The 985,711-nt window shown below is 37.6% G+C and overlaps 1 protein-coding gene across 1 annotated transcript; it reads left to right on the forward strand.

Annotated features, from left to right (window-relative positions):
- The first annotated feature begins 5,279 nt into the window (after positions 1 to 5,279).
- LOC150088463 (serine/threonine-protein kinase Genghis Khan-like) lies at positions 5,280 to 910,961 on the forward strand. The gene is made up of 45 exons (XM_090370169.1): positions 5,280 to 5,564; positions 151,717 to 151,808; positions 161,572 to 161,655; positions 174,707 to 174,802; positions 208,030 to 208,272; positions 220,708 to 220,764; positions 234,222 to 234,365; positions 241,455 to 241,623; positions 250,880 to 250,962; positions 266,041 to 266,120; positions 285,073 to 285,200; positions 290,884 to 291,021; positions 307,039 to 307,196; positions 343,321 to 343,427; positions 371,960 to 372,095; positions 396,989 to 397,158; positions 409,516 to 409,657; positions 415,406 to 415,449; positions 453,613 to 453,718; positions 461,979 to 462,103; positions 476,806 to 476,911; positions 481,893 to 482,041; positions 495,089 to 495,186; positions 497,807 to 497,849; positions 507,312 to 507,462; positions 519,686 to 519,754; positions 550,517 to 550,622; positions 593,974 to 594,045; positions 596,591 to 596,655; positions 610,039 to 610,178; positions 652,882 to 652,963; positions 666,871 to 667,014; positions 667,142 to 667,214; positions 673,368 to 673,430; positions 706,775 to 706,855; positions 743,944 to 744,107; positions 753,404 to 753,569; positions 777,779 to 777,886; positions 786,527 to 786,607; positions 805,107 to 805,204; positions 832,906 to 833,117; positions 835,826 to 835,937; positions 861,654 to 861,795; positions 901,711 to 901,874; positions 910,800 to 910,961. The coding sequence occupies exons 1-45, from the start codon at positions 5,378 to 5,380 to the stop codon at positions 910,959 to 910,961; spliced, it is 5,340 nt and encodes a 1,779-aa protein (XP_090226295.1). The 5' UTR covers positions 5,280 to 5,377.
- Positions 910,962 to 985,711: the final 74,750 nt, after the last annotated feature.

Consider the following 985,711-nt stretch of genomic DNA (forward strand, 5'->3'; position numbering starts at 1 on the left):
TATGGGGAAACCAACATGAATCCATGCACCCGTCATGTCTGACGACTACTATGCAAGGTGGTGGGGGCAGTATTATGGTGTGAGGAATGTTTTCTTGGCACACGTTGGGTCCATTGATACTCATAGATTCGCATCTGAATATTATATCGTTGCTGACCAAGTGCATCCGTTCATGTTGGCAGTTTATTCTTAGTCAGATGGTTACTTCCAGCAGGATAATGCGCCGGTGCACAAAGCTCGAATTGCTATGGAATAGTTCCAGGAACATGAGAATGACTTTTCTTTGCTGCAGTGGCCCGCTCAGTCAGGATCTCAATCCGGGACTGAGTGTAACCTTAAGTCTTGTGATTAAGTTTAAGGTTACACTTAAACTTAATCATAAGACGTTAACATGAAAGTTTGCAAACTCCAAGCTTTTATGCTTTTGTTTACGTGGCTTAAAACAAGACACAATCCTAGAGGTTATGGAAGTCCCATTGTTGAAACCTTCTCTGGTTCATAGGATGATCCCACCATCGCCCGTACTTGCACTTCTAAGTTTTCTGATGCAAAACACCTAACATGTATGCATCGGAGTTATTTATAACCATAAACTGCACAGCTATATCATCCTGCATGATTGCGGGATGATACTGCATCATGCATCCTGACATAGCTGCACAGCTGTGTCATTATACAAACATCATTTTTTTGAAGTATGAAAGAAGAGAATGTTGTGTTTCCATGTTGTTGTTATTTGGGTTTTAGGAGCATTAGCAACTAAGGCCATATTGCTCCGGGATATGCGGTGGTTATTCCCTGACCTTTCTCTCTCATATAGACCTTTCTATAGATACTTCCACGGGCACTGTTCTTCTGAATTGGCTTCTATAATTCCTGCTCTCTCTTTCAAAGCAATCCGAACACGTGCCGCAATCAGTCAACATTTTTTACTGTCCAAGTTCAAACTCACAGAACCAACTTTTTTTCTTCCTCATTTATTCATTCTATTTCCGTTTTCTGGAACAACCTTCCTTCTTGTGTATTTCCTGAAAATTTCAATCAACAGAAGTTCAAGTCTAATGTCAACAAGTATCTTCTTTCAACTTTTCAGCTTTCAACCCATGCACAGTACTAAATACTATAGTTTCTAAAAGAAAAAAAAAAAAAAAAAAAAACAGTACCTGTACATAACAATGGTCTCCTTGAGAATCAAGAAAAAATTAGTATGGAAAAACATATTTATTTAACACGATATACTGTAAGATAGTAAACAAATTATAAGGAATTTAATTTGATTTTACTTTATTGTTTATTATTAGTTATATTTTGTAGTTTACAATAATATACCTATATAAATCTAAGCAGACGCCATGATAGAATTTTTAGTGCGAACCCCCCTGGAACACCGTTTGGGAACCCCTGTTCTAGACCTTTAAATCGAGAACACTACCAATAAACTTGTGACCTGCAGAATCGGCCTTTAGGAAGTGCGGGACCCTATTTAGTGTCGTTTTGTGGGGTCTTCCTAGTATGGATGTGTTTTTTTTTAATTATTATTATTATTGAAAACATATGTGTAGTTTGTGTCATATTTTTTATGCAGTGTTCACGAAGAAGAAATTATTTTTAAATAGACAGTTACCGGTACTCTTAAACACACATACGTCTGTACTAGACATGGTTATCGTCTTCTTGCAAAAATGAGAGTTTAGTTTATAAATGTAGAGATTCTATTTATCCTTAAAGCGTAATCTTTCTTGATTTTCTCTCTGCAAATTCCTTTATTATTTTGTTAAATAATAAAGGAATTTGTGTCTGAATTTGGCCTCTACACATTCAATGGTACGCATAGAACAACTAGAACAACTAGAACTAGAACGTAGGATTATTTCGCAAAAGGTCCTCAAACTCAATGCCAAATAACAGTCTTAAAATAATAATAATAATAATAATAATAATAATAATAATAATAATAATAAAACGGGGCCTGATTAGGTTCAGTTGACTGAATCGGCCCAAGGCCAGTTCTGTACTTAACATAAACATTTTTATTTATTATATTAAAAATGTTTAACATCTGCAGTCTCGTTGGCACCTTTTCCACGCCTAACACAAAGTTTAGTATTATAACGTTGCTTCATTGTGATTCATTTGTAAAAGTTTTACAAATGTAATTACAATGGGAAATGCATTCGAAAGAGGTGTATCAATGCTTCGAAAGAGGTGTATCAATGTGTGAGCATCTAGTTGCATTTTTTATGAATGTTAAAAAATCGTCATAGCACATTGGTTACAATTTTCGTCTTCATACACTGAGTGATAGAGGCTGAGTTCGAATCCCATCCAGTGATGTAATGAATTTTTATGTTGTTGTTGTAGGGTTTTAACTTTAATGCTATATTGCGCGGTATATTGCATGTGTTGTGAAGTCGGTTTGCTGGAAGAAAAAACCCGATTTTCCGCGAGAAAACCCGCGCTATCTACGCCTCAAGAGGACTAACTCAGCCACAATTTTGAAAAATACCCATAACCATTCCTTGTATCATTGACGAGATTCGAACTCAGGTCTTTTCCACCCGGTGTAAGGAGGACGGTGATTATACCAACTGTGCTACACATTAGGCGAATTTTTGTGATTTTTTTTTTTTTGCTTTTTCTAACAACGTAGATGTTTGTTTGTTATTTGGTTTTAAGGAGCATTAGCAACTAAGGCCATATTGCTCCGGGGATATGCGGTGGTCATTCCTTGACCTTTCGGCATCCTCCGTATTTGGTGGTCACGGGCTCGAACCCCGGTCTAATCAAGAAGCGTGTGCTACGCACTGGCGCTCCTGCCAATCTGGCTACGGAGGCGCCCACAACATAGATGAGTTAGTCGGTCCCAGGCGAGGGCTGTATAGTTTCTCCCGGAAACGCCTTAAACCGATCGAATTTACTAATACTAACTCCAAAGCCTTAGTTGCTTTTGCTTTGGTGCATAAAACGCGCCTAATCTAATTACTTTTCAGACTCACCGTGTGTATGTATACGAACGATAATATCAAAGCGTGTAATAGTTGTCTTGTAGATCTCCTGCCCCGCGTTTACAATGAATACCTTTCCAAACGAATCATTTATCATATTAAAAATTTTTAACATTACCTCATGGACGCTGTCAGGCAAAAAAAAAAATAATAAAATAAAATAATGAAAGTAACTATTTTCGTTTGAATCTGGACGATGGACCTTGAAGAAGTGTGTCAGAAAGAGAAAGAGAGAGTTCCTCCCTTCACCCTTTTTTTTTTTTTTTATTAATTTTTGTATTTTCTGGTTTCAGTCCGACCACATTGTTCAGGCTGGATTACTCTTTTCCTTTTCAATTGTGAGTGTCCTTCTTGGTTAAAAAAAAAATATATATATATTATTATTATTTGAAAATGATAGCATACAGCATCAGCACAGATATTTATTTAAAAGCAGAGATGTGATTTAGAGTATTATGCAGCCACGTTAGTCACAGCGTAGGTGAGGGGGTGGGGAGGCGAAAAGCGCTTTTATAATTATAATATTATGGCGTAATTTTTGATAATTCGTGGGTTTTGAATTATATGTAATAATATAGTTTTAAATATATTCAAAAATGTAACAGCTGTATTTCTCCTACTTCCAATTCTAAGTGCTCTACTAAGTTCCGGAAATAACATGAGCTGCTTCAGCAGCTCATCATTATTATTATTATTATTATTAGCCATATGGTGCAAGGAAGCCTGAGGCTTATGCTGCACCAGCCAAAAAAAAAAAAAAAAAAAAAATTTAGTACCCTGAGAGAATCACCAAAAGAGAGAAGAATGATGATATCCAGCTCAGGACCCTGGGTGTGCCAAGCCCATACTCACCAGATGTGAGCCCGTGGGGTTATTTGTTATTTCCGGAATTAATTGTTTCTTTGCATTTTCAGTGCATCTATTATATGGATATATGTATTAAAAGTGGTAAATAAAATATTTAATATAAGATTCTTATATTGAATAAAATATTTAATATAAGAATCAGAATATTTAATTTGGTATTTTGGTGGGCGGATGTGGTGTGGTGTGGTGATTTCACCTATGCTGTTACCAACAGCTCAGAAAATCAAGGGAGATCGACCTTTTGGAGAGGGGAAATAAACGCCACAGGAAAATTATTATAGTTATAGATAATGCAGAAGCATAACATGCAAGACATGTATTTGGAATAACCATGTGGAATAATCGGCTCAGGTATCTCTTTCCCTCCGTCCCTCCCCCAACCGGGTGTACTATTTTATTGCTAGTAAAGAAATTTCATTCATTACCCAGTTATGAATGACATTTACTTGCCTTTATTTATTTCTGCCTATTCAATTATCAGCATAGGCTTTTAACTGAAGAAATCATGTTGTTCGTAATCATTCTTGTATAGCAAAATTTTAAATTAAGAAAAAGTAACTATTTCATATAAAATATCTTTTGCGTTTCAATAAAGCTATACATTGAAAACTGTATTTAGTAACCGTAGGGCATCTGCTTGCTTGCGGCACCAAGCGACAGTAACGTAAACAAACACCCCACAATGCGGTGGTGTCCGCCATGATTGGTGGAGGGACGTGTGACCTCCTGTGACTGAACTAATTATAGTGCATTGGAGCTTGGACAACGGATCTTCTCTGCTGCTATGGGTTGTACAGCTGCAGCAAATGGAATATTGTTTCTTTCCAGTAGTTTTCGGAATGTCCTAATCTAAATGGAGAAGTTAGTTAAATATGTTAGTTCTCGAAATCGCTAAGCCTTGCTTTTAACATTCCTCTTCCGAGTCTCGTGCAGACGTAACGTTACAACGACACAAGCCTTTCCGATCGTTACTTTTTACTGTTACCGGTAGCTGAATGCATCCGTTTTCGAGGCGATTTTGTATTCTCAGCTGCTAACGTAACGAACGTATGTGCATTACAGTAGTAATTCCGAAAATTTCTGAATGGTGAAGTTTTATATAAAGGAAATGAATTAATTTTTAATGGAAGTTCCTGATTTTGTAGTCTTTCGATTCTTTAGCATTCTTTTTTTAGTAGCAGAAGTTTGGCGTCGCGGTGGTTAGCGCTGTCATACCGGCTCGCAGTAGGCGAAATATTTCAGGTGACAGTCAAGTGCACGCTCGTGTGAGACGCTGCGTGAGGAAATACAAGAAAATGAGTTTGTGGGATCCAAAACTCTTGAATTTCTCATTCTTAAATCATTCCAGCTAAAATTTGCTCACAGTAATTTTTACGATGGAACTCTTAAAGATTTATATTGGGGGTAGGCCTAACGAGGCCTAGTGTTACAATCAAGGTTGTCGTCCATTTAATTATATAGTCTTTGTTGTTTAACTGGTGTATTTTGTTGTGGAAAGAAGGGCCATGTCGAGTTTGTCACCAGAGGAGCGTGTTCGAGAGCTAGAGCAAATGTTCTTAGGTGGGCCCATTGTTACAAATGGGAAAAGCTTTAGCATTGATGCTCTATTGGATGTGTTATTGGTGCTTTATGATGAATGCTGCAACTCTACATTGAGAAGAGAGAAAACCGTTATAAACTTCATAGAGTATGGTAAGCGTTATACTATTTTTCTATATAATAGTGTATTTATATAAAAATGAATTTATAGGAAAACCCGCATTGGATGAAGCTTTTTGTGTGCACGCGCGCCCAATGCTCACTGTAATTATAAAGTTTCCTTATTTAATTGAATTGCAGAAATTTTTAAGCGCCTACGCTGTATATTTTTAATTTTATAATATTTAGGATTAATATTTGTTTTATATACAAGATTTGTCAAAAATATGTGGCCATTGAAGAATTCACAAATTAATTCATTAGCATAAATCATCATTTGTTTTTAAATAAATAATTAAAAACCAAAGAAAATCAGTGCCGTATTAATATTACTGAGGTATGGATCCAAATTGAGATAGAGTAAACAACGCATTGCAGTGCTTGAAAATGAAGAGACTATAGGTGGTACATGGTGATGGTTTCAAGCGCCAAATTTTAACTAATACCAGTATGTATGGATTATTAAACACTAACGTATGAAATGCTCTGTATTTTTAATCATTTAGAGATATCAAGTTAATATATTTAAATGATAAAATTTAGATATTAGCAAAGTAATTCCCATTTTAAGTTTTACCTAACCCTAGCAGCGGCGGATCCAGTAGAGAGCGATCTTATCTACCCCCCCCCTCCCAAAGGGTCCGTAAATTGGGACAAATACTGTTTTATCATATTTCAATTATCCTCTCTCAAATACAGTATATCAGCATCATTATATTACTTCCCCTCTTAGAAAAACAGTCTGGATACCTTGTCAACAAGCCATTCTCGCAGGTAATTACTGTGACTCATATAGTGAGGGTAGAAAATTCCAAATTAGTAATTCTGTCTTACAAGGATAGAAGGAATGGCTGATCAGATAGTTTAGCTATGTAATGGTACATTTCTTTGACTCCAGATAATCTCAAGTTTTGTTATTAAATTATAAATTACATTGGTAATGGATATGCAGAGATGTCTGGCTTTTTATAATAGTATAATAATTCATAATAATATTAATACTTAATAAAGCAACTAATTCATAATAATATTAATATTTAATAAAGCAACTAATTCATAATATTAAAATTTAATAAAGCAACTAACTGCTAATGGTTGTAGGATAAAGGAGAAAATATTTCAGGTGCAATATAATTCAGTACCTATTCTCAGAAGTGTGTGTGAGGGGAAAAAGGATCCTCATTTGTAATTTGAAAAACAAGAGTCTGCTTAGCCTGCTTTATTTTCAGTTTTGTTATGAAGATCATTGATATTTTTAACATGTTATGAAGCCACTAGGCAAAAATGATTTTAGTTTCCTACTTGTCCAGTTTTGCCCTAAATACACTAAAATATAAGATTGGAGAGTTAAAATGGATATTTTGGTAAAGAAGTGTTCTGTAATTATGCTGATTAAATCAAGAGAAACTTTAAGAACACCAATATATGTTTAAATTTTAATAGAATATTCCATATACTTAACAGTAATTTAACCTTGGTTGCAACATTTCACCTTTTATCACACTAATTGTTGGATGTAGTAATCCTGTATATTGTACAAACGTATATGCACTACTTCCTGAAGGTGATAATGTTTTTGTGTGTGTTCTTTAATAAATTTTCTGTTTATATGCATGGATGGAATAAATAATATAATCTGTTTATATGCATGGATGGAAGAAGAAAACCTGGAAGACAAAGGCGGAGATGGATAGATGAAATTCATGAGTTTTTGAGTAGTAAATGGATGGCCAGTGCTCAAAACAGAAGGAACTGGAAAGTTGCTGGAGAGGCCTTCATCCTGCAGTGGATTGAAAATGGCTGATGATGATGCATGGATGGAGGAGTTAATTGTCAGATTTCTCATATGGGATGTTTAAATTGTAAGGCAATTCTTGCTCTGTGTTTTCTGATATATGCAGGCTACTGTTTATATTAATTAAACTGTATAACATAAGCTTTAATTCAATAATTTGCATGTGGCAGTTATACAATATATAAAGACTGCTTCCCTGCACAACACATTTGTAATGTATGTGTAATGCAGGGAAGCATCATTCAATGTGATGGAGAATTTTTTTGTGACTATATGTGTGAATTGCATTATTAATGAACACCGGCTATAATAGCAATTCATTATTATATTTTACTGGTAAGAACCTTTTGTCTACTACACAGTATTATTTCATTTATATACAGATTGAAGGTACCATGTTTTAGTATTCCATCAAGAAAAGAAAAGTTGAATTTATTATTAAAGAAAAGTTGAATTTATTCAGCAAAATTCATCATAAATATTAATAAATGAATCCTTTCCTTTATTTAATACCATGAACTGTGGTGTACTAGTGTATCAAATGGCTTATATATGCCTTTAATTGAATTTTATCAGAGAGTATTTCTACTTAGTGCATTGAGTCTCTTGCAGTTGTTTCTATTCTATAATCAATCAGTCAAGTTATGATTTCATTTATTATGCTGTACTCTTGTTTAAATTCAGTTTTTGTAACTTATTTAAGGCATTGAAACCTTCCCCCCCCCCACCATCTTTCCAAATGTATGTATATTGGATTATTAGTAACAATATATAATACAGTATTCACAATTTTCTAGTTTTCACATTTTTGCAATTTTTCACTGGAATAAAGTATACTAAATTTTCCTGTTTTGGAAATTTTTTTTTTTTTTCTGTTTTTATTAAAAGAGATATTTGATTCTTTGTTATTTAAATGAATGTTTAATTTTATTTTCCTCCAAACCTATATGAAGTGTGCAGAGTTAATTATGTTGAGCTTGAAAAAAAATTGTTTGTATTTTCATGAATAATAATCATGGGATTGTAGTTACCTAAAACTTGAGGATCCAGTGCTGTATAATTCAAGTATTTAATAGACAGCACGATCACCTTTGACAAAAAGCAACTCTCTCAATGAGCCATCATACTGTTTGTTTATAAGGCCTTCTGGTAAAAAAATCTCTTCTACAGATGCATAGAGAGTATTTCTACTTAGTGCATTGAGAGTTCTGGGTGGCAGTTAGCATGCCTCATTTCATCTAATTAAAGCAACCCAGAAATGCTCAATTCTCAGTTGAATTTTGGTCTGTAGGTCAGGTTAGCTGGCAACAGGAGATATGTTTGTTTTTTTTTTTTTTTTTTTTGAAAAAATAATTATGTTGCAAAACAGATTTTATAAGACATCATAAGACAAAATTTGAAAATTACAGAACAGAGCTTGCAGGTTCAATAGTAATTACATATAATTATGCAGCCCTTTAATATACCCTCATCAATATTGTGTATTAGGAATTTGCAACAAATAGTTCCTGTTTGTTGTTTCAACTTTTAATTCTACTCACCACAAAATTCACATTGATTATTGGTATGAATGATTAATATAATGTGCAATTATTCCACATCTGTAAACCACCATTTTTAACTTGGAAAAGCACCTGAAGAAGTAACCAAGATGTGAATTTCTCTCTGTCTCATCATATTACCCACATTGCAGACGATAGATATAGCATCACAGGATACTAAGAGAATAGCAAGAACAGATATTAATGTGGCACATAATTTCTGTCAGCGTATTTTTCTCTTTTAATGGTGAAATATTCTGGCAAGACAAGAACAGGGTATTTTAGTGAATTTTATTTAGTTTATAATGATTAGTAATAAAAGTGGCAGTTCATTTATTTGTTTGGGAAAATGTCACATGTGTTCCCTACTGAATGGAAAGGCTGGAGGTAATAAGTTTTTTTAGTGGGAAATTCCATTTTGACCTTAAGAAACAGGCAAATAACTTTAGAATGCAAAACTTATAGGTATAGCTGCACTGAAATTTCTCACAGTGCTAAGATTTTAGTTGTTTTGTTGCATAGAAAATGAACAAAGCTGCTAGAATTCCAGGATTTTCTTTCCATAGTGTTTACCTTTGATAAACTTGTTCCGATTGGCATTGATCAGTTGAACAAGTGGAAATGTCTGAAAGACACCAAGAGCAGCAAATCAGGATAGCTATCAGTGCAGTGTATGGAGCCGGGGAGAAGAAATTCCTCCAATTACATATATTTGATACTCTAATTATGCTGAGATTTAACTATCATTTTTGACCAGTCATATTTTGCTATGCATTGAGTCATTTTCATCTGTTCATATTAGCAGCCTATTAAACTAGGAAGTTAGCTAAGGTAGTAATAATGTACTGCTTGTGTGGAGATTATGCTTGATCCCATCATTATATAAAAAATAAACACGCTAATAAAAAAGTGTGATAAAATCATTAGCATTAGTTGAGGCATATGATGTAAGAAAGCAAGCTTATACAGCATCAGTCAAAAAAAAAAAAAAAACCCTTCCCATTTTGCCCATCTGGTCACTCCAAATGTTTGTCTAGTTCAGCCTTAAATTTATTTAAGCTATCAACTTCCACAACAATAAATGGAAGTCTGTTCCAGCAATCAACTACCTGCTGGCTAAAGCCAAACTTCAGCACATTTATTCTACAACTGTCTTTCCTTAATTCGAACCTATGCCCCCTCAGGAACTTAATCTGAGCCTGCTCAAACTATTCAAGGCCTTATACACCTCGATCAGATCTTCATCTGAGCCTGCTAAAACCATTCAAGGCCTTATACTCTTCGATCTGATCACCTCACAGGTGCCTAGTCTCCAAATGCTGCAACTTGCAGAACTTAAGCCTTTCTTTGTTGCCCAATCTTGTTGCCCTTCTCTGTACTCATTCTAGCAACTCTACATACTTCCTAAAATGAGGCCTCCAGACCTATATACAGTACTCAAGGTATGGTCTGACCATTGCCTTATACAAAGGGATAATCACCTCCTTGTCTCTGCTAGCAAAATTCCTATATATCACTGACAAAACTTCATGTCCTGCTCTGGCAGCCCATCTGCACTGCTCAGAAAACTTCATATCCGACTGCACAATTATCCCCAGGTCTTTTTCATTCTCCACCTCCCTGAATGTAGTACCACACATTTGGTATGTTTCTCTTGGGTTATTGCTACCCATATGGAGTACTTTGCATTTGTCAATATTAAACTTCAGTTGCCACTTCTCAGCCCATCTACATAACATTTCTAGATCCTATTGTAGTAGCATACTGTCTTTATTGTCATTAACAATCCTGCCAACCTTTGTATCATCTGCAAACTTGGACATTAAGCCTGATATACCTTCCTTGATATCAATGAAAAATACATAAACAACAATGGGCCCAGCACCGAACCCCTGGGGGACTCCCCTAATAACATTAGTCCACATAGAGCAGTGTCCATTTATTATCGCTCTCTGCCATCTCCCACTCAACTATCCCTTTATCCATTTGCAGTAACTTGCCCTTAATGCCATACTGCTCCAGTTTGTACAGCAGTCTTCTATATTCAACATTATCAAAAGCTTTCCCGAAATCCAAGTATATCATATCAAAATTATTTTTTGCCTCCAGTTCCTTTGTGACCACATCATAGTATCCAATACAATTGGTCAGACCAGAGTTACCCTTAACAAACCCATGCTGTGTCTGAGCTATTACTACTGTCTTGTCTAGGTGATCCTGTATCACCTCTTTAAGCAGTGAATCCATTATTTTCCCCACAACAGAAGTTAAACTAACAGGTCTATAATTGTTTGTGTCACCCTTTGAACCCCCTTTGTGAATTGGGGGATACATTTGCACATCTCCAGTCCATGGGGACCTCCCCTGACTCTAAAGATGCTCTCATAATTATGGCCAATGGTTTGCTTACTTCCCTTGCTGCTTTCTTTCATTATAACTGGATAGATTCCATCTGTTCCAAATGCCTTTTTTATATTTAAATTCAACAATTTCTCCTCCACTTTGCTCTCAGTTATTATAAAATTCTTATCTCCCTGTTAGAGTTTGATAAACTTCTGGCATTTCCCTCCGTGAATAACTCCCCATATGTGAATGTAGATGCAAAATACTTGAGCAGGATCATCAATAGTTGAACCATCTATGTTAAGTGGACCAATCTGATTTATCCCCTTTTAGAGTTTACATGAGTAAAGAACTCTTTGCTATTTTTCTTTTGTGTCCTTTGCTAAGGATTTCTCATAATCTGCCTTCACCTGCCTAACCTCCTTTGTGACTTGATTACAGACTAGTTTATATCTCAAAGGTCGTGGGTTCGATTCCCGCCTCGGGCTTGGATCAAAGTACTGCAAAAACCTTGGGAGGTGCAATATGGCCACAGAAGCCGATGCGCCAACAACTACCAAATCAAAAAAAAAAAAAAAAAAATAGTTTATATCTGCTGTAAGCTTCTGTGTCGCCTGATAATTTATATGCATCCCATGCATTTTCCTTTTCTGCCACCAGTATCATTAATTCATCCGACATCCATTTAGGCTTGAACCTTGAACAGTATTTCTTAGTTGGTATGAAAAGCTTAGTAGCCTTCAAGTCCCTGAAGTCTTCCCATTTAGAATTCACCATTGGTAACATCATCAGTTAATCCCACTGTATAGAATTTAAAAACTTTCTGAGACCACTGTAGTCACCTTTACAAAAACTCTTCCCTTTACCCTTGATGGTAGTTACATCTTTAAGTAAATCCCACATTAGTACACTGTGATCACTGTCACCTAGTGGTTCCTTTATCTGCAAATTCTTAATGCATGAAGCATGAATAATCACTGCTGATAATCAGATCAAGTGTATTACTCTCTTTGGTTTACCCCTCGAACATGTTGCTGCAGAAAACAATCGTCCAATAAATCCACAAATCTTTCTAGCTTGCGAGTGACCAACCCACAAGTTCCAGTCAATATCTGGAAAGTCAAAATCCTCCATTACAAGATATTCTGATTTACTGGCCCATTGTATATTTCTCTGCACAACTGTTCATTGTCCTCATCAGGGTCATTAGGCCTATAACATACTCCTGCTCTCATTTTCCCTTTCCCAGTGTTTGTCACACCAAACAGAATCAACATTGCACTGTCCACCCGTGTCTTACTGTTTTAATAATAATTAGAAAGAGCTAATGTATGTATTTAGTAGCAGTAATACTGGCAAATGATACAAAAAATCAAACTTATATAGCATAACAAAAAAAAAAAAAAAAAAAACCCCCACACACTTCACCAATCCATACCCTCCAAGAATTTGTCTAGTTCTTCCTAGAATTCATTCAAACCATCCACTTCAACAATAACAGATGAAAGCCTGTTACAACAGTCGCCTGTTGGCTGAAGACAAACCTCTTCACATCTATATTGAAACTACCCTTCCTCAATTTAAATTTATGCCTCCTTATGTATGCAGTCTCAGCAAGAGGAAGAATGTCATTCAAAGCCTTAATACCTCAATCAGATCTCTCTGCAAGTGCCTAGTCTCCAGATGCTGGAGAAATGTAATTTGGAGAAATGGAGCCTTTCTGGGTAAGAGTACTCTTCACCAATCTGGTTGCACTCCTGTTCCAGCAGATCTACTTCCTTCCTAAAGTGAGGCCTCAAAACTTGTATACAGTACTCAAAATGTGGCCTAACCATGGCATTGTAACAGCGGTTCATCACATTCAAATCCATGCTGGCAAAGTTGCTGCATATCATTGAGAAAACACCATAATTTCATATCTGACTGCACGATTACCCCTAAATCTTGTTCATTTTCCACTAGCCTGATGCTAGTACCACACAGTTGATAAGTCACTCTGGTATTACTGCTAGCCATGTGCATTATCTTTCATTTGTCAGTGCTAAATTTCAGTTACCATTTCTCAGCTCATTGACCTAAATTTTCAAGATCTTGTTGCAGTAGCATACTGTCATTGCTGTAGTTAGGCCCCTGCCAACCTTTGATACAAAGGTTGGCAGGATGGTTAACGACAGTAATGACATATATATCAGGCACATGCCTTTGTAAACTTAGACATTAAGCTTGATATACCTTCATCAGTATCATTAATAAATATTGAAAATAACAATGTGCCCAGCACCAAATCCTAGGGGCCTCCATGAATAACATTAGTCCATGAAGAGCAGTGCCCATATTGATAATCACTCTGTCTTCTTCCGTTTAACTATCCCTTTATCCATAGCAGTAACTTACCCTTAATGCCACTTTTCTCTAGTTAATACAGCAGTCTTTTATATGCTACAGTATCAAAAGCCTCCTTGAAATCCAAGTATATGATATTAAAAATTTTTTGCATTCAGTTCCTTGGTCACTGCATCATAGTAACCTATCAGATTGCTTAGACAAGACAAATCCATGCTGTGATTGAAGTATAATTGCATTCGTGTCCAGTGGTCCTGCATTACTTCTTTAACCAGTGACTCCATTATTTTCCCTGGGACAGATGTTAAGCTAACAGGTCTATAATTACTCATGTCACCTTTTGATCCCCATTTATGAATTGGGGATACATTTGCAAATCTCCAGTCCATAGGGACCTCCCCTGAATCCAAGGATGCTATAATTATGGTTTAGGGTTTGCTTCTCCTTTGCTGCCTCCCTTAATATAATTGTACAGATTTAATCCACCCTAGGTACCTTTTTTTTTATGTTTGGCTTCAACAATTTCTCTTCCACTTTCCTTTTAGTTATCACAAAGTAATTTAGCTCCGTGTTAGAGTTTAATAAGCTTCTGGGCTCCCCTTCCCTTAAAGGATTCCTCATATGTGAATGTAGATGGAAAATACTTATTTGTCAGTCACCTGAGGAGGGTCATCAGCATTTAACCATTTATAAACAGTTAATCTACTGTTAATATAAGCATAGAAGTCTTTGCTGCTTTTCTTTGCATTCTTTTCCAGAGACTTCTCATAATCTGGATTAGCTTGCCTAATCTCCTTTTTGACTTGATTAAAGACTAATTTATATATACCATAGGCTTTTGTATCACTTGATAATTTATATGCATCCTGTGCACTCTTTTCCTCTGCCGCATCTCAACAGTTTAACTGACACACATTTAGGTCTAAGCTTGAACAGTATTACTTCATTGGTATAAAAAAAAAGCAAGTAGCTTCTACATTTACTTCCCTGGATGTTTCCCATTTAGAATTTGCTGTTGGTAACATCATCAGTTGGTTCCACTGCATAGAATTTAAAAACTGTGGTCACTCTTATGAAAGCAAAAGCCTTTCCCTTTACCATTGACAATACATTTTGTCTTTAATCAAATTCACCAGGTTGAACAGAAAAGAAACTAGAGACCAACAGAAAACAAAACACAAAGACAAGGAGCCACAAGACTGGGAAAGTAGGCTACAGCAGAAGATAGAAGAGCTATGAGTGGATAGGCCAGCTGACCCAGAACAGACATAAGAAGCTGATCAGAAAAGTGAAGACTGTCCTCAAGAAAGACAATATCCACAGTAAACATGAGATCTGTAATCAGAGGATCAAAGGATACCTTGACATCTTCAAGCAGAAACTCCTGGAACTGAGCAAGAGACTTTTCTGATACAGGGAGAATGCCCAGAGGAAACCAGACAACTGGATATATAATGAAAACCAGACAGCTTTCTACAGAAAAATCAGACAGGAGAAGGAAGGCAATGGAGGCCTTGACCAGAAGGTGTTCAAGGAGTTCTGGGACATTCTCTAAAGCAGAGAAGTTAGCCTTAATGGCTGTTCCCCCTGGATAGCATTAGCATTAGTAGAGGCATATGATGCAAGAAAGCAAGCTTATATATAGCATCGGCCAAAAAAAAAAAAAAAAAACCCCTTCCCATTTCACCCATTGATTCACTCCAAATGTTTGTCTCGTTCTGCCTTGAATTTATTTAGCTGTCAACTTCTACAACGGCAGATGGAAGTTTGTTCCAGCAATCAACCACCCACTGGCTTAAGGCAAATTTCCGCACATCTATTCTACAACTGTCTTTCCTCAGTTTGGATTTATGTCCCCTCAGGTGCCCAATCTCGGCAAGAGGAAGAATCCCATCAACGTTGAGCTTGCTCAAACCATTCAAGCCCTTATACACCTCAATCAGATAGACCTAGATGAGAGAAATCCAAGGATATACAAGAGATGACAGAATAGGAAATTCAAGGATAAGAAATACAACAGTCAATCAAGAAGTCTCACAACTTTCGAACACCAGAGGTGGATAACATCCACAACTACTGGTACAAGAGGTTCATGTGCCTGTGCATGCAGGCACATAACAGAGTAGTTCATCCATATAAGGCAACCTGACAATCCCACATTCTCTGACTCAAGGAATCACTTATCTGAAGGCTAATTACAAAGACACCACAACCCTGGTGAAGTACAGACCGAGTATCTGTCTCCCAATAATCTATAAGATCCTGACAAGCTGCATGATAAAGATGATACAGGCCACTTGGAGAGCCAAGGACATCATGGCTGAGAAGCAGAAGGGAGGTAAGCAGATTTTTAAAGAATGCAAGGATCAGTTGATTACTGACAGAGCCGTTATGGAGCAAGCCTACAAGAAGCACTGCAACTTGTACATGGACTGCATCGACCACCGTAAGACCTCCAACTCTGTGCCCCATAGCTGGCTGATAGAGGCACTGAAGATCTACAAAGTCAACCCAGCACTGATGCGTGTCCTAGAAGAAACCATGGTGAAAATGAGGACCACCATCAAGGTTGAGAACATCACAACCACACCAATTGCCATCAGAAGAGGAATCTTCCAGGAAGATGCCTGATCCTACTGTGATTCTGTATAGCACTCAATTCATTGTATGTCATGCTTAACAACAGCAAGTGTGGATATGCCCTAAAAGGGAGGAAGAACCCATACACCCTCTCTCATCTGATATACATGGATGACATCAAACTCTGTGTGACAACTAAGAATCAAAACTCCAACAGCTGCTCTGGAGCACTGAAGAGTTCAACACCGACACCAGGATGCGGTTTTGTCTAGAATATGCAAGATCCATGAATTGAACCACTGAAATCCATTCAGTTGAAGCTACTAGCTGAAGAACGGTGAAGAGATTTGAAGCCATGACAGAGGCAGAAACCTACAAATATATGGTGATGATGGCCATTATTCTTGGAACACAATGAGAATAATGGCCGATGGACTGGGAAATACCATCAGAGACTGAGGAGTCTGCTAAAATCAAATGAAATTTTATTTTATCAGACTAAAATTGAATGTCAGGAACATGGTCAGAGCAATAAATACTGAGGCATGCACAGTACTAACATACACCTATGGGATCATATATTGGACCAGTGCCAAGCTGGAGGAGATTATGAGATTGACCAGGATAACAATGACCAAGAGCCAGCAACACCACCAAAGTTGATCATCAAGAGACTGACCACAGCCTTGAAAGAAGAAGAGAGGAGTTTGACAGTCCTCATTGAACAACAGAAGTTAGAAGGTGATTAAGAACCTGAGGGATTATTTCCAGGGATAACATAGTGGCAATCTACCAAGCCATAAGGGAGATAGACAAATAGCATGCACCACTGAACTTGAACAATGAGATACCCATGGACACACACAGAAGAAACAAATGCAGAAAGATGGGCAAAGAAGGCATTTCACGGACAACACTACAATGACTTCCATCAAGACTACATAGAAAAGATGGCTTCCAACACATGCCAAAAGAATGGAAGGCTCTTCCCCAAGACCAAAGGATTCATGCTCACAATTCAAGATCAGGTAATCAATACTAGGAACTACATGAAATACATTACCAAGGATCTTGGAGTGACATAGGTCAAGTCAAATGATGCCACTTTGCACCAGAAACCATCCTTCACATCTCAGGGTGATCATCCAGACTACACTCATAGACATGCCCAGGTTGCTGGGATAATATATCCGAAGCTAGCATTATTACCAGTTGATCAAAGAAACTGTACCATATTACAAGTACAATCTCCAGACCGTAATATAGACCTAAACTATACTGGGACCATGATACTAAACTGGGACCATACTGGTCCTCTACTGGTCCTAAGCTCCTAAACTATACTGTGACCATGCCATAACCTTCCTCAACAAGAAGGAAATCGCTAACTACTTACCTGACTCATAGTGGTTCCTAAAACCAGCAACCTGCAGAAAACATGCGAGGAAAAGATCAGGAAGTACACAGACCTAAGGCAGGAAGTTAAAGAAATGTGGCAAATTGAACACATAATAACCATCCCACTCACCATGTCAACCACCAGAATGGTGCCAAAGAGCCTCTAGGAACCTGGCAGCAATTGGCCTCACAGAGAACAGTTACATGGAACTCCAGAAAGCCACGATCCTGAACACCTGTAGGATGATCAGGGAGTTCCTTGACCAATAGTAATAATAATAACTGGACACAACCAACCACCCCATGCACTTTGTACCAGTACCCATCATGGGGTATAAAAAATTCCATATTGAGAAAAAGTCATATTAATAATAATAACAAGGAGACCTCAATGATGGGACCCTACTCATTCAGACAGTAGAAACAAAGAAAGATCACAAAGAATGCACTCTGTGGCAGAGATTACAATGATATTTCCATCATGATTACAGAGATAATAAGGTTCAAATGTATGGTTCACCAGTGAGATGCTCTTCCTTTAGACTGAAGCATTCATGCTTGCCATTCAAAACCAGATAATCAATACAGGAAACTACAGAAAATACATCACCCAAGTCTTCTGAGTGACAGATGACCTATGTCATTGATGCAACCTTGCTCCAGAAACAATCTAGCACATCATCATTGGATGCAGGGTTATCACCCAGATGGAGTACACTCACAGATTGCTAGTGAACAAATACCAGTTTATTAAAGAAATTGTACCATATTACAAGTATGAACCTCAGGCTGTACTAGAGACACCACCTTCAAGCTTTACTGGAACTGCAGCATAGGAACGGATACATGACCTATACATAATGAGCGGATACATACATAATGAGCCTATACAGCAGGCCGGATATAACTCTCATGACAAGAAGGAAAAGACAAACTACCCAATTGACACAGTGGTGCCCAACACCAGCAACCTATGAGGAAAAGATCTGGAAGTACAAAGACCTTAGGTGGGAAGTCCAAGAGATGTGGCATATGGAACAAGTAACAACCATCTTGATTACTGTGTCAACCATCAACATGGTGCTAAAGAGCCTACCTAAGAACCTAGCAGCAGCAGACCTCCCAGATAAAACCTATAAGGAACTTCATAAAACTATGATCCTGAACACCTATACGATGGTTAAAGGTTCCTCTAATAATAATAAGTATTATTATTCTCCTACCTGGGTCCGGTGTCATGGACATGGGTTTGAATTCCACCACAGAAACAAAAAAAATATGTAATAATTATGGAAGTCAAAAAAAAATCACAAAAATTTCTTCATTGGACCTACCTCCTGCCAGGGTCGAAGTGACAGATGAGGCAGAGAGTGGGGCCATCTGGTTTCACTCTGATAACTACTACCCACTATTGGATGTCAAAGCTAAACAGGTCTACTTCCATAGCTGGATGATGGTGAGAAGTAGAAATATTGAATATAGTGCATAGAGTGTGGTGCAGGATAAGTTTTTCGTGTTTAGGCCTTAGGGGCTGATTTAAATTCCATCCAGCCCAACCAACTGGAAGTGCTTCCTGTGCAACTGTGCTAGTGACCACCCAGGAGGGAAGAAGCCAATGCATGAAGTGAAATATTGAAATGAATATGTTCATTGTGCGAGCATACTATGAAATAACAAAGCTAGAGACAGACGGGAAAATGTAGAGAATGAAGCTATACACCAAGTGGTTGTAATGATTCCTGACTGTTCAGGTCACTGAACAGCGAATTGCAGACCAGAGATGGACCAATATCAAGAAGAAGCTGATAGCTACTACAATTTTGGAAAAAATTAAGCAGAAAGTGAACTACCAATTACAAAGAACAACGAATATGGACACAACAGAACCAGAACTGCAGGAGGAACAGCAAGTACAAGAACTATAAACCAGAGCAGTTGAAGTGGAAATAGATGAGATTGCAATATCCAGAATATAAGAAGAGTGGAAGAAAGCCCTAGAAGAATTTGAGGAAATGGACCCTACAAAGACCCACACCATACCAATGCAGACATCCAACAGAATCCTGTGGCAAGTCACAGACAACCTCAATAAATGAATAATACCAGATTATCTCAACAACAACAAAGCAACACTAGACACTATTTGCCCAGCCATTTACTGTGCCACGGTAGCAGCCACCAGGATAAACAGAGGGAAACCAGAGACCAACATAGCACATAATGCAAAGACAACAGACCGCCAGCATGGGAAAGGAGGCTGCAGAACAAGATAGAAGACGTAAGAGTGAAGATGGGCCAACTGACCCAGTAGTAATATAGTAACAGAAGTAAGAAGCTGATCAGAAAAGTGAAGGGCATCCTCAAGGAAGACAACATCCACAGCAAACATTAGACCTATAATCAGAGAATTGAAGAATACCTTGACACCCTCAAGCAGAAACTTCTGGCACTTGGCAAGAGACTTCGCTGTTACAGGGAGAGTGCCCAGAGAGAAACAGATGATGGGATATTTGATGTAAACCAGAGCCAACTACAGGAAAATCTGAAAGAGAAGAGAAAGGCAATGGACCCCCAACCAGAAAGTACTCAAGTTCTGGGGGGAACCTGTGGAGCAGCGAAGTTAGCCATAATGGCCATGTCTCCTGGATAGATCTAGAAAGGAAGAAAAACCATGAATGTACAAGAGATGATAGATTGGGAGATTTGGGAGGAAGATGTACAATAGTTGATCAGTAAGTTTCACAACTGGCGAACACCAGGAATAGATAACATCCACAACTACTGGTGCAAGAAGTTCAGCTGCACACAGTAGAGCAGTTCACTCAGATAACACACCCTGACACAGTTCCAGAATCTCTGACTCAAGGAATCACCTACCTGAAGGCAAAGACACCACAAACCCAGCAGTGTACAGACCAATCACCTGTCTCCCAACAGTGTAAAAGTTCTGACCAAATACATAACTAAGAAGATATCAGACCACTTGGAGAGCCAGAACAACATGGGCAAGCAGCAGAGGGGATGTAAGCAGACGATGCAAGGAGCAATTGACCTTTGATGCTGCAGTTATGGAATAAGCCTACAAGATGCACCATAACCCTTACTCAGTCTACATCAACTACCAATGTCTTAGACTCCATCCCCCATAGTTTGCTGATAGAGACACTGAAGATTTGCAAAGACAATCCAACACTGACACACTTCCTAGAAGCAACCATGTCATAATGGAAGACCACTATCAAGGTTAAGAACATCATTATTTGTTTTTTTTTTTAGGAGCATTAGCAACTAAGGCCATATTGCTCCGGAAATATGCGGTGGTCGTTCCCTGACCTTTCCACATCCTCCGTATTTGGTGGTGACTGGCTCGAATCCCGGTCTAATCAAGAAGCATGTGCCTACGCACTGCTGCTCCTTCCCACCTGGCTATGGAGGTGCCCGTTAAGAACGTCACTTCCAGACCCATCAGAAGAGGAATCTTCCAGGGTGATATTAATCTGATAATGAATCGCCTCACCATTATTCTGATAATAAATCACCATCTGGCTAGAGGAAAATTTCTGCACATCTATTTCTCAATCATCTGTTTTAAATTTAAATTTATGGTTCCTTGTGCTCCTTTCTCACCTGAGAAAGAGTAAAGATGCTATGAGCATTTAGTTTACTCAACATTGTTAAAGTCTTAAGTACCTCAACTAGGTCTCCATGCTGATGTATGGTTCTAAATAATGTATATTTCCAAATATTGTAATTTGCAGAACTCAAATTAGTTAGTTTTTCTATATATGAATATTCTGTATCTCCAATTACTGCTCACCTTTGCATGCGTGTACACACACACACACACACACACACACACACACACACACACACACACACACACACACACACACACACACACACACACACACACACACACACACACACACACACACACACACACAATGAATTTTGAATTATTTTGTTGTACTGAAATTTCATTCTAATGAATACTGCTGAAAATTATTTCAAAAGAATTATTTGTGTAACAAATTCAGCCTCATCGCTAATCTGGTTGCCCTTTTTTTGAACCCTCTCTATAAGGTTAATTTTTAAGGATTCGTTATACTCAGTAGTCATTCCCTTGGACTGGAGAAGCACCACGTATTGGCAGTTCATAAAGGTAATTCAAAGACTGAAGTGGAAAAATACAGACCAGTCTCTGACTTCAGTGGTTGGGAAAATTGTGGAAGCAGTGATTAAGAATGCAGTACAGGGTCATCTAGATGAGGATAGTTTATCTCAAGGGATCATACTCATAGGATGGTTTTAGAAGGGGCAAAATCTTGTTTAACTTACCTCATAAACTGTTATGACAAGTATCACTCGTGAATTTGATGCAGGCAGAGATGTGGCAATACTTGTGGTTGTCGGTGTTCAGAAAAAAATACCCCAACAAAAAAAAAAAATGGTTGAGGATTTTTGGTGAATCAGATGCAATCCTGCAAGGGTGAAAAGACCTTTGACATAATTAGTGTAGCATTACTGGCAACAAGCTGGTTCATTTTATTAGTGGGTTTTAGAGAATATATATCTTTAAAATCACTTTTACACTTTTTTGAAATAGTTATGGTTAATATCATAAAATTTCAATAAGCAGTCCCTACAATACTTGCCAGTGATAATGATGGCAGCACCACAAAAAAACAAAAAATATGTATGTAAAATAAGATTTGAGCAAGGCTATGGTGGAAAACTAATATGAGAGCTGTTCAATAAAGAATGATCATAATTTTTCATGATCTGTCTTACTGCTTGCTATTTCTAACTGAGCTGCAGAAATTTAAATTTTTGAAGATGGACATGATTCAATAACAAAAATCGGCACGCCTGGAACTCCAACCACTGCTGTCGCCATACAAATCATAAACACTGCTTCTGTAATCATGAGAGAATATTATTGTATAACAGTAAGGCAACTGGCAAAGCTGTTGAGAATATAAATAGGAAGCATACACTATTCTCCATGACCATTTGCATATGACACGTGTTTGTGCATGCTGGGTTCCAAGACTACTCACACATGAGTAACAGTGAGTTTGCTTGGCCGTTCGTCAGGAGCTACAACAGATGGTTATGGAAGATGGTGAGGTTCTGCACAAGGTGATAATGGCAGATGAGACATGCTTTCAAAATTTAAATCCAGAAAGTAAGCAACAAAGCTCTGTTTGGAAGTCTTCATCATTGCCAACACCAAAAAAGCAAAAGTTGTAGCCTCTGCAGGAGGGGTGGTTGTCATCGTCTTTTGACATTCAAGAAATGGTTTACTATTTCTTGAATGTCAGAAAAATGTTGCGCCACTTTTCATGACTGTTGTGGGACCTTACTATAGAACTGTACTGCACATTTTGCGGGATCGCATTCGTTGCACATAACCACAACTGCATGCAAATGGATGGATGCTGCATCATGACAGTGTGAGACCTTACATTGCTCATACTATCTTGGAGTAGGCAGCCAGCATTAATGCCAGTTATGGTCCTCATCCATCCTACAGCCCTGACCTTGGATCCTGCTATTTACGAAGTTAAAGAAGGAGCTGTGAGGAAAACGTTTCCAGTTGTCAGAAGAAATTTATTATTATTATTATTAAAAAAAAATTTTCTCCTTTTATGGGATTTTTTCTGTGCTGTGAGTACTGGTACGAAGTGCATGATGAGGTGTTTGGTTGTGTCTAGCTACTATTGTTACTGTTGCCAAGGAACTCTCTTACTAACCTACAGATGTTCAGGATCACGGCTTTCTGGAATTCTGTGTAATTGTTTTCTGTGAGATCAATTGCTGCTAGGCTCTTTGGCACCATTCTGGTGGTTGACATGGTTAGTGGGATGGTTATTATGTGTTCCATTTGCCACATTTCTTTAACTTTCTGCCTTAGGTCTGTGTACTTCCTGACCTTTTCTTTGCATGATTTCTGGGGGTTGCTGGTGTTGAGCACTTCTATGTCAATTAGGTAGGTAGCCATTTCCTTCTTGTCAGTGTGGGTTATGTCTGGTCTGTTGTGCGGGATCGTCTTGTCCATTATTTTGGCACGGTATCAGTATAGTCTGTGGGTAGAGGCCTCTGTTATGGCCTGCGGCTGATGCTTATAATACAGTAAACTTTCTTTGATCAGCTGTTATTTTTGTGCTAGCTTCTGATGTATTATCCTGGCTGTGTCTGTGCATGTACTCCATCTGGGTGATTACACTGCATTCTGTGATGATGTGCTGGATTGTTTCTGGGGCCAAGTGGCATCTGTTACACCAGGGTCCTTTGCAATGTATTTCCTGTAGTTCTTGCTATTGATTGTTTGTTTGTTTGTTATTTGGTTTTTAGGAGCATTAGCAACTAAGGCCATATTGCTTCGGGGATATGTGGTGGTCATTCCCTGACCTTTCCGCATCCTCTGTATTTGGTGGGCACGTGCTCGAACGCCGGTCTAATCAAGAAGCGTGTGCTACACACTGCTGCTCCTACCCACCTGGCTACGGAGGTGCCCTTGGTATTGATTGAATGGCGAGTGTGAATCCTTTGGTCTCAGGGAAGAGCCTTCCGTTCATTAGCCAAGCTTTGAAAATGTTTGCCCTGGAATGTCTTCTTTACCCATCTTGCTAGCTTTGGTTCTTCTGCCTTCGTTAGTGTGGGGTCCCCTTGTTGAGGTTGAGTGTTGTGTGCTGTTTGTCTATCTTTCTTATGGCTTGGTAGGTTGGTGCTGTAATTTCCTATTGCCTTCTCTACTTCATTGTGGAGGCGCCTCCATAGCCAGGTGGGCAGGAGCGGCAGTGCGTAGCACACGCTTCTTGATTAGACCAGGGTTCGAGCCCGTGACCACCAAATACGGAGGATGCGGAAAGGTCAGGGAATGACCACCGCATATCCCCTGAGCAATATGGCCTTAGTTGCTAATGCTCCTAAAAACCAAATAACAACAACAACTTCATTGTGGTTAGTCAGTCCCCATTCCTCTTCTATGTGGGCTATGATTAGTCTATATGGTAGATTTTGGGTGGCAAATCCTTGTTGAATCATATTCTCCTTCAGCTAGACAAAGAAGTAAGCTTATAAAGCATCAGCCAAAAAAAAAAAAAAAATATTCCCACATCACTTGTCCACCCCTTCCAATAATTTGTTCAGTTCTTCCTTTTATTTATTCAAACTGTCCACCTCCACAACACCAGATGAAAGTTTATTCCAACAGTCAGCCATTCACTGGCTGAAGGCAGACCTCCTCACATTTATCCTGCAACCATCCTTCCTCAGTTTGAATTTATGCACCCTCATTGTGTAGTCTGAGCAGGGGGAAGAATACCATCATCATTGCTTGCTCAATCCATGCAAAGCCTTAAAAACCTCATTCAGATCACTTTGCAGGTACCTAGTCTCAAGATGCTGCAATTTGCAGAATTGAAGCCTATCTTGGTAACACCATTCTTTCATTCCCTTCATAAATGGGTGCAGAGAATGGGTGCCATTCTCTGCACCCATTCCAGCAGATCTACATCCTTCCTAAAATGATTCCCCAATGTCTTTATGCAGTATTCAAGGTGTAGCCTAACCATAGTCTTATACAGTGGGATAATCACTTCCTTGTCCCTTGTAGCAAAATTCCTGTATATCACAGATAAAACTCCATGAACTATCCTGGCACCTTGTCTGCATTGCTTAAAGAACTTTATATCTGACTGCACAATTACCCCAGGTCCTTTTCATTTTCCACTACCCTGAGTGTAGTACCACATAGATGGTATGCTAATCTGGAATTACTGCTACCCACATGCAGTACCTTACATTTATCAGTGTTAAACATCAGCAGCCATTCTCAGCTCATTGGCCTAATTTGTTTAGATCTTGTTGCAGCATTCTGCCAACCTTAGTATCATCTGCAAAGTTAGACATTAAGCTTGACATACCTTCATCAGTATCATTAATAAATACAGAAAACAACAGTGGGCCTAACACTTAACCCTGGGGAGACTTCACTAATAACATTAGTCCACGATGAGCAATGTCCATTAATAACCACTCTGTGTTCTTCCACTCAACCATCCCTTTATCCAGTGTCTCCATAGCCAGGTGGTCAGGAGCAGCAGTGCGTAGCACACGGTCTTGATTAGATCGGAGTTTGAGCCCATGACCACCAATTACGGAGGATGCGGAAAGGTCAGGGAATGACCACCACATATCCTCGGAGCAATATGGCCTTAGTTGCTAATGCTCCTAAAACACCAAACAACAACAACATCCCTTTATCCTGAGCAGTAACTTGACTTTAATGCCAAGCTGCTCCAATTTGTACAGCAGTATTTTATACAAGAGTATCAGAAGCTTTCTTGAAATCCAATAATATGATATCAAAATTATTTTTTTGCATCCCGTTCCTTTGTTACTGCATTATAATATCCGATCAGATTGTCAGACAAGATCAATCCCTAACAGATTCATGCTGTGACTGCCATATAATTGCTTTGTAATGACATTGGAGGCAATTCTCAAATGCTTATCATAAAATGGCTTCCACCATGTTTTTGAAGCATGGCAGAAATATTACAGTAAGCACATTTCATCAAATGGGGACATGGGGACTACTTTGAAAAGGACCATCAAAATATGGATGATTAATAAAAGTATGTCGGGGAAAAAAAAATAATGATCATTCTTTATTGAACAGCTCTCATGCACATTAGGAACTTGGAGGACATCTTTAATTAATGTGTGAAGTGTTTTTAATCATTGTTAATGAAGTGGCAAGAGCTATCTAACCTGTAGGAGACTCCTCCACTCATCATTTCCTAAAAAAGGAAAGAGCATGATGTACAAGTTCTGTTTAGGTAATATTTCTTACTTAGTATTGCTAATTATAAAAAGTGTGACTTGCATCTGCATTGGGCAGGAGAATAACAACATAAAGTACTCACATAAACATAATATTCGGGGCAAAAAGTTAAATTTTATAGATACCAGAGGCTGTTCTATAATAGGGCCTACTGCTGAACTCTGAGGGACTTTTAGTATTTTACACATTTTCTTCTCTTGTCCTAATTTTTATTTTATTCTCTGCAACTATTGTTTATTGAATGAATGAAAGCTGCTGTGGGATGCGTGAAATCTGTTAAACTTAGAGACAATACTGTTATTCACAGTTCTGCTTAAGTTGCTAATATCTCTTTATATTGTATAGCATCACTTAAACAGGTGAATTCACTATACATTTAAAAATCTAAGACACCACCACCAGGATGTCCAATCGTATTGTACTGTAAAAGACAAAATCAGCACAGTTTTATAGGTTAAAGGTACATGTAATGGTTGCTGTTTGAAGGAAAGTTTTAGTTACATACATTGCTTGGCTCTTCTCTTTAACAAAATACATTCACAGTTCAAAATATGTCTGCTGAAAAGACCACCTGCCAGTTTATGAGAAGCCAGAAGCCTTGAAACAGCTGTTGTGGCAGTTTCAAAGTGTCACATTGCCTTCAGTGATTGAATATTGTTTCCCATGATCAAAAATCAAATGCTTTCAAGCATAAATTGTTTCATTTCATTTTTATTTATTTTTTAAATTTTTAGATTATTTTCTAGATTTTGAAGTATAGAACCTCTAATAATGAAAGCATTATCCTGTGCTTAGGTGGGTGAAACTATCCTGTGATAGTTTGACCTACCTAAGCGTAGCATTTTATTAAATTAAATTTTATGGTCATCTGCATTTTTGCTAAGATGTTTATAAAATGCAGCACATTAATTTTTAAAGGATTATATAGTATAATATAAATATATATATCTATCTGTTTGGCAGTTAGAAGGTATAGAATAAATATGAGGAACCCAGAAACAGGGCGCCTCCGTAGCCAGGTGGGCAGGAGCAGCAGTGCATAGCACACGCTTCTTGATTAGACCGGGGTTCGAGCCCGTGACCACCAAATACGGAGAATGCGGAAAGGTCAGGTAATGACCACCGCATATCCCCGGAGCAATATGGCTTTAGTTGCTAATGCTCCTAAAAACCAAAATAACAATAACAAAACAAACAAACCCAGAAACAGAATTCTTTCATTAGGTTCATTATTTTTGCCTTATTTTTCTCAATTCACATTAATTTTTATTCTTTTTAATAATGTGGTTAGTCATAGCATGTGGAATTGAACAGTTGTTGAGCTTGTGTTGGCTGATCAGAATTCATAACTTTGAACAGTATTTTGTATATCAAACGAAACCATATTGGCATTTTTTTAGGCACGTTTGCATATATTATTATTAGCCATATGGTACAAGGAAGCCTGAGGCTTATGCTGCACTAGCCAAAAGAAAATTTCTGAGTTACCCTGAGAGAGAAAGAAAAGCAGAAGGGAATCACCAAGAAAGAGAAGAATGATGATATCCAGTTCAGGAGTGTGCCAAGCCCATACTCAACAGATGTGAGCCCCTGGGGTTAAACACACACACACACACACTGAAAGGACAGAATTCATGGGATATCTGGTTCCTGGGCAACAAGACACTGTCACTCCTCTCGCTAGTGGACGAACCCACTACTTGGCAGGTATGTAGGCACACTGCATCACTGCATTCATGTAGATGGTAATTCGATGTCAGTATGGATAAACGTCTTGCGTTAACTGACTTTGAAAGAGGGTTGATAGTGGATGCTCAACACATGGTTCACTCTGTCGCGGTGGTAGTATAGAAATTGCACTATTCCCATTCTACAGTATCAAGAGTATATCGGGAATACACCATTTCTCGAATAACATCTCATCGTGGACAGCGCTGTGGGTGGAGAAATGTGGTGGATGAATGTGGCCATCTACATCTGTTTCAGCCAACTGGAGAGTGACAGTGGTACAAATCACCACCAACTTCAACGAGGGTGGTGCCAGAAATATCTCCACCACGCAGGCGGTTATTAGCTGCAATAGGTTATGGCAGCCGCCAACCCATCAGAGTCCCATTGCTAACACCACAGCACAAGACTGTACGCCCCAACTGCAAAACGGCGAAAGAACATCACCACTGGACCTTGAATGATTGGAGACTGGTCTCTTGTTCCGATGAGTCCCATTTCCAGTTATTTCGATCAGACGGGAGGGTGCTTATATGCTGTAAACTGCACGAAGCTATGCACACATTATGTCAACAAGGAACTGTTCAGGCAGGTGGATGGTCGGTAATGGTCTGGGGCATGTTCAACTGGCACATGTTTGGACCTCTGGTACGTCTAGACGCATCTCTGAACAGTCTAGGTTATGCATCCATCCTTGCAGACCAACTGCATTCCTTCATAGTCATCGTACATCCACAGGGCAATGGACTCTTCCAGCAAGACAGTGCGCCTCCCCACAGAGCTGTGGTAACTAGAACATAGTTCGGAGAGCATTCTGCAGATTTTACCACCATGGAATGGCCTCCCTGTTCACCAGACACGAACCCTGTGGAGCATCTTTGGGATGCTGTGGAAAGGTCCGTTCGAACTTTGGATCCTCCACCCAGGAATGCAATGGAATTATGGACAGAGGTACAGCAAGCATGGATAGAAATACTTGTGAAACGCATTCGTGAACTAGTAGACTCAGTGCATTGCTGTGTGACTGCCCTTATCTGGACGAAAGGTGGGCCTACCCGTTACTAGGTAGGTATCCCATGATTTCTGTCTACTAAGTGTGTGTGTATTATCTTCACCATGTCTGTCTGTCCATAACAGAGGAACTTCCAGTGGATGTATTTCCATGATCTTTTATATTTAGGCTTTTTAAAATTCTTTGGCGAGCAGTTCCAAATTTCATTAAAATTAGACCAAAAGAAATCCAGCAATTATTTTATTTTATCTATACAAATTGTATGGATAAAAGAAGTTCATAAATTGAATACAGTATTATTGGCTTTAGACAGTTCATGCATGTTTCACGTTTTATTATGTAAGACTCGGTGTGGTGTCACTTGTGAAGATATATATGTGGAGGGGGAAGGAGAGAGAGAGTATTTTGAAGAGGAGCAATCAATATTATATAGTTGAAATTAAACCATTTTCTAAATTAAACCAAGTTTAGAGAATGTAAAAGTATAGAGTTTTATATTAAGAGTTCTATAAAGTTATAATCATAGTAATTAATTGATAACGAGATAACTATATTTATTTCTATTAATCATAGAAAAATAATAAAAAAAAAATCAATTAGTGTATGAAAAAAAATCAAATGCACCTGAAATGTACTGCACTGCATGTATTAACTGAGAAAAGCAAATTTCTAACTTATTTTCAACAAGATGGATTGCTTGTTGATGAAAGTTAATTCTTTGTTAATTGTGTGGCACTTATTTTTAGTAGCCGTAGTTTTAGCTAGTTTGTACTTCAAAAGCATTCTGCTCCCCCAAGAATAATCTGTAATTATTTCCAAAGTAAGTTGTGTCCACATTTTCTCTATTTAAAAAAATTAGTCTCTGTCAGATAGCATTAAAATGGTCCTCAAGGCATGTGCATATACTTATTTCATGTGATCACTTGGTTTTGGCTGACTGGATAAAAATTTCCTAACACTCAGTGTGAAAAAACTGGGAAGGGGTTAAGGCTAGGCAGTAAGTAACTCATCATCAGTTGCAGTAATGTCTCCTTGCTTATTGGAGACTTGAGGTGGCCAAAATTATGTTTCGACTTCAGCTTAACATTCTGGTTTCCCAATCCTGAAGCATGAGTAATAGCTTTCCAGTTTCATGATGGGCATTATGGCAAGGTTTAGCATTCTTTCATTTCAAAGATAAAACTTACATTGAATCTATAATAGTTTATGAAGCTTCCAGATCAGTTATCAAACAACCTTACTACATTTACTGTACTATGTTATGATTAGAGGGAGTTTGAGTAGTGGTATGTGGTAAGCACAGAATCAAGTAATTAAGCAAATCTTTGTCATTTGGACAACATACCAAAAAAATTTTATTACATCATGCCCCATGTTCTTTTCAGCTTTTACGTTAATAAACACAAGTAGTCAAACTGAAGTAACAAGCTTTTCTTTGGTTGTGGGGGGGGGACTGGAAATAGATCCAGTTGTAAAATCATTGATTATTGGTTTATGATCTTCTAAACTTCATCTATTCTTTGTAATAGAAATATAGTGTTGGTTTCTCCAACTGTTGGCTGGCTAATCTGAAATTTCCTTTTTTTTATTTATATATTTTTTTGCTTTCTGTAAGGTTAATTTGTTATCTTTGTCCAATCTCCTACGTCTACAGTTTACTCTCACCTTCTTGATTTCATTTGTTGTTTGGATTGTGCTAAACAAGTAGTCAGGGTTGTTGAGGTATTTGCTATTAATAATGATTTAACACAAATTGTTTATTTTCCCAGCAGAACAACAGATAATCCTAATCAGTGCTAACACCTTTGCTCTTTTCTTCATCAGCAGTATGCAATTGTGTGTGTTCTAAAAATAAATCAGATCTGCTGGCATCTTACTTTTCTTTGTAACTCCATTTATGTTGTCGGTAAATCTCAAACAGTTAATAATTAAAAGCACATTGTAATTGATTTAAGATATTGAAATACTGCTATTCCAGTATATTTAAAACAGTTTTTGTGATGTTTTCAGGATGTACTGAATTTTTTTTTTTTCTGACCTACAAAAGGTTACAAAGCAAAGAAATCAAAGAAACTATCAAAGTTCTGTGCTTTTGTTTGCTCAATTAATTGACCGCAAAACTTATTTTCGGTTATACCGATAGCATACACCACCCCCTGTCTTTCTATTTCATATATCTTACATTGCTTAAACAACAAAAATAACTGGATTTCTTTCTGAATTAACTGTAATTAATTAATTAATTTTACTTAATTATTTTCTGTTATTAAATCTGCTCATTGAAAATCTTCCAATATCTCTGATGGTGCACCCAAAATATTTCTAAATATTCTTTACTTTGCTGAAAAGGTAGTGATCAGATGAATCAGACACCTCACTATGCATATTTCCTCTATTCCCATCATACAGATGTTAAATTTTTGCCACTTGCATTGTCTACTTATATTTTTATGGGCATCTCTGATTTTATCATTGCTCTCTAAATCAGTGGTAATTGATCTCTGTCTATTCATGGTTTGATTCCAATTCATTAAACTAACTTATATTAAAAAAATAATAATAATAAATATAGTTATTGTTTAGTCTGTGGTAGCGAAGCTCCTAAAGAGAGTCACTGTTACAAATTAACAGAAAATATTCAGATAGGAGTATTCAAAAAGTCATCTGCCTTAGTAAAAAAAAAGAAACAACATAGCTTGTTTTTTAAAAATGTTTTTTACCAATATACATCCCTTTGCATTCAATATGTCCTCCATGTTGAGGGGAAAGAGGAAATACATGAAAAAAAGAAGTCTTTGTTCTAGTCTCTGAAAAAGCCATTTACAGTTTCCTTGAGCTTATTATTGCTTGAAACTCAATGCCCTCACATATTTCTTCAGATTTTTGAAAAGGAAATCACTGGTGGGCCAGATCTAGACTGTAGCACAGATAATTTAACTTCTGGAATATACAGACTCTTAGAGAAGTAATTTCTTTATGGGATTTGTGTAAAAGGAGTATTGTCATGAAAAAGGAGGACACCTCATGTCAATTTCCTTCTCTTTTCTTTTCCTTTATGGCTTAAATTTTTGATAACAGCATGGGCATCTCCAGTGATTGTTTTCTTTTGTGGCATATAAGTTATCAGAAGAATTCCTTCCATATCCCAAAAAAATGATGGCCATAATCTTCCTGGCAGAGGGAAGGTTGAGTCCTGATCTGTGGTGTTTTGTTTGCATTGACTCCTGTTGTGTTTCTGGATACCAATGATGAATCCACATTTGATCATGAGTTACATTCTTGAAATAAACTTTGTGGATCTGTATCATGCATGTGTCAGTTTGCCTCATAAATTTGAGCCCTTCACTGTTTCTGAAGAGGTGAGCATTCTTGGCAGCCAACTAGAACTGACCCACATGCCAGGTGTTTATGGAAGATGTGTATCATCTCCTCAGAAATAGCCCATTCTCTGGCAGTCTTAGACACTTTAATCTATGTATCTTTCATAAACAGTTTTCAGTTTTTGGTACATTTCTGGAACTGCCATTCCCGTTGGTCATCTTGAGTGTGCGTGGGTCAAAAATTTGATGATTGCCCAATGCTTTTAATTTTGTGACAATCCATTTTCCTTTGGATTGGCAACTTGAGATTTTTCCTGTTCTTTCACACTTCATTGTATTGTTATATTGAACCTGTGCAGATAAGATGCAGATATTTATGAGAGTATGGTGAAACTAAATATTTTTTTTTTTATATGTAAAGCATATTTATATTCAAGGTAGATAGCTTATGGAACAGCCCTTGTACAAATTAAAATAAATTATAACCCATTGGAGGAGGGGATAGAAATCTATCCCCTCTAGTATTTCTAGTATTTCCAACACCTACTTCCAGAAATTAACAACAAAAAAAGTCTGAAGTTTATACAAATTAAAATAATATATGATCCCTTAGTTTTTTACTGGGATTAAAGCATATTTTAATTTGCACTTGGGCATTTCTCTAATGGTATAATAAAACCCCAAGGAAGAGGCACTACCACAGATTGAATAACAGCTCTAATAATCAATTTTTGACCCCGAGAAGAGTATATACAGGGTGTCTCAAAAATATTGGTACAAACGTTTAGGGGAGGTAGGTAACATCTAAAGGAATGTGAATCGCATAGGAATCCATAACCGGAAACGTCACCTTAAGTCGGTACTCGGCACTGTTCATTAGTTCTCAAGAGGGAAAATTTCTGGTTTACTCATTCAAGCAGTAGTCGCCGCACGAAGAGCATGCATCGGTATACAAACTGTGAGCTCCCAGACATACACCTAGTGTATGGATTAGCAGAGGGTAATGGACGAGCCACTCAATGAATTTATGGAGAACGCTTCCCAGACAGACATGTACCAGAACACCGTTTGTTTGTGCGTGTGCATCAAAATTTGTGCGATAAGGGTCATTTAGAGGTAATAGGAGTAGTGCAGACAGACCATGTTCGACACGAACTCCTGCTATGGAAGAAAGTGTGTTGAATGTCGTCCAGAATAATCCTACTACCAGCACACGTGCTGTTGCCTCTGCCTTAGGAGTGTCTTGTTGCAGTGCGCAGCGTGTCTGGCACGATGATTCCTTACACCCCCTTTCATCTCCAAAGGGTTCAGTTACTGCTCCCCCAAGATCATTCTGCACATGTGGCTTTTGTGCAGTGGTTTCTCTAAGAAAGTGTTCAAGACTTGAATTTTCCAGCCTATGTTTTGATCACGGATGAGGCTTATTTCACTCGGGAAGGCTCGTGTGGGCTCACGACAACCCACGCGGTGTGCGCCCCCATGCGGCGCAACATTGCTTTGCAATGAATGTGTGGGCAGGTATAGTTGGTGACTGCTTATTCGGCCCATACCTGTTACCATCCAGAATGATCTCCACTAAATATCTCTACCTGATGTCACTCTACAGCCCTCCCTCAAGTAACATCAATGAAGCACTAAACTTTTTGGAATTTGCCCTGAATTTTATTGGCTCCAAACAACTCCTGGTTGCATCTGACTTGAACGCAAAATCCCCCTTCTGGCACAGTGCAGTTGCCAATGGCCGTGGCCAGCTTCTTGAGGACTTCATCCTCAGCCAAAATCTTATTATCCATAACCAGCCTAGCCAGTTCACTACTTACTCTAGCTCCACCGGTGAATCTAATATTGATTTAACCCTGTCTACAAAAGACCTACGTCAGTCAGTTAGTTGCTGGAAGGTAACTCCGGATCTGACTGTTAGCGACCATAGAGCCATACTGTTCCATCTTGACTTGGTTCCACCGAGAAACAACAACAGAACAAGGCCAACTGACTTCATTAGATTCTCTTCGAGAAACGTCAATTGGGAAGCATATGACAGCTCCATAGAACTGGACTTTCCAAATCCAGACCCATCACAGATGGACTCGCTAAATGCACAGGACTTGACCACCTTTATCCAGCACTCCATACTCAGAGCCTCATACAGGTCCTCAAGGAAGAAGGTGTTCCGCCCAGCAATCTGCCCATGGTGGACCCGGGAACTTACCATCCTTCGTAAGGCAGTCCACTCTGCGCGCAGGAACTACCAGCGACACCGTGATTGGCCAGCTCCTGATGTCGAACGCCTTCATAGGGATTATATCGCCAAAAAGAATGAGTATACCAAGGCAATTGCAGCCAGAAAGAGAGAAACTTGGGCAAATTTCGTAAAAGAAACCAACCGTACAAATCCATGGGGCCTGGCATATAAGATTTTGAGAGAGAAAACCTTCTCCCCAGAAATATTCAACACTGTTTCAGTAGACGCTCAGGAAACTAAGTGTTGGCAAGATTCTGCCAACCTTATTCTAGACAAACTGTTTCCACCTGATGACATCTCTGAGGATCATCCAGAACACTCAGCAATTAGAGCTGCCAACAGCAATTACATAGCAAAAGAGCAAGCCAACCCATTCACACTAGAAGAACTGGGAGCAGTCCTTAAAAACATTAATGCCAAAAAGTGTCCAGGCCTTGACCTAATAGAATACATCTTCATCAACCGCTTTCACACACTGCGGCCGCACCATCTACTCCTTCTCTTCAATAAATGCTTGGAAGAAGGATGCTTCCCAAAAGAATGGAAATTTGCCCTCATTCGCCTCATCAAGAAGCCTCACAAACCACCAACAGACCCCCGCAGCTTCCGGCCTATTGCCCTGCTGGCTAACCTTGGTAAGGTCCTTGAGCGACTCATGGCTCTCAGGGTTGTCTCCATGCTACAAATGCACGATTTGGTCTCACCATGCCAGTATGGCTTCACCCGTGGAAGGTCGTGTGAAGAAGCTCTGTTCGATTTGGTTTTACATATTGAAAGTTCTGAAGAAAAATTCGAATTGGCCATCTTCATAGACTTCGAGGGAGCCTTCGATACCGTCTGGTGGGATAGTGCCTTGGCACGCCTTCGAACTGCCGCTTGCCCCCAGCAATTATACAGCCTCTTCCAGAACTATTTTTCCGACCGAGCAGTTATTCTCAAGTCAAAATTCCAGCAAGTCACAAGATCAGTAAATCGAGGTTGTCCCCAAGGGTCAGTCCTGGGACCCCTCATTTGGAACATAGTCCTCCAAGACTGGCTCTCCCGCACCTTCAGGAATACAAAAATTGTGGCCTTTGCCGATGATCTCACAGTTGTGGTGTCAGGGCATTCACGGAAGGCCATTGAAGAAAATGCAAACCAGGTCCTCGACGATCTCTCAACTTGGGGCCGCACTTAATAAGTTGCATATCAACCCAACAAAAACTAAAATGATGCTATTCAAGAATAGACTGGATCTCAGGCGCCCACCGCAGGTAAAGATATGTAATGCTCAACTGCCAATCGTCACCGAAACCAAAGTACTTGGAGTGATTATTGACCACAAACTCAGCTTTCTTCCACATCTTGTTAATTTAAGAAACAAAGTTAAGAGATTCTCAGGAACCATCATACGCATCTCTAAGAATGATTGGGGACTCTCCAAAAGGTCCCTGCGGTTGTATTACAACGCAGTATTTTTACCAATTGTGACCTATGCAGCTGGAGCCTGGTTCCATCGGGTAACTCTTGTAAAGATGCGAGACAAGCTTGGAACCATCCAGAGGTCAATGTTAATGGCAATCTGCCGAGTGTGTAGAACGGTCTCCACTCCTGCCATTCAGGTCATTGCGGGAGCACTTCCGCTCGATCTACATGTCACCTTCCGAGGGCTGTGCTTCCGCATTACGAAAAATATCCCAACAAGGATCCTTGACATTGAGGTTAATCTGGATGCTGACCCCAAGGCTGAGATGACACGTTGCTACAACGAGCTCTTCAACATTTGGCAAACTCGATGGCATAATTCAACAAAGGGCATTGTCACAAAAAGATTCCTACCTGATGTAACCTACACTGCTACTAAATCTGTACAGTCTTGGTTCACCCCTTCACTAGAAACATCATACCTAATTACCGGACACGGATCCATGAATGAAAAATTACACCATCTGGGTCTCCACCCAACAGATCTCTGCCATTGTGGAGCCAAAGAGAACTGGTGGCATGTACTATTCGAGTGCATTGCGTATGCTGATCTGAGACACAACCTTGTCAGCTGTACACAGATCTCTGGCGAGTATCTAGAGCTCTTCCTACAGAACCCTAACAACCTCCCTGCACTGCAAACCTACTCAGCTGAAGTCTTTAGGCGCAGAAGAAGGATTAACAGACCACCAGTGGCAAACATCGATGACCCAGCAGTGGACTGAAACCGACCATGTATTTCCCCCCTCCCCCCAGCCTGCTGCATGGGCTGTGGAGCTTGTTTCTGCGGCCTGTGTTCAGGAAGGAAAACATCTCTCTCTCTCTCTCTTTCTCTTCCCCCCCCCCCTTTTTTTTTTTTTTTTTTTTTTTTTTTTTAATAAATATATATGTATATATGTTTTTTTTTTTTCTCGCATTCTACAATCAATCCATGGCTGTTTTTTTTTTTTTTTTTTAATTTATTTTATTTTTTAATTATTATTATTATTATTTTATTTATTTAATTTATTTTATTTCTTTTATTCTTACTATTTTTTATTTATTTATTATTTATTTTTTTTTTCTCTCTTCGCGTTCTAAATCAGTCACATGGTTGTTTTTTTTTTTTTTTTTTTTTTTTTTTTGCGTTCTTCAGGGTTGCTGTCACTTTTTTTTTTTTTTTTTTTTGCGTTTTACAGTGATATTATTATTTTATTATTATTATTATTATTATTTTTTTTTTTTTTTTTTTCTTTTGCACCACGGGAAAATCTAAATAAATATATATGTTTTTTTTTTTTTTTTTTTCTCTCCTCTGGAGTGGGCCCCTAGAGGAATCTGGCCCACCTTTTGGCAACATCAGGTGGATCAGAGTCTCATATTGAGACAGTACGTGATTAGCTGAGACTGGCCCACCTTCCCGTGGTGTGGACGAGTACCCAGAATCATCTGTCCAGGTGACTGATGCTTCTGGGTAGCCAAGTGGCCAGAACAGAACAACAGAACACACACATAATACACACAAACCGACGTCACACACATATCTGGCCCATTTGTAGTGATACTGTTCTTCACAGAGATACGAGGCGGAGTTGAACTAACGTTCTAGGAGCCGCCCATTACAAAAACACATGTCCACATGTCCACATGTCCACTAAATATCGGATCTTTCTTGAACAAGTTCTGCTGGGGTTACTTGACGATGTTCCAGCAAATGTGAGACGCAACATTTGGTTTCAACATGACGGGGCGCCTGCCCATTATGGAAGGTGTGTTCGTGACCATTTGAAGAGGCATTTTGGGCGTCGATGGATTGGCCGTGGTGGACCCGTTGCCTGGCACCCACGCTCACCTGATTTATTGATTTTTTTCTTGTAGGGGGCCCTCAAATCTATCGTGTATGAATCGCCTGTGGAGATGGAAATGGATCTCGTGGCGAGACTCATCTGTGCTGCTGCTACTGTCAAAGAAACTCCAGGTGTGTTTGACCATGTATGCCAATCCATGCTGCGTCGGTGTCACGCATGCATCGCATCTCATGGTGGAACCTTCGAGCATCTGTTGTAACATCATGAAATGCATCCATCTCATACTCCATTGTTAATGTTATGTCAATAAATGTTTGCCACTAATTACTGTCGCGTGTCATTTCTGCTTCTACTACTTTCCCGTGATGTTTCCGTTTATAGGTTCCTATGCGATTCACATTCTTTTATATGTTGCCTACCTCCCCTAAACCTTTGTACCAATATTTTTGAGACACCCTGTTTTTTTAAACGTTAACACTTTCATTTTATTATGACATTTGAAATATAGTAACTGGCCTTCATTCGTTCACTTTGTTTGAAACAGTCCTCCTCCACGTATATTTTCTGAAAATTGCAACTTACAGAATTTAAAACCTAACGTTGAGTTTTTTTCTGTGTCACCCTCAACTTGTTTGTAGTACTAGAGTAATACTAACAAAGGGTAGCGTTGGCTGAGCAGTTATGGTCACATAGATCAGAGGAGTTTAGATCTCATTTGATAAGACTATTATCATTAACCTTATTTTGTGTTCATCGGATTCTGTTTTCTGTATAAAAATAACTTTTAAGTTATTTTTTACATTATCTTCCACACATTTAGTGGTTAGGTTATAATGTAAAATAAATGGGTTCACAATGTTTTTCTGTAAAAGTATTTAAATAAAAAAATTTTTTAAACTAAATGAATTTTTAAGTGTAAATAAAGCTTCATTTCATAGTTCAGTGACTGCATTTGGTTTTAAAAAAACAGATTTTTTAATGATAACAGTTTCATGCCTTTACATGCTATTCTTTTTGAACCTTTTTTGAGAGAACAGTGCATGAAAACTGTTTATATCAAATATTGTTGTCCACATTTGTTTATGGGTTGGGTAATAATGTAGAACGAACAATTATTACATTTTCTGTATAAATAATGTAGTGCATAGTTATTTTTAAATAATTGGGGGGGGGGGTGAAATTGGTATCAGATAAATTTAGCCATTCCCTAAAAGACATCTTTTTCATGCAAATATGTTATAAAATGTTTTTTTTAATCTTCTTTCATATGTTTGCATAGTTAAACTAGTTTTAAGAAATTATATATTTATTGATAACACAAAAAAATATATATTGCCTTGTAACGAGAGGTTTTTTTTTTTTAATCCTTAAGTTATAATAACATCTCTCTGGGTTTGATAATTTGAATATTAATTATATAATATCGGTGTAGATACATCATGGTTAACCCATAAATTTGAACTACTTATGTAGTGTAAAAGGCATCGTTTTAATAGTATCTTATATTGTGGGTGCCTTCACAACAAGATAGCTGGTATTGCACTACTTCAAATAAATAATGCTTCTTTAGTAGAGAAGACTACTGTTATTTATTTTCAGAGGATACCACCACCCAGACAATCATTTCAAAGCTAGTGGGCTTCATCATCAGTGGGCATGAAGGTACCCTGGTAGTGCAACATGCCATCACAGTTGCGAAGTTATATCCACAATATGAGAGATGCCAAAGTGTTTTGGTAATAATGTATTTGAAAACGAAATGCACAAGGCATAATCCTTATGGGTTTTGGTAATTAACTATATAATATCGGTGTAGATATACCATAGTTAAACCATAAATTTGAACTACGTATGTAGTGTAAAAGGCATCATTTTAATAGTATCTCATATTGTGGGTGCCTTCCCAATTAATGTATTCGATTTGTCAAACCTCTATACCTTATCTTTTCTAAACATGCTTCACCAGTGAGGTGTACTTTATAGGTTGGGAATCAGTAGAAGGGATGTTACACATGGGTGACATGCTTGTTTCTCCAACTTTGTTTTTAAACTTTCTGAATTGTATTAACAATTATATTACTTGGGTTAATCTTTTTTATATACAAATAATAAACAGTTGAATAATTAGGCATTTGTATGTTATTTATCTCCAAAGAAAGACCAAGACCTATTTTCAAAAAACCTATTATGTTGTAAATTGTTCTTTTATTTTGATTTCTGATATATTCAGTGAAATAGAAATCATAATAGAGATATACACGCAGTGATCACTCCATGCATAATGGACTGTCACATAGCTTGCAGTATAAATTGCCAAACAGTTTCCTAAGCTACAGTGTGAATTTGCATCTGTTTATGCAAGCCAGAGTGATAAAGTAGCAGTTATGAGATGTAGTAAAGATATTACAAATTTTAAAAAAAGATGTGATTGTGGGAACTCTTGTGCTTCCATATTGAAAACAGTATGTCTTTTCGGTTGCTCGTGGCCCACTGTGGTTAAGGTGACCTCAGCATCTTGACCAGCTAGGTCTGTGTGATGGAATGGTTTGCAAGGTTTCTATTCTTTATATTGTTTGGATTACTGTTTTAAATCTTCTCATTCCAATTGTTTGCCCAAATTGTGTCAGTGAAATTATTCTTGTAGGAATGAAATCTTTTATTCCACCAAAAAATATCTCATCCTTTTTCTAAACCTTGGCTTTCCAATAAATATGCTAAGGTTGTTCAAGGTAAGAATGTTGCATATTTTAATTGGCTTGCATCCATCTCTCTGGGTTCATTTTCTGCTTACATAAAAGTTAGCAACAATTGTGAACCATTATTAATAACTCCAAACTTGATTTTGAACAGGCTAAGAGTAGAAAACTTGCTTCCTGTCCAAATGGTAGTTGAATATTCTAGAATCTTGCCAAAGCTGTTGGCTGCAACTTTTGTACATCTGTACTCCCACCTCTATTAAAACCTGATGGTTCTGTTACATCCTGAGCTAAAGATAAAGCTGATTTACTAGCATTCTATTTTTCTTCTAAATCCTGGTTTGACAATCTTAGTAAATCACCTCCAATGTCTGACGGAAGGCCACAATGCCTCTTGTGGTCTTCTGTCAGACAGAAGATTGTTAAACGAATCCTGAACAATCTTGATGCTAAGGAAGCTCCAGGTCTTGAAGCTTTCTTGGGAACAAGTGAGAAATGCTTGATAGCATTTCTCCACTTGTTTCGAAACCTTGTATTTCTAAGCTTGCTCCTGTTCTATGTTTCCTTTTTACACTTTCTTATTCCCATAGTGCAGTAGTTCCCAACCTTTTTTGTTTTGGGAACCCCTTTCAACTCATTTTATATCGTGCACACCTAGGTGAATTAATATTCTCTAAAGTAGTTTTAGATATGTATTATTAAGTGCTTAAAAACTAGTTTCTTTCATTAAAATTGCTTCTGTTTCATTGCTAAAATTTAGAACATTAATATCTAAAAATAAAATAATGATTACCAATACATAACAACGGGTCATTTTTTAAGAATTAAAAATTAATATATTATGGAAAAAAAATATTTATTTTGCAAATTTATAGTATTACATAATCTATATATATAATGAAAAGTTACAATAATTGTGAAGAATGCATAACATAATATTATTAATTAAAAACCAATTAAATAATAAACTTAATGACACTTCTGGGCTTGTTTAGTTGAACAAAGTGTAGCAATATTTGGTTCAGCAGAAGTAAACAAAATCTGATTCTGCATCAAGTAAACAAAGTCTTAAATCTGATTCTGCATCAAGTTGGATGTGGTATTTAAATTTTAAGGAGGTATAAGTTGAAAATATTCTCTTATTATTATTATGATTAGCCATATGGTGCAAGGAAGCCTGAGGCTTATGCTGTACCGTCCAAAAAAAAATTTCTGAGTTATCGAGAGAGAGAGAGAGAGAGAGAGAGAGAGAGAGAGAGATCGCCAAGAAAGAGAAGAATGATGATATCTAGCTCAGGACCCTGGGTGTGCCAAGCCCATACTCACCAGGTGTGAACTCCTGGGGTTAAGCTCTTGCACAATGTATGTAGTGGAAAATAGCAAGAGGATTTTACAAGCTTTGTCTCTAAGTGATGAATATTCATTTTTTAATCCAAGCCAAAAATTGAAAAGATTATTATTCTTGAAAAACTTTTGCAGTCCAAAATTGTTTGAAATATCAAGGTTTTCTTTTTTGTCCATAGTTAAGTTATCAACAGATGACAAGTGCTCATTGAATTGATTACGAATCCAATTTAATTTATTAGGAAAATGTTCATTAAAAGTCACTTCTGAAAATTTGAGATGATTATTGATGTCTTTCTTGACAATTTGGTCCAAAGTTAGTTCATTTTCTGTCAAATAATAATATAATGTGCTAAAGCACTTGGTACTCGATTCAATTATATTGTTCCAAAATTTGAATTTCTTTATCATATTTTCAACCTAGTCTTCAAAATTGAAAATGGTTGTATTTGAACCATTATTTGTAATGATAGATTAAGTTTTTGTTTATTTTTGAAAAGATATCTGCTAAATATGCTAATCTTTGTAGAGATGTTATCTCTTGTATGCTCACTAAATTATGAGAGCATCCTTGGACTCGGGAGTTCCCCACGGACCAGAGATGTGCAAACATATCCCCAAATCACAAAGGGGGTATCAAAGGGTGACACGAGTTATTACAGACCTGTTAGTTTAACTTCGGTTCTGCAGAAAATAACGGAGTCACTGGTTAAAGAAGCATTGCAGGATCATCTAGACAAGACTGCAGTAATAATTCAGACACAGCATGGATTTAAGCACAAGTCATCTCTGAGCAATTTGATTGGATACTATGATATTATCATAAAGGAACTGGATGCAAAAAATAATTCTGATATCATATACTTGGATTTCAGGAAAGCTTTTGATACTATTACACATGGAAGTCTACTGTACAAATTGGAGCAGTATGGCATTAAGAGCAAGTTGCTACAATGTATAAAAGGGTGGTTGAGTGGGAGAAGACAGAGAATGGCAATCAATGGACATTGCTCTTTGTGAACTAAAGTTATTAGTGGAGTTCCCCAGGGGTCGGTGTTAAGCCCATTTTTTAAAAAAAAATTATCAATGATATTGATGGTCTATCAGGCTTCATGGTCAAGTTTTGCAGATGATACAAAAGTTGGTAGGGTTGTTAATGACAGTATGCTACTACAACAGGATCTAGAAAAGTTGGACAGATGGGCTGAAAAGTGGCAACTGAAGTTCAGCATTGACAAATGCAAAGTACTGCATATGAGTAGCAGTAACCCCAGAGAAACATACCATGTAGTACTACACTCAGGGTGGTAGAAATTGAAGATGACCTTGGGGGTTACTGTGCAGTCAGATATGAAGTTTTCTGAGCAGTGCAGACAGGCTGCCAGAGCAAATCATGAGATCTTGTCAATTATATATAGGAATTTTGATAGTAGGGAAAAGTTGATTATCCCTTTGTATAAGGCAATAGTCAAGCCACCACACCTTGAGTGCTGTGTATAGGTCTGGAGATCTCATTTTAGGAAGGATGTAGAGTTGTTAGAACAAGTACGGAGAAGGGCAACAAGATTGGTGAGGGGAACAAAGGGGGTCTCCTTACCAAGAAAGGCTTAAGTTCTCCAAATTGCAGCATTTGGAGACTAGGCACTTGCAAGGTGATCTGATTGAGATATATAAGGCCTTGAATGGTTTGAGTAGGCTCTATGCTCATGAGATTCTCTTGCTTGCTTAGATTACGAACCTGAGGGGTCATAAATTCAAATTGAAGAAAGACAGTTGTAGAATAGGTGTGTAGAAATTTGCCTTTAGGTAGTTGATTACTGGAACAGCCCTCCATCTGTTGTGGAAGTTGATAGTGTAAATAAATTCAAGGAAGAACAGGACAAACTTTTAGAGTGAATGGATGGGTGAAATGGGATTTTTTTTTTTTTTTTACTGATGCTGTATAAACTATGAACTTGCTTTCTTGCATCATATGCCTCTACTGGTTAAAGAAACATTATAAACAGAATAATCTAGACAAGACTGCAGTAATAATTCAGACACAGCATGGGTTTGTCAAGGGGGAAGCTAATGCTAAAGTAAAAAGGATGATCAGTGAAGCAAACTACTGCCTCAATTCAAATAAACTAGTAATTACGTTGCCATTGGAAAGCTGCCTAACATCTGTGTGTGTTTAAAGTGTAACATGTTCGCTTCTCATTCTTTAAATAAAGTAAATTTTTATTATTGACATGGTCTTGGCGCATTATAGCCTTAGTAGCTAATGCGCCAATAAAACCAAAACAAACAAACAAACTTTAAATAAAGTACTATTTTGACAGCATCATCTACCACACTTTTCAGTTGTAGTTGCATTCGTTTCGATGTCAAAGCTTGATTATATATTCTGCAGTGCCCATAATTTACAAGGGGTGGTAATTTAATTAGTGGACTGGTGCAAGATTTTGTTTACTATGCGAACTTTCAATAAATGTCATTAGAGGTGCTCTCCCCTATTGCTAATGAACAGACTCTGTGCGCGCATACCACTACTTGTTGAGCTATTGTTGCACGAAGAGTTTTTTTTATTATTTATTTATTTTTTAATCGCGTGTCACTGATTTTTTTGAAACAAGTATGTCCGACATGGTATGTGTATGTCACGTCGGACATACATATTGAACAGCAATATGTGATTCATTATTCTGTCAGAGGTGAATGAAGCGTATAGTAACGAGTGCCTTGGTAGGACGGCCATATTCCAGTGTGACCGAACTTTCCGGTGTGAAGTGGTTTCTCAACCAGGATGATGCTAGGCCCCATATGGCTAATATATATATGCAGGCAGTCATCAATGCCATAGGTGCCGAGGTTCTGCCACATCCCCTTTATTTACCAGACTTAGCCCTGTGTGATTTCTTCCTGTTTCCACATCTGAAGAAAGCTCACAGAGCCACAATGGAAGCGCTTCTCAGTCTTTCAAAAAATGACTTGCAAGAAGCATTTAATGCATGGTGAAATGTGTAAAGTTCAACAGTGAGCATTTCGAGAAGGAGAAATCCACAAAAGATTCAGATGATGACAATTAAGACCTTGTCAGTCCACCTCCATAGCCGAGTGGTCAGTAGCGGGAGTGTAGTAGCACACGTTCTTTGATTAGATTGGGGTTCAAGCCCTTGACTGCTGAATATGGTCAATCTGCCAACCCACAATGGACCAGCTTGGCAGATTATGGTCCATTTCCCTCAGCAAGAATTGTTGAGGAGCCTTCCAACCTGCAGTGGATTGATAATGGCTGCAGTTTACCTTTTTATCAGTCTGCAAATTAAATGATCACCCCTTGTATTTGTATTAACGTTTTTTATGCGAGTAACTAAGCCTACAAAATTTCCTGTTATCTATTTTGCTCTGTCTGTGCGAATCCCTCAACAAAACAACCAATTATTTGTTTTTCTTCAAAATACAAATTTGATTTTAATTAGATTAAAAATATCTTCACTTAACATATTTTCCTACACTTAACTATCCATCATTCAGATATCTTACAAATACAATTAAATTGCTAGATTAGAAATGTCAGTGATTTCATCTAACTGCAATGCATAAATTGCACTTTTTCGAATTCTTTCTACAATAACTGATTCAACATTAATCAGACATGTCACGTATTTTGCAAGACAGTGTTATTAGAAAAGGGTATGGAGCATGCTGGGAATGGTGGGAGGTGTTTTACCAAGACCATTAATACATGAGTTGGAAGGAAAATGGGGTGCTAGCAGGTCAGCTTTATCCTTAGCTAAAGTGACAATAGAACCATCTGGTTTTAACAGAGGTGGGAGCAGAGATGGGCAAAAGCTGTGGCCAATAGTTTTTAGCAAGAGACCGGAATGCTCGGCTCCATTAGTGCAAGAAGCAAATTTTCTACTCTTAACCTATTCGAAATCCAGTTTGGACTGATTAATAACTGCTTTACAATTGTTGCGAGCTCTGGTGTAGGCAGAATTGGAAACAAGCCAATTACAATATGCAACATTCTTCTCTTGATAGCTTTAGCACATTTATTGGGAAACCAAGATTTAGATATAGGACGAGATTTTAATGTGGAATAAAGAATTCCATTCCTACAAGAATAATTTCACTGACATGATCTGAGCAAACACTGACATCAGAAGTTTTGAAACAGTAATCCGACCAAGGAAAAGAAGAAAAGAAATCTTGCAGATCATTCCATTTTGCATTCTTGTAATGCCAAACAACTCGAGGTTGGGAATAGCCATGAGTTAAAGGCTCCATTGGAGAAGAGACAGTCACCAAGTTGTGATCTGAGGTGCCTAAAGGACCACTCACTTCGACCCTGTACTTAGAAGGGTTGTTTTTGAGAAAAAGATCAAGCCTGTTGGCTGCATGGTTAGGATTGTTCGGTATTCTGGTAGGTAAATGAACAATCTGTGCGAGGTCATTAGTAATTGCAAAAGCCTCAGCATCTCGAGCAGCTGGGTCTGTGTGACTAGAAAATGGAAGCCAGCTGGAGCTGTGAACGTTAAAATCACCAAGGAAAATTACCTCACTGTTAGGAAAGTTGGACTGGAGAAAGTCAAGTTGGAAAGAGAGGAAGTCAGAGTTCCAAGTGATTAGTGGAATTAGGAGAACAGTAGAGACAACAGATAAATTTGACAGAATCAGGTAGAGAGATTTTAAGCCAGAGAAGATTGAAAAGAGGAGATTCCAAACTACCAAGTCTCTGACAGGGAATATCGGAACGGACATATGCACAATTACCACCTTTGAGGCGAAAGGAATCATACAGCGAATAATTTGGGTAACTGAGATGAGCAGTGGTTGAATCAACCGATAACTGAGATTCTGTCAGAAAAAGTACATGGGATTTGGCAGACTGTAAGTAGAAATGATGTCCATTTCCTGAAATTAGAACTGAGACCACGTATATTTGTTAAATGAACTAGGAAGTGTTTGGGAGGTTTAGATCTTTTCGCAGATAAGTTTGCTGTATTAGTTTGACTATTCATGGTATATTCAATAGTAAGAAAAGGTGGGGGGGGAGACATGCTGTATGAAGTAATGAAATTTTTGGATATGGCATACACACAGTAAGAATATACCCAGATCCTTGACATAACGTGACCTTGACAATGCCCCCCAGCACACACACTATTCGGGCATACTATCAGTCACTATCTGGCAGAGAGGAGGCAGTAAGATTATACACTAGCCCAGAAGCTTCCTAGTTACTAATCGGTTCGGTATACTAACTAGCGGCTGGCCTGCGAACGCTGTTTTAGAGCTGTACCCTCGAAATGTAAGGAAGTTTGGATCTCGCCGTGGTATTCATCATAACCTCAAAAGACATCAATCATACTGCATGAAAGATGGAAGAGGTGGGGGAGGATTGACTGGAACTTAGCTCTGGAGACTAAACATGGGTTCCACCACTTCAAGCCTCCTATAATCAAAGTGGTGGTATTGTACCATTTGATAGAGTCATCTACCACTTAGTATTGCCTGGTAACACAGAGGGGCAGTATTCCTCTATGTGGTTTGGGTGCCACACCTTGACCGCTGCTTACTTTGGTTCACACCTGGGTGGTTACCCACAGTGTGCTTGCATTAATTGCATGAAGGCCAGAAATGCGAACAGTGTGTAACGAGTTAAGTCTCTCCTAATCTGTTCATTATACAACAATTTTCTTTCAATAGAAACTATTTTAAATGTAATTTCTAAGGGGAATTCAAAAAATTTGCTATAAAGAAGTTCATTACACAGAGGTCTGCCAGAGTAATTTAAAATTCTAAAAATGGTTATAAAGTGTTATATAGAAAATATTAACAATAGACAATGAAAAATGCAAATTTAGTTAAATAACTTTAAGCTTATTTGAATAGTAGTTAAACATGTGAGAAAAATTTACTGAATATTAGAAATTTTGAAATGTACTACATCTAAATGTCACACGTTACTCTTAATAAACATGCGGGTATGCTGTACCATTCCAAAAAAAAAAAAAAAAAAAAAGCACTGAGTATATCCAACACTATGAGTTAAAAAGGGATCATCCAAGATAGCAAAAGTCTCTATAACAACAATTTAAAAAATCCAAAGAAACACTTACAGAGCAGACTGTTGTTATGGCATGGCCAAATTAATAGTCAATAAGTACATAATCACTAAATAAATTCATAAATTAACAAAATTATATATTTTTTCTTATCTCCTTCCACTTCATTGCCCTTTGATTGTATATTAACAGTTGATTTGGTATCTTGCCTATAAATGTTATGCAGTGAACATTTATATGCGCACTTAAAGCAACATTAATTGCCTTATGCAACACAGAAGTGTTAACTATACATGATAAGCAATCTTAGCCAAAATCATTTCTGCTAATGAAGTGGCAATAGTAGTAGTAAATAATTCTCTTCCACCCTATGTTAAATTAATACATGTTCCAGAGATAAATAACAAGTTTTATAAGGGAACAGATGGATTAGTCAAAGGCTTGCCAATGGCCAGCAAGTTGACCTAGCAATATACTTCAAGTATTATGCAAGCAACAACAACAGTGACATTAAAATTCATATGAAACTTTATTTCTCATTGATTGTTCAACTTTACAGATAAACAAGAATCATATATTTATAAAAAAATATGTTAAAAAAAATTCTACTGTCATTACAGTTTAAAGCATTTTAATGTCAGAAAGTTTCATAGTTACATATAATTGCCCTGTAATTAATTGTATTAACTCGTTGATGCCTTAAATCTCCTTTTTATATGCCATACTCCTAAGTAGGCCTCCGTAGCTGAATGGTCAGGAGCAGGAGTGCAGTAGCACATGCTCTTTGAGTAGACTGGGATTCAAGCTCCTGACTGCTAAATATGGTCGATCTGCTAACCCACAATGGACCAGAGTGGCAGATTATGGTCCATTTCCCTCAACATGAATTGTTGAGGAGGCTTCCATCCTGCAGTGGGTTGATAATGGCTGCAGTTTACCTTTTTTTAAACTCCTAATAGACTCTTACTATATAAAACAAAAATATTCAGTATTTTTGTGCATTAAGGAATAATTTAAAAAATTAAAAAAAAAAAGAAATGAAGTTAATATTGTGTGTGAATCAGTGAATCAGTAGGGAATATAACAAAACCTAACGTCGTAATTCAAAAGTTTGTATTATAAAAATGTTTTTTCTACACTCATAAAATGACACATTTGATCCATCTTGTTACACAGGTAAGTGAAACATAAATGAACACAAAAAATTAAATTAAATTATAAAGTAGCTGCTGTTTTAAATTTTTTTATTTAATCAAAAAATAAACTTGAATAAACTTTTAATTAAATACAAATAAAAATTAAATAAATTTAGAATTAACACTAAGAATTTTAGTTTTATTTGATCCAAATCTATCCCTTTTCACTACCACTATTCCCATATATGACAAAATAATGTATAACAACAAAAAAAGTAGCATTTGACAGGTTTTTTTTTTCTTTTTTTTCTTTTTTTTTTTTTTTTTTCAAAATCAGTCCTGTTTCTCACTGTATCTTCTTTATTATTTGATTAGATTTATAAAATGCTATTCTGTCCAAAAATTGGGTCGTCAGTCATGCTACACTGTTATCTTTCTGTGACTCTCCAATAAACCATTTGATAATTAAAATTTCCACCAATATGTGAGGACCAGTGAATAAAAAAGCAACAAAAGGGCTCACATCTGGTGAGTATGGGCTTGGCACACCCAGGGTCCTGAGCTGAATATCATCATTCTTGTCTTTCCTGGTGATTCCTTTCTTCTCTCTTTCTCACAGGGTAACTCGGAAATTTTTTTTTTTTTTTTTTTTTTTTGGCTGGTGCAGCATAAGCCTCAGGCTTCCTTGCACCATACGGCTAATAATAACTTAACTGAATTGTCTCCAAATATACACTTGACAACTGCTTTTGCACATGGCAAATTCAATTCTTCTGCAATAGTATGAGCCTTTTCAACCCTTGCAATTTTGCAACTTAGTAAATATGAAGCTTCAATCGCTTTTTTGCTTTCTTGATAATTGATAGAAATATATTGAATCAATATTATGTTTTTAATTCTTGCTATTTCTTAAAAAAAAAAAAATCAATAGGCTTATCAACATGGTTTTCGTGTTTTGATTGTAAATGTCAGAGACAAAAAAGTTTTAATTTGCTATTTGTGAGCACTTCACAAGTGACACATTGTGGGCATGGATACTCATCATCTCTAAAAAATGAAAAAACAAATTTAATATAATCTTCATTATATTTCCTCCTTTTAATGTTCATCCTTATACCGATATCTTGAACAGTTTTATGCACTATTTGAGAATTTTGATCAGTTGAATGTATTTTACTAATTTCTTGGTCACCTTCAGTTGAATTTGCAGGAAGATGTTGATTCTCATTAACATGTTTTTTCACATTGTTTATCCTTATGTTTCCAGTCTTCAACCAATGACCCATTATGCCAGAGGTTCCCAAACTTTCTCAGTCCATGGGGCCCTTAGTGCCCCAGTAATTTTTTCACGGCACCCCAGGCCAAAAGAAATACCTAACACAGTGGTTTTTGACCTTTTAATATATATACCTATATAATATTTTTTTTATATATAGAGGTACTAAATAAAGATCAATTATAGATCACCACAAAATTAAAAAGATTCCGTACAATGGATACTGTACACCTTTTTATAATGAAATAAATATACCAATTAAAAAAAATAATAATAACTTTAAGTAACTTAAACCCAAATTACACAGTACCCTTAGAATGTTGTTGCGGCACGCCGGTCGAAAACCACTGCATTATGCCATTATAATTTTTTAAAATATTTATATTATATAAAAGTTACTTCAATAAAACTCTTACTTATATTTATTTATTTTATATTTTACTGAACTTACTGACTTACGTCCGATTTCTTACTAAACATTTTACTATTGCATATGTTATTTAAAAAAGCGAGGGAAACCCGTATTATCGATAAAGTATTTTGCAGGGTTATGTAAGTACAGTTTCTGCACACAGTGCCATCTGTATTTGACTTTCCGTAAATTTTGAGATACGTTCGATTCAAAATTCGCCATCGACATGCATTACGTTATTATCTTTAATAGTACAGACTAATTGGTTATCAGGATTCATGCGGTGAATATATTTTTAACTATTTTTTTAAATAAAAAATGTTTTTATAAGACATAGAATTTTTAGCGGAAACCCATCGATCAACATCGCGAATCCCTGGGGATTCGCGATGTTTATCCTTCCTTCTGTTTTGGATATTTGCTCATGTCCAGCCAGTTCCTAAAAAGGTTCCTAAAATCTGTGAATCGCCAACTCATAAACTGCCTTGAAGCCTTCTATCTGATCAGTGATCGCCAGTATGGATTCCGTCAGTGTCGGTCCACTGGTGATATATTGGTACTTCGATTCAGTACTACTTGAGGATTTAGCATTATGGGAATTCCAGTGCAAGTTGATGCAGAGATATATTTTCTGTTGTGTTAAGGCCAGATTTTGGTCATCTTTCGATCTTGTTTTTCGTGGACTTCCTTCACCTTTCTTGTGGTTACGTTTTCCTTGTTGCTAGAATTGTTTTTTTAAGTAGATATGTGCGTAAAGCATAGGACACGAATTAGAAAAGAATTAATTTCCAATTCGTAGTCCTATGCTTTATGCACATATCTACTTAAGTATTTACTTATGAACACCATTATTAAGCATCTCTCATATTGTGGAAATATACTTCGCAACTGGGTTGTCATGATTGTAACACCAGGGTACCTACCTGCCCACCAATGAAAGGTCAGCAAGCCTTGAACCGGTGCCGTCTGGGTTGTGATATCCGCCGAGAATAAGTAATAATAGTCTTCTCTATTAGAGAAGCCTTATTTATTCTGGGTAGTCCAATATCATGGTAACGCGTTGTGAAAGTAGTCGCACCATGAGATACAATTAAATCGATGCCATTCCAACTACTTTCGAGTTCACTACGAACAAAACATTGTGTATCTACGCTGAACGTTCGTTAGAATTGTTTTTATAGCACTGAGATGACACTGGATTCACTGAAGAAACTGGCGATCTGTATGCGTTGTTGGCTCGTCTCCAGCAGCTTTAAACTTGGTGCAGTATGAGTATGGCCTGAGATGCTGATGCACTGTAAAACCACCATACCAGCAGCCACCATTGGCTTCCATCATTGATTCTCTAAACGAATGGTATATGCTTCCATGTGTTACAACTCTATACAGTATATATAAAAAAACTATCACATATGTCCTTTTGCCTAGCAGGGGAAAAAAAAAAGTTTATTGCCTTTTCTGCAAATTTTATGTACAGTTCCTGAAATAACACAAAAATTTATACATGGCATACGTTTCTCCAGTTTTTTTATGCATTTTGTTTTCTCCCAAACATTGGAAAAAAGTAACTTCCTTAAATTTTGCATGAGTTCAGTTTTGTTAGTTACCTTTAGTAGGTGTGGCCCCATTTAGATACTCGCTGACTTTATATAACACTCGGCTTTCCTAGAAACGTTGCTAAAAATAATAAAATATTTTTCACTAAATATTTTCATATAGTTCTGTCACTTTATTCTGAATTTCTTCATTTGATTCGAAATCAGACTCTTTGACGTTTTGTGGACATAGAAAAAGCCATCACGTGTACAGATCGGTGAGCAGGGGTTTTGGTACATCATTCTATTATGAGATGAAGATTCTTATCTTCATCTCATAATAGAATGATAAAATAAAAAGTTAAGTTTTGACAAATAAGCTTGCTATGATATTAGAATGGTACATCCTTACCAAGGGGGGGGGGAGAGAATTGCCGTACCAGAATAGCTGTGTTAAATAGGGTTGAACATAGAGTTTGGGGGAACTGCCTACAAGAATTAAAGTTTTGTCCATCCGTTGCCTTGACCGTGACGGGGCTTCTTTGGATTTTGAGCGGATATGGTTACCCTGGTTGTTTCCACGATGGAAATTCACTTTATTCGATCAAAGATTCGGTCTTTTTTTGATGATTGTACTGAACGGTATGGCAGTATGGAATATATTTGATAAGTAACGGCATATTTTGTACAATCGGAAACCTTTTTTTTTTATCATACCATGTACTTGATGGAGCTAGCTGACCCAATACGAAAACGGTACTTTAAACAAGATTAAGAGATTTTCCGAAATGAAGCAACAATAATCGATAACACTGGTCAACACGTAAAATGTTACGGCAATGAAAATACCCAATCTTGAGTAATTTCATGTTGCTGGACACGAAAATCACATTAAAATTTGTCGATTGGCTCTTGTTTTCGAATTACGGTCGAATTCTCATATTAGCGAGTTACTCTACATTATCAATTACATCTCTCGGCAAAACGCATGGCAACACCGCAGTTTCATTCACCACGCTCTTATCACATGATCGTCAACTGTCGCCACGCTCTGCATCACGTGATAAGTTGTTTCAAATGCGTCTTCAATTCTGTTGCAGTAATCCTTGAATACAGCTAGGTATTGGGCGAATTGTTCTCAGTTAACGGTGGTTCTCTGTTAGATTCCTACTTTTTGCTCAGTATTTGTGTCGTGTAAGATTATATGCCCCGTAATTGTGTGAATAGTCCGGGTGACTTCTGTTACGTAAGTGGAGAAGTCAAGTTAGCGTAAAGAAATTCGAACCATGAAAAGGGTCTTCTTCTTGTACTTTGGGGGTAAAGTAGGCGACCAGGACAACAACCGGACTCTACACATATGCTGCAGTACATGTTCATCAAAACTCAATGTGTGGGTGAATCGAAAGGGACGTTTTATGCCTCTCGCAGTTCCCCATGATATGGACGGAGCCAACAAACCATGTCACAGACTGTTACTTCTGTATGGCGCCTCTTATTAGAAGAGGGATGCCAGTGAAGAAAAAGTGGACAGTTATATATCCAAATATACCATCTGCAATCCATCCCGTGCCTCACGGTGAAGTCAGTGGCGTAACTATGCTAATGCAGCCAGTGCCGTGCTTTTGGTCCCACGACCGAAAGGAGGCCCACTGCTCTCCTGCCAGAAATAGAAAAAAATTTAATTAAGTAAAAATTTAAGTTTTTTAGATATGTTTATGACAGAATTTACTATGTCTACGTAGAATATATATATATATATATATATATATATATATTTTTTTTTTTTTTTTTCGCATAAAGCATGTTTATTGTTAGCTAGATGCACAGCACAAGCAAAACTGCAGTGAAGAGAGGTGAATAGTATTAACATAGGTGCTGCTTCCAGGGCAATTTTTAAGGACTTGTTTTTAAGGATTTTTTATTTTTACCAAAACAAATATTTTCAGGGGGCCCACACTACACTTTGCATTGGGGCTCACTTTTTCTAGTTATGACACTGGGTAAGGTACTACCTATTCCTGAACCACCTGACCATTGTTCTGTACACTGATGAACATCAACTTGATATAACTGTTTGATATAGCTGGTTAGTCTAACTTCAGTAGTAGGGAAAATCATGGAAATGATCAAGGGTTGAATTCAGGATCACTTAGATAGAAACGGAATTCTGAATGATACTCAGCATGGTTTTGTAAAGGGAAAATCATGTTTGACTAATCTGGTTAGCTATTTTGACAGTGTTATTCAAGAGCTGAACTTAGGGAATAATTTCGACGTTATTATTTGAATTTCAGCAAAGCATTTGATTCAGTCCCTCATGAGCGGTTACTTTATAAGCTGGAACAAGTTGGAATCACAGAGAAAATCCTTAGATGGATAGCAGGGTGGCTTCAGGGCAGGAGGCAGAGGGTTGTGATAAATGGTTATTCCCCAGATTGGATTGATGTAAGAAGTGGGGTTCCCCAAGGATTAGTATTAGGACCATTGTTTTTGATTCTCATAAATGACATCGATGAAGGGATAGAGGGTATGATGTCTAAATTTGCAGATGATGTAAAGATTGGTAGAGTAGTTAATGATTGCCGCCAAGCAGAGCTTCTTCAGAATGACCTAGATAGACTTCAGAGATGGTAAGAACAATGGCAGCTATGCTTTAATCCAGCAAAGTGTAAGGTACTGCACCTGGGGAACAGTAACCCCAGAATAACTTATACACTTGGCAGAGTTAAACTAAAGCTGGTAGTGGAGGAAAGGGGATTGGGTATTACGATACAGTCAGATATGAAGTTCTCGGAGCATTGCAAACTGGTTGCAAGGAGGGCTCATGGAGTTTTATCGATGATTTATTGAACAATCGCTAGTAGAGATAAGGACGTCATAATCCCATTATATAGGCTGTTGTCAGACCACACTTTGAATACTGTCTTCAACTATAGAGACCGTACCTAAAGAAAGCCATTGTTCTTCTCGAAAGGATCCAAAGACGGGTAACTCGCCTGGTGAGATCGGCAAAAGGACATCCATATGAGGAAATACTTCGAATATATGGGTTGCAGAGCTTGACACCTTAGGTGTTTAAGGCTCTGAGAGGCATAAGCAAAATGAATAAGGATGAAATTTTTCACAGTTATATATGATTCTAGAACTAAGGGCTAATTTCAAGTTATAGACTGGATTGCAGGAAGTTTTATTTTAGCCAGCGAGTTTTAAATTACTGGAATAAGTTACCTACATGGGTGGTAGAGGCTGACAGTCTAGGGAAATTCAAAGGTCAGCTGGACCTAAGGGAGGAGGGGAAATTCATAAGTTGTCCATTTCCTTACCTTCCTTCGTGGATTAGGCGATCCGCCTGTTCCGATCTCGAAGAGGTCTAACCATCTTTTCTTTGGTCTTCCTCTGTCTCTTTTTCTTTTTGCTCTATATGTATAAGCTAATTTAGGGAATCTATTATCTTCCATTCTTTCTACATGTTCTTTCCATCTTTGTCTATATTCTATAATTTTTCCATTAATTCAGTAAATCTTTAATTCCTTTCTAATATTTACGTTTGGTATTTTATCTAATTTTGTACATCCTTTAACATATCTTAAAAATTTCATTTCTGCAGCTTGTATTCTATTAATGTCTCTTTGTTTCGGTATCCATGTTTCAGAACCATAAAGAAGTGTTGGTATTGCCATTAATTTGTAAAATTTCAATTGTGTTTCTTTCCTTGTTTTCTTAGCCAGAGTTCTTTTTATTGTTCCACATATATTTTGAAATTTCATAAATTTCTGGTTCATATCCTCTTCGACATCATATGTTTTATCACATCCTAGATATTTAAAATGTTTTACTTGTTCTAATATTTTATTGTCTATAACTATTTTTGTTCTCACCGTATTTTTCCCTTTAAAAGCCATTGTTCTAGTTTTCATCGTTGGTATTTTAACTTTATATTCTTCTGTTATTTGGTTTAATTTAAATACTGTACTGCTCTTTGTAAATTATCTTCACTATCTTGAATAATTACTTGATCATCTGCAAATAACAGTGTATTAATCCTATTCTTTGTATTTAAATATATACCTGTATTAATTTCTTCTGTCCATTTCCTTTTTCTCTTATTAATTTTTATTATTTTTTAATTTTCTTATTATTTGTTTTTATTCTTATTTTATTTTATGTATTTTTTGTTATTTTATTTTATTTATTTTTTCATTTTATTTTTATTTTTGTTGGTGAAGCCATAGGCTTCCTTGCACCATGTGACCATGACTAATAAGCACATCACAAATATTGCTTCCTTTGCATCTAAAAATAAAAATAAGTACATCACAAATAACGAAATAGTACAGCAGCCGTCTACATCAAGGGATCCACCATTTTGTCCAAACATTTATCCTCCTGAACCAGTGGAACTTCTAGATCATGCTGTGAAAGTGAATATTTCCTTAGATGGATAGCAGGGTGGCTTCAGGGCAGGAGGCAGAGGGTTGTGATAAATGGTTATTCCCCAGATTGGATTGATGTAAGAAGTGGGGTTCCCCAAGGATTAGTATTAGGACCATTGTTTTTGATTCTCATAAATAACATCGATGAAGGGATAGAGGGTATGATGTCTAAATTTGCAGATGATTTGCAGACGAAATAAAGACTATGATAAATTCTATCAAAATGGAAAGTGAACTCACTGTTTGTAAGGATGTTGATTGTCTAATGGCAACAATGAACATGAGGCGAGTTACCGAAGAATGGAGACTATTATAGACAATTCTAAGGTTATCCTTAAGGCTGTGTTATTACACAATAGAAATATGCTGCCTTCAATACCTCTTGCGTATGCCTTCCACAAAAAAAAAAAAACAAAAAAACATGCAAACATGGAGAACATCCTCCTAGGTGTACACTATTAGAAGTACGGGTAGCAGATATGTGGTGATTTCAAGGTAATCGCAATTTTTATTAGGACTACAAAAGGGTTACACTAAGTATTGTTGCTTTCTCTGCGAGTGGGATAGTCGTGCCAAGAATATGTACTACGAGAAGAGGAGTTGGCCTCAACGAAAATCATTAACATCTGGAATGAAGAACGTAGCATTTGAACCTCTGGTAGATCCAAATAAAATTTTGCTTCCACCACTCCACATTAAACTGGGGCTCATGAAAAATTTCTTGAAGCCTTTGGAAGTGGATGCCCCTACATTCACATACTTGTAAGAGAAATTCCCAAGACAGTACAGAGAAGATTAAGGCAGCCGTTTTCATTGGTTCACAAATAAGGCAACTTTTCAAAGGCGAACTGTTTTTTTTTTTTTTTTTTTTTTTATGTGAACCCCAAACACGAGAGGTATTAGAACCTATAGTACTTAGTACCGTGCTTGGGTTAAAATGTGTCCTTAGTAATAGTGAGAGATCAGCGTGGAAAACCTTTCAAAATGTTTCGACTTGTTTTCTGGAAAATGTTAAAGCCGGCAGCTACAGGCAGCCTGTAGAAGATCTCATTATTTTTTACAAAAAACTGAGGTGCAACATGTCATTGAAGATGCATTTCTTGCACTCACAGTTGAATTTCTTCTCGCAAAACTGTGGTGCCATCAGCGACGAACTTGGTGAGCGCTTCCATCAAGACATCGCAGCGATGAAACAAAGATACAAAAGCAAATGGAGTGCTGCCATGTTAGCCGATTATTGTTGGATGGTGAAAAGGGATTCTCCTGAAGGCGAAAAGGTCTCGTGTTTGATACACGTATGTTCATGGCTACATCTTACTGCCATTTAAATAAAAAAAATACCTTGTATTAATATAAAAAACTACTTTTTTCGAAAAAAAGAGCCAATCTGCCATTTTAAGCATTATTTCCGTTAACATTATTTCCGTGTTTATCACCCCAAAATTTGTAAAGCAAACATGCTTTCATGCCAGTAATAAGATATGACCCAACATTTGTTGTTCAGTGTAATCAAATAAAGCTTTCATAATACAAACCAAATCATGAAAGTTTTTCTCTATTCTACAATACCACTATGTTCTACAGTCGCGGTGGTTCTAGGTACGGATTAAATGGATTCTGAAGCAATCCACAAGTGAAGCCTCCTCGGTTGGTACGGTCTTTACTATTACCGTCCTTCCACACTAAATGCGAATTTTCATCATGTGGGTAGATGCCAAAGTTCGAATACACTCGACGGGAGGAACTTATCTGGTTTTTTAACAACCTGGCCAAATTAATCTGTCTCACGTGTGAGGGTTGCATGGTTTTATTTTTATGTGGCTTTTCAAGCAGTGGGCAAATTAGTTCGCCTTCGCGTTTAGCCCTCAGCAGCTCGATTTTTTTTCATCACGCAAAGACAAACTGGTTCAGACAAATTAATGCAGTTTTACGTGGTGTGTATGCTGATGCATTGTGGCCTTAGTTTCCTCTGAATCACGCATCCACAGTTTTTGCAAACAGCATTACAAATGACGTGTGCTGGCGTCAAGCAGTTCATTATCTTCCAGCGAGCAGTGACATAGTTCGCTCATTAGGACTGACTACTTGTACGAAGAGATTGTTTTACGAAATTTCCACGGAAATAGTGCTGTCTGCGAACAGTGGATGCATCTTAAAAAACAACTCGTTTTATTTTATTTTATTTAGAGACACCGAGAACTGGAATCAGACTGAGACGCCTAGCTCGAGCGGTTTAACAAACCGACTGTGATGCAAGTCGTTAAAATGATTGATTTATAGAAAAAAGTATTTGCTTACTAGGAGTGATATATTATCATCTGTCTACATTTACAGTTCAACTGAAAATGAAAAACCAAATAGATCGGTTGGAAAGCGTTTATGCAGAATTCACTGAAGGACATAGCGCATGCTGCCGTATGTAAATTTTTAAGAGACATCCACATTTTTAAAGCATTTGAATGCATTTCTTTCTTATTTTTTATGGGCAGGTTGGATGGCCCATCGCATTCGAAATAGCTTGGGATTTGTCTCCGTGCAGAGAATTGCTTATAACTTTGTGCTTTAAAGAAAAGTGAAATAAAAAATAGAAAAATCTAAGAAAGAGTAGGCGAACAAAATTGAACGAAACAAACCATTTTAGGACTTCTAGATTGTAAATTAGCTAATGTGTTTTGGTTTTTTAAAAATTGTAACTCAGGACTTTCTCGCACTGCGAGTTGGTGGCGTGCAGGATATGTATGCACTACCTAGTAAATGTAATGGGCATAGTATTCAGAGTAGAACGAATTTTTGTTCACTGCGTGTATTGCGCTAGTTTTAAATAAATGCCATCGCCAGTTAAGCTGTTTATTATTATTATTATTATTCCTGATTTTCATCCCAAGATGGGTACTGGTAACAAGTGCACTGGATGATTGTTATGCCCGGCTGTTATTGTTATTGGTCAAGGAACTCTGACTGTTCTACAGGTATTGAGGATTGCACCGTTTTGAGGTTCTTTGTAGGTGTTGTTTTTGTTTGGTTTTTAGGAGCATTAACAACTAAGGCCATATTGCTCCGGGGATATGCGGTGGTCATTCCCTGACCTTTCCGCATCCTCCGTATTTGGTGGTCACGGGCTTGAAACCCTGTCTAATCAAGAAGCGTGTGCTACGCACTGCTGCTCCTGCCCACCTGGCTACGGAGGCGCCCTTGTAGGTGTTCTGGGAGGCCTATTGCTGCTAGGTTCCTGTTTAGATTCTTTGGCAATATGCCGGTGGTTGACATGGTGCTCGGGATGGGCGTTGCTTGTTCCACATGCTACGTCTCTTGATCCCTCTTAAGCTTGTGTACTTCCTGATATTTTTTTATTTTTCGTAGGTTTTCAGTGGGTTGCTAGGGTTGGGCACACCGTTATGTCGATCAGGTAGGTCGCCATTTCCTTTTTGTTATGTCGATCAGGTAGGTAGCCATTTCCATGTCCGGTCTTGCTTTAGATCGTGTGGTTCGCGATTATGGCACGATGACAGTAGATTTTGGGATCTCTAGTACGGCTTGCGGTTGATACCTGTAATATGGTACACTTTCTTTGATCAAATGCAGCGAACTGAAAGTCCACAGTTGAAAAAAAAAAAAAAATTTACTTCTTTCTTTTCTTATTTTTTATTTATATATCTATTTATTTTAATTTTTTTTATTCGTCGCGGTCTGCCTGCCTGGAGTTAGTTAATCCGGTGCAGCTGGTTTTTTTTTTCCTCAAACGCATCAAATAATTTTTTTTATTAGTTATTTATTATTATTATCATTTTTGGCTTAATTTGCCATTTAGATATGGCCTTATTGAAATTTATTGTCTACTTATTTTTATTGATTACTCTTTTTTTTTTAATCTATCTATTGTATTATTTATTTATTTTTTTTTTCTTTCTTTTATTTTATTATTTTTCTTTTTCCTTTTATTATTTATTATTATTATTTTTTATTTTATTTATATATATACTGTATATATATATTTTTTTTCTTCTTTATTTTTTCTTCATAACCGGCACCACGGGTGACTTTCTTTTTTCTCTTCTTTTCACCCCTCTGGAATGGGCCCCCAGAGGATCCTGGCCAACCTTCTGGCAACACTGGGTGGATCAGCGTCCCAGGTGACTGATGCTTCTGGGTAGCCAAGCGGCCAGACACAACAAGGAAGCCTGAGGCTTATGCTGCACCAGCCAAAAAGAAATTCCCGAGTTACCCTGAGAGAGAGAGAGAGAGAGAGAGAGAGAGAGAGAGAGAGAGAGAGAGAGAGAGAAGGGAATCACCAAGAAAGAGAAGAATGATGATATCCAGCTCATGACCCTGGGTGTGCCAAGCCCATACTCACCATTAGTGAGTCCCTGGGGTAAAGTGATACTGTTCTTCACAGAGATACGAGGCGGAGTTGAACAGACGTTCTAGGTGCCGCCCATTACATATACACATGTCCACATGATCAAATGGCATTTCTTCGCTAACTTTTGATTTATTATCCTGGTTGATCGTGTTTATGATCTTCGAGCAGGGGCGGCTCGTTGGTAGGCACTACGGAACTGCAGCACCCCCAGCTTTTTAAATCTAAATATACAGTCAGCGGAGTTATATGAAAGAAAATGCAACGCAGTGAATATTTTTATTAACAGGTCCCACATATAGTATACTCATCCTCTATTTCCAAATATCATTTCAATAATAAACGAATAAAAACCCGAAATCGTTTTCAACTTTGAAGTTTAACCGTAGATGGAACTGTGCTCTACACAGTTCCACATTTTTTCCTCAGTAGTTGAGTCAATGCCTAGTTGGCAGGTTGCCAATACGCATTTTTTAGAGGTGATTAAACGAGTCAAAGGAACTGCGGTGCGACCAGTGCTGATTTGCACCAAACTTGGATGTAATTTATTTTCAAAAAATAAAAACCGAACAATGGATTTTATTTTTAAATAAAATTTCGATTTTACCCAAGGTTGTTAATGGAAGTATCCAGTTACTGTTTTGTAGTATTTTTAATTTGCTTATTATTACACCTATGTCTGCATGTCTTATAACCAAGACAATTTAAAGTAACTTTAAGAAGCAGCACCCCCATAGATCAGAGTTGCAAGCCGCCACTGTCTTTGAGTGCACAGTACTCCATGTAGGTGATCATCCTGTAGTGATGTGTTGAATCGTTTCTGAGGCCAGGTGGCATAGTTGTAATGTGTCATCTGTCAAATCTTGGTCCTTGACGATGTATTAACTGTGGTTCCAGGTGTTGATTACTTGCTTTTGGTTGGTGAGCATGAGTCCTTCAGTTTCAGATACGAGCGTCCCGCTCGTGAGCCATGCGTTGGAAGCCTTCTTTTTCTATGTGGTCTTGATGTGGGTGATTTTAGTATCTGCCATGGAGTGCCTTCTTTGCCCATCTATTTTGTTTCTTCTGTCTGGACGGGAGGGTTCTCTGCACTTAAGTTGAGTGGGATGTGCTGCTGGTATATTTTCCCCTTATGTGTTTTCTGGAAGTAATCCGTCAGGCTTACAATCTGTTTCTTCTGTTGTTCAATGAGGTCTGTTAAACCCTCACTCCTTTTTTTTTTTTTCAGGAAGTCTATGGTCAGTCTCTCCAGGGCCAACTTTGGGTGGTGTTGATGGCTCACGGTCATCGGTGTTCTTTTCTTATGATCTCTCCAGCTTAGTGTTAGTCTATTCTATGATCCTGAGTATGCACTGGGACTGCTTAGGTGTTTATGGCTTTAACTCCGTTCCTTTCCATTTAGCTTTGCTTTTTCAGTAGGCATCTGATAACCTAGTAGTATTTTATGGTCTAGTGAAGGTCTGTTAGCAGAAAGACAACCCTTAAAACCATCATACAAGAATGGAAAGATTTTTAATTTATTAAGAGAAGCCCAATTACAAAGATCCTTTAAAACATTGTTGGCATTAATTTCAGCAGTGCTCTTGAATTGCTGTCGACGGAGATGGACGTGAATGTTCTTGGGAATGACACTGGATAGCACCACTGCCCAAGCCGTCACTTTGACCTTTGGTCAGATGAAGCGACTTTAGCGATTTTTATCATTACCATTTTTATTTTTTTTCTTACGCTAGCTTACCAGCTTGATGGACACTACGCTTCTACCAAGTGGGGCTTAAGCCCGAGGTTCATCAGGCTGGCTGTCCAGTACACTGGTCCATTGTTCCCCTTTTATTATTATTTCCCCTGATGTTTTTTTTTTCCCTCCATCCCATGATGGGTACAAGTACCAAGTATGCGGGGTGGTTGTTATGTCTGGCTATTATTGTTATTGGTCGAGGACTGCTAACTATCCTACAGTTGTTCCAGATTGTGACTTTTTTTGAGTTGCTTGTAGGTATTCTTTGGGAGGCGTGTTGCTGTTAGGTTCTTGTGTAGGCCTTTGGTATTAAGCCGGTGGTTAACACGATGATCGGATGGTCTTTACTTGTTCCATATGCCGCATCTCTTATTATTATTACAACAACAGTATTTTATTTGATTACGGAAAAATGTAAATACTTATATTATTATCTTATATTATTATAACAATTGGTTGTTTTCAGATTTCAAGAACTTCAGAATTAAACAAAAATTCCAAATTATATTAAAAAGAATAATAATTTAATTATTATTAATAATAATGATGCATGGAAGACATATCTAAAACCACATAATTTTAAAAGATCACAAATAAAATAATACAAAACAAAGTTAAATTGAAGTTCAAGTACAAAATACATGTATTTGAAAGTGCATGATCAAATAAAGCCGCATATTGAAATATTAAAAAAAACATTTATTTATTATTTATAATTTTTATTTTAAATTAGTTTTTCGAAACGTAAAGTTTTCATAATTAATAAATATTGATTTATCGCGGATCATCTCGCGCACCACTAGGGGCTTACGCACCCAACTTTGGAGACCACTGCTTTAGGTGATAGGATAATCCGCTATAAACAACTTTTACATGCAGTTGGAAGGGTTACCCGTGTTGACCCGCAGGGCACGAGTTGAAGTGGTTCTGGGTGCTCGTGTGATGATCAGTAGAACAATCTCTGCAGAATCTATATGATATGCAGTGAGCCTGCATGAGAATATATGAAAGAAAGTAATAATTGCAAGATTTCTGTTGATCTGATTTTAATGAAATTTGGGAAGGCTCGACAGATCGTTCTGAAAGAGACAAATATTAAATTTTATGAAAATCCATCCACTAGGATAAGAATTATCGGACAGACGGACTAGCATAGTGAAGAAAATAGGCGTTTTACGCATATATGCTTACGCACATGAATAGCAATTTGATGAGTTGTTTCGTTATTCATTCTTTCACTCTCCTTGGGTTTTCTCATTATTTAACTCTTTATTTATCGCAATTCTTTTAAACCTTAACAGAAAGTGCATGGCTAAAGAAAAGTCATGTGCTCATGTAATTTTAATTGTGTAGTACTGTAGTATGTATACACACACACACACACATATATATATATATATATATATATATATATATATATATATATATATATATAGAGAGAGAGAGAGAGAGAGAGAGAGAGAGACAGAGAGACCTTATAATTAACAAGACTATATTTGTAGTCCTAAAATGTAACAGGTTAGGTGTATGTATTAAGCAGCTATGAGGAATTAGTATATTATGTTTGTAATTGTATGTATTTTCGGTTTGCTATACAAAAACGATGCACCTGAAGGCTGGAACAAACTACTATACCTCCAAGTTCGCCACGGCGGAGCTCGACGACTCGTTTGGTATGACTGTTAAAGATTTCATGAGGACCATTCAAGCACCACACCTTGTAAACAACAACATTTTTATTTTATTATGGAAAAACTCGCACCTGGTTCTGCCTAGTCTGGCGGATACAGGTGTAAATGGTTGCAATTTGATGCTATTACCTCTCTAAGATCATTCCCGGATATGACCGGGTTTTAACCTGTCTGATGACGTCCAACAGATTCTCATAGCTTTAAGTATTATTCAGGGTTTTAATTATAGAGCTGGGTGTGATACTGTTTAGGTTAGGTATATTCGAACAGTGGAATGCACGTTTTCTTGAGCAGATTTATGCAGAGGCACTAGCTGGTGGTTCCCATTAAAGAAGCGAGAAGCCCAGGAAATAGATTGGCAGATCCCCTTGTAGTAGGCCCACCTGTGTTCTCTGCTTCTCGGATCCCTGACAGCATAAAATCTTCCCTGTGCGCGTTGCTAGATCTAACCCGTTCACTGCCACAGTAATATGCACTCTCCACTTTTGTTTGCGTTGGCTCATCGACTACAATGAAACAGTTATGGTGTGCGTTATGTAGTAGTGTACATGGAACTATGAATGCTGTGACCTACATTTATGTTTTGGTCAGCCTGAAATTGTACTGCAATATGGCCAAGTCGCTAGTCCTCTTACAGACCAAACGATAACTGTCCATGCTACAAAGCAAGAATTTTGAACGCATGGCTTGAAGTTGATAACAATGGAACATTGCATGCAGTGTTCCATCACAGGGTCAGGACTTCAATATCTTTGGGATGAATTGAAACGCAGAACCCACTCAAGGCCATTTCAAATCTCTTTGTCAGTGGTGCAGTTCACGAATGCATTAAAAATCGAATGGTGGAGCACATAGAGTAAATAAATAAATTTTCTGTTTATACTCCAGGACGACCAAACGGTCAGAGGAGTTTACAAGATACTCAGAATACAAGAAACAGCGCCGTATTCAGTAGTCACGGGCTTGAACCCCGGTCACTCAAGGCACGTGTACTTATGCACCCGCGCGCCTGACCACTAGGCTAAATAACCGAATAACCGAACTTTCTGCCAGAAATTAGTAAAAATAATTCCACAAAGCATTGAATCATTACGCTCAGAAGTTGGCCGACATTCTATTAATTTTTTTTTGATACGTTCTGTTCATAATTATAAAAGTTGCCATAAACTTTTCGTAGGATAGTGTACAATGCAGAATTACTCGTTGCATCTCGATTCTATCTACTTCTTTTGCTACTTCGAAAACTGATGGAAAGGTCTCATTCAGTCGATGTGAAATGTATAGTTAAATGAACTCCAAGTCGGGTAGAGTGAGTGGCACAGGAGTTGCACTAGCTAGTTAACAGTGGACATAAATGACTTACTGTTAGGAAAGGCGCAAAATCTTGAGGCCAGAGGAAAATACGAGAGTAGGGTATAGGACAGGGGTAAGAGCCCCTATTGCATTGCCATCCTGCTGCTCTCTTTTCGATAGAATAGACCACGACTACCTTTTCTCTATAATTAAAGATACGAACATAGGATCTCAGTTGTTTACAGTCCTGAGAAATCTATATACACGTAGTAGCACACGACTTTTGATAAATGGAGAAATTTCGAAAAACATTAAAATTGATAGGGGAGTAAAACAAGGATGTCCGCTTATCCTTTGTTATTTACGTTAGCACTCGAACCACTACTGGGAAGAATAGACAGAACTGAGGCCATTCAGGGGATACCATTGCCAAAGCCGGCAGAGCAGTGTAAATGTATAGTGTATGCGAATGATGTTACCGCCACTCTCACTACGAGTTATGCGGTGGAGGAATTTATGTCACTCGTTACTTCTTTTGGTAAAAAGTCGGGGTTAAACATAAACGAAGATAAAACCAGGATCAAATTGTTAGGGGAATGGGTACATCGGCCTTTACCACAACGAGAAGTGGAGTCGAATAAATCGATTCAAATATTGGGAGTTCCGTTTAGAGAGAGTCCCATGCTGCCTGTAGGAGGGCTCACCACTAAAATACGGGAATGTTTAAAAGAGTGGGAAGTGGGACAATTTTATTTTGAGAACAAATCCATTATTATTAGAACCGTAATTCTTCCTATAATCTTATACACGGTGTTTATAACAGGAATCACAACTAGGACAATGAGACGATTTTACGTTCCAACATTTCAGTTTCTGTGAGGAGGAAAACGGCAAGAGATAGCGCAGAAATTTTTATTTTTACCGTGGGAAGATGTGGGAATAAGTATTCCAAAAATTAATTTGAGGTGTAGCTGTAAGAGACTGCTGGACGTGGCTAATATGGTGCAATCTAACCATTTAGTAGCGGTACTGATAAAATATTTTATGGGATTTAATACAGCCTTAATTAAAGGCGGCAATTATCTAGGGCCAAAAGCAGAGACAATTCCTATATATTACAAAAAAATTCGGGATATGTGCACGCAGTTAAGGGAGAAAGATATAGATCCTTTTAAGGGTGGTTTAAAACGACTCTACTGAGCACTGTTTAACACAGAAAATCCAGAAAAGCCAAATTTAGGAAACCATAATGGGCAGTTGTTTTTTAAAAATCTAAAAATTGGCGGAAACTACCCATCGCGTATTGATTTTTCGTGGAGGTTGGTTACGGAAACATACCAGTGAACGATATCACGTATAGATTTAGTCAGGTAGGCAACAGATTATGCGAATTTTGTACCGAAATTGAAACAGTGTACCATTTATTTTATTACTGTCGATTCACGCAGGAAGTTTGGAAGAGAATTTGTAGATTTTTGAGGATAAGACAGTTCACACTGGAGGAGGTAATTTACTTGCAATTCGATTATCCCTTGGGCAAGAAAAAAATGTTCACGATATTTTTAATTACAGAGGCAAAATATATGTGTTAGCTTCGAAAACGGAAAAGGTTTGGGACTTGAAACAAACAATGTCTGTTTCCATGCAAAGGTTTTTACAGTTGGAAAAATGGCGTTTAGGGTCTGATGTTTCTGAAAAGGTGGGGCGAGCCACCTCTTCTGTGCAGTTTGGTTGGAGATGAGGTTCATCTTAAGTACTGGTTTTAGTTATTTGGAGGAAAAAAAAAAAGCACCTGGGTTTTTTTTTCGTTTATTACAAAATTCAGTTTTCTTGATAAAAATCTAGATCTCTTAGACTCTCATCAAAACAGTTCCATGATATAGGCTTAAATTTTATAACTCATTTGTTTGGTTTAATAAATCTGGTACAATGGGTTATTTTTCACATTAAATTCACAAATAGCTTTGAAATGATCGTCTGAATTAAGATTTTTCATGATTTAGGTTTGGATTTTATAATTCATTTGTTTGGTTTAATAGATCTGGTCCAATGGGTTTTTTTTCACATTAAATTCACACTAGCTTCGAAACGCGATCGTCTGGGTGGTGGTATCCTCTGAAAATAAATAACAGTAGTCTTCTCTACTACAGAAACGTTATTTATTTGAAGTAGTGCAATACCAGCTATCTCGTTCTGAAGGCACCCACAATATGAGTTATTATTAAAACGATGCCTTTTTGCACTACATACGTAGTTCAAATTTATGGGTTAACTCTACTACATAATATCGGTGTATCTACACCGATATTATGTAGTACTTTAATGATATAGTTTTGATTTTTAATGATATAATTTTAATTATACAGTATAGTACTTTACACCGATATTATATAGTAGAGATATTTATACGATAATTATTTGAACGTTAAATGCAGCGCCGGACCGAGGTATTTTCTCGCCCCGGACAGAAAGATTTTGTCGTGCCCTTTACTAAGGATATATATATTTTTTGCTTCATTGTTCTGTTAATGGTGCCCCGGACAAGAGTCCTGGTAGCCCTTACCGTAATCCGGCACTGGTTAAATGTGGTTTTACAATAGCACAGAAACGGTGTGCATGAGTGGATTAGTGGGGGTTTGATGAATACAATACATCAGACTACGGTCACAGCTGCTCAGAAAAATTTCTTAAAAATAAGTTTTTCGAAAAATCAATTTATAGTGTTAATGTTTTGAAAGAAAAAATTTAAAGAAAATGAGAAGCATATCAAAAATCTTATTGTCGATAATCACCCATTGGAATTTTACAGCTATCAACTCCATTTTGTAAACAAAGAATTTTTGAATTATCATTATTAATTCTTGACATTAAAATTATTTGTGTTAACTTGTTTTTTTTTTTTTTTGCTATGATTCTCATTGTGTAATCAAGGTTGTCCGTTGTGACATATTGTGACTATATCAGATTTCTTAAAGAAAATCAGATATAGGCCTTATAAAATCTCTTTCTATACATTAAAATAATTTCCCTCCTAATGATATTTTTTCAGCCGATGGGAGAAGAGAGATGCGGGTTACGTGTAATACGTAATAAATACGTAACAGAATTAGAGAATAAGTTTTACTGTGGTAAAACAATCTTCTGTTTAAGCGTATTCACGCGCTGTGTTTACCTAACATGACCACGCGGTACCATTCTTGATTTCCATATGTAACTTATTTATTAAAATAAACTAAATGCAACGAGGCATAATATTTTAAGCGTTTAAGATTCTATATCTATATATCGTTGTAGATACACAGTAGATAACTCTTAAAGAAAAACTACGATCGTGGTTCAGGCACCCACGATGAAAAGCCAACTAGCTTTGAGACGGTGCCGTCTGGGTGATGGTGCCCACCAAGAATAAGTGATAAGTCTTCTCTATTGGTGAAGCGTTACTTATTCGAGGTAATGCAATACAAGATAACTCGTTGTGAAGGATGAGCATAATATGAGATTCAGATGAAATGATGTCTTTCACACTACGATTGTAGTTTTTATTTAAGAGTTGTCTATGGTGTATCTACACCGATATTATATAGATATAGTAAGGAATTTATGTATTCATAGCTGAGGAAGAGACACACACAGAGTCGAAAGCTTCTGTAAGTATTTTATTTTATTTTTTATCAAGAGAAGCGAGCGCAGCCCCCTTAGTAAACATTAAAAAATTTTCAAATTAGGAATTGGAATTGAGAATAGAAACCGTAATAGTTTAGATAATGACTTCTTTATATGAAAGTTGGAGTGTGAGTGATTACAAGCATATTGCGTTTTTGCTATGCAATAAAAGTACTCTGTAAAAGAGGAAGTTTGAGAATATAATTGGTCTGTTTTAGTTTCTGTGGTAATTGCGTTTTTTTTTTTTTTTCTTTTTCATCTCAACCCATGTACAAGTTTAATCAGTTGTTTCTAAAAATCTGCGCAATCGGACCATTTGGAGAAAATAATTTGATATCTGAAAAGAAAAAATCTGTTGAAACGGCAATGCTAATACCCCGTAGGTTTGCAACAGCACTTGACCCTTTCTACTTTCAGCCCAATCATTATACACGGTGGTTGAAAGTTTGTTGTATGGGGTACTACTTAGTATAGTGAAATGTCAGCTGAAATTTGATTTCGTTTGTTTTAAACTTTCATTTGTTTGTCTATTTAGTTTAATTAATAATTTCTTGGATGGAGTAACATTTTGGTATCCATACATGGTAAAAGTGTTTTAATCTAATAAATCATTTTCTGGACTGTTCATTGTAGCCAGATACATTCATATACAAGTATATCGTTCAGATACGCATATCATTATTCTAACAGAACCGTCTCGAATGACTAGATGAAATCACGCACCATGAGACCAGTCAAATCATAATGCAGAGGGTAGCAGAAAGAGAGGTCTAATTCTTTTCACGGCTCTCAAAGTTGCGAAATTATTATTATACAGCAGTATTTCTTAGTTGGTGATGCGAAACAAGTTCTAGTCCGAGAAACTGAGAGTGAAATACATGTAAATAAATAAAGGTATTTCTAGTTTACAAAATTTTGCGTAACAGAGTAGTAGTTAAGGTACAAAGTTGCTCACGCAGTTTGTTCAAATCCTCGTGATATCATAAAAGTATAGTAAATGTTCTCGTGCACTCTATTTTTGTAAACTCTCTGACACGTGTCCATCCCGTAGTGTCAACAGAAAAAAATATTTTTATAGGTAATGTATTATGATAAAAAAAGAATTAACTAATCGCATCTCTGATTATGTTGTTTTCTACCTAATGAAGAAATTTTGATCATACCAGATTCGGTTCACATTTATTTGAATTACAGCAGACTTTCAGAATAACGGCACCTTCGGGAATTCAAGGTGCCATTATTTCGATTTTTCCGTTATCTAGAAAGTTTTAATTTTAATATATTTAATTCAGAAATAATGAGGCTAAATAAGAAATAGAGATTAAGAATACAATTTTATTAACTGCACATAAAAAAACGTAAACATGTTGACGATCCAATGTTATATTCTGCCATTAATACACTCCTGCTTACGCCCCGTTCTATTTTCTTTATTATATCAAGTTTAGTCTGCTCGGTACAGTAGTATCGTCACCCTCCTCTCTGCACTGGGTGGAAAAGGTCCGGGTTCGAATCCCGTCGATGACGCAAGGAACTTTTATGGGCTTTTTTCACTCCATGGCTCAATTAGTCTGTCTCAGGCGTAGATAGAAAGGTTATTCCCCAGAAACTGGGGTTTTCATCCAGAAAAACAGGCAAATCGACCAGAGAACGCATTTCAGCTGTTCTTCTGAATTGGATTCTATAATTCCCGCTCTCTCTTCCAAAGCAGTCCGAACATGTACCGCAACCAGTCAACATCCTTTTACTGTCCAACTTCAAACTCACAGAACAGACTTTTCTTCTTCCTCATTTATTCCTTTAACTTCTGTTTGCTGGAATAACCTTCCTTCATACTTATTTCCTGAAAATTAGTCTACAGAAGTTCACGTGTAATGTCAACAAATATCTTCTTTCATCTTAACCTTCAACCCATGCAAGCTACTAAGTACTACAGGTTCTAATACCTTTCGTGTTTGGAGTTTTCATTAAAAAAATAATAAAACACATGAGGGGACATAAATTCAAATTGAGGTAGGATGCTTGCAGGATAGATGTGTGGAAATTTGCCTTCAGCCAGCTATAGTTGATCGTTGGAACAAACTTTTTATTAGTTTGAAGTTGGAACCAACTTTGAACTTGCCGAATAAACTTTTTTTCTTCCTCATTTATTTATTCAACTTCCGTTTTCTGGAACAACCTTCTTTCATACGTATTTCCTGAAAATTACAATCTACAGAAATTAATGCCAACAGCCGACCGGGCTAGCCGGGTGGGTAAAGTGCCTGCCTAGCAACCCAAAGGTCGCGGGTTCGATTCCCGCCTCGGGCTTGGATCAAAGTACTGCAAAAACCTTGGGAGGTGCATTATGGCCACAGAAGCCTATGCGCCAACAACTACCAAAAAAAAAAATAAATAAATAATGTCAACAATTATCTTCTTTCATCTTCTCAACCTTCAGCCCATGCACAGTGCTGAGTACCAGGTTTTAATACCCCTCGTGTTTGGGGTTTTCATAAAAAGATAATAAATTTTTTTAAAAAATTCACTTGACCGTTTTCCGTCGTTGCTTTATTTGGTTATCTATTTCATGAATTAAATATTTATTACTTTTAGAAGAGTGAAATGACATGGAATTTTAAATGAAGTGGGTTTTATAATCGAAAATATAATGGAAATTTATTGATTAATATGGTCTCTGATTTAGTAATTTGTATTTCATTTCATCTCACGGAAAGAAGTAGTGCTTATCGTATAGGTGTGCACATGTCACAGTTATCGTCCAACTATTTGAAAGTGTCTCCATCCAGCAAACTAATTCTTAGAACGACATGCTGTAATGCGAACATTTGGTAGGCCGTAGCAAGAGACGGGTCCGTTTTGAGATGCAGCTCAATAGATAATGACAGCGCAGGCAGTTTATCGCTTGTGCATAACGAAAGGAATGGGGAATATTAATGAGAAACGACTACGCAATTTGTATTGATTAAAGCCACGTGCTTGTTAGAAGACTTGGCTGCGGTCCTTTTTTCCTTTCTCTTTAACTTTCCTTTTCTTTTATATCTCTAAAATATTTGCCCTATTCATTTAGTAGCAACATATTAGTGTATTTATAGCATGCTTATCAGTACATTTATTACTTAAATTATTTTTCTGTTTGTTTTTATCTCTATGGCATAAGCGTGGGCATATGGAAAAGTTCTTGAGTGACAATTAGTTTCTTGAAGACACGAGTAATTTATTTACTTATTTGATATCTTGACTCCGGCTACTGTTATTCATTCGTGGTGTGTGTTTAATGTACTATTTTGGTTGCCAGCAACCATACAATGGCGATAATGGAAACCTAATTTTACTAACACTTCTTGGAGGGTATTGCCTTTTCAGTATCGCGTGCTGTTAGGAACTTCGGAGGATGTTTTGAAGACATAGTTAATCGTAGCCGGCAAACTCTTTCGACTTTCTGTCTAACTCATTTCACTTAGTTTTGCAGTCATTTTTCTTTTCCTTATCCGTTTATTGCTTTTGCTCCAGATTTTTCAATGATAGACCGCTTTTAAAATGCGTAGCGAATCGATTTCTTGTCGTCTTCTTTTCGCTCACACTTAGCATGACTCTCTCGGAATGTTGTGTTTTTTTCCGCTTCTTTTCCTTTCTTCTATTTTTTGCGTTGACCTCTTTAAGTGCACTTTTATAACTGGCGCCGCACTTATCTTTGTAGCATGTGACGGTTCTGTAGCAAGTATTTATTATGAATTCTGCATTGTCGTAGCCAACCCTCACCCCTTTTTTTGTTGTTGTTCAACGTGATTGATTGTATTGATACCTACCTGTTCCATGCAAAATCACTATAATAATCCACTGTTAGAAAAGACATCTTTGTTTACATTTTTGGCCGCATTTGCATCTGTTTACAGATGCAGACTTGGAATGGTAGTGCAAAGCTTTTCATGACCATATGACAAAGGGTTTACAAATAGATATATTATACGTACTTTTCCGAAGTAACAAAGATATATACCTATCTCACAGATTCTTTGGATGATGCTAGAGACAAATTACTCACTTGGTTTGCTGCAAACCTAAATTCCCGCCTGCTAATGATAGTAACGGGTGATCGATTTTAACATGCCGGACCCCAAAGACAAACTTTGGAGAACATGTAGTAGTTTCGGCTTAAATGAGGAATAAGTAGGTAAACAGGCCCTTGACCTCCTGTTGCACAATCTAGAAGACCTAAAAGCGCCTGATGGTCACCCCCACATTTAAATTTGACTCGGAATCACAAACCTTTCATCATTAGTTTTACGTGGAACGCTCTAGGAAGAGTTGTGACCTCCAGCATCCTTTCTGAAGGGGTGAGGAAGAGCGCTTACTCCTTAAAATTCCTGAAACAGGACATAATTCTACAGAATTGCACCACTTAATTGGAACAACGCCTGCAACTTGCTAGCTAACGAAACTGCCGGAGGACCTTTTGATATATAAGAAAGCCCGTACCCTCTTCCTCAGGACAAAAAGGATTGCCTACCATCAATGGATCTCAAACATCGGCTAAAGAGAATTGCAGCACGCCTTCCTGGAAAAACTACCATGGACCAGGTTGTTGTTGTTGTTATTTGGTTTTTAGGAGCATTAGCAACTAAGTCCATATTGCTTCGCGGATATGCGGTGGTCATTCCCTGACCTTTCCGCATCCTCCGTATTTGGTGGTCATGGGCTCGAACCCCGGTCTAATCAAGAAGCGTGTGCTACGCACTGCTGCTCCTGCCCACCTGGCTACGGAGGCGCCTATGGACCAGGAGATGCTTGGGGAATGGATAAAAAATGCCTTCGAACTTCCCTACCGTACCATCACAACGCCGGTGAGGGGAGATTTTGCGCCCCGCGAGGTCTTTCTTTGCAATATTACGTTGAGTAAAAAAGAACTCATAATTGTTATCAAGAAGCTACCAATCAAAACTACTGTAGGTTCAGATGGCTTTCCCTTTGTTCATTGTCAAAATATGCTTTTACATCATTGAACCTCAGTGAAAGCTTTCAACAACATTCTTAGGAATGGCGAGGTGCTTGATGGATGGGATGCATGCTCTGTCTCCCCTGTCCCGAAAAAGCGCAGCCTAAGGATCCCAAAGACTACAGACCCATTTTTGTTGGGCACTCTCTCCTAAAATTTTTCGAAAAGGCCATCCTTCCGAGACTAGTGGATCGCTGCTTTCCTCATAGGTCATCTTACCTACGTACTGTTATTCAGAACTGCTCGACAACCACCGACCTCCTGGAAACCCTGTTCAGAATCCAGGTCATCAGCTGTAAATCCCAACTCAATGAAATTTACTTTGATGTGAAGGCTGCCTATGATAATATTAACATCTCAGAGCTTCTGCACATATCCCAAACCTACATTGGAATATCTTATGGGATATAGTGTTACTTGTCGAGCAGCACCGGGGTCTCCCTCAACTTCGCATAGTGTAACTCTGTGACGCAGTAAAAACTCTGTAAAGGCCAGAAATAGTGACGCTTTAGTGTAGGGGGAGAGAAGGTAAAGGTGGTTCAGATATTTAGGATTTATTTTACAAACAGACATAGAATTTTTGAAAAGTAAATAGAGGGAAAGGAAGGCAAATGGCGTCATATATTATCAGACCTATGCAACCAGGTAAAAGGATGTGATTATTCCTCTGTCTGGGACCGTGATGCGACCACACTTATATTGAAGTCTATAAGTTTCATCTAATAAAACAAAAAAAAAAAAAAAAAAAGCCATAGAATTTCTAGTTAGAATTGAGGGCGATCAGATTGGTAAGGGACACCAAGTACTACCCATGTGAGGCACAACTTAGATGGTGTGGTCTACAAAGCTTAGCAACTTTGTAGGGGAATCTGATTGAGTTGTATAAGGCCCTGAAGCAAATCGATAAAATGAATGAGGAGGTATCTCCTCACTTGTGGACGATATAAGAAGTAGAGGACACATATATAGAAGCTTAGGAAGTAAAATGGGTTATCCTCTGCGTTGAAGATAAATTGTAATAAATTACTTTCCAAGGGTAGCTGAGTTTGGAAATATTGAAAGGCAGAAATGAATGGGAATTCTTATTGGGAAGAATACAAGCGATTTGAGAATTTATTTTGTTTGTTTTCTAGCTGGTGCAGAATCAATTCTCTTCATTATATGCGTTAATAAAAGTATTAGAACAAAACTCGATGGCGTCTAATAGCATGAAAAACGTCTGAGCCGTGTGAGATTGCATGTCTAAGAGGTTTCTTCTTACCGAAGTTGACTATGATTCAATTACTGGATGCTGACCTGACCACTTCGTCTGTGATAAGGGGTACAGGCGATTCTAAGAATATGAAGGCCCACCTTTACCCCTAGTGGCAATATCGATTCGTGGTGGAGCACTTTCGACCAGTTTTCTGTAGCAATCTGCATTCGTATTCCCTCAACGCAGATTTTAACGCTGCTTGTGTAAGCGATGGAGTATTATTATAATGGGATGGAACATAGCGGGCGTGTTTCCATAGAACTTCTAGAGTGTGAGTATCACGAAATTGTACACGATGCCAGTGTCTGACTTAGCATCCGTGGTTTTTATGACTATAATCAACGGTTAGAGTCGACCATGGATAACTTACACATGATCAGGATGATAATTTTGTTGAGCAAGTTTCTCAGTTATATTCTTGATGATTTCTGCAACAAACGTGGTCTCCTTCCGCCTTCACCGAGGACGACGCTACATCTATGCTCTAGTCATGGAAGATTGCACATGTCTGAGTGGTTACATCCTACCCGAATGCTGACTGTGGGTTCGAGCCCGTCATCACCAAATACGGAGGATACGGAAAGGTCAGGGAATGAACCGCATATTCCCGGAGCAATATGGCCTTAGTTGCTAATGCTCCTAAAAACCAAAACAACAACAACAACAGCTGACTGTGGTGCAATTACTGGGTGCCGACCTAAACGACTTCGATGATATTGCGATGATGAATACATAAAAATGCAATGGTTTTGTAATGTAAATTGTGGTAATTCATCAATATGGATATTTAATACATAAAATCATATTAATACAATGTCTGTTTCGTATGAATATGAATGTCAGTCTGTTGTAATATGTCAAAGTGGTCGTAAGGGCTTCTCCCTTACAATTACTTTGTCTGGATATCTGTGAATCATGAAATTGGCAAGCTAGATATACGATGGACTGATTCTCAGAGGTATTTATTTGGAATAATGCATAAATTACAGTGATGTAATGTATGCAGGTGTTATCAACTAATGATATAACAAAATTAAAAACCATAATACCAAATATAAGATGTTCTAACTGTAACTTTCACACAACACAAAAGCCACAATTAAACAAAACACCAATGAAATAAAAACACCAAAGTTAAAGAAACAAGATGACTCCGGGAAACCCAGCAGCAGGTTTCCCGGAGTAATGATAAGGCATAACCGGTGTCTGAAATTATGTAAGAACCCCTCTTCCGGAGTTTACGTACGTTGTTTTTCTGTATATTTATTTCATTATTTTGATTATGCAATTTTATTTTTATTTTTTATGCTTGTGTGCAGCAATTTTTATATGTTGTCGCTAATTGAGGCTACCGTGGTATAACAGTGCCATCAAGTTTATAATGAATAGCAGAACATCTTGATGTAATTCGATTAAAAACGATATTAGTCGTTTAGGTTGACTTGTGGATAAACGTAATTGTTTTTAAAGAGCATAAACCCAAGTTCTGTTACTGTAACCGATGGGAGACAGAGCTAGCTTAAAGGGGTAAGCCAATGTAGCATTGGCTCGGGGTTCTAAAATTTTAAGGTCTCAATGCAGTCATTGAAAGACAGGTTTCAGTTGATCGTAAAACATAATGATCAATTTCAATTTGGATTTAGAAATTGTATATATAAATGGTGATCGGAAATGTCATCTCCATCATCGATTTATACGAAGAATTAAAATATTTGCGAAGCCACTTCGAAGGCAGTAGTCTCACTGAAAATTTCAATTCATGTTCTCAAACAATTTGGTGACATCATTACATATATTTTCATGATGCCGAGAATTCTTGTAACGTTACTATTGTCAGTGGCCGATGCTGAAGGAAATTGTTTTCAAAAATTGAAGTTAATCAGAACTACCTCCGTTCCACGACGACCCAAGATCGACTGTGGGTAGGTTGATAACCTTATCAGGTGAACATGCCATCGCCAATTATTTAGACCTAGATGAAATGATCCAGAGATTTCCAGCTGTTAAGGCCCGAAAAGTTAATCTTTGAAGTAAAAAAATTAATGAATATGTAATAATGCTACATGTTTATTAAATTTAAATTAATAAATTATATTTTTATATTAAGATGTGCTACCTGCAAGGAACAAAATAATAAATGAACTGAATGAAATAAGCAATAAAATTATCAAAAAAATTATACTGTATTTTATTTTTGAACTGAAAAATATTGTTCAGCTTATGAATTAGATGGGGTGGTTGATGTGACAGTAATTCCCCCGTTCAGACTGATGATAGGACCTAAAGAATTATTATTAGCCATATGGTGCAAGGAAGCCTGAGGCTTATGCTGCACCAGCCAAAAAAAAATTTCTGAATTACCCTGTGTGAGTGAGAGAGAGAGAGAGAGAGAGAGAGAGAGAGAGAGAGAGAGAGAGAGAGAGAGAGAGAGACCTGGGTGTGCCAAGCCCGTACTCACCAGATATGAGCCCCTGGGGTTAATACCAAGATATTGCTGCCATCCTTGATCATTCTCAATGTTTGACTGTTGGCACAAGACAGTCAGGATGATGAGCTTCCTCTGACATTCACCAAACGTAAACTCTCCCTGATATTGGAAAAGTGTGAATTCGTCTGAAAATATGATACGTTTCCAATCAAGTGTCCAGTTTAGGTGCTCCTACACCATTGCATCATCTTTCTAGCATTACCGTCGTAACGAGTGGCTTGGCAATTTGGCTCTGCCGCAAATTTCAGCTTTATGAAGTTCTTGTCGAACTGTTTTGATAGTAACTGGATTGCCGAGACTCACATTAAGTTCAATTCTTTTTGGTAGTAGTTTTATGTCTGGCTACAATCCTATTTAGTGTACGGTGGTCTCGTTCATTCCGCTTCGATTTCCTGCCACAATTCATCCTGTCAGATTTTGTTTTTCCTTACTACGTGAATACAGATAGCACTTTCGATGCAGTTGCCCCGGATACATTAAGCAAATCAGCAGTTTTAGTTACCAATACCTCTGTTCAGCTTGCAACAGCAATCCGATCTCTGAAATTTAGACAGATCGGTCATTTTATTCATGCACCTATTTATAATTTATATCACCTCTAAATGAACATCAATTTCTATTATCCTTCCTTCACAGTACTACTGCAAGGACAAAAAAAAAAAAAAAAAAAACCATCACTGCACATGTTCATAAATACGTCATCATACACCCATTACAAATACTACTACTTTCATATTAGGTGTGTTTCCATTATTTCGTCCACCCTCTGTGTATGTGTATATATATGGTGTTTCAGTTAAAAGGAACAGGGAGCTCTTTCGATTATTTTTAGGTTTATATTGTTTGTCGTTTGATGTTTTATCATATTTTGGCTAAAATATTTTGAATTTATGTTAAAATTGGAATGAAGATCTCCGTCAAAATTTTACGGTTTTTAAATTTTAAATTTTTCCTCATCAGTGTACTTCTGAAACTAACGTGAGCCGATTTTATAATAATTTTTTTTTTTTTTTTTTTTTTTTGATTTGGTAGTTGGTGGCGCATCGGCTTCTGTGGCCATATTGCACCTCCGAAGGTTTTTGCAGTACTTTGATCCAAGCCCGAGGCGGGAATCGAACCCGCGACCTTTCGGTTGCCGGGCAGGTACTTTACCCACTCGGCTAGCCCGGTCGGCTTTATAATAATAAAAATATGGTTGTAAGGGATGTTTGCTCTTCATTATGTTGCATCGGCTGTACGATTGCAGTTGTTTGTGCCGCGTCAACACAACTGCTGTGTTATTATTATTCTTATTTAATCTTTTTCCCCTTTTGATAAAATCAATTTACAATCGTTTAAGAAGTACACCGATGCCGTTTTTTTTTTTTTTTTTTTTTTCCCGGACCAAACCGAAATGAGCTTTCCCATTGAGAGAAAAAAAAAAAAAAAAAAAAAAAAAAACAGTTAAGGCAAAATTAAAATTTATAAATTGGTGAACTGAACAGTAATACTTAGTCTGATTTCACCATTAAATTCGAAATTTTCAGCATAAATATGACAAAAAAAGTTGGGACGACAAAAAGACCTCAGTGCCTTTTTATTAAAACAAGTATGACCAGTTTTGCCCTGCCTTTCACATTCTCTTCTCATTTGATCTGCCTCCTCGAAGGGACAAATTCTAAAAATAATTTTGGAACTCCATTTTCGACTTACTTTTGAAATAAAAAATATTTCAGTTCTTTGCTATTCATTACAACACCGATACATTTTTCTCTTGATCTAAGTATTCACGTTGCGGTGTTGTGTCCAACAAGCATAACCATTGCAATTTCAGTATGTGACTGACATTCGCTGCATTTTGATTTTGATGTCTGCTTTTTTTGTTGCTTTCCTTTTAATCCTTTTGGAGACCCCGATTAGATTATAACATTTTGATGGAAAAAATAAAAAAAAAACTCTATATGAGAAATACTTTATAGGGAACTTGCTTTACCATGTATTTATTCCTGTATGTTTCGCCAATTTATTTAATCGCATTTAAGTAAAGAACTCATCAGTGTAAGTAGTTCACACTTTTAAGCGTTTCTTGTTTTTCTCTTTACGGGTGATCTTGTATTCCCAATGAGAGATAAGGTAAACTATGCACGTTTCTCCTACAGTAGTGACATTACTAGCCAAGAACGTTGCCGTTAACTCTCTCTCTCTCTCTCTCTCTCTCATAGTTCATGAGGTTTTCTTTCTGACATCCCTGGACAACCTCTATGAATCACACATATCGTTTTAACCCCACAGTCGCAGTCCCCACGAGACGTCCCCCAACTATTCTGGCACTCTTCATAGTAATGCTGTAGTCGTTTAGTGTGTATGCGCACGCTCTTGAGTGAATGAGAGGAGGGTTTATGCATAACATCCGGCTGTAGGTTATTTATTGGATTAATTATTATGATGGAATGAGTCATCTGCTGGGAGGAAATGACCTCTTGTGAAGAGAATATCTGGTGTATTGCATAATTCGTCCTTGTGGAGTACGTTACAATTCCATTTGTTTGTTTTTCTAAGAACAGCTAATTTTTTTTTTTTTTTTTTTTGGTCTTGATAACTGTAAAATGTATTCCAATGGTTTTTAATATTTTTATCCACTCGTGAACTTAATTTTACTTTTCTCTTTCACCATGTCATAAAGTTTCTTAAACACAGGTCGTTCCATTACTTACTTTTCTCTTTTATCATTCTTTTTTAATTCTGTGGCTCTGACATGAAATGCAAACATTGCGTGACCCGTGGTAATCTCACAACGAATTCGAAATAATAGCTGAAACCTTTCCCTCATGTGTGCTTGTGCATTAGATATTTATTTTGTTTTTGAAAAATTTGGATATTAACAGTGTGCAGTGCTTTTTTATGAGGTTAAATTTAAAAACTTGCTGTTGTGAATGGAAGTACTGTATTCAATATCGCAGAGACTTCTCGTATTAAGTGCGCATTAGAGGAAAACGAATGCCAAATATATACTGATATCTGAATCTTTCATATTTCTCGTCAGTAATCAATAGAATCTCATAGCACAAAGTAGATTCTAGCTGTTTAATTTCCTCTCTCATTCCCCCCATAATTCTCAGATGCTTTCAAGTTTTCATGTTAATTTGTTTTTTTAAATGTATAAAAAATAAATATTGGCATTAATGGACCCCAAGCTTGTGCTCATAACCGTAAGTGAATTATGTTTGCTAGTTGTGTGTGCACGGGCCGAATAAAAATTGTAGAATGTTGTGCGGGCTGAAAAACCGGCTATCTGCAGCCTCTATTGAAGAGAACTTTAGAAATTGCTCGAGTGGTCGACCCCAGCGAGTGACAGATGACTATGTACAGTTGTGAATTTAAAGCAAATAAACTGATTTTAATAATAATAATAATAATGTGGCACGATTAGCCCAGTGGTTACGACGACAGATCAGCAATACAAGGACCTGAGTTCGAATCCCGACGTCGGAAAAAAAAAAAAAAAAAAACACTCTAGGAAAAAAATCGCCAAAATCGCTTCATCGGGACTGCTTCCCACAAGGTCGATGTGATGGCTAAACTGCTCTAGTGGCTAAGGCAGAGAGTAGTCATCTGGTGTCGTTCCCAATAACTACCCCCACAACTGGATGCCAAAGCTAAACAGGTTCACCTCCATAACTGGATGAAGATGAGAAGTGGAAATATTGAACATACTTCATCGAGTGTGGCGCAGGATAAAGTCACTCGCGATCTCCTTAGGCAAAGAGATTGTCTCAAAAAGTTGCAGATACTCCCAAGGTATATCTCCAACAGTGGAGAAAGTGGCGCTCTAACCCATATGGCTACCACAAGGGAAGGGCAAGACCATCCAGCCTGACCAACTGGAAGTGCTTCCTGCTAATCAGTAAAGTGAAGACCATCCTTAAGAAAGAAAACATCCACAGCAAACACAAGGCCTATAATCAGAGAATCGAAGAATACCTTGACACCCTCAAGCAGACCCTTCTTGCACTCAGTAAGAGATTTTGCTGATACAGGGACGAGCAAAGGATGCAAGGAGCAATTGGCCATTTACGCTGCAGTTAAGGAGCAAGCCTACAAGAAGCACCGCGACTAGTACACGGCCTACGTCAACTACCGCAAGGCCTTCGACTAAGTGCACCATAGCTAGCTGATAGAGCTACACTAAAGAGCTACAAAGTCAGTCCGACACTGACACACTTACTAGAAGTAGCCATGACGAAATGGAGAACCACCATCAAGATCGAGAACATCGCGACTAGACTAATCCCACCAGAAGAGATCTTCCACGGAGATGCCTTGAACCCACTATGGTTCTGTGCAGCACTGAACTCAATGTCCACCCTGATCAATAACAACAAGTACTGATATACACTAAATAAAGAAGAAGAGTTCAGTACTGACAGGATGCAATTTAGTCTAGACAAATATAAGAACCATAGATTGCATCGAGGACACCCAGTCAGCCAAAACTACAGCTGAAGGCCGGTGAAGAGATTGAAGCTATGACAGAGGGAGAGACCTAAAAATATCTCGGGATGATGCAGGCTCACCAGTTATAACAGTACACAAGGAGATGAGGGGCCCGCCTGACAGAGAAATACCATCAGAGAACAAGAAGCCTGATAAAATCAAAGCTGAATAACGAGAACATCGTTACAGCCATAACCTTTGGGATTACTTCCGGGAAAAAACAGCACTAATCTACCAAACCAAACATAAGAAAGACAAACGGCACTCAGCCTTAACAAGGAGATCCTACTCACACAGACAGAAGAAACAAAAAGATGGGCGAAGAAGGCACTCCATTTCAGACTACAATAATCTCCATCAAGACTAAGTATTAAGAATAGCAAATGCGATCAAGATTACTTAGATGAGATGGCTTCCAATGCATGGCTCGCGAAAGGGAAGCCCTTCCCCGAGACCCAAGGATTCATGCTCGCTATACAAGAACAGGTAATCAACACCAGGAACTACATGGACATGTGTTTATGTAAAGGGCGGCTCCTCTAATCAATTCTACTCCGCCTCGTATCTCTGTGAAGAACAGTACCTCTGTAAAAGAGCCAGCTATGTGAGTAGCGTGTGTGTCTGTTCTGTTGTTATGTTCTGGCGGCCTGGCTACCCAGAAGCATCAGTCACCTGGAGAGATGATTCTGTGTATTTGTCCACACCACCGGAAGGTGGGGACAGTTCCAGTAGATGGAACACCTATGGTTCCAGAGTATGAGACAAAAAAAAAAAAAAAAAAGCCACCTCTCTGGAGTCCACTCCAGAAAGAAAGGGAGAAAGCCGGGGGGAGGGGAGGAGAAGAGTAGACCTTTGAATTGTGCAGCCGTTAAAAGAGCAGCAGCATTAAAACACGTCAATGCTTCCAGCCAGATGAATTTTATCAACCATATACCACTGAAATCATACTTTTCTTTAGTTCAAACTGTAGGGCTACGTTTGTACTGGCTGATTAAAGCAAACTTAGGTTTACCTGTAACAATTCACATAAGCACTACCATGTAATGGCCTACTTTATTTTAAATCTTTTAGGGCCTCTGACTGCAGGGAAAACTCCATGTCCTTTCAGAATACAGAGTACAGTGAAGACAAATTTACTCCCGACACACGTTAATATAAAAGAACATTTTAATATAATAATAGTTAGGTCTTAATCATACATATCACCTTATAAGACAAAATTCTTATTAGTTAACACATACATATAAAGTACAGTCTCACTGAGTAACCTGAACATTTCTACCTATATACTTTGCAAGAGGGGTATTCAGGTATTCAGAGTTATTAAATTTTACTTGTACACACCAAATACAATTCAAACTACATATCCCATCTCCTGGAAAAATACCCACAATCTCAATATTAAATACCTCTCTCTAAAGAGTTAATATTTTATCCTTTAAAATAGTCTTATGAAACACATATTACTTCTCAGGAGCACTGAATGCCTTCAGGGAGTTCCAGTTGATATTAATCTTTCTCGTCCAAATTTAGAGCAGGGAACATTATAAAGGAAAATTGGTAACTTACTTTCCTGATCAACTTGCTAAAAATTAATCTGTTAAATTAATCTGTCCTGGATATCTAAGGGTCCACCGCTCGCCTCTGATATTACAGAATTCTATTTTCAGCAACCTTCGACTTTATTTCCCAACTAGCGGTTTTCCCTTCCTCACATTTTACACCATTACTCCACAAAAACTTCCACACGTACAACCCTATATACAACTCCTTCTCTACATACCACTCTACACAACGAAAAAGGCAAAAGACACATCAAATTCACGCCCTTCTCCTTATATATCTCTATACCGTTTCCTTCCCCCCTTATTTTTCTCTAATCCTTTTTCGAGGAAAACGGTCTTCACTTACTCTTTGTCAAAGTTCTCTTTCTTTTTTGAGAATTTCTCCTTGCCTTTACGCACCTTAAATGATTAATTACCCGTTTCTATTTTATTCAAATTGTTGGCGTATTTAATTAAATGATTGCTGAATACAGCAAAACTATACTTAGGAATAGAATCCAATATTTTATAAGGTAAGTATAATCGGAATCCCCCCCCCCCTTTTTTTTTAGTAAGCTCGAGCTTACAATCCCTCCTCCTTTGCTGTAGAAAATTCCTTCTACGGGATTTTCTAGGATGTCCCTACTACTCTTCACCTTTCCAATCTTAGGAATTTTATTATCCTGTTCTAATTTCGGACACAGAAATCTCTATTCAATCTAAAATAGTCAGTCTGCCGGACCGCTCTTCGTCTACCCTGGGTTTCGGTTTTTCCGTCCCTTTTGTCCCTCTGGTGTGTTCCTCTACCTGTGTTTCCTCCTGGGTTTCTCCTCTTAACTATAAAATCCCTAAAGTATCCTTCTTCCCTGAAAAGATAGCTCTTCAATCTGTCCTCAAGTTCTACCCTAGTTTCTCCGCTTCGCCCAAGTTCCCTTACTTTAAACGTAACGTCCGATAGCCTTTCCATTATTCTATACGGGCCCCTAGCACCACGTTTCCAACGCCCCTTTTTCTGATTGTTTTCCTTTATCAGTACCCAGTCCCCTACTGAAAATCCCTTTTGTCTTCGTCCCATGTTTAATCTCTCCTCTGTTTTTGGCTACTTGCTTTGCTGTGTACACCTTTACAAACTTTTTGCTCTCTCTCTAACCTAACTTTCTTCTTTCCCCTCTTTTCCGATCCCCCTTCTTGTACTAGTAATCCATGAACGCCCATCCGGTGACCTTTCTTTCTTCCCCCGTCGCCTTTCCCCCTTTTCATTTCCTAATTCCGTCTCCCTGGATATCCCTGCTGGCCCATCCTGCGAGAATTTCCCCCCTCAGCACTTACTATGAGTGAGGGTCCTTCTCAGTTACTAATGGGGTTGCCACCTCCTCTTTTCTATCGGGTCTTTCCTTGCCTCCCTCTACATATTGCTTTGGGTCGGTCTGGTCTCTGCTTACTAGTGGTAGGGTATCCCTTGGTCTGTATTGAGGGCCCCTGTCCCCATGGCTCGTCTATTTCTTCTCCTTTCTGCCTCATAGAATTAGAACAGCCAGCTCCGACCAAGGGAGGTGAGTTCAAGGGGGAGAGAAGGGAAAACAATATGGCAGCCACCCTCTCTTCTCCACTTTTACCTTTGTTGCCAGTGAGGTGCTGCCATATTGTTTTCCCTTCTCTCCCCCTTGAACTCACCTTCCTTGGTCGGAGCTGGCTGTTCTAATTCTATAAATTTCCTAATTATCATATCTAATTTTTGTTCTAACTTGTATACTCCGGTTCCCACTTCCTCGTATTGATCCTCACTTTCCTGTGGTTCCTTTCGTCTCCCGTTGCTCACATTAATAGTGTTTGTTTCCCATCTGGTTTCATTTTTTACATGATATCTCCAAATTCTCCCTTTCTTCGGCATACAAAAAGGCCTAGTTCAGGGTTTCTGGTTTACTGTGCAAGACTACTTTCCTAAGCTTAACATTTAGCCTCTTAACAAATTGCCTCGTCAATAATTTTTCAAATACCCCTTGTTCAATTGCATCGAGGTAGGTCAAGGTGTGTTTGTTTTAATTTCGGTCTCCAGGGTTTCCCCTATATGCCGCTGTAGCATCTGAAAAGGCAAAGTCCAGGCCGGCAAGTGTATATATGTAGGCGTGTAAGTATGTGTCTTGTTATGTTGAGTGACGGCACCTAGCGACTTCGCAGCCAGGGGACACCTGGTCCCCTACCCCCTGACTCTCAACTTTGGCTACGTGGAGGCGCATCAGGTTCCACTTTCTAGCTGAGACTCTTACTGGGGCTATCAGGCAAGCCTGGGAGCCCCAAGGTATTCAAAGAAAGGAAAAGGGATATAGGAGTAGTGTGGAAAATGGAGAGAAAGGAAAGTGGATAGAAAGCAAGGGGACGAGAGAAATGGGCATCACCGGAAAAGAAGCAAAGTAGGAAGAAAAGAGTAACGTTATTAGTGGAAAAGACAATCAATTTTTAAACTAAGAAAATTAATCTTCTAGATTAATCTTGTAGAACAATAACTGTCTACCAGGCAGCAGTACCAAGCAAATTAAAATGTCACAGCTGCAACAATCAGATACTAAGACATAATTTTCAATTGACTTGGTTAAAACTATTAACATTTAAAACTCTTGCTATTATGATTAAAACTCTTAATATTAACACAAGACCATGCAGTGAAGAAAAGACAAGAAGGTTAAGGTACTAGCAAATGGGGATTTCCCCAGCCAGTAAGAAAGCAGTTTACACAATTGAAAACATCCAATTATTATACTGAACACCCAGCAACAACTACGTTAAACCAAAAATCACTGTCTTGTAATAATCGAATAACCTCTTTATCCCCATCACAACAGGTCAACTCTATTGAAATTTGATCTCAACCTAAGATATAAATTCGTCAACAAACAGCTCAATATCTAAATCTAACAAAATTTCACAGTGATTTAAATTTCAGTTTAGCAAGTCAGAAATCCTGATCTCACATCAAGAAAACAGTAAGGTAGATAATAGACTATACCCAAAATATTACAACCAATCTGAGATTTCAGCATTATGAAGATGCAAGACAAAATTTTCTTTCCAAGATCTGTCATCATCCCGTGTGGGAAGTCAGTTCAGCAGTTATGTCCAGAGCCACCCAAAACACAAGAACAACCATTTATAAAAGGCAAACTGCCTGAGCATACAAGGTACTCATTTTAAAAATTTCATAAGTTCAATATATTTTTTATCACCAATCTTTAATTGACTCGATCCAGTCTTGTCTATAATTAAGCCGAATTCAAAATTGCTGCAAACCTCAGCAATGATAGCTTTATCATTCATTTTTAATTAAGACAGTCTCATTTTTTTTTATACACAATTTTCCCCAAGTCTTTTGAGGAATCAAAATACCAAGCACAAGCTCTGTGCTCAGTACAAACATAATGGAGACCATCATGCTGTTCTCAAGGGACACAGTGTTTTTGCTAAGGATCAGTTCCAGTCAGTCTTTTCCTTCGTCTAAAGACCTTACCTGCGAATTCCACCAAATCAAGGTAATTTTCTTTACTGTCAAGAAATCTGTCAGTCATTCAATATTTTTAAGTCCCTGCTATAATCTAAGTAACAGTTACATTCAAAAATTAAATGCTACACTGTTTCAGGCTCTCCGCAGTTACACAGTGGAGAAGCAGCAAGGCCAAAAGTATGCAATTTAAAATTCAGACTTCCATGGCCTGAAATCAAGAACGTTAAATTTAAGCCAGAATTAAACCAAGGCATATTTGACTTATTTAATTCTATCACCCCATGTCGTGGTCAATAACAGCAAGTAGTCCCTTCTGCCTATAATACTGTAAGCAGTTAAATATAACCATATCAAGCCCATTCCAAAGATTAGGAAACCTAAATCTCCGAAAGATCTGCGACCAATTTCCATCAGTTGCTCTTTATTTAAAATATCTTTGGAAAAGCAATTCAGCCAGCAATTGCTGAGCACTGCTTTATTCACAGGCCCGAGTACCTTCATACCGTTCTGTACAAGAGATCAACAACTACAAATCTAAATAACTTCTTCAGAATCAAACAGGCCATCAATAACAAATCCGAGATTGACATCATCTTCCTGGACATTAAATCGGCATACAGCAATATACCAACCAGCTCTCTTTACTATTCTGAAGAACTACTTCGGTCTGGCAGATACCTTGCTACAAATCTTGAAGTCCATCCTACTTTTCAGACATCTGTCTGTTACTGTCAACGATTTCCAGGTAACTTTCGACGTCACAAGAGGCATTCCGCAAGGGAGTGTGATTTCAACAATTCCTTTCGCAGCAGTTTTGGAACCTTTCCTAGCATGTAATTCTAACTTTGTCTCTTATGCCGATGATCTCAAGTTCTACGTGAGTTCAAACCATCCTGATCAGATCCTGGATATTAACCAACAGGCCTCTACACAGATAATGAAACTGGAAAACTATCTAGCCATAATTGGGTTGCATGCCTCTGAACCCTCCCATATCTGCTCAACTACCGATAACCAAAAAAAAGAGTTAAAATGATGTTCAAATCTTCGTCGGCGGGGAAAGGGTGCAAAGGGTAACTTCCCATACAGACCTAGGCCTCACCTGGGATGTTGGACTCTCTTTCCAGCCTCACTTTTTCAGGATGAGACAGAAGACGTACGCGACACTTTGGGCAGTGCGTCATGAGCTCGTTGGTGTGCATCAGCCAGCGCTGCTTTGTCGGTACATTCTGAGGTGCATTACCCCTATCTCTCTCTACGCATCTGAAATTTGGTAATCTGCTCCTGCCTCCCACCTAAAAAAGTACATCAGTCTGGGATATTGGTTGCTCAGATGGATGAACAGTGTGGTGGGTCACCCTTTTATTATCTCTAGATCCATCCTCCAAGTTAATCTAGGGACTACTCCCTGGAGACTTATCATTACGACAAGAAATGTACTCATGCTAGCTCGGCTTATCACAGGCCGAATAGATGCTTCATCTATATCCCCGTTAATCTCTGGGCCAAAGAAGACAAGAGGTGAACGCCGCGACTCCTGCCACCCTCTGCGGTTTACACTTACAAACATTGATTCCCTTAGAGGCAGGTTTCCGGCCAACTGCCTTCAAATCTTCAATAAACTGGGCATCAACCCTGATAAGTTCTGTGACGATTACCTACATCTGAACTTTTTGCCTGCTGCATATTTTTTTTTTTATTTTTATTTTTATTTTTTTAAATTCTGATGTCTATTGCTATAAACTTTGTTTTATTTGAAGCGTATGTAAGTTCAATTATGTAAATATCTCGGGTCGAGGACGCATGTGCTCTTGTACATTGTACATGTGGTTCCTCGCACCTCAGTATATAAATCTCTCACCCTCCTGGTACACTACCGTTCTGGAGTGACCCACAGTTTCTTGTGGTTAATAAACGGATAATAATAATATTTAAAACTGATGGGCAGTTTGCCTGTTAGTACGTGGGGTACTGATGTCGAAATGTTCAGTACGACATGCCTTTGATGCCGCTAATAAAAAGAACCGTTGAGCTTGCACAAAATACTTTTTTACAAGGCATTTACAAATACTAATGTCCCCATGCATTTGCTGCATAGCAAACTATAGGTAAAATATGCTTTCATAATACATTTTTAATGTAGAAGGCTTAGTGCCCCAGGCACATCTTGTAATTCTAATTAATTTTCGAGTCAGTGTTTTTATTTTCTGGAGTATATATTTTGCATGGGCTACGAACTGAAACCGATCATCGACCATTATATCATTTATATGTACGGACAATTTTAATAGGTTGGTCGTTTAATCTTATGTTTGGTGGTTTCTGCAAATTTAGGTTACCTTTAAAGAGCATTTGTTTGGTTTTCATCACAGAAATCTCCAGTTTGCGGATTACACCAAGTATTTAAGTCAAGCAACACATCATTTCCACGTTCTTCCAATTCAAGTCTGGAGTTATCATATATGAGAACAACAAGGTCGTCTGCATATGCAAGTTTAAAAATACGCTCTAACCAGCCACCCATCAAGTACCACATTCCAGCAAACAGGGCCGAGAACGGACTCTGAGGGCAGCTGCGAGTAACCGGTCTTGACACAGAGCAATGTCCAGATGAGACTACAAGGCATCTGTCCTGAAAGTAGTCAGCGATAATTCTGTAAATGGGGACAGAGGCCCTGGCCTCCCAGAACCTCGCCAGGACACTCTGCCACCATAAGGTGTCAAAGGCTCCTTTGAAGTCCACGAAGAGGCCAAGGACGGCCGCTTCGTGGTAGTAGAGACCAAATCCATAGTTTGTTTAATTTCATCTATTGTAGATTTTCCTTTAGTGAAACCGAATTGATTAGGTACGTGTAAATTTTTTGTATTGTAATAATTTAGAAATCTTGCAACAATAAGTCTTTCCATTACCTTTCCAGGTACAGGAAGAAGGGCAATAGGACGGTATGACGATGCCTAGTTTACGGATTTGTTTGGATTTTTTAATAATATTTTCAAATTCGCTTGCTTCCACGATTTGGGAAAAGAACCTTCTTTAAGACAGGTTAAGTAGATATTCAATCAGTTTTGGACAAACTTTCTAAATTATTTTCAAGACAAACTTCCATCAAATCTAAACCCGAGCATTTTTCCTCCTTCATAGAGCAAATGGCCTCATCAATCTCCTCACACTTGAAATTTTATTCAAATGAAGGTCCTTCGTATTTTAAAGGGTCTGTTTGGAATTTTCTGGAGATTGAACATCCTGATGTATTATTTTGTCCAGAATAGCATTCATGGTCTCCGACCATGTAAGCTTTTCAGTATTATTTGACTTTAATATGGATGAGAAGATCTCTGCCGGATGTATCTTTTCAACAACCAGTTTGTAAGGGAGACCCCGTGGGTCTTCATCAAGAGTTGTTTTTCTTAAGCTTTTAGCAAAAGAAAATGATTCTTTTGCTAAACGCTTTTCTTTATAAATAAGATTAAAATTTGTTCTTCTAGTCTCCTTATAAATTTCCTGAAAGCGCTCGATCTCCTCATTTGGTCTGTTATTACGTTTTGCGCGTTGGTGATCTCGCCTGGAATTCATTAGGTTGCTTTGCAAAGCAGAAAGATCCTGAGTTCACCAGGGGACAGAATTCTTTCGTCGCTTTTTCTTTTGGAGAGTTCCATCATAAACCTCAGTAATAAGTTTCATTACCTCTCGCAACTGCAAGTTTAAATCCAGTTCTCCCAAACGGTCAACATTTTCATCAGTGAAAATTTCTCTTAACTTGGAATCAAAGCGCTCCCATTCTGCACTTTGTGTTTTGTAACAAGGAAAATCACAATTACAACTAAGATTTGTGGGGTCTGAAGACGATAGAATGTTGAATGCAATAACATTGTGGTCACTACCGGTTCAGGAGGTACGAACCCTCCAGTCCCTGACACAGTGACCAAATGTTCTGTTAGTCAATGTGACATCAATAAAGGATTGTCCAGAGGCAGAGACAAATGTTGGTAGGTGTCCTGGGAAATTCCAAATAGTTAAGTTCTTTGATTGAATAATTTCCTCTAATTGCTCGCCTTTATAGTCCGAAATGGGGCTGTTCCATAGTGTTGACAATGCATTTGCATCCGTGAGAATTAACACTTTCTGCCCAGCTGGCGCCTCCGTAGCCAGGTGGGAAGGAGCAGCAGTGCGTAGCATACGCTTCTTGATTAAACTGGGGTTGAGCCCGTCACCACCAAATACGGAGGATGTGGAAAAGTCAGAGAATGACCACCGCATATCCCGGAGCAATATGGCTTTAGTTGCTAATGTTCCTAAAAACCAAATAACCAATCTGCCCAGCTAATTTGTTTAAGGCCGTTGTTTCTAAATAGTTCAAGAATGGTTCTATGGATTGACCAGGTTGGCTACATTGCATATAAAGTTTCATGCAGTAAATTTCCCCCAAAAATGTCCTCCAAACATGCACACGCGGAGTGCTCCGTGCACAAGCCATTAATCCTAGTAACCGTGATGTTTGGATCCGCTATGACCGGGGCCGCCCAAACCGTAACCACAGCATTACCTCGAATCCGCGTGGTTTGGGTGACAGACTACGATTTTGCAATCATTGGGTAGACCTTTGACTACACCTTTGTAGGCATATAATTCTTGTAGACCAAGAATGCCAATATTTTGCTCTAATTTTAGAAAGATTTTAGAAAGATAATTTTAGAAAGATCGTGTAAGACAAGATGCAGATCTTGGACAATTTAGTTGAATTATTATTTTAATCGTTCCTCTAATATATTATTATTTATTTTGTTTGTTCTATGTATAATTGGTCCGAACTTTTGTTTGATCCTGGGCACGTAAATACTCCGAACATTTCAAGTCACGGTATGAATGGTCTGACTTTTTCTTCCTAATCTTGCAACTGGGGTAAACAATTGGCGATTCTTTATTTTGACATTCTTCAAGTTGATGCCCTTACTGTTCACAAGTGCCCACATGTACTGTCAGTTTTACGGCAGTTCCGGGCAGAGTGCCCATAACCTAAACATTTGAAACAGCGGGAGGCAATAATCAAATCCTTAAGACTGTGCACTGAAAAACCCAAATACAGGCGACTATCAGAGCTTAATAAAATTTTTCTAATATTAGCAGAAACCTCGAAAACCCAGTGTGAATTATTCTTATTTTTCGATTTAATCTTATCTTAACTAGTTTTTTAAAATCATTCTCATTTACGTCAGACTCTTAAGATTTTTCTCATATAGTCTTCTAAAAATTCTCGGTCTGAAACTTCTTTATTTATGTCGTAAGCTTTAAGGGTTGGGCTTAATTTTCTTGGTGTCCCAATATTAAGGTTGTGTTCTTTAAATTTAGCGCAAACTTTGAGCTTTTCTAAATCATTACTGGATGCTGTTTCTATAACTATGCCTTTTTCACGTTACTTTCCATACGGATTTAATTTTTACCTGCCTCAATTCTGTTTTAAAGTTTTTAGATACTGCTTGTTTGATCTCCTCACTCGTTTTAAGATCACACTCATCATCAGCACGTATAATAACAACATATTTTGTTTGCATTCCCGAAGGAACGTCACCCTGATCTAACTTTCTGCTTACGTTTGAAGCAGCCACGCCAGCATAGCTAGCTGCATTTGAAGACGTGGGCACGGCAGGGGGGTTCTAATTTTGCTTTCAATTTTTAATTTTCCATTATGAGATCAATTAATATTCTCTCCATGGTATTCCATGTTTTACTCACTTCTATTACCAATGTTGGAGTAACCTTAGAACCAGTTTTAAGCGTAGATTATTCTTAAGTGCTAGAACAAAATCTAAATTTCCAGTGTTTCTTAACTGCTCTAGTTCTCCATCAGACTGTACGTTATCAGCAGCGGCCCCACACTGGGACTGCTGTATAGATGGAAATTCTTTGTCCGTGATTTTAACAAACTGTACAAACGGCTCCTGATCTCCTTTCAGACTAGCCTCTGCAAGCTCTGGTTAACAGTCAGATCACCTGGCATTCCATCAGAGGACGAAGAGCTTTCGTCAGACATATTTGTAAATTTGATAAAGTTTATAGGTACAGAGAAGGACAACAAGATTAGTGAATGGAACAAAGGGTTGCTCTTACGAAGAAATGCTTAAGTTTTGCAAATTACTGTGTCTGGAGACTAGGCACCGGCGAGGTGATCTGATAGAGGTGTATAAAGCCTTGAATTGTTTGAGCATGCTCAATGCTGATGGGATTCTTCCTCTTGCTCAGAATAATCACCTGGGAGGTCATAAATTCAAATTGAGGAAAGACAGATGTAGGATAGATGTGCGGAAATTTGCCTTTAGCCAGCGGGTAGTTGGTTGGTGACAGACTTCCATCCCTTGTTGTGGAAGTTGATAGCCTAAATAAATTTAAGGCTCAGCTGGACAGGTATTTCGAACGAACGGAGGGGTGAAGTGGAAGTTTTTTTTTGGCTGATGCTGCATAAGCTTGCTTTCTTGCATCATATGCTAATGCTAATAGCAGAATTAGATAAGTAATAATTCTTAAAAATTAACTTAGACAGTTGAGGTGGGTGTTCATTTTTCCCTCTTTTATTCTATGTAGAAATTCCGTCACTGATTTACCCCTTGCCTGAGTATACCCGTAGTTTGCTTACTACCGTGAAAAATGATTCTTTTTTTTGAAAATAGCATTGGCATTATTGTATTAAACTCCCCCAGTGAATTTACTCTTTCATACAAGGTTTCTTGCTGATACCTATTTAACGTGGTGTCCTCCAATTTGAATTCTGCAAATATCACTATCTCGTCTTCATTTATACCGTTTATCCTCTTTATCTGCACTAATTTATATAAAAACTGTAAATACTGTAAAATTAATGTAAAATTAAAAATGTAAAAAGTAGAACTGTAAACATGTCATTACACTTCCTCACCATTACGCAGTATTAACTATATTTACAAGCTACATCATACACATCTACATCATATTTACAATAAAAATATATAATATACATGAATGGCACTTCTCTGTCAAACGAATTTTTCGTGGCACAGGAGAGTTTGGCAGGTGGTGTGGAGGGCGCCCAAACTTCTTCTTATTCGATTCTGGGATTGGAGCGAGCTTCAAACACTTCTTTCCTGTAGGTTTTATTGCTGAAAAACCTATGCAAGTCAGGGTCGAGGTGCTGTGCTTCCGGTAGCATTTGGTTTGGAAGGAAGCGGTCTGAGATATGAAGCCTCCGATTCCTCCAGCAGAGCATCGGAGTTGACCGAAGTTCTGGCTTGGGTATTTGCCAGTAACACGAATCCCAAATGGACTGTGTTGAGATCTGACCCGTGATCATTTTAACTGTAGCTTTCAGTCGTTGTATTTCAATAATATCAGACAGTCGCTGCATTCCCCCAGTGAAGTAGCAAGGCTGTAGTTCTGTCCTGTGGTGGGAAACAAGCTTTCCAGTTAGCCCATTTAAGGAGCCAGAACTCTGCAGCGAGGATTGGTTTCTTCGTTTTTATTTTATTTATTTATTTATTAAATCAGTTTATTTCCCAAGAAACCTTGGGTCACCCTGGGACGGCTCTGTGCCAGAAGGGTGTGAATATTTACACACTAAGGTGCGAGGAACACAATGTACAATAAACAAGAGTACATGCGTGCTCGACCCGAGATATTTACAGGATTAAATATACAATAATATACAAGATATACAGTAATAAAAAAAAAAAAAAAAAAAAAAAAAACAGTCTGTCATATCCAGGAGCAGGTGATTATTATAATTTCATAATCTGGTAGCAGTTCTTCAGGATTTCCTTCCTGTAGGGCTTGTCTTCACAGAACCTATCAGGGTGGATCCTAAATTTATTGAAGATCCGAAGACAATTCGCTGGAAACATGTTCCTCAGGGAATCAATGTTTGACAGCATAAGACGTAGAGGGACACAGGAGTCGGGGTGCTCCCCCCTTGCTCTCCTCGGGCCAGAGATTAATGTGGATACCGATGGAGCATCAATTCGCCTCGTTAGAAGCCGTGCGAGCGTGAAGACATTTTTTGTCATGATGATATGTCTCCAGGGAGTGGTGCCTAGATTTGCTTGTAGGATAGATCTGGAGATAGTTAGGGGGTGGCCTACCACCCTGTTCATCCATCTAAGCAACCAGTACTCTAAACTGAGATACTTCTGAAGGTATGAGGCAGGGGCGGATGACCAAATTTCTGAAGCATAGAGAGGAATCGGCGAAATACACCTCAGGATGTGCCGAACAAGCAGCGCTGGCTGATGCACACCAACGAGTTCTTGACGCACTGCCCAAAGAGCACCGTACGTCTTCTGCCTCATTCTGGCAAAGTGAGGCTGAAAAGTGAGTCCAACATCCCAGGTGAGGCCAAGATCAGTATGAGAGGTCACCTTTTGCACCGGTTCCCCACTAACAAAGATTTGGATATCATTTTTGACTTTCTTCTTGGTTATCGTCAGTTGCGCTGATTTGGAAGGGCTCAGATGCAGCCCAATTGTGGCAAGATAACTTTCCAAGCTTAATATCTGCCTAGAAGCTTGTTCGTTGATATGTTGAATCTGATGACTATGATCTGAGCTCACGTAGAACTTCAGATCGTCGGCATAAGAGACAAAGTTCGGATTCTGAGCAAGGAAAGGTTCCAAAACTGCTGCAAACAGGATAGCTGACAGTACACTTCCTTGTGGAATGCCTCTTGAGACGTCAATAGTTACTTGAAAGTCATTGTGGGTCACAGACAGATGTCTAGGAAGTAAAATAGACTTCAGAATTTGAAGTAAAGTATCTGCCAGGCCGAAGTAGTGTTTCAGAATGGTAAAAAGAGCTGGGAGATGTATTCTGTCATAAGCCGATTTTATGTCGAGGAATATGATATCAATCTGTGATTTGTTGTTGAGGGTGCGCTGAATTCTGAAGAGGGTATCAAGAAGATTGGTAGTTGTCGATCTCCTTTGTAGAACGGTATGCAGGTACTCGGGCCTGTGTGCAAAGCAATGCTGGGCAATTGTTGGCTGAATTACTTTTTCAAAAATTTTGAGTAAAGAACAACTGATGGATATTGGTCGCAGATCTTTAGGAGATTTGGGTTTCTTGATCTTTGGAATGGGCTTAACATGGTAGGTTTTCCAAATTGAAGGAACTATTCCAGATTGCAGAATTTGTCGGAAAAGGTGAAGGAGAAGGTCGATTATATATGGGCTGCAAATTTTGATAATAAAGAGTGGGAAACCGTCTGGACCTACAGTGGCTTTGTTGGGTAGCTTATTGATGACATCGATTAGGGTCTCTCTAGTTATTTCTATTTCAGACAGGTGTGCCCTAGGTAACCAGTCCTCCTGAGAGAGAGAGGAATCAGAGTCAGGAAAATCCGCCTGCAGTATGTTGAACTGTGCCCATTCCTCGACAAGCTTTTTGTCAATGGCTAGATGATGATGATGTGAAAGGATCCTTCTACCACTCTTCAACCTATTGAGAACCGCTTCGTTAAGGACCTGCCTTTTCTTTTTCAAGAAGCAAGCTCTTTCTTTCTTAAAGATGGAACGGTCTGAGGGAAGTTGAGTTTTCTGCCATTTCCGGTAGGCCTTCTGCTTCTTGATGAAAGCCATCTTAGTTTCCTTATTGAAACCCCGATTCGACCTGTTAACAATCCTGGTGATTCTGGCTGCACCATGTAGTGCAATTAGCTTCAGTTGTTCCGACAAGAGCATAACGGCATCCTCCAACGGCTCAGAATAGAGACGCTCCCAGTCAAACCCAATCAAGCGTTGGAGAATGATCTCTGGCTTCAGATATTTGGTAGAGAAGGCTATCCTAGGCAATTCAGCAGAGTACTCGTCAGGTAACCCAAGGGAGTTGCTCGGTAAGGATAGTTTACATGCAATTGGCGAGTGATCAGATTGGAATCGAAAGTTGCTAGGTAGGAGTTTGATATCTTGCAAGTTGTGGAAGATTAGGTCCAGCGCTTGACACGCTCTAGTTGGTTGCGTCACTAACCGTGTAAGGCTAAAGGCACGAAGAGTGACCTCAAGGCCCTCAAGTGCATTCCCATGCCTGGGCAGTGGCAAGTTAAAATCGCCTGCTACAACAGTTGGAATTTTAGGCACTAAGTTGGTTGCTAACCACGTGAGCAGCTCAGCTCTAGAGTTTTCATTGTGGTCTGGAGGAAGGTAAACCAGGCAGCATTGGATTTGAAGAAGAGGACTCCTCAGCGTCAGGGAGACTGCCTCAAAGTTGTTAGACTGGCTCACTCGTGTCCGTATTGGCTGGAATCGATCGTTGAACAGGATTTCAACACCTCCGCCTCGCCCGTTAATCCTGTGATTCCCAATGTGTTTGTAAGGGGTGTTAAAATGGGTAAGATCAAGCTGTCTATCCGCCGTTAACCATGTTTCTGTAAGGCAGATGACATCAAACTCATTAAGCAATAGGAGGGTCTGAAGACAATGAAGCTTGTTTTTTAGGCTGCGTACATTCTGCATAAACCAAAGAATTTCTCGTTCGTGTGAACCTGGTAGCAAGTCATCCTTTTGTAGCTATGGTTGTTTATCTCGCCTGGATCCGCTGTAAGCGATCGATCTACTCCTCTCTTGGAACGGCTTTATAAGGGTGCCTACCGGCCAGCAGCTAGAATCCAAGACGATATGCTTTGCATTCGCAGGGCAGGAGATGATAAAGGAAGAATAGGTCGGGTGTCTAGTTTTGATAGCTTTTGCATCTAAGTTGATCCCATGTTCTTGGGCAAAGAGTGCCCTGATATTTTCCGCTTTTGTTGCTGGTCCCAGTCTGGAAACAAAAATTCTCTCTCGGGTCTGGACAGCAGAAATATTATATATTTCCTCAAGTCTCCGCGACAGCGGGACCGAGGTAGGTTCAGTAGGAACCGACATATTAGGCTCCTCGCATGGAATTCTGTTACCTTGTGTTTTCACAGTCAAAACACTTTGAGCGCAAGCCATTTGTGGGTTATGCCTGGGAAATTGCGCATGATGGTTAAATTGATCAGAGAGACAGAAAGCATCTGCTTGCGCATAAATCCGCTCCTCCCTGTTTAGGCGTGGGGTTTTTTTCATCTCCATCCTGTTGTAACAGTGATGAGCCTGGCCACCAGGTTTCTCCTGACGTCTTTTGCAAGGTTGGTGCAGATTAGATTCACCAGGAATCACACACTTGTCCTGGATAAAAGGTCTGTCAGCCTCGAAGGTCGGATCGCGCTGATGGAGAGCGGTGTAAGGGGGATGAGTACCCATAGGGTTCAACATCACGGCCGGGGCTACGATCTGTTCAGTTGTTCTGTCTGCAAAAAGAGGCGAACTTTGCAGATTTTGGAGATCTCTTGTTCTTTGCTGGACGCGCTCAGTTTGAGTTGGAGGTCTTGGAAGTGCATCATCTGCATCCTGTGAATGTTCCTGAGGTTCCAGATGGTCCATCACTGTCGTCTGACTAGAGGGAAAACAGCATTCACTTATAAAGATTTTGAGATCCCTGAGTTGTTCATTCATTACGAGCACTTGGTCGAGAATTTCCGTATTTTGGGTTCTGAGTTTTCTATTTTCGTCATTAAGAAAGGCAAGAGAGTCGATTATTGGGGACAGAATCTCCCCGAAAGTGTTCTTAAATCTTTCAGGGAGGGCATTGAGTATGGACGTGTTGTCCCTTAGAGCGCTTTTAATTGACAAACTATCGAAGGGGCTATTAACTTGCAAGTCCTTTGCGGAGGCGGCAGGAGCGGTATCAAACTCACTATCCGAAGAAGCAACGTCTTTCCCAAAGCATAGGTTTGAATCTCCAAGTGTTCTCAACGCAGACGACACAATACTACCATCAATCGAACTGTGCACATCAAGAAGGCCAGGGGGGTTGGATGGGGTTTCTTCTGCAAGAGTGATAGTGGATATCTCTTCCTTCGAAGTGTCCGCGCTTTTTGGTTTACTTGCGCAAAGGTGGCAGGTCCATTTTCTTCTCCGTTGTTTGTTCAGCCTTTTAGCTTTAGGTGGTTGGCAATCACGACAGAAGATTCTTCGTTGTAGTAGCTGTTAATGCCCACACTTCAGCAGCATAGAGGAGTGGAGAATAGTTACTGTTCTGATGAATTTCTTAATTATATGAGGCTCCTTAACGTAAATTAGTTGTTGTTTAGCTGCCTCTCGGAGAGAGGCTGCTCTGGACGTGAGCTTGTCTACATGAGGGCAAAACCGTAGTTTTGGGCCAAATACTATTCCTAAATCCGCATGTGTAGGAGTGGCAGATATTATAATTCCATCGAGTGTTGGGGTTATTATTGTAGGGGTTGGTCTAAGAGAGAACACCATTAGTTTTGTTTTTTGTGGGTTGATCGAGAGTCCATACTGTTTGAGGTAAGAGGCGACATTGATGAGACTATTATTAATGCTTTCTGTAGCTTCAAGGTAATTGTTGGAAGTAATAGGCGTTAGAACTTTTATATCATCTGCATAGGTGATGATTCTCTCATTGTTACGGACAAAAGGCGCAATGATAGCTGTAAATAATAATCCCGATAGGACTCCTCCTTGCGGAACACCAGCAGAGATCGCCTTCTTGTGCGATTGTCCATAGGCATCGATTTTTTTTTTTTTTTTTTTTGGGTAGTTGTTGGCGCATAGGCTTCTGTGGCCAAAATGCACCTCCCAAGGTTTTTGCAGTACTTTGATCCAAGCCCGAGGCGGGAATCGAACCCGCGACCTTTGGGTTGCCAGGCAGTCACTTTACCCACCCGGCTAGCCCGGTCGGCGCATCGATTTGTAGTACCCTATCATAGAGGAGTGATACTATGAACCAGAGGATATTACCTTGGATTAGATAGTGTTCTTCTATTAAGCGGAGGAGCGCCGACATGTTGATGGCGTCAAAGGCAGCTTCAATACCCAGGTACGTAATTGCGAGTTCCTCTTGCTGTTCAAAGGCAGACAATATATTACATATGATTGCAAGGAGGTTCGTCACTGTGGATCGGTTTCGGATGTCGTAGTGGATCTGTGGCGGCTTATCTCCAAGAATCTGATTCATTAAGGTGGGCAGCATAGTTTTTTACAGGATTTTCAGGAGCGTTGAGGAGTTAGATATCGGCCGAAAGTGCCTGGGTAGAGTGGGGTTTCTAACTTTTGTATGTGGTCTGACAAGGTAGCTATTCCAGGCTTTAGGAAAAATTCTTGCGGTTACAATTCCGTTGAAGATGGACTTGAGCGATTGGAGGATGAACGGACTGAGGCATTTTGTCGGCCCCGCTGTTGCTGGAAGGGAGTTTATCGCTGCTGTGTAGAGATGGTGATGGAATGCAAGATGTCTTGTTGTAATTCATTGTCGGGACATAGAGAGTTTAGTTGACCTGCGCGCGTATTGAATCTGGTAATATCTAGCCATTGAGCTGGGTCCAGCTGACTAGGAAAGCTATGGGATCTGAAGCGGTATGAGATTTTTCCTTTTTGAAGTTGGGCGCCCAGGTGTGCTGTTATTGCGCTTGATTTCTCCCTGTTAAATTGCGCTCGTGCTCTTGAATAAGATATCCGGTTGGAAGTCTGTTGAGTTCTTATCCTTATCTTCTTAGATGCGGAATATTGTGTAATGGTGTTTACCCAGTTTGTCAATAATGTTGCAGCAAGCGAGACGTCACACGTTTCAAGGACATGCCAAGGTGTAAGGGTGGCGGCTTGCAGGCATTTTTGGATGTTAAGGAGCTTGGGGCTGACGATGACGGCGGTTTGAACGTTTTTTCGGGCAGGTGGTCCCCGAGTAAGAATAATAATACTTCTTGCCCTGGAGCTATACTGCCGAGAATTTTCACGTATTGGTATCCTGGCATTGTCATATATTTGACAATCATATAGTACGTGCTGCCAGCCTTTCCGGGCCTCGCAAAAACAAAGGTCCGTGTTACTTAGTCCTAATACTCTACATATAATTTCCCATTCGACCCCCGTGACTTGTTAACAAAAATGATGACTGTAAAGTGAGTGTAAACAATTTGAGAACTTTTTTTTTATCATTAAGGAAAGTTATATTCGGGATAAACAAGTTGGTCACTCTTCCTGTGGGTATAGTATCCCATCCTATCTGCCATAAATTGATTACTTCATTCAAACAAATTTTCGCCTCTGTAGTCAGAGCGAATATTGATCTCATTACCAAAAGTTTCTGTACGAATTTCCGTCTTAATTGGCTAACATAGACCACTGTACAGCAAATATAGATCCAATGTATGTATGTATGTATTTAACTGTCGAAGGGTGGCACCCGGACATACATCCATCTCCACCAATTTATCATATAATGTCATATTCTCATAATGGCCTGTTAGTGTAAGTGTGTGTACACGTGTGTGTAATGTGTTATAAGTCAAACAGGCTACTCTGCCACCAGGTGATAGTCCATTGGGCAATTACCACCTGGTGCCCATCCCTGGCACGAGGAGCTATGCCTGGATCTATTAACTCTGGCTGTGCATATTGCACCTAAATCCCGCACCCACCAGTAAGGGTGCAAGACTGGTGGGTGCCAGCAGTCCCGCTCCTGGGGTGCCCACACCCAAGAGCCAGCAAAGAAAAAAAAAAAAAAAAATGCACCAACTAGGAGAATACATCTTACTAGTGAGTGCAACAATCCCGCCTCATGGTCATTCCACAAGGCCAGCCAAAAAAAAAAAAAATTTCTCCCCGCCTCCAAGACAGAATGCCTATCCATCCAGAGGAGGGAAAAAAAAACAAAAAAAAAAACAGGTCTTTAGTCAGTATTAGTAACAACATGTATACTCCTCCTTTTATTAAATGTCAACCTGCAAACCGTTGAAATTCTACAAAATTCCTTTCATTAGACAGCCAAATTAATTCAGAACCCCTAATAAAATTAGGTACTAAATTAAATAAGTCTAATCTAAATTCATCATACAAATTGCATTCATATAAGATATGATCCCATGTTTTCAACCTTCCACAAACACAGTAAGGATCTTCCACTAAACTAAACTGATGCAACTTACTTTTTAAGGAACCATGCCCCGTAATCAAATATGAGCATTCCATACTTGGATAAAACCAGCGATGCAATTTGTTATTAAAATTAAATTCAACACTAGGTATAAATAAATAAGTTACTCTACCAGTACTACTGGAATCCCAACGGTCCTGCCATAATTTAATTAATTTCACCAAAATTTCTTTCTTCTGTTTGCTGACTGCAGAAGAAACTCCATTAGTAATCCCCAGAAATGTAATTTGTATTCCTTTTCTTATAAAATAACAAAAAGCTCTATACGCGACTGTTAAATCCAAAGGCAATACCCCGCAATCACCTGTAGAGCATTATTCGAAACAGTCTTACAAACACGCAAAATAGTTAACAACATTATTCTTTGTATTGATAATAGTTTTTGTTTAAATTTTACATTGACAGTACGAACATACCAAATTGATGCAGCAAACGACACAATCGGAATAAAAATAGCTTTATAATATAGATATAAAATGCGTTTACCTAATCCCCAATCTTTTCTGGTAACCCTAACTATAGAAGCAGTGTAATTTTTTATTTTCCTACTTAAATAATTCAAATGTTGGGAAAATAATAACTTGTCATCCAAGATAACCCCTAAATCTTTTACCTGGGAAACAAGAGGAATTTGTTTACTGTTTACTAATAATCGAGGTGGTCTGTTGTAGTCTAATTTTCCTTTTAATAACATCATGACAGTTTTAGAAGATGAAATTTTTAGTTTATTTAATGTAGCCCAATCAGTCAAATCCTGAACAATAACCTCCATTCCACTTTCTAATACTGCTCTAGATCTTCCTGTCATGCACAAAACCAAATCATCAGCATAAGCCACCTTATAACAATTAGGGACTGTTCTACTTAACCACTGGTTTAAGACCAGATTCCATAAAATAGGACCCAACACAGATCCTTGTGTACAACCGCGATCAATAATTCTGTTAAAAGTTAAATGTTGGGATCTTATAATAATCTGTCTATCCATTAAATAACTTTTAATAATTTGGTATAACAAATTGGGACAATTTAATTCTCTTAATGAAAAAAGCACACTTTGATACCATACAGTATCAAATGCTCCTTCAAAATCTATAAATAATGCTAACACATATTTCTCACCAGAATTTACACTAAAATTAATCAAATCGCGTAGGGCATCCTCTGTTGAACTATTTCTCTTAAAACCATATTGATATTTAAAATGAAGATTTTGTTCGTTGAACAATTTCTCTAGCCTTAACAACAACAATCTTTCCAATATTTTACCCAAATTTGCTAACAAAGAAATGGGTCTATAACCCCCAGGATCAGTCAACAATTTGCCAGGTTTTTGTAATTTTAACAGAGCAATTTTCCAAAATCCTGGAAAAACTCCTTTCAATAAACACTTATTATACATATTAACCATTATTTCTGGACACAAGTCAACAAACTTTTTAACACAATTATTTTCAATCAAGTCTAAACCTGGTGTTTTATTATCCCCAACCTTAGAACATACAAATTTCACTTCATCAATATTAAATAATTCCATCTCAGATGATCCAGTGTATTGTTCATTCCCCTGTCTAATTTGCTGCTGCTGTACACTATCTTCCCCACAATTGTCATTCAAAAATAAAGTGCTAGTAATAGTAGCAATTGTAGAATACCAATCAGTAGACTCAGTATCATTTGAATACACAGTATTAATTAAATTATTAACATTCAACTTGTTTCTAGTTAACTTAAACAACAATCCCCATGGCTCACTATTTCCAGTAGTACAAACCAATTCTTTCCATGCATTAAATTTGTGTTCAGAGATTGCCTTATGGTATTCTCTCCTCTTAATTTTATACATTTCTTTATACCTTAATGCTTCATTATTACTTCTACTCCTAACCCTCTGAAAAAGCTTCCTCATTCTAAACACTTCCCTCCTTAATACTGATAGCTCCAAAGACCACCAAGGTACTTTATAACCTCTCTGTTTTCTTCTCTTAGCAGCCAAATTTAAAGCATTAAAAATAGAGGATTGAACAAAAAATGCATATTCAGAAGCAGTTAATGAATTTAAATTGTCCCTAGTATAAATTGAAAAACTATCCAACACAGCACCTTTAAATTTATCCCACTTAATATTTTTATAATTAAATCTCAAAGTATCATCTGTTGACATATCTGTATTGCTAATATCAGATAAATTTATAATTATTACAATAGCTCTGTGATCACTGTTAGTCATATTTGTAACAACATCCCAAGAACTGACTCTTCTATTTAATTGATTATTTACTAAGGTGATATCAATATTAGAAACACCATGAATGTTATCAAAAGTATATGGTTTAAAAGGTTCATTCAAAACACTTAAATTATGACATAAAATGAATTCCTCTAATTGAACACCTCTATAATCAACCATATCACTATACCACAAATGTGATTTTGCATTAACATCCATTGCTAAAATAAGATTACTAGAAGCTACAAAATTCATTACATTTTCTAAGTATTGCACTGAAATATCAATATTAAATGAAGGTGGACAGTATAGAGATACTAAATAAAATGATATCACATTAGTTGAAACATGAATACAAGTAGCATGTTCAGAGCAAAGACTAGATAAATTTTCTGTTTATACTCCGGCACGACAACCAAGTCAGTAGAGTTTACAATAAATCGTCAATACAAATATTTATCGTATTTAGTAGTCACGGGCTTGAACCCCGGTCCACTCAAGGAAAGCGTGCTATGCACTCTCGCTCCTGACCACTGGGCTACGTCAACAGTGATATCAAAACTCTTATTTAAAATAATTAAATGCACATGGCATAATACTTTAAGAGTTTAGTATCTATATAATATCGGTGTTTAGATACACCATAGACACTCTTAAAAAAACTACAAAGTAGTTGTTGTGGGCATCATTGGCTCTTTCTCATATTGTGCTCTGCCTTCACGACGAGTTGCCGTGATACTGCACTACCTCAAATAAGTAACGCTTCACTAATAGAGAAGACTATTGTTACTTATTCTCAGGGAGTACCACTATTTTACCACCACCCAGACATGTTTCAAGGCTATTTGTATATGTGTGGGATAATAGCTGTACTATCCACTTGTCCCTATTAGACTTAGAAAGCAAAAAAGGTAGAGGGAAAGTAATAGTAGGTGTGGAAGAGGAAAAAGAAACATGTAGAAGAATGAAAGGGACTAACTCCTTTAACTCACACCACTCAAAAACTCCTCGAATAGGTAACGCTTCCCCAGTAGAGAAGACTGTTGTTACCCATTCTCGGAAACTCCGTGAACACCAGGCTCCCCAGACATGTTTCAAGGCTATTGGCCTATCATCAGTGGGTGGGCAGGTACCCTAGTATTGCAGACATGACGACCCAGTTGTGAAGTTAATCGCACAATATGAGAGATGCCAAAAGGTGTATAAGATAATATTTAAAATAATTAAATGCACATGGCATAATACTTTAAGAGTTTAGTATCTATATAATATCGGTGTTTAGATACACCATAGACACTCTTAAAAAAAAAAAAAAAAAAAAACTAGGGTACCTGCCCACCCACTGATGATAGGCCAATAGCCTTGAAACATGGCTGGGTGGTGGTACTCACTGAGAATAAGTAACAATAGTCTTCTCTATTAGTGAAGCGTTACTTATTTGAGGTAGTGCAGTATCATGGCAACTCGTCGTGAAGGCAAAGCACAATATGAGAAAGAGCAAATGATGCCCACAACAACAACTACTTTGTAGTTTTTTTAAGAGTGTCTATGGTGTATCTAAACACCGATATTATATAGATACTAAACTCTTAAAGTATTATGCCATGTGCATTTAATTATTTTAAATATTATCTTATACACCTTTTGGCATCTCTCATATTGTGCGATTAACTTCACAACTGGGTCGTCATGTCTGCAATACTAGGGTACCTGCCCACCCACTGATGATAGGCCAATAGCCTTGAAACATGTCTGGGTGGTGGTACCCACTGAGAATAAGTAATAATAGTCTTCTCTATTAGTGAAGCGTTACTTATTTGAGGTAGTGCAGTATCATGGCAACTCGTCGTGAAGGCAGAGCACAATATGAGAAAGAGCAAATGATGCCCACAACAACTACTTTGTAGTTTTTTTTAAGTGTCTATGGTGTATCTAAACACCGATATTATATAAAACTCTTATTAAAAACTACAATAGCAGTTTTAGGTTTAACTACAGTAGTGTGTATAGATCCAATGGTATCGTTCCGGCCAACACTTGCAGCGCTGCAGTGGATACCGTTCTGCATACTCTTAGAATACCAAGAACTACAGGAAATTCATCGCCAAGCATCCCAGAGTGACAGATGACATGTCGACAATGCCACTTGGCCCCAGAAACAATTCAGCACACCACCGCGGGATGTAGGGTGATCGATCACCCAGATGGAGTGTACTGTGACCGTATTATAAATATGAGCCCCAGGCCGTATTAGACACCTCTACTCACAAATTATACTGGGACCGTTCTATAATAACGGAAAAGACGATTCTGCACAACAGACCAGATATAACCTTCATCGACAAGAAGGAAAAGGCTACCTACTGACCGATATTGCTGTATCCAACACTTGCAACTTCAGAAAAGCTGTGAAGCAAAGATGAGGAAGTCAAAGAAATGTGGCATATGGAACAAGTAATGACTATCGCGTCAACCACCGGCATGGTGCCAAAGAGTCCATAAGAATCTAACAGCGATAGGACTTGCAGAGAACATTTTCATGGAACTCCAAAAAACCACGACCCTGAACACTCGTAGGATAGTAAGAGTTCCTCGACCAACAGTAATAACACTAAAAATAGTAACTGGCCACAACCAGCCATCCCGTGCACTTGGTAGTAGTACCCGTCACGGGGCAGAAAAAATCCCAGGAAGATGCCCATAAAGGAGAAAAAGTTAATAATAATGTCTTTTCCTAAACCTTCCGGAATTACTATATTTTGAAACAGTAATAATAATAAATTAAAAATTGTAATACATGCATACAAATTAAATAAAAAACTAACGGAACATTCTCAGAACCCGTGGGATGCTTTTGCGAAACAGTGTTCCAATGAACGAAAGGTTCATCGGAACACTGAAAACTTGTTCTGAATCTTGGATATTGTTAATATTACTAAAAAAAGTCCTAGTTCCGTAATTTTTTTTTGTGTTGTCTGTCTTCTCCTTTTCTTTCAAAACAAAACAAAAACATGACGAAAATTGTTAAATATCTCTCTCTCTCTCATTAAATATGTAAATTCCAAGGAACCTTAGGAATCTCTAGGTTCTGCTGACATTTGTTTGAAAACTTATGCAATAGGCTGGCGAGTAACATTATGGTGTAGAAGGCCTGCTGAGATTTGTAACTAGCTGAATACTTTGATGGTTTACTGACCGGAAAAGTCTAGTTTATTGTTCTTATTTTAGTAACAAAGATTATGAATCATCGTTGAGATCTTGTGATAACATACGAGGAGTTAAGCCAAGGATGCTGTTATTGTGAAAAGTGTGCCCTTTATCCATACTTCCGCTTTCATTAGATACACACTGGTACTGATCAGACAAATGCATTTTATTTTGTGCTTCCTCCGTTATACAGAAGGGTGATAGTGAATGAACTTTAGTTTTTGCGACTTGCATTCAGTCCCCTAAACAAATTGTTAGCCTAAAAGGAGTCAGGCATGGCAGCACCGACTAATGATAGTGATAGAAAAATAAAACTCCAATATTATTTCTCAGTATTGATTTTGGATAATTTTAGAATATATGCAATTAATCTTTACATAATTTTGAACTCTTTAATGAAAAATATAATTGCAGAAAGTACACAATCGCCAGCGCGGTTTTATAAATGTACTGCACTAGCGGTTGTGCGTTGGAGATAAGGCAGAAAGTCATTTATTATTATTTTTTTAATCAAAATAAAATACCTTGTAAATTTTTGGGGCTGTAACATATCTGTTATTTAGATCAGTGTAGACTAGTGGTTTTTAACATTTTTTTAATACCGGCACCCCTAAGTCATTTATTTTATTTTGCGGCACCCCTACTCAATTATCTGTTAGATCCGATTCTCTCTCTCTCTCTCTCTCTCTCTCTCTCTCTCTCTCTCTCTCTCTCTCTCTCTCTCTCTCTCTGTGTGTGTGTGTGTGTGTGTGTGTGTGTGTGTGTGTGTGTGTGTGTATACAGAAAAAATGTGTTATGTAATAATTATTACAATAATATATTCATAAAAATTACATTTCATAATACAAATTATATATATACAGTATATAATAATTTTATTCTTTATATAGAGGTACTAAGTAAACATCAATTATAGATTACCACAAAATTTAAAAAGATACTGTACACTTTTTTATAATGAAATAAACATATAAATTTAAAAAAATAATAAGTTTAAGTAACTTAAACCCAAATTACGTGGCACCCATTGAATTTATTTATTTAATCAGGTAAAGAAAAGTTACAATTACCCCTTGACAGCAATCAAATGCTAGGAGGGTAACAGAATTATAAAAGTGAATATAATATCAATATTGGGTAAAATAAAATATACAGAGTCCAGTCAATAATTAATTACAGAAGTTAAGACAGATTAGGTCCGACATTACTTTAAATACGTTCAGCGTCTGTCCAAGAAGAGTGCAGGGATGCCGGAAAGATGCTGCAGGCTCTCAGGAACAGAAGGAGCGCAGATGCCAGGAAGATGCTGCAGGCTCTCAGGTACAGGAGAAGGAGCGCATATCATCCTCCAACACAGTAGCCACGTAAAGCGATGGTGATATGAAAGATCTAAAATTGCAGGACTGTGTAGGTATCAGCTAAAACTTTTGATCTGTAGGCTTTGTCGACGCAAATCGTCTCAGGGTTGATATTTAGGTCGTTGAGTATGTTGTTGCGGCACCCTGGTTGAAAACCACTGGTGTAGACTGTGGCGTCTGACGCTGATTACTAGAAGAGTTAAGAAGCAGAATTCCATCTGATTGTTGCCTCGAACCTTTCAAATATGGCTTACCAAATTCATCGTAATGTAGGATATCGCATACGAATTAAAATCGAAAAGGTTTTTCTCTACAGTATAATAAAAATTATTTACTGTCATTTAATAAAATTGAATACTGAACTGAATACAGTATTCAGCGGAATATTGTGTTCCTGTCCGGAGATAGTAAGTAAAAAAAAGACAGAGCTTCTGGAGAGGGGTTCAGAGAAGAGCAACCAGACTGGTGACGAGTGCAAAGCTGTGCACATATGAAGAACGACTTTGAAGGTGTGGACTGCAAAGTTTGACAAACAGACATCTAAGGGGAGCTCTAATTAAGGTGTATAAGGCAGCGAAGGAAGGACTGTTCTCCTTCGTGGCTGAGACACGAACCAGGGGACCATGGGCGTAGCTACCGTATAGCAAAATTAGGCAAAGCCTAGGGGCCCTACTTATTATTATTAGCTACATGGTGCAAGGAAATCTGAGGCTTATGCTGCACTAGCCAAAAAAAAAAAAAAAAAAATCCAGAGTTACCCTGAGAGAGAGAGAAGGGAATCACCAAGAAAGAGAAGAATGGTGATATCAGATGTGAGCCCTTCACCAGGATCCATAAACGGATACAAATAGGGGCCGCCCCTACTACTCTAGGGCCTGTAGACAGAATCAACATGTAATGAAAATATTTTTCTCACTGAGCACCTCAACAATGTTATACATCTAGAATAAGGAAGGAATTCTTCTTATATCTTATCGCCAAAACATAAATCCAGGCTGCAGCAGTCTATTTTGTTTTTACAAATGCAACTTTGTATAGTGATCAGACATCCGTTCGATTACTGTATGTGTATGCGTCATATCGTATGGTGTTCGGGATTCCCCACATTGACAGGAGGACGGAGGGGATAGGCTACACCGTATACGAACATTTAGCCATATACGGTGGTCAAAAGTTGATAGTTAATTAATTTCTGTTCAAGTCATTATCAAAACAGCAATTGACATACAATAATGTATTTGTTTATTTTTGCTGTTTGTATTTAAAATATAAAGTTTAAAATTAAATTAATAAAAATTTTAGTTAAAAATGGATGAAAAGAAAAAGGGAAAGAGTGGAGCCCAAAATAGAACAATGGAGAAAGCAAAAGAAAAAGCAGTAAATAAATTACCTAAATTAGACCATTTCTTTACAAAACAGTAATGAATTATGTCCAGAAGAAGGTAAAGAAAAGACCAGTATTGAATCGGAAAATGCGGAAAAGAATGCTGCTGGTGTAAATATATCTGCGGATCATTTAAATCAAACAGAGTCATCAAACGAAAACAATTCAACAATAATAGATATGCTTTCATCGAAAATTAGTGTTGAACGCACTGCACCATTTATTCCCTCAAGTGATCTTGGAGAATACGTGGACATCAACATTTCCGATGAAACAAAAAGAAACATTATGAGTTTGTTACCTCAGAGACCTAAAGGACCATTTCCAATGGATCCTGGACAACAAAATAGAAGTTTTAGTGACACGTACTACTTCAGTGTATGGTCCAGTTCCTCGTTTGTGGCTGTGCTACTCCGGACTACGAGATTGGAAAAATCTATCTTTTCGGATAAAAACTCAGTGTTTCTCAACATCATATCGAGGCATGTGCTGCTATACATGAAATGTGTCAAAGAACGCAACAATTGATAAAGATCTTGAACAAGTAAGATGCAGATTCTCATTTTGGAAAATGGTACTAGAACGGTTATTTCGGATAACGCTTATGTTGGCTGAAAATTGTTTAGCATTTCTCGGTCATCTGGAAGGATTTTCGTAAGATTACAACGGCAATTTTTTATCCCAAGTCCGTTTACTTTCCTACTATGATGACGTAACGAAACAAATTATTAGTAAGCCATCTGGTTCAGTGACTTATTTAACTTATTCCCTCAAGATCTTGGAGAATACGTGGACATCAACATTTCCGATGAAACAAAAAGAAACATTGAGTTTGTTACCTCAGAGACCTAAAGGACCATTTCCAAAATGAGTTAATAGAATGTTTAGGTACCAATTTAACAAAAGAAAAGTATTACACTCAAAATTAATTCAGCACCATTCTGTTCACTAATTTTGGATACTACTCAAGATCTCACAAAAAAAGATCATTTAAGTGTTATTGTACGACATGTTCACATAATTCGCGACGAAAATGAAAAATCCAAAGATTTTGACATTTGTGAAACATTTTTAGGATTTTATGACATGAATGATCTTCGACAGAAATGATGATGGATAATGCAGTGGCGCTTCGACTTACGATGACATCGATATCCGCAGGAACCGATATACCTTCCATACGATCTCTTATTTTAAGGACTGATGATATTTGCAGGTACCGATGGCCGTCCGACATAGTTGGAAAGATACATGGGCGTGGCGTACGGAACATCATTCGTACAATTCTTCTCAACCGATTAGTCTTTATTATCGTTCAACAACGTTATTGTTCAACGCGCGGAACATCACTCGTATGATTGTTTCAGATTTATGACGATCTGAAACTTAAAGCTCCATCAACCAGTGGCAGTGCTGTGCGCTTTGAAGACTTTAAAGCCAGAACAGGTTGGTTCGAGCGGTTCAAAAAAAGGGCGAATATCAAAAGTGTTGAGAGGCATGGGGAGGCATCCAGTGCTGATTTTAAAAAAAAAAAAAAAAAAAAAAAAGCATCTGAGACCTTTTAAAATTGAATTTGTTGAAATTTCTATAAAATTGAAATTGAGTTTGTTAATCAGGAGGGTTATCTTCACCAGCAGGTTTTTAACACTGACGAGACTGGCCTCTTCTGGAAGCGAATGCCCAGGAGAGAACGTACATCACTAAGGATGAGGCTAGTTTACCTGGGCAATAAGCCTATGAAACATAGGCTCACTGTCTTGCTTTGTTGGGTGCCAATGCCTCTTGATTTTTTAAACTGAAGCCTTTGCTTGTGTATCACTAACACCCCCCAGAGTATTTAAACAACAAAAGGTCGACAAAGGCAGGCTGGAAATATTTTGGTGCGGTAATAAGGCATGAGTTACAGAATATCTTCAATGAATGGGAGCTTGAAGTATTCTGTCCTTCAGTGAAGAGTTACCTTGAGAAAAATAAGCCTTCCTGTGAAGGCACTGCTCCTGCTGGACAATGTGCCAGGCCATGATCCCCAAACTTGTTCAATCTCTTGAGGCACAATTTGACTTTGTTCAAGTCAAATTTTTGCCACCCAACACCACTCCTCTTCTTCAACCAATGGATCAGTAAGTGATTGCAAACTTCAAGAAAATCTACACCACGAAAATGTTCGCAAGTTGCTTTTCAACTTCTGGTGAAAATGCTGTCATTCTCAAAGATTTTTGGAGATCGAAGTTCAACCTGGTGGACTGTGTAAGGCTGATTGTAAGTCAGAATGATGTTTCCACATGGTGCTTAAATTCAGCTTGGAAAAACATCCGGCCTTTAATTATTCATAACGCTGACGGATTTGAAGATGATGGACCAGCCTTGACAAATGATATTATCACTCTTGGTAAATCAATGGGTCTGGAGGTTGGCGAAGAGGATGTGGAGGACCTTATTATTATTATTAGTCATATGGTGCAAGGAAGCCTAAGGCTTAAGCTGCACCAGCCAAAAAAAATTTAAGTTACCCTGAGAGAGAGAGAGAGAGAGAGAGAGAGAGAGAGAGAGAGAGAGAGAGAGAGAGAGAGAGAGAGAGAGAGAGAGAGAGGAAAAAAGAAAGAAAGAAAGAAAAGTAGAAGGAAATCACCAAGAAAGAGAAGAATGATGATATCCAGCTCAGGACCCTGGGTGTGCCAAATGTAAGCCCCTGTATTGACGTCATGGGCGTGAGCTAACAATAGAGAAGCTACAAGAGTTGGAGAAAATTACGGAATGACACTGGAGAGGAAGAGGAAGAAAAAGACACCCAAAAAGTGTCTCCTGAAGAGTTGAAGACTGTCATTTCTTGTTGGGAGCGTTTAAGAGAAGTGGTAAAAACACACCCGACATTGAAAATACTGAACTCATGATGGGCAAAATGGAAGACGAAGTAATTTCTTACTTCAGAAAGCTACAAAAAAGTTGTTAAAAATAGTCCACTTTGGACAGCTTCTTTGCCAGTAGCGACAAAAGACTGGAAGACACCTGATGCTTGATTGTCCCACCACCAATACGCCACTATTGATTTCATGAGCTCTGCACTTCAAGTCTAAGGTAAATGCTAATTTATTGTTTGTTTTTATTTTAAGATGTTTTATAACTATTTATTAAATAATCTTTATAAAACTAATTTTTAATGTAAAAATGAAGTATAACCTATAAGAAATACCTATTTTATATGTTGTTGGGGAATGAAATGCAGGGAAGCAATGTATTATTGGTTTCAACTTACAATATTTTCAACATACGATGGGTTTTGTGGAACGAATTACCATCGGATGTTGGGGCCCCACTGTATAATGAAAATATTACACAAACTAAATATTCCCATTTAAAAATGTTATGAGTCAGGGATATGATGGGGCTAATGCCACGAGTGGAGTTTATAATGGTGTGCGGTCACGCATTAAAGGATTCAATCAAATGCAGAATACATTCATTGTGCAAGTCACAATTTAAATTTAGTTATAAATTGTAATAACACTTCATCATTTTTCAGCATTCTTCAAATTTTGTATTTTTTTTTTTTTTGGAAATAGTACAAAAAGATGGAATCTTCTTTCTAAATTTACTGGGAAATCTGAGGTGACTCCGTAGCCAGGTGGGAAGGAGCAGCAGTGCATAGCACACGTTTCTTGATTAGACCGGGGATCGAGCCCGTCACCACCAAATGCGGAGGATGCGGAAAGGTCAGGGAATGACCACCGCATATCCCGGAGCAATATGGCCTTAGTTGCTAATGCTCCTAAAAACCAAATAACAAACAAACAAACAAACTGGGAAATCTGAAGTTACATTAAAAGAACTCAACCTTACTCGCTGGTCTGCTATATTAGTCTATAACAGCTGTGAAAGTTCGTTTTGCGTTTGTTATAAAATCTTTGACAGAAATGAATCTTAAATCAACTCAAAAAGCAGACCGAGACGAAGCGCGTAGAATAATGAAGCAAATGATGACATTTGATTTTATTTTCATTTGTATATTTTTGAATAACGTGATGTGCGAAATTAATATGCTTCTAAAACTCTACAGAAGCATGATATAGACCTCGATGAATGTACGATGAATTAGCTTGATTTTTTGTTTTATAATAGAGATTAGTTTGTTTTTTTTAAATCAGTGGTTTTTACTGTTTTAGACAAAATTATAATTCAAATTAAAAATCGTTTCAAAAGTATGAAGGAAAAAATTATTTTTGCAATACTAGAACCGAAAAAAAAATAATAATTAATATGTCAAATGCTGATATATTAAGTGAGTGTGAAAATCTCATAAAATAGTATTCATCTGTACTCTCTCCCCAACTGCCGATTCAATATTGTAATTTAATCACACTTATTAAACAAGAATTATCAGCAGACATGATAGACATGTCTGCTGATAGGTGATTCCATTCTTCTTCTGACTTTCTCTCTCTCTCTCTCTCTCCCTCCCTCCCTCCCTCCCTCTTCCCCCTCCCTCCGGGTAACTCAGAATTTTTTTGGCTGGTGCAGCGTAAGCCTCAGGCTTCCTTGCACCATATGGCTAATAATAATAATAATAATAATAATCCTAGTGGCTGCACCAGCCACTAGGATTAATGGAAAAAAAACGAGAGACCAGCAGAAAAACCGAAAACAGAAGGAAACTCCAGCTTGGGAAAGAAGACTTCAGCAGAATATAGAAGAATTAAGAGTCAAGATAGGTCAGTTGACCCAGTACCAACAGGGTAATAGAAGTAAGCAATTGATTGGAAAGATGAAGAGCATCCTCAAGAGAGACAGCATCCACAGCAAACATGAGACCAGAAATCAGAGAATAGGAGAATACTTGGACTGAAGCAGAACCTCCGCGCACTTAGCAAGAGACTAAGCCAATACAAAGAGAGCTCCCAGAGGAAAATAAACAACCGAATCTTCGATGAGGACCAAAGAGTCTTCTACATGAAACTGGGAGAAGATGAGAAAGCAGGAAACGGACCACCCGAAAAGAAGATGATCGAGGAGTTCTGGGGAAATATCTGGAGCAGTGAATTAACACATAACAACCGAGCCCCCTGGATAGAAGCAGAACGGAAGGAAACGGACATACAAGAGAGAGAGAGAGAGAGAGAGAGAGAGAGAGAGAGAGATTCGAAAAGAAGTAAAACAGTCGATCAGGAACACCCACAACTGGCAACATCCACAACTACTGGTACAAGAAGCTCACTTGCACACAAGCACCTAGCAGAGCAGTTCACTCGAATGATAAGGCACCCAGAGACAATCCCAAAGTTTCTCACTGAAGGAATCACATATCTGAAGCCTAAAGACGAAGATACAAGAAACCCGGCGAAATATAGGCCAATCACCTGCCTCCCAACGATGTACAAGATCCTGACCAGCTGCATAACCAAGAAGATATCAGACCACTTAGAGAGAGCCAGAACATAATGGCTGAACAGCAGAAGGGATGCAAACGGAGGAGCAAAGGATGCAAGGAGCAATTAACCATAGATGCCGCAGTTATGGAGCAAGCCTACAAGAAGGACTGCACCCTATACACGGCCTACATCGATTACCGCAAGGCCTTCGACTCCATATCTCATAGTTGGCTAATAGAGACCCCGCAGATCTACAGATCAATCTGATAGTGACAAGATCAATCCGATAGTGACAAACTTCCTATGAGCAACAAAGGCGGAATGGAGTACTACCATTAAGGTCGCGAACATCACAACCAGACCAATTCCCTATTAGAAGAGGAATCTTTCAGGGAGATGCTCTGAGCGCACTGTGGTTCTCTCTAGCATTCAACCCGCTATCCACCATGCTTAATGGCAGCAAGTATGGATATAACCTCAAAGAAGGAAGAAAGAATCTGTACACTCTCACTCACTGATGTACATGGATGACATCAAGCTCTATGTGGCAACCAAAAAGCAACTCCGGCAACTACTCCGGATCACCGAAAAATTCAGCAAGGACATCAGGATGGAATTTGGTCTAGAAAAATGCAAGACCCACACACTGCACTAGTAAAAATTAGTTGGGCGAAACTACCAGCTGCTGACTGGTAAAGAGATCGAAGCTATGATAGAAGGAGAGACCTACAAATACCTAGGGATGATACAGGCTTAGCAGTTAGAGCACAAGGAAATTAAGAAGTGCGTAACCGAAAAATATTGTCAGATTCAGAAGCTTGCTGAAAGCAAAATAGAATGGAGTTCAATTTTATTAAATAATAACTAGTAACAGAAAAGAGCAATAGTTAATAACTAGTAACAGAAAAATCTTAGCAAAATAATAACGTAACAAAAAACAGCAATAGTTAACCTGAAGGATTACTTCGAGAACAACACAGCACCACTCCGCCAGGCCATAAGGAAGATAGATAAGTGGTGATACCCCACAACCTAAAAGAGGAGTGTCCCCTCCCGCCCAGACTGCACAAGAAACAAAGCTAGAAATATGGGCAAGGAAGACACTCCATGGCAGACACTACAATGACCTCCATCAAGATCAGATCGATAACATTGCTTCCAGTGCATGGCTCACAAGCAGGACGCTTTTTCCCGAGACTGAAGGATTCATGCTTGCAATCACCCAAACTGTGTACACTCATAGACACGACCAGGTAGCCAGGATAATACATTAGAAGCTAGCGAGGAAATAAAAGTTGACCAAAGAAAGTGTACCATACTACAAGTACGAACCCCAGGCAGTACTATAGACCCAACCCACAAGCTGTACTGGGACCGCACCATAACGGATAAGACCATCCCGCAGAACAGACCGGACATAACCCTTGTGGGCAAGATGGAAAAGGCTACCTACCTGATTGACACAGCAGTGCCCAACACTAGCACTGTCTAGAAAACCTATAAGGAAAAAAATTAGGAAGTACACGAACCTGAGACATGAGGTCAAGCAGATGTGGCATGTGCCAGAAATAACGACCGGTATGGTGCCAAAGACTGTACATAGCAGCAATAGATCTCCAGAGAACACCTACAAAGAACTCCAGAAAGTTCCAATCCTGAACACCTGTAGGATAGACAAAGAGTTCCTCAACCAACAGTAACACCAAACGTTACAATTACCCTGTGGACTTGGTACCAGTACCCGTCACGGAGTGGAATCCCCCAATCAGGGAGGAATAATATAAGAGCAGCAATAATAATCTTGTTGCCCTTCTCTGTACTCGTTCCATCAGCTCTACATCCTTCCTAAAATGAGGCCTCCAGACTTGTTTGTTTTTTGGTTTTTAGAAGCATTAGCAACTAAGGCCATATTGCACCAGACTTGTATACAGTATTCAAGGTGTGCCGTGACCATTATGTCTTATACAAGGGGATAATCACCTCTTTATCCCTGTTACAAAAATTCCTGTATATCATTGACAAGACACCATGAGTACTCTTGCAGACTGCAGTGCTCAGAAAACTTCATATCTAACTGCCCAATTACTCCCAGGTCCTTTTCGTTCTCTACCAAATTGAGTGTAGTACTACACAGTTGATATGTTAGTCGACCGGGCTAGCCAGGTGGGCAAAGTGCCTGCCTGGCAAACAAAGATCGCGGGTTCGAATCCCGCCTCGGGCTTGGATCAGTGTAAAATGAAAAAAGTTTGGGAGGTGCTCCAACAACTAACAAAAAAGAAAAAAAAAAGTTGATGTTACTTTGGGATTACTGATACTCATATGCAGTATTTTACGTTTGTCAATGTTAAACTTCAGTTGCCACTTCTCAGCCCATCTGCTCAACTTTTATAAATCCTGTTGCAGCAGCGTACGGTCATTAGTGTCATTAACAACCCTGCCGACCTTCGTATCGCCTGCAAACTTAAACAATAAGCCTGATATACCATCATCAATATCATTAATGAATACAGAAAACAACAATGGACCCAACACTGAACCCTTCGGGACTCCACTAATCACATTAGTCCACAAAGAGCAGTGTCCATTCCACTCTCTTGCTTCTCCGACTCAACCATTCCTTTATCCATAGCAGCATTTTGCCTTTAATGCCACACTGCTCCAATTTGTACAGTAGTCTTCCATGTGCAACATAATATCAAAATTATTTTTGCATCTAGTTCCTTTGTGACCACATCACAGTATCCAGTCAAATTGGTCAGACAACACTTCCCTTGAACAAAACCATGCCGTGTCCGAACTATAGCCGACGTGTTGTTTAGATGACGCTGCAGTGCTTTTTAACCAGCGCTTCCAGCAATTTCTCCAGAAGAGAAGTTAAAGTAATAGGTCTGTTAATTACTTGTCACCTTTTGATCCTGCTTTGTGAATTGGGGTCACATTTTCACATCTCCAGTCCATGGGTACCTCCCCTGAGTCCAAGGAAGCTCTCATTATTATGGCTAAGGGTTTCTGCTTACTTCCTTTGCTGCTTCTTTTAATATAACTGGATGAATCCCATCCACCCTAGGTGCCTTTTATATGTTTATCTTGAACAATTTCTCCTCTACTTTGCTATCAGTTATTAATAAATCATTTACCTTACTACCATAGTTTAATACATCTCTGGTATTTCCCTCCCTGGATAACTCCTCATGTGTAAATGTAAAATACTCATTCAGTTTATTAGCTACCTGAGCAGGATCATTAACAGTTGAACCATCTATATCAAGTAAACCTATCTAATTCACCCCTTTCCTTCTAGAGTTTACAAAAGTAAAGAACTCTTTGCTGTTTTTCTTTGCATCCTTTGTCAAAAATTTCTCGTAATCTGGCTTTGATTGTCTAACCTCCTTTGTAACTTTATTACAGACCAGCTTATATCTTCCATATGCTTTTGTGTTACCTGTTAATTTATATGTATCCCATGCATTTTGCTTCTCTGCCACAGTCTCAATAGTTCATCTGACTTCCATTTAGACTTGAACGATATTTCTTGGTTGGTATGAAAAGCCTAATAGCTTCTAAAATTAATTTTTATTTGAATGCTTCTCATTTTGAATTTGCTGTTGGTAACATCATCAGTTGGTCCCACTATATAGTCTTTAAAAACTGTCTCAGACCTCCGTAGTCACCTTTACGAAAGCGAAAACTTATCCCTTTACCCCTGATGGTAGTTACCTCCCGCATCAACACACTGTGATCACTGCCACCTAGTGGCTCCTTTATTTGCAGATTCTTAATACATAAAGAATCACTACCGATAATCAAATCCAGAGTATTACTCCCTCTGGTTGCCTTCCTAACTGTAGAAAATAATCATTCAAGAAATCCACAAAAACCTTGCTAGTGTGCGAATGACCAATCCACATGTTCCAGTCAATATCTGGGAAATTAAAATCCCCTATTATAAGGCAATCTGATTTACTGGCACACTATTTCTCTGTACAGCTGTTCTCATTATACTCATCAGAGTCATTGTACGCATTGTATTCCCCAAATTCCAATTCTGCACTGCTTATGTCTGTGTGATACCATGCCTTTGATGTTTTGATCAGCACATCAAATTTATTTACTGCCCTCCTAGCATTGGTGTCCACGCAAGTATACATAAAATATACATCTTAGCTCTCCTAACACAGCCCATACATTTACCTGTTCCGCAATGACTCCCAGCAGTCTCTGAAATCCCCTGGCACCTTGTTTTCCACGCTGCTGCTCATTCCAACAGAAAAAGTGCAAGAATCAGTTTCACCTCTGCCAGCGGCTGTTATTGTTGTTATTTGGTTTTTAGGAGCATTAGCAACTAAGGCCATATTGCTCCGGGAATATGCGGTGGTCATTCCCTGACCTTTCCGCATCCTCCGTATTTGGTTGTGACGGGCTGGAACCCCTGTCTAATCAAGAAGCGTGTGCTAGGCACTGCTGCTCCTTCCCACCTGGCTAGGGAGGCCCCTTTCTGCCAGCGGCTGCCGTTAATCTATTAGTCCGTGTGTCTCCCCAAGCTAATATAGTTTTCCGACCCACCTAACAATGTCTCGATAGCATCAGCAAATATTCTTGCACCCTTTCTATTTAAGTGTATCCCGTCTCTCCTGTTAACAAGCACAGACCATGCTGGGAAAAAATTCTACCCATTGAGCCTTGCACAATCTCTCCAGGGCCGAATCGATTGACAAGCTCTCATCATATACTCCCTCCTATCGTCTGGGCAGAATTGCAGACATCTTGAAAACAACCCTAACTGGCATTAATCATCTAAATGAAGTAATTCCGCCATTCTCCTCTTAATATCATTGGTGCCAACGTGTACAACAATATCACCTGTTGTGCCCTTAAAAGATATAAAGTCTCAGTAAAGTTCATCTACGGACAACGGGTCTTCATACATTGGAATAAGTTGCCTCCTGACGTGGTGGAGGCAGTGAGTGTAAGTACACTTGGATGTTACCTTGTGGAAATGAACAGTATGGATATTCTGTTTTTTTTATTTTTTTTTTAAGAGAATATTCATACAGGACTATTTTTTGGCTGATGCATTTTAAAATATGGCTGATGCATTCCCGTTATTCGCCTTCCCAATACTAAAATAAGCGCACACAGTTTAATTTTTTAAGGTATTTTATTTTAAGGTAACCTAAAAATGATAAACGACTTCAGTAATAATACCCTGTTGGTATTGTTATTAATACTTTAGTATTATGCCACTTCTTGTACTCTCACAGTTTTGCAATAAAGAATTGTTAAAAAATCGTGTTTGTGCATTCAAAATCAACTTGTTTAACATCAATTTACGATAGTTCGCTGTGCGGACTATCGTAAACCTATGATAAATAGTAGTGGTAAAAAATAAATATATGTATATGTTCGGTTAGATGGTTTAGAGGAACAGAACAGCCAAAGGAGCCAGTGGTTTATCTCATTAACCCCAAAAAGTTTGGGGTTAACGGGATAAACCACTTTAAACCCAGACGGGATTTAAACTTGTTGCCCTAAGCTATTGACCTAAGATGGAGCGAGATCCCTTGTAATGCGAGGCCCTAAGCTGTAGCTTGTTTAGCTTATATGTAAATCCGGCCGTGGATAAACCACTGGCTTCCTTGCATATTGATATTTATTACTTAAAGCAGTCTCAGCCAACCTGTGGCAACCGCGCTGTCAGTTACACATAATTTAGCAGTACTCTTATATACTCCCTCACCTGTTTGCCCAAGTACAGGGAGGGAAAAAACCTGCCATGACCAAAAAAGATTGATATGAACAAATTGAAAAATAATCAAATTACATAAAAAATAAAATATACATATAATTAAATTTCAGACAAAGTCCAAACTTCCAATGAAGTTTGGACTTTGTTTGAAACATCTGTTCACAGTCTGTTGGAAAGCCAGGAGCTGCCGAGAAGAGAAATGCCAGCACAAGGAGTTGGAGTTGCAGTGGATATAGCAAACTCAAGCCTCCACGATTTCACAGAATTCTAGGTAATTCGGCATACACCATACCGCATTACAAATCCAAGGCTTCCAGATGCAGAAGAGTCTTTCGCCTAAGAAATATTGCAGTTGCAAAGGTGACGTAGTCCTGGCTACGAGACAATTCCTGTTTATAAACTAGAATTTTCTCGCAGCCTTCTGAATCATAAGATTGAGATTACTAACCCCAGATACCAATTCAATTCGTAGAACGCTGTACTCCTCACAGTTGTACATAATGTTCCCATGATTCTCTTTCGCCACAATGACAACTAGATCTTTCATTAATTCCTAAATCATGCAATTCTGCATTAATCCAACCATGACCAATTAATAAGAACATGGCTTGTAAGTTTGGGGCAAACTATTTGAATTTTATCGAGGCTGCATTTCTTAAATCTGGGAAAACATTTTTGTGTAATCTGCCCTTTATCACAAACACTCCAACGCTCTTGCCAGACTTTTACCAAAGCATCCCAGATTCTTGTCCTTTCCTTCCTGGGATCTTCCAAAGAGTCCACTTGAATTGAGCCTTCAAGAGACAGTTGTAACAGAACATCGCAAGGAAGCCATCTTGTTCCGTCTTCCTGTTATCGCCAGATAGCGGTCTGTTTGGGTGATGTAGTACTCTGGCGACCTTGACTAGCTCTTTTTGTAATTGGCCCTGTCTCCATAGTGCCGAGACGGCACTGCGAGAAACATTAAACTAATATGCCACCTCTGCCTGCGACTGCCCGGCTTCAAGTCGTCCAACGGCCTGCCATCTCAAAGAATCATCTAAACGGCGGTGACTTGCCATCCTGAATACTGGAGCTACCCCACTGAGCAAGTAAAAAAAACTGGAATGAAGTGATGTGATCGCAACCCGTGTTTTTATAATTAAGAATAATTTGCATAATCTGCGGCTTTCTCTAAGGTGTTAGATCGATTTCTATTGGATACTCGGAGTTTGCATGCCTATTAAATGAAATATTGATGTTTTTCCATGTTTTTCCACAAAATGTTTTTCCATGAATATTTTATACGGATGCCTATTAAATGAAATATTTATGTTTTTCCACAAAATATTTTTCCATGAATATTTTATATGAACAATATTCGTATAAAATATTCATGGAAAAACATTTTGTTCTGTTAATTTTGCCGAGTGGTGTACATACAGTATACCTTTTGAAGATTCTAGGCCAGTCCATGTCTTAATGATTTTTTTGAAAAGAACTGTTTCTTAAATTTAGTTTTTTAAGAACAATATTTGGAAATATTTAAATGCCACAAATTTAAACATATACACCAACCGTTTATAACTGATTTAATAATAAATTAAAATAAAATAAAGTGATACAAAAGACTGTAAAATAATATTTGCAAAAAATATGATTATTTACAAAAAACTAATTTACAACAAAAATAAAATAAGTAAATAAGTTAAAATATAAATTTAAAATCGATAAAAACACTATTAAAGCTTTCGGAGGTGTCTACCTCCTTCCTCAGCAATAATGAATATTTAAGCGACACATCCTTAAGTACCAGGTTCGCGGCACATGTGGATGACCAGGCGCATACTCGGTAATCCTTTCACTTGTACCAGAACCGGAAGTGGTCTGGGGACGTGGAAAACTAAAACGTTTATCTCTGGCAAAAACCACCGCCTCAAAATGGGGGTGAAGCCTAATCCCCTGTCTCTGTTCATGCTATTGTTGCCAGAGGATCCAATCCACACACTTAACAGCCACTTGCGGTCCCAGAATCTATGCGCCCGGTCAAGGATGACAGCGTTGTCGGGGAAGATCTGGTGTTGTTTTTCCAGATCTAGTGTAGAATCTTTAATTGCGGCAATGATAGACATACAATTAGTTCCGTCACGGCATGGTGGTGCTAGGGGTTTACAAAACATATTTACAAAAGTTACATGAGAAAAACATAAGTTACATCAGATTATTAACAAAGCACAGTTTTACATTTTCAGTTCGACGAGGATACCCTTCCTGTATTTTTTATTATTGACCACTTCTTGGAGGTCCCCGTCGATGGCTTGCAGTGAGGGCAACATTTGCTTTGGCAGGAATCTGTCGGTTAGTACTAGCCGGTTACGGTTTGCTAGCAGCTGTGCTGAAGACCGGAGATAAGGGGGAGGAATGCGCCAAGAGCAGTGATCCCAGAAGTTCGGCTCTGTAATTTTACCGGTGGCCATCTTGATGGTGAACAGCAGCCTTCTTTCTCCGATGTAGGACCGGAGCCTGCGTAGTTGAAGAGCTTCTGCTAACTGCGTTGATCTGAGAGCTGAGGGAAGGTGGAGTTTGCTGTTGAGCCCATTTTAGAAGCCAAAATTCAGCAGAGAATATTCTTTTAATGTTGGATTCGGCGGCCGAGGCCCATATCTCTGAAGCATACAGTATTGTCGGGTAAAGGATTGATACGATGTATCTTTCGTGCTCGGCAATGGCGGATTTATTGAGCTCTGCGGTCCGTATTGCTCTTGAATGTTCCCCCAGACGGTCCTTGAGACGCCGTCCTGTCTCCCCCACGTAACATTCCCCACAATCCGGGCATGTGATCTCATATACGACCCCACTACTAGAATCCCTAGTAATGGGGTCTTTGACCTGTGACACTACTGTGTGCAACCTCCGGCCCGGGAGCTGCACACAGCGTGTCTGAAAGTCGCGAAGCATCCTCGCAATGCGATCCGACAGGCCCGGATAGTAGGGAACATACACTGTGGTAAGCGGTACAGGCGGAACTACCCGATTGGGCTCTTCCTCTCTATTGTATTTATCAATGACCCTCTGGGGGTAACCGCACCTCATAAGATCCGTCATTATTTGCCTAATTTCCTTCTCCCCATCCTCAGAGGTGCTGCAATGTGTCCTCACCCTACCCAAAAGTGCTCTGGCCACACTATTTTTATGTTGGGCAGTTTGTGCCGTCCTATAATGTGTGTACTGGCCCCTACACATTGGTTTCCTATAAACCTTAGTTCTAAGTCTGGGGCCTTCCCTATATACCATAATGTCCAGAAATGGGAGAGTGCCATCTATTTCTACCTCCGAGGTGAATTTTATAAAGGGGGAAAAACCATTGAAAAACGAGACATCTTCCTCTCTCCCCTTCTTTACAATAGTAAACGTGTCACCAACATATCGTTTCCACTTACGCATAGGGAACTCCAATCTCGCAAAAACCCTATTCTCTAGTTCCTCCATAGCCAAATTTGCAACAATGGCGCTGATTGGAGAACCCATGGCTGTGCCGTGAACCTGTTTATACATCACTCTTTGGAAAACCAAGGTTGTACTGGAAAGACATAATTCAAAAGCACAACATATATCTTCTGTTTAGGTGGGATCTAGCACTTATTATCCATCTGTAAAGCCAACTTCACACATTCTACCCCATGTGCTATGGGGATACACGTGAATAATGATATGACATCTAATGACATCATCATCTCGTCCTCTCCAATATCTTGACTCCTTACAAAGTTCACAAATTCCACACTATCTCCAATAACCAACGCGGACCGACCCACAACCGGAGAAATCAGCTGCGCCAGATATTTAGATAGAGCATACTTAGGGCTACCAGTGAAGGAAACTATGGGTCGTAATGGAACATTCTCCTTGTGCGTCTTAGGTAACCCATAAAATCTGGGCAGCCCTGTTGCATGCATGGACCAATACTTGTCCTTTGGAATCTTTTCTATTTTTAGCCAGAAACGTAGCATCTTATTTACATGCTGCTCTAAGCTAGCCAAAGGGTTTCTATGGATAATCTTATAAGTACCACTATCACCTAATAAGTCTAACACTTTCTTGTGGTAATCTTCCTTGTTTAATACCACCGTTGATCTGCCTTTGTCTGCTGGTAGGATTATAATATCAGGGGAGTTAGGTTTCACCCCCTTTTTGAGGCGGTGGTTTTTTCCAGAGATAAACGTTTTAGTTTTCCACGTCCCCAGACCACTTCCGGTTCTGGTACAAGTGAAAGGATTACCGAGTATGCGCCTGGTCATCCACGTGTGCCGTGAACCTGGTACTTAAGGATGTGTCGCTTAAATATTCATTATTGCTGAGGAAGGAGGTAGACACCTCCGAAAGCTTTAATAGTGTTTTTATCGATTTTAAATTTATATTTTAACTTATTTTATTTTATTTTATTTTTTTTGTAAATTAGTTTTTTGTAAATAATCATATTTTTTGCAAATATTATTTTACAGTCTTTTGTATCATTTTATTTTATTTTATTATTAAATCAGTTATAAACGGTTGGTGTATATGTTTAAATTTGTGGTATGAATAATCCCAACCTTAGAGGCCTTGTTGCAGATATAATATTTAAATGACATTAGGTGAAACTTTTCGGTTGCACTCTTCCCGCTCTCGTTCCGTTCCATGTCTGAACTGAGATAAATTATTGTTGACTGATTTTTCTTGGTTTTATTCAGTTTTATGAACGTGAACGTTATTATTATTATTAGCCATATGGTGCAAGGAAGCCTGAGGCTTATGCTGCACCAGCCAAAAAAAAAAACATTTCTGAACCACCCCGAGAGAGAGAGAGAGAGAGAGAGAGAGAGAGAGAGAGAGAGAGAAGGAAATCACCAAGAAAGAGAAGAATGATGATATTCAGCTCAGGACCCTGGGTGTGCCAAGCCCATACTCACCAGATGTGAGCCCCTGGGATTAGGTTTACTTATATCCTGTAGGTGTTTAGAGAGGCCTTACGCCTGCCACATATAACTTATAAACATTCATGTGCAGAGGGTTGTTTTTTTTTTTTTTTTTTTTAATTCGATATGGAACTCCATCGTTTACGATTGCCTGGAGATAGGATTTTTCAATACACAAACATCGCAATTTGCATATGAATGTTTAACGATTTAATGTATGAATGTTAGGGCTTTGTAACCCTACAAGATGTTCAAATTAATTTAATTTTCATTATTCAACCTGGTATATAGCGTTTCCTTTAATTAATTTAATATAAGAGCATTAAATTGAATCTAATTATTATTATTAGCCTTATGGTGCAAGGAAGCTTGAGGCTTATGCTGCACCAGCAAAAAAAAAAAATAATAATAAATAAATAAATAAATAAAAAAAAAATTAAAAAAATATAATAAAAAATTCCCGAGTTACTCTGACAGAGAGAGAGAGAGAGAGAGAGAGAGAGAGAGAGAGAGAGAGAGAGAAAGAATGATGATATCCACCTCAGGACCCTGAGTGTGCCAAGCGCATACTCACCAGATGTGAGCCTCTGGGATTGAATTCTTAAAGTAGGGAGAAAAACTGATGAGAAAGCCAAGTGACGTTGAGCTGCCTGTTGCGCGCGCGCTCACACACACACACACACACACACACACACACACACACACACACACACACACACACACACACAGTGTCTCAAAAATATTGGTACAAACGTTTAGGGGAGGTAGGTAACATCTAAAGGAATGTGAATCGCATAGGAACCCATAACCGGAAACGTCACGGGAAAGTAGTAGCAGAGGCACAAGAAGCAGAAATGACACAAGACAGTAATTAGTGGCAAACATTTATTTGACCTAATATTAACAATGCAGTACGAGATGGATGCATTTCATGATGTTACAACAGATGCTCGAAGGTTCCACCATGAGACACAATGCATGGATTGGCAGACACGGTGGAACACACCTGGAGTTTCTTTGACAGTAGCAGCAGCGCAGACGAGTCTCGCCTCGAGATTCATTTCCGTCTCCACAGGCGTTTCATACACGATAGATTTGAGGGTCCCCCACAGAAAGAAATCTAGGTTCGATAAATCGGGTGAGCGTGGGGGGGGCCAATCCATCGACGCCCAAAACGCCTGTTCAAATGGTCACGAACACACATTCCATAATGGGCAGGCGCTCCGTCATGTTGAAACCAAATGTTGCATCTCACATTTGCTGGAACATCGTCAAGTAACCCTGGTAGAACTTGTTCAAGAAAGATCCGATATTTAGCGGAGTTTATGCGGGAAGGTAACAGGTATGGGCCGACTAAGCAGTCACTGACCATACCTGCCCACACATTTATTGCGAAGCGATGTTGTGCCGCATGGGGGGAGAACACCGTGTGGGCCCTCTGCTAATCCATACACTAGGTGCATGTCTGCCAGCTCACAGTTCGTATATCGATGCATGCTCTTCGTGCGGCGACTATTGCTTGAATGAGTAAACCAGAAATTTTCCCTCTCCCGAACTGATGAACAGCGCCGTGTACCGACTTACGGTGACGTTTCCGGTTATGGGTTCCTATGCGATTCATATTCCTTTAGACGTTACCTCCCTCTCCTAAACGTTTGTACCAATATTTTTGAGACACCCTGTATATATCGTGTAGAAAGTGTGAAGATATATATATACAGGGTGATTCACTACCAGTGCGACAAACTTGCAGGAGGTATAGGGGGCACAAAGACGAATCGGAATCACATAGCATTGCAGGGTCCGAAATGCCTTCGTCATGATGTAGAGGACGTTGAACGGGAGGTCGCGTGAACAGTGATCCTGCTGGAAGTCAGCATTTGCGAACCGTTTCTGTTGAAGAAACCAAGTAGCAAAAGTCCTCCGGAGTGGATAATCCTCAGGCTCCAATGATTGGACGCGTTGCAGATGGTATGAACTCATTTGGTTTGTTGACAGCATCCTCCATATATATACATATATATGGAGGATATTCTACAATGACAATATATATATATATATATATATATATTGTCATTGTAGAATATATTGTAATATTTATTACGAAATTCGCCATAAAAGAATATCTAATAGGTATCAGAAGTAGCATTGAATTATTCATATCTTTCATGAGTGTACGCTAAATTTTTATTCAGTTTTTCCCCATCCGTACTCATTTAATTTTCCATTCTGTGCTTTATTTCTTTCTTTCTTTTTCTTTTTTTTTTTTTTTACAAACCCGAAAATGCAATCGCGAATGAATAATGCAATCCTGGAACATCCCTATTTTTATCTCTACTCTCTGTGGTTTTATCTCAAAGAACTACAATGTATTAGCGAAGGTGCCTTAATGGCTGAGTCCTTGACTGTCCTCATCCTTTACGCACGTTGCGATTAGCCATCCCTTAGAAGAATGAGATCGGGTCATCGCATCCGTTCAAGTGTCAGCATCTTGCCGCCGCTGAAGTACTGTAGATGTAACGAGTGACTGGAAACAACTCCTGGGTTGGGGAGGGGGATTATATTGGGGAATTTTTCATGAAGCTTTGTTTCCTTTTAATGTGTATTTCATTCGTTGAAATACACATTAAAAAAAGTTGTTGTTATTGATTGAATATGCATTTTTTATCATGTATAAAAAATCAATTATAAATGCGAACTGATTATGCAAAGTGCGTGTACTGGATTTTTGCGAGTTGAGGCAATTGTGAGGAGATTTACAATATCAGATTTATAGCGACGCCATTTTATGTATTTTATTTTACGGCCATGGTCCAGAGGTTAGTGCGCGCAACCACACGGATGGAGTTTGCGAGTGACGCTCCTACTCTGGCACGAAAAATGCACCGTCTATTGTGACCTGTGGTGCGGCAAGCGTGTTGTCCCATTTTTTCCATTAGGCTCTGTGCCTGGACACGCAAAAAATAATTCAGGGATATCCCAACAGTAAATTTTTACAAACTTAGATTTCTAAGGTAAATTCTTTCTGTTAGGAAAATCATTAATAACTTCAGCGTTTAGCGCTGGAATAAGTGTTGTGCAAATAATACCAAATTTATAGAAATGCATAGAATTGCTTGAAAAAAAAAAAAAAAAAATATATATATATATATATATACACATCATGTGTGTGTGTGTGTGTATATATATATATATATATATATATAAGGTATGTTCGTGTCAGACGGCACCTGGGATTTCTCCCATCTCCGCCACTATATTAAAATATAGTGGGCCTCCCAATGAAGAATACTTAAGGACTATGAACCCAAAATGAAGAGTAATTAGGGCCTAAATACCAAAAGATATCTCTGGCTGCCATTAATAATTAATTCTGTATGTTTTCAGTCACAATAAATATATCTAAACTCGTCTGGCCTTGACTGTATTGTTCAGTAGCTTGAAGAAATTATTCGGAATTACAAACTGGTGTAAGCTATATCTGAAGTGAATGATATAAAATGGCAAGGATTTTATTTAAATTAATATGAGAATAACAAAATAATACCGTTTTTTGTTTTAAGAAATTTAATTTCACTTTTCTTACTAAGTGAATCAGTAACATAGTTGTAATTTCCAATATGGTGTCGGAAATACATCCACCACTTCCAAATGGAGAGGGATAGGATACATTTTATTAAAATAAATTAATATAAGTTTAGGAATACAGTAAACCCTTTACAATCCAGCACCTTTGGGGTTTGAAAGGTGCTGGATTTTAAAATTTTGAGATTTTAGAGAGGCATACATAGTGGTCAGCAGTTTTAGAAGAGCACATTTCAATAAATATTAAGTAGAAATAACAAACTTAATTACATCTGTAAACATTTATAATAACAATGTTGCCTTTTCATCTGTTTTTTTTGGCCAGCAGGATTTAAACTGTATGGATAATGCAGTGTTCTTAATTCTCACAGCTAGGCAGACTTACCTTTGTCATGAGTTGCAGATAACTTTTACTATATTACAACTCTTTGAAAATTAATTTTGTATACTGCATGGCAATGCACGTCGAACAACTTCATTACAACTGTTCTGTCTGCATGTCACTGGAAAACACTTACTATCAGATGAAGGACCAGTCCTGAAATGGGCATCATAGAAATCTGTATTTGGAAACGAATGGCTGTTAACTTTTAATCGAGGTTATCTGTTTGAAAGTAGTGCAATACTAGGGCAACTCATTGTGAAGGAAAGTTTGTTGTGCTGTGAGAATTAAGATCATTGCATTACGTGTGCAGTTTAAAGCCTGCTGTCTGCAAAAACATAAAAAGGAGAAGATAGTGTTATAAACATTCTATAAAAAAATAAATGTTTCTCTTTTTTGCATGGATTCTTAAATACAAATGTGACCATTGATATACGTTCCAGATTGATTTCTTAATATTTCCGGATTGTAAAATGTTGATTATTTTGTAAAATGTGCCAGATTTTAGAATTCCGAATTGTAGAGTGTCGAATTTTATGTAGAGTTTGGATACTTATATATTAGTGTATGGTTGCATTGGAAGTATCTCTGGCATGCAAGGTTTGAGAAAAACTTTCATCCTTGGTAAAACGGGATCATAATAACAGTCTCTCTCTCTCTCTCTACATATAATGGATTATTGATTGGAATTTCTATCTTGTGAGCATATGTTGTGCACATATAGCACTTTTACATTTGATGCCTCTTGGGAAGAAGCTTATAAACACTGTTCCCAGAGCAGTACTTGTTTAAACTACAATATAGAGTCCTGTCCTATGCAATTAGATCTGTACCTACAGTAACTCGAAAAAAAAAGAAAGAAAGAAATGTGGTATGAAGAAAATTTGTATTAAAATTTCTACATGTGAGTACTAAATAAAATTTTATTTTAATTAATTTTATTTATATTATAAATAATAAAAATTCTAAATAATTTTATTATTTATTTTTATTAAAATTGAAATAAATCGTTGAATATTTTAATATTTTATTGTATTGCATATGTCAGTGATCTCCAAAGTTGGGTTCGTGCACCCCTAGTGGTGCGCAAGATAATCTGCAATAAATCAATATTTATTAATTGTGAAAACTTTAGTTTTTGAAATGTAATTGAAAATAAAAATTATAAATAAATGTTTTTTACTACTTCAATATGCGCCTTTATTTGATTACAATATATACAGCAATAATGAAAAATATTCAAGCACATTTTCCCACTAAAAAGTTCTGTTGATTTGATTTATACCACTTTGTACTATAATTTCAATTTCGTTTTGCTTTGTATTTTTTTCATCGAATTAGATTGTGAACTTTTAAAATTATATACGATTCTAGATATAATGCAAATTATTTATAAATAAAACAAATAGTATTACATTACATTTACTATAATTGTTACATTAATGATTTCAATTTAATTTTGTTTTGTATTTTTTTATTTGTGATCTTTTAAAATTATATGTGATTTTAGATATAATGCCTTCCATGTAAATGATTTATAAATAAAAAATATATATATTAAACTTATATATTTAATTTTTTATTGGGGGTGTAATAAAATAAGGGTACCCGACCAAAAAAGTTTGCAGGCTTTTACAATGATGATTTGCATGGTAAAAGCCTGAAATTCGGACTTTTTCCAAAACATTTTGGTAAATCCTAGGATTTACCATTCTGTAAGAGCCTGAAATATCAGCACTTTTCCTGTGCTGCTTTTATTTCCAACTTTTAACACTATGATATGGTAAATCCTTATATTTGAAAGTTCCTTTTGCAAAAGGATAATGAAAGTGATTTGTATAAACCAACAAAATATGTAAAGTTATTTTATTTTTTAGGAAGGACCATTTTCTTCACAAATTCTAGTGTAGAAACATTTGATTAAAAACTTTATTCATATTATTTGGAATATAGTGAATTTGTTATTCAGGCAACTTTGTGAGATAGCAGATATGCCCCTGTGCTTTTGTTTAAAAATCGGAAAAGTGGGTGAAGCAGAAAATTATCGTTTCCCATGTCGCATTTCATTAGTTATCTCTTTCCCAATTTTTAAACAGTTAAGTGGTTTACTTTTGGATAGTGCTTTTAAATATTTGATTTATTTAGATATTGTTGGATTATTTTGTTATAGGTTTTCCTGTAACTGTTTGATTTTAATATTATTATAGATATAATTTTTTAAAGTTACTTTCATTAATATTTATTTAATTTTATAATGGTAGTTACGAGATCTGCCTTAAACACGTCACAGGGTATCGTGACTCACACGGAAATAGCCGATGACGATTTACGGGTGAGTAATGATTTAATCCGTTGTGGAACCTGTGGAATGTTTTCCAAGGTCGACCTGGTGACTAATCCTACCTCACCTGGAGATTATTTTCTTTGTGATCGATGTAAGGAGTGCACCGATCTTAAATTACAATTCAGTGCACTGATGGAACAATTTGAGTCCCTGAAAAAACGAGTGCTTGCCCTCGAAAATAATGCATCTGGGAGCTCGTCAGGGACTCAAAACTCCAGCAATCTACCAAGTGATGCACACCCAATTCGAGCCTCAAAACAGAAAAACTAAGTGCAAACTACTCTGGTTAAAAAGGACATTGTTTTATTAGGAGACTCCATTGTCAGGGAAACGGGGAATATTTTTTGTAATAAGGATAGGTGCAACAGAACCAGGGTATGTCTGCCCGGAGCAACTATTGATGATGTCACCAACAGATTGTCAGATTTTAAAGGGGGTAAAGAAAATATTATTATTCATGTGGGGACAAATGATATTAAACGTACATGATCTGACGATTTGTTGGAAAAATACAGGACCATGCTGAGGAAATGTCGCGAGCTAGGCCATAATGTATATGTGTCTGCAATTCTGCCCAGACACGATAGGAGGGATTATATGTTAAGAGCCTTGTGGATTAACTCAAGACTTGAAGGAATCTGCAAGGCTTTAGGGGGTAAATTTCTATCAGCATGGCCCACACTTGTAGGTAGAAGGAATTTGTTTTGAAGAGACGGGATACACTTAAACAAAGGTGGTGCAAAAGTTTTTGCCAGTATTATTGAGGATACCTTAAAGGTTCAGGGAAACTGCTAGTTACGGGGGGGGGGATGTTGGTAATACTGACACGCGTTTATCTGATAATATTGGTCAAAGTAACTCTTGCACATACCTTAAGAGTTCTTATCTGTTACCCCAACTGGACGTATTATCTAGGTGTTCTGGGGGCAGAAACGTTTCACGTGAGCGGGTAGCTAATATCAGGGAAGAGAGCCTAATAAACTTCGAGGGTTGTGTTAGTGTTGTTAAATATACAAGAACAGTAAATCTTAATTGTTTATACAGTAACGTTAGAAGTGTCGTCAATAAAATGAGCGAATTCGAACTGCTGGTTAAAACAAGTAACGCGGACATAATAAGGCTTACAGAGACGTGGTGCCACCCGGAAATTGGGGATGATGAGTTTCAGTACGGCTTGTATAATGTATTTAGGAAGGATAGGTTAGATAGAAGGGGTGGTGGTGTAATGCTTCTTATCAGAAGCAGCCCGAGTGCGACGATAGCTTTCCCGGATTCAGACATTTCACATGCTAGTATAGAGTCTGTATGGTGTGAGATAGTTGGAAACAAAGGTATAATGCGAGTAGGAGTAATCTACAGACCAGGTGATTGTGAAGATTATGACAAAAGCCTCTACATGCAAATGGAATGGCCAAGTAAGCGTCAATGCCTTATTATGGGTGATTTCAATTTGCCTCTAATTGATTGGAGTAAATGGGAAGGAAACTCGACATTGGGAACAAAATTTTTAAATCAACTAGATGACTGTTATTTGTATCAACATGTCAGAGAAAGTACTAGAGAAAAGAATATCCTAGACCTCATCATCACACATGAATCAGTTGACATAACAGGGCTGACGGTAGAGGAACCAGTAGCAGGAAGTGATCACGGAGTTCTTCCGTGGATGATGACGAGAGAGGTAGCAGAAGTAAAAGGCAAAGGAATGGGTTTTAATTTCAGAAAAGGAAATTACGATGCCTTAAGGTACTACATGGCCTCTATTAACTGGGTAGATATCGTGCAGAGAATGAATACAATTGAACTGTGGTACGCTTTTAAAACATTAATCACAGATGCCTTGAATGCGTATATACCATTAAAAAAATACTCCACGAGAAGGGTTCCAAGTTGGATGAATAGTGAAGTTGCCACATTACTTGAGCAGAAAAAGGTGGCATGGAAAGGATACAGAGCAATAAAAAGTACTGAAGCCTATAACAGCTACAAGGTGATGTGTAATAGAGCCACAGAAAAGGTTCGACAGGCAAAGGCAGTTTATGAGAAATCACTAGCAAACAGAGCAAAGAGGGGGGGATAAAGAATTCTTCACATATATAAATGCCAAGAAGAGCAGGACAAACCAGATCGGACCTTTACGTAAGGGAAAGGGGATAGTAATAAATATGCCGTTGCAGATGAACTCAACAGTTATTTTGCATCGATATTTACAAATGAAAAGCCTTTTGTGGCAATGGGAAATTGTGGGAGCGAAGTTAAAAAATATGTAATTAATGATATTGAAATTTCGCAAGATTATTTAATGAAAAAACTTTCGATCCTACAGACCAGTAAGGCTCCTGGAGTTGATGGAATATACCCTATAATCTTAAGAGAGGCGGCTAGTGAGTGCATTGAACCATTGAGGCTAATTATGCGAACATCACTAGACTCTGGGGAGATTCCCTTGGATTGGAAAAGTGCAAATGTATCTCCCATACATAAGGGTGTCTCTAAAAGTGAAGTTGGAAATTATCGACCTGTCAATCTGACTTCAGTAGTAGGGAAAATCATGGAGGCAATGATCAAGGGTGGAATTCAGGATCATTTGGATCGAACTGAAATTCTCAAGGATACTCAGCATGGTTTTGTAAAGGGAAAATCATGTTTAACAAATCTGGTTTGCTATTTTGAAAGGGTCACTCACGAGCTGGATTTAGGGAATAATTTCGACATTGTTTATTTAGATTTCAGCAAAGCTTTTGACTCAGTCCGACATGAGCGGTTGCTTTATAAGCTGGAACAGGTTGGAATCACTGGGAAAATCCTTAGATGGATAGAAGGATGGCTTCAGGGCAGGAGGCAGAGGGTTGTGATAAATGGCTATTCCTCAGATTGGGTTGATGTAAGAAGTGGGGTTCCCCAAGGATCAGTATTAGGACCACTGTTGTTTTTAATTTTCATAAACGACATTGATGAAGGGATAGAGGGCGTGATGTCTAAATTTGCAGATGATGTTAAAATTGGTAGAGTAGTTAATGATCACTGCCAAGCTGAGCTTCTTCAGAGAGACCTAGATAGACTTCAGAAATGGTCAGAAAAATGGCAGCTGTGCTTTAATCCAACAAAGTATAAGGTATTACACCTGGGAAATAGTAATCCCAAAAAAACTTATTCACTTGGTGGAGTTCAACTAAACCCAGTACTGGAGGAAAGGGATTTGGGTGTTATGATACGGTCAGACATGAAATTCTCTGAGCATTGTAAACAGGTTGCAAGGAAGGCCCATGGTGTCCTATCGATGATCTATCGAACTTTTGCAAATAGAGATAGGGACGTGATAATGCCATTATATAAGGCTTTTGTTAGACCGCACTTGGAATACTGTGTTCAAATATGGAGACAGCACCTAAAGAAAGACATCGAGCTTCTTGAAAGGGTGCAAAGAAGGGTAACTCGCCTGGTGAGATCGACAAAAGGGCTTCCTTATGAAGAAAGACTTTGAATATGTGGGTTGCAGAGTTCGGAAACTAGACACCTTAGAGGCGATTTGATTGAGGTGTTTAAGGCTCTGAGAGGTATCAGTAAAATGAATGAGGATAAAATTTTCAAGATTATAAATGATGCTAGAACTAGGGGACATAAATTCAAGTTACGGGGGGAAATGTTTAGATTGGACTGCAGGAAGTTTTATTTTAGCCAGCGAGTTATAAATTAGTGGAATAAGTTGCCTTCATGGGTGGTAGAGGCCGACAGTTTGGGGAAATTCAAAGGTCATCTGGATAGTACTTTCGGGTAAGGGAAGCGCATAGGATGATAGGTTTAATTTCCTTTTTTTTTTTTTTTAATTAATTATTATTATTTAGTTATTTATTTCATTTTATTTATTTATTTTTTTTTTTTGTTTTGTTCGGATTTTTTTTTTTTTTTTTTTGGCTGGTGCAGCATAAGCCATAGGCTTTCTTGCACCATGCGGCCGTTACTAATACTAGATAAGGGATAGCATATCTGCTTATCCTTGCAAGTTGTCTGTGGAACACATTCACTATATTCTGATATATATAGTGAATATTCCCCCCATGCTCATGTTTAAAATTTGAGATGATTGAACAGTGAGAAGTGTGGGAATTTTTAAATAAGAGTGTGGAGGAGTATATCAGTTATCTCCACAGGGTGATCTGGGTAACATATTCACTATATTCTGAATATAATAAATATTTGCTGGAACAGGTGCAGAGAAGGACAGCCAGATTGGTGAAGGGAACAAAAGGGTGCTCTTAAGCTAGAATGGCTTCAGTTCTGCAAATTGCAGCTTTCTGGAGACTAGGCACTTGTGGGGCCCTGGCAGTTATACTGGAGAGGCAAAAAAGGTAACTGAACAATTGCATGAACAGTTTATAATATGGCTGATTTGGTGATCATATATTCCATTTTTGGCAAGAGTGATAGTGGAGAAAAGGAGAGGGGCATCAACAGTTCCACTGTTGGTTAATTAATGGCACTTTACATCTAAAGCAGCATCATGGACTAAAGAGGGATTGAGGTGTCTCACTCATTTTGGGTTACTGTTGACCAAAATGACCCCCAGCAGAATGGAAGGGTTAACTAGTTGCAGTGCTTTTTTTGTAAAAAAATAGGCCAGTACTCATTCTTTTCTCTCAGGAAAAATTGAAAATTAAAAGGATATGAAAAGTACTCTAAGAATTTTTTTTCCTGATATTGTTACTTTAGTAGTAATGTTTTTAGAATAAGAACAACAAATTAAGTATATTAACACAGTTTATTGAGCATAAATTTATTATTCAAGTATATAAAAAAATAAGTAAAATGTGAGTAAAATAAGTAAAAAATAATAACATAAGTAAAAATAATTTCATAATACAGTTTTTGTAGAATATTCCAAATTTTTATTAAGTTCTCATCTGACGCCCTATGCCAGGGGATGGCAACCTTTTTTGAGTGAAGAGCCATTTTTGATCTAATTAAAAAAAGAAAAAGAAAAAAAAAGAGAATCCGAAGAGCCGCACCTCAGCTCAAGCTGGGAGAGGAGGAGGAGGAGGAGAAGGCGAGAGTTTTTTAAGAAATGGAATAGAGTGGGAAGGTGTTAATTAAAAAAATATGTATTTTGAAATATTATTTATTAATACTGAAAAAAACGTTGCAAACATCCAGTTAGGTACAAATTAATGTGACTTTTGCTGATGAACTTCTTGAACGAGTCTCTCAACATCATGCGAGTATGTCGTAATTAAACATGCTGAACTTTAAACATGCTTGCCTTGTTTGAACGACGGTTTCTTGATTTATTTTTAATATAGTTCATGTTCCAAAATATTTGCTCGCAGAAATATGTCAAACCAAAAACTGAGAAGTCCAAACGCAAATATTTTCAAATTTATATATGGGTCCGGTAAGCTACTCCACACATCGAACACAATTTGGTCTGCATGTTAAACTAATCTATCGCCGTCCATTTGTGTAGAATTGCAAGGGCAGCCTCTTGCCCAAATCCTTCAAATTTCAGTTTTAAGGCATTTTAGTCTTGCACTCCACATGTCTTTAATTTTTAAGTCCTCTTAACTCCATTTCAGATTGTGCTTCATGTGAGCTGTAAAGTTAAAGAACCGCAGTTGCATGTTAAAAGAGCTGTACGCGGCTTGCGAGCCGCAGGTTGCCGACCCCTGTCCTATGCCCGATTTCTTTTCTTCCTCTTTGTGTGTGTCGGTTGATGAATGACGTTTCCGAAGCAGCCACGAATCGACATACTTTGCTGCCTCAAAGCAGATCAGTGGTAGGCTTACAATTTTAAGAAACAGTAGTGAAGAAACTATTTTTCTCATCAACGAAGCGCTGGTGGGGCTGGCGATCAGATTAATTTGTGAAAATCCTTGTTCACATTCACTTGATGAAATTGGTATCATAATCAGAGCATTTATCAATTCTTCCAAAACCTTCTTATCAATTAGGTATCCACGAATTGCAACTCTTTCATTTAACTGTAATCTAATTGACAATTTTCTAACTTCATTTTCACCAAATGTCAACAATTCGTGTTAAGGTTAATACCTTCGTTGGCCTCGTTTTGCGTCTCTCGTCATTGGTATTGTCACTAGTTCTTAAATTTGAATTTTTTTCTTTTCTTTTTTTTTTTTTTTTGAAAATGTCCAAAATGACGGTAATTCGGATATTCAGGTACTGTGACCATGTAAACAGAGATAGAGAAAATTTACGGAAAAATGTGGATAACACGCTTCCGCGAAACAACAGATGGTTATTTGTCTGGGTAAAAGAATATCACTTTTCTAATTCTCGAATGAGGAGCTTACAGTTGATTCACAAAGGTGTCCAGCCTATGGCCCGCGAGGAAAGTGAACTAAAACAGCATTTTAAATTTTGTTAATTATCAAAATTTAAATCAAAAGTTAATTATCAAAAAAATTCTCATTAAATGTTTTGTTCAGTAAATGTAATTGTGTATTGTACTTAATAAAATTTCCGAATATTTTCAGTTTTACTTTTACATGCAACAAGATATGGAAAATGTAACACACTAAAGAAATCTAACTTTGAATTTTTTTTTAATACGGCACCTGTACGGGAAAAGTTTGGACACCGCTGCATTAGAAGGTGGATCAGAGTCCATTGGGAAAACATCTTGATCTGCTCACTCTTGACTAGTATGACTCCTCCATATGTGGGACAGGTTTTACCAGGTACCACTAAGTTGTAGAATGCTTCAGCTCAGCGCCTCCATAGCCAGGTGGGCAGGAGCAGCAGTGCGCAGCACATGCCTCTTGATTAGACTGGGGTTCAAGCCCATGACCACCAAATACGGAGGATGCGGAAAGGTCAGGGAATGACCATCGCATATCCCGGGAGCAATATATAGTTAGTTGCTAATGCTCCTAAAAACCGAATAACAACAATGCTTCAGCTCTCTTAATTCACGCAGCAGCACTAATTGCCTGAAGGCCAGAAATGCAAACAGTGTGTACCAAGTTAATTCTCTCCTAATCCGTTCGCTATATAAAATGTTCTTCACTCAAAAGGAAACTATTTTAAATGCAGCTTCCAAGGGGAATTCAAAATAATTCGCTATAAAAGGACTTCGTTAAACAGAGGTCTGACTGTGTAATTTAGAATTATAAAAATGGTTATACAGTTTTATATAGAAAATATCTTAACAATAGACAGTAAAAAATGCAAATTTAGTTAAGTAATTTTAAGCTTATTTGAATAGTAGGTAAACATGTGAAAAATATTTATGGAATATTACAAATTTCGAAGTGCACTGCATCCAAATGTCAAACGTCACTGTTAGTAGAGGTGCCGATATGCCATACCGTTGTGTACCGTCCCAAAAAAGCACTCACTAGTTGTATTCAGGGGTATCAAGCATCAGCTCTATTCAAGATTAATGTTCAAACTTAGTATTATAGCCATATATGAGATATGTCACAAAATTAATGAGACTAATTTTATAAAATGTGACATGGCAGGACTGTGCATGTATACTGCACATTAACATGTACAGGCACTCCCTGGCTTATGTAATACTTGATTTATTATTGTTATTATTATTATTAATATCCATATGATGCAAGGAAGCTTGAGGCTTATGCTGCACCAGGAAAAAAAAAAGTTCCTGAGTAACCCTGAGAGAGAGAGAGAGAGTGAGTGAGTGTGTGTCAAAAGTAGAAGGGAATCACCAAGAAAGAGAAGAATAATGATATCCAGCTCAGGACCCTGGGTGTGCCAAGCCCATACTCACCAGATGTGAGCCCCCAGGGTTAGATTTACGGAAATTCGACTTTACATAAGTTTTTGCCAGCACATGATATGTATTTTGAAACATGAAATGTAAGAATAAATGGAGGCATTGTGAAAATATCGTAATGTGAACCCAATAACACATTGTTTTTTTTTGGTAATTCATTTCTAGACCTTGGAAGTTGAAATTTTTGCTATATAACTAAGCTATTTATCTCTTTAAAAGATCATTTTTATAATAGAAATTGCACTACACTTTCATCGTTATCATATGTTCCGTTATAAGAATCAATTTTGTGAACACCTTCGTGATATTTTTCTAAAACACATTTCTGGAGGTCACTACCATAAAACAATAAAAACAATTTGCACTTTCCAGTTTATTGGGCTTTTCTGTTATCACAATCTATTATAAACTGGTAGTAAACTCAATCTTATTGCATTTATAATAATACTGATAATTCTGTGGGTTTTTACGTTACGGTATTATGGTGAAATGAGTTCCCTTCACTGAAATCTTCAATTATATAAAAAGCATAAATAAATTTTCAGAATCTTCTCTTCATTCCTATTTCCTTATTACAATGGTGAAGGGGACCAACAGAAAGTGCAAGTGCTGGCAGTGCTAGGAAATGAAACAAAATTGATTTAGAAATGAAGATGATTAAGAAGTACGAAACAGGACAAAGTTTGTCATCTATTGCACGGAATTAGGTCTCACTGCTTCAATAGTGAATACTATTTTAAGGGACAGTGTGCTTATAAAAGAACATGTTAAAGGACCAATGTATTTAAGATCAACAGTGATCACCATACAGCATTCAGGTGCTATATTGAAGATGATAAAGCTATTAATAATATGGTTAGAAAATCAGATTCAGAAGCAAGTGCCCCTGTGTCCAATTGCCATTCAAGCAAAAGCAAGAAGTATTTATGAAGATATTAAGGATAAGCATGGCAAACTCCAAGCCAAGTTCATGGCAAGCAATGGGTTGTTTAACAAGTTCAAGCATCGCAATGGTTTCCAAAACATTAAAATATGCGGTGAAGTGCCAATTCTGGAATTGCAGAGGAATTTTGTGATGTGTTGGAAAAAAACCCCTTCTAAATCTCCACAGCCCTCAACTTCTGCAGTGGCATGCTTATCAGCTGGAGAGTTAATTCTGGCAATGATGCTCAAAAGGTAAAACTTTCTGAAGTTGTGCCCATCTCCCCTCTCTTTTTGTAATTTTTGTAATTTTGTACACTTTTGTAATTTTTCCTGCACATGAGATAAAAAAAAAAAAATTGAATAAATAATTCTATTTACATGTTTGTCGAACATCACTTTTTTGCTTCAATCAAATTCAGTGCGCATAGTTTGGAGTGCTGCATAAGCATTTAGGGAAATTCCAACTAACGTAAAATTCGACTTATGTAGAGTTCTGTGGAACGCAACCCCTACGCAAGTTGGGGAGTGGCTGTATGTAGGTTGACCCACCTCTACACAATGAGTGTAGTTATGCCTCATTGCATCCAGTATGTGTGTCGAGCCATCGTGAAGTAAGCAACCATGTGTTTGTTCACTGTATCATGAAAAATAGAGCAGAAGAATATCAAGCAATGTTAAATGTTGGAGATCAAATTTTATCCCAAGCCCAAGTTTTCCAATGGCACAAGGCCTTTTTGGAAGGCTGTAAAGCTGTTGAAGATGAAACACGCACAGGGAGCCCTTTTTTTTTTTTTTTATGTAAACCCCAAACACGAGAGGTATTAGACCTATAGTACTTAGTACCGTGCTTGGGTTGGAGGTTGAGAAGAAGAAAGAAGATATTTGTTGACATTGGACTTGAACTTCTGTAGACTGTAATTTTCAGGAAATACGTATGAAGGAAAGTTGTTCCAGAAAACAGCAGTTGAATGAATAAACGAGAAAGATGAAAAGTTGGTTCTGTGAGTTTACAGTAAATGGATGTTGGCTGGTGGCGACACGTGTTCGGACTGTTTTGAAAGAGACAGCGGGAATTATAGACGCCAATTCAGAAGAACAGTGCCCATGGAAATATCTGTAGAAGAGGCATGCAGCAGAAACAGAACGTCTATGAGACAGTGAGTGGAGAGACTCTGTTAGAGATGAATCATTAATTAACCTAACTACCCTCTTCTGAACAGAATCAAGAAGCCTGAGGGAGGTTTTGGGGGCACCACCCCAGATGTGGAACAATATTCCATGGTAGGGCGGATTTGCGATTTGTACAGAGTGAACAGCTGTTTGGAAGAAGAGTGATGCCGAGAGTGAAAGAGAAAACCAAGTTTTTTAGATGCAGAGGAAGCAATATTTGTAATGTGCTTGTACCAAGAGAGGTTAGAAGTCAGAGTAATCCCCAAAAGAGATATATCATTTTGCCTAGAAATCAGAGTGTCACCAAAGATAAGCGTAGGAGCAGAAGGATCCTTTTTGCAAGATATAAAACAAGACTGAGTTTTAGAAGGATTGAAATCAACTAAGTTGTCTTTGCCCCACTGGAGAATTACCTGGAGATCGGCATTTAAGGAATTGGTAGCAGATTTTCGAGAAGTTGAAGCTGATTGAGCTGGGCAAGGTTTCTCAAAATGGAAAGTGGAATGCAATGTGCTATCATCGGCAAAACTATGGATAGGATTTCCAGTCAATGGAAGAAGGTCATTAATATACAAGAGGAAAAGAGTGGGGGAAAGAACTGAACCTTGGGTGACACTGGCATTAGTGGAGAAATTAGAAGACAGAGAGCCATCTACCATCACCCTCAGTAAGCGATCAGAGAGAAAACTGGATAACCAATTACAAAAATCAGTTGGCAAACCATAAGATGGAAGCTTGTTAAAAGACCTTTATGCCAAACATGATCAAAAATCTTTCAGATGTCAAGAGCAACTGCTTGTGTTTCACTGAACTTTTCCATTTAATTAGTCCATAAATGGGTAACATAAGCCAGAATATCACCAGTGGATCGACACTGACGGAATCCATACTGGCGATCGTTCATCAGACGGAAGGTTTCTAGGTAGTTTAAGAGTTGGCGGTTAATTGATTTCTCCATTACTTTAGAAAGAGTAGAAGTAATTGCAATGGGATGATAATTGGATGGGAGGGATTTGTCACCCTTTTTAGGAACTGGCTGGATATGAGCAAATTTCCAAGTAGAAGGAAAAACACCTTTGGAATAAGAAAGTGAAAAAAGGTGGCAAAGACCAGGAGTAAGTTCAGGAGCACAGGTTTTGAGAACAAGTGGAGAAATACCATCGGGACCTGGAGCTTTCTTAGCATTAAGATTCGTCAAAATCCTTCTGACATCCTTTTGACAGAAGACCACAGGAGGCATTGAATGGAGTGTGTTGGGAATGGTGGGAGGTGTTTTACCAAGATCATTAATACATGAGTTGGAAGAAAAATGGGATGCTACCAAGTCAGCTTTATCCTTGGCTGAAGTGACAACAGAACCGTCTGGTTTGGACAGAGGTGGGAGCAGAGATGGGCAAAAGTTGCGGCCAATAGCTTTGGCAAGAGACCAGAATGCTTGGCTACCATTAGGGCAAGAAGCTAGTTTTCTACTCTTAGCCTGTTCAAACTCTAGTTTGGACTGGTTAATAACTGCTTTGCAATTGTTGTGAGCTTTGGTGTAGGGGGAAAATGAAACTGAAGAATTAGAAATAAGCCAAATACGATATGCAACATTCTTTTCTTGAACAGCCTTAGCACATTTATTGGAAAACCAAGGTTTAGATAAAGGATGAGATTTTAAAGTGGAGTGTGGGATAAAGGATTCCATTCCTGCAAGAATAATTTCACTGACACGATCTGAGCAAATGCTGACATTAGAAGTTTTGAAACAGTAATCCGACCAAGGAAAATAAGAAAAGAAATCTCGCAGGTCATCCCATTTTGCATTCTTGTAATGCTGAACAACATGAGGTTGGAAATAGCAATGAGATAAAGGCTCCATTGGAAAAGTGAGAATCACCAAGATGTGATCTGAGGCGCCTAAAGGACCTCTCACTTCAACTGTGTACTTAGAAGGGTTGTTTGTGAGAAAAAGATCAAGTGTGTTGGCTGTATGGTTAGGATTGTCTGGTATTGTTGTAGGTAAATGAATAATCTGTGCAAGGTCATTAGTAATTGCAAAAGCCTCAGCATCTCAATCAGCTGGGACACTGTGACTAGAAATTGGGAGCCATCTGGAGTTGTGAACATTAAAATCACCAAGGAAAATTACCTCACTGTTAGGAAAGTTGGACTGGAGAAAGTCAAGTTGCAAAGAGAGGAAGTCAAAGAGCTCCAAGTGATTAGTGGAGTTGGGAGAACGGTTGAGACAACAGATGAATTTGACACAATGAGGTAGAGAGATTTTAAGCCAGAGAAGATCGAAAAGAGGAGATTCCAAATTACCAAGTCTCTGACAGGGAATGGAATGGACATATGCACAAGTATCACCTTTGAGGCGAAAGGAATCATTCAGCGAATAATTTGGGCAACTGAGATGAGCAGTAGTTGAATCAACTGATAACTGAGCTTCTGTCAGGAAAAGTACATGGGGTTTGGCAGACTGCAAGTGGAAATGGATATCGTTGAGATTAGAATTCAGACCTCACATATTTGTGAAATGAATTAGGAAGTGTTTGGGAGGTTTAGATCTTTTCGCAGATAAGCTTACTCTATTAGTTTGACAATTCATGGTGTATTCGATAGTAAGAAAAAGTGGTTGGGACATGGTGTATGAAGTAATGAAATTTTTGGATATGGCGTACATGTGGTAAGAATATACCCAGATCCTTGACATAACGTGGCCTCGACAATGCTCCCCGCATACACACTACTCGGACTCCCTCCAGTCACCAGCTGGCAGATTAGAGGTAGCAAGATTATACACTAGCTGATCCGGAAGCCTCCTAGGGAGCTACCAATAGGTTCGGTCCGGTGTACTAACTAGCGGCCAGCCTGCGAACACTGTTTTAGAGCTGTACCCTTGAAATGTAAGGAAGATTGGATCTTGCCACGATGTTCATCATAACCTCAAAAGTCATCAATCATACTGCATGATGGAAGAGATGGGGAAGGGTTGACCGGAACTTAGCTCTGGTGACTAAACATGGGTTCCACCTCTTCAAGCCTCCAATAAGCAAAGTGGTGGTATTGCACCGGTTGATGAGAGTCATCTACCACCTCGTACTGCCTGGTAACACGGAGGGGCGGCATTCCTCCATGTGGTGTGGGCGCCACACCTCGACCCCTGCTTACGTTGGTTCACACCTGCGTGTTCACCCACCATGGAGGTTATACCCAGGTTTACTAACAGTCTCACCATCGTGAAGGTGCAAGCAGAGAATTTGGCTGTCACAGACCATCCGGACTTCGCCAAAATTGGGTCCACTTGAACTGAGTGTCACCTGAATATCAGTTCCATCAGCGTTTTAGACTCTCAGGTAGCAAGTACAGCTTGTCTGGCATATCTGGCCCTGTCTGAGAAACAACAGAGGAGAATGTGGAGAGGGTAAGAGCTTCGATTGTGTCTGACCAATGGTATATACCTACTCAGGTGAATGCTATGCAAGATTAATAGCAGGTGAGCTGAGCATGAGTCACTGAGCTATCCATGACATTTTAGGAGAGCATTTGGGCATGCAAAAAATTTGTCCGAAAATGGTGCCAAAAAATCTCGCTGAAGAACAGAAGCAAAATTGGAAGAATGTGTGGCTTGACTTTCTTGATTGTGATGTCGAAACAAACTGAGTCGGAGTTCCTTCAGTGAGTGTTAACCGTTGATGAAACATGGATTTTTGAGTATGACCAAGACACAAAAAGACAGAGTGAAGAATAGTATGCTGCAAATTCTCCATGCCTGAAGAAAGCGGAAATGAGCAAATCCAGAGTCAAATTTATGTTCATTTTTTTTTTTTTTTGATGGAATGGTGCACAAAGGTGTTCGTGCCTCAAGGTAAAACTGTTAACCACACTTTCTACCAAGAAGTCTTTGAATGGCTATAGAAAAGAGTTCTGTGTGTGTTCAACCTGAAAAGGCCAAAACCTGGATTTTGCATTACAACAATGTACCCTGCCATCGTGTGATGTTTGTTATGGAGTTTTTGATCTTCAAAAACATTCCAGTGATCCTGCAACTATTGTATTTCTGAAATCTGTTTTCCATGTAAATTTTATCTTTTTCCGAAAATCAAGAATTGCCTGAAAGGATATCATTTTGGGACAATTGGCAATATTCAGAGCACTATAACTGATGCACTTAGGGACCTCACAGAAGAGAAGTTCCAGCAGTGTTTTCAGGAATGTAAGGAGCACTGGTGGCAATGTGTAGCTTCCTTGGGAAGCTACTTTGAAGGAGAGTACCTTAATTTGTAGAAAATTTTACAGTAAACTTTTTTATGTAGTGAGTCTCATTAATTTTGAAACAGACATATGTTATAATGTAGGAAGAGGGATATTTAGATATTTTATGTGTTCACTGGTTGATGTGCTCATATTGCTTTCTTTTCAGTATACATTAAGGCTCATTTCATCATATACTTTAGCAGTGTGCTTTAGTTCAAAGATTATTATGGTTGATAAAGACAAGATAGCCTTGTTAAAAGCTCCTGGGGTTTTGTATATATTATGATGGTGATTGTATGGACAGATGATTAGCAGGGAAGGCCAATGAATATTGGAATAAATACTAATAATGAATTTACTGTAGCAATTTGATATATTCTGTGTTAATATTATTATTTTTACCTTGATGGTTGGTATGATTTTTAGAATTGTTAGGCTAAAAATAATAAATTCATTAAATTATTCTACATACAGAAATTGTGGGGGGGGGGTTGGTGGGAGCATGATGTTGTTTGTGATGCTGAATGGAAAGTTACATTTAGCAACATCCTGCTGAATTCCCTATCTTAGGTTTTCACGATACAGTGAGAATGCATTCTGTTTATCAGAACTTTGGCTGCGGCTGGTTTCCACTCTGTGGGACTGAATGAGTTTTAGTCAGTGCACTGCTTGAGTACACCTTTTTCCTGTTAACGAGACTGTTCAACGATGGGATTTACTATTGTTCTTTTTTTCTATCATATATGGGTTGACTTGGTTGGTATGCTGAACAGTGTAGTTAGTTGTATCTCCAAAGAGAATCGTGGAAGTTGATATCCACAGAGTATTTCCAATCCCCTGATCAGATAGGAAGATGTCATGATCATGCATTTAGTGTGCTCCATTACCTAGCAATAGTGGCATTACCTATTACCTAGCAATAGTGGCACTGAATGGGTGGGGCCCTTGATTGTGTTGGCTATATCCACACTTTGTCATGCTTCAGGTGAATTGACCTCTGCAGTCAAACAAGCATTTCCTTGTGCCTCTCCTTATTGACACCTTATTGTGCATTTCCTTATTCTCAGGAATAAAGTTGGGCACGATGCTCTGCCATTTGCAAAAAGACTCCAAATAGCAACTTCCCTTCGAAGCAGTCCTGCCAGAACTAATTGGCTCTCAGTGACATTGGAAATTCTAATTGGAAAATCTACCTTTTATTATATACTAACATCATCAACTGCAGAGGCTCACATCTAGTGAGTATGGGCTTGGAAAACCCAGGGTCCTGAGCTGGATATCATCATTCTTCTCTTTCTTGGCGATTCCTTTTTACTTTTCTCTCTGTCTCTCTCAGGGTAACTCGGGAATTTTTTTTTGCTGGTGTAACATAAGCCTCAGGCTTCCTTGTACCATATGGCTAATAATGATGATAATCATAGGATAGATGATTGTCTTCGAAAGATTATCACAGGTCACATGTGATGATATTTCAGAGAAGATCCAGATGATTATTTAATGCATGAATGAGCTTGTCCTTGATCCTCATGTCATCATCACCCTTATCAGTATTCTTGGTACAATGTGTTGACAGATGCAATGCATATTCATATCCTTACCAGCGATGATGTGCAATTGTCAGTTGAAATTTCAAATTTCTTTCTGTTGTCTCTGCCATTTGATGATAATCAGAAAACAATCTTGTGTTTGTTTTAGATAGTACTTTTGAAATGTTTGAAGCCATCCTCTGATAATTTAAGATTATCTGTGGACCTACTCTTTCACTCAAACACTTTGTATTAGGACATTTTTGATTACTATACACTATCTGAAATGGGTCCACATCAATTCATTGCAAAATAATTTGTTGTATGATAGTTCAATACAGGACAATTTGTTTACGACAGTTCAATGCAGGACAATTTGTTTAGGACAGGTCAGTGCATGACAGATCACAGTATGCAACAATTCAGTGCACGACAGTTCAGTGTATGATAGTTTAGTGTACAAGACAATTTGATGAATGGCATTTTGCTGTACATGACAGTTTGGTGAAAGACAATTGGTGACTAGAACAATTTGGTGTATGCAGTAATTCAGAGATTGGAAATTTAAAAAAAAATCAATGAAGTGAAAGGTTTAGGAAACAAGAGAAATTTTGACAACTTAGAAAGGAAGAGTGTAGAAATTAAAATAGAAAATAATATTTTTTTATCCATTTATTTTGTATAAACGGATCCACACTGATCCTTCTTATAGGCAGTTTGGAAAGTTAGATGCGCCTATTTCAGCATGACTCTGTCCTTTCTAAGACCTTTAATCCAGGTAAGATTATTTATTAATTTATTTTTTTACCGTACCTACTCAATTGAATGCTGTGTTTTTTGAGGAACATGAATTGGTTGAGGGTTGGGAAGCTATAAGAAAATTATGGGTGCAGAAACCAGGTTAAAAGAACAGAAAGGAATATATTACCACTGTGAAAACTGTTAAAGCCATGTGCTGTTTTAGTAACATGGCCTGGTTGAGGGTTGTGAAGCTAGAAGAAACTCATTAACACCGAAACCACAGGAAAGGAAAGTTAATGAAGGTAGTTTCCTTTCTCTTTTATGGAGAACTCTGAAGCTTGCTCTGTTCTAGAAACATGGATTTATGAGGGTTGGAAGGTGAAAGAAATTTATTGACTGACACAGAAAAAAATGTTACCAGGCTGCTAATTTTTTTTAATTTAATTATTATTTTATTTTTATTATTTTTTTGAGGCAGAAGAAACTTATTAATGGAGAAACTACAGGAGTAAAGCAAAATTATTGAAATCACTTTTTTTTGGGTGGGGAATTTTCCAGCTTACGCTATTCATGCAGCATGATTTGGTTGAGAGAGTTGGGAAGATGAAAGAAATTAATTGACTGACACAGAAATAACGAAGAGTGAGTAAAATGAAACTTGACAATTTTTACCTTTTTTTTTCTTTTAAAGCTGTTGTAGCTACTGTTGCTTTGTTACCATGGACTGACTGAGGGTTGGAAAACCAGAAAAAAATTATGAGCAAAGAAAAGAAATGAAGATGACCACTATGAAAGTTCTTGAAGTCATATGCTAGTTTAGTAACGTGGTTTGGTTGAGGGTTGGGAAGCCAGAAGAAAGCACAGGTTGCAAACCGAACATCAGAAGATGCACATTAACCAGCCGGCATCCATTAATGATTTCTACTTTTGGTCTTTGGAACAACTGTCCCCATATGTATTTCCTAAAAAAATGCAATTTCCAGAAGTGAAAGTAAAGTGCGAACAAGGTTCTCTTGTATTATAATCTTTAACCTGTCCATGGCACTTTTTTTAAAAAGTGCCATGGAAACAAAATAGAATGCGCATTTAAAAACAAATGCGAATAGTATGCTCCATCAAAAATATAAAATACCAAGAATGGCATTGGGATCACAAATTCACCATTTGTGGCATGGCATGTTAAAAGTTTTTTGGATTTTCTGTCTTGCAATCAAAAAATCAACACTGAATTTTCCCAAAGAATTAACTGAATTGTTGTAGCCACCAGTTGTCTTTCACCAAATTACCAAAGTACACCAAACTGTCACATACAGGAAAATGTTGTTGACCAAATTGTTACACATCAAATTTCAAATACAGAGAAACGTCATTCACCAAATTATCACATACGGAATTGTCATGTGCTGAATTGTCACATACAATGAATTTCCATGCACTGAATTGTCTTGCAATGAATTGACATGATTCCATCTCAAAGGTTTCTGCCAGCAGTTTTCTCATTTACTGGCAAAATTTGAAATCGCCATTCAAAAATCTTTAGTGCATTAGCTTTCTTTGGGACCTATCGTGCCTACTAATCTAATAGCAACTAAACAATTCTGTTAAATGTGTGTGTAAGGACCCGCATGACAAGACATTCATGAGCATTGAAAATATAGAGTGATATGGTTGTAAATGGTGTTTCAAAAAATTCTGACAAAAGCAAATACTGCTACACTGTGGCATGTATTTGCTTTTGTCATAGAATTTTTTGAAGCTACTTTCTGCAACTACATCACTCTATATTTTCCATGTGGACTTGGGCATATTTTGTAAATTTTGTTTGTTTTGTTTATTCTGTAAATAAAGCTATATTTTCATTATAGTTTTAGTTACAGTTAAACAATAAATTTGGAAAATATAATACTTCTGATTACTTAAGGATTCTTCCTTATACTTCATGAAAACATTTTATCTTAAATCCTTTTATTCTAATTTGTTTTTAGTTGCACCTGTTGCTCAGAAAGTAAGGAGTCTTCGCCTAACAAAAGATGATTTTGATATTCTTAAAGTTATTGGACGAGGAGCTTTCGGAGAGGTGAGTAACTTCGTTGCAAGTGTATTCGGTGTAAAATTTAAACTGTGTATAACAGCATATAACATACAGTTAATAAAAGCTGACAAATTTCAGGAATGAGGGAATATATACTGATTTCCTAACTTGACTGTGATAAAGTTGTTATTGGTTGTTCTTATGTTTGGCACCTGGAAATTAGTATAATATATCCGTTTCATTTAACACAAGAAAATTTTGAAAATTTAGTTTGGATTTTGTATTTATTATTTGATACCTCTCCTTAGTGATAAAATAGGAACATAAAAACACACACACACACACACACACACACACACACACACACACACACACACACACACACACACACACACACACACACACACACACACACTCTCTCTCTCTCTCTCTCTCTCTCTCTCTCTCTCTCTCTCTCTCTCTCTCTCTCTCTGGAAGTTACATGAAGACTATGTGCAAATTAGGATTCTGTTGTTTGGCTTCATCTGAAAACAGCAGTTGTTGTCTTTTTCTTTTGTTGAAGAACTGCAAACAAAGGCTCAATTATTATTACTAGCCACATGGTGCAAGGAAGCCTGAGGCTTATGCTGCACCAGCCAAAAAAATTCTGAGTTAGAGAGAGAGAGAGAGAGAGAGAGAGAGAGAGAGAGAGAGAGAGAGAGAGAGAGAGAAGAATGATGATATCCATCTCAGGACCCTGGATGTGCCAAACCCATACTCACCAAATCTGAGCCCCTAGGGTTGAACCATTCCTTGGTAGAAACTTTGTTGAGTGTCTTAAGGTTTCTGTCAACTTTCTAATGCATAAATACGTATACTAGTCTTGCGGAATATGTTCATAGTGGGCCTACTTTCCCAGAATATCCATTAATTGTTATTAGTGGAGTTTCTGGGAAAATAAGCATTGAAATGAATTGTAAAGCTCTTTGAGAGTTGCCTTCTGGATGATGTGGATAAGGTTCTATAAGAGGCTGAGTTGCTGATATAGGTTCTGTTATTTCTTTTGGTTGCTCACTGGTGATTTCCATGTTTATTACATTCTGCTCTTTTGTGGAAACCACGTCCAGGTATTAAGCAAAATCATTGAAGGTTATTTCTTTAGTTTGTATAAACTTGTGGTTGTCGGCATCTCTGTAGAGGTTATTGATGGGCAACGTAGTAATATTGGGCAGCTGTAGAGCACACAATTCTAGTCTTCTGCTCTGCAGCTGCAGCTTTGGATGGTAGGGATTCCAAAGAGCTTGCAGTTTGATTGAAGGAACCATGCTCCCTTTCAAGTTGTATATAAATTTGAGTACAACCATCGCTTTCCTGCAGTATTATCAACAAATTCTAAGTCAGGTACGAACCTTTTGGTTACCTTGCCTTTTTTAAAGATGTCTCACTGCATTTTTGAATTTAGTTAACTCCTGCCTTACTCTCGTCTTTTCATTTTTTTATGTCCATATCTGTGTTGAATTGGTCTTTGTAATGACTTGTGCAATGATTACACACCTTCTGTGCAATCATTTTGTGAGTCACAATGATTGCACAGATTTATTTTGTAATACAGTTGCGCATAAAAGACTACTGTTATGAACTGGAGCAATGTCGCATTAAGGGCAAGTTAATACTATGGATAAAGGGATGGTTGAGTGGGAGAAAACAGAGTGGTTATCAATAGGCAATGCTCTTTATGGACTATTTTTATTATTGGAGTCCCTCGGAGGTCAGTGCTAGACCCATTGTGGTTTTCAATATTTATTAAAGATATTTATGAAGGTATATCAGGCTTAATGTTTGAGTTGATACAAAGGTTGGCAGGATGGTTAATGACAACAATCAAGGCAAGCTACTGCAACTAGATCTATAAAAATTAGGCCAATGGACTGTAAAATGGCATTTGAAGTTTAACATTGAGAAATGCAAGTACTGCATGTGGGTAGCAGTAATACCAGATTAACATACTGACGGAGTGGTACTACACTAAGTGTGGTGGAAAATTAAAAAGACCTGGAGATGGTAATTATTGTGCAATGAAATACGAAGTTTTCTGAGCAGTGCAGACAGGCAGCCAGGACAGCTCATCAGGTTTTGTCAATGATGTATAGGAACTTGGCTAGCAGGTATAAGGAGGTGATTATCCTTTTGTACAAGGCCATGGTTAGGCCTCATCTTGATTACTATATACAGACCTGGAGGCCTCATTTTAGGAAGGATGTAGATCTGCTGAATGGGTGCAGAGAAGGGCAATGAAATTGGTGAAGGGAACAAAAGGGTGCTCTTACCAAAAAAGGCTTCAGTTCTGCAAATTGCAGCATCTGAGTGAGGTGTGGATTGATTAAGCTTAATGTTATACAAGTTTCTAGCAACGACCGACTAACTGGTTAAAATAAATTTATTAAAATAAATAATATATACATAAAATACTAAAACAGTGATAAATTATAAAATAAAATAAAAGCATTAAAATACACAGAAGCTTTCGAGACGAAGTGCCTATTCATCAGCTAGTCAGTGAATGGTGTACTCCAGCATATATTGTTGGTTACAATAGCAAAAGTCAGCTGAGCATGATCATGTATCACGGGTCTGGGGTCAGTAGAACAGAATTATGTACACGCGATGATCACCAGCGCTCATCACACTGCATTACAGTACATTCCATAATAGGGTGCAAGAGCATTCCCCTTGGCGATTCATAGTACTATTATTGGTAGCTATCTGCAGTGCCTCATTGGTAGCTACTGTATTTCCCCATGTATAAGACGCACCTTAATTTTGGGGCCCGAAATTTGAAAAAAAATTGTATTACATAAAGTTATTGAACTCAAGTTTTATTCATCATAAAATTCATACAACTCCTCATCACTGTCAAAACTCCCATCCATTAGCTTGTCCTCATCTGTGTCTGATGACGAGTCACTGTCTTCATATATTGCCTCGTCCTCAGTTCCATCTATGGCATTTGAAATGCCACACTTCTTAAATGACTTGACAAAGATCTCAATTTGATATTATCCCAGGATCTTTTCACCCAGGTACAAATTTCTCCTGTAGTTGGTTTCTTCACTCTTCCTGCTGGTGTCAAATTGTCCCCAGAAGACTTCATCCATTGGTTCCATTCATCTCTCATAGCAGCTTTGAAGGGTTTGTTAATGCTGACATCAAGTGGTTGGAGCTGGGATGTCAAGCCTCCAATGACGGCAAGTTTTGTTTTTTGCTCTGCAGCAATCTTCTTTGTATTTTTTGCTATGTGTGCCCGAACTAATCAAGCACCAATAGGGCAGGTTTGCGTAAGAGCCCACCTGGTCTCCTGCTCCAAACTTTCTCAAACCAAATCTTCATCCAATCCTGATCCATCCAACCCTTGTCATGAACGTCCTCTAGGAATGTCTTCTTTTGGCATTGTTTTGCGTTTGAAAATCAGCATAGGAGGCAGCTTGGTTCCGTTGGCATGACAAGCTAGAACAACTGTATAATGGCTCATTTCACGTCCACTTATCTTCACAGTTACAGTTTTCATCCCCTTCTTATCAACAGTTCTGTTACTTGGGACATCAAATTGAAGGGGGACTTCGTCCATATTTGCAATCTGTCCCAACTCAAATGATGTGTCTTCCGACATTGAATGACAAAACGATGAAATTCAAGGACCTTCTGCTTATAGCTTTCGGGCATCTTAGTCCATTCCGTTTCATGAACCTGAAGCACCAATTGTGTCTTCCTTTGAAATCAGTAACTTCTTTTTCATCAGCAATTCTTCTTGCCTCTTGCTGAACCTCTTTGTGGACACAGGAATTCCAATTGCCCTTTGCTCCTCAATCCATATCTTCAATTCCCTCTCTAAATCAGGCCATTTTGCTGACTTGCCTCTAATGGCCTTCTTCTGTCGTGGCGTTTTCAATAGGGTTTCTTCTTCCTGTTGCCAGTCTCGGATTGTTTTCTCAGTTGGAGGAGGACCAAACTTACGTTCAGCAGCACAATTTCCATTCACTTTTGCAAACTGGATTACTTTTAACTTGAATTCAGCACTGTACGAAAATCTTTTCTGAGCCATTTCTGGGCAGAATGTGGCAAAATGTAACCTAATATACTGGTAACAAGTGCGAAACAATGAGCGCAAAAAAGGGGGAAATGCAAGTAAAAAAATCTACAACCACTGTATAAGACGCACCCAGTTTTTAGACCCCAAATTTTTCGAAAAAAGGTGCATCTTATACATGGGGAAATACGGTATGTGCAGACTGCGACACAATCAAAATTTTGAATGCTCCGCAGTCACTGAGCATTATTGGGTTGAGCAGCACAATCTTGATCCCCGATGGGATATTGAAATCATCGACTTTTCAATTGATTACCGCCATTGCTCATGGCATGAGACACTGCACACAGCTACCAATAATAGTACTATGAATTGCATGAGGGAAGTGCTCTTGCACCCTATTATGGAATGTTTGTATTGCAGTGCAATGAGCACTGGCGGTCATCATGTGTATGTAATTCTGTTCTACCGACACCAGATTCGTGATACATGATCATGCTCAGCTGACTTGTTGTTGTGACCAACAATATATACTGGAGTACACCATTCACTGACTAGCTGATGAAGAGGCACTTCGTCTCGAAAGCTTCTGTGTATTTTAACACTTTTATCATATTGTATTTTAACGCTTTTATTTTATTTTATAATTTTTTAAAATGTTTTGATCATACTTTATATTTTTATTGTGTTGCAACATAGCTTTCAGACCCTTATATGAACTGTCTATTAAAAAAATGACACTCTTCTGGAGTACAACTGATATCACATTTAAATTCTTCATATAAACCAAACCAATCAAATCAAAACAATAGACTTGGATTCGCAACAGTGTAGAAACTTGAAAATGTGTGCCCCTTGTATGTGGAAGACCCAGTAGAGTCCACTCTTTTAAGCAAGATATCAGGAATTCTGCATTGGATTTGGTTAGACCAAAGCCCCTCACTAAATCATCCAATTCGTGCTAATTAAGGAAATAGGGTGGTTGAACAGGCTTCTGAGATGTAATCCCAGTTATCCTGTTCACCAGATTCACCATCCAATTCTGAAGACAGAAATTCAGAATTGAATCCACCTCACCACACCTTATCTAGAAAAGTGGGGGGGGGGGATCAGGAATTGGCAGATCCTAATTGTGGAGCGCTGGAGTAATAGAGGATGGTATGGCAGGATGCACTACATTCTTTTAATCATCAGAATTTTGAACTTTGATATATCCACCCTACAAAAGTAGCAATTGTTATGATGGTTTGTGAGCTTTCTGTATCTATGCTGAGGTATAGAAAAAGGCATGCACTTATGATTACAACAAAACCATTCTTCTAATGTTGAAAAAACTATTCTTCTAATCATGATCATACATAGGCTTTTCCAAAAGAGTTATTTATGCATTGTTATGCAAAACCTGTTTTGGACCTATATAATATCCATAAGCACAGCAAAACGATTCTGATATATATATATATATATATATATATCATAATATTTGGTTTGCATTTATGTAATGCATAGAAATATCACAAAAACACAAAACCTTTAATTACCACCAAAATTTAACTCTAGAGAAAAACTGATGACTGTTGATTTAGCCCACAAAATGCATATAAGAAACAGTTAAACATAAACTTTTCTTTTATTATATAGTGTAATGACAGTTTTTTGTTAAAGATCACCATTTGTGTCCTGACTTGGATGCTGTGCTGGAATTTAAAAATATTAACAACTATAGTATTAATATTTATGAACAATAATACAGTAAACCGCACTAATTTTGATTCTTTAAATTTGATTGTCTTCTTTTTTTTTATAATGCTGAACTGAGATTTTTCCCAAATGAGAATTTTGTAGTACATTTCTGTGTTTTTTTTCAGAAAAGTTTCACAATCATTTCTAAAAGAGCAAAACTTGCACTGAAAAAGAAAACTAAATGTAGATGAAAACATTAAGGCATTGTTGTTGTTAGATAACACATCTGCACTTCCCTCCGAGGAACTTTTATGAAACTGTAGTGGACGTATAAAATTCCTTTTCTTGCCTCTCAACCAATGGACTAGGGTCCTATATACCCAGCTGTAAATGTTTGTTTATTGATAGAAATAGTTTAAGAATGTTTATTTATTTATTTTTTTAAGATTCTAACAGTAGGGTACAAGAGGAGAAAAGACAGTGGCCAATGTTAAAATATTTATAGCATGAAAAAAGTACTATTTTATTACTGGATTGCATGTTGGAATGAAGGAAACAGAGTACAGCAGTAAGTGCATGGAAAAAGCTGTTAAATGATAACTATGTTTCATTGATTAAGATACAATGAGAGATGAAGAGTGCTAAAATGTGTTGCACAAGAGTAGCAACAGTAGAAAAAGAATATTAATTTGAGAGATTCAGAAACAGGGCTAGAAGAGGATGAATTTGGTGAAGGAAGAAGAAATAGCAACAGCAATTCAAGAGGAAAATCTGAAAGTGAAGAAAAAGAAGAAGAAATGGTTAAGTAATACAAAGGCAGAAACTGCTCTCATTAATTTTGTTAATTTTCTTATGAGAAATTTGAAAATATTTTATGCTATGAAAGGAATAAAGAATGTTATGAGATACCAATAATACCACTTTAACTAAACAGAAAAATTTTGATTCTTGAAAAATATCTGTGTGTGGGAGTGTGTGTGTGTGGGGGGGGGGATTATAGACAAATTTATAAATTTGCCTGTATAATTAAAATTTCATTAAAATCATTACATTTAATTATTTACAGAATTTAAATTAAATTCTGTAATTAATTAAGTTAGTTGTTAATGTTAAACACAATAATTACAATTTATTATATAAAAGAAAACTTATTATTCATGCTCTGTTTGATTTTAACTTGTCTTTAATTTTTTTTTGAATATAAACATTTTCATAATTTTTTTCTTACCATTGTTCATCATGTTTATATCCTAATACCAGATAAATTAACTTAAGTTGTTTGATTTGCAAATAACTTTGCTTGTTTTTGTGAACTACAACTTGAAAATATTTATATTTTTATATTCCATAATTAAGGCTTTTCATGATTTAGATGATCCTTTTTCCTCTATTAGTCCAAATTTCTGAATAAAAAATTATTCATCATAAGCAAATATTTAACTGTGCTCATTGATGCTGATATAGTGGCACCCTGATTAATTACAAATACACTGAGATGTGCTTGTAAGTGGCAGGCTTAACATTTAAAAACATGTTTTCAGAAAGTGTAAAGTGCTAAATTCAAATAAACTCTTTTCGCCCAGAACACAGTGAAGCACGGTTGTTAAATTTGCTAATTTTCTTTGTGTTTGTGTGTATTCGTTTTTAGGAAAATAGTGTTCATAGCATTCTGAGCTTAATATGTCATAATGATATAGTTGTTTGCTTTGGTTCTTTTACACTCAGGTAGACATTTTCAAAGTATATTTCAGTTTGTAACAGTGAAACATTGAGAGTTTGTTGCAACCCACACATTTTCATTTTAATTAGCATAATGTTCAGAATCATGAGCAGTGTGGGTTTTCTATATGTATACGCTGGCATCCCAGAATCCTTGATCATGCTGCTGTCTTAAGGGAATCTGTTTAATGGTCATTTAAAAATTTTGCTTGGTTGAGTATTGGATTTTGAGATGGATGAACAGAAAGTATAGATTCTTCCATTCTCTATTCAGATACACATAAGTTCAGTACATCCCCTTTATAAATAAAATGGACATTATAGCTGTGAAACCTTTTGCCAAATTTACATTGGGTATTATAAGTTATTTCAACATCTTGAAGTTAATAGCTTGGTAAATCTTTGTTCCCTCAACAAAAAGAAATCCAGAAAATGATTTCAACCTATGATGGAATAGAAAGCTTGCTTAGATTGATCTTTCTTAACTGTGCAGACATGCCTTGATTAAATTGGTTGGCATTAAACAACTTCGAGTGGATGGGTATAGTATTAGTAGTCACAATGATGCAAGATAGCAAGTTTATACAGAATCAGCTAAACAAAAAAAAAATTAAACTTCCAATATCACCTGTCCATCTCCTCTAATAGTTTTAGTTATTCCTTGAATTTGTTCAAACTACCCACTTCTGCAACACCAGATGGAAGTTTGTTTGCTGCACATTGATCCTACAATCATTTTTCCTCAATTTTAATTTATGCCCTCTTGAGCCTAGTCTGAGCAAAAAAGGATTCCATCAATATTGAGCTTACTCAATCTATTTAAAGCTTTAAACACCTCAATCAGATCTCCTTGCAGGTGCCTAGTCTCCAGGTGCCACAGTTTGCAGAACTGAACACATCCACATCCTTCTTAAAACGAAGCTTCCATACCTATATTCAGTACTCAAGATGTGGCCTAACCATTGCCTTACAATGGGATAATCACTCCTTTATTCCTGCATATCATCAGTAAAATTCCTGTATATCATCAGTAAAATCCCCATGAGCTGTCTTTTTCATTTTTTGCTACACTGAGTGTGGTACCACACAGTTTGTACCTTACTTTGAGATTAACAGTTTGTACCTTACTTTGAGATTACTGCGACCCACATACCGTACTTTCTATATGGGTCACAGTAATCCTTGCATTTATTAATGCTAAATTTCAGTTGCCACTTTTGCTGCCCATCTGCCTAATTTTTCTAGATCTTGTTGCATTAGCATACCCTAATTACTGTCATTAACTATCCTCCAACTTTTCTGTCATCTACAAACTTAGATGTCAAATCTGATATACCATCTGCAATATTATTAATAAATATAGAAAACAGCAACGGACCCAGCAGTGAACTCTGTGCAGCTAATACTAATAACCTTAGTCCACGAAGTAACAATCTACTAATAACATTAGTCCACGAAAAGCAGTGCCCATTACTAAGTGCTTTCTGTCTTCTTCCACTTGACCATTCCTTTATCAATAGTATCACCTTTCCCTAATGCCACACTGCTCCAATTTGTATAGTAGTCTTTTATGCGCAACTGTGTAAAAACTTTTCTAAAATCCAATTATACGATGTTTGTTGCCTCTGGTTCTTCTGTTACTGTATCATGACATGATATCCAATCAGATTAGCCAGACAAGATTTCCTTTTAATAAATTCATGCTGTGACTGCAGTATAACTGGATTTCTGTCTAGATGGTCCTAAATTACTTCTTTAATCAGTGACTCCATTATTTTCCCTGGGATGGGAAAACTATCCTGGGTAATCAGATCTGAACCAGCCATAGACCAAAAGTGAGGATTCCAAATAAAGCATGACAAGAAATATTAGGGTAGATATTCGCACAATTTCCACCTTTAAAACAGAAAAAAAATTACAGATGCGTAATTATGGAATATATGAGGCGAGCGGTGGTTGTGGAATCTTGTAATTGATCGTTACTTCGGAAAAGTAATTATAAACACTTAATGGAATATCACTCACTTACCATATATTTCTTTATTCCTTTAGATTTATTTTCAAATTCATAAGATTTCATTGGATTCCACCTGGTTGATACCATATTCCAAACAAATTAAGCATACTGTTTTGTGGATCTCATTCTGTTTTTGTTGTGTGTTTCCACATTATGGTGACTGTGGTATTGATTTTTATGCTCTTGATTATTTGATACAAAGAAGTTCAAGTTGTATTAACATGTGAAATAAGTTTCTCCAGTTGTTACATATTTGAACACTGACTTCAGTAAGCTCTACTTTAAGAAATGCAAATAGGTGTATCTGGTTCTACTTTCTTTTACAGGTGGCAGTAGTAAAACAGAAAAATACAGGAAAGGTATATGCAATGAAGATCCTGAACAAGTGGGAGATGTTGAAGAGAGCAGAGGCATGTATTTTATGTTAATATTATGTGCTATTTTGAACAAGTGGAATGATTTTGTTGTAATAAAAAACTGAGTAATAAATCCTGTATACTCTTTTCCTCTGAGGTTTTTACTATAAAATCCAGTAGCATTCATAGACCTAGAGAAGGGGCATTGGATTTCACTATAATATTAAAAAGTCCATTATATCTACTTTTCTTATATCTGGGCTGTAATGGCATAACAGAAATCTTTCTAGCTGATTGGTTTTACAACTGTCTTGCAGTGTACTTAGACCATTTTTTTCTCTACTTCTCTCTCTCTCTCTCTCTCTCTCTCTCTCTCTCTCTCTCTCTCTCTCTCTCTCATCATCTATTCAAAAATGATGGAAACCATCTACCATTTTTGAATTGATGATGACATTTCTCCTAACTTTTTTCGTCAGTTGAATTGGAATGTCTTTATAATAGAACTGGTTTATCATTTGTCCACTCTGCAATGACCCAGGTTCATGATGAAGAGTACACTGAATGTTCAAAAAAAAAAGCAAAAAAAAAAAAAAGCATCATTATTTTAAAATGTGATTGAACCTTTCATGATTTTTTTTTTTTTTTTTTTTGATAATGTGAGTTTAACTTCTATTGGGACAGCTGGAATTTTGTTTTGGGGTCCTAGCCATATACTATATCCCAGCCATTGTTCCTTCTCACAGTGGCAGAGCAGGCAGTGTGGTACTTTTGCTACTGAGTCTATTTCTGTCTTTTCATCTCTTTACACAGTTCTTAGTGGTAAACCTTTTGAATATCATTCAACAGTCTTGGAAAAAAAATTTTGCAAACACTGGACAGATGCCAAGTCAGAAACCTTGGCATTGTTCGGGGGAAAAAAAAAAGTTATGATAATGTAACGAATAAAGTATATCATATCAAATTTGTCAATTTTTGTAGTTAGTTATGTATGTATTAATATATAAAACATTTGAAAAACATAAAAACAAACAAAATAGTTTGTTAATTCTTTCATGATTTAAAAGAACTTCTATCATTAAAATGCTTGGCTGTTTTGACATTGATGTAGTAGGCTGTATTCATTGTCTTGCCCCTTTCTCTGTTTCCACCTTGTTGTAAGAATGGCTTCTGGTATCTTCTGTTTGTTAGCACAAACTCATTTAGATTTTTCCTTTTATTAGTTTCTGAGTAACTTTCTCTTGAACTCACTGAAGAATAACCTGGTTGGATAAGGTTGCACTCATCTGTGGTTTCTTATCAGTATCCACCTACTCAATGCATTTCAGCTCAATCATCTTCATTATTCATCCAACTTGGAATCCTTCTCATGGAGTATTTTTTTAATGGTATATACACATTCAAGGCTTCTGTGATTAATGTTTTAAAGGTATGCCATAATTCAGTTGTATTCGCTCTCTGTGAGATATCTACCCAGTCAATAGAGGACATGTAGTACCTTAAGCCATCATAATTTCCTTTCCTGAAATTATAACACATTCCTTTGCCTTTAACTACTGCTATCTCTCTTCACCATCCAGCGTAAAACTCCATGATAGAACTCCATACTAATGATATTAAGAGTAGGAGACTGGCGGAATTACTTAACAAGTACAGGTCACTGTTGAAAAAAAGCCGTGAATTAGGGTTCAATTTGAAAGTGTCTGCAATTCTGCCCAGACACGATAGGAGGGAGCATATGATGAGAGCCCTGTCGATCAATTCAGCCCTGGAAAGATTCTGCAAGGCTCAAGGAGCACAATTTTTCTCAGCCTGGTCTGTGCTTGTTGACAGGAGAGACTGCTTCTACAGGGATGGGATACACTTAAATAGAAAGGGTGCAAGAATGTTTGCTGATGCTATCGAGGCAATGTTAGGTGGGTTGGAAAACTGCTAGATTGGGGGGATACAAGGACTAATAGATTAACAGTAGCCACTGGCAGAGGTGAAAGTGATTCTTGCACTGCTTCTATTGGAATGAGCAGCAGCTTGGAAAATAAGATGCAGGATATTTCAGAGACTGTTGGGAGTCATTGGGGTACAAGTAAACACATGGGTTGTGTTAGGGTAGCTAAGAAAAAGAACAGGTGCATGTATACTTGCGTGTACACCAATGCTAGGAGTTTAGTAATGAATTTGAGGTATTGCTCAAAGCATCAAAGGCGGATATTGTTGGGATATCAGAGACATGGTGTCACACAGATATAAGTAATGCAGAACTGGAATTTGGGGAGTACAACGTCTACAGAAAGGATAGACAGGATAGGAAGGGAGAGGGGTTATGCTATTAGTTAAGAAACACATAAAATCCAAGGAAGTGAAGCCAGTCGACATCGCTGGACAGTTCAGTGTCGAGTCAGTTTGGTGTGACATAAGCATTGGGAGATCAAAATTGAGAGTAGGAGTGTGCTATAGGCCTAATGACTCTGATGAGTATAATAAGAAACTGTATAGAGTGGGCCAGTAAATCAGAGAGTCTTATAATGGGGGATTTTAATTTCCCAGATATTGACTGGAATTTGTGGGTAGGTCACTCACACACTAGCAAGGCTTTTTTGGATTTATTGGATGATTGTTTTCTAAATCAGCATGTTCGGGAGGCAACTAGAGGGAGCAATACTCTTGATTTGATTATCAGTAGTGATTCTTCATGCATTAAGAACCTGCAGATACAGGAACCACTAGGCGGCAGTGATCACAGTTTGCTGAAGTGGGATTTACTCAAGGAGGTAACTACCATCAGGGGTAAAGGGAAGGGTTATTGCTTTCATAACGGCGACTACGATGGTCTGAGACAGTATTTAAATTCTATACAGTGGGACCAACTGATGATGATGTTACCAACAGCAAACTCAAAATGGGAAGCATTCAAAGAACTTATCTTGGAAGCTACTAAGCTTTACATACCAACTAAGAAATATTGTTCAAGGTTCAGGCCTAAATGGATGTCAGATGAACTAATGAGACATATGGCAGAGAAGAAAAATGCATGGGATACATATAAATTAACATGTGACACAGAAGCCTATGATAGATATAAGTTGATCTGTAACCAAGTTACAAAGGAGGTTAGGCAGGCGAAGGCAGATTACGAGAAATCCTTGGCAAGGGATGCAAAGAAAAACAGCAAGGAGTTCTTTACTTATGTAAACTCTAGAAGGAAGGGGATGAATCAGATTGGTCCACTTGATATCGATGGTTCAACTGTTCATGATCCTGCTCAGGTAGCTAACAAACTAAATCAATATTTTGCATCTACATTCACACATGAGGAGGTATTCAGGAAGGGGAATGCCATAGATGAAGTAAACACTGGCAATGAGCTAGATGATCTTGTAATAATTGAGAGTAAAGTGGAGGAGAAATTGATGAAGATAAACACAAGAAAGGCACCTGGGGTGGATGGGATCTATCCAGTTATATTAAAGGAGGCAGCAAAGGAAGTAAGCAATCCGTTAGCCATAATTATGAGAGCTTCCTTGTGACACAGAAGCCTATGATAGATATAAGTTGATCTGTAACCAAGTTACAAAGGAGGTTAGGCAGGCGAAGGCAGATTACGAGAAATCCTTGGCAAGGGATGCAAAGAAAAACAGCAAGGAGTTCTTTACTTATGTAAACTCTAGAAGGAAGGGGATGAATCAGATTGGTCCACTTGATATCGATGGTTCAACTGTTCATGATCCTGCTCAGGTAGCTAACAAACTAAATCAATATTTTGCATCTACATTCACACATGAGGAGGTATTCAGGAAGGGGAATGCCATAGATGAAGTAAACACTGGCAATGAGCTAGATGATCTTGTAATAATTGAGAGTAAAGTGGAGGAGAAATTGATGAAGATAAACACAAGAAAGGCACCTGGGGTGGATGGGATCTATCCAGTTATATTAAAGGAGGCAGCAAAGGAAGTAAGCAATCCGTTAGCCATAATTATGAGAGCTTCCTTGGACTCAGGGGAGGTACCCACAGACTGGAGATGTGCAAATGTAACCCCAATTCACAAAGGAGGATCAAAGGCTGACACAAGTAATTATAGACCTGTGAGTTTAACTTCTGTTCCAGGAAAATTAATGGAAGCAGTGGTTAAAGAAGCACTGCAGGATCATCTTGACAAGAATTCAGTTATAGCTCAGACACAGCATGGTTTTGTTAAGGGAAGGTCTTGCTTGACCAATTTGATTGGATACTATATTGTAGTCACAAAAGAATTGGATGCAGGGAATAACTTTGATATTATATATTTGGATCTTAGAAAGGCTTTTGATACTGTTGCACATGGAAGACTGCTGCACAAATTGGAGCAGTGTGGCATTGGTGTCACATTGTTGCTATGGATAAAGGGATGGTTGAGTGGCAGAATACACAGAGTGGTAATTAATGGACACTGCTCACTGTGGACTAATGTTATTAGTGGAATCCCTCAGGGTTCAGTGTTGGGTCCATGGTTATTTTCTGTATTTATAAATAATATTGATGATGGTATATCAAGCTTAATGTCCAAGTTTGCAGACGATACAAAGGTTGGCAGGGTTGTTAAGGATGCTACTGATGCTATGCTGATGCAACAGGATCTGGAAAGGTTGAGCAGATGGGCTGAGAGGTGGCAAATGAAGTTTAACATTGACAAATGTAAAGTACTACATATGGGAAACAGCAACCCCAGAGCAACGTATCAACTCTGTGGTACTACACTGACAGTGGTAGAGAATGAAAAGGACCTGGGGGTAATTATGCAGGTAGATATGAAGTTTTCTGAGCAGTGCAGACGGGCTGCAAGAGTAGCTCATGGTGTCTTATCAATGATATACAGGAATTTTTCTAGCAGGGATAGGGAGGTGATTATTCCCTTGTATAAGGCAATGGTCAGGCCACACCTTGAGTACTGTATACAGGTCTGGAGGCCTCATTTCAAGAAGGATGTAGAACTGCTGGAATGAGTACAGAGAATGGCAACAAGGTTAGTGAACGGAATGAAGGGTTGCTCTTACGAAGAAAGGCTTAAGTTTTGCAAATTACAGTGTCTGGAGACTAGGCACCAGCAAGGTGATCTAATAGAGGTGTATAAAGCCTTGAATGGTTTGAGCATGCTCAATGCTGATGGGATACTGCCTCTTGCTCAGAATAATCACCTGAGAGGGCATAAATTCAAATTGAGGAAAGACAGATGTAGGATAGATGTGTGGAAATTTGCCTTTAGCCAGCAGGTGGTTGGTTGTTGGAACAGACTTCCATCCCTTGTTGTGGAAGTTGATAGCCTAAATTAGTTTAAGGCTCAGCTGGACAGGTATTTCGAACGAATGGAGGGGTGAAGTGGAAGGGTTTTTTTTTTTTTTTTTGGCTGATGCTGCATAAGCTTGCATTCTTGCATCATATGCCTCTACGAATGCTAATGCTAATGATCACTTCCTGCTACTGGTTCCTGTACTTGTTTGTTTGTTATTTGGTTTTTAGGAGTATTAGCAACTAAGGCCATATTGCTCCGGGATATGCGGTGGTCATTCCCTGACCTTTCCGCATATTTGGTGGTGACGGGCTCGAACCCTGGTCTAATCAAGAAGCGTGTGCTACGCACTGCTGCTCCTTCCCACCTGTACTGTCAGCACTATTATATCATCCGGTTCATGGGTAATGATCAGGTGTAGAATATTCTTTTCCCTAGTAATTTCCGTGACATGTTAATACAAATAACAATCATCTAGTTGATTAAAAAAATTTTTTGTCTCGCCTGTAGAGTTTCCTTCCCGTTTGCTCCAATCAATTAGAGGTAAATTAAAATCACCAGCATAATAAGACATTGGCGAAGGTAAAGAAAGCATGCACAAGAAGCACGCAAAAGTTTCAATGAAATTTACTGGTAAAAGTATTTTGCCATAATGACATTTGTATTGTTGCTCGCTCGGTAAACAGAGTGAGCAACAATACAGGTGTGTGTTATATCACTCAGGAGTAGAAATTGAATCCCATGGGAGTTTGAAACCCTCCTGAAGTGGAGGGGGTAACCTGACTCTTTTTTTCTTTAGAATCACTGGTGGACTAGTGGATAAATTGTTTATTAAGAAAAAAAAAAAGGCAAAGGAAGCCCACACGAAAAGCATGGCAATTTTCAAAAAAGTTTACTGGTGAAACTACATTACAAATATTTTTTTCAACGCCAGAACTTCCAATATGACTCTGTTTGTGATTCAATTAGTTAATTTGATTAGTGATTCTAAAGAAAAAAGGTCAGGTTACGCCCCTCCACTTTGGGAGGGTTTCAAGCTCCCATGGGATTCAACTTCTACTTCAGACCGATAACACCCACCGTCTGTTTACCGAGCGAGCAACAATACAAATGCCGTTACAGCAAAGCACTTTTACTGGTAAATTTAATCGAACTTTTGCATGCTTCTCATGCAGGTTTTCTTTACCTTACCTAAGATATTCACACTTACTTACCCATTCCATTTGCATGTAGAGGTTCTCATCATAAACTTCACAATCACTTGGCCTTTAAATTACTCCCACTCTTATTATACCTTTGCTCCCAACTATCTCACACCATACAGATTCTATACAAGCATGCAAAACGTCTGAATCCGGGAAAGCTTTTGTCATTCTCAGGATGCTTTTGATAAGAAGCATGACCCCATCACCCCTTCTATCTGTCCTATTCTTCCTAAATACATTGCATATTCCATACTGAAACTCATCATACCCCATTTCCAAAAATGTGGTGGTGGCACCACATTTCCATAAGCCCTATTATGGCAGCGTTACTTATCCTAACCAGCAGTTTGAATTCACTCATCTTATTAATGACACCTGACATTACTGTATAAACATTTAAGACAGTTTTCTTTTATAGTTAACTACCCTGAGGCCTCCGCAGTCAGGAGCGGGAGTGCAGTAGCACACACATTCTTTGAGAAGACTGGGGTTCGAGCTCCGACTGCTAAATATGGCCAGTCTGCCAACCCGCATTGGACGAGCGTGACAGATTATGATCCATTTCCCTCAACATGAATTGAGTAGGCTTCCATCCTGCAGTGGATTGATAATGGCTGCAGTTTATCTTTTTTTTTTTTTTTTTTTTTACCCTGACACACCCGTTGAAGTTATTTAAGCTTGCCACCCATATGCAGTATTGCAGTAGTTTGCATTTGTCAATGTTAAACTTCAGTTGCCACTTCTCAGCCTGTATGCCTGAATTTTCTAGATCCTGTTGCAGTAGCATACTGTCATTATTATCATTAACAACCCTACCACCTTTGTATCATCTGCAAACTTGGACATTAAATCTGTGCCTTCATCAGTATCATTGATAAATATAAAAAACAACAATGGGCCCAACACCAAACCCTGGAGGAATCCACCAATAACATTAGTCCATGAAGGGCAGTGACTATTGATCACCACCCCTGCCTTTTCCCACTCAACCATCCCTTTTTCCATAGCAGCAACTTGACCTTAATGCTACATTGCCCCAATTTGTACAGCAGTCTTCCTGTGCAATGGTATCAAAAGCTTTCGTGAAATCTAAGTATATGATATCAAAATTATTTTTTGTATCCACTTCTTTTTTGTATCCACTTCACATTGTGGTATCCAATCAAATTGGTCAGACAAGATTTTCCCTTAACAAACCCATGCTGTGTTTGGAGTATAACTGTGTTGTCTAGATGACTCTGCATTACTTCTTTTACCAGTGATCCTTTATTTTCCCTGGAACAGAAGTTAAACTAACAGGTCTGTAATTATGCATGTCACCCATTGATCCTTCCCCTTGTGAATTGGGGATACATTTGCGCATCTCCAGTCAGCATGGACTTCCTCTGAATCCAAGGACGCTCTCATAATTATGGCCGAGGGTTTGCTTACTTCCTTTGCTGCCTTACTTAATATAACTGGATAGATCACAGGCACCTTTCGTATGTTTAGCTTCAACTATTTCTCTTCCACTTTCCTCTCAGTTGTTAAAAAACCATTTAGCTCTCTGTTAGAATTTATCAAACTCTAACAGAGAATTCCTCTTGTGTGAATGTTGATGCAAAATACTCATTCAGTTTGTCAGCAACCCAAGCAGGATCATTAACAGTCAAACCATTGATATCATGTGGATCAATTTGATTCATCCCTTTCCTTCTAGCATTTACATAAGTAAAGAAGTCTGCTGTTTTTCTTTGCGTCCTTTGCCGAAGATTTCTTATAATATGCCTTCACTTGCCTAACCTTCTTTGTGACTTAATTAGAGACTAGCTTATATCTACCATAGGCTTCTGTGTTGCCTGATAATTTATATGCATTGCATGCATTTTTCTTCTCTGCCACAAGTCTCATTAGTTCAGTGTTTCTCAACCTTTTTGTTGCCTGGTCACACTTTTAAAGATGCTAAAATTTTGCTCAAAACTACACAAATGGGAAGTTATTTCTGTTGAGTATGTTTAATATTACACTTATTATTTGTTTCTAATGCTTTTAATATCTCTCTTTTGAACATATGTGAATTACATGAATTTAAAAGAAATTTTTTGAATGTACATGCAATTTAAAAGAAAATTATAACATTTTAATCAGTGACATGGTTCGATTTGATGGGAGGCAGACAATTTTTTTTAATATGAGGATTTATTGTGGATTGGCTTAATCTCAGCTTAACTTCTACTGACTTTAGTTTCTCTTTCTCTTTTTTTTTTTTTTTTTTTGTTTAATCTCTTTTAAAGCAGAAAACTTGTTTCACACAAGTAGGAAGTGGAAAACGGGAATAAAATTCTAATCATGGAAGGTGCTCGAATTGGCCCGGTGTTAAAAAACAAATTTTTTTTGTTTGAATTAATTTTTATTATAAAACTTGAATTTATTATTATTATTTTTTAATTTGCATTTTCCGCAGTACACTTGAAGTATACTTGCTGCGTACTATTGTTCCATGGCACACAGGTTGGGTGGGTGCATAAGTACATGTGCATTAGCTCATCTGACATCCATTTAGGCCTATACCTTGAACAGTATTTCTTAGTTGGTATGAAAAGCCTAGTAGCTTCCAAGATGCTGTATAAGCTTGCTTTCTTGCATTGTATGCCTATGCTAATGATTAATTCCTTGAATGCTTTCCATTTAGAATTTGCTGTTAGTAACATTATCAGTTAGTTCCACTGTATAGAATTTAAAAACTCTCTGAGACCATTGTAGTCGACTTTTCGAAAGAAAAAACCTTTCTGTTTATCCCTGATGGCAGTTACAACTTTAAGTAAATTCCAGATCAATACACTGTGATCATTGCCACCTAGTGGTAATTTTATCTGCGGATTCTTAACGCATGAATAATCACTGCTGATAATCAGATCAAGAGTATTTCTCCCTCTAACATGCTGCTGTAGAAAACAGTCCAATAAATCCTCAAAAGTCTTGCTAGTCTGAGAGACCTGCCCACAAGTTCTGGTCAATATCTGGAAATTTATAATCCCCTATTGCAAGACATTCTGATATACTGGCCTACTCTATTTCTCTGTACAGTTGTTTCTTGGGCTCATCAGAGTCAGGTCTATACAGCATCACTAGGCCTGACATAAACACCAGGAAAGCAAAAATGATAGTAGGAGTGTGTCACACCAAACTGACTCAACATTGCACTGTCCACCCATGTCAACTGGTTGCACTGTCTTAGATTTTATGTGTTTCTTAACTAAGATCATAACCCCCTCCACTGTCTGTCCTATCTGTATACATTGTACTGCCCATATTTTAATTCTGCATCCCTTATATCCAAGTGATACCACATCTCTGATATCCCAACAATGTCTGCATTTGATGTCTCGGCCAGCACTTCAAATTCATCAAATTTATTTACTGTGCTCCTAGCATTGGTATACATGCACCTGTTCTTACTTGTAGTTATCTCAACACAGCTCATGTATATACTTGTTTGCTGATGACTCAGAGCCATCCTTGAAATCTCCAACACCTTGCTTTTAAGGCTGCTGCTCATTCCAGTGGTAGCATTTCAAGATTCACTTTCACCTCTGCTTGCAGCTATTGCTATTTTATTAGTCTGTGTTTATCCCCCCCAAACTATCTGTATTACTGAAGGGCATGCTTTCACCAATCAGACCACCACAGATAAAGATCCATGGCGCAAGCCCAAATGAAATACCTTGGAGTAGTCATCGACAAAAATCTAACTTTTCTACCTCATCTTGTCAACCTATGCAAGAGGATCACAAACTACACTGCTCTAGTGGCCAGGGTAACCCGGTGGGATTGGGGCCTCAAAAAGCTCAACCTGGCGCTCTTCTATAAGGCAGTTTTAAGGAATTTGCCAAGCTTGTTACTAGCCACCATAGCCGAGTGGTCAGGCTTGTGGGTACATAAGTACATGTGCCTTGAGTGACTGCTAAATACGGTGCTGTTTGTTGTATTTTTTCCATCTTGTGAACTACTCTGACCATTTGGTCATCCCAGAGTATAAACAAAAAATTTATTTTTTAAAATATTATATAATTTGTTTAGTAACCAGTTCGGTAACTTTCTTAAAATAATAAAATTTGAATTTTAAAAAAAAATTATTTTTTTGAGGAAAGTGATCACTTTTATATATCATAAAAAGCTGTTCAACACGTAAAATGTTACGAAAACTAAAATACCCAATTTTGATTAATTTTGTGCTGCTGAACAAGAAAATCACATTAAAATTTCTCAATTGGCTCTTGTGTTTGAATCACAGTTGGGGTCTCATATTAGCGAGTTACTCTACATCATCAACTACAGCTCTTGGCAAAATGCATGGCAACACTGCAGTTTCAGTACCACCACACTCTTATCACATGATCAACAACTGTCACTTCGCTTTGCATCATGTGATAAATTGTCATCTCAAATACGTCTTCAACTCTGTTGCAGTAATCCTCAAATACAGCTATGTACTGCTGGGTGATTTATTGTCAGTTAATGGTTGTTCTCAGTGAGTTCTCAGATACAAATACAGTATAAAAAGTAGAATCTACCAGAGGTAGATCCTACTTTTTATACAATATTTGTCTCGTGTAAGATTAATATGCCCCATAATTGTTTGAATAGTCAGGATGACTTCTGTTACATATGTGGAGTCACGTTAGCTTCAAGAAAGCATCCCTTAACTCGAGCCATAAAAAAGGCCTACTTCTTGTACTTTGAGTGTAAAGTAGGTGACCAGGACAATAACTGGGCTCCACACATATGCTGCACTACCTGTTCATGTGTGGGTGAATTGAAAGTCAATTTTTATGCCTTTCGCAGTGCCCATGATATGGAGGGAGCCAACAAATCACGTGACAGACTGCTACTTCTGTTTGGGCCTCTTTTTAGAAAAGGGATGACAATGAAGAAAAAGTGGACAGTGATATAACCAAATGTACCATCTGCAATTCATCCTGTGTCTCATGGTGAAGTACTACTTATTCCTGACTCATACCACAATTTTTGTGTACATTCTGATGACGAAGAAGACACTGATGAACATCAACTTGATATACACGAAGAAGTACAGCAGCTGTCTACGTCAAGAGATCCACCATTTTGTCCAAACCTTTATCTTACTGAACCACATAAAATCACAGAAAGTGAGCTTAAATACCTCATCAGGGATCTCAAACTGCTGAAGAATAAGGCAGAGCTTTAGGATACAACAGTGGAATCTTCTAGATCATTTTGTAAAAGTGACAACATTTCATACTCGAAATAAAGACTGTGATAAATTCTATGAAATGGAAGTGAACTCACTGTTTGTAAGGATGTTGATGGTCTAATGGCAGCAATGAACATGAAGCACATTCTCGAAGAATGGCGACTATTTATAGACGCTTCTAAGGTTAGCCTTAATGCTGTGTTATTACACAGTAGAAATATACTGTCTTCAGTACCTCTTGTGTATGCCATCCACAAAAAATTAACATATGCAAACATGGAGAACATCCTCTTAGGTGTACACTAACAGAAGTATGAGTGGCAGATATGCGGTGATTTAAAAGTAATCACCATTTTATTAGGGCTATGAAAGGGTTACACAAAGTATTATTGCTTTCTCTGCGAGTGGGATACCCATGCCAAAGGTATGCACTACAAGAACAGGAGTTGGCCTCAAGGAAAATCATTAACACTCGGAATGAAGAACGTAGCATTTGAACCTCTGGTAGATCCAAACAAAGTTTTGCTTCCACCACTCCACATCAAACTGGGGTTCATGAAAGATTTCTCGAAGGCTTTGGAAGTGGATGCCCCTTGCATTCACATACTTGCAAGAGAAATTCCCAAGACTTAGTACAGAGAAGATTATGGTATGCATTTTCATTGATTCACAAATAAGACAACTGTACAAAGATGAACAGTTGGAATATGTCCTTAGTGATAGCGAGAAATCAGCGTGGAAATCCTTTTGAAATATTTTGACTGATTTTCTAGGAAATGTTAAAGCTGGCAGCTACAGGCAGCCTGTGGAAGATCTTATTACTTCTTACAAAAAACTGAGGTGCAACATGTCATTGAAGATGCATTTCTTGCACTCGCACCTGGATTTCTTCCTGCCAAACTGTGGTGCCATAAGCAATGAACATGGTGAGCGCTTTCATCAAGACATCGCAGCGATGGAACAAAGATACAAAAGCAAATGGAGTGCTGCCATGTTAGCTAATTATTGTTGGCTGGTGAAAAGGGATGCTCCTGAAGCTGAATACAAGCGAAAGGGGAAAGGTCCCATGTTTGGTACTGGTATGTTCATAGCTACATCTTACTGCTCTATAAATAAAAAAATATCTTGTGTAAATATAAAAAACTATTTTTTTCGAAAAAAAAGAGCCAATCTGCCATTTTAAGCACTATTTCTGTTATTACACCCAAATTTTTACACCCAAAAATCTATAAAGTAAACTTACTTTCATGCCTGTAACAAGATATGACCCAAAATTTGTTCAGTATAATTTATTGGTGTAACCCTTTTTTTTTTGCATCTGTTGATATATCAGTGATAGTGAAAAGATGGACTTGTATATAGCAGATGTTACTGTGTTCTTTATCCAATTAAGTACTAATTACAAACTTCCATTTTTTTTTTTAAAGACTGCTTGTTTTCAAGAAGAACGAGAAGTTTTGGTTTATGGGGACAGGAGGTGGATCACCAACCTTCATTATTCCTTTCAGGATGAAATTAACTTGGTATGTAATCATCACTTACTGAGTAAACACGACTGAAAGTTTTTAACTTTTATGTTTATAAATCTGTTTGTTATGTTTTGTTGTTTATTTATTGATTGTGACAAATAAAAACTTAACCAGAAGGAACTAGATTGCTGTAAAGTTGTGTAGTGAATGGCATCAGCAAAGAAGACTTCAGTGAGAATTTATGAAAAATGGATTCATAGAACCTCATAAATCTGACATCCTTATGGATCGTAGCACGTGCCAGATATTTGAAAATTGTGATTTTATAAAAGTTATGCACAGTTTGAGTATTCAGGGATAATTTATATTATGTATGTGTTCTTTACTCAGCAAACTCAAGTGAACTAATAGTATAATTTAATGCAGTCACATGATCAGAGATAAAATTTTAATTTTATGGTTGTGAATTTGGGGAGAGTTTTCTATTGTATAATAAAATAAAATATATCCTTTTTAATTAACTAAATAATCCAAAAATATTTCTGGAAATCATATTTGAATATTTTTAACTAGTTGATACAGTTTCTGTGATTTCTATAGTATTCACAGAGCAATAGCCAGCAGCATTAAGCTAAACTGTGACCTAGTATTGCCAGTTTTGCCCAGTGGGTAGTATGCGACCTTTATTATCATTATTTATTGTTATTATTAGCCATATTGGTACAAGGAAGCCAGAGAGAGAGAGAGAGAGAGAACAATCAGAAGTAGGAGGAAATCACCAATAAAGAGAAGAATGATGATATCCAGCTCAGGACCCTGGGTCTGTTGAAATGGGTGCAGAGAAGAGCAACAGCGGAGAAAAGGGTATTTTTACCAGGAAAGGCTTTAGTTTTGCAAATTGCAGCAACTGGAGACTAGGCACCTGCGAAGAGATCTAATTGAGGTGTTTATGGCTGCGAATGAATTGAGTAAGCTCAATGTTTATGGAATCCGTCCTCTTGCTCAGCTACACACATGAGGGGGCCATCAATTCAAATTTAGGAAGGATGGTTGCAGGTTGTATGTTTGGAAATTTGCCTTCAGCCAGCAGATGGTTGCAAGTTGGATGTTTGGAAATTTACCTTTAGCCAGAGGATGGTTGATCATTGGAACTCCCATCTGGTGTTGTGGAGGTGGATAGTTTGAATAAATTCAAGGAAGACCTAGATAAACTGTTAGAGGGAATGGGCAGGTGAAATGGGAAGTATTGGCTTAATTTATTTAATTTTTTTGGCTGATGCTGTATAAACTTGCTTTCTAGCTAGCATCATTTGCCAGTACTACTACTAACAATAATAATAAATAGTTTTGCATGAGTTAAGCATTTGAATCACCTTGAAAACTAAATGCATACTAAGTGGTACTGTACTGTGAAGGTATTTAATGTTCCAAAATGAATGATTTTTACACAAATATGTAGCAACAAATTAAGTATGGTCTGGAAATGTAAAACAGAAATAAATTGGTGTTCAGAAATTATTAATGCAATAGAATGATGTTGCATAGATCTGGCATCTGCAGTGTTTTTTCTTCTGGCCTGTGTATTTCACACCTACTCTTGTACGGTCAGCCACCATGAGAGAAATGAGATTTTACTGTATAAATATCAGATATCAGACTTAAAGTCTATAAGCCATCCTGAGAAATCTTGCAAGAGTTATATTGATTAGTAGTATTTATTACCTAAAACTCATTTAATGTAATCCAATGATATGGCAGCCTAAAAGCAGCCTGAGTACGAAAAGACCTTTTGCCAAGTTTGAAGTTATTCTGAGAGCATAGGATCTGTGTGGTGTGAGTTAGTTGGAAGCAAACATATAATGAGAGTGGGAGTAATCTGCAGACCTGAAGAATATGATGAGAGACTTTACATGCAAATGGAATGGGTAGGAAAGTATGAATGTCTTATTATGGGTGACTTCAATCTGCCCAAGCTTAATTGGAATAAGTGGGAAGGAAACTAACTTTGGGGAAAACTTTTGTAAATAAACTAGATGATTATTATTTGTACCAGCATGCCAGAGATAATACTAGAGATGAGAATATTCTTGACTTCATCATTACTCATGAATTAGATGATATCACAGGGCTTAAAATACAAGAATCATTGGCAGGTAGTGTCACACAATCATCAGTTGGAAGATGAAGAAAGATGTTGCAGCAGTTAAAGGTGAAAGCATGGGATTTAGTTTCAGAACAGGGATCTTTGACAGTTTAAGACTATATATGGCATTTATTAATTGGGCAGATTACGGAGTGAGGATGAATACACTTGAATTGTGGAATACATTTAAAGCAAAAATCATAGAAGCCATGAACCCATACATACCATTAAGAATATATTGCAGGACGAGGATGCTGAAATGGATAAATGCAGAGCTGGCCAGTCAAATAGAGCAGAAAAGACAGCATAACACTTACAGAGCAATGAAAAGTACTGAAGCCTACAGCTACAAGTTGATTTGTAATAGTACCACATATAAATTTAGAGGTCAAGGCTGCATATGAGAAAGCACTGGCTAAGAAAGAAGAGAATGGAGACAAGGAATTTTTCATGTTTGTGACAAAGAAGGATAAAGTGAATCAGATTGGACCCATGTGCACTGGGTGTGGGAAAGTCATAGATAACCAGCTGATGTTGTCTATGACTTTCCCTGGATGAATTGAACCAGGTACTTGGCATCTGCCTTTACTGATGAAAGACCTTTCATGCTGAGAAGAGGCTATGCAAGTGAGGCTGAGTCATATGAAATTAGTGATTTTGAAATTACAGATGACTGTTTATTAGAAAAACTTTTGAGCATAAAGATAAGTAAGGCTCCTGGAGTTGATGGTATACACCTGGTAATTTTGAGGGAGGCCACCTGGGAGCATATTGAACTGTTGACGTTAATTATGAGGGTATCTTTGGATTGGAGAAGTGCCAATGTATAACTAATGCATAAAGGCGATTCTAAGAGTGAAGTTGATTACTACAGACTGGTTAGTCTTTAGGGAAAATCTTAGAAGCAGTGATTAAGAGTGCAATCCTGGGGCATTTAGATAGCTATGGTATTCTGAATAACACACAACATGGTTTTGTTAAGGAAAAATCATGTTTAAGTAACTTAGTAAGCTGCTTTGACACAGTTGTTCCAGTTACTCATAAGCTGGATGTAGGGAACAATTTCAACATAGTTTATCTGGATTCTAGCAAGGCATTTGACTCCGTCCCTCATGAGAGGATAGGGTATAAGCTAGAACATGTTGCGATTACTGGAAAAATTCTAATTTGGATTGCTGGGCAGAAAAAAAGAGGGTTATGATTAAAGGATATTCTTCAGATTAGTGTAAAGCCAGAAGTGGGGTCCCTCAAGAATCAGTTCTTGGACACTGTTGTTCCTCATTTTCATAATTGATATCGATGAAGGGATAGAAGGTGATGACGTAACGATTGGTAGAGTAGTTAATGATCAGTACCAAGCTGCACTCAGGATGACTTGAACAGGTTGCAAGGGACGGTCAGAAAAGTGGCAGCTATATTTTAATGCAGCAAAATGCAGGGTCTTAGGGAATAGTAACCCCAAGATAAATTATATGCTTGGTAAAGTTGAATTAAAAACAGTAGAAGAAGAAAGGGCAGATATGAAGTTTTCTGAGCAGTGTAAACAGGCAGCCAGGAAAGTCAATGGTGTCCTATCAATGATTTATTGAACCTTATTCTGTAGAGATATGGAGGTCATGTTTGGAAATTCCCACTGTATGAGGCAATTGTAAGACTACACTTGGGATACTGTGTTCAAGTATGGAGACCTAATCCAAAAAAAAAAAAAAAAAAAAAAGACATCATGCTTCTTGAAAAGTTTCAAAGATGAGCAACTTGCATTGTGAGATCGGCAAAATGACAACTGTACAAGGAAAGACTTCGATTATATGGGCTACAGAGCTTGGCAACCAGGCACCTTAGAGGTGAATCTGATTGAAGTTTGTAAGGCTCTGAGAGGGGTTAGTAAAATGAATTAAGGCAGAATTTTCACTGTTATAGAGAATTCCAGAACTTGAGGCATAAATTAAAATTACAGGGAAGAGGTTTAGATTAGATTGTAGGAAGTTTTCTTTTAGGCAGCATGTCATTGATTGCTGGAACAGGTTGCCCTCACAGGTAGTGGCTGACAGTTTGAATAAATTCAAAGGTCAACTGAATAGTTACCTATGTGAGGAGGGAAGCAAATAATTTGCATTTTTTTCTCTGCTTGTTTTTTGGCCTATTACTATATGGCTATATAATCACAGGCCATATATTGATGCCCTTTGTCTGATATACATACATATATCCTCAGTTGCATACAGTTTTATGTCTTCAGTACACTATAATGCTATCCTTTAAACAGTTACTTCAATCGTACACTCCTCTGATTCCTGCAGTTGTCCTGGAGTATAAACAGAAAATGTATTTATATCAGATTAAAACTAGTGTTTCATATTTGAAAGAAAAATTAAAACAAAGGTCTTTGGTTTTGTTTTGCAGTGTCAAGTATTGGTGTAATGGTTGCATGTTCTTGGTTTTCCTAGTTTTAGTCTACCAGTAACTTGTAAAAGTGATTTTTACCAAGTGGTTGAGATGAGTGAAAAGAGAAAACAAAATGAGGATGCTCCTGGAACTGGTGGGATGAAAAAGAAAAGACAAAATTACTTTTGAAGAGAAAATTAAAATAATAAGAGCAAAAAGCAGTGAAAGTATAACATCTGTTGGCTATGAATTAGAGTTATCTCCCTCAACAATAAGTATGATAGTGAAGGATAAAGAGTGAATTATGAAACATGTGAAAATGAGTTTGAGTAGTCAGCGAATTACTTCCATTTTTGTGTGTCTTGGTGTAATGGAAGAAAAAGACTTCCAAAAATATGGATTGATGAAAAATGCATGCATAAAGAATCAATTATTTGCAAATATTTGGGAACATACGTCACAAGTTACATGAGTTTATGTGGAAATTAACGTTTAGTTAGTTTACATTTTGTTAATGGACATTTTTCCAAGAACACGTTGTGTGTATTAACTGAGCACTAGGTATGTTAGTATTGGTAAAATGATGCAAGGCATTGTAAAAGAAAACAAACCTCTTTATGCACTTCATTTGCTCGTATCATATTTAGTTGAAGAATTTGTAGCTGTTTGAAACTACATTATATTGTTTAACACAGAATAAACTAAAAGATAAGAGGCTGATGGAATCTACTCAGTTATATTAAAAGAAACAGCAAAAAAAGGGAGCAAACCCTTTGTAACAATTATGAGAGCATCCTTTGATTCCTATAGATTGGAGGTATACAAATGAGGGGGAAAGAACGATGTGAGCAATTATAGACCTGTAAGCCTGCTTTCTGTTCCAGAAAAAATAATGCAGTCAGTGGTTAAAGAATTATTGCAGGATCACCTTAACAAGAATGGAATTATATGGAAATAACAGCATAGGTTTGCTAAGGTTGGACTAATCTAATTAGCTACTGTGATGTAGTAACAAAGGACTTGGATCCAAATAATAATTTTGATATCATATATTTAGATTTCTGTGAAGTTTTTGACACTGTTCAACATGAAAGACTGCTGTGAAAATTGGTGTAGTGTTGCATTAGGTGCAAGTTACTGCTATGGATAAAGGGATGCCTGAGTGGTAGAAAACAGAGGTTGATTATAAATGAATGCTGCTCTTTTTGGGGAAATGTTATTAATGGAGTCCATCAGGTTCACTCCTGGGCTAATTACTGTTTACAGTATTTATTGATGATATTGGATGATGGCATATCAAGCTTTATTGTCTAATTTTGCAGATGATAGAGAGGTTGGCAAGGTGGTTAATGACAGGAATCAAGGCACACCACTGCAGCAAGACCCAGATAAATTTGGCACATGGGCTGAGAAGTAGCAGTCAAGGTTTAAAATTGGTAAATGCAAGGCACTGCATATTGACAGCAGTAGTCCCAGAATAACATGCCAATGTTAGGTGGGATGACATTTGAGATAGTGGAGAATGAGACGCCTAGGGGTAATTGTATCTGGCATGAAATTCTCTGAGTGCAGACAGGCTGCCAGCACAGCTCATGGATGTTTTTTCAGTAATTACACTTTTTGATAATTGAGAGCTATTAAGTGCTCGATAATTCCTATATTATAAATCAACAGGGATTACCTTTATTTTAGATATAGGAAGCTTCTTTTCCAACTCTCCTAGTCCAACTCGCTAATAATTCTTGAGGATGGCGATATCTATTTTGTAAACCAGGTGGGACATCTTCTCCCCTGTCAGAACCGTAGTGTTCAGACCGTGCGGTCTCAACAATGAGCGCTCAGGACTGCTGTCTTCAAACGCCATACTTCTGGCAGCAAGGAAACCATTACTTGGATTGGCATAAAATTAGATTTTTGAGGTCTGAACTGTTTAATAAATATGGACCGATTATTTCTTTTGGTCCTATAGCTGGACTTTAGAGTTAAATTTAGGGGTCTAATAAAATTGGATATGGGGGGGGGAGGATTATTCTCTACATTTTTAAGTCAGACTAGAACTTTTCAGGCGTCATGTTCACAGGAATAGAGCAACTCACAATTAATCCGAAACTTTTGTCTTATGTTGTAGTGTTTGTTCTTCTCGTATGCGTATAAGTGACCAATTGCCAGACAATAGGAATGGCCTACGGATATTGATTAAAGTTTCATGTAGTTTCATCTCTAAGGTTTCTGCAATAAGTAGTTTGTGATAGTTGTGTTGAATATTTATAATTTTTGTTTCATTAAAGCTGAATGAATGTCGTTCATTTATTGCGTGGAACGAAAGTTCCGATGCATTTGAACGACCCGCCCGCACAGAAGTTTTGCTCAAAGCTGTGCCACTCCCATGGTAGATCCTACATAAACAGCGTCGCAATTTTTGCATGGGATGCTGTATACGAGGTCATGCTGTGATTGGAATGTGGCATTTGAAGGTCGATTTCTGAAGAATGTGTATACTTTGTTCATGGGTTTTGCTACGATTTTCATGTCGGTTCCCTTGCATATTTGATTAAGTTTATTGTACCAGTACTCGACATATGGAATGGTGATGAAATGTATTTTGGTCTTGTCAGATTTTTGTGCAATGTTTGTTGCGAGGTTGTTGTTATTTATTTTATCACGGGCTGTTGTTTTGACTTTGTTTATATAGGTTAGCGGGTAACCCCTATTTGAGAATCTGATAGTTAATTCATTTATTTCAGTGGTTAGAGAAATTTGGGTGGAAGAATATTTAAAGGCTTTAAGAAATTGGTTCAGCATGACCAATTGTTTGTATGGTTGGGGATGATAACTGTGGAAATGCAAAAGCATCCCCTTATTAGTGGGTTTTCTATATATGCTGAAATTTAGTTTTTGTCCTAATCTGTGTATAGTAAAATTAAGGAAGTTTGGGAATTATTGGTAAAATTGGTATGGTAAAATTAAGGAAGTTTGGGGATTAAGGAAGTTTGTTGACCAGTGTTATACAAGAAATTTAAGGATTATTGTTGGAAGGTGAAAAGGGAACATCCCTTTTCACTTTCCAACAATAATCAGTTAATATGGTGGCACTCCATTTTCTTTTGTATCTTTATTCTCTCACTGCGATGTCTTGATGGAAGCGCTCACCATGTTCGCCGCTGATGGCACCACAGTTTGGCTGGAAGAAATCCAGGTGTGGGTGCAAGAAATGTATCTTCAATGACATGTTGCATCCCAGTTTTTCAAAAGAAGTAATGAGATTCTTCCACAAGCTGCCTGTAATTGCCAGCTTTAACTTTTCCTAGAAAACCAGCCAAAACATTTCTTAAGGCTTTCCACATTGATTTCTTGCTATCACTAAGGACACATTCACCCACTAGCTATCCATATTCAAGCATTACTGCAACAGAGTTGAAGATGCATTTCAGAATACCTAGCCATATTCTAGGATTACTGCAACAGAGTTGAAGACTTATTTGAGAAGGCAAGGACTTATCACCTGATGCACAGTGAGGTGACAGTTGCCGATCACGCGATAAGAGCTTGGTGGTACTGAAACTGCAGTGTTGACATGCATTTTGCCAAGAGCCATAGTTGGTAATGTAGAGTAACTCTCTAACATGAGACCCGCCTACTATAATTTGAAAACAAGAGCCAATTGACAAATATTAATGTGATTTTTGTGTTCAGCAGCATAAAATTAGCGAAGATTGAGTATTTTCATTTTTGTAACATTTTACGTGTTGACCAGTGTTATACAGGAACTTTGTCATGGACAATGTTGTTGTTGTTGTTTGGAGCATTAGCAACTAAGGCCATATTGCTCTGGGGATATGCGGTGGTCATTCCCTGACCTTTCCGCTTCCTCCGTATTTGGTGGTCACGGGCTTGAACCCCGGTCTAATCAAGAAGCGTATGCTATGCAATGCTGCACCTGGCTACGAAGGTGCCTGTCATGGACAAAGAGGTGATTATTCCATTGTATAAGGCAATGTTTAAGGCAATGATAATTCCATTGTTTATCACATATTGAGTACTGCGTACAAGTCTGGAAGCCTCATTTTAAGAACAATGTGGGTCTCTTGGAATGGGTGCAGAAAAGAGCAACCAGATTAGTCAAGAAAACAATGGGATATGCTTACCATAAGACTTTTGTTCTGCAAATTGCAGTACTTGGAAACCAATTCACTTGCGAGGAGAACAGATTGAAGCATTTAAGGCTTTAAGTGGGTTGAGTAAACTTGATGATCATATGTAACTCTTTCTTAGATAAAATGCACAAGGGTTCATAAACTGAAATTGAAAAAGGATGGCTGCAGGATAGATTTGTGAAAATTTACTTTCGGATAGGAGGTAATGGATTGTTGGAACAAACTACTATCTGTCAGAACAAACTAGTATGTAAGTGGTTAGTTTTGAATAAATAAATTTAAGGAAGAATTAGACATATTAGATGAATTGTCAGGTGGGGTAGATGGTCTTAGTTTTTTTTTTCCAGTTGATGCTGTTTAAGTTTGCTTCCTAGCATTATTTGCTAATACTAACAATGCTGCTATTAGTACTACTAATAATAATGATTTTTTTTTGCTAGTACAAATGATGGATAGGAAATGCAAAAGAACCAACAATTAAGTTGAGACCAGTGGTAGGGCATGACTTTATCAAAAATGTTAGCCATGTCTTGAGGGTGGGAGGAGAAAGGCAGGGGTAAAATTTAAAAGCAAAGATTATGTAATTAGAATAATGAGAAACTTTGATATGCTGAAATGCATGTGAAATGCAAGCAGATGTTCAACTGAAGTGTGTTATCATTTAGCAGGTGAACAATGATTTTTTTGGAGGGTTCATCATCTTAGGAGCTGGTTTTTCATGCCTTCAGTTTATTTTGTTATTTCACTTTAATTTGAATAGTGATGAGTTCTTTGAACTTATCAGAATAAGACTACTTTTGTCAGATCTCTAAAGATGCAATTGTTCAATATTTATATGTGGAAAAAAGTTTTTTTTTTTTTAAATTGTCTTATATTTGATTCTCATATGAAGTAGGTGCAGTATCAGCCGATTCACAGAAATGAAAAAAAAAAAAAAAAAAAAACACTTTGTGCTGAGATTTGTATTTCATTATTTCACCAAGCACAGAATTACCTTTATTCTTTTAGTTGTGGATGAAATCACTTACAAACTATCTTTGTTTTCAGCTTGGAAATTGCATAGGATCTCTGAACTGCAAGGGGAAGATGCTGTAACACTTCCCATTGCATTCTGTATAACATACCCCTGATTAGATAAACGGCATGTGGATGAGTGGTTTATTTTGAAAACCTGAATTGTTACATACAACAACATTACCAATTGCAGTTTCTGCATGGCAAAAATATACGGCATGCCCATAAATAGCAAGCACAGCATGAAATAGCCAAACATGTCATCTGAAAAAATGCCCACTTTACATAAAACTTGACGATACCAGATCCCCACAAAATTGTGGGATAAAGAAAGCAATTAAATAGTGAGAATTTTTGAGTTGCAGATTCTGCTGGACTGTCCACTTCAATGCACTGCATTTAATAAGCAAGAAGAGGCGAATGGCTTAGTTTGCGATTTAAATTTATCTAAAGAGCAAGCAGAACCCCTTTGGTTCTAGGTTAAAACAGTAGAAGTCACTTGAAGTAGGAACTAAAATTACAGTATATATATATTGAAAACATCACTATGTGTTTTCAGTATATTTTGATATAGAAGACAGTGTGCATTTCTGTAAAGATATTAGTGATTTTCTAAATGAAGTGGACATTCAACACAATCCTAATAAATGGCATATATTTATTGATGCCTCAAAGTTAATTTAAAACCAGTTTTGCTGCACAGTGGAAATGCATTCCCATTGGCTCCTATGCTTTTGGATTGAAAGATACATATGACATTATGTTCAAGATCCTGTACTATGATACTTAGTACTATGATTTTGCCTAGAATGGCTGTGGTAATATTGAGGTAATTGGATTACTTGTTATACTACAGGGAGTTTTCACAAAATACTCTTGCTTACTATGTTTGTGGGACAGTTGTGCAGAGAAAAACAAAATATTGTGCAGCATTATAAAATGAGGGAGGAATTTTTACCAGGGAGAAGTAATGTAAAACATGTTCCACTGGTTGAACCAAAAATGTTCTTCTTCTGCCATTGTATTATAAAGATTGGATTAATGAAGAATTTTTTAAGACTTTGGATAAAGAAGGCAGTGGATTGTGATACCTAACAGAAGTGTTTTTTAATTTAACAGATGCAAATCTGAAAGAAGTTATTTTCATATGGCCTCCAACAACTACTCAAAAATGATGTATTTGAAACAAAGCTTCATTAATCCAAGCTTTATATACAATGGCAGAGGAAAAACTTTTTTGGTTCAGCCAGTGGAAGATGTTTTACATTACTTACAATAACTCAAAAATGATGCATTTGAAACAAAGCTAGAGGATACTAAACTAGCTGCTTGGTAATTGTTTAAATCAGTTGTGCACAGATTTCCTGAAAGAAAAGAAGATAATTATGAATCTCTGGTGTCACCTTTTTTGCAATGTTACAAAGATAAATCCCAGGGGCTCACATCTGGTGAGTATGGGCTTGGCAAACCCAGGGTCCTGAGCTGGATATCATCATTCTTCTCTTTCTTGTTGATTCCTTTCTGCTTCTCTCTCTCTCTCTCTCTCTCTCAGGGTAACTCAGGAATTTTTTTTTTACCTGGTGCAGCATAAGCCTCAGGCTTACTTGCACCACATGGCTAATAATAATAATATCAGCTTCCAAATGTGTTTTGGATCTGTGTAAGCGATGAGTAAGTGGAATGCTTTCATCAAGTCATATCCACAATGGAATAGTGGCCCCAAGGTCACACTGGGATAATACTGGTTTCTTAAGAGGGAAAGCAAAATGAACTATAAGCAACTCTCTGCGTAGTAAACATTTCTAAGAGAATAGAATGTATGTTGTATATTAGATGTTTGATTGAAGTATTTTAAAAGGAATAAGGCTTATATCTTAAAATAGCATATTTGTAAAATAATAAGAGAAGTTTACCTCAATATAGTACATAGAACACTTCCATATGATACTTTCCAGAAATTAAAACAAAAAAATCGAAAATCTTGCATAACAGTAACAAATAACTAAAAATCAATTGAACACAATTAAAAATCAATTTAACGCAATTAAAAATTAAGAAAATTAATTAAAAGAATTTAACAAAAAAATTGCAAAACGATTTTCTTTCCTGAACCTGACAACGCTTTTCGACCATATGTCGTGATCAAAAACGTATGGCTGAAAGGCATTGTCAGCTTCAAGAAGGAAAATCGTTTTGCAATTTTTTCATTAAATTCTTTTAATTAATTTTCTTAATTTTTAATTGCATTAAATTGATTTTTAATTGTGTTCAGTTGATTTTTAATTATTTATTACTGTAATGTAAGATTTTTGATTTTTTCGTTTTAATTTCTAGAGAGTATCATACGGAAATGTTCTACGTATTATATTGAGGTAAACTTCTCTTGATATTTTACAAATATCTTGATATTTTACAAATATCAATATCAAGGTAGAACGTATTGAGCATTACAGCCCCGGTTCATACTATCTAAGATAGCATATGTAATATTGTATGATATTTGAAATTTGTCGTTCATTAAGTTGCTAAAATTTCAGTATATTTTTGAGTGGAGATGGACAGGGACATAATTTTGGTATTTTTGGAATCAGCGTATCAGTTTCCTTCAGAACTAATTTCTTCTGGAACCTTTGTTCTGGAGGTATATTTTTTTTTTTTTTTTTTTTTTTTGTTTGTTGTCCAGTGTAATTAATATTGATTTTTATTTCAGAACATTTGATTTCTGTAATTATTGTTCTACTCCAAACAATAAGTTACAGATGTTTTTGTAGAGGAATATCATCTTTGACCTGTCTGGGCTTTGCCATCTAGTTAAAGTGGTAAGTACTTTATGCTGTTGCAAAAATTTTCATACTGGACTATTTATCTTGTAGATCTGATGGATATTACACATGCTGTTTTGGACACCATGTCTCTGAAGAGAAGCATTCAAACATATTTATTAGTGCTTTCAGCCTGAACTGACAAATGTTTGATCAGGTTGAAATCAGCTGTTTCTACATTTCAGGGAAGCACTATAAAGAAGCACTATTTGGTATATTTTTGGTATATTTGGTATATTTAGTATATTTTTGGTATATTTGGTATATTTTCATCAAGTCATATCCACAATGGAATAGTGGCCCCAAGGTCACACTGGGATAATACTGGTTTCTTAAGAGGGAAAGCAAAATGAACTATAAGCAACTCTCTGTGTAGTAAACATTTCTAAGAGAATAGAATGTATGTTGTATATTAGATGTTTAATTGAAGTATTTTAAAAGGAATAAGGCTTATATCTTAAAATAGCATATTTGTAAAATAATATGCTAAAAGTTACTTTGCAGATGTATTAAATTTTGTTTCTGTTGATTCCATCTCCATAAAAGTATAAATTTTGTTTGTATAGAGTGGAAATGTAGATTTTATTCAAACCAGGAAGAACTTCAATAATTGGAGCATTGAATGAGAAGCGCTACTCATGAGGATTTTGCTAGTGATAAACAGTAATTTTTTCCAGTAGGGATAAGAAGGTAATTATTCCACTGTATAAGGCAATGGTTAAGCCACCTCTTGAGTACTGAATACAGGTCTGGAAGCCTCATTTTAGACAGGATGTGTGGCTGTTAAAATGGGTGTAGGAAGGAGCAACAAGAAGTGAAGGGAACAAAAGGGTACTCTTACCAAGAAAGACTTCAGTTCTGCAACTTTCAGCATCTAGAAACTAAGCATCTGTGAGGAAATCCCATTGAGGTGTTTAAGACTTTGAATGGATTGAGTAAGCTAAATGTTTATTGCATCCTTACTGTTGCTCAGATAACATAACATAAGAGCAAGAGTAAGGATCCATGAAACCCCCACAACAACAACATAAGATAAGATGGCATAAATTTAACTCGAGGAAGGATGTCTGCATAATAAATGTTGAAATATTGCCTTTAGTTGAGTGCTGAAACAAACTTCCATCTGGTATTATGGAAGTGGGTAGTTTGAATAAATTTAAGGAAGAATTAGACAAATTAATAGAGGGGATTGGAAGTGATATGGGAAATGTTTTTTGTTTTTTTTTCCTAAACCTTAGCATATGCTGAATAAGCTTGCTTCCTTTTTTCAATTGCCACTACTAATACATGAAGCAACATGTTAAGCCACGATCCTAAAGAATTAGAGGAAAATCTTAATCAGTTATGCACAGTTAGAAAGGATTTTGGACTAAAGATGAATATGGCTAAAACAAAAGTAATGATGAACAAGTATGCCACAGAAAGGGACATAATGATTGAATGAGCAGTAATTAAAAAGGTGGAATCATATACTATCTGGAACAAGTTATTAGCTGTAATAATGATAAATGGCTGGAAGTCAAGAGTAGGATAAATTTTGGATGGATAGCATTCAGGAAATATAGTCATACTGAGGAGCAATATCCCAGTTTGTCTGAAATGTAAAATAATGAACCAATGTATATTCCCCACCGTGACTTATGGAAGTGAAACTTGGACACTTACCAAAAGAATGGAAGAGAAGCTGAGAACTACACAGCGAAGAATGGAACGAATTATATTGGTTGGGAACGAGAGTAGCCTTGTTCAGGCGAAGTTTTTATGGCTGAGGAACATAGAGAAGGTTTTTCTGTTTTATTAACTTAAATTGGCTTGAATTGGCATATTAACTTATTTTCTAGAGTAGCTCTATATTCCTAGTTATGATACTTAGTTTAAATTTTAATGTAGATAGAGATTTTGTAGGTAGATTTTGTAGATTTTGCAGAGCCGGCGAACTGGAAGTTTTTTAGCTATAGTTAGCCGCTTTATTGACCAATTGGTATATTAAATTATTTTCTGTAAGTAGCTTATAGACCTAGGCAAGATCCTTGATTATTCTGAATTGAGACAGCGAGATTTTGGAAGTTAATTAATATTTAAGTGTCAGTAGATTTACCATTCATAACTTGCCGCCATTGTTATATGATACGTTATATCCCGAACTAGATAGCATTAGCTTAGTATAGTATAGTATATAATATTATCAATTAATCAGTAAATTTATTAATCTTGTTGAACTTCATTGTCAATTAAATTGTACTTTTAATTAAATACATATAACGACTTAGATTTTACGAACGTAACATAATTAATTAATACATAACTTGATACGGAACTTATATAAAGAAACTCGAAGATAATACTTTACACTTAAAAAATACATATAGATATATAGTGTTACAACTGTGTTGGGATACAAGTTTAGGGTTATAATTTTGTACTGAAATTGAAATTGAATCGGAATCATGACTCAGACCAGCAAAGCAAAAGGCTCAAGCTAAATGCTGTGGCTCAGGGGAGAACTGAGGGGGGGGGGGGCAGTTGCCCTCTGAATCACATCCTCTTAAAATGCACCGCTTGCTTGCTGTTTGTGGAGCAATCAGGTATGGGACATGATATTGCCAAGGGGGGGGATATCTGTGTGTGCGTGCAATGTAAGGAGTGTGTGGAAATGAGGCGACAACTCAGGGTTGTTATGGGCCTATATGAGAGCTTGAAGGACATGGTGGATGCTCCTCGAAGGATCTAAATTGAGGGGGCCCATCAAGCTCTCAACTGCCCACATCAACGTCAGAGCTTGCACTTGATCATCACGTAACACAGCTGCAACCCGCAAGGCAGAATGCACTGGTCCCACAGGAACTAGTAGTTGTTGGTGACTCTATTGTCAGGGAAACGGTGAACATGCTGTGTAAAAAGGATAGGTGGAACAGGACCAGGGTATGTCTGCCAGGGCCAAATGTTGATGACGTTGTAGACCAGATATCTTTTAAGGGCACAAAGGGTGATATTGTTGTACACGTTGGGACTAATGATATTAAGAGTAGGAGACCAGCAGAATTACTTAAAAAGTACAGGTCACCGTTGAAAAAAGCCATGAATTAGGGTTGAATTTGAAAGAGTCTGCAATTCTGCCCAGACACGATAGGAGGGAGTATATGATGAGAGCCTTGTCGATAAATTCGGCCCTGGAAAGATTGTGCAAGGCTCAAGGGGTACAATTTTTTTCAGCCTGGTCTGTACTTGTTAACAGGAGAGACTTCTTCTTCAGGGATGGAATACACTTAAATAGAAGGGGTGAAAAAATATTTGCTGGGGGGGGATACAAGGACTAATAGATTAATGGTAGCTACTGGCAGAGGTGAAAGTGATTCTTGCACTGCTTCTATTGGAATGAGCAGCAGCCTGGAAAACAAGATGCAGGGAATTTCAGAGACTGCTGGGAGTCATTGCGGTACAAGTAAACACATGGGTTGTGTTAGAGTAGCTAAGAATAGGAACAGGTGCATGTATACTTGCATATACACCAATGCTAAGAGTTTGGTAAATAAATTTGATGAATTTGAGGTATTGCTCAGAATATCAAACGCAGATATTGTTGGTTTATAAGAGACGTGGTGTCACACAGATATAAGGAATGCAGAACTGGAATTTGTGGAGTACAATGTGTACAGGAAGGATAGACAAGATAGAAAGGGAGGAGGGATTATACTATTAGTTAAGAAACACATAAAATCCAAGGAAGTGAAGCCAGTCGACATCGCTGGACAGTGCAGTGTCGAGTCAGTTTGGTGTGACATAAGCATTGGGAGATCAAAATTGAGAGTAGGAGTGTGGTATAGGCATAATGACTCTGATGAGTATAATAAGGAACTGTACAGGGAAATAGAGTTGGTCAGTAAATCAGAGAGTCATATAATGGAGGATTATAATTTTCCAGATATTGACTGAAATTTGTGGTTTGGTCACTCACACACTAGCAAGGCTTTTCTAGATTTATTGGATGATTGTTTTCTACATCAGCATGTTTGGGAGGCAACTAGAGGGAGTAATACTCTTGATCTGATTATCAGTAGTGATTTTTCATGCATTAAGAATCTGCAGAGAAAGGAAGCACTAGGTGGCAGTGATCACAGTGTGTTGAAGTGGGATTTACTCAAGGAGGTAACTACCATCAAGGGTAAAGGGAAGGATTTTTACTTTTGTAAAGGTGACGACGTTGGTCTGAGACAGTATTTAAATTCTATATGGTGGGAAATTTTTTATTTTTATTTTGTTACACAGAGCATTAATAAAACTACAATAAATAAATTAGCTTTCGGCTGGGTGGCAGCCTTCATCGGATTAAAATACTTGAATGGCAGTTGGAATAGAGATGCACTGCCAGGATGGTGCGTGAGGCACGTGGTTAATTGTTTGTTGATGTTTGTGGCTGTGACGTATGGTGGTGACGTGGCCAGCGTTTGTCTATGGATAGAATTACTGACTCTGTGATGGGGTTAACTTGACAACCACTGTTCCTGTTCAAAGCGGTGTCCGAGCATTTTATATTTAGCGATTCCAACCAGGTACGCCTCAGGTAATGGTGGGACCTGTCCACAACCACGACATCGCGGTGTGGGTCGATGTCGTGGTGGGTTGTCCAGACATGCTCGGCGATAGCTGAGTGTTCTACATCTGCCAAACGGATCGCCCTTTTATGTTCTGAGAGACGTTTCTCGAGTCGACGTCCCACCATTATCTATAAGGTGGGACCATGATGTTACCAACAGCAAATTCAAAATGGGAAGCATTGAAAGAATTTATCTTGGAAGCTAGTAGGCTTTACATACCAACTAAGAAATATTGTTCAAGGTTTAGGCCTAAATGGATGTCAGATGAATTAATGAGAAATGTGGCAGAGAAGAAAAATGCATGGGATACATATAAATTAATGAGTGATATGGAAGCCTATGATAGATATAAGCTGGTCTGTAACCAAGTCACAAAGGAGATTAGGCAAGCAAAGGCAGATTATGAGAAATCCTTGGCAAAGGATGCAAAGAAAAACAACATAGAGTTTGTTACCTATGTAAACTCTAGAAGGAAAGGGATGAATCAGATTGGTTTACTGGGTATTGATGGTTCAACTGTTGATGATCCTGCTCAGGTGGTTAACAAACTAAATGAGTATTTTGCATCTACATTCACTCATGAGGAGTTATTCAGGGCGGGAAATGCCAGTGGTGAGTTAAACTCTGGCAGTGAGCTGGATAATTTTGTAATAACTGAGAGGAAAGTGGAGGAAAATTGTTGAAGATAAACATAAAAAAGGCACCCAGGGTGGACGAGATCTATCCAGTTATATTAAAGGAGGCAGCAAAGGAAGTAAGCAGACCCTTAGCCATAATTATGAGAGCTTCTTTGAAATCAGGGGAGGTACACATGGACTGGAGATGTGCAAATGTGACCCCAATTTACAAAGGAGGTTCAAAGGGCAACACAAGTAATTATAGACCTGTTAGTTTAACTTTTGTTCCAGGAAAATTAATGGAGGGACTGGTTAAAGAAGCACTGCAGGATCATCTAGACAAGACTTCAGTTATAGCTCGGACACAGCATAGTTTTGTTAAGGGAAAGTCTTGTCTGACCAATTTGATTGGATACTATGATGTGGTCAGAAAGGAACTGGATGCAGGGAATAACTTTGATATCATATATTTGGATCTTAGAAAAGCTTTTGATACTGTTGCACATGGAAGACTGCTGCACAAATTGGAGTAGTGTGGTATTGGAGGAAAATTGCTGCTATGGATAAAGGGATGGTTGAGTGGGAGAAGACAGAGAGTGGTAATCAATGTACACTGCTCATCGTGGACTAATGTTATTAGTGGAGTCCCTCAGGGTTCAGTATTGGGTCCATTGTTGTTTTCTGTATTTATAAATGATATTGATGATGGTATGTCAAGCTTAATGTCCAAGTTTGCAGACGATACGGAGGTTGGAAGAGTTGTTAATAACACTAATGAGAGTACACTGCTGCAACAAGATCTAGAATAGTTGAGCAGATGGGCTGAGAGGTGGCAAATAAAGTTTAACATTGACAAATGTAAAGTACTACATATGGGAAGCAGCAACCCCAGAGTGACGTATCAACTCTTTGGTACTACACTGACAGTGATAGAGAACGAAAAGGATCTGAGGGTAATTGTACAAGCAGATATGAAGTTTTCTGATCAGTGCAGACAGTCTGCAAGAGTAGCTCATAGTGTCTTGTCAATGATATACAGGAATTTTTCTAGCATAGATAAGGTGGTGATTATCCCCTTATATAAGGCAATGGTCAGGCCGCACCTTGAGTACTGTGTACAGGTCTGGAGGCCTCATTGTAAGAAGGATGTAGAGCTGTTGGAATGGGTACAGAGAAGGGCAACAAGATTAGTGAATGGAACAAAGGGCTGCTTTTACGAAGAAAGGCTTAAATTTTGCAAATTACCGTGTTTGGAAACTGGGCACGTGCGAGGTGATCTGATTGAGGTTAATAAAGTCTTGAATGGTTTGAGCATGCTCAATGCTCATGGAATTCTTCCTCTTGCTCAGAATAATCATTTGAGAGGGCATAAATTCAGATTGAGGAAAGACAGATATAGGATAGATGTGCGAAAGTTTGCCTTTAGCCAGCTGGTGTGTTGGTTGGTGGAACAGACTTCCATCCTTTGTTGTGGAAGTTGATAGCCTAAATAAATTTAAGGCTTAGCGGGACAGGTACTTGGAACGAACGGAGGGTTGAAATGGGAGTGTTTTTTTTGTTTTTTTTGTTTTTTTTTTGGCTGATGCTGCATAAGCTTTCTTTCTTGCATCATATGCCTCTACTAATGCTAATATTGAGAATCAGACTGTTAGATAAGAAGAGAAACACATGGATTAGGCAGCAAACTCAAATAAAGGACATTCTTATCAAAACTAAAGAACTAAAATGGTTTTTGGCAGGATACATAACTCGAAAACATGATGACAAATGGACTAAGAAAATAACAGAATGGTACCTAAGAGGAGCTAGAAGAAAACCTGGAAGACAACAGCGGAGATGGATAGATGAAATTCATGAATTTGTGTGTAGTAAATGGATGGTCTTTGCACAAACCAGAAGGAACTGGAAAGTTGCTGGAGAGGCCTTCATTCTGCAGTGGATTGAAAATGGCTGATGATGAATAAATGAAGCATTATCTCTCTGGAGGAGACTCACTTCATTTGAGTAGAATAGGCATCATTAAGGAAATAACCATCAATAATTGAGTAATAATTGAGTTTCATATCTACTGTGAAGTGACAAAAATGGTCTCCAGGCCATTGCCTGGGATTGTATTATTGCCATTGATTTTTTTTTCAGCGTGCAGCATTTCAGCTAGTAGAATTGGATATACAAGGTCTGATCAAAAAATTTCAGAACTGACTTTGTCTTTAAATTGTGGAATCATAGCAAGTTATGACTTCTCATAATGTGTTCTGTAATTCATATAGATACAGAATGCATGAATCACCCATTTATCTGCTGTCAGTCTGAACCAGTATGTATTAAATAGAAGATGTTTTATGTGTTTGTTGCATTTTAAAATGAGTGATTTTATAAAGTAGCAAATTTGATCAAATTTTGTTTAAAATTATGAAAAAGTTCTGCAGAAATCCACCTATGAGATGCAAAAACAGCTTTCAGAGACGGTGCTATAGGTCATATGAAGAATTCTCTGGTGATGAAGTTCAAGGAAGGCCACTTATCACCCAAAGATGATCATCACTCTGCCCCCCCCCATCAAAGTAACATTGGCATTTCTTATGGGAAATGTCATTAAATTTTACCACAAGATTTGGGAATGTGACATGTTTCAGCCAAGTTTGTGCCTCTTATTCTCACTAATGATTACACAGAATGGTGAATTCTTGCATGTCAGGATCTTTGTCCACACATTTCTGCTAAACCACACTTTGTTCATTTGCCCTTACTGGTGATGAATCATGGGTGTATGGCTCTGACCAAAAAAAAGAAAAGAAAAAAAAAAAAAGAGAATTTTTATGAAATGTGAATATCAAATTTTTTTTTGATTTGCAGGGTATTGTACAGTATGAGCTTTTTTCTCCATGTACACATAGTGAACCAGGAATGCTACAAAACAGTTCAGTAAATGCACAATGCTCTTTGGAGAAAATACTTGGAAAAATGTGTTTTAGAGAATTGACACTTTGCATCATCACAACAGCTCTGCACACTTGGTTCTTTCCATTCAAGAATTTCTTGTGAAGTACTTCATCACGTTCTGCTATCCTGATTAAGTCTGTGATTTTTTTTTAAATTCCTAAGCCTAAAGTCCCATTGGAAGATTTCCAGTGACTGAAGAAGTTATTCAGAACGTGACAGGAACTATTAGCAGTTCTAAAAGAAACCTATCTTAAGTGCCACCAGAAATTCCAGAAGCATTGGAATCATCACATACAGTGTCAAGGAGACTATTTTGATGGAGATCTATCTGTCTAGCTAGTAGGCTCCCCAGTTTCTTAAATATTAGTTCTGTCATTAAAGTTTTTAATTACATCTTTTTATACCATGGCTCCCATCCCATGAGGTTAATTTTTTTCCAAATTCCCAACCCACACACAAATTTTTAATATAGTTATCTCCTGATTTATGAAAACCATATAATCCTCAGAAGTAGTTTGTAAATTGGAAACAATTTTTCTATACATATACGGGAAGGATGTATGCCAATTTTTTTTTTTTTTCCCCACATCCTATTACATTATACCTGATAGATTATTAATTTAATATCTATATTACACTTTTATATGCCGACCGGGCTAGCTGGGTGGGTCAAGTGCCTGCCTGGCAACCCAAAGGTCGCGGGTTTGATTCCCGCCTCGGGCTTGGATCAAAGTACTGCAAAAACCTTGGGAGGTGCATTATGGCCACAGAAGCCTATGTGCCAACAACTACCAAAAAAAAAAAACCACACTTTTATATTCTATGTACAATACACTGTAATATTAAAAAGAGTAAGAGATTACCTCAATCTTTTGCGTAGAATGCTTCCACTCAATTCTCTCCAAATGTAACGAATAAAATAATTTAATGAATTCTTTCACTCATAGAGATATGACCGATTTGACGCACAATGAAATCGAAAGCCGAGTGCCCCCATCTCACCCCAAGACACATCAAACTAACTCAGCAAGATCATGAGTGTCAGAATAAATAATTAAAATTGGGAAATCACTTACGAGAATAAATAATTAAAATCACAATTAAAAATTAAAATAACGACTAAAAATTTGGATGAACACACAAATTAAACAAAATTCACAGCTTTTCCCTTTTTTAAACAGACTGCTTTTCACTGATCACCGCGTTGATGATTAGTGAAAATCACAGGATGGAAATAACGCGAAGTGTGTGAGTGTGTGTATTAGGATCTTAAACGGAGAGATTATTTGTATTGACACATGCGTAAAAAAGACCAGAAATCCGAAATTAGTTAAGGACATCGCACATTGATAGAATTTTTGTGTAGTTTCATTTCAAGAGTTTCAGCCAATAATAATTTTATGTAATTATGTTGTATGCCTAAACTTTTTGCTTCATTGAATAGGAATATGTGACCTTCATTGATGGCATGAAAGGCCAATTCCGACGTGGTTGTGCGTGATGTGCGGACCAAAGCGGAATATTGTTTGTTGCGTAAATCTAGAGTATACCGAGTCAACCCTTCATACGATGAATCGCACTGATTACAAGAAATCTTGTATACAAGATCATTTACCTATACCGAGCAAGAAGGAAGAACTGTGTGTGTTTTTTTTTTTTAATATATTATGAGACATAGGACTGGCTATAATTTTGAATTCTGTATTTTTAGAAATAAAGTGCTTTTTATTAATAGGTATTGTATTTTCTGTCTTATTTTTAGCTTGTAATTTGATTTGATTTATAATGGAGAGTGGATAGCCTCTGTTTAAAAACCTGTTGGTTAGTTTATCAATTTCTAAGTGTAAGTTAGGTTCAGAAGTAGAATATTTGTAAGTTAAAGAACTGGTTAAATATTATGGATCTCTTATAAGTAAATGGATGATAACTTCTATAATGCAGGTATATCTCCGTATTAGTGGGTTTTCGGTAAATGCTAAATTGTATTTTTTTCATGTCTTGTGTAAGAGTGAAATTTAAGAAATTTAGAGCTTTGTTTCTGTATGTTCTTCCTCCGATGTAAAATGTAATCTCGTATGAATGTTATTAAATACCTGTAGAATGTCCTGAGTGGTGTTATAATCCTTTATAACAAGTACATTGTCAATATATCTCCCATAGTAAGTAATGCAGGGGGAGAAGTGGTGTTAAATGTATGTGCTCGATATTACCAACAAAGATTTCTGTTATTAGGCTGCTCAGGTTCGAACCCATAGGTAATCCAAAAATCTGTTTGTATATAGTGTCTTTAAAAGCAAAATAATTTGCTTCAAGTAGGAGCTTGATTAATTGGAAAATTTATTTTTTGGGTAATTTAGTGTGATTTATCATGATGGTATCGTTGTTTAGCAATTCCCAAACTACATTGAGAGCTTAGTCTACATTTTAGTTTACAAGGAAGTGACATCTAATGAATATCATTTATCATTATAGCCAAGCTTGAAATCTTTAATACTATTAAATAGTGTCATAGTTTTTTATACCGAATTTTATCATCTGTCTAAACAGTTTTATGATGTTATATAAGTGTGCAGCTGAGTGTGAAAATGCCGAATTTTTGTATAACACAATTGGCTATGGGAAAACCAGGTTTGTGAAGTTTAACCTGTCCAAAAGTACAGGAATATTATAAGTCCTAGAAATAAAATCACTCTTATTGTATGCAGTTAGGGTTTTGTTATATTGGTTTACTAAATTCATAAATATAGATGGGTCTGTCTCCCTGTAGGTGGAATTGTCTGATATAATAGAGTCCAGTTTCCTAATATAGTCCAATTTATTCAGAATAACCAATAGCAAATAGTATTCGCCTACTTGGCTTAATTTTTGACTGTAAGTTAAACTATCAAAAACACATTGAACATCTCCGGACAGCTTGCCAAAAAAAAATGAACATACTCAGAGCCTTATCAGCAACAACCTGGGGAGCAGATCGCTACACCTTGCTTCACTTATATAGATCCATAATTAGATCTCGTCTGGACTATGGCGCACCTGTCTTTGATTCTGCTAGGGAAAGTGTCTTATCTCGTCTCAACCCTATTCAACATTCAGCTCTAAGAATAGCTCTAGGTGCGTTCAGAACATCTCCAGTGCAAAGTCTCTATGTAGAAGCCTATGAAGCTCCTCTAAACATCAGCAGAAAGATGTTACTATTGAACTACGCAACCAAGATCCAAAGTCAGTCGACCCATCCTAATTGGTCAATATTTAATGATCCGCCACTCACGATGTTTTACAGAAACAAACCACAAGCAACGAGGCCTGCAGGTATTAGGTTAATGGAACTAGCAGAAAACTGGAATATACAACTCAATAAAGTCCACCAAGAACCTACAGATCACGTTCCTCCATGGTCTGTCATCATGCCGTGTTGTGACTATTATTTCCACCAATGGGGGAAACACTCTTTAACAGGTATTAACATCCAGCAGCTCCACACTGCACATTTACAAAGTTATCCCGACTTTGCGAAAATATGTACTGACGGCTCAAAGTCTGAGAATGGATCAGGTGCAGCAGTGGTATTCCATGACACTATCACTTCCGACAGAATGCAGCAGTTACACCACTGAATTATATGCCATAAAACTTGCTCTGGAAAACATTTCCCATCTCTCAATCAAAAAGATTATAATCTACACAGACTCACAAAGTGCCCTATTAGCAGTGCAAAAGATTTCCCCATCTACTCATCCGCTACTATAGCTAATCAGATCAGAATTGATTCGTCTCCGAGATCATCGGCAAAATGTTGTCTTCTGCCTGATCCCAGGCCATACTGGAATACCGGGAAATGAAATTGCAGATGATGCTGCCAAGCATCCATCCAGCACACTCCCAATGAATTTTCTGGTCCCGTTCAGGGATTACAAAGTACATATACGAAATATATGTAAGGAACGATGGAAACTACAGTGGCAAATGCACATTCACAACAAACTCCTTGAAATTAAACCTATACCACAATTATGGGCTTCCAATTTTCGCACAAACAGATAAGAAGAGGTTGTCCTGGCCAGAGCCCGAATAGGCCACACCCATTTGACCCATCTATTCCTGTTATCAGGTAATGACCCTCTACAGTGTTCACATTGCCACAAGCCACTCACAATAAAACACATACTCCTGGAATGCATCTTGTATAACAACTCCCGTCTAATTTCATTCACTTCTCTCTCAAACTTACAGGAATTGTCACTTAGCCATATCATAGGCGAAAATTCAAACCTTACAGAATTCTTTTTCTTTCTGAAATGAATCGGTTTATATAACCGTTTCTAACTGCTAATAAAATTAATACTAACTACTATGATAGGTGCAATATGGACTAAGTAGCCTTTGCACCAGAAAAATCCAAGCACAACAACAACAATATTCAGAATAACTACCGTGTCCTCTTTATCTGCTCTTTGGATGGCAATATCTTTGTTTCCTCTAAGATTATGCAATGCTATAACCTCATTCTTATTCAGGCCGGGTAACCACAGATTTTTGGAATTATTAACTACCTGATTGACTTGCTGGACCAATAAGTCTTTTTGCGGTATGTTGTGAAGACCAAACTCAAAATCTATCACAAATTGTTTCTTACGGAGTTTACTAGGGGGTAAATTAAAATTCAGTCCCTTTGAAAGGAATGAGATCTGATACTCTGATAATGCATATGAAGACAGCTTAGTAACTTATTTATATGTTGCCTCATTATACATATAATGTGATGGAGAAGAATGTATGTAAGCTGATTTTGTGTTCTGTGCAGCCCCATTCTCTTTATGTGTAGCTTGTTGTTTGTTTGTTATTTGGTTTTTAGGAGCATTAGCAACTAAGGCCATATTGCTCCGGGATATGTGGTGGTCATTCCCTGACCTTTCCGCATCCTCTGTATTTGGTGGAGACGGGCTCGAACCCCAGTCTAATCAAGAAGCTTGTGCTACGCACTGCTGCTCCTTCCCACCTGGCTACGGAGGTGCCTTATGTGTAGCGATAGTAGAAGTTCCCATGTGTGTTTGAGTGTCTGCTTGTGTAAACTTGTCCGGGTTGTTAGTAGGTATATTGCATTTGTACAAGGGGGGGGGGGTTGAGCCCGATTTGAAACTGTTAATAATGCATTTAATTTATTCGAGTGCCTATTTTTTATGTCAGTGGCTAATGTGTCCTGCCTCAAATCTTTGAAGGATTTCAAAACAGTCCAGTAGTCTGAATGTAAATATATTTTTATTTTGTCACGAAGAGTAGTAACCCTAGAATAATAACTTCTCTTCATTGTGAAATGAGAATTTAAGGTGAGTTTAATAATATGGCGTGAAATGGCAAAACAGGACATTCTACAGGTATTTAACAACATTCATACAAGGCTATATTTTACATTGGTGGAAGAACATATAGAAACAAAAGCTCTAAATTTCTTAAATTTCACTCTTACACGAGACATGCAAAAAATACAATTTAGCATTTACCGAAAACCCACGAATATGGGGATGTACTTGTATTGGTACCTTATAGAAGTTATCATCTATTTACTTATAACAGGTCTATAATATTTAACCAGTTCTTTAACGCTTACAAATATTCTACTTCTGAACCTACCTTACACTTAGAAATTGATACACTAACCACCAGGTTTTTAAATAGAGGCTATCCACTTTCCATTATAAATCAAATCAAATTACAAGCTAAAAATAAGACAGAAAATACGATACCTATTAATAAAAAGCACTTTAATTCTATACTATACTTTGAACAATGGTACAAGCAACTCAATAAACTCTTTAAAAATACAGAATTCAATTATAGCCAGGCCTGTGCAGAAGCTCCATAATATATTAAAAATCACACAATTCTTCCTTCCTGCTCCATACAGATAAATGACTTTGTATAGAAGATTTCTTGTAGTAAGTGTGATTCATCATATGAAAGGTTGACTCGGTATACACTAGATTTACACATCAAGTAACATGCTGCTTCGGTCCACACACCATGCACAACCGCTTGGGAATTGGGCTTTCGTGCCATCAGTGAAGGTCACGTATTCCTATTCAATGAAATGAAAATTTAAGCATACAACATAATTACATAAAATTATTGATCACTGAAACTCGTGAAATGAAACTACATGAAAATTCTATCAATGTGCGATGTCCTTACCTAATTTTGGATTTCTGGTCTTTTTTACGCATGTGTCAATACAAATAATCTCTCCGTTTAAGGGCCTCACAGACACACACACACTGCAATATTTCCATCCTGTGAACATGGCGTTCAATCAGAAAGCATTGTCTGCTTAAGGAAGGGAAAAGCTGTGGATTTTGTTTAATTTGCGTGTTCATCCAAATTTTTAATCGTGATTTTTATTTTTAATTGTGATTTTAATTATTTATTCTCGTAAGTGGTTTTCAGATTTTAATTATTTATTCTGACACAATGTCTTTTCACACTCATGATCTTGCTGAGTTGGTTTGATGTGTCTCGGGGTCGGATGGGTGCTCTCGGCTTTCGATTCCATTGTGCATCGAATTGGTCATATCTCTATGAGTGAAAGAATTCATTAAATTATTTTATTTTATTTTATTCGCAACATTTGGAGAGCATTGACTGGAAGCAACTCTAAGCAAAAGATTGAGGTAATCTCTTACTCTTTTAAATATATTGTAATAACATAGAAGTTATTGAGCCTTTAAGCTTTGTGTTTTTACTAACTGTAATATTAAAAAGAAAGTGCATTTCACTGTTATATTGTGCTATGACAGATAAGGTAGTACAAGTAATGATAACATTTTATTCTGAAATCTGTCAGTGGCCTAGTCCAGGCTTTTAGGATTTAAGAGTTTTTTTTTCAGAGAAGTTTCAGATAATAAATACTATCTGTATTTATTTATTTTCTGAAAGTTCTCAGTTGTAATAATAATATACTATACTGCATGATATGTACCAATAAAAGCATTTTAACATTGTATGACTTACACTGTCCAGTTAAACCATTATGACCACTTACCTAATAGTGGGTATGTCCCTCTCTTGCTGCCAGTACCACTACCACATGGCAAGGCAGGGACTCAACTTGCCCCTGATTGTTGGTATAGTGTGGAGGTATGGTGTACCACGATCACCAGGATATGGAAGATCACAGATCTATGGATCCCGTAGATATGTGATATTCGATAGTGGAGGATTTGGTTGTTGGATATCCATGTAATCCAACAACCAAATGGCAAACTTTGGCAAACTCTTGAACAATACCTGCAATGTGGCAGAATGCAGTTATCGTGCTGGAATACACCTGTGCCATCTAGGATGACTGTCACCACAAAGGGGTGTTCCTGATCAGCCATAATGGATAGTTAGTTTTTAGCATTCAGAGTGCAATCTAGAGTTATGAGGACTCCAAGAGATTTTGAGGAAAACATTCCCCATGTGGTATGGACTTTATGATATGAAAAAGTGCCTGCTCAGAGAAGTTCATAGTACGAACTTCTCTGAGCAGGATAAACAGGCAGCCAGGAAAGCCCATGGTATCCTATTGATCATTTGTTGAACAATATCTAGTAGAGATAGGGAGGTCATAATCTTACTGTATAAGGGAATTGTAAGACCACATTTGGAATACTGTGTTCAAGTATGGAGACCTCATCTGAAAAAAGACATTGAGCTTCTTGAAGGGACCCAAAGATAGGCAACTTGCTTGGTGAGATTGGCAAAAGGACAGCCATACAAGGAAAGACTTCAGTTATGTGGGCTACAGAGCTTGGCAACCAGGCACCTTAGAGAGGGATCTGTCTGAGGTTTCTAAGGCTCTGAAAGGGGTTAGTAAAATGAATGAAGATGAATTTTCACTGTTATAAAGAATTCCAGAACCAAGGGCCATAACTTCAGTTTACAGGGAAAGAGGTGTAGACTAGATTTTATGAAGTTTTCTTTTAGCTAGCAAGTTGTTGATTACTGGAACAAGTTGTTGCTGCAGGTAGTTGATGCTGACAGTTTGAAGAAATTCAAAGGTTAGCTGGACAGTTACCGTGTGAGGAGGAAAGTGCAAATTTATATTTTCTTATCTACTTGTTACTTTTTTTTTTTTTTCACTGGTGCAGCAAAAGCCTGTGGTTTATTACTATGTACGGCAGATACTAAAGATATTAATACCAAAACACTGCCACCACTGCCTTCCTGTTTACTACCTAAAAAAAGGACAGTCTAAGACAATGCTTGGAATTGTGACTTTAAAATGGAGAAGAAAAGGTTTTGGAAGGAATATACTGTTGTCTGGCAAAAAAGATGGGATGAGAGCGAATTTGGGCTTGTAACAAGAAAGTATATTGCGCAAGTGGAATTCTCAACAACCCCTGGAGTTATTTCATGGTTTAGACCTTCTATGACAACTTCTTATCTACTAACAGGGCATGGGTTCCTCCCTGCTAAGTTATTTGAGCGTGGCCTGGAGCCTGATCCGGCGGTCTTTTGGTCTTCACAAATCACCAAAAGACAAAAGGTTTATGTTGCTATTTAATTTTTAGGAGCATTAGCAACTAAGTCCATATTGCTCCGGGGATATGCGGTGGTCATTCCCTGACCTTTCCACATCCTCCGTATTTGGTGGTCACGGGCTGGAACCCCAGTCTAATCAAGAAGCGTGTGCTACGCACTGCCGCTCCTGTCCACCTGGCTACGGAGGCACCAAAAAAAAAAGGTTTATGTATAAACAGAAGATTTAAGTTAATTGTTATTGTGTTGACATATATGGGTTGTCATTGTGTTGATTTATGTTAATTAATGTTGCATTGATTTTGGCCAATTGTTATTGACAAGATTTATGTCAATTGTTATTGTAAAGATTGGTTTCTGTGCACAAGGTTTATGAGAATCATTTAGTAGCTATCTCATTGTGCTTGTCAACAGGTTTGAAAGTTCCAGCGGACAGAGTAGACAGTGTTGTTAATTGTCCATTGTATATTATATATTGTTTTCTTGGTTCTCAGGAATTCAGAGACTGAGCATATTTAAAAAAAGTATTGTATATATCTGTTTAATATAATAATTACCGGGTATCAGTGAGGATAATTTGTGGAAGTTCTCCACTAGTAATTCATTTGTCGACACCCACTGGTATTGCGCTACCTCTGGTGGGTGCGGGACTTGTGCATTCGGCACAAATACATAACGTAAACTCGGGCCTAGAGAAAGGCACTGGGCAGTAGCTGTTTTATATTGGTGGTGGTAAAATACATCGCACATATTTTTAGGTTAGATTTGTTGAGTTTCTACGCCAAAACAGATGAACTAGGTGGAGATGGGCTTTTGCGTAGGAGCCACCTTTGACTCTGGGATACACGTATGCAGTGCACCAGGAGGTCAAATATAATATAATGTCTTATATATGTGTAACGAAATGTTAATGTATATAAAATTGTATATATATCTTTTTGTAAGTATTGTATATATATTTATGTAATAATTGTGTGCACAAATAAATGGGAAAAAAAAATGGAAATGTTTATGTTGGACCAGGACATCAGAGAGATTCCTTTTTGCAGTCTGTCACTGTACCCTTTTCTATCTACCATCCACATGGCATAGCAGGAAATGTGATTCATTGGAAAGGCAGTTTTTATTATTATTATTATTTTTTGTTGTCAGTGATGCCATTTAGATGCAAACTGTATGCATTGATGATGGTTGGCTGTAAGCATAACTACCTTGACCAAGTGCCTACTCCAGTGACCCATGTGGAGAAGGGTTCGTTGGATCATGGTCTTGGAAACACTGCTGGTTTTAAATTGGTAAAGTCCATGGTCAGCTCTTCCACCATTTTCTGTCTATTGGTTCACATAAGGCAGGATAGCCTACATTCACTATTACTATTCATAAGGAATGGGTGCCTGCTGTTGGTCCGGCATTTACTGCTCTGTCCACTTAACTGTCACTCTTGGAACACCTCAACTACAGCACTCTGCAAACAGCCCATAAGATTTGCCATTATCTGACACTCATCCCTTTTTTGAAGTACATTAGATCAGGCATGTCAAACTCGTTTTGCACCATGGGCCATATAAGCTATTTTGCATTAGGCTGAGGGCCACATACCTTCAATACTCAAAAAATAAACAAAATTCAATTTTTAGAATTACTGTATTTAGTATATAGATAACCTGTTTTGTATCCTAAGTTAGTTTTTAAATTAAAAATACTTTACAATATTTAATAAAAAAATAAACAATAAAACCACAGTTTATTATTATATCATTTTTTAGATGACACTTGGGATCGTTTTCCACAAAGCAGACCATCAAAATTTGGTTGAATGTCTTGAGCTGATGTAATCTTTAAAATTGATGATAGATGGTGATCGGTTAATCTTGACCTTTCTAGAGTTTTGTTTTCTCTCATCAAAGAAAACAGTTGCTCGCATAAGTCTGTGCTCCCGAACATAGCGAAAGATAACATTTTTGGAAATCGATCTGTGGGTAAACAAGTGCAAAATTCTGGAATTCCAACTTCCGTATATTTTTACTTTAGCAAAGAGTCACTTGGATTAAAATTAATTCCATTTGTAAGCTGTCATCAACAATTTCAATATCAATAAACATATGCGAAGTAAAAAGACAAAACTGTAATTCACAGTTTTTGAAATCATAAAATCTTCTATCAAATTCCATTTCTAATGACTTAATTTGGTGTGTATATTCTGTAAATTTTAAGTCAGGTGATTTTAACAACAGAGATTGGCAACTTTTAAAATGAGATAAGTTTTCTTTTTCTATTTGTTTGCGCCAAAGTTATAATTTTTCTTTGAAAACATTAATATTATCAAATAACATTGTAACAATGTGATGTTTTCCTTGAAGTTTAAGATTAAGTTGGTTAAGATGACTTGTAATGTCAAATGAGAAGGCCAGATCCTTTATCCATTGTACAACTTTTAATTCAGTACATTCACAATTCTTTGTTTCCAAGAACATTACAATTACATCCAGCAGCTCGAAGAATCGTTTTATTATGAATTAATCGTTTTATTATCGTTTTATAAAGTCTTTATGACTCGAAATCCATCGAACTTCTGTATAATATGGTAGATCAGCGTGTTCACTTTCTGCGTCTTCCAGAAATGAAAAAAATTGTCAATAATTAAATCCACGTGCTCGAATAAAATTTATAATTTTGGAGACTTTTTTTTAGCACATGTCCGATATTTAAAACCTTGGAACATAACATTTGCTGGCAAATAATGTAATGAAAATGTTCAAAATTATTATTACCATGTTGTTTGCATGTTTCTTTTAGTTTTGTACAAAACTAAAAGAAACATGCTTCGCTTGCTTTCAAGTTCACAACACACCCACGAATAAAAATGGCCAGTTGAGCAAAGTCTCGAATGTCTGTGCTTTCATCAATTGCAATAGAATAAGCTTCAAATGTGGATATCATTGAATTGAGCTGATTTCTTAAATTCTCAGCTATTTCATCGATCCTATTAACTACTGTGTTTCTACTTAAGCTCACACTTTTGAAGCTTTTTACTTTCTCTGGACACAACACTTCCATTACTTTAATTAAACACTCACTTATAAAATCTCCTTCTGTAAAAGATTTTGATTTGCTTGCAATTAAATATGATAACAAGTAATTAGCTTTTACAGCTGCTGTATTTTCCTCAGGTTTGGTAAACACGTTTTGCTGTTATATAAGAATTGATTTCGATTCTAACAACTTACTTTCATGATGTTTCTCAACGTATTTATCATAGATTTCTTTATGATGTGTATCATAATGTCTCCTGATATTGTATTCTTTGCAGACTGAAATAGCTTTACTACATATTAAGCATACTATTTTGCTCTTTTTCTGCATGCAGTAATAGTCTAGCTCCCATTTCTCTTGGAAGTTATGGCGTTCTTCTTCGATTGTTCTTTTCTTACTGATACTGTTATTAGGGGTTGACATAATGTTTCTTATTATGTGTCTTTTTAATTTAATACAAAAAAAAAAAAAAACACACAAAATTAACTGCACACAGTTAAAAATATAATTCACGAATATACAACTGAGCAAACACTTTGCAGGCTGTAGTATTCAAAGCTGCAGGTGGAGGCTTAAAAATGAAACATTGTCATATCTTTTCTCTCTTTTTTGAGCACTGCATTGAAAATTGCTTAAATGTAAAATTTGAAATAAATTATGTGAAAATAAAAATAAATTTCATTAGTATTTTTTTCCATTTCTTTTAATTAAAAAAAAAAAGATTTTCAAGAAATCTCGGCGGGCTGCAGCCTTTTTGTTGGAGGGCTGCATGAGGCCCGCGGGCAGCGGGTTTGACATGCCTGCATTAGATCATGTCCCTTGCCCGTGTTTATCAAGTACGTTGTAAGGACCGCATGCCACGAACCTGCAGTATCACATTTGCAAGTTCTTACTGCAACATGTGTGCCACCAAGCAGGGAGGAATGGTTGATTGCTAAAAAACAGGGGTGGCCATGCTTTGACTGGACAGTGTGTATATATATCAGTTATTAAACTCTAATTGTAAGTTACTCCTTCTATTAGTAAATTTATGATTTCATGGGGTTTTTTTTTCTTTTCAGTACCTTGTGATGGATTACTACTGTGGAGGTGATCTGTTAACACTCCTAAGTAAATTTGAAGATAGACTTCCGGAAGACATGGCTAAATTTTATATTAGTGAGATGGTTTTAGCAATTGACTCTATCCACAGGTTACATTATGTTCACCGTGATATCAAACCTGATAATGTACTTTTAGATGCCAATGGTCACATAAGACTTGCTGATTTTGGCTCGTGTTTGAGGCTCTTGGAAGATGGAATGGTAAATTATATTTTACCACCTCTTGGAAAATGTGATCATTATCAAAAGAAATAATTATGTAATTTCTTTTGCTGTTTTTTAAAAGAATATTTTCTTTTATTTATTTATTTTTTCAATATTTAATAGTATATGTGTACTATTAATATAAAGAGCCAATTATCAGCATATAAGGAAACTTTTAAATACAACTAATCGAGAATCTGTTCTTACCTGATTGAATAGAAATGATTCACTTATTACTGGCAGTTAAGGTGACTTTATTGCTAAACAGATGACTTGTTTTTAAATGTGTTTATTAGTTTCAGAGTATTTAAGGACTGTGAAAATTTTAGAGGCTAATGCACGCCCAGCTTAGTGTTTGGCATTAAGTTAGTATATAGCCAAATTGCTTGAAGGTACAAGGTCATCTAAAAAGGTGTCCATGATTTCCCTTTTAATTATCTTCGGAAATATTCAATTTATTGCTGTGATTATAGCAGCAAACAGTGTGGTAACTCACTAAGTTTTATTTGACACCTCAACAATGACCTTGATTACGCCATGAGTGTGTGCAGAATGATTCCTATGTGCACCAATGGTCAGTGTCAGTAAGATGGCCACTGTGCAATAGAAAGCACAGTGTGTGTTGTGGTACGCTGAATTTAAATCTGTCATAACAGTGCAATGTCAATACCGATGTCGGTGCAGAAATAGGTTTATTTCTGGACCTCTATTATGCGAAAAAGCATTACAATTGAATCAAAATTTTAAAGAGTGTTTTCTGAAAGTGACAGAGGAAGGTTTTCCAAGGATGACGTTTACAATGCAGATGAAACTGGTCTTAATTGGAAGTCACGCCCTCATAAATCACTTGCATCATGACGTAAAATGGCTGCTCCTTGTTTCAATGCTAACCAACAGCATGTTACAGTTATGGTGTGTGTGTAAATGGAAGTGGACAGCATGTTTTACCATTGTTGGTGATTGGGAAATCCAAGATTCTTTAAAGGTGTGAAGTGTAAACGATATGAAGGACAAAAAAAATACTTGGACGAATTCCAATGTTTTTTTGGATTGGTTTATCCAAGATTTTATTTCAAGTGTGAAGAGGCATCAAGAAAATGAGGGTAATGTTGGTAAAGTTTTGCTTATTATCGGTAACGCACCATCCCACCCTTCTCTTGAAAAAATGAATTCAATTGACGAGAACTTCATTCAATTGACGAGAACTTCATTCAATTGACGAGAACTTCAAGTGTTTACCACCAAATGTTACAACCCTGCTGCAGCCAGTGGATCAAAGTGTTATAGAAAATCTAAAAAAGATGTACAAAAAACAAGTCTTGCATCACTTGCTGCTACCAGAGGGAGATGAAGAGAGCATGGTTGAGTTTTCAAAGAAGCTCAACATTATGGATTGTTGCTACATGTTAGCAGATGCCTGGAACATGTTGTCGGAGAGAAATCTGAAAAAGGCATAGCATAAACTTTGGGGTGCTGCCAAAGAAGAAAAATGGTTGCATTAGTCCAGGATGAAGAACGTGCTGACTTTAACCAAGGTGAGTCTGGTGATGAAGAAGAAGAGGGAGTGGTCCCGCTCAACCTGAGGCCTTCACTGGCTAGAAACTGCAATGGCATGGTGTGAGCAACTATCTGAATGCAGTTCTATGGAGATATTGGTATTAAAGAGGATAAGAGACCTCGCCACAAAAAAAAGACGGCTTGCATGGTTCAAATAAAAATTCAAGATTGCATATTTTAAAAAATAAACCTTCCCAAGATTCATTATACTCTTATTTGTGTGCAATTATTGTGTTTGTTTATTTCTGGTTATGTAAAAAAAAAAAAAAAAAAAAGGTGTGATTTATAGTTGAAACCACATAAAACAATTACGTAAGTTCAAAATAAATGTAATGCATAATATACATTGTTTCTTCAAAACGGTTTGGTTATTATTTACAAACCATTTCCTAAATCAGTTATTTTTTATAATACTTCATATTTCGAAATACGATAGCAATAACCTTGCGTACAATAATTTAATTGTAGGCCTAATTACACTTTGTTTTGTATAAACTGGGTTTTCTCATATATGTTTGATTATCTGAACTATTTGATTAACCGAACCAATCTTGGTCCCAATTAGTTCGGATAATTGACATTCTACTGCATTACGTTAGGGTCGCTCGGTAAGTTATTACATATACCCATGTGTATTGTGTCTGCAAATTGCTTGTTTTCTCTAGTCGATTTGCCTGTTTTGCTATATACGCCTGAGACTGACTAGCTGAACCACTGTGTGAAAAAAGCCCATAAAAGTTCCTCGTGTCAGTGATGGGATATGAACCCAGGCCTTTACCACTCGGTGTGGGGAGGATGATGACGATACCACTGTGCTACATGCATAAACTGAAGGTGGTGCATGTGGGAATAAATGGTTTGTTCAACAAATTTTCAAATACATGCGATATCTTAAGTCACATTTGACTGATTTATGTGTACAGCCAAGCCAACATTTCCTGATCGGTTGGAGAAAATACTGAGCAGACTGTGAGCACATTCGTGCAGAGTGAAAAAGAAAAAGGCGCGAAATTTCATTATTGGCAATGTATGCAATTATATCAGGCTATATTCACAGAGAAGCTGTGAGAAGATTGCAATTTTTATTTAAAGATAATGACGAAAATTAAAGGGGTCTAATTCTGTTTTGCAAGAGTTATTTTAATTTTGTTCTTGTTTTAATAAATTATTTGAATTAATATTTAATTTTTTTTGTAGAATTTATTGTTTGAATGTTTCAATAAATTAATGAAAATATTAAAAATTGCTTATTACTTTGATATCCAAAGTCGTGCACTTGCACCATGCTCCTGGTGCCCATGACCCCAAGTAAGGGGTAGGGAGGAAATTAGATTTGGCAAATTAGCCTAAACATAAAGAAATAGCATAAAGTTATCCCTTAATAGGAGTTTCTACTCAGTACATTAAATAATTTGTAGATATTTATGGAACTACTACAGTTATGAAAAATTATTTTTAAATTTCATAGAGAGTTTATAGTATTACTGACCAACCAGAAAAAAATTGGAAAAAAAAAAAAAATCAAATTCTTGCTTCACTATAGCACCTCAAAATGTTGGTGTTAAACTTATTGGCTGTTGTTGTTATTTGGTTTTAGGAGCATTAGCAACTAAGGCCATATTGCTCCGGGAATATGCGGTAGTCATTCCCTGACCTTTCTGCATCCTCCATATTTGGTGGTGATGGGCTCGAACCCCGGTCTAATCAAGAAGCGTGTGCTATGCACTGCTGCTCTTTCCCACCTGTCTACGGAGGCGCCTAAACTTATTGGTCCAGCTGCATGAGTTTACAAGTTGTGAAAAGAGACTGTGTTGCTTTGTTTTTAAAAAATAACTACTAAAAATATGAAAATGGTATTTTGTTTTCAGAGTCCATATATTAAGTTATGAATAATAGATAAAAAAAACTACATAATTTAAAATGGGGGGGTTTCAGGGTGAACCCTGTGTTTTTACTTTTCAAGGCACGAATTCTAAAGAATTAATTTAAAGCTTAACTACATTTTGCAGTGATAAATTGAATATTCATAACTCAGTGATGTAGCCAAGTGGTCAATTATGAGAGTGCAGCCATATGTGTTTGAATTGGCTTTAATTTGAGCCTGCATGGTTGCTAAATATGTTAATCAAAAGTTGATGTCACGTTGTAGAGCTGATATCATCTTTTAAGGGCACAAAAGGTGATATCATTGTACATGTTAGAACTAATGACATTAACTATAGGAGATCTGCAGATTTCTTTAACAAGTGCAGGTCAAAGTTGAAAAAAAAAGTGAGTTAGGGTTAAACTTGAATGTGTCTGCAATTCTGCCCAGACACAATAGGGGGGGGGGGTGCATGGTGAGAGCCTTGTCAATCAATTCAGCCATGGAGAGATTGTGCAAGGCTCATAGGGTGGAATGAATTTTTTGCAGCATAGTCTGTGCTTGTTAACAGGAGAGACAGGGATGGAATACACATAAATAGAAGGGGTGCAAGAATATTTACTGATGCTATTGAGACAGCATTAGGTGAATTAGAAAACTGCTAGCTTGGGGGATTCACAGACTAAAAGAATAACAGTAGTTGCAGGTAGAGGTGAAAGTGATTCTTGCACTGCTTCTATTAGAATGAGTAGTGGCCGGGAGGGAGGGTGCCTGGGGATTTTATGGACTGGCAAGAGTAATCATGGAATAAATAAATACATGGACTGTGTTAGATTAACTAAGAGTAAGAGCAGGTGCATGTATATTACTTGGGGCGCCTCCATAGCCAGTTGGGAAGGAGCAGCAGTGCGTAGCACACGCTTCTTGATTATACTGAGGTTCGAGCCCGTCATCACCAAATATGGAGGATGTGGAAAGGTCAGGGAATGACCACCGCATATCCCAGAGCAATATGGCCTTAGTTGCTAATGCTCCTAAGAACCAAATAACAAACAACCAAACAAACAAACATGTATACTTGCACGTACACCAGTGCTAGGAGTATGGTAAATAAATTTGATGAATTTCAAGTGCTGGTCAAGACATCAAGGGTGGATAGTATTGGGATATCAGAGACGTGGTGTCACACCTGCTCTTCTGCTCCTATGCTTACAAGGATTGCAGAATTGGAATTTGGGTAGTACAATGTGTACAGAAAGGATAGAAGGGGAGGAATGTTATGCTGATAGTAAAGAAGCACATAAAATCTAAGGAAGTGCATCCAGTTGACATGGGTGTACAGTGCTGTGTTGAGTCAGTTTGGTGTGACATAAGCACTGGGAAAGCAAAAATGAGGGTAGGAGTTTGTTCTCAGCATAATGACTCTGGTGAGTACAGTGAACAATTATACAGAGAAATAGAATGGGCCAGTAAATCAAAATGTCTTGTAAAGGGAATTTTAATTTTCCAGATATTGACTGGAACTTGTGGATTGGTCACTCGCACACTAGCAAGGCCTTTGTGGACTTCTTGGATGATTGTTTTCTACAGCAGCATGTTCGAGAGGCAACCAGATGGAGTGATACTCTTGATCTGATTATCAGCAGTGATTATTTATATACATTAAGAATTTACAGATAAAGGAACTACTAGGTGGCAGTGATCACAGCGTATTGATGTGGGATTTACTTAAATATTTAACTACCATCAGCGATAAAGGGAATGGTTTTTGCTTTCATAAAGTTAACTACAGTGGACTCAGAGATTTTTTAAATTCTATACGGTTGGACCATTTGATGATGTTACCAACAGCCAATTCCAAATGGAAATCATTCAAGGAATTAATCTTGGAAACTACTAAGCTTTTCATGCCAATTAAGAAATACTGTTCTAATTTTAGGCCCAAATGGATGTCAGATGAATTAATGAGACTTATGGCAGAGATGTGGCAGGTGGATTCGTCAGTGTCGATCCACCGGTGATATTCTGGCTTATGTTACCCATTTATGGACAAATTCAATGGAGAAGTTCGGTGAAACACAAGCAGTTGCTCTTGACATCTCAAAGGCTTTTGATCGTGTTTTGCATAAAGCTCTTCTAAACAAGCTTCCATCTTATGGTTTGCCAACTGTTTTTTGTAATTGGTTATCCAGTTTTCTCTCTGATTGCTCACTGACGGTGATGGTAGATGGCTCTCTGTCCTCTAACTTCTCCACTAATGTTGGTGTCCACCAAGGTTCATTTCTTTGCCCCACTCTTTTCCTTTTGTATATTAATGACCTTCTTCCATTGACTGGAAATCCTATTTGTAGTTTTGCTGATGATAGCACATTGCATTCCACTTTCCATTTTGAGAAACCTTTCTTTTGTATACTTTCTTTCATCTTCTCAACCTCCAACCCAAGCACGGTACTAAGAACTACTATGGGTTTTAATACCTGCCGTGTTTGGGGTTTTCATAAAAAAAAAAAAAAAAAAATGCATGGCATGCATATAAATTATCTGGCTACAAAGAAGCCTACATTAGATATAAGCTAGTCTGTAATCAAGTCACAAAGGAGGTTAGGAAAGCGAAGGCAGATTATGAAAATCTTTGGCAAAGAAAAACAGCAAAGACTTCTTTACTCGTATAAACTCTAAAAGGTTTTTACTATCAATGGTTTGTCTGTAGAAGATGCTGCTGAGATAGCTGCCAAACTGAATGAGTATTTTACCTCTACATTCACGTATGAAGTGCAAAATGGAGGATAAATTGTTTGAATTAAACTTAAAAAAGGCATGTTGGGGTGCATGGGATCTATCCACTTGTATTAAAGAAGGCAGCAAAGGAAGTAAGCAAACCCTTAGGCCATAATTATCAGAGCATCATTGGACTCAGGGGAAGTCCCCACAGATTGGAGATGTGCAAATGTATTCCCACACAGAGAGGAATTGAAAGGTGACACGAGTAATTACAAATCTATTAGTTTAAATTCTCTTCTGGGAAAAGTATTGGCGTCACTGGTTAAAAAAGCATTGCAGGATCATCTAGACAAGAATGCAGTAATAATTCAGACACAGCATGGTTTTGTTAAGGGGAAGTCTTGTCTGACCAATTTGGATACTATGACGTGATCACAAAGGAAGCGGATGAAAAAAATAATTTTTATATCATGTACTTGGATTTCAGTAAAGCTTTTGATACTGTGGCACACGGAAGACTACTGTACAAATTGGAGTAGTATGCCAGTAAGGACAAGTTGCTACAATGGATAAATGGACGGTTCAGGGGTAGAAGATAGAGAGTGGTAATCAGTGGACACTGCTCTTCGTTGACTAATGTTATTAGTGATGTGCCCCAGGGTTTGGTGTTGGGCCTGTTGTTGTTTTGTATATTTATCAGTGATATTGATGTAGGTATATCAACATAATGTCAAAGTTTGCAGATGATACAAAGGTTGGCAGGATTGTTAATGACAGTATGGCAAGCCCTCGCTTTACGCTTATTTGCTATAATGCTGTTCTTATATTATAATCTGAATCTGATTATAACGCTGTCACAAATTGCTATAATGCTGTTTTACCAGCGTACAGATTGCATTTTTGGCATATTTAATGAAAATGTTTCATCTGATGGAGTTGATAGCTTGAAAATGAATAGCAAAACAGCATTAAAACATTTCCCACGCCAACTTGAGAAATTTTTCAGCGCTCAGCGAAATTTTCTCGCATGCTAATTTAATTGCAGTACAGTGACTTGTTATGTAGTTCCGAGATCAACATTTTTAAAAAAAAATGATCGTATATAGCTTGCAATATTTGTGTTATATGCATTTATCCAAAGTCTAGTCATCACTCAGTACAGTATTAGACATCATGCGTAACGGAGAATTTACTTGAACATTGAATCATGATTTTAATGGAACCAAAGCAGTTACATTTTCGAAGAGTTAATAATGCTGGGTAAGAATGAAAAAGTAACAACGTCTGGATGCAGTACAAAGACTACAAATGTAAGAAAAAGGCTGAATTTGAAAATTAAATTAGACGTTTCGAAGCGAATCGATTCCGGTCAACGACAAGCAGATGTGTGCCATAATTTAGGACCGGCAAGTTTTAACTCTAAGAACAATTATAAAAAGTAAAGAATTAATTTTAGCAGCGGAAAGACAGCTGTTCCACTGCAAGCAACTAGGGCGGGCTAGGCTAGGCTGGCTATTAGGATTGAAATGGAGAGACTTTAACTAATTTTATTGAAGATAATATCCAATGCAGAATTCAGTTAAGTTAAATTCTATTTAAAAAAAAAAAAAAAAAAAGAAAAAGAGAGAGAGAGATTAGCCTATATGATGATCTGAAGAAAACTCACCTAATAAAAAAAAAAAAAATGTGGAACCATTTAAAACTAGTAAGGGCTGGTTGAATAGATTTAAAATCCAGGGAGAAGCCGCAAGTGCAGATCAAGGAGCCAAAACGTTCAAAAAAGAACTTGTTAAAATTATTGAAGAGGGGTATTAAGTGTTATATACTTCTCAACAAATTTTTAACATAGATGAAGCAGGACTTTTTTGGAAATGAATGCCTAAAAGAAGTTTCATATTGAAAGAAGAAAAAAACAAGCCAGGTGTCAAAGCTTGATTGTTGGGTGGTAACACTGCGGGTGATTTAAAATTAAAACCCCTTTTAGTTTACCTGGAAGAGGGCCAAAGTACAACCAAAATCGACACATTTTTGATGATTAAATTAAATCAATTTAGATCAGTTAAATTCATGATTTTAATTGGAATTTTAAGTTTAATTTTGATAAGTAAGTAGTTACCACATAATTATACACATATGTAATGCAAAATAGTTTATATGTACAAATATTTGAATATTAAATATTTTTACCAATATTTGTGCATCTTTTCACTGCCGTTTATTATTGATTAGGAAATATCCTCTGGCACCAACCGCAACTCAGAAATACATATGTTACCTTATGGGATGCTGCGCTCACTTAGTGCGTATTCATTTAGCGCTCTGTTTTTCTGGAACGAATTATCAGCATTAAGCGGGGGTCACCTGTATGCTACTGTAACAGGATCTAGAGAAGTTGGGCAGCTGGGGTGAGAAGTTTCAACTGAAGTTTAACATTGACAAATGCAAATTACTGCATATGGTAGCAGTAACCCCAGAGAAATGTACCAACTGTGTATTGTTACACTCAGTTTAGTGGAGAATGAAAGAGATCTGGAGGTAATTGTGCAGTCAGATAAGTAGTTTTCTGAGCAGTGCAACTGGGTGCCAGAGCAGGTCATGTGGTCTTGTCAGTGATATACAGGAATTTTGCAAGCAGGGATAAGGAGATGATTATCCCCTTGTATAAGGCAATGGTCAGGCCACACCTTGAGTACTGCATACAGGTCTGGAAGCCTCATTTCAGGAAGGATGTAGAGTTCCTTCAGAGAAGGGCAACAAGACTGGTGTGGGGAACAAAGGGGTGCTCGTACAAAGAAAGGCTAAAGTTCTGCAAATTCCTGGGTCTGGGCACCTTCAAGGTGATCTTTGATTGCTGGGTAGTTGATTGCTGGAATAGACTTCCATCTGTCATTGTGAAAGTTGATAACTTTCACAATGACAGATGGAAGTTTGTCCATTTCTTCCTTAATAAATTTAAGGAAGAAGTGGACAAACCTTTGGAGTGAATTGATGGGTTAAATGGGTAGGTTTTTTTTTTTTTTGGCTGATGCTATATAAGCTTGCTTTTTTTGCACCATATTTTGTTGCATCAGCTTGTTTTTTAATGCCTGTGTGTGAATGTTTATCTTCACTGTTGGTATGCAAAACTTGAAATAAAGAAAAATCAACATACCTGTGCACTGGAATGTATTTTACAAAATATATTGCACTAGGACAGCTGATATGATGCTAACACTATGTATCTGTTCTTATATTGTGGAAAACATTATAGAAACAATGTTTTGCCTATAAATATTTGGATGTTCTTCACCTGTATATTGGGGTTTCTTTTACAATACTTATTGAAAATATAATATTACCAGTGGAGTAATGGCTGGACAGTGCAGTGTCAAGTCAGTTTAGTGTGAAATAAGCACTGGGAAAGCAAAATTGAGAGTAGGAGTGAGTTATAGGCCTAATGATTCTGATGAGTATTATAAACAACTGTACAGAGAAATAGAGTGGGACAGTAAATTAGTGTCTCTTATAATGGGAGATTTTTAATTTCCCAGATATTGACTGGAATTTGTGGGTTGGTAATTCACACACTACTTTTGTGGATTTATTGAATGATTGATTTCTACAGAAGCATATTCGGGAGGCAGCTAGAGGCAGTAATTCTCTTGATCTGATTATCACTAGTGATTCTTAATGCATTACGAATCTGCAGATAGAGGAACCACTAGGTGGCAAGGCGCCTCCGTAGCCAGGTGGGAAGGAGCAGCAGTGCGTAGCACACGCTTCTTGATTAGACCGGGGTTCGAGCCCGTCACCACCAAATACGGAGGATGCGGAAAGGTCAGGGAATGACCACCGCATATCCCGGAGCAATATGGCCTTAGTTGCTAATGCTCCTAAAAACCACATAACATAACATAACATAACTAGGTGGCAGTGATCACAATGTGCTGAAGTGTGATTTAATCAAACAGGTAACTACCATTGGGGAAAAGGGGAAGGGTTTTTGCTTTCGTAAAGGTGATTTCTGGTGGTGTGAGACAGTTTTTAAATTCTATACAGTGGGACCAACTGATGATATTACCAACAAAAAATTCAAACTGGGAAGCATTCAAAGTGCAGTGAAATTTTTAGCTGGAAGAAATGAAGTCTGTAACACATAATTGAAAATTTTGTATTGTGTTCAGAAAAACTTGACTGAGCAGGCTTCATCCACACTTGACAAAAATCAGTATGTTAGACCAGTATAGAACTTGGCATACTGCAAAAAACAGTGTGGAGAGTGTTGCACAAGCAATTGCATTTAAAACCATACAAGTTGCATTATGGTTGATGATAATTCTGTGTGGGCATATTTACTAAGATGGATGAAGTGGCGCCTCCGTAGCCAGGTGGGAAGGAGCAGCAGTGCGTAGCACACGCTTCTTGATTAGACCGGGGTTCGAGCCCGTCACCACCAAATACGGAAAGGTCAGGGAATGACCACCGCTATCCCGGAGCAATATGGCCTTAGTTGCTAATGCTCCTAAAAAAAAAAAAAACAAATAACAAAAAAAACCAAATGGATGAAGTGAAGGGCTGTTTAAATGTTTGTGCTTAGTGATGAAGTGTGCATGTTCCATATTACAGGCAAGATGGTACACAACATGAGAGTCTGCTGAAGCGAAAAACACATCTAAGATATTCCTAAAGTTAATGTATTTTGGACTGTAAGTTGCAAAAAGGTATATTGTCTGTTATTCTGTCTGAATGACAGACAAAGGTATATTGTCTATTATTCAGAAAGAACAGTCACTGATGATATAGGGATATACCAGAGAATTATCCGATTCTGTAAATTGCTCAGGATGATTGCAGCAACAGTGTGCTCTCCTTTTGAGAGCTCACTCACCAGACCTCACACCATTGCACTTCTTTTTGTGGATGTTATGTTAAGGACAGATGTACAGGTTTTCTTAGCAAACCGATGTGAATGACTTTAAGAGAAGGATCACTATAGTCTTGACATCGTTACACCAGCCATGTTACTACGTTTCTGGCAAGTGGTTGATTACCATTGGAATATGTGCTGCATTACTGCTGGAAATCATATTGAAATGTAATTTCTTCTTCATAAATAAAAAAAGTTCTAAGCCTTGGTTCATTCATAACTTTTTTTGTTTTCATAGCTAGCTCTATACCAAATGTATAGAGCTAGCCATGTGGCTTTTTTGACTTACACTCTATATTAGTATAACATAAATCATAACATCAAAGCATAAATAAATAGTAATATAATATAATATTACTATTTATTTATGTTTTAATGGGTGTTGATCACATATCAATGTTAATCATGCCTATCAACATATGAGACTCCTAACACATTGCTGTCTTTTATTGAAAATAATCACCAAGTCAGTCATGTAATACTTAATTGTATCACATCATATCTATGTGATGTCCTGCTGTTTGTATATTTTACTGCTCTTTGCACATTCTGCCTAAAAATCTGAGGCTATTCCCTGAATTTATGCAATAATGTTATATAGCTCTTATAACATGAGTCTTTTGCCTTAAATTTACTTTAATTTTTAAAATTCTGTACTACCGATCATATTACATATATTTCTTCTCTGAATTTTTAGGTTGTTGACTGTGCTTACATTACCATTGATAGGTGCCAGAAAGTGCCAAAACTGCACTGGGAGAACAAGTGGGTCTTGAGATAAACTGAAAACTGGGTTTGGCTTCTTCTGTTTAAAAAGCTGCAATTTTTCATCCGATATCCTTCTCTCTTCTCTGTCTGAAAATGTTTGCTGATTTCTATTCTCTATCGGTCCCCCCCCCTCCCCAAATTAAAGTTGTAGTATGGTAATGACATGCATTTCAAATAAATAGTATTGTGCTTCTTTTGGAGCACTGTTTTTATTTAGTATGAATGACTAAATATCAAGGTAAATCATGATAAAGGGCCTCTAGAATATAAGATTGATGCATTTCATAACAAACTCAGTTTTCTGTAACCTGTATGATAATATATAATTCCTGTAGCATAAGGCTTTTTTGCTCAATTTACATGAGTTTATTTTATTTTTTTTGCTATGTATTACATGTGGCGTACTGCTGCTAGTCTGCACTTTCTCTCTCTCGCTCTCTCTCTCTCATTCATGAAATTGATAGCAATGCAGTCTTCCTGTGTTTTTTTATTTATTCTTTTTATCATATTGTGTTTCATAGGATTTGATTGCTTTAGGTTTTTTAGAAATTATTATGACTATATATAATTTAATCAATGTTTAAATTTATTTACATTACGTCTCTGTATTTGCCAGGTGCAGTCAAATGTGGCAGTTGGAACACCAGATTATATTTCACCAGAAATTTTAAGGGTGGGTAGTATTTGTTCTTTATTAACAATTTTTTTTTTTTTTTGCAACACCCGACCTTCGTATTTTGTTTTAATTATATAACTTTTAGGCATAATATGACAAATTTGGATGTGAACTTGTAACTTTGTTTTTATATATTTTCTGTATAAGTAGCTTCATGTTATACACTCTGACCAAAGGAATTCAAACATTTGTTGACCAGTACAGTATACTATGCCAGAGCTCCACATGCATACGTGTCAGCTTGGACATACCAGTATAAATTTTGTTCGTGTATCTGTGCAGAAGGCATAATCCATTAAAAGCTAGTATTCTTCATAGACCAGAATCTACAGCCTTACAGTTTAGGATGGTGGTCGGATCCCTCATCAGTAACCTTTCTGTGCACTCAGGTCTGGATGGTCTCACAAACTCAGACTGTATTTGACAAGCTATAAAAAGGATGGTTTGTGCCTCATGTATGTCATCTGTGGCAAACATCATGAAACACCAGGCCACAGGAACATCTGTAAGTACATCATCCATTTGTAGGGAGCTGTATATCCCTAGGTTTAATGGAATGCCAACCATGCGTATATCCAACATCATGATTACCGGTGCAAAAGAACATTTGGAAGTGGAGGTTGATCTTGATTTAGGTCATCAACATTTATGCCCCTTTCATGTGTAGTCTGAGCAAGAGGAAGAATACCATCAGCATTGGGCTTTCTCAATCCATTCAAAGCCTTAAACATCTCAATCAGACCATCAGACCACCTCACAGGTGCCTAGTCTCCAGACACTGAGAACTGAACCTATTCTTGGTAAGACCATTCTTTTGTTCACTCCACCAATCTTGTAACCTTTCTCTCCATCCATTCCAGCAAATCTGTATCTTCCTTAAAATGGGGCTTCCAGACCTGTATACAGTACTCAAGATGTTGCCTTCTCTGCCTTGTACAATGGAATAATCACCTCCTTATCCCTGCTAGCAAAATTATCATATATAATTGACAAAACCTATGAGATATCTTGGTAGCCTGTCTGCATTACTAAAGGAACTTCATATCTGACTGCACAATTAGTCCCAAGCCTTTTTCATTTTCCATTACTCTCAGTGTAGTATCACACTGTTGGTCGGTAGTTAATCTGGGATTACTGCTACCCATATGCAGTATCTTGAATTTTGTCAACGTTAAATTTCACTTGCCATTTCAGCACATCTGCTTATTGTTTCTAGATCTTATTGCAGTAGAATACCTTGATTACTGTCATTAACGAAGATGTCACCCTTTGTATAATTTGCAAATTTGGACATTGAGGTTGATTCATCAATGTCATTAATATATCTAGAAAACAACAATAGTCCCAGCACTGAATCTCGGGTAGACTCTACTAATAACATTAGTCCATGAAGATCAGTGTTGTCTTTTAATAACCACTTTCTGTGTTCTCCCATTCGACCTTCCCTTTATCTAAAGCAGTAACTGGTCCTTATTGCTACACTGCTCCAATTTATATAGCAGTCTTTTATGTGTGGTGGTATATAAAGCTTTCCTGAAATCAAAATTATTTTCTGCATCCATTTCCTTTGTTACTACATCATAGTATCTGGTTAGATTGGTCAGACAAGATTGCCCCTTAACAAATCCATGCTAGGACTGCAGTATAATTGCATTGCTATCTAGATGGCCCTGCATTACTTATTTAACCAGTGACTCCATTATTTTCTCTGTAACAGAAATTAAGCTAATAGATCTGTAATTACTCATATCACATTTTGATCATCCTTTGCGAATTGGAGATACATTCACATTGTCACATTGAACATTGTCTATAGGGATATTATGAGATCATCTTTAGATTCAGGGGAATCTAAAGATGATCTCATAATTATGGCTAAGGATTTGCATACTTCCTTAATACAATTGGGTAGATTGAGTCTTATTAGATCATCTCTCATTCATTTAGGGCTAAGCCTTGAACAGTATTTCTTACTTGGTATAAAAAGCCTAGTAGCTTTTATGATTAATTCCTTGAATGCTTCCCATTTAGAATTTGCTGATGGTAATACCATCAGTATAAGCTGGCAAGAAGAATATCCTACATATTCTCAAGTATGCAACTGGTGGAAAGAAGAAAAATAAATGTGGTTACATAAGGCAGCTGAACATATCATACCATTAGCATTAGCAAAGGCACATGATGCAAGAAAGCAAGCTTATGCAGCATCAGCCAAAAAGAACAAAAAACAAAAAAAAAAAACTTCTTCACCCCTCCGTTTTTTCGAAATACCTGTCCAGCTGAGCCTTAAATTTATTTAGGCTATCAACTTCCACAAAAAGGGATGGAAGTCTGTTCCACCAATCAACTACCCGCTGGCTAAAGGCAAATTTCCGCACATCTGTCCTACATATGTCTTTCCTCAATTTGAATTTATGCCCTCTCAGGTGATTATTCTGAGCAAGAGGAAGAATTCCATCAGCATTGAGCATGCTCAAACCATTCAAGGCTTTATACACCTCTATCAGATCACCTCGCCAGTGCCTAGTCTCCAGACACTGTAATTTGCAAAACTTAAGCCTTTCTTTGTAAGAGCAACCCTTTGTTCCATTCACTAATCTTGTTGCCCTTCTCTATACTCTTTCCAGCAGCTCTACATCCTTCTTGAAATGAGGCCTCCAGACCTGTATACAGTACTCAAGGTGTGGCCTGACCATTGCCTTATACAAGAGAATAATCACCTCCTTATCCCTGCTAGAAAAATTCCTGTATATCATTGACAAGACACCATGAGCTACTCTTGCAACCCATCTGCACTGCTCAGAGAACTTCATATCTGCCTGCACAATAACCCCCAGGTCGTTTTCATTCTCTACCACTGTCAGTGTAGTACCACAGAGTTGATACGTTGCTCTGGGGTTGCTGTTTCCCATATGTAGTACTTTACATTTGTCAATTTTAAACTTCATTTGCCACCTCTCAGCTGATCTGCTCAACTTTTCTAGATCCTGTTGCAGCAGTGTACTCTCAATAGTGTTATTAACAACCCTTCCAACCTTTGTATCGTCTGCAAACTTGGCCATTAAGCCTGATATACCATCTTCAATATCATTTATAAATACAGAAAACAACAATGGACCCAACACTGAACCCTGAGGGACTCCACTAATAACATTAGTTCACGATGAGCAGTGTCCATTGATTGCTGCTCTCTGTCTTCTCCCCCTCAACCACCCCTTTATCCATAGCAGCAATTTGCCTCCAATGCCACACTGCTCCAATTTGTGCAGCAGTCTTCCATGTGCAACAGTATCAAAATCCTTTCTAAGATCCAAATATATAATATCAAAGTTATTCCCTGCATCCAGTTCTTTTGTGACTACATGATAGTATCCAATCAAATTGGTCAGGCAAGACTTCCCCTTAAAAAAACTATGCTGTGTCCGAGCTATAACAAGTCTTGTCTAGATGATCCTGCAGTGCTTCTTTAACCAGTGCCTCCATTAATTTTTCTGGAACAGAAGTTAAACGCACAGGTGTATCATTACTTGTGTCAGCCTTTGATCCACCTTTGTGAATTGGGGTCACATTTGTACATCTCCAGTTTATGGGTACCTCCCCTGAGTCCAAGGAAGCTCTCATAATTATGGCTAATGGTTTGCTTACTTCCTTTGCTGCCTCCTTTAATATAACTGGATAGATCCCATCCACCCCGGGTGCCTTTCTTGTGTTTATCTTCAACAGTTTCTCCTCCACTTTACTCCCAGTTATTTCAAGATTCTGTAGCTTACTGCTAGAGTTGAATACACCTCTGGCATTCCCCTTGCTGAATAACTCCTCATGTGTGAATGTCGATGCAAAATATTCATTTAGTTTGTTAGCTACCTGAGCAGGATCATCAACAGTTGACCCATCAATATCAAGTGGACCAATCTGATTCATCCCCTTCCTTCTAGAGTTTACATAAGTAAAGAACTCTTTGCTGTTTTTCTTTGCATCCCTTGCCAAGGATTTCTCGTAATCTGCCTTCGCCTGCCTAACCTCCTTTGTAACTTTGTTGCATATCAACTTGTATCTATCATAGGCTTCTGTGTCATGTGTTAATTTGTAAGTATCCCATGCATTTTTCTTTTCTGCCATATGCCTCATTAGTTCATCTGACATCCATTTTGGCATAAACCTTGAACAATATTTCTTAGTTGGTATGTAAAGCCTAGTAGCTTCCAACATAAGTTCTTTGAATGCTTCATATTTTGAGTTTGCTGTTGGTAACATCATCAGTTGGTCCCACTGTATAGAATTTAAATACTGCCTCAGACCATCCTAGTCGCCTTTATGAAAGCAATAACCCTTCCCTTAACCCCTGATGGTAGTTACTTCTTTGAGTAAATCCCACTTCAGCACACTGTGATCACTGCCACCTAGTGGTTCCTCTATCTGCAGATTCTTAATGCATGAAGAATCACTACTGATAATCAAATCAAGAGTATTACTCCCTCTAGTTGCATCCCGAACATGCTGATGTAGAAAACGATCATCCAATAAATCCACAAAAGCCTTGCTTTTGTGGATTTACCAACCCACAAATTCCAGTCAATATCTGCGAAATTAAAATCCCCCATTATAAGACTCTCTGATTTACTGGCCCACTCTATTTCCCTGTACAGTTTCTTATTATACTCATCAGAGTCATTAGGCCTATAGCACACTCCTACTCTCAATTTTGATCTCCCAGTGCTTATGTCACTCCAAACTGACTCGACACTGCACTGTCCAGCGATGTCGACTGGCTTCACTTCCTTGGATTTTATGTATTTCTTAACTAATAGCATAACCCCTCCTCCCTCCCTTCCTATCCTGTCTATCCTTTCTGTAGACGTTGTACTCCCCAAATTCCAGTTCTGCATTCCTTATATCTGTGTGACACCACGTCTCTGATATCCCAACAATATCCGCCTTTGATGCTTTGTGCAATACCTCAAATTCATCAAATTTATTTACCAAACTTTTAGCATTAGCATTAGTAGAGGCATTTGATGCAAGAAAGCAAGCTTATGCAGCATCAGCCAAAATAAATAAATAAATAAATAAAAAATAACCACTTCCACTTCACCTCTCTGTTCGTTCGAAATACCCGTCCACCTGAGCCCTAAACCCATTCAGGCTATCAACCCCCACGACAAGAGATGGAAGTCTGCTCCACCAACCACCCGCTGGCCAAAGGCAAACTTCCCCACATCCATCCTACATCTGTCTTTCCTCAATTTGAATTTATGCCCTCTCAGGTCTGAGAGGAAGAGGAAGAATCTTGCTCTTATTCTGAGCAAGAGGAAGAATCCCATCAGCATTGAGCATGCTGATGGCTTTATTCAAGGCTTTATACGAAAGCAATAACCCTTCCCTTTACCCCTAATGGTAGTTACCTCTTTGAGTAAATCCCACTTCAGCACACTGTGATCACTGCCACCTAGTGGTTCATTTACCTGCAGATTCTTAATGCATGAAGAATCACTAGTGATAATCAAATCAAGAGTATTGCTCCCTCTAGTTGCCTCCCGAACATGCTGATTTAGAAAACAGTCATCTAATAAATCCACAAAAGCCTTGCTAGTGTGTGAGTGACCAGCCCCCAAATTCCAGTCAATATTATACTCATCAGAGTCATTAGGCCTATAGCACACTCCTACTCTCAATTTTGATCTCCCAATGCTTATGTCACACCAAACTGACTCGACACTGAACTGTCCAGCAATGTCGACTGGGTTAACTTCCTTGGATTTTATGTATTTCTTAACTAATAGCATAACCCCTCCTCCCTTCCTATCCTGTCTATCCCTTCTGTAGACATTGTACTCCCCAAATTCCAGTTCTGCATTACTTATATCTGTATGACACAACGTCTCTGAAATCCTCACAATATCTGCCTTTGATGTTTTGAGCAATACCTCAAATTCATCAAATTTATTTACTAAACTTCTAACAGTGGTGTACACGCAAGTATACATGCACCTGTTCTTTTTCTTAGCTACCCTAACACAACCCATGTGTTTACTTGTACTCCAATGACTCCCAGCAGTCTCTGAAATATCCTGCATCTTATTTTCCAGGCTGCGGCTCATTCCAATAGAAGCGACGCAAGAATCACTTTCACCTCTGCCAGTGGCTACTGTTAATCTATTAGTCCTTGTATCCCCCAATCTAGCAGTTTTCCGACCCACCTAACACTGCCTCGATAGCATCAGCAAACATTCTTGCACCCTTTCTATTTAAGTGTATTCCATCCCTGTAGAAGCAGTCTCTCCTGTTTACAAGTACTGACCAGGCTGAAAAAAATTTTACCCCTTGAGCCTTGCACAATCTTTCCAGGGCCGAATTAGCGTTGGTGTACACGCAAGTATACATGCACCTGTTCTTTTTCTTAGCTACTCTAACACAACCCATGTGTTTACTTGTACCGCAATGATTCCCAGAAGTCTCTGAAATATCCTGCATCTTGTTTTCCAGGCTTCTGCTCATTTCAATAGAAGTAGTGCAAGAATCACTTTCACCTCTGCCAGTGGCTATTGTTAATCTATTAGTCCTTGTATCCTTCCCCAAAGCTAGCAGTTTTCTGACCCACCTAACACTGCCTCGATAGCATCTGCAAATATTATTGCACCCTTTCTATTTAAGTGTATCCCATCCCTGTAGAAGCAGTCCCTTCTGTTAACAAGTACAGACCAGGCTGGAAAAAATATATATGTATTTCGGTATCGAATATTATCTCCGAGTTACATTATATGACTTTCTTATCCCCTGTCAACTTATATGTATTAATTTATGAAGTTGCATTTGTAATAACTATGTCGCTATATTTATTTAGTTAAAAAATTACAATTCAGTTGACAATGAAATTTAATAAGATTAATAAATTTTACTGATTAATTGATACTACTATACTCGCTATCTATTTTTCCATTAAACCTTATGCTATCTAGTTTTCCATTAAACCTTACACTAGCACGCTTTGTATCTTATAACAAAGGCGGCAAGTTACGAACGGTTAATCTACGGACACGAGGTATTATTTACTTTCCAAATCACGCTATCTAAATTCAAAATAAACCACGGAGCTTGATTAGGTCTATAAGCTACTTATAGAAAATAATTTAATCTAACAATTAAGTCAATAAAGCGGCTAAGTATAATTAAAAACGTTTCATTCGCAGGAGCTGCAAAACCTGTCCACACGTGGATTTGATACCCTTACCGATACTAAGTAATAATCTACAAAATCTGTATCTAAATTCAATTTAAACTAAAGTATTGTTACTAGGAATATAAAGCAACTCTAAAAAATAAATTAATATGCCAATTTAAGTTAATAAAAAAGCAAAAACTTCTCTATTTGCTGGAGCCGTAAAAACTTTGCCTGTTCACATGTACTCTCACACCCACTCATTATGTGAGAAAAACAGCAAAATCAGTAAATAGCACTAAGTCAACATATGCTTAAAAGTTTGCAGGAAACAGGTGGAAATGACTGTTATACCAAAGGAATCCTTCATTTCCATTGCCTGCTATTTACTGATATTTCTCAAAATCTTGCACAGAAAAATCAGTCAGCTGCTACTCCAATATGAGTATCTCCTAATCCTTCGCCACTACCAAAATATAGTGGTGAAGAAACACCACAGAAAACCGAACTGCCAAAGGTAGTGTAAGGAACAATAGACGTTGAAATTAAAGAGGTACATGAAGACTCACTCTTCTAACTTTTTTTTTTTTGGAGGAAGAAATGGATACAGATCAGTGACCATACTTCCTGAAAAAGAAATTGTCATACATCAAGGCCTTCCTGAAAAAGCATGAACCAGTTTAATTTGCATGCGGGAGACATAATTAAAAATAAATGAAACTCTTCCTTGCATAACATTACTATCATCTGTAAAGATACAAGTGGGAGTGGTCCTGTCCAAGGAGAGTTGCTATCTTTGTGGGCAACTAGTTTTCATTTCAGCTTTTGGGTTTTCACTAACTGTGTGCTATTTGCCACCTGGGACATACCTTGATGATTTCCATATGTAGTTGGCTTCCCCTGTAGGGATTTCAATGGACATAACTTTCTATTTGGTAGTGCTGACATTAACCCAGCAGTAGTGGTGGCTAACCTGACAGGTGACCCTCAGAAATAATGTTCTCGCATTAACCATTAATGAACGATTAAAAATCTGAAATATTTCTCATCATCATCATCCTTTCAAGGATTTAGGCCAGATGGCCTGTTCCGGTCTCAGTCCATCTTTTCTTTGGATGTCCTGGATCTCTTTTTCCAATTTGCTGATATTTCATAAGCTTCTTTGAAATATTTCTACATTCCTAAATATAATGAATCTTTTACTGCAATACTTTCTGAAGTGTGTTTTTTATGAATTTTGTACAGAAATTGTGTGAGAGAACCTGTCAGCTTACACACTGCCATCCTAGCAACTATTTGTCATTTTGCTTTAAGGGTAGCATGATACCGAATAAGAGATGACACTATGTTTGTTTAAAGTTTCCAATTACTTTCTTTTTTTTAATCCCACTAGTTCAATAAACGTCTACATCCTCGGTTCCAAAACTGTGCACAGCAGCTAACTCACAGGAGTGCGCACTGCAGGATATTTTAAATTTTCAAGGGAAAAAATTAGTAATTGTGGTTATTTAAAAATGAAATAAAAATATTATTTTACCTTTCAATTTATATGTATTATTTTTTAAAACAGTTTTAAGTTGTTATTACATAAATACTTAAGTTGTTTGGACCTAACTGCTTAATAAACAGAACTGTTAGGTATTTCTTTTGGCCTAAGGGTGCTGTGAAAAAATTACTGAGACATTGAGGGTGCCATGAACCGAGAAAGTTCAGGCACCTCTGATCTACATTCTTCTTGTTGCAGACATTTTTGAAAGGCTTATATTGTTTTTAAAGAATAAAAATGATAATACAAAACCTTATATTCTCTCCAGATGGCAACTACACTGTGGAAAGCAAGATATGTAGTTTCAAATTCGTGTGCTCTGAAGCATGCCAAACTTAAAATAAATTTTTTGAGTAAATCTGGAATCAGAAGTAACTAATAGTATTAAATATATATAATGTTTTTTAAATTTGTTAATAATATTTATGTGCATTATAAGCAGAAATATATGTGCATGTGCTTTTTTGAAATTTTGTGCACTTAGCATTCTTTCAAACTGGAAAATGGAAGAACAAAAGAGATTGATGTTTCTATTTTATGTGAAATGTTTTTTTTTTTTTTTTTTTTTTCAAGTTCCATTAATTAATATATATATATATTTTTGAAAATAAAAGGTGTAAAACACAACATATTTAAAAATTTTTAATTTTTTTCTTAAAGCACACACAATAGGTACTGCAATCCATTAAGAAAATATGAAATATTGGCACTGTTTAAGTAGAATTAAAAAAAAAAAAAAATAATAATAAAAAAAAAGTTGGGAACCTGTCAATAACCCACCACTGTTTATTGCTACATTTTGGGCACCACCACTGGGTTAAATGGAAGGGGACATGTCAGAGTATATGCTCACTGACAGTGCTCTCTCTCCCTTCTAAATGTGGGAACTAAACAGCTTCTGTATGCCTTCCCATATGTTTTCTGCTCCCCTTTGCCTTCCCTTCACTTACTTGGGGAGTTGGAGGAGAACTCCCATGATGGTAATTACTTCTATGTGATAACTTCCTTAGTGGATATCTTTCTTCTAGTTATCATGGTGGAAGATTAATTATGGCTCACTGGAATGCCATCCAACATTTGGCAGAGTTTGACATCATTCCAGTCAGGCTGGAGCTTGTCAATGATGCAGTGACATACATACGTCACAGAAAATGCAATATTGCCCATTCAGCTGTAATTCAATTCAGAAAACATCTACCCTGCTTCCTCTATTTCTTTCCACCATTTCCAAAAACCACAGTGGAATATATGCATTGCTATCATCCTTATTTTCTTAGAATTAATTCTTGATGAACTTAAAAGAAATTGAACATCTGAATGTCTGGGTGTATCACGACACCCACTGATATTTGGCTAAGATTGTGATCAGTGATTGAAATATGATCCCTTTTTGGAGTCCACAAATATTGGTGTTCCTTGAAAAGATGGTGCTTGTTTGTAGGCTCTTTGTTTCTTTTTTTTTTTTTCCTTTTTTTTTTTATGGTAATTTTGTGTTATGATTTTAGTAGCACTTTTTCTTTCATGGTATGTCTCTCTCTTTGGGCAAGGAGCTGTGCATTCACTTCTCTGAGGGTGAATGTTACCTTGGTCCTTCTTCTTTCTATTCTTATTTTTACGTATATTTTTATTTAATTAATTTATTTTGTTTTGATATGGGGAAGTTAGGTTCATATGAGCAGAATCTCACTTTGCCTTACCTATAATCCTATTAACAGCATTAATTAATTTGTTGTATTTATTTTGTGGTTCAAGTTTTTCCAAAGTTTTATTTAATAATGATATAACCATGTTTTCATTCCCCATAATAAATTGTTGCTCCTGTCTTGCAACTAGCATACAAAAAATTCCTCGCCTAAGATTTATTGACAAGGTTTATATCGTATAATCCTCCTCTCTCATATATAGGCAAAATTCATGATACTTTGCCTTATGTCTCAATTCTTGATATTTTCTTAACATTATAAAATCACCTATAGCCAGGTCTTTAGTTTTTCTGTTACCAGTGTCTGTCACTACTTTCAGTATGAATTTATCATTACTTTCAACACAAATAACAATATATAATCCTGTATCTTGCGAGACCTGTAATAACTTGTACTCTTGCCTTTATATAGCACATTACTACATTCTTTAACAAGGGAGTCCTCCACTGTAACAGTCTTCTATGTTTCTATATCAGTAGGTCTGTGCTGATTCTTCTTCATTGCAGCACTATTTCCTCACAGAATTGGTGTTCAACATTATCTTCAACTCCTGACTTTTATGTTTCTGCTAACTAATTTCTCTTAAAATCATCAACTCCTTTCCTTAAGTGCTCAGTCCTCTTTAAGAACCAGTTTTTTTATTTTTTATTTAACCAGTTCATAACTATGTGAAATACTACTGCAACCTATCAACTTATCTTTGATTTCAGGGCTTGTAGCAAATTTACTCTTGCACTAGTCCTTACCATACTTAGTAGTTTTAGATAAAAAAAAAAAAAAAAAGCTATGAAACTGTTATAACACTATTTATAATGGTATTACTAGTAATAAATTATACAACTTACAGTATTACTTGCAAAAATTATAATATGATTATAAATATATTATACACACATATATTATATTGAAATTGTCCTACCTAAAGAGAATGCACAGATTTACCTGAAAATTTGCAAAATAATTGCCATGTCAACCTGATTGCTTAGTTAAAATGTGTATAAAAGTTAGCAGTAGACAAACTGGTAAGTGAATGACAGTCTAAGAGTGTGCAGTATCTTTGACACATATAAGGCATATCTACATTCTGATAGATCTTGAAAGGGATCAGATCATTAGGTTGTCAGAAGCCGGATGGTCAATACAGCAACTGTTGGCAACAGTGGGTGCAAGAAGATACTCAGATGTAGTTTCTAGGGATCTGTCGGCATCAGAAGAATGCCAAAATGGGGGTATTTATGGATCTACTGACTATGGAATGGAGTGTAGAAAGGGCAGAAGCACTGGTCATAAAATGATTTCAACATAATGTCTTCCTTCAATGTATCACTGATGATGACAGAGGTGAACAGCTATTGTAATTGATGTTTCTCCCATACCACGATTCCTATTGTTGGCCAAGTGTTCCTCTCCCTAATGTAAGCCAGATTATTTCTGTCTCCAGCTTGTTTCCAGACATATAGATATCACTGAATTCTAAACAGAATGTGATTTATCACAAATGATTATCTGATACCATTTTTGTCCCTAAGCAGCCCTCTTCCTATACCATTGTTGATGATGATGTATTGGTTAGGCCTGGATACTGAGAATGCAGCTTACAATTTACAGTCATCTGCTAATCATGATCCCTGACACAAATGCAGGCAGGGATGGTATTACAATCTTGTAAATCAGACAGATTGTAACAGATATTTTTCCTGTCACTAGTCAGGGAATCTGTCAATCGTGACATGCTAATCATTTATGCCCATATGCGTTATAGTTGTGCATGCAGATTTTTGGGTAAATCCATCCTTTCTTTCAAGGTAGAGCAGTTTCAGTGTCAAGCAGCATAAACTTAAAGAAAATAAAAATTGAAAATAATAATTTATTGTGTGTTTATAATGAGTTTATTATTTTTAATTCTGTGTAGTGGAAGTAGTAGTTAACTTTCTGCTTTTATAAATGACATCCATGGCATTCAGACTGGATTCATGTCAAAATTCTCACTGTCAGTGATAGAATATAATTTAACCAAACTTTTTGAATAAAAAATAAATGTATCTAGTTGGCAGAATAGTAAAATCTGTATCCTTAATGCAAATTCCAGAAAGTAATAAATTTAAAATCACTAAAATTGATTCAAAAACAAGCCAAAAAAATGGGAACTGGTATGCAAATATTTGCTATATGTGATGCCTTTTTTACTATTTGATGGAAATAAGAAGGAATGTCCTTGATTTTGAAATAAGAAAATGGAATGTGCTAGATACTGTGAGAAGTGTTATTGTATTATGGAGCTCAGTTATATCTGTTAGTATTTGAACCATCTTGCAAAAGTTGCTGTAACGTCGAGATTATGGTCAACAAAGATGTGAAGGGCTAGAATGGTTTTGGCTGGATGATCCTGTAATTTCATTGAGTTTGTGAATGTGTACAACTTCAGCTTCTGTTGATGGTAATATGGAAGAAATTGCAGACACCTCTGAGGCAGAGTGAATAGGCCTAAACATAAAAAGAAAGTCTGTCCTCCAAATGATCTATCTGCAGAGAAACCTTTTCATTATAATTTCTTTTAAGAGTTTGTAATTAGCTCCTGACAGAGGTGACAGTATTCTAAGCTGTTAGAAACCCTGTCACAAAGAGAATGATTAATTCATATTTTAACAGAAAATGAGACTACAATAAATTGCTAAATTTTGACAGTTCCAGTTAATGTATTTCATGTTCAAGTTTAGTGTTTGGGATTTTAAATTTTTTGTAAAACTAGCATCAATGTTTGTAATTAAAACCACTTTTTTCTCCTTCCCATTTCAGTACCAATATTAGTTGTTAGCTGTATATATTACTGCTGTTTTTAGCACACTACAGCAGGAGATAGTTGAATAATTGAATTATTTAATTCAGGGTATATTTTATGAGCTGATCTCCTTATCTTTAAATTAACAAGGTTTGCAGTATATGATAATTACTTTTCTTTTAAATAACTATTATTGCTTTTGAGGTTAGTACATGTCCTCTTGAGCACATGATTATCTTTTATGTGAAGGCTCATCAATACTCCCTGCAGGCAATGGAAGATGGCCAGGGAAGATATGGCCCAGAATGTGATTGGTGGTCTTTAGGAGTGTGCATGTATGAAATGTTATATGGAGAAACTCCCTTCTATGCCGAGTCACTGGTGGAGACATATGGAAAGATAATGAACCATAAGGTAGAATTTCAGGTTTTCTGTTTTGTCTTTGAATTAGTATGTTGTTAAGATGAACTTCATTATGTCCTTGCTAAATATTAGAAACTTTCCCTCATTACTGATTCCATTTAAATGGAAAGTATCAGCATAAATGTTTTGCCATTCTTTTTGTTCAGCTGCTTACTTAATATAAGTTCTTAAAGATATAATGCAAGCATAGGGTAACTTTGGCAACAATATCATGAATAACAGTATTTTTTTTTTTTACTCAAGCAATGCAACTGTCATTTCTAATGTGATCAAATAATTTAAACAATTCTGTGCCTAGACAACACACCATTCAAGGATATCTCAAATTCTCTCTCTGAGGGTGGAAATCTAGGCAATGGAAGATGCTACATTTTGCTATCATGATCCTTCAATCATTTGCGGGCATATCCAATGCACGGCTAGTGATTTGTTATCGAGGAAAATGTGACATATAGCACGGTGCACAGTCTTTCACGGGGTGCCTCTGTAGCCAGGTGGGTAGGAGCGGCAGTGCGTAGCACACACTTCTTGATTAGACCGGGGTTCAAGCCCATGACCACCAAATATGGAGGATGTGGAAAGGTCAGGGAATGACCACCGCATATCCCCGAAGCAATATGGCCTTAGTTACCAATGCTCCTAAAATCCAAATAACAACAACAGTGTTTCACAGTGCTGTAGTATTCTCTGGCATTTCATCTACATAAAATTAGTGTTCTAACTTACGGTATTGGTAACTACTCACACTTTTCCAAATACAACCACATTGTAATTTATCCTTCACAGGTTTTATTGGTGATGTGAAATCTGTTAGGTTATGGAATACTGAAGTAAAGGTCATAGCTTGAATCAGTGGAATACTAAACATCAAATCATAGTAGCTTTCTCTGCATATTTAGCTAATTGTGGGATATATCTTTGCTGGTTGAAATGGTAAAAAGTTAGAGTTGCAACACATAGACCATTTGTTTTTATGCCTACAGCATTCACAGTGCTTTGTGATCCTGTTGCAGATGCTCATTTTTTGTCAGAATTTCCCAACCGACTTGCTTTTGTTTATTAGTATATCAATCATTATTTACCTTTAAGATTATAGTTTATGAACTGCAAAATCATTGCACCAGGTGTCCATTACTAGTTTTCTCTCTGTGCAATTGTCGTTGCACATTAATCAGTTGTTGTACATCCTTCTCTTAATGGTGGAGAATGAACCATTGCAGCATGGCAAACGATTTTCAGAGCCACTTCAGGCAGTACTCAGTGTATGCTGATATGCACAGAATGTTTTTAAATTGATAATTTTAATGATCATGCTAAAATGATGATTTGTTGGGGTTTGACGAGGAATGATTGTTGATGCTGGAAGGGTAGCTTATCCCTCTTCCCACTCCCCTCTTCTCAAAACAGCATCTGGTAGACTGTTCCAGAGCTGTTACTCTGTAGGTATATATGAATTAACAAACCGAGGTGAAGACAACCAACCATCACAAAATCAGTACAATTTTGTGATAGCTGGTTGTGTCAATTTTTTTCACATTGTACCACTAGTATCTATGCAAAGGATACCTGATTCATCATATCACCACACATTTTTACCTGCCATGGAAAAAGTCCAGTTGTTATGTTTCTTCACACTGAAAATCATAGTTATCAATGATGTAGGCTAACTGAGGGGTAAAACTTGGACATCATCTGTTATACCCCAACTAGTGGTGAAGGGTATGTTATACTGCCACTTACCTTGTAAAACATACTGGGTAGTCCAGGTCCATTTCCTGTGGCAGTATAACATACCCTCCACTAGCTCCATCAGCTGTTACACTCCACTAATTTAGGTGTAATAGTTGATGGAACTAGTTTGGGGTGTCCAAGTTTTACCCTTCATCTATCCCTACATCACTGTGATAACTGTGATTTTCATTAAAGGATAATCCAACAAGCTTAATGAGAGAAGAAGATTTTTGCTTAGTTAGATAAAAAATGAAAATTAAAAATTAGATGAAACTAGCACTGAACATGATTTTCAACCTTCAGGAATTATGGAATAAATCATGAGTCACCAGTTTCAAACCAAATCAAAATGTGCATGTGTAATGGAAGCATCCTGATTTTCCCTCTGACAAAGAAATTTTAAGCTGTGCCACCAGTGCAAAGGATAATGGCAATTTTTTTTTGATTGCCATGGCATTCTTGTGTATTTTCACAAGCTTGGAAATACCATAAATGTTAAATAGTATTGCACGTCTGAAATAACTTAGGAACCCACTTCACAGAAAAATTACCTAGGCAATTTGAAACATTTAGTACTTCCATTGCATGATAATGTATGGCCACATACAATGCTTATAATACAAGAGAGATTATTTAATAATTTGCAGTTGGGACTTCTTGATCACCCTCTCTACAGACCTAACTTAGCAATTAGTGATTCCCCTTTTTTTTTGGAAAAGGGAACAGCTTGATGGCAAATGTTTTTCAGAGTGCTGAGATTGAAAATGGTGTACATTACTGGTTACATCAGCAACTAATCTTTTTACATAGTCAGTTTATAGAATTTTATAAAGCTCTGGGAAAAATTTATAAATGTTTTTAGTGATAAACATTTATGTATAAATGTTTTTTAGCCCCTTCTGTCTTTTGATGTTGACAAGACTTTGAAATTGCCATTCTTAATATGCTTAAGGCTCTGGCCACTCAGCTTGCAGCCGTTCTGCCAGTACCATCCACGTCTTCAATTCTTTCAGATAACTAACCCCAGGGGCTCACATCTGGTGAGTATGGGCTTGGCACACCCAGGGTCCTCAGCTGGATATCATCATTCTTCTCTTTCTTGGTGATTCCCTTCTACCTCTCTCTCTCTCTCTCTCTCTCTCTCTCTCTCTCTCTCTCTCTATCTCTCTCTCTCTCTCTCTCAGGGTAACTCGGGAAAATTTTTTTTTTTTTTTGGTTGGTGCAGCATAAGCCTCAGGCTTCCTTGCCATGTAGCTAATACTACTAATAATAATAACTGTGGTGCATTCTATATAATTGAAGCTAACTCTTTCAGGAGTGAGTTTGCTGGAGTGGTAGTTTTCTACTAGCAGCCGATTCTGTGGAGTTATTTCATGGAATTTTAAAAATTTGCAAAAATGAAAACTTGGCGCATTTTGCTTTTAAATATTAATTTGTTTTTATTTTGATGTGGTTGCCCAAAATATGACAATGAAATCCTTGTAAAAAATCAAATCAGAATTTATAAAAAATTATATGTAATAGAATCATTAAAAAATCGTTACTTCCTTTTTTGGCAATAATGTCTTCTACATCTGTTTAGTATTAGCATTGGCAAATAATGAATGAAAGCATGCTTATACAGCATCAGCCAAAAAAAGAAAAAAAAAAGACACCTCCCATGTCTCCATTTCATTCACCCCAATAGTTTGTCTAGTTCTTGAATTTATTTAAGCTGTCAACTTTCACAACAGCAGATGGAAGTTTGTTCCCGCAATCAACCATTAACTGGCTAAAGGCAAGCTTCTTCCTATCTGTTCTGCAACCATCCTTCCTCAGTTTGAATTTATGATCTCTCTTACATGTTGTCTGAGCAATAGGAAGAATCCTAGCAGCATTTAGCTTGCACAATCCATTCAAAGACTTAAACACCTGAATCAGAACACCTCACAGGTGCCTAGTTTCCAGATGCTGCAATTTGTAGAACTGAAGCCTCCCCTGGTAAGAGCACACCTTCGTTATTCTCACCAATCTCGTTGCCTTCTCTGTACTTGCTCCAGCAGGTTCACATTCTTCCTGAAATGAGGCCTCCAGATCTGTGGACAGTAGTCAAGATGTGGCTTCTGACCATTGCCTTATACAATGGGATAATCAACTCCTTATCCCTGCTAGCAAAATTCCTGCATATCATTGACAAAACTCCACGAACTGTCCTAGCAGCCTGTCTGTGCTGCTCAGAGAACGTCATATCTGGCTGCACAATCACTCCCAGGTCTTTTTCATTTTCTACTACCCTAAATTTAGTACCACACGGTACGTTTCTCTGGGGTTACTTTTACCCATATGCAGTACTTCATTTGTCAATATTAATCTTCAGTTGCCACTTCTGAACCAATCTGCCTAACTTTTCTGGATCCTGTTGCAGTAGCATACTGTCATTAACCACCCTGCAAACCTTTGTAGCATCTGCAAACTTGGACATTAATCCTGATATCATGATAAATATAGAAAAGCACAATGGGCCCAGCATCTTGGGGGACTCCACTAATAGCATTAGTCTACAAAGAGTAGTGTCCCTTGGTTACCACTCTCTGTCTTCTCCCACACAGTCATCCCTTTATGGCACTTCCATAGCCAGGTGGGCAGGAGCACAGTGCATAGCACACACTTCTTGATTAGACCGGGATTCCAGCCTGTGACCACCAAATACGGAGGATGTGGAAAGGTCAGGGAACGACCACCGCATATCCCCGGAGCAATATGGCCTTGGTTGTTAATGCTCCTAAAAACCAAATAATAAACAAACAAACATCCCTTTATCCATAGCAACAACTTTCCCTTAATGCCACACTGCTCCAATTTGTACAGCAGTCTTTTATGTGCAACAGTATCAAAAGCTTTCCTGAAATCCAACTATATGATGTCAAAATTATTTTTTTCATCCAGTTCCTTGTGACCACATTGTAGTATCCAATCAAATTGGTCAAACAAGATTTTTCCTTAACAAATCCATACTGTGTCTGAAATATAATTGTTGCCTTGTCTAGATGATTCCGCATTACTTCTTTTACCAGTGACTTCATTATTTTCCCTAGAACAGAAATTACATTAACAGGACAGTAATTACTCATGTCACCCTTTGATCCCTCTTTGTGAATTGGGGATACATTTGCACATCTACAGTCCACGGGAACCTTTCCTGAATCCAAGGATGCTCTCATAATTATGGTTAAGGGTTTGCTTACTTCCTTTGCTGCCTTCCTCAATATAATTGGATAAATCCCATCCACTCCATATTAACTTCAAATTGTTGAAGTTAAATTTATGTTTAACTTCAACAATTTCTCTTCCACTTTCCTCTCAGTTATTACAAAATCATTTAGCTCACTGCTAGAGTTTAATACGCCTCTGGCATTTCCCTCCCTGAATAACTCCTCTTGTGTAAATGTAGATGCAAAATACTCATTCAATTTTGCTATTCTGCTACCTTGAGCAGAATAATCAACAGTTGAACCATCGATATCACGTGAACTAATCTGATTCATCCCCTTCCTTCCTTCTATAGTTTACATAAGTATAGAATTTTTGCTGTTTATCTCTTTGCATCCTTCTCCAAAGATTTCTCGTAATCTGCTTTTGCTTGCATGACCTTCTTTTGTCTTGATTACATTCTAGTTTATATCTACTATAGGCCTCTTGTGTCCTCCAATAATTTATATGCATCTCATGCACTTTTCTTCTCCTCCACGAGTTTCATCAGTTCATCTAACATCCATTTAGGCCTATACATTTCAGACTATTTCTTAGTTGATATGAAAATCATAGATTCTGATCACCCAAGTCACCTGGTTGCACTGCCTTAGATTTGATGTGGTTTTTAACTAAGAGCATAACCTCTCCAGGCATCTCTGTAACCAGGTGGGCAAGAGCAGCAATGCGTAGCACACGCTTCTTGATTAGACCGGGGTTCAAGCCTGTGACTACCAAATATGGAGGGCACCTCTGTAGCCAGGTGGGCAGGAGCAGCAGTGCGTAGCATACGCTTCTTGATTAGACCGGGGTTCGAGGCCGTGCCCACCAAATACGGAGGATGCGGAAAGGTCAGGGAATGACCACCACATATCCCCGGAGCAATATGGCCTTAGTTGCTAATGCTCCTAAAAACCAAACAAACAAACAAATAAACAATTACCTCTCCAGTCCTGTCTCTCCTTTCTGTAGACATTGTTCTCCCCATATTCAAATTCTGCATCCCTTATGTTTGAGCAGCACAGTGTCTCTGATATCCCCACAGTGTCTGCATTTGATAACTTGACAAGAACTTCAATTTCATCAAATTTATTTACATTTAATCAGATTAATTTTAGTCCTGAATGTCTATTATGACCGAATGGTTTGGAAGATTTCAAAAATTACTTTTGTTTCCCTTGTGTAGATTTGTAAAATATTGGAACAGTAAATAAAAAATTAATTTATAATTTTTATTTATTTTGCTCTTAGCATTAGTATTAGCCATGCATTGCAAGGAAGCCACAGGTTTTGTTGCACCAGCCAAAAAGAAATAGAAAAGAGAGAGAGAGAGAGAGAGAGAGAGAGAGAGTAGATAAGAAAATAGACAGATTATGTACTTCCCTCCTTATATAGTTAATTATCCAGTTGACTTTTGAATTTCTTCAAGTTATTGGCCTCAAAAACCTGCAATGGCAGCTTGTTTCAATAATCAAAACTCTCTGACTAAAAGAACTTTTTACAATCTAGTCTAAATTTCTTCCCCTGTAGTTTGAATTTATGGCAATATTTCTAGAATTCTTTATAATGCTGAAAATTTTTCCTTCATTTATTTTGTGAACGACTTTTGTGAATATTTGCTTTTTCAGTGTGTCAGAAATGCAGAGGAACTTGTATATGTAAATATGCATGTATTCATTTTGAAAGTAGTGATTTAAGGAAAGGAAGAAAATCCTTAAACTTCAGGAAAGGTGCTTATCTTGTGTCTATTTGTTATAAACAAATAAACACAAGATAAATAAAGCTTGACCTTTATTTTATTGAATAGGATGTTGCAACATAATTAAATATTTGAGATTGTAGCTGATATTGAAAACATATGGTTACTAATTACTTAACAAAAAAAAAAAAAAAACACTTTGTGATTAAATTTTCATATTGTGTTTGTTTGTATGTGCATGCATGCATGTGAGAGAGAGATTGGATGATGCATTCATTACTTGTAATCTAACATATAAATAATATATTTAAAAGATTTTTTTTTCTCTATCTAAGCACATGCACATGTTTAAAATAAATAGCATAATGTTTTGAAAATAATGATGAATATTTCCTCTCTCTTTCTTAATTTCTTGACTGCAGAATTGTTTTGATTTTCCTGATGACCAAAGCTTTATTGTATCAGAAGAAGCAAAAGATTTAATGAGAAGATTAATTTGTAGTCCTGAATGTCGATTAGGACAGAATGGTTTGGAAGATTTTAAAAATCACCTTTGGTTCTCTGGTGTAGATTGGGAAAATATTCGGGATAGTAAGTGAAAATTTAATATATTATTTTATTCATTTTGTTTTTAGTATTAGTATTAGTCATGCAGTGCAAGGAAGCCACGGGCTTTTCTTGCCCCAAAAAAAGAAAAAGGTAAAAAAGTAGATAAGAAAATAGACAAATTATGCACTTCCTTCCCTCCCCATGTAGGTAACTATCCAGTTGACCTTTGAATTTCTTCAAACCATTGGCCTGAACAGCCGCAGAGGCAACTTGTACCAATAATCAACAACTCGGTGACTTAAAGAAAATGTTTTACAGTCTGATCTAAATATCATCCCCTGTAATTTTTATTTATGACTCCTAGTTCTGAATTCTTTATAACAATGAAAATTTCTTCATTCATTTTGCTAACCCCCTCTCAGACCCTTAAAAACTTCTGTGGTGGCTGGTTGCCAAGCTCTGTAGCCCACATAATCAAAGTTTTTCCTCATGTGGTTATCCTTTTGCCAATCTCACCATGTGAGTTGCCTGTCTTTGGACCCTTTCAAGAAGTTCAGTGTCTTTTTTCAGATGTGGTCTCCGGACACAGTATTCCAAATGAGGTCTTACAATTGCCTTATACGGTGGGTTTATGACCTCCCTATCTCTACAGACTATTTGTATGATATTCTGTCCATATCTTAATTCTTGCCATGATATTCCTTATGATATTCTGCCCATATCTTAATTCTTGACATGATATTCTGCCCATGTCATAATTCCCAGATCCCTTTCTTCCTCTGTTTTTAATTTAACCATTACATTATTTTGGGGTTGCTATTTTCCAAGTGTAAGAGTTTGCATTTTGCTGCATTAAAACATCGCTACCACTTTTCTGACCAAACTTGAAACCTGTTCAAGTTATCTTGAAGGCTTGTTGCTTTGTACTGATCATTAATGACTCTCTCTCCACCTTTACATCATCTGCACATTTTAAACACATGATATATATGCATTCATGTCTTTATCCATTTTTGATGTTTTTTTATGAAACAACAGTGGTCTAAGAATTGATTCTTGGGGGTCTCCACTTCTGATGTTATGCTATTCTGAAGATTTTTCATTAATGACAACTATTTGCCTTCTGCCCTGCAGCCATTCTGCAATCCCTCTTAGTACCTTGTCAGTAATTCCAACATAATCCAGCTTATACATAAGGCATTTGACTCTGTACCTCATGAGGGACTGAGTCAAATGCCTTGCTAAAATTCAAATAAACTATGTCAAAATCATTCCCTATATCCAGCTCATGGTTATAGTGTAAAAATAGCCTACAAGTTTAGTTAAACATGATTTTCCTTTAAAAAAACCATGTGTTGTGTCCTTCAGAATGCTATCATGGATTTCATGCTTTACCATTGCTCCCAAGATTTCTCCTACCACTGAAGTCCAACTAACTGGTCTGTAGTTACCAGTTTCTTTCTTAGAACCTTTATGTACTGGTGATATTGTAGGAATTCTCCAATCCAAAGGAGAGATTCCTTTGGATTGGAGAATCAAGGGAATCATCTAATGATGCCCTTATAATTACCCTCAGTGGTTCAAAAGTTCTGGCTGCCACCCTCAAAATTACTGGGTATAAACCATCAATGCCAGGAGCCTTGCCTTTAGGCTCAAAAGGTTTTCTAATAAATAATCTTATGAAATTTTAGTATTGTTAATTTCATGCTTTCTGGCTTCACTTGTACAGCTTCTCCCCACAATAAGGAGTCTTTTTTCAGTAAAGATTAATGCGACATATTTGTTCAGTTCATCTACAACATCAACTGGGTTATCAAAAACTTTCGAACAACCATACACTTGGGTCCAGTCCTATTGTTTTCTTCATCATTTTCTCATGCATGAAAAACTCCTTGTCCCCATTCTTTGTTCTCTTAGCCAGTGCTTCCTGACCAGTCTTGGCTGCCCTAACCTTTTCTGTGGTAGTATTTGCAGATCAGCTTATAACTGTTGAAGTTTTAGTATACTTTGTATACTTGTTACTTTTTCTTGCTATCTTTTTCTGTCCATTAGACTGGCTAGCTCCTGTTTCATCTATCTTGGTATCCTCCTTTTGCATATATTTTTTGTATAGTACCCATGCATTCATGTTTTCTGTGATTATTGCTTTAAAGGTATTCCATAATTCTAATATATTCTAATATGTAGATGCCATAACATCTTAAACTGGTTATAGTTCCCTTTTCTGAAGCCAAAACCCATGCATTGACCTTCAACTATGCAACATCTTTCTTTATATTCCAACTAATGACTACATGATCACTATCTGCCAAAGCACAAAATATGATGAGGTCTAGAATATTATTACCACTAGTATTTTCTATAAAATTCTGATGCAAATAATAATCATCTAGTTTATTTAAAAATTTTGTTCAAAATTACATTGTGGGGAACACAATTTCCCTCCCATTCCAGTCAGTTTGGGGCAAATTGAAATCACTCATAATAAGAATTCTTGCTTGCTCACCCATTCCATCTGCCCATAGAGACTTTCATAATATCATCACATGATGAGGAATATTAGCATTAGCATTAGTAGAGGCATATGATGCAAGAAAGCAAGCTTGCATCATATGCCTCTATCTTGCCTCAAGCTTGTTCAGCATCAGCCAAAAAAAAAAAAAAAAAAAACAACACACACCACTCCCATTTCACCCCTCCGTTCTAAGTATTAATATAATGTATCCTCTAATTGCTGGGATATCCAAAAGCAGAGCTCGAGGTCCAGCAGCCAACGCAGTTGCTCACTTAGCACCACCCGGGAGACACGTGTAGGGCAATTTAAGGTTATTCCTACGGACGTGTAGCAACGTTTGTCTCTTTGGGGCTATGCTGACACTAATGCAGATGGCCTTGGTGTGATGGCCTGGTCTGAAGTCGAGGATGTTTTCTTAATGTATGATGCAAAAGAGAAAGGTTCCTTTCACTCAGGCAGATGGAACAAAGATACCAACCCAGACCTCTGTTTTGTCTCAAGAGATGAGTGCGGAAGACCTTTGCAGTGTAGCAGGAAAGTTTTGAATAATTTTCCTCGTAGTCAGCATAGACCAATTCTTGTAAAAACTTGCACCGAAGTTCCAATAGTAAGATCAAAGCCTGTACCTCGCTGGAACTTTGGAAAAGCTCACTGGGAAGCCTTCACTAATGAAGTGGATCACAATATTCAATGGATCCCATCAAAAACCGACAATTATAAGCAATTTGTTGGTTTAATATGCTCCATAGCAAAGAAACATATTCCCAGAGGATATAGGAAAGAATACATTCCTGGCTGGAACAGAAGATGTGATGAGCTATATGAAGAATACCAACTTAGCAATAGAACAGAAATTGCTGATGAACTATTGCAATGCTTAGACTCTGCTAGGAAAGAAAAATGGAACATAATGAGAGCAGGTATGAATTTCCAACACTCAAGCAGAAAAGCTTGGACACTTCTGAGGAAACTCGGAAGTAGTACTCCCAAATATATTAATAAGAGCTCAGAAGTATCCCCAGAAAAAGTAGCCAAGAGAATTGTCAACGTTTCCAAGAGACCAACCGATACTAACAAAGTTGAAATCAAAAAACTTAAGAAGGAATTAAGAACTAGACTGTCCTTGGCTGAACCAACCTCCCAATTCTCAGGAGAATTCACAATTGCAGAGATTTCAACAGCTCTGAAGGAAATAAAACCAGGCAAAGCAGCTGGAGTGGACGGAATATATCCAGAGTTCCTGAAACATTGTGGTCCAAGAGCTCTGAATTGGCTAGTTAAATTTTTTAATGACATCTTGCAGAATGGTAGGTTCCCGTCTTTGTTTAAGAGAACTAAAATAGTTGCCATCCTAAAGCCTGGGAAAAGTGGATCTTGCCCTGAAGATTATCGCCCAATTGCACTTTTAAATATATGTTATAAATTAATTGAAAGAATGGTTTACAATAGAATTTCATCCACAACCTTCCAACACATACCAATTGAACAAGCCGGATTCCGACCAGGCCGAAGCTGCTGCGATCAGGTACTGGCACTTACCAGCCATATCGAGAATGGATTCCAAGATAAGAAGAAGACCATTGCAGTCTTTGTGGACTTGACATCAGCTTATGACACAGTATGGTGACAAGGAATGATTCTAAAATTTTTGAAGATTATTCCTTGTAAGCCCCTCGCGATCCTACTTAACAATATGTTATGTAACAGAGTGTTTGAAGTACACTTAAACGGCAGAGTGAGCAAGCCCTATATATTAAATGATGGTTTACCACAAGGATCAGTTTTAGCCCCATTATTATTTAATATTTATACTGCAGATCTTCCAACAACTGCTTCTAGGAAATTCATGTACGCAGATGACATAGCCCTGACTGCCCAGTCTACTGACTTCAATGCAGCCGAAATTGTACTTACAAAGGATCTTCATAACCTGAATAAATATTTTCACACATGGCGACTTAAACCTAATTTAAATAAAACTGAAGTTAGCTGTTTTCATCTGGATAATCATAGGGCTAACTATATGCCACAAGTGGAATATAAAGGTCAACGACTGAAACACAACCCTTTCCCAAAATATCTGGGAATTATAATGGACCGAACACTGACGTATAAACAACACCTTTGTAATATTGCAGCAAAGATAAAAACTAGGAATAACATCTTGCATAAACTCAGTGGAACGGGCTGGGGAGCAAACGCAACGGTGCTACGAACATCAGCCCTTGCCCTAGTCTACTCAGTTGCAGAATATTGTTGCCCCATATGGCTTAATAGTGCACACTCTGTAAAAGTTGATATCCAACTGAATGACACAATGAGGACAATATCAGGCACCATTAAATCGACACCTTTAAAATGGCTACCAGTGTTATCTAACATCTATCCCCCTCATATAAGAAGAGAAATAGCCTTGCTGAAAGAATGGCAGAAATGTCAAAGAAATCCTCACTTGCCCATACATCAGGATTGCAACCCCCAGAAGCCGGAGAGATTGAAGTCTAGGAACCCCTCATGGAAGCTAGGCGAGAAACTTATCAAGTCACATTTTAATGCTGACCAGACCTGGCGCGAAGACTGGACTACTTCAAATCCCGACCACCTGGGCTTAGTCAGTGATCCATGCAGAGCTGTTCCAGGTTTCAACTTACCAAGAAAGGAATGGACATCCCTGAACAGAATCCGAACAAATCACGGAAGATGCAAGTTTTGGCTGCATAAGTGGGGAAAAACTGAAAACCCATTCTGCGACTGTGACAACGTGCCCCAGACCATCCAGCATGTCATCTCGGAGTGCCCAAAGAGGAGATTTGAAGGCTCCATCCAAGATCTACATAGTGTTACTGATGATGCTATTAAGTGGCTGAATAAACTGGACATTACATTTTAATTCATCAAATGTTACTTATAATTTTTTTTTCTGTAAATATTGTTTTTAGGCTTATTGTAATTTATTTATTTATTTTTTGACATTGTTACAAATGTATCCTCATTTTTTGCCATACGAAATAATAATAAACCCCTCCGTTCGCACGAAATACCTGTCCAGTTGAGCCTTAAATTTGTTTAGGCTATCAACGTCAACAACAAGTGATGGAAGTCGGTTCCACCAACCAACCACCCGCTGGCCAAAGGCAAATTTCCTCACATCTATCCGACATCCGTCCTTCCTTAATTTGAATTTATGCACTCTGAGCTGATTATTCTGTTTCCCATATGTAGTACTTTACATTTGTCAATGTTAAAATTCATTTGCCACCTCTCAGCCCATCTGTTCAACCTTTCCAGATCCTGTTGCAGCAGCATAACGTCAGTGGTGTCCTTAACAACCCTGCCAACCTTTGTACCATCTGCAAACTTGGACATTAAACTTGATATCCCATCATCAATATCATTCATAAACACCGAAAACAACAACGGACCCAACACTGAACCCTGAGGAACTCCACTAATAACATTAGTCCACGTTGAGCAGTGTCCATTGATTACCACTCTCTGTCTTCTGCCACTCAACCATCCCCTTATCCATAGCAGCAATTTGCCTCCAATGCCACACTGCTCCAATTTGTGCAGCAGTCTTCCTTGTGCAACAGTATCAAAAGCCTTTCTAAGATCCAAATATATAATATCAAAGTTATTCCCTGCATCCAGTTCTTTTGTGAATACATCATAGTATCCAATCAAATTGGTCAGGCAAGACCTGCCCTTAACAAAACCATGCTGCGTCTGAGCTATAACTGAATTCTTGTCTAGATGATCCTGCAGTGCTTCTTTAACCAGTGACTCCATTAATTTACTTGGAACAGAAGTTAAACTAACAGGTCTATAATTACTTGTGTCAGCCTTTGATCCTCCTTTGTGAATTGGGGTTACATTTGCACATCTCCAGTCTATGGGTACCTCCCCTGAGTCCAAAGAAGCTCTCATAATTATGGCTAGGGGTTTGCTTACTTCCTTTGCTGCCGTTAATATAATTGGATAGATTCCATCCACCCCAGGTGCCTTTTTTATGTTTATCCTCAACAATTTCTCCTCCACTTTACTCTCAGTTATTTCAAATAACTGAGAGGAAACTCCTTTGTGACTTGGTTACAGACCAACTTATATCTATCATAGGCTTCCATGTCACCCGTTAAAATCATCCAGCTCACTGCCAATGTTTACTTTACCTACATCATTCTCCTTCCTGAATAACTCCTCATGCATGAATGTAGATGCAAAATACTCGTTTAGATTGTTAGCCACCTGAGCAGGATCCTCAACTGTTGAACCATCAATATCCAGTGGACCAATCTGATTCATCCCTTTCCTTCTTGAGTTTAAATAGGTAAAGAACTCTTTTCTGTTTTTCCTTGCATCCTTTGCCAAGGATTTTTCGTAGTCTGCCTTTGCCTGCCTAATCTCCTTTGTGACTTGGTTACAGACCAACTTATATCTATCATAAGCTTCCATGTCACCCATTAATTTGTATGTATCCCATGCATTTTTCTTCTCTGCCACATGTCTCAATAGTTCATCTGACAACCATTTAGGCCTAAACCTTGAACAATATTTCTTAGTTGGTATGTAAAGCCTGGTAGCCTCCAAGATTAGTTCCTTGAATGCTTCCCATTTTGAGTTTGCTGTTGGTAACATCATCAGTTGGTCCCACTGTATAGAATTTAAATACTGTCTCACTGTATAGAATTTAAATATGATGAGAGTCTGTAGATTACTCTCACTCTCATTATACCTTTGCTTCTGACTAACTCACACCACACAGATTCTATGTTGGGAGGCATAACTTCTTACTCAGCAAAAGCTCTTTTCACATTCAGGCTGCTTTTGATAAGAAGTGTGATTCCACCACCCATTCCATCTTTTCTATCTTTCCTAAATACCTTGTAGGTTCCATTGTTTAACTGCATTTGGGCTATATGATATCTGTGCATAATACCACAGAAGATAAAATGAGAAAGTTGGCAGCTGCTAAACCAATAAGACTAGACCTCAAATGGTAAGGATTTATGAATATATGATTTTGGAATTGTGGATTTCTTGTGTTGAACAGCTGCTTTAGAAGTTTTCCATTTAGAGGTTTATTGGATTATTTCATTTCAGTTTCTTTTTTGTTTTGTAATATTGATTAATGTTGATAATGATTAATCTTGGAAATAAAGACTTTTGAGACATATATTAAGCAACTTTTTTCTTATTTTTAGCTTTACATTACACTGCTGCATTTGTTCCATGCAGTTTTGAAATGTCTTGTGTGCACATACATGCACATACACACACAAGGTGTTTCCTAACATGTGGGCTGTATTTTCAGGATCAATTCAAGATCTGAAAACAATCCATGGTACCTCTTTTCAATTGTGGATATGCCTTGATAAAAGCATTCCTCTCTCACCACTTAGATCTTCCAAATTTTCAGAGAAAAAATGGGATGGTAATGATGAAAATGAATTTTCAAAGACATTTGGGAGCTCATGTCTTTATAACATTGCAGTAAAGTTGGCACTAGAGATTCATAATTATCTTCTTCCAAGAAATCCATGCACAACTTCTTTGAACAATTGCCAAGCAACTAGTTCAGTATCCTGTAGCTTTGTTTCAAATAATCAGTTTTTGGGCAGTTGTCAGAGGCCAAATGAAAATTACTTCTTTCAGATTTGTATCTGTTAAATTAGGAAACACTTCTGTTAGGTATCAAAATCCACTGCTTTCTTTATCAAAAGCCTTAAGAAACTTCATTAATCCAAGCTTTATATGTAAAGGTACAAGAAGAACGTTTTTTTTTGGCTCAACCAGTGGAACATATTTTATATTACTTCTCCCTGGTAAAAAAATTCCTGCCTCTTTTTCCACTATTGCACAATATAATGTTTTTCTGTTGCATGACTGTCCCATAGACAGAGTTTTTGTGAAACCTCCTTGTAATCCAATTACTTTAAGATCATCACAGACATTCCAGGCAAACTCTTGGTAATTTACTGCACTCAGAACCTGGGAAATACTTTTATTTATTTATTTCAAGCCAACAGCACAAAGTATAGTAACTGGTGGAATGTATTACCATTGTGCCGCAAAACTATTTTTAAACTTACTTTTTAGGCATCAGTAGATATACATCATTCATTAGGATTGTGTTCAATGTCCAGTTCATTCAGAAGATCGCTAATATTTTTAAACAGAAATGCATACCATCTTCCATAACAAAATATTTTAAAAATTACTTTGCAATGTTTTTGATATATTGTAATTTACATTGCTGCTTAAAGAATATTTTAGCATATTTAAAAACTTCATAATGCTATATGCTTAATGTGCTTATTAATATTGGCTTACATCCTTGAATTATTCTGCCAAAAAAAGTATCAGCAAAAAAAAAAAAAAAAAAAACACTCCCTCTTCATTTGCTCATCCCTTCTAATATTTTGTCCACTCCTTTAAATTTATTCAAACTACTCACTTCAATAATCAATTACAGCACTATCTGATTGAAGACAAATTTCTGCATAAATCTATGCAACCATCCTTTTTTAGTTTAAATTTATATTCCTTTGTGTGTGTCATCTTAGAAATATGGTTCTAGTTGATCCTCTCATTTTGAGTATAACAGATTTTGTCACAACAGCATCTGTGAACATTGAACAAGAGTCCAGACACTCTGCTCCTCTACATTCCACTCTTTGCGATATCATCTATCTGAGCATTTGTTTCTAGATGTTGCGTGACTAAAAACCAGTTAGAAATTTTATTAAAATTTTGATAAGGATTTGTAACTTTCTTTAATTTTAGGTGAGGCACCATATGTACCTGAGGTGAGCAGTCCAAGTGATACCTCAAATTTTGATGTTGATGAAACTGATTTAAAAGGGTCGGTAAGTGATATAAAATTTTTATACTCCCACGTATGCACATAATAAAATTACTCAACATCAGTGTTCATTATTTGCCTTGTTTTAATACACAAATGCTAGGGTCTCAAAGATGTTTTGAAACTAGCTGATTTCTCGTCAGGTGGTGGGTTGTGATTCATTTAGTGGATGGATGCCATTGTGAATAATGTATTTTGTCTAACTGAAGAGCCAGATGATGCACAAAGTAAAACTTCCATTTAAACACATATAGTGTATAATATTTATTGGATTTCAACAACTGCATTAAAATATAACTCCACAGCTGTGGGCAAATGTGTCCCACGTCTGTAGGTTAAAAGTACATTGTTATGCATTCAAATAGAAAGTTTACTTCTGCAAATTGTTTGGCTGTTCACTTAGGACAAAATACATTATTCATAGTTCAGCATAGCTTTGCCAATAGAGGAGACCACTTGTCACCTGATGAAAAGTCAGTAAACTTTGAAACAGTTGTCCTAACGATGTCTCAGATTTTTATATGCGCAGCAGATTTGCTTTTATGGTGGTGCTATATTTATTATTTTAAAAGATTAGCATTAGCATTAGTAAAGGCATATGATGCAAGAACGCAAGCTAATACAGCATCAGCCAAAAAAAAAATACCCCCTTTTCATTTCACCCATGCACTCGCTCCAAATGTTTTGTCTAGTTCTGCCTTGAATCTATTTAAGCTATCAACATCTAGAATGACAAATGGAAGTTTGTTCCAGCAATCAACCACCTGCTGGCTAAAGGCAAACTTCCACACATCCATCCTACAACTGTCTTTCTTCAATTTGAATTTATGCCCTCTCAGGAGATTATTCTGAGCAAGAGGAAGATTCCTATCAGCATTGAGCATGCTTAAACCATTCAAGGCTTTATTCACCTCAGTCAGGTCACCTCTCAGGTGCCTAGTTTCCAGACACTGTAATTTTAAAAACTTAAGCCTTTCTTCATAAGAGCACACCCCTTCGTTCCATTCACTAATCTTGTTGCCCATCTCTGTACTCTTTCCAGCAGCTCTACATCCTTCTTAAAATGAGGCCTCCAGACCTGTATATAGTACTCAAGGTGTGGCCTGACCATTGCTTTATACAAGGGGATAATCACCTCCTTATCCGTGCTAGAAAAATTCCTGTATATGATTGACAAGACACCATGAGCTGCTCTTGCAGCATCTGCACTGCACTGAAAACTTCATATCTGACTGCACAATGAATGAAAAAGACCAGTGTCCCCAGGTCCTTTTCATTCATTACCACTGTTAGTGTAGTACCACACAGTTGATACATTACTTTGGGGTTACGGCTTCCCATATGCAGTACAGTCAGTCCTTGTATAGTGCGATAGTTGTTCCTAGAAATCCTCGTGCAACGCAAAGTCGTGCAATATAAATAACAGGCCCTATGGGAAAAATAGGGTTAGGTGCCGACCACCCAAGATTGAACACACATTTGTAACCAAAACATTACCAAACACAATAAATAATTGTAATAAAATACGTAAGTATTTTATTATGACTATTACATAATAAAATATTGCTAATGCTTTTGCTTCTATTGTAAGCAAACTTGTTTTTTTGTTTGATTTTCTATCCAAACAGATGACAGCCGTTCCATCTCTTTCAATTTTTTGTGTCTTGATCTAATGGATTTCAATTACACTTTGAGTTGTTCCTACTATGAAAGTTGTTTTTATTTTCTCTGCATGCTTTTTAATTCTTGGCATTGCCTCATTCAGGCCAGTAGCACGTGCAATATCACATGGTCTTAATTTTGCTCAAAGTGTTTCAAATTTTCATATTTTTTCTCTATCAACAGAGGCGGACTGGCCATAAGCCTTACTGGGGAAACCCCGGTGGACCGGAGGCCGGTGTGATTTTGGCCATAAACGCTAGTATGAGGCTGCTACAAATTTTCCCGGGTAAGAATTTTTGACCCAGTCCACCTCTGTTTTTCGATATTGCTTTTCTTTTTCTCTCTGAATCTGTAGTGTCTTCACCAGGACGCTTCCTTTTCACACCTTTTAAATATTTTACTCATTTTTAGGGAATAAAGCACAATTACCAAATGAGGACGCACTCTTGATACACATAAAAAAAGCTGCACGTGTGTAGCAACTGAATAAACAACACTGTAAAGGCAGAGATGCACTTAACTCCTCGCTAGCTCACATTTTACTAAAGCACATTTCTGGGGGTTACTACCATAAAACAATAAAAACTATTTCCAGCTGCGTTTCTGCTAGTAGAATCTGTTATAAACTGGTAGTAAACTCCTAATTGCATTTGTGATAATACCGATAGCTGGAATTGTGTGAGTTTTTACGTTATTATGGGGAAAAGCATTTCCCCTTCACTGATATAAAAAACATAAATACATTTTCAGAATCTTCTTTCATTGCTATCATATTGCGTTCAGTTGGGGTGATTCCGCATTCGACTGCCATTTCTTGTAAACACAAAGGTGATTCATGCATAAGCGAATTCAGTTCGTGTTATATGCGATATCGTTCCCCTATTTATAAATCGTTTTTGATTGAATTTGTGTAGTGTAAACACGTGTTATATGAGGAGACTGACTGTACTTTACATTTGTCAATGTTAAACTTCAGTTGCCACCTCTTAGCCCAACAACCAACTTTTCTAGATCCTGTTGCAGTAGCATACTGTCTTTGGTGTCATTAACAATCCTGCCAACCTTGGTATTGTCTGCAAACTTACACATTAAGTCTGATATACCTTCATCAATATCATTAATAAATACAGAAAACAATAATGGATCCAACTCTGAACCCTGGGGGACTCCATTAATAACATTATTCCACGAAGAGCAGTGTCCATTACCACTAATTACCACTGTAAGCAGTACTTACCACTGCTTACCACTCTGTCTTCTCCGACTCAACCATCCCATTATCCATAGCAGCAATTTGCCTCCAATGCCACACTGCTCCAATTTGTGCAGTAGTCTTCCATGTTCAACAGTATCAAAAGCCTTTCTAAGATCCAAATATATGATATCAAGATTATTCTTTATATCCAGTTCCTTTGTGACCACATCATAGTATTGAATCAAGATTGGTCAGACGGGACTTTCCCTTAACAAACATGTGCAGTGTCCGAGCTATAACTGAAGTCTTGTCTAGATGATCGTGCAGTGCTTCTTTAACCAGTGCCTCCATTACTTTCCCTGGAACAGAAGTTAAACTAATTGGTCTGTAATTACTTGTGCCCTTTGATCCTCCTTTATGAATTGGTGTCACATATGCATTCTCATAATTATGGCTAAGGGTTTGCTTACTTCCTTTGCTGCCTCCTTTAATATAACTGGATAGATTCACCCATAATCTGGATGAGTGGTAAATCAGAATGTCTTATAATTTGGGTATTTTAACTTCCCAGATATTGACTGGAACTTGTGGGCTGGGCACTCACACACTAGTCAGATTTTTGTGGATTTATTGGATGATTGTTTTCTGCAGCAGCATGTTCAAGAGGCAACCAGAGAGAGTAATACTCTTGATCTGGTTATCAGCAGTGATCATTCATGTATTAAGAATTTGGAGATAAAGGAACCACTAGGTGCAAGTGATCACAGTGTACTGATGTGGGATTTACTTAAAGATATAATTACCATCAGGGGGAATGGAAAGGGTTTTTGCTTCCGTAAAGGTGAGTACAGTGGTCTCAGAAAGTTTTTAAATTCTATACAGTGGGATAAACTGACCATGTTACCAACAGTGAATTCTAAGTGGGAAGTATTCAAGGAATTAATCGTGGATGCTACTAAAAGTTTCATACCTATTAAGAAATATTGTTCAAGGTTTAGGCCTCATTGGTTATCAAATGAACTAATGAGACTCGTAACAGAGAAGAAAAATGCATGGGATGCATATAAATTATCAAGCGACTCAGAAACCTATGGCAGATATAAGCTAGTCTGTAATCAGGTCACAAAGGAGGTTAGGCAGGCGAAGGCAGATTACGAGAAATCCTTGGCAAAAGATGCTAAGAAAAACAGCAAGGATTTCTTTACTTATATAAACTCTAAAATGAAGGGGATGAATCTGATTGGTCTACTTGACATCGATGGTTCGACTGTTGATGATCCTGCTCAGATAGCAAACAAACTGATTGAGTATTTTGCATCTACATTCACACATGAGGAATTATTAAGACTTGAAATGGCAGAAGGTTATTAAATTGTAGCAGGGTGCTTAATGATTTTGTAATAACAGAGAGCAAAGTGGACGAGAAATTGTTGAAGTTAAACCTAAGAAAAGCACCTGGGGTGTATGGGATCTATCCAGTTATATTAAAGGAGGCGGCAAAGCAACTAAGCAAACCCTTAGCCATAATTATGAGAGCATCCTTGGACTCAGGGGAGGTTTCCACCGGCTGGAGATGTGCAAATGTATCCACAATTCACAAAGGGGGATCGAAGGGTGACACGAGTAATTATAGACCAGTTAATTTAACTTCTGTTCCGGGTAAAATAATGGAGTCACCGTTTAAAGATGCATTGCAGGATCATCTAGACAAGACTGCAGCAATAATTCAGACACAGCATGGGTTTGTTAAGGGAAAGTCTTGTCTGACAAATTTGATAGGATATTATGACATGGTTACAAAGGAACTGGATGCAAAAAATAATTTTGATATCATATATTTGGATTTCAGGAAAGCTTTTGACACTGTTGCGCATGAAAGACTATTGTACAAATTGGAGCAGAATGGTATTAAGGGTAAGTTGCTACAATGGATAAAAGGATGGTTAAGTGGGAGAAGACAGAGGGTGGTAATCAATGAGTGCTGCTCTTTGTGGACTAATGTTATTAGTGGAGTCCCAGAGGGTTCAGTGTTGGGTTCACTGTTGTTTTGTATATTTATCAATGATATTGATGAAGGGATATCAGGCTTAATGTCGAAGTTTGCAGATGATATAAAGGTTGGCAGGGTTGTTAATGACAGTAATGGCAGTGTGCTTACTGCAACAGGATCGAGATAATTTGGGCATATGGGCTAAGAAGTGGCAACTGAAGATTAACCTTGACAAATGCAAAGTACTGCATATGGTTAGAAGTAACCCCAGAGAAATGTACCAACTATGTGGTACTACACTTGAGGTGGTAGAAAATGAAAAAGACCTGGGAGTAATTGTGCAGGCAGATATGAAGTTTTCTGAGCAATGCAGAGAGGCTGCTAGGGCAGGTCATGGGGTTTTGTCAATGATATATAGGAATTTTGCTAGCAGGGAAAAGGAGGTGATTATCCCTCTGTATAAGGCAATGGTCAGGCCACGTCTTGAGTACTGCGTACAGGTCTGGAGGCCTCATTTTAGGAAGGATGTAGATTTACTCGAGCGTGTACAGAGAAGGGCAACAAGATTGGTGAGGGGAATGAAGGGATCCTCTTAGCAAGAGAGGCTTAAGTTCTGCAAATTGCAGTGGCTGGAGACTAGGCACCTGCGCGGTGATCTGATTGAGGTGTTGTATAAGACCTTGAATGGGTTGAGCACGCTGAATTCTGATGGGATCGTTCCACTTGTTCAGATTACGAACCTAAGGGGGCATAACGTCAAATTAAGAAAAGACAGATGTAGAATAGATGTGCGGAAATGTGCCTTTAGCCAGTGGGTGGTTAATTGCTGGAACAAACTTCCATCTGTCGTTGTGGAAGTTGATAGGTTGAATAAATTTAAGGAAGAACTGGACAGGCATTTGGAGGGAATTGGTGTGATTTTTTTTTTTTTTTTTTGGCTGATGCTGCATAAACTCATACACATGCTTTCTTGACTCATATGCCGCTACTACTACTACTACCCCAGGTATCTTTCTTTTGTTTATCTTCAACAATTTCTTCTCCACTTTCCTCTCAGTTTTTACAAAATCATCTAGCTCACTTCCAAAGTTTAATACACCTGGCATTCCCCTCCCTGAATAACTCCTCATGTGTGAATGTAGATGCAAAATACTCATTTGGTTTGTTTGCTACCTGAGCAGGATCATCAACAGTTTAATCATCAATATAATATCAAGTGGACCAATCTGATTCATTCCCTTCCTTCTAGAGTTTACAGAAGTAAAGAATTCTTTGCTGTTTTTCTTTGCATCCTTTACGAAAGATTTCTCGTAATCTGCCTTTTCCTGCCTAATCTCCTTTGTGACTTGGTTTCAGACCACCTTATATCAATTATAGGCTACCATATCACCTGTTAATTTATATGTATCCCATGCATTTTCCTTCTCTGCCACATGTCTCATTAGTTCATCTGATATCCCATTAGGCCTAAACCTTGAAGTATATTTCTTTGTTGGTATGAAAAGCCTAGTAGCTTACAACATTAATTTTTTGACTGTATGCCATTTTGAATTTTTGTTGGTAATATCATCAGTTGGTCCTGCTGTATAGAATTTAAAAACTGTCTCAGACCAGAAGTCACCTTTACGAAAGCAAAAACCCTTCAACTTTTCCCTGCTGGTAGTTACCTGTTTGATTAAATCCCACTTCAGCACACTGTGATCACTGCCATCTAGTGGTTTCTTTATCTGTAGATTCTTGCATGATGAATCACTCTGATTTGTTATTTGGTTTTTTTTTTTTAGGAGCATTAGCAACTATGGCCATATTGCTCCGGGGATATGCGGTAATCATTCCCTGATCTTTCGACATCCTCCGTATTCGGTGGTCATGGACTTTTACCCCAGTCTAAACAAGAAGCATGTGCTAAGCACTGCCGCTCCTGCTCACTACTGATAACCAGATCAAGAGTATTACTTCCTCTAGTTGCCTCCCAAACATGCTGCTATAGAAAACAATTATCAATAAATCCATAAAAGCCTTGCTAGTGTGTGAGTGACCAACCCACAAATTCCAGTCAATATCTGAGAAATTAAAACTCCCCATTATAAGGCAATCTGATTTACTGGCCCACTCTGTTTTCTGTACAGTTGTTTATTATACTCATCAGAGTCGTTAGGCCTATAACACACTCCTCCTCTCAATTTTGCTTTCCCCGTTCTTATGTCATACAAAACTGACTCGACATTGCTCTGTCCACCCATGTTGACTGGCTGTATTTCTTTGTATTTTATGTGTTTCTTATTAATAGCATATCCCCACCTCCCTTCCTTTCCTGTCTATTGTTTCTGTACACATTGTACTCCACAAATCCCATTTCTGCATTCCTTATATCTGTGTGACACCATGTCTCTGATATCCCAACAATATCTTATCATTGATGTATTGACCAACACCTGACCAATTTGAGGTATTGCTCAAAACATCAAAGGCAGATATTGTTGGGATATCAGAGACATGGTGTCACACAGATATAAGAATGCAGAACTGGAATTTGGAGAATACAATGTATACAGGAAGGATAGGAAGGGAGGAGGGTTTATGCTATTAGTTAAGAAACACATAAAATCCAAGGAAGTGAAGCCAGTCGACATCTCTGGACAGTGCAGTGTCGAGTCAGTTTGGAGTGACATAAGCATTGGGAGATCAAAATTAGAGTAGGAGTGTGTTATAGGCCTAATGAATCTGATGAGTATAATAAGAAACTGTATAGGGAAATAGAGTGGGCCAGTAAATCAGAGAGTCTTATAATGGAGGATTTTAATTTCCCAGATATTGACTGGAATTTGTGGATTGGTCACTCACACACTAGCAAGGCTCTTGTGGATTTATTGGATGATTGTTTTCTACATCAGCATGTTTGGGAGGCAACTAGAGGAAGTAATACCCTTGATTTGATTTTCAGTAGTGATTCTTCTTGCATTAAGAATCTGCAAATAAAGGAACCACTAGGTGGCAGTGATCACAGTGTGCTGAAGTTGGATTTATTCAAAGAGGTAACTGCCATCAGGGGGAGAGGGAAGGGTTTTTACTTTCGTAATGGCAACTACGGTGGTCTGAGACAGTATATAAATGCTATACAGTGGGACCAACTGATGATGTTACCAGCAGCAAATTCAAAATGGGATGCATTCAAAATATTTATCTTGGAAGCTACTAAGCTTTACATACCAACTAAGAAATATTTTCAAGGTTTCAGCCTAAATGGATGTCAGATAAACTAATGAGACATATGGCAGAGAAGAAAAATGCATGGGATGCATATAAATTAATGGGTGACATGGAAGCCTATGATAAGCTGGTCTGTAACCAAGTCACAAAGCAGATTATGAGAAATCTTTGGCAAAGGATGCAAAGATAAACAACAAAGAGTTCTTTACTTATGGAAACTCTAGAATGAAAGGGATGAATCAGATTGGTCCACCAGATATTGATTGGTTCAACTGTTGATGATCCTGCTCAGGTAGTAACAAACTAAATGAGTATTTTGCATCTTCATTCACCCATGAGGAGTTATTCTGGTTGGGGAATGCTGGAGGTGATTTAAACTTTGCAGTGAGCTAGATGATTTTGTAATAACTGAGAGGACAGTGGAGGAGAAATTGTTGAAGATAAACGTAAAAAAAAAGGCACCCAGGGTGGATGGGATCTATCCAGTTATATTAAGAGGCAGCAAAGGAAGTAAGCAAACTCTTAGCCATAATTATGAGAGCTTCTTTGGACTTGGGAGGTATCCATGTACTGGAGATGTGGAAATGTAACCACAATTCACAAAGGAGGTTCAAAGGGCGACTCAAGTGATTATAGAACTGTTAGTTTAACTTCAGTTCGAGGAAAATTAATGGAGGCCCTGGTTAAAGAAGCACTGCAAGAACATCTAGAGCATGGTTTTGTTAAGGGAAAGTCTTGCCTGAACAATTTGATTGGGTGCTATGATGTGGTCACAAAGGATCTGGATGAAGGGAATAATTTTGATATCATATATTTGGATCTTAGAAAGGTTTTTGTTGCATGGAAGACAGCTGAACAAATTGGAGCAGTTTGACATTGGACGCAAATTGCTACTATGGATAAAGGGATGGTTGAGTGGGAGAAGACAGAGAGTGGTAATTAATTGACACTGCTCATCGTGGACTAATGTTATTAGTGAAGTCCCTCGGGGTTCTGTGTTGGGTCCATTGTTTTCTGTATTTATAAATGATATAGATGATGGTATATCAAGCTTAATATCCAAGTTTGCGGACAATATGAAGGTTGGCAGGGTTGTTAAGGACACTAATCACAGTATGTTGCTGCAACAGGATCTAGAAAAGTTGAGCAGATGGGCTCTCAAGGTGGCAAATGAAGTTTATCATTGACAAATGTAAAGTACTACATATGGGCAGCAGTAACCCCTGAGTGTCGTATCAATTCTGTGGTACTACAGTGGTAGAGAACGAAAAGGACCTGTGGGTAATTGTGCAGGTAGATATGAAGTTTTCTGAGCAGTGCAGACAGTCTGCAAGAGTAGCTCATAGTGTCTTGTCAATGATATACAGGAAATTTTCTAGCAGGGATAAGGAGGTGATTATTCCTTTGTATAAGGCAATAGTCAGGCTACACCTTGAGTACTGTATACAGGTCTGGAGGCCTCATTTTAAGAAGGATGTAGAGCTGCTTTAACAAGTACTGAGAAGGGCAACAAGATTAGTGAATGTAACAAAGGGTTGCTCTTTAAGAAGAAAGGATTAAGTTTCGCAAATTACAGTGTCTGGAGACTAGGCACCTGCGAAGTGATCTGATTGAGGTGTATAAAGACATGAATGGTTTGAGCATGCTCAATGCTGATGGGATTCTTCCTCTTGCTCAGAATAATCACCTGAGAGGGTATAAATTCAAATTGAGGAAAGACAGATGTTGGATAGATGTGCGGAACTTTGCCTTTAGCCAGCGGGTAGTTGATTGGTGGAACAGACTTCCATCCTTTGTTGTAGAAGTTGATAGCCTAAATAAATTTAAGGCTGAGCTGGACAGGTATTTGGAATGAACGTAGGGGTGAAATGGGAGTGGTATTTTTTTTTGGCTAATGCTGCATAAGCTTGCTTTCTTCCATCATATTCCTCTACTAATGCTAATGCTAACCTCGAATTCATCAAATTTATTTACCAAGCTCCTAGCATTGGTGTACACGCATGTATAGAATCACCTGTTTCTATTCTTTGCTGCCCTAACACAGCCCATGTATTTACTTGTTCCGCAATGACTCCCAGCAGTCTCTGAAATCCCATGTACCTTGTTTTCCTAGTCTGCTGCTCATTCCAGTAGAAACAGTGCAAGAATCATTTTCACCTCTGCCAGCAGCTATTGTTAATCTATTAGTCTGTGTATCCCCCCCCCACGCTAGCAGTTTTCTTACCCACGTAACACTGCCTTGATAGCATCAATAAATATTCTTGCACCTTTTCTATTTAAGTGTATCTCATCTCTGTAGAAGCAGTCTCTCCTGTTAACAAGCTCAGACCAAGCTGAGAAAAATTCTACCCCTTGAGCCTTGCACAGTCTCTATAGGGCCGAATTGATCGACAAGGCTCTCATCATATACTCCCTCCTATCGTATCTGGGCAGAATTGCAGACACTTTCAAATTGAACCCTAACTCATGGCTTTTTTTCAACATTGACCTGTACTTGTTGAGTAATTCTGCCGGTCTCCTACTCTTAAGATGTTTTAATTTGTCTCTAAGTTGAACATAAGTCTAAATCTTAGTGGTTAAATACTCAACTTTCTTATTTTAGTGGAAATAAAGATCTTTCTGTGATCGATATTGTAATTAGTATAATATATGATTTTTATGGATTTGAACTTCTCTGTATTATTGTACACATACGTTTTTCTGCTTTTGTGCTACACTGTAGCCAGTTCACGCCTGCTAACTCTTCCACTTGAGCTGGGAGTTTTCACTGGATAGGTCTTCCAGTTTTCAATTAGTTTAATTTTTTTCTGTCATTTGGTCAACTTTGTGTTATTTTTTCATTCCAACACATCACACAGGTGTTCAATTGAATTGAGGTCTGGTGACTGCAGAGAGAGGCCAGTGCAGTAGTCTGAATTCACTCTTATAATCCTAGAACCAGTTCTGCACAATTCTGGCCTTGTTACGTGGTGCATTATACTGTCGGAACAATCCATTTTCATAGGATTGCACTGTAGCAATGGCCCTTGACGTGGGTATCTGTACGTCGTACGGGTGACCTACCAGTGATGCTGGCCTTTCAGATTAGCATCACTGGGATCTAATGCCGAAGCCTTGGTTCCAAGGTTACATCAATGGAATCTGGCATATGCAGCTGTGTCCTGCAACCTGTGGAAACTTGGAATTAGGGATCCTGGTGGGAGAAGGGCCCAGCCCTAATACATCACTTTGGCCCCTTACTTCGACAAGCTGGGAGGTCCCAGACCGGCCCAACTGGGATCAATCAGCAAGTGGTTCTTATTGCTAGGGTCAACTGCATTCCAATAAGTCTCCCTTCCTTTGGTCCTGGAACAGGGTAAAGGCTTATTGGAAACGTGGGTATGATGCTCCTAAGTGAACTTGGCATCCCATTTGTGTATGTAGTACCTGCTATTTCCCAAATGGGCATCCCTTCATAGGGCTTCATGGTGGGTGAGGTACTTAGGGCATCTGAAATTTTTATCTTACTTTTGAGTAATTTAAATCACTCTTTTTCTTCTGGGTCCCCAACAAGGCCCTTACCTAACCGACCAGAAGACACCAATAATTCTAATTAAAAAAGACCCAGAATTGAGAATAGACAACCATCAGTGACGTCCGCTTTTTCTCATTCTCCATTCCACTGGAGAGCAAGCACTCGAGAGAATGTCACCCTTCTTTATTCAGGAAGAGTTGGGAAGATCTTCAAAATCCATCAAAAGGCTGCATTCTGGAGACATTTTAGTTGAGGCTGCAAGCCAAAAATATGCACGGCAACTTCTGAAAGCCACTTCGATAGGGGGAATACCCATCATCATTGCCCTTCTCAGTCTATCTAGGATGCTCGGCTGCCAAATGTCGAATGCCCCAGCAAAATCGACTGAGATGGCAAGGAAATTTTTTTGTTACAGCCCACAGCCGCCCTAAAAAGGCCACTCAAGGCGTCAGTGGTAGAAGTTCCTTGCTTGAATTCGTATTGTGTTGGCATGATTAGTCCAGCTGTTTCGTATAGTGGTGAGTTATTCTTTTACATATCAGCCTTTCGAATAGCTTACTTGCCACTGGGAGCAGGCCATAAGAGTCCAGCTGTTCTGGAGGCGGGTGGGGTCCAGCAGGGAGGAAGAGTCCTGCTGTTTGGGAGCTGCGTCAGCCTGTGTTTGTCACTTCTTCCTGTTCCTTTTGCTCTGAGGAGTTATTCCTGGTTTCTCTATCACTTTTTTGGGACTACCAGTTTGTTTTTTCTTTGTCATGGGAGTTACCTTAGGGTCGTCCATATCTTCAGTCTGGTCAGCAGTCCGTGTGGCTCTGGTTTCAGTTTGTAAGATTTCTGTCTCTTGTTCTTCTGTTGAGTCCATGATTTCCAGATTATCGGGTTTAATTTATGCTGTTCTTGTAGAGGTTGGATATGCCACTGTTTGACATACACCACAAGTCCATGGGTCGTAGTTCTAGAGCAATGCTTCTGCAAGATTTCTCCTGAGTCTCTGGGACAATCCTTCTGGGGCAATCCTTCTGCAAGATTTCTCTCAAGTGAAGGAGTTGTCCTAGAGACTCGGGACTAATTTCTCCTTGGTTTTCTTGGGGGCACTAAGAACAACATAGACTGTCCAGGGAAAAAGTTGGTCCTTAGCCATGCTAGGTCTGTGGTCAGAGGAGGGTGGAAAATGAAACACTGATATTTCTCTATAAATGCAATACTTTTTGTCACAAGTTGTTGGGGCACTATCTGAGCCCTGAGAAAAACACAAGGGGCACTGACATCACAGAAGTCAATAGAATGCTTTAATGTAAAATATTATAACTATTATATTAGTACTCAGGTTGCACCAGAAATTTGCTGACTCTCTTCAATATTGCAGCTACAGCCAATCAAAACAGGGCCTTATGGTCACTTCACCTAGCAACAACAACAAGGCCTTTCTTTTCAGCACCCAAAGAGGAAGCTTCCATGTGACAATTAAAATCTCAAATTGTCAATCAGCCATAAATTGTTCTAGCAGTGTTCTAGGCAAGGTTTAAACTAATGTTCTAGGCAAGGTTTAAACTAGTAGGAATAATTACAAGCAACATAAGTCAATCTCAAAAATTTCAATGTAAACCAGTGGCTGAACCTACATGGCATTGTGATAGTGCAAACCACTAGATCAAATGTCGTGATACAGGGATTTGAAAGCTTCCATATCTATTGAACTCCTTAGAAGTTCAGCATAAAATAAGTGTCTGTAGACTCACCGTCACCTGCAGAGCTTGAGGAACATAAAATATATCCAATTTGAACAGTTTGAATTGCTAAAAATCCCAAAACTTCACATAGCATTAAATTCATGCAGCCTTCCAATACTTGGGCAGCGCCACCTCTCAACCTTTATGGTAGTGACCACTTGCCTGAAATATCCACTCTTTTCAATGGAAGATCGTGCCACCCATCAAGGATACCACGGTGGAAGATGGATCACGCTGACTGGAATGCCCTCAAAGACCTGGCATCGTATGGCCACATACATGTGACGCTATTACGGCATACATATGAAAGTTATTTGTGATTAGTTTATTGCACGCGCGATGAGCGCTACAATAAAACTAATTGCAATAAAATAAACACTCAAATGTCGCAATAAGTTTGTCAGTATTGTTAGAGATTTTGTGAAAACAAGTTCATTAGTTCACTATATTATCCATCATATTGTGTTGTGTTTTTCTGCAAGTTTGTACAAGAGTGTTGTGGAAAAAAAAAAAAAAAAAAAAAGCTAAATGGGAATGGCTAAAAGAAAATTACTAAAATAAGAGGAACTGAGAGAAATTGCTGGAATTTACAATTAAGCAGAGTTAAACTTCTCACAGACACATCGCTGTCGAGTTTTTTCAGAAGTTCAACTTCATATGTTATGGACAATGTACGGTGTTTGCACTTTACAGCACGAGAGGCACTTCCTTTATGCATTGGAACCATGGCTGGGGCTAAATGTGAGCAAGTTATAATAATAAATTCAGAAAAACAAGTGGGAATAGCTTGCCAGTGTTTACTAATTTGTGCCAACAGCTGATGCTGCAACCGATGCCACCAAAACAGTAGCAGCAGGTCGGTGCACTGACACAGGAAATTTGAAATTATGTTTGCAGAAATTATGTTCGGATTACCGGTGGCCGGATTAGTGATGATCGACCTGTAGTAGGAACTGTGATTCATCAGACCAGGCAATGTTTTTCCAATCATCCATTGTTCAGTGTCAGTGTTTCTGAGCTCACTATAACCTTACTTTCTTGTTTTTGTTGACAGGAGTGGAACCTGCTTCAGTTGTTGGCTGTAATACTCCATCCATGACAAGGTACAGTTTTCAGAATGCAAATAATATATTTATTATTTTCATTCTGAAATGATGTTCTTTGGAATGCCACTGCTGTACTGGGTTGTTAAGTGTGACTAACTGTAGCTTTTCTGTTACCCTGTACAAGTGTTGTCAGCTTCTGTCTTTCCAATGCATCAACAAGCTGTTTCCAGCTACAGGATTGAGTTTTTTCCTGGATGTTATTTGGTCCTTGGAACAATCTTGATACACCCTGGATAAAGTTGTGTGTGAATTCCCCAGCAGGGTTGCTGTTTCTTAAATACTCTTATTGGTGTGTGTTGCACTGATTACTATGTCACATTCTAAGTCATTTTAAATCTTTTGTCTTGTCTATTCTCACTCTGAGTTGTTCACAAACAGTATCCTTATGTATCTGTCCACCTGTTCTGTTTTGCCTGGTGTGAATGTATGATGCTGTTGCCCAAAGGAGCACACCATTTCATGAAAGGATGGGTGTACCTAATGAAGTGGCCACTTAGTATAGGTTCCAGGCAGGCAAGACATAACACCTTTTTATTATTATTATGAATTTTAAATAACTTGAAAAGCAATCTGTGCTAATGATAAATATAGTAACAAATTTTAGTAAATAATAGTATGTATAATCATTAAATAGATAAATATTTAGTTTGATTTGAAATATTTTATTTGTTTGTTTAGGATTCAATCGCACCAAGTGCAAATTCTGTATTTTCTGGTCTTCATTTGCCTTTTGTGGGTTTTACATTTACATCAGGGAGGTAAGGTTATTAATTTTCTTTCTGTGTGTGTGTGTGTGTGTGTGTGTGTGTGTGTGTGTGTGTGTGTGTGTGTGTGTGTGTGTGAGAGAGAGAGAGAGAGAGAGAGAGAGAGAGAGAGAGAGAGAGAGAGAGAGAGAGAGAGAGGTGGGGGGAGATTTCATAAGTTTCCTATATGATAGTTCCAGTGTGCATATATAGTTTATGCAAGTGAACCCTTGTTAATTGTGTCACTGGCATCATCTGGCTGTTATTTTTAAGTGATATTTGAAAAGCATATTTGTTTAGTCATCAGATGTAAATCAATGAAAAAGTGTGAGAGTCCCATATAGATTTCAAACAGTGATTAAATTGTATGTGTTGTTAGTAAAAACTTTATGTGGTTCTGGAATACAATGTAGCATTTCCTGTATGGCAATTATAGAAGTGAGAATCTCATGAGCAAGTGCATTTGTATCCTTAGCACACACACTGGGGAGGGAAATGAAAGACTGTGCAAAATGGATTTTACATGTGCTGTAATCATGTATGGATTTCATCTGTGATCTGCATGTAATGTGATCCATTTACAACACCAGGAGGGAGAACACTTCTTGATAGTATTTTGACTATGGGCAAAGCATAGGTGCATTCATTTGACTTGGAGGAACTTATGGGAGCCTTTCATCTCACTAGAAGAAGATTGCATGTTACAGACAAGGTGCTCTGAAAGTGATGTGCATCATGGTTTACACTCATCAGGGGCTTTTTGACCATGTTATGTTGCTATCATTAATGAAAAATATTGGGCAAGATTATTACGTGATGGGTTGTTGTCTGTATTGCATCAAGATCAACCCAAACTGGTGAAAATTTCTGTGCTGTATACATTCAAGAAAATGCAGCACCTTGTCACCATCAGGACATTCAAAAATTGCTGTAGGGTTGGAAAGCTCTCTCTCTCTCTCTCTCTCTCTCTCTCTCTCTCTCTCTCTCTCTCTCTCTCTCTCTCTCTCTCTCACATTTCCTGAACCTGTCACCATATGATGATTACTTTTGTTTGCTTAGGTGATGAATCTGTCTCAGAGATTGCAAACATCAAACTGGGTTTGAATTTGCAAACAAATTCAAATTCAAAAGAAGCATCAAATGGCTTGTCAGAAAATCTCCGAGTCATCTGAACATGTCTGATCACATCACTGGAATTGATTAGCTGCCTCACCAAAGATAAGTGTGTTGACTTGTGGTGATTCCATTGAACAAGAGATTGTTGTGGCATATCATTTTTTATTGATTACTTGTTTCAGTAGCATACTGATCACATACAGAAAACTTCTGAAATGACCCATGTGTATCTGTAATATTAATAGTAATCTAAATGCAGATTTTTAAAATCATCAGTTTAATTTTTTATGACATAAAATTTTGTTATATAGTGTCAGACAGATTTGCATATTGGATGCCAGTAATAATTTACAGTTGCCACATGTGGCATTAGCTTTAGTACGGCCGACCGGGCTAGTCAGGTAGGTAAAGTGCCTGCCTGGCAACCCAAAAGTCGCGGGTTCGATTCCCGCCTCGGGCTTGGATCACAGTAAAATGCAAAAACTTTGGGAGGTGCAATATGCCCACAGAAGCTGATGCGCCAACAACTAACAAAAGAAAAAAAAAAAAAAAAATCATTAGTACAGGCACATGATGCAAGAAAGCAAGCTTGTATAGCATCAGCCAAAAAAAAAAAAAAAATCCCATCCTTCCCATTTCACTGATCCATTCATTCAAAATGTTTGTTTAGCTCTGCCTTGAATTTATTTAAGCTATCAACTTCCACAACAACAGATAGAAGTTTGTTCCAGCAAGCAACTACCTGCTGGCTAAAGACAAACTTCCACATAGCTATTCTACAACTGTCTTTCTTCAGTTTGAATCTATGGCCCCTCAGGTTTTTAATCTGAGCAAGAGGAAGAATCCCATGTCTGCTCAATCTATTCAAGGCTATATACACCTCAATCAGATCACTTCGCAGGTGCCTAGTCTTCAGACGCTGCAATTTTCAGAACCTAAGCCTTTCTTCACAAGAGCACCCATGCGTTCCCTTCACCAATCTTGTTGCCCTTCTCTGTACTTGGTCTAGCACCTCTACCTCCTTCCTGATATGAGGCTTCCAGACTTTTAGTATTAGCATTAGCAAAGGCACATGATGCAAGAAAGCAAGCTTATATAGTATTAACCAAAAAAAACCCTTATTTCACCCATCCACTCGCTCCAAATGTTTGTCAAGTTCTGCCTTGAATCTATTTAAGCTATCAACTTCTACAACGACAGATGGAAGTTTGTTCGACCAATCAACCACCCGCTGGCTAAAGGCAAACTTCCGCACATCTATCCTACAACTGTCTTTTCTCAATTTGAATTTATGCCCTCTCCTGTATGCAGTACTGAAGGTGTGGCCTGACCATTGCCTTATACAAGGGGATAATCATCTCCTTATCCCTGCTTGCAAAATTCCTGTATACCATTGACAAGACTCCATGACCTACTCTGGCAGCCTGCCTGCACTGCTCAGAAAATTTCATATTTGACTGTACAATTACCCTCAGGTTTCTTTCATTCTCCACTACCCTGAGTGTAACACCACCCAGTTGGTACATTTCTCTGGGGTTACTCCTACCCACATGCAGTACTTTACATTTGTCAATGTTAAACTTTAGTTGACACTTCTCAGCCTATCTACCCAACTTTTCCAGATCCTATTGCAGCAGCATACTGCCATTACTGTTATTAACAACCCTGCCAACCTTTGTATCATCTGCAAACTTTGATATTAAGCCTGATATAACTTCATCAATATCATTGATAAATATACAAAACAACAGTGGGCCCAACACCAAACCCTATGGGACTCCACTAATAACATTAGTCCATGAAGAGCAGTATCCATTGATTACCACCCTCTGTCTTCTCCCACTCAACCATCCTTTTATCCATTATAGCAACTTACCCTTAATACCATTCTGCTCCAATTTGTACAGTAGTCTTCCATTTGCAACAGTATCAAAAGCTTTCCTGAAATCCAAGTATATGATATCAAAATTATTTTTTGCATACAGTTCCTTTGTGACCACATCATACTATCCAATCAAATTGGTCAGACAAGACTTCCTCTTGACAAACCCATGCTGTGTTTGAATTATTACTGCTTTCTTGTCTAGATGAACCTGCAATGCTTCTTTAACCAGTGACTCCATTATTTTTCCTGGAATAGAAGTCAAACTAGCAGATCTGTAATTACTCGTGTCACCCTTTGATCCCGCTTTGTGAATTGGAGATATATTTGCACATCTCCAGTCTGTGGGGACTTCCCCCGAGTCCAAGCATGCTCTCATAATTATGGCTAAGGGTTTGCTTACTTTCTTTGCCAACTTGTTTAATATAACTGGATAGATCCCATCTACCCCAGGTGATTTTCTTATGTTTAACGTCAACAATTTCTCCTCCACTTTGCTCTCAATTATTACAAAATCATTTAACTCCCTGTTAGAGTTTGATAAACATCTGGCCCTGTCCTTCTTGAATAACTGCTTATGTGTGAATGTAGGTGCAAAATACTCATGTAGTTTGGCAGCTATCTGGGAATGATCATCTACAGTCAAACCATCAATATCAAGTGCACCAATCTGATTCTTTCCCTCCCTTTTAGAGTTTATATAAGTAAAGAAGTCTTTGCTGTTTTTCTTAACATCCTTTGCGAAAGATTTCTCGTAATCTGCCTTTGCTTGCCTAATCTCCTTTGTAACTTGATTACAGGCTAGCTTATATCTGCCATAGGCTTCTGTGCTAATTTATATGCATCCCATGCATTTTCTTCTCTGCCACGAGTCTCATTAGTTCATCTGACGTCCATTTAGGCTTAAACTTTGAACAGTATTTCTTAATCGCTATGAAATCCTAGTAGCTTCCATGATTAATTCCTTGAATGCTTCCCACTTAGAAATTGCTGTTGGTTGCATCATCAGTTGGTCCCACTGTACAGAATTTAAGAACTGTGTGAGACCACTGTGGTCACCTTTACTGAAGCAAAAACCATTCCCTTTACCCCGATGGTAATTATATCTTTAAGTTAATCTTACATCAGTACACTGTGATCACTGCCACCTAGTGGTTCCTTTATCTGCAAATTCTTAATGCACGAATAATCACTGTTGATAACCAGATCAAGAGTATTACCCTCTCTGGTTGCCTCTCAAACATGCTGCTGGAGAAAACAATCATCCAATCAATTCACAAAAGTCTTGCTAGTGTGCAAGTGACCAACTCACAAGTTCCAGTCAATATCTGGGAAGTTAAAATCCCCGATTATAACACAATCTGATTTACTGGCCCATTCTATTTCTCTGTACAATTTTTCGTTGTTCTCATTAGAGTCATTAGGCCTATAACAAACTCCAACCCTCATTTTTGCTTTTCCAGTGCTTATGTTACACCAAACTGACTCAACATTGCACTGTCCATCTATGTCAACTGGATGCACTTCGTTAGATTTTATGTGTTCCTTAACTAACAGCATAACCCTCCCCCCCTTCCTATCCTGTCTATCCTTTCTGTACACATTCTTCCTGTCCTGGCTATCCTTTTTTTCCCCAAATTCTAATTCTGCATCCCTTATATCTGAGTGACACCAAGTCTCTGATATCCCAACAATATCTGCCTTGGATGTCTTAACCAGCACTTAAAATTCATCAAATTTATTTACTATACTCCTAGCATTAGTGTACATGCAAGTAAACATGCACCTGTACTTACTCTTAGTTACTCTAACACAGCCCATGTATTTACTTGTTTCACGACTCCTAGCAGTTCCTGAAATCTCCAGCAATCTGCTTTCCAGGCTGCTGCTCATTCCAATAAAAGTGGAAGCCTGCAGCTGTTAATCTGTTATTCTGTGAATCCCCCCAAGTTAGCAGTTTGTTGATCCCCCTAACATTGCCTCGATAGCATCAGCAAATATTCTTGCATCCTTTCTATTTAAGTGCATCCAATCCATGTAGAAGCAGTCTCTCATGTTAACAAGCAGAGACCACGCTGAGAAAATTTCTACTTCATGAGCTCTGCACAATCTCCAGGGCTGAATTGATTGAAAAGGTTCATCATATACTCCATCCTATTGTGTGTGGGCAGGATTGCAGACACTTTCAAATTTAACCCAAACTCGTGACATTTTTTCAACGTTTACCTGTATTTGCTAAGTAAAACCGTAGATCTCCTACATTTAATGTCATTAGTGCCAATGTGTACAACAATATCACCTCCTTTTTGTGCCCTTAAAAGATGATATCTGCTGTACAACATCATCAACTTTTGCCCCTGGCAGATTAGGATTTTGGACTAAAGATGAATATGGCTAAAACAAAAGTAATGATGAAAACGTATGCCACAGAAAGGGAAATAATGATTGAAGCAGCAGTAATTGAAAAGGTGGAGTCATATACTTATCTGGGACAAGTTATTAGCTGTAATAATGATAAATGGCTGGAAGTCAAGATAAGAATAAATTTTGGATGGATAGCATTCAGGAAATATAGTCACATACTGAAGAGCAATATCCCAATTTGTCTGAAACTTAAAATAATGAACCAATGTATACTTCCCACCGTGACTTATGGAAGTGAAACTTGGGCACTCACCAAAAGAATGGAAGAGAAACTGAGAACTACACAGTGAAGATTGGAACGAATTATATTGGGAATCAGACTGTTAGATAAGAAGAGAAATACATGGATTAGGCAGCAAACTCAAGTAAAGGACATTCTTATCAAAACTAAAGAACTAAAATGGTTTTGGGCAGGATACATAGCTCATTATGACAGATGGACTAAGAAAATAACGGAATGGTACCCAAGAGGAGCTAGAAGAAAGTCTGGAAGACAAAGGTGGAGATGGATAGATGAAATTCATGAGTTTGTGGGTAAATGGATGGCCAATGCTCAAAACAGAAGGAACTGGAAAGTTGCTGGGGAGGCCTTCATCCTGCAGTGGATTGAAAATGGCTGATGATGATGATGTTACCTTTACTGATTTTAAATGCTTAAGATATATTTTTAAAAAATTTAAATTAGTTTTATAGTAGGTTTTAATTTTGCATTTGCTGCAATTTGAACATTGTTATTTTGGACAGTGTTATTTGTTATGTCCTTTGTGTTATTCTACCCTGTATCCGTGCAGCTAAAACTTAATCTACCTTCAAAGAAAAGTTTATTCTTTAAATTTTTTATTGAAAATATGAGAAATGTCTGTTAATTTTCAAGTAACCTGGAAAACTGGATTTAAATATGAAATATCAGCATAACACTTAGTAAAGCTGAATTTTATGATCTTCAATATAACAAAATAGTTTCATGTAACTTTTTTCTGTTTTTGTTTTTACTTAATTGCAGCACTTGTGTAGAGTTTTACTAAACAAAGTAATGAAAAGTATATAAAATGTATAGAAAAAAATTTTTTTTTTTTTTTGTTTACAAAAACTGGTTCACTCTTTTCCCCAGTGTGAGACTTTCCATGTTATTAATATATCTAAGAGAATTACATATCTGTCTGCATAATTCCCCCCCCACCTTTTCATTTTCCATTTTCATTTTCATGTTTTTATTTTCCACTACCCTGAGTGTAATACCACACATTTGGCACATTAATCTGGGATTAATATTATCCATGTGCAGTGCTTTGCATTTGTCAATGTTAAGCTTCAATTGGCATTTTTTGGCTTATCTGAAAAATTTTTCTAGATCCTGTTGAAGTAGCATACCCTGATTACTGCCATTAAATACCCTGCCTACCTTTGTATCATCTGAAAACTTAGATTTTAAGCCTTATATACCTGCATCAGTATCATTAATGAATATAGAAAACAACACTGGACCCAGCAATAAACCTAAATGAACTCAATTAATGACATTAATCCACAAAGAGCAGTGTACATTGGTAACTACTCTCTGTCATCTCCCACTCAACCGCCTCTTTATCCATTGCAGTATCTTGCCCTTAATGCCATACTGTTCCAATTTGTACAGCAGTCTTTTATGTTTAACAGTATGAAAAGCTTTTCTGAAATCCAAGTATATGATATCAAAATTATTTTTTGCATCCATTTCCTCTGTTACTGCATCATAGTATCAATCAAATTGGTCAGGCAAAATCGCCCATTAACAAATTATTGATATGCCTGCAGTATAACTGCATTCCTTTCTGTCTAGATGGTCTTGCATTATTTCTTTAATCAGTGTCTCCATTTCTTTCCCTGGAACAGAAGTTAAGCTAACAGGTCTATAATAACTTATGTTATCCTTTGATTCTTCTTTGTGAATTGAGGATACATTTGAACATTTCCAGTCCACAGAGACTTTCTCTGAATCCAGAGATACTCTCATAATTATGGATATGTAAGGGTTTGCTTACTTCCTTTGTTGTTTCCCATAATATAATTGAATAGATCCTATCCAGGTTCTTTTTATGTTTAGCTTCAACTTCTCTTCCACTTTCCTATCAGTTATCACAAAATCATTTACCTCCCTGTTAAAATTTGATTAACTTCTGTCATCTTCTTTTCTAAAGACTGATGTGTGAATGTTGAAACAAAATAGCTATTCAGTTTTTCAGCAACCTGGGCAGGATCGACAACTGTTAAACCATTGATATCAAGTGATCCAATGTGATTCATCCTGTTTCTTCTGGCCTTTACATAAGTAAAGAAATATCCCTCCTGTTTTTATTTGAATCTTTTGTGAAAGACTTCTCATAATATGTCTTATCTTGTGTGACTTCCTCTGTGACTTGATTGCAGACTTGTTTATATGTACTTACTGAGAGCTTTTGTACCACCTCGTAATATATATATATATGCATCTCATCAATTTTTCTTCTCTCTCATGAGTCTTATTAGGTCATCTTACATCTACAGTATTTAGGTCTAAGCCTTGAACAGTATTTCTTAGTTGATATTAAAAGTCTGGTAGCTTCTTTGAATGCTTCTCATTTAGACTTTACCATTCAATAACTTCCCAGATATTGATTGGAACTTGTGGGTTGGTCACTTGCATAGTAGTAAGGCTTTTGTGGATTTATTGGATGATTGTTTTCTACAGCAGCATGTTTGAGAGACAACCAGAGAGAGCAATACTCTTGATCTGATTATCAGCAGTGATTCTTCATGCATTAAGAATCTGCAGATAAAGGAACCACTAGGAGGTAGTAATCACAGTGTGCTGATGTGGGATTTACTTAAAGATGTAACTACCATCAGAGGTAAGGGGAAGGTTTTTTGCTTTTGTAAAGGTGACTACAGTGGTCTAAGACAGTTTTTAAATTCTATACAATGGGATCAACTGATGATTTTACAAACAGAAAATTCAAGGAAGTAATCTTGGAAGTTACTAGGCTTGTCATATCAACAAAAAATACAGTTCAAGGTTCAGGCCTAAATGGATGTCAGATGAACTAATGAGACTCATGGCAGAGAATAAAAATACGTGGGACACGTAAATTTTCAAGAGACACAGATGCCTGTGGTAGATATAAGATGGTCTGTAATCAAGTCACAAAGGCGGTTAGGTAAGCAAAGATAGATTATGAGAAGTCTTTAGCAAAGTATACAAAGAAAAACAGTAAACACATCTTTATTTATCTAAACTCTGGAAGAAAAGAAGGGGATGAATTAGAGTGGTCCACTTAATATCGATGGTTTGATTGTTGATGATTCTGCTCAGGTAGCTGGCAAACCGAATGTGTATTTTGCATCTACATTCGCACATGAGGAATTCTGTAGGGAAGTGGAGACCAGAAGCTTATCAAACTCTAACAGGGAGTTAAATGATTGTGTAATAACTGAGAGCAAAGTGGAGGAGAAATTGTTGAAGTTAAACATAAGAAAAGCACCTGGGGTGGATGGAATCTATCCAGTTATATTAAAGGAGGCAACAAAGAAAGTATGCAAACCTGTAGCCATAGTTGTGTCAGCATCATTGGACTCAGGGGAAGTCCCCATGGACTGGAGATGTACAAATGTATCCCCAATTCACAAAGTTGGACCTAAGGGTGACACAAGTAATTACAGACCTGTTATTTTGAATTCTGTGTCATGGAAAATGATGCAGTCACTTGTTAAAGAAGCAATGTAGGATCATCTAGACAAGACTGCAGTTATAGTTCAGACACTGCATGGATTTAGCATTAGCATTAGTAGAGGCATTTGATGCAAAAAAGCAAGCTTATGCAGCATCAGCCAAAAAATAAATAAATAAATAAAATAAATAAATAAAAAATAACCACTTCCACTTCACCCCTCTGTTCGTTCAAAATACCAGTCCAGCTGAGCCTTAAACTAATTTAGGCTATCAACTTCCACGACAAGGGATGGAAGTCTGTTTCGCCAACCAACCACCCGTTCGCTGGCTAAAGGAAAATTTCCTCATGTCTATCCTACACCCATCTTTCCTCAATTTGAATTTATGCCCTCTCAGGTGATTATTCTGAGCAAGAGGAAGAATCCCATCAGCATGCTCCCATCAGCATTGAGCATGCTCAAACCATTCAAGGCTTTATACACCTCTATCAGATCACCTCGCTGGTGCCTAGTCTCCAGACACTGTAATTTGCAAAACTTAAGCCTTTCTTCCTAAGAGCACCCCTTTGTTCCATTCACTAATCTTGTTGCCCTTCTCTGTACTTGCTCCAGCATCTCTACATCCTTCTTGAAATGAGGCCTCCAGACCTGTATACAGTACTCTAGGTGTGGCCTGACCATTGCCTTATACAAGGGAATAATCACCTCCTTATCCCTGCTAGAAAAATTCCTATATAACATCGACAATACACCATGAGCTACTTTTGCACCCATCTGCACTGCTCAGAAAACTTCATATCTGCCTGCACAACCACCCCCAGGTCCCTTTCATTCTCTGCCACTGTCAGTGTAGTACCACAGAGTTGATATGTTGCCCTGGGGTTGCTATTTCCCATATGTAGTACTTTACATTTGTCAATATTAAACTTCATTTGCCACCTCTCAGCCCATCTGCTCAACCTTTCCAGATCCTGTTGCAGTAGCATAGTGTCAGTAGTGTCCCTGCCAACCTTCGTATCGTCTGCAAACTTGGACATTAAGCTTGATATACCATCATCAGTATCATTTATAAATACAGAAAACAATAATGGACCGAATACTGAACCCTGAGGGACTCCACTAATAACATTAGTCCACGATGAGCAGTGTCCATTGATTACCACCCCCTTTATCCATTAGTAGCAATTTGCCTCCAATGCCACACTGCTCCAATTTGTGCAGCAGTCTTCCATGTGCAACAGTATCAAAGATCCAAGTATATAATATCAAAGTTATTTCCTGCATCCAGTTCTTTTGTGACTGCATCATCGTATCCAATCAAATTGGTCAGGCAAGACTTCCTCTTAACAAAACCATGCTGCGTCTGAGCTATAACTGAAGCCTTGTCTAGATGATCCTGCAGTGCTTCTTTAACCAGTGCCTCCATTAATTTTCCGAGATCAGAAGTTAAACTAACAGGTCTATAATTACTTCTGTTGCCCTTTGATCATCCTTTGTGAATTGGGGTCACATTTGGACATCTCCAGTCCATGGGTACTTCCCCTGAGTCTAAGGAAGCTCTCATAATTATGGCTAAGGGTTTGCTTACTTCCTTTGCTGCCTCCTTTAATATAACTGGATAGATCCCATCCATCCCAGGTGCCTTTCTTGTATTTATCTTCAACAATTTCTCCTCCACTTTACTCTCAGTTATTACAAGATTCTCTAGCTTACTGCCAGAGTTGAATACACCTCTGGCATTCCCCTCGCTGAATAACTCCTCATGTGTGAATGTCGATGCAAAATATTCATTTAGTTTAATTTGTTAGCTACCTGAGCAGGATCATCAACAGTTGACCCATCGATATCAAGTGGAACAATCTGATTCATCCCCTTCCTTCTAGAGTTTTCATAAGTAAAGAACTCTTTGCTGTTTTTCTTTGCCTCCCTTGCCAAAGATTTCTCATAATCTGCCTTCGCCTGCCTAACCTCCTTTGTAACTTGGTTACAGATCAACTTGTATCTGTCATAGCCTTCTGTGTTACGTGTTAATTTGTATGTATCCCATGCATTTTTCTTCTCTGCCATATGTCTCATTAGTTCATCTGACATCCACTTAGGCCTAAACCTTGAACAATATTTCTTAGTTGGTATGTAAAGCCTAGTAGCTTCCAAGATAAGTTCTTTGAATGCTTCCCATTTTGAATTTGCTGTTGGTAACATCATCAGTTGGTCCCACTGTATAGTTGGTCCCTCAGTCCATCGTAGTTGCCTTTACGAAAGCAATAACCCTTCCCTTTACCCCTAATGCTAGTTACCTCTTTGAGTAAATCCCACTTCAGCACACTGTGATCACTGCCACCTAGTGGTTCATTTACCTGCAGATTCTTAATGCATGAAGAATCACTACTGATAATCAAATCAAGAATATTACTCCCTCTATTTGCCTCCCGAACATGCTGATATAGAAAACAATCATCCAATAAATCCACAAAAGCCTTGCTAGTGTGTGAGTGACCAGGGCCCAAATTCCAGTCAATGTCTGGGAAATTAAAATACCCCATTATAAGACTCTCTGATTTACTGGCCCACTCTATTTCCCTGTACAATTTCTTATTATACTCATCAGAGTCATTAGGCCTATAGCACACTCCTACTCTCAATTTTGATCTCCCAATGCTTATGTCACACCAAACTGACTCGACACTACACTGTCCAGCAATGTCGACTGGCTTCACTTCCTTGGATTTTATGTATTTCTTAACTAATAGCATAACCCCTCCTCCTTTCCTATCCTGTCTATCCCTTCTGTAGACATTGTACTCCCCAAATTCCAGTTCTGCATTACTTATATCTGTATGACACAACATCTCTGAAATCCCCACAATATCTGCCTTTGATATTTTGAGCAATACCTCAAATTCATCAAATTTATTTACTAAACTCCTAGCATTGGTGTACAAGCAAGTATACATGCACCTGTTCTTTTTCTTAGCTACCCTAACACAACCCATGTGTTTACTTGTACCCCAATGATTCCCAGCAGTCTCTGAAATATCCTGCATCTTATTTTCCAGGCTGCGGCTCATTCCAATAGAAGCAGTGCAAGAATCACTTTCCCCTCTGCCAGTGGCTACTGTTAATCTATTAGTCCTTGTATTCCCCCAATATAGCAGTTTTCCGACCCACCTAACACTGCCTCGATAGCATCAGCAAACATTCTTGCACTCTTTCTATTTAAGTGTATTCCATCCCTGTAGAAGCAGTCTCTCCTGTTAACAAGTACAGACCAGGCTGAAAAAAATTCTTCCCCTTGAGCCTTGGCAAATCTTTCCAGGGCCGAATTGATCGACAGGGCTCCAATCATATACTCCCTCCTATCGTGTCTGGGTAGAATTGCAGACACTTTCAAATTCAACCCTAATTCACTGCTTTTTTTCAACAGGGGAAGTCTTGTCTGACAAATTTGGTTGGATACTATGATGTGTTCACAAAGGAACATGATGAAAAATAATTTTGATATCATATGCAGTAAACTTTCAGAATAACAGCACCTTCTGGGATTCAAGATGCTGTTTTTTTCGATTTTTCCCTTATCTAGAAAGTTTTGTTTTTAATATATTTAATGCAGAAATAATGAGGCTAAATAAATGAGATGTAAAAGTTTAGTTAAAGAATCTACTTTCAACTCCTTTGTATCGTCTGTATGATATTGAGATTGACAAAGCATTTTTCGATGAAGACTTATGGAACTTATATGGAACACTATAATGCTCCTACACATGATGAAATGAGTGAAGCTATACCTATTGAGGAAAGTTTAGTTGCTCAGCAACAAACCTTTCTTGTGGAGCGATGAGAAATATTTACGAATAGATCCTGGTGAATGAAATGTTCCACAAAGTTTACTTTTTGATGAACATGTCGAAGAATTGTCCTTTCCTAGCATTTACCTTGGTCAATATTGAGAGTTTAAAGATATTTCAAAAGTTACACCATCTACAATGGCATCGAGTGAACTTTGTAAATCAGATCGGCGTGGATCTTATTATCTTTATATGGCCATGAAAATAATGAGACTAAGAACTTGAGATTCATTAACAGTTGCTTTTAAATACATCGGAAAAAACACTAAGCTCACCAAAGAACAAATCCAATCTCGAGAATACATCAATAACCACATTGAAAACAGTTTAGCATTTTTGAAATTGATTCCTAATTCAACTGAATACTGGACACAACGTAAAAGAGATCTGTTTGCGATGATCAGACAATTGGCTAAATCTACGTTCTTCTTAACTTTGAGTTCAAACGAAATCAGTTGGCCTAAACTGCTAAATACTTTATACAAATTAAAACATGATGGTTTGGATATCTCTGACGAGCAAGCAGAAGGTCTTCATTTATGGAAAAGGCGACGTTAGTTAATGAAGATATCATAACGTGTGCTATTCATTTTAATAAACTTGTGAATTGTATTTTAACTTTACTTCAGTCTAAGCATTTCAGTCCATTTTGAAAATATTACATGAACTATTTTAAATGGATTGAATTTCAACATTGTGGCAGTCCTCATGCTCACATTCTTTTGTGGTTTAATAATATTCCTAAAGAACCTATTTTTATTTTATTTTATTTTTTTTTTTTTAGTTGGCGCATCGGCTTCTGTGGCCATAATGCACCTCCCAAGGTTTTTGCAGTACTTTGATCCAAGCCCGAGGCGGGAATCGAACCCACGACCTTTGGGTTGCCAGGCAGGCACTTTACCCACCTGGCTAGCCCGGTCGGCTAAAGAACCTATGAGAAACAGTATGAATGCAATGATAGCTGTGATAAATCAGCTTGTGTCTGTTTCTATTGCAAAAGGCTCTGGAATTCCAAACTCATAAACATACTTTTACTTATTACAAGAGGATCCAAGCCACTGATGAACATGTTTGTTGTTCTGAAGCTCCATTTATGCCATCGCTATCTACAATGATTTTAATTCCTATGCCAAAAGCAGACACTCAACGATTCAAATATAATGCTGAATACAATAAATTGTAGAATAATCTAGAGGACAACGAATATACAGTAATGCCCCTATATCCGTGGGGGATATGTTCCAAGACCGACCATGGATAGCTGAAACCGCGGATATAAGTGAACACCTGCTGACCCCATATATAATGTGCTTTTCTTGTACATACATACGTGTAATAAAGTTTAATTCATAAATTAAACACACAGTAAGACATTACCAACATTAAATACGGTAATAATAAAGTACAGCAGACTCTCGATTTACTGGGAAGTGGATTAACCAGGACACTTCAAGACTTCAATTTAAAAAAAAAAAAAAATCAACCAGAAATCATAAAATTCAAGTAATAACTAGAATAGGTATAAACAGATATTTTGCAAGTTGTAAATAAGCAACAAGAACCGGCGTTATAAGACGTCATTGGGAGATTAGTGTACCTATTATCTTGCAACTCCCGCTGTCTTCACACATACTGCTCAAAAAAAACAAAAAGAGACCAAATGTTTAGTTTGATTTAGCATGTTGCATCGATTGTTGTGTTCCGTCGCACTGCCAAAGAACAAATTTTATTTCGTTATTTATGTCAGGGATATCGGATTTTTTTTTTTTTTTAATATAGTAACTATTTTTATTTATTTTTTATTTTTTATAAATCGCAAAAATGATGGGCAAACGCAAGATTTTGCTTTCAAATTAAAAAAAAAACTTGAAATTATCCAAAAGTTTGAAAACAGTGCATCTGTTAAATCTCAAAAGAACCATTATAATGTTGGTGGCTAAACCATATGCAATGTTGTAAGAAAATAAAGGGAAGCTATTTGATTTTAAATTGACATCGTAAAATATAAAGGGAAGCATTGTATTGGACACGCGAGTAATATGTGTTAAGTTTTTTTTCCGTGGGTAACTGAATCAGTGGATACGGAGGGCACAACTGTACTAACATCAATCATTTCTTTAAAGAAAATCGCATTAATTTGAAATCATATTATATTGATTTCGAGCTGGTATTACTTGGCCAGAAGTCTGGCTGAAATGAGAACCTCATCAAAAATGGCATAACCCTTTTAATCCTTTTGCCTTTAGCATTTTAATGTCTATTATGAACATTCAGTTCATCACGGAAGAATATCCTTGTGCTGCTTATGTCATTGAACATGTGAACAAGACCAATCAAGGGATTAGCAATTTAGATGTAAAATTATTGAAATTATGAATGAGTATTCTGAGTTTTACATTGTTAAAATTACAAGAAAATCAAGAGGCTGCTTGGTATTTTCTTTGTCAGCTGATGTCTGAGAGTTCAGTTGTTGTAACTTTTATATCTACTTTTATTACAATTCGACAGCGTAATAGAAAATCAAATGAAGAAATGGAATGAGAAAAAGTGGGTGACTATTCTACCGACATTTGAAAAGAGAATTGGTTTGATAAGTACGAGAAAAGACCTTTAGCACTAGAAAATGTTACTTTAGCTGACTTCGTTGCCAATTGTATATGCACCTTGGGATGTCGATACCGGCTTTGTCAATATCCAAGAATACTTTTATATCGAAATTATGATATGGCCAGTGACTTGAATGAATATAAATGAGAGACATGGTTACTCTTCATGTACCTTTTTGAAGGGAAGAAAAGGAAATACTTTCTGAAATGAAATTCCTTGCTTTGTATGATGAACACAAACAAGATATTTTAGGATGTCATAAAAATTATGAATCTGATTTAGATATTCACAAAACTATAGAGATCTGTTGTGAAATATGCTATACTGACATAGAAGCTGATGCAGCCATCGTCCGTGGTATACAAAACCTAGCAATGTTGATTCATGAAGACTCTGATTCATTTAAAGATTTCTGTGAACATCCAGACACTGAAATGAATTATGATCTTCGACTAGCAGCTCTAAATCAGCTTGGTGCAATAGCAAAGAAACGAGAAAATTTAATGCCAAACGATCAGTTTTGGAATTTAATGCAAAAAGCTAATTTAAAACAGGAAGGAATTTTATTTCATGTCATTTATAATTTACTTCAACCTAATCATTAACCTATCCAAATATTCCTTACTGGCCCTGCTGACTGTGGTAAGATGTTTGTAATTCGATTATTGATGGTAGTTTATAATAATTTTACTAGCATCGATAATTTCTGTAATGCTTATGTAACTTGTGCTTCTATTGGAAAAGCTGCTGTAGCTATTAATGGTACTACTGTGCATGCCGCATTGAAAATTTCAATATCAAAGAATTTACCTCTGTCTCAAGTTGCTCAACGATATCGTACTCTTTTCAAATATGTATGTGTTTTAGTTATCGACAAAGTTATTATGATTGGAGCTGAACTTTTATCTCAGATAGATGCACATTTGTGACAAATTACAGGCTGTGTAGATCATAATTTTGGTGGATTAGACATTTTTTTGATTGGTGATTTGCAACAATTATGAGCAATGGCTATTTATAAACAAATTAAGCAACACATCAAAGCTGTTATATGTTGTTATTCGGTTTTTAGGAGCATTAGCAACTAAGGCCGTATTGCTCCAGGGATATGCGGTGGTCATTCCCTGACCTTTCCGCATCCTCCGTATTTGGTGGTCAGAGGCTCGAACCCCGGTCTAATCGAGAAGCTTGTGCTACGCACTGCCGCTCCTTCCCACCTGGCTACGGAGGCGCCGACATGCCACTCACACACATCAAAGCCCCCTCTCTTTGGTGTGGATTACAATATTATGAACTCGACCAAGTGATGAGACAGTTGAATTCAGAATTCTCAAGAGTGTTGACTAAAATCAGAAACGGTGTTCAGTTAACCGACAATGAACAGAAACTTATCGAATTGAGATTTGTGAGCAAAGAAGAAGTGAAAAATTTGTGTTCTGATGGTGTTCGTTTATATTCAAAATATAAATCTGTAAATGATTATAACAATTCTGTGTTAAATTTGTCTTTGGATACTGTTATGTCGATTGCCCAAGACATATTTTTTGGGTGCAGAACATGAGGCTCATGTGTGACAAAAACTTCATAATGGCAGTATGACTCCAGTGGATTACTGTATGAACTTCCTTTACTTATTGGCAAACCATACTTGATAACCACTAATATTGATGTGTCCGATGGTCTAGTTAACAGAGATTTAGCAAAATTAGCATGTACTGAATATGATGAATAGACTAATTCTATTAAACGTCTTTGGTTGAAATTTCCAGGATCACCTGTTGTGGGTCGATTTGCTATAACGAAGGTTCATCTGTTTGCTATGGCTTGAGAAATCAATTTAGAAGCCATACCAATTGCAAAAGGAAGTGTGAGTGTTTCGTTGAATAACAACAGAATGATCTTGGCTAAACAAAATCATTTTCCACTAATACAAGCTTGTGCTATTACCATCCATAAATCTCAGGGAGATACTTTCTATTCCGTAGTTTATGAATACAAGAAATGTCACAAACAACAACAACTAGTTTATGTTGCATTATATTGAGTTACCAATATCAGAGGTCTTTACGTTATTGCTGCAAATGGAGAAATTTTATCACGGACTGAGAAACGCTACATCAATTCTTGTACTTCAAGCTGAAATGACCAGATCATGGAATCCTATACTTGCCATGCAACACACTTTACACAAGTTCATCAGTAAACAAAAAGATCTTTCCATTCTTATGTTAAATTGAAAAAGTTTATATGCTCACAGTGACAATCTCACTTTTTCAGTAACCCAACAATCCAATTTACTTCTACTTTCTGTAATGTGGCTAAATAACGACGAAGAAATAATCATATCTGACTTCGATTGTGTTGTTCAATTCAAATGAGAAGATCAGCGAGTTGGCGGTGTAGCAGTTTATCAAAAGAGAGAAAATCGTACGCATGTTATTATTGTTACTCCTCGTATGGAAGTGATTTATTGACAAACTGTTGGAATGTTAGTGAGTGTTCGCACTGTTGGAGACATTTGTGCAGCCAAATGCCTTCTTCCTAATGGTCAAATGATATTGTTGGTAGTCATTTAAATTTCACTTAACCAAAAGATCAAACACATCATTGAATTCATCCATTTTGTTTTACTTTCTTACATGATTGAAGGAACTGCACTGCTACAACAATTTTCTAACAAACAATACAACCGAATACCAATTAGACTTAGTGAAGATTTCAACATTAATTTTGCAGATACTCAGTCCAAACCTTTGACTGATTTCTTAGAAAATAAATTTGGACTAATGTTAAATACTTCTAGATCTGTATCAACTACTAATCATGGAACTATAATTGAGGCTGTTTCAAAGACATCTAGACTCTTTACAATATCAAGTGTTCATTTCCTATTTTAGCTATCACAAACCCATTGTAAGTTATTTAATTATTGAACATGTATTGATGAAATTGTCGAAAAAAATAAATGATTTAAAATGTTAAACATGTTCGGATTCTTTTCACTCCTAAAACCCTTTAACCTTTTCCAAGCCAAGGATGTTTTCACATAAAATAAAACATGCATACAGGGTACATGCACGCATTTTTTTTTTTTTTTTTTTAATCGATGCTGTATGAATGTTCTTCCTTGTATTATTTAGCCACCATTAATATTAATTCTGTTACTAATAATTAGCTGTTGGATTTGTAATATCCAATAGAGATTTAAAATAAATAAGAAGCAAAAGTTTAAATACACTTTTGAGATTGATAATTTTGTATGTATGATATACAAAGGATAGAATATTGTTCTTTAAATAAATTTGTAATGAGTTCTTAAAATATGGCACCTTTTTGTTAAATAACATTTGCTCTTTTAGCAAAAATATATCTCTGAATTTTTATTATTATTTTTTTCTCTCATCTATAGCAAGTTGTCAGGATTCGGTGGACCTTTTGGTTTCAGTGTAGAATATATAGGTGATAATCATATTGTTTGTGAACACAGGATTCAAAAATTAGATCATGATAAGATAGAATTACAACGGAAAATAAGAGGTATGAATGTGTATTTTCTGTCTTAAGCCTTTTCTGTTATTGTTGTAATTATTGTTTAATGCTGGAAGCTTTACATTAATGTGAAAATAATATTTTAGTGAGATGTGATATCTGAATTGTTTATCTGTATTGATTACGAACAACCCACATGTACTATGTATGTTTTAATTTACAATAATTTCATAGTTTTTTCAATTTTTTTAACAATAAAAAATATTTTTATTTTATTTTGTAAATAAAATAAAAGTAATGTAAATCTCTTTTAGAATGAAGAAAAAGCAAATTGTACTGAACCCACATGTACTATGTATGTTTTAATTTGTTTTACAATAATTTCATAGTTTTTAAAATTTTTTTTAACAATAAAAAACATTTTTTTTTTATTTTGTAAATAAAATAAAAGCAATGTAAATCTCTTTTAGAATGAAGAAAAAGCAAATTGTACTGAAACCACATGCACATGAAGGGGCATTTTCAAATTGAGGAAGAATAGTTGCATTATAGATGTTTGCAGTGCTGTAGTCATAAAATTAGCAGAAGGTATACTCTATGAGTGTTATTAATGGAATTCCAGAGGGTATAGGTGTATACCCTCTGGAATTCCATTTATCTTGAAGAACGATAGTAGTCTGTGCGGACGTAGCTTATTGCCGCTCCTGGAACAGAGAGGTTTTTTCTGATTTAATTTCTGTTTTATTAGCTTAAATTGGCATATTAACTTATTTTCTAGAGTAGCTCTATATTCCTAGTTACGATATTTAGTTTAAAGTTTAACTTAGATAGAGATTTTGCAGGTATTACTTAGTATCAGTAAGGGTATCAAATCCACGTGTTACAAGTTGCAGTTCCGTTGAACGAGAGGTTTTTTTTTTTAACCATATTTAGCCGATTTATTAACCAATTGTTATATGAAATTATTTTCTGTAAGTAGCCAGTCAGGATCCTTAGTTTATTCTGAATTGAGACAGCGAGATTTGGAAGTTAATCGATACTTAAGTGTCCGTAGATTTACCATTCGTAAATTGCCGCCATTGTTACGCAATACAAAATATCTCGAACTAGATAGCATAAGATTAGTATAGTTTAGTACATAATATAATATTGCCAATTAATCAGTAAATCTATTAATCTTGTTGAACTTCATTGTCAATTCAATTGTACTTTTAACTATATACATATAACGACGTTGATTACGTAACATAAATAATTAGCAAAAATAAATAATTAATACTTAACTTGATACGGAAGTTATATAAAGGGATTTTGTAGATAACACTCGATACTGAAACATAAATATAGCAACTGTGTTGGGATACAAGTTTAGGGTTTTAATTTTGTACTGAAATTGAAATTTTATTGAAATTAAATCGAAATCATGACTCAGACCAGAGCAGCAAAGCAAAAGGCTCAAGCTAATGGAAGTGCTGTGGCTCAGGGGAGAACTGAGGGGGGCAGTTGCCCTCTGAATCACAGCTTTTAAAATGCACTATTTTCTCGATGTTTGTGGAGCAGTCAGGTACGGGACATGATACTGCCATGGGGGAACTCTTTGTATGTGCGCGATGCAAGGAGTGTAAGGAAGTCAGGCGACAACTCAGCGTTGTTATGAGCCTATATGAGAGCTTGAAAGACAGGGGGGGATGCCTTCGAAGGATTAAAAGTGAGGGCCCATCAAGCTCTCAGCTGTGCACACCAATGCCAGAGCTTGTACTTGGGCATCATGCAACACAACAGCAACCCCCAAGGCAGAATGCGCTGGTCCCAAAGGAACTAGTAGTTGTTGGTGACACTATTGTCAGGGAAACGGGAAACATGCTTTGTAAAAAGGATAGGTGGAACAGGACCAGGTTATGTCTGCCAGGGGCAAAGGTTCATGATGTTGTAGAGCGGATATCATCTTTTAAGGGCACAAAAGGTGATATAGTTGTACATGTTGGCACTAATGATATAAAGAGTAGGAGACCAGCGGAATTACTTAACAAGTACAGGTCACTGTTGAAAAAAAGCTGTGAATTAGGGTTGAAATTGAAAGTGTCTGCAATTCTGCTCAGACACCATAGGAGGGAGTATATGATGAGAGCCCTGTCGATCAATTCGGCCCTGGAAAGATTGTGCAAGGCTCAATGGGTAGAATTTTCATCAGCCTGGTCTGTACTTGTTAACAGGAGAGACTGCTTCTACAAGGATGGGATACACTTAAATAGAAAGGGTGCAAGAATGTTTGCTGATGCTATCGAGGCAGCGTTAGGTGGGTTGGAAAACTGCTAGATTGGGGGATACAAGGACTAATAGATTAACAGTAGCCACTGGCAGAAGTGAAAGTGATTCTTGCACTGCTTCTATTGGAATGAGCAGCAGCCTGGAAAATAAGATGCAGGATATTTCAGAGACTGCTGGGAGTCATTGGGGTACAAGTAAACACATGGGTTGTGTTAGGGTAGCTAAGAAAAAGAACAGGTGCATGTATACTTGCATGTACACCAATGCTGGGAGTTTGGTAAATAAATTCGATGAATTTGAGGTATTGCTCAAAGCATCAAAGGCGGATATTGTTGGGATATCAGAGACGTGGTGCCACCCAGATATATGTAATGCAGAACTGGAATTTGGGGAGTACAATGTCTACAGAAAGGATAGACAGGATAGGAAGGGAGGAGGGATTATGCTATTAGTTAAGAAACACATAAAATCCAAGGAAGTGGAGCCAGTCGACATCGCTGGACAGTGCAATATCGAGTCAGTTTGGTGTGACCTAAGCATAGGGAGATCAAAATTGAGAGTAGGAGTGTGCTATAGGCCTAATGACTCTGATGAGTATAATAAGAAACTGTACAGGGAAATAGAGTGGACCAGTAAATCAGAGAGTCTTATAATGGGGGATTTTAATTTCCCAGATATTGACTGGAATTTGTGGGTTGGTAACTCACACACTAGCAAGGCTTTTGTGGATTTATTGGATGATTGTTTTCTAAATCAGCATGTTCGGGAGGCAACTAAAGGGAGTAATACTCTTGATTTGATTATCAGTAGTGATTCTTCATGCATTAAGAATCTCCAGATACAGGAACCACTAGGTGGCAGTGATTACAATGTGCCGAAGTGGGATTTACTCAAGGAAGTAACTACCATCAGGGGTAAAGGGAAAGGTTATTGCTTTCGTAACGCGACTACGATGGTCTGAGACAGTATTTAAATTTTATACAGTGGGACCAACTGATGATGTTACCAACAGCAAACTCAAAATGGGAAGCATTCAAAGAACTAATCTTGTAAGCTACTAGGCTTTACATACCAACTAAGAAATATTGTTCAAGGTTCAGGCCTAAATGGATGTCAGATGAACTAATGAGACATATGGCAGAGAAGAAAAATGCATGGGATACATATAAATTAACATGTGACACAGAAGCCTATGATAGATATAATTTGATCTGTAACCAAGTTACAAAGGAGTCCCTCAGGGTTCAGTGTTGGGTCCATTGTTGTTTTCTGTATTTATAAATAATATTGATGATGGTATATCAAGCTTAATGTCCAAGTTTGCAGACGATACAAAGGTTGTCAGGGTTGTTAAGGACACTACTGACGCTATGCTGCTGCAACAGGATCTGGAAAGGTTGAGCAGATGGGCAGAGAGGTGGCAAATGAAGTTTAACATTGACAAATGTAAAGTACTACATATGGGGAACAGCAACCCGAGAGCAACGTGTCAACTCTGTGGTACTACACTGACAGTGGTAGAGAATGAAAAGGACCTGGGGGTAATTGTGCAGGCAGATATGAAGTTCTCTGACAGTGCAGATGCGCTGCAAGAGTAGCTCATGGTGTCTTATCAATGATACAGGAATTTTTTTAGCAGGGATACAGAGGTGATTATTCTCTTGTTTAAGGCAATGGTCAGATCCCACCTTGAGTACTGTATACAGGTCTGGAGGCCTAATTTAAAGAAGGATGTAGAGCTGATGGAACGAGTACAGAGAAGGGCAACAAGGTTAGTGAACGGAACGAAGGGTTGCTCTTACGAAGAAAGGCTTAAGTTTTGCAAATTACAGTGGTTGGAAACTGGGCACCGGCGAGGTGATCTGATAGAGGTGTATAAAGCCTTGAATGGTTTGAGCATGCTCAATGCTGATGGGATTCTTCCTCTCGCTCAGAATAATCACCTGCGAGGGCATAAATTCAAATTGAGGAAAGACAGATGTAGGATAGACGTGTGGAAATTTGCCTTTAGCCAGCGGGTTGTTGGTTGGTGGAACAGAACTGATTAGACTGGGGTTCGAGCCAGTGACCACCAAATACGGAGGATGCGGAAAGGTCAGGGAATGACCACCGCATTCCTCGGAGCAATATGGCCTTAGTTGCTAATGCTCCTAAAAAAAAAAAAAAAAAAACCCCAAATATTTACTTATATATATATATATATATATACACAACATATATATTAAAAATAATAAAACCAAATACGGAGGATGCGGAAAGGTCAGGGAATGACCACCGCATATCCCCGGAGCAATATGGCCTTAGTTGCTAATGCTCCTAAAAACCAAATAACAAACAAACAAAAATAATAAAACTATATGTTTTGCCTAAGAATGAAATTCTAATAAATTTATTTTTTAATTTCAGTAAATATTTAATAATATTTTGGTTTTTCAAGTCTTTCAAAAATCAGAAGGTATATGCTATTCACCTAAAAAAAATTAAGAGGGTATACGGCGTGTACTATCCACTACAGCCTGGATTTTCAGAAGTTTGCCTTCAGCCATTGGTTGGTTGATTGCTGGAACAAGCTTCCATCTGTTGTTGTTGTAGAAATGTTGCAGAAGGCAGTGCCCATTGATGTCAGTCAAACAGTTAATAAGTTCAACAGGTTAGTTCACGTTTTTTTTATTTCTTATAAATGAAAAGCTTTATAGGACCTGCTTTTCCTTGGGATGGTTGTCATATTTTTGGAAGGAAATTTCAAGTACTTTTCTTTATTTCTTTTTGGTCATTTATTTCTTACTTTCATAGTTTTCTCGGTTATTTCTTTGAATAAAAGGTTTAAATTTAGTGAAATGATCTAATCTCATTTTTTATGAATGGTTATTTGATTTATTTATAATGGTGTTATTGGTAAAGGCACTTGTTCCACTTTAAGTGTCTAGCAAATCCTGGAAGCTTTGCTCAGCTTTGAAGTCATTTAAAAGTTTTCAAACAATAGGATGTTTCTATAAATTATGAAGATTTGAATGTGTTATTTCAAAAAGTGGTATTTTCAAAAGGATTATGGAACTGCTATCAGGCCACTCATAACAATGTAAACACACAGGAGTAACAATGTAACAGGAGAATTAACAATGTAAACACACAGGAGTAACATAAAATTTGTTATCTTTGTGTGGAGGCGAAGGGACTTATAAATAGGAAATGTATCATAAACATGATTGGTTGTCACATTGAGCAGATCCCAAAGCTGATATATTAATTTTAAGACAGAATTCAAAATTTAATCTGTAGATCAAGCTTACTATACAATTAGCATTTGTATCTTTTATTAATTTTGATTATTTATTCCATTTTAGTTGTATATTATAGAAATTTATTATTTCTGCAGAATATGCTGGCTAGTTTCATAAAAAAATTCATTATAAAATTTGACAGAATTTATAGTCTATGTGTTCTTATTTTTTTTTCAATTTAGAAATGGCAAAAATTCTGAAACAACAGGGAGTGCTTTTTGATGGTGAGGAATATAGATTAGGAAAAGGTAGCAATACTTCTGAAGCTGAAATACGCAAACTTCAAGATGAAATAAATTCACTTAGAAAAAGAAGATCTGGTAAAATTAAATGCTCTTTATTATTATGGTTTACATGTTATTTTACTGAATAGTAGCCAACAAAAAATGTGTTGCAAGCCATAAATTCATATAACTAAAAACTTACTTCTTTTTTTTTAATATGCTTTATGGTAAGTTGTAATGAATTATACTATATATTTCTCTACCAACGTTATGTGCAAATACAAGGATATTTTTAAAAAATTCCTATGAATATATACCAAAGGGAGAATTGAAATAGGACTACTTACTATTAGGATGAATTGAACTGCATTGTGGGAATAAAAACTTGATCATGTGACTGCAGTCAACAGTCGATGTATGGGTACAGCTGATACATAGTTTTTAAGCATGAGATGGCTGGATTACTGTTTCAAAACTTCTGATGTCAATGTTTGCTCAGATTGTGTCAGTGAAATTATTCTTGTTGGAATGGAATCTTTTATCCCACACTCCACTTTAAAATCTCGTTCTTTATCTAAACCTTGGTTTTCCAATAAATGTGCTAAGGCTGTTCAAGAGAAGAATGTTGCATACCATAATTGGCTTGTTTCCAATTCTTCAGTTTCATTTTCTGCCTACACCAAAGCTCGCAACAATTGCAAAGCAGTTATTAATCAGTCCAAACTCGATTTCGAACAGTCTAAGAGTAGAAAACTTGCTTCTTGTCCTAATGATAGCCAAGCATTCTGGTGTCTTGCCAAAGCTATTGACCGCAACTTTTGCCTATCTCTGCTCCCACCTCTGCCAAAACCAAATGGTTCTGTTGTCACTTCCGCCAAGGATAAAGCTGACCTGCTAGCATTACATTTTTCTTCCAACTCATGTATTAATGATCTTGGTAAAACACCTCCCACCATCGCAAAATGCTCCATTCAATGCCTCCTGTGGTCTTCTCTCAAAAGGATGTCATAAGGATTTTGACGAACCTTGACGCTAAGAAAGCTCCAGATCCTGATGGTATTTCTCCACTTGTGCCCAAAACCTGTGCTCTTGAACTTACTCCTGTTGTTTGCTGCCTTTTTTCACTTCTTATTCCAAAGGTGTTTTTCCTTCTGCTTGGAAATTTGCTCACATCCAGCCAGTTCCTAAAAAGGGTGACAAATCCTCCCATCCAATTATCGTCCCATTGCAATTACTTCTACTCTTTCTAAAGTAATGGAAAAATCAATTAACTGCCATCTCTTAAACTACCTAGAAACCTTCTGTCTGATCAACGACCGCCAGTATAATTCCATCAGTGTTGATCCTGTGGTGATATTCTGGCTTATGTTACCCATTTATGGACAAATTCAATGGAAAAGTTTGGTGAAACACAAGCAGTTGCTCTTGACATCTCAGAGACTTTCGATCGTGTTTTACATAAAGTTCTTCTAAACAAGCTTCCATCTTATGGTTTGCCAACTGTTTTTCGTAATTGGTTATCCACATTTCTCTCTGATCACTCACTGAGGGTAATAGTAGATGGCTCTCTGTCTTCTTACTTCTCCACTAATGCTGGTGTCCCCCAAGGCTCAGTTCTTTCCCCCCACTCTTTCCCTCTTGTATATTAATGACCTTATTTCACTGACTGGAAATTCCATCCATGGTTTTGCATATTATAGTGCATTGCATTCCACTTTCCATTTTGAGAAACTTTGCCCTGCTCAATCGGCTTCAACTTCTCGAATATCTGCTACCAATTCATTAAACATAGCATAAACTGTTTGGTGAATTAACGCATGCACACATTCAACGTTTTTGCTCCATTTCACAAGACCAAAACGGAACTTTAAAACACCACAACCTACCACTAGATCTTTTCAGTTTTTTGTTTTTAACACCAAATGTCATATTTTTATTGAGTGCCAAATGAAATTCATTTAATGCATTCCTTTCCTTGATTTTATATTAGAAAATTTATTAATGACATCGGTAAAATCCCAAATTTGCAGCCACATCATTTTCAATTGATAGTATTGCTAATGAATTTAATCTTGTCTGCAACATTGATGATCTGAAATATCATTTATTTAGCTTTAACTTGCTAAAACTCCTTTCCCCACTTGCTACAGTGTTAGTGGAATTGTCAGTATTACTCTCAATTCTACCCATAAATTTGGAAACTTATCTTGTAATTTATTGTTATTTATAAATTTCAAAATACTTAAGTCTTTATCAGGTACCTAATCGGGCAAAAGCTTTATCAGCATCTCAGTTTCCTGAAACAAATCTTCACCATTTACATCACACACACTTTTATTACTTAATTTAATTTCAAGTGTGTGACACCTTTTAAAAAGATCATCATGGTTTACATTTTTTTTTTATGTTGTAAAAAAACCCCCAAGTATCGTTATATTCTTTTATTTGCATGAATTGTTCTGATAGTTACATGATTGTGTGATCTATGGTCACATTAATCACATGATTTTGAAAAGAGTTTTCCTTTTTTTTTCATTCGTAGAAATTTCTTTTTGGGATTCGCTGCTAGAAAAATCATTTCCCCCCATAAATCTGGATATCTTAAACTCAGGGACCACTCCTAGTTTTATTTCAAATTCTTTTGCCAATTTTTTTTGCATATAACCTGAGTCCCAATATTCCTTTAAAAATTCTGTAGTTTTCTAATAGCATAACTGTAGTGCTCAGCTCTAATTCTGAGCTCTGCATTGATTTGCTTATTAAATTAACTTTAAATAAAATTTCATTCCAAATACAAAGTGTTACTAAAAAAATTAAACTCTTAAATTTTCTCCACTAGAGATTCTGCTTCAGAAGCAACTACTAGTTTAATAAAAGGCATTTCTGCTAACTCAGTTAAGGCATCTCTCACTCCTAAAACTTCATTTTTTATAGCCTTAACTCATTAAATTTTACATTCCCGCCTGGTATCATATAATGGTTTAGGAGTTAACCGTCTAATATATTTTTTCAGTAATTACCATCTAACAACTGAAGCTGAAAGCAACACAAATTCTTTGAATAACCCCAAAAAACCTTTTCGAAAATACTGAACATGAGACGCTGTCTCCAATTACTAAATTTAGAAAGTGGCATCCAAATTGCATGAAAAATGTTCGCGAATAGTTACTTAAAATTCTCATTTGTACTCCTTTATTTTTTCTTTCATGTTGGCACCATTATCATACCCCAAACCTCCTCAATTAGTTAAATCCAATTGAAAATCTTCCAAAATTTGCACTGTAGATTCATAAATTTCCTTTCCAGATGAATCAAGAAAGTGTTCTTTAATTTTAACATCAACAATGTCAACAAATCTTATTGTCATGGAAAGTTGTTCAATAAGACTAACATCAGAAGTACAAATTACAATTATACTAAAATATTTCCCTTTCCTACCTCTTTCTAGTATATTTTTAAGAGTAAAATCTCCAAGCATATCAATCAATTAATTTTTGACTGTTTTACTGCAGTAATGAACATGGATTCAGTAGATCTTATTCAACATAGACGTTTGTTCATGACCAAATCATATTTGTGAAAAACATATGTTTTTCTCAAGACATGTATTAACCAGGCTCTACCCTGATACCTCTTTCAGGGTAGAGCCTGGAAGAAGGCAATAAAAGTGCCCCTTTCAAGAGAGCTGCCATTGTTTCGCAAACTCAGTCCATCTCTGAGGGGGGTGAGGGGAAAATTTCGGGTTAGTCTGGTATAACCGGGTTCTCTATCCATTTTTGCTAAAATCTTTGAAAGACAGAGGGCTTTTGCATCAGACACATGACATGTGGCTGATACATTTTCAACTGTTTAATGCACTATAGGGAAAGAAAGGGACAGAGAAAGGGCCTTCACATCTTTCGTTTTCCCCTTCCACTAATCATATGTGCCCTCTCAGACCGTCTACTTCCACAGTGTCATGTGCCCCCAAAGAGTCAGTGCCCTGGGCAACTGCCTGGCTCGTCCATAGCTCAGGCCGGCCCTGATCTACCGTATTACGTTGTGGAAGAGACCTCTCCTATAGACAGCATCCTAATAAGGATCCTAGGTGTGTAAATTGCTGGAGACATAAGGTCCCTTCTGACCATGCAGCTGTCAACAAGCTATGTCCTGAATATTCTTGTGCATTCGATATTGTTCAACATAGAATGGATTATGGTTAAGTTGTATTGGCTACTTGGTTGGAGAGTGATGGATTTCCCGTAGTGCACCCAATATGCTGTAGCCAAGGCAGGCTGGTTTGGCCTATTGGTTATTTGCTCTTGGTTTGCTAAAGAGATTGCTCCTGGGACAGGAATGACATCTCGGCTGGTGAAGGTTTCTCCCTTGTGTGGGTTGTGGCCAATTTGTATATGTAGTGAAGGTTTGGTGTCTTGTATATCTATAAGACACTGTGAAAATTTATAATGACTAGATGAGTTAAACAGGGGTCAGCCAGATTAATGACTTTTTTTTTATGTAACCCCCAAACACGAGAGGTATTGGAACCTATAGTGCTTAGGACCGTGCTTGGGTTGGAGGTTGAGAAGATGAAAGAAGATATTTGTTGATATTAGACTTGAACTTCTGTAGACTGTAATTTTCAGGAAATACGTACAAAGGAAAGTTGTTCCAGAAAACGGCAGTTGAATGAATAAACGAGAAAGATGAAAAGCTGGTTCTGTGAGTTTGAAGTTGGACAGTAAATGGATGTTGGCTGGTGGCGGCACGTCTCTGGACTATTTTGAAAGAGAGAGTGGGAATTATAGAAGCCAATTCAGAAGAACAGTGCCCATGGAAGTATCCATAGAAGAGGCATGCAGCAGAAACAGTACGTCTATAAGACAGTGAGTGGAGAGATTGTGTTAGAGGTGAATCATTAATTAACCTAACTGCCCTCTTCTGAATGGAATCAAGAAGCCTGACAGACTTTTTGATGTGGGAACAATATTCCACGGTAGGGTGGATTTGCGATTTGTAAAGAGTGAACAGCTGTTTGGAAGAAAAGTAATGCCGAGAGCAAAAGAGAAAACCAAGTTTTTTAGATGGAGAGGAAGCAGTATTTGTAATGTGCTTGTGCCAGCAGAGATTAGAAGTCAGGGTAATCCCCAAAAGAGATATATCATCTTGCCCACAAATAGGAGTGTCATTAAAGATAAGAATAGGAGCAGAAGATTCCTTTCTGTGAGATATAAGACAAGACTGAGAAGATTTAGAAGGGTTGAAATCAACTAAGTTGTCTTTTCCCTACTGGAGAATTACCTGGAGATCGGCATTTAAATAATTCACAGCAGATTTTCGAGAAGTTGAAGCTGATTGAGCAGGACAAGGTTTCTCAAAATGGAAAATGGAATGCAATGTGCTATTATCGGCAAAACTATGGATTGGATTTCCAGTCAATAGAAGAAGGTCATTAATATACAAGAGGAAAAGAGCTGGGGAAAGAACTGAACCTTGGGGGACACCGGCATTAGTGGTGAAGTTAGAACACAGAGAGCCATCTACCATCACCCTCAGTGAGCGATCAGAGGGAAAACTGGATAACCAATAACTAAAAACAGTCGGCAAACCATAAGATGGAAGCTTGTTTAGAAGACCTTTATGCCAAACATGATCGAAAGCCTTTGAGAAGGCAAGAGCAACTACTTGGGTTTCACTGAACCTTTCCATTGAATTAGTCCATAAATGGGTAACATAAGCCAGAATATCACCAGCGGATCGACACTGACGGAATCCATACTGGCGATCGTTGATCAGACGGAAGATTTCTAGGTAGTTTAAAAGTTGGCAGTTAATTGATTTCTCTATTACTTTAGAAAGAGTAGAAGTAATTGCAATGGGACGATAATTGGTTGGGAAGGATTTGTCACCCTTTTTAGGAACTGGCTGGATATCAGCAAATTTCCAAGCAGAAGGAAAAACACCTTTGGAATAAGAAAGTGAAAAGAGGCGGCAAAGAACAGGAGTAAGTTCAGGAGCACAGGTTTTGAGAACAATTGCAGAAATACCATCGGGACCTGGAGCTTCCTTATCATCAAGATTCGTCAAAGTCCTTCTGACATACTTTTGACGGAAGACCACAGGAGGCATTGAATGGAGCGTGTTGGGAATGGTGGGAGGTGTTTTACCAAAACATTAATACATGAGTTGGAAGGAAAATGGGATGCTAGCAGGTCAGCTTTATCCTTTGGCCGAAATGACAACAGAACCATCTGGTTTGGACAGAGGTGGGAGCAGAGATGGGCAAAAGTTGTGGCGAATAGCTTTGGCATGCTTGGCTAGAATGCTTGGCTACCATTAGGGCAAGTTTTCTACTCTTAGCCTGTTCGAAATCTAGTTTGGGCTGATTAATAACTGCTTTACAATTGTTGCGAGCTTTGGTGTAGGCAGAAAATGAAACTGAAAAATTGGAAACAAGCCAATTATGGTATGCAACATTCTCTTGAACCGCCTTAGCGCATTTATTGGAAAACCAAGGTTTAGATAAAGAACAAGATTTTAAAGTGCAGTGTGGGATAAAGGATTCCATTCCTGCAAGAATAATTTCACGGACACGATCTTAGCAAACGTTGACATCAGAAGTTTTGAAACAGTAATCCGACCAAGGAAAAGAAGAAAATAAATTTCGCGGGTCATCCCATTTTGCATTCTTGTAATGCCAAACAATACTACGTTGGGAATATCCATGAGATAAAGGCTCCATTGGAGAAAAGACAATCACCAAGTTGTGATCTGAGGTGCCTAAAGGACCTCTCACTTCGTCCGTGTACTTAGACACTGTGACTAGAAAACCGAAGCCTGCTGGAGTTGTGAACATTAAAATCACCAAGGAAAATAACCTCATTGTTAGGAAAGTAGGACTGGAGAAAGTAAAGTTACAAAGAGAGGAAGTCAAAGAGCTCCAAGTGATTAGTGTAATTGAGAGAACGGTAGAGACAACAGATGAATTTGACAGAATGAGGTAGAGAGACTTTAAGCCAGAGAAGATTGAAAAGAGGAGATTCCAAATTACCAAGTCTCTGATAGGGAATGTCGGAATGGACATATGCACAAGTACCACCTTTGAGGTGAAAGGAATCATAAAGCGAATAATTTGGGCAACTGAGATTAGCAGTAGTTGAATCAACTGATAATTGAGATTCTGTCAGAAAACGTACATGGGGTTTGGCAGACTGCCAGTGGAAATGGACATCGTTGAGATTAGAATTGAGACCACGTATATTTGTGAAATGAATTAGGAAGTGTTTGGGAGATTTAGATCTTTTCGCAGATAATCTACTCTATTAGTTTTACAATTCTCTAGGTGGTAGATGACTCTCATCAACCGGTCGAATACCAACACTTTGCTTATTGGAGGCTTGAAGTGGTGGAACCCATGTTTAGTCTCTAGAGCTAAGTTCCGTTCAACCCTTCCCCATCTCTTCCATCATGCAGTACGATTGATGACTTTTGAGGTTATGATGAACATTGTGGTGAGATCCAATATTCCTTACATTTCGAGAGTACAGTTCTAAAACGGTGTTCGCAGGCCGGCCGCTAGTTAGTACACCGCACCGAACCTATTGGTAACTCTCCAGGAGGCTTCCGGATCAGCTAGTGTATAATCTTGCTACTTCTACTCTACCAGATAGTGACTGGAGGAAGTCTGAGTACTGTGTATGCGGGGAACATTGTCAAGGCCACGTTATGTCAAGGATCTGGATATATTCTTACCATGTGTACGCCATATCAAAAAATTTCATTACTTCATGCAGCATGTCCCATCCACTTTTTCTTACTATTGAATACACCATGAATTGTCAAACTAATAGAGCAAGCTTATCTGCGAAAAGATCTAAACCTCCCAAGCACTTCCTAATTCATTTCACAAATATACGTGGTCTCAATTCTGATCTCAATGATGTCCATTGCCACTTACAGTCCGCCAAACGCCATGTACTTTTTCTGACAGAATCTCAGTTATCGGTTGATTCAACTACTGCTCATCTCAGATGCCCAAATTATTCATGATTCCTTTCGCCTCAAATGTGGTACTTGTGCATATGTCCATTCTGATATTCCCTGTCAGTGGCTTGACAATTTGGAATCTCATCTCTCTTTGATCTTCTCTGGTTTAAAATCTCTCTACCTCATTGTGTCAAATTCATCTGTTGTCTCCACCCTTCTCCTAACTCCATTAATCAATTGGAGCTCTTTGACTTCCTCTCTTTGCAACTTGACTTTCTCCAGTCCAACTTTCCTAACAGTGAGGTAATTTTCCTTGGTGATTTTAATGTTCACAACTCCAGCTGGCTTCCGTTTTCTAGTCACACCGAACCAGCTGGTCGGGATGCTGAGGCTTTTGCAATTACTAACGACCTTGTACAGATTGTTCATTTACCTACAAGAATACTGGACAATCCTAATCATACAGCCAATACGCTTGATCTTGTTCTCACAAACAACCCTTCTAAGTACACGGTCGAAGTGAACGGTCCCTTAGGTACTTCAGATCACAACTTGGTGATTGTCTCTTCTCTAATGGAACCTTTGTCTCATGGCTATTCCCAACCTCGTGTTGTTTGGCATTACAAGAATGCAAAATGGGATGACCTGCGAGACTTCTTTTCTTCTTTTCCTTAGTCGGATTACTGTTTCAAAACTTCTGATGCCAACGTTTGCTCAGACCGGGTCAGTGAAATTATTCTTGCAGTAATGCAATCCTTTATCCCACACTCCACTTTAAAATCTTGTCTTTTATCTAAACCTTGGTTTTCCAATAAATGTGCTAAGGCCGTTCAGGAGAAGAATGCTGCATATCGTAATTGGCTTGTATCCAATTCTTCAGTTTCATTTTCCCCCTACACCAAAGCTCGCAACAATTGTAAAGCAGTTATTAATCAGTCCAAAGTAGAGTTTGAAGAAGCGAAGAGTAGAAAACTTGCTTCTTGCCCTAATGGTAGTCGACTATTCTTGTCTCTTGCCAAAGCTATTGGCCGCAACTTTTGCCCATCTCTGCTCCCACCTGTGTCCAAACCAGATAGTTCTGTTGTCACTTCAGCCAAGGCTAAAGCTGACCTGCTAGCATCCCATTTTCCTTCCAACTCATGTATTAATGATTTTGGTAAAACACCTCCCACCATTCCCAACACGCTCCATTCAATGCCTCCTGTGGTCTTCCGTCAAAAGTATGTCAGAAGGATTTTGACGAATCTTGATGATAAGAAAGCTCCAGGTGCTGATGGTATTTCTGCAATTGTTCTCAAAACCTGTGCTCCTGAACTTACTCCTGTTCTTTGCCGCCTCTTTTCACTTTCTTATTCCAAAGGTGTTTTTCCTTCTGCTTTGAAATTTGCTGATATCCAGCCAGTTCCTAAAAAGGGTGACAAATCCTTCCCATCCAATTATCGTCCCATTACAATTACTTCTACTCTTTCTAAAGTAATGGAGAAATCAATTAACTGCCTACTTATAAATTACCTAGAAATCTTCCGTCTGATCAACGATCGCCAGTATGGATTCCGTCAGTGTCGATCCGCTGGTGATATTCTGGCTTATGTTACCCATTTATGGACTAATTCAATGGAAAGGTTCAGTGAAACCCAAGTAGTTGCTCTTGCCTTCTCAAAGGCTTTCGATCATGTTTGGCATAAAGGTCTTCTAAACAAGCTTCCATCTTATGGTTTGCCGACTGTTTTTAGTTATTGGTTATCCAGTTTTCCCTCTGATCGCTCACTGAGGGTGATGGTAGATGGCTCTCTGTGTTCTAACTTCACCACTAATGCCGGTGTCCCCCAAGGTTCAGTTCTTTCCCCAACTCTTTTCCTCTTGTATATTAATGACCTTCTTCCATTGACTGGAAATCCTATCCATAGTTTTGCCGATGATAGCACATTGCATTCCACTTTCCATTTTGAGAAACCTTGTCCTGCTCAATCACCTTCAACTTCTCGAAAATCTGCTATGAATTCCTTAAATGCCAATCTTCAAGTAATTGCCCAGTGGGGCAAGGACAACTTAGTTGATTTCAACCCTTCTAAAACTCAGTCTTGTCTTATATCTCGCAAAAAGGATTCTTCTGCTCCTATGCTTATCTTTAGTGACACTTCGATTTCTAGGCAAAATGATATATCTCTTTTGGGGATTACCTGGATTTCTAATCTCTCTTGGCAGAAGCACATTAGAAATATTGTTTCCTCTGCATCTAAAAAACTTGGTTTTCTCTTTCACTCTTGGCGTTACTTTTCTTCCAAACAGCTGCTCACTCTGTATAAATTGCAAATCCACTCTTCCATGGAATATTGTTCCCACATATAGGGTGGTGCCCCCAAAACCTCTCTCAGGTTTCTTGATTCTGTTCAGAAGAGGGTAGTTAGATTAATTAATGATTCAACTCTAACAGAGTCTCTCCACTCGCTGTCTCATAGACGTACTGTTTCTGCTGCATGCCTCTTCTACAGATACCTCCATGGGCACTGTTCTTCTGAATTGGATTCTATAATTCCTGATCTCTCTTTTAAAATAGTCCAGAGACGTGCCGCCACCAGCCAACATCCATTTACTGTCCAACTTCAAACTCACAGAACCAGCTTTTCATCTTCCTCATTTATTCATTCAACTGCCAATTTCTGAAACAACCTTCCTTCGTACGTATTTCCTGAAAATTACAGTCTACAGAAGTTCAAGTCCAATGTGAACAAATATCTTCTTTCGTCTTCTCAACCTCCAACCCAAGCATGGTACTAAGTACTATAGGTTCTAATACCTCTCATGTTTGGGGTTTACATAAAAAAAAAAAATAAATAAATAAAAAAAAATTCATGGTGTATTCAATGGTAAGAAAATGTGGGTAAGAAAAGGTGGCATACACATGGTAAGAATATACCCAGATCCTTGACATAATGTGGCCTCGATAATGCCCCCCGCATACACACTACTCGGACTCCCTGCAGTCACTATCTGGCAGAGTAGAGTTAGCAAGATTATACACTGGCTTATCCGGAAGCCTCCTAGAGAGTTACCAATAGGTTCAGTCCGGTGTACTAACTTGCGGCCGACCTGCAAATACCATTTTAGAGCTGTACCCTCAAAATGTAAGGAAGATTGGATCTCGCCGCGATGTTCATCATAACCTCAAAAGTCATCAATCATACTGCACGATGGAAGAGATGGGGAAGGGTTGAACGGAACTTAGCTCTGGAGACTAAACATGGGCCCCACCACTTCACGCCTCCAATAAGCAAGGTGGTGGTATTGCACCGGTTGATGAGTCATCTACCACCTAGGAGTAATTTAGACTGTGGAGTAATTTAGATAAGACTGATGAGAGAGTCATATGATGATTGTTGTTTTCTTTTGTGACACCAGGTTGGTTGCTTCAGGAGATGATTTAATTTTGAGTGACCTTATGTTAAGTTAGAGCAATAGATAGTACCAATTTCTGTAGCGGGGATGGTAATTCATTCCAAGGGTGTAGGTGCCTGTCCCCTTCATGAGGCTAATAGTTGCAGAATAATCTCTTATTATTAGTGTACTATTATGTTTGAGTAGATTGTTGGGGTTTGTCTGTTTGATTGTTTAGTTAGATTAACCTGTGATTCACAAGTATTTGAAGAAAGCAACAGATGAGCTCAAGATGCAATTGCATGGAGCTTGGGGGGGGGGGAGCATCTAGTTTGTCTTCTTATTTAAATGTTAATGTCCTTTTTGTATACATTGTACTCCCCATATTCAAATTCTGAATATGGGTAGTACAGCTCTTGTATCTGTGTGGCACTATGTCTGTCATATCCACACAATGTCTGTGTTTAATGGCTTGACCAGTACTTGAAATTCATCAAATTTATTTACTATGCTCCTAGCATTAATGTACATGCAAGTATACATGCACCAGTATTTACTCTTAACTCTAACACAGCCCATGTATTTGCTAGTTTTGTGAAGAACACCAGCAGGTCTTGAAATCTGACAACTCGTTTTCCAGGCAGCTACTTGTTCCAGTAGAAGCAGTGAAAGAATCACTTACACCTCTGTGCACAGCTGCTATTAATATATTAGTCAATGTGCCCTCAACCCCCCTCCCCAGCTAGCAGTTTTCCAGTCCACTCAGCACTGCATTGATAGCATCAGCAAATCTTGTGCCCCTACTATTTAAGTGCATCCCATCCCTATAAAAAGTCTCTCCTGTTAACAAATACAGACCATGCTCAGAAAAACTCTACCATATGAGCCTTGCACACTCATTGTACAGATTAATTTGACGTTGACAATATAAGTGCTATTCATTCATTTGGAGGCATCTGCATTTGAATCCAGTTCAGTGACTGTAGGAGTTCTTAAAGGTCTCTTCAGTCGTGGCTGTCATTAGTCCACCTTGGGTTGAGGGCTGTAAGTTATTACAGGTTTTTCAGCCTGCACAACATGCAAATCGGCTTGTAAACATACTTGTATAGACAATACACACAGCATACACACTGCTATATAAGTAATATAGAAACTATAAATAGCTCAAATGTCATAAGTCATCCTAAAAAAAAAAAAAAAAAAAAAAACGTAGCTAGACTATAGACATAGTCAGAAAAGTGGCAGCTATCTTTTAATGTAACAAAGATATATGACATCTGCTTTCACTAGCTTTGTAGAGTTGCAAATATAGCCAAAGCTCAGTGTGTTATAAAGTCTGCTGTTAAAAATTATGTACATATTAGCCTCATATGGTGTTATGTCTATGTACACAAATGTTTTTATAAGGATTTATTGTATCCCACCTCTTTAGTTTGCTTCTGCAGCCAAGGTATGATGGAAGTCTGGAAGCAACTGCATCCTGGTACCAGCCCTCGAGGATGAAAAAATGAATAATACCAGTGAGACCCTTTCATGTAATGTTATGGTGAAGATTTGAATGTAGTATTATCAGAAGCTTTTTTTTATGTAGTACGGTGGAGCAGCATTTTCTTGTTTAATGTGTTCACTGTTTCCTCATGCAAATATGTGGCTTTGGATTTTTAATCCACTTGGAGCAGGAACCACCCTCCTTTTAGAACTTTTTCTTCCAACTTGACAGAATTAAAATTGGATTATTTTGTCAAGAAACCTTCATTGGAGGCTGATTAATTCAGTCATAGTGAGAAACAAAATGGTCAGAAAGGTAGGGAGCGAAAGTGTTAAATCTATCTGCTATTATCTGATGTGCTGTTATTCATAAGCTGTGCTGAATTGCGAAACAGTTTTGTTCATTTGGCTTCATTTTAATAACAAGAAAAAATTTTATGCATTAGAGTATTCTGGGATTTGCAGGGGTATATTTCAGTGCAGTTGAAATCATATAAATTCATAAACTTTACCTGCTTTCAGTTTCAGTTTAAAAATATATTAGCAACTTGGGCAGAATTGGGAGTAATTTATTTCTATGGTACTGTATGGCTTGTATTTGTCTCTGTTATGTTATGTTATTTGGTTTTTAGGAGCATTAGCAACTAAGGCCATATTGCTCCAGGATATGCGGTGGTCATTCCCTGACCTTTCCGCATCTTCTGTATTTGGTGGTGACGGGTTCGAACGCCGGTCTAATCAAGAAGCGTGTACTACGTACTACTGCGCCTTCCCACCTGGCTACGGAGGCGCCATATATTTGGCTCTAATTTGAACATTACCCAAGCCATGATGGCAAGTACTGCCTCACTATCTTCAGTGATAGCAGAAAGTCTTTCTATGATTGAAATGGCGCACTATGGCCATAGTTGCTGATGTGCCAAAATCGCTAAACCAAACCAACCAAACTATGATTGAAATTGAACACAGGCAAAGCATATGAATGTTATTTAATTTCTTTATGCATGTCTTATTCTAACAGATGTTTGGCTTGCCAGTGGAGTTCTGTATACAGGGTGATTCACTACCAGTGCGACAAACTTGTAGGAGGTGTAGGGGGCACAAAGACAAATCGGAATCACATAGCATTGCAGGGTCCAAAATGCCTTCGTCATGCGGGAGGTCGCGTGAACAAAGAAGCAAAGAAAAAGAACAGAAACAGCAACTCGTTAGTGTAACAGAAATCATTTTAATGACAAGTTTTACATTGGCAAAAAGCCATGCTACAGAAGGTGTTCGAAAGTTCGACCAAAAGCAGTCACACAGGCTTCACAGCGCTGCTGCATGGAATCCCTAACATTCTGGAAGGTTCCTGGCGTGTCTCGAATATCCACGGCAGCTACAGAGATGCGAGCAACGAGGTCTTCAACTGAATCAACAGGTGTCTTGTACACCAATGTCTTCATTTGACCCCAGCAGAAGAAGTCCAGGCATGATAGGTCCGGCAATCTAGCAGGCCAATGAACTGGACCATCACGACCTATCCAGTGCTGTCCAAATGTTTAAGTGTTGGCGGATGTCATTGGTGTAATGTGGGAGAGCCCCATCAGGCTGGAACCACATTGAGCGGCGCAACGACTGAGGAACATGTGCTTCTTCAATAAGTTCAGGCAGGACTTGCTGTAGAAAGATCTAGTATGCCCTACCGTCCAGACGAGGGGGCAGAAGGTACGGTGCAATGAGGTGGTCTCCAACAATGCCGGCCCAAACATTGACAGAGAAACGGCATTGAGTTGCACGTGTTCGCGTACCATGGGGATTCTCCAAAGCCCACAAATGGGCGTTATATTGATTGAAGGTTCCCTCTCTTGTGAAACTTGCCTCATTCATGAACAATACAGATGTAGCAAATGCGCTGTCTGTCGCACTCTGTTGAAGAAACCAAGTAGCAAAAGTCCTCCGGAGTGGATAATCCGCAGGAGTGGATATATAATACGATCTGCAACGCATCCAATCATTGGACGCGTTGCAGATCGTACGAACTCATTTGGTTTGTTGACAGTATCCTCCATACAGTGGATTGGGAAATACCCAATCGTTGGCCTATCGCTCGAGTACTCGTACTTGGATTACCTTCTGCAAGATGTAGGACATTCACCTCATTGTCTGGCGTCCTTGTCGTTCGCTCTTGATTCGTGGTATCTCTCGTGAAACAACCAGTCTCACGTAACCTTCTGTGCACACGTGCAAAAATTGTATGATGAGGAGCACGCCTGTGCGGGAAACGTTCCTGGTATAAATGCAGAGCGGCGCGCCCGTTACAGTCCACAGCTTCATACGCGAGATGCATGTCGGCCAGTTCAACGTTTGAATACTCGTCCATCCTACTGCCTCGGGAACCGGTTCGCAAATGCTGACTTCTAGTGGGATCGCTGTTCACGCGACCTCCCGTTCAACGTCCTCTACCGCATGACGAAGGCATTTCGGACCCTACAATGCTATGTGATTCCGATTCGTCTTTGTGCCCCCCACACCTCCTGCAAGTTTGTCGCACTGGTAGTGAATCACCCTGTATATCTGCATCATAAGCTGAAATGTACTATGTGGTTGTAGAAAAATAGGGCCCAAATCCTCTTCCCATTGGATATTCACGTATTATAACAATGTTCTAATTATCATTAGGACATTATTATCAGTATGAGCAATCAACTTGCATTATTACTAATAATAATTGTTATTTAAAAATCTTTCAAAACCATAAGTTAAAAATATAAGAACTTACTTAAAATTGAATAAAATGTGGGATAAGTAAAGTGTCTTATTACTGTTTCATTTGTACTGATGCATGAAGCAAAGGCGCCGCTGTAGCCAGGTGGGAAGGAGCAGCAGTGCGTAGCACACGCTTCTTGATTAGACCGGGGTTCGAGCCCGTCACCACCAAATACGGAGGATGCGGAAAGGTCAGGGAATGACCACTGCATATCCTGGAGCATATGGCCTTTTGCTAATGCTCCTAAAAACCAAATAACAAACAACAAACAAACAAACAAGCACGAAGCAAGATTGAAATTTTATTATAGATTTTTTATTCAGTGCTTTTAGAGACTGTTTTGTTTGTTAAATCCACACTCAGTGGATTTATTGTTCATCACTCTAAAAGTTCCCCCAATAAAAATTATTAATATATCTTAATAGGAAGTTTATTATGTTATTTTTGTTCATATGTTATTTCTTCATGCATAAAATATTTTTTGTAATCAATATTATCTTTACTTTTAATATCCTTTTATTTTATCTTTTAAACAGAACTTGAAGTAGAGATGAATAAACTGAAAAAGGAACACAGAGAAGTTATTTGTGGCAAACAAGAACTTGAAAATATTCAAGATGAAAAAGTGTCCCGAATAAGAGAACTGGAAAAGACTCTTAGATTTATAAAAGCTGAAAATGATGAGTTACACAGGGTAGGATTATCTCTCTCTCATAAAAAAAAAGACTTTATAAGTAACAAAATTTTATATATATATATATAAAAAACCCTTAGCTCATAATGTGGGTATGTATGCACAGTGCATGTTACAAATGTAAATGGTTGTTCATGAATATAGTTCAGGAATAGCAGTTAAGGGGTATTCTTTTTCTACAGTAGACAATGATCTGTATTTGCAATTTGAACAATTACAATCCTCTGATCTGCATGGTTTTCATTTAGGTTGGATATTTAAGGGTAAATGCAGGCTAAATGTATAGGCACTTCCAGGACTACAAACATCAGTAATTTAAGATACTCTTCTATTAAGTGATAATCTTGAAATCATGTTCTTTGATAAGGTAAAATTTTTTTTTTTTTTTTTTTTTTTAAATCTGGTCAGATATAAACGGATGAAAGTTGCTGTTTTAATGATGTTTAAAAGGCAAGTTCTCATGCAACAAATGAACTATAACATGCCTTATTCTAAAACAACCTGGTTGGAGCATAATAAAATTTATTTTTTTTATGGCTCTTAGCCATAAAAAAATTTATTTTTTTATGGCTCTTAAACAGCATAATGGTTTATGCTGTTTAAGAGTAAACTGTAAACAGCATAATGGTTTCACCACTTGAGATTCAGTTGGAGAGATCTGGATTTGAATCATATGTTAACGACATCTTTTGTTGGGGCTGAAGTTAGCTGATCTTAGGTGGAAGGAGCAGGGTTCCCCCCTTTTCCCCCATTAGTTATTCTGGTCTTCTCATCTTGCAAAACATATAAATTGACCTGTGAACATACATTTGCACAAACAATATAAAGTGGAATAATATGCCTAAGATGCTGATGCTCCATAAAACCTGGGATAATGAAAAGTCCATTCACATAAGCAGCATATAAGGGCTGAAACAATAAAACCAGCTCTGATATGCTGCTTGAGTGAATGTGGACAGTGAAAGAACTACATTTGCTGGTTCTGGATTTGCCCATTTTCAGAAAAATAGCTAGAAAATGGGTGATGCTGGACTTGGGGGGGGTTGGAAAGTTCAACTGTGTTGTTAATAATAATTTTCTTAGTGAATGGCATGTTACTGTTACTACTCAACACAAAACATTATATCAAAATAAAATGAATTAACTAAATTATGATACTGTGTAGATGGTACATTGTTGACTGCTACAGGATTAATGCTTATCTTACAGGAAAATTTGCTGAGATCTGAAATTTTTTCTCTCTTCACTATAGCACACTGATTTCCACAATAAGTAAAACAAACATTATAAAGGGATGCCACAAGGTTAGGAGACACTCCATTTCTGATAAATGATAGACCCTTTTTTACAGATGCAGCATGTCTACCAGTTCAAATCCAGTGATGCCAAAAGTGATAGATGTTTGTAAATTACTGCCATATAGGAATAAATAAGAAATTCATTTATTGCTTATTTATTAATCTCTGCTTACTATTTTGTTATTATGATTGTCTTAATGCTGGTGTAGCATATGTTTGGCAGGTGGTGCTAATGGTCTTTTGACTGTACTTTCCTGAATAAAATGGTTTAGATTAGAGTATTATTAAGACATCCTTTTACTGGATATCTTTTATTTTTTTCCCTTTACAAATGCTTATTCATTGCCAACAGGATAAAAATGCCCTTGCTTACAATGTGTAAAGATCCGAAATGATATCTAGAAGAATTTTATGTAACAATTAACCAGTTAATTTTTATGCAAAAATCATTAAAATTAAAACAGAAATTCATGAAAATACAGTATGTTTAACATCGTTAATCTAATAATTCATCATTAAGAGAATAATTTAAATGACTAAAAGCATATGACATTTTAGGTGGAACATGGAAAGATCCAAATTTGTTTTATATATTAAAAATACATTTTAAATTAATTCAGAATATTACAATGAAATTACATAAAAATCTGCTACAAGCTTTGTCTCAGATGAATTTGATGCAAAATATCAATCGTAAATTAATCTTTAATTATACACTTTAATTAAAATCATGCGTGTGTGTACCAGCTCATTAAAGCAAGGAAACTTTTCCATAAATAAGGAAACTATATTGAATAGCTGCCGACGTAAATATATATCTAAGTTATTTAAAAATAGTTTATAATCTTTTTTATTGTTTCAAAATAATTCGAACATAGGAAAAGTGCCATGAGCCTTACAATAAAAAGAGAGGAATAAAATTGTAAAGTAGCATGCAAAATATGAAAATATATAGATCTTAAAGCAAATTGTGGAGTTTGATGAAGTGGGAACAGTGCACAGTCTACCAAAATCTGGAAGAACTTATATTTCAAAGACAGCTGCCAATTTCTAACTTGTAAAAGAGAATATTGAAAGAAGTCTGAAAAAATCTGAAAGAAAGTGAAGAAACTTAAAATACATAAAATAAGCTTAAATAGAATCATAAAGGAACTTAAAAGTTTATCATTCCATGTTGTTAAAAGTTTATCATCCAATTTCTAACTTGTAAAAGAGAATATTGAAAGAAGTCTGAAAAAATCTGAAAGAAAGTGAAGATTACAACTTAAAATACATAAAATAAGCTTAAATAGAATCATAAAGGAACTTAAAAGTTTATCATCCCATGTTGCTACAAAGTTTGAATGAGGATAACCCAGATAGAAGATTGGAATTTGCTGAGGCTTTGGGCTGTTATTGGGTTTTTTTTTTTTAGGAGCATTAGCAACTAAGGCCATATTGCTCCAGGGATATGTGGTGGTCATTCCCTGACCTTTCCGCATCCTCCGTATTTGGTGGGCACGGGCTCGAACCCTGGTCTAATCAAGAAGCGTGTGCTATGCACTGCTGCTCCTGCCCGCCTGGCTACTGAGGCGCCAGGCTTTGGGCCTGGTGTGTTATAAACCAGATTGACAACGTTTAAACTAAATAGAGCTCTTATTCATCATAACTATATTTATTACTCTCTTAATAACCACAATTATTCTTTAACAAGGATGACTGAAACACTCCTGACTTTAAAGTCTGGGCTGGAATTTGGATAGGTGTCCTCAGACTTTTTTTTTTTTTTGAAGGAAGTATCTGGAGAAAGCTTTCTGAAACTGCTAAGGGACAAAATCAGCTTTGCTTTTTTTATGTAGGAAGAAGCAACAGCTCACTATGCAAAAACTGTTAGTCAAAAAGTTCACAGGTCAATTGGTTGGATGGTAGGGTTCCATTGAATAGGTATTGTGCTACCCATATTTAACATTGTATGATTATTTTTTTGCAGGATAAAGTATTCAGTAATAAGCACAGGTCTTTGTTGGAGCTTTGGCAATCAAAGGTCAGAGAATCTGAGAACACTTCTGCACATTTAATTCATGTAACATATTAAATTGAACATTTTATATCTATATATAAGTTTTGTATTAATATAAAATGTTCAATATGCATAAATGGATGTGAAATAAAGTATGCATGAATGGATGTGAAAATTACACAGAGTGCCAGAAACTAGAAGGGTGAGAATAGTAGAAAAGGAAGTGTAGTAGATATGTGAAAGGTGAAAAAATGTTAATATCCTAAAAGTTATGATGAATTAAGAAAATTATGGGCCAAATTACATAGCCAATAGAAGGTGGGTGAACTGTAAAGTAAAATTAGTTCAGTAAAATACAAATAAAACAAAAATAAAAACGGTACATCTGTAATCAGATGTTGGGGGGGGGAGATATATTTTGATAATGGTCAAATATAGGTAAGGCAAATGTGCAGAATCTGATGTCAGCTGAAACAAATATTGATACATGATCAGGTAATTTCATCAATTCTTGCGCCTTTCACATATCTACTACACTTCCTTTTCTACTATCCTCACCCTTCTAGTTTCTGGCACTCTTTGTAATTTCCACATCCATTTATGCATACTTTATTCAATGTATTAATACAAACTTATATAGACTCCTGCATACTTTAATGCTGCTTTTCACTTTTAGGTGCATCTGTCATACCGAACCTTTTAACTTTTCATTAACTGAAACTATTTCATCAAATTAAAACCTTTTTTTTTCATCCATTGTAACAGTTAATATATACAGGGTGTCTCAAAAATACACAGCATAACTTCAGGAATGAGTTCCTCATATGTAGACAATAAAAATATTTTATATCAACATAGTTCCGGAAATGCTTGGTTCCAGAGTTATTAACCGGAATGTCTTTTCTCCCATAGGTGATTTCCTTCATCACAAGGTACTGACAGAATCCGGTGGTTTTCCATTCCGACCATGTACTCAGTCAGGAGCAAGCGGATATGCACTTTATGTACGGTTTGGCGGCTGGCAATGCTCTGGAGACTCATCGTTTGTACCACAAAAGGCATATTGTTTTCCAGAAAGTTGCTGTACGCCTACCCTGTGAGTTTGTTTGGAAGTACATGGGGCCCAAATAACTTATCACCAAAAACACACCCACCCAGATGTTGAGGCTAAACTGCTGTTGGTGATGTGATGGAAGAATTGCATGTGGGTTTTCCTCAGCCCACACATGCTGATTGTGAAAGTTTTGGATTCTGTCTCATGTGAACTGTGCTTCATCTGTGAATATCACTAAGGCAGTTGTTGTTGTTGTTTGGTTTTTAGGAGCATTAGCAACTAAGGCCATATTGCTCTGGGATATGCGGTGGTCATTCCCTGACCTTTCTGCATCCTCCGTATTTGGTGGTGACGGGCTCGAACCCCAGTCTAATCAAGAAGCGTGTACTGCGCACTGCTGCTCCTTCCCACCTGGCTACAGAGGCGCCCACTAAGGCAGAAAAGTGAGGAGTTGTACCACACTGCTGGCAGAACATTGCTCATGCAGGGTAATCTGCTGGTGACAAGGCCTGTACCTGTTGCAGATGGTAAGGATACAGTTGGTGTTCTCGCAACACTCTCCAAATAGTCGAATGTTGAACAGCCAGTTGCATTTCTATTCTGTATGTGCTGATTCCAGGAGTGGCATGCACAACGTCAAAAATTTCCTGCTCTACTTCAGGAGTCGTAGATCTTGGTCGTCTTGTGTCAGCAGCACGAGGTGTAAAGGTCCCATGTTCACAAAGGTAGCGATGGATACCTTCAAACATTTTCCTGTCTGGACATCTTCGTTCTGGGAACCTTCGTGGTACAAACGACGAGCCTCCAGAGCATTGCTGTCCGCCAAACCATACATAAAGTGCATATCTGATTGCTCCTGATTTGAGTACAGGGTGATTCACCACCGGTGCGACAAACTTGCAGGAGGTGTAGGGAGCACAAAGACAAATCGGAATCACATAGCATTGCAGGGTCCGAAATGCTTTCGTCATGCGGGAGGTCGTGTGAGCAAAGAAAAAGAACAGAAACAGCAACTCGTTAGTGTAACAGAAATCATTTTAATGACAAGTTTTACATTGGCAAAAAGCCATGCTACAGAAGGTGTTCGAAAGTTCGACCAGAAGCAGTCACACAGGCTTCACAGTGGCGCCGCATGGAATCCCTAACGTTCTGGAAGATTCCTGGCGTGTCTCGAATCTCACTGGCAGCTACAGAGATGCGAGCGACGAGGTCTTCAACTGAATCAACGGGGGTCTCGTACACCAATGTCTTCATTTGACCCCAGCAGAAGAAGTCCAGCGATCTAGCAGGCTAATGAACCGGACCACCCCGACCTATCCAGTGCTGTCCAAATGTAACATTTAGGTGTTGTTGGATGTCATTGGTGTAATGTGGGGAAGCTCCCTCATGCCCGAACCACATTGAGCGGCGCAACGACTGAGGAACATGTGCATCCTCAATACGTTCGGGCAGGACTTGCTGTAGAAAGATCAAGTATGCCCTATCGTCCAGACGAGGGGGCAGAAGGTACGGTGCAATGAGGTGGTCTCCAACAATGCCGGCCCAAACATTGACAGAGAAACAGCGTTGAGTTGCACGTGTTCGCGTACCATAGAGGTTCCCCAAAGCCCACAAATGGGCATTATGTTGATTGAAGGTTCCCTCTCTTGTGAAACTTGCCTCATCTGTAAACAATACGGATGCAGCAAATGCGCTGTCTGCCGCACCTCTGTTGAAGAAACCAAGTAGCAAAAGTCCTCTGGAGTAGATAATCCGGAAGCTTCAGTGATTGGACGCGTTGCAGATGGTATGAACTCATTTGGTTTGTCGACAGTATCCTCCATACAGTGGATTGGGAAATACTCAATCGTTGGCCTATCGCTTGAGTACTCGTACTCGGATTGCCTTCTACAAGACGTAGGACATTCTCCTCATTGTCTGGGGCGCCTCTGTAGCCAGGTGGGAAGGAGTAGCACACGCTTCTTGATTAGACCGGGGTTCGAGCCCGTTACCACCAAATATGGAGGATGCGGAAAGGTCAGAGAATGACCACTGCATATTCCCGGAGCAATATGGCCTTAGTTGCTAATGCTCTTAAAAACCAAAATAACCAACCAACCTCATTGTCTGGCATCCTCGTCGTTTGCTCTCGATTCATGGTACCTCTCGTGAAACAACCAGTCTCACGTAACCTTCTGTGCACACGTGCGAAAATTGCATGATGAGGAGCACGCCTGTGTGGGGAAACGTTCCTGGTACAAGCGCAGAGCGGCGCGCCCATTCATTCTGCAGCTCCATACGCGAGGTGCTAAGTGATGCTAAGTGATTCCGATTCGTCTTTGTGCCCCCTACACCTCCTGCAAGTTTGTCACACTAGTAGTGAGTCACCCTGTATATAATCCAAATTAATTCTAATTAAATTGAAAATAAACAGCAAAAGTAAAATAAAATAAAGATAGTAAAGCAAGCATCAGTGACAGCAAAAAATGCACATACAATTACATGATGCATGTGATAAACTTAAATAAAAGGTAAAATAAAATGTATGCCAGTAGCATGGCAAACCAGTAGAGAGAAAATAAGCTTTACCAAGAAGATAATATGAAACAAAAGAAAAGGGGGCGGAGAATAAAGAAGAGAGTACTGTTGGAAAATTGCTCCTAAATAATTTAGAAAATGAAGGACAAAATGACAAAATAAAACAAGATGGGCTGACCATTATGCCCTATCTCATCAGAGGACCACAAGGCCGTAATAGTCAGGGAATCACTGCATTTCGAAAGCTAAACAAATCCATGCCACGACTGAATGACATAATGATCGAGCAGCCAATGCAGTAGATTTGCATAATGGTGATGTGTGTGTATATATATATATATATATATATATATACACAGCAATACCTCACTTAGTACGGCTTCAGACAGCCATGGGTTTTGCTATAACACAGCTTTCAATTAAGTTTAAGTCGAAAATTTACTGTACATATTAAAACTCATTCAATAGCCTAGACATACTCTACATATATGCTGTGGTGCTAACTCTATTGTCTCACATGCACATGTGACAATAGCTCCCCTCAGGCAGTCAGCTGCAAAGTGCAACAGTGTTCAGTATTCTTAATTCCATCCTGACAAGACGACGTGACAGTTTTTCAAACTTTTCCTTTCACAATTTGTTTTTTACCCCTTTATATACGATCAAAAATATATCTGCATTTTGGCTAGAAATCACTGCCAACAACATGCATTCTGTTTTGCAGCATGTTTTGTCCCATTTGGTAAATGATTTCACTGGCTTTGAATTGGAAGTTCAGACAATTGCCGAAGACATTGTGAAGATCGAAAAAGACTTGGAATTTGAAACTTTGGACACTGCCAATGTACGTGACTGCATTGACTCACATGTAAGTGACTTAGATGATGCAACTCTTTTTGAAATTGATGAGCAAACTGAATATGAAGAAGAAGAAGAAAACAATTCTGAAGTGGCACTAAAAGAATTTTCAATAGAAGAAGTGGAGAAAGTTTTTCGGGGGGGGGGGGTTGAAATGGCCTGCGAGGTGATTATGAATGGAGATCCGAATGTTGAATGTAGCATAGCATCAAGATACAGCAAATTTTACAAGATGGGATTTATGCTACAAAGACATGTATGCCGAGAAAAAGAAGAGACTGATTTACCAGACTTCATTATTGAAATACCTAAATAAACAACTGCGCCTTTTTTTATAGCTTTTTTCTCATCTCTCACAATGTTACCTTTTCATTAATAAAATTTTTGCAATATTATTTTATTTCAAATCCTTTTAATTAGCTATCAAGTGCAAATTGTTTATAAATTTATTATAATTTGTTACTGTTTCTCTAGTACGCATTCAATTAAAACCCGTTATAATTATACCTCAATCAGCACGATTTCACATAACATGGAATAGTTTCAGTACCAATTATCAGTGCTATGCGGGGTATTGCCGTATATATATATATATTAAATGAGTAATATGCTGAAATTGTGGGCTAGTGCCTTTTTTATGGCAATAGATGCACTAAACCCATAATGTGATATCTATATACTATATTATTATTTTATAGGGAAGATTATAGTAAGAGAATTATATAAAGAGACATATCTAAATAAATCTATGGAAAACGCATAGGTGAAGTATGTTATATGTATACAAAGGATAACATACAGAAGAATAATATACAAAACATATTGTTGTATACCTACAATGTGGGTGACTTCATCTGAGGTCAACCACCCAAATTGAAAGGAAGAAACAATGATATGGGGTTCTCTGTTTCTGTAATAATCAATATGCACTAAGGCAAAATCAATTTTGACATTATATAACAAATAATAGAATTTAGGAGTATATAAAATATAGTAGAAGTTAAGAAAATTTTATATACTAAATAGTGCACATCGATCATGATCAATGGTGAACTTGACTGCAGTGCTCGAGGAACAACCACTCTTTCGTTTCATGTTTACTTCTAGTAGATAGCAGCGCCAGCACTCATCTCATAACATCAGTCTCGGTTTCCAGTTGCCGCACTGTGTACAATAATAATAATAAACATTATATAATAGAAGCACTATTAAAATATTAAAAAAAATTCTTGCGATATCATGAGTGCTCCATGTTCCCTTCTATTCTTATCATATAAAAAATGATTCGGGAACCCTATCACTCTAAACCAGGAGGGGGGAACCTACTTAGTATTAGGGGCAAATTGTAAGTGCATGAAAACCTGTGGGGGCACATCTTTGCTGAGAAAAATAACGAATCTTAAATTTTACAAATTCATAGGTATGCCTGCGATCACACTATGCAGTGTTAATTAAAATGTTATAATGCATTAATTATCCACACAGTTATAATGCTTTAAATAATGAAACACCAAAGACACCACAATTATAATGTTTTTTAATTTTAATGAAACTTTTTATTGCACCTTAATGAGAAAGTCCAGGTCATCCTAGACTATAAACAGAAAATTTATTTATTTATTTTATTTATGTTAGATGGCAGTGATAAAGCAGCAATTCTTAGTTGGTTTGCAAGATTATCATCCTTAAGTCTAGCACGCAAGTGGTTCTGGCTAAATTTAATGTTGAGAAAAACTGTTCACATCGTCATGTAGTAGAAAATAGTGATGCAAGTTTCAATTATTCCTCAAAAGCAGATATTTTTCAGTATCTAAATTCCAAAATAGATACACTATTAAATTTGGTTTTCAAAGTATTATCCAATTGTAAATGAATTAACTCTAGTTGCAAGGAATCAGGAGCTTCATCTGGCATCACATCAAAAGGAGTTTTGCTCATTCTTGGTTAGAGTTCATGATGATTTCATAAATCTTAAAACCTGTTTTGAAATTGATTAAAAAAAATTGGAACACTCAGCATAATGCACTATTGATTCTGGTTTCATTTCTTTCAGTGTTGGAAAATGTTCCATGCAATGTTTTTTCAGTTGAGTTACGGACAATTTCAGCATTGATTCAAAGGTACTGATTTTGACAAGAAGAGAGGTAATAAGCTGATTTGGCTCATGTAATTTGAAATTTAGATAATTTAAGTGGCTACTGATAGCAACCAAAAATGCCAAATCACATAACCATTTTTTGGTCTTCTAATTTCATAATTTTAGAGCTTTAATATCCACGAAGAGTTTGACTTCATCTATCAGCTCCTAGAAGCGCTTGAGCATGCGCCCTTTGCTTAGCCAGTGAACCTCACAATGGTACAATAAATCACCATATTATGCTTCAAGGTTCTTTAACATTTTTTTTAAATTCTCTGTTGTTCAATCTCTTATTTCTTAGGAAGTTAATACATTTTGTTGCCATTTTCATCACTTTGATTATTCTTAGAGAACATGTACATAAATGCTGTTGGTGATTAAGACAGCGACACACTATTAATACATTAGATTCCAGTTGACGGCTTTCCAATTCTTTTTTAATTAAAGCAACAAGTCCTTTTTGAGATCCTACCATAGATGGTGCACTGTCCGTAACTACACCGTTTAGTTTTTTGTAGGGTAAATCGAAATCACTTATTGCTGATTTGACTTCTGAAAAAGAGATCTTCACCTGTGGTAGTCTCGTGCATCTATTTTAAAGCACATAATTCTACTCATATTGTAAAATTTGCCATTATCCCACATACAAATATAGCCAAATGTGACGTATTTGCTATATCTGTTGTCTCATCTACAGCTATGAAATAAAACACAAATTCTGATGATGCTTGTTTCAAGGCTACTTGGATATCATTAGCCATCTCTTTTATATGGTCAGAAACTGTCCTCTGTGATAAATTAATATTCTTAAACAATCTGACCTTTTCTGGAGTTAAAAATTCTTTCAACCGCAGCTATACTCTTTAACAAACCCGCCTTCGATGTGTGATTTCAGTTTCTTTGCAATTAACTCACACACTTCATAACTTGCTTGCATTACGGATGTATTTTCACGAATAATATGTGTTTTGAAAATATATTGCTATTTGCATAAAGATTCTTTTAAATGCGTTAGCTTGTCTAAATGCAGAGTCTCAGTTTTTCGTATTCTTTATGCTTGGTCAAATAGTGGCATTCAAGATTGTACTTTTTTATAAACTGCAGTCGATTCGTTACAAATGAGACACACACTTTTTATTTACTTCCATGAAAAAATAATTATTCGTCCATTTTTCATCAAATAAAGAACTTTCGCCTGCAGCTTTTCTTTTATTATTAATAGTCATTGCAGAAAGGGGTTACTTTTATGAACTTTACAATACTGATTTAAATAGAATTAAGCAAATGAACTATAAATGTTGCCAGCATTCAAAATCATTGAACTTAATTTGCAATGATGTGTAATGATGCAGCCAACAACCAACTTGTTTTTGGTGATGGATGACTATCCATCACCAAAAACAAGACCTAATAAGACAGAGCAAATGTGCGCAAGCATGGTTTTGGGTGAGAAACAAATGCTAAATGCTAATTGGCTGTAATAATGGTGCAATTATTATATCATCAATTTATACGTATTCCGACTCATGATTAATATCACAAGTCAAGAATTACAGCTAACAGAAATTTATTTATGGAGTACTTAAAACAATTCATAAACAAATTTCAGTCATTGTAACATGGAAAATGACTGTTTTGCCCGTAAGGCTTATGCCGTGTTTTCATATGCCACTTTAGAGGACTTCATCAGAGGGTGGTTTCAAATTTGACAGGGGGGAGGAAATTTTGCCCGTGGGCTAGAGATTCCCCACCCCCAGAGGTGTATTGCTAAAAAAAAAAAAAAAAAAAGTACCGGAAAGCTCGTTGTAAAAAAAATAGTACCGGAACGCTTGTTCTCCAGAAGACTATATGATAATGCCACATTGACTGTACAGTAACTGAATCAGACTTCAGACTCACGATTCATAGAACAACCAGTTCTAGCATTCAGCTCATGATGAATCAAAATGCAGCATTCGCATGCATCGCAGTATATCTCATTCATTGGATCTCTTTATCTAACACATTGTACTTTAGTAAGAAATGTTCAAGTTTCATTGTGAAATTTATATTTTTGTTTTTAAATAAATTTTTAAAGAAATATATTAATTTTAAAGATTACTATTAATATATATCTTTAGTAGCAATGGGTAAAATAGATATTTCTCCCTACCCTTTGATTATGCCATTGTTTCATAATATTAGGTTTATAAATGTAATGATTTTCTATTATGACATTTAGAAAAAGTACCGGAACATCGTTCCGGTGTGTTCCTGCCCAAATACACCACTGCCCACTCCTGCTCTAAACACTAGAGATAAAAGGCATGCCATATTTTTAGAATTGGCTAAATTAAGCCACCAAAAGGCAAGCCTAATCTAATAAAACTAGAGCCTATCCTGAAGTCGGACATGAACTATTTGACCACCACTGTTTTTCCGAGGACTAGCTAACCAATAATATATGGAAAACTATAAATTTTTTTAAGTAGCAGCAGGTTAGAGAGCATTTTTACACGTGTTCAAAAGACCAAAAATCAGAAACCGATCAAATCAGGAACCCTATGACTCTAAATGATAAAGATAAAAGGCGTGCAATATTTTTATATATATATATATATTTATTTATTTTTTTTTTTTAGGAGCATTAGCAACTAATGCCATATTACTCCGGTGATATGTGGTGGTCATTCCCTGACCTTTCCGCACCCTCCGTATTTGGTGGTCATGGGCTCGAACCCTGGTCTAATCAAGAAGTGTGTGCTACGCACTGCTGCTTCTGTCCACCTGGCTACGGAGGCACCAATATTTTTATAATTTGCTAAATTAAGCCAACAAAAGACAAGTCTAATATAATAAAACTATTGCCTATCCTGAAATCATGCACAAACTTTTTAACCATCATATTTTTTTGAGGACTGACTAACCACCACCGCTAACAACAACAATGATAACAACAACAACAACAAATCGAGCGCTATAAATAGTTAAGTGGCAGCATGTTAAAAAGTATTTTTACACATGCATTCAAAAGACCAAAAATCAGAAATAAGTTATGGCCATGTTACATTTGTAGGATGATGTAATCTCATGGAAATGTGTTCTGTCTATTATACTAATATTAGTAAAGGCAAGTCAGAGTATTATATGACAATGTCAGAGTATTGATGGGTCAACTGTTGATGATCCTGCTCAGGTAGCTAACAAACTAAATGAATATTTTGCATCGACATTCACACATGAGGAGTTATTCAGCAAGGGGAATGCCAGAGGTGTATTCAACTCTAGCAGTAAGCTACAGAATCTTGAAATAACTGGGAGTAAAGTGGAAGAGAAACTGTTGAAGATAAACAGAAGAAAGGCACCCGGGGTGGATGGGATCTATCCAGTTATATTAAAGGAGGCAGCAAAGGAAGTAAGCAAACCCTTAGCCATAATTATGAGAGCTTCCTTGGACTCAGGGGAGGTACCCATAGACTGGAAATGTGCAAATGTGACCCCAATTCACAAAGGAGGATCAAAGGCTAACACAAGTAACTATAGACCTGTGAGCTTAACTTCTGTTCCAGGAAAATTAATGGAGGCACTGGTTAAAGAAGCACTGCAGGATCATTTAGACAAGACTTCAGTTATAGCTCAGACACAGCATGGTTTTGTTAAGGGGAAGTCTTGCCTGACCAACTTGATTTGATACTATGATGCAGTCACAAAAGAACTGGATGCAGGGAATAACTTTGATATTATATACTTGGATCTTAGAAAGGCTTTTGATACTGTTGCACATGGAAGACTGCTACACAAATTGGAGCAGTGTGACGTTGGAGGCAAATTGCTGCTATGGATAAAGGGGTGGTTGAGTGGGAGAAGACAGAGAGTGGTAATCAATGGACACTGCTCATCGTGGACTAATGTTATTAGTGGAGTCCCTCAGGGCTCAGTGTTGGGTCCATTATTGTTTTCTGTATTTATAAATGATATTGATGATGGTATATCAAGCTTAATGTCCAAGTTTGCAGATGATACAAAGGTTGGCAGGGTTGTCAAGGACACTACTGACACTATGCTGCTGCAACAGGATCTGGAAAGGTTGAGCAGATGGGCTGAGAGGTGGCAAATGAAGTTTAACATTGACAAATGTAAAGTACTACACATGGGAAACAGCAACCCCAGAGCAACGTATCAACTCTGTGGTACTACACTGACAGTGGTAGAGAATGAAAGGGACTTGGGGGTGATTGTGCAGGCAGATATGAAGTTCTCTGAGCAGTGCAGACGGGCTGCAAGAGTAGCTCATGGAGTATTGTCAATGATATACAGGAATTTTTCCAGCAGGGATAAGGAGGTGATTATTCCATTGTATAAGGCAATGGTCAGGCCACACCTAGAGTACTGTATACAGGTCTGGAGGCCTCATTTCAAGAAGGATGTAGAGCTGCTGGAACGAGTACAGAGAAGGGCAACAAGATTAGTGAATGGAACAAAGGGGTGCTCTTACGAAGAAAGGCTTAAGTTTTGCAAATTACGGAGTCTGGAGACTAGGCACCAGCGAGGTGATCTGATAGAGGTGTATAAAGCCTTGAATGGTTTAAGCATGCTCAATGCTGATGGGATTCTTCCTCTAGCTCAGAAAAATCACCTGAGAGGGCATAAATTCAAATTGAGGAAAGACAGATGTAGGATAGACGTGCGGAAATTTGCCTTTAGCCAGCGGGTGGTTGGTTGGTGGAACAGACTGCCATCCCTTGTAGTGGAGGTTGATAGCCTAAATAAGTTTAAGGCTCAGCTGGACAGGTATTTTGAACGAACAGAGGGGTGAAGTGGAAGTGGGTTTTTTTTTTTTTTTTTTTGGCTGATGCTGCATAAGCTTGCTTTCTTGCATCAAATGCCTCTACTAATGCTAATGCTAATTCAGCAGCTCCTGGATGGGTTTCAGATGTAGAATGTGTCCATGTACATTTTGCATATTGCTGAAGTCTTAATGACTTTTATGATTATGAAGTCAAAAACACTGTTATACCACATTGTTTTTGATTTCATAAAAATCATTAATTAATTACACCACAGATTTTTTCTACATTTAATGAAGTCTTTTTCCTAAGATACATCTAGTGGAATCTTGATATGAAGAATTGCACAGGAGATACTATGTACTAAGTTTTGTTTTTAGAAAGCATTGTTTGGTCTATGCAAGGATTGTGACTAAAAAATTTGATCCTAATTTGCAGACATGTTTAGCAACATTTTTAATTTCAATATTTTCAGCTCAATATATGGAAACAAATAAAATTCTTTGAAGATTTTCTTGATTTATTTGTGGATAATAATAAGCTGACCTTTACCTGTGCAATTTTCAATAGGGTTCAAATCTGGCCTGTTGCTGGGCCAGTCCAACATTGTGATGCCAGCGTTTCTGAGGTTTGACTGCACCTTAAGGGAGAAAAACGAGGGAAAACATTGGTGTATGTTTCAAGCCTTGTGAGACAAGAAGACAAATTCATCATTAAATCTAAACAGCAGTAAAACTTACAATTTTGCTGTGTGGCAAGGTGCTGAGTCCTGTTAAAAAATGCAGTTTTGTGGACGTCTGTGTAGTGAATAACGGGTTCAGGCACTCCTCCAAGATAGCAATGTAGGCATCTACATATACAGTTCCGTTAATAAACTTAATTCGCCCCACCCCTTTTGCTTCTTATGCATCCGCAGACCATTTGACTGGGTGGGGAGAACTTTACAATCGGTGTTATGCAGTCAGGATGGTATGCCTCTGATTTTCGTCTTCTAATGTATCGCTTCCCATCTGAGCCATGCAGGTTGAATATCGATTCGTCAGAAAAGATGACGGTGTCCCATTGCTCTTTTGTCCACAAAACATGCATTTTAGCCCAAGAGTGTCTCTTCTTCCTCATCACTCATAACTGTGCTCACTGAATTGATTGAATCAAAAAAGAAATAGTCAGCGAACATGTGAATAGAAATATTTATTGTATTTATTCAATTTTTTATCTCGTGTGCAGAAAAAATTACAAAAGCGTACAATTTAAAAAATTTCAAAATTACAAAATTACAAAAAAAGAGAGGAGACAGTTATGTCTGTGCAGAATACTCATTTGGTTTGTTAGCCACCTGAGCAGGATCATCAACAGTTAAACCATTGATATCCAGTGGACCAATCTGATTCATTCGCTTCCTTCTAGAGTTTACATACGTAAATTGCTGTTTTTCTTTGCATCGTTTTCCAAAGATTTCTCATAATCTGCCTTTGCCTGCCTAACCTCCTTTGTGACTTGGTTACAGACCAGCTTATATCTATCATAGGCTTCCATGTTACCCATTAATTTATATGTATCCCATGCATTTTTCTTCTCTGCCACATGTCTCATTAGTTCATCTGACATCCATTTAAGCCTAAACCTTGAACAGTATTTCTTAGTTGGTATGTAAAGCCTAGTAGTTTTCAAGATTAATTCTTTGAATGCTTCCCATTTTGAATTTGCTGTTGGTAACATCATCAGTTGGTCCCACTGTACAGAATTTAAATACTGTCTCAGACCTCCGTAGTCGCCTTTACGAAAGCAAAAACGCTTCCCTTTACCCTTAATGGTAGTTACCTCTTTGAGTAAATCCCACTTCAGCACACTGTGATCAATGCCACCTAGTGGTTCCTTTATCTGCAGATTCTTAATGCATGAAGAATCACTACTGATAATCAGATCAAGAGTATTACTCCTTCTAGTTGCCTCCCGAACATGCTGATGTAGAAAACAGTCATCCAATAAATCCACAAAAGCCTTGCTAGTGGGTGAGTGACCAACCCACAAATTCCAGTCAATATCCGGGAAATTAAAATCCCCCATTATAAGACTCTCTGATTTACTGGCCCACTCTATTTTCCTCTATAGTTTTTTATTATACTTATCAGAGTCATTAGGCCTATAACCCGCTCCTACTCTCAATTTTGATTTCCCAGTGCTTATGTCACACCAAACTGACTCGACACTGCACTGTCCAGTGATATCAACTGGCTGCACTTCCTTGGATTTTATGTATTTCTTAACTAATAGCATATCCCCTCCTCCCTTCCTTTCCTGTTATTGTTTCTGTACACATTGTACTCCCCAAATTGCAGTTCTGCATTCTTTATATTTGTGTGACACCATGTCTCTGATATCCCAATAATATCTGCCTTTGATATTTTGACCAACACCTCAAATTCATTAAATTTATTTACCAAACTCCTAGCATTGATGTACACGCAAGTATACATGCACCTGTTCCTATTCTTAGCTACCCCAACACAACCCGTGTGTTTCCTTGTACCGCAATGACTCCCAGCAGTCTCTGAAATCCCCTGCATCTTGTTTTCCAGGCTGCTGCTCATTCCAATAGAAGCACAGTGCAAGAATCACTTTCACCTCTGCCAGCGGCTATTGTTAATCTATTAGTCTGTGTATCCCCCCAAGCTAGCAGTTTTCTGACCCACCTAACACTTCCTCGATAGCATCAGCAAATATTCTTGCATCCTTTCTATTTAAGTGTATCCCATCCCTGTAGAAGCAGTCTCTCCTGTCAACAAGCACAGACCAGGCTGAGAAAAATTCTACTCCTTGAGCCTTGCACATTCTCTCCAGGGCAGAATTGATCGACAAAGCTCTCATCATATACTCCCTCCTATCATGTCTGGGCAGAATTGCAGACACTTTCAAATTTAACCCTAATTCATGGCTTTTTTTCAACAATGACCTGTACTTGTTAAGTAATTCTGCCAGTCTCCTACTCTTAATATCCTTAGTGCCAACGTATACAACTATATTACCTTTTGTGCCTTTTAAAGATGATATCTGCTCTTCAATGTCATCAACCTTTGCCCCTGGCAGACATACTCTGGTCCTGTTCCATCTAGCTTTTTAAACAATATGTTTCCCGTTTCCCTGACAATAGAGTCACTGACTGTTTTGTGATCACTGTTGATCTTAAGTGAGTTGATCCATTGACATGTTCTTTTATAGTGCACTATCCTTTAAAATAATATTCACTGTTGAAGCAGTGAGACCTAATTCCCTTGCAATAGATGACAAACTTTGTCCTGCTTCATACTTCTTAATCATTTTCATTTTCATTTCGAAATCAATTTTGTTCCGTTTTCTGGCACTGTCAGCACTCTCACTCTGTTGGTACCTTTTCCTTCATAATTGTAATACATAAATAGGAATGAAGAGAAGTTTCTGAAAATTTGTTTTTTATATGATTGAAGATTTCAGTGAAGGGGAACGCATTTCAGCATAATACCATGAAAACCCCACACAATTACAGTTATCTGGATTCTTATTCTTTGGTCCTTAGCTGGCAGCTGGGGGAGGCGGTTGGCCACGCAACCAGTATGCTGCTGTAGGTGCCGCAGGGTTTCGGACTTGCTCTGTGATGTTCTTCCATACCTTACGATCCATGGCGGCAGTCCTGGCCTGGTTAAGGTCGAGACGTCGGCTCTTCAAGTCATTTTCCACTTGCTTGGCCCACGTTTTCCTAGGCGCGGTCCGTTGGATGCTCCATTGGGTGGGTCGTTGTCTCCAAAGGAGTGTGGATGGTATTCTGTTCGTGCCCATTCTACATACGTGGCCAAACCATCTAAGCCTTCGCTTCTGGATTTGGTCGGCAATGGTTGGTTGCTGTTGGCATCTGGCGCGGATGGTATCATTAGTGATGCGGTCGCGAAGAGAGATGCCCAAGATCTGCCGCAGGCATTGCATTTGGAATACCTCAAGTTTGTTCAAATCTAACTTGAGACAAATCCATGTTTCCGATCCGTAAAGAAGAATGGGCAGGATCAAAGTCCGGAAGAGTCGGATTTTAGTCTTTGTGGAAATGTTGGTCCTCTTCCACAGACACCATTTGAGTGAGGCGAACGCAGTGGCCGCCTGTCCAATTCTGCTGTGGATTTCCATGGTGGATGCAACTTTCTTCTCCTGGACCAGCGACCCAAGGTATTTAAAGTCCTGCACTTGCTCGATCTGGATGCCTTCGAGATAGATGGTGGCTTGCGACCCATCTGTTGTCAGGGCCTTTGTCTTACCAGCATTGATCTTCAAACCGTATGGCCGGGCAATGTCGTAGAGGATGTCCGTGGCTTCAGCGTCGTTACCGGCAAGGATAGCACTATCATCAGCAAACATCAGGTCAGTCACATAGTGAACCTTGTCATATTGTATGCCCTGTCTGTTTCTGAATGCTTGCCTCATAATGGCGTCGACCACGATGTTGAAAAGCAACGGGGAGGCTACATCCCCTTGGCGGACTCCAGTTTGGATGGTGAATTCCTCAGATAAATCGTTCTGGATGTGCACCTGGCTGGTTAAACTGTTGTATGCAGTTTGGAGGATAATTCACAATAATCTGGATTATTGTGAATTAAAAAAGATACAGTTTGCTACTCGTTTATAATTGATTGTGCTAACAGAAAAGCCCAATAAACTGGAAAGTGGAAATTGTTTTTATTGTTTTTTTGGTCGTGACCACCAGAAATGTGCTTTAGGTAAAGATCAAAAAGGCATTCAAAATTGATTCTTGTAATGGAACACATGATAACAATGAAAGGGTAGTGCAATTTCCATTATAAAAATGACCTTTTAGGGGAATAAATATTTTAGTAATATAGCGAAATTTTCAACTAGCAAGGACTTGGAATGAATTACGAAAAAAAAAACCAAAAAAAAAAAAAAAAAAAACCAATACATATATATATTTTTTTATGAAAACCCCAAACCCGAGAGGTATTAGAACCTATAGTACTTTGTACCGTGTTTGGGTTAGAGTTGAGAAGATATTTGTTGACATTAGACTTGAACTTCAGGAAAGCTAATTTAAAAAGACTAATTTTCAGGAAATACATATGGAGGAAGGTTGTTCCAGAAAATGGCAGTTGAATGAATAAACAAGGAAGATGAAAAGTTGGTTCTGTGAGTTTGAAGTTGCACACTAAATGGATGTTTTCCTGGGGGTGGCACATGTTCGGACTGTTTTGAAAGAGAGAGCGGAAGCAGGAATTATAGAAGCCAATTCAGAAGAACAGTGCCCATGGAAGTATATGTAGAAAAGGCATGCAACAGAAACAGTACGTCTATGAAACAGCGAGTGGAGAGACCCTGTTAGAGGTGAGTAATTAATTAACTAACTGCTCTCTTCTGAATGGAATCTAGAAGCTTAAGAGAGGTTTTGGGGGGCACCGCCCCAGATGAAGGAACAATATTCCATTGTAGGGTGGATTTGCTATTTGTAGAGAGTGAATAACTATTTGGAAGAAAAGTAACAACCAGAACGAAAGAGAAAAACAAGTTTTTTAGATGGAGAGGAAGCAATATTTGTAATATGCTTGTGCCAAGAGAGATTACAAGTCAGGGTAATCCCCAAAAGAGATATATCATCTTGCCTAGAAATCGGAGTGTCACCAAGGATAAGCATAGGAGGAGAAGAATCCTTTTTGAAGATATAAGACGAGACTGAGTTTTGGAAGGATTGAAATCAACTAAGTTGTCTTTTCCCCACTGGAGAATTACCTGGAGATCAGCATTTAAGGAATTGGTAGTGGATATTTGAGAAGTTGAAGCTAATTGAGCACGGCAAGGCTTCTCAAAAAGGAAACTGGAATGCAGTGTGCTATCATTGGCAAAACTATGCATAGGATTTCCAGTCAGTGGAAGAAGGTCATCAATATAAAAGAGGAAAAGAGTGGGGGAAAGAACTGAACCTTGGGGGACACCAGCATTAGTGGAGAAATTAGAAGACAGAGCCATCTACCATCACCCTCAGTGAGCGATCAGAGAGAAAACTGGATAACCAATTACAAAAAGCAGTTGGCAAACCATAAGATGGAAGTCTGTTTAGAAGACCTTTATGCTAAACATGATTGAAAGCCTTTGAGATGTCAGGAGCAGCTACTTGTGTTTCACTCAATTCCATTGAATTTGTCCATAAATGAGTAACATAAGCCAGAATATCATCAGTGGATTATAATTATCACCACTGATGGAATCCATACTGCTATCATTAATCAGACGGAATATTTCTAGGTAGTTTAAGACATGGCAGTTAATTGATTTTTCCATTACTTTAGAAAGAATAGAAGTAATTGCAATGGGATGATAATTGGATGGAAGGGATTTGTCAGGAAATTTTAGGAAAGTTCATATATCCAGTCAGTTCCTAAAAAGGAACTGGCTGGATATGGGCAAATTTCCAAGCAGAAGGAAAAACACCTATGGAATAAGAAAGTGAAAAAATACAGCAAAGAACAGTAGTACGTTCAGGAGCACAGGTTTTGAGAACAAGTTGAGAAATACCATCGGGACCTGGAGTTTTCTTAGCATCAAGATTCGTCAAAATCCTTCTGACGTCCTTTTGACTGAAGACCACAGGAGGCATTAAATGAAGCTTGTTGGGAATGATGGGAGGTTCTTTTACCAAGATCATTAATACATGAGTTGGAAGAAAAATGGGATGCTAGCAGGTCAGCTTTATCCTTGGCCAAAGTGATAACAGAACATCTGGTTTTGACAGTGGTGGGAGTAGAGATGGGCAAACGTTGCGGCCAATATATTTGAAAAGAGACCAGAATGCTCAGCTACCATTAGAGCAAGAAGCAAGTTTTCTACTCTTAGCCTGTTCAAAATCTAGTTTGGACTGATTAATAACTGGTTTACAATTGTTGCGAGCTTTGGTGTAGGGGGAAAATGAAACTGAAGAATTGGATACAAGCCAATTATGATATGCAGCATTCTTCTCCTGAACGACCTTAGCACATTTATTGGAAAACCAAGGTTTAGATAAAAGACAAGATTTTAAAGTGGAGTGTGTGATAAAGGATTCCATTCCTACAAGAATAAGTTCACTGACACAATCTGAGTAAACATTGATTCAGAAGTTTTGAGACAGTAGTCTCCTGACCATGGAAAAGAAGAAAAGAAATCTCGCAGGTCATCACATTTTGCATTCTTGTAATGCCAAACTACACGAGGTTGGGAATTGCCATGAGATAAAGGCTCCATTAGAGAAGAGACAATCGCCAAGTTTTGATCTGAGGTGCCTAAAGGACCACTCACTTCGACCGCATACTTAGAAGGGTTGTTTGTGAGAAAAAGATCAAGCATGTTGGCTGTATGGTTAGGATTGCCCGGTATTCTTGTAGGTAAATGAACAATCTGTGCAAGGTCATTAGTAATTGCAAAAGCCTCAGAATCTCAACCAGCTGGGTCGGTGTGACTAGAAAACGGAAGCCAGCTGGAGTTGTGAACATTAAAATAACCATTGAAAATTATCTCACTGTTAGGAACTTTGGACTGGAGAAAGTCAAGTTGCAAAGAGAGGAAGTCGAAGAGCTCTAAGTGATTAGTGGAGTTGGGAGAACAGTAGAGATAACAGAGGAATTTGTCAGAATGATGTAGAGAGAGAGAGAGAGAGATTTTAAGTCAGAGAGGATCAAAAAGAAGAGATTCCAAATTACCAAGTCTCTGATAGAGAATATTGGAATGGACATATGCACAAGTACCACCTTTGAAGTGAAAGGTATCATATAGCGAATAATTTGAGCAACTGAGATGAGCAGTAGTTGAATCAACTGATAACTAAGATTCTGTCAGAACAAATACATGGGGTTTTGCAGACTACAAGTTGAATTGGACATCATTGAAATTAGAACTGAGATCACGTATATTTGTGAAATGCACTGGGCAGTGATTGGGATATTTAGATCTTTTTGCAGATAAGCTTACTCTCTTAGTTTGACAATTCATGGTGTATTCAATAGTAAGAAAAAGTGGGGGGTATGTTGTATGAAGTAATTTAATATTTGGATATGGTGTACACATGGTAAGAATATTCCCAGATCATTGACATAATGTGGCCTTGACAATGCCCCTGCTACGAGGTAGAATGACTAACATGTAGGTTAGTGCAAAAGCATCATTTTAATGTAGAATGCTAACTTGGAAAGTTAACGTAGTGTTAACTTTTAACGCTATGTTAAAATGATGCTTTTGCACTAACCTACATGTAAAAAGCATCATTTTAATGTAGAACGCTAATATTAAAAGTTAACTTAGCATTAACTTTTAATGCTACGTTAAAATGATACTTTTGCACTAACCTACATGTTAGTCATTCTACCACGTAGCATGAGGCCTTTGCCCTTAAATATTTTATAGTCTATATCACTGCACACCACCAGGCATCTCTCATATTGCAAAGTTATACTTCATGACTTTGTTGTCACTATTGCAACACCAGGGTACCTGCCCACCCACCCACCTAAGAGAAGCCAACAAGCATTGAAACGGTGCCGTCTGGGTGGTGGTATCGACTGAGAATAAATAACAGTAGTCTTCTCCACTGGTGAAGTGTTATTTATTTGAGGGTTTTTTTTTTTTTTTTTTTTTTTTTTTGTTAGTTGTTGGCGCATAGGCTTCTGTGGCCATAATGCACCTTCCAAGGTTTTTTCAGTACTTTGATCCAAGCCCGAGGCGGGAATCGAACCCGCGACCTTTGGGTTGCCAGGCAGGCACTTTACCCACCCGGCTAGCCCGGTCGGCTTTATTTGAGGTAGTACAATACCATGGCAACCCATTGTGAAGGCATTCACAATATGAGATATAACCAAAATTATGCCAATTTAATTAATTAATTTAACTGCTTTCGTAGATGGCTACGTTAAAATGGTGCTTTTGCACTAACCTACATGTTAATAATACTTAGTTTAAAATACTTAATGATATTGTAAATTTTGGACATCATAAAACATTCTCCCCATTTTTCTTATCATACAAAAATGATTCTGGAATCTTACCACTCTAAATATTAAAGGTAAAAGGTGTGCAGTTTTGGAATTTTCTAAATTGAGCCTCTAACAAACAAGTCTGATGTTACAAAGCCATTGCTTTAGACATTGAAATTTTTGATTACTACCTTCTTTGTGGATTGACTAACCAACAACAATATACAGAAAGCTATAAACAGTTATGTGGTAGTAGGTGGGGAACCACCTATTATTTTCATCTTTTACTGCATATTTGATTACAGTAAATTTTTGTAAACTGCAGCAGGTGATGTCCTGCTGCTGTTTACAAACCATGAAAATTACATTTAGAGTAGTAGAAACTGCAAGCTGGTAATTGATGAAAACTACATCACCCTAGGGAGTAAAGTCTTCAAACAGACACATAGGTCAGCTATGGCTCTGGGTGCAAAGTGTTATAGTGATCAAGCGATTCTCTGAGTGATTTCTGGAGTGTTTTCTCAAAGATATAGTTTTGTTCAGTAGTAAAAGTTCTCTTACTTTTCTATTAAATAATAGTCAACTTAGTCTTATGAATTGTAAACAAGTTTCAGAAAGGAAAACTACCTTTCTTTTTCCTTTAAACTAATATATAAACTTTTATACTGCTTGGTTACTCTAGCGGCACTGCTCCTGCCTTCCCGTAGTAGGGCTGGTAACCTGGGAGAAGAAATCCACTCTCCCAGGGCTGAGAGGAGCAAAGATGGATAATACTATGTTTTCATTAGAGGAAACATATAGAGCCATTGCGCTCAAGACCAGATACAAATGACAACAAAAATGACTTGGTGAGCAGAACAGAGGGGTGCTCTTACCAAGAAAGGCTTCAGTTCTGTGAATTGCAGTGTCTGGAGATTAGGCAACTGCGAGGTGATCTGATTCAGTTTAAGGCATTGAATGGATTGAGCAAGCTCAATGCTGATGAGATTCATTCTCTTGCTCAGACCAACTAACCACTGCTAACAACAACAACAATGAGGGGGCACAAATTCAAATTGAGGAAGGACAGTTTCAGAATAGATGTGCAGAAGTTTTCCTCAGCTAGTGGGTGGTTTGCTGGAACAAACTTCCATCTGTTGTTGTGGAAGTTGATAGCTTATATAAATTCAAGGAGAACTTGGTAAACTGTTGGAGGTTATGAATTGGTGAAATGGGAAGTGTTGTTCTTTTTTTGTCTGATTCTGTAGAAGCTTGCTTTCTAGCATCATTTGCCACTGCTGATGCTAATGTTATAGTATTACATCTGCAATTCATAGATATCTGAATCATATTAATTTTCTACAAAACAACTGTTAACCCTGTGCAAATCACAAATATGCTGTACCATTGAATATTGTTTCTGTATATGAGGTAGCATCCTGTAAACTTCTCTTAATGTCCCAGACCAGACCCTATTTAGAAGAGGAAAATCAGTAGTTAGGTGATCCTTCTATTACAAATTCACTTCATTCCTTTCATGTAGATGTTCATTTTCTGCTTCAGCCTGTTTTTATAGATATATCAATAGATGCTATTCTTCTGAATTAGCACCTGGTAGTCAACAGTCACAGTTCAGCTTGCCACCTTTTCTTTTTTTTTTTTTTTGTATTTCTTGAAAATTACAGTCCACAGAAATTCAAGTGTAATATAAGTGAGTATCCCATTTGTGGTTCTAGAGTACTTTGTGCCTTGAGTAGTTTCTAGAGTAGTTTGAGATTACCATTAAAATGAAAGTGCCTGTTTAAATTGCTAAAATTCTCTGTAGGTTTGTTTTTCCCACATTCATTGTGTAGTGATAAGTGGACATATAAGAAAAAAAGGTAAACACAACTGAGTTTAATTTCTGTAGTAAATAAGGTAATAAAAGACAAAAGAATAAGTTTTTTCATTACAAACTGCACATAATTCAACAACACAGAGGTAATTATTCTCTGCTAGTATAATTACAATTACTGTGCTGTATTGATTGAATATTAGTGATGTCTTTATTTATTCTGGAATTACACACCTGCAACATGCACCAAATACATATATATGTTGAGCCTATAAGACTAATATAAAATCAGTTTTATTGTTAAACTATTGACTAACCATTTTATTTTATTTTAGAAGCATGTATGTACCTTTCTTCACACATTTATATGGAAAATTTATTAGGTTGGCATAGAATTACCCAATGCACTTGAAATAGCCTTAGTTATTATGTTTGATAACTCGTGTTAAATAAAATCAGAAGTAATACTTACAAATAATAGCCCACTTGCTTATATGAACAAAAAAAAAATTGATTTGAGTTCATAGTCTCAAAAATGGTGGTGGTAGGGGGGTGGGAACTATTCCCTGACTGAGACACTCTTCTGTGTATTAACTGAACCTCCAAATTTCAGAATTTGTTGAAAGTACATTCCTAAATAGAGAAAGTGTGCATTCCTAAATGCATACTTCCTTTATTATTCTCAGATGATGAACTAATCAAAGCAGCCAGTGTTGTAACTACTGCATTAGCTATGAAATATTCCTGAGCCAACTATAGAAATAATTTCTGAAACTGAATACACTTTCCTGTTGTTTTCTTTTACTTAATGTAGGAGCATTTTATATAGCTGACAAAATCAAGAAAGAGAATGAGGGTAGCCTGTGCGGACGTAGCTTTTTGCCGCTCCTGGAACAGAGAAGTTTTTTCTGATTTATTTTCTGTTTTATTAGCTTAAATTGGCATATTTTATTTTCTAGAGTAGCTTTATATTCCTATTTACGATACTTAGTTTAAAGTAACATAGATAGAGATTTTGTAGGTATTACTTAGTATCGGAAAGGGTATCAAATCCACGTGTTTACCGTTCGTAATTTGCCGCCATTGTTATGCGATAATAGATAGCATAAGTTTAATATAGTATAGTATAGTACATAATATTGTCAATTAATCAGATAATTAATCTTGTTGAACTTCATTGTCAATTAAATTGTACTTTTAACTATACATATAACGACTTGGATTACGTAACATACATAATTAGTAAAAAATAAATAATTAATACTTAACTTGATACGGAAGTTATATAAAGGGATTTCGAGGTTAACACTCGATACTGAAACATAAATATAGCATTATATCTCTGTTGGGATACAAGTTTAGGGTTTTAATTTTGTACTGAAATTTAAATTTTATTGAAATTAAATCGAAATCATGACTCAGACCAAAGCAGCAAAGCAAAAGGCTCAAGCTAATGGAAGTGCTGTGGCTCAGGGGAGAACTGAGGGGGTGCAGTTGCCGTCTGAATCACAGCCTTTTAAAATGCACTATTTGCTTGATGTTTGTGGAGCAGTCAGGTACGGGACATGATACTGCCATGGGGGATGTCTTTGTGTGTGCGCGATGCAAGGAGTGCAAGGAAATCAGGCGACAACTCAGCGTTATTATGCGCCTATATGAGAGCTTGAAGGAAAGGGTGGATGCCCTCGAAGGATTAACAATGAGGGGCCCATCAAGCTCTCAGCTGCCCGCACCAGTGCCAGAGCTTGCACTTGGTCATCACGCAACACGGCGTTAGCCCCCAAGGCAGAATGCGCTGGTCCCAAAGGAACTAGTAGTTGTTGGTGACACTATTGTCAGGGAAACATGCTTTGTAAAAAGGATAGGTGGAACAGGACCAGGATATGTCTGCGAGGGGCAAAGATTGATGACGTTGTAGAGCGGATATCATCTTTTAAGGGCACAAAAGGTGATATAGTTGTACACGTTGGCACTAATGATATTAAGAGTAGGAGACCGGCGGAATTACTTAACAAGTACAGGTCACTATTGAAAAAAAGCCGTGAATTAGGGTTGAAATTGAAAATGTCTGCAATTCTGACCAGACACAATAGGAGGGAGTATATGATGAGAGCCCTGTCGATCAATTTGGCCCTGGAAAGATTGTGCAAGGCTCAGGGGATAGAATTTTTTTCAGCCTGGTCTGTACTTGTTAACAGGAGAGACTGCTTCTACAGGGATGGGATACACTTAAATAGAAAGGGTGCAAGAATGTTTGCTGATATCGAGGCAGTGTTAGGTGGGTCGGAAAACTGCTAGATTTGGGGGATACAAGGGCTAATAGATTAACAGTAGCCACTGGCAGAGGTGAAAGTGATTCTTGCACTGCTTCTATTGGAATGAGCCGCAGCCTGGAAAATAAGATGCAGGATATTTCAGAGACTGCTGGGAATCATTGGGGTACAAGTAAACACATGGGTTGTGTTAGGGTAGCTAAGAAAAAGAACAGGTGCATGTATACTTGCATGTACACCAATGCTGGGAGTTTGGTAAATAAATTCGATGAATTTGAGGTATTGCTCAAAACATCAAAAGCAGATATTGTGGGGATTTCAGAGACGTTGTGTCACACAGATATAAGGAATGCAGAACTGGAATTTGGGGAGTACAATGTCTACAAAAGGGATAGACAGGATAGGAAGGGAGGAGGGGTTATGCTATTAGTTAAGAAATACATAAAATCCAAGGAAGTGAAGCCAGTCGACATAGCTGGACAGAGCAGTGTCGAGTCAGTTTGGTATGACATAAGCATTGGGAGATCAGAATTGAGAGTAGGAGTGTGCTATAGGCTGGGCCAGTAAATCAGAGAGTCTTATAATGGGGGATTTTAATTTCCCAGATATTCACTGGAATTTGGGGCTGGTCACTCACACACTAGCAACGCTTTTGTGGATTTATTGGATGATTGTTTTCTACATCAGCATGTTCGGGAGGCAATTAGAGGGGAGTAATACTCTTGATTTGATTATCAGTAGTGATTCTTCATGCATTACGAATCTGCAGATAAATGAACCACTAGGTGGCAGTGATCACAGTGTGCTGAAGTGGGATTTACTCAAAGAGGTAACTACCATTAGGGGTAAAGGGAAGGGTTATTGCTTTCTTAAAGGCGACTACGATGGACTGAGACAGTATTTAAATTCTATACAGTGGGACCAACTGATGATGTTACCAACAGCAAATTCAAAATAGGAAGCATTCAAAGAACTTATCTTGGAAGCTACTAGGCTTTACATACCAACTAAGAAATATTGTTCAAGGTTTAGGCCTAAGTGGATGTCAGATGAACTAATGAGACATATGGCAGAGAAGAAAAATGCATGGGATACATACAAATTAACACGTGACACAGAAGCCTATGATAGATACAAGTTGATCTGTAACCAAGTTACAAAGGAGGTTAGGCAGGTGAAGGCAGATTAAGAGAAATCTTTGGCAAGGGATGCAAAGAAAAACAGCAAAGAGTTCTTTACTTATGTAAACTCTAGAAGGAAGGGGATGAATCAGATTGATCCACTTGATATCGATGGGTTAACTGATGATGATCGTGCTCAGGTAGCTAACAAACTAAATGGATATTTTGCATCGACATTCACACATGAGGAGTTATTCAGCAAGGGAAATGCCAGAGGTGTATTCAACTCTGGCAGTAAGCTAGAGAATCTTGTAATAACTGAGAGTAAAGTGGAGGAGAAATTGTTGAAGATAAATACAAGAAAGGCACCCGGGGTGGATGGGATCTATCCAGTTATATTAAAGGAGGCAGCAAAGGAAGTAAGCAAACCATTAGCCATAATTATGAGAGCTTCCTTGGACTCAGGGGAGGTACCCATAAACTGGAGATGTACAAATGTGACCCCAATTCACAAAGGTGGATCAAAGGCTGACACAAGTAATGATACACCTGTGAGTTTAACTTCTGTTCCAGAAAAATTAATGGAGGCACTGGTTAAAGAAGCACTGCAGGATCATCTAGACAAGACTTCAGTTATAGCTCAGACACAGCATGGTTTTGTTAAGGGGAAGTCTTGCCTGACCAATTTGATTGGATACTATGATGCAGTCACAAAAGAACTGGATGCAGGGAATAACTTTGACATTATATACTTGGCTCTTAGAAAGGCTTTTGATACTGTTGCACATGGAAGACTGCTGCACAAATTGGAGCAGTGTGGCATTGGAGGCAAATTGCTGCTATGGATAAAGGGGTGGTTGAGGGGGAGAAGACAGAGAGTGGTAATCAATGGACACTGCTCATCGTTGACTAATGTTATTAGTGGAGTCCCTCAGGGTTCAGTATTGGGTCCATTATTGTTTTCTGTATTTATAAATGATATTGATGATGGTATATCAAGCTTAATGTCCAAGTTTGCGGATGATACGAAGGTTGGCAGGGTTGTCAAGGACACTACTGACACTATGCTACTGCCACAGGATCTGGAAAGGTTGAGCAGATGGGCTGAGAGGTGGTAAATGAAGTTTAACATTGTCAAATATAAAGTACTACATATGGGAAACAGCAACCCCAGAGCAACGTATCAATTCTGTGGTACTACACTGACAGTGGTAGAGAATGAAAGGGACCCGGGGGTGGTTGTGCAGGCAGATATGAAGTTCTCTGAGCAGTGCAGACGGGCTGCAAGAGTAGCTCATGGTGTATTGTCGATGATATATAGGAATTTTTCTAGCAGGGATAAGGAGGTGATTATTCCCTTGTATAAGGCAATGTTCAGGCCACACCTTGAGTACTGTATACAGGTCTGGAGGCCTCATTTCAAGAAGGATGTAGAGATGGTGGAACGAGTACAGAGAAGGGCAACAAGATTGGTGAAAGGAACAAATAGGTGCTCTTACGAAGAAAGGCTTAAGTTTTGCAAATTACAGTGTCTGGAGACTAGGCACCAGCGAGGTGATCTGATAGAGGTGTATAACGCCTTGAATGGTTTGAGCATGCTCAATGCTGATGGGATTCTTCCTCTTGCTCAGAGTAATCACCTGAGAGGGCATAAATTCAGATTGAGGAAAGACAGATGTAGGATAGACGTGAGGAAATTTGCCTTTAGCCAGCGGGTGGTTGGTTGGTGGAACAGACTTACATCCCTTGTCGTGGAAGTTGATAGCCTAAATAAGTTTAAGGCTCAGCTGGACAGGTATTTAGAACGAACAGAGGGGTGAAGTGGAAGTGGTTATTTTTTATTTGTTTATTTATTTTATTTATTTATTTTTTTTTGGCTGATGCTGCATAAATTTGCTTTCTTGCATCAAATGCCTCTACTAATGCTAATCTATCCATGGTAATGAATCCACAACTTTATGCCAGTAGGCTAGTGTTGAATCAGTTGGCAAATATCACCTTCATTGTCAGTGAACAACAAGACCGAAGAAAGTGAGCCACTTCTCTGAGAGACACACTTTTCTATTGTGTGTGCAATCAAATGATATGACTCTGCAACTCCTGCTGCATCAAATACTTCTGCTGATAAGAGCCTGACTACCAGGGATAAAACATCTCTCTCACATCTTAACACTGGCTTACCTTATTCATTATTTGGTGCCTGGACAGCCTTTGTTTAAGAGTGAGAAATGTTATTGTACAACTTGAGTGCATTATATTGAGTTAATTTGGTGCACAGAATTGGTATATGACAACCAATTCAGAAACTTAATCTGCAATCCAATGCTTTATAGAAATGTATTTTCAATGAGGAAATGACCTGCAGTTCATTCAGTCTACCTATTACTTTCCAGGAGACTACACAGAACTATGAAGGTAAGTACAGGTGACCCCTGCTTAACGCTGATAATTCGTTACTGAAAAACAGAGCGCTAAGTGAATCAGCGCTAAGTGAGCACTGTATTCCCATAAGGTAACATATATATTTGTGAGTTGTGGTCTATTCCATAGGATGTTTCCTGATCATAAATGGTAGTGAAAATATGCAAAAATGTCGGTTAAAAATATTTAATATTCAAATTTTTGTACATATAAAATATTCTGCATTACATACGTATATAATTATGTGGTAATTAACTAACTAAAATCATGAATTTATTAATGTGCTCTCGGCTGCAGTTCATTCAGTCTCAAGTTTTTGTATCTTCGGACTGAAAAATGTGTCGATTTTGGGTTGTGCTTTCGCTCTCTTCCTCTCGTTGTACAACATCATGTAGGGATTCGTTTCTTTCTTCGAATTTTTGGCACGTCGTTCCATGTCAGGGTCATTCTCCTGGAAATAATCGCACATTTTTTCTTCAAAGTGTTCAAAAGCTTTACTAAGTCCTTTTGCAGTCAGCAACTTCATTGGTTCTTCATCTGTAGTATCTTGATCATCATTTCCCTCAATAGCAAGCTTTTGTTCTTTTATCATTTCCATTAGTTCTTCCTTAGAGAGGCCATCCCTGTTGTTGTCGATCATCTCTTGTACGTCGTTGTCGTCGTCAATTTCGTCTAATCCTACTTCTTTTCCGAGCTCAACAATTTGCGCTTTAACATTTTCAGCAGAATCATCAGGTTCCTGAGAATGCTTTATGCAATTCTTCCAAACTTTCCTCCACACTCCATTCATGGTTTTCTGAGTCACTTTATTCCAGGCACTTGAAATGTTGTAGATGGTGGTTTAATGTTATAGGATTTCCAAAACTTCTTTAAGCTAGGTACATTTTCAGTGTTGATGGCCTTAATAGCTTGGAAAGTGTTCCTTAAGTAGTATGCTTTAAATGTTGCAATTACACCTTGTTCCATTGGTTGGATCAGAGATGTAGTGTTTTGAGGCATGCAAAAAACTTTTATGTGATTGTTCAAGTCTTCTAAGCTCTCTTTGCTTGTTTGTGTCCTGGCATGTTTCCATGATCAAAATTGCTTTGTAACCAAGGTTATTTTTTGCCCAATATATTTCCACTGCGGGACAGAAGAACTCAGCATACCAATCAATGAAAAGCAGCCTTCCAGATTACAGGTAGGTTTGATTTAGCTAAACCTTTAAGAGCCCTTGGATTTTCAGAATGGTAAACTAAAAGGAGTTTTAATTTAAAATCTCACACAGCATTACCACCCAACAACAAAGTTAACCGATCCTTCTCCACTTTGAAGCCTGGCATGTTTTTTTCTTCTTTCAATGTGAAACTTCTTTTAGGCATTCGTTTCCAAAAAAGACCTGTTTCATCTGAGAAGACAGAGAGTGGTAATCAATGGACACTGCTCATCATGGACTAATGCTATTAGTGGAGTCCCTCAAGGTTCAGTGTTGCGTCCATTGTTGTTTTCTGTATTTATAAATGATATTGATGATGGTATATATCAAGCTTAATGTCCAAGTTTGCAGACAATACAAAGGTTGGCAGGGTTGTTAAGGACACTACTAATGCTATGCTGCTGCAACAGGATCTGGAAAGGTTGAGTTCATGGTGTCTTGTCAATGATATACAGGAATTTTTCTAGCAGGGATAAGGAGGTGATTATTCTCTTGTATAAGGCAATGTTCAGGCCACACCTTGAGTACTGTATACATGTCTGGAGGCCTCATTTCAAGAAGGATGTAGAGCTGGTGGAACAATACAGAGAAGGGCAACAAGATTAGTGAATGGAACAAAGGGTTGCTCTTACAAAGAAAGGCTTAAGTTTTGCAAATTACAGTGTCTGGAGACTAGGCACTGGCGAGGTGATCTGATAGAGGTGTATAAAGCCTTGAATGGTTTGAGCATGCTCAATGCTGATGAGATTCTTCCTCTTGCTCAGAATAATCACCTGAGAGGGCATAAATTCAAATTGAGGAAAGACAGATGTAGGATAGATGTGCGGAAATTTGCCTTTAGTTGGTTGGTTGGTGGAACAGACTTCCATCCCTTGTTGTGGAAGTTGATAGCCTAAATAAATTTAAGGCTTAGCTAGACAGGTATTTTGAACGAATGGAGGGGCGAAATGGGAGTGGTTTTTTTTTTTTTTTTCTGACGCTGCATAAGCTTGCTTTCTTGCATCATATGCCTCTACTAATACTAATCTATGTTAAAAACTTGCTGAGCAGTATAAACCCCTCTTCAATAATTTTAACAAGTTCTTTTTTGAAAATTTTGGCTCCTTCTTGATCTGCACTTGTGGCTTCTCCCTGTATTGCTACATTGTGTAGGTTATAGTGCTTTTTAAATCTATCAAACCAGCCCTTACTAGCAATAAATGGTTCCACATTTTTTTTCAGGGTGAGCTTTCTTCAAATCTTCATATAGGCTCTTCGCTTTTTCTTATAGAATAATTGAACTTAACGAAATTCTGCATTTGAATATTATCTTCAATAAAATTATTTTTATTGAAGATAATATTCAAACTAGTCAATTTAGTTGCCTGCAGGGGAACAGCTGTTTTTCCAGCTGCTAAAATTGATTTTTTATTTTTTATAATTGTTCTTACAGTTGAACCTGCCAGTCCTAAATTATTGCACACATTCACTTTGTCGTTGACCGGAATCGATTCTCTTCAAAACATCTAATTTAATTTTCAAACTCAATGTTTTTCTTACCTTTCCAGTCTTTGTACTGCATCCAGATGTTGCTTTTTCATTCTTATCCGCCATAACTCTTTCTCTGAAAATGTAACTGCATTGCACTGATTGTGATATGAAGTTCGAGTACAATAAACTGTCCTTATGTCTAACACTGTATGCGCTGAATGATGACTAGAATTTCTCTGGCAAGTGAGCTGAAGACAGTGACAAGTGTTTTATTTATTTGAAAAGTTCGATTCTAGTACTTGGAAAGTACTTGTCAATATTCCATCTGGACATAATGTCAAGTGGCGTGAAGACAGTAACAATAGGTGTTTTATCCTGAGAAGTCCTATACAGTAAAATCAAACAGGGAAGTTACCCTTTATGTTACCAAAAGTAATTCGTTATGGTGTGGGAATGTAAACTGCTTCTAACAGATGTATTTGCCAATATTCCCAAAGGGGATAATCTCAAGGCAATGCAGCTTAGAAGACAGAATGGAGTACATTTGGACAGTAAAACAAACAAATTTTCTGTATTTCAGGATGACCACATGGTCAGAGGAGTTCAGAAGATAAGAGATTACAAGAAACAGCACCGCATTTAGTATTCATGGCGTTGATTGTGTGGAAAACCTTTTCACAAGTTATAGTTCTCACAGTAAAATAAAAGAAGAGATAGGGAGTAAATCTGTTTTTCAATAGGGTATATCTTTCTATTACAGGTCAGAACAGGAAATGCAGACTTCATAACAGCATATGACACTGGATGGTAAATTTTTTCAGCTTGTGTACTTAAAAAGAATTTTTCCCTAGAAACTTTGTGATAACATCAAATCCACACCAAGAAAATAGAGCATATTGAAAGTTTCAATTTTGTACATAGAGTAGCAATTATAAAAATAATTAGACACCTAGATGACTTATAGAGCTTCTTAATGTACTGTTGTATAATTGACTTAATAATATATTAATAGCAATAAGAGCTTAATAGACGGTATTCACCTCAATTGATCTGCTTAGCTATATGGAGTTGTAGTGGAAATGAAGTTTAAATTGAAGCTTAATTACAGGTTTTAATAAGTTAAATTTAATAAATACGGAATTATTAAAACCTGTAATTAAAATTTGCTCAAGGAAGTAGAAGTGCACTACCTTGTCCCCAGTTGTCATTTGAAAAAAAATATTAATATGAAAAAAGTGAAGCCAATAGTCGCAACGAGCGACTTTTGTGTTGAATGTCTTCGGTTGGCAATGATAGGAGAAAAAGAATTCTTATATTCCCATGTCTTGAAATGCATTATGGGAACATAAGAATTCTTTAAATACACAATTTCTTTTTCTCCTATCATTGCCAACCAGCAACGTTTAACGCGAAAGTTGCTCATTGTGACTATTGGCTTCACTTGTTTCATATTAATATTTTTTCAAATGACAACCAGTTACGAGGTAGTGCACTTCTACTTCCTTGAGCAAATTTTAATTACAGGTTTTAATAATTCCATATTTATTCAATTTAACTTATTTTAAGCTTCATTTCCACTATAACTCCATGTAACTAAGCAGATCAATTGAGGTGAGTACCGTCTATTAAGCTTTTATTGCTATTTACATTATTAAAAATAATTAGTTAATTTCACGGTGGCTATTTTCTCCTTTTGCCAAAAAAAAAGACTTAAAAACAGACTGGACTGAATCAGGGTTTGCCAAAAATTCAATCTGTATGCTAGTAAAATAGCGTTATAGTGAGATACAGGTTATAATATAAGAACAGCATTATAGCTAATTAACGTAAAGCAAACCATGTTATACAGTAAAATCAAAGTAATGAGGGCCTGCTGTATTAAATTCTGCAGAGGTATTTGATATGTTCTCCTCCCCACAGCCATTTGTTACAGTTATAAACCCTAAATAAAGGATTATTAATTGAGTTATGTGATTCTCAGTCACAGGAAATTTGTTAAGCATTGCTTTAATGCATTAGTTAAAAATTAAAATGACACCTCAGAAATGGCAGTAAACAGAGGAGTGTAGAAGTATCTTTTAAAAATACCTCTTTAGTAATCATCAAGGATTTTTCTCTCATGTTTTCAATATTTAAATTGTCATTTATTTTTTATTGTATATTTTAATATTAATTTTACCGTTTTTTGTTCGTGTTCTCTTTTGTTTAACAAAAGGTTTGTCATATTTAATAGGATTTATTGGAAGCTCAAGAAAAACTAAAACTTCAGTCAAAGGAATTAAAAGATGCTCTTACCCAAAGGAAGTTGGCAATGTCAGAATATGCTGAAGTTAGTGATAAGTAAGTCTGATGAATTGAAAAAAAATTTTTCAACATTTAATGTCATAAATAAAATAACTTTTAGTTATTAAACTTGCTTATTAACATTAAATTCTAATATTTAATATTCAGCATAAATCTAAGTGCAGAAAATTTGGTATTTGGATTTGGTTATAAGTATTATTGGTATTATTAGAGGCAAATAATGCAAGAAAGCAAGCTTATGCAGCATCAGTTAGTTTTTGATGTTAGAAGATGCTTACGAGACAGGTAAAAAAAAAAATCTGACATATTAGGACTCTCCGAGAACTAACTCATCTGCTTATCGACCAGAGAAAAAACAAAATTTATTGTGTTTGTTTTCTGGTTGATTTGCTTCTTTTTGCTTGATAAGAAACCCAAGCTTCCAGGGAAAATATCTTTGCTATCCACACCTCAGACCAACTAACTCAGTCATGGAGTGAAAAAAAGAATATAAAAATTTCATAGACAAACAAAAGTTTTTTGCATTATAGACAAGATTCAAACCTGGGCCTTTTCCACCTGGTGTAGGGAGGAATGGTGATTATAACCACTGGTGCTGCACTTTTGGACTATGGGACAGTGCAGTCAATTTTAACACAGGATTTGGGAATGCGACACACTTCAGCCAAGTTTGTACTTCACATTGGCACTCATGATCACATAGAGCAGCTAGTTCCTGCATGACTTGACTATCATTAGTGTGCTGCTGCTGACCCATACTCTGTTTCTTCCAACATTACTGGCACCTCCGTAGCTAAGTGGGTCTGAGCAGCAGTGCATAGCACACGCTTCTTGATTAGACCAGGGTTCGAGCCCGTGAGCCACCAAATACAGAGGATGTGGAAAGGTCAGGGAATGACCACCGCATATCCCCGAAGCTCCTAAAATGCTCCTAAAAAAGAAAAAAATCCAACATTACTGGTGACAAGTTGTGTGTATGGCTAAGACCTGGAAACATAGTCTCTGTGGAAGACTGTTTTTAAGGTTCAAAAAGCAAGGCAGTCTTAAAAAAAATGTGAAAACCATGCTTATTGTATTTTTTATTGCTCATTATATATTTTCCCTGTGTGGTCCAACGATAAACCAGGAATTCTGCAAAACATTTTTTATGGTGATGATGATGCTGTTAGGAGAAAATGGTACAGAATCAGCCAAAAAAAAAAAAAAAAAAAAAAAATCAACACTTCCCATTTCACCTGTTCATCCTCTTTAACAGTTTATCTAGTTCTTCCTTGAATTTATTCAAATTAACTACTCTACGACACCATATGGGAGTTTGTTCTGACACTCAACCACCTTCTACCCGAAGGAAAATTTCCATTTCCACACATCTAACCTACAACTATCCTTCCTCAGTTTCAGTTTATACCCCCTTGTGTGTAGTTTGAGTAAAAGGAAGGATGGCTTGGGTAAAGAAAGCCTGCATGAGAACAACGAGAAACGTTGAATAACTTACGCAGAAAATTGGTTTGCCGATATGGCACTTTAGCTCTGCTCACTCGGTAAACAGACGGTAGGTGTTATCGGTCTGGAGCAAAGTCGAGAATGATATACTGATTGACAGGTAGGCGTGGCAAATGACGTGCTGATTGGTGCGCGAACACAACACACGATAACATTGGTTTAGTATCACTGTAGCAGCACTAATGGTAACTTGTCCTAATCGCACATACCCTAACATTTACTGTAACGGTGAAAAAAGGTCAGGTTACCTCGACTTGAATCCCATGGGAGCTTGAACCCCTCCTGAAGTGGAGGGGGTAACCTAACCTTTTTTCTTTAGAATCAGTCATATTTAGAAATATTCATAAAAAAATAATTTTTTTTATGACTGTATTTTTATTTTCTTGTTCAATAATATGCCCTAATGGTGAAAAAAGGTCAGGTTACCTCCACTTGAATCCCATGGGAGCTTGAACCTCTCCCGAAATGGAGGGGTTAACCTTGTTTCTTTAGAATCATGAGTGGACTAGCACATAAATTGTTTATTAATAAAATATTAATTTTTTATTACTGTACTTTTATCAGAAACATAAAAAAAAAAAATTAAACCAAAATATTGACCTCAAGAGAAACCAATGAAACCATTGGATTTAGCATACAGACTACATATAAGAAGCAGTTAAGTATAAATATAAACTTTTTTTTTAATGATAGCGTGGTATATCAACTATATTTGATAGAAATAATGAATTTTTATTACATGGAAAAAAAATATTTTTATTTTCCTTCAAAGATGGTTCTTCTACACAGGCATTTATATCTGAATGAACAACAGTAAATTACAAGAAGCTTTATTTTATATTATTTCTGAAAATAACCTTAATTTTCTACTATTCAAAGAGCAACATGAAACTTCTCTCACTTTGTTAGAGAATTTGCTTTTGGACATCGGATAAAAATGGATTATGAATTATAAAAATGGAAAATATAATGTGCAGAATGATATCCCAATGGAAACTGGGAGATCATTCTGTCCATTATACTAATATTAATGCCAGTTCATCAGGTTGAGTGATCTGCTTGTGTTTCACTGCAATTTTGACTGAAATTATCTTTAATTACTCATTTATATGCAATACAAAACAACATGGAAAATTCTCTGTTGTTATTTTACTTTCTGAACCAATGTTCAGATAGTAACAGACGTTGGGATAGAACTGATCGTGACTGAGACAACACAGATATGAAACAACATGCATGGATAATAGTGAGTCACAATGCATGTTATATCAGTGATGATTTGTCTGGCAGGGTAACTCTTCTTTAGTGCAAAAATTTTAGCATTAATTAAATACAAAATAATGACTTCTGATCTTAGAACCAAATACATCAATTTTTCAATCTCTACAGTACAGAATTCATCCACTCATCCAAAATGGACAAATTTTGCTCTACCTGTAGGGATAAATGTATAATGTGCAGTCTGGTTTGAACATTTTAAAGGAATGAGCAGATTGAATGAGGGAGGTATAGTCACACTGACATGTGAAAATAGAACAAGGAAGCAAAAAATATAAATTGTGGGAAGCAAATGTAAAATTAGATATCATAAAGTTCATCTTTGGGTAGTATGTTGTTGATCAGTGGAGTAAATTTCCTTTCAAGGTAAGTGAAACAAAGAGCTTTCATTTTTTTTTCTCTGATGCAGCATTTCTGTGCATTATTTGACCTGGCTGTTTTTGCCCCCACCCTCAGCAGCACTGTTGTTTTACTCACCCCCTCCTCTTCAATATTTATATCAAGTACAGTAAACCCCCCACTATTCGCGGGGGTTACGTTCCTGAGAAATGCCGCGAATACCGGAAACGCAAATACTGAGTTATGGCTCCCATAGTAATAAAGGGGTTCCATTCCAAAGTATGAAATATATAAGAAAAACTAGTCTAAAATTTTGTCTATGTATGTATGTATTATACGTACTTTCATAATATGACTGTGTATATAGACAGTATTAGCATTAGTAGAGGCATTTGATGCAAGAAAGCAAGCTTATGCAGCATCAGCCAAAAAAAAAAAAAAAAAAAAAAAAAAAGTAACATAAATAAATAAAAATAACCACTTCCACTTCACCCCTCTGTTCGTTCGAAATACCTGTCCAGCTGAGCCTTAAACTTATTTAGGCTATCAACTTCCACGACAAGGGATGGAAGTCTGTTCCACCCACCAACCACCCGCTGGCTAAAGGCAAATTTCCGCACATCTATCCTACATCTGTCTTTCCTCAATTTGAATTTATGCCCTCTCAGGTGATTTTTCTGAGCTAGAGGAAGAATCCCATCAGCATTGAGCATACTCAAACCATTCAAGGCTTTGTACACCTCTATCAGATCACCCCGCTGGTGCCTAGTTTCCAGACACTGTAATTTGCAAAACTTAAGCCTTTCTTCGTAAGAGAACCCCTTTGTCCCATTCACCAATCTAGTTGCCCTTCTCTGTACTCGTTCCAGCAGCTCTACATCCTTCCTGAAATGAGGCCTCCAGGCCTGTATACAGTACTCTAGGTGTGGCCTGACCATTGCCTTATACAAGGGAATAATCACCTCCTTATCCCTGCTAGAAAAATTCCTATATATCATTGACAATACACCATGAGCTACTCCTGCAGCTCGTCTGCACTGCTCAGAGAACTTCATATCTGCCTGCACCACCACCCCCAGGTCGCTTTCATTCTCTACCACTGTCAGTGTAGTACCACAGAGTTGATACGTTGCTCTGGGGTTGCTGTTTCCCATATGTAGTACTTTACATTTGTCAATGTTAAACTTCATTTGCCACCTCGAAGCCCATCTGCTCAACCTTTCCAAATCCTGTTGCAGCAGCATAGTGTCAGTAGTGTCCTTGACAACCCTGCCAACCTTCGTATCGTCTGCAAACTTGGACATTAAGCCTGATATACCATCATCAATATCATTTATAAATACAGAAAACAATAAAGGCCCCAATACTGAACCCTGAGGGACTCCACTAATAACATTAGTCCACGATGAGCAGTGTCCATTGATTACCACTCTCTGTCTTCTCCCCCTCAACCACCCCTTTATCCATAGCAGCAACTTGCCTCCAATGCCACACTGCTCCAATTTGTGCAGCAGTCTTCCATGTGCAACAGTATCAAAAGCCTTTCTAAGATCCAAGTATATAATATCAAAGTTATTCCCTGCATCCAGTTCTTTTGTGACTGCATCATAGTATCCAATCAAATTGGTCAGGCAAGACTTCCCCTTAACAAAACCATGCTGTGTCCTAGCTATAACTGAAGTCTTGTCTAGATGATCCTGCAGTGCTTCTTTCACCAGTGCCTCCATTAATTTTCCGGGAACAGAAGTTAAACTCACAGGTCTATAATTACTTGTGTCAGCCTTTGATCCCCCTTTGTGAATTGGGGTCACATTTGCACATCTCCAGTCAATGGGTACCTCCCCTGAGTCCAAGGAAGCTCTCATAATTATGGCTAAGGGTTTGCTTACCTCCTTTGCTGCCTCCTTTAATATAACTGGATAGATCCCATCCACCCCAGGTGCCTTTCTTGTGTTTATCTTCAACAATTTCTCCTCCACTTTGCTCTCAGTTATTACAAGATTCTCTAGCTTACTGCTAGAGTTGAATACACCTCTGGCATTCCCCTCGCTGAATAACTCCTCATGTGTGAATGTCGATGCAAAATATTCATTTAGTTTGTTAGCTACCCGAGCAGGGTCATCAACAGTTGATCCATCGATCTCAAGTGGACCAATCTGATTCATCCCCTTCCTTCTAGAGTTTACATAAGTAAAGAACTCTTTGCTGTTTTTCTTCGCATCCCTTGCCAAGGATCTCTCGTAATCTGCCTTCGCCTGCCTAACCTCCTTTGTAACTTGGTTACAGATCAACTTGTATCTATCATAGGCGTCCGTGTCACGTGTTAATTTGTATGTATCCCATGCATTTTTCTTCTCTGCCATATGCCTCATTAGTTCATCTGACAACCATTTAGGCCTAAACCTTGAACAATATTTCTTAGTTGGTATGTAAAGCCTAGTAGCTTCCACGATAAGTTCTTTGAATGCTTCCCAGTTTGAATTTGCTGTTGGCAATATCATCAGTTGATCCCACTGTATAGAATTTAAATACTGTCTCAGTCCATTGTAGTCGCCTTTACGAAAGCAATACCCCTACCCTTTACCCCTAATGGTAGTTACCTCTTTGAGTAACTCCCACTTCAGCACACTGTGATCACTGCCACCAAGTGGTTCATTTATCTGCAGATTCTTAATGCATGAAGAATCACTACTGATAATCAAATCAAGAGTATTACTCCCTCTAGTTGCCTCCCGAACATGCTGATGTAGAAAACAATCATCCAATAAATCCACAAAAGCCTTGCTACTGTGTGAGTGACCAGCCCCCAAATTCCAGTCAATATCTGGGAAATTAAAATCCCCCATTATAAGACTCTCTGATTTACTGGCCCACTCTATTTCTCCGAACAGTTTCTTATTATACTCATCAGAGTCATTAGGCCTATAGCACACTCCTACTCTCAATTTTGATCTCCCAATGCTTATGTCACACCAAACTGACTCGACACTGCACTGTCCAGCGATGTCGACTGGCTTCACTTCCTTGGATTTTATGTGTTTTTTAACTAATAGCATAACCCCTCCTCCCTTCCTATCCTGTCTATCCTTTCTGTAGACATTGTACTCCCCAAATTCCAGTTCTGCATTTCTTATATCTGTGTGACACCACGTCTCTGAAATCCCCACAATATCTGCCTTTGATGTTTTGAGCAATACCTCAAATTCATCAAATTTATTTACTAAACTCCTAGCATTGGTGTACACACAAGTATACATGCACCTGTTCTTTTTCTTAGCTACCCTAACACAACCCATGTGTTTACTTGTACCCCAATGATTCCCAGCAGTCTCTGAAATATCCTGCATCTTATTTTCCAGGCTGCGGCTCATTCCAATAGAAGCAGTGCAAGAATCACTTTCACCTCTGCCAGTGGCTACTGTTAATCTATTAGTCCTTGTATCCCCCCAATCTAGCAGTTTTCCGACCCACCTAACATTGCCTCGATAGCATCAGCAAACATTCTTGCACCCTTTCTATTTAAGTGTATCCCATCCCTGTAGAAGCAGTCTCTCCTGTTAACAAGTACAGACCAGGCTGAAAAAAATTCTACCCCTTGAGCCCTGCACAATCTTTCCAGGGCCGAATTGATTGACAGGGCTCTCATCATATACTCCCTCCTATCGTGTCTGGGCAGAATTGCAGACACTTTCAATTTCAACCCTAATTCACGGCTTTTAATCCTTTCAACCCTAATTCACGGCAACCCTAATTCACAGTACATAGTGAAATGCAAGCATATGGTATCGAAATGAAAATAAGAAACACTTTATAATATTAAATGTAATATTTATTAGAAATTTCAAACAAATCTTTCAAACCAGCGCCTTTGCTAACTAAAATAACTTATCTGCCAGTGCTATTACCAGTTTCGCTTAAGTGTTGATAAAGGAGTTTTGCCTTTTCACGAATAATGAGTGAATTTAACGGAATTTTATTTTGAGTTCGGTCTTCTATCCACAGATTTAAAGCTTTTTCATTTTTTTCTAATTTAACATCACGAGTTACAGAGCAAATTTTTGAAGCAATTAGCGCGTTTTCACAGACACTATGGCGGATTTTTTCTTCCGATTTCTTGATTGATCGTACCGTTGACTCATTGATTTTATAATGTTTTGCCACTGAGAAGACACTTTCACCATTAGAAATTTTGTCTAATAACTCAATTTTATTTGCCAATGTCATCACCTTCTTTGATAATTGCACATTCACATTTCCCTTGTTATTCGTAGCCATATTTTTGTACGGGTTAGAAAGAACTTGTCCAAATAAAGTCACTTTCTTCCGTTAACACACTCGAAAAAGTCTGTTTTACACTTCAAAACGGTAGATTTATCACTTTTGTAAGCATATCAATTTATAAATTGAAAATTTATTCAATTTTAAAAGCATATAAATTAGAAACAAATGATGAAACCTTCCATGGCAAGCTCATAACACATACCGAACAAGGATTAGCGAGAAACATCCACACTCGCGATTTTGTCACCCCCCCCCCCCAACCACTGAGCACTGTTTTGACTGGGAAAGATAATTTTAGCCATGCCCATGTTTTTTTATGGCGGAAAATGTTCATGGCGCTTTAAAATTCACATTTATCAGCGACCGCGAAACCGCGAATACAGATACCGCGAATAGCGGGGGTTTACTGTAAATATAAGAATGGAGTGTCATCTATTGAGTAATCATCTGACCAGATAAACTACGTATTCAAAGAAAATTTCGGGTAAAAAAAAAAAAAAAAAAAACTCGCGCACACAAACTTTTTTACACATTCCAAAAATAGCTGAAATCCTCATTTATCCAATAAACGAAACTTCTTCTAGTAGTGACTGTGAACAATATGGTATTTAGAAATATGATTAAAGTAGTGGCACATTAGCATTAGTAGGGACATATGATGCAAGAAAGAAGCAAGCTATACAGCATCAGCCAAAACCCTTTCAGTTTCACTGATCCATTCGTTCCACTGTTTGTCTAGTTCTGTCTTGAATTTATTTGCGCTATCAATTTCCACAACAGCAGATGGAAGTTTGTTACAGCAATCAACTGCATGCTGGCTAGAGGCAGATTTCCGCACATCAATTCTACAATTGTCTTTCCTTAGGTTGTATCTATGCCCCCCCCCAGGTTTGTAATCTGAGCAAGAGGAAGACTCCCATCAGCATTGAGCATGATCAATCCATTCAAGACCTTATACACCTCAATCAGATTGCTTCGCAAGTGCTCAGTCTCCAGAAGTTGCAATTTGCAGAACTTATGCTTTTCTTAAGAGCACCCCTTTGTTCCCCTCAGCAGTCTTGTTGCCCTTCTCTGTACTCGTTCTAGCGACTCTACATCCTTCCTAAATTGAGGCTTCCAGACCTTTACGCAGCACTCAAGGTGTGGCCTGACTATTGCCTTATACAAAGGGATAATCACCTCCTTATCCCTGCTCGCAAAATTCCTGTATATCATTGACAAGACCCCATGACCTATTCTGGCAGCCTGTCTGCACTACTCAGAAAACTTCAGATCTGTCTGCACAATTACCCCAGATGTCTTTCATTCACCACTATCCTGAGTATAACACTACCCACCTGATACATTTCTCTGGGGTTACTGCTACTCATATGTAGTACTTTGCATTTGTCAATGTTAAACTTCAGTTGCCACTTCTCAGCCAGTGTGCCCAACTTTTCCAGATCCTGTTGCAGCAGCAACTGTCATTAACAACCCTGCCAACCTTTGTATCATCTGCAAACTTTGATATTAAGCTTGATATACCTTCATCAATATCATTGATGAAGGTATATCATATGATGAAGGTATATGATATTGATCAATATCATATTTAAGTGCCAGGGTGGCCGAGTGGTTAAGGCGCCAGAACTTGTCAAACAAGCTTTGAAATATATTATCAGAGGTTCAACACAGTAAAAGACTCAATACAATGACAGAGGTCTGGTCCACACTTGTTAACCCCGGGGGCTCACATCTGGTGAGTATGGGCTTGACACACCCAGGGTCCTGAGCTGGATATCATCATTCTTCTCTTTCTTGGTGATTCCCTTCTACTTTTGACTCTCTCTCTCTCTCTCTCTCTCTCTCAGGGTAACTCGGGAATTTTTTTTTTCCCTGGTGCAGCATAAGTCTCAGGCTTCCTTGCACCATATAGCTATTAACAATAACTATTAACAATAAATATAAAATAGAACAATGGACCCAACACCGAACCCTGAGGGACACCACTAATAACATTAGTCCATGTAGAGCAGTATCCATTGTCTTCTCTGTCTTCTCCCACTCAATCAACCTTTTATCCATTGTAGCAACTTGCCCTTAATGCCATACTGCTCAAATTTGTGCAGTAGTCTAACATGTGCAACAGTATCAAAACCTTTCCTGAAATCCAAGTATATGATATAAAAATTACTTTTTGCATCCAGTTCCTTTGTGAGAACATCATAGTATCCAATCGTTGGTCAGAGAAGACTTCCCCTTGAAAAACCCATGCTGTTTCTGAATTATTACTGCTGCCTTGTCCAGATGATCTTGCAATGCTTCTTTTACCTGTGACTTCATTATTTCCCTGGAACAGAAGTCAAGCTATTGTGTCACCCTCTGATCCCCCTTGGTGAATTGGAGATACATTGGCACATCTCCAGTCTGTGGGGACTTCCCCTGAGTTCAAGTATGCTCTCATAATTATGGCAAAGGGTTTGCTTACTTCCTTTGCCACCCCTTTAATATAACTGGATAGATACCACTGCCCCAAGTGCCTTTCTTATTTTTATCTTAAACAATTTCTCCTTCACTTTGCTCTCAGTTTTTACAAAATCATTTAATTCCCTGTTAGAGTTTGATAAACATCTGGCACTCTTCTCCTTGAATAACTCCTTCTGTGTGAATGTAGATGCAAAATACTCATATAGTTCGGCAGCTATCTGAGAATGATCATCTACAGTCAAACCATTGATGGACCAATGATTTACCAAATGGACCAATCTGATTCATCCCCTCCCTTTTAGAGTTTATATAAGTAAAGAAGTCTTTGCATCCTTTGCCAAAGATTTCTCATAATCTGCATTCATTTGTCTAATCTCCTTTGTGACTTGATTATAGACCAACTTCTATCTATCATAGGCTGCTGATAATTTATATGCATCCCATGCATTTTTCTTCTCTGCCACAAGTTTCATTAGTTCATTTGACATCCATTTAGGCCTAAACCTTGAACAGTATTTCTTGGTAGGAAAAGCATTGTAGCTTCCAAGATTAATTCCTTGAATGCTTCCCATTTAGAATTTTCTGTTGGGAACATCATCAGTTGTTCCCACTGTATAGAACTGAAAAAAATCTCTGAGACCACTGTAGCCACTTTTTATGAAAGCAAAATCTCATTCCTTTACCCCTGATGATAGTTATATCTTAAGTAAATCCCACATTAGTACACTGTGATCACTGCCACCTAGTTGTTCCTTCATCTGCACATTCTTAATGCATGAGTAATCACTACTGATTATCAGATTAAGAGTATTAAACTCCCCCATTATAAGACACTAATTTACTACCCCACTCTGTTTCTCTGTATAATTGTTCATTGTACTCATCAGAGTCATTAGGCCTATAATAAACTCCTACCCTCATTTTTGCTTTCCCAGTGCTTATGTCACACCAAACTGACTCAGCATTGCACTGACCATCTATGTAAATTGGATGCACTTCCTTAGATTTTATGTGTTTCTTAACTAACAGCATAACCTCTCCTCGCTTCCTATCCTATCTATCCTTTCTGTACACATTGTACTCTCCAAATTTCAAATTTGCATTCCTTTTATCTGAGTGACACCTCTCTGATATCCAAACAATATCTGCCTTTGATGTCTTGACCAGCACTTGAAATTCATCAAATTTATTTACTATTCTCCTAGCATCGGTGTACATGTAAGTATACATGCACCTGTTCTCACTCTTAATTACTCTAACACAGCCCATGTATTTAAGTGTTCCATGACTCCCAGCTCTTCCTTTCCAGGTGTGTGTGTGTGTGTGTGTGTGTGTGTGTGTGTGTGTGTGTGTGTGTGTGTGTGTGTGTGTGTGTGTGTAAATTTGCTTTCCTTGCTGCTGCTCATTTCAATACCAGCAGTGTAAGTATCATTTCCACCTCTGCTTGCAGCTATTGTTAATCTATTAGTCTGGGAATCCCCCCAAGCTATCAGTTTTCTGACCCACCTAACATTGCCTCGATAGCATCAGCAAATATTCTTGCATTCTTTCTATTTAAGTGTATCTCATCCCTGTAGAAGGAATCTCTCCTGTTAACAAGCACAGAATACGCTGAGAAAATTTCTACCCCATGAGCTCTGCACAGTCTTTCCAGGGCTGAATTGATTGACAAGGCTCTCCTCATATACTCCCTCCATTTGAAAGTGTCTGGGCAAGATTGCAGACTCTTTCAAATTTAACCCTAACTCATGACTTTTTTCCTTTACCTGTACTTGCTAAGTAAATCCGCAGATCTCCTACAGTTAATGTCATTAGTGCCAACATGTACAATGATATCACCTTTTGTGCCCTTAAAAGATGATATCTGCTGTACAACATCATCAACTTTTGCCCCTGGCAGACATACCTTGGTCCAATTCCACCTATCCTTTTTGCAAAATATATTCCCCGTCTCCCTGACAATATAGTCACCAACAATAACTAGTTCCTGTGGGAGCGGTGCATTTTGCCTTGAAGATTGCTGCTGCGTTATCTGATGCGCAGGAGTGAGTTCTGGCATTGAGTTGGGCAGCTGAGAGCTTAATGAGCCCCTTATATTAATTTCTTTGAGGGTATCTACTCTACACCTCAAGCTCTCACAGTTGCCCATCAGAATGCTGTGTTGGCACCTAATTTCCTGACACTCTAGGTGCCAGCACACACACACACACACACACACACACACACACACACACACACACACACACACACACACACACACACACACACACACACACACACACACACACACACACACACACACATTCCTTGGCTAAATATGTCCTGTTTCAGAAAGAATGGGCTCTGTAAATTGCAATTTCAGGAAAATTTCCATCTGTGAGGTTACTTAATTAAAGTGCATAAGGTTTTCGAAGGTTAAGTAAACTAAATACTGATGGCATCTTTACTATTTCTCATATGACTCACATGAGGGGCCATAAATTCGAATTGAAAAAATGGATGGTTACAGAATAGATGTATGGAGATTTGCATTCACCCAAAGTATAATTGATTGTTGGAAGAAACTTCCACCTACTTTTGTGGAAGTGGTTAGTTTGAATAAATTTAAGAATGGTTTTGGACAAATTATGGGCAGGAATGGGAAAATGAAATGGGGAACCTTTTTTTTTTTTTTTTTTTCAGGTGGTGCTATATAAGCTTCGTTCCCTTGCATTACGTTACCAATACTAATTTTGAATGTCTGATATCAAAATATTTTTGTGTAAGATTTAGTAAATTGGACAGGTGTGAATTGGGTGCTTGCTGTGTGGTACAAAATATGCTAATAAATGTGATGAACGATACTAGATTAAAAGCATTAAAATGCATAATAACGAAATAAAATATTAGAATGCCAGATACAGTACCCTAATATTGCTTATCACTTTTATTAACGTATATGTATCATTTTTATTAATATACAGGTGGTCCTCAATTTACGTCGGGGTTAGGTTCCTGGGGGGGGGACAGGTGCCAATAGAATCAGTGCAGATGGAACCCTTTATATAATGGAGTCAATCGGAAATCACAGGGTTAGGTTCCGGGCACCAAAAATGTTACCTGCCACTTTGCATTGATTATTTTATTTTATTAGCATTCTTTATAGTTGTAGCAATAGTTGATGGAGGCATATTCATAGCCCTACAGTTAGGGTGGCTTTCACCAGATTCCATCCTCTGAATATTGCATTAAGATTCAATGAACTTCTTTTATCAGACATGGTGTCTCTTTATTCTACTAAATTAAAAACTTTATAATGCAATTGGCAAAACTGCACATGGATATCACTATTATTATTATTTAATTTATTAATAGCACAACTTAAAAAATGTTACTGTAATAAATTTTCAACATGTGTAAACAGTGTAAACAACAACCAACTGAATGCTTCACTACATGAACTTTTACCACCTGCATCCACAAGTGGCTACTTTGAGGGCTGGAATCTTTCTCTGATAAGGATGTGCTGATTGGCTCAGATTCACATAGCACAGTATGATGCCGATAAATTTTGTCTGACGATTTTAAACTTTCAATTTATAAAAAAAATTGCAAAAAAAAAAAAAAAAAAAAAGCAAAAAAAAATAAAATAAAAGTGCCATTGTGGTTAGTGATTGGTGCTATTGAGAATCAGTGCAAATCAGACCAGTGCAAAATGAGGGCTACCTGTATACATATCACTTTTATTAACATATGAATAAAAATATTATCTTATTTTTATGTCAAAGTGATGTCTGTAGTTACTGTATCACACAATATCATAATATGAGGGGAGATTATTTAATTTGTGGACTGGTGCAATATCTTATAAGATAAGATCTTGCACCAGTTGATGGAGTTGATGGATGTCATCATCTGAATCTTTTGTGGATTTCTCCTTCTCGAAATACTCTCCCTTGAACTTTACACACTTTTTCCTCCTGTACCCATGCATTAAATACTTCTTTCATGCCAAGAAACATTTAATGCATGCTTCCGTTGTGGCTCTGCGAGTATCGTTGTTGGATGCAAAATGCTTGGTTTTCAGTGCTCTCTTCAGACATGGAAATAGAAAGGAATCGCACGGGGCTAAGTCCAGTGAATAAGGGGGATGTGGCAGAATCTTGGCACCTATGGCAGTTATCACTTGCTGCACAATATTAGCTTTATGGGCCTGGCATTGTCTTGATGGAGAAATCACTTCACACTGGAAAATTCTTGACATTTCTCACAAATGGCATGGCAAAGGTTGACTCTGAAAACTCAGAGTATGCTTCCTAATTCATAGTTGTTCCATGCGGCACAAAATGTGTAACAAGAATGCCTTTTATGTCAAAAAACACAGGAACCATTTGAACTCAGAATTTCTTATGTCTTGGTGAAACAGAATGCTTCCACTCACTCGACTGTTGTCTTGTGTCTAGGCCATAGTGAAAAATCCAAGTTTAATCACAAGTCACTATTCAATTTAAGAAGTTTTGACCCTGTGTTTCAAAACAGTCAATCATTTCTTTGCATAAGTCTACTCTTTGCTGTTTTTGTTCTGGAGTCAAATTCTGTGGAATCCAGTGGACATATATTCGTGACATTTTCAGGTGACCTTTCACAATATTGTGAGCACTACCATATGAAATGGACATTCTAACAGCTAATACATGAAGTGTAATTAGCCTGTTTTCATCCAAAATTTCCTGGGCATTTGCAATTTGCTCAGGAGTTGTTGAGGAGGAAGGCTGAGCAGGTCTTGGTGATCTGCAACAGACTCACAACCTTCACTGAATTGTTTGTGCTATTTAAATATGACTGTCCCACCAAGCACTCATTACCATATGCTTCATTCATCTCTTTAACTGTTTCCGATGCATTTAAGCCCCATCTGACACAATAACGAATCACATATTACTGTTTATGCTCTATGTCTGACATGATACTTCAAAACAATTTTCAGTGATGACACATGGCTAAAAAAACTCTCTTCACACAACACTAGCTCGACAAGTACTGGCATGCACACACAGTCTGCTCAGTAGTAACCCGAGAGAGAACACACAGAGAAGACACAAATTATTGAGTATTAAAATGTGAGGAAAAAAATATCATGTAAAATATAAATTAAATAAGTTGTAACTATGTCAGTATTAATTAAAATTTTCTAACCCTGAGCACATCACATGCCTTTAATTCAAGCTTAGGATTTTTTACTTGGTTCATAAGTCAACCCTAAAATTTCAAATGACTTTTGTGGGCTTCAGAGGTTGACCTGGAATATAAGCAAATTTACATTGGTTTTCACATTTTTAAGTCAGAAAGCAAAGAATGTATACAAAAAAAATACAAAAGTTTATAGGGCATATACATTAAGCTTGGTTTTGCTATCCTTATGATGCTTTGATGTAACAATAAAGATCACATCTAGTATTATATGAAAGGTGTACTATGACTATTATAATCAATATTCTGAGGAATTTGCAACCAACCAAAGTGATTTCATTGCTGTGAAGGGAGGAATACTCTCATGAACCATATTTGTTTAAAATATTTGAATTTAAATGTCTGAATATCAGACAGATTAATGTGCATGAAATTACTAACTTTAAAAATATGTATTGGTAATAATGCAATACATGGACAAAATACTTAAATACAGCTAAGGAGCCTTACCAGTTGATTATCACCAGGTGGAATTGATAGGTAAAATTGGCTTTAAGAATGAAATTGGATTGGATAATTTTAAACTGTCATGCCATTTTCTGAAGAGATTAAACAATTATTATAATTAGTATTAATAGTGGCAAATGATGCAAGAAAGCAAGCTTATAAAGCATCACCCAAAAAAAAAAAAAAACCCTACACACTTCATCCATGCCCTCTAAAAATATTGAAACTTAAAAGTAGAACTCCAAATTATTTGATTTTGTATTCATTGTGGTTGAACCTAAAAACTTTATCAGTGATTGACAGAGTTACACACTTTGATGAGTGAATTTTTTCAACCCTATTGTCACGACTCTGAAAGATCATGTAAGTGACTAGTGACTACTTCACAACTGTAATTGAGTTGATGTACAAGTATGGAGTTAAACACGTATTCAAATCCACATCACACCACAGACTATAGTAATGTTTTTATAAATTCCTCTGACAAAAAATACAAGATGGCTATCCTGAAGTGTACCTTGCTTGAATTAGAATAATTAAGCACCAGATAAATTCATTCAATCATGAATGAATTTTTGAAGCAGTTATGTGGTATTTCTCATCTCCCCCCATACTTAACATTTCTAACAGATTTGGAGTTCCCACCTTTTCAAAATCTCTGATCCAATAGTGAAAGAAATCTTAATATTTCACATGAAATATAAATTATTTTAATGGTCGATTCCAGTTTACAGAATTAAAAATATAAAATACTGAATGGCAGAAATCTCATTAGTTACCTGCTTCTTTAATTTATAATTTTACATACCTTGTGTGTTTTTACAATATAAAATTATAATTCCACACTTGGCATTTCTTTAGCATTAGCATTAGCATTAGTAGAGGCATATGATGCAAGAAAGCAAGCTTATTCAGCATCAGCCAAAAAAAAAAAAAAAAAAAACCCTCTCCCATTTCACCCCTCCGTTCGTTCGAAATACCTGTCCAGTTGAGCTTTAAATTTGTTTAGGCTATCAACTTCAACAACAAGTGATGGAAGTCGGTTCCACCAACCAACCACCCGCTGGCCAAAGGCAAATTTCCGCACATCTATCCGACATCCGTCCTTCCTCAATTTGAATTTATGCCCTCTGAGGTGATTATTCTGAGAAAGATGAAGAATCCCATTGGCATTGAGCATGCTCAAACCATTCAAAGCCTTATACACCTCTATCAGATCACCTCGCCAGTGCCTAGTCTCCAGACTCTGTAATTTGCAAAACTTAAGCCTTTCTTCGTAAGAGCAACCCTTTGTTCCATTTACTAATCTTGTTGCCCTTCTCTGTACCCGTTCCAGCAGCTCTACATCCTTCTTGAAATGAGGCCTCCAGACCTGTATACAGTACTCAAGATGTGGCCTAACCATTGCCTTATACAAGGGAATAATCACCTCCTTATCCCTGCAAGAAAAATTCCTGTATATCATTGACAAGACACCATGAGCTACTCTTGCAGCTCGTCTGCACTGCTCAGAGAACTTCATATCTGCCTGCACAATTACCCCCAGGTCCTTTTCATTCTCCACCACTGTCAGTGTAGTACCGCAGAGTTGATACATTGCTCTGGGGTTACTGTTACCCATATGTAGTACTTTACATTTGTCAATGTTAAACTTCATTTGCCACCTCTCAGCCCATCTGTTCAACCTTTCCAGATCCTGTTGCAGCAGCATAGCGTCAGTAGTGTCCTTAACGACCCTGCCAACCTTTGTATCATCTGCAAACTTAGACATTAAACTTGATATCCCATCATCAATATCATTCATAAACACCGAAAACAACAATGGACCCAACACTGAACCTTGAGGAACTCCACTAATAACATTAGTCCACGTTGAGCAGTGTCCATTGATTACCACTCTCTGTCTTCTGCCACTCAACCATCCCCTTATCCATAGCAGCAATTTGCCTCCAATGCCACACTGCTCCAATTTGTGCAGCAGTCTTCCATGTGCAACAGTATCAAAAGCCTTTCTAAGATCCAAATATATAATATCAAAGTTATTCCCTGCATCCAGTTCTTTTGTGACTACATCATAGTATCCAATCAAATTGGTCAGGCAAGACCTGCCCTTAACAAAACCATGCTGCGTCTGAGCTATAACTGAATTCTTGTCTAGATGATCCTGCAGTGCTTCTTTAACCAGTGCCTCCATTAATTTACCTGGAACAGAAGTTAAACTAACAGGTCTATAATTACTTGTGTCAGCCTTTGATCCTCCTTTGTGAATTGGGGTTACATTTGCACAGCTCCAGTCTATGGGTACCTCCCCTGAGTCCAAAGAAGCTCTCATAATTATGGCTAGGGGTTTGCATACTTCCTTTGCTGCCTCCTTTAATATAACTGGATAGATCCCATCCACCCCAGGTGCCTTTTTTATGTTTATCCTCAACAATCTCTCCTCCACTTTCCTCTCAGTTATTACAAAATCATCCAGCTCACTGCCAATGTTTACTTTACCTACATCATTCTCCTTCCTGAATAACTCCTCATGCGTGAATGTAGATGCAAAATACTCGTTTAGATTGTTAGCCACCTGAGCAGGATCCTCAACTGTTGAACCATCAATATCCAGTGGACCAATCTGATTCATCCCTTTCCTTCTCGAGTTCAAGTATGTAAAGAACTCCTTTCTGTTTTTCTTTGCATCCTTTGCCAAGGATTTTTCGTAGTCTGCCTTTGCCTGCCTAATCTCCTTTGTGACTTGGTTACAGACCAACTTATATCTATCATAGGCTTCCATGTCACCCATTAATTTGTATGTATCCCATGCATTTTTCTTCTCTGCCACATGTCTCATTAGTCCATCTGACAACCATTTAGGCCTAAACCTTGAACAATATTTCTTAGTTGGTATGTAAAGCCTGGTAGCCACCAAGATTAGTTCCTTGAATGCTTCCCATTTTGAGTTTGCTGTTGGTAACATCATCAGTTGGTCCCACTGTATAGAATTTAAATACTGTCTCAGACCATCATAGTCGCCTTTACGAAAACAAAAACCCTTCCCTTTACCTCTGATGGTAGTTACCTCCTTGAGTAAATCCCACTTCAACACACTGTGATCACTGCCACCTAGTGGTTCATTTATCTGCAGGTTCTTAATGCATGAAGAATCACTACTGATAATCAGATCAAGAGTATTGCTCCCTCTTGTTGCCTCACGAACATGCTGATGTAGAAAACAATCATCCAATAAATCCCCAAAAGCCTTGCTAGTGTGCGAGTGACCAACCCACAAATTCCACTCAATATCTGGGAAATTAAAATCCCCCAGTATAAGACTCTCTGATTTACTGGCCCACTCTATTTCCCTGTACAATATATTATTATACTCATCAGAGTCATTAGGCCTATAGCACACTCCTACTCTCAATTTTGATTTCCCTATGCTTATGTCACATCAAACTGACTCGACACTGCCCTGTCCATCGATGTCAACTGGCTTCACTTCCTTTGACTTTATGTGTTTCTTAATTAATAGCATAACCCCTCCTCCCCTCCTGTCCTGTCTATCCTTTCTATATACATTGTATTCCCCAAATTCCAGTTCCGCATTACTTATATCTGTGTGACACCACGTCTCTGATATCCCAACAATATCTGCCTTTGATGTTTTGAGCAATACCTCAAATTCATCAAATTTATTTACCAAACTCCTAGCATTGGTGTACACGCAGGTATACATGCACCTGTTTCTATTCTTAGCTACCCTAACACAACCCATGTGTTTACTTGTAATGCAATGACTACCAGCAGTCTCTGAAATATCCTGCATCTTGTTTTTCAGACTTCTGCTCATTTGAATAGAAGCAGTGCAAGAATCACTTCCACCTCTGCCAGTGGCTACTGTTAATCTATTAGTCCTTGTATCCCCCCCAACTAGCAGTTTTCCGACCCACCTAACACTGCCTCGACAGCATCAGCAAAAATTCTTGCACCCTTTCTATTTAAGTGTATCCCATCCCTGTAGAAGCAATCTCTCCTGTTAACAAGTACAGTCCAGGCTGAAAAAAATTCTACCCCTTGAGCCTTGCACAATCCCTCCAGGGCCGAATTGATCGACAAGGCTCTCATCATATACTCCCTCCTATCGTGTCTGGGCAGAATTGCAGACACTTTCAAGTTCAACCCTAATTCACGGCTTTTTTTCAACAGTGACCTGTACTTGCTAAGTAATTCCGCCGGTCTCCTACTCTTAATATCATTAGTGCCAACGTGTACAACTATATCACCTTTTGTGCCCTTAAAAGATGATATCCGCTCTACAACGTCATCAACCTTTGCCCCTGGCAGACATACCCTGGTCCTATTCCACCTATCCTTTTTACAAAGCATGTTCCCCGTTTCCCTGACAATAGAGTCACCAACAACTACTAGTTCCTGTGGGACCAGCGCATTCTGCCTAGGGGGCTGTCCCTGTGTTGCCTGATGACCAAGTGCAAGCTCTGGCGTTGATGTGGGCAGCTGAGAGCTTGATGGGCCCCTCAATTTATTTCCTTCGAGGGCATCCACCCTATCCTTCAAGGTCTCATAAAGGCCCATAACAACACTGAGTTGTCGCCTGATTTCCTTGCACTCCTTACATCGTGCACACACAAAGACATCCCCCTTGGCAGTATCATGTCCCGTACCCGACTGCTCCACAAACATCAAGCAAACAGTGCATTTTAATAGACTGTGATTCAGAGGGCAACTGCCCCCCTCAGTTCTCCCCTGAACCACAGCACTCCCATTAGCTTGCGCCTTTTGCTTTGCTGCTCTGGTCAGAGTCATGATTCCAATTTAATTCAATAAAATGTAAAACAAAAATTAAATCCTTAAGTTATATCCCAAAACAGTTATGTTATATATATATATATATTTTTTTTTTTTTTTTTTTCGGTATCTAGTGTTCCCTTTATACAACTTCCGTATCACGTGTACCACTATAGTTATGTATTAAAAATTTGTTACGATTAAGTCGTTATATATATTTATAGAGTTAAAAATACAATTTAATTGACAATAAAGTTTATCAAGATTAATAGATTTACTGATTAATTGACAATATTATATTATGCAGTATATTACACTAAGCTTATGCTATCATGTAAAAATGGCGGGAATTCACGAACGGTATTTCTACGGACTCGTAAGTATTGATTAGCTTCGAAATCTCGCTATCTCAATTTAGAATAAACTAAGGATCCTGACTAGGTCTATAATCTACTTATAGAAGATAATTTGATATAACAATTGGTTAATAAATCGACTAAATTTGGTTAAAAGACCTCTCATTCAATTTGTGACACGTGGATTTGATACCGTTACCGATACTAAGTAATATCTACGAAATCTCTGTCTAAGTTAAACTTTAAACTAAGTATCGTAACTAGGGATATAAAGCTACTCTAGAAAATAAGTTAATATGACAATTTAAACTAATAAAGCAGAAAATAAATCAGGAAAAACTTCTCTGTTTGAAGAGCTTTAAGGAGCAATGTCTGCACAGGCAAACCTCGCACCCAGACTCCCAGACTTTATTTATTTTAAATAAAGATGATAAGATCACAAAGGATGATATTGTTGTACACTAATAACATTAATGTAGGAGATATGCAGATTTACTTAACAAGTACAGGTCAATGTTGGAAAAAAGTCATGAGTTCGGGTTAAATTTAGCCAGCAAGTAGTTGATTGCTGGAACAGACTTCCGTCCGTTGTTGTGGAAGTTGATATCTTAAACAAATTTAAAGATGAAATTAAAGAATAAATTTAAAGATTGCCCAGACACGATAGGAGGGAGTATATGATGAGAGCCGTGTTGATCAATTCGGCCCTGGAAAGATTGTGCAAGGCTCAAGGGGTAGAATTTTTTTCTGCCTGGTCTGTACTTGTTAACAGGAGAGACTGCTTCGACAGGGATGGGATAAACTTAAATAGAAAGGGTGCAAGAATATTTGCTGATGCTATCGAGGCAGTGTTAGGTGGGTCGGAAAACTGCTAGCTGGGGGGATACAAGGACTAATAGATTAACAGTAGCCACTGGCAGAGGTGAAAGTGATTCTTGCACTGCTTCTATTGGAATGAGCAGAAGCCAGGAAAATAAGATGTAGGATGTTTCAGAGACTGCTGGGAGTCATTGCAGTACAAGTAAACACATGGGTTGTGTTAGGGTAGCTAAGAATAGGAACAGGGGCATGTATACTTGCGTGTACACCAATGCTAGGAGTTTGGTAAATAAATTTTATGAATTTGAGGTATTGCTCAAAGCATCAAAGGCAGATATTATTGGGATATCAGAGACGTGGGGTCACACAGATATAAGGAATGCAGAACTGGAATTTGGGGAGTACAATGTGTACAGAAAGGATAGACAGGATAGGAAGGGAGGAGGGGTTATGCTATTAGTTAAGAAACACATAAAATTCAAGGAAGTGAAGCCAGTTGACATTTCTGGACAGTGCAGTGTCGAGTCAGTTTGGTGTGACAAGCATTGGGAGATCAAAATTGAGAGTAGGAGTGTGCTATAGGCCTAATGACTCTGATGAGTATAATAAGAAAATGTACAGGGAAATAGCGTGGGCCACTAAATCAGAGAGTCTTATAATGGGGGATTTTCATTTCCCAGATATTGACTGGAATTTGTGGGTTGGTCACTCACACACTAGCAAGGCTTTTGTGGATTTATTAGATGATTGTTTTCTACATTAGCATGTTCGGGACGCAACTAGAGGGAGTAATATACTTGATTTGATTATCAGTAGTGATTCTTCATGCATCAAGGATCTGCAGATAAAGCAACCACTAGATGGCAGTGATCACAGTGTGCTGAAGTGGGATTTACTCAAAGAGGTAACTACCATCAGGGGTAAAGGAACAGGTTATTGCTTTTGTAAAGGCGACTATGATGGTCTGAGACAGTATTTAAATTCTATACAGTGGGACCAACTGATGATGTTACCAACAGAAAATTCAAAATGGGAAGCATTCAAAGAACTTATCTTGGAAGCTACTAGGCTTTATTTACCAACTAAGAAATATTGTTCAAGGTTTAGGTTAGGTGCCTCCATAGCCAGGTGGGAAGGAGCAGCAGTGCGTAGCACACGCTTCTTGATTAGACCGGGGTTCGAGCCCATCACCACCAAATACGGAGGATGTGGAAAGGTTAGGGAATGACCACTACATATCCCGGAACAATATGGCCTTAGTTGCTAATGCTCCTAAAAACCAAATAACAAACAAACAATCAAGGTTTAGGCCTAAATGGATGTCAGATGAACTAATGAGACACATGGAAGAGAAGAAAAATGCATGGGATACATATAAATTAACATGTGACACAGAGGCCTATGATAGATATAAGCTGGTCTGTAACCAAGTCACAAAGGAAGTTAGGCAGGCAAAGGCAGATTATGAGAAATCTTTGGCAAAGGATGCAAAGAAAAACAGCAAAAAGTTCTTTACTTATGTAAACTCTAGAAGGAAGGGGATGAATCAGATTGGTTCAACTGTTGATGATCTTGCTCAGGTAGCTAACAAACTAAATGAATATTTTGCATCGACATTCACAGATGAGGAGTTATTCAGCGAGGGAAATGCCAGAGGTGTATTTAACTCTGGCAGTAAGCTGGATAATCTTGTAATAACTGAGAGTAATGTGGAGGAGAAATTTTTGAAGATAAACACAAAAAGGCACCTGGAGTGGAAGGGATCTATCCAGTTATATTAAAGGAGGCAGCAAAGGAAGTAAGCAAACCCTTAGCCATAATTATGAGAGGTGCCTTGCACTCAGGGGAGGTACCCATAGACTGGAGAAGTGCAAATTTCACCCCAATTCACAAAGGAGGATCAAAGGCTGACACAAGTAATTATAGGCCTGTGAGTTTAACTTCTGTTCCAGGAAAATTAGTGGAGGCACTGGTTAAAGAAGCACTGCAGGATCATCTAGACAAAACTTCTGTTATAGCTCGGACACAGCATGGTTTTGTTAAAGGGAAGTCTTGCCTTACCAATTTGATTGGATACTATGATGCAGTCACGAAATAGCTGGATGCAGGGAACAACTGTGATATTATATATTTGGATCTTAGAAAGGCTTTTGATACTGTTGCACATGGAAGACTGCTGCACAAATTGAAGCAGTGTGGCATTGGAGGCAAATTGCTGCTATGGATAAAGGGGTGGTCGAGGGAAGAAGACAGAGAGTGGTAATCAACGGACACTGCTCGTCGGGGACTAATGTTATTAGTGGAGTCCCTCAGGGTTCAGTGTTGGGTCCATTATTGTTTTCTGTATTTATAAATAATATTGATGATGGTATAATAAGCTTCATGTCGAAGTTTGCAGACGATACAAACATTGTCAGGGTTGATAACGACACTACTGACGCTATGCTGCTGTAACAGGATCTGGAAAGGTTGAGCAGAAAGACTGAGTGGTGGCAAATGAAGTTTAACAGTGACAAATGTAAAGTACTACATATGGGAAACAGCAACCCCAGAGCAACGTATCAACTCTGTGGTACTACACTGAAAGTTGTAGAGAATGAAAAGGATGGGGGGGGGGTATTGTCCAGGCAGATATGAAGTTCTCTGAGCAGTGCAGACGGGATGCAAGAGTAGCTCTTTGTGTCTTGTCAATGATATACAGGAATTTTTCTAGCAGGGATAAGGAGGTGATTATTCCCTTGTATAAGGCAATGGTCAGGCCACACCTTGAGTACTGTATACCGGTCTGGAGGCCTCATTTCAAGAAGGATGTAGAGCTGCTGGAACGAGAACAGAGAAGGGCAACATGATTAGCGAATGAAACAAAGGGGTGCTCTTACGAAGAAAGGCTTAAGTTTTGCAAATTACAGTATCTGGAGACTAGGCACCGGCGAGGTGATCTGATAGAGGTGTATAAAGCCTTGAATGGTTTGAGCATGCTCAATGCTGATAGGATTGTGCCTCTTGCTCAGAATAATCACCTGAGAGGGCATAAATTCAAATTGAGGAAAGACATAAGATAGACGTGCGGAAATTTGCCTTTAGCCAGCAGGTAGTTGGTTGGAGGAATAGACTTCCATCCCTTGTCATGGAAGTTGATAGCCTAAATAAGTTTAAGGCTCAGCAGGACAGGTATTTCGAATGAACAGAGGGGTGAAGTGGAAGTGGTTTTTTATTTTTTTTTTGGCTGATGCTGCATAAGCTTGCTTTCTTGCATCAAATTTCTCTACTAATGCTAATATCAACTAGGAACTACTGTTCAAGTTTTAAGCCTAAATGGATGTCAGATGAACTAATGAGACTTGTGGCAGAGAAGAAAATGCATGTGATGCACTAGTCTGTAATAAAGTCACAAAAAGAGGTTAGGCAAGCGAAGGCAGATTGAGAAATCTTTAGGAAAGGATGCTAAGAAAAACAACATGGACTTCTTTACTTATATAAAGTCTAGAAGGAAGTGGGTGAGTGAGATTGGACCACTAGATATCGATGGTTCGACTGTTGATGATCCTGCTCAGATATCTGACAAACTGAATGAGTATTTGGCATCTACATTCATACCTGAGGTATTCTGTAAGGAAGTAAGGACAGAAGCTTATTAAACTCTAATAGCAAGCTTAATGATTTTGTAATAAGTGAGGACAAATTGTTGAAGTTAAACAGAAGAAAGGCACCTGGGGTGAATGGGATCTATTCTGTTATATTAAAGGAGGCAGCAAAGTAAGCAAGCAAGCAAACCCTTAGCCAAAATTATGAAAGCATCCTTGTACTCAGGGGAGGTCCATGGACAGGAGATGTACAAATCTATCCCTAATTCACAAAGGGGATCAAAGGGTGACATGAGTAATTACAGACCTGTTAGTTTAACTTCTGTTACAGGGAAAATAATGTAGTCGTTGGTTAATGAAGCATTGTAGAATCAACTAGATAACACTGAAGTAATAATTTGGAAACAGCATGGGAAAGCCTTCTCTGACAAATTTGATTGGATACTATGATGTGATTACAAAGGAACTGGATGCAAAGAATAATTTTGATATCATATATTTGGATCTTAGAAAGGCTTTTGATACTGTTGCACATGGAAGGCTACTGTACAAATTGGAGCAATTTGCTATTAAGGAAAAGTTGCTACAATAGATAAAAGGGTGGTTGAATGAGATATATAGAGAGTGATAATCAATGGACTCTGCTCTTCGTGGACTAATGTTATTAGTGGAGTTCCCAGAGTTCAGTGTTGGGCCCACTGTTGTTTTGTATATTTATCAATGATATTAATGAAGGTATATAAGGTTGGCAGGGTTGTTAATGACAGTGATGGTGGTGTGCTGCTCCAGCAGAATGTAGAAAATTTGGGCAGATGGGCTGAGAATTAGCAACTGAAATTTAACATTGACAAATTGAAAGTTCTGCATATAGGTAGAAGTAACCCAGAGAAATGTACCAACTGTGTGATTCTACACTTAGGTTGATAGAAAATTAAAAAGACCCTGGGTAATTGTACAGTCAGATGTGAAGTTTTCTGAGCAGTGCTGACAGGCTGTCAGAGCAGTTCATGTGGTATTGTCAATAATATATAGTAATTTTGGTGCCAGGAAAAGGTGGTGATTATCTCTTTGTATAAAGCAGTGGTCAGATTACACCTTGAGTATAACGTACAGGTCTGGAGGCCCCATTTTACGAAGGATGTAGAGTTGCTTGAGCGAGCACAGGAAGGGCTACAACATTAATGAGGAAAATGAAGAGGTCTTCTTACTAAGAAAGGCTTAAGTTCTGCAAATTGCAGTGTCTGGAGACTAGGCACCTGCGAGGTGGTCTAATTGAAGTGTATAAGGCCCTGAATGGATCGAGCAGGCTCAATTCTGATGTGATTCTTCCTCTTGCTCAGATTACGAACCTGAATGGGCATAAATTCAAATTGAGGAAAAACAGTTGTTGAATAGATGTGTAGAAACTTTCTTTTGGTCAGTGGGTAATTGTTTGCTGGAACAAACTTCCATCTGCCTTTATGTAAGTTAATAGCTTAAATGAATTCAAGGAGGAACTGGACAGACTTTTAGAGGCAAAGAATGTGTGAAATGTGTTTTTTTTTTTTTGTTGATGCTGTATAAGCTTTCTTCCTTGCATCACATGCCTCTATTAGTACTGCACTTGTAAAAAATTGCAATAGGATGATCTCGTGATTTTGCTTATTTTTCCAAGTATCTTGCACAGTGTGGAAAGGCTACTCACTATAAATATTACAATATAAGATATGAAAAATTAAATGTGGTGTAAGCAATTAATGATCCAACATAAATAGTACACTACTGTACTGCTTGAATTTCTTAGTAGTAGTGGCATGTGATGCACAAAAGCAAATGTATGAGCTTATGCAGCATCAGCCAACAAAAAAAAAAAAAAAAAAAACACACCATTCTCTCCAAATGCCTGTCCAGTTCCTCCTTAAATTTATTCAACCTATCAACTTCCACAACGACAGATGGAAGTTTGTTCCAGCAATTAACCACATGCTGGCTAAAGGTAAATTTCCGCACATCTATTCTACATCTATTTACCTTAGGAGGTAAATAGCAGTTGATACTTCCTCATGGGCCTTGTTGCAATTTTGTAATCTTAACATGGTACAGTTCTGTTTTAATCATGTTCACCCATTAAGTTTTAAATAGTTTTGTCGGTTACATATGTTCTAAAAAATCATATAATTTCGCACAGTAATATGCCATTCTGTGTGGTTTCCATACATGGACTTTTTATGTTTTTCTCTGCCATTATACAATCTAGAGAAATTAACAAAACTGAGAGCCTAAACATGACATACTTAAACCCAGAGTGGTGGAAACTCTACTCAGATATTAAAAGCATATGTCATAATACTTGCACCATAGAAGCATCAACTTAAACTGCAAAATAATTTGGTATGGAAAATTTGTTGTATACAACAACAACATTTAAAGATTAGTATTAGCTGATGAATTATTATAAGCTAATGAATGGTTCAGCCTAGCACAGTCCTGAGTCATTTCCAGTCACCATGCATGTGTGGAGGATAATTCCCATGCTTCTACAGTAGCATGTGCCATGAGCTGTGATCCTGCTGATGTTATTTAAGGGTGTGCCATGACAGTAAAGCTCCACTGTTGATAAAGGAGGCATTTGCCTTTGAAATCTTTGGTATTGTCTTATCACTTTTAATTTATAATATTTTATGTATATTTTAATTCTACTTTTAAATCTACAGTTTTCCGTGTATTTTTTATTTTTTATTTTTACAAAAAGTTTTATCCTGTTTTATTTTAATGTATTTTAATAAAGTTTTGGACATATATGGTTGGTGTATTCCATTGCAGTTAGTATGAGTTTTTGCAGTTACTACCCACAAACGTATGAATTTCATCTATCCCTCTCTGCCTTTGTCTTCCAGGTTTTCTTCTAGCTCCTCTTGGGTACCATTCTGTTATATTCTTAGTCCATCTGCCATCATGTCTTTGAGCTATGTGTCCTGCCCAAGACCATTTTAGTTCTTTAGTTTTGATAAGAATGTCCTTTATTTGAGTTTGCTGCCTAATCCATGTGTTTCTCTTCTTATCTAACAGTCTGATTCCCAATATAATTTGTTCCATTCTTCACTGTGTAGTTCTCAGCTTCTCTTCCATTCTTTTGGTGAGTGCCCAAGTTTCACTTCCATAAGTCATGGTGTGGAGTATACATTGGTTCATTATTTTACGTTTCAGACAGATTGGGATATTGCTTCTCAGTACTATATTTCCTGAATGCTAAATTGTGCAGCAATGGACAGCATGTTTTTTGTACCATTATGTGGGCTTGAACATGCAACCTGTCATACTGTCGAATAAGTATGCTTCCACATGATTATACTGCTGTATTGTAGGTGCAAATAGTGATTCCGCATAATACTAGTGTGGTGTTTCTTATAAATTGTCCACTGAATGCTTGAAATAATTATTCAGACAAAGTTAAGTTTTGAAATTTGGTTAGCAAATGTTAATTTTTTCTTAGGCTTTCAGAATTAAGAGCTCAGAAGCAGAAGTTATCCAGGCATGTGCGAGATAAGGAAGAAGAACTGGAAACTGCAATGCAAAAGATTGATAATTTGAGACAGGATTTAAGAAAAGCTGATAAACTAAGACGAGAGGTTAGTTGATATTTTTCTGTGTTTTAAAGTTTGATAGTATCTTTAATGAAATACTGACTTCCTTATTGGAGTCTGGTTTAGTTTTTTTTTTTTTTTTTAATATTTAATATCAGGTTCTGTATAAGCTTTCTGCCTTGCATCATTTTGCTGCTGTTAATTGTAATACATATATATATATATTTAGGAAGTTTAGAATGTCTGAAGCAAATCCACACACTGGGCAAAAATGGCCTAGACTGTTAGTCTAGAGTAGTTCCCTAATTTGTGCTTGGTGGATGGTGGTAAATGTAGTAGCAATCAGTTAGAATTAGCTTAATTTTGATTTTAATTATAATCTTAATTGTGAGCTTAATAATCATTTTAATTTCAACACTCTTTATTTAATTTTTTAATGTCAACTTCTTGTAGCAATTTGATAAATTGTAAGAGCATAGTAATAGATTGGTCACTTGTGTAATTTTAAAATCAGACTCTCTTCATTTGATTCCAGTGAGGATGATGGTTCTTTAGCTGTGGAAAGTAAGATGTAATGTAATTCAGATGCTTATCTCTGGGGACAGTGTTCATATTTCAGGTTGCTGTTTACTTATAAATTATATTTACTTATAAATATTTTGTTACTTTGTCTACTTATCAGTTATGCCAATAGTAGTAATGCATTACCACAAAGTCATGTGCATACATATAAAATTCAATTATAGATATATAATTTTAGACATAATTAGTAACTGCAGAATATGGATAAATGAAATTTATCCATTTTCTGCAGATACCTGACTTTTCATTTTGATAGGATATTGGGTAGTAGTAGTAGTAACAAAGGCATGTGATGCAAGAAAGAAAGCATATGAGTTTATGTAGCATCAGCCAAAAAAACAAAAAAAACAACAATTTCACACAACCATTCCCTCTAAACGTTTGTCCACTTCCTCCTTGAATTTATTTAAGCTATCAACTTCCACAACAACAGATGGAAATTTATTCCAGCAATTAATGCTGGCTAAAGGCAAATTTCTGCACATCAGTTTTACAACCGGTTTTCTTCAATTTCAATTTATGCCCCCTCAGGTTCATAATCTGAGCAAGTGGAAGAATCCCATCAGAATTCAGCATACTCAACCCATTCAAGGCCTTATACACCTCAATCAAACTTGGACATTAAGCCTTCCTCGATATCGTTGATAAATACACAAAACAACAATGGGCTAAGCACCGAACCATGTGGGACTCCACTGATGACATTAGTCCATGTAGAGCAGTGTCCATTTATTATGACTCTCTGCTGTCTCCCATTCAACCACCCCTTTATCCATTGCAGCAACTTGCCCTTTATCCATTGCAGCAACTTGCCCTTTATCCATTGCAGCAACTTTCCCTTTATCCATTGCAGCAACTTTCCCTTAATGCCATACTGCTCCAATTTGTACAGCAGTCTTCCATGTGCAACAGTATCAAAAGCTTTCCTGAAATCCAAGTATGTGATATCAAAATTATTCTTTGCATCCAGTCCCTTTGTGACCACATCACAGTATCCAATTAGATGGGTCAGACAAGATTTTTGCTTAACAAACCCATGCTGTTTCTGAATTATTACTGCAGCGTTATCTGGATGATCCTACAATGCTTCTTTAACCAGTGCCTCCATTAATTTCCCTGGAACAGAAGTTAAACTAACAGGTCTGTAGTTACTTGTGTCACCCTTTGACCCTTCTTTGTGAATTGGCATCACATTTGCACATCTCCAGTCTGTGGGTACCCCCTTCTTAAGTCCAAGGAAGCTCTCATAATTACCATATTTCCCCATGTATAAGATGCACCTTAATTTTGGGGCCCAAAATTTGAAAAAAAAAAAAAATGTATTACATAAAAGTTATTGAACTCAAGTTTTATTCATCATAAAATTCATACAACTCCTCATCACTGTCAAAACTCCCATCCATTAGCTTGTCCTCATCTGTGTCTGATGACGAATCGCTGTCTTCATATATTGCCTCATCCTCAATTCCATCTATGGCATTTGAAATGCCACACTTCTTAAATGACTTGACAACGATCTCAATCTTGATATTATCCCAGGATCTTTTCACCCAGGTACAAACTTCTCCTATAGTTGGTTCCTTCACTCTTCCTGTCAAATTGTCCCCAGAAGACTTCATCCATTGGTTCCATTCATCTCTCTTGGCAGCTTTGAAGGGTTTGTTAATGTTGACGCAGTGGTTGGAGCTGGGATGTCAAGCCTCCAGGTATGACGGCAAGTTTTGTTTTTTGCTCTGCAGCAATCTTGTTTGTGTTTTTTGTTATGTGTGCCCTGAACTGATCAAGCACAAGCACCAATAGGGCAGGTTTGCGTAAGAGCCCACCAGGTCTCCTGCTCCAAACTTTCTCAAACCCTTGTCATGAACGTGGACAATCACTCCTCGAGGAATGTCTTCTTTTGGCATTGTTTTGTGTTTGAAAATCAGCATAGGAGGCAGCTTGGTACTGTCGGCACTACAAGCTAGAACAACTGTATAATGGCTCTTTTCATGTCCACTTGTCTTCATAGTTACAGTTTTCACCCCCTTCTTATCAACAGTTCTGTTACTTGGGACATCAGATTGAAGAGGGACTTCGTCAATATTTGCAATCTGTCCCAACTCAAACTGATGTGTCTTCCGACATTGAATAACAAAACGATCAAATTCAAGGACCTTCTGCTCATAGCTTTCCGGAATCTTTTGGGCAAGTCTGGTGTGTGTACGCATGCTTCGTCCATTCCGTTTCATGAACCTGAAGCACCAATTGTGTCCTCCTTTGAAATCAGTAACTTCTTTTTCATCAGCAATTCTTCTTGCCTCATGCTGAACCATCTTTGTGGACACAGGAATTCCAATTGCCCTTTGCTCTTCAATCCATATCTTCAATTCCCTCTCTAAATCAGGCCATTTTGCTGATTTGCCTCTCATGGCCTTCTTCTGCCGCTTCTTGATTAGATTGGGGTTCGAGCCCGTGCCCACCAAATACGGAGGATGCGGAAAGGTCAGAGAATGACCACCGCATATCATGGAGCAATATGGCCTTGGTTGCTAATGCTCCTAAAAACCAAATAACAAACAAACAAACAAAGCAAACTTCGACACTAAGCTTGATATACCTTCATCAATATCATTGATAAATAGCCGACTGGGCTTGTCGGGTAGGTAAAGTGCCTGCCTTGCACTCAAAGGTCGCGGGTTCGATTCCTGCCTCAGGCTGAATATCACGATGGTGCTGAACCAACCGGCTGGTTGGATATCCCGGCCACGATACACGAAGGAGGCAAGAAAAAACTGGTTCCTTTGTGTATTGATCACATCATATGAAATAAATAAATAAATAAATAAATTGATAAATATACAAAACAACAGAAGACTCAACACCGAACCCTTGGGACTCCACTAATAACATTAGTCCACGAAGAGCAGCATCCATAATTACCACCCTCTGTCTTCTCCCACTCAACCATCCTTTTATCCATTGTAGCAACTTACCTTAATACCATTCTGCTCCAATTTGTACAATAGTCTTCCATGCGCAGCAGTGTCAAAAGCTTTCCTGAAATCCAAATATACGATATCAAAATTATTTTTTGCATCCAGTTCCTTTGTAACCACATCATAATAACCAATCAGATTTGTCAGACAAGACTTTCCCTTAACAAACCCATGCTGTGTCTGAATTATTGCTGCAGTCTTATCTAGATGATCCTGCAATGCATGTTTAACCAGTGACTCCATTATTTTACCCGGAACAGAAGTTAAACTAACAGGTCTATAATTACTTGTGTTGCCCTCTGATCCTCCTTTGTGAATTGGGGTCACATTTGCACATCTCCAGTCCATGGGTACCTCCCCTGAGTCCAAAGGAGCTGTCATGATTATGGCTAAGGGTTTGCTTACTTCCTTAGCTGCCTCCTTTAATATAACTGGATAGATCCTATCCACCGCAGGTGTCTTTCTTATGTTTAACTTCAACAATTTCTCCTCCACTTTGCTCTCAATTATTACAAAATCATTAAGTATCCTGCTACAATTTGATAACCTTCTGCCATTTTTAAACCTTAATAATTCCTCGTGTGTGACTGTAGATGCAAAATACTCATTCAGTTTGTTTGCTATCTGAGCAGGATCATCAACAGCCGAACCATCGATGTCAAGTGGACCAATCAGATTCATCCCCTTCCTTTTAGAGTTTATATAAGTAAAGAAATCCTTTGTTTTTCTTAGCATCTTTTGCCAAGGATTTCTGGTAATCTGCCTTCGCCTACCTAACCTCCTTTGTCACATGATTACAGACTAGCTTATATCTGCCATAGGCTTCTGAGTCGCTTGATAATTTATATGCATCCCATGCATATTTCTTCTCTGTTATGAATCTCATTAGTTCATTTGATAACCATTTAGGCCTAAATCTTGAACAATATTTCTTAATAGGTATGAAACTTTTAGTAGCATCCCTGATTAATTCCTTGAATGCTTCCCACTTAGAATTTACTGTTGGTAACATCGTCAGTTGATCCCACTGTACAGAATTTAAAAACTTTCTGAGACCACTGTTCTCACCTTTACGGAAGCAAAAACCCTTTCCTTTTAACCCTGATGGTAATTAAATCTTTAAGTAAATCCCACTTCAGCACACTGTGATCACTGCCACCTAGTGGTTCCTTTATCTGCAAATTCTTAATACACGAATGATCACTGCTGATAACCAGATCAAGAGTATTACCCTCTCTGGTTGTCTCTCGAACATGCTGCTGCAGAAAACAATTATCCAAAAAATCCAAAAAAGTTACTAGTGTGCGAGTGACCAATCCACAAGTTCCAGTCAATATCTGGGAAGTTAAAATCTCCCATTATAAGACATTCTTATTTACTAGCCCACTCTATTTCTCTGTACAATTGTTCATTGTACTCATTCGAGTCATTAGGCCTCGAACACACTCCTACTCTTATTTTTGCTTTTGCAGTGCTCATGTCACACCAAACTGACTCAACAGTGCACTGTTCATCTATATCAACTGGATGCAGTTCTTTTGATTTTATGTTACCTTAATTAACAGCATAACGCCTCCTCCCTTCCTATCCTGTCTATCCTTTCTGTACTCATTGTACTCTCCAAATTCCAGTTCTGCATTCCTTATATCTGTGCGACACCACGTCTCTGCTATCCCAACAATATCCGCCTTTGATGTCTTGACCAGCACTTCAAATTCATCAAATTTATTTACTATACTTCTAGCATTGCTATACATGCAAGCATACATGCACCTATTCCTATTTCTAGTTACCCTAACACATCCCATATACCCACCTATTTCACGATGACTGCCTTCCTGAAACCCCCAACACCCCTCGCTCCAGGTTGCTACTTATTCTAATAGAAGTTGTGCAAGAATCAGCTTCACCTCTGTCTGCGGCTACTGTTAAACTATTAATCCTTGTATTCCCTCAATCTAGCAGTTTTCTGACCCACCTAACACTGCCTCGATAGCCTCAGCAAACATTCTTGCACCCTTTCTATTTAAGTGTATCCCATCCCTGTAGAAGCAGTCTCTCCTGTTAACAAGTACATTCCAGGCTGAAAAAAATTCTACCCCCTTGAGCCTTGCACAATCTTTCCAGGGCCGAATTGATCGACAGGGCTCCAATCATATACTCCCTTCTATCGTGTCTGGGCAGAATTGCAGACACTTTCAAATTCAACCCTAATTACCGGCTTTTTTTCAACTGTGATCTGTACTTGTTAAGTAATTCTGCCGGTCTCCTTCTCTTGATATCATTAGTGCCAACGTGTACAACTATATCACCTTTTGTGCCCTTAAAAGATGATATCCACTCTACAACATCATCAACCTTCGTCCCTGGCAGACATACCCTGGTCCTGTTCCACCTATCCTTTTTACAAAGCATGTTCCCTGTTTCCCTGACAATAGAGTCACCAACAACTACTAGTTCCTTTTTGGACCAGCGCATTCTGCATTGGGGGTTGCCGCTGTGTCGCGCGATGATCAAGTGCATGCTCTGGTGTTGATGTGGGCAGCTGAGTGCTTGATGGGGCCCCTCAATTTAGATCTTTCGAGGGCATCTACCTTGTCCTTCAAACTCCCATATAGGCCCATAACAACGCTGAGTTTCCTTACACTCCTTACATCGCGCACACACAAAGACATCCCCCACGGCAATATCATGTTCTGTTCCAGAGAGTTCGGCAAAATTTCACAAGTTGCACATTTTTTTAGGCTGTGGTGCATTGGAGAATCGCCCCCCTCAATTCTCCTCTGAGTCACAGCACTCCTGCCACTTTGTGCCCATTGCTTTGCTGCTCTAGTTTGGGGCATGATATTTTAAATTAATAAGATCAATAAATTTAATTAATTAAATGTCAATAGTATGCTATCTAATAGAAACAGTGATGCGTATTACGCGATATAATTATACGTTAGAGCTACCTCGTTACCTAAATTAAAAATTTCAATTCCCTATCACTCTATACAAAACAATGGCTGCAAGATTCGAACGAAATAACGGTTTTATGTATATTAAGTAGTAATCTACAAAAACTCTTTATCTAATTAAAAATAAAAATAACCAGCATAACTAGAACTATAAGACATGTATAAAGTACAATATAAAATAACAATTAGGTAAATAAAAAGGCAAGTTGTTTTTGCAAGGTAAATAAAAAGGCAAGTTGTCTTTGCGCTCATTTTCAATGAGTGCAAAGACAACAAGCGTGAAGAAGCAGGAAATGCAAGTAAAAAAAATCTACAAATACCGTATAAAACGCACCCAGTTTTTAAACCACAAATTTTTCGAAAAAGTGTGCGTCTTATACATGGGGAAATACGGTATGTCTAAGAGTTTGCTTACTTACTTTACTGCCTTTAATATAACTGGATAGATCCCATCAAACACATGTGCCTTTCTTATGTTTAGCTTCAACAATTTCTCCTCCACTTTGCTATCTAGCTCACTGCCAGACTTTAATTCATCTCTGGCATGCCCCTCTCTAAATAACTCCTCATGTGTGAATGTAGGTGCAAAATACTCATTTAGTTTGTTAGCTACCTGAGCAGCTTCATCAACAGTTGAACCATCGATATCAAGTGGACCAATCTGATTCATCCCCTTCCTTCTAGAGTTTACATAAGTAAAGAACTCTTTGCTGTTTTTCTTTGCACCCTTTGCCGAAGATTTCTCGTAATCTGCCTTTGCCTGCCTAACTTCCTTTGTGACTTGATTACAGACTAGCTTATATGTGCCATAGGCTTCTGTGTTACCTGGTAATTTATATGAATCCCATACATTTTTCTTCTCTGCCACAAGCCTCATTATTTTTTCTGACATCCATTTAGGCCTGAACCTTCAACAGTATTTCTTAGTTGGTATGAAAAGCCTAGTATCCTCCAAGATTAAGTTCCTGAAGGCTTCTCATTTAGAAATCACCATTGCTAACATCATCAGTTGATCCCACTGTATAGAATTTAAAAACTGTAAATACATTGCATTTGTCAATGATAAACTTCAGTTGCCACTTCTGAGCCCATCTGCCCAAATTTTATAAATCCTGTTGTATTAGCCCACTGCCATTACTGTCATTAACAACCCTGCCAACTTTTGTATCATCTGAAACTTCAACACTAAGCCTGATATACCTTCTTCAATATCATTGATAAATATACAAAACAACAGGGGGCAAAACATTGATCCCTGTGGGACTCCACTAATAACATCAGTCCATGAAGAGCAGCATCCATTGATTGCCACTCTCTGTCTTCTCTCACTCAACCACACTTTTATCCATTGTACCAACTTACCCTTAATACCATTACTGCTCCAATTTGTATAGTAATCTTCCATGCGCAACAGTGTCAGACGCTTTCCTGAAATCCAAGTATATGATATTAAAATTATTTTTTCCATCTACTTCCTTTGTAATCAGATCATAGTATCCAATCAAATTTGTGAGATAAGACTTAACCTTAACAAACCCGTGCTGTGTCTGATTGCTACAGTCTTGTCTAGTTGATTTTGCAGTGCATCTTTAACCAGTGACTCCGTTATTTTCCCTGGAACAGCTAACTGTTATGTAATTACTGTGTAAGTAACTAACTGTTGTGTAATTACTCTTGTCACTTTTAGATCCCCACCCATTGTGAAAAGATTTACACTCCTTCCCCCACCCTTTGGGGAAAGATTTGCACATCTCCAATCCATGGGGTCTTCCCCCGAGTCCAAGAGTGCTCTCATAATTATGGCTAATGGTTTTCTTAGTTCCTTTGCCACCTATTTTAATATAACTGGATAGATTCCATCAACCGCAGGTGCCTTTCTTATGTTTAACTTCAACAATTTCTCCTTCACTTTGCTCTCAGTTATTACAAAATCATTATGCACCCTGTTACAATTTGATAAACCTGTGCCATTTTCCTCCCTTAATAACTCCTCATGTGTGAATGTAGATTCAGTTTACTCATTTAGATGATCAGCTATCTGAGCAGGATCAACAATAGTCGAACCATCAATATCAAGTGGACCAATCTGATTCTTTCCCTTCCTTTTAGAGTTTATGTAAGTAAAGAAGTCCTTGCTGTTTTTCTAAGCATCCTTTGCGTAAGATTTCTCGTAATCTGCCTTCACTTGCCTAATCTCCTTTGTGACTTGATTACAGACTAGCTTATATCTGCCATAGAATTCTATGTCGCCTGATAATTTTTATTCATCCCATGCATTTTCTTCTCTGCCACAAGTCTCATTAGTTTATCTGACCTCCATTTAGGCTTAAATTTTGAACAATATTTCTTAATTGCTATGAAATGCCTAGTAGCTTCCACGATTAATTCCTTGAATACTTTCCACTTAGAAATTGCTGTTGGTAACGTCATCAGTTGTTCCCACTGTACGGAATTTAAAAACTGTGTGAGAACACTGCTGTCACCTTTACGGAAACAAAACCCTTCCCTTTACCCCTATTGTAATTATATCTCTAAGTCAATCCTACATCAGTACACTGTGATCACTTCCTCTGGTTCCATTATCTGCAAATTCGTAATGCACGAATATCACTGCTGAAAACCACATCAAGAGTATTACCCTCTCTGGTTGCCTCTCAAATATGCTGCTGCCGAAAACAATCATCCAATTAATTCACAAAAAGTCTTGCTAGTGTGCGAATGACCAACCCTCAAGTTCCATTCAATATCTGGGAAGTTAAAATCTCCCATTATAACACAATCTGATTTACTGGCCCATTCTATTTCTCTGTACAATTGTTCATTGTACTCATTAGAGTTATTGGGCCTATAATACACTCCTACTGTCATTTTTGCTTTCCCAGTGCTTATGTCACACCAAACTGACTCAACATTGCACTGTCCATCTATATCAACTGGATGCACTTTCATAGATTTATTGTTTTTCTTAATTAACAGCATAGTCCCCCCTCCCTTCCTGTCCCGTGTAACCTTTCTGTGCCCCAAGGGCTCACATCTGGTGAGTATGGGCTTGGCACACCCAGGGTCCTGAGCTGGATCCTTCATTCTTCTCTTTCTTGGTGATTCCCTTTTACTTTTGACGCCGACCGGGTTAGCCGGGTGGGTAAAGTGCCTGCCTGGCAACCCAAAGGTCGCGGGTTCGAATCCTGCCTCGGGCTTGGATCAAAATACTGCAAAAACCTTGGGAGGTGCATTATGGCCACAGAAGCCGATGTGCCAACAACTACCAAAAAAAAAAAAAAAATTTACTTTTGACTCTCTCTCTCTCTCTCTCTCAGGGTAACTCATGGAATTTTTTTTTTTTGGCTGGTGCAGCCTAAGTGTAGGTGCAGCATACATCTTAGGCTTCCCTGCACCATGTAGCTAATAATAATAATAATAAAATAAATAATAACATTGTACTCCCGAAATTCCAATTCTGCATTCGTAATATATGTGTGATACCACGTCTCTGATATTCCAACGATATCTACCTTTGATGTCTTGACCAGCACTTCAAATTCGTCAAATTTATTTACTATACTTCTAGCATTGGTGTACTGTACATGCAAGTATACATGCACCTATTCTTATTCTTAATTACCCTAACACAGCCCTTGTATTTATTGGTTTCATGATGGCTGCCATCAGTCCCCAAAACCCCAAGCACCTCGCCCTCCAGGCGCCACTGCTCATTTTAATAGAAATAGTGCAAGAATCACTTTCACCTCTGCCTGTGGTTGATTTTAGTCTTTTATTCAGTGAATCCCCCCAAGCTAGCAGTTTTCCAACCCACCTAACACTGCCTCAATAGTATCTGCAAACAAATTTAGCATTCCCTGATGAATTATGCCATATTGTCCACTTTAGATGAAAGGAAACAGATTTATTTTATTTTTATTTAAATGTATTTTATGAATTTATGTTTAGACATCAGTATGGTGTTTATACTGTTTGAGGCTATCCATCATTTTTTGTTTTGTATCATGGTATGCACACTATATATTTATGGTCTTGAGATGCAATACATCAGTAGTTCCTTAGCATTCACCAGCTGATGTAAATAATTGATAAATAGATATGATATATATTATTAGAATGAGGAAAATATGGCTTAATGCTAGTACCTAGCGAGTATAAGATAGCAACATCCAGCACTGAAATATAAGGTAAAATGCAGTATGGCTAGCCGGGTGGGTAAAGTGCCTGCCTGGCAACCCAAAGATCGCGGGTTCGAATCCCGCCTCAGGCTTGGATCAAAGTACTGCAAAAACCTTGGGAGGTGCATTATGGCCACAGAAGCTGATGCGACAACAACTACAAGAAAAAAAAAAAAAAAATGCAGTATAGGACTCTGTATTTGGAAACCCAAAATTTGTAAGAACCTTAAATCCTTAAGGATCTTGGTAAAATCCAAAATTGTGTTGCCTTAAATCCTTAAGGATCTTGGTAAAATCCAAAATTGTGTTGCTGTTACGCACTCTGACAAACTTACTTTCCCACTATGTGCTCATTAGAGAGGGAGGGAGGGAGGGAGGGAGGGAGAGAGAGAGAGAGAGAGAGAGAGAGAGAGAGAGAGAGAGAGAGAGAGAGAGAGAGAGAGAGAGAGTCACTTTCGTTGTAACATGCTCACCTGTCCATTACTTTCCATTGTTCATAAAATTTTTGTGGCAAAGAAATCGTTATAGTTTTTTGAACAAATTTTCATTAACGAAAAAGGCCAAATTTATTAAGCTATGTATGCTCTTTGGCCATTGGTCGTCCTGACACTGGTGCCTCCGTAGCCAGGTGGGCAGGAGCAGCAGTGCGTAGCACACACTTCTTGATTAGACTGGGGTTCGAGCCCATGACCACCAAATACAGAGGATGTGGAAAGGTCAGGGAATGACCACCGCATATCCCTGGAGCAATATGGCCTTAGTTGCTAATGCTCCTAAAAACCAAATAACAACAACAATAACAGCAACAACATCCTGATGCTGTCATCATATCAACCATTGGCAAATGCACTTGACTCTTTGGATGAAAAGCAGCTTCTGTTAGAATTAAAGCCCCACTTACAACATATTTTTGTCCATCAGCCCTGGGGGTACACTCTTGAACATAAGCTAAAAGCTAGATATCCTCTTAGCTATTGGTAAGTAGAAATTTCTGTGTGACACCATGGTGACAGTGTGGTTATATTGACCAAGGGCAAGCATGCCCAACTTTCTTATATAAAACTGCTCCAATTGAAATTTGAGTGGCATACTACTTGGAATTTGAATAGAAAAACAGTGTATCCTCTTACACTGTTGGTAAAAATTTGACAGTATTCAGTGTATATCTATTACTTTCCCATTGTTGTCAAGCGTTGTGGGCTGAAAAACATTTGCTGTGAAACACATCTGTGACACTTGGTACAAGAAGTGCTTCTGATGGCAGATAAAAATTACTCTTGTCTTTTCATGTAAAACAGTTCCATTTCTTGTATTGTTTGGAAATTTTTTTACAATGGTCCTAAGGGATATCCTGCATAGATGAACAAAAATTAAAACCTAGGTATTTTTTTGTGCCATTGGTGAAACTTTGACAATGTTCATTGTATTACTTTGCTGTTACTGATGAGTGTGGTGGGCTGCAAAAATTTTCTACAAAACACATTCAGTAGCAGGATGAAGCCATGCACTTGCCTTTTGCATGAAAAAAATGCTAATTAAAGTTGGAAAGTCATGTATTGCTTGGAATTTAAAAAAAAATTTTTTTTTTTTAGAAAGGTAAAATATTAATGTATTTCACCTTTCTAAAAAAAAAAATAGAAGACAAAGAATAAAAAATTTCAATTGATGACTGTATTACTTTAAAACCAAAGAATTACACCTGAAAAACATAAAATTTTTATTTTGTAACACTTTTTTGAATAATGAAAATCTTAATTATGTTTTTCACCTTTCTAAAAAAAAAAATAGAAGACAAAGAATAAAAAATTTCAATTGATGACTGTATTACTTTAAAACCAAAGAATTACACCTGAAAAACATAAAATTTTTATTTTGTAACACTTTTTTGAATAATGAAAATCTTAATTATGTTTTTAGTTATTTATTTTGCATGTGTTATATTTCTCTTGCCTTAGAAAGAGAAAGAGAAATTAGAACATACAAAACCAGAAACTCCCAGAATCGAGAAAACCTGTAGTACTAAGCATTCTGGCCAAGTGGTCTGGTACTGTATTTCAGTGTTGGACATTGCTATCTTATCAACTGTCATTATTATATTGTAAAACTAGTTAGTACTGTTCTGATTTGTAGATGATAAGTATAAAAACAGTTGCTTCCAGACATCCCCCTTCCTGAAGAGCGTGAATCATGCAGTGATGGAGAAGATTGCATTAATGCTCTGCTGTTATGGTCCAATTTTGAAATTTGCTGTAAACTCACACTAAACTGTAACACGTGGGCAGGAAAGGTACTTTATTGACAACAACAACTGAGGTGACCACACATACGACAATGGTAATTCGCACTGCCACTTAACTGGAAATAGTCCCACCAGTCCAAGAGATATTTCCCACCATAGGTCATTAATCTCCATCCAGACTATAAAGCCAAGTTATTACATTGATGTTGGTAAGTTCCACTTAGCTGTTGCACCACATGGATCTTCTTCATTGAAGAACTTTACAGATGGCTGACTGGAATGCTAAGCTGCTGTGATACTGCCTTAGTGCCAATGTACAGATGTTGATTTTATGCTGCACCATCTGACACACATAACAGTAGTGATCTTTTCAACAGCAGCTGCTGTGACTGAGAGACATCCTCTGACCTGAGCTATTGATAAATCATCTCTTTCATTGAATTTCCTTATAATCATTGTGTGCAGCCCATTTTGGGAAAGTGATCTACTACTTAATCTTTTTCACTGCCAGTATTCTATCCACGGCATTTCTGTTGCTCTAGTAAAACAGTTTTGCCAAGAAAGCAATATTCTTCTTTTGAAGTAACATTTTGAGATCTTTGACTGCATTCATCAGATCTCCATTTTGAATATTCTTGGAAGTGTCAGCTGTGGTCATGTATTAAGTGTTATCATGTGTTAGATTTGGAGTCTGGTGCACACAGCACCAATTTCCCACTAGTGGCAGTTTTTGGAACTTTTTTTTTTTTTTTTTTGGCACATTTCATGTCAGTAGATCTCTTTGTTGGATGGCACACAATATCAGAGGATTGCATTGTTTGTGTGGAAAACACTAAATCTGATTATCAACTTGGGTTGGAGCTAATATCAAAGGATCACATTATGTGATCTGGGTTTCAACAGTGTGATTGGTGGGTGAGGAAGGTTTTTGGATGGAATTGCAAAATAAAGCTTGATTGTATCAACAAAGAGTATAGATGGATGGTGGAATAACAACAGTTGGATGCTCATGCAGGATGCACAGCAGCCATAATCACTATCCTTCTACACTATGCAGAAATGAGCTTAGTTCTTTCACTCTCTCTCTCTCTCTCTCTCTCTCTCTCTCTCTCTCTCTCTCTCTCTCTCTCTCTCTCTCTCTCTCTCTCTCTGTGTTAGCATTAGCATTAGCATTAGTAGAGGCATTTGATGCAAGAAAGCAAGCTTATGCAGCATCAGCCAAAAAAAAAAAAAAACCCACTTCCACTTCACCCCTCTGTTCGTTCAAAATACCTGTCCAGCTGAGCCTTAAACTTATTTAGGCTATCAACCTCCACTACAAGGGATGGAAGTCTGTTCCACCAACCAACCACCCGCTGGCTAAAGGCAAATTTCCGCACGTCTATCCTACATCTGTTTTTCCTCAATTTGAATTTATGCCCTCTCAGGTGATTTTTCTGAGCTAGAGGAAGAATCCCATCAGCATTGAGCATGCTCAAACCATTCAAGGCTTTATACACCTCTATCAGATCACCTCGCTGGTGCCTAGTCTCCAGACACTGTAATTTGCAAAACTTAAGCCTTTCTTCGTAAGAGCACCCCTTTGTTCCATTCACTAATCTTGTTGCCCTTCTCTGTACTCGTTCCAGCAGCTCTACATCCTTCTTGAAATGAGGCCTCCAGACCTGTATACAGTACTCTAGGTGTGGCCTGACCATTGCCTTATACAAGGGAATAATCACTTCCTTATCCCTGCTGGAAAAATTCCTATATATCATTGACAATACTCCATGAGCTACTCTTGCAGCCCATCTGCACTGCTCAGAGAACTTCATATCTGCCTGCACAACCACCCCCAAGTCCCTTTCATTCTCTACCACTGTCAGTGTAGTACCACAGAGTTGATACGTTGCTCTGGGGTTGCTGTTTCCCATGTGTAGCACTTTACATTTGTCAATGTTAAACTACATTTGCCACCTCTCAGCCCATCTGCTCAACCTTTCCAGATCCTGTTGCAGTAGCATAGTGTCAGTAGTGTCCTTGACAACCCTGCCAACCTTTGTATCGTCTGCAAACTTGGACATTAAGCTTGATATACCATCATCAATATCATTTATAAATACAGAAAACAATAATGGACCCAACACTGATCCCTGAGGGACTCCACTAATAACATTAGTCCACGATGAGCAGTGTCCATTGATTACCACTCTCTGTGTTGTGATTAACTGGGATTTTTTTACATCATGGTATTTGGCCTTGGCAAGGGCAGCATAATTTTTTCATCCAGCAAACAGGAAAACTGACCAGAGAACCATGTAAATTATAGCTATAATAAACCATGGGGTGTCTGAGCTTTTGTGTGGGGGGCAATCATGCAGTTGAAATGAATCCACAGTTGGGGCACTCCACTGTGCCAGCAAAGTTGGCATATTATATCCCCATCTCTTATTTTGAGAGGGTTGTGTTCAGTCAGTGACTGGAAGAATTTCTGAAGTCCTCCTTAATTAGATCAGCTAACTACAGCTTTATTTATGATGATGTAGTTAGCTGATCTTAGATGAAAGAGTATGGTTTTTGTTGAGTTATTTAAGGCGTTTTTTAATCCCTAACAACATGCAAATTAGCTCTTGAATACTCACTTCTAAAAACAAATACAAGTGACCCCTGCTTAACACTGATAATTTGTTCTGGAAAAACAGAGCGCTAAGTGAATCAGTGCTAAAGTGAGTACCGTATTCTCGTAATGTAACATATGTATTTGTGAGTCGCTGTCTCTACCACAGCGACTCACAAATAATAAATGGTAGTGAAAAGATTCCAAATGTTGCTGAAAATATTTAATATTAAAAATCTGTAAATATAAAATATTCTCTGTTACATACGTATATAATTATGTGGTAAGTAACTACTGTACATTGCTTATCAAAATTAAACTTAAAAAGACAATTAAAATCACAGATCTATTAATCCGATGGCCCTGGGCTGTAGAGTTTTTGTATCTTTGGTCTATTTTGTACTTTGTCCCTCTTCCTGGTAAACTAAAAGGGGTTTTACTTTAAATTCCCCTGCAGCGTTACTACTCAACAATAAAGTCAACCGATCCTTCGCCACTTTGAAGCCTTACATGTTCGGCACCTCCGTAGCTAGGAGCAGCAGTGCTTAGCACACGCTTCTTGATTAGACTGGGGTTCAAGCCTGTGATCCACCAAATACGGAGGAGGTGGAAAGATCAGGGAATGACCACCGCATATCCCCGGAGCAATATGGCCTTAGTTGCTAATGCTCCTAAAAAAAAAAAAAAAAAAACCAAGCCTGGCATGTTTCTTTCCTTCTTTTGATATGAAACTTCTTTTGGGCATTTGTTTCCAAAAAAAGTTCTGTTTCATCTATGTTAAAAACTTGTTGAGAAGTATATTTAAAAATTTCAACTCCTTGATCTGCACTTATGACTTCTCCCTGAATTTTAAATCTACCGAACCAGCCCTTACTAGCTTTAAATGGTTCCACGTTTTTTTTTTTTTTTTTTTAAGGTGAGCTTTCTTTGGATCATCATATAGGCTAATCAGTTTTTATTTAATAATATTTTACTTAACGGAATTGTGCGTTGGATATTATCTTCAATAAAATTATTTAGAAGTCTCTCACATTTCAATTATAATAGCTGGCCTAGCCATAACCAATTTAGTTGCTTGCAGTGGGACAGCTGGCTTTCTTGCTGCTAAAATTAATTCTTTATTTTTTATAATTCTTCTTACAGTTGAATCTGCCAGTCCTAAATGATTGCACACATCCACTTGTTGTTGAACTGAATTGATTCGCTTCAAAATATATATAATTTAATTTTCAAATTCAGTCTTTTCCTTACCTTAGTAGGCTTCATACCACATCCAGATGTTATTTCTTATCTGCCATTATTCATCTTCGAAAATGTAACTGCGTTGCATTAATTATTATACAATGTTTGTGTAAACTGTCCGTTACCTAACACTGTACTGAGTGATGATTATACTTCGGATAAATGCATATAATGCAAATATTACAAGCAATATACTTGATCATTTTTTAAAATATTGATCTTGGAACTACGTAAGAAGCCACCGTACTGCAATTAAATTATCATGGAAGAAAATTTCACTGAGAGTGGGAAAATTTTGCAAGTCGGCATGGGAAACTTTTTAATGCTGTTTTGCTATTCATTTTCAAGCTATTGACTACGTCAGATAAAATGTTTTCATTAAACATGCCAAAAATTTAATCAGTACGCAGGTAAAAGAGCATTATAATGAGTTGTGACAGCATTAGAGTGAGATGTGGATTATAATATAAGAACAGCGTTATAGCAAATCAGAGTAGAACAAACTGCATTATAACAAGGGCCTGCTGTACATAAAATTGGTATGAGCAACAAGCCCTGGTGCTGTTAAAATAATAAGATAAGTATCCATTCTAAACATCATCTTTCTACCATTAAAAGTTATCTACCTTTAGCAAGCTGAAGTAATGTACCTTATTTATTATCACCACCGGTGGGTGGGTGTATTTTATATATATATATATATATATATATATAACTTAAGGCAGCATCCTAAGTAATTTATAATCCGTTTTTTAGTTGTGGGTGCAATTATGACATGGAAGCATTTCAGGCATTTAGACTTTAATGGTGCTGACTAAAATATTAGTGTGTTAATGGCAACCAACTAACACACTAATTTTTTATTCAGCCCATACTAAATTGTTAGTCAGCATCATTAGGCTAAAATTCCTGAAGTGCATCCATGTTATAATTGCACCTGCAACAAAAAAATGGATCCTAAAGTACTTAGGACCCTGCCCTAAGTTAAATAACGTGTGTATAATTTTTATTGTTAACTATTGCAATATAATTACTGCCACCTATCAATAGCACCAACTTAAAAATCAAAAATATAATAAATAAATAAGGTTAATTCATTGTAGCAAAAAAAAAAAACATAAAATAAGAAATAAAGTATATACAGTTGATTCCGGTTAATTGGGACACATCGGGGACTAGTGCATTTTGGCCTGATTAAGCGGCTGCCCCAATTATCCGAAGTTTCACTTAAAAAAAGTTAAAAATACAATGGACTCCCGCTTTAGGAAGTAAGCAAACCCTTAGCCATAATTATGAGAGCTTCCTTGGACTCAGGGGAGGTACCCATAGACTGGAAATGTGCAAATGTGACCCCAATTCACAAAGGAGGATCAAAGGCTGACACAAGTAATTATAGACCTGTGAGCTTAACTTCTGTTCCAGGAAAATTAATGGAGGCACTGGATAAAGAAGCACTGCAGGATCATTCAGACAAGACTTCAGTTATAGCTCAGACACAGCATGGTTTTGTTAAGGGGAAGTCTTGCCTGACCAACTTGATTGGATACTATGATGCAGTCACAAAAGAACTGGATGCAGGGAATAACTTTGATATTATATACTTGGATCTTAGAAAGGCTTTTGATACTGTTGCACATGGAAGACTGCTACACAAATTGGAGCAGTGTGACATTGGAGGCAAATTGCTGCTATGGATAAAGGGGTGGTTGAGGGGGAGAAGACAGAGAGTGGTAATCAATGGACACTGCTCATCGTGGACTAATGTTATTAGTGGAGTCCCTCAGGGCTCAGTGTTGGGTCCATTATTGTTTTCTGTATTTATAAATGATATTGATGATGGTATATCAAGCTTAATGTCCAAGTTTGCAGATGATACAAAGGTTGGCAGGGTTGTCAAGGACACTACTGACACTATGCTGCTGCAACAGGATCTGGAAAGGTTGAGCAGATGGGTTGAGAGGTGGCAAATGAAGTTTAACATTGACAAATGTAAAGTACTACACATGAGAAACAGCAACCCCAGAGCAACATATCAACTCTGTGGTACTACACTGACAGTGGTAGAGAATGAAAGGGACTTGGGGGTGGTTGTGCAGGCAGATATGAAGTTCTCTGAGCAGTGCAGATGGGCTGCAAGAGTAGCTCATGGAGTATTGTCAATGATATACAGGAATTTTTCCAGCAGGGATAAGGAGGTGATTATTCCATTGTATAAGGCAATGGTCAGGCCACACCTAGAGTACTGTATACAGGTCTGGAGGCCTCATTTCAAGAAGGATGTAGAGCTGCTGGAACGAGTACAGAGAAGGGCAACAAGATTAGTGAATGGAACAAAGGGGTGCTCTTATGAAGAAAGGCTTAAGTTTTGCAAATTACAGTGTCTGGAGACTAGGCACCAGCGAGGTGATCTGATAGAGGTGTATAAAGCCTTGAATGGTTTAAGCATGCTCAATGCTGATGGGATTCTTCCTCTAGCTCAGAAAAATCACCTGAGAGGGCATAAATTCAAATTGAGGAAATACAGATGTAGGATAGACGTGCAGAAATTTGCCTTTAGCCAGCGGGTGGTTGGTGGAACAGACTTCCATCCCTTGTGGTGGAGGTTGATAGCCTAAATAAGTTTAAGGCTCAGCTGGACAGGTATTTTGAACGAACAGAGAGGTGAAGTGGAAGTGGGTTTTTTTTTTTTTTTGTCTGATGCTGCATAAGCTTACTTTCTTGCATCAAATGCCTCTACTAATGCTAATGCTAATGCTTTACAATTGATTTGCTGTACAGTCAAATCACGTTACGATAAAGTACCGTTCACTGTATGATGTGTAGTAAGCGCTGGTCATTGTGATCATGTTTGTGAATTGAATTTGGAGGAGGAATATTATTCCTCCTATTTTCACAGCTATAAAAGTAAAGATATATTAAGCACAAATTTACCCTTTGTTACCTTACCAATTAAAAAATTAAATGATACGTGAAAATCGGAAGAATATACGTTTAAAATTTATACGGATTAAAATTTAAAACAGTAAAATGATAAGGAATCAATGACAAAGAACACGGCATACACAAATTGCAAGTAACAGGATACGCACAAGTGAGAACGGAGTAACAATTTTACAAAGCTTTAAAAATAGGAATGAAGAGAAGATTCTGAAAATTCATTTTTTATATCATTGAAGATTCCATGGAAGTGTAAACACATTTCATCACAATAACCCACAGAATGCCAGCTGTCGGTATTATCGCAAATTCAATAAGATCGAGTTTACTATTCGTTTATGAAAGATTGCACTAACAGAAAAGCCCAATAAACAGGTGACTGCTAATTGCTTTTATTGTTTTATGGTTGTGACCTCCAGAACTCAGGCCGAACCACGTAGTACGGTCAGAGACAATTGCAGGGTAATCTCCAGTGCTGCGGTCTCCTGCCCCGATTAAACGGCATGTTGTCCCAATTAAGTGAAGTAAACCCTGGCTATTTTCTCGATTGGGTTCTGTTTTTTAAGATTTGCCCCAAATAAACGGCTGCCCCGATTAACTGGTGGCCCAAATAACCGGAATCCACTGTATATATATATATATATATATTACTGTAAATGTGAAAATTATTTTTTCAAGCCTATATTTATGATGATAGCTGATATTAGATAGTAATATCCAACACTGAAATGTAAAACAATATGCCATTCAAAAATCTATGTGCAAGCAGCACTTAGATTTCTGAATTTTAAAACTCTTAAAACTAATTATAAAACTAATGGTAATTACCATCTTTAGATATTGATATGCAATTTTTCTGGGGCCATCTCATCAATGCATAAATAATAAGTAATTAGCTTAATTACTATCTGTTTCTGTGCACTTTATACCATTATTACATAGTTCTGATAATGAAAGCTTTATACGGTGTGTATATAAAATATAATTTTCTAAATTCCCATTTGGCAGAGCAATATGGCCTTAGTTGCTGATGCTCCTAAAAATCCTATTACAAACAAACTTCCCATTTGGCATTTACATTTTTTTTAGCATTACTTGGTCCCACTGAAAAGAAGTAAAGAATGTGCAAGTTCATTATATTATATTAAAAAAAAAATTCAAAAAAAAGGTTCTGTTTATCTGCATTTTTTGGTGTATAACCTTAGTTTTGGAAAGCATCAAAATGGTTTTGACCAGAAAGAAAAAGTAAATATGCAATAATATTATAGCAACTTTATTAACAACATTTAACTTCTGTATTGAATAGAGTATTAATTTTTTCTAGAAGTAGACAACAAGCTAAAAAAAAAAAAAAAATCACAAATTAAAAAATAGAAACTAAAGAAATAGAAAGTTTTTTAAAAACTTCCTTAAACGCATACATATGAATGACTCTTTTGTGGTCATCCTCAACCAAGAATCAGCTATAATTGCCCTTCATAACTTAATCTCAGTTCCTTCTCCATTGACTATATGTCCTAGTGGAATCTTTTCCCTTGCTCTTCACTGACATTGCTCAGATTCGAAATGAAAATATCTAGGTAAGAGAGTTCAGATAATGGAGCTTGAGTTAACATTCTTTGTACCATTTTCATAATTTTCAGTCAACTTGTCAATAGACCAATTTAATTTTCACTCAGTGTTACAAAGAAAGCCATTTACTACCAGGTGAAATGACCAATAGGCATTTTGCTCACCATTGATGATTTTGTTTGCTTCCTTGTGAGGCTAACATCTGCTTAACTTCATCATCATTAATATTCCGTCAAGAACAAGTTCAAGCACACAACTCAACAACCACTTCTCCATATAAACATGACCAATAAACATGCCGCTTTTCACTAGATTGTACATGTCTAAAGATGAAAATTCAAAGTTTTAACAAATTTATTTGACCAGTCCCAACATTATATGGAGTAGTGAAAGCAGTACTTTGTTTCTTGGAACCAAGAGATTGTTTATTGTGGTATGTGTGCTGGTTGCAACTGAATTTCGGCAAACTATTCTCTTCTCTTCTAATTCTGATCAGAAAAAGCAAGGGAACTTAATGAAACCACTGTATAATTCCAAGAGGTACTCTAGCATGTTAATGTTCTTATAGCTATCCCATTTATAGTGGTCATATTTAATACATTCTTCTAATACATGCTTCACACTTCCATATTCTTCTTAAATATAAATAGAGGGCACGGCAAGATGGCTGTATATTCCCATTGTGAAGCTTTCAAACTTTTATTTATACTATAAAATATCAGTGTAAATACAGTATAGATAGCTCATAAAAGAAAAACTACAATCGTAATGTAAAGGCACTGATTTAATTGTATCTCATATTGCGACTACCTTCACAACGAGTTATCATGTATTGCACTACCTCGAATAAGTAATGCTTTATATGGAAGACTATTATTACTTATTCTTAGTGGGCACCACCACCCAGATGGCACCGTTTCAAGGCTTGTTGTCCTATTGTCAGTGGGTGGGCAGGTACCCCGATGTTATAATCATGCCAACCCAGTTGTGAAGTTAATTCCACAATATGAGAGATTCCAGAAGGTGTACAAAATAATACTACATTAAAATATAAATGCACAAGGCACAATACGATACGAGCTTAAGATATACTATAAAATATCGTTGTAAATACACCATAGATAGCTCATAAAATAAAAAGTACGATCATGGTCATATTTTTTCTTGTGCATTTATATTTTAATAGTGTATTATTCTGTACACCTTCTGGCATCTCTCATATTGTGGAATTAACTTCAAAATTGGATTGGCATGATTGCAACACCAGGGTACCTGCCTACCCACTAATGATAGGCCAAAAAGCCTTGAAACAGTGCCATCTGGGTGGTGGTGCCCACTGAGAATAAGTAACAATAGTCTTCTCTATTAGAAAAGCATTACTTATTCGAGGTAGTGCAATACATGGTAACTCGTTGTGAATGTAGTCACAATATGAGATACAATTAAATTGATACCTTTACACTATGATTGTAGTTTTTTTTTATGAGCTCTCTATGGTGTATTTACACCAATATTTTATAGTATATTTTAAGCAAATATCATATTATGCCTTGTGCATTTATATTTTAATATAGTATTATATTGAAAAAACTGTCTATATAAAGCTGCAACTCTTCTGGGTTATGAAAGAATAAAAGAAACTAATACTAATTTATTTGTAAAGACCTTTCTACAGCTTTTTTGCAGACTTTTTAAATTTTGATATATCCACCATATAAAAATAGCAGTTGACATGTTGCTTAATGGGCTCTCACCATATTCAACACATACAGACAGGCACTTATTAATACCATGAAACCATTTCCTCTAACATTGATCTGCAATGCCGGATAAACAGAACCGGTCATCCCGGGTTGACCGGGTCTGTTTATCATGCTCCCGAGCCACTTCCATTTCCGATGCGCGCGTGGGGAATGCCGATCATGTGTCTGATGGACCACGTGCATGAGTGCCATGGGTCTGCTACTTAAGGATGTGTCATTGCAGTAATAGTATACTGTTGAAGAAGGAGACAGCAGTCTCCAAAAGCTTCAGGTTTTGTCGCTTTTAATCCAGTTTATTATAGATAATTTTATTGCTTCGGTATATTTTCAGCTATATTTTTAACGTTTTATCGTAGTTTATTTCATCGTAATTTAAAGTAATATTTTAGTCTTCCGATAGTGTATCACATTATTTTATTATTTTTATAGTAAAAATTTTTTTTTATTCTTTGGCTGGTGTTTGTCTTTAATTATTGCAGTATGGAATTTCCCAGCCCCCATAGGCCTGTTTGAAGACAATCAGTTCAATCAAAGCCTTAAACAGTTCAATCAGATCTTTCTGCAGTGCCTAGTTTCTGGATGCTGTAATTTACAAAATTGAAATTTTTCTCAGTAAGAGTACCCTTTTGTTTCCCTCACTAACCTTGTTGCTCTTCTGTGTTCCAACAGATCCACACCTTCCTAAAATAAGGCTGTATACAGTACTGAATTTATAGCCCAACCTATGCCTTATTAAAAAAAAAAAGAAAAAAAAAAAAGGTAAACGGCAGCCATTATCAACCCATTGCAGGATGGAAGCCTCCTCAACAATTCACGTTGAGAGAAATGGACCATAATCTGCCACGCTGCTCCAGTGCTGCTCCATGTAATTTACAAAATTGAAGTTTTTCTCAGTAAGAGTATCCTTTTGTTTCCCTCACTAACCTTGTTGCTCTTCTGTGTTCCAACAGATCCACACCTTCCTAAAATAAGGCTGTATACAGTACTGAATTTATAGCCCAACCTATGCCTTATTAAAAAAAAAAGAAAAAAAAAAAAAGGTAAACGGCAGCCATTATCAACCCATTGCAGGATGGAAGCCTCCTCAACAATTCACGTTGAGAGAAATGGACCATAATCTGCCACGCTGCTCCAGTGCGGATTGGCAGATCGGCCGTATTTAGCAGTCAGGGGCTTGAACCCCAGTCTACTCAAGGAGCGTGTGCTACTGCACTCCCGCTCCTGACCGCTGGCCTATGGAAACCCTTTGCCTTATACAGTGGAATAATCACCGCTTTAATTTTTTCTGTTTATACTCCGACACGACAACCAAGTCAGTAGAGTTTACAATAAATCATCAATACAAATATTTATTGTATTTAGTAGTCACAGGATCGAACCGCGGTCCACTCAAGGAACGCATGCTATACACTCTGGCTCCTGACCACTTGGCTACGTCAAGCTTATTTTATCCCTGCTGGCAAAATTCCTATATATAACATACCTCATGAGCTCGTCTAGCAGCACATCTGCACTGCTCAGGGAACTTCATGTACAATTACCCCCAGGTCTTTATGTTCTCCACTACTTTGACTGTGGTACCATACAGAAGATATTTTATTCTGAGATTATTGCTGACCATTTTCAGTACGTTGCATTAGTTTTTGTTAAACTTTAATTGCCATTTCTCAGCCTATCTGCCTAATTTTTCTAGATCTTGCTGTAGTCGAATTACTAAACATTTACCTCATAAAGCACCCTGCTAACCTTTATATAATCTGCAAACTTGATATGCTTTCTTCATTGTCATTAATAATATGTTATATGTTTGTCAAAATTCTATGTTAACATTCGTGGCTACAAGGATATTACACAATTTATGACTTCAGTGTAGATTGTATTTTCTATATTTCAGCTGGAAGCCCGTGTAGAAGAAGCTCAAACAGAAGCAACTAAAGAACGGCGACTTAGAGAGAGAACAGAGGAATATGCACATCATCTTGAAGATGAAATGGAGGCTTTAAAACAGCGCCATATTGGTCATGCAAGCCCAGTACATCTAGATACACTCCAAGAAGTAAATAGGCATGTAATGTAAGATGATATAAATTTGCTGCTTTGCGCACGCACGCACGCACGCACGCACGCACACGCACACACACACACACACACACACACACACACACACACACACACACACACACACACACACACACACACGACAGGAAGATAATGAACAATACTGCACTTTATAAATAGAAAAAACTGGGAACTTCCTTTAAAGGGGATATCAGCTCTTGTGAAGTCCAAAGAGGATTGTATTTCAGTCATTGACTGCTACCCAGAGAAGTGTCGATGGATATCCCTATCTAATATGAACTAACTGGTAATAATGAATAGAACTCAAATTTCCGAAGTAAAACTTGTGTCATGGCCACTAACTTCTATAGGTGAGTGGTCATGACATACATTTTCACTAACCTATATAGGTTAGTGGAAATAGAAGCAAACAAAAATGCAAATTTAAACATGACCAATTGATTAACAGGTCTATCTAAACCAAGTGCAGATATGCAAATTAACATTGACTTAAAGGTTGAACTTTTGAGTTCCCGTTTCTTTCTATTTATTATTCACTTTACAAAAACATAGTGTTTATTCTTTGGACCTCAGCCCAAGGAAATGCATGTAGGCATGCATTTCCTTGGGCTGAGGGTTGCGTGTTCACGCGCTGGAGGTGAGTATTGCATTGTTTTATCTTCCTTATTTTATTTCTGTTTATTTCATTTTATTTTTGCATTGCCTTGGTATTATAGGAGCAGTATTGCACCTTATCAAGTGTAGCCTTAAAAAGACAGTAGGATTTTGCTGTGTTTGTAATGCAGCTTAGTGTTTCCTTCTTTCATAAATCTTAGTAATATTACCACATCTGTCCCCATAGTAAAGTATAGTAATTGTTTTATTTGTGGTTATATCACAAATTCATTTATCATTTTAGGGGTGTGCTGCAGTGTCTCAAATTTGTAGGAATCCTGTCTTAATGATTTCCTAATCTACAAGGCAGAACTCAAAGGATAATATACACTAGTTAACTTCTATGGTGAGCAAGATAATGGAGTCAAACTAACCAGTAACAATCAAATCCTGGACGGGCCCATGACTTTTCATCACACCCAGGGTCCTGAGCTGGATATCATCATTCTTCTCTTTCTTGGTGATTCCCTTCTACTTTTCTCTCTCTCTCTCTCTCTCTCTCTCTCTCTCTCTCTCTCTCTCTCTCTCTCTCTCTCTCTCAGTGTAATTCTGGATTTTTTTTTTTTTTTGGCTGGTACAGCATAAGCCTCAGGCTTTCTTGCACCATATAGCTAATAATAATAATAATAAATATGAAGTTTACCAAGCAGGATCTTTGCCCAACTCAACACCAGAGCTCACACTTGTGCATCAGACAACACAGCAGCAATCTCTAATGCAGAATGCACTGGTCCCACAGGAGGTAGTTATTTTCAGTGACTCTATTGACAGGGAAATGGAAAATATGTTGTGCAAGGAGAGTAGGTGGAATATGACCAAGGTGTGCTTGCTAGGAGGAAAAGTAGATGATGTTGTAGAGCAGATATCACCTTTTAAGGGCACAAAAGGTGATAATGTTGTACACATTGGTACTAATGATATTAAGAATAGGAGGTCTGAGAACTTTCTTAACAAGTACAGGGCAGTATTGGGGAAAAGTCACGAGTTAGGACTGAATTTGAAAGTGTCTGCAATTCTGTCCGGACACGATAGGAGGGGCATATGTTGAGAGCCCTTGTCAATCAGTTTGGCCCTGGAGAGAATTTGCAAATCTCATAGGGTAGAATGTTTCTCAGCATGGTCTGTGCTTGTTGACAGAGGGCACTATTTTTATAAGGGTGGGATGCACTTGTATAGAAGGGGTGCAAGAATATTTGCTGATGCTATCAAGGCAGTGATAGGTGGGTTGGAAATCTGCTAGCTTTGGGGAATACATAGACTAATAGCTTAACTAGAGCCACAGGCAGAGGTGAAAGTGATACTTGCATTGCTACTATTGACACATGCAGCAGCCTGGAAAGCAAGGTGTTTAGCACTTCAGGCCATCGGTCATCATGGAACAAATAAATACATGGGCTGTGTTAGGGTAACTAAGAGTAAAAACATGTGCATGTACAAGTTAGGAGAATGGTAAATAAATTTGATGAATTTGAAGTACTGATTAAATCATCAGATGCAGACATTGTAGGAATAGTGGAGACTTGGTATCGCTCAGATTTAAGTGATGCTGAATTTGAATATGGGGAGTACAATGTATACAGGAAAGACAAGACTGTATGCGAGAGGTAAGAAGCATTTTAAATCTAAGGCAATGCATCCAGTTGACATGGTTAACGAGTGCAGTGTTGAGTCAGTTTGATGTGATATAAGCACTGAGAAAAATAAATTTGAGAGTAGGAGTGTAGTATAGAACCCCCCCCCCTGAATTCAATTCACTCACACCATTATTATTTATAATATCAATGATACCACTATCAGTAATTTTGAGGAGAACAGGCCATGGCTATCAAACATTGAAAACATCAACAAAGTTTTCCCATCTTCGTTATATGGATGATTTGAAACTGTACAGAATGTCACCACCCGAAATAGAATAACTATTTAATACTGTTCAGATCTGCATCTCTGATATTGCAATGGAGTTTGGGCTGGATAAATGCACAACTTTGGCAATCAATCAAGAAAAATTCACGTTTGCAGAAGGAATCAAAATGCTTGATCATAACAATATTAGAAGCCTCACAGCAGATGAAGCCTACAAGTACCTAGGTATTCTACAAGGAGATAACATCAAATATTCAAAAGTTAAGAGCCACATCAGCAGGGAACACATCAGAAGGGTGAGGAAGATCCTGAAATCAAAACACAGTGGTGAGAATACCGCAAAGCCATTAATACCTGGGCTGTCCTATCATTCAGTATCGATACACTGCCAGAATTGTAGATTGGACTTGGACAGAATTAGAAAGCCTTGACTAAAAGACCTGGATGATAATGACTTATCAGTCATTCTCTTCACCCACATGGTGATGTGGATTGGCTGTATCTCCCACACTGTGAAGGTGGACAAGGAATTTTGCAAGTCCAACAATCTGTAGAAGAAGAGAATTAATCATTAGTGGAGTACATCGGAAAATTAAAGGAAGTCAGAAAAGAAGGCATATTGAAGGGAAATGAACAAAGGAGGATTATAAAAAAACAGCAGCTGGTGACGGACAGAGATTAGTGGCATAACGAAACACTGCATAGCTAATGTATTAGTGCCATTGAAGGAAAAGTTGATAGACATGGTCGTGGCTAAAAAAGGAGACATTAAAAAAAAACCACAGGGCCCTATATTAGCAGTGCAAGAACAAGTGCTATGCACTAATGCAATAAAGGTTCAGATTGACAATACCCAGAAGGACAGCAAGTGCAGGGTTTTTTTTTTTTATATGAAAACCTCAAACACAAGAGGTATTAGAACCTATTTATTGACATTAGACTTGAACTTCTGTAGACTGTCATTTTCAGAAAAAAGGTACAAAGGAAGGTTGTTCCAGAAAACGGCAGTCGAATGAATAAAAGAGGAAGATGAAAAGTTGATTCTGTGAGTTTGAAGTTGGACAGTAAATGGATGTTGGCTAGTGGCGGCACGTCTTTGGACTGTTTTGAAAGAGAGAGTGGGAATTATAGAAGCCAATTTAGAAGAACAGTGCCCATGGAAGTATGTGTAGAAAAGGCATGCAGCAGAAACAGTACATCTATGAGACAGTGAGTGGAGAGACTCTGTTAGGGAGGAGTCATTAATTAACCTAACTGCCCTCTTCTGAATCGAATCTAGAAGCCTGAGAGATATTTTGGGGTCACCGCCCCATATGTGGGAACAATATTCCATGGTAGGGCAGATTTGCGATTTGTGCAGAGTGAACAGCTATTTGAAAGTAAAGTAATGCTGAGAGCAAAAGAGAAAACCAAGTTTTTTAGATGCAGAGGAAGCAATATTTGTAATGTGCTTGTGCCAAGAGAGATTAGAAGTCAGGGTAATCCCCAAAAGAGATATATCATTTTTCCTAGAAATCGGAGTGTCACCAATAAGCATAGGAGCAGAAGAATCCTTCTGTGAGATATAAGACAAGACTGAGTTATACAATGATTAAAATCAACTAAGTTGTCTTTGCCCCAGTGGAGAATTATCTGGAGATCATCATTTAAGGAATTGGTAGTGTATATTCAAGAAATTGAAGCTGATTGGAAAGTGGAATGCAATGTGCTATCATCAACAAAATTATGGATAGGATATCCAGTCAATGCAAGAAGGTCATTACTATACAAGACGAAAAGAGTGGGGTAAATAACTGAACCTTGGGGGACACCAGCATTAGTGGAGAAGTCAGTAGACAGAGAGCCATTTACCATCACCCCCAGTGAGCGATCAGAGAGAAAACTGGATAACCAATTACAAAATCAGTTGGCAAACCATAAGATGGAAGCTTGTTTAGAAGACCTTTATGCCAAACACGATCGAAAGCCTTTGAGATGTCAAGAGCAACTGCTTGTGTTTCACCGAACTTTTCCATTGAATTTGTCCATAAATGGGTAACATAGGGCAGAATATCACCAGTGGATCGACACTGATGGAATCCATACTGGCGATCGTTGATCAGACGGAAGGTTTTTAGGTAGTTTAAGGGTTGGCGGTTAATTGGTTTCTCCATTACTTTAGAAAGAGTAGAAGTAATTGCAATGGGATGATAATTGGATGGGAGGGATTTGTCACCCTTTTTAGGAACTGGCTGGATATGAGCAAATTTCCAAGCAGAAGGAAAAAACCCCTTTGGAATAAGAAAGTGAAAAAAGGCGGCAAAGAACAGATGTAAGTTCAGGAGCACAGGTTTTGAGAACAAGTGGAGAAATACCATCAGGACCTGGAGCTTTCTTAGCATCAAAATTCGTCAAATCCTTCTGACATCCTTTTGATGGAAGACCACAGGAGGCATTGAATGGAGCATGTTGGGAATGGTGGGAGGTGTTTTACCAAGATCATTAATACATGAGCTGGAAGAAAAATGGGATGCTAGCAGGTCAGGTCTATCCTTGGCTGAAGTGACAACAGAACCATCTGGTTTTGGCAGAGGTGGGAGCAGAGATGGGCAAAAGTTGCAGTCAATAGATTTGGCAAGAGACCAGAATGCTTGGCTACCATTAGGACAAGAAGCAAGTTTTCTACTCTTAGCCTGTTGAAACAGTTGAACATTGAACAGTTGAAACAGTATGTGGTTGCAATAAGTTTGTAAGATGGATTATTTAGAGAGGCATAAGAGAGTGGCCACGATGATGCATTGAATATTTGCAAAAAATAAAATTTACCATCTAGCAAAAACTGGTGGTTTGACAATTTGATTTCATTATTCTCCACAAAAGCTGGAGAACAATGAGTCCAAAGTGCTATGGGATTTTTGAATAAGAACAGGCAGACACCTTCCTCATAATACATCCAACTTAACAGTGATTGAAAATAAACAATATCACAATGCCCAGGGACAGAAAGTCAAACAAGAACAGTTGGAATAGATAGTAATAGTAATGGAGGCATGTGAAACAAGAAAGCAAGCGTATGCACTTATGTAGCATCAGCCAAGAAAAAAAAAAAAAAAAAACCTAAAAAAAACCCAACAATTTCATACATCCGTTCCCTCTAAAAGTTTGTCCAGTTCCTCCTTGAACTTCCACATCAACAGATGGAAGTTTGTTCCAGCAATTAGCGACCTGCTGGCTAAAGGCAAATTTCCACACATCTATTCTACAAACGGCTTTCCTCAATTTGAATTTATGCCCCCTCAAGTTCTTAATCTGAGCAACATAAAGAATCCCATCAGAATTCAGTGTGCTCAACACATTCAAGGCCTTGTACACCTTGCAGGTGCCTGGTCTCCAGCCTCTTCAATCTTTAGAACTTAAGCCTTTCTTAGTAAGACCCCTTTGTTCCCCCTCACAAATCTTGTTGCCCTTCTCTGCACATGCTCAAGCAACTCTACATCCTTCCTAAAATGATTCCTCCGGACCTTGTATGCAGTACTCAAGGCGTGGTTTTACCATTGCCTTATACAAAGGGATAATCACCCCATTTTCCCTGCTAGCAAAATTCCTGTATATCATTGACAATACTCCATGACCTGCTCTGGCCGCCTGTCTGCATTGCTCAGAAAACTTAATATCTGACTGCACAATTACTCTTAGGTCTTTTTCTTTTTCTACCGCTCTAAGTGTAGCGCCACATAATTGGCACGTTTCTCTGGGGTTACTTCTACCCATATGCAGTACTTTGCATTTGTCTATGTTAAACTTCATTTGCCACTTCTCAGCCCATCTGCCCAAATTTTCTAGATTCTGCTGCAGTAGCATGCTGCCATTACTGTCATTAACAACCCTGCCAACCTTTGTATCATCTGCAAACTTGGATGTTAAGCTAGTTATGTTATTTGTTATTTTGGTTTTTAGGAGCATTAGCATCTAAGGCCATATTGCTCCGGGATATGTGGTGGTCATTCCCTGACCTTTCCGCATGCTTCGTATTTGGTGGTGATGGGCTCGAACCCCGGTCTAATCAAGAAGCGTGTGCTACGCACTGCTGCTCCTTCCCACCTGGCTACGGAGGCGCCTAGGATGTTAAGCCTGATATACCTTCATCAATATCATTGATAAATATACAAAACAACAATGGGCCCAACACCGAACCCTGGGGGAATCCACTAATAACATTATTCCACAAAGAGCAGCGTCCATTGATTACCACTCTCTGTTTTCTCCCACTCAACCACCCTCCCCTTTTATCTATTGTAGCAACTTACCCTTAATACCATACTGCTCCTATTTGCACAGTAGTCTTCCATGTGCAGTAGTATCAAAAGCTTTCCTGAAATCCAAGTATATGATATCAAAATTATTTTTTGCATCCAGTTCCTTTGTAACCACATCATAGTATCCAATCAGATCGGTCAGACAAGACCTTAACATACTCATTCTGTCTCTGAATTATTATTGCAGTCTTGTCTAGATGCTCCTGCATCGCGTCTTTAACCAGTGACTACATTATTTTCCCTGGAACGGAAGTTAAACTAACTGGAATTAATTACTTATGTCACCCTTAGATCCCCCTTTGTGAACTGGGGATACATTTGTACATCTCCAGTCTATTGGGACTTCCCCTGAGTCCAAGGATGCTTTCATAATTATGGCATAGTGTTTGCTTACTTCCTTTGCCAAGTGCTTTAATATCACTGAATACATTCCATCCTCACTAGGTGCACTGGGGATATATTTGTACATCTCCAGTCTGTTGGGGCTTCCCCTGAGTCCAAGGATGCTTTCATAATTATGGCATAGTGTTTGCTTATTTCCTTTGCCAAGTCCTTTAATATAACTGAATAGATTCCATCCTCACCAGGTGCCTTTCTTATGTTTAACTTCAACACTTTCTCCTCCACTTTTCTGTCAGTTATTACAAAATCATTAAGCACCCTGTTACAGTTTGATAAACTTCTGGCATTTTCCTTCCTTAATAACTCTTCATGTGTCAATGTAGATGCAAAATACTCATTCAGATTTTCAGCTAAAAAAGATATAAAGACCTGGAGCAGTGTACATAGTTGTTGGCACTCTTGAGGCTATTCTAAAAGGATTAGAATATCACCTGAATGTCATAGGTGTAGATAAAATTTCATTTCAATTTGCCAATTGTATAAAGCAGCCCTACATGGCACAGCCCATATTTTATGATGATAGCTTTGATTATCTTAGACCCTTGGGAAGGGTCTGATAGTTAAAGGATCAAATCCAGTCAATAACATCTGGTAGGTAAACTGAGTGTGAATAAGATAATAATAATATCAATAAAATTGATAGATAGCATAGATAAAATGGCTTCCAGTGGTTCACGAGCAGGATGCTCTTCCAAGAGACTGAAGGATTCATGCTCGCCAACCAAGGTCAGGTAATCAACGCCATATATAGAAAATATAGAATATAGAACTATAGAAAATATATTGCAAAGGATCCCAGATGTCAGATGACATGTGTCGACGATGTCACTTGGCCTCAGAAATGATTCAACACATTACTGGAAGTTGCAAGGTGATCACCCAGACTGAGTATGTTCGTAGACAAGACTCTGTAGCCAGGATAATATATCAGAAGCTAGTGAGGAAATACTAGTCAATAAAAGAAAGTGTACCATATTATAAGTATGAACCCCAACCCACAAGCTGTACTAGCTTGTGGGTTGGGGTTGACAAGAAGAAAAAAGCTACCTATCTTATTGACATTGTGGTGCCCAACACTGGCAACCTCCAGAAAACCCACAAGGAAAAGATCAGGAAGTAAACAACCCTAAAACAGGAGATCAAAGTGATGTGCCATATGCAACAAGTAATGACCATCCCAATCATCGTGTCAACCACCGGTATGGTGCCAAAGACCCTACATAACAGCCTAATATCAATAGGTCTCCCAGAGAACACATACTAGGAACTCCAGAAAGTCACAATCCTGAACACCTGTAGGAGTCAGAGAGTTCCTTGACTAACAATAAAACCATATATTCATATATTTGTGAATTAGGGTTAAATTTCAAGTGTCTGCAATTCTGCCCAGACACGATAGGAGGGAGTACATGATGAGAGCCTTGTCAATCAATTCGGCCCTGGAGGAAATGTGCAAGGCTCAAGGGGTAAAATTTTTTTCAGCCTGATCTGTGCTTGTTAACAGGAGAGACTGCTTCTACAGGGATGGGATACACTTAAATAGAAAGGGTGCAAGAATATTTGCTGATCTATCGAGGCATTGTTAGGTGGGTCGGAAAACTGCTAGCTTGGGGGGGGATTCACAGACTAAAAGGTTAAAAGTAGCTGCAGGCAGAGGTGAAGGTGATTCTTGCACAACTTCTATTAAAATAAGTAGCGACCTGGAGTGAGGGATGCTGGGGGTTTCAGGGACTGATGGCAATCATCATGAAATAGGTGAGTGTATGGGATGCGTTAGGGTAACTAATAATAAGAATAGGAACATATATACTTGCATGTATACCAATGATAGAAGTATAGTAAATAAATTTGATGAATTTGAAGTGTTGGTCAAGACATCAAAGGCGGATATTGTTATGATAGCAGAGATGTGGTGTCACACAGATATAAGGAATGCAGAACTGGAATTTGGGGAGTAAAATGTGTACAGAAAGGATAGACAGGATAGGAATGGAGGAGGCGTTATGCTGTTAATTAAGATAACATAAAATCAAAAGAACTGCATCCAGTTGATATAGATGAACAGTGCACTGTTGAGTCAGTTTGGTGTGACATAACCACTGCAAAAGCAAAAATAAGAGTAGGAGTGTATTATAGGCCTAATGACTTGAATGAGTACAATGAACAGTTGTACAGAGAAATTGAGTGGGCTAGTAAATCAGAATGTCTTATAATGAGGGATTTTAACTTCCCAGATATTGACTGGAACTTGTGGGTTGGTCACTCACACACTAGAGACTTTTGTGGATTTATTGGATGATTGTTTTCTGCAGCAGCATGTTCGAGAGGCAACCAGAGAGGGTAATACTCTTGATCTGGTTATCAGCAATGATCATTCGTGTATTAAGAATTTTCAGATAAAGGAACCACTAGGTGGCAGTGATCACAGTGTACTGATGTGGGATTTACTTAAAGATATAATTACCATCATGGGTAAAGGGAAGGGTTTTTGCTTTCGCAAAGGTGAGTACAGTGGTCTCAGACAGTTTTTAAATTCTGTACACTGGGATCAACTGACGATGCTACGAACAGTAAATTCTAAGTGGGAAGCATTCCAGGAATTAATCAGGGATGCTACTAAAAGTTTCATACCTATTAAGAAATATTGTTCAAGGTTTAGGCATAAATGGTTATCAAATGAACTAATGAGACATATGGCAGAGAAGAAAAATGCTTGGGATACATATAAATTAACACGTGACAGAGAAGCCTATGATAGATATAAGTTGAACTGTAACCAAGTTACAAAGGAGGTTAGGCAGGTGAAGGCAGATTACGAGAAATCTTTGGTAAGGAATGCAAAGAAAAACAGCAAAGAGTTCTTTACTTATGTAAACTCTAGAAGGAAGGGGATGAATCAGATTGGTCCACTTGATATCAATGGTTCAGCTGTTGATGATCCTGCTCAGATAGCAAACAAACTAAATGAGTATTTTGCCTCTACATTCACACATGAGGAGTCAAGGTTTGAAAATGGCAGCACGTTATCAAATTGTAGCAGGGTGCTTAATGATTTTGTAATAACTGAGAGCAAAGTGGAGGAGAAATTGTTGAAGTTAAACATAAGAAAGGCACCTGGGATGGAAGGAATCTATCCAGTTTTATTAAAGGAGGTGGCAAAGCAACTAAGCAAACCTTTAGCCATAATTATGAGAGCATCCTTGGACTCAAGGGAGGTTTCCACCGACTGGAGATGTGCAAATGTATCCCCAATTCACAAAGGAGGATCGAAGGGTGACACGAGTAATTACAGACCAGTTAGTTTAACTTCTGTTCTGGGTAAAATAATGGAGTCACTGGTTAAAGATGCATTGCAGGATCAATTTGTACAATAGTCTTCCATGTGCAACAGTGTCAAAAGCTTTCCTGAAATCCAAATATATGATATCAAAATTATTTTTTGCATCCAATTCCTTTGTAACCACATAATAATATCCTATCAAATTTGTCAGACAAGACAAATTTGATAGGATATTAGACAGTTTGTCTAGATAAGACTGCAGCAATAATTCAGACACAGCATGGGTTTGTTAAGGGAAAGTCTTGTCTGACAAATTTGATAGGATATTATTATGTGGTTACAAAGGAACTGGATGCAAAAAATAATTTTGATATCATATATTTGGATTTCAGGAAAGCTTTTGACACTGTTGCACATGGAAGACTATTGTACAAATTGGAGCAGAATGGTATTAAGGGTAAGTTGCTACAATGGATAAAAGGATGGTTGAGTGGGAGAAGACAGAGGGTGGTAATTAATGGGTGCTGCTCTTCGTGGACTAAAGTTATTAGTGCAGTCCCACAGGGTTTGGTTTTGGGTCCTCTGTGGTTTTGTTTATTTATCAATGATATTGATGAAGGTATATCAGGCTTAGTGTCGAAGTTTGCCAGATGATACAAATGTTGGCAGGGTTGTTAATGACAGTAATGGCAGTGTGCTACTGCAACAGGATCTAGATAATTTTGGCAGATGGGCTAAGTAGTGGCAACTGAAGTTTTTTACCTTGACAAATGCAAAGTACTGCATATGGGTATAAGTAACCCCAGAGAAACGTACCAACTGCATGGGTACTACACGTAAGGTGGTAGAAAATGAAAAAGACCTGGGAGTAATTGTGCAGTCAGATATGAAGTTTTCTGAGCAATGCAGATAGGCTGCCAGGGCAGGTCGTGGGGTTTTGTCAATGATATATAGGAATTTTGCTTGCAGGGAAAAGGAGGTGATTGTCCCTCTGTATAAGGCAATGGTCAGGCCATTGCCTTATACAGAGGGACAACTTTGAGTACTGCTTTCAGGTCTGGAGGCCTCATTTTAGTAAGGATGTAGATTTGCTTGAGCGTGTACAGAGAAGGGCAACAAGATTGGTGAGGGCAATGAAGGGATCCTCTTACCAAGAGAGGCTTAAGTTCTGCAAATTGCAGTGGCTGGAGACTAGGCACCTGTGCGGTGATCTGATTGAGGTGTATAAGGCCTTGAATGGGTTGAGCCCGCTGAATTCTGATGGGATCCTTCCACTTGTTCAGATTACGAACCTAAAGGGGCATAAATTCAAATTAAGAAAAGACAGGTGTAGAATAGATGTGCAGAAATTTGCCTTTAGCCAGCGGGTGGTTAATTGTTGGAACAAACTTCCATCTGTCATTGTGGAAGTTATGTTAAATAAATTTAATGAGGAACTGGACAGGCATTTGGAGGGAATGGTGTGATTTTTTTTTTTTTTTGGTTGATACTGCATGAGCTCATACACTTGCTTTCTTGCATCACATGACACTACTACTACTACTACCACCAGAGATAACAACCACCCTGTCCCCTTGGTAACAGTACCCATCATGGGGTGGAATCCCCTCTCAGGAAGAAATAATAATAATGACTAAGTGCTGTTTATTCGGTACATACTTTTTAATTTACACTGTATTAATATCTGAGACAATTGTGTAACCATTGCTGATAGCTATTATTTCAAGGCGCTTACACTATTATACTGTATAGATGATGATTATGATCTTTCTTCTTTAAATGAAAACTGCTTTATATCTTTATGGATATAAAAGTAATAAATGTGAATGTTGTTTTGTTATGAACTAGGCTAAAGCTGGAATTAGAAAATTTAGAACTACAGCATAATGAAATTTTGACTGAACAGCAGATGAGGCATGCAGCTGAAATGGAAGTACTTCATGAGCAGTTTCAAGAAGCTGAAGCTGCTATTGAAGCAATGGAAAGAGAGGTATTTTTATTCACATTCATAATTTACTAAGAGTAATTTTTATATTACCTAACCTTGTTTTATGTATATATGAAGTTTTATATATTATTATTTCTTTATAAATATTTATAAATAAATTATAATAATAATAATAAGTCATTGTAGTTGAAACCTGAGTAATCTAAATTTATCTTGCAAATTCTGTTGCTAATGAGGGATTGCAGCTGTAATCCCTTATTAGCGTTATTGTCTAAACTTATACAGGCGCCTCCGTAGCCAGGTGGGAAGGAGCAGCAGTGTGTAGCACACCCTTCTTGATTAGACCGGGGTTCGAGCCCGTCACCACCAAATACGGAACATGCGGAAAGGTCAGGGAATGACCACCGCACCGGAGCAATATGGCCTTAGTTGCTAATGCTCCTAAAAAACCAAATAACAACAACGTCTAAACTTATAGCATTGTCTGAGGTGAATATTAGTAAAGAAACAGCATGATCTTATTACATTTTCTTTATTCAGCTATTTTATTTTATTTGAAAGTCATTTAATTAAAAGATTATTACACCTTCAGGAGCTCTTGATACATAAGTATACTTTAAAAGAGTTCTCTGTTAATAATGTTTCACTATAACAGCATTGGAGCTATTTGGAAAAGACCTAATGGTTACAATCCATTTAGAAAAAATCCGTATTTTTGTGGTCTGCTGTTTGACTTACTCATTGTAATTCAAATGGAATTTTTTGGTGGACACCATCTTTTACCATAAGGAAGAAATCTGTTAAAGATTAGACATTTAGAGGAAATTAGGAATTTTATCTGTCTGTTTGTATTATGCAGTCTTCCAGTCAGAAAGGAATATGAAATAGAGATGCCTGCATATCAACGTAGTAGTGGGAGAGAATACCATTTAAAGCCATGACGAGGGTAAGGCGAATGAGGCTCCTGCCTCAGTTAAAAACTGAAAGGGGTTCCAAAAGATAGATTAAATAATTTCCAACATTGCCATCATTAACAGTAGGGTGCAATTATTCATCCTTGCCTCAGGTACTGAAATGGCTCAGGATGGCCCTGATGCCATTTTTCAATTACATACATTTCTTTGATAAAAGGCATTATTATATCAATTGTTGCTATCTAATGTTGATAACCACACTGTACTTGTAATGCACATGAATGAGTTTAAACAGGAAGGTAGCATTATTCTTTTAGTCATAAGACAATTATTTCTATTTCTGACAATGAAATATTTATTGACTTTACCACTCGACAGTCTTTACCACTTATTGCCATACAAATTGTTAATTATATCTTACTTTATTGGATAGTATTTTGTTTTTGTACTTGTAAACAGTTGCATTTGCATTACTTAAATGGAAACAACAGTGGCAGAATATAAAGGAAATATTATTTCCATGAGTTAAGGATGCAAACTGGTACCACTCTATTTCCAAATGAATAAAAGGAAGTAGGTTTGCATTTTGTTTTGTGCCAATCTGACATTGATTCATCACATGATTAGGAATAACCTGAAATTACTGAGGAATAACCTGCAATTTTAAGGATGTGGAATATGTTTGTAGTGTAAATCATCTAGAAGAAAACAAAAAAAGATGCAAAGTTTTTTGCTGAAAGTACAAATTCTGGTTATCACTTTTACATGCTCAAAAAGATGTTGACAGACTTCCACTTGTCTTCCCAAACCTTCCGTCCAAAGATACTTCCATTTAAAACTGTAACTTTTAAATGAACAATCACACATTGGACACACACTACCTAGAAATTGTTAGCTAATGGAGAACCTAGTTGGAACTTGCTTTTCAGCTAGTGCTGAGTTTGTTAACTAAGAGACATTACAATTCAATCCACCTTTGTATTTAGTACGAAGCTGTTTTAACCCTCTGATGTGCATGCAGATTTCCTTCTAGCCAACAGATGCACCTGGAGATAAGATATGCCTTTTTATAACCTTAAAATTGGCATAAAAAATTTGAAATTGTTCACTTTTAAATGTCACCTCTTTAGCATTAGCATTAGTAGAGGCATTTGATGCAAGAAAGCAAGCTTATGCAGCATCAGCCAAAAAAAAAAAAAAAACCACTTCCACTTCACCCCTCTTTTCGTTCAAAATACCTGTCCAGCTGAGCCTTAAACTTATTTAGGCTATCAACCTCCACCACAAGGGATGGAAGTCTGTTCCACCAACCAACCACCCGCTGGCTAAAGGCAAATTTCCGCACGTCTATCCTACATCTGTCTTTCCTCAATTTGAATTTATGCCCTCTCAGGTGATTTTTCTGGCTAGAGGAAGAATCCCATCAGCATTGAGCATGCTTAAACCATTCAAGGCTTTATACACCTCTATCAGATCACCTCGCTGGTGCCTAGTCTCCAGACACTGTAATTTGCAAAACCTAAGCCTTTCTTCGTAAGAGCACCCCTTTGTTCCATTCACTAATCTTGTTGCCCTTCTCTGTACTCGTTCCAGCAGCTCTACATCCTTCTTGAAATAAGGCCTCCAGACCTGTATACAGTACTCCAGGTGTGGCCTCACCATCGCCTTATACAATGGAATAATCACCTCCTTATCCCTGCTGGAAAAATTCCTGTATATCATTGACAATACTCCATGAGCTACTCTTGCAGCCCGTCTGCACTGCTCAGAGAACTTCATATCTGCCTGAACAACCACCCCCAAGTCCCTTTCATTCTCAACCACTGTCAGTGTAGTACCACAGAGTTGATACGTTGCTCTGGGGTTGCTGTTTCCCATGTGTAGTACTTTACATTTGTCAATGTTAAACTTCATTTGCCACCTCTCAGCCCATCTGCTCAACCTTTCCAGATCCTGTTGCAGCAGCATAGTGTCAGTAGTGTCCTTGACAACCCTGCCAACCTTTGTATCATCTGCAAACTTGGACATTAAGCTTGATATACCATCATCAATATCATTTATAAATACAGAAAACAATAATGGACCCAATACTGAGCCCTGAGGGACCCCACTAATAACATTAGTCCATGATGAGCAGTGTCCATTGATTACCACTCTCTGTCTTCTCCCCCTCAACCACCCCTTTATCCATAGCAGCAATTTGCCTCCAGTGTCACACTGCTCCAATTTGTGTAGCAGTCTTCCATGTGCAACAGTATCAAAAGCCTTTCTAAGATCCAAGTATATAATATCAAAGTTATTCCCTGCATCCAGTTCTTTTGTGACTGCATCATAGTATCCAATCAAGTTGGTCAGGCAAGACTTCCCCTTAACAAAACCATGCTGTGTCTGAGCTATAACTGAAGTCTTGTCTAAATGATCCTGCAGTGCTTCTTTGACCAGTGCCTCCATTAATTTTCCTGGAACAGAAGTTAAGCTCACAGGTCTATAATTACTTGTGTCAGCCTTTGATCCTCCTTTGTGAATTGGGGTCACATTTGCACATTTCCAGTCTATGGGTACCTCCCCTGAGTCCAAGGAAGCTCTCATAATTATGGCTAAGGGTTTGCTTACTTCCTTTGCTGCCTCCTTTAATATAACTGGATAGATCCTATCCACCCCGGGTGCCTTTCTTGTGTTTATCTTCAACAGTTTCTCCTCCACTTTACTCCCAGTTATTTCAAGATTCTGTAGCTTACTGCTAGAGTTGAATACACCTCTGGCATTCCCCTTGCTGAATAACTCCTCATGTGCGAATGTCGATGCAAAATATTCATTTAGTTTGTTAGCTACCTGAGCAGGATCATCAACAGTTGACCCATCAATATCAAGTGGACCAATCTGATTCATCCCCTTCCTTCTAGAGTTTACATAAGTAAAGAACTCTTTGCTGTTTTTCTTTGCATCCCTTGCTAAGGATTTCTCGTAATCTGTCTTCGCCTGCCTAACCTCCTTTGTAACTTGGTTGCATATCAACTTGTATCTATCATAGCCTTCTGTGTCATGTGTTAATTTGTAAGTATCCCATGCATTTTTTTTCTCTGCCATATGCCTCATTAGTTCATCTGACATCCATTTTGGCCTAAACCTTGAACAATATTTCTTAGTTGGTATGTAAAGCCTAGTAGCTTCCAAGATAAGTTCTTTGAATGCTTCCCATTTTGAATTTGCTGTTGGTAACATCATCAGTTGGTCCCACTGTATAGAATTTAAATACTGTCTCAGTCCATCGTAGTCGCCTTTACGGAAGCAATAACCCTTCCCTTTACCCCTAATGGTAGTTACCTCTTTGAGTAAATCCCACTTCAGCACACTGTGATCACTGCCACCTAATGGTTCATTTATCTGCAGATTCTTAATGCATGAAGAATCACTGCTGATAATCAAATCAAGAGTATTACTCCCTCTAGTTGCCTCCCGAACATGTTGATGTAGAAAACAATCATCCAATAAATCCACAAAAGCCCTGCTAGTGTGTGAGTAACCAGCCCCCAAATTCCAGTCAATATCTGGGAAATTAAAATCTCCCATTATAAGACTCTCTGATTTACTGGCCCACTCTATTTCCCTGTACAGTTCCTTATTATACTCATCAGAGTCATTAGGCCTATAGCACACTCCTACTCTCAATTTTGATCTCCCAATGCTTATGTCACACCAAACTGACTCAACACTGCACTGTCCGGCGATGTCGACTGGATTCACTTCCTTGGTTTTTATGTTTCTTAACTAATAGCATAACCCCTCCCCCCTTCCTTTCCTGTCTATCCTTTCGGTAGACGTTGTACTCCCCAAATTGCAGTTCTGCATCCCTTATATCTGTGTGACACCACGTCTCTGATATCCCAACAATATCTGCCTTTGATGTTTTGAGCAATACCTCAAATTCATCAAATTTATTTACTAAACTCCTAGCATTGGTGTACACGCAAGTATACCTGCACCTGTTTCTATTCTTAGCTACCCTAACACAACCCATGTGTTTACTTGTACCGCAATGGCTCCCAGCAGTTTCTGAAATACCATGCATCTTGTTTTTCAGGCTTCTGCTCATTCTAATAGAAGCAGTGCAAGAATCTCTTTCACCTCTGCCAGTGGCTACTGTCAATCTATTGGTGTTTGTCTCCTTATTCTTAACCTATTATGTTCACAATTGTGAAATATGTTTTTACTTTAAAAAAGTCAATTTTTTTTTATTAAAAACATTTTTATATTAAACCTCCCCCCTTCCCTGTCACACTTTACATATGTTTTTTTTTTTTTTACATAACACTCTCGTGTGTTATCTTCACTTTAATAGCATTCACTTTGTATACAAAATGTGATTAGTCTAATTATTGTTATCTGGAGGGAGGGAGGTGGGGAGAGAGTCCATTTAAAAAAATAATAATAAAATTGGGTATCTCTTTTAAATTTCAAATTGAAAAACTATCAAATATGAATTTTTTTTATTTTTGAGTCTCTCTCTTTTTCGGTGTTTGGATAAGCTGCCATAATATTAATCAGTTTCTTGATATTGATTTAATTTTATTAACCTTAAATATATAGGTAAGTAGCAGCAACTAAATTATATGTATTTTCAGTTGTTTTTAAATTTGTTTCTTGATATAGCAGTGTGATGATTAGGCCTAATTTAAACTAAAGCATATGTAGTAATTCTCATTATAATGTACTTTTCCCAAAAGTTTTAAACTTTGCATAATATAGATTGGCTTTCTGAAAGCCAGTCTAGATTAAATATTTTCTTATTACTGAAAGTTGGCAGGTATGTATATGTATAAAAATGTATTTTTTTGTGTTTTTTTCCTGTTTTTAAATGTTGGAAATTTTATTGCAGATTATGATGTTAAAGGAAAAAATTGAAGAAACAAGATCAGAAAAGTATGAAAACATTTTTATTTTTCAAATAGTCATTATTGTTTTATTTTTTTTATATGCAATGAACTCTTAATTGTACGGCTTGAAAAAATACATCACATGGATTTTTGACTTTTTTAAATTATTTGAAAAACACTATACTCTTCATGAAATTATCAAAATAATTAGTTTTACTTTACTCCTTACCAGCGCTTTTTTTGGGACAGAACGCAACAGTACGGTGTACCAGCACCTTTATTAACAGTGACATGTGATTTTTGGATGCAGTACACTTCAAAATTTGTAATATTCCATAAATTTTTTTCACATGTTTACCTGCTGTTCAAATAAGCTTAAAATTATTTAACTAAATTTGCATTTTTTACTGTCTATTGTTAAGATATTTTCTATATAAAACTGTATACCCATTTTTATAATTCTAAATTACTCAGTTGGACATCTGTTTAACGAAGTCCTTTTATAGCGAATTATTTTGACTTCCCCTTGAAAGTTACATTAAAAATATTTTCCGTTGAGCGAAGAAAATTTTCATATAGCGAATGGATTAGGAGAGAATTAACTCGGTATGCACTGTTCGCATTTCTGGCCTTCAGACAATTAGTCCTGCTGCTCGAATTAAGAGAGCTAAAAAATTCTATAACTTAGTGGTACCTGGTAAACCTATCCGACCACCTGTTCCACATACAGAGGAGTTGCACTAGTCAAGAGTAAGCAGATCAAAGTGTATTCCCAGTGGGCTCTGACCCACCTTTTACTGCAGTGGTATCCAACCTTTTCCCGTACAGTGGCCATATTCAAAAAAATTCAAAGTTAGATTTCTTTAGTGTGTTACATTTTCAATATCTTGTTGCATGTAAAAGTAAAATTGAAAATATTCGAAAATTTTTATTAAGTATAATACACAATTACATTTACTGAACAAAACATTTAATGAGAATTTTTTTGATAATTAACAAAATTTAAAATGCTATTCACTTTCCTCGCTGTCAGTAGGTTGGACTACTCTGTGAATCAACTGTAAGCGCCCCATTCGAGAATTAGAAAAGTGATTTTCTTTTACCCCTACAAATAATCATCTGTTGTTTTGTGGAAGTGCGTTATCAACATTTTCCATAAATTTTCCCTATCTCTGTTTACATGGTCAGAGTATCTGAATATCCGAATGACACCGACATTTTGGACAGTTTAAAAAAAAAAAAGAAGAAACAACTTCAGACCCTACACCGAACCACAGGGTTCGGTGTAGGTTGGGTCCTCTTTTGTTTTGTATATTTATCATTGATATTGATAAAGTATATCAGGCTTAGTGTCGAAGTTTGCAGATGATACAAAGGTTGGCAGGGTTGTTAATGACAGTAATGGCAGTGTGCTACTGTAACAGGATCTAGATAATTTGGGCAGATGGGCTAAGAAGTGGCAACTGAAGTTTAATCTTGACAAATGCAAAGTACTGCATATAGAAGTAACTCCAGAGAAACGTACCAGCTGTGTGGTACTACATTTAAGGTGGTAGAAAATGAAAAAGACCTGGGAGTAATTGTGCAGTCAGATATGAAGTTTTCTGAGCAGTGCAGACAGGCTGCCAGAGCAGATCATGGGGTTTTGTCAATGATATATAGGAATTTTGCTAGCAGGGAAAAGGAGGTGATTGTCCCTCTGTATAAGGCAATGGTCAGGTCACACCACGCCTTGAGTACTGCGTACAGATCTGGAGGCCTCATTTTAGGAAGGATGTAGATTTGCTTGAGTGTGTACAGAGAAGGGCAACAATATTGGTGAGGGGAATGAAGGGATCCTCTTACCAAGAGAGGCTTAAGTTCTGCAAATTGCAGTGGCTGGAGACTAGGCACCTGTGCGGTGATCTGATTGAGGTGTATAAGGCTTGAATGTGTTGAGCACGCTGAATTCTGATAGGATCCTTCCACTTGTTCAGATTACGAACCTAAGGGGGCATAAATTCAAATTAAGAAAGGACAGATGTAGAATAGATGTGTGGAAATTTGCCTTTAGCCAGCGGGTGGTTAATTGCTGGAACAAACTTCCATCTGTCATTGTGGAAGTTGATAGGTTAAATAAATTTAAGGAGGAACTGGACAGGCATTTGGAGGGAATGGTTTTGACTGATGCTGCATAAGCTCATACACTTGCTTTCTTGCATCACATGCCGCTACTACTACTACTGATGATGAGAGATGGAAAACGAGGACAACGAAGGTATTAATCCTTCTAAATATGAATTGTTGGCATTTGATGAAAGCGAATTTAGAAAATTGTCAATTAGGTTACAGTTAAATGAAAGAGATGCAATTCGTGGATTTTGGGGATACCTAATTGATAAGAAGGGTTCGGAAGAATTGAAGAATTTGATGAATGCTCTGAGTACGACACCAATTTCATCGAGTGGATATGAACGAGGATTTTCACAAATGAATCTGATCGCCAGCCCAACCAGTGCTTCGTTGATGACAAAAACAGTTTCTTCACTACTGTTTCTTAAAATTGTAGGCCCGCTGCTGACCAGCTTCAATCGAGCAAAATATGTCGATTCATGGCTGCTTCGGAAACGTCATTCAGCAACCGACACACAAAGAGGAAGAAAAGAAGTCAGCATAGGACAGGAGTCGGCAACCTGTGGCTAGTGAGTCGCATGCAGCTCTTTTAACACATAACTGCGGTTCTTTAACTTTACAGTTCACATAAATGGACAGCGATAGATTAGTTTAAAATGCAAACCAAATTGTATTCGATGCATGGAGTATTATTATTATTATCATCACTTTATTCCCATTAGAAAACCACCTTGGGATGGAAACGTGCCAGGAGGGTGCAAATTACATGTCAGGGTACGAGATACGGGCAGTGGGTTACATATACTGAACATGTAATCTCGTTCCAAAATACATCTTGTACACATTTTATATTTAATACAGTATTTACATATTAATGATTGTGTACATACATTATACAAATCATATATTTACAATTCAGTAATTCCATATATATTTACACAACTGTTAGGGAAGGTATATTTTGCCAGTCAACAGCTTACCAAATTATCATTATTCTTAAAATGGAAAGTTTCTCTTTTACTCACAGTTCTTTGGAAGTTGTCACTTTGCAGCCAATTCATATTTCAGTAAGTCTGTATGAATTCTGGAAGATCTCTTTCCAGTATGTTGCATACTCACAGAGTTTTTCAGCATCTATGTGCAGAAAGTTAAATATTTTTGCTGCATTTGATGGGAAGAATCTTTGCAGGCTACTAAGATTGTTTAGGACTGAACGCAATGGATTATTTACTCCTCCGCAACGTCTAGCAGTGGCACATGATTTGACTAGAATATTATCCAGGGCTGGAGTATCCACTCTGCCTGTGAGCATTTGTGCGAGAGTGTGTATGTTCCTGTTAATTGTCCACTGTATCCAGGATGTGATGTTAAGGTTTGAGTAGAGAATGGCCCTTGAGATAGTAAAAGGGTGGCCAGCAACTCTGTTAAACCATCGCAAGAACCAGTACTCGTTCCCAAGGACGGACTTATAATGTGAATCCGGGAGCTGAGGACCAGATTTGAGAGGTGTACATTGCAATTGGCAGTACACACACACATTAAAATATACTTGGTTGCTAGTTGAGGATCCCTGATTCCTACCAGTTCTTGTCTAGTAGCCCATAAAGCAGTGAATATTTTTCCTTCATATGGGCGAAATGTTGAGCACAGATGAGTCTGTCATTCCACTTAAGCCCCAGGTCCAGGTGAGCATGCACTTTTTTCACACTAGACCCATTCACAGAGATCGAAATGTCATTTTTATTCTGTTTGTGAGTTATGGTCATTTGGGCAGACTTCTGTTCATTAATATGGAGCCCGATGCAATCCAGATAGCTCTCAAATTCTCGTATTGTGGTATTCGCCATCTGGCAAATACCTTCTTCTGATTTGTGGTCTTGGAAGTGATGAAGAATATTACATCGTCAGCATATGTTATAAAATTGAGTACCGTGCAAGAAATGGTTCCAGGGAGGTCCCCAAAAAGAGAGGGTAGTCGAAAGAACTCCCCCTTGTGGCACTCCTTGTGAGATAGTAAACAAGATTGTAGCTTTTGGTGCTTAACAGTAAGTTTCCTTTGTTCTAGCAGGCTGCTTATTATGGCTAATAGATTTCCTCTTATATTAAAATAATTCCTTAAAATCCCAATGAGGGCTGGAATTGAGATGTTGTAGTAGGCTGCAGAGATATCCAAAAAAATAACATCAATTTGTTTTTTCTCATTTAATGCTTTCTGCATGTGAAAAAGGGTTTCCAGTTAGTTTGTTATTGTTGATCTCCCCAAAATGACTGAGTGCAAATGTGGTGGTCTATGACTGAAGCAGTGTTGGTAAGAAGTGCTTTTTCACATACCTTCTGTAGGGTGCAACTAACAGAAATTGGTCTGTAACCCTTAGCCAATTTTGGGTGTTTAATCTTTGGTATTGGAGTTACAATGTAATTTTTCCAAGCTTGCGGGAATGCTCCTGATTTGTTGATTTCCTGATAGATGTATAATAATAGATCTATTATAATTGAGCTACTTATTTTAAGGGTGAACATTGGGAATTTATCTGGAGCGTAATGAAAGCAATTGTTGATTGCTTTCATTACGCTCTCTTTCATTATTTGTATTTTGTATTATCAGTAGTCTCAATTTGATTCAGTCCAGGAAGGTTACCAAAAGTGTTATTAGCCCATTCCTTGAAAATGCACTCGGTCATATTCTCTGTGTTATTTCTATTGTTAGTAATTCGTTTTGCTTGTTTTAATTTGTTATGAACAACATTGCAGTGTGCCTATCTTTTTGATTTGATGAAATGTGCTCTCTCCTTCTTATAATGAATGTGATCGGCGGGATGATCCATTTTTTTTGCCATTTTCTATACAGTTTTTGCTTCCTGAGGAAACTTCTTTCAGTTGTGGGTTGAACCATTCTTTTGTTCTCTCAGATATTTTGATTTCTTTTGCTGCTCCTTCCAATGCTATTTGGCATAGCTTTTTGGTGATCATTTTTAACGCTTCATCTACCGGCTTTTCTTGCAGGTCATTCCAGTTGTAACTAGTTAGTTGATTGAGAATGACTTCTGCATTAATATACTTTACGGAGAAAAGATACTTACTTTGCTTTGCCTCATTCATGTGCTTGCCCTGCATGTATTTATGTATCTTCAGTGCTGCTTCTACTTCAATGGGATTGTGGTCCAACTTAAATTTTATGAAGTTTTGCATTAGCCTTATGTCTATGGAACTATGGTACAACAGGTCAAGTTGCTGCATTCCCCTTATCACTGGTGTTGGAAGCTGTGTTAAGTGCAATGCGCCTAATGTAGCATCCAGTTCTTCCTTGGCCTCCCTGTGTTTCGGAAGAGGCATATTAAAATCTCTCGCTATTATTGTGTTGATTGATGGATTTAGATTTTCAGCAAGCCATGCATAGAGTTCATTTCTTGTCTCTTTTGTGTGCTCAGGTGGGAGGTATATGATGCATAACTGTATTTTCACGTACTCTTTTGAAAAATCCCTTCAAAATTATTTGAATTGGTTGTTCGTTCTCTTATAGGCTGGAATTTATTTTGATAGCAAATTATAACTCCCCCTCCTCATCTATCTGTTCTTCCGGTTCCCACACATTTGTAGTTTGCTGCCACAGTTAGCCAATCTAATTGTTTTCCATTTCCCAACCAGGTTTCGATTAAGCAAATGAAATCCAGGTCCTCGTACATCATCATCGTTTGTAAGGTGGGGAGCTTATTTGAGAATCTCCTCACGTTTTGTGCAAACAAGTGAATGTGATGTTCTGCCTCCCCAGCTGGGGTTAGTTTTTTTGATTGCTATTGAGCCCGATTCCTTGCATCATTTTTAACCAGTGATCTGGCCAATCTGTCTCTGTAGGGCTTGACTAAGGAGTAGTTTACCAGACCCATATAGTTTACCAGACCCAAAATATTTGCGTTTGGATTTGTATTAGTTTTTGGTTCGATATATTTCTGCAAGCAAATATTTTTGAACATGAACTATATTAAAAATAAATGAAGCAACCATTGTCTGAACAATGTTCGCATGATGTTGAGAGACTCGCTCAAGAATTTCATCAGCAAAAGTCACATTAATTTGTACCTAATTGGATGTTTGTTATGCTTTTTCAGTATTAATAAATAAAATTTTAAAAAATATATATATTTTTAATAAACACTTTCCCACTCTTCCATTTCTTAAAAAACTCGCCTCGCCCCCCCTCCTTCCAGCTTTAGCTGAGGTACGGCGCTTCGGATTCTCTCTCTTTTTTTAAATTAGATCAAAAATGGCTCTTCACTCAAAAAAAAAGGTTGCCGACCCCTGGCATAGGGTGTTGGATGAGAACTTAATAAAAATTTGGAATATTCTACTAAAACTTTATTATGAAATTATTTTTACTTATGTTATTATTTTTTACTCACATTTAACTTATTTTTTTATATACTTAGATAATAAATTTATGCTTAATAAACTGTGTTAATATACTTAATTTGTTGTTCTTATTCTAAAAATATTACTACTAAAGTAACAATATCAGAAAAAAAAAAATTTAGAGTACTTTTCATATCCTTTTAATTTTCAGTTTTTGCTGATAGCAAAGAATGAGTACTGGCACCTATTTTTTTTACAAAAAAAAGCACTGCTCCTTACTATATTTTACTATACTCTTTCATATACTCTCCATGAAATAGCAAAATGATTAGTTTATTGATATTCGTGATGCAAGAAACAATTTCTCACAGCACAGTTATTACACTAATTTAATTTTCTGTTTACTGACAGTGTGTTTGAATTTGCTTTGGTATTTTGTTTTCAATGCCTATGAGAAAAGAGTTGCCTACTTAGTTCCATGGCCAAGTGAATCTAGTGCATTGCTGAAAACTTTTTCTAAAAGAGCATTTAAGCAAATAGTTTATATTTTTAGTTTCAACCACCGTTTTCTTCATTTCTATATATGATTAGCTCTTTGGCACTACAAGAAGTAGGCAGAGGCCCAGAAAGGAAATCCACCTTTCTGTTTATTTTTCTATTAGTACTAACTTACTAACTCTGCCACTTGGTCACACTGCTCCTGGTGGCACTGCTCCTACCTCCCTGTGGCTGGGCCGGAAACCTGGGTGGTAAAGCAAACCTCCAGGACCAAAAGGAGCAAAACATGGATTTTGACAACTATCCCCCGATCCAGACAGCAAATCCTGATTCAATGGATTTGCACCAACCTGATGATGACACAACCAACAGAAAGAGACTGAAGACGGATGCTTGCAGAGTAGAACATCCAAGTTTCCTGATCTTGCATTCTTTAACAAATCAGGCCACAGGCAATCTATCACCATTTCTCATACAGAAATGTCTGGAAAGTGTAGCAGGTTCCCTGAAAATGGTGAGACGTCTTAAATCTGGCGACCTACTGGTTGAGACCACCAGCTCCAAACACTGAGTCTCTTCTGAAACTCACCACATTCGTGGAATTCCAGTCAAGGTGTCACCCCGTTACACTCAATACCTCCAAAGGTGTCATCTCAGAATGGGACCTAATGAATGTCTCTGAGGAGGAAATGGTAAATGAATTGCAAGATCAGAAGGTCACACAGGCAAAAGAATTATGCTGAAGAAAGATGGCAAACTTATCCCAACTCTCAGCGTCATACTAACATTTAGTTCACCAAACCTACCTTCACCAGTGAAAGCCGGGTATCTGAACTGCCCTTATGTACCAAATCCATTAAGATGCTATAAATGTTAGAAATTTGGACACTCCCAAACTGTCTGTCGAGGTGATGCTGTATGCCCTAACTGTGGCTCAAAGGAGCATACTCAAGCCGATTGTACATCACAGTCCTCACTCTGCCCTAATTGTAAAGGCAACCACCCAGCCTTCTCTAAAACATGTGACCAGGGGAAATATGAAAAGAAAATCCAGAAGTGCAAGATAGAAAAAAAAAGTCTCATTTTCTGAAGCAAGAAAACAAATACAGCCACTGATGCCAAAACATACATATGCTGATTGCTGATGCTGCCAAAAGATTTCATACAATATCCGTTCAGACTGACATATCAATATCACCAAGCATCTCTATTTCTGAATGGGCTTGATCTATACTCTCTTCCATACCATAGTCCTCAAAGCAACAGACTTCAAACAGATCTAGTAACACGCCAGTCACGATACCACCTGTTGCTCCTGCAACTTCTGTAAGACCTGCTCAAAGAGAAAATTCTGATCACGTTAACAAGCAGCCGAATCTTCTTCCGCTGAATCTTCTTCCGCTATGGACACAAATGAGACTTGCAATCAAGAAGAAAATGAAACCATTCTGGAAATCCATCCAGGAGACGAAATAGATACCAGACCTGTTTTTTTCAAAGAGAGACAAAATGAAAGTTGACCACCTGAAACAGACTTCCAAAAAGCAGACAGACACAGCTTCTCCATTTAAATCCAAACAATGAAAAACATTGTACAATGGAACTGTAGAGGCTTTCGCAGCAATATTGACGACATTCATGAAATAATTATGAACCATAATCCAGTTGGAATCTGCTTACAAGAGACATATTTAACGCCTCAGTTGTCTCCCTCGAAAAAAAATTATATTCTCTTTCAGCAAGACAGACTTGCAACCACTAATGCTCATGGAGGGGTAGCCATACTCATGGACTCACAAGTCCCTTGTAAACGTATTCCACTACAAACTGCCATTGAAGCTGTTGCCACGTGAATAGCAGTTGGCATTAACCTAACACTGGTTTCTATCTACCTGCCACCCAGCTATCCTTATATTTTCAAGAACTTGAAGATCTCATTCTGCAGTTGTCAACCCCTTTCTGTTTATTGGGCGACTTCAATGGACACAATCCATTGTGGGGATCTCCCAATGCAGACACACAAGAACAACTCATTGAAATGCTTGTCGAAACAAAATCTGACCATATTAAATACTGGTTCACCAACTTATCTCCACCTCCCAACAGGAACAGTCTCTGCAATAGACCTATCTATCTGCTCTCCGATCCTCTTCCCTAGTATTGAGTTGACGGCTCTGGACAATCTGCTCAACAGTGATCACTACCCAGTAATCTGAAAAATACAAACTTCATACTGTGTAACTTCAGAAACCAGCACAAAATGGAAATTTTCCAAAGCAGATCGGACAAGGTACACTTCACATGTATCCTTTAACAATCAGGCCATTGAATATCATCCAATTGACAAAGTTGCCAACCATATTACAAAACAGTTCCTAGTAGCTGCATCTATTGCCATCCCACAATCACAATCAAGCATCCATAGAAGCAGAAACTATTGGTGGAATGAGGACTGTAGGAATACAAAAAAAGAAAAAAAACTGTGCGTGGAATTTATTCCGCAAATACCCTACCACTTCTAACCTTATAAACTACAAGAAACTTAGAGTTAAGGCCTGCCATATTAGGAAGAAAGCATAAAAAGACTCTTGGATTCGATTCGCAACTGAAATTAATAAAAATACTGACGTAAGAATTATATGGAGAAAAATCAGGCAATTAAATGGAAACCCCCCCATTGTCCTCCCCACTTATTTCCTGGATTGGGCTGGAACTGTACTCCTGCAGAGATTGCAGATGCCCTAGGCACAATATTTTCACAGTTATCTGAATCGACGGCATACGAACCATCATTTCAGAAGATTAAGACTTCAGCGAAAAATCCCATCTGAATTTCAGAACCAAATCCTTGCTACATACAATCAACCACTCACTATGCTAGAACTTAAAGAAGCTCTATCCACTGCAAAGAACAGCACTGCTGGCCCTGATGGAATATACTACATAATGCTACAACACCTAGATAATAAATCACTGTCTTCGCTGCTGACCTTCTATAATTGCATCTTCATGGAACATTCATTCCCCAGTTCCTGGCATCACTCTTTTGTACTGGCAATACCCAAACCAGGGATAGATCTCTCTAATCCTAATAATTATAGACCCATTTCTCTTACCAGCTGCTTAAGTAAAACCATAGAGAAAATAATACACCGTCGACTAACATGGTACCTTGATTCCCAAAATATGATATCTGATAATCAGTTTGGTTATCAGATATCAGAGAAAGCCTTTGACACCACTTGCCATTTTGATATCCTGAGAGATCTTCATTCCCTGGATCTGAGAGGTCACTTACCTTACTTCATACAGAATTTCTTACAGTAGAGGACCTTTCAAGTCCACTATCGGCAAGTTCTTTCCAAAACATATATACAAGCAGAAGGAGTCCCTCAGGATTCTGTTCTTAGTGCATCCTTGTTTGCAATAAGAATAAATGAGATGACCAAAATTATTCCCAATACAGTGAACTCATACCTTTATGCTGATGACCTGACTCTTGCAGCTTGCAAAACATGAGCTTTATTGAGAGGCAACTGCAAACAACAATTAATAATATCGAACTATGGATGGCACAGAATATTTACAGACTGTCTTATCAGAAATCAAGTGTCATTCATTTTTGTAACAAACGAAAGATGCACCCAGATCCAGAAATACACTTAAGAAATCAGCCTGTCACAGTTGTGAACAGCGTTCGTCTTCTTGGTGTGATTTTTGATAATAAATTGAACTTTTCAGAACACATCAAACATCTATGCACTGTCTGCCAGAAAAAAATGAACTTACTAAGAGTTATTTCTTCTACATCATTGGGTGCAGATCGTTACACCTTACTTCACTTGTATAGAGCCCTAATCAGACCTTGCCTTGATTATGGTGTCCTGGTGTATGATTCTGCTAGGGAAAGCATGCTAGCATGGCTTGCCCCTATTCAACATTCTGCCCTCAGGATTGCTGTAGGTGCTTACAGAACATCGCACTCCAGTACAAAGTCTCTATATTGAAGCCCATGAAGACTCTGAAGAAAGATGTTACTCCTGAATTATGCAGCCAAAATTCAAAGTCTAACTTCTCACCCCATTAGGCAAATACTTAATGATTCACAGTTCTCAATGCACTATAGAAATAAACCTAGAGCAGTCCAACCTTGTGGCATCAGATTGCAGGCATTAACGCAAACCTGGAATATACATCTTGATAAAGTCCTCCAAGATTCAAACAGTGGAGATCCTCCATGGTCTTCTATTAAAGCATCCTGTAACAGCTATTTCCTAAACTGGGGAAAACACTTCATACTGCTCACACACAAAATTATCCACATTTTACAAAAGTATATACTGATAGATCAAAGTCTGAAAGTGGAGTCGGGGCTGCAGCCGTCTTTCCCTATAACACCATCTCTGTTTCCCTGCCCACTGAATGCACCAGTTATACAGAAGAATTATGTGCCATCAAGCTTGCCTTAGAAAATATCCTCCATCTGTCCATCCAAAAAAAGTGTAATATATACAGATGCACAGAGTGCACTTTTAGCCTTGCAAAATTCCTCCTCACCAACACATCCTAATAACAACAATAAAAACTCAGTTAATGCATATCCATGAACACGAGCAGGTAGTCATCTTTTGTTGGATCCCAGGCCACATGGGGATATCAGGAAATGAAATTACAGATTATGCAGCAAAACAATCATCCAACATAGCATCGACAGGTTACTATGTTCCATATATTGGCTTCAGATCCTATATAAGACATGTATGTAAGGAACAGTGGACATTTCTATGGCAAGCTCAACTGCAGAACAAGCTCCTTCAAATAAAATTTGAATCACAGTTATGGGCTTCCAGTTTCCATGTAAACAGAAAGGAAGAAGTCCTCCTATCCAAAGCACGAATCAGTCACAGTCACCCCACCCATCTTTATCTACTCACAGGAGATGATCCTCCGAAGTGTACCCACTGCAACTCTTTTCTCACAATCAAACACATTCTAGTTGGTTGTACACTATACACTGATTCCCGAAAAGCCTCATTCAGTATTCTGCAAATCTTCCAGAATTTTTCTGCTTCCTTAAAGGGATACAGCTATATGATTGCCTCTGACATGAATCTATAATCGCTATGTCTGAACTCCATATCGTTGATAGGGACAATATGGCCCTAGTAGCCCTTGCACCAGAAATAACAATACCAATACAATACAATACTTTTGCTGGATCCCAGGCCACACTGGGATATCTGGAAACAAACATGCCGACTATGCCGCCAAACATCCTTCTAATTCAGATTCATCATGTGCTGTCGTTCCAAAATGCTGACTACAAATCTAATATACAAATAATATGTAAGGAACAATGGACACTTATATGGCAAACTAAAACAGCTAATAAGATCTTTCAAATAAAACCAGATCCACAGTTATGGGCCTCTAGCTTCTGGGAAAACAGAAAGGAAGAAGTAATCTTAGCCAGAGCAAAAATTGGTCACAGTCACATTACCCACCTATTTCTCCTCACAGGCGATGATCCTCCTCAGTGTACACACTGCAATTCTCAACTCACAATGAAGCATATTCTTGTTCAGTGCACCTTATACTTGCATGCCCGGCAACTCTCTTTCAGTTTTCTTCCTAATCTTAAAGAATCTTTGAAGCTCTGTCATATCATAGGTAACGATGCCAACCGCACAGAATTTTTCTCCTTTCTCAAACGGATAAACTTATATGATCGTTTCTGACTGAACAGTCATCATGAGTATCTTCCACATCACTGATAGGCGCAATATGGCCTGAGCAGCCCTTGCACCAAAAATAATAACAACAACAACTTAGATATAAAGACTTGGATATAGTGACAAAATCAAAAACTTTGCTATATTTTGTTACCTAATCTGTACTGTTATAACTTCTTAATTATAAATTTGTTCATACTTAGCCTTTTCAAAATTTTTAAAATAGGAGGTCTTTCTCAACTTCTCTGTTGTTTCTATTTTTGGTAGGCAGAGTTTAAACTGCATAGTCAATTCAATAGTTTTAATGCTTACATAAAAATGAATTTATTTTACCATGATTTACGTTGGTATTACACTATTCTTAAACAAACAACATTTTCAAAAGTGTAATCATTTATCTATTTTGAAGATGGTTACTACTATTACATCCATTTTTATGTGTAACTGGATGCTGGTTTCTGATCAGAGAGTGGGTGGTCTCTAAAGACAGTTCATGACAAAACAGCCAGCTACAAGGACAGAGGAGAAGATGAGAAAGTTCTCATACTTGACATAAATTTATAAAAATCATCTCAGAATTAGCTATTTTATGATTTTGAAGTTCTAACTTTACATATTAAATTGCTTTATGATCATCATTTTGTTAGGGATGTACCCTGGAAACAACCTGATATACAGTGAGGGAAGAATAAGCTCCAAAACAAGCTTCCATAAAAGTGTTTCATATTTTAAGCAAATGGTAGATTAATGCCATTTGTTTAAAAGTAGTGACTTACCCAAGGAAATTCATGGTAGAATGTGAAGTTTGGTCTTTGAGTATTAAGATAGTTCCACTTATAGGTATTTTAAATCCTGCCATCCACTAAAACTTAAAAAAAGGATGGGAAAAATCCTACTACTCTTCATAATATAGATCATAATATAGATTATGATCTATATTATTATATTAAAATTTTGGAATCAGACTGACTGAGGGAGGTGACAGCAAGGAGGTAATTTCTTGCTACTAACTATGTTTATAGTTGTCTTACAATAAACAGAACGCAATATAGGCATTTTTATGTTAATAGTAGTTGTTGTAGGCATCATTTGCTGTTTCTCATATTGTGCTCTGCCTTCACGACGAGTTGCCATGATATTGCATTACTTCGAATAAGTAACTCTTCACTAATAGAGAAGACTATTGTTACTTATTCTCAGTTGAGTACCACCACCCAGACAGCACTGTTTCACGGCTATTGGCCGATCATCAGTGGGTGGGCAGGTACCCTGGTAATGCAGACATGACGACCCAGTTGTGAAGTTAATCATGATCGGCCAATAGCCGTGAAACAGTGCTGTCTGGGTGGTGGTACTCAACTGAGAATAAGTAACAATAGTCTTCTCTATTAGTGAAGAGTTACTTATTCGAAGTAGTGCAATATCATGGCAACTCGTCGTGAAGGCAGAGCACAATATGAGAAACAGCAAATGATGCCTACAACAACTACTTTGTAGTTTATTAAGAGTTATCTATGGTGTATCTAAACACCGATATTATATAGATACCAAACTCTTAAAGTATTATGCCTTGTGCATTTATTTATTTTAAATGTTAATAGTAGGTATTAACTGTGAAGACAGAGAAAGCAAAATATGATCTCCACAAAGGGTTTGCATTAGTGCAGTATAGTATATTGAATCATAAAGACAGAGAAGATAAAATGTTACTAGAAGTGTGAATATGATATGTATATGTTCAAATGTATTACTTTTGATTTTTTGTCCATTAAAATCATTAAAATAAAACACAGTGAATACTAGATGCACTTCCAACTGGAAAAACCACTATTACTACCACCACCACTATTACTGCTACTACTCATAGCAAGAATTTATACATGATATACACAATGTTGCCAGTTGATCACAGTAACATTATAGATATATAATGGTCTCGCATAAAACATATACAATTTAATTGAGCAGTACCATTTTAGCTGTTTCCCATAAATTTTTTAATAATGTTTTGTGAAAATTGTTTGTCATCTAAATATGAAAGGAACATTGACAGGTGTATTTGACCTTCAGCAGTATACCAACCATTTACAGCTTTCAGCTATTGTACTAGATACCCTTTATTTTTTCCTCCTATCATTCACTATCCAAGCCAAGCATTCCTGGCATCAATCAGACCATGTTGGCAATGATGTGAGGTTGGCAGAAATATCACCTTGGATGTCTGTTGTGTGATGCCATGACCACTGAAGTCATTACAAAGAAAGAGCCTGGACTGCCTAGTGTGGTTTCCAAAGGTATTTCCATTGTTTTCACAATCAGGTTGGCTGTGGACCTGGGCTAACGTACCTGGTCACTGTTATAAATATTCTGCAATCAAATCCATGTGCTGCCACAAAAATAGCTGCATTTGGAGCTGGGGTGGGGGATGCACTTATGCACTAACAGCATTCACAACCTTTCAAACTTTGACAAATGAACATTTTCCCACATTCAGTAGAGTTATTAAATGCTCGTATTATTGCAGGCTTTATTTCTGTGTGCCTAATTAACTTGAAGCTTATTATTATAAAATTGGTTATTTTGGGGGAAAATAATCTAGATTATCCTCCCCCAAAGGTGGTTGGTTCCCCCACCTTATGGGTGGTTTCAGTTTTACAGTGGAGTGGTTTCTTTCAATATAGCCTATTTTTGACTGATCTGACTAACCAGTCAAAAGCTTTTTCGGGTTTTTTTTTAAAATTTTCTTTATCCTTTTTTTCTTTTGCCTTTTTTTCTCATATTGTTTTTAAAATTTTATGTTTTAAGGATGAGCTAGACAACTCTGCTAACTGTTTGGAGGGTTATATGGAATTGAGATTATACAAGTTCTCCTTTTCTTTAGAGCATATCCTTGCCTCAGGTTGTTCTAGCTGGATAACTTCATACCCAATTATCTGTTTAGCAGTTGTAAGATGGATTTAGATAGGTCACAATATTTATGTAAAGAAACTCTTCACTGTATTGTTGGAAAGTAATTTGTTGATTAGGGGCAAAAAGGGAAATAACGTAAATGATGACTCCCTTTTGTGGGATTGTCTTCTCCAGTTACAGGAATGTCAATGTTATCCACTGTTAGGCAATTCGTATTGCTATTGGAAAATTTTGATCATATCTTGACTAAAGTCTGTATGTCGAAGCAAATGAATTATCTTTATTGCTTCAATGAAAGCAGTAATCTTTTTAAAATGGTTTGCTTTTAAACTGAAATCCCTGCCAGACTACCCTATGTAAACACCTGTTTTTGAGTCATCCTTGTAAAATCTTTATAACACCTATCAGACTGCCAACCATTCTTTTGCTGTTATTAGAAGAAATTTGTTTCGTAAGGATGGAATTCATTTGAACAAGGTAAGTACAAGAAATTTTTATAGTGTCATTGAGAATGCTTTAAGGGTTCAGGAGAACTTCTCGTTTGAGGGTTAGGGGAGCTGTTGAAATGATGTGAGCCAAATTCACACTTGTCCCCTCAGTGTGAGTGCTTGTGCCTGACCTATAATTATTTCATGCACAGAAAGAAATAAACATTGAAATAGGTGCAAAAACCACCAACAGTCTATACCAATTGAAAAAAAAAACATTTAAACAACTTTAAGGGATGCACAGGGTTATAACAAAATTTTAATTTGTTTATATGGTAATGCCAGGAGTATTGTAAATAAATTAATCAAAGTTGAGTTTTTGATTAAATCAATCCATGCTGATATAATAGGATTAATGGAGACATGGTTCCATCCAGAAATAGAGGATGAAGAATTTTATTATGGTGGGTATAGTGTGTTCAGGAGAGATGGGCAAGGTCAGAGGGGAAGGAAGTCTTACTTCTTATCAAGAGTTCTCTGAATTCGATCAGAGAATTCAGAGAACTAAGAATCTGAACAAGTTCAGATGGACATTGAACTTCTGTGGTATCAGATGACAAGCAGTAAAGGGTAGTGATAGTCAGAGTATGTTACAGACCAGGTGACACTGACAAACATGACAAAAATCTATACAGACAAATTGAATTGGCAAGCATGTGTGATTACTCATTAAGAGGTGACTTAAGCCTGCCTCTTACAGATTGGACAATATAGCATGGGGAAAAAACAGATTTTTTGAGCCACCTGGATAATTGTTATTAGCATTAGCATTAGCATTAGTAGAGGCATTTGATGCAAGAAAGCAAGCTTATGCAGCATCAGCCAAAAAAAAAAAACCACTTCCACTTCACCCCTCTGTTCGTTCAAAATACCTGTCCAGCTGAGCCTTAAACTTATTTAGGCTATCAACTTCCACGACAAGGGATGGACGTCTGTTCCACCAACCAACCACCCGTTGGCTAAAGGCAAATTTCCACATGTCTATCCTACATCTATCTTTCCTCAATTTGAATTTATGCCATCTCAGGGTGATTATTCTGAGCGAGAGGAAGAATCCCATCAGCATTGAGCATGCTCAAACCATTCAAGGCTTTATACACCTCTATCAGATCACCTCGCTGGTGCCTAGTCTCCAGACACTGTAATTTGCAAAACTTAAGCCTTTCTTCGCAAGAGCACCCCTTTGTTCCATTCACAATTTTTGTTGCCCTTCTCTGTACTCGTTCCAGCAGCTCTACATCCTTCCTGAAATGAGGCCTCCAGACCTGTATACAGTACTCTAGGTGTGGCCTAACCATTGCCTTATACAAGGGAATAATCACCTCCTTATCCCTGCTAGAAAACTTCCTATATATCATAGACAATACACCATGAGCTACTCTTGCAGCCCATCTGCACTGCTCAGAGAACTTCATATCTGCCTGCACAACCACCCCCAAGTCCCTTTCATTCTCTCCCACTGTCAGTGTAGTACCACAGAGTTGATACGTTGCTCTGCAGTTGCTGTTTCTTATATTTAGTACTTTACATTTGTCAATGTTAAACATCATTTGCCACCTCACAGCCCATCTGCTCAACCTTTCCAGATCCTGTTGCAGCAGCATAGTGTCAGTAGTGTCCTTGACAACCCTGCCTACCTTTGTATCGTCTGCAAACTTCGACATTAAGCTTGATATAGCATTAGCATTAGCATTAGTAGAGGCATTTGATGCAAGAAAGCAAGCTTATGCAGCATCAGCCAAAAAAAAAAAAAAAAAAAAAAGTAACATAAATAAATAAAAATAACCACTTCCACTTCACCCCTCTGTTCGTTCGAAATACCTGTCCAGCTGAGCCTTAAACTTATTTAGGCTATCAACTTCCACGACAAGGGATGGAAGTCTGTTCCACCCACCAACCACCCGCTGGCTAAAGGCAAATTTCCGCACATCTATCCTACATCTGTCTTTCCTCAATTTGAATTTATGCCCTCTCAGGTGATTTTTCTGAGCTAGAGGAAGAATCCCATCAGCATTGAGCATGCTCAAACCATTCAAGGCTTTGTACACCTCTATCAGATCACCCCGCTGGTGCCTAGTTTCCAGACACTGTAATTTGCAAAACTTAAGCCTTTCTTCGTAAGAGAACCCCTTTGTCCCATTCACCAATCTAGTTGCCCTTCTCTGTACTCGTTCCAGCAGCTCTACATCCTTCCTGAAATGAGGCCTCCAGGCCTGTATACAGTACTCTAGGTGTGGCCTGACCATTGCCTTATACAAGGGAATAATCACCTCCTTATCCCTGCTAGAAAAATTCCTATATATCATTGACAATACACCATGAGCTACTCTTGCAGCTCGTCTGCGCTGCTCAGAGAACTTCATATCTGCCTGCACCACCACCCCCAGGTCCCTTTCATTCTCTACCACTGTCAGTGTAGTACCACAGAGTTGATACGTTGCTCTGGGGTTGCTGTTTCCCATATGTAGTACTTTACATTTGTCAATGTTAAACTTCATTTGCCACCTCGAAGCCCATCTGCTCAACCTTTCCAAATCCTGTTGCAGCAGCATAGTGTCAGTAGTGTCCTTGACAACCCTGCCAACCTTCGTATCGTCTGCAAACTTGGACATTAAGCCTGATATACCATCATCAATATCATTTATAAATACAGAAAACAATAAAGGCCCCAATACTGAACCCTGAGGGACTCCACTAATAACATTAGTCCACGATGAGCAGTGTCCATTGATTACCACTCTCTGTCTTCTTCCCCTCAACCACCCCTTTATCCATAGCAGCAACTTGCCTCCAATGCCACACTGCTCCAATTTGTGCAGCAGTCTTCCATGTGCAACAGTATCAAAAGCCTTTCTAAGATCCAAGTATATAATATCAAAGTTATTCCCTGCATCCAGTTCTTTTGTGACTGCATCATAGTATCCAATCAAATTGGTCAGGCAAGACTTCCCCTTAACAAAACCATGCTGTGTCCTAGCTATAACTGAAGTCTTGTCTAGATGATCCTGCAGTGCTTCTTTCACCAGTGCCTCCATTAATTTTCAGGGAACAGAAGTTAAACTCACAGGTCTATAATTACTTGTGTCAGCCTTTGATCCCCCTTTGTGAATTGGGGTCACATTTGCACATCTCCAGTCAATGGGTACCTCCCCTGAGTCCAAGGAAGCTCTCATAATTATGGCTAAGGGTTTGCTTACCTCCTTTGCTGCCTCCTTTAATATAACTGGATAGATCCCATCCACCCCAGGTGCCTTTCTTGTGTTTATCTTCAACAATTTCTCCTCCACTTTGCTCTCAGTTATTACAAGATTCTCTAGCTTACTGCTAGAGTTGAATACACCTCTGGCATTCCCCTCGCTGAATAACTCCTCATGTGTGAATGTCGATGCAAAATATTCATTTAGTTTGTTAGCTACCCGAGCAGGGTCATCAACAGTTGACCCATCGATCTCAAGTGGACCAATCTGATTCATCCCCTTCCTTCTAGAGTTTACATAAGTAAAGAACTCTTTGCTGTTTTTCTTCGCATCCCTTGCCAAGGATCTCTCGTAATCTGCCTTCGCCTGCCTAACCTCCTTTGTAACTTGGTTACAGATCAACTTGTATCTATCATAGGCGTCCGTGTCACGTGTTAATTTGTATGTATCCCATGCATTTTTCTTCTCTGCCATATGCCTCATTAGTTCATCTGACAACCATTTAGGCCTAAACCTTGAACAATATTTCTTAGTTGGTATGTAAAGCCTAGTAGCTTCCACGATAAGTTCTTTGAATGCTTCCCATTTTGAATTTGCTGTTGGCAATATCATCAGTTGATCCCACTGTATAGAATTTAAATACTGTCTCAGTCCATTGTAGTCGCCTTTACGAAAGCAATACCCCTTCCCTTTACCCCTAATGGTAGTTACCTCTTTGAGTAACTCCCACTTCAGCACACTGTGATCACTGCTACCAAGTGGTTCATTTATCTGCAGATTCTTAATGCATGAAGAATCACTACTGATAATCAAATCAAGAGTATTACTCCCTCTAGTTGCCTCCCGAACATGCTGATGTAGAAAACAATCATCCAATAAATCCACAAAAGCCTTGCTACTGTGTGAGTGACCAGCCCCCAAATTCCAGTCAATATCTGGGAAATTAAAATCCCCCATTATAAGACTTTCTGATTTACTGGCCCACTCTATTTCTCCGAACAGTTTCTTATTATACTCATCAGAGTCATTAGGCCTATAGCACACTCCTACTCTCAATTTTGATCTCCCAATGCTTATGTCACACCAAACTGACTCGACACTGCACTGTCCAGCGATGTCGACTGGCTTCACTTCCTTGGATTTTATGTGTTTTTTAACTAATAGTATAACCCCTCCTCCCTTCCTATCCTGTCTATCCTTTCTGTAGACATTGTACTCCCCAAATTCCAGTTCTGCATTTCTTATATCTGTGTGACACCACGTCTCTGAAATCCCCACAATATCTGCCTTTGATGTTTTGAGCAATACCTCAAATTCATCAAATTTATTTACTAAACTCCTAGCATTGGTGTACACACAAGTATACATGCACCTGTTCTTTTTCTTAGCTACCCTAACACAACCCATGTGTTTACTTGTACCCCAATGATTCCCAGCAGTCTCTGAAATATCCTGCATCTTATTTTCCAGGCTGCGGCTCATTCCAATAGAAGCAGTGCAAGAATCACTTTCACCTCTGCCAGAGGCTACTGTTAATCTATTAGTCCTTGTATCCCCCCAATCTAGCAGTTTTCCGACCCACCTAACATTGCCTCGATAGCATCAGCAAACATTCTTGCACCCTTTCTATTTAAGTGTATCCCATCCCTGTAGAAGCAGTCTCTCCTGTTAACAAGTACCATTATCAATATCATTTATGAATACAGAAAACAATAATGTACCCAACACTGAGCCCTGAGGGACTCCACTAATAACATTAGTCCACGACAAGCAGTGTCCATTGATTACCACTCTCTGTCTTCTCCCCCTCAGCCACCCCTTTATCCACAGCAGCAATTTGCCTCCAATGTCACACTGCTCCAATTTGTGCAGCAGCCTTCCATGTGCAACAGTATCAAAAGCCTTTCTAAGATCCAAGTATATAATATCAAAGTTATTCCCTGCATCCAGTTCCTTTGTGACTGCATCATAGTATCCAATCAAATTGGTCAGGCAAGACTTCCGCTTAACAAAACCATGCTGTGTCCGAGCTATAACTGAAGTCTTGTCTAAATGATCCTGCAGTGCTTCTTTAACTAGTGCCTCCATTAATTTTCCTGGAACAGAAGTTAAACTCACAGGTCTATAATTACTTGTGTCAGCCTTTGATCCTCCTTTGTGAATTGGGGTCACATTTGCACATCTCCAGTCTGTGGGTACCTCCCCTGAGTCCAAGGAAGCTCTCATAATTATGGCTAACGGATTGCTTACTTCCTCTGCTGCCTCCTTTAATATAACTGGATAGATCCCATCCACCGCGGGTGCCTTTCTTGTGTTTATCTTCAACAATTTCTCCTCCACTTTACTCTCAGTTTTTACAAGATTCTCTAGCTTACTGCTAGAGTTGATACACCTCTGGCATTCCCCTTGCTAAATAACTCCTCATGTGTGAATGTCGATGCAAAATATTCATTTAGTTTGTTAGCTACCCGAGCAGGATCATCAACAGTTGACCCATCGATATCAAGTGGACCAATCTGATTCATCCCCTTCCTTCTAGAGTTTACATAAGTAAAGAACTCTTTGCTGTTTTTCTTTGCATCCCTTGCCAAAGATTTCTCATAATCTGCCTTCGCCTGCCTAACCTCCTTTGTAACTTGGTTACAGATCAACTTGTATCTATCATAGGCTTCTGTGTCATGTGTTAATTTGTATGTATCCCATGCATGTTTCTTCTCTGCCATATGCCTCATCAGTTCATCTGACATCCATTTAGGCCTAAACCTTGAACAGTATTTCTTAGTTGGTATGTAAAGCCTAGTAGCTTCCAAGATAAGTTCTTTGAATACTTCCCATTTTGCATTTGCTGTTGGTAACATCATCAGTTGGTCCCACTGTATAGAATTTAAATACTGTCTCAGCCCATCGTAGTCGCCTTTACGAAAGCAATAACCCTTTCCTTTACCCCTAATGGTAGTTACCTCTTTGAGTAAATCCCACTTCAGCACACTGTGATCACTGCCACCTAGTGGTTCCTTTATCTGCAGATTCTTAATGCATGAAGAATCACTGCTGATAATCAAATCAAAAGTATTACTCCTTCTATTTGCCTCCCGAACATGCTGATGTAGAAAACAATCATCCAATAAATCCACAAAAGCCTTGCAAGTGTGTGAGTGACCAGCCCCCAAATTCCAGTCAATATCTGGGAAATTAAAATCTCCCATTACAAGACTCTCTGATTTACTGTCCCACTCTATTTCCCTGTACAGTTTCTTATTGTACTCATCAGAGTCATTAGGCCTATAGCACACTCCTACTCTCAATTTTTATCTCCCAATGCTTATGTCACACCAAACTGACTCGACACTGCACTGTTCAGCGATGTCCACTGGCTTCACTTCCTGGGATTTTATGTATTTCTTAACTAATAGCATAACCCCTCCTCCCTTCCTATTCAGTCTATCCTTTCTGTAGACGTTGTACTCCCCAAATTCCAGTTCTGCATTCCTTATATCTGTGTGACACCATGTCTCTGATATCCCAACAATATCTGCCTTTGATGTTTTGAGCAATACCTCAAATTCATCAAATTTATTTACTAAACTCCTAACATTGGTGTACACCCAAGTATACATGCACCTATTTCTATTCTTAGCTACCCTAACACAACCCATGTGTTTACTTGTACCGCAATGACTCTCAGCAGTCTCTGAAATATCCTGCATCTTGTTTTTCAGGCTTCTGCTCATTCCAATAGAAGCAGTGCAAGAATTTCTTTCACCTCTGCCAGTGGCTACTGTTAATCTATTCGTCTTTGTCTCCCTCCAAGCTAGCAGTTTTTCGACCCACCTAACACTGCCTCTATAGAATCAGCAAATATTCGTTATTTATTCCAACATGTCAGAGAAAGTACATGGAGCTCTAATATCCTTGACTTAGTTCTTACTAAAGATTCAAACTGCATTTTAAATACGATTGTGCATGAACCAATAGTGGATAAAGGCCACAGTATCTTAAAATGGGTAGCATCTAAAGTGATTTCTCTGGTCAGGGGAAAAGGGGAGGGTGACTAGAATAGATTTAAGTATTTCTCAGGCTCTGTTAACTGGAGAGACAACTGTTAGCTGTTGAATACAAGCTCATTATGTGAGGTATTCAAGAGATTTATCCTTGAAGCTGCCAATGCATTTATCCCAGTGGAGAAGTTTCACAAAAGAAAGATGGCTAAGCCTTTAACCAGAGAGGTTAAGGATTTAATTGAGCAAAATAGAAAAGTATGGGATAGGTACAGAACTATTGTTTAGATACTAATTTATATTAGTGTTGTAAGAGTATATGTAACAAAACCAGTGAAGGGGTAAAACAGGCAAAAGATGAGGAGAAATCAATAACAAAGAACTAAAAATGGAGAGAGAGTTCTTTTTTTATATGTGAATAGAAAAATGAAGAGAGTAAATCAGATGGGTCTCTTACTTGATCGAAATGTAAAAGTTAGAGAAAGCCCAACAGAAGTGGCAGATGAGTTGAATATGTACTTTACAATGATCTTTATAGTTGAAAGACCATTAACCATGAAGGATCAGTGACAAGGAATCAGACTTCTCTAAATTAAGTGCTATATTAATTTCGGAGAAGACTATACGGGGAAAAACTAGTGATGCTGAGTGAAGGTAAGACTCCAGGAGTAAGCGGTAAAGCTCTTGTTATACTAAAAAAGGCTGTATGTGAGTGCATTACTCTCTTATTGAGAATCACTATCTCCTCTGTTTGAGGCTGCCATCAATATATTATTCTGTGTTCCCCTGAAGCTGGTAGTATAAATAACACTATTGACTTTCTAAATGCTTAGCTAAATACGAAAAATTAACTTATAGATTATGACCTATTTAGATTATGAACTACTTATTTATTACAATATAAAAAATTGAAATTAACTACTACTACGAGGTATACTAAAAATTACAAGTTATAAGATGTGATGTTTCATCAAAATTACTGATGATGAAGGCTCTATGAAGTTAGAGAAAACGTTAAATTCAAAAATAAGCTAATACATCACTAGGACAATTAAAGCGTAGCCTGTGCGGACGTACATTTTTGCCGCTCCTGGAACAAAGAAGTTTTTTCTAATTTATTTTCGGTTTTATTAGCTTAAATTGGCATATTAACTTATTTTCTAGATATATTCTTTATATCTAGAAAATATTCTTTATATTCCTATTTACGATATTTAGTTTAAAGTAACATAAATAGAGATTTTGTAGGCATTACTTAGTATCGGAAAGGTTATCAAATCCATGTGTTTACCGTTCGTCAATTGCCGCCATTGTTACGCGATAATAGATAGTATAAGCTCAATATAGTATAGTATAGTACATAATATTGTCAATTAATCATAAAATTAATCTTGTTGAACTTCATTGTCAATTAAATTGTACTATTAACTATACATATAACGACTTGGGCTACGTAACATATATAATTAGTAAAAATAAATAATTAATACTTAACTTGATAAGGAAGTTATATAAAGGGATTTCGTAGATAACACTCAATACTGAAACATAAATATAGCATTATAACTGTGTTGGGATATAAGTTTAGGGTTTTAATTTTGTACTGAAATTGAAATTTTATTGAAATTAAATCGAAATCATGACTCAGAGCAGCAAAGCAAAAGGCTCAAGCTAATGGGAGTGCTGTGGCTCAGGGGAGGACTGAGGGGGGGGGCAGTTGCCCTCTGAATCACAGCCTATTAAAATGCACTACTTGCTTGATGTTTGTGGAGCAGTCGGGTACGGGACATGATACTGTCATGGGGGATGTCTTTGTGTGTGTGCGCGATGCAAGGAGTGTAAGGAAATCAGGCGTGAACTCAGCGTTATTATGGGCCTATATGAGAGCTTGAAGGACAGGGTGGATGCCCTCGAAGGATTAAAAGTGAGGGACCCATCAAGCTCTCAGCTGCCCACACCAATGCCAGAGCTTGCACTTGGTCATCACGCAACACGGCGGCAGCCCCCAAAGCAGAATGCGCTGGTTCCACAGGAACTAGTAGTTGTTGGTGACTCTATTGTCAGGGAAATGGGAAACATGCTTTGTAAAAAAGGATAGGTGGAACAGGACCAGGGTATGTCTGGCAGGGGCAAAGGTTGATGACGTTATAGAGCGGATATCATCTTTTAAGGGCACAAAAGGTGATATAGTTGTACACGTTGGCACTAATGATATTAAGAGTAGGAGACCGGCGGAATTACTTAACAAGTACAGGTCACTGTTGAAAAAAAGCTGTGAATTAGGGTTGAATTTGAAAGTGTCTGCAATTCTGCCCAGACACGATAGGAGGGAGTATATGATGAGAGCCCTGTCGATCAATTCGGCCCTGGAAAGATTGTGCAAGGCTCAAGGGGTAGAATTTTTTTCAGCCTGGTCTGTACTTGTTAACAGGAGAGACTGCTTCTACAGGGATGGGATACACTTAAATAGAAAGGGTGCAAGAATGTTTGCTGATATCGAGGCAGTGTTAGGTTGGTCGGAAAACTGCTAGATTGGGGGGATACAAGGACTAATAGATTAACAGTAGCCATTGGCAGAGGTGAAAGTGATTCTTGCACTGCTTCTATTGGAATGAGCCGCAGCCTGGAAAAAAAGATGCCGGATATTTCAGAGACGGTTGGGAATCATTGGGGTACAAGTAAACACATGGGTTGTGTTAGGGTAGCTAAGAAAGAGAACAGGTGCATGTATACTTGCGTGTACACCAATGCTAGGAGTTTAGTAAATAAATTTGATGAATTTGAGGTATTGCTCAAAACATCAAAGGCAGATATTGTGGGGATTTCAGAGACGTGGTGTCACACAGATATAAGGAATGCAGAACTGGAATTTGGGGAGTACAATGTCTACAAAAGGAATAGACAGGATAGGAAGGGAGGAGGGGTTAAGCTATTAGTTAAGAATTACATAAAATCCAAGGAAGTGAAGCTAGTTGACATTGCAGGACAGTGCAGTGTCGAGTCAGTTTGGTGTGACATAAGCATTGGGAGATCAAAATTGAGAGTAGGAGTGTGCTATAGGCCTAATGAATCTGATGAGTATAATAAGAAACTGTACAGGGAAATAGAGTGGGCCAGTAAATCAGAGAGTCTTATAATGGGGGATTTTAATTTCCCAGACATTGACTGGAATTTGGGCCCTGGTCACTCACACACTAGCAAGGCTTTTGTGGATTTATTGGATGATTGTTTTCTACATCAGCATGTTCGGGAGGCAACTAGAGGGAGTAATACTCTTGATTTGATTATCAGTAGTGATTCTTCATGCATTAGGAATCTGCAGGTAAATGAACCACTAGGTGGCAGTGATCACAATGTGCTGATGTGGGATTTACTCAAAGAGGTAACTACCATTAGGGGTAAAGGGAAAGGTTATTGCTTTCGTAAAGGTGACTACGATGGACTGAGACAGTATTTAAATTCTATACAGTGGGACCAACTGATGATGTTACCAACAGCAAATTCAAAATGGGAAGTATTCAAAGAACTTATCTTGGAAGCTACTAGGCTTTACATACCAACTAAGAAATATTGTTCAAGGTTTAAGCCTAAGTGGATGTCAGATGAACTAATGAGACATATGGCAGAAAAGAAAAATGCATGGTATACATACAAATTAACATGTGACACAGAAGCCTATGATAGATACAAGTTGATCTGTAACCAAGTTAGAAAGGAGGTTAGGCAGGTGAAGGCAGATTGCGAGAAATCTTTGGCAAGGGATGCAAAGAAAAACAGCAAAGAGTTCTTTACTTATGTAAACTCTAGAAGGAAGGGGATGAATCAGATTGGTCCACTTGATATCGATGGGTCAACTGTTGATGATCCTGCTCAGGTAGCTAACAAACTAAATGAATATTTTGCATCGACATTCACACATGAGGAGTTATTCAGCGAGGGGAATGCCAGAGGTGTACTCAACTCTGGCAGTAAGTTAGAGAAACTTGTAATAACTGAGAGTAAAGTGGAGGAGAAATTGTTGAAGATAAATACAAGAAAGGCACCTGGGGTGGATGGGATCTATCCAGTTATATTAAAGGAGGCAGCAAAGGATGTAAGCAAACCCTTAGCCATAATTATGTGAGCTTCCTTGGACTCAGGGAAAGTACCCATGGACTGGAGATGTGCAAATGTGACCCCAATTCACAAAGGAGGATCAAAGGCTGACACAAGTAATTATAGACCTGTGAGCTTAACTTCTGTTCCAGGAAAATTAATGGAGGCACTGGTTAAAGAAGCACGGCAGGATCATCTGGACAAGACTTCAGTTATAGCTCAGACACAGCATGGTTTTGTTAAGGGGAAGTCCTGCCTGACCAATTTGATTGGATACTATGATGCAGTCACAAAAGAACTGGATGCAGTGAATAACTTTGACATTATATACTTGGATCTTAGAAAGGCTTTTGATACTGTTGCACATGGAAGACTGCTGCACAAATTGGAGCAGTGTGGCATTGGAGGCAAATTGCTGCTATAGATAAAGAGGTGGTTGAGTGGGAGAAGACAGAGAGTTGTAATCAATGGACACTGCTCATCGTGGACTAATGTTATTAGTGGAGTCCCTCAGGGTTCAGTATTGGGTCCATTATTGTTTTCTGTATTTATAAATGATATTGATGATGGTATATCAAGCTTAATGTCCAAGTTTGCAGACGATACGAAGGTTGGCAGGGTTGTCAAGGACACTACTGACACTATGCTATTGCGGCAGGATCTGCAAAGTTTGCGCAGGTGGGCTGAGTGGTGGCAAATGAAGTTTAACATTGACAAATGTAAAGTACTACATATGGGAAACAGCAACCCCAGAGCAACGTATCAACTCTGTGGTACTACACTGACAGTGGTAGAGAATGAAAGGGACCTGGGGGTGGTTGTGCAGGAAGATATGAAGTTTTTCTGAGCAGTGCAGACAGTCTGCAAGGATAGCTCATGGTGTCTTGTCAATGATATACAGGAATTTTTCTAGCAGGGATAAGGAGGTAATTATCCCCTTGTATAAGGCAATGCTAATGCTAACTATAGTGAAAGGTATTAATCACATTTTTGTGATTAAAACAGTTTTTTTATAATAATGAAGTGTATGTGATTTAAAATGAAGAAACTGTCCAGTGTGAATAGGCTTTCTGTATATTTTAATCTACAAGCTGTTATTTTTATTAGCATTAGCATTAGTAGAGGTATATGATGCAAGGAAGCAAGCTTGTGCAGCATCAGCCCAAAAAAAAAAAAAAAAAAAACACGCTCCCATCTCACCCCTCCTTTCATTTCAAGTACCTGTCCAGCTCAGCCTTAAATTTATTTAGGCTATCAACTTCCGCAACAAAAGATGGAAGTCTGTTCCACCCACCAACCACCCGCAGGCTAAAGGCAAACTTCCGCACATCTATCCTACATCTGTCTTTTTCCTCAATTTGAATTTATGCCCTCTCAGGTGATTATTCTGAAAAAGAGGAAGAATGCCATCAGCATTGAGCTTGCTCAAACCATTCAAGGCTTTATACACCTCAAACAGATCACCTAGCAGATGTCTAGTCTCCAGACACTGTAATTTTCAAAATTTAAAGCTTTCTTCATAAGAGCAACCCTTTGTTCCATTCACTAATCTTGTTGCCCTTCTCTGTACTCGTTCCAACAGCCCTACATCCTTCTTAAAATTAGGCCTCCAGACCTGTATACAGTACTCAAGGTGTGGCCTGACCATTGCCTTATATAAAGGGATAATCACCTCCTTATCCCTGCTAGAAAAATTCCTGTATATCATTGACATGACACTATGAGCTACTCTTGCAGACCGTCTCCACTGATCAGAAAATTTCATATTTGCCTGCACAATTACCCCCAGGTCCTTTTCGTTCTCTATCACTGTCAGTGTAGTTCCACAGAGATGAAACGTCACTGCGGGGTTGCTGCTTCCCATATGTAGTACTTTACATTTGTGAATATTAAACTTTATTTGCCACCTCTCAGCCCATCTACTCAACTTTTCTAGATCCTGTTACAGCAGCGTACTGTCATTAGTGGTCTTAACAACCCTGCCAACCTTCATATTATCTGAAAACCTGGACATCAAACTTGATATACCATCATCAATATCATTTATAAATACAGAAAACAACAATGGACCCAATACTGAACCCTGAGGGACTCCACTAATAACATTAGTCCACGATGAGCAGTGTCCATTGATTACCACTCTCTGTCTTCTTCCACTCAACCATCCCTTAATCCATAGCAGCAATTAGCCTCCTATGCTACACTGCTCCAATTTGTGCAGCAGTCTTCCATCTGCATCAGTATCAAAAGCCTTTCTAAGATCCAAATATATGATATCAAAGTTATTCACATCATAGTATCCAATCAAATTGGTCAGGCAAGACTTTCCCTTAACAAAACCATGCTGTGTCCAAGCTATAATTGAGGTCTTGTCTAGATGGTCCTGCAGTGCTTCTTTAACCAGTGCCTCCACTAATTTTCCTGGAACAGAAGTTAAACTAACAGGTCTATAGTTACTTGTGCTTTGTGAATTGGGGTCACATTTGCACATCTCCAGTCCATGGGTACCTCCCCTGAGTCCAAAGGAGCTGTCATGATTATGGCTAAGGGTTTGCTTACTTCCTTAGCTGCCTCCTTTAATATAATTGGATAGATCCCATCCACCCGGGTGCCTAGTTTATGTTTATCTTCAAAAATTTGTCCTCCACTTTCCTCTCATTTATTACAAAATTATCCAGCTCACTGCAAGAGTTTAACTCACCTCTGGCATTCCCCTCCCTGAATAACTCCTCATGGGTGAATGTAGATGCAAAATACTCATTTAGTTTGTTAGCCACCTGAGCAGGATCATCAACAGTTGAACCATAAATATCCAGTGGACCAATCTGATTCTTTCCTTTCCTTCTAGAGTTTACATAGGTAAAGAACTCTTTGTTGTTTTACTTTACATCCTTTGCCAAGGATTTCTCATAATCTGCCTTTGCTTGCCTAATCTCCTTTGTGACTTTGTTACAGACCAGCTTATATCTATCAGAGGCTTCCATGTCACCCATTAATTTATATTTATCCCATGCATTTTTCTTCTCTGCCACATGTCTCATTAGTTCATCTGACATCCATTTAGACCTAAACCTTGAACAATATTTCTTAGTTGGTATGTAAAGCCTAGTAGCTTCAAAGATAAATTCTTTGAATGCTTCCCATTTTGAATTTTCTTTTGGTAACATCATCGGTTGGTCCCACCGTATAGAATTTAAATACCGTCTCAGACTAATCCTGAAGTAGCCCAGTGGTCATGAGTGAGAGTGCATAGCACGCGTTCCTTGAGTGGACCGGGTTCAAGCCCGTGACTACTGAATATGATAAATATTTGTATTGGCGATTTATTGTAAACTCTGCTGACTTGGTTGTCGTGCCGGAGTATAAAAGAAAAAAATTTATTTTTACCATAGTCACCTATATGAAAGCAAAAACTTTCCCTTTACCTCTGATGGTAGTTACCTCTTTGAATAAATCCCACTTCAGCACACTGTGATCACTGCGACCTAGTGGTTCCTTTATCTGCAGATTCTTAATGCATGACGAATCACTACTAATAATCAGATCAAGTGTATTACTCCCTCTAGTTGCCTCCCGAACATGCAGGATGTAGAAAACAATCTTCCAATAAATCCACAAAATCCTTGCTAGTGTGTGAGTGACCAACCCACAAATTCCAGTCAATATCTGGGAAATCAAAATCCCCCATTATAAGACTCTCTGATTTACTGGCCCACTCTGTTTCCCTGTACAGTTCCTTATTATACTCATCAGAGTTATTAGGCCTATAACACACTCCTACTCTCAATTTTGATCTCCAAATGCTTATGTAACACCAAACTGATTCGACACTGCACTGTCAAGCTATGTCGACTGGCTTCACTTCCTTGGATTTTATGTGTTTATTAACTAATAGTATAACCCCTCCTCTCTTTCTATCTTGTCTATCCTTCCTGTAGACATTGTACTCCCCAAATTCCAGTTCTGCATTCCTTATATCTGTGTGACGTCACGTCTCTGATATCCCAACAATATCTGCTTTTGATGCTTTGAGCAATACCTCAAATTCATCAAATTTATTTACCAAACTCCTAGCATTGGTGTACACGCAAGTATACATGCACCTTTTCCTATTCTTAACTACCCTGACACAACCCATGTGTTTACTTGTACCGCAATGACTCCCAGCAGTCTCTGAAAAACCCAGCATCTTGTTTTCCAGGCTGCTGCTCATTCCAATAGAAACAGTGCAAGAATCACTTTCACCTGTGCCAGTGGCTACTGTTAATCTATTAGTCCTTGTATCCCCCCCCAAGCTAGCAGTTTTCCGACCCACCTAACTCTGCCTCGATGGCATCAGCAAATATTTTTACACCCTTTCTATTTAAGTGTATCCCATCCCTGTAGAAGCAGTCTCTCCTGTTAACAAGTACAGACCAGGCTGAAAAAAATTCTACCCTTTAAGCCTTGCACAATCTTTCCAGGGCCGAATTGATTGACAAGGCTCTCATCATATACTCCATCCTATTGTGTCTGGACAGAATTGCAGACACTTTCAAATTCAACCCTAATTCATGGCTTTTTTTGGACAGTGACCTGTACTTGTTAAGTAATTCTGCAGGTCTCCTAATCTTATAATGATGTTTATTTTAAGGAAGTTTGTACTGTTATTTAAGGACACTTGCACTCTTAATTAGTATGCTCTTGGTGTACTAATTCCTTAAAATACTACTAATAATTAGTAGTATTAGTAGTAGCAAATGATACAAATTTATACAGCAACAGCCAATTAAAAAAAAGTATTCACATCATCTGTCCTTTTCCCTCTAATAATTTGCATTTCTTCCTTAAATTTATTCAAACTGCTTACATGCACTACACCAAATGGAATTTTTTCCATTCGTTAGCTGGCCTCTGTTTGAAAGCAAATTTTCATACATCCATTCTGCTGTCAATTTTCCTCAATGTATTCTCCTTGTGCACCCTTATGTGCATTGTCCAAAATAAAGTAAGGATTCCATCAGCATTCAATTCATTTAAATGTTATACATTTAAATCCGGTGTCCTTGAAGGAGTCTAGTTTCCAATTCTGCAATTTGCAGAATTGGAAACTAGACTCTTTCTTTCTTTTTTTAGATGCCTTTTTTTGTAAGAGTTCTCTTTTGTATCCCTTACTGATCTTGTTGCTCTTCTGTGCACCCATTTCAACAGATCTACATTCTGTCTAAACTGAAGCTTCCAGAGCTGTGTGCAGTACTCAAGATATTGCCTGGCCCTTGCCTTATATGATGTGATAATCACTTCCTTGTCCCTACTGTCCGTAATTTCTCTATGTCATTGACAGAATTCTACAAGCTGTTTTGGCAGCCTATCTGCCCTGCTCAGAGAATTTTTTTTTTTTTTTTTTCCTCCATTACCTTGAGTGTGATATCTCCCAGTTTATTTATTATTTTGGGATTACTGCTAATTTTAATTGTATTCTATCAATGTTACTTTTTTATCCAATAATTTGTTACATTTTAATCCAAAAAACAAAGCTGAATTCAGATCTTTTCTTTCTGTTGAGTGAAGTTTTGGTAGTGCTCCTTGTCTTAGACAGCAAGGCTGTTGTTATTAACAATAGTGGAAAGTCTACAACAGTTTCTTGTTTGAAGAAACTGTTGTAGACTTGGCACAGTCATAATCAATTGATGTCTAAGAGAATCCAAACACAATTTCCCAGAAAAAAAACCCTGTTTGTTGTTTGTTATTTGGTTTTTAGGAGCATTAGCAACTAAGGCCATATTGCTCTGGGATATGCGGTGGTCATTCCCTTTCCGCATCCTCCGTATTTGGTGGTGACGGGCTCGAACCCCGGTCTAATCAAGAAGCACTGCTGCTCCTTCCCACCTGGCTACGGAGGTGCCCTAAAAAAAAAAAAAAAAAACCCCTAGGTAAGCTAATGTTTGAAAGTACTGGTACATGCAGTACTGGTAAAGAATCCTTTGGCTGTATTTTAATATAAAATGTGTATGTTACCAGTGAAATTTTCTAGTGTGGTGGAAAACTATTTGCCCTTTCCAAAAAACACTCCTGCTTTCCTTTTTCCAAAAAAAATCTCATGCTGTCAAGTTTTTCACAAAAAACTGCCTGCTTTTTTTTTAATGAAAAACTCATGTTTTCTTCCTGTTTCAATCTATGTTTTCCCTGTTTTAACCAAAAAATCTCATGTTTTCCTCCTGCATATAGTTACCCAATCATCACTTTTAGAAAGTTGAAGTTACCAGCTATGCAGAAAAAATGGAAGGACTTTATTATTTCCATGAAGATAATTGTAAAATCCTAGTATTGTGGACCATTATAGCTGCTGGAAAACGAGTTGAGCATTATGTTGAAGCTGGAAATTGAGAACTCTCTACCAGCTATAAGGGTCAGGGAGTCCGTCACCACCAAATACGGAGGATGCGGAAAGGTCAGGGAATGACCACCGCATATCCCTTAGCAATATGGCCTTAGTTACTAATGCTCCTAAAAACCAAATAACAAACATAAGGGTCAGGAATTTCACACTCTTATGATATGAGAGATTTCTTTATTGATATTGTGAACCCTAAAAGTTAAGAGTCTAATTTTTAGGGTTCACAATAACTCATGCATGGAATTCATTTTCCTTCCTCCAATATTATTTATATAACAACTTCATTTTATCATGTTTTGTGATTGTTATAATCAGTATTGTTTATATTATTTATTTTATTTTATTTTGCTTGTACCAGAGGCACTGTGTATGTCTTTACTGTTTCTGAAGTGGCTGGTTATTATGCACCCATATAACCAACAACTGCAGCTATAAATAGTCTTTTTGGAGAGTCACTCTGCAAAACTGCGCTCTGTCAAAAAGAATGTCAATCATGTAATATCTGTAATCTCTTCAGCAGTTTTCTTACTTTTTTTCTTGATTGTAGCAGAAATACTAAGCACATATTGAAGAAACACAAGCAGAGCAGGGCAAGTTTTTACTAATTGCTTACTGCAAAGCTCCACATTTAGCATTAGCATTAGCAAAGGCATATGATACAAGAAAGCAAGCTATACAGCATCAGCAAAAAAAAACCAAAAAAAAAAAAAAAAAAAACCCACTTTCTCATTTCACCCATCCACTTCCACCAGATGTTTGTTAGTTCTACTTTGAATCTATTTAAGCTATCAATTTCTACAACGACAGATGGAAGTTTGTTCCAGCAATCAACCACCTGCTAGCTAAAGGTAAACTTCCGCACACCTATCCCACAATCTTTTCTCAATTTGAATTTATGCTCTCAGGCGATTATTCTGAACAAGAGGAAGAATCCCATCAGCATTGAGCATGCTTAAACCATTCAAGTCCTTATACACCTCAATCAGATCACATCGCAGGTGCCTAGTCTCGAGACACTAATTTTCAAAACTTAAGCCTTTCTTCATAAGAGCAATCCTGTCTTCCATTCACTAATCTTGTTGTTCTCTGTACTCATTCCAGCAGCTCTACATTCTTCTTAAAATGATGCCTCCACACCTGTATACAGTACTCAAGTTGTGGCCTGACCATTGCCTTATACAAGGGGTTAATCACCTCCTTATCCCTGCTAGAAAAATTTCTGTATATCATTGGCAAAACACCATGAGCTACTCTTGCAGACCGTCTGCACAGCTCAAAAAACTTCATATCTGACTGCACAATTACCCCCATGTCCTTTTCATTCTTTACCACTGTCAGTGTAGTACCACACAGTTGATACTTTTCTCTGGAGTTGCTGCTTCCCGTATGCAGAACTTTACATTTGTCGATGTTAAACTTCAGTTGCCACATCTCAGCCCATCTGCTCAACTCTTCTAGATTCTGTTGCAGTAGCATATTGTTATTAGTGTCATTAACAACCCTGCCAACCTTCATATCCTCTGCAACCTTAGACATTTAACCTGATATACCACCATCAATATTATTAATAAATACAGAAAATAATATTGGACTCGACACTGAACCCTGGGGTATTCCACTAATATTAATAACATTAGTCCATGAAGAGCAGTGTCCATTGATTACCATTCTCCCTCTTCTCCCACTCAACCATACCTTTATCCAGCATCCAATGCCACACTGCTCTAATTTGTGCAGCAGTTATCCATGTGCAATAGTATCAAAATCTAAGATCCAAATATATGATATCAGAATTATTCTTTACATCCAGTTCCTTTGTGACCACATCATAGTATCCAATCAAATTGGTCACACAAAACTTCCTCTTAAAAAACCGGTGCTTTGTCTGATCTATAACTGAAGTCTTGTCTAGATATTCCTGTAGTGCTTCTTTAACCAGTGCCTCCATTAATTTCCCTGGAACAGAAGTTAAACTAACAGGTCTGTAATTACTTGTGTTGCCCTTTGATCTTCCTTTCTGAATTGGAGTCATATTTGCACATCTCCAGCCCATGGGTATCTCCACTGAGTTTAAGGAAGCTCTCGTAATAATGGCTAAGGGTTTGCTTATTTCCTTTGCTGCTTCCTTTAATATAACCGGATAGATCCCATCCACCCCAGGTGCCTTTCTTATGTTTATCTTCAACAATTTCTCCTCCACTTTTCTCTCAATTATTACAAAATCATTTAGCTCACTGCCAGAGTTTAATACACCTCTGGCATTCCCCTCCCTGATTAATTCCTCATGTGTGAATGTAGATGCAGAATACTCATTTAGTTTGTTAGCTACCTGAGCAGGATCATCAACAGTTGAACCATCGATATCAAGTGGATCAATCTGATTCATTCCCTTCCTTCTAGATTTTATCTAAGTAAAGAACTCTTTGCTGTTTTTACTTTGCATCCTTTGGTAAAGATTTCTCGTAATCTGCATTTGCCTGCCTAAATTCCTTTGTGACTTGGTTACAGACCAGCTTATATCTATCATAAGCTTCCATGTCACCTGTTAATTTATATGTATTCCATGTAATTTTCTTCTCTGCCTCATGTCTCATTAGTTCATCTGACATCCGTTTAGGCCCAAACCTTGAACAATATTTCTTAGTTGGTATGAAAAGCCTAGTAGCCTCCAAAATTAAGTCCCTGAAGGCTTCCCATTTAGAATTCAACGTTGGTAACGTCATCAGTTGACCCCACTGTACAGAATTTAAAAACTATTTGAGACCCCTGTAGTCACCTTTACGAAAGCAGAAACCCTTCCCTTTACCCTTGATGGTAAAGGGAAGGGTTTCTTCCCTTTACCAGCAAGGGATGTAGTTACCTCTTTGAGTAATACCTACTTCAGCACACTGTGATCACTGCCACCCAGTAGTTCCTTTATGTGTAGATTCTTAATGCATTAAGAATCACTACTAATAACCAGATCAAGAGTATTAGTCCTTCTAGTTGCCTCCTTAACATGCTGCTGTAGAAAACAAGCATCTAATAAATCCCCAATAAGCCTTGCTAGTGTGTGAGTGACCAATCCACAAATTCCAGTCAATATATGGGAAATTAAAATCCCCCATTATAAGACAGTCTGATTTACTGGCCCACTCTATTTCTCTGTACAGTTGTTTATTATACTCACCAGAGTCGTTAGGCCTATAACACAGGCCTATATTTAAGTATATATAAATTAGATGCTTTTAAATTTTGTGCAGTTAACTTTTATTCCCTTATGTTGGGAATAAAAGTTAACTGTACTGAGAAAATTTTCTCATTTTAAAATGAGAAACTGAAATTGCATTTAGAATGAAGGTGCTTAAGTGATTACTAACAAACTTTTATTTGTCATAAAGTTTGAATAACAGTAGCTGTCAGGCATTTAGGAGGAACCAATGCTAGACACCTCACGCGACTTGAATACCAATAGTTAGATGTAACCAACAATTGCCTTTGAAAGCTTACAAAAGTTCTATAATGATTACAAACATCATAACCAAGCTTGGTTGTATTTATATCACTATATAGTCTTTTCATTTTGTGATCATTATGATGAATGGTTTATATCAGAGGCTGGAAAATGGTCAGTTGCAAACCATATTTTAGTTGATTATGGTGCATAGAAATTAAAATGTAATATAATTTTATAGAGAACACCAGTACAATAAATCTCATTAATTATTTGGCCAATTCAGTTTTTAAGTTTACTTCAAAGTTTTATAAATACATGCCTAATATTGTTTTTTATAATAAAAAAATTATAATAATTGTACAGTTAGTTTATTTTATTTAAGATTTAGAGGCAGAATCATAAAAAGGATTGTGATAGGCCAATTTTGGGACCTTGTTTATTTTTAAAGTTTTTTATATGGTAGGTTGCCAGCCTCTGTTTATATGAATAATAATGGTGCCAACTAACTGATTCTCTCTACATGGCCTGCATGCACATGGAATGTCTCTTGCTACATTTTTTGTGGGCATCACATCCTATAGTGACTTACAGTTATTAAATCACTTGGAGTGTGCAGTATGTTTTTTATGTTGGTTGTCGGTGTATCACATTGAGATGATTGCCTCAGCCACACTGTAATGTAGATATTTGGGGACTCATTGCATCAATGATTATCTCCACCATGGAACTTAGTTGTATCATTCTTCCTTTTCTGTGGGTTTGCTTTTATCAAGTACTTTGTAAGGTATGCAGTTACCCCCATAACACCATATTGCTTTTATTTTACATATGTTAATACACAGATTTCTAATATTTCTGCCACTGTTCTATATTTGCTATATTTATTCATTACTTTATTTTTTTTAAAATCATCTTGCACCATAAAATAAATGGATGTTTTAAGTGAAATTTGAGACTTTGAGGTGCATTTGTCTCTAATAATCTCTATTAATTTTTATGATTTTCTTTTTTCCACTGTAGTGCACTGGAAAACCAAGAAGTAATAAATGAAGTGAAACGAGTGCATGAAAGAGAAAAGGAATTGCTACAAGAAGAAAACAGGAAAATGAGCCAAGAAATAGAAAGAGTAGTTAAATCCTAAATTCTGAATTATGTAAAATACAATTAAAATGTAAATTAGTGAAATATTTTTATCCATCTCTATTAAATACACTTATTTTCTTCAAACTATGTGACAATATAGAAATGTATATAGAGAATAGAGAATTTATCTCATATTCATAATGCTTTTTGATCAAAAGCATAGTGTATTATTAAATATTAAGCCTGTTCTAACTCAAACAGTCATTCCCATTGCTCTAGTTAAATTAATATTTATTGATAGCAGATTAAAGCTGATAGTTTAAAGAGTATTAAAGTATAAAGAAGAATATTTCCATCAGTTTAGCCTAATCTTTTTCACCTCCATTTCAAATTGATAGTGCAGATAAAACTTATTTGATTATTTCAGAGGTTATTTCAATAACAGCACTTTTTATGAGAGTTTAAAAAAGATCGGGCAAAGTAATGGGAATGTTCTTTGTTATTAATCCTCTTCAGATAATAGTTTACTTTAATGTTTTCATGGCAGGATGCAAAGCACACATTTAGTCCTAAAGTTGGTATATTTTTTTTATGAATTTATCCATTCTTGTGAAATTCCAAGATGTTTTTGACCCAAAAATGGTGTTATTATTTCACATTTGATTAGTGCTAATTTTGTAATAAATGTTAATTTCAGTGACCTTCAAATAACCCTGCCAGATCTGTCACCAAAGTAATGGGTGATGTGGCTCACTGGCGTTCATGTTTGTTATTGTAGAAGCAGTCACTTGTTAACAGAAGGGACCGTTTCTTCGATGGTCTGAGACAGTATTTAAATTCTATACAGTGGGACCAACTGATGATGTTACCAACAGCAAATTCAAAATGGGAAGCATTCAAAGAACTTATCTTGGAAGCTACTAGGCTTTACATACCAACTAAGAAATATTGTTCATCTGACATCCATTTAGGCCTAAATGGATGTCAGATGAACTAATGAGACATATTGCAGAGAAGAAAAATGCTTGGGATACATATAAATTAACACGTGACACAGAAGCCTATGATAGATACAAGTTGATCTGTAACCAAGTTACAAAGGAGGTTAGGCAAGCGAAGGCAGATTATGAGAAATCTTTGGCAAGGGATGCAAAGAAAAACAGCAAAGAGTTCTTTACTTATGTAAACTCTAGAAGGAAGGGGATGAATCAGATTGGTCCACTTGATATCGATGGTTCAACTGTTGATGATCCTGCTCAGGTGGCTAACAAACTAAATGAATATTTTGCATCGACATTCACACATGAGGAGTTACTCAGCGAGGGGAATGCCAGAGGTGTATTCAACTCTGGCAGTAAGCTAGATAATCTTGTAATAACTGAGAGTAAAGTGGAGGAGAAATTGTTGAAGATAAACACAAGAAAGGCGCCTGGGGTGGATGGGATCTATCCAGTTATATTAAAGTAGGCAGCAAAGGAAGTAAGCAAACCCTTAGCCATAATTATGAGAGCTTCCTTGGACTCAGGGGAAGTACCCATGGACTGGAGATGTGAAAATGTGACCCCAATTCACAAAGGAGGATCAAAGGGCAACACAAGTAATTATAGACATGTTAGTTTAACTTCTGTTCCCGGAACATTAATGGAGGCACTGGTTAAAGAAGCACTGCAGGATCATCTAGACAAGACTTCAGTTATAGCTCGGACATAGCATGGTTTTGTTAAGGGGAAGTATTCCCTGTAAAGTTGATTGGATACTATGATGCAGTTACAAAAGAACTGGATGCAGGGAATAACTTTGATATTATATACTTGGATCTTAGAAAGGCTTTTGATACTGCTGCACAAATTGGAGCAGTGTGGCATTGGAGGCAAATTGCTGCTATGGATAAAGGGGTGGTTGAGGGGGAGAAGACAGAGAGTTGTAATCAATGGACACTGCTCATCGTGGACTAATGTTATTAGTGGAGTCCCTCAGGGTTCAGTATTGGGTCCATTGTTGTTTTCTGTATTTATAAATGATATTGATGATGGTATATCAAGCTTAATGTCCAAGTTTTCAGATGATACGAAGGTTGTCAGGGTTGTTAAGGACACTACTGACACTATGCTGCTGCAACAGGATCTGGAAAGGTTGAGCAGATGGGCTGAGAGGTGGCAAATGAAGTTTAACATTGACAAATGTAAAGTACTACATATGGGAAACAGCAACCCCAGAGCAACATATCAACTCTGTGATACTACACTGACAGTGGTAGAGAATGAAAAGGACCTGGGGGTAATTGTACAGGCAGATATGAAGTTCTCTGAGCAGTGCAGACAGGCTGCAAGAGTAGCTCATGGTGTCTTGTCAGTGATATACAGGAATTTTTCTAGCAGGGATAAGGATGTGATTATTCCCTTGTATAAGGCAATGGTCAGGTCACACCTAGAGTACTGTATACAGGTCTGGAGGCCTCATTTCAAGAAGGATGTAGAGCTGCTGGAACAAGTACAGAGAAGGGCAACAAGATTAGTGAATGGAACAAAGGGGTGCTCTTACGAAGAAAGTCTTAAGTTTTGCAAATTACAGTGTCTGGAGACTAGGCACCGGCGAGGTGATCTGATAGAGGTGTATAAAGCCTTGAATGGTTTGAGCATGCTCAGTGCTGATGGGATTCTTCCTCTTAGTATTAGTATTAGTAATGGCCGCATGGTGCAAGAAAGCCTATGGCTTATGCTGCACCAGCCAAGAAAAAAAAAAAAAAAAATCCGAACAAAACAATGATAAAAACAAAAAAACAAAAAAACAAAAAAAATAAAAATAATAATAATTAATTAAAAAAAAAGGAAATTAAACCTATTATCCTATGTGCTTCCCTTACCCGAAAGTACTATCCAGATGACCTTTGAATTTCCCCAAACTGTTGGCCTCTACCACCTATGAAGGCAACTTATTACACTAATTTATAACTCGCTGGCTAAAATAAAACTTCCTGCAGTCCAATCTAAACATTTCCCCTCGTAACTTGAATTTATGTCCCCTAGTTCTAGCATCATTTATAATCTTGAAAATTTTATCCTCATTCCTTTTACCTATGTCTCTCAGAGCCTTAAACACCTCAATCAAATCTCCTCTAAGGTGTCTAGTTTCCAAACTCTGCAACCCACATATTCAAAGTCTTTCTTCATAAGGACGCCCTCTTGCCGATCTCACCAGGCGAGTTAACCGTCTTTGCACCCTTTCAAGAAACTCGATGTCTTTCTTTACGTGCGGTCTCCATACTTGAACACAGTATTCCAAGTGTGGTCTAACATAAGCCTTATATAATGGGATTATCACGTCCCTATCTCTACTTGCAAAAGTTCGATAGATCATTGATAGGACACCATGGGCCTTCCTTGCAACCTGTTTACAATGCTACTGTATACAGGTCTTGCTCAGAATAATCAACTGAGAGGGCATAAATTCAAATGGAGGAAAGACAGATGTAGGATAGACGTGCGGAAATTTGTCTTTAGCCAGTGGGTAGTTGGTTGGCGGAACAGACTTCCATCCCTTGTTGTGGAAGTTGATAGCCTAAATAAATTTAAGGCTCAGCTGGACAGGTATTTCGAACAAATGGAGGGGGTGAAGTGGAAGTTGTTTTTTTTTTTTTTGGCTGATGCTGCATAAGCTTGTTTTCTTGTATCATATGCCTCTACTAATGCTAATAATCTGAAATTTCTGCTACAGAAGTACCAAATTTTTTTTTTTTGTGGGCCAGCATTATTTTAATTTCATGTACATTCATTTACATAAAATCAGTAGTTTTCATCTCTTTAGATGATGAAATGCAATGTTTCAGAGCATTCCCTCCAATTTTTCATAAACATCATGTCACGCGGATATTGTTTAGCAATGTCGGCCTTGGATGAAAGTTTTCTCCAAGATTGTTGGTAATCACAGTAACCTTTAATGATTGAAGAAGACTTATATTTGTTTCATCTATTTTTTCCAAAAATGCATGGATGCATATAAATTATCAGGTGATACAGAAGCCTATGGTAGATTTGAACCAGTCAGCAATCGTCACATAGGAGGTTACTAAGGTAGATTATAAGAAGTTTTTGTCAAAGGTATATGAAGAAAAACAGCAAAGATTTCTTTACTTATGTAAACACTAGAAGAAGGGGTTGAATCTCATTGGTTCTCTTTATATTGATGGTTTAACTGTTGATGATGCTGCACAGGAAAACTGAGCAGGATCATTAACAGTTACAAACTGAATAGGTATTCTTCATCTACATGCGCACATAAAGAATTTTTTAGGGAAGGGGAATGCCATAGGTTTATCAACCTCTATACAGGGAGCTAAATGATTTCATGATAATTGAGAGGAGAGTGGAAGACAAATTGTTAAAGCTAAACATAAAAAAAGCTGCTTGCGGTGGATGTAATCCATCTAGTTATACTTAAGGGAGGCAACAAAGGAGGTAAGCAAACCATTAGCCATAATTACGAAGCATCTTTACATTCAGGGGAGGTCCCTATGAACTGGATAAGTGTGAATGTATCTCTAGTTTACAAAGGGGGAAAAGTTTAAATGAGTAATTACAGACCTGTTATCTTAACTTCTGTTCCAAAAAAAAAAAAAAAAAAATGAATGAATGGAGTCAATGGTTAAAGAAGTAATGCAGGACCATCTAGACAGGAATGCAATTATACTGCAGTCACAGAATGGATTTGTAAAGGATAATCTTAAGAGGACATGTTTTAGCTCTAAAACATGTCCTTTTCTTTAAGTTCCTTTCCTTGCAACTGGAATGTGAAGAAATGCTATCCAGAAAAGGGGAATGGCCCTTTTTGGTAAGATCCCCCCCCCCCATAAATTCTTGAATTTATACCATCTGAATCCATCCCTGCTGAAGTTTGTGAGAAATAGTAAACTAGTAAAGATGAATAATTTTTATTTTTAAAAGCTCTAGGATTAGCTGATTTATGAATGACAAGATGCAGAAATTTGTGAATTGTAGTGGCATTTCTGCAGACTGTTATTGCATCTCTCTCTCTCTCTTTCTCTCGGATTTTTTGCATCCTGGTGCTGGCTGTGGCTTTCTTTGTAGGTACAAGTTGTAATTTAGACCTGCTTCTTTCATGTATTGTTGAATTGCTCTCTATTTATTTTTTTCTTTCAATAAATTACCTTAAATATTTTGTAAATTTTTGAGCTCAGTCAGATTAATAAGTAATTTCTCTCTACTAATATTCAATATAGGGATAATATAACATTTTTTACATCAAAGCCATCCTTCACTTTTTTGTAAAACTTTCTGCACCGTCAATCTTTTGGTGCAGTGCCAAGGCCTTTTCTTGAATGGGTCTCCTGATTGGAGTTTCATGCATGTCATCTTTCTTGCATAAACCATAACCATAATGCATTGTCTGTAATCTTTAATGTTGATTTCTTTAAGTGGAGTGAGAACTTAATGGCTCTTCCCAAGGATAGTGCAAATGTCCTTCTAGATTTTAACTGATTTTTCCCCCCAGTCTTTTAGCATTAGTAGAGGCATATGATGCAAGAAAGCAAGCTTATGCAGCATCAGCCAGAAAAAAAAAAAAAAAAAAACTTCCACTTCACCCCTCCCTCCTTTCATTCGAAATACTTGTCCAGCTGAGCCTTAAATTTATTTAGGCTATCAACTTCCACAATAAGGGATGGAAGTCTGTTCCAGCAACCAACTACCCGCTGGCTAAAGGCAAATTTCCGGACATCTATCCTACATCTGTCTTTCCTCAATTTGAATTTATGCCCTCTCAGGTGATTATTCTGAGCAAGAGGCAGAATTCCATCAGCATTGAGCATGCTCAAACCATTCAAGGCTTTATACACCCTATCAGATCGCCTCGCCGGTGCCTAGTCCCCAGACACTGTAATTTGCAAAACTTAAGCCTTTCTTCATAAGAGCAACCTTTTGTTCCATTCACTAACCTTGTTGCCCTTCTCTGTACTCATTCCAGCAGCTCTACATCCTTCTTGAAATGAGGCCTCCAGAACTGTATACAGTACTCAAGGTGTGGCTTGACCATTGCCTTATACAAGGGAATAATCACCTCCTTATTATTTTTTTGCAGTTGTTTTGCCCACACCTAATTCAACAGCGGTTGTTTTTTTAGTAACTTTCCATTATCGAGTCTTTCTAGAATCAGATTTTCATACAAAGGGTACTAGGAAAGTTTTGCAATATGACGCAACAATGAATCACAGGAAGCTGCTTGTTGCTGCATGTTGAGACATGTTCATACGTGCATAGTAGCCGGCGCGCCAAGTCGATGGGCTCAGTTATTCATTAGTAGTGAGAGTGTAAAGTGCTTGCGATGGCATCGTGGTCACGAAATGAGATAAGGACAGTTTTGCGGTATAATTTCGTGCGTGGTTTAACCATAGACCAGTGCTTAGAAGAAATGACTCTTGCACTAGATGATGATTGTCCACATCGTACAACGATATTCAGGTGGTATAGAAAATTCCAAAGGGGAAATTTCAATCTGGAGGATTCTGAGAGGCCGGGAAGGCCACGAACGTCAGTTACGGAGGAAAACATTACTGCTGTGAGGAAAATGCTTGACGAAAACAGGCGAGTGACCTACCAACAGATAGAGGATACTTTGGGCCTAAATGCACCAGCAATTCGTTCGATTCTGCAAGATCATTTGCATGTGAAGAAACTTTGTTCTCTCTGGGTGCCGCATCAACTGACTGAAGAGCAGATGACACGACGTGTGACTTGGTGCCGGGAGATGTTAAAAAAGTTTGATAAGGGACAATCTCGGTATGTGAACAACATCGTGACAGGTGACGAGACTTGGCTGTACTATTACGATCTGCCGACCAAGGCTCAAAACAAAGTTTGGGTCTTTGATGATGACGACACACCCGTAATTGTCAGAAAATCCCGATCTGTAAAGAAGAAAATGAAAGCTGTATTTTTCAAATCGAGTGGAATTGTGGAACGTGTCATTTTGGACACGCAGAAGACAGTCACAGCTAAGTGGTATACTGAACAATGCCTGCCTAAAGTCATTGGATCTATGAAGAACCTGCGGCCAAAGTCAGGAATGGACACCTGGTACCTCAATCACGATAGTGCTCCAGCTCACCGCGCCAAAGCCTGCACCGAATATTTGACCACGACAGGACTGAAACTTCTCGAGCACCCTCCCTACAGTCCAGACCTTACTCCTGCGACTTTGCACTGTTCCCGCATGTGAAAATGAAGCTAAAAGGGAGGCGGTTTTCCAGTGATGAGGACCTTCTACGGGCTTGGGACAACGAGTGTGCTTTACTCCCTAGTGAAACTTGGCAGAACTGGTTTAAAGATTGGTTTCGGAGGATGGAGAGGTGTATTGAATGTAGACGAAATTACTTTGAAAAAATTAAATAAACAAAGCTGTATTGCAAAACTTTCCTAGTACCCTTTGTATAAGCATCAATTCTCTTTCTTTTCTTACCTATATTTCATTAATTTATATAATATTTAATTAAATATTAAATAGGTTGGTGCTGGTATACTACATTAGCCTACTAGCCTTGAGTACTGCCCACCAATGGCACATTGCTATGTGCCTCTGACAGATAATAACACTAAAATCAACCATTGGCTAGAAACGGTACAGAACTACTTTTTACATTTTAGGCTGTCAGTTAACCTGGCATTATCCACTTGGACCTGACAAGTTGTTGTTCTTAAATATTCCCCCAAAATAACTGCTGCACACATTAATTGTTGGTGCAATGCTGATGGCTGAAACTTTTCATTTAAACTTTTATTTGAGCAGTTAGTGAACAGTTAATATTTACTTGGAATTACATCTGGAAAGCTATCAGGTCTCATCCAAGTGTTTACTATTTTTGCCTTTTGCTTCAGTATTCTAGTTTCAGTCTAAGGTATGTAAATGAAATATTGCTGTAAAAGAAACTTGCATGATAGTCGATATACCCGATGTGTCTGCTACAGCAATTACTTACTCTTTTTATTATATATAAAGAGGGGGATATCAGTTAATCTGGTGAGTTGGTTAAGTAGAGGCCAGTTAAGAAGTCTTCTATTGTATATCTAAATTTATAAAAATTCACAGTATTTGAGGTTTGGAAATTATATTATCTTTGTTGTATTCACAATGAACTGTCTAAATATATTAAAAGCAGTATCTGGATTTCCAGTTTCAGTTTGTGGATTTATGATTTCCACTCCCAATAATTTTTGAATTGACAATCATATTATCTTTTATTTGTGTTCATAATCATGTATATGAACATATTAAGGACAATATTTTTATTTCAGATGTCCCAAGTAATTACTAGACAGCAGGAGGAAAGACGACGATTAGAAGATGATTTGAATCATCTCAGAGACAAAAGAGAATCTGTAGCTCAGTGGGAAGCACAAATCAGTGAAATTATTCAGTGGTAAGCAAGTCTCTCCCTCTACTTTGCCATATTTTATTTTGTTATTTAGTGTTAGCATTAGCATTAGTAGAGGCGTTTAATGCAAGAAAGCAAGCTTATGCAGCATCAGCCAAAAAAAAAATAAAATGAAATAAAGTAAAATAAATAAATAAAAAATAACCACTTCACCCATCTGTTCGTTCGAAATACCTGTCCAGCTGAGCCCTAAACTTATTTAGGCTATCAACTTCCACGACAAGAGATGGAAGTCTGTTCCACCTACCAACCACCCGCTGGCTAAAGGCAAATTTCCGCACATCTGTCCTACATCTGTCTTTCCTCAATGTGTTCTTAGAGAAAAGAAGTGTGTAAACTACACAAACAAGTTCAGTTGAAAGGACTTGGATAATTTTTCCCACCTTTATACTAATTTAGTGTTCTTAGAGACTGCATTGTTCTTGCTTCCCTGTGGAAGGTTCGGTAACCCGAAAGAGGAAACGAACCCTCCTGGGACTAAAAGAACACAAAGATGAATATCATAAATCTGTCACCATCTATAAAGAGATAATAAACTGATAAAAAATTCATATCAGCAAAAAAATCAAGTTATTTAATGTACTCAGTGCATTATATTTCAGGCATGTTAGCAAACAGTAATAACTCGTGATTTATAACAGACAGACAGACACAGAGAGAGAGAAAGAGAGAGAGAGAGAGCGAGCGAGCAAAAAAGCAGTGACTTTTATGGAGGAACTAGGCTTTTATTTCCGAGATTCCTCTATATTATTCATTCTTCCAATCAGTGCTTGACAAAAAACATATCTACTGTTTCAGCTGCATTGTAAGGTATGTGGATAGTCTGTGTAATATACAGGGTGTCTCAAAAATATTGGTGCAAACATTTAGGGGAGGTAGGTAACATCTAAAGGAATGTGAATCGCATAGGAACCCATAACCGGAAACGTCACGGGAAAGTAGTAGCAGAGGCACAAGAAGCAGAAATGACACAAGACAGTAATTAGTGGCAAACATTTATTTGACATAATATTAACAATGGAGTACAAGATGGATGCATTTCATGATGTTACAACCGATACTCGAAGGTTCCACCATGAGACGCGATGCATGCGTGACACCGACGCAGCATGGATTGGCGGACACTGTCGAACACACCTGGAGTTACTTTGACAGTAGCAGCAGCGCAGACGAGTCTTGCCACGAGATCCATTTCCGTCTCCACAGGCGATTGATACACGATAGATTTGAGGGCCCGCCCCCAGAGAAAGAAATCAAGGCTCGATAAATCAGGTGAGTGTGGGGGCCAGGCAACGGGTACACCACAGCCAATCCATCGACGCCCAAAACACCTGTTCAAATGGTCACGAACACACCTTCCATAATGGGCAGGCGCCCCGTCATGTTGAAACCAAATGTTGCGTCTCACATTTGCTGGAACATCGTCAAGTAACCCTGGTAGAACTTGTTCAAGAAAGATCCAATATTCAGCAGAGTTCATGCGGGATGGTAAAAGGTATGGGCCGACTAAGCAGTCACCAACCATACCTGCCCACACATTTATTGCAAAGCAGCGTTGTGCCGCATGGGGGTGCACACCGTGTGGGCCCTCTGCTAATCCGTACACTAGGTGCATGTGTGCCAGCTCACAGTTCGTATATCAATGCATGCTCTTCGTGCGGCGACTACTGCTTGAATGAGTAAACAAGAAATTTTCCCTCTCCTGAACTGATGAACAGTGCCGTGTACCGACTTACGGTGACATTTCCGGTTATGGGTTCCTATGCAATTCACATTCCTTTAGATGTTACCTACCTCCCCTAAACATTTGTACCAATATTTTTGAGACACCCTGTATAATGGAAAAAATAATAAATAAATAAGATAATAATCAGAGAATTTCTATTGGTCCAATTTTAAGAATATTTGGGAAGGCATGACAAATCATTCTAAAGAGCAAAATATAAAACTCCATTCATTCATTGGAAATCAGGTTAAGAACATACAGACAGACAGACAGACAAAGAAATAATAATTGTTGGATTTCTGTTAGTCTGATTTTAATGCAATTTGGGGAGACTCGGAAATCTTTTTATAAGCCTCAAATATAAAATTTCATGAAAATCCATCAATTATCAATTGGGAGTAGAGTTATTACATGGAGACAAGAAAAAAAATTTTAATAATTACCAGGTTTCTGTTGGTCTAATTTTAATTAAATTTGTGATGGTTTGACACATCTGTTTTAAAGGCCCAAATATAAAATTTCACGCAAATCCATTCACTAGGAGCCAAATTATTACATGCAGATGGATGGACATTTGTAAAGGCAGGGCACATTTATGCATATATAAGCTAATGCAGCTAAAACTGAAGCAAGTCCCCAAGCAGTGTCAGTTTCTTACTAGCCATGCAACACGAGAACAGGCTTTAGAAAATTTTACCATTCTTCATAGAGGCATCCACCGGTATTGCACTACCTTTGGTGGGTATAGGATTTGTGCTTCTTACATGAAAGTTTAATAGCAGACCCAGCCCAGCTCTCCATGCCAGCATGGTGGCTAAGAGGTCTGATACACACAACACACAACACACGCAAACAATCCTTGAAATACTGGCTTTTATTTACTGTCCTGTTCTAAATTGAACAAAATTATTAAATTAAATAATTTTAACTAAATTTAAAAAATTAATATATATATATATATATATATATATATATATTATTTTTTTAAATTTAGTATTATTATTTATATATATAATATAAATAAAAATAATAGGATGTAGTGACAAAACTGAACTTCTAAAAAGAATGAAAAAATATTAATTTATTAAACTGGATTATGGATCCAGGGCACTATTAGTTATAGCAGACATACCCAGCAACCATAATGAAATATAGACAAATGTATATGATCAGTACATTGGGTAGGGATGCTGACCTGTTAAGTGTAATTACAATGGAATAAATTGAGAATGCCTGCAAAATAAAAGCAGATTATCTGAAATTAAATAAAATTAAGATTAGCATAAAAATTGCATTAAAATAATAAAAAATAATAAAATAGTATATTAATGCTATAGGTGCTAAGATTTTAACTATGTGTTCCAGGGATCAGCAGCCAAAACCAAAGGAACCACAGCAATAAGCAATGTCTGTTTCTGTTATGATGTATACGTGTTGTACATATACATCATAGCCGACCCGACAGAGACCAAAAAGGAAGGAATAAAAAGAATATAATAAAAAAAATAATAATAAAATAAAAGTAAAATGCAGAATTATGCTAAAATAATACTGATTAAATCCTGTAAAGGAAAATGAATGAAGGTTTGAATTAAAAATGTAAATGAAGGCAAATTGCCCAGTTTGAAATTTAAACAAAGTAAAAGTTAGAGTAATCTTAAGATGAAAGAATAAAGTCTGGTTATAACAACGTACTGTAGGATCAGACGGGTCAGTGAAATTAGCTGAGTGTAGTGAACGCAGGGCTGTATCGGAAACCAAAGAAGTTATCCGATAGTTCTCTGTATATTTATTTCAGTTAAAAGAACCCTGAGTATGGTGGGGGAAGGTGTGAATTGGTCAAAGTGAACTGTGTCCATGTGATGGGGAAGCAAGCAGTTAAACAAATGAGAAAAATGTGCCAGCAAAGGGAGAATCAAAGACTAACAAGGTAGTGTTGAAAAGACACTAAAAGAAACAGAGACACTACAGAGACCTTGCTTATTGCTGTGGTTCCTTTAGTTTTGGCTGCTGACCCCTGGAAGACAGTTAAAATCTAGGACCTACAGCATTAAGCACTATTTTATTATTTTTTCTTATTTTAATGTTAATTTTATTTAATTTCAGGTAATCTGCTTTTACTTTGCAGGCATTCTCAAGTATTGCTGTTTACACACACACTCATAGAGAAACAGTTGAATGGATTGGCAAGACCATAAAAAAATTGTTCTCCAGAGATATTCTAGTAGAAATGACATGCCCAAAATATCCAGAACATCTACTAATGGCTAAAACGTTTGGAGGATTGCCTGCTGCAGTTACCCCCCTCAATACTTTAGTACATCAGTAGCTGTTGTGCACATTTAATGTTACTAATCTTTTAAAGGAGCTAATTCAGTTTACAATTCAGTAATAAAGTTTACAGTTTAACAAGTGCAAAGTGTATGAAGTAGCAGAGTCACTGCTCCTACCAGAAATTGTATATCACATTTAACATGCTCACATTCCCAAGTAGGCGAAAGTAGGCTACTTTTATTTTACAGCAAGGATATTTATTCTAACCAGTGGTGAGCTATAGTGGGCTCGCGAGAGCCCATTGTTATTATTTTTTTTAAATTTGCGAGCCCTTTGTTGAGGTGATCATTTATTTTACAAATGAAATCCTGAGCCAAAACTACGGTGGGGTGAGTGGGGCCTCATTCCCAGCATTTTAATGGCGCAATTGATCTGTTATGTATTTTAAAATTGCTTCATTTTTGATTTAATTACAGTCCTCTGTTTAACGAATTTCTTTATAGCGAATTTTTTTGATTCCCCTTGGTAATTACATTTAAAATAGTTTCCGTTGAACAAAGAAAATTTCCATGTAACAAACGGGTTAGGAGAGACAACTTTGTATGCCTTGTTCTCACCTCTGGCCTTGAGGCAATTTAGTTAATTATAAAGTGCAAATTAAGTGTGAAAGGGATTACTGTTTCACAATGTTAGTGGTTTTATGTCCATAAAACCTATGATGGACCTATGTCCATCATAGGTTTTATGGACACCACTAACATTGTGAGTGGTGTCCATAAAACCTATGCAGTCACATATTGAGAAGTCGCGCTAGTCAGTATGCTCTCCATAGCCAGTCAGAGGCTATGGTCAAAGCTACTCCGAGAAACGGGCATATGTTTTTCAAAGAAGTGAGTGATCCATGCCTTCCAGTAAATTTCTTCTGTCTATGTTTACGTGGTCACAGTAGCTAAATATCCATGTGATTCCGACTTTTTGCACTGTATTCAAAGAACTAGTGAGAGTAGCAATGTAGGGGGGATTGAGGCAACTAAGATATTATATAAACTTTATGAAGATAAAATGTTGGCAGATTTTGAAACTTTGTCAAGCCTTTTACTGTGTAGAAAATGTTCTAAAATATACAGTAATGGCATACAGGCAATAATTAAAAAAAAAACTGTATTACCAATCTCCAAAAAACTAGTGCGAATTAGGGATGATTGCTAAAGAACTTGATGTGGAAACTATAAAGATTGGTCGTGTGTTTGGGCCATGATGAGCAGCTTGTAGCTTGTGGATGGCAATTGTGCGTTGGAGGAATTATCCCGCTTGATGCAAACATTTTGAATCAGAAGTTAAATATTCTGGATTATTAAATCGACTTTTAAATTTGGTATTTTTTAACCATTTAGCACTAATGATCGACATCCTGCAGGAGCTCTCTTACCTTTCAGAAGCTTTACAGAATCACAATGGTAAAAGCATATGAATTAATTATTCGAACTATCAATGCTACTGCTAATTTGAAAAATTCTGAAGGAAATTATGAAGCTAAAATTGAGAGCATGTTGAAGTGGAAAGAATTTGAAGGGATCAAAATCAGAAGTAAAAAAATTACCTTGTGACAAGTTATTAAATGCATTGTTTTATCCTTGAAGGATAAGTTATTAATGCAACAGGGTGATTTTAAATTAAATAAAGAAAATAACAATACCATTGAAAGAAATTTTAAACATATGCTACCCAAAATCCTGGAATGTGAAAGAACTTTCATTTTGATGGCAAGGCAGTGGTGAAAACCGAATAAGAAATTTAGTTTTCTGATAAAATATGAAATAAAAATTAATGATCTTAAAGATTTTGTCGAAGACAGTTTATCTTTAAAATCAAGTGAAATTACTTTTTCAATTAAGAAAGCCAGAAAACATCTTTGAAACCATTGCAATTATCAGGCTGAAGCTGAGTTCAGCTTTCAGCATAATGAATAATATTGTGACAATTAAACACATTGCAGATTATGGAGACCATATATTTAAATGGAAAACCATTGCTTCAATTTCATCTGGATCATTACATCAAATCATCGCTCAGCTATTGAGCAAAGCAGAAGATCGACAACAAATATTAATAAAGAAGTAAATTCTATATGGCAATTTTAGAATAAATTTTTCTTGAATATTTGTGAAATAATTTTTTTTCATGTAATCTGTGATTTTTTGTTTACTTTTCTATAAAGTTTGTTTTTTATGTAATATTTGTTTTTATATTGTGGAATGTTTTGTGATAGTTTTTATGTTATTTGTGATATGGGAAATATTTTATTACTTTTTATTCACAATATTAAAATTTTATCATGAAAAAAATGTATCCGTTATATTTCCCTAGTTGTTAAAAAAAAAGATGAATAAAAAAGTTGCACATGTGCCAAGCATGCGCGGTAGATGGTTTATGCGAAACATCCTTTGCGTTTCTTTTATGTATTTTGATTTGTATATATCGATTACGAAATAAAAGAACTTTTTTATTGTAAATATTTTTTGATTATTCACAGATTTTCATAATTTCTGGAAGACAAGATACAATGGATTTATGATAACTAAAGTAAGAGATGTATACTTGCGAGTGCAATGTATCTAAATATCTCTGTAAAACAGCACCAATTGATGTACCATTCTTGTAGTTGAAGCGGCATATGCAGATGTTAGGAGAACCTAACAGTGGAATGTAACGAAAATGCGAGGCGAAAAAAGAAATTATTGACAAATATTTGTATTGTTGCAATCATACTTAACTGCAGTAGTAACTTCGGGAAGCATGATTGTGACGTCATATTATACAAAAATTCTAAAAAGTTAGAACTCCAGACACTGTTGTATCCAGTTATCATCGCAAGGCATGACGACCAGGTTTTTAAGGTTTTTTTTTTTTTTTTTTTAGATAGAACTAGGAACGTTTTACACATTCACTTATATGCATGGTTAAGGGGGTAATAAGCCGCATTGTCCACCCCTGAAATCCGCTCCTGACTCGAGATATCATACTGGTCATGAAAAATGCATCATGCGCTCTAATCACACTACTGGTAGTGCGGGTGTGGGAAGTGCATGCCTCTAGTGGAAATTGCAGATGATGTCACTTCCATGACGGATCGAATTTACTCAGTAGAAAGTCCGAAAAACTGCGAGGCCATTGTTAAAATATTCACAGGTCACCACTGATTCTAACCCATTAAAATGGTTTAAATGTCAAAAATACAACTATTCTCAAATGTACCAGTGTATCAATTTGTGCTGTTGGTTTAATGAGCATGACAGTGAAACATACAAAAAGTTCCCAAACTGAGGTATCCAAATTGTAAAGAAGAAACATCCAGCCTATTTTTGAATATGTGAGTACTTGAAATGAGAAAAAAAAAAAATACAGATGTATAAAATCTTGTACAAGAAGCAAAGAATCTTCAACCAGTCACTCTTAATAAAGTCTCACATGTTGTTCAGCCAATGAAAACAACAAAACAATGAAGGAACACAAATGGATATGACTGCCCTACGATTTGATTATTTTTCTCCTCACATATATTACGTATGAAATGTACCACAACTTTACAAGAAAAAAAAAAAAAAAAGCACCCAGAAAACTTGCTTATTTCAATTCCATCAAAATGTATGTTGTAATTTAAACAGCAGAGTAATAAAACAGCAACAAAAAATCAGTCTTCTTGACAATCCCTTCAGAAGAAATGAAAATAGAAGGAAAAGATGCAACTCATTTACTCTGTCAAGTTAGCATTAGAAAAATTGCAGATGAGGATATGAATATAAAGAAACAATGATTTTCAAAAGAAAGGTTACCCAACCAAGAAAGTATGTGAATTGCAATGAAATATTCTTATTATTCAGTTGCCCTGTCTTTTATGCACGTTAGTTTAATGCCCATAATCTCCTGTGAGAAAGCCCTAAGTAAATTCACATGGTCAAATTGTGGAATTTAGAATTTCTAATGCATACTTTTGAACTTAATTTATTTTAGCAATTTTATTTTCACTTTAACTATAGATCATTATATAGTAGGCTATTTAATAAATAATTATAAAATAATGTTGTTATGTTTCTGGATTTCTGGGGGGGTTTTTTTTTGCTGTTTCCACATATTATTTTGTTAGCTGAAATAAAATGCCCAATCCTATCATTAATCACTTCTTATATGCAGGAAGTGTTCAATCACAGAACTGTTAAATCTCTACTTGAGATTTAAGAATTGGTCAGAGTCACCAATTCAACAAATGAGTACATTGTCTAGTGAAGTGAGTGCCCCCATACTTCTCAGTTTCAACAAGGGGACATGTTTGCAGTTTTCTGTGCATTATGATACTGTTGCATTGTCATGGAAAACAATTGGCCCTTGGTATAGGCAACATAATTTTCTTTATTGATTTTTGGCATTGTTGGACACAAAAACAATAATTTACTGGTTTACAGTGTATCTAGGGTTTGAGTAAAAGTATGTGGCAGTTATTTATGCATGTTTACTGATTACTAAACCGAAGTCCATTTGTTTCTATCACATAAAGATTTTTCACAATTCATTAACAAAATATTACCTAGGTATTATATGCAAATGTGTACATAACTATAGTTTCTGCAATGGTTTGCAAGTTTTATACCCCTATATTCGTAATCAGTATCAAATACAACAGATTGTGCATGTTTAACCCGTAACTACACAAACTGCAAGGTCATACTGCAAGGTAACTGACCTTGACCCAGGAAGGTAGACGGCCCCACCCCACTCTTTCAGCCCATCTGTGATTCTCAGAGAATTTTGAGTGGAGTTTGGGAGACTCCTGTGTGTAGTTATGGGTTAAACTTGTCTGACCATGCACTCACTTGTTTGTACAGTCCACTCAACCGCAGAGCCTATATAAGTGGCACATCCCTTATGTGGTCACAATACTCCTGTTAAAACCGTTGTGAGCACTTATTGTGTGTTAGTTTTCTTTTAGTATGGCAACCAGAAAGTGTATAAACAGTCCCGACATATTTTGTTACATATGTGGTTGTTTTGTTCCTGTAAAGCAGAGACGAAATATTACCGATTTTGTAAAAAAATCGTATTATGCATGCTTTGACATAAAACTAGGCAATCAGGATAAATCGTGGGCACACATAAAGTATGTCATACATGTGTCGAACATCTTAGAATGTGTGTTTGTCATTTGCTATTCCTATGGTGTGGCGTGAGCCAGTAAGCCATGCTGAATGTTACTTTTGTGTATGTGATGTTAAAGGTTAAAATTCAAAAAATAAAAAGGACATCAAATATCCAGATCTACCGTCAGCCATAAGACCGGTTCCGCATGGACCTGATCTGCCTGTAAAACCTCCGCCAGAAACTTTGGAGGCCGCATCTTCTTCCACCGAAACAGAAGCTAAAGAGGTTAGTGAAGAGGAATGTTATCAACCAGAAAATATTTTAACGCCACAGCAAATCACACAAGTCGAACTGAACGATTTAGTAAGGGACTTAGGTCTTCCAAAGTATGCTGCTGAAATTCTGGGATCCAGACTTCAAGTGAAGAACTTACTTGCTTCAGGTACATCATTTTCCTGGTACGGAAATCGTGAAAGGGAGTTTATACAGTATTTTTCACATGAATGGAGACTATTTATAGACTCTTCTAAGACTAGTTTAAAGGTGTTCTCTTGTATAATGGAGATAAGTACACATCTATGCCAGTTACACATTCAGTCTACTTAAAAGAAACTTATGACAATCTAAAGTTGCTTCTGGAGAAAATTCAATATCAAGATCACGAATGGCAACTATGTGGAGACTTAAAAGTGTTATGTATGTTGTTGGGGCAACAGGGTAGGTACACTAAAATGCCATGCTATATTTGTGAATGGGATAGCAGAGCTAAAGCGCTGCACTGGACAAAGAAGCAATGGCCTTGGAGGCACAATCTTACACCGGGTCAAAAAATATTGTGCCCGAAAGTTTGGTGAAGCCAGAAAAAATACTTTTACCTCCACTGCATATCAAGTTAGCATTAGCATTAGTAGAGGCACATGATGCAAGAAAGCAAGCTTATGCAGTATCAGCCAAAAAAAAAAAACCCACTCCCATTTCACCCCTCTGTTTGTTCGAAATACTTGTCCAGCTGAGCCTTAAATTTATTTAGGCTGTCAACTTCCACAACAAGGGATGGAAGTCTTCCACCAACCAACTGCCCGCTGGCTAAAGGCAAATTTCCGCACATCTATCCTACATCTATCTTTCCTCAATTTGAATTTATGCCCTTTCAGGTGATTATTCTGAACAAGAGAAAGAATCCCATCGGCATTGAGCATACTCAAACCATTCAAGGCTTTATACACCTCTATCAGATCACCTCGCTGGTGCCTAGTCTCCAGACACTAATTTGCAAAACTTAAGCCTTTCTTCGTAAGAGCTACCCTTTGTTCCATTCACTAACCTTGTTGCCCTTCTCTGTACTCGTTCCAGCAGCTCTACATCCTTCTTGAAATGAGGCCTCCAGACCTGTATACAGTACTCAAGGTGTGGCCTGACCATTGCCTTATACAAGGAAATAATCACCTCCTTATCCCTGCTTGAAAAATTCCTATGTATCATTAACAAGACACCATGAACTACTCTTGCAGCCTGTCTGCACTGTTGAGAAAACTTCATATCTGCACAATTACTCCCACGTCCTTTTAATTTTCTACCACTGTCAGTGTAGTACCACAGAGTTGATACGTTGCTCTGGGTTTACTGTTTCCCATGTGTAGTACTTTTCATTTGTCAATGTAAACTTCATTTGCCACCTCTCAGCCCATCTGCTCAACCTTTCCAGATCCTGTTGCAGCAGTATAGCGTCAGTAGTGCCCTTAACAACCACCTCCATAGTCAGGTGGGGCAGGAGCAGCAGTGCGAAGCACATGCTTCTTGATTAGACCGGGGTTCGAGCCCGTGAGCCACTAAATATGGAGGATGCAGAAAGGTCAGGGAATGACCACCGCATATCCCCCAGAGCAATATGGCCTTAGTTGCTAATGGTCCTAAAAACCAAATAACAACAACAGCCCTTAACAACCCTGCCAACCTTTGTATCGTCTGCAAACTTGGATATTAAGCTTGATATACCATCATCAATATCATTTATAAATACAGAAAACAACAATGGACCCAACACTGAACCCTGAGGGACTCCATTAATAACATTAGTCCACGATGAGCAGTGTCCATTGATTACCACTCTCTGTCTTCTTCCCCTCAACTATCCCTTTATTCATAGCAGCAATTTGCTTCCAATGCCACACACTCTCCAATTTGTGCAGCAGTCTTCCATGTGCAACAGTATCAAAAGCCTTTCTAAGATCCAAATATATAATATCAAAGTTATTCCCTGCATCCAGTTCTTTTGTGACTGCATCATAGTATCCAATCAAATTGGTCAGGCAAGACTTTCCCTTAACAAAACCATGCTGTGTCCGAGCTATAACTGAAGTCTTGTCTAGATCCTGCAGTGCTTCTTTAACCAGTGCCTCCATTAATTTTCCTGGAACAGAAGTTAAACTCACAGGTCTATAATTACTTGTGTCAGCCTTTTATCCTCCTTTGAGAATTGGGGTCACCTTTGCACATCTCCAGTCCATGTGTACTTCCCCTAAGTCCAAGGAAGCTCTCATAATTATGGCTAAGGGTTTGCTTACTTCCTTTACTGCCTCCTGTAATATAACTGGATAGATCCCATCCACCCCGGTTGCCTTTTTTATGTTTATCCTCAACAATTTCTCCTTCACTTTCCTCTCAGTTATTACAAAATCATCTAGCTAACTGTTAGAGTTTACTTCACCTCTGGCTTTCCCCTTCCTGAATAACTCCTCATGTGTGAATGTAGATGCAAAATACTTATTTAGTTTGTTAGCTAACTGAGCAGGATCCTCAACTGTTGAACCATCAATATCCAGTTGACCAATCTGATTCATCCCTTTCCTTCTAGAGTTTACATAGGTAAAGAACTCTTTCTGTTTTTCTTTGCATCCTTTGCCAAGGATTTCTCATAATCTGCCTTTGCCTGCCTAATCTCCTTTGTGACTTGGTTACAGACCAGCTTATATTTATCATAGGCTTCCATGTCACCCATTAGTTTATATGTATCCCATGCATTTTTCTTCTCTGCCATATGTCTCATTAGTTCATCTGACATTCATTTAGACCTAAACCTTGAAAAATATTTCTTAGTTGGTATGTAAAGCCTAGTAGCTTCCAAGATAAATTGTTTGAATGCTTCCCATTTTGAATTTGCTGTTGGTAACATCATCAGTTGGTCCCACTGTATAGAATTTAAATACTGTCTCAGACCATCGTAGTCATTTCTACGAAAGCAAAAACCCTTCCCTTTACCCCTGATGGTAGTTACCTCTTTGAGTAAATTCCACTTCAGCACACTGTGATCACTGTCACCTAGTGGTTCCTTTATCTGCTGATTCTTAATGCATGTAGAATTACTACTGATAATCAGATCAAGATTATTACTCCCTCTAGTTGCCTCCCGAATGATGTAGAAAACAATCATCCAATAAATCCACAAAAACCTTGCTAGTGTGTGAGTGACCAACCCACAAATTCCAGTAAATATCTGGGAAATTAAAATCTCCCATTATAAGAACTCTAATTTACTGGCCCACTCTATTTCTCTGCACAATTGCTCATTATACTCATCAGATTCATTAGGCCTACAGCACACACCTACTCTCATTTTTCCTTTCCCAGTGCTTATGTCACACCAAAAAAGACTCAACATTGTATTGTCCATCCACATGAATTGGATGCATTTCCTTAGACTTTATGTGTTTCTTAACTAACAGCATAACCCCTCCTCCCTTCCTGTCCTGTCTATCCTTTCTGTACACATTGTACTCTCCAAATTCCAGTTCTGCACTGCTTATGTCTGTGTGACACCATGTCTCTGATATCCCAACAATATCTGCCTTTGATGTTTTGAGCAATACCTCAAATTCATCAAATTTATTTACCAAACTCCTAGCATTGGTGTACACACAAGTATACATCCACCTGTTCCTATTCTTAGCTACCCTAATACAACCTATGTGTTTACTTGTACCGCAATGTTACTTCCAGCAGTCTCTGAAATACCCTGCATCTTGTTTTCCAGGCTGCTGCTTTAGAAAGTTAGGCATAATGAAGCAATTTATTAAAGCATTGAATAAGGATGGCAACTGATTTAAGTACCTTTGCAGTAAATTTCCTGTTTTATCTGATGCAAAACTTATGGAGGGTATCTTCATTTGTCCCCAAATTAGAAAATTGATTTAGACCAGTTTGAAACTACTATGACTGACGTTGAAAGGGAAGCCTGGATTGCTTTTAAAAGTGTAATCAAAAACTTTCTAGGAAATCATAAATCATAGGATTATGAGAAAATTGTTCCAAATATGCTTGAAAAGCTTCACAATTTAGGGTGCAATATGAGCATCAAAATTCACTTTTTACATGCCCATCTTGATTTTTTCCCCGAAAGATGAATGAAGAACAAGGGGAGAGATGGGGAGAGAGAAAAAGTAAATGGAGCAGAGGTACCAGGCAAGGTGGAATACAAACATGATGGCCGACTACTGCTGGTGTTTAAAAAGAGAGAAACCCGGCACTGTACATAAAAGAAAAACGATTAAATATTCTTTCCAAACAAAGAGACGAAGGTCTGATTAATGAAAGTTTCAGAATTTTGTTTAATACTTGTTAGTAGGGCGCCTCCATAGCCAGGTGGGAAGGAGCAGCAGTGCGTAGCACACGCTTCTTGATTAGACCGGGGTTCAAGCCCGTCACCACCAAATACGGAGGATGCAGAAAGGTCAGGGAATGACCACCACACTGGAGCAATATGGCCTTAGTTGCTAATGCTCCTAAAAACCAAACAACAACGACTTGTTAGTATTTACGTATTTTTTGATATATGAAAATGTAATCTGATCAATTTGTCATTTCTAAATACAGTAAAGTTATATATTTTCGTAGAAAACTATACTTTTTTATTTCTTAAATTGTGATGTATCTGGATGTGATAGAAAAAAATCTAAGTCATATTTGAGATCACAGCAACATATTTTGGCAATGGGACCTATTGAAATTCAAACCCCAGGGAGCAAACATAAATTTGTAAACTAGTGTAATCAATTAAAATTATTGAACATTATTGTATAGGTTAAGCTGTATTTAATAATGCAGAAATTAAGCATAAATTGTTGTGCTGCTATCAGAAATTCTTTAGTGATTGAAGATACATGGCAGCATTGACTAATGTTTTAACTCTGTTTTGGATTCATATGTCCATCCATATCATCCACTACTGGTTACCCTATGCAGAAATCAGCTCTCTCTCTCTCTCTCTCTCTCTCTCTCTCTCTCTCTCTCTCTCTCCCCCCCCCCACCCCTCAGAAGAGTTAGTTTCACAAAATAAGATACCTGCTCATCACTTAGACTGTACTCTACAGAACATTAAACATAAAATTATTCCACTAACCCTTTGTATTTTGCATTTATTCCATGAGCAACACGAAACTCTTGTTTCTAATTGTAGGAAAGCATGATTCTTAGAAAGTATAAGATTTTTCGATAATTTCTCATTTTCTTTTCACGTAATTAAGTAATAATTAAATTAAAGCATTTCTTTTTTATTCAGGGTAAGTGATGAAAAAGATGCAAGAGGTTACTTGCAGGCATTAGCTACTAAAATGACAGAAGAACTTGAAAGTCTTAAGATGAGTGGTCTTCCTCCCTCCACTGCAGTAAGTCATATTTCAGAAATTCAAATGGATTTTATTGTTATATTTTAATACTTTACATTTTTTTAAACAGAGTGTGTGTTTTATGTTCACTGAAACTGTATCATGTAGCTTATTTAAGGATTTATTGGTTGGTATTTTTCACTGTTGATCTATTTTCTAGCATTTTATATTTATTTCTAGTGCTGGCAGGTCTCAGTTATGATCGAAGCATTTAGTTACAAGCAGCTGTAGTGGAGGGTATATGGCGTGTACCATCTGGGTTTTTTTAGGTGAATAGCGTATACCTTCTGGGTTTTGAAAGACTTGTAAAAAACAAATATTAAAATATTTACTGAAAATTAAAAAATAAATTTATTAGAATTTGATTCTTAGGCAATACTTATAGTTTTGTTTTTTTAATATATGTCAAGGTGGCAGTAAGCTGCTGCAATTTAAATGGGAACCTCAGTTGTGGGCATTAAGCATGAGATCAGATGGGTAGGAAGAGGTGGTCCTGGCCAGGATGCATATTGGGCACACCCATCTGACCCATATTTATCTGCTTATGGGGAGGATCCACCTCTTTGTACATATTGTCAGTCTTTACTTACGATAGCATATTCTAATTAATTTTAACCATTATATTAATGTTCAAAACAATTTTCACATCATTTTCTCATTTGTAAGTACCATTAACATTATCTCATCTGATTGGAGACAGTGCGAATCTAGCTGAGTTCTTTGTGTTTTTGAAACAGCCATAATTATTTAACCCTAAGTGTAAAGTTGGATGATTTTAGTGTATTTTTGTGCCCTATTTACAAAAGTGTTCCATCAAAAATGATGGAACATTTTGAGACAAGAAGAATCAAGCTGTGACTTAAGTGAACACTGAGAAGAAGAATCAAGCTATGTATGACTTTAGTGAACACTGAGAAGAAAAATCAAGATTAAGACAATGAACCAACTAAAGTGTCTCAGTTTATTGATCTGAACATCAGTGATGCCTGGTTTGATTTCACAGTCAGAATTAAAAGTTCTTGTAGACAACCTAAATTTAATAAATTATGTACTTATAAGGGTAGTAAATTTGACATCACATTGAACCCTTTTAAAAAAAGCAGCATGCAATTTTTTTTAAATGGTAAATTCCAATCCAATTCTGTCAGTCAGTTCCAATTTACTAAGCAGTGTTAAAACAGAAAAATGTAGTGATATTGCTTCAAGAAATTCTGGGCACCTATAAAAACATTTCTGCAAAATGTTATTAAAGATATATTTCCTACATTTGCATTGAGACTTTTAATGCTATCACATTTGAATTCTGTTATTGGTGAATGTGGCAAAAGGTTTCATCAAGAGATATCTGATATGGAAAACTGTTACTGAAGAAAGTGAAATCTCACTATGCTGATTGGCTATAAAAAAAAATTTAAAAAAAAATACATTTAACGTTGGTCAGGGAAGCTCCTGATATCTGTTATGAAGGGAAAAATTAGCAAAAATATTTTATATATAATTTGTTATAGTACTAATTATAATAAACTTTTAATATTATATTGACTTTTATTTCCTTTCCTTTGAAATTGGTTAGTGGTATAAAATTTTCATGCCAAGATTTAAGCATTAAAATGAAATAGAATCACCTATTTCTCTTTAAAGTAGAGAAAACAAAATGTTTTCTTGTATGGTGTAATTTGAAAAGGTTTATAAGGTTGAATACTAATAAATCAGATGTTTTTAAAGTGAAAGGTTGCTATATGAAGTTGCAATCCTCAAACGGTGATACTTCCCTTCACCATGGTTGCTTGTCACTGTCAGATTGACTTTGGAGATTTTCAGCATCTCTATTAGCCAGCTATGAGTCATGGAGTTGAAGGCCTTGTGGTAATTGATGTAGGCCATGTACATGTTGTGACACTTCTTGTAGTCTTGCTCTATAACTGCAGAACCTATGGTTAATTTCTCCTTGCATCCTTTCTGCTGTTTGGCAAAATTAAATGATACGTGAAAATTGGAAGAATATTTTCCCCAGGTTAGCAAAATAAAATAAATTTACACTTACGTACATAGCTTAATTAATACATACCATAATGCTTACATATATACTAACTAGTTGATATTTCTGTTCACTGACATGGTTTTTTTGGATGGGTGGGGGGGTTTAAAATTTAAAAAAGTAAAAAAAATCAGTGCCAATCAATAACAAAGAACATGGCATGCACAAATTGCAATTAACACGATACGTGCAAATGAGATATGGAGTAACAAGTTTACTAAGCTAAAAAAAAATAGAAATGAAGAGGAGATTCTGAAAATTTATTTATGTTTTTATATGACTGATAATTTCATTGAAGGGGAAACATTTCACCATAAAAACGTAAAAACCAACAGAATTCCAGCTATCGGTATTATCACAAATGCAATCGAGTTTTCTACCCATTTATAATAGATTGCACTAACAGAAAATCCCGATAAACCAGAAACTGTAAATTGTTTTTATTGTTTTATGGTAGTGACCTCTGAAATGTGCTTTAGAAAAATATCACAAAGGCATTCAAAAATGATTCTTATAACTGAATATATGATAATGATCTGGCACCTACTTATTTCACTTTATGATGGGATGGGCTTACGATTGTCTCTGACTGGACCACGTGGTTCTTTCTGTCAGCAAATAGCAGCATTTTTAAATGTGTTGGCTGCATGTTTTGTTTTTGAATTCTTTAGTTGAAGTGATTTTTTGTGTTCTGCTTTAATCATTTTTATAATCAATATGTACAATTTCCATTATAAAAATCGCCTTTTAGAGAAATAAATAACTTAGTTATATAGCGAAAATTTCAACTTCCAAGGTTTTGGAACAAATTAACAAAAAATAATGTGTTATCGGGTTCACGTTACGATATTTTCACGATATGGTGTCTCTGGAATGGATTAATATTGTAAAGTGGGGGTGGGGGTTCACGGTATAGAATAAAAAGTAATGAACAAACTAAACTCAAGAATATAAATATAATGTATGCCATGGTCACTGCTCTCAATAGTTTAAATAAACAAATGAATGTAAATTAATACCTGCTCTACCAATTGACAAGCCTAAGCCAAATTTCAATCTGCAAATTAACCTTAAAAACCAAATCAAAATAAATAGAATTAACATAAATTATTTAATCAATTATAATAAGGTTCATAAGATAAACCAAATGATGAAATAGGTTAAAATGTAATGAAGTGTGTGTGGGGTAGTCATGAGCATACAAAATAAAAAGGAAAGAGTGGAATAGATGAAACATGCAAATCAAAGAAGAAAGTTGGAGTGCAGTGGAGACATTTTGCTGAGCCACAGTTGATGACTGAAATATAATCTTTTTGGAATTCACAAGGGTTGTGTTTTCTGAAGACGTTATTCTTGTGGATTCCCTTCTCTGTCTTTATTTCATTTATTGTGGTTGTGGCAGTTTCCTATAGTGGGTATGTCTCCTTGGGTGGGAAGTTGTCTTTGCACTGTTAGAGATATTGTCACTTTAGTTTGATTTTTATAATTTTAATTTAGTTTAAGGTATCTTGATACTCAGGTAGCAGAATTACACCTTACCTAGCATAACCCTAATTATTGCATTAGTTTTATGGTATAAGTGCTCTTCTTTTTTTTTTTTTTTTCCCCCCTTCTCTTCTTCTTAGCATTAGCATTAGTAGAGGCATACAATGCAAGAAAGCAAGTTTATGCAGCATCAGCCAAAAAAACCCCAAAAATACTCCCATTTCATCCCTCCATTCGTTCCAAATACCTGTCCAGCTCAGCCTTAAATTTATTTAGGCTATCAACTTCCACAACCAAAGATGGAAGTCTGTTCCACCAATCAACCCGCTGGCCAAAGGCAAACTTCCGCACCTCTATCCTACAACTGTCTTTCCTCAATTTGAATTTATGCCCTCTCAGGTGATTATTCTAAGCAAGAAGAAAAATCCCATCAGCACTAAGCATGCTCAAACCATTCATGTCTTTATACACCTCAATCAGATCACTTCGCAGGTGCCTAGTATCCAGACACTCTAATCTGCAAAACTTAAGCCTTTTTTCGTAAGAGCAACCCTCCGTTCCATTCACTAATCTTGTTGCCCTTCTCTGTACTTGTTCCAACAGCTCTACATCCTTCTTAAAATTAGGCCTCCAGACCTGTATACAGTACTCAAGGTGTGGCCTGGCTATTGCCCTATACAAGGGGATAATCACCTCCTTATCCCTGCTAGAAAAATTCCTGTATATCATTGACAAGACACCATGAGCTACTCTTGCAGACTGTCTGCACTGCTCAGAAAACTTCATATCTGCCTGCACAATTACCCCCAGGTCCTTTTCATTCTCTACCACTGTCTGTGTAGTACCACAGAGTTGATATGTGACTCTGGGGTTACTGCATTCTTCTTCCTTTCAAGATCAGTAGCATCATCCATCTTATCCAGGAAAGAATGTAATTTCTTCTTCTGTAATGTTATCCCTCACTGGAATATCAAGCTAGGATAATTCTTTCTTTATGGTGTACCTCTTTAATTTATTTAGCTAGGCCATTATAAAATCTCAATGCCATAAAAATTTAAAGAAAATCATGAAAATTCAATTTAATCCATAACTGGAAAAATGTTTACGCTACTGATTGGATTTTTATAAGCATGATGTTCAGAAACAATTATTGGAGAATTATTCTCTCTGTAGCAGTCAGAAGGTGATTATGAAAATTTGATAGTTGATATGCCCATAAAGCCATGAAAATTTGATAGTTGATAAATTTCAAAGCTGGAAGATTAATAAGGTGGGAAAGGAAGGGAGACATTCTGACACCCATGTTATGTACAAATTTATATCATATGCAACAGCATTATAAATGAAAAACACTGTATGTGAATATTCTGTATATATAATAATTCTAATAATATGTGTGAGTTATTTATAATATTCATATTAAAATGTTAATTTATGCAGTTGTGAAAATTCTTACAGGAAAAAAACTGGAGAAATAGGCGATCACAAAAATTAGACAAAATGGAACTGCTTAACTTACAGTCCAGTCTTCATAGTGAGATTCAAGCTAAACAAGCTATAAGTGAAGAGTTGAGCAAAGTTCGAGCAGAATTAGTATCAATACAAAAGTAAGTTGTAAATATTAAGAATATTAAGATAACAGGTTAAACTGATTAAAAATGTTGATTAATGAATGAAGCTTAGGTTCTGATGAAACTTTAAAGAAAATCAATATGATATTATGATTAGTTAAATTTCAGGTAGAATAGAACAGACATAAAATTCAACAGAAAGCAGACTATGTATTTAATTGTAAAGTCTTTCTTTTCATTAAAAATAACATTTGGGAGTAAAAAATGTTTAAATTATTAATTTTCTAACTGTTTTACTGATTGCTTAATTATATATATATATATTGCTTTCTTGAAACCAAACCACCTCTTTAACTGCTCTCATTTAGTTTTTGGAAGTTAGATATGTTATACTTATTTAATATGCATGCCTTTTGCAGCTTTATTCAATATAATTTATCAGTAGTGATCTAGTTCAGAGTGACGATTATTAACATTGTGCCAAGGCTAAGCATCGGGTATTAATGTAGTATCTGATTCTTAGTCTAAATCAGAGATTGGAAACCTATGACACTAGTGTCGAAGGTGACATTAGAGTCCACTTCCAGCGGCATCCCAAGAATTACACACTAATATAATCATTCCAACAAGGCATAGCCACAAGGGTTGTTACAAAGATAGGCAAGCATTTCTGTGTTAGTATTAATCAGTCTAGATGACTCAAGGAAGCAAACTTCTGCATCAGCAAAAAAAAAAAAAAAAAAACTGTTTTATCGTAATTTGTTCATCCTTAAAAAGTGAACAATCTCAGATTCTTTACCTCAGCTAGCTTGGGAGACAACTTTGTCCAGTGATCAATAATATGCTTCCCAAAGATAAACAAGGTTCAGCAGTGAATATCTAAGATGATCATTATAGAAACAATACTTAACATCCCTAACCAATGTATTTCCCCTTCTGTCTTCTTATAACAAATTATATGTAATTTTTTTGTTGGTGAGGCTTCTAGACCTGAATAGAATAAGATGAACTGAAGAGACTCATGGCAGAGAAGAAAAATGTGTGGAATGCATATAAATTATCAGGGGATACAGAAGCCTGTGGTAGATATAAACTAGTCTGTAATCATGTCACAAGGGAGGTTAGGCAATTTAAGTAAGATTATGAGAAGTCTCTGGCAAAGAATACAGAGAAAAAGAGCAAAGACTTCTTTACTATGTGAACACTAAAGGGAAGGGAATGAATCGCATTGTTCAACTAGATGTGAATGGGTTGACTGTTGATAATCCTGCTTAAGTTGCTGACAAACTGAATGGGTATTTGTATCTACACAGAAGGTATTTTTTAAGGTTGGGGATGCCAGAATTTTTTCAAATCCTAACAGGGAGCTAAATGATTTTGTGATAACTAAGAGGAAAATGGAAGAGAAATTGTTGAATCTAAATGTAAAAAAAGGCACCACAGTGGACATGATCAATCCACTTATATTGAGGGAGGCAGCAAAAGAGGTAGTAGTAGTAGTAGTGGCACATGATGCAAGAAAGCAAGTGTAGGAGCTTATGCAGCATCAGCCAAAAAAAAAAAAAAATCACACCATTCCCTCCAAATGCCTGTCCAGTTCCAACTTAAATTTATTTAACCTATCAACTTCTACAACGACAGATGGAAGTTTGTTCCAGCAATTAACCACCCGCTGGCTAAAGGCAAATTTCCGCACATCTATTCTACATCTGTCCTTTCTTAATTTGAACTTATGTCCCCGTAGGTTCGTAATCTGAACAAGTGGAAGGATCCCATCAGAATTCAGCGTGCTCAACCCATTCAAGGCCTTATAGACCTCAATCAGATCACCGCGCAGGTGCCTAGTCTCCAGCCACTGCAATTTGCAGAACTTAAGCCTCTCTTGGTAAGAGAATCCCTTCATTCCCCTCACCAATCGTGTTGCTCTTCTCTGTACACGCTCAAGCAAATCTACATCCTTCCTAAAATGAGGCCTCCAGACCTGTACGCAGTACTCAAGGCGTGGCCTGACCATTGCCTTATACAGAGGGACAATCACCTCCTTTTCCCTGCTAGCAAAATTCCTATATATCATTGACAAAACCCCATGATCTGCTCTGGCAGCCTGTCTGCACTGCTCAGAAAACTTCATATCTGACTGCACAATTACTCCCAGGTCTTTTTCATTTTCTACCACCTTAAGTGTAGTACCACACAGTTGGTACGTTTCTCTGGGATTACTTCTACCCATATGCAGTACTTTGCATTTGTCAAGGTTGAACTTCAGTTGCCACTTCTTAGCCCATCTGCCCAAATTATCTAGATCCTGTTGCAGTAGCACACTGCCATTACTGTCATTAACAACCCTGCCAACCTTTGTGTCATCTGCAAACTTCGACATTAAGCCTGATATACCTTCATCAATATCATTGATAAATACACAAAACAACAGTGGACCCAACAGTGGGCCAGTAAATCAGAATGTCTTATAATGGGGGATTTTAACTTCCCAGATATTGACTGGAACTTGTGGGTTGGTCACTCACACACTAGTCAGACTTTTGTGGAGTTATTGGATGATTGTTTTCTGCAGCAGCATGTTCGAGAGGCAACCAGAGAAAGTAACACTCTTGATCTGGTTATCAGCAGTGATCATTCGTGTATTAAGAATTTGCAGATAAAGGAACCACTAGGTGGCAGTGATCACAGTGTGCTGAAGTGGGATTTACTCAAAGAGGTAACTACCGTCAGGGGTAAAGGAAAGGGTTTTTGCTTCCGTAAAGGGGAGTACAGTGGTCTCAGACAGTTTTTAAATTCTGTACAGTGGGATCAACTGACGATGTTACAAACAGTAAATTCTAAGTGGGAAGCATTCAAAGAATTAATCGTGGAAGCTACTAGACTTTATATACCGATTAAGAAATATCGTTCAAGGTTTAGGCCTAAATGGTTATCAAATGAACTAATGAGACTCGTGACAGAGAAGAAAAATGCATGGGATGCATATAAATTATCAGGTGACGCAGAAGCCTGTGGCAGATATAAACTAGTCTGTAATCAGGTCACAAAGGAGGTTCGGCAGGCGAAGGCGGATTACGAGAAATCTTTGGCAAAAGATGCTAAGAAAAACAGCAAGGATTTCTTTACTTATATAAACTCTAAAAGGAAGGGGATGAATATGATTGGTCCACTTGACATCGATGGTTCGACTGTTGATGATCCTGCTCAGATAGCAAACAAACTGAATGAGTATTTTGCATCTACATTCACACGTGAGGAATTATTACAATTTGAAAATGGAAGAAGGTTATCAAATTGTAGCAGTGTGCTTAATGATTTTGTAATAACTGAGAGCAAAGTGGAGGAGAAATTGTTGAAGTTAAACATAAGAAAGGCACCTGGGGTGGATGGGATCTATCCAGTTATTTTAAAGGAGGCGGCAAAGCAACTAAGCAAACCCTTAGCCATAATTATGAGAGCATCCTTGGACTCAGGGGAGGTTCCCACGGACTGGAGATGTGCAAATGTGTCCCCAATTCACAAAGGTGGATCGAAGGGTGACACGAGTAATTACAGACCAGTTAGTTTAACTTCTGTTCCGGGTAAAATAATGGAGTCACTGGTTAAAGATGCATTGCAGGATCATCTAGACAAGACTGCAGCAATAATTCAAACACAGCATGGGTTTGTTAAGGGAAAGTCTTGTCTGACAAATTTGATTGGTTATTATGATGTGGTCACAAAGGAACTGGATGCAAAAAATAATTTTGATATCATATACTTGGATTTCAGGAAAGCTTTTGACACTGTTGCGCATGGAAGACTACTGTACAAATTGGAGCAGAATGGTATTAAGGGTAAGTTGCTACAATGGATAAAAGGATGGTTAAGTGGGAGAAGACAGAGGGTGGTAATCAATGGGTGCTGCTCTTCGTGGACTAATGTTATTAGTGGAGTCCCACAGGATTCGGTGTTGGGTCCACTGTTGTTTTGTGTATTTATCAATGATATTGATGAAGGTATATCAGGCTTAATGTCGAAGTTTGCAGATGACACAAATGTTGGCAGGGTTGTTAATGACAGTAATGGCAGTGTGCTACTGCAACAGGATCTAGATAATTTGGGCAGATGGGCTAAGAAGTGGCAACTGAAATTCAACCTTGACAAATGCAAAGTACTGCATATGGGTAGAAGTAAACCCAGAGAAACGTACCAACTGTGTGGTACTACACTTAAGGTGGTAGAAAATGAAAAAGACCTGGGAGTAATTGTGCAGTCAGATATGAAGTTTTCTGATCAGTGCAGACAGGCTGCTAGGGCGGATCATGGGGTTTTGTCAATGATATATAGGAATTTTGCTAGCAGGGAAAAGGAGGTGATTGTCCCTCTGTATAAGGCAATGGTCAGGCCACGCCTTGAGTACTGCGTACAGGTCTGGAGGCCTCATTTTAGGAAGGATGTAGATTTGCTTGAGCGTGTACAGAGAAGAGCAACACGATTGGTGAGGGGAATGAAGGGATTCTCTTACCAAGAGAGGCTTAAGTTCTGCAAATTGCAGTGGCTGGAGACTAGGCACCTGCGCGGTGATCTGATTGAGGTCTATAAGGCCTTGAATGGGTTGAGCACGCTGAATTCTGATGGGATCCTTCCACTTGTTCAGATTACGAACCTACGGGGACATAAGTTCAAATTAAGAAAGGACAGATGTAGAATAGATGTGCGGAAATTTGCCTTTAGCCAGCGGGTGGTTAATTGCTGGAACAAACTTCCATCTGTCGTTGTAGAAGTTGATAGGTTAAATAAATTTAAGGAGGAACTGGACAGGCATTTGGAGGGAATGGTGTGATTTTTTTTTTTTTTTTTTGGCTGATGCTGCATAAGCTCCTACACTTGCTTTTTTGCATCATGTGCCACTATTACTACTACTACTACACCGAACCCTGTGGGACTTCGCTAATAACATTAGTCCACGAAGAGCAGCACCCATTGATTACCACCCTCTGTCTTCTCCCACTTAACCATCCTTTTATCCATTGTAGCAACTTACCCTTAATACCATTCTGCTCCAATTTGTACAGTAGTCTTCCATGCGCAACAGTGTCAAAAGCTTTCCTGAAATCCAAGTATATGATATCAAAATTATTTTTTGCATCCAGTTCCTTTGTGGACCACATCATAATAACCAATCAAATTTGTCAGACAAGACTTTCTCTTAACAAACCCATGCTGTGTTTGAATTATTGCTGCAGTCTTGTCTAGATGATCCTGCAATGCATCTTTAACCAGCGACTCCATTATTTTACCCTGAACAGAAGTTAAACTAACTGGTCTGTAATTACTCGTGTCACCCTTCGATCCACCTTTGTGAATTGGGAACACATTCGCACATCTCCAGTCCGTGGGAACCTCCCCTGAGTCCAAGGATGCTCTCATAATTATGGCTAAGGGTTTGCTTAGTTGCTTTGCCGCCTCCTTTAAAATAACTGGATAGATCCCATCCACCCCAGGTGCCTTTCTTATGTTTAACTTCAACAATTTCTCCTCCACTTTGCTCTCAGTTATTACAAAATCATTAAGCACACTGCTACAATTTGATAACCTTCTTCCATTTTCAAATTGTAATAATTCCTCACGTGTGAATGTAGATGCAAAATACTCATTCAGTTTGTTTGCTATCTGAGCAGGATCATCAACAGTCGAACCATCAATGTCAAGTGGACCAATCATATTCATTCCCTTCCTTTTAGAGTTTATATAAGTAAAGAAATCCTTGCTGTTTTTCTTAGCATCTTTTGCCAAAGATTTCTCATAATCCGCCTTCGCCTGCCGAACCTCCTTTGTGACCTGATTACAGACTAGCTTATATCTGCCACAGGCTTCTGCATCACCTGATAATTTATATGCTATCTTATTATGGATAAAGGTAAGCAAACCTTTATCCATAATAATGAGAGCATCCTTGGATTCAGGGTAGGTGCCTATAGACTGGAGATTTGCAAATATATTCCATTCACAAAGAGGGATCAGAGGTGACATTAGTAATTACAGAACTTGTTAGCTTAACTTCTATTCCAGGGAAATAATGGAGTTGCTGGTTAAAGAAGTAATGCAGAACCATCTAGACAGGAATGAAATTGTACTGCAGCCCACAGTGGGGATTTATTAAAGGGTGATCTTGTCTGACTAATCCGATTGGATAATATGATGGAGTAATCAAAGGAACTAGATGGAAAAAAAATAATTTTGACTTTGTATATTTGAATTTCAGAAAAGCTTTTGATACTGTTTCACATAAAAGACTTCTGTACAAACTGGGGCAGTGGGGTATTGAGGGCATGTTACTGGTATGGATAAAAAGATGGTTGAATGGGAGAAGACAGAGAGTAGTTATCAGTGGGCACTGCTCTTCTTGAACTATTGTTATTAGGTGGAGTTCCACAGGGTTCAGTGTTGGATCCATCGTTATTTTCTTTGTTTATTAATGATATTAGGTTTGATGTCTAAGTTTGCAGATGTTATGTAGGTTGGCAGAGTAGTTAATAAGGTATGCTATGGCAACAAGATCTATAAAAATTAGGGTAGCATGTGGGTAGTAGTAATCCCAGATTAATGTGATTAACATAATGACTGTGTGGTACCACACTCTGGATAGAGGAGTGAGAAAGCCCTCGTGCTGTCAGACATGAAAGTTGTTGTTGTTCTTTGTTATTTGGTTTTTAGGAGCATTAGCAACTAAGGCCATATTGCCCCGGGGATATGCAGTGGTCATTCCCTGACCTTTCCGCATCCTCCGTATTTGTTGGTCACAGGCTCGAATCCCGGTCTAATCAAGAAGCGTGTGCTACGCATTGCTGCTGCTGCCCACCTGGCTACGGAGGCGCCTTCAGACATGAAGTTCTCTGAGCAGTGCAGACAGGCTGCCATGGCGTTTTTGTCAATGATATACAGAAACTTTGCCAGTAGGGATAAGGAGGTGATTATCCTGTTGTGTAAGGCAATGGATAGGCCATATCTTGTATACAAGTCTAGAAGTCTTATTTTAGGATGGTATGGATGCAGAAAAGAGAGGCGAGAATAGTGAGGGGAAACAAAAGGGTGCTCTTACCAAGGAAGGCTTCAGTTCTGCAAATTGTTTTGCAGAATTGAAGCATCTGGAGACTAAGCACCTGTGAGGAGATCTGATTGAGACGTTTAAGACTCTGAGTAGATTCAGTAAGTTCAGTGCTGTTGGAATCCTTCCTCTTGCTCAGACACACACACATGAGGGCTCATTGATTGTTTGAATAAACGTGCATCTGGTGTTGTGGGAGTGGGTAGTTTGAATAAATTCAAGAAATAACTAGACAGACTATTAGAGGAAATGGACTGGTAATATGGGATTTTTTTTTTTTTTGACTGATGTTGTATAAGTTTACTGTTTTGCATCATTTGATCCACTACTAATACTAATATTTCAAGTGTGTTTTCCTTATCATTTTGTATAGAGGAATAAGAAGAAACTTAATATTTTTCAAGTCTTTTGCCGTTTTAATAATTAACAGGAATTCTATGTTTGAAAGCATATTTATCCCAGCTAGGTGATAAAACAACAAAAAAAGTTTAGATCTCTTCTGATGAAACTTTTGAAATACTCTTGACAGTCAAGTTTAGATAGCAGGACCATTGTTAAAACTTTGATTGAGAAAGTTTTGTTTAGGGAAAAATAGTAATAGTAATCGTGGCATTTGATGGAAGAAAGCAAGTGTATGAGCTTATGTAGCATCAGCCAAAAAAAAAAAAAAAAATTTACACAAACATTCCCTCTAAATGTTTGTCCAGTTCCTCCTTAAATTTATTTAACCTATCAACTTCCACAATGACAGATGGAAGTTTGTTCCAGCAATTAACCACTCGCTGGCTAAAGGCAAATTTCCACACATCTGTTCTATAGCTGTCTTTCCTCAATTTGAATTTATGCCCCCTTAGGTTCGTAATCTGAACAAGTGGAAGAATTCCATCAGAATTCAGTGTGCTCAACCCATTCAAGGCCTTATACACCTCAATCAGATCACCTCGCAGGTGCCTGGTCTCCAGCTGCTGCAATTTGAAGAACTTAAGCCTCTCTTGGTAAGAGGATCCCTTCATTACCCTCAACAATCTTGTTGCCCTTCTCTGTACACGCTCAAGCAAATCTACATCCTTCCTAAAATGAGGCTGACAGACCTGTATCCAGTACTCAAAGCGTGGCCTGACCAGTGCCTTATACAGAAGGACAATCGCCTCCTTTTCTCTGCTAGCAAAATTCCTGTATATCATTGACAAAACCCCATGACCTGCCCTTGCAGCCTGTCTGCATTGTTCAAAAACTTCATATCTGACTACACAATTACTCCCAGGTCTTTTTCATTTTCTACCACCCTAAGTGTAGTACCACACACTTGGTACATTCCTCTGGGGTTACTTCTTCCCATATGCAGTACTTTGCATTTGGGTAGATTTGCAAATGGGCAAATCTATCTTCCTTTAAGCAATTATGAGCAGTATGTAATGTCTAACAGAAATCTACTGTTAACAATAAAACCATAAGTGCACTGATGTAGACAGTTGTATGGCTCTATTTTGATATAAAGTGCATATATCAAGGAAATTTAATTTGAAGTCTGATGTATTAAAAAAAAAAAAAACACTTCTGCTTTCCTCTTGCTTTCTCCAATAAAATTATGAATATCCTGCTTTCTCCCTATTTTTCCAGTAAAAATTATGAGATATCCTGCTTTCTTCTTTTTTGCATTTTTCTGATAAAAATTACTGATTACTGATACTGAATTTTCTGATAATGGTTGTAAATGTGTCATTTTGATATGGTTGTATATATGTTTCATTTTAATATAAATGTAATTGTATGTGTTTTCATTTTTTATGAAATGTTGCTATCATCCTTGTCATTATTATTCCATATATGTTATTATTCCACATGAAAACTACTATGGGAAATTTAAGTGCAATCAACTAATGTACCGCTTGAACTTGGTGAAGGATAAACAAGTGAAATAAGGGAACACCCCCAAATGATATCCTGTTCCTTGTATACCAATGTGGTCAAAATAAATATACAGACACATAGTTAAAGAATATTGCTTAAACCAGGGGTCCCCAATCTTTTTCTTCAGAGGGCCACATAGAAAATTCGAGACAAATGGTGGGCTGGAGTCGGTGCAATTTTGACGACTAAAAAAACACTGTAAACCAAAAAACATAATTTTATGATTTGTTCACATAGGTAAGTGCTATCAAAAATAGAAATTATTCTTCTTGCTAATTTTTTTATTTTTGGAAATTCATTTTCTGTCAAAGTTTTATAAAAGTTAATTAATGTTTCATTTTTCAATAATGTCAGGTTATCGTTACTTTGAAGATCTATGATTTCTAATTGTAGATCTTTATCTATTTGTGAAACATTTACATCAAGTGGATTCTGAAATAATGTAAATAATTTTCTATTGTTTTCGAAATCAACAAATCGATCAACAAATGCTTCCATCAATAATTCAAGATTTTGGACAAAATTGTCAGTAGAAAAATCACAATTGGGCATATTATTATATAAACTTTCACAACACAAAAAATGGGAAAAATTATTTTGTTCAATTTGATTTTTAAATAATTCTAATTTTGTCTGAAATGCTTTAATATTGTAGAACAAGTCATTTACAAGTAGATTGCAACTTTGAAATTTTTTATTCAATGTATTCAAATGTTCAAAAATATCTGTTAAAAATGCAAGTTCCCATAACTATTTAGAGTCTGTTAATTCTGGGACTGGTTTTAAATTTTGTTCATGAATATGTCTATTTCGGTTCTGAGTTGAAAAAATCTTTTTAACACATTACCGCGACTCAACCATTGCACCTCCGTACGATACAACAAATCACCATATTCGCTTTTGATTTTCTCCAAGAAAATTTTAAACTGACGATGGTTCAGGCCATTTTTGTGTATAAAATTCACAATGCTAATTATAGTCGACATGATTGAGTTCAAAGACAAAAATTTACCGCACAACGATTGCTGGTGAATAACACAATGAAATTGCATAGGTCTTTCGATGTTTTTGGAATCATAATATTTATTAACATGGCCTATGAAACCAATATTTTTTTCCAACCGTATTCTTTGCACCATCAGTCATAATTGTTGTCAACAATTCCCAATCAAGCTGCAGTTCTTCAAACACTTTTGATACGCTATAAAATATGTTTTCACCAGAGGTTCTATTCTTCAAGCTTTCAAGTGCAGCCAGTTCTTCTGTGACTTCAAAATTTTGATTTATACCGCATATGTAAATGAGTAACTATGTTGTGTTGGTAATATCCTCACTTTCATCAATTGCAATCGAAAAATTTATAAAATCTGTAACTTTTTGTTTCAGCTGATCTTTAACATTAGCAGACAAGTCTTCGTTAAGCACTTTGCTGCAAGCGAAGTGCTTAACTTGATCAGGGCATATTTCTTCTGCAAATGATAGACACACTCTTTTCACAAACTCGCCATCAGTAAAAGCCCTCCCTTCTTCAGCAATGATTTGAGATGCTCGCAAACTATCTCTAATTAAATTTAAATTCTAATTAGTGAAACGTGTCATCTGTTGTTGTTGACTCTTGAAATCAAAGCTCAGCTCTTGTAATTTCTTGTTTCGCAACTCTTCTTGAAGTTTATCTTAAGTTGAGGCATGTTTTGTCGTATAATGCCGTTTCAAATTATATTCTTTCAACACGGAAGCTGCTTCTTTACATATAAGGCAGGTACGTCAGTTATTGTTCCTTATAAAAAAAAAAAATTAATCGACCAAAGTTCATTGAAGACATGACATTTGGAATCAATTTTTCTTTTCCTTGACATCTTGATTTGCTAAAATTGAAATTAAAAATTTAAAGTTAAATAAAATTAAAAATAATACGCATTTATACAAATAGCACAAATAAATTGTTACCCATGATAATCGATGCAGCGGCCCGACGACTATGGTGTGAATGAGAATAGCTGACCAGGAGAAAGATTAATACGCATACTCGTCTTTACATTGCAAACTGCAGAGAACGCATTGCATACAATTCTTTCACTAATACTCGATTAATATTTAGATTAGTGTTTAGCAATTGTTTTAACAGTTGCTTATTTTAACTTTACTATTTCACTTTTTGACAACTCGTGTTCGCCGGAAATACTTGAGGCTATAAACTTGGCACTCGCACTGTTGGGATTTCCGACATCGCAAGAAACACTGCTGCCAGGTGGAAGCGCACAGAGTTGCAACAATGTTACAAAATTATATTTGGACACATTTACATTATATTTTGATTAAAATTATCCTTATATACGATATGCAGCAACCTAAAAAGATTTCTATAGAATAAATATTCTTTCAGGCCGTATGTTGGGGACCCCTGGCTTAAACCATTGACATCAAGGTCTGATTACTGTAAACCTGACTGCAGCTAGATTATGGATTTCAGTCTGTAACTGCAGAACTAAGTACTTTAAGATGATTATACCATCTTAAGTAATCACAGTGCCATATCTATCACTCTTGGAGCCTACTGGTTGTCTCTTATCCAGTCTCTATTCTTAAGCATATGACTTTCTGTTCTCTTTGACTTTAAACTGTTTTGGAACAACGTTAAAAATTAGAGCCAGCTTACTCATTCAACTTGGAGATATCTATTTGCTATTCATTGAGAAAATTTATATACTGTCTGTCCACCAATGAATCAGCTGGTTGGCATCTGTCTTCACTCCACAACTGGCAATTTGATTTTTTTGAACTAGTCGCTTCTGCTTCCTTTTCCATTCCTTCATTCCACCTTTTTATATCCACCTTCCTCCCCCCATCCCCCCTTTTCTCCCTCCAAATTATATGACATTCTTGAAGGGGTATATGACTATCCTTTCATTAATGCATAGATGGCTCCAGAACTGACCATCATGTTGGTGTTGTGATTGTTCTGTCCTTCACAGTCCAGTCTCTATTTGATCGTTGTTGGAATGTAGCGGAATCATGCTGAACTCTGTGCATTAGAAATGACTTTGGAATCAATTCAATTCTAGCTTTTCTCTGATGTCACCTTTTTCCCTGACTTTCTCAGTACTAATCTCTCCTCTTGACAAACAAGAAAATACCACAGCTATCTAGATGATCACATTCAAATCCTTCTGATCTATATTACTGAGGAAATTCAAGTTGTTAAATTTTGTTGGCTGAGCTATATTGTCATATCCTGCAATGAAAGTGTTGATATTACATCTAAATCCACTGTGGATTTGATCAGCACTTTTTACAGTTCCTTTACTGACATATAAAATCCTTGTTATGACTCAAAATGTGAATTGATGGAAAAACATCTAACAAAAATAAGTTGGTAAAAAACTATGAAGATTAAACTAAATCTCTAATTCTGGCTATCAAGTTTCCACCCAAGTAGGTAGGAAGAGGTTTGTGCTTGCAAGGATATGGATAATCATCCATACCCGATTTTCTTTTCCTTCCCATACTGCTTGAGTTCGACCTTTCTGCCTTCACTATCATATTCAATTAAGTGTCTGGAATATCATCATTGGTTTCCCTATTTACAACAGTCTGTCAAACTACCTTTTTGTTTCAGACAAACAGCCCAAGCTGCTTTTATTCTGAAGCTTCTCTTGGTTGATGATATCTGATACTAAACCTACATAATCTGTATGCCTAACGTTAATATGTTAATTAGGACTGTTTTCTTTACCAGCTTTCTTTTGGTGCATTCTGGCCTTTTAAATGTGCACTTGTACATTTAAATCTCTATCAGAAAATGGATTTTCAGTGTTGTTGTTCTTAGAGTATAGAAAATGGGTGGTTCCAGATTGATTGATTGATTGCCAAATGTTGGAGGTTCAGCTGTACAAACAATGTTTGGTTATAGTTAAATGCTGTATTATTTGTCTGACAGCCATATGTTTTATTTTTTGTTTTCTGTATTATAAACTAAAGAATGAATCTTTGTTGTTTCTCATCTTGTTAACTTTTATGGTATATGCTTTATAAATATAATTAAAAGGACAAATTTTATTAGCTTTTCCTTTTTCTTCTCTAAGGGAATTAAATGAATCTCAACAAAAGATAGAAGTAGTTAAGAAAGATAATGTGAAAAAAGATTCACAAATAAGAGACCTTCAGCAGAGACTTGATTCAGGTGATAACTGTAAGTAAATATTTTTGGTCTAACAGGAATTGATGTTAAGCTGCGAGATAAAAGCTACTGTAAATCTTTTATTAACCAATCAAGCACTCTAACTGTATTAATGTGTCCATTTCATTTCTGCTTCTCGTAAGTTTAAAATAATGCTATAGATCTTCTAAACAGTGATATCATATCCCTCAATGATCACAGGGCCTACAAAGTTGCAGCCAGTTACTCATGAATGCCAAACCACAAATGGAAAATAAAAATTTCAGGTGATGAGAAAAAGGGATTATATTTTTGGCAAGGTGGAAAATATATAAATGTTATTTTTAAACAGCAGTAGTAAGAAGAAATATAAATATAATTTATATATATAAAAATACCGTAGGTGTTTAACTTACCAGATGTTAAGAAGACATTGAAGTTTACTTAAAGGTGCAACTTCAATTGTAGAAAGTGTAGGAGAACCAATGTACACTCTAATTTTATCCCCAGCTTTTATAATAAAGTATAACAAATAGTTGAGCTGTTGACTGTATACTTATGTGGTCAAAAACTCAACAGTTGTTGACTGCATAAAACAGAGCTTGCTTCCTCTACTCAAACAAGGGAAGCCTTTTTTTTTACTATTACAGTAATCTTTTCTTCTAATGCCCTAATATCGTATTTTTATTCTTTGACATGATGAATGTTATTTTAATGATAAAAATGAACATTATAAAGTAATGTATTTCCCATGCCTTAGACTATGTAAAGTAAGGTATGCTACAGACAGAGCCACTTCTGTGACTGCACAAAGCAAATTTATTTTTTACAGAAAGTTGTGCATCTCCCATTGCTCACTCTCTAAAATATTATATGTTTGCATTTTTTTTTAAATTCTGACAAAATTAATATTGACATTTTTTTAATTATAAAAGGCACATACATACTGCATTGGACTTTATGATATTCCTACACAGCTTTGACTACAGGCAAGTGATTTTGAAAAGCAGTCTGTTGTTTTATGCGAGAGAGTACTTCGTGATTGAAGAATTCTACATTTCACAGAGGGATTGCATGTCGGAAAAATAACCATCAATGAACTGTTATTAATTTAATTGCTTTAATGTTATTACAATATCACTTTTCGTGCAGTATTTTTATATACTGTATAAACAGATAAAAAATAATTCTGTACATTTGTATATGGAAATTTTTCTGTTTTTACCATATTTAATAGAAGTATGAGATAATAATAAAGAGTTGTACTAATATTTTAAGAATTTTTTACTTCAGTTCATCAAATAATTTAATGAACATCAATTGCATTCCCTATAATATCCAGTTTATGAAAGGCAAAACTGAAAATTAAAAAGGAAGCTATAAATAAGCAAACTTCAATCATTATCATTGAGGAATTCCTATATATTTGTACTTTAGATTTTGTTAGTTTGATACCATGACATTAGATGTCTAATGCAGTGGTAGGTATCTTTGGTCAATGGGTTAAATGTAGCCTATATGCCAGTAAAGCCAGGGAACACCTATGGGCAGTCCTGCTTCATGTATCATTGCTAACTTGTATCTCTACTGGTTTGAAATATCATTTCTGTAGGACATTCTTCTATTTATATATGTAGATGATCTTTGTGGGCTCAACTGTCCAAATTTTCTCAAAGATATTGGCCATCTATATCCCCAGGAGCTTATCTTAGTAAAAACTAATTTTAGAAACCAACCAATTACTTAAATCTGAATATTAGTATTAATAATGGGCATACCACTATTAATATTTATAATAAATGTGATGCCTTCAACTTTGAGGTGGTTAATTTTTTCACTAGTTATCCAATATCTATCTTAAAAATATTCTTTAATATATCATTCTCTCTCAGTATATCAGAATTTCCACCATTTGTAATTACTCCAATATTGCTATTTCTAACATTAGATAATTCTACCTTAAATAGGCAACTCTTTTTCCTTTGTCATATTTGCAATATCACTTTCATAAAGCTCTTATTATTATCAATTTTAAAAAAAAAACATTTCCAGATCATATTGATTTTGATTTCTTACTATATTTCCATAACATTTTGTCCAACTACATTAGTGGTTTTCAATCAGGGTGCTGCAACAACATTTGAGAGGTGCCATGTAATTTGGGTTTAAGTTACTTAAACCTTTTTTTTTTTTTTTTTTAAGTTATATATTATTTTCATTATAAAAAGGTGTACAGTATCCATGTAACCGTATATTTTTAATTTTGTGGTGATCTATAATTGATGTTCATTTAGTACCTCTATATAAAGAATAAAATTATTATATAATTTTATATGGAAGAGAAGCTGAGAACTACACAGCGAAGAATGGAATGAATTATATTGGGAATCAGACTGTTAGATAAAAAGAGAAACACACGGATTAGGCAACAAACTCAAGTAAAGGACATTCTTATCAAAAGTAAAGAACTAAAATGGTCTTGGGCAGGACACATTGCTCGAAGACATGATGACAGATGGACTAAGAAAATAACAGAATGGTACCCAAGAGGAGCTAGAAGAAAACCTAGAAGACAACAATAGAGATGGACAGATGAAATTCATGAGTTTGTGGGTAGTAAATGGATGGCCATTGCACAAAACAGAAGGAACTGGAAAGTTTCTGGAGAGGCCTTCATCCTGCAGTGGATTGAAAATGGCTGATGATGATGAACATACCAATTAGATTTTTTTTTTTTTTTTTATGTGAACCCCAAACACGAGAGGTATTAGAACCTATAGTATTTAGTACCCTGCTTGGGTTGGAGGTTGAGAAGATGAAAAAGATATTTGTTGACACTGGACTTGAACTTCTGTAGATTGCAATTTTCAGGAAATACATATGAAGGAAGGTTGTTCGAGAAAATGGCAGTTGAATGAATAAATGAGGAAGATGAAAAGTTGGTTCTGTGAGTTTGAAGTTGGACAGTAAATGGATGTTGGCTGGTGGCAGCACATGTTCAGACTGTTTTGAAAGGGAGAGCGGGAATTATAGAAGCCAATTCAGAAGAACAGTGCCCATGGAAGTATCTGTAGACGAGGCATGCAGCAGAAACAGTACGTCTATGAGAAAGCAAGTGGAGAAGACTCTGTTAGAGACGAATCATTAATTAACCTAACTGCCCTCTTCTGAATGGAATCAAGAAGCATTAGAGAGGTTTTAGGGGCACCACCCCAGTTGTGGGAACAATATTCCATGGCAGGCAGATTTGCGATTTATACAGAGTGAGCAGCTGTTTGGAAGAAAAGTAACGCCGAGAGTGAAAGAGAAAACCAAGTTTTTTTAGATGCAGAGGAAGCAATATTTGTAATGTGCTTGTGCCAAGAGAGATTAGAAGTCAGGGTAATCCCCAAAAGAGATATATCATTTTGCCTAGAAATTGGAGTGTCACTAAAGGTAAGCACAGGAGCAGAAGAATCCTTTTTGCAAGATATAAGACAAGACTGAGTTTTAGAAAGGTTGAAATCAACTAAGTTTTCTTTGCCCCACTGGAGAATTACCTGAAGATCAGCATTTAAGGAATTGGTAGCTGATTGAGCAGGACAAGGTTTCTCAAAATGGAAAGTGGAATGCAGTGTGCTATCATCGGCAAAACTATGGATAGGATTTCCAGTCAGTGGAAGAAGGTCATTAATATACAAGAGGAAAAGAACTGAACCTTGGGGGACACCGGCATTAGTGGAGAAGTTTGAAGACAGAGAGTCATCTACCATCACCCTCAGTGAGCGATCAGAGAGAAAACTGGATAACCAATTACTAAAAACAGTGGGCAAACCATTAGATGGAAGCTTGTTTAGAAGACCTTTATGCCAAACACGATCGAAAGCCTTTGAGATGTCAAGAGCAACTACTTGTGTTTCACCGAACCTTTCCATTGAATTAGTCCATAAATGGGTAACATAAGCCAGAATATCACCAGTGGAGCGACACTGACGGAATCCATACAGGCGATCGTTAATCAGACGGAAGGTTTCTAGATAGTTTAAGAGTTGGCGGTTAATTGATTTCTCCATTACTTTAGAAAGAGTAGAAGTAATTTGATTGGGACGATAATTGGATGGGAGGGATTTGTCACCCTTTTTTAGGAACTGGCTGGATATGAGCAAATTTCCAAGCAGAAGGAAAAACAGCTTTGGAATAAGAAAGTGAAAAAAGGTGGCAAAGAATAGGAGTAAGTTCAGGAGCACAGGTTTTGAGAACAAGTGGAGAAATACCATCGGAACCTGGATCTTTCTTAGCATCAAGATTCGTCAAAATCCTTCTGACATCCTTTTGACGGAAGACCACAGGAGGCATTGAATGGAGCGTGTTGGGAATGGTGGGAGGTGTTTTACCAAGATCATTAATACATGAGTTGGAAGAAAAATGGGATGCTAGCAGGTCCGCTTTATCCTTGGCTGAAGTGATAACAGAACCATCTGGTTTGGACAGAGGTAGGAGCAGAGATGGGCAAAAGTTGCGGCCAATAGCTTTGGCAAGAGACCAGAATGCTCGGCTACCATTAGGGCAAGAAGCAAGTTTTCTACTCTTAGCCTGTTCAAACTCTAGTTTGGACTGGTTAATAACTGCTTTACAATTGTTGCAAGCTTTGGTGTAGGGGGAAAATGAAACTGAAGAATTAGAAACAAGCCAATTACGATATGCAACATTCTTCTCTTGAAGAGCCTTAGCACATATATTGGAAAACCAAGGTTTAGATAAAGGACGAGATTTTAAAGTTGAGTGTGGGATAAAAGATTCCATTCCTGCAAGTATAATTTCACTGACACGATCTGAGCAAACGTTGACATCAGACGTTTTGAAACAGTAATCCGACCAAGGAAAAGAAGAAAAGAAGTCTCGCAGGTCATCCCATTTTGCATTCTTGTAATGCCAAACAACACGAGGTTGGGAATAGCCATGAGATAAAGGTTCCATTGGAGAAGAGACAATCACCAAGTTGTGATCTGAAGTGCCTAAAGGACCTCTCACTTTGACTGTGTACTTAGAAGGGTTGTTTTTGAGAAAAAGATCAAGCGTATTGTCTGTATGATTAGGATTGTCCGCTATTCTTGTAGGTAAATGAACAGTCTGTGCTAGGTCATTAGTAATTGCAAAAGCCTCAGCATCTCGACCTGCTGGGTCGGTGTGACTAGAAAACGGAAGCCACCTGGAATTGTGAACATTAAAATCACCAAGGAAAATTACCTCACTGTTAGGAAAGTTGGACTGAAGAAAGTCAAGTTGCAAAGAGAGGAAGTCAAAGAGCTCCAAGTGGTTAGTGGAGTTGGGAGAACGGTAGAGACAACAGATGAATCTGAAACAATGAGGTAGAGAGATTTTTAGCCAGAGAAGATCAAAGAGAGGAGATTCCAAATTGCCAAGTCTCTGACAGGGAATATCAGAACGGACATATGCACAAGTACCACCTTTGAGGCGAAAGGAATCATACAGCAAATAATTTGGGCATCTGAGATGAGCAGTAGTTGAATCAACCGATAACCGAGATTCTGTCAGAAAAAGTACATGGGGTTTGGCAGACTGCAAGTGGAAATGGACATCATTGAGATTAGAATTGAGACCACGTATATTTGTGAAATGAATTAGGAAGTGCTTGGGAGGTTTAGATCTTTTCGCAGATAAACTTGCTCTATTAGTTTGACAATTTATGGTGTATTCAATAGTAAGAAAAAGTGGATGGGACATGCTGCATGAAGTAATGAAATTTTTTGATATGGCGTACACATGGTAAGAATATACCCAGATCCTTGACGTAACGTGGCCTTGACAATGTTCCCCGCATACACACTACTCAGACTTCCTCCAGTCACTATCTGGTAGAGTAGAAGTAGCAAGATTATACACTAGCTGATCCGGAAGCCTCCTGGAGAGTTACCAATAGGTTCGGTCCGGTGTACTAACTAGCGGCCGGCCTGCGGACACCGTTTTAGAGCTGTACTCTCGAAATGTAAGGAATATTGGATCTCACCACAATGTTCATCATAACCTCAAAAGTCATCAATCGTACTGCATGACATACGCACAAGTACCACCTTTTTTGAGCGAATAATTTGTGCATCTGAGATGAGCAGGCGTTGAATTAACCGATAACTGAGATTCTGTCAGAAAAAGTACATGGGGTTTGGCAGACTGCAAGTGGAAATGGACATCATTGAGATTAGAATTGAGACCATGTATATTTGTGAAATGAATTAGGAAGTGCTTGGGAGGTTTAGATCTTTTCGCAGATAAGCTTGCTCTATTAGTTTCACAATTCATGGTGTATTCAATAGTAAGAAAAAGTGGGTGGGACATGCTGTATGAAGTAATGAAATTTTTGGATATGGCATACACATGGTAAGAATGTACCCAGATCTTTGACATAACTTATCCTCGACAATACTCCCCGTATATACACTACTCGGACTCCCTCCAGTCACTATCTGGCAGAGTAGAGGTAGCAAGATTATACACTAGCTGATCCGGAAGCCTCCTAGAGAATTACCAATAGGTTCGGTCCCGTGTACTAACTAGCGGTCCTCCGTAGCCAGGTGGGAAGGAACAGCAGTGCGTAGCACACGTTTCTTGATTAGACCGGGGTTCGAGCCTGTCACCACCGAATGCGGAAAGGTCAGGGAATGACCACCGCATATTCCCGGAGCAATATGGCCCTAGTTGCTAATGCTCCTAAAAAAAAAAAAAAAACCAAACCAAACCAAACTAACTAGCGGCCGGCCTGCGAACACTGTTTTAGAGCTGTACCCTCGAAATGTAAGGAATATTAGGTCTCGCCACGACGTTCATCATAACTTCAAAAGTCATAAATCATACTGTATGATGGAAGAGATAGGGAAGAGTTGACCAGAACCTAGCTCTAGAGACTAAACATGGGTTCCACCACTTCAAGCCTCCAATAAGCAAAGTGGTGGTATTTCACCGGTTGATGGGAGTTATCTACCACCTAATGAGGTGGTACCACTCTTAAGATGGAAGAGAACAAAAGAAACCTGGCATAATTATATGGTCTCAACTCAAAGTTTTCTGAGCAGTACAGATAGCCTGCTAGAACAGCTCATGGAGTTTTATCAGTAATATTTATATACAGAAACTTTGTCAGCAGTGACAAGGAAATAATTATCTTATTGTTAAAGGCATTGGTTAGGCCATCTTGAATACTGAATATAGGTCTGGAAGCCTCATTTGAAGAAAGATGCAGACCTCTTGGAATGAGTGCAAAGAAGAATAACCAGATTAATGAAGAAGAGAGAGAGGAGTACACTTACCACAAAAAAGATTTCAGTTCTACAAATTGTAGCATGTGTGGAAACTAAGTACTTATGAGGAGACCTACTGAAGTGTTTAGGGCTCTAAACACACAAAAGGGGACTTAAATTGAAAAAAAGGATGGCTGCAGAATAGATGTGAGCAAATTTGTGCTCAACCAAAGCATAATTAAGTATTGGAATAAAGTACCATTCAGTGTCGTGGAAGTGGGTAGTCTGAAAATATAAGGAAGAATTAGATATATTATTAGAGGGAATAAACAGGTGAGTGAGTAGTATATTTTATCTTTTTTTAAAGTTTATTTTTGGTATTCAGGTGGCTGGAAAAGATTTGCCATTGCCGATCTGTAGGACGTTATTATTGAGATTAATAGCAATTTATCACTTTTATTACTTACACTAACTGTATTATTATTCAAGTAAAGCATGGGTAATCCAGTATTACAATTTAAGATCAAAACTGTATGTCATTTTTATTCAGATGTTGTATGCGATGGAGGAATTTGGATTATGGATTCAAATTTGGACAAAGAAATAGCAAGCTCCTACCTTTATGCTTGTAGCAGAAAAAAAGTTGAATTTTGTTGTACAAAATTCACCTTTTTATTCCATTTGTAATTTTATTCCAAATTGGGCACATGGTGTGAGATGTCTACGGAACATTCAATATGACATTGTTAATAGCATGTGACAAGTTTAATCAAATAAAATCTTTTATGGAGACCTGTCAAAATCAGTATATGCATTTATTATTTTGCAATTTCTGCATTAAATTTACTTTTTTATAATGGGATATTTTTAGAATACCATGTTTAACAGAGATTACTGAGATTTAATCTGAGATGAACACAATAAATTAACTAGTAAATTTGTGTTTATATTTAGTACAGCCACCATAACTAAAAGGCAGTCACATCTTGATTATAACTGTTTTATCATAGCTGATGTACTGTGTTCATCAGCTATGATAAAAGCTGATGATAAAAGACATGCCTTCAATTACACGGTTAAACAACTTTTTTTTTTATATTAAATGTGACATTTTTTAAGGCACTGAACAATATATTTTTTCTGATAATGTCTTTTGTTTTTTAACCTTTTAATTTTTTTTTTTTTGGAAATAAACTTTCAAAAATTACTTCAAAATGTTATTATGATACCAGACTTTTAATAAATTTCATTATTTTGTGTTAAATTTTTTGTACTTATTATATGAGAGTAGGAATTGAATTACAGGTGTTCTTCATTTTCTTGAAAATCAGCAACACCTCTTGGCCTTAAATCATTAAATTATTAATGACTCTATGTAACACTAGTTATTATGTGACAGGCTGCAACACACCATGACATGTTCTGACAAGCTGGGTTATGATATAATATATATATATATATATATATATATATTGCACTTAGCTGCAAAGTGGCACAGTACCTCATTAGATTCTGCATATGAAATAATTCCCCCTACCTTGCATGTTTGGTGTATTCTATAGACCAAAAACTGTAAAATTGATCAATTTAAATATCTGTTAGGATCCCTGCAGTACAATATTCACTTTTCATTTCCATCATTAATTATTTTTTAATTTGAAGATTTTAGCTGTAAAAAAAGTATTTCTCATAATCAATTCTATTTTGCTCAAAATATATCACGATTATACTTCAGGCCCCACATATCTGTTATGCACATTGTTCAGTGGCAGTTTGATAATGGTTTCAACGGAACAATTATTGTATGCCATTTTTAGTGCCAATGATATGGCAGGAACAAAAAGACCATCTTGAGTACTGCCAATTTTGTTTAACAAAGACCATTGGTGTTTCATCTCAAAGTAAGATAAAGATTCAGCACACCATTCTGCCTTCTGTATTTCTGTTAGTAGCTCATTCCGATGATATGTGCTTCTTGTGAAGATGAACAAATGGAAGTGTCCAATAAGAATGAGGAATATATACAAACCCAACAGCGTAAACCTCATTTAATGACTCTACTCAAGTGGAAATAAATAACTTGATTCAAAGGTTAAATCTTTCTGAGTCAAGCTAACTCTTGGGTCATTGGTGATTTATTAAAACTATCTAAGATTTGGATTTCAAAGTAAAAAATTAAAATTGAAATAATGAAATTTAAAGAATTGTATTCAAATTATTGATATTCAAAATATACATGCAGTTTTCAACCTCAGAAATTCTCACAGAACTGATAAAATGAATTGGGGTAGCTCTTTTTGATTGAGATAAGATCAGATGAATTGGGACAGATGTTTTCCAGCTGATGTTGAGATTTTGAATTTTTTTTTTTTTTTTTGATATGGCAATGTTTATGGTAAAATTCTATGTACTATCTGTTGTTTCTCAGATCACAGCAGTGAATCCAGGATTTACATCCAGTAATAATAACTTTTAAAAATGCATTCGTTTTGTGTTTGAAATGGAACAGCAGTTGTTGACAAACTTCAGTAACTGCACATTGTTTGAACTGCATGTTCAAAAATACTTTAATCTAAAACAGTAAATGAACTTTAACTTGTAAATGAACAACCACATAGAAATGCTACTGTGCATACACACTCACTGGCCAAAAAATTAGTAACTTTTTGCAGTTGGCATCAACAGATAATTAAACATATATTAATAGTATGCAAATATAAGTTATGACATGGTATAATCACAAGTTCCTTGGTATTAGATAAATACGGTATTCCTGGGGCAACTTAGTTGATCTGTCATGGGGAAAAGACAGGTGATCTTTCTGATTTTCAGAAAGATGTTATTGTTAGAGAATGTTTAGCAGATACCACAATTGAGAAAACAAAGGAAATGACTGGTTTATTGAAAGCAACTGTCTCAAAAGTATAGAATAAGTGGAAGACAAAAGGAGAATGCAGCTCTAAAAAGAAATGTGGCAGAAAGTTGGTACTCCAATGATTGAGGCCACAAGAATTTAAAGCAGATTATTTCATTTGTTTTTGTTTCATTGTTTCATCATAAGGTCCATTGTGAGCAATTGACTGAAAAATTCAATTTAGACAAAGAAAGAACCGTTTCTTAACTGAACTATATGTCAGGAGTTAGGCACCTCTGTAGGCAGGTGGGAAGGAGCAGCAGTGCATTGCACACGCTTCTTGATTAGACCGGGGTTCGAGCCCGTGACCACCAAATACGGAGGAGCAGAAAGGTCAAGGGAATGACCATCGCATATTCCAGGAGCAATATGGCCTTAGTTGCTAATGCTCCTAAAAACCAAATAACAAAAAAAAAAAATGTCAGGAGTTGAATAATCTGGGAATTTTTTGTCACGTGCCTATACAAAAGAGAATTTTTTCTATGAAAATCACTGGAGTGGTGTTGGCGGTGCTAAGTCTAGAGTTTAGAACAGCGGAAAAAAATAATGCGGTCTGATGAGACAGGTTTTTGATTTACACTTTTTTGTATCATTGGTAGGGTGAAAGTGGTGTGAGGCTCACAAAGCCATGCATCCAGACTCTTGTGTTCGCTGCTCAAGAAGCTGGAGGTGCTCTTGTGGTATTGAGTATGTTCCTGGAACGGACAGGATCTACTCATACCATTAGAAGGCTGTATTACCTCCAATAAATATCTTTGTCATGTTGGGGAAATTTCACCCTGCAATGCTTCAATTAATTTTATGACTGCAATGGGTTCTTTCAAGACAATGAACAACAGAACTATCCACTATGCAAAAATTATACCTGAACGGCTCTAGAACATTCATAAGATTTCGAATATCTACTCCATCAGGTCAACTCCGTAGCTGACAAATATCCTGATGGAAGAATGGTCAAATCTGGACCAAATTTCCCTCAGACACTACTAGATATCTGAGGTAGTCTCAGAATCCATCCTACAACATATATAGTCTGTAGTTTGGGCAAAAGGTTGCCATACTAGATTTTGAATAAAGGTTTCTAATTTTCTGGCCAGTGGGTTTAGTAACTAGAATCCATTAACTATGTGGAGAACCTAGTTGGAACTTGCTGTTCTATGTAGTGCTGAGGTTATGAAGTAAGAAGCTTTACCTTTCAGGCTACACTTGCACATTAAAACACTAGCTTTCTTCCCAGAGATACTAATCTAATTTTTTTGAATTTATCCATCTGGAGGCTCAAATTTCAGAACTTAATTCCTTTTACATATTTTCAGAAACCCAAAATTCAGTATATTTCCTTGTGGAAATTTTTTAACAGTCTTTCTGATTTGTTTATAAATAAGGACATTGTGGATGTTTAAAGAATGCCCTCAATGTACTATTTTTTATATTATCAGTGTCCTGGTTTTCCTCTTTTTTTTTTTTTTTTTTTTTAACATTAAGTTAATTTGTTCGTCATTTGTAAAAATTTAATTTTTTTGTGCCTCACCGTTGGCCACTGGTAGTTTCAACTGGTAGTGCCAAAATAAAATAATAAAATAAAAATTACTTATTTATTGTGATTAAACACCTGAACCAATTTTTCTTGAAGCACAAGTAACTTGTGCCAATTTGATGGCACAACGTATAGCAAGTGATCTATGTTGTACGTGTGCATGGATCACTTACTATATGTAATCATTGAGAGCTTTTAGCAATGTATAACATCAGTTACAAATATAAAATAAATACAAATCAGCAATAAACACAAAATGAAGACAAAAAATAGTGAAATGTATATATTCTTTTATTTTTTCTGCAATACTCTGGGCCATTGAGCCATGCCATTGGCACTTTGTAGCCAGCTGCCTCTACTACCCAAGAAGAAGAATCCTAATATCAAGAAGACGAATCTGTATTAGATCATAAGTTACATTAATGATTTTTTCCCCCTCTCATGGAATATTTCTTATTCTAAATGTATTCCTAGATCAGTTCCTCAAAGATACCTCTCAGAGACTTGGCCAGAGTGAAAGTGGAGATTCCATAGGTGCTGGAGATGAAGCAGACGTTGAAGACAATCAGCCTCCATCAGTTACAAGTAGCAAATCTAATGTTTCTGAGGCCAGTGCAGTAAGTTAACAGTCTTTATAATTTTTTTTTCCCTTTTAAGAAAACCCCTTGTATTAATTACTATACATGTTCAAGTTATTGCTGGTCTTAAATGATGCATTAGCATTAGAATTAGTAGAGGCATACAATACAAGAAAGCAAGCTTATGCAGAATCAGCCAAAAAAAAAAAAAAAAAAAAAAAAAAAACGCAAACCCTACCATTCGTACCAAATCTGTCCAGCTCAGCCTTAAATCTATTTAGGCTATCAACTTCCACAACAAAAGATGGAAGTCTGTCCCACCAGTCAACCACCTGCTGGCTAAAGCCAAATTTCCGCACATCTATTCTACAACTGCCTTTCCTCGATTTGAATCTATGCCCCCTCAGGTTCTTTATCTGAGCAAGAAGAAGAATAATCCCATCAGCATTCAGTTTGCTCAACCCATTAAAGGCCTTGTACACCTCGATCAGATCACCATGCGTAAGACCATTGTTATCTCTCCCCTTATGAGAAAGCAAAATCTCCTCACTCTCTTTCGATAATAATTATTTCTTTAAAACAGCTCCCAAATTAATAGGCTATAATTGCAGCTTGGCAGGTTCCTTTAATATTAGTGTTAGTCTGGCAAATGATGCAAGAAAACATGTTTATACAGCATGAGCAAAACAATCACCCAGGTTTAAATTTGAAACAGTAATGAATATCACAAAATGTAAAATCTAGGCAGCAACTCAGCTTGCCCATTTTCTCAAATATCCTCATGATTTCATTCTTTCCAAAACTGTGGTAGACTTCTGGTTTGCAGGTCAGCTGGTACAGAACAGAGCATTTAGCATTAGCATTCTTAGAGAGGCATATATGGAAAGAAAGCAAGATTATACAGCAAAAAAAATCCCTTCCCATTTCACCCATCCATTCTCTCCAAAAGTGTATCCACTTCTTTCTTGAATTTATTTAAACCATCAACTGCCACAACGACAAATTCAAGTTTGTTCCTTCACTCAACTACCTGCTGCCTAAAGGCAAATTTCTGCACATTTATTTGACACCTTCGACAATTTCAGTTTATGCCCCCTCAGGTTTGTAATCTGAGCAAGAAGAAGAATCCCATCAGAATTGAGCTTGCTCAATCCATTCAAGGCCTTATACACCTCAATCAGATCACCTCTTAGGTGCTAGTCTCCAGATGCTGCAATTTACAGAACTTAAGCCTTTCTTCATAAAAGCACCTCTTTGTTCCCCTCACCAGTCATGTTGCCCTTCTCTGTACTCATTCTAGCAACTCTACATCCTTCCTAAAATGAGGCCTCCAGACCTGTACACAGAACTCAAGGTGTGGCAGACCATTGCCTTATAAAAGGGGATAATCACCTGATCCTGCTAAAAAAATTCCTGTATATCATTGACAAAACCCAATGATCTGCACTGCTCAGAAAACTTCATATCTGATGCCCAATGACCCCCAGGTCTCTTTCATTCTCCACTACCCTGAATGTAACACCACACAGTTAGTACATTTCTGTGGGTTTACTGCTACCAGTATGCAGTTCTTTGCATTTGTCAATGTTAAACTTCAGTTGCCACTTTTCAGCCCATCTGCTCAACCTTTCTAGATCCTGTTGCAGTAGCATATTGTCATTACTGTCAACCCTGCCAACCTTTGTATCATCTGCAAACTTCGACATTAAGCCTGATATACCTTCATCAATATCATTGATAAATACAGAAAACAACAATGGATCCAACACCGAACCCTGTGGGACTCCACTAATAACATTAGTCCACAATGAGCAGCGTCCATTGATTACAACTCTCTGTTTCTCCCACTCAACCATCCTTTTATCTCATTGTAGCAACTTGCCATTAATTCCATACAGCTGCAATATGTACAGTAGTCTTCCATGTGCAACAGTATCAAAAGCTTTCCTGAAATCGAAGTAGGTGGTAGATGACTTTCATGAACCGGTGAAATACCACCAATTTGCTTATTAGCATTAGCATATGTAGAGGCATTTGATGCAAGAAAGCAAGCTTATGCAGCATCAGCCAAAAAAAAAAAAAAAAAACCCACTTCCACTTCACCCCTCTGTTCGTTCAAAATACCTGTCCAGCTGAGCCTTAAACTTATTTAGGCTATCAACCTCCACCACAAGGGATGGAAGTCTGTTCCACCAACCAACCACCCACTGGCTAAAGGCAAATTTCCGCACGTCTATCCTACATCTGTCTTTCCTCGATTTGAATTTATGCCCTCTCAGGTGATTTTTCTGAGCTAGAGGAAGAATCCCATCAGCATTGAGCATGCTTAAACCATTCAAGGCTTTATACACCTCTATCAGATCACCTCGCTGGTGCCTAGTCTCCAGACACTGTAATTTGCAAAACTTAAGCCTTTCTTCGTAAGAGCACCCCTTTGTTCCATTCACTAATCTTGTTGCCCTTCTCTGTACTCGTTCCAGCAGCTCTACATCCTTCTTGAAATGAGGCCTCCAGACCTGTATACAGTACTCTAGGTGTGGCCTGACCATCGCCTTATACAATGGAATAATCACCTCCTTATCCCTGCTGGAAAAATTCCTGTATATCATTGACAATACTCCATGAGCTACTCTTGCAGCCCGTCTGCACTGCTCAGAGAACTTCATATCTGCCTGCACAACCACCCCCAAGTCCCTTTCATTCTCTACCACTGTCAGTGTAGTACCACAGAGTTGATACGTTGCTCTGGGGTTGCTGTTTCCCATGTGTAGTACTTTACATTTGTCAATGTTAAACTTCATTTGCCACTTCTCAGCCCATCTGCTCAACCTTTCCAGATCCTGTTGCAGCAGCATAGTGTCAGTAGTGTCCTTGACAACCCTGCCAACCTTTGTATCATCTGCAAACTTGGACATTAAGCCCGATATACCATCATCAATATCATTTATAAATATAGAAAACAATAATGGACCCAACACTGAGCCCTGAGGGACTCCACTAATAACATCAGTCCACGATGAGCAGTGTCCGTTGATTACCACTCTCTATCTTCTTCCCCTCGACCACCCCTTTATCCATAGCAGCAATTTGCCTCCAGTGTCACACTGCTCCAATTTGTGTAGCAGTCTTCCATGTGCAACAGTATCAAAAGCCTTTCTAAGATCCAAGTATATAATATCAAAGTTATTCCCTGCATCCAGTTCTTTTGTGACTGCATCATAGTATCCAATCAAGTTGGTCAGGCAAGACTTCCCCTTAACAAAATCATGCTGTGTCTGAGCTATAACTGAAGTCTTGTCTAAATGATCCTGCAGTGCTTCTTTAACCAGTGCCTCCATTAATTTTCCTGGAACAGAAGTTAAGCTCACAGGTCTATAATTACTTGTGTCAGCCTTTGATCCTCCTTTGTGAATTGGGGTCACATTTGCACATTTCCAGTCTATAGGTACCTCCCCTGAGTCCAAGGAAGCTCTCATAATTATGGCTAAGGGTTTGCTTACTTCCTTTGCTGCCTCCTTTAATATAACTGGATAGATCCCATCCACCCCGGGTGCCTTTCTTGTGTTTATCTTCAACAGTTTCTCCTCCACTTTACTCCCAGTTATTTCAAGATTCTGTAGCTTACTGCTAGAGTTGAATACACCTCTGGCATTCCACTCGCTGAATAACTCCTCATGTGTGAATGTCGATGCAAAATATTCATTTAGTTTGTTAGCTACCTGAGCAGGATCATCAACAGTTGACCCATCAATATCAAGTGGACCAATCTGATTCATCCCCTTCCTTCTAGAGTTTACATAAGTAAAGAACTCTTTGCTGTTTTTCTTTGCATCCCTTGCCAAGGATTTCTCGTAATCTGCCTTCGCCTGCCTAACCTCCTTTGTAACTTGGTTGCATATCAACTTGTATCTATCATAGGCTTCTGTGTCATGTGTTAATTTGTATGTATCCCATGCATTTTTTTTCTCTGCCATATGCCTCATTAGTTCATCTGACATCCATTTTGGCCTAAACCTTGAACAATATTTCTTAGTTGGTATGTAAAGCCTAGTAGCTTCCAAGATAAGTTCTTTGAATGCTTCCCATTTTGAATTTGCTGTTGGTAACATCATCAGTTGGTCCCACTGTATAGAATTTAAATACTGTCTCAGTCCATCGTAGTCGCCTTTACGGAAGCAATAACCCTTCCCTTTACCCCTAATGGTAGTTACCTCTTTGAGTAAATCCCACTTCAGCACACTGTGATCACTGCCACCTAGTGGTTCATTTATCTGCAGATTCTTAATGCATGAAGAATCACTGCTGATAATCAAATCAAGAGTATTACTCCCTCTAGTTGCCTCCCGAACATGCTGATGTAGAAAACAATCATCCAATAAATCCACAAAAGCCCTGGTAGTGTGTGAGTAACCAGCCCCCAAATTCCAGTCAATATCTGGGAAATTAAAATCTCCCATTATAAGACACTCTGATTTACTGGCCCACTCTATTTCCCTGTACAGTTCCTTATTATACTCATCAGAGTCATTAGGCCTATAGCACACTCCTACTCTCAATTTTGATCTCCCAATGTTTATGTCACACCAAACTGACTGTACACTGCACTGTCCAGCGATGTCGACTGGCTTCACTTCCTTGGTTTTTATGTGTTTCTTAACTAATAGCATAACCCCTCCCCCCTTCCTATCCTGACTATCCTTTCTGTAGACGTTGTACTCCCCAAATTGCAGTTCTGCATCCCTTATATCTGTGTGACACCACGTCTCTGATATCCCAACAATATCTGCCTTCGATGTTTTGAGCAATACCTCAAATTCATCAAATTTATTTACTAAACTCCTAGCATTGGTGTACACGCAAGTATACCTGCACCTGTTTCTATTCTTAGCTACCCTAACACAACCCGTGTGTTTACTTGTACCGCAATGGCTCCCAGCAGTCTCTGAAATACCATGCATCTTGTTTTTCAGGCTTCTGCTCATTCTAATAGAAGCAGTGCAAGAATCTCTTTCACCTCTGCCAGTGGCTACTGTCAATCTATTGGTCTTTGTCTCCCCCCAAGCTAGCAGTTTTCCGACCCACCTAACACTGCCTCGATAGCATCAGCAAATATTCTTGCACCCTTTCTATTTAAGTGTATCCCATCCCTGTAGAAGCAATCTCTCCTGTTAACAAGTACAGTCCAGGCTGAAAAAAATTCTACCCCTTGAGCCTTGCACAATCTTTCCAGGGCCGAATTGATCGACAAGGCTCTCATCATATATTCCCTCCTATCGTGTCTGGGCAGAATTGCAGACACTTTCAAATTCAACCCTAATTCTCGGCTTTTGTTCAACAGTGACCTGTACTTGTTAAGTAATTCTGCCGGTCTCCTACTCTTAATATTATTAGTGCCAACGTGTACAACTATATCACCTTTTGTGCCCTTAAAAGATGATATTCGCTCTACAACGTCATCAACCTTTGCCCCTGGCAGACATACCCTGGTCCTGTTCCACCTATCTTTTTTACAAAGCATGTTCCCCGTTTCCCTGACAATAGAGTCACCAACAACTACTAGTTCCTTCGGGACCAGCGCATTCTGCCTTAGGGGTTGTCTGTGTCACGCGATGCCCAAGTGCAAGCTCTGGCGTTGATGTGGGCAGCTGAGAGCTTGATGGGCCCCTCAATTTAGTTTCTTCGAGGGCATCCACCCTGTCCTTCAAGCTCTCATATAACACAGTTAGTACATTTCTGTGGGTTTACTGCTACCAGTATGCAGTTCTTTGCATTTGTCAATGTTAAACTTCAGTTGCCACTTTTCAGCCCATCTGCTCAACCTTTCTAGATCCTGTTGCAGTAGCATATTGTCATTACTGTCGTAAACAACCCTGCCAACCTTTGTATCATCTGCAAACTTCGACATTAAGCCTGATATACCTTCATCAATATCATTGATAAATACAGAAAAGAACAATGGACCCAACACCGAACCCTGTGGGACTCCACTAATAACATTAGTCCACAATGAGCAGTGTCCATTGATTACCACTCTCTGTTTCTCCCACTCAACCATCCTTTTATCTCATTGTAGCAACTTGCCATTAATTCCATACAGCTGCAATATGTACAGTAGTCTTCCATGTGCAACAGTATCAAAAGCTTTCCTGAAATCAAAGTAGATGGTAGATGACTTTCATGAACTGGTGAAATACCACCACTTTGCTTATTGGAGGCTTGAAGTGGTGAAACCCATGTTTAGTCTCTAGAGCAAAGTTTCTGTTATCCCCCTCCTCCCATACTTCTCCTTCAACCCATGCACTGTACTAAGTACTATAGGTTTTGATACCTTTCGTGTTTGGCGTTTTCATTAAAAAAAAAAAAAAAAAAAGATATAAAAATTATTTTTTGCATCCAGTTCCTTTGTGACCACGTCATACTATCCAATTAAATCAGTCAGACAAGACTTCCCTTTAACATACCAATGCTGTCTGAATTATTACTGCAGTCTAGGTGATCCCTGTGATGCTTCTTTACCCAGTGACTCCATTATTTTTCCCAGAACAGAAGTTAAACTAACAGGACTGTTAGTTTAACTTCTCGTGTGATTTTAAATTGCTCTTGTCACCCTTTGATCCCCCTTGGTGAATGGAGATACATTTACACATCTCAAGTCTGTGGGGACCTCCCCTGAGTCCAGCAATGCTGGCATAATTATGGCTAAGGGTTTGTTTACTTCCTTTGCTGCCTCCTTTAATATAACTGGATAGGTCCCATCCGCCTCAGGTGCCTTTCTTATGTTTAACTTAAACAATTTCTGTTCCATGTTAGAGTTTAATAAGCTTCTGTTATCCCTACAGAAATCAGAAATCCTCATGTGTGAATGTAGATGCAAAATATTCATTCAGTTTGGCAGCTATCTGAACAGGATCATCTGCAGTCAAACCATCAATATCAAGCTTACCAATCTGATTCATTCCCTTCCTTTTAGAGTTTATATGATTAAAGAAAGCTTTGCTGTTTTTCTTTGCATCCTTTGCCAAAGATTTCTTGTAATCTGCCTTTGCTTGCCTTAACCACCTCCTTTGTGACTTGGTTACAGACTTGCTTATATCTACTATACATGTCCTCCGTAGCCAAGTGGTCAGGAACAGGAGTGCAGTAGCACACCCGCTCCTGACCACTTGGATACGGAGGAGCGGTAGCGGGAGTGCAGTAGCACACTCTCCTTGAGTAGACCAGGGTTCAAGCCCCTGACTGCTAAATACAGTCAATCTGCCAACCCGCACTGGACCAGCATTGCAGATTATGGTCCATTTCCCTCAACATGAATTGTTGAGGAGGCTTCCATCCTGCACTGGGTTGATAATACTTTTTATATCTACCATCGGCTTCTTTGTCGTCTGATAATTTATATGCATCCCATGCATTTTTCTTCTCTGCCACGAGTGTCATAGTTCATCCGACATACATTTGGGCATAAACCTTGAACAGTATTTCTTAGTTGGCATGAAAAGCCTTGTAGCTTCCAAGATTAATTCCTTGAATGCTTTCCATTTAGAATTTGCTGTTGGTAACATCATCAGTTGGGCCCACTGTATTGATTTTTAAAAATCTCTGAGACCACTGTAGTCACCTTTAAAAACCATTCCCTTTACCCCTGATGGTAGTAAATCCCACATCAGCACACTGTGATAACTGCCACCTAGTGATATCTTTATCCATAAATTATTAATGCATGAATAATCACTGCTGATAATCAGATCAAGAGTATTACTCTCATTGGTTGCCTCTCAAATGCTGTTGTAGAAAACAATCATCCAATAAATCTACAACATTCTTGCTAGTGTGTGAGTGACCAAAGTACAAGTTCAGTCAATATCTGGAAAGTTAAAATCCCCCATTATAAGTCATTCTGATTTACTGGCTCACTGTATTACTCTGTATAGTTTTTCATTGTACTCATCAGAGTCATTAGGCATATAACAAACTCCTACCTTCATTTGTGCTTTCCCAGTGGTTATGTAACACCAAACTGACTCAACATTGCACTGTCCATCTAGATAAACCGGATGCACTTCCTTAGATTTTGTGTTTCTTAACTAACAGCATAACCCCTCGTCCCTTCCTATCCTGTCTATCCTTTCTGTACAGTCTGCATTCCTTATATCTGTGTGACACCATGTTTCTGATATTCCAACCAACATTATCCACCTTTGATATCTTGACCAGCACTTCAAATTCATCAAATTTATTTACTGTACTTCTAGAATTGGTGTACACGCAAGATACATGCACCTGTTTTTACTCTTAGTTACCATAACACAACCCATGTATTTACTTGTTTCACGATGACTCCCAGCAATTGCTGAAATCCCTAGCAACTTGCTTTCCAGACTTCTGATCATTCCAAATAGAAGCAGTGCAAGGATTACTTCCACCTATGCCTGCGGCTACTGTTAATCTATTAGTCTGTGAATCCCCCAAGCTAGCAGTTTTCTACCCCACCTGATGTTCCCTCACTAGCATCATCAAATATTTTTTCACCCTTTCTATTTAAGTGTATCCCATTCCTGTAGAAGCAGTCTCTTCTGATAACAAGCACAGACCACACTGAGAAAAATTCTACTCCATGAGCCTTGCACAATCTCTCCAGGGCGGAATGGATTGACAAGGCTCTCATCCTATACTCCCTCCTATCGTGTCTGGGCAGAATTGCAGACACTTTCAAATATAACCCTAACTCGCAACTTTTTTTGAACATTGACCCATACTTGTTAATTGAATCTGTAGATCTCCTACACTTAATGTTGTTAATGCCAACGTGTACAACAATATCACCTTTTATGCTCTTAAAAGATGATATCTGCTCTAGAACTTCATCATCTTTTGCCCCTGGCAGAGAAACCCTGGTACTATTCCACGTATCCTTTTTGCACAATATATTTCCCATTTCCCCTGACAATTGAATTACTGACAATAACTAGCTCATGTGGGATCAGCACATACTGCCCTGAAGATTGCTGCTATATTGCCTGATGCACAAGAGTGAGCTCTTGCTTTGAGTTGGGCAGCTGAGAGTTGGTGTGTCCCCCATTTTAATTTCTTCGAGGGCATCTTCCCAACTCTTCAAACTCTCATTGATGCCCATCAGAATGCTGAGTTGGTGCCTAATTTCTTGACACTCTTTGCACCTAGCACACACACACACACACACACAAAGTCATTTTCCATGGCTGGATCACATCCCCTTTCCAGAGATGTCCACAAACATTTCACATTTAGCAAATTTTTTTTAGACTGTGATGCATTGGAGAATCACCCCATTTGGTTCTCCTCTGAGCCACAGCACTCGTGCTCTTTGTGCACATTGCTTTGCTGCTCTAGTCTGGGGCATGATTTAACTTTAAATACAGTTGAATTAACAACGAAAATTAATAAGGTTTATAAATTTATATGATTAGTTGACAATACTATACTAAACTAACAGATTCCTAATACAGTGCTATGTATTACGCTACTTAGATTTATGTTGTACCTTACGCTATCAAGTTCAAGATATATGTTACGCTATTCCATATTGATTTAATATACTATAACAATGGCAGCAAGTTTCAAACGGTACAAGGTTCTGCCGATACTAAGTAATATCCTACAAAATCTCTATCTAAATTCAAAATAAACTAAGTAACATGACTAGGACTATAAAGCTACTTCTAGAAGATAAATTAACATACCAATTAAGTCAATAAAACGGAAAAAAAATTTAAGAAAAATTTAGATTTGCTGGAGCTGTAAAAACTTCTCCTGCATGTTGCTACTCATTTCATTGTTTCCAAATTTCCACTAATGAAAATCTTAAAAATACTTAAGTGTGCTATATTCAAGTTCACCATGTTAAGTGTCAGAGGAAATCTTACATCCATTTTGCATCATCTGTAACTGAATTGACAAATTCAAAAGTTGGTTCGGATAAAATTAGAAATATGAGGGGTAAATACCCTTTAGACCCATCACTAGTCCTCCAGTATAATGGGTATGTTGAAGATTGAGAAGACAAGATACTTGCTAACATTCAATTTCTGTAGTTTTTAATTTTGAGGAATTTCTGTAGTTTTTAATTTTGGGGAAATACAGTCTGGGTTTTTCTGGAAAATGGAAGTAGAGAGGATAAACGAGGAAGAAAAAAAGTTGATTTCATGAGTCTGAAGTTTGAAAATAAAAGGCTGCTGATAGGTTCAGAAGGGGAGGGGGATTATATAATCCAATTCAGAAGAACAGTTCCCATGGTAATATCTATAGAAAAGGCATGCAGCAGAGACAGAATGTTTAAGAGAGAGACTTTGTAAAAGATGGGTCATTAATTAACCTAACTGCCCTCTTTTGAATGGAGTAGTCTAGAAGCCTGAGAGAGTGAGGTTATTGGAGCACTGACCCAGATGTTGAAACAATATTCAATGGTAGATCAGATTTGAGATTTGTACAGAGTGACTATTGTTTAATAGAACACAAGCAACACTGAGAAAAACCTGTTTTTTGTATGCAGAGGAAGCAATATTAGTGATGCACTTATGCCACAAGAGATTAGAAGTCAGGTAATTCTTAATAGAGATATGCAATTTTGTATTGAAATCTGAGTGTCATTGAAAATAAGCATAGGAGAATCCTTTTTGCAAGCTATGACAGGACTGAGTTTTAGAGGAATTGAAATTAACTAAGTTATCACTGCCCCAGTGAAGAAATACCTGGAGATCAGCATTTAAGGAAATGCTAGTAGGGTATTCAAGAGGATATTCGAGAAGTGTTGAAGCTGTTTATGCAAAGCAAGGTTTTTCAAACTGGAGGGTGGACTGCAATGTGCCATCATCAGGAAAACTATGGATGGATGGATGGATCCAATCAATGGAAGGTCAATAATGTACAAGAGGAAAAGAGTGGGATGAGAAACTGAACCTTGTGAAACACCAGTATCAGTGGAGAAGTTAGAATATAGAGAGCCATCCGAAATCACCTGCAGTGACTGGTCGAAAAAAAAACTGGATACTCAATTACAGAAAACATCCAGCAGTCTGTAAGATGGACACTTATTTAGATGGCCTTTATGCCATACACAATCAAAAGGCTTTGAAATATCAAGAGAAACAGCTTGAGTTTAACCAAACATTTCCATTGAATTTACTCATAGATGGGTAACATAAGGCAGTATATCAACAGTGATTTGACACTGATGAAATCCATATTGGCTATCTATCATTGATCAGATTGAAGGTTTCCAGATATTAAAGAGGTTTGCGGTTAATGAATTTCTCCCTTACTTTAGAAAGAGTAGAAGTAAGTGCAATTGGACAATAATTGGATGGGAGGGCTTTGTCACCCTTTTTAGGAATTGACTGGATATGAGTAAATTTTCAAGCAGAAGGAAAAACACCAGCTGAATAAGGAAGTGTAAAAAGGCAACCCAAACAGGAGTAAGCTAAAGAGTTCAGCTTTTGAGTAAAAAAAAAATGGAGAAATACTATCAGGCCTTGGAGCTTTTTTTTTTTTTTTTTTTTTTTGTTTGGCATAAAGATTGTTCAAAATTCTTCTAACATTTTTTTGAGGGACGATCACAGGAAGCATTGAGTGAAGCATACTAGGAATGGTAGGAGTTTACCAAGATTATCACTACAAGAGTTAGAAGAAAAGTAGGATGCAAGCAGGTCAGCTTTATTGTTAGCCAAAATGGCAATAGACTCATCAGATTTTAACAGAGTGGGAGAGTACAGATGGGCAAAAGTTGTGGCCAATAGCTTTGGCAAGAGACAAGAATTATTGACTACCGTTTGGTTAAAAAGCAAGTTTTATATTTGTAGCCTATTCAAAATCTAGTTTGGATCATACTACACTGAATATATAAATCCTTTATATATTCAGTGTAGTATATCCTCATCTTTTAATGATTTCTATTTTCATCATCAGTTGTGTTCTGTTTTGGACTACTCTTAAATTCTCACCCTTTCAAACATCAAACCATACGTTCCTTTCTTTTACATATTTTCTATTTCCATATATTGCTCCGTAAGCAATTGCTTTCTGTATACTTCTGTTCCTCAGTGCCATTCAGAAAAATAATTACTTTTTTTGTAATGCAAACTTTGCTTTTAATGCCTTAGAATAGCAAAAGGATGTATGTATGCTTTGCTATTATTAATGAATGTAAACTTGGTTTAAGCATCAATCTTTTTTACATCTTTTATACCAAAATTTTTAAAAACTTTATTAAAATTATGTATATATTTTTTAGGACATGGTATCAGCTCCACTTTCTCCTGTAATAGATACTAGACCATTTTTAAGTCCTCTAGCTCCTAAAGTAAGTAATTTTTTTATATTAATTCCTTTTTTTATTGAATTAATTATTTAATTAAAATACTTCTTTTTTTTCTTTTTAAACTGAAATATTATGGAAAATCTATCACTTCTGTTGTTTTAATTTTAATTTTTTTCTTATTATGATGTTTCTGTGGTTGATAATTATGACAGACCTCTTGGGAATGATTCTTTAGATTCTCATCTTTAGGATTCAGTAACGAGACTGAACTTTGCATGTGACCTGTGGTAGTAGATGCGGAGGAATCATTGTAAGGACACGTTGGTGATAAATGTTTCCACACTTGCAGTTGTATTACTTGGGAGATCAACCAGTCTGCTTTATGCTAGCAACTGTGGAAATAGACATCATATTGTTTTGTGTTGCTTTAAAAATGATTGTCCATTATAGAGAACAAAGAATTATAAAAATTTGTCTGCAGTTAAAAAGCAAAAAATTAGAAATGAGCTCTTGATCGGTTAAAAGAAAATTATAATATAGTGATTGAATTAATGTTAAGAACAAGAATTTTTGATTAACACAAACTGTTTAAAGAAGGTTGGAACAATGTCCATTGTGATACACAAAGTGGTAATTCACTCACAGGACTGGTAAAATTTTGAAATACGTAGTTGAATTTGGTTTGTTCATATAGATGATTTCACATTCATTTCATAACTATCAAAATGATGACTCACTACACAAACAGACTCACTGTGAAAGAAACCTTGTCTGTGAGGAAACTTCCTGTGAAAATTGGTGGCTTTGAGTGATGAAAGGAAACACTGAAGTCTCAACATCTGTTTTAGTTATTCATAGGAAGCTGAAGAAAATAGTGAGTTTTTGCAAAAAGTAGTAAACTGTGATGAAACTTGGTGTTTCCAGTATGAATTGTCAGAGTCTGCTGTGGAAAACTCCACAAGTATGCACTGTCAAAATCACAAATGAAGGTAATGTTGACAATATATTTGGAATGATAGTCTCTGTGCAGTTTCTAGTAATAAAAAAATGGCAAGACTACTGCATTTTAACTGGATTTATTCTTTCCACATATACTGACCTTTCTGTGGAGATCCTCTTCACTGGACATTAAGTAAATTTAAGAAAGCTAATTACGTAATCACAAAAATAAAATTATAAAACAATAGTATGGTGAACAAAACATGGCTGATAGATTGACTGTCCTAGGAGAAAACTGAAATTAAAATGGTCTTATAACTTAGTCCTCTGTTTAGCTTAAGGAAGACAGACAAAGGATTGATTGTTGCTGGGTTATTTGGTTTATTGGTAACATCACAAGATAGCAGTTGTTTGTCAGATCTGTTCCTCTGGCTGGGATGGTGTCATTCTGGAGATTCTCAAGACCTTGATGAATGACTGGCTGTAGGCATAAGTAGAAGAGTTTGGGTGGGATATGCTGGACTTCTTGAAATGAGTTGTTAGAAGAGCTGAAGTGTTAGTTGATAGAAGCTCATGTGTCCTGTGGGGTAGGTGGGTGCTAATAGCCTATGACTTGAAGAGGTTAAGACAGTAGGAGGGGTGATGACCCTGTTCCTGTTGAACTTCTCTAAATAGTTGGTTTTAGATAGGGAATGCCTCTAAAAATGATTTACCATACACAAATGACCTTGCATTCTGCATTACAGTTGTACATGTTTTGACATGCATGCAGTGGACCCAATACTGGAAATTAATTATGAAACTTTGTAGACATTAAAACTGTAATGGGGGTGGCAACAATGAACCTTGTCCAACCCAACTCAGGAGGAGCAAGTGGCTATTTATTCCCCCTGCCCTACTAATTAGCCATTCCTTTATCCATTGCAGTTACTTTTGCCCTTAATTTATACAGCAGTCCTTCTTGTAGAATAGTATCAAAAGCTTGAAGCTTTACTAAAATCTAAGTATGTGTGTCAGCATTATTTTTTTGCATCTGGTTCCTTTGTAATGACCTCATGACCTATCCTTAAGAAATCCATGCTGCGATTGCATTATAGCAGGATTCCTCTCGTTTGCATTGCTTCTTGAATTATTGACCCCATTTTTTTTTTTTCATGAATAGAAGCCACACTTTACAGATCTGCATTTAATCCTTTCTGCCTTTGACCCATCGTTGTGCATAGGAAAAATATTTTCACATCCCCAATCTGTAGAGACTTATCAATAAATCTAAGTATGTTCTCATTATTATAGCTAAAAGAGTCTTGGGCACTTTTGTTGCTTATTTTAATATAATTGGATGTGTTCCATCAGCCCTGGTGCTTTGTTCACTTCAAGCTTCCACAATTCCTCTTCCAGATGCTTTTTGGTTATCACAAAATAATTTAACTCCCAAACTGGTATGATCATTTCTAAAAACTTCTTCATATGTGAATGTAGATGCAAAATATTTATTCAGTTTGTTAGTGACTGGAGAGAATTATTAATATTTATGGCATTCATATCAAGTGGAATAATGTAGTTCATCCCTTTCCTTCTAGTTTTAACATAAGCAAAGAAACCCTTGTTGTACCTTTCTTGTGCTGTTAGCCAGGCTTCTCATAATCTGCCTTAGCATTCTTAACCTCCTGAATAACTTTATTACAGTCAAATTTTTATTTTCTACAGGAGTCTATATCCCACTGTTAAGCTAATAAGTTCATTATTTGATCTGATATTGATTTTGATTTAAACTTTAAACAGTACTTTCTTATTAGTATAAAAAGCTATTATTTTCTAGAATTACTTCCTATGTACCTTCCTCCCATTTGATATTTTTATGTGCTATAAACATCAGTTAGTCCTATTGAAAAGAATTTAAAAATGTTTAAGACCATTGTAAAAATTTTTACAAAAACAGAATCCCTTCTGTTTACCTTTGATGCTAATTATTTCTGTAAATAGATCCCAAAAAAATGTAGTAGGGTGCTGCTGTGAGATAAATATTACAAACCTCAACTCTCCGTACAAAGCTTATGGATACTGGAGATTTGTATTAAAACAAATTTAAACTAATAAATGCATATGAATTATTTTAGGCTGGATGGGATCCTAGGTGTATATCCAAGTATATTAACCGCAGGTTCCACTTATTAGTATATTGGCTGCAGTAAAATAATTACAATTAAATAAATAGCTTATAGACCTAGTCAAGATCCTTGGTTTATTCTGAATTTAGATAGCGAGATTTTGGAAGTTAAGTAATACTTAGTGTCCATAGATTTACCATTTGTAACTTGCTGCCATTGTTATACAATACAATGTATACAATATCCTGTACTAGACAGAGTTAGCTTAGTATAGTATAGTATATCATATTATTGATTAATCAGTAAAATTTATTAATCTTGTTAAATTTCATTATCAATTAAATTGGACTTTTTTAACTAAATACATATAACGACTTAGATTTTACAAACGTAACATTGTTAATTAATACATAACTTGATACAGAATTATATAATGAAACTTGGAGATAATATTCTATACTGGGGGGGGGGGGATACATATACATAGTGTTATAACTGCATTGGAATATAAGTTTAGGCTTATAATTTTGTATTGAAATTGAATTGAAATCATGACTCAGACCAGAGCACAAAGCAAAAGGCTCAAGCTAATGGGAGTGCTGTAGCTCAGGGGAGAACTGAGGGGGGCCAGTTGCCCTCAGAATCACAACCTTTTAAAATGCACTGCTTGTTTGATGCTTGCAGAGCAATCAGGTATGGGACATGATATTGCCAAGTCTTTGTGTGTACGCGATGTAAGGAGATCAGGCAACAATTCAGCGTAGTAATGGGCCTATATGAGAGCTTGAAGAACAGGGTGGATGCCCTCAAAGGATCTAAATTGAGGGGTCCCATCAAGCTCTCAGCCGATAAACTTGATGAACTTGAAGTGTTGGTCAAAACGTCAAAGGCAGATATTGTTGGGATATCAGAGACGTGGTGTCACACAAATATAAGGAATTCAGAACTGGAATTTGGGGAGTACAATGTGTACAGGAAGGATAGACAGGATAGGAAGGAAGGAGGGGTTATGCCATTAGTTAAGAAACACAAAATCCAAGGAAGTGAAGCCAGTCGACATTGCTGGACAGTGCAGTGTCGAGTCAGTTTGGTGTGTCATAAGCACTGGGGGCACCTCCGTAGCCAGGTGGGCAGATGCAGCAGTGCATAGCACACGCTTCTTGATTAGACCGGGGGTTCGAGCCTGTGACCACCAAATACGGAGGTTGCGGAAAGGTCAGGGAATGACCACCGCATAACGCAGGAGCAGTATGACTTTAGTTGCTAATGCTCCTAAAAACCAGCCGACCGGGCTAGCCGAGTGGGTAAAGTACCTGCCCGGCAACCCAAAGGTCGCGGGTTCGATTCCCGCCTCGGGCTTGGAACAAAGTACTGCAAAAACCTTGGGAGGTGCAATATGGCCACAGAAGCCGATGCGCCAACAACTACCAAATCAAAAAAAAAAAAAAAAAAAAAAATCCTAAAAACCAAATAACAAACAAACAAGCACTGGGATCAAAATTGAGAGTAGGAGTGTGTTATAGGCCTAATGACTCTGATGAGTATAATAAGAAACTGTACAGGGAAATAGAGTGAGCCAGTAAATCAGAGTCTTATAATGGGGGATTTTAATTTCCCAGATATTTACTGGAATTTGTGGGTTGGTCACACGCACACTAGCAAGGATTTATTGTTTTCTATATCAGCATGTTTGGGAGGCAACTGGAGGGAGTAATATTCTTGATCTGATTATCAGTAGTGATTGTTCATGCATTAAGAATCTGCAGATAAAGGAACTACTAGGTGACAGTGATCACAGTGTGTTGAAGTGGGATTTACTCAAAGAGACAACTACCATCAGGGGTAAAAGGAATCGTTTTTACTTTCTTAAAGGCGAATACAGAGGTCTAAGACAGTATTTAAATTCTATACGGTTGGACCAACTGATGATGTTACCAACAGCAAATTCAAAATGGGAAGCAGTCAAAGAGATTTAATCTTGGAAGCTACTACTCTTTACATACCAACTAAGAAATATTGTTCAAGGTTTAGCTCTAAATGGATGTCAGATGAACTAATGAGACATGTGGCAGGGAAGAAAAAGTGCATGGGGTACATATAAATTAATGGGTGACATGGAGGCCTATGAGAGATATAAGCTGGTCTGTAACCAAGTCACAAAGGAGGCTAGGCAGGCAAAGGCAGATTATGAGAAATCTTTGCAAAGGATGCAAAGAAAAACAGCAAAGAGTTCTTTACCTATGTAAACTATAGAAAGAAGGGGATGTATCAGATCGGTCCACTGGATATCGATGGTTCAACTGTTGATGATCCTGCTCAGGTGCTAACAAACTAAATGAGTATTTTGCATCTACATTCACTCATGAGGAGTTATTCAGGGAGGGGAATGCCTGAGGTGTATTAAACTCTGGAAGTGAGCTAGATGATTTTGTAATAACTGAGAGCAAAGTGGAGGACAAATCATTGAAGATAAACATAAGAAAGGCACCTGGGGTGGATGGGATCTATCCAGTTATATTAAAGGAGGCCGCAAAGGTTGTAAGCAAACCTTTAGCCATAATTATGAGAGCTTCCTTGGACTCAGGGGAGGTACCAATAGACTGGAGATGTGCAAATGAGACCCCCCCCAATTCACAAAGAAGGATCAAAGGGTGACACAAGTAATTATAGACCTTTTAGTTTAACTTCTGTTCCAGGGAAATTAATAGAGCACTGGTTAAAGAAGCACTGCAGGATCATCTAGACAAGACTTCAGTTATAGCTCGAACACAGCTTGGTTTTGTTAAGGGGAAGTTTAGTGTGACCAATTTGATTGGATACTATGATGTGGTCACAAAGGAACTGGTTGCAATGAATAACTTTGATATAATATATTTGGATCTTAGAAAGGCTTTTGATACTGTTGAACATGGATGACTGCTGCACAAATTGGAGCAGTGTGACATTGGAGGCAAATTGTTGCTATGGATAAAGGGATGGTTGAGTGGGAGAAGACAGAGAGTGGTAATCAATGGACACTGCTCTTTGTGGACTAATATTATTAGTAGAGTCCCTTAGGGTTCAGTGTTGAGTCCATTGTTGTTTTCTGTATTTACAAATGAGATTGATGACGGTATATATCAATCTTAATGTCCAAGTTTGCAGATGATACGAAGGTTGGCAAGGTTGTTAATGACACTAATTACAGTATGCTGCTGCAATAGGATCCAGAAAAGCTGAGCAGATAGACTGAGAAGTGGCAAATGAAATTTAACATTGACAAATGTAAAGTACTACATATGGGAAGCAGTAACCCCAGACTAACATACCAACTGTGTGGTACCACACTGACAGTGGTAGAGAATGAAAAGGACCTGGGGGTAATTGTGCAGCAGATATGAAGTTTTCTGAGCAGTGCAGACGGTCTGCAAGAGTAGCTTATGGTGTCTTGTCAATGATATACAGGAATTTTTCTAGCAGAGATAAGGGGGTGATTATCCCCTTGTATAAGGCAATGGTCAGGCCACACCTTGAGTACTGTATACATGTCTGGAGGCCTCATTTTAAGAAGGATATAGACTGTTGGAACAAGTACAGAGAAGAGCAACAAGATTAGTGAATGGAACAATGGTTTGCTATTACAAAGAAAGGCTTAAATTTTGCAGATTAGTGTTTGTAGAGTAGGCACCTGCGAGGTGATCTGATAGAGGTGTATAAAGCCTTCAATGGTTTGAGCATGCTTAGTGCTGATGGTATTCTTCCTCTTACTCAGAATAATCAACTGAGAAGGCATAAATTCAAATTTAGGAAAGACAGTTGTATGATAGATGTGTGGAAGTTTGCCTTTAACTAGCGGGTAGGTGATTGGTGGAACAGACTTCCATCTTTTGTTGTGGAAGTTGATAGCCTAAATAAATTTAAGGCTGAGCTGGACAGGTATTTCGGAATGAAGGAGTGAAATCGGAGAGTGTTTTTTTTTGCTGATGCTGCATAAGCTTGCTTTCTTGCATCGTTTATCTCTACTAATGCTATTGCTTATGAAGTTGTTAAACTGCTTTTACTGCAGTTGCCATGCCAACTGTAAACATTTTTTTTTGTTTATATTCAAAATACTGTGATATCATGCTTTTATTATGAATTACCTTTACACTTCTGTGATCTTCATTTTTTGCAAGATATATAATACAAATTTTTACATCATAATCATGTTTGTTGATTGGTTGCACTTGAACTAGTAGAGTTAATTAGTATGCTCTTCTTTTGTTATAGTTCACTCATGTTAAAGCTTTATCAACTAAGTAACCAAATTTTAACCTTTATCAACTAAGTATAGCCAAATCCTCTGCTTGCACCTTCACGATGGTGGGACTGTTAGTAATCCTGGGTATAACCTCAATGCACAAGTACATGGTGGGTGGCCAGCCAGGTGTGAACCAACGTAAGCAGGGGTCGAGGTGTGGCGCCCACACCACATGGAGGAATGCCGCCCCTCTATGTTACCAGGCAGTACTAGGAGGTAGATGACTCTCATCAACTGGTGAAATACCATCACTTTGCTTATTGGAGGCTTGAAGTGGTGGAACCCATGTTTAGTCTCTAGAGCTAAGTTCCGGTCAACTCTTCCCTGTCTCTTTCATCATGCAGTATGATTGATGACTTTTGAGGTTATGATGAACGTCGTTGCGAGATCCAATATTCCTTATATTTCAAGGGTACGGCTCTAAAACGGTGTTCACAGGCCGGCCACTAGTTAGTACACAGGACCGAACCTATTGGTAACTCTCTAGGAGGCTTCCGGATCAGCTAGTGTATAATCTTGCTACCTCTACTCTACCAGATAGTGACTGGAGGGAGTCCAAGTAGTGTGTATGCGGGGAGCATTGTCAAGGCCACGTTATGTCAAGGATCTGGGTATATTCTTACCATGTGTATGCCATATCCAAAAATTTCATTACTTCATACAGCATGTCCCACCCACTTTTTCTTACTATTGAATACACCATGAATTGTCAAACTAATAGAGCAAGCTTATCTGCAAAAAGATCTAAACCTCCCAAACACTTCCTAATTCATTTCACAAATATACGTGGTCTGAATTCTAATCTCAACAATGTCCATTTCCACTTGCAGTCTGCCAAACCCCATGTACTTTTTCTGACAGAATCTCAGTTATCAGTTAATTCAACGACTGCTCATCTCAGATGCCCAAATTATTCGCTCAAAGGTGGTACTTGTGCATATGTCCGTTCTGATATTCCCTGTCAGAGACTTGGCAATTTGGAATATCCTCTCTTTGATCTTCTCTGGCTTAAAATCTCTCTACCTCATTGTGTCAAATTCATCTGTTGTCTCTACCGTTCTCCCAACTCCACTAACCACTTGGAGTTCTTTGACTTCCTCTCTTTGCAACTTGACTTTCTCCAGTCCAACTTTCCTAACAGTGAGGTAATTTTCCTTGGTGATTTTAATGTTCACAACCCCAGCTGGCTTCCGTTTTCTAGTCACACCGACCCAGCAGTTCGAGATGCTGAGGCTTTTGCAATTACTAATGACCTAGCACAGATTGTTCATTTACATACAAGAATACCAGACAATCTTAATCATACAGCTAATATGCTTGTTCTTTTTCTCACAAACAACCCTTCTAAGTACATGGTCGAAGTGAGAGGTTCATTAGGCACTTCAGACCACAACTTGGTGATTGTCTCTTCTCCAATGGAACCTTTATCTCATGGCTATTCCCAACCTCGTGTTGTTTGGCATTACAAGAATGCAAAATGGGATGACCTGCGAGACTTCTTTTCTTCTTTTCCTTGGTCGGATTACTGTTTCAAAACTTCTGATGTCAACGTTTGCTCAGATCGTGTCAGTGAAATTATTCTTGCAGGAATGGAATCCTTTATCTCACACTCCACTTTAAAATCTCGTCCTTTATCTAAACCTTGGTTTTCCAATAAATGTGCTAAGGCTGTTCAAGAGAAGAATGTTGCATATCGTAATTGGCTTGTTTCTAATTCTTCACTTTCATTTTCTGCCTACACCAAAGCTCGCAACAATTGTAAAGCAGTTATTAATCAGTCCAAACTAGAGTTTGAACAGGCTAAGAGTAGAAAACTTGCTTCTTGCCCTAATGGTAGCCGAGCATTCTGGTCTCTTGCCAAAGCTATTGGCCGCAACTTTTCCCCATCTGTGCTCCCACCTCTGTCCAAACCAGATGGTTCTGTTGTCACTTCAGCCAAGGATAAAGCTGACCTGCTAGCACCCCATTTTTCTTCCAGCTCATGTATTAATGATCTTGGTAAAACACCTCCCAACATTCCTAACATGCTCCATTCAATGCCTCCTGTGGTCTTCCATCAAAAGGATATTGATGAATCTTGATGCTAAGAAAGCTCCAGGTCCCGATGGTATTTCTCCACTTGTTCTCAAAACCTGTGCTCCTGAACTTACTCCTATTCTTTGCCACCTTTTTTCACTTTCTTATTCCAAAGCTGTTTTTCCTTCTGCTTGGAAATTTGCTCATATCCAGCCAGTTCCTAAAAAGGGTGACAAATCCCTTCCATCCAATTATCGTCCCATTGCAATTACTTCTACTCTTTCTAAAGTAATGGAGAAATCAATTAACCGCCAACTCTTAAACTACCTAGAAACCTTCCGTCTGATCAACGATCGCCAGTATGGATTCCGTCAATGGCGATCCACTAGTGATATTCTGGCTTATGTCACCCATTTATGGACTAATTCAGTGGAAAGGTTCGGTGAAACACAAGTAGTTGCTCTTGACATCTCAAAGGCTTTTGATCGTGTTTGGCATAAAGGTCTCCTACACAAGCTTCCATCTTATGGTTTGCCAACTGTTTTTAGTAATTGGTTATCTAGTTTTCTCTCTTATCGCTCACTGAGGGTGATGGTAGATGGCTCTCTGTCTTCTAACTTCTCCACTAATGCCTGTGTCCCCCAAGGTTCAGTTCTTTCCCCCACTCTTTTCTTCTTGTATATTAATGACCTTCTTCCATTGACTGGAAATCCTATCCATAGTTTTGCCGATGATAGCACACTGCATTCCACTTTCCATTTTGAGAAACCTTGTCCTGCTCAATCAGCTTCAACTTCTCGAAAATCTGCTACCAATTCCTTAAATGCCGATCTTCAGGTAATTCTCCAGTAGGGCAAAGACAACTTAGTAGATTTCAACCCTTCTAAAACTCAGTCTTATCTTATATTTCGCAAAAAGGATTCTTCTGCTCCTATGCTTATGTTTAGTCACACTCTGCTTTCTAGGCAAAATGATATATCTCTTTTGGGGATTACCCTGACTTCCAATCTCTCTTGGCACAAGTACATTACAAATATTGTTTCCTCTGCATCTAAAAAACTTGGGTTTCTCTTTCGCTCTCGGCGTTACTTTTCTTCCAAACAGCTGCTCACTCTGTATAAATCGCTAATCTGCCCTGCCATGGAATATTGTTCCCACATCTGGGGTGGTGTCCCCAAAATCTCTCTCAGGCTTCTTGATTCCATTCAGAAGAGGGCAGTTAGATTAATTAATGATTCATCTCTAACAGAGTCTTCTCCACTTGCTTTCTCATAGACATACTGTTTCTGCTGCAAGCCTTTTCTACACATACTTCCATGGGCACTGTTCTTCTGAATTGGCTTCTATAATTCCCACTCTCTCTTTCAAAACAGTCCAGAGATGTGCCGCCACCAGCCAACATCCATTTACTGTCCAACTTCAAACCCACAGAACCAACTTTTCATCTTACTCATTTATTCATTCAACTGCTGTTTTCTGTAACAACCTTCCTTCATACGTATTTCCTGAAAATTACAATCTACAGAAGTTCAAGTCCAATGTCAACAAATACCTTCTTTCGTGTTCTCAACCTCCAACCCAAGCACGGTACTAAGTACTATAGGTTCTAATACCTCTCGTGTTTGGGGTTCACATAAAAAAAAAAAAAAAAAAAAAATTGTTCAGTTATCATTGAACTATACATGGTGTCTCAAAAATATTGGTACAAACGTTTAGGGGAGGTATGTAACATCTAAAGGAATGTTAATCACATAGGAACCCATAACCAGAAACATCATGGGAAAGTAGTAGCAGAGGCACAAGAAGCAGAAATGACACAAGACAGTAATTAGTGGCAAACATTTATTTGACGTAATATTAACAATGAAGTACGAGATGGATGCATTTCATGATGTTACAACAGATGCGCGAAGGTTCTACCATGAGACGTGATGCATGCGTGACACTGACGCAGCATGGATTGGCGGACACGGTCGAACACACCTGGAGTTTATTTGACAGTAGCAGCAGCGCAGACGAGTCTTGCCACGAGATCCATTTCTGTCTCCACAGGCGATTCATACACAATAGATTTGAGGGCCTCCCATAGAAAGAAATCAAGGCTCGATAAATCATGTGAGTGTGGGGACCAGGCAACGGGTCCACCACGGCCAATCCATTGACACCCCATAACACCTGTTGAAATGGTCATGAAAAACACACCTTCCATAATGGGGAGGCGCTCCGTCATGTTGAAACCAAATGTTGCGTCTCACATTTGCTGGAATATCGTCAAGTAACTCTGGTAGAACTTGTTCAAAAAAGATCCGATATTTAGCGGAGTTCATGCGGGATGGTAACATGTATGGGCCGACTAAGCAGTCACCGATACATACCTGCCCACACATTTATTGCGAAGCGACATTGTGCCACATGGGGCCGCACACCATGTGGGCCTCTGCTAATCCATACACCAGGTGCATGTCAGCCAGCTCACAGTTCGTATATCGATGCATGCCCTTTGTGCGGCGAGTACTGCTTAAATGAGTAAACCAGAAAATTTCCCTCCCTCTAGTGAACTGATGAACAGCGCCGTGTACCGACTTACGGTGACGTTTCCTGTTATGGGTTCCTATGCGATTCACATTCCTTTAGATGTTACCTACCTCCCCTAAATGTTTATACCAATATTTTTGAGACACCCTGTATAGATAATGAATAGAATAGAATGGATGAATGAATAGGTGATAGAAATATATAGATTAAAGTTGCCAATAAATATTAATATTTAATGGCTAAAATGATTAATATTTTAAAATATTATTAAAAATATATTTTTGTTATTATTAAATATATTTTTGTTATTATTATTATTAATTGTTAAATATGGTTAATGCATTTTAATATAAAAGGTAATAAATAAGTTGTAACCATTCTACTTGCCTATTATGGATTTTAAGATTCTTTATGTAGAGAAACTCTGCAGCAGATGCAGCATTAAAGTCACACAAACCAGTGCAGTGTTGTAATGCGTGCAACCAACACTTGAGGTAAAAAAAAAGGAGGAGGAATAGTTTAAAATGGTGTATCTAAAAATTTATTTATTCTGATCATATTTAATTATAATAATGAATAATATCTTTAGAAATAGCAGCCTTGTTATCTAAAAAGTTACCCTGTACTCTTGCTTTCAATGCACAGTGTCATGGAGCAAGTGAAGTCAAAGTAGCAAACAAAGCTCAGTGGGGATAATAACACATGGATGAGTAGGAGTGTGGTGCACTTTGTACACTAACATGGATTTTTTTTTTATGCAGTTCCTTTTCCATTTAAAACATGATTGATGGTGCAGGTTGGAACTTAAGAAGTTTATTGTGAATTCATAGTTACATAATTCTAATAGATATTATTATTATAAAACTTTTTCTCTTTTATGGGATTTTTTTCTACCTTTTTATAAGTAGTGGTACCAAGTGCACGGGGTGCTTGGTTGTGTCTGGTTACTCCAGTTACTTGTATTATTATTATTACTGTTGTCAAGAAACTGTGTTACTACCCTAGAGGTGTTCAGATTTCCATTTTCTGCAGTTCTGTGTAGCTATTCTCTGGCAGTACCTATCAGCAATAGGAAGACCTATTGCTGATAGGTACTGCCATGCCACTGGAATGGTATGATCATTACTTTTCCTAATAGGTTTTTGGAGGTTGTTGGTATTGGGCACTACTACATTGATCAGGTAGGTAGTCATTTCCTCCTTGTCAATGAGATATATGTCAGTTCTGTTGTGTGAGACCATCATGTCCATTAATATGGCATGGTCCCATTATAGTTTGTGAGTATAGGTCTCTAGTATGGCCTGAGGTTCGTACTTGTAATATGTTACACTTTCTTTGATCAAATGATATTTTTGTCCTAGCTTCTGATATATTATCCTGTGATCTGGTCATGTCTGAGAGTATACTCTGTCTGGGTGATCACCCGCATTCTGCAGTGTTGTGCTGGATTGTTTCTGGAGCAGAGTAACATTGTCGACACATGTCATTTGTTACTCCATGAATCTTGGATGGAGAGCATGAATCCTTCAGTCTTGGGGAAGAGCCTCCTATTAGTGAGCTATGCAGAAGCTGTCTTATCTATGTAGTCTTAGTGGATGTCATTCAGTTTGCCATGGAGTGCCTTCTTCATCAATCTTTCTGTCTTTGTTTCTTCTGTCTATGCAAATGGAGTCTCCTTGTTAAAGTTGAGTGTTGTGTGCCATTTATTTATCTTTCTCATAGCTTGGTAGATTGGTGCTGTGTTTTCCTGGAAGTAATTCTGCAGGATCTTAATCACTTTCTTCTCTTGTTCAGTGAGGTCAGTCAATCCCCTGTCTCCTTTATGGGCTATGGTCAGTTTCTTGATGGCCGACTTCAGGTGGTGTTGGTGGCTCTTAGTCATCATTACTTTAGTAGACCTCATAACCTCCTCCAGATGGCGCCTCCATAGCCAGGTGGGAAGGAACAGCAGTGTGTAGCACACGCTTCTTGATTAGACCGGGGTTCGAGCCATCACCACCAAATACGGAGGATGCAGAAAAGTCAGGGAATGACCACTGCATATTCACGGAGCAATATAGCCTTAGTTGCAAATGCTCCAAATAACAAACAACAACAAACAATAACCTCCTCCAGCTTGGGGTTGGTCAAATCTATGATCCTGAATGAGTACATTGCTTCTGGGACTGCATAAGTGTTTATGACTGTAATCATTTTCTCACCATTCAGCTTTGATTTTAACAGGCTTCTCAGTCTCTGATTCTATTTCTTTGTCAAGTGGGCATTAATCACCTTGTGTTCTGACTTGTGAGCCTGCATCATCTTCAGATATTTGTAAGTGCCCAGATTCTGCCCAGACATGATAGGAGGGAGTATATGATGAGAGCGTTGTCAATTAATTCGACACTAGAGAGATTGTGCAAGTCTCATAGGGTAGAATTTTTCTGAGCCTGGTCTGTGCTTGTTAACAGAAGAGACTGATTCTACAGGGATGGGATACCCATAAATAGAAAGGGTGCAAGAATATTTGCTGATGCTATGGAGGCAGTGTTAGGGGGATCAGAAAACCTGCTAGCTTGAGGGGATACACGGACTAATAGATTAACACTAGCCGCTGGCAGAAGTGAAAGTGATTCTTGCACTGCTTCTATTGGAATGAGCAGCAGCCTGAAAAACAAGGTGCCAGGGATTTTAGAGACTGCTGGGAATCATTGCGGAACAAGTATATAAATTGGCTGTGTTAGGGTAGCTAAGAATAATAACAGGTGCATGTATACGTGCGTGTACACCAATGATGGGAGTTCGGTAAATAAACTTGATGAATGTGTGCTGGTCAAAACATCAAAAGGCAGATATTGTTGGGATATCAGAGATGTGGTGTCACACAGATATAAGGAAAGAAAAATTGGAATTTGGGGATTACAATGTCTATAGGAATGGAGGAGAGGTTGTGCTGTTAGGTAAGAAACACTTAAAATCTAAACAAGTCCATCCAGTTGACATAGATGGACATGCAATGTTGATTCAGATTAGTGTGACATAAGCTCTGGGAAAGCAACAAAGAGAGTAGGGTGTGTTGAAGGCCTAATGACTCTGAGTACAACATACAGTTGTACAAGGAAATAGAGTGGGCCAGTAAATCAGATTGTATTATAATGGGGGATTTTAATTTCCCAGATATTGACTGTAACTGGCGGGTTGGTCACTCGTACACTAGCAAGGCTTTTGTTAGCATTATCATTAGCATTAGTAGAGGCATATGATGCAAGAAAGCAAGCTTATGCAGCATCAGCCAAAAAAAAAAAAAAAAAAAAAACACCACTCCCATTTCACCCCTCCGTTTGTTCAAAATACCTGTCCAGCTGAGCCTTAAATTTATTTAGGCTATCAACTTCCACAACAATGGATGGAAGTCTGTTCCAACTACCCGCTGGCTAAAGGCAAATTTTCGCACATCTATCCTACATCTGTCTTTCCTCAATTTGAATTTATGCCCCCTCAGGTGATTATTCTGAACAAGAGGAAGAATTCCATCAGCATTGAGCATGCACAAACCATTCAAGGCTTTATACACCTCTATCAGATCACCTCGCAGGTGCCTAGTCTCCAGACACTGTAATTTCCAAAACTTAAGCCTTTCTTCATAAGAGCAACCCTTTGTTTCATTCACTAATCTTGTTGCCCTTCTCTGTACTCTTTCCAGCAGCTCTATATCCTTCTTGAAATGAGGCCTCCAGACCTGTATACAGTACTCAAGGTGTGGCCTGACCATTGCCTTATACAAGGGAATAATCACCTCCTTATCCCTGCTAGAAAAATTCCTGTATATCATTGACAAGACACCATGAACTACTCTTGCAGTCCATCTGCACTGTTCAGAAAACTTCATATCTGACTGCACAATTACCCCCAGATCCTTTTCATTCTCTACCACTGTCAGTGTAGTACCACAGAGTTGATACGTTGCTCTGGGGTTACTGTTTCCCCTATGTAGTACTTTACATTTGTCAATATTAAACTTCATTTGCCACCTCTCAGCCCATCTGCTCAACCTTTCCAGATCCTGTTGCAGCAGCATACTGTCAGTAGTGTCCTTAACAACCTTGCCAACCTTTGTATCGTCTGCAAACTTGGACATTAAGCTTGATATACTATCATCAATATCACTTATAAATACAGAAAACAAAAATGGACCCACAACACTGAACCGTGAGGGACTCCACTAATAACATTAATCCACGATGAGCAGTGTCCATTGATTGCCACTCTCTGTCTTCTCCCACTCAACCATCCCTTTATCCATAGCAGCAATTTGCCTCCTAATCCACACTGCTCCAATTTGTGCAGCAGTCTTCCATGTGCAACAGTATCAAAAGCCTTTCTAAGATCCAAATATATAATATCAAAGTTATTCCCTGCATCGAGTTCTTTTGTGACTGCATCATAGTATCCAATCAAATTGGTCAGGTGAGATTTTCCCTTAACAAAACCATGCTGTGTCCAAGCTATAGCTGAAGTCTTGTCTAGATGATCCTGCAGTGCTTCTTTAAGCAGTGCCTCCATTAATTTTCCTGGAACACAAGTTAAACTCACAGGTCTATAATTACTTGTTTCAGCCTTTGATCCTCCTTTGTGAATTGGGATCACATTTGCACATTTCCAGTCTATGGGTACCTCCCCTGAGTCCAAAGAAGCTGTCATAATTATGGTTAAGGGTTTGCTTACTTCCTTTGCTGCCTCCTTTAATATAACTGGATAGATCTCATCCACCCCGGGTGCCTTTTTTTATGTTTATCCTCAACAATTTCTCCTCCACTTTCCTCTCAGTTATTACAAAATCATCTAGCTCACTGCTAGAGTTTACTTCACCTCTGGCATTCCCTTTCCTGAATAACTCCTCATGTGTGAACGTAGATGCAAAATACTCATTTAGTTTGTTAGCCACCTGAGCAGGATCATCAACAGTTGAACCATCAATATCCAGTGGACCAATCTGATTCATCCCTTTCCTTCTACAGTTTGCATAGGTAAAGAAACTTTGCTGTTTTTCTTTGCATCCTTTGCCAAGGATTTCTCATAATCTGCTTAATCTCCTCCATGACTTGGTTACAGACCAGCTTATATCTATTATAGCCTTCCATGTCACCCATTAATTTATATGTATCCCATGCATTTTTCTTCTCTGCCATAGGTCTCATTAGTTCGTCTGACATCCATTTAGGCGTAAACCCTGAACAGCATTTCTTAGTTGGTATGTAAAGCCTAGTAGCTTCCAAGATAAATTGTTTGAATGCTTCCCCATTTTGAATTTGCTGTTGGTAACATCATCAGTTGGTCCCACTGTATAGAATTTAAATACTGTCTCAGACCATCATAGTCGCCTTTACGAAAACAAAAACCCTTCCCTTTACCTCTGATGGTAGTTACCTCCTTGAGTAAATCCCACTTCAACACACTGTGATCACTGTCACCTAGTGGTTCCTTTATCTGCAGATTCTTAATGCATGAAGAGTCACTACTGATAATGAGATCAAGAGTATTACTCCCTGTAGTTGCCTCCCGAACATGCTGATGTTGAAAACAATCATCCAATAAATCCACAAAGGTCTTGCTAGCATGCAAGTGACCAACCCACAAGTTCCAGTCAATATCTGAAAAGTTAAAATCCCCCATTACAAGACATTCTGATTTACTGGTCCATTCTGTTTCTCTACACAACTTTTCATTGTACTCATCAGCGTCATTACGCCTATAACATATGCCTAGTCTCATTTTACCTTTCCCAGTGTTTATGTCACACCAAACAGACTCAACATTGCACTGTCCACCCATGTCAGCTGGATGCACTTTCTTAGATTTTATGTGTTTCTGAACTAACAGCATAACCCCTCCTCCCTTCCTGTCCTATCCTGTGTATCCTTTCTGTACACATTGTCGTCCCCAATTTACATTTCTGTACTGCTTATGTCTGTGTGACACCACGTCTCTGATATCCTGACAGTATCTGCCTTTGATGTCTTGACTAGCATTTCAAGCTCATCAAATTTATTTACTATACTCCTAGCATTGGTAAATGCAAATATACATGCACCTGTTTCTGCTTTTAGTTACCCTAACACAGTGCATGTATTTACTTGTTCCATGATGACTCCCAGCAGCCCTTGAAATCCCTAGATACTTGCTCTCTAGGCTGCTGCTCATTACAATAGAAACAGTGCAAGAATCACTTTTACTTCTGCGTGCATCATTAATCTTTTAGTCTGTGAATCCCCTCAAACTAACAGTTTTTCAAAACACCTAACGCTGCATAGATAGTATCAGCAAATATTCTTGTACCCTTTCTATTTAAGTGTGTTACCTATCTGTAAAAGCACTCTCTCCTGTAAGCAAGCACAGACCATGCTGAAAAAAATTCTACCCCGTGAGCCTTGCACAATTTCTCCAGGGATGAATTGATTGACAAGACTCTCATCTTACACTCCCTGCTATCGTGTCTGGGCAGAATTCCAGAAACTTTCAAATTTAACCCTACTCGTGACTTTTTTTCAAATTAATCTGTACTTGTTAAATAAATCTGCAGATCTCTTACTCTTTAGATCATTAGTGTCAACGTGTACAACAGTACCTTAAAAGATGATATCTGCTCTACCACATCATCAGCTTTTGCCCCTGGCAAACATACCCTAGTCCTGTTCCACCTATTCATTTTTGCATAATATATTCCTCTTCTCCCTGACAATTGAGTCACCAACAATGACTAATTCATGTGGGACCAATGCATTTTGCCTTGGAGATTGCCGCTGTGTTGCCTGATGCACAGAAGTGAGCTCTGGCATTGAGTTGGGCAGCTGAGAGCTTGATGGGCCCCTCATATTAATTTCTTCAAGGGCATTTACCATACACCTTGAACTCTCATAGATGCCCATCAGACGCTGAGTCGGCACCTAATTTCTTTGCAGTCTCTGCACCTAGCATTCACAAAGACATCCTCCTTGGCTAGATCATGTCTAGTTCTAGACAGGTCTGCAAAAATTTCACATTTTGTGCATTGTTTTAGACTGATGCGTGAGAGAAACGCCCCCCTTCAGTTCTCCCGCGAGCCACAGCACTCTTCCTATTCTGTGAATGCTCCTTTGCTACTCTAGTCTGGGTCATGATTCTGTTTAAGTATAATTTAATTAACAATGAAATTTAAAAAGATTAATATATTTTATTGATAATACTATACTAATCTAACTGATTTCTAATACACCGCTATGTATTTCACTGCCTAGTTTTACCTTAAACCTTACGGTATTCCGTATCGTATAACAATGGCAGCAAGATACAAACATGAAATCTATGTACACTAAGTATTAACCTTTCAAAATTGCTATCTAAATTCAAAATAAACCACAGAGCTTGCTTAGAACTATAAAACTATTTATAGAAAATAATTTAGTATAACAATTACGTCAATAAACGACTAAATATAAATGAAAACTTAGCTTTCGCTGGAACTGCAAAAATCTTGACCAAATGGTCAGGTCACACCTTGAGTACTGTATACAAGTGTGGAGGCCTCATTTTAGGAAGGATGTAGATCTTCTGGAGCAAGTATAGAGAAGTGCAACAAGATTAGTGAATGGAACAAAGAGTTTCTGTTACCAAGAAAGGCTTAATTTCTGAAAATTGCAGCCTCTGGAGATTTGGCACCTGTGAGGTGATCTGATTGAAGTGTATAAGGCCTTGAATGGTTTGAGCAAACTCAATGCTGATGGCATTCTTCCTCATGTTCAGATTACTCATCTGAGTAATCTGAACATAAATTCAAATTGAGTAAAGTCAGTTATAGAAATGATGTATGGAAATTTGCTTTTGCCAGCATGTGGGGTTGATTGCTGGAACAAACTTCCATCTGTCATAGAAGTTGACAGCTTAAATAAATTCAAGGCAGAACTAGACAGACATTGGAGTAAATGTTTGTCTAGTTCTGCAGAGCAGATGGGTGAAATGGGAAGTTTTTTTTTTTTTGCTGATGCTGTATAAGCTTGCTTTCTTGCATCATATCCCTCTACTAGTGCTAAAGTCTCTCCCTCTGTCATGGTTTTATTTCCTTCATCAGTTTTTAGCTGGTAGTTTTGTCTGACTCGATGTCCTTGGTGCAATTCATGAGTCTTGTATTTCTCTAGACCAAATTGCATTCTGATGTCAGTGCTGAACTCTTCGGCAATCTAGAGTAGCTATTGGAGTTGATTCTCAGTTGCAACATGAAGTTTACAATCATGTACACCAGGTGAGAGAGGGTGTAGGTTCATTCCCTTTCTTTTAGGGTTATATCCATACTTACTGTTTTTGAGCATGGTGGACAGTCAGTTGAGTGCTAGACAGAACCACAGTGGGCTCAGCATCTCCCGGGAAGATTTATCCTTCTGATGGGGTATCAGTCTGGTCGTGATAGTGGTCTTCCATTTTGACGTGGTTGCTTCTAGGAAGTGTGTCAGTGATGGGTTGAATTTGTAGATCTTCAGTGTCTCTATCAGCCAGCTGTGGGGCATGGAGTTGAAGGCCTTGTGGTAGTCGATGTAGGCCATACAGGTTGCTGTGCTTCTTGTGGGCTTGCTCCATAACTGCAACGTCAATGGTGAACTGTTCCTCTGCTCGTCTGCTTACATCCTTTCTGCTGCTCGGCCATGATATTCTGGCTCTCCAGGTGGTCTTGCTATCTTCTTAATCATGCATCTGGTCAGGATCTTGTACATTGTTGGGAGACAGGTGATTGGTCCGTACTTTGCCAGGTTTGTGATGTCTCTGTCCTTAGCCTTCAGATAGGCAATTCCTTGAATCAGAGACTCAGGGATTGTGTCAGGGTGAATTATTATCTGGGTGAACTGCTGTGCTGCATGTGTGCAGCAGAACGTCTTGTACCAGTAATTGCAGATGTTATTTATTCTTGGTGTTCGCCAGTTGTGAGATTTCCTGATCGACTTTTGTACATCTTCCTTCCGAATCTCCCATTCTGTTATCTCTTGTATGTACTTATTGTTCTTCCTTTCTAGATCTATCAGTGGGGGCATGGCCGCTTCTGGTTGGGTGGGAGGGGGATCTGTTTCTTTTTCTTCTTGTTCAGTTTTCCTGTAAAAGGCTTTCTGGTTTTCATCAAATATCCTGTTGTCTGTTTTTCTCTGGGCACTCTCCCTGTAATGGCGAGGTCTCTTGCAGAGTGCCAAGAGTTTGTGATTGGGGTGTTACGGTATTCTTTGATCCTCTGATTATAGATCTTGTATTTGTTGTAGATGTTGTCTTTCTTGAGGATGGCCTTCACTTTTCTGATCAGCTTCTTACTTCTGTTACCCCATTGATACTGGGTAAATTGGCCTATCTTCACTCTTATCTCTTCAATCTTCTGCTGTAGCCTTCTTTCCTAGGCTGGTGGTTCCTTGTCCTTGCATTATGCTGGTCTCTAATTTCTCTTCTGTTTATCCTGGTGGCTGCTACAGCTGCATAATAAATGGCGGTGCAGATGGTGCCTAGTGTTAGTTGTTGTTGAGACAATCTGGTATTATTGAAGTAGTCTGTATCTGCTTCGGTATGGTGCAGATCTTTATTGGGTCCATTCCCTCCAGTTCTGCTAGAGCTTCCTTCACTCTCTTCTTCTATTCTGGATATTGCAATCTCATCTGTTTTCCACTTCAGCTGTTCTGGGTTGCAGTTGTTATTTGTTTGTTTGTTTGTTATTTTGTTTTTAGGAGCATTAGCAACTAAGGCCATATTGCTCCAGGGATATGTGGTGGTCATTCCCTGACCTTTCCGCATTCTCCGTACTTGGTGGTCACAGGCTCGAAACCCGGTCTAATCAAGAAGCGTGTGCTGCGCACTGCTGCTCCTCCCCACCTGGCTATGGAGACGCTAGGTTGCAGTTCTTGTACTTGCTGTTCCTCCTCCAGTTCCATTGTGTCTGTATTCGTTGTTGTTTGTAGTTGGTCACTCACATCCTGCTTGATTTTTCCCAAGATAGCAGGAGCTATCAGGTTATTCATGATAATAATCCATCTCTGGTCTGCTATTCACTGTTCAGTGTCCTGAAGATTCAGGGGCTGTTCCAGCCACTCTGTGTAGTTTCATCCTGTACATTATCATGTCTGTCTCTTAGTTTTGTTACTTTTTGGTATGTTTGCATGATGAACATATTCAATTCAATGCTCCACTTCATGCATTGGCTCCTTTTTCCCCTCCTGGGTGGTCACTAGCAGTAGCACTGGATACACTCAAGTTGGTTGTGCTGGATGGTGTTGCCCTTTAATTGTGATAGTCATATGGAAGACAGTACCACTCGCTCCACTGTTGTCCATGGGAGACTATCTCTGCCTTTTCTAACTGACCCTGAATGTGAATGAATAACTTTATCCTGTTCCACAGTCGATGCAGTAGGTTCAGTATTTCTACTTCTCATCCTCATCCAGCTATGGAAGTGGACCTGATTAGCTTTGACATCCAGTGGTGTGGAATGACATTAGATGGTGCTACATTCTGCCTCAGGCGCCTACGTAGCCAGGTGGGAAGGAGCAGCAATGTGTGGCACACGCTTCTTGATTAGACCGGGGTTCGAGCCCGTCACCACCAAATACGGAGGATGCGGAAAGGTCAGGGAATGACCACCGCATATCCCGGAGCAATATGGCCTTAGTTGCTAATGCTCCTAAAAACCAAATAACAACAACTTTCTGCCTCAGCCGTCACTTTGAGTTTGGGGAAGTTAGGTCCAGTGAAGCAGTTTTTGTGATTTTTTTCTTTTTCCCCTATGCGATTATTACCCCCCCCCCCTTTCCCGTGGTGGGATTTGAACCCGGGTCTCTGATATTGGTGGTCTGGCATTGTGACCACTGGACTAGTTGCACCCTTATAATAATAGAAAAAATAAAACTTTTTCTCCTTTATATGGGATTTTTTCCCTTCCCCACGACAGGTGCTCATACCAAGTGCATGGGGGCGGTTGGTTGTGTCCTATTACTATTATTATTATTTGCATTAGCATTAGTAAAGGTATATAATGCAAGAAAGCAAGCTTATATAGCAACAGCCAAATAAAAAAATAATAATAATAAAATAAAAATAAAAAAAACCCTTCCAATTTCACCCTTCCATTCTTTCCAAATGCTTGTCTAGTTCTGCCTTGAACTTAAGTTGTTGACCTCCACTACGATAGATGGAAATTTGTTCCAACTATCAATCACCTGATGGCTAAAGGCAAATTTTCACACATCTATTCTATAATAAATCTTTCCTCAATTTGAATTTATGTCCCTCAGCTGAGTAATCTGAGTAAGAGGAAGAATGCCATCAGTATTGAGCTTGCTCAAACCATTCAAGGCCTTATACACCTCAATCAGATTACCTCACAGATCTCCAGATGCTGCAGTTTTCAGAAATTAAGCCTTTCTTGGTAACAGAAACCCTTTGTTCCATTCACCAATCTCATTGCCCTTCTCTGTACTCATTCTAGCAACTCTACATCTTTCCTAAAATGAGGTCTCCAAACCTGTATGCAGTACTCAAGGTGTGGCCTGACTCTCTAATTTCTCTTCTGTTTATCCTGGTAGCTGCTACAGCTGCATAATAAATGGCGGTGCAGATGGTGCCTAGTTTAGTTGTTGTTGAGACAATCTGGTATTATTGAGGTAGTCTGTATCTGCTTCGGTATGGTGCAGATCAATTGCTTTATACAAGTGCACAATCACCTCCTTATCCCTGCTAGCAAAATTCCTGTATATCATTGACAAGCCACCATGAGTTACTCTTGCAGCCTCTCTGTACTCTGGTCTGAAAACTTCATATTGTTACTATTGTTTGAGGAACTGTCTTACTATCCTACAGATGTTCAGGATTGTGGCTTTCTGCAGTTCCATGTGTTTTCTGGGAAGCCTGTTGTTGCTAAGTTCTTGTGGAAGCTCTTTAGCTCTGTTCTAGTGGTTGACATGATGATATGCCACATATCTTCGACTTCCTGTCTTAAGTCTGAGTGCTTCCTAATCTTTTCCTCATATGTTTTCTGAGGGTTGCTGGTGCTGGGCACTGCTATGTCAATCAGATAGGTAGCCATTTCCTTCTTGTCAGGCGCCTCCATAGCCAGGTGGGCAGGAGCAGCAGCAGTGCGTAGCACATGCTTCTTGATTAGACCGGAGTTCAAACCCGTGAGCCACTAAATACGGAGGATACGGAAAGGTCGGGGAATGACCACCGCATATCCCTGGAGCAATATGGCTTTAGTTGCTAATGCTCCTAAAAACCAAATAACAACAACAACAACCTTCTTGTCATTGAGAGATGTCTGCTCTGTTGTGATGGATCATCTTGTCTGTTATGATGGATCGTCTTGTCCGTTTTGATGGTATGGTCTCGGTATAGTCTGAGTAGAGATGACACCACCATTAGATAAAGCCTGATCACTACATCACCAGTGGGCTATTCCATTGTGCTAAGTGGGCTGAGGGGTAAAGGTCAGTAGATAGAGCTTAAGCCTTTCATTTCCTTTGTTCATTAGTAGTATTGCATTTATTAGTTCTGCTCTGTTTGTACATTTCTTGTGCTATTTCATCTCATAAAAGTGCTTTGAAATTTTTAATAATGCCTGGGAAATGTTGTGTTCCTGGATGCAGTGGAAATTATAAAGGTTTCCAAAAGTACGTCTTTGACTTTCCGTTGAAGGATACTGTTTTAACTAAAAAATTGTTAAAAGCTATATGAAGGGAAGATTTTGTGCCATCTGAACATTCAAAGGTAAGTTTTCTAAAATAAGCTGGTGGCACGTTAATAACAGTTATCTTAAATGGGGGTATTTTGACAGTAATGAAATGATAATATATAAGGAAATGAAACAGATATATTCTTGTCAGAATTTAGAATAAATTTTGTCAGAAAAAAACTGACAAAAAGCATGCACACTGAAGAAAAGTGCATGCTTGTTTAAATAATCAAAAAATCTCAATATTTGTACAATACATAATGTTACTTATTGAAACGTTTAGTGTAGATAAATACATGGTGTAATTATATGCAACCTTTGATAAACTACAGGCTGATGTGTGCAGACTGAAGTATCCTTAGCTGTAAAAGCTAATAACAGTTGTCTGTGAGATGCTAATAACAAGTAAAGTGAAATTTGAACGAGAGTATAACATTTTGTGTATATATTTCATATTGTTACAGGTATATGAGATTCATTTTGAGTCATTCCAGATAGTTAGATGAACATTTAAATTTGAGGGGAAAAATAAGAGAATCACTGTAGATTTCAAGCATCCAAAATTAATTCATGGAGCTGTTCCATCACAATTTCCGAACTGTCCAAGCTATTTGTCATCACAGGCATTTACAAGAGACAGTCCCGAAAAGAAGTGAAGATTAGAAGAAAAAACTTTGAGAAGGCCCTGGAAAATAGTATTAAAAGTAAATATGATTATGAAAAAGCCCAAGAATTTCACACATTCACACAACTAGCAGAGTGCCTGAATAGACATACAATACCTGAATGCTGGCAAGTTATTTCAAAAAATAACTATTATGTTTTTATATTTAATATTTCAACCAGTACCTTCCATTTCCCATTCAGTTGCCTTAATAATTTAGGCAAGTCAAAGTCACTGGAATTTCCTATGAAGGTTAATCATTTCAATCAGATTACTGATATCTTATAATAGATATCAGTAATTTCCAACAGCATTGATGTTAATAATATTTTTTTGTTTTAAATGCTGCTTGTAGTTTACTGAATTCAATTGGGGAGACATTAATAGCAAGAAAGCATCGGAGTTTAAATTCATAAGCGAAGAATTACATGTGTTAGAATGTGAAAAGAATGCATACAGGTATTCCACCGAAGTATTAATAATTTCATCTTTGATGTTTTCTATATCTCCACACACCGACAAATTTCTGCATTCCTACTCCCTCAACCAAGTACTATTTGTAAGCTCTGCTCTTCTCTAAACATAAAAATTCCCGATGACAAGCAAGAGAATCATTTTCTGATATATGCTAAAAAGAAATGGGCCTTTTATATTCTCCAGAATGCAAAATTAGTTTAATGTTCGATGAAATTCATCTGAAACCTTATATTGATTACTGATTGATTTTCTTTGAATGATGTTTGCAAAAATAGTCATTTTGGAGAAATAATTTTAAATTTTCTTATTAATACCATTCATCATCATCATCATCATCAGCCATTTTCAATCTACTGCAGGATGAAGGCCTCTCCAGCAACTTTCCAGTTCCTTCTGTTTTGAGCACTGGCCATCCATTTACTACCCACAAACTCATGAATTTCATCTATCTATCTCCGCCTTTGTCTTTCAACTCCTCTTGGGTACCATTCTGTTATTTTCTTAGTCCATCTGCCATCATGTCTTCGAGCTATGTGTCCTGCCCAAGACCATTTTAGTTCTTTAGTTTTGATAAGAATGTCCTTTACTTGAGTTTGCTGCCTAATCCATGTGTTTCTCTTCTTATCTAACAGTCTGATTCCCAATATAATTCATTCCATTTAATACCATTATCAATATTTTATTCAACAGTTATTGTAAAAATAGAAATGATGTAGCAACACATAAACTTCAAACATTGAAAATTGAAAAAATTTCTATTCAACTATAGTAATCAAATCATTAGTTTTAATGAATAAAAATGTATACAATAGTTGGATTACAAATTATATGTAAAACATTCAAAATGTAATAAATTAATTAACTACAAAATGTATTGTCTTCATTTTTTCAGAAGTTATGATTAAATAAAATTATGACACTTAAGTATCAAAACTGTAATTTTTTATTTATTTATTTAATTTATTTATTATTATTATTATTTTTTTGTATTGTCCCTTGCAACATAAATTAGCTTTCCATTATGCACAGAAAATAAAGTAGATTTACATTCAGCTCTTGCTTTTGCTTTTCTCAGTTCTGTGCAGTGATGTAGCTTTATGTATTTCTTATGGCCCACTTATGATGATTTAAATCACACAGTCATCAGGCTTTTTCTAACAGTGGTGTCGGTAGAGGTCTCTAGTGTGGCCTAAGGCTCATACTTGTAATAGGATAAATTTATTATTATTATTAGCAGCAGCAGTAGTAGAACTGCAGCAATGGTAAATGATGCAAGAAAGCAAGCTTATAGAGCACCAACCAAAAAACTAACCATGTCACCTATCTCTCCCCTCCCAGAACTTGTCTAATTCTTCCTTGAATTTATTCAGATTACCCACTTCTACAACAATGGATGGAAATTTGTTCTGGCAATTAACTGAAAGCTGCCTGAAGGCAAGCTTCCACATGTCTATAATGCAATTAACCTTCTGCAGTGTGAATTTTTGCCCTCTCATATGTGTAGCTCAGCAGGTGAAATAATTTCATTAATATTGAGCTTACTCAATACAATTAATGCTTTAAATACCTCAATCAGATCTCCTCACAGGTGCCTAGTGTTCAGATGATGCAATCTGCAAAACTGAAGCCTATTTTTGGTAAGAGCATCATTTTGTTCCCTCCACCAATCTCATTGCTCTTTGCACCTGCTTCATCAGATCTATATCCTTCCTAAAATGAGGCCTCCTGAACTGTATACAGTAGTCAAGGTTCTGCCTAACCATGACCTTGAACAAGGGAATAATCACCTCCTAATCCTTACTAGCTAGCAGAGATAAGGAGATAGTTATCCTAATTTATAAGGCCATGATCATGCCACATCTTGAGTACTGCATACAGATCTGGAGGCCTCATTTTTGGAAAGGTGTAGAGCTGCTGGAATGGATACAGAGAAGGGCAACGAGACTGTTGAGGGGACAAGAGATGCCCTTATTAAAAAAGGCTTCAGTTCTGTAAATTGCAGTGTCTAGAGACTAGGCACCTCTTAGGTGATCTGACAGAAGTGTTTAGTGCTTTGAATGGTTTGTGCAAACTCAATGCTGATGGGATTCTTCATCTTCAAATTCAAATTGAGGAAGGATAGTTGCAGAATAGATTTGTGTAAGTTTGACTTCAGCCAATGGATGAAGTCAAACTTATACAAATTATCAGGATGGTTGAATCCTGGAACAAGCTTCCATCCATTGTTGTGGTGAAGGTGGATAGTTTGAATAAATTCAGGATGAACTAGACAAAATATTGAACGGGGTGGATAGGTGAATTGAGTATGGTTATTTTGGCTGATGCTGTATATATATAAGCTTGCTTCTTCCTTCTTTTGCCACTAGTAATACTAACATTTTATTGCACTCGGGATTTTGGACATCCTTTCATATGTTTCTTTTCACAAGACAACAGCATAAATTAGAAGAACCAATGGGAATGCATTTCCATTTTGCAGAAAAACTGCTTTTAAACTTAATTTTGAGGCATCAATAAATATTTGCCATTGATTAGACTTGTGTTTAATGCCCAGTTCATTCAGAGGACCCTAATATCTTTATAGGAATACATACCTCCTCCATAATAAAATATTGTGAAACCACTTCCTAACATTTTTGATATACTGTAATTTTAGTTTGTGCTTCATGTACCTTCCACTGTTGTAACCTAGAACCATGGAGTTCTGCCTACTGTTTAGATAAGTTTAAATCATGAACTAAGTCATTCAATTCCTCTTGCTGTATGAAGTGCAGCACATTATAATTTTTTGATTGTTAGTGCCAATCTGGTGATGTGGACGGTCCAGCAGAGTTTGCAACACAAGAATCCTCACTATATTCATTGCTGCTTCCTTTATCTCAAGATTTTGAAGGATTTGGTATCAGCAGGTCTTAATTGATGATATGTAGATGATTTGTTAGGATAATTAATGCTGTGCTTGCTTTTTTTGTGGACACCCCTGATATATATTTTTTTCATACAGAAATAGCAGTCATTACTGCTATTTCTGTGGTTGTGTGATTTTTGTACAAGTTTTGTCCCAACAATCACCAATGTTTCAACCAAAGTACAAAGAATATGCACATTTAATAATACTGTAGATTTTTTCCCTCTGAGTTTTTTTGCTGTAAACCGTGTGCACATGCACGCACGCACACCAGAAATTGTCAGGGTGATTCAGACACTTCCTTTGCTTTTTCTTAAAACATTTTAACAGTACAGTGCTAAGTAAAATATAGAAGAAATAAACAGTGTGCAATAGATATGCATATAAACTTTACAAGTAGTCATTTTGTTATTGTCTTTCTGTTACTGCAGAGTGTGGGCTTAAGGGGTAAGCCAATGTGGCACTGGCTCAGGGTACTGAAGTTTAGAGGGTGCCAAAATTCGAAGCATACAACAGGAAAAAAGTGCACTTTTAAAAAGGAATTCTATACAGGAAATTATTGGCCATTGAAGAAACTATTAACAAGTATTTATCTGCTTTAAATTGTTTAGTACAACATTTTGAGCCAGATAAACCTTACAAGCAAAGCCCTCTAACAGATCAGTTTTAACATATTACAAGCCATCTTCCTGCTTTCACTATCAATTGAATACCTTAAAATTGCAGGAGAGATGATAAATTTAAATGCCTTCTAGACCAGTGTTTCTCAGCCTTGGCTGCAGATCTCTTATGGTTTTGTTACTTATGAAAGCAGTCTATGGAACTTAATAGTAAAACAGAGCTAGGCAACAATCCTATTATTATAAATGAGAAATACTGCTATACCTATAACAAACTAATGTAAACTACATATTAAGTTGCATTACCTATTATTGTATTTAAAAAATAGTTATTAATATATTTGCATGTCAGTTTAATCTTTTTTGTGTTCCTTGGCTTCTGTCTCAAATATAAAAGCAGTCTGCATCAACTAGAATGCTGTTCTAGTAGAAGTTGGAATGATAGAGAATAAAAATATTAGGATCCACTCTTTCAGCATTTTTAGACAGAATGCACGCATTGAAAGACAGCTTTGAGTCAACTGTAAAGCATACAAATCAATAACAATATTGATTTAGAAATTCCGCTTATAGATGATGATCAGAAAGTCATCTCTGTCGTCAATTGATACAAAGAGTTAAGATATTTGCAAACCATTTTGAATGCAGTTATTCCTACCGAAAATCTTGCGATTAACGTGCTCAAACAAGTGGACAGCATCGTTAGCAAATCTTTTCATAGTGGGCAAGACTTGTAATGTTGCCAATGCTGAGGAAAGCTTTTTTTTTTTTTTTTATCAGTCCCCCACCCCCAAAATTTTTTTTTTTCATCTTATTTTTCCAAGATCAAAGTCTGCTTCCATTCCTCAACAACAAATGATGGGTTGGCAGCCTTATCAATTGAACATGCTATCTCCAGGGAATTAGATATTATTGAGTGACTTGCAACTTTTAAGGCTTAAAAAGTTAATCTTTAAAGCATAAAATTTAATGAATATGTAATAATTAATGCTACTTGTTTAATAAATTTTAAATTCATAAATTATATTTTTATTGTAAGATTTTAATAAAATAAACTGACTGCAAGAGCATCTGCCGGATGGTATGCTCAAAAATGTTTCTCTATGCACTCTGGTTCACTATGGTGATCCTCAAACAACTGATAATGCCTGTGCTGCATTTACTGAGATGCTGGTTTCCCTTCCTAACTCTGTATATCATTCTCTGTTCAAATTGTCAGGTTCTTCCCTTTCCACATTATTGAGTAGTACAGCTCTGATTCATACTATCTAATACATTATGCAGGCTTTGTACTGACAAACAGACACTACCCATACTATCACTATATATGCTGTGTTGGTCAGTAACATCACTCCTAGATGCCCTGGGATGCATTCATTTGTGAAAACAGGGATGTCGTAATGTTTTGGCTCGTGTGTGTGTGTGTGTGTGTGTGTGTGTGTGTGTGTGTGTGTGTGTGTGTGTGTGTGTATATATATATATATTTATTTATTTATTTATTTTATTTTATTTTTTTGAAATATTTCTGATATTTTATTTTATAATACTTATCATTTAGCCCAAAGCCCATCAGTTTTTAGTGCGTACTTTTGTAGCTCCTCTCAAATGTAATCATTGTACATCATTGATGGTTGGACTTATACGGCAAGGTGCCGTTTGTGAAGGTAATAAATGCTCCTCTTTCTGTTTAAGCTTATATTATATCATATTTTGTGGTCTTATTAAAAAGTGTTACTTGTCCTTACCATGATAAGACAACCTCACCTGTTGATAACCCATTTAATGCAAATATTACTTTTTGATTTCATTTCCTCGATCTTCATTTTTTATAGTTTACTGTTTTCAGTGGTAAATGTGATTTTCCCTAAATTTCTCACTTAATTAGCTATGCACAGCTAAATTCACGTTAAAGTTTTTTTTTTTTTTTTTTGTTTTGTATTGTATTTGTATTCTATTTTACTTTAACATATATAGTCATCATTAAATTATCTTTAAACTACTATATAGTTTAGGGCTAAAGCCTCAGGTTATGTAAAGAGTTTAACTAATGTGCAAGTTAGTGCAATTGCATCATTAAGTATATCTCATATTGTGAATACCTTCACAGCGAGTTTCCATGATATTGCAATACCTTGAATAAGTAACACTTCACCATAGGAGAAGACTATTGTTACTTATTCTCAGCAGATACCATCACCCATACGTGATGGTATCCATAAGGCTCCGAAACAGTACCATATGGGTGATGGTATCCGCTGAAAATAAATAACAGTAGTCTAAGATTATAATAATACAGCATCCAGTAGAGACAATAACTAGATTTTTAATAACTAAGTAAGTTAAGACTAATTCGTACCTGTCAGGGTAAACGAATGCCTTCTTCAGCAAGTGAATAAACGCATACAGAATATTAACAAATACAGATGTTAGAGATAAAATAAAATAAATACTAAATGAGTTGTGCATGCTCAGATGTGCACATGGTCGCGATATTGTGCAAACATCATTCACTAGATCGGTGTTTATTGTTGGTGCACAGACATGTATGGGATTGCTGCCATCGTTTGTCTAGTTTCAAAACTGTTGATTCAAAGATGGAGTGTAGCCTTGTACCCTTGCAGCAATTTAAGGCTTTTGGTCAGCTCAATATATTTAATTATTCCAGCTAAAGCCAGTGATGGTAGTGCCGGGATTGGTCGATCACCTCACAATCGCGTCTGTGGTTAAGGTCACGATGGGTTGACCAGAAATGTTCTGCGATTCTGGAGTGATCAGCATCACCTAGGCAAATCGATCTGTCATGCTCTGTGAGGGAATCCTGAAGGCATCTTGAGCTCTTCCCTATATAGCAACTGCTGCAATCATGGCAAGTTACATGGTATACTATTCCACTACGTAAGAGAGGAGTGATGGGAGTTTTTATGTTCGAGACCAGAGAATATAAGCTCCTACCAGGGAGTTGTATGCATTTCATGCAGTACTCACGTAGGATCTTAGAAATCTGGTTTGACATGCCCGGATAGTAAGGAATGTAGGCAGTAGGCATACTGTCACATGGGGACAACATCCTCAGATGAGTCGCAAGTTCTTGTGCTTGTAGCAAGCATCTGTCTAATACATGGGTTGGGTACCCGCAATTGACTAGGTCATCTGTTACTCTGGAAATCTCGGTGCACCTAGCTTCCTCTGAGCTGGAATGGCTCCAGGCTCGACAATAGTCTTCTCCTATGGTGAAGTGTTACTTATTCAAAGTAGTAGTGCAATATCATGGCAACTCGAGGTAGTAATGCAATATCATGGCAACTCGAGGTAGTAGTGCAATATCATGGCAACTCGAAGTAGTAGTGCAATATCATGGCAACTTGAGGTAGTGGTGCAATACCATGGCAATATGAGATACGCTTAATGATGCCAATTTATAACTACTTAAGTAGTTTGCTATGTACTGAAATGATGATGGTCAGGAAATGACTGCCGCATATCCCCGAAGCAATATGGCCTTAGTTGCTAATGCTCCTAAAAACCAAATAACAACAACTGAAATTATGCAATTGCACTAATTTTTACATTAATTATCTTTAAACTTAATCAATATCATGGCAACTTGAGGTAGTGGTGCAATATCATGGCAATATGAGATACACTTAATGATGCCAATTTATAACTACAGCAGGCCCCCGTTATAACGCGGTTCACTTTACGCTGATTCGCTATAACGCTGTTCTTATATTATAACCCGTATCTGACTATAACGCTGTCAAAACTCACTGTAACGCTATTTTACTAGCATACAGATTGAATTTTTGGCAAATCCGTCTTCATTCAGTCCAGTCTGTTTTGAGCTTTTTTTTTTTTTTTTTTTTTTTTGCAAAAGGAGAAAATAGCCACCATGAAATTAACTACAGTAATTATTTTTATAATTTCTACTCTATGTACAAAATTGAAACTTTCAATATGCTCTTATTTTCTTGGTGTGGATAGTTTCAAGGGAGAAATTCTTTTTTAGTACACAAGTTGAAAAAATTTACCATCCAGTGTCATATGTTGTTACGAAGTCTACATTTTCTGTTCTGACCTGTAATAGAAAGATACTAAAAATAGATTTACTTCCTATCTCTTCTTTTGTTTTACTGTGGGAACTATAACTTGCGAAATATTTTTCACACAATCAATCCCATGAGTGCTAAATGCGGTGCTGTTTCTTGTACAGTATTCTCTTTTCTTCTGAACTCCTCTGACCTTGTGGTCACCCGAAGTACATAAAATTTGTTTGTTTTACTGTTCTGGAAATTCCATAAACATTCTCCATGAGTCACACCATAATTGATTTACAGTACTTTTCCTGCAATAAACAACCATTTGATTTTACTGCACGGTAAAATCGAACTTTTCAGATAAATAAAACATTTGTCACCGTCTTCAGCTCACTTGCCAGAGGAATTCTAGATATCATTCAGTGCATACAGTGTTAGACATACAGACAGTTTACTGTACTCGAACATCGTATCACGATCAGTGCAACGCAGTTACATTTGCAGAGAGTTATGGCGGATAAGAATGAAAAAGCAACAATGTCTGGACACGATGCAAAGATTGGAAAGGTAAGAAAAACATTGAGTTTGAAAATTAAATTAGACATTTTGAAGAGAATTGATTCCGGTCAAAGACAAGTGGATGTGTGCAATAATTTAGGACTGGCAGGTTCAACTGTAAGAACAATCATAAAAAATAAAGAATCAATTTTAGCAGCTGGAAAAACAGCTGTTCCCCTGCAGGCAACTAAATTGACCAGGGCTAGGCCGGCTATTATGATTGAAATGGAGAAACTTCTACATAATTTTATTGAAGACAACATTCAACGTAGAATTCCGTTAAGTTCAATTATTATTAAAGAAAAGCGAAGAGCCTATATGAAGATTTAAAGGAAGCTCACCCCGAAAAAAATGTGGAACCATTTAACGCTAGTAAGGGCTGGTTTGATAGATTTAGAAAGTGCTATAACCTGCACAGCGTAGCAATACAGGGAGAAGCTGCAAGTGCAGATCAACAAGGAGCCGAAACTTTCAAAAAAGAATTTGTTAAAATTATTGAAGAGGGATGTTATACTGCTCAACAAGTTTTTAACATAGATGAAACAGGTCTTTTTTGGAAACGAATGCCTAAAAGAAGTTTCATATGGAAAGAAGAAAAAACATGCCAGGCTTCAAAGCGGCGAAGGATTGGTTAACTTTGTTGTTGGGTGGTAACGCTGTGGGGGATTTTAAATTAAAACCCCTTTTAGTTTACCATTCTGAAAATCCAAGGGCTCTTAAAGGTTTAGCTAAATCAAACCTACCTGTAATCTGGAAGGCTAATAAAAAAGCTTGGGTAACCAGGCCACTTTTCATTGATTGGTATGCTGAGTTCTTCTGTCCTGCAATGGAAAAATATTGTGCAAAAAATAACATTGGTTATAAAGCTATTCTAATCATGGACAATGCGCCAGGACACCCAAGCAAAGAGAGCTTAGAAGACTTGAACAATCACATAAAAGTTTTTTACATGCCTCCAAACACTACGTCTCTGATCCAACCAATGGACCAAGGAGTAATTGCAACATTTAAAGCGTACTATATAAGGAACACCTTTTCCCAAGCTATTAAAGCCATCAACACTGAAAATGTACAGAGCTTAAAGGAGTTTTGGAAATCCTATAACATTAAAACTGCCATCTACAACATTTCAAGTGCCTGGGATGAAGTGACTCAGAAAACCATGAATGGAGTGTGGAGGAAAGTTTGGAAAAATTGTATAAAGCATTCCCAGGAACCTGATGATTCCATTGAAAATGTTAAAACACAAATTGTTGAGCTCGGAAAAGAAGCAGGATTACACGAAATTAACGAAGACATCGTACAAGAGATGATCGACAATGACAGGGATGGCCTCTCTAATGAAGAACTAATGGAAATTATAAAAGAACAAGAGCTTGCTATTGAGGGAGATGATGATCAAGATACTATAGATGAAGAACTGATGAAGTCGCTGACTGCAAAAGGACTTAGTGAAGCTTTTGAACACTTCGAAAAAATGTGTGATTATTTCCGGGAGAACGACCCTGACATGGAACGAAGTGCCAAGGTAATAAGAAATTTGAAGAAAGAAATGAATCCCTACATGATGTTGTACAATGAGAGGAAGAGGGCCAAAGCACAACCCAAAATTGACACATTTTTCAGTCCAAAGATACGAAAACTCGAGAGCACAGGGCCATCGAATTAATAAATTCATGATTTTCAATCGTTAATTACCTCATAATCATATGTGTATATAATGTAGAATATTTTATATGTACAAAATTTTGAATAATAAATATTTTTAATCAACATTGGTGCATATTTTCACTACCATTTATTATTGATTAGAAAATATCCTATGGAATAGACCGCAACTCACAAATACATATGTTACCTTATGGGAATATGGCGCTCGCTTAGCGCGGATTCACTTAGCGCTCTGTTTTCCCGGAACGAACTATCAGCGTTAAGCGGGGGTCACCTGTACTTAAGTAGTTTGCTATGTACTGAAATGATGATGGTCAGGAAATGACTGCCGCATATCCCTGAAGCAATATGGCCTTAGTTGCTAATGCTCCTAAAAACCAAATAACAACAACTGAAATTATGCAATTGCACTAATTTGTACATTAATTATCTTTAAACTTAATTATTATTTTCTGTAAGTAGCCCAATTTTTTTTTTGCAACTATTTTCTTTATAACAGTCACTTATAGCTCTACTTAGCCTTTCATTCTTGACTGATGACTGAAAATAATTAAATCCATATTTCATGCAGTCTAGCCATGCAGAGCTGTTCATGTTGAATTTTATTTCATATATGTTTATTCTTACCCAGTTAATGTTCAGAATAAGCATATAGATTAAATGTTTTTTGAAAACATCTCATACTTGTTTAACCTGGCAGTAGTATTATCTTATTTTGTATCAAGAGTGATGATTTAGCCTGACAGGCCCCAGATTTTATCTTTAATATTTGAGTATTATTTAATATATAAATATTCAGTTTTTATTTCTTAAATTTATGCTTGGAATGTACTAATGCTTAACTTTTTATCAGTAAATTTCACTGCATATTAATTTTATTTATTCATTTTTTAATAATAATTGAATATTTTATAAATGCTGTGGTGTTTTTGCCCATTAAAATACTCATACTGATGAGTGAGTATTTTTAGTTTTTTCATTAAAACTAATTAATGAAAAAAAAAAGTTTGTTAATTATGCTTAAATTTTCAGAAAAGTGTTGGTAACATAAAATTTAAATATGAATCAATTAATTTCTGGAAAATTTAAGTTTGTGGTATTTAAATTTAAGTAATATGTCTGCCAAATTTAATTTTTAAACTTTTAAAAATTTCACCTTATCTGAAAAGAGTAAAGTCTGCAACAGTATCTCTCTTGAAGCAAACAAAATCATTTGATGTCTAATAGATTATCCAAATAAACCCAAAGACAGAAAACTGTTAAGCTAATGTTTAAAGGCATACTACACTGGCTAAACATTTGTCTTTTCCAATACATTTTTTTCCAGCAGTTTTCAATTGCTTTTGAGCTTACTTTCTCCCACACTAATCCAATATTGTATGCAACATCTTTCAGTGCTAAATGTTTTCAGAAATTCTAAAACTTGAATTTCTGAATTGACAACACCAGCAAGTGGCTCACTATGATAGTAGACTTTGAAGGCTCAAATAATGCCATAATCCATGGGGTCAGTAAGTGCAGTTGCGTTTCTTGGCAGAAATTCTACTCTGGTCTTGCCACCTTTCGGTTTCAGGACATCAGCCAAAGGATGAGCTGGACAGTGATCCAATGGTAACAAAGCCTTTTGTTCAAGTTTTTTGGAAAGCAATTTGCATCTCACCAATAAACAAACCCAATTTCAAACCATGAAGCAAAATTATCACTTTTCATCCAAGCATTGGAGCTATTGTTTGTGAATCACAGATAGAGAATTAGCATTAATAGAGGCATATGAATGCAAGAAAGCAAGCTTATATAGTATGAGCCAAAAAAAAAAAAAAAAAAAAACCCCTTCCTATTCATTCACTCCAAATGTTTGTCTAGTTCTGCCTTGAACTTATTTAAGTTGTCGACCTCTATGACAGATGGAAGTTTGTTCCAACTATCAACCATGTGCTGAAAAAAGGTAAATTTCCACACATCTATATTCTACAGTTGTCTTTCCTCAATTTGAATTTATGTTCCCTCAGGTGAGTAATCTGAGAAAGAGGAAGAATCTCATTCACGTTGATGTGCTTAAAGATTCTAATTCACGTTGATGTGCTTAAAGAATCCAATTCATGTTGCAATACTAACAGTCATGTTAATAACAGTTGCATTCATGCTGCAATACTAACAGATCACTATGCATTTCGGCACTGATTAATTAAGTCTGTTCATCACCAAAGTACTTGTTGCAGCCACAGAATATACCTGTGTTGTTTTGTTACCCTTCTTTTCTGAATTTGAGAAAAACCATGATACTTAACCTTAGTTATTATACAGTTACTTTCTATACACTGATCTCAATTTTTTCAAAGCATTCTTATATATGTATACGAGGGGGTATCAAAAGGTTTGTACCCTGACTTAGATAAAACTTCAGTAGGAAGATGCCATTTTTAATATAAGTTGTCTACACATTCAATAACTAACTTGTGAAATTTTGTTCCCAGAGGTGGAGCCCGGAATCTGTGGAAGGATGCTATGGTTGACAAAGTGGAGTATCAAGTAGTGATCCAGTTCCTGCATTTGCAGGGCAAGAAAGCTGAGGACATTGATAAAGAAATGAAAGCTGTATGGGCAGAATTGTCCATCTTATGACACTGTAAAAAAAAATTGAAACAGGAGTTCCAGTGCAGTTGTACAAGTGTCTTTGATGAGCCAAGAGAAGGAAGGCCATCAACATCCACAGACAGTGAGACGGTTGCAAAGGTTGAGCAGTTAGTTCTGAGTGACAGACATGTGACAATTCATTTCATCGCAGATGCAGTGAGAATTAGTTATGGATCTGCCCACAGCATTTTACATGGCCATCTGCATGTGTCTAAGGTCTCCACACAATGGGTTCCAAGATTGCTGATGCCTTTGCAGAAGCAATGTTGAATGCAATGCTCTTGCCAACTGTTGGATTTGTGCTACTGCAGCACCCACCCTATTCTCCTGACCTAGCACCGTCAGACTTCTTCTAGTTTCAAGAAATGAAGAAACAATTGCACGAATACCACTTTGATTCATCTCAGGAAGTCATCAATGAAGTGGAATCATGGTGTCAAGCGAAAAGTGCAGATTTCTGTGATCAGGATATTAAACAACTGATCCATAGATGGGAGAAATGTGTTATATATGGAGAGTACATAGAAAAGGATTAAAGTTCCTGTGAAGTTCCACCTTTCTAGGGCTGTTTTTTCTAATTAATGGTACGAACTTTTTGATCCCCTGTCGTATATATATGAGTGTATACTGGAGGTTTAAAAATAAACTTGCACATAGAATTGACAGCACTTTTTTAAAAGACCATGTTATCTTAACTTCTGTTGAATATGTGGTATTTTCAGAGTATAGTTAGTTGCAGTAGAACTGCTGTAGAACCTATTCAATCTAAACAAGTTAAAAAAAATGTAATATCTATCTAGTGTTGTGGAAGTGGTTAAGTTAGGTATTTAGCAAATAACTAGACAAATTATTAGAGGTGAATGGACAGGTGATGTGGGAAGTGGTGTGTTTTTTTTTTTTTTTTTTGCTGATTCTGATTTTGGCTGTATAAGTTTGATTCTTTGCTTCAATTGCTACTACTAATAATGAGGCCTTAAAATTCTGAATTTTAATACCTTGATATTAATATTCATAATACGTAACCATAATATATAATTCATAATATATAAATAAATACTAATACATATATTAATATATAATATTAATATTCATAATATACAAATTTAATTTTAAAATCATTGTATTATTATATGTTGAATTCTAAATATATTATTAGGCTCCCTCATAGAGAAACAGAGTAATATTTGATTTTGTTGGAAACTAAGTCACACTAGAATTAAAGGAAATAAGTTAACTGATATGGCAGCAAAAACAAAGATCCCATTCAATTTTATTGCTTTTCTAATGGCAAATTTCCTGGAATAACAAATCATCAACAAATTAAAACAAGTTTTGCCATTATTTCACCATGAGGAGAGAAAGTTCAGGTCACCAGAAGGCATGTCAAAGAAGTAGTTAGCTCATTTTTATTTACAAAACTCCAAATACGAAGGGTATTAGAACCTATGGTACTTACAGTATTACCATGCATGAGTTCAGAAGATGATAGAAGATACTCATTGACATTGGATATCTGTACATTATATTTTTCACGAAATACATGTGAAAGGGGTTGTTCCAGAATACGAAAGATGGACTAAATAAGGAAGAAGAAAAGTTGTTTCTGTGAGTATGAAGTTGAATAGTAAAAGAATGCTGACTGGTTGCAGCACATGTTCAGACTGCTTTGGAAGAGAGAATAGAATTATAGAAGCCAGTCCAGAGGAACAGTGCCCATGGAAGCATCTATAGAAAAGGCATGCAGCATAAACAAAACATCTATGAGACAGAGAATGGAGAGACTTTGTATGAGATGGATCATTAATTACTCTAATTGCTCTCCTCGGAATGGAGTCTAGAAGCCTGAGAGAGGTGATGGAACACTGCCCCAGATGTGAGAACAATATTTCATGGTAAGGTGGATTTGAGATTTATGCAAAGTGAGTAGGTGTTTAGAAGAAAAAAAACTGGATTTTCTCTTTTTGCTCTTGGCATTACCAAGAGGAAAAGAGAAAACCCAGTTTTTTAGATGAAAGAAAGCAATATTTATGATCTGCTTATTCCAAATGAGAATTGAAGTCAGGGTAATTCCTAATAGAGATACGTGACCTTGTCTAGAAATCTGAGTGTAATCGATGAAAAGCATAGGAGCAGAAGAATCATTTTTGCAAGATATAAGACAGGATCTTGACATGGCTTTGGATGGATCACAGTTATATAAGTTATATAGCACTTATTCACAGTAAGAGCAAAAGACCCTTCAAAATATGACACCTTTAAGGTAGTTGTATTAAATGCATAGGAATTGATTGTCCAGTTTACAGCAATGAATAGAATGCATTTTTTTCACAATCTCCTATGCAAAAGTTACACTCAGAAAACTGAAAACTTTTGGCAGAGAAAGCTAAAGTACAATACTGCAGATTAAATTAAATATGTATTTAATATTTATTTAATTAATTTAATTAAATTTGTTTATGCTTTACTGCATTTGAATTTCATTTATGTGGATCATTATGCTAACAATGAGGACTGAGGCTGAGTACTTGATGATATGGCTTGCAATTTTGTTCATCTTAGAGAGAAATACCATTATTCATGTTTCTGCCTAAGTTGCTAATATCTTTTTAAATTGTACTGTACCATAAAGATGAATCCATTATATATTTAAAAATTTGAGATACCACCAGGGTGACTCTTTTGAGGTGGCTTCACATCAGCTGTTTGGTGGTCTCTATTAGTGAATGTATGGCAAACTATGAATAATGTATTTTGTCATGGTGAACAGCCAAGTGGTTTATGGAAATAAAACTTCCATTTAAATTTGTCTAATTGTAAGTTTTACTTTTAACATGTCATATCCATTTATACTTGTTTTTACACATTCATGCCTGAGCAACCCACCAGTGGATCGCTGGATATCTAGCCCTGTAGGTGAAATTACCTACAGATGGGTTGCCAAATGCTTCTACTATAAAATTTTGTGTGAATATAATTGACACATCTGCCACCTGTGTGATTCAGCCAACAGTTTCATAATAAATTTAATATATACTAACAAACTTAGCATTATAAAATTATGTATACGTATTTTGAAGTTTGTACACAAGATTTATATACTCATATATTATGAAAACAAATTACCCATTCAATTTACTACTACTACATCATTTGCATGTGCAAATGTGCACTACATTAGATGTGCACTACACCATAGTGCATATTGATCAGTACAGAAACAGAGAACCCCTTGTTTTTTCCTTTAAATATGGGTGGTTCACCTGTATATCTAATAAATTGAAAAATAAAAGATAAATAAGTTGAAATATAATATAATAGAACAGACATAATACTTACTCAGGTAGTTACTTTGAGTACATCACACTAAAACAGCCCAGACACATCATAGCTGTCCTTCACAGTCTTCACAATATCTTGTCACCTTCCTAGTTTTGGAATTGACTACTTTTTCCTGCTTGCTCTGCTGTGTTTTTTTTTTTTTTTTTTTTTTTGCAGCATTCACTGATGCATCATTGGATATTCCTTGCTGACCCATTCCTTTTTAGATGTGAATTTTTGGACTGTTGTATAACAATGCCCTTGGGAAAGCACTGGTACCTTTGTTCAAAAGTTGTTTTATGATTGATAGCTTTTAAAATTTTCAGCTTCAACCTTGAGCTGGACTATTTTATGTATTATCAAGAATCCACTAGGACTGTTCTGAAGGGCACCTTTTATTCCCAGTCTTTCAGAAACTTATCATGCTTAACCTATTTTTAAAAAACTAATTAACGAATGACAGTTTCCTGTATTCACCTGAGATACATATATATATATATATATACCTATATATAACCATTCTGATTGGCCCCGGGTGCCAAGCAAATGTGACTGACCGATTTCTCTGTGCTATTACTGCAATTTCCCAAAATTGATCTACAGTTATGTTACGTTCTTGACGTTAATAAATTTATTCATTTAAAAACAGCTCTTGTAACAAAAACACTTGTACAGAGCAAGAAAGGAAAGGCACCTTTCTTTATTTCTTCTAGTTTACCACTAACCACTTACTACTTTTCGCTTGGTCACACCAGGCACTGCTCCTGCTTCCCCGTGCCGGGGCTGGTAACCTTGGCAGAAAAGTCCATCTGCCAGGGACTAAGAGGAGCCAACATGGAACAAAATATGTTTCCAACTTTAGAGCTGTCAAGCTGTCGGCCAAACACAGAAAATGACCATGACCATGATTCGTCGCAAGCAAAGAGGTTGAAAACCAATCCCTCGGCAAGAGACTTACCTGCATTCTTAATAATGCACTCACTATCTGAACAGCCTCTCAGTAAGCTATCCCCCTTTTTAATTCAAAAACATCTGGAAAGTATTGCAGGGTCTCCCAAGACGGTTAAGAGACTGCAATCAGGGGACTTACTTATTGAAACTCTAAATAGCAGGCACTCTGAGAAATTACTAAAAAAGACAACTTTCACTGGTATTCCAGTGAAAGTAACTCCACATGCAACCCTAAATACGTCAAAGGGTGTAATATCTAGTTGGGACCTGATGAATGTGATGGAGGAAGAAATTAAAGAAGAGCTTCAGGAACAAAATGTAATAGCTGTAAAAAGAATAATGATAAAAAAAGACAATATTCTCACACCTACCAGAAATATCATTCTTACCTTCAACAGTCCAAACCTGCCCTCATCAGTAAAAGCTGGATATCTACTTTGCTGCACTCGTCCTTTCATACCAAATCCGTTGAGATGTCATAAATGCCAAAAGTATGGCCACTCTCAAACGACATGCAGAAGCAACCCAGTTTGTCCCAACTGTGGATCCTCCGATCACATTGAAAGTGATTGTTTGGAGAAAGAAATGATATGTCCCAACTGCAAAGGGAACCATGCTGCCTACTCTAAGACGTGTGAGAGGTGGAAAAGAGAAAAAAAAATTGTAAAATATAAAGTTGAAAACAGAGTTAGTTATCAAGAGGCAAGAAAATTAATTGCACCCAGTATGCCTAACCATACCTATGCCAATATTGCAAAAAAATATCAAACCATTGCCACACAAACCGATGTTACCGTTCCTTCAAACACTTCCATCTCTGACTGGGCTCAGTCTGTCCTCTCTCAGCAATAGCCCAGTCCCGTTAAGCACTCAGACCAAGCAAATAATACGCCTCTCACAATACCAGCAAAATCTCAATCTCCGACAGCGAATGCCACTACTACAAATAATGATAGTTCGACTCAAAAAAGATTATTCGGGACACATCGATGGAGGTAGAGTACCCATCCAAACAGGAAGATCCAATTCTGGAAATATTTGCAGAAGAAGAGATGGACACTGGTCTGGTCGCCCTTCCTTTCCAAAAAGAGACAAACCAAAGCCAGAATGCCATAAGACAGCCACGTCAGGTACAGCTTCTTCTAAATTCAAGTAATGCCTAACATCTTGCAATGGAATTGCAGAGGCTTTCATGGAAACATTGACGACATCCGTTACTTAATTAATCGCTACTCTCCAGTTGGTTTCTGCCTGCAAGAAACCTATTTAACTACTCAAATTTCCATTTCCATAAAAAACTACTCGGTCTATAGACGAGATCGGAATACATCCGATTCTGCTCGTGGTGGTGTAGCTATTTTAATTAGTACAAGGATTCCAGCTAGGCAAATCACTCTCCAAACCCAAATCGAAGCTGTCGCTGTGCGTCTGATTACTCAGACTGCATTAACTCTAGTCTCAGTTTATCTTCCACCAAATTATACTTACTCTTTATAATGATCTTAAAGAACTTTTATTACAGCTACCCTCCCCTATCTGCCTGCTAGGGGATTTCAATGGCTACCACCCTTTATGGGGTTCATCTAAATTAGACAGACACGGCCGACTGATTGAAACTTTACTGGAAAAAGAAAACCTCACTCTTCTTAACAGTGGCTCGCACACCCATATACAGTTACCCAATGGACAGACTTCTGCCATTGACCTATCGATTTGATCCCCGATACTGTTTTCAGCTATGCAATGGTCCACTTTGGATGATCCCATGGGCAGTGATCATTTTCCAATTGTTTGGAATCTGTTGACTACACAACCACAATTACAACAGCCCTGCAGGAAATGGAAATTCTCTAAAGCCAATTGGGCCAAATTTCAGTCAGCAATCACTCTTGACAAAAAAACTATTCAACTACAGCCCATAGATGAAGTTACTGATTATATTACATCCCGCCTTTTAGTTGCAACTAAGTACTCAACTCCATTATCAAATCCCCCGTCCCAATAGCATTTCAACTACTGGTGAAACGAAGAGTGCACAAAAGCAAAGAAGGAAAAAAAATAAAGCATTTAATTTATTCCGTCGATCTCCAACCACAGCTAATCTAATTAGCTACAAGAAACTGAAGGCAAAGGCGCGTTACATTCAAAAGCAGGAACCTAGTCCAAGAAAGATTCTTGGACTAGGTTCGCATCAACTATCAATAGGAACACTGACTCCAGACTAATATGGAAAAAAATTAGGCAGCTTTCTGGGAAGTTTCCAGCTGTTCCTTCCCCAATTCTCTCCTGCAATGGGCAAGAACTCTCTGCTCCTCTAGATATAGCCAATGCCTTGGGCAAAACTTTTGCTCAAATATTGGCTGCATCAAACTACACTCCAAAATTCCAGAAAATTAAGACTGCCAACGAACAGAGACCTATCAACTTTCGAACCTCACTGTCACTTCCATATAATCAGCCTCTGCAATATTGTGAACTTTTACAGGCCATCAGAACAACACGAAACAGTGCCTCTGGGCCAGATGGCATATATTATGTCATGCTGCAGCATCTCGATGAGAAAAACTTACAACTGCTTCTAATCTTTTTTAACCGGATCTTCCTGGAAAATATTTATCCAACCTCTTGGCACCATGCTACAGTTTTGGCGTTTTTGAAACCTGGAAAAAATCCCTCCAGTTCTAATACTTACAGACCAATATCTCTGTCAAGTTGCCTTGGTAAAATTCTTTAAAAAATGATCCATAGTCGACTCACTTGGATCATTGAAACTCAACATCTACTGAGTAATTGTCAACATGGCTTTTGCAAAAACAGGTCATCCCTAGATCTGATGATCAAGGCAGAATCTGAAATTCGCAATGCCTTTGTGAAAAACGAACACCTTGTCATGGTCTCCATTGATATAGAGAAGGCATTTGATACTACCTGGTGGTATGGCACTCTCTACCTGGTGGTATGACCTATATAATCTTGGTCTACGAGGCAACCTACCCATATTTATTAGGAACTTCCTCAAGAGCCGATCTTTCCAGGTGAGATATCAAAATTCCCTTTCTGCTACATTCTCGCAGGAAGAAGGAGTACCACAAGGATCAGTTTTGAGTGCAACCTTGTTTGCCCTTAAAATTGATTCCATTACAAAAGTACTCCCAAATACTGTAGAGGCTTACCCTTACGCTGACGATCTCGCTATTTCTTGCCATTCTCAGAACATGAGATCTATCGAAAGGCAATTGCAGATGTCCCTCAATAAAGTTCAAAAGTGGGCTGAGCTCAATGGATATCGTCTTTCCCAACAGAAAACAGTTGCAATCCACTTTTGCTGTCAACGCAAATTGCATGCAGATCCTGAACTTCGGATTTCAAATTCCACCATTCCGATTGCCAGCAATATGAAATTCTTGCGACTAAACCTGGACAGTAAGCTCAACTTCTTAGATCATGTTAAATTAATACGTACTGCCTGTCTTAAAAAGATCAACATGCTAAGAACTTTATCTGCCCTCTCTTGGGGAGCAGATCGTACAACTTTGCTGCTCTTATATAGAGCACTGATTAGATCCCATTTAGATTATGGTGCTCCAGTTTATGATTCTGCCCGAAGGAGTGTGCTACGCTGGCTGGATCCTATTCAACATAATGCATTGCGGATTGCAATTGGTGCATACAGGACATCTCCAACTCAGAGTCTATACATTGAAGCTAATGAGCCCCCTTTGCATCTTCGTAGAAAAATGTTACTACTTAAATATGCAGCCAAAATACAGACTTGCCTTTTGCATTGCTTATTGGAGGCTTGAAGTGGTGAAACCCATGTTTAGTCTCTAGAGCAAAGTTTCCGGCATCCCCCTCCCCCCATACTTCTCCTTCAACCCATGCTTTTTTAACCCAAGCACGGTACTAAGTACTATAGGTTCTAATACCTCTCGTGTTTGGGGTTCACATAAAAAAAAAAAAATCCTATTCAGCCATACCTTTTTAATCAACCACTAGTTAATCTCTATAGAAATAAACCAAGTAAAATCCAACTGGCTGGCCTACGGCTCCTTGAAATATCACAGAACTGGAATGTTCCTCTCCACAATAGGCAACAGATAAAGAATTACTCTCATCCACCATGGACCACCTTTCCTCAACTGACCTCTGATACCTATTTTCTTCAATGGGGACAGAATTGCCTACTGGCAGTGACTGTGCAACAACTCCATGCTAGCCATATTCAAACCTATGCCGACTTCTTGCCGATATATACGGATGGTACCAAATCTCTGTCAACTGTTGGAGCAGCAGCAGTGTTTCCCTCTGCTATCATATCATCTTCTCTTCCACCTGAATATAGCAACTTTTCAGCAGAACTGTATGCAATACAGTTAGCTCTAGAAAATTTGACTCTACATCCATCTGCAAAATATATAGTTTATACTGACTCTCTCAGCTCAATTAAAGCAATGCAGAATACATCTCAAAAGAATCACCATATTGTAATGAAAATCAGGAGTTTGTTATTGCAGATTTATCATTGTCAACAACTAGTGAAGTTTTGCTGGATTCCAGCACATTCAGACATAAAAGGGAATGAAGTGGCTGATATATCTGCCAAAAGTCCAAGTTCAGACCTAACTTCTGTCCCTATTCCAGCGCCCGATTATAATATCTTAATTCAAGCAGCATGCCATGCACAGTGGACAGAATTATGGCATAACCAAACGAATAACAAACTTTTCCAGCTGAAACAATACCCAAAGTTCTGGCACTCCAGCAATCAGACAGTGCGGCGGGAAGAAGTGGTACTCACACGAATGAGAATAGGACACACCCATCTGACTCACCTCCATCTACTAATGGGCGATAATCCTCCTCAGTGTCCACACTGCTTAGAATATCTAACAGTCAAACACATTCTGATTGACTGTCCACAGTATCAACAACATCGAGCTGCAATACTTCAAAATCTGGCTAATCGTCGAGAACCATTGACTTTACATCATATCATTGGAGAGGACGCAAATTTTAATGAGCTTTTCTGCTTTTTAAAACAAATTGGAGTGTATCAACTTTTATAAATAGGCTTCAGAACTGAAACTAATTTAAACTGGATTATTTTTTAATATTCCTACGAATAGGCGCACTATAGCCATAGCAGCTAACGTGCCAATAAACACCCATACCACTCACGCATACCATTCTGATTTTTAATGTTAATTCTGACATACTGTATAACCAATTTAAATCTGTTAATGAAATCTAACTCCATTAAACAGTTAAACAATTATCACCATATATAATTAACATTATGTATATATACGAGGGTGGTTAATAAAGAATCACCCTCACCTACTTCCACATATTGCAAAGTCATGATATTTTGTGTGTAGCATCATACATATCTCTGTACTAAAGGTGTAAAATTTCAGCCCTGTGTCTTAATTTGTTTTTCTCTTACAGAGCTGAACATGTGACGAAGTAGCATCACGGAGAAAGTTGAAGCCAGCGCTGTAATCCAGTATCTGTTCTTGAAGAGGAACTCTCCTAAAGAAATCCACAAGGAGATAACTGCTGTATATAAGGATGAAGCCCATTCATATGGCATTGTGAAGCACTGGCATAGACAGTTTAGGTTTGGTCGGACATCGGTAGAATCTGAGTCCATTCCAGGTCGTCCCCATTCAGCCATCAGAAAAGTGGAGTCATTAATCATGGAAGATTGCTGGATATCTATGCATGAATTGTCCCAGGAGGTGAAGGGACAATTTCAAGAAGAGACTGTTTCAACAGAGCCCACACATTAGTGTGGGCTCTGTTGAAACAGTCCTTCATGACCAACTCCATTTACGGAGATTGAGTTCGAGATGGATTTCCTGATTATTAACTGGCTTCCAGAAGGCTGATTGTCAGCAGAAATCACAACAGTTGTTAGCCCTGTGCCAAAAAAATGAGGAAGACTTTTTCTCTTGTCTAATCATTCTGGATGAAAGTTTGATACACTATTTTGAACCTGAAAATAAAAAGCAGTCCACGGAATGGCGACATCATGGTTCCTCATCCCCCAAGAAGGCAAGGGTCCAAGTGTCAGCAGGAAAGGTCTTGCTGACAGTGTCTTGGGATGAGAAAGGTGCAATGATGACTGATTACCTGCCGAAAGATAGAACAATTACAGGTTCCTATTATGCCAACTTACAAAATTACAGGAGAAAATCAAAACATGTATGCGAGGCATGCTGTCCAAAGCATTAGCATTAGTAGAGGAATATGATGCAAGAAAGCAAGCTTATGCAGCTTCAGCCAAAAAAAAAAAAAAAAATGCTCCCATTTCACCCCACCATTCGTTCCAAATACCTGTCCAGCTCAGCCTTAAATTTATTTAGGCTATCAACTTCCACACAAAGGATGGAAGTCTCTTCCACCAACCAACTACCCGCTGGCTAAAGGCAAACTTCCATACATCTACATCTGTCTTTCCTCAATTTGAATTTATGCCCTCTCAGGTGATTATTCTGAGCAAGAGGAAGAATCCCATCAGTATTGAGAATGCTCAATCATTCAAGGCTTTAAACACCTCAATCAGATCACCTTGTAGGTGCCTAGTCTCCAGACACTGTAATTTGCAAAACTTAAGCCTTTCTTCATAAGAGCAACCCTTTGTTCCATTCACTAATCTTGTTGCCCTTCTCTTGAAGACAATACCCCAGTTCACACTTCTGAAATTGCAACAACACAAGCGGCCACATGTGGATGTGAAATACAACCCCATCCAGCCTACTCACCCGATCTTGCACCATCAGACTTCTTCTTGTTTCCTTCCCTCCAATCATTTCTTTGGGGGACCCACTTCCATGACGATGAGGCACTTATTTCTGCCACAGAGTCATGGTTCAAAGACCAACCTCACCACTTCTACAAAAATAGTATCCATAGCCTCATCCATTGATGGGAAAAATGTGTAAATCTGCATGGTGGCTATGTAGAGAAGGACTAAAACCTGTGCCAAAAATTAACGGGCTAGCACCTCTGCAGCTAGGTCAGGACGATTCTTTATTGAACCACCCTCGTATATTATTATAAACTAATATATACCAGTATTTCAGTCAACAGAGCCAAATACCATAACATCCGGTAGCATAATCTTATTAAATCCAAATAGGGAAAAATATAAAATAAAAACAAAATTATGAAATATGGAAGATTATTAAGTATAATCGGAGTAATAGTGATAATACCAATTACTGCCTGAATACATCCATGGGCACTCAATCAGGAAGCAACACTCGTTGATGCACCAGTAAAAGTAATTAGCAATAGGCACTATCCATTTCTGTAACCCTATACCAGTAGAACACAGGTGCCTCCATAGCCAGGTGGGAAGGAGTTGCAGTGCGTAGCACATGCTTCTTGATTAGACTGGGGTTCGAGCCTGTCACCACCAAATACGGAGGATGCGGAAAGGTCAGGGAATGACCACCGCATATCCCCAAAGCAATATGGCCTTAGTTGGTAATGCCATATTGCTTTGGGGATATAACAACAACCAGTAGAACAATTATATCAAAATACAATGGATATTATATAAATCATAGGATAATAATATTTATATATAAATATATATAATATGTTATTTTAATTTAAATTTAACTATAGGGGGTGTTAAACTAGTATGAAGAGACCATTGGTATGACAGTTATGACATTGGTATGGCAGGTGATACAGTTATAAAGGTAACAAAGAGAAACATAAGTGGCATGCACCATTACTGTACAACAGCAGGAACAAAGTAGCCAGATTTAACTTTCAAAGTTGCTACTAAGCGATGTTAAAGTGCTAGCTACTTGAAGGGAAAACATGTACACTCCAGAGTTAAATATATGTGTATATTTATCATATGAGGTATATAGTAAGTTGATAATCATTAATATATGGAATTTATGAGCTACTGCCATTGAAGTAGCAATATATACACTATGTTCGTAATGTGAATATATATATATATATATATATATATATATATATATATATATATATTATTAGTTAAATATATGTATGGGGAAGAGTATTACAAAAGATTGATCATTGTTGATCCCCATAGGGTCAACAATAATCAATGTGTACTATGTATGCATTATGCAAATTTTGAATTTCTTAATTTCTATTATATTTTATATAATCCTAAATTCAATTATTTGTTATATAACCTCAAAGATTTTTCCATAGAACCCCTTATTGTTGTTTTTTCCTTTTAATTTGGGTGGTTGATTAGTCTTATAGATAATGGTAGATAAGACTAAGGTTAGTCTTAGTCTTATCCAGGCCATGCATAAGTTTTAATATATATTATCTTACATGTCTCTGTAACGTACTTTACCTGCATGTTCTCCATAGATTTATCTGGGTACTCTTCCCCATAAACTAATACATATATTTAACAAATAATACTGTATATATATATATATATATATATATATATGCATATATATGTATATATATGTGTGTGAAATCATAGGTATATATATGAAGACACACTGACAACCTTTAATGATTACCACATTTAGTGTAAGAAAGATTCAGAGTTGCTAAGCCTTGCACGGTCGCCAGTATCTTTGAACTTACCAACTCCCATAAAAAAAAAGCAAAACTTCAACAAACCATTCTAGCCTTGCTTAGTCTTATCCAGGCCATGCTGAATTATTATGTTATTTTTAATACTTTTTTGACTGAGTTGTTAGTCAGGAATCAAAATCTGACTTATTGATGTGAAAACATCTTTGGTGGCACCTACTAAATTTCAGACTGAAGTAAAACCAATTTGTCACGATTTTGTGACATCGAAATGATGTCATTTGACATGATTTCCAGTTTATCATTCAATTCAAAACTGGAGATGACAATTTTACAACACAAATATAACATGTCGCAAAATCATAACAGAATATTGAATTCCAAGGGGACAAAATCTGGGTCAATCTGGTGTCAGTGACGGAAATTATGTCATTTGACGTCATTTCCTATTTGTCAATTTGATCACCGCCAAACCTGAAATTACAATTTTATATGGAAATGGCGATTTTGCGACACATCATTTTTGTATGTGATTTCTACGTAACAAGAAGCCTTATTTGCATGAACAGTAAGTGAGGAGAAATAAGCCCTCTCTGTCACTAAGTCAAACTTTGGTAAATGTGATTGAATTTCTAGGTAGACAAAGGCATTCGACTTAGATAGCGCTGGAATGGAGTTGTTCTTCAGTGATTTTCAGCAGCTATTACACACATTTCCCGTCATTGACATCAACATCGGGAAATACAATGCACATCAATGGTGCATCTTTAGCAACTGATTTATTTGTGTCATTTTTGAACCATAGACGATCGCAAATGTAGCATACAGAACAGAAATAATTTTCCATAAATATCCTTTCAAACTCTCGATGCAAATTCTAATGTAAATATTAGTTGGTGTAAAGAAAAGGAGCTTGATCATTTAAACTTATCTGCTCCACAATTGGAGAAATGTTCCATTGTACAAAATTAATACTCACTTCGTGTACATTATTGTTAGATGAAGTGGCATTGCTGGTCGAAGCCACTGCTAAATCTAATGCTTGATTTTCTGTTTGTATGCCGTCTCAATAGTCTGCTGTTCTCACACACTCATTGCTACCTCCATCTTTATTTTGTTAGGTTGGCTTGCTCGATACTCTCAACAATGCTCTGCATTTGACTTTGGCATTGTTGAACACAAAGGTTATAGCAATGTGGCATTCAGTCTCTTTCACTGCTCAGAAAATTATTAATGTGAAAAAATCTATAGTGGCACCTAACAATGGAATGTAACGAAAATGCAGATTACATTTCTAGTGTTACAATCATACTATTCAACAAATGGATAATTAGGCTGTTGGCTTGGATTTTGCCAACCTCTTCCAAAGGTTGATTTGGTAATGTAAGTAGTGGGGGTGTGCATAAAATATTACATTGTTCACGACTTCGGTTCTAGCTGTTCGATTTTAAAACAGTTCTGATTTTCATCAAAGTTGTTTTCACATAAAACATCTTTTGTGTGTACGGGTACACACGTGGTTTTTTTTGTTTCTTTTTAACATATAGTTGTTGATATAAATGAAATAAATATGGCTTTTATGAATACAAACTTTGTTTTTTTATTTCAATAACCATTGTTATTATCAAAATTAATTTTTCCCATATTTTTTGAAAATCAGCAGTTTTTGAAATATTGTTTTCCTTAAAAAATTTAATCCAATTTCTGCTCTAAAATATTTTTATTCTCTTCCAACAACAATTTACCTCTCTGAAAGTTGGGAGTATGGATATCCCCATAAAATCTGAAATACAAGAATTGAGGGAAAGTGTTTTTCTTCTATTTGATGTTGCAAATTGTCATTACACTTTGCAACTTCTCAGTATGATCTGTGCTTGTTAACAGTAGAGACTGTTTTTAAAGGAATGGGATACACTTGAATAGAAGAGGGTACAAGAATATTTGCTGATGCTATTGAGGCAGTGAAAAGTGGGTCAGAAAACTGCTTACTTTGAAGGATACACAGATAAATAGCTTAACTAGAGCCACAGCCAGATGTAGAAGTGATTCTTGCACTGATACTAGTGGTACGTGCAGCAGCCTGGAAAGCAAGATGTCTAGAACTTCAGGTTGTGGGTCATCATTTAAAAAATAAATACATGGGCTGTGTAGCCCATGTATTTATAGCAGAAACATGGTGTCACTCAGACATAAGTGATGTTGAATTTGAATATGGGAGGTACAATTTATACAGAAAGGACAGACCAGACAGGAGAGGTGGAGGGGTTATGCTCTTAAGAAGCATTTTAAATCTAGGGCAGTGCATCCAGTCGACATGTGTGATGAGTGCAATGTTAAGTAAATTTGGTGTGATAGAAGCACTGAGAAAACAAAATTGAGATTAGGAGTATGTTATAGACCTAATTACTATGATGAGTATAGCAAACAGCTACACAGGGAAATGGAGTGGGCCATCAAATCAGAATGTCTCGTAATGGGGGATTTTAACTTTCCAGATGTTGACCGGAATTTATGGGTTGATCACTCACACACTAGCAAGACTTTTGTGTATTTCTTTGATGATTGTTTTCTACATCAGCGTATTAGAGTGGTAACAGGAAGAAGCAATACTCCTGATCTGGTTACACTGTTCAACAAAAAAATTCTTTGAATTTGTTTCCTTTCTTAAAATAGGCAAACTTTACTAATTTTGTGTCGAGGAAAAACGAATATGACTTCAGAAATTTTTTATTAGCTCTAGTTTTTGAGATACAGTACTTTTGCTATTGTCTAAGAATATAGTAATTTCAGTAGTAGTCAGAGTGAAAAGTAATATTAAAACAATTTCATATTTACATTTCCTTGATACAACATAAATCACAGTTGTTTTTAATTAAATCGTAAAAAAACAAGAACACAAGAAAACTGCACAGGAACTGAAAGTACTTTCTCAAAATGTGGCCTATTCATGACAGTGCCTTCTTTTTGCTTGTTGCTTGCATTCCCCTTCTGGGGCATCTCTTGTTACTGTCCAACAATAGTCAGCAAGCATAGAAGCATTCCACCTACCCTGATATCTTCTTTCCATTGCTGAAATGTCTTTGTGGAATCGCTCACCGTGCTTGTCACTAACTGCACCACAGTAGTCAGGAAAGAAGTCCAGATGAGAGTTGAGAAAGTGGATTTTCAGTGGCATGTTGCAGCCTAATTGATGATACTTTTCTAGAAGGTTGTTGTTCACAGTCTCAACATAGTTTTCAGCTCTTCGATTTCCCAGGAAGTCATGCACAACACTTTTTAAGGCTTCACAAACTGCATTCTCATTACCCTGGAGGACTCGCTCAAAGTTTTCATCCTTTAAAAGTTCATGAATTTGTGGACCAAGAAAGATTCCTTCTTTAACCTTAGCATCACTCAACAGTGGAAATTGTCCTCTCTTGAAAGCTTCTCCATCCTGGTTCAACCCCTTAACAAAGTTCTTTATGAGTCCCGGTTTGATGTGTAAAGGGGGGCAGAAGAATTTTGCTTCGATCAACCAGAGGATTGTGCTGGACATTATTTTCTCCATGGCACAGATTTTCAATTATAAGCCAGATTTTTCTTTTGTAGTGTAAGGACCTAGCTCATCTATCCCACTCACAGGAAACAGCAGCACTTCAGGCAGATCATGCCCAGCAGTATTGCAATCACTTTCAGGTCTCCACAGATCTGCCATTGGTGGTCTTTGTACTTCATTGCTTCCAGAATTAATTTCATATTCTCATATGTCTCCTTCATGTGGACAGCATGGCCTAGAGGAATTGAAGGAAGAGCATTGCCATTGTGGAGCAAAACAGCTTTAACTTAGCTTTGATGAGTCTATGAATAGTCTCCAGTCTTGTGGGTTGTGCCCCCACATTCAAAACCATCATCAAACCATTGACATCACAGCAGGCAACAAGGTTATTTTCACTTTTAAAATATGGAGTCAAAGCATTCTGCCTGCTCCTATACATGGACACCTTGACATTTGGTTGCAAAATATTCGCTGTTGGAGCCTTGATCGTTTGTTTGTTAGTTTGTTATTTGGTTTTTAGGAGCATTAGCAACTAAGGCCATATTGCTCCGGGAAATGCGGTGGTCATTCCCTGACCTTTCCTCATCCTCCGTATTTGGTGGTGACGGGCTCGAACCCCGGTCTAATCAAGAAGCGTGTGCTACGCACTGCTGCTCCTTCCTACCTGGCTACGGAGGCGCGGAGCCTTGATCCCAGAAGCTCTGCTTTATCTTTCGATAGATCTAGGTCTCAAATTAGATCACTTAGTTCACCTTGAGTGATACTGTGTGACTCAATTTCTGGCACAAAATCAGGATCCTGTGGTGTTGAAGGCCCAGGTTGACCATCATTCCTCACACTGTCTCCGTTTTCAACTGACTCCAAAGTGTACTCTTCTGGAGGGTGAGGTACAGCCAGACCATCCCCATGTGCCACTGGTCAGATATCTGACAGGATGTTGGGATATTCCACAGTCCACTTCCTTTTTTTTTGACATGCCATACTGAAGAGGAGGCACCATGCAGAAATAAGTCATTTACATGATTTGAAGGCTCCCTCCAAATCATTGGGACGGCAAAAGGCATTGAACGGCCTTTGTTATTCAACCATCCACAGAGATTTAAAGCACACGTGTTGCAGCAAATATGAGGTGCTCAGGGTTTGTCTTCATCTCTTACCTTACAGCCAAAATAATGGTAGTAGGCTGTCTTCACTAGTGGAGTCAACTGGCATTTCTGAGTGGAAAATGTCACATCACCACACACAACAAAAATTGTCAACACTGTTAACACATTTACGTGCCATCCTGGCTTTTCACATAATTTTTGTCGATAAACCTGGAAAAAAAAAAAAAATCATTCATAACATCACTTGCAAGGTAAATGATACACAGAAATACAAAAAACAAAACAAAACATGGCGTATCAGTTCCTATTTCAGTGTTACCGACCTATCTATTCTCTAGACTCCAAAATTTCCTAGTATTCACCAATCTTCCCCTAAATCATAAGAGGGGCTGTATCGTGGAACCGAGATTTAACTAAGAGTTTTAAATGTTATATTTGTTATTCTCATGCTGAAATTAAGAAGAATTGACTATTTTCAAGCCAGAAACATTTTTGGTGTTGACCATTGAATTATCAGCAGTGATCCTTCGTTCATTAAGAATCTGCATGTTAACAACTCACTGGGCGGCAGTGATCACAGTGTATAAATGTGGAATTTAATTAAAGATATGCTACCGTCATGGGTAAAGGGAAAGGCTTTTGCTTTCATAAGGGTGAGTATAGTGGTCTCAGACAATTTTTAAATTCTGTGCTTTTGGGACCAACTGATGATGTTACCAGCAGCAAATTCTAAATGTGGGAAGCATTCAAGAAAATAATCAGAGAAGTGACTAGGCTTTTCATGCCAACAAAGAAATACTGTTAAAGGCCTTAGACCTGAATGGATGTCATATGATGAACTATTGCGACACATGGCAGAGAAGAAAAGTGCATGGGATGTATATAAATTATCAGGTGATACAGAAGCCTGTAATAGATATAACTTAGTCTGTAATCAAGTCACAAAGGAGGCTAGTCAAGCTAAGGCAGATTATGAGAAGTCTCTGGCAAAGAATGCAAAAGAAAAACAGCAAAGACTTATATGCTTATATTAACACTAGAAGGAAGGGATTTAGTCACATTGTGCTACTTGATGTCTATGGGTTAATTGTTGATGACTCTGCTCAGGTTGCAGATAAATTGAATAGCTATTTTGCATCTACATTCACATATGAAAAATTCTTTATGGTAGGGGATGCCAAAAGTTTATCAAACACTAACAAGGAGCTAAATGACTTTGTGCTAACTGAAAGGAAAGTCAAGGAGAAATTGCTGAAGAGGGACATAAAAACGGCACCTTGGGGCAGATGGAATCTATCCAATTATATTAATGGAGGCAGCAAAGGAGATAAGCAAACCCTTAGACATAATTATGAGAGCATCCTTGGATTCAGGGGAGGACATTATGTACTGGAGATGTGCGAATGTATCCCCAGGTCAGATGTGTAAATGTATCCCTAGTTCATAAAGGGGGATCAAAAGGCAACATGAGTAATTACAGACCTGTTAGCTTAAAGTCTTTTCAGGGAAAATAATAGAAGCATTGGTTAAAGAAATAATGCAAGACCATCTAGACATGCAATTATACTGCAATCACAGCATGGATTTGTTAAAGGGTGGTCTTGTCTAACCAATCTGATATGTTACTATGAAGCAATGTCCAAGGAACCGTATGCAAAAATTAATTTTGACCATATACTTGGATTTCGGGAAAGCTTTCGATTCTGTTGCATCTAAAAGATTACTGTACAAACTGGAACAATGTGGCATTAAGAGCAAGTTATTGCTATGGATAAAGGGATGGTTAAGTGAAAGAAGACAGAGTGGTTATCAGTGGGCACTGTTCTTCATGGACTAATGTTATTAGTGAAGTTCCCCGGTTCATTACTGGGCCATTGTTGTTTTCATTATTTATCAGTGATATTGATGAAGGTATATCAGGCTTAATGTCTAAATTTGCAGATGATACAAATGTTGGCAGGGTGATTATCAACAGTCATCGTTGTTAGCTAGCTGACCGGGCTAGCCAGGTGGATAAAGTGTCTGCTTGGCAACCCAAAGTTCGAATCCTGCCTCGGGCTTGGATCAGAGTAAAATGCAAAAACTTTGGGAGGTGCGTTATGGCCACAGAAGCTGATGTGCCAACAACTAACAAAAAAAAAAAAAAAAAAAAAAAAAAGTTGTTAGCTACTGCAATAAGATCTATGAAAATTGGCCAAATGGGCTGAGAAATGGCAGTTGTACTTTAATATTCACAAATAAAAGGTACTGCATATGGGTAGCAGTAACCCCAGAGTAACTTATCAACTGTGTGGTACTACACTCAGGGCAGAATAGAATGAAAAATACCTGGGAGTAATTGTGCAGTCAGACATGAAATTCTCTGAGCAGTGCCGACATGCTGGCAGGACAGGTCATAGGGTTTTGTCAGTAATACAGGTGACCCCCCACTTAATGCTGATAATTTGTTCCGGAAAAACAGAGCGCTAAGTGAATCCACACTAAGTGAGCGCTGCAATCCCATAAGGTAACATATGTATTTGTGAGTTGCGGTCGGTGCCCTATTCTATTAGGAAATAGGATATGTCCTAATCAATAATAAACGGTAGTGAAAAGATGCACAAATTTCAGTCGAAATATTTAATATTCAAATATTTGTACATATAAAATATTTTGCATTACATATGAATATAATTATGTGGTAACTATTTATGTATCAAAATTAAACTAAAATTTCCAATTAAAATCATGAATTTAATTGTTCTAAATTGATTTAATATAATTGATGAATTTAATCATGAAAAATGTGTTGATTTTGGGTTGTACTTTGGCCCTCTTCCTGGTAAACTAAAAGGGATTTTAATTTTAAATCCCATGCAGCATTACCACCCAACAATAAAGCTTTGAAACCTGGCATGTTTTTTTCTTCTTTCAACATGAAACTTCTTTTAGGCATTCATTTCCAAAAAGAGCCGACCGGGCTAGCCGAGTGGGTAAAGTACCTGCCCGGCAACCCAAAGGTCGCGGGTTCGATTCCCGCCTCGGGCTTGGATCACTGTACTGCAAAAACCTTTGGAGGTGCAATATGGCCACAGAAGCCGATGCGCCAACAACTACCAAATCAAAAAAAAAAAAAAAAAAAATTTCCAAAAAGGTCCTGCGTCATCTATGTTAAAAACTTGTTGAGAAGTATAACACTTAATACCCCTCTTCAATAATTTTAACAAGTTCTTTTTTGAAAGTTTCGCCACCTTGATGTGCACTTGCACATCAAGGAGCTGAGGATCTTGGGTCCTTGAGGCTGTCACAGACATTCTCTCAGATATGGCAGACAAGCTGTACTTGGTACCTGGGAGTCTAAAACGCTGATGGAACTGATATTCGGGTGACACTCAAGTCAAGTGGACCCAATTTCGGCGAAGTCCGGACGGTCTGTGACAGACAAATCCTCTGCTTGCACCTTCATGATGGTGGGACTTGGTGTACATGGTGGGTGACCACCCAGGTGTGAACCAACGTAAGCAGGGGTCGAGGTGTGGTGCCCACACCACATGGAGGAATGCCACCCCTCTATGTTACCAGGCAGTACTAGGTGGTAGATGACTCTCATCAACCGGTGAAATACCACCACTTTGCTTATTTGGAGGCTTGAAGTGGTGGAACCCATGTTTAGTCTCTAGAGCTAAGTTCCGGTCAACCCTTCCCTATCTCTTCCATTATGCAGTATGATTGATGACTTTTGAGGTTATGATGAACGTCGCAACGAGATCCAATATTCCTTACATTTCGAGGGTACAGCTCTAAAACAGTGTTCGCAGGCCGGTCGCTAGTTAGTACACCGGACTGAACCTATTGGTAACTCTCTAGGAAGCTTCCGGATCAGCTAGTGTATAATCTTGCTAAATCTACTCTGACAGATAGTGACTGGAGGGAGTCCGAGTAGTGTGTATGCGGGGAGCATTGTCGAGGCCACGTTATGTCAAGGATCTGGGTATATTCTTACCACATGTACGCCATAACCAAAAATTTCATTACTTCATACAGCATGTCCCACCTACTTTTTCTTACTATTGAATACACCATGAATTGTCAAACTAATAGAACAAGCTTATCTGTGAAAAGATCTAAACCTCCCAAGGACTTCCTAATTCATTTCACAAATATACATGGTCTCAATTCTAATCTCAACAATGTCCATTTCCACTTGCAGTCTGCCAAACCCCATGTACTTTTTCTGACAGAATCTCAGTTATCGGTTGATTCATCTACTGCTCATCTCAGATGCCCAAATTATTTGCTGTATGATTCCTCAAAGGTGGTATTGTGCATATGTCCGTTCTGATATTCCCTGTCAGAGACTTGGTAATTTGGAATCTCCTCTCTTTGATCTTCTCTGGCTTAAAATCTCTCTACCTCATTGTGTCAAATTCATCTGTTGTCTCTACCATTCTCCCAACTCCACTAATCACTTGGAGCTCTTTGACTTCCTCTCTTTGCAGCTTGACTTTCTCCAGTCCAACTTTCCTAAGAGTGAAGTAATTTTCCTTGGTGATTTTAATGTTCACAACTCCAGCTGGCTTCTGTTTTCTAGTCACACCAACCCAGCAGTTCGAGATGCTGAGGCTTTTTTAATTACTAATGACCTAGCACAGATTGTTCATTTACCTACAAGAATACCGGACAATCCTAATCATACAGCCAATACGCTTGATCTTTTTCTCACAAACAACCCTTCTAAGTACACGATCGAAGTGAGAGGTCCTTTAGGCACTTCAGATTACAACTTGGTGATTGTCTCTTCTCCAATGGAACCTTTATCTCATGGCTATTCCCAACCACGTGTTGTTTGGCATTACAAGAATGCAAAATGGGATGACCTGCGAGACTTCTTTTCTTCGGTCGGATTACTGTTTCAAAACTTCTGATGTCAATGTTTGCTCAGATCGTGTCAGTGAAATTATTCTTGCAGGAATGGAATCCTTTATCCCACACTCCACTTTAAAATCTCGTTCTTTATCTAAACCTTGGTTTTCCAATAAATGTGCTAAGGCTGTCCAAGAGAAGAATGTTGCATATCGTAATTGGCTTATTTCTAATTCTTCAGTTTCATTTTCTGCCTACACCAAAGCTCGAAACAGTTGTAAAGCAGTTATTAATCAGTCCAAACTAGAGTTTGAACAGGCTAAGTATAGAAAACTTGCTTCTTGCCCTAATGGTAGCCGAGCATTCTGGTCTCTTGCCAAAGCTATTGGCCGCAACTTTTGCCCATGTTTGCTCCCACCTCTGTCCAAACCAGATGGTTCTGTTGCCACTTCAGCCAAGGATAAAGCTGACCTGCTAGCATCCCATTTTTCTTCCAGCTCATGTATTAATGATCTTGGTAAAACACCTCCCACCATTCCCAACACGCTCCATTCAATGCCTCCTGTGGTCTTCCGTCAAAAGGATATCAGAAGGATTTTGATGAATCTTGATGCTAAGAAAGCTCCAGGTCCTGATGGTATTTCTCCACTTGTTCTCAAAACATGTGCTCCTGAACTTACTCCTATTCTTTGCCGCCTTTTTTCACTTTCTTATTCCAAAGCTGTTTTTCCTTCTGCTTGGAAATTTGCTCATATCCAGCCAGTTCCTAAAAATGGTGACAAATCCCTCCCATCCAGTTATCGTCCCATTGCAATTACTTCTACTCTTTCTAAAGTAATGGAGAAATCAATTAACCTCCAACAACTCTTAAAATACCTAGAAACCTTCCGTCTGATCAACGATCGCCAGTATGGATTCCGTCAATGGCGATCCACTAGTGATATTCTGGCTTATGTCACCCATTTATGGACTAATTCAATGGAAAGGTTCGGTGAAACACAAGTAGTTGCTCTTGACATCTCAAAGGCTTTTGATCGTGTTTGGCATAAAGGTCTTCTAAACAAGCTTCCATCTTATGGTTTGCCAACTGTTTTTAGTAATTGGTTATCCAGTTTTCTCTCTGATCGCTCATTGAGTGTGATGGTAGATGGCGGTGTCCCCATCCACCATCTACAATGCCGGTGTCCCCCGAGGTTCAGTTCTTTCCCCCACTCTTTTCCTCTTGTATATCAATGACCTTCTTCCATTGACTGGAAATCCTATCCATAGTTTTGCCGATGATAGCACATTGCATTCAACTTTCCATTTTGAGAAACCTTGTCCTGCTCAATCAGCTTCAACTTCTCGAAAATCTGCTACCAATTCCTTAAATGCCAATCTTCAGGTAATTCTCCAGTGGGGCAAAGACAACTTAGTTGATTTCAACCCTTCTAAAACTCAGTCTTGTCTTATATCTTGCAAAAAGGATTCTTCTGCTCTTATGCTTATCTTTAGTGACACTCCGATTTCTAGGCAAAATGATATATCTCTTTTGGGGATTACCCTGACTTCTAATCTCTCTTGGCACAAGCACATTACAAATATTGCTTTCTCTGCATCTAAAAAACTTGGGTTTCTCTTTCGCTCTCGGCGTTACTTTTCTTCCAAACAGCTGCTCATTCTGTATAAATCGCAAATCCACCCTGCCATGGAATATTGTTCCCACATCTGGGGTGGTGCCCCCAAAACCTCTCTCAGGCTTCTTGATTCCATTCAGAAGAGGGCAGTTAGGTTAATTAATGATTCATCCCTAACAAAGTCTCTCCACTCGCTTTCTCATAGACGTACTGTTTCTGCTGCATGCCTCTTCTACAGATACTTCCATGGGCACTGTTCTTCTGAATTGGCTTCTATAATTCCTGCTCTCTCTTTCAAAACAGTCCGAACACCTGCCACCACTAGCCAACATCCATTTACTGTCCAGCTTCAAACCCACAGAACCAACTTTTCATCTTCCTCATTTATTCATTCAACTGCCATTTTCTGGAACAACCTTCTTTCATACGTATTTCCTGAAAATTACAATCTACAGACGTTCAAGTCCAATGTCAACAAATACCTTCTTTCGTCTTCTTAACCTCAAACCCAAGCACGGTACTAAGTACTAGGTTCTAATACCTCTCGTGTTTGGGGTTCACATAAAAAAAAAAAAAAAAAAAAACTTGCGGTTTCTCCCTGGATTTTAAATCTATTCAACCAGCCCATACTAGTTTTAAATGGTTCCACATTTTTTTTTTTTTTAAGGGAGTTTTCGTCTTCCTCAGATCATCATATAGGCTAATCTCTCTCTCTCTCCCTCTCTCTCTCTTTTTTTTTTTTTTATAATATTTAACTTAACTGAATTCTGCATTGGATATTATCTTCAATAAAATTAGTTAAAGTCTCTCCATTTCAATCCTAATAGCTGGCCCAACCCTAATTGCTTGCGGTGGAACAGCTGTCTTTCCGCTGCTAAAATTTAATTCTTTATTTTTCATAATTGTTCTTACAGTTGAATTTGCCAGTCCTAAATTATGGCACACATCCGCTTGTCGTTGACCGGAATCGATTCGCTTCAAAACGTCTAATTTAATTTTCAAATTCAGTCTTTTTCTTACATTTATTATGTATTGATCTCTTTGTACTGCGTCCAGAAATTGTTGCGTTTTCATTCTTATCTGCCGTTATTAACTCTTTGAAAATGTAACTGCATTGGTTGCATTAATTATGATACAATGTTCCAGTAAACTGTCCGTTACGCATAATGTCTAATACTGTACTGAGTGATGACTATATTTCAGATAAATGCATATAATGCAAATATTACAAGCAATATACTTGATCATTTTTTAAAATGTTGATCTCGGAACTACGTAACAAGTCACTTTACTGCAGTTAAATTATCGTGCGAGAAAATTTCACTGAGTGTGGGAAAATTTCTCAGGTTGGCTTGGGAAACATTTTAATGCTGTTTTACTATTCATTTTCAAGCTGTTGACTCCATCAAATGAAACGATTTTGTTAAATATGCCATCTGTAAAATTGCAATCTGTAAAAGAGCGTTATAGTGATTTGTGACAGCGTTATAGTAAGATACAGGTTATAATATAAGGAAAGCATTATAGTGAATCAGTGTAAAGCGAACTGCATTATAACGAGGGTCTGCTGTATACAGAAACTTTGCTATCAGGGATAAGGGGGTGATTGTCCCCCTGTATAAGGCCATGGTTTGGCTTCATCTTGAATACTGTATACAGATCTGGACGCCTCACTTTCGAAGGATGTAGATCTGCTGGAACAGGTGCAAAAAAGGGCAACCAGACTGGTGGAATAAAAGAGTTATTACCTAAAAAAGGCTTCGGTTCTGCAAACTGCACCATCTTGAGACTTGCTGAGTTAATTGCTGAGACTATGCACCTGCAGAGAGAGAGCAGATTGAAGTGTTTAAAGCCTTGAATGAATTGAGTAAGCTGAATTTTAATGGCATTCTTCCACTTGCTGAGACTACATATGAAGGGACATAAATTCAAGTTGGGGAAGGATGCAAGATAGATGTGTGGAAATTTGTCTTCAGCCAGCAAGTGGTTGATTGTTGGAACAGGCTTCCATCTGTTGTGGAAATGGATGGGCTGAATAAATTCAAAGAAGAACTAGACAAATTCTTGGAGTGTGTGGATGGGTGAACTGTGTAGGTTTTTTTTTTTTTTTTGTTTGATGTGATATAAGTTTGTTTTCTTTTCTTGCATCATTTGCCATTATTACTACTACCTATAAACAAATTGTAGTTGAAGTATGGATATGGTTGGAAAATGCACTACCATCCTCCTGTACTTTTTATATCAACTGTGTTTCGTAGAACTAATGAATTGTTATATGGGTACTGTTGTTTTTATTTTCATACAGGTCACTAATTCTCTCTAGACATTTGTCGTGATTGAACTAGGAATCTCTTTTAGAGATTATAAAAGGGCTTTATTACTTTTTTTTTCTAAATAAATTTTCATATTTTCTTACTGTGCAAAAAAGCAACATGAAACTTTTTGACAATGATGTGGGTTCTGAACAATGGACACAAAAAAACCATATTGTATTGTGGCACATAAATGATAAGCAGACTCCTGGAAGTAGCTCTCTTTATTATATCAATACTATCAGGCAGAGAGACTCACTGGTTAGTCACTTCAGGTTAGTCACTGCCTGACTAACCAGTGAGTCACTGTTTTAGTCAGGCAGATTACGAGAAATCTTTGGCAAAGGGTGCTAAGAAAAACAGCAAGGATTTCTTTACTTATATAAACTCTAAAAGGAAGGGGATGAATCTGATTGGTCCACTTGATATCGATGGTTCGACTGTTGATGATCTTGCTCAGATAGCAAACAAACTGAATGAGTATTTTGCATCTACATTCACATATGAGGAGTTAAGGATTGAGAATGCCAGAAGTTTATCAAATTGTAGCAGGGTGCTTAATGATATTGTAATAACTGAGAGTAAAGTGGAGGAGAAATTGTTGATGTTAAACATAAGAAAGGCACCTGGGGTGGATGGGATCTATCCAGTTATATTAAAGGAGGTGGCAAAGGAAGTAAGCAAACCCTTAGCCATAATTATGAGAGCATCCTTGGACTCAGGGGAGGTTCCCATGGGCTGGAGATGTGCAAATGTATCCCCAGTTCACAAAGGGGTCAAAGTAACAGATCTGTTAGTTTGACTTCTCTTCCAGGGAAAATAATGGAGTCACTGGTTAAAGAAGCATTGCAGGATCATCTAGACAAGAAAGCAGTAATAATTCAGACACAGCATGGGTTTGTCAAGAGGAAGTCTTGTCTGACCAATTTGATTAGATAGTATGATTTGGTTACAAAGGAACTGGATGCAAAAAATAATTTTGATATCATATACTTGGATTTCAAGAAAGCTTTTGACACTGTTGCGCATGGAAGACTATTGTACAAATTGGAGCAGAATGGTATTAAGGGTAAGTTGCTACAATGGATAAAAGGATGGTTGAGTGGGAGAAGACAGAGGGTGGTAATCAATGGGTGCTGCTCTTCATGGACTAATGTTATTAGTGGAGTCCCATAGGGTTCGGTGTTGAGTCCACTGTGGTTTTGTTTATTTATCATTGATATTGATGAAGGTATATCAGGCTTAGTGTCGAAGTTTGCAGATGAAACAAAGGTTGGCAGGGTTGTTAATGACAGTAATGGCAGTGTGCTACTGCAACAGAATCTAGAAAATTTGGGCAGATGAGCTGAGAAGTGGCAACTGAAGTTTAACATTGACAAATGTAAAGTACTGCATATGGGTAGAAGTAATCCCAGTGAAATGTACCAACTGTGTGGTACTACACTTAAGGTGATAGAAAATGAAAAAGACCTGGGAGTAATTGTACAGTTAGATATGAAGTTTTCTGAGCAATACAGACAGGTTGCCAGGGTAGGTCATGGGTTTTGTCAATGATATACAGGAATTTTGCTAGCAGGGAAAAGGAGGTGATTGTCCCTCTGTATAAGGCAATGGTCAGGCCATGCTTTGAGTACTGCGTACATGTGTGGAGGCCTCATTTTAGGAATGATGTAGATTTGCTTGAGCATGTACAAAGAAGGGCAACAAGATTGGTGAGAGGAATGAAGGGTTCCTCTTACCAAGAGAGACTTAAAATCTGCAAATTGCAATGGCTGGAGACTAGACACCTGCGAGGTGACCTGATTGAGGTGTATAAGGCCTTGAATGGGTTGAGCACGCTGAATTCTGATGGGATCGTTCCACTTGTTCAGATTACGAACCTAAGGGGGGCATAAATTCAAATTGAGGAAAGAGAGATGTAGAATAGATGTGCAGAAATTTGCCTTTAGCCAGCGGGTAGTTAATTGCTGGAACAAACTTCCATCTGTCATTATGGAAGTTGATATATTAAATAAATTTAAGGAAGAACTGGACAAACATTTAGAGGGAATTATTTTGTAAATTTTTTCTTGCTCAAGAAAACAAGAATACACTTGCTTTCTTGCATCGCATGCCACTGCTACTACTTCAGTTTTTAACACAATACAAAACAACATGTGAAACTGCTGTAATGCTATATTACTTTCTGAACAATGTGAAAGAGCTGATTATGACAACAACATTTCATGTTCAGACACTAATTCTTCAGTTTTCTAAAAGTTCTTCTTCAGCAATAGCAGTTGTTTCAGAATTGGCTGCCTTAAATGGCACTAGACCCTGGATTATCCTCAACTGACACCCCATACTCTTTTGAATTCTGCCCACTGTCCTTCAACAGTAGCATACCTGAATGATACTTCCCAAAACACTAGTAATTCTTTCATGGATTTCTTTAGCACTGATTTCCTATTTGGTCAAAAATATGATTATGAGTGACACCCAATGTCACTCATTGGGTGTCACTCAACATAAAACAACATAAAAAATTAAATTTCAAAAACTGAAAAAGACATTGACTTACAGTTTTTCTAATGTTATTTTATAAGGCATTAAGCTATCAAAAGAACTTATTCTATAATTTATTAATACATTTTATATACCCTGTTTTCAGAACCCTTCATAACATAATTGACTCCCCAAGGTCAGAATTTGTAATAATGGGGGAAGATTAACCAGTCTATAAGGTCCTGATTAATCTAGCTTTAGATCATGTGGAATCACTACTTAATTACATGGAACAACAAGGAGACATTGCCCTTGTGACAAGATGATACTTTGAAATTTATGTAGTACCATTCACAAGGAAGGCAAACCAAGAGGAAAAAAGGAGACCTCATTGGTTTCCATTTTTCAAAAATCAGATCTTCCCATGCTATTTTCTAATTTTATAAATATGAATATATATGTTCATTTTTTACAATTACAAGTGTTTCTTTAATATTGTGGATTACCCATAGTTTTAGTTATCAGAGAAAATTTATTTCTCAGGTAATTTGAAACTTCAGATATGAGTCTTCTGTACTATAAGCATTAATGATTAACTGTCTTTTAAAATTTGGTGACAGAGTTCTTGCATCTGTTATCAGGAGATAGAAAATATATATATACATTTTTGAAATTTTCAGCCATTTATTTAATCCAGATTATCTGTGGTTTTGATTATCTAAGAAAATTTATTTCTCATCCACTTCAGATAATCATAGGTTTGTTGCATTGTAAACATTAATTAGTAAGTCTGTTTCAAAATATGATTACAAATTTCTTGCATCTGATGTCAGAAGCTAGTTTTTTTCATTATGTTAATTACACTTGGTTCAATTCATAACAAAAATGATAAACCTTTCTTATAAACGACAATCTTATAATTGGCAATTGCTTAAAGTGAATCTTTTGCAATGCTATTTATTCTAGCTATATTAATCCATAAAATGACTAATTTGCAACCACTTGAGTACATCTATTTATGCAACACCATCACATAGGAAAATTGTGTTTTCAATTCACTTGAGATGCAAGTTTTGGCAAATAATGTGATTTTTAACTAGATCTCATTTAATTTAGAATATAATGAATTCTATTAATAATATCCCAAGCTCCATTATTTTATGTTAAAGCTTTTCAGTTAAAAGGGCTGTTGCATTGTACAGGGTGCCCAGGAGACTTGCCCCCAAATTTGGTATTTCACTACACCTTTATCTTTTTATAGGTTAAAATTTGTTTTACCTAAAATTTCTTCTAATATCTAACACAATAAATCTGTGGTATTGCATTTTAAAGCTAAACTTGTTCTTTCAAATGGAAGATTGATTTTGATTTTAACCGGGGTTGAGGGGTGAAGAGAGAGATATTAGAAATAAGAGATACTGTATGCAAACAAATAGACTAGAAAAGATTAGGCAATAAATTAAGAAAGCCATATGAAAAATTGAACATGATACTGATACTTCAGTGTCGGCTGACAGAGGACAAGATATTATTATTATTAGCCACATGTTGTGCAAAGAAGCCTGAGGCTTATGCTGCACCAGCTGAAAAAAAGGCGCCTCCATAGCCAGGTGGGAAGGAGCAGCAGTGCGTAGCACACGCTTCTTGATTAGACTGGGGTTCGAGCCCGTCACCACCAAATACGGAGGATGCGGAAAGGTCAAGGGAATGACCACTGCATATTCCCGGAGCAATATGGCCTTAGTTGCTAATGCTCCTAAAAACCAAATAACAAACAAACAAACAAACAAACAAAAAACAATTTCTGAAAGAGAGAGAGAGAATCACCAAGAAAGAAAAGAATAATGATATCCAGCTCAGGACCCTGGGTGTGCCAAGCCCATACTCAACAGATTTGAGCTATATCACCCCTAAAAAAATTTTCCTTTCACATGTAGTGAATGAGGATGGTGCTGATTGGAAATTTTCCACCAAATTTTTCCAAGGAATTATTATGCATGAACAGAAATTGTCATGCAGGATAATGTTTTCTGATGGTGCAATGTTTCATTCAAGACTGGCCATGTTAGCAGTTACAGTGAGACACTAACTCTGCATCATCCCAGATATCTGACAATTGTCATAAGTTTGGACCATAACTGAATGAGTGTCATGCCTTAAGGCAGTGGTCCCTTTCTCTCTTTGGAAACTTTTTTTGCTTTTGAAGCAAAATAGTTTTTGAAGTAGTTTTTGAAATATTTTTTTAAGTAAACTCTTGAGTAATAGTTTCTGTAGCAAATCCCTTTCAACAGTTAATTTTTTTTAAATAAAATGATATTTTGAATGTGCTAAGTTTATTGAAAATGAAACCTCTATAATAAGTAGTTTGCAACACATTCAGGGCTGCCCAGAGCTGACCCGGGCCCTGGGAAAACAATAATTCTGGGCCCGATGACAGTAAAAAAAAACTGCGTGTAGGTAGAAATTGTTCTTTATTTTTTCTGTAATATAATAAAACGAAAATTGAATAATAGTGATACAATATTGGGTAAATACAAAATAATAGTTGTTTAAAAAAACAACTATTATTTTGTATTTAGTTGTTCCACTCGTAATCTCAATAAACTATCATATCAGATCTCAAAGTCAAAAAATCACAGCTTGAGTTTTGGATTTAGACTAAATCACAAAGGTGCCTTGCGACTTGCAAATAACTCTATTACTTTTGAAAAATTACAGCGTTGGGCTAGCTCCGCCTCAACTGATAATAAGCTCAAAGGTGAAAGTCAGTTTTGACCCATAGTTGACCGTAACACATTTTTAATCCTTGATAGGCAACTAAAAGATCGTTCTGCTTGAGCCACAGTCATTGGTATTGTACAAAACAATCTTAAAGCAATAACAATATTAGGAAATAGTGGTTCAAGATTCAGATGTTTTATTTTATTGAGCAACTGTATAGGTGAAAGATTTTTTTCCTGTATATTTGCATCATATATCGATTTCAGATGTACTAGTTCTTCAGAAAACTGTTCACTAATATCTTCATATTTGTTTTGTAGTTTTCTTGCATTTTCTCAAATTTCTACCTCATTTAAGTCGTGAAATAACCACAGCACACTGAATACAATGTTTTTTTCTTTCGCTGCATCAATTCGAGTTGTCATCTTACCAATAACACTGTATAAAAGAACTTTAAACTTAAATACTTCAGTTTGTGTTATTGTCCCGATTCTTCAGCATTTCTTTTCCTCTTCCTTTGTCATCATTCTGAAAATTCAGCCTGCATACTTAAATTTACAGCTACAAGCTTGCATTCATTTAGGATTGCCTCCCAACTATTTGTAATCTTTTTCAAATCTGTCAGAAGACTAGAAATATTTGCTTCTATGATGTTGATGGTGGTATTTCAAGCTTGTAAGACCGTGCTTTGGTAGTTTATGGCTGATAGAATTTTGAACCAAACTGTTGCCATCATGAGGCATTGAAATGACTCCATCTCCATATATGTCTTTATACCATTCAAATATGTTCGAGTGTCTGCAGTTAGATTTAATTCTAGCACCATGCCGATTGACTTCTTTATTGAAGGAAGGTTTTGTGCAAATGGTTTCACACTCTCAATTTGAGCAGACCAACGTGTGTTGGACATGGAATGAAGCGAGCAGTCGGTGTTTTTTTTTTTTCAAAATTTCCCACCTCTGAGGACTGCCACTAAATATATTATACACTTTCTGTACAGCACCAAAAAATGTTATTACCTCATCACAACATTCTGCTGCATAAACACCACAGAGATTCAAACTGTGATAGGTAGAAGGAGAAAAAATGGCCAGGGGATTAATTTCCAAAATTTGAGCTTGAACGCCCTTGTATGCTCCACTCATATTAGAGCCATTATTGTATCCTTGCATGCGAGACTCACTTATTAGGATATTATGTTTTTTAAGTGTTTCAAGAATTAAATTTGCAATGCCATCTCCTGTTTTCTTATTGCAATCTACAAATTCCCTGAATCTTTCAAAGATTTCATATTCATTTGTTTCTTTGTTTGCAAGAACATAGTGCAAAATGAACGTCGTTTGCTCCATATGGGCGGAATCTGGCATTGCATCTACAATTATAGAAAAGTATTTTGCAACTTCTCTTTCCTTTAAAATGCAGCTAAGAACATTTTCAGCATAGCATGAAATAAATTCATTTTGAATTTTTGCTGACAAATAATGAACCTTCAATCTTTTCTTTTCAATTTGTGATTCTTTCACTTTTTTCAAATGCTCGTCAAGGAGAGGGTCATAATGACTTATGATCTCTAGCATTCCTAAGAAATTTCCATTTCTTGAATCACCAATCAAGTTGCTGCTTCCCCTAAAAGCTAATCCATGTTCAGAAAGAAACAAAACTACATCCAGATATCGCCGTAGTAAGTCTTTCCATACTTGCATTTCACTTTTTATTTTGTGCAATAACAAACAATTCACGGTCATGTTTTTATTCAGATTGTTTTGTAAATTTTGCCACTCTACATAACATGCTCTGTGATTGTTACTGTTTTCATTATCAGGTATTCTGTCATAGAGCTTTTTATAGCTTTTGGAAGGTCCTCAGCCAATTTCTGTTGTAAAAATAGATCGCTGTAGTTCAGGTAATTTGCAAAATAGACGAAATGGAAAGCAGAATAAAGCTTGTTTGGTTTTATTCCAAACTAGCCAGTCACGAGGAACTACTTCATTATTCCTTAAACGACAATTCAGCACGTACATGGGAAATTTATTTCCGTCATGGTCAGGAGGAAAAATTGTTGGGTATGGTTCTGGTCCTTGTCGGTCTTCTATTTCGTTGGTGAAGTAAGATTTTAGAAGTCCGATATCAAAATTTAATAACTTCTCATTATTTTGTTCATTTTCGGATGTTGGCAATGTTATTTCTGTTAAGCAAGAAGCAGAACACAGTTCAGTTGCATCAGATTTACTTCCTCTTGCAGCTGAGCTTGGTCTTCGTGATTCAGATTCAGCAGATTGTTCAATTTCATACTCAAATTTACTTGATGCACAAGAACCACTTTCATTATTATTGTTGTTTTCTTCTTCAATTGAGATATTTCCAGCTTGATGCTCAGGCAAACAAGGACAAATGATAACCCTAAGGCTTTGAAGAGTTCTTCGACCTTTAACAGCTTCTTTCTCTTTTGCATCTTGTTCTCTTCTTTTTTGTGCTCCAGATTTATGATGGTAATTCATAATGAAGGGTTGAACAAGAACAAACACAACCTAAGGTTTAAAATACATTATGAAAATTATTTTAATAATAATTATAATATCGCATATTTATAAATTTACCTTTGACAAAAATATGAAAATCAGATAGAAAAATAAAATATACTTTCAATAATTTCATTCACGACACGAGTGATGAGGACATGCATTCACCGACATAAAATAAAACAAAATTTCATTGCCTTAGTTGTTAGTTGAGTGACTGACTCAACTAACACGCACAAAATTCAACATAATGGGTGGCTTGTGCAATATGTGCATGCATATCCTGTTCGCAGCATGATATGTTCACCTTTACGTGCCCACTGTCCGTGTGCAAGCTACCGACAGGAACACCACAAAGGGGCCGAAAATACTGATAACAGCTAAAATACATAAACAAAGTGTTTGGGACCCGGACCTACAAACACTGTTATTACAAGTATTACCACGTATTACAATTACCGACAAAGAGATTAAAGAATTATGCAACAAAATCACAAATAACAAAATTGGACAGTGATTTGAAAAAAAAAAAAAAAAAAAGAATCCAGACACGGGCCCCGGGAATTTGTCCCGGCTTCACCCCATCAGGTCTGAACACATTTACAATAAAACCTGATTTCTGATACAATGTACTGTCATCAGTTTGTAGTTAAGTATATAGTAATATTAAAATGTAGTACTTGAAATATGATAAAAAAATTAAAACAAAACTATTGTAAATTTAGCTTAAAAACAACTCTCTTTTTTTTGATTTAATTGGACTTTGCATCAAGCCTGTTATTATATTTTTGCTTTAAGGCATAAGTTGAAAATGTTTTCTTGCATATGTAAGTAGTTTAAAAGGGATGAGACATTTAACTGCTTTTTCATAAAGCATTGGATATTCTTGCTTCAAGCTCAACCAAAACAGCTCATTCAAGACATCAGGAAAACTTGAACAAAGTTTTCAACCCAAAATCCATTGAAATAGCTATCATTTTCTTTTCAAATATTTTAATAAATTAAAAATAAACTAAAATAATGGCAAGAACTGCCAAACCAGGAAAGTAAAAATGATACCTTTACAAAATATCAGTTGGGAAATGTTGTCTTAGGGTGTAAAATCTTGTAGGACATGATATAATTATAATATAGTAATGCTGAACGTTACTATTGCTATTGATAGCTGTTGTTGAATCATGTCTGACTATTTGCATAAAACTCACCAATTTTATCTCATATTATGAATACCTTCACAACGAGTTGCCATGGTATTGCATTACTCCTGCATAAGTAAACTCCTTCATACTCTTAGGCATCTAGCTAAGAAATATCTTTTAGATTAAACCATGCATACCATCAGGCACCTCTCTTATTGTGGAGTTATACTTCATAACTGGGTTGTCACTGTTGCAACAACAACAGAGTACTTACCCATCCACCGAATAGGGGCCAAAAAGCCTTGAAATGGTGCTGTCTGGATGGCGATATCCACCGAGAATAAGTAACAGTAGTCTTCTCCATAGGCGAAGCAGTACTTATTCGCAGTAGTGCAGTACCATGGCAACTCATTATGAAGGTATTCATAATATGAGATATAATTAAAATGATGCATTAAAACTACTATGGCACTAGAAATGATGTGTGTGCATTACCCATGCATAAGTAAAAACGCCTTCATACTCTTAAGCATTTAGCCAAGAAATATCTTTTAGAAAGCAGTAACATCTTTCCATAGAAATGCTGCCAGTATTATGATCACAATGGGAATTAGCTTTATCTAAGTGAAAGATTTGGCTATAGTGTTTCTGATTTATTCTGTTTTGTTGCTGTTCAAAACTCTAAAATATGTAACATTAAAATGTGAGATATTCAGTCTGTATTCATTTAGTTTGTCTAAATCCAGACATGAGCTGGGACTTCTGCTACATTATGATATTGTGCGCACTGTTTTTCTTTGCATAAAATCTTGTTTTTGTTAAATATTGTACTGCCATAGGCTGTTTTGCATGCCAAGAGAATTAGGGAAAGTTACGGCCAGCATTAGTATGTTAAAATAAATTAAAAGGAATATGATATAATATTGAGTGATTTTTATCTCATCCTGAAATTTTATCATTACTTACTTTAAAATGCAGTTTTTTAGCTAATTCCTGAGCTTTGAAATATTATTGTTTTCTAGTGTGTGGGTTTGCTTGCCATGTTACCTGTCAGGATAAAGTTCCTGCAATGTGTCCAGTTCCTGTTGACCAGAGTAAGTAACTGCAGTAAGGTATTTCATTATTTATAGATTTTGATTTATTTAATAATTATTAATTAATAACAATTTTATAACAGATAATTTTTCTTTCCATCACTTAACATTTTTTTATTAAGATCTTTAATAAATTATTCAGACTTTTACAGGTAAGTATCCTACTTAAAGGAAGTTTTTTTCTCATCACTGATATAGCTGGTTGTGCTTTTATTATAGCTGCCAACTCTCCAGATTTACAACAGTGAATGCCTTTTTAACTTGATTTGACCCTTCTCCATCTCACTACTGTAATGTAGTTGATGACAAAGAGTTTCTCCAGTTTTTGCAAAAACTCAGTTTTTCTCCATCTTTTTTCTTTCACAAAAAATTATAAACTACGTTAAAAGTGGATTTTTTTTAACCCTGCAGCAGGCACACCTTGAATAGTAACAAAAAAATAGCATTTCAGACTTAACAGGTTCCCAACTTTGTTTTTTACTTCTAGAAAAATAATTTGGTTTTTAAAAATTCTATTTGCAGCATACCAGTGCTTGACATTTTCTGAATGGATTGCATTAATTATTATATTTTAAAGACGAAATGCACAAGTCATAATAACATATGGGTTTAAATTACTATATGATATCGGTGTAGATACACCATAGTTTACCCATAGTTTACCCATAAATTAAACTATGTACGTAGTGTAAAGGCATCATTTTTAATTGTATCTCATATTGTGGCTACCTTCACAATGAGATACCAGATATTGCACTACTTCGAATAAGTAATGCTTCTCTAGTAGAGAAGACTGCTGTTATTTATTCTCAGTGGTATACACTGAGAATAATTGTTATTTATTCTCAACGGTATCCACTGAGAATAAATAACACAATAGTTTACCCATAAATTAAACTTAGTTTAATTTATAGGTAAACTATGGTGTATCTACATTAGTATTATGTAATTATTACCTGTAACTTTTTATTTTTGTAATTAAATTAAATTACATTTTTTTACATGTCATTTTCAAAACAAAACTTTTATTAGTTCTGTTCAAAGAAAAAAAAACAAAAAACGCATACATAAAATATAAGTCTGAAAGCATTAGTGGCTTCCATTTTTAAGTTTTTAAAATTGTGGGTGGGAAATTTAAAAATTTAATATTTCTTATTTCTGCCTATATCGTACGTGTAGAAGTAGAAACATGCAGAAACTTTTATTAACCTTGCAGTCTTGGCATTACACCTGTGAAGTGAAACTCAAAAATAATGAGCCCCCATTAACTGTTGGCTGAAAATAAAAATCTGAGATTTACTGTACCTTCCTAAGTATAAACAGGTTTTACTAGGCATAGTTTTTGAATTTTTATATATTGTTTCTCCAGAATTATAGTGTGATTGCACTCAACAGTTAGGGCCCAGTGGATTGGAGGCATGTTCTTCAACTGAATTGTCTCAGCAGAATGTGCTGCACAGTGATATAGACTCATCAAAATTCATTAATTCATCTGTCCACTCTCAATAACAACCAACACGGAAAAATTTTGACTGTCTCCCAAGTACTTTTATTGGCCTATAATCATGTGGCAGTTGCTTAAACTACTTGAAGCAGTTTTGATTGTTACTTGTGATTGGGCAATTTTCCAATAATTGCTCAATCACATATGACTGCAGCTTTGTACTGCCATCTGCTTTTTAGTATAAGAAACTCTTTAATTAATTTTCCACCACTATGAGACTCTCCTTGAATGAGTATTTTGTTTGGGAATAAACTAAACTTTGATTAATTGGGATTGTACCAAAATCCGTAGTCAGGAGTGGGAGTGCAGTAGCGCACGCTCTTTTAGTAGACCGGGGTTCAAGCCCCTGATTGCTGAATACAGTCGATCTGCCAACCTGCACTGGACCAGCGTGGCAGATTATGGCCCATTTCCCTCAGCATGAATTGTTGAGGAGGCTTCCATGCTGCAGTGGGTTGATAATGGCTGCACTTTACCTTTTACCAAAATCCTACAAGGTAGGATTTTGGTACAATCTGTTATTTTTTTGTTGTGTTATTTTTGGTACAATCTGTTATCAGAAATTCGTAATTTGGGATTGTACCAAAATCTTACAAGGTAGGATACCTTGTAGGATTTTGGTACAATCCCAAATAACAAATTTCTACCTTGGGGGATAAAAAAATTTAAATATTAATGTTTAAATGGATAAGCCTTTCTCTCTAGCAGGGGAATGAAGTGAACTTTGTATAACTCAGAATTTTGCATAATTTGAGTTTATATTAATGGGATTCTACTATGTTACATCACTATGATAATGTATCATTATCATAGTGATGTGCTATTGAATACCTTAGTCCAGTAGTAAGTTACTGTCACAATTTAAAGCGACAAATCTGAAATGGTATAGTAATCTATTAATTATCCAAACTGAATTACATTTTATCACTGGATATTTTTAGTGTTAGTTTTTATCAGAAATTAGCTTTCATTATTTTAATAATTAATTGTTAAATGATAATAAGAAGGCTCTTATTTAATATTGCAATTTATTTTTGTCAGCAAAACGACCAGTTGGTATTGATCCCACAAGAGGCATTGGCACTGCATATGAAGGATATGTAAAGGTAGAGTTTGTGTTAAATTTTTTTAAGGCTATTAAATCAAAAATTGCTGTTGGTGTTGGTTTAATTTTGTTTTATGGGGAGGCCACTCGTGCTGCCACTATCATCTGTGTTTGCTCTAATATACATATTGTTGTGCAATTGTTGAGTGCCTTGGCTTGCACTTTTGAAAAATGACACTGGTTATGTTCCTTGAGTCTCTCTCTCTCTTTCCCTCTTAAGTGAAGTGATTAAATAAATATAATAAATTTTTAGTAATTTAAAGCAGCCTTGCACCATGCTCACTGTTAATAATGGATTGCTTATGTACTCCATTTACATTACATTGCATTGAGATTGGAAAGAAGCATTTATGAAAGTATGTCAGTGCTTGGAGAGACAGTCTTCTCTTCTGAAGCTAATGCTTTTGAAAGTCGCTGAAATTGTGAAATAAAATAAAAAAAATAAAAATGCAAAGGATAAAAATCAGAATATAAAATTAAATAGCTTGGTTTTGCGAGACTTCCCAGGGGAATTGGTCTCATGCCACCAAGCACGTCCATGGGTTGCGGATAGTGGAATGGCCCACAGTGAGGGTTTGCTGTGAATAAACGCAAGTGAATAAACAGTTGCTGACAATGGGACAGGTCTACATCTATAAAAAGCTACATAATTCTTATGACGATGGATGTGACATGGCAAGGGTTGGCTGCTATCAAATAAGCTGACAACAGCTAGATGTTAGGGCAGCAACGACATTCTTCCTGACCAGCAGAAGATTACAGAAGTGACAATAGTGGATTGGAAAAGTGGCAGGCAGAGGATCAGAAGTATGAGAAATGGCTGGTGCACCATCCCATAGAGGGCCATTGCTGGCAAAGAAGGCAATGGGAAACCACCTTGTACATCTATCTTTAGCAGCTTCATGATGTGAGATTCAAATATTAGCAGAAATGAGACTCAACAGACAGATGCTGTGAGTGTCATTATCGGCAGGAGAAGTAACAAGGCTGCTCATGCTGTAAACCAGTGAAATCCTTGTAATAAATATCCATTTATGAAGATCAGCAAGTGGAATGTAAGAATAGTGTTGAGGAAAGGGAAACTAAAGATAGAAATGAAGAAAAATAGGGTGCCTCTGTAGCCGGGTAGGCAGGAGCAGCAGTGCATATCACACGCTTCTTAATTAGACTGGGGTTCAAGCCCGTGACCACCAAATATGGAGGATGCAGGAAGGTCAGGGAATGACCACCGCATATCCCGGAGCAATATGGCCTTAGTTGCTAATGCTCCTAAAAACCAAATAACTAAGAACTAACTAAGAAGAAAAATAGACTGAATATGTAAAGGTAGAAATGAAGAACAATAGACTGAATATATAAGCTATAGCAGAGACTAGATGGAAAGATGTGGGAGACTTCGTGAGTGAAGATATAAGGGTAATATACAAAGGAGGGAATGACAACCAGTGAGGAGTAGCTATACTTCTAGATAAAAATTCACAGAAAAGCCTTAAGAAAGTGATGCAAGTCAGCGACAGGATTATAGCTATACGATTAAAGGCCAAGCCAATGGATTTATTGATTATGCAAGTATATTTACCAACAAGCAGCCATACTGTGGATGAAGTAAATGAGATATATGAACAGATGGAGGAAATCATGAAAGAAGAACTGGGGAGTGACAGATGCATGATCATTGTGATGGGAGATTGGAATGCTGTCCTCGATAAAGGAAGAGAAGGAGATGAGGTTGGGGACTATGGACTTGGGACAAGGAATGAGAGAGGCAAAAATATGTTAGAATTTTGCAAAAGAAGAGAGATGTTCGCACCAAACACATGGTTTAGACAGGAGAAAAGAAGAAGATACAATTGGAGAAGACCAGGGAATGTTGACAGGTAGCAAATCGACTATATTTTAGTAAACAAAAGTTACAGGAATGCTGTGAAGAAGTCGCATAGCTATTTGGGTGCTGATGCTGACACTGACCACAATTTGGTAGCGATGAAAATGAAGATCACACTCAAAAGAATATAGGGGACTCAAGTAAAAGAAGGAAATAGAATTTGAATCTACTGAAGATTGTACCAGCTGGAGATTTCAGAGAGGCAATTAACAGGGAAATTGTGGAGGGGAGGAAATACAAGAAATGGAGGTGCCTCCGTAGCCAGGTGGGCAGTGGCAGCAGTGGGTAGCACACGTTTCTTGATTAGACCGGGGTTCGAACCCGTGACCACCAAATATGGAGGATGCAGAAAGGTCAGGGAATGATCACTGCATATCCCTGGAGCAATATGGCCTTAGTTGCTAATGCTCCAAAAACCAAATAACAAACAAGAAATGGAGAAGAGATGTGAAAGGGTTTAAAAAGATTGTAGTAGCAGTAGCAGAAAGCAAATTAGGTACAGTAGATCAGAAAAGATAAGGAAACCATGGATCACAGAAGAAATGATAGATAAAATGGAGAATAGGAGAAAATGGAAGCACCAAAGTTCAGAAGAGGTAAGGATTAAATATAGGAGTTTAAAATAATGAACTTAGAAGGGCAACAGGTGAAGCAAGGGAAAAATGGTGGGAAGAACAGTGCAGAGAACTAGAGAAAATGGCAAGAAGAGGAAGGAGTGATCTAATGTATGAAAACGTCAAAAATTTAACAAACAAGAAGAATAAGACTAATGGAAAGATAAAAGACAAGAATGGAAAATTTCTATACGACAAAGAACACATAAGGAGAAGATGGAAGGAATATATAGAAGAGCTATATGATAAAACGATTAAACCAAAAGTCTGCCTGTGAGAGCAGAAGATGAAGAAGAGATCTTAGGAACTGAAATTATTAAGAGAAGAATTTGAAATGGCAGTGGCCTTGTTAAAAAGAGGGAAGGTAGCTGGACTGAATGATATACCAGCAGAAATTAAAGGGACTTGGAGAAGAGGCAAAGAAAGAATTGTTCAGGATTTGCAGGAAAATCTATGAATGTGGAAGTTGGTCCAAAGACTTTCTAAAATCCATAGTTATCCCATTAGAAAAGGAGAAGAATGCAACAATTTACTGGCTATATGACAATCAGTTTAATTTCTTATTCCTCAAAAATATTACTAAAAATCCTCTCAGAACACATTAAAGCAAAAACTAAGAAGTGCGAATTCATAGAAGAAGATCAGTTCGGTTCAGAGAAGGATGTGGGACGAGGAAATAGGAATATTAAGAACACTAGCAGAAATAAGCATGGAAATAGGAAAAAATCTGGTAATCTGTTTTGTTGATCTCGAAAAGGCTTTTGACAGAGTGAATTGAGTTACGCTGATGGAAGTACTAGAAAAGGTTGGCCTAGGTAAAAAGAGATATAAAATTAATTTGGGAACTTTAAATGGGACAGACAGATGTGGTTCGGATTGATGGAGAGGATTCAGAAGAAGTAGACATTGGTAAGGCAACAATGTTCCATGTCCCTCTTACTATTTAATATCTATGCAGAAGCATTGATGAAAGAGTACAAAGAAGAGTAGAAAGGAGGTGCAAGAGGCACCTCCTTAGCCAGGTGGGAAGGAGCAGCAGTGCGTAGCACACGCTTCTTGATTAGACCGGGGTTCGAGCCCATCACCACCAAATAAGGAGAATGCGGAAAGGTCACGGAATGACCACTGCATATCCCGGAGCAATATGGCCTTAGTTGCTAATGCTCCTAAAAACCAAATAACAAACAAACAAACAAACAGGAGGTGTAAAAGTAGGAGGAGAGAAGATAAATACAATGATGTGCGGACGATGAGGTCTTGATTGCTGATAATGAGGAGGAATTACAGAGCTCCTTGGATATCTTGAACAGCAAAGTAAAGGAGTACAATATGAAGATTAACAGCAAGAAAACCAAGATAATGTTAATTTCAAAGTGGCCAGGAAGAAGAAGAATCAATGTAACATTAGATAGAATAAGATTGAAACAGGTGGACAGATACTTGAGAAGCATAATGACAGAAAATTGGAAAAGCCTGGAGGAAATAAAAAAAAAGAATTGCAATGGGCAAAATGGCATTTAATAATAGAAAAGAACTATTGAGAAGTTTCAAGAAGGAATTAAGAAAGAAAATGATGAAAACATTAATATGGTCTGTTGTACTTTATGGCTCAGAGACATGGACAACTGAGAAGAAAGAAGATCAGATGGCTAGAAGCTTTTGCGATGTGTGTGTGTGTGTGGAGGAGAATGAAAAGGGTGGACAGAGTGAGTAATGAGGAAAGTAGGAGAAGAGAGAATGTTACTAAAAGAACTAAGAAGAAGACAAAAGAACTTTATAGGACATGTTTTGAGAAGAGAAAGCATTCTGAGAAAGTGATAGAGGGGGAAGATGTGTAGGAAGAGAGCTGTTGGGAGAAGGAGAATTGGAATGATGCATTGGATGGGAAGAGAAAATTATGCAGGAATTGAAAGGAAAGCACACGATAGAGTAAAATGGTGTCAATGGAGCCATGAACCTGCCTATGAGCAAAGAACTTGAAGAAGAAAATTAGAGTAAAGAAAGGATGAATTTATCTATCCAGTGCCTCACAAAGCATTGCTGTTTGAAACATCCACAGGATGTAATGTTTTAGTATCCTCTTAAGTCTCCGATCGTAGTTTGCATAGCATAAGGTGACAACCTTCCAACTCAGCATTAAGGCAGGTTTAGAGATTATTGAAATGCAATGTCCCTTGTTGTCCCCCCCCCCCAACACTGTTTCCTAGTTCCTGACATATGAGGCCCTGACTAATAAATTTCTTCCCTCATTATTCTATATAATTTTGTATTCTGATTTTTATCCTTTGTGTTTTCATTTTTTTTTCACAAGTTTGTCAAATTTTAAAAAAAGTACTAACTGTCACAGAGACAAAATCCATCTCAGCAAGCCATGATTTACTGTAGTATTTATAATTAGTACTAATTTATGGTGGCAAACAAACAAGCCTATACAGCATCAGCCAAAAAAAACCCACCGATTTTATCTGCCTATTTTCTCTAATAATTTTAATTATTCCTTAAATTTATTCTAATTATCCACCTCCATATCATCAGATGGAAACTTATTCCAACTATCAGTTATACTGAAGGCAAATTTCACATATTTATATAATATTTCGTAAATGCTTCTACAAAAATTTCTTTACAATTTCACCAGTGTAGCATAGTCTTAAACTTAATACATTCATAATATAATTCCTGCATATTGCATCTTTTGCATGCATACTTTAAATGTATTTCTTACCTTTTGATATTGCTTACACACACACACACACACACGCGCGCGCACGCACGCGCGCACGCACACACACACACACACGCGAAAATTGATTTAAAATATGTGTGCAAAGAATAGTTTCAAGTTTCAACATGCAGCAGTCTAGGAAGCAAAGTGTTAGGGATTTCAAGCCCTGTTGTGGGTTGTTATGGAAGAAACAATGCTAAGAGCATTGTAAATAAATTTGTCACCCTTTGATTCCCATTTGTGAACTGGAGATACATTTGCACATCTCCAGTCCATGAGGACTTCCCCCGAGTCCAAGGATGCTCTCATAACTATGGCTAAGGGTTTGCTTACTTCCTTTTCCACCTCCTTTAATATAACTGGATAGATCCCATCTACCCCAAGTGCCTTTCTTATGTTTAATTTCAAAAATTTCTCCTCCATTTTGCTCTCAGTTATTACAAAATCATTAAGCACCCTGTTAAGTTTGATAAATATCTGGCCTTCTCTTGCTTGAATAACTCCTCATGTGTGAATGTAGATGCAAAATACTCATTTCATTTGGTAGCTATCTGAGAATGATCGTGAAGCGATTTTCTGAGTGATTCATAGAGCATTTACTCAAAGCCACAGTTCTTCTTTAATCTAAAAACGTTTTTTTACATTCTCTTTAATCAATAACTTAGTCTCACGAATTGTAAGCAAGCTTTGAGAAAGGAAATCCATCTTTATTTTTTTTTCTTTAAATTAACGTATAAACCCTTAGCGGATTAATAGCGTCACTCTGGCGGTAGTGCTCCTGCTTCCCCGTGGTGGGGCTGGTAACCTGGGAGAAGAAATCCACTCTCCCAGGGCTGAAAGGATCAAAGATGAAAGATGGAAAACAGTTCATTTCCACCTTTAGGGCTATTGAGCTCAAGAATAGGGACAAAGGACAATGAAATGACTTTTCTCAACCTAAGAGGTTGAAAACAACCCCTCAACCAGCTTTCATCATCTTACATTCACTCTCTGAACAGCATCCAAACAAATTATCACCTTTCCTTGTGCAGAAATGCATTGAGACTGCTGCAGGCCCACCTAAATCAGTAAGGCGTTTTCAATCTGGTGATCTTCTGGTTGAGACTACCCAACCTCAACATTCTACAAAGCTATTAAAGCTCACAACTTTTGGAGGACACCCAATAAAAGTTACTCCCTATGCCACACTAAACTCCTCTAAGGGAGTAATAACAGAATGAGATTTATTAACAGTATCAGAGGAGGGAATTGTCAAAGAGCTACACGAACAAAAAGTCATCCAAGCAAGGAGAATTATGACTCGAAAATATGGTATTCTTGTTCCATCAAGGAGACTCGAAAATATGGTATTCTTGTTCCAACAAGGAGCATAATTCTCACTTTTAACACTCCTAACTTACCATCATGTGTGAAAGCAGGCTATCTGCATTGCTGTGTCTGACCATACATCCCAAATCCCATTAGGTGCTATAAATGCCGGCGCCTCCGTAGCCAGGTGGGCAGGAGCAGCAGTGCGTAGCACACGCTTCTTGATTAGACCGGGGTTTGAGCCCGTGACCACCAAATACAACTATGGCTGTATTTGGTGGTCACGGGCAGAAAGGAAAGGTCAGGGAATGACCACCGCATATTCCCAGAGCAATATGGCCTTAGTTGCTATTGCTCCTAAAAATCAAATAACAATAACAATAGGTACAAATGCCAAAAATACAGACACTCCCAGACTGCATGTTGAGGTGAGGCAATATGTCCTAATTGTGGATCAAAAGAGCATAATCAATCTTATGCACCATTACCACTCTGCGTTGCCCAAATTGTAAAGGTAACCATCCTGCTTTCACAAAAACATGTGATCTATGGAAGCAAGGGATAAAATTCAAAAATATAAAGTAGAAAACAAAGTGACATACTCAGAGGTGAGAAGACAAATAATGAAAACAAAAACAAAGCATACGTATGCCACAGGCACTGAACATTTCCAATCAGTGGGGATTCAAACTGATGGATATATTCATTCCTCTGAATATATCCATTGCTAATTGGGCACATTCGTTGCTTGCTACTTTGAAACAGTCTCCTTCTCACAAACAACTGAACAAGCCAGCAGTACCCCAATTACCATACCAACTGATGTTTCCTCAACAAAACCAAAAGTGTCAGAAACCATGAAATCACAGTCATCACTCTCCACCGGAATGGACATTGATGAATGCCATGACTCAGATGATGGAATCCTAGAATTATATGCAACCGATGAGATGGATGTGACCCGCCCTTTCTTTCCTAAGAAAGACAAAACAAAAATAGATCGATACAAGCAAACTACAACTAAAAAGCAGACAGAACCAAAAACACCATAAAACCACATAAGGTAAAGAATTCTTCAATGGAACTGTAGAGGCTTTCGGAATACAAACGATGATTTGCAGGATCTTATCGATCGATACAAGCCAGCTGCCATAGCTTTACAGGAAACTCTCTTAAATTCTCGAGTGCATCCTACTGTTAAGAACTATGCTATCTTTAGATGCGATAGGAGTATAGACACGCCAGCTCATGGAGGGGTGGCGATTATTGTCAGAAACAACATTCCATCCAAACATGTTTCTCTTCAGACTCCTTTTGAGGTAGTGACGGTGTGCATTGTAATTGGTATCACTCTCACAATAGCTTCTATACATCTCCCTCCTAATTTCTCTTTCTCCTTGGATGACTTAGAAAACTTAATAGATCAGCTGCCATCTCCCTTCTGCTTATTCAGAGACTTCAATGCTCATCATCCACTATGGGGATCTCCAAACGTTGACAAAAGGGGCAACTAATACAAGTCCTGCTGGATACTCATCATCTTACCCTATTAAACACTAGTGAGCTCACATATATCCCTTTTTCTACAGGATCCATGACTGCAATAGACCTTACAATCTGTTCTCCATCCATATATGGCAATACGGAGTGGTCGGTTCTAGATAACCCACTAAACAGTGATCATCTACCGATCCTATGCAAGATACAAACATGAGTAAACTTGTCCCATCGCAGTGCTCCAACTGGAAATTCCGTAGGGCATGTTGGCATGAATACTCCCCTCTAACTCAGTTTGACGAAGATATAATCCAGTCCCAGCCCATAGATAACGTCACCGATCATATAACCAACCAGATATTACACGCTATTACTTCTTCAATACTTAAATCTCAACCTGGGAAACATAAACACGGCAGTTATTGGTGGAATCAGGAATGCACACATCCTAAACAAGAAAAAAATATAGAGCTTGGAATTTGTTTCAAAAATTTCCTACATCCAGTAATCTTATTAACTTTAAAAGACTCAAGGCGAAGTTCTGCCAAATAAGAAGAAAAGCCAAGCAAGGTGCCTGGATAAGTTTTAGTTCCACTATTAAAAAGGACATGGACAACAGACTCATCTGAAAGAAAATCCAAGCACTTAATGGCAAATACGTGTAGTCCCCATCCTCAATCCTAAATGGGAAAGGACAGGAGTTGTCCGCACCAACAGAAATAGCTAATGCATTCGGTGAATCATCTGCCAGTATATCAGCAGTGTCCACATACAACCAAACCTTTCAAAAAATTAAGGCATCTGCAGAAAAACAAAAAATAAATTTCTCTACTAAGGTATCACACCTGTACAATCAGCCATTCACTCTAAAGGAACTTTTGGAGTCTCTCAATAAAACATCCAGTACTGCTGCTGGTCTGGATGGAGTCTGCTATATAATGTTAAAAAAACTAAATAACAATGCATTGAGCTCCCTGTTGAAATTCTACAATAGAATATTTTTAGAAAATAGTTACCCGCAATCTTGGTGTTACTCAATTTTTCTAGCTATTCTGAAACCAAGGAAGGATCATACCATCCCGCATAATTACAGGCTGATTTCACTGACTAGCTGTTTAGGAAAAGTCTTAGAAAAAATGGTACACAAGCGGCTAACATGGTTTCTGGAAACCAACAATCTGCTAAACAGAAATCAGTATGGGTTTTGGAAGAATCGCTCAACCTTAGATGTGATGATCAAAGCAGGAGCAAACATCCGCAATGCTTTCGTAAGGAGACAGCATCTGGTTATGGTTAATCTAGATATTGAGAAAGCTTTTGATATCACATGGCGTATGTTGTCCTTGAGGACCTTCATTCTTTTTGATTGAAGGGGCAGATACCCCAATTTATACAGAACTTTTTACACCACAGAATGTTTCAGGTCAGATATATGAACAGTTTATCCAAACCATTTGAACAAGAAGGTGTACCATAGGGTTCCATCCTAATTGCAACATTATTCACAATAAGAATTACTGATATGACATGACAAAAACAGTTGAATCATACATGTTTGCCGATGACCTGATTATCTCTTGTCAGTCACAAACTATGAATGCCATTGAAAGGCAACTTCAAATATCCATAACCAGAATAGAATCATGGCTGCAATGGAATGACTATTCCTTAGCAGAAAATAAATCAACAGCAATGCATTTCTGCAAAATATGCAAACTACATCCAGATCCTGAAATATATTTTTAAAAAAATAACATGATTCCTCTTACCAATAACTTTCGTTTATTGGGTTTGTTTATTGTTTTGTTTGTTTATTGGGCTAGACAATAAACTTAATTTTTCCAATCATATAGCCTACCTTAGAATGGCTCGTCTAAAGAAATTAAATATCTTAAAAGAGCTGTCTCTGCTAACTCCTGGGGTGCTAATAGACACTCACTATCACATCTCTATAGAACTTTAATTTGGTCCCACTTTGATTATGGATCATCTGTGTATTATGACTCCATAATGAACAGGTCCTTGTTGTGGCCAAATACAATTCAGCATAGGGCCTTATGGATAGCCATTGGAGCCTTCAGAACATCTCCAGTCCATAGTCTATATATTGAGGCAAATGAACCCCCATTGCACCTCAGGCAAAAAACCTTACTTTGTAATTATGCTGCAAAAATTAAAAGTATTCTATCTCATCCCAGCTGGGAATACCTGTATGATCCTCAAAATGTAATGTTATACCATAACAAACCTAATGAAAACTGCCCTGCGGGGTCTTTGATTGCAAGAGATCATGAGCAGTTGGAATATTAACTTTCAGCATATCCTTGATGACTATGCTTTGCCTGAACTTCCCTGGGTTCAATTTTCACCTTGTGATGCTTTCTTTCTGAGATGGGGAAAATGCCACCTCCTACAAAACAACAATACAGCAGCTACATGAAGCCCACATCTTAGAAAACTCAGAAAAACTACTTATCTACACTGATGGCTCCAAAGAAGAAGCTGTAGGTGCTGCAGCAATTTCTTCTACCTTGTCAATATCTGTATCTCTTCTTACCGAATGCAGTATCTATACTGTGAATTATATGCAATAAAACTGGCCCTAGATAATACAGTATAAGTAAGCAGCATTACGAGCAAGCTTTGGTATACACTGACTCTAAGTGCAGTCACTGCCATTCAGTCTGTTACTTCTTCCCACCATCCCATTCTGAAACAGATTCGATACATATTATATCAAACATCAAACCAGATGGTCACCTTCTGCTGGATCCCTGGTCATGTCAGCATCCCAGGTAATGAACATGTGGATCATGCTAAACATCATGACAGTACATCATTCTGCCATCTGGACTTTCTGAAAGGGTTGCTCTTACAAAGAAAGGCTTAAGTTTTGCAAATTACAGTGTCTGGAGACTAGGCACCTGCGAGGTGATCTGATTGAGGTGTATAAAGCCTTGAATGGTTTGAGCATGCTCAATGCAGATGAGATTCTTCCTCTTGCTCAGAATAATTACCTGAGAGGGTATAAATTCAAATTGAGGAAAGACGGTTGTAGGATTGATGTGCAGAAGTTTGCCTTTAGCCAGTGGTTGATTGGTAGAACAAACTTCCATCTGTCGTTGTAGAAGTTGATAGCTTAAATAGATTCAAGGCAGAACTTGACAAACATTTGGAGCGAGTGGATGGGTGAAATAAGGGTTTTTATTTTTGGCTGATGCTATATAAGCTTGCTTTCTTGCATCATGTGCCTTTGCTAATACTAATGCTAAGTAGCCAGCCAGGAAGGTTATAGATCTACCATCAGTAATAAATAGGATCTTTGCCAGCAAAGAGAAGGATGTTATTATTCCTCTTTATGAAATGTATCTGTATAATTCCTCTTTATGAAATTCCTCTTTTTATTCCTCTTTATGAAATGTATAATCTGTATCGGAATATTGTATTTAGGTCTGGAGGCCTCACCTAAAAAATAATGTTGGACCTCTAGGAAGTATCCAAAGAAGGCACATTAGATTCTTTGGGAGAGTAATAAGGGTTGATCCTATGAGATATATCCTAGATGATATGGATTGCAGAGCCTGGAGATGAAACTTCATAGGTGATCTGATAGAGATGTTTAAGACCCTCATGGAATAAGCAGGATCAATGAGGAAGATATTTTTATGCTAGCAGGTGAAACAAGACTGGAAGACAAATATGAAATTTTAGGAGGAAGTGGCTTTCTGGAATCTCTGTGGCTGGAGGATTCTGCCAGCCTGGCTAGAGCAACCCCAACAATTTGTTTTCTTCACTCTTGCCTCCACCTATCAGATCACTTTGTATCCTACCAGATGCTCAAATGAGTCCAGGATATCGATGCTAACCTCATGAAATATGGCCATCAGCCAGCACTATAAAATTACAATCTCAGGCTCACATATCTCATGCCCTTCAACCATTCATCATCGATCCCAAGGGGTTCACATCTGGTGAGTATGGGCTTGGCACTCCCAGGGTCCTGAGCTGGATATCGCCATCCTTCTCTTTCTTGGTGATTTCCTTCTCTCCCCCCCCCCCCAGGGTAACTCAGAATTTTTTTTTTTTTTTTTTTTTTGCCTAGTGCAGCAAAAGCCTCAGGCTTCCTTGCACCATATGGTTAATAATGATAATGTCTGTGCACTACCTGAATCAATCCGCAATCACCTGATCAATATCCTAATCGAGAACCAGCGATTCCCTGCTGGATGACATCAGAATCATGGATGATGCCCTACAAGCTTCCTCAGTCATCTTCACAAACAATCCCTGGTTTCTCCCAGTGAGGAGAAGTCACCGATAGCCAAACCATTGTATACTGTGGAATGACACTCTGTCTATTGCATTTGGCATGACCTTCAACTACCATTGAAACAAACTGCCCTTTAATTAAATTATCATAACAGAGATTGTGCCATGAAGTCTTGAGTATCAAATACTCTTTATCTTGCACTCTCATGAACTGTGTGGATAAAGATATATACTCCCATCTGTATCTGTACTGTCATTTTATTTATTTATCCTGCTCTCACTACTGTGTATCTAAAATTGTACAAATTATATTTATTTTGTACCTGTACTGTATTTTTTTTTTATTTATAATTAAAATTTCTCTCTCTCTATAATTTTCATTAAAATGCAATTTTTTTTATAATGAAATTATTATAATTTCATTCTAATAAATTGTAATGATCCTGTTATTTTGTAATAAATCTCTGCCTTTCTGGCTGTGAAGGCTTTCCAAAACTTCCCCAATTTGTCTAGGTTTACAATTAAATGTTTGCAATAAAGATATTCTCTCTCTCTCTATCACTCTGTCTGTCTCTCTCGATTAGATTTTGTGAAGTTCTCCTATGCATTGTGTTGTTGATCATTGGTATAGGTTGCTTTCCCAGGTAGTTGAGGTAGAGAGTCTAACCAGGTCCAAGGCAGTAGTGAATTGTTATTTTCTAAAATGGACAAATTGTGATTGATGCTCCCCCCCATCTGATGCTGAATAAGCTTATTTCCTTAACTCATTTGGCCACAGCACATCACTAATACTGAAACAGCAGTGTAATGTGAGTATTATTATTTTAGCCATCACATGCACATTGCATCAAATGCATTGTTTGTATGAAGAGGTTAGGAGTAATATTATTAACTTACAAGAAACCATTGTTGATCATTGATAAAATATATGTGCCAAACTAAAATATTAATTACATTTTTCTTTCATTTTAATATAACTTTAATATTCAAGAGATCTAAATATTATTTAAAAGTGTATGTTGACTGCAATTTGTTAAACATTTAATATTAGAATCATTAAAAGAATGTTTGATTTCTTTTGAATAGGTTCCTAAACCAGGAGGAGTGAAAAAGGGCTGGATGCGGCAGTTTGTGGTTGTTTGTGACTTTAAGCTCTTTCTCTATGATTTGGCTCAAGATAAAAATGCACAGCCCTATGTATGTGTCTCACAGGTCTTGGATATGAGGTAATTTTTTTCTTTACCTCATTATTTGTATGAGGTTTGTACATTGTTTGTACTGATCACCCATAATTTAATAAATTTTTAAACCATTTGTACCTTTTTTGTAAAATCTCAAGTTTAGTATTAAGTTTGACTTTATAAAATAATAAAATTCTCCAATAATGTGTGCATACTTCATCAGTTAAATTAAGACTAAGTTTAAAATACAAAAACTACAGTTACTTTTGATGATATTCATCTACAGATACACTTTATACAAGAAGCACTTTGTACATTGTAATTATCTAGCACCTATTATCACCATAAATGGTGATAATAGGTGCTAGGTAATTACATTTATATGCATTTTCTGTAATGTTTTATGTAAAACATTACATTAGTAAATTAATAAGAGGAGTAAACCTCAATATAGTACGTGGAACACTTCCGTATGATACCCTCCAGAAATTAAAACGGAAAAAACGAAAAAATCGATTTTTTCGTTTTTTCCGTTTTAATTTCTGGAGGGTATCATACGGAAGTGTTCCACGTACTATATTGAGGTTTACTCCTCTTATTAATTTACTAATATTATTATCAACGTAGAACATATTGAGTATTACAGCTCTGATTCATACTATCTAAGTAAAACATTACAGAAAACATTACATGCACTGGCCGGCAAAAACTTTTATGTAAGTTTTTGCCGGCCAGTGCAAACTGAAACAAAATATGGAAATGTATTTTGCATCTGTAGGGATAAATGGAGGTATTGTGAAAATATTGTAATGTGAACCCAATAACATATATTTTTTTTTTTTTTTGTAATTCGTTCCAAGCCTTTGGATGTTGAAAATTTTGCTATATTACTAAGCTATTTATCTCTCTAAAAGGTCATATTTATAATGGAAATTGCACTACCCTTTCATCGTTATCATATGTTCTCATTATAAGAATCAATTTTGAATGCCTTTGTGATATTTTTATAAAGCGCTTTTCTGGAGGTCACAACCAAAAAAACAATCTGCACTTTCCGGTTTATTGGGCTTTTCTGTTAGTGCAATCTATTATAAACGGGTAGTAAACTCTATCTTATTGCATTTGCGATAATCCCTATAACTGGAATTCTGTGGGTTTTTACGTTACGGTATTATGGTGAAATGTGTTCCCCTTCACTCATATAAATCTTCAATCATATAAAAAACATAAATAAATTTTCAGAATCTTCTCTTCATTCCTATTTATATATTACAATGATGAAGGGAAAGGGACAATGGAAAGTGCAAGTGCCGGCAGTGCTAGGAAACAAAACAAAATTGATTTCGAAATGAAGATGAAAATGATTAAGAAGTATGAAGCAGGACAAAGTTTGTCATCTATTGCAAGGGAATTAGGTCTCATTGCTTCAACAGCGAATACTATTTTAAAGAACAGCGCACTTATAAAAGAACATGTCAAAAGATCAACAATGATCACAAAACAGTGTTCAGGTGCTGTATTGAAGATAGAACAGCTATTAATAATATGGATGGAAAATCTGATTTTCCATCCATATTATTAATCAGAAGCAAGTGCCCCTGAATCCAATGGCCATTCAAGCAAAAGCAAGAAGTATTTATGAAGATATTAAGGATAAGTATGGTGAACCCCAAGCCAAGTTCATGGCAAGCAACTGGTGGTTTAATAGGTTCAAGCATCGCGCTGGTTTCCACAACGTTAAAGTGTGCGGTGAAGTTGCTAGTGACGATTCTATTTATCGGCACTAGCGACTGCAGAGAAATTTGTGATGTGTTGGAAAAAATTATTGATGAAGGCAGCCATTCAACACAGCAATTTTTTACGTTGACGAGACTGCTGTGTATTGTGAAAAAAATGCAGGATCGAACATACATTGCCAAAGCAGAAAAGACATTACCAGGTTTCAAGGCTTCAAAAGATAGGGCCACGCTCTTGCTTGGGGCTAATGCAGCGGGATTTTTACAGATTAATGCCACTGCTTGTGTACCATTCTGGAAATCCTTGTGCATTTAAGGGTATCAATAATGCCACCCTACTCGTGCATTTCCGATCGAACCAGAGAGCATGGATAACAGTATCTCTCTTGGAGGATTGGTTTAAATGTGCTTTGTTCCTGAGGTTGAAAATATTGTATAGACAATGATGTTCCTTCCTCCTGGACATCCTACGCATCTAGATGATTTCAATTCGAACGTGAGAGTCATATTTCTACCGATAAACACGACTTCACTCATTCAACTCGACTTCACTCAACATCGAGCCAAAACTAAAAAAAAAAATAATAATAATAAAATAAATTGCTATTTTGCCTATGCATCCTCCAGTAGTTTGTCTAGTTTTTCCTTGAATTCATTCAAACTGTACACTTACCCAACAATAGATGGAAACCTGTTCCAGCAATCAACCACCCATTGGCTGAAGGCAAACTTCCACACATCTATTCTGCAATAATTCTTCCATTTTAATTTATGCCCCCTCATGTACATACTCTGAGCAAGAGGAAGAATCCAATCAGAATTAAGTTTGCTCATTCCATTCAAAAAAACCTTAAATTCCTCAATCAGATCACCTCGCAGGCACCTAGTCCATCTAACGGCGGCTATCGCAGAACTGTAGCATCTTTAGAAGCTTTCCTTGGTAAGAGCACCCCTTTTCCTCTTGCCACCCTTGTTCCCCTTCTCTCTACCCATTCCAGCAGCTCTTCATCCTTCTAAATGAAGCCTCAACACCTGTATTCAGTACTGATTTACATTCTCAGTAAATCAGACATTCTGATTTACTGTCCGACTCCATTTCTCTGTACACTTGCTCATTGTACTCATCAGAGTAATTAGTCTTATAACACACTCCTACTCTCTTTTTTGTTTTCACAATATTTATGTCACTGACTCAAACTGACTCAACATTGCACTGTCTTAGATTTTATGTGCTTCTTAACTAAGAGCATAAACCCCCTCCTATACTTTATGTATACATTGTATTCCCCATACCTGAGTGATACCACATATCTGATATTTCCACATTTTCTGCATTTGATGATTTGACCAGCACTTCAGATTCATTAAATTTATTTACTATGCTTTTAGCATTGGTGTACAACAAGTATACATGCACCTGTTCTTAATTTTAGTTGCCTAATGCTGCTTTCCAGACTACTGCATGTTCTAATGGGTGCAGTGCAAGAATCACTTTCAACTCTACTGTGGCTCTAGATAATCTATTGGTTTATATTTCCCCCCCCACCCCAAGCTCTTAGTTTTCCAATCCACCTAACACATCCTTGAGAGCATCTGCGAATATTCTTTCATTCCTTCTATTTAAGTGTGTGCCATCCTTGGAAATACAGTGTCTCCCATTAACAAGCACAGACCATTCAGAGAAAAATTCTTTCCCACATGTCTTGCACAGTCTCTGCATGGCTAAATTTATTGACAACACTCACATTGTGTACTCCCTCCTAATCGTATCTGAGCAGAATTGCAGACACTCCTACTCTTAGTGCCAATATGTACAACGATATCACCTTTGTGCTCTTAAAATATATCTGCTCTAAAGCATTATCAACTTTTGCCCCTGGAGACATATTCTGATCCTATTCCAACTATCATATTTTAACAATATATATTTCATGTTTAGTATTAGTATTAGCAATGGCCACATGGTGCAAGGAAGCCTATGGCTTATGCTGCACCAGCCAAAAATAAAAATAAAATAATAATAAGAAGAAAATTAAAAAAATAATAATAAATAATTATTTATTATTATTTTTTTAATTATAATTAATAAGAGAAAAGGAAATAGACAACCTGTGTTTCCCTCCTCCCATAGGTAATTATCCAGCTGACTTTTGAATTTCCCCAAGCTGTCAAACTCTGCAATCCACATAGTTAATTTATTTCAGTAATTTATAACTCGCTGGCTAAAATAAAACTTCTTGCAATCTAGTCTAAACCTCTTCCCTGTAACTTTAAATTATGGCTGCTGGTTTTAGAATCATTTATAACCGTGAAAATTTTTGTCCTTATTCATTTTACTTATGCCTCTCAGAGCCTTAAACAACTCCATCAAATCTCCTCTAAGGTAGCTTCCAAGCTCTACAAACCACATATTCAAAGTCTTTCCTCATATGGATACCCTTTTGCCATACTCTCCAGGCGAGTAACCTGCCTTTGGACCCTTTCAACAAGCACAATGTCTTTCTTTAGGTGCGGTCTCCATACTTGAACACAGTATTCCAAGCGTTGTCTAACAGTAGCCTTTTAAGGGCATCTTTTAAGGGCACAAAAGGTGATATAGTTGTACACGTTGGCACTAATAATATTAAGAGTAGGAGACCGGCGGAATTACTTAAAAGTACAGGTCACTGTTGAAAAAAAGCCGTGAATTAGGGTTGAATGTGAAAGTGTCTGCAATTCTGCCCAGACACGAGAGGAGGGAGTATATGATGAGAGCCCTGTCGATCAATTCGGCCCTGAAAAGAGTGTGCAAGGTTCAAGGAGTAGAATTTTTTTCAGCCTGGTCTGTACTTGTTAACAGGAGAGACTACTTCTACAGGTATGGGATACACTTAAATAGAAAGGGTGCAAGAATGTTTGCTGATGCTATCGAGGCAGTATTAGGTGGGTTGGAAAACTGCTAGATTTGGGGGGGATACAAGGACTAATAGATTAACAGTAGCCACTGGCAGAGGTGAAAGTGATTCTTGCATTGCTTCTATTGGAATGAGCAGCAGCCTAGAAAATAAGATGCAGGATATTTCAGAGACTGCTGGGAATCATTGGGGTACAAATAAACACATAGGTTGTGTTAGAGTAGCTAAGAAAAAGAACAGTTGCATGTATACTTGCGTGTACACCACTGCTAGGAGTTTAGTAAATAAATTTGATGAATTTGAGGTATTGCTCAAAATATCAAAGGCAGATATTGTGGGGATTTCAGAGACGTGGTGTCACACAGATATAAGGAATGCAGAACTGGAATTTAGGGAGTACAGTGTCTACAGAAAGGATAGACAGGATAGGAAGGGAGGAGGGGTTATGCTATTAGTTAAGAAATACATAAAATCCAAGGAAGTGAAGCCAGTCGACATTGCTGGACAGTGCAGTGTCGAGTCAGTTTGGTGTGACATAAGCATTGGGAGATCAAAATTGAGAGTAGGAGTGTGCTATAGGCCTAACGACTCTGACGAGTATAATAAGAAACTGTACAGGTAAATAGAGTGGGCCAGTAAATCAGAGAGTCTTATAATGGGGGGTTTTAATTTCCCAGATATTTACTAGAATTTGGGGGCTAGTCACTCACACACTAGCAAGGCTTTTGTGGATTTATTGGATGATTGTTTTCTACATCAGCATGTTCGGGAGGCAACTAGAGGGAGTAATACTCTTGATTTGATTATCAGTAGTGATTCTTCATGCATTAAGAATCTGCAGGAAAATGAACCACTAGGTGGCAGTGATCACAGTGTGCTGAAGTGGGATTTACTCAAAGAGGTAACTACCATTAGGGGTAAAGGGAAGGGTTATTGCTTTCGTAAAGGCGACTACGATGGACTGAGACAGTATTTAAATTCTATACAGTGGGACCAACTGATGATGTTACCAACAGCAAATTCAAAATGGGAAGCATTCAAAGAACTTATCTTGGAAGCTACTAGGCTTTACATACCAACTAAGAAATATTGTTCAAGGTTTAGGCCTAAGTGGATGTCAGATGAACTAATGAGACATATGGCAGAGAAGAAAAATGCATGGGATACATACAAATTAACACATGACACAGAAGCCTATGATAGATACAAGTTGATCTGTAACCAAGTTACAGAGGAGGCTAGGCAAGCGAAGGCAGATTACGAGAAATCTTTGGCAAGGGATGCAAAGAAAAACAGCAAAGAGTTCTTTACTTATGTAAACTCTAGAAAGAAGGGGATGAATCAGATTGGTCCACTTGATATTGATTGGTCAACTGTTGATGATCCTGCTCAGGTAGCTAACAAACTAAATGAATATTTTGCGTCAACATTCACACATGAGGAGTTATTCGGCGAGGGGAATGCCAGAGGTGTATTCAACTCTGGCAGTAAGCTAGAGAATCTTGTAATAACTGAGAGTAAAGTGGAGGAGAAATTGTTGAAGATAAATACAAGAAAGGCACCTGGGGTGGATGGGATCTATCCAGTTATATTAAAGGAGGCAGCAAAGGAAGTAAGCAAACCCTTAGCCATAATTATGAGAGCTTCCTTGGACTTAGGGGAAGTACCCATGGACTGGAGATGTGCAAATGTGACCCCAATTCACAAAGGAGGATCAAAGGGCGACACAAGTAATTATAGACCTGTTAGTTTAACTTCTGTTCCTGGAAAATTAATGGAGGCACTGGTTAAAGAAGCACTGCAGGATCATCTAGACAAGACTTCAGTTATAGCTCAGACACAGCATGGTTTTGTTAAGGGGAAGTCTTGCCTGACCAATTTGATACTATGATGCAGTCACAAAAGAACTGGATGCAGGGAATAACTTTGATATTATATACTTGGATCTTAGAAAGGCTTTTGATACTGTTGCACATGGAAGACTGCTGCACAGATTGGAGCAGTGTGGCATTGGAGGCAAATTGCTGCTATGGATAAAGGGGTGGTTGAGGGGGAGAAGACAGAGAGTGGTAATCAATGGACACTGCTCATCGTGGACTAATGTTATTAGTGGAGTCCCTCAGGGTTCAGTATTGGGTCCATTATTGTTTTCTGTATTTATAAATGATATTTATGATGGTATATCAAGCTTAATATCCAAGTTTGCAGACGATACGAAGGTTGGCAGGGTTGTCAAGGACAATACTGACACTATGCTACTGCAACAGGATCTGGAAAGGTTGAGCAGATGGGCTGAGAGGTGGTAAATGAAGTTTAACATTGACAAATGTAAAGTACTACATATGGGAAACAGTAACCCCAGAGCAACGTATCAACTCTGTGGTACTACACTGGCAGTGGTAGAGAATGAAATGGACCTGGGGGTGGTTGTGCAGGCAGATATGAAGTTTTCTGAGCAGTGCAGATGGGCTGCAAGAGTAGCTCATGGTGTATTGTCGATGATATATAGGAATTTTTTTAGCAGGGATAAGGAGGTGATTATTCCCTTGTATAAGGCAGTGGTCAGGCCACACCTAGAGTACTGTATACAGGTCTGGAGGCCTCATTTCAAGAAGGATGTAGAGATGCTGGAACGAGTACAGAGGAGGGCAACAAGATTAGTGAATGGAACAAAGGGGTGCTCTTACGAAGAAAGGCTTAAGTTTTGCAAATTACTGTGTCTGGGGGCTAGGCACCAGTGAGGTGATCTGATAGAGGTGTATAAAGCCTTGAATGGTTTGAGCATGCTCAGTGCTGATGGGATTCTTCCTCTTGCTCAGAATAATCACCTGAGAGGGCATAAATTCAAATTGAGAAAAGACAGATGTAGGATAGATGTGAGGAAATTTGCCTTTAGCCAGCGGGTGGTTGGTTGGTGGAACAGACTTCCATCCCTTGTCGTGAAAGTTGATAGTCTAAATAAGTTTAAGGCTCAGCTGGACAGGTATTTCGAACGAACAGGGGGTGAAGTGGAAGTGGTTATTTTTTATTTATTTATTATTTATTTTTTTTTTTTGGCTGATGCTGCATAAGCTTGCTTTCTTGCATCAAATGCCTCTACTAATGCTAATGCTAATTTTACTTATGCCTCTCAGAGCCTTTAACAACTCCATCAAATCTCCTCTAAGGTAGCTTCCAAGCTCTACAAACCACATATTCAAAGTCTTTCCTGATATGGATGCCCTTTTGTCGATCTCTCTAGGCGAGTTACCTGTCTTTGGACCCTTTCAACAAGCACAATGTCTTTCTTTAGGTGCCGTCTTCATACTTGAACACAGTATTCCAAGCGTGGTCTAACAGTAGCCTTATATAATTGGATTATGATGTCCATATCCTTACTAGAAAATGTTTGATAAATCGTCGATAGGACACCATGGGCCTTGCAACCTGTCTGCAATGCTCAGAGAACTTCATGTCTGACTGCATTGTAATACTCAAGTCCCTTTTTTCCACTACTGGCTTTAGTTCAACTCCACAAAGTGTATAGGTTATTTTGGGGTTACTGTTCCCCAGGTACACTTTGTTACCTTACCATAGGCTACCTTACACTTTTGCTGGATTAAAGCATAGCTGCCATTTTTCTGACCATCCCTGAAATCTATCTAGGTCACTCTGAAGAAGTTCTGTTTGTCAGTGATCATTAACTACTCCACCAATCTTTACATTATCTGCAAATTTAGGAATCATGCTGTCTATCCCTTCATCGGTGTCATTTATGAAAATCAAAAACAACAATGGTCCTAATACTGATCCTTGGGGAACTGCACTTCTTATCATTCCAATCTGAGGAATAACCATATATATCACAACCCTCTGCCTCCTACCTATGAAGCCATCCAGCTATCCATCTAAGGATTTTCCCTGTGATTCTAACCTGTTCCAGCTTATAAAGTTACTGCTCATGTGAGACTGAATCAAATGCTTTGCTGAAATCCAAATAAACAATGTTTAAATTATTCCCTAAATCCAGCTCTTGAGTGACCCTGTCAAATAGCTAACCAGATTAGATAAATATGATTTTCTCTTTACAAAACCAGCTGAATATCCTTCAGAATTCCATTTCTATCTAACTGATCCTGAATTCCACCCTTGATCATTGGCTCCATGATTTTCTCTACTGCTGAAGTTAGTCTGACTGGCTGGTAATTTTCCACTTCACTCTTAGAATCACTCATATGTATTGGAGATACATTGGCACTTATCCAATCCAGCTGAATCACTCCCAAGTCCAGTGATGCTCTCATAATTAACCTCAATGGTTCAATGCACTCACTTGCCGCCTCCCATTTCCCCAATAGAGTCACCAACAATAGCTACCTCCTGAGAGAGCAGTGCATTCTGCCTTGGGGGTTGCCACTGTGTGGATTGATGTGCAAGTGCAAGATCTGGCATTGAGGTGACAGCTGAGGGTTTAATGGACCCCAATTTAATTCCTTGAAGGGTATCCTCCAAGGAATTAAATTGGGGTCCATTACTCTTTAAGCTTTCATAAATGCCCATCAGAATGCTGAGTTAGTAGTACTATTGGTATTAATAGTGTTAAATGATACAAGAAAGCAAACTTATACAGCATCCACCAAAAAAAGAAGAAAAAATCTCATTTCACCTATCCCCCCCTCCAGTAGTTTGTCTAGTTTCCCATTGAATTTATACAAACTATCTACTTCCACGGCCCCGAGTGCCAAGCGATAGTGTCCAAGCGATTTTCCTAAGTGATATATAGTGCTCTTTCTAAGTGATTTCGTTATATTTTCTTTCCAGTGCTTTTCTCATCCTTATTTCTTTATAAGTGGTTTTGTACTTAACAGATCCTAAGTAAAAACCCAGAAAGGAAAATTACCTTTCTTTTCCTAGTTTTTTTATTAATTTTCGCACTAACAAACTAACCTCTCCAACCGCTTGGCCACTAGGTGGCACCGCTCCTGCCTCCACGTGGCGGGGCTGGAAGTCTGGGAGAAGAAATCCACTCTCCCAGGGCTAAAAGGAGCAACGATGGACAAAAATAAACAGTCCACGTGTGGATCTTATGATTCAGAACTGGACAAACATAATCCAGATCATGACGACACAAATGTATCCCATGCGAAGAGACAAAAAAAAGAAGGAATGGAGAAGACCACTCCACTCTTTCTTATACTACACTCCTCCACAGACCAACCATTGAGTAAGCTGTCCCCATTTTTGATACAGAAATGTCTCGAAAATGTGGCTGGCCCTCCAAAAATGGTTCGGCGATTAAGATCCGGAGATTTATTGATCGAAATGACGGAACATAGACATGCTGAGAGGCTATTGAAAATATCTACTTTCGGTGGAATTCCCACGAAGGTTACCCCACATGCCACCTTAAACTCCTCTAAAGGGGTAATATCAGAGTGGGATCTATTAAACGTATCAGAGGATGAACTTGTGCATGAACTAAGAGATCAAAACGTGGTACAAGCCAAAAGAATTGTTATTAAAAGAGATGGAGAACCTGCTCCCACACGGACGGTGATTCTAACATTCGAAACACCAAATCTACCTACTTATATTAAAGCTGGTTATCTTAGATGCCAAGTAAGACCATACATTCCAAATCCAGTCCGGTGCTTTAAGTGCCAAAAATTCGGTCATTCCCAAGCTGTCTGCAGAAGTGTAGCCACTTGTGCTAACTGCGGATCAAAAGAGCATACACACACAAACTGTAACACTGAAGTGCAAATTTGTCCTAACTGCCATGGTAATCACTCTGCCTTCTCTAAGGAATGCCCTCAATGGAAAAGAGAAAAGAATATTCAAAAATATAAGATAGAGCAGAAAGTATCCTATCAAGAAGCTAAAAAACATTTTGCAGTACCTGCTAAGTCACCTACATATGCTTCAGTTACCCAACGGCTACGCTCAGTAGAAACTCAGACAGACTGCTCAGTCCCTCCAAATATCTCAATATCTGGTTGGGCTAAATCGCTCCTCTCCTCCTCAAAGGAAAAACCTACTCCTAAATATGCTACTCGAGAAGCAAATACTCCTGTAACAATACCTCCGGACAAGAAGCCTAATGAGAAACCAAATGAACGAGCCAAGACTCCTGAAAGAAGCAACACTACTAAATTTAAATCTGATACCATGGATATTGATGAAAAGATAGATGAAGATGACTCAATTCTTGAGATTCATCCAGAGGATGACATTGACACGGGTAGGCCAGTCTTCCCAAAAAAAGAAAAAGCAAAAGTAGACAAGCGCAAACAAAAAAATCCGCCCTAAGAAACCAAACCCTCCTTTTAAACCAAACAATGCAGACAGTGATTCAATGGAATTGTCGCGGATTTCGTGCTAATTTAGATGACCTCTACGATCTGCTAAGTCAATATAAGCCCGTTGCAGCATGCTTACAAGAAACAAACCTGACGAATGCAGTATCTATAACAGTTAAACGCTTCACCATGTATAGAAAAGATAGAAACTGCTCTAATGCATCACACGGAGGAGTAGCGCTGTTAGTAAACTCTTCAGTTCCCTCCAGACCTGTTCCCTTGCAAACACCGTTGGAGGCAGTTGCAGCCCGTATCACCATTGGCATAACGATTACATTGGTCTCATTGTATCTGTCACCAAACCATGCTTTCACCCTTGCTGATTTAGATGACCTAGTAGGACAAATACCCGCTCCTTTCTGTATTCTGGGTGACTGGAATGGCCATAACCCTCTATGGGGTACTCAACAACTTGACTGCAGAGGGAAAATAATTGAGAAATTCTTGGATAAACACAATCTAACTATTTTAAACACAGGTGATCACACATATGTTCATGTACCATCTGGCTCAAGCTCTGCCATTGACCTAACAGTATGTTCTCCAACAATATTTCCTCTCATAGACTGGACAGTTACTAACAACCCTCTTGGTAGTGATCACTTTCCAATCATCTGTAATTTCTGTACAAGTTCTCCTCCGATAAACAGAATTAGAACAATCTGGAAATTTGACAAGGCCAACTGGGCTAAATATCAAGAAATAGCTCATTTAGATTCCACTATCATTGCTACTGACAAGATCGATTCTGCAGTAAGCTATATCACAGAACGAATAATGACAGCAGCTGAATCCGCTATCCCGAAATCATCATTTAAAATCCGACTCCATCCAAAAATGTGGTGGAACGAAGCATGTAGCATTGCTAAAAGAGAAAGAAATAAATCCTGGAATCAGTTTAGAAAACATCCAACCACAGCCAACCTCCTACAGTTTAAAAGAGCAAGGGCTAAGGCTCGTTATATAAGACGGATAAGTAAAAAAGAAGCATGGGCACGCTATGCTGCCACAATAAACAGATTCACAGATACTGCTACAGTCTGGAAAAAAATCAAACGTATCAGTGGCAAATACCCACTTGTTACTTCTCCAATTCTATTTCTGAAAGGAAAGGAAATTTCTGAACCTGAAGAACTTGCTAATGCATTTGGCTCGTCTTTTGAATCACTCTCAGCTGTCTCCGCCTATGAACCAGCCTTTCAGTTGCTAAAACGTGATACAGAAAAGTATAAACTGAATTTTAATACCGCTCTCCAACATTCATACAATCTGCCATTGACCATGACTGAATTGCTTAATGCGCTCACAAAAGTGAAAAACAGTGCTCCAGGCCCTGATGGAATTTATTACTCAATGATTTCCCATTTAAGTGAAAGATCATTAAGTGCTCTCTTACTACTCTATAATAGAATTTTCTTAGAGGAATATTACCCCACCAGCTGGTGCCATTCTTATGTGCTAGCCTTCCCGAAACCAGGAAAAGACCACACAGACCCAACAAACTATCGACCTATCTCCTTAACAAGTTGCTTGGGAAAAACAATGGAAAAAATACTTAACACCTGACTAACGTGGTATTTGGAGACTCAAAACATTCTGAGTCCAAGCCAGTATGGTTTTCGGAGAAGTAGATCGACGCTCGATCTCATTATCAAAGCAGAAGCAAATATTCGGAACGCCTTTCTAAGAAATGAGCACTTTGTTATGATATGCATTGACATCGAGAAAGCATTTGATACAACTTGGCGTTATGGGATTCTTCGGGACTTACATAAATCTGGTCTTCGGGGTCATCTCCCGAAATTCATTCAGAACTTCCTATCTAACAGATCCTTCCAAGTCCTCTACCACTCGTCACTTTCTAGCACGTATGTTCAAGAAGAGGGAGTTCCCCAGGGCTCAGTGCTGAGTGCAACACTTTTTGCTATCAGGATCGATTCTATAACTAATAGTATACCTAACACCGTTGATGCATACCTGTATGCTGATGACCTTGCCATCTCATGTCATTCTCAAAATATGCGACTTATTGAGAGACAACTACAAGTCACCATTAATAGAATAGTCTCTTGGGCCAAAAACAATGGCTACAGAATTTCTAAACCGAAAACAACTGCAGTACACTTCTGTCGTAAACGTACATTGCATCCTGATCCAAACCTTCAGTTAGACTCCCATTGTATTACATTTCAACCAAGCACTCGTTTTCTTGGTATAATACTTGATAAAAAATTAAACTTCCTTGAACATATAAAATATATTCGTACCAGCTGTCTTAAGAAACTAAATATTCTTAGAGTAATCTCCTCTATGTCATGGGGTGCAGATCGGTACATGTTACTACATTTATACCGCTCATTAATTAGATCCCGCTTAGACTATGCATCTCCTGCATACGCCTCAGCCAGGCCAAGTGTACTGAAATGGCTCGATCCCATTCATCACAGTGCACTTCGAATAGCACTGGGTGCCTTTCGTACATCTCCCATTTTAAGTCTATATACGGAAGCCAATGAACCACCGCTAGACCTTCGGCGACAAATTCTTCTCCTAAATTATGCCGCAAAAATCAGCAGCTTTCCACATCACCCTATATGGCAATATCTCTTCAGACCAAAATGGGAAAACCTCTATCGTACTAAATCACGTCTCAACAAACCATCTGGCATTAGGCTTCAAGCTCTAAATACTAACTGGGGACTCAACATGAATAACATAATGCAGGATACTAGCATGCAAATCCAGCCATGGCAAATACCAACGATAGATATTGAAAAATACTATCAGAAATGGGGAAAGAATAATCTTCCAGATATTAACATCAGACAATTACATCTGGCCCACTCAATTCAGTATAGCAGTTACGTGCAGCTATATACAGATGGATCCAAGACTGCTAGTAAAGTTGGTACAGCTGTAGTCCTGCCAGATGCTATCATCGCCAAACAGCTCCCCTCAGAATGTAGTAATTATACTGCTGAGTTGTATGGTATTTTACTAGCCCTGGAGAAAATAAAAGAAGCCTCATATACTCAATCCATAATATATACCGATTCATTAAGTGCCGTGAATTGTATGCAATGTAAACGCCCCAACAGTCATCCTCTGGTACAACAAATCTGGACTCAGTTAATGGCAATTCATGCACGTGGTCACCGCATAATTTTTTGTTGGATTCCTGGACACTCTGGAATCCCAGGAAATGAACAGGCAGATTTAGCTGCCAAAAATGCTTCCAATCCTATTTCTTCCAATTTCAGGACACCTTATGTTGACTTTAAATCCATTATACACCAGACCTCTAAAGAACAGTGGAAACATATATGGGAAAAAGAAATAAATAATAAACTTTTTGAAATAAAGAAAGAACCCAAACAGTGGCGATCCAGTCTAAGGCAAAATAGAAAAGAAGAAACTGTACTAGCGCGACTGCGCATTGGTCACACATACCTCACTCACAGTTATTTATTGAGAAAGGAAGATGCCCCACAATGCAGTAACTGTTCATGTCCGCTCACTGTAAAGCATATCGTTATTGAATGCCCACTATATATAAGAGAACGAAAAACTGCTTTCTCCTTACTTTTCAAAAATTGCAATCAATTAACACTACGTAATGTTCTAGAAGATCGTCAAGATATGGATGACGTTTTTATTTTCCTAAAATTGATTGATAAATATCACCTTGTTTAAATTTTTATCAGAACCAGCCTCAGCAACAAAGATATACTAGTTAGAATTCAGTGCATTATAGCCACAGTTGCTGATGCACCAACAAATCGAACAACAACAACAACAACATCTACTTCCACAACAATAGAAGCTTGTTCCATCACATGTTGGCTGAATGGAAACTTCCATACATCTATTCTGCAACCAACCTTCTTCAAATTCAATTTATGCCCACTCATATGCATAGTCTGAGCAAGAGGAAGAATCCCATCAGCATTGAGTTTGCTCAAACCACTCAAAAACCTAAACACCTCAATCAAATCACCTTGCAGGTGCCTAGTCTCCAGATGGTGCAATTTGTAGAACTGAAGCTTTTCTTGATAAGTGCACCCTTTTGTTCCACTTGCCAACCTTGTTGCCCCTTCTCTGTATCTGTTTCAACAGTCTTGTGCAGGTGAAGTTTTTACGGCTCCAGAAAATAGAGAAGTTTTTTTCTGTTTTATTAACTTAAATTGGCATACTAACTTATTTTCTAGAGTAGCTTTATATTCCTAGTTACGATACTTAGTTTAAATTTTAACAGATAGAGATTTTGTAGGTTATTACTTAGTATCGGTAAGGGCATCCAATCCACATGTTTTACAAGTTTTGCAGATGGTACGTTTTTTAGCTATTTGACTAATTGTTATATTAAATTATTTTCTATAAGTAGCTCCATGGTTTATTCTGAGTTGAGACAGCGAGATTTTGGAAGTTAATTAATACTTTAAGTGTCCGTAGATTTACCGTTCGTAACTTGCCGCCATTGTTATACAATACAACGTTATATCCCGAACTAGGTAGCACTAGCTTAGTATAGTATATAATATTATCAATTAATCAGTAAAATTTATTAATCTTGTTAAACTTCATTGTCAATTAAATTGTACTTTTTAACTAAATACCTATGACGACTTAGATTTTACAAACGTAACATAATTAATTAATACATAACTTGATACGGAAGTTATATAATGGAACTTGAAGATAATACTCTATACTGAAAAAATATATATTTTTTCAGTATAGAGTATTACAAGTTTAGGGTTATAATTTTGTACTGAAATTGAAATTTTATTGAAATTGAATCAAAATCATGACTCAGACTAGAGCAGCAAAGCAAAAGGCTTGAGCTAAATGGAGTACTGTGACTCAGGGGAGAACTAGGGGGGGGGGGAAGTTGACCTCTGAATCACAGCCTTTTAAAATGCACTGCTTGTTTGATGTTTGCAGAGCAATCAGGTACGGGACATGATATTCCCAAGGGCACACACAAACACTGCGCACACACAAATTGTCTTTGTGTGGTGCAATGTAATGAGGGTGAGGAAAGCAGGCGACAACTCAGCGTTGTTATGGGCCTATATGAGAGCTTGAAGGACAGGTTGGATGCCCTCCAAGGATCTAAATTGAGGGGCCCAACAAGCTATCAGCTGCATACACAAACGCCAGAGCTTGCATTTGAACATCATGCAACACAGTGGCAACCCCCAAGGCAGAATGCGCTGGTCCCACAGGAACTACTAGTTGTTGGAGACTCTATTGTCAGGGAAACAGGGAACATGGTATGTAAAAAGAATAGGTGGAACAGGACCAGGGTATGTCTGCCAGGGGCAAAGGTTGATGACGTTGTAGAGCGGATATCAACTTTTAAGGGCAGAAAAGGTGATATTGTTGTATACGTTGGCACTAATGATATTAAGAGTAGGAGACTGACGGAATTACTTAACAAGTACAGGTCACTGTTGAAAAAAAACCATGAATTAGGGTTGAATTTTAAAGTTTTTGCAATTCTGCCCAGACACGATAGGAAGGAGTATATGATGAGAGCCTTGTCGATCAATTTGGCCCTGGAAAGATTGTGCAAGGCTCAGGGGGTAGAATTTTTTTCAGCCTGGTCTGTACTTGTTAACAGGAGAGACTGATTCTACAGGGAGGGGATACACTTAAATAGAAAGAGTGCAAGAATATTTCCTGATCCTATTGAAGCAATGTTAGGTAGGTTGGAAAACTGCTAGCTTAGGGTGATACAAGGACTAATAGATTAACAGTAGCCACTGGCAGAGGTGAAAGTGATTCTTGCACTGCTTCAATTGGAATGAGCAGCAGCCTGGAAAACAAGATGCAGGGTATTTCTTAGACTGCTGGGGGTCATTGCGGTACAAGTAAACACATGGGTTGTGTTAGGGTAGCTAAGAATAGGAACCGGTGCATGTATACTTACGTGTACACCAATGCTACGAGTTTGGTAAATAAATTTGATGAATTTGAGGTATTGCTCAAAACATCAAAGGCAGATATTGTTGGGATATCGGAGATGTGGTGTCACACGGATATAAGGAATGCAGAAATGGAACTGAAAAGGATAGACAGAATAGGAAGGAAGGAGGGGTTATGCTATTAGTTAATAAACACATAAAATCCAAGGAAGTGAAGCCAGTCGACATCGCTGGACAGTGCAGTGTCGAGTCAGTTTGGTGTGTTGTAAGCACTGGGGGCACCTCCGTAGCCAGGTGGGCAGATGCAGCAGTGCGTAGCACACGCTTCTTGATTAGACCGGGGGTTCAAGCCTGTGACCACCAAATACGGAAGCTGCGGAAAGGTCAAGGTATGACCACTGCATATCCCAGGAGCAATATGGCCTTAGTTGCTAATGCTCGTAAAAACCAAATAACAAACAAACAAACAATAAGCACTGGGATCAAAATTGAGAGTAGGAGTGTGTTATAGGCCTAATGACTCTGATGAGTATAATAAGAAACTGTACAGGGAAATAGAGTGGGCCTGTAAATCAGAGAGTCTTATAATGGGGGATTTTAATTTCCCAGATATTGACTGGAATTTGTGGGTTGGTCACTAACACACTAGCAAGGCTTTTGTGGATTTATTGGATGATTGTTTTCTACATCAGCATGTTCGGGAGGCAACTGGAGGGAGTAATATTCTTGATCTGATTATCAGTAGTGATTCTTCATGCATTAAGAATCTTCAGATAAAGGAACCACTAGGTGACAACAGTCACAGTGTGCTGAAGTGGGATTTACTCAAAGAGGTAACTACCATCAGGGGTAAAGGGAATAGTTTTTGCTTTCTTAAAGGCGACTACGGAGGTCTAAGACAGTATTTAAATTCTATACGGTTGGACCAACTGATGATGTTACCAACAGCAAATTCAAAATGGGAAGCATTCAAAGAATTAATCTTGGGAGCTACTAGGCTTTACATACCAACTAAGAAATATTGTTCAAGATTTAGCCCTAAACGGATGTCAGATGAACTAATGAGACATATGGCAGAGAAGAAAAATGTATGGGATACATATAAATTAACAGGTGACACGGAAGTCTATAATAGATATAAGCTGGTCTGTAACCAAGTCACAAAGGAGATTAGGCAAGGAACGGCAGATTATGAGAAATCTTTGGCAAAGGATGCAAAGAAAAGCAATCAGAGTTCTTTACCTATGTACACTCTAGAAGGAAAGGGATGAATCAGATTGGTCTACTGGATATTGATGGTTCAACTGTTGATGATCCGCCTCAGGTGGCTAACAAACTAAATGAGTATTTTGCATCTGCATTCACACATGAGGAGTTATTCAGGGAGGGGAATGCCAGAGGTCAGTTAAACTCTGGCAGTAAGCTATATGATTTTGTAATAATTGAGAGGAAAGTAGAGGAGAAATTGTTGAAGATAAACATAAAAAAGGCACTCGGGGTGGATCGGATCTATCCAGTTTTATATTAAAGGAGGCAGCAAAGGAAATAAGCAAACCTTTAGCCTAATTATGAGATCTTCTTTCGACTCAGGGGAGGTACCCATGGGCTGGAGAAGTGCAAATGTGACCCCAATTCACAACGGAGGATCAAAGGGTGACACAAGTAATTATAGACTTGTTAGTTTAACTTCTGTTCCAGGAAAATTAATGGAGGCACTGGTTAAAAATGCATGGCAGGATCATCTAGACAAGACTTCAGTTATAGCTCAGACACAGCATGGTTTTGTTAAGGGGAAGTCTTGCCTGACCAATTTGATTGGATACTATGATGTGATCACAAAGGAACTGGATGCAGGGAATAACTTTGATATCATATATTTGGATCATAAAAAGGCTTTTGATACTGTTGCACATGGAAGACTGCTGCACAAATTGGAGCAATATGGCATTGGACGCAAATTGCTGCTGTGGATAAAGGGATGGTAGAGTGAGAGAAGACAGAGCGTGGTAATCAATGGCCACTGCCCTTTGTGGACTAACATTATTAGTGGAGTCCCTCAGGGTTCAGTGTTGGGTCCATTGTTGTCGTCTGTATTTATAAATGATACTGATAATGGTATGTCCACGTTTTCAGACGATACAAAGGTTGGCAAGGTTGTTAAAGACACTAATGACAGTACGCTACTGCAACAGGATCTAGAAAAGTTGAGCAGATAGGCTGAGAGGTGGCAAATGAAGTTTAACTTTGACAAATGTGAAGTACTACACATGGGACTCAGTAATCCCAGAGTAACGTATCAACTCTGTGGTACTGCACTGACAGTGGTAGGGAACGAAAAGGACCTGGGGGTAATTGTGCAGGTAGATATGAAGTTTTCTGAGTAGTGCAGACGGTCTGCAAGAGTAGCTCATGGTGTCTTGTCAATGATATATAGGAATTTTTCTTGCAGGGATAAGGAGGTGATTATTCTCTTGTAAAAGGCAATGGTTAGGCCACACCTTGAGTACTGTATACAGGTCTTGAGGCCTCATTTTAAGAAGGATGTGGAGTTTTTGGAACAACGGTCTGCAAGAGTAGCTCATGGTGTCTTGTAAATGATATAGAGGAATTTTTCTAGCAAGGATGTGGAGGTGATTACGGTGCAGACGGTCTGCAAGGTAGGTCACGGTGACTTGTCAATGATATACAGAAATTTTTCTTGCAGGGATATGGAGATGATTATCCCCTTGTATAAGGCAATGGTCAGGCCACACCTTGAGTACTGTATATAGGTCTTGAGACCTCATTTTAAGAAGGATGTAGAGCTGTTGGAACGAGTACAGAGAATGGCAACAAGATTAGTGAATGGAACAAATGGTTGCTCTTACGAAGAAAGGCTTAAGTTTTGCAAATTACAGTGTCTGGAGACTAGGCACCTGGAAGATGATCTGATTTAAGTGTATAATGCCTTGAATGGTTTGAGCATGCTCAATGCTGATGGGATTCTTCCTCTTACTCAGAATAATAACCTGAGAGGGCATAAATTCAAATTGAGAAAGACAGATGTAGGGTAGATGTGTGGAAGTTTGCCTTTAGCCAGCAGGTAGTTGGTTGGTGGAACAGACATTCATCCTTTGTTGTGGAAGTTGATAGCCTAAATAAATTTAAGCATCAGCAAAAAAAAAAAAAAAAAAATGCTCCTGAGGTATTTGATGGTACTTATGCATTGCAGTCTATCTCCATAAATCTATCTCCTAAATCATATATGTCCAGATCAGTCTATTTCTCAAAGAAAGTGCCATGACCAGTTAGAAGAAACATTGCAATCTAAGTCCAAACCATGTAGGGTTACTCTTACCAACCAAATTCACTAGTAGAGGCATATGCTAATAGTTCTACAACTTCCCCCCAAAATGAGGCCTCCAGTCCTGTATGCGGTGCTCAAGGTATGGCACCTGACCATTAACTTATACATTGGGATAACCGTATCCTTATCCCTGCTAGCAAAATTCTTGTATATCATTGAGAAAACCCCAACAGCTGTTCTGATAGTCTGTCTGCACTTCTCAGATAACTTCATATATGACTGCACAGTTATCTCCAGTTCCTTTTCATTTTCACTACCCTAAATGTAGTACCAGACAATTGGTACAATACTCTGGGATTACTGCTATCCACATTTTTTTTTTTTTTTTTTTTTTTAATTATACTAGGTGTTCCCTGCAAAAAAACTGGCATCCCTGTCATATTATACAATGATGTACTTAAAGACATAGATACATGAATCTACTTATACAATACGTACATACATATTGATTTAAAGTCATAAATCCTTATATTTAATATAGATCCACTTAGTCCAGTCCAGTAGGTAATGTAGTCAATGGTATTCCAGTGAGTCTCAAAGATGCTCCAACACTACAGCTGCATTGGATAGGAAGCTCAGCAAAATGCCATCAGTCCATCAATTATAAAAAAAGTGCATATTGACGAAGGTCATGCTTAACAGTGATGCCACCAGAAAGAAGAATCCATGTTAGTTTATTTAATTCATTGAAGCCCAAAAGAAGTTTTAGATCCACCAAAGATGTGTTCTCTACATGAGGTATGTTTTTGCAGACTAAACACTGTTAGCAGCAAGTCCAGATAAATAAAATTGAGTCTACCCATCATCACCAGTCTATCAAGTATGTATGTATGTATGATCACTAACTCAGAATATAGTCCAAACTGAAAGTCTTAGCAGAGCACAACTCAAAGAGCAGATGCAACTAAGTGAACAGCAGACATTGGGAATTGACGTGGGGAGAGGAAAGGTGAGCAGAGCAGTACAGACTCCCACCAGTAATCAGAACAGTGCCCACATCCTACGGCTTGTAAATATTAATCTGTTGTGATCTGTACTTGATGAACAGCTTGTGAGGCCCACAGATTATAAGCCAGTGGGCTGCTAATTGGAGCAGCACATGTCGTCTATTAAAAACCTCTTGCAAAGTCTGAAACAACTAAAAGTTTCCTTCATCTCGAGAAGGGTTTTTTCACAGCCTAAGACAAAAGAATGCAAGCCTTCCATTTGTTCCATCAAAGTCATCATCAAATATCAAACTTTCTGACCAATGTTGTTGATGTGCGATGCAAAATTCAGCTGCTTGTCAATCCATACCCTGAGGTATTTGATGGTACTTATGCATTGCAGTCTATCTCCATAAATCTATCTCCTAAATCATATATGCCCAGATCATTCTATTTCTCAAAGAAAGAGCCATGACCAGTTAGTAGAAACATTGTTTGCAATCTAAGTTCAAACCATGTAGGGTTACTCTTACCAACCAAATGCACTAATGAGAAAAATTTCTTAGTTATCAACCCGGTGCCTGAGTTAGTCCATCTACCTTGACAGAGGTCAACCTTATATATTTCTTTTCTTCATTATATCTTTTATTATGCTCAATCGCTGTGGTCAACCTTTGGTATGATATTCCTTGCCCAATGTAATAGCACATTGATCCAGAAGGTGATGTGTAATTCCAATGGGAGTCTATCAGAGAGTACTTGTAAAGCATCATTCAAAACCATCCGACAAGGCCTAGTCATTCGCAACAGCAAACACCATTGCATAACTATAATTTTCCTGAAATTAACATTTTGTAGTGCCATCATCATCATCAGCCATTTTCAATCCACTGCAGGATGAAGGCCTCTTCAGCAACTTTCCAGTTCCTTCTGTTTTGTGCAATGGCCATCCATTTACTACCCACAAACTCACGAATTTCATCTATCCATCTCTGCCGTTGTCTTCCAGGTTTTATTCTAGATCCTCTTGGGTACCATTCTGTTATTTTCTTAGTCCATCTGTCATCATGTCTTCGAGCTATGTGTCCTGCCCAAGACCATTTTAGTTCTTTAGTTTTGATAAGAATGTCCTTTACTTGAGTTTGCTGCCTAATCCATGTGTTTCTCTTCTTATCTAACAGTCTGATTCCCAATAAAATTTGTTCCATTCTTCGCTGTGTAGTTCTCAGCTTCTCTTCCATTCTTTTGGTAAGTGCCCAAGTTTCACTTCCATAAGTCGTGGTGGGGAGTATACATTGGTTCATTATTTTACGTTTCAGACAAACTGGGATATTGCTCTTCAGCATGTGACTATATTTCCTGAATGCTATCCATCCAAAATTTATTCTTCTCTTGACTTCCAGCCATTTATCATTATTACAGTTAATAACTTGTCCCAGATAAGTATGTGACTCCACCTTTTCAATTACTGCTCCTCCAATCATTATGTCCCTTTTTGTGGAATACTTTTTCATCATTACTTTTGTTTTAGCCATATTCATCTTTAGTCCAAAATCCTTACCAACTCTGCATAACTGATTAAGATTTTCCTCTAATTCTTTGGGATCATGGCTTATGACCACAATGTCATCTGCAAATCGTAAATGGTTAGGTACTCTCCATTCACATTGACTCCTTTCTGCGACCAGTCTAGTCTTCTGAAAGCTTCCTCAAGGGCAGCAGTAAACAGCTTCGGAGATATTGTCTCCCCTTGTCGAACTCCTTTCTTGATTTTAAATTTCCTACTGTCTTTGTCTAGTCTAATAAAGGAGGTAGCATTCTCATATATTTTCTTCAAAATCATAATATATGGGGTATCTATGCCTTGTCTTTCCAGTGCCCGAAACATTGCCTTATGCTGTATGGAGTCAAATGCCCTTTCATAATCCACAAATGCTAGGCATAATGGTGTTTTGTATTAATTTGCTTTCTCCATTAGCTGTGATATTACGTGAAGGTGATCCATAGTTGAGAATCCTGTCCTAAAGCCAGCTTGCTCTTTCGGTTGATTCTCATCAAGTATTCTTTCTAATCTGTTAGTAATGACCCTTGTGAACAACTTGTAGATGTGGGATAACAAGCTAATTGGTCTATAATTTCCAATTTCTGATTTATCTCCTTTCTTATGCAGCAAAATTATGATTGCATTATTCCACTGCTTAGGCATCACACCTTTTCTAATGCACTTTGTGAAGAGCCTTGCCAGTTTTTGTGTTATGTCTCTTCCTCCCAATTTTAACAACTCTACAATAAGCATCTTCCCCCGGGGCTTTCCGATTCTTCATTTTCTTCAATGCATGTTCTACCTCATCAGGAGGAATATCGGGTATGTCGTATGTGTTGCTACTTTGCAATCCAGCTTCCCCACTGTTGGTATCATTCTCTCGCTCCTTGTATAATTCTCTATAGTAGTATCATTCCCTCACTCCTTGTATAATTCTCTATAGTAGTCCTCTGCTATTTGAATTAGTGCCGTATTAAGCCAAATATGGGCTCCATAACTTACGATTATACTAGAAACACACAATCATAAAAACAGGCCCAAGGCCTTACCACACCTTTAACACACCCCATTTTTTGTTTTGTAACTCTTGTAATCATACCAATAAACCATCCGACTTTCTGACCAATGTTGTTGATATGCGATGCAAAATCCAGCCACCTGTCAATCCATACCCTGAGATATTTGATGGTACTTATGCATTGCAGTCCGTCTCCATCTAACAAAGAAACAAACAGGGCTTATATGTATTGAGAGGTTCCCTTTTAGAAGCAAAGTTTTTCTCTTTGTTTTTAATACTGTTGACCACAACACCAATGGTGTGTGGTCAATGCACTTCAGGCTGCAACCTGAAATTCCCATCCACCATGATAACAAGATCATCTGCATACACAATTATTTCAATATTAGGAAATACCCGCACTTATCAATCATTTACCACTAATTCCACATTAGGGTTGTTGTTTGGTTTTTAGGAGCATTAGCAACTAAGGCCATATTGCTCCGGGAATATGCGGTGGTCATTCCCTGACCTTTCCGCATCCTCCGTATTTGGTGGTGACGGGCTCGAACCCCAGTCTAATCAAGAAGCGTGTGCTATGCACTGCTGCTCCTTCCCACCTGGCTACGGAGGCGCCCCCCACATTAGGGGGCCAAACACAGATCTCTGTGGGCATCCCCTTGTTACATTCTATGTTGTACTGCCCCCAGTGGATGTTACTAATCACCTGTCTGTTAGCAAAGTAGTCTATAACCATTGAATATGTTTGGGATGAACACACAGCTGTACGTAACACTATCAATACACCATTCTAGTCTGTATTATCAAAGGCTCCAGCAAAATCTATGAAAATGCATAGACAATACTTAGAATTACTACTTTTAACTGTGGTCACCAACTTCATCATTGCATCTGTTCCTTTTCCTGGCAGAAATCCATATTGTCTGTCTGAAAATTCACATTTCTCCATCACGTGATTGATGATATGCGCAGATAGCATTCATTCATAAATTTTCCCTAAACCACTTAGCAATGCTATAGAGCAATATGAGTTTGCTTTATTATTCAGTTTATTTGGTGACTTCAATATTAATTTCAACAATGTCCCCTTCCAAGGACACAGAAATATCCCGTCTCAAAGACCCAAATTATACATGTTAAGAAAGTACAATGGCAATATACCAAAACTTGGCTTTATCACCTCTCCTTCAATTAAATCCAAGCCAGCGCACTTATTTGAGGGTATCCTCCAAGTTGCAGTTTCCAGTTCATCCATTTGAGAATGCTACTCCATTTCTTTCCCCTCAATAGATCTCATTCAGCTTTTTCATTTCTGAATACCTTTCTTCTGCCACCACTTCATCAATATTGGTACTATACCTTGGTCTAACCAAATGATTCAATATTAACCTAACACTTTCTTTACATGATCAAGAGAATTGTCCAACGCTCTGGATATTTGAGATGAGATCACCAGCAGGGCACTTCAGTTTATCAGTACACAGTTTACACACAAGACTTATGGATCCCCATTTCCAGCCAACTTGACTAGCTCTTGTCATGATCTGTATTTCTCCTTTACAATACTGCTGGTGTACTGTCACTTCAAAAGTTGATACTGTGCCTTTAACTCATCTTGATCAGGCCATCCATGTTGTTTACTCTGTTGAAACAATTTCATCGCCTTATTCACATGCCTACATAGGCTTGTAAGCCCACCATTTTACCAGTACCTATCTACACTGAGTTCTTTTCATCAATGTAAAAGAAGCCTCATATAACCAATTTTGAAGTAGTTCCACAGCTAGAGCCCCCATTCATTTCACTAACCATGTTTGAAGTTATCTGTGTAGTCAACCTTTGTAACTTTGTATTAAACTGGTTCCAGCCAGCACTCTGCAAGGAGAAACAATGTAACTTACCAATCGTAGTACCCATTCAATACGTAGGTCACTTGAGAACCAGTCTGGTTCCACTAGCCAATTCCTTAATTTATTTATTCATTGATAATAGATAAAGTTATATCGATATTCGACTCTCCACGAACACTCCAAAAGATCAAGTGATGAGATATTTCATTGTAGATAATCAACTCACAGGTGGTGATTACCTCTCCTAATTGTCGTCCCTTGTTATCTGTAAATTGGCTATTCCCTAACACATTTTTTGCATTAATAAATGCAAAAAAAAACATTTTTTTCCCCTTTGTAAGTAATCTGATAAATGCTCAATGATGTGAACATATGGAGCAATATCATCGTCATATTTGAAATATATATGTAGGCTAAATAAAACCTTTTATTGTGAGTTTCAATACAAACATACCGCATACAAAACTGCTCAACTTAGTTACCATCAAGTTTGAATTAAAGACAACAATTGTAGTTTGAAAGCCTCCTTTATGGCACGAAGCTGTATGGGTTGAAAGGGGAAATCCCATAATATTCCCTTCAAATTCATATGGATAGTGCAAGCCACCCCTCACTATTGCAAACAACTCACAATTTATCAGTGACAACTCTTGAATATTGAGCATTTATTTGAATTATTGTCAATCAATCATGACAGGAATGTGCAAAATTTCACTGTTGACTAAATTGCTTATTTGTTTCTTCCAACTGCTCCTCATTCCAAAAATCAGCCCTGTTATTAAAGTAGCTTGTCATTATCTGTCCAGTCTGTTCCATTACTAAACTTTGTGTATTTTGATATTCTGGACACTGTTTGTCCCAAAAATAATGATTTACATGGTGGCTTTTGATGGCTCTTGCAATGCAGATATGAGTGGCCAACACTTCCACAAATGGCTACTGACAGGGTTACCACCTCTATAAGTTTATATAGTTACCAAAAAAAAACTGTTAATTCTATAGGATGTTAGCCCCATGTACACACGTTTTTATAACATAAGATTTTTATATATATGACCTAAAACTTCAATTATCCAGTTCCTTCTGGATTGTGCCTTTTCATACTTGCATATCTTATGAGAACCTCTCTATTCATCTCCATCTGTGCAATATCCATATGACTCACATATAACTCATTTAAAAAGTCTTTTGTGCTGTCATCCTCTCTTATATCTCAAATTATTATCTTTGGGCCCAGTCTTTTAGACCTTTGGAAGGTTACTCCGAGTCGTCTAAGCCAATTGTTATTCTTTATTTCCTCAGTGTCTTTTTCACTTTCTTTCTAATTCTAGGATAATGCTCCTTTCTACTATTTGGTGGATATTTCTCACCCTAATAATTTTCATCTGGCCTTTCATAGCTTTGCTAACAGCCACCTCTTCTTTATTTGTTTTTAATCTTGAATCTTCCTTTGCCTTTATAGTCAGTGCACGTACCTCTGGCCTTATCTGGGATACAGGTTGACCCAATTTTTCTGCAAGAACTGCATCGGGCTCTTTATTGTTATACTCTTATCACTGTATAGATATACATAAATATACGTATATCCTGATATTGAGTTTATATTATATACAGGGTGTCTGTAAATGATGTTTCCGATTTTGATATTTCTTTATTCAGAATTACTTCAAGCTACACTCTTGAAACACGTACCAGCTTAAAGATCAATTCAATAAGTTTTTTTTTTTAAATTGGAACTCGATTTCCAGTTTTGCATTCCATCTGCTACGCAGCACTACATTCGCTAGAATGGCAAAATGGTGACTGGGCCGGAGAAAGCATTCTGTGTGTTAGCATTTCATGGAACAAAATCTGGATTTCTTTTTGTGGGATTATGTGAAGGACAATGTGTACATCCCTTTACTACAGGAGCTGAAGGAGCTGAAGGCATGGATCACAGAGGCCTTTGGTTAAATTGATTGTGAAATGAAGCACAGTGTGTTTCAGGAGATTGAATATTGCTATGATATTGTTCGAATTACTCATAGTGCCCACATTGAACTTTACCAATTACTTTATTTACACTCGTAAAACTTATTGAATTGATCTTTCAGCTGGTGTGTGTTTCATGAGTGTAGCCTGAATAAAAATATATCAAAATCGGAAACATCATTTACGGGACACCCTGTATATTATGTTATCAAGTTTACACTATACCATTACACATACAAAGTTATAGGTTAATTATAATACCTAATAAAATTATCTATTAACAGCAACCTATATCATTCGAACCTTTTGAAATACCAGTTTACCACAATTAAGATGCTATATTTCCCTTACCACTCACACTACAGTACTAAGTTACAAGATACGATATTTGTACCAAATCACCGATACAAAGGTAAATATCTCTAGTTATATTTAAAAATAAACTAATGAACTTGACTAAGACTACAGAGCTATTTATAGAATACGATTTAATATGCTAATTAGGTCAATAAAATGTAGAATTTTTCAAAAAACATCCATTCCCTTCCCAGGAACTTAGAATTCTTGACTAGTACCTGGATACTCTTGAAAATAATTTTGGCTCTTTCATGTTACTCTGTCATTACTTGCAGTGCATCAGCCAAGGATAACTAACTTTGAAAAGCAATAGTTTCCAATGTTTTAATTTAGTCTTAAATTTTGTTTTACCAAAGAAGTATGCACATTTACCATTAGGGATTTCTATTGTTTTGTACAGTTTAAAATCATCTTAGTTTTTTTTTTCTGCCTCAGTTTAGCCGTTAAAATGTTTTAATGCATGAAATTTATGGACTAATACCATCACACATGCCAGACTAGAGATAGAAGATAGATAGAAATTATGTTGCAGTCACAATCAGTTCTTTCTCTATTTTCTCTAGATTTTATGGTGTGATAAATGGATGAAAAAATAATTTTGATTAGAATTTGCTTAAAAATTTGGAAATGAACTACGGACACTATGGAACTGTTAAAAGATCCTCCAGGGATTGTGATTTTTGGGAAAATTACCATTTTTAATTGGTTTACTAAATTTAAGAATGGTTTGGAGGTGTTAGGAATTGTTCCAAGATGATGGAACAATTCCTAACACCTTGAGCTGGACATCTATGCACTTCAAAAATTGTCTACAGTTTTTGAAGCGAGATTTCTATAGTATCACAGAAGTAAGAGATTATGTGCATACCAGTTGGTTGACAATAAAGGAGATTGCTAATAACCTAGGATTGATTTTATGCAGCTCAGCCCATCTTAACCAAAGATTTGCAGATGAACCACATCTGCCAAAATCATTTTGAAAATCCCAACTGAAGATGACCAGAGGCGTGATGGATTTCATTGCATCAAGAATTGCTGAAGCATGCTAAAATGATCCTAATTTCATGGAAAAGGGAAAAGATTTAATACCATTGCAGTGATCAAGGAATGTGCTGAATATTCAGTGCATTTTCGTGAATATTCTTCAGGAATGCTTCTATAAGTGGAAAATTTGATGGAATAATTGTAATGATTCATTCTTATCTAATGAGAGACCTGGCAAACATTTAATCGCTATCACAGGTTAACCTTTTGAAATTTAGGGAGGGAGAAACATCTGTGTAAAACAGAAGCATAATGCTTGATATCTTATAATTTTGGATATCAAGTTTTATGGCTTTAGTTCCACGAACTTTTCAATTGCACTCCGTAAAAAAAAAAAAAAAACCAGAATGAAACATTTTTACAGATGAGAGAACATGACAGCAGTCATGGGCTTGAACCTTGGTCATCTCAGACCTGAGAACAACTGCATTTACAAATCAGCCATGTTGGGAATTTTTTATGTGGATGATTGTTTTTGGTCCCCAATGAACTCACTGCTATATCTAATTAGTTGACCCCTCTCAGTAATTTAGAATAAAATCCAGTACTCTGCTGAACTTTTGAATAAGGATTAAAAAAATTACAGTTACCTCTAATAATTTCCAGGGAAATTATTAGTGGAAAGTGCAATGTCTGTATCAAACAATTTAAAAAATCCACTTATATGGAGAATAAACTAGTTGAAATTGTTTGGAATACTGCTACAATTAAAGAAATTTATAAATATCTTTTTACTATACAGATGATACAAAGGTTGGCAGGGTTGTTAATGACAGTAATGGCAGCATGCTACTTCAACAGGATCTATTTTGGGCTGAGAAGTGGCAACTGAAGTTTAACATTGACAAATGCAAAGTACTGCATATGGGTAGAAGTAACCCCAGAGAAACGTACCAACTGTGTGGTACTACACTTAAGGTGGTAGGAAATGAAAAAAAACCTGGGAGTAATTGTGCACCGACCCGGCTAGCCGGGTGAGCAAAGTGCCTGCCTAGCAACCCAAAGGTCGCGGGTTCGAATCCCGCCTCGGGCTTGGGTCAAAGTACTGCAAAAACCTTGGGAGGTGCATTATGGCCACAGAAGCTGATGTGCCAACAACTACCAAAAAAAAAAAAAAAAAGGAGTAATTTGAAGTCAGATATGAAGTTTTCTGAGCAATGCATACAGACTGCCAGGGCAGGTCATGGGGTTTTGTAAATGATATACAGGAATTTTGCTAGCAGGGAAAAGGAGGTGATTATCCCTCTGTATAAGGCAATGGTCAGGCCACGCCTTGAGTACTGCATACAAGTCTGGAGGCCTCATTTTAGGAAGGATGTAGATTTGCTTGAGCGTGTACAGAGAAGGGCAACAAGATTGGTGAGGGGAATAAAAGGATCTTCTTACCAAGAGAGGCTTAAGTTCTGCAAATTGTAGTGGCTGGAGACTAGGCACCCGTGAGGTGATTTGATTGAGGTGTATAAGGCCTTGAATGGGTTGAGCACGCTGAATTCAATGGGATTCTTTCACTTGTTCAGATTACGAACCTAAGGGGGCCATAAATTCAAATTAAGGAAAGACAGATGTAGAATATATGTGCAGAAATTTGCCTTTAGCCAGCGGGTGGTTAATTGCTGGAACAAACTTCGATCTCTCGTTGTGGAAGTTGATAGGTTAAATAAATTTAAGGAGGAACTGGACAAACATTTAAAGGGATTTGGTTTTTTTTTTTGGCTGATGCTGTATAAGCTCTACTACTACTATTATAGCAAGATGCTAAGCTTTTACTTTTAAATAATTTACTCGTCGATTCAATGTTTCATATACATTCATAAATTTTAGAAGTTATCCATGCAGGATTGTGTTTATTATGTTGTATCAGATAAGTATAGGGCATATAGCTTCATGCTCTGAGAGTATTGCACAAGTAAAGCTTTGCCTTGTTAGGTAGATAGCAATGAGCAGCTAGGTTTTTGCTACACAGTGTACCATTCTTACATTTTTAAGGTCTTTCACTATGAGATTCCTCAGTATTACACTATACAAAGTAAAAATCCCTGCTCCAATGGAGAACTGTATTGTTACTTATTCAAAGTATATGCCATTAACCATACTGCAGTTTTTCATTTTTGAATGGAAAATAACTCAAAATCTAAAAAATAAGTCTCTGATATAGAGTAGAATAAAGCAAATTTATTTATACAAAGGAGACAAACATGAGATGAGAAAACATGGCCTGAAACAGAAGAGGCCAAATTATCAATCCCAGTTTGTCTCCTAATGGGTCTGAGACTGTGATTTTGAATATTTTTATTCAAAATCACAGTCGTCAGTGGGTAAGCAAGTGCAGCAACCATCTGAATAACCACCCAGTGTTTGTTTGTTTGTAGGCTTTATGGCGCAAGGGCCACAAGGCCATAATACGCCCAACTATGGTGAAACTACCCAGTGATGAGAAATGTCCATAATAATAAGTAAATTTAGTGCATGTTGCTTCATGTTTTTTTTTTTTTTTTTTTTTTTTAAGGAGCATTAGCAACTAAGGCCATAACATATTGCTCTGGGATATGCGGTGGTCATTCCCTGACCTTTCCGCATCATCCATATTTGGTGGTGACGGGCTCGAACCCCGGTCTAATCAAGAAGTATGTGCTATGCACTGCTGCTGCTGCTTCCTACCTGGCTATGGAGTCACCGGTTGCTTCATGTTATGAGTACTGCAAAACATTATTGTATAAGTAGAGTACAGCCTCATTTTATACATCACAATGAGCAAACTATATTTTCTACATAACTCATCAATATTATATTGTGGAGGCTCTTCACTACAAGTTGCATTAGTATTATATTACTCTTAATAAAAAGTACTCTTCCAGTGCAGAAGTGTGTTGCTATTTATTTAAAGTGTATGCCATTAACTATATCACAGTTTTAACCAACCCTTTTTTGGGATCTCATCGTGATGGAGATTGACGAGCTTGATGCACCATACAGCAAACCAAGTTTTCTCCTTGCTACAAAACGAGGTTCCATGCCCTAAACTGACTAGTTTTTTTCTTTACCTGCTATATATCTCATATGTGGATATATTTCTCATGGATTGTTCAGGTAATCATGGTGCCCACTTATGCACCAATGAGACTCAATATAGGGTCAAAATCATGGTTTGACCCATCAGGAAACCAGAGATTGGAAAATTGGTAGATTTTGTCCTCTTCTCTTCAGGCTGCATTTTCTCAGCTTATATTTATCTCTCTTGACTGTTTTCTTCTACTTAAAATTGAAACTGTGATATGAATAATGCAATATACTTTAAATAGGTAACAATATTTTCCATTGGAGCAATGCTTTTTATTTAAAATAGGGCAGCACTGATTTAGAGTGATTCAATGCTAAGTTGCAAGCCTAGTCTGCCTATTGCTATGTAAAAATGAAGCTGTCATTTTTATAGTATCTTTTACATTGCTTAGTGATGTAAAAGATACTAGGATACTAACCCCAAACAAGTAGGAGCCAATATGTCAAGTTCAGAAGACTCCTTTGCCCAATTGGTGGGCTTTGATGAGAAAGACCCCCTAACCCTATGACTGTTGATAAGTTTGTCCAGAAAGGAAGTGGGCTCTTTAAATTTTAAAAAGAGTGAACTGATTAGAAATGTCAAGAGTGCTAAACTTTCAGTTCTTCAAGTAATAGTCAGAGGGTAAAACACATCACATTGCAGTTAACCAAGATTATGGAACAGTGGGCTATAGACATGCTGCTTGTTCAGGAGTCTTATTTCTTCTGAGATAACAAAGTGTGGATATCCTTTGAGTTATAGGGTACTGCAAACTGGTGATAATCCTCAAATTTACAATGTCACACGTAATCCAGATTTGGTGGTAACAAAGTTGACATCCCTGTCTTCACGTAGTGTTTGTTATGAGGTTGGAACCTCTTGGCTCTGTATGTAATGGGTCATTGGTAAAAACATAGAGCTGCAAGGATCAGTAACTTCTACATTATTACAATATATTTAAAAGAGTAAGAGATTACCTTGATCTTTTGCGTAGAATGCTTCCAGTCAATGCTCTCCAAATGTAATGAATAAAATAAAATAAATGGATAAAATAATTTAATGAATTCTTTCACTCATAGAGATATGATCGATTCATCATGCAACGGAATCGAAAGCCAAGAGCACCCATCCGACTCCGAAACACATCAAACGAAATCAGTGATGTGCGGACTGAAGTGGCACATTGCTTGACGTGTAAATCTAGAGTACACCGAGTCAACCCTTCATTTGTTGAATCACACTGATTATAAGAAAGCTTATATACAAGATCATTTACTCGTACCGAGCAAGAAGGAAGAATTGTGTGATTTTTTAATATATTATGGAGCTTATTATAATTTTGAATTCTGTATTTTTAAAGAGTTTATTGAGTTGCTTGTACCACTGTTTGACGTATGGTATAGAAATAAAGTGTTTTTATTTTTTTTAATTTTATTAATAGGTATCATATTTTCTGTCTTATTTTTAGTTTGTATTCTGAAATTGATTTATAATGGAGAGTGGATAGCCTCTATTTAAAAACCTGCTCGTTATTGTATCAATTTCTAAGTGTTTCTAGGTGGGTTCAGAAGTAAAATATTTGTAAGCGTTAAAGAACTGGTTAAATATTATGGACCTCTTATAAGTAAATGGATGATAACTTCTGTAATGCAGGTACATCCCCATATTGGTGGGTTTTCGGTAAATGCTAATTGTATTTTTTGAATGTCTCGTGTAAGAGTGAAATTTAAGAAATTTAGAGCTTTTGTTTCTATATGTTCTTCCTACAATGTAAAATGTAGTCTTGTATGAATGCTGATAAATACCTGTAGAATATCCTAAGTAATGCGAGGGAGAAGCGGTGTTAAATTTATGTGCTCGACATTAGCAAGAAAGATTTCTGCTATTAGGCTGCTCAGGTTCAAACCCATAGGTAATCCAAAAATCTGTTTGTATATAGTGTCTTTAAAAGCAAAATAATAATTTGCTTCAAGTAGGAGCTCGATTAATTGGAAAATTTCTTTTTTGGATAATTTACTGTGATTTATCGTGATGGTATCGTTGTTTAACAATTCCCAAACTACATCGAGAGCATATCTACATTTACATTAGTGTACAAGGAAGCTACATCTGACGAATATAATTTATCATTATCACCAAGCGTGACATCTTTAATACTATTAAATAGAGTGTCATAGTTTTTTTTATACTGAATTTTATCATCTGTCTAAATGGTTTTATGATGTTATATAAGTGTGCAGGTAAGTGTGAAAATGCTGAATTTTTGTATGGGAAAACTGGGTTTGTGAAGTTTAACCTGTCAAAAAGGTGCAGGAATATTATAAGTCCTAGCTTTCAGCTCTCTTAATTTGGCCATAGAAATAAAATCACTCTTACGGTATGCAGTTAGGGTTTTGTTTTATTGGTTTACTAAATTTGTAAATATAGATGGATCTATCTCTCTGTAGGTGGAACTGTCTGATATAATAGAGTCCAATTTGCTAATGTAGTCCAATTTATTCAGAATAACTACTGTGTCCCCTTTATCTGCTCTTTCAATGACAGTATCTTTGTTTCCTCTAAGATTATGCAATGCTATAACCTCATTCTTATTTATTCTGGGTAACCACAGATTTTTGGAGTTATTAACTACCTGATTGACTTGCTGGAGCGATAAATCCTTTTGCGGAATGTTTTAGACCAAACTCAAAATCTATCACAAATTGTTTCTTAGGGAGTTTACGAGGGGATGAATTAAAATTCAGTTCCTTCGAAAGGATTGAGATCTGATCCTCAGATAATGCGTATTAAGACAGATTAGTAACTTGTTTATATGTCGCCTCATTATATGTATAATGTGATGGAGAAGAACATATGTAAGCTGGATTTGTGTTATGTGCAGCCCCATTCTCTTTATGTGTGGGAATAGTAGAAGTGCCTATGTATGTTTGAGCATGCGTAAACATGTCCGGGTTGTTAGTGGGTATATTGCATCTGTACAAGGTGGGGGGGGGTAAAGTCCAATTTAAAACTGTTAATAATGCATTTAATTTATTCGAGTGCCTATTTTTTATGTCATTGGCTAATGCATCCCGCCTCAAATCTATGAAGGATTTCAAAACAGTCCAATTGTCTGAATGTAAATATTTTTATTATTTTGTCATGAAGAGTAGTAACCTAAGAACAATAACTTCTCTTTATCGCAAAATGAGAATTTAAGGCCAGTTTAATAATATGCCATGATGTGGTAAAAGCAAGTTGTTTAATATCTGGAATCTTATGATTAAAATTAACCTTCACAAATTTTGGCATGATGTTTTCAAGGAGGCAATATTTCAAGAAAGAAATATGATATTTTTGTGCGGGATTTTTTAATGTTACTTGAATGCAATTTTGCACCATATTGTACAAAAAAAATCTGTCATATTCAATCTTAAATTATGTGTATTTTTAAATCAATAGATTATTGGTAGAGAGAGAGCTGAATTAATGAGAAAGTCAATGAGGAAAGATATTCAAATAAGATTAGTAAAAACACTGCAAGGCTCAATAAGCTTCTACATTATTACAATATATTTAAAAGAGTAAGAGATTACCTTAATCTTTTGCATAGAATGCTTCCAGTCAGTGCTCTCCAAATGTAAGAATAAAATAATTTAATGAATTCTTTCACTCATAGAGATATGACCGATTCGACGTGGAACGGAATCAAAAGCCGAGAGCTCCCCTGACCCCGAAACACATCAAACCAACTCAGCAAGACCACGAGTGTGAGAAGACATTGTGTCAGAATAAATAATTAAAATCAGAAAACCACTTACAAGAGTGAATAATTAAAATTTTCCAATTAATCAAGCTCCTACTTGAAGCAAATTATTATTTCGCTTTTAAAGACACTATATACAAACAAATTTTTGGATTACCTATGGCTTTCAACCTGACCAGCCTAATAGCAGAAATATTTGTTGGTAATATCGAGCACATACATTTAACACCACTTCTCCCCCTGCATTACTTACTATGAGAGATATATTGACAATGTATTTGTTATAACGGATCATGACACCACTCAGGACATTCTCTAGGTATTTAACAACATTCATCTGAGACTACATTTTACCTTAGAGGAAGAACATTAGAAACAAAAGTTCTAAATTTCTTAAATTTCACTCTTACACGGGACATGGAAAAAATACAATTTAGCATTTACCGAAAACCCACCAACACGGGGATGTACCTGATTATAGAAGTTATCATCCATTTACTTATAAGAGGTCCATAATATTTAACCAGTTCTATAACACTTACAAATATTCTACTTCTGAACCCACCTTACACTTAGAAATTGCTACACTAACCAACAGGTTTTTAAATAGAGGCTATCTCCTCTCCATTTTAAATCAAACCAGATTACAAGCTAAAAATAGGACAGAAAATACGATACCTATTAATAAAATCAATAAAAAACACTTTATTTCTATACCATACGTCAAACAGTGGTACAAGCAACTCAATAAACTCTTTAAAAATACAAAATTCAAAATTATAGCCAGACCTATGCAGAAGCTCAATAATACATTAAAAATTCACACAGTTCTTCCTTCTCGCTTGGTACAGGTAAATGATCTTGTATATAAGATTTCTTGTAGTCAGTGCGATTCATCATATGAAGGTTGACTCAATGTAATCTAGATTTACGCATCAAGCAACACACCTCTTCAGTCCACAAGTTGATGCGCAACAGCGTCGGAATTGGCCTTTCATGCCATAAATGAAGGTCATGTGTTCCTATTCAGTGAACTGAAGCTTTTAAGCATTCAACATAATTACATAAAATTATTGATTGCTGAAACTCTTGAAATGAAACTACATGAAAATTCTACCATTGTGCAATGTCCTTACCTAATTTCAGATTTCTGGTCTATTTTACACATGCATCAATTTAAATAATCTCTCCATTTAAGAGCCTAACACACGCCCATACTTTGCGATATTTCCATCCTGTGAACACGGCGATCAGTCGAAAAGCGTTGTCTGCTTAAGGAAGGGAAAAGCTGTGAATTTTGTTTAATTGGGATTTTAATTATTTATTCTTGTAAGTGGTTTTCCAATTTTAATTATTTATTCCAACACAATGTCTTCGCACACACATGGTCTTGCTGAGTTGATCCTCATATCTCTATGAGGGATAGAATTGATTAAATTATTTTATCCATTTATTTTATTTTATTCGTTACATCTGGAGAGCATTGTCTGGAAGCATTCTATGCAAAAGATTGAGGTAATCTCTTACTCTTTTAAATATGTTATGTGTCATTATATTGCCAGTTTAAAGCATCCTTGGACTCAGAGGAGGCACCCACGGACTGGAGGTGTGCAAATGTATCCCCAATTCACAAAGGGGAATCGAAGGGTGACAAGAGTAATTAGAGACAATTTAGTTTAACTTCTGTTCCGGGTACAATAATGGAGTCACTAGTTAAAGATGCATTGCAGGATCATCTAGATAAGACTGCAGCAATAATTCAGACAATCATGGGTTTGTTAAGGGAAAGTCTTGTCTGACAAATTTGATTGGATATTATGATGTGGTTACAAAAGAACTGGATGCAAAAAAATTTTGATATCATATACTTGGATTTCAGGAAAGCTTTCGACACTGTTGTGCATGGAAGACTACTGTACAAATTGGAGCAGGATGGTATTAAGGGTAAGTGCTACAATGGATAAAAGGATGGTTGTGGAAGAAGACAGAGGGTGGTAATCAATGGGTGCTGCTCTTCATGGACTAATATTATTAGTGGAGTCCCACAGGGTTCGGTGTTGGGTCCATTGTTGCTTTGTATATTTATCAATGATATTGATGAAGGTATATCAGGCTTAGTGTCAAAATTTGCAGATAATACAAAGGTTAGCAGGGTTGTTAATGACACTAATGGCAGTGTGCTACTGCAACAAGATCTAGAAAATTTGGGCAAATGGGCTGAGAAGTGGCAACTGAAGTTTAACATTGACAAATGCAAAGTTATGTTATGTTATTTGGTTTTTAGGAGCATTAGCAACTAAGGCCATATTGCTCCGGGGATATGCGGTGGTCATTCCCTGACCTTTCCGTATTTGGTTGTCAGGGACTCGAACCCCGGTCTAATCAAGAATCGTGTGCCAGGTGCCTCCGTAACCAGGTGGGCAGGAACTGCTGCTCCTGCCCACCTGGCTACAGAGGCGCCAACAAATGCAAAGTACTGCATATGTGTGGAAGTAACCCCAGAGAAATGTACCAACTGTGTGGTACTACACTTAAGGTGGTAGAAAATGAAAAAGACCTGGAAATAATTGTGCAGTCAGATATGATGTTTTCTGAGCAATGCAGACAGGCTGCCAGGGCAGGTCATGGGGTTTTGTCAACGATATACAGGAATTTTGCTAGCAGGGAAAAGGAGGTGATTGTCCCTCTGTATAAGGCAATGGTCAGGCCACGCCTTGAGTACTGCATAGAGGTCTGGAGGCCTCATTTTAGGAAGGATGTAGATTTGCTTGAGTGTGTACAGAGGAGGGTAACAAGATTGGTGAGGGGAATGAAGGCATCCTCTTACCAAGGGAGGCTTAAGTTCTACAAATTGCAGGCCTTATACACCTCAATCAGATCACCTGCAAGGTGATCTGATTGAGGTATATAAGGCCTTGAATGGGTTGAGCATGCTGAATTCTGATGGGATTCTTCCACTTGTTCAGATTACGAACCTGAGGGGGCATAAATTCAAATTGAGGAAAGACAGATGTAGAATAGATGTGCGGAAATTTGCCTTTAGCCAGCGAGTAGTTAATTGCTGGAACAAACTTCCATCTGTCATTGTGGAAGTTGACATAACATAACATAACATAACATAACATAACATAACATAACATATTCTTCAGGTGCCTTTTTCTCCTGAAGAACTGGAGATAGCAATGAGATTGGTGAAGAATGGGAAGGCTCTCGTGATGAATTTTCTAGAGGCACTGGTCCTGAAATGCTTTCAGCATTTGTTTCCTGCATTGTTGCTGAAGATATACAACTCATGTTTGAAGAACATATATCTTGTTCATATTGGCTTCTTGCTTTATTACCTATATTTGGCAAAGTCCTATACAGATTGACTATATTTAGTTTTAACTACCTGTGTGAATCTAAAGAGTTAACATTTAGTAAGCAATAGGGTTTTGAAAAGGGGGCTATAAACAGAAGACAGTTCATAAATTAATAAATCTTGTTAATGAAAATCTTGGTTAATATTCATTAGCATTTACAAATATTCATTAATGTCTTAAAGTCTATGTTCATAGACTTTAAGGGTATTTTTGACACTCTGTTGTGGAAGAGTGTTCTCAGGGATAGAATTGCTCTTTGTCTGGGGAAACGTATGTTCTATCCTCTTGAGTTACTTCTTAGGCAGAAGTGTGACTGTGAAATCAAGGTATAAGGAGACATACATGGTGGATTGCAGCTAGCCTCAGCATTTGGGCCTAGGCTGAACCATGCGGAGTGCTGTGCTTGATAAATTCTTGGAGGGAACATGGATAGTGTCAGGCCATTGGCTTATGTTGCTGACTTGGCATTTGTCATATACAGTTAGAATATAAAAGATTTTGAGGAGAGGACCTCAGCTGTTCTAGCCAGGCTTTATTCATGAAGTGAGATACAGAAGCTCAGGATTTTGGAGACCAACAAATGAAACTATGTAACTAAAAGGTAGCTCAGTGCAACTCACCTACTTTTAATTAGACCAGTGGTTTTCAACCAAGGTGTCACAACAACATTCCAGGGGTGCCACGTAATTTGGGTTTAAGTTACTTAAACTTATTTTTTTTTAAATTTAAGTATTTATTTCATTATTATAATAACTATCATATAACACTTTTTTTAATATTACACACACACACACACACACACACACACACACACACACACACACACACACACACACACACACACACACACACACACACACACACACACACCACAAGCGCATGCCAGATGCAACAGGCAGAAAATTGAGTAGGAGTGCCACAAAATAAAATAAATTACTTAAGGGTGCCAATAAAAAAAAAAAAAAAAAAAAGGTTGAAACCACTGAATTAGACAATGGGAATCTTTCTCAGAGGTAGATCAAGATGGTTAGTTACCTTAGAGTGTACTTAGAGGGAAGGATGACCTTCTTAGAGCATGTAAAATTCATTAAAAACAAAGTATGAATGATCACCCCAAGCTCTGGGGTGATCATTGGGGTAAAATTAGGTATTTATAGGCACAGTCTTAACTTGCTTTCTGAATTGTGTATTTTTATCCATATTAACCTGTGCCTCTGGAGTGTGGTGTCACTGAATAACTAATTCTTTATTGAGCAAACATGATTTGGCCACTCAGATGTTCACTCTTCTGGGTGTAACCAAGGGCTGACCATACTACAGAGGATGCTACAGGTGATATCTGGTAAGATGCTGGAAGATTTATTAGTTACCTGTTCTGGCCTGGAGTATGGTGTAAGGAGGACCATTCCTATGGAGATAATGGGTCTGACAAACTGAATAAATATTTTGCATTTCTATTCCCCTGCAAAGAAGTTTTTAGGGAGGGTTATACCAAAAGTTCACTGAGTTATAACAGAACTAAATGATTTTGTGATAACTGAGAAGAGAGTGGATGAGAAATTGTTGAAGCTGAAAGTAAATAGAGTTGATGAAATCTAGCCAATTATATTAAAAGAAGCAGCAGCAGCAGCAGCAGAGGTAATCAAACCCTTAGCCATGATGATGTGAGAGCATCTTTGGATTCAGAGGTGGATCCCTATGGATTGAAGATTCCCAATTCATAACATGAAAAGTAATTGATTTATACAGTTAGAGCTCTAATTATTTATTTATATAGTAATTTATTTATACATTGAGAATTCTCTAAAACCCATTGGGTCAGAACAACGTTCCCACCATACAGATTATTATTACTACTTAGCTACATGGTGCAAGGAAGCCTGAGGCTTATGCTGCACCAGCCAAAAAAAATTCCCGAGTTACCCTGAGAAAGAGAGAGAGAGAGAGAGAGAAGTAGAAGGGAATCATCAAGAAAGAGAAGAATGATGATATCCAGCTCAGGACCCTGGGTGTGCCAAGCCCATACTCACCAGATGTCTCATTTGCCTGTGTCTCATTTGAAGAAGTCAGTGTAGCCAGTGTAATTCAGAAAAATGAAATTCATTGTAACTTGCCACTTACACAGAGTTTTTTTTATTGATTATTATTGTATATATTTGTTTCAATTAATTAATTTTTAACAAATAACATATAATTAACTTTTCATTAATTGCATTTAATTTAACAAGAAGAATTAGAATACCATATACCATTACATTTCTTTTTTTAATAGATTTTAATATTGTTGCAAGTGAATAAAAAATGATAAAACTAAAACTCAGCACATTGATAACTTTTAGTAAAAAATGAATATGTTAAATTGGGAAAAGAAAAACCAGTTTAATTTATTAAATTTCTTGAAACCGAGTAATTTAACTCATTAAATTGCTTGGTTTCAAGCATTTCATTTTCATTATGGATAAATTGATCACTTTCTGGTTTTAGTTTATATTCATTGATTACACTCACTTAGAATTATTTTAATACTTAGAAAAATTTGACCCTGCTGAACACAGCACAAAATTTCCTTTCTCTTAAAAAATTAATGTACAATCAATGTAATGTATATGAAAATTCTAGGAGCAAAACTTTGTATATACAAATAAACTTTGATAACTCTCCTTTGTATATAGCTACTTAAATAGCTTCCATTTCTTGCTGATGGGTGAAAGTGCTATGTGTTGGCATGGGAAAATTGTGACATTGCTCACTCAAAAAGTGAAACACAACTGCTGTCACTAAAGAAGTTATGAAAGTAATGTCAAACATCATACATCATTTTTTTTATGTCTATTCATGGATACAGATAATCCCACATGCTACTCATAAAAATTACCTTTGCAGTTCTTTGGTAGAATGTTATTTATTATTTTATTTAAATGTATTACAGCTGTATCCCTACCTTTTTTTATGTAACACAAATTGAATCCTGTATAATGCTACGGTACTGTTCAAATTCTTGCAATGCATTCTCTCACTTTGACAATTTTTTTGGCTTGCTAAATGTTTCACACCAGTGGATCTGCATCAGACAGTTCAGTTAAAGTTTGTAAACATTTCTTACCAGCAGTCATGAGCATATTAAGGACGTATTGTGTCATCTACTCCATGAATAATGATTAGCCAGCACAACTCTAATTAGTGCTACTATTACTTTAATCACCTTGACCTTTACTTGCCTTCATAGCAAGTGCTCCTTAATTTTCAGAAATGCATGAACTTTAATCCTAAATATTACCCTTTAAAGAATCTAAATTGGTCCATGGAGGTTGAAAATACTGAAAGGGCACCTATTTAGGTCTGTGTCTATCTTAGAGTGTGTTGAATTTAGAGTGGTCATTTAAATGTAATTTCTAATACTTCTTGCTGGGACCCAAGCCTGAGAGTCCACAACAAGAGGTGTTTATTAACGGAGATTTTACTGTATTTGGAAACGAAGTACATTTCTGCAGTAAATAATTAGCATGAAAATTCTGAATAATTAGGTGATGATCAGGTTTGGAATAACAAAATTTAAAAATCTTGAAAGTGTTGAATATAATTTTAAGTATTAGTTATCTATTTATAAAATATTAGTAAGTGTACCTGAAACCTTTTGCTTTGATTTCATAGAGATGAAGACTTTTCAGTCAATTCAGTACTAGAATCTGATGTTATTCATGCAAATAAAAAAGATATCCCTTGTATATTCAGAGTAAGTTCATTTATTAAATGCAAAAATAGTTGTTTTAAGTGTGTGTGTGTGTGTGTGTGTGTGTGTGTGAGAGAGAGATCCATTTATGTATTCATTATATTCAATTATATACAGTATATGTATCTTAATATATGTGAATCCTCCATCCATGCATAATCTATACAGAAGAAGTAAATTTCAATTTATGTGAGATATGGCATCAGAAAATTTTATAATATATGGTAGATATTGTATTTGTGGTAGGAGAATGCAGATTAAAATGAATGACACATAATTCTTTGCTTGCATGGTGATCATGCATGGACCAGTGGCATTCCTCAACATATATGTATGTAATGGCTTTTTGGAAAACTTGTTTTTAATAAATATTTTTAAAAAAACTTCAGACGTTATCTAGCTTGATTATTCATTAAAAGTCGATGTTGTATCGCATATAGCACCAACTAGTAGTATACTGCATAGTAGTGGAACTGTAGTGTTTTAGTTGTGGTAAATAAGTAGTTTGGAGGTTCTAATCACACTGGTTGACATATATTTTTTGTTTTAGTAAATGAATTTCATTTCTAGTAAGGCTATAACTAAATTTAAAGATGTGTGTATCTAGGAACTCAATGGTATAGCATAATATAACATAAACTTGATAGCATAATATATGTAATATGAAATTGATAGTTTAATACATATCATTGCATTTATTTATTTATCAGTTTAGTATAGTTTTCCCAAATTAAATTGAATTTAAATGGAAATTGCTTCAAACTAGAGCAGCAAAGAAATGGGCTCAAAGTAGTGGGAGCACTGTGACTTGGGGAAGGACTGAAGGAGACAGTTCTCCTTCAGTTCTTATGAAATGTGCTGCTTCTGGATGTATGAGCTTATGCAGCATCAGCCAGAAAAAATCATACCATTCCTTCCAAATGCCTGTCCAGTTCCTCCTTAAATTTATTTAACCTATCAACTTCCACGACAGATGGAAGTTTGTTCCAGCAATTAACCACCCACTGGCTAAAGGCAAATTTCCGCACACCTATTCTACATCTGTCTTTTCTTAATTTGAATTTATGCCCCTTAGGTTCGTAATCTAAACAAGTGGAAGGATCCCATCAGAATTCAGCGTGCTCAACCCATTACAAGACCTTATACACCTCAATCAGATCACCACGCAGGTGCCTAGTCTCCAGCCACTGCAATTTGCAGAACTTAAGTCTCTCTTGATAAGAGGATCCCTTCATTCCCCTCACCAATCTTGTTGCCCTTCTCTGTACACGCTCAAGCAAATCTACATCCTTCCTAAAATGAGGCCTCCAGACATGTATGCAGTACTCAAGGCATGGTCTGACCATTGCCTTATACAGAGAGACAATCACCTCCTTTTCCCTACTAGCAAAATTCCTATATATCATTGACAGAATCCCATGACCTGCCCTGGCAGCCTGTCTGCATTGCTCAGAAAACTTCATATCTGACTGCACAATTACTCCCAGGTCTTTTTCGTTTTCTACCACCTTAAGTGTAGTACTACACAGTTGGTATGTTTCTCTGGGGTTACTTCTATATGCAGTACTTTGCACTTGTCAAGGTTAAACTTCAGTTGCCACTTCTTAGCCCATCTGTGCAAATTTTCTAGATCCTGTTGCAGTAGCACACTGCCATTACTGTCATTAACAACCCTGCCAACCTTTGTAGTATCTGCAAACTTGAACACTAAGCCTAATATACCTTCATCAATATCATTGATAAATATACAAAACAACAGTGGATCCAACACCGAACCCTGTGGGACTCCACTAATAACATCAGTCCACGAAGAGCAGCAACCATTGATTACCATTCTCTGTCTTCTCCAACTCAACCATCCTTTTATCCTTTGTAGCAACTTACCCTCAATACCATTCTGCTCCAATTTGTACAATAGTCTTCCATGTGCAACAGTGTCAAAAGCTTTCCTGAAATCCAAATATATGATATCAAAATTATTTTTGCATCCAGTTCCTTTGTAACCACATCATAATATCCTATCAAATTTGTCAGACAAGACTTTCTCTTAACATGGATTTCATGCTGTGTCTGAATTATTGCTGCAGTGTTGTCTAGATGATCGTGCAATGCATCTTTAGCCAGTGACTATTATTTTACCCAGAACAGAAGTTAAACTAACTGGTCTGTAATTACTCGTGTCACCCTTCGATCCTTGTTTGTGAATTGGGGATACATTTGCACATCGCCAGTCCGTGGGAACCTCCCCTGAGTCCAAGGATGCTCTCATAATTCTGGCTAAGAGTTTGCTTAGTTGCTTTGCTGCCTCCTTTAATATAACTGGATAGATCCCATCCACCCCAGGTGCCTTTCTTATATTTAACTTCAACAATTTCTCCTCCACTTTGCTCTCAGTTGTTACAAATCATTATGCACTCTGCTATAATTTGATAACCTTCTGCCATTTTAAAACCTTAATAAGTCCTCATGTGTGAATGTAGATGCAAAATAGTCATTCAATTTGTTTGCTATCTGAGCAGGATCATCAATAGTCGAATCATCAATATCAAGTGGACCAATCAGATTCATTCCCTTCTTTTTGAGTTTGTATAAGGTTGAAGTTACGGCTGAGGCAGAGCGTGGTGTTGATGTTGCTCCCAATATCTGATGTTGCTCCCAATAAATACCATCCGCCACTGGGCACAAAAGCCAAACCTAAAGAAGTCCATCTCCATAGCTGGATAAAAATGAGAAGTAGAAAAATTTTACATATTACATCGTGTGTGGCACAGGATAAAGTCACATGCATTCAGATCTTTGGTGGAGGGATTAGTTTAAAAGCTCAGAGACAAGTACTGCTGATGACAGTAGAGCAAGTAGCACTGTCTCCTGTATGTCTACCAGGCATCTCCGTAGCCAGGTGGGAAGGAGCAGCAGTGTGTAGCATGCGCTTCTTGATTAGACCGGGGTTTGAGCCCGTCACCACCAAATACGGAGGATGCGGAAAGGTCAGGGAATGACCACCACATATTCACGGAGCAAGATGGCCTTAGTTGTGCTAATGCTCCTAAAAACCAGAAAACAAACAAACATATGTCTACCACAACCGAGGGGCAAGACCACTCAGTCCAACCAGCTGGAAGTGTTTTTTGCTCAACTGTGCTGGGTGCCTCCATAGCCAGGTGGGCAGGATCATTAGTGGGTAGCACACGCTTCTTGATTAGTCCGGGGTTCGAGCCTGTGACCACCAAATACGGAGGATGCAGAAAGGTCAGGGAATGACCACCGCAATATCCCCGCAGCAATATGGCTTAGTTGATAATGCTCCTAACAACCAAATAACAAACAAACATCAACTGTGCTAGTGACCACTCAGGAAAGAATAAGAAACCATTGCATGAAGTGGAGCATTGAAATGAATACATTCATTGTGCAAGCATACTACAAAATTACATATAGTCAGGCATGATAGTGTACAGCAGTGTTCCGCAACCTTTTTCTCTTCACGGCAGGCCTTAAGTTATCCATGATACAACACGGCCCATCAAAATTTTAATCCCCAAAATGCATAGTTTGCGGCAATGTTAAATATAAATATGCTATGTCACAATAGAATTAATTATTATTGTTCCAACAATCCAACAGAAATTGCTCATGCATATATAACATTTTATGAATCCTAAATCACTATAAAAAAGCAAAGCAAACAAACAAAAAAAAAATTCTATTAGTATTAAACCAAATAACTATGCATACCTTCAAATGTGATACTTGTGCCTGCTTTGCTGAACACAGAGGGCTGATGCGTTGACAATGCAAGCCTCATTTCTTCATCAATGGATCTGAGTCTCTCCCTCTTTGATGTTTTAATTTCAGTCAAGGTCGAAAAGCCCAGTTCACATAATTATGTAGTCGAAAATGGTAATAGCACATTAATTGGCATCTCAGAGCTAACTGGGTATTCTTTCCTTATTGACAACCAGAATGTGTCCAACGGCACTTCACAATGTTTTAATCACATTGTTCTGGCCCCCTTCAGATATTTTAGTTCTTCTTGTACATTCAAGATTCATTGGAAGAGATTTTGCATCCGCAACAAATGAATCATGAACCCAGTCAAAATCTTCAATGTTTAACTCTCTACAAAATAAATTTTGAACTTCTGCTGCAAGTTATCTAAATGTTCGTTAATGAAGTCCACACCACTTTATTACCAGCAGCAGCAGCAAGTGGCCATACAGTTGGGAAACATCTCAAACGACCCATTTGCAAAGTTGTATCCACAAATTCAGCTTATTCTAAAAGCCACACTCATAAAAAGATTTTCGTTCTTGCCTTGCATTTTTCTGTTCAGCTGATTCAAGTGACGAAAATATCAGAAAGATATGCTAACTTCACTCATTCATCATCTGAAATAACTCTACATACTCATCACCCTCAACTGTTAAAAATGGTTGCACCTCCTTGATAAGAATGCTAGAGAAGAATGTTTTGTTGAGAAATGCCATTTCAGTTTACTGGGAACCATAGCAGTATTGTTGAGTTTTTTTCAGCACACGAGACACTTGGGGATTGGGCATGTTTTATCACCACACCAGAAAAAACCAAAGGACAAATAATTATCACTATACTGTCTGCACACTAATTTTTGTTTCTTTTTTTCGGGCTCATCACCTTCAGTACTTGCACTTGTGGATGCAATACTCCTTATGAGGAACTTGTCCGTTGTTAAAAAAGAAAATATTAAAATCAACAATGTTGTGGCTCGTGATCACAGTTTTTGGATGATTTCAGAGCACAGCTGTGATGAAACTTAAAGTATCAGATGTAGTAGTAGTAGTAGTGGCATGTGATGCAAGAAAGCAAGTGTAGGAGCTTATGCAGCATCAGCCAAAAAAAAAAAAAAAAAAAAAAAATTACAAAACAATCCCTTCTAAATATTTGTCCATTTCGTCCATTAAATTTATTTAACCTATCAACTTCCACAATGACAGATGTAAGTTTGTTCCAGCAATTAACCACCACCCACTGGCTAAAGGCAAATTTTCGCATATCTATTCTATATCTGTCCTTCCTCAATTTCAGTTTATGCCCCTTTAGGTTCGTAATCTGAACAAATGAAAGAATCCATCAGAATTCAGCATGCTCAACCCATTCAAGGCCTTATACACCTCAATCAGATCACCTCGCAGGTGCCTAGTCTCCAGCTGCTGCAATTTGCAGAACTTAAGCCTCTCCTGGTAAGAGGATCCCTTCATTCCCCTCACCAATCTTGTTGCCCTTCTCTGTACACGCTCAAGAAAATCTACATCCTTCCTAAAATGAGGCCTCCAGACCTGCACACAGTACTCAAGGCGTGGCCTGACCATTGCCTTATACAGAGGGACAATCACCTCCTTTTCCCTGCTAGCCAAATTCCTATATATCATTGACAACACACCATGACCTGCCCTGGCAGCCTATCTGCATTGCTCAGAAAACTTCATATCTGACTGCACAATTACTCCCAGGTCTTTTTCAATTTCTACTACATTAAGTGTAGTACCACACAGTTGGTACGTTTCTCTGGAGTTACTTCTACCCATATGCAGTACTTTGCCCACTTCTCAGCCCATCTGCTCAAATTTTCTAGATCCTGTTGCAGTAGCACACTGCCATTACTGTCATTAACAACCCTGCCAACCTTTGTATCATCTGCAAACTACGACACTAAGCCTGATATACCTTCATCAATATCATTGATGAAGGTATATACAAAACAACAGTGGACCCAACACCAAACCCTGTGGGACTCCACTAATAACATCAGTCCATGAAGAGCAGCACCCATTGATTACCACCCTCTGTCTTCTCCCACTTAATCATCCTTTTGTCCATTGTAGCAACTTACCCTTAATACCATTCTACTCCAATTTGTACAGTAGTCTTCCATGCGCAACAGTGTCAAAAGCTTTCCTGAAATCTAAGTATATGATATCAAAATTATTTTTTGCATCCAGTTCCTTTGTAACCACATCATAATAACCAATCAAATTTATCAGACAAGACTTTCCCTTAACAAACCCATGCTGTATCTGAATTATTGCTGGGTTGTCTAGATGATCCAGCAATGCATCTTTAACCAGTGACTCCATTATTTTACCCGGAACAGAAGTTAAACTAACTGGTCGGTAATTACTCGTGTCACCCTTTGATCCTCCTTTGTGAATTGGGGACACATTAGCACATCTCCAGTCCATGGGGAACCTCCCCTAAGTCCAATAATGATGGCTATGTATTTGCTTACTTCCTTTGCCGCCCCCTTTAACATAACTGGATAGATTCCATCCACCCCAGGTGCCTTTCTTATGTTTAACTTCAATAATTTCTCCTCCACTTTGTTCTCAGTTATTACAAAATCATTAAGCACCCTGCCACAATTTGATAACCTTGTGGCATTTTAAAACCTTAATAACTCCTCATGTGTGAATGTAGATGCAAAATACTCATTCAGTTCATTTGCTATCTGAGCAGGATCATCAACAGTTGAACCATCGATATCAAGTAGACCAATCAGATTCACCCCCTTCCTTTTAGAGTTTATATAAGTAAAGAAATCCTTACTGTTTTTCTTAGCATCCTTTGCCAAAGATTTCTCGTAATCTGTCTTTACCTGCCTAACCTCCTTTGTGAGTTGATTACAGACTAGCTTATATATATCATTGACTTCTGTGTCGCCTGATAATTTATATGCATCCCATGCATTTTTCTTCTCTGCCACGGGTCTCATTAGTTCATTTGACAACCATTCAGGCCTAAACCTTGAACAATATTTTTTAATAGGTATGAAACATTTAGTAGCTTCCACTATTAATTCCTTGAATGCTCCCCACTTAGAATTTGCTGTTGGTAACATCATCAGTTGGTCCCACTGTACAGAATTTAAAAACTGTCTGAGACCACTGTAGTCACCTTTACGGAAGCAAAAACCCCTTCCTTTACCCTTGATGGTAATTATATCTTTAAGTAAATCCCACATCAGTACACTGTGATCACTGCCACCTAATGGTTCCTTTATCTGCAAATTCTTAATACACGAATGATCACTGCTGATAACCAGATCAAGAGTATTACCCTCTCTGGTTGCCTCTCGAACATGCTGCTGCAGAAAACAATCATCCAATAAATCCAGAAATGTCTTACTAGTGTGCGAGTGACCAACCCATAAGTTAACTTATGGATTGGTCGCTCGCACACAGTTATGGATTTTAACTTCCCAGTCTATATCTGGGAAGTTAAAATCCCCCATTATAAGACATTCTGATTTACTAGCCCACTCTGTTTCTCTGTACAATTGTACATTGTACTCATTCGAGTCATTAGGCCTATAACACACTCCTACTCTTATTTTTGCTTTCACAGTGCTTATGTCACAGCAAACTGACTCAACAGTGCACTGTTCATCTATAACAACTGGATGCACTTCTTTTGATTTTATGTTTTTCTTAATTAACAGCATAACACCTCCTCCCTTCCTATCCTGTCTATCCTTTCTGTACACATTTTACTCCCCAAATTCCAGTTCTGCATTCCTTATATCTGTGTGACACCACATCTCTGCTATCACAACAATATCCGCCTTTGATGTCTTGACCAACACTTCAAATTCATCAAATTTATTTACTATACTTCTAGCATTGGTATACATGCAAGTATACATGTACCTATTCTTATTATTAGTTACCCTAATACATCCCATAAACCCACCTCTTTCACGATGACTGCCATCAGTCCCTGAAACCCCCAACACCCCTCGCTCCACGCCTCTGCTTATTGTAATAGAAGTAGTGCAAGAATCACCTTTACCTCTGCCTGCAGCTACGTTTAACCTTTTAGTCTGTGAATCCCCCCCCCCAGCTAGCAGTTTTTCGAGCCACCTAACACTGCCTCGATAGCATCAGCAAATTTTCTGAGCAGTGCAGACGGGCTGCAAGAGTAGCTCATGGTGTATTGTCAATGATATATAGGAATTTTTCTGGCAGGGATAAGGAGGTGATTATTCCCTTGTATAAGGCAATGGTCAGGCCACACCTAGAGTACTGTATACAGGTCTGGAGGCCTGATTTCAAGAAGGATGTAGGGATGCTGGAACGAGTACAGAGAAGGGCAACAATATTGGTGAATGGAACAAAGGGGTGCTCTTACGAAGAAAGGCTTAAGTTTTGCAAATTACAGTGTCTGGAGACTAGGCACCAGCGAGGTTATCTGATTGAGGTGTATAAAGCCTTGAATGGTTTGAGCATGCTCAATGCTGATGGGATTCTTCCTCTTGCTCAGAAAAATCACCTGAGAGGGCATAAATTCAAATTGAGGAAAGACAGATGTAGGATAGACGTGCGGAAATTTGCCTTTAGCCAGCGGGTGGTTGGTCGGTGGAACAGACTTCCATCCCTTGTCGTGGAAGTTGATAGTCTAAATAAGTTTAAGGCTCTGCTATTTCGAACGAACAGAGGGGTGAAGTGGAAGTGGTTATTTTTTATTTATTTATTATTTTTTTAATTTAATTTTTTTTTTTTTTTTTGGCTGATGCTGCATAAGCTTGCTTTCTTGCATCAAATGCCTCTACTAATGCTAATGCTAAATGCTAATTCCTGCACCCTTTCTATTTAAGTGTATCCCATCCCCGTAGAAGCAGTCTCTCATGTTAACAAGCACAGACCAGGCTGAAAAAAATTTTACCCCTTGAGCCTTGCACATTTCCTCCAGGGCCGAATTGATTGACATGGGGCCAATACTCTTTGAACAGAGGAAGTGGCACATCTATTGTTTTAAAATATAGTCTTTTAACAGAGTCTGGGTGCATCAGCACAGGAACAAATTAATAAAGTTGAAGTAGCATAGACAATCAGGGACAAATATCAAAACAAGCCAATAAAATAATAAAAGACGGGAGCTGGTTTGCTATTCCTTACACTTTTAAGGAAGGACATATATATCTTACTTTAACAAGTGGCATGTTATTTCAGTCAGCGCAGCAACAAAACGAGAAATATTGGAAGGGCAAACACACAAATAAGTTAAGAAAGCAAGTGTTGGATACACATGCGAAAAATAATTTTACTGTCCCACACATACAATGTTGTGTTTCAGTAAAAATGGCATATTGTGAAGTATAACAATCATAATTGGGAGTAAATATTGTACAGTTAATTTCTTACAATAGGTAAACATTCTGAGTTGTCAATTTCTAATCATAATATGTATAGCATTATTTATAGGTATACAGCTTCATCAAAGTTTGCTGCACACCTGTCATCTTGTGGTGGCACACAGGTTGCGGAATGTTCATGTACAAGACAAAATTACACACCAAGTAGTTGGAAAGGTTCCCAACTGTTGAGATCACTAAACAGTGAATGGCAGACTAGAGATGAACCATTGTCACAAAGAACCTGAGAGCTTCTGCAGTCTTGGAAAAAATCAATCAGGATGCGAGCAGCCAATTACAAAGGACAATGAATACGGACAGAATGAAACCAGAACTTAGAAGGAACAGCAAATACGAGAACTACAACTTGGAGCAGCCAAAATGGAAACAGACGAGGTCATGATATCTGATATTCAAAATAGAACAAGGGTGGAAGAAATCCCTAGTAGAACTCAGGAAGTGGACCCCACAAAGACCCAACAGAATTCTGAGGCAAGTCACAGACAACTTCAATCGGTAAATAACACTGGATTACCTCAACAACAGTGGAGTAACACTAGACATGACCACACAGCCATTTTCTATCTCTGTAACAGCCACCAGAATGAATGAAAGAGAAACCAGAGACCAACACAAAATGCAATGACAAGGAACCACCAGTACAGAAGGCTACAGTAGAAGATAGAGGAGATAATAGTGAATATAAACCAGATGATCCAGTATCAATGCAGTAACAAAAGTAAGAAGCTGATCAGAAAAGTGAAGACGATCCTCAAGAAAAACAACATCCATAGCAAACACGAGCCCTATAATCAGAAGATCAAAGAATACCTTCACACCATCATGCAGAAATTCGAGCACTCAGCAAGAAGCTTCATTGTTATAGGGAGAGTAAGCAGAGGAAAACATACAACATGTATTTGATGAAAGCCAGAGAGCCTTCTACAGGAAAATTGAGCAAGAGGAGAAGGAGGAAGGAGAGTGGACTCCCCAAATCAGATGGAACTCGAGGAGTGCTGAGGCAACCTCTGTAGCAGCAAAGTTAGCCATAGTGGCCATGCCCCCCCCCCAAATAGACCATGAACAGAAGGAAACCAAGGACATACAAGATAGATGACAAAATGAGAAATTCAGGAGGAAGAAGTACAACAGTCATTCAGTAAGTCCCACAACTGTTGAATCCCAGGGATAGATAGCATCCACAACTATTAATACAAGATGTTCAACTGCACAGAGCAGTGAAGTTCACCCAGATGATACACTCTGACACAATCCCAGAGTGACTCAAGGAATCACTTATCTGAAGTGTAAGGACAAAAATACCACAAACCTGACAAAGTACAGACCAATCACCTCTCTCCCAACAATGTACAAGATTCTGACCAGCTACATAACCAAGAAGATATCAGACTACTTGGGAGCCAGAATATAATGGCTGAGCAGCAGAATGGATGCAAGGAACATTTCACCATTGACATGGGAGTTATGGAGCAAGCCTACAAGAAGCACCGCAATCAATCTGTACACAGTCTTATTGACTATCACAAGGCTTTTGACTCAGTGCCCCATAGCTGGCTGATAGAGACACTGAAGATCTCCAAAGTCAATCTGACACACTTCGTGGAAGCAACCATAGTGAAATGGAGGACCACCATCATGGTCGAGAACATAGACCAGTCCCCATCAGAAGAGGTATCTTACAGGGAGATGCCAAGTCTAATATGGTTCTCTCATGCATTCAACCCACTGTCCACAATAATATGTACAGATATACTTTAAAAGAAGGGAGGAAGAACCTATACACCCTCTCTCACATGATGTACACAGATAATGTCAAACTTTATGCACCTATGGATTACATCAAGGACACCCAGTTGGTCGAAACTGGTGAAGGGATCGAAGCCATGACAGAGGGAGAAACCTTCAAATATTTGGAGATGATGCAGGCTCACTAGTTAGAACACAAGGAGATCAAAGTCCTCATGACTGAAAAATGTGATCAGAGACTGTGAAGCCTGTTAAAATTGAAGCTAAAGTGGAGTGGCGGGAACATGGTCACTGCCGTAAAAATTTGGGCAGTCTAGTACTAATGTACTCCTTCAGGATCATAGATTGGACCAGCATAATCTCCTCCACCAAACTGGAGAATGAAGTATTCATGCTCGTCATCCAAGACCAGTTAATCAACCCCAAGAAGTGCAGGAAGTACTTTGCCAAGGACCCTGGAGCAACAGATAATACATGTCAATGATGCAACCTGTGCCCAGAAAAAATCTAGCACATCACTGCAAGATGCAGGTGATCACCCAGACTGAGTACACTCTCAGACACGATCACATTGCTAGGATAATACATCACAAGCTAGCACAAAATTACCAGTTAATCAAAGGAAGTGTACCATATTACAAGTACTAACCACAGGCTGTACTAGAGACCCCACTCACAAACTGTATACTAAGATCATGCCGTAATAATGGACAAAACAACCCCGCACAACTGACCAGACATAACCCTAATTGACAAGAAGGAAATAGTTACCTACATGATTGACACAGTATTGCCCAACACTAGCAATACTGTGTCAATCATGTAGGTAACAGTATTGCCCAACACTAACAACCTCCAGAAAACCCATGAGGAAATGTTCAGGAAGCACACAGACCTAAGACAGAAAGTCAAAGAAATGTGGCATATGGAACAGGTAATGACCATCCTGATCACAGTGTCATCCACTGGCATGGTGTCAAGCCTACACAAGACCTAGCTGCAATAGTTACCACACCAATTGATAACATTGAAATGCTCCACCAAAGTGTGGACCAACGCTGCCAGTAAATCCATCCGCCACATGGAAATTTTTAGTAGATGAGGAGGTGTATGATGAGTCATTTGCAGGACACTTGTATTAGCATTTCCTGTAAACATAAGCAGATGTTGCTGGAACACAAAAAATAGCTGTTTATTCGGAAACAAGCAAAATCAGACCTATGTTTAAATGAACTTTTTTTATTGTTTTTGTGTCCTAAATGTATCCCTGAAGTGGGTCCCACATGTTATGATGCATCTTGTATAATGGAATAATCACTTCCTTATCCCTACTGGCAAAATTCTTGTATATCATTGACAAAACCTTAATGAGCTGTCCTGGCGGCCTGTCTGCATAATTATTCCCAGATTTATTTTATTTTCCCGTGCTCTGAGTGTGGTACAACACAGTTGGTATGTTATTCTGTTATGTTATGGATTACTATTCCACATATGAAGTACCTTGCATTTTTCAATATTAAACCTCAGCTCATCTGCCTAATTTGTTTAGATCTTGTTGCAGTAGCATATTCTAACTACCCTGTCAAACCTTTGTATCATCTGCAAACTTAGACATAAAACCGATATGCCTTCATTTTAAGAGTCATTAATAATATGGAAAACAACAATGGACCCAGCATTAGTATTAGTCCACTAATAGCATTAGTCCAAGAAGAGCAGTGCCCATTGATAACCACTCTCTGTGTTCTCTCACTCAATCAACCATCACTTTACCCACAGCAGCAACTTTCCCTTAATGCCACACTTCTCCAGTTTACATAGGATCTTTTGTGTGCACTGGTATGAAATCTAAATATATGATGTCAGAATTATTTTTTACATCCAGTTCCTTTGGTTCCAGTTATTCATTTGAGGTTTCGTTAAAAAGTGTATGAAACACCCATTGATAGTTCAGATTATCTCAAAAGTAAAATGTGTAATGCATTCACTGAAATTACCAGCATCATTCTAAAGAATGTTTATTTTAATTTATTATGTATTTACAAACTTGTATTATGGCAGAAGGACACCCCATTGATTTTATTAACAACATTTAAAGCACACATTAGCTCTCTCTTTTGAAATTATACTGCCTAGTCTTTTCATATAAACAATGTATAATGTTGTAATTATTTGTGTTTGTGTTGTTTTATTATTATAAGATTAAAATTATTTGAATCTGCCTTTGTTGCTATTATTTACATTGTTACCTTTAATTTGTGGAAATAATAGCAGCAGTCATCCAATGTTGTTGAATGTTTATTGTTACCTATAACAGATCTTTGATAACAGATGGCCAAAATTGCAAAATTTAGCACCAAAATATCCGTTCCCATGTCATATTTCCTTCTTTTTTTTTATTTTCTGATAATGAATTTATTAATGTACATTTGTTTTTTTCCTTAAACTTCTATTTCATAAAATTGCTGCTGCTTTTCACTTCTGACGTTTTTTTTAAACATAATTATTTTCAATGTTGTTTCTTTTGTCATTATAAGAGATGTGACACATAAGTACCTTTGTACAGCTAGCTGTTCGAGACCGCTAAGCGTTCCATTGAAAAGCATCCATCACTTCAAATAAAATCAGTTCACTTTCATTTCAGAAGTACGTGGTGATGTTTTTAGACTAAATTGAGGACAGGGAACAACAACCTTCCCATTGAGAAAAAAAAAAAAAAGCAGTTGAATGGCAAAATTTAAATTATATCTGTAATCTAAATGGTAAACTTAGTCCAGTTTAACATCAAATTCAAAAATTTCAGCCCAAATATGATAAAAGAATAGCCAAAGCTAAAAATAAGTGAGATAAACCACAGTACATTTAATTGAAACATCCTATGTATATCACATGCGTGTATTTATTTTTTTTTATTACTAACTTTTATGATCTCCATTCTGAATTAAATACAAAGATTAAATTGAATTTTGTTACTCAGGTAACTACATCAATGATGGATCCACCTGGTTCAAAGAACCATACACTGATGCTTGTAGATCGTGAAAGTGAAAAGAATAAGTGGGTAGATGCATTAAGTGAACTTCATCGTATTCTTAGGAGAAACAAACTGCCTACCAGAACTGTATGTTTACTTATGAGTATTATTTATTGAAAATTTTTTGGATTTTTTTTAAATTTGTTTATTGTTATGGATTATGTAAAACTTCATAATACTTTCTTCAATATTTATGATTTTTTATATTTTATAGGTATTTCAAGCCAAGGAAATTTTAGACAACACTGTCACTGTAATTAAAAATGCCTTATCTGCAGCTGTTATAGGTATAAAGACTGCCTTATATATTTGGTATTGCATTATTTTATTAAGGCAGGTTATTCTATTTTTTTTGTGTGTGTATATATGCAGTTTTGTTTTCCTTTAAAATATTAGAGCAAATAGGGCCATTCATATCAGCCTAATATTCTTTCGTGAATTCAATCTCTAATCAAATATCATTCAGAAGTATTCAATTTGAGTCATGCATGCAGTGCATAATATAATATTGTATATACCATGGTGTAGTGGAAAATCGGTGGGCCCACCACAAACTGATCAGGAGGACCTCCTTAAGAGTAAAAGTAGGCCCATATATAGTGCAGGGGTCTTTTCTTCTTAAGAAGATGAGGACTCTACCAAAATGCTGGTTATTCCACTACACCACTGGGTATGTAGACTAAAATAAAGTATGCATCTTATGGAAAATTCATTCTTTATTTAAATAGAGCATATCAACACATAATTTATGAAATTTAGAAAAGTAAATCTGCCTAAGGTTATAAGAAAAGTTAGTTAATAAGTACCTCTTGAAAGTAATTGCACTGTTGAATATTTTCTGTTAAACATCTCACACCAGCTGTTTTATTATCTAAATACATACAGTTCTTGACTTATGAACTTAACGTTTCTGGTTTGTTAGTAAGTAGAATTTTGCTCTTATAGGTGCCAATCACACTATATATACACACACAGATGAGCCAAAACATTATGATCAACGAGTCGTTATGCAAATCAAAGCAACTGCAGGTGAACTGCGGTGCGTGCGTGGGTCGGGACATGGTATAAAAAACACCTGATACTGAGCTCTGTTAATCAGTGTTACTCTTGTTCTTCAGATGAGAAAGACAGTGGACTTAAGCGAGTTTGACAAAGGCCAAATTGTAATGGCCATACGACTGGGTCAGAGCATATCTGAAACAGCATATCAGGTGGGGTGCTCATAGCCAGCTGTGGTTAGTACCTACTGAAAGTGATCTGAGGAGGGAAACCTATGAACTGCCGGCGACGTGTTGGATGACCACAGCTCATCGATGATCTAGGTGAGCGAATGGTATGTGGCAAAAGAAGGGCAACTGTAGCACAACTCGCCGGTAATTGGAATGCTGGTGATGGGAATAACTTAACACCAAGGACTCACATCTGGTGGGTATGGGCTTGGCAAACCCTGAGCTGGATATCATCATTCTTCTCTTTCTTGGTGATTCCCTTCTACTTCTTACTCTCTCTCTCTTTCTCTCTCTCTCTCTCTCTCTCTCGGTAACTCGGGAATTTTTTTTTTTTTTTTGACTGTTGCAGCATAAGCCTCAGGCTTCCTTGCACCATATGGCTAATAATAATAATAATGTGTCACAACACAGAGTGCATCGAACCCTGCTGAAAATGGGGCTGCGTAGCCACAGGCTGCTCTGAGTGCCCATGCTAACCACGATTCACCGGTGACAATGCCTACAATGGGCACGCGAGCATTGAAACTGGACCTTGAGTGATTGGAAGAAGGTCGTCTGGTCCGATGAATCACGTTTCCTGTTGCACCAGTGGACGGACAGGTATGTAATAGTAATAGATGCATGTGATGCAAGAAAGCAAGTGTTATGAGCTTATGTAGCATCAGCCAAAAAAAAAATTCACACAAACATTCCCTCTAAAAGTTTGTCCAGTTGCTCCTTGAATTTATTTAAGCTATCAACTTCCACAACGACAGATGGAAGTTTGTTCCAGCGATTAACCACCCACTGTCTAAAGGCAAATTTCTGCCCATCTATTCTACAACTGTCTTCCCTCAATTTGAATTTATGCCCCCTTAGGTTCATAATCTGAGCAAGTGGAAGAATCCCATCAGAATTCAGCGTGCTCAACCCATTCAAGGCCTTATACACCGCAGTCAGATCACCTCGCAGGTGCCTAGTCTCCAGCCACTGCAATTTGCAGAACTTAAGCCTGTCTTGGTAAGAGTATCCCCTCATTCCCCTCATCAATCTTGTTGCCCTTCTCTGTACACGCTCAAGCAAATCCACATCCTTCCTAAAATGAGGCCTCCAGACCTGTATGCAGTACTCAAGGCGTGGCCTGACCATTGCCCTATAAAAAGGGATAATCACCTCCTTTTCCCTGCTAAAAAAATTCGTATATATCATTGACAAGACACAAGCTACTCTTGCAGCCTCTCTGCACTGTCAGAAAACTTCATATCTGACTGCACGATTACTCCCAGGTCTTTTACATTGTCTACCACCTTAAGGGTAGTACCACACAGTTGGTACATTCCTCTTGGGTTACTTCTACCCATATGCAGTTCTTTGCATTTGTCAGTGTTAAATTTCAGTTTCCACTTCTTAGCCTAGCTGCTCAAATTTTCTCGATCCTGTTGCAATTGCACACTGCCATTACTGTCATAACAACCCTTTCAACCTTTTTATCATCTGCAAACCTCAACACTAAGTCTGATATACCTTCATCAATATCATTGATAAATATACAAAACAACAGTGGGCCCAACAATCAACCTTGCAGGACTTCACTAATAACACAAAACAGATGTGCTTTGGGCTCAGAAATACAAATATTGACCAACAGATTCTTAAACAGGGGTTATCCCCTTGCTACAATAAACCGAATTAGAGTACAAGCTAAGGATAGGATACAAAATACTACACCAATCAACAATAGTAATATCAAAAAATACTTTATTTCTGTGCCATATGTTGAACAGTGGCACAAACAGCTTAACAGATTCTTTAAAGATACTGAATTTGAAATTGTGGCCAGGCCAATACGGAAATTACACACTATACTGAACAATTGTTCAGTCCTTTCCACGTTTGCAACACAAATAAATGACCTAATATACATTTCATACAACATAAATATGCACTTTGTAAAATCATAATATACAACATTAAGATCACATGCAATACCACATGAATTCAGTGCTCTATGACCAGAGTAACCTAAGGATAGAATACAGAAATGTAATTAATGTTGTTACAAAAGCTTTTTTTTTGTATTTTTCCATTGCTTACAGAATGCAGTTGCTTTATAGTAGGGATGGGCATATCTTCAGTACCTTTTTCATGTGGTGGTTTCGATCAGGTGAATAATAAATAATTTATTTCTTATTCCACAATAAAATTTTAATCTTCAGTGTCTCGTGTTGTGTTTTTTTTCCCCTTTTTACTGCATTTGTGTATGCAACGCCATACTGTCTCATATCCCCATGGAAGAGAGGCAACAAGAGGAAGCAATACTCATGATCTGGTTATCAGAAGTGACTTTTCATGCATTAAGGATCTGCAGGTAAAAGACTCACTGGGTGGCAGCGATTACAGTGTACAAATGTGGAATTTAATTTAAGACAACACTACTGTCAAGGGTAAAGGGAAAGGCTTTTGTAAGGGAGACCACAGAGGTCTCAGACAGCTTTTAAATTATGTGCAGTGGGACCAACTGATGATGTTACTAACAACAAATTCTAAATGGGAACTATTCAGGGAAGTACTCAAAGAAGCTATTAGGCTTTTCATACCAACAAAGATATACTGTTCAAGCAAGGTTGAGACCTAAATGGAATCAGATGAACTATTGAGACACATGGCAGAGAATAAAAGTGCATGGGATGCATATAAATTATCAGGTGATACAGAAGCCTGTGGTAGATATAAATTACTCTGAAATCAAGTAACAAAGGAGGTTAGGCAATCTAAGGCAGATTATGAGAAATCTCTGGCAAAGAATGCAAAGACTTCTATGCTGATATTAACAGTAGAAGGAAGGGGTTGAATCATATTGGGCCACTTGATGTCTGGGTTAACTGTTAATGACCCTGCTCAGGTTGTGGACAAGTTGAATGGGTATTTTGCATTTATATTCACACATGAAGAATTCTTTAGGGAAGAGGATACCAAAAGTTTATCAAACTCTAACAAGAAGCTAAATGACTTTGTGATAACTGACAAGAAAGTGGAGGAGAAAATGTTTAGGATGGACATAAAGGCACCTAGGGGCAGATAGAATCTATCCAAGGGAGGCAGCAAAGGAGGTAAGCAAACCCTTAGCCAGTTTTTAAATAATTATCAGATCATCCTTATATTTAGGGAAGGTCCATGTGAACTGGAGATCTGCAAATGTATCCCCACTTTACAAAGGGGGATCAAAAGGCGACATGAGTAATTACAGATGTCTGTTAGCGTAATGTCTGTTCAGGGAAAATAATGGAGTCACTGGTTAATGAAGTAATGCAGGAAGGAAAATCTAGATAGGAATTCAATAATACTGTAGTCATAGCATGGCTTTGTTAAGGCATGGTTTGTCTAACCAAACTGATAGGTTGCTATGATGCAGTGACCAAGGTACTACATAAAAAAAAAAAATACTTGTATTTCAAGAAGGCTTTTGATATTGTTAAACATAAAAGACTGCTATTCAAACTGGAGCAATGTGGCATTAAGGGCAAGGTACTGCTACGGTTAAAGGGATGCTTAAGTTGAAGAAGACAGAGAGTATCAGTGGGCACTGCTCTTCATGGACTAATGTTATTAGTGGAGTTCCCCAGGGTTCAGTACTGGGCCCATTGTTGTTTTCAATATTTATCAGTGATGTCGATGAAGGAATGTCAGGCTTAATGTCTAAATTTTGCAGATGTTACGAAGGTTGGCGGGGTGGTTATCAGCAGTCATCAGGGTGAGCTACTGCAACAAGATCTAGGAAAATTGGGTCAATGGGCTGAGAAATGGCAGTTGTAGTTTAACATTGACAAATGCAAAGTACTGCATATGGGTAGCAGTAACCCCAGAGTAACTTATCAACTGTGTGGTACTACACTCAGGGTAGTAGAGAATGAAAAATACCTGGGAGTAATTGTGCAGTCAGACATGAAATTCTCTGAACAGTGCTGACATGCTGCCAGGACAGCTCTTGGGGTTTTGTCAATAATATTCAGAAACTTTGCTAGCAGGGATAAGGAGTTGATTATCGCTTTGTTCAAGGCCATGGTTTGGCTGCATCTTGAGTACTGTATACAGGTCTGGAAGCCTCACTTTAGAAAGGATGTAGTTCTGCTGGAACAGTGCAGAGAAGGGCAACCAGGTTGGTGAAGGGAATAAAAGAGTGCTATTACATAGAAAGGCTTCTGCAAATTGCAGCTTCTCAAGACTAGGTGCTTGTGGGGAGATCTGATTGAGGTGTTAAAAGCCTTGAATGGATTGAATAAGCTGAATGTTAATGGTATCTTCCACTTTCTGAGACTAAATCAGGGTTCATAAATTCACGTTTAGGAAAGATTGTTACAGATAGATGTGAGAAGGTTTGCCTTCACCTAGTGGGTTGTTGATTGTTGGAACAGGCGTTCATCTGTTGTTGTGAAAGTGAATGGGTTGAATAAATTCAAGAAAGAACTAGACAAATTCTTGGAGGATACGGATAGGTGAACTGTATAGGTTTTTTATTTTTTGGTTGATGCCATATAAGCTTCAGTGTTCTCCCCAGGAACAGTGGAACAGATCTATTGAATGAGTGCACTACCCAGTGAATTTAACTGATCACCCTGCTAAAATTTAAGCGATTCTCACAGTACCATATGGTACTGCTTACTGATCTCAATTGATATTAATTCGAATATATTATGTGATCAAGATCAATGCGACAGCACCATATAATGTTAAATTATGCAATTAATTTTTGCTCTGGATCGCTTAAGTCACATTTATAAATAACAGAAAATTTTATAATATTGTGAAGTATTACACTTCCCCACCTGGCTACTTCAGAATGCCACCCAGCTGGCAAAATTTTCTGGGGAGAACACTGAGCTGGCTTGCTTTTTTGCTTCATTTGACATTATTACTGCTACTACTAATGTGAGTATAATACCTAGCCACGATGGCTGAAATTCTGTCTTTGTGACTAGTGGAGCAAAAGGAGCCTCTCAAAAATAAAAATTTAGTGCAAATTACACAGTTTTCAGATTATATTAATGCATATATTCTCATAAACATCAACTTTACTACTTTGCTAAAATTTTTAAATTTGATATGGATATCAGGATATTGGGCAGGATTAACATGTTCTTTTCTGTTTTCTTTATATATTTTTGCTTGTGGCTTTAATTTTTTATAATAGGTAATATATACTTTTAATAAGTAGCACATTTAATTATTTTATAGATCAAGAAAGAATTGTTCTAGGAACAGAGGAGGGACTATATTGTGTTGATTTGGATCGCGAAGGTAAGTTAGTTCAATTCTTGTGATGATTTTAAAATTACAAATTACAAAAATATTCTGGGTATATATATCAGCTAGGAACTCATGAGCCAAAACAATATGATCACCTACCTACCAAAACATTATGATCACCTACCTGGTGTACACTATGGCCATGGATGCCAATGTGCCTAATAAATCCCCAAACATACAACAAAAACAACAACAACCTAATAGCATTTGAGTCACCTTTCGCTGTGATAACCACTTGTACTTGACATGGCATCTAATCCCCAAGACTGTGGAAGGTGTCCTCAGGTATCTTGGACCAACTGGATAGAAGGCCATACCAGAGTTTGGCAATGGAGGAAGCCACTGGTGTGAACTGGCGAATTCTGCATTCCACTACATCCTACAAATGTTTGATGGGATTAATGTCGGGGGAATTTACAGACCTAAAATGCAGGCCTTCTGACACAAGGCGTTGTCTTGAAAGAGTTCTCATTTCTGCATCTAGGTGAAAGCCACCCAGATACACAATCATCATGTAGGGTAAAACTTGGCGTGAAACTGAAGTTGAGGGTGTGTTCATTGGTGATGAGAGGACCCAGTGGTGTCCATGAAAATCGATTTTTTAGATTACTACTTTGATTTAGGGCCTGACGTAGCCCAGTGTTCAGGAGCGAGAGTGCAGAGCACACGTTCCTTGAGTGGACCGGGGTTCAAGCCTGTGACTACTAAATACGATAAATATTTGTATTGACGATTTATTGTAAACTCTACTGATTTGGTTGTCGTGCCGGAGTATTAACAGACAATTTATTTATTCTTAGAACCATTGTTTCATTCAGATCTTGCTGCCTTTGTTATAGTATAGAGTGAGTGGTAGGGGCATTCAAATTTTTAATTGTGGTAAATAGGTAGCTCTAAAATTTGGATCAATTAAGTCAGTGTTAGTTGGATAATTTTTGTTATATTTTATAATTAATTTATAACTCCAAATTACTTGTTGGGCATATATCTTTGTGTTTAGCTAAGGATATAACTAATTTAACATCATGGCCATCATGGTATAGCATAATGTATATTCAGAACTTACTAGTGCAAGGTATAACATAAAACTAGATAGCATAATAAATATCACTGCATTTAGGAATTCTATTAGATTAATGTAGTATTGACAATTAATTATTTAAATGTATTAATCTTATTAATTTTCATTATTAATCAATTGTATTCAAATGGAAACTATACCCCAGACTAGAGCAGCAAAACAATGGGCACAAAGTAGGAGGAGTGCTGTGGCTCGGTAGAGAACTGAAGGGGATGATTCTCCAATGCATCACATCCGAAAAAAATGTACAACTCGTGAAATGTTTGCAGACCTTTCTGTAACAGGACAATATCTAGCCAAGGAGGATATCTATCTTTGTGTGTGTGTGTGTGCGTGTGCGCGTGTGTGTGTGTGTGTGTGCGCGCGCGCGCGTGCGTGTGTGTGTGTGCGTGCTTGGTGCAGAAAGTGTCAAGACATTTGACACCAATTCAGAATTCTGATGAACATCTATGAGAGTTTGAAGAGCCTGGTAGATGCCTCAGAGGTATTAAAGTGGGGGACCCATCAAGCTCTCAATTGTATTCAAATTGCATTGTACTCAATTGTATTGTACTCATTACCAAAGCTCAACCTTGTGCATCATACAACACAGTGGAAATCTTCAAAGCAGAATTAGCTGGTCCCAAAAGAGCTGGTTATTGTCGATGACTCAACTGTCAAGGAGATCGGTAATATATTGTGCAAAAAAGGATAGGTGGAATAGGACCAGGGTATGTCTGCCAGAGGCAAAAGTTGATAACGTTGTAGAGTAAATATCATCCTTTAAGGGCACAAAGGTGATATTGTTGTACACTTTGGCACTAATGACATTACGAGTAGGAGATCTGCAGATTTACTAAGAAAGTACAGATCTTAAAAAATTTAACTGTGAGTTATGGTTAAATTTGAAAGTGTCTGCAATTCTGCCCAGACATGATAGGAGGGAATATACGATGAGAGCCTTGTCGATCAATTCGACCCTGGAGAGATTGTGCAAGGCTCAAGGGGTAGTATTTTTCTCAGCCTGGTCTGTGCTTGTTAACAGGAGAGACTGCTTCTACAGGGATGGGATACACTTAAATTGAAAGGGTGCAAGAATATTTGCTGATGTTATTCAGGCAGTGTTAGGTGGGTTGTAAAACTGCTAGTTTGCAGGGAGATACAAAGACTAAAAGGTTAACAGTGGCCGCAGGCAGAGGCAAAAGTGATTCTTGCACTGCTTCTATTGGAATGAACAGCAGCCTGGAAAGCAAGGCAGTGGAGATTTCCAGGACTGTCGGGAGTCATAGTGGAACAAATAAATACATGGGCTGTGTTAGGGTAACTAAGAGTAGAAACAGGTGCATGTATACTTGCATGTACACCAATGCTAGGAGTACAGTAAATAAATTTGATGAGCTTGAAGTGCTAATCAAAACATCGAAGGCAGATATTGTTGGGATATCAGAGACATGGTGTTACACAGATATAAACAGTGCAGAATTGGAATTTGGGGAGTACAATGTGTACAGAAAGGATAGACAGGACAGGAAGGGAGGAGGGGTAATGCTGTTGGTTAAGAAACAAATAAAATCTAAGGAAGTGCATCCAATTGATGTTGGTGGACAATGCAATGTTGAGTCTGTTTGGTTTGACATATGCACTGGGAAAGGAAAAATGAGAGTAGGTGTATGCTATAGGCCTAATGAATCTGATGAGTATAATGACCAGTTGTGCAGAGAAATAGAATGGGCCAGTAAATCAGAATGTCTTATAATGGGGGATTTTAACTTTTCAGATATTGACTGGAACTTGTGGATTGGTCACTCGCACTCTAGCAAGACTTTTTTTGGATTTATTGGATGACTGTTTTCTATAGAAGCATGTTCAAGAGGCAACCAGAGGGAATAATACTCTTGATCTGATTATTAGCAGTGATTATTCATGCTTCAAGAATTTGCAGATAAAGGAACCACTGAATGACAAGTTATCATAATGTACTGATATGGTAATTACTTAAAGATCGAACTACCATCAAGGCTAAAGGGAAGGGCTTTTGCTTTCATAAAGGTGACTACAGAGGTCTCAGACAGCTTTTAAATTCTGTACAGTGGGATCAACTGATGATGTTATGAACATTGAATTCTAAATGGGAAGCCTTCGGGGACTTAATCTTGGAGGCTACTAGGCTTTTCGTTTCAACTAAGAAATACTGTTCAAGGTTCAGGCCTAAATGGATGTCAGATGAATTAATGAGGCCCATGACAGAGAAGAAAAATGTATGAAATGCATATAATGTATCAGGTGACACAGAAGCCTCTGGCAGACATAAGCTTGTCAGTAATCAAGTCACAAAGGAGGTTAGGCAGGAGAAAGCAGATTACGAGAAATCTTTGGCAAAGGATGCAAAGAAAACAACAAAGAGTTCTTTACTTATGTAAAATCTAGAAGGAGAGGGATGAATCAGATTGGACCACTTAACATAGATGGATTGACTATTGATGATAATGCTCAAGTAGCTGATAAATTGAATGAGTATTTTGCATCTACACTCACACATGAGGAGTCATTCAATGAGGGGAATGCAGAAGTTTATCAAACTCTAACAGTGAGCTAAGTGGTTTTGTAATAACTGAGCACAAAGTGGAGGAGAAATTGTTGAAGTTAAACAAAAGAAAGTCACCTGTGGTGGACAGGATCGATCCAGTTATATTAAAGGAGGCAGCAAAGCAAGTAAGCAAATCCTTAGCCATAATTATGAGGGCTTCCTTGAACTCAGGGGAGGTCCCCATGGATGGGAGGTGTGCAAAAGTATCACCAATTCACAAAAGGGATTCGAAAGGTGAGACAAGTAACTATAGACCTGTTAGTTTAGCTTGTGTTCTGGGAAAATTAATGGAGTCACTGGTTAAAGAAGCATTACAGGACCATCTAGACGAGACTGCACTAATATTTAAGACACAGGATGGGTTTGTTAAAGGGAGGTCTTGTCAGACCAATTTGATTGGATACTATGATGTGGTTGCAAAAGAGCTGAATGTAAAAAATAATGTTGATATCATATACTTGTATTTCAAGAAAGGTTGTGATACTGTTGCACATGGAAGACTGCTGTACAAATTAGAGAGGTATGGCATGAAGTGTAAATTTGCTACAATGGATAAAGGGATGGTTGAGTGGGATGACAGAAAGTGGTAATCATTGGACACTGTTCTTCATGGACAAATGTTATTAGTGGAGTTCCCCAGGGTTCGGTGCTGGGCCCATTGTTGTTTCGTGTATTCATCAATTATATTGATGAAGGTATCGGTTTGCAGATGATACAAAGGTTGGCAGGGTTGTTAAGACAGTATGTTACTCCAACTGGATCTAGACAAGTTGGACAAATGGGCTGAGAAGTGGCAACTGAAGTTTAACATTGACAAATGCAAAGTACTGCATATGGGCAGCAATAACCCAAACGAAACGTACCAACTGTGTCGTACTACACTCAGGGAAGTGGAAAGTGAAAAAGACCTAGTTGTAATTGTGCAGTCAAATCTGAAGTGTGCTGAGCAGTGCAGATGGGCTGCCAGTGCAGGTCAATGATACATAGGAATTTTGCTAGAAGGGAGAGGGAGGTGTTTATCCTGTTGTACAAGGCAATGGTCAGGCCACACCTAGAATACTGTTTACAGGTTTGGAGACCTCATTTTAGGAAGGATGTAAAGTTGCTAGAACAAATACAAAGAAGGGCAACCCCGGGGGCTCACATTTGATGAGTATGGGCTTGGCACACCCAGGGTCCCGAGCTGGATATCATCATTCTTCTCTTTCTTGGTGATTCCCTTCTACTTTTGACTATCTCTCTCTCTCTCTCTCTCTTTCTTTCTCTCTCTCTCTCTCTCTCTCTCTCTCTCTCTCTCTCTCTCTCTCTCTCTCTCTCTCTCTCTCTCAATCTCTCTCTCTCTCTCTCTCTCTCTCTGTGTCCCTCAGGGTAACTCGGGAACTTTTTTTTTTATTGGTGCAGCATAAGCCTCAGGCTTCCTTGCACCATATGGCTATTAATAATAATAATAACAAGATTGGTGAGGGGAACAAAGGGGTGCTCTTACCAAGAAAGTCTTAAGTTCTGCAAATTACAATGCAACTGAACTTTTCCATTGAATTTTTCCATAGATGGGTAACATAAGCCAATATATCACTGTATCAACACTAATGGAATCCATACTGGTGATCATTGATCAGATGGAAGGTTTCTAGATAGTTTAAGAGTTGGTGTTTAATTAATTTCTCCATTACATTAGAAAAAATAGAATTAAGTGAAATGGGACGATAATTGGGAAGGATTTGTCACTCTTTTTAGGAATGGGCTGAATAGGAGCAAATTTCCAAGCAAAAGGGAAAACACCTGTGGAATAAGAAAGTGATAAAAGATGACACAGAACAGGAGTAAACTCAGGAGAATAGGTTTTGAGAACAAGTGGAAAAATACCATCAGGACCTGGCACTTCCTTGGCATCAAGACTGTTCAAAATTCTTCTGACATTCTTTTGATATGTGAATGGTAGAAGGTGGTTTTCCAAGATTATCAATACATGAGTTAGAGGAAAGGTCAGCTTTAGCTATAGCTGAGGTTGCACTAGAACCATCTAGATGAGCAAAATTTGCAGCCGATAGCTTTGGCACGAGAGCAGAATGCTTGAATACCATTTGGACAAGAAGCAATTTATTACTCTTAGCCTGTTAGCCTGTTTAAAAACTAGTTTTGACTGATTAATAACTTTAAAATTGTTGTTTGTTTGTTATTTGGTTTTTAGGAGCATTAGCAACTAAGGCCATATTGCTCCGGGGATATGTGGTGGTCATTCCCTGACCTTTCTGCATTCTCCGTATTTGGTGGTCACGGGCTCGAACTCCGGTCTAATCAACAAGCATGTGCTACGCACTGCTGCTCCTGCCCACCTGGCTACAGAGGCGCCAAAATTGTTGTGAGCTTTGATGTAGACAGAAAATGAACCTGGAGATTTGGATGAAAGCCAGTTACGATCTGAAATATTCTTATCTTGAACAGCCTTAGTGCATTTATTGGGAACTAGCATTTAGATAAAGGATGAGATTTTTAAGTGGCGTGTGGAATAAAGCATTTCATTCCTTACAAGAATAATTTCGCTGACATGATCTCAGCAAACATTGATATCAGATTTGAAACTTTAATCCAAACAAGGTAAAGAAGAAGAGAATTCTCCCAGGTCATCTCATTTTGCATTCTTAATGCCAAACAACACGAGGTTGAGAATAGGGACGAGGACCCTCTACAAGTTGTAATCTGAGGTACCTAGAGGGATCTCTCACCTTGACTGAACAGTTAGAAGGGTTGTTTATGAGAAAAAGATATAGAGGGTTGGCTGTGTGCTCAGGATTGTCTGGTATTTTGGTAGGTAAATGAATAGGCTGTGCAAGGTCATTAGTAATTGCAAAATCCTCAGCATCACGACCAACTTGGTCTGTGTGACTGGAAAATAGAAGCCAACTGTAGTTATGAACATTGAAATCACCAAGGAAAATTACCTCAGTATTAGAGTGGAGAATATCAGTCAAAGAGTTCCAAGTATTTAGTGTTGTTGAGAGAATGATAGAGGCAACGGATGAATTTGACAGAATGGTTCAGAGAGATTTTAAATCACAGAAGATCAAAAAGAGGGGATTCCAAATTACTCTGACAGGGAATATCAGAGCTAAAACATATGCACAAGTACCACCTTTGGAGCTAAAGTAATAGCACAGCGAATAATTAGAATAACTTTGATTAGCAGTGGTTGAAACAATCAGTAACTGGGATTCTGTTAAATAAAGTACATGGGGTTTGGCAGACTGTAAGTGGAAATGGACATCATTGAGATTGGATCTGAGAACATGTATATTTGTGAAATGAACAAGGAATTCTTTGGGAGGTTTAGATCATTTTTGTAGATAAGTTTTTCTATTAGTTTGACTATGCATTATGTATTCAGTAGTAAAGAAAGGTGAGAAGGACAAGTTGTTTGAAGTAATGAAATTTTGGATGTGGCGTAAATATGACAAGATTATACTCAGCTCCCCAATAATGCCCCCTGCATACAAACTACTCATATTCCCTCCAATCACTACCTTTCAGAGTAAAGGCAGCCAAATTATACACTAGCCTCCTAGAGAAAGTTAAAAATATGATCACTCCGGTGAACTATCTAGCAGCCAGCCTACGAACACCGTTTCAGAGCTGAACCCTCGAAATATAAGGAAAATTGGATCTCATGATGATATCCATCATAACGTCAAAAGACATCAATCATACTGCATGATGAAGGTTGCCGAGGCTTGCTCAAACTTTTTACTGGAGACTAAACATTGGTTCCACCACTTCAATCCTCCAATAAGCAATCTGGTGGTATTGCACTGCTTGTGAGAGTCACTACCACCTAGTAATGCATGGTAACACAGAGGGGTGGCATATCTCTGTGTTGTGTGAATGCCACAACTTGACCCCTACCAATGTTGGTTTGCACCTGGGTGATCACATCCAGTACATTAGGTGTAGTATTTTACGACTTGCACATGAGGGTTATATCCAGACTCGCTAACAGTTTCACCATCGTGAAAGTGCAAGCAGAGGATTTAGTTGTCAGAGTAAGTAAACAAGTCTTTAACTATTGACTCCATTATTTTTGCTGGAACAGAAGTTTTATCTAACAGGTCTGTAATTATTCATATTACCCTTTGATATCCCTTTGTGAATTGGAAATACATTCGCCCATCTCCAGTCCACTGGGACCTCCCCTGAATTCAGAGATGGTCTCATAATTATGGCTAAGGATTTACTTACTTCCTTTAAGTGTTTCTCTTCCACTTTCCTCTCATTTATTACAAACTCATTTAGCTCCCTGTTAGGATATGAAAATCTTCAGGCATCCACTTCCCTGTGAAATTCCTGATGTGTGAATGTAGATGCAAAATACTCATTCAGTTTGTCAGAAATCTGAGCAGGATCATTAGCAGTCGAAACATCAATGTGAAGTTGACCAATGTGATTCATTCCCTTCCTTCTAATGTTTGCATAAGTAAAGAAACTTTGCATCCTTGCCAAGTAAAGAAATCTTTGCATCCTTGCCTGGTATTTCTCATAATCTGCATTAGCTTGCCTAACATCCTTTGCGACTTGATTACAGGCTAGTTTTTCAAGCAACAGAGAAGCCTATGGCTTCTCTGTTGCCTGATAATTTATATGCATCCCATGCATTTTTCTTCTCTGCCATAAGGCTCATTAGTTAAGTTGACATCCATTTAGGCCTAAACCTTAACAGTATTTCTTAGTTGATATGAAAAGACTAGTAGCTTCTATGATTAATTGTTTGAATGCTTCCCATTTAGAATTTGTTGATGTTAACATTATCAGTTGGTCCCACTGTGTAGATTTAAAAACTGTCTACAACCACTGTAGTCACTTTAACAAAAGCATAAACCTTCCCTTTACCCTTGATGGTAGTTACACCTTTAAGTAAATCCCACATCAGTATACTGTGATTACTGCCACCCAGTGGTTCTTTTATCTGCAGATTCTTAATGCATTCTTAATCAGTGCTGATAATGATATCAAATGTTACCTCTCTCTTGTTGCCTCTCTAACATGCTACTGTGGAAAACAGTCATCCAATAAATCCACAAAAGTCTTGATAGTGTGTGAGTTACCAACCACAAGTTCCAGTCAATATTTGGAAAGTTAAAATCCCTCACTATAAAACATTCTGAATACTAGCTCACTCCATTTCTCTTTATAGTTTTTCATTGTACTCATTCTAGTCATTATGCCTATAATACACTTGCACACTCCTACTCTCATTTTTGCTTTCCTAGTGTTTATGTTGCTCTAAATTGACAATGTATCACTCACTAACCACCCATGTAAACTGGATGCGCTGTCTTAGATTTTATGTACTTCTGAATTAAGAGCATAACTGCCATCCTACCTTGTGTATCCTTTCTGTACACATTGCACTCTCTATATTCAAATTCTTAGGCCACATCTTTGATATCCCAACTATGTCTGCATTTGATGCCTTGACCAACACTTCATAATTATGAAATTTATTTACTATTGGTGTACATGGAAGTTAGTTACTCGAGCCCAATGTGTTTATTTACTTATTCCATGATGATTCCCAGAATTCCTTGAAATCCCTAGTACCTTGCTTTCCAGGCCACTGCTCATTCCATTAGAAGCAGGGACAGAATCACTTTCACCTCTGCCGGCAGCTATTTTTAATCTGTCTGTGTAGCCCCATGTTGTCCATTTTCCAACCCATCTAATACTGCCTCAATAGCATCAGCAAATATTCTTGCACCCTTTCTATTTAGAATTTCCTATTCAGATTGCCCTGTACCTGTTAAGTAAGTCCACTGATCTCTTACTCTTAATGTTTAATCCCAATATTATAATAAATCCAAATGCAATGAGACATAATATTATAAGAGCTTAAAATTATCTATTAAATATTGGTGTAGATACACCATAGATATCTCTTAAATGAAAACTACAGTAGTAGTATAAGGGCATCGTTTCAACTGTATCTCACATTGTGATCATCCTTCGCAACAATCTTTCAATGATTTTCACAATCTTTACTTATTCTCAGGAATAAGTAACAATAGTCTTCTCTATTAATGAAGCATTACTTATTCAAGGTAGTGCAATACATGGTAACTCGTTGTGGAAGATGATCACAATATGAGATACAGTTGAAATGATGCTTTAACTACTACCATAGTTTTCATTTATGAACTATCTATAGTGTATCTTCACCAATATTTAATAAATTAGTCACAATATGTACAATAGTATCACCTTTAGTGCCCTTAAAAGATGATATCTGCTCCACAATATCAACAACTTCTGCCCCTGGCAGACATAACTTGTTTCTATTCTACCTATCCTTTTTGCACAATATATTTCCCATTTCCCTGACAGTAGAGCCACTGAGAACAACTAGCTCCTGTGGAATCAGTGCATTCTGGGTTGGGGGTTGCCACTCTGTTGCCTGATGATCAGGTGTAAGCTCTGGTGTTGAGGTGTACAGCTGAGAGCTTGATGAGCTGTTCAGTTTAAATCCTTCGAGTACATCCACCCTGTTCTTCAAGCTGTTAAAGGCCAATAACAATGCCAAGTTGATGCATAATATGCTCGCACTCTTTTACGTCAAACACACACAAAGACTTTCTCAATTGGTAATATCATGTCCCTTTCCAGATAGACTTGCAGATGTCAAACAAGCGGTACATTTTGTTAGCCCATGATTTGGAGGACAACCCCCCCCCCTCCTGAGTTCTCCCCTGATTCACAGCACTCCATCTACTTTGAGCCTGCTTTGCTGCTCTGGTCTGATGCATAATTTCCGTCAAAATTCCATTCAAATCAGAATACTACATTAAACTAATATACTTAAATGCAGTAATAACACTATGCACTGATTATGCAGCAATAATATATATTATACTATCAAATTTACGTTATTAAATATATAAATATAAATTAAGATAATCTACTTGTTGCATGGCTAACAAGTAGAGCAAAAATAAAAATAAACCATACATAATAAAACAAAACTTAAGTTAGGGGAAGAGAAAGGGTATTGCAGAAAGAACACTCCTAAAATAATTTAGAAAGGCCAAAATATATGATACCAAATGACAAAAATATTTTAGAAAAAGCCAATTAATTGAAATTTAGCAGTGCCTCTCTAATAGCACCATGTCCAAATTATGTGAAATCACTAAAAGAGGAGTCGAAAAATATCTGCAACACTGACCAACAAAACTAAATGTAAATAAAATAAACAAACTGACCATTATGCCCCATCTCAGTGAAGGACCATAAGGCAAATAATGTTCAGAGAATCACTGCATTTTGAACATTAGATAAATCTATGCATACATGAATTGATACTTTGATCAATCGACAGATGCAATGGATTTGAATTATAGTGTGGCCCCTATGCAGTGAAAAATTATAATAGAACAGAACTTAGCACTCACATGGCAACACCATCATACCACTAACAAAATCACTGTTAAACCAGAATATATAGGAAAAATTAGGCTCTCTCTCTATATATATATATATATTAGCATTAGCATTAGTAGAGGCATTTGATGCAAGAAAGCAAGCTTATGCAGCATCAGCCAAAAAAAAAAAAAAAAAAAAACCCACTTCCACTTCACCCCTCTGTTCGTTCAAAATACCTGTCCAGCTGAGCCTTAAACTTATTTAGGCTGTCAACCTCTACCACAAGGGATGGAAGTCTGTTCCACCAACCAACCACCCGCTGGCTAAAGGCAAATTTCCGCACCTCTATCCTACATCTGTCTTTCCTCAATTTGCATTTATGCCCTCTCAGGTGATTTTTCTGAGCTAGAGGAAGAATCCCATCAGCATTGAGCATGCTTAAACCATTCAAGGCTTTATACACCTCTGTCAGATCACCTCGCTGGTGCCTAGTCTCCAGACACTGTAATTTGCAAAACTTAAGCCTTTCTTCGTAAGAGCACCCCTTTGTTCCATTCACTAATCTTGTTGCCCTTCTCTGTACTCGTTCCAGCAGCTCTACATCCTTCTTGAAATGAGGCCTCCAGACCTGTATACAGTACTCTAGGTGTGGCCTGACCATCGCCTTATACAATGGAATAATCACCTCCTTATCCCTGCTGGAAAGGGCGCCTCCGTAGCCAGGTGGGAAGGAGCAGCGGTGCGTAGCACACGCTTCTTGATTAGACCGGGGTTCGAGCCCGTCACCACCAAATACGGAAGATGCGGAAAGGTCAGGAAATGACCACCGCATCTCCCGGAGCAATATGGCCTTAGTTGCTAATGCTCCTAAAAACCAAATAACAAACAACCCTGCTGGAAAAATTCCTGTATATCATTGACAATACTCCATGAGCTACTCTTGCAGCCCATCTGCACTGCTCAGAGAACTTCATATGTGCCTGCACAACCACCCCCAAGTCCCTTTCATTCTCTACCACTGTCAGTGTAGTACCACAGAGTTGATACGTTGCTCTGGGGTTGCTGTTTCCCATGTGTAGTACTTTACATTTGTCAATGTTAAACTTCATTTGCCACCTCTCAGCCCATCTGCTCAACCTTTCCAGATCCTGTTGCAGCAGCATAGTGTCAGTAGTGTCCTTGACAACCCTGCCAACCTTTGTATCGTCTGCAAACTTGGACATTAAGCCCGATATACCATCATCAATATCATTTATAAATACAGAAAACAATAATGGACAGAAAACAATATGTACTTAACTTATTTATACATTATTACTTATTAAATTATGGTACTACTTGGGAGCGTAGGTTTGTAGTGACCCCAACCAACCCGCTAGTTGTATATAAATCTAGCCCTGGTATGGATAGCCTTGTATATAAAAATATATAACTTAGATACATGTATCTAAGTTATATATTTTTATATATAAGACTATAAATAAGTTAAGTGTGTGTATATATATATATATATATATATATATATATATTTCAATATCAAACTTAAGTTATATGTGTTATGTAATTGAGCTTATGTTGTATGTATTTTGTATTTATATGTATTTTGTATGTATCTCCTATCGAATTTACTTTATGTATTATGGTATACTGTTAAGTTTATAATTTCTAATTAATTATGATAAATAATAAAATTATTTAACTAATGCCAACCTACATGATTTGAACTTTCGAACTACCTGTGTGCCACAATTAAAATGCTAGAATTCACCTATTATGCTGTCAATACTATAACAATGGCATCAAAATTCAAACAGTCTTATCAATACAACATAATAGCAGCAGAGCTTGACTGTGGTTTCTTAAGCAATTATAAACGATAAGTAACAAACAAATTCACCAACATAATCAGAGGGTTGGTTTCAGGCTTTTAATTAAGCTGTCATAATTCAAAATGTTTCAATGGCCGAGAATGGTTTCAAAGAGCATTATGAAGCCACATGATAGCGGTTAATTGACTTTTGCAATTAGCTTGTGTTTAAAAAAAAAAACAAACAATGTAGAAGTTCTTATCCTTCGGTATGGGCTTGGCACACCCAGGGTACTGAGCTGGATATCATCATTCTTCTCTTTCTTGGTGATTCCTTTTTACTTCTCTCTCTCTCTCTCTCTCTCTCGCTCTCTCGGCGTCTCCGTAGCCAGGTGGGAAGGAGCAGCAGTGCGTAGTACACGCTTCTTGATTAGAACGGGGTTCGAGCCCGTCACCACCAAATACGGAGGATGCGGAAAGGTCGGGGAATGACCACCGCATATCCCGGAGCAATATGGCCTTAGTTGCTAATGCTCCTAAAAACCAAATAACAACAACAACAACAACTCTCTCTCTCAGGGTAACTCGGGAATTTTTTTTTTGGCTGGTGCAGCATAAGCCTCAGGCTTTCTTGCACCATATAGCTAATAATAATAATAATGAGTGACTTTCACTGTCTCTTGCTCAACCACAGTAGGTTCTTCTTCTTCGTCATCGCTGAAAATTTCAGATTCCATTGTATCTGCAAAGAGTTCCTCTTCATTCATGAACATCCTGAAGCACACAATGTCCACATTTACTTTGGTCTTCAAAGCACTTTTACAAGTTTAAGTGATGATGCACATTCTCTAAAATTTCTTTTCCTGCTATCAGACTATTCTTCATGATTAGTAGACGAAAGAGCATGTGAAGCTTCATTCACTACATCATTCAAGGTAACAAATGCAGCATGTTTGAAGCAATTGGCAATCACTTTTTTGTCGCTCTCATCTCATGCTGAAACACATAATTGTGTTTTACTTTTGAGACAGCATAATTTGTTTAATAACATTTTTTGATAGTTTTTCTTCGAAGCCTTGGATTATATCTTGATCAAGTGGCTGAAGAATCGATGTCATATAGATGGTAGGTACTCAACAGTGATTGTATGCAGGCCATTCCCTTGGCAATGAGGGATGAAGTTATCTTCAAACAGCAATTTTTTTTTTATTTCCCTGCTCATCTTGAAATCTAAGTGTCTCTGATCCATTCTTTGCAGATTTTTGATGATATGCAAGAGGCCTTTGGTTTGTGTAATACATAGTCAGCAACATCTTCAAACCTTTAAATCATAGGAGCTTCTGGGCTTTCCCGATGATGATTATTATTATTAGCCATATGGTGAAAGGAAGCCTGATGCTTATGCTGCACCAGCCAAAAATAATTCCCAGATTACCCTGAGAGAGAGAGAGAGAGAGAGAGAGAGAGAGAGAGAGAGAGAGAAAGAGAAAGAAAGTAGAAAGGAATCACCAAGAAGGAGAAGAATGATGATATCCAGATTAGGACCCTGGGTGTGCCAAGCTCATTCTCACCAGATGTGAGCCCCTGTGGTGATTAGAGAGGACGTTTCTCTGTGCTAGACATGTTTTCCACCAGGAGAATCATAATCTGTTTTTCCTTTTTTTTTTTTTTTTTTTTTTTATTATTATTATTATTATGATTTTTCACCTGAAATGTAGCTACATTTCTCACCTTAAATATAAATATTTTATCCTGCAGAAACTTTTTAAAAAATTAAAAAAAAAAAAAAAAAAAAAGAGTATAGTTTTGTTAGCGTTGAAGATGTTCTGGTTGTATATCAACAAAACATATTTCAAACAATTCCCCTTCCATTCCTTTGTGGCTTCAGTGTTGACAGTTGAACGTTCACTGCACACTTTTTGGAAGACAGCCAGTGTCAAGTCTTAAATTTCTAGAACCACCTGCAGAAGGTTTGAAATTTTCAGTATTCATCCAAAACACAAATTATCCATCCTTGGTTTTTAAAAGATTTCAGTCTACAGAATGTGTTTTGCATATCATCATTAGCCATTCCAAGACTACCATTTCAAAATCCAGATAGTTCACCTTTTGAGTTCTGATCCTACCCAGTCCATCAGAGTTTGCTAATCTTTCAATATTTTTTGGTCTTTTAGAATGGTGATCAGTGACCACTATACTTCTAGGAATGCTGAAGTGCTTAGTTATTAACCCCAGGGGGGGCTCACATCTAGCGAGTATGGGCTTGGTACACCTAGGGTCCTGAGCTGGATATCATCTCTCTCTCTCTCTCTCTCTCTCTCTCTCTCTCCTCTCTCTCTCTCTCTCTCTCTCTCTCTCTCTCTCTCACTCACTCACTCACTCACTCACTCACTCTCAGGGTAATTCAGAAATTTTTTTGGCTGGTGCAGCATATGCCTCAGGCTTCCATGCACCATATAGCTAATAATAATAATAATAATAATAATGTTGGTCTTAGAATACATGTTATTAAATTATTATTCATTTAATTTTATATTTCCTATTTACCATATAGACATCTTTCTGTAAATTTGATTTGTGATTTGCTGATTGGATTGATATACAAATCAAACAAAGGGCTCTCACATATGTATACACTGAATTCCAATTGTTTAATACTGAAATGTTAAGCATTTGAGGTCCATACTGACATCATATTATTAACTGGAAATTATTACATATTCTTACATAACTATTACAAGAAAGGCACCTCGGGTGGATGGGATCTATCCAGTTATATTAAAGGAGGCAGCAAAGGAAGTAAGCAAACCCTTAGCCATAATTATGAGAGCTTCCTTGGACTTAGGGGAAGTACCCATGGACTGGAGATGTGCAAATGTGACCCCAATTCACAAAGGAGGATCAAAGGGCGACACAAGTAATTATAGACCTGTTAGTTTAACTTCTGTTCCTGGAAAATTAATGGAGGCACTGGTTAAAGAAGCACTGCAGGATCATCTAGACAAGACTTCAGTTATAGCTCAGACACAGCATGGTTTTATTAAGGGGAAGTCTTGCCTGACCAATTTGATTGGATACTATGATGCAGTCACAAAAGAACTGGATGTGGGGAATAACTTTGATATCATATACTTGGATCTTAGAAAGACTTTTGATACTGTTACACATGGAAGACTGCTGCACAGAGTGGAGCAGTGTGGCATTGGAGGCAAATTGCTGCTATGGACAAAGGGGTGGTTGAGGGGGAGAAGACAGAGAGTGGTAATTAATGGACACTGCTCATCGTGGACTAATGTTATTAGTGGGTTCAGTATTGGGTCCATTATTGTTTTCTGTATTTATAAATGATATTGATGATGGTATATCAAGCTTAATGTCCAAGTTTGCAGACGATACGAAGGTTGGCAGGGTTGTCAAGGACACTGCTGACACTATTCTACTGCAACAGGATCTGGAAAGGTTGAGCAGATGGGCTGAGAGGTGGCAAATGAAGTTTAACATTGACAAATGTAAAGTACTACATATGGGAAACAACAACCCCAGAGCAACGTATCAACTCTGTGGTACTACACTGACAGTGGTAGAGAATGAAAGGGACCTGGGGGTGGTTGTGCAGGCAGATATGAAGTTTTCTGAGCAGTGCAGACGGGCTGCAAGAGTAGCTCATGGTGTATTGTCGATGATATATAGGAATTTTTCTAGCAGGGATAAGGAGGTGATTATTCCCTTGTATAAGGCAATGGTCAGCCACCTAGAGTACTGTATACAGGTCTGGAGGCTTCATTTCAAGAAGGATGTAGAGATGTTGGAACAAGTACAGAGAAGGGCAACAAGATTAGTGAATGGAACAAAGGTTTGCTCTTACGAAGAAAGGCTTAAGTTTTGCAAATTACAGTGTCTGAGGACTAGGCACCAGCGAGGTGATCTGATAGAGGTGTATAAAGCCTTGAATGGTTTGAGCATGCTCAATGCTGATGGGATTCTTCCTCTTGCTCAGAATAATCACCTGAGAGGGCATAAATTCAAATTGAGAAACGACAGATGTAGGATAGACACGAGGAAATTTGCCTTTAGCCAGCGGGTGGTTGGTTGGTGGAATAGACATCCATCCCTTGTCGTGGAAGTTGATAGCCTAAATAAGTTTAAGGCTCAGCTGGACAGGTATTTCGAACGAACAGAGGGGTGAAGTGGAAGTGGTTATTTTTTATTTATTTATTTATTATTTATTATTTATTTTTTTTTTTGGCTGATGCTGCATAAGCTTGCTTTCTTGCATCAAATGCCTCTACTAATGCTAATGCTAACTTGTAATATAGAAACTGATCCAAAAATATCTGTCAGATAATTATATTTTACCCTAAACTTTATATTTCTGCAACAACATGGCAGTTGACCAAATATCATTCCCTGCTATAAAACTGCATATATATTCTCTCCCGATATGTATACTTTTCCTATCACCTAACAGTAATTATCCATCAGCCAACCTTTGGCAGTGGCAGCCTGTTCTTTCTAATTATATGCTAACTGTACTGATACCGTTGCAAAACTCCTTCCCTATAATTTGTAATAACTTTTGGATCTCTTTCTTCATTCTTTTTTTTGTGTTTACTTTCATTGCTTAAAAACTATCTCATTCTTATTCTTGTACATCTTTATCTTAATCCAGCTTGCAACAATACCAGTATGGTATATATTTTCTATGATAATTCTCTATTAATATTTTGTACTGTTTATTCATTTATAATTTTTTAGTACTGTTTATTCATTTATAATTTTTTAGTACTGTTTATTTATAAGTTTTTGTACTTCAACATGCAACCCACTTAGATCTTCAAATTCTTTATATTTTTATTCTTACTCCTTATTCTTCCTTCTATCCTATATTTATAGTAGTTCTGACAACTTGCAATGACCGCTACATTTAACTAACATTGTCATATTTCATATGTCTATAATATGCATATATTTTTTTTATTGTTTATTTTTCTATTTTTATATATATATATATATATATATATATATATTTTTTTTTTATTTTGAAAAAGTCTGTGGCCTCCTTGCACTTTATGCATAATACTGATACATATATAAAACACAGTTTTTATCTGTTAATCTGTATAACACTTTTATTCTTTTTTATACTTGTATCCTACATAATTTATACATGTTTTATTCTACTTATTTTATACATTTTTTGATGAGATTACCTACTAATATGGTTACTAAATTTTAAATACAAGTAATCTTAAATATAAAAGGAACACTAGTGATTTCATTTAATTTAATGAAATCTAAATGGATTAGACTTCATTAAAACTGAAATCTAATCAAATTTACTCCAATGTAGGAAGGTTGATAGCTGGAATACAGGATAGTGTAAATTAGCAATCTGTGTTAAAGTGTAGATTAAAGTAGTATTCAATACATATTTCAGTACTTGATGCATGAGATTATAAACATTGACTTATAAATAAATAAAATTTAAAAGTGAATTATACAGTAAATACAATATGTACAATGATGTTAAAAAAACTAAGGTGATCACTCCAGTATGAGGAAAGGAATATAAAATGTTCATGGCATTTATATAATCCAATAATATAAAAAAAATTACAAGAAATATCATGTCAATAAACCATCAACAAGATAACTGGTTGCAGATAGTCTGGTGAGAAATTTTCCTGTCAAAAGCAAGACCAAAGATATGTTTGTTTATTAATGCCATAGTTCTTTTAAAAAAGAAATTGGATATCTCTAACCTTGATCTGCTGATATGGAAGGTAATCTTTTGTCCAGTAGCTGCTGCTAGTGTAAGGAGGTTAAATGGTATAGTAGATCTGATATATAAGTTGATCCAGAGAAAATATGATACACTAGCGTAAGGTCCAGGACAGCTCACCATGTTTCCAAAAATTGGCAGCTTGAAGTACAAACACAAATTTTGATAGAAAATTTTGTACTAGAACATTGAATTACATTTAAAAAGATAGTGGATGAATTTAGTTTGCAATGATTCTATTTTCTGTGTCAAAGTTATGCAGTGAACCAAGCATCTTTGAATCTGTATAAATCTGATGTTTGAAAAAGCCAAATTTTTCCCCCCTTTTGGTTCAACATATTCAGGATATATTTATCAAAATTGCATCACAAAGTAATTGTTCCAGTTCCTATATTCAAAAACTCTGGGAACTGGAATGCTATTGATGTAATATTGATTTTCTAAAATCTTAGGCTTTCCTTGATTCCTATAGCCTGAAAAAAGTAAGTGAACAACATTTGCTAAGTTTGCATTCATGCCATCTCAAGCAATCCAATCAGCAAAAGAATTGATGGCAGCCTGAAGGTTATTTGCATTGATTAGATTATTGATCGGTAAGTAAAGTATGCATTGATTAGGTTATTTGCATTGATTAGATTATTGATTGGTATTTGTATCATTAGCAAACAATAATATTTTGATACCACCTTTCCAACATAGTGTGATAGGCAAAAGTTGTGAATTAAAGCAATCCAAGAGTTGCTCCTTATGGAATTCCTTTAGATGGGAAAATTTCACTTGAGATTTCTTGATTACTCTATTTTTGCAATATTAAAAATATACCTCATCAACCAGTAAAATAGGGGGGGTCTAGTATCCCATACTGACTTAGATTTTTACCAAGATTTAAGCATGATACACTATAGAAAGGTATATGACATTTACCTTCCTCCTTTGTTGAATGTCTAAAATCTGCTACTAAATAGTGGGATTAGTAGTAGTTGAGTGGACCCCAAGTGCCAAGCGAAATTAATGACCACAGCGCTTTTTCATAGTGATAATCCAGTATGCTTAACTGTAAATATTTTTCTCTTGAGTTTCGCAAGTCTGTTAACTCTTGAGTATTAGAATTTAATACATCTATTCAAATACTATAACCTAGAAAGGAAACCACCTTTCTTTAAATCCGTTTTATGTTTAGTTTATGCTAACCCTCTCTTCTTCTTCTTCACTTGACTCACTAGGTGGCACTGCTCTTGCCTCCATGTGGCGAGGCTGGTAACCTGGGAGGAAAAGATAATTTCCCAGGGCAAAAAAGAGCACACAATGCATAATTCTAACTCTGATTTATCTGGGCTGCCAGATGCACCACAGACATTCAAAAAGAAAGATAGTTCCACTGCAGGAATTGCAGAACACCTGAAAACTGAGACAGAGACCTATCCTGTTCCAACTTTCTTAATCATCCACTCAACTGGTAAATATGCAGATGGCAAACTCTTACCATTTAAATCCAAAAGGAATTCGAAAGTTGAGCTGGATCTCCCAAGTCTGTAAAAAGACTCAGGTCAGCAGACATTCTCATCGAGACCTCTGATGCTAAACATTCAGAGCAAATTTTAAGCATTAATCTCTTTGCAGGACTACCAGTAACTGTGGCACCCCTCAGATCACTGAACACCTCAAATGGAGTGATCTCAGACTGGGATTCATTAGATGTATCCAAAGAGGAGATGCTAGAACAACTTAAAGATCGAGGAGTAATTTAAGTCAAGAGAATCTCCACCATAAAAATGGCATCCTGACCCCCTACGTGCATTATATCTTGACCTTTGACACATCGCATTGTTCATCATCTATTAAGGCTGGATATCTTGTATGCAATGTCAGACCATATATTCCAAACCCACTACGGTGTTTATGATGTCAGAAGTGTGGACATTCCCAGAGAGCTTGCCAGGGAACCCCTATCTGTGCAAAATGTGGGCCAGCAGAACATAACTGCGAAGCCTGCACTGCTCCTCAACCAGTATGCCCAATTTGCAAAAAAAAAAACCAACCCCCACCTATGCTAGAATGTGTGAACACTGGAAAATCAAAAAAGTTATTCAAAAATAGAAAACCAGTCATAATGTTTCTTATTAAGTAGCAAAGCGAATCAAACACCACAACCCATACAAACAGAGATATGTATGCTCAAATCACCAAAAAAATACCAATCAGCCGCATTGCAGACTGAACTAACAGTATCCCCCAAAAAACTCTGTACAAAGTAACAAAACTCAATCAGTCAATACACCAATTTCCATACCACTTGAAAACCTCCACACCCAGGACCAAAGATGCAAAGAAAAACAAATCATAACCCATAGTCACCAACAGGAAATGGATACTAGTAAAAAATCTGCGGATGTTCCTATCCTAGAAATTTTTGTCAAAGAAGACATGGAACAAGAAAGCCTTTCTTTCCAAAAAAAGATAAAAAAGAGTGAAAAACAGATAACTTCAACAACATGAAAACATTCTGAAAGCCTAACAAGAAATCAATAATGAACACAATAATTCAGTGGAATTGTGATGGTTTCCATGCTAGTATTGATGACCTATAAGATCTTACCTCTAAATACAAACCAACATGTCTCTGCCTTCAAGAGACATGTTTAAAACCTCAAAATATTATACTCAATGTCTCAGTATAATATCTTTAGAAAAGCTCGTCAAAATACTGCACATGGTGGTATAGTAATTTTAGAAAACCCATATGTTTTTACCAAGCATGTCTTACTGAATTCTCCTCTTGAGGCAGTAGCCATCCAGATAGCTGCTGACATCCATATTACAATCTGCTCTTTATGCATTCCAAGTTATACCATCCAAAAAAATGATCTAAATAGTCTCACAGCCTAACTTCTCACACCTTTTCTCATTCTGGAAGATTTAAATAGTCATCACAGACTATGGGGTAACAACCACATTGATCAAAGAGGAAAACTAATTGAACAGTGTTTAGATGATGACAACTTTCTTCCTTCTAAATGTTGAGTTGCCTACATATGTTCACCTTCCATCTGGAACTAATGCTGCAATAGACTTGTCATTCTATTCAGCAGCCCTGTATCCACTGCACAGTGATAATTTTCCCATAATAATTGAATTACTGAACAAAGCCTCTTATCATCCTGCTAAAATTCTGCAGAGGCTCACTGATAAAGCAGATTGGCAGACGTATAAAAAAACTAGCTAAATTTGACCTGGAAATAATCCAGGAACCCCCAACTGATGAAGCAGTTGAGTATGTCACAAAAACAATATTACATTCAGCAGAAAAAACCATACCAAAATCCTTTTCAAAATTGCCAATACATCCAAATATCTGGTGGAGTGACAAATGCTGTGTAGCTAAAAAGAGCAGAGTAAAGCCTGGAATACCTTTTGCCACAGTACAACTACAGCTAATCTTATCCAGTATAAATGTGCCATAGCGAGAGCACGATATGTTAGATGTAATAAAAAGGCAGCTTGGATCTGCTTTACTTCAATCATCATTCAAGAAACCCTTACACATAAAATTTGGAAAACAATCAGAAAAATGAATGGTAAATAACAGACAACTACTGTGCCTGTCAATGGAATGGAGGGGACAGAACATTTCTGACCATCTTCAAATTGTCAATATCCCAGAGGAAACTTTTGCCAAAGCATCAGCAACAGAAAGTTACACACCAACCTTCAGAAGATTTTTAAAAAAAAATGTAACTGTTCGTAAAAAGGGGATGAACAGTACAACCTACCATTTACTATCCATGAACTGTATAGAGCTCTGTCAACATCTAAATGCAGTGCTGTAGGACCAGATAAAATTCACCATTCAATGATACAGGAACTAAGTGCTGAATTCATTGCAGTCACTCCTTGGTCTGTTCAATAGACTTACCTAGAAGATACATTCCCTACCTACAGTGGCATCACGCTACAGTCCTTTTCTTCCTTAAACCAGTTAGAGATCCAACAAACCACACTTGCTATAGACCCATTGCCATGACCAGTTGTCTCGGCAAATTCGTTGAAAAGATGGTAAACCATTGACTGATATGGCACCTAGATACCATTGCTGAACAAACACTATTGATACAGCACTATTTGTAGGTGACCTTAGTATTTTGTATCAAATGAAAAACATGAATACTGTTAAGAGGCAGTTACAAGGGGCAATAACTAAGATCAGTTCATGGACACAAACTAATGGCTTTCAACCTTGTCCCCAAAAAACTCTGTACATCCAAAATGGATGTACCATCAACATAAACTTCACCCACATCTAGAACTACAACTGAATGGCCAACCAATAGCTGTTCACCCTAGCATATGGTTCTTAGGAATCACATTAGATCATAAACTTACCTTTTTAGAGCATATTAAAAACTAAGAACATCCTATCAGCAAAAACTGAATACCATCCGGGTTCTCTCAGCAACTAAGCTAGGAGCTGATCGCCTTACCTTGTTGCAATTATATAGAGCCTTAATAAGATCGAAGCTTGACTACGGAGCACCAGTGTATAGCAAGACCTAGTGTCCTTCACTGGCTTCATAGTGCAATACATATTGCTCTAGGAGCATATCGTATGTCTCCAACATATAGTCTATATGTTGAAGCACATGAACCCCCTCCCTCTCTCAATCAGAAGACAACTTATACTTCATTATACATATAAAATTAGATCTATGCCAGAACACCCAACCCAAACTGGCAGATACTTTTCACACCCCAGCACAGCAGGTTATATCAAAACTGCCCTACTGCTAACTGACCATTGGGTATGAGAATAAAATACCTTTTAGAATAACTTAATCTAACTAGATAATGTGGCACATATGCTCCCATTCTCCCTTGCTCCTTGGAGTATCACTCCACCTTCATGCAATTTATACCTTCATAAATAGAATAAATCTACATTACATAGGGAAAATTTCTTGCAACTATACCATGCAGTAGTGGATGAGTTTCCCAACTTTGTTGTAGTACATACTGATAGATCAAAGAATGACGCCCACATTGGAATTGCTGCAGTTTTTCCAAACATTATATTAGCCTATCAGTTGTCTTATGAGTTCAGTATATTCTCTGCCAAACTATTAGCAATTTAGGCTGTTAGTTGTCCCCCAAATTAAAAACAGCATAATCTTCTCAGATTCTTTACTTGCACTTCAAGGCTTATAAAACACCATGAACATCACCCACCTAGTCGGAAAAGAAATAGTCACCTCTTTGCACACTTTATCTGAACTTGAGAGAAACATACACTTCTTCTGGGTCATATGGCAATTTCAGGAAATGAACTAGCCAACAATGCTGCCAAATCAGTTAATCTACCACCCGATGACAAGTGGAAAGTCCCTCATCAAGACTACAGACCAATAATCCAGGAAAAATGGATGTGCCAGTGGCAGTTATCATGGCAAAATCAACTTAACCAGCCGACCGGGCTAGCCGAGTGGGTAAAGTACCTGCCCGACAACCCAAAGGTCGCGGGTTCGATTCCCGCCTCGGGCTTGGATCAAAGTACTGCAAAAACTTTGGGAGGTGCAATATGGTCACAGAAGCCGATGCGCCAACAACTACCAAATCAAAAAAAAAAAAAAAAAAAATCAACTTAACCATAAGCTTTAAAGTATTAAACCAAATCTTGAGCGATGGGCTTCAAGCTTCAGTTCAATTCAATAACAGGAGGTAATATTAGCTCATCTGCAAATAGGCCACACTAATATTACTTAAGAGAGGAGATTCCCGTCAGTGTCATCACTGTAATACTGCACTTTCAGTGAAACATATCCTTGTCGAATGCATAAAATATGCAAGAGAATGCCAGAACCTTTTCATTCTAGTCATAACAGAAGACTCTCCTACACTTACTTCACTCTTGGGTAATAAAATAAATGTCTCAAACATCCTTACTTTTCTCAAGATGATTAATGTATATCACCTCCTTTAGCTAGTCAAAAATTAATTTTCTAGTCCTAGTTATGAAATTATCTCTATCTGTAAGAAATAACATAAATACATACTTATGATATGTATGGCACACTATGGTTATAGATGCTGATGCACCAAAAAAATCCCCAAACAAACAGTAGTTGAGTGACCTCTGGTAAAGCAATGTTGACTGTTGCAAATGAAGTTCCGAAAATAGTCCATCTCCATCTGTTGACTGTGAGTGATTGTGTCCAGAATTTTTTTTTACACTGAGTTCAGAAGACAGATGGGATAGGTACCCTTCTTAATAGAAAAATTGAATATATGAACATTATATATTTCACTTATGGTGAACACTTCTTCCAAAGTGGAATGTTATCTAGGCCAGTAGAGAAGTCTTAAATTTATGAAGCTCTTGACAGAGATGGTGTGTGCCAATTAAGATGTTATAATGTGTACATCCTTAATGACTGGAAATTCATAATTAGAAGCAACAGAAGCTGCAATCAGCTTGGAATATGAAGAGAACAGATTTTAAAAAAGATTTGCTTTAGTTTTATCACAGGCTATAAGTGTGTCATCAGTATCTATAACCTTGGTTTCTGTTCAGGAATTGTTGGGTTTCTTTAACATATCATAAAATGGCTTCAAATTTCCATCAAGTAAAACTATGTTGAACTGATTGAATATATCAAGATGCTGCTTTCTTGATCACCTCTTTAAGGTTGTTTATGTGTTCCTTGAACAATAACCATACTTGACAGTTCTCTGGATTTATGACAGAGAACCCATCTTTTTTCTACTCAGTTTAACATTTTTCCATCTCACCATCATAATGTAGGTGGCAAAGAGTTTCTTTGTCATGTTTTCAAAAACTCAGTTTTTCTTCCAACCTCTTTCTTTTCTCAAAAATAATAAAACTACATTGCATTTTTTTTTTTTTTTTTTTGCAAATTTCTGCTTATTTGTGTTAACAAGTTGGTCATCAGGTGTACTGTGATAGTTTAAGTTGCAAAATAGAAATGTACAATAATAGTAGCAGAAATGTACAAAAACACTTTTGAGCATCCTTTTTTTTTCTATGAAACTCCAAACACAAAAGGAATTAGAACCTATAGTACTTAGTACCATGCTGTGTTGAAGATTGAGAAGATGAAAGAAAATACTTATTGATATTAGACTTGAATTTCTGTAGATTGTAATTTTCTGTAAATACATGTGAAGGGAGGTTGTTCCAGAAAACAGATGTTGAAGGAATAAATGAGGAAGAAGAAAAGTTGGTTCCATGGGTCTCAAGTTGTATAGTAAGAGGATGCGGACCAGTTATGGCACATGTTCGAATTTTATTGGAGGAGGGGTGGGGTTATAGAATCCAATTCAGAAGAACAGTGCCTGTGGAAGCATCTGTGGAAAAGGCATATAGCAGAGACAGAAAATCTATGTGTGAAAAAGAGGGAGAGAGAGAGAGAGAGAGAGAGAGAGAGAGAGAGAGAGAGAGAGAGAGAAACTTTGCAAGAGATGGGTCATTAATTAACATAATTGCCCTCTTTTGAGTAGGGCCTAGGAGCCTGAGAGAGAGAGGTTATGGGAGCACTGCCCTATATGTGGAAACAATATCAGTGATATGGGTATTGATATTTCATACCATAGATATTCCATGGTATGGAATCCATACTGGTGATCATTGATCAGATGAAACATTTCTAGATAGTTTAGGAGTTGGAAGTTAATAGATTTCTCCATTACTTTAGAAAGAGTAGAATTAACTGCAATGGGATGATAATTGGTTAGGAAAGATTTATCACCCTCTTTTAGGAACTGGCTGGATATGAGTAGGAGGAAAAACACTAGTGGAATCAGAAAGTGTAAAAGGGCAACCCAAACAGGAGTAAGCTAAAGAGCACAGGCTTTGAGAACAAGTGGAGAAATATCATAAGTACCTGGCACTTTCTTGGCATCAAGACTTGCAAGTCTGACAAGATAAAAATTCTTCTGGCATTCTTTTAACCAAAAACCACAGGAGGCATTGAATGAAGTGTACTGGAAATGGGAGGAAATGGTTTTCCAAGATCATCAATACAAGGGTTAGAAGAAAAGTAGGATGGTAGCATTTCAGCTTTATCTTAAGCTGAGGTGTTAATAGAACCATTGTAATTTAATAAATGTAGGAGCAGAGGTGGGCAAAAGTTGCAGCCAATAGCTTTGGCAAGAGACCAGAATGTTTGACTACCATTTAGTCAAGAAGTGAGTTTTCTACTCTTAGCCTGTTCAAAATCTAGTTTGGAATGATGAATAACTGCTTTACAATTGTTGTGAGCTTTGGTGTAGGTGGAAAATGAACCTAGAGATTTGGATGCAAGCCAGTTGCAATATGCAACATTCTTGTCTTTGAACAGCCTTAGTTCATTTATTGGAAAACCAAGTTAGGATAAAGAACAAGATTTTAAGGTGGAGTGTGGAAGGATTTCATCCTTACAAGAATAATTTCATTGACATAATCTAAGCAAACATTGACAATAAAATAAAACAATAATCCAACCAAGGAAAGGAATAGAAATCTCACATTTCATCCGATTTTGCTTTCTTGTAATGCCGAACAACATAAGATTAAAAATGGCCATGAGAAGAAGGCTGCATTGGTGAAGAGACCATCACCAATTTGTGATCTGAGGTGCCTAGAAGACCACTCACCTCAACTGTATACTTTGTGAATAAAAGATCAAGAGCTTTGAGGTTAGAATTGTCTGGTGTTCTGGTAGGTAAATGAACAGTCTGTGCAAGGTAATTATTAATTGAATTTATTTAAGCTATCAACTTCCAGAACAGCAGATGGAAGTTTGTTGTGAACATTAAAATCACCAAGGAAAATTAATAATTACTTTGTTGGACTGGAAAAAGTCATTTTAAAGAGAGGAAATCAAAGAGTTCCAAGTGATTAGTGACATTAGGACAATAGAGGCAACACATGAATCTGGAGTAGAGAGATTTTAAGCCAGAGGCGATCAAAAAGAGAAGATTCCAGATTACTGTTTGTGACCTATGCACAAGTCCCACCTTTGAAATGAAGGGAATTATATAGCAAATAATTAGGATAACTGAGATGAGCAGTAGTCGAATCAACTAATAATTGGAATTCTGTCAAAAAAAAAGTGTCTTGACAGAAGTGGAAATTAGCATTAGTTGGGGCATATGATGCAAGAAAGCATGCTTATATAGCATCAGCCAAAAAAAACCCCTTCCCATTTCACCTATCCATTCACTCCATATGTTTGTCTAGTTCAGCCTTAAATTTATTTAAGCTATCAACTTCCACAACAACAGATGGAAGTCTGTTCCAGTAAGCCTGCTTAAACCATTCAAAGCCTTATACACCTCGATCAGATCACCTCGCATTGCCTATTCTCCAGATGCTGCAACTTGCAGAACTTAAGTCTCCCTTGGTATGAGCTTCTCACACAGTACTCGAGATGTGGCCTGACCATTGCATTATACAAGAGGATAATCACCTCCTTTTCTATGCTAGCAAAATTCCTATACATCATTGACAAAACTCCATGACCTGCTTTGGCCGCCCATCTGCACTGCTCAGAGAACTTCATATCTGACTGCATGAGTACCCCCCCAGGTATTTTTCATTCTCCACCTCCCTGAGTGTAGTACAATATAGTTGGTTTGTTTCTCTTGGGTTACTGCTACCCATATGCAGTACATTGCATGTATTTTAAAGTACATGCAAAGTACAATTTAAAGTACTTCGCAGTACTTTAAATGGACATCATTGAGATTGGAACTGAGACCACGTATATTTTTGAAATGAACAAGGAAGTGTTTGCACTCATTTATAATTGTAAATAAATATAATCAGAATAGTAGTGTGCAGTGCATAGAAGGAATGAAATGTGCTGACCTTCTTGTGTACTTTACCTCAGAAAGAAAGAAAGAAATTATACATTGTAATCTCTTACTCCAGAAAGAACCCCTCGAGTGCAGATTGCAGCCTGTAGTTTTTTTTCTTTTTTCTTATAATTTTTTAAAGGTGCAATAAATAAATTATTTCACGCTGTTATTTCCTTTAAACAGAAGTTTTTCAAAACAATATTGCTTTGGAAAGAAGCTTTCTTTCATATTCTAATTGAAAAGAAAACTAAATGTCTTTGAAAAATCTCTGTTCACAACTGTGATGTAGCCATTTAAAAAGTGAAGTGCTATGTTTTCCAAAAAAAGCTATCACTTACATTAAGGAATAATATATATAAATGAATATTCATTTTTTGATTAAGATATTTTTACACTTCATATAGTTTTACTAACCTGGAAAAAAATAATTTTATAAAAAATCCATTTGCACCTGCATTATAATGTTCTAAAATTATTGGTCCATGATAAACAGAAGTGCCCACTTAGATTATAACTCTTTTGAAAAATAACATTGTTTTATGATTAAGATATTTTATGTTTGTAATGCATATACAGAGTCGAGTCACAGTTTTATGACCACCCCCCAATGCAGCCATCACACATACCTAGGGAATCATACAGCGCACATGTCAAGTTCACACACCGCAAGCATATAAGGCTTGATGTTCGGCATCCGTGAACATGGTAACAGCCTCTGTCATGGGAAAAGTACGCGACCCATCAGACCTGGAAAAAGGCATGATTATCAGCTATCATGCCAGGAGTGCCAGCATTTCTGAAACAGCGGACTTTGTGAAATGCTCATGTACTGCAGTGGTGAAAGTGTGTCAAGACTGGACGAATGGGACTGTTTTGACGACCCAACGTGCCAATTGTGGAGCCCCCATTCATTGATCCCAAAGGTGAATGTCGGCTGAAACAGTTGGTCAGTACCGATCAGCATACTGTTGCTGAACTGGCTGTCCAAATGAACCGTGGGGCCACCAGAAAGGTCTCCAACATGACAGTGCAGTGAACTGTGTAGCACATTGGGCTCCGGAGCAGACGCTTAGTGACAGCACCCATGCTGACGACCGTTCATCGCAAACAATGGCATTAGTTTGCACAACAGTACCGACACTGGACCCCGGCTGCTCTACCGAGTGGATGGACGATGGTGTATTAGGCGTGAAACCTCTGAGAACAGACATCCAGACATGATTGTTGGCAGAAGGCAGGCTGGTGGGGGCGGCGTTATGGTCTGGGGAATGTTTTCATGGCATGGCTTAGGTCCACTGATACCTCTGGAGGGCACCCTGAATGCAAATGGTTACCTATCGATTGTCACCGATCAGATACAACCGTACATGTTGACTGTGTTCCCTGGGGGCTGTGGTATCTATCAGCAAGAAAATGTGCCATGCCATATCACCAGAATTGTCCTGGAGTGGTTTGAGAAGCACAATGAAGACTTGAAGCTACTCCCTTTGCCACGGAATTCCCCGAATCTTAACCCAATTGAAAACCTATGTGACCAACTCGTTCGACACATCAGATGGATGGATCCTCCACCAAGGAACCTACAGGAACTCTGAGGTGGGTGCATTGAGGTCTGCATGGTCATAGATACCCGTAGCAACCTTCCACAGACTTACTGAGTCCCTCCCACAGCGACTGGCTGTGGTGCATGCTGCAAAAGGTGCGTATTCTGGATACTAGGTAGGTGGTCACTTAGTTGAATAAAAAACATCTATTGATACCTGTATTGTATGCTTCTAAATTAGAATATACAGGGTGATTCACTACCAGTGCGACAAACTTGCAGGAGGTGCAGGGGGCACAAAGACAAATTGGAATCACATAGCATTGCAGGGTCCGAAATGCCTTCGTCATGCGGTAGAGGACGTTGAACGGGAGGTCACATGCACAGCGATCCCGCTGCAAGTCAGCATTTGCGAACCGGTTCCTGAGGCAGTAGGATGGACGAGTATTCAAACGTTGAACTGGCCGAAATACACCTCGCGTATGGAGCTGCAGACTGTAATGGGCGCGCCGCTCTGCGCTTGTACCAGGAACGTTTCCTGCATAGACGTGCTCCTCATCATACGATTTTCGCACGTGTGCACAGAAGGTTACGTGAGACTGGTTGTTTCACGAGAGGTACCATGAATCAGGAGCGAATGACGAGGATGCCAGACAATGAGGAGAATGTCCTACATCTTGCAGAAGGCAATCCGAGTACGAGTACTCGGATTGCCTTCTAAGTACGAGTACTCTAGCGATAGGCCAACAATTGGGTATTTCCCGATCCACTGTATGGAGGATACTGTCAACAAACCAAATGAGTTCATACCATCTGCAACGCGTCCAATCATTGGAGCCTGCGGATTATCCACTCCGGAGGACTTTTGCTACTTGATTTCTTCAACCAACAGAAACGGTTCGCAAATGCTGACTTCCAACGGGATCGCTGTTCTCGCGACCTCCCGTTCAACGTCCTCTACTGCATGACGAAGGCATTTCGGACCCTGCAATGCTATGTGATTCCGATTCATCTTTGTACCCCCTACACCTCCTGCAAGTTTGTCGCACTGGTAGTGAATCACCCTGTATAATGAGTTGCAGATGGGATGAAAATTTTATTTATGTTTTTTTAAGCAAACTGCTGGAATTACGAATATAATTCTTTTTTTCTTGTCATGCTTAATGTTCTTGAACAGAAAAAACATTAGTAAGAAATAGTGTTGCATGACTTCATTTTGGGCATTAAATCTTAGTTATGAAAATCACCTTGCACAACCACTTAGGTTACAATTTGGAATAAATTAAATAACCATTGCTATTAGAAAAAAAAAATTAACACAAAGCATTCACATGTAGCTCCATTGTAAAAAAAAAAAAAAATGGGAATTTGATCATTTATTATGATTTTTCTTAAAACCATTGGGTTTATGAAAATACAAATTTAGATTTAAGGCAATCATAGAATTGCTAACCATTAAGGAAAAAAAAAAAAAAAAAAAAATTGAGATATATTGATATTTGGCTGTATTATAAAATGCTAAGTAAAGTTAACAGTTGTATCCATTGTTAGGATGATCACTGGTAAGCTTATCTGATCTAATGGCCTTGCCAATGAACAGAAATTTTTATTTTGATTATTATTTTTTTAAATTTATAATTGTTGAAGGGTGCAAATCATCCATTATGCCCATTTACATTACGAAATGATTTTTTAAAAATGCTGCTACAATTATGAATATATTTTATTTTAAAGCATACATAGTTGTATTTATCAGTACAAAAAAAAAATCACTGTTTTTTGTGTTGACTATCTTTAAAATCTTTTTTTTGTATAGTTTATGTTTTGAAATATCTGCATTAAACACTTTTTTCACCAACAATACAGTTGTTAAAAATCTCAAAAGTTGGAGTTGAATATGTGTATTTAGCAATTTAAATCATTTTAATTCCACTTTTATTTGCCTTGGATATTGATTATTATATAATTTCTAGTAAAGACCGACAAACTGGTTTAAGTTAAACTTTATTAAAATAAATTAATAAATAGATATATACATAAATAAAATACTAAAACAGATAAAATATAAATAAAAGAAATAGAAGTAAAAGAAAAAGAAATATAAATGAAATAGAAGCTTTCGGGGCTAGGTGTCCCGTCATCAGCTGCTCAGTGTACTGAGTGTATATATATGCGTAGGATAAAGCAACAGAAGACAACTGAGCATGATCACGAATCGCTACTCCAGTGCCGGTAACACAGTATTATACATGTGTAAGGAACAGCAGTGCTCATCGCACTATAATATGGCTAACTCCATAATAGGGTGCATATGCACTCCCCTATTACAATTCATAGTACTATTATAGCTGAATCGTAATAGAGGATTGCATATGCACCCCATTATGGAGTCTGCCATATTAAAGTGTGATGAGTGCTGCTGCTGCTGCTGTTCCTTATGCATGCAATACTGCAGAATACTGCATTACCAGCACCAGAGTAATAATTTGTGATCATGTCCAGTTGTCTTCTGTTGTTTTACCCTACGTATATATATATATATATACTGAGTACACCATACACCGAGCAGCTGATGATGGAACACCTTGCCCCGAAAGCTTCTGTTTTATTGCTTTTTATTTATATATTTTTTTTTTATGTTTATATTTTAACACTTTTATTTTATATCTGTTTTAGTATTTTATTTATTTATATATATATATATATATATATATTTATTTGTTTTAATAAAGTTTAACTTAAACCATTTTGTTGGTCATTACTATAAATTATATAGTGATGCAGCCCGATGCTCAAAGCCTGTTTTTTTAATTTAGATATTCATATTACTTTGAATTGAATTCTCATTTTCTTTTTTATATTTCTAAATTATCTCCTAATTTTTATGTACAAGTGAGTAATAATTATACAGTTAAAACTTGGTACCTATTAAACTAAACTAATTGCACTAAACAAAATAAAAATTTGTGAAACATTATTTTTAAGTTTTTTCCCTCTCGGCGCATTTCTTTCTTATTTGATCATACATTGCATTAATTGTTATACTATTAGATACTTTCTTTGAAAATTTCTTTTTCTGTTGACTTAAAAAAAAAAAAAAAAAAGCATGGCTTACTTTATTAGCTCTTGATAATGGAACCTTTCATTGTGATACAAAATACTGTTTAGCTGTGTAGTGTTATGAAATTAGCTATTTTCTTTTTTGTACTTTGCATAAAATATTGCATGTTCCTAAATATATTAGCCTAATGCTTGCTTTCCTCTTTTCTTCTTCTTCTTCTTCTTCTTCTTTGTATCCAGAAATTGCTCGAATAGGAGATGGAAAGAAAATTTCACAATTAGAATATATACCAGATGAGCAGCTTTTGATTGCTGTTGCTGGTAAGTGATGTGGAAATCTCTTGAATGTTATGTATAATTTTTTTTGCAGTTAATCACACAAATAAGCAAATTTCTGCTTTGCATTGCTGTCAGAAATAAATAAGAAAATGGTTTATTGCATTTGTAATGTAAATTAATATTTTAAATTTTTTAAATATTTTTCTTTTCATAAAGTTATCAATTTTATAATGTTCAAAAATTCCAAGATATATGTATATATTATTTATATAATTGCAATTGTAAACTTATTCATTATCAATAGCAAATCCCATTTCTTTACTTAAATCACACTTACATTGTAGATTTAACTAGGTATTTCCCAGTCACATTGTGGATGTTAATCCACAATGTGACTTTACTTTGGAATGTAAAAATACAGGTAACTATAGTCATTTGTAATATAGCGAGAGATGATTAGATTTTTGAAATAACATATGTATTTCATTATGACTTTGTCCATATAGAGCTATTCTGTTTTTTTTTTTTTTTTTTTTTGTTGCAGTAAAAACCAGATGGTCGTCAAATTTCTTGTGATGCTCAGTGCTGATGTATTTGCTGTACACATATATATTTTCTTAACATTGTGCAAGTTTCCTTGCTGCATTTCACTTTGGCTGTTGTCTAGAGCTAGTTGTTAAAATCTCTAGTGCTTAGCAATAAATATAACTTCCTTCCTTATAAATTTGAGAAGAGGTTCCATCAGAAATTTGTAAGGAAGTCCTTTGAACTTTCAAACATCATATGGTTAACTTTAGTATGTTTTGTGTAGCAGGCTACATCTCAATTGTGGGAGGCTTAATTCTCCTCTCCAGTAGTGCTGATGTATTGCCCAGCTGGCCACGAAGCAAGGGAACTTAGTGAGACCTCCTTGCAATGCAAAAGGAACCCCCAGAACCAGAGGCATAGCTTGGTTTTTGGCACCCTTGACAAATTTGTGACTACGCACCTTTTTTACAATAATTGGTAAAATCATAATAAATAATAATAAATACAGTCCGACCTCTGTTTAACGATCTTTATAGTGAATTTTTTGTATTCCTCTTGGTAATTACATTTAAAATAGTTTCGTAGAACGAAGAAAATTTTCCATATAACAAATGGATTACAACAATGGCATGTCTAAAATTAATTGGGCTTTTGTTGTTTTATTTAAATTATAAATCACAATATTCACGATTACCTATTTACATAGCAAGCACAAAAACACTATACAGTACACATATTATTTATAACTGAATTGCATAACTGCTAAGCAAGCGATCTACTATATAGAGATCCAGAATCTGAGTGGACCTTGTTCAAGAAGATAATGACAGATGCTACAAATGCAAATTTTGGATAGGCCGAAAGGAAAGCCAAGAGATACTAGATATAATGGAGCGCAGGAAAAACTTTAAGAACAAAGATGTAAAAAAATATAAGACGTATGACATTTTGATGATTAAAATGGCAATAAGTAAGACTAAACAGACATATATGGAGGAGAAATGTAAAAGGTTTGAATATCTGCAAAATGAGCATAAGGAACATCTAGTCTACAAAGAAATGAGGGAACTATGCAACATCAGGAAAGACCATGCAAGAGACCACCTTCTGGATAAAAACAACAGGGAAATTGTGGATAAACAACAGAAAAAGGATAGATAGATATATATATATATTTATTATTATTAAAACGTGAACAGTAGATACATTTTCAACAACAACTATTTACATTCTATGTACAAAAGCAAAAAAGGAAAAATAAAGAAAACTTTTTGGAATGAAATACAAACGTTTCAACATTTCAATTTCAGGAATTAAGAAAGCAGTTTCTTGGCATTGGATCATTCTCATATTAAGTGTCACACGTTGAAGGTGATGGACTGTTCAGTGATAGTGAACAGGTAACCGCCATTGTCCCATTCGTTGTTAAGGTGTTCCACAGTTTCTGGTCTTTTGCAGTGGAATTCGAGTAGAAGTCTGCTCTGCAACTTCCTCTGTAGGCTCCACTTCAGATGTTGCACCGATGTGTCGACAGGAGGCACATTGTCACTGCTTCTTGTGTGCTTCAAGTAGAAGTTGTAAATGATGGCCTTGGCCGCAATGAATAGGAAGTTGCAGGTGGTGTGTGTGTGTGTGCTGTCTGCTCAGAGTGGAGCAGGTACCAGTAGTCCTCCGGAGTGTGGGCATGGTTGCAGGCAAGCTTTGCTGCATCCAAAGTGTATTTGATGAGTTCCTTGTTCACAGGGCATGTCAGGTATGTGTGTTCCAGGGTACCTGGAGTGGCACAGAAGAGGCAGTAGTTTGAGGAGCGTAGCCCAAAGATTTGTAGCTTGACTGGGGTGGGAAGGATGCTGTGCCACAGTCTCCACTGGATGGCTGCATCCAATTTGGAACATTTCGTCCTGTATGGAAGGTTCCACTGAAAGTTAGATGGTGGCTTGTAGTGAGTGGAGAGGGGTGCAGGGACAGCTTGGCAGGTGGACAACAGGAAAATCGTGGTTGTATGGCGAGACATGATTAGCAGATAGACTTTTTTGGAGGGTGCAGAAGACAGAGGTACCGTGTCTTCTGGTGATGTGATGACGAAGGTTGGTGTAGGTGAGGATCCAGTGACATTTCCAATCCCTTTAGTTGTAGTGATTGGAAGAGCTTTGTGATTGCTGATTTTAGATGTCTGTGTTGCTGCTTTGCATTTATGGTTTTAATGGGCAAATCTTTTGATCCTTTCCATTCAAGTCTTGGTGTCAGGAGGACGCCTATGGTTCTTATTCCTGCCCAGTAGGAAAGAAGAGGAATATCATCATTTGCAGGGTCTATTATTCTTTTATTGTAGAAGAGCGGTTCTGAAAGTATTCCGGGAAGGGATGCTCTCTCAAGATTATGGTGAAAGTTTAGCTTTTTCCAGTGGTACAGTGCATCTTTATAAAACAGCAGTAGTTTGAGTGGGGCTGGTGCCATATCCATTCTCAATATTGTTGAAAGTGATAGTCCTCTAGTGGCTGTTGCTAGTAGTTTATCCATAGTGTCGGAATGTGGGTATTTTGTTTGCAGCATCTTAATAAGAAAGGTGATCTGGAATGCTGTGATTTTGTCGTCAAGAGAGACCAACCCTTGACCCCCGTGAGTAAGTGGCTGGCTAAGTTTGGAGCAGAACATCCAGTTGGTTTTGTTCCAAAGGAAGCTTCGGACAGATGCCTGGATTTGGTGGAGGACAACAGGTAGCATGAAAATTTCAGTCAACAGGTGGCATGAAAATTTTGAAGGTGTGCCAGAGAACGCTTGCCGCCATATGATTGACCACAAGCACTCTCCCTCTCAGCGAAGATGTGGCACCCACGCTTCTCCATTTCCCGAGTACTTTGTTGAAATGACTCAGCAATTCGGGCCAGTTCTTCTTGGAGAAAAGGAGGCTATTGCCGAGGTACACACCTAGGCATTTCTGTCCCTCGCTCATGTGCATTGGATGGGGGAGTCAGTTCTAGTTTTCCAGTTGCCAGCCCACAGACCACTGGTCTTACAGTGGTTGACTTTTGCGCCTGATGCTTGAGCATAGAGATCATGAGCCTTTTGAATGACTTCAAATTCGCTCTCGTGGCATATTGCAATTGGAACGGCATCTGCATATGCTGAGTAGGAGCGTTCGTCGCTGGTATACAATACAATTGCCACCAGCATACAATACCGACGAACGCTGGTAGCAGCGTTCGTCGGGATTGTATACTGGTGGCAATTTTATTAAGTAATGGTTCTATGGCAATTGCGTAGAGTTGTCCATAGAGTGGGCAGCCTATTTTCCCTCTGGAATACGGAAAATGGCAGGTGAGCTGGTTGTTCAGTTTCAGGCAGAATTTGGCTTCCTTGTATAGCAGATGGATTGTTCCGATGATGTAGGGTCCATATCCAAAGGCTTTCAAGGTTTGAAATAGGTATCTGTGTTCAACGCTGTCGAATGCCTTTTCCTAGTCAAGGCTAATTAGTGCTAGGAATTCTCTTTGGCTGTTTGCAGTGGAGAGGAGGTCTCGGATCAGATGTAGATTGTCGTGAATTGATTTTCCAGGTACTGAGTATGTTTGTTGGTGATTGATGATATCAGGGAGAGTGGCGTTTAATCTATTGGCGATGGTTTTGGAAATGATTTTACAGTCCACATTCATTAAGGAGATCGGGCGCCAGTTTTGTAGATTGGTGCGATCCCCTTTCTTGGGAATCAGTCGAGCGACAGAGGTGGTGACCGAAACTGGTAGTCCATGGGACTGAGCTTCTTCAAGCATTTGAAAGAGTAGCACTCCGAGTTGATCCCAAAATGTTTGGAAGAATTCAGAAGTCAGTCCTTCCAGACCTGGTGATTTATTTTTGGAAAGGGCTTTGCATGCTGCTGTTAGTTCTTGTAGGGTGATTTGTTTCTCCATACTGCATTGGGCCGTATGGGAGATTTTTTTAAGTCCTGAAAGGATTTCCTTGGTTGCCTTTGTGGAGGTTTCTTGAGAACTGTAAATTTCTCTATAAAATCTTGTTACTTCAGAAAAGATTTCCTCTGGGTCTTCAGTGATGTTTCCGTCTTGCAGCTGAATGGCAGTGATGGTGGTTGATTTGTGATGTCTGCGTTCTAATGAGAAAAAATATTTGGTCGGGGCATCAGATAGATTTAGGTGGGTGTATCTCAATCTGAGTAGGGCGCCTTTTGCAGAGTGTACTAAGTGGGTTTGTATGGCTTGTAGTATTGACTGATGGGCCTGACTATCAGATGAGAGATTTTTCAGCCTTTGCTCAAGTTGATAGAGGTTATTACGCTTTTGTTGACTTTTCTGATGGCTGTAGATTTGCGAGAATGATTTCAGTTGACTTTTAAATCTAGGCCACCATGTGTTCATGGGCTCCAATCTGTCTTTGGATTGGGCAAGATTGGATATCAGGTCTTGCAGCTTAGAGATATATTCCCTGTCTTGAAGAAGGCTGTTGTTGAACATCCAATAAGCACCTCCACTTTTGTAGTGATTGGGTGAGAAGGAGAGCTGTAATTTGATAAAGGAGTGATCTGAGATATAAGATGGCAAATGTGTGATGCTTCTGACCAGGGGGATGGTGTATTTTGGGATGTAGTATCTGTCCAGTCGGGCTTTGCAAGGTAGTCTTTCAGATGCTGTATTTGCTGATCTCCAGGTGTAGGACTTTTCTTCTGGGTGCTGGTGTCTAAATACGTTGATCAGTTCATTGTTGTTTATCAAGGCCTGCAGGTTGTTGATTAATGTTGTGCGGTGCTCAGTGCATCGCGCTCTGTCCATTTCTGGGTCAAGAGTGCAGTAGTCATCAGCAAGAATGATGTGTTCTTTCTAGTAGAGAGATGGGTTTGTATGAAGTTGGTTATTTAGCATTAGCATTAGCATTAGTAGAGGCATATGATGCAAGAAAGCAAGCTTATTCAGCATCAGCCAAAAAAAAACAACCACTACTCCCATTTCACCCCTCAATTCGTTCGAAATACCTGTCCAGCTGAGCCTTAAATTTGTTTAGGCTATCAACTTCAACAACAAGCGATGGAAGTCTATTCCACAAACCAACTGCCCGCTGGCTAAAGGCGAATTTCCGCACATCTATCCGACATCCGTCCTTCCTCAATTTGAATTTATGCCCTCTCAGGTGATTATTCTGAGCAAGAGGAAGAATCCCATCGGCATTGAGCATGCTCAAGCCATTCAAAGCCTTGTACACCTCTATCAGATCACCTCGGCGATGCCTAGTCTCCAGGCTCTGTAATTTGCAAAACTTAAGCCTTTCTTCGTAAGAGCAACCCTTTGTTCCATTCACTAATCTTGTTGCCCTTCTCTGTACTCGTTCCAGCAACTCTACATCCTTCTTGAAATGAGGCCTCCAGACCTGTATACAGTATTCAAGGTGTGGCCTGACCAATGCCTTATACAAGGGAATAATCACATCCCTGTCCCTGCTAGAAAAATTCCTGTATATCATTGACAAGACACCATGAGCTACTCTTGCAGCTCGTCTGCACTGCTCAGAGAACTTCATGTCTGCCTGCACAATTACCCCCAGGTCCTTTTCATTCTCTACCACTGTCAGCGTAGTACCACAGAGTTGATACGTTGATCTGGGGTTACTGTTTCCCATATGTAGTACTTTACATTTGTCAATGTTAAACTTCATTTGCCACCTCTCAGCCCATCTGCTCAACCTTTCCAGATCCTGTTGCAGCAGCATAGTATCAGTAGTGTCCTTAACAACCCTGCCAACCTTTGTATCGTCTGCAAACTTGGACATTAAGCCTGATACACCATCATCAGTATCATTTATAAATACAGAAAACAACAATGGACCCAACACTGAACCCTGAGGAACTCCACTAATAACATTAGTCCACGTTGAGCAGTGTCCATTGATTACCACTCTCTGTCTTCTGCCACTCAACCATCCCTTTATCCATAGCAGCAATTTGCCTCAAATGCCACACTTCTCCAATTTGTGCAGCAGTCTTCCATGCGCAACAGTATCAAAAGCCTTTCTAAGATCCAAATATATAATATCAAAGTTATTCCCTGCATCCAGTTCTTTTGTGACTACATCATAGTATCCAATCAAATTGGTCAGACAAGACCTGCCCTTAACAAACCCATGCTGTGTCTGAGCTATAACTGAATTCTTGTCCAGATGATCCTGCAGTGCTTCTTTAACCAGTGCCTCCATTAATTTTCCTGGAACCGAAGTTAAACTAACAGGTCTATAATTACTTGTGTCAGCCTTTGATCCTCCTTTGTGAATTGGGGTTACATTTGCACATCTCCAGTGCATGGGTACCTCCCCTGAGTCCAATGAAGCTCTCATAATTATGGCTAGGGGTTTGCTTACTTCCTTTGCTGCCTCCTTTAATATAACTGGATAGATCCCATCCACCCCGGGTGCCTTTTTTATGTTTATCCTCAACAATTTCTCCTCCACTTTCCTCTCAGTTATTAGAAAATCATCTAGCTCACTGCCAATGTTTACTTCACCTACGACATTCCCCTTCCTGAATAACTCCTCATGTGTGAATGTAGATGCAAAATACTCGTTTAGATTGTTAGCCACCTGAGCTGGATCCTCAACTGTTGAACCATCAACATCCAGTGGACCAATCTGATTCATCCCTTTTCTTCTTGAGTTTAAATAGGTAAAGAACTCTTTTCTGTTTTTCTTTGCATCCTTTGCCAAGGATTTCTCATAATCTGCCTTTGCCTGCCTAATCTCCTTTGTGACTTGGTTACAGACCAACTTATATCTATCATAGGCTTCCACGTCACCCATTAATTTGTATGTATCCCATGCATTTTTCTTCTCTGCCATATGTCTCATTAGTTCATCTGACAACCATTTAGGCCTGAACCTTGAACAATATTTCTTGGTTGGTATGTAAAGCCTGGTAGCTTCCAAGATTAGTTCCTTGAATGCTTCCCATTTTGAATTTGCTGTTGGTAACATCATCAGTTGGTCCCACTGTATAGAATTTAAATACTGTCTCAGACCATCATAGTCGCCTTTACGAAAGCAAAAACCCTTCCCTTTACCTCTGATGGTAGTTACCTCCTTGAGTAAATCCCACTTCAGCACACTGTGATCACTGCCACCCAGTGGTTCATTTATCTGCAGATTCCTAATGCATGAAGAATCACTACTGATAATCAGATCAAGAGTATTACTCCCTCTAGTTGCCTCCCGAACATGCTGGTGTAGAAAACAATCATCCAATAAATCCACAAAAGCCTTGCTAGTGTGTGAGTGTGTCCTGATGTTAAAAAGGTGCAGGGTTTCCTTGTGGGGTGTATCCAGGCGGGCGTAAATTGCATAGCCAGTGATCTCTGCTACCACATTGAGCTTACAGGCAGACTTATGATGAAGGCAGACACTCACTCCTGCTCCATGATGTTGTTGTGTTGGAGAATGATGGAATACATATGGCCAATCTGTCCATTTCAAGGATTGCCTTGTGTCTGTTTTAATATTTATTTCTTTTAAGGAGAATAGGTCGGCATGATGTCATTGGACGTGTTGAAGGGTCAGCTTATTGGGCAGTGCAGAGGTGCATCCTCTTGCATTAAGCGATAGCAAGCTAAGTGTCAGCATTATCTGCAGGAATAAAGGTAAGGGTTTTGCAAGTTTTGGGGTGGTTAACATCTTGATTGATGGTATTGCTGTTCGAGCCTGTTAATCAAGTAGTACAGGCGTTTGGATCTATTCACATCTGCCCTGTCCTTTTTTCCTTTTAGTTTAAAACACAGGTCCTTAAATTGTGAGATAAGATCTGGTATGTTAGTGGTAAACTTCAGAGCTGTCACCAGCTTCTGTGGGGAGCCACGTACTTCCCATAGAAAGGAGCGTAATTTTTCCACACTTAGAGGGCCTTTAGTGTAGGGAAAATTGCTTTCCCCCTGCTCGTCCTCTGAAGCATCTGAATCATGGGAATCGCAGTTGTTCTCTTCTTCGGCCCCCAGAGATTCAAGTTCTTAATTTGAGTCATTGGTGGTTTCCAAATGCTTATTTATTTCCATACTTGATGGTATGAATGGCTTATTTGAGATCTAACCATTTGACTTCTGTGGTATTCTATATTTATTTTCATCCTTCCTGTTGATTTGGTTAGTGGTTGGCTGCTTTTCTATCAGGGTATCTGTTGTCTTCTTCTGTTTTGTGACTTTGGATATGGACTGCCTTGGGGGTTGATTCCGAGAAAAGCCTCTTGTTTCAATTGGTGGATCTTCTGAAAGGAGTATGTCTTGGTCCTTTGTGATCTTTGAATTTTATTTTTCTGACGTGTTTGGTGTGGGAAGCATCTCAGACTGATGGTTTCTTCTGTATCCCCATTGATTCCAACAGTCAGCTCGCTTTGTGGCTCTGGCCTGACCCTGATTGGTGCCACCTAGATTTCGGTATTACTTTCAGTGGAGGTAGAGATATGCGGGCAATTTTTCCTGATGTGGCCCTCTTCATGGCAGAAGAAACATTGAGAGGAAATGGATGTATAAAAGGTGTAAGTGATTCTGCTTAAATCGACCTTGATGAGTTTTGGGATGTTTGCTGAATCATTGTTGGCGAAGTGCATAAGTGCTTGCCCGTGGAAGCTTTTTATATGTGAAAATTCCGGTTTTGTGGTTGCTACAGAGAGTGTGCATGTTTTCCCGGTAACAGATCCATATTTGGATAAAATTTCTCTCAGAAATTGATGAAGAATTTCAGGTGGGACATAGGATATTGTAACTTTCATTGGTGCTAAGGCAATTGGCGCCACTTCTAGGTGATGAAGACCAATGTCCATTCCATTTTTCAGGATAGTTTGCACCTACGAAGGGAGGCTGAAATACACTTGCACTGTTCCCGCCACACGGGATGCGTGAGTAATATTTTTTGGTGGTACTTTTTCCATGATCGCTGCAAGGTACTGCTCTAAAGGGGTGTTTTCCTTGGTAGCGAAGATTACTATTCCATTTTCCCTAGAAATAGTAGTGGTTGCTTTATTTGTAGAAGCATTTTTTGACTGCACATGTACTGTTGTTGGTCGTGAGAGAGGGGTTTTCGCTGGCGTCAAACATAATCCATTAGATATGGCATTAGCATAAGTATTAACAGTTACTGACCTTGAGTTATTCACCTGTTGTCACAGGGTGTGGCTTCCTGTGTCTTGGTCACTGCTGGCAGTAGCTGTAGGTTCCGTTGCTCTGGTTGTTTGACCTTCGCTGGCCATAGCTGGAGGCAGTTGATGGGGAGGGTGGAGGGTGGAATAAGCCGTTACTGGAATATCCAGCCTTCCATGGCTAAAGTTGAAAAATTAAAATCTAACCTTTAGCATTAGCATTAGCATTAGTAGAGGCATTTGATGCAAGAAAGCAAGCTTATGCAGCATCAGCCAAAAAGAAAAAAAAAAATAAAGTAAAATAAATAAATAAAAAATAACCACTTCCACTTCACCCATCTGTTCGTTCGAAATACCTGTCCAGCTGAGCCTTAAACTTATTTAGGCTATCAACTTCCACGACAAGAGATGGAAGTCTGTTCCACCTACCAATCACCCGCTGGCTAAAGGCAAATTTCCGCACATCTATCCTACATCTGTCTTTCCTCAATTTGAATTTATGCCCTCTCAGGTGATTATTCTGAGCAAGAGGAAGAATCCCATCAGCATTGAGCATACTCAAACCATTCAAGGCTTTGTACACCTCTATCAGATCACCTCGCTGGTGCCTAGTCTCCAGACACTGTAATTCGCAAAACTTAAGCCTTTCTTCGTAAGAGCACCCCTTTGTTCCATTCACTAATCTTGTTGCCCTTCTCTGTACTCGTTCCAGCAGCTCTACATCCTTCTTGAAATGAGGCCTCCAGGCCTGTATACAGTACTCTAGGTGTGGCCTGACCATTGCCTTATACAAGGGAATAATCACCTTCTTATCCCTGCTAGAAAAATTCCTATATATCATTGACAATACACCATGAGCTACTCTTGCAGCCCATCTGCACTGCTCAGAGAACTTTATATCTGCCTGCACAACCACCCCCAGGTCCCTTTCATTCTTTACCACTGTCAGTGTAGTACCACAGAGTTGATATGTTGCTCTGGGTTTGCGGTTTCCCATATGTAGTACTTTACATTTGTCAATGTTAAACTTCATTTGCCACCTCTCAGCCCATCTGCTCAACCTTTCCAGATCCTGTTGCAGCAGCAGCATAGTGTCAGTAGTGTCCTTGACAACCCTGCCAACCTTCGTATCGTCTGCAAACGTGGACATTAAGCTTGATATACCATCATCAATATCATTTATAAATACAGAAAACAATAAAGGACCCAATACTGAATACTGAGGGACTCCACTAATAACATTAGTCCACGATGAGCAGTGTCCATTAATTACCACTCTCTGTCTTCTCCCCCCTCAATCACCCCTTTATCCATAGCAGCAATTTGCCTCCAATGCCACACTGCTCCAATTTGTGCAGCAGTCTTCCATGTGCAACAGTATGAAAAGCCTTTCTAAGATCCAAGTATATAATATCAAAGTTATTCCCTGCATCCAGTTCTTTTGTGACTGCATCATAGTATCCAATCAAATTGGTCAGGCAAGACTTCCCCTTAACAAAACCATGCTGTGTTCTTTTGTGACTGCATCATAGTATCCAATCAAATTGGTCAGGCAAGACTTCCCCTTAACAAAACCATGCTGTGTCCGAGCTATAACTGAAGTCTTGTCTAGATGATACTGCAGTGCTTCTTTAACCAGTGCCTCCATTAATTTTCCAGGAACAGAAGTTAAACTCACAGGTCTATAATTACTTGTGTCAGCCTTTGATCCTCCCTTGTGAATTGGGGTCACATTTGCACATCTCCAGTCCATGGGTACCTCCCCTGAGTCCAAGGAAGCTCTCATAATTATGGCTAAGGGTTTGCTTACTTCCTTTGCTGCCTCCTTTAATATAACTGGATAGATCCCATCCACCCCAGGTGCCTTTCTTGTGTTTATCTTCAACAATTTTTCCTCCACTTTACTTTCAGTTATTACAAGATTCTCTAGCTTACTGCTAGAGTTGAATACACCTCTGGCATTCCCCTCACTGAATAACTCCTCATGTGTGAATGTCGATGCAAAATATTCATTTAGTTTGTTAGCTACCTGAGCAGGGTCATCAAAAGTTGACCCATCGATATCAAGTGGACCAATCTGATTCATCCTCTTCCTTCTAGAGTTTACATAAGTAAAGAACTCTTTGCTCTTTTTCTTCGCATCCCTTGCCAAGGATCTCTCGTAATCTGCCTTCGCCTGCCTAACCTCCTTTGTAACTTGGTTACAGATCAACTTGTATCTATCATAGGCTTCTGTGTCACGTGTTAATTTGTATGTATCCCATGCATTTTTCTTCTCTGCCATATGCCTCATTAGTTCATCTGACATCCATTTAGGCCTAAACCTTGAACAATATTTCTTAGTTGGTATGTAAAGCCTAGTAGCTTCCAAGATAAGTTCTTTGAATGCTTCCCATTTTGAATTTTCTGTTGGTAACATCATCAGTTGATCCCACTGTATAGAATTTAAATACTGTCTCAGTCCATCGTAGTCGCCTTTACGAAAGCAATACCCCTTTACCCCTAATGGTAGTTACCTCTTTGAGTAACTCCCACTTCAGAACACTGTGATCACTGCCACCTAGTGGCGCAGTGATCACCGCCACCTAGTGGCTCATTTATCTGCAGATTCTTAATGCATGAAGAATCACTACTGATAATCAAATCAAGAGTATTACTCCCTCTAGTTGCCTCCCGAACATGCTGATGTAGAAAACAATAATCCAATAAATCCAAAAAAGCCTTGCTAGTGTGTGAGTGACCAGCCCCCATATTCCAGTCAATATCTGGGAAATTAAAATCCCCCATTATAAGACTTTCTGATTTACTGGCTCACTCTATTTCTCTGTACAGTTTCTTATTATACTCATCATAGTCATTAGGCCTATAGCACACTCCTACTCTCAATTTTGATCTCCCAATGCTTATGTCACACCAAACTGACTCGACACTGCACTGTACAGCGATGTCGACTGGCTTCACTTCCTTGGATTTTATGTGTTTCTTAACTAATAGCATAACCCCTCCTCCCTTCCTATTCTGTCTGTCCTTTCTGTAGACATTGTACTCCCCAAATTCCAGTTCTGCATTCCTTATATCTGTGTGACACCACGTCTCTGAAATCCCAACAATATCTGCCTTTGATGTTTTGAGCAATACCTCAAATTCATCAAATTTATTTACTAAACTCCTAGCATTGGTGTACATGCAAGTATACATGCACCTGCTCTTCCTCTTAGCCACCCTAACACAACCCTGTGTTCACTTTTACCCCCATGATTCCAGGCAGTCTCTGAAATATCCTGCATCTTATTTTCCAGGCTGCTGCTCATTCCAATAGAAGGAGCGCAAGAATCACTTTCTCCTCTGCCAGTGGCTACTGTTAATCTATTAGTCCTTGTATCCCCCCAATCTAGCAGATTTCCGCCCCACCTAACACTGCCTCGATAGCACAACCTTACTCAAATTCCACTAAATCTGCACACAAAATTATGAAAAATTTTTATTTTGTTTCTCAGAGCAAAACTGGAGTTACAATTAATAAGCGTTTGGCTGGGAGGCAGCCTTCTTCAGATTTAATACATGAATGGCAGTTGGAATAGAGATGTGCACTGCCAGGATGGTGCATGAGGCGCGTGGTTAATTGTTTGTTGATGTTTGTGGCTGTGACATATGGTGGTGACGTGGCCAGCGTTTGTCTATGGATAGAATTACTGCCTCTGTGATGGGGTTAACTTGGCAACCACTGTTCCTGTTCAAAGAGGCATCCGAGCATTTTATATTTAACGATTCCAACCAGGTGCACTTTAGGTAATGGTGGGACCTGTCCACAACCACGACATCGCGGTGTGGGTCGATGTCGTGGCGGGTTGTCCAGACATGCTCGGCGATAGCTGAATGTTCTACATCTGCCAAACGGATCGCCCTTTTATGTTCTGAGAGATGTTTCTCGAGTCGATGTCCAGTCTCTCCAAAGTAGCAGCTGGTGCAGTCACAGCAAGAGATGCGATAGACCAAACCGCTCTGTAGAAGAGTGGGGACGGGTGTTTTTACGTTGGAGATAAGAGAACGCAGTTTCTTGCCTGGGAGTTGGACGCATTTTATCCCATATGATGTTAAGATTCTACCGATCTGTTGTGACAGGTTGGGGTAGTATGGGATAAATGCCGTCGTGGATGACTTGTCACTGTTGGCGTTGCCGTGTTGGTCGTCGCGTTGTCGCGTGCCTGTAGATCACACTTGTCAAGGACGTCGATGGGATAGCCACACTTCATAAGGTCTACTTTGACTCTGGTGATCTCTTTGCGTCTCTCATCTGCGGAGCCGGAGTGTGTCCAGGCGCGAGTTAGCAAGGTTCGGGCAGTGGAGAGGAGGTGGCCCCGCGTGTGTGCTGACCGGAAGTTGGTAAATTGGCCAGCACACATAGGTTTGCGATAAACTGTCGTCTTCAGGCATGTGTCTTCGCGCCGGACAAGTGTATCTAGGTATGGTATAGAGTTGTTCGACTCCAGCTCAATCGTAAACTTTATGAAGGGCGATAGTGAGTTGAGGTGGGTTAGGAGCCGTTGACCTGAGTCTCTAGGGATGACAACGAACACATCGTCTACATAGCGACACCAAAAGGCGATGTGATCTGGCGCGTGTGTAAACGCACGTCCCTCTAACTCCTCCATCACGATGTTTGCTGTGACAGAGCTGACAGGGGAACCCATGGCTGTGCCATGTATCTGCTGGTAGATTGAGTCGTTAAACATGATTGCACCCCCTGTTAAGCACAGTCTGAGGGCGACGGAAATGTCATCAGGCGTCAGCCTAGTTCTGTCGCTAAGGGTTTCATCGTTGTCCAAGAGTTGTTTTGCACAAGAGATGGCAAGTTCCACTGGGATGGAGGTAAATAGTGATATTACATCGAATGAAGCCATGACTTGATCCTGTGAGATGGATATAGAGTGGATCCTTTCTATGAACTCAACACTGTTGGAGACGGTGTAGGTGGTCTTGCCAACTAGAGGAGAAAGAAGTCTTGAGACAAACTTGGACAGCTCGTAAGTCGGTGATCCACAGCAGGATACAATTGGTCTTAGTGGTGTGTCTTCTTTGTGCACCATCGGCAGGCCGTAAAACCGTGGGATCTGATACCCGGAGGCACGGAGGTGATTACGGGTGTCAGATCCCACATCAACAGCTGGCTGAAACAAGAAAAAATCGCACAGTCAACCCGTAATCACCTCCGTGCCTCCGGGTGTCAGATCCCACGGTTTTACGGCCTGCCGAAGGTGCACAAAGAAGACACACCACTAAGACCAATTGTATCCTGCTGTGGATCACCGACTTACGAGCTGTCCAAGTTTGTCTCGAGACTTCTTTCTCCTCTAGTTGGCAAGACCACCTACACCGTCTCCAACAGTGTTGAGTTCATAGAAAGGATCCACTCTATATCCATCTCACAGGATCAAGTCATGGCTTCATTCGATGTAATATCACTATTTACCTCCATCCCAGTGGAACTTGCCATCTCTTGTGCAAAACAACTCTTGGACAACGATGAAACCCTTAGCGACAGAACTAGGCTGACGCCTGATGACATTTCCGCCGCCCTCAGACTGTGCTTAACAGGGGGTGCAATCATGTTTAACGACTCAATCTACCAGCAGATACGTGGCACAGCCATGGGTTCCCCTGTCAGCTCTGTCACAGCAAACATCGTGATGGAGGAGTTAGAGGGACGTGCGTTTACACACGCGCCAGATCACATTGCCTTTTGGTGTCGCTATGTAGACGATGTGTTCGTTGTCATCCCTAGAGACTCAGGTCAACGGCTCCTAACCCACCTCAACTCACTATCGCCCTTCATAAAGTTTACGATTGAGCTGGAGTCGAACAACTCTATACCATACCTAGATACACTTGTCCGGCGCGAAGACACATGCCTGAAGACGACAGTTTATCGCAAACCTATGTGTGCTGGCCAATTTACCAACTTCCGGTCAGCACACACGCGGGGCCACCTCCTCTCCACTGCCCGAGCCTTGCTAACTCGCGCCTGGACACACTCTGGCTCCGCAGATGAGAGACGCAAAGAGATCACCAGAGTCAAAGTAGACCTTACGAAGTGTGGCTATCCCATCGACGTCCTTGACAAGTGTGATCTACAGGCACGCGACAACGCGACGACCAACAGCAACGCCAACAGTGACGAGTCATCCACGAGGGCATTTATCCCATACTACCCCAACCTGTCACAACAGATCGGTAGAATCTTAACATCATATGGGATAAAATGCGTCCAACTCCCAGGCAAGAAACTGCGTTCTCTTATCTCCAACGTAAAAACACCCGTCCCCACTCTTCTACAGAGCGGTTTGGTCTATCGCATCTCTTGCCGTGACTGCAGCAGCTGCTACTTTGGAGAGACTGGACGTCGACTCGAGAAACGTCTCTCAGAACATAAAAGGGCGATCCATTTGGCAGATGTAGAACATTCAGCTATCGCCGAGCATGTCTGTACAACCCGCCACGACATTGACCCACACCGTGATGTCGTGGTTGTGGACAGGTCCCACCATTACCTAAAGCACACCTGGTTGGAATCGTTAAATATAAAATGCTCGGATGCCTCTTTGAACAGGAACAGTGGTTGCCAAGTTAACCCCATCACAGAGGCAGTAATTCTATCCATAGACAAACGCTGGCCACGTCACCACCATATGTCACAGCCACAAACATCAACAAACAATTAACCATGTGCCTCACGCACCATCCTGGCAGTGCACATCTCTATTCCAACTGCCATTCATGTATTCAATCTGAAGAAGGCTGCCTCCCAGCCGAAAGCGTATTAATTGTAACTCCAGTTTTGCTCTGAGAAACAAAATGAAATTTTTCGTAATGAATCCAGAGCACGTAGGCCTTTTTTACTACACAAAATTATTACTGCTCGAAAGCTCTTCCGAAGGGGAATCTAACAATATAAGTCTTGACTGGGGTTGTCATGGACAAATGTCGAAAGGGGCAAAAAAGCAGGAGCTCAAAAGCACATGTCCTACGTATAAGTTGCAGAGATACTTAGATAGATAGATAAAAAGGAAAAAGAAACTATACTGCGAGGACGACAGACAACTAGGAAATGATAACACCCAAACAGAAGGCGAACATCAAGATTTCCTGATGGAAGAACTGGAGCAAGCGATTAAATTAATGAAAAATAACAAAGCAACTGGCATTGATAACATCCCAGCTGAAATGCTCAAATGCCTCGGAGCAAGAGGAAAACAATAGCTCCTCAATATTTTCGATAATATCCTAAATGGAGGGAAACTACACCTTGAATTTCTGTGATCCATCTTTATTCCCATACCAAAAAAGATAAGCCTCACAAGCCACTCCATGAAAGTCCTCTTGATTATGCTGTATGACCTCTATTCTGAAACAATTATAGATTTAATACAAGATTCTAAAGAAGGAACTACTGATAATGGTTCAGTTGTCAGTAACCTGCGATATGCAGACAATACTGTTCTTATTGCAACCTCAGAAGAAAAGCTACAAACGCTCCTCAACAAATTGGTAACAGCCCGTGAGCAGATAAGCTTAACAATTAATGCCAAAGATCAAAACTATGGTCATAAGCAAACACCTTGCCTGGAATCAAAATACACTGTGGCAACTCCTCTATCGAACAAGTGAGTAGCTTTAGATATCTAGGGAAGATCTTTACAAATAATAATGACCAAGGCACAGAAATTAGAAGCAGAATTGGTATGGCCAAAGAGGTATTTAAGAATCTTAAGAACTTCCTCTGTGACACGAAAGTGGATTTCCAGAAAAGATATCAATGGCCAAATGTTACACATGGAGCACTCTCCTATATGGATGTGAAACCTGGGTCATGCGGAAATCAGGAAACTGGAATCCTTCAAGATGTAGGCGCTCAGAAAAATGCTCAAAATTATGTGGACAGATCGCATCACCAATGAGCGGATCCTAAAGAGGACAAGAACCACAAGGACACTGCTAACTACAATTGCAAAGAGAAAGACTGCCTACCTCGGGCATATTATAAGAGGCCCACAATATGACCTGCAGAGACTAATCCTGCAATGGAAGATTAAAGGCAAAAGAGCAAAAGGAAGACAAAGAAAAAAGTGGCTTGATAGCATCAAAGAATGGACAAGGGTTCTTATGACACAAGAACTATTTCACAAAGCAAGAGATAGAATTGGCTGAAAATGTTGGCCTACCATGTTCAAATTGAATACGGAACCTAAAGAAGAAGCAGATGCATTCAAGCATGTGCTGATGAAGTGGTCTCCTGATTGATCCCTTCAAAGTTACGTTCTGGATGACAAATAGATCTGTGCTTCTATGCAGTGTCTACTCAGATTTAAGGATGCATGCAGGTTTGAATTGCCCTCTGAAAACATGCCATTTGGCAAAAATAAATTTTCACGCCCCTGCTCTCATCCTGATGAGACATTATTTTAGGGCACCATTTCGACACCGAGCTAGCCTCGGGCGATGAATTAGCTTGTCACGGAACTGATGTGAACTGTCAGTGGTTAGCTCTTCTGATACTGGCACCCTTAGCACCTGCCCCAATGCCAAGGTATTCCTATGCTACTGCCCAGAACCTTGAAGTCCCCAAAGGCATACCATTCTTGGTGGTAATACTTGATCTTCTCTAACACAAGCTTCACATTTCTATAGTATGAACATAATGCGCAAAGTATTTGATGAGTGTATATTCCTATTGTGAAGCAATAGCTTTCAAACTTACTTAACAAGGACTTACTTAAACTGAAAACTTACTTAATGAGGACTTGCTTAACAAATACAGAGCAATGTTGAGAAAAAGTTGAGTTAGAGTTAAATTTGAAGATGTCTGCAATTCTGCCCAGACGCGATATGATGAGAGACTTGTCAGTCAATTCAGCCCTGGAGAGATTGTGCAAGTCTCATGGGGTAGAATTTTTCTCGGCATTGTGCTTGTTAACAGGAGAGACTGCTTCTATATCTATAGGGATGGGATACACTTGAATAGAAAGGGTGTAAGAGTATTTGCCGATGCTATCAAGGCAGTGTTAGGGGTCAAAAAACTGCTAGCTTGTGGAGAGGAATGCTGCTGTTGTTGTTGTTATTTGGTTTTTAGGAGCATTAGCAACTAAGGCCATATTATGCCGGGATATGTAGTGGTCATTCCCTGACCTTTCTGCATCCTCTGTATTTGGTGGTCACGGGCTCGAACCCCAATCTAATCAAAAAGCGTGTGCTACGCACTGCTGCTCATGCCCACCTGGCTACGGAGGCACCTGGAGGGGAATGCACAGACTAATAGATTAACAATAGCTGCAGGCAGGAGTGAAAGTGATTCTTGCACTGCTTCTATTGAAACATGCAGCAGCTTGGACAGCAAGGTGCTAGGGATGTCAACGTCTGCTGTGGGTTATAATGGAACAAGGAAATACATGGGATATGTTAGGCTAAGAGTAAGAACAGGTTCTGGCATAATTGCATGTTCACCAATGCTAGTTAATAAATTTAATGAATTGTAAGTGCTAGTCAAGTCATCAAATGCGGGCTCTGTAAGGTTATCAAAGTGAAAGTGATTCATGCACTGCTTCTATTGAAATATGCAGCAGCCCAGAAAGCAAGGTACTAGGGATATTGAAGTCTGCTGTGGGTTATCATGGAACAAGGAAATACATGGACCGAGCATAAGAACAGGTTCTGGTATCCATGTTCACCAATGCTAGGAGCCTAGTAAATAAATTTGTAAACAGAATAGTAAACAGCATTTGAATATGTGAAATGTGATGTATGCAGAAGAACAGACAGGATAGAAGGGTGGGGGGTAGTAGTTATGCTTCTTAGTTAAGTTGACATGACTAGCTAGTGGAACGTTCATTCAACGTGGTGTGACATAAGCAGTGGGAAAACAGAATTTAGGTCGAATGAGTGTGATGGCTACAACAAATAACTGCATAGAGAAATAGAGTGGGACAGTAACTTTTCAGATACTGATGGAAACACTAGCAAGACTTTTGTGGATTTATTGGATTACTGTTTTCTGCAGCATGTTAGAGAGGCAACAAGAGGAACCAGTACCCTCCCTCGATTTGGTTATTAACAGTGATTCTTCATGCATTAAGAATCTGCAGATAAAAGAATCACTAGGCATCAGTGATCACAGCGGTTTACTTAAAGGTGTTACTACCATCACTGGTAAAGGGAGGGGGCTTTTGCTTTTGTAAAGAAGATTGCAGTGGCCTCAGACAGTTTTTAAATTATGTGCAGTGGGACCAACTAATGATGTTATCAACAAAAAATTCTAAATTCATTCAGGGAAATAATCATAGAAGTTACTAGGCTTTTCATACCAACTAAGAAATATTGTGTAAGGTTTAGACCTAAATAGATGTCAGATGAACTGTTGAGACACCTGGCCGAGAAGAAAACTGCATGGGATGCATATAAACTAGTCTACAATCAAGTCACAAAGGATGTTAGGCAAGCCAAGGAAGATTATGGATGTCTCTGGCAAAGAAAGCCATGAAAATAGCAAAGACTTCTTTATTTATATTAACAGTCGAAGGAAGGGATTGAATAACATTTGTCCACTTGATGTTGATGGTTTAATTGTTGGTGTACCTGTTCAGGTTGGTGACAGTCTGAATAGGAAATTTGCATCTACATTTCACACATGAGCAGTTCTTTAGAAAGGCAGATCCCAGAAGTTTATCGAGTTCTAACAGAGAGCTGAATGATTTTCTGATAGGTGAGAGGAAAGTAGAAGAGAAATCGTTTGAAGTTATACATAAAAAAGGCACCTGGAGTGGATGGGATCCTTTCCAATCATATGATGGGAGGCAACAAAGGAGGTAAGCAAACCCTTAGCCATAATTATTAGAGCATCTCTAGATTCTGGGGAGGTCTCTGTGGACTGGAGATGTAGGAATGTATCTGTAATTCATAAAGGAGGATCAAAGGGTGACATGAGTATTTACAGACCTGTTAGCCTAACTTCTGTTATGGGGAAAATAATAGAATCACTGGTTAAAGAAGTAATTTAGGACCATCTAGACAGGAGTGCAGTTATAATTCAATCACAGCATTAGGTTGTTAAGGGGAAATCTTGTCTGACTAATTTGATTTGATATTGTGATGCAGTGACAAAGGAACTGGATGCAAAAAATAATTTTGATATTATATACTTAAATTTCAGGAAAACTTTTGATTCTTTGCACATAAGAGATTGCTGTAGAAATTAGAGAAGTGTGGCATTAAGGGAAAGTTGCTGCTTTGGATAAAAGGCATAGTTGAGTGCAAGAAGACAGAGAGTGGTCATCAATGGACATTGCACGTTGTGGTCTAATGTTATAAGTGGAATCCCATATATTTCGATGCTGGGCCCGTTGTTGTTTTCTGTATTAATTAATGATATTGTTGAAGTGTATCAGGTTAAGTTTATAGATGATACGGAAGTTGGCAGGGTTTTTAATGACAGTAATGAGGGTATGTTACTACAAAAAGAACTTGAAAAGTTAGACAGATGGGCTGAGAAATTGCAATTGAAGTTTAATATTGACAAATGCAAGATATACTGCATATGGGTAGTAGTAATCTCAGAATAATGTATCAGTTGTGTGGTACACTGAGTGTAGTGGAAAATGAAAAGGACCTAGAAGTAATGGTGCAGTCTGAGGTGTTCTCTGAGCGGTGCAGACAGGATGCTAGCTCATGGGATTTTGTCAATGATTTACAGGAATTTTGCTAGTGGGGATAAGGAGGTGATTATCCTATTGTAGAAGGCAATGATCAGGCTACATCTTGAATACTGCATAAATGTCTGGGAGGCCTTGTGGGATCTATCCAATTCTTATTTTAGGATGGATGTATATCTGCTAGTACGAGTACGGAGAGGACAATGAGATTGGTGAGGTGAACAAAGGGGTTCTCTTATCAAAAAATGCTTCAGTTATGCAAATTGCAGCATCTAGAGACTAGACACCTGTGAAGTGATCTGAATGAGGTGCTTAAGGCTTTAAATGGCTTGAGCAAACTCAATACTGATGGGATTCTTTCTCGTGCTCGGAGTATGCACATGAGGAGACACTCAATTTGAGGAGCCATTCAAAATTCAAATTGAGGAAAGATTGTTGCAGAACAGACGTTCGGAAGTTTGTCTTCAGCCAACAGGTGGTTGATTGCTAGAACAAGCTTCAATCCATTGTCATGGAATTGAGTAGTATGAGTAAATTCAAGGAAGAACTAAACAAACTATTGAGGGGAATGGATAGGTGAAGAGGGATTTTTTTTTTTTTTTTTTGTGGCTGATGTATAAGCTTGCTTTCTTGCAACATTTGTCACTATTAATACTAATATTAACTTTTACTTGAATTGGTAGCTTGAAATATTAACTTTTACTTGAACTTTTATTTGCATGGTTAGGATTGTCCGGTATTCTTGTAGGTAAATAAACATTCTGTGCAAGGTCATTAGTAATTGCAAAAGCCTCAGAATCTCGACCAGCTGGGTCAGTGTGACTAGAAAACGGAAGCCAGCTGGAGTTGTGAACATTAAAATCACCAAGGAAAATTACCTCACTTTAGGAAAGTTGGACTGGAGGAAGTCAAAGAGCTCCAAGTGATTAGTGGAGTTGGGAGAATAGTAGAGACAACAGATGAATTTTACACAATGAGGTAGAGAGATTTTAAGCCAGAGAAGATCAAAATGAGAAGATTCCAAATTACCAAGTCTCTGACAGGGAATATTGAAATGGACATATGCACAAGTACCAACTTTGAGGCGAAAGGAATCATACAGCGAATAATTTGGGCAACTGAGATGAGCAGTGGTCGAATCAACCGATAACTGAGATTCTCTCAGAAAAAGTACATGAGGTTTGGCAGACTGAAAGTGGAAATGGACATCGGTGAGATTAGAATTGAGATCACGTATATTTGTGAAATGAACTAGGAAGTGTTTTTTGGAGGTTTGGATCTTTTCGCAGATAAGCTTACTCTATTAGTTTGAAAATTCATGGTGTATTCGATAGTAAGAAAAAGTGGGGGGGGGGACATGCTGTATGAAGTAATGAAATTTTTGGATATGGCTTACACATGGTAAGAATATACCCAGAGCCTCGATAATGCCCCCCCCCCCCCACATACACACTACTCGGACTCCCTCCAGTCACTATCTGGCAGAGTAGAGGTAGCAAGATTACACACTAGCTGACCCAGAAGCCTCCTAAAGAGTTACCAATAGGTAAATACCATTTTAGAGCTGTACCTTCGAAATGTAAGGAAGATTGGGTCTCGCCATGATGTTCATCATAATCCCAACTCCACTAAGGGTTGTTAATGACAGTAATGGCAGTGTGCTATTGCAACAGGATCTAGATAATTTGGGCAGATGGGTAAGAAGTGGCAACTGAAGTTTAACCTTGACAAATGCAAAGTACTGCATATGGGTAGAAGTAACCCCAGAGAAACGTACCAACTGTGTGGTACTACACTTAAGGTGGTAGAAAATGAAAAAGACCTGGGAGTAATTGTGCAGACAGATATGAAGTTTTCTGAGCAATGCAGACAGGCTGCCAGGGCAGGTCATGGGGTTTTGTCAATGATATATAGGAACTTTGCTAGCAGGGAAAAGGAGGTGATTATCCCTCTGTATAAGGCAATGGTCAGGCCACGGCTTGAGTACTGCGTACAGGTCTGGAGGCCTCATTTTAGGAAGGATGTAGATTTACTTGAGCGTGTACAGAGAAGGGCAACAAGATTGGTGAGGAGAATGAAGGGATCCTCTTACCAAGAGAGGCTTAAGTTCTGCAAATTGCAGTGGCTGGAGACTAGGCACCTGCGCGGTGATCTGATTGAGGTGTATAAGGCCTTGAATGGGTTCAGCACGCTGAATTCTGATGGGATCCTTCCACTTGTTCAGATTACGAACCTAAGGGGTCATAAATTCAAATTAAGAAAAGACAGATGTAGATTAGATGTGCGGAAATTTGCCTTTAGCCAGCGGGTGGTTAATTGCTGGAACAAACTTCCATCTGTCGTTGTGGAAGTTAATAGGTTGAATAAATTTAAGGAGGAACTGGACAGGCATTTGGAGGGAATGGTGTGATTTTTTTGGCTGATGCTGCATAAGCTCATACATTTGCTTTCTTGCATCACATGCCACTACTACTACTACCACCTCAAAAGTCATCAGTCATACTGCATGATGGAAGGGATGGGGAAGGGTTGACCGGAACTTAGCACTGGAGACTAAACATGGGTTTCACCACTTCAAGCCTCCAATAAGCAAAGTGGTGGTATTTTACCGGTTGATGAGAGTAAAATACCACCTAGTAATGCCTGGTAACACAGAGGGGTGGCATTCCTCCATGCGGTGTGGGTGCCACACTTTGAACCCTGCTTACGTTGGTTCACACCCGGGTGGTCACCCACAGTGTGCATGTGCATGGAGGTTATACCCAGGGTTACTTACAGTCCTACCATTGTGAAGGTGCAAGCAGAGGATTTGGCTGTCACAGACCATCCAGACTTCGCCGAAATTGGGTCCACTTGATTTGAATGTCACTCGAATATCAGTTCCATCAGCATTTTAGACTCCCAGGTAGCAAGTACAGCTTGTCTGGCATATCTGAGAGAATGTCTGTGACAACCTCAAGGACCAAAAATGTTGGTATTATATTGCAAAAAAAATGATTAGCTATGAATTCTAATTTTTGCTTCTGATGTAAATAAATATAGGGACTAATATGAGGCCGAGTAAGGTAAGCATTTTGAATGCTTTGAATCCATAGCTATAATTGTACAAATGCTGATTAGCATGCATAAGGCTGCAAATAAACATAGCAATGTATTTGAGCATTGCGCTTCAATGTGCAAGCTGATTTTTTTAGTATAACTCAGTTATTAAAAGTGATATTTTATTTTTTCAGTTTTTATAATTTAATGTATTAATGATATTATAAATAAAAATATTAATTACTAAAGTTTATAAATATTATTAATTACTAACACTGTTAGTACCGACATGTTTATTTATACATGTTTTAATTGCAAAAAAGTGTTAAAAGTGTTCAAACTTCCCACTCAGAGATACTAGGAATAGCATGGATAATATTGCAACATTTGGAACTCTCCTCCAGAAGCCTTGATGGCAGTTTACTTCTACCACTAAAACAGTGTTCTTCATAAATATCCCATAGTTAAATCTTGTTACTCCTGCTGCAGGAGTAACAAGTTTTAGATGACTTATAAATCTGGTGAATGAAGGACTGCCTACCAAACCTATTGTTTAAGATGATTAATATTCAAAAACTTTCTGGTGACATCACAAAAATGCCCTGGTATTCCATTGTCCATGAGCCAATTCTAATGACACATTTAACAATTCAAAAAATTGTCTTGAGATACTTGAAGAACAAGGGTCACGTAAATGGCAATCTCAGATGAAATAGTTATTGCACACTACACATTGAGAAATACTGGTGTTGGTGTTCCATACTTAATATGAAATGTAAATGTTGTGTGCATATTATGGATTTTTGGGATTCTACTTCTTTTGAAGCTTTGTTTATTACCAACAGTTAACTTGCAAAGAGTTTGTCTATTGTATATTTTTTAAAGAACATTGGTAGAGCTGTTGCAGTAGGTTATCTTTATATACAACCTGCACCCTTGCACATTGGAAGGACGAGGCAGAATTTACCAAGGTGTGTAGTTACCATTGGTCTCAGGGGGCTCAAAATTTATTTTTAGGACCTCTAAAATGTGTGCCAGTTCTCCATACCAGCTAAGTGTGTAAAGACATAGAGATGTTCATGAATTGTTCTCTAGACAGCAGTAGACTGCAATTGCAACAGTGTCCTTTGAATTCCCCTCAACTTGGGTTGAGGGGAATTCAAAATCTTATCAGTGGTGAGGGAACTTATCAGTGATGCTGCTCAGTCTCTTGTTCTGCAATCACCTTTCAGTTTTAAAACCTCTCTTATATCAGTCATTCCAAGTTCGTGTGGGACTCCACCCATCCTCTTTTGGCATTTTTGCTAAAAGGAGAGAATTCCTCAAGGAATGTTATGAGTTGTACTTTTTTGGTATCAAAGTTAACTCTGAACAGTGCGTTCTTTGAAATATCTTCAGCATTTTTTATGCTCGTGTAATATGAGAGTCATCAAAAGAGCAGCAAAACCATTAACCATCTCAGCTTCCAAGGAATAGCTACCAGTTTCAGCTTCTTATCTCAGAGGGTTGTATGTGTGCACTTTTGTCACTTGTAAAACCTTCACTTCAAACCAGAACTAAACCCCTAAACTCATCTCTCGCTCTCTCTCCCCCCTCCCTCCCATATATTAGTCCTAATTAAACTGGTCATTGAGCACAATTAAAGATATCTGGTAGAAAAACTAACATGATCTGTTTTTTGACCCTTATAACAGGGCATCTGGAGGAATTATTTTAAGCATTTTCATCCAGTACCAAGATATTAAATTTCCAATGTAGGTATTAGGGTGTCTTGTGCAGCTATAATTTTTCTTATATCAGAACACACAAACTTATGTTTAAAATGTAATTACAAATAGCCATGTCAAGCTATAATTGTATTAATTATTGCAGGCAGAGTTTTGAGTTTTTCCTCTCCTTATCTCTTTTTTTAGTTTACTCTTTCTGCACATTGCTACCCAATCTTTTATTTGCTTAATTTTCTATCTTTTTGATTTATCAAGCTGAAGCAGTATGAAATAAAGTGTGGAACGTGATTGCATAGACAAATTTGCAGTTCTCATTCCTGATTTAGAACATAAATTTGTGATTTTTGGTTATATTTTATAACTCCATTTCTTGGTATACATATTAACAGGATAATTTTGGATAGCTAATTTTGCAACAAACCCATTCTGTTGGTTTGCTTTCACAAAGATCTTGTAATCTTGAATCCCAAACTGAGATTTCACCATCATCCTGATACCATTCACATCTGTAAGTGCACATCTCATTCACATACCAAATATTTTTTGAATATTTCTGAATCATTTCTGACCCTAATGCATCTTCTAAGTTTGCTTACTTATAATTTTACTTTGTCTGTGATTCAGAAATCTGGGGCTGAGCTACACCAGTGGCTCTTAAGCCCATCTATTCAGACAAACAATGGTTACTTTGATTCTGTATATATTGTACATACAGAATCTAAGTTTTGTGTAAAGGCATATGATATAAGAAAGCAAGCTTATGCAGCATCAGCAAAAAAAAAAAAAAAAAACCCCGCTCCCATTTCACCCCTCCATTTGTTCCAAATGAGCGTCCAGCTCAGCCTTAAATTTATTTAGGCTATTAGCTTCCACAATAAAAGATGGAAGCCTGTTGCACCAATCAACTACCCTCTGGTTAAAGGCAAATTTCTGCACATCTATTCTAGAACTATCTTTCCTCAATTTGAAACTATGCCCCATCAGGTTCTTAGTCTGAACAAGAGGAAGAATCCCATCAGCATTCAGCTTGCTCAACCCATTCAAGGCCTTATACACCTCAATCAGATCACTTGCAGTACCTACTCGCCATGTGCTGCAATTTGCAGAACTCAAGCCTTTCTTGGTAAGAGCACCCCTTTGTTCCCCTCACCAATCTTGTTGTCCTTCTTTGTACTCATTCTAGCAACTCTACATCCTTCTTAAAATGAGGCCTCCATACCTGTACACAGTACTCTAGGTCCAGCCTGACCATTGCCTTGTATAATGGGATAATCACCTCCCTGTCCCTGCTAGCAAAATTCCTATATATCATTGACAAGACTCCATGACCTGCCCTGGCAGCCCATCTGCACTGCTCAGTGGACTTCATATTTGACTGCACAATTACCATCCCAGGTCTTTTTCACTTTCCACTTCCCTGAGTGTAGTACCACAGAGTTGGTACATTTTTCTTCAGTTATCGCCACCCATATGCAGTACTAGGCATTTGTCAATGTACAACTTCAGTTGCCACTGCTCAGCCCATTTTCCCAGCTTATCGAGATCGTCTACTGTCATTACTGCCGTTAACAACCCTGCCAGCCTTTGTATCATCTGAAAATTTGGACATTAAACCTGATATACCTTCATCAATATCATTGATGAATATACAAAACAACAATGGGCCCAATACAGAACCCTGAGGAACTCCACTAACAACGTTTGTCCACAAAGAGCAGTCTCCATTGATTACCACTCTCTGTTGTCTCCTACTCAATCATCCCTTTATCCATTGTAGAAACTTACCCTTAATACCATACCTCTCCAATTTGTTCAGCAGTCTTCCATGTGCAACAGTATCAAAGCCTTTCCTGAAATCCAAGTATATGATATGAACATTTGTTTTTTGACATTCAGTTCCTTTGTGACCACATCATAGTATCCAATCAAATTGGTCAGACAAGACCTCCTTTAACAAACCCATGCTATGTCTTAAATATTACTGCAGGTCTTATCTAGATGATCCTGCAATGCTTCTTTAACCAGTGATTCCATTATTTTCCCCGGGAACACAAGTTAAACCAACAGGTCTGTGGTTACTTGTGTCACCTTTTGAATCCCCTTTGTGAATTGGTGATACATTTGCACACCTCCAGTCCACGAGAACCTCCCCTGAGTCAAAGGAAGCCCTAATAATTATGGCTAAGGGTTTGCTTACTTCCTTTGCTGCCTCCTTTAATATTACTGGATTTATCCTGTCCCCCCTGGAACTGGATGCAAAAAATAATTTTGATATCATATACTTAGATTTCAGGAAAGCTTTTGACGCTGTTGCACATGGAAGACTACTGTACAAATTGGAGCAGAATGGTATTACGGGTAAGTTGCTACAATGGCTAACAGGATGGTTGAGTGGGAGAAGACAGAGGGTGGTAATCAATGGGTGCTGCTCTTCGTGGACTAATGTTATTAGTGTAGTACCACAGGGTTCGGTGTTGGGCCCATTGTTGTTTTGTATATTTATCAATGATATTGATGAAGGTATATCAGGCTTAGTGTCGAAATTTGCAGATGATACAAAGGTTAGCAGGGTTGTTAATGACAGTAATGGCAGTGTGCTACTGCAACAGGATCTAGAAAATTTGGGCAAATGGGCTGAGAAGTGGCAATTAAAGTTTAACATTGACAAATGCAAAATACTGCATATGGGTAGAAGTAACCCCAGACAAACGTACCAAGTGTGTGGTACTACACTTAAGGTGGTAGAAAATGTAAAAGATGTGGGAGTAATTGTGCAGTCAGATATGAAGTTTTCTGAGCAATGCAGACAGGCTGCCAGGGCAGGTCATGGGGTTTTCAGTGGTATACAGGAATTTGGTTAGCAGGAAAAAGGAAATGATTGTCCCTTTGTATAAGGCAATGGTCAGGCCACACCTTGAGTACTGCTTACAGGTCTGGAGGCCTCAAGGAAGGATTTAGATTTGCTAGAATGAGTACAGAAAAGGACAACAAGATTGGTGAGGGGAATGAAGGGATCCTCTTACCAAGAGAGGCTTAAGTTCTGCAAATTGCAGTGGCTGGAGACTAGGCATCTGCGAGGTGATCTGATTGAGTGTATAAGGCCTTGAATGGGTTGAGCAAGCTGAATTATGATGGGATTCTTCCACTTGTTCAGATTAGAAACCTAAGGGGGAATAAATTGAAATTGAGGAAGGGCAGATGTTGCATAGATATGCGGAAATTTGCCTTTAGCCAGTGGGTGGTTAATTGCTGGAACAAACTTCCATCAGTCGTTGTGGAAGTTGATAGGTTAAATAAATTTAAATAGGAACTGGACAAACATTTAGAGGGAATTGTTTTGTAAATTTTTTTTTTTTTTTGGCTGATGCTGCATAAGCTCATACACTTGCTTTCTTGCATCACATGCCACTACTACTACTACTACCCCAGGTGCCTTCCAAAATTACAAATCACTTAGCTCCCTGTTAGCATTCAATAAATGTCTGGCACTCCCCTCATTGAATGACTCCTCATGTGTGAATATAGATGTAAAATACTCATTCAGTTTATCAGCTACCTGAGGATGATCATCAATAGTCAACCCATCTATGTTAAGTGGTCCAATCTGATTCATCCCTTTCCTTCTAGAGTTTACATAAATAAAGAACTCTTTGCTGTTTTTCTTTGCATCCTTTGCCAAAGATTTCTTGTAATCTGCCTTCATGTGACTTGATTACAGACTATTTTATACCTGCCATAGGCTTCTGTGTCACCTGATACTTTATATGCATCTCATACATTCTTCTTCTTCTTCTCTGCCACAAGCCTCATTAATTCATCTAACATCAATTTAGGCCTAAACCTTGAACATTATTTCTTAGTTGGAATGAAAAGCCTAGTAGCCTCCAAAATTAAGTCCCTGAAGTCTTCCCATTTAGAATTCAATTGCTTTCTTCTAATATGCAACAAAGTAGACAGTCAGCCACCTTATCTACAAGAAAATCTGTCTTGAATTTAATCTGTGTCCATCACTTGATTTCAGAATGACAGGTGACATCACATCCCCCAACTTCTGAAAGGATAGCTCATAATTTCCGTGTTATCTGCTTTGAGGTGTTCCCCATCTGTTAATTTGTCAATCAGAGGCTACTATGGATTAATAGGCAAGTAATCCTCTCCTCCTTAAAGGATTCTAGTAACCACTTTGTCCTTTTGTGTAGCAATCATTTCATGGCTAATCTGACTGATATACCTTTTTGAGCAGTTTTGTACCTAAAGCTTTAGACAAATCAACTATTACGACATCTCCAGACTTCATATTGTGTGTTATATTCCGCCATCATCTATCCTCTTTGGTAGATCAATTGTAAAAATTTAGGGACAGTATCACTTTGAAATGGGTCTCAAGATCTTATCCTGTAATGTTATGCCCTCTGTTTACAGGTCGTAACATTATGAATATATGTTAAAGTATGAAATACATTCTTCTTCTTCTAGCAGATTTTTAATGAAGAATTCTATTTAAAAAAAGCCCCTATTTTTTTTTTTTTTTTTTCTGGGATACTTTAAAGCTTTCACTTGTAAATAGATAATGCATTTTATCCTTAGTTATATTACTCTGAAAGTGTTTCTCTCGCTTGAAGTTGGGTTTTGTGCTCTGCTTCGTATGAGCTCACATAATTTGCAGAACTGCAGTTCCACAACTTGTGTGATAAATCGTATTGCAGAACTGCAGTTCTGCAACTTGTGTGATAAATCGTATTGCAGAACTGCAGTTTCTACAGTATATAAGTATTACATATTAGACAAAGGGCAGATTTAGGCAGAGGCATAAAAGGAACATCCTGTGGTCCCTCTTGGGGTGGGAAGTTGGATATCATTCCTTTTTAGGACCCACCTATTGACTCTGTGCCTTGGGCCAATGCAGCTTAAATTTGGCCCTATTAGACCTTTAATAATATGGTGTTGACACTGCTTTTTCATATTTATAACTAGTTTGTCTGTCTATGTTCTCTCCTATCTGGTTTTATCTTTTTTAAGTTGGAACTTCTTTCCCTTAAAGGTTTCTTTATTTAATCTTTACCACCAAAAATAATTTTTGGAAAAAGATCTTATTAGTTTTGTGTTTTCTTAACTTTTTAAGTTCAGACAAATTTAACCAATTTCTATCTCTCATTTTGAAGTTGGTCTTTTCATCTTCTGTCTTGGCATCCACAGTCTCTTCTTTCTGTTGGTTTGTATTGCAGTGCTGGTCACAGAAGCTGCTGTCATTCATGCCTCCTATATTATTTAAAAAAAAAGAAAAATCTTATTATTATTTTATTTTATTTTATTTATTATTATTATTTTTTTTTCAATGCAACACATTTCACTTCCATATTTAAGGGCTGCTTTTGATGCCATATTGTGTAATCTTATTAGTATTCTTCTGGATATTTCCTTCCCAAAATTTCTTCAGCTCTAAATCTCTTCAGATTATTTCATTTATTTTGTTTTAGATTTGCATTTTAAAATCTATATCATTGTTATAACGAGAGATGACATTTTGAAGATATTGAAATTCTGTAACATTTTCTATTATTTTTCCATCCATTTTAATCTTTACTCTTTGGATACTGTACCCATGCTTCCTCACCACTTTTGTTTTGGATATGCTTATTTTATATTTTTCTATTATATTCAGATACAAAGTACAAAGTATGTTGAGGGTCAAACGGCACCAGGAATTTCTCCCATCTCCGCAAGTGTTTGCTGTATCGAGGGACAGTACTCTGTCAAGGCCAAAGATTTAAAAGTGTGTGGATCATGTGTTGTGCCCATTGTTCTTCTGGCCTATTGGCCGTCGAGCCCCTGATGGGACCCGGCGTTGTCCGTACTATGCCAACGAGGAGGCTGGCCAGGTGTACCTTGAAATTTATTATACTCTGGCAGGTCCAGCCGCCTAATTTCCTGGGATTTCAGCGGATGGGTCCTATAGAAAAAATTATCGCGGTGGTATAGTTGCAAAATCGCTATTACGAGATAGTATGTGGGGTTTGTTCCCCAAAATTACCATGGGGTTGCACGCTAAAATGACAAGTTCTAGAGGCCTAATGGGGCGGGCAATAATTTTGGTGCTAATTTAAATTTGGATGCTTGGGGCTTTCGCGGTGTATAGTCAAAGAGAAGGGTAGGGAGACTGAAGGCTGGGGGGAAGAAATAGAAGTAAGGGGCCAATAGAGTAGATGGCCCCTGCAGTCAGTGGGGCATGCCCATGCCCCACCAGAGGGAAAGGGGGATGGCAGGAGGAGGAGAAGACAGCAAGCATCTCCCCCCCCACGAAGGAATAGGAGTGAAAGCAGGCTGGTCAAGGCTACCAGCCCAGATCGTCATATGGCTAGGTGGCAGCAATGTGCTGCAGTCATTTCTCTGAGCCTTTGCATGGTAGTCTTGTTGTCTTGATCAGGTTGTCAAATGCCTGTGCTGGGTGAGGTTGTCTAATCGGGTTGTCACGTCAAGTGGATACATCTGTCGGTAGTCATAGAGATCTTGACTTCAGGTAGACTCAGTTGTGAGATCTAATTCCTTGGTTGTTTCACCATGGTGTCAGTTCATCATCTGGGAAGGTTTCCGTGGTTGTGTAGACTTTCTGCTGGTCTGCACGGCATGGTTGTTTACTGCAGTGGTTGAGGCTGTGGGAGTGTCCTTCTCCTTGTGGGAGTGTCCTTCTCCTGGGCCAGCTGCGCGAATGCCTTGTATGTGTCAACTTCAGTTATGGCGAGGTCTTCTTGATTACGGAGGTTAAGCTGTATTCTAGTAATGAACCTACAATAGAGGTCCTCATATAGTGGGCAACTGTACATTAGGTGCTCCCACGTTTCACGTTCACCACAGAGGCAAAACGGTGTATCGCTCAGTCCAAATCCTTGTAGTTTGTCTCTAATGGCCCCGTGTCCCGTCAGCAGGTAGGTTGTGTAGAGTCTTGGTGAGAGCCACGCTGGATAATCCGGGTATACCAGCTGTATGTTGGGTAGAAATTTTCTAGTTATTGCACCTTTGCTGGAGGTTTCCCAGCGGGCCTGCCAAGTTTGTTGGAGGTAAGCGGAGATACGGTTCCTTTCTACTTTGGGATCATTTGACAGATCTATGGTGTAGTCGAGGCACGTTGCCGTTCTGCCTTTGGTCAGTTGATAGAGTAGCCCATGCTTAACAATCTCCAGGTCCAGAGGGAGGGATCCCGTTAGGGCCTGGAGTGCGTGGGTACTTACAGTGTTACATGCTCTCGAGATGGTTATGAGTATGTGTCGCTGCGTAGTCTCCAATTTTTTCCGATTCACTGCAGTGGTCGCCTTGCAATACCATATTCCAGCAGCATATGTAATCGCTGGCAGGAAAATAGCTTTATAGTAGAGGCTGAGGGTTTTCCTCCTCAAACCCCATTCCTTGCGTGTGATTTGCGAAAAAGTGCGGAGTATCCTCTAATTTTCTTCCGTAAGTGCACTATATGTGGTGTAAAGCTCAGGTTCTTGTCTAGTACGACTCCAAGGTGCTTTAATTCGGTGGTAAGCTTAATTGTGTTACCTTGTATCTTGATTTGAGGGGGTCGTCTGGTGTCTAGGGCTCCTTTTAATAATATAGATCTTGTCTTCGAGGATGAGATCTTCAAGCTATTGTTGTTAGCCCAGTCCTCTAGAGTTTCTATTGCTCTGTTGGCAGTGTTCTCCAGTTGCGTCCTAGATCCCCCAGGCAGCATCAGAACCACATCAACCGCATAGGCTAGGGGAACGACGTCGCCGCGTTCAGGTTCAAAAAGCCGTCTAGAACCAAGTTCCATAGGAGTGGACCCAGGATTGAGCCCTGTGGGCATCCTCTGAATACTTCTCTTGTTACTGAACAGTATGGTGCTCTGACTGTCACGAACCTATTCGACAGGTAGGATTTGATGAATTGATACAGATTTGATGGTAGGTTGGCCTTCTGGAGACGGGCCAGGATGCTTGGCCACCATAAAGTGTCAAAAGCCCCAGCAAAATCTATTGCTATGACCAGAAAGTATTTCTGATCTGAGGTAGTTGCAGCATTAGTAATATTTTCCAGGACATCCAAGGTTGAGCATCCCTTCCTAAATCCATATTGTCGGGGTGACTGCAGGCCGGCTGTGTAGTGAATCCCTATTCTGTTTCTTAATAAGTGCTCAAAGAGCTTGCTCAGGAGGCGCCTCCATAGCCAGGTGGGAAGGAGCAGCAGCAGTGCGTAGCATACACTTCTTGATTAGACCGGGGTTCGAGCCCATCACCACCAAATACGGAGGATGTGGAGAGGTCAGGGATTGACCACCGCATATTCCGGAGCAATATGGCCTTAGTTGCTAATGCTCCTAAAAACCAAACAACAACAACAGCTTGCTCAGGACTGATAACAGTGCTATGGGTCTGTATGACCCCGGAAGGTCCAGTTGTTTGTTGGGACTTTTGGGAATGAGGCACAAGTTTGCAGTTTTCCAGGCCTGGGGGAACAGGCCTTCTTTGAGGCAGTGGTTGTATAGGTTAAGAAGCACCTCTGGAATGGTTTCGACAGCTTTCTTGACAATCTCTGGCTCCAAAAGATCAGAACCAGGAGACTTCTTGTTTCTAATCCTCATGGCAGCTGTTTCCAGTTCAAGTTTGGTGAAAGGGTCTTCTGTTGCAGTCGTGCAGTAGGTTTCATTGTCTGCACAGAGGGTTATCTGCTCTGGGGTAGAGGGGGTAAGATGGTCTTGAAACATGGTATCCATGATATTAATAATTGTTTCCTGCCAGGTCCGGGTATAAGTACCCTGCCGTGTCTTCGTCGCTGGTATGGTCTCACCCCTGGGGAGTTTGTTTGTGGTTACTCTGTATACCACACCCCAGGGGTTATCATTTCCAGTGGTAGAAACAAGGTGTTCCCAACTGCGCATCTCACACTGGCGTATGGTTGCCGTGTACAGGTTCCTTGCATCTCGGAAGTTCTGTCTTAGTGCCTCCACTTCTGCTGCTGGCTGGGAGCGCCTTGCCCGCTGGAAGAGTTTCCTTCTCTTGTGCACCTCCTGCCTAAGCCTCTGTAGCTCTGGAGACCACCAGGGTACAGCCCTCGGGGTTGGGTTTTTCTTTTTAATAGAGGTGTTGGCAGCTTCAGTGATGAGACCAGCGACCGTCATCTGGTGCTGATCCGGGCTGAGTCCAATGATGTTCAGCGATTGGGCTGCTGTGGTCAGTGTGGCTTGGAAGAGTGGCCAATCTGCCTTCTCTATGGCATATCTTGGCTGTGCCTGCCTCACTGCTTGGTGTCGACTAAGGGAGCGCTGGAGCTCAAACGTGATGGCCCTGTGGTCCGACGTGGTCCAGCTTTCTTGGACAATCCACGATGTTAGGTTGCCAGCGAGGGATCTGGTAGCCAGAGAGACATCGATTGTGGCCTCCCCCATCGAACTAGAGAACGTTACCAGATTGTTTGGCCGTTTGAGGACTGTGTACGGACTATTTGCTAAGTAGTCTTCAAGTTGTTGCCCGTTCATATTCAGATACAGTAACCCCCCGCTATTCGCGGTATCTGTATTCGCGGTCGCTGATTTAATATAAAATGAAACCTAAAAAAATGTGAATTTTAAAGCGCCGTGAACATTTTCCGCCATAAAAAAACATGGGCGTGGCTAAAATTATCTTTCACGGTCAAAACAGCGCTTAGTGGGTGGGGGAGAGGGGTGACAAAATCGCAAGCATGGATGTTTCTCTCTAATCCTTGTTCAGTACGTGTTATGCGCTTGTCATGGAAGGTTTCGTCATTTGCTTTTAATTTATATGCTTATAAATTGAATAAATTTATCAATTTATAAATTGATATGCTTACCAAAAGTGATAAATCTACCGTTTTTCAATGTAAAACAGATTTTTTCAAGTGTGTTAATGGAAGAAAGTGACTTTATTGTGGACAAGTTCTTTCTAACCCGTACAAAAATATGGCTACGAATAACGAGGGAAATGTGGAAAGATCAAAGAAGGTGATGACATTAGCGAATAAAATTGAGTTATTATATAAAATTTCTAATGGTGTAAGTGTCTCCTCAGCGGCAAAACATTATAAAATCAATGATTCAACGGTACGATCAATCAAGAAATCGGAAGAAAAAATCCGCCATAGTGTCCGTGAAAACTCGCTAATTGCTTCAAAAATTTGCTCTGTAACTCGTGAAGTTAAATTAGAAAATATGGAAAAAACTTTAAATCTGTGGATAGAAGACCGAACTCAAAATAAAATTCCATTAAGTTCACTCATCATTCGTGAAAATGCAAAACTCCTTTATCAACACTTTAGAGAAACTGATGAAAACACTGGCGGGATAAGTTTTTTAGCTATTGCACAAAGGCGCTGGATTGAAAGATTTGTTTGAAATTTCTAATAAATATTAAATATTACATTTAATATTAAATTGTTTCTTATTTTCATTTCGATGCCATATGCTTGCATTTCACTATGTGCTGTCTATGTACATAGTCATATTACGAAGGTACATATAATACATACATAGACAAAATTTTAGACTAGTTTTTCTTATCTATTTCATACTTTGGAACAGAATCCCTTTATTACTATGGGAGCCATAACTCAGTATTCGCGTTTTCAGTATTTGCGGCATTTCTCAGGAATGTAACCCCTGTGAATAGCAGGGGTTTACTGTATTTTCTATTCTGATTTAGTTCAATTTCTGATTTAGCCATTAATATTTAGTTATATGCATAGTATAGAATAGCATAGGTTGAAGTCTGTGTTTCTTGTTAATTACTTTCTGCTCTTCACTGTTAATTTCCACTTCTGTAGGATTTTATTGTTTGTATATATATTAAATAACATAGAGGATAAACCACAGCCCTGTCTCACAATTGGTTTTTATAGTTATTAAATTGTGATTTATTTGATTTTGCTTCATTTTAATATAATGTATATATTATAAAAATTTCAGGTGGAATCTTTAATGCATTTTACCAAATGGTAAGTTTTTTTATGTTATTTTTAGATTTTAAATCCATGATACATTTTCATTCTTTGTAGGCAAGCAGCGGCATATCAGATTGATACCTATTGGAGCTCTTGATGGACATGATGTTGACTGGATCAAGGTGACTGAAACAAAGGGATGTACTGCTTTTAGTTCTGTATGTTGTCAGCAAGGTCCCATTTCAACATATGCATTTTGTGTTGCTGTGAAACGTCAGGTGATTTTTTTTTAATTTTATATATATGAAAATAAATTATAAATTTTGAAAAATTTTAAATAAATAAAAAAAATTATTTAAATAAATTTTAAATAAATAATTTTGAATTTAAATTTTGTTTGTTTGTCCAGTAGAGAAAAAATATTGAAACATTTAATAAAGATTGAAAATGATTATTTATATTAAAACAGTAGCTGCTTATAGTGCACCCTTGATACAACATGAATTTTAGGGAACAATTTTAATGCCCATGTTATACAGTAACAGCTTTATATCCAAAAATAAAATTTACTTACTTTTTTTCATTTGAATGCACAATGACTTAAAAGGCATGAACTATTAAGCAAGCATTTTTGTTGTAAGCAAATTTACTTCCATGCTTTTTTAAGCTTTATTATGTTTCATGGCAGTGGAACAAAAATAAATTAAACTTTTAACAGTATTACAGTATATTTTTTATATAATGTATTTAAATCTGAGTATCAGGTAGCAGTTTTCTTTGATATCGAAAAAGTGTACAACACAACTTGGCAATGTGGCATATTGAACGATCTCCATAACTTTGGAGATTCTTCTTGGTGGTAACTTCCTGTTTTTATTAAAAATTTTCTTTCTAATCACTGATTTCAAGTTCATTTAAAATCCACACTCTCTCAAGTGTTTTGCTAAGAGGAGGGATTCCTGTCATGCTCTATCACAGAACAACTTACACCAGCGGTAAATAATACCCTCTACATTGATGATTTTACGATATTTTTCATTCGTGCAATATGAGGGTCATTGAAAGACAACTGAAAAAAAGCAGCTAATCGCCTTACATCTTAATCATTGGCTAATGGGTTCACATTTTTGTCACACAAGACTGTATACACTTTTGTTGCAATTGTAACCTTCATACTGACTCAGAATTAAGGCTTAGGCAAGACACCATCCCAGTGGTAGCAGAAGTCAACTTTCTAGGACTTATTTTTGACAAGAAGCTGATATTTCTACAACGTAGTCCTCATCTGACAGGTTGTGCCACAGGGCTTAATATCCTTCATACCCTTTCATCAACTTCATGTGCTGTAGATTTCTGTATCCTACTCTGGCTCTACTGGGCTCTTGTCTGTCCTAAACCTGATTATGGTTCCCAGTTATATGCTTCTGCTAGAGATAGTGCTCTTTGATGGTTAGATCCAGTCTATCACTGGGTCCATCATCTCTGTCACTGGCACATTCCATACATCTTCTGCCCAAAGTCTCTACGATGAAGCAAATGCACCATTTCTCTTCAACATAAGCAGGTGTCTTTGCAGTATGCTTTTAATTTAAAGTCCCTGCCTGATCACTCCACATGGACATCAATTTTTCAGCCACAATGGGGAAAATCTCTACAACACACCATCAGGCTGCCAAGCAACCATCCATTTGGTATTCTAATCCAAGGGCTGTTAAGTGAGCAAAACATGATGGTAGATAATATTGCCCAGTCACCAAGACAATTCCTTCTACCCTGGCATACCCATCTTTCAACTTGTGACTTCTCCCTCAATATCTGGGAGAAGGCTGTTATACCACCAGCTGTCTACCAGCAACTCTTTGCAGCATATTGAATGAAATATTCTGACTTTCTGCCAATATAAACAGGTTGCAATAAGTCAGAATCATATGGGGGTTCAACTGCTGTCCTTCCACATAAAATAATATTCATCCAGCTACCACAAAAAAGTAGCATATATATCACTGAGCTGCTTGCAATAGAACTAGCCTTGGATCACATAAAAGTTAGCAATGATAAAATATATATCATGAAGCACACTTCATGAATTGGTGTTTATTGACAGTGATGATAAAGATTGTTTATGAATAGGCTTTATCAACAGTGAGGTATAATCCTCATTCAGTCCTTCCCCAGATTCAGCATCTCTTTATTTCCTTTTCAAACTTCAATTTGACATCTGCTTCTGCTGGATCCCATGCCACATTGGGATCAGGGGAGATGATGTTCACATGGATTTTGCAGTGGTATCACCTGATAATGCTGCAAAATCAGCAGTCCCCTTAAATAAGTGTTGCCTGTCACTCCCTTATGCAGAGTACAGGCAAACAATACATAATAAACTATACTTCCAGTGGCAAGATTCTTTGCACAGACAGGCTGCAAATAAAGCAGATCAAGTCTGTAATCATGCAATGGCAGTCCAGTCTGAAGAGAGGAAGTTGTTCTTGCTCAGCTCTGCATAGGTTGCAGTCATCTGACACACCCTTTTCTGCTGAGGGTGGATGATGCACCTATGTGGGTAAACTGTGAAACTGTTTTAACTATTATTCATATTTTTATAGAATGTCATATTTTTATGATTTTGCAAAATTTATGATTAATGGCTTTTATTATTTTTTTTTTCTTTCTTTCACTCAGCCAGATTTTAGATGACAGAGACAATATGTCTGACATTTTTAACTTTTCACAATGTGTTAAATTATACATATTGAATTTATCCTTTTATATTTTTGATATATGTTTCCTTCTTTTGATGTGGTAACCTGTTTAGAGGTTACCAAATATATTTTTTGATATGTTTTCTTTATCTTGACTTGGTGCATTACAGCCTTTGTTGCCAATGCCCCATTAAACACTAAATAAGTAACCAGCCAACCCATGTACTCTTCTCTGAGATTGATATATCACTTAATTTATATCAGTCTGACTCCTTGTCAATTCCTTGTTGTTTTAATGATGTTTCAACTGTAAAGGGCTATGTAAAGTACCTATTCAACTCTTCTCCTGCTGGAATTTCTATGACTTTTCCAGTTTGATCAAGCAATGGTCTTATCTGTTTCACTCACTCACTCACTCACTCACACTCACTCACTCACTCACTCACTCACTCACTCACTCACTCACTCACTCACTCACTCACTCACACTCACTCACACTCACTCACTCACTCACTCACTCACTCACTCACTCACTCACTCACAGTTTGTATATACGGGTTAGACACAAGTATGCACAGGGAAGGTGCAAGTGTGATTTTGGCCTATGTCACTAATCTGCATCATTCCAATGGCTCCCCACCCCACAAATTTGTAGTTTCCCTGAACCTTTAGGGCTTCCTCAATGACACTTGCAAAAATTTTTGCACCTTCTCTGGTCAAATGAATTCCATCTTTACAAGACAAATTTCTTCTGATTAGGGCAGGCCATGCTGGGAAAAATCCCCCCCCCCCAATAATCCTTGCTGCACAGTCCCTCGAATATCTAGAGTTAATCCACAAGGCTTTTATTCTTTATTCCCTCCTATCATGTTTGAGAAAAATTGCAGGCACAAGAACATAACATTTTGTCCTTTCTAATGACATTTTTCCAGCATAACCTTATATTTCTTGACAAGTCATCAGTTCATTAATGTTTTAATCATTGATACCCACATGGATGATATCCAGCTCAAGACCCTGGGTTGGATATCATTCTTCTCTTTCTTGGTGATTCCGTTCTACTTCTCTCTCTGGGTAACTCAGAATTTTTTTTTTTTTTGGCCAATGCAGCATAAGCCTCAGGCTTCCTTGCACCTTTTGGCTAATAATAATAATAAAGGGTGCACAGTGATCCATTTGGGTATCAATGATTAAAACATTAATGAACTGATGACTTGTCAAGAAATATAAGGTTATGCTGGAAAAATGTCATTAGAAAGGACAAAATGTTATGTTCTTGTGCCTGCAATTTTTCTCAAACATGATAGGAGGGAATAAAGGAGAAAATGGGGCTTAGAGGGGAACAGGTATCCTGTGTGTTATCAGACACTCAGCCTAAAACACTGATGGATCCAATATCTCTCTATTACAGAAGATTTAGGAGAAGTCCGGTTGGCCTGCCTCCCTAAAATCCACTCATGCACACCTCGATGGTAAGCCCTGTTACGTCACTTAGGTGGCAACGAACATGTAGAGTGGTTCTCTTCAAGACGCCTGGTCAGCGGGAAGAGTAAAAGACCAAATCCTCCAGCAATGAAAGCACAACAATACAAATGGCCCTCAGTCCCCAGCAGCTTTCACTCTCCCTCTTACGGCAGCGAGAGGATCAGAGTGGAAGCAGAGGGTGCTAAGAATCTCTGGGTACGACCAGGCTGCCATGCACGGAAATTGAACTTGGCCTGTTATAACGTACGATCACTCATCGGTGAAGACAGGATATTAGAGCTGGAAAAGGAATTAGAAAATGTGAATTGGAATATCATCGGTTTGGCTGAAACAAGAAGAAGAAATGAATCACTTATAAGTTTATCAAGTGGAAATCTGCTGTACACCAATGGAAACAGTGAAAGGAGTGAAGGTGGAGTTGGGTTTCTGGTCCATAAAGATTTTAAAAACAACATTTTGGAATTCAAAAGTACATCACCAAGGGTGTCAAGACTAATATTCAAGATTTCTAAGAGGTACAAGCTAAAGATTATAATGATTTATGCACCAACATCGAGCCATAATGATGAAGAGGTTGAAGAAATGTACACTGAAATTGAGAGTCTTCTAGATGAGCAGAAAACCCACTACACTATTATTATGGGGGACTTCAATGCTAAGGTTGGAAAAAGGCAAAACAGCGCAGAAAGAGGAACTATAGGAAATTTTGGAATTGGTGAAAGAAATAAAAGAGCTGAAAGACTTGTGGAATTTGCAGAATCTCAAGGACTGTCAGTAATGAACACTTTTTTCAAGAAAAGGGTGAACAGAAAGTGGACATGGAAGAGTCCAAATGGATTAACAACTAATGAAATCGACTTCATCCTCACTAACAGAAGATATATTGTGAATGATGTTACCGTCCTGAATAAGGTAAATGTTGGAAGTGATCACAGAATGGTAAGATGTACACTTGATATAGATGTAGGAAAGGAAAGGAAAAAACTGACTCGAGTAAATAATACAAAGGTCTTTGAAATAACAGAGGAGGAGAAAAAACAGTATGTACTGGAACTTAAGAACAAGTTTGAGCTTCTGCAGACTGCTCAGGACCAAGATATCGACGAGGAATATTACAACTTTCTGAAAGTGATAAAGCCCAAGAAACCTATAGGGAAACAGAAATCCAAAGAAGAAAAAATTAGTCAAGAAACACTTGTCATGATGAACCAAAGACAACAAATGAAGAGCAAGAAAAACACTGACAGGGAGAAAATTGAGTATACTGAGTTATGCAAAGCCATTAGAAAGAGACTCAGAGAGGACATAAGAAGATTTAACACAAGAAAAGTAGAATAAGCATTAAGGGAAAACAAAGGATTTAAATCAGCAGCCATGAGCAGTAATACAGAAAGACAAATGATACTGAAACTGAAGAATAGCGATGGTGTACTTATAAACAGCAGAGAAGGCATAATTCAAATAGCAGAAGACTACTATAGAGAATTATACAAGGAGCGAGGGAATGATACCAGCAGTGGGGAAGATGGATTGCAAAGTAGCAACACATACGACATACCCGATATTCTTCCTGATGAGGTAGAACATGCATTGAAGAAAATGAAGAATCGGAAAGCCCCAGGGGAAGATGAAGTTACTGTAGAGTTGTTAAAATTGGGAGGAAGAGACATAACACTAAAACTGGCAAGGCTCTTCACAAAGTGCATTAGAAAAGGTGTGATGCCTAAGCAGTGGAATAATGCAATCATAGTTTTGCTGCATAAGAAAGGAGATAAATCAGAAATTGGAAATTATAGACCAATTAGCTTGTTATCCCATATCTACAAGTTGTTCACAAGGGTCATTACTAACAGATTAGAAAGAATACTTGATGAGAATCAACCGAAAGAGCAAGCTGGCTTTAGGACAGGATTCTCAACTATGGATCACCTTCACGTAATATCACAGCTAATGGAGAAAGCAAATGAATATAAAACACCATTATGCCTGGCGTTTATGGATTATGAAAAGGCATTTGACTCCATACAGCATAAGGCAATGTTCCGGGCACTGGAAAGACAAGGCATAGATACCCTATATATTATGATTTTGAAGAAAATATATGAGAGTGCTACATCCTTTATTAGACTAGACAAAGACAGTAGCAAATTTAAAATCGAGAAAGGAGTTCGACAAGGAGACACAATATCTCCGAAGCTGTTTACTGCTGCCCTTGAGGAAGCTTTCAGAAGATTAGACTGGTCGCAGAAAGGAGTCAATGTGAACGGAGAGTACCTAAACCATTTACGATTTGCAGATGACATTGTGGCCATAAGCCACGATCCCAAAGAATTAGAGGAAAATCTTAATCAGTTATGCACAGTTAGTAAGGATTTTGGACTAAAGATGAATATGGTTAAAACAAAAGTAATGATGAACAAGTATTCCACGGAAAGGAAAATAATGATTGAAGGAGCAGTAATTGAAAAGGTGGAGTCATATACTTATCTGGGACAAGTTATTAGCTGTAATAATGATAAATGGCTGGAAGTCAAGAGAAGAATAAATTTTGGATGGATAGCATTCAGGAAATATAGTCACATACTGAAGAGCAATATCCCAGTTTGTCTGAAACGTAAAATAATGAATCAATGTATACTCCCCACCATGACTTATGGAAGTGAAACTTGGGCACTCACCAAAAGAATGGAAGAGAAGCTAAGAACTACACAGCGAAGAATGGAACGAATTATATTGGGAATCAGACTGTTAGATAAGAAGAGAAACACATGGATTAGGCAGCAAACTCAAGTAAAGGACATTCTTATCAAAACTAAAGAACTAAAATGGTCTTGGGCAGGACACATAGCTCGAAGACATGATGACAGATGGACTAAGAAAATAACAGAATGGTACCCAAGAGGAGCTAGAAGAAAACCTGGAAGACAAAGGCGGAGATGGATAGATGAAATTCATGAGTTTTTGAGTAGTAAATGGATGGCCAGTGCTCAAAACAGAAGGAACTGGAAAGTTGCTGGAGAGGACTTCATCCTGCAGTGGATTGAAAATGGCTGATGATGATGATGAAAGGATAAAAGCCTTGTGCCCTGTGAATTAACTCTAGATATTTGAGGGACTGTGCTGCAAGGATTATGGGGGGGGGTGATTTTTCCCAGCATGGCCTGCCCTGCCCTAGTAGGAAGAAATTTGTCTTGTAAAAATGGAATTAACCTTAAAACCGGATAACTGATTAGTCCCATCATCTATTTTCACATCGAGCAGACATACATATTTCTGGTTTCCTGTTTCCCTTATAAATTGAATCCTCCTGTTTAACTGAGCATTCTGCACTGAAAGATTCAATTCTGGCACTACACATGGGAGAGTATCACTTGGGCATCCTGGGTCTGCACTTAGAAAAACTAGAATAAGACAACTGGGTCTCTGTTGAGCCTGCAGTTTAAATTTGCTCTAGGATATCAACTCGTTATATGCGACTCAATTCACCTAACAATAAACTGAGTTTTAATTTAAGTTATCGCACTCCTTGCATCTAGCACATCAAAAAGAATCCCCCATCAGCTAGAGAAAGTTCTGCATATATGTGATTGTGAGTACAAGGATGTAGGCTGTAACTCAAGATGAATTATCAGTGACAATTTCAGAGTTAGTAATGATATCCTGTGACATATGCATACCTTTTCCATTTGAAACCATAATTTAAATAAACAAAATAATGATTTAAATAAAAAATTTATCAAAATAAGCACTAGTGAATTACCTTTAATTATTTTCCCCTTAAAAATTAAATTAAAATTACTAAAATTATTGAAATATAATCCTTCAGCTCATGCACAGTATTATAGGCTTTCATAAAAAAAAAACGTGGCATGACCTGTCAGAAAATCCACCTGTGGTCTTCAAACTTCAATGAACCTTAGAACTTAACATCTGGTGTGGCCTGATGCACAACTATGCCTTTGGCCCCTTGTTCTTCACTAAAATGCCTTTCTGCCCACTGCCTATTTCTATAAGGCTGGAAGATTTTGTTTGTACATAGATAACAGGAAATGCGGAAGACCTCCGTAGCCAAGTAGTCATGAGCAGGAGTGCAGTAGCACACGCTCTTTGAGTAGACCGGGGTTCAAGCCCCTGGCTGCTGAATACGGTCAATCTGCCAACCTGCACTGGACCAGCGTGGCAGATTATGGTCCAGTTCCCTCATCATGAATTGTTGAAGAGGCTTCCATCCTGCAGTGGGTTGATAATGGCTGCACTTTACCTTTTTTTTTTTAACAGGAAATGCAACCACGCATCATTCAGCAGGACAGAGCACTACCACCACTGCTGTTGTTGTTATTTGGTTTTTAGGAGCATTAGCAACTAAGGCCATATTGCTCCGGGGATATGCGGTCATTCCCTGACCTTTCCGCATCCTCCGTATTTGGTGGCTCACGGGCTCGACCCCCAGTCTAATCAAGAAGCATGTGCTACGCACTGCTACTCCTGCCCACCTGGCTGCAGAGGTGCCACCACCACAGCACTGGATTATGTTAATTCACAAAGTCCTTCATAGACTTTTCCCACATTGAAAGATTGGCTAAGGTGATCCTATTGCTTGACTATATGGTCATCACCTTTGAAATTGTTTTTGTGGGTGGGGGAGGTTCATTATAGATTTTTTGTATACTAGATACAAGTTTTGCATATCAAAGAACTATGAACCAGCATCACCAATGCTCTAACAATATTGTCTTGCATACATTCAAGGATGCACACATCAATGTGTACTGATGATTATATAAATAAAACTTTTTAAAAAAGTTGATGTCCTATCAGTAGACTCTTTTCTTAGTTAGCTTGTCTAGTTTTTATTTTATTACAATTTCAAATCATTCAGATCTTTATTTAAAACCTGTACGATCTTTGCTACAGGTAATCTTTAATATTTGTCTGATGTATTTATTGGTTTTGTGTGAATATGTATGTATTTAGATACACACATATTTACACACATAAATACATAGGTATCTATCTTCCCCCCTCCGATAAACTAAATTCTGGTTAAATAAATTTCTATTAATTATTAAATTGCTTTGTACAGTGAAAAACAGTAAATGTTGCTATTTTGAATTATTCATGAATGTCTATTTTAATAGACATTCATACATAATAATTTTATTATAATATTGTTTGAACTTTAATTGGCTCTGTGAATATTATAGCTATGGCATTTATATGTTAAATCCTGTGCGCTTTCCTGGTTTTATTATTCTTTGTATATTTCCTTGTACTCATCTGTAATTTCCTATTATATATCTGTGTCTTGCAACCCAGAGATATAATAATAATAATAATTATTATTATTATTATTATTATTATATTGTGTTTTTTAATTATTTCATCTACAGGTAGTATTGTATGACATCAATCGCACTAAAACTCGGCATCAAAAGAGGCGAGAAATATTTCTTCCTGGCCCAAGTCAATGTCTCTATATAACAGGAGACAGGTTATATATAGGCTTTCCTTCAACTTTTCAGCTGTATGCCTTGTGGGAAGAAACTCCTGCAATATGTATGTATTTTTCTGTGTGTGTGTTTGTGTGAGAGAGAGAGAGAGAGAATAGTCTCAGTTAACTGACTTAAGCAGGACAGAGTGCTGGATAAGAGAAATTTTGTTAAAATGAATAAATAGAACTATACAAAATATGCATAATTTACCATATTTTATATAATGTGTAAGTCTGTTAAAATGACAGTAGTACAATGGTGTATTTTGGGGAGTACTCTCCTCTCCTCCCATGTAAACTAAACAGCTAAACTTCCATTCATGTTTAAAATTGCATATATTAAAAATAGTGATTAATTGCCTATTTTGAATGTGCTGCTAAATCACATGGACATAGCATGCATTGTTATAGCATTAGTTAAACTTTAATTACTTTTTTATAGTTGATACTTATTTTCTCAGTTATGTTAATTTTTTCTTTGCTTCTTTCTTAATTACCATATTTTCCACCATATAAGAACACCTTTTTTTTTTCTTCTTCTTCTTCTTCTTCTTCTTCCCCCAGAAATCTGTCTCAAATAATCACCCTACATCTTATAAGGGTGATAGTCATGAGTGTCATAAAAATGCACGTTATGTCTTGTCTTGCCAGTGATTTTAGAGTTTTTAACAATATACCTTTGGAAATTTGACCTTTGGGGGAAAAACTTTGCTGGATCTGTTAAGGTACCATAATGAATATTTTTATGGTGTAGTTGTAATGACTGTAGCCACTGTGCATGCACACACTTTTTCACTTTATCCATAAATTTCACTTTACCAATACCTTACTACAAGGGCATCAACAAAGAAAAGGCTTGCTTTCACAACTGGCTACAAATTACAAGTCATTAGGTACACAAAGGGACATGGAAACAAAGATGCAGAAAGTCATTTGCCCCACTCCCACCAATAGAGAAGATGATCCAGGATTGGCAGAAAAAGAGGATAAACTCAGTATGGCAATCAAAAATAAGCATAACCTTTGTTGGCTGACAACAAAATGAGCAGGACTTGAGAAAGAACTGAATAACTAGATAATAGTGCAGAGGAACTGTGGTATATCTGTGTCAACAAAAATAATAATATATATATATTTTTTGTCCCAACCAATGATTCTGGTGGCACAACAAGTTGGTGTTATATATTTATGCAGCAAAGCAGCTTAACTATGAGGATACAAAGAAAGTTAGTCCGGAAGCTGCGAGAACAATATGAAAACCAAATTGTGGAATTTCACAGATTTATAATTAATGCTAGGAAGAACACAAACTGCAAGCTTAGCCAAATTGGTAATATGGTTGAGTAACTTTATATTTGATATACCCGCAAATAGAAGTGTGGATGCTAAAGGTACAAAATCAGTAACTGCAAAAACATCATTCCATGAAAAGACACATAGTGCTGTTGTGGCTTGTTTTGCTGATGGAACAAAACTTCTACTCTCCTTGTATTCAAGAGAAAAGCTCTGCCAAAGAAAAAATTCTACTGGGTATTTTTGTCATGTTTGTCCTAAGGGGCAGATGGATAAAGATAGAGTCAAACTATGGCTGGAAAAAGTGTGTTCATGGCATCCTGCTGGCTTTCTCAAGAAACTGATATGGGACTAATTTTGTGCATGTAAAACAGAGGTCACAAAGAAGAGGGTGGAAAAGTTAAAAACACAACTTGTAATTCCAGGTGAACTTACTGGCCAACTATAACCACTGAATGTTTCTTATTAACAAGCCTTTTAAAGTTTTTAAAGAATGGACTAAATGGATGAAGGCACCATAATGCGGTGCCTCCGTAGCCAGGTGGGAAGGAGCAGCAGTGCGTAGCACATGCTTCTTGATTAGACCGGGGTTCGAGCCCATCACCACCAAATACGGAAAATGCGGAAAGGTCAGGGAATGACCACCGCATATCCCGGAGCAATATGGCCTTAGTTGCTAATGCTCCTAAAAACCAAATAACAAACAAACAAACAGCACCATAATGCAACTTAACACCCACCCCACTGGTTGTAGGAAGAGACCACCAATTTCTTAGGGAGCCACTGATTAAAGAAGTAGTGCAGGAATGTCTAGACAGAAATGCATTTATACTGCAGTCACAGCATGGATTTCTTAATGGGTAGTTTTGTTTGAAAAGTTAGAAAATTTCAAAAGGTTTTTGATACTGTTGTGCATAAAAAGACTGCTGTACAAATAGGAGCAATTTGGCATTAAGGACAAGTTACTACTATGGATAAAGGGATATCTGAGTAGAAAAATACAGATTTGTTGTCATTGGACAGTGCTCTTCTTGGACAGATGTTATTCATGGAATCTGCAGAGTTCCATGCTGGACCCATTGTTTTTTTCAGTATTTATTAACGATAGTCTAATTGAGTGTAATCAGAGTATGCTATTACAATAAGATTTAGATGAATTAGGCAGATGGACTGAGAAGTAACAGTTGAAGTTTAACGTTGACAAATGAAAGGTAATTCATATTGGTAGTAGTAATCACAGATTAATATATTATCAACTGTGTAGTAACACACTAGGGATAGCGAACAATGAAAAAGATGCAATCATTGTGCAGGCAGATATGAAGTTCTCTAAGCAGTGCAGATACGCTGCTAGGACAGCCCATGGGGTTTTATCAATGATATACAGGAATTTTTCCCAGTAGGAATAAGGTAGTCATTATCCCATTTCATAAGGTAATAGTTATGCCACATCTTAAGTACTCAATACAGGTCTGGAAGTCTCATTTTCAGAAGGATGTGGAACTGTTGAAGAAGATGCAGAGAAGTGCAAACAAGATTAGTGAGGTGAACAAAAGATTACTCTTACCAGGAAAAGGCATCAGTTTTGCAAATTATTACTTCTGGTGACTAGGTACTTGCCAGGAGATTTGATTGAAGTGTTTAAGGCTCTGAATGGATTGAGTATGTCAGTGTAATTCTTCATCTTGCTCAGACTGTGCACATGGGAGAGTCATGAATTCAAATTGAGGAAAGATGGTTATAGGATTGATGTGTGAAATTTCTTCTGCCAGTAGGTAGTTTATAGTTGGAACAAACTTTCATGTGTTGTTGTTGTAGAAATAGGTAGTTTGAATAAATTCAAGGAAAACTAGACAAGTTAGTAATGTACACAGTTCATTACATTTCAGGCACATTATCAAATATTAATAATTTAGGATTTATAACAAAATAATTAGCCCATAAATGTGACAATCTGGGTACAAGGTTATTGCCGTGTTGGCCAACATTTTTGCACCTCCGGCGAATGCTTAGTTTTTATATATATTCAGTTGTTTTATTGACTTAATTGTTATACTAAATAGTATATTCTAAGTAGCTTTATAGTCCTAGTAAAGCTCCTTGGTTTATTTGAATTTATATAGCTATTTTTAAAGTTAATGTCCGTAGTGTCCGTTGATCTGACCATTCGTAACTTGCCACCATTGTTATATGATACAAAATAGCGTAACATAAATTCTGAACTTCATAGCGTAAGGTAGCATAGCTTCATACCATATGTAAAACTAAATAGAAAAATATGTAGCACTGTATTACAAATCTTTTAAATTAGTATAGTATTATCAGTTAATCAGTAAAATTTATTAATCTTATTAAATTTCATTGTTAATCAAATTATACTTAAATGGAATAATGACCCAGACTAGAACAGAAAAGCAACAATCGCAGAATAGCCAGACTGCAGTGGCTCGGGGGAGAATCGAAGGGGGTGATTCTCCAATGCATCACAGTCTCAAAAAATATGCAAAATGTGAACTATTTGCAGACCTGTCTAGAATAGAACATGATCTAGCCAAGGACGATGTCTTTGTGTGTGTGCTAGGTGCAGAGACTGAAGAAATTAGGGACCAACACAGAGTTCTGATGGGCGTCTATGAGAGTTTGAGATGTAGGGTATACGCCCTCGAAGAAATTAATATGAGGGGCCCATCAAGCTCTCAGCTGCCCAAATCAACCCCACAGCTCACTCCTGTACATCAGGCAACACAGTGGCAATCTCCAAGGCAGAATGCACTAGTCCCATAAGAAGCAGTTATTGTTGGTGACTCTATTGTCAGGGAGACGGAGAATATATTATGCAAAACGAATAGGTGGAACAGGACCACGGTATGTCTGCCAGGGGCAAAAGTTGATGACTTTGTAGAGCAGATATCATCTTTTAAGGGCACAAACGGTGATATTGTTGTACACATTGGCATTAATAACCTTAAGAGTAAGAGAACTGCAGATTTACTTAAAAAGTACAGGTCAATGCTGAAAAAAAGTCATGAGTTAGGGTTAAATTTGAAAGTGTCTGAAATTCTGCATAGACACGATAGGAAGAATTATATGATGAGAGTCTTGTCAACCAATTTGAACATGAAGAGACTGTGCAAGACTCACAAAGTAGAATTTTTTTCAGTGTGGTGTGTGCTTGCTAACAGGAGAGACTGTTTCTACAGGGATGGAATACACTTAAATAGAAAGGGTGCAAGAATATTTGCTGATGCTATTGAGGCAGTATTAGGTGGGTCAGAAAACTGCTAACTTGGGAGGATTTTTCACAGACTAAAAGATTAACAGTAGCTACCGGCAGAGACAAAAGTGATTATTGCACTGCTTTTAATGTAATGAGCAGCAGTCTAGAGAGCAAGTTGCTGGGGATTTCAAAAGCTGGTGGGAGTCATCATGGAACAAGTAAATACGTGTGCTGTGTTAGGGTAGCTAAGAATAGGAACAGGTGCATGTATACTTGCATGTACACCAATGCCAGAAGTATAGTAAATAAATTTGATGAATTTGAAGCACTGATCAAGGCATCAAAGGCAGATATTGTTCTGATATCAGAAACATGATGTCACAGAGATATAATCAGTGCAGATTGGATTTTGGGGAGTACAATGTGTATAGAAAAGATAAAAACGGTAGGAAAGGAGAGGGGTTATGCTGTTAGTTAAGAAAAACAGAAAATCTAAGGAAGTGCATTCAGTTGACATGGGTGGACAGTGCAATGTTCAGTCTGTTTGGTGTGACATAAACACTGGGAAAGGGAAAATGAGAGTAGGTGTATGTTATAGGCCTAATGAATCTGATGAGTATAATGACCAGTTGTGCACAGAAATAAAGTGCTCCTTAGCCATGTGGGCAGGAGCAGCAGTGCATAGCACACGCTTCTTGATTAGACCGGGGTTTGAGCCCATGACCACCAAATACGGAGGATGCATAAAAGTCAGGGAATGACCACCGCTCATCCCTGGAACAATATGGCCTTAGTTGCTAATGCTCCTAAAAACCAAATAGCAAACAAACAGATATTGACTGGAATTTGTGGGTTTGCCACTCGCATGCTAGCAAGACTTTTGTGGATTTATTGGAGGATTGTTTTCTACAGCAACATGTTTGAGGAGTCATCATCAGCCATTTTCAATCCACTGCAGGATGAAGGTCTCTCCAGCAACTTTCCAGTTTCTTCTGTTTGGTGCAATGGCCATCCATTTACTACCCACAAACTCATGAATTTCATCTATCCATCTCCACCGTTGTCTTCCAGGTTTCTTCTAGATCCTCTTGGGTACCATTCTGTTATTTTCTTAGTCCATCTGTCAACATGTCTTCGATCTATGTGTTCTGCTCAAGATCATTTTAGTTCTTTAGTTTTGATAAGAATGTCCTTTACTTGAGTATGCTGCCTAATCCATGTGTTTCTCTTCTTATCTAACAGTCTGATTCCAATATAATTCGTTCCATTCTTCGCTGTGTAGTTCTCAGGTGTCACTTCCATAAGTCATTGTGGGGAGTATACATTTGTTCATTATTTTATTTTTCAGACAAATTGGGATATTGCTCCTCAGTATGTGACTATATTTCCTGAATGCTATCCATCCAAAATTTATTCTTCTCTTCACTTCCAGCCATTTATCATTATTACAGCTAATAACTTGTTCCAGATATGTATATGACTCTACCTTTTCAATTACTGCTCCTTCAATCATTATGTATCTTTCTGTGGCATACTTGTTTGTTACTTTTGTTTTAGCCATATTCATCTTTAGTGCAAAATCCTTACTAACTGTGCATAACTGATTAAGATTTTCCTCTAATTCTTTGGGATCGTGGCTTATGACCACAATGTCATCTGCAAATCATAAATGGTTTAGGTACTCTCCATTCACATTGACTCCTTTGTGCGACCAGTCTAATCTTCTGAAAGCTTCCTCAAGGGCAGCAGTAAACAGCTTTGGAGATATTGTGTCTCCTTGTCGAACTCCTTTCTCAATTTTAAATTTGCTACTGTCTTTGTCTAGTCTAATAAAGGAGGTAGCGTTCTCATATATTTTCTTCAAAATCTTAATATCGGTGTAGATGCACCATAGACAACTCTTAAGAAACGACGAAGTAGTTGTAGTAGGCATCATTTGCTCTGTTTCTCATATTGTGCTCTTCCTTCTTGACAAGTTTCCATGATATTGCACTACTTCAAATAAGTAACACTTCACTAATAGAGAAGACTATTGTTACTTATTCTCAGTGAGTACCACCATCCAGACGGCACCATTTCAAGGCTATTGGCCTATCATCAGTGGATGGGCAGGTACCCTTGCAGACATAACTACCCATTCGTAGTTTCTTAAGAGTTGTCAGTGGTGTATCTACACCGATATTATATAGATAATAAATTCTTAACGTATAATGGCTTGTGCATTTAGTTATTTTTAAATATTGTCATATACACCTTTTGGCATCTCTCATATTGTGTGATTTTCTTCACAACTGGGTCGTCATGTCTGCAATACCATGGTACCTACCCATCCAATGATGATAGGCCAGTAGCCTTGAAACGGTGCCGTCTGGGTGGTGGTACTCACTGAGAATAAGTAACACTAGTCTTCTCTATTAGTGAAGCGTTACTTCTTCGAGGCAGTACAATAACATGGCAACTCATCGTGAAGGAAGAGCACAGTATGAGAAACAGAGCAAATGATGCCTACTACAACTACTTCATAGTTTCTTAAGAGTTGTCTATGGTGTATCTACACCGATATTATATATATAATAAGCTCTTAACGTATTATGCCTTGTGCATTTAGTTATTTTCAAAATCATAATATATGGGGTGTATCTATGCCGTCTTTCCAGTGCCCGAAACATTGCCTTATGCTATATGGAGTCCAATGCCTTTTCATAATCCACAAATGCCAGGCAGTGTTTTATATTCATTTGCTTTCTCCTTTAGCTGTGATATTACATGAAGGTGATCCATAGTTGAGAAACCTGTCCTAAAGCCAGCTTGCTCTTTCGGTTGATTCTCATCAAGTATTCTTTCTAATCTGTTAGTAATGACCCTTGTGAACAACTTGTAGTTGTGGGATAACAAGCTAATTGGTCTATAATTTCCAATTTCTGATTTATCTCCTTTCTTATGCAGCAAAACTATGATTTCATTAGTCCACTGCTTAGGCATCACACCTTTTTTTAATGCACTTTGTGAAGAGCCTTGCCAGTTTTTGTGTTATGTCTCTTCCTCCCAATTTTAACAACTCTACGGTAACTTCATCTTCACTCGGGGCTTTCTGATTCTTCATTTTCTTCAATGCATGTTCTACCTGATATTGATGGATCGACTGTTGATGATACTGCCCAATAGCAAACAAACTGAATGAGTATTTTGCATCTACATTCACACACGAGGAGTTATAAAGGTTTGGAAATGGCAGAAGGTTATCAAATTGTAGCAGGATACTTAATGATTTTGTAATAACTGAGAGCAAAGTGGAGGAGAAATTGTTTAAGTTAAACATAAGAAAAGCACCTGGGGTGGATGGGAGCTATCCAGTTATATTAAAGGAGGCGGCAAAGCAACTAAGCAAACCCTTGGCCATAATTATGAGAGCATCTTTGGACTCAGGGGAAGTTCCCACAGACTGGAGATGTGCAAATGTATCCCCAATTCACAAAGGGGGAATCGAAGGGTGACACGAGTAATTACAGACCAGTTAGTTTAACTTCTGTTTCGGGTAAAATAATGGAGTCACTGGTTAAAGATGCATTGCAGGATCACCTAGACAAGACTGCAGCAATAATTCAGACACAGCATGGGTTTGTTAAGGGAAAGTCTTGTCTGACAAATTTGATAGGATATTATGAAGTGGTTACAAAGGAACTGGATGCAAAAAATAATTTTGATATCATCATCTATTTGGATTTCAGGAAAGCTTTTGACACTGTTGCGCATGAAAGACTATTGTACAAATTGGAGCAGAATGGTATTAAGGGTAAGTTGCTACAATGGATAAAAGGATATTTAAGTGGGAGAAGACAGAGGGTGGTAATCAGTGGGTGCTGCTCTTCGTGGACTAATGTTATTAGTGGAGTCCCACACGGTTCGGTGTTGGGTCCACTGTTGTTTTGTATATTTATCAATGATATTGATGAAGGTATATCAGGCTTAATGTCGAAGTTTGCAGATGATACAAAGGTTGTCAGGGTTGTTAATGACAGTAATGGCAGTGTGCTACTGCAACAGGATCTAGATAATTTGGGCAGATGGGCTAAGAAGTGGCAACTGAAGTTTAACCTTGACAAATGCAAAGTACTGCATATGGGTAGAAGTAACCCCTGAGTAACGTACCAACTGTGTTGTACTACACTTAAGGTGGTAGAAAATGAAAAAGACCTGGGAGTAATTGTGCAGGCAGATATGAAGTTTTCTGAGCAATGCAGACAGGCTGCCAGGGCAAGTCATGGGGTTTTGTCAATGATATATAGGAATTTTGCTAGCAGGGAAAAGGAGGTGATTATCCCTCTGTATAAGGCAATGGTCAGGCCACGCCTTGAGTACTGCGTACAGGTTTGGAGGCCTCATTTTAGGAACGATGTAGATTTGCTTGAGCGTGTACAGAGAAGGGCAACAAGATTGGTGAAGGGAATGAAGGGTTCCTGTTACCAAGAGAGGCTTAAGTTCTGCAAATTGCAGTGGCTGGAGACTAGACATCTGCGCGGTGATCTGATTGAGGTATATAAGGCCTTGAATGGGTTGAGCACGCTGAATTTTGATGGGATCCTTCCACTTGTTCAGATTACGAACCTAAGGGGGCATAAATTCAAATTAAGAAAAGACAGATGTAGAATAGATGTGCGGAAATTTGCCTTTAGCGGGTGGGTAATTGCTGGAACAAACTTCCATCTGTCGTTGTGGAAGTTGATAGGTTGAATAAATTTAAGGAAGAACTGGACAGGTATTTGGAGGGAATGGTGTGATTTTTTTTTTTTTTTTTTTCTGGCTAATGCTGCATGAGCTCATACACATGCTTTCTTGCATCACATGCCACTACTACTACTACTACTACTACTACTACTACTACCTCATCAGGAAGGATATCGGGTATGTCGTATGTGTTGCTAATTTGCAATCCATCTTCCCCACTGCTGGTATCATTCCCTCGCTCCTTGTATAATTCTCTATAGTAGTCTTCTGCTATTTGAATTATGCCTTCCCTGCTATTTATCAATACACCATTGTTATTCTTCAGTTTCAGTATCATTCGTCTTTCTGTATTACTGCTCATGGCTGCTGATTTAAGTCCCTTGTTTTCCCTTAATGCTTGTTCTACTTTTCTTGTGTTAAATCTTCTTATGTCGTCTCTCAGTCTCTTTCTAATGGCTTTGCATAACTCAGTATACTCAATTTCCTCCTTGTCAGTGTTTATATCTTGCTCCCCATTTGTCACCTTCGGTTCATCATATCAAGTGTTTCTTGACTAATTTTTTTTCTTCTTTGGATTTCTTTTTTTCTATCTTGGGGCTTTATCACTTTCAGAAAGTTGTAATATTCCTCTCAATATCTTGGTCCTGAGCAGTCTGCTGAAGCTCAAACTTCTTAAGTTCCATTACATTCTGTTTTTTCTCCTCTTCTGTTATTATTATTTATTATTATTATTAGCCATATGGTACAAGGAAGCCTGAGGCTTATGCTGCACCAGCCAAAAAAAAAAATTTCCCAAGTTACCCCCTGAGAAAGAAAGACGAGAGAGGAGGAGAGAGAGAGAGAGAGAAAGGGAGAGAGAAGTACAAAGGAATCACCAAGAAAGAGAAGAATGATGATATCCAGCTCAGGACCCTGGGTTTGCCAAGCCCATACTCACCAGATGTGAGCCCCCGGGGTAATCTCAAAGGCCTTCGTATTATTTACTCGAGTCAGTTTTTTGCTTTCCTTTCCTACATCTATATCAAGTGTGCATCGTACCATTCATTCTGTGATCACTTCCAACATTTACCTTATTCAGGACAGTAACATCATTGACGATATATCTTCTGTTAGTGAGGATTAAGTCGATTTCATTAGTTGTTAATCCATTTCGACTCGTCCGCGTGCACTTTCTGTTCACTCTTTTTTGAAAGAAGTGTTCATTACTGACATTCCTCGAGATTCTGCAAATTCCACAAGTCTTTCACCTTTTTCATTTCTTTCACCAATTCCAAATTTTGCTATAGTTCCCCTTTTTGCACTGTTTTGTCTTTTTCCAACCTTAGCATTGAAGTCCCCCATAATAATAGTATAGCAGGTTTTCTGCTCATTTAGAAGACTCTCAATTTCGGTGTACATTTCTTTAACCTCTTCATCATCATGGCTCGATGTTGGTGCATAAATCATTATAACCTTTAGCTTATACCGCTTAGAAATCTTGAGTATTAGTCTTGATACCATTGGTGATGTACTTTTACATTCCAAAATGTTGTTTTTTATATGTTTATGGACCAGAAATCCAACTCCACCTTCGCTCCTTTCACTGTTTCCATTGGTGTACAGCAGATTTCCACTTGATAAACTTATAAGTGATTCATTTCTTCTTCTTGTTTCAACCAAACCGATGATATTCCAATTCACATTTTCTAGTTCCTTTTCCAGGTCTAATATACTGTCTTCACCGATGATTGATCTTACGTTGTTAGAGGCCAAGTTCAGTTTCTGTGCATGGTTTGAGGAGTAATACTCTTTATCTTCAAATTCATGCATTAAGAATTTGCAGATAAAGGAACTACTGGGTGACAGTGATCAGAGTGTAGTGTACTGATGTGGGATTTACTTAAGGATGTAACTACCATCAAGGTTAAAAGAAAAGGGCTTTGGCTTCGTAAAGGTGACTACAGTGGTCTCAGGTAGTTTTTAAATTCTATACAGTGGGATCAACTGATGATGATGTTACAATGGTGAATTCTAAATGAGAAGCCTTCAGGGACTTATCTTGGAGGCTACTAGGCTTTTCATACCAACTAAGAAATACTGTTCAAGGTTCAGGATGCCAAATGAATTAATGAGGATGCCTGATGAATTAATGAGGCTCATGGCAGAGAAGAAAAATGCATTGGATACATATAAATTATCAGGTGACACAGAAGACTACGGAAAATATAAGCTAGTCTGTAATCAAGTCACAAAGGAGGTAGGCAAGCAAAGGAAGATTATGAGAAATCTTTGGCAAAGGATGCAAAGAAAAACAGCAAAGAGTTCTTTACTTATGTAAACTCTAGAAGGAAGGAGATGAATCAGATTGGTTCACTAAACATAGAAGGTTTGACTATTGATGATCCTACTCAAGTAGATGATAAAATTGATGAGTATTTGGCATCTACAATTCACACATGAGGAGTTATTCAAGGAGGAGAATGCTAGAAGTCTATCAAACTCTAACAGAGAGCTAAGCGATTTTGTAATAACTGAGAGAAAGTGCGGGAGAAATTGTTGAAGTTAAACATAAAAAAGGCACCTGGGGTTAATGTAATGTTGCCAGTTATATTGAATGAGGCAGAGAGGAAAGTTAGCAAACCCGTAGCCATAATTATGAGAGCATCCTGAGATTCAAGAGAGGTTCCCATGGACTGGAGATATGCAAATGTATCCCCAATTCACAGTGGAGGGTTCAAAGGATGACATAAATAATTATAGACCTGTTAGTTTAACTTTTGTTCCGGGACAAATAATGGAGCCACTGGTTAAAGAGTTGATACAGGATCACCTAGACTAGACTGCAGACACAGAATGGGTTTGTTAAGGGGAAATCTTGTCTGACCAATTTGATTGTGTACGATGATGTGGTCACAAAGGAACTAGATGCAAAAAAGAATTTTGACATCATATACTTGGATTTCAGGAAAACTTTTAATACTGTTTCACATAGAAGTCTGCTGTACAAATTGGAGTGGAATAGCATTAAGGGCAAGTTGCTGCAATGGATAAAGGGATGGTTGAATGGGAGATGGCAGAGAGTGGTAATAAATTGGCACTGCTCTATGTGGGCTAATGTGGTGACAAGGAGGTGATTATTCCTTTGTATAAAGCAATGGTCAGTCCATACCTTGAGTACTGCATACAGGTCTGGAGGCCTCATTTTAGGAAGGATGTAGAGTTGCCAGAATGGTACAGAGAAGGGCAACAAGATTGGTGGGGGGAATGAAGGGATCCTCTTACCAAGAGACGCTTAAGTTCTGCAAATTGCGGCATCTGAAGACTAGGCCCCTGTGGGTGATCTGATTGAGGTGTATAAGCCCTTGAATGGGTTGAGCCAGCTCAGTGCTGATGGGATACTTCCGCTTGCTCAGACTAAGATACTGAGGGGGTATAGATTCAAATCGACGAAAGATAGTTGTAGAATAGATATGCGGAAATTTGCCTTTAGCCAGCGAGTAGTTGATTGCTGGAACAGACTTCCGTCTGTTGCTGTGGAAGTTGATAGTTTAAATAAATTTAAGTCTGAACTAGACAAACATTTGGAGTGACTGGATGGACAAAATGGGTAGGGTTTTCTTTTTTTCTCTTTTTTTTTGGCTGATGCTGTATAAGCTTGTTTTCTTGCATCATATGCCTCAACTAATGCTAATGCTAACGAATTACAAATTTTCCTAAAATATTCTGAGTAAGCATTGAAATTTTGAAATGGATTAGAGTTCCTCTTCCAAATTTCTAGTAATATTTCTGATTGGAACCTGGGGAGTGAATGTTATAAAATTGGAATTAAACTTAGAACCTTTCCATTTTTCAACAGAGTATATGTTGGAAAATTTGGTAGTAATCATCATTTTATTTGTTGATTAACAGAAAAACATACTTTCATTTATACCAATTTTTGTGGGCAGGGGATGAATGAGACTGTGAAATCATAAGTGGATCTGAAATTTTCCCAAAAACCAACAGAATATAGGGTTTAAAATTTGGCCTTGATCCAACTTTTTGTTCTAGAGTAATAAGCATACTTTTATTTATATGAATAGATTTCTGTTGCGAGGAGGGGGATATTAAAAGCTTTACAGGGACCAATGAAATATGCTGATAATGTGATGTCAATTGAACTTTATTTTATTTTACTGAAGTAAAAAGTAAATATGTACAAAGTCTTCTATTGTATGGAGCGGAAACCTGGACATTGAACAGGTGAGCGGAAAACAAATTGCTCTCCACAGAAATGGATTTTTGGAGACGCTCAGCAGGAACTTCTAGAAGAGACAGAAAACGGAATGAAGACATAAGGGAAAAAATGGAAGTGAAAAAGACTATTATTGACACCATCAAAGAAAAGAGTCTAACATGGTATGGACATGTAAAACGGATGCAAGAAAACAGATATCCAAAGGCTATCCTGGAATGGATACCTCCTGGAAGAAGGAGAAGAGGAAGACCTAGGAGGACATGGATGGATGGAGTACAGGAGTGCATGACAGCCCGAGGTTTAACCGACCAAGACACCTTGAACCGCACTTTATGGTGGGAAAAAATTCCTAACAAGAAATAACTTGTAGGCCGAGGAAACCCATTGTAAATGGAAACACTCCTCTTGAAGAAGAAGAAAAAGTAAATATAGTTGACTTCTTTTCAATTAATTACTACTATGATTATAACTTTTTAGAACACTTAAGAAAACTCTAATTTTGTTTTCGAAAGTGAGCCTTCTCCTATTTTATATATTTTTTCAAGTTTCCTCTCTCTCTCTCTCTGTCTCTCTCTCTCTAACATTATTTCTTTTTTCCATACAAAACGTATGGAAAAAAGAAATAATGATTGCCAGCTTTCCATTTGTGTGATATTAATGAACTTTAGGATGGTGTGACAAATCTTTCTACATGATACAAGTATAAAATTTCACAAAAATCCATTTACTGGGAGTTGAGTTGTTAAATGTGGATGTGACGGGTTCGAGGCCATCACCACCAAATACGGAGGATGCGGAAAGGCCAGGGAATGACCACCGCATATCCCGGAGCAATATGGCCTTAGTTGCTAATGCTCCTAAAAAAAAAAAAAAAAAAAAAATGTAGATGCGCAGACAACAGACACTTATGATATACAGGTAGTTCCCGTCTTTACGAGTTAATTCATTCCTAACGTGCGCTCATAAATCAAAAACTGATAAAGTGGAAATTTATTTCCCATAGATATGATGTTAAAAATAGGGGTTACGTTATCAATAATGAAATTAGTTAGCTAATAAATTTGTTTAAACAATGATTGATTTATCCAAAGAAATGAAAACTTAGCCTGTAAAATGAAGCAAATTATAATAATAGAGAAGTTATTTATGACACATATGTTAAAGAATGTTTATTTTTGACCATCATCATTGACTAAATGCACACTCGTTTATCACTCATTATTGGCTTGGCACTCGTTGATTTGATGCACAAGGAGTCATCTTCTTCAGGAATGCTTCAAGAGGTGTTTATTTCCAAGATAATCTTCTCTTTTCATTTTAAATTTCAATAGCAGCATAAGCATTTTTAACAGAATGCAAAAATTGCAACTAACACGATTTGCGCTGAGTAACAAGATTACGAAGTTTTAAAAAAAAAGGAATGAAGAGAAGATTCTGAAAATTTATGTTTTTGCAATGAAAATTTATGTTTTTTATACGATTGAAGATTTCAGTAAAGGGGAGACACATTTCACCATAATAATGTAAAAAACTACACAATTCCAGCTATCGGTATTTTCGCAAATGCAGTAACATCGAGTTTCCTACCCATTTATAATTGATTACACTAACAGAAAAGCCCAATAAACTGGAAAGTGCAAATTGGTTTTATTTTTTTATGGTCATGACCTCCAGAAATGTGCTTTAGGAAAATATCACAAAGCCATTCAAAATTAGTTCTTATAATGGAAAATATAATAACGATGAAAGTGTAGTGCATTTTAATGATTTGAATTGGTAACTAATACAATTTACACTATAAAAATGACCTTTTAGAGAGTTATATAGAGAAAATTTCAAATTCCGAGATCGTGGAACAAATTACCAAAATAAAAACAATGTGTTATTGGGTTCATATTACAATATTTTCACTATAACAGATTAATATCGTAAAGCAGGGTACACTGTATTGTATAGCTATGCGCATGGTTTGAAATGCAATATTTATGAATGTTTAATATTCATTTTTTGCAATTAATGTTCATATTTAAAAAAAAAAAAAAAAAAAAAAAACTCATAAACCCGGGAACTCGTAAAGCGAAAACTTGTAAAGTGGGAACTACCTGTATGCTTGAAAAACTGTTAACCTGAAAAACTGTTAACAGTGATGGATGGATGATGTAGGAAGCATCAGTTTTTTTTTGGCTGATGCTGTATAAGCTTGCTTTCTTTCATCATTTGCCACTAGTAATAATGAACTCAAGACTATGCAGAAAAGTAACCAAATAGAGAAATTTTCTCCTGCAGAATATGCAATCCAAAAAAAGGCTAACGAACATCTTATAAAATCAAACTTCAATAAAACAAAACTGTATGACTAAATGAAAAATGAATAAAGCCTAGAATGTGTTGTGTAAGTTCCCTCCACCATCAATTTTATATAAGGCAATTAAAAAAAAAAAGGCATCTGATGCACAGCACACAGCAGGAGAGGATGATGGCAGAGGTTACCTCCATAATCACGTGATCCGTTAATATTCAAGAGTGGTGTGTGTGTGTGTGTGTGTGTGTGTGTGTGTGTGTGTGTGTGTGTGTGTGTGTGTGTGTGTGTGTGTGTGTGTGAGAGAGAGAGAGAGAGAGAGAGAGAGAGAGAATACTCTTAAATATGACAGGCACAAGCCAAGAGACCCGGTTTGTGGCTCCCTGTGAACACAATATTGATTTGGAATGGATAACAAGTCACTAACCCAAACAATATTTCAAATGCACAAAGAAAAACATTCATGAAGTTTTTAGCAATAAACTTCTATATACTAATTTTTTAAAATTCCAAAAGGCATAAGTAGAAAACATAACCTCAATTTTAACAGTATTAGCATCATTTCCTAATTGTAATACTACTTGTCAGTTCCATATGGTCAGTTCTTTACAGTAACTGAACTATGTGAGATTTTTGTGTGCCAGGTGCAGAGTGTCTAGAAATTAGCCGTTAACTCAGCATTCTAATGGGTATCTATGAGAGCTTGAGGTGTAGGGTAGATGCCCTCGAAGAAATTAATATGAAGGGTTGTCAAGCTCTCAGCTGCCCAACTCAATGCCAGAGCTCACTCCTGGGCATCAGGCAACACAATGGCAATCTCCAAGGCAGAATGCGCTGGTCCCACAGGAGTTAGTTATTGTTGGTGACTCTATTGTCAGGGAGACGGGGAATATATCGTGTAAAAAGGATAGATGGAATAGGACCAGGGTATGCCTGCATGGGCAAGAGTTGTATCATCTTTTAAAGGCACAAAAGGTGATATTGTTTTACATGTTGGCACCAATGACATTAAGAGCAGGAGATCTGCAGGTTTACTTAACAAGTACAGGTCAATGTTGCAAAAAAGTCATGAGTTAGGGATAAATTTGAGAGTTTCTGCAATTCTGCCCAGACATGATAGGAGGGAGTACATGATGAGAGCCTTGTCAGTCAATTCGGCCCTGGAGGGAATGTGCAAAGCTCAAGGGGTAGAATTTTTTTCAGCGTGGTCGGTGCTTGTTAACAGGAAAGACTGCTTCTACAGGGATAGGACACACTTAAATGGAAAAGATGCAAGAATATTTGCTGATGCTATCGAGGCAGTGTAAGGTGGGTCGGTAAACTACTATCTTGGGGGATTCACAGACTAAAAGGTTAAAAGTACTGCAGACAGAGGTGAAGGTGATTCTTGCACTACTTCTTTTAGATTAAGCAGTGGCCTGGAGCGAGGGGGTGCTGGGGGTTTCAGGGACTGATGGCAGTCATCGTGAAACAGGTGGGTATATGGGATGTGTTAGGGTAACTAAGAATAAGAATAGGTGCATGTATACTTGCATGTATACCAATGCTAGAAGTATAGTAAATAAATTCAATGAATTTGAAGTGTTGGCCAAGACATCAAAGGCAGCTATTGTTGGGATATCAGAGACGTGGTGTCACACAGATATTAGGAATGCAGAAATGGAATTTGGCGAGTACAATGTGTACAGAAAGGATAGACAGGATAGGAAGGGAGGAAGTGTTATGCTGTTAATTAAGAAAAACATAAAATCAAAAGAAGTGCATCCAGTTGATTTAGATGAACAGTGCACTGTTGAGTCAGTTTGCACTGCGAAAGCAAAAATAAGAGTAGAGGGTGTGTTATAGGCCTAATGACTCGAATGAGTACAATGAACAATTGTACAGAGAAATAGAGTGGGCTAGTAAATCAGAATGTCTTATAATGGGGAATTTTAACTTCCCAGATATTGACTGGAACTTGTGGTTTGGTCACTCGCAAACTAGTAAGACTTTTATCGATTTATTGGATGATTGTTTTCTGCAGCAGCATGTTCGAGAGGCAACCAGAGAGGGTAATACTCTTGATCTGGCTATCATCAGTGATCATTCATGTATTAAGAATTTGCAGATAAAGGAATGACTAGGTGGCAGTGATCACAGTGTACTGATGTGGGATTTACTTAAAGATATAATTACCATCAGGGGAAAAGGAAAGGGTTTTTCCTTCCGTAAAGGTGAGTACAGTGGTCTCAGACAGTTTTTAAATTCTGTACAGCAGTGATGTTACAAACAGCAAATTCTAAGTGGGAAGTATTCAAGAATTAATTGTGGAACCTACTACATACCAACTAAAAAATATTGTTCAAGGTTCAGGCCTAAATGCTTATCAAATGAACTAATGAGACTCGTGACAGAGAAGGAAAATGCATGGGATGCATATAAATTATCAGGTGACACAGAAGCCTATGACAGATATAAGCTAGTCTGTAATCAAGTTACAAAGGAGGTTAGGCAGGCGAAGGCAGATTACGAGAATCTTTGGCAAAGGATGCTAAGAAAAACAGCAACGATTTCTTTACTTATATAAACTCTAAAAGGAAGGGGGTGAATCTGATTGGTCTACTTGATATCGATGGTTTGACTGTTGATAATCCTGCTCAGATAGCAAACAAACTGAATGAGTATTTTGCATCTACATTCACACATGAGGATTTATTAAGGTTTGAAAATGCCAGAAGGTTATCAAATTGTGGCAGGGTGCTTAATGATTTTGTAATAACTGAGAGCAAAGTGGAGGAGAAATTGTTGAAGTTAAACATAAGAAGGGCACCTGGGGTGGATGGGATCTACCCAGTTATATTAAAGGAGGCAGCAAAGGATGTAAGCAAACCCTTTACCATAATTATGAGAGCATCCTTGGACTCAGGGGAAGTCCCAATGGATTGGAAATGTGCAAACATATCTCCAATTCACAAAACGGAATCAAAGGATGACACGAGTAATTACAGACCTCTTAATTTGACTTCTGTTCCAGGGAAAATAATGGAGTCACTGGTTAAAGATGCATTGCAGAATCATCTAGGCAAGACTGTAGCAATAATTCAGACAAGCATGGGTTTGTTAAGGGAAAGTCTTGTCTGAAAAATTTGATAGGATATTATGATGTGGTTACGAAGGAACTGGATGCAAAAAATAATTTTGGTATCATATAGTTGGATTTCGGGAAAGCTTTTGACACTGTTGTGCATGGAAGACTACTGTACAAATTGGAGCAGAATGGTATTAAGGGTAAGTTGCTACAATGGATAAAATTATGGTTGAGTGGGAGAAGACAGAGGGTGGTAATCAATGGGTGCTGCTCTTCATGGACTAATGTTATTAGTGGAGTCCCACAGGGTTCGGTGTTGGGTCCACTGTTGTTTTGTATACAGTAAACCCCCGCTATTCGTGGTATCTGTATTTGCGGTTTCGCGGTCGCTGATTTAATATAAAATGAAACCTAAAAAAATGTGAATTTTAAGGTGCCGTGAGCATTTTCTGCTATAAAAAAGCATGGGCCTAGCTAAAATTATCTTTCCCGGTCAAAACAGCGCTCAGTGGGTGGGAGAGAGGGGTGACAAAATCGCGAGCGTGGATGTTTCTCGCTAATCCTTGTTCAGTATGTGTTATGCGCTTGTCATGGAAGGTTTCGTCGTTTGCTTTTAATTTATATGCTTATAAATTGAATAAATTTATAAATTGATGTATCGTTATTGTAAGCATAACAATTTTTAAATTGATATGCGTACAATAACAATAAATCTACCATTTTCAGTGTAAAACAGACTTTTTCGAGTGTGTTAACGGAAGAAAGTAACTTTATTGCAGACAAGTTCTTTCTAACTTGTACAAAAATATGGCTAAGAATAACAAGGGAAATGTGAAAAGATCAAAGAAGGTGAGAAATCGGAAGAAAAAATCCACCGTAGTGTCCGTGAAAACGTGCTAATTTCTTCAAAAATTTGCTCTGTAACTTGTGATGTTAAATTAGAAAAAAATGGAAAAAGCTTTAAATCTGTGGATAGAAGACCGAACTCAAAATAAAATTCCGTTAAGTTCACTCATCATTCATGAAAAGGCAAAACAACTTTATCAACACTGTAGCGAAACTGGTGATAGCACTGGTGGGATAAGTTTTTGTAGCTAGAAAAGGGGCTGGAATAAAAGATTTGTTTGAAATTTATAATAAATATTACATTTAATATTAAATTGTTTCTTATTTTCATTTCGATGCCATATGCTTGCATTTCACTATGTACATAGTCATATTATGAATACATACATAGACAAAAATTTTAGCCTAGTTTTTCTTATATATTTCATACTTTGGAAAAGGAACCCCTTTATTAATATGGGAGCCATAACTCAGTATTCGCGTTTTCGGTATTCGCGGTATTTCTCAGGAACGTAACCTCCGCAAATAGCGGGGGTTTACTGTATTTATCAATGATATTGATGAAGGTATATCAGGCTTAGTGTCAAATTTTGCAGATGACACAAAGGTTGGCACGGTTGTTAATGACAGTAATGACAGTGTGCTACTGCAACAGGATCTAGAAAATTTGGGCAGATGGACTGAGAAGTGGCAACTGAAGTTAACCTTGACAAATGCAAAGTACTGTATATGGGTTGAAGTAACTCCAGAGAAACAAACTGTGTGGTACTACACTTAAGATGATAGAAAATGAAAAAGACCTGGGCGTAATTGTGCAGTCAGATATGAAGTTTTCTGAGCAATGCAGGCAGGTCATGGGGTTTTGTCAATGATATATAGGAATTTTGCTAGCAGGGAAAAGGAGGTGGTTGTCCCTCTGTATAAGGCAATGGTCAGGCCACACCTTGAGTACTGTGTACAGGTCTGGATGCCTCATTTTAGGAAGGATGTAGATTTGCTTGAGTGTGTACAGAGAAGGGCAACAAGATTGATGAGGGGAATGAAGGGATCCTCTTACCAAGACAGGCTTAAGTTCTACAAATTGCAATGGCTGGAGACTAGGCACCTGCATGGTGATCTGATTTCAGTGTATAATTCCTTGAATGGCCTTATACACCTAAATCAGATTGAGCATGCTGAATTCTGATGGGATTCTTCCATTTGTTCAGATTACTAACCTAAGGGGGCATAAATTCAAATTAAGGAAAGACAATTGTAGAATATATGTGCGGAAATTTCCCTTTAGCCAGTGAGTGGTTAATTGCTGGAACAAATTTCCATCTGTCATTGTGGATTTTTTTAAAATTTTTTTGACTGGTGCTGCATAAGCTCATACACTTGCTTTCTTGAATCACATGCCACTACTACTACAAAGAGCAGCACTGCAAGTTCTCACAGGATTCACTGTATACTCATTAAACAACTTGGTAATGGCTCACTTAACACTACTTCTATTGCTACTCCACATGATGGAATTTGTATTTAAAAATACATATTGAAAATCTGAATGAAAATGTATCACTCTATTGTGACTGCTTTCTTAAAACCAACAAGGGCTTTATGAACTCAAGTCACTATCATCCATTTGCACCCTTGAGCTGTGTGGGAAGGTAATAAAGAAAATGATAAATGTCTAACTGTTATGGATTGTTGATTCTGAGAAAATCCAATCCCACTATGTATGGCTTTGAAAAATCAGATCCATTCGTCAAAACAGAAATAAATGTACAAGATGCATTCCTCAGAAATTGTATCTAAAAAAATATCTGTTGTTGGATTTTAAACACATCTTTAAAATCCAACAACATGCCGTTGTATATTATGTCTATACAAGCATGAGTTTACAAAGAAATTTGCAATGGTGTGCAGGCTGAAAAACCTGGAATAACTCATAGGGGGAACCCTATTCCCTTCTCTTGAGATTGGCCTCACTTGAAAAAGACTTTAGAAATCCTCTCCAGTCATAGATGGGAATTGAGCACAGACCTCTCCAAATGAGTGACAAGGAATAAAACCATTTTTCGTTTACACAAAGAAATTACTTATGGAGGACCTAAATCACTGTATGCTCATACTGAGCACCACTCCCACCCATCATAGTGCCTTTCATTATTGTCCTAGATGCATTTTGTGCATCACTAGTTCAACAGTTATATGTAAAGCCAGTGAGCACAAAATTCACTTAGGACAATAGGTTTTTCCAGGTTTTTCAGCTTGTACAGCATTGCAAATTTGCCTGTAAACTCATGCTTGTATAGACATAATATACAACAGCACAATTGGGCATTATAATCATAGTTGTTTTTACACCATAAAAATCCAAACCAACATCCTCTTATGTCACTAAAATTGAAAGTCTTCATAGCTGTTTGATTTAAGAACTCATCTATAAGCCAAAATGGAGAAAGATGTATATCAAAAAATGTACAGAAGCTAAGCATACTCTGTGGAACCATTACATTGCTCTAAACTAAACTTTGACAGTATTAACCCGGCCGACCAGGCTAGCCGGGTGGGTAAAGTGCCTGCCTGGCAACCCAAAGGTTGCGGGTTCGAATCCCATCTCGGGCTTGGATCAAAATACTGCAAAATCCTTGGGAGGTGCATTATGGCCACAGAAGCCGATGCACCAACAACTATCAAAAAAAAAGTATTAACCCAAACCTGATAGAGCCTTCCCACCATACTCCTATGACTAATATTTCATATCATGGGGAAGAAATACCTTCCCAAAACAAAATCTCCACATTTGATCCATCCAGTATTTAGACAGTGTGCATATCTGCTTGATATTTGAGTATTGGACCAGGTGTCATCTGGTTCATGAGGCTTGTCACAAACATTCTTTGCAGTTGCTCTGTATAAATTAAAATGCTGATGTAACTGATATTCAATTCCCACTTGTGAATCAAGTGGACCGACTTTTGACAAAGTCCAGTCTTTTTTGTGACCAACAAATCCTCTGCTTGCACCTTCATAATGGTGGAACTTAGCATCCCCAGATTAACCCCATCTGCAAGGTCAAAAACAGTGCACCTAGTATACTTGAGGTGACTGCCAAGGTGTGAACCAACATAAGCAGGGTTAGAGAGATAGAGAGATGGCCAATCCTCTATTTCACCAGGCAGTACTGATTGGCAGAAGGCTCCATCACCCAGTGAATCTCATCACTCTACTAAAAAAAGTGGTGCGGTACCACTATTTTGCTTGTTGGAGGTTTGTAGTGGTGAAACCCTCTGGAGTACAGTTCTGGTAAGTCCCCATCTCTTCTATCACATATTTTGAGTTATATCCTTTTAGCATTTTAGTAATATCAATAGAGAAGTATTATTTATTCGAAGTAGTGCAATACCTGGTATCTCATTTTGAAGGTAGTGACAGTATGAGACAAAATCAGATGATGCCGTTACAGTACTTATGTAGTTAAACTTATGGGTGTATTTACACCTATATTATATAGTTAATTTCTACCCATAACATATTATGCCTTGTGCATTTAATCTTCAGCATATTATCATTATCTTCACCATTTGGCATGTCTGCATTATCAGTATACCTGCCTGCTCACCAGTGAGTGAGCCAACAAGCTCCGAAATGCGTTTGGGTGGTGGCTGCCCGCTAAGAATAAATAACAGTAGTCTCCTCTACTAGAGAAGCATTATTTATTCGAAGTAGTGCAATACCTGGTATCTCTGGTTGTGAAGGTAGCCACAATATGAGATAAAATCAAACAATGCCATTACACTACTTGTGTAGTTAAACTTTTGGGTAAACTATGGTGTATTTACACCGATACTTGTATTTTATATACTCTTAACTTCTTGATAGATTGACAAGGTCACTTAATTACTTCAGGGTATGCACACATTAACTTGTACGAGAGTGTTAATTGCAAGTTTGATCATTTGAGCATGTAGGGCTGCCATTAGATTTATATTATATGAATGAGCTGACATTACAGTGCTGGCTGGCTCCATGACTAGAAACATTTTTGGTAAACAACTGACTGATTTCACATGTTCCCTTTACTGAGAGAATACTGGGAAAGGAGTTTTTCTGCTACCTGCAGTGACCAAACACTGGTGTTCTCTGTTCACATCCATTTGTATTTTGTCGTCGCTAGTATTGCAGTGCTGCCAACTGAATGAATAGAGGGAAATCTTATCTGCATATGATTGATATGTTCTCTGTTTAGCGAGTATAGCAGGAAGCTGCCATTAGTGGAAAAGCAGAGTATGGCTATCTTATAATTTCTTTCTTTACATTCACCACTAAAAGTCTGTTTATTCAAAGTATAAAATAAAGACAACTTAAAATGATAATCTCGTGCTTTAAGAGTTTTGGTTTTTTTTTTTGTCTAACTACTTTAAATCCTTTCCAAACAAATTTTTGTTTTCATGGTTTGTTATACATTTTTATTGAAATTAATGAAATTTCCTTTGACTTATTTAATAGTTTCTGTTGTTAATAATTTCTTCATTTATTTATTTATTTGTTTAATTATATGTCATTATTTATACTTTCTGTTTCTTTTTTTCCCCCAATCATAGATTGATACTTTTTTTTTTTTAGGTTTAGTAAATACCGAAAATTCTTCTTTATCCTACCTTAATCACAATCCAATGGATGCTTTGATGTCAGTGGAACTTCCTAACAATGAATTCCTGCTTATTTTTAGTTGTAAGTGTCATATATTTTTAGATTACTAAAGATAATGTCTTTGGTAAAATTAAACATTTTAGAAATTTTTATGTTCTATTTGTAATAGTAAAACTATTTGATATATAAAATCAAAAACTTTTAGGTGGATGAAATTTATATGTAATACAGAATGTGTTACATATAATTTTCATCTATAGGTAGAAACTGAAGAATTGCAGAATTTGGATAATGTGAAAGTTTTCCATGGAGTGTGTGCATCTGCCATGTTCGCAGTAATTAAACATATTTGTTTGAATTTCAGAAAAAATAATGTATTTTAAGTAGTTATTGATCAGTTATAGTTGTATCAGTACAGAAATTACAATTTATAACCTTATAACATGGTTTTTTTTTTTTAATTTATATGCTTGTTTTAGTGACAAGTTTTGTATTTTTAAAAAATTTAATGTGTACCTTAAGAAGCTGTCAAATAATATGCCATAGTTTTTATCATATATTCTGAATAGGTTTGCACTATTAAATCAAGGAAGAAACAAACCTTTTTCTACCTATCAGCTGTTTCAGTCTGTAGTATGTGATTGGTATGTTGCAGTGGCTTGTGGTGATTTTATGGATAGGCGAAGTGGAAATTATTAATAATCAGCAGCAGTGGTATTGACAGTGGTTAAAAAAATAATGGTGGTGCCTTGTCTGCCTTACTTGAAATTTTCCTTTTTATTCTGAAAAATTTTGAATTCTTAGAGTATACTAATGCATTACAATACACATTAAATGTAATTTTCTATTTTTTTTAATAAAAATTTGAAAAGGTTATTTTTTTACTCTAATACTTTCAACAACAAAAATTAATAATCTTCCCACTACATTTATTAATCTTCCTCTTTATTATAAAAAGGGGAAAAAATTATAAACATGAAACCGTAAGCTTCCTCCATTTTCAGATAAAAAAAAAAAAAATTATTTTAACCCTCCAAGTAGATGTCACGAAAATCATGACAATAGAACAACAAACAAAGTTCACCAATTAGTTTTGGGGAATAAAATGCTGGAAATAGTTGAAACTTAAAAATTTTATTATGCATATTTCACATATTTATATGCTTATGCATATAAATATGTGAAATATGCATATCTGCTCTGGCAGTTATTATTATTAGTTAGTAGTGGCAATGATGCAAGAAAGCAGAATCAGTCAAAAAAATCCAAATTTCCCATTTCCCCTGTCCCTCTCCTCTAACAGTTTAGTTCTTCCTTGAATTTGTCCAAACTATCCCTCTACCACATTAGATGGAAATTTGTTCCAACAAAAAAACCACCCTCTGGCTGAAGGCAAATTTATGCACATATGAACTGCATCCTTCCCCAATTCAAATTTATGCCCCTTTGTGTGTGTATAGTCTGATCGAGAGAAAGAATGCTATCAGCATTGAGCTTCTTCAATCAATTCAAGGCCTTAAACATCTCAGTTAGATCAACTTTGGTGCCTAGTCTCCCAATGCTATAATTTCCAGAACTGAAATCTTTAGCATTAGCATTAGTAAAGGCATATGATGCAAGAAAGCCAGCTTATACAGCATCAGCCAAAAAAAAAAAAAAACCCCAACACTTTCCATTTCACCCATCCATTCACTCCAAAAGTTTGTCTAGTTCTGCCTTGAATTTATTTAGGCTGTCAACTTCCACAACGACAGATGGAAGTTTGGCCCAGCAGTCAACCACCTGCTGGCTAAAGGCAAATTCCTCACATCTATTCTACAACTGCCTTGAATGATCTGAGCAAGCATTGAGCTTGCTCAAACCATTCAAGGCCTTATACATCTCAATCAGATCACTTCACGGGTGTCTAGTCTCCAGATGCTGCAATTTGCAGAATGTAAGCCTTTCTTGGTAAGAGCAACCCTTTGTTCCTCTCACCAATCTCATTGCTCTTCTCTGCACTTGTTCCAGCAGCTCTACATCCAAACGTGATGAATAGCCCTTATGGCTATGCAGCACCTTACCATTTCCCAGAGTGAGGGAATTCTCCAGAAATCAGTTTTAGATATTATGCTCCTTTGTTATCAAAATTAATTCTCTTAGTGAACAACTTCTTTCATTTGTGAACATTCCCCCCTATATTTTGGCTTCATTTCTGTAATGTAGCATGAGGGGGTCATCAAAAGCCAACAACAAATTGTTAAATTTCTCATTTCCTGGGAAACAGTGGTTTTAAGTTTCTATCCTGGTATACTATTTGCATGTAGCTTTTGTTTAAAGCAGAAGCTTTTCTTGAACAGGAACTGAAATTTGTGTAAAATATCAGTGCTTATTCAACAAAAAGTTGATATATTTCTGTGATGTTTCTAAACATCCTCCATACATCCATTTAGCATGCAGATTGATAAATACTACTCTGCTTCTTTTGTGCACTTGTGCAATCTAAATTAGATTATGGATTCCAAGTATATTCATTTACTAGAAACAGCATACTACAGTGATACTGTTTTATTTATCTGACATGTTTTAATTGACTGACCTCAATTACATGATATGACATTATACTTGACATCTTTTACTGCTTTTATCTGAATTGATACGCTGTCAGATTTTATCCAACAGATATGACAGCTTCTTCTTCTCTAACTTTATTCTGTATAGTGCATTTTATTCTTTGATAAACTCTTGTAGAGTTATTTTTATTAGGTAACATGTTATTAAGGTTAACAAAATCTTTATTTTTATAGTTTTAGGACATTATAGCCTTTGTTATTGATGCATCAATAAAACCCAACCAACCAACCAATCCTTTACGAGTCTATAAGGCCACTTGCAGAAAGGAGACCAATTTCTTTCTGGAGAATGGGACATCTTTCTGCTAAACTCTCTCATCTTCATATCCCAAACTATAACAACTGACTTGAAATTATTCTCCAGATTCTGCAATCTGCAGAACTGAAGTCTTTTCTGGTAAAAGGGTTCAGTTCTACAAATTTGCTCCCCTCACTCCAATCTAATTGCTCTTAGCACATGTTCCATCAGAACTGATGCTGAGAGCAACAATGACCTTCATTCCTAAAATGAGACTTCCAGACTTATATGCAATACTCAAAGTGTGGCCTAAACATTCCTTATACAATAGAATAATCACTCCCTTAGCCATCTGCCTAATTTGTTCAGATCTTTTTGCAGGAGCATACTCTGATTAAATACCTTCCAATCTTTATCATCTGCAAATGTGGACGTTAAGCTCAATATGCCTTCATCAGTATCATTAATATATATATGAAACAACGATGGGTCCAGCACTGATCCCTGGGGGACTCCACTAATAACATTAGTCCGAGAAGAAGAGCAATGTCATTGATAACCACACTCCATATTTTCCCACTCAACCATCCTGACAGTCATAGCAGCAACTTGCCTTTAATACCATGCTACTTTAATTATAGCAGGCTTTTATTAGTGTTAGCAGAGGCAAATGATGCAAAAAATCAAGTATACACAGCATCAGCCAAAAAAAAAAAAAAAAAAAAAAAAAAAACCCACAACACATCTGATTTCGCTTATTCATTTTCTCCAGTAGTTTGTCTAGTTCTTCCTTGAATTTATTTAAACTGTAAACTTCCACAATAAAAAAGGAAAGTTTGTTCCAGCAATCAACCACCCACTGGCAAAAGGAAAACTTTCGCACATCTATTCCACGAGGATCCTTCCTCAGTTTGAATTTGTGTCCTCCATGGCCAAATTGATTGACAAGGCTCTCATCATATACTCCCTCCTGTTGTGTCTGGACAGAATTGTAAACACTTTGTCTGCAGATCTCCTTATGTTAATATCATTAGTGCCAACTTTTGCACATCCATATCACCTTTTGTGCACTTAAAAGATAATATTTGCTGCTCTATATCTCAACTTTTGCTCCTGGCAGATATATCCTGGTCCTATTCTGCCCATCATTTTACACAATATATTTCCCATTTCTTTTACAATAGAGTCACTGACAAGGACTAGCTCCTGTGGGACAAGTGCATTGGTGATTGCCAATTTGTTGCCTGATGCATGAGTTTGTTGCCTGATGCATAAAGTTCCCAACTTAACAGCTTTGCTGTTAAGTTGGGAACTTGATGAGAACTGATTGGGGCCCTCAATTTTAATTCCTTTGGGGACATCCTCCCTGTTCTTCAAGCTGTCATAAAGGCCCACAACAACGCTGAGTTGATGCCTTATGCCCTCATCCTCCTTACATTGTACACACAGAAAGACTTGGCAATATCGTGTCCCATTACTGATAGCTCTACGAACATCAAACATGCTGTAGATCTCATAAGGCTGTGATTTGGAGGATAACTGCTCCCCTCATTTCTCCCCAGAGCCATGCTGCTCACACTAGCTTGAGCCCTTTGCTTCACTGTTCTGGTCTGAGGCCTGATTTTCGTTCAAATTCAGTATACAAATTACTGAACAAATTATTACACTAAACAAATATATCTAATGCAGTAATGATGCATTGCATATATTTGTTAAATAGAGATTCAAATGATACAAAGGTTCTACGTATATTCAGTAGTAACATACAAAATCTTTAGCTAAATTAAAAAATAAAAAAAATAAATAACAAGCGTGACTAGGACTATAAAGGTACTTATTGATTACAACTTAATATGACAGTTAGATCAATAAAATGGCAAAATTCTTCAAAAACTGATCCATTTGTTGGAACTGAAAATTCTTTGACTATCACTTGGTCACTGTACTCTACAACAGTATCAAATACTTTTCTGAGATCTAAGTATGATGTCAAAATTATTTTTTGCATTCAGTTCCTTTGTTATTCTGTCATAGTATACATTCAGATTGTCAGGCAAGCTTGCCCATAAACAAATCCATGCTGGGACTGCAATATACCTGTTGTAGATGATCCTGCATTAACCAGTGACTCCATTATTTTCTCTGGAACAAAAGTTAAGCTATCAGGTCTGTAATTACTCCTGCCTCCCTTTGATTCTCTTCCCCTGTTTTGAATTAGAGATACATTTGCACATCTCCAGTCCATAGGGACTCATCCCCTCCCCCCCACCAAATCCGGAAAAGCTCACTTATTCATGGCTGAAAGTTTGCTTGTTTTGCTGCCCTCTTTAGACTGGATAGATCCATCCAACTCAGGTGCCTTTTTTCACTTTTATTTTTAACAATTTCTCCTTCACTTTTTCATTCAGCTCCCTGCCAGAATTTTACTTGCTTTTGGCATCCCCACCCCTAATAAATTCCTAATAAAAATACCCTTTTAGTATGTCAGCAAACCAAACAGGATTATCAACAGTTAAATAATTGATATCTAGTGAACCAATATGATTCATCCCCTTCCTTCTCTTCTTTCATATAAGGAAAGAAATCTTTGCTGTTTTTCTTTGCGTCTTTAGCCAAAAACTTCTCATAATATGTTTTAGCTTGCCTGTGCTCCTTTGTGATTTGATTACTTTATGTCTGCTGTTGGCTTCTGTAGCTTAGGTCTAAGCTTAAACAGTATTTCTTAGTTGGTATGAAAAGCCTATTACCTTCTATGATTTATTTCTTGAATGCTTCCCATTTAAAATATGCGTTTGGTGACTTCATTAGTTGGTCTTACCACATTGAATTTAAAAAATATCTGAGACTTCTTCACTTTGCGATTAGGAACTCCATTTGTAACAAAGCAGTAATGTATATGCAGTGCATTACATTTCAGGTGCATTGATTTTTTTTCTTTCTTTTTTCATGGTTAATAGAAGCAAAAAGTAAATGCAGTTATCTTATCAATTAATTATTATGATTATCTCAAATTATAACTTTATAGAACACTTAATAAAACTCTTTAGTTTTTTGTTGTCTAAATTCAGTGCAATTATTGCCATAGCTGAGTGGTCAGGCCTGAGGGTGCATAAGTACACATTCCTTGAGTGACTGGGGTTCAAGCCCGTGACTGATAAATATGGTGCTGTTCCTTATATTCTTTCTATTTTGTGAACTCCTCTCACAGTGTGGTCATCCGGAGTATAAAAAAAAATTATTTAATTTTTTATCTCTCTTTTTCTCTCTCTTTTTCTCTCTCCATATACTTATCTCTTCACAAGTGATATGATGTCCATGATTCTTGCATAACAGTACACATGAAGCATGCACAGATGATATAAAGCTAGCCGTATGGTTTAAATCTATGAATTTTTTTTTTTTTTTTGTATAAATTGCATGGAAAAAAAGAAATAATAATTGCCAGATTTCTATTTATCCAATTTTAATGAAATTTGGGATGGCACAACAAATTATTCTAAAAGATTTAAATATAAAATTTCGCAAAAATCTGTTCATTGAGAGTCAAGTTGTTACCTGTAGGTAGATGGATGGACATGGTGAAGACAATAAGATCTTATGCATATACACTGTGCTGCCACTTTATTAGGTATACCTACCTAGTAGCGTGTTGCGCTTCCCTTAGCCTTCAAAACAGCCTGAATTCATCTAGGCATGGATTGAACAACATGCTGAAAATGTTGTGCAGGAATGGAGTACCATGCAGACATGAGTATGTCACGCAGTTCCTTGAGATTTAACAGAGATGTAGGCCTGCAGCGAACAGCCCTTTCCAGCTCATCCCAAAGATGTTCAATAGGATTGAGATCTGTGGACTGAGTGGGCCACTGCAGCAAAGAAAAGTCATTGTCATGTTCCTGGAACCATTCCATAGTGATTCGGGCTTTGTGCACCAACGCATTATCCTGCTGGAAGTAACCATCTGACTGAGGATAAACTGTCAACATGAAAGGATGCACTTGGTCAGCAACAATGTTTAGGTACGATGTGGCATTCAGATGTGAATCTATGGGTATCATTGGACCCAACGTGTGCCAAGAAAACATTCCCCACACCATAACACAGCCCCCACCACCTTGCACAGTAGTCATCAGACATGATGGGTCCATGGAGTCATGTTGTTTTCACCAGATGCACCAGAAACTTCGACTCGTCAGACCAAGCAACTGTTTTCCAATCCTCGATAGTACAGTGCTGGTGTTGCTGTGCCCACAGGAGGCATGCTCTCTTGTTCTTCATTGATAACAGAGGTGCACGACGTAGCCATCAGCTGTTGTAGCCCATTCACGACAAAGTGCGACTAGTGGTCCATTGTGATATTTTGTTCTGCGCACCAAGGTTGTATTCTGATGTAATGTGTGACATTGTGGCCCATCTTTTTGCTTGCACAATTCTAGTCATCCTCCTCTGACCTCTCATAAACAAGCGATTTTCTTCCACAGGAGCGCCATTGAGAGGATGTTTTCCCTTCGTTACACCATTCTCGATACACTGTTGAAACTGTGGTGCGTAAAACGTTCAGGAGAACTGCCGTTTCAGAGATGCTTTGTCCAGCATGTCTTGCACCTACTACCATGCCACATTTGAAGTCTGTTAGATCACTCCTTTTCCCCATTCTTGCTATGGTTTGTATGCTTAACTACTATAAAGGTTGTTCTGCTGCATTTATATCCACAACTGTGGTCATGTGACTTGCAACGTTGTGGGACAACCATTTGTGTGCACAGTAGGGGTGTACCTAATAAAGTGGCAGCACAGTGTATATATATATATATATATATATATATGAATGCACCTAAAAATCATTGTGGAAGTGCAGAATGCACAGTGTTAAAATGGCACATCTTCAAATAGGTGGTGCGAACAAAACCTTAGAGAAAGCACTAGATTTGGGTATGATATTTAAATACCACAGGGGAGGTCCTATATTTGAATTGGAAGTCACATCAGTAAAACAAACTATCTAAATATCTTTTGAATTTTATTAAATATAACTATATGGTATGAGATGTAAGGTGAATATAATGAAAAAAAAAAAAAGTTAAAAACATCTTGTATACACATATTTGTGGTTCTAAACAATCGATAGGACTATTTCTGTTGTAAGCAATTGTCACTCAAATGATTTCAAATTTTCCTATTTTGTTAAAGGTCTTGAATATAAGCTGAGAATTTAAGATAGAGGTCATCAGAGAAAAGGAAAATATTCAAATATCAATCCAAAAATCATATTAGTGCTGATGTAGATGAATTATTCAGAATATATTTTTTTAATTATTGATTTTGCTCTCACTCAGTCAGTGAATAATAAATTATGAATGATGCATCATTCATAATTTCAGACTTTTATGCAACATTAGTTATTGAAAAATTTGGACAATGTGGATCTCATGATGTATTGAAAAGATCTTTATATGATTCAAAATATGACGACTTTTGTAATGTTGATGTCAATGATCTGATTAAGGAATTGAATTTCTGATTATTTCTACAAAAGAGCAGAAATAATCATAAATTTCAATATAGATTATCTCGTCAGAAAACTTTGTTTTATTATCATACAATCTCATTGATTGTATAGCTGTCATTTTTGTATTGCACATAAGTATGTATTGACCATTCTGATTCATCTGAGATGAGTACTAAAACTCTGGGATACTAGATCTTTGTCCAATATTTTTAGGTACTTAGTATTTTTACCTACATGAATTTTTTCAACACTGGTGTATTTGAATGAAATGCACAATATCAAAAATTGGTCTTGCATTCCTTGGTGCTTAATTAAGAATGATTTCATTTAACACCTTACTAGTTATTTTTTAATTCGTGTAGACCTTGGCTTATATGTGGATGGACAAGGAAAGAAATCGAGGGAAAAGGAGCTGATGTTTCCAGCATTACCTACTGGTATAAGTAAGTAATCTTATAAAGTTCATGATTAACTATATAATAGGTAAACATAAATTAAAATTTCAGTTTATTCTTCAAATAGCCAGAGGAATATGTGTATCAATATTTATAAAAGATATTTATTAACCCTCTAGTGCATTGTTTTTCAACTTTTTTGAGGCAACAGAACATTATGGAACAGATCAAAACTAGTAGATCATCCATTTGTGTATAAATGCTATTTTATTCATTCACTTTCATTTGACTGTACAAAATATCTTTGTCTTCATGACTAGAAGCAAAAATATTTACAATTAAATATTATCATAAGAATCTCTTTAAGTATAAATGCATGAGTATGTTTCTTTTTTATATTAAAATGTGTTTTTAAATGATATTACCAACAGCAAACTCTAAATAGGAAGCATTCAAGGAAGTAATTGTAGAAGCCACTAGCTTTTTACACCAACTAAGAGATACTGTTTTAGGTTTTCACCTAAATGGATGTTATATGAATTGACAAAACCCATGGTAGAAATAAAAATGCTTGGGATGCATAAGAATTATTAGGCAATAGAGATTTATATCTACTGTATATTTCTATACAGTTGATATAAACTAGTCTGCAATCAAGTCACAAAGGAGGTTAGGTAAGCTAAGACAGATTACAAAAAATCTCTGACAAAGAATGCAAAGAAAAGCAGTAAATACTTCTTTACTTATGTAAACATTAGAAGGAAGGTGATCAATCACATGTTCACTAGATATGAAGGTGCCTCCGTAGGCAGGTGGGAAGTGCATAGCACACGCTTCTTGATTAGACTGGGGTTCGAGCCCGTCACCACCAAATACAGAGGATGCGGAAAGGTCAGGGAATGACCACCGCATATCCCGGAGCCATATGGCCTTAGTTGCTAATGCTCCTAAAAACCAAATAACAAATAACTAGATATAAATGGTTTAAATGTTAATGATCCTGCTCAGGTTGTTGACAACCTGAGTGCGTATTTTGCATCTACATTCACACATCAGAAATTGTTTAGGATTAAGGATACCAGCAGTTCATCAAATTCTAATTAACAGCAAAATGGTTTTGCAATAACTGAGAGGTGAGTGGAAGAGAGATTGTTGTTACACTGCATTAGCAAAGACACATGATGCAAGAAAGCAAGCTTATATAGCATCAGCCAAAAAAAAAAAAAAAAAAAAAAAAACCCTTATTTCACCCATCTACTCGCCCCAAATATTTGTCAAGTTCTGCCTTGAATCTATTTAAGCTATCAATTTCTACAACGACAGATGGAAGTTTGTTCCAACAATCAACCACCCACTGGCTAAAGGCAAACTTCCACACATCTATTCTACAACCGTCTTTCCTCAATTTGAATTTATGCCCTCTCAGGCGATTATTCTGAGCAAGAGGAAGAATCTCATCAGCATTGAGCATGCTCAAACCATTCAAGGCTTTATACACCTCAATCAGATCACCTAGTTTCCAGGTGCCTAGTCTCCAGACACTGTAATTTGCAAAACTTAAGCCGTTCTTCGCAAGAGCAACTCTTGGTTCCATTCACTAATCTTGTTGCCCTTCTGTGTACTCATTCCAATAGCTCTACGTACTTCTTAAAATGAGGCCTCCAGACCGGTATACAGAAATCAAGGTGTGGTCTGACCATTGCCTTATACAAGGGGATAATTACCTCCTTATCCCTGCTAGAAAAATTCCTGTATATCATTGACAAGACACCATGAGCTACCCTTGCAGACCATCTGCACTGCTCAGAAAACTTCATATCTGCCTGCACAAGTACCCCCAGGTTCTTTTCATTCTCCACCACTGTCAGTGTGGTACCACAGAGTTGATACGTTAATCTGGGATTACTGCTTCCCATACATAGTACTTTACATTTGTCAATGTTAAACTTCATTTGCCACCTCTCAGCCCATTTGCTCTAGATCCTGTTGCATGGTTCTGTCATTAGTGTCATTAACAACCCTGCCAACCTTTGTATCATCTGCAAACTTGGACATTAAGCCTGATATACCATCGTCAATATCATTTATAAATACAGAAAACAACAATGGACCCAACACTGAACCCTGAGGGACTCCACTAACAACATTAGTCCACGAAGAGCAGTGCCCATTGATTACCACTCTGTCTTCTCCCATTCAACCATCCCTTAATCCATAGCAGCAATTTGCCTCCAATGCGACACTGCTTCAATTTGTACAGCAGTCTTCCATGTGCAACAGTATCAAAGGCTTTTCTAAGATCCAAATATATGATATCAAAGTTATTCTTTGCATCCAGTTCCTTTGTGACTACATCATAGTATCCAATCATATTAGTCAGACAAGACTTCCCCTTAACAAACCCATGCTGTGTCCAAGCTATAACAAGTCTTGTCTAGATGAACCTGCAATACTTCTTTAACCAGTGCCTCCATTAATTTCCCTGGAACAGAAGTTAAACTAACAGGTCTGTAATTACCTGTGTCTCCCTTTGATCCTCCTTTGTGGATTGGGGTCACATTTGCATCTCACGTCCATGGGTATTTCCACTGAGTCCAATGGAACTCTCGTAATTATGGCTAAGGGTTTGCTTACTTCCTTTGCCGCCTCCTTTAATATAACTGGATAGATTCCATCCACCCCAGATACCTTTCTTGTATTTATATTCAACAATTTCTCCTTCGCTTTACTCTCAGTTATTACAAGATTATCTAGCCTAATGCCACAGTTGAATACACCTCTGGCATTCCCATCCCTGAATAACTCCTCATGTTTGAATGTTGATGCAAAATATTCATTTAGATTGCTAGTTACGTGAGCAGGATCATCAATAGTTGAACCATCATATCAAGTGGACCAACCTGGTTCATCCCCTTCCTTCTGGAGTTTACATAAGTAAAGAACTCTTTACTGTTTTTCTTTGCATCCTTTGCCAAAGATTTCCCATAATCCGCCTTCGCCTGCCTAACCTCCTTTGTAACTTGGTTACAGACCAGCTTATATCTATCATAGGCTTCTGTGTCATATGTTAATTTATATGTATCCCATGTATATTTCTTCTCTGTCACATGTCTAATTAGTTCATCTGATATCCATTAGGCCTAAATCTTGAACAGTATTTCTTTTTTGGTATGAAAAGCCTACAAGCTTCCAAGATTAATTCTTTGAATGCTTCCCATTTTGAATTTGCTGTTGGTAACATCATCAGTTGGTCCCACTGTATAGAATTTAAATACTGTCTCAGACCATCGTAGTCGCCTTTATGAAAGCAAAAACCCTCTCCTTTACTCTTTATGGTGGTTACCTCTTTGAGTAAATCCCACTTCAGCATACTGTGATCACTGCCACCTAGTGGTTCCTTTATCTGCAGATTCTTGATGCATAAAGAATCATTACTGATAATCAGATCAAGAGTATTACTCCCTCTAGTTGCCTCCCGAACATGCTGATGTAGAAAACAATCATCCAATAAATCCACAAAAAAGCATTGCTAGTGTGTGAGTGACCAACCCACAAATTCCAGTCAATATCTGGGAAATTAAAATTAGCATTAGCATTAGTAGAGGCATTTGATGCAACAAAGCAAGCTTATGCAGCATCAGCCAAAAAAAAAAAAAAAACACACACCACTTCCAGTTCACCCCTCTGTTCATTCGGAATACCTGTCCAGCTGGGCGCCTTAAATTTATTTATGCTAATAACTTCCACAACAACAGGGGATGGAAGTCTGTTCCACTAACCAACTACTCACTGGCTAAAGGCAAATTTCTACACGTCTATCCTACATCTGTCTTTCCTCAATTTGAATTTATGCCCTCTCAGGTGATTATTCTGAGCAAGAGGAAAAATCCCATCAGCATTGAGCATGCTCAAACCATTCAAGGCTTTATACACCTCTATCAGATCACTTCGCTGGTGCTTAGTCTCCAGACACTGTAATTTGCAAAACTTAAGCCTTTCTTCATAAGAGCACCCCTTTGTTCCATTCACTAATCTTGTTGCCCTTCTCTGTACTCTTTCCAGCAGCTCTACATCCTTCTTGAAATGAGGCCTCCAGACCTGTTTACAGTACTCTATGTGTGGCCTGACCATTGCCTTATACAAGGGAATAATCACCTCCTTATCCCTTCTAGAAAAATTCCTATATATCATTGACAATACACCATGAGCTACTCTTGCAGCCTATCTGCCCTGCTCAGAGAACTTCATATCTGCCTGCACAACCACCCCCAGGTCCCTTTAATTCTCTACCACTGTCAGTGTAGTACCACAGAGTTGATACGTTGCTCTGGGGTTGCTCTTTCCCATATGTTGTACTTTACATTTGTCAATGTTAAACTTCATTTGCCACCTCTCAGCCCATCTGCTCAACCTTTCCAGATCCTGTTGCAGCAGTATAGTGTCAGTAGTGTCCTTGACAACCCTGCCAACCTTCGTATCATGTGCAAACTTGGACATCATGCTTGATATACCATCATCAATATCATTTATAAATACAGAAAACAATAATGGACCCAACACTGAACCCTGAGGGACTCCACTAATAACATCAGTCCACGATGAGCAGTGTCCAGTGATCACCACTCTCTGTCTTCTCCCCCTCAACCACCCCTTTATCCATAGCAGCAATTTGCCTCCAATGTCACACTGCTCCAATTTGTGCAGCAGTCTTCCATGTGCAACAGTATCAAAAGCCTTTCTAAGATCCAAGTATATAATATCAAAGTTATTCCCTGCATCCAGTTCTTTTGTGACTGCATCATAGTATCCAATCAAATTGGTCAGGCAAGACTTCCCCTTAACAAAACCATGCTGCGTCCGAGCTATAACTGAAGTCTTGTCTAGATGATCCTGCCATGCATTTTTAACCAGTGCCTCCATTAATTTTCCTGGAACAGAAGTTAAACTAACAAGTCTATAATTACTTGTGTCACCCTTTGATCCTCCTTTGTGAATTGGGGTCACATTTGCACTTCTCCAGTCCATGGGTACCTCCCCTGAGTCCAAAGAAGATCTCATAATTATGGCTAAGGGTTTGCTTACTTCCTTTGTTGCCTGCTTTAATATAACTGTATAGATCCCATCCACGCCAGGTGCCTTTCTTGTCTTTATCTTCAACAATTTCTCCTCCACTTTACTCTCAGTTATTACAAGATTCTCTAGTTTACTGCCATAGTTGAATACACCTCTGGCATTCCCCTCGCTGAATAACTCCTCATGTGTGAATGTCGATGCAAAATATTCATTCAGTTTGTTGCTACCTGAGTAGGATCATCAACAGTTGACCCATCAATATCAAGTGGACCAATCTGATTCATCCCCTTCCTTCTAGAGTTTACATAAGTAAAGAACTCTTTGCTGTTTTTCTTTGCATCCCTTGCCAAAGATTTCTCGTAATCTGCCTTCGCCTGCCTAACCTCCTTTGTAACTTGATTAGAGATCAACTTGTATCTATCATGGACTTCTGTGTCACGTGTTAATTTGTATGTATCCCATGCATTTTTCTTCTCTGCCATATGCCTCATTAGTTCATCTGACATCCATTTTGGCCTAAACCTTGAACAATATTTCTTAGTTGGTATGTAAAGCCTAGTAGCTTCCAAGATACGTTCTTTGAATGCTTCCCATTTTGAATTTGCTGTTGGTAACATCATCAGTCGGTCCCACTGAATAGAATTTAAATACTGTCTCAGTCCATCGTAGTCGCCTTTACGAAAGCAGTAACCCTTCCCTTTACCCCTAATTCTAGTTACCTCTTTGAGTAAATCCCACTTCAGCACACTGTGATCACTTCCACCTAGTGGTTCATTTATCTGCAGATTCTTAATGCATGAAGAATCACTACTGATTCTTCCCACTTCAGCACACTGTGATCACTTCCACCTAGTGGTTCATTTATCTGCAGATTCTTAATGCATGACGAATTACTATTGCAGTCGCAGCATGGACTTGTTAAGGAGTGCGCTCCCTCATCTGACCAATCTTATTGGATACTATGATGCAGTAAAAAAAAGGAAGAGGTTACAAAAATAATTTTGATATCATATACTTAGATTTCAGTAAAATTTTGATACTCTTGCTGATAAAAGACTGCTACATATTGGAGTAATATGGCAGTGAGGCAAATTACTGCTATGAATAAAGGGGTGGTTGAGTGGGAGAAGATGGAGGGTTGTTATCCATGAGTGCTGCTCTTCTTAGACTAATGTTATTAGTGCAGTCCCCCCCCACACACACACTGCTCACTGCTGTGACCATTTTTGTTTTCTATATTTATTAACGATATGAATGTTGACTGGATTGTTATTAATGAGAGTAATCAGTGTAAGCTACTGCAACAAGATCTAAAAAAATTAGGCAGATGGGCTGAGAAATGGCAATTGATGTTCAACATTGGCAAATGTAAGATACTGCACATGTATAGCAGGAATTCCAGTTTAACCTACGAATTGTGTGGTACTACACTTAGTGTAGTGGGGAATGAAAAAGACGTGGTGGTAATTGTGCAGGTATGAAGATGTGGAATTCTCTGAGCAGGGCAGATTTGAAGTTCCCTGAGCAGTTCAGACTGCTAGGACAGCTCATTGGGTTTTCCCAATGATATGCAAGAATTTTGTGCCAGCAGAGATCAGATGCAACGGTTTGTCTACATCTTGAGTATTGCATACTGGTGTGGAATCCTCATTTTAGGAAGGATGTGGACCTGTTCGAATGTATGTAGAGAAGTGCAACAAAAATAATGAGGGGAACTAAAGGATGCTTTTGCCAGAAAAAACTTCACTTCTGCAAATTGCTCTCTCTCTCTCTCTCTCTCTCTCTCTCTCTCTCTCTCTCTCTCTCTCTCTCTCTCTTGTTTAAAGCTTTAAATAGATTAAGCAAGCTCAGTGCTGATGGAGGCCTTCCTTATTGCTTAAACTACACCCATGAAGGAGTATAAATTTAAATTGAGGAAGGATAGCTGCAGCATAGATATGCCAAAGTTTGCCATTAGTTAGTGGGTAGTTGATTGTTGGAACAAATTCCTAGCAGATGTTCATCAGCTGATAGGAATTTGTAGTTTTGAAAAAATTCAAGGAAGGTCTATACAAACCATTAGAGTACATAGGCAGGTGTTATGGAAATGTTTTTTTTTTTTTTTCTTGCATAATTGGCCACTACTAATACTGTATTGAATAATAAGAAAAAATGATATCTAAAATAGCAGTTTTATTATCAAAAAGAAAATAAAAAACTATTTTCAATCTTCCCTTCTGATGTTCCAGTTTTCCCTCGTTTTGTGCAGTGATGTGAAGTGACTTTTAAGTTCAAACCAAAACTCACACAGTGCATGTCGTACATTGAAGCATAAAAAGTTTTTTTATGGCTATATTCCTCCAATTAATAATTAATGGTATCTAGACTAAAGGTGATCACAAATTACAACAATGGTATTAAAAAATTGTCTGAGCTATCATAGTAGTGTCTCATCTTTTAAATAAATGGCAGAGTGAATAGCTTTGGTGATGCCATTTGTTCGAAAGTAGAGATAACAATGCAACTTGTGGTTAAGGAAAATTTCAATCAGCTGTGAGCATTAAAAACATTATAATTACTCCACAATTTAAATGCTGCTATCTACAAAAAAAACAAGAGAAGATAGCCCTCCTACATTCATAATTTTGAATAGAAAATTATAGCATTAACTATTATCAACCCCTGTTGGCTGTGAGTGGTTATTGTGCATCCAAACTGACATACAATAAATCATTAAACATTAATGATAAATTATAAAACCTTGTGAAATAGCAAAACATTTTTCTGTTCAAATTTATGTCATAAAAATATGACTATAAAACAGGCTTTAAACAGTACCAAACATATTTACTAACACCAATATGAAGTGTGGTTCTGCTACATGAATCATATCAGTTACTCAGTTGTGAATAACCTCTGTATGCACGAGTAATACATGTCGACACTTCTAGTACACACTAGCAGTGTCAACATGTCCGTTACTTGAGTGTCAGGTTCCATGACAGTTGCCTAATTGTTAAACTGATATTTATGGTGAGGTTCGTAAGAATTCCATAGTTGCCATTTGCAGACGTGCTGAGTATTTTTCAACTTGACTTGTTCTAAATAAAAAAAACATTTGCTGCTATGGAAAAATTACTTAGAGAAACAGGCAAAGCTGAAACCTTTATGAGTAAATGCTGGTAGAGAGTGCTTTTAAAAACTACAAATGTTGAATAGCAAATAATCTTTGTACAAGTGTCTTCTACCACAAGTACCTGAAGGTTGTCAGGTCATATAAATATTTCAACTGCAAGCATAAGGAGGACATTTTCACACAGTTACCCATTTAACAGTATGCCTGTACAGGAAATGTTGCTAAAGATATAAATAATGCAAAAACTTCTGTCAGTGGCTCATTTCTTGACATTTCCTCAGTTTTTCAACCATGTTCTGGTCACAGATGAATCAAGTTTCACAAGAAATAGAATTCTGAAAACTCTCAAAACACTTGTATTCAGGCTAAGAAAACCACATAAACTATCAATACTCATTATCAACTTATCTTTTCCATTAATATTTTGTATGGTGTTCTAGGGACAGTCTCATTATCCTTTATTTTTTATTTTTTACCAGCAAGGCTTTCTGGAATGGCATATCTACATTTTTTGAAGAACAGATTGTGGGAACTATTGGAAAACATATGCTTTGAAAATCAGCAGAGGATATGGTTTATGCATGATGGTGTGCCAGCCCACTTTCCCAGTGATGTTTCCAACTTTTTAAATACAGAGTACAACAGTCGATAGATTGGCTAGAATGGTCCTATGCAATGGCTAAGATCACTGTCTGTGGTTTATTTTATACATATTACCACACAAGATGAACTGAGAAATTGCATTGTTTGCTGCTGAAACCATTAATAATAGTCCTGAAATGAAAAGACACATCAAGGATTTTTTGCCCTGAATGTCACATTGAACAAAATGAGGGTCACTTTAAACATCTGCCTTAGATGTTTTCCTTTTAGGGATTTATTTTGGTTTCTTTTTATGTTTTGTAATTTATGATTAATTTTTAATGTCTCAGAAATAAACAATTTTGAGATCTATTTATGGGAACTTTTTTCTTCTTATTTTTAGTTGTAATGAATGCTCCTGCATATGTTCCATGCAATTTTGAAACACACTGTATATGTATATATGATGTGTCAGTTGAAAGGCATCAGGGATACCTATGTTTTGCTTATATTTAGGTTTAGACTGTTATCTGGGCCTTTTTTTTTTTTTTTTGTCATATTTGGGCTGAAATTTTTTGAATTTTTTGTTAAAATTAGCTTAAGTGTAATTTGGATTTTATGATTAGATTTTATATTTTTACATTTAGATTTTATAATTTATAAATTTAAATTTTGCCTCATCATTTACTTTTTTCTCAATGGAAAGGTTGTTCCTCATTTTCTGTTTAGTCTAAAAGCATCATTAGTACATGTCTGAAAACAACATAAACTGATTTTATTAAATTAATTATTATTTTTTTTTTATGCTTGCTTTTCAGTATGCATGTTTTGTGGTGTAGAACAAAACATGCATACTGTTTGAAGGTAATGTTTGAAGGTAATGTGTTGTGCCTCCACACACTACAACCAATTTTTTTTTCATAAATAAAATAAAATAAAATAAAATTTTTACTTTCATTTCATATTTCTGAAATAATGCATAATGATAACATTATTATGCATTATTTCAGATACATAATAATGTTTTTAGACTAAACTAAGGACAGGGAACAACTTTCCTGTTGAGAAAGAAAACAGATAATTAGTCAAAATTTTTAAATTTAGAAGTCATAAAATTTAAATGGTAATACTTAATCTAATTTTAACATGAAATTCAAAAATTCAGTCCAGATATGACAAAAAAAGGTCCAGACAACAAATAGGTTAAACCTAAAATAAGCGTGATAGATGACCCCAGTGCCTTTTAACTGAAATACCTCTCTCTCTCTCTCTCTCTCTCTCTCACTCACTCACTCACTCACTCACACACACACACACACACACACACACACACACACACACACACACACACACACACACACACACACACACACACACACACACACACACACACACACACACACACATTTTATAATTATGAAACTCTTAACTTTATTTTTGTAATTTTGGAGCTTACAAACTTCTGAATAGCTTCATATAATATGCCATGTGGCAAGTCATATTGAATAACATTATTTTCACTTTGAGATAGTTGAGGACATGATAATAAATGCAGGAATAACTAATATGGTAATGAAACACACCATACTATATTTTGTGAACATAATTTAGACAATTTAATATTTAATTAATTAATAATCATATATTACAATACTTAAAACTTTTTGAATCTATTGTTCCTTCTTCTGTGGATAAATAGTCAAAACTTGTTTACATATTTACATAATTCTCTTACTTTGGTTACATCTTGCCAGATGCAAAAAAGATAAAAAGAATAAGGAGACAAGGAAGAAATAGTCTTGAGACAATGAGATCAGGAGATCAGAGGTCTGTCAGAGATTGGATGCCAAGAAATCCTCAGAAATCGGCTGCTTTCGCTTTGCTGCAAGCTATGCTAAACATTCGAAGAATGTGGGGGAGGCAGATCATGTGGCTCATTCTTTTCTCTCTGGTTATGATGTCATGGTTGCAAGCTGTTGTTTCATACTACCTGTCACACAACATCATTTATTTTGCTGTAATGGTAGACTGAGTTTTCTTGAATACTGTGATGTATAGATTTAATCCTTAGTTTTTGTCAGATGGCTTGGTGTCTGTTGGTCATATCCATTGTGATTGCACTAGAAGAAATTTATTCAGATGGTGACCATGCAATGTTTCTCTTAACTGTTTATCAACAGTCCTTTTGGATGTGGAATACTCATTCCTCCTCCTCCACCTCCTCCTCTGCTGCTGCTGCTGTTGTGCCCCTCAATGTGGGCACCTGTACATGATGAGGGGGACCTCCGAGTGATGCTTCTGGGCTTCCAGATTAGCATCACTGGGATCCAATGCCCATACTTTGGTTCCAGGGTTACATCATTGGAATCCGGTGTGTGCAGCTGTGCACCATGACCCATGGAAACTCAGAAAAAAAAAATAGGATCCTGGTGGTTGAGGGGCCCAGCCTTAATACACCACTTTTTTAGCCCCTGCTTCAACAAGATGGGAGGTCCTGGACCAGTCCGACTGGGATCAATCAGCAGGTAGTTCTTACTGCTAGGATCAACTGCATTCCAATAAGTCTCCCTCCCTTTGGTCCTGGGACGAGATCAAAGCTTATTGGAAACATGGGTATGATGCTCCTGAGTGAACTTGACATTCCATTCGTGTACACAGTACCTGCTAGTTCATGAGTGGGCGTTCCCCTCGTTGGGCTCTGTGGTTGGTGAGGTACTTAGGGCATCTGAAATTTTTATCTTACTCTCATGAGTGATTTAAATCCCTCTTTTTCTTCTGGGGTTCCAACAAGGCCCCTACCTAACTGATCTGATAACACCGATAATACCAACTCAAAAAGACCCAGAACTGAGGATCCATCAGTGACACCACTTTTTCTCATTCTCCATTCCACCAGAGAGCAGTCACTTGGGAAAATGTCACCCTTCTTCATCCAGAAAGGATTAGAAGGATTGGCAGGATCTTCAAAATCCGTCAAAAGGCTGCATTCTGGAGACATTTTAGTTGAGGCTGCAAGCCTAAAACATGCACAAAAATTTCTGAAAGCCACATCAATATGGGGGGGGGGAATACCTATCGTTGTTACCCGCATAAAACTCTGAACTCTTCATGTGGTGTCATATCAAAGTGGGATCTTCTTCTTGTCTCTGAAGAAGAGATCTGCTTTGAATTGAGAGACCAAGGAGTGAGAGCTGTTGAGAGAATATTAATGCGAAAGAATAATCTTGTCCCTACCCAAGTTCTCATCCTAACATTCAACACCCCATGTTCTCCAAGTCCCTTCAAGGCAGGCTACTTAAACTGCCCAGTGAGGATCTACATCCCAAACCTACTGAAGTGTTTTAAATGCCAAAAGTATGGCCACTCTCAAACAGCTTATTGTGGCTTCCCTGCCTGTGCTCGCTGTGATGCTTAAGATCACGAGAGCAAGGAATGTTTAGCTTCTAAGCCAAATTGTACTAACTTCCAAGGAGAGCACCCTGCCTACTCTCGAGCATGCCAGCGATGGAAAGATGAAAAGGAAATTCAAAAAATAAAAACGAGTTGAACATAACCAATCAAGAGTCCAGAAAACGCATGCAACCAATAAATAGTGCCAAGCCCTCATACGCTCAGAAAGCTTCTGGGAAGAGTACCATTGGGACCCAGACTGATATGACTATTCCACCAAGGGAATCATTTACTCCCATTGCATGCTTTTTATTAAGTTCCCAAAAGCCCACCAAAAAATCACAGTCAGCTGCCACTCCTATATCCATACCTCCTAATGCTCCACCACTTCCAAAACACAGTACTAAAGAAACTCCAAAGAAATTGGAACAGCCACCTATAATCCAAGAAACAATGGATGTGGAAGATAAGGAGGTACAGGATGAATCAGTCCTGGAATTCTTTGAGGAAAAAGAAGAAATGGATATGGGCTAACACCCAGTCTTTCCAAAGAAAGAGAAATCCAGAACTGAGAAAACAAAGCCCTCAGCCCTTCTGAAGCCACCAGATGGACCCGATAAAAAGGGGGTGTGTTTACCCATCCTTGTGGGTAACCATACCCCTTTTAAGCTTTACCACTTACCACCAACCTGTAGCATTTTGTCTTACAGTAGGGTTCCTCTTAACAGTTTATTCTATCTATTTTCCACCTGGGAACAACATCCCCCAGGCAACCTTGATGATCTCATTAACAGACTGCCACTCCCTTTTCTATTATTAGGGGATTTCAATGGACATAATACTCTGTGGGGTAGTTCTGACAACATCAATAGAAGGGGTTGGATTATCGAGCAATTGCTTGAAAATAATGATCCAGCTCTTCCTAATGTGGAATTTATTATCTTTTTTCCACATGGCTACCCTATACATTTACTGCTATTGATCTTTCCATCTGCTCTGCTTCTCTCCTGCCTGTGTGTACGTGGAGATTGAAGAAAACCTTTATGGCAGTGATCACTTCCCCGTGCTATCCACCATTTTTTATGAGAGACAATGCCACCAGTCTAGGATACCACGGTGGAAGATCAATCACGCAGACTGGGATGTGTTTAGACATTTGGCCACATTTAATACCACCACAGTCAGGCAGGAGCCAATTAATGAGACAGTAAAGCACATCACAGAAAGTATCATCTAAGCAGCGGCAGTTGCAATCCCAAGGACATCAACCCAGTTTCCACATTTTCAAAACCAATGGTGGAATGAAGAATGCGTAGTAGCTAGGAAGGCTCAAAACAAAACATGGGAAATATTTTGTTGGTACCCCACCAGAGATAATTTAATAGCCTTGAAACGTGCCCATGCCAAAGCACATTACATCAGATGTCAGAGCCAAAAGGAACCTTGTATCCGATATACATCTTCCCTCACACGGACTGCTAATCCCAAAGCCATCTAGAACAAAGTTAGGAAAATGAAGGGCAAATACACATCACACCCTTCATTGATCCTTTAACATAATGGATGTACAATTACAGGCCTAACTGCAATCACAAACACTCCTGGGGAGACATCTGCTAAAATGTCCTCAGAAACATCGTATCCCCTCAGAGTTCCTGGTCCTCAAAGATCAGAAAAACAGCAACTGAAGCTGTCTTCAAATGGCAGTGAGGAATACAATCAGCCTTTTACACAGTGGGAGCTAAAGCAGCGCTCTCCCTATCCAAAGCGAGTGTGGTTGGGCCAAATAACGTCCATTATGAGATGCTAAACATCTTTCATCAGAATCCATGGATCTCTTGCTCTGTCTCTATAAGAGAATCTATACTGAAGAGCATTTTCTGGACTCGTGGCATACGGCAACCGTCATTGCCTTTCCGAAACCAGGAAAGGATCCAAAAATACCAAAAAATTGCCATCCTATTGCTCTGACCAGCTGCTTGTGCAAGATCCTGGAAAGAATGGTCAATGCTCACTTTATGTGGTATTTAGAAGCTAATGACCTCCTTTCCAGGACACAATATGGCTTCTGTAGGAACAGGTCAACACTCGACCATTTAATCTGACTGGAAACATCTATTTGTGATGCTTTCCTGAAATGTGAACACCAGGTGTCAGTTTTCTTTGACATGGAAAAAGCTTATGGCATGGCTTGGAGATATGGCATCTCAAAAGACATATAACTTTGGTCTTAGGGGACACATTGCCATCTTTATTAAAAACGTCCTCTCAAACCAGTCTTTCCAAGTTCATGTTGGATCCACTCTCTCGGCCATTTTGCCAAGAAGAGTGAGTTCCACAAGGATCAGTTCTAAGTGTTATGCTTTTTGCCATCAAAGTAAACTATTACTAAACAACTTCCTTCAACCATAAACAGTGCCCTCTTTGTAGACGACTTTAGCATCATTTTGCAGTCATGCAATATGAGGGTTATCAAAAGACAATTACAGCATGCCATTATTGACTGCATCAACTCTGTTGAGCAATGGCTAATGGTTTCAGGTTCTCTCCACAGAAGACCATCTGCGTACACTTTTGTTGCAAATGAAATCTTCACCCTGAACCAGAACTCAAGCTTGGACAAAATATCATTCCAGTAGCACCCGACAGAAAGTTCTTGGGGCTCATATTTGATAAGAAGTTGACATTTCTACCACATATCCGTCAACTACAGACAAAGTGCACAAGGGGATTGAACCTCCTATGCATGATCTCCTCCAATAAATGGGGAGTAGACCGCTGCACCTTACTCCACCTATATCGTGCACTCGTCCATTCTAAATGAGATTATTGGTCCCAAGTGTACACATCAGCAAGAAACACCGTACATAATGAGTACCAGGTACATAATGAGTTGCTGCCACTCTACTCTGAGACTGGTTGTGTCACTGATAATGTCACAGCGATGACGGCTAGATCCAGTTCATCACCAAGCCATCTGCATTGCTACTGGAGCTTTTAGAACATCTCCTGTTCAGAGTTTATACGTCGAAGCAGGTGAACTGCCTCTGTCCCTGCGATGAAAGCAGTTGTCTCTAAAATAAAAAAATTATGTACCAGGTACATAATGAGTTGCTGCCACTCTACTCTGAGACTGGTTGTGTCACTGATAATGTCACAGCGGCAGCCGTTAAAAACGTCGTTACTGCAGGAACTCATTATGAAACTGGTACAGTAAAATGAAACATTATGAAACTCATACAATAAAATAAAAAAAAAGTATTGCTGCATTATTTTTATTGAAAAAATAATTTCAGTACAATGAAATAGAATGAATGGAAATTTTCATTGTACTAATGTACAATGAAATAATTTGTATAAAATATATTATAATAACACTAAAATCATTGGTCTATGGTAACTGAAATAAGATATATAATTTTGACACTCAAATGATTTTAATTCTCAGGTGAATACTCCATCGATTGTCATTCCATTACGTGTAGTATTTACTAAAGTATTTGACTTAATATCTAAATTAAAGACATCTTTCCATCCTCAGAATTTAATTCTAGATTGAAATCACCAGTGAGAACTATAGTTATACAATCCAGTGGCTCTTCCAAAATTTTGCACCTTCAATGGAATACAGCATCAGATTCTTGTTTATGAATTTTTGAATTATATCTAATGACATTTCTGGAGTGATGTATATGGCAATAATGAAAATAGATTCACTATTTGAATTTGCACAAAGATCCACAAATGTCTCCAATTTCATCTGATACCACTGTCACATTGCTACTATTATGTTGTGCAAAGATATGTGGTGTACTGATGATAGTTGAACCTTCATGTTGATATGTTGCAACACCACCACCACTACGAACATCCAACCTTTTAAACTGAGTCACACATTTGAATGGTTTAAATAATATATGTTCATCATTATCCAACCACGTTTCACTTAATATCAATATTTTGGATTGCTGTAAGATTGTGTACGTTTCGATATCTTGAACATGGGCCCGTAAACTTTGTACGCTCATTGAAGATATAGTTATACCACTTTGTATGAAATCTTGCAGTTCATCCTGTAGAGACGGTAGCTTATTATTTTTCAAATGATCTAGTTCAGCACGAAGTTCTATATTACTAGTAGCTTTGCCGTGGTGAAATGTGAAATTGTTGTAATATATAAACCTTGCAATGAGGTAACATGAGATAACGCCACGTATACAAGTTGCTGTTGATGATCTTTCTCATAATTATATACAACTTTGTTGAAGGTCCCTCCTTCAGATTTATGTATACTCAAAGCACAAGCACATACTAAAGGAAATTGTGTACATCTGCGTGTTAATTTCCTATTGTTCTTGAATGCAATTGTAGTTGATCATTTTATAATAGGTATGGATTGACTAGGTAAATGTTTATCTTTCACATATTGTTTATAACGAGATTGAAGGTTATGTCCTATTTTTGACTCAGGATATTTCATCCATACTTGTTTAACTGGTTCATCGTTTTCAAATTCAAAATATACTAAAGTACCGATTGCACTGTTTAGCAATCCATCGACCACATCTATATTTGTAGTAATCATGTACGGTTTTCCTTTCAATAATGGTAGAATGTATGGAAGTCCTGCAGTTTCAGTCACTGACATTTTATGAATTTTATTTTGAACCCCTTGCGGACGTAAATTAGTAGCATCTTCTTTGGTAACAAATCTCTGTTCTGTAATTTTAAGTTCATCGGTAATAACGCTTCTCCATTGCCTATTTTTGTAAGGATTTTAGAAAATGCACTATCAGACTGTCGAACAACTTGTACTAATTCATGAAGTTGTAGTGAATGCCATAATTCTGGAGCAATCTCTAATGACTTTTTATAAATTCCTTCGATTCCAATATAGAACGAGTAATGTTAGCTGTTGTGTCTACTGATTTAAATGCATTTGCAAATTTTCTACGGTACGCATTCGCATAATTTTCATTGCCATATATAACGGATGTTGGAGAGTTACTCCACGACAATCAGATCTACGAATTTCACTCGATGCCATCATAAAGGGAGTAATTTTAAATCCATTTTTAAATTTTCGTGCATGTCCCAAATATATACCTGGAAAAGAAAGTTCTTCTGTATGTATATCGAATATGAAACTTGTTGGAGATGATTTCTGACCCAGTGCTATACATAAATATTTATCTTTAGACCATAATAATGTTTGTTGTTGAATTAACAATAGTTCATCATCATTGTTGACAAGTTCCACAATTTCATCTGAATGTTTCTTGTTCGCTGTCATCATTTGTCCCCAAGAAATCGTCACTCACTTTTATGCCATAGAATTTATACAAAGGTGAATTTATCAAATACTGTAACCATATTTTCACTATTTTCTTCTGCACACATCCTTGTAGATATGATGATTTATACATGAGTCTTCATTTTATATGTATGGCATAATCGTCATCTAATTCTCTAGGTAATGATGAACCATTGTATTTACGTTAACTAGTACATTTATTACTTGTCCAATGATCCCATGTTGTCCATGTTCATAATGTAAGTGGCGAATTTGCATAAAGGGTAATCGAGGTGATATCAAATGCTCAGTTACAACATCCAGTGGAGGCAAATCCATTTGACATGCCCATAGTTGGTATCTGTCCCTCTTTTAATGAAGTATGACATGTATTACACGTCATGAAAGTACTCACTTCTTGTAAAGGAAATTCATTTTGAAGTAATTCATATGAAATTGTTGAAAATGGTTTCAAATCTAATTGAAATCATAAACGATCCAAATGGGTTTTTGTACACTAGTTTTTCAAACTCACTGTCAGCTCGTGTAGACACTATAGGGATGTAATCAGGAATCTCATTATTAGCCATTTCTAATTTCGCTTTGTTTCATGCACGATATTCCTTCATTCATTCTGCTGAAGTTTTAGATTCCTGATAAGTATCAGGTATAGTAGAACTCTGTGGTTGAATTTCATTATGATTCGGAATAGTTTGAATTTCTAATTTCCTTTTCTTCCGTTTATGATATTCCTTCATTATTCCAATCATTCTTCTCTTTCTTTTTTGGTGATTTCTTTCTACTCCTGGCTTTTGCTTTCTCTCTCTCTCTCTCACAGGGTAAGTCAGTAATTTTTTTTTTGGCTGGCACAGCATAAGTCTCAAGCTTCCTTGCACCATATGGCTAATAATAAGAATAATCTATGTTTTATCAAATTATGATTTTTAGCTATAATGTAATTATTCGTGTTAAGGTGGTCTGAGTGAAATTATTTTTGCAATGATGTTCATGTACATTAAACATTGTCATAGCAGGAATTGTTTTTATAGTACCTAACCATGACTTCATTAAAACTTTACATTTCTTTATTTTAGGTCACATGGATGATTATTTGTGTGTGTATAGTGAATCACATGTTGATGTATTTGAAATTAGTTCAGGAGATTGGGTACAAACCGTCAATATCAAAAAGGTATAACATAAAAGTTTCAGTTATGTTAATTTGACTTTACATAATTAGTAGATTGATCTTAATAAGAAAATATTGAAGAAAAGGTCAGAGGCATTCACTGTAAGTGAATTATTGCATCTGAATTACAGCATATTTTTTGTATAATACTAATTAATTGCTATTTTTTCTTTTAGCAATCATTACTAGTATGTAAAATGTAATATTTTAATGATTGCAAGTCATCACAGATTTATTTCAATTGTGATAATCTTCCCCTGCATTTTCTTTGGTATTAAAGTTTAGCCCTTTCAACAATACATATGTACATATATATGTTTTTCACCTTTTCAACAGCTGTATGTCTATTGATATCTGAATATAATCATTTTGTCACTTTTCTACACCAGCTCTGTTTTATCTTAATGGTTAATTAAAAATTAAAGTTTGCAGTTTCAGACATCCCCACTTAATAGTCCATTTTAAACGTCATAAAGCCAGGTATCCTTGCAGACCCATAATCTCCTACGTAGACACTACCATCTCCTTGGCCTGTTTGGTCTTTAATCTTGTTAAACAGGCGAAAAGAGATAATACATATTGGATTATTGGGTTTTTCCTTAAATCCTACTGTTCATTTAGTTTATATTCCATAAAAATAATAGACGTAGATAAAATATTTCATTCAGTAACCCTGTCTCTTGAAGATCAGTTAATATCCTTGAATGCAGTATCACCATATGCTAACCCTGATGTACTAACTGCTATTGATATTATTGACAGATATTTTATCTTCTTATGGACATCACATTATCTAATAAGAAGAAATTACTTCACACGACACACCTGTATAATAGCATTAACTAATACTCTCCTTTATGCAACCTTTTTCAATTTTCAAGAAAATTTTACCACGAACTTTTTAGTCTTCTAATGGGTTTAAGTCAGTTGACTTAATTGCATATTTATAATTAGCCTCCATTGAGAATTTTATATTGGGTAGGGAGAGGTAAAGGTGCAAGCCTTTACCTCTCCCTACATAAAATTTTATTATGATTTTGAAATGACATTCTCTGCATCATACCAAATCTAGTTAACTACAAATTTCAATAAATTCTAACAACACTTTCATTTTACTATTGAGTTTGAGACTTAAATCTACCTTTTTAAGTTTATCTACAATGCTTACTAGCAATGAAATAGATATAAAAATATATTATAAGTTCACAGATATTGAGCTACTGTATGTTCCACTACCTATCACCCTTTCTTGTATAAGATCTTCGAAATGAGGAACTCTGCTAATGATCCAACACGCTTAGATTTGCATGGTCTCTATGTGCACGAAGCTCTGGAAGTCTTGGAACATTTCTTACATATTAAGAAGGATGAATTAAAAACATGTTCACAAAGAAAATTGGTATTAACTGTAATTACTGGGCGAGGTAACCATAGCACAGCAAGGATTGGTAGGTTAAGACCAGCTGTGTTGGACTATCTAACTAAAGAAGTGTATCGGTAAGCAACTTCTCAGATTTCCTGTTTCTAATTTGTTACTTATTTGTAATTATGTGGGGTAGTTAAGAAGTCAATCTCTTTTAGAGATTAACCAAAAATTCTTGTCAAATAATGAATGTGATTTGTTAAGGGGAACCTCATGGTGAGATTTCAATAATGATCAATTCTTACCCTAAACATCTGCTTTGCTTATCTGAATTTTTGATATCTGCAGCAACTTTAAGTTTGGTGTTTTCCTGAAGGTATTATTAAACCTTGTGCTATGTATGTTTATTTTTAAGTATTCTTAAACAAAAAACTAGAAGGGTTAAACTTAAAAGAATGTAACAGTCACAATTTGTTGCCCATCCCCTTAGTCAGTTTGAAACACTGTCAGAGCTCTATATAACAATCTCCTCCCCCGAGGGTAATGAGAAAAACTGTTGTTATATCGATTGTTCGTAAAATCAGCAACAAAACAAGTAAAAGCCTGAACATTTAATGTAATGTTACTAATACAATATAGTATAATCTTATTTATAATATGTACTACAGTATTAAACAAGAAAATCATGATTGTAAATTTTGCATTGATTGTAGAATGCAGTAAGGTTACAATTATTGCACTGATGTGGGATTTAATCAAAGATGTAACTACCATCAGGGGTAAAGGGAAGGGTTTTTGCTTTTGTAAAGGTGACTATAGTGGTCTCAGACAGTTTTTAAATTCTACACAGTGGGACAAACTGATGATGTTACCAACAGCAAATTCTAAATGGGAAGCATTCAAAGAATTAATCTTGAAAGCTACTAGGCTTTTCATACTAACTGAGAAATACTGTTCAAGGTTTAGGCCTAAATGGGTGTCAGACGAACTTATGAGACTAGTGGCAGAGAAGAAAAATGCATGGGACTCATGAATTATCAGGAGACACAGATGCCTATGTTAGATATAAGCTGGTCTTTAATCAAATCACAAAGGAAGTTAGGCAAGCAAAGGCAGATTTCAAGAAATCTTTGGCCAAGAATGCAAAGGAAAACAGTAAAGACTTATTTACTTATGTAAACTCTAGATGGAAGGGGATGGATCAGATTGGTCTGCTCGATATTGATGATTCTGCTCAGGTAGCTGACAAACTGAATGAGTATTTTGCATCTACATTCACACATGAGGAATTCTGTAGGGAAGTGGAGGCCAGAAGCTTACCAAACTCTAAGAGGGAGTTAATTGATTTTGTAATAACTAAGTGCAAAGTGGAGGAGAAATTGCTGAAGTTAAACATAAGGAAGGTACCTGGGGTGGATGGGATCTATCCAGTTATACTAAAGGAGGTGAGCAGGCCCTTAGCCATGATTAAGGGCATCCTTGGACTTGGGGGAAATCCCCACGGACTGGAGATATGCAAATGTATCCCCAATTCACAAAGAGGGATCGAAAAGTGACACGGGTAATTACAGACCTGTTAGTTTAACTTTTGTTCTGGAGAAATTAATGGAGGCACTGGATAAAGAAGCCCTGCAGGATCATCTAGACAAGACTGCAGTTCAGGCATAGCATGGGTTTGTTAAGAGGAAATCTTGTCTGACCAATTTGATTGAATACTATGATGTGGGCACAAAGGAACCGGATGCAAAAGATAATTTTGTTATCATATACTTGGATTTTAGGAAAGCTTTGAAGTTTGCTTTTAAATCATAGCACAATTTTGTTTAATAGCATTCTACAGTAGTTTTTCTTAAAACACTGGATTGCACCTTGATCAAGTGGCTGAATAACTGACGTCAAATTGGTGATGGGTACTCGCTTTCTTGTATCATACATCTCTACTAATGCTAATGCTCTGGACTTTGCGTAAGAATTGCACGTAGGTCGTTTACTTGATAATGAGGAGTGCAGTTATTCACAAAGAGCAAAATTTTTCTATTCTTCTTGCTCATCTTGCAATCTAAGTCTCTGTCCATTCTTTGTAGATTTATGATGTCATCTGTGCCTTTTGGTTTGCCCGATACATAGTATTTTAAAAAATATATGCTTATTTTCATTATTCAATTGACCATCAAGTGTACTAGTCTACATTGAAAAATAGAAACATGGGGTTGTAGTTAATAGTGGCAAATGATGCAAGAACGAATGGAGGGATGAAATGGGAGGGTTTTTTTTTTTTTTTTGGCTGATGATGTATAATCTTGCTTTCTTGTATCATATGCCTCTACTAATGCTAAGAAAGCAAGATTATAAAGCATCAGCCAAAAACACACACACACACACACACTCTTCACCGTCCTTACCCTCTAAGAATTTGTCTAGTTTTTCCTTGAATTTAAACTGATCACTTCAACAACAGATGGAAGTTTATTCCAACAATCAACCACTCACTGGCTGAAAGCAAACTTCCACATATCTATCCTGCAACCATCCTTCCTCAACCTAAATTTATGCTCCCTCGTATGTAGTGTCAGCAAGAGGAAGAATATAATTTACATTCAGCGTACTCAATCCATTCAGGGCCTTAAATGCCTCAATAAGATCACTCCATAGATGCCTAGTCTCCAGACGCTGCAATTTGCAGAACTGAAGCCTTTCTAGGTAAGAGCACCCGTTTATTCCCTTCACCTATCTCATTGCTCTTCTCTGAAATGGACTATTTTTGATTGCTATAGATTGGTATAATCAAAGTGATTCCAAGCTATATCCTATTGTGGCCTTTTGTAAAAAAAAAATAATAATAATAATAAAAAATAAAATATGTCAAAGTGAAAGCAGCTTTCCCTGTGCTCAATGTTGTACCGTTCCAGTATTGGAAGGGTACAGCATTGGGCATCTATTGAACAACTTAAAAGCACATCGGATTCCTTTAAGAAACCATCTAGCACTTAATGTTGATAATGTGCATGTTATGGTAGGCCTAAATATAGAGTAGCAAGGATATTAAAAGAGGAGAGTGAGCACTTGGTGGTAATAGGCTGCCTTGTCATCTTATTAATTTGTGTGCTGAAAAGTGTGCTGCATGCCTTCCTCTGAAAGGTAAAAGTCGATGAATAAGTGGAAATTTTATTACAGTAGAACGTTGGTTATCTAGAATAATTTGAAAGGCTGATCTTTCTTTTTTTTTTTATTAACGGTAGTACAGTAAGCTCTAGTTATGGTTACGTTTACAAATTGAATTTTAATTATAATAAGTGAAAGATCGAGTTTACTACCTGTTTATAACAGATTGTACAAACAAAAAGCCCAATAAACCAAAAACTGCAAATTGTTTTTATTGTTTTATGGTTGTTACCTCTAGAATTCTATGTGACCTTCAGAAATGTGCTTTAGAAAAATATTACAGAGACTACTGGGTTTTCTCGGAAACCATGATTGAATTTCAGATTAGTTTAGCTCCAGATTTGGTAAGAAAAATATCGGCCCAAAACTATGTGATTTATTATTTTTCTCAGTTTTTAATGGTAAATTGGGAATGAAAAGAAAATGCGTAGGTTTAACATTGCAACGAAAAACAAAAATTATTACTAGAATTAGAAAAGGTGAAAATTTAGGAAATCTTTCCAAAAGGTTTAATGTGGGGACTTCAACAATTTACAACATCAAGAAAAATTCCAGTGCTATAACAGAATTTGTGTAGATTATGGATAGTGAAGGAGGACTAGCAGGAAAAAGATGTTGAAACCTGAAAATGCCACTTTAGAGAGTACACTCACTTTATTTTTTTGTTTTCTTCAGAGCGAAGTTTAGGTGAACCAGCATCTGGCCCAATGTTGTGTGAAAAAGAATTAGATTTTATTCGAAAATTAATAGGTAATGAAGATTTTAAGGCAAGCACAGGTTGGCTGAAAAACTTTAAACTGAGACAAGGTATATGTGAACTAGATATTCAAGGCAAGAAACTTTCTGCAGATGAATCAGCATTGGTGTCCTTTGAAAAATAAGTTTGCTTCAGTTATAGCAAATTATGAGAAATAAAATGTTTATAATGTTGATGAGATGGGCTTATTATGGAAAGCATTATCGAGAAAAATCCCAGCCACCAAAAGAGGAATGCCTGCACCAAGTTTTAAGATGAGAAAAGAGCAAGGCAAGTTACAATCTATGTGTGCAAATGCTATGTGGGCACACAGATTGTCCGTGCTTGTTATCAGTAAGTCGGAAAAACCGAGAGCATTTAAAAATCTTTCTAATTTTCCTGTTTTGTATAAAAATGCCTGGATGGATGTTTCTGTTTTCTGAGATTGGTTTATAATTTTTTTTATTTAATTAATTTTATTTTATTTAATCATAAGGTAAGATTAAATTTAATTTAATCATATCAATTCATCTATCAATTCGGCCCTGGAAAGATTGTGCAAGGCTCAGGGGGTAGAATTTTTTTCAGCCTGGTCTGTTAACAGGAGAGACTGTACTTGTTAACAGGAGAGACTGCTTCTACAGGGATGGGATACACTTAAATAGAAAGGGTGCAAGAATGTTTGCTGATGCTATCGAGGAAATGTTAGGTGGGTCAGAAAACTGCTAGATTGGGGGGATACAAGGACTAATAGATTAACAGTAGCCACTGGCAGAGGTGAAAGTGATTCTTGCACTGCTTCTATTGGAATGAGCCGCAGCTTGGAAAATAAGATGCAGGATATTTCAGAGACTGCTGGGAGTCATTGGGGTACAAGTAAACACATGGGTTGTGTTAAGGTAGCTAAGAAAAAGAACAGGTGCATGTATACTTGCGTGTACACCAATGCTAGGAGTTTGGTAAATAAATTTGATGAATTTGAGGTATTGCTCAAAGCATCAAAGGCAGATATTATTGGGATATCAGAGACGTGGTGTCACACAGATATAAGTAATGCAGAACTGGAATTTGGGGAGCACAACGTCTACAGACAGGATAGGAAGGGAGGAGGGGTTATGCTATTAGTTAAGAAACACATAAAATCCAAGGAAGTGAAGACAGTTGACATCGCTGGACAGTGCAGTGTCGAGTCAGTTTGGTGTGACATAAGCATTGGGAGATCAAAATTGAGAGTAGGAGTGTGCTATAGGCCTAATGACTCTGATGAGTATAATAATAACCTGTACAGGGAAGTAGAGAGGACCAGTAACTCAGAGAGTCTTATAATGGGGGATTTTAATTTCCCAGATATTGACTGGAATTTGTGGATTGGTCACTCACACACTAGCAAGGCTTTTGTGGATTTATTAGATGATTGTTTTCTAAATCAGCATGTTCGGGAGGCAACTAGAGGGAGCAATACTCTTGATTTGATTATCAGTAGTGATTCTTCATGCATTAAGAATCTGCAGATACAGGAACCACTAGGTGGCAGTGATCACAGTGTGCTGAAGTGGGATTTACTCAAGGAGGTAACTACCATCAGGGGTAAAGGGAAGGGTTATTGCTTTCATAAAGGCGACTACGATGGTCTGAGACAGTATTTAAATTCTATACAGTGGGACCAACTGATGATGTTACCAACAGCAAACTCAAAATGTGAAGCATTCAAAGAACTTATGTTGGAAGCTACTAGGCTTTACATATCAACTAAGAAATATTGTTCTTGGTTCAGGCCTAAATGGATGTCAGATGAAATAATGAGACATATGGCAGAGAAGAAAAATGCATGGGATACATATAAATTAACATGTGACACAGAAGCCTATGATAGATATAAGTTGATCTGTAATCAAATTACAAAGGAGGTTAGGCAGGCGAAAGCAGATTACGAGAAATCTTTGGCAAGGGATGCAAAGAAAAACAGCAAGGAGTTCTTTACTTATGTAAACTCTAGAAGGAAGGGGATGAATCAGATTGGTCCACTTGATATCAATGTTTCAACTGTTCATGATCCTGCTCAGGTAGCTAACAAACTAAATCAATATTTTGCATCTACATTCACACATGAGGAGTTATTCAGGAAGGGGAATGCCATAGATGAAGTAAACACTGGCAGCGAGCTAGATGATCTTGTAATAATTGAGAGTAAAGTGGAGGAGAAATTGTTGAAGATAAATACAAGAAAGGCACCTGGGGTGGATGGGATCTATCCAGTTATATTAAAGGAGCCAGCAAAGGAAGTAAGCAATCCGTTAGCCATAATTATGAGAGCTTCCTTGGACTCAGGGGAGGTACCCACAGACTGGAGATGTGCAAATGTAACCCCGATTCACAAAGGAGGATCAAAGGCTGACACAAGTAATTATAGACCTGTGAGTTTAACTTCTGTTCCAGGAAAATTAATGGAAGCACTGCAGGATCATCTTGACAAGAATTCACTTATAGCTCAGACACAGCATGGTTTTGTTAAGGGAAGGTCTTGCCTGACCAATTTGATTGGATACTATGATGTAGTCACAAAAGAATTGGATGCAGGGAATAACTTTGATATTATATACTTGGATCTTAGAAAGGCTTTTGATACTGTTGCACATGGAAGACTGCTGCACAAATTGGAGCAGTGTGGCATTGGTGGCAAATTGTTGCTATGGATAAAGGGATGGTTGAATGGCAGAAGACAGAGAGTGGTAATTAATGGACACTGCTCATCGTGGACTAATGTTATTAGTGGAGTCCCTCAGGGCTCAGTGTTGGGTCCATTATTGTTTTCTGTATTTATAAATAATATTGATGATGGTATATCAAGCTTAATGTCCAAGTTTGCAGACGATACAAAGGTTGGCAGGGTTGTTAAGGACGCTACTGACGCTATGCTGCTGCAACAGGATCTGGAAAGGTGAGCAGATGAGCTCAAAGGTGGCAAATGAAGTTTAACATTGGCAAATGTAAAGTACTACATATGGGAAACAGCAACCCCAGAGCAACGTTTGAACTCTGTGGTACTACACTGACAGTGGTAGAGAATGAACAGGACCTGGGGGTAATTGTGCAGGCAGATATGAAGTTCTCTGAGCAGTGCAGATGGGCTGCAAGAGTAGCTCATGGTGTCTTATCAATGATATACAGGAATTTTTCTAGCAGGGATAGGGAGGTGATTATTCCCTTGTATAAGGCAATGGTCAGGCCGCACCTTGAGTACTGTATATAGGTCTGGAGGCCTCATTTCAAGAAGGATGTAGAGCTGCTGGAATGAGTACAGAGAAGGGCAACAAGGTTAGTGAACGGAACGAAGGGTTGCTCTTACGAAGAAAGGCTAGGTGATCTGATAGATCAGATATGAGAAATGGACGACGAATGTTAATAGAGTTTTATTGTATTTTCATTTCTAAACTCTCGGCAATAAATAACTTAGTATAATTATGTTGAATACTTAAAATTTTGGCTTCATCAAACAAGAATGTGTGGTTTTCATTTATCGCATGGAATGCTAGTTCCGATGCATTCGCACATGATGTACAAACTGATGCTTCATGTTGCCTAACCCTCGAGTTTAAAATACATCTGGTAGATCCAATGTAAGACGAATCACAATCCTTACAAGGAATGTGTTATACAAGGTCATGTGTTTGTCCGGAAGTAGATAGTACCATGTGATTTTTGAGTATAGCATATAATTTACGGACCGGTTTTGCTACTATTTGCATTTCTGTACCTCTAAAGAGGTTGATAATTTGTCTATACCAGTGTTCAACATACGGCATTGAAATAAAATATTTTTTACTAATCCTGTCGTTATGTTTGTTATTGATTATTTTGTCTTCCACTTCTAATTTAATGCTATTGATAGAGGTAATCGGGTATCCTCTATTTAGGAACCTATTTGTCAGTTCTATTTCTATCTGTATGGCACATTGTGTGGAAGAATATTTGAATGCATTTAAGAACTGGTTTAGCATGATTGACCTTTTATATGAGTATGGATGATATCTACTGTAGTGTAAGAACATCCACGTATTCGTGGACTTACGATAAATACTGAAATTAATATTTTCGCCCTCCCTCTTAAGTGTAAAGTTTAGAAAATTTATGGACTTTGTTTCTTCTTGTTCTATCTACAGAGTAAATTTTAACCTAATGTGCATATTATTAAAATTTGCAAAACTTCATTTGTAGTGTCATTATCCACTATAATGAGGATGTCATCGAGGTATATCTTCCATAAAATGTGATTTTTGGTAAAAACTGTGTTAAATGTATATTTTCCAATCTATCTAAATACCACTCCGATATTAGGCTGCTCAAGTTTAAACCCATAGGCAAACCGAAAATCTGTCTATAAATCTTACTTTCAAATAAAATATAATTAGCCTCAACCAGTAACTTAATTAGCTCAAATATCTCTTTTTTGGACAACTTCATACTGTTAATACTAGGGCTTGCATAAAACCGAGAAATTTCAAAACCGAGTTTAACCGAAGTTTATTCTTAAAACCGGTTTTAAAACCGATTTTCTCAGATTTATGGAAAATAATTAAAAGCTTATAACACAGGTATCATGGGTAGATTGTACAAATCGTAACCAAATCTTTTAAACAAAATCTATCACCTCTTATAGTAAAAAAAATAAAAAAATTAAAATGCTCCAAAAAAGTAACCAGCTTGAGATTGTACAAAATTACAAATTGTATTCAAATCCTTTGAATAAAAACTATCTTCTCGTATAGTAAACAAAAAAATAATAAGCCCTATAATAATAATAATAATAAATAAATAAAAATAATGTGAAAAAAAACAGCTTGGGGAAATTACTTTACTGTTTATTGCTCAGCTTTTTTCTGAAAACGATCCTTTAAAAAACTCGGTATATTAAGCATTTTTCATGATAGACTTGACCTTATTTTTGTGTTAAAGAGACCAGTGATCAAAAACACTCTCTCAGATTGGACACTTGTTGGTTTAATGGTCAGCAGTGCTCTATAAACTTTCTCCGGCTTTTCACTTCTACTGATAGTTGCCTCCAAAATTTTAAATTCTTTGCTGATTTCCAATTCACTCAGATATTTTGAAGGTTCTTCAGTTAATCTCATTATTACACTATCATACTCTCGCATGAGTGTATCTCCAACATCAGAACTAGACGAGTCTTTGTTTTCTTCTAAAAGAACAGTTCGTTTATTTCAGTTTCTTCATTCAACGCTAAGACTCCTTCGGAATGTTTTGCAAATAATCTCTGATAAATCTCTTCAGCATGCTTTTTCAAAACTTGCTTACTTGGAAAATCAAAAGTTCTTGAACCTGAATCTTCTTTCCTAAACTTTTTGGGGTTGTGTAGATAGCTCAGCAAAGCCACAGTTTGGCAATTTCGTCTTGCATTGTAACGCTGCAAAAGAATTTGGTAAAACTTTAATGCAAATGGGTTTTCTGCTGTATCAAGCTTAGCAAGCAGAAATTCTATTGAAGACTCTGCTTTAAGTAAGTCTGTATCTTCTGAGGTTATAACCTTCAGAATCATTTCAACTGGTCGCAAAGTTTCACATAACAATTCAAGGTTTTCCAGTTGACAGTACTGCACATGGAGCATTTGGAATGCAATTTTTCAATTTCAAAAATCTCTCAATCATATAGAATGTGCTATCCCATCTAGTCTTGCAATCTAATATAAGTTTATATTATTTCCCATTAAATTTTGCTTTAACAAAATTTTGTAATACGTCATTTTTGGTAGGCGATTTTCGAAAAAGCTTGCAAATTTTTCTGACTTTGTTAATAGTTTGTGCAATATTGGCCATTGGATTGAAGAAATAAATGAGCTCATCGGTAAAGTCGGTTTGATAAAGCATGCCTTGCTGTCTTTCTTCAACTTTGTCATCATCACTACTTTCTCATTATTTTAATTTTCTTCTTTGTCTTTGGGAGACTCAGAGACTGTGGCACCATAATTGATTGCTTTTTCATAAAATACATCTATAACTACAGATGTATACAATGGGCTATACATCGTTGATGATTAGGCATAATTTTCTCGCCAAAATTAACCACCATTGCTGCTCCATCGGTGGTGCAGGCAACAAATCCTCATCCAAGTTCAAACCAAATTCCTTCAAGTGTCCATTCACAATTTGCTCAGTTCTTCTGCTATCAAGTGAACCATTAATCTCAATAAGACCTAACGACCAATGATTGTCTTTTGAATGCACATTTATATTCATATACCTTTTATTTTGTATAGACGTATATTCGTCTAGAGTCAATGAATACCAGGCACCCAAAACCAATGAATTTTTGAAATGCTGAATGAGTTCTTCTTTCTTAGTTTTATAATAATTCAGAACCATATTTTTAATTCCATTCACTGAGGCTGGTGGTAATTTATCGTATTTATTTCTCTGAAGGTGAAGGCTTGATTGTATAAACTCACTCTTGGCAATTGAATTAAAAGAAAATCTATCTAAAGCAGCTAATTTTGAAATCTCTTCTTCCATAGATTTTTTAACGATAAAGTTTTCTGTTCTTACCATTTTTACGGGAGGTTCACTGTTATCTTGTTTAATGTCAATCTGATGCATTTTCTTTAAATGCAACATCAAAGATGATGTAGATCCTCCAGATGACTTCATTATCTTCTGACATTTCGAAGATTGTGCTTCATCTTTGCTTTTTCGAGCAAAATAATTCCATACATTTGATTTCATCTTAGACATTAAGAGTAATAAATATAAATATTTGAATCCGGTTTTAGAAGCTCGGTTTCGGTTTTAACAACTCAATATGAAAACCGGATTTAACCGGTTTATAAAACCGATTTGCAAGCCCTAGTTAATACTAATAGTGTTATTATTTAATAAATCCCAAATTACATCCAGTGCATATATTATATTAACATTAGTGGATAATGAAACTATGTCAAGGGAAAATAATTTAACTCCTCCCCCAACTTTACAGCCTTTTAAATTTGTATATATTAGGTATTATAATTCTTTATACTGTATTTTAATACCTGCCGAAAAGGTTTGATAATCCAATATAAATGTGTCGCCAAGGTGGAGAAAGCAGAATTTTTGTATGATACTATAGGCCGAATAGGGCCGAAAATTTATTGCACAGGTACTGGATTGTTATCATTGTAGTTCCTGTTCTGATTATTAGTCATATTGTTGCTATGTAGATCAATCGTATTATTATGAACATTTCTAAATCCACGTAGTCCTTGTAGTTTGCTGAAGTGTCTAGTCCTTAATTCAGTCTCTAAAGCCTTTCGGCGAAAATCAATAAACATTTTCAAAACGTTTATTTCGTAGGATTTCTTCTTTGGGAAAGAAGAAACCCTATGGACTGAATAAAAGGTAACTCCTTGTTTATTTCCAAAAAAAATAAAATACTGCTGTACAAATTGGAGCAGTGTGACATTAAGGACAAGTTACTGCTATGGATCAGGCCACCGTAGCCTAGTGGTCAGGCACGCGGGTGCCTGAGAAGACGTGCCTTGAGTGACCAGGGGTTCAAGCCCATGACTACTGAATACGGTGCTGTTTCTTGTATTCAATCTATCATGCGAACTCCTCTGACAGTTTGGTCGTCCCAGAGTATAAACAGAAAATTTATTTATTATTTATTTATAAAGGGATGGATGATTGGGAGAAGCCAGAGAGTGATTATCAATAGACTCTGCTCTTCGTGGACTAAAGTTATTAGTGGAGTTCCACAGGGTTCTGTGCTGCGTCCATTGTTTCTTTCTGTATTTATTAATGATATTGATGATCATATTCTTCTTCTTCAGTGTGCCATCTCTTTGCAGAGGTTGGCTGTCATCTTTGCAATGGATGAACATGAGATAGATGCCCTAAACAAGCCCTTGTTACTCTGATCATACTACTCTTTTGGATTGTCAATTGCAATATCCCTATATTTGTCATTCCTCATCATATGCCTTAAATATTTTAGTTTCCTCTCCTTAATGATGTTAGTTATTTCTGCCTTTTTCTTCATCCATCTCATGATCACTTCATTCTTTATCTTATCAGTCCACAACACTCTTAATATTTGTCTGTAACACCACATCTCAAAAGCATTTAACTTATTCTGGGTCTTCTTTCTCAGTGTCCAGGCCTCAGCTCCATAGAGGAGGACAGAAAAGACAAAACATCTCAATATAAAGATCACTGCAGCATAGAAAATTCTTCAATTTAAGGAAGGCTGCACGTGCTTGTTTAATTCTCGACCATATTTCAATGAAATGGTCCCAGTCCTCATTCAGCATACATCCAAGATAGTGATAACTTTTATTTTAACTCTTTCAATTTCTTCATTATTGATTGTAATTTTTGTTTGCACTTCTTTCTTACTGATCACCATAATTTTCGTTTTCTTGATGTTTGACTGCAGACCAAAATTTTCACTAATTCTATTAACTCTGTCCATTAATGCTTGTTAAATCCTTCTCAGAGCTGGCCAGCAAAATAGTATCATCTGCATATCTGATAATATTTATTGTATTGCCATTAATCTTTGTCCCTTCTGTACATCCCTCTGAAGCTTCTTTAAAGATTTCTTCAGCATACACGTTGAACAATATAGGTGATAGAATACAACCTTGATGAACTCCTTTTATTTTTTCTCTTCCAATTTTTCTTCTTCTATGCATACCTTTGCTGATTGTCCCCAATACAAATTCACCATTATTCTTATGTATTTGCTATCGATTCCAATCTTCTCTAAGATTTGGAACAGTTTGTCATGTCTTACCTGATCAAAGGCTTTCTCATAATCCAAGAAGCAGATGACTACCTCTTGGTTCACATCTCAACATTTTTCTACTAGAGTCCGAACTGCAACCAGGGCTTCCCTGGTACCCAGTCACTGTCAGAAGCCAAATTGAGATTCACTAAGTGTTTCCTCACATCTTTTATAATTTCAGTTGTGTATAATTTTTAGAAGTATCTTCAATGCATGGCTCATCAAACTAATTGTTTTAAATTGAGAACAACTACAGTGGATTCCGGTTATTTGGGCCGCCAGTTAATCGGGGCAGCCGTTTATTTGGGGCAAATCTTAAAAAACAGAACCCAATTGAGAAAATAGCCAGGGTTTACTTCGCTTAATTGGGACAACATGCCGTTTAATCGGGGCAGGAGACCGCAGCACTGGAGATTACCCTACGATTGTCTCCGACCATACCGTGTAGTTCAATTGGATTTTTGGAGGTCACAATCATAAAACAATAAAAACAATTAGCAGTCACCTGTTTATTGGGCTTTTCTGTTAGTGAAATCTATCATAAACTGATAGTATACTCGATCTTATTGAATTTGCGATAATACCGACAGCTGGAATTCTGTGGGTTATTATGGTGAAATGTGTTTACACTTCCATGGAATCTTCAATCACATAAAAAAAATAATTTTCAGAATCTTCTCTTCATTCCTATTTTTAAAGCTTCATAACTAGTTACTCCTTTCTCACTTGCGTGTATTGTGTTACTTGCAATTTGTGTGTGCCGTGTTTTTTGTTATTGATTGCTTATCTTTTTACTGTTTTAAATTTTAACCCCCACCCACAAATGTAGAGTGAATAGAAATGTCAACTAGTCAGTTTTACATATTACAGTATGTGTTAATTATTCCGATTATCACGTATTTTCTTCCGAATTTCACGTATCATTTAATTTTTTAATTGGTAAGGAAATAAAGGGTAAATTTGTTCTTAATATATCTTTACTTTTATAGCCTGTGGATAATATTCCTCCTATTTTCGCTAATTAGAATCACTGTTTAATAGAATTAAAATTCAATTCACAAATGTGATCACAATGACGCACTTACTACGCATTATATAGTGAACGGTACTTTACTATGGTGAGTCCATCATAACATGATTTGATTGTACAGTGAACCAATGGGAAAGTGGGGGTCCATTGTATTTTTAATTTTTTTAACTATTTACATGAAACTTCAGATAATTGGGGCAGCCGCTTAATTGGGCCAAAATGCACTAGTCCCGATGTGTCCCAAATAACCAGAATCGACTGTATTTGCATTTGCACATTTCAGTATGGGTTTGAACTCCAGTGCAGAGTGCAGTAGTATATACTCTTTGAGTAGACAGGGATTCAAGTCCCTGACAGCTAAATATAGTTGATCTGCCAACCCACACTGGACCAGCATGGCAGATTAAAATATTATGGTCCATTTCCCTCAACATGAATTGTTGAGGAGGCTTCCATGCTGCAATGGGTTGATAATGACTGAAGTTTATTTTTTTATTTTTTTTTTACTGCACTCATGGTACTGGAAAATGAAAAGTACCATGGTGCAGTTGTTGCAGTCAGATATGAAGAGATATGAAGCTCTCTGATTAGTGCAGACAGACTGCCAGGACAGTTTATGGGGTTTTGTCAAGCAGGGATAAGGGAGGGGATTATCCCATTGTATAAAGCAATGGTCAGGCCGCATCTTGAGTATAGCATACAGGTGTGGATGCCTCATTTTAGAAAGGATGTAGAGTTGCTGGAATGGGTACAATGAAGGGCAACGAGGCTGGTAAGGTGAACAAAGAGCTACTGTTACCAAGAAAGGCATCAGTTCTGCAAATTTCAGTGTCTGGAGACTAGACACCTGCGAGGTGATCTGATTGAGGTGTTTAAGGACTTTAGTAAACTTATTGCTGATGGGATTTTTCCCTCTTGCTTAGATTACGCAGATGATGGTGGGACATAAATTCAAATTGAGGAGGGATGCTTGCAGGATAGATGTGTGGGAATCTGCCTTCAGCCAGTGGATGGTTGATTGCCTTAACAAGCTTCCATCCATTGTTATGGAAATGAATAGTTTAATTAAATTTAAGGATGAAGTAGATAAACTATTGGAGTGGATCGATAGATAAAATGGGATATATATTTTTTTTTTTTCTGGCTAATGCTGTATAAGCTTGCTTTTTTACATCATTAGCATTAGCATTAGTAGAGGCATTTGATGCAAGAAAGCAAGCTTATGCAGCATCAGCCAAAAAAAAAAAAAAACCCACTTCCACTTCACCCCTCTGTTCGTTCAAAATACCTGTCCAGCTGAGCCTTAAACTTATTTAGGCTATCAACCTCCACCACAAGGGATGGAAGTCTGTTCCACCAACCAACCACCCGCTGGCTAAAGGCAAATTTCCGCACGTCTATCCTACATCTGTCTTTCCTCAATTTGAATTTATGCCCTCTCAGGTGATTTTTCTGAGCTAGAGGAAGAATCCCATCAGCACTGAGCATGCTTAAACCATTCAAGGCTTTATACACCTCTATCAGATCACCTTGCTGGTGCCTAGTCTCCAGACACTGTAATTTGCAAAACTTAAGCCTTTCTTCGTAAGAGCACCCCTTTGTTCCATTCACTACTCTTGTTGCCCTTCTCTGTACTTGTTCCAGCAGCTCTACATCCTTCTTGAAATGAGGCCTCCAGACCTGTATACAATACTCTAGGTGGGGCCTGACCATTGCCTTATACAATGGAATAATCACCTCCTTATCCCTGCTGGAAAAATTCCTGTATATCATTGACAATACTCCATGAGCTACTCTTGCAGCCCGTCTGCACTGCTCAGAGAACTTCATATCTGCCTGCACAACCACCCCCAAGTCCCTTTCATTCTCTACCACTGTCAGTGTAGTACCACAGAGTTAATACGTTGCTCTGGGGTTGCTGTTTCCCATGTGTAGTACTTTACATTTGTCAATGTTAAACTTCATTTGCAACCTCTCAGCCCATCTGCTCAACCTTTCCAGATCCTGTTGCAGCAGCATAGTGTCAGTAGTGTCCTTGACAACCCTGCCAACCTTTGTATCGTCTGCAAACTTGGACATTAGGCTTGATATACCATCATCAATATCATTTATAAATACAGAAAACAATAATGGACCCAACACTGAGCCCTGAGGGACTCCACTAATAACATTAGTCCACGATGAGCAGTGTCCATTGATTACCACTCTCTGTCTTCTCCCCCTCAACCACCCCTTTATCCATAGCAGCAATTTGCCTCCAATGTCACACTGCTCCAATTTGTGTAGCAGTCTTCCATGTGCAACAGTATCAAAAGCCTTTCTAAGATCCAAGTATATAATATCAAAGTTATTCCCTGCATCCAGTTCTTTTGTGACTGCATCATAGTATCCAATCAAGTTGGTCAGGCAAGACTTCCCCTTAACAAAACCATGCTATGTCTGAGCTATAACTGAAGTCTTGTCTAAATGATCCTGCAGTGCTTCTTTAACCAGTGCCTCCATTAATTTTCCTGGAACAGAAGTTAAGCTCACAGGTCTATAATTACTTGTGTCAGCCTTTGATCCTCCTTTGTGAATTGGGGTCACATTTGCACATTTCCAGTCTATGGGTACCTCCCCTGAGTCCAAGGAAGCTCTCATAATTATAAGGGTTTGCTTACTTCCTTTGCTGCCTCCTTTAATATAACTGGATAGATCCCATCCACCCCGGGTGCCTTTCTTGTGTTTATCTTCAACAGTTTCTCCTCCACTTTACTCCCAGTTATTTCAAGATTCTGTAGCTTACTGCTAGAGTTGAATACACCTCTGGCATTCCCCTTGCTGAATAACTCCTCATGTGTGAATGTCGATGCAAAATATTCATTTAGTTTGTTAGCTACCTGAGCAGGATCATCAACAGTTGACCCATCAATATCAAGTGGACCAATCTGATTCATCCCCTTCCTTCTAGAGTTTACATAAGTAAAGAACTCTTTGCTGTTTTTCTTTGCATCCCTTGCCAAGGATTTCTCATAATCTGCCTTCGCCTGCCTAACCTCCTTTGTAACTTTGTTGCATATCAACTTGTATCTATCATAGGCTTCTGTGTCATGTGTTAATTTGTAAGTATCCCATGCATTTTTCTTTTCTGCCATATGCCTCATTAGTTCATCTGACATCCATTTTGGCATAAACCTTGAACAATATTTCTTAGTTGGTATGTAAAGCCTAGTAGCTTCCAACATAAGTTCTTTGAATGCTTCATATTTTGAGTTTGCTGTTGGTAACATCATCAGTTGGTCCCACTGTATAGAATTTAAATACTGTCTCAGTCCATCGTAGTCGGCTTTACGGAAGCAATAACCCTTCCCTTTACCCCTAATGGTAGTTACCTCTTTGAGTAAATCCCACTTCAGCACACTGTGATCACTGCCACCTAGTGGTTCATTTATCTGCAGATTCTTAATGCATGAAGAATCACTGCTGATAATCAAATCAAGAGTATTACTCCCTCTAGTTGCCTCCCGAACATGCTGATGTAGAAAACTAAATCCACAAAAGCCCTGCTAGTGCGTGAGTAACCAGCCCCCAAATTCCAGTCAATATCTGGGAAATTAAAATCTCCCATTATAAGACTCTCTGATTTACTGGCCCACTCTACTTCCCTGTACAGGTTATTATTATACTCATCAGAGTCATTAGGCCTATAGCACACTCCTACTCTCAATTTTGATCTCCCAATGCTTATGTCACACCAAACTGACTCAACACTGCACTGTCCAGCGATGTCGACTGGCTTCACTTCCTTGGTTTTTATGTGTTTCTTAACTAATAGCATAACCCCTCCCCCCTTCCTATCCTGTCTATCCTTTCTGTAGACGTTTTACTCCCCAAATTGCAGTTCTACATCCCTTATATCTGTGTGACACCACGTCTCTGATATCCCAACAATATCTGCCTTTGATGTTTTGAGCAATACCTGAAATTCATCAAATTTATTTACTAAACTCCTAGCATTGGTGTACACACAAGTATACCTGCACCTGTTTCTATTCTTAGCTACCCTAACACAACCCATGTGTTTACTTGTACCGCAATGGCTCTCAGCAGTCTCTGAAATACCATGCATCTTGTTTTTCAGGCTTCTGCTCATTCTAATAGAAACAGTGCAAGAATCTCTTTCACCTCTGAAAGTGGCTACTGTCAATCTATTGGTCTTTGTCTCCCCCCAAGCTAGCAGTTTTCCGACCCACCTAACACTGCCTCGATAGCATCAGCAAATATTCTTGCACCCTTTCTATATAAGTGTATCCCATCCCTGTAGAAGCAATCTCTCCTGTTAACAAGTACAGTCCAGGCTGAAAAAAATTCTACCCCTTGAGCCTTGCACAATCTTTCCAGGGCCGAATTGATCGACAAGGCTCTCATCATATACTCCCTCCTATCGTGTCTGGGCAGAATTGCAGACACTTTCAAATTCAACCCTAATTCTCGGCTTTTGTTCAACAGTGACCTGTACTTGTTAAGTAATTCTGCCGGTCTCCTACTCTTAATATTATTAGTGCCAACGTGTACAACTATATCACCTTTTGTGCCCTTAAAAGATGATATTCGCTCTACAACGTCATCAACCTTTGCCCCTGGCAGACATACCCTGGTCCTGTTCCACCTATCTTTTTTACAAAGCATGTTCCCCGTTTCCCTGACAATAGAGTCACCAACAACTACTAGTTCCTTCGGGACCAGCGCATTCTGCCTTGGGGGTTGCCTCTGTGTCACGGGATGCCCAAGTGCAAGCTCTGGCGTTGATGTGGCCAGCTGAGAGCTTGATGGGCCCCTCAATTTAGTTTCTTCGAGGGCATCCACCCTGTCCTTCAAGCTCTCATATAGGCCCACAAGAACGCCGAGTTGTTGCCTGATATCGATACACTCCTTGCATCGTGCACACACAAAGACATCCCCCATGGCAGTATCATGTCCCGTACCCGATTGCTCTGCAAACATCAAGCAAACAGTGCATTTTATAAGGCTGTGAGTCAGAGGACAACTGCCCCCTTCAGTTCTGCTCTGAGCCACAGCACTTCCATTAGCTTGAGCCTTTTGCTTTGCTGCTCTGGTCTGAGTCATGATTCTATTAATTTATTAATTAATTATAATTAATTATGTTATGTTATTAATTATGTTAAATATAATTAATTATATTACGTTTGTAATTTAAGTCGTTATATGTATTTATTTAAACGTACAATTTAACTGCTAACGAAGTTCAACTAATGCTATCTAGTACAGTATATAACTATCGTATCACAAAGGCGGGAAATTTACGAATGGTAGCGGAGTTGAAACACGTGGAAACCCTTACCGATACTTTTATGCAATTACAAGGCCGAGTAAAGAATAAATACACCAAATTAATCAGAAAATCACAAAATAATGTTATACTACTAAATTTAAATCAAAAGTTTTAGAAAAACAATAATTTCAAATCAATAAATAAGAAAAATCCACTTAGCGGCTTTGAACACGACCGTCTCTAGTAGCCTCGTCGGTTATAATACCATTATAATTGCCATTAATACCATTAATATATTGCCACTTCAGTTCTACCTATCCTTCTTGTACAATATATTTCCTGTTTCTCTGACAATAGAGTCACCAAAAATAACTAACTCCTCTCAGAACAGTGCATTCTGCTATGGGGATTACCACAATGTTACCTGATGCACAAGTGTAAGCTCAGGCATTGAGTTAGGCAATTGAGGGCATCCAGCCTACTTTTCAAGCTCTCATAAATTCCCATAAGAATGCTGAGTTGTTGCCTAATTCTTTTGCACTCTCTGCACCACACACACACACACCCTTGGCTATATCATGTCCTCTTTTAGAAAGTCCATAAATATTGCACAAGTTGCTACAATGGATAAAGGCATGGTTGAGTGGGAGACTGCAGTGAGTGGTAATAAATGGACACTGCTGTACATGGAGTAATGTTATTAGTGGAATTCCCCCAGAGATCAGTGCTGGGCCCATTGCGGTTTTGTGTATTTATTATTGATATTGATGAAGGTATATCAGGCTTAATGTCCAAGTTTGCAGATGATACAAAGGTTGGCAGGGTTGTTAATGATAGTAAAGACAGTATGCTACTGCAACAGGTATAGAAAAGTTAGGTAGATGGGCTGAGAAGTGGCAACTAAAGTTTAATATTGACAAATGCAAAGTACTGCATATGGGTAGCAGTAATCCAAGAGAAATGTACCAACTGTGTGGCACTACACTTGGGGAGGTGGAAAATGAAAAAAACCTGGGGGTAATTGTGCAGTTGGATATGACGTTCTTTGAGCAGTGCAGACAGGCTACCAGAGCAGGTCAGTTGAGTTGTTTTGTCAGTTGAGTTGTTTTGGAGTTTTGTCAATGATATATAGGAATTTTTCTAGCAGAGACAAGCAGGTGATTATACCATTGTATAAGGTAATTGTCAGACCACACCTTGAGTACTGCATACAGGTCTGGAGGCTTGTTTTAAGAAAGATGTAGAGCTGCTAGAACAAGTACAAAGAAGAGCAAAACAAGATTGGTGAGAGGAACAAAGGGTTCTCTTACCAGGAAAGGCTTAAATTCTGTCAGTTGCAGCATCTGGAGACTAGATACCTGCGAGGTGATCTGATTGAGGTGAACAAGACCTTGAATGGTTGGAGCAGGCTCAATGCTGATGGGATACTTCCACTTGCTGAGATTAAGAACCTGAGGGGGCATAGATTCAAATTGAGCACAGACGGTTGTAGAATAGATGTGCAGAAGCTTACTTTAGCCAGTGGGTAGTTGATTGATGGAACAGACTTCCATCTGTTGTTGTGGAAGTTGATAGCTTAAATAAATTTAAGGCTGAACTACACAAACATTTGGAGGGAATGGATGGGTGAAATGGGGTGGGTTTTTTTTTTTTTTTTTTTTCTTAGCTGTTGCTGCATAAGCTTGCTTTCTTGCATCATAAGCCTTAACTAATGCTAATGCTAATATCTTTGCTTTGCTGCTCTAGTCTGGGCATGATTTCTGTTTAAATTCCATTTAATTTGACAATACTGCACTAAGCTAATATATTCCTAAATGCTGTAATACATATTATACAGATTGACATTATACATTACACTATATCTTTGTTTGTACCGTTTTAAATTAGTTAGAGCCTTATTAAAATTTCTTAGCTGGAAACAAAACAAAAAAAAAAAAAAAAGCCAGCCTACTACATGATTAGAACTTTCAAGCTATTTATTTATGGCAATTAAAACGCTAAATTCCATTACTATGTACTACATTCCTAGTAACTATTATGAAACAACAGTTTCATAATAGTAACTAGAATAGTAACTAGAATAATAGTAACTAAAACTTCCTACATCTAAAATTTTATTTTAGATATAGGAAGCTTCTTTTCCAACCAACTTTCCTAGTCCAACATGCTAATAATTCTTTGGTAAGGCGATATCAATTTTAAAAAACATGTGGGACATCTTCCCCACTGTCAGAACCATAGTGTTCAGACCCCTCGGTCTCAACATTGAGCACTCAAGACTTCTGTCTTCAAACACCATACCTCCGGCAGCAAGAAAACCATTACATGGATTGACATGAAATTAAATTTTGAAGGTCTAAACTGCTTAATAAATATGGGCCGATTATTTTCTTCGGTCCTGTCAGCGCCTCCGTAGCCAGGTGGGAAGGAGCAGCAGTGCGTAGCACACGCTTCTTGATTAGGCCGGGGTTCGAGCCCGTCACCACCAAATACGGAGGATGCGGAAAGGTCATTCAGGGAATGACCACCGCATATCCCGGAGCAATATGGCCTTAGTTGCTAATGCTCCTAAAAACCAAATAACAACAACAACTTCGGTCCTGTAGCTTGACATTAGAGTTAAATTTAGGGGTCTAAAAAGTTTAATGGATATGGGAGGATTATTCTCTACATTCCCAGAATAATCCCCCCATAATCAATATGGACATTCAATAATTCTAATGAATTATTGAATGTCCATATTGCTGACAGCTAGCTTGAGCAGAAGCCACTCAGCCCTCCTGAAATTGAATCTTGGAGAACTAAAGTGTGTTTTCGAAATTATTAGAAGTTTCAATGATGTTAAAGGTGAGTGGAGAATGATCAGAGTGGAATATGGGATGGTCTTTGCAAACATAGCTGGGTAGAGAAAAATATAAGATCAAGGTAGTCACTATCCCTGATTGGAAATTTGCAAACTTGTTCAAGATCATAATTGTGAAGGATATCAAAGAGAATCCCAGTCTGTAATGATGGAGATGAAGTTATCAAATTTGTGTGTTTAAATTTGAAATTTCCCAAAACCATTGGCAAATCATCATATTGTACAAGTGGAAGGATAAATTTCAGTGAGTTTTCTAAATTCTGAATGCATACACTAATACTAGAAAAACTTTTAAAATGCAAGATGGAGAAGGGAGTATAGTGATGCAATTTCAGTAGAATATTTGGTTTGGGGAGTAATGCTTACTCAACCTCACTGAGATCCTCATTCTTTCTTATGTATTATGTACTGAGAAATTATAATCTCCTGGTCAATAACCTCTTCAGAGAGCTTTGGATAAGACTGGTTTCTGATATTAATGAGGGCTCAGAGTCAGGAATGGCTTATTTAAGATTTTAGTTTGCACACATGATAATCAAATGTTGAGTGTCTGCATGGAAGAATGGGTCGGCATCAAGATCTTTCCAACTTTAAACATGGAATTATTGTGGGAGCAAGATGTACAAGTGTCAGTATCTTGACAACAGCCAGCATAGTTAAGTGGTCCTGTTCTGTGGTGTCATAAATCTACTGTGCCTGATTCAACACCAGTCTAACAACCAGCCAAAGATCACATATGTGACAGCCACGTGTGGTCAATGCCTGTGATGAGCTTTGTGTGTTTCTTCTTGTAACACAGCACATTGGCCTGGCTAACCACCCAGTACAATGTAGGAATTGCAAGATCCATGTGAACTGTACTGGACTTTAGCTTATATAGGCTGTGACAGACAATAACCATCACGGGTACCCATGCTCACTGCAAGACACAAGAAACTGCACCTTGCATGAGCACATTAGCATCAACACAAGACCAACAGTATGTGGAAATCTATCACCTAGTCTGATGGATGTCACCTGGATACGCTATTGGTGTTTGGTAGGCTGGAGGCATTATGGTTTGGAGGTTGTTTTTTGTGGAATGTCCTGGGTCTTTTGATTACCATTAATCAATGGCTCAATAGAAATGCCTGGCTTTCTTTTGTCACTGACCAAGTACACCCCTTCATGATGACAGGGTATCCAGATAACTCCGGCATCTATCAACAAGACAGTATGCCATGCCACAAGGACTGACAGGTTAATAACTGGTTTTGTGGAAATGACAGTGAATTTCCTATCCCCCATTGATTCCAAAATCACCCGATTTTGATCCAAATGAAATCATATTTGGGACTTACTGGAATGTTCAATAGTATAGTTCAATAGAATGTTCAATAGTTCAATATTAGGTCCTTGAAGTTTCGCAGACATTCTCTCAGATATGCCAGACAAGCTGTGCTTGCTACCTGGGAGTCTGAAACATTGATGGAACTGATATTCGAGTGTACTCAAGTCAAGTGGACCCAATTTCAGCAAAGTCCGGACAGTCTGTGACAGCCTCATATAACCTGCATATAACCCCCATACGCAAGCACACTGAGGTTTGCCCCCACATCACACGGATGAATGCCGCCCCTCTGGGTTATCAGGCAATACTAGGTGGTAGATGACTCTCATCAACCGGTGCAATACCACCACTTTGCTTTTTGGGGCCTTAAAGTGGCGGAATCCATGTTTAATCTCCAGAGCTAAGTTCCGATCAACCCTTCCCCATCTCTTCCAACATGCAGTATGATTGATGTTTTTTGAGGTTATGATAAACACCATGGCGAGATCCAAACTTCCTTACATTTCGAGGGTACAGCTCTAAAATGCTATTCGCAGGCAAGCCACTAGATAGTACACCAGACCAAACCTATTGGTAACTCTCTAGTCGGCTTCTTGATCAGTTAGTATATAATCTTGTTACCTCTACTTTGCCAGATAGTGACTGGAGGAAGTCTGATTAGTGTGTTTGTGGGGGCATTGTCGAGGCCTTGTTATGTCAAGAATCTGGGTATATTCATACTATGTATATATTATATCCAAATATTTTATTACTTCATATAGCATGTCTCCCCCTGCACCCCCCACTTTTTCTTACTATTGAATACACCATGAATTGTCAAACTAATAGAGCAAACGTATCTGCGAAAAGATGTAAACCTCCCAAACACTTCCTAGTTCACTTCACAAATATATGTGGTCTCAGTTCTAATCTCAATAATGTCCATTTCCACTTATAGTCTGCCAAACCACATGTACTTTTTCTGGCAAAGTCTCAGTTATCGGTTGATTCAACCACTGCTCATCTCAGTTGCCCAAATTATTCGCTGTATGATTTCTTTCACTTAAAAAGGTGGTGCTTGTGCATATGTCCATTTCAATATTCCCTGTCAGAGACTTGGTAAATTGGATTCTCCTCTTTTCAATCTTCTCTGGCTTAAAATCTCTCTACCTCATCCTGTAAAATTCATCTGTTGTCTCTACCATTCTCCCAACTTCACTAATCACTTGGAACTCTGACTTCCTCTCTTTGCAATTTGACTTTGTCCAGTCCAACTTTCCTAACAGAGAGGTGATAACTGCCAACTAACTCTTAAACTATCTAGAAACCTTCTGTCTGACCAACGATCGCCAGTATGGATTCCATCAGTGTCGATCCACTGGTGATATTCTGGCTTATGTTACCCATTTATGGACAAATTCATTGGAAAAGTTCAGTGAAACACAACCAGTTGCTCTTGACATCTCAAAGGCTTTTGATTGTTTGGCATAAAGGTCTTCTAAACAAGATTCCATCTTATGGTTTGCCAACTATTTTTTGTAATTGCTTATCCAGTTTTCTCTCTGACTGCTCACTGAGGGTGATGGTAGATGGCTCTGCCTTCTAACTGCTCCACTAATGCTGATGTCCCCCCCCAAGGTTCAGTTCTTTCCCTCACTCTTTTTCTCTTGTATATTAATGACCTTCTTCCAGTGACCAGAAATCCTATTCATAGTTTTGCTGATTATAGCACATTGTATTCCACTTTCCAGGTTGAGAAACCTCGCCCTGCTCAATCAGCTTCAGCTTCTCGAATATCCACTACCAATTCCTTAATGCCAATCTCCAGGTAATTCTCCAGTGGGGCAAAGACAACTTAGTTGATTTCAATCCTTCTAAAACTCAGTCCTGTCTTATATCTCACAAAAAGGATTCTTCTGCTCCTATGCTTATCTTTGGTGACACTCCGATTTCTAGGCAAGATGATATATCTCTTTTGGGGATTACCCTGACTTCTAATCTCTCATGGCCCAAGCACATTACAAATATTGCTTCCTCTGCATCTAAAAAACTTGGTTTTCTCTTTCGCTCTTGGCATTACTTTTCTTCCAAACAGCTGTTCACTCTGTACAAATTGCAAATCCGCCCTACCATGGAATATTGTTACCACATCTGGGGTAGTGCCCCCAAAACCTCTCTCAGGCTTCTTGATTCTGTTCAGAAGAGGGCAGTTAGATTAATTAATGACTCATCTCTAACAGAGTCTCTTCACTCTCTATCTCATAAATGTACTGTATCTGCTGCAAGCCTTTTCTACAGATACTTCCATGGGCCCTGTTCTTCTGAATTGCCTACTATAATTCCCACTCTTTCTTTCAAAACAGTCTTAACATGTGCCGCCGCCAGCCAACATCCACTTACTGTCCAACTTAAAACTCACAGAACCAACTTTTCATCTTCCTCGTTTATTCATTCAACTGATGTTTTCTGGAACAACCTTCTCTCATACGTATTTCCTGAAAATTACAGTCTACAGAAATTCAAGTCTAATATCAACAAACATCTTCTTTTGTCTTCTCAACCTCCAACCCATTCTTGGTACTAAGCACTGTAGGTTCTAATATCTCTCGTGTTTGGGGTTTTCATAAAAAAAAAAAATAATAATGAATAAATAACCATCCACATGGCAGTGTGTAGGCATTACTGGACACATGGAGTAATTCATGGCTAGCACTACCACAGGACACCCTGCAGTACCTTGTGGAGTCCATGTATAAGCTATATTATGGACAAAAGGTATTAGGTAGGTATGAGGTTATTAGGCGGGTGTTGCTAATGTGAAGTCAACTCAGTATATGTCATATATGAACCCGTTAATCTGCTCTGAAGTTGTTTATTACTAACTATACTTATTCAGGTAGAAATCTTATGGGTGCAGTGCTCTGATGGCATTTATACAAATACCACCTTTACTCTGATGGTATTTATACAAATTTTGTATGAGCCTTATTGTTTCAGTGATATGACATTTATGCATAGCTGTATATACCTATGTCTAAGACTTTTATTTATTATTATTTTTTTTGCTATTATATACCACAGGACATCTAAATGCTTTGCTAGTTATCTTTTTAGTTCAGAAGGAGTTCTTATCATTTTAAAATATGAAAATGAAAAATAGATTTGTATAGTATCATATTTATTAAAATTTTCAGACAAAACCATTATGCAAATCAGGGATGTTATGCTTGACCCTCACTGCAGATCTCCCTCATTTGGTCTACTTACATAATGTTCAGTATAGAGAAAATCAGGTTCGAGTACCAGAAGTTACAATACACCAAATAAGAGAAAGATCTGGCAAAACAGTTCTCTCTCGTACCAGAAGACGCTTTTCTGTTAGAGAACCAGACAAAACAGGAAAAGGGCAAGTTTTCATTGTTCATTGATATATTCATCATATGTGTTATATTCATTGATATTTCTTCATATGTGTTATGTTCATTGCATATTATACCTTTAATGCCAAATTACTAATAGTTTTCTTCAACAGAGAAGAAGCTATTTTTATAAATTATTCTCTGTTGAATCATTTCTGAAATACACACATTTTCCACATGGGTCAAACTAAGATTTTTGTTTTCGTTTAGGCAATATGGCACTATTGTATATTATGCTGTATAAGTGTGTGGGTGGGCGGACCAATTTGCATGTTTTGTAGGCTGAAAAACCCAAAATATCTTGTGAGGGAACCCTACTCCTTTGTCTGATATTGGCTGAGATCTTTAGTTTGGGCTGTTGTTGGCCCTGATTGAAGAAGCTTTTTAGAAATTCCCCATTTGTGATGGAACTAATATCCGAAGTGACAAGTGGCAAAACTACTTTACTCTCACAGAGACTTTAAAATAAAGAAATACACGTTCAGGTAAGGAAATGTAAAATTCTGAAAACAGTTTGATACTGCTCCTTTATATAGTATGGATTTTACATTTAGAAGTAAATTTAGTAAATGATAAATTATATAAATTTAGAAATTAATTTAGACAGTAGATGCGCACTAAATCTGCAGTTGTCTACAAAAATAAATTGAGAACTGTTAGAATGGAGAATACTGGGAATTTCAATAAGACAAGGAAGGAAAAAAATATGTCTTTTTAGCTCTTTACTACTTAAAATTGCACACCATATAAACCATTTCATTGCCTCAAAATGACTTAGGAATACATAATTGTTCTGAAAAACATTGAAGTTTAGTTCTTCTAACTGTAAAATTTTGCACCCAGTGAACAGAAATCTCACTTACTAGGTGGGGGACGGGATCCAAAAATGGCCATGTTGAAAAGGGCTTGGGAAGGAGAGGTTACAATTCAGTCAGACGTGAAATTTTCCACAGTGCAAATAGGTGCTAGGAAGACATGTGGTGGCTTGCCTGTGATATGCAGGATCTTTTCGAGTAGGAAAAAGGATTATCCCTTTGTATAAGTGATAGTGAGACTGCATTTAGAAGAATATTGTGTTCAGGTCTGGAGTAAACCGTAAAACTTCTAGAAAGGGTTCAGATAAGGATAACTAGATTGGTGAGAAGTGCTAATCGATGTCCAAATGAAGAAAAGCTGAGAAAGCATGACCTACAAAGCTTGGCAGCTAAACATCTTGGGGGGACCTGGTAGAGGCATGTAAGGCCCTGAAAGGAATTAATAAAATGAACAAGGGAGGTATATTTTCACTGGCAAAAGAGAGTAGAATGAGGGGGAGCACAAATACAAAATTTTGAAGAACAACAAAAGGTTGGATCTCATGAAGTTTACCTTTGGGAAGTGTACCATAGATTATGTACCATGTCTTCAACAGTGGTCAAGGTGGATAGTCTGATAATGTTCAAAGTGGAATTAGACAATTTTTTTTGGCAGTGGAAAAAGTATAAATGATAGATTTTTTTTAGAGATGCAAAAAAAGCTTGCTTCCATGCATTATTTAGCTATTATAATACTGATACTTAACCACAGGAGTTCGAAAATTGTAATGTTGCAATTGGAGTAATTTGGAATTCATTTAACAAACACATTTTCTTTTTCCCAGTTATTATAAATTTAAAGAACTCAAGAAATATTAAAAATATACCATGACTCAATCTTCATTTGTAAAATTTGAAATTAAGCATTTCTTTTACATTCAGAATTAATGTAAAAGAAATGTATGTGCATGCCTTTTTTTGTTTCTTTTCTTTTTTTTTTTTTTTTTTGCAGAAAACACATTAAATAACATTTACAGTCACTGAATTTGTAGCTGCAGGCTATTTAAGCCATTATGTTATCATCAGATTCACTCCTTAAACTGATTGTTTAAGCAGTTGCATGTGGCTAAAGACACCAGAATGACATTTTGTCCATAAGCGAGAAAAACAGTGTGTTACTACACTGATGCTCAGAAGTTATGACACAAACATAAACATTTAAATAAATGAGAAACCTTTCATAGATTACAACAAAATTATAGCTATATGTCTTTTTAATGTGTCTTAATAGTGCCCAAATTTTGGGCTGAAATTGCAGTTATGTAAGCAAGTTTGTAAACACCCAAAAACAGTGCATTGATAATTCATGGAAACTTACCCTAATGAGGCATGTGTTCTCCATGGTACGTTCTAAGTATGAAATTAACTCTCAAGCTGAAATTGAGACTGTTAGTGCCATAGCTATCAATTGCTATTTTTGCATAAGGATGTATGCAGGCTCAGTGAGGTTTCTGGTAGATTGGTCCTGTGGTTCACTGAAAGAACTCTGCAAGGACATGCATTATCATCAATTAAAAGAAAGACATGCTTCCTTTTGCATTTTGCTTCCAACTGCAAAAGGATGAACATAAGGATCAAGGATCTCATCTTTATGCATTACAACCTTGAGAGCTCCTTGAAGGAACGTACATGGAAAACCTGTATTGCTATTGACAATGATTCCAGTCCATTGCTATTGACAATGATTCCATTAATGAGAAGGTCTCCACCATTAATAAAGTTATCTATATTCTACTTGTTTAAGATAATAAAAAATGTGATAAAATATTATTCTTTTATTTTTAGATCTTTTAAAAGAAAAGATGAAATCATTTAAATAGCTTATCACCTTCTTGTTACAGAACTATGGAAAGGCGGTCCCGCATGATTTCAGGCCCTACCAACTTCAATCATGTTTCGCATATGGGACCTGGTGAAGGAATTCAGTTGCAGAAGTTGATGGATTTACCTACTGTAAGTTTTACAGAAGCAACAAGAATAATTACTATTTTTTACTGTTTTCATGTTACACAGGACTTATGATGAAAAGATTACAGATAAAGATAACTTAAAAAGATAACAGCCCAAGGGTTATTAAATAACCCTTGGGCTGTTAACCCTTTTTTATTAAATATTACCAGCAAATTTATTAAAATTGCAAACTAATTTTATTCCCTTAAGTCTTCTCTATATAATTATGAATTGTTAAAATAATAGGAATAAATGCATTGAATTTATGCAGTGAATTAATTTTAAATGCATTCCATAACCTTTTTCCCTAAAGTTTAAAATTCATTTGATTTTAAATGATTAGTTTTAAAACAGTTTATTTTAAAACTAATTAGTTTTAAATGATTAGTTTGATTAGTTTTAAAACATAGAATCCATAAACAATCAACTATTAAATACAGGCATACCTCGAATAACGAATAGGATGCGTTCCACAAAATTACTTCACTAAGCAAAACTTCGTTTTCAGAGGTCAAAATACTATGGCCAGAATAGGGATACGTTCCTACGTAAAGAAAATGAAAAGCTTTTTTTTCGAACAAAGAAAAGTTTTATTAAATAAACAGTCAACTTACATACAAAGTGAAATCACATTTTAAAATATGAGTCTAAAGTTGATTGCTTATGCTTTTTTTCTCTTTCATTTAACAATTTCCTATACGGAGTTATTGCATTTAACACTGATCGCTTAACAATAAAACTTCTTCCTAAATCAGGATCATTTTCACTAAAAAAATTAAAACGTTTTCAATGTCATTTAAGCACCTTTTTGAAATCTTTGGTTGTTAACACTTTTTCGGCAGGAACTGCTTTAACTTCGTCTTCATTATCTTTGTCTTCGTTGCTAACAAGGTTTTCCAAATCTTCCACTGAAAAACCATCATCTTCTGCATTCAATAAATTTCTAACATCCTCTTCATCGACATTTTCGAAACCTATTGATTGAGCCATCTGGATAACTTCATTTCTAATTTCTTGGATGTTATTTTCTTCTTCTAGTACAACTTCTGGCCATATTTTGCACCAAACTCCATGTAAGCATTTCTTAGTGACTTCTTTCCAAGAACTATCAATGTTTTCAATTGCGTTTTTAATGGTGTAGTTTTTCCAAAAAGTTTTAACTGTCATTTCCTCTTTATCCTCTAGTTCAGTTAAATTGCTTAATGTTCGACACAGATAATAAGCTTTAAATGATGCTATTACTCCCTGATCCAATGGTTGAAGCAGGGAAGTTGTGTTTGCTGGAAGAAACACAACTTTGACAGGAATGCATGTGTCCAACGTGTTAAGATCAGTAGGATGTCCCGGAGCATTGTCTAACAACAAAAGAGCTTTTTCTTCAAAGTTGTTTTTTTGACAATACCGTTTTACTTCAGGACAAAAGTGGTTAACAAACCAATCAGTAAATAACTCCTTGGCAACCCACGCTTTTCTATTTGCTTTCCATATTACAGGTAAATTCATTTTTATGTTACCTTTTAACGCCCTCAGATTTTCTGAATGGTAAACTAATAACAATTTTAATTTATAATCGCCAGAGGCATTTGATCCAAAGAGTAACGTTAACGGTCTTTGGCTGCTTTGAACCCAGCAGCTGATTTTTCTTCAATAGAAATGAAGCTTTTTGTTGGTAGCCGTTTCCAGAACAAACCGCTTTCGTCAACATTGAACACCAAATTTGGTGGAAAATTTTCACGTTCAATTATTTCGTTTAGTTTTTCTGGAAACTTCTCCTGTTAATTTTACACTATGAATCCTGGCCCGTTTTTTAAATTTCTCGAACCAACCACGAGAAGCCCCAAAGGTTTCCGTAATTTCTTCAGTTTGTTTAGATTTCAGGTGATTAAACTGGAATATTTTTTTAATGTTAAATGGGGTTTGAAATTGCGGACTTCGTTATATCGAAGCTTCGTTATCAGAGGTAACGTTAACCGAGGTATGCCTGTAGTTCTGTTGTGAGAGAATTTAAATTAGTTAATGTAATATATTGTTTATTTATTTATCAAGTGAATTTTATTGTGCACAATAAAATTCACCTGATTATCAACAATTCACATGGTGTTATTCGCATTTCAAATTAACTTAATATAAGTAAAAATATGCAGATTTTCTATAAACATGTTCATTATGATTAGCATATTTCTGTATAGTTTTTTTTATTCCACTCTAATGATTATATCTATCAAGCCAAATGCATATAGGCAAAACATTTATCATTTCTAATGATACCGTTTTCTTGTCCCTACAGACTTATCTGAATAGTTCCATCGTTTTCAATTTGTATCTTTTTGCTTTTAGCTTATATAAATTTTTTATGATGTGAGGCAGAGAAACCATCATCAAGTAGAGAAAATTACTGTGTTAGGGATGTTATTGTGATCTTGTATTTTCAAAGGGAAAACACTATGAACAGAGCATTATTTTTTGTTTTTTCCCCCTAAAAATTATGGCACAGATGTTTCTTATTTCATTTGAGAAGTATGGGAGGCAGCAAAGGAAGTAAGCAAATCCTTAGCCATAATTATGACAGCTTCCTTGGAACTCAGGGACGGTACCCATGGACTGGAAATGTGCAAATGTGACCCCAATCCACAAAGGAGGATCAAAGGGAGACAGGTAATTACAGACCTATTAGTTTAACTTCTGTTCCAGGAAAATTAATGGAGGCACTGGTTAAAGAAGTACTGCGGGATCATCTAGACAAAACTTCAGTTATAGCTCAGACACAGCATGGGTTTGTTAAGGGGAAGTCTTGTCTGACCAATTTGATTGGATACTATGATGTGGTCACAAAGGAACTGGATACAAAGAATAATTTTGATATGATATATTTGGATCTTATAAAGGCTTTTGATACTGTTGCACATGGAAAACTGCTGCACATATTGGAGCAGTGTGGCATTGGAGGCAAATTACTGCTATGGATAAAGGGATGGTTGAGTGGGAGAAGACAGAGAGTGGTAATCAATGGACACCGCTCTTTGTGGACTAATGTTATTAGTGGAGTCTCTCGGGGTTCAGTGTTGGGTCCATTGTTGTTTTCTGTATTTATTAATGATATTGATGATGGTATATCAGGCTTAATGTCCAAGTTTGCAAATGATACGAAGGTCGGCAGGGTTGTTAATGACACTAATGACAATACGCTGCTGCAACAGGATCTAGAAAAGTTGAGTAGATGGGCTGAGAGGTGGCAACTGAAGTTTAACATTGACAAATATAAAGTACTGCATATGTGAGGTAGTAACCCCAGAGTAACGTATCACTGTGTGGTACTACACTGACAGAGGTAGAGAGTGAAAAGGGCCTGGGGGTAATTGTGCAGGCAGATATGAAGTTTTCTGACAGTGCAGACGGGCTGCAAGAGTAGCTCATGGTGTCATGTCAATGATATACAGGAATTTTTCTAGCAGGGATAAGGAGGTGATTATCCCCTTGTAGAAGGAAATGGTCAGGCCACACCTTGAGTACTGTATATAGGTCTGGATGCCTCATTTTAAGAAGGATGTAAAGCTGTTGGAACAAGTACAGAGAATAGCAACAAGATTAGTGAATGGAACAAAGGGTTGCTCTTACGAAGAAAGGCTTTAATTTTGCAAATTACAGTGTCTGGAGACTAGGCACCTGTGAGGTGATCTGATTGAGGTGTATAAAGCCTTGAATGGCTTGAGCATGCTCAGTGCTGATGAGATTCTTTCTCTTGCTCAGAATAATTGCCTGAGAGGGCATAAGTTAAAATTGAGGAAAGACAGTTGTAAGATAGATGTGTGGAAGTTTGCCTTTAGCCAGCAGGTGCTTGATTGCTAGAACAAACTTCCATCTGTTGTTGTAGAAGTTGATAGCTTAAACAGATTCAAGGCAGAACTAGACAAACATTTGGATCAGGTGGATGAGTGAAATGAGAAGGGGTGTGTGTTTTTTTTGTCTGATGCTATATAAGCTTGCTTTCTTGCATCGTGTGCCCTTGATAATGCTAATGTGTGTTGCTGCATTCTGGACTGAGTTCAGTAAATCAAATGTTTCTTAATTAAACTAAATCTGCTATTTCACAATATTATTGTATGGACAAAAATAACATTTATTTTATTCACTTTATTTAGATGAATATTGTTGAATCTAGCAATTCGTTTTCCTAAATGTGGTGCTATATTTTCTGTTGTGTTTTCATTATGTCTGAACTTTGTTTTATCATTTTTTATTCCACTGATGAAAGTAGGACATTAGCCAGAAATATCTGATGCAGTTTATTCAGCATCCAACATTTTTAGGTTACTGTTTATTAAATGGCACTTGTGAACTTACTTGCAAATTTTAAAATGTATGTTAATCATTGATCAGTAGCCATCACTTATTAGTGTTTTGCTATGGTCAATAGTATTTTATAATTGCCCAAAATGTTTACTTTTGAGATTGTCTCTTGCAACTTGCATTAATTTCTTTAAAGATTATTTTACTTTCAAATACGGCACCTCCATAGCCAGTTGTGCAGGAGCAGCAGTGCGTAGCATACACTTCTTGATTAGACTGGGGTTCGAGCCTGTGACCACCAAATATGGAGGATGCGGAAAGGCCAGAGAATGACCACCGCATATCCCTGGAGCAATATGGCCTTAGTTGCTAATGCTCCTAAAAACCAAATAACAACAATTTGCAAATATCTTACATGCATATCCCATTTATGATATATATATAATATTGGTTTATATATTAATATTACATTTAGATGAATGTATTCTTTTGTATTTTAATCCTTCTTTTGTGCATCGTTAATGCCATCGTTTTTTGCCGTATTGGCCAATTGAATATTATACGTGCCAGTATATATTCGTTTCTAATTGTTAATAATAACTAGTAATTACCTTTTGCTACAGATAAAAATTTTCATCAGTAATTTGTCATGAAAATTCATTATCATTTAGCATAAACTTCTAAACCTAATATGTATAGGCCATGCGAAATTAAGATGACCTAAATAAGGCTAACTTAATGACCAGAATTGTATGAACACTAATGCCTATATGTAAAAACCACCAGTAGCAGGTAACAATCAAAAATTCGAACAGTTAGAAACGTGTATATATATATATATATATATATATATATATATATATATATATATATATATATACGCAACTGTTAAGAAGCAAAATAAGCAGAGAAAGGAAAATAACAAAAGTTATCATATGTCTAATGCTCCCAAAAAGTGCAGCGCAGCAGTAAAGGAGGCAAAAGGATAAAAATAAGAGTCACAGACACTTTATATATATGTATGTTCCTCAAATGTAGCAGTGATATTATTCCTTCCTTTATTTAGTATGGTAGCTAAAGTATTACAAAAATTGTAACTAATAGTTACACACATCTGCAGATAACTGGGATTACTGCTTCCATACCTTGCATGTGTCAGTGTCTGCTGATAAGTAATAGTAGACCTCTCTTATGTAGAAGTCTTATTTATTTGAAGTATAAAAAGAAAGCAACTCGTAAAATTAAGGCATGGTTTTCATCTATTATATAAATACTGTGCTTATAAAAAAATTATACCTGATTTCGTATTTAAAGGAATTGTTAAATGTCAAATAAACCTCTTTATTTAATTTACGTAAGTCTGATATAGTAGTAGTAGTGGCATGTGATGCAAGAAAGCAAATGTATGAGCTTATCCAGCATCAGCCAAAAAAAAAAAAAAAAAAAAATCATACCATTCCCTCCAAATGCCTGTCCAGTTCCTCCTTAAATTTATTCAACCTATCAACTTCCACAACGACAGATGGAAGTTTGTTCCAGCAATTAACCACCCGCTAAAGGCAAATTTCCGCACATCTATTCTACATCTGTCTTTTCTTAATTTGAATTTATGCCCCCCTAGGTTCGTAATCTGAACAAGTGGAAGGATCCCATCAGAATTCAGCGTGCTGAACCCATTCAAGGCCTTATACACCTCAATCAGATCACCGCGCAGGTGCCTAGTCTCCAGCCACTGCAGTTTGCAGAACTTAAGCCTCTCTTGGTAAGAGAATCCCTTCATTCTCCTCACCAATCTTGTTGCCCTTCTCTGTACACGCTCAAGTAAATCTACATCCTTCCTAAAATGAGGCCTCCAGACCTGTACGCAGTACTCAAGGCATGGCCTGACCATTGCCTTATACATAGGGATAATCACCTCCTTTTCCCTGCTAGCAAAATTCCTATATATCATTGACAAAACCCCATGACCTGCCCTGGCAGCCTGTCTGCATTGCTCAGAAAATTTCATATCTGCCTGCACAATTACTCCCAGGTCGTTTTCATTTTCTACCACCTTAAGTGTAGTACCACACAGTTGGTACGTTTCTCTGGGGTTACTTCTACCCATATATTTGCACCATTCCTTTTTTTTTTTTTTTAACTTACCTGGTTCTCCTGCACCTGTTTGGCATTTTTAAGTAGTCTTAATGTTGTGTCAGAATTTAACTTACTTAATGTAATACTTTGTACACAATAAAATTTCACATGAATAACAACACATGAATAATAACAATTTCATACAATTCATTGTATGAAAAAGGCTGTTTAAGCGTGGATAATGCATCCTCATCATTTCTATTATCCAGGTAGTATGAATGGGGATGCATTACCCATGCTTAAACAGCTTTTTTCATACTCTTTGACATTTTGTCAAGAAATATATTTAGAACAATTCATGTAGTTTAGTTAGTATTCTTGCATTTTGGTTAATTCAATGTGAGTAACTCCATGCAGATTTTGCAAACATATGGTTCTATATGATGGAACCTTATGATGTATCAACTATCTAGAACTACAGTTACATCATTAAATTCAGAACTTTTAAAACAGTTCTGCAGATATGAATCTTAAATATTCTTTTAGAGGCATGGTGTGAGGGACATCAAGAACTGGAAATTGTTGAAATAATGTGCACTTAAATTTGCATGGAGTGTAATATAGTATGTTACACTAACATCTAAGGGTGCCTCCGTAGCCAGGTGGGAAGGAGCAGCAGTGCATAGCACATGCTTCTTGATTAGACCGGGGTTCGAGCCCATCACCACCAAATACGGAGGATGTGGAAAGGTCAGGGAATGACCATCGCAGAGCAATATGGCCTTAGTTGCTAATGCTCCTAAAAAAAACCAAATAACAACTAACATCTAAGAATAATTACAAATTATTCTTAGATGTTTCATGGTACTTCTTATACCACTTTTTCAGTGAACTGTTGTAATGTTGTCCTTATACCAGTCAGTATCATAAGAACAATTTTTTCATGGATAATTTTTTGTGGGCCCTTTGCCTTCAACATTAAACTTAAAGTTAGATGTTAAATTGCATTTTTTTTTCATATCTAACAATTTATCTAATTCAATTTAAATTTATGTCCCCTTATATGTATCATCTGAAGAAGAGTTAGGATGCCATCTGCATTTAATTTATTCAGTCTATTCAAGACCTTAAACACCTCAGCCAGGAACCCCCCAACAGATGCCTAGTTATCAAATGCTGCAATTTGCAGAACTGAAGTCTTTTATAGTAAGAGTACCCTTTTGCATCTCTGGCTAACCCTGTTGCTCTTCTCTTCACATTTCGAAGGGATCCAAACCCGTCCTAAAATGAGACCTCCAGACGTGTGCAGTACTCAAGATGCTGTTGTAGGAGAGGTGGTTTAATGCCACAAGGGCTACTATGAAAAAATTGTGCCCACTCAAGATGTGACCTAACCATTTCCACATAAAACAGGACAATCACTTCCTTGTCCCTTCTGGAAAATTCCTGTATAACACTAACAGAATCCTCAGGAGCAGTCATACTAGCTAGCAAGTCAAAGCTGCTCAGAAACTTCATGTCAGACTATAGTTACCCCGGGTCTTTTTATTTCTCCACTACCTTAGTACTTTCTCCACTACCACCCTTTACTTTTAACTGCTGTACTGTTGGGACTGTTTATGTTTGAGGAAAAGTTGACTTTTTCATTGTGATTACAAATCCTCGTTTAGACATACTCATTTTGAATCTTCGTGGTGGACCTACAAGTATCAGTTGGATCCTTGGAGATCATCACAACCTTATGTTGGGACTTTATAGTGTCAGATACCTTCATGGTACTGCATTGTGATATGGAAATTACATTGAGAATGAATTGACCCTCTACTAGGGGAATCTGAGATAATTGTACATCAACATTGCTTAGTGCTACAGTGTTGTAAGTAGGTTGCTGGGAAAGCTGGTTGGGACCACATAGTACAATAAAAAAAAAAAAAAATATATATATATATGCACTAATGAGCCAAAACATTATGACCAGCAAGTCATTGAACTACAGCAGGTGAACTACGGTGTGTGCGTGGTCAGAACATGGTATAAAACACCTGATACTGAGCTCCATTAATCAGTGTTACTCTTGTTATTCAGATGGGAAAGGCAGTGGACTTAAGCGAGTTTGACAAAGGCCAAATTGTAATGGCCAGATAACTAGATCAGAGCATATCCAAAATGGCACAGCTGGTGGGGTGCTCATGATCAGCCATGGTTAGTACCTACCGAAAGTGGTCTGAGGAGGGGAAACCCAAAAACTACCAGCGAGGTGTTGGATAATCATGGCTCATTGATGCTCGAGGTGAGCGAAGGCTCTCCCAGATGGTATGTGGCAACAGAAGGGTGCCTGTGGCGCAACTCGCCAGTAATTGGAATGCTGGTGACAGGGGGAATGTATCACAACACACAGTACATCAAACTCTGCTGAAAATGGGGCTGCATAGCCGCAGGCCGCTCCGAGAACCCATGATAACCACAGTTCACCGGCGAAAGCACCTACAATGGGCATGCAAGCATCGAAACTGGACCTTGAGTAATTGGAAGAAGGTCGTCTGGTCACGTTTCCTGTTGCACCATGTGGACGGCTGGGTACATGTGCTTCATTTACCTGGGGAAGTGATAGCACCTAGATGCACCGTGGAGCGAAAACAAGCCAGTGGCAGCAATGTCATGCTTTGGGCAATGTCCTGCTGGGATACCCTGGGATCAGTCATCCATGTGCCGGGCACTCTGACGTCTGCCAACTACCTAAACATCATTGCAGACCAGGTATACCCTTTTATGGCAATGGTCTTCACTTCTGGTGGTGCCTTCTTTCAGCAGGATAATGCGCCATGCCACACCATCCAGATTGTTCGAGACTGGTTTGCAGTACAAGAGGAAGACTTCCAAGTATTGTCCTGGCCTCCAAATTCCTCAGACATCAATCCCATCGAGCATCTGTAGTTTGTGTTGGAACAGCAACTCCGATCTGCAGCATCTCAACCACGGACCTTACAGGAGTTAAAGAATCTGCTGGTTACATGTTGGTGCCAGATACCACAAGACACATTTTTAAATCTTGTAGCTTCCATGCCTCGCTGGGTACGAGCTGTTTTGGCTGCACATGGAGGACCAACATCATATAGGTAGGTGGTTGTAATGTTTTAGCTCATCAGTGTACACACACACACACACACACACACACACACACACACACACACACACACACACACACACACACACACACACACACACACACACACACACACATCTGCAGATAACTGGGATTACTGCTCCCATACCTTGCATTTGTCAGTATCTGCTGATAAGTAATAGTAGACCTCTCTTATGTAGAAGTCTTATTTATTTGAAGTATAAAAAGAAAGCAACTCGTAAAAGTTTTCCAACACAGTAGGAGTTGTTATAATAATGCCTAACATACTAAGCTCAATTAATCTTAAAATTCAATGATGTAGTAATGATGGAATTGTACTAAATAATTGCCACCTCCATAGCCAGGTGGGCAGGAGCAGCAGTGCATAGCACATGCTTCTTGATCAGACCGGGGTTCGAGCCCGTGACCACCAAATCCGGAGGATGCGGAAAGGTCAGGGAATGACCACCACATATCCCCAGAGCAATGTGGCCTTAGTTGCTAATGCTCCTAAAAACCAAATAACAAACAAGCACTAAATAATGCATTGTTTAACTTTTATAGTTTGGGGCTTTCTTCCCAAAAATGTAATTAGCCAATACCACTTATCAGTTTCCCACTCCTCAATTTCCACTTCTCAGCCCATCTGACTAATTTTTCTAGCTCTTGTTCCAGCATCATACCCAATTGCTATCATTTATCTTCATATCATCTGTGAACTTGGACATTACACTTGATATGTCTTCATCAATATCATTAATAAATATTAAAAACAATAAAGGGCTCAGAACTGAACCATGCTTGACTCAAATAATAACATTATCCCAAGAAGAGCAGTGCCCATTAAAAACGCCTCTCTACTATCTCTACATCCATAGCATTAACTTGCCTCTAATGTCACATTGTTCCAATATCTCTATCAGTCTTCCATTTGGAAGAGTATCAAATGCTTTGCTGAAATCTCAGTATACAATATCAAAATTATATTTTATATCCAATTCTTTTGTTACTACATTGTACTAGCCAATCACATTGGTCAAACAAAGTTTTTTCTGAATGAATCTGTGCTGTTATTATATAACTTTGTTGCTTTTTTTGATATGCCCCTGCATTTACTTCTTTGATCACCAGCTCCATTATTTTCCCTGGAAAAGAAATTAAGCCTGCAAGTCTGTAATTACTCACTTCTTCATTTGATCCCTTTATGAACAGGGAAAACATTTGCACATCTCCAATCCATGGGAACCTCTCCTTGAATTCAAAGACACTCTCATAATTATGGCTAAAGGTTTACTTTCCTGTTTTGCTTCTTCTTTGAATACAATTGGATAGATATTCCATCATTCCCAGGTGTTTTATTTTCTTTTAGCATCAACAATTTCTCTTCCACTCTCCTCTTGGTTATCACAAAAACATTCATGTACATTTCTGATATGCTCATCCATAAACACTTCTTCCTGTATGTATGTAGATGAAAAATACTTATTCTGTTTGTCAGTAACCTGAACAAGATCATCAATAGTTATGGTATTTGGATTAGCATTAGTAGATGCATACGATGCAAGAAAGCAAGCTTATGCAGCATCAGCCAAAAAAAAAACCCGCTCCCATTTCACCCCTACGTTCGTTCCAAATACCTGTCCAACTCAGCCTTAAATTTATTTAGGCTATCAACTTCCACAACAAAAGATGGAAGTATGTTCCACCAATCAACTACCCGCTGGCTAAAGGCAAACTTCCGCTCCCATTTCACCCCTCCATTCGTTCCAAATACCTGTCGAACTCAGCCTTAAATTTATTTAGTCTATGAACTTCCACAACAAAAGATGGAAGTGTGTTCCACCAAACAACTACCAGCTGGCTAAAGGCAAACTTCCACACATCTATCCTACAATTATCTTTCTCCAATTTGAATTTATGCCCTCTCAGGTGATTATTCTGAGCAAGAGAAAGAATCCCATCAGCATTGAGCATGCTCAAACGATTCAAGGCTTTATACACTTCAGTCAGATCACCTCGCAGGTGCCTAGTCTCCTGGTGCCTGTAATCTGCAAAACTTAAGCCTTTCTTCGTAAGAGCAACCCTTCGTTTCATTCACTAATCTTGTTGCCCTTCTCTGTACTCGTTCCAACAGCTCTACATCCCTCTTAAAATGGGGCTTCCACACCTGTGAACAGTACTCAAGGTGTGGCCTGACCATCGCCTTATACAAGGGGATAACCACCTCCTTATCCCTGCTAGAAAAATTCTTCTATATATCATTGACAAGACACCATGAGCAATTCTTGCAGACTGTCTGCACTGCTCAGAAAACTTCATATCTGAGTGCACAATTACCCCCAGGTCCTTTTCATTCTCTACCACTGTCAGTGTAGTACCATCAAGTTGATACATTACTCTGGGGTTACTGCTTCCCATATGTAGTACTTTACATTTATCAATATTAAACTTCATTTTTTTTTTTTTTTTTGTGAAAACCCCAAACACGAAAGGTATCCAAACTTATAGTACTTAGTACCGTGCATGGGTTGAAGGAGAAGTATGGGAGGAGGGGGATGCCGGCTACTTTGCTCTAGAGACTAAACATTGGTTTCACCATTTCAAGCCTCCAATAAGCAAAGTGGTGGTATTTTACCGGTTGATGAAAGTCATCTACCACCTGAAAAAAATTTTTTTTTTGCCACCTCTCAGCCCATTTGCACAGCGTACTCTCATTAGTGTTTTTAACAACCCTGCCAACCTTCGTATCGTCTGCAAACTTGGACATTAAGCCTGATATACCATCATCAATATCATTTATAAATACAGAAAACAACAATTAACCCAACACTGAACCCTGAGGGACTCCACTAATAATGTTAGTCCACGAAGAGCAGTGTCCATTGATTACCACTTTCTGTCTTCTCCTGCTCTACCATCCCTTTATCCATAGCAGCAATTTGCATCCAGTGCCATACTGCTCCAATTTGTGCAGCAGTCTTCCATGTGCAGCAGTATCAAAAACCTTTCTAAGATCCAAATATATGATATCAAAGTTATTCCCTGATCCAGTTCCTTTATGACCACTTCATAGTATCCAATCAGATTGGTCAGACACGACTTCCCCTTAACAAAACCATGCTGTGTCCAAGCTATAACTGAAGTCTTGTCTAGATGATCCTACAGTGCGTCCATTAAATTTCCTGGAACAGAAGTTAAACTAACAGGTCTGTAATTACTTGTGTCATCCCTTTGATACTCTTTTGTGAATTGGGATCACATTTGCACATCTCCAGTCCATGGGTACCTTCCCTGAGTCCAAGGAAGCTCTCATAATTATGGCTAAGGGTTTGCTTACTTCCTCTGCTGCCTCCTTTAATATAACTGGATGGATCCCATCCACCCCGAGTGCCTTTTTTATGTTTATCTTCAACAATTTCTCCTCCACTTCCCTCTCAATTATTACAAAATCATCTAGCTCACTGCCAGAGTTTAATTCACCTCTCGCATTCCCCTCCCTGAATAACTCCTCATGTGTGAATGTAGATGAAAAATACTCATTTAATTTGTTAGCCACCTGAGCAGGATCATCAACAGTTAAACCATCAATACCCAGTGGACCAATCTAATTCATCCCCTTCCTTCTAGAATTTACATAAATAAAGAAGTCTTTGCTGTTTTTCTTTGCATCCTTTGCCAAAGATTTCTTGTAATTTGCCTTTGTCTGCCTAACCATATAGAATTTAAATACTGTCTCAGACCACTGTAGTCGCCTTTACGAAAGCAAAAACCATTCCCTTCACCCCTGATGGTAGTTGCCTCTTTGAGTAAATCCCACTTCAGCACACTGTGATCACTGCCACCCAGTGGTTCCTTTATCTGAAGATGTTGTTGTTGTTGTTTGTTTGGTTTTTAGGAGCATTAGGAACTAAGGCCATATTGCTTCAGGGATATGCGGTGGTCATTCCCTGACCCATTTCACCGATCCACTCGCTCCAGATGTTTCTCAAGTTCTGCCTTGAATCTATTGAAGCTATCAACTTCTACAATTACAGATGCAAGTTTGTTCCAGCAATCAACCACCCGCTGGCTAAAGGCAAACTTCCGTACATCTATCCTACAACCGTCTTTCCTCAATTTGAATTTCTGCCATCTCAGCTGATTATTCTGAGCAAGAGGAAGAATTCCATCCACATTGAGAATTCTAAAACCATTCAAGGCTTTATACACCTCAATCAGATCACCTCACAGATGCCTAGTCTCAAGACACTGTAATTTGCAAAACTTAAGCCTTTCTTTGTAAGAGCAACCCTTTGTTCCATTCACTAATCTTGTTGCCCTTCTCTGTACTTGTTCCAACAGCTCTATATCCTTCTTAAAATGAGTCCTCCAGACCTGTATACAGTACTCAAGGTGTAGTCTGACCATTGCTTTATACAAGGAATAATCACCTCCTTATCCCTGCAGACCATCTGCATTGCTCAGAAAACTTCATATCTGCCTGCACAATTACCCCCAGGTCCCTTTCATTCTCTACCACTGTCAGTGTGGTACCACAGAGTTGATACATTACTCTGGGATTACTGCTTCCCATATGTGGTACTTTACATTTGTCAATGTTACACTTCATTTGCCACCTCTCAGCCCATCTGCTCAACTTTTCTAAATCCTGTTGCAGCAGTGTACTGTCATTAACAACCTTGCCACTCTTCGTATTGTCTGCAAACTTGGACATTAAACCTGATATATAGCATCATCAATATCATTTATAAATAAAGAAAACAACAATGGACCCAACACTGAACCCTGAGGGACTCCATTAATAACATTAGTCAACGAAGAGCAGTGTCCATTGATTACCACTCTCTGTCTTCTCTCACTCAACCGTCCCTTTATCCATAGCAGCAATTTGCCTCCAATGCCACACTGCTCCAATTTGTGTAGCAGTCTTGCATGTGCAACAGTATCAACGGCTTTTCTAAGATCCAAATATATGATATCAAAGTTATTCTTTGCATCCAGTTCCTTTGTGACTACATTGTAGTATCCAATCAATTAGTCAGACAAGACTTCTGCTTAACAAACCCATGTGACTACATTATAGTCTGAGCTATAACCGAAGTTTTGTCTAGATCAGGGGTGGGCAACAGCCAGCCTGCAGACCACATCCGGCCCGCGACGATGTTGAATCCGGCCCCCTCGGTAAATGCATAAATATAGAAAATCCATACCTGACTACACTCGCCGTAAACATTCGGCTTAATTCGGTTCAATCGGGAATCGCAGCCAGTACAACAGTAACCAAGTGATTCTACGCAGCGTCAAAGAGTTATTTTCTAATTATTATTGTAGCATCGATCAAACTTCGTTCGATCGATGCTACAATAATAATTAGGAAATAACTCTTTCCTTTGAGTTTGACTTCTTATTGAAAAAAATAATATTGGTGCGAGATATTTTATATTTTATGCCTTTTCTAATTATTACAATTTTTAATTTAATATAATTTATAGCCCATAAAATGAGCGAATTAAAAAAAAAAGAAAAATTGATCCCGAATGCCGCATTTTCAATGATAATTGGACATTCAGATATTTTTTTTAAAAATACATTAATAATTTGGTAATTCAAGTAATATAACATTTTTTAGGTTCTGATTTTTTTTATTAAATCGTTCAATCTATTCCGGCCCGCATCATGATGCGAAAATTTCATTCGGCCCGCATCATGATACGAAAATTTCATTTGGCCCGGTGACAAAAAAAGTTGCCCACCCCTGGTCTAGATGATCCTGCATTGCGTCTTTAACCAGTGCCTCCATTAATTTCCCTGGTACAGAAGTTAAACTAACAGGTCTGTAATTACCTGTGTCTCCCTTTGATCCTCCTTAGGAGATTGGGGTCACATTTGCACATCTCCAGTCCATGGGTACCTCCCCTGAGTCCAGGGAAGCTCTCCTAATTATGGCTAAGGGTTTGCTTACTTCCTTTGCCGCCTCCTTTAATATAACTGGATAGATTCCATCCACCCCAGGTGCCTTTCCTGTGTTTATCTTCAACAATTTCTCCTCCACTTTACTCTCAGTTATTACAAGAGTATCTAACTTACTGCCAGAGTTGAATACACCTCTGGCATTCCCCTCCCTGATTAACTCCTAATGTGTGAATGTCAATGCAAAATATTCATTTAGTTTGTTAGCTACCTGAGCAGGATCATCAACAGTTGAACCATCGATATCAAGTGGACCAATCTGATTCATCCCCTTCCTTCTAGAGTTTACATATGTAAAGAACTCTTTGCATCCTTTGCCAAAGATTTGTCGTAATCTGCCTTTGCCTGCCTAACCTCCTTTGTAACTTGGTTACAGACCAGCTTATATCTATCATAGGCTTCTGTGTCACATGTTAATTTATATGTATGCCATGCATTTTTCTTCTCTGTCACATGTCTAATTAGTTCATCTGATATCCATTTAGGCCTAAATCTTGAACAATATTTCTTTGTTGGTATGAAAAGCCTAGTAGCTTCCAAGATTAATTCTTTGAATGCTTCCCATTTTAAATTTGCTGTTGGTAACATCATCATCAGTTGGTTGCACCGTATAGAATTTAAACACTCTCTCAGACCACTGTAGTCACCTTTACGAAAGCAAAAACTCTTTCCTTTATCCTTGATGGTTGTTACCTCTTTGAGCAAATCCCACATCAGCACACTGTGATTACTGCCACTTAGTGGTTCCTTTATCTGCAGTTTCTTGATGCATGAAAAATCATTACTGATAATCAGATCAAGAGTATTACTCCCTCTAATTGCCTCCTGAATATGCTGCTGTAGAAAAAAATCATCCGATAAATCTACAAAAGCCTTGCTAGTGTGTGTGAGTGACCAACCAACAAATTCCAGTCAATATCCGGGAAATTAAAATCACCCATTATAAAACCCTCTAATTTACTGGCCCACTCTATTTCTCTGCACAATTACTCATTATACTCATCAGATTCATTAGGCTTATAACACACACCTACTCTCGTTTTTCCTTTCCCAGTACTTATGTCACACCAAACAGTCTCAACATTGTTCACCAACATCAATTGGATGCACTTCCTTAGATTTTATGTGTTTCTTAACTAACAGCATAACCCTTCCTCCCTTCCTGTCCTGTCTATCCTTTCTGTACACATTGTACTCCCCAAATTCCAGTTCCGCACTGCTTATGTCTGTATGACACCATGTCTCTGATATCCCAACAATATCTGTCTTTGATGTCCTGACTAGCAATTCAAGCTCATCGAATTTATTAACTATACTCCTAGCATTGGTGTACATGCAAGTATACATGCACCTGTTTCTTCTTTTAGTTACCCTAACAGAGCCCATATATTTACTTGTTCCACTATGACTCCCAGCAGCCCTAGAAATTCCCATTGTCTTGCTTTCCAGGCTGCTGCTCAATTGCATTTCAATAGAAGTAGTGCAAGAATCACTTTTACCTCTGCCAGCAGCTACTGTTAATCTATTAGTCCGTGTATCCCCCAAGCTAGCAGTTTTCCGACCCACCTTACTCTGCCTCGATAGCATCATCAAATATTCTTGCACCCTTTCTATTTAAGTGTATCCCATCCCTGTAGAAGCAGTCTCTCCTATTAACAAGCACAGACCAGGCTGAGAAAAATTCTACCCCTTGAGCCTTGCACAATCTCTCTAGGGTTGAATTAATCAACAAGGCTATCATCATATACTCCCTCCTATCGTGTCTGGGCAGAATTGCAGACACTTTCAAATTCAACCCTAACTCACTGTTTTTTTTTCAGCATTGTGTTGTACTTGTTAAGGAATTCTGCCGGTCTCCTACTCTTGATATCATTAGTGCCAATGTGTACAACAATATCACCCTTTGTGCCCTTAAAGGATGATATCTGCCCTACAACATCATTAACCTTTGCCCCTTGCAAACATACCCTGGTCCTGTTCCTTCTATCCTTTTTGCACAATATGTTCCCCATTTCCCTGACAATAGAGTCACCTGCAACAACTAGTTCCTTTGGGACCAGCGCCTTCTGCCTTGGGTGTTACCTCTGTGTTGCATGATGTTCAAGTGCAAGCTCTGGCATTGATGTGGGCAGCTGAGAGCTTGATGGGCCTCTCAATTTAAATCCTTCGAGGACATCCACCCTGTCCTTCAAGCTCTCTTATAAGCCCATAACAATGCCGAGTTGGTGCCTGATTTCCTCGCACTCCTTGCATTGCACACACACAAAGACAATATTGGCAATATTATGTCCCATTCCTGATTGCTCCACAAAAATCAAACAAGCAGTGCATTTCAGTTGACTGTGATTCAGAGGACAACCCCCCCCCCCTCCTCAGTTCTCCCCTGAGCCACAGTACTTCCACTAGTTTGAGCCTTTTGCTTTGCTGCTCTGGTCTGAGTCATGGTTTCTATTCTATCAAGTTCAATAAAATTCCAATACAAAATATAACCATAAACCTATATCCCAATGCAGTTATAACACTATATATATGTATATCGGTATTGAATATTATCTTTGAGTTATGTTATATGACTTTCTTATCCCCTGTCAACTTATATGTATTAATTTATGATGTAATGCATGTATTCATTGGATGTAGCTTGTTCAACTGTGTCCAACACACTTCTTTCAGTTTCCTTTCAGATCTGCAAGAACCTTTGTCTCTCAACGTCATCATAGGTAAAGGAGCAAATCTCTCTGAATTCTTTCTCTATTTAAAACAAATTCAAATGAGTGACTGTTTCTAAATGCTCCCCAGGCAGTTTTCTAAATGCTCCCCAATAGATTCCTACCTACCTAATAGTGCCTTGATAGCATTAGGAGATATTCTTGCACCCTTTATATTTAAGTGAATCGCATCTTTGTACATTCTCTCTTTTTTAACAAGCACAGAACTGGGAAAAAAAAAAAAAAAAAATCTACCACAGGTATTGCATAACTCACCAGAGTTGAACTGAGTGACAGTACTCTTATTGTGTACTTCCTCCTGTGACATCTGGGAAAATTTCCAGACAGTTTCAAATTTAATTTGAATTCATGGTTTTTTTTTAACATTGCCCTACAGTAAATCAAATTAAATTAAATTGCATTTCCCTTAAGTAAATCTTCAAATCCACTTCATGATCCAAAAGTTTTGAAAGAAGACAAATCGACAAACTCAAGAAAAAGAACTTCTGAATTGCTAACTTTTAGTGAATGTAATTATAAATGTCTATGCACACTGATAATGCTAGGCATATTATCCTCAGTCTTCCAGAAATTCTGCTCATATTTCTCTCTTCTGGCTTGATAAAAGGAATTTGCTTGTTCCTTTTAAATGTTATGCCAATGTTTGAAAATATGAACACAATTCTTCAATACAACATAACGTCACATCATGTATTCATCTATTACTCCTAGAAATATTGAGAAATGTTAAGTGCAAATATATTTTATCAATGGTTTTCAGATCTTCCACTTACAATTTGAAAATTGATTACCATAACAGAACTAAACCAGAAGGATGATTCTGAAGAAGAACTGGAGAAGATTCTCTTCATATGCTCAGTGAGAAAGTTCTTTATGGCTGCATATGACTACATTATGCATAAGTTCCCATTGAAAAATTAAGTTTTTATAAATGCCAAGGTAGCAAAAATTTCATCATTTGGTAATGCATCAGTTTCAAATTTGTAATTTTTTGTAGACAGGTTTCCAATATTTCTTTGTGCTATTAAAGGTGAAGAAATATACGAAGCAGTGACTGTTTTGCAGCATCTGTTCTATTAGTTTAACTGAGAGACTCTATCAGACTATGAAGGAAGAAAGAATTGATGTATAGTTGGTCCTTGGTTGAGAAATTGAGAAATCGAAGTGGCAAATGCACAAAGAACCTTGAAATATTGAAAATTATCTCAAGTCTGTTGTTCCCATTTTAACAGTTAATCATAGTAATACTGAATGTCAGAGAATATTCAGCCAAGTTAAAAAAACAGAAACTGAATTCAGATCTTTTTCTGGTGTAGCTTTGGAAACGCTCTTGACAGTCAAGTCTAGACAGCTGGGCCATAGTTATTGAACAAAACTTAGCATTGGCATTAGTAGAAGCATTCAATGCAAGAAAGCAAGCTTATGCTGCATCAGCCAACTTTGACACATTTCTGATGAGGGCAAAGTCTGCAACAGTATACAGTGGATCCCACTTTACAATTGGTTTACTGTACAATCAAATCACTTTACAGTGGGCTCTCCATAATAAAATACCATTCACTATATGATATGCAGTAAGCACTGGTCATTGTGATCACGTTTGCAAATTGAATTTTAATTCGATTAAATGATGATTCTAATAAACTAAAATAGGAAGAATATTATCCACAGGCTATAAAAGTAAAGTTATAAAGCACAAAATTACACTTTATTACCTTACCAATTAAAACTAACACGATATGCGCAAGTGAGTTACAGAGTAACAAGTAAACACAGCTTAAAAAATAGGAATAAAGAGAATATTCTGAAAATTTCTTTGTTTTTTATATGATTGAATATTTCAGGAAAGGGGAAACAAATTTCACCATAATAACTTAAAAACCCACCAATTCCAACTATTGGTATTGTTGCAAATGAAATAAGATAGAGTTTCCTACTCTTTTATAATAGCATTAACATTAATAGAAAAAAGCAAGCATATGCAGCATCAGCAGATAAAAAAAAAAAAAAAAAACCCTCCCATTTCACCCCTACATTCGATCCAAATGCCTGTCCAGCTCGACCTTAAATTTATTTACACTATTAGCTTCCACAACAAGAGATGGAAGCCTGTTCCACCAATCAACTACCCGCTGGCTAAAGGCAAATTTCCGCACATCTATTCTGCAACTTTCTTTCCTCAATTTGAAACTGTGCTCCCTCAGCTTCTTAGTCTGAGAAAGAGGAAGAATCCCATCAGGCATTCAGCTTGCTTAACCCATTCAAGGCCTTATACACCTCAATCAGATCACCTCGCAGGTGCCTACTGTCCAGGCACTGCAATTTGCAGAACTTAAGCCTTTCTTGGTAAGAGCACCCCCTTTGTTCCCCTCATCAATCTTGTTGCCCTTTTTTGTACTCGTTCTAGCAACTCTACATCCTTCCTAAAATCAGGCCTCCAGATCTGTACACAGTACTCTAGGTGTGGCTTGACCATTGCCTTGTATAATGGAATAATCACCTCCCTGTTAGCAAAATTCCTATATATCATTGACAAGACTCCATGACCTGCCCGGCAGCCCATCTGTACTGTTCAGCGAACTTCATATTTGACTGCACAATTACTCCCAGGTCTTTTTCACTTTCCACTTCCCCGAGTGTAGTACCACACATTTGGTACGTTTCTCTTCAGTTATTGCTACCCATATGCAATACTTTGGATTTGTAAATGGTAAACTTCAGTTGCCACTTCTTAGACCATCTTCCCAACTTACCTAGATCCAGTTGGAGCAGCATACTGTCTTTACTGTCATTAACAACCCTGCCAACCTTTGTGTCATCTGCAAACTTGGACATTAAACCTGATATACCTTCATCAATATCATTGATGAATATACAAAATAATAATGGGCCCAAAACCGAACCCTGGGGAACTCCACTAATAACATTTGTCCACAAAGAGCAGTGTCCATTGATTACCACTCTCTGTCGTCTCCCACTCAACCATCCCTTTATCCATTGTAGCAACTTACCCTTAATGCCATACCTCTAATTTGTACAGCAGTCTTCCATGTGCAACAGTAACAAAAGCTTTCCTGAAATCCAAATATATGATATCAAAATAATTTTTGGCATTCAGTTCCTTTGTGACCACATCATAGTATCCAATCAAATTGGTCAGACAAGGCCTCCCTTTAACAAACCCATGTTGTGTCTTGACTATTACTGTAGTCTTGTCTAGATGATCCTGCAATGCTTCTTTAACCAGTGATTCCATTATTGTCCCCAGATCACAAGTTAAACTAACAGGTCTGTAGTTACTTGTGTCACACTTTGAACACCCTTTGTGAATTGGTGATACATTTGCACATCTCCAGTCCATGTGTACCTCCCCTGAGATCAAAGAAGCTCTCATAATTATGGCTAAGGGTTACTTACTTCTTCTGCTGCCTCCTTTAATATAACTGGATAGATCCCAGGTACCTTCCTCATGTTTAACCTCAACAATTTCTCTTCCACTTTCCTCTCAGTTATTACAAAATCAGTTAGCTCCCTGTTATCGTTTGATAAACTTCTGGCACTCCCCTCATTGAATAACTCCTCATGTGTGAATATAGATGCAAAATACTCATTCAGTTTATCAGCTACCTGAGCATGATCATTAGTAGTCAACCCATCTATGTTAAGTGGTCCAATCCGATTCATCCCTTTCCTTCTAGAGTTTACATAAATAAAGAACTCTTTGCTGGTTTTCTTTGCATCCTTTTCCAAAGATTTCTCGTAATCTGCCTTCGCCTGCCTAATCTCCTTTGTGACTTGATTACAGACTAGTTTATACCTGCCATACGCTTCTATGTCACCTGATACATTATATGCATCCCATACATTATATGCATCCCTTCTTCTCTGCCATGAGCTTCATTAATTCATCTGACATCCATTTAGGCATAAACCTTGAACAGTATTTCTTAGTTGGAATGAAAAGCCTAGTAGCCTCCAAAATTAAGTCCCTGAAGGCTTCCCATTTAGAATTCAATATTGATAACATCATCAACTGATCCCACTGTACAGAATTTAAAAACAGTTTTAGACCTCTGTAGTCACCTTTATGAAAGCAAAAGCCCTTCCCTTTAGCCTTGATGATAGTTACATCTTTAAGTAATACCCAAATAAGTACATTGTGATAACTGTCACCCAGTGATTCCTTTATCTGCAAATTCTTAATGCATGAATTATCACTGCTGATAATCAGATCAAGAGTATTACTCCCTCTGGTTGCCTCTCGAATATGTTGCTATAGAAAACAGTCATCCCCAAAAGTCTTGCTAGTGTGCGAGTGCCAATTCACAAGTTCCAGTCAATTTCTGTAAAGTTAAAATCCCCCATTATAAGACATTCTGATTTACTACCCCACTCTATTTCTCTGCACAATTGCTCATTATACTCATCAGATTCATTAGGCCTACTCTCATTTTTCCTTTCTCAGTGCTTATTTCACACCACACAGACTCAACACTGCATTGTCTACCAACATCAATTGGATTCACTTCCTTAGATTTTATGTGTTTCTTAACTAACAGCATAACTCCTCCTCCCTTCCTGTCCTGTCTATCCTTTCTGTACACATTGTACTTCCCAAATTCCAATTCTGAACTGCTTATGTCTGTGTGACACCACATCTCAGATATCCCAACAATATCTGCTTTTGATGCCTTGACTAGCACTTCAAGCTCATCAAATTTATTAACTATACTCCTAGCGTTAGCATTAGTAGAGGAATATGATGCAAGAAAGCAAGCTTATGTAGCATCAGACAAAAAAAAAACCCTGTCACTTCACCCCTCCATTCGTTCGAAATACATGTCCAGCTGAGCCTTAAATTTATTTAGGCTATCAACTTCCACAACAAGGGATGGAAGTCTGTTCCACCAACCAACTACCCGCTGGCTAAAGGCAAATTTCCGCATATCTATCCTACATCTGTCTTTCCTTAATTTGAATTTATGCCCTCTCGGGTGATTATTCTGACCAAGAGGCAGTATCCCATCAGCATTGAGCATGCTCAAACCATTCAAGGCTTTGTACACCTCTATCAGATTACCTCGCCGGTGCCTAGTCTCCAGACACTGTAAATTGCAAAACTTTAGCTTTCTTCATAAGAGCAACGCTTCATTCCATTCACTAACCTTGTTGCCCTTCTCTGTACTCGTTCCAGCAGCTCTACATCCTTCTTGAAATGAGGCCTCGTACCTTCGTGTACATTGTGTACATGCAAGTATACATGCACCTGTTCCTACTCTTAGTTACCCTAACACAGCCCATCTATTTACTTGTTCCACTATGACTCCCAGCAGTCCTGAAAATCTCCATTACCTTGCTTTCCAGGCTGCTGCTCATTGTAATAGAAGCAGTGCAAGAATCACTTTTGCCTCTGCCTGTGGCCACCATTAACCTTTTAGTCTGTGTATCCCCCCAAGCTAGCCATTTTCCAACCCACCTCACACTGCCTCGATAGTATCAGCAAATATTCTTGCTCCCTTTCTATTTAAGTGTACGTCATCCTTGTAGAAGCAGTCTCTCCTGTCAGCAAGCAGAGACCAACCTGAAAAAAATTCTGCCCCTTGAGCCTTGCACAATCTCTCCAGGGCCGAATTGATCGACAAGGCTCTCATCATATACTCCCTCCTATCGTGTCTGGACAGAATTGCAGACACTTTCACATTGAACCCTAACTCATGACTTTTTTTCAATAAAATTATATTGCATTTCTGTTAGATTTTTTTTTTTTTTTTTTTTCTTAGTTGTTGGTGCATCGGCTTCTGTGGCCATAGTGCTCCTCCCAAAGTTTTTGCATTTACTCTGATCCAAGTCCGAGGAGGTGGGGGGGGATTTGAACCCGTGACCTTTGAGTTGCCAGGCAGGCACTTTACCCACCCGGCTAGCCCAGGTGGCACTTCTATTATATGGCGCCTCCATAGCCAGGTGGGAAGGAGCAGCAGTGCGTAGCACATGCTTCTTGATTAGACCGGGGTTCGAGCCTGTCACCACCAAATACGGAGGATGCGGGAAGGTCAGAGAATGGCTACCGCATATTCCCGGAGCAATATGGCCGTAGTTGCTAATGCTCCTAGAAACCAAAACAAACAAACAAGCTTCTATTATTGAAAAAATAGATTGCACTAACAGAAAAGCCCAATAAACCAGAAATAGCAAATTGTTTTTATTGTTTTATGGTAGTGATCTCCAGAAATGTGCTTTAGAAATATCACAAAGGTGTTCAAAATTGCATCTTATAAATGAACATATGATAACTATAAAAATTTAGTGCATTTAATGATTTGAATTGGTTTTTTGAAATTTCATTCTATAAAGTGGTATTCTAAAGTATACTATATAAAAGTAATACAATTTTCATTATGAAAATCACCTAAGAGATAATTAGCTTAGTTATATAGCATAAATTTCAACTTCTGAGGTCTTGGATGAATTACAAAAAAAAAAAAAAAAAAAAGACGACGTGCTATTGGTTTCACATTACGATATTATTATTATTATTATTAGCTGTATGGTGCAAGGAAGCCTGAGGCTTATGCTGCACCAGCAAAAAAAAAAATTTTGAGTTACCCTGAGAGAGAGAGAGAGAGAGAGAGAGAGAGAGAGAGAGAGAGAGAGAGAGAGAGAAAAGAGAGAAAGAGAGAACAAGAGTCAGAAGTAGAAGGGAATCACCAAGAAAGAGAAAAATGAAGATATCCAGCTCAGGATGCTGGGTGTGCCAAGCCCATACTCACCACATGTGAGCCCTCTTGATACGATGGTGTCTCTGTAATGGATTAATATTGTAAAGCAGGGATCCTCTATATTTCTTGAAGCAATCAAAGTCAGTTGATATCTAATAGGATATCCAAACAGAAAACTGCTAGGTGATCTAATGTTTTTACTGCACTGGTAAAAATCCTATGGCTCTATTTTAATATAAAATGTGTAGTTTGCTTAAATTCTAGTTCAGAATGGACTTTTAAAATGATCTCCTGTTTTTTGGGAAGAACTGTCTTTTTTTTTTTTTTTTTTTTTTTTAGCTGATTAAATTAAAGTGGCTACAATCCATGTACATTGAGAGCTTTGTCAATCATATAATTTAGTACAGTAATCTAAAACTAAAATAATTATATAACACTAGAAATATTAAATATGTTATTGAGATGTAATCACCTTTAGGAATTAATAATTTGATTGGAAACAAAATTAATTTGCATGTGCTTTCATTCTTCCCTAAGTTATGCAACCCTTGTATGGTGTGATTAAGATGATTCTGCTTACCTAATGTGATAATTGATCTGTATTTAATAAGTTAATAAACATCATGGCTTAGTGAAAAAGTTTCTTTTTCACTATGCTGTGATTTAATATTTTTTTGGGGATTATATTAACACCTGCTTAACTGTTCAAAAATGATACCTAGATCCTTGTACATATGCTATTTGTTAAAACAGTTTTCTGAATAAAAGTTCCAACTGAAAATTTTTCTCCATTTTCTGATACTGCAATTTCTCTCAGGTAAAACCTCCAGCTCCACCACCACCTCCTGATGAAAAAATTCAAAAGGTCAAGCAGATCCTTCATCCTCCAAAGTCTGGAAATCCAAGGACTCCAGGAGATTTAACTGGACGCCGACCACTCAGTACTCATCCTTTGAATGGTAAGGATTTTATTCACTGGATATGTCACTAGCCTAATTTGAAACATTTGCAGCTATTCTTAAAATTTATAATGTGTATAAAATATGCTTAATGATCATGTTATAAGTATATTAAAAAAAAAAGTGCATGTACCCTGTACGCACCAAAGAGGTCTTGTTTATTGTTTGTTTATTATTTTATTTTTAAATGGTCAAACCATGATTAATATCATCATCATCATATTGAACATGCAACCTTCAATGTGCCACCAGGCCAATAAGCCCATATATACTAAAAGTATCTCTAACAATTAAATTGGATTTTTCATTGATTTATATATTCAATGATATAACATATCAATATATAGACCTCATTTAAAAAAAAAAAAAAAATCTAAAACTTTGTCATCCTATCTTGAACATAACTTCATAAAACCTTATAACTGTTGTTGTTTGGTTTTTAGGAGCATTAGCAATTAAGGCCATATTGCTCCAGGGATATGCGGTGGTCATTCCCTGGCCTTTCCGCATCCTCCGTATTTGGTGGTCATGGGCTCGAACCCCGGTCTAATCAAGAAGCATGTGCTACGGACTGCTGCTCCTGCCACCTGGCTACGGAGGTGCTTATAAAACCTTATAAAATCAATAACCATAAAATATAAAATTTTAAAAATTTTGACATGCATTTAGCCCTCCAGTTGACATCTCTAGCTGCTAAGAGGCTTGCCTTCCACCGCTAGCCTTTCACGAATTATATTTCTCCTACATTTAAAAACTGTATCTACATATTTATAGAATAAAATAAAATTTTCTCTTGAATGAAACAAGAAAGGCAAATTATCTTCATAAAGCAAAATCATCCCTCTCTCCAGCCCAGCTCTCAAAATCAACATATATATTTAATACAATTAAACATGACATGAGCACCTGTTTTCATTTCCCTGCAAGAGCAAAGACCAGATGGAACCAAACTGACTGAGCCTGGACATTAAGCCATGCCCAGTGAGCAAGAAACAGGCATTAAGAGTAAACTGCAGCCACGGCTTCGTGTTAAAGTCTGGGTAAAGACCAAAGATGTCTAATGCAAAAATATCTTTTACGAAAATCAGAACTGTTTTCAAATTGAATAGCTAGAACCGAAGTCATGAATGATGCTGATGCCCACTACCTACTCTACCGAATCAATGTTAGTGACATTAGAGTCACTAACATTGATTTGGTCTGAAATATTTAGTACTTCAGTCTGAAATAAATTTTTACTATGAACGATGTAATGTTTTATGCACATGCTGAATCAACATTTGAAAGAGGTTAGCAAAATCCAAGCCAATAGCCTAATTACCCATTTGATTGTAGCCATTTGTTGAATAGTATGATTGCAACAATACAAGTATTTGTATTGTTGCAATCCACATTTTCGTTACATTCCATTTACATCTATAGGTGCCCTATAAATGTTTTCACATCAATAATTTTCTGAGCAGTGAAAGGGACTGAATGCCACACTGCTATAGCTTATGTGTTCAACAATGCCGAAGTGAAATGCAGAGCATTGTCGAGAGTATCGAGCAAGCCAACCTAACAAAATTAAAGATGGAGGTAGCAATGAGTGTGCGAGAATGACAGACTATTGAGATTGTGTAAAAGACAAACAGAAAATCAAGCTTTGGATTTAGCAGTGCCTTCAACCAGCAGTGCCACTCCATCTAACAATGATGTACCCAAAGTGACAATTATGCACAGTGGAATATTTCTCCAATTATGGAGCAGATGAGTTTAAATGATCAAGCTCCTTTTCTTTATACTGACTACTATTTACATAAGAATGTGCATCGAGAGTTTGAAAGTATATTTATGAAAAATTATTTCTGTTCTGTACATTTGTGATCATCTATGGTTTAAAAAATAACACAAAGAAATCAGCTGCTAAAGATGCACCATTGTATGCACTGCATTTCCCAATGTTGACTTCAACGGGATCCTTGTGTGTAATAGCTGTAGAGGATCAGTTAAGAACAACACCATTCCAGCACTAAGTCAGCTTTGTTTACCCGGAAATTCTATCGGATTTACCAAAGTTGGATTTAGTGAAAAAGAGGCTTATTTTCCCTCGTTTACTGTTCATGCAAATAAGGTGCCTGAGATATGCATACAGACAATACGGCATTCTGGGCCAAGTGATCACTGTGCCTGTTTCAGTCAACATGATGGTCCATCGCTTCCCAAGGTAGATTAACTGAAACAGGCACATTGAAATGACAACAATGAAAACACCTCGGTAAAAAGAGCCAGAACTGAGGACACATCATCATCAGTGACACCGCTCTTCCTCATTCTTCATTTCACCAGAGAGCAGTCAATTGGGAAGACATCACCCTTCTTTATCCAGAAAGGATTAAAAGGGTTGGCAGAATCACCAAAATCCATAAAACGGCTGTGTTCTGGCAACCTTTTCGTCAAAGTTTCAAGTGGAAAAAATCCTAAACTCTACATTCATAGGGGGAATACCTATCACCGTATCCCCCCCACAAAACTCTAAATTCTTCACGAGGTGTCATATCAGAGTGAGACCTTCATGTATCAGAAGAAGAGATCTGCTCTGAATTAAAAGACGGAGTGTTAGATGTCAAGAGAATATTGATATGAAAGGATGGGAATCTCGTCCCTACCCGAGTTCTCATCCTAACATTCAACACCCCACAGCCTCCAAGCTCCATCAAGACAGGCTACTTAAACTCCCCAGTGAGAATTTACATTCCAAACCCAATGAGGTGTTTTAGATGCCAAAAATAAAATGGCCACTCACAAATAGCTTATCATGGTAACCCTGCCTGTTCTCAATGTGCTGCTAAAGACCACAAAAGCAAGGAATGTTCAGCTTCAGAAGCGATCTGTATTGGCACCTCTGTAGCCAGGTGGGCAGGAGCAGCAGTGCATACCACACGCTTCTTGATTAGACCGGGGTTGGAGCCTGTCACCACCAAATACGGAGGATGCGGAAAGGTCAGGGAATGACCACCGCATATTCCCGGAGCAATATTTTTTTTTTTTTTATTTATTATTATTATTTTTTTTCATGTGAACCCCAAACACGAGAGGTATTAGAACCTGTAGTACTTAGTACCGTGTTTGGGTTGGAGATTGAGAAGACAAAAGAAGATATTTGTTGACATTGGACTTGAACTTCTGTAGATTGTAATTTTCAGGAAATACGTATGAAGGAAGGTTGTTCCAGAAAATGGCAGTTGAATGAATAAATGAGGAAGATGAAAAGTTGGTTCTGTGGGTTTGAAGTTGGACAGTAAATGGATGTTGGCTGGTGGCAGTACGTGTTCGGACTATTTTGAAAGAGAGAGAGTGGGAATTATAGAAGCCAATTCAGAAGAACAGTGCCCATGGAAGTATCTGTAGAAGAGGTATGCAGCAGAAACAGTACGTCTATGAGAAAGCGAGTGGAGAGACTCTGTTAGAGATGAATCATTAATTAACCTAACTGCCCTCTTCTGAATGGAATCAAGAAGCCTGAGAGAAGTTTTGGGGGCACCACCCCAGATGTGGTAACAATATTCCATGGCAGGGCGGATTTGCAATTTATACAGAGTGAGCAGCTGTTTGGAAGAAAAGTAACGCCGAGAGCGAAAGAGAAAACCAAGTTTTTTAGATGCAGAGGAAGCAATATTTGTAATGTGCTTGGGCCAAGAGAGATTAGAAGTCAGGGTAATCCCCAAAACAGATATATCATTTTGCTTAGAAATCGGAGTGTTACTAAAGATAAGCATAGGAGCAGAAGAATCCTTTTTGCGAGATATAAGACAAGACTGAGTTTTAGAAGAGTTCAAATCAACTAAGTTGTCTTTTCCCCACTGGAGAATTACCTGAAGATCGGCATTTAAGGAATTGGTAGCAGATTTTCGAAAAGTTGAAGCTGATTGAGCAGGACAAGGTTTCTCAAAATGGAAAGTTGAATGCAATGTGCTATCATCGGCAAAACTATGGATAGGATTTCCAGTCAATGGAAGACGGTCATTAATATACAAGAGGAAAAGAGTGGGGGAAAGAACTGAACCTTGGAGGACACCGGCATTAGTGGAGAAGTTAGAAGACAGAGAGCCATCAACCATCACCCTCAGTGAGCGATCAGAGAGAAAACTGGATAACCAATTACTAAAAACAGTTGGCAAACCATAAGATGGAAGCTTGTTTAGAAGACCTTTATGCCAAACACGATCAAAAGCCTTTGAGAAGTCAAGAGCAACTACTTGTGTTTCACCGAACCTTTCCATTGAATTAGTCCATAAATGGGTAACATAAGCCAGAATATCACCAGTGGATCGACACTGACGAAATCCATACTGGCAATCATTGTTGTTGTTGTTGTTATTTGGTTTTTAGGAGCATTAGCAACTAAGGCCATATTGCTCCGGGATATGCGGTGGTCATTCCCTGACCTTTCCGCATCCTCCGTATTTGGTGGTGACGGGCTCGAACCCCGGTCTAATCAAGAAGCGTGTGCTACGCACTGCTGCTCCTTCCCACCTGGCTACAGAGGCGCCCTGGCAATCATTGATCAGACGGAAGGTTTCTAGGTAGTTTAAGAGTTGTCGGTTAATAGATTTCTCCATTACTTTAGAAAGAGTAGAAGTAATTGCAATGGGACAATAATTGGATTGGAGGGATTTGTCACCCTTTTTAGGGACTGGCTGGATATGAGCAAATTTCCAAGCAGAAGGAAAAACACCTTTGGAATAAGAAAGTGAAAAAAGGCGGCAAAGAATAGGAGTAAGTTCAGGAGCACAGGTTTTGAGAACAAGTGGAGAAATACCATCAGGACCCGGAGCTTTCTTAGCATCAAGATTCATCAAAACCCTTCTGATATCCTTTTGACAGAAGACCTCAGGAGGCATTGAATGGAGCATGTTCGGAATGGTGGGAGGTGTTTTACCAAGATCATTAATACATGAGCTGGAAGAAAAATGGGATGCTAGCAGGTCAGCTTTATAATTGGCTGAAGTGACAACAGAACCATCTGGTTTGGACAGAGGTGGGAGCAGAGATGGGCAAAAGTTGCGGCCAATAGCTTTGGCAAGAGACCAGAATGCTCGGCTACCATTAGGGCAAGAAGCAAGTTTTTTACTCTTAGCCTGTTCAAACTCTAGTTTGGACTGATTAATAACTGCTTTACAATTGTTGCGAGCTTTGGTGTAGGCAGAAAATGATACTGAAGAATTAAAAACAAGCCAATTACGATATGAAATATTCTTCTCTTGAACAGCCTTAGCACATTTATTGGAAAACCAAGGTTTAGATAAAGGACGAGATTTTAAAGTGGAGTGTGGGATAAAGGATTCCATTCCTGCAAGAATAATTTCACTGACACGATCTGAGCAAACGTTGACATCAGAAGTTTTGAAACAGTAATCTGACCAAGGAAAAGAAGAAAAGACGTCTCGCAGGTCATCCCATTTTGCGTTCTTGTAATGCCAAACAACACGAGGTTGGGAATAGCCATGAGATAAAGGTTCCATTGGAGAAGAGACAATCACCAAGTTGTGATCTGAAGTGCCTAAAGGACCTCTCGCTTCGACGATGTACTTAGAAGGGTTGTTTGTGAGAAAAAGATCAAGCGTATTGGCTGTATGATTAGGATTGTCCAGTATTCTTGTGGGTAAATGAACAGTCTGTGCTAGGTCATTAGTAATTGCAAAAGCCTCAGCATCTCGACCTGCTGGGTCGGTGTGACTAGAAAATGGAAGCCAGCTGGAGTTGTGAACATTAAAATCACCAAGGAAAATTACCTCACTGTTAGGAAATTTGGACTGTAGAAAGTCAAGTTTCAGGTAGAAGAAGTCAAAGAGTTCCAAGTGATTAGTGGAGTTGGGAGAACAGTAGAGACAACAGATGAATTTGACACAATGAGGTAGAGAGATTTTAAGCCAGAGAAGATCGAAAAGAGGAGATTCCAAATTACCAAGTCTCTGACAGGGAATATCAGAATGGACATATGCGCGAGTACCACCTTTGAAGCGAAAGGAATCATATAGCAAATAATTTGGGCATCTGAGATGAGTAGTAGTTGAATCAACCGATAACTGAGATTCTGTCAGAAAAAGTACATGGGGTTTGGTGGACTGCAAGTGGAAATGGACATCGTTGAGATTAGAATTGAGACCACATATATTTGTGAAATGAATTAGGAAGTGCTTCGGAGGGTTAGATCTTTTCGCAGATAAGTTTGCTCTATTAGTTTGACAATTCATGGTGTATTCAATAGTAAGAAAAAGTGGGTGGGACATGCTGTATGAAGTAATGAAATTTTTGGATATGGCGTACACGTGGTAAGAATATACCCAGATCCTTGACATAACGTGGCCTCGACAATGCTCCCCGCATACCTATTACTCGGACTCCCTCCAGTCACTATCTGACAGAGTAGAGGTAGCGAGATTATACACTAGCTGATCCAGAAGCATCCTAGAGAGTTACCAATAGGTTCGGTCCGGTATACTAACTAGTGGCCGGCCTGCGAACACTGTTTTAGAGCTGTACCCTCGAAATGTAAGGAATATTGGATCTCGCCATAACGTTCATCATAACCTCGAAAGTCATCAATCATACTGCATGATGGAAGAGATAGGGAAGGGTTGACCGGAACTTAGCTCTAGAGACTAAACATGGGTTCCACCACTTCAAGCCTGCAATAAGCAAAGTGGTGGTATTTCACTGGTTGATGAGTCATCTACCACCTAGTACTGCCTGATAACAGAGGGACAGCATTCCTCCATGTGGTGGAACATGGAGGAATGTTGGTTCACACCTGGGTGGTCACCCACCATGTACTTGTGCATGGAGGTTATACCCAGGATTACTAACTGTCCCACCATCATGAAGGTGCAAGCAGAGGATTTGGCTGTCACAGACCATCCGGACTTCGCCGAAATTGGGTCCACTTGACTTGAGTGTCACCCGAATATCAGTTCCATCAGCGTTTTAGACTCCCAGGTAGCAAGTACAGCTTGTCTGGCATATCTGAGAGAATGTCTGTGACAACCTCAAGTACCCGAGGCCGAATATGGCCTTAGTTGCTAATGCTCCTAAAAACCAAATAAAAAACAAACAAACAAAAAACAGCAAACTGTGTAAATTGGCAAGGAGAGCACCCTGCCTCCTCTAAAGAATGCCAGCGGTGGAAGGATGAAAAAGAAATCCAAAAATTATAAACAGAGCTGAATATCTCCTATCCAGAGGCCAGGAAACGTATCCAAACAATAAATAGCGGGAAACCTTCATACACCTACAAGGTTTCTGCTAAATGCACTATCAGTACACAAACTGAGATGACTATACCACCATGAGAGTCTTTCACTCCAGTTGATCGCTATTTACTGCATTCATAAAAACCCACCCAAAAAACACAGTCAGCTGCCACTCCGATATCTGTATCTCCTAGTGCTCTACCACTTCCAAAACCAAGTGGCAAAGTAAAACCAAAAAGATCAGAAGACCCACACGTAATACTAGAAACAATAAATGTAGAAGATAAGGAGATACCGGACTAATCAGTCTTGGAACTCTTTGCAGAGGAGGAGGAAATGGACACAGAACAGTGTCCATACTTCTCCAAAAAAGAAGAATCCATAGCTGACAAAAGTAAGCCCTCAGCACCTCTGAAGCTGCCCGATGGACCCACCAAGCTAAAATAATGGCTAAATTCCTATAATGGAATTGTCGTGGATTCCGGCAAAATACTGGTGTAATTAAGGCCCCTCCTGCAAAAGCACGAGCCAGTTACTTTTGCTTGCAGGAGACTTACCTAAAGGCAAATTATGATCCCTTCATACATAACATTACAATTTTTCGTAAGGATAGAATTGCAGATGATCCTACTCATGGAGGAGTGGCTATCCTTGTGGGCAACCAGACCCCAGTTCAGCGTATGCTACTTATAACCAGCATAGAGGCTGTTGCAATTTGCCTTACAGTGGGTTTTTTGTTAACCATCTGCCCTATATATTTGCCACCTGGGACTGACATCTCCCGGGAAGACCTTGATGATCTTGTAATGCAGTTGCCTCCCCCTTTCTGCTTCTCGGGAATTTTAATGGACATAACACCCTGTGGGGTAGTGCTACCAACAATGAAAGCGGGACAAGTCATAGAGCATATACTAAATGACAATGACATCTCCCTTTTAAATGTGGGAACAAACACCTTCTTTCACATGCTTACCCATACATTTTCTGACATTCATCTTTAAGGTCCCTTGCTATAACCTCAGGGACCTGCACAGTCCCAGAGGCTGCCCCCAGGGATCCATTCTAGGCCCTCTCTGCTGGAATGCGATCTCTTTGACAGGTGGCTGAAGGAGGAAGAGCAGGAAAATGTCATCAAAGTGGCTTACACGGACGATCTGGCTGTTCTGCTTCTTGGCAGCTCAAGGAGGGATTTGGAGGACCTTGCGAAAGATATCCTGGACCATTTTTCCAGCTGGCGCTCTGTTAACAAGCTTAACATCTCTATTCCCAAAACAAAGCAAGTGTTAGAGGAACCCTAAACAAACCACCAACAATCAAAGTCAATGATCAGGCCATCAAGATGGAGACTACATATAAATATCTTGGCATTTTGCTGGACAGCAAGTTGAGCTTCATACCACATGCCAAGTATATATTAAAAAATATTAAGCAGGTTACAGAAAAACTAATTAGGATAACTAGGGCAGTCTGGGGCATCAAGCCTGCAACCCTCAGACTGTATTATGAATGCATCTTCATCCCCATTGCTTGTTACGCTGCAGGTGTCTGGAGCTACAGACTCACCAACAGCCTTGTGAAGAAATACTTACTGCAGGCCCAAAGATTTTTCCTGATTGCAATCTCAAGATCCTGCAGAACAGTGTCCACAGTTTCACTCTGGGTTATATGTGGCAAGCTACCAATCCAACATGAAGCAGCCTTCCACCATCTTCAATACTGCAGAAGGAAGAGCCTCTCTGCAAGAAAAGGAGACTATGCAATAAACCTGAACATGTCAACTAAAGAAGACAAGAGAATAATAAAAATATGACGAATGAATGGAAAAGGGAGTGGACTGTCTCGGTGCTAGGAAGAACCATATATGAATTCCTACCAGAAGCTAAAATATTCAACAAACAATACACTATGTGGTTCAGACCTGGACTTCACCTATCTTTTTTGCTAACTGGACATGGCAGTAAGTATAAACTCCAAGTTGTACTCTCTCTTGGACTAACAGACTCACCTCTCTGACCCTACAGATCACCAGAGACAGTCAATCCTAATCTTCCAGTGCCACATTTATCAGGACCTAAGAGCTCAACTACAAATAATCACTGAAATATACGATCAAGAAAATGTCAAAAATCTCATCTCCACTCCTCAAAGGTTCACTTCGTTCACTGACTTTGCAGACAGCCTCTTCAAACGCGAGAGAAGAATCCTTACTACTCTAAACAGAACCCGAACGCAAATGGACACTGAATTGGACGCTCACTAACAATGACAAAGACCTGCACGACATCAGGCTGAAGAATCCTGATCGGAACCAAAGTGTTCCACACTCCTAACTCCACTTTTCTCAAGGGATGCCTCTCTCTTCCATCCCCTACTGCTTAAAACTTTACTCCTCCCCTCCCTGCAACCTAACTTCTCCCACTGATGACATACAATCTTCCTTTCACTTTTTTTTTTTTTTTTGGGACCCAGGGGGAGGCTCCTCTCTGGAGGAACCTCTTCCTTGGCATACTGTCGGTGTAATGTGAACCCCAGTGCACCTCCACGTAGCAAAGGATGGAAGGCAGGGGTCAGTGAATAAACTCATTCTATGCCCTACACCTGCAAAGATGCCAGAAGCCAGCAAACACTCAACAGAACAAACACACACACCCTACACATTCACACTTAGCACACTGCCGGCATTGCCACATCTTATACAGATGCTACAGCTGCTAACGGGGGGGGGGGGGGGACCCTGGAGACTGCCACGAAACATAAACAGATTTGGACATTTTGTTCCTTATGCTCCGAAGTGTCCTGGCTTGGACTTGGTGGAGAACATTTTTATATTGAGATTTATTAAATTACGAATGCACGTTCTTACGTTATTATACAATAAATGTTTATTGGAGGGTATTTTCCCAGTTGTTTGGAAGACAGCCTTGTTAAAATTGATTCGTAAACCTAACAAATCATTAACAGAACCTAGATCGTACCGTCCGATCGGCTTATTGGCAAATCTCGGAAAAATATTGGAAAGATTAATGGCTCTTCGACTTTTAGAACTATTACGGTCTCAGAATCTAATAGCTTCTAACCAATTTGGATTTCGTGTTGGCAAGTCGTGTGAGGACACTTCAGTGGAACTAGTTTCTCATTAAAAATTCATCGTTTAAGTATACATTGGCAATTGTTGACTTCGAGGGTGCTTTCAACTCCTTATGGTGGGAAAGTGCCCTGTTCCAGGGCACTTTCCTACCATAGGGAGTTGAAACCTCAGGCAGCTCACTTCCCACAGCATACTACCTTTTTATGGGAGCTCTGATAGATCTATTGCTGTCAAAACTAGGCATATGCAGGTTTCTCAGGAGATATTGAGAGGTTGTTCTCAAGGATCAATATTAGGCCCATTTATATGGAATATGGTTCTGCAGGTTGGATTTCGAGAGATTTTGAGTTCACTAAAATAATTGCATACGCAGATGATGTTACCATACTGATTAATGGAAGCTCTTGTCTGGCTTTGGAAAATAGAGCAAATTATGTTCTTGCTGATTTTTAGCATGGTCTATCGATAATAAATTAGTTATTAGTCCTAATAAAATGAAAATGATGGTCTTTGATTCTAAACTCAGCATTAATCGTCCACCTCAAATAAAATTAGTAACAAACAACTTCCAATGGTTGAAGAATTAAAATGTTTAGGGATTACCGTGGATAATAAGCTAAATTTTCATTCTCATTTATTTAATATTGACATGAAAATTAAAGGATTCACTAGTGCATTGATTAGAATATCACATACTGATGGGATTGTCTCGTAAAACTGTGTCAATATATTATAAGGCGGTATGGTTCCATAGGGTTGGCACTGTCTGGTTTAGTTAAAAATTGATTTCCATTCAGCAAACTATGCTTCTGGTCATGCTGAGAGTATGCAGCACTGTTTCTACACCAGCTTTACAGGTTCTTGCTGGAACATTGCCTTTGGACTTGATGGTGATTTTTCAGGTTTATGTTGCATTCATAAACAGTGATCGGCTGAAATTTTTGAGATAAATATCAACACCGACACTGATATTAATAAGGAAAAAACTAGATGTTTTAATGAATTGATTAATATTTGGCAAACTAGATGGGATGCTACTGCCAAAGGTCTGCTTACCAGAGCATTTTTTCCTGTCGTTACTTTCTTCTTGAATAAGAAGAACCAGAGATGGTTCTCTATGGGAATTTATTTGTCATATTTTCTTACTGGACATGGTTCTTTAAACGCAGAACTTTTCGGTTGTCTGACACGGATCTCTGTCAGTCTGGCTGTTTAGAAGATTGGAAACATATTCTTTACGATTGTACATTATATAGTGATTTTTAGAGAAAGATTAATTGTCGATGTTGAGAGTATGACTTTAGGGCAGGAATGGATGTTTGTTTGAGATGAACAAACTTTGAATGGATTACAAGTTTTTGCAAGTGCTGTTTTTATGCGAAGGGCTTCAAATAGGCAATTCACCATTTCTAGTAGTTAATGGTAACAGATGGTCTCTGGCTAACTCGAATATGTTGGTGGGTTTACTATTTAGTTTTAATGATAGCTATGTTTCGGGTCTTTCGTATTGTTTTACTCATTAAATTAATATGATGTTTTTATTTATTTAAAAGTGAAATTTTTGTAGCTGATTGGAAGTTTAATATAATATTATATGTTTTGTATAATGTTTAATTTATGACTTTGATGTTATAAATTTTTATTATTACTTTTACGCTGTGTGAGTTTTTCACCTTATACTGGCTTTTATTTTATTTATCTATTGCATGGATGCATGACTTTATGTATCGAGATTGTTTTCATTTGTTGCACATAATATAATTTATCTATTTTATTAATGTTAGTATTTTGTTGTTCTGCAGGTTTCTGTTAGTATTTTATTTTTAATTTATTGCATGATGTGTTCTGTTTACAATGTTATTTTTTTTATTTGTTTATTTTTTTAAGTAAACCCCAAACACGAGAGGTATTAGAACCTATAGTACTTAGTACTGTGCTTGGATTGGAGGAAGGCGCCTCGTAGCCAGGTGGGAAGGAGCAGCAGTGCGTAGCACACGCTTCTTGATTAGACCGGGGTTCGAGCCCATCACCACCAAATATGGAGGATGCAGAAAGGTCAGGGAATGACCACCGCATATCCCGGAGCAATATGGCCTTAGTTGCTAATGCTCCTAAAAACCAAATAACAAACAACAAACATTTTTGGGTTGGAGGTTGAGAAGACAAAAGAAGATATTTGTTGACATTGGACTTGAACGTCTATAGACTGTAATTTTCATATGAAGGAAGGTTGTTCCAGAAAACGGCAGTTGAATGAATAAACAAGAAAGGTGAAAAGTTGGTTCTGTGAGTTTGAAGTTGGACAGTAAATGGATGTTGGCTGGTGGCGGCACGTGTTCGGACTGTTTTGAAAGAGAGAGCGAGAATTATAGAAGCCAATTCAGAAGAACAGTGCCCATGGAAATATCTGTAGAAAAGGCATGCAGCAGAAACAGTACATCTATGAGACAGCGAGTGGAGAGACTCTGTTAGAGATGAATCATTAATTAATCTAACTGCCCTCTTCTGAATGGAATCAAGAAGCCTGAGAGAGGTTTTGGGGGCACTACCCCAGATGTGGTAACAATATTCCATGGTAGGACGGATTTGAGATTTGTACTGAGTGAACACCTGTTTGGAAGAAAAGTAATGCCAAGAGCGAAAGAGAAAACCAAGCTTTTTAGATGCAGAGGAAGCAATATTTGTAATGTGCTTGTGCCAAGAGAGAGATTAGAAGTCAGGGTAATCCCCAAAAGAGAAATATCATTTTGCCTAGAAATTGGAGTGTCACCAAAGATAAGCATAGGAGCAGAAGAATCCTTTTTTCGAGATATAAGACAAGACTGAGATTTAGAAGGATTGAAATCAACTAAGTTGTCTTTGCCCCACTGGAGAATTACCTGGAGATTGACATTTAAGGAATTGGTAGCAGATTTTTGAGAAGTTGAAGCTGATTGAGCAGGGCAAGGTTTCTCAAAATGGAAAGTGGAATGCAATGTGCAAAACTATGGATAATGCAATGTGCAAAACATCGGCAAAACTATGGATAAGATTTCCAGTCAATGGAAGAAGGTCATTAATATACAAGAGGAAAAGAGTGGGGACAAGAACTGAGCCTTGGGGGACACTGGCATTAGTGGGGAAGTTAGAAGACAGAGAACCATCTACCATCACTCTCAGTGAGCGATTGGAGAGAAAAATAGATAACAAATTACAAAAAAACAGTTGGCAAACCATAAGATGGAAGCTTGTTTAGAAGACCTTTATGCCAAACACGATTGGGCATCATACATCCAAGTTCTAATAACCATACTTCCATGAGGTTACCTTCCTTGTACATAATTTTATTACAATTGATTGTGACCTTGTAAGGCGTTTATAGAATGATGTCTAATCTTAGATATTTATCATATGTTGTTGTTGTTATTTGGTTTTTAGGAGCATTAGCAACTAAGGCCATATTGCTCCGAGGATATGCGGTGGTCATTCCCTGACCTTTCCGCATCCTCCATATTTGGTGGTCAAGAAGTGTGTGCTACGCACTGCCACTCCTGCCCACCTGGCTACGGAGGCACCTTTTATTTATCATATGAAGCCGTTTCTTGAACAATATGACGATCATCTTCGTCAATTACAAAAGTGATGTTTACAGAATGAAATCCTTACGTGGCAGAAGATTTAGTTCTAACAGTCAACAGCATACTTACTATCTGGTTTCTGCGGCAAACCCCTCGACGTGGGCACCTGTACGTGGTGAGGGGACCTCCCAGTGACGCTGCTGGACTTCCAGACTAGCATCACTGGGATCCAACGCCGTAAGCCCAGGTTCCAGGCTTACATCAATGGAATCCGGCGTGTTTGCCGTGCGCTGCGACCCGTGGAAATTCGGAAAGGGGGATCCTGGTGGTTGAGGGGCCCAGCTTCAATACACCACTTTGGCCCCTGCTTCGACAAGACGGGTGGTCCTGGAAGGCCCGGCTAGGATCAATCGGCTAGTAGGCTCGCCTGCGAGGGTCAACCGTGTCAATGCCACGCCCCTACCCTCATGGTCCGAGGGACAGGATTCAGGCTGGCGGCGGTGCGGGTATAGTGTCTGGGTAGCCCTGGCGTCCCACTCCCGAGCGCATTTATTGCATGCCGGGTAGTGGGGCGTCCCTTTGGGCTCCGTGGTGGGTGGGGAGCCCGGGCACTGAACAATATAAAAACCTCAATGAATCCTGATAAACTTATTTCTTCAGGGGCCCCAACCCGGTCCCTATCTGAAAACATAGACGGAGAGGCAGATAATATTATTGCGACAAAGAGGCAGCGAACTGAAACATCATCATCAGGGCCTGTCCCAAGATTTCTTATTATGCATTCCACCACTGAAAAACCGATTGGCAAAATGTTGCCTTTTTTTATTCAGAAAGGGTTAGACAGGTTAGCAGGTTCTCCCAAATCAGTTAAGAGGCTCTGTTCTGGAGACCTCTTGATTGAAACAAAAAATGACAGGCAGTCTGAACATCTACTCCGAGTAACATCAATCGGAGGAATACCCATAAGAGTGACACCACACAGAACCCTAAATTCATCGAGAGGTGTCATTTCGGAGTGGGACCTTCTCGACGTCACCGAGGAGGAAATCTGCTCCGAACTAAAACCACAGGGAGTTACTGCCGTCAAGAGAATCACTGCGCGAAGGGATGGAAAAATTGTTAAAACCAGGAGTGTTATCCTGACTTTTAACTCTCCCAAACCTCCTGATGAGATTAAAGCTGGATTCATCAACTGTCCAGTACGTCCATACATTCCGAACCCTTTACGGTGTTTTAAATGTCAGAAGTATGGACATTCTCAAATGGCCTGCCGTGGAGTCCTTGCATGCGCCCGGTGCGGTGCAGAGGACCACGAAACAACAGCATGTTCAGCCACTAAACCCACCTGCATTAACTGTGAGGGAGAACATTCGGCCTATTCAAGGGCATGCCAGAGGTGGAAAGAAGAAAAATAAATTCAACGGCTGAAGGCAGAGCTAAACATATCGTACCAGGAGGCAAGAAAAGCAGTGAAACCTCTTAACATCAAAAAACCTACCTACGCCCAGAAGGTAGCAGGGAGGTGTTCAATTGGGACTCAGATGGACATGTCCGTCCCCCCAAAAGAATCATTTACTCCCATTGCACGTTATCTTTTAAGCTCCCAAAAACCTGCACAGAAGGACCAATCACCTGCCACTCCTATATCGGTACCTCCTAATACTCCACAAGTAACAAAAGCAAAAGAAAAGAATAAGAAAGGGGAAGTAACACCTAGTACCCAGGAAAACATGGATGTCGAGCAGAAGGAGGTACATGATGAGTCAGTTTTGGAACTCTTCGCTGAGGAAGAAATGGACACAGGGCAGCGTCCATACTTCCCCAGGAAAGATAAATCCAAGACTGACAAAATTAAGCCCTCAGCACCTCGGAAGCCGCCTGATGGACCCACCAAGTCCAAATAATGGCTAAATTCCTACAGTGGAATTGTCGTGGATTCCGGCAAAATACTGACGACATCAAGGAACTCCTGCAAAAGCACAAACCAGTTTGCTTTTGCATACAGGAGACTTATTTAAAGGCAAATGATGACCCCACCATGCATAACATTACCATCATTCGTAAGGATAGAATTGTGGATGGTCCTGCCCACGGAGGAGTCGCAATCCTCGTCGGCAACCAGATCCCATTTCAGCCTTTGCAGCTTACAACTAGCATTGAAGCTGTAGCAATTCGCCTTACAGTGGGGTTCTTATTAACTGTCTGCTCTGTTTATTTGCCACCTGGGATTGACATCCCCCAGAAAGACCTTGATGATCTTATCATGCAATTGCCTTCCCCTTGTTTAATTCTTGGGGATTTCAGTGGACATAACACTCTGTGGGGTAGTGCTGACATCAATGGAAGGGGACGAGTCATAGAGCATATGCTCACTGACAATGACCTCTCCCTCTTAAATGTGGGAACAAACACCTTCTTCCACATGCCTACCCGTACATTCTCTGCCATTGATCTTTCTATCTGCTCCCCTTCTCTCCTTCCTTCACTTGCTTGGGAGGTAGAGGAGAACCCATATGGAAGCGATCACTTCCCTGTGATAATCACCCTAACTAGTGGTAGACCGTGTCTTCCATTTAGTTTACCGCGGTGGAAGCTTGATCAGGCTGACTGGAATGCCTTTCAACATCTGGCAAATCTTGACATCGCTACAGTCAGTCAGGTGCCAATCAATGATGCAGTCGTGTACGTCACAGAAACAATTGTCCAAGCAGCTGCAATTGCAATCCCAAAATCATCTAGCCGGTTCCCACTATTTCCGAAACCTTGGTGGAATTCCGAATGCACAGCAGCAAAAAAAGCACAAAACAAAGCCTGGGGGATATTCCGCCGATATGAAAATTTAATAACATTTAAACGTGCACATGCGAAAGCGCGTTATGTACGACGTCAGAGCCAAAGGAAATCTTGGATTCGTTTTACATCTTCCATAACTCAGGCTGCTAGCTCAAAAGTAGTCTGGGATAAGATCCGGAAAATTAAGGGAAAATATCCACCATGCCCTTCTGTGATCCTCGAGCATAACGGATGTCCAGTTGCAGATCAAACTGCAGTAGCAAATACTCTAGGGGAAACATTTGCAAAAATATCTGCAATAACATCTTTTCCCGCAGAGTTTTTGGCCCTGAAAGAGAAAAATGAGAAAAACCCCCTGAACTTCTATTCAAAAGGGCTTGAATCGTATAACAAGCCCTTTTCACAGGAGGAGTTAAATGCTGCACTCTTTCTCACGCACGCAAGTGCTGTGGGGCCCGATGACATCCACTACGAAATGGTAAAACACCTCACACCACAATGTAAGGATCACCTTTTAATTCTGTTTAACAGAATTTTTCTTAATAAACAATTTCCGGATTCCTGGCAAAGGGCTATCGTCCTTGCTTTCCCAAAACCAGGAAAAGATCCTAGCAATCCAAGTAACTATCGTCCTATTGCTCTGACAAGCTGTTTGTGCAAAGTCCTGGAAAGAATGGTTAATGCACGCCTCGTATGGTATTTAGAAACAAATGGTCTGCTTTCCAGGACACAGTGCGGCTTCCGAAGAAATAGATCCACTCTGGATCATTTAATCCGATTGGAAACGTCCATTCGTGATGCTTTTATTAAATCCGAGCATTTGGTAGCAGTTTTCTTTGATATTGAAAAAGCATACGACACAGCCTGGCGATTTGGAATTTTAAAAGACCTCTATAACTTTGGTCTTAGAGGTAACCTTCCCGTTTTTATTAAAAACTTTCTTTCGAATCGCCAATTTCAAGTCCGTTTAGGATCCACCCTCTCTCGAGTTTTCCCGTTTTTATTAAAAACTTTCTTTCGAATCGCCAATTTCAAGTCCGTTTAGGATCCACCCTCTCTCGAGTTTTCTCTCAGGAAGAGGGAGTCCCACAAGGATCCGTTCTAAGTGTTACGCTTTTCGCAATCAAAATAAACTCTATCACAGAACAACTTCCACCCACTGTAAACAATGCCCTCTATGTAGACGACTTTGCTATATTTTGCAATTCATGCAATATGAGGGTCATTGAAAGGCAACTGCAGAAAACCATTGATCATCTCACAGCTTGGTCTTTGGCTAATGGGTTCAGATTTTCATCACAGAAGACCGTTTGTGTACACTTCTGTCGCAAACGTAATCTTCATCCTGACCCAGAATTAAGGGTTGGGCAAAATAACATCCCAGTTGTAGCAGAATTCGAATTCCTTGGACTTATTTTCGACAAAAAGCTGACATTTTTACAACACATTCGTCAGCTGAGGACAAGATGTGTCAAAGGGCTTAACATCCTTCGTGCCCTTTCGTCAACCTCGTGGGGCGCAGATCGTTCTACCTTTCTTCGCCTTTACCGAGCACTTGTCCATTCCAAACTCGACTATGGGTCTCAGGTTTATGGTTCTGCTAGAGATAGTGCACTTCGGTGGTTAGATCCAATCCACCATCAAGCCATCCGGACAGCCACTGGAGCATTTCGCACATCTCCTGTCCAAAGCCTTTACGTTGAAGCAAATGAACCATCTCCGTGTCTTTGTCGTAAGCAGTTGTCGTTACAGTACGCCTTCAAATTAAAATCCCTGCCCGATCATCCCACGTGGCCATCCGTTTTTGAGCCGCGCTGGGAAAACCTCTACAACACCCGTCGGACAGCCAACAAACCTTTTGGTATTCGAATTCAAGGGCTGTTGAATGAACTAGACTTGACGGTAGACAACGTTGCCCAGTCACCAAGGCAATTCCTTCCACCCTGGCATGCCTGTTTTCCAACTTGTGACTTCTCCCTTAAGATCTGGGAGAAGGCTACTACACCACCATATTTCTACCAGCAACTCTTTGCATCACATAGACAGCAGTATTCTGACTTTGTGCCTGTCTATACAGATGGCTCAAAGTTAGAATGTTATGTGGGATCTGCTGTTGTGTTCCCTCACAAAACATTGTCTTATAAGATCCCACATGAAAGTAGCATTTATACTGCGGAGTTGCGTGCTATAGAAACAGCCATAGATCACATTAAAAATCACGACTACCAGAGGTATATGATCTATTGCGATTCATTAAGCGTGTTACAGGCTCTAGTATCGGTGGGGTATAACCCTCATCCGATCCTGTCCAGGATCCGGCACATTCTATTTTCTCTTGTAGAATTGGAATTTGATATTCGCTTTTGCTGGATCCCAAGCCACATTGGGATTCGGGGAAATGAACTAGCTGATACCACTGCCAAATCAGCCATTTCCCTGGATAGTCATTGCCTGTTAGTCCCCTATACAGACTACAGGCAAATAATACGCTCTAGATTATATTCCCAATGGCAAGATTCTTGGCACGGACAGACCACAAATAAACTACGTCATATTAAGCCTGTAATTATGCAATGGCAGTCCAGTTTACGCAGGGTCCGAAGAGAGGAAGTTGTTCTTGCTCGGCTCCGCATAGGTCATAGTCATCTAACCCATTCCTACTTGCTGAGGGCGGATGACCCACCTATGTGCGAGATGTGTAATGTCATTTTAACCGTCAGTCACATTTTAATAGAATGTCCTACTTTTATTGAAGCACGGTGCTTGTGTTTTACCGCTTTTAATAATTTGACTGAGCCATTTACACTCAGTCAGTTAATAGGCGACAGAGACAACATGTCTGACGTTTTTAACTTTTTACATTCTATTAATTTCTATACAAAGATATAAGTTTTATGCTTTTAATTACTACCTCTTTTACCTAAAAACTAATTGCCTGACGTGGTAGCCTTGGCTACCAAAATTTTTAGTAGCATTTTAAATGTGACTTGGCGCATTATGGTCTTAGCTGCCAATGCGCCATAAAAAATCAAATCAAATCAAATCAAAATCTGCGGCAAACTCATTTTATACCTTGTTTCTCGTCTGAAGATACTATTGGAAATATGAAGATTCGTTTTATCAAGAAGACCTTGATGATATTTAGTTGCAGAAGTATGATGTTAGAGCTCTTGGTACCCATGATTTTATAAGACCTGGACTAGTTGTTATTGTTCAAAATTTTGTGGTTTTATTTTATTTATTTATTTTTAAATTTTTTTTAATTTTATTTTTTTTTATTTATTTATTTTATTATTTTTTTTTTTAGGACGCTTGTAAGGTACTCAGTTGAGAGTTAGGCAGATTTGAACTCACATTCTGGGTGCCGCCTTTTCATTTAATAAAAATGTAAAAAAAAAATGTCATCACAAGTGTCACTAGGTTGAGGTGGGGTACACATACACATGTCCTATATGTATACATTGTACTCCTCAAATTAAAATTCTCCATTCCTGATATCTCTGTGACACCATGTCTCTGATATCCCAAAAATGTCTGCATTTGATGTCTTGACCAGCACTTCAAATTCATCAAATTTATTTACTGTGTGCTCCTAGCATTGGGGTACATGTAAGTGTACATGCACCTGTTCTTAATCTTAGTTACTCTAACACAGAGCCCATTTATTTACTTGTTCCATGATGACTGCCAGCATGCCTTGAAATCCCCAGCACCTTACTTTCCAGGCTGCTGTTTAATTCCAATATAATCAGTCCAAGCATCACTTTCATCTCTACCCACAGCTGTTGTTAGTCTGTGCATCCCCCCCTCGCCCAAGCCAGCAGTTTTCTGACCCACCTGATACTGCCTCAATAGCATCAGCAAATATTCTTTTACCCTTTATATTTGAGTGTATCCCATCCCTGTAGAAGCAGTCTCTCCTGTTAACAAGCACAGACCACACTGAAAAAAATTCTACCCCGTGAGCCTTGCACAGTCTCTCCAAGCCAAATTGATTGACAAGACTCTTATCATATACTCCCTCCTATTGTGTCTGGGTAGAAGTGCAAACATTTTCAAATTTAACCTAACTCACAACTTTTTTCCAACCTTGACCCGTATTTGTTAAATTTGTCTGCAGATCTCCTAGTTGTAATGTCATTAGTGCCAACGTGTACAATAATTTGTGCCCTTAAAAGATGATATCTGCTCTACAATATTAACTTTTTTTCCTCTGGTAAACATACCAGTCCTATTCCACCTATCCTTTATGCATAGTATATTTCCCATTTCCCTGACAATGGAGTCACTGACAACAACTAGCTTATTCAGAAGACCTTTATGCTAAACATAATCAAAAGCCTTTGAAATGTCACGAGCAACTGCTTGAGTTTCACCAGACTTCTCCATTGAATTTTTCTATAAATGAATAACATAAGCCAGTATATCACCAGTGGATCAACACTGACAGGATACTGTATACTGATCAATGATTTCCCAAGCAGATGGAAAAGTTCCAGTGGAATAAGAAAGTGTAAAAATGCAACACAAAACAGGAGTAAGCTCAAGAGCACAGGTTTTGAGAACAAGTGGAGAAATACCATCAGGACCTGGCACTTACTTGATATCAAGACTTCAAAATTCTTCTGACATGCTTTTGATGAAAGATCACTGGAGGCATTGAATGGAATGTACTGGGAATGGTAGGAGGTAGTTTACCAAGATTATCAATACAAGAGTTTAGAAGAAAAGTAGGTTGCTAGCAAGTTGGCTGTATCTTTAGCTGAGGTGGCAATAGAGCCTTTGGCTTTTAACAGAGATGGAAGTAGAAATGAAAAAAATTGTGGAATGGGGTCCCTTGAGAATTTGTGTTGTTTCAAAAGAAAATCAGAAACTAATATATACAGCAGGCCCCCGTTATAACGCGGTTCGCTTTACGCTGATTCGCTATAACGCTGTTCTTATATTATAACCCGTATCTGACTATAACGCTGTCACAGATCACTATAACGCTCTTTTACAGATTACATTTTTGACATATTTAACGAAATCGTTTCATTTGATGAAGTCGATAGCTTGAAAATGAATAGCAAAACAGCATTAAAACGTTTCCCACGCCGACTTGAGCAATTTTCCCACGCTCGGTGAAATTTTCTCTCACGCTAATTTAAGTACAGTCACTTGTTACGTAGTTCCGAGATCAACATTTTAAAAAATGATCAAATATATTGCTTGTAATATTTGCGTTATATGCATTTATCCGAAGTCTAGTCATCACTCAGTACAGTATTAGACATCGTGCGTAACGGACAGTTTACTTGAACATTGTATCATAATTAATTCAACCAACGCAGTTATATTTTCGAAGAGCTAATAATGACAGACAGGAATGAAAATGCAAGAACGTTTGGGCGCAGTACGAAGACTATAAATGTAAGAAAAAGACTGAATTTGAAAATTAAATTAGACGTTTTGAAGCGAATCGATTCCGGTCAACGACAAGCGGATGTGTGCCATAATTTAGGACTCGCAAATTTAACCGTAAGAACAATTATGAAAAAATAAAGAATTAATTTTAGCAGCGGGAAAGATAGCTGTTCCACTGCAAGCAACTAGGACTAGACCGGCTATTAGGATTGAAATGGAAAGACTAATTTTATTGAAGATAATATTCCAATGCAGAATTCAGTTAAGTTAAATATTAAAAAGAGAGAGAGAGAGAGATTAGCCAATATGATGATCTGAAGAAAACTCGCCAAAAAAAAAATGTGGAACCATTTAAAACTGGTAGAATAGATTTAAAATCCCGGGAGAAGCCGCTAGTGCAGATTAAGGAGCCGAAACTTTCAAAAAAGAACTTGTTAAAATTATTGAAGAGGGGTATTATGTGTTATACTTCTCAACAAGTTTTTAACATAGATGAAGCAGGACTTTTGTGGAAACGAATGCCTAAAAGAAGTTTCATATTGAAAGAACAAAAAACATGCCAAGTTTCAAAGCGGCGAAGGATCGGTTGACTTTATTGTTGGGTGGTAACGCTGCGGGCCATTTAAAATTAATACCCCTTTTAGTTTATTTGGAAGAGGGCCAAAGTTCAACTCAAAATCCACACATTTTTCATGATTAAATTCATCCATTAAATTAAATCAATTAAATTCATTATTTTAATTGGAATTTTGTTTACTTTTGAGACGCAAGTAGTTACCACATAATTATACGTATGTAATGCAGAATATTTTATATGGGCAAATATTTGAATATTAAATATTTTGACCGACATTTGTGCATCTTTTCATTACCGTTTATTATTGATTAGGAAATATCCTGTGGCACCGACCGCAGCTCACAAATACATATGTTACCTTATGGGAGAGCGGCGCTCGCTTAGCGCGGATTCACTTAGCGCTCTGTTTTTCCGGAACGAATGATCAGCGTTAAGCGGGGGTCACCTGTATATATTTTTTTTTTTCTGATATTCTTAAATGACATTGATGAAGGGATACAGGGAGTGAAATCAAAATTTGTATTTGCTATCAAGATCAGTAGAGTGCTTGATGACCAGTGTCAAACATTTCTCCTTCAGAATAATTTGGAAGGCTTCAAGGATGGTCAGAAAAGTGACCGTTATATTTTTATATTGAAAAGTGTAAGTTTTTACACTTTGGAAATAACACTCCCAAAATAACTTATACATTAGGAGGAGGAGTTGGTTTAAAGGCAGAAGAGAGAGAAAGAGAGAGAGAGAGAGAGAGAGAGAGAGAGATACTATATAGGCAGTGGTTAAATTCTCCATGCAGTGGCAGCAGCAGGTGGCAGAGAGGGGGTCCATAGTGTTCTATTGATGATTTATTAGATCAGACATTTTCTTGCAGAGATGGGAGATCATAATCCTGCTATATAAAATGATGATGAAACCACAACTTCTTGAAAAGATCCAAAAGTAGATAATGTTCTTAAAGAAACTGTTAAAAGGGAACTCACATGAAGAAATACTTTGAAGGCTGTAAAACTCTTAGAATGGACACTAAAATAAATCAAGGTGAGAGTTTTGGAGTTAAAAATTATACTAGGGAATATTAATCGAAATTACTAGGGAATATTAATCGAAATTACTAGGAGAGGGATATAGACCGAATTATAGAAAGTTTTCATTTATCTAACAGGTTGTGAATCGCTAGAATAAGTTATCTCCATGGATAATTGAAGCTATTAGCTTGGAAGCATTCAAAGGTCAGCTGAATCAGCACCTATGTGAGGAGAGGAGCATGTAAGACTAGTTTTATTTATTTTTTTTTTTATTTTGCTTGTGCAGCACAAGCCTAGTTCCCAACATATGGCTAATACTAATAAAATCCTCATTTTACTAAAGTTTAGGTAATAAATCTTTGCATTTGAAAAATGAATATCCTTTTTTTATGCTTGCATAGCTGCTAACGCTCCAGATTTACTATGGAGAAGCCATCTTTTTTTCTCGATTTGACCCCTTCTCCATCTCACCATTGTAATATAGTTGGTATGACAAAGAGCTTATCTTTCCTTTTTTGAAAAACTCAGTTTTTCCTCTATAGTTTCCTTGCACAAAAAAAATAATAAAACGAATTTTTTAAAAAAATATTGCAAATTTCTGCTTCTTTTCGTTAACAAATTAGCTGTGAGTTGTGCTGTACTATTCTACTTTGCAAAATAAAAATGTAGGATAATAGCATTGTTCTCTGTTATATGCAATGCTTTTTTAGTACTTGTGTAGTGCAAAGTTAATTAACAATATTTTCCAGTAAGATGCCAAAAACATGCAAATTAAAATTTCAGAAGACATGCAAAGTTTTCCATGTAATGTTTTTATGTAATCTTTTTTTTTTTTTTTTTTTCCAATATGTTTGCTTTGTGTACTGTATGTTGATGTGGCTCTTCAATTTCGAGCATTGGGATGCATGATTTAATCAAACATTTGCAAAAAAAAAGCATAAAAACAGCATGCAGTTCATAGATATATGTATATATATATATATAGCAATTCATATATGTATATGAAATAGATGTAGCATTTCATAGTGATGATGATGTTATACATGCTGAATACTTATACCCGTCTTTTGTCATAGAACATAATTGGTGCCTCCGTAGCCAGGTGGGCAGGAGCAGCAGTGCGTAGCACACGCTTCTTGATTAGACTGGGGTTCGAGCCCGTGACCAGTAGTAGATTAAGGATGTTGGGGCCCCTAGGCAAATTATATTTGGGGGCCCCAAATATTATGATGATTTGAAGACATAATCATCATTTTTATGATGTTATGTCTTCAAAGTTTATTTTTCCGACAAATTCGTGTTCAATGGAAATTAGGGATAAGGCATTTAATCGCTCTTGGCTCATTACAGCCATTGGTATTGCGGCATTATTTAAAGCGTAGATAGTCCATGCTGTTCAAAATACGTATTAAAACGTAATAATTGTTTTGAAAAAATTTTCGTTTAAAATAATCAAGAATTTTATGATGTTTACTGAAAACATTAATCTATTTTAGAACACTATAGGAAAATATCTTGGCTTGGGGCCCCTCAAAGCCTGGGGTCCCTAGGCACATGCCTCATTGTCTTACTGGATAATCCTACCCTGCCCGTGACTACGAAATACGGAGGCACCTCCGTAGCCAGGTGGGCAGGAGCAGCAGTGCGTAGCACACGCTTCTTGATTAGACCGGGGTTCGAGCCCATGATCACCAAATATGGAGGATGTGGAAAGGTCAGGGAATGACCACTGCATATCCCCGGAGCAATATGGCCTTAGTTGCTAATGCTCCTAAAAACCAAATAAACAAACAAACCAAATATGGAGAATGTGGAAAGGTCAGGGAATGACCATCGCATATCTCCCGGAGCCAATCTTTGCCAATCTTTCTAACTTCGTTTCTTGTGCCATCTGGGTGGGAGGGAGTTCCTCGCTTAGGTTGAGTGGGGTATATCACTTATCTATCTTCCTTATGGCCTGGTGGAGTGGTGCTGTGTTGTTCTTGAAGTAATCCTTCAGGTTAACCATCGCTGTTTTCTGTTGCTCTATCAGGTCTATCAGGCCCCTTCCTTCCTCTGTCCACTGCCAACTTCGGGTGGTATTGGCGGTTCTTGGTCATCATTGTCCTTGTCTTTCGCATGATATTTTATAGCTCGGTGTTAGTCCAATCGATGACCCTGAAGGTGTATGTTAGTACTGGAGCTGCATAGGTGTTTATGGCTTTAACTGTGTTCCCTCCATTCAGTTTTGCTTTCAGCAGGCTTCTGAGTGATGATATTTTTCGGTCAGGCACTTCTTGATTTCCTTGTGCTCTTAACTGATGAGCCTGCATTATCCCTGGGTATTTATAGGTCTCTCCTTCTGTCATAGCTTCGATCTGTTTACCAGTCAGCAGCTGGTAATTTCGGCCAACTAATTTTCCCTGGTGCAGTATGTGGGTCTTGTATTTGTCTAGACCAAATTCCATCCTGATATCCTTGCCGAATTCTTCGGTAATCTGGAGTAGCTGCTGGAGTTGCTTCTCGGTTGCCGCGTAGAGCTTGATGTCATCCATGTACATCATGTGGGTCAGGGTGTACAGGTTCTTTCTTTCTTCTTTGAGGTTATATCCATACTTGCTGTTGTTAAGCATGGTGGATAGTGGGTTGAGTGCTAGACAGAACCACAGTGGGCTCAAAGCATCTCCCTGAAAGATTCCTCTTCTAATGGGGATTGACCTGGTTGTGATGTTCTCTTCCTTAATGGTGGTACTGCATTTTGCCATTATTGCTCGCCATTATTATTATTAGCCATATGGTGCAAGGAAGCCTGAGGCTTATGCTGCACTAGCCAAAAAAAATTTTTTTTTCTGAATTACCCCGAGAGAGAGAGAGAGAGAGAGAGAGAGGGGGGGGGAGAGAGAGAGAGAGGTAGAAGGGAATCACCAAGAAAAAGAAGAATGATGATATCCAGCTCAGGACCCTGGGTGTGCCAAGCCCATACTCACCAGATGTGAGCCCCTGGGGTTAAATATATACAGTATATGTTAATTAGATAGTATGAATCAGAGCTGTAATACTCAATATGTTCTACGTTGATAATAATATTAGTAAATTAATAAGAGGAGTTTACCTCAATATAGTACGTGGAACACTTCCGTATGATACCCTCCAGAAATTAAAACGGAAAAAACGAAAAAATCGACAACTTACCGGTACATTAAAGTAAAATATAAATAATTAAATAATCAATTTAACACAATTCAAAATCAATTCAAAACAATTAAAATTCAAATTAACGCAATTAAAAGAATCTAACGAAAATATTCAAAACGATTTTCCTTCCTGAAGCTGACAATGCTTTTCGACCGACTGTCGTGATCACAGGAATGAAAATTACCGAATCAGGCTAAACCTGCAACCAAAAAAACAATGCGTAATTGATATTGAATTTGGACTTCGTAGTGTTCCACAAAAAGATGTATTTATTCAACAAGTTAACCAAGTAGTGAATAACATAAAAGAAACGCGACTTCCTAAATTGAATACACATGACAGTTCAGCTTTACGAGAACTTCGAGAAAATAAGGACATTATTATACAGAGGGCAGATAAAGGAGATACAGTGGTAATACTAGATAAACATGATTATATTAATAAGTTAGATTCAGTTGTGTCTGATACCTCCACTTATTGTGAAGTGGACCCGGCACTGTTTACCAATTTGGTAAATCAATACAATAAAACGTTAACCACATATTGTAAAAACGACTACATTACTATGGTTCAGTTGAAGGAATTGAAGTCCAGAACATACAATATTCCTGCACTTTTTGGTCAGGTAAAATTACACAAGCCTGGATTTCCGATTCGACCTATTGTTTCCTACAGGAACTCGGCATTTTCAGCCTTAGCCACACATGTATATAATATTATAAAACCTTTTAGACAGGTTATACAATTTGGGATTAAGAATTACGATACATTATTTAATAATCTTAAAGACTGTAGACTCGGCGACAATGACAATTTATTCTCATTAGATGTTACCTCATTATATACGAATGTAAACGTTGAATACACATTAGATATTATTTGGGATATGTTAAATAAAAACTCGACACCGATTAATTATACGAAGCTGCCTATTAAGGAAATTTTTCACTTAATTAAACTATTAGTTGAAGCTGACTACATCACCTTTCGAGACAAGGTGTACAAACAAATTTTTGGATTACCAATGGGTTTGAGCCTGAGTGGCTTAATGTCAGAGATCTATCTCTCAACGATTGAGCAGATACATTTGACACCTTTTCATCCCCGTATCACATACTATGGGAGGTATTTAGACGATGTTCTAGTTATTACTGATAGTAGTACTATAGTACTATCCAAGACATTTTACATTCGTTTAATAATATTCATTCTAGACTCAAATTTACATTGGAAAGGGAAGATACGGATACTAAGTCATTAAACTTTCTAAATTTCACGCTTACCCGTGACTCGAACAAAATACAATTTAGCATCTATCGAAAACCCACAAACACCGGTATGCTTCTACATTATAATAGCTACCACCCGTTCACCTACAAAAGATCGATTATCTTTAATCAATTTCTAAATGCCTATAAATATTCAACGACGGATTCTGCTTTGGACTCAGAAATACAAATATTAACTAGCAGATTCTTGAACAGGGGTTATCCCATTAACACAATAAATCGAATTAGGGTACAAGCTAAGGATAGGATAAAAAATACTACACCAATCAACAATAGTAATATCAAAAAATACTTTATTTCTGTCCCATATGTTGAACAGTGGCACAAACAGCTTAACAGATTCTTTAAAGATACCAAATTTAAAATTATAGCTAGGCCTATACGGAAGTTACACACTATACTGAACAATCGCTCGGTTCTTTCCGCGTTCGCAACACAAATTAATGATCTAGTATACAACATTTCTTGCGGTGATTGCGACTCGTCTTACCAGGGTTCGACGCGGTTTTCGCTTAATATTCGTGTAAATCAACACGAAGCCTCAGTTCGTGCTTCTCATTCAGCAGCGTCAGAATTAGCCTTTCATGCCATTAACGAAAAACATACTTTTTTTATTTAACGAGGCCAAAATACTTAACGTTCAACGTAATTATACGCGACTATTAATTGCAGAAACCGTTGAAATTAAATTACACGAGAATTCTGTTAATGTTCGGCGGCCATATTTGATCTCCGATGCGTGGACCTTTACGCGCATGCGCGAAGACATATAATCACTATTTAAGTTGCAGGTTTAGCCTGATTCGGTAATTTTCATTCCTGTGATCACGACAGTCGGTCGAAAAGCATTGTCAGCTTCAGGAAGGAAAATCGTTTTGAATATTTTCGTTAGATTCTTTTAATTGCGTTAATTTGAATTTTAATTGTTTTGAATTGATTTTGAATTGTGTTAAATTGATTATTTAATTATTTATATTTTACTTTAATGTACCGGTAAGTTGTCGATTTTTTCGTTTTTTCCGTTTTAATTTCTGGAGGGTATCATACGGAAGTGTTCCACGTACTATATTGAGGTAAACTCCTCTTATTAATTTACTAGTATATGTTAATATAAAATATTTATGTTTTTAGTAAAATTTAATTTCTTGTGCAGTGTGGACTTTTATAAAAACCTCCAGCTTTTTCCAGCAAATCATGTTTTCCTCCTGTTTTTTTTTTTTGGAATCCTTTTTATTAAAAAAAACTCCTTTTTTCACTTGTTCTGGCCCAAAAATCTCCTGCATATAATTGTCTGATCTCTAGCTTTTTAAAAGCCAAAAGTTGGCAGCTGTGTGTTTGTTGTAATTTGTTAACTGTTCATTTTAAAATCATTGTTTGTAATAATAAATACATATATGAGTATATATTTACTTTGCTTTATTATTATTTATATGTACTGATCAGCCACTTTATTAGGGACACCTAACCTTTTCATGAACTGGATTTCTTCTTCCGTAATAGCATGTAAGTAAACAAGTCCTACACTTTGTTAAAAAAGTTGTATGGATAGGTAAAAACAATTTGGATTTTTAGAATTAGCACTAAAGATACATCCAGAAACACTATAAATTTTGGGAACATGAAAATCTATTCAGCATTATCAGCAGTGATTCATCTTGTGCTAAGAATGTTCCAGTAAAAGAACCATTAGTGGCAGAGATCACTGTGATCTGATATGAAATTTATTCAAAGAAATAACTATTGTCAAGGGTAATTGGGATGGAATTCTCCTTTTGATTACAATGGTCTTAAACAGGGTCTTTGAAGTTCTTTCACTGTGCTAACTGATGTTAACAAAGGAATATACCAAATGAAGTGTTTTTTTTTTGGGGGGGGGAAAGATAATCATAGAGATTCAAACTTTAGACCAAGTGAATTAACCCTTCAACCTCAATGATATCAGATGACTGATACATTTAGTGGCATTAGTTCATCTGATATCCATATTGGATTATAAATTCTCAGGAGATGCAGGATTGTACAGTAAGTATAAGCTAGTTTATAATCAAGTTGCTTCAAAGGGTTAGGTTTGCTAAGCAGGTTGTAAGAAGTCTTTGGTTAAGGATGCAAAGACTGGCCTTGAAATTGGAAGTAAGCCCAGTGCCTGCTGAAAAATCATAAAATCAAAGATGTCTGCTACAAAAATAGCAGAGGCCCCGGGTGCCAAGCGTTTCCATGGCCAAGTGATTCTTGCGAGTTTATAAAGCATTTTTCCTCCAAGTGACAGAGTTTTCCTTGTTTTTCTCTTAGAATTAATATTTTCTGTTAAGTAGCTCTACTTACTTAAAAACACTAAGAAGAGAGCCCAGAAGAAGGCAAGTACCTTTTTCTTTAATTTAGCTAGCTGTACTAACTTACTAACTCTACGCTTGGCCACCAAGCGGCACTGCTCCTGCCTCCCCGTGGCGGGGCCAGTAACCTGGGTGGTAAAGGCAAACCCCCAGGGCAAAAAGGAGCGATCATGGATAAAAATCATTATCCAAACTTCGAGCCTTTGAGCTCAAGAGCAGAAGATTCTAAACCTGACCATGACTCAAGTCAACCTAAAAGACTGCGAAGAGAAGCAGAATGTCATGACGATTGCCCAAACTTCCTGGTGATTCATTCCCTATCTGCCCAACCTGTGGGTAAGTTGTCACCATTCTTAATTCAGAAAATCTTGGAGTCAATTGCTGGATCACCAAAAATGGTTAAAAGACTGCAATCCGGAGACCTTCTGATAGAAACAGCCACCTCAAAACATTCTGAGCGGCTGTTAAAAACAACAACATTTGGTGGGTTGACAGTAGAAATTACTCCCCACAAAACACTAAATTCATCAAAAGGTGTCATCAGCAAGTGGGACCTAATTACAGTCTCCGAAGAAGAACTACTCCAAGAACTCAGCAGTCAGAAAGTTGTAAATGTAAAACGGATCATGACGAAAAAAGATGGAAATCTTACTCCAACAAGATCCATCATTCTGACATTTAGCACTCCAGACTTACCATCCTGTATTAAAGCTGGTTATTTAAACTGCCGGATTCGACCATACATCCCGAATCCTGTTCGTTGCTTTAAATGTCAGAAATACGGCCATTCCCAGCAGGCTTGTCGCGGGGAAGCCACATGTCCCATCTGTGGCTCTAAAGATCACACCCAAGCGGATTGTTCAGTCAAAACTCCTGTTTGTCCAAACTGCAAAGGAAGCCATCCAGCCTTTTCCAAAACTTGTGAGCTATGGATAACAGGAAAGAAAATACAAAAATACAAAATTGAAAATAAAGTCACGTTTCCTGAGGCCTATAGGGGCCTCAGGAAACCTATAGGGAAACAGAAATCCAAAGAAGAAAAAATTAGTCAAGAAACACTTGTCATGATGAACCAAAGACGACAAATGAAGAGCAAGAAAAACACTGACAGGGAGAAAATTGAGTATGCTGAGTTATGCAAAGCCATTAGAAAGAGACTCAGAGAGGACATAAGAAGATTTAACACAAGAAAAGTAGAACAAGCATTAAGGGAAAACAAAGGATTTAAATCAGCAGCCATGAGCAGTAATACAGAAAGACAAATGATACTGAAACTGAAGAATAGCGATGGTGTACTTATAAATAGCAGAGAAGGCATAATTCAAATAGCAGAAGACTACTATAGAGAATTATACAAGGAGCGAGGGAATGATACCAGCAGTGGGGAAGATGGATTGCAAAGTAGCAACACATGCGACATACCCGATATTCTTCCTGATGAGGTAGAACATGCATTGAAGAAAATGAAGAATCGGAAAGCCCCGGGGGAAGATGAAGTTACTGTAGAGTTGTTAAAATTGGGAGGAAGAGACATAACACAAAAACTGGCAAGGCTCTTCACAAAGTGCATTAGAAAAGGTGTGCTGCCTAAGCAGTGGAATAATGCAATCATAGTTTTGCTGCATAAGAAAGGAGATAAATCAGAAATTGGAAATTATAGACCAATTAGCTTGTTATCCCATATCTACAAGTTGTTCACAAGGGTCATTACTAACAGATTAGAAAGAATACTTGATGAGAATCAACCGAAAGAGCAAGCTGGCTTTAGGACAGGATTCTCAACTATGGATCACCTTCACGTAATATCACAGCTAATGGAGAAAGCAAATGAATATAAAACACCATTATGCCTGGCATTTGTGGATTATGAAAAGGCATTTGACTCTATACAGCATAAGGCAATGTTTCGGGCACTGGAAAGACAAGGCATAGATACTCCATATATTATGATTTTGAAGAAAATATATGAGAGTGCTACATCCTTTATTAGACTAGACAAAGACAGTAGCAAATTTAAAATCGAGAAAGGAGTTCGACAAGGAGACACAATATCTCCGAAGCTGTTTACTGCTGCCCTTGAGGAAGCTTTCAGAAGATTAGACTGGTCGCAGAAAGGAGTCAATGTGAACGGAGAGTACCTAAACCATTTACGATTTGCAGATGGCATTATGGTCATAAGCCACGATCCCAAAGAATTAGAGGAAAATCTTAATCAGTTATGCACAGTTAGTAAGGATTTTGGACTAAAGATGAATATGGCTAAAACAAAAGTAATGATGAACAAGTATGCCACGGAAAGGGAAATAATGATTGAAGGAGCAGTAATTGAAAAGGTGGAGTCATATACTTATCTGGGACAAGTTATTAGCTGGAATAATGATAAATGGCTGGAAGTCAAGAGAAGAATAAATTTTGGATGGATAGCATTCAGGAAATATAGTCACATACTGAAGAGCAATATCCCAGTTTGTCTGAAACGTAAAATAATGAATCAATGTATACTCCCCACCATGACTTATGGAAGTGAAACTTGGGCACTCACCAAAAGAATGGAAGAGAAGCTAAGAACTACACAGCGAAGAATGGAACGAATTATATTGGGAATCAGACTGTTAGATAAGAAGAGAAACACATGGATTAGGCAGCAAACTCAAGTAAAGGACATTCTTATCAAAACTAAAGAACTAAAGTGGTCTTGGGCAGGACACATAGCTCGAAGACATGATGACAGATGGACTAAGAAAATAACAGAATGGTACCCAAGAGGAGCTAGAAGAAAACCTGGAAGACAAAGGCGGAGATGGATAGATGAAATTCATGAGTTTTTGAGTAGTAAATGGATGACCAGTGCTCAAAACAGAAAGAACTGGAAAGTTGCTGGAGAGGCCTTCATCCTGCAGTGGATTGAAAATGGCTGATGATGATGATGATGATGATTCCTGAGGCACGTAGACAAGTTATGTCGACCATGCCTAGTGGTCGTTCTTATGCAGCTCGAACTAGAAACTTTGTTTCTACTGCAGCTCAAACGGATGTATCAGTTCCGCCTAACACCTCTCTAGCGAATTGGCTTAAATTTACACTTTCAACCTCTAAAAAAGATAATCCTCCGAAAAAAACTAGCGAAGCCACAAATACTCCAATCAGTATTCCTACTCATACCCCATTAGTCTCAGTTGAAAAAGAACAATTAAAATCTCACTCAGTCTCAAAAAAAATGGAATCGCCTACCAATAATATGGATGTAGATGAGCTGCTAAGTAACGAGGAGCCCATTCTAGAACTCCATGCAGATGACACCATGGATATTGGACGCCCCACATTCCCAAAAAAAGACCGGAAGAAATGTCCCACGAACAAAAAACAGTCAGACGAATCATCCTCAGCTAAATCTAAATAATGTATAACATCCTACAATGGAACTGCAGAGGACTAAGTAGTCATTCTGATGACTTAAGGGATTTACTAGCTCAATTCAATCCCATAGGTGTATGCCTACAAGAAACTTTCTTGTCACCCCAAATTTCACCAAAATTTTCAAATTATGTGATATACAGACGAGATAGGAGTTCAAACTCTCCTGCTCGGGGCGGAGTAGCTATTCTTGTTAACTCTGACATTCCATCCAGGCCGATCCAATTGAGAACCACTCTAGAAGTTGTCGCAGCTCGTATTGCAGTTGGTATTTCAGTTACCCTTGTTTCCATCTATATTTCACCATCTCTACCGCTTCCGCACTCAGAACTTGACAGCCTGATTTCACAACTCCCAACTCCAATTTGTCTCTTTGGTGACTTTAATGGACATCATCCATTGTGGGGGGTCTACTACAATGGATAGAAGAGGCAAATTGATGGAGGAATTCATGAACAATAATGATCTTAATTTATTAAATTCTGGATCTCCTACTTACATACACCTAGCAACAGGTTCTGTTTCTGCAATAGACTTGTCAATTTGTTCACCATCTATCTTTCCAATCATGACATGGTCAGTTTTAACCGATCCCTTTAACAGTGATCATTTTCCAATTATTTGCTCACTACAAACAAGAGTAACTCCGAATCCTGTTCAACGATCCAACTGGCAGTTTAAAAAGGCAAACTGGGGAGGCTATTCTGCCCAAATACTCTTAGACAGATGTTATGTTCAAAGACAACATATTGATGAAGTAAATACTTATATAATCAATCAGATTCTCACTGCAGCTAATGGTTCCATTCCAAAATCCACGCCTTATCACAAACACAGAAATAACTGGTGGAATACAGATTGTTTAATTGCCAAACAGGAAAAAAACCGTGCTTGGAATAATTTCCGTAAGTATCCCACCACTAGTAACCTAATTGCTTATAAAAAACTCAAAGTGAAAGCTAGACAAGTTAGGCGGAAAGCGAAACGGGATTCTTGGATTGCTTTTGCCTCAACCATTACCAAAGACACGGATACACGAGTCATCTGGAAAAGAATACAGGCATTAAATGGCAAATTTACTCGGCTGCCCTCTCCGATACTTCATTGGAGAGGGAAAGACATTTCTACTCCTGAAGAAGTTGCAAATGCATTAGCAGAATCATTTGCAAAAATATCAGCTTCTGCCACCTATGCGTCCACCTTCCAGAACATCAAAGCAGGTGCGGAACGGCATAAAATCAACTTCTTCACGCGCCGCTCACTGCCGTACAACCAACCGTTTACATTAATAGAACTTCAAGAATCATTAAACAGATCTTCCAATAGTGCTGCAGGTCCAGATGGAGTTCATTACATTATGCTAAAGCATTTACTTGATGAAGACTTGAGAACTCTATTAATTTTTTATAATCGGATCTTCACCGAAAATGCCTATCCTTCTTCATGGTGCCATTCGTTCGTTATCGCCTTACCAAAACCAGGAAAAGATCCTTCCTGAGTTGAAAATTACAGGCCAATATCTCTTACGAGCTGCATGGGAAAAATTTTCGAAAGGATGGTTCATACTAGGCTCACCTACATCCTGGAGTCAGAGAATCTCCTTCCAGAACAACAATATGGCTTTCGGAAAAATAGATCAACGCTGGATGTGCTTATCAAAGCCGAATCTCATATCCGCAATGCCTTTGTCATGAAACAACATCTAGTCATGGTCAATTTAGATCTTGAAAAGGCATTTGATACAACATGGCGTCATGGTATTATTAGGGACCTTTACCATCTGGGGCTTCGGGGCCATTTGCCGGAAACAATTCAAAATTTCCTGCAATTGCGCTCTTTTCGAGTCCGATACAAAAACGTCATCTCTACATCTCACATACAGGAAGAGGGAGTTCCGCAGGGATCAATACTCAGTCCAACACTGTTTTCAATCCGAGTTAGCACAATGACACGAGATATCCCAAAAACTGTTCAAACTTATATGTATGCAGATGATCTTACCATTTCCTGTCAATCTCAAAGTATGAATACCATTGAACGGCAGCTACAACTAGCCATAACCAAAATAGAGGCCTGGACTTCACGGAACGGTTACAGATTGTCAGAAAAGAAATGCACTGTCACTCACTTTTGCAAGAAGCGAGCTCTCCATCCGGAACCTGAACTACAAATAAACAATACTCCAATCCCGCTTGTTAATACCGTTAAATTTCTTGGACTATTACTAGACCGCAAACTAAATTTCCAAGCTCACATCACTAATTTGAGAACTTCTTGTTTAAAGCATTTAAATATACTTCGTTCGGTCTCATCTATGTCATGGGGAGCTGATCGGTGTACTTTGTTGCATCTTTATAGAAGTTTAATCCGTTCACGACTAGATTATGGTTGTCCAGTGTATGACTCTGCCAGGAGCACTACTTTAAAACGGCTAAATATGATCCACCACAGTGCTCTGAGGACTGCGCTAGGAGCTTTCAGGACTTCTCCTATCCAAAGTCTATATATTGAAGCGCATGATCCCCCATTACATCTGCGTAGAAAAACACTATTGCTTCGCCACGCTGCTAAGATCCAGAGTCTACCATCGCACCCAAGTTGGGAGTATCTCTATAATACCCGTTGGAACGCCTTCTATGAGAGCAAACCAAATGAAAATAGACCCGCCTCTATCAGGATAAAAGAGCTTGTTCAGACTTGGAATATCAATTTAAATGAAATTTTCCAAGACACAACTACACCTGTTGCTCCGTGGACATATGTGTCTGTCTCTCAAGATACATACTTCCTCCAGTGGGGGAAAAATATACCTTCCTGCCATATCAAACAGTTACATTCAGCTCATGCTATGAACAACCATGCCTGTAAAATTTATACGGATGGTTCAAAAACTGAGAGTACGGTAGGTGCTGCGGCGGTTTTCCCTTTATGTACAATTTCAGCCACTCTACCGCTTGCCTGCAGCGTCTTCACAGCCGAATTATATGCCATTAAGTTAGCGCTTAGTAAGATAATTGAGCTTTCCATCTCATCTGCCATAATTTACACAGATTCTCTTAGTGCTGTCTCTGCCATAAGGAAGAATTCCTCCATTTCTCACCCTACAGTGAAACAGATTCATTCCCAGCTATTCGTTTGCAGTGTGTCCAATCAGTCAATCAGATTTTGCTGGATCCCTGGCCACTCAGGCATTCCGGGAAATGAAAGTGCTGACTTTGCCGCTAAACATCCGGAAACCACTCTCTCACAACATCCTCAGGTTCCTTTCTCTGATTTTAAGTCTGTCATACGCAAAGCCTGCTACAATAAATGGTCACAGACCTGGAAAAGTGACACTAACAATAAACTATACCAAATAAAAGAAGACCCAAAGCTGTGGCTGTCTGGCTTCCGAAGAAACAGACGAGAGGAAGTAGTACTGGCAAGACTGAGAATTGGACACACTCACCATACTCATCTCTTCCTATTATTGGGAGAAAGCCCACCACAGTGCTCATCCTGTCAGACGCAACTTACAGTCCATCATTTCTTGGTTGATTGTCCCTTGCATTCAACCATCCGGTCAAACACTTTTCAATCACTGTCTACATTGAATATATCACCTGATTTATCTCGCATCTTAGGAAATGAAGCAAATATTGAAGAACTTTTATTATATCTAAAACATATTGGTTTGTACAGAAGTATATAATTTAATCTCTCTAGCAATACATATTTTGTAAATTAACGATTAGGAGACACAATTTGGCCGTAGTAGCCCTTGTGTCGTTAAACCGAACTACAACAACAACAACAACAAATAGCAGTATAGAAATGTTGTATGGGAGGAGGTTTGCTGGCCTGTCCCTTTCCTGTTGGTCAATAAAAAATTAAACTTTTTTCTTACTGACCAACAGCAAAACCAGCAAAATGTTAGATGCTTTGACAATATCCCCACTCATTCCAAATGGGAAAAGTGATCCACGGCCTCTTTACTTAACTGACAGAGTAACTATGGCTCTCTCTTCCAACAAAGCACAAAGCAGATAAACACCTTCTGCATAGTGTGTGGTTTATAGGATGTTTATCTGCTTTGTGCTCTGTTGTTTGAGGGATGAAAAAAATCTTTAATCTCTCCTCTTAGCCTCTTCCATCTTGCAGAAGGCTTTTAGTAAGATTTCTCTGTTGATATTCAAGAGACTGGAATTTTCATCTGTTCCTGACTGCTTTGCGAGTTATGTTATGAGCATAAAGATGGTGTAATAAATATTACTGTGTATGAGAGATTTATAATATTAAACCTTGAAGGGAGACTAATTTATTTATTTGTTCAAATTCATTTCAGCCTCACTGTTCTTTTTTCCCTGAAGCTGTCAGTAAATGCCAAGAAACTTCTGATCCTTGCTTAGTTTTGTCAAGCAGAGATAAGAAAATCAAAATGGAAGTCACTGTTTTATATATGGTGGGTATGATCTTGCATTGCAACACTGAGAGGAATGGGAATACATTAATGTCTACCTCTACCCTTATGAACATGTGCATCTTGCAGGGGACTTGGCAGAGTTCCCTCCAATAATCCCCAAAGTCAGGATCAAAAGGTTATTTCTAATAGAGCAGAATTATATAGTCATTGAGTACAGGGCTAATTTTATCTATACAGTGTTATAAATAACTAAAGTATATGAGGACACAGTCTAATACCCAATAAACTAACAATTTTAGCTCACAACTTATGCAGGGTTTTGTGTCCTTTCCACAAACAATTTGTACTCATTCTCTATGAAATTAGTCAGATATTATTTGCATTAAACGGCCCAGAACTCATGTCATTAATGCCCAATTTGTGGATGGCACCTCCGTAGCCAGGTGGGAAGGAGCAGCAGTGCGTAGCACACGCTTCTTGATTAGACCGGGGTTCGAGCCCGTCACCACCAAATATGGAGGATGCGGAAAGGTCAGGGAATGACCACCGCATATCCCGGAGCAATATGGCCTTAGTTGCTAATGCTCCTAAAAACCAAAAACAACAACAACAACAACCCAATTTGTGGAGCATTGTCTTGACTAAAAATTTGGTAATGAAGTAGAATATTATGCAAACAACACCTTAGTTTTGGAGCAGATTACTTGCAAGTTTGGAAACTTCCTTGTACTTTTATTGCAACTGTCACTTTCAGGGGTAACTCGTTTCTTAGCTAAATGAAACTAAATATTAAAATAGAAGTTTATAGAAACATTCTAAGGCCACACAAACTCATCTCAAGGACCATGCCTTGCCTATAGGCTGCCAATTAGACAGAACTAATTTAAGTTAATTAAACAGTGTAGGGTTATTTGATAAAATTAAAAAATTCTGCAGCCATAAAAAAATTATCAGAAATTTTTCCAAAAAAAAGTGATGAATACCACATGAAAAAAATTTTGGCTTGGATGCTGTGAATTAAATTAATATAAATAATGAATTAGTAAAACTTTAAAAATTAGAAAACTTTACATAATCAATTGTACATGTTATCCTACCAACAAGCATTATATTGTTTTTCTTCTATGGAATATGTTATTTTACTTTAATCTTCTGCACTTCCATAGTGCTTATTTATATGAATTTCAGCTTTTTGTTATCTTAATTCAGATCTTTCTGGGGCATTTATTGAATATTGTTGAGTTGCATGGTTTGAGATTGTGACACATGTTATTTCTCCAGAATTTAATGATTTTTCATTCTGAGATAGACTCACTGCACCATGTGCATTATGCATCCCAGGAATATGATGAGTAAGTTGTAATACCATCTGCAAACCATAAAACTTAGATACTTGGTGTAGTCATTGGTTAATTGAAAACCATTCTTTGAATGAACTGCTCCAACAGAAGATTCACTTGTTTTTTCTTTAATAATTATATTTTATTCTAAATCCCATTTTTCTCAATAAGTTACTGCTCCTCATATAGAATTTGTTTTAGATAACTCTTAATTTATTAGAAAAAAATTATGAATTGAATGGGTTTAATATTCATTTCATATTATAATGATTTATGTATTATTCTATGTAGGTACTCCAGTCACTAAACAACCATCATTAGTTACTGCTCGTGGCCAACGTTCAATGACTGCAGGATCCACAGCATCTCCTGATGGCTCTGTATCCTCTCAAGATCATTCTACACCAAGCATCCATACCACTGGCTCTGGACCTATATTTCCCTCTGGACATGAGGTCATTGCAGTTTCTATATAACAAATTCCTTTTAAATTGAAAATATTTATTTCCTTCACATAACATATTATGGAAATGAAATTATTTAGCTGATTAAGTAAGTCATGTTAGCACTGCCTTTGAAAGGTGAGAACTTTTACAGGGAGTAGCAGAGAAATGATTACAAAAATTAGTTTTTCCATTCACCATTGAGGTATTGATAATTCTGTTGAATGAGTTGCCAGCATCATAGCATTTAGTGGAGTCAACAGACCAGTGCACAGTGTGTATTCATCATTAAGGTGTATTGTTAAATATACAATATTGCCATGGCTTATTTCTCTGTGATTTCAACATCATTTCTAATAACCTAGTTCCATCCACTCATGCCAGTAAGATATGGATTAAGAACTTTGAAGAAACTCGTTATGCTCCAAATAAGAAGCCTTTGGACAAACAAAATACATATACCCCAGGAAACATTAGCCATTATATAGCCAGATCTCCATGAACAAAATCCATGACATTCTGCATGTTGCCATGCAGTTTCATTAAATATTTCAGATAGGAATTTATGATGCATTTTACATAAATACTTAAAAGTTCCACCCATACAAAAATCCAGGAATGTGCGCATTGAAGGATTGCAAATATGTAAACTATTCAAACTTTTTGTCATCATATCTTAACTCTTCTGGATGAGCAACATGAAGACTTTATTCACAATCTGCTTATGATTGATAAAGCACATTTTCATCTTTTTTGGATTTGTAAGCAAAATTTTTAGTATTGGCTGGACAAAACAAAAAAAAAAAAAAAAACTTATCTACTCACCACAAACCTTTACCCAGCAGCAAGGTTATAGTGTGCAGTATTGTCTTTCAGCATTATCAGCCCTTACTTTGAGAATGACAATGAAAATGCAGCAACATGGCATCTGTCCAATATGTCCATATGATCAAGAAAAATCACACAAGAATTAACCCAGTTTTCTCAAGTTAATGATGACAGGTGATTTCAGCAAGATGGGATGTCTTCTCATACCACCACAATATTAATGAATAAGACAGTTCTTTCCCAGTCATGTCAATGGGGATATTCCTTTGCTAGTAAGTTCATCTCATTTCACTGTGTGTGGAGGGGCTGTTTCTAAAGCAGGATCTACAATGATCATGTACTTTTTCTGACAGAATCTCAGTTATCGGTTGATTCAACTACTACTCATCTCAGATGCCCAAATTATTCGCTGTATGATTCCTTTCGCCTCAAAGGTGGTACTTGTGCATATGTCCGTTCTGATATTCCCTGTCAGAGACTTGGCAATTTGGAATCTCCTCTCTTTGATCTTCTCTGGCTTAAAATCTCTCTACCTCATTGTGTCAAATTCATCTGTTGTCTCTACCGTTCTCCCAACTCGACTAATCACTTGGAGCTCTTTGACTTCCTCTCGTTGCAACTTAACTTTCTCCAGTCCAACTCTCATAACAGTGAGGTAATTTTCCTTGGTGATTTTAATGTTCACAACCCCAGCTGGCTTCCGTTTTCTAGTCACACCGACCCAGCAGGTCGAGATGCTGAGGCTTTTGCAATTACTAATGACCTAGCACAGATTGTTCATTTGCCTACAAGAATAACGGACAATCCTAATCATACAGCCAATACGCTCGATCTTTTTCTCACAGACAACCCTTCTAAGTACACGGTCGAAGTGAGAGCTCCTTTAGGCACTTCAGATCACAACTTGGTGATTGTCTCTTCTCCAATGGAACCTTTATCTCATGGCTATTCCCAACCTCGTGTTGTTTGGCATTACAAGAATGCAAAATGGGATGACCTGCGAGACTTCTTTTCTTCTTTTCCTTGGTCGGATTACTGTTTCAAAAGTTCTGATGTCAACTTTTGCTCAGATCGTGTCAGTGAAATTATTCTTGCAGGAATGGAATCCTTTATCTCACACTCCACTTTAAAATCTCGTCCTTTATCTAAACCTTGGTTTTCCAATAAATGTGCTAAGGCTGTCCAAGAGAAGAATGTTGCATATCGTAATTGGCTTGTTTCTAATTCTTCAGTTTCATTTTCTGCCTACACCAAAGCTCGCAACAATTGTAAAGCAGTTATTAATCAGTCCAAACTAGAGTTTGAACAGGCTAAGAGTAGAAAACTTGCTTCTTGCCCTAATGGTAGCCGAGCATTCTGGTCTCTTGCCAAAGCTATTGGCCGCAACTTTTGCCCATCTCTGCTCCCACCTCTGTCCAAACCAGATGGTTCTGTTGTCACTTCAGCCAAGGATAAAGCTGACCTGCTAGCATCCCATTTTTCTTCCAGCTCGTGTATTAATGATCTTGGTAAAACACCACCCACTATTCCCAACACACTCCATTCAATGCCTCCTGTGGTCTTCCGTCAAAAGGATATCAGAAGGATTTTGATGAATCTCGATGCTAAGAAAGCTCCAGGTCCTGATGGTATTTCTCCACTTGTTCTCAAAACCTGTGCTCCTGAACTTACTCTTATTCTTTGCCGCCTTTTTTCACTTTCTTATTCTAAAGGTGTTTTTCCTTCTGCTTGGAAATTTGCTCATATTCAGCCAGTTCCTAAAAAGGGTGACAAATCCCTCCCATCCAATTATCGTCCCATTGCAATTACTTCTACTCTTTCTAAAGTAATGGAGAAATCAATTAACCGCCAACTCTTAAACTACCTAGAAACCTTCCGTCTGATCAACGATCACCAGTATGGATTCCGTCAGTGTCGATCCACTGGTGATATTCTGGCTTATGTTACACATTTATGGACTAATTCAATGGAAAGGTTCGGTGAAACACAAGTAGTTGCTCTTGACATCTCAAAGGCTTTTGATCGTGTTTGGCATAAAGGTCTTCTAAACAAGCTTCCATCTTATGGTTTGCCAACTGTTTTTAGTAATTGGTTATCCAGTTTTCTCTCTGATCGCTCACTGAGGGTGATGGTTGATGGCTCTCTGTCTTCTAACTTCTCCACTAATGCCGGTGTCCCCCAAGGTTCAGTTCTTTCCCCCACTCTTTTCCTCTTGTATATCAATGACCTTCTTCCATTGACTGGAAATCCTATCCATAGTTTTGCCGATGATAGCACATTGCATTCAACTTTCCATTTTGAGAAACCTTGTCCTGCTCAATCAGCTTCAACTTCTCGAAAATCTGCTACCAATTCCTTAAATGCTGATCTTCAGGTAATTCTCCAGTGGGGCAAAGACAACTTAGTTGATTTCAACCCTTCTAAAACTCAGTCTTGTCTTATATCTCGCAAAAAGGATTCTTCTGCTCCTATGCTTATCTTTAGTGACACTCCAATTTCTAGGCAAAAGGATATATCTCTTTTGGGGATTACCCTGACTTCTAATCTCTCTTGGCACAAGCACATTACAAATATTGCTTCCTCTGCATCTAAAAAACTTGGTTTTCTCTTTTGCTCTCGGCGTTACTTTTCTTCCAAACAGCTGCTCACTCTGTATAAATCGCAAATCCGCCCTGCCATGGTTTGTTGTTTGTTTGTTTGTTAGGAGCATTAGCAACTAAGGCCATATTGCTCCGGGATATGCGGTGGTTATTCACTGATCTTTCCGCATCCTCCGTATTTGGTGGTGACGGGCTTGAATCCCGGTCTAATCAAGAAGCGTATGCTACACACTGCTGCTCCTTCCCACCTGGCTACGGAGGCACCTGCCCTGCCATGGAATATTGTTCCCACATCTGGGGTGGTACCCCCAAAACCTCTCTCAGGCTTCTTGATTCCATTCAGAAGAGGGCAGTTAGGTTAATTAATGATTCATCTCTAACAGAGTCTCTCCACTCGCTGTCTCATAGATGCACTGTTTCTGCTGCATGCCTCTTCTACAGATACTTCCATGGGCACTGTTCTTCTGAATTGGCTTCTATAATTCCCGCTCTCTCTTTCAAAACAGTCCGAACACGTGCCGCCACCAGCCAACATCCGTTTACTGTCCAACTTCAAACCCACAGAACCAACTTTTCATCTTCCTCATTTATTCATTCAACTGCCGTTTTCTCGAACAACCTTCCTTCATACGTATTTCCTGAAAATTACAATCTACAGAAGTTCAAGTCCAGTGACAACAAATATCTTCTTTCGTCTTCTCAATCTCCAACCCAAGCACGGTACTAAGTACTATAGGTTCTAATACCTCTCGTGTTTGGGGTCCACATAAAAAAAAAAAAAAAAAAAAAGATCACACACAATTGGCAAGCTTAAACTTAGAATTCAAGAAGAAATAATTAGAATCCTATGGAAATGCTGTGTAATAGGAAAAATGCACTTAAGATGGAAGGAGTGCCTGTGCTGAGATGGAGTTCACCTTGAAGATTTCATATTCAAAAAATAAGATGCTTTTTTTATGTATTTTATGTGGTATTTTATAGTTTTTTTTTTTTTTTTAAATAAAACATTTCAATGACTTTTCTGCTGCACCTTTTATGTTGTTTTTATAATTAACTGCAAATTTTGAACTGCCTTTTTAGTTTATCTTTGATGCCTGTACTGACTGATTAGCAGTGCTGTGTATTGCATTATACGATGCACGTTATAGAAATGTGCATTTGTTATATCACAAAGGTGAATGTCTGTATGCTATTAGTGGAATGATGGAAGATCTTTCTTGGGGAAATTGGGGGGGGGAAGACATGGATATTCTGTGGCCCAGAGGATACTCACCTAAATGGCTGAGAGGATAGAAAATTGGCATATAGAAATATATTTCAGAATGTGAACTTTGATTCAGAGTGAAATCATTTTATGGTTGAGTTAGTAAGCTTTCTTTTGCTCGTATAGTACTATTTTGTTTAGTGTCATGAATTCTGGTTTCTTTTAAAGCTGTAGAGAGTACAACATGATTGCCCAGTATATATTTTGTCATGAGAGATGCTACATGACTTCCTCTTGCACCATGAAGCCTTAACAACAACAACTATAACAACAGGAGAGACTGCTTCTACAGGGATGGGATACACTTAAAAAGAAAGGGTGCAAGAATATTTGCTGATGCTATTGAGGCAGTGTTAGGTGGGTCAGAAAACTGCTAGCGTGGTGAGGTTCACGGACTAATAGATTAACGGTAGCCGCCGGCAAAGGTGAAAGTGATTCTTGCACTGCTTCTAATGGAATGAGCAACAGCCTGGAAAACAAGGTGCAGGGTATTTCAGAGACTGATTGGAGTCACTGCAGTACAAGTAAACACATGGGTTGTGTTAGGGTAGCTAAGAATAGGAACAGGTGCATGTATACTTGCGTGTACACCAATGCGAGGAGTTTGGTAAATAAATTTGATGAATTTGAGGTGTTGGTCAAAACATCAAAGGCAGATATTGTTGGGATATCAGAGACATAGTTTCACACAGATATAAGGAATGCAGAAATCGAATTTGGGGAGTACAATGTGTACAGGAAGGATAGACAGGACAGGAAGGGAGGAGGGGTTATGCTGTTAGTTAAGAAACACACAAAATCTAATGAAGTGCATCCAATTGATGTTGGTGAACAATGCAATGTTAGCTTTGCAGCAGTTGACAGCAGTGTTATCCCTCTGTAGTTGTTAGGGTTATTTCTGGAGCCTTTTTGTGTAAATTGATTACTATTCCTGTTTCCCAATCTTTGGGTATCTGTTGATTATGCCATACAATGCTAAATAGTTTTAGTAGTGCATTTTTTAGTAAGGTGCCCCCATATTTAAATAGTTCTACACTCAAATTGTCTATGCCTGGGCTTTTTCGGTTTTTTGATTTTTGTAATATTAACTCTAGTTCTTCCATTGTTATATTTTCTTCATCTCTGGTTACCACAGATTCATCTTCAAATTCTCTAGTGCCAGGGTTATACCATAGTTTGGAATAGTGTTGCTTCCATTCTGCTTGGGAGATGGAGTTGGTTTTTATTTGATCATTTGTGTCTAGTTGTAATTTCTTAAAAGTTTTAAAACCTCTTCTCTGTGGGCCCGTGATATCACATTCTAAAGATTTAACAAATTTATTCCCGTCATCTTGTTGGATTCTTCTGGTTAGTTCTCTGACTTCTGCTCTAAGCTTTTTATATTTTATGTGTAGATGTAGGTCTTTAGTTTGTAGGAACAGTTTATAGGTCATTTTTTTTTTTTTTTCTCATTGATTGTTTGTTTCAATTCTGCATTCCAAGTTCTTAGCCAGTTTTTATTTTTTATAGGTTTATATCCAAGACTTTCTTCAGCAGCTCCCAGAATTGATTTTTACATGTTTGACCCGATTTCCTCAACATTATCACTTTCATCTGATTTGAGTTTATCTTTCAATCGACTTTCATACAGGAATTTAGTGCTTTCATCTTCCAACAAATGTATTTTTAATTTCTTAGTAGTTTTGTTGGTATTTTCTTCTTTTTATTAAGATAATTTCTTTTTATTTTGAAAATGCTTTTTACTAGGTAGTGATCACTATCAATTTCACTGCCTCTGAATACTCTAGTGTCTCTAATTTTGTCATTTAAATTTTCATTAATGATAATATAATCTATTATAGTTATTTATTTTTATTTTAAATTTTGCAAGATATCCATTTCTCTGGTTGCCAAAAAGTTTCTACTGTGGGTGGCAATGGTTAGCTCAAAGCTACCTAAGTGGTATGCCCTGAATCATAAACGCTGTTTTGCAACCATCTGGTTTATACCAGATCTGAGTACTTTGAAGATCACCTCCCATGATCCTTTGCACAATCTCCTCTCCAGACTGTTCTTTTTGTTTCTTCCCATGATACTTTTATTATTATTATTGTTATTTTATTATTATTATTAGCTATATGGTCCAAGGAAGCCTGAGGCTTATGCTGCACCAGCCAAAAAAAAAAAAAAAAAAAAAAAAATCACCTCCCATGATCCTTTGCACAATCTCCTCTCCAGACTCTGTTCTTTTTGTCTTTCCTATGATACTTTTATTATTATTATTATTAGCTATATGGTCCAAGGAAGCCTGAGGCTTATGCTGCACCAGTCAAAAAAAAAAAAAAAAAAAAGAAAGGAACCACCAAGAAAGAAAAGAATGATGATATCCAGCTCGGGACCCTGGGTGTGCCAAGCCCATACTCACCACTGGTCGAACCATGGGAAAGGCAAAAAGAACAGAAATGACGCCACTGATGTCACTTCTGGAACATAACTGAGTTAATGTCAGACCCTATACAGAAAGTAATTGACTCCATTTCCATTTCATAAAATCGTGACAAATTGGTTTTACTACCATCCAAAATTTAGTAGGTGCCGCCAAAGATGTTTACACATCAAAAACATGTAAAAGAAATTTAATATTTGTGTTATACAATACAGTGAGTTTATAATTGAGGGATTTGTTTGTATAATTAAACTGATTTCTTTTGGATAGAGTCCAAGCATTTAAGAGAAGTTTTGGAAAATTTATAAGAAGTTTTAAAAGAAGACTTTTTTATTCCAACCTTGTGGGTAATATTCCATGGTAGTGCAGATAAAAAATATTTAAGGGTGCTTCCCATATCATCTGTCTATCCCTGCCACCCCTAATAATTTGCCTAGTTCTTCCTTAAATATATTCAAACTACCCATAAACTACTTTCCGCCCTCTCATGTGTGTTGTCTGCCATCAGCATTTAGCTTACTCAATCCATTCATAGCTTCAATCCATTAAACACCTCAATCAGATTGCCTCACAGATGCCTAGTGTCCAGACACTACAATTTACAAAACTGAAATCTTTCTTGATAAAAGTACTCTTTTGTTCCCATCACTAATCTTGTTGCTCTTCTTTGCACCCATTCCAACAGATCTACATCCTTCCTAAAATGAGGTTTCCAGACCTGTATGCAGTGCTCACAATGTGGCCTAACCTTTGCCTTATACAATGAGATAATCACCTTATTCTTGCTGGACAAATCCTTGTATATCACTGACAAAAAAAAAAAAAAAAAAAAAGCCACGAACTGCCCTGGTAGTTTTTACACTTCTCAGAGAACTTTATATCTGACTGCACAATTACCCCCCCCCCTTTTTCCCCCTCCAGTTCTTTACTACCCTAAGTGTGATTACTGTTATACATATACAGTACAGTACTTTGCATTTGTCAATGTCAAAACTACAAATGCCATTTTTAAGCCTATTATTATATAATTGCATAATTTTTTACATACCAAATAATACCATTTAAATAATTTGGTTAAGTTAAGTGATTTCAAAGGCCACCTTATCTTTGTTTAGGCTTGGATGCCTGGATACAGGCTTTGGTTAGTTATGACGTGTAGCAGTAAAGTTCACAGACTATGTAATAAAAAGAACACAAAGTGAAGGTGCTCAAAAATGGTTTCATTTTTATGCGAAGTAATTGCCACCTGATTCAATGCACTTACTACGCTATTCTAAAAGTTTCTGAAAAGAGTCACCGAAGGTGTCCAAAGAGATGATGTTCAGTTGGATGGCCACTGCATTACTTGGATGTTTACACTCTGTTGGAGGGGGTGGGGAAACCATGAGTGAAAGAAAATGTCACGTTACAAATATAAAAATTTTTATAATTTTGAAAAACTCTAACTTCATAGCTACCCTTTTCACACTGCCGTCTGTATCAGTAGTTCAATGCCAAGACAACTCTTTAAAATTAAAGTTTATTGTGTTGCGAAACTGAAGAATCAAAAAACAAAAGGAAGGACAAGGAAGGTTGTCCTAGATTTTCATAATTTTGAAATGGCCAAGTATCACAGTTATTTTATTTATAGTATGAGAGTTCTTACTCTAGTTTCTTTTTTCTAAGATATCAAGGATTACAGACTTATAAATTGCAAACTTATAAATGCAGTCTACTTATTAATAAAATATAGGTTAAGCCAAATTGTGTTCTTTTTATCCCCTAAATGTATTAGGATTTTTTTAATAGTTATTCAGATTTAATATAATTTTAATTTACAGGAACATGGTGAACAGTCCAGTCCACGTCATTCTATAGCCTCTAATACTAGTTCCAATCTCAGCTATCCTCCTAGTCCGCGAGAGCGGCGAGCAACAGCTCCAGCAGCAACAACATTAACAACAGAAGATCATGGTTCTTCCAGTTATGAATCTCAGAGCTAGAACTGTGTGCTAATTTATAAAGATAAAATAAGTGTGCAATAGGTGCAGTTATGTCCAAGTGAAATACAAAGGATTACTACGAAGCAGGATTTTCTTTATCAGGAAAAACTATTGAAAACATTATAAGAAAACTGTGAATGAAAACAATAAAATCAGTTCACCAGTTTCACATCATATGAGAATAATATTCCATAAAACTTGTAGTTGAAAGAAGATGAAAAGCAAGTGAAACAACTCATTTCTTCCCATCAGCATTAATGTGTGTGTATGTATGCCAGAAACACCAGGATATCCCGTTTACTTTTTAAGTTGATAGATGAAGAATATTTTCTCATATATCTGCTTTCAGTGATGATGGACATGGAGACAAGTGAATTTTTTCTGGATTAATAGGTGTATAGATTAATGGTATACTCTTCAAAAAAATGTTCCTTCAGCATCTCTCTCTCTCTCTCTCTCTCTCTCTCTCTCTCTCTCTCTCTCTCTCTCTCTCTCTCTCTCTCTCTCTCTCTCTCCCTCCCCCCCCCCATTTTTTTTTAGGAAGGGCTTCCCTTTGAAGTTAAATTAACAAGCAAGGGTACACAATCAGGAAGGACAACAAGTAATGTGTTAGAAGAGAGGAAGAAATTGTTGTGGGATGATCAGCTTGTACAAAACTTCATGCATTGATTTCATTAAAATTTAGTGAAAAAAATTATCATATACATTGAATATTGTATATTTTTTTTGAAAATATATGTATATATTTCAAGAGATTTTGTTCATCTTTTGTATAAGTGTGTGTGTGTTTGTGTATATATATATATATGCATGTATGCTTGTGTGTGTATGAGCATATAGACACACACACATGTATACATGTCCATCCAGTGTTTTGGCTTGCCAACCTTCCAGATTATCCTTTTTTTGTTCTCATTGAGAAGCTTTATAATAATGAGTTCAAAAATAAATAAATAAAAAACAGAGACCATAATACCTTTCATCACTCATAATTTTAAATTCATATGATTATTAAAGGTATAGTATTTTGCCTTTCTGTGCAAAGTTTCTTATGTGCATAGATGGCATTATGCATGAACTCAGGAGAGGGCTAAGTCTGTATATACATATATATAATAAATAAATATATATAAATAAATAAATAAATATATATATATATATGAGAAAGAAATTGAAAGAAACTTGTTGTATTGAAAGAATATATAAGTGCAGATATGTGGTTCCCTAGGTTCTGCATTGTTGCTGAAAGAGAAAAAGAATTTATTTATTAGCAAGTTAAATAAATTGCTGTTATTTTACAAATATATATATATAAATAAATAAAAAATATATATATATTAAATTGTAAAAGACAGCTTAGTCTGTATTATATTACTTAATAGTCATAAAATGTATCTTAAATGAGGTCCATGCCAGAACTCTCTGTTGTGGGTAAAAGATGAACCCAGAATGAGATATAAGATAACAATTAATGCAGTTATAGTTGACAGTTATTCTCAAAATCAAATATCTTGTTAAAATAATATTTGATATAGTGCTTTTCATCTACTTCAGCATTTTTTTTTTATTGCTCACCTTTGTTAGAAATTTGAGTTTTATTATGAACATCACTTGAAGAGAACGTATTATGTATAAGTATTCAGTTAGATGAGTCAAGTGACAAATTTTTTATAGTGTTTTTCTAGTCTTCAGAATATTTTTGTAAATTCAGTGTATATCTTTATAGTTTGTTTTTTACAAGTTCAATTTTGTACCCTTTATTCTTTTTTTTTTTTTTATATGTCAGTATTGGCAGTGCACATTATTTATAATTTTTTTAGATTTCTGAGATCATGTTATCTGTACTTCATGACCTTAATAATTATTATTTATTTTTTCATGAAAACAAATTATTTTGTGTATTTATTAGTTATCTTGATTTTGTGTATGTTGGTTTCTTTGTTAAATAGATTATTTTTCAGACTATGGTAAATACGATAATCAAATGGTTTGCAATATTTGTATGTATATATATATGTATCCTTTATTATCTGTTTTAGGTGTTATTATTTCTCATGTGTGTATACGTTATTTGAAAGGTGAGCTATTAAGTAGGCAGCCACCTTCTGAAACATAAATACAAAGACAAATCAGTTGTATCAAATTATATCAATCAATTTTTAAGTCAGTACTGCATTTATATCAATCCTAAACAGAAATCAGGTATAGCTTTGGATTAAGAAGAATTTATATATTCCCCCAGAAAGATTTAATTGGAGCTTAATTTTAGGTATAATAAAATAGCTAATTGTAGGATATTTTCAGTGCTGCATCATCATTTGATAGTTTTGTGCTATCATCAGTTTTATGCTATTTTTGATAGTATTATGACAGTTTATGAATTAATTACTGTACTTAATTTTTTTGAAGTCAAAGTTAAATAAATTGTTATTTTACAAATATATGTATAAATAAAGAAAGGTATAGATATATATATTAAATTGTAAAAGACAGCCTAGTCTGTATTATATTACTTAATAGTCATAAAATATATCTTAAATGAGGGTACGTGTTAAATCTTCTGAATAAGGAAGAGTTAAAGCAAAGAGAGAGAAAAACGCTATGTGCTTAATGTTATAGTTAGTATTGAAGTAAGGGTATATTAATTTTAAAAAAATCTAAGTTAAAATACATGAATGAACTCATAAACAGACTATTTTAATTTGAATAGGTGGAGTTTGAGGCAGCATGAAAATTTTTTGTGCTTTTAGACAATGAGAAATGTAAAAAATTGTTGTAGTAATATTGGTATCCTTTACTTTTTTTGTTTTCACTATAAAAAATGTGAACTTATCCCAGTTTTTTTGCTTTAGAAAATATACTGTACAATACTTTAAATTTACTAAAATTTCACTTCTTTAATGGGACTTTATGTAAAGTTATATAGTGTAAATTTAAAAACCTGTGAATCCCTCTTCTGAGGATTATGCACTGCTCATCAAACAAGATAAGCAATGCACAATCTCAAATCTGAAAAGTAAAGATGAGTACCTTTACTTTTGAATGTCTGGTAGATAATACAACTCGAAGCAAAAAATCTTAAATTTTCCCATAATTATACTGAAAGGTTGTGACAGAAAGATGGTAAAATAAAAGTTATATGACAAATCTGATAAAATCGTAAATATAAACAACTTCCAAGAAATGAAAGATAGTTCATTATTTATAAACCATAAATACTTTAATGAAACGCTTCCTCACTTAATATATTTATAATCCAAAATAATAATAATGCTGCTATTCCTAAGTGGCGCTGGCTAATATTGCTTAGAAGAACTAACATCCATATAATCAAGTATTAGTAGGGACTCTGTTGCAGTACTGGATAATTTGCAGTATGTTTTTCGTAAAAATTAAGCATTTAGACACAACTAGTTCACATTTTATTCATAATTATCAAAGGAACCACTAGACGGCAGTGATCACAGTGTGCTGATCTGGGATTTTCTCAAAGAGGTTACTACCATCAGGGATAAAGGGCAGAATTTTTGCTTTCATAAAGATGACTGCAGAAGTCTGAGACAGTTTTTAAAGTGCATGCAGTGGGACCTACTGATGACGTTACCAACATCACATTCTAAATGGAAAGCAATCAAAGAATTAATCCTGAAAGCTACTAGGCTTTTCATTCCAACTAAGAAATATTGTTCAAGGTTTAGGCCTAAATGAATGTCAGATGAACTAATGGGACATGTGGCAGAGAAAAAAAAATGCATGGGATACATATTAATTAACAGGTGACATAAAAGCCTATGCAAGATATAAGCTGTCTGTAATCAAGTCACAAAGAAGGTTAGGCAGGCAAAAGCAGATTACGACAAATCTTTGGCAAAGAATGCAAAGAAAAACAGCAAAGGTCTTTATGTATATATAAACTCTAGAAGCAAGGGGATGAATCAGATTGGTCGACTTGATATCGATGGTTCAACTGTTGATGATCCTGCTCATGTAGCTACCATATTGAATATTTTGAATCTACATTTACATACGAGGAGTAATTCAGGGAGGGGAACACCAGAGGTGTATTAAACTATGGTAGTGAGTTAAATGATTTTTTAATAACTGAGAGCAAAGTGGAAGAGAAATTGTTTGAAGATAACCATAAAAAAGGAACCTGGAGTGGATGGGATCTATCCAGTTATATTAAAGGAGGCAGCAAAGGAAGTAAGCAAACTCTTATCCATAATTATCGGAGCTTCCTTGGACTCAGGGGAGGTACCCAAGAACTGGAGATGTGCAAACATATCTCCATTTCACAAAGGAGGATCAAAGGATGACATGAATAATTACAGACCTGTTAGTTTAACTTCTGTTCCATGGAAATGAATGGAGGTGCTGGTTAATGAAGCACTGCAGGATCATCTAGACAACACTTTGGTTATAGTTCAGACACAGCATGGGTTTGGTTAAGAGGAAATCTTGTCTGACCAATTTGATTAGATACTATGATGTGGTCACAAAGGAACTGGATGCAAAAAATAATTTTGATATCATATACTTGGATCTTAGGAAAGCTTTTGATACTGTTGCACATGGAATACCATTGTACAAATTGGAGCAGTATAGCATTAAGGGCAAAATGCTGCTATGGATAAAGGGATGGTTGAGTGGGAGAAGACAGAGAGTGGTATTCAATGGACACTGCTCTTCATGGACTAATGTTATTAGTGACGTCCACCAGGGTTCAGTGTTGGGTCCATTGTTGTTTTCTGTATTTATTAAAAATATTGATGAAGGTATATCAGGCTTAATGTCTAAGTTTGCAGACGATACAAAGGTTGGGAGGGTTGTTAATGACACTAATGACAGTACACTACTGCAACAGGATCTAGAAAAGTTGAGCAGATGGGCTGAGAGGTGGCAACTGAAGTTTAACATTGAAAAATGTTGTAAAGTACTACATTTGGGTAGCAATAACCCCAGAGTAACATATGAACTGTGTGGTACTACTCTCAGGGTGGTAGAGAATGAAAAGGACCTGGGGGTAATTGTTCAGTCAGATATGAAGTTTTCTGAGCAGTGTAGACAGTCTGCAAGAGGAGTTTATGGTGTCTTGACAATGATATGTAGGAATTTTTCTAGCAGGAATAAGGAGGTGATTATTCCCTTGTATAAGACAGTGGTTAGGCCATAGCTTGAGTACTGTATACAGGTCTGGAGGCCTCATTTTAGGGAGGATGTAGAGCTGCTGGAATGAGTACAGAGAAGGGCAACAAGATTAGTGAATGGAACAAAGGGTTGCTCTTACAAAGGAAGGCTTAAGATTTGCAAATTACAGTGTCTGGTGACTAGGCACCTGCAAGGTGATCTGATTGAGGTGTATAAGGTCTTGAATGGTTTGAGCAAGCTCATGCTGGTGGGATTCTTCCTCTTGTGCAGATTAATCACCTGAGGGGACATGAATTCAAAATGAGGAAAGACAGTTGTAGGACAGATGTGTAGAAGTTTGCCTCTAGCTAGTGGGTGGTTGATTGCTGGAACAAACTTCCATCTGTCGTAGAAGTTGACAGCATAAATACAAACATTTGGAGCAAATGGATGTGTGAAATGGGAAGTTTTTTTTTTTTTTTTTTTGCTGATGCTGTATAAGCTTGCTTTCTTACATCGCATCCCTCTCCTAATGCTGATGCTAATTTTATCATTATGATTGATAAACATGAATAAAAAATTCATGTTGATCACTCATAATAAGTATGTAGCACAGCCACTACACTGATAACAACACTGTCCAGATTGCTCTGGCACAGTTCATTACTGATGATTTACCATTACTAATTGCATGTGCATTTCTTCCTAGAGATTAAAATTAATCATGTTGAGTATGAACACCACACCAAACCGAATTCAAACAATGTAGTAATGAGTTCTAGGCTTCTCCAGCTCTCAGATGGCAACTAGAAGCAAAAATTGGGGCCAATCCTCACAGAAATTGTTATAATTTTTATGTTTGCTAACAGCTAATGACAGATTAACTGTCATAGAAATCACAAAAAATTGGAAGTCCAAAAAACAAGACAGACTTGATGCACTGCATTACTGAAGACATGGTAGTTCCCCGTGCCAGTTGGCAATTTCAATATAATCATTTAACATGGCAGTGTCATGTTAACATGGCAGTGTCATGGTCAGTATCATTTAACATGGCAGTATCATTTAACATGGCAGTATCAGTATCTGCTATGGTTAGGAAAGATTTTTTTTTTGTCAGCTGTTAGTTAAAAGTATTAAAAATAAGATTTATCATTTGCAGTTAAATATTTTTTTCAAAACGTTGAGCTCTCAACATCAAAAGCTAAGTGATATATAGGAAAAATAAAACTGTAATGAAGAACTGGAAAGAATCTTATATTAAAATTGCAACAACAAATCTTGGATCTAGAAAGAATTTCTAGTCACAAATCTAACAAACCTACCAGATAACTACTATCAGTTGTTGTTGGACTGAACATGGAAAATCTGTAAGTACTGATCATTTCAGTACTTACAGATCTAAACAAAAATTCTTTCATTTTTTCTGGGGATATTTGTTCTCTGCTACTAATTTGCTGATGCTCTCAAATGGTAGCTACAAGTTTTTACCACTAATAACAATTCAGATGCTCTTAAGATACTAAGGAGCTTGCTGAGATCTGAACAATAATATTTTTATAAATTTTGGAGATATTTTCTTCTCAGACTGAAAGATTAGAAAGAAAATGTTCCCATTTTCTTTGCAGAAACTAATAATCTGCCAATCCCCCCCCAACCCCAAATGCACCATATGGTATTGTGATCACCCATACAATGCTAATATGTGTTTGAGAATGTATGAATGTCATAGATATGCTACATGATACATTCAGTAGTGAAAGTGTAATGTAGTGTCAGGATACCCTTGGACCTCCCCTTCTCATGTTAATTTATTTTATACAGAACTCTAAATACAAGTTTTAAATGGGTGATGCATATATTCTGAGCAACTACCACTTGTTTCAAGATGTTAGATCAAAATAAAAACACTCCATCAGGATACTTTAAATTTGGTTATTTTAAATATCTTATTTGGGATGAGGGTACAGACATCATCTTGTAAAATTACCTTCCATTTTTGAAAAGTAGGATGAAAGGCTAAAGTAGGATCAATATATTTTACAGCAGTGGCAAAAAATAATGTTGCAATTTTAGAACAGCCAAAACACATTAAGAGAATGATACAAAAGACAGGAATTGAAACGAAAAATTAAAATAAAGGCAGGTGAGATTGGAATTATTCTGAAGGCTGGGGATGGAGAGTAAATTGAAAGGTTTCAGTATAAGTAATTTGATTGGAATTTCACTTGATTGGAAGTTACTTTTTTTTTCTTTTTTTTTTTAATTTTTGGCAAAAAAAAAGTAGATTGATTATATCTGATGATATAGATATAGTAGAATAATGGCTTGTCACATTAATGGCATGATAAATGGAATAAACGCATATCTTACATTTATTCTTATCTTTAGAAATCTTAAATTTAAGTAATGAATATCTTTTGAAAAATTATTCTGTTATGTTATAAATTGAAAATAATGTCCATCCCTGAATACAGAAAGTCTAGAATATAAATATGCATGCTGATTTTTAAGAGAAATAAACCAATATTCACAATAATATCATTTAATTATTTCTAATATTATGATATCCTAAGTAGTAGTAATAATGGCAACTGATGCAAAAAAGTAAGCTTATATAGCATCAGCCAAAAAAGAAAAAAATAATAAAATAAAAATAGTCACCCATCTGTACCCTGCAAGAATTTTTCTTGTTCTCCCTTGAATTTATTCAACCTATCCACTTCCCCAACAACAGATGGAAGCCTCTTCCGACAATCAACCACCTGCTGGCTGAAGACAAACTTGCACACATCTATCCTGCAACCATCCTTCCTCAGCTTGCTCAATCCATTCAAGGCTTTAAACACCTCAATCAGATCTCCATGCAGGTGCTTAGTCTCAAGGTGCTGCATTTGCAGAACTGAAGCCTTTCTAGGTAAGAGCACCCTTTTGTTCCCTTCACCAATCTGGTTGCCCTCCTCTGCCTAAAATGGGGCCTCCAAACCTGTATACAGTACTCAAGATGCAGCCTATCCATGGCCAGGGATAATCACCTCCTTGTCCCTGCTAGCAAAATTTCTGTATATCATTGACAAAATCCCATGAGCTGCCCTGGTAGCATGTCTGCACAGCTCAGAGAATTTCATATCTGACTGCACAATTACCCCATGTCTCTTTCATTCTCCACTACCCTGAGTGTAGTACCACACAGTTGATAAGTTACACTGGGGTTACTGCTACCAGTATGCAGTAACTTGCATTTGAACTGCCGTTTCTCAGCCCATTAACCCAATTTTCCTAGATCTTTTTGCAGTAGCTCACCCTGATGACTGTCATTAACCACCCTGCCAACCTTTGTATCATCTGCAAACTTAGACATTAAGCCTGATATATCCTCATCAATATCATTGATAAATATTGAAAACAGTTGACCCAATACTGAACCCAACCCTGAGGAACTCCAGTAATAACATTAATCCATGAAGAGCAGTGCCCATTGAAAACAACTCTCTGTCTTCTTCCACTTAACTATCCCTTTATCCATAGCAGTAACTTTCCCTTAATGCCACATTGCTCCAGTTTGTACAGCAGCATTTTATGTGAAATCATATCAAAAGCCTTCCTGAAGTCTAAGTATATCATGTCATAATTATTTTCTGCATCTTTAGTCACTGCATCACAGTAACCTATCAAATTCATTAGAAAAGATCACCCCTTGACAAATCCATGCTGTTATTGCAGTATAATTGCATGCCTGTCCAAATGGTCCTCCATTACTTCTTTAACCAGTGATTCCATTATTTTTCCTGGACCAGACCTTAAGCTAACAGATCTGTAATTACTCATAATGCCTTTTGATCCCTCTTTTTGAATTGGGGATATATTCACTATTCTACAGTCCATAGGGACCTCTCCAGAATCTAGGGATGCTCATATAATTATGGCTAAGGGTTTGCTTATCCCCTTGCTGCTTCCCTTAATATAATTGGATAGATTCCATCTTCCCCAGATGCTTTTTTTATGTCCATCCTCAACAAATTTTGAAATGAAAAAATTTTTGAGACTACTGGTGAATAAGGCACCTGGGGTTGATGCCATATAGCCTATAATTGTAAGGGATGCAGCAAGTGAGTACATTGAACCATTGAGGCTAATTATGAGAGCATCACTGGACTCAGGAACAGTTCCATTGAATTGAAAAAGTGCCAATGTATCTCATAAGGGCAGTTCTAAGAGTGAAGTGGGAAATTACCGACTGGTCACTCTAACTTGAGTAGTAGGGAAAATCATGGAGGCAATGATCAAGGGTAGAATTCAGTATAATTTAGATAGAAATGGAATTCTGAAGGATACCCAGCATGGTTTTTTAAAAGGAAAATCATGTTTAAGAAATCTAGTTAGCTATTTTGACAGGGTCACTGAAGAGCTGGATTTAGGGCATAATTTCGACATTGTTTATTTGGATTTCAGCAAAGCATTTTACTCAGTCCCACATGAGCAGTTACTTTATAAGCTGGTACAGGTTGGAATCACAGGGAAAATCCTTAGGTGGATACCAGGATGGCTTCAGGGCAAGAGGCAGAGGGTTATAATAAATGATTATTCCTCAGATTATTTCATTCCTTTTTTTTTTTTTTTTTTTGGCTGGTGCAGCATAGGTTTCCTTGCACCATGTGGCTAATACTAATACTAATTTCTCTTCCACTTTCCTTTTTTTTTTTATCACAAAGTCATTTAACTCCCATTAGATTTTGATAATCTTCTGGCATTGCCTCCCTTAAAGAATTTCTCATGTGTCAGTGTAGATGCAAAATACCTATTCAATTTGTCCACAACCTGAGCAGGGTCATCAACAGTTAACCCATAGACATCAAGTGGCTCAATGTGATTCAACCCTTTCCTTCTCCTATTAATATAAACATAGAAGTCTTTACTGTTTTTCTTTGCCAGAGACTACTCATAATGTGCCTTAGCTTGCCTAACTTCCTTTGTGACTTGATTACAGATTAATTTATATCTACCATAGGCTTTTGTGTCACCTGGTAATTTATATGCATCCCATGCACTTTTCTTCTCTGCCACATGTCTCAACAGGATACCAAGTCTCCACTATTCCTACAATGTCTGCATTTGATGACTTAATCAGTACTTCAGATTCATCAAATTTATTTACAATGCTCCTAGCATTAGTATACATGCAAGTATACATGCATGTATCCTTACTCATAGTTACCTAATACAGCCCATATATTCTTTTGTTCCTTGATGACCCACAGCAAGACCTGAAATCCCAGACACCTGCTTTCTAGGCTGCTGCATGTATCAATAGTAGCAATACAAGAATCACTTTCACCCCTGTGTAAAAACTCTCTCCTGTTAACAAGCACAGACCACATTGAGAAAAATTCTACCCTATGAGCTTTGCATATTCTCTCTTGGACCGAATTTATCAACAAGGCTCTCAACATATACTCCCTCCTATTGTGTCTGGGCAGAATTGTAGACACTTTCAAATTCAGTCCTAACTCGTGACTTTCTGCCAACATTGCTACTTGTTAAGTAAATCCTTAGATCTCTTACTCTTAATATCATTAGTGCCAGTGTCTACCCACATATCCCGGAGCAATATGGCCTTAGTTGCTAATGCTCCTAAAAACCAAATAACAACAACAACAGCCAGTGTCTACAATAATATCACCTTTTTTTGCCTTTAAAAGAATCTGCTCTACAACATGATCTGCTTTTGCCCCTGGAAGACTTACTCTGGTCCTATTCCATCTATTCTTCTTGCACAACATATTTCCCGTTTTCCTGACAATAGAATCACTGACAATAACTAGCTCCTGTGAGACCAGCACATTCTACCTTTAAGATTGCTGCTGTGTTGTTTTATGCATAAGAGTGAGCTCTGGCATTGAGTTTGGTAGCTGAGAGCTTGATGGGTCCCCAAAGATGATACCATTTTTCTTTAAATACTTCAGCAAAATATGCATATACACTGCTCATCAAAATATTAGGCTTTTATCCCCCCCACCCATTGATTTGCATCATATCCAGTTTCATATCCATAAAGATATTTCCAGTGTTCTTAAATACAACAGCTCACAATTTGCAACCATGTCATTTCATTTAATTTCACAGCAACAAAGATATTGCCTTACTAACTCACAAAAATTACCTTATTGTTGGTGCTTGACAGCATGGAACATCATCAGACTATTCACTAACCAAATAAGGTACTCTTCCGATTCCTTATTAGAAAGTTTTCCCTACCACTTAAAACTGACTTTTTTTTTTTTTTAACCCCCAAACTCATTTATAGAAGAACGTTAAAAATGAAAGTTTGGAAAAATAAAAAGAAAGTCTACCAAATCCACTGAATTGAGGCATCACAGACCTGTCCAAAGGAGTGTGAAGTTGAATCATTATGCAACTGTACAGCATCTGAATGATAATTTCAATATGGGATGTTTTCATTCTTACTTACCAGAAACCACAGGAGGGAACTAAGATAATCTAATGTTTAGAATCCATTATCATATTTGTGAACCATTGATCTCTCTCACAGATTGGAAAATAAGACTCCAGTGTCACTATTGGCATAGAGACTGTACAATAACTGACAGACATGGATAATGTGATTGGATTATTCTCACTTTACATTATTTTATTTTTTATAAATAGCAGAATATACTGAGATGCCAGTTCCAGCACATTACTGTTCAGGATGCAAGGAATAGAATAATGTTGATAATGTGTGAATACACGAAATCAGTGCCCAGAATTTCTTCAGGCGCAATCAAACAACTCTATAGTATTTAAATAATATATTGGTACTTACAATGATGCTTCTTTGATATTTGAACTCATTATGATGGCTACTTCTGAATGATAATGCAGTCACATTTTGTATTTTCAATCTTTTGATCAGGAGGTGCACACATATATGCTTTTTATCTAGATAGTATGAATCAGAGCTGAAATGCTCAATACGTTCTACGTTGATATTAATATTTGTATACGGAAGTGTTCTATGTACTATATTGAGGTAAACTCCTCTTATTATTTTACAAATGCTTTTTATCTAATAAGTGTGTATGTTTGTGGTGAGGGAAAAGAATTTCGAATGGAGGTCTTAAAGATTCTATGTTTGAAAAAGTTTATTCGCCCATAATGCGAAACAAAATTTTGAAATAAGTAAGTCAGCTGTACAATGTCAGCATTTTTGTTCCCCAAAAAAATAAATGATCTAAGGCTCTACTGAGAATACCAAAAATGTACTTTCCTGCATTGTGGTAAATTAACTGTTTATTTCATTGTATAAGAACAATATGTATGTTTAACTATAATGGAATAAATAGTTGCTGATTATTTACCAGTCAATAAATATTTCACTGTTGGAATAAATGGTAACTGTGTTTTTGTTATTCTTAGAACTATTATACTGTATTCCTAATTAGCCACAGCTGAAACTAAAATTTCAATCTGTCTGAAATGATAGAGATGAAATATTGACTTAAAAAGAAATCATTAGATTTTCACTAATATGGAGTTTCAAGCATCATGGTTGAAAGCACTGTGAGGGACAGTGAATAAAGAAGTTAACTATCCAGATAAGGCCAGCACCTCATTAAGGTACTGATCTAAGCACACATATATGAGATTTGGGAAAGTAATGATTGTAAAGCTCATCGGTTTTCTTTCTCTCTTTTCATTTGAGGCATTTTTTAAAGATTCGTCAATTTGTTGCGATTGTTTTAATTTCCTGAAGAAATTTCATTATCCTCAAATATATATTAGGCTATAATTGTGGTGGTGAAAGCTACATAAATCAGGAAGAGAAGTAAATCTGTATTTAGCATTAGCATTAGTAGAGGCATACGATGCAAGAAAGCAAGCTTATGCAGCATCAGCCAAAAAAAAAAAAAAACTCCCATTTCACCCCTCCATTCATTCCAAATGCCTGTTCAGCTCGGCCTTAAATTTATTTAAGCTATCCAACTTCCACAACAAGAGATGGAAGTCTGTTCCACAAATCAACTACCCACTGGCTAAAGGCAAATTTCTGCATATCTATTCTACAACTGTCTTTCCTCAATTTGAATCTATGTCCCCCTTGTGTTCTTAATCTGAGCAAGAGTAAGAATACCATCAGCATTCAGCTTGCTCAACCCATTTATGGATGCTGTAAATATAGGGAAGTTTATTATTTTTCTTATGGATTATTGACCTACTGTTCAGCCCATTATCCATGCATGAACTTCGAGATGGTAAACCTACCTGTAGTATGACAAGCTGGCAGATCATATCCCAGACAGCCCTCTTTACTACATTGCATATATGAGTGAGTTTAATCAAACAGAGTTGGCATGTCAAGGGTAGTGAAGCCTTCAAACAATGTCTGCACATTTCTGGGTTGATGATTCATTTTACAGCTGTAAAATGAATCATCAGAACTAACACTATCATCATTTGGGAACAGCAGAAGCATTAATGTGAGCTTGAAGAATCTGTAACAATATTCAGTTAGTTTACTGCCATCAGGCATTGTCAGTCACTTTTCTAAGTTCCCAAAGATTCTCAACAAAGCATCCAGACTGTGACAGTATTGTCCCCATTGTGCATTGTCATTACCATAACATACATGATGGTTTATTGATTTTCTACATGGCACTAAAGGTGTATTTATGTAATTTATGTAATGTGTATGTGTATATATATAGGTTACCTCCAAAACAACATGGTAGTCATGGTCCATTACATCAGACCACAGTATATCCAGATTTGTGTTATAATGGGTTCTTCAGAAACCATATGTATTCCCATTCAAGTACAGTACAGTACTTTATTACATTTCTTTGTATTTCAGTTAAATGCCAAGAACTTATGCATAGACTGCACTACTATTTACAAATTAGAGTTTCTTGAAGTCAGCCATGTGAAGCTTTGAAAACTGCTGAGGTATTGATGTCTTTAAGAAATTTGTTGGCATTGGCTTTAATTACAGGGCCTGAAATGAGCAAACCTTCAGAATGAGCTTGGATAAACCACTTATTCACAGCAATTTCTAATATTGGACCATTAGCACAATGAAGGTTCTTTTGCTTTAAATCCATCTTGCTCTTAAAGTCAACCACAGAATTTCTCAGTTCTGCCTTTATTCTCTATCCTCTAATTCCTTAGCCACTTTGGCTTACTCCAGATTTTATGCAATCCAGTACAGCAGTCTTTCTCAGAAGTATCAATTGCTTTCTCTTCCCCATTTTGATAATGAGAGTAAAAGACAATGTCAAAAAAACGAAATGTTTCCGAATAGAGGGCTAGCACAAAAATACATCTTGCATTTGTCATGAAACTGCGAGAACTGCTTACAAGCATGATTTCGAAAAGAAGTTATAGGGTCATTCTGTGTATTTGGAACAAATTAAAACTAACTGTAACCTACCTCCCTACCCAGCATGAATGTAAATACACCACATGTTATTTGTCTGACAATGAAAACATAGCTTTGTAGTACATTTAACACATAGTAGTTGTTTAATGTAAACATTTGGCAAAACTTCAAGCACTGTAGTTAAAACAAAGAGCTTTGGTTGAATTAAATTAACATGGACAAGACATCACATAATAGCAAGCACACACATAACTTTTGAAAACAGGGTCCATTGGCCAACTGCATTGTACTGGATATTGCATTCTAAAGGAGCATGTAGTATTGGAGGTTAGTTACCCATATTACAGTTTACGAAAAATGTTAAAAAATCATAATCAGCATAAATGCAGTCTGATATTCATAAACCGAACAGAACTTTCCTAATACTTCAAAAACAGTCACTTTTTGTCAGTGCTTAAAGAAGATTTAAAAATAAGTCTTTATAGTTAAAAATGAACAATGGAAGGGGTGTGGTACATGGCAAGAAAGAGCTTGAGATCGGTTTTTTTTTCCTTAAACTTAAAAAAAAAAAAAAAAGAATAAAAGAGATATGAGAAGGTGAAGCTCCTCATCTACAGAGCAAGTAATTATATAATATATCATAGCCATATTCATCACTATAATTTGAATATCACTTGTAATTTTTAGGTTTAAACAAGTGCACAAGATAATTCTAACTATAAAAAATAAGGATGAAGTCAGGTTTCATATGAATGAAGTTAGGTTTGGGAAGCAAAATGAGAGGAGAATTCACTTTACACATAGTAAATTAATGCATTAGAGATTATTTTTTAAAATTAAAATTTTTAAAAATGGATAATTAGCATGTTTAGCACAATAATAGTTTTAACTTATATGGTTATTTGCTGACCAGGATAATAAGAGTTACTCTTTTGCAGTTAAATAAAGATAAATAAAAACAGCTATGATGCTCAATGAGTTCTACATTTATATTAATATATAGGAATAGAGAGGAATTTACCCCAATGCTTTAGGCACATTATAGCCTTAGCAGCTTATGTGCCATTAGGCCTCCATAACAACAACAAACCCCAATGCTTTTTTGTAGAATACTTCACCACAACACCCTCCTGAATTCAATCGGATGTAAAATTATTACTCAATGGCTTCCTTCCCTCAAAGACATATGAATGGTCCGACGTATCTGCAATCGATAGTCAAGATCTCCCAGCACGACCACCAACACACAACTCTGAGTGCCAGAAGATATTATATGTTTAATAATAAGATCATTAAAAATGATTGCAATGTATAAAAGTTAAAACCATTAAATTAGTTAAAATAATTAAGCCAATTTTGAACAACTTCCTTCCTAAAGTGGATCGGGGCTTTTCGACGGTCTGGCTTGGTCACAGGATAGAAGTAACATGAAGTAAGTTAGTGGGAATTTCTAAATCTCGAATGTTTTAGAAATTCCCACTAACTTACTTCATGTTATTTCTATCCTCTGACCAAGACAGACTGTTGAAAAGCCCCAGTCCTCTTTAGGAAGTTGTTCAAAATTGGTTTAATTATTTTAATTAATTTAATGATTTTATTATTAGACATAATGTCTTCTGGCACTCAGAGTTGTGTGTTGGTGGTCGGGTTGGGAGATCTTGACTATCGATCGTGGATACATCGGACCATTCATATGTCTTTGAGGGAAGAAAACCATTGAGTAATAATTTTCCAATTGAATTGAGAAGGGTATTGTGGTGAAGTATTCAACAACAAAGCATTGAGGTAAATTTCTCTCTATTCCTATATATTGCAGTTAAATATATTTGGTTTTGTTTGGGCAATTCAGAATATTGATGCAGTACTGACTATACAGTTGTAGTGTTTATCTTAATTTCCAATTAATAATTGGGCTAAAGTGTACATTTCCTAAGCTGCACATTTGTTTTATAGAAGTTTAATTTAGGGGTTACCTTGCAGAAACTGTGTGTGTGTGTGTGTCATCATGAATGTATATCTAATTTTATGCATTTTGTGTTTAATATTGAAGGGTTTTTTATCAATTTAGTTTTAAATTTAAAAGATGTATATATTATAGAAACTATTCATTTATATAAATTTTAAAAAAAATTATATATATATGTATGTATGTATTTTTTTTTATTTGAAACAACAGTAAACAAGGCCTGATTGATTTTAATTAAATTTCTGTTCAAAGAACAAAACTAGATATTAAGGCTATAACATATTTATATGCAAAGTGTAACAGAACTCCATTATCATAGGAAAATGACAAAGTCCAGTTTCACAGATAATGTTTATTTACTATTGAAGTAAATGAATTCCATTCACAATGAATGACTTTTCATCTGAATGAATGCAATTCAAGTTTTGGCAAGTTCATTTCCTCATATATGCAAGTATGAACATCACATAACATGTTGTTGCACATAGTAAAATTTTGTTGCCTACAGTTTATATAATATAATTAACCTATGCCAGTATGAAGATTGAAACACAAGCTCTATATCAGTGGTTCTCAAAGTGGGTGCCGTTTACTCTTTATAGGAATGCCGCAACGTCAAATTTAGCATCGGCTTACATCGTGGCCGTCGCTACAAAAGGTCATTGATTTTCATGCAACTGTGTAAATTAGAAGTCGTCATGAAATAATTGCTGACCGCATCACAGTGTTTATGTACCTACATATACAAAGCAACCGAGCCTTCCATCGCATCTGTATTTGAAACAGTACAGTGCCGCTGCGAACATTCATACTCGCTTAACAGATCTTAGCCCTTAGCTTGCATTCCTCCTTTGGCGTATCAGTGTGCCTAGCTGTGCATATAGTTGAGCATGTTTTGCGCATTAAAATTTTAGTTAATATTTCTATTTCAAATACTTTAAAACAGTGGCCACGGAAAACTTTATTATTAAAAAGAGAAAAAATCAAGATTGTAATGAAATTTGAATCAACAAATAGTGGCATACAATGAATATACTTCACAGAGCAGTAGAAAAACTGAAGTAAGCACAAGTTCAACTATAAAAAAAAAAAAAAAAAAACTCATATGTATCAAGACAGTTACTTAGAAATGGGGTTACTTATAAAAGTGATAGTTTTGCACCTAATCCTATATATATTGTTTGTGGAGTAATATTAGCAAATGACACTATGTATCCAAGCAAATTATTGACATTTCACTACAAAACATAGTAACCTTTCTAATCAGACACCAGATTACTTCAAAAGATTAATAAAATCACAAGAAAAACAAAGTGCTAGTTTTATACAAAAAAATTTTAAGTTGCTGAGCGAGCACAAGAAGCCAGTTATTTAGTGGCAGAAATAATAGCCAAAGAAATAAAACCGCATACTATTGCAGAGAAACTAATTCTCCTTGCCTGTGCAATAATTTGTAAAACAATGTTTGGGGCACTTTCGGTTAAAGATAAATAAAAACAGCATGATGCTCAATGAGTTCTACATTTATATTAATATATAGGAATAGAGAGGAATTTACCCCAATGCTTTTTTGGAGAATACTTCACCACAACACCCCCCTGAATTCTTTTTTTTTTTTTTTTTTAATTTTGAATTATTTTAGTTTCTGGATATAAATTAGAAAATGTACTTATTGTTCTAAAAACATTAAATAAGTATGAAAAAATAATCGAATATTATTTTTTAAATTAGATTTTTTTCGTTCAATTTATTATTCTTAGAGATATAGAAATTGTGCATAAAATGTGGTACAAGGCCAATTTTTAAATTAAAAAAAAATTGTTTAAAAATTCTGTAGCAAAAGCCAAACATTTTTTTTCATGCATTTTTCAAAAAAAAATTCCCTCATTGCCCTTCCACATGCACTACCTCATAAAATATTCTGCCAGCACCCATGCGCCGGTGCTGGGATTGCCGGGAATTTTTCATAATGGATTTAGGGTGTCTTCACATTAAAAAGTTTGAAAACCACTGCTCTATATTAATGACAATAAATTATTTACATTAATGACTGAAAAAGAGTAATTAAAATAAGTATTTTAAGTGCAATAACTTAATAAATGGATATTTCAAGGAATATTGCCATCTGTGTCTTCTCTACATTCATTTAAAATAAATTATTTCAGATTTTACAATTTATACACTAAGAAACGGAAAGAAAAATGCAATATGCAACACAAATTACATGAGATGAGGCTGGGCAATTTCTAATGGAAGTTGTTGAAACGGTTAATTCAGACTGGTACTACATGAACTTTATGGGCCACCTGCACCTTAAAGTTACTACATGAATTTTATTTACTACATTGTGAGAACTCATATTTTGTTCACTGGTCTAAGTTACAGAAGTTAGCTCATTACATGAAAATAATTTGTGTTAATTCTTTTATTTCTACATGAAAAACACTTATCTTACACCGACCGGGCTAGCCAGGTGGGTAAAGTGCCTGCCTGCCTGACAACCCAAAGGTCACGGGTTCGATTCCCGCCTCAGGCTTGGATCAAAGTACTGCAAAAACCTTGGGAGGTGCATTATGGCCACAGCAGCCTATGCGCTAACAACTATCAAAAAAAAAAAAAAAAACTTATCTTAGCCAATCAGGTTGCAATTTTGGGATTGGCATTCATCAGATTCCAGGCGCCTCCATAGCCAGGTGGGAAGGAGCAGCAGCAGTGCGTAGCACACGCTTCTTGATTAGACCGGGGTTCGAGCCCGTCACCACCAAATATGGAAGATGCGGAAAGGTCAGGGAATGACCACCGCATATCCCGGAGCAATATGGCCTTAGTTGCTAATGCTCCTAAAAACCAAATAACAAACAATCATCAGATTCCAGTGAGGAAAATGTGTATCAAGGTTCCCTATCACCTCATTCGTAGTTTCAAAAATTCTCCAGTACCACGGGCAGGTTTTCTTGCAGCTAATAAGTGGTTGTCATCGTCGATATATTTGTGTTAATATCTGCAGTACACCTTTGAATGGGAGGCCTCAAGTTTGCTGTGAGAGTCTGATTTAGATTGGAAGTTGCTTCAGTAATGTCTCTCTCTCTCTCTCTTTTTCATCTTGTATCATTAGGAATTATTAAGGTCCTTAAAATTATGCACCCATAATAGAGTTAAGGCTTATGTAAAGGATGATTCCTTAAACTGCTTTCTCTCATTTTTATCAACAGTATAAAATGTGCCATGTCCTATAGTTTTATTCTTTGGGCAGATATCCATGTAGCAATGCTACAGGTCACTCATGTCAATATTAAGCAAATTAATATCATTTATGTTGCAATAACATGTGCCAATAATTGAATGACATACAGCTTGAACATTCAACATCATAATCATAAATATCTTCATTTCAAATAAAGCATACTTTGCCATGTATTTTAGGATTTCTGTTTGATCTCCCTGCAAGATTTTCCAGTTTTAATATTAAAATTATGGTCACTACAGTCTTATTGCTGTTTTTTGCTTTCTGAAACTGTATCACTGAATTCTGTACAATGGAAACTGAAAACCACTTGTGAATGTGTGTGGAATCATTGAAAAGCACTCGTACTTCTCAGTGATTCAGCTCATTCATTTACATTCATCAGATCACACTTTTTGCATAAAAAATCCTTTTCACAAATGAATTTGACAATTTTGTTTTAATGAAAACCTCAAACATAAAAGATATCAGAACCTATATTACTTAGTACTATGCATGGGTGAAGGCTGAGAGGGCAGAAGATAAATATGAAGGAAAGTTGTTGCAGAAAACAAAGAAAAAGGATAAATGGGGAAAACTTGGTTCTGTGAGTTTGGAGTTGGAGAGTGAATGGATGATGATTGCTTGTGGCACACGTTCAAATTAGTTTGGAAGAGAGTGCAGGAATTTTACATACCAGTTCAGAACCGTGTCTATGGAAGTATCTGTAGAAAAGGCATGTGGCAGAAAACTAACCATCTGCAAGACAAAGAGTAAAGAGACTTCATAAGTGATGGGTAATATATTAGCACAGCAGTAGTGGCAGAGCCCTCCTCAAAAATAATATTACCATGTTAACTGTTACTCAATTAAAATTCTGAATAGATAAAAAACAAAAAAAACTTACCACACACTATTCGCATGTCCAATAGGATGTTTCCCTTTATTTATTATGATGTTAATTTTTAAATTAAATAGCTTCCCTTTATTTTTTTACAGTGTCGCGTATAGTTTGGTCACCAACATTATAATGGTTCTTTAGAGATTTAACGGATGCACCGTTTTCAGACTTTTGAATAATTTCAAGTTTTTGTTTTATCTTGCATTTGCCCATGATTTTCACGATTTATAAACAAAAAAAAAAAAAAATGTATTGTCCTTTTGCGATGCAACGAAACACAACAATCGATGCAACTTACTAAAACAAACTAAACATTTGCATTACGACATGACTTACTAAACAAATTGGTGCCTCCGTAGCCAGGTGGGCAGGAGTGGCAGTACGTAGTAAACGCTTCTTGATTAGACCGAGGCTCGAGCCCGGTCTAATGTAACCACCAAATACGGAGGATGCGGAACGGTCAGGGAATGACCACTGCATATCCCCAGAGCAATATGGCCTTATTGCTAATGCTCCTAAAAAACAAAAATAACAACTAAACTAAAGATAATAAACTGGTGTGCAAAACTTAAGGACCAACACTATTTCTAAAGGTTACAACCACAAAATGTTTACTTAAGATTTTGTGGTTTTTATCAGTAAAGAGTAAAGATTTAATCTTTACTCTTTACTGATAAGGGTAGATTCAGTCTCAGCAGCAATTCTGGAAATCGGCTAATCTGGTGAGAAGTTGGCACATGGTATCACCCCGCAAACATCACTGAAAGGGATCGATATGGCAGTCGAGGTGTACTCGTCCGGGGAGGCATTATCTTGGATGGATGTACACAACTCCAGATACTGGAAGGTGGTATTGTAACCAGTGCATGCTACTGTACTGAGGTAATTCTTCCCCATGTGCATCTGTTCTGAGGTGCCATTGGCCCCTAGTTCGTGTTTATGGATGAGATAACACCACACCCCATTGCACTGCAGCTGTTGATATGCTTTTGGAAAGTGAGGGCATTGTTCATATGGATTGGTCTGCCCATTCCCTCGATCTAAATCCTATTGAACACATATAGGATGCTTTGGGGAGATGCCTAGTGGCACGTCCACACCCACCAGAAAATGTTCACCAGCTGAAGATGGCACTGACAGAGGAATGGACGATGTTACTGCAAGAATTTATCAACAAAATTGTTTACTCTAAAGAGTAAAGATGCAGGCAGTGCAAAGTCTGCATCAACATAAGGGGTGGCCATATCTCCTGCTGAGGACCACCTCTTCCCTTTGTTCCATCTTTGGCAGTGATACATCTGTATCATGGGAGCCAGTGCTATGTTGCCATTTTTGGATAAAGTCCCTCTGTACCGTTTTGTTTCCGTTGTTGCGTCGGTGTTGTTTCCTTCATCATTTCTGTACCTCACAAAGTTCCTTTGGTATGCTTTTTCCATATCCCGGCCACTCCTATGAGAAGCTACAGGTGAAAACCTGACTGGTCCTTAAATTTTGCACTGGTGTGCAAAATTTAAGGACCAGTCAGGTTTTCACCCAGTGAAATTAATGGGTTTTCACCCATTAATCTCCCAATTATGACTTATAACAGCGCTTCTAGTCACCTATTTATGACTTGAAAAACATCTGTTTATGCCTATTCTAGTTATTACTTGAATTTTATGATTTCTGGTCAGATTTTTTTTTTTTTTTTTTTTGGAGTCTTGAAGTGTTCTGGTTAATCCAATCCCAGTAAATCGAGAGTCTGCTGTATTTGGATTTTGCTTCAAGACTGATATTGTGACTGTGCCGATGCTGTATTTGTTTAAATTTCGTGTTACTTGTTTTTTTCTTTCCCTAGGTCAATAAACATCTGCTGCCTTACCCTAGTTGTTTATGAAAGACCTGTTTGAAAGATTTTTTCTCAAATGACTGCTGCTGCTCATTGGGAAGCAACATACATAATTTCACATGCCACGGTGGTACCAAATTTTAAATAAATCTTGAAATAAGCCCTGAAAATGGAAGTAATTAATAGTATTGAATATGCAATAGTTTTTTTAATTTTTTAATAATATTTATATATTTATGTATATAAATATTATTAATTTTTAATAATATTTATATACATAATAAGCAGAAATATATGTGCATGCATAGTTTAAAATTTCATGCACTTTACAATCTTTTAAATTGGAAAATGGAAGAGTCTAAGAGACTGGTGTGTCTTTTTATATTTTTTTGCAATTTTTAGCAAGAGGAAGCAAATTAAATGTGGGGTTTTTTTAATAAAAGGTGTAAAACATTGTTTTTAAACTTTTTAAAAAATTTTAAGTTTCATACAATAAGTATTGCAATATATAAGTATTAAAAAGTTTCATACAATAAGTATTGCAATCCATTAAGAAAAGATGAAATATTGGCATTGTTCAAGAGCAGAATTCAAAAAAAAAAAAAAAAAAAAAATTCCAAAGATTAAAAAGAAAATGAACACCTGGCAGGTGTCCTGCCAGCATTTTTGCTATGAATGTGGGCACCACTACTGTCTGAATATACTCCTTTGAATGGAGTCCAGAAACTTGACAGATGTGAGGTTTTCCACCAGAGACATGGAAATAATGTTTCATGGTAGAATGGATTTGAGATTTGTACAAAGTGAGTAGTTGTTTTGCAGAAAATTAATACCAAAAGTAAAAAAGAAAACACAGTTTCTTTTGATGCAAATGAAGCAATATTTGTGATGTGTTTATTTATGCTAAGAGAGATTAGAAGTCAGGATAATCCCTAATATGTCTAGAAATGTGAGTGTCGTCAAGATGATCATAGAGCAATAGAACCTTTTTTTTTTTGAGATATTCAGTCCTGTTTTATTACAGGCTGAATTTTTTTAAAAAAGTTAAAGTTCTTTGTGTAGGGCAAGGTTTCTCATACTGGAAGATAGAATGTAGCTTGCTATCATCAGCAAAATTATTGATAGGATATACAGTCAGTGGAAGAAGGTCATGCTACTAGCAAAAGTTGTGGCTTCCTTGCACTATATGGCTAATACCAATATACAAAGTGAAAAGAATGGGAGAAAGAACAGAAAGTTGGGGAAACCAGCATTAGTGGAGAAATTAGAAGACAGACCACCATCTACCGACATTCACAGTGAGAATTCATAGAGAAAACTGAATATCCAGTTTTCCTCAATTTCTAAGATCTTTATGCCAAACATTATTGAAAGACTTAGAAATTTCAAGAGCAACTTTACTTTCATTCAGTTTTTCCATCAAAGTTCAGTATTATTAAACTATTAACTAGAAACACAGCTTCTATCTGATCATTGATCAGATAGAAGCTGTGTTTCTAGTTTATGGCTAGCAATTGATGGATTATTCCACTACTTTGGAAAGAGTAGAGGTAAGTGTGTAATAGGGTGGTAATTTGAAGGGAGGGTTCTCTCACCCTTTATAGGAACTTTATGGATATGAGCAAATGTCTAAGCAGAAGGAAAAACACCAGTGGAATACGAAAGTGTAAAAAGGTGATACAGAACAGGAGCAAGCTCAGGAGTCAGATTTTGAGAATAAGTGGAGAAAATGCCATCAGGACTGGAGTTTTCTTGGCATCAACACTGTTCAGAACTCTTCTAACATCTTTTTGTTGGAAGGCCACAAGAGGCATTGAATGGAAGGAATCAGAGGTGGTTTACCATGATTGTTGACACAAGAGTCAGAAGAAAAATAGGATGCTTAAGTCAGCTTTGTCTTTATCTGAGGATACAATAGAACCATCAAGTTGTGAGAAAAATGGGAGTGTTGATGGACAGAAGTTACAGCCAATAGATTTGCCACGAAGCCAGAATGCTCAACTACAATTTGGATAAGAAGCAAATTTTCTACTCTTAGCCTGTTCAAAATCCAGTTTGGACTGATTGATAACTGTTGTAAAATTGTTGCAAGCTTTAGATGAATGACTGACACATTCTTCAACCTTAGCACATTTATTGGAGAACCATTGTTTAGATAAGGGATAAGATTTTAGGATAGAAGCAGAATAAAAGATTTCATCCCAACAAGAATAATTTCACTGACATGATCTATGCAAACATTGGGATCAGAAGATTTAAAATAGTAATCCAGCCATGGAAAAGATGAATAGAAATCTCTCAGATCATCTGACTTCACATTCTTCTAATGCCAAATAAATGAGGCTAAGAATGGTCATGAGAGAAAAGCTCCATTGGAGAAGAGACCATCACGAAGTTTTGAACTGAGGTTCTTAGTGGACCACTAACCTCAATTGTATACTCTGAAGGATTGTTCATGTGAAAAAGAACAAGTTTTGGGTGTGTGGTTAGGAATGTCTTGTATTCAGGTAGTTAATTAACAAGCTGTGTGAAATCATTAATAACTGCAAAAGCTTCAGCATATTAACTAGCTGGGACCATGTTAATGGAAAACTGGAGCTAATTGGAGTTGTGAATATTAAAATCGCCAAGGAAAATTGCCTTGCTGTTAAGAAAGTTAGAATGGAGAAGGTCAAGTTTGAAAGAAAGGAAGGAAGTCAAGGAATTCTGAATGATTAGTGGAGTTGGTAGAATGATAGAGGTAACAGATGAATTTGACAGGATGGGGAAGTAAGATTTTAAGCCAGATGAGTTCAAAAAGAGAAGATTCAAATTAGAAAGTCTGACAAGGAATCTGTCATGTGAAAAGTACTGTCTCTGAATCAAAAGGAATCATAGAGCAAATAGTTGGGGACAAGTGAGATGAATAATGGTTTGAGGCATTGAGATAACTGATAATTGAGACTCTGTCAGAAAAAAAAGTGGAGCTTGGCAGATTGTAGGCGAAAATGAGAATAGATATATTTGTGAAATGAATGGGGAAATTAATCAAGTAAAGATCATAAGAAGCTGTTAATTCTTATGATCTTTACTTGATTAATAAAGATACACTGCAGAAAACATGGGAAATTTGTCACTCTATATTTTGGCTTTCTAATTAGGATTTTCCTTATTGCTATATGCTCTTAAGGAGGAGGTTAGTTAAATGTTTTTGTGGTGCATCATGCTTTATGATACTAAGACATGGACACTAGAGAAAGAGGATATTAGAAGAATTGACGCTTTTGAGATGTGGAGGAAGCTTGAAAGGGTGAAATGGACAGATAGGTTTGAAATCTGGAAATGCCAAGGAGGGTTGGAGAAATTAGAAATATGGAAAGGGCTCTAAGGAAGGAAAGAAAAACTGGATTGGATTATCAATTAGACATAGATAGAGAACTTGTTAAGAGCTGTAATTGAAGTGAATGTGATGGGGCAGGAGACCAAGAGGAAGAAAAAAATTTGTAATTTATGATGGTTTTATAGCTGATGGGTATCAAGAGCTAGAGTTAGGGCAAGATGGAGATATAATTGATTTTTGGCTGTCTTGGATCTGCCATGTGGCAGAGAACATATAATGATGTTTATTATTGCTGCAGGGAGGTCACCTAATCAAAGTTCCAGAATATAGGCTTTTTGTTTATTTATCTTGAACAAACGACACTACTCATTTGGCCTGACAATCTCATAGCATTCAGTCTCACAAACTCAAAACATTCCATCAGTTTTACTTGTTTTTTGATTAAGGTACAGTTGTAATGATATTTTGATTAATTCATGGTCATTCTGCTTCGTCTCATGACATGGGTGATCTTTAAGAGATTATGAGTTTTCAAATGCATCTTTATAGAAATTTAAGATTTTAATCTAATTATAATAATATAAAAAAGCTACTACTTTGTTGTGGGATGTGGCTCTGTATAAAACTAGGTGCAGATTGACACCTCATAGTCACTGAAAATAGCATACTGTTCTGTAGCTTCCTCAAAGAAAGCTTGAGGAAAGATACAGAACTCTAATAATAAAAGCAGTTACCTGCTTCATAACATTAAATGTGCAGTTTGATTAGTTAGTGAATTACAAAAAAGAACTTATTCTCTGAAAAGTAGCAGCTGTTTAAGCGCATTACAGATCTAAACTTGTTTTGTTAATAAAATTGTAAACTCAGTGAAGGATGCACTGCTTAGGTTAGCTTCAGTTGTGTCACTGTGGCACTTAATAATCCAAGAAAAATTGGGATTCTTCTTCTGAATTATATTGTTTTATTAGCACATCTTTCTCAGTTTTGCAGGTGATTTTCTGTTATGTGTACATTCATGCAATGGCATCTCTGATTCGCAGAATGATTCAAAGTGTTTAGAAGTATTTCATTATGGATACAGTGACATTTTAAATAATTTTATTATTATCTTTATAAAATAATGAAAATAATAAAATTTAAAGAAAAATAGACAACATATGCATATCTAATCTATTCACTCATTTCTGACTGGACAGATATCCCTAAAACTTGGCAGGCCTTTCCAAAACTAGACACCTTGCAACAAATTTAAACTGCATATTTGTTTATTTCCTATGATAACAGATTTCTGTTGGAACATAAGTTAGTAGTGCACAGTCATTTACCAGTGAGGATGAAATTAGCAATTTTAAATGTGCACTATATATATACAATAGTATATATAGAACTATGAAGCAACAATGTGGTTTGCAGAGAGTTATTTACTGCTTTTCATATTCACTTTTAATGAAAAAGCTAAATAAAATATTTTATTCAAGGGCTGTATGTGGGCATTAGTCACAGGTTGTGCATAGTTGCTAAGAGTCATTTTAATTGCTTCTAATTTATTTCCATAAACTTTCAGCCTCTTTGAGAAAATTTTAAGTAACATTATTTTATCAAAATTAAAACTGCTTGTGTTGGTTATATGTTAATATGATTTTATATATATATTTAAACATTCAAATATAATAAATGAGTTCCGTGTATGTCTCTCTCTCTCTTTTTTTTTTTTTTTCTTTTTTCAATTAAAAAAAATCCTTACCCAAAAAAGCAATAATGAAGTGACGAAAACAGTGGAGTTTTTGATTCCTAAAATTTAAAATTAGTATTATTGTATTGTTTGATTTTACAGTCTCAGAATCAATTTTCATATAAATTCATTGATACTGAATGTACTCTTCTTGAATGTTTTGTTTCCTCTCATCCCCTTTCCTTCCCTTCCTTCTTCCCCTCATTTTTTCAGTATTGTTATAATAGTCACTTAAGAACACTATCCTATACCTTGTTTGTGGTGTTAAGGAAATGTCACTGGAAAGTGTTTGTTTCATAGAATGAAAAAAAAAAAAAAAAAAAAAATGCATGTCCTTTTCTGTACAATGACTAACCATCATAGTGAACAGATAATTTTACAACTGTTCTGAAGCTTATTGCTGTACAATAGTGCAATTGCATGAAACATGTTTTGTATTTTGCTAAAACAAAGTGGCATTTGAGAAGGTATGTTTGCATTCAGTTTTGCTGTATTTTTATACAGTATTTTGTATCTATGATTTTCTATTTATATATGATATATAAAAACATGAATCATGGTTTTGGCATTCTTTGTGGTAGTTTTATAACATTCATTACTACTGAATAAATCTTGTATGTCTTGTGTTATTGTGAAGAACAAAAATTAGGAACAACTCAAAACACCTGTTATCTGTCATCAGCAGTTTTCAGATAGTTACTGGTAGGAAATGTTAAATAGAAAAGTCAGAATGTAGTATTTTTTGTAATATATTATAGTTTCGTATTTAATTTTTAAAGTTAAAAGTGTTTTCAGAGTTATGCGTTTGCAAGCATATTTAACTTGATAGTCTTATTAATGATGTGTGTGCATGCATGGTTGTGTGACTGTATAATCGTCTATGGTTATATACTATGAAAAAAAAACCTTTGGCGCCTTAAAGCAAATTTTCATCTCTTTCATTAGAATTCAATTAGACATATAAATGTGGAAAAAAAAAATCAGTAAAATTATAAAACAATCTTAAAAAAAAGAGTAGCTGAAGAAATTTATAAAAAAAAAAAAGTACAGAAAATTCTACGTCATTTCAGATTATTATTATTATTATCTGAGATTTTCATTTGTTATTAGCAATTTGTCTGCTCAATATTCTTAGCTGGGTTAAAGTGACTGGTGAAAGTTAACATCTAGGTCTAGTGGTTCTCAACTAATGTGCCTCTTTTTATTCACAATATTTGAATATTTGTAAGATACATTATTTATAATGGCATATCATTATAAATAATAAAATAAATAATACTCTACTTTTCATATATGCTTTACAGTTATTATTAATCAAAAGCTTTAAACAATTTAAAACTAAAGTACACCCTGAAAAGAATATCACTCAGAAAAACATTAATTAATGCATGTGTTAATACTTATAATATACATATACCACTTCTGAGGTCACACCGTGTTCTTCCCTACATTGCCAGGAGACTTGAAAATGATTCGATATCACTGACATGATAACCAACAAACAGATTTATATTAAAATAGTAAGGATGGATTTGTCATGTATAATATTGAAGCCTAAATACAGCTAAAGGGGCATTAAATTATGGTATATAAGGAATGCCAAAACAAATTTGTAAAAACATGATGGAAATTGGATCGGTACTTAAAATTATAAAAATGTAAATTGCATTCGCTGGTAGTAAGAAAGAGGCTAAATATTTGTGAATGACAGGAACAGTGAACATATTAAATACAAACATAAAATTTTAATCAAAACAGCAAAATAGTAAATTTCTGTGGATGAAATTAAATTAAAGGAAAAGAAAGGAAACTTAATATCCATCCACCCTCAGTTTCATTAATGAAACTTAAACTCAGGGTGGATGGACATGTTATCAGCATCATTAAACTAGCAGAGAGTACATCAGAAAGATATTGATGTTGAATATAAATTGGATGGATCAGGGCTATTGGTATATTATTTATTAGCCATTTTTTTTTTCTTTTTTAATTTTGAAAATACATACAAAATTTTGTATAAATTTCAGACATGAAATAATATAAGGCCTCTTGATATTTGATAATATTTAGTTTAGTTTTAATTAATAAAAGTTCATTCTAAAATCGTTTAGCATTATTAGCTCTTATCAATAGGAATGGTCTGATTAATTAGGTGGATTAAATATAGAGCTCTAGCTTATTTCAATTATTGCTATATAGATATTTATATGCATATCTGAGGATGGACCTGGTATACTGTAAATGACCTCATATGCATTTTGATATTATATTATTCAAGAAGACCAATGAGCTTGTCCACCATAACTCCATTATTACTGTTGTAATTCCCCTGATGTATTCTGCACCCACCGATGGCCTATCAGTAGTTTTTGATTTTAAGAATTTTAGTAGGTATTTAAAATGAAGAAAGTTTGTATCTTTATCTTATGAGCAAGAAGCACATTAGTTTTTTTAACATAAGTGAGCATTTTGAATTTTTTTCAAAACAAATTTAAATACATAAGTATTTAAATTTGTGATGAAATCTTCATAAATGGCTCCACTTCATAAGGAAGACATTTATGAATATTTCTCATTAATTTTTTTCATGGATAATGCTATTATAATCATTGTAAAAATAAAATTATATTCATAATGGCAAAAGTTTTCTTATATTTTTTTAAATTCATAACTTTAATATTGTTGTTTTTGACACAGTATTGTTGTTGTTTTTTTCACAGCCAAACATTTAGAAGCATTTAATGCAGCCACACGAAGTATCCATTTCCAAAATTCATCCTATCCCTTCTTTAGAATTTCTCAGGAAATGAAAAAAAACTATATATACATGTATATTTAAATTGAGTTTTTTTTTTTTTTTTTGCACTATTTTACTTGTTATTTTAAGTTAACTTATGAAATTATTGTTGCTGAATTAAATTTGGTGAAATAGAAATATATACCATAACCTCAATAAATTTCACTTCATTTGTGTTATTAGTATTAGTATTGCCACGTGTTGTAAGGACGTTCTAGGCTTTTGCTGCATCGGCCAAAAAATAATAGTAATACTGTATATAATAAAATAAACTACATATTTTGACTCCCTCCTCACATAGATATCTTTGAGGTGGGAGTCAAACAAGTACTGTAGTTTATTTGATAAGGAATGACAGGGCCAAATTGTGTTTTTTTATTATATTATAATGCATCAGATTAACAATGCGCATAAATGATCGAAGAGTTACATTTGTTTTAGATAACTAAACAATTCTGAAAAATATGCATCATTTCCGAACAGAGACGGTTAAGACTTCCTGTAAATTGGCAAGAGATGGGTAGTGTTGAAGTCGTTGCAATTTGGCAGTGATTAGTTTAGTAGAATGTGCCTTACTGTGTGTAACTGTGGAATGACTGTACATACATATAAAACTTTAGAGCTAAGTGTCAAAGTTTTAAAATTGGCTAGTCTCTCTTTGCATCTCTTATTGATATTAGTATTGCATTCTGTGTTATGAAGTGTACAACAATAGGGTGTCTATTTCTTGTTTTAAAATGAAGGAGGTGGATATAGTATAATTCTTTTGATACTGTTGCACATAAAAGATTGCTATACAAATTGGACAAGTGTAGCATTAAGGGCAAGTTGCTGCTATGGATAAAGGGATAGTTGAGTAAGAGAAGACAGAGAGTGATAATCAATGGACATTACTCTTCATGAACTAATGTTATTAATGGAGTCCCCCAGGGTTCGGTGCTGGGCCCATTGTTTCTATATTTATCAGTGATACTGATGAAGGCAGGGCTGGTTCTGGTAGGTGTACAGTGCATGCATGCACGCAGGTGGCCAAATCCCTAGGGCGGCCGATAGTGCACTTTAAAGAATAAAATTAAAATGTAATTTAATATTATTTTAATTTAGTGGTCAGCAATGAAATTGCGAACGTGGCATTGTTAATAAATAATATTGTATTCTCTAAAGGCCCATTCACAATGAAAATTAAACATAAAAAAAAAAAAAAAAAAAAACGTAACAAATGTTACCGTAAAATTAAGAAGTCATACCAACATTCACAATGGGAACATAAACATGATCATAAACATATTTGGTAACCATGGAAACACAACATGCTCTTCTTTCATACTTCAAAAAATTGATGTTTGCATGATGACAGATGATAGAGCTGTGCAGTTTATGGTTATAAATAATGCCGAAGCATACATGTTAGGTGTTTTGCATCAGAAAACTTTAGAAATGCAAGCACAGGCGATGGTGAGTGTAACCTTAAACTTAGTCATCTTATGATTAAACTTGATCATAAGATGCTTAAGTCATTAGTCTGGTGCTTTTTATCACAAGCGGAAGAATGAAAGTGATAAGGAAAAGGAAAAATTACTAGGATCTATGCTGAAATTCGTAAAGTTGAACGAGGGTGACCCGACAGCATCAATGCAGTCACTTCAGAATTCATTTCAGACAGTAAGGACGAAATGGAAGGTGAAAAACCAAATGACAAGTTTGAAGTCCATTTGAAATTGTGCCAAGAATTATCAGTGTCTGAATCAAGCTATGGTGAGGATAATTTAGAAAATAATATTTGTGTTGAATTGACGGCCGAATATGATATAGGGGATCCAATTATTAATAATCGGTTATTAGAACTCATAATTCACAAGGGAGCTGTAACTCCTCAAAATATGAAATTTCCTAAAGATTTCTGGAAGATAAATGGAAGATCATTTCTGCATCACGATTATGAGACTTTTACCTAACAGTGAAAAAGTTCAAAGAACTTGGTTAATCTATTCTGCAAATTCAAATAGTGTGTTTTGCTTTTATTGCAAGTTGTTTGCTTTAAAGCAAAACAAAGTAACAGATAGTAAGGGGTTTTCAGATTGGCGACATTTAGTCACTCATTTATCACAGCATGAAACGAGCGTAGAACATATGCAAAATTGTAAAACGTGGTATGAATTAAAAACACGTCTTGACAACAATTGTACAATTGACAAAGAACAACAATGGTACTTTGAATCTGAAAAAAATACGATGGCAAGCCATTATCGAAAGAATCATTGCAATTATCCAGTTTTTAGCAGGGCAGTGTTTATCTTTCAGAGGTAAAAATGATAAATTTTATGAAACAAATAATGGAAATTTTTTAAAGACTATAGAAATGTTGGCGAAATTTGACCCCGTTATCTGACAGCATATCAATAACATAACACAATTTCAACCTGCTAAATGTCGTATACCTCATTACTTAGGCCATGCTTTTCAAAATGAAATCATATCTGTTTTAGCAAGTGGCTTAAAGCCGACCAGCCTAGCCCGGTGGGTAAATTGCCTGCCTAGCAACCCAAAGGTCACGGGTTCGGATCCCGCCTTGGGCTTGGATATTACGATGGTGCCGTACTCTCCAGTTGGACCTCACAGCCACAGTTATCCATGGATACTGGATGTCCAGTATCAGACACTACAGGGGAAGGTTTCTCTAATTATCTTTTAAGTGAACTCTTAACAGATTATGAATTAGATATTCAAAATATGCTTGGACGGGTATGATAACGGGGAAAATATGTGTGGTAAGCAAAGCAGCTTGCCGAAAAAAAATTAGGAATATAAATCCTAGAGCCTTTTTTGTACCTTGTTGATCTCATTCATTGAATTTAGTTGTAAATGATACTTCCAAACTAACATTTGAAACAGTTAATTTTTTTAACATCGTTCAAGAATTGTACACATTTTTCCTGCCTCCTCTTACAGATGGGATATGCTAAATCATAATATCGCTAGATTAACACTGAAATCTGTAAGCAATACAAGATGGAAGAGTAGAATAAAAGCAGTGCGACCTCTCAGATTGCAATTAAGTGAAGTCTTGAAAAGTTTAAATGACATAATAGATGATAATTCCAGAGACATGAAAACAAAACATACAGCTCAATGTTTGTTAGATCAGGTTGCGCCTTTCAAGTTTATTTGCTCATTCATTATATGGAACGATATTCTGTCAAAAATTGATGTTGTAAGTAAAATGTTGCAGTGCCCTCAATCCAACATAAATGAATGTCTTAATGTTTTGAATGAGCTTGTTAAATTTCTAAGTGCAGCCAGATCTAATGAGGCATTTAATAAATATATTAAGGATGCAAAAGGTTTAGCTGCAGAAGTAAATGTAGTGGCAGAATTTCCAGTTGTAAGAAGTAGAACTAAAGTTCGCCATTTTGATTATGAAAGTCCCGATGAACAAATCATAAATTCAAAAGAATTGTTTAGAATATAATTTTATCTAACAATTGTTGATACAGTCTTAAATTCCATTCAGGAAAGGTTTGAAAATCTAAATGAATGTAATAATGTATTTAAATTTGTGAATTTGGAGAAATGACTGAAGAGGAAATTAAAAAATCTTGTTTTGATTTAGATGTTTCCCTTCAAATTAATTGTATAGTATCAGATACCCTGGTAATACAACAAGCCATCACAGTTGCAAAGTTATATCCAAAATATGAGAGATGCCAAAAGGGTGTGGTAGTAATGTATTTTGGCATTACTTTTATTTGGCAATAATGTATTTTGGCAAAATACATTACTACCACACCCTTTTGGCATCTCTCATATTGTGGATATAACTTCGCAACTGTGATGGCTTGTTGTATTACCAGGGTACCTGCCCGCTCACTGATGATGAAGCCCAATAGCTTTGAAATGATCGTCTGGGTGGTGGTACCGCTGAAAATAAATAACAGTAGTCTTCTCTACTAGAGAAGCATTATTTATTTGAAGTAATGCAATAGTAGCTATCTCGTTGTGAAGGCAACCACAATATGAGATACAATTAAAACGATGCCCTCTACGCTACATACGTAGCTGAAGTTTATGGGTTAACTATGGTGTATTTACACAGATACTATACAGTTAATTATCAAAACCCATAAGGATTATGCCTTGTGCATTTCGTTTTCAAAATACATTACTCCAAATTAATAAAGGAAGCATCAATATCCTAAATACTTGTGATAACATATAGAATTTTGAATGAATTGCAGACTCATTAAAAAAACTTGACATATATTACAAAAAATAACTTGATGTTATCATTTCCTAATCTGTTTATAGCTTTGAGAATTTTTCTGACATTACTAGTTAGTGTAACATCAGGTGAAAGGAGTTTTTCGAAACTCAAACTTGTAAAAATATATTTAAGAACGTCGATGACTCAAGAAAGGTTTAATGATCTAGGACTGTTAGCTATAGAAAAGGAATTGTGTGAAAGTTTAGAATTATCAGATGTTATTGATGAATTGGCAAATAAGAAAGCAAGAAGAGTGCAGTTCTCACTTTATGGGTACATTTTGTTACTTCTGTTTTATATATCTTGTACATTTTTGATTTGAATAAAATTAAAATAAATATATCAAATATTTTTATGGATTTTTTATCCCTGTCAACTATATGGAACTGTCATAAAAACATAGTAGTAGGCTTCCATGGGTTGGGTTAGGTTATGAATCTACTCGCGATCCCCAATGATAGGGGCGGCCAAATATCTCAGCACCCAGGTGGCTAACAGCCCAAAACCGGCCCTGGATGAAGGCATATCAGGCATGATGTCCAAGTTTTGCAAATGATACAAAGGTTGGCAAGGTAATTAATGACAGGAATGATGGTGTGCTATTTCAACAGATCTAGAAAAGTTAAACAGATGGGCTGAGAAATGACAATTGAAGTTTAATATTGATAAATGCAGAGTACTACATATGGGTAGAAGTAAACCCGGAGTAACATACCAACTGTGTGGTACTGCATTCAGGGTAGTGGAAAATGAAAAAGATTTGGGGAATATCTGATATGAAATGCAGACAGGTTTCCATGATTATCCCATTGTATAAGGCAGTGGTCAGGCCTCATGTTGAGTACTGCATACAGGTCTGGAGGCCTCATTTTAGGAAGGATATGGAGCTACTGGAATGAGTACAGAGAAGGGCAACAAGATTGGTGAGGGCAACAAATTCTGTTATCAAGAATGGCTCCAGTTCTGCAAATTGCAGCTTCTGGAGACTAGGCACATGCAAGGTGATCTGATTGAGGTGTTTAAGGCTTTAATGGACTGAGCAAGCTCAGTGTTGATGGGATTCTTCCTCTTGCTCAGACTACATATATTCAAATTGAGGAAGGACAGTTGCAAAACAGATGTGTGAAAGTTTGCTTTTTGCCAGTGGGTGGTTGATTGCTGGTACAAGCTTCTGTCTGTTGTTTGGAGGTTGTTAGCTCAAATAAATTCAAGGCAGAACTAGACAAACTATTTGGTGGGAATAAATAGATGAAATGGGAGATGGGGTTTTTTTTTTTTTTTTTTTTTTTTTGGCTGATGCTGTATAAGCATGCTTTCTTACATCATTTGCCATTGCTAATGCTAATTCCTTGAACACTAAATTCGTAATACTATAAGAAATTTTAATTGTGTTTTGTATTTTCCAGTACTTCAAAAAAAAAGTGAGGTAAGTCCTTTCTATTATTAAAAGTATCTCATTTCAACATACATTGGACCATGTCCATTTATTAAATATCAGAGAAAAGAGAGCATGCCATTGGCTAAATAGATACAGCAAGTTTTGAAAAAGAAGCAGCATTTTAAGTCTGTTGTGATTTCAATTTCGGATAGAATTTGAAATCACAAAATCATCAAAAAAATTAAATAAGATTAGCATGATAACTCAATTTTCATTCTGGATTGAATAAGATGAGTTTTGGATTTGGGATGAATCATGCATGAATACTTCACATTAATTTTGTTCTCTCTAGGCAAAAATAATATAACTATTAGGAAAAGAAAAGATTTTCTTGATGACAATAATTTTTGAGTAAAAAAAAATCTTTACTTCCAGTCGAAGAAAATTTGTTGTAACAACATTTTATCTCCATCTTTTGAAGATATATTTCTCATGGAAATTTTTTTTCTTGTTAAATATGGATAATGATGTAGTTCTGATTGCATCCCCAAGCTCAACAAAATTTTGATTTCTTCAAATAATAACAGCATTTAATATATTATTCATCTGTTTAAAATCATTTTTAAGATGTATAAGGGCAATAGCATTATTAATACACAGCCTTTATAAGGCGGCATCGTTTTAAGTTATATCTCATATTGTGAATACCTTCACAACGAGTTGCCATGATATTGCATTACTTCAAATAAGTAACGCTTCACCTAAGGAGAATACTAATGTTACTTATTCTCAGATAGGTACCACTGCCCAGACGGCACCATTTCAGGACTATTTGGCCCTTCTTCAGTGGGTGGGTAGGTACCCAAGTGATGCAATGATGACAAAACAGTTATGAAGTATAACTCCACAATATGAGAGATGCCTGATGGTGTATGATGTATTTAGACTAAGATGCGTTTAGGGCTAAAGCCTCAAGCTGCGAGCAAATTTAGACTATGTATATATTAAGTGCAACAGCTTCATTAATACACAGCCTATATAATGCAGCATCATTTTAAGTTATATCTCATATTGTGAATACCTTCACAATAAGTTGCCATGATATTGCACTACTTCGAATAAGTAACGCTTCACCTAAGGAGAAGACTAATGTTACTTATTCTCAGATAGGTACAATATCATTTTTATTGTACCACCCACCGAAGAAGGGCTATTTGGCCCTTCTTCGGTGGGTGGATAGGTACCCAAGTGATGCAATGATGGCAAAACAGTTATGAAGTATAACTCTACAATATGAGAAATGTCTGATGGTGTATGATGTACGTATATCATACAGGCTGTGTATTAATGAGGCTATTGCACTTAATATATACATAGTCTAAATTTGCTCGCAGCTTGAGGCTTTAGCCCTAAACACATCTTTAGCCCTTATACATCTAATAATCCTGCAAAGGGATTATTAGATGTATAAGGGTTAAGAATATAATATATATATATATTAGATAATGAAAAGTTTAATTAATTCATTTGCAGTTTAAAGCAATTTTTGGTGTGGCATGTGAGTTTTTGAGCAGAGTTTCTCAAATTCATGCCAGTGATGAAACTTGTTCTTTTTCTATTATCAACTGAGAACAGTACTTTGTCTTCTTGACAACAACAGTAGAAATTTCATTTTTTTAAAATTTAATGAGATTTAAAGAAAAGCAATGATGATCACTGTAGATTCTGTGTTTCAGCATCACTTAGGGGTGTCTCTTAACATCAGTACCACTTGAAGAAGCTTCTCATCCCTAGAGTGGGGATGAGATTAGGGTTACGGCTATTTTTAATAGAACTTTAATAAGTTATAAATTGTATTTTCGTTTATATATATAATAAAATACATATAGTATCCCTGGCCCATGGCTATGGCTGCAAAGGGATTATTGCTTTATTTTCCATGCATCAGCATGGAAAGTAAAGTAATAATCCCTTTGCAAGTACAGCCATGCATTTTCATAAATTAAGCAATTTATGAAAATTGCTTAATTTATTAGCAGTTTCATAAATTAAGCAATAAATATTTTCTCTCTCAAAATTCTTAATCTTTAACAGATTATATTAGAAATAAATTGCATTCATTTATTACCAGTACTGCTTAAACGTTAAATATATATTAAAAATGCAGTAATGTGTTCATAATATGTACGTACAAGGCACAATCAAAAATTCCATTGTTAAAAGCATATCAACATCAGATATAAGGAAAAGCTTTATTTCATAACCTAGAAGGTCCAGTATATTTTACAGTAGATGGTACTTTGGTTATGCATGCAAAGTTATATTTTTATCTGTCGTTGATGGTAAGTAATTTTGTATAGTCATCTTTTTTTTATATATAGAATCTCACTTTTTTGAACCAATATCTGGAAACTTTTGCTTTTTGTTAAAGAAATCAGCCTCAGAGAGTGTAGAAATGATTTCTGAAGCTTAGAGTGAAAAAGCTTTATCAAGAAGTAAGATATTTGAATGCTATAATCATTTCAAAAATGTACAGTATCACTGAGAAGGATGATATAAGTGATCCTGAGTCAGAATTTTCAAAAAAAATAATGATAGCAGATAAAACACAGTGTTAATGTGTTTTATCTGCTATCATTATATCAAACCGCAAACCGTCTGCTATATCAAACCGCAGAAAATGTCAGTCTTCTAAATGAAAGGCTCCTTTGCTGCTCAGGAAGACTAAATTTTGGGTTGAGAGGTATAAAGGTAAAGTTATGCTATAATTATTTTTTTTGAGTATAAACTATAATTCATTATGAATTTATACCTTGGGTTATAGTGTTAATAAGACTGTTAATCATTATGTAAATATATACAGAAAAACCTCAGTAATTCAGACTAATAAGGGGGAAGGTTTGTTTGTTATTTGGATTTTAGGAGCATTAGCAACTAAGGCCATATTGCTCCGGGAAATGCGGTGGTCATTCCCTGACCTTTCCGCATCCTCCGTATTTGGTGGTGACGGGCTCGAACCCCAGTCTAATCAAGAAGCGTGTGCTACGCACTGCTGCTCCTTCTCACCTGGCTACGGAGGCGCCAAGGGGGAAGGGGTAGTCCAATGAAATGTCTGAATCATGGAATATAATTTTGTAAATATTTTCAATTTTTGGTTAATAATACAAACAAATTTATTCATGATCCAGTAATATGTTAATTGAGAAGGTATTAGAAGATAAATATGATAAAAAGAAAATTAAAATTTCATGAAAATATTGAATGAATGCAAAGAATTGAAGTTAGACACAACATAATAAAGAATATGATTTTTTAAACAATCAACTTTATTTAATGTGTTAAACACTAGTAACTACAAATTTAATCAGATGTAAATGATCCTTCCCTAATCATATTGCTATTTCATAATGTCATTTCTCTTAGCTGACTTGGCACATTATGGCCTTAGTTGCCAATGCACCATAAATCAGCAACTAACCAACCAACCAAACCATTTTCTCTTAGAGTGTAAAAAGATATTTTAAATTCTTCATCAGAATTAGCTAGCAATTTTAATAAGTATCAAGGCAACTTTTGTGTGCTTATAATTTTTCTTCTTTACTTTCTCTTCTTCATTTCCCACTTCACCTAAGATTTCCCCCCTTGAACTATTTTTGCTATTTCTTCTTCCACCACCATATTATATCTAATGTCACCTTCTTCTAGCAGCATCCTTCTAGTGTGTCGCAAAAAGGATATTAATTTGAAAGATCTTCCAAATTAATGATGAAAGATGTAGGAGACCGGCGGAATTACTTAGCGAGTACAGGTCACTGTTGAAAAAAAAGCCGTGAATTAGGGTTGAATTTGAAAGTGTCTGCAATTCTGCCCAGACACGATAGGAGGGAGTATATGATGAGAGCCTTGTCGATCAATTCGGCCCTGGAGGGATTGTGCAAGGCTCAAGGGGTAGAATTTTTTTCAGCCTGGACTGTACTTGTTAACAGGAGAGATTGCTTCTACAGGGATGGGATACACTTAAATAGAAAGGGTGCAAGAATTTTTGCTGATGCTGTCGAGGCAGAGTTAGGTGAGTCGGAAAACTGCTAGTTGGGGGGGATACAAGGACTAATAGATTTACAGTAGCCACTGGCAGAGGTGGAAGTGATTCTTGCACTGCTTCTATTGAAATGAGCAGAAGCCTGAAAAACAAGATGCAGGATATTTCAGAGACTGCTGGGAGTCATTGCGGTACAAGTAAACACATAGGTTGTGTTAGGGTAGCCAAGAATAGAAACAGGTGCATGTATACCTGCGTGTACACCAATGCTAGGAGTTTGGTAAATAAATTTGATGAATTTGAGGTATTGCTCAAAACATCAAAGGCAGATATTGTTGGGATATCAGAGACGTGGTGTCACACAGATATAAGGAATGCGGAACTGGAATTTGGGGAATACAATGTGTATAGAAAGGATAGACAGGACAGGAGGGGTTATGCTATTAGTTAAGAAACACATAAAGTCCAAGGAAGTGAAGCCAGTCGACATCGATGGACAGGGCAGTGTCGAGTCAGTTTGGTGTGACATAAGCATAGGGAAATCAAAATTGAGAGTAGGAGTGTGCTATAGGCCTAATGGCGCTGATGAGCATAATAAGATATTGTACAGGGAAATAGAGTGGGCCAGTAAATCAGAGAGTCTTATAATGGGGGATTTTAATTTCCCAGATATTGACTGAAATTTGTGGGTTGGTCACTCACACACTAGCAAGGCTTTTGTGGATTTATTGGATGATTGTTTTCTACATTAGCATGTTCGTGAGGCAACAAGAGGGAGCAATACTCTTGATCTGATTATCAGTAGTGATTCTTCATGCATTAAGAATCTGCAGATAAATGAACCACTAGGTGGCAGTGATCACAGTGTGTTGAAGTGGGATTTACTCAAGGAGGTAACTACCATCAGAGGTAAAGGGAAGGGTTTTTGTTTTCGTAAAGGCGACTATGATGGTCTGAGACAGTATTTAAATTCTATACAATGGGACCAACTGATGATGTTACCAACAGCAAACTCAAAATGGGAAGCATTCAAGGAACTAATCTTGGAGGCCACCAGGCTTTACATACCAACTAAGAAATATTGTTCAAGGTTCAGGCCTAAATGGTTGTCAGATGAACTAATGAGACATGTGGCAGAGAAGAAAAATGCATGGGATACATACAAATTAATGGGTGACATGGAAGCCTATGATAGATATAAGTTGGTCTGTAACCAAGTCACAAAGGAGATTAGGCAGGCAAAGGCAGACTACGAAAAATCCTTGGCAAAGGATGCAAAGAAAAACAGAAAAGAGTTCTTTACCTATTTAAACTCAAGAAGGAAAGGGATGAATCAGATTGGTCCACTGGATATTGATGGTTCAACAGTTGAGGATCCTGCTCAGGTGGCTAACAATCTAAACGAGTATTTTGCATCTACATTCACGCATGAGGAGTTATTCAGGAAGGAGAATGATGTAGGTAAAGTAAACATTGGCAGTGAGCTGGATGATTTTGTAATAACTGAGAGGAAAGTGGAGGAGAGATTGTTGAGGATAAACATAAAAAAGGCACCTGGGGTGGATGGGATCTATCCAGTTATATTAAAGGGGGCAGCAAAGGAGGTAAGCAAACCCCTAGCCATAATTATGAGAGCTTCTTTGGACTCAGGGGAGGTACCCTTAGACTGGAGATGTGCAAATGTAACCCCAATTCACAAAGGAGGATCAAAGGCTGACACAAGTAATTATAGACCTGTTAGTTTAACTTCTGTTCCAGGTAAATTAATGGAGGCACTGGTTAAAGAAGCACTGCAGGATCATCTAGACAAGAATTCAGTTATAGCTCAGACGCAGCATGGTTTTGTTAAGGGCAGGTCTTGCCTGACCAATTTGATTGGATACTATGATGTAGTCACAAAAGAACTGGATGCAGGGAATAACTTTGATATTATATATTTGGATCTTAGAAAGGCTTTTGATACTGTTGCACATGGAAGACTGCTGCACAAATTTGAGCAGTGTGGCATTGGAGGCAAATTGCTGCTATGGATAAGGGGATGGTTGAGTGGCAGAAGACAGAGAGTGGTAATCAATGGACACTGCTCAATGTGGACTAATGTTATTAGTGGAGTTCCTCAGGGTTCAGTGTTGGGTCCGTTGTTGTTTTCGGTGTTTATGAATGATATTGATGATGGGATATCAAGTTTAATGTCCAAGTTTGCAGATGATACAAAGGTTGGCAGGGTTGTTAAGGACACCACTGACGCTATGCTGCTGCAACAGGATCTGGAAAGGTTGAACAGATGGGCTGAGAGGTGGCAAATGAAGTTTAACATTGACAAATGTAAAGTACTACATATGGGAAACAGTAACCCCAGAGCAACGTATCAACTCTGCGGTACTACACTGACAGTGGTGGAGAATGAAAAGGACCTGGGGGTAATTGTGCAGGCAGATATGAAGTTCTCTGAGCAGTGCAGACGAGCTGCAAGAGTAGCTCATGGTGTCTTGTCAATGATATACAGGAATTTTTCTAGCAGGGATAAGGAGGTGATTATTCCCTTGTATAAGGCAATGGTTAGGCAACATCTTGAATACTGTATACAGGTCTGGAGGCCTCATTTCAAGAAGGATGTAGAGCTGCTGGAATGGATACAGAGAAGGGCAACAAGATTAGTGAATGGAACAAAGGGTTGCTCTTACGAAGAAAGGCTTGAGTTTTGCAAATTACAGAGTCTGGAGACTAGGCACCGGCGAGGTGATCTGATAGAGGTGTACAAAGCTTTGAATGGTTTGAGCATACTCAATGCCAATGAGATTCTTCATCTTGCTCAGAATAATCAGCTCAGAGGGCATAAATTCAAATTGAGGAAGGACGGATGTCGGATAGATGTGCGGAAATTTGCCTCTGACCAGCGGGTGGTTGGTTGGTGGAACCGACTTCCATCACTTGTTGTTGAAGTTGATAGTCTAAACAAATTTAAGGCTCAACTGGACAGGTATTTCGAGCGAACGGAGGGGTGAAATGGGAGTGGTGTGTGTTTTTTTTTGTTTTTTTTTGGCTGATGCTGAATAAGCTTGCTTTCTTGCATCATATGCCTCTACTAATGCTAATGCTTTTTTGCGACACATTTTGACACTCTTCCTTTCTTCATTCCAACTTACAGCCCAGTCTTATAGTACTTTTTTATATTATAATTGTTAATAGCGACATTTTCCTTTCTTTACTCCTCTTTTGACCTGCTCACTGTCAGAATCATCAGAAAAAACTGAACACTCTTCGATTGTTTCATTTTATACAATTATTTACAGTTGAGAATGAGTCACTGAGCCACAGATTATATGAGGGCTATGGTACTGAATGGTAAGAAAAAGCACTCAATAATGCCAGTTGCTGATAAAATTTCAGCAGAAGTATGTGCAGATGCATTATATAACGATACCTTAATTTTTTTATTTCCATTTACTTTTTCTTTTTGAATATTTTATTTCTTTGAAAAGTGATTGTGAAACCATTCTGGAAAAATGTTGGGAATTATATCATGAAATTCTCATTTAGGAAATATCTCTGTTCTGCATAAATAAAATATATACACAGAAAAGAAGGCCATTTGAAATACCTTTCCAAACACTATAACTGTCTTACACTTTTATTTATTTGATCTTGTGCCATGCGAAAAGAACCCATTAAAGGGATAATGATTTTTTCTGCAAAAGTTATGGCAGCTATAATAGATATAATCAAGGAATTTAAAAAAAACAAAAAAAAGACTTTGAAGAGGCTTTTTTTTAGTTGCAAAATATCACTGATGGAAAAAAAAAAAACACAGATAGTCATGATCATTATATTAAAAAATTCTGTATGCAATTATCTATAAATATCATATTTGTTTAGATGAAAATTTATTCCTAGAATTTTTGATGCTACTTTGTTTTACTCTGTTAGTATATTATGCCTGATTTTAAACCTGTTAGTATATTATAAAGAGAAAGTACATTCCCAAAAATCTGACATCATGATATCACTCTTTATAAGATTTTATTAACAAGACGAGGATTCCATATGCAATGTGTAAGATAACGATTGAATTACACTAATCTGTATTTTGAAAAACATTCGCTGATGTTTTCCTAAAAATGGGTGATTCTTTCTGAGTCATTTTCTAATGCTGATTTCAAAAATGACTTCCATTTGTTAATCAGGTTTCTTCAAAAATCACAAAATAAAATTTGATTTTTCACATTTTTATTAATTTTGGCAGAATTTGTGCTTTTAAATTATAACAAAATGTTACTTTTACCAGACTTTTATATTTAAATACATGTCGAAAAACACTATTAAAAAGGCCAGTGTGGTAAAAAGTCCACTAAATACTCGCTTCTCGTTTTAAAAATTGATCTATGACGGGTCAAATTTTTGTTTCTTTGATTTTCTTGCAAATCCTTCTGCTTTACAGTCCCTTTTCAGCATCCAGCAGTAGGCACCCATCATGTTGACATTCCACCTCCCCTGGTACCTCATCTCCATGTCTTTAATGTCCTGATGAAACCTCTTACCCTGTTCTTCATTAATACTTCCTAAATTTTCTTGGAAGTAGTTGATGTTTGAGTGTAAAAATTGTACCTTGACACTCATGTTGAAGTTTGCCAACATATTTTCAACAATATTCTTGTAGTCTGTAATCCTCATTGTTCCCTAAGAAGGTCTCAACAACAGACCTAAAGCTAGTCCATGCCTATTTTTCTCTTTTATTCATCGTCATCAGCCATTTTCAATCCACTGCAGGATGAAGGCCTCTCCAGCAACTTTCCAGTTCCTTCTGTTTTGTGCAATGGCCATCCATTTACCCCACAAACTCATGAATTTCATCTATCCATCTCCGCCGTTGTCTTCCAGGTTTTCTTCTAGCTCCTCTTGGGTATCATTCTGCTATTTTTTTAGTCCATCTATCATCATGTCTTCGAGCTATGTGTCCTGCCCAAGACCATTTTAGTTCTTTAGTTTTGATAAGAATGTCCTTATTTGCTGCCTAATCCATGTGTTTCTTTTCTTATCTAACAGTCTGATTCCCAATATAATTCATTCCATTCTGCGCTGTGTAGTTCTCAGCTTCTCTTCCATTCTTTTAGTGAGTTATTTTCAGTGTGTGCTAACTTTAAAGTGATAGGCATGTTACTTGCCTATCACTTTAAAGTAACACGTTTCACTTCCATAAGTTATGGTGGGGAGTATACATTTGTTCATTATTTTACATTTCAGACAAATTGGGATATTGCTTCTCAGTATGTGACTATATTTCCTGAATGCTATCCATCCAAAATTTATTCTTCTCTTGACTTCCAGCCATTTATCATTATTACAGCTAATGACTTGTCCCAGATAAGTATATGACTCCACCTTTTCAATTACTGCTCCTTCAATTATTATATCCCTTTCTGTCGCATACTTGTTCATCATTACTTTTGTTTTAGCCATATTCATCTTTAGTCCAAAATCCTTACCAACTCTGCATAACTGATTAAGATTTTCCTCTAATTCTTGGGATTGTGGCTTATGACCACAATGTCATCTGCAAATCGTAAATGGTTTAGGTACTCTCCAATCACATTGACTCCTTTCTGCGACCAGTCTGATCTTCTGAAAGCTTCCTCAAGGGCAGCAGTAAACAACTTCGGAGATATTGTCTCCCCTTGTCGAACTCCTTTCTCAATTTTAAATTTGCTACTGTCTTTGTCTAGTCTAATAAAGGAGGTAGCATTCTCATATATTTTCTTCAAAATCATAATATATGGGGTATCTATGCCTTGTCTTTGCAGTGCCCGAAACATTGCCTTATGCTGTATGGAGTCAAATGCCTTTTCATAGTCCACAAATGCCAGGTATAATGGTGTTTTATATTCATTTGCTTTCTCCATTAGCTGTGATATTACGTGAAGGTGATCCATAGTTGAGAATCCTGTCCTAAAGCCAGCTTGCTCTTTCGGTTGATTCTCATCAAGTATTCTTTCTAATCTGTTAGTAATGACCCTTGTGAACAACTTGTAGATGTGGGATAACAAGCTAATTGGTCTATAATTTCCAATTTCTGATTTATCTCCTTTCTTATGCAGCAAAACTATGATTGCATTATTCCACTCCTTAGGCATCACACCATTTCTAATGCATTTTGTGAAGAGTCTTGCCAGTTTTTGTGTCATGTCTCTTCCTCCCAATTTTAACAACTCTACAGTAACTTCATCTTCCCCCGGGCTTTCTTGTTCTTCATTTTCTTCAATGCATGTTCTTCCTCATCGAGAAGGATATCAGGTATGTTGTATGTGTTACTAATTTGTGATCCACCTTCCCCACTGCTGGCATCATTCCCTCGCTCCTTGTATAACTCTTTATAGTAGTCTTCTGCTATTTGATTTATGCCTTCTCTGCTATTCATAGTTTATTCATAGTTCCCCCTAAATCTCAGTCCCTCATCAGTTTGTGAATTTGAGGTCCAACAAAATACTTTTTTTAGCTTCTCTTGGGTGATGGATGGGAATTTAGTACAAAGGTGGTTGAAGCAGAGACCTTCCTGAGGTAAAGCTTTCACAAACTATTTCATATGCGCAGGATCGAAAGAGAACAGTTTTGGAGTCTACCAATGGTTTATGAACTATGTTCTTTGATTCAAGCAATGAATTGCCCCTCTTTGGCCAGACCTTGACATCCCAGTTCTTACTCCTTGCCCAACTATTTCACTCACACAAAAAGCAAGGCAGTTTTGTGGAACCTGGTGTGCCTCCATGTGGCTAGGAATGGGAGGCAGGGGGCAGTGAATAAACTCATTCTATTCCCCCCATGCCGGTGAAGATGCCAGGAGCCGGCAAACAACACTCAACAGAACAAACACACCACCCTACATACCCACACTTACCACACATGCCTCATACAGATGCTACAGCAGCTAATGGGAGGAACCCCGAAGACTACTGTGAAACAAACGCATTTTGACATTTTGTCCAAGTAACATGCCTATCACTTTAAAGTTAGCACACACCAACCAAGTTCTTCATATGTAGGAGCCTCCGTAGCCAGGTGGGCAGGAGCAGCAGTGTATAGCACACACTTCCTGATTAGACTGGGGTTCAAGCCCGTGACCACCAAATACGGAGGATGTGGAAAGGTCAGGGAATTACCACCGCATATCCCCGGAGCAATATGGCCTTAGTTGCTAATGCTCCTAAAAACCAAATAACAACAACATAACATATTCATATGTATTATTTGTCAATAATTTCTTCAAGTTTTCATATATTTTTTTTCAAATGCACAGAGTGAGCTACTGGAATTGATCCATATTTATTTTCATTGTGGACTACCACACTTTTAAGACTCCTCTTTGCTGAGTCAATAAATTGTCTCCACAGTGTAGGATTGTAACTAATTCCTAAATAGTTCATTAAGTCATTTATATTACTGCAAAAAAACATAGAACCATCCTCAGAAAAATAGAGGACTAGTTCTCGTTCTCTGTGTCTATACCATGAAATAAACATCCTATGTGCTAGAAGATTTTTTGACTTAAGTTTAGAACCAAGGAGTTCTGAAGATTCCTTTGGTAAAATTAAATCTCTTACCAGATCATTGAGTTCATGCTATGAAAACAGTTGAGGGCTGGTCTCAACATCTCCAAGTAGACTTCAGTTTCATCTTCAGAAGCTTTACTTTCAGCACACTCTCCAATATAAGTGGAGGGCATGGAATCAGCAGGTTATCTCCATGTGGGACTGGACTAATGGCAGGAATATTAGGACACATAATGCCTTTTCACTCTTTGTATTGTATCCCTCTACATTAATAAACAAAAGTAACAGTTATCACAGTGGTATGTAGGCTTCAGCCAAATCATGGGAATTCCAAATGGCTTAGCTATCTTTTTACCATTTTCCCACAATCTCAATGCTTCAACACAAGTTTGGCAAACTTTATGTGGAGTCTATTGTTTAACTTCATCACCAAGTTTCACTCCAAAATAAGCACAATAAACATTTTTTACAAATTCTGTAATATTTTGTCTTTGCTTGAGGACTAAATAACTTCCACAAATATAACAAAAGTTCAAATTGTTCAAACACCAGTGTGAAGACATTTTACTCATTTTTCAGCACAAGTTTTGTGTGATAACATCAAAAATAAACTGAGTTCACACTGATAAACACTGCTGCATGGTGCTCTCAAGGTCAAGAAACGAACGATTAAAGGCATTGTTACCAACATGTGGAAGTTTACTTTACAAATTCCCAGCATTTACTCCTAACTTAAATACATTCAATAATACAACTCACAATTTAAGTGATTTGGGAAAAAACAGTACATGATAGGAAAAAAAAATAACATTTCTGAAATCAGCATGAACAACTGAGTTAAAAACAGTTATTAGTTTATAGACATCGAAAACCATGCAGAGTGGTTCATTCATTCATTATGTTAGTAGATTATGCCTGGTTTTAAACCTATTAGTATATTATAAAGAGAATGTACATGCTCAAAAATTTGACATCATTTAACAAGTTAAGGCTTACATATACAATGTGCAAGATCATGAATGAATTATTAATCTAGCTATAAATATGCTTACATTTGATTTCACTCTTAAAAAAATTTTAACCCCTTGGAATGAAAAAAAAAAAAAAAAAATGTAAACCTAAAATAATTACTTTATATACAAATTATTGAATTAGGTTCAGATTACTCATGGTCCGTGAAATATCATTGGTGGTCCAAATAAAGACTTAAATCCACCAGTTGGTGACCCCCTGTTCTGGACCTATTCAAGTAATCCTAAATTAGTTAGGCAGAGGCATGGATTTTCCTTCAGCAAGTCAACTAAGAACACATGTATTACAGACAGTCACATATATTTCATCTATGTGGCACATCTGGCAACTGGGAAGATATCTTGTATTTATTGTGATTCTGTACTATAAAAGCAATCCATGAAATTATAAAAAAGCTAAAATTAATAAAGTAGTAGTGACATTTGTGTAATTTTTTTTTGAAGTCAGACCTAGGAGAAAAGAAGGTAAATTTAACAAGCTCAATGCTAACATCTCCCTCCCTCCCCAAAGCCTATTGACAAAATTTCAAAGGAAAGACAGAAATAGCATTACCATTTATTTTCTTTTATAGTGTTATCAAAAATTATAGCCCCAAAGGCTTCCAGCTATCCAAATACTACTACTACTAATAATATATATATATATATATATATATATATTTTTTTTTTTTTTTGCGAAAACCCCAAACGCGAAAGATATTAGAACCTATAGTACTTATTACCGTGTATGGGTTGAAGGTTGAGAAGACGAAAGAAGATACTTGTTGACATTAGACTTGAATTTCTGTAAATTGTAATTTTCAGGAAATAAGGAAGGGGATTGTTCTCAAAGGTGAAAATTGAAGAAATAAATGAGGAAGAAGAAAAGTTGGTTCTGTGAGTTTGAAGTTTGACTGTAAAAGGATGCTGAATGGCTGAAAGGAGTAAGCTGAGGAGCAGAGGTTTTGATATCAAGAGGAGAAATACCATCAGGACTTGCTGCTTTCTTGACATCAAGACTGTTCTAAATTCTTCTGACATTCTTTTGGAATGTCAGAAGTAATTTTGGAATGTAAATTCATTGGAATGTACTGGGAATGTGAGGTGGTTTACCAAGATCACAATACATGAGATATAATAAAAGTAGGATTATCATTATTATTGTTATTATTATTACTAGCTATATGGTGCAAGGAAGCCTCAGGCTTATGCTGCACCAGTCAAAAAAAATTCATTCCTGAGTTACCCTGAGAGAGAGAGAGAAAAGCAGAAGGAAATCACCAAGAAAGAGAAGAATGATGATATCCAGCTCAGGACCCATGCTAACAGGTCAGCTTTATCTTTGGCCAAAGAAGCAATAGAACTATCTGGTTTTGATAGAGATAGGCAAAAGTTGTGCCCAATATCTTTGGCACAACGTTCTACTCTTAGCAAATTTTATACTCTTAGCCTGTTCGAAATCTAGTTTGGACAGATTAATAACTGCTTTACAGTTGTTTCAAGTTTTGGTGTAAGCAGAAAATGAACCTGGAAATTTGGATACAAGTCAATTGTGATATGCATCATTCTTATCTTGTACAGTCTTAGCACATTTATTGGAAAATCAAGGTTTAGATAAAGGACGAGACTTCTTGTGGAATAAAGGATTTCATCCCTACAAGAATAATTTCACTGACATGATCTGAACAAATGTTGATATCAGAAGATTTGCAACAGTAATCCGACCAAGGAAAAGAAGAAAAGAATTCTCGCAGATCATCCTGTTTTGCATTCTTGTAATACCAAATAACATGAGGTTGAGAATGGCCATGAGGGACAGGCTGTATTGGAGAAGAGACCATCATCAAGTTGTGATCTGAAATGCCTATAGTACTACTCACCTCAGCCATGTACTTAGAATGTTTGTTTGTGAGAAAAAGATTAAGCACATTGGCTGTGTGGTTAAGATTGTCTGGTATTTTGGTAGGTAAATGAACAATCTGTGCAAGGTCATTAGTAATTGCAAAAGCCTCAGCATCCAGTAAATTGAAATGCTGAGGCAAAAGCCTCAGCATTTCAATTTACCGTTTTTCGTTTTCAATTTTCCGTTTTCAATTAAAAATTGAAAACGGAAGCCATCTGGAGTTGTGAACTTTAAAATCACCAAGGAAGATTACTTCACTGTTATGAAAGTTGGACTGGAAAAAGTCAAGTTTCAAAGACAGGGAGTCAAAGAGTTCCAAGTGATTAGTGGAGTTGGGAGAATGATAATGGCAACAGATGAATTTTATTTTTATTATTATTATTTTTGCTCTTATATTATTTCTCCCTGATTGGCGATTCCACTCCATGACAGGTACTGCTACCAAGTACACAGGGTGGTTATAATGTTTGGTGTTACTGTTGGTCAAGGAAATCTCTGACTATCCTACAGATGTTCAGAATTGCGACTTTCTGGAGTTCCTTGTCTGGTGGTGTTCTCTGGGAGACCTATTGCTGCTAGGCTGCTATGTAGAGTCTTTGGCACCATACTGGTGGTTGACACGATGATCGGGATGGTCGATTCTTCTTGCATATGCCCCATCTCCATGATCTCATGTCTCAGGTTCATGTACTTCCTAATTTTTTCCTTATGGGTTTTCTGGACATTGCTAGTGTTGCGCACCACTATGTCAATCAGGTAGGTAGCCTTTTCCATCCTGTCCACAAGGGTGATGTCTGGTCTGTTGTGCAGAATGGTCTTATCTGTTATTATGGCGTGGTCCCAGTACAGCTTGTGGTTTCGGGTATCTAGTACTGCCTGGGGTTCGTACTTGTAGTATGGTACACTTTCTTTGGTGAACTGGTATTTCCTTACTAGCTTCTGATGTATTATCCTGGCTACTTGGTCGTGTCTATGAGTGTACTCGTTCTGGGTGATCACCTTGCACCCCGCGGTGATGTATTGGATCATTTCTGAGGCCAGGTGGCATTGTCGACATGTGTCATCTGACATTCCGGGCTCCTTTGCGATGTATTTTCTATAGTTTCTGGTGTTGATTACCTGGACTTGGATGGCCAGCATGAATCCATCAGTCTCGGGGAAGAGCGTCTCGCTTGTAAGCCATGCATTGGAAGCAATGTTATAGATGTGATCTTGATGGAGGTCATTGTAGTGTCTGCCATGGAGTGTCTTCTTTGACCATCTTTCTAACTTCATTTCTTGTGCCGTCTGTGTGGGAGGGGGTTCCACGCTTAGGTTGAGTGGGGTATACCACTTATCTATCTTCCTGGTGGAGTGGTGCTGTGTTGTTCACGAAGTAATTCTTCAGGTTAACTATCGCTGTTTTCTGTTGCCCTATCAGGCTGCTTTCCAAGCTATTGTTAATCTCTCCACTGCTGACTTCAGGTGGTGTTGGCGGCTCTTAGTCACAATTGTCCTTGTCTTTTGCGTGATATCTTCTAGCTCGGTGTTAGTCCAATTGATGACTCCGAGGGTGTACGTTAGTACTGGAGCTGCATAGGTGTTTATGGCTGTAACTGTGTTCCCTCCATTCAATTTTGCTTTCAGCAGGCCTCTGAGTATCTGATGATATTTTTCAGTCAGGCACTTCTTGATTTCCTTGTGCTCTAACTGCTGAGCCTGCATCATCCCTAGGTATTTATAGGTCTCTCCTTCTGTCATAGCTTTGATCTCTTTACCAGTCGGCAGCTGGTAGTTTCGGCCAACTAATTTTCCCCAGTGCTGTGTGTGGGTCTTGCATTTGTCTAGACCAAATTCCATCCTGATGTCCTTGCTGAATTCTTTGGTGATCCGGAGTAGTTGCTGGAGTTGCTTCTCAGTTGCCACATAAAGCTTGTACATCATGTGGGCGAGGGTGTACAGGTTCTTTCTTTCTTCTTTGAGATTATATCCATACTTGCTGCCGTTAAGCATGGTGGATAGCAGGTTGAGTGCTAGACAGAATCACAGTGGGCTCAGAGCATCTCCCTAAAATATTCCTCTTATAATGGGGATTGGCCTGGTTGTGATGTTCTCGACCTTAATGGTGGTACTCCATTTCGTCATTGTTGCTCCTAGGAAGTTTGTCACTATCGGATTGACCTTGTAGATTTTCAGAATCTCTATTAGCCAGCTATGAGGTACGGAGTTGAAGGCCTTGCAGTAATCCATGTAGGCCATGTATAGGTTGCGGTGCCTCTTGTAGGCTTGCTCCATAACTGCGGCATCTATGGTTAATTGCTTCTTGCATCCTTTACTCCTCCGCTTGCATCTTATCTGCTGTTCGGCCATCATTGGGAGGCAGGTGATTGGCCTGTATTTTGCCAGGTTTCTTGTTGGGCAGGCAAAGGCAGTTTACGAGATATCTTTGGCAAAGGATGCAAAAAAAACAGCAAAGATTTCTTTACTTATGTGAACTCTAGAAGGAAGGGGATGAATCAGATTGGTCCACTTGATATCGATGGTTCAACTGTTGATGATCCTGCTCAGGTAGCTAACAAATTAAATGAGTATTTTGCATCTACATTCACACATGAGGAGTTGTTCAGGGAGGGGAATGCCAGAGGTGAATTAAATTCTGGCAATGAGCCAGATGGTTTTGTAATAACTGAGAGCAAATTGGAGGAGAAATTGTTGAAGATAAACATAAGGAAGGTACCTGGCATTGATGGGATCTATCCTGTTATATTAAAGGAGGCAGCAAAGGAAGTAAGCAGACCCTTAGCCATAATTATGAGAGCTTCCTTGGACTCAGGGGGGATACCCATGGACTGGAGATGTGCAAATGTGACAACAATTCACAAAGGAGGATCAAAAGGTGACAAAAGTAACTACAGACCTGTTAGTTTAACTTCTATTCCAGGGAAATTAATGGAGGCACTGGTTAAAGAAGCACTGCAGGATCATCTAGACAAGACTTCAGTTATAGCTTGGACACAGCATGGGTTTGTTAAGGGGTAGTCTTGTCTGACCAAATTTATCGGATACTATGATGTGGTCACAAAGGGATGCAAAGAATAATTTTGATATGATATATTTAAGGCTTTTGATAATGTTGCACAAGGAAGACTTTGCTGCACAAATTGGAGTGGTGTGGCATTGGAGGCAAATTGCTACTATGGATAAAGGGATAGTTGAGTGGTAGAGGACAGGGAGTGATAATCAATGGACACTGCTCTTCGTGGACTAATGTTATTAGTGGAGTCCTCCAGGGTTCAGTGTTGGGTCCATTGTTGTTTTCAGTGTTTATCAATGATATTGATTATGGTACATCAAGCTTAATTTCCAAGTTTGCAGACGATAAAAAGGTCAGCGGGGTTGTTAATGACACTAATGACAGTAAGCTTCTGCAACAGGATCTAGAAAAGTTGAGCAGATGGGCTGAGAGGTGGCAACTGAAGTTTAATATTGACAAATGTAAAATACTGCATATGGGAAGCAGTAACCCCAGAGTAACGTATCAACTGTGTGGTACTACACTGACAGTGGTAGAGAGTGAAAAGGACCTGGGGGTAATTGTGCAGGCAGATATGAAGTTTTCTGAGCAGTGCAGACAGACTGCAAGAGTAGCTCATGGTGTCTTGTCAAAGATATACAGGAATTTTTCTAGCAGGGATAAGGAGGTGATTATCCCCTTGTATAAGGCAATGGTCAGGCCAAACCTTGAGTATGTATTACACTTCTGGAGGCCTCATTTTAAGAAGGATGTAGAGCTGTTGGAATGAGTACAGAGGCCGATCGGGCTAGCCAGGCGGGTAAAGTGCCTGCCTGGCAACCCAAAGGTCACGGGTTCAAATTCCGCCTTGGGCTTGGGTCTTAGTAAAATGCAAAAACTTTGGGAGGTGCATTATGGCCACAGAAGCCGATGCGCCAAAAACAGAAAAGAAGACGAATACAGAGAAGGGCAACAAGATTAGTGAATGGAACAAAGGGTTGCTCTTACGAAGAAAGGCTTAAGTTTTGCAAATTACAGTGTCTGGAGACTAGGCATCTGCGAGGTGATCTGATTAAGGTGTATAAAGCCTTGAATGGTTTTAGAATGCTCAATGCGGATGGGATTCTTCCTCTTGTTTAGAATAATCACCTTAGAGGGTATAAATTCAAATTAATGAAAGACAGTTGTAGGATAGATGTGCGGAAGTTTGCCTTTAGCCAGTGGGTGGTTGATTGCCTGAACAAACTTCCATCTGTCATTGTAGAAGTTGATAGGTTAAATAGATTCAAGGTAGAACTAGACAAATATTTGGACCGAGTGGATGGGTGAAATGAGAAGCATTTTTTTTTTTTTTTTTTTTTTGACTGATGCTCTATAAGCTTGCATTCTTGCATCATGTGCTTTTACTAATGCTAATGCTAATTTATATGTAGAATGAATAATTTGAAATAAATATACAGTTATATATACTAATCGTATCAAAAATAAATAATGTTCTATAATGAAACATTTCTTTTAATATACTGATCACAACAAATTTCATTATAGAACATTATTTATTTTTGATACGATTAGTATACATAACTATATTTATTTCAAATATTATTCATTCCATAAAAAATATATGTAGACCAAATTATTTATTCTACGTATAAAATATACATAGAGTACACAGACAAAATTATTCATTCTACGTATAAACCAAGAAATTTAACTTTTTTATAAAAATGAGATTGCTAAACATTCTGTGACTAACTGTGATTATGCACTTGAAATAATTAATGCTCTCCCCTCATTTCTGTTTTATCCTCCTGGTGGTTAATCTCTGATTGTTGCCCAAAATTGTATGGGCCACTGTTGTAATCAAATGAAACTTGCAAGAAACAGCAATATTATTTTTTCTCTTCCCATTTTCTCACATTACTTTATATTTTTATTTCACACTTAAAACGCTGCTCCTTTGACTCGCACACTGCACTATGTAATGGGTGAGTAATGTACATGGTGAAGTATTTCAACTTCACAGAGCCATAAAATTGCTTAGCATGTTCTAAACCAGTGTATCCCAAACGGGGATACATTGGTTTAGAACACTGGTTTTGCAGACCCTCTGTAACTGGTCTGTGGACCAGTTACAGAGGGTCTGCAAAACATTCAGAAGGTATGTGTGTTCAGAAGTAATATATGTTTATTTTCTTAAAAAATATACTGATCACAACGAATTTCATTATAGAACATTATTTATTTTTGATACGATTAGTATATATAACTGTTTATTTATTTCAAATTATTCGTTCTACATATAGTAAATTGATGATAAATAAAGTTATTATATATCTGTATAAAAAATAAGAATAAAGTTAAGTATAATTTAAAATAGCAAGAGCTTAAAATGCCGAAAGTTAAGGTGGAAAATATACACTTTAGTCAAAGCTTAAATAAAACCGGCACTCACCTCATGATCCATTTAGTTGCATTATTAAAAACTCAAATTAAAAACTAAAATTATAAGTTAAAATCTTGGGTTAAAAATTAAAATTTAGCTCAGAGGAGGAAGAGGTATACCACATCATCCTCTAGTTGTAAGTTTTAAAATGTAAAACTGTAAAGTTATGTTTAAATGAGAATAAGGCCAATAGTCGTGAATGATGGACTTTCTTTAAAAACATCTTCAGTTGGCACTAAAGAAATGAAGGATAGAGAATCAGCGTGAACTTTAAGTACCCAAAATGTTATGCTGAACACGTGGTACAGTATTTTAATGCATGCAAGATTCCAAATTGGGGAAAGGGAAGCAGGAAGTTTGGTGTTGAGGATGTCAAGGTTGGTGTTAAGCCGGCACCATTCTATTATGAGAGTTTCATATTGAAGGAGCTTGTGGCTTGAATTTAATTTAATAATGGTAATTTCAGCATCAATTGAGGGGTTATGGTTGTGAGTATGCATGTGTTGAGAGAGCTCGGTTTTTCCTTGACGTGTTCGGAAACTATTAAAGTGGTAGTATGCACATGTATTTGTGGTAGTGGATGATCCAAATTTGTTAGTAGTGCTCCCGATGTAATACACGCTGCAATCTGACTGGCAATTGACTAGATAAACTATATTATTAATATCTCCCATTTTGTATACGTGGGTTTCTTTGTATTTGTTAAAGGGAGTTCCTAATTCGTTATAAGTGGAGAAAATTAAGGAAATATCTGTTTTAGCGAAGACTTGACATAAATGTCTGGCGACTTGACAATGGTAAGGGAGGACAACATGAGTATTTGAAATGTTAGGCTTTTTTATAACAGGATTGTTAGGGTTATGAGATTTATCCTGGACTGCTAGAATAGTTTGCTGAATTAATTTGACTTGATATTTCCTAGCTGTAAACTCTTTCATGAGGTATTTTAACTGAAAAGCCAAATCATCTTGTGAATGGCAATATTTTAAGGCAATCAAAAACTTGATTATAAAGAACGGATTTTTTTATACAAAGGGAGTGATGTGAATGAAAGTGTAGATATTTGCCTGTGTTTATTTTTTTCCTGTAGATTTTTGTATCTAGTCTATTGCCCATTTTATATATGGTTAAGTTGAGGAAATTAATTGTGTTATTCATTTCTAATTCCAGGGTATATGTTAATCTGGGATGTATTGAATTAAACTTAATAAAGAGGTTGTCAGTGGTAATTTTGTCTCCAATTAACAGAACGTCATCAGCATAACAGATGTAGAGTTTAATACCTGCTGGAAATGGTTGGAGAGTTTGATATTCTACAGTGGCGAGATATATTTCAGATTGGGGGGGGGCTGATATTCCGAAACCCATAGGGAGTCCAAATATTTGTTCATACACCTGATCTTGGAAATGGAAATGTCTAGCTTTGATCAACACAGTAACAAGATCTAAAATGCTGTCGATATTAAGTGAGGTGCAGCTGGTTAAAGTATTATCCAAGGTTAGAAGATTGCGTAAGGCTTGTAAGGTGTAATTTAGGTTAACATTAGTATATAAAGACACTACATCAAAGGAGGCTAACAAATCATTATCAGAGATCATAATGGGGTTTATGTGTTCAAAAGCTTGACGTGTATTATAAACTCGAAATTTAGAAAGCTTCATGTAAGTCTCAGTAGTTTGGGAACCATTGTTCTAAACAGTTTAAAATCAGTAAACAGTCAGGTATAATACAGTTGTTTTAAAATAAAGAAATCTATTTTGGGTGGGTGTAACTGATTAATCACAGGGAGTTTTTCTGAAGGGGAAAGGACTGTTCATCGCTATTCATCAATCAGTGACTTTGCAATTCATTAATTGGTGATGAAAAGTTTCCCAAATGATCAGCTCTTTTGTGAAGTAATTTTAAGCACCTTTGTTTATATATAACTTGGTGGGTACCCCTATTTCTACTATAAAATAAGGATAAATTTTATTGCACAAGGCTTGGTGTCAACTAGGGGCTACGGGTCTTTTAGTTATGTATACCCATTATCTGGGACACAAACTTGCATGTTTTGCATAATGATTAATCTTGCCCTGAACTCTAATGAAAATTTAGGGAATTTCAACAAAATTACATTCAAAGTTCATTGGAGTTAATTTAGAATTAATTTTTTTTAATTAGAGTTTATTAAATTCTGATTAGTTGATGAGTTTATAAACTCATCAACTTATTGATGATGTTAAAGATTCATTAAGCCTGATATGCCTTCATCAATATCATTAATGAATATATTAAAAACAACAATGGGCCCAACATTTAATCCTGTGGAACTCCACTAATAATATTAGTCAAAGAAGAGTGCCCATTGATAACCACTCTTTTTGTGTTCCCACCCAACCATCCCTTAGTCATAGCAGTAACTTGCCCCTGGTGCCACACTGCCCCAATTTGTAGAGCAGTTTTCTACTTTTAGCAGTTCAGCAAAATAGGATAGAATCCTGGCTATTAGGTCAAACATTAAACAGTTCAGGGTCTTTCCAAGCAGAAAGTGCTTGAACTCAATATGAGAGCAAAACTCTTGTCTGCTGCTATCCAGTGCTTATCCCCTAAATTATGTTGATTACAACTTTAGGATAAAAGGAATGCAAATTGTGCTGCAGCAAGGCAATTATTAACCGTATTGAAGAAAGAATTTATCGTACTGAAATTTCCAGATTTAACTATTGAGTCTGGATGTAATTAATCTCAGCCTTGTTTTTGGTGTTCCCATTATGCTTTGGGCTCATTATCTGAAGCCAGTGGTGGAAATAAGATCATAGTGTAGTGGAAATAATTATGATTTTTGCTTAAACCTCAGGGGCTCACATCTGGTGAGTATGGGCTTGGCACATCCAGCAGAACCATTTTAAGAACTCTTGGGCCCTCTGGCAAATTTCCAAATGTGTACCCTATTCAGTTTAAATTTTGTTTTAATTTTTTTCTGGGTCTCTTAGTCGCATTCCTAACCCTAAGTGAGGCCCCTGGCATCCACAGGTTTGCCCATGTATTAAAACGTCCAAGACACCCAGGGTCCTGAGCTGGATATCATCATTCTTCTTTTCCTTGGTGATTCCCTTCTTTTCTCTCTCTCTCTCTCTCTCTCTCTCACAGTAATTCAGAAATTTTTTTTTTGCTGGTGCAGCATAAGCCTGATTACACCATGTGGCTAATAATAATAATAATAATGCCATACCAACTAATTGACTGGTTAATTGCTTTTAACCAATCATTTATCAAAAAAAAATGTAACTAATGATGTTATTTAAGTTTAAAAAATGATTAGTTTATGTAGGATTAATGTGTGCAGTTTGCTCCTTGAGGCTTGTCACAGACAAGGTATGATAAGCTAGAGCTTACTACCTAGAAGTCTAAAATACTGATGGAACTGATGTTGGCAACTTATGCAGCAATACTGAATCTATAATTTTCACACCTGTGTGTTCACCCAGGTTTGAACCAATGTAAGCAGGGGTCAAGGTATGGTGTCAACACCACTCACAGGATTGCCACCCCTCTGTATTACCAGACAATACTGGGAGATAGATGACCTTCATCAACTGGTGCAATACCACCACTTTGCTAATTGGAGGCTTCAAGTAGTGAAACCATGTTTAGTCTCCAGAATCCCCATCTCTTCTACCATGCAGTATGATTGATATCTTTTGAGGTTGTAATGGGCATCATGTAAGATATAGTCTTCCCCCAGATAGTAAATGGAGTCTGAGTAGTACCATATTTCCCCATGTATAAGACGCACCTTAATTTTGGGGCCTGAATTTTGAAAAAAAATGTATTACATAAAGTTATTGAACTCAAGTTTTATTCATCATAAAATTCATACAACTTATCACTGTCAAAACTCCGATCAATTAGCTTGTCCTCATCTGTGTCTGATGACGAATCAGTGTCTTCATATATTGCCTCGTCCTGAGAAATGCCACAAGTGAAATGCCACACTTCTTAAATGACTTGACAATGATCTCAATCTTGATATTATCCCAGGATCTTTTTACCCAGGTACAAACTTCTCCTATAGTTGGTTTCTTCCTGCTGGTGTCAAATTGTCCCCAGAAGACTTCATCCATTGGTTCCATTCATCTCTCATGGCAGCTTTGAAGGGTTTGTTAATGCTGACATCAAGTGGTTGGAGCTGGGATGTCAAGCCTCCAAGTATGACGGAAAGTTTTGTTTTTTGCTCTGCAGCAATCTTTGTATTTTTTGTTATGTGTGCCCTGAACTGATCAAGCACCAATAGGGCAGGTTTGCGTAAGAGCCCACCTGGTCTCCTGCTCCAAACTTTCTCAAACCAGATCTTTATCCCACCCTGATCCATCCAACCCTTGTCATGAACGTGGACAATCACTCCTCGAGGAATGTCTTCTTTTGGCATTGTTTTGCATTTGAAAATCAGCATAGGAGGCAGCTTGGTTCCGTCGGCACAACAAGCTAGAACAACTGTATAATGGCTCTTCTCATGTCCACTTGTCTTCACAGTTACAGTTTTCACCCCTTCTTATCCCAAGTAACAGTTCTGTTACTTGGGACTCAAACTGATGTCTTCCGACATTGAATGACAAAACGATGAAATTCAAGGACCTTCTGCTCATAGCTTTCAGGCATCTTTTGGGCAAGTCTGGTGCATGTACGCATGCTTAGTCCATTCCATTTCATGAACATGAAGCACCAATTGTGTCCTCCTTTGAAATCGGTAACTTCTTTTTCATCAGCAATTCTTCTTGCCTCATGCTGAACCATCTTTGTGGACACAGGAATTCCAATTGCCCTTTGCTCTTCAATCTATATCTTCAATTCCCTCTCTAAATCAGGCCATTTTGCTGACTTGCCTCTCATGGCCTTCTTCTGCCATGGCGTTTTCAGTAGGGTTTCTTCTTCCCGTAGTCAGTCTCAGATTGTTTTCTCAGTTGGAGGAGGACCAAACTTACGTTCGGCAGCACGATTTCCATTCACTTTTGCAAACTGGATCACTTTTAACTTGAATTCAGTACTGTACAAAAATCTTTTCTGAGCCATTTCTGGGCAGAACATGGCAAAACGTAACCCAATATACTGGTAACAAGTGCGAAACAATGAGCGCAAAGACAACAAGCGCGAAAAAGCGGGAAATGCAATAAAAAAATCTACAACCACTGTATAAGACACACCCAGTTTTTAGACCCCAAATTTTTCGAAAAAAGGTGCGTCTTATACATGGGGAAATACAGTATATATGCATGGGAGGGGAGCACTGCTGAGGCCATGTTATATTGAGGAGCTGGGTATATTCTTGATGTGTGTGTACACCATATCCAAAAATTTCAATTAATTCATATATCAGTTATCCCTCCCCAACACTTTTACTTTACTACTGAATACATCATGAACTTATCTGTGAAAAGATCTAACCCTCCCAAATACTTCTTGTTCATTTCACAAATATAAATGGACTAAGTTCCAATCTCAGTGATGTCCATTCCTGCTTACAATCTGCCAAGCCCACTTAATTTTTCTCACAGAATCCCAATTATTGGTGCTCATCTCATTTGTCCTAATTACTCACTGTGTGATTCCTTTGCATCAAAGCAATGTACATATGTCCACTCTGATATTCTCTGCAAGACTTGTAATAATTTGGAATCTCCTCTGGCTCAAAATCTCTCTGACGCCTCTATCATTCATCCAAATCCACTAACCACTTGGACTGCTGACTTCCTTTCTTCGAAACTCAACTTTCTCCATTCCAACTTTCCTAACAGTGAGGTAATTTTGTTTGGTGATTTTATGTTCACAACTCCAGCTGATTTCAGTTTTGTAGTCACATGGACTCACTGGTCAAGATGATGAGGCTTTGGAAATTACTAATGACCTTACACAGATTGTCCTTTGACCTACTAGAATACCTGACAATCCCAACCACACACTCAACACTCTTGATCTTTTTCACATGAACAACCTTCCAACATATACGGTTGAGGTGAATGGTCCGTTATGCACCCCAGATCACAACTTGGTGATGGTCTCTTCTGCAATGGTGCCTTTCTCTCATGACCATTCTCAGCCTCATATTGTTTGGAATTACAATGCCAAATGGAATTATCTGCAAGATTATTGGAAAATCTTGGTTTTCCAATAAATGTGCTAAGGCTGTTCAGGATAAGAATATTGTATCCAAATCTCCAAGTTTGTTTTACTACCTATGCTAAAGATCACAACAATTGCCAGGCAGTTATTAATCAATCCAAAACAGATTTTGAACAGGCTAAGCATAGAAAAATTGCACCTTGTCCAAATGGTAGTCGAGCATCCTGGTCTCTTGCTGAGCCTATTGCTGCAACTTTTGCACATCTACACTTCCACCTCTGTTAAAAGTTTATGGCTCTATTGCCTTCTCAGTTAATGATAAAGTCAACTTACCAGCAACCTACATTTCTTCTAACTCTTGTGTTAGCAATTTTGATAAACCACCTCCTACCATTTGCAGTCCACTCCACTCTGTGATCTTCTGTCAATAAAATATCAGAAGAATTTTGAACAACCTTGATGCCAAGAAAGCTCCAGATCATGATGGTATTTCTCCACTTGTTCTAAAAACCTGTGCTCCTGAGCTTACTCCTATTCTATGTTGCCTTTTAACATTTTCTTATATTATTTCTTCTGCTTGGAAATTTACTCATATCTAGCCACTTCCTAAAAAGGTTAACAAATCCCTTCCATCCAATTATTGTCCCATTGCACTTATCTCTACTCCTTCCAAAGTAATGGAGAAATCCTTTAACACCAACTCCTAAACTGTCTAAAAACCTTCCATCTAATCAGTGATTGCCAATATGGATTCTGTCAGTATTGATCCACTGGTAAATATTGGCTTCGTTACCCATCTATGGACAAATTCAGTGGAAAAGTTTGCGAAACAAGCAATTTCTCTTGACATTTCTAAGTCTTTTGATCATGTTTAGTATAAAGATCTAAACAAGCTTCCATGTTATGTATTGCTGACTTTTTTTGCAATTGGGTATCTAGTTTCCACTGACCTTTCACTGCAGGTGATGATGGATGGCCTCTGCCTTCTATCTTCTCTGCCATGCTGTGTTCCCCAAGGTTCAGTTCTTTTGTCCACTCTTTTCCTTTTGTATATTAATGACCTTCTCCCACTGACTGGAAATCCTATCCATAGTTTTGCTGCTGATAGCACATTGCATTCCACCTGCAGTTTAAGAAACTTTGTCCTACATAAACAGCTTCAATGGATGAAATATCTACTACCAATTCCTTAAATGCTGATTTCCAGGTAATTCTCCAACTGGGCAAACATAACTTAGTTAATTTCAATCTTTCTAAAACTCAGTCCTATATTATATCTCACACAAAAGGAGTCTACTGCTCTTATGCTTATCTTTGATGACACTCAGATTTCTAGACAAGATCACATGTATTATGGTAGATTGGTGAAACATAGGATGGGAGCACTTAACCGTGATGACTATTGTCAAGATACCGTCTTATTGTTCTTGTTATAGGGTTTTAGGCACATCATCAAGTTAAGACATATTGCACTGTATATAATATGTCTATAATACTGGTGTAAACACACCATAGACAACTCTTAAACAAAAAACTACATTAGTAGTGTGAAGGGCATCATTTTATCTATAACTCATATTGTGCTCTTCCTTCACGAGTTGCCATGTATTGTACTACCTCAAATAAGTAATGCTTCACTAAAAGAGAAGACTATTGTTACTTATTCTCAGTGGGCACCACCACCGTTTCAAGGCTTGTTTGTATATGTGTGGGATAATAACTCTACTATCCACTTGTCCCTATTAGACTTAGAAAGGCAAAAAGTAGAGAGAAAGTTATAGTAGGAGTGGAAGAAGAAAAGAAATGGTGTAGAAGAATCAAAGGGACAGTAACTCCTTCAACTCACACCACTCAAAAACTCATAAATTCCTCGAATAGGCAATGCTTCCCTAGTAGAGAAGACTGTTGTTACCTATTCTCCGAAACTCAGTGAATATCAGTCTCCCCCTGGTGACTGTTTCAAGGCATGTTGGCCTTTCATCGGTGGGTGGGCAGGTACCCTAGTATTGCAGATATGACAATCTAGTTGTGAAGATAATCCCACAATATGAGAGATGCCAGAAGGTGTACGTGATAATATTTAATTAAAATTAAATGCAACAAGGTATCATATCTTTAAGAGTATAATAATCTATATAATATTGGTGTAAACCCACCATACACAACTCTTAAAAAAAAAACTACATTAGTAGTATGAAGGGCATAATTTTATCTGTATCTCATATTGTGCCCTTCCTTCATTAAAGGCCAACAAGCCTCAAAACGATCACCAGGGAAAGCCTGATATTCACGGAGTTTCCGAGAATAGATAAAAACAGTCTTCTCTACTGGAGTAACGATGCCTATTCGAGGAAGTTATGTGTTTTTGAGTGGTGTGAGTTGAAGGGGTTACTGTCTGTTTCTTTTCTTCTTCCACTCCTACTATAACTTTCCCCTTTACTTTTTGCTTTCTAAGTCAATAGAGACAAGTGGATAGTAGAGTTATTAGAGTTGTAGGAGAGTTATTATCTAGTAGTCTAGTAGAGTTATTATCTAGTAGTCTAGTAGAGTTATTATCCCACACATATACAAACAAGCCTTGAAACAGTGCCATCTGGGTGGTGGTGTCCACTGAGAATAAGTAACAATAGTCTTCTCTTTTAGTGAAGCGTTAATTATTCGAAGTAGTACAATACATGGCAACTTGTGAAGGAAAAGCACAATATGAGATACAGATAAAATGATGCTCTTCACATTACTAACGTAGTTTTTTGTTTGAGAGTTGTGTATGGTGTGTTTACACCAATATTATATAGATTACTATACTGTTATGATGCCTTTAATTTTACTTAAATGATATATCTGTGAACTTCGGTATTATGTGGTCGATTTCCTGTTTGCTGGACGAAAAACCCGAGTACCGGAAGAAACCATGTTGTTCTCACCTGAGACAGAGTAACTCATCCACTTTGTGAAAAGTTTCCTTGTGTAATTATTCAGATCCTGGCAGCTGCTTGTCTTGTCCCATAATCAATCTACATTCGAAATCAGAATGATCTCAACACTGACCCATTCTTTCTCGCAGACACCTAAAAACTGATGGTCATGTGAACAAACTACTATCTTATATGAGCCATTCTCCACTTTGAGGCTCTTGTGGGTGACAGTAGAATTGCCATCCTCCATACAGCAGGAGGAAAAGACCTAATGACATTAGTAATTTTTATGGGGCTTTTTCAGAACTTTGTTGAATTAATCCATCTTAGGCAAGGGCACCATGGTTTTTCTCCTGGAAACAAGGGTTTTTGTCTAGTGAAAAAAAATCGACCACAGAACACACAGTTTACAGTATATAAAAAGCAATATGACTTTAGTGGCTGATACTCCTAAAGCCTACAATAACCAGGGGCATTCCTAGGGTATATGGTGCCATGGTGTCAATTGAAATTTGGCATCCCCTTTAAAATTTTCTTCATATGTATATGTAATTTTTAGGTATTCAGGCAGCCCTTGAATGTTGGCATCCGGTGCAGTGCACCCCCCTCGCACCCTCGGGACGGCCCAGCCCTGATAATAACAACAACTTCCGCACTTCAGTCTTTATCAGTTTCACGGATTAGTCCATTACTGTATGGGGAAGGGAGATGCCACTTATGCATGGCTGACTCGTATATTATATAAAGAAACTTAAAAATTCTAGCTTAATTTTTGAATTGCTTTCAGTTCCATTTATCATCATCGTTATAATTCCTCATCTCCAGAAATACATCGTCATTATACTGCTCTCCACTAGAAAAATATTCTGGATTTGTCCTTGTGTATTGCCTACTGTGTTAGATTAGACCTGGTACTAGTGTCATTGTGTGCACTTTCTTCGCCTACCTGATTCTCTGTTTTACAGTTTAATATCATATGCTTGCATCATATTCAGAGTCGAATGTCCTGGACAATTCAAATATGAATTGTCTAGAACCTATAATTTAGGTCCACCCAGTTGATATAGATGAACAGTGCACTGTTGAGTCAGTTTGGTGTGACATAAGCACTGCGAAAGCAAAAATAAGAGTAGGAGTGTGTTATAGGCCTAATGACTCGAATGAGTACAATGAACAATTGTACAGAGAAATAGAGTGGGCTAGTAAATCGGAATGTCTTATAATGGGGGATTTTAACTTCCCAGATATTGACTGGAACTTGTGGGTTGATCACCCACACACTAGTCAGACTTTTGTGGATTTATTGGATGATTGTTTTCTGCAGCAGCATGTTCGAAAGGCAACCAGAGAGAGTAATACTCTTGATTTGGTTATCAGCAGTGATCATTCGTGTATTAAGAATTTGCAGATAAAGGAACCACTAGGTAGCAGTGACCACAGTGTACTGATGTGGGATTTACTTAAAGATTTAATTCCATCATGGGTAAAGGAAAGGGTTTTTGCTACCATAAAGGTGAGTACAGTGGTCTCAGAAAGTTTTTAAATTCTGTACAGTGGGATCAACTGACGATGTTACCAACAGTAAATTCTAAGTGGGAAGCATTAAAGGAATTAATCATGGATGCTACTAAAAGTGTCATACCTATTAAGAAATATTGTTCAAGGTTTAGACCTAAATGGTTATCAAATGAACTAATGAGACTCGTAACAGAGAAGAAAAATGCATGGGATGCATATAAATTATCAAGCGACTCAGAAGCCTATGGCAAATATAAGCTAGTCTGTAATCAGGTCACAAAGGAGGTTATGCAGGTGAAGGCAGATTACGAGAAATCCTTGGCAAAAGATGCTAAGAAAAACAGCAAGGATTTCTTTACTTATATAAACTCTAAAAGGAAGGGGATGAATCTGATTGGTCCACTTGACATCGATGGTTCGACTGTTGATGATCCTGCTCAGATAGCAAACAAACTGAATGAGTATTTTGCATCTACATTCACATGAGGAATTATTAAGGTTTGAAAATGGCAGAAGGTTATCAAATTGTAGCAGGATACTTAATGATTTTGTAATAACTGAGAGCAAAGTGGAGGAGACATTGTTGAAGTTAAACAAGAAAAACACCTGAGGTGGATGGGATCTATCCAGTTATATTAAAGGAGGCGGCAAAGCAACTAAGCAAACCCTTAGCCATAATTATGGGAGCATCCTTGGACTCAGGGGAGGTTCCCACTGACTGGAGATGTGCAAATGTATCCCCAACTCACAAAGGGGGATCGAAGGGTGACATGAGTAATTACAGACCAGTTAGTTTAACTTCTGTTCCGGGTAAAATAATGGAGTCACTGGTTAAAGATGCATTGCAGGATCATCTAGACAAGACTACAGCAATAATTCAGACACAGCATGGGTTTGTTAAGGGAAAGTCTTGTCTGACAAATTTGATAGGATATTATGATGTGGTTACAAAGGAACTGGATGCAAAAAACAATGTTGATATCATATATTTGGATTTCAGGAAAGCTTTTGACACTGTTGCACATGGAAGACAATTGTACAAATTTGAGCAGAATGGTATTAAGGGTAAGTTGCTACAATGGATAAAAGGATGGTTAAGTGGGAGAAGACAGAGATGTTGTTGTTTGGTTTTTAGGAGCATTAGCAATTAAGGCCATATTGCTCCGGGGATATATACGGTGGTCATTTGCTGACCTTTCCGCATCCTCCATATTTAGTAGTGACGGGCTCGAACCCCGGTCTAATCAAGAAGTGTGTGCTACACAGTGCTGCTCCTTCCCACCTGATTACGGAGGCGCTGAAGACAGAAAGTGGTAATCAATGGGTGCTGCTCTTCGTGGACTAATGTTATTAGTGGAGTCCCACAGGGTTCGGTGTTGGGTCCACTGTTGTTTTCTATATTTATCAATGATATTGATGAAGGTATATCAGGCTTAATGTCGAAGTTTGCAGATGATTTAGCATTAGCATTAGTAGAGACATATGATGCAAGAAAGTAAGCTTATGTAGCATCAGCCAAAAAAAAAAAAAAAAAAAACCACTTCCACTTCACCCCTCCATTCATTCGAAATACCTGTCCAGCTGCGTCTTAAATTTATTTAGGCTATCAACTTCCAAGACAAGGGATGGACGTTTGTTCAATCAATCAACCACCCGCTGGCTAAAGACAAATTTCTGCACGTCTATCCTACATCTGTCTTTCCTCAATTTGAATTTATGCCCTCTCAGGTGATTATTCTGAGCAAGAGGAAGAATCCCATCAGCATTGAGCATGCTCAAACCATTCAAGGCTTTATACACCTGTATCAGATCACCTCGCTGGTGCCTAGTCTCCACACACTGTAATTTGCAAAACTTAAGCCTTTCTTCGTAAGAGTACCCCATTCTTCCATTCACTAATCTTGTTGCCCTTCTCTGTACTCGTTCCAGCAGCTCCACATCCTTCTTGAAATGAGGCCTTCAGACCTGTATACAGTACTCAAGGTGTGGCCTGACCATTGCCTTATACAAGGGAATAATCACCTCCTTATCCCTGCTAGAAAAATTTCTGTATATCATTGACAAGACACCATGAGCTACTCTTGCAACCCGTCTGCACTGCTCAGAGAACTTCATATCTGCCTGCACAATTACCCCCAGGTCCTTTTCATTCTCTACCACTGTCAGTGTAGTACCACATAGTTGATACGTTGCTCTGGGGTTGCTGTTTCCCATATGTAGTACTTTACATTTGTCAATGTTAAACTTCATTTGCCACCTCTCAGCCCATCTGCTCAACCTTTCCAGATCCTGTTGCAGCAGCATAGTGTCAGTAGTGGCACTATGCTGCCATGATACAAAGGTTGGCAGGGTTGTTAATGACAGCAATGGCAGTGTGCTACTGCAACAGGATTTAGATAATTTGGGCAGATGGGCTAAGAAGTGGCAACTGAAGTTTAACCTTGACAAATGCAAAGTACTGCATATGGGTAGAAGTAACCCCAGAGAAACATACCAACTGTTTGGTACTACACTTAAGGTGGTAGAAAATGAAAAAGACCTGGGAGTAATTGTGCAGTCAGATATGAAGATTTCTGAGCAATGCAGACAGGCTGCCAGGGCTGGGCAGGTCATGGGGTTTTGTCAATGATATATAGGAATTTTGCTAGCAGGGAAAAGGAGGTGATTGTCCCTCTGTATAAGGCAATGGTCAGGCCACTCCTTGAGTACTGCGTACAGGTCTGGAGACCTCATTTTAGGAAGGATGTAGATTTGCTTGAGCGTGTACGGAGAAGGGCAACAAGATTGATGAGGGGAATGAAGGGATCCTCTTACCAAGAGAGGCTTAAGTTTTGCAAATTGCAGTGGCTGGAGACTAGGCACCTGCACTGTGATCTGATTGAGGTGTATAAGGCCTTGAATGTGTTGAGCACGCTGAATTCTGATGGGATCCTTCCACTAGTTCAGATTATGAACCTAAGGGGGCATAAATTCAAATTAAGAAAGGAGAGATGTAGAATAGATGTGCGGAAATTTGCCTTTAGCCAGCGGTTGGTTAACTGCTGGAACAAACTTCCATCTGTTGTTGTGGAAGTTGATAGGTTGAATAAATTTAAGGAGGAACTGGACAGGCATTTGGAGGGAATGGTGTGATTTTTTTTTTTTTTTTTTTCGTCTGATGCTGCATAAGCTCATACACTTGCTTTCTTGCATCACATGCCACTACTACTACTACTACTACAATTGCATTTTCAGTTCTATTAGATTAAATAGTAGTTCTTTTGTAATTAAGGATGGCAAGATGTCCCATTTTTAACAGAATTCCAACTTTTTTTATAATTATTATTATTAGCCATATGATGCAAGTAAGCCCGAGGCTTATGCTGCACGAGCCAAAAAATTTCCCAAGTTACCTTGAGAGAGAGAGAGAGGAATCACCAAGAAAGAGAAGGATGTGATATCCAGCTCAGGACCGTGTTTGCCAAACCCAAATTTACCAGATGTGAACCCCTTAGGTCTTGTCTCAAAAAATGCCGCCCGATTGTCATGCTTTTTTTTACAACAGTGCCATTTTATTTATAAATTACAAGAAGATTCTTTACACAACGCATTTAATAAGTCATTATTTTCTTAATTTTATGAGATATTAGTAAGGTTGGCACAATGGAAAATAATCACTAAAAAGCGTATCTCTTACGTTCAGTTTCATAAGTAAGACTTAGCATGTGTATACGTTTCAGATTAAATGTATGTAAATAAACCATCATAATGAAATGATTGCCCATGTTTTTTTGTTTTTTAATAAAAATTATGCATGCGAAAAAATTATTTTAGATCCCAGAAAGATATGCATTCAAGTTAAGATCTCCAAAGATATTTCTCATAAAATACACAAGATACAAAAATAAAAAATAAGTAATTTTTGACATACTTTTTTAAGGTGTGAAGATCACTGCAAAGCACTGTTTGGAGGTGTTTAGCCATCAAGGTAACTCAGAATTTTTTTTTTTTTTTTTTGGCTGGTTCAGCAAAAGTCTCAGGCTTCCCTGCACCATATGGCTAATGATAATAATAATATGAGAAATCATGCAAATGGCAATCATCACAACTGAACATACATTTTATTGCATTTACATCTATAAACTGAAATGATAAGTTAACGTAATAGTATTATGTACTATAAATCAGAAAAACAAGTCCTTAATATTTTGTTAATTCTCCTCGAGCTGCAGTTACACCCTTGCAACGATCTGGCATAAAGTTAATCAACTTCTGGATATACAGTTGCCCAATTTCGTCATACCACACCCTTACAATGCTCTCCTGCAACTGAATCTTACTTTTTGGCTTCTTCTGAGCAATTTTAGAAGACATTACGTACCAGCAATTTTCAATAGGGTTCAAATCTAGACTGTTGCCTGGGCAGTCCAACACTGTAATGCCAGCATTTCTAAGTATGTTTTAAGCCTTGTGAGACAAGAATACAAACTCATCATTAAATCTAAACATCATAAAACTTGCCAATTTTGCCGTGCTGAGTCCTGTTCAGAAATGCAGTTTTGGACGTCTAAGTGGTAATCCCTAATAACGGGTTTCAGGCACTCCAAGATAGCGGTGTAAGTTTCTGCATTCACCATTCCGTTAATAAACTTAATTTGCCCCACCCCTTTGCTTGTTATGCATCCGCAGACCATCTGACCAGCAGGGAACTTTACAGTCAGTGTTATGCAGTCAGGATGGTATGCCTCCGATTTTCGTCTTCTGACATATTGCTTCCCATCCGAGCCATGCAGGTTGAATTTAGATTCGTCAGAAAAGATGACGGTGTCCCATTGCTCTTTTGGCCAGAAACGGGTTTTAGCCAAGCAAGTCGCTTCTTCCTCATTCGTTGGGTCCACAAAGGCTTCTTCTTGGGCCGATTGGCATTGAAGACCACATTCTGAAAGCTGTCTTTGGATAGTTTGTGCACTTGTTTCAACACCAGAGGCCATCTCAAAGTACAGTTTTAGATCAGGAGCACTAGCATGGCGATTATGAAGACAATCATTTCAAATATCGATCTTGAGAAGGCATAGTGGGGTGGGCAACCTTTTTTTGAATAAAAGGCCATATTCATTTTCGGAAATAGTGGAAGGTCCTTTCCACTATTTCTGATCCTTCGAACCACTACTTACGAAGTAAAACATACTTATTTATCAGTGTTAAATTTTATTACATATAACTATAGAAAAGGCAAATAAATTTCAATAAAACATAGATATTTACAATATTCTCATCATAATACATCCACCTACATTTTATATGAACACAAAATTTAAAAATATATAATTATAAAGATAATAAATTATTTTCTAAATTGTTATTCAAATGAAAATTTATAGCAATTATTTAACATTCTCTCTGTGTATTATACAAGAATAATTAGAAAAAACTGTACTATTGTAAAAAATAATTTAATATGAGTTAACTGATGAGTTGAAGATTTGATGCTTTGGTGGTTGAGTTGTTTACCAGAAAAGATGTCTGGGCTGAAACCACTTCGATTGCACATTTTTAATGAGCTAAACTCATCAGAATGCATTGGTTTCAGCCAAAACATCTTTTTTGATAATTAACTAATGAGATTTTTGGGTTCGTTTTTTATTAGATAACAACTGGATATTAGGCTCCATCTTAGTTGTATGCAACTGGAGTTGGTCTTCTAAATGAATATCAGATATCTGAGTCCTTAAATGACTTTTAATTTGTGTAAGGTATGAAAAATTAACTCGCAACAATACGTAGTTGCAAAGGAAGACAGCAGTCGACGAGCATGTTGACGTAAACGTTGGTATTCAATTGCATTTTTCCATATTTCAATAGGATCTTTTTTGTATCAAAAAAAGTCCTTATCATATTATTTTCTCCTAATTCAATTAGTTCCGTCAGTATATCAACTAAATGTGGCTCATACGCCAATTTCATTTCTAAAGTATGTTCTTCGAAATCAGAAAATCTATCATTGTATTCTTCAATTAGCATGTCCAATACGGTTATGTAGTCTTTGAAGTGTCACATACAACATATTTCTGCTCCGGTAAAGATTCAATATCGGGTTAAGCCACCAAAAATGGCGGCGAGGAGAGGGGAAAGTTATGATTGATGGGTTGTGACGATACTGAATCTAGACCATCTGAGCCGTTCTCATTGGCTGTACCCGATACTGAATCTCGACCAACCATTTTGTCTTTCACAGAAATAAGAAAATACTGCATCTCCCAATCTTCTTTAAATGTTCTGTTTTCTTCATTCAACTTCCTTTTAACTTTTTTGGACATGACGGGCAATCTAAAAATTAAGCAATTGTGAAAGCAAACATAAGAAATTACAGGATTACAAAATTCAAGACAAGAATACATACGGTTGTCAAAATATTCACAGTTACAAATATGCACATAAAAGCAACAGATAAAAAAAATCACTATGTCACAATTTAAATTTTAAAATAAAAAACTATTTTCATCAAATTATTAACTCTGTTAAAATATTTTTTTAATTTTAACAAACTTAACAGAGGATTAGAATTTTTCTTTTATTAAATAGCTTTCGTTTTTTATCATTTGTGGTACATAAAAACGATTTTTAAATGAATAGAAAAAGTTAAACATGATATATTTTACTTTTTAGATAAAAAAATTTGTATTTTCCTTTTTTAATTATCTGCATAATGTTTCTATATTGTGAAAAAAAATATAAAGCTTTTTATTATTAAAACGTTTTGAATATTTAATTTTAAAAAATATTAGTTTAAAAGTATTTAATTATTTAATGATTTATTTCATCTTTGTGTGACAAAGGCCGCGGGTTGCCCACCCCTGCCATAGTCACTCTCTTACGGCCTGATGCAGTTGTTCTCTTCTCATCACCGGTTTCACGCTTTAATTTCAGCACCCGGAATACTGTTGACTGGTGGCAGCCTATTTTATCAGCGATAGCCCACGTAGAAAGCCCTTCCTGGGACAGAGCAACAGCTACACTTTTTTCTTGCTGTCAACTGAACATATAGAGCCATGCTTGCACCTACGCAAAACAGGATACTAATCAGCGTGTATACCTTTCCAACACCATATTTATAGAAACGGCTGATGCAATACCTGGTACTTTTCCTAGCGGAAAGCAGCTATAATGGCGGACAAAAAATGCATCACCTTAAAAAAAAAGTAACATTTGTAGTGAAACGCATCAGATATTGTTTGATTACAATCATTTTTTTGTGTGATGCAATAGAAGAAATCTGACGCAATACATTTGCCTTGCAACAAACAAAATGACTGCATTCAAACAATATCTTATGCGTTTCACTACAAATGTTTCTTTTTGTAAGGTGATGCAGTTTTTCGGTCCGTCACTGTAGCTGCTATCCGCTAGGAAAAGTTCTGCGACAAATAGCAACCGTCACCGTTGAAAATAACCCAAAGTCAGGTGCAAGGCCAGGAAAGTATGGAGGATGTAGGATAACCGCAGATTTATTTTTTGTAAAAAGAAAGTGCACAATTGGGCTGGACATTGTCCTGATGGTATGTTATATGATCCGGATCGTGTGGATGTTTCTTCTTATGCGTTGGGAGAAACATTTTCTTCCCGTATACTTTTTTTTTTTTTTTCATTTGTAGGAAGAATCTCATTGTGCGGCTTTTCTTTTACTGTCAGGATCTTGAGAACAGAATATCTAAAATAACCATTAAAAATAACTTCTTATTGTCGTACTCTTGAGAACAGAATATGTAAAGATTGCTCTAATAATAAGCATAATTTTTATCCGTACTTTCGCAACACCTTTTTACCGAAGCTACTTCTGTAAGCGTGGAACATCTTTTCCTTTTTTGGGAGGATTGATGCTTGGTTTCGGCATTGAGCAGTGGAATCCATGTTGTCTTATGCATCGTTTACAGTTAAAACGAAGAATGATAATCTTTGTAGTAGAACTTTCCTAACCGACGAGCAGCCGCTTCGGCCATTCACCAATGTGCTAAACACATCTTTGACCAAAGTATAAAAAAACCATGCAACCCTTAGACGAGGGTAGAATTGTTTTTTTCATACCCCTATGAATTTTTTTTTAATTTGAAATAAATTTGGAGACCTCATAACTTGAACACAGTTCGCATGTTACAGTAATTGTGCCATTTTTAAAATGAAAAATAGCCCCAGATTAGTATTTCAAACGTTACTATTTGAAAATGTTTCATGATAAATATGTTAATAGTTGGAGAAAGAGAGAGAGGAGGGAAAGTAGCCGTTCTCATACAAAGAACGTTCAAGTGATGTCAAGCTTCAGTCTACATTAAAAAAAATACAAAAAAAAAAAAAAAAAACAATTTTCGTTAAGCAGCGTCTCTGATTCCATTATCCAATCAAAG

The sequence above is a fragment of the Mastigoproctus giganteus genome, chromosome 3 (genome assembly GCF_048544385.1).
Source record: "Mastigoproctus giganteus isolate SK-2022 chromosome 3, ASM4854438v1, whole genome shotgun sequence".
In the NCBI taxonomy this organism is placed as follows: Eukaryota; Metazoa; Arthropoda; class Arachnida; order Uropygi; family Thelyphonidae; genus Mastigoproctus; species Mastigoproctus giganteus.

Excerpts from the sequence above, each read along its gene's own strand:
- LOC150088463 (XM_090370169.1), top strand. The coding sequence starts at position 5,378 with ATGTCGAGTTTGTCACCAGAGGAGCGTGTTCGAGAGCTAGAGCAAATG. Across the intron at positions 161,656-174,706 it reads AGATGTTGAAGAGAGCAGAG|ACTGCTTGTTTTCAAGAAGA; the intron begins GCATGTATTTTA and ends TTTTTTTTAAAG. Across the intron at positions 519,755-550,516 it reads TAAGTCCTCTAGCTCCTAAA|CCCAAAGCCCATCAGTTTTT; the intron begins GTAAGTAATTTT and ends CTTATCATTTAG.